The sequence below is a fragment of the Lissotriton helveticus genome, chromosome 4_1 (genome assembly GCF_964261635.1).
Source record: "Lissotriton helveticus chromosome 4_1, aLisHel1.1, whole genome shotgun sequence".
Lineage (NCBI taxonomy): Eukaryota > Metazoa > Chordata > Amphibia > Caudata > Salamandridae > Lissotriton > Lissotriton helveticus.
The window spans coordinates 2,103,201,935-2,104,355,367 of NC_136063.1; the positions used below are offsets into that span (position 1 = coordinate 2,103,201,935).

General features: G+C 44.4%; 1 protein-coding gene across 1 annotated transcript; it reads right to left on the minus strand.

Moving 5' to 3' along the window:
* Positions 1 to 196,551: 196,551 nt before the first annotated feature.
* On the minus strand, positions 196,552 to 935,733 carry LOC144829539 (synaptotagmin-like protein 2). Its single transcript, XM_078688777.1, has 17 exons — positions 935,512 to 935,733; positions 666,135 to 666,676; positions 624,516 to 624,667; positions 418,152 to 418,266; positions 401,064 to 401,175; positions 372,274 to 372,364; positions 328,860 to 329,966; positions 316,614 to 316,712; positions 313,844 to 313,935; positions 310,400 to 310,501; positions 306,985 to 307,154; positions 281,560 to 281,662; positions 270,553 to 270,714; positions 262,396 to 262,474; positions 245,787 to 245,886; positions 244,549 to 244,754; positions 196,552 to 199,309 (listed from the first exon to the last, which is right to left on the minus strand). The coding sequence occupies exons 2-17, from the start codon at positions 666,257 to 666,259 to the stop codon at positions 199,164 to 199,166; spliced, it is 2,961 nt and encodes a 986-aa protein (XP_078544903.1). The 5' UTR covers positions 666,260 to 666,676; positions 935,512 to 935,733; the 3' UTR covers positions 196,552 to 199,163.
* Positions 935,734 to 1,153,433: the final 217,700 nt, after the last annotated feature.

Genomic DNA, 1,153,433 nt, shown 5'->3' on the forward strand with positions numbered 1-1,153,433 from the left:
AGAAACATTATAGGATTTGGAAGAAATGGGCTGATTATAGGGGCCTATTGCTGGACCCCCCAGCGCCACAAGCCTCTGATACAGATCACGTCTATACTACCCTCATGTGAACTGTCCACTTGTCGCTACCATGCTGCTTTGGCTCCTGTTTCTGGACAATATGAACACCGTGCAGGGAGGGGGGTGGGACCCGGGTGGGGATGCGGGGAGGGGGGTGTTGGATAATGTTGACTGAATTTCTTGAACGCTGTTGCTCTTCTATGCTCACTGTCTTTCTGCAATCTTGGGAGCAGTGTTTCTTTTGTATTCTGTCAACTGCCATAACACTAATAAAATTTGTTCTGAAAAAAAGAAATAGATCAGTTCCATAAGTAGCGGATTGTGATCTTGGAACTTGAGGGGTCTCTTTTGTAAGAAACATCTAATGGCCTCCAGGCCCTTGTTATGTTCGATACATGTGTACAAACTGGTAATGTCTAATGTAATAAGTAACATATCCGATTCCCATCATGTTCCATGAATTATACAGAAAAAGTCTTTGGTATCTTGTATATATGAGCTGAGATCTTTAACCATCGTTGCAATGAAGTAGTCTATATACATCGAAGTATTCTCTAACAGACAATTTTTTTAGGACACTATTGGTTGTCCTGGTGGGAGTTTTCGGTCTTTATGGACCTTGGGTAGGTGATAGAATGTCGCTACTTCAGGGTACTCGCAATTGAGAAACGTAAAGTCCTCTTGATCGAGAACCCCTTTGTTCTTCCATTTAAGCAATAACTTCTGGAAAAGACTTGATACTAAGCTCGTACTCCTTCCTATTAATGGGGGTGTAGTATTCCTTAACTTGTAGTTGTTTGAGTGCTTCTTTCTCATATTGCTCTCTATTAAGGATCACCACATTCCCCCCCTTGTCCGAGGGTTTGATTACAAATTTGCCGTCTTCTTTCAGGTTCTCAACGGCTTGCCATTGTTCCTTAGTAAGATTCCTTCTTTTGCCATTGAATTTTTCTTCTTATAATTTTTTTTCGAAACTTCAAATATTGTTTCCTGGAATGTATCTATCGCATCATGTGGAGTACGTGGTATAGTTCTTAATTTAATCCTGAGGTTGCTTTTGCAACATCTCTGTTCAATACCTGTCTCTTCCAGCATTCTCGGGGCACCACCTTCCATTTCTCTTTGGAAAGTTGAATCCTCATCTAGATCATGCAGGGCCCAGATTGTTTCTAAATCTGTCCCAGTTAAAAGATCTATGGATACATTTTCGTTTGTCCGTGTGCCTTCCCGTCTTTCAGGATTCATCACGTGGATTTTCATGAGGTTTATCTTCCGCACAAATTTATAAATATTGATCCGTGCCTGTGTGTAGTCGAACTGGGGGGATGGACAATATGTTAGTCGCAATTGCAGTACCTTCATTTCCGTACTTGTCAGCACTTGGTCTGACAAAGTTAAGTGCTGTTTGTCCAATTGTTTCTAATTCCATCTCCCTCCACGTGTGCTGCGTGCCACCACCGGTGTTGGACGTTCACCCCATGCTTTTTTTGCCCCCCTCCCCCCACCGGTGTTGGATGTTCGCCCCATGCCATTTTTTGCCCCTTCTTATTCTCCTTCCCTTTTTCTTTCCGGAGGATGTGTTCTTGGGGCAGGTCGTTGTGTTATCCCACAAATTAGTTCGTATTCTTGAAAAAAAGTGGTTGGTTTATTTCCAATCCCACTCTCTCTGTCACTTGAGGAATGTTCTCCCTCCGACGCTTCCACGTCGGATTCAGAAGTATCCTGTTGTGCCACTATTTGTTGTTTTGTTGCCTTCAGTTGCTTTCTCGGTCCATCGTATTTCTTGGCAAACGTTAAGATTTGTCCACTTGCGTAATTCCGTTCATCACGAAGAAACTTCGTTTGCTTCCTGTGTTAGATTGTGGCCTCGTAATCATTTAAAAGATTTTTCATCTGCTGTCTAAGTTCATCACTTTTCTTAGTGTCCTTCTCTCCACTTATTTTAGTCTCCAGCTCTCTGATCTCATTCTGGAGTTTAGCCCGGTCACTCCATGCATACTGTATCAATATCTTTACCATCCCTTTGGTAACTTCAGATGTAAAATCTGCCCATTCCTCCAGGAGTGCCAGTTCCGGATTTTCATAAGATGGGACAGTGTATATTCGCAGGCCACGGGGGATTCGTCCTACATCAAGATACTTCTGTAGGCTCGTCGCCTCCCACCATTTACAGATTTCTTTTTCATATGTCCTCTCTAATGTAACATACAGACTCTTCAATGTGGTGGGTGCTCCCTTGGTTCCTGTCCTGTCTTTACTGGTACTTGCCTCCACTTGTTTTGAAAAAAGGCTAGCTGCTGCCTCCTCTCTCTAGGTGTCACTAAACATACTCAAAGTCCGCAACAGAGGAATTCTTAAATATTTTTGTCTGATTCTTGCTCCTACGCGGCTGCCAGCTGATCGCAGAATGCACTCACCGCCTTCACTCAGCCTGGCTCCTCGGGTTCAAAATTCGTGGGGTCCTGCTTTCATGGCTGCGGTGTCAGTGCTTCATATAGATATTCTCTCCCCATCCAAATGGGCGTCACATAATTGATGCTGTTGGTTGGCGGGGCAAACGGTAACTTCAAACTCCAATTACACCACTCCACCTTTCGTCGCACCACAAGCCGCAGCGTGTGGTGCAATGGCAGGTGGAGTGGTGTAATTGATATATATATAGCCACCTAGTGAAAGGTTGCTTGACCCAAGCCACTTGTATGGGCAGACTTGCGGCGAGGTAGCAAACCCCAAACATCCAACACAAACCTGCAGGTGTGGCTCAATTGTAGTGCATATGAGTCACGAAAACTGTGCCGCGGCTCCAATGTATTTAGCGTGATTATTTTCAAACGCTGGCTAAAAAAATCCCTGAACGCGTTTCGGAGCCTTCCGCTCCTTGGTCACGGGTTAGGTGTACAAGCTACTTCCGCTTCATTTAAAGCAACACCACATGTGCTCAGTGTAACGTGATAGATGTAAACATAAACAACAGATTCCTTGTTTGCTTATAATGTTAATAATTTAGCCCCAATGGGCAACCAATCATTTTGTAGATCAATCGGTGCATTTCAAATATCAAATTAATTCCTTTGCCCTAGTGGGCCAATAAATTGCAACTTAAACAGAGCATTGTTCTATGCATACATTTTTAAGTCACTTCAGACATCCAATGAAGTTGTTTTTCAATAAAATGAACAAAGGAAAAAAAGATTGGCGAGGTTCGCCATCTCCTACAGGTTGTTGCATCAGAATGATAACCATATTTCTATCAACTTCCTGAAACCACTGAATAAACAATTCTGCTCTAGTGGGCGCATACTATTCATGCTGATGTCCATAATCATAACTCTAGTGTTTTGGTTGAACATGTTAAAAATTCAATATTTTATGTGCCTTTCCTAGGCTTAACTTAACATCCTGTTCCTCATTTTAGCAAAAACCGTATGGTTGATTATTATATCTAAAATTAACTTAAAGCCCAAGTAATGAAGCTCGAATTACAGTAGAGTAAAATTTGTGATGCCAGTTTGTTATAACTAAGCTCAGTCATGAATGCGAAGAGACTCCTCTTTTTCAATTATTAACATTGTAAGCAAACAAGGAGTCTGTTGTTTATGTTTACATTTATCACGTTACACTGCGCACATGGGGTGTTGCTTTAAATGAAGCAGAAGTAGCTTGTAAACCTAACCTGTGACCAAGGAGCTGAAGGCTCTGAAACTCGGGGGATTTGTTAGATAAAAAAATATATATTACCTACTGGCGGTCGCCAGTAGGTAGTTATAGTTAGGACCTAGTTTCCATAGGAAATCCGCAACATTCTATTGGGAATAACTTTGGCGCCGGTGGACGAATTTTCGCGAATTTCTCAAATTAGATGGCCCGCTCTGCTCCTTCCCTGAAAGTTTGGGGGGGATTCGTCAAGCGGGGGCCGAGATAAAAGGGGCGTCCCAAAACGTGTTTTCCCCATGTTAATTTCCATAGGGCGGTTGGACTCACTTGTAGCCCGAACGGCTGAATGGATTCCTATCGAACTTGGCAAAATTGTAGGGACTGGTAGCCCGATGCGCCTTTGCTATGTCTCAAGATATGTGCTCCAGAGGATTTTGAGTAATTTAGGTTCAAAAAAATATATATATCTATAAGCGCGCCCCAGTACGCGCACCGGGGAGCGCACCCGGCGCCTAACGCGAGTTCGCGAGCGGAAAGCTGATTGGCTCTCGGGTGTCTGTCAACATTCCAAACAGTCCGGAGCGGCCGCCATCTTGTGTCTCGGTAGGATCGAGACACAAGAGGTGGCAAAATCAAAGGGGGAAATGACCATAAGGGGCAGGGTAGCCCCCCCCTGACCCCCTAGGTTTGATGTGGGGGCCATAAAAGGGCCCCGTGGGGCAAAAAAAAAAAAATCGATTTTCGCGGAGGGAGCGCCCGGTACGCGCACCGGGGAGCGTACCAAGGGGAAAACCCAGTGAAACAGTAAAATAATAATTTAAAGTGCTTAGAGGTAGGGTAGCTTTGAATAGAGTTGTTGTGTTGTGTGGGTGATTTAAGTACCAGCATGTAGGTACCAATACAGAGTCTTAAATTCAATGTACACCGTCTCCTCTGTAGATAATTTATTGTGATATATGGAATCTATACCATAGTCTGTCAGGAAAGCAGAAACAACATGGAGGCAGTAGATGAAAAAGAGATGTGAAATACTCATTGGAGATAATATAGTGGGAGAAAGGAAGTAACTATGAGCAAAATTACTATGTAACACAAAAACGTTGCACAGTATACTATAAGTCTTACTTTATATTATAATCATTTTGGTACTATTTCATGAATTACATATAAAAATGAATAATGTCTCGAACAATTTTTAATTATTAAGTATACATTTATTGTTGTGATTTTTCAAAATTTAAAAGAACTTCCAAGATTACATCATCTGGAATCTCCTCATTTTGATTCCATGATTCTATTTCTTCCACACAATTTAGTAACTCTTGGTCCAGAGACTGATCCATAAAGTCAAAGTCATCAATATTTTCCTCAGGATTGTTCTCCATAACAATTAATTTTGTTTTGTTCTCCTTCCATTTTCTTGCTGTAAATTGCATAAAAAATAAATATATCAGTAGAGTTAGGGCACTGTTGGGTTTAAGTTCAGACTGGTACTTCTGCGTTTTTAACAGTGAATTTATCTTTGGACAGTGTATGGTATCAGGTAGGAAGTAGAAATATAAAAAAGTGTATGTGAAGAAGCCTAAGTAAATTCATAATTATACCAGAGAAGCCTAACTCAATCTATAACTATAACAGAGAAGCCTATCTCAATCTATAACTATAACAGAGGGACAGTAAATAACTATCAGAAAACGTTTTTACAAATTAACTTAAAGTGCCTCTTACAAATTAACAACTTACCTTATAGAAAGGTGATGAAGATAAATGAGAAAATCCTTTAAAGATGTACCTCAGGTAGTTGTAGTCAAAATGGCTGTGTTTCCCTCTCATTTTTCATTTATATTCATGTACATAACCAATCAAATGTCAGGAAATAAAAGTAGAAAATGAAAGTAACATTTTAATTGGTTGTTAATTCTAACACTTCATATGTGTTTTTGTCATGTAATTTACCTCAGGATATTTAAACATGGCTACAGCCCAAATGGCTCAATGGAATTCCACCAAATTTGGGAAAATGGTAGAGACTGGTATGTAGTAGGGCCTATTCTATATTTGGTGAAAGTCTCTCCAGTGGTTTTTATGTAAATTAACTTTTAAAATTTTTAGGGAGCGCTCACCGGTGCGCGCCCCGGTACGCATACCGGCAGCGCTACGGGATTCCTCCATCTTGTTTTTAGGTAGATTTGAGACACAAGATGGAGGACAAACAACGTTGGGAATGGGTAAAAGGGGGCACGGTAGACACCCCCTGACCCCCTAGGTTTTCTGAGGGGGGCTTAGGAGGTCCATATAGGCCAAAAAACCAAACAAAATGTTAAATTTTTTGCTGGGGGAGCGCCCGTTACGCGTACCGGGGAGCGTACCGGGGAGCGTACTTTAGTGAAAAACAGTGAAAAAAGTTAGAGTAAAATAATCATTTTGAGTGATCAGAGGTAGGGTAGCCCTGAAAAGAGCTTTTGGGTTCTGTGGCTGATTTAGGTACCTACAAGTAGGTTCCAATGCACAGTCTTAAATTCTGGAGGAATATTCTATTCCCCTCATCTGAGAAGTGCACACCATCTCCTCTGTAGATATCTTGCATGTTGTAACACAAGTTATTGTTGTATATTGAACCCATTCCATAGTCTCTCATGTAAGCAGAAACAGATTTATTCACATGTTTCCGTGCTTTCTCAAATTGTGGACAAAATTGGTTGGACCACTTCCATTTCTGTCTTTGGCATATAGTGAAATATACCAAGGCAGTTTGAGGAAAAAGTGCCATCAATTGCTCAAAGGTGTCTTTTAAAAGCATTTCCAGACCTACCCCAGTCAAAGTGCCTAAGTCATTTCCACCACAGTGCAGAATTATGAGGTGAGGGTGTGGCAGATGCATAAAGGTTTTCACCAATGGTATAAATTGATGACTTCTCAATCCTCTTTGGCCAATCCACTTGAAGTCTACATTTGGTAAATCAAGGTTGTGAAAATTTCTGGTAGCTGCATACCTTTGAGCCCAGTGGATGTAGCTATGTCCAATAATCCAGACAGAATACATGGTAAGAGGAGGTTCTGGTGCAGTCAGATGAAGTGTGGGAATGAAATGGCTGTTGGAACAGTAGGAGGTTGTAAAAAAAACTGTGGAGTTTCAGTGCTCTTGAATCACAAGCAATGATTGGTGGATTCAGATAGTTGAAAACTGAAAGTTAGGGTGCATGGTTCTGTTCTGTGAAAGAAGTAATTTGAATGGTTAAGAAAAAGTCATTTAAAGAAACATTGCACCGGATAAGCTGGTGTATTGAGAGGTCAAACATCCTTGCTGAGTTCATTTGCAACATTGTAGAATAAACTTTTAAACCTGAGAGCTCAGTGAGGAGGGAGTTGCTATGGTAACAGGTAGAAAGGGCTGAGGGTGGGGAAGGGTGTTGGTTTGAAAATAGAGAGGGAAGAGTTTTAATTAGTTAACATGAGGGATATGTGTGTAGAATTAGATGTTTTCTGTGCCATTTATGGTTGCAGTGCCTGGAGTGCATACCTTTTGCTCTGCTAAAGAAATATTGGTGTGTGTGTCTGACACTGTTCTCAATCTCCCAAAGCATTTGTAAAGGTGAGTAATGATTCGTTTAATATAGATAGAGACTTGTATACTCTATAGAGAAGATTTGGAAGCAAATTGTGGTTTTTTAATGTTGCTTTGTGTCATGTTTTTTGAAAATGCTTGCTAAAAAGTTGTTGCTGCAAAGAGGAATTGTATTTTGTAAAATTGTGAAGTTTCAGTAGTGACATGGAATGCTTGTACATAGGACCTGCGCTCTGTTTCTAAAATGTTATTTAAAAACGATTTTGGGGCAAATCAATGGCTTTTAAATTTTTGAGAAGGAATAAATAGTGTCTGCATGATTAAATAAATATATTTGAACCTTTCACAATTATGTCACCTGTGTTACCTCAGATTAGGAAGCACATTGAGCTTCTTTGCTGTTGGTTTGTGTCATGTTTTTTGATAATGCTTGGTATCAACATTTGCAAAATAGAGGATTTGTATTTTGTGAAATAGTGAGGTTTCAGTAGTGAAATTGAATGCTTGTACGTAGGACCTGCGCTCTGTTTCTAAAATGTTATTTAAAAAACAATTTTGGGGCAAATCAATGGCTTTTACATTTTTGAGAAGGAATAAATAGTGTCTGCATGATTAAATAAATATATTTGAACCTTTCACAATGATGTCACCTGTATTACCTCAAATTAGGAAGCACATTGAGCTTCTTTGCTGTTGGTTTGTGTCATGTTTTTTGATAATGCTTGGTTTTAACATTTGCAAGATAGAGGATTTGTATTTTGTGAAATAGTGAGGTTTCAGTAGTGAAATTGAATGCTTGTACATAGGACCTGCGCTCTGTTTCTAAAATGTTATTTAAAAAAAGATTTTGGGGCAAATCAATGGCTTTTACATTTTTGAGAAGGAATAAATAGTGTCTGCATGATTCAATAAATATATTTGAACCTTTCACAATGATGTCACCTGTGTTACCTCAGATTAGGAAGCACATTGAGCTTCTTTGCTGTTGGTTTGTGTCATGTTTTTTGATAATGCTTGGTATCAACATTTGCAGATAGAGGATTTGTATTTTGTGAAATAGTGAGGTTTCAGTAGTGAAATTGAATGCTTGTACATAGGACCTGCGCTCTGTTTCTAAAATGTTATTTAAAAAACGATTTTGGGGCAAATCAATGGCTTTTACATTTTTGAGAAGGAATAAATAGTGTCTGCATGATTAAATAAATATATTTGAACCTTTCACAATGATGTCACCTGTATTACCTCAGATTAGGAAGCACATTGATCTTCTTTGCTGTTGGTTTGTGTCATGTTTTTTGATAATGCTTGGTTTTAACATTTGCAAGATAGAGGATTTGTATTTTGTGAAATAGTGAGGTTTCAGTAGTGAAATTGAATGCTTGTACATAGGACCTGCGCTCTGTTTCTAAAATGTTATTTAAAAAACGATTTTGGGGCAAATCAATGGCTTTTACATTTTTGAGAAGGAATAAATAGTGTCTGCATGATTAAATAAATATATTTGAACCTTTCACAATGATGTCACCTGTGTTACCTCAGATTAGGAAGCACATTGAGCTCCTTTGCTGTTGGTTTGTGTCATGTTTTTTGATAATGCTTGGTATCAACATTTGCAAGACAGAGGATTTGTATTTTGTGAAATAGTGAGGTTTCAGTAGTGAAATTGAATGCTTGTACATAGGACCTGCGCTCTGTTTCTAAAATGTTATTTAAAAAACGATTTGGGGGCAAATCAATGGCTTTTACATTTTTGAGAAGGAATAAATAGTGTCTGCATGATTAAATAAATATATTTGAACCTTTCACAATGATGTCACCTGTGTTACCTCAGATTAGGAAGCACATTGAGCTTCTTTGCTGTTGGTTTGTGTCATGTTTTTTGATAATGCTTGGTATCAACATTTGCAAGATAGAGGAATTGTATTTTGTGAAATAGTAAGGTTTCAGTAGTGAAATTGAATGCTTGTACATAGGACCTGCGATCTGCTTCTAAAATGTTATTTAAGAAACGATTTTGGGGGAAATTAATGGGTTTTACATTTTTGAGAAGGAATAGTGTCTGCATGATTAAAGATATATATTTGAACCTTTCACAATGATGTCACCTCTGTTACCTCAGATTAGGAAGCAGATTGAGCATTTTTCTTGTTGAATTGTGTCATGGTTTTCAATAATGCTTGGTAGGAATGTTTGCAAGAGAGAGGAAATGTATTTTGTAAAATAGTGAGGTTTCAGTAGTGAAATGGAATGCTTGTACATAGGACCTGCGCTATGTTTCGTAAATGTTATTGGAAACACGATTTTGGAGCAAATGAAGGGCTTTTACATTTTTGAGAAGGAATAAATAGCGTCTGCAAGATTAAATAAATATATTTGAACCTTTTACAATCATGTCACTTTTAGACACAGGCCTCACCACCTATGCTCCCCAGGAAAGGCCTCTCTCCCACTACAATCTTGAACACAGGCCTCACGTCCTCTGTACCTCTGGACAATCCCCACCTCATCTGCAACCCTAAATCGTTTTTTAAACAGGCCTAAATATATTGGGTATAATAGATGGTAACAGGGTGCAGATGAGGTGAGGCCTGTCCAGGGGTGTAGATGAGGTGAGACCTGTCCAGGGGTGCAGATGAGGTAAGGCCTCTTCAGGGTTGCAGATGAGTTGAGGCTTGTCCACGGGTGCAGAGGAGATGAGGCCTGTGTTCAAGAGTGTAGTGGGAGAGAGGCCTGTCCAGGGGTGCAAAGGAGGTGAGGCCTGTGCCTAAGAGTGCAGTGGGGTAGAGGCTTCATGAAGTCCATTCCACTGCCCTCTTAGACACAGGCCTCAACACCTCTGCTCCCCAGGACAGGCCCGACCTCATCTGTACTCCTGGTCAGGTCTCACCTCATTTGCACCCTGTTACCATCTATTATACCCAATAGATTGAGGCCTGTTAAGGGGGCACGGAGGAGGTGAGGGTTGTCTAAGGGTCAGAGGAGGTGAGTCCTGTTCACAGCACTGTTGGACACAGGACTTACGTCCTCTGCACCCCTGGACAGGCCTCACCTCATCTGCACAATCTGTTTACTAATCTGAGGAAACACAGGTGACATGATTGTGAAATGTGCTAATATATTTTTTTAATCATGCAGATACTATCTAATCCTTGTCAATAATGTAAAACCAATTCATGTGCCCGAATTATTTTTTGAAATAAGATTTACAAAACAGAGCATAGGTCATATGTATACGCATTTCATTACACTACTGAAACCTCACTCATTTAGAAGATACAATTCCTTTATGCACCAACATTTCTTTACCAAGGATTATCAACAATGTATTAGTGTCTATTATATTCTGTTCCTGACTTACTCTATTTTTCCACCTGTCCCCTTCTAACACCCTCTCTCTGACTTATTCTTTTTTACATCCTGACTCTGTGTTACGCTCTGTTACACTCCCTCTTTGACTTACTTTCTCTTACACCCTGTCTCTAATTTATTCCCTCTCTCTCTTTTTTACAGCAATTTGTAAGTCATACTTTCTCTTACATCCTCTTCCTGATTTACTCCGTCTTACAACCTTTCTCTTTGTAACATTCTCTCCCAGAGTTACTCCCTATCACACCTTTTGTCTGTTTTACACCCTCTCTCCCTCTTTCTGACTTTTTTATTCTCTTCCTCTCTTCGTGTTACACCTTCTGTCTGACTTACTCCTTGTTACATCCTCTCTCTGATTTACTTCCTCTTACACCCTCTCTCAAACTTACTGTATCTCTCTACCTTTTACAGCCTCTCTCTGTTTTAGTCTCTTTTACATCCTCTCACCTTCTAACACCCTCTCTCTGTTTTACATCCTCTTACACCCTCTCTCTGTCTTCCACTCTGTTACACCCTTTTTCTGACTTACTCCCTTTCTTTGACTTACTCCCTCTCCCTATTACATCCTTTCTCTGTCTTACAACATATTATACACTCTCTCTGTCTGACTCTGTCTGTCTTTTTGTGTTAGTTCCTCTAGCTCTTTTTCTCTGTCTTACTCCTAGTTACATAGTTGCTGTGATATAAACTTAGATATGTTGTAAACTAGTGTTTATATCGTTTGCTTATTGTCATTGGTTTGTTGTTTGGTAATAGTGGTCTATAATGTGTTATTTTTTTCTTTAGCACAGATTGAAATCAAGATTTCAATAGTAAGGAAATATGCCCTCAAGGCAGAGGAGAAGAAAAGATGCCAAGCGGAAAAAATCGAAAACAGCAACGGAATTAAAGCACTCCTCTACAACAAATACTTAAAAAAACAGGAAAAAAGCTCCTGGTAAGACAACTAAGTCTTTCTTACGGAACATATGTAGATCAAAAAAAAATGTTGATGAGAATGTGAATACAGAGGAGAGAGCAAATTTGAAAAGGAAGGAGAGGCTCCCCAAAAATGTTACTACTGGAGCAGGAGAGAATAATATGTATAGGAATAGAAGGCAAAACAAATTTAGGGACATTCGTAAACGAATGTTTCGCAATAGGGTGGTTTTAAATTTGTTAAAAAATATTAAGAAAGGTAAACAGAGAGCTGCTTTTTATAAGAAAAAGAAAAGTGTAGAGAAGATTGTTGATCAGGCTTTTGAAGTTAAGAAAAAATTATTTATTTTAATAATCAATAGAATTAGGACACTTAACAAGACAATTGATGTTTTCAAATCAAACAGTAGATGCAAAAGAGTAATTAATCAGACTAATTTTTGTAAAGTTTTTTCTGGAGAATGGATGCATAGTTCAAGTTGTGAGCCATTATTAATGAGAGTTACTTCCAGGAGAAGGATTTGGTGCATGCAGTTGACACCAGTGGTCGAGCATATGAGGTGAAAGACGGTTGGCCGATTGAAAAAGAAAAACTTGTGCCTAGAGATGCAGAAGTGGTGTTTACTGATGAAGTTTTAGGGAGACGTACTAAGGGTCCAGTGTACACTTGGAAGTGTAGTAGTATTTGTAGTGTGCGACAGGATTCAATCGATTTGTTTCGTAATTTCTTACGTCCATATAGTAAGAAAAGTCTAAAACAGAAAATGAAGATGTTGCAAGACTTAGATCCTTGCAGAGTGAGAGAAAACACAGGTTTGCAAGGGCATTCACTGGCTTGTCTTTCTAGAAAAGTCTGTCAGAGTGTTTTTCATCATTTTAGGATGTTAGCAGTGCATCATAACAAAATGAGGAAATTAGTGAGAAGGTTGTACTATGCAAAAAGTCCAGCACTTAATCTTAAACAATTAAACAGTGCTCTTTTGCATGGAACTGAATTAGATGTGAAGAAGATTTGTGAAGAAATTGAGATTTGTTTTTTTGGTGAAAAAGAGGACAGTGTAAAAATTGACACAGAAATTCAAGGTAATGTGGAAGACAATGTACAGATTTCAAGTACAGAAAAGTTTGACCAGGAAATTACCTAGTTTAAGGTGAAATCAAGTGAAAGGCCTAATTTTACTTGTGTGTGTTGTCGACAAACTCATTATAAGCATCAAACTAGATCAGTTGATTTATACTTAAAAAGTGAAAAGATAAATAATTATGAGGGGAAGGATTTTGCAACTTATTTGTTGGTGGAGAATTCTTTTGATTTGAGTTCTGATCAGCTTATTTTTAAATATTGTTATAATAAATTAAATGAAAACAGAATGCCTGCTAGAGCTGTTCATAATAATCTTGAGTTGGTAGACATTCCTCCTGAATTGATGGATTTAAATACATATGAATCGGGGGGGGCGTGGCCTGGAGCTGTTGATGGTGGTCGTGTAGTTTGACGGCTCCGTCCTGTGCCCTGAACACCAGCTAAATTATCCTGTGATCCCCTGCCTGCAACCCACCAGATTCACATCCAGATTGTCTCCGGGGACAAGCGGCGTGTAACGGTGCCGCGTTGCCCTTCTGGAACCGCTCCGGTGGGAAGTTCGACCGACGGACCCTGCTGAGGCCTGCTGCGCAAAGTGAAGCCCCGGACTTGCGTGATTGGCCTGGCCGGCCTACCCTCATACTTCTTCGCGGTCCAATCGGGACCCAGAATCGGGCCGCGGCCGCTTTGCCGACAAGGGACGCGGGGTGCGACAAGGTGCCTACACCCCCTACCGAGGCTCTGTTGCCCCCCCCCCTCGGCTGATGAGACACGGGCTGTCTGCGCTACTGCGCAGCCCCATCGAGACCCGTCTCCGTATTGTCCCCCATGACTCGCCAAAGTGATCGGAGGAGCTCCGGCGCTACCACCACTGGGTCTGTGCACTTGGGAAGGACGGCACACAAGGCATAGCCTGCGCCGCATCCCTGCATTGTCCCGCACGGGATACCGGAGTCAATGAGCAGTCCGGGCTGACGTCAACAACACTTTGGCGCCATCTTGTTACCACGTTGGGGCTACAGTGGTGACTCTTGAACCCCTGATCACTCAGGCCACGTGACACAGGGTGGCGAACACTGGAATCCGGCAGCACACGGTGGTGGGGGACTGTAGAGAGGTGGTGTGCCACGCGCATGGGCGCCTTCATGCAGCACTGCGGCCCGGACATCTTTGCGCTCTAGTAAGCCACGCTACGTTCACTTAGAAGTGCACTGGTTCACGTCACCCTTGCTACCTCCGCGACCCTCACCGAGGCGCAGGCGGCGCATCGACTCATCCTTGATTGACGCCTCAACTGGGGATCCTACACCACCGTTACCAGCACTGGGATATACGCTGCATCTACCTCTTTGCAGTACAGAGCGGACAGACCATACCAACTGCCGTACATTCAGTGGGAACGCAGCGAGCTGCTGCCTTTACTACAGCGCCACACTGCAGACAAGGTCTATGGGCAGGACGAAGGGCAGACGGCAGGACCAGAGCACCCGAACGGACATGCAATCCACTAGTTCGGAGGACCCACTGGCCTCCTCCAATATGGACATCATCCCGCCGACCGGTAAGGGGTCACAAGACGCCAAGCTAGATCTGATCCTGAATGAAATACGCGCGACGCGCGAAGCGCTGGAACTGCGCATAGACAATATGGCGACTGGCCTATCCTTACTTAAAGCGGACCACAACAAATTGGCGGATCGAGTGGCGGAGCAGAAAATAGCGCTGGATGACATTATCCCGCAGCAAACGGTACACTCCGCGAAACTGGAAACTGTGGAGAAGCAACTGAAGCAGCTGTGGGGGAGGGTGGACGAGGCGGAAGGACGGGCCCGCCGCAACAATGTCCGCATCCTGGGCATTCCGGAGAGAAGCGAGGGGAGAGACCCCACACAGTTTGTAGAGGATTGGCTTAGGAAGCTGGTGGGCCAGAGAGCTCTCACCGCTCTCTACAGTGTAGAGAGGGCGCATAGGATGCCATCACGGCCCCCACTATCTGGGGCTCCCCCGCGCCCACTGATCGCTCGTCTCCTCCATTTCAAAGATCGTGACACTGTCCTCCGGGCGGCCAGGGAGGAAGCGCCAATACGCTTCGAGGACAAGACCATCTCGGTCTACCCTGATTTCACGCCCACTGTACAGCGAGCCAGGTCCACCTTCATGGGGGTGAAGCGCAGATTGCGTGACAGGAACATGAAATATGCCCTTTTGTTCCCTGCTCGACTAAAGATCCTGCATAACAACAAATCCCACTTTTTTGACTCGCCTGAGGAAGCTTCTGAATGGATGGAGGTCGCCCTGACCCCGCCGACGTCGCAGGACCAGTTCACAGACCACCACAGCAGCGGCCGCAGGGGCTCGCCAGACCGACGGAACGACGCTCACAGCCCTGAACATCACTCAACTAATGGAACATCTGGGGCGGCGCATACTCTCGGACACCGGGCGACGGACCACACGCCATCATCCAAACATCAGCGTCTCACTGAGGAGGCCCTGGCTGCCCACGACGCGGAAGCAACCGGAGACAGACTCACCGTTACCACTGACACTCATACTGAGGTGTCTGGTTCAGTGGACAGCCTGCAACTTTTCCCGAAAGTCACGGCACAGATGGCAGCGGAGTTCTGAGCCACGACACGATTACTTCTCTCCAAGTGGTAACGTATGTCAAATCCCCTCCCTCACATATGGTGGGTTGAGTGTGCAGGGGTCTATCATATTGTGGGCTCTCACGCCCACGCAAAAAGTTCAGTGCCAACCGTCGGAGGTCCACCACCCCCCGGTATGCACACGTACTTGACTGTGTTGTGCCCACGTTGGACACCATGGTTTGGCTCCTGGGTACGTTGGCTCAGGGACCTTTTTGTTTGGGGGTTTGTTGATTGCGAGACACTCTTCTATTTTAGCACAGCAGGATATGTGGGGTCGCCCAGTTGTTACACCTTGCCACACCGCACAGATGGGAATGGGACCTCTTAACAATTACCACTTATGCACCTGGAATGTTCGTGGCTTGGGATCAGTGCATAAACGTCATAGAATCCTTGCACAACTCAACCGGAGGGGGACACAAATTGCCTGCTTACAAGAGACTCATTTGAACGCTGCTGAAGCGGTGAAATTGCGCAAGAAGTGGAGAGGACAGCTCTATGCCACCTCATATTCCGCGTTCTCAAGGGGGGCGGCAATTTGGATGCGTGGGTCTCTTCCTTTCCAGTTGTTGGAGCAACGGGTTGATAAGGAGGGTCGCTATGTGTTTGTGAGGGGTCTGTTGGATGGGGAGGAAGTTGTTGTGGGATGCATGTACTCGCCTAATACAAACCAGTTGGAATTTCTATCCAGTGTCAACGGGGTGCTTGCAGACTGGGCTGACCTTCGCTGGATAATAGGGGGAGATTTTAATGCTGTACTTGATGTTTTGCTGGATAGGTCGCACCCCCCCTTACTGGCTACTGAGAGCAGGAAACAGGCTGCTGCGCTTGCGAGCTGGGCTGAGGGTTGGGACTTGGCAGATGTGTGGCGTAGCATTCACCCCATGGACAGGGAATACACCTTTTTCTCCCCTCCCCACCAGCTTCACACCAGAATAGATCATATTTTCTGCTCAAGGTCCCTTACTGCATTGATTGTCCAAACACAACACATGGGGAAAACGTTCTCGGACCATAGCCCTGTGGAAATTACATGGCAGTGGGGTAGGAGGCTAGCCCCCATACCGACCTGGCGGCTAAACCCTGAACTACTTGAGGACTCGGTTTTCCGGTCCTCCCTCTCTGACACTATCGATACCTACTTCTCCACGAATGCGGGCACGGCTAGCTCCCGGCAGGTAGAATGGGATACTTTCAAAGTATGTTTGAGAGGGACTGCTATGGCTACTAGGGTGGGAAGGAAACGGGAGGTAATTAGCCGGCTTCAGGAGGTGGAGGGCTCACTTGCATCCTTAGAGAACGAGGCAGCGGGTACCAACGCTCCCTTTCCGCCTCTGCAGGAGGCACGTATTAGACATGCAGAGTTGCTGGAAGAGCTGCGAGTAATTGACCATAGGGAGTTCACGAATAGGCAGCACACACAGGCCGATCGGGCCGGCCCCCTACTTGCCCGCATCCTGCGGGACTCCCCGATCAGCCAACCCATACTGCGAATTTTGGACCGCTCTGGCCAACTGGCTACCACCCAAGTAGGGATTAATACAGCATTCAAGGACTACTATACCGTGCTCTATGGCCCCCCACTACCCCTGTCCGAACCCGCGTTAGTGGCCTTCATGGCGGACCTGGTTCTCCCGCAGCTTACTGCAGGTCAGAATGAAGACTTAAAGCGTGCAATAACATTGGCTGAAATCAGACAGGCAATCAGAACCCTCCCTAAGGGTAAGGCCCCTGGAACGGATGGCCTGCCAACCGACTTCTACGCCACTTACATGGACCTCCTGGCCCCGCGACTACACATTGTTTACCTGGAAGCTCTACGCACAGCCTCTCTACCACAATCAACCATGCAAGCTATGATTACTTCCCTCTTGAAACCGGCCAAAGAAGGTTTGCAGTTGGCCGACTACAGACCCCTGTCCCTTCTTAATACGGACTCAAAAATTTTGAGCAAGATACTGGCATCAAGGCTCGTACAATACGTGCCACATTTGGTCCACCAGGATCAATGCGGCTTTGTCACAGGCCGTAATACGGCCATGAACCTTCGGCGATTGGCCCAGCTCATGCTTGGGAGCGATGCGGGCGTGGGTTCCGAGGGGTGCATCTCTCTGGACTTAAAACAGGCTTTTGATTCCCTGAGATGGGACTATATGTTTGCCACATTATCAAAATATGGGATCCCGCCGGAATTCCTCGCTTGGGTCAGATTGTTATACACAATCCCCACGGCGAGGGTACGCACTTCCAACCAAATCTCGGGCCCCATGGCCATTGCCAGGGGCACCAGACAGGGCTGCCCACTTTCCCCTCTCCTCTTCGTTCTTGCCCTCGAGCCATTGCTCTGCAGACTTAGGCTACTAGCCCCCCGTTACGGTATACGGCGGCATGGTACGGACCACATTGTCTCTGCGTACGCGGATGATATCATATTATATCTCCGAGATTTGAGGGGTGAGCTGGGCCCAGTCTCCCAGGTTTTTGCGGATTTTCGAGAAATATCTGGCCTCACCATCAGCGAGTCTAAGTCCTACGGATTCGCCTTTGTAGATACGGGTGATTCGACCCCCCTGTCTTTTGTCACACACGTATTCCAGATGGCGGAAACCACCTTCCGTTACCTGGGAATACAGATATATAGAGAGGCGAGCCTGATGATAGACGGCAACCTGGGGAGGGCCATTAGAGCACTGAAGTCACAAGTTCAATTTTGGCTTACATTGCCGCTCTCCGTACCCGGCAGAGTGGCAATTTCCAAGATGGTGATGTTGCCCCGTCTCATCTACTACTTCACCAACCTGCCGTTCCAGATCCCGGCGGTAACATTCAAGACCCTCGACTCTCTGCTCACAGAACTTGTGTGGGGACATGGCCGCAGGCGAATAGGGCTGGCTAAGTTGCAGCTTCCCTCCAACTCCGGAGGCATGGGCTTACCGGACTTTAGGGCTTATCATTATGCATGTCAGCTACAATGGTTGGCTTACTGGGTGGCGGGCCGCAATCTTCATGAGATTAATCTGACCCAGGATGACCATGCTAAGGGGAAAATACACATATTGCTCCTGCCTGGATCGGATCTACCTAGAAACACTACGCCACTCCTCAAATTGGCGATCACATATTGGCGAAGGGCAATGAAATATACGTGCACTGGATCATCTTATGCCCCCACAATACCACTCTTGGGAATACCACTGGGCCCGGGCACACTTACAACGACTCTACTGGAGCCCTGGCATGACGCGGGTGTGACACATGTGGGTGACCTGTTTGCGGAGGGGCACTTGTTGTCCTTCGAAGACTTTAGAACCACGCAGGGCATACCCGGCGGCTCCTTTCTCCTGCATGCCGGTCTCCGACACTATATCTTACGCAACTGGTCACCTGACGGACGGGAGCCTGTTGCAAATCCTCTAGTCACAATGCTTTACCTCATGGGGACGGGCGGCCATCTGACTAAGTGGCTCACTGTTAGCATTAAATCGGGGAGGGCGCTTACACTGGCACCACTAAGGGCAGCATGGGAAGCGGATATTGGGAGGCCATTAAGAGATAAGGAGTGGGAGCGCATACTGCAATTCCCCAGAAAGGTAGCTAGAAATCCCAAGTACAAGTTCATCCAACTGATGTTGCTGCATAGAGCCTACCTAACACCACACCGCCTACATATGATGTTCCCTGCATCTAAGAGCAACTGCCCCCGATGTGATGCAGACGACGCATCTCTGGTACATATGATGTGGCAATGCCCCAAACTGGGGTATTTCTGGACCACTGTCCATGACTCGCTTGAGAAGGCTGGTACATTGGCCCGATCACCTACACTGGAACACATGCTCCTAGGGCTAGGTCCATCGACCCGCACCAGGTCTGTGGCGGCGCGCTTCTCTGATCTGGCCCTGTTGTTGGCTAAGCGTGCCATTACGATACGGTGGAAGTCATCGACACCGCCCGACCCTGACCTGTGGAGGGCGGAAGTTGTACGTTGGGGTAAGGCTGAGGGCGAGGCACTAAAAAGGGAAGAGAGTAGGGGCCTTCGCAAGACACCTATCTCGCTGGAATGGTTTGCTACTTTGGGGGTATTTGAGGCTGGCAATGACAGTGATGATGAGGATATTAGTGTTTAGCCAATTGGGGTGCGGTTACGCCCGTACTCATTCTCCTATGCACTACCACGAACAGTAACTGCGGTGCACTGTGAGGCAACTCGGGTAGATCGAACCCGTCTGTCACATTCCGTTGCCTAACCAATCTGTGTATTAACCTCAACTATGTGTAAATGACTAGAGTGTGACCCAAATAGTGATATTTAGATCATGTGCCTATTTAGAGAGTGAATAGTGGGAACTCGCAGGGTGGAGGGTGGGATAGGGAATGACCGGGGTTTATCGGTTGTTATGATTCATCGACAAAATGAAAAATCGAATTTGCCAAGTTTGTATATTTGCTATGAGTGACCGCATACATGTACAACGGAGTTTACAATTGGTATTGTATGAACACATCTATACGCTGTTGTTGCTCTTCAACTTTGCTAATAAAAAGATTTTCAAAAAAAAAAAAATAAATACATATGAATCTATTTTGATTCAATGTGTTCATCCTTTTCAGGCAATTGTTCGCATGGAGCCTAAGATAGGGAAATTGCCTCCTTCAGATTTACAGAGAGGATTAAAGGGAAGAGTTGTTTATTTGCCTCTAGATTTGAAGAAAAATATTGATACAATTGGTGTAGAGAAAGTGGAAGAGGAACCTCTGGTTATTCTAGTTAATGGGGTTCCGACAAAGAGTAAGAAAATCTGGCAAGATTTAGTGGGTGTTAGGAAAGTCAAAAAGGCAACGTTGTGTTTGGTCAAAAACAATGAGTACTACAAACATGTATGTGTTGGAGCAGAGGAAAGAGCTGCAGATGAAGACAGTGATTGTTCAGCTGGCCAAATTGAAAAAGTTGATGTATCTAGAAGTGAAGAAATATATAACATTATACTGTTCATCCTTTGCATTCCAAAGAAGTAATGGGGAATGCAATTGACTTGTTTCAAATGAAAGCAGCAAAAGGAAGTCCCATTAGTGTATGGGAAGAAAGTTTGGAAGCTCGTTGTTTTCCACATTTATTTCCAACAGGTCGAGGTGGACGATATGACGATCGACCAGTTCAAATTCCTGCATCTGAATATCGAACTTTAAGATTATATGCTGAAGATCCAAGGTTTCGTCAATGCATTCCATATTTGTTTCATCTACTGTATGAAAGTGACTTGTCTGGGCTTTCTTATGCAGTAAACCATATACTGAAAAGTGGAGCACATCTGCAAAATGTTTCGGCGAGGGACATTATGGAGAAAGTCAATCTGCAAGATAATATTTTGGAATCTCATCTAATCAATCTCATGGCATGTCAGAGTGGTAGAAACGAGTATTGGTACCGTCGTCATGGGGAATTGAAATGTATGCTAAGAAACTTAGGAACTCCTACATGGTTCCTCACTCTTAGCTGTGCTGAGTATGCATGGGACGACTTACTTCAATTTCTACAAGAGGCAAATGCAAATATACAAAATATAGAATTCAAAACTCCTGGAGAACTGTGTTCTTTGGATCCAGTGAATGTATGCAGATATTTCAATCATAGATTTGAAGCTATGATGTCTTTTATTACCAACAAAAAAAATCCTCCCCTTGGAGAGGTTTTGGATTTCTTTTGGAGAAAGGAGTATCAAGCGAGAGGTGCTCCTCACATACATATGTTGTTGTGGATTAAAGATGCACCCAAATTTGGAACAGATTCGGATGAGACAGTGATGAGCTTCATTGAAGAGTATTCAACATGTGCTGTTCCGAAAACTACCGAAGAAAACAGTTTAAGGCAACAAGTTTTATGCTTTCAATCCCATCGTTGTGGAAAGTACTGTCGTCGAAAATTCAGAAACAAGGACAAGTTCTACACAAAATGTCGTTTTGGGTTTCCACGACCAGTGATTTCTAAAGGAAGAGTAAATAATTTGATGTCTTCTCTGCGACATACTGTGACGAGGAAATCACCAAAAAATACATACAATTTAAAAAGAAACGAAGAGTCCAAGTACATCAACGACTACAACCCAGTGATTTTGTCCATGTGGAATGCTAACATGGATATTCAGTTCGTTGCTGGCAATTGCTGTGGCTCGATATGTGACGTCTTACATCACAAAAAAAGAAAAGACAGAACTGAAAGAAATGTGGGAGGACATTTCACATGAAAAGAGTATAAGTAAACAATTATACAGTTTCAGTCTGAAGATGTTGTCGCATCGAGAAATTGGAGCATATGAATGTTCTGATCGGTTATCATCAGCAAGTCTCTACGCCAAGTCTAGAACAATTATTTGGGCGAGTCTAGGTCTTGCTACTACACGAAACCGAGTTTTGAAATCTGTACAAGAAATTGAGTATTTGGCGGAGAAAGAACCAAACAGTACAGATATTTTGAAGACAAACATGTTGGATACATACTATCCAAATACAGTAGTCATCTTGAGAACAGTTGTTTGTATGAAGTTCTGCAAAACTATATTTATAAGAGGAACATCAGAGAAGATCTCAATAATGGAATATATGCTGTCATTGGGTGTGATGGATGTCTAATGAAGCAGAGAAAAGGCCATTTGATTAATCATCGAAAATTGAGTTACGAAAATGCAGAGAAAAGGGAATTTTACTATTTAGCTCTTTTGCAACTCTTTAAGCCATGGCGTACAGAAGAGGAACTACTTGGAGATTTTCTCTGTTACGAAGATTCTTTTAATGCAACCAAGGATACCATAGAATGTCCTGTTTTTCCAAATTATCTGCAAATGTTGAACGAAGAAATGGAGCAAGAAGCCACAATTGCTGTAGAGATTGCTAGAGACAGTTCTCAAGACAGTCAGAGTTCTACTTCATTGAGTCAGGATCCACTAGGAGGACCAATTATCCAAAATGAAGCTGCCACTGCCATGGATGAGGTGGAAAGAGCTATGGAACAAGCTCAAGATGATGTAGTTAACTTAGAAGATTTGGTGAAACAACTAAACCTTGAGCAGAAACGAAGTCACAGAACAGATTGAACATGGATTCAGTCATGAGAAAAAAGGTGCTCATGTACATCATTTAAGCCTGTCCGACTGTACGTGAGTGGAGAAGCGGGAACTGGAAAAAGTTTTCTGATTAAAGCAATTGCAACTTATCTGCAGAAAAGGACTGAATCACCGCTATCTTGTGTTGTTACCGCTCCAACTGGGCTGGCAGCACATAACATTAAAGGGATTACTTTACATTGTTTACTGATGCTACCAGTTGAGCATGATAACAAATTGCAATACCACAAGCTATCTGGAGATGCGTGTTCCGAAGTTTCCAGAGTCCTGAAGAAAATGAAACTTCTTATCATTGATGAAGTAAGCATGGTCTCAAATCTAATGCTTGCTTTTGTGCATTTGAGAATGCAAGAAATTCTTAGAACAGATTATGATGTGTTATTTGGAGGGAAACACATTATTGTTTTTGGAGATCTACTGCAGTTGACTCCAGTGAAAGGACAACCAGTGTTTAAAATGGTCACGCATGAAGATACCAGGAAGTGCCTAGGAAGCATTGGAAACGTTAATATATGGTTAAATTTCAAATATGCAGAACTACTTCAAAATATGCGACAGGCAAAGGATGAAGATTATAAAAATATTCTACAAGATGTAAGAATCGGAAAAGTAAGTGAGCATGGGAAAGAAGGTTTACATGCACGATTAATTTCAAATTTGTATCCAAATGAAAACATTCTTCCAGAGAATATTTTTAAGAAAATTAATGAGAACAAATCTGGGATATGTTTGATGCCAACTCTGCAAGAATGTTCCATCTTCAACAACAAAATGTTAAAGTTAGAAAATGAAGAGATAGTGAAACTGGAAGCTATAGATAAAATAGAGCATATGGGAGTAACAATTATTTTGTCTGAAAATTGGAAATCAAAATTGCATTCATTAGAGAAGACTATATCTGAAACTGCTGGTTTTGAAAAGACTCTGAATGTGTGTTTAAATTGTCGTATCATTTTGAGAAGGAATTTAAATGTTGAAAGAGGTTTGGTAAATGGAGCCATGGGTCATGTTGTTGATTTTGTGAATTACAAAAATAGAGATAGAATTGAAATTTTAAAAATTACATTTGATGGCATGGACGAAATAGAACAAATTTGTCGTTGTTCAGCTAGATTTTTGCTTGTGAAAGACTTATATGTTCGCCGAAAACAGTTTCCTGTTTGTTTGGCATATGCGGTGATAATTCATAAATCTCAAGGTTTAAGTGTAGATAGCGCTTTGGTGAACATTGGAAGTTCTGTGTTTAAAGAGGGTATGGCATATGTGGCATTATCACGAGTCAGAACTTTATCAGGATTGTACTTGATTGAGTGTGATGAGACAAAGATTTGTGCAGATCTAGATTGTGTTAAAGAATACAATAGGTTAACAAGAGAGTATGCTCCACATTTGCCTCAATATCCTCTGTTTGAAAAACGTGTGGTAGGCCGAAAAAGAAGAAATGAGAATAATTGCAGTGAGGTAGTAGCAAAAAGACAAAAAGTAGATGAAACTGTAATTGTAAGCAGAAAGAAAAAGGATTCTGTTGAAGATGTTGTTGGATTTCAGTTTGAAAATAGTTCTGGTATCAACTGCTATGCTAATGTAGTGGTTAATGTTGGTTTTTTTCTTCAAACTTTACAAGAACAGATTGTTGAAAATCGGGATCAAAGATTCTGTTGTTTATTGAATTCTGTGTTTGAGAAATGTAGCAGTGATAGAGCAAAAATAGAAAGTGTTTCAGAAATGTTAAATCTTTTAGACATATGTTCTGGTCAAAAAAAAATTTCACAGAATATTCAGCAAGATTGTCAGGAATTTTTAATGTATATGTTTGATGTATTGGAAGATGAAGGTGTAGATATAAAAAATCTTTTTAGCCTTTCTTATCAATGGCAGCATGACTGCGACAACTGTAGTTTATCAAGTAGTACTACAATAGACACCGAAAGATTTATATATTTGACTTTACCAGACTGCAAATCAGTGCCTTTTAATAATCTAGTTAAAGCAGCTGATCACAATATGGTGTATACCCAATGTAAGTCTGCAATGCTGTCCACATTATTTATACAAAATTATGGTCAGTATGTCATTTTAATGTTCCAACGATGTAGACCTGATGAAACTAAATTGACAACTTCTATTAAAAATTTCGTGGCTTCTCAGTTATCAATTTCAGGAAGAACTTTTGCAACTGTAGCTATTATTTATCATGACGGTCCTTCAACAACATCAGGGCATTATACAATTTATTTAAAATGTCAAAAAGGTTGGACTAACTGTAATGATACTCATTTGACTTTCAAACAACGTTTGCCTTTTGACTTAAAAAAATTCATACCTAGTGTTTTTACAACCAAAATTTAAGTAAAGGTAATTGGCCTATGAAGACGGGAGCAGTTAATAAAAGTTAGTCTGCTGTTTAAAATTATATTGTGAGTAAAAGTGTTCAAGATAATATAAAAATTCTAGTTGTCATATAGGTACTGTAAATGGATCTCATAGTAAGTAATATCAGTATTATAGGAAATGTTGAATATCAGTGAGCTAGAGATGAAAATATGAATATTTAAACATTGTGAAAATGTTGTAGGAGCTTTTCTTTCAGAACGTTGGGAAAACGGTAATTTCAGACTTTGTTTTGAGTAATTTGAAAACATACTGATACATCTGACACTATTTGGCCTTATGGAAAAGTGAAGGAATAAGCAAAGAGTCATGACTGAACACAAGAAGGAAATGAAAACATTGAAAAATATTTCACATGTTCTTGGAGCTTTTCTTATAGAAAGTCGATGAAATGGAAGTTTTAGAGAACACTAGAGTATTTTCCAATGAAAAGGACCTTCATGATGTACTATTTGGCTTAAAAGAAAAGTAAGTGAATCAAAGATTAGTGTACATATGTGATTTGTAAGTTTATATTTTTTTTTTAAACACAATCTTTTAGATTGTGGTTTTTTTTCCCGCTGTCATATGATGAGTAGTTTGAAGTCACTATTTTTAGTGAAATTCAATATATTCTGACAACAGCAAAAATAAACTATGTAACATGTTGTACAAGTTATTCTATAGTTTGTATTGTGTAATTTAAATTCTCATTCTCTCTGTTCCGCTGCTTCAGTCCTCTTCCCCTCTCTTTTCTTCTTTTGCTCCCTTACTCATTTTCCTTTCCTCAATCATTGTAGTCCACTTCACTCAGTCCTTCCCTTAGTCCCTCTGTCTACTAACTTCCTCACTCCTTTTCCCTCAATCCTTCTATATTATCCTCTCTCCCTTCATCCCTTCACTCTGTGACTCCCCTTCACTCATTCTCAGTCATCTTCCATTTCTCATTCTTGTAAATGCATCCTCAATCAGACTCCTTTCCCTCTCAGTCATTCCCTTTTTAATTACTCCTGTTTCCTGATTTAGTTTTGCTAACTCACATTCTTTTAGTATCTTTCTTACCTTCAGTTCATTTCTCTCTTCTTCTCTTCCTCTCTGAATGTATCTGCCTTACTCTTAGTAATTTGCTCTCCTTCTATTTCTTTTTCCCTCTTTTTGTCCTTCTACATTACTTTATTTCCCTTTCTGTGTTCTTCACCCTTACTTTATTTCTTAGTACACATTTATGATTTTTAACCTCTTGACTTGTCTCTTCTATTTTAAAATATATATTTTACTAATTATAACTTATTTTTTTCTCTCTTTCACAGATACAAAGTGTAGTAAAAACATGTAATTACATTTACATTAATTATATGGTAAGTGTGACTAAAAAAATGTAGTTTGTCATCACCCTTTCTTTAACCTCACTACTATTCTCTCACCCTACCTCACTCCTGTTTCCTTACTCTGCATCCTTCACTTATTCTTATCCTCCATTTTTACTCCTCTTTCCCTTCCTCTCCTACCGCATTCAACTTCTTTCAGTCCCCCTGCTTTACTTCCCTTATCCTCTGTTCCCTTCCCTCACTCCCTCACTCATTCCCTTACTCATTTACTTCACTCGTCTCACTCCTTCTCTCAGTCTCTGTCCTCACAATTCCTCACTTCCGTTCCCTCACTCTGTCTCTTACCGTCGCTGTCTCTGTCCCCTGACTCTCTCACTACTCTTTCGTCATGCTCACTCCCTACAACTCACCCAGACTCCCTTACTTACCTTTCTTTGCTGCTTCACTCAGACCCTTTCAGACACTCCTTCCTTTACTCTCTCTGTCTTTTCTCTGTCACTCCCCATGTCTTACCCTTATTCACTTTTATCCACCCTCTTTCACCCCTCTTTACTTACACTCTCTGCTCTTTTCTCACCCTCCCTCACAGTTGTTCCTTTACTCTGGTTCCATCACTACCCGTCATTCCCCATCCTTTACTGTCCTTCCTTTTACTTTCAACACCCACTCACATTCTCCCAGTACCTCTGCTTTAGTCTTCTTCCTCTCTCTTCCCTTCTTTCGCTTCCTTATTTATTTTCCTTTTCTCACTTACACCCTATTACACCTTCTCTCTGTCTTACTATGTAATAAACAGTCCCCCTGTGTTGCTTCCTCTAGCTCCCTTTCTCTTAACATCACTCTCTCTGTGTCTTTCCCTCATGCTCACTCCTTTATTTTTTTTTTTTTTTTTTTGGGCGCGCGCCCCGGTACGCTTACCGGTGCGCGTACCCTGGAAAAAAAAGAATGACAGAGTTTAAAAAAAAATTTGTTTATAAATTGGAGGTAGTTCTAAAAAGAACTGTTTTTTAATTCTTTTTGTTTTATATTTTTTTATTGTTTTTTTTAACTTTTTTTACTTTTTTTGGCTTTTCTGAACAGTTTTATATTTTTTTAAATATTTTTTTATGGGGAGAAACAAAAAACAGGGAATTGTAAAGGGCTCAACTGGAGGAAGAAAAAAACAGGACAAAATTAAGGGTTCTTTGGGCACTTGTGGTTATCACCAGCAACGTTGATGAGTGTAATACTTTGCTCACCATAGGTAATTGTTTTACCACAATATATACAAACAATTTTGTATCTACCAAACTTGGTTTCGATGTTTGGGATCATCTCCCTTGCCTCTGGACCCAATGGAGTGGGTTCTTTGCTTGTTGAGGCTCTGGAAGATGTTTGGGGAAGGTTTCTGCACAATTCTCTCACCTCTGCTGCAGAATAGTTATTGGGGTGCAATCGTTGCATGTGGCGAATCATTTTTTTTTTTTTTTTTATTGGAACACAACAAGGAGAACACAAAAAGAAGCCCTTGAACATACAGAATACACAAGATAACCATTACAGAATTCATAATTCAAAACAAATTTACATCCTGGGCGGGATAGAACACACAAGCAAACCAACTCAAATAAGATGCAACTAACGGATACGAGGATGATGAAGGACAAAAATAGGAGAAATACACAACTATAACCGCTACATTATACATTCTTAAGTCTCATAAAAATCAGAAAAAGCCCCCCAAATTTTCAATCCTAATCTTTTTTTCCGTCTTGATTCAGATAGCGAGAAGAGACTCCACTCTAGCTTATACAGTTTATATAATCGAGCTTGCCATTGTTGAAATAAAGGAGGTTTTTCTTGAAGCCATTCTGCCGCAATACATATCCTAGCGACTGTCATTATAACAAAAATAAACTGTCGAGAGCCGGTGATTTCCTTATTATGACCATCCTCCGGCATCCATCCTAACATCATCATTGAAGGAGTGATTTTTAGATCGACCTTAAAGATGATAGATACAAACTTTTCAATATCTTGAATGAATTTCCCTAATATGGGACAAGAAAAAAAAATATGTATACTGTCGGCATTATTCATTTGACAGCGAAAACATTTGCCATCGTGGCCTCTTCCCCACTTTAGCATTCGAGCCGGTGTATAATATAAATCAAAAAGGCTTTTGAAAAATTGCGCTTTCAAGTTAGCGGACATCAGTAAATCTTTAGACATCAAAATCAAATTTCCCACCTCAATATCATTATCTCCCAATAGTTCCCTCCATTTTCCTTGTACTTTATCCAGATCATCAGTTTTGCCTTCCAAAAACATCCGATAGAGAGCCCCTATCTTAACTTGCTGTGTTATACCTTCTACGATTTTATGTGCCCTTAAAGAGATTTTGTGTCTATTAAAATAATCTCGTATCTGTAAAAACTTGAAAAAAAAATCCCTGGTCAACCCATATTCTTCTGTCATTTCTGAAAACGATTTACATACTCCTGTATTCGAGAAAAAGTCTCCCAGCCTAAATACCCCTTTTCTTTGTAATTTCAGAGCAACTCCATCCCTAAATATAGGGTGTGATTCCCAAATGAATATTTTTTGGCAGGGTTCCCCCTGGATAGTACAGCGCCACAGATGAGACAGGTCACCTTTGCAGCGTTTACCTTCTTTGCACGCCTTGGCATTTTAAAAAACTCCCATATAAAGTGCTCCTTAGGTTTATATAGGGGATTGTCTTCAGGCAGGAACTGCCTTCTCTCATCCTCCTCCTCCTCGTCCTCCTCTTCTTGTTCACCACCAATGTGATGTTGTGGTGGCCCTTGTGGTGGTGGTGGTGGTGGTGGTGGTGCAGATGCTCCAGCTGCTGCTGCTAATGTAGCCATTTCTCTATCAATAGAAGCAGGTCTTCCTCACTCAAAGAACAAAGCCAGAATGAAGAAAAAAGGTGGGAGCTTTCATCATTTGGAAAACAAAACTGTTCTGAATCAATGAAAAGTGTTATTTTCAGATCACATGACCCAACGCCCTTACGCTACGCCCCCCGGTTCGCGCCCTGGCGGTGCTTACGTTGCGCGATCGTATGCGCTCGGGCGCTTCCGGGTGCGCTGACGCCGTGCGTCATAAGACGCATCACGCGCCTACGCGATACGTCACGATGATGTTTTCGTTCGCAGCAATGGCGCTAACGGGACGCTCACTGGTACGCGCACTGGGGCGCGCCATAACACTGCGCTTACCCGTGCGTTCACCGGTACGCGCACCAGGAGCGCACCAAGGCAAAAAAAAAAAAAAGACAAAAATATACATAAAAAAATAGTATTACATAAATATACAATATAGGATTTATTATAAAAAAATATTATATTTCTTACCTATAGAAATTAGCTATTAAAAATCCTATGAAATTCACTGAAAAAAACATAGGTTTGAGGCCCTATATATAGTTAGGAATTAGCATTTAAAAAACCTATGAAATTCACTGAAAAAACCATAGGTTTCACACCAGTTATAGTTAGGAATTAGCATTTAAAAAACCTATTAAATTCACTGAAAAAACCATAGGTTTCACACCAGTTATAGTTACCAGGAAATTTTACTCGCATAAAACCATTGAAATTCCCACGTTATAGTTAGTTGGACTCACTATAACTTGCGCGTGCAATGCACTGCTGATGACGTCACATATTACATCACTCATGACATGGTCAGTGACATCACTCATGACATCACTGATGACACCATCCTTGTGACAGAGTGACAGACCTCCTTTCACTGCAATGTAACCCTTGAAACACATATTCAAAAATAGAAGCTAAAATTTTCAAAAAAATTGAGATACCCATACCAGTTACAACAACCAATTCAATAATTCCACCATCTATATACACATCCATTCATTCACCAACAGTTCTATATAGTCACTCATACATATACTCACTCATCATATGTAGTGATACACTTATACATCCTCTTACACACCGACAGTCATCCAAAAGATACTCTCACACATACTCACACATGTAAATAAACTATTGAACATCCATTTATTTGCATATACAGCTATACACACACTACCACTTTACATCTAAGGAAACTTACACATACTTACTCTCTTAAACAATCACTTATAGAAACACATACTAATTTAAACAGGAACTCTTACAATCCCTCACTCTCACATATACTCACTTATATACACCAATATTCACATATACTAGATTAAAACATATGTAGTTACTGATAAAGACACTAGTGAGACAGTCATTCACTCACTAACACACACATATACACACTCATCCACCCATACAGTCCTGCACATATGCTGTCTTCAAAACACATACAAAGAGAGAGTCAGTCATTCATGCATGTATGTGCTAAGTAATACCCCCACCAAACCATACAAACACTCATACTGATACTAAGAAAAACATCTAATAACCCATATACATACACATGTAGCTACTCACCAATCCATGCAGGCACTTATACACAAAGTGAAACACTAATACATATATTTGAATATTTAAACATTACTCTCTAATATATGTATTCACTAAGATACACTTAATAAACCAGTTAACCAATCAATTGTCATTTGAGATGTCATCAGTGATGTCATCAGTGATGTCACTGACCATGTCATGAATGATGTAATATGTGACATCATCAGCAGTGGATTGCGGGTGCGCGATATATAGTTAGTGCAACTAACTATATATGGAATTTCAATGGTTTTGTGTGAGTAAAATAAGGTTTTTTAAATGCTAATTCCTAACTATATATGGTCTATAACCTATGGTTTTTTCAGTGAATTTTCAAGGTTTTGTAAATGCTAATTCCTAACTATATATGGTCTATAACCTATGGTTTTTTCAGTGAATTTTCAAGGTTTTGTAAATGCTAATTCCTAACTATATATGGTCTATAACCTATGGTTTTTTCAGTGAATTTCAATGGTTTTTTAATAGCAAATATCATAAGCTGTCGAATGTCAAGTACGTGGTAAGTAAAAACATTTTCGTGTTTATGCACACTGATCTGCTTTGATTGCTGCCCCCACCCCTCATTTCTATTAGGAGTACTCTCTCTTTGCAGATAGTGAAGGGTAGTTAACGCAGCCCTTTGCCCCCTTTGTAATCCGTCGTGCCTGCTTCTCTCTCCATTTGATTGATTGTTCTCTTTGGTTCATTCTCTATTTACAAACAAGCACAGAGTCGCAATACTCTGTTTAGTCTTTGCAGATAGCGAAAAATCGTGTAAAAAAACAAAAGGAATCGAGCAAAATCAGTAGGCCACTAATGGGATCTCTTTTGACCTCGCTAAAATAGAAACATTAGGAACAACCTGTTGAAAATAGCAATGCGTATGTATATAAGCGGCGTTCATTTGTGTTCACAGTACCCCTTGTTGATTGTTTCAATCGAGCATTGAATTGTTCGAAGTTAATTCTCTTAAGGATCTTCTCTACCTGCAAACGAGGAAGAATAGGAATATTCTATCTCCCTTTGCAGATAGTGAAGGGTAGGTAACGCAAGCCTTTAACACGTCGTACCTATTTCATTCCTCATTGATTGATTGATTGTCCGAACATTGACTGTTTGGGAATTAGTTCTTTTTGGAGGTATTCCCTGTTTGCAAATAAACGTAGGAAAATCTTTGCAAGTAGTGAAAGGGTACGTAATGCGGACCGTTCTCCCCCGTTGTAATCTGTCATGCCTATCTACTCCCCACTGATTGATGCACCTTTTTCACCCGGACCATTTACTAGAGATACGTCATCTGGCCCGACCAGAGAGCACCCGTAGTGTAAAGGACATATGCAATAATAACGAAGTGATCACTGTATCCTGTTAACAGAAACTTTACCATGAAACAACCTGGAAAGAAAAAAATAGGAAAACGAAAATCAGTAGGCCACTGATGAACATGAACTTTTATTAAACAACGAACAAAGAAACAATAACATAACGTAATGATAAAACCTATTAATGTCCTAGAAACAAGAAAACGTTAAAATATGCCAGTGGTGAGAGACCAGAAAAACAGTAAGAGAAACCAAATCACCCCTCGCTGTCCCACCGCCTGCCACGCCAAAAAAATCGATAGACTAGGGAAAATGCAAGTCAGTAGAACATCCACCCCCACTCTGGAAACTTCCAAGGTGGGGCAGGGTTCCGGCTACGCCCAGCCGGGAGCAGCCCATATAAGGCAGGTCCTGCTGCCACGCCTCGGCCAGGAGATCCTAACGTAGGGTGTAGCCGAAGGAGAGGCCGAGGCCAGCGGGACCCGGCCAGGGGATTGCCTTTACAACGCTGAACAGTTGCAGGGGGGGGGAATGTCTCCTCGACCCTCCCCTCTCTCTCCCAGTCCGGCCGCGGTGGCCCTTGAGAGTTGCAGGTAGTCCCGCCACATGCTCTTCCGGTCCGACCACCAACGGTCGGGGGGCCGAGGCCGACGGGATCCGGCTGCAGCCGATAAACCAAGAAACCCGTTCATGGGGCCAGAGCCAGGGGCGTCCGGCCGACATCCACCGGAAGCCCGGCCCGAAGACGGACGGGACACTTCTTTCTTTTATAATGGCTGCGACAACACTGGGGGGGGGATGTCTTGCACATGCCTCCGACCCCCCCTCGTCCTCATCGCCTGGTCCGGCCATAACAAATCTCAAGCGAGACGCCGTGGGGTGCACTGGGAGGGAGAGACGGTGCGAACAGGCCTCTCCCGCCTCCCCAGGTGGAGACTTCCCAGCTGCACCCTCAGCGCTCCAGGCGCCCGGAAAACGGTTCTTCCACTGTGGCCATGCTGCAACGTCTCGCCCGGCAGGGTGGAGCCCGTCCGCTCATGTGACCCCGCGATCGCCGGTAGCTGCCGAACTCTCAAAATGGCGGTCGACCTGGCAAGAGCGGGCCCAGCATAAAGAAATGGCCCGGTCACTGGTTGACTCCACCACCGTAGTCCTCCACGACCTTGAAGATTCTAGAGGAGCCGCGGGAGTCTCCGACCCCCGATGGGGAATGACTGCCATGATCGCCCGTGGAGTGACGAAACTGTATCCGCGGGACGTCGGCGCTCCCATGCTGGCGCCAGCCTCACTTTGAATTACTAGAATCCTGCAGACCTCACTTCCGGTGAAAGCACAGTGTGACCCGGTAGGAAAAATTATTGCACCCCCTCCCCTTTTTGACTGATAGTTCAAACCACCGATCCTTTCCTTTGCCCTTTTAACGGAACTTTGGACTGCCTCCCCCTCTTTTACATTTTCTAGAGAAAACAAAACATTAACCACTACATTAGCATAGCAGTTGACACCAGAACTGTTTTCAAATTGAAAACCAACAACATCTTCAACAGAATCCTTTTTGTTTCTGCTGTGACCCTGCTACAGCACAGGCATTGTCCCCAGCAGTAATTCTGCAATGCCGGTAAGAATAGCTGTGGTGCCTACTGGACTCACTCACCCCCGCGGCGCCCCACGCCGTTTTTTGCTGGGCGGCAACTTACTAGACATCACTTTCGTGCCATCTAGATTTCAGCGCGTTCTGCTGCCTTGGAACTATTCGCACAACAGACCGCTACTGACAAGAATATTTCATTATTGGTGCTGTCAATTTCAATAAATCTATTGGATAATTAAAAAGAAATTGCCACGGTCTCTTCGTTGTTTAAATGTTTTTACTGTTTTTGTTTTGTTGTATATATTTATATGTTATTAAAGTTTTATATTCCTACTACTTTGTTGGAGTGCTATATATTTTTAATGTGACACATAATTGTAAAAACTTTGATGTACAAAGAGTCATTCCTGGAATCTTCCGCTTCAGGCTCGGTCCCCTCCCCAATCACAATACAGGATGGTTTTCAGATAGTAGGAACACGTGTGGTGTGACGGATCTCATCGAGTGTGGGCCTTGATCTACTATAACTCCTTTGAAGAGGGGTGATTCTTTACAGCTGGGGCCATAAACTACATCTGCAGGGCTAGCTGATAGCCTGGACAATCGGACACAGAGAAAGAGGAGTGTCAGAGGGTGCGGTAGTGAATAGGGCGAAAGGGAGGTGTCGGGCGGGCACAGAGTGTGATTCTCAGGGAAGAGCAGCGCAGATGGGGGGAGGTTTATTGCCCATGCATAAGACAGAGAGCGGTGGTGACCAGTGCCTAGGGAAGATGCTTGCGTGGGTGAGGAGCCATGCTACGAATCGACAGCGTGCAGAGAGTGGGTCTGGTCAAGACACCTAAAATGGCTGCCGTGCACGACAAAAGTGTGGCATTTCAAAAAAGGCAAGATGGCGCAGACAATGTTTTTCAACACTTCCTCATTTCCTTCGAATCGAACGTTAACAGACGTTGGGGCATATTACCAAAGTTAAGCGATATTTATCGCTAACGATGCTTACCAACCAATTTTTTACCACTAAGCATCGTCAGAAATTATCGAAGATAAACCTTACTATTATCAAGGTTTATCGCAAATGCGATAATAAACGGCCGCAATGCATGAATATCGCTAAAAACTCAGCGATATTCATGCATTACCGAGCTAATGCTCTTAGCCATGTTATCCACCTCCCATTGGATAACATGGCTAAGAACTGCTCAGGGCAGGTGTTACTTTTTGGAGATATTCACGCTTAGCGCGAATATCTCCAAAAGTTGGTAATAGGAGATAGATATCTTGCATGTTGTAATGCAAGTTATTGTGGTATATGGAACTCATACCATAATCTCTCAGGAAAGCAGAAACTGATCCTTTTGGGACCGCCTAAAAAGGCCTAGGGGGTGAGGAGTACTCTACTTTGCCCCCTTTTCACGTTCCGAACTATTTTATTTTACTCTCTTCTGTAATTACACAAAATACCAGCGATAAGATGCATCGGAGACACACAGTGAGAGAAAGGAGGCCGGAGATGAAGAAGACATGTCAAATACACATTGGAGATAATATAGTGGCAGAAGGGAAGTAAATATGAGTAAACTTACCATGTAACATAAAAATGTTGCACTCTATACTATAAGTCTCATTTTATACTACAATCACTTCGCTACAACCTCATAAATTAAAAATAAAAATGAATAATGTATCAAACAATTTTTGATTTCTAAATATAAATTTATTCTTCAGAATTTTCTAAATTTTAAAGAACTAGTAACATGTCCTCATCAGCAATGTCCTCATTAAAAGTCTCCAATGATGATTCTTGTAACTCTATGGTCTCCAAACACTCGATAAATTCGCCATCAAGAGATTGATCAAAAAAATCATTCAAGTCATCTCCTCCTTGTGACAATATTTCATTATTGGTGCTGTCAATTTCAATCAATGTAGTGGAATCATTCAAGTCATCTCCTCGTGACAATATTTCATTATTGGTGCTCTCAATTTCAATCAATGTAGTGGAATCATTCAAGTCATCTCCTCCTTGTGACAATATTTCATTATTGGTGCTGTCCATTTCAATCAATCTAATGGAATCATACAAGCCATCTCCTCCTTGTGACAATATTTCATTATTGGTGCTCTCAATTTCAATCAATGTAGTGGAATCATTCAAGTCATCTCCTTGTGACAATATTTCATTCTTGGTGCTGTCCATTTCAATCAATCTAATGGAATCATACAAGTCATGTCCTCCTTGTGACAATATTTCATTATTGGTGCTCTCAATTTCAATCAATGTGTTGGACAATTCAAAAGAAATTGCCACGGTCTCTTCATTGTGAGCCATTTTATTTTGAAATTGCTTGCTGTAAATTGCAGAAAAAAATAATCACTTTCATTTATCGTTTTTAGTAATACATAATATAAAACTAACTTTATCAAGTATTTAGTATAACAGAAGGACTGCAAATAAATAACAGAAAACATTTTTCAAATTATCTTCAAGTGTACAACATAGTTCCCCTTACAAATTAACAACTCACCTTTTTAAAAGTAGCAGAAGTGTTAGTACTGTGTAAATCAAACACCAGAAATTCACCACCAAAAATTCCTCACAAATGTACCTCAGACAGTAGTATCACAAAATGGCTGTGGTTTCCTCTCATTTGACATATATACATAACCAATTAACTTTCATCACACACAAATACAAAACCAAAGTAACATTTTAATTGGTTCTAAATTTCAACACTTTCAAATGTGTTTTCCCCATGCAATTTTCCATAGGACATTTACATACGTCTACAGCCTGAATGGCTGAACGGAATTACACCAAACTTGGCAAAATGGTACATCAAACCTAAGAGGTCAGGAAGGATCTACTATGCCCCCTTATGGTCATTTCTCCCTTCGCTTTGGCCTCCTCTTGTCTCTCAATCCTACCGAGGGACAAGATGGCGGCCGCTACGGACTGTTTGGAATGTTGACAGACGCCGGAGAACCAATCAGCTTCGCAAAGCTCCGTAACGCGAAAAGTACGCGAAGCGGAGCGCTGTTACAGATATATATCTTTTTTTGAACGTTAATTTCTCAAAATCCACTGGAGCACATATATTGAGACCTAGCAAAGGCACATCGGGCTACCAGTCCCTAATATTTTGCCAAGTTTCGTGCAAATCCATTCAGCCGTTCGATTATTATTATTTTGTTTTTTTTTTGCCCCGCGGGGCCCTTTTAAAACCTCCACATCAAACCTAGGGGGTCAGCGAGGATCTACTATGCCCCCTTATTGTTATTTCCCCCTTTGTTTTGACCTCCTCTTGTCTCTCGATCCTACCGAGAGACAAGATGGCGGCCGCTACGGACTGTTTGGAATGTTGACAGACGCCGGAGAACCAATCAGCTTCGCTTCACAAAGCTCCGTTGCGCGAAAAGTCCGCGAACCAGTGCGCTGCCCGGTCCGCTGTTACAGATATATATCTTTTTTTAAACGTTAATTTCTCAAAATCCACTGGAGCACATATATTGAGACCTACAAAAGGCACATCGGGCTACCAGTCCCTACAATTTTGCCAAGTTTCGTGCAAATCCATTCAGCCGTTCGGGCTAAAAGTGAGGCCAACCGCCCTATGGAAAACTCAATGTTAAAAACACGTTTTGGGACCCCCCTTTTTTCTCGGCCCCCCCTTGACGAACCCCTCCCAAATTTTCAAGGGCTGCTCAGAAACAAAATGTGCCATTTTCCTGAAAATTTCAGCCAATTCCGTCCACAAACGCCAAAGTTATTAGACATAGAATTTTCAAAAAACCCATAGAGAAAAAATCCTAACTATATATACCTACTGGCGACCGCCAGTAGGTAATATATATATATATATATATATGTATGTATGTATGTATGTATGTATATATATGTATGTATGTATATATATGTATGTATGTATGTATATATATGTATGTATGTATGTATATGTATGTAGGTATGTATGTATATGTATGTATGTATGTATGTATATATATATGTATGTATGTATATATATATATGTGTATGTATGTATGTATATGTATGTATGTATGTATATATATATATGTATGTATGTATGTATATATATATATGTATGTATATATATATATATATATATATGTATGTATATATTACCTACTGGCGGTCGCCAGTAGGTATATATAGTTAGGATTTTTTCTCTATGGGTTTTTTGAAAATTCTATGTCTAATAACTTTGGCGTTTGTGGACGGAATTGGCTGAAATTTTCAGGAAAATGGCACATTTTGTTTCTGAGCAGCCCTTGAAAATTTGGGGGGGGTTCGTCCAGTGGGGGCCGAGAAAAAAGGGGGGTCCCAAAACGTGTTTTTAACATTGAGTTTTCCATAGGGCGGTTGGCCTCACTTTTAGCCCGAACGGCTGAATGGATTTGCACGAAACTTGGCAAAATTGTAGGGACTGGTAGCCCGATGTGCCTTTTGTAGGTCTCAATATATGTGCTCCAGTGGATTTTGAGAAATTAACGTTTAAAAAAAGATATATATCTGTAACAGCGGACCGGGCAGCGGCCCAGGACGCGTACTTTTCGCGCAACGGAGCTTTGTGAAGCGAAGCTGATTGGTTCTCTGGCGTCTGTCAACATTCCAAACAGTCCGTAGCGGCCGCCATCTTGTCTCTCGGTAGGATCGAGAGACAAGAGGAGGCCAAAGCGAAGGGGCAAATGACCATAAGGGGGAATAGTAGATCCTCGCTGACCCTCTAGGTTTGATGTGGAGGTTTTAAAAGGGCCCCGCGGGGCAAAAAAAAAAAAATAATAATAATAATCGAACGGCTGAATGGATTTGCACGAAACTTGGTAAAATATTAGGGACTGGTAGCCCGATGTGCCTTTGCTAGGTCTCAATATATGTGCTCCAGTGGATTTTGAGAAATTAACGTTCAAAAAAAGATATATATCTGTAACAGCGCTCCGCTTCGCGTACTTTTCGCGTTACGGAGCTTTGCGAAGCTGATTGGTTCTCCGGCGTCTGTCAACATTCCAAACAGTCCGTAGCGGCCGCCATCTTGTCTCTCGGTAGGATTGAGAGACAAGAGGAGGTCAAAGCGAAGGGGGAAATGACCATAAGGGGGCATAGTAGATCCTTCCTGACCTCTTAGGTTTGATGTACCATTTTGCCAAGTTTGGTGTAATTCCGTTCAGCCATTCAGGCTGTAGACGTATGTAAATGTCCTATGGAAAATTGCATGGGGAAAACACATTTGAAAGTGTTGAAATTTAGAACCAATTAAAATGTTACTTTGGTTTTGTATTTGTGTGTGATGAAAGTTAATTGGTTATGTATATATGTCAAATGAGAGGAAACCACAGCCATTTTGTGATACTACTGTCTGAGGTACATTTGTGAGGAATTTTTGGTGGTGAATTTCTGGTGTTTGATTTACACAGTACTAACACTTTTCCTACTTTTAAAAAGGTGAGTTGTTAATTTGTAAGGGGAACTATGTTGTACACTTGAAGATAATTTGAAAAATGTTTTCTGTTATTTATTTGCAGTCCTTCTGTTATACTAAATACTTGATAAAGTTAGTTTTATATTATGTATTACTAAAAACGATAAATGAAAGTGATTATTTTTTTCTGCAATTTACAGCAAGCAATTTCAAAATAAAATGGCTCACAATGAAGAGACCGTGGCAATTTCTTTTGAATTGTCCACTACATTGATTGAAATTGAGAGCACCAATAATGAAATATTGTCACAAGGAGGACATGACTTGTATGATTCCATTAGATTGATTGAAATGGACAGCAACAAGAATGAAATATTGTCACAAGGAGATGACTTGAATGATTCCACTACGTTGATTGAAATTGAGAGCAGCAATAATGAAATATTGTCACAAGGAGGAGATGACTTGTATGATTCCATTAGATTGATTGAAATGGACAGCACCAATAATGAAATATTGTCACAAGGAGGAGATGACTTGAATGATTCCACTACATTGATTGAAATTGAGAGCACCAATAATGAAATATTGTCACGAGGAGATGACTTGAATGATTCCACTACATTGATTGAAATTGACAGCACCAATAATGAAATATTGTCAGAAGGAGGAGATGACTTGAATGATTTTTTTGATCAATCTCTTGATGGCGAATTTATCGAGTGTTTGGAGACCATAGAGTTACAAGAATCATTATTGGAGACTTTTCATGAGGACATTGCTGATGAGGACATGTTACTAGTTCTTTCAAATTTAGAAAATTCTGAAGAATAAATTTATATTTAGAAATCAAAAATTGTTTGAGACATTATTCATTTTTATTTTTAATTTATGAGGTTGTAGCGAAGTGATTGTAGTATAAAATGAGACTTATAGTATAGAGTGCAACATTTTTATGTTACATGGTAAGTTTACTCATATTTACTTCCCTTCTGCCACTATATTATCTCCAATGTGTATTTGACATCTCTTCTTCATCTCCGGCCTCCTTTCTCTCACTGTGTGTCTCCGATGCATCTTATCGCTGCTATTTTGTGTAATTACAGAAGAGAGTAAAATAAAATAGTTCGGAACGTGAAAAGGGGGCAAAGTAGAGTACTCCTCACCCCCTAGGCCTTTTTAGGCGGTCCCAAAAGGATCAGTTTCTGCTTTCCTGAGAGATTATGGTATGAGTTCCATATACCACAATAACTTGCATTACAACATGCAAGATATCTATCTCCTATTACCAACTTTTGGAGATATTCGCGCTAAGCGCGAATATCTCCAAAAAGTAACACCTGCCCTGAGCAGTTCTTAGCCATGTTATCCAATGGGAGGTGGATAACATGGCTAAGAGCATTAGCTCGGTAATGTATGAATATCGCTGAGTTTTTAGCGATATTCATGCATTGCGGCCGTTTATTATCGCATTTGTGATAAACCTTGATAATAGCAAGGTTTATCTTCGATAATTTCTGATGATGCTTAGCGGTAAAAAATTCGTTGGTAAGCATCGTTAGCGATAAATATCGCTTAACTTTGGTAATATGCCCCAACGTCTGTTAACGTTCGATTCGAAGGAAATGAGGAAGTGTTGAAAAACATTGTCTGCGCCATCTTGCCTTTTTTGAAATGCCACACTTTTGTCGTGCACGGCAGCCATTTTAGATGTCTTGACCAGACCCACTCTCTGCACGCTGTCGATTCGTAGCATGGCTCCTCACCCTCGCAAGCATCTTCCCCAGGCACTGGTCACCCCCGCTCTCTGTCTTATGCATGGGCAATAAACCTCCCCCCATCTGCGCTGCTCTTCCCTGAGAATCACACTGTGCCCACCCGACACCTCCCTTTCGCCCTATTCACTACCGCACCCTCTGACACTCCTCTTCCTCTGTGTCCGATTGTCCAGGCTATCAGCTAGCCCTGCAGATGTAGTTTATGGCCCCAGCTGTAAAGAATCACCCCTCTTCAAAGGAGTTATAGTAGATCAAGGCCCACACCCGATGAGATCCGTCACACCACACGTGTTCCTACTATCTGAAAACTATCCTGTATTGTGATTGGGGAGGGGACCGAGCCTGAAGCGGAAGATTCCAGGAATCACTCTTTGTACATCAAAGTTTTTACAATTATGTGTCACATTAAAAATATATAGCACTCCAACAAAGTAGTAGGAATATAAAACTTTAATAACATATAAATATATACAACAAAACAAAAACAGTAAAAACATTTAAACAACGAAGAGACCGTGGCAATTTCTTTTGAATTATCCAATAGATTTATTGAAATTGACAGCACCAATAATGAAATATTCTTGTCAGTAGCGGTCTGTTGTGCGAATAGTTCCAAGGCAGCAGAACGCGCTGAAATCTAGATGGCACGAAAGTGATGTCTAGCAAGTTGCCGCCCAGCAAATAACGGCATGGGGCGCCGCGGGGGTGAGTGAGTCCAGTAGGCACCACAGCTATTCTTACCGGCATTGCAGAATTACTGCTGGGGACAATGCCTGTGCTGTAGCAGGGTCACAGCAGAAACAAAAAGGATTCTGTTGAAGATGTTGTTGGTTTTCAATTTGAAAACAGTTCTGGTGTCAACTGCTATGTTATTGTAGTGGTTAATGTTTTGTTTTCTCTAGAAAATGTAAAAGAGGGGGAGGCAGTCCAAAGTTCCGTTAAAAGGGCAAAGGAAAGGATCGGTGGTTTGAACTATCAGTCAAAAAGGGGAGGGGATGCAACAATTTTTCCTACCGGGTCACACTGTGCTTTCACCGGAAGTGAGGTCTGCAGGATTCTAGTAATTCAAAGTGAGGCTGGCGCCGACGTCCCGCGGATACAGTTTCGTCACTCCACGGGTGATCATGGCAGTCATTCCCCATCGGGGGTCGGAGACTCCCGCGGCTCCTCTAGAATCTTCAAGGTCGTGGAGGACTACGGTGGTGGAGTCAACCAGTGACCGGGCCATTTCTTTATGCTGGGCCCGCTCTTGCCAGGTCGACCGCCATTTTGAGAGTTCGGTAGCTACTGGCGATCGCGGGGTCAAATGAGCGGACGGGCTCCACCCTGCCGGGCGAGACGTTGCAGCATGGCCACAGTGGAAGAACCCTTTTCCGGGCGCCTGGAGCGCTGAGGGTGCAGCTGGGAAGCCTCCACCTGGGGAGGCGGGAGAGGCCTGTTCGCACCGTCTCTCCCTCCCAGTGCACCCCACGGCGTCTCGCTTGAGATTTGTTATGGCCGGACCAGGCGATGAGGACGAGGGGGGGGGGGTCGGAGGCATGTGCAAGACATCCCCCCCCCAGGGTTGTTGCAGCAATTATACAAGAATGAAGAAGTGTCCCGTCCGTCTTCGGGCCGGGCTTCCGGTAGATGTCGGCCGGACGCCTCTGGCTCTGGCCCCATGAACGGGTTTCTTGGTTTATTGGCTGCAGCCGGATCCCGTCGGCCTCGGCCCCCCGACCGTTGGTGGCCGGACCGGAAGAGCATGTGGCGGGACTACCTGCAACTCTCAAGGGCCACCGCGGCCGGACTGGGAGAGAGAGGGGAGGGTCGAGGAGACATTCCCCCCCCTGCAACTGTTCAGCGTTGTAAAGGCAATCCCCTGGCCGGGTCCCGCTGGTCTCGGCCTCTCCTCCGGCTACACCCTACGTTAGGATCTCCTGGCCGAGGCGTGGCAGCAGGACCTGCCTTATATGGGCTGCTCCCGGCTGGGCGTAGCCGGAACCCTGCCCCACCTTGGAAGTTTCCAGAGTGGGGGCGGATGTTCTACTGACTTGCATTTTCCCTAGTCTATCGATTTTTTTGGCGTGGCAGGCGGTGGGACAGCGAGGGGTGATTTGGTTTCTCCTACTGTTTTTCTGGTCTCTCACCACTGGCATATTTCTAACGTTTTCTTGTTTCTAGGACATTAATAGGTTTTATCATTACGTTATGTTATCGTTTCTTTGTTCGTTGTTTAATAAAAGTTCATGTTCATCAGTGGCCTACTGATTTTCGATTTCCTATTCTTTTCTTTCCAGGTTGTTTCATGCTAAAGTTTCTGTTAACAGGATACAGTGATCACTTCGTTATTATTGCATATGTCCTTTTCACTAGGGGTGCTCTCTGGTCGGGCCAGATGACGTATGTCTAGTAAATGGTCCGGGTGAAACAGGTGCATCAATCAGTGGGGAGTAGATAGGCATGACAGATTACAACGGGGGAGAAAGGTCCGCATTACGTACCCTTTCACTACTTGCAAAGATTTTCCTACGTTTATTTGCAAACAGGGAATACCTCCAAAAAGAACTAATTCCCAAACAGTCAATGTTCGGACAATCAATCAATCAATGAGGAATGAAATAGGTACGACGTGTTAAAGGCTTGCGTTACCTACCCTTCACTATCTGCAAAGGGAGAGAGAATATTCCTATTCTTCCTCGTTTGCAGGCAGAGAAGATCCTTAAGAGAACCAACTTCGAACAATTCAATGCTCGATTCAAACAATCAACAAGGGGTACTGTGAACACAAATGAACGCCGCTTATGTACATACGCATTGCTATTTTCAACAGGTTGTTCCTAATGTTTCTATTTTAGCGAGGTCAAAAAGAGATCCCATTAGTGGCCTACTGATTTTGCTCGATTCCTTTTGTTTTTTTACACGGTTTTTCGCTATCTGCAAAGACTAAACAGAGTATTTTGACTCTGTGCTTGTTTGTAAATAGAGAATGAACCAAAGAGAACAATCAATCAAATGGAGAGAGAAGCAGGCACGACGGATTACAAAGGGGGCAAAGGGCTGCGTTAACTACCCTTCACTATCTGCAAAGAGAGAGTACTCCTAATAGAAATGAGGGGTGGGGGGCAGCATTCAAAGCAGATCAGTGTGCATAAACACGAAAATGTTTTTACTTACCACGTACTTGACATTCGACAGCTTATGATATTTGCTATTAAAAAAACATTGAAATTCACTGAAAAAACCATAGGTTATAGACCATATATAGTTAGGAATTAGCATTCACAAAACCTTGAAAATTCACTGAAAAAACCATAGGTTATAGACCATATATAGTTAGGAATTAGCATTTAAAAAACCTTATTTTACTCACACAAAACCATTGAAATTCCATATATAGTTAGTTGCACTAACTATATATCGCGCACCCGCAATCCACTGCTGATGATGTCACATATTACATCATTCATGACATGGTCAGTGACATCACTGATGACATCACTGATGACATCTCAAATGACATCACTGATGACATCTCACTTGACATCAATGATCACATCACTGATGATATCATTCATGTGATAATACAATGCATCTCCTCACACTGTAATATAACCTCCGTTACACCCAGTGTTAAATAGAGAGTATCATTTTTGAAACCATTGACACACCAATACTAGTTACTACATACGCACTCAGTGATTCCTATGTCTACACACACATTCACTCATACAATCATTCATACATACAATCACTCATCTTTACAACACTATCATATGCACTCATACACCTATACAGACACTCACACTCTGCCACCCATCCATGGAGTTACTCACACACCTAGTCAGTCCTGAAAAGAATCAATCACACTTCCATTTTCTCATCTATACAGTTAAACACAGAACACCTTACATTTTTGAAACATATACTAACACATAGTTACTCTCTTATAGAATCACTGATACAAGTACACATTGATCTGCACAGAGTCACACACCTCCCAGCCAGCCATACACACACTCAGTCTCCCATACAAATACTTGTGCAACCAATCAATAACCCATATAGCTACTTATATAGCTACTGATCAACACATGCAGCAGCTTGCACAACAACAGACATACTGATGCACACTTTCAGACAGTTTAGTCACTAACCCGTGCATTCAGTAAGACGCATTTAATCACTCACTCATACAGTCAATCACGCACCTACTAAAACCTTCATTCAGACACTTATACATCCACTCATTCTTCAATATGTAAAACATATTTAAACTTTACAGAAACACATAATCACTGGATGTTGTCATCAGTGATGTCATCAGTGATGTCACTGACCATGTCATGAATGATGTAATATGTGACATCATCAGCAGTGGATTGCGGGTGCGCGATATATAGTTAGTGCAACTAACTATATATGGAATTTCAATGGTTTTGTGTGAGTAAAATAAGGTTTTTTAAATGCTAATTCCTAACTATATATGGTCTATAACCTATGGTTTTTTCAGTGAATTTTCAAGGTTTTGTAAATGCTAATTCCTAACTATATATGGTCTATAACCTATGGTTTTTTCAGTGAATATATATATGTATGTATATATATATATATATATGTATGTATATATATATATATATATATATATATATTCACTGAAAAAACCATAGGTTATAAACCATATATAGTTAGGAATTAGCATTTACAAAACCTTGAAAATTCACTGAAAAAACCATAGGTTATAGACCATATATAGTTAGGAATTAGCATTTAAAAAACCTTATTTTACTCACACAAAACCATTGAAATTCCATATATAGTTAGTTGCACTAACTATATATCGCGCACCCGCAATCCACTGCTGATGATGTCACATATTACATCATTCATGACATGGTCAGTGACATCACTGATGACATCACTGATGACATCTCAAATGACATCACTGATGACATCACTGATGACATCTCAAATGACATCATCTAGTGTCTGTGTGTTTTTGTAAAGTTTAAATAGGTTTTACATATTGAAGAATGAGTGGATGTATGGAAGACTGAGTGTGTGTGTGGCTGGCTGGGAGGTGTGTGACTCTGTGCATATCAATGTGTACTTGTATCAGTGATTGTATAAGAGAGTAAGTATGTGTTAGTATATGTGTGAAAAAGTATGGTGTTCTGTGTTTAACTGTATAGATGAGGAAATCGAAGTGTGATTGATTCTTCACAGGACTGACTAGGTGTATGAGTGCATATGATAGTGTTGTAATAATGAGTGACTGTATGTATGAGTGATTGTATGGGTGAATGAGTGAATGTGTGTGTAGACGTAGGAATCAGTGAGTGCGTATGTAGTAACTGGTATTGGTGTGTCATGATGTCATCAGTGATGTCATTTGAGATGTCATCAGTGATGTCATTTGAGGTGTCATCAGTGATGTCATCAGTGATGTCACTGAAGTATGGTGTTCTATGTTTAACTGTATAGATGAGGAAATGGAAGTGTGATTGATTCTTTACAGGACTGACTAGGTGTGTGAGTAACTCCATGGATGAGTGGCAGTGTGTGAGTGTCTGCATAGGTGTATGAGTGCATATGATAGTGTTGTAATAATGAGTGACTGTATGTATGAGTGATTGTATGGGTGAATGAGTGAATGTGTGTGTAGACGTAGGAATCAGTGAGTGCGTATGTAGTAACTGGTATTGGTGTGTCATGATGTCATCAGTGATGTCATTTGAGATGTCATCAGTGATGTCATCAGTGATGTCATTTGAGATGTCATCAGTGATGTCATCAGTGATGTCACTGACCATGTCATGAATGATGTAATATGTGACATCATCAGCAGTGGATTGCGGGTGCGCGATATATAGTTAGTGCAACTAACTATATATGGAATTTCAATGGTTTTGTGTGAGTAAAATAAGGTTTTTTAAATGCTAATTCCTAACTATATATGGTCTATAACCTATGGTTTTTTCAGTGAATTTTCAAGGTTTTGTAAATGCTAATTCCTAACTATATATGGTTTATAACCTATGGTTTTTTCAGTGAATTTCAATGGTTTTTTAATAGCAAATATCTATAGCTGTAAAATGTATTCTTATTTAAATCCGAAAATATATTTTATATGTTTATTAATAATTTTTTTAAAATATTTTTTTTGTTTCGCTCCCGGTCCGCGAACCGGGAAGCTTCCCGTTAGCTCAATTTGATGCCGCGACCCGGTCCGCGAACCGGTAAAAAATCAACTTAGTGACGGTATCGCGTTGCCGCGTAATGCGTCTTATGACGTACTGCGTTAGCGCACCCGGAAGTGCCCCGGGGCGCGGACCGAGGCGCGAAGCTCAGCGACCCGGAAGCTAACCGGGGCGCGTCGCGAAAGCGCGACGTATCGCGTTGCCGCGTAATGCGTCTTGTGACGTACCGCGTTAGCGCACCCGGAAGTGTCCCGGGGCGCGGACCGAGGCGCGAAGCTCAGCGACCCGGAAGCTAACCGGGGCGCGTTCCGCAGCGCGTAACATGAGCGTGAGAGGTCATGTGACTTGTTAATAAAACTTTTCATTGGTTCATTTCACTTTTGGTTTCATAATGATGTAAGGCTAGGTCAGGTGACCTAAAAATAACACTTTTCATTGGTTGAGAAGTATTGTTTTTCCCAAATGATGAAAACCCCTCCTTCTTTCCTCACTCTGACTTTCATCATTGTGAGAGGAAGACCTATTTTGCTTGTTGGAAAATGGCTTCATTGGTAGCTTCAGCTGGTGGACCCCCACCACCACCTCCACCTCCTCATGGGAAGAGAGGACCACCTCCCCAGGTCATTACCAACACTGAGGAGGAAGATGAAGAAATGGATGAGGAGGGAGAAGAACCACAGTTCTTAGAAGAGTTGCCCCGGGTTTCCAGAAAGAAAGCCAGTTTCATCTGGCAGTTTTATTCGATCCCTCCTGGCCAAAAAAAAGTCAATGCGAGGTATGTCACCTGCCGCATATGCAAAGAACAATTGTCCAGAGGGACGGACAAAAAATATAGCTATGGAAATCACACAATGCACAGGCACATGACAAGGAAGCATCCACTAAATTACAGCCGGGCGGAAATAAGGGATATGCAGGACAATCCAAGACCAACTCCTGTGGCCAGACCAACAATACCGATTTCTCTAACACCAGAAGAGGCACGGGAAACTGTGCCAAATATTCAAGAACATTTTGGGCACATGATTCACTTATGTATGCACTGTCGTGCATTATTAGCTTGTGGCAACATGAGCATCAATGCACTCAACCTGGCGTATGAACACCATGATTGCCCTAACCGCCCCCAGTAATTTTTTTTTGCTCCTGCTGAGCCCTTTTCAACGCCTGTTTTTTGTTGTTTACCACCCCCCCAAAAAAAAACAAAAAAAATATAAAATCGTTCAAAAAAAACAAAAAATGTTCAACAAAAAAAATATATAAAACAACAAAAATATAAAAAAAAAGTTCTTTTCAGAACTACCTTCCCTTTCAAAAAAAATTGCTAGAATGTTTAGCACTCTGTCAAGCTCTATTTCTTTTGGTTCGCTCCCGGATTAGCTTCCCGGTACGCGGACCGGGAGCTAACCAAAAAAAAAAAAATAAAAAAAAAAGTGTAAGTATAAGGAAAGTAAACAGAGAGTGATGTTAAAAGAAAGACAGCTATAGGGAGTAAAGAAGAGATACTGTTTAATAGATCTATTTACCGAAGAAAAGACAGAAGAGGGTATAATTGTGAAAAACAAAATAGATAACGAAGTGAAAGAAAAAAAAAGAGAGTATAACATTAACAAAGAAGAGTTTCTTGGAGAATGTGAGTGAATTTTTAAATAAGATTAAAACATGAGGAATAACAGAGAGAAAAAATAGAAAACAGAAAACAAAAAATAACAGAAAAAGATTAATTGAAACAGCAAAGAAATGTAAGTAACATAGAGCCATATCATCAACATAGGCAATAAAAGTTTTGCAGCTTTTATTGGCAGAAATGTGTCGCTAAAGCTGCTTTTGTGGCAGAAAACTGCCGCTAAAACCACTTTTGCACCAGTTTTCTGCCAATAAAAAGAGCAATAATTTTATTGGCTGTGTTCATAATATTCCCCTTAGTGTGCTTCAACTACACAGAGAAAGCATTATGAACAAGTAGTGATAGAGTGATCAGTCAAAGACACTAAGAGTAATAGAGACGGAGTGAGTGAACAAGAGTGAGGAACTATGAGAAGAGAGGGACTGAGAAAAAGAGTGGAAGGAGTTGAGTAAGTAGGTAATAGAGAAAGGAATGAGGGAAGTAGCAAAGGCAGGAAACTGAGGGTTAAAGAAATGAAGCAGTGGAACTAATAGTAGTTAAATGTGATAGAAATGTAACGAAAAGAGTACAAAATATTTACCTTATAATTGTCGTTAAATTACTCACTTTTTGTTTTTATACTTTCAATCTGTGAAAGAGAGAACAAACATTTGAAAAATATTAAAACATGTATTTAAAAATTAGAAAAGACAACGGAAAAGATTGAAGGACAAACAGTTTTTCAACAACTTTGACACTTACAGAAGCTTCTGCTTCTCCAGGCCCCCTACACAGTCCTAAAGATATACATTTTAAACTAACAGTATCTTGATGCAGATGAAGTGAGGCCTATCTTAAAACATGGTGCATCTTTTGCATTGCTGTTGTTTCAGAAAAGTGTCGCAAGACACTAAAATTTTAAATAATTGCTTCAGGATGCCAATAAGATGTCTACTATCCAGAGGTTTGTTTGAGGTGAGGCCTACTCAGGGTTGCAGATGAGATTTACACTTGTTGAAGAGTACAGAGGAGATAATACATGTGAAGGTCTACCAATGAAGTGAGTAATGTCCACTGCACTCTTCAACAAAGTCCAAACCTCCTATGTTTCCCTGGACAGACCTAAACTTGATCTGCACAATGTGATTCGTAATGATAGGAAACACAGGTGATGTAATTGAAATACGTGCAATTTATTTTGCTCATTTCACAATCACATCACTTGTGTTTCCTTTGCTTAGGTATCTCATTGTGCAGATGTAGTCTAGCATATGAAAGAATACGCAGAAGTGCAGCACTGCATGCAACAACTTTGACACTTACAGAAGCCTCACCTTCTCCATGCCTCCTACACAGTTCTACATATACATCATAAATGCAAACAGTACAGAATTAATTATACATGTTAAATGGTTTATTTTTGCTGTTCTCAGAATGTATCAAAATTCACTAAAAACAGTGACTTGAAGGTATTCATCATATAACAGCGGGGAAAAAAAACACAATCAAAATGATTGTGTTTAAAAAACCCATACAACATAAGAAATCAAAATTCAGAACTCCTTAAAGTTAACTTACTTTCCTTGACGTCCAAGGATGTCCTATGAACAGCTTACACTCTTTTGTGCTGTTATTACTTTCAGCCCGCCACTTTCTGAAAGAAAATCTCCATCGTTTTTAAAAACACGTTACATGCAATAAATGACTTCTTGCTCTCTACCACAAGTTTCCACAAGGCCAAATCTGGTCAGAGCCATTTATAACTCTTGGATTTCTTGTAAGCCAATCCCGTCATTTGGCATTTCCGCAACTTTCAGAATTAAAATGTTGAAGATCATTTTCACAATCCTGGAATAGTAATATCTTCCCCTTCTTGCTCAGTCATGTTCTACATTTCCTATGACACTGATACTGCTTACTATGAAGCAGACTTACACTACCTCTATGACTACTACAATTATTTAATTCTCTACATCACTTTTAATCACAAAGCAATGTAAAACAGTAGACAGCATTGCAGACTTACATTCCCTCTACTCCATGTTTTGATTGGCTGCTTCAATTAGCTTATAAAAAGAAACAGTTTTTCTGAACTCATTCAAAGTGCACGTATTTCTCCATGACGTCCAGTCCTATGGTTAGAAGTTATGTCTCTGAACTACACTTATCCTCAAGGCCAAATTGTGTAGGAGCCATTAGAACTTCTTGAAATTCCACAGAGCACATCCCGAGATTATTTCCCTAAAATGTTGGTTTTAAAAACACCAGGTAAGAGTTTTTAAGGTCATACGGCAATTTTTTTTTTAAAATTAAAACAGAATCATGGCAGAATGACCAGCCATTTCTAGACTTTAAATAAGCTGTGTAATGTCCTGATGTTATTGAAGGGCCGTCATGATATATAATTGCTGCAGTTACAAAAGTCCTTCCTGATATTGACAACTGCGAAGCTACAAATTTTTTAATTAAAGTTGTCAATTTTGTTCCATCAGGCCTACATCGTTGGAACATTAAAATGACATACTGGCCATATGTTCGTATAAATAATGTGGACATCATTTCAGATTTACATTGGCTACACTCCATGTTGTGATCAGCTGCTTTTACTAGCTTATTAAAGGAGACTGATTTACTGTCTGGCAAAGTTAAATATATAAATCTTTCTGAGTCTACACTAGTAGTACTTGATACCATACAGTTCTCGCAGTCATGCTGCCATTGATAAGAAAGCCCAAACAGCTGATCTACATCTACACCTTCAGCATGTAATACATCAAGCATATACATTAAAAACTCCTGACAATCTAACTGAATATTTTGAGAGAATTGTGTTTGGCCTGAACATCTGTCTAACAGATTTCGAATTTCAGACACACTTTCTATGTTTCTTCTATCAGTGCTACATTTCTCTAACACAGAATTTAACAAACTGCAAAATCTTTGATCAGAATTGACCACAATCTCTTCTTTTACATTTTCTAGAGAAAACAAAACATTAACCACTACATTAGCATAGCAGTTGACACCAGAACTGTTTTCAAATTGAAAACCAACAACATCTTCAACAGAATCCTTTTTGTTTCTGCTTGTAATTTTAGGTTCATCGACTTTTCGTCTTTTTGCTACAACCTCCCCAGTATTGGTCACATTTCTTCGTTTCTGGCCTACCACACGTTTCTCAAACAAAGGATACTGAGGCAAATGTGGCGCATACTCTCTTCTTAACCTATTGTATTCCTTAACACAATCTAGATCAGCACAAATGTTTGTGACATCACACTCAATCAAGTACAATCCCGATAAAGTTCTAACTCGTGACAATGCCACATATGCCATACCCTCCTTGAACACAGAACTGCCAATATTCACCAATGCACTGTCTACACTTAAACCTTGCGATTTATGGATTGTCACCGCATATGCCAAGCAAACAGGAAACTGCTTACGGCGTACATATAAGTCTTTTACAAGCAAAAATCTAGCAGAGCAACGACCAATTAGCTGTACTTCCTCAATGCCATCAAATTTAATTTTTAAAAATTCAATTCCATCTCTATTTCTGTATTTTACAAAATCAACAACATTACCCATTGATCCATTTACCAGACCTCTTTCAACATGTAAATTCCTTCTTAAAATTATACGGCAGTTCAAGCACACATTCAGAGTCTTTTCAAAACCTGCAGTTTTAGATATACTCTTCTCTAATGAATCCAATTTTGTTTTCAGATTCTCAGACAAAATAATTGTTGATCCCATATGCTCTACTCTGTCAATAGCTTCCAGTTTCACAATCTCTTGCTTTTCTAAATGCAACATTTTGTTGTTGAATTTGGCACATTCTGCAAGAGTTGGCATCAAACATATTCCAGATTTCTTATCAGTAATTTTCTGAAAAATATTCTCAGGCACAACATCTTGTTCTGGATATAAATTTGACAGTAATCGTGCATGTAAAGCTTCTTTCCCATGCTCGGTCACTTTTCCAATTCTAACATCTTGTAGAATAGTCTTGTAAACTTCATCCTTCGCCTGACGCATATTTTCATGCAGTTCAGCATAATTGAAGTTTAACCATATATTGACGTTGCCAATGCTGCCTAGGCACTTCCTGGTATCTTCATGCGTGAGCATTTTGAACACAGGTTGCCCTTTCACTGGTGTCAGCTGCAGAAGATCTCCGAAAACAATGATGTGTTTGCCACCAAATAACACATCATACTCTGTTTTGAGAACTTCTTGCATTCTCAAATGCACAAAGGCAAGCATGACATTGGAAACCATGCTTACTTCGTCAATGATAAGAAGTTTCATTTTCCTCAAGATTCTTGAAACTTCAAAACAAGCATCTCCAGATAGCTTGTGATATTGTAATTTGTTGTCATGCTCCACTGGCAGCATCAGTAAACGATGTAAAGTAATCCCTTTAATGTTATGTGCTGCCAGTCCAGTTGGAGCGGTGACAACACAAGACAGCGATGACTCTGTCCTTTCCTGCAAATAGCATGAAATTGCTTTAATGAGGAAACTTTTTCCAGTTCCCGCTTCTCCACTCACGTACAGTCGGACAGGCTTCAACGACGTACATGAGCACTCTTTCTTGTCATGACTTAATCCATGATCAATTTGCATGGTAACTTCGTCATATATTTTCCTCTGCTCAACGTTGAGTTGTCTTTCCAACTCTTCTAAGTTAACCGCATCCTCCTGAGCATGTGCCATGGCTCTTTCCACTTCATTCATGGCAGTGGCAGCTTCATTTTCGATAACAGGTCCTCCTAGTGGATCCTGACTCAATGAAGCAGAACTCTGACTGTCCTGAGAACTGTCTCTGGCAATCTCGGCTGCAATCGTTGCTTCCTGCTCAATTTCCGCATTCAACATTTCTACATATTTGGGAAAAGCAGGACATTCTATGGTCTCCTTGGCGGCATTGAAAGAGTCTTCGTAACAGAGGAAATCTCCAAGCAGTTCCTCTTCTGCACGCCAAGGCTTGAAAAGTTGCAAAAGTGCTAAATAGAAAAACTCCTTTTTTTCAGGAGATTCGCCACTCAATTTTCGATGGTTTACCAAGTGGCATTTTCTTTGCTTGACCAGACATCCCTCACTTCCTATTACAGCATACACTCCTTTCTCAGTATCTTCTTTGATGTTCCTCTTGAATATGTAATTTTGAAGAACCTCATACAGACAAACATTGTCGAGGTGACTGCTTCTATTTGGATAATATGTATCCAACATGTTGGTCTTCAAAATGTCGGTACTGTTTGGCTCCTTTTCCGCCAAATACTCAATTTCCCGCACAGGTTTCAGAACTCGATTACGCGTTGCAGCAAGACCAAGACTCGCCCAAACGATACTCCTGGACTTGGCATAGAGACTTGCTGAAGACAACCGGTCAGAGCATTCGTAAGCTCCAATTTCTCGATGCGACAACATCTTCAGACTGAAACTGTACAACTTCTTGCTGAGGCTCTTTTCATGGGAAATGTCCTCCCACATATCCTTCAATTCTGTCTTCTCTTTTTTGGTGATGTAAGACGTCACATACCGAGCCACAGCCATACAGTTATCAGCCACAAACTGTATATCCATGTTAGCATTCCACATGGACAAAATCACCGGGTTGTAGTCGTTGATGTACTTGGACTCTTCGTTCCTCTTCAAATTGTATGTGTTTTTAGGTGATTTCTTCATCACATTATGTCGCAGCGAAGACATCAAACTGTTTACTCTTCCTTTAGAAATCACCGGTCGTGGAAAACCGAAACGACATTTGGTGTAGAACTTGTCCTTGTTTCGGAATTTACGACGGCAGTACTTTCCACATCGATGGCTTTGGAAACGCAGAACTTTTTCTCTTAGGCTTTTCTTCTCCTTTGCGTTTGGAACAGCACACGTAGAATACTGTTGGATGAAACTCATCACTGAGTCTTCTGGATCCGTTCCAAATTTAGGTGCATCCTTGATCCACAGCAACATATGTATATGAGGAGCACCTCTTGCTTGGTACTCCTTTCTCCAGAAGAAATCCAACACCTCTCCAAGAGGTGGATTCTTCTTATTCATGATGAAAGACATCATACCTTCAAATCTATGATTGAAGTACCTACATACATTGACTGGATCCAAAGAGCACAGTTCTCCGGGTGTCTTGAATTCGATGTTATCTACGTTAGCATTTGCTTCTCGTAGAAATTCAAGTAAGTCTTCCCAGCCATACTCGGCACAGCTCAGAGTGAGGAACCATGTGGGAGTACCTAAGTTCCTCAGCATACATTTTAAATCACCATGACGACGGTACCAGTACTCATTAGTACCACGCTGACACGCCATGAGATTAATCAGGTGAGAATCCAAAATACTGTCTTGGACATTGACTTTATCCATAAAGTCACTTGCCGAGATGTTTTGCATGTGTATACCACTTTTCAAGATGTGGTTCACTGCATATGACAGTCCAGATAGATCGCTTTCAAACAGGAGATGAAACAAATAGGGAATGCATTGTCGAAACCTAGCATCTCCTGCATACAATCGCAAAGTCCGGTATTCAGAAGCAGGAATTTGATGAGGTCGCTCATCATATCTTCCTCCCTGACCTGTTGGAAAAAGCTGTGGGAAACACCAAGCTTCCAAACTTTCCTCCCAAACACTAATGGGACTCCCTTTGGCTTGTTTCATTTGAAACAACTCAATAGCATTCCCCATGACTTCCTTGGAATGCAAAGGATGAACACTATAATGTTCATATATTTCTTCACTAGTAGAGGGTTCTACTTTCTCAATTTGACCAGTACACAAATCGCTATCCTCTTCCTCACTTACTTCCTCTTCTGCAACATATACATTCTTATAGTATTTATTATTTTTTTTCAAATACAATGTTGCCTTTTTAACTTTCCTAACATCTACTAAATCTTGCCATATTTTCTTATTCTTTGTCGGAACCCCATTAACTAAGATAACCAGAGGTTCCTCTTCCACTTTTTCTACTCCAATTGTGTTAATGTTTTTCTTCAGATCTAGAGGCAAATAAACAACTCTTCCCTTTAATCCTCTCTGTAAATCTGATGGAGGCAATTTCCCTGTCTTTGGCTCCATTCTTACAATAGCCTGAAAGGGATGGATACTTTGAATCAAAATAGATTCATAAGTATTTAAATCCTTCAATTCAGAAGGAATCTCAACCAATTCCAGATTATTATGAACTGCTCTAGCAGGCATCTGGTTTTGATTTAATTTGCAACAACAATAACTACACACACGTTGATCCAATCCCAAATCAAAACAATTTTCTACCATCAAGTATGTTGCGAAATCCTTCCATTCACTATTATCTTCCCTTTCACTTTTTGCATATAAATCCACTAACTTAGTCTGATTCTTATAATAAGTGCGTCGACAACACACACAAGTGAAATTAGGCCTCTCACTTGATTTCACCTCAAACGTCGCAATTTCCCTCTGGAAATTATCTGTACTGGAAACCTGTACACTATCTTCCACATGACCCTCTTCTTCTTGCTCAATTTCAACATTCTCCTCTTTACTTCCAAAGTAACAAAACTCAATTTCTTCACATATATTCTTCACATCTATTTCAGAACCATGCAAAAGAGCAGCGCATAATTGTTTAAGCATAATTGCTGGACTCTTAGCATAATACAACATTCTAACTAATTTCCTCACTTTATTATGATGCACTGCTAGCATCCTGAAATGATGAAAAACACTCTGGCATACTCTCCTGGAAAGACAAGCCAGTGAATGACCATGCAAACCTGTCACTTCTCTTACTCTGCAAGGATCTAATTCTTGCAACAACCTTATTTTCTGCTTCAAACTTTTCTTATTAAATGACCGTACAAAATCACAAAGCAAATTGATGGAATCCTGTCGCACACTGCAAATACTACTACACTTCCAGGTATACACAGGACCCTTAGCACGTCTTCCTAAAACCTCATTACCTAACACCTCTTCTGCCTCTGTTGTCACAAGTTTTTCTTTTTCAACTGGACAACCATCTTTCACTTCATAAGCACGACCACTGGTGTCAACTGCATGCACCAAATCATTATCCTGGAAATAACTCTCCTCATTAAAAAATGCCTCACAGCTTGAACTATGCATCCATTCTCCAGAAAAAACTTCACAAAAATTACTACGATTAACTATTCTCTTCCATCTACTATTTCTTTTGAAATCATAAATTGCCTTGTTTAGCTTCCTAATTCTATTGATTATCAAAATAAATAACTTACGTTTAATTTCAAATGCCTGATCAATAACTTTCTGAACTTTTTTTTTTCTCTTATAAAAAACCAGTTTCTGTTGACCTTTCTTAATATTTTTTAACAAATTGCCAATTATCCTGTTGCGGAACATTCGTTTACGAATCTCCCTAAACTGTTGTTTCCTTCTACTATCATGCACAGAGTTATCTCTTGCTCTAGCAGTAACATTTTTGATTGGCCTTTCCTTTCCATTTGAATTCCTTCTCGTTTTATGGACTGAAACATTTTCTGTAGTAATATTTTTTTTACTACACATATTTCTTATGAAATATTTTGTGCTCTTACCCGGTGCTTTCTTCGTGACTTGACAAATCTTTTTGTTAGAGGACTGCTGCTTATTTTCTTTCACCTGCTGTCTTTGACGTTTTGCAGCCTTTCTCTGTCTTTCTATTGTTGGCATGGTGAAATCTTGAAATGATCTGCAGTTGAATCTGTGGTAAAATATAATAAAAAATGTTATTAACCATTATTACCAAACAGTAAAACAATAACAGTGATCAAAAACTTAACACACTACTTGACATTTTAAATAGAAGATTTTTTAGTCCTTGCAAATTTACAATACAGAAATAGCAGAAAAGAAATGACATTTATATTTATGTTACCTGTGCTATTTTATATGTGAATCTGATCTAATTTTATGAGCATATTTTAATATTTTATTGAAGACACTACACATAACCTGCGTTTGAAGGTGTCTTTATTTTTAAATTAAACGGTTTACCTTTTTACTTTTTATTAATTATAAATTTGAAAAATTAATGTTTATATTTCCATAGGCTCAAGCAGGTCAGCTTCCCATCCTATGTCATATAATTCGGACAAATCTGCATCCTCATCACGCTCTTCTTCATCCTCAGGATTTAAATCATCCAAGGGATCAACATCCACTGATGTTTCAATTACAAGTTCAATGATGAGGTCAAAATCAACTGATTGCAGATTGTCGCTCATGTTGAGGTTGTCTTTATCTTTAAAGAAAGATAACAACAATGAGATGTTGCAGAGTAAGAGACAAATCTCAGAGATTATAATAGTAAAATTGTTTAACAAGAGTAATATTTTGCAGCTATTATTTAGCCATGTCCAGCAATGCTGAGCAGGTGAAGACTATGTCTAAATTTTCAGTGAACAGGACTCATCTCTTCTTAACCTTGGATAAGCCTCACCGACTCTGTGTGTCCTGCACATACTTAAATGTAAAGGGGCAGATTTATGTTAAATGGCACATCCCCAGGCATGCACCAGTTAACGTGCACCACTACTCTGCCACCCATGGTGTGCCGTATTTACAATCAGATAGGAGAAAGCTTCGTCAAAACCCTGCGCCTGCTTTAAGCAGGCATAGGTCTTGACGCAACATTGTGGAGATGGGGCACCCCTGAGCCTTGCTTGAGCTGCATCGCACTTGCGATACAACTCCAGCAATCACTACCTTTACAGCACAGATACGTCACGCATCTGTGCCATTTTTGCCCCATGATGCCCCGTATTCTAAATGCAGCACACCATGGGTGGCGGAACAGCGGCGCAGGATGACTGACACATCCCTGGTGATGCACCAGTCATCATAAATCTATCCCTAAGCTTCTTATCTTGTTACAGATGAACCGCCATATGTAGCATGAAACTATTTTGCATTTCCTAAATAGCGAATTTTAAGGAATAAATAGCAATTCTTTACCATTCCTAATTTGCAATGAGCAAATTGCTAATTGCAAGTTACCCATTCATTTCCATGGGCTAGGAGGCTCATAGGAATGAAGGTTTAATTTGCGATTAGCAATTTGCTCATCACAAATTAGGAATTTTTCCAAGGGTGCAGGGGTGTCTCAAGAACACCCTGCTGCACCCCTGAAAAAGAAATTTGGGGGCATATGGCACACATACATGCCCTAAGGGCATGTGTTGGCGTCATATGGCACCTTTTGTTTTTTTGAAAAAAAGCTTTTTGAAAAGAATTCACAAATTACCACCAATTTACCACAATAGTTTCCAAATCCTTAATGTCATTTTTTACATATTTTTTGTTTGATACATTGCATTTAAGTAGTCACAAAATTTGCAAATCCTTCAGTGCAATTGCAAAATAAGGAATAGCAAATTTTGCTACTCCTTATTTTGCATCAAACTTGTTTGATACATACCATTTGTCTAATTAACATTCGCAAAGGCCAAAATTCGTAGAATTTTGATCTTTGCGAATGCTAATTAGCTTGATACATATGGCCCCAAGTGAGGCCTGTCTTGCGACATGGTGCATCTTTTGCATCACTGCTGCATCGGTTTCATGTGGTACGTTTTTTTTACACCATGACATATCTGCCTAAATGCATCAATTTGTAATGTTGTCGCCTCATAGGAAATCTTTTGCACCGCCGCTGCATCATAAAAGTGACGCACAGTGGCACAAAAGAGGCATACACCTATCATAAATCTGTCCCTAGCATTTTAAAAGATTAATCCAGGATGACGATAAGGTGTGGCCTATCCAGAGGTTTGTTTAAGGTGAGGCCTACTCAGGATTGCAGATTAAAGTTACGCTTGATGAAGAATACAGAGGAGATAATACATGTAAAGGCCTACCAATGAAGTAAGTAATGTGCACTTTATTGCGCCAGTCATCATAAATGTATCCCTAAGCTTCTTATCTTGTTACAGATGAACCACCATATGTACCATCAAACTATTTTGCATTTCCTAAATAGCAAATTTTAAGGAATAAATAGCAATTCTTTACCATTCCTAATTTGCAATGAGCAAATTGCTAATTGCAAATTAGCACCGCCGCTGCATCATAAAAGTGACGCACAGTGGCACAAAAGAGGCATACACCTATCGTAAATCTGTCCCTAGCATTTTAAATGATTAATCCAGGATGACAATAAGGTGTGGCCTATCCAAAGGTTTGTTTAAGGTGAGGCCTACTCAGGATTGCAGATTAAAGTTACGCTTGATGAAGAATACAGAGGAGATAATACATGTAAAGGCCTACCAATGAAGTAAGTAATGTCCACTTTATTGCGCCAGTCATCATAAATGTATCCCTAAGCTTCTTATCTTGTTACAGATGAACCACCATATGTACCATCAAACTATTTTTCATTTCCTAAATAGCAAATTTTAAGGAATAAATAGCAATTCTTTACCATTCCTAATTTGCAATGAGCAAATTGCTAATTGCAAGTTACCCATTCACTTCCATGGGCTAGGAGGCTCATAGGAATGAAGGTTGCAATTTGCGATTAGCAATTAGCTCATCACAAAATAGGAATTTTTTCAAGCGTGCAGGGGTATCTCAAGAACACCCTGCTACACCCCTGAAAAAGAAATTTGGGGGCATATGGCACACATACATGCCCTAAGGACATGTATAGGCGTCATATGGCACCTTTTGTTTTTTGGAAAAAAATGCTTTTTGAAAAGAATTCGCAAATTACCACAAACTAGAAGTTGGTGGTAGTTTCCAAATCCTTAATATCATTTTTTACATATTTTTTGTTTGATACATTGCATTTAAGGAATCGCAAAATTTGCAAATCCTTCAGTGCAATCGCAAAATAAGGAATAGCAAATTTTGAATTAAGGACATTTTAAGTAATTTCCACATGTGCAGTGTTTTCAAATTATGATTTGAAAATCGTTTTTGGGGAAAAGTAATGGTTTGCAAATTTATGACAAGGACATAATGGTGTATGCTTCTCTATAAGGCATTTCAGTGTCTCTGATGTCATTTTTCCCATATTACATTATAAGACCTTTCCCCATGGAGCACATTCCTTGTAAATATGCTCCCACCTGTGCATGGTGAATTTAGATTTTGACTGTTTGAGTCACATACCCATGTTAAAAGTCACCCCAAAAAATTGCAAACGCTTTAAAAAAACACATTCATGTGTCTTAAGGACATTTTAAGTCATTTCCCCGTGGACAGTGTTTTGTAAGTGGCGCAAAAGAGGCATACACCTATCATAAATCTGTCCTTAGCATTTTAAATGATTAATTCAGGATGACGATAAGGTGTGGCCTACCCAGAGGTTTGTTTAAGGTGAGGCCTACTCAGGATTGCAGATTAAAGTTACGCTTGATGAAGAATACAGAGGACATAATACATGTAAAGCTCTACCAATGAAGTAAGTGATGTCCACTTCATTGCGCCAGTCATCATAAATGTATCCCTAAGCTTCTTATCTTGTTAGACATCAACCGCCACATGTATCATATAACTATTTTGCATTTCCAAAATAGCTAATTTTAAGGAATAAATAGCGATTCTTTACCATTCCTAATTTGCGATGAGCAAATTGCGAATTGCAAATTACCCATTCATTTCCATGGAGCAGGAGGCCCATAGGAATGAAGGTGCAATTTGCGATTAGCAATTAGCTCATCGCAAATTAGGAATTTTTCCAAAGGTGCAGGGGTGTCTCAAGAACACCCTGCTGCACCCCTGAAAACGAAATTTGTGGACATATGGCGCACATAAATTTTAACAACATTCCTTTACCTCAAAAACGATTTTCAATTCATAATTTGAAAACACTGCCCACAGGGAAATTACTTAAAATGTCCTTAAGACACATGAAAGTGTTTTTTTATTGCCTTTCCAGCATGGTTGGGTCACTTTTAACATGGCTATGTAACACAAACATTTAAAATCTAAATTTCCCATGCACAGGTCGGAGCATATTTACAAGCAACTTGCGCCACAGAGAAAGGTCTTACATTAAAATGGGAAAAATAACATCAGGGACAGTCAATTGCCGTATAAAGAAGCATACACCATTATGTCCTTGTCATAAATTTAAAAACAATTCCTTTTCCCCAAAAACGATTTTCAAATCATAATTTCAAAACACTGCACATGGGAAAATTACTTAAAATGTCCTTAAGACACATAAAAGCGTTTTTTGATTGCCTTTGCAGCATGTTTGTATCACTTTTAACATGGCTATGTAACACAAACATTCAAAATCTAAATTTTCCATGCACATGTGGGAGCATATTTACAAGCAATTTGCGCCACATCATTCATAATTTTCTCCTAAAAGCACACTATTCTCTATCTAAATTAAAGAAATATTTTCTCACCTTAGCAAATACTTTGAGTTTGAAAACAGTCTCAGAAACACACCAATTTGTCTTCAGCAGAGCAAAAGGTATGCACTCCAGAGTCTGCAGCTATCAAAAGCACAGAAATGCTGTAATTCTTCACACATATCTCTCATGTCACCCAATCAAAACTCTTCCCTCACTTTTTTTCAAATGAAAACCCTTCCCCCCTCTGCCCTTTCTGCCTTTTCTGCATGGCAACCACCTCTTGGAAGACTTCTGGTGTTTGCAAGTTCACACAACTTTGTTGCAATTGAACTCTGAACTCTCAGTCCACCTGCATATCCAGTGCATTCTTTCATTTAATGATTTTTTATTGACCATTCAAAATACATCTTTCAAAGAACACATCCGTGCACCCTAACTTTCTGTTTTCAGCAATCAAAATCCACCAATCACTGTTACTGCTTCATGAACACAGAAACTCCACAGTTTTTTTCATTTTAAACTCTCATTTTTTCAACTGCCATTTCATTGCCACACTTCATCTGACTGCAGGAGAACCTTCTCTCACCATGTTTTCTGTCTGGATTGTTGGACATAGTTATATTCACTGGGCTCAAAGGTACGTTGAAAACAGGAAATTACCTAACCTCAATTTACAAGATGTGGAAATTAAGTGGTTTGGCCACAGAGGATTAAAATGTCCCCAATTGATACCATTGGTGAAAACCTTTATGCATTTGCCCAAACCTGACCTGTTAATTGTGCACTGTGGAGGTAATGACTTGGGCACTTTGACTGGTGTAGGTCTGGAAATGCTTTTAAAGGACACCTTTGAGCAATTAATGGCACTTTTTCCTCAGACTGCCTTGGTATATTCAAATATATGCCAAAGACAGAAATGGAGGTGGTCAAACCAATTTTGTCCACAAATTGAGAAGTCGAGGAAGCATGTAAACAAATCTGTTTCAGCTTACATGAGAGACCATGGAATGGGCTCCCTGTACAACAATAACTTGCGTTACTACATGCAAGATATCTACAGAGGAGATGGAGTTCACTTCTCAGATGAGGGCAACAGAGTTTTCACTCTGAATTTAAGAATGTGCATTGGTACCTACTTATAAGTACCTAAATGTACCATAAACCCAAAAGCTCTTCTCAGAGCTACCCTACATCTGATCACTCACAATTATTATTTTACTGTAACATTTTTCACTAATTTCCAACAAAGTACGCTCCCTGGGGCGCTACCCGGTACGCGAACCGGGAGCTAACCTCGCGAATGTTTTTTTTAAAAATGTTTTTTTTTCGCACATATAAGCCTCCTCAGCCACCCTCAGAAAACCTAGGGGGTCAAGATAACTCTACCGTGCCCCCTTCTACCCATTCTGAACATTATTTGCCCTCCATCTTGTATCTTAATTCGACCGAAACACAAAATGGTGGACTCCCGGAACGCTTAAGGTTCGCGAACCGGGGCGCTCAACGGTTCGCGTACCGGGTCGCTCTCTGGGAAGCGCACCATCAAAAAAGGTGGGAAAGTAGTTCACAGAAAAGCCACTGGAGACAATTTCACCAAATATAGATTAGCTCATACTACATACCAATCCCTACCATTTTCACAAATTTGATTGGAATTCCATTTAGTCATTTAGCCTGTAGACCTCTCTAAATACCGTGAGGTAAATTACTTCACAAAACACATCTGAAGTGTTGGAATTGATAACCAATGAAAATGTTACTTTCATTTTCTACTTTTTTTACCTGACATTTCATTGGTTATATACCTGAATATATATAAAGGAAGAGAAGAAAACACCGCCATTTTGACTACTACTTCTTGCTGTACATTTCAATAGTATTTTCACTAATTCCTTCAACTTCTTTCTAAAGGTAAGTTTTTATTTTTAAAACTGAAGTATATTGTGCACTATAAGTTAATATGGTAAACTTTTTCTGATAGATATATACTATCCCTCTGTAGTAGTTATAGATTTAGAGAGACTTCTCTGTTATAGTTATGGATGGAGTTAGGCTTCTCTTGTATAATTATGAATTTACTTACGTTAAATCACATACACTTTTTTATATTCCTACTTCCACTCTGATACTATACACTGCCCAAAGATAAATTCACTGATAAAAAATGCCTATCTAAAATTATTCCCAACATTGCCCTATCTCTACTAATATATATTTTTTTAATCCAAATTTCAGGCAAAATGGAAGGCGAAAACCAAGTTTCTTTTGAAATGGACCTGCAAGAGAGCAGCCAAGAATTGATTGATACAATTGATCAAATTGACATTGAATTTTTCGATGAAACTTGGGACAATGAACTACTGCAATGTGTACAAGCAGTAGATAACCTCCTTGCAAATGAGGACATTTTACACCCTCAGAGACTACAATGTATATTCCATGATAATTATGAAATTTCTGACAATGAAATGTTAGAAAGTTTAATAAATTATGAAACACAATCACAATAAAAAAAATGCTTAAAAAATAAAGAAAATAAAAAATAATCAACAAAAACAACAATCAATTAACATACAGCATTTGAAAAGTCTATCATTCATTTTTCATTGCAGTACGCTGCCCAGAACGCTTCCCGGTTCGCGGACCGGGCGCTCCCCACGCAAAAAAAACAAAATTTTTTTGTTGTTTTTTTTGCCCCGCGGGGCCCTTTTAAAACCTCCACATTAAACCTAGGGGGTCAGGGAGGATCTAGTATGCCCCCTTATGGTCATTTTCGCCTTTGTTTTGGCCTCCTCTTGTCTCTCAATCCTACCGAGAGACAAGATGGCGGCCGCTCCGGACTGTTTAGAATGTTGACAGACACCGGAGAGCCAATCAGCTTAGCTACGCGAAGTTCCGGTACGCTTAAGGTCCGTGGACCGGAGCGCTGCCCGGAGCGCGCTTACAGATATATATCTTTTTTTAAACGTTAATTTCTCAAAATCCACTGGAGCACATATATTGAGAACTAGAAAAGGCACATCGGGCTACCAGTCCCTACAATTTTGCCAAGTTTCATGCAAATCCATTCAGCCGTTCGGGCTAAAAGTGAGGCCAACCGCCCTATGGAAAACTCAATGTTAAAAACACGTTTTGGGACCCCCCTTTTTTCTCGGCCCCCCCTTGACGAAACCCCCCCAAATTTCCAAGGGCTGCTCAGAAACAAAATGTTCCATTTTCCAGAAAATTTCAGCCAATTCCGTCCACAAACGCCAAAGTTATTAGACATAGAATTTTCAAAAATCCCATAGGGAAAACATCCTAACTATATATACCTACTGGCGACCGCCAGTAGGTAATATGTATGTGTATATATATATATATATATGTATATATATATATATATATATATATGTATGTGTATATATATATATATATATATGTATGTGTATATATATATATATATATATATATATATATTCACAAGTTCCGTTTCTGCCTCAAGGCTCGCTCACATAGAGCGTCCTCCCAAGCAGCACAGACACGGACCATAGATTTCAGTGCTTCTTTATTTCAGAATTCGCGTGCTAGTCGCCATAACGTTTCGGCTCACCCGGAGCCTTGTTCACATGACAAAGTGAAAGTGCATTTACTCCCTTATGTACGTCATACAGCACCCTGCACGTGACAGGGGTCCTGATAGCCATGGAAAACAGACTGTGCAGTAAGCAGCAATAGAACATTGGTAACGAAAATCAAAACAAATGGTTTACAATGCAGGTTAAAAATCGTAATGTATAATAAATAACCTAATAATTGCTTTAGAGAAAACCATGTTTGATTAAGACAATGAGCCCTGCATATTCATAGTAAATGGGGCTTAAAATACATCCTAATAGTCATTTAATGCAAATAAATTCCAGATGCTAATGAGTGTCTGATTACATGAGTTTGAATTCATAATTATAAATGTAAACATACATCAAAACGTATAAACCAATGTTAAATGCATTCATGTTATATACTAAACTTGTGCTATGCTGTACTGCAACACTTGTCCGTTAATGAGTGAAATATTGGGATGAATCCCTGAATAATCTCAAATGGCCTGTCTGATATCAACTGCAGATCCCTGCAGATGAAGATACATAAAGGGTAGTACAAAAAATGTGCAATAAAGTGCTAAGTGATGAATAGTGCAATATATAATCAAATATATGAAATATATCAGATAAGCAGCAGGAGTCAATCTATTGAGAGTCAGCATGGTCGGACTGAGCCCAGTCTCGTCCATTGAACGAAGTCATACATTTCTGTAAATATTCATATAAATTGATATGAGCAACAGATGAAACAAAGTATTCAGTGCATATAGGAAAACACCACAGGTTATAGGAGAATATAGGTCACCACCTTCTAGTTCTAAAAATGCATTTTATCACAGTAATGAATAAAAATCTCCTAAGATAATAAATAGTACATATAATGTTTAAAACCATAATTTCCAAATGATAAAAACCATTTAAAAAATGACAGTAAAAACCAACTTCATATATGTACAGGAGTTTGCATGACTAGAACTATCATGATAGATCAAGCTTACATTTGACTATTCATCCCAACACTGTATACAAATCCTCAGTGACATTTAACCCTACCGGGGCCTTAGAGTCTAGGAGGAGTATATACTTGGTTTCCAATTTGCGGAGCGCAGCCTCCCTATTGCCCCCTCTCCTGCTTGCAGGGACAGCATCAATCACAAAAAATGTTAGATCTTTATTGTTGCTTTGATGTGCCTCCTTAAAATGGCGCGCCACCGGGTAGGTATTGTCTTGATTTGATATTGCCCTCAGGTGTTGTAGAATACGTTTGTGCACTTCTAACTTTGTGCTACCAACGTACCTGAGGGCGCAAGGGCACTGGAGTACATATATAGCGTACTCTGACTTGCATGTTAGGATCTTGTCTATTTTGTGTTTCCTGTCACTAAAACGATCTTTATATGTTTTTGTGTTGACACCATGCGAGCAAGATTTACAGACTTTACATTTAAAGAAACCCCCATTCTTCTGATACCAGGTGGTTTTGGCCATAACCTCAGGGTTAGTATCAACTAATCGGTCCCTCATTGAAGGGGCTCTGTTAAAGGTTAAGGTAACTTTGCGTGGTAAAGTGGGACCTATGATGGGGTCGCTAGTCAAGATCGCCCAATTGCGATTGAAGATCCGATACAAATCGCGATGTTGCTTGTTGAAGCCAGTTATGAACCTGAAATCATTAGTATCAGAGGATTCATTGGGAATATCGACGCTTGAGATTGACTGGTTATATTTGGCCAAAAGATCCTGTCTCACCCTCAAACGTGACTTGACTATAGCATTATCAATCATTGCCTCAGAATACCCTTGTTGCAGGAATCTGATTTTGCTGGATTTTTGTGCCTCCACCAGTTCAACTTCAGTGCTGCACACCCTGCGTAGTCTTAACATCTCCCCATAGGGGATACTGGCTATGAGATGATGAGGGTGCCCGCTAGCCGCATGGAGTATAGTGTTGCCAGCGGTCTTTTTTCTATATAACCTGGTTTCAATCTTGCCTTTGTCAATATATACTTCGGTGTCTAAAAATGTGACATTTGTCTAACTGATGGTGACAGTGAATTTAAGATTAAGATTATTGATGTTAATAGCATTAACAAATTTCTCAGCTGATTCTTTGTCGCCTTGCCATACTATGAACAAATCGTCTATGTATCGCAGCCAAACAATGATGTTGGAATCCATCTCTTTCTTGAATTGCGTTTTGAGGACCAGTTCCTCCCAAGCACCCATATGTAAACAGGCGTAGCTTGGGGAGAAACTGGCCCCCATAGCAACTCCTTGCAGCTGACGATAAATCAGATTGTTGTACATAAAAATATTGTTATGTAAGCATATTTGTAGCATTTCTAAGATCATGGCAGTATGATCTTTGTAATGTTCCTCCCTTTGGGACAAATAGTACTTTACCGCCGCCATGCCATCCTCATGTAGAATGCTGGTGTACAATGCTGATACATCCAGGGCAAGCATCCAATAATCATCCTTCCATTCAATAGCTTGTAGTTTGAACAGGAAGTCCCCAGTATCCTGAACATAGGACTCCAACGATCTGACTGCCCCCTGTAAAAAATAATCAATATAGACAGATGTTTTCTCCAATAATCCTCCCCTGGCAGAGATGATAGGCCTGCCAGGGGGATATATATATATATATATATATATATATATATATATATATAAACTATAGCACGACCCCTCGCGGTGCACTGCTCATTAACCCACATTTTACATCACTGATGACATCTTCTATGAAATAAGTAATATCACTGTAACTTTTGCAGTGAAATGATTCATAAGAAAACTGTGCAGGGCTGGGGTGCAGTTCTAGTTACCTTAGGGCACAAGTTATTGTTTCTTGAGAAAACCAAAGGTTAAAGCAACGTTATAGTTAGGTGAAAGTGTCAGTTAAACTATAGCATTTTAAACAAACAAGTCCTCTGAAATTCACTAGTTCTAGCTATCTAGAGTTACTCTAACTTGTTCCCTAAAGTAACTATAACGACTACGATGTTTTATCAAATACACAGATTATGAATTGTGACTGTTTTTACGGTATGGTGTATTCCTTCTTAAAGTTTGATAATATAATTACAGTGATTGTTGCTATTCTTTGCACATATTTATTACTACTTGCACTTTAATAGGTTCTTAGTAGGGAAAGTAAGCGAATTTGCACATCAGCGTATTTTGCACAAAAATTCATACAGATTGTTATCTGAAATTAGAATATTTGCACTATTGCGTAATTTGCACAAAGCTCAAATATGTAGCAATACAATCGTACTGTATTTTCAACTTTATGAAATATGATGAAGGAAACAATATATGATAAACAGCATTTATCTGGTTGATTTGATTTATGGTATTTGACCGTGATTTTTTGAAGTTAAATAATTACCCATTTTTCAGTGTCGAAATCCACAGTATTTGTCTTTAGTAATGCAGAGACTATGATTACAAATAACAATCATAAGTGGATTTACATTATATGATTTTCTGTAAATATATGACACTGCTCTGCCTTGTCTCCCTACCTCGAGTATTTTGTCCATATTCATTATCAGCCCGACCATGTGACGTTGTGTACACTAATTACTGGCACTTTAAATGGGCGTTCTCAACATTGGAATGTTGTCATGTGAGCAAGGCTCCTCGGAGCCGAAACGTAATGCGGCTGAATTTGCACAAATAAAGATTTTCAGCCCTTACTTGGCCCGTGTCCGTGCTGTTTCTACGCGGTGGAGGAGTTCATCACTGAGTGGAGACGAGGTGATGAACATATATATATATATATATATATATATATATATATATATATTCACTGAAAAAACCATAGGTTTCACATCAGTTATAGTTAGGAATTAGCCTTTAAAAAACCTATTAAATTCACTGAAAAAACCATAGGTTTCACACCAGTTATAGTTACCAGGAAATTTTACTCGCATAAAACCATTGAAATTCCCACGTTATAGTTAGTTGGACTCACTATAACTTGCGCGTGCAATGCACTGCTGATGACGTCACATATTACATCACTCATGACATGGTCAGTGACATCACTCATGACATCACTGATGACACCATCCAGTGAATGTGTGTCTTTCTGAAAAATAAATATGTGTTATATATGTATATGTAAAAGTTGATGGAAGAATAAATGTTTAAATAAGTGTTTACATGGATGTTTTAAAAAAAAAAATGATTGGTTAACTGGTTTATTAAGTGTATCTTAGTGAATACATATATTAGAGAGTAATGTTTAAATATTTAAATATATGTATTAGTGTTTCACTTTGTGTATAAGTGGCTGCTTGGGTTGGTGAGTAGCTACATGTGTATGTATATGGGTTATTAGATGTTTTTCTTAGTATCAGTATGATTGTTTGTATGGTTTGGTGGGGGTATTGCTTAGCACATACATGTATGAATGACTGACTCTCTCTTTGTATGTGTTTTGAAGACAGCATATGTGCAGGACTGTATGGGTGGATGAGTGTGTATATGTGTGTGTTAGTGACTGAATGACTGTCTCACTAGTGTCTTTATCAGTAACTACATATGTTTTAATCTAGTATATGTGAATATTGATGTATATAAGTGAGTATATGTGAGAGTGAGGGATTGTAAGAGTTCCTGTTTAAATTAGTATGTGTTTCTATAAGTGATTGTTTAAGAGAGTAAGTATGTGTAAGTTTCCTTAGAAGTAAAGTGGTAGTGTGTGTATAGCTGTATATGCAAATAAATGGATGTTCAATAGTTTATTTGCATGTGTGAGTATGTGTGTGAGTAACTTTTGGATGACTGTCGGTGTGTAACAGGATGTATAGGTGTATCACTACATATGATGAGTGAGTATATGTATGAGTGACTATATAGAACTGTTGGTGAATGAGTGGATGTGTATATAGATGGTGGAATTACTGAATTGGTTGTTGTAACTGGTATGGGTATCTCCATTTTTTTGAAAATTTTAGTTTCTATTTTTGAATATGTGTTTCAAGGGTTACATTACAGTGAAAGGAGGTCTGTCACTCTGTCACAAGGATGGTGTCATCAGTGATGTCATGAGTGATGTCACTGACCATGTCATGAGTGATGTATTATGTGACGTCATCAGCAGTGCATTGCACGCACAAGTTATAGTGAGTCCAACTAACTATAACGTGGGAATTTCAATGGTTTTATGCGAGTAAAATTTCCTGGTAACCATAACTGGTGTGAAACCTATGTTTTTTTCAGTGAATTTAATAGGTTTTTTAAATGCTAATTCCTAACTATAACTGATGTGAAACCTATGGTTGTTTCAGTGAATTTCATAGGTTTTTTAATAGCAAATCTCTATAGGTATGAAATGTAATATTTTTTATAATGAAGTTATACTATTTTTAAAAAAGTTTTTTTATTTTTTTTATTTTTGTGCCCCGGAGCGCTCCCGGTGCGCGTACCGATGCGCTCACCGGTGAGCGCAGTGTTATGGCGCGCCCCAGGGCGCGTACCGGTGAGCGTCCCGTTAGCGATATTGCCGCGAACGAAAACAACATCGTGAGGTATCGCGTAGCCGCGTGATGCGTCATATGGCGCACAACGTAAGCGCACCCGGAAGCACGCGAGCGCATACGATCGCGCAACGTCCTGACGCGCTTACGCAACGCGCCCCCAGGCGCGCCCCGGGGCACGTAGCATAAGCGCGTCGGGTCATGTGATCTGAAAATAACACTTTTCATTGGTGCAGATCAGTTTTGGTTTCCAAATGATGAAAGCCCGGATCATGTGACTTGAAAATAACACTTTTCATTGGTCCAGAACAGTTTTGTTTTCCAAATGATGAAAGCCCCCACCTTTTTTCCTTATTCTGACTTTGTCCTTTGACTGAGGAAGACCTGTTTGGAGATCGGTCCCTAATCTTTTGTACTTTAAAATGGCTACAGTAGCAGCAGCAGCTGGAGCATCTGCACCACCACCACCACCACCACCACCAAGAGGACCACCACAACATTACATTGGTGGTCAAGAAGAAGAAGAGGAAGAGGAGGAGGAGGAGGGAAGAAGGACATTCCTGCCAGAAGACAATACCCCATATAGGCCAAAGGAGCACATTGTATGTGAGTTTTTTTCCATCCCAGAGGGCAAGAAGAAAGTGAATGCGCCCAAGGTGACTTGCCAAATCTGTGGCTCAGAACTTTCAAGGGGGAACCCTAATAAAAAATATTCATTTGGTAATTACACCATGATTCGGCATATGCAGCGCAAGCATCCCAACAACTATTCTGCTGCAGAGATCAGAGAACTGGCCAGTAACCCTCCCCAATCTTCACCCAGCACCTCCAAAAGAAAGCAACCCACTCCATCGGGACCAGAGACAAGAGAGATGATGCCAATTATACAACCACGGTTTGGTGAATTCAGGGTCACTTGTATTTTTTGTGGTAAGACCATCAGCTATGGTGAGCAGAGCGTAAAGCTCAACGTCCTTGCTGGTGACAACCACAATTGCCCCAAAAAACCCTAATTTTTTCCTGATTTTTCTTTGCTCCAGTTGAGCCGTTTACAATTCCCTGTTTTTTGTTTCTCCCCATAAAAAATACAAAAAAAATATAAAACTGTTCATAAAACCCAAAAAAAGTAAATGTTCAAAAAAACAATAAAAAAATATAAAACAACAAAAAGAATTAAAAAACTGTTCTTTTTAGAACTACCTCCAATTTATAAAAAAATGCTACATTTTTTAAAAACTCTGTCATTCTTTTTTCCTTAGGGTACGCGCACCGGGGCGCGCACCCAAAAAAATAGAAACAAAATAATGGAGTGAGCATGAGGAAAGGAGACAGAAAGAGTGATGTTAAGAGAAAGAGAGCTAGAGGGAGCAACACAGAGGGACTGTGTATTACATAGTAAGACAGAGAGAAGGTGTAATAGGGTGTAAGTGAGAAAAGGAAAATTAATAAGGGAGCGAAAGAAGTAAAGAGAGAGGAAGACAACTAAAGCAGAGGTACCGGGAGAATGTGAGTGGGTGTTGAAAGTAAAGAGAAGGACAGTAAAGGATGGGGAATGAGGGGTAGTGATGGAACCGGAGTAAAGGAACAACGGTGATGGAGGGTTAGAAAAGAGCAGTGAGTGTAAGTAAAGAGGGGTGAAAGAGGGTGGATAAAAGTGAATAAGGGTAAGACATGGGGAGTGACAGAGAGAAAAGAGAGAGAGAGTAAGGGAAGGAGTGACTAAAAGGTAGTGAGTGAAGCAGCAAAGAAAGGTAAGTGAAAGAGTGTGGGTGAGTTGTAGGGAGTGAGCATGACGAGAGAGTATTGACAGAATGAGGGGACAGAGACAGCGACGATAAGAGAGACGGAAGTGAGGAACTGTGAAAACAGACGGACTGAAAGAAGGAGTGACAGGAGTAAAGTAAATGATTAAGGGAAAGGGAATGAGTGAGGGAGCAAAGGAAGGGAACAGAGGGTAAGGGAAGTAAAGCAGGGGGACTGAAAGAAGTTGAATGTGCAAGGGGAGTTAGGGAAAGGGGAGTAAACATGGAGGATAAGAATAAGTGAAGGAAGCAGAGTAAAGAAACAGGAGTGAGGTAGGGTGAGAGAATAATAGTGAGGTTAAAGGAAAGGGTGATGACAAACCACATTTTTTAAGTCATACTTATCATATAATGAATGTAACTTTAATTACATTTTTTACTACACTTTGTATCTGTGAAAGAGAGAAGAAAAAATAAGTTATAATTAGTAAAATATGTATTTTAAAATAAAAGATACAAATGAAGAGGTTAAAAATCATAACAGTGTATTAAGAAATAAAGTAAGAGTGAAGGACACAGAAAGGGAAATAAAGTAAGGTAGAAGGACAAAAAGAGGGAAAAAGAAATAGAAGGAGAGCAAATTACTAAGAGTAAGGCATATAGATTCACTGACAGAGAGGAAGAGAAGAAGAGAGAAATGAACTGAAGGTAAGAAAGATACTAAACGAATGTGAGTTAGCAAAACTAAATCCGGAAACAGGAGTAAGTAAAAAGATAATGACTGAGAGGGAAAGGAGTCTAATTAAGGATGCATTTAGAAGAATGAGGAATGGAAGATAACTGAGAGTAAGTGAAGCAGAGGGAGAGTGGGTTAGTTATAGTGATAAAGTGCAACAATACTGGTGAGTGAGTAAAGAGGAATTACTAAAAGAGTAAAAGAGGAAAAGACGGAAAAGGGAAGTAAAACAGAGAGACTGAAAGCTGAAAAGTGATGCAAGGGAGAGAGGGGATGCAGACACTTGAAATGGAAATGAGGGGTTGTGAAAGAAGTGCAGTAAATGAATGGGTGTGAAACAGAGTGAGAGAAAGGCAGTGTGAGTGAGTAAAGAGAGCTGAAAGAGAGGAAAAAGGAAAGTGAGTGTGAGACAATGGGAATACAATATAAATTACACAATACAAACTGTAGAATAATTTATGCAACATGTTAGATAGTTTATTTTTGCTGTTCTCAGAACATATTGAATTTCACTAAAAACAGTGAGTTCAAACTATTCATCATATGACAGCGGGAAAAAAAAACACAATCAAAAAGATTGTGTTTAAAAAAACATATAAACTTACAAATCACATATCTACACTAATCTTTGACTCACTTACTTTTCCTTTAGGCCAAATAGTACATCATGAAGGTTCTTTACGTTGGAAGGTACTCTGCTGTTCTCTAAAAATTCCATTTCATCGACTCTCTAGAAAAAAGCTCCAAGAACATCTGAAATATGTTTGAATGTTTTCATATACTCCGTCTGTTCAGTCATGACTCTTTCCTCATTCCTTCACCTTTCCTTAAGGCCAAATAGTGTCAGATGTATCAGTATATTTCCAAATTAGTTTAAACAAACTCTAAAATTACCGTTTTCCCGACGTTCTGAAAGAAAGGCTCAAACAACATTTTCACAATATTTAAATATTCATAATTCCATCTCTGGCTCTCTCATGTTGAACATTTCATATAATACTGATATCACTTACTATGCGATCCACTTACTATACCTTTATGAGAACTATAATTTTTATATTATCTTCATCACTGTTACTCACAATATAATTTTAAACAGCAAACTAACTTTTATTAACTGCTCCCGTCTTCATAGGGCAATTACCTTTACTTAAATTTTGGTTCTAAAAACACTAGGTATGAATTTTTTAAGTCAAAAGGCAAACGTTGTTTGAAAGTCAAATGAGTGTCATTATAGTGGGTCCAACCTTTACGACATTTTAAATATCATGTGTAATGCCCTGATGTTGTTGAAGGACCGTCATGATAAATAATAGCTACAGTTGCAAAAGTTCTTCCTGAAATTGATAACTGAGAAGCCACGAAATTTTTAATAGAAGTTGTCAATTTACTTCCATCAGGTCTACATCTTTGGAACATTAAAATGACATACTGACCATCATTTTGTATAAATAATGTGGACAGCATTGCAGACTTACATTGGCTACACACCATATTGTGATCAGCTGCTTTAACTAGATTATTAAAAGACACTGATTTGCAGTCTGGTAAAGTCAAATATATAAATCTTTCAGTGTCTATTGTAGTACTACTTGATAAACTACAGTTGTCGCAGTCATGCTGCCATTGATAAGAAAGGCTAAAAAGATTTTTTATATCTACACCTTCATCTTCCAATACATCAAACATATACATTAAAAATTCCTGACAATCCTGCTGAATATTCTGTGAAAATTGATTTTGACCAGAACATGTCTAGAAGATTTCGAATTTCTGAAACACATTTTCTATGTTTGCTCTATCACTGCTACATTTCTCAAACACAGAATTCAATAAACAGCAGAATGTTTCATCCCGATTTTCAACAATCTGTTCTTGTAAATTTTGAAGAAAAAAAACAACATTAACCACTACATTAGCATAGCAGTTGACACCAGAACTGTTTTCAAACTGAAATCCAACAACATCTTCAACAGAATCCTTTTTCCTTCTGCTTACAATTACAGTTTCATCTACTTTTTGTCTTTTTGCTACTACCTCACTGCATTTATTCTCATTTCTTCTTTTTCGGCCTACCACACGTTTTTCAAACAGAGGATATTGAGGCAAATGTGGAGCATACTCTCTTCTTAACCTGTTGTATTCTTTAAGACAATCTAGATCTGCACAAATCTCTGTTTCATCACACTCAATCAAGTACAATCCTGATAAAGTTCTGACTCGTGATAATGCCACATATGCCATACCCTCTTTAAACACAGAACTTCCAATGTTCACCAAAGCACTATCTACACTTAAACCTTGAGATTTATGAATTGTCACCGCATATGCCAAACAAACAGGAAAATGTTTTCGGCGAACATATAAGTCTTTCACAAGCAAAAATCTAGCAGAACAACGACAAATTTGTTCTATTTCGTCAATGCCATCAAATTTAATTTTTAAAATTTCAATTCCATCTCTATTTTTGTAATTTACAAAATCAACAACATGACCCATGGCTCCATTTACCAGACCTCTTTCAACATTTAAATTCCTTCTCAAAATGATACGACAATTTAAACACACATTCAGAGTCTTTTCAAAACCAGCAGTTTTGGATATAGTCTTCTCTAATGAATCCAATTTTGATTTCAAATTTTCTGACAAAATAATTGTTGCTCCCATATGCTCTATTTTATCTATAGCTTCCAGTTTCACAATCTCTTCATTTTCCAACTTTAACATTTGGTTGTTGAAGATGGAACATTCTTTCAGAGTGGGCATCAAACATATCCCAGATTTCTTCTCGTTAATTTTCTTAAAAATATTCTCTGGAAGAATGTTTTCATTTGGGTACAAATTTGAAATTAATCATGCATGTAAAGCTTCTTTCCCATGCTGACTTACTTTTCCGATTCTTACATCTTGTAGAATATTTTTATAATCTTCATCCTTTGCCTGTCGCATATTTTGGAGTAGTTCTGCATATTTGAAATTTAACCATATATTAACGTTTCCAATGCTTCCTAGGCACTTCCTGGTATCTTCATGCGTGACCATTTTAAACACTGGTTGTCCTTTCACTGGAGTCAACTGCAGTAGATCTCCAAAAACAATAATGTGTTTCCCTCCAAATAACACATCATACTCTGTTCTAAGAATTTCTTGCATTCTCAAATGCACAAAAGCAAGCATTAGATTTGAGACCATGCTTACTTCATCAATGATAAGAAGTTTCATTTTCTTCAGGACTCTGGAAACTTCGGATCACGCATCTCCAGATAGCTTGTGGTATTGCAATTTGTTATTATGCTCCACTGGTAGCATCAGTAAACGATGTAAAGTAATCCCTTTAACCCCTTCACTGCGGCGGCTATTCCGCCGCAGTGCTAAGGGGGCGGGGCGGCGGCCGCATGCTGGTGACGGAACCGCTCCGTCACCAGCCTCAGTTGACCTGTGCTCATGACGGAGCGGTTCTGTCATGGCCCGCCCCGCTCAATAGAACGCTCAGCGCAGGCGCGGAATTCGCGCCGCGCATGAGCGGCGAGCGGGCCATGACGGAACCGCTCCGTCATCAGCACAGCGCACCCGCAGCTGATGACGGAGCGGTTCCGTCATCAGCGTGCAAAGGGTTAATGTTATGAGCTGCCAGCCCAGTTGGAGAGGTAACAACACAAGACAGCGGTGATTCAGTCCTTTTCTGCAGATAAGTTGCAATTGCTTTAATCAGAAATTTTTTTCCAGTTCCCGCTTCTCCACTCACGTACAGTCGGATAGGCTTAAATGATGTACATGAGCACTCTTTTTTTCTCATGACTGAATCCATGTTCAATCTGTTCTGTGACTTAGTCATATATCTGTTTCTGCTCAAGGTTTAGTTGTTTCACCAAATCTTCTAAGTTAACTACATCATCTTGAGCTTGTTCCATAGCTCTTTCCACCTCATCCATGGCAGTGGCAGCTTCATTTTGAATAATTGGTCCTCCAAGTGGATCCTGACTCAATGAAGCAGAACTCTGACTGTTTTGAGAACTGTCTCTAGCAATCTCTACAGCAATTGTGGCTTCTTGCTCTATTTCTTCGTTCAACATTTGCAGATAATTTGGAAAAACAGGACATTCGATGGTATCCTTGGTTGCATTAAAAGAATCTTCGTAACAGAGAAAATCTCCAAGTAGTTCCTCTTCTGTACGCCATGGCTTAAAGAGTTGCAAAAGAGCTAAATAGTAAAATTCCCTTTTTTGTAGCTCGCGACCGAGATGGCCGCGTTTTAGCTCGGCTCCGTTCAACCACCTGTTTTCTTCGATTATCCTGCATTTCTCCTGCCCCCGGGAAGCCCTTCTTGCGGTGTTTCGGTACCGCGGGCACTTTGCGGACACTTACCCGTTGCTCCGGTGATCCTGGGTGCTGTCGATCCTGTGCGGTGGTCCCGCTCGGAGCCTTCGGGGCGGACTGGCCTGGACCTCCCGGCAGCGACGGGACGTGACGGAGCGCGATGGTCGGCCCTTGCTGGCGCTGTGGATCTGGTTGCGGGGGCTGATGTGCGAATAGGCCGGCTGTGCCCGTTGGCGGACCCGACTGGCCCGGGCCTAGGGGTGCGGGCGCTGCCTCCTGCGGGAGAGCCTCCTCATTTATCCGGCTTGGTCCCCCCTTTGTTCCCCGGCCCGGCCATTTTGGATTTTGGATTTACCGCCCGGGCTCGGAGAACGGGGCCGGCGGCACAAGGGGGCCGCCGAACATCCTTCTTCTGGTGGGTCTCCTTCCTGCCTTGGGGCGCCCCGCCGCAATTCGGCTGACCTCCTTTTGCTTTGGTGTTGCTCCGGCCGGGGCCCCCGACGACCGAGGGCTTGCTGGGCTCCTAAGATGGCGGCCGACCCTGGGAGTCTCTGCCGGGCCTGGGCGAGCACTGGGGGCCCGCCACACGACCCGGATGTCGGATCTTGTGAAGGGTTTCCTGCACTTCAAGTTGTCCTGGACGCACTATACTCCTGGCGGACTTCCGTGGCTGTGCCTGTTTCCCCTGTGGAGGCGGACCCACTTTTTGATTTATGCGGGCCCCCATCGTTGGATTTTGCTCCCTTGTTGCAGGGTACGGCTGGTGTGCTCCTGGTCTCTGTGCCTCCGGCGAAGACCGCATCCTTGAATTGGAGACTCTCCGACGCCCTTTGTCGTCCTGCTTTGTTGCCTCGGCCGCTGGTCTGCGGTCCGTTTGCATCCTGTCCAGGCCTCGATGATCCTTTCTGTTTCTCATCGCGTCGGCTCCCCGGCCGGGGCGCCTGTGCCGACCCAGCTGGGCTTGCCTCGTTGGACTTGTCCACAGACCTGTGCCTGCGGTGCGAAGATTGTACCGTGACTTTTTTATACTCTCCGTATTTTCTTTCACGTTTCTCCTCAGGACTGCCGCTGGATTTCCTCCTGAACCCTGTGTCCCTCGTCGTTTGGACTTTGTTTGTTTGGATGATTACAACCTTGGACAAAAGCGGACAGGGCTGAAATGACTTATTATATGCGGTAGTCTTGTTTTTGATCTATGACCGACATGTGCTGTTGTGATGTTGCGTAACTTCGTGGGACTCCTGAAACTTATCCGGATGTCGTTTAACTTCCCGTGGGCTCTGCCTCTCCCCTTTTCACAGGTGGTGGGATGGTTGCAGATTATCCTGTTTTTTGCCCTCTCCCGTGTGTGATGTTCCTTCCTTTCCTTGGCCCTTCTTTTTTGCCTTTGTTTCTACCTTGTTTCTTTCTCCTATATTTCGGGTTCTATTTAGGGCGACAGGCACGCTGCTGGGGGGTTGGCCGTAGCCTTCTGCAGGGGTGTAGGGTGGGCTTGTGGGGTGGGTGGGGGGGTCTGTTGCTGTTTTTGGGGGATCTTTTTCCTCCTTTCTTCTCCCTTTTTGGTTCTATGGCCCTTGTGTATCCCTTCTTTCGGGGCTCTGTCTCGTCGTCTGTCCCCCTGGTGTCTTTCTGGGGTATTTTTCCGGTATCACGATGATTCTGATTTGCTGGGTGTGTTTTCTGTATTTTCAATGTCTATTTTGTACCGGGTTATTGTTTTCCTGTTTCGTCGCCCGGGGGCGGGTGTTTGGATAAGAGTCCCTTCCTTTCCTTCTTCCCCCTTCCTTTCCCCCCCCCCCTTATGCGGGGTTCTTTTCTTTTATTGGGGGTCCGTTTCGTATTGTTCTTGGATTTGGGCCCTTTTTTGCTGTTCGGTGGGACAAGTGGTGGCTGCGGTGGGCGGGCATTGGACGATGTGTGCGATGGCCTTTCCTCATGTCTGTTGTTTTTGACCGGTGCTTATTGGTTTGCCTATTTCGTATTTGTTTTTCCTGTGTTTTTTATGATCATTGTATTGCTGCCCGCCGCGGCCCCGCCCCTTTGGTTTGTCTCCCGGCCCGCCTACTCCTGTACTCCCTAACCCGTCCTTTAAAAATAAGAAAACTACCTTTCTAATTCTTATCTCCTGTGATCGCTCTAAGATGCTTATTATTTCTCCTGTTTCTTGCCTTTGTATATTGTGATACTCTGTGCATTGCTCCTGACATTCGGCTCTGTGGTGGCCAGCCCGGTGGGTTGTAGGCCCGTATTTGTGAGCTCTTTCTGTACAATAAAGGTTTTCGAAAAAAGAAAAAAAAAAATAAATTCCCTTTTCTCTGGATTTTCGCAACTCATTTTTCGATGATTAATCAAATGGCCTTTTCTCTGCTTCACTAGACATCCTTCACACCCAATGACAGCATATATTCCATTATTGATATCTTCTCTGATGTTCCTCTTATAAATATATCTTTGCAGAACTTCATAGAGACAAGCGTTCTCAAGGTAAGGACTTCTATTTGGATAGTATGTATCCAACATGTTTGTCTTCAAAATATCTGTACTTTCTGGTTCTTTCTCCGCCAAATACTCTATTTCTTGTACAGATTTCAAAACTCGGTTTCGTGTTGCAGCAAGACCTAGACTCAATCCCTCAATAACTACTTTATTCACAAAATCGTTACCATCAAAGCCAATATCCCGCCCCCTTCTCCCTCCTTTGTCGATCCTCAACGTCCCCCTCCCAAGGGAAAACTCACTACTTTCCTTCTCATATCTAAGGAAGCTTTTACTTCCATAGTACCCTTGGTCAAATCTGGCTCTCCACTTGACCCCTGTCCTGCTCACATCCTTCGTCATATTTTTGTTACTTGCCCAGATCCCCCCCTTCATCTCCTCAACAGCTCCCTGGCCCAAGGTGTAGTACCCAACCCCTTGAAGTCTGCGGTTATTGTGCCAATTCTTAAAAAACCTGGGGCAGACCCCTCTGTCCCTGCCAATTTCCGCCCCATCTCCCTTTTGCCATTTTTAGCAAAGGTGCTCGAGCGCCATGTCACCTGCGCTCTGAGCTCCTTTGTGGAGATGCATGGAGCTCTTGCTCCCCGCCAGGCCGGTTTCCGCCCCGCACACTCTACGGAGTCCGTTGTCATCTCGGTCTTGGACAACCTCAGGGAGGGTATGGATACCAACCAGTGCCAGGCCCTTGTGCTCCTCGACCTCTCAGCCGCCTTTGACACGGTGGATCATACCATCTTACTTTCCCGTGTCGAGGCGGCGGGGATCGGGGGCACTGCTCTGGTCTGGTTATCCTCCTTCCTGAGTGACCGCACCCAGGCCGTTCGCCTTGGTGACTTTACAGCGGACATCCGGAAAGTCCAGTGCGGGGTTCCCCAGGGTTCCTCCCTTTCCCCCCTCCTGTTTAATCTTTATGTTGCCCCTCTTATTTTTTCTCTTCAACAAATGGAGGTCGCCGTATTTAATTATGCGGATGACCTCCAGCTTGTCTTCAACCTGTCCTCTTCCCCCTCTTCTGTTCTTAACTTCCAAACTATTATGCTTCACATCCGGGACTGGATGAACCACAATCACCTGAAACTCAACCCCGATAAGACCGAGTTGGTGTTGACGGGTGGTTCATCCAGCCCCTGGTCTTCTCTTTTCTGGCCCCCTGTACTGGGCCCCTCTCCTGTACCCACTACCTCTGTTAAAACCCTTGGCATAAAACTTAACTCTCAACTCACCCTTCATTCCCAGGTCAGTTCCGTGGTATCTTCTTCTTTCCTTTCATTGCGCACTATTCGCAGGGTGTCCCGTTTCTTTACCTTCTCTGCTCTCAAACTTATCATCTTGGCCATGGTGGTGTCCCGCCTGGATTACGGCAACGCCCTATATGCAGGTATTCCTGCATATAGTCTACGGTGTTTGCAGCAGATACAAAACCAGGCGGCCCGCCTGGTCTTCAATCTTCCGAAATTTCACCATTCCTCCCCCCTCTTGAAATCTCTACACTGGCTCCCTGTGCGAGCTCGGGTTCAATTCAAGCTCGCCTCCATCACTTTCTTGGCTCGACTGGGCTTGGCACCCGCATTCATCTCTTCTGAGATTACCCCCTATGTTCCCACCAGGGAACTACGCTCTTCCTCTCAGTCCCTCCTCACCATCCCTCGCTATCGGAGAAAGAAGTGGGGAGGCTAGAAATTTGCTACCCTTGCCCCGATCCTGTGGAATTCCCTCCCCCTTGAACTCCGTTCCTTCACTCTGTACTCGCAATTTCGTAAACACCTCAAGGCTTACCTGTTCACTAAGGCCTTTGACTAAATTCCCAATAGCTTCCCTTGTCTCTTAGCCCCGGATCTTATCAGTTGTAGCGCCAAGAAACCGCAGGTGTATGTGCGCTTTATAAGTAATTTTAAACTTAAACTTAAACTTAAACTTAAACTCACCCAAATGATGGTTCTAGATTTGGCACATAGACTTGCTGATGACAATCGATCAGAACATTCATATGCTCCAATTTCTCGATGTGACAACATCTTCAGACTGTAACTGTATAATTTCTTGCTTAGACTCTTTTCATGTGAAATATCCTCCCACATTTCCTTCAGTTCTGTCTTTTCTTTTTTTGTGATGTAAGACGTCACATATCGAGCCACAGCAATAGAGTTGTCAGCAACGAACTGAATATCCATGTTAGCATTCCACATGGACAAAATCACTGGGTTGTAGTCGTTGATGTACTTGGACTCTTCGTTTCTTTTTAAATTGTATGTATTTTTTGGTGATTTCCTCGTCACAGTATGTCGCAGAGAAGATATCAAATTATTTACTCTTCCTTTAGAAATCACTGGTCGTGGAAACCCGAGACGACATTTTGTGTAGAACTTGTCCTTGTTTCTGAATTTTCGACGACAGTACTTTCCACAACGATGGGATTGAAAGCGTAAAACTTGTTGCCTTAAACTGTTTTCTTCGGTAGTTTTCGGCACAGCACATGTTGAATACTCTTCAATGAACCTCATCACTGTCTCATCCGAATCTGTTCCAAATTTGGGTGCATCTTTAATCCACAACAACATATGTATGTGAGGAGCACCTCTCGCTTGATACTCCTTTCTCCAAAAGAAATCCAAAACCTCTCCAAGGGGAGGATTTTTTTTGTTGGTAATAAAAGACATCATAGCTTCAAATCTATGATTGAAATATCTGCATAAATTCACTTGATCCAAAGAACACAGTTCTCCAGCAGTTTTGAATTCTATATTTTGTATATTTGCATTTGCCTCTCGTAGAAATTGAAGTAAGTCGTCCCATGCTTACTCGGCACAGCTAAGAGTGAGGAACCATGTAGGAGTTCCTAAGTTTCTTAGCATACATTTCAATTCCCCATGACGACGGTACCAATACTCATTTGTACCACGCTGACATGCCATGAGATTGATTTAGATGAGATTCGAAAATAATATCTTGCAGATTCACTTTCTCCATAAAGTCCCTCGCCGAAACATTTTGCAGATGTGCTCCACTTTTCAGTATATGGTTTACTGCATAAGAAAGCCCAGACAAGTCACTTTCATACAGTAGATGAAACAAATAGGGAATGCATTGACGAAACCTTGGATCTTCAGCATATAATCTTACAGTTCGATATTCCGATGCAGAAATTTGAAGTGGTCGATCGTCATATCCACCATGTCCACCTCGACCTGTTGGAAATAAATGTGGAAAACGAGCTTCCAAACTTTCTTCCCATACACTAATGGGACTTCCTTTTGCTGCTTTCATTTGAAACAAGTCAATTGCATTCCCCATCACTTCTTTGGAATGCAAAGGATGAACAGTATAATGTTCATATATTTCTTCACTTCTAAACACATCAACTTTTTCAATTTGGCCAGCTGAACAATCACTGTCTTCATCTGCAGCTGTTTCCTCTGCTTCAACACATACATGTTTATAGTACTCATTGTTTTTGACCAAATACAACGTTGCCTTTTTGACTTTCCTAACATCCACTAAATCTTGCCAGATTTTCTTACTCTTTGTCGGAACCCCATTAACTAGAATAACCAGAGGTTCCTCTTCCACTTTCTCTACACCAATGGTATCAATATTTTTCTTGAAATCTAGAGGCAAATAAACAACTCTTCTCTTTAATCCTCTCTGTAAATCGGAAGGAGGCAATTTCCCTATCTTAGGCTCCATGCAAACAATAGCCTGAAAAGGATGGACACATTGAATCAAAATAGACTCATATGTATTTAAATCCATCAATTCAGGAGGAATGTCTACCAACTCCAGATTATTATGAACAGCTCTAACAGGCATTCTGTTTTGATTTAATTTATCATAACAATATTTACAAATACGCTGATTAGAACTCAAATCAAAACAATTCTCCACCCACAAATAAGTTGCAAAATCCTTCCACTCATAATTATTTATCTTTTCACTTTTTACGTATAAATCAACTAATCTAGTTTGATGCTTATAATGAGTTCGTCGACAACACACACAAGTAAAATTCGGCCTTTCACTTGATTTCACCTTAAACCTGGTAATTTCCTGGTCAAACTTTTCTGTACTTGAAATCTGTACACTGTCTTCCACATTACCTTGAATTTCTGTGTCAATTTCTACACTGTCCTCTTTTTCACCAAAATAACAAATCTCAATTTCTTCACAAATCTTCACATCTAATTCAGTTCCATGCAAAAGAGCACTGTTTAATTGTTTAAGCTTAAGTGCTGGACTTTTTGCATAATACAACCTTCTCACTAATTTCCTCATTTTGTTATGATGCACTGCTAACATCCTAAAATGATGAAAAACACACTGACAGACTTTTCTAGAAAGACAAGCCAGTGAATGCCCTTGCAAACCTGTGTTTTCTCTCACTCTGCAAGGATCTAAGTCTTGCAACATCTTCATTTTCTGTTTTAGACTTTTCTTACTATATGTACGTAGGAAATTACAAAACAAATCAATTGATTCCTGTCGCACACTACAAATACTACTACACTTCCAAGTGTACACTGGACCCTTAGTACGTCTCCCTACAACTTCATCAGTTAACACCTCTTCTGGTTCTCTAGGCACAAGTTTCTCTTTTTCAATCGGACAACCGTCTTTCACCTCATATGCTCGACCACTGGTGTCAACTGCATGCACTAAATCATTCTCCTGGAAGTAACTCTCCTCATTAAAAAATGACTCACAACTTGAACTGTGCATCCATTCTCCTGAAAAATCTTTACAAAAATTAGTCCGATTAATTACTCTTTTCCATCTACTGTTTGATTTGAAAACATCAATTGTCTTGTTAAGTGTCCTAGTTCTATTGATTATTAAAATAAATAATTTTTTCTTAACTTCAAAAGCCTGATAAACAATCTTCTCTACACTTTTCTTTTTCTTATAAAAAGCAGCTCTCTGTTTACCTTTCCTAATGTTTTTTAACAAATTTAAAACCACCCTATTGCGAAACATTCGTTTACAAATGTCTCTAAACTGATTCTGCCTTCTATTCCTATACATATTATTCTCTCCTGCTCCAGTAGTAACATTTTTTGAGGGCCTCTCCTTCCTTTTCAAATTTGCTCTCTCCTTCTCTTTTTCTACATTCTGTCCAACATTTTGTTTTGATCTACATATGTTCCGTAAGAAAGACTTAGTTGTCTTACCAGGAGCTTTTTTCCTGTTTTTTGAAGTATTTGTTGTAGAGGAGTGCTGTAATTCCGTTGCTGTTTTTGATTTTTTCCGCTTATCATCTTTCCTTCTCCTCTGCCTTGAGGGCATATTTCCTTACTCTTGAAATCTTGATTTCAATCTGTGGTAAAGAAAAAAATAGCACATTATAGACCACTATTACCAAACAACAAAGCAATGACAAAAAGCAAACGGTCTATTCAGGGTTACAGATCAGGTGAGGATTGTCCAGGGGTGCAGAAGAGGTGAGGCCTGTATTGAAGAGTGTAGTGGAAGAGAAGTCTGTCCACGGGTACAAAGAAGGTGAGACCTGTGTCTAAGAGTGCAGTGGGGGATAGGCTTCATGAAGTCTAGTCCACTGCACTCTTACACACAGGCTTCACCACCTATGCTTCCCAGGAAAGGCCTCTCTCCCACTACAGTCTTGAACATAGGCCTCACCTCCTCTGTACCTCTGGACATGCCTCACCTCATCTGCACAATCTACTTCCTAATCTGACATAACACAGGTGACATCATTGTGAAAGGTTGAAATATATTTATTTAATCATGCAGACACTATTTATTCCTTCTCAAAAATCTAAAAGTCATTGATTTGCCCAAAATCGTTTTTTAAATAACATTTTAGACACACACTGCAGGTCCTATGTACAAGCATTCAGTGTCCATGAGTACAGTGGAGAGGACTGACCTCCTCTGACCCTTGGACAAGCCTTACCTCATCTGTGTCCTCTGGACAGGCCTCAATGTATTGAGTATAATTGATGGTAACTGGGTGCAGATGAGATGACGCATGTCTAAGGGTGTAAATAAGCTGAGGCCTGTCTAAGGATGCAGATTAGTTGAAGTCTATTCAGGGTTTCAGATGAGGTGAGGATTGTCTAGGGGTGCAGAGGAGGTGAGGCCTGTATTGAAGAGTGTAGTGGAAGAGAGGTCTGTCCAGGGGTACAAAGAAGGTGAGGCCTGTGTCTAAGAGTGCAGTGGGGGATAGGCTTCATGAAGCCTACTCCACTGCACTCTTAGACACAGGCCTCACCACCTATGCTCCCCAGGAAAGGCCTCTCTCCCACTACAGTCTTGAACACAGACCTCACCTCCTCTGTCCCTCTGGACATGCCTCACCTCATCTGCACAATCTACTTCCTAATCTGAGGTAACACAGGTGACATTATTGTGAAAGGTTGAAATATATTTATTTAATCATGCAGACACTATTTATTCCTTCTCAAAAATCTAAAAGTAATTGATTTGCACCAAAATCGTTTTTTAGATAACATTTTAGACACAAAGCGCAGGTCCTATGAACAAGCATTCAGTCTCCATGAGTACAGTGGAGAGGACTGACCTCCTCTGACCTTTTGGACAAGCCTTACCTCATCTGTGTCCTCTGGACAGGCCTCAATGTATTGGGTATAATTGATGGTAACTGGGTGCAGATGAGGTCACGCATGTCCAGGAGTGTAAATAAGCTCAGGCCTGTCTAAGGATGCAGATCAGTTGAGGTCTATTCACTGTTGCAGATGAGGTGAAGATTGTCCAGGGTTGCAGAGGAGGTGAGGCCTGTGTCTAAGAGTGCAGTGGGGGATAGGCTTCATGAAGCCTAGTCCACTGCACTCTTAGACACAGGCCTCACCACCTATGCTCCCCAGGAAAGGCCTCTCTCCCACTACAGTCTTGAACATATTTATTTATTTATTTATTAATTTTACAGTTTTCTATAGCGCGAACAAGACCCGTGGGTATCAGAGCGCTTAACATCATATGGTCTGGGTTACAATATATATAATACATAAAACAATAGGATCGTCCAAGTCTGTAAATGGAAAATGCTAACTGGATGGACTTAATTGAACTTTAAGTTACAATGAGCTGAGGTGATATTTCTTTGCGGATCAGTCAGTCACATCCTGCTTCCATATAGGGTATAATGTCATAATCAGCGGCACGTCTTCTGTAGAGTTTGTCTTGTTATGGAAGGAACTTGCTCATAAGATGGTTCTTGATTTCCTTCTTGAATGTTATCGTGTTTGTTATTTTTCTGATATTTGCCGGAAGGGCGTTCCATATCCTGGGAGCTACACCTGAGAAAGTTCTCTCATAAGTTTCTTTCTTTTTAAAGATAGGAGGTTTCAAGAGTAGATAATTGGCACTCCTGACAAGTCTGTTTCTTCCTGATATTTCTATTTTGTGGGCTAGATATTTAGGAGTGTTGTGATGAATCGCTTTATGAGTGATACATGCCATTTTCATCTGTACTCTAGCTTCGTACGGTAGCCAGTTTAAGGCCTTCAGGTGAGGCGAGATATGATCACATTTCCTAGATCCTGTAATAAGCCTTGCTGCTGAATTGAGGCAAGCTTTTAGTGGAGCTGTTGAGATTTTTGGAAGGCCGGCAAGTGTAGTGCATCCATATTCTATCCTAGAGACAGTCTGTCTCCGTTAAAAAGGATTTCATCTTCCTTAGATAGTTCAAATGGAAGCGGGCGTTTTTTGCCATGGATTTGATATGTGTTTTCATAACCAGGTTCTCATCCAATGTGATTCCGAGAGATTTCGCAGAGTCTACTAGAGTTGGGATGCAATTTAATGCAGTAATCAATTTACACCATTCTTTCACTAAGGGATGTTTTTTTTGTGGTGTAATGAGTAAGAATTCTGTTTTGTCGGCGTTGAGCTTGAGATGATTGTGAGTTAACCATTTTAGTGATATTTTGAGGGCGTCGTTCATTGTGGTTATATCTTCCAATCTAGCAATCTTGATGTAAAGTTGCTTGTCATCTGCATACATGTGAAAGGCTATTTTCGAGTTCCGTAGAATTTCTGTGAGAGGTTCGATGTATAAGTTAAACAGTGACGGAGATAAGGTGGATCCTTGTGGTACTCCGATTGTATTGGGACAAATTAAGCTTAAGTGCTGGACTTTTTGCATAATACAACCTTCTCACTAATTTCCTCATTTTGTTATGATGCACTGCTAACATCCTAAAATGATGAAAAACACTCTGACAGACTTTTCTAGAAAGACAAGCCAGTGAATGCCCTTGCAAACCTGTGTTTTCTCTCACTCTGCAAGGATCTAAGTCTTGCAACATCTTCATTTTCTGTTTTAGACTTTTCTTACTATATGTACGTAAGAAATTACAAAACAAATCAATTGATTCCTGTCGCACACTACAAATACTACTACACTTCCAAGTGTACACTGGACCCTTAGTACGTCTCCCTACAACTTCATCAGTTAACACCTCTTCTGGTTCTCTAGGCACAAGTTTCTCTTTTTCAATCGGACAACCGTCTTTCACCTCATATGCTCGACCACTGGTGTCAACTGCATGCACTAAATCATTCTCCTGGAAGTAACTCTCCTCATTAAAAAATGGCTCACAACTTGAACTGTGCATCCATTCTCCTGAAAAATCTTTACAAAAATTAGTCCGATTAATTACTCTTTTCCATCTACTGTTTGATTTGAAAACATCAATTGTCTTGTTAAGTGTCCTAATTCTATTGATTATTAAAATAAATAATTTTTTCTTAACTTCAAAAGCCTGATCAACAATCTTCTCTACACTTTTCTTTTTCTTATACTCCGATTGTATTGGGAGAAGATGGAGATAGTGCTTGATTTACTAAGAATCTCTGAGTTCTGTTCATTAAAAATGATTCGAACCATTTCAGTACTGTGCCAGTGATTCCCATCCTGTCGTGAAGTCTGATCAATAATTTTTCGTGGTTAACCGTGTCAAATGCAGCTGACAAGTCTAGGAGGATGAATAGACAGGATTGGTTGCGATCTAGAGCTTGAAGGGCATCATCGACAATATGTAGGATTGCCGTTTCAGTGCTATGGTTTGCTCTGAATCCAGATTGGCAGTCATCTAGCAAAGCGAAGTTGTCGATGTGTTTACTCAATTGATTTTGTACACATTTCTCTGAGTTTAGCAAGAAAAGGGATGTTGGTCACTGGGCGATAGTTATTTGGATCTGTTGGGTCCGCTGTGGGTTTTTTGATGATCGGGACTACTTGTCCCGTCTTCAAGCTTTCAGGCAGGCATCCCTGAGATAGTGATGCGTTTATGATCTCTGTCCATATTGGGATCATAGAGTGGTTGATCTCTTTTAAGCATTTCGATGGTATTGGGTCATTATAATGGTTATTGGGTTTTGTGGTCGCAAGTGTGATAGCCAGCTCCTTATGATCTAATAATTTGAAGGTGTTCCAGTGTGCTTTATTTTTAGTCGATTTGTTTGCATGGTTCCGGTCAGACAGTGTTGGTGGCGTGTTATCTTCAATGTTATCTGCAGCGTTCTTAAGTTCTTCCAGCTTATTGGCTTTGTTAATGAAGAAGGTAGAAAATTCATCACAACTTAGTTGAGTTTTAGTGATCTCTTGGACAGATTTTGTCAACTTGTTGGATTGTTGTTTTATGATTTCGAATAATTTACGAGGTCTGTTTTTGGCGTTGTCCAATTCTGTTCTGATGAATTCCTTTTTTGTGTTGATGATCTTCTTGTTGTATTCCTTTCTAATTTTTCTAAGAACTTTCAGTGTAGTGGAGGAGGGGTGTTGTCTCCAATTTCTTTCTGCTCTTCTCAGATTGCGTCTTTCTTCATTCAGTATTCCGTTGAACCATGGATTTTTATTCTTTTCTGTCACTCTTTTTAATTTGAGTGGTATGGTGGCATTGACTATTTCCGTTACTGTGGTGTAATAGTGGTTCGTTAGATCGTTCACATCTTTCAAGTTTTCAGGTGGGTTTAAGTTTCTCTTGAGACTTTCCGATAGCACCTCCATATTGGAATCCCTAGTGTCTCTAATCCATCTTTCCATTTTTGTAGGTTGATTTTTTTTTTATTTCTCCCGTGAAGGTATTCGGAAGGTTATAGCGTGATGATCTGACCAGTCGCACTGTTCAATGGAGAGGATTTCGATGTTCTTATTCTTCGAGATAATCCAATCCAGTGTGGCTCCTTTTGAGTGAGTAGGTTGAAGACATGCTTGGGATAGATTCAGATCATTTAAAAAATTCTTTAAGGGCGTTGACCTGTTTGTCGTTGTTGTCATTCCAACGAAGGTTGAAGTCGCCTAAGAATATATTATTAGTGTCAGAGTTGATGTTAGCAGTGATGATCTCCATCAGTTGGTCAATGAAGTTCATATTGTTTCCTGGAGGGTGATATATGGCATGTAGATTGCAGATCAGATTATTTGTCGCTCTAATGTTAAGCCCTAGGTATTCACATGATTCAAGGGGGTCGGATTGAAATTGGCCAACTTCTAGGGTCGATCTATGTATACATGCAATACCTCCTCCTGTTTTTATCTGTCTATCTAATCTCAAAATGTTGTAGTGCGGTGGTACCAGAAGGTCTAGTATTGGCGATGAGGATTCAGATAGCCATGTTTCAGTCAGGATTGTTAAGTCTATTTCTTGTTTTATGATGATGTCTGCTATGTCTGAAGCATGTTTCGCCGCCGATCGACAGTTGATTAACAGACATTTTAGAGATTTCTCCGCTCTGGTTGAGGTTATGTTTACCGGTTCCGTGGTTATTTGGATTTGTTGAAGATTGTTGAGGTTTAACTTCCTTTCCTTTCTCGTAGCTGTTCTGTTAGTGTCTATCGTTACTCTTTTGATTTCCTGTGTTCTCATTGGGTCTAAAGTTTCGTATTCCTGGAGTAGTGCTGTTATCTCTTCTTCTGTTAGTATGTTGTTATTCCTATCTGGTCTGTTTTGTCTGTCTGTTAAAGGTAGAGATCTCATGTTGTTTTCCTTTATAGATGTATTTATTGATTCTCTGATGAGTTTTATTTCCTTCTGCGTGTTCATTGAAATATCATAGAGTTTTTCTATCCCTATCTTCGAGTTTTGGATAACCTCTGCTATAGTGCTGATTTGTGTTTGGGTCTCCTGGATAATTCTCATGACCTTGGGTGCCATATTAAGAATAATCTTCCGTAGTTTTCCAATTTCAATATTTCTGTTCCTGTGTTTCTGTTTGGAGCACTGTCTCTTTGGTTTTTTGATGTATCCCTTCAGTCGATTATTATCTTTCTCATTGGTTTTGGGGTTATTCTTTCTATCATGTTTTGTTGAGCCATAGTTATAACTGTTATTAGTTAAGATTTGTGTTCTCTTTGAATTGACCTCGATTGATGAGTTTTCCATTTCGTCCATGGCTTTAGATTGAGGGACTGGATCCGGAAGGATATTCGTTGGGCCGTTGGTTTGTACAATTTCCTGTTCTTCTCTGGTTGGAGTGACGTTTATAGAGTTGGTGTCGGCTGAACTTGAGTTGTCCGTTGGTGTATTCTGGACTTGTACCAGCCAAGTGTCTCTTTGTTCCTGGTCGAGGTTGATTGGGCTATTACTTATAGGGTTATTGTTAGATGAGACGGAGTTGTCCGTTGTCTGATTCTGTTGTTGAACATGTCTTGCGTCTTTTCTAGGTGTGGCTTGATCCTGTTCCTGGTGGTCTCTGGTTATTGTGCTGCTTGTGGAGGGAGTGTCCGGTAGGACGAGGTTGTGATCTGATCTACTCTGGTGTTGGAGTGAGTTCAAATTCTCCACATTTCTCTTTAGAATATCGAAGATGTTGTCGAGCTTTTCTAGGTCGTCATTCTTGCCTTGGATCAATATTATACCATTCTTAAAGATAGTTAAGCAAATGTCCGCTTTGAGTTTATGTGAAGCCTTGGTCATGAATTTTGTTCCATGTGGGATGTTGGTAGTGGTTTTAATGTATAGCAGGTTTGTAAAGGTAATTCGCCATTTTGCTCTTCTTCTGGTGAAGAAAATCATATCTTTTAGGATGACCCCTTTAACCAGACAAAAAGAAGTGTCGGCAATCAAAGTGTCAGGGTTTCTTCTTAAGAGGTTATGCTTAAATTTTTTGGCTGCATTTTTGGAGAGATAAGAAGGGTATAATATGTTGTAGGCGTTCTTGCCTATCCGTTCCAGGTGATTGTCATCCATCTTGAGAAAAGATGGATACGTTGTAGAATACTAAAATTCTCTTATCTTTGAATAATAATGTAAATTATCTAACTTCTATTAATAATTAAAGCAATAGGAGTTATCTTTAGTAGTTGTAAGTTCTATGTTCCACTAGAACTTGCTCATATCAGTGTACTTGATTAGCTGTTCTTAGTTATGAACTTCTGGTGATCGAAGTGGACTTTCCAAGATGTCCGCCGTTTTGGTCGAATTTCTAAAGGCTGAATACCTTCTCTCTTTCACTTCATAGTGTTTGTCCTCTTTCACTTTCCATCTTTTATTTAGGAATTGGAAATGGGCTCCTTTCTCTCTCTCTATTAGTTGGTTAGTCATTTTTCTATTGTACCTGCCTCCGGCTGATTGCCATTTTGTAGTATTTTTAAGCAGTGTATATATACCTATCCATTCCTATGGAAGGTAGTCGAGATGTCTTAAGCGGCCGCCATTTTAAAGTCAGGCGCGCCGCTTCGAAGGTTATTTATTTTCTTTTATGTTGTAATTTCTAGCTTCTTTAATGGTGGTGTTGATAGGGCTTTAAATTAATTTTTGCCCCCATTTCCGTTGTTAATTAGTCTTAGTGTCTTAGTGTCTTGCTTCAATACAATTATATGCCCCGCCTCCTTGCCGTCCCTCACCTCCACTCGTCGCGCCGGTGCTCTGGGCTTTCCATTCATTTATTTCATTTATTTCATTCCGCTTCCCTGCCAGCGTTTACGCGGAGGACATCCTGGGGCCGCAGCAGCATCTCCAGATGGGGGCGCCTCATCCAGAGGCAGCGTCGCAAATCGGCCAGTCCGAGTTCCTTGGGCGCCGCTCCACACGCCGATGTGAAGGTGTCGTCCGTGTCGGGATGAACACTCCTTCTAGTCGTCGTCTTCACGCATCCTCCGGTATCCACAGCAGTCAGCGGTCGTCTTCCCGAGTCCTTCGGTGTCCTCAGCAGCCTGTGCACACGGCAGTCCCAACGTCCGGTGAGGGTCTCTCGTGCTGGTAGGACGTGAAAGCTTTCTTTTTTCTTCTTTGCCTTTGTTGATGTTGATGGTCTGTTGATTCTCCCGGTGTCCGGGGGAAGTGGGGGGCGGGGGTGGGTTAAAACAGGATTTAAACTAAGATTAGTTATCCTGAACCCTAGGAGCTCTCGTGATGAGCTCCTATGAGGCGGCCATCTTGCTATGCATAGGCCTCACCTCCTCTGTACCTCTGGACATGCCTCACCTCATCTGCACAATCTACTTCCTAATCTGAGGTAACACAGGTGACATCATTCTAAAAGGTTCAAATTTATTTTTTTAATCATGCAGACACTATTTATTCCTTCTCAAAAATGTAAAAGCCATTCATTTTCCCCAAAATCGTTTTTCACATCACATTTAAGAAACACAGCACAGGTCCTATGTACAAGCATTCAATTTCACTACTGAAACCTCACTATTTCACAAAATACAAATCCTCTATCTTGCAAATGTTGATACCAAGCATTATCAAAAAACATGACACAAACCAACAGCAAAGAAGCTCAATGAGCTTCCTAGTATGAGGTAACACAGGTAACATCATTGTGAAAGGGTCAAATTTAGGTCTTTAAGCATGCAGACACTATTTATTCCTTCTCAAAAATGTAAAAGCCATTCATTTTCCCCAAAATCGTTTTTGACATCACATTTAAGAAACACAGAACAGGTCCTATGTACAAACATTCCATGTCACTACTGAAACTTCACAATTTTACAAAATACAATTCCTCTATGCAAAGAAACTCAATGTGCTTCCTACACTGAGTTAACACAGGTAACATCATTGTGAAAGGGTCAAATTTATTTCTTTAAGCATGCAGACACTATTTATTCCTTCTCAAAAATGTAAAAGCCATTCATTTTCCCCAAAATCGTTTTTCACATCACATTTAAGAAACACAGCACAGGTCCTATGTACAAGCATTCAATTTCACTACTGAAATTCAACCATTCTGAAAAAACATGACACAAACCAACAGCAAAGAAACTCAATGTGCTTCCTACTCTGAGTTAACACAGGTAACATCATTGTGAAAGGGTCAAATTTATTTCTTTAAGCATGCAGACACTATTTATTCCTTCTCAAAAATGTAAAAGCCATTAATTTTCCCCCAAATCGTTTTTGACATCACATTTAAGAAACACAGCACAGGTCCTATGTACAAGCATTCCATGTCACTACTGAAACTTCACAATTTTACAAAATACAATTCCTCTATGCAAAGAAACTCAATGTGCTTCCTACACTGAGTTAACACAGGTAACATCATTGTGAAAGAGTCAAATGTATTTCTTTAAGCATGCAGACATTATTTATTCCTTCTAAAAAATGTAAAAGCCATTCATTTTCCCCCAAATCGTTTTTGACATCACATTTAAGAAACACAGCACAGGTCCTATGTACAAGCATTCCATGTCACTACTGAAACTTCACAATCTTTCAAAAAACAATTCCTCTATGCAGTAAAAACTTTTTACCAAGCATTATCAAAAAGCATGACACAAAGCAACATTAAAAAACCACAATATGCTTCCAAAACTTCTCCATAGAGTATACAACTCTCTATCTATATTAAATGAATCATTACTCACCTTTACAAATGCTTTAGGAGATTGAGAACAGTGTCAGACACACACACCAATATTTCTTTAGCAGAGCAAAAGGTATGCACTCCAGCCACTGCAACCATGAATGGCACAGAGAACCTCTAATTCTACACACATATTCCTCATGGTAACCAATTAAAACTCTTCCCTCTCTATTTTCAAATCAACACCCTTCCCCCCCCTCAGCCCTTTCTACCTGTTACCATAGCAACTCCCTCCTCACTGAGCTCTCAGGTTTAAAAGTTTATTCTACAATGTTGCAATTCAACTTAGCAAGGATGTTTGACCTCTTAATACCCCAGCTTATCCAGTGCAATGTTTCTTTAAATGACTTTTTCTTAACCATTCAAATTGATTCTTTCACAAAACAGAACCTTGCACCCTAACTTTCAGTTTTCAACTATCTGAATCCACCAATCATTGCTTGTGATTCAAGAGCACTGAAACTCCACAGTTGTTTTTTTTGCAAACTCCTACTGTTCCAACTGCCATTTCATTCCCACACTTCATCTGACTGCACCAGAACCTCCTCTTACCATGTATTCTGTCTGGATTAGTGGACATAGCTACATCCACTGGCCTCAAAGGTATGCAGCTACCAGAAATTTTCACAACCTTGATTTACCAAATGTGAACATTAAATGGATTGGCCAGAGAGGATTGAGATGTCATCAATTGATACCATTGGTGAAAACCTTTTTGCATCTGCCAAACCCTCACCTCATAATTCTGCACTGTGGTACTTTGACTGGGGTAGGTCTGGAAATGCTTTTAAAGGACACCTTTGAACAATTGATGGCACTTTTTCCTCAAACTGCCTTGGTATTTTTCAATATATGCCAAAGACAGAAATGGGAGTGGTCCAACCAATTTTGTCCACAATTTGAGAAAGCACGGAAACATGTGAATAAATCTGTTTCTGCTTACATGAGAGACTATGGAATGGGTTCAATATACAACAATAACTTGCGTTACAACATGTAAGATATCTACAGAGGAGATGGTGTGCACTTCTCAGATGAGGGGAATAGAATATTCCTCCTGAATATAAGACTGTGCATTGGAACCTACTTGTAGGTACCTAAATCAGCCACAGAACCCAAAAGCTCTTTTCAGGGCTACCCTACCTCTGATCACTCAAAATGATTATTTTTCTCTAACTTTTTTCACTGTTTTTCATAAAGTACGCTCCCCGGTACGCGTACCGGGCGCTTCCCCCGCGAAAATTAAACAAAATAGTTTTTTTTGGGCCTATATGGGCCTCCTAAGCCCCCCTCAGAAAACCTAGGGGGTCAGGGAGTGTCTACCGTGCCCCCTTTTACCCATTCCCAACGTTGTTTGTCCTCCATCTTGTGTCTCAAATCTACCGAAACACAAGATGGAGGACTTCCGTAGCGCTGCCGGTACGCGTACCGGGGCGCGCACTGGTAAGTGCTCCCAAATTTTTTTTAAAGTTTATTTACATAGAAACCTCTGTAGAGATGTTCACCAAATATAGAATAGGCCATACTACATACCAGTCCCTACCATTTCCCCAAATTTGGTGGAATTCCATTGAGCCATTTGCCCTGTAGCCCTGTCTAAATATCCTGAGGTAAATTACATGACAAAAACACCTATGAAGAGTTAGGATTTACAACCAATTAAAATGTTACTTTCATTTTCTACTATTTTTTTCTTACATTTGATTGGTTATGTACATGAATATAAATGAAAAATGGGAGGGAAACACGGCCATTTTGACTACACCTACCTGAGGTACATCTTGAAAGAATTTTCTCCATTTATCTTCATCACCTTTTAATAAGGTAAGTTGTTAATTTGTATGGGGCACTTTAAGTTAATTTGTAAAAACGTTTTCTGATAGTTATTTACTGTACCTCTGTTATAGTTATAGATTGAGATAGGCTTCTCTGTTATAGTTATGGATTGAGTTAGGCTTCTCTGGTATAATTATGAAATTACTTAGGCTTCTTCACATACACTTTTTTGATATTTCTACTTCCTGCTTGATACCATACACTGCCCAAAGATAACTTCACTGTTAAAAACTCAGAAGTACCTGTCTCAACTTAAACCCAACACTGCCCTAACTCTACTGATATATTTATTTTTAATGCAATTTACAGCAAGAAAATGGAAGGAGAAGCAAATATTTCTTTCGAAATAGTTCTTCAAAACAATCCTGAGGAAGACTTTGACTTTATGGATCAGTCTCTAGACGAAGAGTTAGTTAATTGTGTGGAAGAAATGGAATCATGGACTGAAAATGAGGACATTCCTGACGATATAATGTTGGAAGTGTTATTAAATTTTGAAAAATCAGAGCAATACATTTTTATTTAATAATTAAAAATTGTTCTAGACATTATTCTTTTTTATATGTAATTCATGAAATAGTACCAAAATGAATATAATATAAAGTGAGACTCATAGTATACTGTGCAACTTTTTTGTGTTACATAGGAATTTTGCTCATAGTTACTTCCTTTCTCCCACTATATTATCTCCAATGTGTATTTGACATCTCTTTTTCATCTCCTGCCTCCATGTTGTTTCTGCTTTCCTGACAGACTATGGTATGGATTCCATAGACCATAATAACTTCTGTAACAACATGCAAGATATCTATAGAGGAGACGGTGTACATTGAATTTAAGACTCTGTATTGGTACCTACATGCTGGTACTTGAATCACCCACACAACACAACAACTTTATGCAAAGCTACCCTACCTCTAAGCACTTTAAATTATTATTTTACTGTTTCACTGGGTTTTCCCCATGTGTGGGGGGGGGGAGGTGTGTGTGGGGGATGTGTGCGGTGTATCTGTGAGGTGTGTGTGTGTGTGTGGGGGGGGGTGAGGTGTGTGGGGTGTGTGGGTGGGGGTGTGGGGGTGTAAGGTGTGTGTGTGGGTGTGGGTGTGGGTGTGTGGGGTGTTTGGGTGTGGGTGGAGGTGTGGGTGTGTGAGGTGTGTGTGGGTGTGTGTGTGGGGTGTGTGCGTGTGGATGTGTGTGGGATGTACTTGTAGGTACCTAAATCAGCCACAGAACCCAAAAGCTCTTTTCTCAGCTACCCTACCTCTGATCACTCAAAATGATTATTTTACACTAACTTTTTTCACTATTTTTCACCAAAGTACGCTCCCCGGTCCGCATACTGGGTGTGGGTGTGTGGGGTGTTTGGGTGTGGGTGGAGGTGTGGGTGTGTGTGGGTGGGTGTGTGTGTGGGGTGTGTGCGTGTGGATGTGTGTGGGATGTACTTGTAGGTACCTAAATCAGCCACAGAACCCAAAAGCTCTTTTCTCAGCTACCCTACCTCTGATCACTCAAAATGATTATTTTACACTAACTTTTTTCACTATTTTTCACCAAAGTACGCTCCCCGGTACGCATACTGGGTGTGTGTGTGTGGGGGGGGGTGTTTGGGTGTGGGTGGAGGTGTGGGTGTGTGAGGTGTGTGTGGGTGTGTGTGTGGGGTGTGTGCATGTGGATGTGTGTGGGATGTACTTGTAGGTACCTAAATCAGCCACAGAACCTAAAAGCTCTTTTCTCAGCTACCCTACCTCTGATCACTCAAAATGATTATTTTACACTAACTTTTTTCACTATTTTTCACCAAAGTACGCTCCCCGGTACGCTCCCCGGTGCGCGTACCGGGCGCTCCCCCCGCGAAAATCGAATTTTTAATTTAGTTTTTTTGCCCCGCGGGGACCTTTTATGGCCCCCACATCAAACCTAGGGGGTCAGGAGGGGTCTACCCTGCCCCCTTATGGTCATTTCCCCCTTTGTTTTTGCCACCTCTTGTGTCTCGATCCTACCGAGACACAAGATGGCGGACGCTCCGGACTGTTTGGAATGTTGACAGACACCCGAGAGCCAATCAGCTTTCCGTGCGCAAACTCGCGTTACGCGCCGGGTGCAAATCCTTCATCACGGAAATTATAAATATATATATATATATATATGTATGTGTGCGTGTATATATATATATATATATATATATATATATATATATATAAAAACGATAGCACGACCGCTCGCGGTGCACTGCTCATTAACCCACATTTTACATCACTGATGACATCTTCTATGAAATAAGTAATATCACTGTAACTTTTGCAGTAAAATGATTCATAAGAAAACTGTGCAGGGCTGGGGCGCAGTTCTAGTTACCTTAGGGCACAAGTTATTGTTTCTTGAGAAAACCAAAGGTTAAAGCAACGTTATAGTTAGGTGAAAGTGTCAGTTAAACTATAGCATTTTAAACAAACAAGGCCTCTGAAATTCACTAGTTCTAGCTATCTAGAGTTACTCTAACTTGTTCCCTAAAGTAACTATAACTTGCACCTTCACCAAGCACTGATAATTACCTCCCATATTACATCTCTATAACTATAGCTCAAACCCTAAGTAACTATAACTCGTGCCCCGGTTACACACGGACGCGGAGGTGGTCCTCCGGGAGAATTATGGAGTGGCACTCTCCAAACTGGAGGATGATGTGACTAAATGGATTGACCTTCCCCGCTCCCTATTGGGCCGCATATCATTGTTAAAAATGATAGTACTCCCCCGCTTTTTATTTCTTATTAGCAATATACCTATGGTGCTGTCGAGTGTGTTCTTTGGACAACTGCATGCTCGGGTACTGCGTCTGGTCTGGGCTGGAAAGAAACCCAGAGTGGCATGGAATATCCTTATATGGCCTTATGAGGAGGGGGGCCTCCAAGCCCCAGACTTGGAATTATACTATCGTGCCGCACAGGGTGCGCATGCGTATGGTTGGATGCATGGCCCAGCTAACGCCCCACATGTACGTATGGCAGGGATAGTTGCTGAACCGACTCCATTACCGGCGCTTTTGGCCCGACCTAGAGACGTAGAACGGGCCTCTTAGATTTGCTCAATGCTGTTACGCACGCCTGGCACCATTTTATGGATGCACAGGCCTGCTCACTTTTTACGCCCCGGGGGCGAAGCTGGAGTGGTGCTCGTGGCTTGGCCCATGCAGAGACAGGGTGTCCTGTCGGCACTTGCTAATCTGAACCTCACCACTATGGGAGATCTTTTTCTTAACGGTACGGCTCGCACATGGGAGGACATAGAACTAGATGATGGATTGAGTGCTCCACCCCTTGCTCACTTCCAGTTCCACAGAGTGAGGCACGCTCTCAGAGACTTATTAGGGGAGGATATGACGGAACCTCAAACAGTATTGGTGTACGACTATATAGTCTCAGCTAAGACTCCGGCACATTTAATATCGCAACTTTATCGCGACTCCCTAGCGGAGAAAACGGCACATTATGCTAAACCACGATTAGCGTGACAGGCGGATCTAGAAATTGACCTTCCTGAGGACAAGTGGAGATACTGTTGCACCAACGTCAAGAGGGTTTCCCTGAATGGCCGACATTGGCTATTGCATTTTAAAATCCTTAATCGGGTATACTACACCCCAGAACGCTTGTTTCGATACAGCTTAAGGGAGACCCCTAGATGCGAACGGTGTACAGCGCAAACTGCTGACTTCCTGCACCTCACCTGGCTCTGCCCGAAGATTTTTGATTTTTGGCAGGCGGTTTGCGCTGAGGTGAACAGGGTTACCGAGTTAACACTGGCCCCATCCCCGCTGCTTGCACTATTGGGGTACTCTAGGGATGTCGCACCCACTTACCGCAGGCTGGTGGATATGGCTTTCCTTGTGGCCAAATGCTGCGTCGCACTTACCTGGATGAGAGGACCCACCCGACACTGTCCAGGTGGTCTCAGGACATGCTGTACTGCTGCACACAAACTAGTTTATACAGCGAGCTCTTACCCCCCCGTAACCAGCCAAAGAACTACTGAGCACTGTACCTGGAGAGGAGGTCCCTGGCAGACGATGGTGATCCCAGGGACTCACACCCAGACTCAGTGACGGGAAACACGAGTGCGAACACATCACAGCACGCTGGGGCGGATATGACGGGTTAAGACACTGGACGGAGACGTAGATATGGAGGATGGTGTGGTAGTAAGATTAACTGCTAACGCTCACGATACTTATATTGTGGAGGCGGGAGGTGTCGGGAAATGTGGCGATTGTTGGAATACGAATATTGCAGTTGTTATGTGAAATGCGCACATGTCGAAATGTTCTCGATTTATCTTTGTAATGAGTATGTCAACATTTCTGCCATCAGATAGTACAATTTATTTTTTGTAAAAGCCAATAAATAAACTATAAAAAAAACAACAAAAAAACTATAACTCGTGCCCCCGCCATGCACATTATTATCAACAATGATGGCATTTCAGATGGGATTTGGGATGTAGTAAATGTAGTCAGTAAATATATCATGAGTGATTTAATATGTGAGGATAAAAGCATTGCATGGCGAGGTCGCGAGTTATAGTTACTTGAAGGCATGAGTTATAGTTACTTTAGGGTACCAGTTATAGTTACTTGAGATAATTATAACTTGTGAATTTCAGTGATTTTGTTAGTTTCAAATGGTATGTTTGTTCTGGTGGTAGAGGGGTCTTTGGTGAGCGAGAGGATGAGTTGAGTCTCGTTTGAGTAGGAAATTAGTTTGAGGCTGTAGGATCTAATGCTGTCCGCAAAGGGGGGGGGGTGGTCATATAGGTTTTGAACATTGTGGAGCTGATGGAGGATCCTTGGGGTACGCCGCTTATGATGTTATTGGGTTTCGAAGTGAAGGGAGGAAACTGGATGTGATCCATATGAGGGCGATTTGCTGTAAGGCCATGTTGTAGAGTCTGTTGATGAGTGTGTGGTGGGATACAATTTCAAACGCAGCAGAGAGGTTGGGGAGGATCAGGACTGCAGTCTCCCTGTGGTCAAGAAGTGTTCTAATTTCGTCTGTGGCAGCGATCAGTGCGGTCTTCATGCTGTCGTTGGTCCTTTGTGCATAGTGCTGCCCCTCCATCTTGCCCACCATGGCCGTTGTACTGCCACTAACCGTCCCGCTTGCCATGCATGTTTGTTTGTGCTGCCACTGCCCCTCCCACCTGTCCTCTGTGGTCAGCTTGCTGCCCCTGACACCCATCCACCATACCTCTGTTGTCTGTGTGTATGCCTTTCTAGTCCCCCGGTTGCCTTCCATGGTGTGTTGTGCTTCCAGTGCCCATCCCAACTGCCCTGCATGGTCCGCCTGCTGCTCCTGTCCTGCCCTCCGTTTTCCATGTGCGGGCCTCTATCCCTTCCTTCCTGCCTATCATGGTCTTTTGGCATGCCCCTGCCCCTTCCTCCTGACCCACATGGTTCGTTGAGCTGCAACTGCCCCTTCTGTCTGTCCAGTATGGTCATTTGCTGCCCATGCCTCTTTGCTCTCTGCTCTCTGTTGTCCATTTGCATGGTCTAGCCCCTCCCTATTGTTTTTCATGATCTGTTGTGCTGCACTCCCCTCCCACTTGCCCTGTGTGTTGTATTGTGCTGCTGCATCCCCTGGTGCCTGCCCTGTAAGGTCAGTTTAGTTCTCCTGTCCACCTCCCATCTGCCCGCTATTATCAGAGTCCTTTTCCCTACCCCATTCCTCCTGCCTCATTGGTCCAATGAGCCATACATGCCAACTTTTGGAACTTAATAAAAGGGAGATTTTGGAGAAACAAAATCAAGGGAATAGATGTTCCCCATTGACCTACATTGAAAAAGAGTACATTTTAGGCAGGAGGTGGCTAAAATAAAGCCCTTATGGGCCTAAAAACATCAGGAGTCTCCTACATGATTTATGTCAGTTAGCATGTCTGGTTGTACTGCCACAGCCTCTCCCTTCTGTCCTCAGTGGCCTGTTGTATTACCACAGCCCCTCTTGCCTGTCCTATGTTGTTGGTTTGTTGCCCCTGCCCCCCTGCTCCTGCCATCCATGGTCCGTGGTGCTGCTACTGCTCTCCCACCTGCCGAGCGTGGTTATTGTGCTGCGTCTGCCCCCTCCTCACTGCCTTCAATTATCAGAGTCCGCGCTCCTGACATCTGCCTCCCCACAGTGTTCTAATGAACAACCAGATAGCTAACATTCTATATTTATTACAAAAGTCTGGCAAGCCAGAAGTCATCTTGATGTAATCAAAACTGTAATACCTAAAGCATTTTCTTTAGAAATTATAAAAATGAGGGGTTTTTTTCCTGTAGAAATTATGGTTCGTGCTGTAAAAGACTAAAATGGGAACACATTTTCGGAGTTCCCGAATAGTGAGAAAGCACATTTAAATTATTTGCTATATTTATGTTTTTTTATCCAAATGATCACTTGATTATTTGTTGCACTTAGGGGAGCAGATTTGGCATTACGGCCAGAGCTGTCAACTTTGCAACTGGGGAACCATGTTTGAGTTTCGGAACTAACTCAACATCCTGTGATTCTGAGCCCTAAAACCAAAATAAATGTGCACTTGTGTTATGTACCTGCTGCTCATGTAAAGCATTCTTCAGATCAAGTCTGCGCTACATAAAACTGCAAAACAAAAATAAAAAGTAAATGGCATATTTATGAAAACAATCCTTGCTGCACTGTGTGATAGGAAAAGGGTAGGGCTGCACTGTCTTTAACATAATACAGCAGATTCCTGTCTTTTCCGTGTCCTGGTGCACAATGTGCTGCTAGCGCCAATGCAGGCACCCTTGCACTGTAGTGCAAGCGTGCCTGCATTGAAAATAGGCTTGGTTTTGTGCAGGAAGGAACGCCTTCCTGCACAAAAGCAATCCTGTGAGACATTTCCTCTTTCAAAATGCAGTACACATAGAAAGAGGAAGTAATAAGGAGAAATATAGATATTTCTCCCCTTTACGCCTCGCTTGGGGAGGTGTAACATTTTGACTCATTCCTAGGTCTACCAGTAATGGTAAATCTGGGAATGTGCCAAAATCCAAGGGTGGATCCATGGGAATAGAATAACGTAACACAGTGATTTGTGCTGCATTGCTTTACTCAGGATTTATCAAGCTGTGCAAGGCTACACAAGGTGGCCTTGCGTGGCTTGATAAATCTAACTTAAGGGTTGCGTTGCTTTTGCGCCCATTGCATGGTGCAAGAACGATGCAACTCTTAATAAATATGCCCCCTACTGTGTTGCACGCTTCTGTCATTGGGATATACTTGGGCTACATTTGGGTGATATTTGGGCTACATTTGGGCTGTTTTTTCACTGGTGGCCATCTTGGGAGACTCTTTTGTTATGAAACTCCTTAATTTCCTCATATACTGCAGAATCCACAGTACAAAACAATATCAGTTTTCCACTTCAATTCCATCAAGGTGGTGTTCAGATGTGCCACACTTTCACCATAAATTCTGAATGTTAGCACACTAGTTGCTTATTAGAACACTGTGGTAAAACTGATAATCACCAGGAAGTTAACTGGCAGTTCGCTGCTAGTGTTGGAAGTGCATATTTTAATCTGCATGCCAGAATGTTTTAATGAAATAGAAGAGGAAGATATTTGAGAACTCATATAAATTTGTATCCTAGGTTTGCTTTCTACAGCTCCAACCATAATTTCTATGACAAAATAAACCCCCTCATTTTGTTCTTTCTAAATAAAATGTTTTAAGTTTGTCCAGTTTGATTCAATTAAGATGGCGTCAGTTGTGCCACACTTTTGTCATAAGAAAGACTGTTAGCGCTCTAGTTGTTCTGTAGACCACTCTGGGAGGCTGCAGTAGAACACAGGAATCAACTGACAGGCTGCTCCTGATGGAAGTACGTTTTACTAAAAATGTCAGACTTTATTCTCACATGGTTGCAAAAGATAGTGTGAATTGATAGAGAATATACTCTAATTTTAGCTTCTGGAGCACCTTCCATAAGCTCTATGATAAAATCATGCGAATATAGTTTTCTCTCAAACACGTTTCATGAAATCCCAGCAGAAGGTCAGCATTTTTCATAGGGTAAAATCACCTTAGAACACACCACAATCCCTAGAATTATTATGGTACCATCAACAAATGAATCATATTGTAGCTAAAATATGTTATAATATAACATAACACATGTATTTGTAAAGCACACTTATCACCCATGGATCTCAAGGCGCTGAATAACAGATGTTTATTGTTACCCAACTCATTAGTACTCATTTTATCGACTACAGATGGATGAAAGGCTGAGTGGACCCGCCGGGATTTGAACCCATGACCATGAGGTCGAACATTGGCCCCTGCAGTGGATGCATTAGTCCACTAAGCCACCCTTTATAACTGTTTCTTTTTGTGACCCTCAAAACCTGCCATTTACTACAATGCATTTCCATGGGGTCCATGTACCAAAGTCCTGTAATGGCTGCCACATCATGTTGTGGTCAGCCAATAAAGGGGGTGTACCTTTAAGACCCCCCCACACACACACACACACACATGCCCTTTGCGATCAGAGTGTGCTCACTCTGCACTCTTACATATTTTTATTTAATTAATGTACAGGACACAGGGACAAAGTCCCTGAGTCTTCTAATGGCTGCCAAAACATATTAAGTTGAAACCAACTAAAAACATAATCAGGAGACTGTATTTTCCCAACTGACTATTGATTAAGAGGCAGTATTAGACGGGAGATAATCAAAATTAAGATTTTTTTTGCTTCAAAAATCGGGAGTCTCCCGCCTGAATCGGGTCTATTGGCATGTATGTAGTTCCCATGTAATTGACCAATTAGAGCATATCAGGACACCAACTGTCCAGATATCTATATTTTTTAACCTTCATTTCTCAAAACTACTGATCAGATTTACCCCAAATCATAGAAAGCACAATCTGTGTACCAAGGACTAGCTTCCTGCCAAAGTTGGTGTAATTCTGTTCAGCAGTTCTAGCTGAGGCCTTGTCTAAAGGAGTCCCTGGAAAATTAATGGGTAGTTTGCATTTTGGGATCCCCCTTTTTTCTTGGCCCCCTCTTGACGCATCACCCTCAAAGCTGCTTTGCTGCCTTTTCACCTGCCAAAGACAGTGAGGTAAATTCACCGCCAGGGAAAGAGCAAGGGTGCTAATAGTTTTTTTGCCTTCACCTGCAGGTCAATAGCGGCTAATCATTTTCCATCCTGTATAAATGCAGGGATAGGTAATTTACAGCTGTAATTATCATAGGTGTGGACACTAATGCAAAATTATAAAATATTTGTATATTGAGCTCTCAAAGCTATACTAATGGCAGCACGCACTCTATGTACTTAGGTCTAATATAACGTACAGTTCTTATTACCAGAGTTTTCCATTTTGAAGTGGCCTAATGATAAGGTGCTAAATTACTCTGGGCATATTAGCAAGGGCAATATCGCCCCTTTAGTGGGACTTTTTCCCGCTAAAGCGGCGATATTTTTATCGCACTATCAGCAAGCTGTTGCTAACAGCAGTTAGCGACAGCTTTTAGGCGATAGCGACCGGTTTGGGGCCCGCTTTCCATGTCAGCGATATTTATCGCTAATGACATGCAAAGTGGGCGTACCCAAATTGTTAGCGACTGAAAGCCGTAGCTAACACAGCTATCGCCTATTAGCAACGCAGGCTAAGCGATAAAAAAAGTTGCGCTAAGCGCAATTATCGATAGAATCTAACGCCAGCTAATAGGGTGACTTACCTGTGTTTAATGAGAGGTGGATTGTCAGGTTAAGCCCCCATTGGCGTTAATGCGTGAATATCGCTGGATTTCCAGCGATATTCACGCATTTTGCCGCTATCGCTGGATATTTTAGCACAAAGGAGAAAAAGGTTGCTAATAGCATGTTTACTCCGCTAACATATCCAGCAAAAGGCGGCGATAAAAAAAACACGCAAAGTGAGTTTTGCTATAAATATTGCAATTCCTTGAAAATATGCCACTTAGTTCTATGGTACACAATTTATAACCCTCAAAAGGGTGAAAGGCTCAATTGACCCTGGCAAAATCCAAAGACAGACGTTCCAATCAACAGCAGATGTCCACGCCAAGCCCTTACATCATTGAGCCATTTTCACGAGAAAAGGATATTTTTATGGCAAACCACAGACATTCAAATATACAACAAACTCAGCCACTCCCCTTCAGACCACTTTGCTATTTGGTGCATTTTGCAGGTGACATGGCTGCAATGTTGGCTTTTTCGCAAAGTGGCAAAAGAATTTAAAGCACATTCATATGATTTTCAATATGGAAGTTTGATGATGTTTTATTGAGGAAGTTTGATGTGGTAACTGCATCTGCTTGCAAGTACAAACCTCGACCATAGTTGCTCCTCAAACTCCAAATCCTCCATTTCTAACACACCTATATTTTTTAACACAACTTGTACATTTTTGAGAAATATTTTGTTTTGTGGTTGCAGCACAGCTTTTTTTTTCTGGTAAACAACTGTGTTGTGTGAAATGTATTGTAAAGCAGATTACTGAAAGCCTCTTGTTCTACACTTTGGATTGGAGCTCCGATTATAATTTTCCTTTGTAGTAATCATTTTCCATCTCTCTACTTGCTATCCTTTATCTCCTTTTATTTCTTTCTTATCTATGTTCACTACCAACCTATTTTCTATGCTACTTTTCAACCCCACCCCCTTCGTGACGGACTATCGACCTTTTCCTACACTACTTAACTTAATTTAGTGCTCGGTATTCGCCACTCCTCAACCTCACTCCTTCTTTCCTGCTCACACTTATATTTTTTTATTATTTAAGCACCCTTTAATGCATTCCCTCTCACTCTGACTCTGAACTTTAATCTTTTTGATGTGTCAGTATACAAGCTCCCATTGTCGAGCGAACCGAGTCTGTCACCATACGGGTGCATCGTACTCAGTCGCTCGGACTCGCAGAGCACAATTCGCTAGAAAAGCCCTCCGGTTCCGAGTCATACAGAGGGCTTTCGTAGCGATATCGTACTCAGGCCCTAAGTGTGAAGGTAAAATTGTGACCTAAGCCTCCCGCTAAGTGTATCCAATTGCTGTTGGCCTCAAACTTTAACTTTGTCCCAGTCGAACGCGACTAGATGGCCCAAAGTGGCGCTGTATGTTGTTAAGAATTAGAAAGTGTTTATTCTTTAAAAATTCATATCTCTGGTTCCCTACATTGGATTTTTGTCGTTTTGGTGTCTATTTGTTCATAAAATATAATCTATTTTTATAAATTGGAGTTGTATCTATACTGTTTGTTGTGTCTTACTTATTTAATGTATTTGTGTTTTTAAATGCTTTGCACACCTCTCTCCCAAGTTAAACCTGCCTGCTCGTTGCTAGCTACCAAGGGTTGAGCATGGGATTCATTTATTGAGACCTTAACTGATCCTTTTATTGTGTTTGTGGCCTCATTACTAGTGGTAAGTCACTACTTATCACTACTAATAATCCACTTTCCAACAAGAGGACAGTGGTGTAGTTTAGGCACATTTCTTTAGTAATTATCTAGCCATGCACTATTTATCAGTATGCAATACATTTACAGTATTTGTAGGATGGGATGTTAATGCCCTCAAACCTGTGGGATGCAGAAAGTGTACATCCTGGTACAATGTGGTAACCCGAAGTTCCAGTTAACATCAAATATTTTTGACTTGGATGGGCTTAGTACCTTCAAAACCCTTATATGCAATCCCGATTTGGAAAGATGTTGGCTGCAAAACAACACAAAGCAAAGAAACCAAGTTCAAGGTATCAGTACGCATGGCTTACCCAGAGCAAAGAATAGATACTTGAACTTGCAACATACCCATGAATAGTGGTGGTGCAGCGTAAAGTTGCCAAATCTTTACACTTCAATAAATCTGAATGTGACCAATACTTAGGATTCAAAATGAATGTACACTTGCATGTGAGATTTACGTGCCTTTATGATACTTGCACACGTTACACCTGACACTGTGGATGCAGAGAGTCTTTAGTAGAAGAAAATATTAAAGCTTACATTGAGAATTTACTAATGTCAAGAAAGAGCGTTTAATATTTCTTGGGATCGTTTACACTCAATGAAACTATGATTTATTAGTGATAACCAAAGTAAGTGATATGGACAAATAAAGTATATATGTGTGTTATGACTAAAATGATTTACAATTATAGACCTTCTATATCGAGTAACAAGACATTTGCAATGTGTAATATCAATGCAAATCATCCTTTTCATTACACTCCTGAAACTTTACATGTGATGCACAACCAGGCGCAACTCTGTCTGTGTAGCTCCTAGAAATGTCGTTCTTGGCTTTAAATTATCCTCACATATGTCTTGTATCAGATTAGGACGAACTGTAACGTTTTATCAATGTTTGCATCAATGTTACATGTATGTACTTTAGAAAATGTAGTAGGTTGTAAATTTTAATGATATGTAACATGAGGTTTTTAGTGCATATTAATTGATGCTAAATGAACTAGGGCATTAAAGAATCTTATGCTTATGAGTCCTTAAGTACAATGCATAAAGTTTGAATAATTTGTGTAAATGTATTAAGATAGCAGGCTTCAATTAAAGGCCTGAATGTTTGTCCCATGAGAACATGTCATATTCTGCATTTTGCTGACTTATTCTTTGCAGACTTTCTCACCAAATGTCAGTTATACAATACTTTTGCTTGTAACAATATTGATACATACCTGGGAACAGATCTCTACGACGTGTACATGAGAAACCCATGAGATGAACAATGGACTGTTGTGCTCAAGGGGAGTGTGAGGTAAAACCAGAGTTCCCATGTCTAGTGTGGGAATTTCCATCGCTGTTGCTGAATTTACTATATGGAAACCATACAAACTTTTAAAACTAAAAAACAATGGATTACTATTGATGACGTATCCAAAGGTGAGTTCCCGACGGATTCTGGCAATTATAACCTACCTTGCCCTGTTCGAGGGTATGGCAGAACTGCCTAAATGGCAGAACCGACAGTCTACGGTATGCTCTAGGTGTTGATGAATTTGGACTTGTTGGTCAACCCCTTGTGCACTCTTGAAGCAGAGCTTTCTCTGTACTCTGTCCTGAACCAACTCCTTTATTCCCCAACCCCAAACTCTTAGCCCTTTGAACGGACTCTTAGGGACATTTCCCATGCCACATTAATTCCCAAGTGTGGTTTAGGCCAACACTTTCCGATCTGGAGACTCTTGACCAAGCTTATAATGCTGTTGATAATAGTTCTTGTACTTATTTGCCTAATTTCTGTCGTCTTTTTTAGATTTGCATTGTGAACTATCATGTGCCTCAATCGTAGTTTGGGGGATCTAATTGCTAATACCAAGTAAAGATCAGGCTACTCTATTCTGAATTTAAAATCTTAATGTTGTTTTGTATAGCGGCCACAGAGCTGCTTATTTTTCTGATTCTTATACGCTTAACCTTCTTTAGGAGGATAGGCGTCTCAGTTGCGATCTTACATCTTTATAGTTTGATCCTGCGAATGATTTATTTGAACCTCATCACTCATTTGTAATAAACTCTTAAACATGGTCACCAATTGCTGGTCCTCATGTGTGGCCAATTGGTGCACTGCTATTAAATTGATCTGACAAGAAATGTTCGCTCTCTCTCCCCTCAGTACAACTCCGAGAGGTCCATCAGAGGAAGTTTAGCAGAGATGAGTGATCCAGAAGTTGTTCCTAAGAAAAAGGAAAGTCGGCCCAACATCGCGAGATTGAATCTGCTTGATCAAACCTGGTAGCACATCAGATGGTTCTGTTCACTGACGTTAGAGAGTTAGGGTGTCCGATCTAGAAATTGCCCAAGGCCAGTCCAAATCCAATGTCCATGGTTGAGTTTAATAGGGTTGCACATTGAATTGCTTATGCTTAGAATGTGGCATCTTGTAATGACTGTGTGGTGTCATGCGGAGTTGATGTGTGAATGTGGTGTTTAATGCTGAGAAGTTGAAGTGGTTATCGGGTCCATCCAGGCCTAAGATCCCAGTATACACATCTACAAGGTGGTCTCAGTGTAGAAAACACTGGGTAGTTGTCTGCTGTAGACGTGTTTGTCATGAGACGTCGTCAACAGCATCTTTAAAATTGGCACTTACTTCGTGTGATAGTGAAGCCGTGGTTGGTATAGTTGATCTCAAGTGCACAGGGAGTAACTGTATCAATCCGGTGAGATACTTCTGATCGAGGTTTCACTTTAAGTGAGTGGTAGAATAGATCTAAATATTTCTTGGGAGTATGAAAATGTTTTATTGTTTAGTGGAGCAGACCGACGTTGTTGTTGAAATTGCTTGCATTTGTTGTGCGAACTGCTTCGAAAATGCGCTAGAGAGAGAATTTTAAAGGCGGTGAGCTGCTGCGAGGAGTAGGATTGGCGTCACAGTGTACTGTGCTGGTATAGTTTGGCCGCACAGACTGTGTCTGAATTGTAGAGTGAGGTCTCCACCCTGAAGGCAACCCTCACTGATTTATCTGCTAAATCAGCAGTGCTGGAGCGTAGAGCAGAGGACGCCGAGGGCTGCTCCCGGAGATGCAATCTTCGTTATGTTGGATTTCCGGAGGAAGTGGAGGGCAGGGCTCCTGAACTCTTTCTTGAAATCTGGATCAAAATTGCGCTCCCATCTTTGTGATTGAATGTGCACATCGTGCCCTTATGCAGCCACCTCAGATGGGAGCCCCGCCTCGCACACATCACAAAGATCCTAAACTACAGGGATCGCGAATGCATCCTCAAGGCCACTCTTCGAGATGGTGACCCCACTTGCGATAACCACTCCATCTTAATTTTCTCAGATTGCACACGTATAGTGCAACAACAGAGAGCGTCCTTTAGGAGAGTGAAACAGAAACTGAGAACAATGAACCTGCATTATATGCTCCTTTTATCCTGCTAAATTGAAGGTCATCCATGGATATCGTACCCATTTTTTCACCACCCCGGAGGCTGCATGGGACTGGCTGGAGATGGGGGAGCCATCCCTTGCCCAGCGAGGGACGGATGCGTGAAACTCTGGTACAAGGCAGACACAGAAAACTGGCATACGAGGTAGGCGGGGAAGACGTGCCTCCCGTTCGACCCAATGAGTAGTGGTGCATCATGATGGTTGCTTGGAAGTGGAACAGCCAGACTCAAATTGCAAGGGACAACGATTCCTTAGAGTGGACCCATTGCTGCTGCAGGTTGAGTGTGAGGCGGGTGAGGGCCCTACTGGAGAAGGTCACTGCCTCTAACTTTGACAGTAGTATGGGGGATGTTTTGGAGGAGACCTCTCAACCTGAGGACCCGTACATGGATGAAGGAACAGTGGGTCGCTTGTCTGTGTTGCTATTCACTGACAGGGGGGTCATACACCTTACTCTGATGATAGAGAGCTGAGGCAGTCAGAACATAGTGGTGTGTTGGCGGCTGGAATTTCGGATGACATATTGTGCAAATGGGATGGGTACTGGTATGACATAGGCGGGTGTCCCTCCCTCCTTCCACATCTTTTTCATTGCTTATTCTTCTTTATCATCGTTCCCCTTTTTACCCTTCTCTTCTTTCCTTTCTCTACTAGTCGTTCTGGGACTTCTAGATCTGTTATATGAAAGGGCATGCCTGGTACATGACTACGTTTGTGATTGCGTGCGTGTAGTGGCTAAGTGTGGGAGGGTGTGACCTGGGCTCACCACAGTGTGACTGCTGTTGGCGCATTCTTTCAGCCTGGCACTGTGATCTTCAAAGACTGACTGTGTTGTGTATGAGAGTGGGTCATCTAGTATAGTTCGTAGCGCACTGGTTGCCTGGGTGGTGGCAGGTACTGATTGCGGTTTGATTTGCATACTGCACACTGTTCATCATCTACCATTGTTGTGTGCAAAGAGATAAAGGTTGTACACTGTTAGGAGTTGGGGTGGGCTTTGTGGGAGTCGACGATGATTGGGGAGGCACAAATTGTTATTGTTGTGTTTACCCAGAGGGTTTGGGGTTCCATTCATTGTTTTTGTGGTTCTTGGCGGCAGTGATGATGGCGGGGCAACTGGCAGATGGAGACGGGGTCCTCCTGATGCGGAGAGATGGGTCAATTTAAATTTGTAACATGGAATGTGCGGGGCTCAATTCTTTCATTAAGCGATATAAGGTACAGACCTGTCTCCACAGACACATGTGACATTACTTTAAGAGACACACCTATCAGGTCCCGAAACTCAAAGGCTACATACCAAATGAAGGAGGCAGCTGTTCCCGGCTACTTATTCCACCTATGCCCGGGGAGTGGTGATTTGGATTGGCCCCGCAGGTCCCATTCTGAGTACATGATTATACAGCTGATGTAGAAGGAAGGTATGTAGTGGTACATGGATCATTAGACGGAGTAGAGATATGTCTACTGAATGTTTATGCCCCGAATGTGGATGATGGTTGGTTTTATCTGGTATTGGAGAGGTTACTGCTGCCATATGTGGGAGTGCCTTAATAATATGGGTGGGAGACTTTAACTGAATGCTTTATGTGAACCTAGATAGGCACCCTCCGAAGCTATGCACTAAGTATAATACGATGGCTGCTCTGCGGGAGGTGATGGAACATTTGCGCTACATTGATATCTGGCATGAGATGGACCCTGGAGTACAGGCATATATGTGTTCCACTGCGGCTGCTGTGCAGGCATGTGCATTGGAACGCTTCTTTTCGGACCATGCACCTGTACTGTTGGAGTGGAGGGTGAGTAGTGGTAGGCCGAGAAGCCCCTTGTGGTGCTTACATCCCAAGGCCCTAGGAGAGACACCATGTTCTGGGACGATCTTCGGGAAGCGTTTGCCAGATATTTTGACACTAATTGGTCATCCACTAATAGCGGATTGGAGTGGGATGCACTAAAGGTGGTGACACAAGGGGAATGCCAGTTTAGAGTTGGGGATATGAGGAGACGACTGGAAAGAGAGCTTACTGAGACCGAGGATGCGCTGGCCGGGCTGCAGCACAGGGGAGGGAGGCTCGCGAAGAGTCACTTCTGCAGGACCAGCATTGAGTCTGGGCAATCTGTGTTAGACTGGATTGCCTCACTAGACGCAAATATCACCAACTGCTGCACAGGGAGGGTGACAAGTCAGGGAGACTACTGGCATGGTTATTGAAGCGGGAATGCCCACCCTGCTCATATTGACACTTAGGCACCCCGATAAACCGAGGCCATTACACAGGCTGGTGTTGACTCTTTACTTTACACTTAGCGGTCTACAGGGAGGGCTCATTTATTGACCCGAATGTGGTTAGGGTTTTTCGGATGACCTCCCACTCCCCTATCTCCCCTATCTTACTGAGACACAAAGGAGTGAACTTGGCGGGTACTTTGACTCGAGGAGCCGCGGGAAGCAATATAGAAAATGTAGGACTCTGGGCTGGATGGTCTCCCAGTGGACTGCATCCAGGCATTTGCCGACCTTCTACTCCCCCATTTATTGGAGACCTTGCCGGAGGCCAAGCAAATGGGGATTCTACTGCCATCCATGAGGGAGGCACAGATTGTTATACTCCCCAAGCCTGGTAAAGACACACATGACCCTGGCTGACGAGGACCAATGTGAGTTCATGCTAGGCAGAGGGACGCATATACATTTACAGTGACTCTCACATGTGCTGCATTCGGTGGCAGATGCTGAGGTTCGGGCTGCAGTGGTCACCCTAGACATTGAAATAGCGTTCAGTATTCTGCAGTGGGAATATTTGTGGGAGGTCCTGAGGAGGATGGGTCCGTCTCCTTTGTTGTCAACCGATTGCCCGCGTCCAGAATGGTGGCCTGATATCCGAAGGGCTTCTTATTGAGAGGGGCGCCAAACAGGGCTTCCAATTGTCCCCACTCCTTTTTGCCCTGGCAATGAAACCACTGGTGATCCACCTGCGGCGGGATTTGGCCCAATGGAGTATCACTGTGGATGGTGTTACCCATGTAGTTTCCTTATATGCGGACAACGCTCTGCTGTACATTCGTCACCCAGAGGGAGCGGTGCCTGCACTCTTGGAAGCGCAAGCCACATTCATTGTGGTTTCGGTGCTCCATGTTAATCACCAGAAGTTGGTTATTTTCCTGCTGGCATCCCTGGCACGTGGGGATGCCTCAGACCTTCCCAATGTGGGGCTTTAATGGGAGCGCAACCATTTCCGCTATTTGAGTACACAGGTGGCCCACACACGAGTGCACTGTATGCCTTGAATATGGGATCATTTATCACAGGTCTAGAGGTGTCTATTCGATTCTGGAATGGCCTGCCCTTCTAGGTCATAGGGCGAGTAGCTTTGGCGAGGATGGGTATGCTTCCCCATTGCCACTATGCTCTCCAGAACTCCTTTTGTTGTATGCCGAAATCTGCCTTTGATACCCTAAATAGTCTCCCTATCTCCTTGGTGTGGGCCGGGAAACACAGTAGGGTGAAACTGAAGGTGCTCAAACTAGATATGGATTAGGTCTCCCAGACTATGGTCTCTATTTATCGGGGCTGCTGCAATATGCGGTCGCAGTGGTGTGCTAAGGGTCCCATTGTAAAGAAGGCACTGTTGACAGACTGAGATGTGGAGGCAGAACTCTCGAGATAGCTCATGATGGGCTTCCGGACTCCCCCTTAGTTGCTCTTTCATAATCCATCAGGTCACAGGGGCCCGGGAGCAAGCAGTTATCCTGGTCTTGCGTAGGGCCCCATATGTTCGGTCGCTCCGCTTCCGATGGATCTAGGGTTTCCATCAAATACAGTCTGTCATGAACCTCACGCGGTGGTATGAAGGGAGATGCACGCCAGGTAGGGACCTGCATCACCTTCCTTTCTTTCAACAATGCAGAGGAGTGTTTTCAAGTGCCGGATAGTCCTTTCTTACAGTACTCAAAAATATTGTGCATATTAATCATAGGGCGGATCTTCTTGCGGAGGTGAGAGATAAATGGATGCGAGATGGTATTGAGATAGAAGATGAGGATTGGCAGTCAGCCGTGTCATCTCCGAAGGAGGTCGCGATCCCAGCAAGGTTGAGGCTTGTTCAGCTGAAAATACTACACAGGGTGTATGTCACCGGACCCCGACTGGTTCGGATGGGGCTATCTGAAACGGATTTGTGCAGAAGAGGGTGTGGTTTTGCTGGTACGTTCCTCCATGTCCTCTGGGAATGTCGATATATAGTTGAATATTGGAATGAGATACACAACATGATGAGTGGGGTCTTGGGGATTACTTTGCGGTCGGAGGCTAGGAGAAGCCTCCTCAATATTTGGGAGCCGACGGATCTCAATGGGGCCCAGACTAAGTGGGCGACGTTGGGTGCCATGATCGCAAAGCGTAATATAGCTCAAAAGTGGGGATCCGAGAGGCCACCCACTCTCGAGGGTTGGACAGAGGATATGGACTGGTGCATGTTCCGTGAAAAGTCTGTCTATGTAGCAAGGGGTCGACCCCGTAAATGGTCTTCAGTGTGGGATCTGTGGAATCGATACAGGGGAGATAGTTGTGTACCGCCTGCCAATTCTAACTTTGATGTTCCGGGTTCCCCCTGATCTTACAGTAATTATCCTTGACCCTTGTTCACGCCCCCCCCCCTCCTATTCGTATTCTCCTGTATTAAATGATGTAATATGGAAAAGTGTCTCCTCTGTGTAATGCCTTTGACGTTATGATGCCTAGTTTTAATAAAAAGAAATATAAAAAAAAATATATCGTGCACATCTCTCAGGATATGGACCACGTTCCCAGGCGAGCCTGGGTAGATGCAGACCTTGGCACTGCTGCTCGACCCAGGCTCCTCTAGGGGACTGATTTCCCGCATATACCAGGCCCTGAAGGCAGGTCGCAGGATTGATGTGTCAAAAATCCAAGACAGATGGATGGTTGACCTATCATCGTCGCTCACAGAGGGCGAATGGAAACGGACGTTTCCACAGGTCCAGGAGGTGGCTAGTAATGTATGCTTTAAGCTCACCCATTTCTTTTACTTACATCACACGTACCTAACGCCCCAGAGGTAGTCAAGTTTTGATGTAGTGCGCCCTTTGACGTGCCCTTGGTGTGGTGTGGGCCTTGTGACATTTCTGCATATGACCTGGGACTGCGCCCGGTTGCAGACATATTGGCGGGATTTGCAGCGTGAGCTAGGAGAGGTCATGGGTATACGTGTTGAAGAGTCGGTCAAGCATTGTCTCCTAAGCATACTCCAGATTCCAAAGTCGCAAGCTCATATGCAATATAAATTTACTCTCTTGGGACTTGTACTGGCTAAACAACTCAGTGCCATATACTGGACCAATCCTATACCCCCCAGGTTGGATAAGTGGCGGGCGAACCTGCATGAATGGGACATGGCTGAGGAGTACTGTCTGCACTCAGTTCTCATTTATGGGAATGTGGAGCGTGACCTGGAGATGTGGGGAGATAAGTTGGAGGGCCTGCTGGTGGATGGAGGACCAAGCTAGGGATCTGTGGCTTCTCCTCAGACAACTCACCTCGCTACTCCCACTCTGACCTCAGAGGATGACCTCCTGACTGGCTGACTGAGTTGGTGTGTGCAGCCTGTGGATGCGTGACATGTGCGGGATGGAGTGCTAAGGACTAAGCAGACTGTGGGATAGGCCATGACCTGGAGTGTGAGCTCAGTGGGATGGACATTGGCCGGTTCCCTACATGCCCCCTAACTGTTATTATGGAATTGTTGAATTGTATATTTATCTCAGCACTGGGGGGCTTCACATACATAAAGTATCCCTGGGGCAGCGTGGCCAGGACGCAAATGGAGCGAGATGTGTATTGCTGAGTCTCCGCTCCACCGTGGCCTGTTAAAGCTCAAAAGCTCGGACACCGGACATGCAGACCATCACAGAGTGTCCAGACCGTTGCCAGATCAGTACTGGGTACCCTTACCTGATTGGAAGCTGCCCTGTGAGCATCGAGGGGGCAGCCGTTTTCTGTCGGGAGAAGCCGCTTCCGGGTACGCCGCTGCCAACTTGTCCTAGGAGCGGCGAGAAAGAATCTGTCCCCAGCCTAGTTCCTGGGCTCGCCAGCCTGTTGCTTCCTCCAGAGGGACTCTTGGGGGTGCTCTGATCTCCGGAGGTGCCCCGGGCCTCTGGGCCCTGGATATCCAGAGCTCTACACTCCTGCATCAGTGTGAGCCAGAGGAGCTGTCGGAGCCACCCGCTGAGCTGCTTTCCAAGTGCGGGGAGCTACGACATTGTGAAGTGCCCCCTGGATGGCGTGACCCAGTCCTTTGCCGGGACAGAAATAGGTGATCTCTTTTGACTGGGGCCTGCTCCGGCCCGTGGGCATCGGAGGGATCATGGCCTGCTGCCGGGAGGAGCCGCAGTCAAGCTTACCGCCGCCATATTGTCACTGGGGCAGTGTGTAAGAACCTATCCCCGGCCTTACTGGCTCATCGCTGTACCCTGATGACCTTTCAGGGGTGCTTGGAACTTGAGAGACTCACTGCCCCCAGGCCGAAATAGGGTCACTTAAACAAGATTTTAAGTCTGGTTTACAGGATATCCGGAGGGATGTTACTGAAATCGGTGGAAGTGTGGATGATCTCGAACACACTATGGATGCCAGGACAGAGAATCACGAGAGCCTATGGCGACGGATGGCAGAGTTGGAGGATCAAAACATTAGTCTACAGCTCAAGCATGAAGACCTAGAGAATCGAAGTCAGCGTAAGAATCTAAGCATTAGAGGAGTCCCTCATAGAGCGGAAGGTAAAGACATCATGGCCTTCACAGCGAAACTCCTCCAGGTGAACTTCGAGAATGAAGGCGCATCCCCACCCACCCTGGACAAAGCGCATTGTGTCCCTGGTCCCAGGGGCCGCACAGATTCCATACCATACATACTCACACAAGTCCACTTCTTTGTTTAAAAAGAAGCCATCCTGAAAAAGATCCAGGGAGACAAGACCTTCTCCTATAATGGCTATTTGATTCAAATTTTCCAAGATATAGCCCCTGTCACCCTCCAGAGGCGAAAAGACTTTAAGCCAGATACAGACAAGCTTCATGAACTCAATATCAAATACCAGTAGGGCCATCCATTCGCGTTGATTTTCACCTGGGAGGGCAAACGACGAGCCCTCCACTCACTAAATGAAGCGAAACAGCTCCTTCAATCTTCCGCTGGATCCTGAGGAAGCAGGGTCCTCCTTCCCCACATGGGTGCGCTGGATGGCCCCCGTCTGGAATGGTCCACTGTCCCGCCACCCAAACACAGAAGATGCCTCCGGGAGCAGGATTCCTCCCAGGCCAAACAAGATATCATCAACCACATCCGCACTTTGAGTGACTCTCTCCTGCAGCCTCGATCCCCTGAGCAGAAGGAATGATCCAGGAAGGGATTCTCAGATCTTTAAGCCTTCAAGGTACAACATGGTTCCCTAGAGTCTTGTCATGCCAGAGGGGACTCAACTATCTACAATATGCCTAACCACCCTAGCACACTGGGGAGATGTGAGCTCCATGAAGCAGATACACGGACAAACTTAGCTCTGACTTGAGATCCCGGCCTCGTCCTTGCCTACTTTGTCACCGTCTCCCGGTCTCCCCTGAGGCGTCCCGGCGGCGGGCGATTTCTGGGTGTCTTTTTGCAGTGGGTCATTGGCTGTGGAGACATGAGGAACTGCCTGCGCCTGCCACCTTCCCCAAGTCTACAGTGTCCCCTTGAAGAGTGATTTCTTCAGAATGGCCCGTCCTTTGGACAATGGGCTGCTCCTTGTAGACATTGACCTTGATTAGCCCTGTTGGCCGCCCCCTATTGGGAACATTACCCCCCCTTTTCCTTCCCTCCCTGTCACTACCCCTTGGATGGACCTCTAATACGTGAGGCTTGGTCTGGTAATCCCAGCGTTGGGGGTTTGGCCGCCGTTCTGGGACACCCTGTTTCAACTGCCTTACACATGTTCCTATCCACCTTTCTGTACCAGGGTCTCTCCAGATATGCGGTTGGGCTCCCACAGACACTTTTGAAGGGTTTGTCACAAAGGAAATCTTACCAGGCCAATAATGACTAATCTCTTTAAATTCCTCTTGCTGAACGTTAGGGCACTTAACTCCCCTAAGAAAAGACGCCAGCACTGGTGGTATCTTCTTCTCCAGGACCCTGATATTATATTTCTTCATGAGATCCACCTTCTCTCCACTGACACTCGCCTCATGTCACACCCTAAATATCCAACACAGTACTGGGCCTGTTGTTCCACTAAAACTGCCGGATTGGCCATACCACTTAAGGCTGGCCTGGTTGGGAAAGCACCTTAGGTGATAAGGGACGCTGAAGGGCTTTATATTAAAATTCAAATACATTGGGGCACGCAACCTCTGACCCTTTTAAATATGTATGCCCCCTAGACATATTCTTGCACTCACACCTAAGTGATCTGCTAAAACCGTCAAAAGAAGCAAATATTCTTGGGGGTGATTTTAACCTGATGTGGTATCCTGACTGGGACCGTAGTGCAAAGACATATCAGGGTATTGGTGTCATGTCCGCAGCTCTTAAAAACGCCATTACTGACTTAGGGTTATTTGATGCCTGGAGATATATGCACCCTGACTCCACAGACTTCTAATTTTTCTCCCACGCTCATCACTCATTCTCACAAATTGATTATTATTTTCTCTTCCTCCCCCTGCTTCACTTATTAGTCACTGCGGAGATGTCAGAGATTTCAATATCTGACCATGCCCATATCTTGATATCACTTCAGCCTCCCAACCCCCAGCGTCCCACCCAACCTCAATGGAGATTACCTCCCCACGTCCTCTGTGACCCAGGTGGGTTAGCAGATATCCGGAAAGAGATCTAGGCTTTTTTTTATCACAAATGATACCTCTGATACTTCGGATGCTGTCAGATGAGATTCTTTTAAGGCAACCATCGAGGGAGTGATATCCTCTATCGAGATAGCCCAATCTCAGGAAGCCCACCTTATTGAATCGACCCTCTCTACTCACATCAAAGCCCTAGAGCAAAAGAACCACCAACAACCCTCCCTTCCCAATCAACAGTGGCTGGATGTGTTGCGATGCCAGCTCCGCTGACACCGCACTAATAAACCAGAACACCTCTTGCTCGCTCTCAAACAAAAGTTCTATACAGGGGGAGACAAGGTTGGGTCATGCCTACGCTGCACTTACGTGCCCAAACCATGCGTGCTCACATCTCCAAACTTCGGCGAACAGACGGTACTGGGGCATTAAAGGAATTAGATAAGAGCTTAACTCTCTCAAATTTCTACAGAGATTTATTCAGAGATTACATTCAGACAGAATTCAAAATGCTAAATGTGCAAATAAAGAATTCTATAAAATACTCGCAAACCAAATTGCCTAGAAGGAACTCATCCTGTTACTCAAGATGTCCCAGACAAACTGGCAAATCATTACACGGACAAAGCAGACACGTTGGAATCGTACTTAAAACAGAAACAAAGCACCAGCACTAATCCTTGTACAAAACAACAATCCAAGAATGCTCTAATCAAGCCTCTCCGTTCCTTCCAACACATCTCACACAATGAATTCATGGACCTGGTCAAAGCAAGCAGGCCTGCCGGCAGCCCTTCTGACCCCTGTCCGCCACAAACTTTCAAGACAATTCTTTTAACAACCTCTGCTGCCACTCCAGTTAGAAGAATCATCAACGATTCCCTAACTACCGGAATATTTCCAGAGGAACTAAAAAAGTCATACATACGCCCTTTACTGAAGAAAACAAACTAGGACCCGCTGAACCCTGACAACTACAGACCCATTGCAAATGGATCGTTCCTGGAAAAATTGATAGAAAGAGCAGCGTTCGCACAGATGTCACAATTCATTGAAGAGAATGACATACTTTCAGACTTCCAAACAGGATTCCATCCGGGAAGATGCACTGAATCGGCCCTCCTTGCCATCTGGGATGACCTAAAGAATACAGTTGACCGCAACAGGGTTGCTGCGCTACTCCTCTTGGACCTCTCAGCTGACTTTGACATGGTTGACCATGACACTCTGAAACAAAGACTCTATGAAGCCGGCATAGAGGAACTGCTCTAGACTGGATTGCGTCCTACCTTCGAAACAGAACTAATGTCATCCATACCCCACCTTTCTCGTCCAAACCGTACTCCTCAAAAGCAGGGGTCCCTTAAGGTTCTATCATCTCGTCCATGCTTTTCAACATCTACATGAAGTCATTACCAGTACTGATCAATACATTTCACCTCATGTGATATAACTATGCAGATGACATGCAAATACTCCTTCAACTGGAATGCCCCAAAGACATTGGAAAATCACCAATTTTCAGCTGCCTCAGAGCCGTGGTTCAGTGGATGACCTGGAGCCATCTCAAATTGAATGCTTCAAAAACTGAAATACTCACGTGTGGTGATTGGAAACATTACAACCCACTTGCCGAATGGCCTGATGAACTGGGATCACTGCCTAAAGTATCGAAGGAAGTAAGAAACCTCGGAATGACCATGGACTCCAAGCAGTCGATGAATGCCCAAGTGGATAAACTAGCAAGATCAAGCTTTGCTACTATAAAAACACTGCAACAAATTTTCCCTCATTTGGGATTTCCACACAAGGTCCAAGCTACCATCTCCCTTGTTCTGTCCAAACTCGATTACGCCAATAGCCTCTACCACTGATCAACTTTAACGACCATGAAAAGACTACAACGGATTCAGAACTCGGCTGCCAGACTACTGTTGCATATCAAACCGCAAGACCACATCTCCCCTGCCTTGAAAGCCCTGCATTGGTTACCGGTTGCCAGAAGATCCACGTTCAAGCTGCTTTGTATCACCCCCAAAGCAATACATGGAATGGGACCACTCTACATCCGGATAAAAATCACCAAACACATTCAACAAAGTAACCTCCGCTCTAAAGGAGCAAATCGCCTCAAAATCCCACCGTACAAGAAAAAAACCATAGGTGGCACATCCTTCTCTGTTCAAGCAGCCACACTATGGAACTCTTCACCCCCCCAACATAAGGTCCACCGACAACCACCATATCTTCAGAAAACTACTCCAGATTTGGCTCTTTCCCACATAATCGCCATACACAAACAGAAATTTACAGCATATCCCTCTGTATACAAGCATTTGTTTTCACTATAGATATGTACCTATCTTTGTGTATTACTTTGTATAAACATGTACAATAATTATGTTGTTGGGAGAAATAAATAAATAAATAAATAAAAATCATCTTTGGTTACATGTACATACTTCCATTGTGCATCTATGTACCTTCCATGTACTTGGATCTGTATGTGTCTGTTACTTTTCTCCTGAAAAAGCATATACAATGCACTACCCTATTTCTCATCCGGTGCCTCTATCAATATCTTTAATCTACATATACTTACCTCCTTTATGTATCTATATACTTTCAATGTAATTATGGATCTATATATTTATCACTCTCTTCTAATTTAGCATTTCCAATGCACTACCCTATTTCTCAGCCTATACTTCGCTCAATATATCTTCTAGCCCAATCTTCTGACTCATCTCAAAGTTCGTCTACTACTCGTTCCAATGCACTACCCTATCTCTCATCCTATACATCTATCAATATATCCTCTACATCCACTCTCTCATTTATCCCAAACCCCATACCACTACTATGATTGCCAAAATAACCCTTTCTAGACTCTCTCCTACTCTACCCCTCCTTGCATCATCTGACACCTCTTTTACTATACCGATCCCCTAAAACAAACCTTTCTAAACCCTTCCCTCTGAGTCCTCCTCTCCAAAACTCCTTTTTACTCATCCATAAGCCTCCTCCTACTGCTAAGACCTAAAGAAAAAAAAACCACTCTTTTATCCCTCCACTGTCCTTTTCAATCAAAATTAACAGACTAACATGTTCACAAATTCCATATTAAACTATACTAATATACTACCCAAGTAACTGAATAACATATCCACTACTCAAATTACTTCATATTTTTTACTATAATAATTTTCAACAGTAATCCTTTATGGATTCCGCAGTGGCGTGCTACTCGCCAGAAAAGCGCTTCAACACCCATCAGGGGTAACAAGTGCTATATGAATTCAAATCTTTCTTCCCCTTTTATCCCTCCGCTATCCTTCTCAATCCAAGTAACTGACTAATATCCACCACTGAAATTACGTCATATTTCACCATATTAATTCACCACTAATCCTTTGAAGGATTCCTGAATAGCATGCGTCAACAAGAAGCGCTATATAATTACAAACCTTTGTCCTCCTCTATCCTTCTGCTATCATTCCAAATTCAAATAACTGACTAACCTATCCACCACTTAAAATGTACTTGCATGTTTCACTATACTAATTCAACACTAATCCTCTAAGGGTCCCGGAGTAGCGTGCTACTTGCCGAAAAAGCGCTTTGACGCTTAAATAAATATAAGCAATTACAATACAATTACAATATGCGGGTGAACCCTGTCTCCCAGAGAAAATCACGTCCTTTCTTGCTTCCTGCCCCGGGAATCTATTAGCCCTCATCACATGAACCTCTTGGACGGACCAATCTCACAAACGGAGATAGCAAATGCCCTGAAACAGCTCCCAACAGGGAAAACCCCCGGCCCTGACGGTCTTCCTGTTGTCTTTTACCGCACTTTCTATCGGAGATCTATTCAAGATCATCTTCTTCATCTTTTTAATAATTTCACCGATGCCACTGGCCTTACTCCAACTATATCAGAAGCTAAGATGGTGATTGTCCCTAAGCCGGAGAAAGACCCTTCCCTTTGTACGTCGTACCGTCCCATTGCCCTCCTAAGTACAGATGCGAAGATTTATACAAAGATTCTTACGCAACGCTTGGAACCCTATCTGCCGGGTATCATAGACACGGATCAGGTTGGATTTATCCACCATCGCAAGGGTGTAGCTAACATCGGCCGCATAGCACATCTCATCGAAAAAGTCCACTATAGAGACATACCTGCTTGCCTGGTGTCACTAGACACTGAGAAAGCCTTTGACCGGGTAGACTGGCGCTTTCTTAGGGAGGTCCTGAGACAAATAGGGCAAGGCCCTATCATGATTTCCAGCCTGATGGCCCCATACACGCAGCCGACCACACGTATTCACATTAATGGCTGTCTTACCTCCCCCATTCCCATATATCGAGGCACTGGGCAAGGGTGTCTGCTATTTCCTCTCCTATTTGCTTAGTGGTGGAACCTCTGGCGATCGCAATCTGCCGTTCGCCCGCTATCTAATCATCCCACTTGGAGGACACGAACATAAGTTTCCTGGTTTGTGGACGACCTCCTTTTCTCCCTAACTACTCCATCCTCATCTCTCCCAGCACTAGCTGCACTTCTTTGAGGACGCCTCAGGTTTTAAGATCAATTTAGCCAAATCCCATGTCCTGATTCTCACCCTACCGACCTCGCAGATACGAGATTTACAAAACCTGATTTCTCTGAAATGGTCTGAGAAGACGATACTTAGGTCTGTACTTGACCCCTTTGCTTTCTTCCTGAAATCAAGCCAACTGGCCAAGCTATAGATGCGCTATAAGGGAAGAGATCCGCAGATGGCACAACCTCCCTCTTTCCTGGTTAGGCCGCATTAACACTGTCAAAATGTCACGCCTCCCAAAGATATTATATTTATTCCAAACCCTCCCTACCCCAATTCCACAAATCGATATTCTGTCCCTCCAACGTGATCTAACCAACTTTATCTGGGGCAAGTCTCGCCCACACTTTTCTAACAAGGTCCGGATGCTGCCCCGAGATTAGGGGGGTCTAGCGTGCCCCAATCTTCCTGAGTATTATTGGGCCTGCCATCTTCGATACATCTCAGAATGGGTGGTTTGTGAGAGTGAAAAACACTGGTTCCACATGGGTTGGGCGATAGCATGTAGACCTTTGTGGGACCTAGCCTGGCTTCCCCGTGTGGCTCGACCCTGTAGTCCATATATACCACTCCCACGAGAACGGTCTTAGACCTACGGGATAAACTGAGATATCTCGGGCCTGACTTCCTTCCCTTCCCCTAACACCCCCATAGCACGTAACCCCATCTTTCCTCCTGCTTTGCAACCTCGAGCCTTTAGCGCCTGGACGGATGGCGAGTGCTGCATAATACAGGATTTATTTCAGAGTGACAAAATTATCACATTAGACCAGTGCAAAAAATCATTCCACCTTACCAACAGGGGACGAGGCAAACAGCCACAGAGATGGCCCAATCGCCAGAATCCTCCAGGCGAACGGTTCACCCGTCGACAACACTACCAATGGTAGACGGTAGCCAAATTCCTGTTCCCCAAAATTATGAAATGTTACCAATTTTTAATCTTGCCTCACATGAGCTTTCGGGGAATGAATTATCATTACTCACAAAAGGTCTTTCATTTGTCCCAACTATTCGCCCTAACTTCATTGATGCTCAAACCGAGCTCTTAAGATTTTTCAGAAAGATCAGACTTCACAGTTTTTTTCTGTTGAACCCTACCCCCATGAAGCATTCGAACACTCCTTTCAAACCACCATCGAAATTTTCACCTACCAGCAGCATGGTCCCCCCGGAAATACCAACCTTTGAGAAACTTGTTCTCAACGACCTTGCCGCTTTAGAAAAACAAAAATCATTTATTCCGTACAATATCACAATTGAAGAAAAGAAAGCCCTGACCACCTTGAAAAATAACCCCTCCATTGTAATAAAACCAGCTGACAAGGGAGGGGGTATTGTGATTCAGGAGATGGATAACTATAAAAATGAGATCCATCGCCAACTCGCTAATACCGAACACTACTGCAAACTACCACGTAATCCCACAGAAGAAATACAGAAACTGATTTCCGAGGTTACTAATGATGCCCTAGAACAGGGATACCTTTCCAAGAAGGAACATGAGTTCCTTAATATTAAGGCTCCCCGGGTACCAGTTATCTACTGCTTACCCAAGATTCACAAGAATTGTGAATCTCCACCTGGTCGCCCAATAGTCTCGGGGTGCGGCTCTGTCCTGGAGCCCCTCGGGCACTATATTGACTATTTTATCAAACCATTTGTCCCTGAGACCCTGTGTTATATCAGAGACAGCATGTCAATGATTAATATGGTTGAGGAATACCCGTTTGATCCCACATCCAGCACCATTAGCACGCTGGATGTGGAATCTTTATATACCAACATTCCACAATACGAATCACTACGCGTGATTGAAAAAGTTCTCAACACACGCCCGCGCCCACACAATGTTCCGTCTCTATTTATCCTCCAATTATTGGAGATCTGCCTTACCAAAAATGTCTTTCTCTTCGAGGGACAGTTCTATGGACAGGTACGCGGTACATCTATGGGGGCTATTTTTGCCCCCAACCTGGCAATTCTGTACATGGATCATCTAGAGACATCCTGTATATTGACCGAATCAAATCCTTTCCACAGTGGCATTGCCCTGTGGAAACGATACATTGATGATATCTTTATGATATGGAGCGAATCATTCGAATCGATAACACACCTATTACATTGGCTAAACAACAACAGTATTGGCTTGAAATACACAATGGCCACGAGCAAAGATTCAATACCCTTCCTGGACTTAGAAATCAAACACACAGAGGGCCGTTTGACCACCAGCCTCCACAGAAAACCCACTGAACGAAACACCTTGCTGAACTATAGCAGTCACCATCCCCGGGCCCTCAGAGACTCGCTCCCATTCTCGCAATTCCTCCACATACGCAGAAACTGTTATTTTAAACAGGACTATTTCTCTGAGGCCAGAACCCTGAGCAACAAGCTCAGAAATAGGGGATACCCGCGAAAGCTAGTACGGCGTTCTCTCAAAAGGGCTTGGTACTGCCCCAGAGAAACCTTGCTAGAACCAAAACAAAAGAAAAATCAGGATAGACTTGTGTGCGTGACCACCTTCACCCCAGCTTCCAATGCCATAAGGAAAAGTGTCCTTAAACACTGGCCTGTGTTAAACGCAGGTACATTAAATCTGGAGCACCCTATTTTTGCCTTCAAGCAAGCAAAAAACGTAAAAGATCACTTGGTAAGGGCATCCTTACCACAACCTAACCTAAAAACTACAATCAACGATGCATGGGGCTTACCGGCACTAACAGGCCATGTTAAATGCGGTAGCTGTGTAGTATGTGACTTCACCATTGAAGGAAAAACATTTACCTACGGCACAATCACCTTTGAGAGAAAGCACTTCACTAATTGTAATACTTCCAATGTAGTGTATGCTATATTTTGTCCATGTTTGTTGATATATGTCGGTCAAACTAGCCAAAAGGTAAAATTGCGCATCGGACAACACCAAAGCAGAATCCGATGCAACACCCCTAATGCTCCCCTCGTTGAACATTTTAAGGACAAAGGCCATACCGAAAATGACCTAACTTGGACAATCATCACCATGGTAAAACCACCACCTCGGGGAGCAGATGTATCGCAATTATTGAATAAGGAGGAACTTCATTGGATATTGCGTACCAACAGTATCCATACAGGACTTAATCGCCTTGAAGATTGGGCATCCCTCCTGTGATCAAATGAATCCTTGAACAATTTTATCGTAATCCTTACTTCCTTCAGGCCTACACAAATGTCTCATGATTTTATTTTGTGTATCTTTGTAAATACGTAACCATGTAAATAGTTTGCACAATATAAATGTCACTTAAACTCACCACTTACCCACACCAAAATGCCCCCCACACTGTCCGAAACCCACGCCAATATGGCCGCCGTGCTGACCATGCTGAGTCCCTTGTCTATTTCCAAACACCACATGCTGAGTCCCTTGTCTATTTCCAAACACCACTTTATCTTTCACTTCACCCACGAGCACTCCAGCGATCCCCGCCCATCTGAGCCCAGAATTGCCATCGAGCAACCCAACCAGGAAGTAAGTACTCGCTAAAGCGTAGCTCTCTCGCCTCTTCCTGAAACTTTAAAACCCTTCAGTAGCTGTAACTGTAATATAAATTAATTTCAACTATTTTCCCTAGTGAGATACGATCGGTCCGGTCTCCTATGAAGAGGCTATCTTGCCCTGGTCTGGTAATTATATTGCGTGTACCTATTATGCGATTCAATTTTCACTTTAACCCTCGTACTTACCCCTCTCTACCCGCTTTTTGGCAGGAAAATGCTCAGATAATTGAGTACCCGACCATATGCCCCTTGATACTGGGCACCGCCCCCTGGAAATAAACAATGTTTGGACCTAAATCTGGTAATTCGTACGATAAGCATGTCATTTAACTGTCTGCTCACTACTGCGCAGCATGTTTATCTCACTCGAGACCTCACCGCGGAATCTTTACTAAGCTTGCCCGGGTGCCCGCCCCATCCGTGCACAGTGCCCAGAAAATAATGGCCCCAATTCAACCTACACGTCACCTTTCATTTCAATGCAGTGAGACGTATTTGCGCATTACAGACCCGCCCGGCACTGACGGCATGAAACGCCATGATCCTAAACCGCGTTATTTCACCTCACGCGCTTCTCTTGTATGTACTTAGGCACAGTAACTGTAAAACAATTCGTTCATTTTATTTCATGCAACGCCCCCACCAGTCCCCCCACTGCGCCGGAAATCGCATGTGACTTCACTTGATTCTGTTGCACATGGAAAACACACTTTTGTTTTAGATGGTCAGATATCTTACATGCTAATGCTAGTACTTACCCTTGTTTTCATTTTTCCTCCCCCTTTTTTCCGAAAATTTGTATGTATAAATATATGTGTAGGCAAAAAATTGCCTAAAGATTTTCAAGACAAACTTTTTTATTCTCTGTCCTGAAGATGATGCCACTCATTTCACAATAGGCATCGAAACGTCGTCGACATTTTAGCGTCATATGTAAAATGAAAAGTATAAATTGTATACAATGATGCTTCTAAAATGTATTTTTGTCTGTTCACTGAACTACTAGTATACAGACCGCCTTGTTCTTTCTAACCCCATCCCCTTGTTTTGTCTTGTCCCCTGTGGGTTGCTGGCTGCACCCACTGTGTAAAAAAATCCTCTTTATTCTTGCTTATCACTTTAATTAAAATTCCTGTCCGGCTGGACAAAGGTCATACATACTATTGAGCGTATGTCTATCATTTTTGCGAAAGATCCCTGAACTACTAGGGACCCCTGTTTTTTGTAATACGTTACTGCCCAAGGTCCCTAGTGCTATACCTTTGGGTTCCCTTGTTTTGTATAAAATAATGTAGCGCAACTGCCGAGTTGCAAGGGATTGTGAATCTTTACCCCTTTTTACAAGTGGGTTCTTCAGTAATTCTCCTCACTTTCACGGTTGCACCTACACACTATTTCTCCTTCCTAGCCAGGCATGTCTGACCACCCACCCCTCTACACTCTCGAGTACATAAATAAAATTCTAGGAGGCCCATCACTCCTCTCTGATTCCTCTGAAACACCAACTGAGACAGGTACCACAGTAGTTGAGGAACTAGAGAAAATAAAGAAAAAGGAAGTAAGACTAACATTAATGATAAAACTTCTTACAGACTATCTCAAAGCCAACATAATACCAGTCGGTCCCCAAGTTCGAAATATTCCGGGGGTCTTCACGGACAACCCGAAGTATTTAAACGTATTTAGCTACATTAGCACAACCTGTTCCAGGCACTGGATGGTGCTTGGAATTGATATCGCTACAGAGGAGCTGGAAAAAGTCATTGTTGAAATTTGTGACCTAGAACAACAACTTAAAGACAAGAACACCAATACTGAAGCTAATTAACATTCTTGAAAAAATAACCAAATCTATTGAGGAATTCCACAAACTTGAATTTAACAAGAAAGCCACCAAAGTCAAAAAAGACATTAAAAACTTCTCACAGGAAAGAACATACCCTTACTTAAATAAGGAATATTATATCAACCGTTCATATAGTGGCCCTCAAAACCAAAGACCTTGGGGAAGGTTCAACAGAAAACAAAACTTTGTAGGTTTTTCTGACAGCTCGGGGGACTCATCTGAACAATCAGATCCAAGTGATAGCCCAGGTCCCTCCCATAGGAATTTTTTAGGGCGAGGCAGAGGCCAATCAGAACCCCCAGGGGCAGGGAGAGGCAAACAGCCACAGAGATGGCCCAATCGCCAGAATCCTCCAGGCGAACGGTTCACCCGTCGACAACACTACCAATGGTAGACGGTAGCCAAATTCCTGTTCCCCAAAATTATGAAATGTTACCAATTTTTAATCTTGCCTCACATGAGCTTTCGGGGAATGAATTATCATTACTCACAAAAGGTCTTTCATTTGTCCCAACTATTCGCCCTAACTTCATTGATGCTCAAACCGAGCTCTTAAGATTTTTCAGAAAGATCAGACTTCACAGTTTTTTTCTGTTGAACCCTACCCCCATGAAGCATTCGAACACTCCTTTCAAACCACCATCGAAATGTTCACCTACCAGCAGCATGGTCCCCCCGGAAATACCAACCTTTGAGAAACTTGTTCTCAACGACCTTGCCGCTTTAGAAAAACAAAAATCATTTATTCCGTACAATATCACAATTGAAGAAAAGAAAGCCCTGACCACCTTGAAAAATAACCCCTCCATTGTAATAAAACCAGCTGACAAGGGAGGGGGTATTGTGATTCAGGAGATGGATAACTATAAAAATGAGATCCATCGCCAACTCGCTAATACCGAACACTACTGCAAACTACCACGTAATCCCACAGAAGAAATACAGAAACTGATTTCCGAGGTTACTAATGATGCCCTAGAACAGGGATACCTTTCCAAGAAGGAATATGAGTTCCTTAATATTAAGGCTCCCCGGGTACCAGTTATCTACTGCTTACCCAAGATTCACAAGAATTGTGAATCTCCACCTGGTCGCCCAATAGTCTCGGGGTGCGGCTCTGTCCTGGAGCCCCTCGGGCACTATATTGACTATTTTATCAAACCATTTGTCCCTGAGACCCAGTGTTATATCAGAGACAGCATGTCAATGATTAATATGGTTGAGGAATACCCTTTTGATCCCACATCCAGCACCATGTGCACGCTGGATGTGGAATCTTTATATACCAACATTCCACAATACGAATCACTACGCGTGATTGAAAAAGTTCTCAACACACGCCCGCGCCCACACAATGTTCCGTCTCTATTTATCCTCCAATTATTGGAGATCTGCCTTACCAAAAATGTCTTTCTCTTCGAGGGACAGTTCTATGGACAGGTACGCGGTACATCTATGGGGGCTATTTTTGCCCCCAACCTGGCAATTCTGTACATGGATCATCTAGAGACATCCTGTATATTGACCGAATCAAATCCTTTCCACAGTGGCATTGCCCTGTGGAAACGATACATTGATGATATCTTTATGATATGGAGCGAATCATTCAAATCGATAACACACCTATTACATTGGCTAAACAACAACAGTAATGGCTTGAAATACACACTGGCCACGAGCAAAGATTCGATACCCTTCCTGGACTTAGAAATCAAACACACAGAGGGCCGTTTGGCCACCAGCCTCCACAGAAAACCCACTGAACGAAACACCTTGCTGAATTATAGCAGTCACCATCCCCGGGCCCTCAGAGACTCGCTCCCATTCTCGCAATTCCTCCGCATACGCAGAAACTGCTATTTTAAACAGGACTATTTCTCTGATGCCAGAACCCTGAGCAACAAGCTCAGAAATAGGGGATACCCGCGAAAGCTAGTACGGCGTTCTCTCAAAAGGGCTTGGTACTGCCCCAGAGAAACCTTGCTAGAACCAAAACAAAAGAAAAATCAAGATAGACTTGTGTGCGTGACCACCTTCACCCCAGCTTCCAATGCCATAAGGAAAAGTGTCCTTAAACACTGGCCTGTGTTAAACGCAGGTACATTAAATCTGGAGCACCCTATTTTTGCCTTCAAGCGAGCAAAAAACGTAAAAGATCACTTGGTAAGGGCATCCCTACCACAACTTAACCTAAAAACTACAATCAACGATGCATGGGGCTTACCGGCACTAACAGGCCATGTTAAATGCGGTAGCTGTGTAGTATGTGACTTCACCATTGAAGGAAAAACATTTACCTACGGCACAATCACCTTTGAGAGAAAGCACTTCACTAATTGTAATACTTCCAATGTAGTGTATGCTATATTTTGTCCATGTTTGTTGATATATGTTGGTCAAACTAGCCAAAAGGTAAAATTGCGCATCGGACAACACCAAAGCAGAATCCGATGCAACACCCCTAATGCTCCCCTCGTTGAACATTTTAAGGACAAAGGCCATACCGTAAATGACCTAACTTGGACAATCATCACCATGGTAAAACCACCACCTCGGGGAGCAGATGTATCGCAATTATTGAATAAGGAGGAACTTCATTGGATATTGCGTACCAACAGTATCCATACAGGACTTAATCGCCTTGAAGATTGGGCATCCCTCCTGTGATCAAATGAATCCTTGAACAATTTTATCGTAATCCTTACTTCCTTCAGGCCTACACAAATGTCTCATGATTTTATTTTGTGTATCTTTGTAAATACGTAACCATGTAAATATTTTGCACAATATAAATGTCACTTAAACTCACCACTTACCCACACCAAAATGTCCCCCACACTGTCCGAAACCCACGCCAATATGGCCGCCGTGCTGACCATGCTGAGTCCCTTGTCTATTTCCAAACACCACATGCTGAGTCCCTTGTCTATTTCCAAACACCACTTTATCTTTCACTTCACCCACGAGCACTCCAGCGATCCCCGCCCATCTGAGCCCAGAATTGCCATCGAGCAACCCAACCAGGAAGTAAGTACTCGCTAAAGCGTAGCTCTCTCGCCTCTTCCTGAAACTTTAAAACCCTTCAGTAGCTGTAACTATAATATAAATTAATTTCAACTATTTTCCCTAGTGAGACACGATCGTTCCGGTCTCCTATGAAGAGGCTATCTTGCCCTGGTCTGGTAATTATATTGCGTGTACCTATTATGCGATTCAATTTTCACTTTAACCCTCGTACTTACCCCTCTCTACCCGCTTTTTGGCAGGAAAATGCTCAGATAATTGAGTACCCGACCATATGTCCCTTGATACTGGGCACCGCCCCCTGGAAATAAACAATGTTTGGACCTAAATCTGGTAATTCGTACGATAAGCATGTCATTTAACTGTCTGCTCACTACTGCGCAGCATGTTTATCTCACTCGAGACCTCACCGCGGAATCTTTACTAAGCTTGCCCGGGTGCCCGCCCCATCCGTGCACAGTGCCCAGAAAATAATGGCCCAAATTCAACCTACACGTCACCTTTCATTTCAATGCAGTGAGACGTATTTGCGCATTACAGACCCGCCCGGCACTGACGGCATGAAACGCCATGATCCTAAACCGCGTTATTTCACCTCACGCGCTTCTCTTGTATGTACTTAGGCACAGTAACTGTAAAACAATTCGTTCATTTTATTTCATGCAACGCCCCCACCAGTCCCCCCACTGCGCCGGAAATCGCATGTGACTTCACTTGATTCTGTTGCACATGGAAAACACACTTTTGTTTTAGATGGTCAGATATCTTACATGCTAATGCTAGTACTTACCCTTGTTTTCATTTTTCCTCCCCCTTTTTTCCGAAAATTTGTATGTATAAATATATGTGTAGGCAAAAAATTGCCTAAAGATTTTCAAGACAAACTTTTTTATTCTCTGTCCTGAAGATGATGCCACTCATTTCACAATAGGCATCGAAACGTCGTCGACATTTTAGCGTCATATGTAAAATGAAAAGTATAAATTGTATACAATGATGCTTCTAAAATGTATTTTTGTCTGTTCACTGAACTACTAGTATACAGACCGCCTTGTTCTTTCTAACCCCATCCCCTTGTTTTGTCTTGTCCCCTGTGGGTTGCTGGCTGCACCCACTGTGTAAAAAAATCCTCTTTATTCTTGCTTATCACTTTAATTAAAATTCCTGTCCGGCTGGACAAAGGTCATACATACTATTGAGCGTATGTCTATCATTTTTGCGAAAGATCCCTGAACTACTAGGGACCCCTGTTTTTTGTAATACGTTACTGCCCAAGGTCCCTAGTGCTATACCTTTGGGTTCCCTTGTTTTGTATAAAATAATGTAGCGCAACTGCCGAGTTGCAAGGGATTGTGAATCTTCACCCCTTTTTACAAGTGGGTTCTTCAGTAATTCTCCTCACTTTCACGGTTGCACCTACACACTATTTCTCCTTCCTAGCCAGGCATGTCTGACCACCCACCCCTCTACACTCTCGAGTACATAAATAAAATTCTAGGAGGCCCATCACTCCTCTCTGATTCCTCTGAAACACCAACTGAGACAGGTACCACAGTAGTTGAGGAACTAGAGAAAATAAAGAAAAAGGAAGTAAGACTAACATTAATGATAAAACTTCTTACAGACTATCTCAAAGCCAACATAATACCAGTCGGTCCCCAAGTTCGAAATATTCCGGGGGTCTTCACGGACAACCCGAAGTATTTAAACGTATTTAGCTACATTAGCACAACCTGTTCCAGGCACTGGATGGTGCTTGGAATTGATATCGCTACAGAGGAGCTGGAAAAAGTCATTGTTGAAATTTGTGACCTAGAACAACAACTTAAAGACAAGAACACCAATACTGAAGCTAATTAACATTCTTGAAAAAATAACCAAATCTATTGAGGAATTCCACAAACTTGAATTTAACAAGAAAGCCACCAAAGTCAAAAAAGACATTAAAAACTTCTCACAGGAAAGAACATACCCTTACTTAAATAAGGAATATTATATCAACCGTTCATATAGTGGCCCTCAAAACCAAAGACCTTGGGGAAGGTTCAACAGAAAACAAAACTTTGTAGGTTTTTCTGACAGCTCGGGGGACTCATCTGAACAATCAGATCCAAGTGATAGCCCAGGTCCCTCCCATAGGAATTTTTTAGGGCGAGGCAGAGGCCAATCAGAACCCCCAGGGGCAGGGAGAGGCAAACAGCCACAGAGATGGCCCAATCGCCAGAATCCTCCAGGCGAACGGTTCACCCGTCGACAACACTACCAATGGTAGACGGTAGCCAAATTCCTGTTCCCCAAAATTATGAAATGTTACCAATTTTTAATCTTGCCTCACATGAGCTTTCGGGGAATGAATTATCATTACTCACAAAAGGTCTTTCATTTGTCCCAACTATTCGCCCTAACTTCATTGATGCTCAAACCGAGCTCTTAAGATTTTTCAGAAAGATCAGACTTCACAGTTTTTTTCTGTTGAACCCTACCCCCATGAAGCATTCGAACACTCCTTTCAAACCACCATCGAAATGTTCACCTACCAGCAGCATGGTCCCCCCGGAAATACCAACCTTTGAGAAACTTGTTCTCAACGACCTTGCCGCTTTAGAAAAACAAAAATCATTTATTCCGTACAATATCACAATTGAAGAAAAGAAAGCCCTGACCACCTTGAAAAATAACCCCTCCATTGTAATAAAACCAGCTGACAAGGGAGGGGGTATTGTGATTCAGGAGATGGATAACTATAAAAATGAGATCCATCGCCAACTCGCTAATACCGAACACTACTGCAAACTACCACGTAATCCCACAGAAGAAATACAGAAACTGATTTCCGAGGTTACTAATGATGCCCTAGAACAGGGATACCTTTCCAAGAAGGAATATGAGTTCCTTAATATTAAGGCTCCCCGGGTACCAGTTATCTACTGCTTACCCAAGATTCACAAGAATTGTGAATCTCCACCTGGTCGCCCAATAGTCTCGGGGTGCGGCTCTGTCCTGGAGCCCCTCGGGCACTATATTGACTATTTTATCAAACCATTTGTCCCTGAGACCCAGTGTTATATCAGAGACAGCATGTCAATGATTAATATGGTTGAGGAATACCCTTTTGATCCCACATCCAGCACCATGTGCACGCTGGATGTGGAATCTTTATATACCAACATTCCACAATACGAATCACTACGCGTGATTGAAAAAGTTCTCAACACACGCCCGCGCCCACACAATGTTCCGTCTCTATTTATCCTCCAATTATTGGAGATCTGCCTTACCAAAAATGTCTTTCTCTTCGAGGGACAGTTCTATGGACAGGTACGCGGTACATCTATGGGGGCTATTTTTGCCCCCAACCTGGCAATTCTGTACATGGATCATCTAGAGACATCCTGTATATTGACCGAATCAAATCCTTTCCACAGTGGCATTGCCCTGTGGAAACGATACATTGATGATATCTTTATGATATGGAGCGAATCATTCAAATCGATAACACACCTATTACATTGGCTAAACAACAACAGTAATGGCTTGAAATACACACTGGCCACGAGCAAAGATTCGATACCCTTCCTGGACTTAGAAATCAAACACACAGAGGGCCGTTTGACCACCAGCCTCCACAGAAAACCCACTGAACGAAACACCTTGCTGAATTATAGCAGTCACCATCCCCGGGCCCTCAGAGACTCGCTCCCATTCTCGCAATTCCTCCGCATACGCAGAAACTGCTATTTTAAACAGGACTATTTCTCTGAGGCCAGAACCCTGAGCAACAAGCTCAGAAATAGGGGATACCCGCGAAAGCTAGTACGGCGTTCTCTCAAAAGGGCTTGGTACTGCCCCAGAGAAACCTTGCTAGAACCAAAACAAAAGAAAAATCAAGATAGACTTGTGTGCCTGACCACCTTCACCCCAGCTTCCAATGCCATAAGGAAAAGTGTCCTTAAACACTGGCCTGTGTTAAACGCAGGTACATTAAATCTGGAGCACCCTATTTTTGCCTTCAAGCGAGCAAAAAACGTAAAAGATCACTTGGTAAGGGCATCCCTACCACAACCTAACCTAAAAACTACAATCAACGATGCATGGGGCTTACCGGCACTAACAGGCCATGTTAAATGCGGTAGCTGTGTAGTATGTGACTTCACCATTGAAGGAAAAACATTTACCTACGGCACAATCACCTTTGAGAGAAAGCACTTCACTAATTGTAATACTTCCAATGTAGTGTATGCTATATTTTGTCCATGTTTGTTGATATATGTTGGTCAAACTAGCCAAAAGGTAAAATTGCGCATCGGACAACACCAAAGCAGAATCCGATGCAACACCCCTAATGCTCCCCTCGTTGAACATTTTAAGGACAAAGGCCATACCGTAAATGACCTAACTTGGACAATCATCACCATGGTAAAACCACCACCTCGGGGAGCAGATGTATCGCAATTATTGAATAAGGAGGAACTTCATTGGATATTGCGTACCAACAGTATCCATACAGGACTTAATCGCCTTGAAGATTGGGCATCCCTCCTGTGATCAAATGAATCCTTGAACAATTTTATCGTAATCCTTACTTCCTTCAGGCCTACACAAATGTCTCATGATTTTATTTTGTGTATCTTTGTAAATACGTAACCATGTAAATATTTTGCACAATATAAATGTCACTTAAACTCACCACTTACCCACACCAAAATGTCCCCCACACTGTCCGAAACCCACGCCAATATGGCCACCGTGCTGACCATGCTGAGTCCCTTGTCTATTTCCAAACACCACATGCTGAGTCCCTTGTCTATTTCCAAACACCACTTTATCTTTCACTTCACCCACGAGCACTCCAGCGATCCCCGCCCATCTGAGCCCAGAATTGCCATCGAGCAACCCAACCAGGAAGTAAGTACTCGCTAAAGCGTAGCTCTCTCGCCTCTTCCTGAAACTTTAAAACCCTTCAGTAGCTGTAACTATAATATAAATTAATTTCAACTATTTTCCCTAGTGAGACACGATCGGTCCGGTCTCCTATGAAGAGGCTATCTTGCCCTGGTCTGGTAATTATATTGCGTGTACCTATTATGCGATTCAATTTTCACTTTAACCCTCGTACTTACCCCTCTCTACCCGCTTTTTGGCAGGAAAATGCTCAGATAATTGAGTACCCGACCATATGTCCCTTGATACTGGGCACCGCCCCCTGGAAATAAACAATGTTTGGACCTAAATCTGGTAATTCGTACGATAAGCATGTCATTTAACCGTCTGTTCACTACTGCGCAGCATGTTTATCTCACTCGAGACCTCACCGAGGAATCTTTACTAAGCTTGCCCGGGTGCCCGCCCCATCCGTGCACAGTGTCCAGAAAATAATGGCCCCAATTCAACCTACACGTCACCTTTCATTTCAATGCAGTGAGACATAATTTTGCGCATTACAGACCCGCCCGGCACTGACGGCATGAAACGCCATGATCCTAAACCGCGTTATTTCACCTCACGCGCTTCTCTTGTATGTACTTAGGCACAGTAACTGTAAAACAATTCGTTCATTTTATTTCATGCAACGCCCCCACCAGTCCCCCCACTGCGCCGGAAATCACATGTGACTTCACTTGATTCTGTTGCACATGGAAAACACACTTTTGTTTTAGATGGTCAGATATCTTACATGCTAATGCTAGTACTTACCCTTGTTTTCATTTTTCCTCCCCCTTTTTTCCGAAAATTTGTATGTATAAATATATGTGTAGGCAAAAAATTGCCTAAAGATTTTCAAGACAAACTTTTTTATTCTCTGTCCTGAAGATGATGCCACTCATTTCACAATAGGCATCGAAACGTCGTCGACATTTTAGCGTCATATGTAAAATGAAAAGTATAAATTGTATACAATGATGCTTCTAAAATGTATTTTTGTCTGTTCACTGAACTACTAGTATACAGACCGCCTTGTTCGTTCTAACCCCATCCCCTTGTTTTGTCTTGTCCCCTGTGGGTTGCTGGTAGATGCATTATCCCGCTCAGCTATCATAGCCGGTTGTTGTGGTCTCTCTGTTATAATCTTCAGTTTCATCGATTTTTATTAAAAAATATAACAAAAGTAAGTTGAGTTTTATGCAACAGTAGCTGTGGCAGATGTTACCCTTTTGTAGGGCTAAATACAGGTAATATCCATGCCTTGAGTTATGAACCTCTTCAGAGCACCAGAAAAGAAACTTCCCTTAACATTTCTGTTCTAATGTCCTATTTATTGTTTACTTTCTAAGGCAAGCTTGTTCTCCATTAGTTTCTGTGTTATCACTGCACTTCCTTTTTACAATCCATTGTGAGCTAACATGTCTGTTTTGGTTGTACACATGTGTGCGGGGAACCCGTGCTGTGTTTTTTGTCTTTCACCTCCCTGACCAGGTCGAGAGTGGGGCGCAGGAGGGCAAACTTTTAAGGGCTAAAGAGAGCCATAGGAATACTTAAGGTGAGGCTGGCCTCCAGCCTGGCAGCCCTCCAGCCTGGCAGCCCTGCCCAGCTCTGGGAGGCTGACCTGGGGAGAGGGCTGGGCAGTGGTGTAACACAGGCCCCCGGCAGTGGCCCATGGTGGTAGTCAACAGACACGACTTTCATATCCCCAAAAAGCGTGCCGCCCCGGTGGACTGTTCCCCAGCAACGCCACTACTTTTAGCCCAATGGCTGGTGTACCCCTGTTCACCCTTTATCTAGACCCACAACCCCACCACAAAGTTACTTTCGAGGCATTCTCTACCTAGTCCAACCCTGAATTCAGATGTATTCCTGGCCTTGACCCAGGATAGGAACGCGCCTTACAGCGTGTTCTGAAAACCCACACACTCGCAGGTTTATGAGAATTCCCCCACTTTGCAAGACATTTCCCTCCTGTAACAGGCCACCTCACACCACCGGCAGGTAATTTATCCGTGTTGATGTAAAATCATGCGTAATAAATATTATGCTTGAGTAAATTACTTTGCATGTGTAGACTAACATTTGTGAGAACAAAAGTTATGTTCACAGTTGTTAAATAAGCCAGAGTTCCATGCACCTCGGTGGCAGAGTTTGCCTGTCAGTAATTGACCACAGCAGCAATGTCCAGGGAAATGATGAACATGTCAGACTGGCCACAAAAGAGTAATTGAATGCTCGGATTTTAACAACAGTTTCCAAAATAATTGGAAGCCTGGATTTTAACAATAGTTTCTCTCTTTTCAATTTGAGCTTTCACACAGTTGTTCACTTGTACCAAAAGACCTCATTTTTCTAATCTAGAAGCCTTATCAGGTTATGTCATTCAGCCGGCGTTTAATGCTTTAGGTCTTATCCTGGCTAAACAAAAGTCCATTGTAGGAGTGAAAGAAACACATATTTTCTTCGGGATTGTTGGCCTTGCTCCTTAATGTAAATCTAGGATCTAACTTAAATACATGTAAGCAACATGAAGGTGTTTTGATGTTAAATAAAGATCCTGTGCACGGTAAACACATAAATGCACAGCGCCTATAAATGTCGGAATTTGTAAAGCGCACAGCTACCTCCACCGGAGGTGTCCCGGCGCTGTCCATATGCTGTCCGTATACCGCTTAGGAACCCTTCCTGGCTTTCCTGGTAAATGTCCACTCCTGGGCACCCCCCAGGTGAAGCCAGGCATCCCAGCGCTTTTGGGGACGTTGTGGAGACTAAGCAAGCTATTGCCCAGAGTTGCAGCGTGGGACCCATGATCAGAACAGGCACTGAGGCGAGAATATCCAGTCAGGGGAATTAATGAGCCGGAGACCCGCCGAGGCGGGAATCGAACCCAGGTCCCTGGCCAGAGCTCTGCATCAAGGTCTGCCTGCTCTAACCATTGAGCCACACTTCTCCACTATGAATTTCTCACTTATTTTTATAGAGTAGGCATCAGTAACTAATTATTCAGTTTGCAAACTCGACACCCTCAGGAAAATCCAATAAAGCAAAAAACAAATTCCCTTATAAACAAGAGTGATTATCTGTGATTGGCAGGGTGAAGTGATAAGGAGTAGAGAGTATGTGGAATAAGGAGAGGTGATTTTATGTAATTAATTTAAATAATTATGTAATCAATGTATTTATGTAGGTTTGTATAATATGTACAGAGAGTGCCTGAATGGTGTCAGAGTTAGATGATGTTGGAAGAGTGATAAAATCATAAGTGTATTTGAAAAATTTTAAATAAAGATTAATAATACAGAATTGAATGGCGGCGAGAGATTAAGAAAGGGAAAGGAGGCTTGTACAACGCAAGTGTTCAGGTTCAGAATATTAAGTGTGAAAAGAGTACAGGAGAAGGATGTCGCCAAAAGTAGCTGACGAGTGAGGCAGCAGATACAGAGATATAAATCAGATAAAAAAAACAATTGTACTGACGGTGGCCCAGATTTACAAACACTTTGCATCAGGGTTGCGTGTTTTTTTAAATGTAAACCCGCCACCAAGTGTAGTGGTAGGATTTACAATTGTAACCAGAGTAATGCAAAGCTATACAATGCGCAGACTTATGTTACTTTGCGTCAAAGGGGTGTTCCATGGGTATTGCATGGTGCATGGATGTTCCCATGCCTCCAACTTCGACACAAACTCATCACCCAACACATCCGGAACCTCTACTGGCTCCCCATTGAGAAGAGAGTTACTTTCAAGATACTCACTCACGCCTTCAAATGCCTACACAACACCGACCTTGCCGAAACCTCACGAATCTGCAGAGCCGGAACAGGTGGAAGAGCCTTCTCCTACATTGCTGCCAAAACCTGGAACAAGCTCCCGATTGACATCAGACACTCCCCCTCCCGCACCATGTTCAGGAAGACACTCAAGACCTGGCTCATCGACTGAACCGAGTTGTTTACCCACCCCCCAACGCATTGAGACCCTCAACGGGTAAGTAGTTCGCTTACAGTTCCCCTGATTGATTGATTGAACCATGTGTTTTGATGCAGATCGCTACCTACAAGGGAACTATAGACAGGGATGTGCATCAAAATCCCGTGCCTCCATGAGTCAGGTGTAATGAGGAAACGTTTTTAATTTTTCCTTATTTTTCACTCTTTGTATGTGTGCTGCATTCTACATCACACATGCAAAGTGGGAATCACCTAAAAGTATAGTTTTTATACTGGAAGGTACAAAAAGATTCAGGCTCAACCACATTAGAGGAACAGCACTATCGTCAACCTCGGAAGACATTCGCATAATCCTACACAGTGGAGACACACTGCCCTGATTCTTCTGAACCTCTATGCAGCATTTGATATGGGCTCATACCCCATCCTCATCAGGTGCCTGCACAAGATTGGCATTCAAGGACACGCTCCCCACTGGATCTGCTCTTTCCTAACAAACAGAACACAAGATGTCAGCCTGGCACCTTACTCCTCGAAAGCTTGCAACTTCATCTGCGGAGTGTCTCAAGGCTCATAGCTCAGCCTCCATCTTCTTTAACGTATACATGAGCGCTCAGGCCAACATCACCGTGCCCACAACATCAATATCCTCTCCTATGCAGATAACACGCAACTCATACTCTCCCTTTCAGACAAGACCTCCAACACAAGGAACAAGTTCACCATCTGCATGACCAAAGTCACTAACTGGATGAAAGCCAACTGTCTCAAACTCAACATTGTCAAGACAGAAGTAGTGATCTTCAGTAAGAACACCTCACCCAGGGACTCCAAACGGTATCCGGCTCAACCTGGACTTACACCCACACCCATACCCATACCCAGACCCCATGCCAGGAATCTCGGAATAATCATCAACAGCAACTTGGACATGAGTGCACAAGTCAACACTGTCACTGCATCCTACTACCCCGCCCTGAATATTCTTAGGAAGATATTCTGATGGCTCTTAGGCAACACTAGAAAAACTGCCACTCACTAGGCACCAACAAGTTGGACTATGGGATCAACCTCTTAGCCAGGATCACCCCCAGCAACTCACTAGAAGACTACTCACCATCCAGAACTCAGCAGCTAGAACCGCCCTCAACCTTCTACACAGAACTCACATCCCACCACAACTCAGGAAACTACACTGGCACCCGGTACACAAATGCGCTCAATTCAAAATCCTCTCACACAGATTCAATGCACTACATGACTTAGGCCCTACCTACCTGAATAGTTGCATTTAATTCGACCAACCACCAATACACCTCTGCTCCACAGGATTCCTAATAGCACACATCCCACACAGACACAGAACCAGATCAGGAGGACGGGCGTTCCCTTACATCGCTCCTAAAGCGTGGAACAACCTCCCACCCCACACCAGAGTCTCCTTCTCTTTTCTTGAATTCCACAAGAAGCTGAAGACCTGGCTTTTCAATTAACCAAACTCTCTTTGGCTGGGCTAGGGCATACACACCTGCTCAGTGCCTGGATCGCCCTACGGGTGATATTGCGCTTTGCAGATAAACATAACATTACATACAACATATAACAGAAACTTAACATTTAACAAAATACAACATAAACATAATATAAACAAAATAATACATAGGAACCTTTCCTGTACAGAAAACTTTGTTGTGCAAGCACGTCTTCAATGGTGCATGGCAGCCAAAAGTGCACCAGTGCAGGAATAGAGCAGAAGAATGCCACATCTTAATAGCAATGACGTTGTTGTGCTTTCTCCCGTTCATGCAATACAGTGCTGCAACTTTACTTGCTGCTCTGTGTTGTGATTTTTTTTGGTAGCAAATATGGGCATTTATGAGGACTTGCAAGGGAGGAAGAATATACAATGTGTAGAAGAGGATGTCTAGGAATAGTAGAGAGTGGCACAATCAGCAAGAAGACGTATGCTACCCCGGTACATGCTACTGGCATGAAGCCACAAATCCAGAAACATAGCGATTGATTAACGATGACCAGAGACAGGCTACTATATGGAATTTATTTTAAGGTACATATTTAGTGTGCAAAACCCTGAAAATCGAAACATGTAAACACGGAAATGAGAATGAGACCAAGATAGCTGTATTCCACTTCCTAAAATGGCAGAGTACAGTGTTTCAAGAAAATATTTCATTGAAGTTTTATTGATTTTCTCAGAACAGCAAACAGAGACATTCTGCTATTATCAAGAATGCAGAGCTGCAGTTAAAAGAATATTACAAGTAGGGCTGTGTGAAATTATACCTAGGGGTCATTTACCATGCCTATATGGGTTCTACAAAATGGGCCATGGCAATGCCACTGGTAACGTTTTGTACTAAACATAAAAAAAACAGAACAGGTAATTTTCTTGACCAGGTGAAGAAGCTCCTACTGGGTTAGTGCTCTAGCTGGCCTGGGGTGGAAGCCCCATCCCCGGCTGCATTCTCTAGGCCGCGGTGTCACAAAGTGCCCAGGACGGGGTCCTGCAGGCCCTGGTAGGGCTCCCCTGTTTGGCTGGGTAAAGAAGCTGCGACCGGGCCCCAAGTCACAGCTCCAGCTAGACCGGGACTGGAAGCGCCCTGGGCTCTAATCTCCCGCTGTGCCACAAAGCCCCTGGTCCTCGGTTCCGTTCTTTGGCCCCATGTGTCACAAAGTACCCTGAAGGGGGTGCCGCAGTCCAGGGCAATTCCCCTGCTTGGCTGAGTTCAGAAGCTCCAGCTGTCCCAGGAGTAGAAGCCCCCGGCTTTTGGCTCATTTGTTTAGACCGCCGTGTCCCAAAATGCCCAGGATGGGGTCCCCTAGGTATGGAAGGTCACCCCTACTTGTCCGGGCTGGGAAGCACTGACAAGCTTGAGGTCAGAGCTTCACTGTTCCGATGACTCAGGTTGGGCCTGGTGTAAGCTCTGACCAGTACCTGGTTCAGAGATTTAGCTGGCCCTGGGGTGGAAGATCATGGCCCTGGGCTCCCTTCCCCAGCCTGCCATGTCACTTAGAGCCCAGGCGGGGCTCGGCTGGAAGAAACGGCTCCGCTAGAGCCCCATGTCAGAGTTCTGTGTTGCTTCCCACAGCCCCATGCCTGGGGCCCAACTCGGGCTTTGGGAACCCAGCCCCAGGAGCCCAGGGCCCCTTCAAGGGCCAGTGGAATCTAATTTGTAAGACATGGTGTAACTTGATGAATATCCTTCAAGCCTAGCCAACTGGTCACACATGCCATGGCTGGCCCGGCAATATTGTTTACCCACCTGGCTCATCTTGAAATAAGAACAGAGTCCAACACATGCATGAGTCTGAGGTCCGATCAAAACCCTGTGTTGCAAAGAAGGTGGGGGCCAGCATGCGTCTGCTAAGGTGGTATCCTGCCACAGCCTTGCAGCAGGCATACCACTGGCATGCCACTCTCCCACTCTGTTAGAAAGTTGGAGCATGAAGCTTGGAAAGGTTTGCAGTTCTGATGGGATACAATGAGTCTTGCAGGTCCTTGAAAATCCTGGGGAGATGGTGTAAATCTCACACAGGGCCACACCCATAGCCTCAGCAGGCCTCCAAGGTGAATAGCCTCTGACTTGTTGAACAATGTAGGTAAGGCAAGTCGGCAAATCAGATATGTAACTTTGAGATGGGTATTGGCTCTAAGGGCCCAGGTTGGTCATGCTGGGGCGTGAAGCAGGGCTCGGCGCTCATGTCAGTTGGATGAGTTGTCACCCACCTAGGTGGCAGTGTCTTTGGATTCGAGCTTGGCCCTTCCTGTGGTGGTCCCATGGCTCCCTGCCCCTTCACAGGGTGTGGGGCCAGTGATCTGCCTTGCCCTTTGTGGTATCAAGGAGTAATTGGTATTATGACATAGGATACCACATAGCTAGGTTCCAGTATGAAGGAAGTTCGAAAGACATCCCTAATGTAACTTACTTTCAAGATGAAATCCTCGTCATGGGCAAAAGTAAGGAAGAGCATAATATTACTTTGAATTCTGTCCTTTTGAGATTAACGACCGTTGGACTCACAGCAGAAATAGACAAGTGTAGATTTCGCAGACACTCTATCTCCTATTTAGAGCATGAAGTTAGCAATAAGGGTGTTTTTCCTAAAAGAGAAATATTCGAGGCTATTAAGAATGCTCCAGCTCCCACCACAAAAGATGAGGTGAGATTGTTTTTAGGTCTGGCAGAGTTCTACCCAAAGTTTGTCAGAGACTTTGCAGAGAAAACATTTGGCATCAGACATCTTTTGAAGGTTTGTCAGGAATTTGTTCGGGATGAGGAATTACAGAAGGAATTTGTCTGTATCAAGAATGATATATGCAATGCCATTCCTTTGCAAGGATTTGATATTAAGTCCCACACAGTCTTGACTACTGATGCTAGTGGCAAAGGATTGGGGGCTGTGCTGTCCAAGGTTTCTGGAGATAGGACTGAAAGCACTATCTCGTTTGCCTCACGGTCTCTGACTATGTCAGAAACTAACTATTCAGTAATTGAGAGAGAAATGTTGGCATGTGTGTGGGCTACTGAGAAATGTAGACAATACTTGTGGGGGACCATGTTAACCATTCGTACAGACCACAAACCTTTGGTCAAGGTTTTAATCACTAAAGGAACTGAAAGGGCTACACCAAGCATTGCAAGGATGTCTGTCAAATTATTGGATTAGGCCTTCGAGCGGGCATACTTACCTGGGAAGAAGAGCAAGGTAGCGGACTACGTGAGTAGGTCATGGTTCCGAGAAGGGGACACCTTGGTGAATGGAAATGAATGGGATGACTGCAGAGTAGTTTGTGTTGTGGCTGACAATTCTGTTATTTCTGAAGAGAGTTTGGCACTCTCGGTATGCGTTGGATACATGTTTGTTGAAAATCAGGGAGTATATTTTGAGTGGAAGGCCAAACAAGTGTAACCTTACTGAGGAGTGTAGGACATTTTGGGAGTTAAGAGAGGAACTGTCAGTTTCAGACTCAGAATTTATTCTGAGGGGTAATAAAGTAGTTCCTCCCACTGATTTACGGAACAGAGTTTTGGATCACACTCACAAAGGGCACCTGGGTATTGTCATGTCTAAGCAGAGGGTGAAACTGTTCTATTGGTGACCTGGAATTGAATTGGAAATAGAAAAAGGTGTGAGAAATTGTAATCAGTGTGCCTCGGCTGACAAGTTTTGCAAAATGCTTAAACCTCCTTTAGGAATTGTAGGGTTACCTTCAGAGCCTTGGAGTCACCTGTCCATAGATATTCTGGGGGCTATATTGGATAAGAATGGGGTTCCTAAAAGTGTTTTAGTACTTTTTAATTTCTATTCCAAATGGCCAGAGTTAGAAGTACCTGAGAGTGTTGATGCTTAGAGTGTGGTTACATTTTTAGAAAAACACATTTGTGAGGGAAGGTATTCCTAAGTCACTTTTAAGTGATAATGGTCCACAATTTTTTTTTTAAATTAATTTGTTTATTGGCATTTTAAAAAACAAGAACATCAGTTCAAGGCATCAGCATATACATACATAGTGCGAAATCAAAAGGCAAATGATCGTAAATGACACATAACCATTAGTGCACTTAACGACTAAACCCCAGCAGTGTGAATGCGTCACCCCTAATAAGTTAGACTTGTGTCAGTGTCCCCCCAGGTAGTACCCACCCCGCTCCCCAGCCGTCAGGGTGGTCAGTTCTATAACTTACCCCTCTGTGCCCTCAGCACGCTGTCTGTCAAGAGGATGTGTCTTTTGTGGGTCTAGGGGCGTACAATAGGGTATTTATCTGTTAGGAACAGATCGTTGTGGCTGCCTCCTCCTCATCCACCGTCTCGTGCGTAGTACCCCGGGTCAGAAAGAGGGACCAGAAGTTCTTAGGTCTGTTGCGTGGAGGCAATAATTCTCTATATAGTTCTGTTTGGGTACTACAAAAGAGCATTTCTTTAGACCACTGCTCTAGCGTCGGTGTTGGGCCCCGCAGCCAGGTGAGGGCCACACATCTCCTGGCTAGGAGAAAGGCCATATCTACCAGTCACCTAAGGTCCTTGGGGAGAGGTTTGGAGTAGCCTAAAAGAGCCAGTAGTGGATCTGGAGTCAATGTCAGTTCGGTGATGCGGTTCACCTCCGCATATACCCTGCCCCAGAAGGCTGCAATCCCCGGACAGTCCCACGCCACATGGAGAAATTCGGCAGCCATCGCTCCACACCTCTCACATCGTGAGCTCTCCCGGAGGTCGTATCTATGTAGTCGTGCAGGCATATAGTACACCCTACTCAGGAATTTTAAATGGATCAATCTGTGGCATCCGTTGAGCGATATACGTTTAGTGCTCGAGCAACAGTACAGCCACCTGTCATCCGTCATTTCCACCCCAAGGTCCCTCTGCCATTCCATTTGTGGTTTAGTGTATTCGGTGTCCCTTTCCGAGAGGGCTAAACAGTACAGTCTGGACACCATTTTGGCTGGCAACTTAGCTGTAATAGTGGCCTTTAACATCGTAACCTCCGGGGGTTCCGCCATATCCTCTCCCAATAGGCCCCTGAGAGCATGTCGCACCATATGAAACTGGAAACGCGACATCAGCGAATACGACTCTTCCTCCTCCACCACCTCATCCTAAGTGCGTGCAGTGCCATCAGTGAAGAGGCCCCCATATTGTGTATTTTCAGCAGTCTCAGCGCTGCTATAACCCCTTTATCTTTGCATGGAGCGAGCCAATAGCACCAATTAAGAGTGGCTAGGTGAGCATACAGCAAGTTACCAGCTTGAGGATCTAGCATATGATGCCACTCATGCGTGACCGAATTTAACAAGCCTAGTATGCCAGTACGTCGATCTCTGGGTAAAAACAATAGGGCTGGTAAAGGAGTAGGGCCAGCGACAATGGTTTCTATTCGAACGTGTGGTATCTCTACAGGGCCATGTATCCAATGATATGCATGAGAGCATTGTGCTGCCCTATAATAAATTTCCAAATCAGGGGCACCCAAACCTCCCATTGTGTGCGGTTGGGTAAGTATCTTCCAGGCCACCCGCGGCTGCTTGCCCGCCCAGGCCAGGCGAATCATCAACGAGTGCAGCTGCCAGAAAAGAGCTTTTGACAGAACCATGGGGATATTAGTGAATAGGAAGAGGAGACGTGACAATCAGTGATAGTGGTAGGCCGATCCACCTTTCAATGTCATCTTTCAGTTTTGAGATGGCAACCCCATAGTTTTCCCTCCGTACCACCTCTGCATCTGTATGCAGCCGAACCCCTAGGTATCGCACCGCGTCCGAGGTCCATTGCAATGGGTATTCTGGGTCCACTCGCACTGTGGCCGGTGTGAGGGGAAACATGGTGGACTTGTTCCAATTGACGTTTATACCGGAGAGGGAGCTGAACAAAACCACCTCTCGTAGGACTGGGGAGAGATTGACTTCAGGTTCCTGAACGTATAGAAGGGTATCATCCCCATATGTGGATACAATTAGGTGGTAGTTCGGGAACCGTATGCCTCTGTGCCTGTGATATTCACACAGGGCGCAAGCCAGTGGCTCTGCCGTAAGAGCATAGAGTATTGGGGATACGGGCAGCCCTGTAATAATATAAAGGGGGTTTATAAAGCGCTTGGTTACGCCATACGGCGTGTCCCCGCGCTGTGGAGAAGAAATTGGAGCATGGCAGTAGAAGGATTCATAGATCCACTGTCCAGGGGGACTATTGAGAGAACAGATGAGTTTTAAGTTGGCTCCTAAACCTGGTCTCTGATTGTTCCAACCTTAGTCCGAGCGGTAGCTTATTCCAGTTTTGCGCCGCTAACAGGCGGAATGAGCGTCCTCCCATTCTAGCTTTCTTAATCATAGGGATTACCAGCTGTCCTGTCCCACCTGATCTCAAAGTTCTGCCCGGAATATATCTCGTAATCAGATTTCCCAGGTACATTGGAGCTTTAAGCCAAAGGATCCGATGGCAAATCAAGAGGGATTTGAATAGTATCCTTTTCTTGACTGGAAGCCAGTGAAGGGCCTCCAGGGCAGGTTTTGATGCGGCCCTTCGGGGGAGTCTCAGAATCAGACGAGCAGCCGCATTCTGTAGAACTTGAAGACATCTGATATTCTTTTCTGGGGTACCCAAAAAAAGAACATTCCCATAATCTAGTCGGGAAGTGACTAAGGCGTGAGTTACGGTCTGTCTGGTCTCTAGTGGGAGTAGATCAAGTGTTTTTTTGAGGGTTTTTAAAACACAGAAGCATTTCCCCACTAGCCGGCGGATATGGCCTTCAAAAGAGAGGGCGGAGTCCACCCAGACTCCCAGATTCTTAGCCTCTGAACATGGTGTAGGAACGGGGCCCAGACATTGTGGCCACCAGTCTGATGTCCAATAAGATTTGTCTTTGCCGACCACTAACACCTCAGTTTTTGTACCGTTCAATTTCAAGCAGTTATTGTTCATCCATGAGGCAAGCTCCTGCATGCATTGCCTAAAGTTGGAAGCCCCCACCGACGGCGCTTGAGATAGAGTAATGAGCAGCTGAGTGTCGTCAGCGTATGACACTAATTCCACTCCATACGCCTGTACCACCTCAGCCAGGGGGGACAGGTAAAGGTTGAATAAGGTGGGGCTGAGGGCCAATCCCTGAGGGACCCCCTTGTTCCAATACCACCTCTTTAGACTGATATGATCCTCTTTGGATCTGGAAACTACGCACCGTCAGAAAGGATTTCAGCCAGCCCAGCGCTGGGCCCAGAACGCCACCTCTGTTCAGACACTGTAGCAAGGTGAAGTGTGCTACAGTGTCGAACGCCGCGCTGAGGTTTAGCATTATCAGTGCCATGGTGTATCCGGCATCTGCTCTTTGCCTGATGGTTTCTGTGGCTCTTAACAGAGCGGTTTCGGTGGAATAGCCTGCCCGGAACCCTGATTGCGAGGTGTGCAAGAGCTTAGCTCTCTCCATGTGTGCAGTCAGCTGGATATTGACCCCTTTTTCTGCTACCTTGGCCACATAAGGCAGCAAGGAGATGGGTCTAAGGTTTTCGAGAATATCATGGCTGAGAGTGGTCTTTTTCCTAATAGATAGTACCATCGCCTTTTTCCATGATAGTGGCAACGTATGAGATGCAAAAGAGATCTCCAGAACGTGCCTAATGTATGGTTCGAGAGTCTCTAAGCTCTCACCAAGTACCTTGGGGGGTGCTGGGTCATTGGGAGATCCCGACTTGATACTACGGCAGATGCTAGTTAAAATTTCTGGAGGTGGAACTGTAAAACAGCTCAAGTTCTGTGTCACTACACTATCTTCCGGTGCTTCCACAAAAGTCAGACCACTCCCAGGATTACTAGTAAAGGTGGCATAGATGTTCCTGACCTTCGAGGAAAAATAGTCTGCCACTCTATTACATTCTTCTACAGAATCATTATCTGGGGAATTTGAGTCTGCTACTGTGGAGATCTCTTTATAGATTCTAAAGAGTTCTTTAGAGGGGTTCACCGCCTCCCCTATTCTAATTTTATAATGGGCGGCTTTAGCTCTTATGAGTAGGCTATGATATTTCCTCTGTCCTTCCCTATAGAGCTTCCGTTCCTGTGATTTATATTCTCTTCTCCAGCTCCTTTCCATTCTTTTGCAGTCTGCCTTGGCCCTCTGTAAATCGGAGGTAAACCAGGGGGCAGATCTGCTTACTCTCCTACCAGAAGTCTTCAGTAAGAGAGGTGCCACTTTATTAAGTGCCAGTAAAATCCGCTCATTTAGATTTTTACTAGCGTTTTCACTGTCTGACCCTCCCGAGGGGGCCCCTTCCCTGAGCAGCTGATTGAAAGTGTCCTGGGAGAAATTTTTCTATTTCCTACTAGGGAAGTTATTAGCCTCTCCCTTCAGCAGGTCTTCAGTGGGTAAGGCCATGTTAAGAGGCACCAGTGAATGGTCAGACCAGGGGACCGGGAGAGGTGTTCCCACCTCCACTCCCTCCCAGCTGGCAAACACTGGGTCTAACAAATGGCCATGTAGGTGAGTGGGGACAGACGACTTGAGAACCAGTTGCATGGATAATAAATCCTGACATAATTCAGCCGCCTCTTTGTGCAGGGTGTCTTCAAAATGCATGTTTAAATCGCTGAGCACAAGAATTTTGCTTCGCCTAATTGCCAAATGAGCTATGCTGTCTAACAGACTAGACTTGAAATTCCCAAGTGTCCCAGGAGGTCTATAAAGGAGGATACCCGTAATAGAAGACTTAGGACTAAGCTTTAGTACAAAATGCCCTGCCTCACTGTTGCTCACCAGTAGTGGTAGGAGGGAGCATTCATAAGGTGCCTTTGTAATAATTGCGATCCCGCCTCCCCTTCCCTCTGGTCTATCGATTCTTGCTATCGTATAACCCGGGGGTAGGGCCTCCACTATATCAGGGTCAGAATTAGGTCCTAGCCACGTTTCCGTAAGAAATAATACGTCTAGATTTTCATCGAGGAGAAGCTCCGAAATCTCGCCGCTATGCTTGCCGAGGGATCTACAATTTAGTAAACCGCCCGTGATCAAGTTGCGGTCAGTCTGACTGCCCTGTACCCTTCTCCCTGTGAAGGAGCAGTGTTGACACTTTCCCAGGCGCCATGCCGCCATGGAATGTCTACACGCCGGTCCCAATGGAGGGCGCAGCTGTAATAATTGCTCTTTCCCATACTGAATAGGCTGACAGTCAATTTGGGCAGGGGTCCTGGCCCCGGTCCCCGTACGGCCGCGGACGGGCGCAGACGGGCTTGCCTTAGGCACGCCACCGGCGTGCCCGCTGCGCGCGGCCGCTGTATTAGCCGCATTTAAGTAAGGAAGGGAGGGGGAACTAGAGCGCTGACCTGCTTGCTGTCTGCCCGGAAGTGCTGGGCTCCTCCTCACCCTCCGCAGCAAACGCCCACAAGGACGCGGCGGACCGGGGCGGGAGTTTACAGGTTAGTCTCAACTTCCCTAAGCAGTCCCACCACCAATTCCCCACAGATTATGCCACAAATTTTTTAAAAGAGTCTCAATACAAAAACATAGTAAAACGCCCACGCTCTTAGTCAGCGCGAGTGAGTGTTGAAAATCGGGTAAAAGCGGAAGGGAGCCTGCCTCTGCCACAGACAAGCTCTTCTCGTGCCCCTGCAAATTTGTATAGGGTCTGGCCAGTGGCTCCGCCGTCAGAGCATAGAGTATTGGGGATATGGGGCAGACCTGTCTCGTGCCCCAGCGAATTTGTATAGGGTCGGTGACCATAGAACCAATCCGGACCCGAACCGTTGGGACGGAATATAGCGTCACCAAGAATTCGGAGAAAGACCGCCCGACTCCCATTCGGCCAAGCACTTGCCTCATGAAAGGCCACTCGATAGAGTCGAAGGCCTTTTCCATTTCGAGAAGGACTGTCAACGCGGGAACTTCCTGGCGCGTGTGCTGTATGGCCACAAAAACTGTCCGAAGTCAAATTGCGACTGGGCACAAAGCCAGCCTGTCCTGGAGCAACCATCGTAGTGACGAAAGGACTGAGATGGTTGTCCAGCAAGTTCGCGAAAATCTTCGCGTCTACATTCATGAGTGACAAAGGCCTGTAGGAAGCGCACTCTTCTGACGGCTTCCCAGGTTTGAGTATAGCGACCAGTATCGCCTCGCGCATAGTCGGTGGCATCACCCCAGAGGAACAAATATCTTTAAACAATGCAAGTAACTGTGGGATCAGCAGATCAGGGAATGCCTTGTAAAAGGTGACTGTAAGGCCATCACTACCCGGCGCGCTTCATCCCCGACAGTGCCCAAACTACCTCCTGGCACTCTATCGGTCACATAAAAAATTCCCGGTGTAGGTTCGATGACCATGGTAATTCAATATGGGTTAGGTAATCAAGAATACGCTCCTCCGGGGCAGACCCTCGGGAGGCATACAAGGCCGCATAGTATTCCCTGAACCTATCCACCACCTATGTCTCAGTAAGTGGTGGGTCAGTCGGCAAAGTCCTCATATCCAGTATCGCTGTTCTGTCTCTACGTTGTCTAATAGTCTGTGCCAATCCCATCCCCGGGTGCTCCCCCTCACCATAAGATCTAGCAGTTGCATCCTTTCCAAGATGCTTTATTTTCGCATTAGCTTCCTCGTGATATTCACGCAGCGTCTGCGCTTGTTCGCGAGTGAGTGCTTCGCTCTGGTCAGAAATACGTAAGGCTTCCAACTCTTTCAGCTTTTTCTCCAAAGTATGGCCCCAGATCGATCTCAGTACCCCAGCGTGCCTAGAGATAGTGATCCCTCTAATATATGCCTTGAAGGCCTCCCACACAGTCTGGAACGATTCAACCGATCCAGCATTGGCTTCAAAAAAAGTCTCAATAGCCGTGGCCAGCTCTTCCCTAAAGGCACTGTCAAGTAGAGAATAGGGCGGGAAACGCCACATACACGGGGGAATACGTTTCCTGGGCGAGGCAATAGTCAGTAGGAGTGGCGAGTGATCCGAATAAGTACGGGGCAATATCGCGCAAGCTCAAACATGTTGGTTTAAGTGTTTCGAGGCCAGCCAGTAGTCAGTACGAGTGTGAATATTATGCGGTGTGGAGCAGTGTGTGTAGCGGCCCTGGTGTGGGTGCCTGTGTCTCCATACGTCACATAGGTCCAGCCGTAACATCGAAGTCTCTAGCACTCTGGCTGAGGCCGAGGATCGTCTGTCAGGGCCATCCAATCCATCTTTATCAGGGTGTCTAACAAGATTGAAATCTCCTCCCCAGAGGACATAACCCCACGTATGTGACTGAGCTTTCGACGTCAGACTGGTGTAGAAGTCTGGATTATCATAGTTGGGGCCATAAATATTCGTTATAAAATACTCCGGTCCTTTCCCACAGCATTTGGAAATAGCAAAGCGTCCCTCCCTATCCGTCTCCAGGGGCTTCAGAGTTATTGAGGCCTTTGGATTCACCCACGTTAATACCCCCCTAGCGTGTGAGGTAAGTCCTGCTGAGTGAACGTTGCCCAATAGACCCTTAGAGCGCAAAATAGGGCTGTCCGGTTGGAGGTGAGCCTCCTGGAGAAGTGCAATGTCTACATTATGTCTGGTAAGGTATTGCAGTACTTTCCGGACTTTGCGGTGGTCATTAAGACCACGCATATTTCAAGTCAATAGGACCAGGGAGTCTGTGGGCTCCTCAGGTGAGATCACCGAAGGGTCAGTCACAGTTAAAGGAGCCAATGTGGGGTGTCAAGAAAAAATGCAGCTGTACCATGCCATGCCTTAGCCTTGCCATAGGGCCAACCATAACCAAAGAAAACAGCATTAAACCTCCCCAACAAATGTTTCCCTCCTGTTCGTATCTTAGGGACAGGATGTGGGTATGCGTCGGTGGACCAGAGTCCCGGCATTCCAATACAGAAGAGCATCAATTGTAACCACAGGAGAAACATAGATTCGCAATTCAAACCCCCATTCCCTCCCACGCCTGCCCAACCCCAACTTGGCTGCGGTGTACATCCCTCCCTCTCAAACAGTGACCATCCCCCTCCACCCCGTATCCCTCCGCAACAAAAAACATCTCACATGTGGAATTCACGCTGGGGTGGATGTAGCTCGCTAAAAACAAAACACTTATGTATTCAGTAATGACCATCCTCCCTGCCTCACTAAGGCTGGGTATTGTGAGCCGCACAGTAGTGCATAAGTATACTTCTATCAGTACTCACACCGCAACCGACCCGTAGGGCAACATCTTATGCAGGCCCCCTTCACCCCGCCCCCGCAACCCCGCCACCCCGAGGAATCAATGAAAACAACCGCAGTCACTGGTGCCTAACTTCACAGGGGGCGCAGCTCAGAACATTGATGGAACAAATGAACCAGATAGATGGTTAACGAAACTCGTTTCCAATACCCCTCCCTGACAATCACCCAGCAAGTGGTTCCATACTTGTTCAGTAGTCCAAAGGGGACAGACCCCACAAAGAACAACATTGTCCCTCTCGTAAGTTGGTGTCAGTAACCTCCCTCTCAAACTCCCAACCGTCACAACATATACTCAGCCATCAGGGTTCACATGACGTATTCAGTCCTGCTCGTCTAGTGCACCTCCAGCTGCCTCATCCAGAAGAGCCCTCTCAGGAGAGGGCCGCGGTTCCTTCTGCCATTCTTTAAGGGCTTTCTGAAAAGCTTTAGGGTCCGTGAAAATGAAGGAACGCCCCTGTCGATTGACCCGCAGCTTCGCAGGGTACAACATCGCGTAGTCAGCCCCACTCTTTCGTAGTTGTCTTTTCATTGGTACAAACTGCCGTCTCACCTCCTGCACCTTGGCCGTGAAATCCGGGAATAGCGAGATTGTCGCACCCTCGTATTGTAGTGGCTGTTTCTCTCTGGCAAGTCTGAGGGCTGTGTCCCGGTCTCTGTAGTTTAACAATTTCGCAATTATAGGTCGGGGAGGCGCACCCGGTTTCGGTCTCGGGCCTAGGGAACGATGCGCTCTCTCGATGACGAACATTCCGGAGAAGGCGGTGTCCCCTAACAAGTTCTTCAAAAGCTTTTCAGTAAAGAGCTCCATATTTCTCATTTGGGTAGTTTCCGGCAGGCTGGTAATGCGGAGTCTTCCGTCTTGTCTTGTATGACCTGGAGGACCTTCCCCAACTATTTGTGCTCTACATCAAGAGCTGTGTGGGCCTCCTCCACCTCAGTCAACCACCGCTCTGACATGTCGAGGCGTTTCACATGTTTATCCAGCCTCTGGGCCACGCGGTCCATTCGGTGAACGCATCCATCTTGATACCTAGAGAGGTGATCCCGCCCTGTAGGTTCTTCTCCATAGCTATCAGCAGGCCATGAATGTCTTGCTGTTGATTCTCTCCAGTTTGATCCTGTTCGCCGACCACATCCTCCTGGGCAGTCTCGTTGGACTTGGGCCTCTTCGGGTCAAACGATAGTTTCGGTTGTGTTCTGTCTACCCGACCCATTGTGGTGCCACTGGCCTATCCTAGGAGGACCAGTCTCCACAGTCCAGGACTCAATGTGCCAATAACAGGCAAGGGGTTAAAGGTGCTTTCAGCCGCTGCCCTGTCGTCCCAATGGCTTGGCAGGCCACAGGTGGTCTACAAAAACGCATCAGAGGAATTCTTGATCCTAAGTTCATAAAAGTGGGGGACAAGACTTGCACATGTCCTAGATTGGCCCACATGTCCTGCCAAGGGATGTTTTTGAGCCAGCTCCGGTAGGAAGGCCCAGTAGTATTGGGGGACCACCAGGACCTTGTTTTCCTATGCACAGAACCCTTAAGCTCACTATAAAGGAGGTTGTCCTCCCAGTAAATATGATGACTCCCAAAGGCATCACCTGCTGCTTTGAGCTTCAGCCTGTTGCCTCTGTCTCACAAGGGTTGGGCACTCTCTCTGTGCCTTATAGAACTCTTTAGTGGGTCTTTCTTCCACATGCCATCCAGCAAGCTCAAGCAGGTCACTAAGGGAAGCAGTGTCCTCCTCAGTGGGCTCCGGGTTGGCCACCGAAGGTGCCCCATCCACCTCATTGGGAAGATACTCAGGGGCTGATTTCCCACACCCTCTGCCTTTCCCCTTCTTAGCAGGTGGCTGGGCCATTATTCCAGGCTCCATCCCTTTTTGACTCCCATCCTGGGCTGTACTGCGTAGTAGCACACATCAAGTTATCCCAACATCGCCACATGAGCCTTGAGCTCCACTTCCTTCCAGATAGTGTGTTCAAGGTCATTACCAAGCACACAGTCCACAGGCATGGCAGGGCTCACAGCACCCTTCAGAAGACCTGACACCCTCCCCAGTGGATAGTGAACCTCTCTGTTTTCAGCCACCGTAACCTGGTGGAATTAATAGGGAATCACCTGCTCCGGGGACTCCTTACCATAGTCATGCTGGCACCTGTATCCCTCAGAGCGTCAACACCACTCCCATTGATGGTGACCCATTGCCTATACTTGGTAGCATGTGGGGGCACATGAATCTTAGGAACCATCTCACTACCACCCAGGGACACTAGGGAAACCCCACTAAAACTCCTTCCTATTAACTGGGACAAATTCCCCCGCACTACACTCGCCACCCCTGGAATCTTTCCTGCAGTGGGAGGTGGTACTCTTTTTGGACACTTGCAAACCCCTTTGTAGGTCCATAGTCAAAGCACTTGTAGCACTTGGGAGTATTGGGCTTCTGACTCTTGTCAGGGTAGTTTTTCTTCTGGTGGCCAGATTGGGAATAATTACCTTTAACCTGTGAGTTGTTTTGAGTGCCTTTAGAGGACTCTGTATTTTTATCTCCTCCCTCTTTCCTCTGGTGGGACACTCTGGTGCTGACCCAGATGTTCTCCTCCTCAGCAAGCTTCCTGGGTTCAGAAAGCTTGCTATCCAACTGGTGTTGGTGCGGCTCTGGAAACCAAATATCAAGCATGTGCTCCTTTAAAATTAAGTTGTACAGCCTTGAATAATCATCAACCTTGCTGCCCCTCATACAGTCCTTCAGTGCCTTTCTGGCATAATCCAAGAAATCCAACCATGCTTGTGATGAGATCTTGTTGCTGTCCCTGAATCAGTGCCTATATCTTTCAGGGGTCAGTCCAAACTTACTGACTAGACTGTCCTTCATAGCAGCGTAGCATGTCTGAACCCCTACCTATAGTGTAAGGAGTGTGCCTCTTCCCACTGTGGGCATATACCTCCAAAGACCGCCACCCCAGAACTTCTCTGGGACCTTGTGCACTCATAGAGCCACTTTATAGACTGCAAATCATTTGTCTATGTTATCCTCCACCACATAACTGGGCACCAAATCCTTGCGTATCCGGACTCTGTACTCACCAGTGGACACTGCAGGTATGCTACTACCATTGCTGTTGCTGAACCCCACTTGTAGGGCTCTAATGGTTCAGGTGCTGCTCCTCCAGAATGAGACATAATTTAGCAGAAAAAATCAGAAGGTCAATCAGGGAGAATTTGAAAAGTTTGAATTGTCTTAGTATAGAGTTGTAGGGAACAACAAGTTACTATATGGTATTGCAAAACACAAGTACTATCCTCACCGCTGATCACCAATGTTAGAAATATGGTTTCTGGTTGGCAGAGTTATGCACCCTGTCCAAGCAGGAACCACCACTTTACTCAGGGTAAGCTAGAAACATACTAAAACATTACCTGTGCTAACCCTCTGGTAACTTGGCACAGAGCAGTCAGGCTTTTCTAAAGTGGTAATGTGTAAAGTATTTGTGCAACACACATACACACAGTAACAAAATGACAACACCACAAAAATACTCCACACAGGGTTAGAAAAATAGTTGGTATTTTTATGAGTAAAACAAGACCAAAAATCCAAGAAGTATAAACAGAGTTATGATTTTTAAAGATTAAATCAAGTCATAAAGGGCAAACCGGGAACATCTGCTTAGAGTCAATTAGTGCTTAGGGGTTACTTCAGGTAAAGCTAGACCAGTGTAAATCACGGCAGAGAAAAAATTATTTAGCTGTTTGCCACTACCAGGACATGTTAAACTTATGAGTACATGTCCTACCTTTTTATTTACACAACACCCTGCCTTTAGGTCTACAGAGGGCCTACTTTAAGGGTGACCTATGTCTAATAAAAGGGGAGTTTAAGACATGTAAAGTAGTTTTAAATGCCAAGTCGAAGTGTCAGTAAATTGCACACACAGGCCTTACAATGGCAGGCTTGAGACAGGTTTGAAAGTTAACTTGTGTGGGTGGCATCATCAGTGCTTCAGGCCCACTAGTAGCATTTAATTTACAGGTCTTGGGTTTATAGTATACCACTTTGCAGGGGGCATATAAGTTAACTAAATATGTCGAAGGAGTATACACCAATGTCACCATGTTTAGAAGAAAAAGCACATGCACTTTAGCACTGGTCAGCAGTGGTAAAGTGCTCAGAGTCCTAAGGCCAATAAAAAGAAACAGCGAAAAAAGTAGGTAAGCAGGTAAGCAGGTAAAACGTTTGGGGGAAGACAACCATAATGATGACTGGTCCAACAGTGTATTACAGCATGTTCCCTAGTAGCTGATATGTTACATCCTCTCTTGCTCATTTATGGAGAGGATTGAAGGAATGGAGTCTGAGAGTACTCAGAACCCACATTGAATAAGCCCCTTTTTAGGTCTCGCACCTGCGATGCAGAGCAAAGCCCTGCTGTCGCAAAGCGAGCCTATAGTGATCGCTTCTGCTTTCAAGGACTGAATAGGAGAGGACAAGAGACTGGCACGCGCACGCAGCCTGCCGGAATCGGATCAGGTCGCGCGCCTTAACATGAGCTCCGATTCCGGCAGGCTCTTCACACACACACACACAATGGATATGGACGCGCACACACAAACAGACAGGCACACACAGACACACGTACAGAGACACACGCACACACACACACGCAGACACACGCGCACACACACAAACACGCACCCCTCCCCCCACCACTCACCGGGCTCTTTCTGGTACAGGCTCCGAAAACGCACGGCTCCCTCAGCTCACGGGAGCCCTGGACACTGCCGCGCACTCCATGCCCCAGGCAAAGTTGGCCGCACGCATGCGCAGTACGTAAGGACTGCGTGTGTGTTCCTGTGAAGTCGCGCGCTTTCCCTTGCTGGGCGTCCCTTGTTATCTTAATTTCCCATCCCTAGACACCCTTCCAGCACACCCACCCACAACTCTTCGTGTTCCTTATTGAAACAATGCACACTGCCACGGTTCTTGGCTATTTTCATTGCAGCCATGCAGTGCTTTGAAAAGTGAGCGTTACGACTAAAAATGGAACTAACAGCTTTGATCCTCTTGGGTCAACAGCCTTTTTGTGTTTATTCTTTAAAGATCGCATGATGTGATTACTGAAAGATTAAAACATGCACCAGAAAGAAGATAATGGAACAGGAGGCGTGATGGAGAGATGGCCTTTCGGATAACAAGCATTGGAAATGCAATAGGTCTCGTATTAGGAAAGTTTGAGCTTTTTGTCTTACAAATTACATTTTTTTTATTTGTGTTGTTTTTTGAAATAGCTAAAATAATAGCTTTGTCATTTACAATGCCAATAGTTATAACTTTCGCAAATGTGACACCTATAGCATTTGTAATGTAACATGTTTTGTATTTACGTGACTTAGATATATTGATATTAGAAATAACAATGGCTTTTCATTTTTTTAAATAATTAATACTTAAATAATGTATTTAATTTGTAATGTCAATAGGTCTCGCATTAGGAAAGTTTGAGCTATTAGTATTGTAAATGACAATTTTTTTTTATTTATGTGTTGGTTTTGAGAATAGCGAAATGAATAGCTTTGTCATTTATAATGCCAATAGTTTTAACTTTCGCAAATGTGACATCTTTAGCATTTGTAATGCAATATATGTTGTATTTACATGACTTAGATGTATTGATATTACAAAGAACAATGGCTTTTATTTTTTTAAATAATTAATACTTAAATAAAAGTAATTGTAATTTATAATGGCACTAGCTTAAATTTTTGTAAATAACTTTTGGGAAGATTATGTTCATTATATTTTATTGTGACGAAAATCCAAGAACAGAAGTGAAATATTAAAAAAATTTTGGTGACATTTGTAATAAAGTGTGAAACATTGAGATAACATATTTGAACCAGTTGTTGCGTACCAGACTTCAACATCAGCCAATCGCGTTGATAAAGAGGTTTTAATGCGCACGATTCCAACGATTGCAAGTTGTGTACGATCGAATTTTGAGCAATATGTTCCTGTGACGTGCAGCAAGTTTTCCTTGTTGCAAAACACGATAATGGAGGCCTATATAATGCAATATGTAATATTGCTCCGAGCGCAAAACGGGATTTTTGGCCCAATCATAAAGAGAGCGTCGGGGTTCAATTTTTGGGAGCCTGATTCTTTTTGGGGGAAAAATGAACTTCACCCGTAGATATATTGTTATTTTTGGGTATAAAACTAAAATGTTGGGATTATTTATGTGTGTAAACTGAAACCATACATACATACACACTTCACCACCGCCCACGAGTTCTAGCGAGAGACGGGAGAGAGTGCATGAAAGAGAGGGAGAGACGGGAGAGAGTGCGAGAGAAAGAGAGAGAGAGCTCTAGGGAGAGACGGAAGAGAGTGTGAGAGAGAGAGGGAGCTCTACAGAGACGGGGAGAAAGAGAGAGTTCTAGCGAGAGACGGGAGAGAGTGCATGAAAGAGAGGGAGAGACGGGAGAGAGTGCGAGAGAAAGAGAGAGAGAGCTCTACAGAGACGGGGGAGAAAGAGAGAGTTCTAGCGAGAGACGGGAGAGAATGCGAGATAGAGAGGGAGAGAAAGAGAGAGAGGGAGAGACGGGAGAGAGTGCGAGAGAGAGGGAGAGGAAGAGAGAGCTTTAGGGAGAGAGTGGGGGAGAAAGAGAGAGTTCTAGCTAGGTTGCCGAGGCACGGGCGGCGGTGGCTGGTAGGGATATGAGTGAGATGTAATTACCTGATCGGCTCTGGCTGAGCCGGTGTCTGCACATTTGTTTCCCTGCTACTATTTTCAAGGTCAGACAAGTTCCTAATAATGTAATGTGTGGATGTTTTTATTAGTAGCAGTCATAGTATTTTTAGAGTTTGAAGGGTTGACGTGCTCTGTTTTTTTCCTGCCAGTTAGTCAGAGCGCTGTAAACACTGTGGGAATAGCTGGGGCTACAACAGGCAAGGGCTGGGGTAAGGACGCAGGGGAAAGGGGGTATTGGGTGGGCGCTGGGGGAAGCTGGGGAGCTGGGGACTGGAAGAGGCCGTGGGCTAAGAAGATATAGGATAAAACGGTCTGTGAAACTATAAAACAAGTTAAATAAGGAGACAGGCCGTGAAACTGAAAGCACGGCCGGCCGGCCGTGAAAGCCTTTGATCCGGCATGAAACTGAAAGCACGGCCGGCCGGCCGTGAAAGCCTTTGATCCGGCAGGCGGCGATGAGGGTGTGAAGCAGCAGGGGCTGCGGGAGAGAGGCTGGGCTGCCTTTGATGTGGTAATGCAAGGCAGGCGGCTGGTGGCATGTGCACGCGCTTTTAATGTCAATGCGCTTGCGCATTGAGCTTGAATTTCACGGGCACTGCAAGGAATCGCCATGGAATCGCAAGTTGGTTAAAGTCTGTTTAAGCCCCCATAGTCTCGCTAGCTCAATGCGCATGCGCATTGACAGGCGAGACCTAACGCTTGCGCATTGAGCTTGAATTTCACGGGCACTGCAAGGAATCGCCATGGAATCGCAAGTTGGTTAAAGTCTGTTTAAGCCCCCATAGTCTCGCAAGCTCAATGCGCATGCGCATTGACAGGCGAGACCTAAAAAGGGTGCCAGCGCCACCTAGAGTCGAATACAGCACAAGGCACAGTGGCACATTTAAGAAAGCCAAGATCTGCTCGTTGGCAAACCTGGACAACTTGTTTGATCATGGAAACGAGGCGGATACGTTTTGCGTTGTCGTGAGTCCCTGAACCATGCCTCTACTGCTTAGATTGTTTGAATTACCAGGCATGCTTTAGCTCTTTGTAAGTAGGCCCGTTCACGCAAGTGACTCGCACAGCTGCTTAGGTTAACAGGCCTCGCTGTTCTGAAATTTAGCCCTGTTAATAGCGTGTGAATATTAATTTGTGAATTTAATAAGCCTATTAATGATGAAACCATAAATAAGGTGCCCACACGTAACAATATCCAGAGGAGCAGCATGTTTCTGTGAGCGGTCTTACTTTTTCAATGAGCTTGCTGTTTCTTTGGGTCCATAGACTGTAAATTATTTTGCAAATCCGCCTCCATGAGTTTTCGATTGGTGTGGGATTTCTGTATTGATATTAATATAAAGACAGCATGTGTCGTTTCTTTCGTCATATACACATTTTAGTTTTTACGCTGTTGAAAAAAATGCAGCTCTTTTGAATGGACTGCAACCTTTTCCCTCACTATTAACATCTTGGCAGAACTTATAGAATCACATTCAACAAGTGGCACTGCCGGCAAATTTTTGAATAGCAGCAGGCACAAGTTTGTTGATGTTAAACAACTTTTACTTATCAAACACATACATCTACGCTATCCAGGAGAGGAGCTTGGATGATGAATGCCTCCATGTGGGCAGGTGGACAGAAGAAAACCTGTAAATGGACCCAAGACTGAATCAATAGCATCCTACGGCAGAATTGAAAAGCATAAACGGACGCCAGCTAGCATCTGCTTATAGCCACAGAGAACTCGATACTGGTAAAGCTTCATAAGAGACAGAAGTAGTGCATTTCCGATGCAACATAAAGGTTGAGTTCCTTGCCACCTTCTCAGTTCTCCTGGACAGTTTATTGCTTGCGCTCTCTCTCAAAATGCAATTGTGGTTCATCTCTTAAGGATGGTGGATTTTCTTTTACACTGACACTGATCAGTTATTCGTTTCTCACAAGTCAATGATGAAAAGATAACAGGAGATTTCACTCATTTACATGCATAGCACTCATTATATTGTCCATTCCTTTGGACTCTGCATCTTGCCTTGCGTATACTTAGCATCTTGCCTTGCGTATACCTAATGCAGTTTTTTTCCCAATACCATTTAATCTGTCATGCCTTAGTAGTGCAGACCGCTGTTTGCACTTTCATACTTCAGCGACTTTAAATAAACAATTAACACCATAGGCCTTGCCAAGAGTTTCTAACTGGTAGGCCCACTTAGCACTTTCTTACCTGGGCTGACCGCTTTCTATTGAGTAATATGGAGATGTTTCTCAGGTCTTTATACAAATCTGTTTTCCAAGCGACTATATTAAACACCAAACCAAGTATTGTACCTGGAAAAAATTTAAATAGTTGAGTAACTTGGAGTATAGGGGCTACAACAGTTTACCAGATTTTTGGAGGTGCCTGGACAATACAGGGCGCTCTTCATATGGGTGTATTTATGACTTGTATTGTTTTTATGTTCTTCTGTGTTCAAGTAACTGGTCAATCTTCTCCTATAAGGAAAAGTTCCTACGTTTATTTTGCGTAAGTGTTGCCTTTGCATTCGATAAAACATTTTTTTTACAATTGGATCTATTGGAGTTTAAGGCTACGCTTTCAGTTGGGGCTTACTTTTTGTTTCTAGTAGTAAAAGTGTGCGTTTTTAAAATATAGAGGTCTTTCAACTCCCTCTCAACCCCCCGCCCCACAAAAAAGCATTCTGCAATGCAAAAGGTCTCGCATTTACGCACGTTCAAGCTATTGGCATTGTAAATGAAAATGCCTTTTATTTATGTTATAAAAACTAAAACATAAATAAAAGGCAATGCCAATAGCTCAAACTTGCGAGACCTATTGCATTGCAAATGCTTGTTTTAAATTGGGTTCATCAGGTCAAAATGGAAACAGAGGGACGAAGAAATCTGAATATGGAAGGCCTCCTGGTTTCAAGAGTATGTGGTGTAAAAAGAGGCCAGGCAGTTGGAGATAAAAGGCACTTGAGGTCTTGAGCCATGGGATGGTAGTGATGGAGACCAAGGCAGTTTAGAGATGATTATTTGTAAGTTTTATGAGGAACTTGATTTATGTTTTCTGATTAATGAGATTTAAGAGATAGTAGATTTATCAGTTCCTAATGCTCTTTATGTCAGGGTTTAGCGCAGCAGCGTCTACCTGGCCATCACAAACTACAAATCCCATGAGGCAAGGGGGGCCCAGAAGTGCTATTTAGAAAGGCCGCCTACGTACGTCAACGTGCGTGATTTGTGTTTGTTCCTGGTCTAAGTTGGGCTCGAGGATGCGAGCTCTGCACCGGCGTGTCAGTGGATTCCTGGCGCGTCCCGTGGATGTACTTGTTCCATGAATAACAGCTCAGTTTGGAGGAATCAGGGAAGCGGCTGCTTTCTCCCAAGTATCCTTAAGTATCCTTGAAAATGCCCGCATTAAGGTGAGCGGGAAAACCTGGTGAGGTTCTCGACTTCTCCGGGGACTTGATTTTTGCTCTTTTGGTTACGGCTGTAACACGGAGGAAAGAGTGAGCGGAAAGCAGTGGTTTAACCCACGCTTTACCGCTACGAAGAGAGAGGAGCTCTAGATCCCTACAGTTGGTTAACTAACGTGTTCGGGTAAGCACTAAAGCAGAGAGCAGTGGTGGTCACTACGCTTTACCGTGTTTAGTCAAGACTTAGCAACATGCATTTTGTTTTTGAAGGATTATGGGAACAACCATTCTTACGGAATATAAATGCTAAAGCGGAGAGCAGTGGTTAAATCTACACTCTGCCGTATTTAGTGCTCTGTCACGTGAAGTGAACTTGTTCCTCTTCATTTGGTGTTGGGTGGTGAAGCAACCACAGGAACACTTTGTTTCTCGCTTGGATATGATAAGGAATATCCATGATATATGAGAAGACTCCATTGTAGCGTTCATCTTTATGATTTAGGAAAAGGAGGTTGGAAAGTAGGTTGCATTCACAATCCCCCCCATATTATCATACAGTTGCTGTAGGAGGTAACATCACTGTTAACACGTACTGTTTATTCTTGCAGAGGTTGGGAAGGACTTGTACTAGTGTCGCATGATTCACAGAAGAAAGGAAAGCAAGGTGTTCTCTCCAGGTGATTACAGGGGGATTAGTGAGAATTGATGAGAGTAGACAAACATTATGCTTGTTCTTAACAGGGTTTATTGTCTTACAGGTTTCCCTTCCCCGCTGTTCCCTTCCTTTCCTTCCCTCGCTTGATCACTCGAACACCTTGTATACTTGTTATTAGGGTGTTGGTGAGGTGAGGAGGTGGACCATTATTGCTACATGTGGATCCAGAGGAGTGCGTCCTGACACTTTATTAATGGAAAATCAACTCTCATAGGAGCATGTTGTGTATAAAGATTCGGACAGTGGGTGCTGGAATGCAGCAGACAGCCAGAGAGGACGGAAATCAAAATAGATATCAAGAGCTAATGAAAAGAAGAGTCAAAATTGTTAGATTGGTAAAGGAGGTGGCATTAAATAGTGTGTAGTTCATTTGACACAAAAGCAAGTATATGAGTAAAAGTGTAGTTTAAAGTCAGCAGAAACAAAAAGAGATGAGTGGAAACAAGCTATAGGTTAAAGTTACTAAAAAAGATTAAACGGTCCAGAAGTCCACTAGAACAAAAACCATTAAATATGAAGGCCCAGATTTGTCAAGATTTTGTGTCAGGGTTACGCCAATTTTTTTTGGCACAGCCCGACACAAAATCTATTTGAGGTTTTATGAGGCCATGCAATCCCTGATTTGCGAGGCTTTGTAAAAAGAAAAAAGGTCATGCAAGACACCACATAGAACTGCCTTGTGTGTACAGTGCATCAAGTGTGTGTTACTTGGGTGGAGCAATGGCGTTCCCGTGCATCCACCCATGTATTTCGACACAAACACATGTTTACCAATACTTGTAAACATGGGTGTGTGCCAAAATGGTGCACCTTCCTGAAGCAGGTGTTACGCGGTGTAGTATCTTTATTTATCCTCATTATTTTCTCTTTGCAAATGTGCTGCATTTTCAGTGGCAGCAGGCATGACTTGCGAGTGGTGGGCATGGGGAGTACTGCGTGCGCGAGGTAGTTTAATAAAAAACAAAAAAATATTACAACACTTACCTTGCCGCCGGCCCCACCGTAGTGTCTGTTCCTTGCTCCTGCTCTCGTCGTGGGACAGGAAGCCAGGCTCCCCTGACCAATCACTAGGACAGTTTACCCCACACACTTTTACTTTGCGTGCCATTACTCCACAGTTTTTACACAATGAAATCTTTTACAACACAGGGCTTTACAAAGCAATCCATTACAACGCATTTCCCATTACAACGCAATTTACTATTCTAACTCCACGAGTATGTTACTTTGGGGAATGCGTTGTAACCAGGGAATGGGAGCCTGGGCTTGTTCTCCATGCAGTCTGTAATGTAGCCTGCATGGAGAATGGGGAAAGTGCATGACTGGTTTGGGCGGCCCGAGAGGGCTGACCAAACAGTCACTGCGCACTAAGGTATGGGCAAACCACTCCTCTCCTGCCCTGCTCCGCATGAACAAAGTTGTCCCGCCCGTTGGCAAAGGAAGGAAACATTAAATGATGAAACCAGGCTTTCAGTGCCGTTGTTCAAACAAACAGTAAAAAAAGCGGCCAGCAGGCATTCGTTACTCAATGATAAGTCATCCTTGAGTCATCGCGAACACGCCTGGATGACAATACAATCCTATAAAAACCCGGCTTCGGCAGCATATCTACAACTTGCATTTTCAGCGTATATCAAACATAGATACCTCAAATTAAGGCTGGGTAACCTCCCGACAAATTATGATCAACCGAAATGGAGGATGTAAGAAAACAAAGGGTGAGAATTATGTGGAGCAAGAAAACAAGACCTAATTCATCTGATCTGTATCTGTCCCGCCATGAATTCAGAACGCCGGAGTAGACTAAAGGCGACGTTTAATGAAATTGGAGTACGCACCTGTCGGTCTGCAATCATACAAACACTGTGTTTTGGATCCTCAACTTATTTGCGGTGCAGTCCAATTCATAATCAATTTTGAGAAAAAGAGAGGAATTATGATAAAGTCTTAATTAAAAACACGAACTCGTATACATAGCACGAAGTATTCCATATTTCAGTCACTGCATTCTTTAAAAGAATAACTTTTTACAAATCTTAAGACTTATCACCAGCATATTGTGGTTTATTGTTCATTTTCAGATTTTTTTTCTTTCGCTTCTTCCTTTTTAATCTAAAAAAAACCAAACATTCAGGTATTGCATATTTTTGTAATGGTTTTTATTAACTGTACAATAAAGTGTATTATTATTATTATTATCATTAAATGATGATAACTAAATGTTATCATTTTATATTTCCTTTCTTTTACACTGCTCAAAGAAGTGGGGTGATGCTCCTCCGCCATAGTGGGGGAGCTGGCACTGTGCATTTGCTTGCTTGCAACATAGACATCCTTCCATTCAAGCACTCTAGATGAAGGGTTGTGCAAAGGCCTTCCTTGCAACCAGCAAGAAACCACTGAAGGGTTTCTGCATGTGGGAAGAGAAAGGATGCCAACTTTCTAGCAGGGGTTGGCACCTCTGGTTCATAGGGAGCAACAATATGAGAGGGTCCTTGGTTGAAACAGTTGCCATAGGGAGTGGGCAGGTCATGCCACATCCCAGGGTGGTGCAATAGATGTTTACCAGGCATGTTTTCTAAACTCCAACAGTGATCAGTGCACAATTATGGCACAAATGCAAATCATACATGCACAGATGAAGTGTCAGGGAAGGGACATCTAAAGAAGTGGGTCACTCGGCAGGTGACACCAACTAGAGGCCATGTGAGGACGTAATTGGAGAGAATCTGAGGCAGACTTGGAGGTGGGTGTGAAGCACTACTCATGATGTTGAGTGTGATGATTAGGAGGAGTGACAGCCTGTTACTTCCTATTTCTCAGAAGCAATGGGTGGCAGAGGAATGAGAGCAGAATGAGACCAGATGCACTGGCAACTACTAGTTCACAGGCGAGGGACTATGTAACCTTGTACAATGGTGCTTCCGTGCCATATTCCAGGTGGGATGGCACATAGCCAGCAGACCAACACGCAAACAGGAAATCACAAATCGATCCCACAGATAGGCGCAGCCACACTACAATGGTCCAGGGAGATTGGCCCCAATAAAGCACACATGGCCGGATGGGTAAGCGCGTTCCCAAAACACCATAAAGTCAGATTCCACATGAAGTTAGGAACACTTAGCCACTCAAGAAACAGCACACACAGTACATTCAGAGATCACGCGATCCCGTTGTCGGACATCTGGACACGTTACCCACTTACCGCATTGTGCCCGCGCAATGTCGAGGCCCACCTGTGTTCCGCATTCAATACCTTAATTTATGGCTCCAAAGACAGAGGTGCTCATTCCTTACCAAATAAGGATCACCGGAACCATTTTATTGCGTTCAATGAAATGTATAAAAGTCTGTTAGACTGATTGTAAATTGAGACAGTCCTCAGATCCAGGAACTGTGACTGTGCTCCCAGCCGCATTGTTTAATTAAACGAACTGTTCCTGTTTTGCCAAATGCCTCTTGTCTCTTGTATTTTCAAGGAATTTCAAGTTCAAGCAACAATAGAAAGAAGTTACAGTGCTTCAAACTCACAACCATACTATACATTAATTTTCTTTTCTGCATAGAAATGTCTTTCTCAAAACAACTATTTTACAAAAATACTTCAGTTCGATTCTCCTTGATTCATTAAATAACTACAGATTTAACTATTTTAAGAATAACATAACTCTTATGCGCAATCGTGTCTTATTAAACTTTTATGTTGCTTCTGACTATACAGCTAGCGCAGGAGTTCTTCCCAAACTGGTGCTGCAACTCGCGAGAGATGAATTTCAAAAACTAAGTTAAGTATTTAACTCAGGTCTCCCAAAGCAATGCACAATGTGTTACCTTCAAATTCATGACTCTTTAACACTTCTTACTCTTCCTTATTTTTGTTCAGTTTTCTTAGACTGAATACTCTATTGTCAAGTCTGACACAAGAAGTATCGGCAGTAGAAAAATGAAGACGCCGCTCCCCCCACAAGAGAAGACACAATAGAGAGAGCCCCACAGGTAAGTGATGTTCACTGAAGTTCTCTGTGGGTCTGGCAGTTTTTACTTGGTTTTGTGTGGATGGCTGTCTACATTATATGATTACACCAACCTTCTCCCCTTAGCCACATAAGAGCCATATCCCCAACCACACCATGGCTGCCAAGCCACCTCCAAGCCCTGGGGGTCCAGGACTTTCCAAAGATGGAGCTGCAGGGTACATACAGGGTGAGGACTCAGCTGTGGAAGTAATGTTGGTGTTCACAGGGAATGGTCTAGCGTCCAGAATGGGATCATGGCAGTATTCAACAACCCCCTGCTAGACCTCTACCCACATTTTCTGGTTTCTGAGTGATCAAATATGGAAACAACAGATTATTTGAAGGTGTATGAAGGTGACTTGTTTCCACAGGCATGTCTTTATTGAGTATTTGCTTCATGTTGTATCTCGCTGTCCTCTCAAAAATTGTGTTATTGAACCAAGAAACCTATAGTGAATATGCACTTTATTCTTTAATCTAACATAATGTAGCATAATGTATTTACTGAGCACCATCCCAGTGATGGCTGCAATTCCCAGTGACAATTAATATTCATAAGGAAGGCCAATTTGCGACCCATTAAGAACCGGTATTTTAAAAATAAAAACTTTCGTACATTATGAGTAACGATTAGGAGAACATTTGTCTCTGGAAATCGCTATTTTACATGGTCGTAAATCTGGTCCCTGCTCCTTTAAATCGAGGCTGGCCGTTTCAGATGAGGGTGGTTGGTCGACAATCCTACATTACCACTTGCATGCTATTGTGGAGATAGACGTCAATGTGCATCTGACCATTTTTTTAAAGGCTCGCTTAGCTTCAGTTAAATTATTCTCAGCTCGTTTTATAAGAGAGTTTAATTTCATGACTTGCTACTGTACGATGATGAGCTTGAGTGGATGGTAGCCAACAGACCAATAAAATATCAGGAAAAAACAGAGGGTGCATGGGGGTGTTGTTATATACAAATTCAGCTAACCAAAGTACTGATGCCCAATTCTCAGAGTCTTGTGTTGCAGGGTTTCTGGGAAATCACAGAACTATGCTTGGGACCATAGAACCTTAGTAGGCAGGGAATAAGTTATCCTACCACCTTAGTACCCATGAGCTCGGGATCGACTAGCTATAGTGTCTCACTTGCCCTCCTACTCACTCACAGAGGAGCAAGTGGTTAGACACCCCAGAACATAACACTCCCGACCCTCTCAGGAATCGCAGTGACAGAGCTCATCCATTCGCTCTCATACTACTCATACGTGTCCACAATAAGATCTGATAGAGACACGAGAAAAGTTTAAATATTTATTTTAACTATTGTGCTCTAGTATGCAGTATAGGTAGGCTTTCCTGTTTTCAGTTTCTATTTTTGGTAAATTCTGGTGGGGTTTTTTCAGTGTTTTCAATAACTTAAAAAACAGTTGTTAGCAGTGGTTACACATTTTCGCGCCACTAAAAACAACAGAAAAGGTGTTTTTCCGGTGTTTATGGAACGTTTTGCATTTATTATTGCTTGCTTTCTGCACTGAAAGAACATGGTATATAGACAGTGTACTTATAGTGTATATGAGGTCCAAATAGATGTTTGCAAATTAATCTCATTGTAGTACACCATACAATACTTCTTCAGTGAGTCTTTGGGTCATGTGCGCTCGCTCTTTCCTTCCCATGTAAACTTCTGTGAAAAGGCCCTATCAGCATTCTTAGCCCATTGGGCAGAGAACCATCAGCTAAGGAAACAGTTGGGATGACCCTTTCTTTGATGCCACATAAAGCACGAAATGATAAATATTTGCATTTTAATTCCTGTGCATTAGAAACCAGTGCACCAGAATAGACTAAAAAGTCAATAGCATCCCTCATTATCTCTTAAGATTGTAAAGATTCTTTCAGCATACCATCTAACAAGTGGCAAGGATCTACTACAGGGAATCACTTCAGCTCGGGTATCAATTTTGACAGGTCATCACACAGCTTTTTTATATACGTAGCTGAATCATTGCAAATACAAACAATATCATTCCAATCTTTGTTGAACTTGGAAAGAACCTTTTTTGCAGAGCATTACAAGTGACAATGCGTTCCATGTTTTCCAAAAGTCTGGTGTCATGTTTTCACCACTATCCCAGATGCTTGGTGATATATATACTTGTCACTATACCTTGCATTGAATGTTTAAAGCCTGAGGTGTTGGCAATTAACCTACTATCAATATGACCCACTAGAAACTATGGTCTGATGTATTAAGGGTTTTGACCCAATCTCTGTGGCGAAATGTGATGACACATATTAGGAAAGATTTTTATGCAACCAGCCATTTTACCTATCGGTGAAAGAATCAAATGCAGCCAAAATATCAAATATGAGTTTGACATTTCCTGATTCTCGGTAGTTTATAAAATAATTTAACTAGACCTAAAACATGAAACTAAACCCTGCATCTTTAGACCAAAGGCCGCTAAACTGAAAAAGTAAAAGGAAGAAGAAACAATATTTTAGTGGCATCCCTAAAGAACAAAACTCATGCAGAATAATGTTAGCCAGTCTTTCTTACTGCTACTTGTATAACAAAGTTACATTGTATTTACCCCTTCACGAAGGAAAAAATGACTTTCACTCTCTTTTTCCTTTCTTTGAATGACATTTAGTTTGTGGTTGTCCAGGTGTTTTTTCAGTGTTTATATGTTTTCACCGGTGAGGGCTATTTTTCTTTCAGTGGGGTTTTATCAGTTATTATAGGTTTAAACCTAAAACCCCACAGCCTAAGTATAGGTGCCACAATAAGTAAGATGATGCCTAACACAAATACGGTCAGCATAGTAAGTAATCCATAATTCATAAACGGAGCTGCCATTGTATGAGACAGTAAGCTAACCCCCTCCCCTTCTACAGAAGCAAAGTGATTATTTATCAAAAGATCTCTGGGTGTTTGCAGCAGACCCTGTACCTATGCATGCACAGATAAAGATTCTACATCTCAGGGGTAGTCGCAATCTTGTCTGTGTATTTGCCTGTCTGTGCTGACCTATATGACAAAGAGTACGTGTTCCCAAACAACAGCTACGTTTGTGTGTTTTGTCTATGTGCTAGAGCCTGACGAAAACAGAATTACAAGGGGCATAGTTTTTTTTACCTTATCTACGGTGTTCAGACTAAATACCAAGAAAGAACAGAACGCAAAAAAACGGTAGGTTCTGTGTGAAAGTACAGTGTGGCATGAAGCAAAATATGTGTGCATAGTAATGTGTGCAAAGTAAAATAAGATTGCAGCGTGCTCATGCTAACGTAGGGAAAACAACAATGGGCCTGCACGGGACACAAGACACTTGCATAAGATGGCACCTCCGGTCTTGTGGCAGCACCTGGTGGACTGTTTCAGTTTGTCATCAGTCTTTGGATGCTGACTGGAGGATAACTTTGCATCAGTGTCCAACAAAACACACAGTATGCTAAAAGCATTATATAAATTGTGTCCCACTTTCTGAAATTAGAAAGGGTGGCACACCATGTAACCTGACCACCTCACGGTCACCACCGTTTTGGCAGTAAGTATGAGGTGAGCCATTTTATTTAATGATCCACTACTAATATGGTAGTGAATCCTCCTTGTTATGACAGTAATTCAATAATAATTACCAACACCGTAGTGTATCATGGTTTATAAGGAACAGGAATTACTGGTTTAACTAGCCGTGCTCATGGGTGGCACAAGCTTTTTCGTTGAGCACAGTACCATATGCCCTGCATTATTTATTCTCCTGTGCCCCTTTTGTAGCATCCATTTTTCAATTCGCGTATATTTTGTAAAGTATCGTTGCTCTTTCCTATTTCATGTATATAAGAAATCAGAATAAATCCCTCAATCATATCATTCAAGAAAGAAGTCAAGGAACTCCGTATGAACAAACGTCTTCCCTAGATATCATGACTCTAGTCTCTTCAGGTGCTCGCATCATTACTTATATCCAACTACTTTTTTGCACTTTTCAGTGCATCAACGTCTTTACTCCCCTGCTCCTCCACACCTGGTACTTGCAGTGGTCTGAACTATGACAATATGTTGTTTTTAAAGACGGAACAATGATACTCGGTTGTTAGTGAATTTATAATTTTTTATCGTATGTGATATTACTGTTTTTTACTACCCTGCTCGCTATAACTCTGTAAAGCGCTTTTCCTGGCACGTTCTCCTTTCATCGATGCCCGGAGCTGAGATTATGGAGGAAGAGTGGTTAGAGACATGGGAGGACATGTACGCAGACTCGCAATTGAGGATCTGATAGACACACACGGAATACCGCGGTGTTCCTTTTCATTGCATGCCCTGCTGTTGCACCAATCCCTACAAACATGGGACACTGACCCGTCTGAACCAACCACGTCACACTTGCTACAAACACTGCTCACGCATGGCCATGGCAGACATGCCATAACAGCCATTTACACTTCCATCAGACTGGACGACCCGCCAGTACTGGCAGCACTGCGTGAGTATTGGGATGCTGAACTGTCCATCACTCTTACTGACAAGCAGTGGATACAATGCCTTAACTACCCGAAAACTATCTAGACCAACGCTAGGATAAAATCCACCCAATTTAATTATTTACACCAAACGTATCTCACCCCCCACAGGTTGGCACGCATGTGCACCACCACCATGGACATATGCCCTAGATGTCGAGACCAGGGAGCCACATTCAAGCACCTGGTGTGGACCTGTACTGTCATTCAGATATTTTGCTCCGAGGTGGCGACTGTACTTGTGGAAGTGGCAGGCATGCAAGTGGCGGCGGAACCCCATCACGTCCAACTGGCTGTCATGAGAAGCAGTTTCTCTCATAAGGGCCTGAACAAATTCCTGGACCCTGCTCTGGGCCTGGCCAAACGTAACACTGCCATGGCGTGGAAGGCACCAATGGGCCCTAACGTACATGCATGGATGCTTGACCTTCGTAGGGCACTGGTGTCTGAGCACAATAACCAGCAAGAGATCGCGACACGTGCATCAGCGCCCCGCGACAAACCCTTATACAATGGCAGGAGTATTTATCCGTGATCGAAACTACATTGTCTAAAGCTTCCACTCCACTCCCACTTAGACTCGCTCATTGGCGTGGGACCCTGGTCTCCTGAGATCTCTCTGAAGTCCACATTGCTACACAGGCATGTCTGCCAGTGGTTGCCGGATACTTTGGCAGCCTGCTCCCTGCCTCTCTCTTCCTGCGTCCTGCCTGCCTCTCAGCCTGTCACCTTCCTTTTCCACAACCGTCCACACCACACCCCCCCCCACCTTCGCACCCTTGACACATTATTTGGCACATGGCCTGCCGCCCCCTTGCAACTATACACATGCTGCCCAATGATGCATTAGACTGACAGACACTCTCATAATGTTGGTTTCATGAAGAGATCGGTTCGTAGTTTCCTTTTTATTTTTTATTTTCTCTTCTTTCCATTTTTCCTTTGTTCCTATAGCTTACGTTAAATTCACTATGCAAATGTATGTGACTCAATGGAGAAATGGTTTTGAGGAACAATGGCTGGTTCTCCCGGTGGTACGCAGATGTTATTACAACGCATGCCATTACAACGTAAGTATGGGTAAGTATTTAATTTAATTTATATTAATTTAATTTTAAAATGTTTTTATTAAATTCACTATATGTAATTTAAACCCCTACTCTATCCAACACTTAGTCTACTTTTACCCTACTTTTACACCCCCCTGGAGTTAGAATAGTGATTTTAACCCCTACACTATCCAACACTTACCCTACTTTTACACCCCTCTGGAGTTAGAATAGTAATTTTTACCCCTACACTATCCAACACTTACCCTACTTTTACACCCCCCTGGAGTTAGAATAGTAATTTTAACCCCTACACTATCCAACACTTACCCTACTTTACAACATTTATTCGAAAATATATATTTTTTGGCGTTGTAATGGTATGCGTAGTAATGTCTTGCGTTGTGATGGCACTTCTAATGTATTCTAATTAATTTGCGTAGTAATGGTATGCGTAGTAAAGACATTCGTTGTAATGGTATTTGCGTTGTGAAAAATGCGTTGTAATGGCATGCGTTGTGAAATCATGCGTTGTATCATCCATACAGTCGGTACACCTGTTTTGAATTGACTATTTACAGCTGTGCGGCGCTGCAGAGTGAAGCAGCAAGCCAGCCAACAATATGGAATTAAATGTCCCCTAGATGAGTGTTCCCCTATGCCCCTATCTATGCCATTCAAAGTTATTATTATTATTATTATTATTATTATGTATCTTATAGGGCATGCGGCTACCCCCAACGGGAGTGTCCCGGCGCTAGGCGAAGAAGATGTAGTAAGTGAGTCAGCGCTGTGGGGCCCGCGAGAGTCTACGGTAGACTGAAGATCCATGTTTTCAATAACTTATGAAAGCTAGGCTCTATTACTGTTCTCTTATAATGTCAATGCCAGATCGAATCGTCATACAGATGTTACTGATGTAATCTTACTGAAACTAATAAGAATCATTAAAAAAAACTCAGTAAAGCACTCTGATACCTACAAGGGTCGTGTTCGCGCTATATAAAACTATTAAAATAAAATAAATTATAACAATATATATGCCTACACAGTATAACAATGCTTACTTACAATTTGATAGTGTATTAATGGCTCATATGTTATAAAATCATACAGCTAGACATTTAGGGGAAATCATCACAGCTTTAGAATCATGTGCAAGGTAATTCATATGTTTCTGTTCACACTCTACATCACAGGTTTAGGTTTTCTCAAAATAATGTTGGAAAATACTATATTAAGCCCGTGCACTGCCTCTCAGAGAAAAAGAAACTTCACACATTCCAGAAGGAGCATCCTCGACAAACACTCTACGTCACGCTTGTATTTGCTACTTACTGACTCGTTCTCTATCAAACATCCACAAAGCAGAGATGAAGACTGGCCTTGTCTACAGGTAGGAAAAAGACTGGAAAAATATGGAAGCTTCCATTTCTGGCAAGCTTGTGTACTAATGTAAACATAAGGTAGGACTAAGATAGAAGGGAACTGATTAACTGATTCCATCTCAGATTGCATCGAAGACTGTCATCAATTATGCTGTCAATTCTCAAATTATTTATGTGTTATTTTCATTCCAGTCATCATAATGTTTTTATTTGAGATGATGCCTTTTCATATATTCTGCACTAAAACAGGGCTTTAATATTATAAAGCCTTTTAAAATTATAATGTGGATTTCTTGTGTGCTTGCATCCTTTGAGGAAGGGTGTTCTAATAACTCATTCTAAAATCAAATTCAGTTGCAAAGATGTCACAAGTATATTTATTGAAAGGAGAAGATACAATGATACAACCAGCAGGCATGAGGCTCCAGTAGCAATGGCTGCAATTCCGCATTTACACAACCAATGACATATGAATATTTCATCCCAAGGGCTCCATCCTCACTCAACCATCTAAGGTCCCAATAGTTTTCCTGACAACAGTCTCTGACAGGATATGATAGTTGCTCAATATGAATGATTTCCACAGAGGTTATGGAAGATGTGTGGGTCACAGCCTGCCTGTTTCTCCCACCCAAGCTATTAAATTGGTACAATCCTGTGTGTGCCTAAGGGCCAAGATGAGTCTACTGGGCCTTGATTTCAAGAGAATTTCCTCACCCCAGGGTGACTTGCCGGGGGAGTTGAATGACACCAATTCCATGCTTTTCTACATCAGAAGTACGTTAATACAAGATGCTTCACTCTTACAAAAGAATGTCTATACAAGTGCCATTCCACAGCTGTCGTTGTTGTGACTGAAGCTTTTTATGTTTTCCTCGTACTCTATTTTGGAAACCTTCTGCAGTGGCAAAATAATCCTTTCCACTGATATTATTATGAAGTGGCTCTGGTTGCTGTTGGTCACTTGATCTATATTTCCAAACTGTGATAATGCATTTGCTTTCCCATTTCTTACTCCAGTTTAAAACAAAAATGAGAACAATCATAATCAATAAAGAATTTGGTCAAAAGCAATTGTCTAGTTGAATGGGTTATAGCTGACTTCAGGTTTTAGCTGCCCTATGATCTTCAAGGACAAAGTGGTGCCACTCCTCAAAAATCACCATAATGGCTAAATGTTCATGACCTGCCACTGCAAATTTGCTTTTAGCTGGATTCAATTTATGGGAGCAGTATTCCATAGGATGTAAATTGCCTGAATCTCTGCCTTGTGAAAACACTACTCTGTGATGCGTCTGTTTCTACAAGAAAGTTAAATGTAGGGTCAGGTTGTCTTAAGACAGCTTTGTGTTAAGGTTTTTGCTTTACCTTACAAAATGCCTCATAGGCCTTATCTGACCAATTACATTTGATTCCCTTCCTTCGTAGCCTTGTAATTGGGGTTAAAGTTGAAAAGAAATTATCATTGACTTGTTGTTGTCAACTGGGCTCTTAGGTTACATGCTGTCTCTCCGGAGATATGCCAAGCACAAGTACAGAAGAGGCACATGTAGAAAGCAGGGTAGCTGATGGATATAGCTGTGCCCTGGCAGTTAGATGACTTGAAAGCCATGTTGTGGTACATTCATGGATATTGGCACCTGGACATTCTGTTATTCTCAGAGGTAGCTCTAATGTGGAAAAATGATAATGGTTAGGTCCTTTAATGGTTGGCACTAAACAGTCTGAGCAAGCATTGGAAGGCTCTTTTCCACTCTTTGTAATTGATCTAATCAAATAATTCCCCAAATCGGGCGCTTGCCTGGTGTCAATTCAGAGATGGTTGGCCTACATTCGATCCCGTGTTGTCTACATAATCCTTACACGTGTTTTCATTTAAACCACCAATACCCTGAGGTCCTCGGTTCCTCGGAAGGGCCATATCCCCTTTTTTCCAACCCCAACTAACTAACTAATTTCCAGCCCTCTAGTACATTTCCAGCCATCTCATCATGCTCCTCCATCAACCAGGTCATATTGCGCATATTGTAAGTCAACTTGTACCCTTAACTCAACATCATTTCACTGTATCCCTTCTTAAATCTCCATTCGGTCAAACTCCATTCACACAATGTCAAGGATGAACTTAACAATATTTGAACTGACATCTTAGATGTTACCGTATAACAACACGTATACATGCATGCACACACGCAAACCTAGCAAAATTAATTTGAAATCCATACTCTCCAGGCAATATACGGTAATAAAATCATTAAAATCCCAAAATCTTTGTTACTTTTTCTTTTTTTTATTGTTTTATCGTTTATACAAACAATACCAACAAGTGGTTCCAGTATATGAAATATATTAGAGCATGATCATACACAGTATATGGAAGGATTTAGCATTTGATAATAGCAATAGAGGCATATAAAGTTAGCGAAGACATCAGCATTAAGTCACTCTCTCTCATCGTCCCACCCACACACAGGAGGGCATACTGAAAGTCGCAAACAGCGCACATTTGACACAATATAGCGATAACCAGAGTACATTTTCCCTAATGTGTTACAGAGAGTAGTCATCTTAATGAGGCTGCGAACTTGAGTCTACAGTGAATGCAAGTGGATGTTCTATGAGGTACATAGTGAGGGGGTCCCAGATGTCTTATGGCTAGGACGGCAGGGGAAGGTGTTCGGAGTAGGTATGTATTTGTTCCCTGCTACAGGATCATATCGCCGAGCCATTCCTAAATTTCGGCGCTCTGCCCCGGCCCCACCTGCAAGCCACCTTCTGTCTGGCCAGTAGTATACTAAATGTGACAAATTTACACGGTGCCACTAGTATCGCCTCTGCATATCCAAGCAGTGCCAATAGCAGGGAACGTGGAAGTTCCAGGATGGTCATGAGCTCCAGTGCCACGATAACCTGTTGGCAATATGAATGTACTGCGCTACAGTCCCATGCAAGATGGACAAAGTCAGCATTTTCTACCCTACATCAGTCACATCGAGCACTGTCACGGAGCCCAGGCAGGGGTGTAATAGAGACTGTGTAAGAATTTGTAATGAGTAATGCACAGCCTATTATTAGAGGAGGCAAGCTCAGTCTGTTTACAGCAATAGTCCCATTGCTGATCAGTAATGTCATGTCCATGTTCAATGCTCCATTTGGCGTGCGCACGGCAGGGAGGGTATTCCATTTCCGTTTAAAGGCTATGGTACAAGGTAGATACGAAATGTGAAGCATCAGTAGTTTGCAACATGTGGTGCAATGGGGTAACTGTGGGTGGCTCCATGGGGTACGATGGCACATATTCCCTTATTCCCTGTCTAAAGCGTACATACAGAAAAATGTCCATGGGGGACGGCTGAGCACCTTGAAACAATTACGACATGTCCCTAAATTAACCATTTAAGTAGAGGACGCCCCAACAGGTGATTTTAGATTTGGTCTTAGCAAATATTCCTTCCTGAAGAACCGGCATTATTGGATGGTATGTAAGTGGAAGCATCTGAGAATAGAGAACCGGTGACTTAATTATACGAGTAAGGCTTTGCAGTAAACGGTACAATCCACTGAGGTCGGACCCACTGGCCGATTCTCCGGAACAGCCAGAATGACCCAGTCTAGCAGGATAGGATTTGCCAGCCAGTGTTCCGTTGCGACTTGGGATGTATATCTGGGGGGGTGGAACCAATAGTGCGCAAAATGTGCCTGGGCGCACAGATAGTACAAATCATATCAAACCCTCCCTGGGAATAGGGGTGAGTTAGTGTGTCCCATTACAATCGTGGTTGTTTGCCGCCACAAACCAGTCATATGAGCTCTCATATTAGCATATTAAAAAAGTGCCTGCCAGGATAGAGTGATATGTTCAGTAACAGATATGAAAGCTTGGGGGTGATCATCATTTTTATAAGTGATATGCAGCCTGCAATGGTGAGGGGGAGGGCTATCCACCTATTGATACTGCTCGCTATATGTTCAAGCGTGTAACCAAAGTTACGACGCAATAATTCCTTGCGATCATTGGTGACATGCACCCCCATATATTTCATCTCCTCAGAACATAACTCAATGGGGAAGTCTGTAGGGAATGGCGTTGCCACTGGAGTGAGCAGGAAGAGTGGAGAATTAGTCCAGTTAATGTGTATGCCAGATAATCCGCCAAATCTCACGAATTCCCGAAGGAGCGGGTTAAGATTTTGGATCGGGTTCTTCACATATAGAGTGACGTTGTCCGCATAAAGAGAGATCATTATGGGACGGAGAAAGGAGCAAAGGGCTTTTTCTTGGTGATGCTGCCTAAGTTTCGCCACAAGGGGCTCTATCGCAAGGGCGATTAGTAGTGGGGAGGAGGGGTCAGCCTTGGCGGGTGCCCTGTGTAAGCAGGATAGGGGAGGAAGTATGGCTATTTACTCTCACCCGCACTTTCGGAGAGGCATAGAGGAGACGGATCCACAAAAGAAACCAGACAGGGAGACCCATACATTGAAGTATAGTGAAAAGATTATCCCACTCTACCGAGTCAAAGGCTTTCGTGGCGTCTAAAAAGACAGCCACGAGTGCCAGTTGGGGGGGTCAACATTGTGCATAAGTGTACGCAGGTTATGGGAAGTCGCCCTTCCTGGAATCAAACCTGCCTGATCAGGTAGCACCAACTTCTCCATTAAAAGGATAAGACAATTCGCCAGAAGTTTCGCAAGGATCTTTGTATCTGTATTAATGAGAGATAGATGCCTGTATGAATCGCACTGATCCGCAGGCTTGCTGGGCTTCAGGAGTGAAATGATAAGCACCTCCCTCATAGTGTCTGGAAGAATTTGAGCCTCCTGAGCTTCCAGATATACCTCCCGCCGTACTGAGATCAACTGATCTATGTAGGACTTATAAAAGTCAACAGGTAGGCCATCGGCCCCTGTAGCTTTCCCGGATTTCATTTTCATGATCGCCTACTGAACCTCGTCTGCCTCAAAGGGTGCTAGAAACTCTCGCTGGTGGTCTCCCAGCCATCCTAGAGCAATATCTTTAAGGAAGGGATTAAAATCCAGGGGTGCAGCCTGTCGTGTATGATAAGATTCCCCATAAAAGGAGGTAAAGGTATGTACGGCTAAAAAAAACTTGCGATCTCTCCCCCCAGCTCTGCCTGAAAGGCGGTATCGAGTAGCACTTCGGGCACTAGTCTCCAGCAGAACGGGGATGTGTTTGAGTTAGGGGGTGATATTTGCATGCGTATGGGCGCATGGTCTGAGTGTGTGTGGCCATATGGTCTATGGCGACTATCCACGGTGCAACTCCTCGAGAAACAATCCAATAATCGAGGTGAGACCAAGCAGAGAGGGCTGTGATGTGGTATGTGCCTTCTAGATGTCCTGGATGCACATGGCACGTATCAATGAGCCCCTGTTCCGGGAGCAGCTGGGAGAGAGTCTCTTGAGTTTTGGTGTAGTGGTGAGGCTGGGGGTGTGAGCGGTCAAGCGCCGGGCATAGTGTGGTATTAAAATCCCCTCCCCAAATGACATGAGTAGATCCCACTTTTAGATTTTGCCCCCATAGAGAAGTGACATAGTCCGGGTCGGCAGTGTTTGGACCATAGCAGCAAACCAAGGTAATCAATTGCGTACCAAGCATGCCCCAAAGTATGCAATGTCTGCCAGACGGGTCTCCAAGGGAACCTCCCAGAACAAAAGGAGTGCCCCTCTTAACCAGAACCAGTGTGCCCTGTGAGTATGATGAGTATGAGGAAAAGACTCTGTCCGATGCCCATCTACCTCCATCATGGCAACCGGCGGGAGTCAGTATGCGTCTCCTGGAGCACCGCTATGTGTATATGATGTCTGTCGAGGTAAGCAAGTTTTTGCCGACACTTACGAGGGTCTCCAAGGCCTCTGATGTTCCACATGAGCAGGTTTATTTGTAGCGAGTCAGTGTTTAATGACATAACAGTAGTGACAATATTCGCCTAACAATGCCGTATGAAGATGTCTGTGTATACTTTTTTCACAGTGTGCTGATAAGTCTAACTGCTGATACATTACATAGGAACCACTGGAGAACAACAACAATACCCGTCCCACTCCCACCCACAAAAGCACCCCAAATGTGCCAGAATTGTACCGCCTACCCAAAACCCAATCGGTCCATGACATTGCATACCAAGAATAAATGGAGCTGTATGTCATCACAAAGAACAAAAACCAAAAGCAAGGGGGAATTCCCAAACAGGGGGATCGCCAGGGCAACACGAAAACCTCCCTTCCCTCAGTCCTGCCCATGTAGAGTCTCAGTGTCCCATAGGGGAACAAGCAGGGGGGTAAAGGGGGCTTAGCATAGTACAGTTACAAACCATCTGCTACATATAAGAGTAATTTTAAACAAAGGAAAAGAAGAAAAAATACAGCAAGTCTGCACCACAGGAGATCACTTATCTGTAGTCGTCAGGTGGAGGACAGCGCAGCCACCCCGGGACGGGGTATCATTACCCCCCATGTGAAGTACCCAGTCTCCAGATGCATGTACAATGAGACAAGCAGAGAGCCTTCAACCCGCCAAAGCCAAGAAAAAAAAAATTCTCTCTGTTAGTGTGAAGAGAAGGCGACCTAGAAGCACGGTCATCCGATGCCCCCTAGGAAAGCGGCGTTGAACTGATTTCAGGAATTCCTCAGCCTGATGTAGATTCGTGAAGATGGTATTTTTCCTGTGATAGGAAACTCTCAGGCGTGCCGGATAAAGAAGGGCATACTCGATCTGTGCCTTGCAAAGTTTTATGTTTGACTCTCGCACCGCAGCGGTGAAATCTGGGACGATGGTAGATTCTTATGTTCTCTTGCCAGCTTCAGAGCAGCATCTCAGTCACAATAGTTGAGGGGGACGTGGTCCCAATGAGAGATGCGCTTGCTCCACAAAAAGCTGCGTCGAGAACGGGTCTTCGTCACTGGCTCCTCACAGTAGCCGCTCAATATACTCCTCCATGCGGCCAGTGTTGGTAGCCTTTGTGGTATGCCAATGATCCTGATGTTATTCCAGCGACTGCGAGGCTCATGGTCCTCATTCTTGGCGGCGATCACCTTGAGAAGTTTATCCAAGTGCGACACCTGGAGCTGTAATTGTGAGGTGGTATCTTTATTATCCGATATGCGTTGTTCAGCTTCTTTGATATGCCCATCATGTTTGTCTGGTAAACAGTCAAAATATCGAGTAAAAAATATCGAATGGACATAATATCGAGTTTAAAATATAGACTGGACAAAATATCGAATGGACAGAATATAGACATCAAAAATATCGTTTTTAAGGTAAGTAATGTAATATCGAATGTTAAAAATATAGAAAGTTAAAATATCGAAGTATATAATATAGGTTATTAAAATTATCGAATTTTCAATAATATCAATTTTTTGTGTGTTTTTTGTTATTATATGTGTGAAAAGTGTGTATGTATGTTATAATTAATTTTAAATAATGAATTTTGTTTTTTTAATTTTTGCGTAATTTAATTCTGTAGGGGGTTGTGGGTTTATAGGGGAATAGGGTGGGAAGTAATTTAATTATAATGAATTAAATATGTAAATTTATTTATTGGCATTCATTTTTAATTAATTGTTAATGTATATTTGGTAATTAATTAAATTGTAATTGGCAATTAATTTTAACTAATTGATTAATTGCTATTTATGTTAATTTTACTCATTTATTGTCTGTAGCGGGTTGTGGGTTTATAGGGGAATTGGGTGGGAAGTAATTTAATTAAATATGTAAAAATATTTATTGGTATTTTTTTAGAATTAATTGTTAATTAATTTTTTATGGGTAATTAATTAAATTGTAATTGCCAATTAATTTTATTTAATTGATTAATTGCTAATTATGTTTTACTAATTTATTTTCTGTAGCGGGTTGTGGGTTTATAGGGGAATAGGGTGGGAAGTAATTTATTTATAATTAATTACATAATTCAATTTATTTAATTGTATTTAATTTGAATTAATTGTTAATTAATTTTTAATTGTTAATTAATTTTTAATTTGTAATTAATTTGGAATAATAGGTAACTAATAGTAATTAATTTTAAATTGTAATTTGAACTGATTAATTGTTATATTATATTAAATTGGTAATTACTTTAAATTAATTTTTTACAGATATTAATTTATATATTTTTAAATAATAAATGAAGTATTTACTTTGCCTACTGTTGCACTCTCTGGAGTGGGAATAGTAATTTTTACCCCTACGCTATCCAACGCTTTCCCTATTGTTGCACTCTTTGGAGTGGGAATAGTAATTTTAACCCTTACGCTATCCAATGCTTTCCCTACTGTTGCACTCTTTGGAGTGGGAATAGTAATTTTAACCCCTACGCTATCCAACGCTTTCCCTACTGTTGCACTCTTTGGAGTGGGAATAGTAATTTTTACCCCTACGCTATCCAACGCTTACCCTACTGTTGCACTCACTGGAGTGGGAATAGTAATTTTTACCCCTACGCTATCCAACGCTTTCCCTACTGTTGCACTCTTTGGAGTTGCAATAGTAATTTTTACCCCTACGCTATCCAACGCTTTCCCTACTGTTGCACCCACTGGAGTGGGAATAGTAATTTTTACCCCTACGCTATCCAACGCTTTCCCTACTATTGCACCCACTGGAGTGGGAATAGTAATTTTTACCTCTACACTATCCAACGCTTTCCCTACTGGTGCACTCACTGGAGTGGGAATAGTAATTTTTACCCCTACGCTATCCAACGCTTTCCCTACTGTTGCACCCGCTGGAGTGGAAATAGTAATTTTTACCTCTCCGCTATCCAACGCTTTCCTTACTGTTGCACTCTTTGGAGTGGGAATAGTAATTTTAACCCCTACGCTATCCAACGCTTTCCCTAATGTTGCACTCTTTGGAGTTGCAATAGTAATTTTTACCCCTACGCTATCCAACGCTTTCCCTACTGTTGCACCCACTGGAGTGGGAATAGTAATTTTTACCCCTACGCTATCCAACGCTTTCCCTACTATTGCACCCACTGGAGGGGGAATAGTAATTTTTACCTCTACACTATCCAACGCTTTCCCTACTGTTGCACTCACTGGAGTGGGAATAGTAATTTTTACCCCTACGCTATCCAACGCTTTCCCTACTGTTGCACCCGCTGGAGTGGGAATAGTAATTTTTACCTCTACGCTATCCAACGCTTTCCCTACTGTTGCACTCTTTGGAGTTGCAATAGTAATTTTTACCCCTACGCTATCCAACGCTTTCCCTACTGTTGCACCCACTGGAGTGGAATAGTAATGTTTACCCCTACGCTATCCAACGCTTTCCCTACTGTTGCACTCTTTGGAGTCGGAATAGTAATTTTTACCGCTATGCTATCCAACGCTTTCCCTACTGTTGCACTCATTGGAGTGGGAATAGTAATTTTAACACTCTTGCTATGCTACGGTAATAATATTTTATATTTTTTAATAATATTATGTTAATATATATATATGTTTTAAGAAATAAAATGGTATTATTTTTTTTATAACTTAAATTAATTATTTAATAATTTTAAGGTTATTTAAGTATTTTTAAGCATATTTTAGTTATTTAATTTTAATATTTTTTTAATTTTACATACATTTTAATAAATTCGATATTTTTACAAAGTACATATTTTTAAACGATATTTTTGATTCAATATTTTTGTACTTACCTGTTTGTAGATAGGACTTTGATATTTTTGTAGTCGATATTTTGGAGTCGATATTTTAAATGCCTATATTTTTGAAGTCGATATTATGTCAGTGATCCGTGGGCAGGAAATTCTGTATGTAACGGATCAGACGGGGGCTCGCAATATGCACAGGCAAGTACTACCGAGATTGGTAGGGTCTTGAACTCTCCGGATCCCCAGTAGCCCCCTCACACCCGCGAGTACCGGACTCTGCCCAATCAAAACGGAAAGTACTAGGAGCAGGGTGTGCGGTAATGATGACTGCGGAGGCACTGCGTAGTGAACCCACCGCTCCTGTTAGGTTCGATCTGTCTGTGCACCCACGGAGGGTCCACGCCGTAGGGAAGTCCTATGGAGCACAGGCTAGCAAGCGAGATGATAGTCCAGTAATTTCACTGTGTCCAGTATCTCCAGCGTGCATCCAGCTCGCTACCACCAAGTCATCGCATGGCACCCTCACAGCTGCTAGGCAGAAACACACAGCACCGCACTAGGCCACAACAGGAGTGCCCAAGGATAGTGATGTCTTTAAATACGGGCAAGGTGGTCCTGGTCTCACTCTTTTCAACCATGTAACACGACGCTGTATATGTGCAGTGGGAGACTGATTAAAATCAAGGCTGCTTCCTCCAACAGCGTGGGAACCACGGAGCGCAAATGCCCTCCGCAGCCGAGCAGAGCTCCAGGCAGTCCCCGCCGCGCTCCACGCTGTTCTCCTCACTCAGCTCCGGATTCCTCAGGAATTTCCTGAAGCAACAAGCCAAATTACTCAGCAGTGGAAGTGGATAAATGCAGTATTATACAGCCAAGCCGCCGGAGCCTCACAGGCGTGTGGCCATCTTGGTCATGCGCCACTTAGCGCCCCCAAAATCTTTGTTACCTTCTTCAAAAGACACAATACAATTGAATTGCCCATGTGCAAAGTCCTACAATTCCTAAACTTTCAATACTGAGTAGGATAAGCAGACCATTTTGCTAAACAAAACATTTCAGTGTATTTGTAAAAAGAAAACAAACAAAGGTGCCAGGTAATTCACTAGAACATGTACAACTTTGGCAGAAGCCTACATATACTACCGGTATGCATTTGTAGGGGTGTTAAGTCTCAATTTGACTTTATTCCGTAAAAAAGTTAATAACCATAAACGTACATAAAAGCAATTCATAATACTACATCCTAGTTATTATTAAAAAAACAATTAAAACCACATGGTTATTGGCAATGAAAATAAAGGTACAATATGCAGTAAATTTAAATACAACATACATTGAATTCAAGTACAAATTGATTTACGTAATCTAAGAACATTACTAAGATATTCTGAAATTGAAGCTACGTCAAAAATAACATCTAATTTCTGGAGTTCGAAAAAGGCGGCGCGACATCGTCTAACATTCATTTCCTTTAAGATCGGTACAATCAATCTTTTCCGGGGTAAAGTATAGTATTTACAGAAAAAAAGGATGTGGATGTCAGACTGCTCTGATGTGTCATCACAAGGGCATTCAGTTAAGTTGCGAGACCAACAGTTCATTACGGGGAAACTTAAAACCCTAAAAAGAATACTTAACCTAAAACTTGTCAAAATGAATCGCGAGTGTTCAGACATAGAAAGGGTTAAATATGGTTGAATTTTACCCTGCAGTAATATGAATTGATGGGCTACAACAGACTTTTTCCTATTTTCCGCTGTCGTTCTAATATCTTCCAGGCGTTTCATACCTTTTATTTTTAGTGACTTCCTCGTGATATTACACATAGACAAAGGATTGTCATAGTAATTCATACAGCCAATGTCTCCAAGGAAGTCCCTAATGTAAGTAAACAACCTTATCCTGCTCACATAGTCCAAACTTAATCCATCCCTTAAAATAGCTCGATTCAAAACGCACCCATCATTGGTCCAAGCCCTGTGCCACTGCAGTACTGGTTGGACTCTGATTGTATCTTCGATGTGGGGTTGGCCAAGTTCCATATGACAAATGTAACTTGAGACACTCTCAGGTACTGCTAAGATGAATCTCAAGAATTTATTCTCTACAACCTGAATAGATTGTATATTGTCATACCCCCAGATCCCAGCACCATAGACAGCAATAGAGACACAAGTGGCATTAAAAATTCGCAGAAGTTCTACAGTAGGTTTTTTCCCCATCTTTTTGGAAAAAATTTTAAGGGCTGTGATGGATTTACAGAACAGGGCTTTCCTTACTTTTATGGCATCTGTCCAGGTCCCCGCTTCATGAAATAAAATGCCAAGATATGGAAAGGTAGGGGTAGAGTCTAGAGGACTAGCATTAATGAACATCGGCCTCCTTTTCCTAATGGAACCAGGGCCACAGTTCATGGTGAATGTCTTAGAGCAATTGACTTGCAAGTCCAGATTTATCATAAATGTATTAAAGGATGTTACAAGGCGTTGTAAGGCCACTCGCGTGCGAGCCATTAGGACCGCATCATCTGCGTATAATAACGCAGGGATGGGTCTTTTGGCTACCCTAGGTATATTACAAGTTGTTTTCACCAGGACATCATCCAATCCATTAATATAAACCAAAAATAAAAATGGCGCCAGGACGCAACCCTGGCGTACCCCACTTCCCACATCAAATGATCTAGTACAGTCACCATTTTTTCCATATCGCACTGTTGCGATAGCGCCCGAGTATAATTCCTTGAGAAAGGAAATTATGCTTCCCGCTACACCAAGAAATTCCATAATGGCCCATAGCTTGCTGTGTGAAACACAGTCAAACGCTGACGTCAAGTCAACGAAAGTAAAATAAATAGGTTCCTGCCGTGCCTTAATATATTTCTGTTGAAGGATAAATAAATTCAGGCCCTGATCAACTGTTCCTACCCCCTTTTGAAACCCATATTGGAGGTCACTAATAATACAGTTATCTTCCGCCCATTTTTGCAGCCTACCTAATATCACTCTTCCTAGAATTTTTACAGTGCTATCTAATAAGGAGATAGGTCAATAGCACGTGGGATTTTGCCTGTCTCCTTTTTTAAAAATAGGCACTATAACTGACATAAACCATGATGGAGGTAGGCTCGTCTTTAAAGATGCGTAAAACAGTTGCACTAAAAATGGGCCCCATAAATCGATGTTATTTTTAAACAAATCGGGAGGTATGCCATCCGGACCTGGAGCTTTACCCCCCCCCCCCCCGTGTTGCTTTGAGACTCTCAGTTACTTCTACTAACGTAACATTAATTTCTAGATCCTTAGATTTAATTTCCCCCAGCTGCTGCGTTAGTGTCCGCAACGGAGGATTCTGCCCATCAGATAAAGTACTATACAAACTAGAATAGTGGGTGTTAAGTCTTGTTGGCCTCATGCCCATCCATGCTATGTTTGCCCTTATGGTGGGCAGGGAGGTTAAAGCAGTGATTCAATAAAACACTTTGCAAACAGTTTTAAAATTGTAAGGTTTATTTTTGTATCCATTTCATGGATGAATTTTACACATTGATTATTGGTTCCTCAGCATTGCATTATACAGTATGATCAATAACATATTTCTGGCTAGAGCATCATCATTTAATTCGCTTAAGGCACCACAATCCACCTGTGTACTCAGGCAGGTGTGTGAACAGAAGTCTTGCTTTCCCACCAACCTTGTAAAATCCTGAAATGTTCATTTACCTTTCACAAGCCTCCAGCATAATATTAATTTATTCAGTCATTTTGAGAAAGTGAAAAAGCCTTTATATGTTTTAGAACAAGACAGCAAGTAAAAACATGATTTCTGTTCTAGAGCAGTTTTGATACAAAGCAATAACAAAATGTACAAGTAAGCTTGTTCTATACATATGTACCATGTTCATGCCCTCCCTTTGCCCATCATGTAAAACTGGCAACACATGCGATTTAAAAAATATACTAAAATGCTTTGTGTACTGCAACCCCACCTAGGCTGCAGCTACTTTAAGGAAATAACTATATATAAATGTCTCTAGAGCCCCACCAAGAGTCTTGGATGCTTTATGTATTTTACACATTTAAGGGTAAATATAGGTAGTAACACAATTGAAAAGGTGCTTCCTTAGTCACCCGGGGTTTTATTCACAAAGGTATGTTTGTCTGTAAACTCAAGTTTACTCCTCCATAAACTTACATTTTGGGCTAGAAATGTCTCTTTTACAACTAACAGAAATTCGGAAAGGCGTTCCTGGTAGGCATAAATGCATTTACCACTGCACATTTTGCCACCATAATTGCAAAGAAATCAGCAGGAGTAAATCCTACTCAAGAGGTGGGGTGTGCATGTCCAAAGAGTTGTTTGCTTGAGAAGATTGGAGACTCCCACATACATTTACATTTGTGGGCATTCCCAAACTGCAATCTGAAAATGGTTGAAGCTTTACTCCAGCCAAAGGCCATGGGAAGGGGGAGGAATTACTCCCAGACTTGCTGGGCATTTATGCAATAGGGAAAGAGCTTTCTCCATGGAGAAACATGTTTGTTCCTTAGTGTTCAGATTGCTGTGTGCAATGTGAGGGTTTGCCCAGCTGTGACGGTCCAGAAAGGGTGGGGGTGTCTTGCAACCACCCACTAGCCAATTGTTTTATGCTCATCAGTCGCTGCCCAAATTTGTGGAGACTGAAGAAAAATTGAGCCTACACTTCCTCAAACCTGTGCTAATATATTCAGTCAGTCTTGAATTTAGGTGTGATTCACATATCAGTCTCTCTTTGTGTCCTTAAAACGTAGTGGCTGTTTGTGAGTTTTTATCAAGGTGGCTTTTTATTTACTTCTGGGGAGACTAAGAATTTCCTTCTACCTACAAAACACCTCCTCTATTAGACTGAGATACTCCGATCGACAAAACACTTGGCCCTCATTCCGAGTTCAGGGATAAATTCCGATCCCAGTGCAAACGTGTTTTAAACAGGGATCGGAATTTCTACTTGAGTGATAATTATCACATCCTCACAGTTTCCCCCAATAATTTCCAGTAGATTAAAGCTGACATTTATTGAGGGGAAAATGCCTCGGCAAAAAGAAAAACATGCAGAATTTGCTGTGTTAAAAACTGAGGTATTTACCACATGTGGTAAATACCTCACTCTGGGTAATGGTATTTAAATTGTGTGGTAAATATCCCACTCTATTTCGCCAAACTTGTAATAAGGGCCCGATTATGTTAAACAGAGATGCTTCTACTCTTAAAAATATATATCAAAATACAGGGTGAACCTGAGGACATACGAACCTGGGTATACAATGAACAAAAATGATTCCTCCTTAGATGGAATAATGAAACTAGTCTAGTTAAGCACACTTAGATAACCATCTGATAAGGGTAACACATTTGTTGTATGTTATCAAAAAGTTGTGTATATAATGTGCAATCAAGATCATGTAGGTGATGCAGTACTCGGTGCAAGTGAGCAAAAACACCCTAAAACAGTGTGTGCGATACTTTCAAAATTGATGTTCTTTGGCCTAATAAGTAACAAATATGTACAAGTGACATAGTAAGCAGGAGTTCAAACGTAGGGCCTCATTAGGATGGCGGACGGACTTCAGTCCGTCTGCCATCATATTGGATTTGGGACCACAATTCGAATTATGATGCGACCATCACCACGGCAGTCGCATTACCTATATTTTGTATTGTGGCAGGGATGCGGTCAGCAGTCCCCGCCGCAATTCAAAAAATAGAGTGCAGCCATATCCCTGCACTACATGGCAGACACCATGCAGTGCCTGCCAAATGGTGCAGGAATATGTAGGGGCCTCCAGGGTACATGTCCCTGCCCCAGGGATTAAGGGGGCCCGCTACGGGTCCTCAAATTTGTTTCCACCAGCCGTTTTGTGGCGGATTATCCTCCGCAGAATGACCGGGGGAAAGGGTTATCATAATCCCTACGGCGGTGCAATGCAGGGATTTGCAGTTGGTCCGACAGGCCGTAAGATTTGATCCACCTGTCTGGACCAAGGCAGTTAGTCTTTCCGACTGCTACGCTTCCCCCGCCATCATAATATGGCGGGGGAAGCGCATTGCGATAGCAGAGGGACCGCCACCGACAGCCTGTCGGTGGTGGTCCCTAGGCCATAGTAATGAGGCCCTTAGTATTGTGATTGAGTTCAGATGCGATATATTAATCCAATTGTAAAGTGTTGAAGCTTTGACTTAATTTGACAAAGCAAGTCATCATCAGGACTACATATATTTCAGTATCTGAGATAATTCACTAATTGCCTGATTAGGAAGTTGTTCACATGCAGTACAAAGAAAATGTTACAAATAATTGTTTATTAGGCTCACATAAATTAAGTGCGAATGGAGGCAGTGGCAGTCACTGTCCACACAAAATGCATGTATGCTGGGTGGACAGTGACAGATTTTATCCTTATGAAATGGCTGTGTACTTGTTCTTGGCTAGACTAGTTTGAATACTCCCTCAAAGGATAACAATTTTCAACTCCTATTCCTACAATTTACTCTCTGTTCAATCTATAAACTTCTACTACTGACAAAACAAACGCTTACTAAGTTGTCTAATATTTCCAGGGCTGTCTCAAATAGAGCACTAATATTCTGTACCCTGGCTACGCTGATACAGCACAATGGACCAGTGAACACTAGACTTCAGTGCTAATTGCTCCTGCGTTGCTATTTATTTGGGGTCTCAAAAAAGGCTGGATGCTAAATTTCAAACTATGGTCTCCCTGGTTCATGAACAGGATGTTGGGGAAGACACCCATTCTTATAATATATTGTAGTGATGGTTAACTCAAGGAGTTGCCATTAGTGCACTCAACAATAGTTTGACTTGGCCACGGTTACTGCGAACAACTCTTTCCCCTTTGGACACATAATAAAAAGATGATCGTTTCCTCTAAAACCTGTTCTAAAAAGAATACAAATGTTCCCTAGCTCTTTTGAAGATAAGGTATTACATTAGCGTGTCATGTTTTTACATACTTTTGGTAACAAACAGTGATGCAACCAGACCTATCTAGATCAATCAAGGCTAAGTTAGATCGGCGGTGGATGGTCATTGAGTCCTGAATGTAGTATTATAATTTGTACGGCCACCAGAAAATATAGCACTTCAGATGCAAGTGTAAGGACCCCAGGTTGTGTTCTGGGCTGCATAAAAATGCGGAGGGATGCATAGTGTATTATTCATGTTCCAGACGGAGATTGTGGCTACTCATCTAAGTGATCCGTGGCGAACCGGGGTTTGGAGGCTCTTGATTTGGAAGTGGGGTAACTATCATATGGGTACCTTGTAAATAATTTTAGGGGTTCCCTGCCTGTCGCTGTGCACAAACCTTCAGGTTGATAGAATATCATTTGTGATCAAAGCGCAAATCCAAAGTTGAAGGTGGAAGGGTTGGCCAACTAGATGAACCCCAAAGCTGTTTCTGATTGTCAACAACCTGTCGAGCTAGTTTGTTGTGCTTTATGTTGACCCACAGTTTAAGCTCACCCACTTTTCTGAGGTGTTTATTTGGTCTCTCCTCTGGCCTTTCCATCGGACATTTTTGCATTCTTACCTCCTGACCATCATATATTATACAGTTCCTTTTCGCTCCACAACTGTAACCTTCATCATTTAACATTTTGCTTTATTATTTACTTTCCCTTCATGCTGTTATTGGAGCAATACTTAGACCACTCAGCATGTTTCTCAAGAGCATTTTTTCTTCCCTGTAGCTAGTACGCTGTTGTGTTCCAAGTGGATGATTTCAGAAAATAAACAATTTGAGAGCATTCTATATGGCAATAACACTAAAGTCATCTGTATATACTATCCGTCATGGAGTAGGGGGGTACCATGATCAGAACTTATGCCTAACCTTGGGTACAAATAGTTTTACTTGATTCTTCTCTACCTACAAAGAATAATCTCAGCCACATCAAGCGTTTGTCTGCTTAAACTCACTAGAAGTACACTTTCCTTCCTGGGGGTGGTGGTCCCAGCCTGCAAGGGCCAATTCGGCTGTTATTACAGGTGGCAAAGAATTCTGTTGGCAAGCCACAATTGCTATCACATCTCTATTCACGTCCTGCAGAGGCCAGAATCCAAATTACCTGAACATGTTGGGTCACGTGTGTCAGTGTGCCAAACCAGCCCATGCACAGCTCTGTCACGATGGTCAAATACACCAAAGTTTTCAGGAGGTCAGTCTTCTTGACAAGGCCACTTTCACCATGCAATGTTTTGTACTGTCCAAAGGCCAGTTGATAAGCTTTATGATATTGATTAGATTCACTAACTTACTGAAAGTATTTTGAAAAGTTATGTCTGTATCAATGAATAACACCTGAAACTTGACTTTAAATTGCTTACGCATTTAACCTGATCTCACAAACTTAAAACAATCTGTTGTTCGTGTTATAGACAAACCTACACACCATGAAATTATCCTTTCCTCTCAGCAGCTCTTGTGTCACTCGTACACAGTAGGCCACCCTTTGTTGTATCTGTTCTATCAACACTTTCTTGTTGTTGGAGATCCGCACCTACTTTTCTACATTACCCATGCTTTGCAGTGCCCAATGTTCCATGTCTGATTTTTGCTTGTTGTTCCTGTTGTCTCTTCTACTGCCTCAGTAAAGCTGACCATCTCAAGTTTAAATCTGTCATGCCATCACTTGAGCTCTCTACTTTTCTTTCTTTGTCTTCTTAATTTTCCAACACTATTACTTCTGTGCACCTTCTATTACTCTTACACTGCTAATGCCAAGCAAGCCGTGGAGCTAAGGTGGAGTTAGGACAGACTCATTCTTTTCGCTGCGAAAGATGCAGACTTTACCATCTCATCTTTCACTCTAAGGGCCATGTAATATAAATTTCACTAGTGGTGCCAGGCACTGATAACTCAGTTATTCTGCAATGACATTTGCAGAGACCAGTGCAAACACAGCATAGTGTAATTTACATAATCAGACCCATGCTCTTTTACAGCCTATCTGCATCAACAGAAGACTCCCTGTTGTAAATTGCTAACTCTAATCGATTTTCCTTTGCAACCAAATTCTTTCTTTCGTTCTCCCTTTCCTCTAGCGTTCTGTCACTTTCTCTTACCATATTCAACATTTCCATTCACTCTTCTTTTGAATTATGTTTTTCCTTCTTTGCTTTGGCAGCTGTAACTAGACGCTCTTTCCTGTTTTCATTGTTATATCAAAACATAATTTTTCTCATTGCATTGCGGTAGCCAAAACAGCTTGATGCACAGAGCCTCCTAGAATGTGGCGTCAATTGTTATTTACAGGGCAGGTAATGTCCACTGTCTTTACAGGCACGCTTGTCTTCAAGGCCAAAGTTTTTTGTATCAAGGAAATAATGAGGAAAAGAGATTGCAAAATTACTACAGAAAGCCATGAACTATCTAACGCTTATGCATAGTTTCAAATGTGCCACAAATTTTATATACAGAAAAAAAAATAGTTGCCATTATCATGAAGACTTCCAACCTTGTTTTGTACCTAATGCACAGGAGCAGATGGGTGTAATACATTCTTAAATAATTTAATCCTACTGGCTGCACTGCATGCTTTTACTTGCGAAGTCCACAACGAAGAGCATTCACTGCACACTGCGCAGCACAGAAAATTTGGATAAATTCTGGACACCTCAGCGTCAATTTTTATCGAGAGTGAATTTACAATCAGGCCTTAAGGGTTTTCCTCCCTGTGCTGCTGTCATTATATTTGCATTGAAAATATCACGCGGAACAGTTTCCGAACTGTCATCCACATTGAGTCAAGCCAGGAGAATTCTCATGGAGGAGAGTTTTCCGGGTATTGAAGGAGAAAGCAATCAGTTGTTACTTAGTGAAGAAGGACTCAACTTTAAAGGGCACATTCACACTGTTGTATTGATGTCTGCAAGACTGTACAGAAAGGAACAAGCAATCGGCACACTCCAAAATATGTAAGATCTTTTTTGAGTCTTACTCTGGACATATGCAAAGTGCATTTATTGAGGAATAATTTATCTCCATAGGTAGAAAAATGTTTATTCATCCATTCAGAAGTGTCATTGTAACACTCCAAAAAAACTGTATTGCTCCTGTGCAATTCCATTTGTGCCATGAGAAGCCAGCATAGACAAATCCATGTTTGCGGTTCTACAAGGATGCCTTTGCATGTAAACTAAAACAACTGTGTACCTTTGGAGCATGATATGTGGTCCTTCTCTTCTTCTAAGACCTGGTGAGGCGGATTTTGCCTTAGGCGAGAGCCAGTGCATGAACCTATCATTTGGAGTTTGACTAAACCTATTGTGGCTATTACTTTAAAAAACTTATGTTGATTGATCAGACTAATACATGCAATTAAAGGCAAAACCTTAAGAATGCTTTCTCTGCGAGGCCTCATTTTAGTGGGAAGTGGAATTAGTTTATACATAGATTTCCTATGTAAATGCCCAGGTATTTATACAGCAGTTAATGCCAGAACCTAACCTATTTCTAAGAGCTCCCTATTTGTGTAGATGTGGGAAATGAAGCAAAAGAGTTAGAAAATGTATTTTGTTCAGGATCTCCCAGTGTGGTTAAGAGGAAAAGCAGAAGTTGGATCCAATGTCTCTAGGAGACTAAACCCATAGGCCTCATCACGTATGATTGGTACTATTAAAGGCAGGAATGTCTTGATGATTTTAAAGCTGTGTTTCATCTTTCATCCCTTTTCAGGGTACACACAGTATTAAAGTGTGTTTCTGTAAAAGAAAGGCCCGGTTCTACTTCCCTACTCATTCATTAGATGAAAAACACCTCTCCTTGAATCTGCGGCACTCAATGTTAGTGTCACAAACTTCTTCCTGTTTGTTTTGTGGGGGGGAGGAAGGAAGATGGAAGAACATTTGTAATCGTCCAGTAACAAACATATGTAGATCACAGATTTCACCCTTCCACAAAGCATAGATTACTTGGCCTTATAAACAAAGCATCTACAATACTGTGACATGTGGCCTGAACTGGCTGTCCATTGGTCCCAGACTGAGATACACACATCCCAAACAATGGCGCAAAGATTATACAACAGGTTTATGACAAGCCAATGGTGACTCTTTCTGTGGCACCTCCATCCCCTTAGGAATGATAAGACACTTCCATTTTAGGAAGGTGCCACCAAGTAAACTGAAATAGCCACAGAAGAGCCCCCAAACCTACCACTCTTAGGTAAATTTAACAACAAAGTGCATTTCTTTATCATTTTCAAACCAGAGACACACAGTATGAAGCACAACAAATTGTGAAAACAGAAGCATCTCCGATTTCCCAGCTAATGTATCCAAGGTGTGATGAAATGTGGCACACAGTGCAGCGGACAGCTGCTTCAACAGTAATATCTCTCTCTCTGCTTTGCAGTACAAGAGTCCTCCTTTTTGTCTTATTTGAATTTCCGTTTCCCAGCCAGAGACCTCAGGGGAAGTGATCCCTCAATCCATTCACCGGGGGCTGACATCATTTCCTGCCAGAAGGCAATCTCTTCCTGTGTAGAGTCCATCCAGTCTACTTGGACACCATAACTTTTCCCTGGAAAGCAAATCCCACAAAAACAGCCCGTTAATATATCTCAGACATTGTTCGAAAAGCCTCATGACATTCACATCTCATTAGCAGAAGCAAGCATGCCTTAGCTCTTTATAATAGCCATTGTTATCCCCTTCTAATAGCTGCCATCCTATAACTGAGCTTCCAATGGTAATACACATAATTGAAAATCAATCTCTCTCTGCATCTCTGTTCCAGTTTTGTGACAGATGAATCAACAGCAGTAAAGTATGGTTTCTTCTTTTTTCAAATGGAATGATACAGATAGCTTATACAAACAGCAGTTACCATGTACATTTTTGATGATCAGACCCCATTATACAGGTCTATAATAATATTGATACATAAACAAATTTCTGCCATTTATTAGACTCAAGAACATCCACCAACTATGGAGTTGCAGGTTTTAATCACTAGGAACTAATTACATTGAAACAGGATCTGTGAGTGATTGGCTACTTATTTTCGATCTTATTGTTTCTTGACTATATAATGTTACAGGCCTTCACTATCTAATAGGCCTCTTTCATTAAGGTTCATTTTTGAGCACTCAGATATAGCACTATAAATAAATATAAAATCGTAATGTGTGATACATAGGAAGACCGCTAGATTTTATTCACACATTGTGTTTTTTAGGATATATGTAAAAAGAGATACGTATTGTTTAAATAGATGTTTTTTTGACAAAACATGTCAAGATACGGATAACCATTTATGAAATCTGAGTATGTTTCCTTCATTATTTTTAGATAATTGTGTGGCTTCCTGAAGAAGGCGTTGCATACGCCGAAACGCGTGTCGAGTTAATAAAGATTTTGCCACTTTTAACCGTTTATTTATACATATTGATTATATGTGATGTTCATATTGTGTTTTATTTTTTAAATGTTTTGTATAAATATCATTTGTTTAGATAATATGAGAAGAAATTATTGAAATGGTAACATCTTTGAATATATTTTTTCTGTTTTCCTTGGTCTTCTTACTGTCATAGATACTGTGTATATTGTTTGCTTTATTGACATTGCCTAGGAGTTTTTGTCACAACCATTTAAGTCCCTGTCTTAGGAATTGAACTATCCAGTGTTCAGGGGGTCCTTGTTTTTTTTAATTTAAATATCATTTGAATAGACATGAATAAGATGCAAAATTGCTCCGAGGACATGGAAAAAAGGCCTTGGGTGTGGTGAGGTGTTGTTGTGGTCTTAACAGGATAACCTGTGGTCTTGGCCTAAGAACTTGATTAACTTCAATGAGGCCTTGAATGAGGCACACTTCTTTTGTCTCCCCTGCCAGAGGCCGGTCCAATCTGATTTATCCTTTTGTTGACTTTACAATGTCAGATCCTGCTGGAGTGCCAAGACCTGTTTGAAAGATCTACTGGGGTTTTACATATCACACTTGGTGCGCACTTCATGGGCGAGAATCCAATGCCCCAAAAATGATTGTGTATCCACCATCTGGTTGCTGATGAACCCAGATTTTGTTCTACTAAACGTCTGTCTCAGAATTTGCTGTGGGAGGTCAGTAAGATTAGCATAATACACTCACTCCCCCTCCACCCCACACCCAGCCCTCAGAGCCAAAATGTATTGTGGCTGAAGATTTCGGCCATCTAGAAAATGCCAAAAATGGGGCAAAAGCCAGGGGTCATTCCCACCCACTCGCTTATGCCAGGCGTACATATGGCATTTCCCAACAAACACTACAGAACACTCCTGGACCTGTGGATGATCAGAAGAGAAATGATCCTGCTGTCAGAGAAGTGAGAAGTGCCCTGGAGGACCGGACCTGCTCTTTCCCTTGTACTCAGGACAAAGAGGTGTCCTTCAAGGGCCATAAGGATGACCTCCTGTTCAAGCTACAGGGATACAACAAGCTTGAAGAGGCCTTTCCTGCAACTGCCCAGCTGGTAAGTGACAACCGGACCTGAATTGGACTCTGCCTACTACTGTATTAGTCTATAACTGCCTCCACCGAAGTCCTGTGGGCCTTCAGAAGTGTACTCGTCTGGTGGTTTGCAACTTAAAGGACAAAAGTCAAAAGGTAAAATCTTTGACCAGGACAAACCTGGTTAGTGTATCTGTCCCAGGCTCCATTAAAGTTAGCGTCAAATTGCACCTAGGTCCTGTCCTACCCTGACCATTGACTATCATTGACACTTTGTGCTTTTTGGAGCTATTTCTTCTTAAAAATTAAAAAATGTATATCTTTGGTTCCAGTTATTTGATTTTTGTCATTTAGTTCATTACATTTTACTCTATTTTTCTAATTGGTTTGGGAACTGTCATTGCTTTGCGTTTCAACTTTGTAACTGGTTTTAGTGCTGCTTAAATACTTTACACATTGCCTTTAAGTTAAGTCTGTCTGGTCTGTGCCGTAGCTGCCAGGTTTGAGCTCAGGTTTATTTAGTGACTTTAGCGGTTCATCCTGACAAGGATTGTGATTATCACTTGAGGCCGATAACCCTCCAGCCCCCCAGAGGCATAACTTAATTTCTTACATACCCACTTTTTCATTTGGTGTCTATAATTGCCATGGCGTTTGGATTTTCTTAAATCAGTTGGATGCTCATTTCAGGGAGAGGAGAAGTGAGAAAGTGAGAAACTCGAACCTCGAAGGCTGAAAGAAATATAATTTTATGGGGCCAATGCAAATAGTTCACACCACATTGGTCTCGAGCTCCTGAGTGAAGAGTGACTTAGAATTTTGCTTTTAAGATAGAAAGGCACATGAGATAGTCAAAGTGCAGCCAATATGATGTTGGCCAGAGTTCTCCTACGACTGTGGCATTAAAAAAGACTACTTGGAAAATGCCTTGTAAAACAATGTTGAACTGTGAATTGCACTGAAAATAAATGCAAAGAGAGGTATCTTAGCAGAAAGAGGCTGAATTAAGACAGACATCGTCAAATATGATCCTAACATGATATGATTCTGACAAAGCTTAGCAAAGTTGAATATAACATTCGGTAAATTCTAGACATTGAACCTCACACTCTCAACAATAAACAAGATGATATAGAAAGAAAGGGTTGTTGGGCAGTTTTATTCAGAATTATATCACCATTGTTCTGCCTTGCATTGTAGTGGTTGGGTATCTTTAAGTCTCTGCAACTGCTAGTAATCATTTGATATATCCTATTACACATAATATAAGATAACCAGGTCTCTTCCTGGTATCACAATATAGAAATAACTACAGAGAATGTAAAAACTAAGGTGAGGAAGTGGTCACGTTTATGGTAGATCAGCAATTTTTAAGATGGTGTCTTTACCACATCTGTTATATCAATTGCAATCATACCCACATCCATACAGGGATTTGAGTGGACTCCTGAAATATCTGATCGTATTGCTCTATATACTGACGATATCTTGTTTTTTTTCTAACAGATCCCCATAGCTCAGGCCCCAGAATACTCCAAGTAATGCGAATATTCAGAGAGACATCGGGTCTCTATATGAATGCCTCTAAATCATCAATATAGCCCATTGGAGGAGCCATAGGTAACGGTCGATGGGCAGAGGATCACACAGGTCCACCTATTTAGGTGTATGTATACACCAAGATGCAACACCACGTAGTTGGGATTGAAGCTGTGGTTCCTCCAACTCCGCAACAGGGGCACTAGCAGGTGTATTTGAAGCACCCACTCCCAAGTCTGAACACTTAACTATAGCTCTGTTATCAGCAGGTAATGCCATGGGGCCCAAAGGTGCACCAGAGGATGTGAAAGAAGGAGAGGAGAGCGACAGACGATGTTCTGCAAGCTTGATCACTTTGTTGATAACTCCAAATGACCTTTGTAAAAATGAATCAAGCATGGTGCCTAGGACAGCTTTAGAGCAGCTCTCCAAAGGCTTTCATTTCCCCATTTTGTACTACTAACTGAATGCAAAATTTTAGAATACCCAACAATACCTGGAGCAACACGAATGAAAGAGGGGTGGCCCAGCCCAGCCTCCTCCAGACGATGACTAGCGACAACGGGCCTGCTCTTAGCCCAGTCTTTGCCGAGGCACGCACCCAGGTACGTCCCATGCTGAGGGTTTCTGTGCCTCCAATTAAATGTCTGCACAGCACTGGCCCTGCCTCCTGGGGTAAACAGCAGCAAGTCTGGGACCCATAAACCTTGTCCCAGGCAGATTCAGCATCCCACATTGTGGCCTTCTGTGCCTCCAATTAAGTGGGCTGACCCCATTTCCTGGGCTAAATAGCAGCAAGTCTGGGACCCACAGTCCCTGTCCCTGGCAGTTTCAGCATCCCACCCTGCGGGCTTCTCCTTTTAAGCACCCGCATGGCACTGGCCCCACCTCCTGGGCTGAACAGCAGCAAGTCTGGGGCCCGTAGTTCCTGTCTTGGGCAGTTTCAGTTTTGCCACATCATTGCTCAATTGGTTGGGCCCTCTGCCATACTGTCCAGAAGGCTGGTGCCATTCTTTAGCTTCAGGTCATCTTTGCATTACTTTCAATGCCTGAACGTCTACTGTCTAAAGCAAAAGTCTGCAAATACTCAAGCCGCTGCGAAGGCGATGAGTGTGATGGGCAGGGGTTCCTCCAGCACCTCACTTACTCTTCTACAGACACATGTAGTGACTCTAGTAATCAATAGTACCTCATGGGGAGCGCCTCTCAAACTGATCATTATGAATATTAAAAAAGTTTTTTACAAGATTGATTGGAAAGTCCTAGGATAAATAGTGCTTTGGCTAAGTATCAATGCCCTTATGAAATTAGGGGCCTTTATATTTTTCCCAATGATGGCTTGATAATAGAATCATAGAGGCACCCATCATGAAAATTTCAAAAGGTACTGTTCTGTTCATAATAATAATTACTAATTATTAAAATATAACAGCAATTGGCATTTAAATATAACCAATTTAAGCAGATGATATGATGTGCTTTGTATTTAAATGTTTGAGATGGATTGGCCATTTATACACACTGACCTTTACAGGTTTTCTAGGGTATTGTGCTTTGCAATCAATTTAGTCAAATCTCTCCAAATGATATTGGAAATGTGTTAGCTATCATAAATCAAGTGCAAAATATAGGAGTGCAAAGTCTGATGAAAGATAACAGCTTTAGAAAGGTCAATACCTGCATAATAGGTACAGTCTTCAAGACAGACGTATGTAGGTGTGAACCTTATCAACAGTACTGAAATAACACTTTAATTTTAACTAGATACCTTTTCCTTCCTCAAGCACTCTCAAAATGCCTCAAATGCTCAAATTCAATCTCTTGTCTAGCTTTCTGTGGCAATATAGAGAGCTTAGAGTGACTTAAAAGAAGTTGTATTACCTAAACTTTAAAGCAGATTGGAACTTCCCAATTCTCTGGTTGTATTTCTTGGCCACTCGTGAACTGACTCTGTGGTTTTGTTTCCCTGCCAACACTGTTCGCGCTACAGGAGTAGCCCATCACCTCCCTTTGTGCTGCTGGACCGGCTAGGAAGCTCGGGAACACCTCGTGGCCGCAGAGGAGGGTGAGGCGCCGGCCCCGGGACTGCGAGGACCAGCATACAACAGCTCCAGCTGGTCCTCTTCCCGCGTGAGCCGCGCCCCCTCCCAGTGCCACGCCCCCACAACTGGCCACATCCTATTAAATCGATCCCCGGAACGCGCATCGCGGGACCCGCGCGGGTCGGAGCCCGGGGCGAAGACCGGGCAAAGAGCGGGCCGTTTGAGGCCGTTCGAGGACCGGAGAGACTGGACTGGGCCACCCCCCTTGCAAGTAACTATTTATATCCTCCAGACACCCATCATTTTTGTATTATTTATTGTAGCCCCAGGAACATCAATATTGACTCCCACCCCCACACGATGGTAGTCACAAGAGGAAAGAAGACTTTAGCTCCAGGGAGCGTAGGAAATATATTGGGCTCTATGGACGATTTTATTACAAAAGCAAATTCGTTCATTGACCAAAGTATCTCCCTTATGGAAAACAGAGTCTCATTAGATCTAGAATTCGCAAAAAGATCCTCCCTGGGAAATCTAGCTGAAGCCAGAACTCCCGTTTCGACCACTAACAAAAAAGTACCAGGGATTGTGATCGAGGGCAGACGCAGCCTCCCAAATAATGTAGATCTATCCGTATCTGAGCTTGCAGACTCTCCTTTAGGCTCTGACCTAGAAAAAACTCCGGAGCTCCCCCCCCAATCTCCCACCCAAATATTACCTATGGAGGACATTCAAGCAAGAGGAAGGAGGGAAGGAGCAATTAGCAAAAACAAGCCTACCCAACTAAATCCCACCATATCGAAAACTGCTCCCCCACCCATCCCACTACCATTATCACAGCAACAACTACTCACTGTAATAGTACATCACGATCAATCGGAAGGTGCTATTCCCATATCATTGGTCTCACCAACTCAACTTTCCGCAGAAAAGGGTCTGGAAGAACACGACAATTCTACTCTTATAAATAAGCTAGCCGAACTTTTTAAACAACTTCTACAACCGGTAGAACAAAAACTAGCAAAGATAGAAACTCAGATCTCGAAGCTCATCTCCTTACCACAACACAAACAGGGGCATTTCCAACAAAAGAAAGGAGGCACAAACCCTTTTCATAACTCCCTCTCAAATCCTCTGGGTCTCACTGCAAAATCCACAACTCCCCAAACCACTGCACCACAGACAGTTACATCGATAGCATTACCCCCCACCCCAACACCCCCAATTACGCTGACCTTAACCACTTTAAACTCCACTCTCGCAGCGCCAACCACATCAAAACAAGATAATAATGTGGCATCCACTAACACTTCGTCACAACCAGCACCAAGAAAAACCGTACCTCCCAAGATCCCGGCACAAAACCCTATTTCCCAATCAACCCAAAGAAACACCTTAAGAGGGACTGGAGAAATTAGAGCCCATTCTGAGCTTCCCCCCGAGGCTGCCCCCTACGTAGCGGTCATGATTGGAGTACCTGAACTAGCCCCCAACACGGCGGAACCTCCATGGTCCTTAAAAAACAAAGTTCACCATTGGCTACAGGTAAATCGTCCCATGCCAGCAAATTGCCATGGAAGGATTTCCTCCCTACGCAGGACCCCATGGGTGGGGAAAGGCAAAAAACAGTTCTCAGGGGACTGTATTATCATAACTTTTGAGGACCCTTGGGTGGCAGACTATATCAGCTCCTGGGATCAACCCAACGTAATTGGAGGAATTAGTATAAAACCACTCTCCTTCTTTTATCCCATTTTCCAAGCCACAAATAGTAATTTTTTTGAGGACCCTGTTTTCCTTGGGTTGAACGACCCCAGCGTCAACCCCCAGTATACGAGAGTAGACAATACGGTCCCCCTCGCTTTCGAGAGCAGGAAAACCCATGGCATACAGTAAACCCACGCCATCAGAGATCAAACTGGGGAGAATGGGGATATCAACAGCAGAGGATGACTCGTAGAGAACCGCCCAGATGGGACCCTTGGCATAATATCCCACTAGTAAACCGATTTAGTCCCCTAGAAATGGTAGACTGACCATCAAGGGACACTGAACATACTAGTCCTAACCTCCCACACTCCCCTCCCCCAACTAACAATATTGAGGAGATTTCACAAACCTTAGCCCCAAAAGCTAATCCCCACACAATACCTTTCCTATTCTGGAACGTGGTGGGTCTACGATCTAAGATCGAAGACCCTGTAGCAGTGAACTTCCTTGAACAAGGCAAAATAATCTGCCTTCAAGAGACCTGGACAACCTCAGAGCTCCACCTGCTGGGGTATAAAACCTATTCTTCCCCAGCTAGCCGTAGTGCAATGGGCAGACCCAAAGGAGGACTTACAACCTATATTGCCAACACCCTATCCCGCCTAAAAGTGACCAATTTTTTCACCGACTCTAACTGCCAGATATTTTCCCTCTCCTTTGCAAACGAAGACACTATAGTTCTCGTTAACTCATATAACAACTTAACGGAAAACGATTTTCTGATTTTCGTTGAAAATATGCAGGAGAGACTAAGAAGCCTACTACAGAGGGAGACTAACTCCAAAATGATTCATCTTCTCTGGGGAGGCGACTTCAACCTTCATCCATGCCCAATGGCAGTCTCCCAATGCTGTGGGTTCGTGGACGAACATGAAGCTCCATTAGCTCACTTTGCCCACAACAAATCCGGCAATGTTATGAATAATATACTGTCAGAGTTCGACTTAGTGATCGCTAATTCCCCAAAGGCGAGGGAACTCCAGTTTGACCCAACCTACGTGGGCAGAGGCCACCAGACAACAGTGGACTATATCCTGCTCTCTCAAGGTCTCGCTACAATGGTCACAGGTCACCAAGTAATGACAAACATACTAAGCGATCACTACGCATTAAAGATAGAACTCCATCCACCAGAACACAAATCTAAAGTCACTGATATAGCAAAAGCCCTTACCCAAGAAAGATTGCAACTAGGGAAACACAACGGTTACTCCATAAAATGGGAAAAGATTGACCCGCAAAATCTCACAAAGAAAATAGTGAACCAGGCGTACCCGAATATCATCAACTGCCTGGACCCGGCACTAAACCATGCAGAGGTCCTGTTAAACTTTGGAGAAATCCTGGCAGTAGCTAAAGAGCTGCTTACGGGGAAAGCTACAAACAAACATCTAGCAAAAAAAGGTTGGTTTGATCACAACTGCACGAAGGCCTTAACTGATCTAAAATCTGCCCTTCACAAAAAACCAAGAGATGTCGGCCTCATTCAACTCTTGAGAAGACAATACAAAAAGGATCGCAACCTAAGAGTTCAACAACTGAAAGAGAAACTGTGGAAAGATCTAGACAAGAGCTCCTTATCAAAATGCAGTAAGGATTTCTGGAGAACGGTCAGATCCCCATACCTCTCAGATAACAACTCTCCCAAGATAGAGGTAGCTATAGATGAGGGAACCTGGATAGCCCACTTTGGAAATATATTCAAAGACCAGGGAATCACAGACCATTCAACGAACCTCTCTAATGAGGTACAATACCCTATTCCAATATCCTTTGACATTTCTGAAATCTTGGTGGCTCTGGAAAGAAGCAAGACAGGAAAAGCCCCGGGCCCCGATGGCGTCCCTGTCGACCTTTTTAAATTTAATCAGGATCTCTGGGCACCCATCCTAACAAGAGTTTGTGCAGCTGCAGCCAGCGAAGGAATTTTAGACTCCTGGACCAGATCAATCATGGTCCCCATTTTTAAGAAAGGGGACCGCCAGGACGTGAAATGCTATCGTCCTATTTCTCTCCTGGACTCCCTAGGCAAAGTGGTGGGGAGGGTTATTTTGGAGAGACTCCAACTGTGGAGCGAGGAAAAAGCAATCATCTCAGATCTCCAATTTGGTTTTAGAGAAGGTCTCGGGACAGTAGAGCAGGCACTCAACCTCAGTCTCATAATGGCCAAATACATGCATGCCAAGAAAACCACGGTATACATGGTCTATGTGGACCTGTCTGCCGCTTTTGACTGTGTCTCACACTCCAAACTATGGACAGTCCTAAGAAAAATGGACATAGACCCCTCCCTGTTGGATCTCCTGAGAGAGCTCTATTCCGGGGCCTCGGCGAGAGTCCGCTTTGGAAAGAATGGCGAGTTGACAGCGTCGTTCGGCGTGGAGCGGGGAGTCAGGCAGGGTTGTGTTCTGGCCCCCTTTCTCTTCTCACTTTACACCAACGGCCTGGAGGAAGAGATGTTGAGGGGGGCTCAGGACCTCCCAAAACTGAAACAGAGACCGATCCCAGCACTCCTCTACGCGGATGACGCTGTCATCCTGGCCCGAACTCCCCGTGAACTCCAGCTCTCACTCAATAGATACACCTCCTTCATGAATTCTTTGGACCTTAAGGTCAACGTTTGTTATGATCACGGGGGGGTGAAGAAAGGCACAAAAAACATCTTCCTTGATAATCAACCACTTGAGACCACAACACAATACCCATATCTTGGGGTGATGATAGATGACAAGCTAACATGGAAACCAGCTGTGGACACTAGATGCCATCTCTTTAAACGTTCGACAGCGGCCTTGCAGTCCTTTTCACGAAAATTGGGAAGGAGACGTCCAGTAGAACTGCTGAGAATCTATAAAGCCAAGTGCCAGGCCATTGCTCTCTACGGAGCAGGAGTCTGGGGTCACATAGATGTCGGACCCCTACAGAAAATCGAAAACGAATTCATAAGATTTCTTCTTGCGACCCCGAAAGGTTCGTCAACCTACCCCTCCCACATGGAACTGGGAATTCCCTATCTCCAGGATCTCATCAAAATTCAGCCTTTGCTCCTGTGGAGGCATATCTGGGTATCGGACGTGAATACACTATCTCAGTCGATAGTGGCCGACACAATGTCACTTGACCACTCTTCCAGACTGAAGTGGCTCCGTTATATTAAAAACTTTTTTACCGACCTTGGGTTTGAAAATTACTATCTTCAACCAGAGTCGATTGTTTCCCTCCCAAAAAAGGAGCTCAAGGAACTTGCCCTGCGACACCTGGAAACACTAAGATTGTCAACTGACGCTGCAAAACCTTCAGTGATTCACGCGAATATAGTCCAGCAAACCTTCGGCATTCAACCCTATCTTACCCTACAGAGCAAAACATACGAGAGGATGTTGTTGACCAGGCTCAGACTGAACCTTTTTTTCAGACTGGTAGCTTTTCCCATAAACAAGGCCTGGGAACAAAGCATGCCCCCATGTCCCTGCGATGGGAAATCAATTCAATCGAACATCCACGCTTTCTTGTTTTGCAAATTTTACCATCCCCACAGAAAACGTTGGATCCTCCCGATATGCAGGCGGTGGGGCCTCAGACAGTGTCGACCGGCCTTTTACCGATTGCAATCCTTAGAGTCTGAAGAAGTCTGTTACCTAGTCCTAAACTTTTTAAAATGTATTATGAATCACAGAAAAAACCTTTAGCAACATGCAAAGGAAAAAACAATAACTTTTTAAAGCAAATATTTTCTCTTTTTTAAACACATGTTTGTTTTCCCTAAAATTTTAAACGTTTTTCGAAATGTTTCTTTTTCTTATGTACACCAATGGAATTTAATTGATGACTGTTTCTTTTATGGTTTTCTTTGTGATTAACCGAATAAAGAAAGAATTATTATTATTATTATTTCTTGGCTTTCAATTGTAGAAAAATATGTTTTTGATAATAACACATTAGTCTGCCCCAAGCCTAGTTGGGAAATCAGGAGTTGTGGCATAGTACATTCAAATTTTGATGGAAGCTTCAGAATTATAAGAAAGTCTCAAAACAAACGTTTTACAGGCAGGGATTCTTGGACATTTGAAAATAGCTCCATATTTCTGTTTTCACTCCATAGACAAACACAAATTCCTTGGAAATCCTGGTGATACCCGAAAACATTTTGAAACTTAATCAGTATATCAAATATTGTGAATTAGTTATATGTTGTGTAGGGGAGTATCCTTTCTTTTGAAAGATAACAGCTAAAATGACTCGCTGTTAGAATCACTTTTTCTGCAATACTATGATCATTCATTGATGAATAAATGATCCCCAATTTCTCGAATCAGGTATTGGCTCACTGGCATGGATTATCATTTCTCTTAGGTTTCCTATGTGAGTGTGCCAAGCTAGGTTTGAATTCCAAACAGAAATGTTGAGATCATAATATTTTCTAACCTCAATATGCTTTATTTCTATCTAATTGTATTGTATTGATGATTTGTAAAGCGCGTTGGCTACCCAGGGGCGTCCCAGCGAGAATACTAATTTATTGGTCTGGCCTTAGCCAAGACCTATTGTTTTTTAAAGACAAATTTTTAAAAATACACATTTACATACATACATACTTAGAGGGGCTTTCAGTTAGCCCCTGTTATAGTGCCATTCACATGTTGCCTCCACCGTTCATAGAGCAATGGGTCTGCTAGCATTTTATTCTTGAGTGACAGGATCAGCACTGACAGGCAAATGAGTCCTTGACGGACAATCGCTCTTATACATACATTCTGTTAATCTCTCGTTAGATCTCTTCACCTTCCGTACGCTTAGTAGCTGCTACCCATTTTTTTCTTCTTATTGACGGGTAGTATTATTGTGTTTTGCACCTGCGTGTGCGTTTGAGCAGTACCACTTTCTATTTGATGATCAAGCAAGGTCTCTTCTGTGAATGCGTTGGCTTACGCGTCCATTTGTTACCATGGAGATCAGCTGGACATTCTGTTGGCAGCTACTCGGTTGGTGCTCGGGTAGTGTGCCTAGGATACCTGGCTTCACCTTGGGGGTGCCCAGGAGTGGGAAGCCAGGAAGGGTTCCACAGCGGTATGCGTACAAAAGACGAGATACCCTCATGGGTCGATTCTTGCGCTATACAAGTACTACTACACAGTGTGATGTCTAATTATTTATTGTGAAGATTCCATCTCTTTTCATGAGGTTCTCCATGTGCGGTGTCTTTTTTTTACCTCTTTACAGCAAGGTTGACGAAAGAGTCCTAATAGCTATACTTTGCTTTCTGAATAAGGTTTGTGGTTGACACAGCAAGCGTTTTTATCCTGGTGTCTTCCAAGGTGGTATCTCTGCAGAGGCGGCGTGGCAAAGTGGGCTCCCGCCCAGGGTCTCAGACTTTCAGGGGCGCCCTCTGATAGAGCCAGCTCTATTCTGCAGAGACTCTTGCCCTGATGATCAATAATTCTTAAGCAGATTGTTTCAAATATCATTTTCCTTTACTCTATTTTTAAAGCGAGTGATGCATGAGAGTCTATAATAGACATTTTGCACAGAAATGTTGTGTTCATGTTTCAAGCAACATCCATGAAAATGTTTCTTTTAGATCAGAACAGGACCTCACGTTTTCATATGTCACCGAGATTATTTGCAGTAATATTAGTTAGTTGCTACTGTATTACAATATTGAAAATACAGGTCCCCATCCCTAAATATTAGATATAAACAGATTTAGAATTTGGACCAGTGTGCCTGTGCACTGTCAGCGACCTGGCCAAAAACGGCGCGAAAGAACTGAAACTGGATCATAACTTCACAGCTGGTCCGAACAGGGGCCCCCAAAATAAGTTTGACTCAGGGCCCCAAAAATCCTTAAGATGTCTCTGTAGCTCTGTATCAAACGTCTAGGGTCTTGTTTTATTTGTGAGATATGGCCGCTCATGAGATTAAACAAATAACATCATGTTACAAAAAGGATGCAAGGGGTGTAGGTCCTAGAGGAGGGTTCAGACCCCAGTGCAGCACTTGCAAAGGAAGGTGGAGTCGCAGGCACAGATTAGGGTACAGCTCACTTCCTCAATTAGTCTCAAGCTTTCATTGACAATCTTCACTGCACTCTGCTGCTGCGTGCAGACACACTTGTTGAACAAAACCTCAAGTGAACAGACAAGTGTTTCGAAACACCAAAAGAGTTTCATTTCAAATTCATTTCTCTGACAGTGAATTTCAAAACATAGCCATTCTTTTGTTCCAAGTACATTAAAGCTGTACGTGGCACTTCAAAATAAAACAATACAAAAAAATCAACCTAAAAATAATCCAACATATTGTGTATACAAGAAACCTACAATGTGGTTATACAGGCTCTCTAATAATTATACTTTAAAAACAGAATGCTTTTTGCAATGTACTAAACCTAATTTTGTAATCAGTAAAAATGTCAGACTCCTAAAATATGTTTAGTAATGGATATGGAATCGCTGTTGGAGGCTTCCCTTCCAAATTCTACATGCATTAAAGATTTAGAAGTGAAATAACTGTAGTAAACCACTAAAAAGGTATCAAACTCCAAGTTGGGGTGTTAACCCATCCGCAAAAGGGATTTGTTAGGCAGAAGGTAGTAGTCGAAAACAAACTATTCCAAGAAAAATAAATTTTTTTCTTTAAATGCCGTCCTATTTCCTTTAAGGAAAACAAGCTCCATTGTTTTATTTTTATCAATCATTTTACGGAAAGGTGATTAGAGACATGTTGTTCTGCTGACCCCAGCAGGTTAAAAACCTTGTGATGGCCTCCAATCAGAGCGAGTCGCAATTTGTGACCCACCTCACGAACATTAATGAGGTAGGTGACCCCAAATTACGACCAGTATTTTGAAAACAGTGAATAGTACATCTGGCCCTAAATCGATATTGAAAAAATCCCAGAGTCGATTTGTATCAGGATGTTGTAAAACATCCACCCCCTCTTCTGGGAAACAGTGCATACTGAGATGGGCAGGTGGCTGTCCTATAGCATACCCTAGAGCAGATCGGTCTTCTGCAGTGACTGCACACCTCTCTCACCCCTCTGTGAGCTGTAGGCAGAGCTTCCCATCACAGTCTCCCATTCTTCTTTCATAACATTTGATTTTCTGTTCCCTGGATTCATTTAAGGTATGGAAAGAGGCATTTATTGTGGTCTTATTCAAATGTTTAATCATTGGCTCCAACTAAATCAACCAGTACTCAGTGTTTCGTCTTCCTTGGATTATTACTTTTAGGCAATACTAAAATCACGTAGCTAAATGTTTTATTATAGCCTTAGAGGCCGGCTCCAGCTTTAAAGGACCGAGCCAATGGCGAGGGCCTTTAACAGGTAGCTGGGCTTTAAGGGCTGGTAGAGTCCGCGACGGAAAGCTCTTCGGTTATTTGCACATTCTGCCCCAAGAGGGAAAAGTGTTCTCATTTGTAAAACAACAGCAGGTGCGGCTGATTCAGGTAAGCGTGGTGGAGCGGGGCAGGGGGGAAAGCTGACAGACGACGGAATAGGTATTGTTTATTTATTTAATTATAACTAGTCCGTAGTCTATCGACTTCTCCCTTCCACCACACCCGCTGCGTTTACCTATGCTGACTGCCGCTGAACAACAGCCTTACGGAGCCCGAGGGCGTTGAAATTCCCTCTGGCTCCATGAGGCCTTTGTTCACAGCAACAGCTGTGCACAAACATTGGAATGTTGATATACTCCGGGATTCAACTAGCCATTAGAGGCCTGGAGCTCTTGATTGTCTTCAATGGCACGCTCAACATTCCAATGTTCTACTATGTATCATAGCATTGATTTATTACCGAGAACAGCCATAAAAAAGGGGCACTTTTTGTTTGGTGACAGGATGAGATCTAACGTGAGTAGGATTTAGCAATTCTAATAACATATAAGAGGAATTCAAATTCTATAAACAAATTATGAAACAATGTGCAGGATATGTAAAGGCAAAGCAATTTCCTATCTGAGTGATATGTTCTGATACATTCCGTTCCCAGCAAAGGAGGCAAGCCCTCGCTTGGTACTTTATGGAATTTCTTATATGATTACCAATGTGTTTTTGTAGACTTCTTAAGAGATTTGGCAACAGTTCTTAACTAGTATTTCAGCCATAGTTTTCTCGATGGAACATCAGTTGCTATAAACAACCTTGTGAGTGGAGTTGGCAAAGCCACCCAAAGTCTGACAGTTGTTTTGGTTGCGAGTCTAATAGTGGGGTAATTCTATTGGATGGTATATCATAGATGAGTTGTACCAGACTTAAGGCTGCTAGCCCCACATTTGATGGTCCCTTCTCTTATGTGGGTATTTTATCAAATCAACCACTCCTTGTAGGTGAATGGCATTTTTTATTGAGGAAGATGCATTTTATTTCAGCATGTCTAAACAGAGCATGGAAGGATCTGCTTGCTTCATAGGGGAAATGTTTTTCACTCATTACTCCATAAATCCAGTTATTTACATTACAGTGTGGACTGGCAGGGTCCCATAGGCAACAATAAATTGCTGGATAGTCCTTTACAGCCTTTTCGCTAGAATTCACACAGGTATGTTCACAGACAGTAAAAAGAAAAAAACAAACGTCAAAGCCAATAGATCTAACTTTAATGTGCCAGTGTTGTAATGTTCCTTCTTCGCTAGAATCAGAATGTTATGCTCAGTATGTTCTATTGTGTATGTTTGAGCAGTGGTGTTCTACCCTCTGGTAGTTACAAGAGGAATGGCAGAGAGGAAGGCCACTCTCGGTTCTGTATCTTCAATAAACCTTTTTATCATTTAGTTTATTTCTTGGACTTGTAACCAGCACTTGCATGCACAACAGTTCTTTGCATACGTTAGTGCATTGAAGCCACACATGTTGGCTTTGCCAGTGCCTGTTTACTGTATGTCAATGGCATTGACCACCTGATAAACTGGCAAACTTAAAACATGTTGAAGTGATAGCTGTTTCAGATGTTCACAGCTGGACTCATTGTAACTGAAGTATACTAGAAGGAATAGCATAATTATTCAATAACAACCAAAATCTAACTTGCATGTTGAATAATGACCAAAATATATTAGCTTCCATCTTGGGCAAAATATGTTTACAATCTTATAGTCTAAGGGTGGCGCAAAGAGTGGTTTGATTTCTAAATTGTGCTAAACTATATGGTCTTCTATAGGCTAAAGCCGGTATCTAAATTCCACCTTTGTTCATTGTATCAATTGTTATGTATGTGAGTTGGTAAAGCATTGCAAATAAACAAAAGGACATCCTGGAACTAAAGGAAACAGGGTGGCAGCTTAACTACAGCAGAAGATTAAGATTAAAAAAAAGTCTGGTTTTTCTGGTGTAGAACTGGATCTGACGGGGATTTAAATGCAGCAGGAAGGGAGTTCCAGAGCTTACATGTGGTAAGAAAATGAGGGTCTTCTCATTCAAGACAATTTTATTGTGAGTAGTGGAACTGAGAGGAAGGCCATAGATAACAGGAGAGACGGAATTGCTTGAATTTTCACCTTAGATCGACCGGACCAATAAGGTGAAGGGCTCTGTGCATAAGACATAAGGCTTTGAACCCAGTGCAATGGGCAGATACTGAAGTGGGCGGGAGGTTCATGCTCTCTAAGGCTGCAGAATTTTAAACAACCTGACATCAGTGAGTAACGTGGAGTAAATGGGTAATCCAAGATTGATAGAAAGTTCATAATCGAAGCACGAGGTAATTAGAGAAAGGATTACTATTTTCTTTGCATTGATGCGTAGAAAATAAATGATTTTCTTAAGCATGCGGAGAATATAGAAACAGATTTGCAGCCTGACTGCCCTGCTTGGAAAATTAAAGATTGTGTTTTATAGAGTATTATATTCATTTTGGTTTTTATCCATAATGAGTTCTGCTTGATTTTATTTCTGTATATTTTGTTTCTTTATAAACTAGGACAAGAGTTCTCCACTTGTATTGGTTATTGAATTCAACCTTCTTTATCCAAACATTCCATTCAGCAAACAAAGAGTAGATATTTCTGACTTGCTACTCTGGGAACATAAACTTTATTACAGGGGTTAATGATATACAAACGAAAGTAGGAGGATGAAGACATTTTTTTTTTAATTCATAAGGGTTTGGACCCAATGATAATCACCTCCATCTCCGAAGCATTTAACTGAAGCTAGTTAATCCTCTTCCTGTACAAAGGACATTACTAAAGGTTCTTGTTCTGATTCAGTTGCTCATGTATTATGGATATCTTAGTAATGTGGGTCTACCAGCAGTGTCTCTGATCAATGTTTGGACCCAATACTTGATGAGGAAGATACAATGTAGGACATCAGTTTAGATGCTTCTGTAGAGGGGACATTACTAGCTTCTTGATTATATTATATATTTATTGTGTAGTATAACAATGAATATGTAGTTTCCCAAGGCACTGCTATCTAGGGTTGGTTTCTTTAGTAAAGGGTTCACATGGTCTTTTTTAAATATATGGAAATGTACCCTGAACTAGAGATTATCGATATGGTTTGGCACACAATTGTAGAACTCACCCAGTGATAGAGCTTACTGATAGTTTTAATGGACACATTTTTAAGTAAAAGATCAAAAAGAATATCCTCAGAGATGTCATTACAGGCAAAATATGGTTCTAGAAGACTAGAGGGAAGGTAAAAGACTAGGGGGTCTGATACACTAATACTACTATGCATTGACACATTTGTAAGATACTCTTGCTTAGCATTCATAGCTGCCTTTATATCTATATATCTATATGAAACATTATGGATCCTACAAAGGAGGAACATATGCATAAATATAAACCGTGACAGAAACCTACAAAGGTGAAATTGATCGGCTCGAAGGAGAACTATAGGTTCCAACATGCCTTGCAAAGAGGACAGCTCACTGACTGTCATGAACTATTCAAACAAATTAATGGAAATAAAAGCGAGCCTTATTCTGCGATTTGGTTTAGCAAGCCTATGATGAAGATGTTTTTACATCGAAACGCGTCAGGCGATTGATTTTTCCATGATGCCAAGAAGCCTTGAAATGGAAAGGCCTGTTGGACGGCCTCCCATCGAGTGCATCGCCAATGCTTTCGGGCGATTGTTGCATAAAAAATAAATAAATATATATATATATACATATATATATATTACCTACTGGCGGTCGCCAGTAGGTATATATAGTTAGGATTTTTTCTCTATGGGTTTTTTGAAAATTCTATGTCTAATAACTTTGGCGTTTGTGGACGGAATTGGCTGAAATTTTCAGGAAAATGGCACATTTTGTTTCTGAGCAGCCCCTGAAATTTTTGGGGGGGTTCGTCAAGGGGGGGCCGAGAAAAAAGGGGGGTCCCAAAACGCGTTTTCCCATGTTAATTTCCATAGGGCGGTTGGCCTCACTTTTAGCCCGAACGGCTGAATGGATTTGCACGAAACTTGGCAAAATTGTAGGGACTGGTAGCCCGATGTGCCTTTTGTAGGTCTCAATATATGTGCTGCAGTGGATTTTGAGAAATTAACGTTTAAAAAAAGATATATATCTGTAACAGCGGACTGGGCAGCGGCCCAGGACGCGGACTTTTCGCGCAACGGAGCTTTGTGAAGCGAAGCTGATTGGTTCTCCGGCGTCTGTCAACATTCCAAATAGTCCGTAGCGGCCGCCATCTTGTCTCTCGGTAGGATCGAGAGACAAGAGGAGGCGAAAGCGAAGGGGCAAATGACCATAAGGGGGAATAGTAGATCCTCGCTGACCCCCTAGGTTTGATGTGGAGGTTTTAAAAGGGCCCCGCGGGGCAAAAAAAAAAATAATAATAATAATCGAACGGCTGAATGGATTTGCACGAAACTTGGTAAAATATTAGGGACTGGTAGCCCGATGTGCCTTTGCTAGGTCTCAATATATGTGCTCCAGTGGATTTTGAGAAATTAACGTTCAAAAAAAGATATATATCTGTAACAGCGCTCCGCTTCGCGTACTTTTCGCGTTACGGAGCTTTGCGAAGCTGATTGGTTCTCCGGCGTCTGTCAACATTCCAAACAGTCCGTAGCGGCTGCCATCTTGTCTCTCGGTAGGATTGAGAGACAAGAGGAGGCCAAAGCGAAGGGGGAAATGACCATAAGGGGGCATAGTAGATCCTTCCTGACCTCTTAGGTTTGATGTACCATTTTGCCAAGTTTGGTGTAATTCCGTTCAGCCATTCAGGCTGTAGACGTATGTAAATGTCCTATGGAAAATTGCATGGGGAAAACACATTTGAAAGTGTTGAAATTTAGAACCAATTAAAATGTTACTTTGGTTTTGTATTTGTGTGTGATGAAAGTTAATTGGTTATGTATATATGTCAAATGAGAGGAAACCACAGCCATTTTGTGATACTACTGTCTGAGGTACATTTGTGAGGAATTTTTGGTGGTGAATTTCTGGTGTTTGATTTACACAGTACTAACACTTTTCCTACTTTTGAAAAGGTGAGTTGTTAATTTGTAAGGGGAACTATGTTGTACACTTGAAGATAATTTGAAAAATGTTTTCTGTTATTTATTTGCAGTCCTTCTGGTATACTAAATACTTGATAAAGTTAGTTTTATATTATGTATTACTAAAAACGATAAATGAAAGTGATTATTTTTTTCTGCAATTTACAGCAAGCAATTTCAAAATAAAATGGCTCACAATGAAGAGACCGTGGCAATTTCTTTTGAATTGTCCACTACATTGATTGAAATTGAGAGCACCAATAATGAAACATTGTCACAAGGAGGACATGACTTGTATGATTCCATTAGATTGATTGAAATGGACAGCACCAAGAATGAAATATTGTCACAAGGAGATGACTTGAATGATTCCACTACGTTGATTGAAATTGAGAGCAGCAATAATGAAATATTGTCACAAGGAGGAGATGACTTGTATGATTCCATTAGATTGATTGAAATGGACAGCACCAATAATGAAATATTGTCACAAGGAGGAGATGACTTGAATGATTCCACTACATTGATTGAAATTGAGAGCACCAATAATGAAATATTGTCACGAGGAGATGACTTGAATGATTCCACTACATTGATTGAAATTGACAGCACCAATAATGAAATATTGTCAGAAGGAGGAGATGACTTGAATGATTTTTTTGATCAATCTCTTGATGGCGAATTTATCGAGTGTTTGGCGACGATAGAGTTACAAGAATCATTATTGCAGACTTTTCATGAGGACATTGCTGATGAGGACATGTTACTAGTTCTTTCAAATTTAGAAAATTCTGAAGAATACATTTATATTTAGAAATCAAAAATTGTTTGAGACATTATTCATTTTTATTTTTAATTTATGAGGTTGTAGCGAAGTGATTGTAGTATAAAATGAGACTTATAGTATAGAGTGCAACATTTTTATGTTACATGGTAAGTTTACTCATATTTACTTCCCTTCTGCCACTATATTATCTCCAATGTGTATTTGACATCTCTTCTTCATCTCCGGCCTCCTTTCTCTCACTGTGTGTCTCCGATGCATCTTATCGGTGCTATTTTGTGTAATTACAGAAGAGAGTAAAATAAAATAGTTCGGAACGTGAAAAGGGGGCAAAGTAGAGTACTCCTCACCCCCTAGGCCTTTTTAGGCGGTCCCAAAAGGATCAGTTTCTGCTTTCCTGAGAGATTATGGTATGAGTTCCATATACCACAATAACTTGCATTACAACATGCAAGATATCTATCTCCTATTACCAACTTTTGGAGATATTCGCGCTAAGCGCGAATATCTCCAAAAAGTAACACCTGCCCTGAGCAGTTCTTAGCCATGTTATCCAATGGGAGGTGGATAACATGGCTAAGAGCATTAGCTCGGTAATGTATGAATATCGCTGAGTTTTTAGCGATATTCATGCATTGCGGCCATTTATTATCGCATTTGTGATAAACCTTGATAATAGCAAGGTTTATCTTTGATAATTTCTGACGATGCTTAGCGGTAAAAAATTCGTTGGTAAGCATCGTTAGCGATAAATATCGCTTAACTTTGGTAATATGCCCCAACGTCTGTTAACGTTCGATTCGAAGGAAATGAGGAAGTGTTGAAAAACATTGTCTGCGCCATCTTGCCTTTTTTGAAATGCCACACTTTTGTCGTGCACGGCAGCCATTTTAGATGTCTTGACCAGACCCACTCTCTGCACGCTGTCGATTCGTAGCATGGCTCCTCACCCTCGCAAGCATCTTCCCCAGGCACTGGTCACCCCCGCTCTCTGTCTTATGCATGGGCAATAAACCTCCCCCCATCTGCGCTGCTCTTCCCTGAGAATCACACTCTGTGCCCGCCCGACACCTCCCTTTCGCCCTATTCACTACCGCACCCTCTGACACTCCTCTTCCTCTGTGTCCGATTGTCCAGGCTATCAGCTAGCCCTGCAGATGTAGTTTATGGCCTCAGCTGTAAAGAATCACCCCTCTTCAAAGGAGTTATAGTAGATCAAGGCCCACACCCAATGAGATCCGTCACACCACACGTGTTCCTACTATCTGAAAACTATCCTGTATTGTGATTGGGGAGGGGATCGAGCCTGAAGCGGAAGATTCCAGGAATGACTCTTTGTACATCAAAGTTTTTACAATTATGTCTCACATTAAAAATATATAGCACTCCAACAAAGTAGTAGGAATATAAAACTTTAATAACATATAAATATATACAACAAAACAAAAACAGTAAAAACATTTAAACAACGAAGAGACCGTGGCAATTTCTTTTGAATTATCCAATAGATTTATTGAAATTGACAGCACCAATAATGAAATATTCTTGTCAGTAGCGGTCTGTTGTGCGAATAGTTCCAAGGCAGCAGAACGCGCTGAAATCTAGATGGCACTAAAGTGATGTCTAGCAAGTTGCCGCCCAGCACATAACGGCGTGGGGCGCCGCGGGGGTGAGTGAGTCCAGTAGGCACCACAGCTATTCTTACCGGCATTGCAGAATTACTGCTGGGGACAATGCCTGTGCTGTAGCAGGGTCACAGCAGAAACAAAAAGGATTCTGTTGAAGATGTTGTTGGTTTTCAATTTGAAAACAGTTCTGGTGTCAACTGCTATGCTAATGTAGTGGTTAATGTTTTGTTTTCTCTAGAAAATGTAAAAGAGGGGGAGGCAGTCCAAAGTTCCGTTAAAAGGGCAAAGGAAAGGATCGGTGGTTTAAACTATCAGTCAAAAAGGGGAGGGGGTGCAACAATTTTTCCTACCGGGTCACACTGTGCTTTTACCGGAAGTGAGGTCTGCAGGATTCTAGTAATTCAAAGTGAGGCTGGCGCCGACGTCCCGCGAATACAGTTTCGTCACTCCACGGGTGATCATGGCAGTCATTCCCCATCGGGGGTCGGAGACTCCCGCGGCTCCTCTAGAATCTTCAAGGTCGTGGAGGACTACGGTGGTGAAGTCAACCAGTGACCGGGCCATTTCTTTATGCTGGGCCCGCTCTTGCCAGGTCGACCGCCATTTTGAGAGTTCGGTAGCTACTGGCGATCGCGGGGTCAAATGAGCGGACGGGCTCCACCCTGCCGGGCGAGACGTTGCAGCATGGCCACAGTGGAAGAACTCTTTTCCGGGCGCCTGGAGCGCTGAGGGTGCAGCTGGGAAGCCTCCACTGGGGAGGCGGGAGAGGCCTGTTCGCACCGTCTCTCCCTCCCAGTGCACCCCACGGCGTCTCGCTTGATATTTGTTATGGCCGGACCAGGCGATGAGGACGAGGGGGGGGGGGTCGGAGGCATGTGCAAGACATCCCCCCCAGGGTTGTTGCAGCAATTATACAAGAAAGAAGAAGTGTCCCGTCCGTCTTCGGGCCGGGCTTCCGGTAGATGTCGGCCGGACGCCCCTGGCTCTGGCCCCATGAACGGGTTTCTTGGTTTATCGGCTGCAGCCGGATCCCGTCGGCCTCGGCCCCCCGACCGTTGGTGGCCGGACCGGAAGAGCATGTGGCGGGACTACCTGCAACTCTCAAGGGCCACCGCGGCCGGACTGGGAGAGAGAGGGGAGGGTCGAGGAGACATCCCCCCCCCCCTGCAACTGTTCAGCGTTGTAAAGGCAATCCCCTGGCCGGGTCCCGCTGGTCTCGGCCTCTCCTCCGGCTACACCCTACGTTAGGATCTCCTGGCCGAGGCGTGGCAGCAGGACCTGCCTTATATGGGCTGCTCCCGGCTGGGCGTAGCCGGAACCCTGCTCCACCTTGGAAGTTTCCAGAGTGGGGGCGGATGTTCTACTGACTTGCATTTTCCCTAGTCTATCGATTTTTTTGGCGTGGCAGGCGGTGGGACAGCGAGGGGTGATTTGGTTTCTCTTACTGTTTTTCTGGTCTCTCACCAATGGCATATTTTAACGTTTTCTTGTTTCTAGGACATTAACAGGTTTTATCATTACGTTATGTTATCGTTTCTTTGTTCGTTGTTTAATAAAAGTTCATGTTCATCAGTGGCCTACTGATTTTCGTTTTCCTATTCTTTTCTTTCCAGGTTGTTTCATGCTAAAGTTTCTGTTAACAGGATACAGTGATCACTTCGTTATTATTGCATATGTCCTTTTCACTAGGGGTGCTCTCTGGTCGGGCCAGATGACGTATGTCTAGTAAATGGTCCGGGTGAAACAGGTGCATCAATCAGTGGGGAGTAGATAGGCATGACAGATTACAACGGGGGAGAAAGGTCCGCATTACGTACCCTTTCACTACTTGCAAAGATTTTCCTACGTTTATTTGCAAACAGGGAATACCTCCAAAAAGAACTAATTCCCAAACAGTCAATGTTCGGACAATCAATCAATCAATGAGGAATGAAATAGGTACGACGTGTTAAAGGCTTGCGTTACCTACCCTTCACTATCTGCAAAGGGAGAGAGAATATTCCTATTCTTCCTCGTTTGCAGGCAGAGAAGATCCTTAAGAGAACCAACTTCGAACAATTCAATGCTCGATTCAAACAATCAACAAGGGGTACTGTGAACACAAATGAACGCCGCTTATGTACATACGCATTGCTATTTTCAACAGGTTGTTCCTAATGTTTCTATTTTAGCGAGGTCAAAAAGAGATCCCATTAGTGGCCTACTGATTTTGCTCGATTCCTTTTGTTTTTTTACACGGTTTTTCGCTATCTGCAAAGACTAAACAGAGTATTGCGACTCTGTGCTTGTTTGTAAATAGAGAATGAACCAAAGAGAACAATCAATCAAATGGAGAGAGAAGCAGGCACGACGGATTACAAAGGGGGCAAAGGGCTGCGTTAACTACCCTTCACTATCTGCAAAGAGAGAGTACTCCTAATAGAAATGAGGGGTGGGGGGCAGCATTCAAAGCAGATCAGTGTGCATAAACACGAAAATGTTTTTACTTACCACGTACTTGACATTCGACAGCTTATGATATTTGCTATTAAAAAACCATTGAAATTCACTGAAAAAACCATAGGTTATAGACCATATATAGTTAGGAATTAGCATTTACAAAACCTTGAAAATTCACTGAAAAAACCATAGGTTATAGACCATATATAGTTAGGAATTAGCATTTACAAAACCTTGAAAATTCACTGAAAAAACCATAGGTTATAGACCATATATAGTTAGGAATTAGCATTTACAAAACCTTGAAAATTCACTGAAAAAACCATAGGTTAGAGACCATATATAGTTAGCTGGACATTTTATTGACATAAAACCAATGAAATTCCATATATAGTTAGTTGCACTAACTATATATCGCGCACCCGCAATCCACTGCTGATGATGTCACATATTACATCATTCATGACATGGTCAGTGACATCACTGATGACATCACTGATGACATCTCAAATGACATCACTGATGACATCACTGATGACATCTCATTTGACATCAATGACCACATCACTGATGATATCATTCATGTGACAATACAATGCATCTCCTCACATTTTAATATAACCTCTGTTTCACCCAGTGTTAAAAAGAGTATAATTTTTGAAACCATTGACACACCAATACTAGTTACTACATACGCACTCACTGATTGCTACGTCTACACACACCTTCACTCATTCACCCATACAATCATTCATACATACAATCACTCATCTTTACAACACTATCATATGCACTCATACACCTATACAGACACTCACAGTCTGCCACTCATCCATGGAGTTACTTACACACCTAGTCAGTCCTGTAAAGAATCAATGAGACTTCCATTTTCTTGTCTATACAGTTAAACATAGAGCACCTTACATTTTCAAACATGTACTAACACATACTTAGTTTCTTATACAATCATTGATACAAGTACAGATTGATCTGCACAGAGTCACACACCTCCCAGCTAGCCACACACACACTCAGTCTCCCATACAAATACTTGGGCAATCAATCAATAACCCATATAGTTACTCATATAGCTACTGATCAACACATGCAGCAGTTTACAGAACAACAGACATAATGATGCACAAATTAAGACAGTTTAGTCACTAACCCATGCACTCAGTGAGACACATTTAATCACTCACTCATACATTCAGTCATGCACCTACTAAATCCTTCGTCCAGACACTTATACATCCACTAATTCTTCAATATGTAAGACATATTTTAACTTTACAGACTTATACAGTCACTGGATGTAGTCATCAGTGATGTCATTTGAGATGTCATCAGTGATGTCATCAGTGATGTCATTTGAGATGTCATCAGTGATGTCACTGACCATGTCATGAATGATGTAATATGTGACATCATCAGCAGTGGATTGCGGGTGCGCGATATATAGTTAGTGCAACTAACTATATATGGAATTTCATTGGTTTTATGTCAATAAAATGTCCAGCTAACTATATATGGTCTCTAACCTATGGTTTTTTCAGTGAATTTTCAAGGTTTTGTAAATGCTAATTCCTAACTATATATGGTCTATAACCTATGGTTTTTTCAGTGAATTTTCAAGGTTTTGTAAATGCTAATTCCTAACTATATATGGTCTATAACCTATGGTTTTTTCAGTGAATATATATATATATATATGTATATATATATATAAATATATATATATATATATATATATATATATATATAACACAAAGTTTCCGTATCCAAACGTCAACCCAATCCTGGTCTTTGAAAACACGGACACGGACCACAGTATAAGTGCTTCTTTCTTTATTTCAGTGCATGGACATCATGACGAGTTTCGGCCCCGCCTTGGGCCTTGATCACATGACACAGTGAGACCGATTACATTGGTTTATATACAGGGATGAGTGACGTCAGTAATGTGTAGTACAAGGACGCTCATAGACATGAAAGATTTCTTTCAACCACATCACAACAATAGGTATGTTTGAATAGAATAAAACCCATTGGACAATAATAAATCAATTATTAATCATATTTCCGAGTAAACCAATGTTTGAAAATGTTTAAGTGGAATGGAGATAAAATCGAAAATAAAGTGCAAGTGCAGTGTGCAAAATTAGTGTTTTTTCTCTATCTGAGGCGTAACAGTCAGAAGGATTGATCCCAATCTTGTGACTTGTGTCATTTGTTCAAAGTATTTTATAGTGTTATATGAACAAGAGAAAAAGAATAACGGTATAAATACCCAAGGACTTCAACATATCTTATGGAGTCTATGTGCTCATATAGTTGATTGGAGCCCCAATGCGGTTAGCTATATGAATAGGCTGAAGAGTGTTCAGAAACGTCTGTGAGGTAGTCCCAGAGATTCAAGACATAAGGGAAGTCATATGTTTGTAAATAGGGTGTACCACCTAGATCAACCAGATGAATTATTATTCAAGTGATGTTATTGTGCAGTGTTGGATTCTAATTAATCGGTATGTGTGGTTATTCTCAGACATAGTAAAGTTAAATATCATAATATCAATAAATATGTATGTAACATTTCAAAACCATAATAAAATGTTCCTTCGAAAAATATCAAATGAGAGATAAAATTCATATTGTTTAAACATCCTAAAATTTCATATAAATATAAATATATATAAATAGGAGAAATGCATACATATTTGTATAAATAACCATAAATATATCATAAATACCGATTAAGATCATCGCCACATAAATAAGTACACATATTTGAAATACATTCCTTTACAACGACTGAAACATATAAACGAGGTTGAAATTGTATTTAAGATAACTGGTATCAGAAAGAATCTTGTGTTAACCTGAGGGTCTGAAGTATGTAGAGCGGGGGTTGGAGGGAGAAATCAACACCACCTAAAGACATGTAGACAAATCCTCTGTCATATTAAGACCAAAAGGTTGCTTAGTATTAAGCTCCAGGATATATCTCGTTTCTAATTGACGTAGCTTTTCTTCTCGATTGCCTCCCCTCCTACTTGCTAATACTGAGTCAATTACATAAAATCTAAGATCCCGGCTATTCGATTTGTGTACAGATTTAAAATGTCTAGCTACAGGGTACGTATTGTCCTGGTTGGAAATTGCTCTTAAGTGTTGTAAAATACGCTTGTGTACCTGGAGCTTTGTACTTCCCACGTACAAAAGGTTACACGGGCAGGACAACACGTAAACAGCGAATTCAGTTTTACAGGTTAACAGCTGTTTGATTGTGTGTTCCTTTTGATCAAAAGGGGAAACATATGTTTTCGTATTTACACCTTGCTTGCAGGCTTTGCATATTTTGCAGTTGTAGAAACCACTGCGATTTTTCAGCCAATCAGTGGATTCAATTACCTCAGGGCTAGTTTTAATAAGCTCGTCTCTCATTGAGCGACCTCTACTGTAGGTAATTGACGGTCTCTTAGGTAAATTAGAACCTATTACTGGATCACATAGTAACAGTGGCCAGTATTTCTTAATTATAGATTCTATTTTCCTATGTTGTTGGCTGTATTGGATCACTAGTCTAAAGGGGTTGTCCTTCTTAGAGACTGTGTTCACAGAGGTATCAATACTGTTAGGTATTTCCAAATTGCTCTGAATATTCCTGCCTGTTAAAAGCAAATCGGAACGTTCTTTAGCCATAGATTTTCTGATAGCAGTATCAACAAGTTCATCACTGTAGCCTCGTTCTAGATATCTAGATTTACTCTCTGACTGTGCTTTCAGTAGGTCCTCATTTTTACTGTGAATACGCCTTAACTTGAGCATCTCCCCATAGGGGATGCTAGTAATCAGGTGGTGCACATGGGAGCTGGTAGCATGTAATGTCGAATTTCCTGCCGTGGTTTTCCGATGTAATTTGGTTTCTATTCTGTTCTGCTCAATATAAACCTCAGTGTCTAGGAATGTTATTGATGTTGGACTTATGTTTGCCGTGAAATGTAGATTTAATTCATTTGAGTTTATACAGTGCACAAATTCATTGGCAGTCTGCATATCACCATTCCAAATAACAAACAAGTCATCAATGAACCTGAGCCAGGTTACCACATGGGTTGTCATCGCCTCCTGATGTTCAGCCCGGAGAACCAGCTCCTCCCACCAGCCCATGTGAAGACACGCGTAGCTGGGGGAGAAGCTGGCTCCCATGGCAACACCTCTAAGTTGTTTAAACAGAAAGTTGTTGAACATAAATATATTGTTATTGAGACAGAACTCAACCATTTCAATCAACATATTTGTGTGCTTTTGTACATTACCCATTGATTGTTCCAAATAATAGTCAAGTGCCTTTAGCCCATCAGTGTGGACAATACTAGTGTTAAGGGAACTGACATCAAGCGCCATTAGTAAATACCCTGGTTCCCACTTCAGATCCTTCAGTTTCCGTAAGAAGTCACTGGTGTCACCGATGTATGACGGTAAAGCCTTGACATGTGTCTGTAAGAAAAAGTCTATATACAGCGACAAATTTTCCAAACAACTCCTTCTGGCTAAGATTATTGGTCGTCCAGGCGGGTTGTTTGGATCCTTATGAAGTTTGGGTAAAAAGTATATAGTAGGTACCACTGGGAAGTTGTTTTTCAAAAATTTTAACTCCTGATTTGTTATGAGGCCATCGGATTTCCAATATGAGAGTTTCTTGTTGAATGTTTCATACATTTTTTTCAACTCAGTTGAATTGCACCTTATGTAACAGTCTCTGTCGTTGAGTTTGCTGAAAGCCTCCTTAGTGTACATTTCGTTGGTTAATAGTACTAGGTTACCACCTTTGTCTGATGGTCTGATGACGATCTTATTATTCTTGTTCAGTTTGGACATGAGGGCAAAGTATTCAGTTCGTTCTTTGTTGTACCTTTTTCTCCCTTTGTGTATGTGTATGTTGACATTTAGGACCTTTAATTGCGTTGTGACCTGATCATGGAACAGGTCAATGGAGTCCTTCATCATGATAGGATTGAAAGTAGATTTTGGTCGGAAAGGAGTTGAAGGGCCCTTAGTATTAATACTGACAGTATTAAGTGGTTCACCGTTATCCACAGAGGCTAATTCGCTGCTCCCTGACATAGCCCCAGTTAAACCATTGTCCCATAGTTCCTGAATTTCCTCTTGTTATATATATATATATATATATATATATATATATATATATATATATATATATGTATATATATATATAAACACACACACCCACTAGGTATTTATAGGTCTGCTTTTCTATAGAAAGAGCGTTTTATGGTTTGCTAATAACTCTTGCCCGCTTGATAAATCATCACAAAACATTCCATTAAAAAAGTTCATCTACCTCAGCTCCTTCTTGGAAAGTTTCGGAGTGATCTGTCATTCAGGGGCTGAGAAAAAAGGGGTAGACCAAAACATAAGATTTCCATGCATTTTTCATAGACTTCTTTAAGACTGGCTACAGCAAAAATTGCTGAATGGAATGGCAGCAGATTTGGCTGTAAGCTAGATCGTGGTCCGCCGATTGTGCTTTTTGTGATTTGGTGTAAATTCATTCAGTAGTTTTTGAGAAATTTAGGAACAAAAATAATTGTATATCTGGATGGCCGGGTGCGTAAGAGTTTCGAGGGACTCTTGCGTGAGTGGCAATTAAAAAATAATGCGTTCTGATTGGCCCAAGGAGCTTTAATTTCCTTGGGCAATCTCCCTCCCACTGAAGTCAGACTTCCGTGGGAGCGAGCACTCTGACTGGCTTCCAGCAACATGAGTAAAATGTTGCATTAGGCACCTAGAACCGTGGCATCGGTAGATGGTCAAATACTTTCTAATGTTGAAAATGTCTGTCACACTATCTACTGTATGCACCAATGTCTGAGACTGCTATATATGACAATGCCAAATCATTCATTCTGCCTTATCGAAACGTATATGTATATGATGAAAATCAAATGAAAAGATTTACAAAACAAAAAATTTGTAAAATGTTGCTGGCAGCCATTACAGGACTGGGTTTATGCCGCACAGAAGCACGGCTCTTAATCTGAGGCGACTGCATGAGGTATTGGCACGTAAGCCATATATCCAAGAGCTTGCGGCCATCCTCTCTCTAGATGTGCGTACGGTATTCGACATGGTGGAATGGCCTTATCTCTTCGCGGTTCTTCAACACCTGGGCTTCGGTCTAATGTTCTGTGCATGGGTACGCTTGCTATACTCCAACCCACTGGCGCATGTTGTGGCTAATGGTCACATATCGAGGGACTTCCCGCTTTCATGGGGAACGCGCCAGGGATGTCTGCTATTCCCATTGTTATTCGCATTAGTCTTAGGACCACTGGCGGCATGGATCAGATGGGAACAATGATCCGCAGGCTCCGATGGACACAAAATTGGGAAGACCGCATTTCTTTATATGCGGATGATGTGCTGCTGTACCTAACGTCCCCCTGACGATGCGTTTTAGTGCTCTTAAATATCTGCGAAAATTTTGGTCGGGTGTCAGGGTATACCATTAATTGGTCTAAGTTGATTCTATATGTCCTGCATGGTCCACCGCCATTGCTTCCCGAGAATTGCCCACTACAGATCACTGCGGAGGCCTTTAAATATTTAGGCATTTATGTGACGCCTGAGTTTGACGAGTTCTTTTAAAAAAATCTGAGGCCCCCGTTGGAACGGTTTACGCGAGACGCGACATATTGGTGCAACCTGCCGCTGACATTGTTGGGAAAAGCAACGCTTTTTGAAATGATGACCCTCCCCCGGTTTTTATACGTCTTAGAAAACACTCCATTTGCCGTTCCACCGACCTACTTTAAGGTAATAGCGGTTGAAATCTCCAGTCTATTATGGGGGAATAAGCCAGCGCGTATTGCTCAAGACAAACTCGTACGGAGCTGATTTGATGGAGGGATAGCCCTCCCGAATATACAGCTGTACTATTGGGCAGCCCACCTCAAAATAATTAATCAATGGATACATGCCCCCAAACAGATCTAGCGTTTCAAGCAGATAGGCAAGGACTGGGAGAGGACGGAATATTGTCGGCACTATATAACAAACGTAGACCCTCCTCCTTGATTGGCCCAACAGCGCATACAGTTAACATATGGTACAGGGCGCAAGTCAGATTAAAATGCACAGGGATTATCAGTCAGATGACACCACTCTGGGACTCACAACAGCTGGGGCAACTCAGGAACAGTAAGGGGTTCAGGAGCAGGGACACCATTGGCATCTCCACAGTAGACAATCTCTGGAAAAAGGGAGAAGTGGTAAAATTTTAAGATTTGAGGGCTCAATACAAACTGGCACCGATGGAGATGTTTAGATATCTGCAAATCCCACATGCGCTACATGCAGTTTTACCACCCGACACTACCATACCGGAGGCTACTCCTCTGTAGGATAGGCTATTGACTGAATATATGCACAAGAGGGCTACATCCTTCACCTATCGTAAATTAGTCAATAATTTGCCAGACCCGATGATAACGCTTGGACAGAAATGGTCTCGGGACTTGGGAGACTTCGACGATGCAGAATGGCAGGAGGCATTGTCATCCCGCGAGAAACTACAATACCCTCGCGATTAAGCCTAGTGCTACTCAAGATACTGCATCGTTCATATTACACCAGACTGACTCTCCACAAAATAGGGACCAGTTTTGTCTGAGAAATTGTGGGGAGGAAGGCACGATCTATCACACTCTATGGCGCTGTACACAAATTGGGCTTACTGGGCTAAGGTAATGCGAACTATATCACAAAGGGTAGAAATATTGTTATTACTGGACCCAAAAAGATGTCTGTTAAATATGTGGGAGCCCAATGATCTTACCCACCAGGCACAGGATTGGGTGACGTTAGAAATGGCATTTGCCAAATGCAATATTGCTAAACTGTGAGGGTGGGGGAAACACCTACACTCCGGGAATGGTGCAAAGTCATGGATGAGGCCATGATGGCGGAAAAGGCGGTCTTTATCCACGGCGGATGTCCACGAAAATGGGAAAAAGTGTGGGGAGCATGGAAGAAGTTTAGAGGTTATATTTGTGACCCACCTGCACTAGAGATAGACAATGTGTCCAAATAATGACAAAGAGGAGTGGAATGAACATGAAAAATAAGTCAGATGGAATGTTTATCTTACAACAGATATTGCTGGAGTATGTAGTGTCGCCGAACTTCGAAGCTATGATTACAGCCATGTATGTGTGTCATGTGAATGTATTATGCCCTGATTTTCGTGCTAATAAAAAGTAAAAAAAAAAAAAAAACACATAAGGGAAGGGTAGGTATGCCCTGATCCCTAGGCCTGGTGTCCGAGCGCTGGGGGAGAGGTGGCCATTATCTTAATCAGGGAAAGAAGACATGTGGCTCCCCTCCTTAAACCTCTAAGAGGGGCCTCAGGGACCCTATCCCAGGTGCGGACATATTTTGAAAGGGAAGGGGGCCCCACTTACTGAGTTTGTGATAGGCCTGGGGACCCCATCCCCTGGGGCTGTCTTTTAAATCATGCCTGAACAGGCCCGGGGGACCTCATCCCCTGGGGCCGCCACTGAGCAGGTGGGGAGGGGCCGCACCCAGAGCCATAATATTTCTGTGGGGACTCCATCCCCGGGGCCGGCTCAGGGATAGGGTCCTGCGGAGCACACCCCTAGAAACCATCTATTTCTTTGCCCGCACTGACAATTTTGTGGTGAGCCAACCCTCTGGATACTGTCTATTTCCCTGCCTGAGTGTGCAGGCAGGAAGAGTGTAATGTGCTTCCACCCAGCAGGAGCACAAATTCGGACCCGCCAGATGTGAGCACAAAACGTTTTCCTGCCTGCACTCACAGGCAGGAAAATACAGAGAATTGCTCCAACTCAGCGGGAGCAAAAGCAACCTGCTCCCTAAGAGCTAGAGCAAAGCTGGCTCCTGATGCACCTAGTATGGGTGCATGCGGGGAGCCAGTGGGACTCCGGGGGCTCTGAGTCTCTCCCCACAGCCTCCAACAAAGACTAGCTGTGTGGTGCCCCGGGTGGGTGCCGGGGCAGCCTATTAAAAAAAAAAAAAAAAAAAAATGACAGCTTTGAAATAACAATAACTGGTGAATTCCAATGGTTTTGTAATGTTTAAAACGGCATTTTTTTTATACTGCCATCTTCACTTAAATACACGTCACTTTAGCCTTTGCTTTTTCAGCGATATATTTATATACATTATTTTTATTCCTCCAAAAAACAGATAAGCTAGATATTGGTGCTGTGCCGAAAGCAGTGTTTCTCCATGGACTGAAATGGAATGGATTATGCAGAGTAAGAGGGTTTAGGAATCCGTCTGTGCCAATAACTCAGCTTGGGCAAATAAATGCCTTAATAGACCTTTTATGGTTGGACAGGGCATAGTGTGTTAGAATCTGCCATAGTGTGTTAGAATCTCCTTCTTTTCGAAAAGTCTGGATAATCTTTTCTCCCATCGGCCCTCACTTGTAAACCAGGGTGCTTGTTGGGATTGTTGTCTGTAAAGGGGACACTTGATTTAGGATAGAGAAGGCAGTAGTGGATAAACGTTGTAATCCTTCAGAGGTGGTTTCAGCGCCCAGAAGCCTCATGCATAGAGAGTGTGAATTGGTTCCAGTCCCTGTGTGATGTCAACAACAGTTGGAAGATGTTTTACCAAGTTGTTGAGCTTACAGACAGCAGACCAATGGGTAGTCAAGGCTAAAGTATAACTTCCTAGGGTATCCTTGAAGGGAGGTAAAGACCGTGTTCTACTGGGCCTTGTGTGCGCTTTATAACTGTCTCAAATAAAAACTGCAACCTTACTCTGTTTATTCGTGGAAGGTAACATGCCTAAAATCATTACACAGTGCTAGTGGAACTGACTGATTTCTCCTTCCTTAAGGAAATTTTTTAAATTTAGAAACTGGTCCTTATGACCAACTTCTTGGCCTTGATTTCTACAAAATATTCTGACATGCCTGCCTGACCCGAGTCAGGATATGGTAAACGGATGTATGACATTACAACGCATGCTTTTACCACGTATGCCTTTACAACGCGGTATTTACAATGCATGCCTTTACAACGCATAGTGTTTTGGGGCGCGGATAGTGAATTGTTTAATTTACTATTCCAACTCTAGTCCCCGTGGATAGTAGGGAAGGTGTTGGATAGTAAATTAAACCTATTCCCAATCCTAGAGCGCCCCCCAGCGCAATGCGTTGTAATGGTTTGGGTTGTAAAAGTTGCGTCGTAAAGGCACTGCGTGGTAAAAGTTGCGTTGTAAAGGATGTTTCCCGGTTAAACAAAAAATCGTAGCTTACAAACACTAATGATTACTTTGATCTGAAAGGTGCATATCACAAAAGGTATAAACATTTGATTTTTTCACCAGCGACGTTTCTGTTTTTCTCCCATTGCAAAGTTTGTGAAATTTGCTAGTTTTCCGTCGCCTGAGCAATTCTTTTTCTGCGATGCGAGATTTTTTTCACAGCAATGCAAGATAAAAAGTGTGCCAGAATGTTTCTCTTTAAGTTTACATTTTGCAACATTTTTCTACACAGAACGGTAAATGTTGCAAAATATTTATCAGCAAGTTTACCTTTTGCTGAGTTTGGTTATGTATAAGTGTCCAAGCAAAAAACTTCACAACCTTCACGAAGTGGATGAAAAAAAGTAGCTTCTCACAGCCCTAGTTTATCCCCCAACCTGTCACTGAGCAACCCTCTTTGTACTGCAGAGACCCCGCCCCCCTGGTCTCCCATAAGTGGAAGCTTCAGGCAAGTGATTTCTCTTCAGCCAATCAGTGTCTGAGGAGTGAAACAATCAGTAGTTTTATGTTGTCCCATAATACTTGAGAGATTATAAGATTACAAGTAAAGCTGTATTAAAGCATGTGAGTTCCTCAGGCTGGGAAGAGTACGGCCCCTTTCTAGCTGTAAGTGCAATAAATATTTTTGACCGATAGCAAGGAAACAGTTTTTACATCAAAGAATGGTGAAGTAGGTATATAAAACTCTGTGCAAAATGGCCTTAGTGCCTACAGTGATCAGCTGCTCAGGACACATTTAGGCCTTCATTACCTGTAGGCTAGTTATGACTTCCGTAACCAGCTCCATCAGCATTACAAATTCTACAGGAACCCCATGGGCCCAGTGAGTTCCACCAAGCCTGACCGCAGGTGATATGTTGGATGAAATACTAGGCAAAAACATGCGGAAATTGATGCCCAAATACTGATTACCACCTGCAATGCCGCCCAAAACATGTAATGGGGATTAATTCTGCTCCTCTAGTAGTTTACAATGCACACAATAATTTTAGGGAGGTGGAGTTACCTGTCTGTTTTCCATTTCACACATAATGGATCCCTCAGTGTAATCCATTTAGTGCTGGGTTTCAGAACAGGGTAACGGCGTGCTCTCTTTATCTTCTACACAGAGAGTAAACCACAAGTCTGTCTTTTAAAGACTTTTACAATAAACTGCGCTGAAAACTGCAATTAATTGTGGACTTCATACTTTTTCATTTCTACAGTAAAGGTCCCATATCACAAATGAAAAGTCACATTTCTCTTATAATTTTCGCCCTTGACAACTTTTGTGAGTGAAATCAAAATATGACATCGTAAAAACTGGATTACATAATATGCTTTCGGGACTTCTCAAAGAGAAACGTTAGCACATAATTGCCTGTTCCCAAGGAAAACAAGGGGCCCCAGTAGCACAACAGGCGCGTTCGCCTGTTCTAAGCACCCCCGGGGCACAATAGTATTACAGAAGGGGCCGCAAACGCTTTGGCGTCTCCTATAATACAGATAGCGCTAGCGCACATGTTGCACCAGTGATATCATGATGAGGTGTTCCCTCATTTGCATGGGAACGTAGCCCCATGTAAATAAGGGAATCACTTTGCCTTTGCACTGTATTACCGACGTGGGCGCAGAGGCAAAGATGCCTTTAAAAGGAGCACTGGAATGCGACACACTTAAAGTGCCTTTAAGAGGCAGCCCTCTGGGGAGAGAAAGGGATTTCTATGGACCCCTCACAGACATCCCCCTGAAGGTGGGTGCAGTCACTCACTGTGCTTGCCTGCAAGGGGATCTCTAATCCCTCTTAAAAGTGCAGGCGGGTTGCTACCTGGACAGTGAAACATGGAGCAGTTTTAAGCAGCTGCTCTGTATTTCAATTGAAGAGTTTGCGGCTGCTCTGGGGCAGCGCATTCATTCTAATACGGTGAACTTTCCTTGTTTGCACCCGGCGCACCTTTTGAAAGGTGCACCGTGGCGCAAACAAGGAAAGTGCACTGTATACGTAATGTGGCCCCAGATATCATCTTCGAAGTCAGGTACAGAAACCACGCCTGAGAGATTAGATGGGGAAAGTTTGTCCGAATATACTCAAGCCCCTATCCAAGGCTGATTCAAGGGGTCGAAAATTGAGGGACCAGGCCAGATCCGGGAGGCAGGAGATATGAATATCAAGATATTTAAAGGAGTTTCGTCGTAACGGTATCTCAGGCCACAGGTGCTGCCCAGCAGCATTTCCAGCCACCACCACCAAAAGTGAATTGCGTATGTTAATTGGCAAACCTAGGGCCTCCCCATAAAGATAGAGGATTTGAAGGCATCTAGGGCCTGGAGACTGTGGGTCCCAGAGGAAGAACAGGACATCATGTGCATGAAGAGCAATGCGGTCCTCAATGCCACCCTTACACTGCCATTCCTTAACCAGAGCATGGCACAGTAACAGGCTCAAGTGCGAGGGCAGACAATGAAGGGGAAATAGGACAGTCCTGTTGAGTGCCTCGGCAGATGAGGAAGGGAAGGACACCATTGCCTCAGACTTGGGCGCTAGGGGTATTGTAGAGGAGACCCACGAGTCTATGGAAGGAGGGTCCGAAGCCAGCCCATTTGAGTACAGTTGTCAGAAACGATCATGAAACCGAGTCGCATGCCTTCTGGAAATCGACAAGAAGGAGGGGCAGAGGATAAATCAGGCAAGCGGATTGTGAGAGGGGCAGTTGCACCCTCTGGATGCATTGCTGGGTACTTTTGCCTGGCGTAAAGCTGCATTGGTCTGAGTGGATCAAATAAGACAGTGTCCAGCTCAACCTAGTCACCAAGACATGTACAAGGATCATAGGCCCAGATGTACAAAGCTTTTGGTTTGCATTTTTTAGATAGTGAGTCCATAGGAATCGTCATTAAGAAATGCAAAAGGATATGTACTAAATGTGTGATACCCTAATAGCGATTCCTAATCGCTATTAGTGAATCGCAAATAGGAAATGCAATTGCATTTCCACCTGTGGGCAAAATAGGAAATGGTTTGCATTTCCTAAATTGCGATTTCCTAATAGGAAATTGCAATTTAATAAATGCAAAGCCAAGGGTGCCTCTGGGCTTAAGGCCTTCCTGGAGGCACCACAAATTTATTAGTGCATATGTAAGTGCATATAAACCCTATGGGCCTATGTGACCTTCATGTCACATTAAAAATGCATTTTTAAATGTATGTTTTAATTTTGCACATGGTTTCCATTGACTTCAAGTCGATGGTAATAGCATAGCTTAACTGCCCGATTCACATTTAGGGAATGCTACATACATGTGCTTTGGGAATCGCAAATAGGTTATCCCTATTTGCGATTCCTAAATTGCAATTGCACTGTGTGTCCCCATAGCCTGTAAATTAAATGCTGCTAATGGGCCTGCAGCACTGATTGTGCCACCAACACAAGCAGCCTGTAAATGTAACTCCGACCTGCCACTGCAGTGTCTGTGCGCAGTTTGGTACTGCCATGTTGACCTGGCAAGTGCACCCACTTGCCAGGCCTTAACCTTCCCTTTTCTTACATGTGAGTCACCCCTAAGGTATGCCCTAGGTACCCTTTGGGTAGGGTGAAGTGTATGTGAAAGGTAGGACATGCCCTGATGTGTGTGGCATGTCCTGATAGTGAAATACTGCAAATTTTGTTATTCACTATTGAGCGTAGTAAAACAGATGGCTTCATTTGGAAAATGTATACAACAGACTCGGCTCGAGCTGATAGCTGCTAAGGCCACGCAGGAATAGTGACTTCGTCGTAGGACACCTGGTGGTCCTCACAGGTCCCCGACCACGTGTGTCTTTATGAACTCTGGGAACTTCTCACAAACGCTTTTCTACAGAAATTTTTAACTTTTGTAATTTTATACTTTGGTCTTAATGTAATGGTTTTAAGTAACCACACAATACAGTTATTCATTCATTCATTCATTATTGGAAGGCTATATGTCTCATAGGATAGAATGGAAGTTCATTTATGACATCCTATAAATATAACTTCCCATTGGGACAAGATATGAAGATAAAGTTTAATACGCCTGAACTCCGAATACAAAGATGCATCATCTTTTAGTGAGGATGATTTTTACATTTTGTGTTCAAAAATACCACTTTTAGATAGGCATTTTCTTGCTTAGCCATCCATTTTGCACTTCTCCTTTGTCAAGGGTGGCCTGTTAATTTCCCCGTGAGTGGAAGTCTATAGAGTGCTGATTCAAAGCACAACATGCTGCACTATTGGGATACATTGATGTGTCTGATTTGTATAGATACGTAGGAATGTTCCTGAAGCGCCTCCTTAGATAGCCCATAGCTCTGTCCATTCCATTATATACTGATCTTGTGATTATTGCATCTATTGTTATGTTATGTTATAACAATTTATGTAGCGCACTAATACCTATAGGTATCTAGGCGCTTATTGTTGAACTAAGACTTATCCTGTGTTGGGTATGATGGTGGTACAAAAGGGGGCGGTGATGGACGGAGCATCTGAACCAATCAAACACTCACACCCAGTCAAAAGATCTGGGTTTGACCCATCACCGTTCTTTAGCCCACTCTGCCACCCCAGTTCAGACATGGCTATATGCAAATCAGTCTGACCCTGTGCCTCATGGGAACTGTCCAGCCCGAACTGCCAAGCCATGCCTTCCCTGGACCGGAAACAAGCTTGCGAGGGTATGATGGTGGGGCACACCAAAGCTGAGCTATTCTTGAGAGGCACTCTGGGAAGTCCTAAAGCTAGAGGGAAGCCAATTGTTGGGCTGGTTTAAGCACTCTCAGGAGTTGCTTCTAAATCTGGACATGTCTGAACTGTGATCATTACCTGATTTGATTACCCCTTATTTAAAAGTGCATTCAAAATCTGGCTATGGGTGGCATAGCTACGAATTCATTGATCAGGAGACTAACAACAAACTTTCTGAGTTGGAAATGTGTACTATTTGTAAATATTATTAAGACAATATAGAACCTGTGGCAGCCAAAGTTTTAGACTTTAAAATCCGCTTGGAATTTTACCAGTGAATACAATGTTTACTTATAAATGGGAGAGTGCCTGTTTAAAATAAAAAAACTGTGATGTTTGTCCAGACCAGATATAAGATAAACATCACTTTCTGTCTTTTTGCCCAGTTTATGCTAACACGAGGATAAAATGGCATGAAAAATTGCTCATCATTAAGGCTATAAGGATACTGGTACATGCTGTGGGTTAGTTACAACTGATCCTACGTTGGTTGTCGGTCTTTGCATTGTTTTTATTGTCCGCATGGAATTCAAGAAGACGTTTTAAAAAGTGAATAGGTGTATTGGGAAACACTCATTCAAGATTTTAATGGGCAATGCTCATTGATAGCAGTTTTTGCTTGTTTTTTGTATACACAGGGGCGTCGGCGGGGTCCTATTACGACCTTTCATGAGAAGTATTTGATTATAAAATGTTCTTAAATGTTATTTTTAACGATTTATATTTAGTGCATTTTATGATATCAAGTTTGATATTTTTTCCTGAAAATTAATTGAATTGAGAAGATCTTATGACTGCCTCAATCTTACGTTTAAGACACTCTAAAATGTAGAAGCAGCTGATGTGCATCACTAAGATTTTTTTTCTGATCGCACAAATGAATTTAGCAGAAGAATTCTACCGAATAATTTCTTAGCTACAGTCTCCTCAAACATTCCATATTCTGCTTTTAGCATCTCCCATTTTATTGAATGGCCTGTCTACCTTTTTTAAAAGTAAAATTCTGAAACACAAAATGGCATTGAACTGGAGAGCATTTTCAAGCCATTGCTGTGTCAAATTTGACACCGATCCGGGTCTGGCTGAAATTCTGCTTGATCATTTTCAATCATTTGTTGACTTTCTCTTTGTCTTTAAGCATGCACAGTGCACCGCTGTCTTTTAACTAGGTTTGTGCTATGCAAATGTAAATGTAAATGTAAATGTAAATTTGGCCCAGGGATATTGCTCTACCATGCCTCACGACTTATTTATTTGCTTTTTCCATTTTAGATCTTGGGAAAAAGCAATTCCTAAATAAGTAAAATCCTACATTTGATGAAAGTAGTGGTTTACCTTAAAAGTATTTTTTACACCTTTTTATGGCATAAACACCATCAATCTTGTCTTGTCTGTGTTAACTGATGAACCGTTATTGTGGCAGAACTCACCAGACTTTTCAAGTATAATCTGTAGTGCCATGGGATTTAGAGACACCAAAAGGATTTCATTGGTAAACAAAAGTGCCAAAAGGTTTTTGCCTCTAATAGTGGGGGCTTCAATAACACAGAACTCAACAGCTTAAATCACCGTATTCATATATAAGGGAATTAGCAAGAGAGGCAACGAATAGCCCTGTCAAGCTCCGTTGCTGACCTACAAGGGTATGGAGGATTCCTCAGCAGGGCCCCATCAAATCCTGGCAAACTACCCTCATGGAGCCTACTCTTCATATGTAGATCACTCTGTAGGATTCCCTGCTTGAATAAGGAAGACCACAAAGCATCCCTTGGGACATTGTGGAAAGTGCAGCTAAGATAAACAAATACCACATACATTTGCACTATCCTTAGCACAATATATTTTGATAATACATGGAAAAATCTAAAAGACTATCTATCTATAGTGCTAATTTCTTTTATGAAAGCTTGCTTGACAATGGGACAGAATCCCATTCTCCACCACCAAATTCTCAAGTCTACACAACAGTGTGCATGGAGACATTCTTGGATACTGTCAAGAAGGGTAACAGGTCAATATTTTGCCACATTACTTCTGTCACCTTTCTGAAAAAATGAGGAACAATTTCAGCTCCTAGCCAAGCATATTTCCACCCAGCTCTTGTTGTGCTCACGACAGTTTTATATAAATGTCTTGCAGCTCTGATAGTTATGAGATCTCCTTGCTCTCTTTATTTCCTGAACTGGCTTGGACAAGAGTGGGGCTGGATGTTTCTTTGCTTTCTGTTGGCTTAGTTTTGTCCCAGGGTCTCCAGCCAGGTGTCAACATTCCAAGCAATCTTATGCTTCAGCTGATATAAAAAGGGCCTGGATTTTTCCTCTGCAAGAATTTGAAATTTGGTTGGGATCAGATTAATGAAGCTTATTCCTGCTTCCTGTGTTCTTGTTTCACTATCTCAAACTTGTATCTTTACTGTTAGACCACTTGTTTAATGTAAGGATAGAATAAAATATTTGTTTGTGCAGAAAACAGTGGGGCATGTTTCCTGGCCACCTGAAGGATCACCTCTCTGAAGTTAAAGATGTAGGTGATAATAATTCTAGGTAGTGCACCCGGGTGGAGCATAGACGAACCAGAGGATGTTGCTGTATGATGGTAAGTTGGCTGTTTTCAGGGATGGAGCTCGCTGAATATGCTGTCATCATCATCATCATCTTCTATATCCAAGTGTGCCCCTCAAGTTTATTACGTTGTCTTTATGTTTCCAGTCTATTTTCCTATGAAGTGGTACCTTCTTGTAAAGGAGCCTGTGATATTGTAATTTTAGTTGTGCAGTTAAATCAGTAATATTGATTCAAGATTGGTTTTGTTTAGTTGAATTAGATTGGGTATTGGGGGTTAAAGTTCCCTTGCTCTATCTAATCAATAAATGATATACAGAAGAAATTTGATGATGGTGAACCTCCATCAAAGATGTTTCTGGATCTTACGGGGAGCATTATGATTCAAACCAGTCCCTTTTCTTGGTACAGTTTAGCCTAGTCTTTGAGAAACTGATGTAAAGCATTTTTTTCATTCGATTTTGGAGATGGCACTTGTTATGTTCATCTCCGCTAGACTCCTCTTTATTCAGCATATCTGCAACCACAATATCGTTTACTCACGAAGATGCAAGTGACATGAGTGTCGCTATGTATTTACAAGGAATGAATCCCTCACTACTGTCCATGACAACGTAATGCAAGTTTTTGTGAGGGAAGGAAGTATTCAATAACCGTGAATTTAGTGTAAAAGTATCAGCTACATTTTTCACATTGCTTTACAGCATCAGAAAGCAAAGGATAGTTTTCCAGCCAGTTTCCAGCTAATTTAATTGGAGAACAGAAAAAAAGCTGATTAAGCTTGAAAAATATAATTTTCACATTCACCATTCTTGCTGCATGTAGGTGTTCTTGATTAGACTTGGAATGGTTGAGATGCCACAACTGTTCAGACATTTTGAGTAGTTTGTTTCATCATTCAAATCCTTAATCTACAAGGGACTGGACCTGTAATCCCTCAGTAGCACAGCGTCATTCGCAATTTCAATCAGAAGATAATGAAATTATTACTAGCATCATTCACAGCATGTTCACCAAAGAAACGTTGAAGATATGTTGCAAATTTGGTGTGGCAAGGTCATTGAGATTTATCTCGCTCACGTCTCAAACCTACGTTTTCTGGTTCTTAGGTTGTTCCACAACGCAAGTTCTTCACAATGACATTCAGAAGGAAATTGGATAATGATCAGACCAGTCTACGATAATCATGCTCTTTGGAAGGATGGAAGTATATTTTGCAGTGATTAGGTCCATAGTGGCCCCTTTGATCAGAAAGACTTTCAAATAGTGCTGAATAAAGCCATTACCAATTGTGGTAAGAAGTCAATAAAGATGTCATTTGTATTATTGAAAGGAGGTTGAATTCTCTAAAATAGATGTGGTTATTAGAAAGCATAAATTGTGAGGGTCAACTGTTCCATGAGATCTTCAACATACAAACTATTCTCCCTCAGGGATTGGAAATACCTTGAATATTGGTGGCTTTAGAGCCAATACACTTAGGTTCAAGGGATTAAGAAGAGAAGGTATGCGGTCATGATACAGAAAGGGACTGAAGTAGGAGGCGAAGATGCGCCATTGCCACAATAAACATGAAGTGCATCTGCAGTTTTTAAATGTATGAGATTAAGAAAGGAGTAGTTCAGAGGGAGGTTTTTGGAAGCTGCATTCATGATCAGTGCAGAGCACAAGAAAACAAATTTAGCAAAGGAGGGGGCGTCAGGCTGGGGTGAGTGAAAAGCTTCCAGCTCAGAAGCATCTGAAGGAGGAGTACAAGGAAGATGCTCTTCAGAAATATTGCATGATGCTTGTCAGAAATGGCATGATGTCACAGCTATCAGAGGAGTCTTTATATATTGAATAACCTTTCCCTACATGATGCAATAAAACAAAAACAAGCCTATTATAAAACATTTTTGCACTTTTGTGCAGTCCTTCATTATTCTGACTGTCTTGCCTTTTATTTTCATGTCTTTCTGCCAACCCTAGTGTGGAACAATATGCAGCTTTGAAGTGCCCAGGGAGGGGGAGAGACTACTCTTTGCCAATTTTTTACATATCTCCAGGCTTCCAAGGCAATGCACTACAGACGTTAGGAGCAATATTGTAATAGTTCCTGGATGCACTGACATTAGTAAGTGGAATCTTTATTTTATTTTTGGACCCAGGTGCGGTCAAAGCCAATTCAAAACACCATTTGGGTTAGATACATTGCTTACAACTCCATGGAACAGAGCCAGAGTATTTTAGAGGTTTTAGCCGGAAGTAGGCCTTTGCTGCACTATTAGCTATATAGATGCAATAACTAAATAAATACTCTATCAGCTGCACACATAAGGGTAACATACAGCTGTTTACAAATCTAAAAACCAAAGTTATCCACAATTTAATTGACAGAATCACGAAATATATGCATGGAAAAATAAGGAAACTGAATAAAATACTATTAATCCTAGAAGTCAGTTTTGCATGAATATATTTTGACTGCCTCTGTGGATTTGCAGCATCTGTAGAAGAGTGGATGTTGGCATATATCTAGAGAGTGTCAGAAAGAGTGCAGAAAAGAAATGTAACTGAGCTGACTTTGCTGGCTTTCATAAACCTTAGCAATTTTCTCACACATCAAACCTGACATGATGATTTTGCACAATGTCATGATGACATATGATATTAGTTTAAGAACTCCTTAACTCCTAAAATGACCACTCTCAGAGCCACTTCTGTACCTCCTCATGCCCCTCCCAACTCCTTTACCTAACAGTTTTCCTCTCCTTTTGCATTCTCAGTCACAGTCTCCTTATGGCTAGTCCCCTGTCCACTATCTAAAGTAGGAAATGTTCTTTGTGTTCACGATCCACATTGTGTAGTGAGCTGGAATACCTTCTGCTTTCAAGTTCTGGTGGCAGAAGGTTCACTGCACTGCCTGCTGTGTGTATAGAAGCATATAATTTATTTTCCAAAATAATAAGAATGTCACAAAGAACTCCAAAGTGCGGAGAAGGGTAGAACTTGGTGAAGAAGTCTGCTTACCAGAACCAAGTCCCAATCGGATGCCCCCTAGAAAATGGTTGGTCAGTTTTTCGTGGTCCCATATGGTCAGTTCAACACAGGCGTCCTTCAGATCCTCCGTATGGAACCCGTCGTAAACGATAGTGTGGTTAAAAACCGGGTTGGGGTCTTTCTTTATGACTCGAGTCTTCTGATAACTCTTCTTACTCGTGTCGGGAAGCACATAACTGAAAGAAGGAAAAAAACACAAAACTGATGTCTGTGCTGACAATGCAGAACATAACCAAGATGTATGAATACTTCCATATTGGTTACCTTTTGTAATAGTAACTTTCTCCATCATTGGTTATTTAATCTTTTTGTGAATGTATTTGAACTTCATCTAATATTATTAGCAGACTGCATAATTCAGAGGAACAGAGAATAGTATGCACAGTTGCTGGGTAGCTGTGTATCAGTTTGAAAATAATTACTGTGCAAAAACTGTATATGTTACATTGAACCCTAATAATTTAAAGAACCAATTATTTGATAATGAGATATCAAAAGACTATGAATGGCCAATTCATCTACAGGTAGGCAATACAGTTCTCATAGAAAACACTCACAGCTTGATTTAATAATGTTTTTGAGTAACAAGTGGTATATCTTTCTTGGTTTCTTAGATGATCCAGAAAATGAAAAGTGCCTCACACACTTAGAAAGACATTCTTTAGTTCCAGGTACGTCAAGAATAAAAAAGAGTTAAATGTAAGTACCAACAACTGATGTCTTGATAGCTCAGAGTAAACCTAGATCCCCAAAAAACCGAATAACCTTCTGTTCCTCTGAGCTCTGATGACCTTCCTTTGGTAACTTGGTTTTCAGTATCGGAGGCAAATCTTGGGTCATCTCTCCCTGTTACACGCTTACCTTGTAGACCAACACATACCCTTGCTTCTATTGTCTTTCCATAGACAGTCTTATTAGAATGCTTAAATCCCTCTTTCTGATGGTCAGCTTTTCTCTCATACCATAGTGCAGATGGGCTTTACATCTACTTACCGTTTTTGCACACATACCTATTTGTACTTTTTTACTCCCACACTCTAAAGTAAGAAGAGGAAACTGTCTTTAATGGAAGTGCACAGCGTCTGCATTTGCAAGAAATTACTTGCATTATGGCATATTTGCTCTTGTGGTCAATTGTGCTTCAATATAGGCACAAACAATTGCAGTGCTTAATTTTGTACCTAAGGCTTGTTAATGCAAGAACATACCATTTTACAAAAGAGTCAACACCTGATGGCCGAAGCTGAGGCAAATCTTTGGTATCCTTCACCCAGATATGAACTTCTCCAGAAGAAGGATTCTTTGGACCTGTGAAATGAAAGAGGTGCAGATTTTAGAATTTAAAGTAGGTGTTTTAAAGTGTTTTTCAATTTTGGACACAATACTTTTAGGACAGTCTACAGGATGTACATGATCGGGTTAAAGCTAAAAACTGTGGTGCCGCTAGAAGTGATAGCAAATGGTTTTCTCGAGGAGCGACGAGGAGGCAAAGTGCAAGTGGGGGGCAATGACAGAGGAGTATACAATCACGGCTTATATCCATGCGAAATAGGACACTACGGAGCTGCAAGATCCTCCCAACAAAACAGACTGTAGAAGTATGCCTTCTTAATAGCCCCCACCGAACACAAAACTAGGAGTCAACCATGGGAAGCCTCATATCCAAAGTGGACAAACAAGATGGGCAAGAACCATCGTTAAGTGGAATCCTAGCACCAGCCTGAGATCAAGAACTGAATTACAATAAAAATAGATATTGTGACACTGGACATTACTCTCATTAGGGCAGATCTTTGAAAAATGTCCAGCCATATGGAGGTGGTGGGAAAAAATGACAGTAGAACACGCCCGATACATAAAACAACATGGAGAAATGATCAAACGACTGAGACAACAACTAGGGCTAATGGCGATTGAGGATGAGGCAGTGGGTAACTTGTGGGGGTTTCAGAGCAGGTAGAGGGATTCTCGGTTGAATTTTTTGTAGAGTCCCTCCAGCTGGATACGATCCAGCTGCGGGGACGATCAAAATTCTTCTCTGCAGAAAAAGCCCACAGGGCACCAAAGTTTCTACCGAACCTGGGGGTAGGAGTAAACCTACAGCCAACATCTTCAACTGAGAGGACAAAGATGGCATACTGCAGGCAGCAATAGAGTAAAAGCCCCTTACAATATGAAAACACCCAGATCCAGGCATTCCCACTTCATTCAAGCAGTTCAGGCACAACACAACTAAGAACAAGAAATGTAATACACATGATGCTGTACCCTGCTAAGTAGAGAGGCATGGCAGAGGAAAGCTATGTATTTCACAGAAATGGATGAGGCCCAAGAGGGAATGAATTAGGAAAAGGCTTGTCGAAACAGTGGAAGGACCCCGTAAGATGCCCAAAGGAAGGTTCAGAGACTCCTGACTTTGAGAAATCCAAAGTGGTGGCTGGAAGGTTAGGGGGACCTGCATGTAACTGAGGGTTCTTTCTTGAATGCTGACGCTGAACATGCATAGCGCATAAGTGCATAGCTGGTCAACTAACATGCTATGACACATGAGTGACAAGTCTGCCAGAGGGAAGAGAGGTGGGTCCATTCGGCTGGAAAAAGCCATAGTGGGACAGGTAGAAGGAAGGGGATCACTAACAGGTGTAACTTCCCTAACTAAGAGAAGGAAAAGTATACGGGCCAGACTAAAACCAGTAGCACCAAGTCCACCAGAGGAGAGGGCTGCAACTAAATGATAATATTGAGTCTTATCCCAAAATAAAAAACGTCATTGCTATTGTACGGGTGAAGGCTTTGGCATGAAGATGTGAGGTGGGGAAAGTTGGGATAATTCATAATTATATGTTACCTGCAAGGACAAAAGAGGCATCAAAATGGCTGAAAAGGGGACCTACTGGGCACACTCCTGCTGAACAGGTCACAACAGTGAACAGTAAAAGCTGTACAAAATGGCACTTTGTATGACATGCATGACATCGTAAGTCAATGGCCTAGGCAATAAAATAAAGCAAGGGTTGGTTCAAAGGGTACTGTCCACTCAGAAGGCTGGTATAGTGTACCTCCAGGTGACACATTTGAAACCTCAAACAATTCCAGTTCATTGGGAGGGAGAAATGCAGGCAATTTCTCCACGCAGGATACACCACCATTTCTAGGAAAGTTTGCCATACTAGTTACAAAATCAATCACTTTCCACCCAGGAATAAGAGGGATAGTGTGGAACAATATGCAGCTTTGAAGTGCACAGGGAGGGGGAGAGACTACTCTTAGCCAATTTTTTACATATATCCAGGCTTCCAAGGCAATGCCCAACAGACATTAGGAGCAATGTTGTAATAGTTCCTGGATGCACTGACATTAGTAAGTGGAATCTTTATTTTATTTATGGACCGAGGTGCGGACAAAGCCAATTCAAAACACCATTTGGGTTAGATACATTATATAGGCTGGGTTCACACAAGAAATGGTAATCATTCACTTATGGAGAGACCTGCATGGAATTGAGCAGTGCTTTACTTATTAATTTGGGGCTCACAATTGTTAAACGAGGATAGACTACTCCTTCACAACACTTAATACTACTAACAGATTCACAGATGCCAAATGCACTGCCAGGGGAATCTTCAATCACTACCCCCGGTGACAAAGTTGCACTCATTATTTGGAAATTATTTGCAGACCCGGTTCCAGAATCATGGCGCTTAACTGACCTGAAAGTAACAGGTGATCTCTTACAAGCAACAGACAATTACTTCACTGGCACCATGGAGATGACTGAAAGTACAGTTACACTTTGGGATGCCTACAAGTCTATCATAAGGGGCTGCATCGTCGCCATGGAGGTGGGAGACTATACTGATTAAAAGTGCAACTACAACAAATTAGAACAAGAAATCCTCCTTCTAAAGAAGGAACGTGCTCTTGCCATTGTAAATGAAAAATAAGGCAGGTAAGCCTCCTGCCTTCCAGGAAACCAGAATTAAATACATTACTGATGGAAGCTCGAATGTGCCTCTGATAGACTCGGTGTGAGTTGGGGATAGGTAGTAGGGAATATCCTTATACCTTAATGTTGCAGCTAAAATATTGAGGACAAAAACATCCGACAGGTAAATATGCATCGATTTTCTATATTTAACTCAACATATATGTTTTGTGATACATATCATCACAACTTGTAGAGGTGGAGTTAGGAATAGTAAATCTATATTTCCCTTTATCCACTTAGTTTTCGATATGTTAGTCCTTAATATATTGGTCTACAATATTAAGGCATCACAATATTCCCTACTCAATACTCGATATTCCAGACTACAACTGATAAACTTGGATTAAGCGTCAGCCATCAGAATCAGCTTCTTTCTACACTCTACTTTTCCTTTAAGATCTTTGCTGCTCTGCTTTCTATGGGCTACCCCTTCTTGCTAGTTTTATATATGCCATTACGTCTTCAACAAGTGCACTTTTTTCAACATTTCTATTGTTCTGATAGATTTGAAAATCAATCACCTTTCCTCAATTTTTCATATGGAAATAAGCTTTTTTTTTTTTTTAAACAGATTTTATTGTTAAAGACACAATAGATGCAGAGCCCTGCCATCCAGAGTCTACTGCCACAATCAATGTAACAACATCACAGTCAACAGTGTGCAAAGCGAGCAATACCACCCCCCAAAGAGGCTTAGCAAGAATGGGATACACAGCCCCCCTCCACAGCACCCCCCCAACAACACCCCAACACCCCCCCAAATCCCCCCCCCCTTGCGCAGCCGCTGCCCCACCAGCAAATGAGACCAGAAGAAGCCATGAGCCATATGCACCTTACACCAAAAGTGACATTGCACAGTCCAGCACATCAGGAAGTTGGAAGAGTGGCCTCTGCAGGAGGCGGGTCGAGGTCCAGACCCCGATAGTCAGCCCACCTTTTCCATATCTTCTAATGTTTGCGGGGGCACCCCCTGGTGACAAATATAGGCTGCTCCAGACCCATACTAAAGTTCAGGCCGTTCTTTCAGGCGGCAAGTGACGGGGCCCGGGGAGCCTTCCATGCCCTCGCGATATCGCGCTTTGCCAACGTGAGACCCAGCAGCAGCAGGTGTCGCTTGTAACGGTTGCCCCCCACCCCAGCCATAACATGCAGCAGTGCCAGCTTATGGTTTCTCTGGATCTCCCATGCCAAAACCTCTGCCAAGCCGCCGTGTACCCCCTACCAGAACCTTCGCAGCGCCGGACATTCCCAGACCGTGTGCAGCAGTGTACCCTCCTCCGAGCCGCATCTGAGGCAGTCGGGCTACGCAACCATACCCGCCTTCCATAAGCGCTGTCAAGTGTAATGGAAATAAGCTGTTTGAATAACTTTTTAACTCCTTATCAATTTTTCCTTATTGTTGAACTTTTCTTATCAAATACTTGCCTTACTTGTTAAACTTGTTTTAGAACTTTTAAAAAGAATTTGCTTCTTTAACTGCATTGTTGCTTGGTTAGTTTGCAACACACGTCTGGAATCAAATCCAATCATTATTTGAGATGGAAGAGGCTCCACCGTCAGTGTGTCCACCACATTTGAGTGAACTAAATAGGGAGATTATTCCGGGGGAGCGGTGCAGCAAAAAATGTCAATATTGGCAAATCCTTCATTGTGTTCCAGTTCTAAAGTAAGCCACCTATCCCCAAATATACTAGGTTTCAGCCAAGAACAACCTGGAGAAGCATTGGTCATCCTACACTAAGATAGCTCCTTCTGAATTACAGGCTGGAGAATGTGGCAACTGAAAATACTTTTGAACATTGCAGCTGCTGCCAATAATTCAGAAGCTCTAGAGCAAGCTCAAATTAAAACTCCTCGCCAGCCAAGACGGAGAGGCAGAAAGGACTTAACCACAGTGTTTTGAGTTGAATGGACCAGAGATGGGAAAATTAGGTGAACTTTGAGGTGAAAATACAACTCATATCCAAGGATTTGACTTACTCAATAATTTACAGACAGCATCTGCAATAAGGATGTGTTAATAAATACTTGGCCAGAATCTTTCGGCAAATATGCCAGTCAGCATAACCGCTCTGCTTTAAAGTAATGGGTCCGCATCTAGGCATGAGAGATCTCCAGAGTCCTCCCTGAAGAAGGACCTGCCCTCCACTTTGACCTGTTCTTTGTGATTGCGCCCTACTTGCACTAGAACAGTCAGCTAACCAATTGTAGTTGAATGCTTACATCTTTTTATTTGTTTATCAGCCTACCGGCAAACCTGAGATATACCTAACTCAGTTCCATTCGTCCATTTACTTATAGCAGAAGCTGCTTCTTTCTCTGCAGTACTACAGTTTTGGGGACAGGAACTTTTTCTTTTTATAAACAGATTTTATTGATTTTTTAGATGAAATACAATAACAAGATGAAACTGTCTTTCCATGCAGTACCACACCTCCCCGCCCACCCACAAGTCCCCAACAAATCACGAAGGATAATGGCCCGGTAAGGACGCGGTCTCCGGCACCGTTGCCAAACCACAATATTTCCGCCATTTGCCCCTAATTTTATAAAACTTTTGAGGACATCCTTTAACAATGCAAGTCTGCTCCTCCAGCTTGGCGCACCAATCCATGCCAGATCTCCACTCCGCCAACCCCGGGGACAGTTACGATTTCCACTTGTGTTTGATGTCTCTCTTAGCAACCAGTGTTGCTAGAAAAACCAGTATCCAATCACCTCTTGCACCCCCAAACTCATCTATGAGACCTAGAAGGGAAAATTTTGGCGTCAGTTCAATGGGCCTTTCTAGGATCCTAATCAGGGATAGGCCAGTCTGACTCACGATCACTGGGCACTGCCACACTGCATGAAAGAAATGAGTCGCTGGGAAGGAGCATCTGGTACAGTTGGACACAGGAAAAATGCCTGCTTGCCAGAGCCTTTTTGGCGACATGTAGCTAAAGTGCAAGTAATTTAGTCATATCATCCTCAGCTGTGCTGAAATAGTGAATACATTGGGGTGCCATGAATGGCCTCTGCCATTCCACGTCTAAATGCGGGCAAGTCAGTTAAGTGTGCCTTATACTCCCCAAGTGCTGTAGTTGCATGTGGAAATGAGTGTGGGAAAGTCTTAAGTGGGTCTGGAGGTCATAAAATGAGTACATTTGGAAGCCCGGCCATATGTCCCCCAGGACTGTGATCACAATCAGATCCCAATGTCAGAACCTCTCCAGCCGTGTTGTATGTTCCAGCCAACAGCCCCTCCAGAGGAAAGTCTGTTGGGCTAACTTCTTATTCCACCCTTTAAATCTGTTGGCTGCCCACCACACCAGGAAGACCGTTCTGGTGATCTTAGGGATACTGAGGGGAATCGACCGGACGTTGAGGTACTGCATAACACCATCCAACCCTAGGCGAGCTACCTCTAGTTGATAGGCTGGGTCACCCCAGCCTCCTGTCAATCAGTGGTTAATAACTAGGAGTTGGGATGCCCACCACTCCCAGGCCACCATTGTAAACCGAACGGCGACATTTAGCGAACACTATATGTGGGAAGCGAAGAAGAATCGTCATTTTTATGAGTGCAACCCAACCCAGAGTGTTAAGGGAAAACAGTAGTCCAAGTGTTAAGGCTGGATTTAGTTTCCTAGAGGAGGAGGCAAGACTGAGGCTTCAGCACCATTGCTATATGCAGCCCTAGAAGTTTTAAGCTGAGATGACGAATAGGAATATCAGACTGCCATGTGTGCACAGCAGTTTTTCCTCACAAAGGACCTAAAAAAGATTTGCCACAGTGTACCCGGAGCCCTAAGGCTTCCTCGAACAGCTGCAGAATATCCATCGAGTGTGGGCCAGATGTCTTATGATCAGTGAGGAAAAGAAGAACGTCGTCTGCAAAAAAAGTGCAGTTCTGTCTTCCATTGTCTCACTCCATCACCATCCTTGCGTATGGGCTTCACACCGAATGATGCAGGCCAGAGGTTCTATAGAGAGGGCGAAGAGAAGCGGGGAGAGGGCAGCCCTACCTAGACCCTCATCTGATTGGAAACGCATGTGACAGCACCCCATTAATGAGGACCTTAGCCGAAGGGTCTTTTTACAAGAGTTTAACTGAGTTGCGAAAGTTGGATCTGAAACCTGTGTAACGCAACAAAGAATCGAGATAGATCCAGGCTGCAGATTTTTCTATGTTGTGGGCAGGGCCAGGGCAGCGGGGACACACCACATACAAAGCCCAGTGCTGTTCCTTTTGCAAGTGCCCAGGACCTGCTGCAGCCTAGTTGCCAAGATCTTGTCATAGGTTTTGATATCACACTTAATCAAGGGAATTGGGCGATAGGAGGCGCAGCTGGTCACTAGATGGTCTGATTTAGGGATGACCACAATAGTTTCCAGGTCAAGGTTTGGCGGGAAGCTATTTTTACCCGCTTACTTATATAATTGGAGTAAGTGTGGAACAACATCTTGGAGTTTACAGTAATATTCAAGGGGGAAACGATCTGGGCCAGTGGGTTTCCCCGGTTCAGATCTCGCTTTGCAGCAAGTACTTCATCTTCAGTAATGGGAGAGTCAAGAACTGCAGGTTGTACCTGGTTGAGATGGGGAGAAGGATGTTAGGCAAGAAAGGGTGGGAAAGTTCGCAGATGGATCTCGGCCTCTGGGCATAGAGTCTTTCGTAGTATTCGCAAAGACACCTGCAATCACCTTTGAGGTGTGTAAAAGGTTCCCTGATGAGTCGTCAATAAAAGGAATCAGCTGTGAACTAGTACCTTTGGTGGGCAGCCAGTACAGGAGCTTACCACTTTTGTAACCCTACGCATATACCCGCTAAATAGGCACACCAGCACTGACAAGCCTTATGAAACACAAGCTGACGCAGAGAAGCCCTATCAATTTCTAACTGTCGGCTGAGAGATTCAGTTGCATTCTCTGCTTCTATAGTCTCCAGTTGAAGTATATGAGACTCATGCTTCATTATATGATTAAACCTGTCCCTCTTCATGTGTTTTAGGTAAATTTTGACTGTCCCTCGGATTGGCCCATATGGTGCCCGCACCCAGGACAGTCCCTTCGTTTATCTCAACACGTGAGTGTTGCTTGTCCGACAAGTAGCTAAGGAGCTTATCATGTATGAGGAACCAGCCGTTAAGACGCCACATGTGTCTTCTAAGCTGTGATGGGGCCACTGCCTAAAGCACGAGGGAAGATTGATCAGAAACCTGTGGGGGAGAATATTAGTGGCTGAAGTGCTTGTCACATCTGTGGCAGGAAGGAATATGTAATCAATCCAGGATAAGGTTCTTGTAGATGCAGGAGTGTGGATATACGCTCTCTCCCGCGGATGCCACACCTGCCAGATATTGCATAGCTCCAGGGAGCGCACCCAGGAATTAAAGCCTTCGACACCATCCTGTGATGGAGCGTGGGTGGGCAGAGACATCCACGTCCGGATTAAGGGTGGCATGGAAATCCTCCCCAAGGAGCAATGTCCCAAATGGTAGTGTAATCACCTCTATGATCTCACTGAAAGTTTGTTTGTGCAGATGAGGGGGCATATAGACACTTAAGCTGCTGTGTGGTTTTCCTTCTAACGTTCCCACCACCCTCAGATAGCGGCCCTGCAAATCATGGATCATCTGTATCACCACCAGAGTGTAGTGTTTATGAATTAGAATCACTGTCTCCCTGGAGCCCCTACCAAATTCTGAGAGAAAGACTCGATCATAACCGAATCTGCGTAGAAAGGGGCAGAGAGACCCCATTAAGTGATGCAATGTGGGTCGTTATACTTTTCTTGAACTTGCACTTTATTTGAGGTGAGGGCTACAAAGCAAAGCATGTCTTGGGGGCAGTGTGCATTTTTATGAACAGAGGACACAACTTCACTTCATGCTGGCCATTTTTAGTTGTCTGCAGGTAGGAGAAGGTAGCGATGTAGTTGTTTTGCAGTGCTGCCTTCTCCTAGTTTGCACCGAAATGTGAGGACGACAGATGCATGGACACTCTTCCCACTGTAACCTGTATTAACTGCTCTGAACAAAGCATTATTGGGCTGTTTATGTGTTTTATGAGTACGATTTTAACATTCTTTTGACTGCCAATTGTACTTGAATCAGATTTGCCACACTTGAATTTGATCTGATTTGCTACACGGAGAGTAGCATTTTGGAATGTTTGCTATGTTTTAGGGGGGCAATTTTAAAACCTTTTTTATACTTTTCTTGCACTTTATTTGAGTAGAGGGCTATAAAGCAAAGCATGTCTTGGGGGCATTACACATTTTTATGAACAGAGCATGCATCACCACTTCTTGTCTGCCATTTTTACCCGGCCTCAGGTAGGAAAAAGCAGTACTCTAGTTGTTTTGCCATTCCAACTTCTCACCATTTGTACTGGCAATTAAAGATGGCAGATGCACGGACTCGCCGCTGGCACGCTAAAGGCAAACACGTCTGCGCCCATCCCTGCCTGGACAGAGCCAGGTACGCTACTTCTACTATGAGCAATTGGTAAAGCTACTCAACATGATTCGGCAAACCGCACACGGGAACTGCTTAAATGCCAGGTCATCTGGGGGGAGTGTGTTTGAGTGTATACAGTGTGGTTTTGTATCTGCTACTGACATCCCAGCTACGCCTGCAGCTCTCATGCTTGACAAACACTGCACATCACTCAAACTTTGTGCCATTAACTGCTTCTCTCTGGTCAACCACTTTGCTGAGATATACGTTTACTCCAAGACTGTGTTCCGGACATCTTGTCCCCTAACATCTCTACCGAATCTCTTTGGCATTAAGCCCAAGTTATAACATCATTAGATGTGACAGATTCACAGGCAGAGGGGGTGGTTTAACCATTATTTAAAACACTACAGTAAGCTGCAGCCTAGCCCTCCGCCCTATTGTAGTTTGTGAAAATGCTCTATTTCAGATCATTGTGAGCAAGAATTTCACCCTCTAGGGTTTTCGAATCTACAGACCCGTAGGCCCGTCTAATGCCTTTAGAACTACTTTGGTCAATCAAGTTGCTTCTTTACCGCTCATCCAATTTTACCATCATAGGTGACCTACATCTTCACTTTGACCAACTTAATGATACTGGAGCTCATGAATTACTGAAGGACCTGACATCACTACAGATGAATCAGTTATTGGGAGGCCCAACACACTTAGCGGGTCACTGCTTAGATCCGTATTTTTTAACCTCCGAGACCTCTGGCCTGGACAGACCACCTGATTTATATGTCTCTCTGAGTAACTGGGCATGAACTCTTCTCCACAAGCTCTTTTGGAGTTAAAAGGCCATGGCATAAATTGAACATAATGAAATTTGGCAGCTACATTGTTTAATTCTCCCAGCTGCATCCTAATGTAGACTCCCGCCGATGTGGATATGAAGGCATGGATCACTTTGGCCATCCACAAGTTCATACCTTTCTACCAGGTCAAGGACAGGAGTAGGCCCTCTACTGCTTGTTCAATGAAATGTTAATCATTGATAAAAGGCGTTGCAAGGTGCTTGAGTGCACCTGGAGAACATCCTACAACACTGGGGCAAAGGTACTTTACATGAATGCACTCAAAGCTTATAAACTGATAAGAACAACCAGAGGAGAGTTCATTTTAACTAAAATTTCAAACAGCAAGAACCCTCCCAAGGAAATCTATTCCATTGTTAATAGTCTAACAACAACTGCAATGACTAAGCTGGTGAAGGAATCTAATGACTCACAGTAATAAAACTGTAGATTTCCCAGTGGAAAAGAGTTATGCTATTTATTGTCAGTTTTCAGCCTACAGCTACTGCTGTTGATGAGCCCAGTCCTGAACAACCAGAGGAAGCTCTACCTTGGCCAGTTTTCACCGAACCGCCTCATCCGGACCTGCACTCTTTTTTCACTATATGGACTGCGGTGAAATCCGGATCACAAGATGATCCCCTTAAACCGGACACTATAATTAAAATTGCAGGAGCTGTTTTCCCCCGCTTAAGATAGCCAATCTTACACTGTCCTCATCCACGGTTCCCCAGGCATGGAATTAGGTCAAAGCAATTCCCCGCCTGAGAAAGTCCTCCCTCAACCCTACCAGCCTTGGTAACTACTACTCTGTTTCCCTGCTGTCTTTTCTAGCCAAGGGGTTAACTCCAATAAAAAATTATGACACAAAAAAAACACATTAACACATTCCCGGAGGAGTTTTTAGAAGCCAATTGCATTTTAGACACCTTCCAAAATGGTTTCAGGTCCCACCATATCTCAGAATCTGCTTTCCTGTCAGTGCCAGGGACACGCCATGGAGTGGTGGATGAAGACAGCTCTGCGGCCCTTATTCTTTTAGATTTGAGCACCACCTTTGACACTGTCTCACATATGGTGCTCTTACAATGCCTTTACAATATCAATATAGGCATACGGGGTACAAAGCTGTCCTAGTTTGAAACATGGGGTACCTCAGGGCAATTCAATGAGCCCTACTCTATTCAAGCTATATGTCAGACCTTTGGGGGCTACACAGCCTATAGCCCCCTCCATCAATCAAATTATCTGTGAAAAAACCTGTGAGCACTGGTGGACAACTCCCTCAGTCTCAAGAAGCAAATTTCCACTCTGGCAGGCATTTGTTTTGGTCTTCTGAGAAGACTGAAAACCAGTGGTTAATTTGAGCATGTGGTTTCCGGTGCGCGGTACCAGCACTTAATTGTCAACACCAGCACATGTGACAGCTTGTCACAAGGTGGCACTGTCTGGATAATTTAGAGATGAGCACAGCAACAGTCTTTCGTTAATTCAATGTACATTAAAATGACTATTGCCTGCTGCCCAAGCCTTTATTATAGATTTGGGGGCAAAGCATAGTCCGAATTGTGATGGGTAATAGTTGTGCTTTTACTATCATTGGCAGAGTGGCATGGGCAATGTGTGGTGCAAGCTGCAGTGGCCTCCTGATGGGAGTCCTGGCACTTATTTTTTCGCATATTGGCCTATTTGAACCACGCATTCCTCAGATGATTATCCAATCTCTCATTCTATCTCGGCTAGACTACTGCAACACTCTCTATCTAGGTTACAAGAAATCGATCCTAAAGAGGTTACTGTGGGTCCAATAGGCAGCCGCCAAATTACTGTTTTCCCTCCTTTGTAATGCGTGGCTTCTTCGCAAGCTACAATCGCTGCCGTTAGAGAGCCAAATTCAATTCAAAGCCCTTAGTATAGCACATAGGATTATAAATGCTCCAGGTGCTCCCAACTTGTCTGAACTAATGCAACCCTATCGTCCTAAAAGAGCACTCCGCTCAGCCGAGCTAAATTTGGTGGCGACTCCAAGGTTCTACAGGAAACGAGCCATGGCCACTCCTTTTGAGTTTTAGCTCCACCCCTTTGGAACAGTTTGCCTTTCTAGCTACGATAACCCCAGAATCTTCTTGATTTCAGGAAAGAGCAAAAAACCTTGCTTTTCGTCTATTAGGAGGTCCTACTCCCCCTTTGCTGCTCTCTTGGTGTGGTACTCTAGTTTGGTGCATAGCACTGGGAAGCCGGTTGCTGGGGCAGCTATGCAATTTAAAATGTATTAATATAACAATGTCCGGTCGGTGACGTTTAAGGAATCTGAGGACCGCCATGCGTTTGATAAAATCTAGTAGGCCATTGACATTCCACGAGATTAGACTAAATTCAGTCAATGGGGCAAATCTGTAGCATCAATATTCTTTGGAACTGAAGAGAATTGGAAGGCACTCTAGGTTGTTACCTAGATAGCAGTTGAATGGTCTTTGGAAAGATTTGCAGGTGCTTTCAATTAAAGGGCTCCTGAGAAAGATACAACAGTGTGTGTTCTTTTAGGAAAGGCACTGGTGAGTAACTCAAGAGCACCAATGTGAGGGCTGAATGCCTAAGGACCACAAGCCCCCATTAGGTGAGCCACTGTGGTAGGCAGCATAGCCTGCCTAGCTGCTGACCAATTCAATGGCTATGACCAGGGTGGATCTAAAGATGCATTTCTCTTTTCAAGTCTTTTTCTTTATTTATTTTCTATGAAAACATGTTACACAATACATAAGAACTGTTATTTGTATGGTGTATAAGAACTGTTATTTGCACAGTAGGCTTAAGTCACCACAGGATGACATGTATTGTTTGGATATAGAGTCACCAGCACCGGTGGCATAGTCATTTCACAGAACAGATAATCAATATCAGATAACATGAATAGATATAGGGCCCCAAATTGACCCAGATGATTATCAGGTCCCTTTTAGGTCAATGTCCCTGAGATCATTTACACCGTCTGTAAGAAACTGGGTTTTAAATTGAGGGAGGAGAAAATGAGTAATGGAGTAATGCTCCTGAGGCACTGGAGCAGCTCCGGCAGAGCAGTGGGTGGGTGACCTGAAAGACACGGAATTCCGGGAGCCATGAACGCCCCCCCCCCCCGGCTAGTCACTATTTCAGCACGGCTTAGGATGATACGACTAAATTACTTGCACTTAACCTACATGTCGCTAAAAAGACTCTGACATGCAGGCATTCTCCCTAATCCAAACTATACCCGATGTTTCTTCCCAGCGACTATAATCTTTCATGTTGTGTGGCAGTACCCTGTGATTGTGTGTTACTGGCCGAATGGCCGATCCCGGGCTAGGATCCTAGATAGACCCACTGAACTGATGCCAGGTCTTATGGATGTGTTCGGGGGCGCAAGAGGTGATCGGATGCTGGTTGGTCTAGCAACACTTTGTAATGTACAGGAATGATGGCAGTGGTTACAAAAAGAACAGTCAGCACCTCTGTTGTAGTTTGCACAATTGTGTCCCAATATGTAATCTGGCGTGCTCAATGTCAACACTGTGCCATCCACAGTGTCGCCCAGTGCAGAGAGAGGGCTTCCTCCATACACATCAATTCAAATAATGCGAAAACAAAGCACAGCACTACAAAGAGTTACCACTGACCATCAGTAGTCAGTAATATATTTAACTGCAGAAGAACATAGTGAATGAAATCAATCTATAGGGCATGATCCTGATAAAATGTAAATTAATTTTCAGTAACGTTGACACGTAGTTGTAGAACATAAACACATCAACAGCCGACACATGTTTGCCGATGAACGACTTTCTCAAACCTTCAATAATATATATGTGTGTCGAAAGGTTCACCAAAACCTTTTCCCGATCAAGGTATACCAGTAATGCTTGAATATATATACAAGTCCGTATGCGCAATAACCTTCAATAAATGTCTGTGTGCCGAGAGTTCCACCAAAATGCCCTTTTCCCATTCGAAGTGTCACATGAGTGTTTAAATATCTGTACGAATCCATAGGCGCAAAACCCTATAGGGGATCATAAGCTAGGTCAGGTGAACTTGAAGGTCCCGTGATGGTAAACGGTTAGAAGCCACAGTCAAAAGCTTCTAGAGAGATTATTGGTCTTACATCCGAAGAGTGTGGTATTCGGCTCCCGACGTGTAAGATAAGTGCGGTTCAAGTTCACCTGACCTAGCTAATGATCACCTTTAGGGTTTTGCGCCTACGGATTCGTACATATATTTAAACACTCCTGTGACACTTCGAATGGGAAAAAGGCGTTCTGGTGGAACAGTGCGTGGTGGGGCACAAGCTACAGTTAGCTCAGTAGATTATCCATGTTACGTTTTAGCTTTTTTTTACATTCATTTTTTATGTTATGTTACCCCCTAACTGTAAAGTAATTTAACGTTTTTTTCAGTGAATTTCTAGGGCTTTTATTTAATGTAAGCTAAGCTTTTACCATACTTAGCTATAATGGCACCTTAATCTTTATTTTTTTCATTACTTTCTGGGGCTTTTTTAACGCAAGGTAAGATCTTATTACCATGCCTAACACAAATGCCACTTTACCCTTTGTTTGCACAGTACATTTCTGTGGTGTTGTGATCACATTCATCCAATTCTCCATTAAGTACAGCTTTTGGCCCTGAGCAGTGGAGCTGGGGAGGGAGGGTTGGAAGGGGGGCTTTGCTTCTGACCAGGAACAAACCCGTTGCGGCGGTCAACACCCGTTGCATATGGCTTTCACATGTGTACAGTGGGGGGTTGGCCGCAGGACCTCGCCCGGCCGGTTCTCATGAGGGCAGCAATAACCCAGCTGCACACTGCCTTTGACCGTGTGTAACAGGGGGTTAACTGCGGAGCAAGGACTCTGGTAAAGTCCTGCACTCAACCCCTACGGGTGACCAACTCCCCCTGCACATGGCCTTCGACTGTGCACAGCAGCGGTTGGCTACAGGCCAAGGCCTCTGGCTAGAGCCTGAACCGTACTACCAGTGGGCAGCCAACCCCCCCAGCACACGGTCTTCGACTGTGCACAGCAGGCAGTTGGCCACAGGGCATGGGTCCTGGCAAAGGCCTGTGCCCAACCTTCCATGGAATCCAATGCCCCGGCAAACCCCCAAACCGCATTTAATTTATTATGAATTTTCAAAATGCTTTTGTGGTTACTGCAGTACTTCACTTTCCTAGTACCGCTCACACGGTACCGCAGTGACATGGAGGTGAGGCTTGAGCAGCGGGTCGCATGGGAGCACAGAAGAACCTCTCCGGAGGCATCCACTGGGTTCTGCGGTATTCATGGTACCCACAAATTTTTTATTGCATGTTTTGCCCCTTAGTCACTTTGAGTCCCCCCACTACAGCCACGATACCTTCTTGAGTGAGTTGTGCGCCATACAAATACACATAAAAAACTAGTGCCACAGGGTCAGGGTGTCCCTACGGTGCCCTTTTATACTACTTTTTAGAAGGAAATTTAGGACACGAGGACAAATTTCCCAAGTGCTGTAATGGCAGCTGCAAAATTTTTCTCTCAGTTCCATTCAACAAATCAGATTGCTCCGTACCATTGGACCAGTCTAGATCCCACGGTACCGAAATACTTGACAGGAGAAAAAGTTCCCTTGGCCAATCAGAGGGCCCTATTTTTTAAAATTTCAGTACTGGGGGACTACTGTGAGACCAATCGCCCAGATATACTTCACTTTTTAACTCCTTCCTGACCACCCCAAGCACCTCTTTAAACACAAGTTTCTTGAAAACGGCCGAATGGATTTACACCAAATATTGAAAAGCACGTTTCTGAATAACATTGCCAAATGTTGTGTAATTCTGTATCAGGCAGCAAAGATTCCTACGGAAATTAATAGAAGTAAACAATATTTTGGGACTCCCCCATTTTTTTTGGCCCCGCTTGACGGAAACTTTCCAGAGGTGGATAAACTTTGTTTAGGAAAGTACATGCAGAGTTATTAAACAGTGCCAAAGTTATTGGCAAAACAGAAAACTGTATTTTTATATATATGTGTGTGCTCATGTATATATAATATGTATATATTATATGTATATATAGGTATATATAGATATAGACTTTTCAGCGCCGAGATGCCCCAGGGCCTTTGTTCACGCTATATAAATGTTTTAATAAATAAATAAATAAATATATATTTATATGTATATAAATAAACTTTGGACATATATCTATCTATCTATATATTGATAAATCGTTGGAAGCTGTATATAAATTCTGACATCAATGTAAATATATATCTATATGTATATGTTTACTTGATGTAAGAATGTATATACTGCTTCCAAAGATGATGACTTGTTTATGTTTTAAAAGTTCAAACCTATAAGGTTTAAGATTTAACATTGTGCGCTGTAAGGTTCTTCACACTTAAAGACTCTAGTGTAGGACATGGTAATTATGCATATATGCTAATATTAAAAGGCATTATCTGCTCCAGTTTAATTAGCCTCAACATAGTCACAAGCAATGGAATTAGCAAGCCATTCATTTCACCATGTTTTTACCTAAGCTTCCTGGTGGGATGTATTTAATTGACAAATTCATTACTCCCCGGTGATCCACTCCATTGATGGCAGAAATGCTCTGAAACATAAAGGCAGATTGGGTGCAATAAATTAGTCCATGGCACATCTTACATTTGTCTGCAGTAAAAGTCAATTACTTTTAATGTCACTGTGACACACTTGTGGCTTATCTACAATACTTTTCATCAGGACAATTTTGCTGTATCGTTAATTTGAACATGAACTTGACTGGTTGCAGATGCAGTTGAAGGACAACATCTGGCTTCAAAAAGCTCCTTCTAGTTAACTGATCATTCCTCCCATTAGAAAAATATATGGCATAAAATTACTTCCTTGATCAATTCACATCAGTAGTTCAATTCCACATAATCGAAAGAGGGCTAAACAAAAGTATTAACTCAATAATAAAGAACGGGCAAGGCCAATAATGTCACCTATTGTCTTTGTCAATCTTTGTGTATTCTCCCCATCTGGCTGTTGTGCATGCACACGGAATGGTATTTCTTATGTTTTAAAACAAAAAATAATTTCAAGATGGTCACCATGCGTGCACATGTGAACACACCAGTGGTAGTCTTAGAATGATCTGAAATCCATTGAAAGAAGGCTGCCAGATACAGTAGGACTTTACTTCTCAAATCCCAAATAATTGCTCCCTTATTGTGTAAAACTGATCTAAACATCCTTGTAATTAAATAATATTATTGAGCAGAATTGTGTAACTAAGTACTTTTATGTATTTGTGGACTCTAAGCAATATTGCATTGGTGATTTTAAACCTAAAGGAGGACAATGGTGGAATTGGCATTGGATGGGCCACTGTAACTTGGGGAGCCTCTCTGACCCCATTCACATCAGCATCAGGATCGCCACACGGGTGTTCGCTATGGTGAATAACTCCCCTATGGCATCCTCTAAATGAGTAAGAGTAACAAAGACAAGGGCGGATGGTACATCCTCCTTTTTTTGGTGAATGACCTGTTACCACTCTCCTCTAGCTCGGAGCCTTTACTGTCTCATTTAGAATGCAGTGGTAATTGAAGACATTTCCTTTTCATTTTACTTGAGTGCATAATGGAAATACAGAGTCAGGTTTTTACTAGTAAAAGCTAGTAGTAACTATCCCACACATACATATGGGAAAATATGTGTGTATTATAATGTTATGAGCAAGGAGCGGTAAGTAAAGCTGTATTATCCATCTCCTAATTGAAGTGACCTTATTTTCTCCCTGAGTAGGATGACCATCGCTCTCCAGGTCATTACAGACAGTTTCACGTCCTGGACTTAAGTGTAGTAGCATAATACATTTTGGGTCTTGCAGTCCTGTTTTGCTCCCACTGAACTAATAAGACTAATGTATATGATATGATATGTCAGGGAAAAGTTCATAACTGGACACATTGTCCATAATGAGCTAGAGCAGTGTTTCCCAAACTGTGGGTTGTCATGAGCCGCGTTTTAGTAGGTCGTGACCCGATTTTTGGTGGGCCGTCAGCCGAATTTTGGTGGGTCGCCACTGTCCAAGCAAAAAAAAGGAAGGTGCCTTTAAATTCTGTATTTATTGTCTCACATTTGCTGCGCTTCAAAGACAGAGGTCAAACGTCAGTCATGTCTTCTGCTGCTTATTTTTTAATATAGGGGCTAGTGTTCACAACCGGCTTTTACTTTGCAGTGAGAGAAACAAAAGGAAAGTGAATTATGTGACATTCCGGCTAGGATACATGAAGTGTGAAAGAAAATGAAAGGCAGAAGGATGTCATTTTTTCCTAACACACAACAAAATGTAAATACCTGTAAATGTACCGTACATTACATTCTGAAGTGTGAGGGAAGCAAAGATTTTAATAGGATCAGAGCAAATCAAGAAATAATGAAATAAATGTAAGGTTCTTCACATTTAAAGAAGGTATGAAGGGGATGGTAGGTGGCTCAGTGGTAACTCAGTGACCTTCACTCCTTAAGGGTTCAGTTGTTTACTTTGTGAAACGCAGCTGTTACTTTGGATATCAGAGGTAGGACTTTCAATAATAATAATATTTGCCGAGCAGCAGCGTTTGTGTAATAAAGATATATTCAGTTGACACGTCCTGCTCTAACACTCATACGATATTCACAATAACAGCTGTGTGAAGGTTGCATTTCTCTCTGCTATTCTGAAACACTAGATACAAAATAGATATTCAATATACCATCGACTGAACAATGTGGTTTAGAAATTGTTAACGATACCCTAAAGATGTCAATACATTGGAGGTTAAGATGCCGCACAAACATATGGTTACTTAAACCTAATATAAATTCAATGCATATGTGGAATACAGACAGGAGAGCAACACATATCACAGTAAAAATGGGTGGATGGTCAGTTTCCTCACCCACTTCTGGAAGCTCACTAATGATTTATAGCATCATCACTGCACTGTAGTGTGTTGACAGGCTAAGTCCAGTCTGTCTCGTCGCCATTGTGATGTGCGTGGGAACGCCATGAAAAGAAGGGTGGGATTCGAGTAAAAGTTGGAGAAGGTGATTCGGAAAAGGTGCACTTTCTTATTTTATCACAGGATGAGAGGTGTGTGTGTACACTACATCATGCCCAATGTCACAATGAGTAAAACAGTCGAAAGTGTCCACAGGCAGAAGTGGTGGGCAATCTTTTTTTTTTTTTTTTTAAATGAATGCAGACATTTTTCTTTAAAGGAAAATGGATTGCATTTAAAAAATAATATGAAAGTTTTAAGATTTGTTTTTCTAAGAGTAGGCCATGGTCAGTGGGACTACTGCCTGCTCTTAAAAAATATATTTTTTAAAGGGGATCTTCGGGGACCTCTTCCCATTTGCAAATGGGATACCACCACTTTAGAATTGGTGGTAAATTCTGTGGAGGGTTACTTTGCATCAAAACAGACAGGCCTTTTTTTGGTTATTCCAAGTGTGGTAGGTGACAGCTCCTCCCCCTTACCCTGACAGAGATGGCCCACCCTGCCAACACCCATTCTCCCTTTGTCTCACTGTCTGAGTGGAATATACAATGACCAACTGCAAGCTACACCTAGTCATGTGACCCAGGTAACAGGCTGCAGGCACCAAATGTTTGAGGCATGAAAATGACAACTTTGTAAAAGTGGCATTTTCAGAATTGTTACTTAAAATCTGACTTTACCATTAAAGAGGATTTTAAATTACAATTCTTTAAGGATCAAATATGATATTTCTACCTGTTCCCAAGCACAAGTTATCGCTTATTAAAAGTAATAAGATAAACGAATGTTTGAAAAATGAAGTTAGGAGTTTTTAACCACCAGGACAAGTAAAACTTAAAAGTACATGTCAAACTTTTTTAATTCACTCCATCCTGTCCTACGGGCTGTTTAGAGCATACGCTCGGGGAGACTTATATGTATTAAAAAAAACAAGATTTCGCCCTGGCAAGAGGTTTATTTTGCCAGGTCAAAATGGCAGTTTAAACTGCATACACAGGCTGCAGTGGCAGGCCTCAGACATGTTTAAACGCCGACTTCAGTGGGTGGCTCAATACGTGCTGCAGGCCCACCAATAGAATTAAATGGAAAGACCCTGGTTGAAGGCACTACCACTTTACTAGGAACTTACAAGTAAATTAAATGTGCCAACTGGGTGTAAGCTAATGTTACCATGTTTTAGGGAGAGCACAAGCGCTTTAGCACTGATAACGTGTGCAGAGTCCCAGGGCCAGCAGAGACAGTAGTCAGCAAAAAGTGGAGGATTTAAGACAAAATGTTGGGGAAAACTACACCAAGGATGTCAGGTCCAACAGGAATTATCATTATCAAAATTCTTCTATAAGTTCACTTCAAATCCCTTTGTGCCAAGTTAAAGCTCCTAGAAGTCTACTTTGTCCTTTACAAGAATGGCCAGGTCGACAGTCTGAATAAACATATCAATTCAGTACAGGACCATCTCTAGTCCTCATTTCTGAGGTCATATCTAATATTTATTTACTTATTTGACAGTAAGTAGCACAACTACACCACAAAACCAACAAAGTGCTTTACATTACAACAAAAACAAAATATATTGTTGAAAAATAAACGGACATCGAAGGAACAAGAAGGTAAAAAAAAGCTTTGTCAGACACAGCTAGGAAGGCATCTTAGTTGTAAATTTTGGATGTATGGTTACAGACAAGAAGGTTTAAGCCTTAAATCAGCAAGAGGAGTTTCAGAAAGAGGTGGGGTTTCCTATGAAAGACTGCTTTAGAGCTAGAACTCCCGGAATCCTAATACTTCCAATTACAAAATGTTCCTGATTCGGAGCCCTCTTTGCTCGCCTGAGATAATAAGTAGGTTTTAAAAATAGGCAGGTTTATTCAGATGTTTGGCTTTTACACTAGGCAACGAATTTTTAATGTAATTCTTGTTTCGATGAGTAACCAGTGTAAATGTAAATTTTTCTGGATTGGAGTGATATGGTTGAATATTTTTGTTAGGGAGATGAGTCTGGGTCGGGTGTGTTACATTGAGAGCCTTGAGTCAAAATTGGATAATTTCAATGATTTGTATATCGCCTACCTTTCTGGGCCTCATATTATATACTCCCCTTCTTCCTCATTCCATTTTGTATAACTCCTTATTCTGGGGACTTCCTGTATACCTTCTATGCTCTTGGGTCTCCCCATATAGGCTCTCTTTACGGGTCCATCTGTGTAATCCCTTCCTTCTGGGGCCATCTTATATACTGTTCCTATCCTGCACCTTATTGTATATGCCTCCACTTTGAGACGATCTCTAAACCGCCTCTTTTTTTTAGACATTCTTGTTATATCCTTTTCCTTTCTGGGACCATCTCGAACGCCCTCCCTCATTTCAGGGTTTATTTCATATATATCCTCTCCCTTTCTGCGGCCATTCTTGGGAGTCCGGAGTGCCTCTCTGGGGACGTCTTCTATACTGTCTTTGTTTGGGGCTATCTCTAATACCCTTTCTGGGGCCATCTTGCATATGGTATTACTTTCTGGGGTCATCATGCAGGCCCTTGCTCCTGCGAAAACATTTTGCAGACTCCCTTGTTTCTGGCCCCATTTTGGGACCCCTATTTTTTTGGGTTACCATGTTTAATACTAATCGTTTGGGGTCTTTTGCTTTACCACCTGCTATTATGGTACTCTGATCTGCTGTCTCATAGTTCCCAAAATCCATTAAACCTGAATAAATCTGACCATCCACATTAATTTTAAAATCTTTTTAGGGTCTTTCTGTTGAAATTCAAAGGTAGCAGATGTCTTATATTTCTGTTGCCTTCCATATGTTTCCTCTCAGAAAATGTCTTCCTAATAAAATCTATAAATTATTGGTATAAAGAAATCATCAGGCATGAGTTAAAGAGGAATAAGATCTGGCAGGTAGTTACTCACATTGTGATTCAAGGGTAATAATTATGCAGTGCACACAATCTAATATCACAGATTTTAAGACATAATGCTCAGGGATCCTTGTGACAGTAACACCCACTTAACTTAGTAGCAGTTATATTGTGATGTACTAACGAGTGCCAGAATGTCTATATGTCACTGTTAGAAATTGGGACTCTAGTTGGCAATGGTTTGCACCATTGTCCAAGTAGGGACCCTTCCTCCTAGTCAGGGTAAGGGGGATACACTTATAAAATAACCCCCATCTCTCTTTCCCTTGGTAGCTTGGAACAAGCAGACAGGCTTATCTCAGAGGCAGTGTGTAAAGCATTTGTGAACACATACAGTAATACAGTGAAAACACTACAAATGGACACCACACCCGTTAAAAAAAAAAAGTAATCTTTCTCTAAACCAAACAAGACCAAAACAACAAAATTCCACAATACAGTACTAAAAATATGATTCTTAAAAGGTAGAAACAGTTCTGTTTCAAAGAAATGTGGGATGCCACACTTTTACGCAAAGTACTTTGGATGCGTCGAAAAAGGCAAGCTAAAAGGGTCGCTGGGAAGTTGTTGCGTCGGTTCCATACACTCAGGGAAGGTGATGCGTCGGTTCCTTCCTGCTATGCAGGGGAGGTGACGAGTCGGTTCCTTACAGGAGAAGAAGTGACGTGTCTGTTTCTTACTGCGTGGGGAGGTTACGCGTCGGTTTCTTACTGCGTCCCCCAACAATGTGACAGACTTGATGCTTAGAAGCGATGTGTGACGATCCGGTACAATGTGAGAAGACCTGGGATGCGCTGAGAAGACTTCAGCTGCATGCCCTCAATGCGTCAGTTTTCTCCAACAGGGGCTGCGTCAGAATCAGTGCGTGATCTCAGACGTCAGAGATCGATACACAGGCTTCGTCGCATGGCAGACACTTCAGCCACAAGCAGGTGCGGCATCGATTCTTCGGTGGCGGCGATGCATCCAAAAATTCTTCTCGCATTGCTGCAATGCGTCGGAAACAGGCGATGCATTGATTTTCACAGTTCTTGCCGTTTTACAGTCCCAAAACAACCTCCAGAGGTTCAAAACGCTGGCAGGCACCTCTCAACAGGTCAGAACTCCCAGCAAAGGAGTTCAGGAGGCCTGGGGGGTGAAGTCTTTGTGTCCCTGAGACTTCAGAACAGGAGGCAAGCTCTATTTCAAGCCCTTGGAGATCTTCCTCAAGCAGGGGACACAGCAAACAGCAAAGTCCTTCTCCTTTCTTGGCAGAAACAGCCACTGCAGGCCAACCCCAGACAGCAAACAGCAAAGGGGCAGTGCTCCTCCTCAGTTTCTCCAGCTTTTCTCCTTGGCAAAGGTTCCTCTTGATTCCCAGAAGTGATATAAAAGTCTGGGGTCTGGGCCCCTCTTCTTATAATACAAAATTGTTTGTTCTTTGTGGCAGACACGTTCTTTGCCCAGCAAAAAACAGTTCTGTCCTCTCTGGTGCAGCTTCCTGGCAGGAGGGGGAGACAGCATTGTCTAAGGCAGAACAGGCCCATTTAGGTGGGAAAGAAATCCCGCCCCCCTACTCTGAATGCAGTCCAGGTCCATTCAGCCCAGCCCTGACTCACACTGGAAAGGCAGGATACACCTAACCGCGCCCCCCGCCCCCTCAAGTGGCTGTCTAAACAGAATGCACATCCCCAGCCCCTGTAACTCCAAAGCTAGAGAGTAAATACACAACCTAGCAGAGACACACTGGATGGTTAGGCAAGAAAATACCTACTTTCTAAAAGTGGTATTTCCAAACCCAAAATGTAAAAATCACCCTCACTAAAAGATGGATCTTAACATTCTCAGTTCAGGCATATCAAAATGTATTTTCCTATCTTGTTCCCATGGGCAGTAATATAATCATAAGATGTATGAGCAAACTCCCCATTCCATCCTATAGGACAGATAGCCTTACAATAGTGAAAAAAGAGATTGGCAGTTTTTCACTATCAGGATATGTCACACACATCAGGGCATGTCCTACCCGTCACTGCACCCTGCCCACAAGGGTACCTTAGGCCTACCTTAGGGGTCACTCACATGTAAAAAAAGGGAAGGTAAGGGCCTGGCAAGCGGGTGCATTTGCCAAGTCGACATAGCAGTACCAAACTGTGCACAGACACTGCAGAGGCAGGTCTGAGTTACATTTAAAGGCTGCTAATGTGGGAGGCACAATCAGTGCTGCAGGCCCACCAGCAGCATTTGATTTACAGGCCCTAGGCACACACAGTGCATGGTACTATGGACTGATTAGTAAATCAAACATGCCAATCATGGAATAACCAATCCATAACAACAATTTACAAATGGAGCACTTGCACTTTGGCACTGAACAGCAGTGGCAAAGTGCCCAAAGCATCTAGACCAGCAAAAACGAAGTCCAACACACAGCAAAATAACAGGAGGCAATGCAAAAATACAGGGGAAACCCACGCCAATGATGCCAGGTCTAACAGTCACCATTTGTTGCAATCAAAATAGCCATTTTTAATACAGTGGGCATGGTTAATAAATAAATAACCTTTACAGAATTTCCTATTTTTCAGCATACCAGCAGCATTACTGCTTTTGGTAGACCATATTGCCATTTACTTTCTGATGCAGCCATATTCAAGAACACATCAGAGTGCATCAATATATGTGTAAATGCTTTTATTAGCAGAGTGTTTCAATTAACTCATAGCTCATACATAATGCTACCGAAGTAGCACTTACCCGTGGTTTTAGCGTGTACCAGTTTAGTTTTATATTGCTCCAGTCCCAGCTCGCTAAGTCAATTTCCATCTCTCCCAAAAAGCTGTTGCGTCCAAGTGGGTCATTATGCCACACCGAGAGGTTTAATTTTTGGATCAGCAAAACCATTTTCTCTATTTTGTACTGCAGTGGGAGAAAATTAAGAACAAGTTAGAGGGTTGATTTCTTATTTACATTTTGCACCAATTATTAGCTGTCTTCACTTGTATCTGTATTTATTTAAATAAGGTTTTTGTAAATCCCTATATTGCGTGCTTCTGTGCCACTGGACTCAAGCAGCTCTTCGCTGATGAAGCCAACGAGGCCAAACTGGTCTTTAGTTGCTTTGCTTTTGTTCCTTGTTGGAATGGACATTGCTGGGCAGTTTGGACAGACTAACTCATGCATGACGCTCATCGCTTTTTTAATTTGTTTTAGTGAGATTCCTTTAGTGCGACAAGGCATGCTCAGATGTGTGTCCTCTGCTCACTGTACCACAGAACTCAGGCTGCACCTGTTGAGTCCTCACACATCTGTAACCGATCTGGGATGACTTTTTGGCAGTTCAGGTTTGATTTTTCTTACAGGATCAAGACCACGGCTGAGTTCTATGTGATGTGGCCCATTGACCAAAACACAATAGAATGGATTGTTGCTCAGAGTTTAGTTTAGGTGTTCCAACCATCACTCTTTTATTTTACTCAGTGAAACACCACATTACTAGAACCTCTGAATGCCTTTGGAGCAAAGTGATGTTGGAAAGAAGCTAGGTATTCAAGTGTATTACATTGAGACAGTCTAGACCTAGCCAAAGTGTGTGTACCTTATCTGGATCCTTTAGATGCCTCCTACTAGTCAACTGTTCAATGGAACAACCTTAAATACCGAAGGGCGGTATGAAAGGACAGTATTTTGCATCTGTCTGGTCCATGGGCGAGAAGTGCATGTGGCATCAGAGCAGAGCTCGGTTTGAGCCCATGGTTGCCAGTGGGACCCACCAGCACTTACTTTTTATATCAGACATTTACAGGAGGAAGAGATGGAAAAACACAGAGAGCGGAACGACGGGGGAGGAGGAAGATGGAAAAACCGTCACAAAGGGAGAAAGCAAAAACCTACAAGAGTGAGAGGAAGAGGGAGTCTGGTAGTGGATTAAAGATGCATGGGGGGATTTAGGACTATACAGCCTTTGAATTAGGCGTGTTGACATTCAGTTGCACCAGCCGGGAGCTTCTGAGCAGAGCCCTGGGCACCGGTACTCATTCTTTGACAAGTTAAGCACCACATCAGAGGATATGTGAGTCTGCATCTAGGATGAACCTGCTTGTTTTTCATAAAAGGCAGAGGCTGCATTCAATCTGCAGTAACAATTCTCAAGAATCAGAAGTTAAGATCACCCTGACATTTGATTTTTTTTGCACTTCTACTTGTCACATTCGAAAAGTTGAGAAGTACATTTGAAAATACATATTAAAGCATGCTTGGTTCAGTGAGCCTTCTGGCACACCAAAATATAATTTTTTTAAATGTTACTTCTGGATAAACTGAAGCACAGTTCAATCCACTGCCCTCATTAGCAGGTTACCACTTATTGAACACTTGCAGTGAAACTAGAGCAAATCAACAGTGACAAATGCATTACCGAAACAGTGTAAAGGTTATGCTGTGAGGCTCATTAATGCTTAAATATTCATTGGGCTGAGTGTACAAAACGCAGCTAAACATTAGTGGCTTTGAAACCTGAGCTGTGAAATCAATGGTTGCTGCTTGTTAGCCTGACCTCATTTTACAACTGGCTTGTGCTACACAGCTGAGTTTTTGCAACTGAATACCGTAAACCACTGACTCCAGAAAAAAGGGAAGCAAAAGGCCTGGAACCAAGAGCAACAATGCTCTAAATGCAGAAGAGTGGAGCTAGGGAGTCATATGTATGAGACATGCCTCAGATGGGGAAAGAATTAAGGATGGAACATATCAACATAAAGAAGTTGGAAAGAGGGTAAGACATTTTAAATCCACAGTAGAAAGACAAAGAAACAATAAAAGAACATGAACAACTATAAGATTATTTCAAGGTCATCTGAAATGTGTACAGAGGCCTTGAGGATGAGCACAGGCAAGGCGAGGATGGGAGTATAGACCGTGAGGATGGAAACAGAGACTTTGAAGATGTTCACAGTGGTCTTGAGAAGAGGATTGGCACAGTGACAATGAGCGCAGACACCTTGCGTATGGGTGACTAGATATTCAGGAGGACTTGGGAACAGCCACAGACCCCTTGAGGATAAAACACAGACCTCTTGAGGATGGACACACAGATCTAGAGAATGCTCACAGAGACCTGAAGAATAGTAACAGGCAGAGGAAGTCAAAATGACTGTGCAATAAAAAATTAACTTAATCATAATCATAATTTGTGAACTTAAACATAATTAGAACATTGGAATGTTGAGCGCTCCATTGAAATCAATGGAGTGCTTCGGGCTTTTAATGGCCGGCAGAAGCCCATCGCATCAATATTCCAATATTATATTCGCCCACAGCTGTTGCTGTCAACAAAGGCCTCACGGAGTCCGAGGAAATTTCAGACCCCTTAGGCTCTGTGAGGCCTTTGTTTCACAAATTAGAACACTCTGCCCTCTAGTGGCAGAATGTTCCAATAGCCAATAAAGGCCAGCTCCCTTGTTAAAGGTCTTTGCCGACTCGAGCGGGCCTTTAATGGCAGTAGAGCCCTCCACGTCGGACTCTAAGGGGCACATGCATCATATATACATATTGCATTTCTTAATTTGCGAAAATTACAGAATCGCAAATTAAGAATTGCAAAATGCTATGCATCATTTTTTTCGGTATTTATTTGTGATTCGGTAAAATTCGCAATTTTTACCGAAATGCAAATAAATACCGAATTCCTAACTGCTTTTTCGCAAATCCCATTGATTCCTATGGGCCGAAAGGCCCATAGGAGTCAATGGGAAGGCATTTACGAATTCGCAATTTGTTGATGCATTCCAAGGGTGCAGGGGAGGGGTCCAAAGGACCCCCCCTGCACCCCTGAAATGTATTTGAAAGTGCATGTTTCAAACACACATGTCCTAAGGACATGTGTGTCTGTAACATGACAGTGTAAAAAATGCATTTTTTTGCATTTTGAAAGATTTTCGCAAATTAACACAAGGGTCAACCTCGTGTTAATTTGCACTTCCAATTTCAAAATTCGTATTTTTTTTAAATTGATGCATTGCATTTAAGGAATCGCACAAATGCGATTCCTTAAATGCATTCGCATTTTTAAGAAATGCAAAAAAATTTGAATATTGAAAAAGTGTTTGATGCATCCCAAATACGTATTTAGGAAGTGCAAACGGCCGAATTTACCGATTCGCACCGTTTGCACTTCCTAAATAGGTTGATGCATGTGCCCCATAGGGTTTTGCAATTCCTTAATGGCGATTCCTTAAAAATCACAAATAAGGAATTGCAAAAGCCAACAATGATGCATGTGCCTGTAAGGTCCTGTTGTTTGAATACCCATTCGCAAACCTTGACGTGCATTTTGCACTCTAGTCGATTTGTGTGCAAATGTGTGTATAAATCCTCAACACAACTTATGTACTAATATACCTCATGTTAATTTGTCCATTAACAGAGGGATGCAACGTGTCCTGTTAATTAGGCGGTTTACAAGTAGTGACACATGTGAATGGCATGGATGCAGGCCCGCAAAGGACAGCAGACCTCTGCCCCTGCATTTACATTCCCAAAAGCCATACATTGTCTTGCATATGTTGTGCTTTCCTTGCAGTCCGACTAATCAGCTGTCTGGCAACCTGAATCACCTGTGCCCAGCTGCCAGCAGGGAGATGCTAGAAGAAGATATAGGCAAAAAGACTATTCTGGTGCTGACAAAGGCATCAGTGGCCCACAGTAATGAGAGACCATTGCCAATGAGCATGTGAGGTGATCGGTGTGCAGATTCAATGGCTAACACTTTCGGCCATGTTTTTCTCAGATACTACTTAATAGTTTGAATACTAATCCGACATGACCTTTTTATGGACATGGCTATGACAGTCCTCAGGGGTGTAACACAGGCCCCCACATCCCTCGCAGTGTGGGTGGGCCCCAAACTCCAGGGGGCCCCCTCAGCATAGCACTTTGGCGGGAGAGCCCCTGATATAGTTCGGAGGGGCCCCTCCACGTACCTTGCAGGGGGGGCCACCTCAATTTTCGTTACGCAACTGACAGTCCTGGATGCCTGATTGTCTTATGCCTTCATGCCCAGCAAACAGATAGAACCGAGCCTAATGTGACTAGATCTTGAAAATCAAAAAGCAGTCATTCTACAAACACTGACATAGGACTACAATTTTGAATCAACCTGGGGGCACATAATGACTGAATTGTCACGTTAACATTTTTTTTTAAAGCACACGTACACCAGATTGGTTTCATGGCACTGCTCTGAGAGTTACCGGAGCACAAGGGATAACTTGTAAGCTTGTCTAAACAGCCAGGTTTTAAGGAGCCTCCTAAAGCTGAGAAGGGGAGAGAGTTTCAAAGTTTTGGGGCTAGAACGGCAAACCTAGCACCACCCAGGGTCTTCAGTTTGAAGGAGGGTGTCGACAGAAGGTGCATGTGTGCCGAGTTCAAGTTGCGCATGGGTAAATGCCTCTAAATGAGGCTATCCATAAATGTATGGCTCCTTCCTTCAGAGATTTAAAGATGAGACATCATACCTTGAAGGCGCAGTGCTGTGTGATAGGGAGCCAGTGCAGCTTCCTCATGAGGGGGGTGACGTGATGGTGTCTAGGTTGCTGGTAAATCAGTCTTGCTGCTTGGTTCTGTACCAGTTGCTGACGTTTGGTTAGGTATAATGTAATGCCAAAGTATAGGGAGTTCCCGTAGTCGACATGAGACATAGCCATCGCAAGGACCACCTGGATCAGAGCTTCCTGGGTGAAAAAATTTTCAGATCTTTAGTATTTTCCTCAGATGGAAGAAACAGATAGATATAATTGACCCAATTTGAGGCTCCATGGTGAGGTCACGGTTAATTGTTACCCCAAGGCTTTTGGCCGAGGCAGATGGGGAGGGGGATTCGCCCAGTTCCTTTGGCCAAAAGTGTGGACCCTAGGGGCTGTGGATATACCCTGATAGGACTAGCTCAGTTTTGTCCGGATTGAGTTTCAGGTGATTGCTATTCATCCACCCGCTGATGAATAGCATGGTGGACTGAAAATCACAGACCGAGTCAGGGGAATTGCTGAATTAGAATATTAGTTGGAAGTCATCAGCATAGTTGAAGGTGCATACTTTCCTCTCTTTCAAGGTCCGAATCAGTGGGAGGAGGTAGAGGTTGAACAGGATGGGGGAAAGTAAGAACCCTGTGGGACTCGGCATGTAGCTCTCATTTTGGGAGCTGTAAACTGAGCAATGCGGACCGACTGGGAGCGGTCTCCCAGGAAGGAGCTGATCCAACCCAGGGGTGGTCCCTGGATCCTCACGTCTCTGACACGATCGACCAGTATACCATGGTGAAACTGTTTTGAAAGCAGCGGGGAGGTCCAGCTGTACGAGGGCCTTCGGGGAGCCCTTATCGGCATCGCTGCGGAGGGTGTCAAATACCGTCAGTATTACAACCTCTGTAGAGTGTGCTGGGTGATCCCTGCCTGATGGGGTTCGAGGTATTCAGACTCTTCCAAGAATGCGGAGAGGTATCTAGTCACATAAGCCTCTAAGACCTTGGCCAGGAATGGCAGTCAGGGTTTGAGGGTCTGCTCCTAATTTCTTCAGGAGGGGGACAACAATAGCCTCTTTAAAGGTTTCGGGGCAAGGCCCTTGACAAGGATCACCAACCTACAACACACCAACCTACAACACAAAGACAGTGAGGCACTAGGAGGAATTAAAAGCAACTTTTACACAAAGTATAATCTTTGTTAACTAAACTGCTTTTCTGCCCAAGGGCTGTTAACTACTCCTGGACTGGAACACATGAAAACTAGCCTCCCTCCATTCTTAGATGGCTTTCTACAAACACCAACACATTTGGTAAATGTATTGAAATTTGCCAGGACAGGTGGTGAAAAACTGTGACTGTGCTAGCAAATCCATGAGGTGTGGTCAACATACATGAGCCTTCCCTTAGGCTGCCCAGTAGACAAGAGGGTTTGGATAAAGACAGGCTACCTCGCTGCGGCTTGTGTTGCAGTGATCAGCAGTACCTTGGAAAGTGGTGACACTGAGGTCTCAGTGAGGTAACCCAGGAACGTGCTGGACAAACTGCAAAGGTGTGTCCTGCATTATAAAAGTTCTGTATGTAAGGCAGTGAAGTGTGAAGAATATCCTATCTATATCAGTTTCATCTTCCACATTGAAGGCAACCGAATGCAGTGTATCCAGGCTTTTGAGAGAACTCCGGAAACGCATGTGTCTGCGGTAGAAGTGTGTGTAAGCCGTTCCTGTCAATCATGAACAGCATTTTCTTAGAAATATACTTTTCATTATGCACAACAAAATATTGATCTTATGCATCAACGTCTTACTCCCCCGCTTCTCCACACTGCCTGGTACTTGCAATGGTCTGAACTATGACAATATGTTGTTTTTAATGACAGAACTATGATACTCGGTTGTTAGTGAATTTAGAATTTTTACTGAATGTGATATTACTGTTTTTTACTACTCTGCTGGCTATAACTCTGTAAAGCGGTCTGATACCGCAAGGGTCATGTTTACGCTATATAACACTATTTAAATAAATAAATAATGGTTGAGATCTTGTGCTCAGCCCTGTAAAGCTGTCTTGTGTAATGAACACTTGATATTTGATTTGTATGTGTCACATTTTGCACACAATGTATGGCTGTTCTAAATACACAGCAAGTTTACTAGGGAGTTCTGGAGGCATGGCGTATCTATGGGTACGTTGGTGGATATAGAGGAATGGACAGGAACTATCACAACCCCTGAATTTTTGTAATGCCAATAGCTCCTCAATCTTTAGGAGTTGAGGATTACTGGCTTTGCCAATACCAGTGTTAAAAGCAGCCTGTGTATATTAAAGGGACAGGTGCTGCTCTAAAAACATGTTTTCTGTTTGGGAAGACATAAGGGGAGGGGCAGCATGTCTGTTGCCTCGAAAGGTGCTTTCCCATGGGCGAAGCTATCTCATGGGAACAGCTACCACTTTGTGGAGCAATTATCACCCCCTTTGAAATGTCGTTAACTTTTCAATAATTTGTGAGTGCATTTGCTGTCACAAACCATTGACAACATCCCCTTCCACCTCTTTGCGGACAATACCCAGATCTATCTAGAAACAACCTCCACTGGTGACATTCAGAGACTAATGGACACTCTAATAGAAGTCCAACACTGGCTATCCCTCAACCACCTGAAATTCAACCAAGATAAGACGGAAATCCTTCTCATATCCAACAAAGAGCAGACCCCCCCAAGTGAGGATCACCAGGGTGTGCAGTTCCTAACTGGACGTGAGGGGAAAGGGAGGTCTTTCTTTGTGATGCCCTCACACACCCCAGAGGATGTTGTGCTTCATCATTGGGCCTTGCTTCTCGTCTGCAATGCCTGATGGGTTCCCGTAAACGGGACTCTTTGTCGGAGATCTTTTGAAGAAGCCGTTGGGTGAATGCGGGTTTGAGGGCTGGGTAGTGCACAGGTAGGTGAGATAAAATAGGTCAGGAGCAGTCCTACTCTGGTCCGGTTAAGACAGTGTGTGGGCCCTTACATGGATTTAATGTTCCTCAAGGGCTGCCAAAGTGGAGTAGGTTAACATGTTTGGTGCCTCTTTAGCCCCTAACGGGTCTAGTGGCACCGGAAAAAACAAAAATGTGAATGGTGCACCTCTGTCTGATTCTGCTAATATTGTGGCTAGTAACCAGAGACGGCAGGGAATACCCTATTAGACTTGTACTGGGGTAATAAGTAGACCCCTAGATCCCAAGCTTAGAGCCGACGGGGTAGGCAGAACACATTGTTGCTCTGTAGAGCGGGATGCTGGCGACTTGCTTTTCTCCAACCCTGTGCTCCGGGGCCCCGAGTCACAGAATGGCTAAAACCACTGATGTTCTCAACTGCAATCTCACCCTGGCCGACTCCCTAAAATCACTGGGAATCACTCTGGACCCAAACTTAGACATGGCCAAACATATCAAGAACACCGCAAAGATCGCTTTCTTCAACCTAAAACTACTCAAAAAAATAAAACCCTTCATCCCTCGAAATGACCTTAAACAGGCTACACAATCCCTGGTTCTGTCCAGATGGAATTACGGGAACGCAACCCTCACAGGCACGGTCTCAGTGAGGTAACCCAGGAGCCTGCTGGACAAACTGCAAAGGTGTGTCCTGCATTATAAAAGTTCTGTATATAAAGCAGTAAGGTGTGAAGAATATCCTGTCTAGATCAGTTTCATCTTCCACGTTGAAGGCAACCGAATGCAGTGTATCCAGGCTTTTGAGAGAACTCCGGAAACGCATGTGTCTGCGGTAGAAGTGTGTAAGCCGTTCCTGTCAATCATGAACAGCATTTTCTTAGAAATATACTTTTCATTATGCACAGCAAAATATTGATCTTATGCATCAACGTCTTACTCCCCTGCTTCTCCACACTGCCTGGTACTTGCAGTGGTCTGAACTATGACAATATGTTGTTTTTAATGACGCAATTATGATACTCGGTTGTTAGTGAATTTTGAATTTTCACTGAATGTGATATTACTGTTTTTTACTACTCTGCTCGCTATAACTCTGTAAAGCATTCTGATACCCCCACGGGTCATGTTTGCGCTATATAAAATTGTTAAAATAAATAAATAAATAATGGTTGAGATCTTGTGCTCAGCCCTGTAAAGCTGTCTTGTGTAATGAACACTTGATACTTGATTTGTATGTGTCACATTTTCCACACAATCTATGACTGTCCTAAATACACAGCAAGGTTACTAGGGAACTCTGGAGGCATGTGGTATCTGTGGATTGGTTGGTGGGGATAGAGGGAAGGACAGGAACTATCACAACCCCTGAATATGTGCAATGCCAATAGCTAAGTATTTAGGAGTTGAGGCATACTGGCTTTGCCAATACCAGTGTTAAAAGCAGCCTGTGTATAGGGTTTCTCTATATTGCAAAAAACCCTTTTGAGGTTGCAAATCCTATGATTTTGTGAATTTCAGGCTTTGCAACTCCAAAAGGGCTTGTGTCCTACCTACCAATTCGAGAAACAGTTGCCATCGTGAAAATATTAATCTATTCTCCACATCTTTTTCTGTCTCAGCAGCAGACCTTTTATTTCCAAAACACAACATCAAGGCCACGGCAGTTATGCAACAGGGTTGAGTTAATTACGCAGTTAGAAAAGCAAATCATGTAGTGTAATGCAGCATATTATGTGGCAGTATGGCTTCATTACTTTGACTCTTTTACATATGTTAGCACTGTCTGGGTAAAGAGTTCACCTCAGTAGTACTGTGTTAACACCTGAATACAGCAATTAGCAACTGAACTAGTTAACCTTTACAAATGACCTGCTATTGTGTGGCAACACGTGGCAGCGGTTTTGGTAACTAATTGATATGTGTGAGTTAAACACAAATGAATTTTTGGGATTAGAATCAGCAAACTATTTTATGATGGCTTAGAACCCGTAACAGGCTTCTGGACCGCTTGCTTTCCCTTCTGTGTGGGTGCACCCTCATTTTTGCTTTTTTTCCTTTAATTTACCATTCTACATGTTTGTGTGCTTTGTAAGAACGTTATTTGCAAAATGGCTGCAACGCTTCATGGCGCATGCATTCACATTGGCAGCCATCTTGGAATGGAATTAGTTTATTAGAAAGCCCGCTGCAAGATTGCCGGACATGAATTCGCTTAGCTAGTAATTGGTAAAAAAGCATTGGCCAAGACAATAACTCGCCCTTTTACAGCCAAGACACAATGTATTTACCAATGCTTGTATTATGGTGTATTTAGTACTCTATGGGAGTGCTCATGCTGTCGTGCACTCTCCTCAGCTGCTTTCTGTGCCCTCATGCGCTATATTTTTACTCCATTCCCTCATGATTCCTGTCCCACTCTCCATCCCACTTTTAACTATTGATTATATTTTTATGAGGGTTTAATAGCTGCAGTGTTGTGCCAGACTATTTACTTCCTTTTTTGTGGTTGTATGCCTTTTTATATTTATTTCTCTTAGGTATAATGTAGTGGTGTAACATAAGCATCCGCATCTGTACATTAGAAATAGCAGCCAAGGCTCACTATGCATGCACATGCATCAACAGCCATCTTGGCATGGTGTTCTTAAATAAAACATTCACTGCAAAATTGCCAGCCATGAGTACCTGTGTGTTACAAAGCATGCATCGAGTAAAACAACATTGGCAAAGCTGTCACAAACCATTGATACATACCTTTTCAACTTATAAATAGGAGGTAGGGTGTACTTTTTTACGTCCGTCTTTTTGTGTTTTGGAAATGGTCACTAAAGCCCTTTTGTAAGTCAGAAAGACATTTCCAACTCATAAAGGGGTTTTGTATATTGTAAAAAGTCCTAATGTGGCTGCAAAGCCTGTAAATTAGCGATTAGTAGGGTTTTTGACTTAAAAGGGCTTTGTACACGAGGCGCTTACACCCCAATTCTCACCAACACTGGCAGATAAAGTAGTCCTATTTAATAATCTGCTAATTTCCCTACTTCAAACTTTTACAAATCACAGCATGCAGAAAAAACAACATTATATATTACTGCCATTTTAACCAATCAGAGATATTCTCATAATTATTTATAGTCTTCTGATAAAAAGCTTTTGAAAATAGTGTGCATACTTGTGCATTAACAAAAGAGTGAAAAACTAAATAGAGATTTTAATAAAAAAACAATCAAAGTGCACTTTAAAACGCGGAGTGAAAGCTCACTTCATTGCAAGAATTCAACAGTCAGTGCCACAAAAGTTGTTTTCTTACTCTAAGGATTTCATTGTACACAGGGTTGATTGTTCTCCTCTTCACTGACGTCTTCCTCTTGCCCATCCGTGCTTTGTCTGGGAGAAGATACGTTTTGACATACCTGAAAAACACACATTTCACCTCGTAAGAGTCTCATCTCCCACAGGGCTCATTTAGTAGCTGTGAACCTTGAAATCCTCCACGGTATGTGAGCTCACAAAGAACATGTGACTGATGGCCAGGCGGCCAAGACTGGACAATTTGTACAATTATAATCCTTTCAGTCAGATGGTTTTATAAAACGCAGAATTGCCATCTCAACGACTTTTCCCCAAAAACGGCATTATTTTTTCTTATACACATTTCACTTGATCATGCCTGTTGAACTAGGCCTTTCAGTAGGGTCACCCCTGTTGGCTTTAGGACTCTGTACACTTCACCACTATTAAATAATGCTAAAGTGCTTGTGCTTAGTACTTACAACATTGCAAAATTGGCATACACTCAATTGACATATTTAACTGACTTATAAGTACTTAATAAACTAGTACTGCAGGTATACAGGAGCTGTCAATTAAATGCTACTACTGGGCCTGCAACATTTATTGTATCCGTCCCAACTTAAGTAGCCGTCTCGGGCCTGCCATTGCAGCCTGTGTGTGCAATTTTTAAACTGCCAATTCAAACTGGCAAAATAAACCCCTTGCGAGGCCTAAAACTCCCTTTTTAATACATATAAGTAAGCCTAAACAGTACATTGTATTTTAAAAATGTGTACTTTTAAACTTTACATGTCCAGGTAGTGAAAAACTCACAAATTAGTTTTTTACTATTGTGAGGCCTATCTTTCTCATAGGATAACATTGGTTACCTTATTATATTTAGTAAGTGATAACCTTTGATTCGGAACAGGTAGAAACATGAATTTTACCATCAAATAAATTGTAATTTTAAACCCTCTTTAATGATAAAGTCCGATTTTATGTCACAATTCTGAAAATGCCCCTTTTCGAAATTTGGCATTTTCTTGTCCTAATCATTTGGTACCTGTAGCCTGTTCCTGGGTCACTGCTTAGGTGTAGGTGGCAGTTGGCCTTTGAATATGCCTCAGCGACATCCATACGATAGAGGGCCTGGGCATACAAATTTCTCTGTAATGTGCATGCATGGGCGCGTGAATGCGCAGTTTTCTCAAAGAATTACTCAGAAGGCGAAGAAGAGGAGGTGGACAGCCCGGGGACGCCATATGCCAGGTAAGTGGTTTTAATTTAATTTTAAGTCATGTAGAATTCATTGTTAATATATGGGGGTGGAGGCGCGTGGCGTAGCGGGGTTCCACTGAGTTTGTTTGCAACTCCACGGACCTCCGCGTAGCCCCACTACACTCTTAGATATACTTACCATGAGTGGTAAAGACATGTGTATTAAAGGTAACAGCATTCATTGTGAGTCATTCATTCCTTTTTCTGAGTGGTAACAAGCAGCAGCCTGAATGAAAGCTAAACCTACTGCACGGTCGGTCCATAGCCCAAATTATTTGAAGCAATAATTAAACTGGATGAGTGTGAAACGTGCATTTTCTAAGACTGCGGCTGCATAAATTGTCAAATCTACCCGTACTACATCTTCCATGACCCTCCCTATATTTGCGGCTCATTTGTCTCCTGCATCATTATTTTGTATCCTCCTCTAGTATCAACCTATTTAGTATTGACTTGCTCTTCTCCCTGATCCTCAATTAATCGGTCCAAAATCATTTTAAGTGTCTCAGGCACATGGTGTTCTTTAAGTTCCTGTTAATCTGGTCGCATGAGTAAGGAGACGATAAGACAAGAACTGACCTATTGGAATATTGCAGTCCCTCCTAACTCCCTAAAAAGTTTGCGGTCTCCTGGAATAGGAAAGGTTGGCCACTGTGTTATGGAGTTGCATGCCACTCGCTGAAAAAAACCGCTTCAACACCTCATCAGGGGTAGCAAGCGCTATATAAATGCAACCCTTTTTCCCTCTTCTATCCCTACACTATCCTCCTCAATCCAAATAACTTACTAACATATCCACCACTCAAATTACTTTCATATTTCACTATACTATTTCACCACTAATCCTTCATGGGTTCTGGAGTAGCGTGCTACTTGCCAAAAAAGCACTTCAACACCTCGTATGGGGTGGTAAGCGTTAAATAAACACAATTACAATGCAATACAATATACCAACTTAAGGATGAAACTTCACATCAAATAAAGACAAATTTACCAATGTGTATTTAATTTGTTAATTTCATACAAACGTAGCTGACAAATTTAGCAAAATTGCTTGCTTAGAACCCCTGGGACTTTGAAGGATCAAGACTCCTACTGAGGCTTCATTTTGTTTTCTTAACTACAGCAAAATAGATTTTTCGCAAGTCAAAATGCAAGTTTTACTCAGGAAGTAGGCAATTCTGTTTTCAGTAACTCAATAAAAGTGTTTAAAATATAAATTATCATGAATGTGTCTGCTAATAAGCCCTTTATAGAGTCTCTGGCCGCGTGTCTTTCTAATATAAATTATTTAAACTTAAATACACAATATTATTAAAATGTTATTAACATGGGTTGATATTTGTCTCAAAAGACAGAAACAGATGGCTATATTGCATACTGCATCTATTTTAGATTTTACATAAAACCCTATTAGTGCTGTATATTTAATTTAATAAAGTAGAGATGTAATTAGATGTGAATAAAGTACTTAAAGTACAATAATAAAGCAAAAAAGAGACTACCCTCTGGCATTCTGTACTGTGAAGCTTAGTTATTAAGTTCAATGACAAACAAAATTCATATGTGGTTTGTTCATGATCAACCAGCATGACATTGGCTTAACTTCTATTTTCCAATTCATTTCATGTGGTTTGTCCATGATAAACTAGATTGACCTTGGCTTGACCTGTATTTTCCAAACATGTCATGTGATTTGTCCATGATCAACTAGCATGACCTTGGCTTGACTTGTATTTTTCAATGCATTTCACAAGGCTTGTCACGGATATATTTATTGTTACCCATTATGGTTATAAATGTACAAAATGTAAATGTACAGGAATTTATATAGCGCAAATCACCAAGCGGTCTCTAAGCGCTTGCTTAGGGAACCCATCCTGGTATTCCCCTGTGAGATAACCCCAGCAGGGTATCCGCAAGGTGAAAGCCAGGCATCCCGCCGCGAGGGGCCGTTGTGGAGATTAAGCAAGCTATTGCCCAGATTCGCATAGTGTGAACCCGTGAATCGAGTAGGCACCGGAGCGAGAATTGTCGAGTCCATGGACATTTTAGGACAAAGACCCCGCCGAGCCGGGAATTGAACCCTGGTCCCGGGCTGACCTCTGCTTCCAGGTCTGCCTCCTCTAACCAGTGAGCCACACTTCTCCACTTCCTTTAATAGATAAGGTTGTTCTGGGAGTTCTCTTCTTTCAGCTCATCGAACAGACAGGACAAACCTGCCAAAAATGATTTGTAAAATAAAAGCCTAGGATTGGAAAGTTTGACATGTTGACATCGAAATGACATGTAGTCATTGGTAACTCAAGGATCATTTGCAGTTCCTCTTGAGAATGAGGGGGAATCCCTGATTCTGTCCCAATAGGGAACTCCAGAGCTCTCAAGTTTGCCTGGTCCATGTGAACTCATCCCGTCCAAGTTTTTGCTTTGGAATTTTGGGACTTGTAGCTACCTCTGATTTTATCAAATTACAAACAAGACTACAGTCCTAGAATGTCATGCCAAAACCTGGACTGGATGAGCTACTCACATGTGGACCGAGGAAAACTGAGAGCTCTGAAACATTTTTTTAAACTTTATTTATTGAAGCATTACTCAAAAAGCACATAGTATGTTCACAGTACAGCAGTACAGAGCAATGACCTCATTTTAAAGAGATAACGTAACTAGTTTGTACAGCATAACAAACTTTAGCCGCATACAAAACAGGTATTATCAGTCAGTTGGTAGAACGCCACATACATTAATCCAGTATGGTGAGGCAATAGCTGAATAATCGAACGTCGAGGTTTACATATTTAAGGCAAAATCATTGACATGACAGACAATCAGTCCAAGGCTTGCTCCGTTTGAGACCATAGATATTCCCTGAGGGGAGCCCAAATATCTTTGGGCCTGGACGTTGACAGTAGTTCTTCAGAATATAATTCTAATTGTTCCTGGCAATAGGCCATATCTTTGAGCCATAGATTTACATTTGGTTTCAATTTACTATTCCACGTGAACAATATACGCCTTTTGGCTAACAACAAATTCGTACAAACGACCCAACAGCGATTTACCTTGGGGGTTTCGTTCAGTAAGCATTCTAAGGGCGTACATGGCAGTGTCTGGCCTGGCATCTTGTGCAACAGTGCAGTGACTTGTTCCCAGTACCTGAATTCCGCCCCGCACTGCCATGCTAAGTGCAGAAAGTCAGCCTCATTCCATCCACATCTTTTACAGCAGGCCGATTTGCGCAGTCCCAGCTTATGCAACCTTAGGGGGGAGTGATAGACTTGATGTATGTATTTAACGTGAATGATGCGGAGATTGTTATTGGACGTTAATCTTCCCGTCAGTGTGCATATTTGTTCCCATACTGCCTCTGTAATCGGAGAGGTCAGCATCGAGTTCCAGCGGGCCAAGCTCTTATCGTGTCCTGCTGGCATGTCCCTCGGAATGGCTGTGTATAGTTTCGTTATCAGTTTCTTCCGATGAGGAGCGGTTATCACCATCTGTAATGCCTGGGACACTTGTGGTTCATCTGGGAATGTAGTGTAATGAGCCTTCATCGCTTGACGCAAGCGAAAGCAGGTGAAATGAAAGAGTGGCGGGGGATGCTGTACGTAAGCAAAGTCGTTATCAGTAGCATATTTCCCGTCTATGTAAAGGTCTCCCACTAATGTTACACCCACCTCCCGTAGCGTCAGCATTGGGCCTCGTTCATGCGCTACCGATATCGCAGCGTGTCCGTGTAATGGCAGAGCAGGTGCATATAGAGGAAGTCTATTGGTTCTTCTCCCGATCTCCTGCCATGCCCTCACTGTGACGTCAATAGTGTTAATCTCGTGTTTGGGCGAATGACATTGGATATGGGTGAGAATACCCTTTAATAGCACGGGGTATGTATCGCCCTCCTCCACTGCCACATGAGGCAAGAAATCATGCGGTTTGAACCAATAATAGGGGTATTGTGCCTGACTACACAGATAATACACGTAAAAGTCCGGAGCTTGGAAACCCCCCTGTTGAATGTCTGTGTCAGAGTATGCCAACTGAGTCTGGGCTGTTTGTTCCCCCATACCAGTCGCAACAGCTGATATCGAAGTTGTTTGAAGAAGTGTTTTGTTAGATGATAGGGACGTTGCAGAATAAGTATAAAAAACTCGGCAGGATGATCATCTTAATTAGAGCTATGCGATCTGATAAAGAAAAAGGCATTCCCACCCATCTGTCAATCTGTTCTGTGAGTGTGGTGTAAGCCGGGCCATAGTTTTCTTTAACGACCACATCCGGGTCCCGATGGACCCATACCCCAAGATATTTCACTGGGTCAGCCGACCATAAAAGCGGATATTCTAGCTGTGGTGGGGTGGTGATTTGTGTCGGGATAATGATGGACTTTTCCCAGTTAATTTGAAGGCCGAATTTGATATATTCACGGATCACCGGGGAAAGGTACAAGTTGGGCTCACGGATATAGACGACCATGTCATCTGCATAGAGAGAAATTATCACAGTCCGATTGTTAAAGGACAGAGCGGCTGTTCTATGCCCCTGTCTGATTCTGCATGCTAATGGTTCTAGGATAAGGGCGAAGAGGAGAGGGGACAGTAGGCAGCCTTGTCGGGTACCCCTCTCCACAGGAAATGATTCAGAAGTAACCCCACCAACTCGCACCCTTGCAGTAATATCAGTGTAAAGAACTTGCACCCATCTGATGTATACCGGGGGAAAGCCCATACGGCGAAGCATGAAGAAGAGGCACCGCCATTCTACAGAATCGAATACTTTCGCTGCGTCAAGCAACACGGCAACTGCAGGTAGGTCAGGATTTAACACATGAAGCATAGCAAATATAGTACGGAGGTTAAGGGAGGTGGAGCGCTCAGGAATAAAACCAGACAGGTCGGGGAGCACTGAGAGAGGCATGAGGGGCTGCAATCGAGTGGCTAACACTTTCGCACGGATTTTTGCATACAGATTTATTAACGAAAGAGGGCGGTATGAGTCGCAGCTCGTCTGGGGCTTATCTTTCTTCAGCAGGGTAATTATGAGGGCCTGTCGGAGGGTGGGGAGAAGGTGGCCAGTGTCATGAGCTTCAGCATACATTTCCAGCAGATGGGGAACGAGAAGGTCCGCATAATGTTTATAGAATTCCGCAGCTAGGCCATCAGGCCCTGGAGCCTTATTGTTAGGCAGAGATAGTATGGCCTCCCTAATGTCCTTGTCATCTATGGGCACCTCCAGATATTTCCTGTGGCCATCGGATAGCCACGCAATAGCCGTGTCTTCAAGATAGTCCGACATGGCCTCTTCCGTCATGCTTCCTCTAGTGGAATACAGCGATGCATAAAACTGCCTAAACTGCTCTACAATTGCATTGTGTGTGTGATGTGATGTGCCGGCGCTGTCTATGACATGATCTATAGGGGGGATCGTCGATCTACGCTGTAGTTTATCTGCCAGATTCTTTCCCGGCTGCCACCCTCCCCATATGCGCGGGCAATATGACGTTTGGACAGATATTTAATTTCGGTCTCCACTAGTGTATTATATTCCTCTGTCTGCTCTCGGATCTGGGCTAGTAGGGCCATAGCGGGATCTTGATCATATTGGGCCTCTAAGTCTCTCAGTCGACTCTCTAGCGTCTATAGTTGTCCCTGAAGGTCTCTAAGTTGCCCTGCTGTCGTCCCGATGCATACCCACCGGATCGTCGCCTTAGAGGCCTCCCACAATGTAGCTTGACTGCTTACTGAATCCTGTGTTTAAATCAAAAAATGGCACGATATTAGCCCTTATGGTGTCTGTAAACACCAGATCTAGAAGCGACAGCGCTCTAATTCGCCATGTGAAGGGCCGATGTGGAGTATCCGGCACCGTGAGTTCCAGTGTTACGGGGCTATGGTCGGAAAGGGTCTGGGGAGGATGTCGACCTTTGTCACCCATGCGTCCGCAGCTTCGCTTAGGAGCCAGTAATCCAGGCGAGACCAGCTATTAATGCCGGCACTATGTGTGTACCAGCTAGCACACCCGCATGTCTCAGCCTCCAAGAGTCCACCAGACCCAATTCCTCCATCGCTCCTCTAATGCAGTGGGCTACTTTAACCATACGGGCACCAGTCGGGTCAGATTTGTCAAGTGATGGGTCTAAGTGAGTGTTGAGATCACCCCTCCCATAATATAACAGATTCAGGCCATGAGCGCAATACATCGAGCATGTGGTGAAGAGGCGTAGCATCATCTACTACTGGGCCATACATGTTAATAATGGTAACCACTCTCCGACCCAGCTTACCTTGCACAACAGCCCACCGGCCCTCAGTGTCTACCTTGGTGCGGAAGGCCTGAAAAGGCACCCCTTTCTTAATAAAAATGAGCACTCCTTTTGCGTAAGTTGAGAACGATGCACCCAGTTTATAAGCAGCCCATCTTCCAGCTATTTTACCCTCGGAATGCTTACTGAGATGAGTCTCCTGTAACAGAGCAATTTTCACATCATGCCTGTCTAAGTACGCAAGTACTTGCCTCGTCTTTTTTGGTGTGTTCAAACCTCGGACATTCCAGGATATACATTTGATCATGCTACCCCTCATTTGTAACAATGGAGCGCTGAACAGTAATAGTTAGTAAAGCAAGAATGTATGTGGCACAAGGTTAAAGGAGCACATTTGTCATCGATGTACCAATCACAACAGTTGCAGCATTGACCATACGAACTGACCCTCCCTCCCCCCACCCACTTCAGCTGTCCCAATTTGCCAAAGGTTCCACCCCTACTCTGAAAGCTTTGAAACATTTTTTAGGAAAAAAAGGTCACTCCAGCGGAGAGCTTATTGTAGTTTTTCAGACAGCGATATACAATGTGATACTGTTAAAGACCTAAAGCATGGACCCCCTAGATTCAAAAGCTCACACCACTAAGAGAAAGATATTTGTAGAATGGCCTGCCCCTTCAAATGCTACACAAGGTATGGTGGAAACCTTGAACTTCTTGTGAAGTGGATACTCAATATAGATAAATGCTCCAGTGAGAAACCAGTAAAAGCTGGTCAAAGAGAGATACATATTTCACTTCAATTCTATGCTAGTAGTCGCTGGCCAGGCTACAATATTGTAGTAATTACATGAAACTCTGTAAAGTATATTTTCATATATTTCTTTCTTACTATTGATAACAGAGAAGAAAGGTGCTTGGTCTAGAGCATGCATGGAGTGACACATCTGCCACATAAATTGGCTCCATTTATTCATACAGGTATTACATCTAAGTAAAATGAAATATATTTTTACAAAAAGCGATCAGAAGAGCCTTCATCATGAATAATAAACGATTTAGGTAGTTGAATGGAGAGAGCGTTTTTAGGTCAACCTATTAAAGGTTCATAATATTTTATTGTGGATACATTTTGGAAGCACATACCAGGTTACAAATCAGTATACCTGGTGCTGTGACATTATCTGGAGGTACACTGGGGCATATTTATGAGTTCTGGCGCATCTCTGCAAATCAGCAGGGATGCGCCAGAACTGATGCGTCACGCAATTCCCTCCTTGCGGCACCACAGATGCGCCGCATTTACAATGCGGCGCACCATGGTGCAAGGAAGGGCAGATGCGTGACGCATCTTGTAGTCTACGGGCGGCGCATTGCTGGAGTAGCATCGCAAGTGCACTCAACTCCTGCAATGTACAGAGGCCACCCATACATAAAGTCCGACATAAATCTGCCCCAATGTGCCTAATAACACATGCACACTAACGTTACTGACATAAAATGATCTCAGCAACTTTTCTTCTGTGCTTTAACTAAGGTGTCCGAGTAAAGAAAACTACTCTATGTACTGTATAATGAAGGAGAGCATATATTGCCAGGCTAAGTCGAGACTCACCAAAAAAACCTGTGTTCAATTTTACCATGGCTTATTGTTGACCTTGTACCCTGGGACTCAATGAATTCACACTTAGCTCTATTTTTGTCAACCACTAGCCAGTTAGCATTTTATTACTAGGGTGAAAAAACCCAAACATAGGTTTATCTCTCAAATATTCTTTGACTTTCCTTCAAATAGCCTGGAAAAGTATTTTGAATTAGAGGATATCGTAGTCGATACCCTCAACGGTGTGCTCGTCGACGGTGGAGCCGCCGTCGTCGTCAACGTAGTGATCCCAGCCCTCGGAGACCCATTGACAGCTTTCCCAATATTGGTAAATGCAAATTTGATAAGGTATGGAGGCAACGCACTGTTGTAACTTTTATTCAATCAAGTTGTACATTATTTATCAGTGTCCGTGGATACATGTCAGAGAGGCGCTTCCAGGGATTTAAATGCATGATGTGCAGGTCCCAACTGATGGCAGTTGTGAATGATTATGTTGTAAGGAGCTAGTGAGAGCAGTCTGTTAGGTCTAGTATTAGTGCAGGAGGAATTCACAGATCATTCAGTCTTTTGGCTCTGGAAGCAAAGTCAGAGTTGCCCCTGCTGTATAGGACATCAGCACCCTCAGTTCATGATGAACTGAACAGGCCCTTTGTTGAGGTCGGGGTTTGGTGTATGTTCCCCTAAACAACAGATGCACACTAAAGGAACTACCCTCTGTGCTGTACTGGCAATCAGAGTGCAGATTCTCACAAAGCACAGTGGACAATGCTACTGTCCATAGGGCAGGGCCATTATGCAAAGGGTTATGGACCGAGAGTGGGAATGGTCAGGAAGGGAAATGGACAATGGGTGGGGCATGGTCTGGAAGGGGATTGTTCAGTGGAGACTGGTCATCTGTATATTTATTTATGTATAGAGCGCGAACTCGACCCGAAGGTATTGGAGCGCTTTACATGAGCACCGTATTTACATTACACATTCAGGCACGGGGAGGTTAAGTGATTTGCCCAGAATCACAGGATGTGGACGCGACCCAGAGGCTCGAACCTTGGTTTCCAGCACCAAAGTCGGCAGTCTAGCGGATGGACCACATCCTCTCCCCTGAGAGGAGCATTAACACCAGCCACTTTTTCCTCTACATTACTTTACGGAAGCTATACTCTCTACTGGGGTGGAATTCAGGGAAGATGAAGGAGCAGAGATGTTCCTCCTGGATAGGGGTGGACAATCTCTGTAGCAGTAGGGGTAGCGATGCAGTCCGAGCCCGTAACCACTGCTCCACAGTTTATCTGAAGCCTGACTGTTGTTTGTGGTCTGGAAACCAAGAGGTTATCTGTGGTTTAACCTAGAAAAAAAGTCTACAGTGCACACCATCTCAGTCATCAAGTGTACGATTCTGAGAAGAGCATTTAGGTCAGGAATGATTTTATCTTTTCATATTTGCACTTGTACCTCTGCATATATAATGGAAAACAGAAATCTACAGGAACCAGAATACAAAATATATCGTAACTTGATAAAGTCCTCCTGCTAGGCTTGAAAAGACCTGAGAGGTCTTTGAGACTCAAATTCGGTTTGCCTCCTCTCTGCTTGTTCTTTCTGGTCCTAGGCCTGTCTCCAGCTACACATTAATGACAGGTACATTAATGGTAAATATAAGAGCAGGATGGAAAACGGTGTCTTTAAAGAGACTTTTAAGTTGTTGTAATGCCCCCAAAATATTTACATTTAACATAAACAGCCCCTAAAGAAGCTGAAATATAACTGCCATTACAGGCTGTTTTCTAAAGTAGTAGGCAGACAGTGGTCCTTCCCTCTACAATGCCACATTCTGTATTCCCTTTTCTATGGAAGCTACTCGTTTGGTTTAAGTGTTAAAGACCTGGTCCCAGGTGCACTCAATGTTTTTTTTTTCATAATACCTTAATCGTTCCCATTTTTCCTACTTGTCTCCTCTTCATCTTTCTTTAGTCTTTATTTGATTTTAATAATATAAAACGTTATATAACTGATCTGTTAACAATTATGTATTTGCTTCACAACACCTTTCGTAAACTTCAGTTGTGGAAAAGTGCACCTGTGGGCATCGTGTAGCAGGAACTGCTTCAAAGAATAAGGATCTAATGACATTTACAGCCACAGATTAAACTTATGAAAATATGCAATGTTTGATAGATGTTCCAGATGTGTACATTTGAGGTTAGGGATGAAAACATGGTTTACGCAGGCAAGGACCAGGGTTCTCTAGGAAAGTACTGAGCTTCCACAAAGCCATTCACAACACTTCCTAATGGTTTTCTTCACTCAATGTATGCACCGCTCCTTGAGTACGTATGTCAATTTGTTTGTGAAAATTAGACTCACTAGCCCACAGTTTAAGTGGTTTTAGGGGAAGGAATTTCTCCACTCGGAACAATATATACTATGAGAATAAAAAAAGATAAAAGTTAAACAAATATAAAATATTTGTTTCTTGCTTTAATTCTGAATTCATTCATCAGGTCTCTGCCAGCAAAACGATACATCAATATACATTAATGTAACCATTTAAATTAAAAAAACAAATTCAGGAGTCACGCGCACCGCGACCAAAGATGGCCACCTAGCGTCTCTGCTCCGCAGCGCATCGGACTTCGTTTTGCCGCCGCAGCGGCTCTACAGCTTTATTTCAGGAAATGCGTACAGCTTCATGAATCAGAAGGTTAGCACTTCAACTTGATGCACTTTTGAATTCTTTCTCTACGGGAAATGCCATTTTCATGCAGATGATCCCCTCACACTGCCTGACGGCCGCCATCTTGTGCATTTCTCCTCCGCTTTTTTCCTCATAACTCTTCACATGATGTTTTTGGTTCCTTTTTATCATCGCATGCTGCATATTTTTTTTCATTTTTAACGCATGACTGAGTTCTTTGATGTGGAGGGTCGAGTTTATCAATGTTTCTGAGGTACTTTAACCCTTATACTGCGTGGTGTCTTTGCTTACCTCATGTTCTCTCTACCACACTTCATGGGTAGGAGCAAACGCCTTTTACGTCTCCTCTCGTCTGCTCCCTTGCACACATACAGGTTGATCATAGTGAAGCTGGCATCTTTACTATCAACACTGGTCCCAATCACTCGATCTCTGGTATCCTGATATATCGACCACCGGGTAGATTATATGACTTCACTTCCACCCTCATGGAGGCGGTCACCCATCTGGCATTAAGGAAATCTAAACTGTTAGTTCTGGGAGATCTTAATGCTCACTTTGAGGATCATCTAGATAAAGATGCAGCTGACATTCGTATGGAACTGCAATCGGTTCAATTTTACCTTAAAAATAAAGAACCCTCACACCAACTAGGACATTTGTTAGACCCCGTCTTTGGTAACTGGCTGGGAGTGCATACTACCGATCCTATACCCATACCCTGGTCGGATCACTATATTATCCCCATTTCAGTCCAAATTGACAAAACGGAGCTTTTTCGTCAGCAATCTCTGCGTTACAAACGCAGGAAATGGAAGAATTTTACTTTAGACTCCTTCATTCAAATTGTCCAAGATGAAGGTCCTCCGAAAGGAGCTGACTGTGAGGTTGCCAATGAAAATTTAAACAATATCGTCACTAAGGCTCTGGACATCACAGCCCCTAGCCGCACCATGTCCAATGCTAGGAGGCCTAAGAAAACTGCTCCTTGGTTCGGACAAGAACTACAGACCCTGAAAACGGCCTGTAAGAAACTTGAGAGAGCCTGGCGCCATAATTTCTGTGCAGACATAAAAATACAATATAAAACAGCACAGAAAGAATACAACAAAGCTGTTCGCCTGGCAAAAGCTGAGCATTTTCACATTCGTATCACGGAAGCAGCCAACTCCTCTAGGGAACTGTTTCAAATATATAAGGAGATATCCATAGTGGAGATGTCCTCCTCCACCCAAAATGACTCAGTGGAATCGTGCAATAACATTGCTCAGTATTTTGCTGGTAAAATTAGTAAAATCTATACCAGTTTCTCTAAACAGGGAGCCCCGGCCGCAGATTTTGCTGAAAATGAGAAAATTGTAAACACGCCGGTCTGTCTCAAAGCTTTTGAAGTTCCCTCCCAGGAGACGCTGTCCAAGATGTGCAACAAGATCAAATCAGGATCGCCCCGAGACCCGGCTCCACCAAAAATTTTAGCTGAAGCTTTTTCAGTACTGGAACCTCACCTGAGGCACCTGCTACTAACTTCTTTCTCAACCTCTTGTCTCCCGGAGGAATGGAAACAGGCAATAGTGCTACCCATTAAGAAAAAGCCCAACATCAGTTTGGACGTAATGGATAATTTACGACCTATATCCCTGCTACCGTATGTGGCTAAGTTGGCGGAGAAAATCGCTAACACCCAACTGATGGAACATCTTGAGACCCATAATGTTCTCCATAAATCCCAGTCGGGTTTTAGATCAGGTTTCTCAACGGAGTCAGCTCTCCTGAGGGCCACAGAAACCCTACGTGAGGGAGCAGATGAGGGAAAGACAATGGCCCTCATCATGCTTGATCTCAGTGCCGCTTTTGACACTGTAGCACACTCCATCTTGCTACAGTGTCTAAACAAAGCGGGAGTCACCAATAAGGCACTGGGATGGCTGAAGGCTTTTTTGCTTAATAGAAGCTTTCAAGTCCAAAGGGGGAGTTTTCTCTCCGATAGGGTGAGGCTTGAGCAGGGGGTTCCTCAGGGCTCTGCCCTGAGTCCCACCCTGTTTAATCTATATATGGCCCCACTGGCAGAGGTAGTGCAGTCGTTCGGCGTGGAGCTTGTCTCCTACGCCGACGACACGCAACTTCTCATATCTCTGACCCAAGCTCCTTCTAAGGAAGCTGATAACTTCAATGCCTGCATGACCAAACTTGCCACATGGATGAACGACCACTGTCTGAAACTTAACGGGACTAAGACAGAGGTCCTCATCATGGGAGGCAATGAGGCTAAATGGACGACTGAGTGGTGGCCCAGTTGCCTTGGTCCTTTGCCCTCCCCCTCTCGAGAGGCGAAGAATTTGGGTGTGTGGGTGGACAATAAATTGTCCTTTGATAGCCACATAAGAAAAACTGTGGGCAAATGCTTTGGGGTGATGAAAACTCTGAACCGCACCCTTGACCTGTTACCCATCAATTCCAGGCGTACCATGACGCAAGCACTGATAACGTCCCGTATTGATTACGGAAACGTGCTGCTCATGGGCACATCTGAGAAAAATATTAAAAAGCTACAGGTGTTACAGAATTCGGCAGCTCGCCTGGTCCTAAGGCTCCCTCGCCGAGCTCCATCACGCCCCTCCCTCGTAGCCCTCCACTGGCTGCCTATCAGGAAGAGGATTGATTTTAAAGCTATGCTTTGGTGCCATAAAATAATTCATCACAGAGCACCGGCTTACATGTCGGACTTGGCCTCTGTCTATGAACCTAGCAGGTCGCTTAGATCTAAAGGTATGAGTCTGCTCAGAACTACATGCCCCAAAAAAGCTAGAATGGGAGGCAGATCTTTCCGGACTTTAGCTGCCAGGAAATGGAACCTTCTTCCTTTGGATATCAGGATGGAGAATAATGAAATCCTGTTTAGGAAGAAATTGAAAACCTGCCTCTTTACTCGGTGATGGGTTTTTTCCTCTACACCTTTTTACACTCTCTCCACAGCGCGGGGACACGCCGGGAGGCGTCACCAGGCGCTTTACAAACTCCTTTAAATTAAATTAAAAATAAATATTTTTTTTCATTTTTAACGCATGACTGAGTTCTTTGATGTGGAGGGTCGAGTTTATCAATGTTTCTGAGGTACTTTAACCCTTATACTGCGTGGTGTCTTTGCTTACCTCATGTTCTCTCTACCACACTTCATGGGTAGGAGCAAACGCCTTTTACATCATGCCAGAAAGTCGGTTCTGAATGCTCCTGCTTCCTTTGAGACAGGCGTCACTACTTTTAACAGGTTTTCCAGCTTATCTGATTGGTTGTCACATAGTGATTGTTTCACCTTGGTAGAGAGCGATACTACCATGGCTTCTAAAGCACATATGTCTTCGACTGCAGGCAAGAGGCTTAAACAAGACCTTCCCTCCCCTCCAAAATCTTCCTCTCCGGTTACCTTGGACATGGTTTGGGAAGAACTGCGAGCCCTTCGACCTTTTATTGAGGAAACCAATGGTCGTTTGCAAACATTGGACACTAAATGGTCTACTATGGAATCTCGTATCTCTGTGATGGAGCACCAGCTTGCTGACGTGCAGGATTCGTCCACTAAAATCTCATTGTTGGAAAAATAAATTCTGCAACTTAAAAAGGCGACTGAAGATTTGGAAAATAGAAATCGTCGAAATAACCTACGTATTTACAGTCTTCCCGAGGGACTTGAAGATGAGGATCCGGTCACATATCTTACCTCCTTCCTACCACAGTCCTAGGTCTCCCTTCTACAACTCAATTGAACCTTCAACGAGCGCACAGACTGGGTCCTCGTCTTTCTTCCTCTTCTGCTCCTTCACACCCACGTGGAATAATTGTTTTGTTTCTACAGTTTACTGAACTTATGCTCGTACTAAATGACGCCAAATCCCCCAAAAAACTTTCCTGGCATGGCACCAAGGTTTTCATTTCCCAGGATGTTTCTTCAGCGACTGCTAAACGATGAAAGGAGTTCCTAGATCTTCGTCCAGCTCTTTGCTCTTTGGGTGCAAGATATGGCTTGTTCCATCCATGTTTGTTCAAAGTTATCTTCCTCAACAAGACTACCACCTTTGAGAACCCAGCTGATCTCCGAACATTTATTCAGTCTCACTCAACTTCCTCTATGGAGACTACTCCTCCTTGCTCAGAATCTTGACTGTAACATTTAATCCACTGTTTCTCTCTACAGTTTCACCAATACCTTATTTCACTCCTCCTCAGATTCTTATTCTTATTTAATTGTTGTTGTTCTGTTACAATATGTTGTCTGTGTTAAATGAATTGTTCTCTTTGGCTGCTGTTATTTCATCATCCCTCTCTTTGCTTCATCACTCTGACGGATATTGTTCCTACTTTTCCCTCTGATATCACTTGTTAATTTTTTATGGTTTATTATCTTAGTTATTTGTTGTACACTTTACGTTATTTGTTCTTGTAGTAATATCTTGTTTTTATACACCACGTGTTATTTTTGCTTACAGGTTTTCTTTTTGAATCATTTCTACTTCCCTCCATGTTCCATTTCATGCTCCTGATTATCCCTACGTTATATCCTTGAAGTTCTGATGTGCTGTGTCGTCCTTGTTGGGTATGCTGTCTTCGTTGTCCCTTGCCGCTTCTCATCCCTTTCTTGTTCCCTTTAAAGGTACGTACTACAGTTGTCGTTGACATGTACTGTCTTCTCTTGCTTTCAATCTTTTTCCCTTCTTAACTCCTTCCTTGTTGTTATTTTTTCCTTCTTTTCCTATTTGATGTGCATTTTCCATCTCTTTTTCTGGTTTCCCACTTATTGTTTACTCCGCTCTTTTAATGTTGCATATTTTGTTCTTTATGTATTTTTTATATTATTAAATTCAGAGTTATCTCCTGGAATGTGAAAGGGTTTAATAATCAAATCAAAAGACAGAGAATACTTTCCCATCTTGCTACCTATTCCCCTGGTTTGGTGCTCTTGCAAGAGACCCACCTTACAGAAATTGAGGCCTTAAAATTGAAAAGAGGTTGGGTGTGCTCATTCTTATTCTCCCCTACTAACAGTAAGAAACATGGTGTTATAATTTTATGCCACAAGAAATTAAATTGTAAGGTTGTCGCACAAGAAACGGACTTAGAAGGTAGATGGCTGTTGGCTAGCTTGTTAATTAATAATATTTCTTTAACAGTTTTTAATATTTATGGTCCTACACTTCCCGACTGTTCCTTTTGGCCCCTGATTACACAGAAATGTATATACGTTAAGACAATCTCTTTATATCAGGAGGCGACTGCAACCAAGTTGTTGACCCCTTTCTTGACCGTCAATCCCAAATTCGCTTAATTCCTCATAAAACTCATACACACTTCCTTAATACTATCTCTCAAACACATCTTGTAGATTCCTGGAGACTTTCCCACCCTGATACTCTTGACTTTTCTTTTTTCTCTCCTCCTCAGAATTCCTTTTCCCATCTAGACTATTTTTCTTTCTCAATCTTTTTCTCAAAATCTGTTGTCCTCCCCTATTGAACGTATCGTCATCTCTGATCATGCCCCAATTGTGACTGACCTTGATTTGCTTCCTCTCCACCTCAGGTCGTCCCGTTAGTGTTTTACTAATTCTCTTCTTCCTGACCCTCTTTTTCTTCTCTTTTAACACCTTTACTACTGAATTTTTTTAACTCAATAATGACCCCTCTACTTCCCTATATCTACTGTGGGACTCTAATTTATTACTCCCTAAACTCTTGAATCTTTTTCATTTCTTCTCTCTTACATGTAAGACAGAAGGCACTTTTCAGGAACCAACAATCTGTCTAAGACATAAAGATGGTCGAGACCCCATGAATTGTAAAAACTACCGCCCAATCTCTCTAGTTAATGTGGATTACAAATTATTTACTACATCTCTTGCTTTACATTTAGATCCCCTTATGCCCCATTTAATTGGAAAGGAGCAATGTGGCTTTGTCAAGGGCAGATTGACTTCAGACAATTCTCGTCTTTTTCTTAATGTTTTAAATAAATTCCCTCTATTTCTTCATCTTTGGCGGCCATTTCTGTTGACGCTGAAAAAGCGTTTAATAGAGTTGATTGGTCCTTTTTGTTTGCCTCTTTAAAACGGTATGGTTTTGGTCCCAAACTAATTTTGCTTGTCTCTTTGCTATATTCTGCTCCCAGAGCATCGGTATTGGTTAATGGTTGTGTCTCCTCGTATTTTCATCTCCAACGAGGAGTTCACCAAGGCTGTCCCGTTTCCCCTCTACTTTTTATTTTAGCTCTCGAGCCCTTCCTTTCAACAATTCATAACAATGATTCAATCTCTGGATTTTCCTATGCGATCAACATTTAAAACTTTCCGCATATGCGGATGATATTCTTCTTTTTATTTCTGCTTCCGAAAGTTCTATTCCTCCTCTTTTACAAGAGTTTTCATCTTTCTCCCTTGTTTCTGGATATAAAATCAATTCCGATCAAACCGAAATCTTTCCCCTTACTAAATGTTGTCTTCCTCATTCTTCTGTTTCTACTGGATTCGCATGGAATAGTTCAAAACACAAATATCTGGGTATATGGTTCCCCAATTCCATCGTCTCCACTGTTAAATTAAATATGTCTGCAGTCCTCTCTCGTCTGGACAAACTTTTTTCTTCTTGGAATCCCCTTTTTCTTTCCTGGTGGGGTCGGCTGGACTCAATCAAGATGATGATTACCCCCATTCTAATATATACTCTCTCCATGCTGCCCGTTCACATCCCTATCTCTTATTTTAAACGTATTGACTCTTCCCTTTCCAAATTTCTTTGGAAAAACAAGAAAGCCAGAATCTCCTTATCTTTACTTCGCACACCTAAATCTAATAGAGGCGTGAATTTCCACAACTTCTGCTTATACCATAAGTCTTTTTCTCTTCGACAAGCCTCCAAATGGCTTCACTTGGACTCTTTCCCCTTCACTCCACTTTGGCTTTCTATTGAGCAAGGTTTACTGCTGCCCTTCTCTCTAAAGGAAGTTATGGGTTTTTCTGCCAAAACTAATTTTACCTCTTTCCCCTTGTTTAAACACACGTTTTTCCTGTTGAAACCTCTAGTTTTATCTCATCCTATTTCTCGCGAATCCTTTTTAGAATCTCCAATATGGCATAACTCTCTCATTCTTATTAATAATAGAGCTATTTTTTGGAAGACTTGGAGATTGATGGGTATAATCTGGGTTAAAAGACTTTTTGATGGTCCTTCTCCTTGCTCCTTTCCTCAATTCCAAGCTCTATTCCACTGTCTCCGATCCTTTTTGTAGAAATTTACTACTCTAGTGGCGGTCATTCTCGATATCTATTACTCTCTTCCCTCTTCCCCTCTCCCAGCTGCTGACAATCAGCTTCTGAAGATTCTTCTTTCTTTATCCAAATCTTCTCTCATGTAAACATACTTCTCAGCTCCTAATCCAGAGCGTTCTAAGTCCAAATTGGAACTTTCCTGGGAATCGGACCTAGGGTGTGAATGGACCATCAGTTTCTGGGACAAATTTTGGTCTTGTTCTCTTAAAATCTCTCCATCTGCTTCTCTCACCCAATCTATATTTTTCCTTTATCATAGACTTTATCTAACACCTATATCTATAGCTCGTTTCTCCCATTCCACAAACTCCAATTGTTGGACCTGTAATTCCCCTAATGCTGATCTTCACACCTCCTTTTCTCTTGTCCTTCAGTTTCTAACTTTTGTGAAATGGTCTGGACATATATCTCCAATATGTTTAATATTTCCTTTCCTTATTCCCTCCCTTTGTTCATCGCCTTGATGTTGCATTTGCCTCCTCCTGCAAACCAAAGATTAATAGAGATCTCTTTTAGTTGCCTCTTACTTCTTATTTAGGCAATCTTGTGTTAGCAAATACCTCTTGTTTAAATTCTGAAAATGTTAAACCTCCTTGAATGTTTATATTCTCTCTTCTTCATTTTATACCCATATTTACCTTTTTATTCCTATGAATTTAATTAGGAGTTTATTTACATACCAATGGTAATGTGCATTCCTTATTCTATCATTATGTAGGACTTGCCTCTCCCTTCCGTTCCCACCCCTTCCTTCATCCCCTCTCTTTTCCCTTATTCCTCAAAAATCCTTAAAAAGCTTTCATTTGTCTATTTACCAGTCATTTTTGGTTTTTCCTTTAATATGTCTTGATATATATACTTAATTGTATTACTGGTTTTCTGCAGTGGCGTCACTAGGGTTGGTGTCACCCGGTGCGGGTAACTCATGGTGTCACCCCCTCACGACTTACCACATGGACCTCCTCCGCTCCGAGTCCGCCAGTGTACACAGATGGCAAATTCCCAGAGTACTGACATGACCACCACAGCATTTTCATGAAAAGTTACGGCTGGCCAAGCAGAACGTCAATTACGGCAGTACCATACAAGGTTTTGCAGTACCTCATTGACTGACTGGAAAAAATACTCCCTCAGCAAGTAATTTTTTATTTTTAGTGCATAACGGTCCAGATATCACTACCTTTTCTGAACGATTTACCCCTTCATAAGCACACCAAGGACTTTTTTCGACAAATATTTCTTAAACCTGCTAAACAGATTTACCATAAGTAATAGCATTCCTTCTGAGTAAAATCCTAACTTCTGCCAAGTTGTTTTTTTCAGTATCAGAGAACAGTTTCCAATGGGAATTAAAATGGAAAATCATTGTTTTTAGACTTCCCTTTTTACTTGTACCAGTACCACGTTTAACAGATCAGTTGGAAATCTTCTAAGAAAGAGCCAAAGTAAGAGAGCTTGTTTTTTTGGAACATTTCGTGCAGTCACACATAAATAATGTAGCGAACACCAGCTTCGAAATAAATCATGATTAGAGATCGCACCTTGACACGTCTCTTTAAAGCTGAAGCTCTCCTTTTTAATAGCACTTTGTGTGTGACTGTCTGTCTCTTCTTGGGCCGGCCTTGGGGACTGTCTGGGGGGAAACAGCCATTACAACGCGGGCTTTACACCGCATTACCATTACGACGCAGCTTTCACAACGCAAGTCGTTACAACGACTTGCACTGGATGGCGCTATATACTAAGGAATAGCATGATTTACTATTCCAACACCTTCTCTACTGTTACGTGGGCTGGAGTTGGAATAGGAAATCATACTGTTCCTAAATCCAGCGCCTCCAGCGCAAGTCGTTGTAACGACTTGTGTTGTGAAAGCTGCGTCGCAATGGTAGCGCAGTGTAAAGCCCGCGTTGTAATGACATACATCCCTGTCTGCGAGTAATGCGATTGCGCGATCTGAATCTGATTGTGTGCCTGGACTGCCACATTTCTAACCAGGGCCGGCTTTAGCACTGGTGGCGCCCTGTGCGACAATGTTTGTAGGCGCCCCCCCAATGACCACCTTTACCACAGATTCCCTCACTACCACCATTTGATAGTGCCCCTCAAGTCTCCATAACCACTATCTCTTAGATTCATTTCGTTTTATAGCACCACTCATGCCAGTTTAAGATGTCAAAAATTTTTACATCACACATGCATTGCACAGGGACAATCATCGCTGTGAAAATCAGTATATAGGAAATGTTACATAAGACAGAGACCTACAAGGGGTAGGAGTCACATGTCATCTATACTGGTAGGCAGTTTAGTTTAAGAGTCCTTGGACAGGAAAAGCACGAATTCAGAATAAAAAATTTAACACCATTGTTAGGGGTTTTCATTAATAAAAAGTAGTGATTTTTACCCAAATTACACCCTTTTGCAATATTAGGACAACGAAAGTCTGGGCAAAAATGATATTGCTTTAATATTTTCCTTGCCGTTTGCATGCAGCTTGTGATGGCAGTTAATAGCTCACTGCTCTATATTAAGATTTTAACTTATAAACTGAAAGTAAGAAAAGGATCTCAGACCAAACTGGTAACACATTGACCTATTTTTTTATTATATGCACTTTGTGATGTTAATGGGATACGCACTTTGCAGCAGGCATGTTAAACCTCTGCCCTACGATCTGTCAATACTTTCAGTAGAAAAGGCTCCGGACTCTCTTCAGGAAGAACATTAATCACTGGAGTTGTCATTTTTTTTGCAGGGACAAAGTATGCGGCATCCGGTGCTTTTAAAGCATTGAACATGGTGCCCCCACACCAAGTCAGCGCCTGGCCCGAGACAGCCAGCATAACTAACCAGATTGGTGTCACCCCATGATGGGGTGACACCCGGTGCGGTCTGCACCCCCCGCACCCCCCTAGTGACGCCACTGGTTTTCTGTATTTTATCATTACTCAAATAGAGCTTTCAAACTCAAAAAAACAGAATAATTCAATGGAGAAAGGAGTGAGGGCCATCTCTACTTGAGGTAAAAGAAAAAGGTCAAGAAAAAAGAATACAAAAAAAGGAAACATGATACTTTTGTGTGGTAATGAGTCTCGATGAAATCTGAAGAGCCCACCTGGTCACTCATTTGTCCAGCCGTCTTTCCCTTGGGACCCTACACAATCTCCTTCTGCTTGGTATATAATCATTGGACTTAAATTCCTTAAACAGAGTAGGGATGAATCAACCTAGACTGTGTGCTATTGTCCCGTGCAGATCTAGAAGGTTGGGTGGGGAAGGACCATGTAGAATAACTTCTATAGGATTATGATTTCATGTATTGTCCTCAGGTTCCTTTTCCTATACAATAGTGATGTAAATCAGTGTAAACACAACCCCCTGTTTCAGTGTAACTGTAACCTGTTGCAGCCATGGATCCTTTCTCTTTCTACCTTGGCTTGTTTAATTTGTCCATCTCCGAGACTTAGATGTGCAGCGTCCTGGCACCCAAGATATGAAAGTTTGAAAACACACTTCCTCAGTTAAAATCATTTACATTTTTGGTACTCAAAAAGGCCATTCACTAGTTCACATGAGCTCAGCTAGGCACATGCATGTTCTCTTAGTGAGGATTTTGGCGTGTTCGATCATTTGGGCTCTGCCTTGTATAAGCTCCACTGCGAAAATATGAAACAGAGTCTTTTTCAACAAGGATGTCTCAAGGGGCCAATCCTTCATTCGAATGGATGCAGAGAGGGACTGTAAGGCCTTCAGAGGAGGAGGCTGTGGTTGCAGAAATCTGGACACACAACTTCCATGGACTTTCAAATTGTATTCCTTACATCTGTCCTTTTGCCTCGCAAAAAACGTCACATCTGATTATTTGCGTGTTACGTCCTAACCCCTCCTCTGCCCTATCAAATGAGGGACACCGCTCCCCACCACAGTCCCTGATTTTGCAGCCTGCATTCAGTGCTTATTTGTACAAGAATGAGTGCTGGTGCCCAAAACTCTGCTCAGAAAACCTACAGCTTATGCAATTAAATGCAGCCGCACGGAATACTAGGGCTGCACAGTCTTAAATCCACTTTATTCCTTTTAATCCACCACGAGACACTCCCTACCCCTTTATCTCACTCTTGTAGGTTACTGCTTTCTTCCTTTGTGAAGGTTTTTCCAATCTTTATCGGACTCCGTGTTTTTGCTTTGTGTGCTTTTCTCTCTCTTGTCATGGTACAATGTCTGATGTGGAAAAATAAGTGATTGGTCTGCAAAAAGGAGTGCAATTGCCCCCCTCACCGACATCCCCCGGTTCAAATTAAGCACTGCCTGTATTACTAATGGTGCAGCAGCCTCCTAGCAACATCCTGCACAATGCTTGTTTTTCTTAAGGTCTGATTTTCCCAGTTCCTTTGTTAGACTTAAGCCACACAAGCAATTTATTCCAGAGAATGTCTTTGGGTTCCCTTATTCATGGCCTTTGGACACTGGTAAAGATGATAGATAGTCTGGTTAGTTTATATCAGCTTTTTCATGGAGGATTTTTGACAATTTGAGCTGCTGCGTGGCCACAGGACTAGAACTACCCTGTTCCTTTTCTCTTTTCAGGTCACTCTACCCTGGTCCTTCATCTCCATGGGTGGTCACAACCATCTGTGCCTGTTTCTCTTATGTTAAGATTTGCGACTTAGAGTATTTTGCTTACCACTCTCTGTTTATAGTGCAGGACAGGAGTTTAGTGAACCTTTGAATGGAAGTAAGCTTGGCTAGCATCTTGTTGTCTTCTCCTCTGTAACTGCCTTTGCACCCCTCCCAATGCTGTTTCGGAGGATTTATTTCCACCAGCTCAAACGCTTCTAAGGTTTTCGTGAAAACACAGGATTCAAGGTGAGATTGCATATCCTTTCCATAGTAAGATAGACTGGATATTATGTTATTGGGTCACTTTTGGCATAAGGGCTAGCCCGCATGCTACGGGTTTGTTGCCCATTCATGGACTGGGAGGGCAATACTGTGTCATTCAATTCATGCACCTTCCTAGTATAATCCGTCTGGAATGGTTGTCTAGAGCTCATTAGCTCACATGTCCTCCATTTGGCCTGACCTAGTATAAATATAGGATAAGATATTGCAAGCGAGAGGCATCGGCTTTGGCAGACATTGGCTAAATAAGTATTGGCATTGGCAAGAGCTACTGGCTTTGCCAATGTGTTTTAGCCATGACGGACAGAAGCTTGTGTAGCAGTAAATCTAACACAGTGAAAAGAATTGCCTGAGTCACATCACAAATGTTGTGCAGGCACAGGGCTGCAAAACAACCACCTCTCCAAACAGTACACCCGTGGAGATATTATACGTGAGGCACACTGTCCCTGTTTGCGTCGCGGTGCAGCTTTAACGAGGTGTGCCAGGCACAAGCAGGGACTGTGCTCCCATATAATGTGCTCCCATATAATATGCCATCCTCCTGGCAGCAGAGAAGTTGCAGGCTACCCAGAGGGCAGCACATTAGTGAAAGGTTGTTTGAAGCAGCTGCTCTTTATTTCACAGTGCAGGTGGCACTTAGCTTGCACTCCGAAATGGGTTGAATTCCCCCTGCATGCCGGTGCAGAGATTGATTGCATGTGCCTGTAGGGGGTGCCTAGGGGATTCCTGGGGCCCTTCGAAGGTGCATAGTAGTGCACAGTCAGTGAGGCACCCTGCAGCCTCTGCCCCCTCGTCCTTCATACACCGGATAAGGCTAAGCTTTTGCATCATTAGCATGGGGTCCCGTCTGCTTGGGTTGGTGTGTCACTTCATGCGCACCAGCACGATCTGATTCACAATTGGTGCCACACAAGGATCTGCACCCCTTTCTGTAATACCAAAGAGCCCTAGGGGCGCAGAAAGCAGGGACATATGCCAGTGTCACCCCTCTGCCACGTTATGTAATACTTTTTCGGCTAAAGCGGCCACCTTTGAGGCTGGGGAACCAGGTCCGAGTCAGGCGGGAGGCTCAAACATCCTGCGATTCAGGGATGGGCAAATAACTTAATCTCCCTGTGTCTAAAAAAAATGTTTTTTAAAATGAATGTGTCCGCCTGCAATGCAACTGGTGCTAATGTACAGCGCTCTGATACCTTCGGGTCGCATTCGCGCTATATAAAACTGCAAAAAAAAATGCAAATTACATAACACTGATGTGAAAATGGTGTGGGGGACAGTTCACTTTAATACAAGGCAATTATATTAAGCAACTCTATGCATCATGATACTTTGTCTGTTGTTTCTACTTCTCGAGTGAATTTCAGAATTAAGAGAACATGTATGAAAAGAAATGTCACTAACGGGTCGGAGCGTCCTTTCTTCTCGTCCACCACCGCCAAATCGTTGCACTGAGCGATGTAAATCTGAAACTCTCGGTTCTTCTCGTCGTAGTCCAGGGCGAACTGGACCATGCCCTGCGCGTCCACGCTGCCGAAGTCGCCGCTGTACACGCTCAGCACGCTGTTGCTGATCTGTGGAGAGAGAGCGCAGTGTCAGTGCGGGCCCAGGAGGGGGCGGTAGGGAGCCAGCCGCAGCACTGCCCTTTATTGGTGATTCCCTGTAGGTCACGTATGTCTTAAAGTCACTGCGAGTTATCTGAGTGTCAGACAAGGGGCCAAGGAGGCAGGGGTGCGGATAATGGCGAATATTATACAGTTAGAGCGCCTGGAGCTCCGAGGCCGCCTGACAGGCGCTGACAGATGCACCGAGCCCGGGGGCGGGAGAGGAGCCGGCGAGGACCGGCTGCAAATTGCGTGTCCGTCAGCGTTTGATTTAAGGAAGGCCGAGGAGTGAGATTTCCAATCGTTAGGGTCGTAAATTTGCAGTGACGCACATCAATAAGATAATCAGGAAGGGGAGAGGGCAAAGGCAGAATCCCAAACAGGTACTGGACAAAACCTGAACCCTCACAGCTCATTCATAAGCGCCATGCAAATAAAAATACCCTGCAGCAGCCCCTCTCTTAATGGCAAGTAAGATTAGAGTAAATAATGCAGAAAACGGCAACAATTTACCCAATGTAGGCCATTATCACTTAGACACTCACCCACACGCACGCACACAACATACATTTAAAAGAATTCTTTACCTATCCCAGCATCCAGTGAGGGTCATATTCCAGGTAAATGTTTCCATTTTTATTATACTAGACATGAATAATATATTATTCACTATTAGTGCAATAAAATGACAAAAAACGAGGGAAGTGGAGCCCCACCCAACGTCCACAAGTATAAGCTGCCCCTGTGTTCCCAGTATTGATTTTGCCACCTCTGGACCAGTGGTCGCAAAAGCAATGCCAAGGCCCGCCAGGGCCACGGCAGGGGTTGCAGATGCGACCCCTGGTGATCCCTAATAGTGGGGTGAAGCAATTTTCCATAACCCCTGACATAGCTGAAAGTTTTCCTCATTAGTAGACTTGGGAAGTTTATACCACCTATTCATTTAATCTATCACCAAGTAAATGCATCGGAGGGCTTCCTTGAGACCACACGACTAATACCAATAACTAAGAGTAACCAGCAACCACTGGATTAACTACTAACCTTGGGTTTCGGAGAAGTTTGCTATTCACCACAAATCTCTTTCAACGTCTTATCAGGGGTTGTAAGTGCTATGTAAATGCAATTACAATACATTTCACAAATGTCTTTCCCATTTTTCGAAATACCCTTTCTTCCTAAATAGGCATCATTTGAACACTTGCTGCAGCCCTTATACCTGGATCACACTGATGGAGGTTTACATTTGGGAGCATCTTTAGAACTAGGGCACATTTATGACGTGAAGGTGTTCACCTCAATAGCATTACTTTTCCATGACTGCTCCATGACACTCCTTTGGCAAAACTCCCTGGTGCTCGTGTAGGTGGTACTTGCTACTACGTATGTACTGCATGCTTTGCATTAACTTACCTACATGGAGCAGCCCTCCATGTGCTCTCCGGCTTTGTGAATTAAATCACAAATGCTCCAAAAGCTTTCTCATTCAACCATATAGGGAATATTCGACTAGTCCGCATTTTGGGCGTCTTTCTGCATGTGAGAAGCAGCTCAACAAGCCTAGTGTGTGTTTAATTGCTAAAAGAGTTTCTGGCCAGGCAAGACACAGAGGACACACCAGGCTGTAGTGCATGAAGCACTGAACCATCGTCTGATCTGGGATGGTGTCCTCAAAACAACCAGCCGCAAGAAATGCACTAGTGTTCATTATTGTAATGACAAACTGCATCAGGAAACGAGGGACTCGAACTCTGCCTAATACGGCCCTTAATGGATGCCGTACTTAGCAGGGGCGACGCCCCACTAAGTGTAAAAAGAAAATGACAATAACACGTTACATTATTATCCTGTTCTTCTCCTATTATGAGCCAGTCAGTTTGGGGCGGAGCGGGGCTGGTCTTGTCACAGCCTGATAGAGGTAGGAGGAGTGATTGCTGCTGCACCTTAAGTGCGCATGATGGTTGGGCGGGGCATTTTAGGCCGGCCAAAATAGCCTTTTCTCCACCGGCTGTATTGTAGAGCTTGGGTGGAGAACATGCACAGCTTTCCAGTCCCTGTCTGAGCGCCGAACCATGGGACTCAGAGCAATCACAATGCGGATGTAAGGCAGCGCTGTGATTGGCTAGGGAAGTCTGGGAGCTTCGGTGCTTCCTGTTTATGCATCAGAGGAGAGTGGGTGGCTGGCAACAAAAACGTAGTCATTTTTTTCTAAACTCTCCCTTTCCGCCACATGCCTCTGTTCCCAACCAGCCGGCATTCATACTGACACTTTAAGCAGCAGGGACAGCTTTAATGCACAAGTTCTTGTTTTAAAGTGCCTTTTACAATGATTGGTACAAGGGCAGTGACTGCACTTGTGCACATAATGGAAATAAAAACAATTGTCATGCAAATAGCAGTGCATTAAGGCATCCCTGTTACAACCCCGCCACTGTTTGCCATCCAGAGGAGGATAGTGTTGCTATGGCAGCGAGGGAACCACGGGAGGTGTGGCACATCACATGGTTTTTCAAATTGCACAAACAAGTTTGCCCCGCTGGGGCAGAACAACAACATTAAAACATGGAGGAGCACTTTTATAACATTTTATTGCAATGCAGTGCAGGAGCTAAAGTTCCTGTGCTATATTTCCCTGAGTCAAAGAGCACTGGCGAGGCCTAGCTATTAAGAAAGGGTGCTCTGCTTTCTTCTCCATCGCTGGCACACAAAAAGGCTGCTGAGTGCCCTTCCAGTACAAAATACTATGCTTAAACTAGCTTTAAAACTTTTCATAAAGGCAATCTGCGAAACGTTAGGAGAAATGAAAACATTTTCTTTAACACCTGCCTCCAGGAGCCATATTTTTAATGCAGAGCTCTGTATAGCAATTTTAGAAGATAGAGTGGGTGGTTGGGTTGATGTTAACAGCCATGGGACAGGCCCTGGATGCAAAGTAATGCAAAGCAGTGCCAAGTAATACTGGATTTACTTTTATGACAACTTCACAATTCAAAAACATTTTGCTATGAGAATTAAACAATTGATTAAGACTTTGCATGATATTGCACAGATACAAAATCTTGAAAAATCTGGCCCCAGTTTCAAAACCCTGCAGCGCGGGCGCAAAACTGCGGCTCTCCCACGCCGTAATTCCTTCACTCGTGCAGGCTGCACTCATATTTGGTTACAATGTAGTTACTTCTGTAATTACAATGGAATTACTTCTTCATACGTACCGAGGACACCGACGCCATATCAGAGGAGTGGCTGCCGCTGCTTCGGGTCTTCCGGTGCCGGCTGAACTGAAAACTGATCTCAGATGCTGTATCAGACTCGGTCTACCCAAAAAAACACAGAGATGGCATCTTAATTTACAGACAGTACTGACTAAAATACCTGCTTTTACTCATGCAGAGCCTTAATACGAGGTGTGGCCGTGGTACTTCTGCATGTTTTCTGCACAGGTACCACGGTACGAGAATACACATGTTACTGGGTGTGGGATCCCACCCAGTTTTACCAGGAAAGATTCCACTTCCTGTAATACACACCCCTGTCCAAAAATGGTATTAACACCACATTTTTAGAGGCCCACGCATAATGGTGCTATTAATATGAAGTCATAAACAGCTTACATCATTAAATAAATTAAATCAAATATTTAGGTTCTTCTACTCTTTATGAAGCAATTTAGCAAATCACATTGATAACTAATTGAGTTTAAAAATAATGCAGAACGTGATGGTACTTTTATTAATTTTCCCTAGGGTGGATTACCTTTTTTCAAGCCTGTTTAAGGGTTATTGATGCAATTCTTTTCTTCAGTACTCCTGTAGATTCCTAATGTTGGTCAGTCTCTAACGGACCGGTCCTGCTAGTGAATGTGACGGTAATAGTGTGTGGCATAATTTATGGTGCCAGACATATTTTTTCTGCCTTGCATCATTATTAAACAACCCCAGAGTTACAATGCCTTGAGCTAACCTAGAGATGATGCCACATATCTTGCAGTAATTCCAGCAGCGGCTCCTCCGTTATGGCAGAGGAGTGTCGTCCCCCCCTCTCCCCCTCCCTCCGCCAGCAGATACAAAACTTGTAAAATAAAATGATAATAACACAGGTTTTTTTTTTTCTCCATAGGGCCAAGTCTGGGGGGCGGGGCCATTGTGATGATGGGCATAGGAGGAGTGGTGGGCACTGCTGCTAAGTTTTAGGACGACCAAACCGACATGCACACTGAGATGTGTCCAACCCGAGCTGCGTTCCCGGGGTGGAGACAGCAGACACAGGCCCCCAGTCTCTCTGGGTGCGCAAATCCAGGGCACGCAGGCCAATCCTGGCACTTCTCTCATGCTGCCATCATCATGAGAGCAACGTCTGGATTGACCGTAGGGGTGTCTGGGAGCCTCATCATGTGCTGCAGTGGAGTCAGAAGGGCAGAAGAGTGGTGATGTGGAAAGTAAGTTCTTTTTTGTGTGTGTTTTTACTGTTGTTGCTGTGCCCCTCCCTCCCCCCAGAGCTGCCCCACTACCAGCTGCTCCTGAGTAATTCCTAGATATGTGCAAGAGAAAGCTCCGGCTATTCACTGTAGTGTTGCCGTTCTAGTGGTTCACGCTACGTCACCGCGTAGCGTGAACAGCGGCCATTTTGGGTCCCGCCAGGAGCGCGATCATTCGGGTGCCGGAGCTGTGTGGTGCAACACGCTCGGCGCTCCGTGTGTTGGAAATAAATTATAATAAATAACCTCCTGAAATCACGACGATTGGTCTGCCTCATATGTACAAGCCCCTAACCCTACATTCACCAAATTAGAAGTTTAGACATGTAAATAAAGAAGAAAGATTTAGCACTTTCCACTACATTTATTGGACCAGTTCACAATTACAGCCATCATTTCTCACAATCCTCTTTTACATGCTTTATAGGCGATTTTGCACTGATATTTTCACCGACTGACGAGTGGAAAATGATAAGTGCAAATGTCTCTTTTGAAATTTTTGTTTGTTGGTTAGTGCAGATGTTGTAGCAAAATTGAACGGTCCCAGTACAAAATGTATGGTATCTGGGCATCGGCAGGGTAAACAGTCTATTAGTCACCTGTTTAGGAAGTGTACTTCTTAATGAGTTAGATATCACCTCTCACCATATCACAAAATCTAGGCAAAAACTATTAAAAAATCATAAATGTTTTCATTTGTAAAGCATGTATAGGAATAAGACAAAAATAAACAATATAATTAAAAAACCCAAAAATCAGAGAACAAACTGAAGAAAAAATTTACTTTCAAGGTAAAATAAGAGGGAAAACAAAGAAAAGGTAGCAATAATTAAACTTATAACCTCCCATTACCAAGAAGGTATTTATTAAGGTTTGTTTATAATACATGTTCTGCTGCACGCGATGTCAGAGCTCGACTCAATTCAGAGGGATTGCTTCAATTATCACTGACCGGGCCAGGAGAGCCATTGAAATTACAGAAACGAGAGCTCCACCTCCTTGGTAGATGCGCTGCTACCCCTGCCGGCAAAATCATTTATGAAATCAGATCGCAAAGTTGATCTTCCACGTCAATCCTTTGCCTCGAAATTATCATTGAGGTCACACTTTGAATCTACATGTTTGACTTAATCCACTTGAAGGTGGCTGTCTTTCCCATTGTTTTCTTGTCCAGAAGAAGACCCATCATGACGTCCTTTTTAATTACACATACGTTAGGGTCGAAACATCGATGCACTTATACGGTTCATGTCCATCACAGGTCTTCTGGTCTTAAAATATCAAGCACTTGTGCGTTCTACCAGAGACACTTGACTCAGATCCATACTGGCCGAACATCAAGTTTACCTCCTGTGTACATTTTGTAAAAAAGTATATGTCTTTGTCTCACCAATGTATAAATGACACTTATTCACCCATGTCACTTGGTCACTTTTACTCACTATAGTTATTGTCACCATTTTGTGAACTGTTGAAAGCTGCATGAAATATTTGACCTACAGAAAAAGTAAATACTTACTGCTCTGCAAAAATCTCTTTGTCTCATGTGTTCCAACTTAATTTGTAAAGTATTAATGTTACTTGCTCAACTTTTTGTCTATGATTACCTCTTGAGTACATAAGCAATTTATCTTACCCGACAGAACCAATTGTAGTCTTTTGTATAATACACGTTCAGCACAAAATTGAATCTACAGTGATTTTCAGTGGGTGAAGGGGAGTAGAGGACATCAAGCACATTTGGAGGAAAGAAAAGTATTATATTAAAAAACATACATCCAAACATATTTTATATCTGGATAAGGGTAATTATCATTGATAACGATACCTTATAAAGGCGCTTGATTTATGGGCATGTACTGAAGCCATGGAACTTCTCGGTGTCTTATAATACCATAAATATGTATGATTAAGGCATCTAGTCCAATTTTTTAAGTTGAAGAGGTGGCTCAAGATGTAGAAAACCTCTCAAATTTGCATTATTGGCTTTTAATATCTACAACCCTGGATCTTTGTGCATGAAAATATATATTTCTCAAAGGCAGAAAGTGTAAAATAAAACGAAATCCGTCATCTAAATATGGCATATACTTACCGTCACAAACGATGTCTGAAGGCAAACCCAACATTCCCTTAACCTGAAAGGCACAAGCAGGTGCCTGAGTGTGTGAAGCGCACTTACCTCTGACAGGAGGGCTGGTGTAGATTTGCTCAGTTCCTTTGCCCGTTCAGGCTCAAGAAGCTGTTGGGTTATTGTTTGTGGCTTATTGTATGCTGTGGACATAAGGGCAAAGCTGGTGTTAATTCACATATGGATGGTCTATATGTTTATAAACCTTCCAAAGAGCACATCCACTAATCTGGCTTTGTAACCTTAAACTACATCTATGAGATGAGTAAAATAATGTCAATAATAACCATATAAGGTATCTACTGCAATTGTCGATCAAGCATAGTTTCATAGTATTTTAGATACACCAAAGAAGATACAATGTCAATTTCACTAGAATTTCAATTAATATCCTCCTGAATACTGAGACATGTTCTCAATGGAGATATAATGAAGCTATCAAAGCTCTGATGGACACTTATGCAAGAACAGTGATATAAACATCCAATCCCTTCTGCAAGCTATTTTCTAACAAACTGGGAGAATCAGCAAATAGTTCCCTTATCAGTCAAAACAGATTTAAAATCTGCAAACACTACTGATGAGGGCAGCTTACTCAATACTATTCCTGTTTGCATTGTAAATCATCCTTACTGTGACAGAGATAGAGCCTCCTTTTTTCCTTCTAGCAATTCTGGGAATCCCATTCCCTATATTGTTGTTACTAAACAGTTTGTACCCCAAATTATGATAAACTCATTTACTCAAGAATGCTTCACAGTGTAGTCCATTCTCCATATTTGTTTATGTTTTATCCTACTGGGAGCATAACACGAGCACAAATAAAAGCTTTGTGCTCCCTGTTTCCTTTTACCAGCCAATTAAATTCCAGCTACCAAACCTTGCCTTTCCTCCCAGGCCTGCCCATTCCTGAATAAAAATTAGTGTCCTTTTCTTTAAGTGTCTCCAATGTAATGCTCTTTGTTTCTCTTCTTGTAAGGAGTCTGGAGTCAGAGGGTCCCAGGGCAGATATGGAGTAATAGGACACAATTGTAATAACTGGGGACTTCTGCGACTGGGGTCTTGGGGCAACTGTACTTCGGACGCCCCACCTGGGAACAAATTACCCCTTTTTAGCAGTTGACTCTCAGGGTAGTAAGGAAGAACAGTCCAATGCTTACTGAGGGTAGGTGCTGTGGAGTAGAGGCTCAGAACTCAGCAATGCAACAAACAACACAATATTTCACTGTCCAGTCAGTTCTTTTTTTCCAAAAAGGTAAAGTATTTTATTACACACACTACTAAGTACTAGGCACAAATAAACAAATGTATATAGAATGCAGCTGGAAATGCATATAATGCCACCTCTAAAGGGCCTCACAAAACAGAGGCCACATAGGAATGAAAGGTACTGCAGGTCAAGTAACCCCCTAGAAGTACCCTGGGTCACTTATGCATGAGGCACCACTAACGGTCTGCACGCCTGCAAGCGCTCTACCCGAAAAACCCATTATTGCTCCTATACGCCTAACACAGGATGAGGGCTAGACTTAGCAAATGTTAGGCCTTTTTGCTTTGTCAGGGTGTCACCACAATAATTAAAATACAGTGTCAAATACAATGCATATCAATATTGAAACATTTCCGGATGGTGTCACTATTCAACAACATAAAATAATATATGCAAAGATTTACAATCAAGAATGTTTAAGTGAATCACATTTTCAGTGTTTAAGATGATGCAGTGTGTGATTCTATCTACCTCTAACCTGGCAGCAAAGTAACCACAGGACCTAATACCAAAGCGCCATGCACCCAGGACATTTAGACAAATCCCACAGCTCTGTAAGTGCATGAAATAACTAAAGCTTTTCTGGGATCATTCTGTTCATGGCCCTGGAAACTCGTGGCCTGGTTCACAAAGACCCTCGCGCAGTCGTGGTGGAGGCCCCGCCTAGTTGTGGGGCAGTCTCTGCACTCAGGGCAGAATCTGCACAGTGAGAATTCTCATTGTATTGATTCTACCTTGAGTTCGGACACTCCCCCACGACTGCAGGGCTTGCATCACAAGTGCAGAGGCCCTTTGTGGGTCTGGTCCTTAGCGTGACAATTCCATAATCAACTGACCGCTCTTGTGGCACCTGATGCTTTCCTGGCTATCTCCCCAAAAACTGTGCCTCCACTTGTGTTGGTGCACCTGCTCCTTTGGATGTATTCTTCCACCTCTGCTCAAGTGCTTGCATTGCAATGCATGAGGGACTTTTTTCCAACTATAGCACTTTCAGCCAGCTCCTGTTTGTTCCATTCTGTCCATCTCCCTCTACAGTGTTAATGGGCCATTAAATCCAGACCTATTGGCTTTACCAGTGCTCGTTCTATTAAAGAACGGTAAAACAATCTTCCTCTCTCACCTTTTTCCTATCTCATGTGTGGAGTACTGAACACTCCTTGCTGTGGTCTACAAACATATTTGAGCACCAGACTGCAGCTGATTCCGAAGGCAGCTGCACATCTTGGCTTTCCCTGTGGTACCCTCAAGTCTGGCATTTCATGCTGATACAGGACTCCATTTTCTCTCTCTAGAATCTATTATTGTCTTTAAATTCCACAGCTCATCACACACTATCAGAAATCGTGTGAAAGTCGTATGGATGTTAGTGGCAGTCCCTCAGGCTGCTGAAGCCTAGTTGGAGCCCCAGAGGAAGTACAGTGGCCTTTCCAACCCCCAGCTGCTGACACTGCAACATGGCTGCCTTATTCGCCTTCTGAATGTGAGGACCTTGAATACACTGCCGCATTTATCAAGCACTAAATAATGAGAAGCCACCAAACATGCACTTACTCTCAGTGGAGGTGTAGATATTCACCATACTCCTTGCATTGCTAAGACTGTTGGCTCGAGCGAGGGCCATCGCGACTGGGGAGTCATCGTCGACTTCCTCTGATGGAAGTGAAAACACGAAACAGAAAAGTAATTAACAGGGGAATATCATACAGGCCCTAGCAGGTGCTCATAATGACATACACATTAATGCAGCATGTTCTGTAAACTGATACAATGGATCGTCAGACACAGCACAGATTGATTTATTGGTTACAGACTGAGTTTTCGTGCATTTCAATGATACCACGATTTGTGCAGCGTAAACTATCTGCTAAATGGTATGAATGCAGGTACATGCAGATTTAAGCATTTAGTTACTTTTGTTAACAATCATCAGTACTATCGTTGCAACCTTTTGCCAACACCTCTACGCTTAGTAATCAGTGAGTGAATATGTGACTGAGTGATTTCTATACAGCCTTATGCCTCAAGTGTCTATATGATACTCAGCATCAGACAGAAACAGCTGTAGGCATAAAGCTAGAGAAAAAAATAAGGGTTTTGCAAGAAAAGCAACAGATGTTTGAAACAGCATGAGCATAACAGAATCTCAAATCACAGCTGGTCAGCCTGAGCATATACCGAGAGTGCTTAATTTGTGCCGGTGTTTGCCAATGGTCGACATCAAATGCATTTTAGAGGAGCAGGACTTGCAGTGATTCTTACTAAGCCTATGCACCTGTGCTGCTTGTTTGCAGAGTCTCACATGCATCAGGTTGCAACATTTTTATTGCACAGTGCACAAGGGTCAAAGTTGCAGAGGTGGCTCCAAGGCAAAGCACTGCATGTCGGTTTTCTATTCGCTGTTGGGCTCTGCCTGCGTCATACTCACGGAATGGAAAGGTGTACCTCTATTTGGATGATTCGAGTTGGAGGATCTGCTGGGCATCTAGTGGGCAGGCCCCAATCCGGGCGGGCTGGAAGGTCTCTCACTTCCAATCCCTGCTGACCATGCGTACCATGGTCTTAGTACATGGGAAGCACTGATAGCTGCGGCGTGGGATGGCTTGGACTCTCTGTCCCTTATGCCTCGCTGTAGTGTGGGATGGCTTGGATTCTCCGTCCCTAATGCCTCGCTGCAGCGTGGGATGGCTTGGACTCTCCGTCCCTTATGCCTCGCTGCAGTGTGGGAGGGCGTGGACACTCCGTCCCTTATGCCTTGCTGCAGCGTGGAAGGGCTTGGACACTCTGTCCCTTATGTCTTGCTGCAGCGTGGGATGGCATAGACACTCCATCCCTTATGCCTCGCTGCAGTGTGGGATGGTCTGGACACTCCATTTCGAATGCATTGCTGCAGCGTGAGAGGGCTATGACACTCCGTCCCTTATGCCTCGCTGCAGCGTGAGATGGCGTGGACACTCTGTCCCTTATGCCTCGCTGCAGAGTGAGAGGGCATGGACACTCCGTCCTTATGCCTCGCTGCAGCGTTAGATGGCGTGGACACTCCGTCCCTTATGCCTCGTTCTAGCATGGGATGGCGTGGACACTCCGTCCCTTATGCCTCGCTGCAGTGTGGGATGGTCTGGACACTCCGTCTCGTATGTCTCGCTGCAGCGTGGGATGGCGTGCACACTCCGTCCCTTATGCCTCGCTGCAGCGTGAGATGGCGTGGACACTCCGTCCCTTATGCCTCGCTGCAGCGTGAGATGGCGTGGACACTCCGTTCCTTATGCCTCTTTCTAGCATGGGATGGCGTGGACACTCCGTCCCTTATGCCTCGCTGCAGTGTGGGATGGTCTGGACACTCCGTCTCGTATGTCTCGCTGCAGCGTGGGATGGCTTGCACACTCTGTCCCTTATGCCTCGCTGCAGTGTGGGAGGGCGTGGACACTCCGTCCCTTATGCCTCGCTGCAGCGTCGGATGGCGTGCACACTCTGTCCCTTATACCTCGCGGCAGTGTGGGAGGGCGTGAACACTCCGTCCCTTATGCCTCGCTGCAGCGTTGGATGGCGTGCACACTCCGTCCCTTATGCCTCGCTACAGCGTGGGATGGCATGCACACTCTGTCCCTTATGCCTCGCTGCAGTGTGGGAGGTCGTGGACACTCCGTCCCTTATGCCTCGCTGCAGCGTGAGATGGTGTGGACACTCCGTCCCTTATGCCTCGTTCTAGCATGGGATGGTGTGGATACTCCGTCCCTTACGCCTCGCTGCAGTGTGAGATGGCGTGGACACTCCGTCACTCCGTCCCTTATGCCTCGCTGCAGCGTGAGATGGCATGGACACTCCGTCCCTTATGCCTGGCTGCAGCGTGAGATGGTGTGAACACTCCGTCCCTTATGCCTCGCTGCAGCGTGAGATGGCGTGAACACTCCGTCCCTTATGCCTCGCTGCAGCGTGAGATAGCGTGGACACTCCGTCCCTTATGCCTCGCTGCAGCGTGAGATGGCGTGGACACTCCATCCCTTATGCCTCGCTGCAGTGTGAGATGGCGTGAACACTCCGTCCCTTATGCCTCGCTGCAGCGTGAGATGGCGTGGACACTCCGTCCCTTATGCCTCGCTGCAGCGTGAGATGGCATGAATACTCCGTCCCTAATGCCTCGCTGCAGCGTGAGTGGGCATGGACACTCCATCCCTTATGCCTCGCTGCAGCCTGGGATGGTGTGGACACTCCTTCCCTTATGCCTCGCTGCAGCATGAGAGGGCATGGACACTCCGTCCCTTATGCCTCGCTGCAGCGTTGGTGGGCGTGGACACTCTGTTCCTTATGCCTTGATGCAGCACGGGCGGGCGTGGACACTCTGTCCCTTATGCCTCGCTGCAGCGTGTGATGGCGTGGACTCTCCGTCCCTTATGCCTCGCTGCAGCGTGAGATGGCGTGGACACTCCGTCCATTATGCCTCGTTCTAGCATGGGATGGCGTGGACACTCCGTCCCTTATGCCTCGCTGCAGTGTGGGATGGTCTGGACACTCCGTCTCGTATGTCTCGCTGCAGCGTGGGATGGCGTGCACACTCTGTCCCTTCTGCCTCGCTGCAGTGTGGGAGGGCGTGGACACTCCGTCCCTTATGCCTCGCTGCAGCGTCGGATGGCGTGCACACTCTGTCCCTTATACCTCGCGGCAGTGTGGGAGGGCGTGAACACTCCGTCCCTTATGCCTCGCTGCAGCGTTGGATGGCGTGCACACTCCGTCCCTTATGCCTCGCTGCAGCGTCGGATGGCGTGCACACTCTGTCCCTTATACCTCGCGGCAGTGTGGGAGGGCGTGAACACTCCGTCCCTTATGCCTCGCTGCAGCGTTGGATGGCGTGCACACTCCGTCCCTTATGCCTCGCTACAGCGTGGGATGGCGTGCACACTCTGTCCCTTATGCCTCGCTGCAGTGTGGGAGGTCGTGGACACTCCGTCCCTTATGCCTCGCTGCAGCGTGAGATGGTGTGGACACTCCGTCCCTTATGCCTCGTTCTAGCATGGGATGGTGTGGGCACTCCGTCCCTTACGCCTCGCTGCAGTGTGAGATGGCGTGGACACTCCGTCACTCCGTCCCTTATGCCTCGCTGCAGTGTGAGATGGCATGGACACTCCGTCCCTTATGCCTGGCTGCAGCGTGAGATGGTGTGAACACTCCGTCCCTTATGCCTCGCTGCAGCGTGAGATGGCGTGAACACTCCGTCCCTTATGCCTCGCTGCAGCGTGAGATAGCGTGGACACTCCGTCCCTTATGTCTCGCTGCAGCGTGAGATGGCGTGGACACTCCATCCCTTATGCCTCGCTGCAGTGTGAGATGGCGTGAACACTCCGTCCCTTATGCCTCGCTGCAGCGTGAGATGGCGTGGACACTCCATCCCTTATGCCTCGCTGCAGCCTGGGATGGTGTGGACACTCCTTCCCTTATGCCTCGCTGCAGCATGAGAGGGCATGGACACTCCGTCCCTTATGCCTCGCTGTAGCGTTGGTGGGCGTGGACACTCTGTTCCTTATGCCTTGATGCAGCACGGGCGGGCGTGGACACTCTGTCCCTTATGCCTCGCTGCAGCGTGTGATGGCGTGGACTCTCCGTCCCTTATGCCTCGCTGCAGCGTGAGATGGCGTGGACACTCCGTCCATTATGCCTCGTTCTAGCATGGGATGGCGTGGACACTCCGTCCCTTATGCCTCGCTGCAGTGTGGGATGGTCTGGACACTCCGTCTCGTATGTCTCGCTGCAGCGTGGGATGGCGTGCACACTCTGTCCCTTCTGCCTCGCTGCAGTGTGGGAGGGCGTGGACACTCCGTCCCTTATGCCTCGCTGCAGCGTCGGATGGCGTGCACACTCTGTCCCTTATACCTCGCGGCAGTGTGGGAGGGCGTGAACACTCCATCCCTTATGCCTCGCTGCAGCGTTGGATGGCGTGCACACTCCGTCCCTTATGCCTCGCTGCAGCGTGGGATGGCGTGCACACTCTGTCCCTTATGCCTCCTGCAGTGTGGGAGGTCGTGGACACTCCGTCCCTTATGCCTCGCTGCAGCGTGAGATGGTGTGGACACTCCGTCCCTTATGCCTCGTTCTAGCATGGGATGGCGTGGACACTCCGTCCCTTATGCCTCGCTGCAGTGTGGGATGGCGTGGACACTCCGTCCCTTATGCCTCGCTGCAGCGTGAGATGGCGTGGACACTCCGTCACTCATGCCTCGCTGCAGCGTGAGATGGCGTGGACACTCCGTCCCATATGCCTCGCTGCAGCGTGAGATGGCGTGAACACTCCGTCCCTTATGCCTCGCTGCAGCGTGAGATGGCGTGGACACGCCGTCCCTTATGCCTCGCTGCAGCGTGAGATGGCGTGAACACTCCGTCCCTTATGCCTCGCTGCAGTGTGAGATGGCGTGAACACTCCGCCCCTTATGCCTCGCTGCAGCGTGAGATGGCGTGGACACTCCGTCCCTTATGCCTTGCTGCAGCGTGAGATGGCGTGAACACTCCGTCCCTCATGCCTCGCTGCAGCGTGAGAGGGCAAGGACACTCCGTCCCTTATGCCTCGCTGCAGCCTGGGATGGTGTGGACACTCCTTCCCTTATGCCTCGCTGCAGCATGAGAGGGCATGGACACTCCGTCCCCTATGCCTCGCTGCAGCATGGGTGGGCGTGGACACTCTGTTCCTTATGCCTTGATGCAGCACGGGCGGGCGTGGACACTCCGTCCCTTATGCCTCGCTGCAGCGTGTGATGGCGTGGACTCTCCGTCCCTTATGCCTCACTGCAGCGTGGGATGGTGTGTTCACCCCGTCCCTTATGCCTATGCAAGCTCTCAGAGCAGACATGGCAACGCAATGTCAAAGGAGGGGAAGTGAGGGGCTATGTGAATACAGGGGCTAGGCAGCCCATTCCGAATTACTGCGCGGGGGCTCTGGGTGGGGAGAAGCTGGGTAGGCGGCAGCATAAGGCACCGGAAATGCATGACAGAACTGAAGATGGCTTTGGAGGTTGTCCTCTCCATCCGGAGGAACCTGGGTCCCATAGGTGGAGGCTGTGCTCAGGTGGTGCAATGGAGAGGCAATGTAACGCTTGTGTTGTCTCATCCACTTGTTAGGACAGCTGCTCGAATAACAATGGCACGGACTGCATCCATGAGACATAAGCTCATTGATGTGCTTTTTCCAGGCCCTGTATGCATAAGAGGTGTGCGTGCTGCTTTGTTATTAGTTTTATGCAGTAGTACTTTTGCATTCCTTTGGTGCACAGATGCTACACAATTCTTATAGAATTGCTCACATGAATGCAATTTATGGATGCTGGCAAGACTTCCTGGACTCTTCACTGATGAGATGGCCTTTACCCTTACCTATGCTATGGTGATGCGTAATATTTTCAGTGCTCATTGGTCGCAGGCATCCTCATCAAAGGATATATTTATGTAGGTCTTGCATGCGCAACGGCGACACAAAACCTAAGCAGGATTTATCAAGCCACGCAAGGCCACCTTTGTGACCCTGAGTGGCTTGATAAATACAGAGCAGTGCAGCACAAATCGCTGCGTTGCGTTACTCTGCCCCGGGAAGACGTTCTATGGGTGGAGTGTGGGTGTACCCATGCATCCACCCATGGATTCTGAATCATTTCCAGATTTTCCAATACTGTTATACCTGGGAATGCATCAGAATGCTAAGCCTTCCCGGGTGAGGCTTAACAAGGAGAAAGAACTGTATTTCTCCTCGTTACTTCCATTCCATTCTATGTGTGCTGCATTATGCATTTAGAAAGAGGAAAATGCCACAGGGCATTGTTTTTGCGCAGCAAGGCACCTCTTCCTGCACAAAAACAACCCTGCTTAGAACTCACACACCCGTGCACCATGGTGCAAGGGTGCCTGCATTGGCGCAAGGCAGCACATTGTGCGCCAGCACTAGGAAACAACAGGAATTGTTAGGTATGACACATTTCTGCCCTTTCCTTATCATGCAGCGCAGAGCATGCACTGCGCGATATCTAAGTAAATATGTCCCTACGTTTTTTTCTAAAAGGTCTAGTCCGAATCATTACTACTCATATGTTATTATTACCAGAGATATTTTTCACTGTTGGTTATTAAATCACTATTACACCAGTGTCTAAACTCACACAGAATTTCTTCAGATGCAGCTCTATGCTAATCAGGTCAGTGTTTCTTTAGTCCTCATATCCGAATTGCAATTTGGAGGGGTGTGTAAGAGGGGTTCCTTCCAAACTGCGAGTCGGTATGGTATGTGTCAATGATTTGCAACCGCAATTCCAGTTGTAAACTATTGATTATTTATTTATTTGACTTTTAAATTGAATATCTAACTGATTTGCAAAGGGGAAAGGGTCCTGAGGGGAGGTAGGCAGACTCTAGGGGGGTCACTGCCTACTCTCACTGAAGTTTTATAAAAAAGAAAAAACATTTATTTTGAACAGCTCAGGAACCAGGGCAGTTAAAAAAATTAGATTTGTGACCGAGTAGGTTCTCCCTAAGAGACCTATGTTTATTCACGGTGGGCAGGATGTTCAATCAGTATGGGCGACATATGGCCATTGTTTTTACTGTCGGTCACCACCAGGCAAACCCTGGTGGCGAGGGACAGAAAAATGCTACCCACCACCATAGGAAATGACTCCCATGGTGAGGGGAGCATTACATTTTGTATTTTCAAAAAGAAAATCCCATTTTGGAAATGAAAAAAGAAAAATTTTGGTGCAGAGTTGAATCATGCTGACGCAGTCTTGCACCAAACACTGAAATGCATTGGCAGGAACCGCAGTGACATCGGTTCCAGGAATTGCATTATAAATGGCCGCCTGCTTTGTAGTCTTTTATAAATTTGGTGGATGGTCCCTCCTCTGTGGGGATGGAGTAATTTACTCTTTTCCCCTGGCCTAGGTCGTCCGCCAAATTATAAAGCGGGCCTATTTGTATCAATTTACATCCCATTGGTAGCTGATTCCATGTGAGCACCTCTTTTCTGGTTATAGTTGATCAGGTGCAATTTGCTACTCGGCCCAAAAACTGTTTGCTGCAAATGTGCGATTATCTAACCACAGCTACCAAATTGTTTTTCATTTATTATGATTCTTATCAGGTGCAAACCAAATCCATCTGGGCATCAGAGCATGTAGGAATAAATATAATCGGGGGTGATCAGAAAAGGAAAGATAGATAATATACAATATATGGCCGCTTGTGAGGTCTCCCCCTGCAGCATAATGTTTTCAACTCTTTTTCAAATGTACCTAGGGGTGCATTAATTGCTTTCAACTTTGATAACTAAGGCTCAAAGCTTCATGGTAATACTTTTTTTAACATTTCCATCTCTATTTATCCATATTTATTTTTGTCATCTTACTGCTATTTTTTCATATTTATTTTGAGTTTTGTGAATAAATGAAGTAGTAAAATTGTATATTTCCACATTTATTTAACTGATAAACGGCACTCGTACTTTGATGCCTGTCTTGTTTTATCAAATGAAGCAGCCAAATAGAACATAACAATGCACCTGCAAGTAAATATTAGCACTATAATACAAAGGTATGCTGACATAAGCCGTTATTTAAGGAAATGTCATCCTGTTTTTTACCTCCCTGTGCTGTCTATCTGCTCAGCTGTTGGCCTAGAATTCCTAAAAGGCAGCACGGAGAGTCACTACAAAGAAGTAAAATGTTCTACTTTTAAAAATAAATGCAGACAGAAAACACAGAGGGCCTTATTTCAATGTCGGTCAGAAAGCCATTCCACTCTACGACACTGTACTCCACTCTATGACACTCCACTTAACACTACGCCACTCCACTCCACCTTATGACACAAAGCAACACTCTATGCCACTACACTCTACGATACTCTACTTCATTCTATGATAATCCACTCTATGACACTCAATGCCATTCCTCAACACTCTACTCCACTTTATGGTACTCCACTCGGAAACACTACTCCCCTCTGTGACACTCTAAACCACGTCACTCTACGCCACTCCACAACACTACTTCACTCTACACCTCTCCCCTCCATGACTCTCTTCACCACTCTACAACACTCCACTCCACTCTACGACACTATACAATACTCTACGTCACGCCACTCCACTCCAATTTGACATTATTACAGTCTATGAAACTCTACTCCCCTCCAAGTCACTCCACTTTGTGCCACTCTATACCACTCCACTCTACAACACTCCACTTTGTGACACTCTACTCCACGGCATTCCAATTTATGCCAGTCCACTCTCCGACACCCTTCTCCACTCTATGACATTAAACTACACTCTATGACACCACACTTTATGACACTGCACTCTACGATACTCTACTTCATTCTATGATAATCCACTCTATGACACTCAATGCCATTCCTAAACACTCTACTCCACTCTATGGTACTCCACTCGGAAACACTACTCTCCTCTATGACATTCTAAACCAGGTCACTCCACAACGCTACTTCACTCTACACCACTCCCCTCGGTGACTCTCTTCACCACTCTACAACACTCCACTCTACGACACTATACAATACTCTATGTCACGTCACTCCACTCTGACATTTCATTCCAATCTATGACACTCTACTCCCCTCTATGTCACTCCACTTTGGGCCACTCTATACCACCTACTCTACAACACTCCACTCTGTGACACTCTACTCCACAACATTCCAATTTATGCCAAGTCCACTCTACGACACCCTACTCCACTCTATGACACTCTACTACATTAAACTACACTCTACGACACCACACTTTATGACACTGCACTCCACATCACTCTACTCTTCTCTAATTCACTCTACGACATTGTACTCCACTCTCCAACACTTTACTCCACTCCGCTCTCTCTATGCCACTAACTTTTAGCCATGCTGAACAGCAGCGACGTTGGTGTGAAACATGGCCAAAACACATTGCCAAAGCGAATAGCTCTCACATAGGCAAGACCTATTGGCTCTGTGAATGTTTTGTTGGTATCTTGCAGCTAGACACTGGACTGCCTCTCCCTGCTCAATAAAGAGTACCTATAACTGCATTCAGTTAAGAAAATTACTAGAATTAGTTATTTGACTAAGCCTGTGCCCATATCATTTGATTCTGGTTTAATTTGGATAGCACAAGGGTACTGTTCTGGTTTACAGAGTGCTTTATTAAAGTTAAATCCAAAACATAACAATGCTCGCCATTGTCAGCATCACGCTGCTCCTCCATGTACCAGCTGGCCCTCTTGATTCTATTAATTCTGCCCACTCCATAGCCCCTCACATGAGATTTACTTCTACGTTAAGTTACATGACCTGTTCTTGGTATTAAAGAGTACTAAATGGATCTTCTCATGCAAGATCATGTTTCACGAATGCCGTGAAAGTGTAGATTTTACCATTTTTATCCTAAATTTCTTTCTAAGACTGCAACTGGCTTTCTGGATCATTTCATTGTAAGCACCTCCGCAGTGGTTTTCCACCTATTTTCTTACCAACCACATGGACTTGGTCCTCCCTGGTCTTGGAATATAGATTAGTATTGAGTTTTAGGGACCATTATTTTCTCACACTGTAATGAGATGCTGAAGTACTTGGGTTGCTCCACAATGAAGAGGAACATCTTTAGTGTCAGCTTTTAGGCTTCAGTATACTTGCTTAGCCATGATCATTCATGGACTGGCTGATAATATTTCTAAAGTGCGCATTAACAATTGGACTCTTGTTGCGGTCTTACTCCAACTACCCTTAATGATTCCCAGAACTGGTACCTATTTAAAGCCATTCGGAAGGATGTGATATGTCACAGATTTAGGGGGAAGTGAGCTCCAGCAATCGGGGCCCTGGTAAGAAAAGGTTTTCACTCCTCTAGAAAGTAGTTTAACCTGGGGTCTATCTACTAAGTGAAGATGAATACTTCTAACAATCATCAAAATTGTATGAACGCGGATAAAATGGATGAGGGAGGGTGGAGCTGGCCCATGCAGGCATTAAAAGACAAATTGTCAATAGATCTTAACCTGTCCTGAATCCTTTCTCCCAATTGGCAGACTCTGTAGGGATTTACCTGTTGCTGTGGTGTGATCTCTATTTCAACTTTGTAACAAACCAGAGAGCTGTCTTCTGTGCTCTCTGAAGTTCATGAAACTGACCAACAGGTAAACCAGCACACAAAGCATTACAGTGAGTGAGCATTCCCTATGGTTCCTTCCACCTGAGCCCTGCTGGATATGGAGAGAACTGAGAGGATATGTCATTGATTACTTAGAAGAAAGAAGCAGCTACTGACTACTGCTTTGAGGTAACTGCTCATGGATATGTCTTCATCAAAGATGTTACCTTTGCTGTTACGGTGTGAAAGTTCTTTTGCGCCGACAACTTTAATGTGACATGTTTAATAGGCTAATAATACTATATTTTTTCCCAATGAATCAGTGTACATTTTTTTATTCATTTAGGAAAAGAAAATAATTTCACTGCACAGAATTTTAAATGCTGTAGGCACCGTGATTATTAGATAGGCACTAAGCAATAACGTTTTTATTTTGTTTTCTGAGTGGGTAATTGCACACCTATTTGAAAAAAAATGGCATAATTCCACACATCTTACACTCACTTCTTATTTGAGAGTGGATTTGCTTACAATGAAAATAGACAGCTTTTTTTTAGAATTATTTAAATGCGTTTTAAAGAATAAATTCAAATGTATTAGAAACTGTTAGTTTTTATAGAAATTATATTCATTTATTAAAGAAGCAATAACAATTTTTAAAGAATCACGGGAGGAATGTTCTAGGGGTTTATGCGACTGCAAAATCCCTTTTTCTAATATGCTGATTAAGAATCGAGACCGTTTTTCCGAGTAAAGGAATGGTATCACCCACCCACACTGACTTGCAATTTGGAAGAGGCATGTGAGGGGCACTCCTTTCAAACTGCAAGTTAGTGTAGTATGTACCAATTCTTTGCGGCCAAAGTTCCAGTGGAACACCTTTGATTAGTTGCCAAGTCATTGAGGTAACTGGTTTGCAAAAGGGAAGGAATCCATTTTGGGGCAGTGTCCCTTTGTGAATCATGATGACTGCTTTGGGAAGTAGGCAGTCATCCAGTGGACCACTGTTTGTTGTCGCGTACATTTTCCATATCAATTCTTTTTAAAGTAGGACCAGTTGCTTTAAGCGGCGGCTTTTGGAATGAAGGGGTGATGGTGACCTGTCCTCTGCATGACACCATCCTTGTAATTGCAGCCATGCAAAGGAAGTCACAAATTACAACCTGTCTAATTAACATAACTTAGACAGGTCAATCTGCGACCCCCCATGACTCCTTATTTCAAGAACTGATCTAATAGTACATAGGTCAGTTTGTAAAATAAAATTCTGGTCGCAAAAAGTCAGTGAGACATTTTCAACTGCTGATTGCATCCAGGCAAATCAATGCATCTCACCTCAATTTATTTGTTAAGAATACAGTTGTGCATCTCATTTTCATAGGGCTACTTTCTGTACAAAATGCAGATGATTTTCAGCTTGCTGAAAATCTAATTTTGCGACAATATATATGCAATTCACTTTTACCCGAATTAAATTTGCTCAATCCTAATAATTGATTGACATTTACTTTTTGCATCTCAGTAATTCTACTGAAGTTCATTAATGCCCTATTTTCTTAACATAAATGCTATGCAAGTTATACATTTCACATGGGCACATTTTTATAGCCTTATTTGCTTCATAAAAGGAATACATGAGTATAACACACTCCATAAATGTTTACTTGGGCACTGAAGTTTGAGATTACCTATGGTGTCTTCCGTCCCATACTGCTCAGTCATCTCTCCATTAGATTTCAGTGGTTTTTCATCCATGTCATCACATATGGCTGGGTCGGAGATTTTATCTTTTTCGTCATCCGTTGTGGCTGAGTAGATTAAAATCTGAACCTCGTTCTGCGGGGACTCTTCTTGGTTTTGGACTACTTCTTGGACAATGGATTCCTCTTCGGGAGTCTGAGCCTCTGGCTCAGAGGCACTTTGCAACCGTTCTTTCTTGGGGGGAACAGGCGCGTCAATCTTAGGCTCCTGATGGACAGAAGAGATTCTCACAGGAAGTCTGGACTTCCTAGGGTGCTTGACTGGGATCCTGTTCTCCTCATTTCCATTGATCCTGCCATTGTTCTCTGTCAAAGTGATGCTTTTGGATTGTGAAGAGCCCTTGCTCCTCCCATATGTAGACCTTGGGTTTGCAGAAGATGAACCCCCTTTTCGTGAAGGGGGCACATGTATATAGAGTGGCTCATCTTCACTGGAAGAGGGTGTTACTGTCCTTTTGAAAGGGTATCGTGTTCTCTGTGGATGTTCCGCCGACGGCTTCACCTCGCCCTCTTGGTTCTTATCAGAGTGCACAGAGATAGTGCGATTTAAAGGAAAAAAATGCCTGCCGTTGGACTCTGACGAGATATGATTCCCTAACATCTCCGCCTCATTTGCGCTATTCACACCTGAAGGATCCGCTCCTTTCTCCCAAAATGTTTTCAGAGTCCTGAAGTCCACGGTGGGCCCTAGTTCCTTTGGTTTGTCTGCCATTGAAAATACAGTAAAGTGAGACCCTTGTTTTAGAATCTTGCCATTTTCTGCATCTGTAGAAGACAAGCTTGAACTTGTGAGCGGCTCTGTTGGCTTGACAATGATGTCATACTGCTCCTGATTGGCCAGCACTGCCTCAGGCGTAGGGAACCCTTGGATAGATTTCTGTTTGACTGGTATTCTGCTGGAAACTGGCCTTTCCTCTTTCAGTCCTTTGATTGGGTCTGTCTCAACAGAGATATCCCAATGAGTAGCAGAAGGGAGGTAAACTGCTTCCTTTTCGGAGAGCTTAGTTGGTGATGTTGGAAGAATGTCCTGGCCTGCTGTAGAAAAAATACAAATGTTATTCAGAAAAGAAATTTGTTACACTAAAAGGGATACCACGACTTTATATTGCCTGTTATGATCTTAAATACAAATGTTGTTGTAAAAGCACAGACACTATTCAGGAACACAGAATGCAGTCAATTTTGCCTGGTGCAATCATCGTTAGCTACACGTTGATAGTGAAAAAGCAGAAATAAAAAACAGACCACTCTTAGGAAGAAGGTTTTGCAATTTGTATAAATAGTGGCAGGTTTTTGTGGAGGTGTAGCATGGGCTAGCAGCCAAATAACCAAATCTGGGAGAGGGGTGAAAACAAAGAACCTGCCCATCACAGGTGTGTACCAACATATTCTATGGTCCAATGTAGAAACAGAGGGGCCAATTCTCAAATGTATTTATGGGTATGTAAAGTAGTACTAAATGCCTTTGTGAATTGGCCTCAAAATGTTCAACACTCTTTTAGTAAATGTGAAATGAAGGCATCCTCCTTTCTATCTGCACTGTACATGGATATCCTTGAATATTCACATTTTACGTGTTTTGAAGTAATTAAATATAGGCATTAAAAACTATGTAAAATATTCTACAGAGGTTCTACTTAACAGACTCATGAATACCTCTGTGAACTGGCCCCAGAATGCCAGAATGGGCACTTTCTACCTGCAATCACATGTCTTCCCTATTGCAAAATGAAGGGCTTGTGGTGGGAACTGGATGGGTTTTTATCTGGATTTAGTGTGCCTTCATACCGTAATAAGCATCTCAATGTTGTCAAATGAGTGTCAATCTATGCAAAGAGCATCTTCAAACGCAGAAACTCTGCCAGCGTAGTGTAGTTTTAGTGTTCTTAGTTTGGTAGCAGGGGTTGGTTTATGAGCTTTCCTGTTTGATCCACATGTAAAAGCTGGTGTACACCCACAAATCAATAAAAGGTAACGCAGTGCTTCACGTGATGGAGGGCACTACACTCATAGGTAGAGCCAAAATAGAATCAGCTTTTCATCATAATTTTAACTGGTAAGTCAGTCAGTCAAAAAGCTTTATTCGGTTTGCAAAGCACAACCATATAAGCAGTCATAAAATACATCAACATCATTATTATTGTCAGTCCTTATTAAATACATCAATAATACTGGTAAGTCAAGAAGCATGAAACTACACAATTCAATAAATCTCAATGTATTTAAGCGTACTTCATTAGGAGAATGAATCTATGAACAAATTGGAATAAACATACGTGTTGAAGAAGGAATTGTAATGCAGATAAAGTAGAACAGCAGCTCGCATACTGCAATATTACTGTGATCCACCAATAAGAACTTCAAGCTATATCTTGAAGAATATACTTCAAAATGTTCTTCAAAACACATTGAAAGTGGTATGGATAGCACACAAAATATCCTAGATGAATAAACATCCTCAGACGCATGTCATGCACATGGTCTTTAAAGTACACGTGTGGAGGATCCTCGAAGTAGACTGTTCACAAAGATAAATTTACATATGAGCAAATCTTCATGTGATATTGTATTTTTACTCTTTGTAGTACTGTTACTACTTTTGCTATTCATCATTTTTTAGTGCAAACGTACTGCAAAGTGTAGACTTATATGTCAAAACTTCCTGAAACAGGAGGTAGAGCCAAATTTACAAGTGTAAAGTTACTAAAAGTAACTTTTCACTTGTTGGTGGAGATCTCCGCCACTATAATGGAGATCTACACCACTGTTTGGAAGAGCTCTCTATGGGTAGCATACAAGATACGTCAGTATACAAGTACTTAGGGGTCAAAATTGACAGCAGTGGACAGTTCATCATCCAAAAACAAAGCATCAGAAAAAAAGGTATTACGATAGCAATCTCCTCAAAAAAACTAAATGGCAGACTCACCAGTCCATCTCTCCTTCCCCTGACGCAAGTTATACAGGCTAAACTCTTGCCTACAATTACCTATGGCAGCGAAGCACAAAGAGGAAGAGACGCAGTGACTCTGGACAAAACTGTAACAGCAGCATATAGGATTATCTTCGGTCTGCCAAAATATGCCTCCCCGGCACAACTTAGGTTAGAGTTTGGTTGCCAAAAGCAGTCTCTGGCAAGACAAGGGGCCTACATAACCACGTGGGACAAAATCAGGAAGGCCAAATAGGGAACTTTAAACAGCTTCTTATGGGCAGAACTACAGAGAAATCCGGCCTCGCCAGCTGCCAAATACTTGGAAAAAAGCTTGGCGACCTTAGGCATACAGGAGCTGTGGAACACCTCTACTAATCATACCACGGTCAAAAGATTAGTGAAGAAAACAACAAAATATCTCTCATGGATAGAGGACAAGGCGACTGTTGCCAAGAGGTCACACGGATGGATTATTCTAAACTCTTATTCCAAACAAGGCCAACAGAGTTACCTCGACCAGGGGTATTCAAGAATTACTAAACTGAAATTTCTAAAGTTCAGATTGGGCCTGTTACCCTGTATATGCCATCTTCCACACTGGCTGAGGGATAAAGGGGGCTCCCTCTGTCGTTTATGTGGCAAGGCAATTGAGGGCATGACACGTCTGTTGTACTCCTGCGACAAACTGCTGGAGGAAAGAAAACGCTTGCTGAAATTCCAGTTTAACCAACGAGGAATACGTACTTGCAGACATGCAGTTCTTGCCTGTTTCACACCAGACGATCCGCAGCTGAACTGCAGCTTGGTAAAGTTTATGAAGGTGGTGGAGAAAAAGATGCAGGAACTTAACCTTCAACTAAGTTCGTAGTTATTCAATTAAGCTGAACTATGACTAAAGTGTTGCCTAATAATATCAACTCTAAGGAGCAGCAGAAATGAGTATGTTTTAAGCTCTCAGAGAACAATGAAACCAAGATGAATTTTACTTAATAATGTTTGGTAAATTGTATTTAATCTTCATGATTTTAAAAAATTGAAAATTGTTTTATACGTTATATTATTGATATGGTGAAAATGCACAGTACATACATGTCATTTTTTAATGGATGAATTGCAATGATTTTTATTAACTATGCAAATAAACTTACTTACTTACTATATGGGTAAGTATAGAGAACATTTTTAAAGTTTATTATTCTTAAAAAAAATATATTTTAATATAAAATATAAATGTAAAATAATGTAAATGATTTATTATTTACATAGAACTAATTAAAACAAGCATTGGAAATGCAATAGGTCTCGGATTTATTTAAGTTAGAGCTAATGGCATTGTAAATGTCAATGTCTTTTAGCCATGTGTTATGGAGTGTATGCATGTGGTGTGTAGTGGAATTATGTGGGTTGGCTTGGAATTGTAGCAATGGTGGCATGCTGCGCTTTAGATGAAAATGTTTAAAAGTAAAGTGCACCATACTGTGATTGCTAGAATAGTTAATTGTGGATGCGTTAACAATTGATGTGTGCACAGATGGCTGGTGGTGTGTGTGCCTGTAGAAATTGTGCACTGATGGCTGGTGGTGTGTGTGCTTGGTGGAAGTGTGCACTGCCAGCTGGAGGTGTGTGTGCCTGGTGGAAGCGTGCACTGACGGCTGGTGGTGTGTGTGCCTGGTAAAAGCGTGCACAGACGGCTGGTGGTGTGTGTGCCTGGTGAAAGTGTGCACTGATGGCTGGTGGTGTGTGCACCTGGTGAAAGCATGCACTGACGGCTGGTGTTGTGTGTGCCTGGTGAAAGTGTGCACTGATGGCTGGTAGTGTGTGTGTGTTTGGTGAAAGCGTGCACTGACGTCTGGTGTTGTGTGCCTGGTGGAAGCCTGCACTGACGGCTGGTGGAGTTTGTGCCCGGTGAAAGTGTGCACTGACGGCTGGTGGTGTTTGTGCCCGGTGAAAGCGTGCACTGATGGCTGGTGGTGTGTGTGTGTGGTTGTGTGTGTGGTTGCGTGTGTGGTGGAGAGTGTGTGGTGGTGAGTGTGTGGTGGTGAGTGTGTGGTGGTTAGAATGTGGTGGTGAGAGTGGTGTGTGTGTGTGGTGTGTGAAAGTGGTGTGTGTGTGTGTGGTGTGTGTGTGGTGTGTGTGTGGTGTGTGTGTGTGGTCTTATGTGTGTGGTTTTATGTGTGTGGTCTTATGTGTATGGTCTTATGTGTGTGGTCTTATGTATGTGTGTGTGTGGTGGACTTAGTTCAACTTTTTGCTGACTGGAACTGGTGGTAACCAGTGCCAAGCTGAAAGGAACACATTAGAATACAGTTAAGACACCCAGCATACACTAGGGTACACTATGGTGGGGTACCCATGTAATTGGCATGACCTACCCCATAGGCCCCTAGTATATAAAAGGGCACGGTATTTAAACTACCTGGAAGTCCCCAGTATCCTGGGGCATGGCAGTTTAGAGGCCAGCAAATTTTCTCCACTAGCATGTATGCAGTGCTGAAGCCTGAGGTCAGTTTAAAAGCAGCACTGGTTGCCAGGACTGCTTTTAAACAGTAAATGGTGCCCAAACTCGAATTATGTGGTAGGGGCACTTAAAAATGGAAAACTTACAATGTTCTTGCATATTAGGGACCCCTAGGGTCACCTCGAGGTATCCCAGGGGTGGGGGGTCAGTTATCTATAAGATACACCCTTATAAAATGAGTTTTTATATATTTTTTTAACATTCTGTTTATTGTTTTCAAGTAACAATCAAGTACATTTCACAATGTTTGCATAACACAATCCGCCGTGGGTCCGTCTTTCCAATACACATAATTACATCACTACTCATCGTGTTACATATATCATCCAACATCACAGTTAACATCAGTATAGTCGCAGATTCAGAGTTCCATCCTTCCTTAAATACTATACATATCTGAATTATCCTATCTTCCAACGTTCTTCCAGTAGGGATGTGCTCGTGTCCGACAGTGTGCCATTGTACAGTTCTCAGAATAACACCTGTGTTTCCCCGCTACCAGTAAAACTGGTAGTGTATAATTCGGAGCCTACTACTCGCTGATACTCTCTGTTTGCAGGCAGCAGGTTTCCCATTGTTCGTCTGTCAGGGGCCTACCCAGTTCTTCCCCCCATTTCGCCTTTGAGTGCGTAGCAGGTCGCTCTCTCTGTGCATGCACTATTTTGTGTATCAGGGTTACTAGTCTCATGGGTTTAGTCATACCCAGTATGAGTTGTAGAGGGGCCAGTACCTCTGGTTCCTCTGGGAACTTCAGGGTTAGTGTTTTTATACTCTGTCGTAATCTTATATACAAAAAGACATCTAGCGGAGTCCATTCTTCCACAGGGCACATATGGTCAAGGGCACGAAACTTGCTCTCGTGGTACATGTCTCCCCAAGTGGCTATACCAGTCTTTTTTTTAAAGCTTTTAAATATTTCTTCCTGTAACAGAGGTATTTCTGGGTGATACATGAGGGGCAACAGCGGTGAGTACAACAATGGTACCTCTAGCATATGGGCAATACTCCGCCATGCTATGATCGTGCAGTGGATTGCATTTGGCTGTCTCTCTCTTACCCCTACCGCGCTGTACATGCACCTTCTATAGGAATAGGGTATGCCAACCAATGTTCTGCCGCCACTTGTGGCATATAGCGAGGTTGCCTAATCCAATACCACACAAAGTGGGCTTGTGCCGCTATCAAATACAGTTCAAAATCAGGAATTCTGAACCCACCTTGTGAATCAGGTCTAGTCATTACCTCCCATTGCAATCTGGGCTGTTTGCCTCCCCAAACCAGTCTTATTAGTTCTGACTTAAGTGTTTTAAGGAAGTGCGAGCCTGGGTAGTATGGGATATTCATAAATAAATACAAGAGCTGTGGAAGTATCACCATTTTAATCAAGGATGCATGGGCCAATATGGGAAAGGGTAACGCCACCCATCTCGTCACGGTATCACTCAGTTTAGTCATAGTAGTCCCATAATTCAATCTCATAAATTCCCCCTTATCTTTCGTGATTCTAACCCTAGGTATTTAAATTCATCTTCACACCATTCCAAGGGGTAATCCATCTCAAAGCGCTCAATAGCGTCCGTGAGTGGGAAGAAACTAGACTTTGACCAATTAATCTGTATACCGGATAGTCTCCCAAATACTATGAATTCTCGTAGTACTGGGCTCAGGTTCTGTCGTGGGTCTCGAAAATGCAAGGTGATGTCGTCCGCATAGAGTGAGATAAGGATTTGGTGCTCATAACACTGCAGTGCCTTGTCATTGTGTCTTTGCCGCAGTTTCGCCGCGAGTGGTTCAACTGCTAGCGCAAATAACAATGGTGACAATGGGCATCCCTGCCTAGTACCTCTCGTTATGTTAAATGTATGTGACGTGTGACCATTAATCAAAACCTTAGCTACTGGTTTGGTGTATAGTAATCTAATCCACGATAAAAACAATGGCGGGAACCCCATTCTCTTCATCACTCTAAAGATATAACTCCATTCCACGGAGTCGAATGCCTTAGTGGCATCTAAAAAAGCCGCCGCCCTAGGTAGATCTCGAGACGTTGTATGTAAAATAGCGAACAACGTTCTCAAGTTATGAGAGGTGGCTCTACCAGGCACGAAGCCCGATTGGTCAGGTAGTATCAAGTTTTCCATAAGTAAACTCAATCGCGTTGCTATGAGTTTGGCTAGAATTGTAGCATCACAATTAAGCAGTGACAGTGGCCTGTAAGAGTCACAAAGTTCTGGGGCCTTACCTGGCTTCAATAATGACAGTATGAGGGCCTCTCTCATAGTCGGGGGCAGATGTCCTACTTCAAGTGCATCTTCATACACTTCCTTAAGTACAGGGGCCATGATATCAATGTAGGTTTTATAAAATTCCAATGTAATTCCATCCGTGCCCGTGGCCTTGCCAGACTGCATGCTCATAATGGCTTCCCTCACCTCATCTAGTTCGAAAGGTGCACATAAAAAGGCCCTCTGCGCGTTGCTAAGCCACCCGAGTGCTACATCTCCAAGAAAATCATCCAACTCAACGTCCCCGTTCCCTGTTGTGGTGTAAAGCATGCTATAGTGCTCCAAGAAAGTAATAAGGATATTTTGTGTATCACAGCAAATTTCACCATGTAAATTTCTTACTTCTGTAACGTAGTTGGAGCAGCGCGGTCGCTTCACTTTCTGCGCCAGCATACAGCATGTCCCTCCCCGTAATTCCAAGCCACCCAGTATTTACTTTTAAATCTCACCTCTCTCTGTGCTTCATCCATGTATAGCGTTAGCTTTTCCCTTTTTTTGGTGTCTCCAAGAGTTCGACTTCTAGTCGTTTTAGATCCCTATCCAATGACCGTATCGCGGCTTGTATATCCTTAAGCACTCCAGTTCCTTTCCCTATACAGTATCCTCGTATTGTTACCTTAAATGCCTCCCACACTAATTCCACACTTGCAACAGAGTCCTTATTTCGTCTGAAAAAATCCCTTATCTCCTCCCTCAGTTCGTCCTGAAAAACCATATCCAGCAGGATAGTGGGATATAACCTCCATGGGCTACGCGGTATATTAAAATCTGCGGAGGAGAGCTCCATTAGCACCGGTGCATGATCAGAATACGTCCTAGGGAGATGCCTTGTGTCAGCTATCGCAGCAGCCAGTCCCCTAGTCACAAAAAAATAATCGAGTCGAGCCCAAGATTGTGCATGTGCCGTGAAGTGTGTGTCTTCCCTTTTCTGCGGATGCCTATGCCGCCAGGCATCTATCAGCTGGTAATTTATCTTAATTTCCTTAACCACTGCCTGAGCCTTGGTGTAATCATGCGTTACTGAGGGATATATGATGTTAAAACGCATACTTTTACAACGCCTACCATTACAACGGGACTTTTACAACGCAAATACTATTACAACGCATGTATTTACAACGCAGTTTTTTACAACGCAGGTACCTTTACAACGCATACCATTACAACGTAAGTATTGGTAAGTATATATAATTATTTTAATTGTATATTTTTAAAATTTATTTTTATTTAATGTAATTGTATTTAATTTAATTTAATTTAAATTAATTAAATTTTATTAATTTAATTTATATTTAATTTTATTTTATTTTTTCTTGTACCCCTTTATCTAAAATTCCCAAAACTGACCCTAAACCCTAAAAATACCCCTTTACCCAAAAACTGAAAACTGACCCTGAACCCTAAAAATACCCCTTTACCCAAAAACTGAAAACTGACCCTAAACCCAAAAAATACCCCTTTACCCAAAAACTGAAAACTGACCCTGAACCCTAAAAATACCCCTTTACCCAAAAACTGAAAACTGACCCTATACCCTAAAAATACCCCTTTACCCAAAAACTCAAAACTGACCCTGAACCCTAAAAATACCCCTTTACCCAAAAACTGAAAACTGACCCTAAACCCTAAAAATACCCCTTTACCCAAAAACTGAAAACTGACCCTGAACCCTAAAAATACCCCTTTACCCAAAAACTGAAAACTGACCCTATACCCTAAAAATACCCCTTTACCCAAAAACTGAAAACTGACCCTGAACCCTAAAAATACCCCTTTACCCAAAAACTGAAAACTGACCCTAAACCCTAAAAATACCCCTTTACCCAAAAACTGAAAACTGACCCTGAACCCTAAAAATACCCCTTTACCCAAAAACTGAAAACTGACCCTGAACCCTAAAAATACCCCTTTACCCAAAAACTGAAAACTGACCCTGAACCCTAAAAATACCCCTTTACCCAAAAACTGAAAACTGACCCTGAACCCTAAAAATACCCCTTTACCCAAAAACTGAAAACTGACCCTGAACCCTAAAAATACCCCTTTACCCAAAAACTGAAAACTGACCCTAAACCCTAAAAATACCCCTTTACCCAAAAACTGAAAACTGACCCTGAACCCTAAAAATACCCCTTTACCCAAAAACTGAAAACTGACCCTGAACCCTAAAAATACCCCTTTACCCAAAAACTGAAAACTGACCCTAAACCCTAAAAATACCCCTTTACCCAAAAACCCAAAACTGACCCTGAACCCTAAAAATACCCCTTTAAAAAAAAACTAACATATAACATTTTAAATATAATTATATACTTACTTATACTTACGTTGTAATGGTATGCGTTGTAAAAGTACCTGCGTTGTAAAAAACTGTGTTGTAAATACATGCGTTGTAATAGTATTTGCGTTGTAAAAGTCCCGTTGTAATGGTAGTGCGTTGTAAAAAATGCGTTGTAATGTGTGTTTACCGTTACGGAGTGGGACCTATCTAAGGTGGGATTATACATAAAGTTGAAATCTCCCCCCCATATGACATGTTTAGACTCTGTCTCAAAAATCTTAGCCCAAAGCACTTCAAAGAACCCGGGGTTATCTACGTTTGGCCCATAGCAACATACCAATGTGACAGATTGGGAACCCAGCTGACCCCACGCTATACAGTACCTTCCTTCCAAGTCCCATGAAGCTCCAGCCATCTGAAACGGTGCATGCTTCTTAACCAATATTGCAGTGCCACGGGCATAAGTGGAATAAAAAGAGAATACTCTAGTCTCTGCCCATTTACTAGCAAATGTGACTGGTGCATTACGTGGACAGTAAGTCTCTTGTAGCGTAGCAATGTGCACATTGTGTCTATCTAAATAAGACAAAACCTGCCTCTTTTTCCTGGGATCTCCCAGTCCCCGCACATTCCATGTAATTATGTTAAGCTCATTCATCGGTGTCTCAGCCATAATCTCAGAGTGTTTGCTCTACCTTTTAACAGCAGGCCAGAAGGACACCCCTTTCTAACCGAACAACTACTTCTCTTAATCGCATTACGATGTATAGATTGATCATATTCGTACCTATGGACCCCGTCGTACTCACTCATGTGTACCGTTAACTCTAAACTTCTCAACATTACAACAACCCACTCCCCTCCCCTCCCCCCTCCTCCCACTGAAGCAACCCAATTTTGCCAGCATCTGACGCCCTCCCCCTCCCCTTTCCCCAACATCAAGTCCAATATAGTGAGTAGTTCCGCAGCAGCTCGTGTGCTGCTTTCCGTTACGGGGTTACACCCTCTGAGGTCCATCTTTAGAGGGCTACACAGTCACTCACCCCCCCCCCCCGAGGCCCTCCATGGTGTAACTCGTCCGGTCCTCTTCACTGGGGGAGGCTGGCCCGGAACTCCATTACTTCTAACAACTGGTACCATTCGTAAAGACTTATCTATGTAATTTTACCTTATTCATTTTAAACTTGCCAAGTCCAATAAAGCGTTCGTTTCTCACCTACTTCTCAGTCACTGTGGATTTTCCTCTTCTCTAGCAGGGGTGGATCTTTGGGAACTGCTACGGCTTCCTCCTCCTCGGTGCATTAGTTTCACTGTACGGAGATATTCTTCCACTTGGTTACGGTTGGTGAAAAACCTTTGTTTGCCTTGGTGTGTGACCCGTAGTTGCACCGGGTAGAGCAATGCACAATCAATTTGCGCCTCTCGTAGCTTTTTCTTGACTTCAATAAACTTCCTACGTTCTTCTTGCACTATAGGTGTAAAGTCTGGATATATATCAAAAAAGCATTGCCCTCGTAAGACATAGATTGTTTGTTCCTAGCTGCCTGCAAGGCCACATCCCTATCCCGATAGTTCAACAACCGTGCAATAATGGGCCTAGGTGTGGCGCCAGGTACAGGTCTCGGTCCGAGGGATCTGTGGGCCCGTTCTACAATAAATTGCGGGGAGAACGCCTCTGCTCCTATCGTGGCTGTCAACAGTTTCTCCACATATTCCTCCATTTTTCCGGTGTTGGTAGTCTCCGGAATACCTACCACCCGTATGTTATTCCGGCGGCTGCGTGCTTCCAAATCCTCATTTTTGGCCGCTATGGTACTCAGGATCTTATCCATGCGCGCAAGTTGAGCCGTGTGCCCAGCCGTTGTGTCATCATTGTCAGATATTTGCATTTCCGTATCTTTAATGCGTTCCTCATGTGCATCCAGTTTATGTGCTATAGCGTCCATTCTAGACGACATGCAATCAACTATATCCACCACCGTCGCAAACCCCTGTCTCATTTCTTGCAGTATATTAATCATATCTGCATTCTGCGATGTGGTGCCACCTTTGCCTCTTTCTTCTTCTGTCAGCTCCGTCTCGCTTTTTTTGTGTTTGGTCACGTTTTTGGATGATTCAAAAGTTATTTTCGTCTGCCTAGTGTCTCGTTTCCCCATTGTAACACCAAGTGTCTTACTTCTATGGAATGGGGCTAGAGTTCGTTCTCCCTTTTATGTCTCTCCGAGTGCCACAGGGGCCACTTTAATCCAGTCTCAGCTCTGCTGCGCAGAGACTGAGCTCGTCACACAGCACAACCGTTACTAAACATGTACTGTGTCCAACTATATGCACTTCCAACAAGACTTTAGACCTCCACTATTGCAGTAGTCGCCCAGTTTTCCGTCTTTCAATGCAGGCTAATGAAAGAGAGTGGCGATCTCTCCAGAGTGTTCTGTGTGTCTGGCCTTACCTCTTGCAATTACTGCCTTTTCTCCCATTCATTTACTCAAGTTCACAGCGCAGTTGCCTCTATTCCCAGCTACCAATCTCCTTAGTCTGTTATATAAGGGGCGGAGCAGGGCTGTGGTATGGGCTTCTTCACTCACCCCGTTCCCAAACACTGGTCCAATATGTCCTCGAATGCCACGCGGCCCAGTACTCAGTGCTTCGCCAGGTTTGCGGCCATAGTCTGGCACTACCCGTCCCTGATGCAGGGCTTATGGTTCCCTCCACCTACTCTCTCAGGAGCGGTCTCTGCCTCTAGCACTCGTGCCCAAAGTCACCTTCTCCTGGTATCACTTTTCGGGCGCGCTCCTCATCGTCCAGCGCTTCTTCTTATATATTCCTGTTTGCCGATCTGCACTTTTTGGCGGTTTCGTAATACACTCCTATAGCGCTCAGTTCCACCCCCTCGTGTCTCCCAATGGCGCACTGCTAATCTCGTCACTCCGTCTCTTGCCGCCTGGGTTTCAGCAGTAACACGCTCTGCTCCCCAGCCTGTCAGCGGCGCCTCTCTCTGTTCCGCTGCAAATTTGCAAGGCGCAATTGTCCCCCTGTAGCACTCCGGGCATCAGTGCACACCTCCTAGGCCTCGGACTACGTCAAGTAGCGCGCCTCCCGCCTCCTCACGTTCTCGTTGTGGGCCCGCTATGCTCCGTTACTTTTCGCCACTATTCTTCATGGGGGGTGCCGCACCCGTAAAGCCTCGCAACCTCGTCCGTGCCTTCATGCGCAATCAAGCCCCGCAGTGTTCTCATGTGCCATTCGTAGCCGTCCTCACCTCCTTTCGCGCTGTTAGTCTGGAGGCCTTCTCTACGCTCCACAGTCCTCTGACTTTCCCGGCTGTTCTGGTCGACGTTTCCACAGCACACCTCCGTTCGGCCCCAAACTTTCAGAGTTTGCCCCAGGTCTAGAGCTGCAACTTGGCCAGGTTTTAGTCATTCGCCACCTCCGTTGTCAGCAGGATAAATGTAGGATAGTTGTTCTAGGCAGCAGGAGCCTCACTCACGTGCGGCCATACTGCTTGCGTGCACTCTAGCGCCCCCCAAAATGAGTTTTTATATGCCTGGGTAAAGTGACATTTCACATTTCACTCCTCACATTGTTTTAAAAGGCTGCTCAAATTTGACTTTGATGCTAGATGCACTCGGTAAGGAGGATCTGCAATATTTCTGCAGATTCAGAACCCCTAAAGTCTTCCCTAGTTGCACAGGGGGTGGGGGTCCTGTAGAAACTAGGGAAATACTTATAAAATATGTTTTTATAAGCCCTGGTGCTAGAAAACGGGCTCAAGTCATGTTCCCCATTACAAACCCCATGGCCCATAGGTTAATGAAATGAAATGAAGAAGAGTATTTGTAGAGCGCGATAGCTACCCCGAGGCGTCCTAGCGCTGCGAAACAAACGCGTGAGAGAGTGCAGGGGAGCGGTTCTAGTCCTTAAATAGCTGGGTTTTGAGACCTTTCCTGAAGGACAACAGGTTGGATTCCCTACGTAGTTGTAGGGGTAGGGAGTTCCAGAGTTTGGTCGCATTATGGGAAAAGGAGCGTCCAGCACATCTGGCCCTCTTGATTCGAGGTGCTGTGAGTACGTGTGAGAGGGTGGATCTGAGCTGTGTATTAGGCAGGTATGGGGTAATCAGTGAGTGATTGATAGTGGCTCCTGATTTCCAGAAAGCTCGAGGTGCGATGCAGAGGGCCTTGAATGCGACTCGGTCCCTGACGGGGAGCCAATGTAGCTTCCTGAGTTCTTTTTTGACTGATCTGTAACGCGGGATTTGGAGAAGGGTGCGGGCTGCACAGCTTTGCACAATCTGCAGTTTATTTAAGGTGGACTGTGGGGCTCCTAAGTAAAGGGCGTTGCCAAAGTCCAGGCGTGACAGGATTAAACCTTGGATCATGATTTTTCTGGCATGGAATGGGAGTAAGGGGGTAATTTTCCGTATGAGTCTGAGTAGGCCAAAGCAGGTGGCTGATAGTTTTGCTGCTTGTTGATTGAAATTTAGGGATTTGTCCAGCCAGATGCCCAGGCTTTTGATTGAGTCCTTGGGTGACGGAGGGGGTCCGAGGCAAGGAGGCCAGAGATGTTTGATGTTGGGGTTGGGGTGATGACCAAGTAGCATTAGCTCGGTTTTATCTCCATTTAATTTGAGACAAGAGGATGTCATCCAGGAGGCCACTGCCTCGAGGCAGTCCCTAAGATGGCAAGGGGTGGTGTGGGACTGACTCAGAGCCACCACTAGCTGGGTATCGTCCGCATAGGTGATTATTTTTAACCCGAAGGGGCGGACTACCTCAGCTAGGGGGCTCATGTACACATTAAAGAGTGTGCGGCTCAGGGAGGAGCCCTGTGGCACACCACAATTTAGAGTTTTTTTGGTGGAAGCAGCGTCGCCATCGAACACTTGGAAGATTCGTTCCTCTAGGAAGGATGTGAACCAAGAGATCGCCGGCGATGCGACTCCTATATTGGAAAGTCGTTGTAGCAATATGCTGTGGTTTACAGTGTCGAAGGCGGCACTTAGGTCTAATAGTATGATGGCTGCGGTGCCGCCCTGGTCCGTGATCTTCCGTGCCTCTTCTAACACATTGATTAGTGTGGTCTCGGTTCCGTGCATGGATCGAAAGCCTGTTTGAGTCGGGTCAAGTAGCTGGTGGGTCTCTAGGAATTCTGTCAAGGTTTTGTTGACGTGTTTTTCTAGGATTTTGCTAAGCTAGGGCAGCAGGGATATAGGTCGATAGTTCCCTGGGATGTTGGGATCTAGGTTTGGTTTCTTAAGGAGTGCTTTGACCATGGCCAGTTTCCACGGGAGCGGGGACAATTCCTGTGGCTAGTGAGGAATTAAGTAGCTCTAGAATGGTTGGGAGAATATGAGTTGTAACTGCCTGCAGAGACCGTGGTTGTGCTGGGTCGTTAGGGGATCCGGATTTTACAAGATGCATTATGGATTGTATTGATGGCAGGTCAAGTGGGGGAAGGTTGGCGAGTATCGTTTGGTTAGGAGAGGGGAGCTGTGGTTCGATGGGAGGGGTTGGAGGGGGTGTTGGAGTTGGTGCTGATGTGTGAGGGAAAGAGGTGTAGATGTTTTGTATTTTACTATGGAAAAAAGCGGCCAGGTCGTCGCATCGGGCTTACGGGTTGGGGAAGGTTTGAGGCTTTTCTGGTGGTTTGAGGAGAGATTTTGCGATTTTGTAGATTTCTCTGGATTTAGATGCGGCTGCATTGATCTTGCTCTCGTAGAAAGTGGCTTGCGCTGTTCTAATTTCGTTTTTGTACGTTTTTATCGCAGCCCTGTATGCCATTTTCCTTGAGAGGGAGTTGTCTATGCGCCAGCGTCTCTCTAATTTTTTGCAGTGGCGTTTCTTTTCTCGAAGGTCTTGGGAGTACCAGGGGGCGGTCTTAGAGGAGCGCTTTAGATTTGTGGCAGTAATGGGGAGAACGGAGTCTAGGGAGTTGGAGATCCATTTGTTAAAGTTGTCATTGGCTATGGAGGGATCCACATTATGGGGTGGTTTGAGGGACTCTAGACATGATGTCCACTCTGCTAGGGGAAGCTTAGCCCAATTGCGTTCCTTCCGGGTGGTTGGTTGCTTGGTGGGGGGCTGGGCATCTCCAAGATGCCGGGATTAAGAAGTGATCCGTCCAGGGCAGTGGCAGCGGGTTACCTGTCGAAAGGCCTATACATTTGGTGAAGATGGGATCTAGGAGATGGCCTTTTGAGTGGGTGGGTTTTAACACTAATTGTTGGAGCTGCAGTGCAGCCAGATTGGAGGTTATCTCTAAGGTGTCCTTCTCTGAGGCGTTATCAAGGTGGATGTTCAAATCTCCCAGAAGGGTAAAATTTGCAGAGCTGCATACTAGGTTGGCTATGGAGGGTGATAGTGAGTCAAGGATCTGCCCCTGAGTTCCAGGGGGCCGGGAGATAAGTCTTCCTGACAGACTGTTTGTGGAGGAGCAGTCTAACGCAAATGAGAGGCTTTCGCAGTCGGGATAGGGTGAAGGGAACTGCGGCAGCTATAGCAATCTTTGTAGATGCTCGCTAACCAGCCCCCTCTTCCCGTTGTACGGTCTGCTCGCACCATTTGGTATCCTTTGGGTAGTACTTGAACGACATCGGGGTCTGAGTCAGGGTGGAGCCAAGTTTCGGTAAGAAACAGGGCATCAGGATTGTGTTCTTCTAGTAGCAGTGTGATCTCAGTTGTATGTTTTGGGAGAGATCTACAATTTAGAAGCAGGATACTTCGCACAGTAGTTTTCATTGGGGGGACGGGGGAGAGCTGGAGCCCGCAGTGGTGGCACCTTGGGTTCTGATGTGATAGGTTACATTTCGTAGGGCAGGTGGAGACTCCTCCTCTGAGTTTGTGGGGTACATCGGAGCTATATTTTATAATTGTAGTTGTTAGAGGGGCAGGGTTTGTGGCCCCAAGCCCCGGTCGGCAGCGGACGGGCACAGACGGGCTTGCCTTTGGCGCGCCCACCGCACGCGTCCGCTGCGCGGGACAGTCGGCATCGGAGTGAAATAGAGGACGGGGCTCTAGGTCACGTGACCGTCGGAGCTCCGCCTCTCTATGTCTCACCGGAAGTCAGGCAGGACAAGGGTTCGAGGCTCGGTCACCCTCCACAACAATCAGGCGATTGAGCCTGCGGTGGACCGGGGTGAGTGCGAGTAACTTTTTTAAAAATACAGTTTTAGTGCAAGTGATTAAAAAGCAAGGTGTCTAGAACAAGCGGCGTCTCTTAGCAGGAATTGTCAGGACCTTGTGGTGCTCAGGTGCACTTCAGCGTGCGTCTGCAGCGAGGGGCAGTCGGCTTCCGAGTGAAATAGAGGACGGGGCTCTAGGTCACGTGACCGTCAGAGCTCCGCCTCTCTATGTCTCACCGAAGTCAGGCAGGACAAGGGTTCGAGGCTCGGTCACCCTCCACAACAATCAGGCGATTGAGCCTGCGGTGGACCGGGGTGAATGCGAGTAACTTTTTAAAAATACAGTTTTAGTGCAAGTGATTAAAAAGCAAAGCGCCTAAACAAGCGGCGTCTCTTAGCAGGAATTGTCAGGACCTTGTGGTGCTCAGGTGCACTTCAGCGCGCGCCTGGTAGGAAGTTGTTGATTAATAAACATTGATAGGAGAGGACTAGCCGGACCATTCAAAGACTTCCCAGAATGGTAGTACTAAATCCAACTATATTATATTGTTGAATTTCTCCTAAAGTGTACATTCAAGAAGTTATAAGACTTTCTTGTTTGTAAGTCCAAATTCAGCCTTCCAGTAGTCTGCCCTGATTGGTCAGAGTTAAGTGGATTAGCCAGGCTGCTTTGAAGAGGTAATGAAGAACCCCTAGGGTTAATCACTCTGCTGGGAGGGCAGTATGCTGGTCTATATGAATGCCAGGCCAGGGGGCTGAGTCGTAAACCATGCACTTCAAAGGCAGAGAGGAGGCCTGGGTTTCAGTTTCCCTCTGACACTCTTGACCCAGAGTCAGGGCTAGGCTTAAGGAAGGTCATCCCAGGGGGAGGGTGTTTAGCCAGCTCTTACCTCCTTGCTGGAAAATCAGCCATTATGGATTTGGAAGAATGATGCACTCTGGGAAAAAATAATGCCACACTCTACATGATATGGTCATAACTATGAGGAGTTACCCTGCTCTCATTGGTCAGAAGTGACCTGGTGCTTGACCCAGAGAATTTTTAATAAGTATCTGAGAGGTGTAGACCCTCCAGATCTGCTGCTGGAAACTGAATGAAGCAAGAAGTGCCCTGCTAAAAATAATTTGCTGTGCAAGGAACTCTAAGACCTGACCTCTGAAGACTGCACCTAGTGAAACTACAGCCCTGTGGATTACCTTGCTGCCAAAGGACTCAAGAGTGGATCTCCCTGCAAGCAACAGGTTAACAGAGCTCACCTGGACAGCCCCACAAAGAATTCAAAGCCTGGAGTACCAGTGGATTTGTACGGGTGTTGTTCAAGTGGATTGCGGAATTGAAGTTTCACACTTTCAAGGACCCTCTTGGAGATTCCAGAACCTTGGATTGTGTGTTGGATACTTTGGGACCCGCAAGCAGAACTTCAGGAAGGAATTCTAACTGGACCCGCCTGCTGGAGAAGGCGGCACAACACAGTGGTGAGATATTCTCCAGAACAGTTTTTGAAGGAGTGTCCCTGACAGAGAAAATGAAATTACTAAAAGGGGCACTGTTGGTTTCTAAGCACTAGAAAGTGACTAATCTTTGAAAATTCATATCTACCATGGATTTTTTTGGTTTTGGTGTCATTTAAAAGATAACAATATTACCTATTTTTATAAATTGGTGTGGGATTTTTATTTTGTGTTGTGTCTTAATTATGTACTGAAATGGTGTTTTTAAATGCTTTACATACCTGTCTTTGAAGTTAAGCCTGTCGGCTCGCAGCCACGCTACTAAGGGTTGAGCATAGGAATAATTTTCTAAGACCTATGCTGAGTCCTATCATGTGTTAGTGGCCTTATTGCCAGCGGCAGACCTACATTTGCCCCTACCAATAACCCACTTTCCAATAACATCCCTAGTACGTGTTCTTAGCAACTGGGTCAAGTACCCCTTCAGCACTTAACTCTCAATGGTAGCACAAGTTGAGCAGTTTAAGGCTTCATGGGGAGCAGGCAGGTATGGGGGAAACACAGACTTACAGCTCAACATACATCCAGCAATCCCAATAAAAAATAGTCCAAACCATTACTTGCTTTATGAAAAAATTGAGTATTGATCTACTATCACAAAGTACTATACAGCATACCACAAATAATATGCACAGTCTTCCTAAGGCAGGCACACTAGCATTACCCATGTCAACTCTCAAGTCCTACTTCCTGGTCGAAGTATCAAGGTTTTTCCCCACTTACGTGAGGTGACATCCAGCTAGACCCCACTAGCGAGTTCAAGTCTTAAAAGTTTTACTATGACTCTGCAAAAGTCAGTGTCCCTGCATCATAGCACATCAGTCAGAGCAAGTTCTCCTTGATGCCGGGTGATCTGGTATTCAGTCTTATCCGCTCTCAGCATGAGTGGTGGTACAGAGTGCCCAGGCACGCTTCGGCGAACCGCCAGTGAACAGAAGTGCAGGATTTTGCAGTTGAGGGGGCTCAGGTGCGCCTCCAGTCATTTGATAGGTCTCTCTCTGAGTCTGGTGGCAGTCCTTCCAGGCTATAATGGTAGGCAGGGCCACAGCCTTCTTCTTGATGTATCACTGCACCAAGGTGACAACTCTCAATCTTCACTGTGGTCTCCACCTGGCATACAGGTTTTGCATGCAGCATGAACAGTGCGGCCGCCTCCTCAGGTCACCGCGATGCACAGGGCGGTGTCCCTTCTCTTGTTCAGCGCAGCACTAAGGGCAGTGACCCTTATTCTTCACCACAGCCCTCACCTACCTGCAAGAGTCTTATACTATGCACATGGCAGGATCTACACTGGATCATGCTCTTTCCAGGTGATCCCCTACTCCTCACAGGGCCCTCTGGCAGAAGCTGGTGTCCCAGGCTACAGGCGAGTGTTCTTGATTCTCCTGGGAGATGTCCACCCACCTGGCATTGAGACTGGGAGACCCTTGCTCCCAATTCCTCATTACAAAAGGCAGAACTTATGCTGAGCTTCTCTACGCAGATGACCTTCTTCAGTTTGACAATTTGTCTCAAGCTCTCCTTTTTATAATCCATTTCTGGACACAAATGTGATTTAGTCTCTCTCTTTGAGATTTGTGTTGTGAGGGTTGCCCACTTTGAAGTACCAATTCGTCTGTCTTCCTCTTTCTCCAGAGGGCAGTCTATCACAGCAGGAGTGCCTACAAAGCTGATAGCCCTAAACACAGGCCATGGGATTAACTAGAGGATAACACCTGGATGCCAGCCTCAGTTATATGCATATCAAAAGGTTACAGAGGTCCCAGCCCTACTATTATGATTCTATCACTTCCTGAGATGTGTCCAGGCCCCTCTGACCAGTGACCTCTTTCGGAATCAAAGAGCCCTTTTGAAGAGTAGTGAAGAGCCTGGCTCTTTCTTCCTCCAGTGTGTGTCCGACCCAGCTCTCAAGAATGCAGCTACACAAATCTCTCTGGGGGCTCTTCTAACTCTGCATCTTCAACAAGCCCTCAGGTTGCAAATATGGGACCCACAGACCCTCATGCACTGTACCACTCACAGGGACGTATGCATCCTTAGCACTGCATGAAAATACATGACGTCCTTCACATACTGTGCCACTTCCCAGCCACACATATACACCAACATCAACTTGATCCATTTAAACATGCACATGTTGTCACCATGTACTGTAGCACACTCTGGCTTATGTTCATACCAGGGTGGTGCAGTTCAACATGCAAGTGCTGACTGCAAGTACATGTACTGTAGCACACACTGGCATACACATATACCAGCAGGGTGCACTCCAACATGCATACGTTGTCTCCCCACATTCATCCTGATGTAGGCCAAGTTTGAGCTGAGCACATAGCTGTGGAACTTCCTATAAGTGAGCCAGGAAGCTCCACTCCCATGATACAGGTCAGATGGCCCGGCTATTACTTGATTATTCACTAACACCATTGCGCTTGTGCTACTCAGCTTCTGGTAAGGGCAATTGCCTTCCACCACTATGACAACAGCACATAGTGTGGCCCTCCCGATCTAACTTGGCTGCAATCTGAGAGACATGTCTAGGTCATGGCACAAAGGTATGATCTGTGTTCGCCCATGCCCAAATGTTTGTTATCAAGGATGCAGATATATCCGCAGCTGGGGAACTCTGGTCAGGGGTTCATGTCTACTAACCTGTGAAGGACTTGTATGTTCCAACACAGCCCTTATGTCTTATCTAATGAATTTCAACACATTAACATACTGTGAATAAACTACAACAGATTCAAATTATAGGTCAAGCTATCCTATGCACTTTAGATATCATTTTATTACATACATCTATTGCACACAGTGAATAGGGATGCTCAAGAATGCAGTATACCCAACAATCCACTGACGGAGCAAACATAATTTTTGGTTTACAGTTGATCAATATCATACTAATCAACAATTACTTTCATTGCAGATTGATGGGACTTTGAAGAGTTTTAGGTATACATTTGAAATGGATAGTATTCTTTCAGATATAAACTGAAAAGAGAAAACTTATTTAATTGAGATATATTGATGAGGAGTTGGAATTGAATGTTTAAACAAGTTGTTCTTCACATAATACATACAAATTCATATTGAGAATCAGCACATCTTACAATCACTATTTGGATCTCAACCTTATCAGAAAATCAATGGTTAGGTTTGCTATTAACCAAAGAAACAGATAAAAACAGTACTCTACTCACGTTTTCATTCTTCTTTAAAAGAAAAAGAAACTTTTGATATAGTCACAAATTTTTGTTGTAAGTTTTTTTTAAACTAATAGTCATGTTACAAAAGATTAAGTGAATGTGGATGTCTAATGAGAGTAAGTACTGCTGAATTCAATTTTGAAATTAATCTTATACAAGGACTATGCTTTTGACTTCTAAGTCAAAACGGTCTGTATCCATCCTTACAATTAATTGGAAAAAAAATCAAATTCATAATACTGAAACTGTGGTCATTAGTTTCAAGCACTAATGAGCCATTTTTTTAAAGAGCCACTTTTTTGATTCCACAGATTTAGAACTATCAAAAACATCATACCTACATCTTGATTTAAACAAATCATGCCCATTCTACTATTCAATAAACTTTACATAGAGACACATATCTGTATATAAAGTGAAACAATATTTCAACAAGCAGTGGCAAAGGCTGTAGGCCTGGCCTTCACAAGCTAGTACAGCGGCTGTTTTATTTTAATGCATGCATATGCAACAAATTAAACAGAATATAAAATAAAACTTGCTGCTACTTGACTTTGGTAGCCATATGCTTCTGATAAAAAATGAAATTAAAAAATATGGTTAACCATCACATATAATTTCGATAAAACAGTGCAAGTGCTTTTTAGCATGCAGGTGTATTTAGGACAGGTATCAAACACCCTTTTAATTTTAGTGCACTTCTTAGGAAAGTAATATTCTTATTTACACAAATAAAAGTAACTGTTTTATTCCTTATATCAAACACCCTTTTAATTTTAGTGCACTTCTTAGGAAAATAATATTCTTATTTACACAAATAAAAGGAACTGTTTTATTCCTTATATCTTTTTTACTCCTCAAAAAGAGGAGTAAATAAAAAAAAGCATATATGGAAAGAAAAAAAGCACTGGCACAGTAAATTATGGTCCCAAAATTCTGGGACTTAAGCAGTCTTCTTTTTAGGCAAAAACACCTAAATAATCCGGCAAAATTCCATCACTCACAATCCTTGAGAGCCAGTTGCTGAAGCAGGCAGGCTTGTTGCTTTATCCTGCAAGCTGTGGTGGGTTAAGGCAAAATGTGAATGATAACTGAGCAGACCAGTCAATGAAAAGGTCTGCCGTACAGCCCTCCTCTTTTTGCATACATGCAGTTGTTATGTAGGATTTATTTATATTACAAGAAGATGGGGAGATACTTAGTGCCATTTCAAGGCCAGACCTAAAAACAAAGAAACAGCTAAAACTCATCATCTACATTAAGCAATGCCTATTAAAACACAGAGTTTCAAGTAATGCAACATAATTCAATGCATTTATTTAATCAAATGACCATGCAAACTCTTTTAAACGGGGAGTACTATGCACAAGCGAACAAAGTGGAAAAAACACTGTGGAAATATTTGCAACAAAGTAATTTCTTCACCTCTTAAGGCTATACGTATGGCTCCCTATCTGAATGCTAACAAATTGTTACTAAAAAAAAGGAGGCTAACGATCAATATTTTTTAAACAAGATTTTCTCAAAAGGGTCGAAAAAATTAAGGGTATTTTGCATAATTGTGTTTTGTGATATCATTTACTTGTTACAGCGAACACTGACATGGTAAATACACTTGCTACTCTCGTTTAGTAAAAAGCAACAATATATATATTTTTATATGTGTTGCTTTTCTAAAATGGCAGGATGCTATCAGTCACTAGGAAAATAGTTAGGTGGTGGAGACAATGTGTCAAATTGTCAACTTAAAGAACTTGACTGTGTAAATGAACTTCAAAGCTAAAATGTCCTTTCTTTTTTTAAATTCAAGATACATTTTTATTAAGGTTTTACCTAAGTAAGATATAGGTACAGTAAAGAGACATGGAGGACAGAAAAACACTTTCCCGTGGGGGTATCCTAAAAGGCAGTTCTGATCAATATAGTTTTCGGTGGAAAAAAATAGGAAAAAACAGCATGTATTGCAAATGGTGTGTGTTATCGTCGGCTCTGTGCCAAAATGTCATTTCGTAACATTTAACACACGTTTATTTTTTTGTTCATAGACTCATTCTCCTAAAAGGGATGTGAGCTGAAATGCAATGTGACTTTACCATAGATTCATCAAGCATCCATTTTGCGATTCCTTATTAGCGAAAAATAAGGATTCGCTAATAAGGAATAGCAAAATGCTATGCATGAAGAACTCGCTTAAAAAATAGCGATTTCTTAAAATTCCTTAATTGCGACTCGCACATTGCGAGTCGCAATTAAGGAATACCTCCCCATTCATTCCTATGGGCCTTGAGGCCCATAGGAATGAATGGGAAGACAATCTCAATTTGCGATTCTCAATTAGAGAATCGCAAATTGAGATAGCAATTTCAAGGGTCCCAGGGTGTCAAAAGGACACCCTGTTGCACCCCTGAAATCTGCATATGGGTACATCTTGCACACACACATGCCCCAAGGGCATGTTTGTGTGTAAAATGGAACTTTGAAAAATGCACTTTAGTGCATTTTTCAAAGTTTTTGCAAATTACCATGAAGTTCAACTTCATGGTAATTTGCTCCCCCTATTAGCGAAATCGCTAATTTTTTTAACTTTAATGCATTGCATTTAAGGAATCTCAATTTGAAATTCCTTAAATGCAATAGCAATTTAAGTAATTGCAATTTTGCGATTTCTTTAATTGCGATTTTTGCATTTGGGTTGATGCATCCCAAATGCAAAAATACCGGTCGCAAAGGGGCAGAATCCGAGAATGTGCCCCTTTGCGAGCGGTGTTTCGCTTGATGCATCTATGCCTTAATTTGCATGTTCCTTGATGTTTAGGATGGATCACTGAGAAGTGTCACTGAGATGCGTTGGAACTAAAAGAACTTCCTTTGAACTGCAAAGATGCTCTTCTTTCGATGGTGTACAGATTAACCACACACTCCACGACAGGAAACATTCCTTTTGATTCGTTCTGGTCTAGGAAGCCTAACACCATACTAACTGGGTGAATGGAGGAAAGACAGAGAAGGATAGTGGTGACTGGAGGGTGAAACTTGAGAAAGATTGAGAAAAGGAAGATCTGATGAAAGAAATGGAAGGTTTGATGAGAAAAAAAACTACCAGAAGCACGAAGATTGCTGTTAGTGAAGTCAGAATTCACGATCTGTGTGGAATGAAGGACAATTCCGAGTTCTTGTACTTATTCACATAATAAAATTGTTAAACAATCTTGTGAAGACAGAAGACTTGTGTGTTTGGAATCTTAATGAGTTTTGATGGTTGAACTAAGTGATGCATGGGAGGTATCTTTACCAGAGAGGAAAGCAAGAAGATGAGACCCATGATGAAACTTATTTATGTCACTGTTGAGTTTGGTAGGCCATGGGACATGGCTTTGCCACCATGCAGATGCAAGACTACAAGGGCTTGAGTGGTTGTTCTTAAGTCGTTTTCTGGAAGTGGGGAGGAGAAATAGATGTTCTCATCAACAAGGTGTCTTTAGACCATAGCCAGCAGGTATTAGAGGTCACCTCTAATCTGTAGAAAGTCAGTTGATCAGAGCAGAGATGTAGTTTTATACATGAACATTGAGCCTTGAAATCACCACTAGCCTTAGATAAAGAATTTATGTACTGGTATGTTTTGGTTTTCTAATGGTACAATTCCTCTATGGCAAACTTCTAGAGTGTATCTTCCAAGAAATTGATTATTCATCAGTAAGAAGCTGGATCCTTACTGATGTAAAGTGTCCTTGCTTGCTTTGACAAAGAGTGCGAGTGCAGCAGATCCATCCTGCTCTGTGCACGTTTAGCATGACTGGAAGCAGCATGAATGAGTTAAAGTCACAAGTACCATGAAGGACCTAAGGTGTGCAGTACTGCCAAAGTGCTTATCATAAGCAACATTAGTCTTCTATTTGCCAAATGTTGTTGATACTCTTGAGTTTTTGGACTGGTTTGGCTCCAAAAGCTGCTGTAAATACTGTTGTGAGCTTTTGGACCCGTTTAGTTCCAAAAGCTGCTATGTTTGCACTTTTTTTAGTCTGACTACTAGCATCTGCCACTGATAGGAAATGAGTGCTTACTACCAAATACAGGTGGCTGTTAAAGTCTTTTGACCCCCTTATTGGCAAAACAGCTATCAGGGTTAGGGAAAACACCATAACATATTTTATGATTTTAACAGAGTAAGCTTGACCTCTGACCTGAACAAATCCACAAAACATAAAAAGCACTGGCAAATTGGTGAGGGTCTAATGTGCTAACACATGCAACGTAAGTCCATATAAGCCAGACAACTGTACGAAATGGATTACTGTCTATATGGTAGGCTCCCTTATCGGCAATATAGTCCTGTTTTTGTTTCTTGGTCTAATAAAGGTTAGGTGGCAAGAGAGACTTCATTATTGTCGTTATTTTCTTTCTATGTTACAGAAATTACTGAACAACTAAAAAGAAGGCTTAGATGCCAATGTATGTGTTGCGTTTGCTGTTGCTTTTGATACAACATTTACTGCTGACTGCATGCGCTCATTTTGTGCTGGATATATTGTGCACTTGTCCTGGTGTGTTGAGGGGGTGGCTTGTTACTCTTTTTTCTGACCCTCTCCTTACTGGGAAACACATACTGAGCAGAAGCAGTATTCGTGATTGGTCCTTTATGAAGCAGCATTCTGGATTTAAAACGGGCTCTAACTGGTTCACACACGTGGCTTTGTTTTAGGGTCTGCACTTGTTTTCAGCATATGTGAGCATTGCAGGTGTTCCTGCACGACTGTCATCCTGGCGCTCCTTTATTCAGTGTACCTGAGTAAATAAACATGTAGAATGTTAATTGCCCCACAATCTATCCAGCTGAACCTGGCATTCATAAGTTTAAATGGAAACAATGGTTGATGACTTTCCACAGCTATTTAATTGCAATTGATGGAACAAAGTTGCACCCATAAGGAAATTAGATCTTCTTAATACTTGCTTGGATTCAGAAGGACAAATCATCTTTGATAATCTACCACTGGCGATTCAAACATCTGAAGTTGAATGGGATGTTTTCATTGAGGCTGTTCATAGACTTCAAAATCATTTCAAGGATGACATGAGTGTAAATCTTGAAAGATACTAGTTTTTCACTCTACATCAATTACAACTTGAATCCAATGACAATTGTTTAGCAGAACTTCACATTTTGGAATCTACTTGCAAATGTAATGTTGACAATGATTTTCATTGGTGGTTAACTGTAACAATAAAAGAACTCAGGAAAAAGTACTGTGTTGCACGAATGAAACTTTAGAAATTGCTAGAATCATTGAAAGATCAGTACTGACATCCAAGGAGTTGAATAAATGCAAAAATAATTCTGATGTGGAAAACGTTAATGCTATAAATGTAAAACCCAATTTTGATTCTGGTTCTGCACATAAAAAAAGATAGAGTTGTTACAAGTGTGTGCTTCAGATGTGGATATAATACTTACATGACAAACTTCGAAGGGTGGCCGGCGGTGGGGAAAACTTGCTTAAAATGTAAAGACTATGTAAGGACATTCAGAGGGTGGCATTGGTTACAGATTTTAATGTCTAAACTAAACCTAAGGATGATGCCGAGCAAGGCGACGGCAGGGCTGTGTTGTCCATCAAAATGAAGGATCCGATTAGAGGTAGAGGTTCAATCTGCAATATCTGAGTTGGTAATTTTGAAGTGGAAGTAATCTCCAATTACTTTTTTGACTGATTAATTATTTTTGAAAGAATGTAGTACTGTTCGTATTTTGACTCCTGACATTTGTACTGTAGCTTTTGGAGGTTACAGTATAGACATGATGGATTACTTTGTTGAAAGAATCTCATACAAGGTCAGCTAAATTTATACTAAAATGTATGTTGCTAAGAGGGTTTACAACATAGTGGGTTGGAAAGATCAAGGGGAAATTGGAATGGTACTTAGACTAGCATGCCTAATTTCACAAGCTGAGGTTCTTATCCAATCCAAGTCACTTCAGGAATTGTTGAAGGAACATAAAACCGTGTTTGAGGACAGACTGGGAACTGTAAAGGGTGAGGAACACAAAATTATTCTGAAAGAAGATGCCATCCGGTGGTAATAAGGTTCGCCGTATTCCATTGAGTATCAGGAGTCAACTGAAGCAACATTTTAACAAGTTGTGTGCAAATAATGTTATAGAACCAATTGACTCCTCTCAATGGATCTCTCCAATTGTTATGGTCAAGAAGAAACAGGTGACATAAGACTTTTTTTTGACCTCAGGTCTTTTAACAAAAACATTTTGGTAGATTGTTTTCCACTGCCTATAATTCAAGAGATGTTGGCTCAGTTGGGAGTAGGGGGCTCAATTTTAATAATCTCTTAATATGAGAGCCACTTATCATTAGGTGGAACTTGCAGAAGGTTCACGTTATTTAACAGCTTTTAATACGCATTTTGGTGTGTATAGCTTTCTGTGCATGACATTTGGGCAGACCTTAGCAGCATCTTCCTTTCGGAAATTGATGTTCAAACATTTTGAGGATTTTAAGAATGTAATTGCAAACCAAGATGATATTCTTGTTTTCTCCAACACTGGGAGGAGGTGGTGGTCCGGAGCTGCGGCGGAAGGGAGTTCCAGATTCTCACCGCGTTGCCTGAAAAGGATTGTGCCATCGTTCTTTCCTTCTTGAAAGTGGGAGGTTCAAGCAGAAGATTTTCCGCATTACGTGATGGTCTAGAGCCTCCAGAGAGTTTCAGTTTATTCACCAGGTAACGAGGAGAGGAGGAGTGCAAGGCTTTGTGGGTGATACAAGCAGTCTTGTAGATAGCTCTAGCCTCGATTGGAAGCCAGGGGAGGGTGGATAACATCGACAGATTTAAGGGGGGAGAGGTGGGATTTGGGGAGGCCAGTAAGAAGAGAATTGCAGTAGTCAAGTCTGGAGAGGACCAGCGATTGCACTAGGGTTATAAGGTCCTGCTCCTGGTGATCAGTGTGAGTGCATTGTGATCGCTGTGAGTGCAGGGTGAGCGTGAAAGTGAAGTGCGAGAATGAGAAGTGAGTTCTCTGAATGCAGGGTGCATTCCCAGACACTTGAAGTAACTCAGCATATTATTGACGGCGGCGTAGGGTTTAAGATATAAGTTAAACTATTGCTATTATGACATTAATCAGGGATTGAGCGTGGAGGAAATAAATATTATGCTGATCCTGCAACACACTTCCAGTCCTATGGTTAGGGTTGCCTGCTCATTATTTTGAAGTCCCAGACGGTAAAAAAATAAGCAGTCACCTAAAGCTGTATATTTCAGCACTCATCTGTGGGTACTTGGAACAACAAATATAAATAGAAAGCACTTTCAATTGTGTTCTAGGGCTGCCTCAATGATCCATGACTGATAATTAAAGGGAACAAAGACAGAAAAGTCACATTACGAATGAATGCATACGATTTTATTTACAATCCTATTTAGTGTCAAGAGGAGGCCTTAGCAGGCTCTTTAACCATCAAATGGCTGGTATTTTTCTTCTGGCATCCCTACTTTATATTTATTTTCATGTAATGCATTCTCACACTACTGCAGTAAATGTAAAATTCAAATGTAAGGAATAGGCAGAGTTGGGGCCCAGGGGGTACTGGAACTAGAAAAACGAGCATTGGCATAGCCAATAGGTCTCGCCTTTGGGACTTTATACGCTTTTAGCCATGCAACAGTTGATGTTATTGCACCAAGGATATTGTGCTGCATAACTAAATACTTACAAGGTCCCAAAAGCGAGACCTATTGGCTATGCCAATGCTTGTTGATCCTCCATGCAGGAAATAAAGTAATGGTGGGGAACAGGTCTTTGATATTGAGACCAGGGTGATCTCTTTTACTAAAGTGTCAGAAGGATAACTCAAAGCAGTTTTAAATAATTATGAAATATTTTCTCACAAAATGTATAAATCAACACAATTAGTGTTTGTGTTTAGGATTCAAGGCCAAGTTATGCAGTCGGTGATAGGTTACAATTTGCTAATGTCGTCAACAATTTCTGTTTTGTACAAAGCTGTTTTGCAAGCCCACTAATATTCTTAACGCTGCAACATGTTTCCTAGCAACACGTATTTCATTTGGGACACTGCTTTCTGAAATTCTGAATGCCCACAGTAGATAAAGGGCTATTAGCTTAACATATGGCGAAAACTCATCCATTGTGGCATAAACCCTTAGTTTCTGCCTGGTAATTATAATGTAAATATTATATATTAAGTGGTGTAATGTCTTGCATTCTAATCATCCATCTTCGAGAGGAAAAAACATCTTCAACTTAGTTGTGTTTTTTTTTGCCAATATGCAGTTCAGATATTCCATTAAGAAACTTTGGGAAGGTCGGGCTCTAAAGCCGCATTTCAGAATGGCCACTAGTCAAAAGATAGCTCAGCGGGCAGTGCCTACTCTTTTACAGCACATATGTAAATATACAAATGGTCTTTAACGACCTATGAAAAACTCTGGCGTGCCAGGCTGTGCTGGAGATAAGACTGCAGACACAGCCCAGCGGAGCCCACAGCAGCTCGAGCTGAGACACACTACGGGGGAGGAGGGGGGCTGAATCCCTTGTTGTCCGATGGGCAGAAGTTTGACCGGGAATGCGCGACCCCCATTCAATCACTCCACGGCCCCCCTGGGGGTCGCGCCCCACACTTTGAAGACCCCTGCTGTAGAAGATCATGTGCAGGTTTTAGGAAGTGTGTTGGACATTTTGAAACACCACAGATTGACTGTGTGAAAGGATAGATGTAAGGTCCTTGGTTTTTTTTTTTTATTTCCGAAATTCTTTATTGTATATAGAAAAATATAATTTTACATACAGGGACGAGGCTTATACATGAGTGGAAGAAGAAAGAAGAAAATAGGCTGAAGAGGAGAAAGGAGGAAATAAGGAAAGAAAAGGGGGGGGGGTGGGGGGGGGGAGCGGTAGTACGTACTCTTGAGATCATTCGCCAGTTCGTAGTCTCATAGTCTCATAGTTCGTATTGCGTCCATTGGTGTTCCATGGCATTTGTACGTCTCTGTGATCAATCATCTTGTGCCCCGCGCCGCCCCGGGGGGACAGTGGAGAGAGATATAGATAAAGTAGGAGATGTGCACGGTGTTCTGTTAGCACTAACCTATTTCAGCAAGCGCCCTCAGATGTATCTTGTTCACGCCTACGGTGGCTTGTGTGATGACAGGTAGTGGTCTAAGGACCCCCACATGGTCGACTGCTTGTGCGTTTTCGGTGTGTGTTTTGCTGTGATGTTGTCCGCCCCCCTGAGGAACGTGACCCAGTTGAGCCACGCCTGTGGAGCCGCCTTTGATGTGTCCTTCCAGTTAGTTAGGACTATTTTGACTGCGGCTGTCAGCAGGAGATCTATGAGGTCCCGGTCCTCTGTCTTTGTGATTGCCTGGGACGTGAACCCTAGGGCCAGGCTTGTGAGGTCTGTTTGTATGTCTATGCCTGTGATCTCGTGGATAAGTGTTCTGATCTTCCCCCAGAAGTCCTTGATTTTTGGGCATTTTAGTAGGAGGTGTTCTAAGTCTCCCCTTTCTTTATCACAGTTCCAGCACACGTCGCTGTCTCTAATGCCTACGGTGGCTAATCGGGCTGGTGTCCAGTATGCCTTGTGTATCAGCCAGAATTTTGTCTGGTTCAGCGTGGCCGTCACTTTTTTCCGACTAGTGGACCTCCATAGCTCTGCTTTAGCGTCCTCACTGAGTGCTTGACCTGCTGCCTCCCCCCAGAAGTTTATGACCTTGTCATTGAGTTTGGTGTGTTTGGGGCCTAGGATCTCGTAGAGGTGTGCTACCTGGTGTCCTAGCGTGTTCAGGCTGTTAGCCAGCTGTATTATCGAGGGTGTCTGGGTGTTGAGGTTCGCCTTCCTTATTGCGACTTTTATCTTCAGGAAGTTGTATAGTTCTACGCTGTTTAGGCTGTACTCTCCTTTCAGGGTGTCGAATGTTACGTCAGCGCCCTTGTTCTTAAGGTCCCTGGCTGTGGATATCCCTTGGCTATACCAATCGTGCATGTCTAGGACCTTACCCCTGTATTTTAGGGATGGGTTGTGCCAGATTGATTCAAAGGGCCCTCCTTTGATGCTCGTGTTTAGAAGTTTGTCAATTTTCAGCAGAGCTCGTTTTGTGTTTCTGAGTACCGGGTTGTCTTTGATTGCCGGGTGTTTGGTGGCCGTGAGGAGGGTGATGGGTTTCATACCTTTTAGCAACCCCTGTTCTAGTGTTAGCCATGCCGGTGTGTAGTCCTGTCTTGGGTCCAGCCAGTGCAGTCCCTGTCTAGCTAAGCACGCCTCGTGGAATCGTTTGAAGTTTGTTATGTTTAGCCCCCCCTGTTCCTTTGATAATCTGAGTTTTTGCATGCTTATTCTGGCCCTCTTCCCTCTCCATAGGAAATCGTTCAGTATCTTGTCTACCTTTTTGTGGAAGTCATCTGTGTTGGTTAGGGGTAGCATGGCTAGCATATAGTTCACCATTGGTGTGAGCATCATTTTTATTGTTTCTACCCTCCCCCACCATGTTGTGAACTTGGGTGACCACCCGTCTACTTTGGCCTTGATTTTCTGGATTATAACCTGTTCATTATGTTCTAGTGTCGTGCTCAGGTTCCTCTCGAAGAGAATGCCTAGATACTTAATAGGTTTATTTTGCCACGTTAGGCCTGACGTTCCTAGTACTGTACTTGTTGTGTGGATGTTTAGGGGCTTGCACTCTGATTTGTCCTTGTTGAGTTTGTACCCTGAGACCTGGGCGTACCTCTCAATTGTGTCTGTCAGTGCCTTGATAGATCTCTCAGGGTCTTCTGTCATTATTAAGACATCATCTGCATACGCCGCTAGCTTACATTTTTCTCCTCCTATTGGCACCCCAGCTATATCTTCGTTCGTTCGTATCATTGTTAGGAGCGGTTCTATTGCCAATAGGAAAAGGCCAGGTGAGAGTGGACAGCCTTGTCGCGTACCTCTGCCCAGGTTTAGTATGTTTGAGGTGCCGCCGTTCACTACCACTCGCGCCTTGGGGCTGTTGTAAAGCGCCATCACCATCCTCCTGTAGTTGGGTCCTAGCCCGAATTTCCCCATGCAGTGATCTAGATAGGGCCATGAGACTCTGTCAAACGCTTTTTCGGCGTCCAGGGCTATCATTACGGCAGCTTTACTACTCTGGGCCGAGTGGTTGATTATATGGCATAGTAGTCTGGTGTTGTCATGGGACATGCGGTTTTTGAGGTATCCTACCTGGGAGTTGTGTATGAGTTTAGGTAGGTAGGCGTTAAGTCTGTTGGCTAGTATCTTCGCGTATATCTTGCAGTCTACATTTATGAGTGAGATCGGCCTGAAGTTCTTCGCCTCTGTCGTGTCCTTCCCTTCCTTTGGTATGACTATTATATTTGCCTCAGCCATTGATGGGGTCATGCGTCCTTTGTGGACGCACTCCTCAAATACCTGTTTCAAAGTGGGTTGCAGTGTGGTCAGGTATTGTTTATAGAACCCTGCTGTAAAACCGTCAGGCCCTGGTGCCTTGTTTTCTTTGAGGCTGGCCGTGGCTTTCCTTATCTCTTCCTCTGTGACTGTTAGCTCTAGGACGTCTCGTTCTCGGTCTGTTAGTGTGGGTGTGGCTATGCTGTTAAGGAGTTCCTCGCCCCCGTCCTCTTTTAGCGCGTCGTCTCTTGTGTATAGACCCTCATAGAAGTCCCTGAATACCTCCAGGATGTCCTTGTTAGCAGTCTGGGCCTTGTTGTGTTTGTCTTTGATTGCCCCAATTGTGTGCTGCTTTTGTTTCCCTTTCAGATAGGTTGCTAGGTTTTTCCCCGCTTTGTTGGCAGTGCATAGGTTGACTGATTTGTATTTGTTGATCCAGGTCCCTGCTCTTTCGCTTAATATTCTGTTGAGCTCATACTTCAGTTTGGTTAGCTTTGTGAGTGTGTTGTTGTCTTCTAGGCTGGCTATGTGGCTGTTCTCTAGTGTTTTGATCTCTTTCTCCAGGTCGGCTATTCTTTTGTTCCTTGCTTTGTTCATTTTCCCCTTTATTGTCATTACTATCCCCCGTATGGTGGCTTTAAGGGCGTCCCATAGTACCTCTCTGGGTGTTTCTGGTGTATCGTTGATTGTCAGATACTCTTTAATTGCTGTGTCTATCTCTGCCTTCGCCGATGTGTGTTGAAGAAGGCCGTCATCGAATCGCCACCTGCGTGTTGGCTTTTCGTTGTGTCTGCCTGATAGGGATAGGCTTATATGTGCGTGATCTGATATTGTTCTGGGTCCTATCTCTGTGTGGTCTATGAGGTGGGTGTGTGTTTCTGACATTAGTATATAGTCTATCCGACTGTAGGAGTTGTGGGGGTTGGAGTAGAATGTATATTCTCTGGCGTCCGGGTTGCTTAGGCGCCACGGGTCCTTAATCCTCAGTTTTTAGCACAGGTTTCTAAGGATGTTAGGGCTAGCAGTTGGGTAGCGTCTGCAGGGGTGCTTGTCAATTGCTGGGTCAAGGACTTGGTTAAAGTCTCCGGCGACGATCAATAGGTCTTCCATTGGTAGGTTGTGTAGCTGGGCACCTATCCCCTCCCAAAATTGTTTATCCTCACTGTTAGGGCCGTATATGTTTGCGACATGGTAGGTCTCTCCTGCTCGCTTGAGACTGGTCACTAGTGTCCTGCCCTGGTTATCTGCTTGGTAGCTTGTAAGAGACAGGTTCGAGTTTTTGCTGATTAGTGTTATTACCCCATTCTTTTTGTTCTGGGCTGGCGATCCCACCACCTCCCCTATCCAGTTAGCTCTTAATCGCGGGATGTCTGCCTCTTCTAGTCTGGTCTCTTGGAGCACGTAGATGTCGCTTTTAAGTTTCCTTAGGTGTTCGAGCACCTTCCTTCTTTTTACAGGGCTATTCAGCCCCTTGACATTTAGGGAGACTATTTTGATATCTGACCCTATGCTATTCTGGCCGTTATGTGTCATTAATGCTGCTTTGTGTTCGCTGTGCTGGTGGGCTACCATTAGGCTCTTTTGCTCTCCTCGTCATGTGCCTATTCATGTCTTCGTGTTTCCTTTTGCTCCTACTTGGTGCGAGTGTGAAAGAGAAGTAAAAGATGCAAGAGTTGCAGAGAAATGAAAGATAGTCAGTAAGCCCATGTATAGAACCCCCCCTCCCCTTTTCCCCCCCTCCCCACTCCCCCATTCTCGCCTTCCCGCCCCCCTCCCTCCCTTACTTGCAAAAAGGGTGTGCGACGACAAAGTTCCTCTGCTCGCATCATCCCTGAGGTAGAGTTGGTTTCTTCTTTGGCTGTTGGTGTGTCTCTTTGCTCGGGTCTCTTTTATGCCCTTCAGTCTCTCTATTGCCGGGGAACTTCCTTGTCTTTACATTATGAGGTAGATACGCTGTTCTGTGTTCCCCTGCTGAAGCTTGACGTGTGTCTCTTACTCCGACTGTTCGTTCAGCGGCGACGCGCTCCTCTTTGCTGCCCCTGGGCTTTTGTTCTCCTCCATGTCCTCCACTGCTGGACCTTGCAGGTATCATTTTAGAGCCTCTGGGCATTCAAAAAACATTGTCTTCCATTTGTCTGTTACCTTGAATTTTGTTGGGCTGACGAAGCTGAACGTGGCTCCTCTTCTCCGCAGGGTGTCTCTTTGTGCCAGGAAGCCTTTCCTTAACTCCACTGTCGGCTTTGAATAGTCCTGGGTCAATACTATCTTGTTGCCGGCCCACGTTAGATTCTGATTTTTCCTGGCGAAGGCGAATATGGCTTCCGTCTGATTTAGTCTCAGCGGGTTGCAGATTATCGCTCTTGGGCCTCTTCCTGTGGCTGGTTTCCCTGCTGGTACCCTGTATGCCTTTTGTACCTCGAAGCCTCTTTGGAAGGTGATACCTGTAAGTTGTGGGATCATCTCCTCCAGCATGGCGGCACAGGAGCCTGCCTTATCTTCAGCCCCTTCCGGCACTCCTAGTATTCTTACATTGCCCCTTCTTGCCCTGTCGTCCTTCTCCGCCAGCTGTTTTTGTACAGCATTTGTGGCTGTTCTCAGCTCTGCTATAGCCTTGGTGTGCCTACTTGTTTCATCTTCTACCGAGCTTATTCGGCTTTCTGCAGCTTCTATTCTCGTGTTTGTTTTGTGGAGGTCCGCTCTTATGGCCGCCATCTCGAGTTGCATGTTCTCCAGCTTGAGTTTTGTCTCTCTTCCCACCTCATTGCCTTCGTTCACTTTCCGCAGGATGGTCTCCAGTGTGACAGGCTCGCCTCTTGCTTTGGACGGGGACCCTTGGTTGTCAAATTTTGGTTTCTTCTGCTGCTCACTTGTTGGTTTCCCATCACTGCCCGCCATTGTTCTGATGCCCCTTCTTGACAGGATGTTGACCAGCCTCCCTCCCGCTTGTGCAACCTTTGGTGTGCTCGTTACTTTTGGAGTAGGCGGTTGGGCAGCTTGTCTGTATCTGCTCGGTTCCCTGATGTGTCTTGTTCTTGTTTTTGCCTTAGGTCCTGCCAGCGTGCAGGCTGCCCTGTTCACAGGGCCCTTGGCTCTTTTGCGTCTCTGCCTTCGTCGAGGCGATGTACAAGGAGCGCCCGTGGGCTGTTTTGGCGCAGTGGCGGAGTTTCGCACCACAGCTCAGAATTTTAGCACTCCCTTCGCTCTGTGCACTCTGTGCACTCTCTGTGTTGCATGTTTGCTGCCCGGGCTGTTTATGGCTGTTTATGGCTGTTTTAAGGCCGATTCGGCTATGGATGTTTGGGGGAGGGGGTGCTAGCTCTGCCCGTTCTGACTCCCTCTGCCTGTTGTCTCACAGGAGTGGCCGATTCAGCTAAAATTCAGCAAGCTCAGTGTCTCGTGCCTTTGCTGGGGTGCTGTCCCCTTTCTCTGACCCCTCTCTGCGTCTAGCGTGTGCTCGGGGTGTCATATATCGCGTCGTCCCCGTTGCTCTGCGCAGCTACCCTTGTTTCCCCCTTGTCCAGCGTCAGTGAATGAAAATATGCCACTTTTGCTGTTCGCACTAGTTCGCACTAGTTCCTTGCCCCTTCCGGTCCTGTCTGATAATCGACGCGCTGACTGGGCTCCTCTCCGTCTTGCACTCGCTAGGCTCTCGCCTTACGCTCTCAGCGCGCCTCTCCTCTCAGGCGGCGGTCTCGCTCCTCAGCCCTTCCAGCTCCTAGCGTCAGTTGCTTGCCGCACCTCTCTTCAGCATCCGATGGTCGCGCGTCTCCGTCTCCTTGTCCGCTGTCGCTTTCCTGCTGCCTTGTGCCTCCCCTTCCGCTTCCGGGTCACTCGGCCGCCTACCTTCCGTCTTCCGCTTAAAGTCGGGGAAGACTTCCGGCAATGGCGCCTTGTAGCCACTTACTTCCGGTTCGCTTGATTTCGGTCCCCCGACGCTGGAGGTAGATTGGCTTCAGGAGAGGTTTGGGTCGCTTGCTTCCGCTCCTTTCCCTTTGTGCCACGATCTTCCTCTTCTTTTTATTGTTGCTGTGGATAGTCGTCCGCTTGGGCTCATCAGACTTGCCTTATTGTGGCTGGATCCTGTTTTTTTTAGCCTGTCCTGACAGGTCTCCAGGCGCCGCTGCCTTGCTTCAGAGGTGGGGGCTTCTTTCCTGTCTCTCGCTCCGTGGCTCCGTGGCCTTCCCCTTCTTGCCTCACACCGCCATCTTGCTTCTTTGCGCTGTTGTGGGTGCTCGGTGGGTTCAGGAGCTCATTCCTCTTCCTGTGGTTGCGCTCTTCACCTCTTGCTCATCTATCAGTTGCACCGATCTTTCCCACGCCTCGTGCTGTCTCTTTTGTTCTGCTCTGTCCGGTTTGGCTGGTTGTTTACCCCTCAGGGATGTGGAGCTGACGGACCTAGACGACCGTCTCCATTGCCGTCCAAGCCACGCCCCCCGATGTAAGGTCCTTGTTAAAGAAATAGATTATTTGGGTCATCGCATCTCAGGAGTGGGAATTCAACCAGAAGCAGATTTAGTAGTTGATGTTAAGAGTAGCCCTGCACCTAGTGATAAGAATCAGTTAGGATCGTTCCTAGAGTTGTGTGATTACATCTCATGCTTCATAGAAACATTCGTGCTAGAAACTGAACCTGTGATAAGACTCATCTGCAAGGGGGCGCAGTATGCTTGGGGTATGGAGCAAACTGAAGCATTTGAGAATATCACCTCATCAAAGCTCAAGCTCTTCATGCTTTCAATGATGAGCCTCAATCTATTGTGACTGTTGATGCTAGTGGGGTTGGTTTGCGAGCAGTGCTCACTCAGTTAATGGAAGGAAAAGAGTTCACCATGGCTTTTGCCTCAAAATGTCTTTTCAATGCCAAGCGTAACTGCAGCACTATAGAAATAGAAGTGTTGGCTTGTGTTTGGACCATGAGACATTTTGCTGCCTTTTTATGAGAAAAGAAGTTCATTTTTGTGACTGATCACAAACCGTTAGTATAGTTGTTGTCTGACAAAGGTCTCAACAAAACAAGTCCCAGATTCGTAAGTGTATTTTCCAAAATGTATGATTATAACTTTGAAGGCAGGCACATTCCAGGGGTAACGAATTCCAAAGCAGATTTTCTTTCCAGATCTCCCCTAGCTGAGTTCAGGGGTTGAGGCTGTTGAGTGTGTGTTAAGAAAAGTTGACGGTCTAGTTGGTGTTGATCATGCAATTGGCTTACAGGCATGGGAACAGTATTTTGAGCGTGGTGGTTGTCAAGTGACATTGAAAAATGTTATTGTTCATTGCTGGCCAAAAGAAAGGAATTTAGAGGATGGAATTGAATTATTTCATTTGGTGAAAAATGAGTTAACTATCGAAGGGGATATGATTTTGAGGGGGTCTTTGTTGAGTCTGCTGTTGAGATCACGATTACTGAGGTTTGCTCACCAAGGTCATACAGGATTGACAGGCACCAAGAAAAGACTTAGTACATTTTACTGCTGGCCCGGTACAGATGCCGAGGTGGAGGTATATGTAGGCAGTTGCACAAACTGTATGGAGGCAGACAAAATTGTTAGCATGTTTAAAACTCATCTTTGTCCTGTGGAGTTATCCAAGAGTCTGTGGAAGAAGTTGGGCATGGACTTTTTACGGCCTATGTACAATCTTGCAGTTGGTATGAGATATGCTTTCGTAGTGGTAGATCATTTTTAAAATGGGTGGATTGCAGGTTTTTAAAAGAACTTAGTACTTGGGCTTTTATTGATTGTTTAAAGGACTTGTTTTGGAGCGAGGGAGTTCACAAGGAGACAGTACAGACAATGGAGTCCAGGTCAAATCGAAAACCATGGAGACATTTTTGTTGTCTTTTTGGAAGCACCTGTTAGTTGCCTTGTAAAGTCCACAAGGTAATGGGATGGTGGAGAGAGTGAATAGGAATGTTGCAGGAAACAATACAAATGGTTGTTTCCACAGGTGGAGATGTTTTGGAGGGTGTACAGGAGAGATTGCAGAGTTATCATAATATTCCACATTCCACAACAGGTGTGTCTCCATTTGTTCTGTTGGAAGGAAGGTATTCTTCTTGTAAGCCTAATTCTGGGTGGGTGATGTGCACACATATATTAAAGGCAGGATGTCTAATCTGGAGGAGGTACGTCTTAGGGTTGAGGATGCCCAAGTAAAAAGCAAATAGAGGTATGATGACATGTATAAAGTGAAAGACATGCAGTTTCAGATGGGGGCTGTGGTGAAGGATCAAAAGGCCTCAGGGGGGCAGAAATGGCAAGTCAAGGTTTTTTCCAATTTACAGGGGGTGAAGGTCTCCAAACATGTAATTTTTGTGGAAAATGGCAAATGGTGGAATAAAAGAAATGCTACGCTAGTCAGGAGGAGAAATGTGGCGGAACATGTAGATAAAGATGAGAATGTTGCTGAGAGTTTGCAAATGGGTGGTTGGTAGCAGCTTGATGGTGAGAATCAAACAAATTGTAATGAAACTGGTTGTGTGGATGTTTGTGAGGTGCAGAGTTTGGGAGATGGGGATGGTGTTGTTGAAGGTTCATTGGTTGTGTGGCAGGAAGTATCTTGTCTCGTTGGAGAGAAGCAGAAATCTTGCATGTGTACAGGATAACTGAATGACTATGTCCTGGATTTGTTATAAGTTGCGTGGGTCTTTGATATCATAATGGGGAGGGGTAAAATGTTGTAGTTTGTAATTTTTGGGAAATGTTGTTTTGCTTTTCTGCATTATGTTTATGTGTTACCTATTTTACTCTCTTTGTGCCTTGTTTATTGGTTGGGTTCTAGGGTGGAAGGTATGTTATATTTGCTGTTGCTTTTATGATAGAAGCTTTAACCCGTTGACCGCAGCGCAAATTCCACCGCGGTGCGGGCATTTTAATCAGTGGGTGGGGTTTGGACGTCCTCTGCACACACCCACCGCCACGTGGGTTGGCCGGGGGCCGTCCTCAGCATGGAACGGGTTAATACTGACGGTTCTCGGTGAGAGTTCCAGGCTCCTGTCAGTTAATGTCTGGAGGTTAGAGCAGTCACCAGTTGACGTTGTATGCTGTCCTGTATGTGGACTTCAATAAAAATCTTCCAACAATTTACAATCAGCTTCTGCAGGTGTATGGGACATCATACTATGTTCATTTGACATAGAAACAAAAAGAAGCCTGTACTGAAGGCAAAGGAGCCTTTCCTTTCTAAGTAAGCCCCAGCAGCACTTATGACAAGCTCCTGCAAAGGAAGGGCAGGCAGGAGGAACTAGGACTACATAGATGGGAAAGAAGGAGGGGTGAGAAAAAGAACAAGAGAAGGTGGTCGGCAGGGAGTAGGAGGAGCGCAGGGGGGAGGAGGGGTTGGAGATAAGAATAAAATGGAATACAGGGTGGGGGGGAAAAGTGCTGCATAAGCAGAGTCTCTAGCTCAGCTATACAAGGTTTGTTTTGGCACCCACAGGTGACACAAGTAAACTTAGTTCAATTCATTAACACCTGAATGTGAAATATAGGCTTTTGTATCCCTGCAAAACCCTACCCAATACATACTTGAGGTTGTGTCAATGCTTTTGCGTCACTCCCTGTCCCTAAACAGGGATCCAGGGACACAGTGGTGTTTAGAAACAAACCTACTTAATTATTCTAAAAAAGTTTATTGATTTCAACAGGTGCACCCTGTTGCTTCGCACATCGAAAACAACCACACAGAATATAACTAAAACAGCATAAATGCATGTTGCAACAAATGAGAATAAAATAAACATTTCCACTATGGTTAAAATGTAATCCAAAAACCTAAAACCTACTTCTGTGATCTATGCTAGGGGAGTATGGAGCAGTAAAACTTGCATCTAGAATTTCTTAAGACGAATCAGTGCACTGCATACCTGTTTATAGCCAAGGAATATAATTATCAGTAGTCAGGAAGGGTTGTGTTCCCCGTGAAAGGTAAACATGCTTCGCACCACCTCCTCCTGGACTCCTGCTTGATATCAGCTTTCAGTAGAAAGTGCGATACAGCAGCATCTTTGTCAGTCACGATCTTCTCTGACAGTATCTTTTGCGATAATCTGAGGCAAATGACCTCTCCTCACGAGTGATCAAGTGGCAGTCCTTTTCTGCTATAACTTATCTTAGATGGAATTGCCAACGTCACCTTAAGACTGTCCGGGAATAACCAATGAGCCTTAAGATATAAGACTAAGACATATTCTTATAAACAAATGAGGCACAAAATACAACAATTCAGCCTACTCTGTTTTGGCTGTTGTTCGTATTTGACCTTTAAATAGATATAACAAGGCACTTGTTCCTGACTTATGTTGCATCCGGTGTCTTGTTGATTTCTATGTCTGAGTGAGTTGACACTTTCACAGGTTCTTAGAAAGATAAGGACGGGCAACTTCTGCATCAAAGTCAGACAAGATGATGATTCTGCAGAGATACAGAAAATAGAGCCTTGGCCTACTTAAAAATTGAGTTGGGCGGGCCATATAGGCTTTACGTCAAAAGAACACAGGGGACAGCAGAGCATTGCAGAGGATAGAAGAGGAAGGAATGAGAGAGGGTGGTGGTTGGGACAAACTTAAGAGTCAGATACACAGGTAAGACAGGGGGAGGAGAAAGCCAGCAAGAACAGCTACAAGAGGAGCCGATAGACAAGGCTTATAGCTGAAAAACGTCCCTCATGCATTTCAATGTAAATACTCAATTAGAGACGCAAAAGAACATGCTAAAAACCAACATTATTATGTGAGAAACTGATACTCCTCTGGGCTGAGCCACGGTGTGATTAACAAAGTCTCAAGGAAATGGCTTAAAAAGTCCTCGTCAAATAAGCTAGTGCTTAAAGGGGACGAAACCAAAGCCCACTCTACGTATATTTATTACCTATAATAGGTCTGTTTGATGGCTCCTTCATAGGGACAGGGAAGGGAAGGCGCTGGGAATCGTATCATTAGAGAGTTTCATTTTACAATAAATGATAACCTGCATGAGAGGATGTAAAAAGCGAATGTAGATATGTTTTGTTTATGCGTTTACTTTCAGTAGTCTCTGCCTAGTCAAAGAAAGCTGAACACTTATTTTTTTTAAAAACGGTACAATTAAATGGGAATGATTACATTTCAAAATTTATAGAATGATAAAAAAATAAAGATATAACTTTCTGAAAACAAAGCTGTTCCAAGCACCTGCGTCCATGTCAAACAGACATTTTGTGCTGCAGTTCGAGCCTTTTTTGACTACCTGCATTTCACTCATTAATGTTATATATACACAAAGAATAATCAGTAATTACGTTTGTGATGCGCAAATCATTTTTTTTACATTTAACGGAACTGTAAAAAAAATTATCTTCTTTAGTAATACTTTTTGTGATTCCTGTGATGTGTGTGTTTATTTTTGGCAAAAAAGGATCTAGTTTTGGCTTACTAGGAAGACAAATGTCGGTTGTTTTGGATCTGGCAACATAAGCTGGTAACATATAATGTCAGCTCCTGGCTCACATTTAATGTTTGCCAGGAACTGACACTGCTGCATTCACTTTCTTACATGGGTAGATAGTGGCTGGGGTTGCAAATCTTTGTGGGAACTATGGGTGGAGTGTTCCCTGCGTGTATGTGTGTTGTGTGTGTGGGGGAGAGGAGAGGGCAGGGTTACACTGTTACTGCTGCCTGCACTATTACTGTTTTATGTGTGAAAGGAAAGCTTGCACTGCAGACTCCCATGTGGCGCCTCTACTGTGTGTGGGGGGAGGAATGCTGTTGGTGCTATTCTGTGTGTGTGGGAAGCTTGCAATGCTGTTCTTCATGTGACTTCTGTTTGGTGTGTCTTACTCCAGCTGGAGAAACACTTTTCACTACACAAATTCCAAAATCATCGGTCGTACCATTACTTGACGTATACAGGAATCGCAAGTTTCAGTATTTTGTTATAAATTCTGAAAAAGATAAATGTATTATTTTTTTAAAAAAAAAAGAATATCTACCAGACCCAAAAGTAGGAGTGTAAGTCATGCCAGCCACATGATACAGAAGGCAACAAAACGAAATAAACATGTTCCTACTGTCTGACTAACGCAGTTTACCTTTTTCAGGGGGCTGAGAGTTCTCGGTGACCCCAAAAGGACTTAAGCCGATGCCACTGTCAGCTGGAGAGACTTCCGTCAGGCTGTGTTTCTTTTTACGGCACAAATTAGGAGGATAGAAAAAGAGCAGAAATGTTATTTAATTATGCAACAGGGATAGCGGTTATAAGAATTGTTACTTTATAAATATTTATAGAGCGCTTAACGCATCAAAGTACAGGATCATTTTAACAGCAGGCTGAGAACGGCTTGGAACAATAAAAGCCAAGATAATAGAAGTCTCGCTTCAGTTTCTTTTCGCTGTGAATTTTCAACAGGGCAACAGATATTATGAAGTTGAAACATTTGATTAAATGGGGCACATCATCCCACCCTCCACTTTGGTGAGCAGCCCCTCAGGATGCGTGCCTCGCAGACCTACAAAGATTGTGATGTGGGAGCACGAGGCCCGACTGCAGACTAAGGGACACCTGCGACATTAGCCAAGGCGAGACCACGACTGAAAAGAGCTGCAGGACGAGGCACTGTTTTCGACAGCATGAAAAGAAAGGGTCGACCTGATGCCCCTGCTCGACGTCCAGTGCCTGTCGACAAGTCCCCGCTCTCTGAATTCCGTCACACGCCCGCCTATTTGAAGTCTCTCGTTCCCCTAGTTTGTTCCTAATCTGGCCTTGCTCCATCCCCCTTTTTCCTCTGACCTACCCTATAGACTGTTTTGAACGCTCTTCTTCCATCGGAACTTTCTGACAATCACCACAAAGGACACGGGGCGAAAAGGACCTTTCCGACCAGAAACGCGAGGAAAGGGTCGTGCCCTGCAACGCAGAACTTAGAACAGAGCCGGACTTGTAGCTCCACCGCCGGTGCTCAACAGCGCCAACGAAAGACCACAAAGAACAATGAGAACTCGTAAACTTCGAACATTTGACATCCTCAACCACCGTTTTTTTCTACGCCTCATTTCTCTCCCAGCCACCATTGTATTGATCCTGCTCCAATCCGAATCCGAAATATGTATTAACCTGCCAGTTTATGTTATGATATGTACTTGCTGCTCGCCGTTTTTTGTATTTCATTCCTATGACTTTCCTGCTGAACAAATTTATCAAAGTTCATCAAATAGGTGCACCTCCTAAAAACTAGAAACCTCAAAATGTATTGTTTACAACTCTTTATCTTGGGTTTCCTACCGTTTTCTCTCTCATGCTCACCACAATAGACCCGAGTAGAAAATGAACCAACAAGATGTCTTGAATATGTTAAAGGAGGGACTGTGGAAAATTAGTGCGTTTTGGTGAACATTATCTGCGCCATCTTGCCTCTTCCCCTGATGCCACACTTTTGTCGTGCGCGCCCGCCATTTTAAGATGCCCCGATCAGAACCAACCCTTTTGCATGCCGCTGGCCCCTGACATAGCCCTTTGCCTTCGCTAAGCCTGCCCGCTGACCACCCCCCTGCTTGCACCTGCCTTGAGTCATAAACCCCTCTTCGGCGCTGCTCTGCCCCCGGCCCTCATCCTGTTCCCAGCGCGACACCTCCCTGCTTTCCTTTCATGATCTCCGGCCCTTAGATGCAAACCCCCTTTTTCCCCGTGTGCCCGTTTTGTCCTCCCCGTTCCCAAGCCGACACCCAGCTCTGCCGATACCACCCTCGCCCCTCCCCGTACAATAGAAAGCTTCCCCCATCAAAGAAATCCCCGGGTTGATCAAAGCCCCCACCCCATGAGATCCAATCAGACTCCCCTCATTCCGTGAATCGGCGGATTATCCAGCTGCGCGATGTTCATCACCTGTTGTGATTAGGGTGGGGACTTCAACTGTAAATGTGTGTGGGAACGGGCCCCAAAGGGGGATTCCGGGTATGTCTTTCCGTATATCAAAGCTTTGTCACATGTATGTAAACTGCAATAAAAACCATAAACACTGTATATAAGGGGCCAGGCCTCAAACGTAAGTTAGAGCACCTCAGAACGATACCTTCTGTCCGTTTCGTTGTGTTCTCCTCCGGAGAGAATAAAAAACCTTGTTTCCTGCCTTCCAGTCTCCAGCGCCTGCCTCTTCAATGGTTTAACTTCTTTGTGGGTTCAAGAGGCGGCATCGCCGGGCAATAATTAAGGATCTTATATTCTGGTTGGTAGTGCCCCCCCAGTTTGTATTTTTCAACAAGATGCTGGCCACTCCGGGGCCGCCTGCACCTCTCGGGTTGCAGACAGGGCCGGCCTCTAGCACTTGGGAGCTGTGCACTTGCCCAGGGCGCCGACCTCCGAAGGGGCGCTGGTGCCCCCTGCAGAAGTCTAGCTACAACTTAGGTCCAAAGATATGTGTGTTCAAACATTCTTTCTGAAGGCTTCTGCTGTGCTTGTCTGCTCTTTGTTTGTTTTCTTTTTCATGGCACTTCTTAAACTTGCCCCTCTTACCTTTCTTCTACTCCTCCCAAATTTCCAATACACAGACAATTAAAGAGGACGAGTGGGTGGGGGCATCACATTTGGTTTCGCCCGGGGCAATCTCTGAGAAAAGGCCAAATCTGACTGGAAGGGCCTAGTGAAGTTCCAGGTTGGATTTGTCAAAATGAGAGCAATTGACGTCATTACTGTAAACATATATGCACACATTTTCTTAAAGAATACATGGCAAATTAATGGTCCAACATTCTGGTAAAAGAAAAAGAAATAACATTATACAGGACACTCTCCATGGTATGAATTTTTTTTTTAAATGCACAACTAATACAAATGTTTTGCCTCTGTTCAATCTACTGTAAACAGGTTTTAAGGATATTCTGCAGAACAAATATTTTGTTAAAGTTATGACTTAGTAGGCAAAATGGCCATAAAAACAGTGCCAGGAGAAGAGAAGTGTGAAGGTTGCTATGTTTTTGAACGAGAAGTCTTCCGGAAGGTTTCAACCTGTTCTAAAGACTGTCAGTATCTCAAGAAGGAGAATCTAAAGAATATTTTACCTCTGATATTGCCAGGCAGGTGCCTATTTGCATACTCCATAGAATCCTCAATGCCAAAGAAATTTCTAAGATTCCTTGTCCTAGGGAACTATTACCTAATTTTCTGTGGTTCACATACGAACACACACTCAACTCACAAGGTCTTACATAAATCATCTAGGGAGCTTCAAAGTCCCTTGCTTACTTCAACTAGAAGAACAGATAAGGATTTCGGCAGAAGAGAATCTTCTGTCACTGACAGTGAGTTCTCTTCTGGGGAAAGTGAATGGGCATGCCGGCAAGATGAGTTGCACATTCCCTACATCAGCATCCATGATCCTCTGCCTGCATATATTTAAGGACATTTTGAAGAGATTTGTAGTTCCATGGTTAGACCTCTTCACTTCTCCCCAGAATGCCCTCCTTCCTGTTGTAAATTGACAGCAATGGGTTAGCATTTAGCTGAAGCCATCTTGTATTTAGAAGTTATCTTATCCGCTTTGTGAAAGCCATTTTGTATTTCTGGCAGCCATTTTGTTTGCCATGTGCTCTGTCCTCCCTCAGTGTTAACTGCTCTTGAAATCTGCCTAGAGACAAACTATATTCAGCATCTTTCACTTCGCACATGCCCAGAAGGGCCTAGCTAGTAGAATGCACCTGCCTCTCTAGTATAACTGTCAGGCTATTTTTGCTGCTGAATGGAGAAGTACTCTCCTCCCACTTTGTTGAGCAAACAAATTCTGCATGCCCATCTTAGTCATTTTTGCATGCTTACATGAGCAAGGACTGCCCCTTGGTTTTCTGCTTACTATGTAACCCTAATCATATAAAAAGCCCCAGTTTTCTGTTCTCCTGCCTCATTCAGTTGCTAAGGCTTCTGTGTGACGTAGTCTCAACTCATTCGAGGTTAATAAATATGATCTTTTATATTTCAGCTTCTGTGCCAATTTCTTCTTTATTGGTTTAAAAGGACTAAGTATCAGTGAGACCCCTGAGAAGGAGTGTTTGATTTCTTCATTCCCAGCTTCTGGTATTTCCTACCATGTCAAGAAGCTTGGAGGGTGGATGTCATGAGTTTTCAGTGGCCCAGGGGGCTACTTTATGCTTCTCCCCCTTTGCACTGCTCAGCAAGATTCTATGCAAGATCAGGGAGGACAAGAGTTTCTCTTAGTGGCACCCTATTGCTGCTGCCATCACTGGTTCCCAATGCTTCTTCATCTGGCAGCTCAGTCTCTGTGGATCTAAAAGTCTGTTCTGTCTCCCCTGAAATGTCCTCAGTGACCAGAGAAGACACTTTAACACCTCTCTCTGAGGGTCTGAATATTGAGAGGCAGAGGTTAGAGTGCTTGGGCTATTCCTCAGATATTGCTATCTCTATTCCAAATTTAAGGAAACAGAGCACTTTAAAGGACTTTGAGAATAACATAAGGTGCATTTGTAAAGTGCACGTTCATCACTAAAGGTATGTTGGTGCTGAATAAAAGATGTTTATTGTTACCGAACCCAATGGTACTCATTTTATCGACCTCAGAAGGATTTAAAGGCTGAGTGGACCAGCCAGGATTTGAACTTGCAACCATTTGGTCAAACACACGCCCCTATAGTGGACTCATTAGTCCACTAAGATACTAGACCCGGGATAAGATGGTGTTAAGACCATATCCGTGCATTTTGACCAAGATTCCTTTATCTTTTCCTCTTGCCGAGTCATTCCTGTTTTTTTCCCATCCCCTACTACTGAACAGGACGTTTTGTGGCACTTGTTAGACCTACAAAGAGCCTTTCTGTATATCTTTAAAGAAATAACTCTTTAAGGAAAGTGGATTTTTTATTTGTCGCCTTTGGCCTAGCTATAAGGGTCATTGTCCTTGTACCTTGGCCTTAAGGAGGTGGATTCGAATGATCATTTCTTTGGCATACAAGAAGGCAGGGATTCCTATGCATTCAATGTTCCAAGGTCGGTCCATAATGGGCATGGCTTCTTCCTGGTCTGCATTTAAAGGGATTTCCCTCAAAGACATTTCTGTGGCAGCCACTTGGGCTTCACCTCATACCTTTATTGCACATTATAGGTGAAGTATGGGGGAGGCGTCTTCTTAATTTGGACCAGCAGTATTGCCAGCAGTCCAATAATAACTAGAAATTTTGAATAAACTTTAGTGGTGTGTAAGCACGGTGGGAGTGACTTGTTGCACAGAAGGGTGTGTTGTCTAAATGCTTTGGTGTATGAGGATTATACAATGTCAACTTTTAATTTTACGCATTGTGTGTATTACGAAAGCATCATGTATACGTGCACTTTTGAGTCTCATTGTTGATTGTAATAAGAAAACCAATAAAATAAATTAATTAAAAAAATTGAATAAACTTGGGTATAAGTTCATTATGCTAGGACCGGGATGAGGCAGATGGACGAGGTAGGTGATGCTTCGATTACTTATCATAATTTCAATTCTTCTGAGTCATAGTCTTCTTTGTCACAGTCCTAGTTTTCCTTTCCTTCACTTCCCCCCAAAAAATATAAGAAGGAATGATGTAAATTGCTATTGCGAAAGACATCTTGCTACAATAAGGGAATATGCATTTTGGGGTTCCTCATTTATGGGGCACACAACAGGACGTTTAGTGGCTGCCATGTTGGAAGGGGCAATGGAATGCCCCAGGTGAAATCAGTACTAGGGAGACAGAAAGCTCATTGAGTTAGGACTGGGATGAGGAAGGCTATGACTCGGAGTAATGAAGATTAGCAGTAAATACTTTCTTGACATCATTTGCTGTGTAGTGAAGTTCCACCAAGTTAAAAGAACACCAAAATTGTTGCACGACTCTTACATGATTTGAGGAATACACTTCAGAAAAGTTATTTAATGTTTTTAATGAGGTGAGTTCTGTGCCACACTGAGACTAGAATGCAAATTAAAATTCTCATTATTCCCGTGGGATCTCAAGGCACCCGAACGGTCTGCACTAACATTTCGGGCCTCACCATGAGAGTTCCCTTTTTGTTGTTGTGTGGAAATACCATATCCGGTAAATACTGATAACACTGAGAAGCTTGGAATGGGGGTGGGGGTGGTGGGAGGCGGTAACGCAATAAAAGCATATGCTTTTTGTCCTTCCAAATTGAAAAAGTCAGCATTTTGTGGTGTTTGCTAGATTGATTTGTGTTTGTGTCTGAATCTTAAGTACCGCACTCATAGAGTGAGGGCCTTGGCATGAAAAATACCAATATTTAGAAAGAGTCCTTATTTAAGTCCACTTCAAGGTGAAATGCACTGCCCTGAAATCTGTTTGCTCTGCGTTGGTTGTACCAGAGGCTATTAAAAACTATGGGGCCTCTTAGGAGTAGTAAAGTAGTATTCCTGCAGTACTCTTTCACATATTCGTATCATCCTTTATGAATCTGCCCGAAAAGCCCAACTCCCTATAGTAAAAGAACAAGTCCTGTCTCTTTGTACTAACAGTATAAGAATATTCCTCTATATTCTTATTTTGTTCTCATGTTAGCTCTTTTGGGACATAGTCACAAAGGTATGTATGAGTACCTAAACGAGTATTACAGGAGCAACACCTAACATACTCCAAAATGCCTCCATGACGAGAACACTATGGGGGTCATTAGGATGGCGGGCGGACTTTGCCCTCCCGCCATCCTCCAGGGGATTGGGACCGCCTGCCATAAGGGCGGGGGTCCCGTGAGGGGAATTAGGATGCGCCCGCTGCATTTTTAACATTGCGGCGGGGCTGAAAGCTCCGCCCGCCGCAATGTTAAAAGTGCATGGCATGCATTTGCATACACAAAGCGGCAGGCATCGCGCGGTGCCTGCTGCATTGTGTATGCAAATGCAGGGGGGGTACTACAGGTACCCCCCATGTGCACCCCCCACCTCGCCTTCACCAGGCATCTCCCACAGCCCATCGTATTATGGCTGGTGGTGTCTGATAGACACTGCCACCATATAAACCCTTTTCCACCCCGGCCGCAAGGCGACCGGGGCGGAAAAGCAGCAGACAGTGTTTCCGTCCGCTGCGGTCCCCCCCATCATAGGAATATGGCGGGGGGGGGGGAGAAATTGGTGGCGGGCGGGCAAGGATGTCGGGCGGATCGCCACCGCCCGCATGGCGGTGGCGATCTGCCCGACATCCTAATGGGCCCCTATGTATCGACAATAGTACACTCCTTCTTTTATTCTCTTCTACTGTTTACCAACCAAACCTCATTCTATCTTGTGGGACGTATTCACAAAGACATACAGGAGTAATATTTAATGTGCTCCAAAATGCCTTTGTGACTAGAAGACTATATTTCGACAATATTCCCTTTCCTTTGCTCTCTTCTTCTGTTTACCGAGCAGGCCTCATTCTATCTTGTTCTAATCTTCGGATCCTGGGCTGAACCCGTTCACTAACACTCTGATTTACTGCTTTAATTTTAGGAGGCTTTTTTATGTTCAGCTCCTTTGATTTAAAGCGGACTATTAACAAACATAGACAGCCTCAGGGAGGGTGCCCTACTTCTACAACTGATGGAGGAATTTGTACAGGTTGCTCTGTGTGTGCTGTACTAATTGGGCTAATTACATATTCTTAACACTCTTTAATGCAATCTGAATATTTATCCGGCACGTCGGATCTCCTTAGTTTAATTATTTCAACAGGGGAGAGTATTTTACTATTTTTAGTGGGTTTTTTTACTTGCTAATTTCTGTTTTCTCTGAAGGAATAGGACATCCCTGGATCCCTGAGCAGCTTTAGACTTATCTCCCACTGAGCCATTCAAAATATGAATTATGTGCACAGTTCTAGGTTGCCGGAATATATAGTGCACAGAAAACTAAATAAACAACCATTGACAGAGTTAATAGGCATGGCAGTGTGTTCATTGGTGACATATTTTATTCTGAGCTTGCTTGAGTCCTAGCTGAGCTTGGGCTGCTACAGAAGGTGGCAGAGACTGAGAAATGCAGGCCCACCTTACAAAGCATCTTCTATGAGTAATTGTGTCTTACACCAGATGTAAGAGTGGACTAAACATGAATTTACAGGAGTAAGTCAAGCTAACTCATGGAAGAAAGCCAGATGTATAAGATCAATAAGTAATATATCTTACTTATGGAAATTCATGATTAAGCCACCCAGTGGTGGCGGGCATGTGTGCAGGGTGGTGAAGCGGGTGGGACAAAAATAAATAAGTAATAAAATAATTACGCTTACCTTCCTGGCACGACGTCCTCCTCGCTTGGGTTTTCTTGAGGCAGGCTCCAACGCGAGACCCAGGAAACTGCAGTAGCCTATCATGGCGCTGCTCTCATGAAGCACGAGAGAAGTGCCATGATTGGAGGGAGTGGCCTCCTTCGGCACTCCTGAGGACACTGGAGCCCTATGCTTTCTCTAACCCATCTGTTTTAGACAGCTGGGTTACAGAGGTTTAAAATGCACATGTCTGGCTGGCCGTCACAAGACGGTCAGCCAAAGAGACATGCACTCTTTAAACTTAAAGTGCCCTGCCCGTCACTGCTCTCTGCTGCTCTCAGTCAACAGCGGCCAGCCCCGTCTTGACGCTCGGCTCGGGACGGGATTATTGAAAAATAAAATGGTAATAAATAAACATTATTACCATTTAATTTTTCATTTCTGGGGGCAATTTGGTTATTGGTGCCTCTGTCTTAATGGAGTAGCTGCCCCTGAAGTCACCCCTCGGACAGGAGGAAGCAGTGACCGCACACAGACAATGCTTTTTGACCCAGGCCCTTAATTTCAGTTGAATATATGTATGTATTTATTTCTTATATAGCGCAAACCTTTCAACCTACGGGTATCTTGGCGTTCAGATTGTCGCTCAAAGCCCCCATTACAGTAACATGGTCAGAGAGAAAGAAAGGAACTGGACTTAGCTGCCTCTAGGAAACAGCCAGGTTTTTAAGCTTTTCCTAAAAGAGGTCAGCGTGTTAGACTGTCTAATCTGGAGTGGTAGCTCGGTCCAGAGTCGAGCTGCTGACACACTAAAAGCCCAGCCTCCCATCCTTGATCGCTTAAATCTGGACGTCGCCGCTAGGTTTAGCGAAGAGGGGCGAAGCGTCCTCTTAGGCTGGTACCAGTTAAACCTGTTAGAAATCGGCCTTGGGCCTGAATTGTGTAGTCCATTAAACACTATACACATAGATTTGAAGTGAATTCTTTCACAAATTGGCAGCCAGTGTAGCTCTTTCAGAGCCAACGAAGTAGAAGAGCGCCGCTCCCAATTCAGGGCTAATTTAGCCGCTGTAGACTGGACTCTTTGTAAACTCTGAATGATATACTGTGGGGCACCCAAATACAGAGCATTACAATAGACCAGTCTACTAAGTATCAGACTTCTGACCACCAGGGGGCGAGTCTCACTCGGGAGAAAAGGTAGCACCTTTCGCAACATTCGTAGGAGGACCATACAGACACTGATTGTCTTGTTGGCTTGGTCATCCATCTGAAGGTTATCCTCCACCATAACCCCTAGGTTCCGTACCACCTTAACCGGAGTCAGGGGTTCTTCTTCCGATGTAAGTCTGAACTCCAGTGGTAGGTGGCAAGGTAGGGTGTTACCCGGGCAGAACATTACCTCCATTTTACCACCATTAAATTGAAGGTAGTTTTTCCTAAGCCAAACGGAGGTATGACGCATACAGTCCTGAAGGGTACTCAGCGGCACCGCTTGCTTCCCCTCCAGGGAAAACACCAATTGGGTGTCGTCGGCATAGTTAACCAACTCAATCCCAAAAGATCTAATCAGGGGGAGTAGAGGACGCAGATAAATATTGAAAAGGATAGGGCTAATGGACGAGCCCTGAGGCACTCCGTGGGGGAATGGTGACTTATTTGATGTAAATGGTGTTAAGGATACTGTCTGTTGTCTGCCCGACAGATAAGACTGTAACCATTGAAAAGCCATCCCGTTCACCCCAGTCTCTGTTAGCCTCTCCAACAAGATACAGTGGGTCACCATATCAAAAGCGGCTGACATATCCAATAATATCAATACAGTGGGCTCTCCATTGTTCGCACGCCTTCGAAGACTGTCCATGAATGTTAATAATGCTGACTCCATGCCATGTTTTGCACGGAAGCCAAACTGGTCCTCATCCAACAGGTAATTTTTCTCCAAGAAGTCTGAAAGATCCCTGCTTACTAATTTTTCCAAGACCTTTACTGGGAAGGGTAAAAGAGATATAGGTCTAAAATTAGCAGGGGCACTAGGGTCCAGCGAAGGCTTTTGGAGCATGGGGGTGACCATTGCATGTTTCCAAGCATCCGGCACCACCCCTGCCTCCAATGATTGGTTGCATAACTGATGTAGCCAGGGTAAGGTTGCTTGTCCCACTTCCTTCCATAACCTCGGGGGAAAGGGGTCAAGGGGGTAGCCAGAAGAACCTTACATACTAGACTGCGAAACACTTCCTCCATCAATTCGGTAAATTGGCTAAGGGAAGGTTTCAACCCCGGCTCTTCCTTATGCTCCAGTGGCACAGTCTCCACATTAACAGTAGTTGACTTTTGGAGGTTACCTATGATTGTAGCAATTTTCTCTTCAAAGTTTCTTAACAATGTCAAAGAGGGCCTTGGTGCAGTTAGAAGATTGTAGAATGGAGGCGGCATAAAACTCAGCTTTAGCCTCTTTTATATTCAGCCTGTAGTAGTTTTAGGGTGGTTTTGTCTATGTCGGAATAGAATTTCCTCCAGATCCGTTCCGCCCTCCTACATTTTAAATGAAGCGATCTCAAATCCTCACTGTACCATGGAGCCGACTGCCTCTTTTTCACTTTGCGTTGTTTCACTGGTGCTAGGGAGTCTAACGTCTCGGTTACTAGATCATAGTATTGTTGGTAATTACTCTCTACCGAGGTGGAGGGATCGAAAAGATTTACCCTAGGAAAAGTCTGGGTTATCTTATCTTGTTTTAATTGAGACCAGTCTCTGTCTTTCCGGCAAGTTGACTCCTGCCTCCCGATCATGCTAGATCTGGACACCACTGTGTGAAAAAGTAGGAGTGAGTGGTCTGTCCAGTATTGTGGCAAAATATCTATATAGCACATGTTATGTGCATGTCTCTAGTGTCACTGTATCACATAAGTTAATTATGCAGAGTGCAACAACCTAATATTCCCATTCAGCCTTGAGAGGGTCTTTAAGCGCATATTCTCCAACAACTACGGCGTTATACAGTCCAGTACTCACAGCGAATCTGCACATATGGTCTGTGCCATGCTGTATTTAAACATCCAGAATCTATAAACCCTTTTGTGTCCGGAACCAGGAAACAAGATGGTACATCTGATGGTACATCTGAGCAATGAAATAAAATTACAGGTATTAGGGCTTGTGTGAGTAGCAGTAGAGTTTTTTCCTTTATAGTCACTGTAACTGACACACCTTTGCACTGTTCTAATAAGTAGATGAAGTGCACTTGTTACGAATAGTGTATTTTATTTTCACAGGTTTGACAAACATGTTGTTATTAGTAGTGGTAGTGGATGTAGCATTTGTGGTAGTGATATTGGTAATGTGAGTATTACTAATGCTGGTACTACGTTCACTGCTACTTTGCCAATGGATAATGTGCTTACTAATAATTCTGCTAATAAATAGTTCATATTAATGCACCCTTCTTTAGAGTGGGGTAGGCCTAAGTGGGAATGGAAGACTTACCTGGACACGTTTAGATTTTCAGGAATGTGCACAGGTTATTGAAAGCAAATCCAGGCACCCAGGTCTTGGAGAGGGAGTAAGGAAAGAGAGTATTGTAGCAAAGCGTTTTATGGAGGTGATGAGGTCAGCTGGTGCATGTAAGGTGGCCTTGGATGGTAAAAATGTCGTTACACACGGGTACGATTAAATGCAATTCTTGAGTGAACTCTGGAGAGCCCAAGGGTGTGTGTTCAGTGATCATGATGTCAGGACTGTAAATGTAAATGTAAATGTATAGGCATTTATATAGCGCACTACTTACCCGTAGGGTCCCAAGGCGCTTCGACCGCTGCGAAACCCTTCCTGGCTTCCCTGAGAGATGGTCCCTTAATGGGTATCTCCAGGGTGAGACCAGGCATCCCCGGCGGTCTGGTGGGGCCGTTAGTGAAGATGAGGCAAGCTAATGCCCAGAGTTGCCGAGTGTGATCGCTGATCAGAGTGGGCACCGAGGCGAGAGAATTATCGAGTCCGCTGACCCTGGTCCAGAAACCTGCCGCGCCGGGAATCGAACCCTGGTCCCGGCCGTCCTCTGCTCTCGGGTCTGCCGCCTCTAACCAGTGAGCCACACTACTTCACTGTGGTTACCAGTTTGATGTTACTACCCAATCAAAGCTAGTTTTGGTTTTGATTGAAGAGCTGAATGACCGATCTGAGCTAAGTGTGAGAGGAAGAGATATCGCATGGGAGCTTAGGTTGAGGATGATGTTGACAGAATCTTCAGTCGGTCACTTTTGAAAGTTCAGGTTATTGGTAATCGCCATATTTTCTCTCTTTGGGTAGGAATCCATTGGTAAGATGGTGTACAGCTAGAAAGAAAAAGAATGTTTGGTGCAAGTGGGTGCTGTACATGTACTGATGTATAGAGGCGTTGAGCTTTGGCGGCGGCCGAGCAGCACCCAACACAATAACATGTGACAAGGACAACGTATCTCCCACTATCGAGGAGATTTTTAAGCAAATGGTAAAGACCTTCCGCCACTCCACATACACTGACCACTTAGGCTCCTCCTTCAATCGAGCCCAAAGCTCAACCTTAAAATCACACATTGAACGAAACAACGAATTCGGGATGGACTAGAACCCAATAACTAAAATTCGTCCTCAAGTGATGACCCAGAATCTGATCCATGAGGACACCCTTGACCCATGTGGAGAGATTCAGTCCAAATCATATGAAACAACATTTGAACATACTCATCTGTTTATACTGTGTATAGTATCTTAAGAAAGAGCAACTGGATTTGTTAAAGACTCACAAAAGATCTGTGCATTGATCTTTTGAAACTCATAATTTTCTTCTCTCAGATGCATCAGAAGAAATCACCATCTTTTCTTTTACAGTGTATAGTGATGGTTGTAAATGCATTGACTACAGCAGAAGGCTGTCCACTAGGCCTATACCCACGTCCTAAGGGTTACAAATTACAGGCGAAGTTTGCTGGTCTTGCGCTCATATTGGCAAAACGCCTTATCACTAGGTGCTGGAAGTTGGCGCTACCGCCTGCATTGCTGGCCTGGCAGGAGGAGATGGAGCAGTGGAGGACTCGCTGACAGCGGGGTGCTGCGCAGATAGGAAGGGCGTGGGCTGCAAAAGGTTCCCATTGCCATGTCCCGGGATCTACTACTGGAGTCCTTCAAAGCGCTAGACGTAGATTCACTCCACTTACACGCAGATGACGCACAGGTTGCCACACCTGAGAGTTAGTGCTGTCCTGAGCCACATGCAGAGCTGTGTCCGGAAACCACTGCGGTACTAGGTGGAAGGTGGTATTGATGCCTGAACCCACCTGCCCACCTCCCGGATATTTACACGCCATGCCAGTTACCATGATGGCATGATGTAGACTGGGTAGGAATTCCCCCTCCTTTCTCTTTTGCTACTGTCCATTCCTGGGAATGCTCCCTTTAGTTGATGGGTGGGGGAGGGAGTTCATTGATATTCCATTGTAATAGATATGCACATTATATGGTTACTGTATTGTTGTCTTGCCCATCGGCAGTGCTGAACCAGATCTATTTTTATATACTACGATATTCAAGATGTCTTCCTCTGTATGCACAAAGATTTCCACTCTCACATGTAGTATAATAATGTAACTGGTGCTTCTAACTGTGATCGGCTGAACTTAGATGCTGCGCCTGTCTATGTACCTATTTCTTGATTAGTTACCTAATAAGTGATGGTTGTAAATGTCTTTTTAGGTCTCGCCTGTCGATGCGCATGCGCATCGAGCAAGCGAGACTATGGGGGCTTATCCACTCTTTATCCACTGCAAGGAATCGTGGCGATTCCTTGCAGTGCCCGTGACTTTTAAGCTCAATGCGCATGCGCATTGAGCTTAAAAGCGCGTGCACGTCCGTCTTGTTTTACCCGCTCCGCCCCCTCCCCTTCCCGCTGTGTACCATTTCTCCTCCCCCCTCCCCTCTCCTCCGTCCGTCTTGTTTGTTTAATTTAACCCGCTCCGCCCCCTCCCCTTCCCGCCGTGTCGCATTTCTCCTCCCCCCTCCCCTCTCTTCCCTCCGTCTCGTTTGTTTAATTTAACCCGCTCCGCCCCCTCCCCTTCCCGCCGTGTCGCATTTCTCCTCCCCCCTCCCCTCTCATCCCTCCGTCTCGTTTGTTTAATTTAACCCGCTCCGCCCCCTCCCCTTCCCGCCGTGTCGCATTTCTCCTCCCCCCTCCCCTCTCTTCCCTCCGTCTCGTTTGTTTATTTTACCCGCTCCGCCCCCTCCCGAGTTAGCCCACTGCTCTCTTCCCAGCTCTGAAGATCATCCTCGGCAAAAGAGCCGCCGACCCGCAGCCAGCATCAATGCGGTACAGACCTAGGACTATGCTGGTAAGTACTGGCCTCCGGTGCAAATGCTTGTTAAATTTCTAATAAATAGCATCCGAAATATGTGTTTTTGTGAAAAATTGCAGCTTCTAGACCACGAGAGGATGAATTGTTTGTTTAGCAAGCGCTTTCACTTTTGAATTACAGAGCTGGGAGTGGCAGAGCTGACTGCTGAGCATAAGAAGTGAGATCTCGCCTTCTTTTCATTAACACAGGATTCACGTCAGAAACACCCCCTCACCTCCACTCCCATCCCTTGCCTCACGTCTCCCAGCACTGCAAGTACGGCTAGGGCTCGGTCCCCTTCCTGTTGTGCTCATCCTGATGCTTAGCTCCACTGCCTGCACACACCCTCCACCATGTTGCTTTTACTTTAACCCACACGCTGACCCTCGTGTTGTTTCTATATCCCCCCCCCACCCCCCCCCCCGAACAATGCTGTAAATAATAAAAGGAAACCGTGATCTAAATTAACCTTTTGGCTGCAAGGCATTGCGTTATTTAATCCTTTATTTCATTACAGCTAAATTGTCATGTTCATAAAACCGGAACCTCGACCCCATAACGAGCCAAGCTTCCATCATGTGGGTTCTGCCTCCCTCTAAACGCGATGTGGTGTTTCAGCCCGATCTGCAGTCTTTGGAACTCGGGAACCCGGTTCCAATCTCAGTTTTGGCTCAAACTCTTGAGATTCTGGGCAAATCCCCTAATTTCCTGATGCCTTGAACAATGCATGTGGCCTAGTGTAATGTAACTCTCGCTTACGCAAAGTGCTCTGATCCCTTCTGATCGAATTCACGCTATATTCTACAAACTGCAGAAGACTGCACTAAGGGGTAAAAAAACAAAAACAAAGCCTCAACATAAGAAAACACGAATAAACACTCGTTGACTGGCCGATTTGTACACAGTGGACCCAGGAAATCGGGACAAATCACAGCTTCCCTACTTAAATTTATAATTTTCAACAGATATTTTGTGTCAGAAACTCCTCCTTTTCCTGCATTAGGTGGAGCCACGCACGTCCAGTGAGAGCCTTCCTGTTGCGCCCTCCCTGCCAATCCTTTCCTTGTCGCAGCCCCCCATGTCCCCCCGTCTCAGCAGCTTGAGCTACGGCAGCAACTTTAAATACTTGCCACACAAGTAGGAAGAGCAGGCCGCATTCCTCCCCCTCACCCCCTCACCCCCTCACCCTCACTCACTCACCCTCACCCCCTCACTCACCCTCACTCTCACTCATCCTCACTCAACCACCCTCAACCTCACTCACCCTCAACCCCTCACACTCACTCACCCTCAACCCCTCACCCTCACTCACTCACCCTCAACCCCTCACCCTCAAACCCTCACCCTCACTCACCCACCCTCAACCCCTCACCCTCACTCACCCTCAACCCCTCACCCTCACTCACTCACCCTCACTCACCCTCAACCCCTCCCCCTCGACCCCTCCCCCTCAACCCCTCACCCTCACTCACCCTCCCTCACCCTCAACCCCTCACCCTCAAACCCTCACTCACCCTCAACCCCTCACCCTCACTCACTCACCCTCAACCCCTCACCCTCAACCTCAACCCCTCACTCACCCTCACTCTCACTCACCCTCACTCAGCCTCAACTACTCCCCCTCACCCTCACTCACCCAAAACCCCTCACTCACCCTCACCCTCACTCACCCTCAACACCTCACTCACCCTCACCCTCACTCACCTTCACTCACCCTCAACACCTCACCCTCAACCTCAACCCCTCACCCTCACTCACCCTCACTCACCCTCAACCCCTCACCCTCACTCACCCTCACTCACCCTCACCCTCACTCACCCTCACTCACCCTCACCCTCACTCACCCTCACCCTCACACAGTGCAATAGTTCTCAGACCATTTCAGTTAGAGCTTTTAGAAATGTTTATGGCTTTTTTTATTTGTAATACTTTAGCATTGGCTACAGGAAACAAAAATGCTAAACATTTACAAAAAAACCCATAAACAATTCTAAAAACACTAACTCTAATGGTGCAAGACCTATTGCATTTCCAATGCTTGTTTTCCTATAGGTTGGATTTTGGTAAAAGCATGAATCTGGGCTTGCCAAACCAATGTTGGATCCCCTCCTGATGGCCCAGAATGCCCCACTCCGGTCTGCATCCAGCTCAGTAAACGTGCTCACATGTCTCCTAGCTTGGTCTGGCTACCCTGGCCTTTTATACACAAGCTTCTTGTCTTTAAATCCCTTTGCATTTACATTGTGCATGCAGCCTTCCATGACACTGATCCTTTTTTCTGAAACCCAAGCTCCTCAAATATGTGCCCTCTTGCCAACTGTGATCCTCGTCTAATCTGCTGGCCAAGATCACCGTGTTCTCTCCTGTAAGACCTGCTGGCCTAGATTTCATGCCTGGGCTGCCAAGGTATGAAATAATTGCCCATCAGCCGTATATCAGAACATAATCGTTTAAAAATCAGGAACCAACTAAACAATGGTTGTTCACACTTTCAGTCGCATACGTTTCATTACAATAGTGCCATGTAACATAGCATAACAAACACTCCTCTTCTAAGGAAAGTGATTAAAAATATGTAGTCTTTCAATATCTTAAATTAAGTATCAAAAAGTAATTTTTCAACTACAACTTGTAGGTGTTAAATTGGTAAAAAAAAAGATTTTTTCTATACAAACAATAAAATGATCACTTGCAAATGATGCACACCTTGGAGCAGGCGTCCGCCTGTGCAATGTGCTTGTCAGAGACGTTTCAAGGAATGGGCAAAGTGGGCTCTGTGCTGCAGAGTCTTGTCCTGATAACCATGCATAAGTCTTGAACAGATCGTTTTAAATACCATTTCCCTTTAATTTATTTGTAATATGGGTAATGTCTGAGAGCCTATTACAGACATTTTGCAGAGAAAATTTGTGTTTATGTTTCATGCTACATCCATAAAACAAGCATTTGCAATGCAATCTGTCTCGCCTATGGGACCTTATGTGTATTTAGCTATGCAGCACATTAGCCTGGGTGCTGAAACATCAACTGTTTTTTAACATGGAGGGATAATAAACACCGAACTGTTTGACGCTCCAGGTATGGGAACACAAGGAGAGAAATACTGCCTTTCAGCAGGAAATGGTATAGTCCAAAGCTCTGTTTTTAATGCAAAATCAGGGCCTTTGGTGGTCATATCACTGAAAATACAAAATTTGAAAAAAATATTATTTTCTACGAGTGCTTATAGAAGACAATTTCTATGGACTGGAATCTAGAAAATGCTAAAGTGATTCTGGTATTTTACTGACCGCTACTGGTCGTTTTCTATCAAGAAAGTTACATAGAGGCAGTTGCCCAAAAAAGAAAAAAAAAAGAAAGTCCCTCAGCAGAAAGCATTTCTGGTATTATACTGACCTCTACTGGTCGTTTTCTATCAAGACAGTTAAATAGAGGCTGCTGAACAAGCAGATAGCAATTCTGGTATTTTACTGACCTCTACTGGTCGTTTTCTATCAAAACAGTTAAACAGAGGCAGTTGAACAGAAAACAAAGTCCCTAAGCGAAAGCAGACAAGTCCTAGGGCTGATCTCCAGAGCCCACAAAGTACATACAGATATAAGTAAATACTAAAACATATACAATAGGTCTCGAATGCTCGACCTAAAAACTTTATTATAGACCGAAACAGGACCTCACATATGAGAAATGATAGGGTAACACAGAGATTACTTGTAATAACATTAGAGAGCTGCTACTGTGTTACCATACTGGAAACACACGTTATGAATATTTAGATGTGAACACATCAAGAATTCGGACGAGTGTGAATGTGCGTTCTCAGTGACCTGGCCAAAGAGGGCATGCAAGAGCAAAAACTGGATCATTTTGCTGCATGTGGAGACTCGAAGAATGAAAACATGGTCACGTTTGAATTTCAAAATGGAGTCAGGCCTAGTTGGCCCAATATAAGAATAACACAGCTCTATAGTGTGCATCAAGTCAGTTACAAATGCAAAATATTCATGCCACTAAATAGTAATTATTTATTAATTGAGAATTCGCTTTGACAGATACAATTCTCGATGGCCAAGACAGAATCTACCACAATAATATGTGCATTCACTCAAATGTAAGAAGTCTCTTGACTTATACACGTTGACATTTCTTGAGTGAGCACCTTAGCTATTAAAGAACACATCAACATGCTGGAAAAATACCGGATAGAACAACACAAATCCATATTGAGCTACTGATGACTAAACTGTGTTATTTGTTTAACTCTCTTTCTAACACAATCTCCACAATAGGTTCAATATGTGTGACAAAGACAATAGGTACATGTGACTATTATTGAGTGGTAGAAGGCCCAGCATAGCGATGGATGTTCAGAGCACGTCCACATGTTTAACAGTTTTGCACATAGGAAGGCAAAAACATAAGAAATAGTTGTTTTGTTACTCTTATTTATGGGCCTGGAATGTGTTCTTGGTGGCATGCATCTTTTTTAATGGTAATTTTCCTTGTATCTCTGCTGGGTTGATTTTAACCATTCTATTTTTCCTATTTCCTTACAGTTTATTGCTGTAATAATTGTATGTTCATATTTTTAAACACATAAGCATTTATAAAAATATAGAAACAGTGACACAAGAAAACAATCAGCATTATTTGTTGCATCCCTACAATAACCATGTACCAAAGGGTATACACCCTGTTACACGTGCTATACTGGGTGCATGCAAGTGAATTTAAATGAATCCATCACCAACCACTGGTCTATAATGCAGCTTTATACCTCACTATCCTGTCATATACATATTAACCACATCGCTGCTTAAGAGTTTCCCCTGCTGTGCTGGACAGCAACGAAAACGGGTGTGGTCATGACGAGCTGAGCTCGTCATGAGCATCTGAAAGGTATATGCCATGACGAGCTGAGCTCGTCATGAGCATGGAAGGGGTTAAAAGCATTGACTATAATGTGTCAGTCACTTTTGCTCATCACACGCTCAGGACCTGCTGTGAAGTTTGTGCTTCACACTCAAGCCTGTTTACAACACATATTTTGCCTCAGCAACGTGAAACTTTGTATCCCAAATCTGCTCCTATGTCATTGTTTATTGGCCATCACGAATGTTAAGGCGTGTGCCCAATTCTGCTCAGGTGTACATGGTTGTACACCTGGGAAATGGCTGCATCAGGACCATTTGTGAACTGGCAGAGCATAAAGATAGACTGATTAGATTAATGAGACATCAACACAGTTTAAAGAATTGATGCTGTTGATGTAACTATCTTATTTATTTTGAGATATCAGGATAACTATCTGTGAAAGTTTAACATGTACTACCTTGGAATGAGATGACAGAGACGAAAAGGCTATCATACACAATCGTCACATCTGCTCAATCATCTGGATGAGAGTAGCTGTGGCTAAGGCTTGGTAGTTGACCTACATGTTCAACCTATCCACTTTGCGATTCATTGGGAACAGATCCGGGGTCTTGTTACCCCCACCTTCTACTGGGAGCTCACTGTGAGATGCAACAACTGGATGCATCTGATGATGAAGATGTTGAAAATGTGGTACACTAGAATGCAGGGCATAAAAATGACCCAACTCTTACAAAAGGAGCAGAAATAAGAGAACCCCAAAGTGAAGGATTTAATCTACAATGATAAGAGGTCTTAAAATGATTTACTGGGGCTTGGTGGACCTAAGTAGACTGCTGGAAATTACTCATAGTAATCTTACAGAAGTTGTTCTAGCACACAAGTGTATTTCCTAGTTTAAGGCCTATTTACAGCATACTGAGCCCCAGTTTACAAGAACATTAGTCTATTATTATATTCAGACTGAGTATTTTATATTGAGGTAGGTTCACTACCAAATGGTCAAGTAGTCAATAATTATCAAAGGGTGTTGCTATTGTAAAAGATTATCTGTAAAAAGTAAATTTGCTGCTATTTTTTTTTCTCTTTACCATAAGCTTAAGATAAATTGGGTTATCCCGGTTTTTCGGAATACAGGTGGATGAAGCTATATTGTTGTTTTCCCTAATAGCTAAATCGGATACAACTACTCCCTCTTTTTCTGCCCTCTCCCAATATTTACATTTTGTCTGGATAATTGGATAGAATAATGTAGCTATTGCACCAGGCACCACGAAATGTCTTATTTATTAATACTCTAAGAATATAAATTTGTGTGAGTTTTAATCAATTTCCTAGTACAATTCCCTAATCATCTTAATCATTTGATGTTCTAGTTATATAAGGAATGGCAATTATTTAGTACCGAATGCATTTCTAGGAAACAATTGACGTCATTTGGGGCCTCCAAATAGACTATTCACACTCCTTGTACTGTAGTTAAGAATACAACTTCAATTTGTTTCTCATGCTTGACACATTAGCTGCTCCTCTCATTAAACTAAAAAGAACAATGAAAGCTTTCCACTTGTTTTGTTACCAAGCACATATGGAAATACAAACATTGAGAGCAGCTGACTGCTGAAAGTTGAGGCTCCCATCTGAATTCACATTCATACAACTCTGACCACAATATACCAAGCTCTCATTCCTCAAAAGCAGTCTAAATACTGTAGGAAGCCACCTTAGAGATGTTTAACATCCTAAAGGAGCAGTCATTCATCCCCACCTATCAGCTCGATGAATACAGGTGCAATAAAATTGCCAGGTATTTTCTAACAACATCACTGTACTAAGGAAAGCACTTGGTGCTGTCCCCTAGTAGAAGAAAACCTACTATCCTTACTCCAAGGGGCCTCTCAGACAAATGCTGTTCCAATAACTCAACAAAGCATTGAAGAAGTCATTACTGAAATCAGGCTATCCTAAAACTCTTACAATCCCGTCCCTCCATTCATTGCCAAAGAACATAGCGATGCCCTTATGACTGTGTTGCTAAATTGGAGTTTTAATGTACCTGAACCTATGAACTCTATCAATCAATCAATCAATCAATGCATTTCTAAAGCGCGCTACATACCCGTGAGGGTGTCAAGGCGCCGGGGGGGGAGTGGGGGGACTGCTACTGAACTCTAATAGATAAGACTGAAATGAATATTCCCAAAGTGATCATTTTAGACTTCATACTTGTCTCTAAAACTGGGTACATATACACTGAAATATGTGGCTATAAAAATCGACAAGCACATCAACAACTGGCTCCTTTGATTTTCAGTCAAGATTTCGATTTGGGCACAGCAACAAAACACACTTCTTAAAGACTGCACACAACGCCTTTGCAAAGGGAGCACTTGCTTGTACCCCTTGACCCAGACTCAGAATTTGATATGACCGATCATAACATCTGTTTCACTCTGTACCGGAGGGTATTAGTTTAAAAAAAAATACTGTTCTGTTCTGGTACGGGTTCTACCTCACTAACCAATTTTAAAAGGTGAAAATTTGCAACTCAACATCAAAACACACCTCACCTCTCAATGTAGGGCAAGGCCTTATATTGGGCTCATCCTTTCCAACCTCTCTTGAACCTTTGGGTGAACTCCTGCATAAACCCAGTGTCTCCTTTGGCCTTTCTGTGCCACCCGAAGATAACTAATAAGGATAGCCCAAACAACCTGCACGTCCAAAATAGAGATTTTGCAGAAACATATGAAACTAAAGCTCAGCTCACAAAAAACACATTTCCTTGTTTTTTCTCCTGAACAAATCTTGAAACTACTGACTGAGTAGACTGAAGGAGCAGCATCTAAATCCACCTCTTCATCTAAAACCCTATGTGTAATGCTATCTTCAAAACTCAACTTTTATACCCTCCTAACGACAATTGAAAAAAACTTCAATTTTCTTCTCACAATCATACGCACCATTAGACTCTGTCTGCCCAAATCCAACCTGAAGGGGAAAGTTCAAGCCATGGTCTTGTCCATAACTCGATACATCAGTGCTTTATTCACAGACCTCCATATGCTCTGGATTGCACAATTTAAACCATACCTCCATGCTGCTGCCCATCTCATCTCAAGGGGCAAGAACATTTGATCATTTCACTTCAGTCGTGTCATTGCTAAAAGGGATATTTCAAGAAACATGAAACATATACAAGACTGCATGTATCACATGCAAGGTACTGCATGTGGATATCCTGAAATACTGCACAAACAAAATCACCTTAGCTGGAGTAAGTAAAAGCCTAATGAGGAACACCTCCCTACACCTGACCTTCCTAAGTATAAGACCCAAACCACCAAGAAATACACGTTTTCAGGCTAAGCTCCACAAGTTTGTATTTCCCTCGCAAGTATGATACACATCTATCCCTAAAGTCGAGCATTAAGAAACATCTATTGGCTGCTTGGTGACCTACCTTTTCTTGATGTAGTTCAAATTAGTTTTTAGATGAACCTGGCCCACCAGGTACGCTGTTGCATTTTGCTATGGGCTAGGATTGATTTAGGGTAATGGCTAGAGTTTAGGCTTTGGGGTAAGGGATAGAGTTTGTCCCACGCTATCTGCTATCCCTGAAATTTCAGAGAAGGACCTTATCAGACTAGGTGGCAAAATAAAATCTGGCTCCCCGGCGGACCCTATGAGGCCGCCCCAATTTATTGAATCTTTTACGATGCTTCTGCAGCCGCTATGTCAAATTCTGAACCTATCCTTCTCGAGGGCCACCGTTCCAGTTGCCTGGAAAGAGGCATGGGTATCTCCTATTATCAAGAAGCCTTTGCTAGACCCCTTAAAACCTGAGAATTTTAGACCAATTTCACTTCTCCCTTGGGTGGCTAAGATCGCAGAAGCCCATGTTAATAACATCTTATCTCAATTTCTGAGTTCCCATAATATTTTAGATCCATCTCAGAACGGCTTTCGGACACTGCACGGAAACGGCCCTGCTAGTCACCACACAACATCTGCGGACTGTCCTGGAGGCCGGTCAAAGTGCAGCACTGATTCTGTTAGATCTCAGCGCTGCCTTTGACACGGTGTCACACGACATCCTTCTCCATCGTTTGGAGGCAGCAGGGGTTACCGGTACGGCTTTGGAATGGTTTAGGTCATTCCTAACAGAGAGATCGTTCCGTGTGTCTGCCCCTCCGTTCCTTTCGCAACCCCACTCCATTGGACAGGGGGTCCCACAGGGATCAGCATTGAGCCCTTCTCTATTTAATCTGCATGTACAGCATCTGGCTGCTGTCGCTAAAAGATGGGATCTTACGATGGTGTCCTATGCGGACGATACCCAGCTGGTTATCACCTTGGCTGAGGGACCATCAGTAGCAGCCACCAGATTTAGAGAGGGGATGACAGCAGCAGCAGTGGCACAATGGATGACAGAAAACTGTCTACAACTTAATGTGAGTAAAACCGAGGTTTTATTGGTAGGAAAGAAGGCTGCTCTCTGGAACGAGCATTGGTGGCCAGCGCCCCTTGGTCCTATGCCTATGCCGAAGTTAGTGGTAAAGAACCTTGGGGTCTGGATGGATTCCACGCTTTGCTTCCAGACCCACACAAAGAGAGTCGCTGCCACTTGTGTAGGACTTTCAAGGGCCCTTAAGCCTCTTCTGAAATTTTTCGATCCAGCGGTACGACAACTTATTGTGAAGTCTACCATACTGTCTCGCCTAGATTACGCCAGCTCTCTGCTTCTAGGGGCTAATAAAGCAGAGATACGGCGATTACAACGAGTTCAGAACTCCGCAGCTAGAACTCTGGTGGGTCTCCCCCGCTATTGCTCGGCTGGGGCCACAATTCGAGGACTCCACTGGCTTCGGATTGATAAACGGATCCAGTTTAAACCCCTTTGCTTATCGTTTAAGATCCTAAAGTTGAATAGCCCAATGCTCCTGTGCGGTCTTCTGAGCCCGTATGTCCCTCACCGACAGTTGTGTTCCTGTGGACAGCATATGGCGACTGTCCCACGGTTCACACGTTGCCGGGCTGGAGGATCTTCGTTTCGGTACTTAGCCGCCAAGTTGTGGAACTCTCTGCCGCTATATATCCGGGCCATGGAGGACCTGCTTGCATTTCGAAAAGCCATTAAAACTTTTATTTTCTCCTAATTTTAGGACATGGACTGGATCGCCTGTGTTGTAATTTCTTTGGAGTGTTTGTTTCAGGTCTGACAGCGCCGGGACGCCCCTTCGCTGGGGTAACTGCGCGCTTTAGAAAACTTTTAACATAACATAACACATAAGAATACTGTTAAAGTTAATAAGCAGGTAATTTAGAGAGTGATGGTCAAAGTTAGATTTAAGACTACATTTAGCCTAGGGCAGAAGTTAGATTATGGTTAATGGTAAGGACTATAAGTAGGGCTCCCGGTTTTCTGGTATTTATATTTTTATCATTTGCGTCCATATTTATTTTTTGCTCATTTTACCTGTATTTATCCATAGTTATATTAGGTTTTGTGAAAAAATGAAGCTGAAATGTGTATATTTCTGCATTTATTTAACCAGTTAATGTGCACTCGTGCCTGAACGCCTGACAGGTTTCAATGGTATATACGCACTCAGATAGTAAAATATGTACTTGTAAGAAAATATGTAAATTTTTGTATCAAGGTTGTGCAAAATCAACTGCTGTTTAAGGCTCTTTATTAAAATCCCTATATTTTTGTAATCACTTTGCCTGTCAATCCCCACAGTTATTGTCCTGGCAGTCATGAATGACAGCATATAGAATCACACCGAAACAACCCAATTTCTGTTCTTATCCACATTTAGAAATAAATACAGACAGGAAAATACATGGTTTTCTGTCTGTATTTATCTGTAAAAATTAGTAAAAAAGGAAAACAGGGAGCCTTAACTATAAGTTAGGATTTGGGCTGCTGCAAAACATGTATGTTGCAGCTGATTAATGTTAGCTTTGAATGAACACCACATTCTCCTCTTTGATTAATTGGATCATGCATGTGAAAAGTAACACCAATCTTGATGGCAAAAATATAATACGTTTTACCCAAAAATAGCACATCAAGTGTTTTGATACTTCAAGGTTCCTCACTGAAAAATGCAGAAACGTTTAAAAAAAATGTCATTATTATAGTTAATGGCAGAGCCAGAGCTCTCCTTCCCCTAATTGATGTTTCGTGACTCTTATGTAGTGTCACTGGACAGAGGCCTGATGTAAACCCCTGCAGCCCCTGTTGAGGGTGGCCTTCCAGCCCAATATCTCTGAGATTTAGGAGCTTCAGTCCCCCCTCACACTGCCTTCACATTGTGCCCCATCATCTGCATTATGCCACTGCCACTAAAATTTCAGTTCTGTGGCTGAGGCTGTTTCCACAAAAACACTTATTTGCTGCACTGCCAAATAATTCACAATACGCAGCATGAATTGCAGATTTTAACGAGAAAAATAGTTTCTAGATGAAATGGATAAAAAGGATTAACATACTGCACCCGAGCTGCAACTATGTGCCTGCGTCCTTGTTATAGTTGAAAAGTCATCTTTCAGCCCATGTTTCTTAAGTTGTATGCCGGTTTAGCATTAGGGCAAATATCGTCAGAAACAGTGTGTCCTACACATTGCGAACAAAAACCTCACTACACTGGGTGTTAGATTTTTGATATTAATTAACTGCAAGGTGGTGATCACTTTGTGAAAAATATTTAAGACACATGGGCTTAAGTAAGAAAGGTAATTTACACTTTTGAGTACGTTTACACTTTTGAGTAAATGTACTACTTTTTGGTAATCGCGAACTCTGCGTGTAAGTTACTACTGAAAAAAAACAGTAGTATTGTCAGTAGTACGTGGCAACACCCTCCCACAGAAAATAATGACGGTTGGGTGAATTAAAATAAAACCCCGTAGGAAACAATGTTAAATTATATTAAAACATGTAAAATGGTTAAAAATATAAATTAATGTTAAAAATAATTTATAAAAGTAGTACAAAGGTATTACTCAACTATAAAAAAAATTAATAGCTTATTTAAAATTTAAAAAATAACTTTTAAAAAAGTTGCTGCAGTGGAACAATAATGAAAAGGTATTGCTTCATTTATAGATTTCATGATTGATATAAAGAAATAAATGTGTGATGATTGAGTACACTTTTTAGATGTAAATAAGTCCCCCGAGCATTGCAATGCTAGCATTCCTTAGCATTCCTTAGGAGTTGGAATGATACAACAAGCAATTAGTTAGAAGGATGTAAGAGACAATTATTCCTCTGGGGTGGAGACAAACCCCAGTTCCAGACAGTTTGAATGAAGTGGTAATAAAAGGTGTGGCAGACAGCTAACACATTCTGTTGCCACACCATACAATGAGCACTAACGCAAAATATTAAATTCTATGCCAACATCATCATCCTCTACAAGGAAGTTATTATGGTAATTATGTATAATTTTAGGCATGTTTCTTGGTGTTCCTAATTGAGGGAAAATTAAGAAACAAATAAAATGATCATCACATTTTTCATTCGATATTCCATCCCTTTCTTACTATAATATAATGTATTCCCTTCTTTCATCTTTGCTCTACTTCACTTACTTCTTCTTTTCTCAATCCAACCATTCTACAATCTTTTTCCCTGCCTTCGCTTTCCTCCCTTATCTCTTCTTTTCTTTCAGCACTTATGAGCTCATGAATTGTGGCTCCAATCCTCCATTTCACTGTTTCCTCTTTTATTCCTTTCATCCTTTTGAGTCCACCTCTCTCTATCCGTCAGTTTTTTTCTCCCTCCACCCCGGTTTCCTCTCTGCTTTGCTGGGCATTGGAAGGCTCATGGCAAGACTGGCCACCCTGCCCTCTATGGTATTTGCAGGATTGTCCAAAGTCTAGGAGGCTGCTTTCTAAATTGGTTGGGCTGCCAAGACTCAACCATGTCCCCAATGCAATGACTCCACTCTAGTACATAACCTCCTGCACCGGGCTGTTTTGAACAGTTTTCCAGCCATGGCAAGGGGGTTGCTTCTTTAAATCAAATGTATAGCTAATCAAACTGTTTGTTGGTCATTCATTGTACGCATTTAATCAAAGACCCTGATGGTTTAGACACCAGGGCCGTATCATATATGTATCAGGCCCACCTTTCACAATGTACGCCAGACTCAAAGAAGGAAAATGTGACGTATTGGGGTGAACGTGCTGCCCCCAAGACAGCCGCAAGCTCTCGCTGCCCTGGGACCAGCGCATTAATGTGAAAAATTGAGTGGCTGCTTTGAAGCCGCTCTGTGTTTCACAGTGCAGGTGGCAATTCACCTGCACTTTTAAGGGGGATTAGAGATGCCCTTGCAGGCAGGTGCAGTGTGTGACTGTACCCACCCACAAGGGGATGTCTAGGGGGTCCTTTGGCACTTTTAGGTGGTGCACTGTCAGTGCCCATCTAGACAGCTTCTTTGCCTCTGCGCCCGCGTCTGTAATATGGGGCAGGCGCAGAAGCAGAGGGATAACCCCATTTGCATGGGGCCACGCTCCCATGCAAATGAGGGACCGCCCTCTGATGATATCGCTTTATGTACGCCAGTGCTATCGGTATTACAGAAGGGGACGCACAAGTGGCGCACAGCCCGTTGCGCCCCCGATGCACTTCTGTAATGCGGCCCCTGGTCGCCTCAAATCATGTGCTGTAGATTTAATTCTTTTGAGTCACGTAGAATGTCCGTAGCCCAACAGATGATTTGAGCTGTATGTTTTCACTGCACACTGTGGCAAGAGACAGGATATGTTATAAGTTTGATTGGACAGAGCACTGCCTCGTATTTCATGTCATCCAAGGAGAAGTGTAACTGAAGGCAGTAGGAGTGAGTGTTAATGCTTAAGAACTCTGATTGGCTGGACTGCGTCCACTTTTGATACGATGGACTAATGACTCCAATCCAAATGCCTGGGAGGAGATGAGTTTTACTGGCATGAGGGCAGTTTGTACAATCAGTGAGGTGAGAAAGAGGAGAGGTGAGGTGAGAATGCCAGACTCAGCACCCTTGGCACTGAGTATCTGCACCTACTTCCGGCTGCAGCATGTAGTGATTGCTTCTGCAGGAGGGGGAGGAGAAGGGGTTGTAGAGGCTCTTTTGTCTGTTTTGATGGAGTGGTTTATAGTACAAAACTTAAGAGAAATGGTTATTTGAATTAAGAAATGCTTGGTTGCGATTAACAAGAAAACAAATTCATCAAACATTAATTCAAGCATAATTTACATAGTTTGAGGTATAAGTTTCCATGTCTATATTGTGGATTAGTGGAAACTGAACCAGTCTCTTAAATGTTTATATCACTTATCCAGTGACAGAGCCCTATGCAGGGTGCTGTAAAAAAATACACAAGAAACAAGCCCTTTGTAGATTGTACAATGTTAAAGTTACCTTTTCTGACAAGGATCCTGTGGACATTGATTGGAGGACAGGAGGTCTCACCTTTGTCCTTGGCAAGGTTCTAGGTTTCTCTCTGGTATCCTCTTCCTTAGTTTCACCAAATCTGTAAAAGAATGACACCAAGTTCTAACTGTCTTGTTTCATTTGTATTGCAAGAAACACGAAGGGTTACACCATTCAGAAGCTCTGTTCTGATAAATATCTGAGAAATATGGAATTATGTGCATCCTTTTGAATGTTATCTTATCTCCACCTTTTTAATATACCCACTGCCACCCTAATGTCTTTAATGGAGTTCCCAGCGGTACAAAAGGAGGTGGTGATGGACGGAGCATCTGAACCAATCAAACACTCACACCCAGTCAACAGATCTGGGTTTAATCCATCACCGTTCTTTAGCCCACTCTGCCACCCCAGTTCAGACATGGCCATATGCACATCAGTCTAACCCTGTGCCTCATGGGAACAGTCCAGCCCGAACTGCCAAGCCATGCCTTCCCTGGACCGGAAACAAGCTTCCTAGGACCGGTTTCTTGCATTTCAGCCGTCTTCAGCCAGGCTTGCCTGAATCCAGTGGCAGAGTGAGCAAGGGACTCACGTCTGAGCATACCCTGCCAGCTAATGGCGAACAAAGCGGTACAAAAGGGGGTGGTTGTACCGCTTTAATGGAGTTCCCAGCATTTCAATGTTCTAACAGACTACTAAGATTCTAAATGTGTGTTTGATTATCTTCTAAATAACAATTAGAGAATATCTTTCATTCTGACACATTAATAGGGCCACCTTACCAGCTTTAACATAAGTCAGAAACCAGAGGTATTGATGGAAACAGAAAGCCTACGATAACAGATTAGAAAATCCAGAGCTATTTTATGCCTTTACTGTGATAAATGGTGTGCTTCATGAAGACAAAACCAGAATAAAAACTAAAAAGAAAACGATAATGCACAGTTGCCAAGCAAAAGTCAGACAGACCGAGACATAGGTCCTTTGGGGGGTATTTTTTCACATTACAACACACTAAGTATTCTCTTTTCTATGGGGCACTAATCATTAGACCTCTAGTTCCATGCACAATGTTTTATTCATTAATACTTTCATTCTTCAAAAGGGGTAATTGTCATTAAAGAAATGTGAATAAGTCCTAGTTATGAGCAATATAATCATATACACAGACAACTGACACATAAACAAATACTTGGGAAATACTAGCAAAATGCAATGCACATTGCAAATTAATGAAAGTGGACCAGCAGCAGCACATCCCATAAACTGCATCACATTGAAACAGTGCTGAATCCTGCCTCCTCTGGGTGGGCGATTGAGACATTCCCAGGGGATGACCACTCTGTGCCTTGCTTCAAAGGTGTCACGTGCTGCACACTGGTGTAGTACTGATGCTAGACAGGGTGTCGCTACCAAGATGCATTCCCTTTGTAGTGCCTAGGCACCATAACCACAACCATGATGACATCCATTACCAGCCCCAGAACCTGCAGAAGAAAAGCCTTCTTGAGTGACTTAGGGACCAGTCAAGGTATCTAAATAGGGTACCGTGCAGAATAAGGACTGGATTGTCAGGACTTCAACTCCATGTGCCACAGACCCCATCAATGCTTTACCCCATGCAGCAACAGGCACTGTGCACTGCAGCACTGCTGCAATCCCATACCGAGTCAGTGGCGTAACGAAACTTGAGGAGGCCCCCTGCAAAGTACATGGAGGGGACCCCATACTCTGGACCCAGTCAGAGGCCCTTAGGGCAGGTGCCTGCTGCCCATGAACAGTGCCAGAGGCAGCCCCAAGGAGCTCAGCCCCCCTGCACCACGGGGGCTAATGTTACACCACTGTATTGCGTGCTTGTCTACACCATTATTCCTCACGCATAGAACACATGCGCCAAAGTGGGACATGCGAGGATCATGGATACCCGTCACTGCCACAAGGCGGGACGCTTCAAGAGAAAAAAGGATGAGAGAGCACGCGGAGTCAACGCAAGATGTACACTCTACTCTGTGGTAAGACAGAGATGGCAGTGATATAACTTCAATCCCAACATCTTAACGGGCACTCCATGGGCACAACTACCAAACACTTACCAGCAGTCCAACATATCAGCATCAAAGACAGCTCACAGGGTCTGCTATGAATTACATCACTCATGCCTCAAAAAGAGATAATCTAAAAGCACATCTGTCAAAGTTCTGCATTCCAACCCTGTTCTTCTGCCACACGCTCCACGTTTAAGGGGGCGAGGACAGTTCTTACAACGTCTACGACATCGGGATTTGAAATTGTGGAACAACCTCCCTATCTCCAATTCACGACCACCAGGATCACCAGTCCTTCACGAAGGTCCTTCAGACCTGGCTTCATGGTTGATACATCTTCCAACCCGGCCTCTTAGGTGTCACAGTACCAAGACACTGTCTGCAGCGAATACGCACTACACAAGTAATACAACAAATAAAAAATGAAACAATTACAGCTACAACTACAATTAATATCTATGAAACTATATATATTCTTAAGTGTACAATAGGCATTTAATTGCTACCAGTTGTACTCTATCCCTACAACTGCATTTGAAGTAGTGATGTCATCCATGAAATACGACGTGATGTGATATATGATCTCATCAGTGTCAGTGATGACATCATTGGTGATGGCATCTGTGACATCATAGGTGAGGTAAAGAGCAGCTGACCTGGGTGAGTTGCGGCTGCTTAGCTCACAGTACCTGCTGAATTTGAAAGGTTTTTAGGTTTTGAATGATTCGTAATTATAATTTCTCTTCAACTGAAGCTAGTACTGCAATATACATTTGTAATGGATTTCTTTAAAATCCATATTCATATCATGAATGTTTTTGTTCCTCTGATGAACTGTATTAGCCCTCTGTGGATGTGCGAAAAAATGTTTTAGTCTGCTGTGGAACACTGACAAGTTTCGGGAAAACCGCCAAATACATATTTAATTTTGATGCAATTCTACTGATTGCCTTTATAACTGAAATATATATTGCCATGTTTGTGATTTATCGTCTAACAATATATGCCCTAACAAACTGTCTCAATATTTGTTCTTTATTCTTGTTCTCAGACAACCATTGTACTAATGCCAGTCATTGTTAGACTGATATTCCCAAAAACAAACCTTTCACTCACATGAGTCACGGTACTGTGTTAATAGGCATTGTTAACAAGCGTGGAAGCTTGACTAATCAAGCTAGTTCTGCAACTTGTTTCTTCACCAGGTTTATTAACTCAGGGAGGATATTTCACCTCCTGGATTAAAGGTTCGGTAAACGGCAGGTACACAAAGGTTATGTGAAATATACTTTGTCAGGGAGTGGCTTATGCTGACTCACGACTCTGCAGCTAACAGGCGTGGCACTGCTAACAACAAATCTTGAATCCATATACACATTGAACATACTGAACCCGATTCACTAGCTGAATTTTGCAGTACGTAAAGCAGTACTACAGTAGTACTACTCACTACAAAATCTAATTCACAAACCCATGAGAGTAAATTTCCACCTGCCCCGACTTTTCTATGGGGAGATCCTCACATGTGTTACTTTATTACTTAGGGCCTGATTCTGATGCGGTTAGGAAAGCATTCCCACTTAGGGCCTGATTGTGATGCGGTTAGGAAGGCCTCCTAATATCATTTGCTCCTTCCAAATCGGATTGGGAACAACCCAGGGCCCAATTATGATGCGGTTAGGAACATATACTCCCATTGAAGTCAATGGGAGTCCAACCAAATCGTATCGGGAAGCATCCGGATGCATTGTACTCCGTTCGGTCGGACTGTCCCGATCCGAGTGGGTTGGAAACCATTTCCAACCCGATTCAGTCGGGAGGCATTCCAACCCGCATCAGAATCAGCCCCTTAGTAGTACATGCAGGAGGGACCAGGGGAATGGCTGGAAAAAGGGTCATACTTACTACTAGATGGGAGAGAAGGAGGGAGGAGTACAGAGGGATTTGGGAATGGTTAGGGAGGGGTTTAGAGATGGAAATGCATCCACCCACAAAAGGGTAAGCCCATTACTATTGACTTCTAAAGTTACTACACCCAAAGGACCCAACGTAACTGGGATAATTCCAGCACCACATATGAACATTATTCTATTATTTTCTATGAGAAGGTGTTGCAGTATTTGTGGTTGGCCATGTGTGTTCATGGACTTACAACCACTCCTTTTTGGCAGCAGTAACTTACATTCATAAATCAGGCTCCACCTCTGTTTCTGGGTGTGCAGAAATGTGAGTCTACACTTTTTGAATAACTTTACACTGGTAAATGGTGAATAGCCAAAAGGAGTAATGTTACTCAAAAGTGCAAGAAGAAACGTGTACGTGGAACTTGCTTACACGTGTAAGGGCCTTATTATGAGTTTTGTAGTGCGGGAATGGGACTGCGCCACTCCCACACCACCAAACATGTAGCAACTGCCTGCCAGATCAGGAGATTTCTCCTGGTCTGGACAATGGCTCTTTGGCGTTCCCTGGGGGGTGCCAATGAAATAGGCACCGCAATGGGAACGTCAAAAGGAGTAACTGCACAGCATGGACTGCTGCAGTGCATGCCATGCAGGTACTGGTGTGCATGCACACAGGAGGTCACATGTTGTGCCCCCCTGTGTGCATGCACATGGCATGAGGCACCAGTGGGCCCTGTGGGGCGCCCTTTGTTTCCTCACCACCACACTAATCATGGCAGTCGCACTGCCATGAAAAGTGTGGTAGTGAGGACACTCGTAATACGTTTGGCGTGGCCACAGCGGCCCGCCAACCATATTATGGCCTCAAGACAGCCGGGCCACTGCCAGGGGTCTCTGATCTCTGGCAGTTTCGGTGGTCACAGGGCGGCACGTCCACCCTTGTCAAAATAGGACAGACGGAAGACCGCCACCGCCGTGCCCCCTCAAGTCTGGAGGTCCGTGAACCGCCAGAATCACAATATGCCCCTTTGTGAGTAGAATGTTTTGTTTTTCCAGGAAGAGGCTGAAAATAGGTAGATGTGGTAGGTGTATACTTGTGCTCTTTGGCTTGAGATTCTTTTAGCCAATGGGCAGGCCACTGTGATAAATAAGAAGTGTCTATTATCTAATTGGCGGCTATGGAGACAGGAGGCCTGAGTTCATGTTGTCTGAGGGGTTGAGCGTACGACTAGTATTTGTGTCTGTTTTCTGTGCTCACAGGTCCCACTGGTATCACCAAAGGCACCATAGAATTTTGGATCACTGTGTACCCTCTTTTCGAATACACATTGTGTGGGCAGAAAATGACGGCTACACTGTGCAAGCTAATGTAACCTCATTTGCATGAGTAATGACCTGATGGAAGTGAGAGACTACCTTTGACCATACATTAGCACCAATTTATGGGCACAGTCACAGAGGCAAAAAGGGCCTCAATGAATGTGCTAATTGTGCACTACCCAGGAGGACGTACACAATTAAAACACTGCCCTCACAGGTGCCTTTATGGAGGGCGTACATAGGATTTGACTGACCTCCTGTGAATTGTCACATAGTGTAATTACAGACAGTATTCCCTGTGTGGGAAGGTCTAAAGCAATCCCTAGAAAAGCAGACCAGAGGTGCTCCTGCAGAGACACTGAAATTATGGCAGGATCCATGTTGTGTTTATTCAGACACGCCCTGCACCCCATTTTTTGATTGGATCTTGAAGGCCCTCATGGTGTTGGGTGAATTCCGTGACTATCTGCAACTTTGTCCAACTTGACCGGCACCTTCAGGGCCCAACTCAGTGTTTGACTGCTGCGCGTTCTCTAGGGCATACATTTAGTACAAGAGTTAGTACTTTTTGGGGGCAACTGGCTACACAGCCCTTGACTGTGGCAAGCGCACTAGATGAGGGCGTGCACGGTTGAACGCTGCGGTACATCATTACTGTAATACAGGTCCTTGGATGACATATTTGCTGATCCAGGTAAACACAATCTATTCCCCTATGCTAGAGCTGAACTGTCAAGGAGAAATGGAACAAAGAATAAATAGGGACTGATTTAGATTTAGGGATTTTTGTAAAGAGCATACGTGTACTGTAAACGGTTTCTTGGCGCTGTAAACAATCATTTGAGATACTTTATTTGAACAAGAAGGTTTTTGAGGACTTTCTGAATTGCTCGATGAAAGACTGTCTGTAGAGGTCTAGGTGCTGCCAGATTTTGTGACTGCAATAGAGAAAGCTCTATCCCCCACTCTGAGGGGATAGGATTCGGGTCTCATCAAATGGGATTGATTGTCAGATATGTGTGTTCTGTGGGTTTCGTGCCATACAAATGTCTTCAACACAAAATCAGGTGATTCGGAGTGCATCATTTTATGCCCAATGGTCATTGCCTTAAAGGGTACTCTAGAACGAACTCCAAGCCACTGAAGTTTTCTTCTGGCATTCAATCAATCAATTAGTGAGATTTGTATAGCGCGTTACTCACCCGTGAGGATCTCAAGGCGCTGAGGGGGCAGGGGGGAGTCGCTACTGCTCGAACAGCCAGGTCTTGAGTTGTTTCCTGAAGGAGAGATGGTCCAGGGTCAACCGTAGGTGATTGGGGAGGGAGTTCCATGTCTTGGCCGCCAGTCGGAAACCGACTCTGGTTATTTTGAGCGATATAGAAACCAGATTGTTGTATTCTGCACTTGTTGTAACTGATTCAGTCAGTGGCCATAAAAATGGTATTTCCATAATTCATCCTGGACTGAATGATGGCATTTATGAGCGATCGGGGTTCGAAGCTGAGGGTCAATATAGAGAAAGGCTTCTCTAGTTGTTTCCAGAAGAAAGAAACTAGACTGAGCGCCCTTGTGGAAGTGATGATGCTTGCCGAGTATTTTCCCAACAATTCAAACATTGAAAATGAAGATAGGCATGGTGGCACTGGGCACAGTGTTAGTGAAGTATAGAATAGCAATTCAATGGGTGTCTACTTTGGTGCCAAGATGATGTTTGGAAGAAGGATTTACTTATTTGGGTGACTGCAGAGAAGCAACAGTGGGAAAATACTAGGACGAGAAATTAACTGAGGGCCCTGCTGATTGGGTGGAAATGCTGATTAGGTGGATGGACACACCAAACCACCCTGAATATTTGTAATTGAGTGTGCCCCAGGAATGGGTGAAGTGGAAAGAGTGAAGAGGTACCACAGGGTGCTAATATAACAAATAAAAAGGGAGAGCTGGACTGTGCAGGAATATGTTCGACTGGTGTGGGTGTTGGTGCCGCAATATGTTATTTTATGTTTGCAGCACTTTGTGCATGCAAAATGCAATAAAGTTTCATGCAAAAAAAAGGTTTAACTAATACACAGATGACTTAATGCAGGAAGGAAATGTTTTTGTGGGTGCACTGCAGAATCCTGAAGCACTGACAAACATCTAATTCCTCTGGGTTTCAAAATAAGACCCATAGGATACTATGGGGTTCACTGAAGGACCCATAGTAATGCCAGGAGGTTATACTAGGGTCTCACTACAGGACCCACAGTAATGCAGAGGGGTTATACTATGGGTGTCACTGAAGGACTCAGTAATGGAGAGAGGTTATACTATGGGTCTCACTATAGGACCCGTAGTAAAGCAGAAATGTTATACAATGGGTCACAATACGGGACTCATAGTAATGCAGGGAGGCTATACTATGGGTCTTACTGTAGGGCCCATAGTAATGCAAAGAGGTTATACTATGGGTCTCAATATAGGACTCAAAGTAATGTAGGGAGGTTATACTATTGGTCTCACGATAGTGCCCATAGTAATGCAGAGCGGTTATACTGTGGGCCCCACTACAGGACCCATAGTAATGCAGGGAGCTTATACTATGGGTCTCTCTGTAGGATCCACAGTAATGCAGAGAGGTTATGCTATGATCCTCACTACAGGACCCAGAGTAATGCAGGGAGGTTATACTATGGGTCTCACTGTAGGAACCATAGTAATGCAGAGAGGTTATACTATGGGTCCCGCTACAGCACAAATATTAATGCAGGTAGGTTATACTATGGGTCTCACTGTAGGAACCATAGTAATAAAGGAAGGTTATACTATGGGTCTCACTGTAGGAACCATAGTAATAAAGGAAGGATATACTATGGGTCTCACTGTAGGAACCATAGTAATGCAGAGAGGTTATACTATGGGCCTCACTACAGCACACATAGTAATGCAGGGAAGTTATACTATGGGTCTCACTGTAGGAAACAGAGTAATGCAGAGAGGTTATACTATGTGCCCCACTACAGGACCCAGAGTAATGTAGAGAGGTTATACTATGTGCCCCACTACAGGACCCATAGTAATGCAGAGAGGTTATACTATGTGCCCCACTAAAGGATTCATAGTAATGTAGAGAGGTTATACTATGGGTCTCACTGTAGGAACCATAGTAATGCAGAGAGGTTATACTATGGCCCCCACTACAGCACACATATTAATGCAGGTAGGTTATACTATGGGTCTCACTGTAGGAACCATAGTAATAAAGGAAGGTTATACTATGGGTCTCACTGTAGGAACCATAGTAATGCAGATAAGTTATGCTATGAGCCTCACTACAGCACACATAGTAATGCAGGGAGGTTATACTATGGGTCTCACTGTAGGAACCAGAGTAATGCAGAGATGTTATACTATGGGTCCCACTACATAACCCAAAGTAATAAAGGAAGGTTATACTATGGGTCTCACTGTAGGAACCATAGTAATGCAGGTAGGTTATACTATGGGCCCCAGTACAGGACCCATAGTAAGAAAGGGAGGTTATACCATGGGTCTCACTGTAGGACCCATAGTAATGTCGGGGATAAGTCCAAAATAGGTGACACAGTGAGGGTTCGCCTAGATGCAAGTGTGACAACAGGCCACCCTCTCCCCAGAGGAACCATTATGCACTATTAATGCATTGTATGAAGAGAAAAATAAAGAACACCAATTAAGTGTTAAACTTCTGAATTTTACACAATGTGGCATGGCATGCAAGTAGCGTGTTTTCTGTGATTAAACATACAGGAGTAGTACCAAGGAACTAGGTTCCCATGGTCCTGAAGAAGAGTCATAGGGGCACGGCTTGAAACATGTTGACCTGTAAAGCCGGTATTTGTAAAATGCGAACTACTCACCCTTACGGGTCTCAAGGATCTGGGGGCCCTCGTGGAAATTAAGTTAGCTATTGCCCAGAGTCACATGGTGCTGGGCTGATCTGCCACCGGAGCTGGGGATTGAACAGTTAGCCCTGTGCTCCGAAGTCAGCTTCCCTGGCCGCTGCACCACACCTCTCCACCTATAGGATCCCAGGTACATTACCAACCTTTCCTTCCTAACTACCCCCTATTTTTTTAATCAAACTGACTATATGCAGGAATAAAAAAAATATACCTACTAGCCAGGTATTTTTACACTGCACCTTTCTCCACTCCCCCCCTTTTTTATAAACACCTTCTTTATCATCATATAAAGACCAGCAAGTGTTCCCACGTAGGTCGTTGGTCGCAGCACACTCCGGTCCACAGCGGATCGGGATTGACCCGATGATGAAGCATGCTACCAAGGGGTAACCCTGTTGGGTGAGGATTTTACAAGAAAAACATAGTTTCTTCTGACTCAGGAGAGTTATCAGGTTCACAACTACTGGGTTCTCTGTTTTTGATATAAGTCTTTGCTATGTAACCAGGACATGTGCATTTCAGATGTGGGCTCAGATTCTGAGATGCTGTGAGAAAGTTATTTTTATGCAAACTGAAAGTAACAATATACTTTGAATTGAATACCATGGGAGAGGGTGAGTCAGTGTATCTCTATAAAGGTGGAGGGTCAGTGGCCTGTGCTCAAACTCCTGGTGGTTCCCTTAGATGGCTACTTAAAGCAAAATGACTGTAAGTATCCACTAGTGACAGGAGGGAGGCTGGATGAACTGGATGGTAAGGGCCTATATGGCAGTTTGTACAGCGCGAGAGTGCTAGTGACCTGGTGGGTGGATTTTCATACTTAATGCTGGGCTGTGCTCTGTAGAGTGCCACTGAAGGAGGTCCGCTCTAGAAATCCGGGTGATTCTACTCTATGACAGCAGTTTCCCCTCAGAGGGCTCTTCCTGGCAAGGTTCTCACAAGGCCTAGGGCAGGACTGAGCGGGTATCTGACATCTAGACATCTAGTCAATAGGCAGTAGTTGAATCCTAAGTGACTGGCAGATATTCACGGGGGGAGGGCTAAGCCCCATCCGCTCAGATGGATGCAGTGGTTTGGACCATTTGGCAACATGTTGCACCAGAGTTCTTAATGACATCAGAAAACAGGACAGCTTGCTGTGTCACAATAGTAGGGAAACCAATCTTTTGCGTAGATAAAGAACCGTGTATCACACTAACTCAAACTGGCTGGATGCTAGTCCCATGTCTGGCAGTACGCCAATAGTAAGCCTAGACATATCCCAGCTCAAATGTTATTGCTCCTCAATTCTGGTTATCTCTTAGGCTATATTCATAGGAATAGTCTCCATCAGGGCATTTGGGGCCCTACATTACCCATCCCTAAATACTGATCTCTTTTTGACTATAAGAATGGGGAACGGGTAAGTGGATGTCACTAGGAGCAGCACCAAAATAGCCTGTTGGGGCATTGTGCGAAGAACAGAGTGATTCAGAGGGTCAGCTTTATATCACTTTTGATAACGTAGAACTGGAGAGGTCACTAGGACATGCATTGATGCATGCTACATGTGAGGATGCATACATACAGGATAATCCAATAACAGGTCTGGTAGGTCTGGTTGTTCCTATTCCTCTGGAAGGATGTCCCAATGTTCCCACATTGGAATGGTAAAGTGCACCCATGTGCATAAACCCAGTGAAAGGTAGCTATGGCTGTAGTCATTGGGTGCTACATTTCCAATGTGAGAACATCCATGAAGTGCCAGTAGAATGTATGTGTACTTATTAGGGAACAACATTCTCTCAAACCTGCAGAAATATACTCTTGGTTGGCATGGGTTGCGCCACCTTAGGTGCCAATACTGGGGGCAGAGAAGGGTACCCCGCCTACCAATCTTCATCTGTATGAACGATTGCTTAGCTTGTAAAAGAGATTTTATGTCTGAAAAGTTAAAGATAGGAGCAAACAGGTAACAATGTAAATCATTGGCCTTTCGCAAGTACAAGAGTCTACTTTCACCCTTTAGTTTCTTCAGCGTAGGAGAAGGTATAAGGCAGGTACATTCACCATGAGATTGAAAATAATACACTATTTATAAAGGAATAAAGGCAACTTTGAAATCCCAACAAGTTCTTCTAACCTTCACTAGTAGGAACATCTAGAAAGAAGGGCCTCAGGTACTAGTCCTCACAAACCATCCAGCACCGACTCCTCTTTACAGCTTTGTATTCTATATTACTTATGCCATGGTAGATGGTTACTACCTCTGAATTTTGAAGTAATCTCTTATAGCTCTCTGAAAAAGCAATGGGGCAGCAAACTCGTGAAGCTGGGCACCGATCTTAGGACGCCAAACTTGTGTAGGTCTCTTCTTGGGCTAATACTGTCATTTCAACCTTTATTTCTTATACAGTGATGTATACTGCTGCTTCTCATTGTGAAATATCTGTTTAATTGTCATCCATCATTTATCTCATTAATTGAATAACTAGTATGATCTTGTCATTGTCTTTGCAAATTAAAAAGTAGGTTCTCACCCTGTCGCTACTTTTTAGTATCTCAGGTCCATGGTCAATTATTTTTTAAATAGAAAGTGGAGTCGGCCATTATGGAATTTAGACTGGGGGAAATTGGCAATAATCCGAAACTCCCTCCAGTAAAAGCCAGCAGTGCTTAGGCAAGTCAAATTGCAGGAACAGGCAGAATCAGTGCAGCAAGTCAAGTGGGCAGGTGCAGGGAGGCCTCTGGAGCTTATTTTGTTCCTGTAGCTCGAACATGAGGTCAGTCAGCTGACCCTAGGAGTCACTCTGATTCTCCTGGTTCAAGGAGATAGCCCTTACTCCTTCAATCAGCTTGGCAGGCCTCAAGCAGCAGGGCAGGCCTCTGAAGAACAAGGCAGGTCTCAAACAGCAGAACAGTCCTCTAGTAGAAGCAGAACAGTCCTCTGAAAAACAAGGCAGAGGCCTCAACCAACAGGGCAGTCCTCTGAAGTACAAGGCAGTCTTTCTGGAGTCTTCCATAAGTCCAGGAGTGTACTGAAGAGAGTCCAATATTTTTAAACCTGGTGCTAGCCTTTGAAGTGGGAGAAACTTCTAGAATTGCCCCCACATCTGGAATGTCCTTCCTCCTAGGCTCCAAGAAGGTCTAGGGTGACAATGGACTGGTGTCAAGTTATTTGCGAGTGTTCTGAAGCAACCCCTTTGAAATGTAAGTAGGGCCCATCCTGCTGACATGTAGCCCCCTTTTGTCTCACTGTCTGGTAAGAATACACAAAAGCCAACTACATCCAGTCATGTGACACAGGACACACACTACAGGCTCTAAGGGCCCTATTACAATGTCAGTTTGTGAGCCTCCGATCGCTCATCGGAGACTTAACGACCGGCATTGTAGGTTAAACTTAATTACAATGTAAGCGATCGGAATCTAAACCCTCCGGTCGGAACGACTGTCGGAGGCAGCACGTAATCCCCTATGGACGGCGTTTCCCTGTGAGGATTATGATGTCTGTTTCCGACAGACTTTTCATGTTGGGCTATCCGACATGAAAAGCTTGTCGGAAAGCGAGTTTGGGGGCCCTTAGCAGGGTCCCCATGCCTCAGAGGTCTTCAGGTTGGGGGGCACCCCCTGTTAATGGTTAGATATCCAATAAGCGGATTTTGGAAGTCGCACTCAGGTGTTAATACATTTTGAAGGAAGGTTCTATAGTAGGTGGTGCCCTTGAGGGGAACCCCCTGTGCTAGGGGTGTATAAATCCGGTTGCGTTAACTCCCTTGGGAATACCATCTCCTCAACGCACTCGGTGAAACATTCACTGAGTGCGTTGAGGAGACGTTATTCCCAAGGGAGTTAACGCAACTGGACCCCCCTGTTAATCCCTTCACTGCTGTGAAGGGATTAACTAAAACTCCCATTTCCCAGCGGTCGGTTTCCAACCATAGCACACGCTCCCTTAGAGAAAGGGGAGCTTGCGACCGCACAACTACAGCACAAGCTCCCTTAGAGAAATGGGAGCTTGCGCCCACACCTTGTGCGGTCGCATCGTAATTGCGATCTCAGGACCGCCAACCAGAGGTCGGTCGGTCACGAGACGTCGGTCGGTCCCGAGACTGCAGCAATGTCGGTCGGAGGCAACTCCGACTGACATGGTAATGAGCCCCTAAATGATTAGGGAAAAGAAAATGCCAACTTCCTGAAAGTGGTACTAGCAGAACTGTGGTGACATATAATCCGACGTCACCATTAAAGAGGGCCTTAAATTACAACTCATTTGAGTGCAAACATGGAATTCCTACCTGCTCCCAATCAAAAGTTATCAATTGTTAAATGTAACTAGTTACCCCAAGATTATCCTATGGGGGTGGAGGTAGGCCTTGCAGTACTGAAAAACAGATTTGTGAGTTTTTCACTCCAAGAACATGCAAAACTTAAAAGTACACGTCCAACTTTTTGAATACATTATACGATGCCCTATGGTCTCTCTAGGGCCAACCTTAGGGGTGGCACAAAGTTTATTTTGCCAGGTCAAATTGGCAGTTTAAAACTGTCCACAGGCTGTAATGCTAGGTCTGAGACATGTTGTAAAGGGCTACTTAATTGGGTGGCATAATAGGTGCTGCAAACTCACTAGTGCTAAAGCTTAAGGAGTTAGGTCCCGGGACGTGGGGGGGGCTGGACCCTCTTAGAGCGCTAATATACAACTTGCTCCACTCACACTTCTTTATTGCTTGGTATTGCAAGTACATAAATCAGGACTACTTCTGATTATGTAGGTTTATTTAATTTCACCCTTTACTTTTCAATTTCAAATACAAAAAGGTTTATCATTGCATGTATGAGAAACACGAAACATATAAAACGTTTAGACAAATATGCAAACCACAAATGACAACAAAACTTATCAAATTCAAAATATGAAACAACACATTGCACATTATTTAAATATTACAACATTTGTTCAAAATACTCAAATTGCAAACAAAATGCTAGTATCAAAAATACTCTTTTTCTTAAGCTCATTGAAGGACAAAGAGTCTGAAAGAGGGCTAATAGGATACAAATCAATGAGTCCAAATCGCAATTAATCCTGTTTGTTTTATAGCCTTCTTTGTGCCGACGCGTTTCAAACCCGTTAATTGGATAAAGTGTGTCTTCGTCTCCCCCTTTGTTTTCTGTCATCTGTTTTCTGTTTTTTGGAACTGTGATATGGCTTGTGCTCCCTATTTGTAAAAAGTCGCAGTTATTTTAGAATTCATATTTAGGCGTGCTTGTTTTTAACGTATGTGGAGGTTTTGAAAAAAACACTCTAGCTTCAAGGGAAACGTCCCTCGGCAGGCGTGAGTCTGCTCTCTTGGCGTTGCAATTCCGTTTTCTTCAATCTATCGAAAAAACGGGGATTTGAATCATTCTGTGTTTCACTTACATTTGTGTGGTGTATTTAATTCATTTCGGCCCGTTTGCTCCTACCTTTAGTGATAAAACGTGGGGCTCGGGGTTAAAGCATCCGGCAGTCAACTGCCGGATGCTTTAACCCCGAGCCCGACGAAGACACACTTTATGAGCAGCGGTGCCAAAAACAGGTATGAATTGGAAGCACCCCTCACGAGCTAGGGACGATCACCACCCAGCCTACAATTTTCTAAATAGGTATAACTATTCTTACAGATTTCCCAGAGACAGTTAGAGAGCTAGAAGGCTGTTGAACCTTGTGAATCCGGCCACAAGCAAAGCTACAGGTACGAATTTGTCTAGAGGCAGAGTGAAAGTGAAGCGAAATGGGTCAGGACAACAGAACTAAGATGTTGTTCTCTCTTTTCTCTTTTTGCACATAACACACAGACATTAGAAGTGACAAGACCCCTGATGAGACCCCGTTCATCCAATTAACGGGTTCGAAACGCGTCGGCACAAAGAAGGCTATAAAACAAACAGGATTAATTGCGATTTGGACTCATTGATTTGTATCCTATTAGCCCTCTTTCAGACTCTTTGTCCTTCAATGAGCTTAAGAAAAAGAGTATTTTTGATACGAGCATTTTGTTTGCAATTTGAGTATTTTGAACAAATGTTGTAATATTTAAATAATGTGCAATGTGTTGTTTCATATTTTGAATTTGATAAGTTTTGTTGTCATTTGTGGTTTGCATATTTGTCTAAACGTTTTATATGTTTCGTGTTTCTCATACATGCAATGATAAACCTTTTTGTATTTGAAATTGAAAAGTAAAGGGTGAAATTAAATAAACCTACATAATCAGAAGTAGTCCTGATTTATGTACTTGCAATACCAAGCAATAAAGAAGTGTGAGGGGAGCAAGTTGTATATTAGCGCAAACTCACTAGTAGCATTTAATTTATAGGCCTGGGTATATGTTGTACCACTTTTTACTTATACGCAAATTAAGTGTGCCAATCAAGTGTGGGCCAATTTTACCGTGTTTCAAGGAGTAGACACAATAACTTTAGTACTGGTTAGCAGTTATAAAGTGCACAGAATCATAAAGCCAACAAGTGAAAATTTAACAAATTGGGAGGTAAGTAGGCAAAATGTTTGGGGGAAGACCACCCTAAGGGCTTTCCGGTCCAACAATAACTGATTACATTTCAAGACTCAAAGTAAAGCAATAACAAATGTTATCATTACCCAACTTAAATGTACTAACATAGGGATTCATGAATACATCTCATCTGCATGTGTTGAACAAGTTTTAATTGTAGTATGTCTATGTTAAGTGTGTTGTAATATTATTGAGGTACTTTGTGTCTTGTGTACCCTGTGGCACAACTTTAGAGGAGAAACCGTGTAAGTAGTGACACAACAATATGTTCCTACTGGTGTAGGCATTAAATACTCAGTTAAAAGCTGTCTGTAAACCTACGGATTTTGGCTGTAAATGAATAATTTAGCCACATTTTTTGAAAGAGTATTCTTGAAGGAGAAGACCTTATGGAAAATGCTGGATTCACTCAATATGCTCACTGGATCCTTACAATATGCAGTGGTATCTAAACACTTTTGAGGGTTACTTTTAGCTTGCAAAAAGCCCTAAACAAACGAGACGAATGAATAGGAAGAAACTGACTCTAAATTATTTAGTACCAACACTGAGATACCATCTACTCACAGTATAACCCTGCCAAGTACCCTCTCTTATCGACCAGCCAATCGGATGTTCAAAGTTTGCAAATATGCTATGCTTCTTCTTCAGAAGAACTTCAACATAAATTATGAGGCCTCAAAGGATACCCACAAATTGACACTACTTTAGGACCCTTTCACCATTGGGTAGACAGGTTCAAACCTAATCTCTTCTGGATTAATACATGTAAGGAAGTGGAGTGAATTAGTTGTTAAGCTCTGGTTTCTTGGGTACTGGTGTGCTCCATCCTTAAGAAACAATCAACCATTGTTTCACTTACAATTCAACTGGGTTGTTCCCAACCAATTCAGAACAACGATGGGGCTGATTCAGCAGTTCTGTATTTCTCCATTATAACAGAGTAAACCTCAAGTAGGCAACGTAAAAGTGTGTGAGGATTCCACTTGCCCTGGGCATACAAGCAACCTGGAAATTTTGCATAATGCTAGAAGGTAGTCCTCATTCTCCTATGTGCACAAAAATCTCAATTACATAACTTTTGTAAATATATGAAAAGATCTAACATAAGAAATGTACAAATAAGACTGTTCAAAAGATTATTCCTCCAAACAGAAGCTTCATTAAGAAAGCAAAGCTAAAAGTGACGACCAAGCAGACATTTCTGCTGTCAGTATTAGTGGTGAAATTGGTAGCTTAGGGTTGGAAAGAGGCCTTATTTGCAATGAAATACTTCAGGTGTCTGAGTGAGCTAGAGTTGGACTCTGTAACCTCAAGCAGAGTCATCCCCGAAGTGTGTTACCTGTCCTCCTCCAGGTGGTTGATGGACTCGGTGAGAAAATGCATGCTCTGGTCACTGGGTGGCGAGGAGCCTGGGTGATGGTCTTCACTCTCATTACCATCCCTACAAGTGTCGCCTGGAGAAACACAGAAAAGAGCACAAATCATTAGGATTAAAATTAAAACTTTTTGGAAATTTTTATGCAGACATTGACTCAAATATATTACACTCTTATGTATATTGAATTACATCAGAAGCACATGTGGAAATTTAAAATCCCAATTACTTCCCTGTCCCCGAATGGCTGTCACTGTGGGTCTCAGTTATTCTGGGGGTGGGGGAGTATAGGGATTAGAAGATTTTGGTGAATAACATGGTGGAATGGACCGGAATTTCTGTTACCAGGTCAGTCAGTAATTCTAGGGGTTGGGAAATAATGGGGATTACAAGATTTTGGTGAATACGTATCAGAATAAGTCTTTCTGTGCTGATTCACTCATGTTTACCTAGGACTTTTGCCAACAGGTTTCGGCTGATTTTTTTGTGAACTTCTATAACTCCTGTCTATGACCACCCATAGTGAGGGTCATAATAGGCAAATAAGCCTCTAAATATAACAGTCACTTACTGCTGTGTGACTCGGCACCATGAAGCAAATGGCAACGTTCTTTAGTGCACATTCCTACATATAATGTTCGACAAAGATCAATAACAGGATATAGTAGTAGATCCCTATCCAATAGAATTAATCACCAAACAATAGACTATTCTCCTCCAGCTTGGCCGGCCCCCATCCAATATATGACTTGCGCTATATTATTATGTGAAACATAGCAAGCAATGGAACAGATCACTTTGACCCCTGTCGTTGCGAATCACAGAAACGAAAATGGCGCCCAGATTCCAAAAGCTCGATGGAGGTCGGAAAAACAATACTAAAGAGCTATAGTAAAGCATATAAGATAACATACATGTGTCATACAGAACCACATATACTCGGCAATGGTTAATAGTTTTCATCAATGTTTTGACATGCTAGGCCATATGAAAACCTTACAGAGATCTGAAGTTTGTCAATAGATGGACATTGCCAATTTCCTATAAAATTGACAATTTTTAACCTTGATATTATTGATAATTGTATCGGATTGTAAAGCATGCCAGTAGAAAATTCAATGTCCACTCCTGTTTCCTCTCGATGTCTTCCCGCCCATCCAACCAGACCTAAAATAAGTCCCCTTATTCTAATACTGCTCATTACTAGATAGACAGTCAATCAGTACCTTTCCTGGCTGATGGTCAAGTCGAATCTCGTTACCCTAGTGTTGGGTTACCACCAAGCTTCATGTCGTCCTAGACTTTACAGGTGCATTTTTAGGTGATGTGTCGTCTGATTGGTTCAAAGGAAGAAAGACGACTACAACTCCCAGAGAACATCTGGTTGCCATGAATCTAAGCTAGGTGTCCTTGTGACATTGAGCGATGTGTCAAACTCTACAGAAGACAAACACGGTGGTACGTATAAACGGAACATTCTCATAATCGTAGAGAAGACTAACCCCCAGATGCATCAAGCACCCATTTAGCGATTCCTTATTAGCGAAAAATAAGTATTCGCTAATAAGGATAGCAAAATGCTATGCATGAAGATCTCGCTTACAAAAATATCGATTTCTTAAAATTCCTTAATTGTGACTCGCAAATTTGCGAGTCGCAATTAAGGAATACCTCCCCATTCATTCCTATGGGCCTAGAGGGCCATAGGAATGAATGGGAAGACAATCTCAATTTGCGAATCTCAATTAGAGAATCGCAAATTGAGATTGCAATTTCAAGGGTGCTAGGGTGTCAAAAGGAAACCCTGTTGCACCCCTGAAATCTGCATATGGGTACATCTTGCACACACACATGCCCTAAGGGCATGTTTGTGTGTAAAATGGAACTTTGAAAAATGCACTTTAGTGCATTTTTCTAAGTTTTTGCAAATGACCATGAAGTTCAACTTCATGGTAATTTGCGCCCCCTATAAGTGAAATCGCAAATTTTTTAACTTTAATGCATTGCATTTAAGAAATCTCAATTTGAGATTCCTTAAATGCAATAGCAATTTAAGTAATCGCAATTTTGCGATTTCTTAAATTGCGATTTTTGCATTTGGGATGATGCATCCCAAATGCAAAAATACCGGTCGCAAAGGGGCAGATTCTGAGAATCTGCCCCTTTGCGAGCGGATTTTAGCTTGATGCATCTGGGCCATAGGCCTCTATCTGTAAGCGCTATTTACTGCAGCTGATAAATAACAATAGCGGGGGTAAATTACCCATTAAAAGTTTGACGGGAATAATATTCAGATGTTGGTGTTGAACGCACCAAAATCCACATGGTACAGTAAATAACATACATATTATCGCGGCTAAATATTGGCAGGTTTGACCTACCAAAATGTAAATAAGCTTGAGTTATTTAACAAAACCGATAATTATCGGACAGCTTAAATACCTTTTAACTGGTAATTCCGAACCATAGAGAGGGGTTTACACATAGGTTGGGGTCAACCGACCCACTCGTCATCAGGCTGATAGACCGAAAGCATTGCAGACAGTCAGCGCTCTCCAAGTACAAACAAATGAATGGACAAGGCTAGCTACCTACGGCTTGGTCAGCTGTGGTTACCACCTCTTTTGTCCCTTACAGACTTACAGATCAGGGACATCTACTGCCCTAGTGTGGTGAGCCATTAGTCCTTCCATGGTTTGAGGCCGCTCTGCCAGCCATTTTACCGCACAGTACCTTAGAGGCATTTCCTGGTACAGTCGCTGAGGGGTGTTTCGTAGAAGATTTGAGGAACATTTTACGACCCAGTAACTGCAGGTCAAATCATGGACTGGTGTATAGCTGGTAAACTATTGCTGGTGGCAGTAATTTCCTTGCACCCCATGGCTGATGAGTTCCTGACAATATATTTATGAGGTCAATGCTTTTCCGAGTATATTGAGTCTGTGGTTAATATTAGTTTAAGCAGATGTAGGGGATACCTGAGAGATGACCTGAGAGATGACCATTGTTGTACAAGCTTAGTATGGCTCAGGGGTACCACTCGCCTGCTCACATGGTCAGAGTTTCTGATGAAAGTAGTAGTTTCCTTTGGCGCACTACTCTTACTCTGTATCATTCCGTATGTGATATCATTCAGAGGGCATCAGTTCCCGTGGCACAGGTGCATCGGGTCCATTTGACTCCTTCGAGAAGAAGTTTATACTGTTGATTATCTGCATGTTCACTGTGGGAGAGGGATGCGGCTCACTGGGAGGTCTTCAGGACCAGATGTGAGTGACCTGAATTTCAATTGACACAGACATATACATTTTTTGGGGGAGTTTTTATAGAGCACGAACTTGACCCGTTAGGGTATCAGAGCGCTTTACAGGCGTCAGCCATAGTAGACAACAGACTTGGAGGTGGGAGGGCTGGATACATAATGGATAAAAGGACAAGCAATTACATTTACATATAAATTTTACGAAAAACGAAGGTCCCAGGGTCGATTGAGGGATGCCCGGAGGTTCCGGGTGGATAGTGTCAGGGTACTCCAGGGGAATGTATTTGACGGAAGTAGAGCAATGGTCTCTGGATGAATATAAGGCAGGATTTAGGCGAGGAATTTGCCCTTTAGAAAGGTTTTGGCAACATGCACATCAATCAATCAATCAATCAATCAAATCATTTGTAAAGCACACTACTTACCCATGAGGGTCTAAGGGGTGGGGGGTGCTGCTACTGTTCGAAGAGCCATGTCTTGAGGAGTCTTCTGAAGGTCAGTAGATCTTGGGTCTGCCGTAGGCAGATGGGGAGGGTGTTCCATGTCTTGACGGTGGGGTGGGAGAATGATCTGCTGCCGCCGATCACTCTACGGATGCGGGGGACAGTGGTGAGGGCGTGGTCGGAGGAGCGGAGCTGGCGGGTGGGGGTTTAGAAGCTGAGTCGGCTGTTGAGGTACGTTGGTCCGGTGTTGTGGAGTGCTTTGTGTGCGTGGGTGAGGAGATTGAAGGTTATCCTCTTGTTGACGGGGAGCCAGTGCAGATCTCTCAGGTGGGGTGTGATGTGGCTGCGGCGAGGGATGTCAATATTCAGGCGCGCGGAGGCGTTCTGGATGCATTGTTGCCATTTCAGGAGTTTGTCCGAGGCTCCTGTGTAGAGAGCGTTTCCGTAGTCCAGTCTGCTGCTGAAGAGGGCCTGGGTGACCGTCCTTCTTGTTACGTTGGGGATCCACTTGCAGATCCAGCTGAGCATGCGGAGGGTGTTGAAGCAGGAGGAAGAGACGGCATTGACCTGCTTCCACATGGAGAGGGTGGAGTCGAGGATGACCCCTAGGTTGAGTGTGAGGTTGGTGGGTGTTGGCGCTGTTCCTAATGCGGTCGGCGACGGCCTTCATTCATTTGTGGAGGTTGGTTTTGGCGGTGTGTGGGTCCTTTGTGAGGGAGAGGATCAGGTGGGTGTCATCGGCGTAAGAGATGATGTTGAGGTCGTGTAGTCGGGCAACGTGGGTGAGCGGTGCCATGTAGATGTTGAACAGTGTTGGGCTGAGGGATGATCCCTGGGGTACGCGGCAGATGATCCTGGTAGCTTCGGAGCGGAAGAGGGTTAGGTAGACGCTCTGTGTTCTGCCGGAGAGGAAGGAAGTGGTCCAGTCCAGGGCCTTCTCTTGGATCACGGCGTCATGGAGGCGTGTTCGTAGTGTTCGGTGGCAGACCGCGTCGAAGACGGCTGACAGGTCCAGGTTAATGAGGGCCGTGATTTCTCCATTGTCTAGCAGGGTCCTGATGTCGTCGGTGGCAGCGATGAGGGCAGTTTTGGTGCTGTGGTTGCTGTGGAACCTGGACTGGGATGGGTCCAGGATGTTATTCTCCTCGAGGAAGCTGGTCAGTTGTTTGTTGACGGCCTTCTCGATGACCTTCACTGGGAATGGGAGCAGGGAGATGGGACGTAAGTTCTTAGGGTCCTTTGGGTCCGCCTTGGGTTTCTTGAGTAAGGCATTGATCTCGGCGTGCTTCCAACTCTCCGGGAAGGTTGCTGTCTCGAAGAAGATGTTGATGGCTTTCCAGAGATGGGGTGCGATGGAAGAGCTGGCTTTCTTGAAAATGTGGTGTGGGCATGGGTCTGACAGGGATCCGGAGTGGACGGTGTTCATGATCTTGATGGTGTCGTCATCGTTGATGTTGGTCCAGGAGAGCAGGCGGTTGGTGCGGGTGGTGGGCGTGGGGATGGAGGTGGTTGTCGGGGCAGTCGTGGCATTGAAGCTGTCGTGGATGTCTGTGATCTTGCGGTGGAAGAAGGTGGCCAGCGAGGATGTTGGTGTTGGAGCTGGGGTTGGAAAGTTCCTTCACGATGTTGAAGAGCTCTTTGCTGTTGTGTGCGTTTTTGTCTAGGCGGTCTTTGAAGGAGGCCCTTTTGGCGAATCTGATGAGGTGGTGGTGTTCTTGTGGGCTGCGTAGCTTTCTGGTGTTCGTTCACGGATCCAGTTCTTCTCTAGCTTTCGGCAGGTTTGTTGGAGGTCTGGAGGTCTTCAGTGAACCAGCTGGCTTTCTTTCTGGTGTGGATGTTGGAGTGTTTCTTGAGCAGGGCGAGTGTGTTGGCGCAGTCGTCGATCCACTGTCTGAGGTTACGGGGAGCGGCGTCCACATAAATGCATACACACATGCACACACACAAACACATGCAGGCGCACACACACACACACACACACACACACACACATAAACAAACACACACAGGGACCAGACTAAAAGAGACAACCCACAACATACACTCATGAACAAGAAAGACACGCAACAGGCAGGCACTATATAGACACAAAGTTATATTTTTCACAGACAGAAACACACAAGCACAAACACCTGTATAGACAGAGGCATTAAGAGACAGACACACATAAGCATGTAAGAAGGCAGGCCGATAGACACACACACATAGGCAAACATACAAAAATAGAATTACAAACACACACACACACCAAGCATATAAAAACACACTCACCCATACAGGCATCCTCTGTTTTGATAACTTTAATGGACTATTTCTTTTATACACTAAGGTACATTTTGTGCAAACAAAACCATTCAAATATTCAATCAAATAAACCAGTTCAGTGGTTTACAATGTGATCCCTATTTTGGTTATATAGGAGGCCTCTGGGTTGCTACTGTGCTGTCACCCATACATCCAACAGAGAACCAGTAGTGACCTAGCACCTGTCGTCTGTCCCTAGCAGTTAAACTTACGCTATTCTGCATAAACAATGTTTGACTGATATTACAAGTAATAATCCTCAACATAGTTATACTGAATAAACATGGAGAATCCTGGTCCTCCTGTCCAGGTGCTGGCCGACTCTGGAAATAACCTGGTGGTTTTGTGCAGCGCAGTACCACTCTAGGACTGTCCTGGTCCATTGGTGAACTGCTGTCCCTCACTAGCACAATCCTGGAGTTTATGTGGCAGTCGCCCCTCACTAGCACAATCCTAGAGTTTGTGCAGCAGCTGTCCCTCACTAGCACAGTTCTTGAGTTTGTGCGACTGCTGTCCCTCACTGGCACAATTTTTTATTTTTTTATTTTATTTTTAGAGTTCTATATAGCGCAAACTAGACCTGAGTAATCAGGTATCAGAGCACTTCACATGAGCACCAGTTTCGTTACAGAAGGACACATTAATTTTTGTTAGGCACGGAGAGATTAAGTGACTTGCCCAGAATCACAGGATGTTTTAGCGTCATTGCCGAGACTCGAACCCGGTTCTCCAGCTTCGAGGCCGACCGCTCTAACCGTAAGGCTACATCCACAATCCTGGAGTTTGTGCGGCAACAGTCTCTCACTAGCGAAATCATGGACTTTGTGCGACAGATTTCCCACACTAGCACAATCCTGGAGATTATGCGGCAGCTGTTCCACACTAGCACAATCCTGGATTTTGTGTGGCAGCTGTCCCGCACTTGCACAATCCTGGAGATTGTGCACCTGCTGTCCCACACCAGCACAATCCAGGAGTTTGCACTGCAGCTGTCCCACACTAGCACAGTCCTGGAGTTTGTGCAGAAGCTGTCCCTCACTAGTAAAATCCTTGACTTTGTGCGGTAGCTGTCCCTCACTAGCACAATCCTGGAGTTTGTGCACCTGCTGTCCCACACTAGCACAATCCTGGAGATTGAGTGGCAGCTGTCCCTCATTAGCACAATTCAGGACTTTGTGCAACAGCTGTCCCTCACTAGAACAATCCTGGAGTTTGTGCAGTAGCTGTCCTACAGTAGCACAATCCTGTAGTTTGTGCAGCAGCTGTCCAACACTAGCACAATCTTAGAGTTTGCATAGCAGCAGCTGTCCCCCACTAGCACAATCCTGGAGCTTGTGCTGCAGCTGTCGCACACTAGCACAATCCTGGATTTTGCGCAGCAGCTGTCCCTCACTAGCACAATCCTGGACTTTGCGCAGCAGCTGTCCCTCACTAGCACAATCCTGGACTTTGTGCAGCAGCTGTCCATCACTAGCACAATCCTGGAGTTTGCACTGCAGCTGTCCCACACTAGCACAATCCTGGACTTTGCGCAGCAGATGTCCCTCACTAGCACAATCCTGGACTTTGCGCAGCAGCTGTCCCCCACTAGCACAATCCTGGAGTTTGCTCAGCAGCTGTCCCTCACTAGCACAATCTTGGAGTTTGTGCAGCTGCTATCCCTCACTAGTGTTTGTGCGGCAGCTGTCCCTCACTGGCACAATCCTGGAGTTTGTGCGGCAACAGTCTCTCACTAGCACAATCCTGAAGTTTGTGCGGCAGATGTCCCACACTAGCACAATCCTGGAGATTATGCGGCAGCTGTCTCTCACTAGCACAATCCTGGACTTTGTGCAGCATCTGTCCCACACTAGCACAATCCTGGAGATTATGCAGCAGCTGTTCCACACTTGCACAATCCTGGAGATTGTGCACCTGCTGTCCCACACTAGCACAGTCCTGGAGTTTGTGCAGCAGCTGTCCCTCACTAGTAAAATCCTTGACTTTGTGCGGCAGCTGTCCCTCACTAGCACAATCCTGGAGTTTGTGCCCCAGCTGTCCCACACTAGCACAATCCTGGAGTTTGTGGGGCAGCTGTCCCTCACTAGCACAATCCTGGAGTTTGTGTGGCAGCTGTCCCTCATTAGCACAATTCTGGACTTTGTGCAACAGCTGTCCCTCACTAGCACAATCCTGGAGTTTGTGCAGTAGCTGTCCTACAGTAGCACAATCCTGGAGTTTTTGCAGCAGCTGTCCAACACTAGCACAATCCTAGAGTTTGCATAGCAGCAGCTGTCCCCCACTAGCACAATCCTGGAGCTTGTGCTGCAGCTGTCGCACACTAGCACAATCCTGGATTTTGCACAGCAGCTGTCCCTCACTAGCACAATCCTGGACTTTGCGCAGCAGCTGTCCCTCACTAGCACAATCCTGGACTTTGTGCAGCAGCTGTCCATCACTAGCACAATCCTGGAGTTTGCACTGCAGCTCTCCCACACTAGCACAATCCTGGACTTTGCGCAGCAGATGTCCCTCACTAGCACAATCCTGGACTTTGCGCAGCAGCTGTCCCCCACTAGCACAATCCTGGAGTTTGCTCAGCAGCTGTCCCTCACTAGCACAATCCTGGAGTTTGTGCAGCTGCTATCCCTCACTAGTGTTTGTGCGGCAGCTGTCCCTCACTGGCACAATCCTGGAGTTTGTGCGGCAACAGTCTCTCAATAGCACAATCCTGAATTTTGTGCGGCAGATGTCCCACACTAGCACAATCCTGGAGATTATGCGGCAGCTGTCTCTCACTAGCACAATCCTGGACTTTGTGCAGCATCTGTCCCACAATAGCACAATCCTGGAGATTATGCAGCAGCTGTCTCACTAGCACAATCCTGGAGTTTGAGCAGCAGCAGCTGTCCCACACTAGCACAATCATGGATTTTGTGTGACAGCTGTCCTGCACTTGCACAATCCTGGAGATTGTGCACCTGCTGTCCCACACCAGCACAATCCTGGAGTTTGCTCAGCAGCTGTCCCTCACTAGCACAATCCTGGAGTTTGTGCAGCTGCTATCCCTCACTAGTGTTTGTGCGGCAGCTGTCCCTCACTGGCACAATCCTGGAGTTTGTGCGGCAACAGTCTCTCACTAGCACAATCCTGAATTTTGTGCGGCAGATGTCGCACACTAGCACAATACTGGAGATTATGCGGCAGCTGTCTCTCACTAGCACAATCCTGTACTTTGTGCAGCATCTGTCCCACAATAGCACAATCCTGGAGATTATGCAGCAGCTGCCTCTCACTAGCACAATCCTGGAGTTTGAGCAGCAGCAGCTGTCCCACACTAGCACAATCCTGGATTTTGTGTGACAGCTGTCCTGCACTTGCACAATCCTGGAGATTGTGCACCTGCTGTCCCACACCAGCACAATCTTGGAGTTTGCACTGCAGCTGTCCCACACTAGCACAGTCCTGGAGTTTGTGCAGCAGCTGTCCCTCACTAGTAAAATCCTTGACTTTGTACGGCAGCTGTCCCTCACTAGCACAATCCTGGAGTTTGTGCACCAGCTGTCCCTCACTAGCACAATCCTGGACTTTGTGCACCAGCTGTCCCACACTAGCACAATCCTGGAGTGTGTGGGGCAGCTGTCCCTCACTAGCACAATCCTGGAGTTTGTGCAGTAGCTGTCCAACACTAGCACGATCCTAGAGTTTGCATAGCAGCAGCTGTCCCCCACTAGCACAATCCTGGAGCTTTTTGCTGCAGCTGTCGCACACTATCACAATCCTGGATTTTGCGCAGCAGCTGTCCCTCACTAGCACAATCCTGGACTTTGCGCAGCAGCTGTCCCTCACTAGCACAATCCTGGACTTTGTGCAGCAGCTGTCCATCACTAGCACAATCCTGGAGTTTGCACTGCAGCTCTCCCACACTAGCACAATCCTGGACTTTGCGCAGCAGATGTCCCTCACTAGCACAATCCTGGACTTTGCGCAGCAGCTATCCCCCACTAGCACAATCCTGGAGTTTGCTCAGCAGCTGTCCCTCACTAGCACAATCCTAGAGTTTGTGCAGCTGCTATCCCTCACTAGTGTTTGTGCGGCAGCTGTCCCTCACTGGCACAATCCTGGAGTTTGTGCGGCAACAGTCTCTCACTAGCACAATCCTGAATTTTGTGCGGCAGATGTCCCACACTAGCACAATCCTGGAGATTATGCGGCAGCTGTCTCTCACTAGCACAATCCTGGACTTTGTGCAGCATCTGTCCCACAATAGCACAATCCTGGAGATTATGCAGCAGCTGTCTCTCACCAGCACAATCCTGGGGTTTGAGCAGCAGCAGCTGTCCCACACTAGCACAATCATGGATTTTGTGTGACAGCTGTCCTGCACTTGCACAATCCTGGAGATTGTACACCTGCTGTCCCACACCAGCACAATCCTGGAGTTTGCTCAGCAGCTGTCCCTCACTAGCACAATCCTGGAGTTTGTGCAGCTGTTATCCCTCACTAGTGTTTGTGCGGCAGCTGTCCCTCACTGGCACAATCCTGGAGTTTGTGCGGCAACAGTCTCTCACTAGCACAATCCTGAATTTTGTGCGGCAGATGTCCCACACTAGCACAATCCTGGAGATTATGCGGCAGCTGTCTCTCACTAGCACAATACTGGACTTTGTGCAGCATCTGTCCCACAATAGCACAATCCTGGAGATTATGCAGCAGCTGTCTCTCACTAGCACAATCCTGGAGTTTGAGCAGCAGCAGCTGTCCCACACTAGCACAATCCTGGATTTTGTGTGACAGCTGTCCTGCACTTGCACAATCCTGGAGATTGTGCACCTGCTGTCCCACACCAGCACAATCTTGGAGTTTGCACTGCAGCTGTCCCACACTAGCACAGTCCTGGAGTTTGTGAAGCAGCTGTCCCTCACTAGCACAGTCCTGGAGTTTGTGAAGCAGCTGTCCCTCACTAGCACAATCCTGGAGTTTATGCACCTGCTGTCCCACACTAGCACAATCCCGGAGTTTGTGTGGCAGCTGTCTCTCACTAGCACAATCCTGGAGTTTATGTGGCAGCTGTCCCTCACTAGCACAATCCTGAAGATTGAGTAGCAGCTGTCCCTCAGCACAATTCTGGACTTTGTGCAACAGCTGTCCCCCACTAGCACAATCCTGGAGCTTGTGCTGCAGCTGTCGCACACTAGCACAATCCTGGATTTTGCGCAGCAGCTGTCCCTCACTAGCACAATCCTGGACTTTGCGCAGCAGCTGTCCCTCACTAGCACAATCCTGGACTTTGTGCAGCAGCTGTCCATCACTAGCACAATCCTGGAGTTTGCACTGCAGCTGTCCCACACTAGCACAATCCTGGACTTTGCGCAGCAGATGTCCCTCACTAGCACAATCCTGGACTTTGCGCAGCAGCTGTCCCCCACTAGCACAATCCTGGAGTTTGCTCAGCAGCTGTCCCTCACTAGCACAATCTTGGAGTTTGTGCAGCTGCTATCCCTCACTAGTGTTTGTGCGGCAGCTGTCCCTCACTGGCACAATCCTGGAGTTTGTGCGGCAACAGTCTCTCACTAGCACAATCCTGAAGTTTGTGCGGCAGATGTCCCACACTAGCACAATCCTGGAGATTATGCGGCAGCTGTCTCTCACTAGCACAATCCTGGACTTTGTGCAGCATCTGTCCCACACTAGCACAATCCTGGAGATTATGCAGCAGCTGTTCCACACTTGCACAATCCTGGAGATTGTGCACCTGCTGTCCCACACTAGCACAGTCCTGGAGTTTGTGCAGCAGCTGTCCCTCACTAGTAAAATCCTTGACTTTGTGCGGCAGCTGTCCCTCACTAGCACAATCCTGGAGTTTGTGCCCCAGCTGTCCCACACTAGCACAATCCTGGAGTTTGTGGGGCAGCTGTCCCTCACTAGCACAATCCTGGAGTTTGTGTGGCAGCTGTCCCTCATTAGCACAATTCTGGACTTTGTGCAACAGCTGTCCCTCACTAGCACAATCCTGGAGTTTGTGCAGTAGCTGTCCTACAGTAGCACAATCCTGGAGTTTTTGCAGCAGCTGTCCAACACTAGCACAATCCTAGAGTTTGCATAGCAGCAGCTGTCCCCCACTAGCACAATCCTGGAGCTTGTGCTGCAGCTGTCGCACACTAGCACAATCCTGGATTTTGCACAGCAGCTGTCCCTCACTAGCACAATCCTGGACTTTGCGCAGCAGCTGTCCCTCACTAGCACAATCCTGGACTTTGTGCAGCAGCTGTCCCTCACTAGCACAATCCTGGAGTTTGTGCCCCAGCTGTCCCACACTAGCACAATCCTGGAGTTTGTGGGGCAGCTGTCCCTCACTAGCACAATCCTGGAGTTTGTGTGGCAGCTGTCCCTCATTAGCACAATTCTGGACTTTGTGCAACAGCTGTCCCTCACTAGCACAATCCTGGAGTTTGTGCAGTAGCTGTCCTACAGTAGCACAATCCTGGAGTTTTTGCAGCAGCTGTCCAACACTAGCACAATCCTAGAGTTTGCATAGCAGCAGCTGTCCCCCACTAGCACAATCCTGGAGCTTGTGCTGCAGCTGTCGCACACTAGCACAATCCTGGATTTTGCACAGCAGCTGTCCCTCACTAGCACAATCCTGGACTTTGCGCAGCAGCTGTCCCTCACTAGCACAATCCTGGACTTTGTGCAGCAGCTGTCCATCACTAGCACAATCCTGGAGTTTGCACTGCAGCTCTCCCACACTAGCACAATCCTGGACTTTGCGCAGCAGATGTCCCTCACTAGCACAATCCTGGACTTTGCGCAGCAGCTGTCCCCCACTAGCACAATCCTGGAGTTTGCTCAGCAGCTGTCCCTCACTAGCACAATCCTGGAGTTTGTGCAGCTGCTATCCCTCACTAGTGTTTGTGCGGCAGCTGTCCCTCACTGGCACAATCCTGGAGTTTGTGCGGCAACAGTCTCTCAATAGCACAATCCTGAATTTTGTGCGGCAGATGTCCCACACTAGCACAATCCTGGAGATTATGCGGCAGCTGTCTCTCACTAGCACAATCCTGGACTTTGTGCAGCATCTGTCCCACAATAGCACAATCCTGGAGATTATGCAGCAGCTGTCTCACTAGCACAATCCTGGAGTTTGAGCAGCAGCAGCTGTCCCACACTAGCACAATCATGGATTTTGTGTGACAGCTGTCCTGCACTTGCACAATCCTGGAGATTGTGCACCTGCTGTCCCACACCAGCACAATCCTGGAGTTTGCTCAGCAGCTGTCCCTCACTAGCACAATCCTGGAGTTTGTGCAGCTGCTATCCCTCACTAGTGTTTGTGCGGCAGCTGTCCCTCACTGGCACAATCCTGGAGTTTGTGCGGCAACAGTCTCTCACTAGCACAATCCTGAATTTTGTGCGGCAGATGTCGCACACTAGCACAATACTGGAGATTATGCGGCAGCTGTCTCTCACTAGCACAATCCTGTACTTTGTGCAGCATCTGTCCCACAATAGCACAATCCTGGAGATTATGCAGCAGCTGCCTCTCACTAGCACAATCCTGGAGTTTGAGCAGCAGCAGCTGTCCCACACTAGCACAATCCTGGATTTTGTGTGACAGCTGTCCTGCACTTGCACAATCCTGGAGATTGTGCACCTGCTGTCCCACACCAGCACAATCTTGGAGTTTGCACTGCAGCTGTCCCACACTAGCACAGTCCTGGAGTTTGTGCAGCAGCTGTCCCTCACTAGTAAAATCCTTGACTTTGTACGGCAGCTGTCCCTCACTAGCACAATCCTGGAGTTTGTGCACCAGCTGTCCCTCACTAGCACAATCCTGGACTTTGTGCACCAGCTGTCCCACACTAGCACAATCCTGGAGTGTGTGGGGCAGCTGTCCCTCACTAGCACAATCCTGGAGTTTGTGCAGTAGCTGTCCAACACTAGCACGATCCTAGAGTTTGCATAGCAGCAGCTGTCCCCCACTAGCACAATCCTGGAGCTTTTTGCTGCAGCTGTCGCACACTATCACAATCCTGGATTTTGCGCAGCAGCTGTCCCTCACTAGCACAATCCTGGACTTTGCGCAGCAGCTGTCCCTCACTAGCACAATCCTGGACTTTGTGCAGCAGCTGTCCATCACTAGCACAATCCTGGAGTTTGCACTGCAGCTCTCCCACACTAGCACAATCCTGGACTTTGCGCAGCAGATGTCCCTCACTAGCACAATCCTGGACTTTGCGCAGCAGCTATCCCCCACTAGCACAATCCTGGAGTTTGCTCAGCAGCTGTCCCTCACTAGCACAATCCTAGAGTTTGTGCAGCTGCTATCCCTCACTAGTGTTTGTGCGGCAGCTGTCCCTCACTGGCACAATCCTGGAGTTTGTGCGGCAACAGTCTCTCACTAGCACAATCCTGAATTTTGTGCGGCAGATGTCCCACACTAGCACAATCCTGGAGATTATGCGGCAGCTGTCTCTCACTAGCACAATCCTGGACTTTGTGCAGCATCTGTCCCACAATAGCACAATCCTGGAGATTATGCAGCAGCTGTCTCTCACCAGCACAATCCTGGGGTTTGAGCAGCAGCAGCTGTCCCACACTAGCACAATCATGGATTTTGTGTGACAGCTGTCCTGCACTTGCACAATCCTGGAGATTGTACACCTGCTGTCCCACACCAGCACAATCCTGGAGTTTGCTCAGCAGCTGTCCCTCACTAGCACAATCCTGGAGTTTGTGCAGCTGTTATCCCTCACTAGTGTTTGTGCGGCAGCTGTCCCTCACTGGCACAATCCTGGAGTTTGTGCGGCAACAGTCTCTCACTAGCACAATCCTGAATTTTGTGCGGCAGATGTCCCACACTAGCACAATCCTGGAGATTATGCGGCAGCTGTCTCTCACTAGCACAATACTGGACTTTGTGCAGCATCTGTCCCACAATAGCACAATCCTGGAGATTATGCAGCAGCTGTCTCTCACTAGCACAATCCTGGAGTTTGAGCAGCAGCAGCTGTCCCACACTAGCACAATCCTGGATTTTGTGTGACAGCTGTCCTGCACTTGCACAATCCTGGAGATTGTGCACCTGCTGTCCCACACCAGCACAATCTTGGAGTTTGCACTGCAGCTGTCCCACACTAGCACAGTCCTGGAGTTTGTGAAGCAGCTGTCCCTCACTAGCACAGTCCTGGAGTTTGTGAAGCAGCTGTCCCTCACTAGCACAATCCTGGAGTTTATGCACCTGCTGTCCCACACTAGCACAATCCCGGAGTTTGTGTGGCAGCTGTCTCTCACTAGCACAATCCTGGAGTTTATGTGGCAGCTGTCCCTCACTAGCACAATCCTGAAGATTGAGTAGCAGCTGTCCCTCAGCACAATTCTGGACTTTGTGCAACAGCTGTCCCCCACTAGCACAATCCTGGAGCTTGTGCTGCAGCTGTCGCACACTAGCACAATCCTGGATTTTGCGCAGCAGCTGTCCCTCACTAGCACAATCCTGGACTTTGCGCAGCAGCTGTCCCTCACTAGCACAATCCTGGACTTTGTGCAGCAGCTGTCCATCACTAGCACAATCCTGGAGTTTGCACTGCAGCTGTCCCACACTAGCACAATCCTGGACTTTGCGCAGCAGATGTCCCTCACTAGCACAATCCTGGACTTTGCGCAGCAGCTGTCCCCCACTAGCACAATCCTGGAGTTTGCTCAGCAGCTGTCCCTCACTAGCACAATCTTGGAGTTTGTGCAGCTGCTATCCCTCACTAGTGTTTGTGCGGCAGCTGTCCCTCACTGGCACAATCCTGGAGTTTGTGCGGCAACAGTCTCTCACTAGCACAATCCTGAAGTTTGTGCGGCAGATGTCCCACACTAGCACAATCCTGGAGATTATGCGGCAGCTGTCTCTCACTAGCACAATCCTGGACTTTGTGCAGCATCTGTCCCACACTAGCACAATCCTGGAGATTATGCAGCAGCTGTTCCACACTTGCACAATCCTGGAGATTGTGCACCTGCTGTCCCACACTAGCACAGTCCTGGAGTTTGTGCAGCAGCTGTCCCTCACTAGTAAAATCCTTGACTTTGTGCGGCAGCTGTCCCTCACTAGCACAATCCTGGAGTTTGTGCCCCAGCTGTCCCACACTAGCACAATCCTGGAGTTTGTGGGGCAGCTGTCCCTCACTAGCACAATCCTGGAGTTTGTGTGGCAGCTGTCCCTCATTAGCACAATTCTGGACTTTGTGCAACAGCTGTCCCTCACTAGCACAATCCTGGAGTTTGTGCAGTAGCTGTCCTACAGTAGCACAATCCTGGAGTTTTTGCAGCAGCTGTCCAACACTAGCACAATCCTAGAGTTTGCATAGCAGCAGCTGTCCCCCACTAGCACAATCCTGGAGCTTGTGCTGCAGCTGTCGCACACTAGCACAATCCTGGATTTTGCACAGCAGCTGTCCCTCACTAGCACAATCCTGGACTTTGCGCAGCAGCTGTCCCTCACTAGCACAATCCTGGACTTTGTGCAGCAGCTGTCCATCACTAGCACAATCCTGGAGTTTGCACTGCAGCTCTCCCACACTAGCACAATCCTGGACTTTGCGCAGCAGATGTCCCTCACTAGCACAATCCTGGACTTTGCGCAGCAGCTGTCCCCCACTAGCACAATCCTGGAGTTTGCTCAGCAGCTGTCCCTCACTAGCACAATCCTGGAGTTTGTGCAGCTGCTATCCCTCACTAGTGTTTGTGCGGCAGCTGTCCCTCACTGGCACAATCCTGGAGTTTGTGCGGCAACAGTCTCTCAATAGCACAATCCTGAATTTTGTGCGGCAGATGTCCCACACTAGCACAATCCTGGAGATTATGCGGCAGCTGTCTCTCACTAGCACAATCCTGGACTTTGTGCAGCATCTGTCCCACAATAGCACAATCCTGGAGATTATGCAGCAGCTGTCTCACTAGCACAATCCTGGAGTTTGAGCAGCAGCAGCTGTCCCACACTAGCACAATCATGGATTTTGTGTGACAGCTGTCCTGCACTTGCACAATCCTGGAGATTGTGCACCTGCTGTCCCACACCAGCACAATCCTGGAGTTTGCTCAGCAGCTGTCCCTCACTAGCACAATCCTGGAGTTTGTGCAGCTGCTATCCCTCACTAGTGTTTGTGCGGCAGCTGTCCCTCACTGGCACAATCCTGGAGTTTGTGCGGCAACAGTCTCTCACTAGCACAATCCTGAATTTTGTGCGGCAGATGTCGCACACTAGCACAATACTGGAGATTATGCGGCAGCTGTCTCTCACTAGCACAATCCTGTACTTTGTGCAGCATCTGTCCCACAATAGCACAATCCTGGAGATTATGCAGCAGCTGCCTCTCACTAGCACAATCCTGGAGTTTGAGCAGCAGCAGCTGTCCCACACTAGCACAATCCTGGATTTTGTGTGACAGCTGTCCTGCACTTGCACAATCCTGGAGATTGTGCACCTGCTGTCCCACACCAGCACAATCTTGGAGTTTGCACTGCAGCTGTCCCACACTAGCACAGTCCTGGAGTTTGTGCAGCAGCTGTCCCTCACTAGTAAAATCCTTGACTTTGTACGGCAGCTGTCCCTCACTAGCACAATCCTGGAGTTTGTGCACCAGCTGTCCCTCACTAGCACAATCCTGGACTTTGTGCACCAGCTGTCCCACACTAGCACAATCCTGGAGTGTGTGGGGCAGCTGTCCCTCACTAGCACAATCCTGGAGTTTGTGCAGTAGCTGTCCAACACTAGCACGATCCTAGAGTTTGCATAGCAGCAGCTGTCCCCCACTAGCACAATCCTGGAGCTTTTTGCTGCAGCTGTCGCACACTATCACAATCCTGGATTTTGCGCAGCAGCTGTCCCTCACTAGCACAATCCTGGACTTTGCGCAGCAGCTGTCCCTCACTAGCACAATCCTGGACTTTGTGCAGCAGCTGTCCATCACTAGCACAATCCTGGAGTTTGCACTGCAGCTCTCCCACACTAGCACAATCCTGGACTTTGCGCAGCAGATGTCCCTCACTAGCACAATCCTGGACTTTGCGCAGCAGCTATCCCCCACTAGCACAATCCTGGAGTTTGCTCAGCAGCTGTCCCTCACTAGCACAATCCTAGAGTTTGTGCAGCTGCTATCCCTCACTAGTGTTTGTGCGGCAGCTGTCCCTCACTGGCACAATCCTGGAGTTTGTGCGGCAACAGTCTCTCACTAGCACAATCCTGAATTTTGTGCGGCAGATGTCCCACACTAGCACAATCCTGGAGATTATGCGGCAGCTGTCTCTCACTAGCACAATCCTGGACTTTGTGCAGCATCTGTCCCACAATAGCACAATCCTGGAGATTATGCAGCAGCTGTCTCTCACCAGCACAATCCTGGGGTTTGAGCAGCAGCAGCTGTCCCACACTAGCACAATCATGGATTTTGTGTGACAGCTGTCCTGCACTTGCACAATCCTGGAGATTGTACACCTGCTGTCCCACACCAGCACAATCCTGGAGTTTGCTCAGCAGCTGTCCCTCACTAGCACAATCCTGGAGTTTGTGCAGCTGTTATCCCTCACTAGTGTTTGTGCGGCAGCTGTCCCTCACTGGCACAATCCTGGAGTTTGTGCGGCAACAGTCTCTCACTAGCACAATCCTGAATTTTGTGCGGCAGATGTCCCACACTAGCACAATCCTGGAGATTATGCGGCAGCTGTCTCTCACTAGCACAATACTGGACTTTGTGCAGCATCTGTCCCACAATAGCACAATCCTGGAGATTATGCAGCAGCTGTCTCTCACTAGCACAATCCTGGAGTTTGAGCAGCAGCAGCTGTCCCACACTAGCACAATCCTGGATTTTGTGTGACAGCTGTCCTGCACTTGCACAATCCTGGAGATTGTGCACCTGCTGTCCCACACCAGCACAATCTTGGAGTTTGCACTGCAGCTGTCCCACACTAGCACAGTCCTGGAGTTTGTGAAGCAGCTGTCCCTCACTAGCACAGTCCTGGAGTTTGTGAAGCAGCTGTCCCTCACTAGCACAATCCTGGAGTTTATGCACCTGCTGTCCCACACTAGCACAATCCCGGAGTTTGTGTGGCAGCTGTCTCTCACTAGCACAATCCTGGAGTTTATGTGGCAGCTGTCCCTCACTAGCACAATCCTGAAGATTGAGTAGCAGCTGTCCCTCAGCACAATTCTGGACTTTGTGCAACAGCTGTCCCTCACTAGCACAATCCTGGAGTTTGTGCAGTAGCTGTCCTACAGTACCACAATCCTGGAGTTTGTGCAGCAGCTGTTCGACACTAGCACAATCCTGGAGTTTGCATAGCAGCAGCTGTCCCCCGCTAGCACAATCCTGGAGTTTGTGCGGCAGCTGTCCATCAATAGCACAATCCTGGAGTTTGCACATCAGCTGTCCCACACAAGCACAGTCCTGGAGATTGTGCGGCAGCTGTCCCTCACTAGCACAACCCTGGACTTTGCGGAGCAGCTGTCCCCCACTAGCACAATCCTGGAGTTTGCGCAGCAGCTGTCCCTCACTAGCACAATCCTGGACTTTGCGCAGCAGCTGTCCCTCGCTAGCACAACCCTGCACTTTGTACAGCATCTGTTCCCCACTAGCACAATGCTGGAGTTTGTGCAGCAGCTGTCCCTCGCTAGCACAATGCTGCCCAATTATAGCCCAATGGGTTGTTATAGCCCAAAGGGTATATTTTGGGGTTTGGCGTGCTCCCAGACACCATTTTAGGTTTGGTCACCTGGTGGCCTGCAGCGAAGTGGCAGCGATGTGGCATTTAACGTTTGTCCCTCCTCTCTTCTTTTTTGGGGTCCGTTTATTTGGAGTCAGCGTTTTTTTCTTTCTATGCCGGTTTTATGGGATAGGTGCATAGCTGTTTTCGTGATTTCTATATTTGTCGCTTGGAACTGGTGCAGGCGGGGTTGTTAAAAGTTAGCCAAGATTGGCAGAAGTTTTTAGTTAAGTGCTAGTAGTTTGAGAGCCATGGGGCAGGAAAAGGGTAGGCAGGTAGGCTAAGTTGCACCTGTTTCAATAAAGCTGCCTTTTACACACACAAGAAATTTGGCTCAGTTTGGCTTGTCCCCCTCCCTCCCAATTATGTTTTTTTTGCAGCTGCAGGCAGCTTAACATTAACACAACCCTGATTGTTTCACTGCACTGCTGTCCCACACTAACACAAATCCTGGTGTGTTGTGCAGCTGCTGTTCCACACTACTAGCCGTTTTAGTGCAGTGATGTACCGCACTAGCGCAACCCGGCTCATGAGTCCACCCCAGGTTTTCCACTCAGCCTGTCTTTTGATGAAAGTCATCTGATCTTGGCAAACATTGCGCGAGGCGGTGACAACAGTTAACGAAAGAAGATTCCGACTGTTCGTGTAGCCACTGGCACGGATTCAAACTGCTTTTTATAATAACAAACTAAGTACCAACTGTAACTCAACAAAGGACAGTAAAACTTTAAAAGCCGACGGGTGATTAACGCGTTCTAGTCTTAGATTACAACGCACATCTCTCAAACTGCCAAACAATATCTAGATTTTTTTTTTAAAACACGTTAAGACGTTTTTCTTTCTACACGGTTTTGTTTTTTCCGCCTTTTACGTTTGTTGACAAGTGACAGTTTCCAGGCCGCCCGGAACAAGTAGGCGATCTTTCTTAGGTAAATGTATTATCATATTTGAAACATTTTATTATACGAGTTTTGAAACTACGTAATCATTTTCTTAAAAGAAAGAAATACTTCAAGTTCAGAAGATCAGCCTTGAAGTTCTTTTTTGGAAGATGTAGAAATGAAGCCGGCATTGTCAAACAATGAGCTATCTGGGGCGAATCCTAATTAATGTTCAATGAAAATCCACGTCAGTGATTGACAAAAGGTGAACTAACATGAATTTATTCAGGCTTCTAATGACAGCAGTACAGACAGGCAAACACTATCGTTAGGACGCCCAATCTTTTAAAGTGAAAAATTTATTTATTTGAGCTTTCTCCAACTTAATAATTCTACAATTTATTGTTTTTATCTGTTTCCACAGGCGGGCACGTATGTCACAGAGTAATTTTAAGCGTGAGTAAATCGCCTTGTTTCAAATTGCTCCTTACTGCAAGTCAACCCCGATTTTTTTTATTCTGTTGCTGAACCCGTGTTTTATTGGTCATAGGACTCTGTACACTTTTACCCTGCTAACCAGCGGTAAAGTAACTTGTGCCCTCCGTTTACAAACATGTTAAAATTGCTATACACCTGATTGGCACATATAATTCACTTATGAGACCATAGTACATGGAACAACATGCATCCGTGGCTGATAAGCTAAATGCTACTAGTGAGCTGTGGCACTCACCCGCTAAAGTAGCAAACCTGTCTAAAGGCCTGCCCTTGCAACCAGGTTGTGCAGTTTTAAACATCCATTTCAACCTGGCAAAATAATCCTTTTGCCAGACCTAAACTTCCCTAATTAATACTTATAAATCACCCCTAAGGTTGGCCCTTCAATCCCATTGGGCAGAGTGCATGGTATTTAAAAGGTAAACCAGGTGTTTTTAATGTTTTACTTGTACTGGCAGTGAAAAAACCTTAAGTTGCTTTTCACTGTGGCAAAGTTGACTTTCCCGTACAAGTTTACACTATTACATTAATAAGTGCTAATTTCCAATTGGAAGTAGCTAGACAAATGGTAATTTAAAATCCAACTAAATGCTTAAATTGGATTTTATATTACTATTTTGGAAATTATACTTTCAGAAAATTGTAAACGTCCTGCCAAAATCAAAAGACTTTACTGCCAATGTCCAGCTGACACTCGACCCCTGATGTCTCCCCTGTGGTGATATGTGTATTAGAAAAAACACTCCAATTTAAATAGGGTCTGAGGCAATTTAAAGACCTAGCATGGATAAATTACCCCAATACATAACATTTATACAACAAAAATATCCACGGGTCTAGAATTGGTAGTTAGAACATCAAATGGTCTAGAACACAACAAAATACGTGCCAACTTCCTTCGCTAAGACCACTAACATAGAAAGTCCTGTTCACGAGGACGGATTCCCATCACTCACCAATGGTGACATGCTTCATCATCTGGGTCTCCTCTCGGTATCACACTGGTGACACTGAGGGGTACAACCCTTTCAGAGGTAAAGGGGAGCCCGAGGATGTTTTCTTAAGAATTATCAATGTAACACTGCAACTCCGAACTGGAACTCCAGATGTGAGTGGTTGAATTGTGTGGGAAAAAAATGCAGTGCACTATGATATATGTGTATTACTCCGAGACAGAGTGCACTGGGTGTAGAATGGGAGACTTCTCCTTTGACGGGATGGCATGGCAGATGTGCACAGCCGCTTCTTGAGCTTCAAATGATGTCGACCTTGTCACTGGCAGATAAAGTTCACACCTAGTCCTGCCTCCCCTTTGTCTCACCACTGAGGCTGGCATCAAGCCCAGTGGAGGTAGAATAACTGTTCAGAACAGGTTCAGTGGGTGGATGAAGGCTTGCTCTCCACCCACAGGCTGACACTGGGCATAAAAGTGAATCCCATAAACCTCTCCTCAGAACACTCCTGGACCTGCGCAGATCAGAAGAAGGACTACCCTGCTGTCTGAAACCTGGAGGAAAGTGCTTGACTAGAACCCAGGACCCAGTACTGACTTCAAGGGTCAGTTGGCTAACCTTTTGTTTGAGCTATAGGGACGCCACAAGTTTCCAGAGTCCTCTGTTCCTGCAACTGACCAGGTCCAACTGGACCTGTCCTGGACCCTTCTGCTGGTGTTACAGTGTAGTCCTCCTGTCCCCATACCCAAAGAAGTGGGACTTGGAAACTTTTTGCCAACTTTGTGCCTTGAGAACTGACGGAGACTGGGATCATAGCCAAGACATATAATAAGCGCCATCCCAGGGGTGGCATCCCCTCAGTGCACAGCGTAGTATTCAATAAATGGAGTAATCCACACTTAATCAAGGGTAAGAAATTGGTTAATCTGTTTTCAAAAATTGAATTTATTAATTCTTCATAAATTCCTCTTCATATGTGTTTTGTTCACCTGATATCAATAAAATGAAATTTCAGATGAAACAAATGGTTGCTTTCCAACTTGTTGGTCCCAATGCATTTTAGGCTCGTGGGAGCCCTTCATCAGGGGTATATTAAACGCCGGTGTCAATTGGTTGAAAGATTCTGGGCCATGCTGTGCACTGAGGGGACCCCACCCCTGTGGTGGCACTTATTACTTTATCCACGCTTGTGGATCAGTGAGCGATACCCAATCTGCATGCATCACCCATCTGAATTTCCAAAAGCCATTTCTGAACTTTGTTTTTTTAGTCTTAGGTGTGCATGAACCACCACTCTGCATCACAGCCAAGGCCACATCAGTTCCTGCACTATTTCAACAGGAGTGGAAAGATGTGACCAAAGACAAAAGGATAAAACAAGTAAAATTTCAGGGTTACACTCTGGATTTACAATGCACTCTTCAAAATTCAAGGTTCCTTTCTACTTCTCTTTCCATAGACAATGCCCAAAAGTGTTTTGCAGGATTTTCTTTTTTGCTGGTTTAAAATAATGTAACAGTCCCAGTGTCATTAGAAGAGAAAATGAAGGTTCAGTACTCCAATGTATTTCTAGTAAATAAATCCTCAGGTCAATTCAGAGTGGTTGTCAATTTAAAGTGTTTAATGTGTTTCTCAGAACAGTTCATTTACCAAATAATCAATTTAGAACAAGAAATATTATTGGTGGTAAAGGGAAATTATTTAATGTCAATAGACGTACAAGATGTATACCTACAGATGCCAATCTAGAAAGATTTACAGAGGTACCTACAGTTTGCAGTGGGGAGCTGCATTGGCAATTTGAGGTTCTCCATTTCGGTTTCAACGCCTCTCCCTGGGGTTTTCACCAAGGGGCTTGGCTCAGTTTGTGGCAATTCTTCACGAACAAGGGATTCAGACTCATCTGTATTTAGACAATCTACTGTTTGTATTTCAGTCTCAAAATCAAGCTTTCAGATATATTCCAAAGACTGTTCAACTTTATCAGAAATTCTGATTTGTAATTAAATATCAGAAGTCTCTCCTGGATTCAACACAGAAACTGGAATGTATAGGTGCATGGTTCCAAAGGTATGAACGAATAGCATCACCACCCTTGGAAAGGAGGCCAAAGCTTAGGGAGAGATGAAAACACATGTCGCAGAAGGATCAAGCCTCAGCCAGACTATGACTTCAAGGGGATATGGTATGCATATTTTATGTATTAAAATCTCTCTGTCAACCAATGTCTACTTTTTGGCATTCTCATCCGAGTCTCATATTGCCTTCTTAGGCAGCATATCTCCTTGTTGCACCACGGGTGGGACTCCATGTTGGTGCTTTTGGCATAGCACATATTTCATGACTGGACCCCAATCTCACTGGATTCCGAAGCCATGATCCATGTGGAACCAAGTGGTGAGGAATCAGCTTCAGTGGTGGTTGGATACAGGGAGCCCAGGGATGGAATTTCCATTCAACCATTCACTAGCAAAGACTCTAATTGCGGATGCAAGTGAAGTGTGACAAGGGGGGTTTGGTTCAAGGATAGCTGAACGTCAACAGAACCAAGGATATTTTCTCCATCGTGGAGGAACTGTCAAACCCAGATAGGGTTACCATTAAACCCCTTCCTTCTCGTGCACTCTGTGATTCTTTAAATCTTTTTTTTGTGGAGAAAATCGCCAATATCAAAAACAGCATTCTTTCTTCAACCCCGCCCCACCCTCCTTGGCCCGACCCTTCCTTGCTCTCTTCCAACTCCATGCAGCTGGCACAGATTCCTCCAATCTCGGAGACGGAGCTTCTCGCCCTCTTAAAAAAGGTTACCTCCGGATCCCCCACGGACTGTTGCCCCCCTGATTCTCCGTGAGGCCTTTACAGCCTGCCCTTCCCCCCCTGTGGCGCTGCTGAACAACTCTCTCTCTTCGGGCCTAGTCCCTTGGTCGTTTAAAAGAGCAGAGGTTGTGCCCATTCTGAAGAAACCTACGGCAGACCCCACGGTTATGAGTAACTACCGTCCTATATCCCTCCTCCCCTACCTCAGTAAAGTCATTGAGTCTCATGTCACCAACATCTTGAGCACCTTCATTGAAGACTCTCACTTCCTTGATCCCCAACAAGCTGGATTTCGACCCAACCACTCTACGGAATCTGTTATACTTTCAGTTATGGAGGAGTTGCGGAGAGGGGCTGATTCCAACACCAGCCAGGCCTTGGTGCTCCTGGACTTGTCGGCCGCCTTTAACACGGTCGACCATAACATCCTGGTCGACCGTGTCGAGGAGGCAGGCATCCGGGGCACCGCCCTTGACTGGGTTAGCTCCTTTTTGAGCAATCGCCGCCAAGCGGTTCGGCTCTCTCAGTTTTCTGCTGACGAGGTCGAACTAACCTGCGGCGTCCCGCAGGGCTCCTCCTTATCTCCTCTTCTTTTTAATTTATACCTCACTCCCCTCATTCGGTCCTTACGCGGCAGCGGTGTCACCGCGTTCAACTACGCGGACGACATTCAGTTGGTTTTCGATATCAGTTCCTCGGACCATTCCATCGACAACTTCCAAACCACCCTCTGTCACATCAGTGACTGGATGGGGGTGAACCATCTGAAACTAAACCCCGACAAGACAGAGTTATTGCTTGTCGGGGGAGCTTCCAACCCCTGGAAATCCACCTTCTGGCCCACGAGGCTGGGTCTTCCCCCCAACCCTGTCAACTCAGTAAAAAGCCTTGGGATCATTGTCAGCAACGACCTCACTATGAGGCCCCAGATCAACGCGGTGGTCTCCTCTAGTTTTTTCCAGTTAAGGAAAATCTGAAAGATCGCATGCTTCCTGACCACCGAGGCTCTTACCCTGGTTTTGCTGGCCCTAGTCATCTCCAGGATAGACTATGCCAACTCGCTCTATGTTGGCATTCTGGCCTATCAACTGAAGAGGTTACAACTCGTACAAAACCAGGCGGCGCGGCTTATGTACCATCAGCCTAGACACCAACATGTCCGCCCCCTGTTAAAATCCCTCCATTGGCTCCCGGTATCTGAACGCTGTAAGTTCAAATTGGGGTGCATCATTTTCAAATCCCTTGCAGGCACAGGTCCTTCTTTCATCTTATCTCTACTACACCCATATGTCCCCTCCCGTAATCTCCGCTCTTCCCACCTGGCCTTACTCCGGACCCTGACCTTCAAACGTAAAAAACTGGGTGGACTAAGGTTCTCATTCCTTGCCCCGTTATACTGGAACGCTCTCCCGTTAGGCCTGAGACAAGCCTCCTCCTACATCCACTTTAGGTCCCTCCTTAAAACTCACCTGTTTTGTAATGCTTACAATTAACGCTTCTAGCCCCTCGGATTGTCTGCCTCCTTTTGCTTTAGCGCCAAGAAACAGTTGGGTGTTAGCTGCGCTTTATAATTTTTTTTACATTATATTACAACAGTCGACCCAACAGCATGGTCATTCATCCAACTGGAAGGAACTAATGGTGGTAAAGAAAGCCTTACAGACATTATCAAAGGATATTTAGAATTCAGCAATGGTCATCAGAACAGACAATTCCATAGACATGTCATACTTAAACCACTAGTTCAGAAGCAGGTCCAAGCCCCTCAACACTTTAGTGTTAAGGATCTTAGTTTGGGTAAAGAAAGGCTAAACATCTCTTCAGGCAGTTCACATCAATGGAAAGCCTAATGTAGTGACTGATTCTCTGAGCAGGATTTAATCCACCTCACAGACTATTACACTTTCAAAGCAAACATTTCGGAAGATATGCAGGACGTTTTGGCATCCCAAAAGTGGATCATTGGGGAGCATCAGAACACCCTGCTGTCCCAATATTTTTCCAGATTCAGTATCCTTTAACAATAGGGATAGATGCCTTTTGAAGAAAGTAGCCATAGTGTCTGTTGGACAACTTCCCCCTTATTCCTCTGAATTCTTGTCTAGTATCCAAGATTCAGGAGAACGCAGTGATTAGATTAGCTGTCCATACAGCCCAAGAAGTCAAAGGTCTTCTGAAAAAAATGCAAGTGAGGGACATATTGTTGCTTGCACTGGAAAGATGTGCTCTATTTCCTCAGTCCCTTACGTTGACGTCCCTACAGCACCGGAGACTCGCTCTTCAGTGGTTGAGAAGGCATGCATCTTTACATCTGTGTCAACTTCAATTGAGGTGTCCAGAAGGGAATCCACAAGGAAGATCTATAGTCATATTTGGAGATTCTTTGATAAGTGATGTCAACAAACTCAAGTATCTCCAGTACATTGTCCCCCAGAAGTTATTCTTCAGTTTTCACAGGAGGTCTTTGCTAAGGTTTGGAATTACACTGGTCTCTTTGTTAGGTTTTAATATTGTGCATCTTATGTCATGCTTCAAAAGTTCTGGAATGTTTATAATGGTTAGGAGCTCAGCAGTACTTGTCTTGAGCAGTTGCTCTGTACTGTGCTGCCATCAATAAACTTATCTTTTGCACTTACCCAACGTTTGGATTTCAACGGTTGGTCAATAACACCTCTGATGCTGCAATGGTCAGCCATCAAAGTTTTCAGGACACCCTGGACTTCTCTTACAATAGTATAAAGTTGTGTACCAAGGCTCATCATGGGACCTACAATTGGTTTTGTCAGCATTACGGGAATCCCGTTTAGAGGATATTTCTAAGAAACATTTTCATCTTAAAGTAGTATTTCTTGTAGCTAGAAATACTGTATTGTGATTGAATGCGAGAGTCAAGTGCATTGATGGGTATTCCTCCCTATTTAAAGATTTTTGATGATATGACTATTTTGAAGTTGGGTCCTGGTGTTGTTAATTCTACCTGCACTGGATCCTGAGCCAGTATCAGATTATGAAGTTAAATTAAGTCGGATGTGGTTATAGCTTTGAAAATGTATTTCTATAAACAGCTCAGTTCAGAAATTTTGACTATTTGTTCATGAATTCTAGAAAAGCAAAGTGAGGATATACTTATTTATCCACAAAGAGTAGATGGATGAAAGAAGTAATTGGATTACATATGATTGGATGGGGCGTCAATGGAGAACAGTCTTCAGGGCGACCTGTGTGGAGTCCATGAGACCTGTAACCAGTGGCGTTGTCATTATCAATGTGTAAGACGAGTGAAGATTGCACTGAAGAGCAGAGCAGATGATCTAGTTTGGGAAAGCACATAGAAGGCTTAGATGGTACTAAGTCACCTGAGCTTTCTTCTACATATGTGTTTTGAATGAAAAGCAGGGATTGATGTGGAGCCCCAGGACCATGGCACTGGCTGTGAGAGAGTGGACATTGCTTGTCATTTGCATGCTATTAAATTAATTTTCCATATGGAGTTGGCCACCACACATCAGGATTAATTTTTTTGTTGCCACTGAGTAGGCTTGGGCAGAATTTTTTACTCCTACGGCGGAATCAGAGGAATTTAGTAATTCCACGTTACTCTTGTAATGCAGAATTCCATATGAATTCTGACGCACCGCCGGGGGTATTAGTTTGTAGTGATTGTTCTTCAAAACAGGGCTGGAAGAAGGAGCAGTCCCTCTATGTTAAAGTTTAATCTGCAGTGGTGTTTAACCCGTTTAGAGCGTCGAACGTTCAGCGCCCAGTCGGCCAACGGACGTGCGCAGCACTACCAAGGTAGTTCACGCGACGACCGTTGGCCGACGGCAGCGCTTAAGGGGTTAAACATAGAGGGACTGCTTCCTCTTGTGGCCCTCTTTAGAAACCAAACCAATGCAGTGCAACTGCATACCCCTCGGCACCTTTACATACTGTGCAGTAATCTGCAGAGTATGTAAGGGTGCCGAGGGGAGTGCACTGCAGTGCATACCCCTCGCAGTGGCATAACAAAGGCACCATCAGCCGCCGCAGTGCGGGGGACCCGAGCTCCAGGGACCCTCTCAGCACAGTAACCTGACCTGAGACCTCGTGAGTGAGTCTGAAGGGGAGCCTATCCATGTACTCTGCGCGGGGCACCCTCAAGTTTCTTTACGCCACTGACCTTTCAGCGCCCTTACATACTCTGCATATACGGGTACAGAGGGGTATGGACTGCAGTGATCTCTAAACAGTGCAGGACGAGGGAGCAGTCCCTCTATGTTTAAAAAACTGTGTTTTTTAAACATAGAGGGGCAATACAAGGTTTGAACCCTCCAAAAAGCAGAGTGGACTAAAAAGACTAAGAATACTATATTAATTTTGTAAATAACACTGTGATATATATTATCATTATTAATATTATTTGTTATTAATAATAATAATACTTGTTATTAGATATATTATAATATTATTCTCCTTATAACACTACACCTCATTTGTTTTTGATGGTGCGCTTGCTTTTTTCACAACGAAATTTTATTATTCAATTGAGTTTAAGCAGAGCAAAAGGCGTGGTTCTCCACAATCAGGAGAGCGCCACCAAACATTGCAGCATAGTATACACTCATTATAACAATACCAAGGAAACGGAGAAGAAATCAAAGTAAGGATCCCCCTCCCCTACCCCAGTCCCCCCCAACAACGCCCAATGCCCGACTCCCCCACTACCCTCCCCTTATCCCACCCTAACCCTATGCACGTGCAGTAGACACATATTATCATCGGTCGTAAGGCATGACACAGTAAGGAGGCACTCAGGTACCTCTGTCTATAGCTCCTCTTCATGTACCACCGGGGGATCAAGAAGCAGCCCCCTGTACTCCGCCCATCTCTTCCAGATCTTAAAGTGCTTATGAGGGCAGCCTCTCGCCTCAAACACAGGCTGTTCCAGTCCCATATAAAAATCTAGACCGGCCTTCCATGCACACAGGGGGGGGGGCCCGGACACCCTTCCACGCTCTGGTTATATCTCGCTTGGCCACTATTAGGCCCAGTAGCAATAGGTGGCGCTTGTAGATGTTCCCACCTACACCCTCGAGTATGTGGAGTAAGCCCAACCGGTGAGTGCGCGGGAGGTCCCATCCCAAGACCTCAGACAAGCAATTCCATACGCCCCTCCAGAATCCAATCAGTCTAGGGCATGACCACACTGTATGCAGCAGTGTACCCACAGCCGCGCCACACCGCAGACACTCCGACGATTCAATCAGACCAGCCTTCCAGAGCCTCTCTCGTGTATAATAAGACCTATGCAGGTACTTGAATTGGATGAGGCGAAGCCGCATCGCTATCGCGGTTCCACGTGGGGACTCCAGGGCCTCCCTCCAGTCATCGTCATCTAGGGGACCTATGTCAGCCTCCCAAGCTGCTTTCAAAGGTAGCAAGGTAGAAGAGCAGTGGGTCACCATCGTCTGATAAATGCGAGAGATCTTCTTATCACCAAGATCCCCCATGAATACCTTGGCTTCAATGGGGCTAAACTCAGGGAGCGAGTCGAGGTTCGCGACACTCGGCGTGAGTGCATGCCGGAATTGCAAGTAGCGAAAGAACTGGGTCTGGGGCATACTGAACTCAGCGCTAAGGTCCTGGAAGGACTTTAAAGTAGTCCCGGACATGACCTGTCCCAACGTTGATATCCCAACTGCATCCCAGCCATCAAATCCTGAGAGTGTCATCAGGCCGGGGAGTTGACCATTATGCCACAACGGTGTCTCAGCAGTTAGCCTACCCCACCAACCCATACGACGTAACGCCTGCCGCCACACAGCAAAGACTACTCTCGTGACGCATGGCAGTGCCCGCCGCAGCCGGGCCGAGTAGAGCACCGTGTGCAACGTATGGTCGCCCATCAATGAGCGTTCCAGGGCATATGCCGGGTCTCCTCTGTCGCCATACCACCACTCGTTGAGTATGAGCAGCTGTGAGGCCTGATAATATGACAACAGATCGGGGGTGGCCAAACCTCCACAATACGTGGAGAGGAAGCACGTCTTCAGGGCCACTCTGGCCGCGACCCCAGCCCACAGAAAGCGACTCAGGGTAGAATTAACTTGTCGAAACCACTGGGGAGGGATGGGATGAGGGTAGTTCTGTAATTGGTACAATAGACGGGGAAGAGCCACCATCTTGAATATCGCCGATTTACCAAACATGGTTAAAGGCATCCGAGACCAAGTTTTTACATCTTCTTGAACCTTATCCCACACAGGTACGATATTACGCTCCCACGTAACACGGGTGGATTCTGAAAGGAACACCCCCAAATACTTCAAACCGTCGGTCACCTGCCGTAAGTCTGCCGCCCAGAGGCCCACCTGCGCCTCGCCTCCTAGCACCCAGAGGGTAGATTTGCCTAAACTCAAGCAAAGACCTGAGACTTCTCCAAAAACTCGCATAATTTCTAACACTCGGGGCCCCGAGCGATCCAAGTCAGTAAGAAAGAAGAGGACGTCGTCCGCATACAAGGCAATCCTATCAAAAAGGGTTTTGTGGAAAAGTAAATTTTGCCATGTTGTATGTGCCTACGTGTTCCCCATCTTATGTTATATGTGCATGATCGATATGCATGTATTCCCCTCTGATCGATTAAAAACGCAATTACAGTTGTGTCCATCTCTAGTATGCCAGTTTCCAGTCCTTGTGAAAGCAACGAATATTAAGCCTATGTAAACCTACGTTGCCACATTTTACGGTGTGCACGTTAATTCATTGAATTGTCCCCGTTTCTAGGCCTCAAAAGGGCCCGGACTCAGATTCAGCTCCTGTCTCCTGAACCCTCTCCGAGGAGCGATACAGCCCCCACCTGCATCCCTGACCCTTCGCTTACTTCATGCCTCGCAGTGCCCGGCCCGGCCTGGCTCTGCCTCCCAGTCTGCCAAGAGTATGTTATGATTCTAGTTATCAGTCCAGCCCTCCTTCTCTGCATTCCTAAGCTACTGAATCGCATCAATAGTTTCCGTCATGGTCTAGCCTTTATGTCTCCATGTAAGAGAAATACTGTATTAATATTCATAGAATATTCCTCGCACACGCAATACATGTAGAGTTATGCATGCACCAGTCCTAATGTCTAGTAGCCTTTGCCCTGATAACTTTTGGATTCTATCAACATGTACTCCAAACACCAGATACCAGATATGCCTTGGGTACATGTCGCTCTGACACTCCAGACTTTAGTCTCCTCTTCTAGCGCAGAAGTCATAGCCCCCAGTTCTCCCTGGTAACACGTCATTGCTCGTTTGCGCGCACCACTAGGTTAGAGGTCCCAGCTGCTCAGGTAGCCCCCTCCATGTTTCCGCCCCGTTTATGACATATTCTGTTACGTTTACATCACATGTCTATGTATACGCCCTGTACACGCCTTCTTGTTACATCATTTTGCCCTTATCTTTCGCGACTGCTACGAGTCACGCCTACTGCTACGCCTACTGTATTGAATGTAATGCAATTGTTTTGATATATATATATTGTGAACTGTTACTGAAAGCCCCCCGTCCAAGCCCCGATTTCAATTCCCCGGCAGCTGCCTTCATTCTATTCCCGTACAGGCTGTCCTGTTCCTGTCCTTTATGCCTGATTAAAGCCTGTAGACTCAAGATACCTCGAATCCTGACTCTTATTTATTGAGCTACCTGTTTTATTGATTATATTAAAAAATAGTACCGGTAATTAATTATTTATTTACCACATAATGGCGCCCGAATAGGGACTTGCCCTTTCCCCACGCGCCGGCGAAGCCACGCAGGCCCCCTGATCCTCTGCAGCCGTGACGGAACCATACCGTGCACGTGCAGATATTTCTGCTTCAAGTATCCCTCAGGCCCACGGAGGAGACGGAGGTTGCGGTCCAGCATCCAGACGAGGCGGTGAGGAACGCGGCGAGTCCCGACCAGAGCCCAAGCCGAGAGTCCAAGGTCCGAGGTATCCGGAGGCCCACCTGTAACTGAAGTCCGAAGTTCGTAGTCCATCGTCGTAGCAGTCCAGTCCAGTCCGAGGCCTTCCGTTCTTGCTGCCCGGTGAGTACCGTTGCTGGGGTAGTATCTAGACAGGGTCAATTAATTTGTCTCTGGTCCGTGGGTCACGAAGTGTTCACCTAGGTGGACGCGGGTCCTGACGTGTCTCTTTATGGGACCGGTAAGTTTCGTGCTGTTTTAGCAGTGCATCTAGTCATACTAGTAAGTTCTGTTCTCGAGAAATTCATGTGTTCTGTCCGAACTGTTATTTTAAATGTTATTCCATGTGTTTTCAATGTTGTGGTATGAGTGATTTGTTTTTCCAGTTATTATTGTGTTTATCGTGTATTGTATTGTGTCCAGACTCCAGCCTAAACTATGCCTCTATTCTCGAAATTACGTCAGTTAAAAACCAGAAAAGGGTTATTAGAGGAAGCAGTTCCTGTCCCGCCTAGGGACAGTCCAGGTCATTTTATGTATCATAAGCATGGCTTGAGTGCCATAATATATCTAGACTTATGGGTGGAGTACACCAAGGAATTAGAAGAGAAATATAGATGGCCCGTATCAGGTACGTGGGATGCCGAGTGCATCATGCGAGTAGAAGAAGCATTATGGAAAAAGAAATCCAGACAGTCCCAGAAAGATGCCATCGAGTTATGGCGCAAAGAATCTCATAGAAGAACCGAAAAAGAAATCAGAAGAACAGAATTAAGTAGGGAATCCTCAGAAAGAGCCCAGGAAAGGGAATTAATCGAAGTAGGTGAACGAGTTAAAGCCGAACAGTTAGACAGACAGAGAAATGCCCTTATTAAGGGTATGTATCCTCTTCTTGCCGAGGGCTTGCCGAAAGCAACCCCGGAAGCACCATGTAATTTTCCGCCGCCATTAGTTCCGATTAAGCTACGTCACAAACCGACTGCAGCTGATATTTTTCTCTCGTCCTATTTGGACGACACAGTCCCAGCATATGCAAATCCTGTTCCGCCAGCTCCCGTAAATAATGTAATTCCTGTTCCTCCAGCCACCGGGGCACCCGTTACAGCACCTGTTACGGTACCCCCGGTCCAGCGTACAGTACATGTACCCGCTACATCATTCACTCTCCCAGCACGTACAATACCCGTTGACGATTCTAGTCTAGGGGCCACGGGGGGTAGTCCTCCTGGAACCCCGCCTCAACCCAGACGTATCACGCTACTCGAGCTACATGCACGAGCGTTACAGCGTTCGCCCAAACTTCAGTCAGTCGCAGATATCAAGCGAGCACTTACCGAATGCCGTTATGATCCAGTCCCAGGCGATGATGATATGGTCCTGTATTCATTACGTGTAAGACGGGTGACCGAATATTTGGACACCCTACCGAATATGAAAGGTTATCTAGACAGAATATATCGTTTCATCCGTACAGGAGTAGATCCAGGAAGTATTGGCGATGCCATGGTTCAAAGGAAAGTCGAGATTCAGCTCATGCTTTTAAAGTTTCTAATTAATTGTTTAATAAGGGAACAAGATTATCCGGATAAAGATCCAGAAGAAATGAAAGTCCTGACCAGATGGAGTGACCATATAGCCGAGGGAAGACATAAGACACAGAACTGTATAGAGAGTATGTACAAGAAAATCCGTAGGGAAATAATAAAGATACACGAGAAACGAGAAGCAGCACAAGTAACCGAGAAAGAAGACAACTCTGATACCGAAGAGGTAGACGACGAGAATCCCTCCAGAATAGCGTATGTAGGTAGAACTAGACTTCCCGACCGACATTCACGCCTAGAACACAAGAAAGTTTTCCCTCCTCCAGCACCAGAACAAGGTTCTCTTGAAAAAGTATTTCAAGCTACCGATCACATTCTGAAATCACGAATGGGTTATAGTAAACTTAGTACAATGCATGAACAAGAACTAGCCCGATCAGCAGTCCGATGGACTACTGATTCTACCACTTTTCCAGACGAAATAGTGGCACAAATGTTTCTGAAACTGCTCCCAGCCGAGCAGCGACTGGTGGGTATGTATATGATCCAGCACCTCATTACACTGTATGAGGGACAGCATTCTGATCCAGGTCCGTTACATGATGTTTTGAACGAGTTACTCCAGTATAGATGGAGAGGTCTAGGTACCGATTTAATTAGTATCATTCTAGAACAGCGCCACAAATATCGAACGTTTCTGAATCCGCATTTTGTTCATGTCTCACCTCCAGAAAGTAAATCATTTTACATAGATAGACAGCATCCGTTACGAGAAGTACACCCAGTTAGGACAGCGGGTGGTGATCTAGAACGAGTATTTGTTTATACCCCTATCACAAAGATGGAACTCTTAGAGATGAAAAAGTTAATTCCTTGTCACGACAAAGATCCAGCAGGGTTCCATCGAGAATTAAAAGACATGCTCCGTATGGGAGAATACACGTATCCTGATATTATTAAAATGTTAAAAGTCCTGTTGCCCGCAGGGGTATATGAAAAACTCAAGGAAAAAGAATGGGAGGTGGGAGAGAAAAAGATAGATTGGACAGCTCTAGAAGCTGAAGATAATTCACGAGTACCAGGTACCGGTCTAGGGGGTAACGTTAAAGAATTGCCCGAGTTATTGATACAGGTTTTGCCAAGGTTACTAGCCACGAAAAAGGAAGATTGGGATGCAATCTCAGCTTGTAAACAAAAACAGGATGAAGACACTAGTGATTTTTATTCTAGATTTGAAAAATGTTTTATTATTAACAGTGGTCTGAAAACAAGTAGTGAATCGTACCCTCATCTCTTTGTTACCAAACTAGTCGAGAATTCAAGTCCACAAGTTAAAAATCGAGTATTGAAAGTCGAAAGTAGTTGGCAAGCTAATACTCCGTCACAAATGTTACAAATGCTCCAGTATCACCAGAATAGAATCAGGGAAGAGCAAGAACACGAAAGGAGACGTATGAAAGACACGAAAATGAAAGTATTAGTTGCACAATCTGTTCCACAAGACAGTCAGAAGAGGGGTCCGAATCAAGCCAGTCATCCTGCAGCTCCCGTTAAAGGGACATGCAATTATTGTAAACAGCCAGGTCATTTTATAAACGAGTGTGCAGTTCTGAAACACAACATAGCTACTGGTAAGACTAAAGAAAGACCACGTCCGCCTAGACATGAACAAGTTTCACAGACTTCTCAACCATCACAGAATGCACAACAGACAGTTCCAGCACCGCAGCCTATCGCTGCAACACAGCATGTTACACAGCAGATGTACCAGTACGCACAGTCAGAGTATCCAGAGTATCAACAGTATTCATGAAACAGCCTAGAGAGGGAGGTAGGCTTGCCTCTCATCGAGATACCTGTAGATCAAGAGGGTCCCTATGTACACAGTCAAGTATTAGGGAAAGACAGAAAGTTTTTGATTGATACAGGGGCAAGTAGGACTACCATCAGTCATGACGAGGTTCCAGGGGCTCCGCTCTCAGGCTCTAAAAATGTTTCCCTTGGATTTTCAGGAAAGCCGATTGTTAATGAAATTTCGAAACCAGTTACTCTAGAAGTTGGTCCATTGTCCCGAACTACTGATTTGTTACTCACGAAATCATGTCCAGAAAATTTGTTAGGCATTAAGACACTAAAAGAATTAGGAGCAGTAATTTGCTGCTCCCCAGAAGGGGTCCGATTGTTTCTGAGAGACTTTAAAGGTCATTATGTATTACGTGATTTTGATCCAAGATTATTGAATGTACCACAGCATTTATGGGCGCAAGGTCCAACTGATGTAGGTTGTATGCATATCACACCCCATCGTGTGACTCTCAAACAAGGTATAGTTTTGCCACGAATCAGACAGTACAGATTGCCACCTGAGGCTGTAGCAGCCTTATCCAAAATTATTGACGAGCTTATTGCTCAAGGAGTGGTTGTAGAAACTGACTCCAATATATGTAATTCTCCTATCATTCCAGTCTTGAAACGTACTGATCCAAATGCACCTCCAGTATATCGATTAGTGATTGACCTTCGAGAGCTTAATAAATGTATCGTACCTCAGTATCCAGTAGTCCCAGATATTTCTTCCCTATTGACAGCCATTGATTCTGAAGCTACATTTTTCACAGTTATCGATCTCAAGAACGCATTTTTCAGTGTCCCCATTCATCCAGACAGCCAGCACCTTTTCGTTTTTTGTTTAAATGGAAGAAGCTATAAATTCACACGAGCTCCTCAAGGTTTCACAGAAAGTCCTAGTATTTACAGTCAAGCACTTAAGAGACAACTAGACAATATTCACATGCCAACTGACACTGCCCTGCTCCAGTATGTCGATGATCTACTGATCACAGCCCGTTCTGAACGTGACTGCGAGCGTGCGTCACTCACGGTTCTGTATTTTCTGGCCGAGCAGGGGCACAAGGTGTCCCCTTCCAAATTACAATTCTGTGTCCAGCAAGTGGTATACTTAGGACACTTACTGTCCAAGTGGGGTAGGCAGTTGATTCCAGACCGTATCCAGTTAATAGCGAGTCTTCCACAGCCCAAGACACAGGAGGTACGAGCTTTTATTGGCCTCACTTCTTATTGCAGACAATGGATTCCTCAGTATGCATTTCTAGCCAAGCCACTGATACAGTTAACGACACAGGAGGCAGCCGTATCGACTGTCCTCCCTTGGACCCAGGAACATACACTTGTATTCAATGAATTAAAGAAAGCCTTATGTCAAGCACCTGTTCTAGCAACACCGAACTACAGTAAGCCTTTTACACTTTTTGTCACAGAACGTGATGGTACTGCATTATCTGTTCTCACACAAGATCAAGCAGGACAATACAAGCCCTGTGCTTATTTTTCGAGCACATTAGATCCAGTAGCCCAGGCTCTGCCTGCGTGCCTCAAGTCAGTTGCAGCCACAGCTCTAGCTATCAGACAAAGTGATTCCATAGTGTTAGGACACTCCCTGACAGTACAAGTTCCACACTCCGTGGAAGTTCTTTTAAACCGAACACAGACTCAGCACTTGACAATTGCACGTTTAACAGGTTATGAACTGACACTGTTCCAGCCACACATAGAAATCAGACGCTGCAACATTCTAAATCCTGCTACACTGTTACCGTCAGTTACTTCAAATCCTGCCACACATGACTGTGTGGAAATTGTTAACACTATGACAAAGCCAAGACAAGACCTGACAGACATTGCATTACCTAATCCCGACCTGACACTTTATGTGGATGGTTCATGTATGAGAACGAGTACAGGAGAACTAGTAGCCGCGTATGCAGTGACTACTGAAACCGAAGTTATAGAAACACATCGTATTGACACCCTGTCTGCTCAAGCAGCAGAGCTAGTTGCTCTGACCCAAGCCTGCATACGTGCCAAGAACCTGAAAGTAAACATATATACAGAGTCACGTTACGCATTCGGAGTCGTACACGACTTTGGAGTGCTCTGGCAGGAGAGAGGTTTCATGACTTCCCATGGAACCAAGATTCAGCATGGTCTCCTCATTCAAGCTCTGTTAGATGCAATACATTTACCGACAGCTATCGCTATCATGAAGTGCAAGGCACATACGAAAGTGACTGACATCATTTCCCAAGGTAACGATCTAGCAGATCGAACAGCCAAGCTTACAGCTCAGACCCCAGACATTCCAGTTAACGCGACACAGACACTCACTCCAGATCAGACTACTTGTATGACAGTCAAGGACCCTACACAAGATGTCATAGACATACAGTCACATGCTACTCCTGAAGAAATCAAGAAATGGTCCGAACAAGGAGGGGTCCAGACAGATCAAGGATGGTTGACGAAGGGAAAAGCCACATGGTTTCTCCCCGACTCTATGGTTCAAGTCATTATTAATACCGCACATAGTCCAGCACATCTAGGAGAAAAAGCTATGTTAGACAGTATTCAGAACCTTTGGTTCAACAAGCATTTACGAGCTGCAGCCAAGCAGAAAGTCCGTACCTGTATGATATGTTGTCAGTTCAATCCAGGTAAAAGTGTCCCGGTGGAACAAGGGGGATTCCAACCTCCTGACCACCCTTTTGAAGTCCTCCAGATGGATTATATTCAGATGGAGCGATGTCGAGGTTTCAAGTATGTCCTCGTAGTTGTATGTGCTTTGTCCAGGTGAACAGAAGCATATCCAGTTCCAGATTACACAGCTGCGACCACTGCCAGGCAGTTGGTTCGTGAATTCTTTCCCCGCTATGGACTCCCTAGGGTCGTGTATTCTGATAACGGCCAGCCATTCTCATCTGAGCTCATGAAACATGTTTCCCTTCTGTTAGGGTACCAGTGGAAGTTCCATTGTGTGCGCCATCCTGAAGCAGCCGGTCTCGTAGAGAGACATAATCAGACGTTGAAAATCCGCATTGCAAAAATATGTAAAGAGAAAGGTGTAGACTGGCTAGTTGCCCTGCCAGTTGCTCTGTTCTACATGAGGATGGTTGCACATTCCAGATCAGGTCTGTCCCCGTATGAGGTCGTATTCGGCCGCCCCCCAAACATGTGGGGTACACCTAGACCCCGCAGTATTACAGATGTTTCCAGTAATATGCTGACAGATTACCTAGCTTCCTTGATGTCTGCCCTACACTCTTGTCGTTCACAGGTTGCCGCCGCATTTCCAGACAACACCGAGGTGAAACCGCATGAAGTCGTTCCCGGTGATCTTGTGTTCGTCCGAAATTTTGATCGTTCAAGTCCGCTGGAGCCCCGCTGGAAGGAGCCTCGCATGATCTTGCTAACAACAAGGACCGCCGTGAAACTCGAGGGCAGGAAGGGGTGGGTCCACGTGAGCCACATAAAGAAATTCCATGGATTACGAGAAAAGACTTTTGCTAAGGACTGCCTTATTCCTAAAGACTGCCTAAAAACAGACTCTGAATTCAAAGTTCCCCTGTTAGAGAAAACTCCGCAACAGGAGTATAAAGAGAAGCTTCGGTCTAGTAAAATAAGTCAGCCAGTTTAATTGTCTAAGTCCCTCTCGGGTGAAACGGTTAGACAGGTTCCTGACATGTATGAGATAGACCCCCACAGTGAGAGAGTTAGTCAAAACTCTAAAATATGTATTATTGTTCTAAGTTTCTTGTTATTTTTGAGTCTTATGGTTACCTGCACAAGTTATGCTTTACATTTATGTTTTCCAATTTCACATGTACATATGTTTTCTAATGCTACAGTAGAGCACACATTTAGTGATCTGCCTCCTCACGAGCTATCCTATCGTCTTGCTATGCGAAATAACACATTCATCCGAATGTTGCACTATTCACACCAGACCAGCAATGCCACTAATTGTTGGGTGTGTGGTCGACTCCCCCCTTTCCAGACACCGAAGGGAGTTCTGCCACTCTTTCCTTATCCGTTTTCACATAATGGTTCGTGTGGAGCATGGTCCACGTTAACGTCATCCTCCACTGATATGTCCCTTCTGAATCGAACATGTTTCCCAGACAAGCAAGGTCTTTCCCATAGAACAGGGTTAGATCTAGAAAATGAAGTATATGATTTAGGTAATTATTCCTCAAATTTCATGGTCCTGAATGTTCAGTCCGATACTACTCCAGATTTGCCTGCTATTTCAGTACTACCAGTAAAAGGCGAATTATGTGTCAGAAAGAATGGTTCCGCACATGTAGGACATAGTGATTGTACTACTATTATCGAGTATGGTGACAGTGGGAAATCTATTTTCAAAGCCTCACGTCATTCTTATTTTGTTTGTGGTCAGACCGCATATGTTCGTCTGCCCCTCGATTGGGATGGAACTTGTTACATTGCCTTCCTACTGCCACCAGTTTTCCTAGCCCCATCTGATTATCACAGAAACTCACATCTAGTACACGTTAGACATAGAAGGGAGACTGAGTCCCCAATTGTCGATCAAACTGAAACTGCTCTAGAACAATATCAAGACTTCAATAAAGGTTTCTTTTTCTTTATAGGCCCTGTCCAGAATAGTAAGTTAATACGTAGGTTAACCAGAACCCTTGAAGCAGTAGTGAATGAGACTACTTCCGCTCTAGGTAATTTAACCGAAGAGCAATCTGCCATTAGATTTGTTGTGCTCCAAAATCGTCTCGTTCTTGACGTCATACTAGCCGATAGAGGAGGAGCTTGTAGAGTCATCGGATCTAGTTGCTGCATTTTCATTCCTAATAACGCGCCGTCTGTTTATTCAGCTATAACCAGACTTCATAAAATTGCCCATCAGTTACACCAGAATCCAGGCACCTGGACATGGTCCGGTTGGCTCTGGAGTATCATATCTGCCTGGGGATGGAAAGTATTGTCATTCCTAGGTATAGCAGTAATGATCATATTCAGTTGCTGCCTCTGTTTACAATGTGGCCCTGCGATTTGCGGCATGTGTGCTACCTCTTGTATTCCTAGTCCTAAATCCCGTTCCAAGACAAATCGAGACGAGCAAATGATGCTATATGAAATGATAGATGGTATCATGAATATTGATGTTTCCTGATGGAAACGTAGGGCACAAGGAGGGAATGTGGAAAAGTAAATTTTGCCATGTTGTATGTGCCTACGTGTTCCCCATCTTATGTTATATGTGCATGATCGATATGCATGTATTCCCCTCTGATCGATTAAAAACGCAATTACAGTTGTGTCCATCTCTAGTATGCCAGTTTCCAGTCCTTGTGAAAGCAACGAATATTAAGCCTATGTAAACCTACGTTGCCACATTTTACGGTGTGCACGTTAATTCATTGAATTGTCCCCGTTTCTAGGCCTCAAAAGGGCCCGGACTCAGATTCAGCTCCTGTCTCCTGAACCCTCTCCGAGGAGCGATACAGCCCCCACCTGCATCCCTGACCCTTCGCTTACTTCATGCCTCGCAGTGCCCGGCCCGGCCTGGCTCTGCCTCCCAGTCTGCCAAGAGTATGTTATGATTCTAGTTATCAGTCCAGCCCTCCTTCTCTGCATTCCTAAGCTACTGAATCGCATCAATAGTTTCCGTCATGGTCTAGCCTTTATGTCTCCATGTAAGAGAAATACTGTATTAATATTCATAGAATATTCCTCGCACACGCAATACATGTAGAGTTATGCATGCACCAGTCCTAATGTCTAGTAGCCTTTGCCCTGATAACTTTTGGATTCTATCAACATGTACTCCAAACACCAGATACCAGATATGCCTTGGGTACATGTCGCTCTGACACTCCAGACTTTAGTCTCCTCTTCTAGCGCAGAAGTCATAGCCCCCAGTTCTCCCTGGTAACACGTCATTGCTCGTTTGCGCGCACCACTAGGTTAGAGGTCCCAGCTGCTCAGGTAGCCCCCTCCATGTTTCCGCCCCGTTTATGACATATTCTGTTACGTTTACATCACATGTCTATGTATACGCCCTGTACACGCCTTCTTGTTACATCATTTTGCCCTTATCTTTCGCGACTGCTACGAGTCACGCCTACTGCTACGCCTACTGTATTGAATGTAATGCAATTGTTTTGATATATATATATTGTGAACTGTTACTGAAAGCCCCCCGTCCAAGCCCCGATTTCCATTCCCCGGCAGCTGCCTTCATTCTATTCCCGTACAGGCTGTCCTGTTCCTGTCCTTTATGCCTGATTAAAGCCTGTAGACTCAAGATACCTCGAATCCTGACTCTTATTTATTGAGCTACCTGTTTTATTGATTTTATTAAAAAATAGTACCGGTAAATAATTATTTATTTACCACAGTTTCAGACCAAACAAAACCCCGGAGCTGTGCGTCTATGCGAACCCAAGACGCTAGAGGCTCCATGGCTAGAGCAAACAAGTACGGGGACAACGGGCACCCCTGGCGGGTCCCCCGTCCAATGGAGAATACCCCCGATGTGGCCCCAGCGACCCGAACGGACGCCGTGACGTCTGTATAAAGCAACGAGATGTACGACAGGAGCACCGGGCCCAGGTTGAGGCGAGACAGGAGCGCGAAAAGGTACGTCCAGCTGACAGAATCAAACGCCTTATGAATGTCCGCTAATAACAAAGCCGCCTCCTCTCCCAGGACTCCCATCGCGTCCACCGCCGCTTGCGCTCGCTGGATGTTGTGTCGCGTCGCCCGATGGGGCATAAAACCTGCTTGGTCCGGATGGACTAAGTCCGCCATATAGGGGAGTAAGCGATTCGCTAGTGCTTTTGCTAGAATCTTGGCTTCTATATTCAGTAACGAGATGGGGCGATAAGAGTCGTGTCTGTCAGGGGGTTTGCCCGGTTTTTGAAAAACCACGATTTCGGCGTGGCACCAGTCAGGTGGCAATCTGCCCCGCTCCCGTGCAGCTTCCAGAGTAGAACGGTAATGGGACCCAAGAAGAAGCTGGAATTTCTTGAAAAATTCACAAGGGTAGCCATTCGGACCCGGTGCTTTACCAACATTGAGTTGGCCCAGTGCCTCCCCAAGTTCCTCGGCCGTAAGTGGAGTATCTAGTTCCTGCCTGGCCTCATCAGACACCGCCCGAGGCGGCAAGTCATCAATAAATTTAGCCACATCCTCAGCGCGGAGACTGTCTCGTGGGGCATACTGTGACCTAAAATAGTCGGCGAAACTCGCTGCAAGCTCGGCCGGCTCTGTAATCGTCACTCCGTCCTCAGCAGTGAGGCCCGGCAGCGTGATCGGCTGGAGACGCTGCTGACACAACCTATGGAGCATGGTACTGGACTTCTCTCCCCACTGGTATATCCTGCTCCGCGTGGCCAGCCACGCCTGTTTAGCCTCGTCCATCAAGAGAGAGGCATAGGACTGCTGCGCCTGGAGAAGCAGCCGTACCGCTACCTCATCTCCTCCTCCCCGACTCTGTTGTTCTAGGTCCTCCACGAGTTTAGCAGCCGTAGTGGTCGACTCCCGACGTTTACGGCGGGCTTCAGCACACCACGCAATATCCACCCCCCTTATAGTAGGTTTCATGGCTTCCCATACTACTACAACGTCCATATCATCTACTAGGTTTTACCGCCAGTAGTGTGCAACAGCTTCCCGCAGGTGTTGGACATAAGAGGGCTGCTGGAGATGCCACGAGGACATCCTCCATCGGAAAGGTTGCCTCTTTGTAAGCAGGTCTATCGTGACTGAAACTGGGGAGTGGTCTGAGAGCCCCCTCGGAAGCATCGCAGCGCTGCGCACCCTACTCAGACAGACGGCAGGCACAAACACATAATCCAGTCTCGAGAACGAGCCATGCACTGCAGAGACATACGTGTATTCCCTCCACCATGGCCTGCAACCGGGTAGGGGAACTTGGAGCAGGGCCAGCAAGCACTCCCCACCGCCTCTGACGGTCCACACTCACATCCATCACCTCATTCCAATCTTCTCCAATCACCGCCAAGGACTCCGGGATATCATCCCACACCGTAAACAGCTTCTCGGACAGGGCCCACTGCAGAGGGGGGGGGGGGCATACACACTCCCAAATACAACCGGTTCCTTGCCCACCATGCCCTTAACGAATATAAAGCGGCCTTGAGGGTCAGCCCACTGCTTCTCATGGACGTATGCAACTCTGCGATGTACCAGTATAGCAACACCCCTAGAGCCCCTGACGAACCAGGCATGAAATACCTGATGATATCCAAACCTCTGCAAGCTAAGTACCTTAGAGCCCATCATGTGAGTTTCTTGGAGTAGGAGTACATCCGCGGCCTCTCTCTTCCCCCATCGCAAGACTGCCCCCCTTTTAATTACATCCAGCATCCCCCTGATATTCCAAGTGATTATTCGTAGGGACTTCCGGGAGAGTCTGTGAGGTAAGTCAGCCATAGTCAATCGAGGTCCAACATGACGGCCCCCCCGTGCCATCTCCTCACACCGTGAATTTCTTCCAGGTCTTTAACAAACAGCATGTGCATTTCCCCTCCCCACCCGTCCCAGACCCTCCCAACAACAACAGGAACTACTCTAGCACACCCTACAGCTTCGGTTATCACTGTTCCTACATGTCCTACCCCCAACCCCTGTCTCCAACACCCCCCGCCCCAATACCTCAGAGAACATTGAAGTACCTGTCGCGGCATGGGCCGCCCCGGGCCCAAAACAGAGGGCCCAAGACCAACCATACCAATGGATCCCAACACCCCTTAAGAACTGCAATTCCCACCCTTCCCCTAACCAACACTCACTTTGCACTTTGCGTGGTAGTCGGAGGCCCTATCTAGGCACCCCCAGACCCCTATCCGCCACCACCATTACGAGTAAACCATCCCCAAGTACAAGCACTATGAACATCGCCCACATTTCTAGGGACGAGGCCCGGCCAAGGACCCTCCGGCAGCTCAAGTGTCCCGCAGCAGCGCAGTGTCGCCCATGGGCTCACGAATTGTCTTCGGAGTGGTCGGACGCCATAGTCTCACTGGCACGAGTCACGCTGGCTGAGACGGATCTCTTCCTCGACCTGGACCTCCGTGGTCTGTCCGTTCGGGCCGGCTGGCCCCTCCGCTCCTGCGACGAACCTCCAGGGGCATCAGGATTTAGACCCGGCTGGGCATGGGGTCTGATCTGCACAGATTCGTCAGTCCACCTGAAAACATCTGCAGGAGAGTCGAAGAAATGGGTTCGGGACTGATACACAACCCGCAGGCGGGCCGGGTACAGCAGGGAATATTGGATTTTCAATCCACGTAGTTTGGCCTTAGCATCCAAGAAGGAACGACGCTGCTGCTGCACTAACCTGGTATAGTCAGGGAAGATCATGATCTTCCGGTTCTCGTACACAATGGAGTCTCTGGCCCTCGCCTCGCGTAGAATCACATCCCGATCATGATAGTTCAACAGTCTGGCGATTACAGCTCGGGGTCGTTCTCCCTCCGGCGGTCGCTGCGTTAATGCGCGATGTGCACGTTCAATCACAAAGCAGGCGGAAAGTGCCCCCGTGGGGAGCCAGCTTTCCAGCCATCCGGTTAGAAACTGCTCCATATTGTCCTTTTCGCATCGTTCCGGAAAGCCAACAAAGCGTAGGTTGTTCCTACGTGCGCGACCTTCAGCATCTTCCACTCGGGTCGCAAGGGCCTTCTGAACGTGTTCCATCGCGGCCGTTTTGCGTTTCAAAGTACCCACATCATCCTCGACCACCGAGATCCTTGACTCCGTCTCGGTAATTCGTTCCACGGCGTTCCGTAGGTCTTGTCGCAGCAGGGTCACGTCCGCACCCACTGCCCCAATCTTCGCGTCCAGCATATCTCTGGACTGGGTGATCGCCGCCATGAGTGCCGCGTTGTCCGGTCCTGCTCCTCCACCCCCGCTGGGAGCTCCAGACCCTCCGCTGGATCCGGTAAACTTGTCTATGGGCCCTTGCTTGGGCGGGCCGCCACCTCCCCTAGTCATAGCCGCGTGAAGCTGTAGGGGTCTGTATCAGGAGGCTCCACAGAGGGGGGAGGGTTCCTTCCACCGAAGAGTGGTCCCGCAGCCCCTGAACAGGAAACGGCCTCCAGCCAGGGGTTTATGGAAATTGATCACCAGGCCGTGCCCTCCTCTCCCCCGCTTCCGACTGCTCCGCAGGGCACACAGCGGACCACCCCGGAATCACACGTCTCGTAGGTCCCCGGGCTTCCTGACTGCCACACCACCAGACTCGCCAATGACAATCCAAGTGAGGTACAACGTGGCCCACCGGCTGTCCCTGGTAGGGTCTGCACCCCCAATCGTGATAGGTCCAATGGGTCACCCCAGAAGGCGGCTCAGCGGCGCCCCCCACAACCTGCCACCACTTCCACCGGCACGGGGGCACCCAGACCCCTCCTGTAATCTGCGTCGGTTCTGTGTGCAGCCGGCCCCGGGAGAGCGCGAAAACCCAGGCCCCGGCTTACCGGCAAGGATGCAGGCCTCCACTCTCCCCAGGTTCTCCAGGTGCGTCCCAAAATCGCAGCGAGGCTGATTAGCACCCAGCCGCTGCACCCTGGAGCCGACGCCGTTCAGGGTCAGTCAGTCAGCCGGGTGGTCCGCCGGCTCGGTCGGATCTCCCCAGCCACTCCACTGCTGCCGATGACGGAGGCCCCGAAAATCGAGGTCCCGGTCTTGCGGCCCCAACGTAGGCCTCGTCTCACTCCAGCCTCCTCCAAATGCCAGAGCAGGCACCCACCATAGCCAGATGGTCCCTCCAGTAGCTCCTCACTCCGCCCGGAAGAAGGGTTCCGCCAGTCCCCGGGGGACGGACATAGGCAGGTCGGCTCGTCGACTCCCCGGCCGGGGAGCGCCAAACTCGAGGTCCCGGCTTTTCCCCGGGGACTAGGCCGCAGACTGCCGCCGCGGTCCTCAGCTCCGCCAGCGATCCGGGAGCACCGAAGGGCACACCGGGTGATACCTCCTGCCCTCTGTACTGCTCGCCAGCTGTTTGGGGATCAAAACGGGTCTGGAAGCCAGGATTAGTAGTCGGATAAAGAACGGGCCGGTGGGAGCTCTAACAAGCTGCGTCCACCATCGTCGCCCGTGTAGCCACGCCCCGTGCGCTTGCTTTTACTGTTTCATATAATCAATAACAGGTTTTGATAACACTGGCATTATATCATCTAGATAATCACCTAAAACTTTGAAAATGAATATCTCCAGTTCAACTGATTGGGTTTTTGTTATTTTAATCTCATTTTATTTATTAAAATTGGTTCTATTTTCCAGAATTGGTCAGACAGAGGGAGAGAGAGAGAGGGAGAGGGAGGGAGACAGAGGGACGGAGACAGACAGAGGGAGACAGACAGAGGGAGGGAGACAGAGAGAGAAGGAGGGAGCCATAGAGAGAGAGGGAGACAGACAGAGTGAGTGAGACAGAGGGAGACAGAGACAGAGAGAGGGAGGAGGGCGACAGAGAGAAGGAGATAGAGGGATGGAGACAGGGGGAGAGAGACAGACAGACTGAGACAGAGAGAGAGAGACAAAGGGAGGGAGACAGAGAGACATAAAGAGACAGACAGAGTGAGTGAGACAGAGGGAGACGGGGAGAGAGGGTGGGAGCAAGAGGGAGGGAGAGAGAGATAGAGAGAGGAAGGGAGATAGAGAGGGAGAGAGAGAGAGAGAGAGAGAGGAAGGGAGATAGAGAGAGGGAGGGGTGGAGAGAGAGAGAGAGAGAGAGAGAGAGAGAGAGAGAGAGAGAGAGAGAGAGAGAGAGAGAGAGAGAGAGAGATGTGTGTATGCCAGGTCTGGTGGCTCAGTGGACGAAGGTGTCCGCTGCAGGGGCCTGTTTTCAACCTCAAGGTCCCAGGTTTTTTTGCTCCAGCCCTGCCCCGCTGCCCGCTGCCCCACTGACCCCGCCCCCCCCCCCCCCCGGTGCGGCCCTCGGCCATAAACCACACTGTAAATGTTGCCCCAGAGAGAAAGTTTGCGAGTACCCATGATCTAGTAACAGGAGAATGAAGCCCCCATTAGTGAACCATGTGACTGGTAATAGGACAGGAGTGAGATAGTAAACATATCATAGGACTGGCTAACAAGCCATATATTCAGGTGTGAAATTAACATACATATACAAATAGCTTGATTTACGTGTGCATATTCATGTTTTGTATCCACATAGGGGTAAAACTGTCCCTATATTCATATCACACCCTGGAACTGGGAGTAAATCAATTTCCAGAGCAGGCTGGTGAAGGAAATCCCCCCTAGAAATGTTGGGGTGTCAGAAAAGGACATTTTCCACAGGAAAAAATATTTTCCCTATGAAGAAAATAAATTGATGTGTGTTTGAGCAGATGTAACATAACACATCTATAGGTATATTTGCTCATACGAGAACCTCATTCACAAATGTTTTCCTGGAGTACTCCTGGGAAAACGAACAGTCACAGCTTATCATGAATATTCCTGAAAATCTGTTGAAATTTGCGCCACGCAGGGGCGTGGCTTGGACGGCAATGGAGACGGTCGTCTAGGTCCGGCAGCTCCGCATCCCTGAGGGGAAAACTACCAGCCAAACGAGACAATACCGGAACAAAGGGACTGCACAAGGTGTAGGAAGGGTCTGCACAACTAACCGACGTGCAAGAAGGGCGGAAAGCGCAACAACGACGAAGGAATCAGCCCCTGAACATACCGGGCAGGCAACAACAGCGCGACGCAAGATGGCGGTGTGAGGCGAGAAGTGAAGGACAGCGGAGAATACGGAGAGAGACGAAGGGGCCTCCACGCCTGAGACACGACCGCGGTGCCCCCGAGTCCGACCGAGCGATCCCAAAACACATCTGCAGCTGGAGCAGGCGAGACAAATAGCGGAATCGCCCCAAGTGAACGACAACACGAGGAAGAAGGCAAACCGCAGCGCGGAGGAAAGGAGCGGAGAGCAAGTGTCCCATACCTTGCAGAAGCCGAACGTTCCAAAGCCCAAGCCCGGAGGGCCGACGCCAGGTAACCGGAAGTGTGTGGAGGCGAGGCGCCATTACCGGAAGTCTTCCCTGATCTAGAGCGGAAGGTGAGGTATGCTGCCAAGTGACCCGGAAGCGGAAGAGAGGAGCCAGTCAACCGGAAGCAATAGCGAGTAAGCAGAGAGACGGTGAGACTGAGGGGCGCGAGTAACGGCGAGCGCCAGCGGAGTCTAGCGGAGCCCAAGGAAGAGGTGAAGGGCGGAGGAAAGAGCGGCAAAGGTGGGCGCGGGGGGCGGAATGCTCAACACGCCAGAAGCAGCGAGACCACTGCAATTCTGAAGCCGAGAGCCTAACGAGCGCAACAACAGCGCGACAAAAAGCCAGGCCATAACAGGAGAGCACACCGGATGCCGCTAGTACCAAGAGGGAAGGTGCTGAACAGGCACCGGCACTGAAGCGGAGCCAAGAGCGGGGGCAACATCGAGAAAGGGGGGCCGTACTAAAGAAAGACCTGAGCAACACAAGAGGACAGCGCGATAAGTGGCCCTCTGACACCCCAAAACTACGCTAAAACGCTAAAAACGCACCAGGCCTGGGAGAGGACAGCATCCCTAGCAGAGGGAGACAACAGGCAGCGGGGGCAGAAGGCAGAGCGAGCACCCTAAGCCTGAGAAGCCCGTAACTCCTGCCCTACGAGCAGCACAGAGACAACACACAGCGAAGCGAACACGCCCGCTGAGCCATAGTGGGGTGTGAAATACCTAAGCCCAACAGCACACAGGCACCCAGGCACCCCAGTACACCCCCTCAAAGAAAGCCGGGACAGTTAAAAGAGACAGTGGCCGTGCAAGCCACAAACTAGGCAGCCAGCACGCTGGCTGGGCCAAAGGCAAAAACAAGAACAAGACACATTAGAGAGCCAAGCAGATACAGACAAGCTGCCCAACCCACTGCTGCAAAAGTAAAAACAACAAGTACACCTAAGGTGGCGCAAGCAGGAGGGAGGCTGATCAACATCCTGTCAAGGAGGGGCATCCGAACAATGGCAGGCAGCGATGGGAAGCTGACAGGTGACCAGCAGAAGAAACCAAAATTTGACAACCAAGGGTCCCCGACCAAAACAAGAGGCGAGCCGGTCACGCTGGAAACCATCCTGCGGAAGGTAAACGAAGGCAATGAGGTGGGAAGAGAGACGAAACTCAAGCTGGAGAACATGCAACTGGAGATGGCGGCCATTAGAGCGGACCTCCACAAAACAAACACAAGAATAGAAGCTGCAGAAAGCCGAATAAGCTCGGTAGAAGATGAAACGAGCAGACACACCAAGGCTATAGCAGAGCTGAGAACAGCCACAAATGCTGTACAAAAACAGCTAGCGGAGAAGGACGACAGGGCAAGAAGGGGCAACATAAGAATACTGGGAGTGCCGGAGGGGGCTGAAGATAAGGCAGGCTCCTGTGCCGCCATGCTAGAGGAGATGATCCCACAACTTACAGGTATCACCTTCCAAAGAGGCTTCGAGGTACAAAAGGCATACAGGATACCAGCAGGGAAACCAGCCACAGGAAGAGGACCAAGAGCGATAATTTGCAACCCGCTGAGACTAAATCAGACAGAGGCCATTTTTGCCTTCGCCAGGAAAAATCAGAATCTAACGTGGGCCGGCAACAAGATAGTATTGACCCAGGACTATTCAAAGCCGACAGTGGAGCTAAGGAAAGGCTTTCTGGCGCAAAGAGACATCCTGCGGAGAAGAGGAGCCGCGTTCAGCTTTGTTAGCCCAAAAAAATTCAAGGTGACAGACAAATGGAAGACGATGTTTTTTGAATGCCCAGAGGCTCTAAAACGATACCTGCAAGGTCCAGCAGTAGAGGACATGGAGGAGAACAAAAGCCCAGGGGCAGCAAAGAGGAGCGCGTCGCCGCTGAACGAACAATCAGAGTAAAGAGGTGAACGGCGAGGACCAGCAGGGAAGCACAGAACAGCGTATCTACCTCAGAATGGATAATGAAGGAAGTGCACAGACAACAGATAGAGACTGAGAGACTGAAGGGCTGAAGGACATAAAAGAGACCCGAACATAGAGGAACACAACAGCCGAAGATATAACCAACTCTACCTCAGGGATGATGCGGGCAGAGGAACTTTGTCGTCGCACACCCTTTTTGCAAGTAAGGGAGGGAGGGGGGCGGGAAGGCGAGAATGGGGGAGGGGGGAGGAGGGGAAAAGGGGAGGGGGGGGTTTTGTACATGGGCTGACTGACTATCTTTTCTTTCTCTGCATCTCTTGCATCCTTTATTTCTCTTTCACACTTGCACCAAGTAGGAGCAAAAGGAAACAGGAAGACATGATTAGGCACATGGCGAGGAGAGCAAACGAGCCTAAGGGTAGCCCACCAGCACAGCGAACGCAAAGCAGCATTAATGACACATAACGGACAGAATAGCATAGGGTCAGATATCAAAATAGTCTCCCTAAATGTCAAAGGGCTGAATAGCCCTGTAAAAAGAAGGAAGGTGCTCGACCACCTAAGGAAACTTAAAAGCGACATTTATGTGCTACAAGAGACCAGACTAGAAGAGGCAGACATCCCGCGATTAAGAGCTAACTGGATAGGGGAGGTGGTGGGATCGCCAGCCCCAAACAAGAAGAATGGGGTAATAACACTAATCAGCAAAAATTCGAACCTGTCTCTCACAAGCTATCAAGCAGACACCCAGGGCAGGACACTAGTGACCAGTCTCAAGCGAGCAGGAGAGACCTATCACGTCGCAAACATATACGGCCCTAACAGTGAGGATAAACAATTTTGGGAGGGGATAGGTGCCCAGCTACACAACCTACCAATGGAAGATCTATTGATCGTTGCCGGAGATTTCAACCAAGTCCTAGACCCAGCTATAGACAAGCACCCCTGCAGACGCAACACAACTACTAGCCCTAACATTCTCAGGAACCTGTGCACAAAACTGAGCCTTAAGGACCCGTGGCGCCTAAGCAACCCGGACGCCAGAGAATACACATTCTACTCCAATCCCCACAACTCATACAGTCGGATAGACTACATACTGATGTCAGAAACACACACACACCTCATAGACCACACAGAGATAGGACCCAGAACAATATCAGATCACGCACATATAAGCCTATCCCTATCAGGCAGACACAACGAGAAGCCAACACGCAGGTGGCGATTTGACGACGGCCTTCTTCAACACACAGTGGCGAAGGCAGAGATAGACACAGCAATTCGAGAGTACCTGACAATCAACGACACACCAGAAACGCCTAGAGAGGTACTTTGGGACGCCCTTAAAGCGACCATACGGGGGGTAGTAATGACAATAAAAGGGAAAATGAACAAAGCAAGGAACAAAAGGATCGCCGACCTGGAGAAAGAGATCAAAACACTAGAGAACAGCCACATAGCCAGCCTAGAAGACAACAACACACTCACAGAGCTAACAAAACGGAAGTATGAGCTCAACAGGATATTAAGCGAAAGAGCAGGGACCTGGATCAACAAATACAAATCAATCAACCTATGCACTGCCAACAAAGCGGGGAAAAACCTAGCAACCTATCTGAAAGGGAAACAAAAGCAGCACACAATTGGGGCAATCAAAGACAAACACAACAAGGCCCAGACTGCCAATAAGGACATCCTTGAGGTATTCAGGGACTTCTATGAGGGCCTATACACAAGAGACGACACGCTAAAGGAGGATGGGGGCGAGGAACTCCTTAACAGCATAGCTACACCCACACTAACAGACCGAGAACGAGACGTCCTAGAGCTCACGGTCACAGAGGATGAGATAAAGAAAGCCACGGCCGGCCTCAAAGAAAACAAGGCTCCAGGGCCTGACGGATTCACAGCAGGGTTCTATAAACAATACCTGACCACACTCCAACCCACTTTGAAACAGGTATTTGAGGAGTGCGTCCGCAAAGGACGCATGACCCCATCAATGGCTGAGGCAAATATAATAGTCATACCAAAGGAAGGGAAAGACATGACAGAGGCGAAGAACTTCAGGCCGATCTCACTCATAAATGTAGACTGCAAGATATATGCGAAGATACTAGCCAATAGACTTAACGCCTACCTACCCAAACTCATACACAACTCCCAGGTAGGGTACCTCAAAAACCGCATGTCCCATGACAACACCAGATTACTATGCCATATAATCAACCACTCGGCCCAGAGTAGCAAAGCGGCCGTAATGATAGCCCTAGACGCCGAAAAAGCTTTTGACAGAGTCTCATGGCCATACCTGGATCACTGCATGGGGAAATTCGGGCTAGGACCCAACTACAGGAGAATGGTGATGGCGCTTTACAACAGCCCCAAGGCGCGAGTGGTAGTGAACGGAGGCACCTCAAACATACTAAACCTGGGCAGAGGCACACGACAGGGCTGCCCTCTCTCACCCGGCCTCTTCCTATTGGCAATAGAACCGCTCCTAACAATGATACGAACGAACGAAGATATAGCTGGGGTGCCAATAGGAGGAGAACATTTTAAGCTGGCGGCGTATGCAGATGATGTGTTAATAATGACAGAAGACCCTGAGAGATCTATTAAGGCACTGACAGACACAATTGAGAGGTACGCCCAGGTCTCAGGGTACAAACTTAACAAGGACAAATCAGAATGCAAGCCCCTAAACATCCACACAACAAGGACAGTACTTGGCACGTCAGGCCTAGCGTGGCAAAATAAACCTATTAAGTATCTAGGCATTCTCTTCGAGAGAAACTTGAGCACAACACTGGAACATAATGAACAGGTTATAATCCAGAAAATCAAGGCCAAGGTAGACGGGTGGTCGCCCAAGTTCACAACATGGTGGGGGAGGGTAGAGACAATAAAAATGATGCTCACACCAATGGTCAACTATATGCTAGCCATGTTACCCCTAACCAACACAGAGGACTTCCACAAAAAGATAGACAAGATACTGAACGATTTCCTATGGAGAGGGAAGAGGGCCAGAATAAGTATGCAAAAACTCAGATTATCAAAGGAACAGGGGGGGCTAAACATAACAAACTTCAAACGATTCCACGAGGCGTGCCTAGCTAGACAGGGACTGCACTGGCTAGACCCAAGACAGGACTACACACCGGCATGGTTAACACTAGAACAGGGGTTGCTAAAAGGTATGAAACCCATCGCCCTCCTCACGGCCACCAAACACCCGGCAATAAAAGACAACCCGGTACTCAGAAACACAAAACGAGCTCTGCTTAAAATTGACAAACTTCTAAACACGAGCGTCAAAGGAGGGCCCTTTGAAGCAATCTGGCACAACCCATCCCTAAAATACAGGGGCAAGGTCCTAGACATGCACGACTGGTATAGCCAAGGGATATCGACAGCCAGGGACCTTAAGAACAAGGGCGCTGACGTAACATTCGACACCCTGAAAGGAGAGTACAACCTAAACAGCGTAGAACTATACAACTTCCTGAAGATAAAAGTCGCAATAAGGAAGGCGAACCTCAACACCCAGACACCCTCGATAATACAGCTGGCTAACAGCCTGAACACGCTAGGACACCAGGTAGCACACCTTTACAAGATCCTAGGCCCCAAGCACACCAAACTCAATGACAAGGTCATAAACTTCTGGGGGGAGGCAGCAGGTCAAGCACTCAGTGAGGAAGCGAAAACAGAGCTATGGAGGTCCACGAGTCGGAAAAAAGTGACGGCCACGCTGAACCAGACAAAATTCTGGCTGATACACAAGGCATACTGGACACCAGCCCGATTAGCCACCGTAGGCATTAGAGACAGCGACGTGTGCTGGAACTGTGATAAAGAAAGGGGAGACTTAGAACACCTCCTACTAAAATGCCCAAAAATCAAGGACTTCTGGGGGAAGATCAGAACACTTATCCACGAGATCACAGGCACAGACATACAAACAGACCTCACAGGCCTAGCCCTAGGGTTCACGTCCCAGGCAATCACAAAGACGGAGGACCGAGACCTCATAGATCTCATGCTGACAGCCGCAGTCAAAGTAGTCCTAACTAACTGGAAGGACACATCAAAGGCGGCCCCACAGGCGTGGCTCAACTGGGTCACGTTCCTGAGGGGGGCGGACAACATAACAGCAAAACACACACCGAAGACGCACAAGCAGTCGACCATGTGGGGATCTTTAGACCACTACCTGTCATCACACAAGCCGCCGTAGGCGTGAACGTGATACATCTGTGGTCACGGGCTGAAACAGGCTAGTGCCAACAGAGCACCGTGTACATCTCCTACTTAACCTATAACCTATATCTCTCTCCACTGTCCCCCGGGGTGGCGCGGGGAGCAAGATGCTTGGTCACAAACGCCAAGGAACACCAATTGACGCAATATGGACTATGAGACTATGAGACTTTGGGACTATGAGACTACGAACTGGCGAATGATCTCAGGAGTACGGAATGCCCCCCCCCCCCTTTTTTCTTTTTTTTCTTCTCTCTCTTCTTTTCTCTCTTTCCTTCTTTCCACTCATGTATAAGCCTCTTCCATGTATGTAAAATTATATTTTTCTATATACAATAAAGAATTTCGGAAATAAAAAAAAAAGAAATTTGCGCCACGCATACACTTCGAAATGACCCCAGGAGTATTGGGGTGTGGGGGGCCTGAACTATAAGGCACAACCTTTGACCTCAGAGACATTGCTAGCAGTGACATGCCGGAATTGGTGTCATAGGCAGTTCTATTCCACTGAGAAGCCATTGAATAGTCATATATCTTTAAAATGCAGCATGTAATATACATTGGAATTATATCAGGAACAAATTCAACACTCTACAACAAGCAGAAGCTACGGCATATTTTAATTAATTACAGGTTGCTTAAATTCGAGGTTACAAATGTGTCCACTTGCAACCTCTCTACACTCAGTTGAAACCTGAATTCAATGGATTAGATATCTAGATTATTATCTAACTAGTGTAAACTTTGTTTATCAATAACCTATTTGTATACTCTTTTTGGGAATTCATGAACACCCATTGCTGCCAGACAGCTCCCTGGCATGTGAGTCTATCCTGTTTCTTTTCCCAAATCATACTGCATTCTGGGACATTTAGTTCTGTTTTATCACGATAAACATTGGCTCAAAAACCTCATCATGCAAAGTGATGTTTCCTGAATAGCCAGGATTGGTTCATGATGACATAAGATGGCATGAGACCACTTCACAGCTAGTCATAACTATTTTTCGTTTCGTCTGTAATTTGAGTTTTATTTGCTATATCTGCTTGTAAAGCGCTTTGATACCGGCAAGGGTCTTGTCCGCGCTATATAAAACCTTCAAAATGAATAAATGAATAAATCGCTTGAGAAAAAAACACCATATGAAACATAAGTTGGTGTACATTACATAAACGTGTTCCTGATTAGCAGTCAAATAATAGCAAAGTGATACCGACACTTATGCCTTAACTCAGTCTGCACACCACATTCCCCTGGTCACAGCCAAAGCCTCTAGGCAAATGGCAGTGGCAAAACAGATCTGTTGACTCCTAGAGCTTTAGCACCTTCTCTCACCTCCTCCAGGCTCTAGCAAACTCAATCATGCCACTGCGATGCACAAAAAGCCCATACTGGATTGTGCTTTCATTCCTTGCAGGCCTGTGGGGGGCGGAGTTTCCGGTTTCTTAAAGTTGCAACAAAATACTCTCGCTTTGTCAAAAGTACAACAGTACATGCTCGTGCCTCTCAGTAAATGTGTAATGATTTGTCAGCAGACTAGAAAATACTTTAACAGGGCAAACATATAAATTACCGGACAAGAACTGTATTATGTTCTCCCATACCTAACCTATTAGACTATAGCTAACATCCTATACTTAACAGGCTTACCCACCATAGTGCATCTATCATACCTACCATTTTTACAATACCTACCTACCATATTTATGCCGACCATAAGTAACCTACCATACTGCTCATACCTACTCTATTGAGCCATATCAACCTACATACCAAATATAACCTACCAAACCTATAAAACCTCCCAACCCTATGTAGCACACTTACTTGCTTATCATAGCTACGTACCCGATGTATCTGCCTCCCATACCCAACATCCATTACTTATCCACCATAACTACTATTATCATACTATAGGAAATTACCATCTTTTGTATAATGTCCCTGCAGATTACTACTTGAAAAGCCAGGTCTTAATGGCCTTTCGGAAACGAGCATAACAGTTCTCAGAACGGATGTCTAGAGGGAGGGAGTTCCAGAGTTTAGGACCCAAGTAAGTAAAGGACCTGCCGCCCATCCTAGACAATCTAATCTTGGGCACAGTAAAAAGCTTTTGGGAAGAGGAGCGAAGAGAGCGTGACGGGGAATAGGTTTTGACAAGCGCCTGCAAGTAGTTGGGAGCATTGCCCAACTTGATTTTATGCATATAACTCAACGCTTTAAATTTCACTCTACTTTCCACCCTCAGCCAGTGGAGCTCTCGGAGGCGTCCCGCTATGTGATCAGTTTTGTGAACGCCACAGAGCAGACGCGTGGCCACATTCTGCACTAGCTGAAGGTGCCTGGTGACCGCCTTGGTCGCCCCCAGGTAGAGTGTGTTACCATAATCCAGTCGTGAGGTAATCAAGGCGCCCACCACAGCTCTCCTGGTGTCGTACGGCAGCATCCACAGGATTTTCCTCAGCCATCGCAGAATGACAAAACAGGTAGAGGACACTTTATTGGCTTGGAATTGCAATGTCAGACCCTGATCTATAACCATTCCTAAATTGCGCACCTGCTCCGATGGTAAGGGGAGCGGGCCCAACTCAGGGGGCCAGTGCCTGGGACTCCAGAGGTCGTATTTTTGACCAAGTACCAAGACCTCCGTCTTTCCTCCATTCAGTTTGAGAATATTTGAATTCATCCAGTTAGCTATTGCCCCTAGGCCAGACTGAAGGAGGGGCCTGATCGGATTGGGTCAGGGAGAAGACAATTTGCGAGTCGTCGGCATATGTGAACAAGGTAAGCCCGGCACACTCGGCAATGTAAGCCAAAGGAGTGACATAAAGATTGAAAAGCAGGGGGCTGAGGATCGAGCCCTGTGGTACTCCATGAGGTGATAAATAGGTTTTGGAAGAGGCCGAAGAGGAGAAAATTTGGAAAGTGCGATCAGTCAGGAATGAGGCCAACCATTTCAGAGCTAGACCACCGATGCCGATGGCGGTCAGAGATTGGAGAAGGATCTTATGGGAGACAGTGTCGAAAGCTGCACTGAGATCAAGTAATATCAGTGCAGCTGTGTCTCCTCTGTCCAGCAAGGAGCGAAGATTCTCAGTGACGCCAAGGAGAGTGGTTTCAGTTGAGGAACCTGGGCAAAAACCCGACTGGGAAGGATGTAACAGATTGTTATCCGAGATAAAGTGAGATAGATGATGGTGGATATGCCTCTCTAAAATTTTAGAGGAAGCAGGCAACAAAGAAATGGGGCGGAAATTTGAGAGAACTGTGGGGTCAGCAGTGGGCTTTTTCAACAATGGTGTGACCATTGCGTGCTTCCAACGGAATGGGACAGAGGCCGACTTAAGTGAAAGATTGAGCGTGGTGCAGATCGTTAAAAGCTTAGAGGAGTCAAGGAGCCGAAGTATTGGAATAGGAAGGGGATCACGCGGAGAGCCCAATTTAACCTTGCACAAGATCTCCAGAAGAGCAGCTGGGAGCAGATCGGGCCATGATAGCAATGAGGCATGGGTGGGGACAGGGAGTAGGTAACATCGGCAAAGTTACATGTAAGGGAAGTGTTACTGTCCTTGAGATCGGCAATCTCTTGATAAATATTATCAATTTTAGTGATGAAATACTGTGCAATTTCATCACACTTACTCCTCGACAGAGGCGGTGATTTTGCTGTAGTGTGAGAGCCAGCCAGATATTTCACCAGGTCAAATAAGGCTTTGGACTTGTTTGTTGCTTCTGTTATAGTTTTAGTGGCATTAGGCGACCCTAGTCCAGATACAGGCTTTATGATAGGTCTTCAAAGCGTTTTTGAAGATGGTACCAGCCACTGGGGAATAATCTTTCCTCCAGGCACACTCAAGTTTTTTACAACGGGACTTATCCACTTTCAAAGCTTCGTTAAACCATGGTGCCGGTGTTTTGTGATTGGTTACCTTCCTATCGGCGACAGGAAGGCAGCCATCAACGGCCTCAGGAAGCCAAGAATTAGTAATTTCTGCTGCTGCCTCTATATCTGTTGATTTAAGCAATTCAGTGGGAGAATGCATAGCGAGGGTGCTATTGAGGGAGACAATATCCAGCTTCTTCCAGTCTCTCCTACTGGCGACCGTAGAACCTCTAGAGTGAGGTGATACGTCGGTGATGGTAAGCATAAAATTAACAAGGTAGTGATCCAACCAGTGAACCTGTAAGGCAGGCAGACAACGTAAGTGAGGAACGTTGGAAAAGATGGGGTCCAGAAAGTGACCACCCTTGTGCGTGGGGCCACTATTCTGCAGAAAAATGTTCATGGCCTCAAGATCGGCAATTAGAGTTCTGCCAATGGTGTTCTTACAGTCATCCAAGTGTACATTAAGATCCCCTACAATCAGGAAATTGCTAGAGTTAGCCAGGATGGAAGCAATAAACTCAGAGAATTGGGCAGCCCAGATGTTAGCGGGACCAGGGGGCCGATAGACTAATAGGCCCGTGAGGGTGACCTTAGGGTGGAGAGCTAGCTTAAAACATGCCGCCTCGCAATTCTTTGCAAACAATTGGGTCGAGCTGACATTGGAAGTTATTTTTAAATATGATCGTAATACCACCCCCGTCTTGTTGGTTCTATCACACCTGACAATAGCGTAATTCGAGGGAAGTGCCTCGGCAATGTCTGGTCCTGAGCTATCGTGAAGCCACGATTCGGTGACAAAGAGGGCATCTGGTAGCTCATCGACCAGGAGGTCAAATATTTCCCGTTTATGTCTGGGTAGAGAACGGCAGTTCAGGCTGAGACAGGTTAGTTTTACCCTACTGATGATGTGTTGTTGCGAAAGGAGCGTTCATGGGCGGTAGTATCCCGTGGAGTACAACTGCGACACAACTGAGGAACATCCAGGGAAAAGGTGCAACCGGGACAGGACTGGTCAAAACTCTCCGTCATGTCAAATATAGAACAGTCATGCTTAGCTGTGGGTCTGTAAGCATGTAGGAGCTTTACATTGTAAGTACGCTTCATAGGGGAGTTTTGACCAGGGGGCATGGTCCCTGGGCCCGGACGGGCGCAGACGGGCATGCCTATGGCACGCTGGCAGCGCTCCCGCTGCGCCCGCCCGCACGCTGCGTGGACGGGGCATGGCTGCAATTTATACAGGAGAGGGCGGTAGGGCACAAACAACTAGTCCGCAACCCTGCGCCTCTGTGCAAGATGGCGTCTTACCCCCTGAGATCCCACGAAGCACCTATTCGGCTGCGGGGATGCCGGTGATGCAGGGTGAGTAAGCGATGTGCAAATAGCAAAATATCAAGTAGCAACAACCAATGATTAAAAATAAATGAGTTAAAAAGATCGTGGTAACAGGCCTAGTGTCCCCGGCTTTCTGCCTCAGGGAAGTACTGTGTGACAGGACAGCGCGCCCCGGAAGTTGCGTGGTTTTATGCAGGAGAGGGCGGTAGGGCACAAACAACTAGTCCGCAACCCTGCGCCTCTGTGCAAGATGGCATCTTACCCCATGAGATCCCACTAAGCGCCTAATCGGCTGCGGGGATGCCGGTGATGCAGGGTGAGTAAGAAATGTGCAAATAGCAAAATATCAAGTAGCAACAACCAATGATTAAAAATAAATGAGTTAAAAGATCGTGGTAGGAGGAGGAGCTACGCAAGCAACCAAGATGGCCGCATAGGCTCCCTGCTCCGTCGACCTCCGTCGCTGGCGGACTTATCCTGGACTTCATATTGACCTCCCGCCAGACTTCCGTGTGTCTGAATCGTTGCTGAGCTCAGGGGGGCAATCCCGGAGTTTTTATCGCCTTTATTGACGAAGTTACACCGTCTTTCATTTTTGGGCCTCCTCCAGTGTGTAAGCCGGGGCCTCGAGTACTGACCCAGCCGGGTTTCAGTTGAACAACATCGGCCGCGGGTGCCCGGCAGGGTCCGGTCTCATCGGAGTGGAACATATTCTCTATCCTGGTGGTGGTCCTTGGTCCCTGCGAATACTGGACGAACAGCGACGAGACGTGGTTGCCGCGGTGGGTAGGGGGCCAGGTCCCGGGACCGTGCTGCAGCCCTCGGGGTCCTCGGGGTCCGCGGGTGGGGCCCCCGCTCTCGGCAGTGGTGTAAAGCTTCCTTGCGCCATAACTCGATGGCATCTTTCTGTGACTGTCTGGCTTTCTTTTTCCATAATGCTTCTTCTACTCGCATGATACATTCGGCATCCCATGTACCCGATACGGGCCATCTATACTTTTCTTCTAACTGTTTGGTATACTCTACCCATAAATCTAGATACATTATGGCGCTTATGCCATGTTTCTGATACATAAAGTGACCTGGACTGTCCCTAGGTGGGACAGGAACCGCTTCCTCTAACAGACCCTTTCTAGTTTTTATCTGACGTAACTTGGAAAATATAGGCATGACTGGACTGTAATCTGGACACAATACAATGCACAATAAAAACACGAAATCACATCACACTCATACCACAACATTAAAATACATAAAGAACATTATAAATAACAGTTCGAACAGAATATTACCTGAAATACTGAGAACAGAAACAGAACAGAATTTCTCGAGAACGGAACAGACTAGAGTTACTGGATGCACTGCTGTAACAGTACGGAACATACCGGTCCCATAAAGGAACGCATCAAGACCCGTATCCACCTAGGTGAACACTTCGTTTGTGAGTCTGGGCACCACCAACCCACGGACCAGGAGTCAATTTAGATTGGTCCTGTCTAGATACTACCCCAGCAATGGTACTCACCGGGCAGCACGGAACGGAAGGCCTCGGACTGGACTGGACGACGGACGACGAACTTCGGACTTCAGTTACAGGTGGGCCTCCGGATACCTCGGACCTTGGACTCTCGGCTTGGGCTCTGGTCGGGACTCGCCGCGTTCCTCCACCGTCTCGTTTGGATGCTGGACCGCCTCCTCCGTCTCCTCCGTGGGCCTGAGGGATACTTGGAGCAGAAATATCTGCCAGTGCACGGTATGGTTCCGTCACGACTGCAGAGGGTCAGGGGGTCGGCGTGGCTTCACCGACGCGTGGGGAAAGGGCAAGTCCCTATTCGGGCGCCATTATGTGGTATATAAATAAATAATACCGGATCTATTTTTGAATGAATGAATGAATAACAGATAGCTCAATAAAATAAGAGTCAAGATTCGAGGTAGTAGGAGTTTCTGCAGGTTTATTACAGCATAAGGACAGGATCAGGACAACCTGCATAGAACAGAGGTGACAGGGCCCAGCAGGACAACTGGGGCCCAGCAGCTGCCGGGGCTAGATCTGGGATGAGCGCGCTAACTTTTAATAACAATACATCAACTTATATACATAGCGCAAACACATAGCATTACATTGCAGTAGGCGTAACAGTGGGTGGAGCAGAAGGCGTGACGCGTAGCAGTCGCGAGAGATAACAGTAAAAGTAGGTGTAACTGGGAGTATACATAGACATGTGATGCAAACGTAACAGAATATGTCATGAATGGGGCGGAAAGATTGGAGGGGGCTACCTAAGGAGCCGGGACCTCTAACCTAATGGTGCGCGAAAACTGGCAATGACGTATTACTAGGAGAAGCTGGGGGCTACGAACTCTGTGCTAGGAGCAGAGACTAGAGTCTGGAGGGTCGGAGCGACATGTACCTAAACCCTATCTGGTATCTAATGTTTAGAGAACATGTTGATATAAACTAGAAGTCATGAGGGGAAAAGCTAACTTGACTCTAAGACTGGACCATGCATTATTCTACATGTAGTGCGTGATGAAGAATATTAAATGACCATTAAATACAGTATTTCTCTAACGTGGAGCCGCATAGGCTAGACAATGACGGAAACTATTGATGCAGTTCAGTAGCTTAGGAATGCAAAGAAGGAGGACTGAACTGATAGCTGGAACCATAACATACTTTTGGCAGACTCAGAGGCAGAGCCAAGCTGCACCGGGCACTGCGAGGCAGGAAGTAAGTGAAGGGTCGAGGATACAGGTGGGGGCTGTATCGCTCCTCAGCGAGGCTTCAGGAGACAGGAGCTGAATCTGATGTCCGGGCCCTTTTGAGGCCTAGAAACGGGGACTTTATAATGGAATAACGTGCACACTGAGAAACGTGGCAACATAACTTTACATAGGCCTGATATTCGTAGTATTCACGAGGACTGGAAACTGGCATACTAGAGGTGGACACAACTATAATTGCGTCATTAATCGGACATGGGGAATAACATATGCATATTGGTCATGCACACATAACATATGATGGATGAGGCGTAGGGACACAGAACATGGCAAAATTTACTTTTCCACATTCCCTCCTTGTCACTACGTTTCCATCAGGAAACATCAATTTTCATGATACCATCTATCATTTCATACAGTACCATTTGCTCGTCTCGAATTGTCTTGGAACGGGATTTAGAACGGGGCTTGAGACTAGGAATGCAAGAGGTAGCACACATGCTGCAAATCGCAGGGCCACATTGTATACAGAGGCAGCAGCTAAATATGATCGCTACTGCAATACCTAGAAAGGACAGGACTTTCCATCCCCAGGCGGAAATTATGTTCCAGAACCAACCTGACCATGTCCAGGTGCCTGGATCTTGATGTAACAGATGGGCAATTTTATGGAGTCTGGTTATAGCTGAATAAACAGACGGCGCGTTATTTGGAATGAAAATGCAGCAACTAGATCCGATGACTCTACAGGCCCCGCCCCTATCGGCCAGTATGACGTCAAGGACGAGACGATTTTGCAAAACGACAAATCTCATAGCAGATTGTTCTTCGGTTAGGTTACCTAGAGCAGAGGCAGTCTCATTTACTACAGCTTCAAGGGTTCTTGTTAACCTACGGATCAGTTTACTATTCTGGACAGGTCCTACAAAGAAGAAGAAACCTTTATTGAAATCTGTATACTGTTCTAGAGCAGTTTCAGTATAATCGACAATTGGGGACTCCCTTCTATGTCTAATGTGTACTAGATGTGTGTTTCTGTGATAATCAGATGGAGCTAGGAAAACAGGTGGCAGTAGGAAAGCAATGTAACAGGTTCCCTCCCAATCGAGGGGCAGACGAACATATGCGGTTTGACCACAAATAAAATAAGAATGGCGTGAAGCTTTGAAAACAGATTTCCCACTGTCACTGTACTGGATAACAGTAGTACATTCACTATGACCTACGTGTACGGAACCATAATTACGGACACATAATTCGCCTTTGACAGGTAGTACTGAAATAGCAGGTAAGTCTGGAGTAGTGTCAGACTGAACATTCAGGACCATGAAATTCGACGAATAATTACCTAAATTATATACTTCATTTTCTAGATCTAAACCTGTTCTGTGGGGGAAACCTTGCTTGTCTGGAAAACATGTACTGTTAAGAAAAGACATATCTGTTGAGGATGACGTTAACGTGGACCATGCTCCACACGAACCATTGTGTGAAAATGGATAAGGAAAGAGTGGCAGAACTCCCTTCGGTGTCTGAAAAGGGGGGAGTCGACCACACACCCAACAATTAGTGGCATTGCTGGTCTGGTGTGAGTAATGTAACATACGGATAAATGTGTTGTTGCGCATAGCGAGGCGGTATGAATATTCGTGAGGAGGCAGATCACTAAACGTGTGCTCTACTGTAGCATTAGCAGACATATTTACATGAGGAACTGGAAGATACAGATAGAACGCATAGCTGGTGCAGGAAATCATTATGCTGATGAATAATATGAAACTCAGAAAAACGATACATTGAATTGAACTTCGACTGACTCTCTCACTATGGGGGTCTATTTTATACATGTCAGAAACAGTCTAACCGTTTCACCTAGGGGAGGACTTATACAATCAAACTGACTGACTTATTTTACTAGACCTGAGCTTTAACTTATACTCCTGCTGCGGAGTTTTCTCTAACAAGGGAGGGGTTGTAATAATGTCTTTTGCGGGACAGTCCTTTAAAACAATGTTTTGGCAGTCTTTAGAATCTTGGGAATCCTTGGAAATGTTTTTAGAAACCGGTTTCAATCCATTGAAAAGTTTTACATGAGAAAGGTGGATCCATCCTTTTCTGCCTTCCAACTTGACGGCAGTACGGGTGGTCAAGAGGACCTGACGTGGCTCCTTCCAACGTGGTTCCAGCGGACTTGATCTGTCAAAATTTCTGACCATCACCAAGGAGCCTGGAACGATCTCGTGCGGTGCCACCTCGGTATTGTCTGGAAATGCGGCGGCAACCTGTGAACGACATGAGTTGAGGGCAGACATCAAGGAAGCTAGGTAATCTGTCAGCATATTACATGAAACATCGGTAATACTTCGGGGTCTAGGAGTACCCCACATGTTAGGGGGGCGGCCGAATACGACCTCATACGGGGACAGACCTGATCTGGAATGTGCGACCATGCGCATATAAAACAAAGCGACTGGCAGAGCTACTAACCAGTCCACACCTTTTTCTTTACAGACTTTGGCGATTCGAATTTTCAGAGTCTGATTATGTCTCTCTACGAGACCGGCTGCTTCAGGATGGCGTACACAATGGAACTTCCACTGGTACCCTAACAACAGGGAAACGTGCTTCATTAACTCTGAGGAGAATGGCTGACCGTTATCAGAATATACGACTCTAGGGAGTCCATACCTAGGGAAAAATTCACGAACCAACTGCTTGGCAGTGGTCGCGGCTGTGTAATCTGGGACTGGATATGCTTCTGTCCACCTGGACAAAGCGCATACTACTACAAGGACATACTTGAAACCTCGACATCGCTCCATTTGAATATAATCCATCTGGAGGACCTCAAAAGGGTGGTCAGGGGGCTGGAAACCACCTTGTTCCACCGGGACACTTTTACCTGGATTAAACTGACAACATATCATACAGGTACGGACTTTCTGCTTGGCTGCAGCTCGTAAATGCTTGTTGAACCAAATGTTCTGGATACTGTCTAACATAGCTTTTTCTCCTAAATGTGCTGGACTATGTGCGGTATTGATAATGACTTGAACCATAGAGTCGGGGAGAAACCATGTGGCTCTACCCTTCGTTAACCATCCTTGATCTGTCTGGACCCCTCCTTGTTCAGACCATTTCTTGATTTCATCGGGGGTAGCATGTAACTGTATATCTATGACGTCTTGTGTAGGGTCCTTAACTGTCATGCATGTAATCGGATCTGGAGTATGTGTCATGTTAACTGGAATGTCTGGAGTCTGTGCTGTAAGCTTGGCTGTGCGGTCTGCTAGATCATTACCTTGGGAAATAATGTCTGTAACTTTCGTATGTGCTTTGCATTTCATGATAGCAATGGATGTCGGTAAATGTATGGCATCTAACAGGGCTTGAATAAGGAGACCATGCTGAATCTTGGTTCCATGAGAAGTCATGAAACCTCTCTCCTGCCAGAGCACTCCGAAGTCGTGTACAACTCCGAATGCGTAACGTGAATCTGTGTAAACATTAACTTTCAGGTTCTTGGCGTGTATACAGGCTTGTGTCAGAGCGACTAGCTCTGCTGCTTGAGCAGACAGGATATCAATACGGTGTGTTTCAATAACTTCGGTGTCAGTAGTCACTGCATACGCGGCGACTAGTTCTCCTGTACTAGTTCTCATACATGAACCATCCACATAAAGTGTCAGGTCGGGATCTGGTAACGGAATGTCTGTCAGGTCTTGTCTTGGCTTTGTCGTAATGTTGACTACTTCCACACAATCATGTGGGTCTGGATTTGAATTAACTGATGGTAACAGTGTAGCAGGATTCAGGACGTTGCAGCGTCTAATTTCTATGTGTGGCTGGAACAGTGTCAATTCATAACCTGTTAAACGTGCAATTGTCAAGTGCTGTGTTTGTGTTCGGTTTAAAAGAACTTCTACTGAATGTGGGACTTGTACTGTCAGGGAATGCCCTAAAACTATGGAATCACTTTGTCTGATTGCTAGTGCTGTGGCTGCAACTGACTTGAGGCACGCAGGCAACGCCTGGGCGACTGGATCTAATGTGCTCGAAAAATAAGCACAGGGCTTGTATTGTCCTGCTTGATCTTGTGTGAGAACAGATAATGCTGTACCTTCGCGTTCAGTAACGAAAAGTGTAAAAGGCTTACTGTAGTTCGGTGTAGCTAGAACTGGAGCTTGACATAGGGCTTTCTTTAACTCGTTGAAACTAAGTGTATGGTCAGATGTCCAAGGGAGGACAGTCGATACGGCTGCCTCCTGTGTCGTTAACTGTATCAGTGGCTTGGCTAGAAATGCATACTGGGGAATCCATTGTCTACAATAAGAAGTAAGGCCGATAAAGGCACGTACCTCCTTCTGGGTTCTGGGCTGGGGAAGACTCGCTATTAACTGGATACGGTCTGGTGTCAACTGCCTACCCCTCTTGGACAGTAAGTGTCCTAAGTATACCACTTGCTGGACACAGAATTGAAGCTTCGAAGGTGACACCTTGTGCCCCATCTCGGCAAGGAAATACAAAACTGTCAGTGACGCTCGCTCGCAGTCACGTTCAGAACGGGCTGTGATCAGTAGATCGTCGACATACTGGAGCAGGGCAGTGTCAGTTGGCATGTGAATGTTGTCTAGTTGTCTCTTGAGTGCTTGACTGTAAATACTAGGACTTTCTGTGAAACCTTGAGGAGCGCGTGTAAACATATAGCTCCTTCCATTTAAACAAAATCCGAAAAGAAACTGGCTGTCTGGATGAATTGGAACACTGAAAAATGCATTCTTAAGGTCTATGACAGTGAAAAACATGGCTTCGGAATCAATAGCAGTTAACAGGGAAGAAATATCTGGGACAACTGGGTACTGAGGAATAATACATTTATTAAGCTCTCGTAAATCAATCACTAATCGATATACTGGGGGTGCATTTGGATCAGTACGTTTCATGACTGGAATGATCGGAGAATTGCATACATTGGAGTCAGTTTCTACAACTACTCCTTGAGCCATGAGCTCGTCAATAATTTTGGATAAGGCTGCTACAGCCTCAGATGGCAATCTGTACTGTCTGATTCGGGGTAGCACTACACCTGGCTTGAGAGTCACACGATGGGGTGTGATTTGCATGTAACCTACATCAGTTGGACCTTGCGCCCATAAGTGCTGTGGAACATTAGACAATCTTGAATCAAAATCTCGTAATACATAGTGACCCTTAAAGTCACGTAAGAACAATCGTATTCCCTCTGGGGAACAGCAAATAACTGCACCTAATTCTTTCAGTGTCTTAATGCCTAATAGGTTTTCTGGACATGACTTAGTAAGTAACAGATCAGTAGTACGGGACAATGGACCTACTTCTAGAGTGACTGGCTTTGATATCTCATTAACTATTGGCTTTCCTGAAAATCCAAGGGAAACATTTCTTGAGCCTGAGAGCGGAGCCCCTGGAACTTCGGCATGACTAATTGTGGTCCTACTTGCCCCTGTATCGATCAAAAACTTTCTGTCTTTCCCTAATACCTGACTGTGAACATAGGGACCTTCTTGATCTACAGGTATCTCGATGAGAGGCAAGCCTACCTCCCTCTCTAGGCTGTTTCATGAATATGGCTGGTACTCTGGATACTCTGTCTGTGCATACTGGTACATCTGCGATGTAACGTGCTGTGTTGCAGCAATAGGCTGCGGTGCGGTAACTGTCTGTTGTGCATTCTGTGACTGAGGAATCTGTGAAACTTGTTCTTGTCTAGGCGGACGTGGTCTTTCTTTAGTCTTACCAGTAGCTATGTTATGTTTCAGGACTGCACACTCGTTTATAAAATGACCTGGCTGTTTACAATAATTGCAGTTCCCTTTAACGGGAGCTGCAGGATGACTGGCTTGATTCGGACCCCTCTTCTGACTGTCTTGAGGAACAGATTGTGCAACTAGCACTTTCATTTTCGTGTCTTTCATACGTTTTCTTTCGTGTTCTTGCTCTTCCCTGATTCTATTCTGGTGATACTGGAGCATCTGGAGCATCTGGGACGGAGTATTTGCTTGCCAGGTGCTTTCAACTTTCAAAACTCGATTTTTAATTTGTGGGCTTGAATTCTCGACTAATTTGGTAACGAAAAGGTGAGGGTATGACTCACTACTTGTCTTGAGACCACTGTTGATACTGAAACATTTCTCAAATCTAGAATAAAAATCACTAATATCTTCATCTTGTTTCTGTTTACAGGCTGAGATTGCATCCCAGTCTTCTTTTCTCGTTGTCAATAATCTGGGTAAAACTTGAATCAGTAATTCTGGTAATTCTTTACATTTATCTCCAAGACCGGTACCTGGTACTCGTGCCTTGTCTTCAGCTTCTAGAGCTGCCCAATCGATCTTTTTCTCTCCCACCTCCCATTCCTTTTCCTTTAACTTTTCATACACCCCTGCGGGTAACAGGACCTTTAACATTTTAATGATATCTGGGTAAGTGTATTCTCCCATACGGAGCATGTCTTTTAATTCTCTATGGAACCCTGCTGGATCTTTGTCATGACAGGGAATTAATTTCTTCATTTCAAGAAGTTCCATCTTTGTAATTGGAGTGTATACAAACACTCGTTGCATTACGCCACCCGCCCCTTGGACTGGGTGGACTTCTCGTAACGGATTCTGTCTGTCTATGTAGAATGATTTACTTTCTGGGGGTGAGACATGAACAAAATGCGGGTTCAGAAACGTTCTATATTTGTGACGCTGTTCTAGAATGACACTAATTAAATCGGTACCTAGACCTCTCCATCTATACTGGAGTAACTCGTTCAGGACATCGTGTAACGGACCTGGATCAGAGTGCTGACCCTCATACAGAGTAATGAGGTGCTGGATCATATACATACCCACCAGTCGTTGCTCGGCTGGGGGCAATTTCAGGAACATTTGTGCCACTACTTCGTCTGGAAAAGTGGTAGAATCAGTAATCCATCGGACTGCTGATCGGGCTAGTTCTTGTTCATGCATAGTACTTAATTCACTGTAACCGACTCGTGATTTCGGAATGTGGTCGGTAGCTTGGAATACTTGTTCTAGGGAACCTTGTTCTGGCGCTGAATGATGAAAAATAGACTTGGGTTCTAGGCGTAAATGGCGATCTGGAAATCCGGATTTTCCTACATACGCTATTCTGGCGGGATTCTCGTCTTCCTCTTCAGGATCGGAGATACTTTCTTTCTCGCTTACTTGTGCTGCTTTACGCTGGTCGTGTAACCTTATTATTTCTTTACGAATTTTCTTGTACATACTCTCCATAGCACTAATGGTCTTGTGCTTACCCTCGGCTATATTATCACTCCACCTTGTCAGGATTCTCATTTCGGCGGGATCTTTAGACGGATAATCTTGTTCTCTTATTAGACAATTGATCAGGAACTTTAATATCATGAGCTGGATCTCGGCTTTCCTTTGAGACATAATCTCGCCAATACTTTCTGGATCATCCCCTGTACGGATGAAACGATATATTCTGTCTAGATCTTCTTTCATATTCGGCAAGGTGACTAGATACTCGGTCACCCTCCTTACACGTAAGGAATATAAAACCATATTATATTCGCCTGGAACTGGATCATAGACACATTCGTTAAGGGTTTGCCTGATTTCTGTAACAGACTGATGTTTAGGCGTGCGCTGTAACGCTTGAGCATGTAATTCGAGTAATGTTAAACGCTTGTGTGGCGGCGGGGTTTGAGGAAGACCTCCTCCTGCGGCCCCTAGACTAGAATCGTCTACTGACATTCTTCGTCCTGGCAGGGTCGGTAATTGTAACGTGGGCTGGACTTGTTTGGCGGACTGGGCCGGGGGAGCTGTTAAGGGCACCCCGGTGTCTGAAGGAGCAGGAAGTGCCTGATTTACAGGGACTGGCGGAGCGCGAACAGGATTTGCATATTCTGGGACTGTGTCGTCCAGATAGGACGAAATAAAAATATCAGCTGCGGTCGGTTTGTGACGTAGCTTGGTCGGAACTAATGGTGGCGGGAAATTACTGGATGCCTCTGGGGTCGCTTATGGCACACCTTCGGCAAGAAGAGGATACATACCCTTAATGAGGGCATGCCTCTGTCTGTCTGACTGTTCGGCTTTGACTTGTTCACCTATCTCGATTAATTCTCTTTCTTGGGCTCGTTCCTGGGATTCTCTACTTAACTCTGACTTTCTGACTTCCTTTTCCGTTCTTCTATGCGCTTCCTTGCGCCATAACTCGATGGCATCTTTCTGTGACTGTCTGGCTTTCTTTTTCCATAATGCTTCTTCTACTCGCATGATACATTCGGCATCCCATGTACCCGATACGGGCCATCTATACTTTTCTTCTAACTGTTTGGTATACTCTACCCATGAATCTAGATACATTATGGCGCTTATGCCATGTTTCTGATACATAAAGTGACCTGGACTGTCCCTAGGTGGGACAGGAACCGCTTCCTCTAACAGACCCTTTCTAGTTTTTATCTGACGTAACTTGGAAAATATAGGCATGACTGGACTGTAATCTGGACACAATACAATGCACAATAAAAACACGAAATCACATCACACTCATACCACAACATTAAAATACATAAAGAACATTATAAATAACAGTTCGAACAGAATATTACCTGAAATACTGAGAACAGAAACAGAACAGAATTTCTCGAGAACGGAACAGACTAGAGTTACTGGATGCACTGCTGTAACAGTACGGAACATACCGGTCCCATAAAGGAACGCATCAAGACCCGTATCCACCTAGGTGAACACTTCGTTTGTGAGTCTGGGCACCACCAACCCACGGACCAGGAGTCAATTTAGATTGGTCCTGTCTAGATACTACCCCAGCAATGGTACTCACCGGGCAGCACGGAACGGAAGGCCTCGGACTGGACTGGACGACGGACGACGAACTTCGGACTTCAGTTACAGGTGGGCCTCCGGATACCTCGGACCTTGGACTCTCGGCTTGGGCTCTGGTCGGGACTCGCCGCGTTCCTCCACCGTCTCGTTTGGATGCTGGACCGCCTCCTCCGTCTCCTCCGTGGGCCTGAGGGATACTTGGAGCAGAAATATCTGCCAGTGCACGGTATGGTTCCGTCACGACTGCAGAGGGTCAGGGGGTCGGCGTGGCTTCACCGACGCGTGGGGAAAGGGCAAGTCCCTATTCGGGCGCCATTATGTGGTATATAAATAAATAATACCGGATCTATTTTTGAATGAATGAATGAATAACAGATAGCTCAATAAAATAAGAGTCAAGATTCGAGGTAGTAGGAGTTTCTGCAGGTTTATTACAGCATAAGGACAGGATCAGGACAACCTGCATAGAACAGAGGTGACAGGGCCCAGCAGGACAACTGGGGCCCAGCAGCTGCCGGGGCTAGATCTGGGATGAGCGCGCTAACTTTTAATAACAATACATCAACTTATATACATAGCGCAAACACATAGCATTACATTGCAGTAGGCGTAACAGTGGGTGGAGCAGAAGGCGTGACGCGTAGCAGTCGCGAGAGATAACAGTAAAAGTAGGTGTAACTGGGAGTATACATAGACATGTGATGCAAACGTAACAGAATATGTCATGAATGGGGCGGAAACATTGGAGGGGGCTACCTAAGGAGCCGGGACCTCTAACCTAATGGTGCGCGAAAACTGGCAATGACGTATTACTAGGAGAAGCTGGGGGCTACGAACTCTGTGCTAGGAGCAGAGACTAGAGTCTGGAGGGTCGGAGCGACATGTACCTAAACCCTATCTGGTATCTAATGTTTAGAGAACATGTTGATATAAACTAGAAGTCATGAGGGGAAAAGCTAACTTGACTCTAAGACTGGACCATGCATTATTCTACATGTAGTGCGTGATGAAGAATATTAAATGACCATTAAATACAGTATTTCTCTAACGTGGAGCCGCATAGGCTAGACAATGACGGAAACTATTGATGCAGTTCAGTAGCTTAGGAATGCAAAGAAGGAGGACTGAACTGATAGCTGGAACCATAACATACTTTTGGCAGACTCAGAGGCAGAGCCAAGCTGCACCGGGCACTGCGAGGCAGGAAGTAAGTGAAGGGTCGAGGATACAGGTGGGGGCTGTATCGCTCCTCAGCGAGGCTTCAGGAGACAGGAGCTGAATCTGATGTCCGGGCCCTTTTGAGGCCTAGAAACGGGGACTTTATAATGGAATAACGTGCACACTGAGAAACGTGGCAACATAACTTTACATAGGCCTGATATTCGTAGTATTCACGAGGACTGGAAACTGGCATACTAGAGGTGGACACAACTATAATTGCGTCATTAATCGGACATGGGGAATAACATATGCATATTGGTCATGCACACATAACATATGATGGATGAGGCGTAGGGACACAGAACATGGCAAAATTTACTTTTCCACACTATGAGGGCCTATACACAAGAGACGACACGCTAAAGGAGGATGGGGGCGAGGAACTCCTTAACAGCATAGCTACACCCACACTAACAGACCGAGAACGAGACGTCCTAGAGCTCACGGTCACAGAGGATGAGATAAAGAAAGCCACGGCCGGCCTCAAAGAAAACAAGGCTCCAGGGCCTGACGGATTCACAGCAGGGTTCTATAAACAATACCTGACCACACTCCAACCCACTTTGAAACAGGTATTTGAGGAGTGCGTCCGCAAAGGACGCATGACCCCATCAATGGCTGAGGCAAATATAATAGTCATACCAAAGGAAGGGAAAGACATGACAGAGGCGAAGAACTTCAGGCCGATCTCACTCATAAATGTAGACTGCAAGATATATGCGAAGATACTAGCCAATAGACTTAACGCCTACCTACCCAAACTCATACACAACTCCCAGGTAGGGTACCTCAAAAACCGCATGTCCCATGACAACACCAGATTACTATGCCATATAATCAACCACTCGGCCCAGAGTAGCAAAGCGGCCGTAATGATAGCCCTAGACGCCGAAAAAGCTTTTGACAGAGTCTCATGGCCATACCTGGATCACTGCATGGGGAAATTCGGGCTAGGACCCAACTACAGGAGAATGGTGATGGCGCTTTACAACAGCCCCAAGGCGCGAGTGGTAGTGAACGGAGGCACCTCAAACATACTAAACCTGGGCAGAGGCACACGACAGGGCTGCCCTCTCTCACCCGGCCTCTTCCTATTGGCAATAGAACCGCTCCTAACAATGATACGAACGAACGAAGATATAGCTGGGGTGCCAATAGGAGGAGAACATTTTAAGCTGGCGGCGTATGCAGATGATGTGTTAATAATGACAGAAGACCCTGAGAGATCTATTAAGGCACTGACAGACACAATTGAGAGGTACGCCCAGGTCTCAGGGTACAAACTTAACAAGGACAAATCAGAATGCAAGCCCCTAAACATCCACACAACAAGGACAGTACTTGGCACGTCAGGCCTAGCGTGGCAAAATAAACCTATTAAGTATCTAGGCATTCTCTTCGAGAGAAACTTGAGCACAACACTGGAACATAATGAACAGGTTATAATCCAGAAAATCAAGGCCAAGGTAGACGGGTGGTCGCCCAAGTTCACAACATGGTGGGGGAGGGTAGAGACAATAAAAATGATGCTCACACCAATGGTCAACTATATGCTAGCCATGTTACCCCTAACCAACACAGAGGACTTCCACAAAAAGGTAGACAAGATACTGAACGATTTCCTATGGAGAGGGAAGAGGGCCAGAATAAGTATGCAAAAACTCAGATTATCAAAGGAACAGGGGGGGCTAAACATAACAAACTTCAAACGATTCCACGAGGCGTGCCTAGCTAGACAGGGACTGCACTGGCTAGACCCAAGACAGGACTACACACCGGCATGGTTAACACTAGAACAGGGGTTGCTAAAAGGTATGAAACCCATCGCCCTCCTCACGGCCACCAAACACCCGGCAATAAAAGACAACCCGGTACTCAGAAACACAAAACGAGCTCTGCTTAAAATTGACAAACTTCTAAACACGAGCGTCAAAGGAGGGCCCTTTGAAGCAATCTGGCACAACCCATCCCTAAAATACAGGGGCAAGGTCCTAGACATGCACGACTGGTATAGCCAAGGGATATCGACAGCCAGGGACCTTAAGAACAAGGGCGCTGACGTAACATTCGACACCCTGAAAGGAGAGTACAACCTAAACAGCGTAGAACTATACAACTTCCTGAAGATAAAAGTCGCAATAAGGAAGGCGAACCTCAACACCCAGACACCCTCGATAATACAGCTGGCTAACAGCCTGAACACGCTAGGACACCAGGTAGCACACCTTTACAAGATCCTAGGCCCCAAGCACACCAAACTCAATGACAAGGTCATAAACTTCTGGGGGGAGGCAGCAGGTCAAGCACTCAGTGAGGAAGCGAAAACAGAGCTATGGAGGTCCACGAGTCGGAAAAAAGTGACGGCCACGCTGAACCAGACAAAATTCTGGCTGATACACAAGGCATACTGGACACCAGCCCGATTAGCCACCGTAGGCATTAGAGACAGCGACGTGTGCTGGAACTGTGATAAAGAAAGGGGAGACTTAGAACACCTCCTACTAAAATGCCCAAAAATCAAGGACTTCTGGGGGAAGATCAGAACACTTATCCACGAGATCACAGGCACAGACATACAAACAGACCTCACAGGCCTAGCCCTAGGGTTCACGTCCCAGGCAATCACAAAGACGGAGGACCGAGACCTCATAGATCTCATGCTGACAGCCGCAGTCAAAGTAGTCCTAACTAACTGGAAGGACACATCAAAGGCGGCCCCACAGGCGTGGCTCAACTGGGTCACGTTCATGAGGGGGGCGGACAACATAACAGCAAAACACACACCGAAGACGCACAAGCAGTCGACCATGTGGGGATCTTTAGACCACTACCTGTCATCACACAAGCCGCCGTAGGCGTGAACGTGATACATCTGTGGTCACGGGCTGAAACAGGCTAGTGCCAACAGAGCACCGTGTACATCTCCTACTTAACCTATAACCTATATCTCTCTCCACTGTCCCCCGGGGTGGCGCGGGGAGCAAGATGCTTGGTCACAAACGCCAAGGAACACCAATTGACGCAATATGGACTATGAGACTATGAGACTTTGGGACTATGAGACTACGAACTGGCGAATGATCTCAGGAGTACGGAATGCCCCCCCCCCCCTTTTTTCTTTTTTTTCTTCTCTCTCTTCTTTTCTCTCTTTCCTTCTTTCCACTCATGTATAAGCCTCTTCCATGTATGTAAAATTATATTTTTCTATATACAATAAAGAATTTCGGAAATAAAAAAAAAAGAAATTTGCGCCACGCATACACTTCGAAATGACCCCAGGAGTATTGGGGTGTGGGGGGCCTGAACTATAAGGCACAACCTTTGACCTCAGAGACATTGCTAGCAGTGACATGCCGGAATTGGTGTCATAGGCAGTTCTATTCCACTGAGAAGCCATTGAATAGTCATATATCTTTAAAATGCAGCATGTAATATACATTGGAATTATATCAGGAACAAATTCAACACTCTCCAACAAGCAGAAGCTACGGCATATTTTAATTAATTACAGGTTGCTTAAATTCGAGGTTACAAATGTGTCCACTTGCAACCTCTCTACACTCAGTTGAAACCTGAATTCAATGGATTAGATATCTAGATTATTATCTAACTAGTGTAAACTTTGTTTATCAATAACCTATTTGTATACTCTTTTTGGGAATTCATGAACACCCATTGCTGCCAGACAGCTCCCTGGCATGTGAGTCTATCCTGTTTCTTTTCCCAAATCATACTGCATTCTGGGACATTTAGTTCTGTTTTATCACGATAAACATTGGCTCAAAAACCTCATCATGCAAAGTGATGTTTCCTGAATAGCCAGGATTGGTTCATGATGACATAAGATGGCATGAGACCACTTCACAGCTAGTCATAACTATTTTTCGTTTCGTCTGTAATTTGAGTTTTATTTGCTATATCTGCTTGTAAAGCGCTTTGATACCGGCAAGGGTCTTGTCCGCGCTATATAAAACCTTCAAAATGAATAAATGAATAAATCGCTTGAGAAAAAAACACCATATGAAACATAAGTTGGTGTACATTACATAAACGTGTTCCTGATTAGCAGTCAAATAATAGCAAAGTGATACCGACACTTATGCCTTAACTCAGTCTGCACACCACATTCCCCTGGTCACAGCCAAAGCCTCTAGGCAAATGGCAGTGGCAAAACAGATCTGTTGACTCCTAGAGCTTTAGCACCTTCTCTCACCTCCTCCAGGCTCTAGCAAACTCAATCATGCCACTGCGATGCACAAAAAGCCCATACTGGATTGTGCTTTCATTCCTTGCAGGCCTGTGGGGGTCGGAGTTTCCGGTTTCTTAAAGTTGCAACAAAATACTCTCGCTTTGTCAAAAGTACAACAGTACATGCTCGTGCCTCTCAGTAAATGTGTAATGATTTGTCAGCAGACTAGAAAATACTTTAACAGGGCAAACATATAAATTACCGGACAAGAACTGTATTATGTTCTCCCATACCTAACCTATTAGACTATAGCTAACATCCTATACTTAACAGGCTTACCCACCATAGTGCATCTATCATACCTACCATTTTTACAATACCTACCTACCATATTTATGCCGACCATAAGTAACCTACCATACTGCTCATACCTACTCTATTGAGCCATATCAACCTACATACCAAATATAACCTACCAAACCTATAAAACCTCCCAACCCTATGTAGCACACTTACTTGCTTATCATAGCTACGTACCCGATGTATCTGCCTCCCATACCCAACATCCATTACTTATCCACCATAACTACTATTATCATACTATAGGAAATTACCATCTTTTGTATAATGTCCCTGCAGATTACTACTTGAAAAGCCAGGTCTTAATGGCCTTTCGGAAACGAGCATAACAGTTCTCAGAACGGATGTCTAGAGGGAGGGAGTTCCAGAGTTTAGGACCCAAGTAAGTAAAGGACCTGCCGCCCATCCTAGACAATCTAATCTTGGGCACAGTAAAAAGCTTTTGGGAAGAGGAGCGAAGAGAGCGTGACGGGGAATAGGTTTTGACAAGCGCCTGCAAGTAGTTGGGAGCATTGCCCAACTTGATTTTATGCATATAACTCAACGCTTTAAATTTCACTCTACTTTCCACCCTCAGCCAGTGGAGCTCTCGGAGGCGTCCCGCTATGTGATCAGTTTTGTGAACGGCACAGAGCAGACGCGCGGCCACATTCTGCACTAGCTGAAGGTGCCTGGTGACCGCCTTGGTCGCCCCCAGGTAGAGTGTGTTACCATAATCCAGTCGTGAGGTAATCAAGGCGCCCACCACAGCTCTCCTGGTGTTGTACGGCAGCATCCACAGGATTTTCCTCAGCCATCGCAGAATGACAAAACCGGTATAGGACACTTTATTGGCTTGGAATTGCAATGTCAGACCCTGATCTATAACCATTCCTAAATTGCGCACCTGCTCCGATGGTAAGGGGAGCGGGCCCAACTCAGGGGGCCAGTGCCTGGGACTCCAGAGGTCGTATTTTTGACCAAGTACCAAGACCTCCGTCTTTCCTCCATTCAGTTTGAGAATATTTGAATTCATCCAGTTAGCTATTGCCCCTAGGCCAGACTGAAGGAGGGGCCTGATCGGATTGGGTCAGGGAGAAGACAATTTGCGAGTCGTCGGCATATGTGAACAAGGTAAGCCCGGCACGCTCGGCAATGTAAGCCAAAGGAGTGACATAAAGATTGAAAAGCAGGGGGCTGAGGATCGAGCCCTGTGGTACTCCATGAGGTGATAAATAGGTTTTGGAAGAGGCCGAAGAGGAGAAAATTTGGAAAGTGCGATCAGTCAGGAATGAGGCCAACCATTCCAGAGCTAGACCACCGATGCCGATGGCGGTCAGAGATTGGAGAAGGATCTTATGGGAGACAGTGTCGAAAGCTGCACTGAGATCAAGTAATATCAGTGCAGCTGTGTTTCCTCTGTCCAGCAAGGAGCGAAGATTCTCAGTGACGCCAAGGAGAGTGGTTTCAGTTGAGGAACCTGGGCAAAAACCCGACTGGGAAGGATGTAACAGATTGTTATCCGAGATAAAGTGAGATAGATGATGGTGGATATGCCTCTCTAAAATTTTAGAGAAAGCAGGCAACAAAGAAATGGGGCGGAAATTTGAGAGAACTGTGGGGTCAGCAGTGGGCTTTTTCAACAATGGCGTGACCATTGCGTGCTTCCAACGGAATGGGACACAGGCCGACTTAAGTGAAAGATTGAGCGTGGTGCAGATCGTTAAAAGCTTAGAGGAGTCAAGGAGCCGAAGTATTGGAATAGGAAGGGGATCACGCGGAGATCCCAATTTAACCTTGCACAAGATCTCCAGAAGAGCAGCTGGGAGCAGATCGGGCCATGATAGCAATGAGGCATGGGTGGGGACAGGGGAGTAGGTAACATCGGCAAAGTTACATGTAAGGGAAGTGTTACTGTCCTTGAGATCGGCAATCTCTTGATAAATATTATCAATTTTAGTGATGAAATACTGTGCAATTTCATCACACTTACTCCTCGACAGAGGCGGTGATTTTGCTGTAGTGTGAGAGCCAGCCAGATATTTCACCAGGTCAAATAAGGCTTTGGACTTGTTTGTTGCTTCTGTTATAGTTTTAGTGGCATTAGGCGACCCTAGTCCAGATACAGGCTTTATGATAGGTCTTCAAAGCGTTTTTGAAGATGGTACCAGCCACTGGGGAATAATCTTTCCTCCAGGCACACTCGAGTTTTTTACAACGGGACTTATCCACTTTCAAAGCTTCGTTAAACCATGGTGCCGGTGTTTTGTGATTGGTTACCTTCCTATCGGCGACAGGAAGGCAGCCATCAACGGCCTCAGGAAGCCAAGAATTAGTCATTTCTGCTGCTGCCTCTATATCTGTTGATTTAAGCAATTCAGTGGGAGAATGCATAGCGAGGGTGCTATTGAGGGAGACAATATCCAGCTTCTTCCAGTCTCTCCTACTGGCGACCGTAGAACCTCTAGAGTGAGGTGATACGTCGGTGATGGTAAGCATAAAATTAACAAGGTAGTGATCCGACCAGTGAACCTGTAAGGCAGGCAGACAACGTAAGTGAGGAACGTTGGAAAAGATGGGGTCCAGAAAGTGACCACCCTTGTGCGTGGGGCCACTATTCTGCAGAAAAATGTTCATGGCCTCAAGATCGGCAATTAGAGTTCTGCCAATGGTGTTCTTACAGTCATCCAAGTGTACATTAAGATCCCCTACAATCAGGAAATTGCTAGAGTTAGCCAGGATGGAAGCAATAAACTCAGAGAATTGGGCAGCCCAGATGTTAGCGGGACCAGGGGGCCGATAGACTAATAGGCCCGTGAGGGTGACCTTAGGGTGGAGAGCTAGCTTAAAACATGCCGCCTTGCAATTCTTTGCAAACAATTGGGTCGAGCTGACATTGGAAGTTATTTTTAAATATGATCGTAATACCACCCCCGTCTTGTTGGTTCTATCACACCTGACAATAGCGTAATTCGAGGGAAGTGCCTCGGCAATGTCTGGTCCTGACCTATCGTGAAGCCACGATTTGGTGACAAAGAGGGCATCTGGTAGCTCATCGACCAGGAGGTCAAATATTTCCCGTTTATGTCTGGGTAGAGAACGGCAGTTCAGGCTGAGACAGGTTAGTTTTACCCTACTGATGATGTGTTGTTGCAAAAGGAGCGTTCATGGGCGGTAGTATCCCGTGGAGTACAACTGCGACACAACTGAGGAACATCCAGGGAAAAGGTGCAACCGGGACAGGACTGGTCAAAACTCTCCGTCATGTCAAATATAGAACAGTCATGCTTAGCTGTGGGTCTGTAAGCATGTAGGAGCTTTACATTGTAAGTACGCTTCATAGGGGAGTTTTGACCAGGGGGCATGGTCCCTTGGCCCGGACGGGCGCAGACGGGCATGCCTATGGCGCGCTGGCAGCGCTCCCGCTGCGCCCGCCCGCTCGCTGCGTGGACGGGGCATGGCTGCAATTTATACAGGAGAGGGCGGTAGGGCACAAACAACTAGTCCGCAACCCTGCGCCTCTGTGCAAGATGGCCTCTTACCCCCTGAGATCCCACGAAGCACCTATTCGGCTGCGGGGATGCCGGTGATGCAGGGTGAGTAAGCGATGTGCAAATAGCAAAATATCAAGTAGCAACAACCAATGATTAAAAATAAATGAGTTAAAAAGATCGTGGTAACAGGCCTAGTGTCCCCGGCTTTCTGCCTCAGGGAAGTACTGTGTGACAGGACAGCGCGCCACGGAAGTTGCGTGGTTTTATGCAGGAGAGGGCGGTAGGGCACAAACAACTAGTCCGCAACCCTGCGCCTCTGTGCAAGATGGCATCTTACCCCATGAGATCCCACTAAGCGCCTAATCGGCTGCGGGGATGCCGGTGATGCAGGGTGAGTAATCAATGTGCAAATAGCAAAATATCAAGTAGCAACAACCAATGATTAAAAATAAATGAGTTAAAAGATCGTGGTAGGAGGAGGAGCTACGCAAGCAACCAAGATGGCCGCATAGGCTCCCTGCTCCGTCGACCTCCGTCGCTGGCGGACTTATCCTGGACTTCATATTGACCTCCCGCCAGACTTCCGTGTGTCTGAATCGTTGCTGAGCTCAGGGGGGCAATCCCGGAGTTTTTATCGCCTTTATTGAAGAAGTTACACCGTCTTTCATTTTTGGGCCTCCTCCAGTGTGTAAGCCGGGGCCTCGAGTACTGACCCAGCCGGGTTTCAGTTGAACAACATCGGCCGCGGGTGCCCGGCAGGGTCCGGTCTCATCGGAGTGGAACATATTCTCTATCCTGGTGGTGGTCCTTGGTCCCTGCGAATACTGGACGAACAGCGACGAGACGTGGTTGCCGCGGTGGGTAGGGGGCCAGGTCCCGGGACCGTGCTGCAGCCCTCGGGGTCCGCGGGTGGGGCCCCCGCTCTCGGCAGTGGTGTAAAGGTTGCCAAGCCTGTGAGTCGCCAGTCGCTTCCGTCCACTCCGCGCCTGTTGGTTTCCCCGGAGTAGCCGGCCTCCGGGGCTGAAGACCTGCTTTGCTATCGCCCACGCGGAGATGGATTGGACGATGTGTGGACCGACCCTGGGGACCGTAATGGCCGCCATCGGGGCTCTTCACCTGCAAATGGAGGCTGCTCTCCACAATTTGACTGCACGCCTCGAGACTGTTTGTTTGAGACCGGACTCCAGCCTTGTGTTAGACCTGCAACATACGCTTACCCCCGCGAAGCTTGATCTACCTCGAGAGGAGAACCCCGAATATGATCTGAAACTGGTGCCGATTGTGCCCGCACGATTACAGCGGTACGTTACTGGAGCCCCTGAACACCTAGCAAGATCGGTAAAGTCATCGCCCGCACAGGACTCACTTCATCCTTCTCTTCTGGAGACCTCCACTGATATTTTTTGGATGGACTTTCGTGTATCCGATAGACTTCGAGACTTAACCTTTTTGACTCTTTCAGGCTATATTGATCTCCTTTTTCAACAACGCTTTGACTCTTTTGCTATTATATTGGTTCTACTGGATGGGGTTTGTGCAATGGATCGTAAGGGCCAGGGCTGAATTTTATTTGAATTCGGTACGATGACTTTCTTTTGGCTCAGCTGGGTTGTATCTGTGGGAGTGAGGGCCGGATGGAATTCTTATTGTCTGGGTTTGATGTGACTGCTATGATCGAAAAGGGATTTGCTGTCTCTGTGGTGCCGGGGGCTGAGCGGGACGGTCTTTTCTCTGTTGGTGGCTCCCCTGTTGGTTTGCTTATTAGTCTGTTATAACTTGCTTAATACCGCGGTAGGGGATGTCTGCTTTTGGCGGGGGGAGGGGAGTCCGGGAGCCCGTATCGTCTTGTAATACATCTCCTCCTCCATCTTTTCCCTTCCCTGGGGTGTAGTTTAGGGGGCGACAGGCACGCTGCTAGTGGGGTTAGGTCGTAGCCATCCGCAGGGGTGCAGGGTGGGGGGGTTGAGTTTTTTTTTTCCCCTTTATTTTGTTCTATGACCTTTCTATTTCCCTTTTCCCTTCTTCACAAGAGATGTGGCATCTTCTCCTGATCTTTTTGTCTCTCATATCCGGGTGTCGAATGTCCAATCTGCATATCCTGTGTCCCTGGTGGGCGGGTTCTGATAAGGTTTGCTTATGGTTATCTGTATCGTATTGTTTTGCCTCAGCTCTAAGCTGGTATTGATATTTTTCAGATGCCTATAATTGTACTGTATTTCCTCAATTCATTCGCCCGTTCACCGCTGTAATATGTACCACCAAATGACACCCGATATGTACATTTTTACTCTTGTGTTATAATCAATAAAAATATATACAAAAAAAAAAAAGATCGTGGTAACAGGCCTAGTGTCCCCGACTTTCCGCCTCAGGGAAGTACTGTGTGATGGTTGAATTGGCTTATTCCTAATTGACATATTTAACATGCCTATAAGTCCTTATTATATAGTGCAGAAAATGCACCCAGGGCCTGGAAGTTAAATGTCATTTGGGGGCTTCAGCACATACTGTGCCATCCCCTACAGTTGCAGGACAAACATGACTTCATACCTACACTGTGTAGCTTGACTACTGCATTGCACAACCTGCAATGAGACCTGTCAAAATAACCATTTTAACAGGAGGGATATTCCCTTTTAAAAATCAAGAAGTAACCCCTATATAGTCATTGTAGCCCATAAGGCAGGATGCATGGTATTTGAAAGTAGGACATGCATTCATTTAAAGTTAGTATGTCCTTACAGTGACTAGCACCCAAAAGCTATTTTCGCTTTCGAAAGCCCTGGCTGACCCATATGAAATAATAGGAAGCCAGATTAAATATGAATTCTGCTATCTCTGGATTGTGACAAGCTAGACATATATTTAAACCACTCTTTTTAAAATTCCTTAAAAGTCCAACTTAATGGCGAAGTTAGATTTTTAATAAAAAAGAAAATTAACTTTTAGAAAGTTACCTTTTTTCTACCTAAAGCTTCTTGAGGCTAATCTGCATTATCTCTATAGCAGGAGTCCAGTAGGTGATTGACCCTGATAAGGTGTGAAAACTGCCCCCCAGAGACGATGGGTTGGGTGTGGGGAGATGGTTTTCATCCCCTGCCAGGAAAACATGTGATGGTGTACCCAGGGACTTCATTCACTTCAAAGGTGCCTCCCCTGTCACAATCAAATCGTAGGTGACAATTGAAAAAGCCCCAGCTGTGGCCACCCAGTTGGCCAGGCACCAAAGCCAGTGGGGGGATAGCTTTCCCCATAACTGGTTTGAAATGAACACACTAGAGAGAACGGCTCATTACACTGACCATACCTCTGGTGGGCAAACAGGCCTTGCACAAGGAGAGAAGGGTTTCCTCATTTCGGATTTCAGCAGTGAGGGTATTGTGTACAGTAGGGCAAACAGCCACTGATGCAAAAGTGGATAGAGTTACCCCTGTGAACATTTTCCCCATTGGTTAGAGAGGGGCACTGAGTCACCCACACCCACTAGCTAGTGCCAGGCATAATGTGGTATCCCCAGGCTCCCGCCTCAGAACACCTTTTGGACCTGAGGAAGAACAGAAAAATCGGAACCGGCTGTCTATGACCTAAGTGGCACCCTCAAGGACTGGACCTGTTCCCTCTTGTACTTAGTAAAAAGATGTGGACTCCAAGGACAGTTGGCTGGCCTCCTATGTGGCTACAGGGCTACAGAAAGCTGCATAGTTCTTTTCCTGAAGTTCTCCGCTGACCATTACCAACTGTACCTGACCTGGACCGTGCTAATGGCCTCAGCTGGAGTCTTGACCCCCAAGTACTGAGGTACTGGGACCCTTGGCTGTGTCTAACTGAACATCTCCTACCACCCCTGAAAAGCTGGGACTTCAAAAACTTTTAGACTGCCAAACTTCTGGAGAACTAGTTCTCCAGAGGTTTGGAAGTCTAAAAGTTTTCAGTTAACAGTTCAACAACAAACCACCTCAGAGTATTTGACCAAGGCACTACCCCCCTGGGCTATAATATCAAGTTCCACCGGCTTAGAGCTTCTACATGTGAGCAAATCTGGTTCAGCAGATCCTCTGCAAGAATGTAGCCAGCCTTGCGGAACCCAACATCCTTGACCAAGTCTGAAGATAAAAATCTTGACAGGTAAAGACACCAAAGGTATCCCACTGGTCAGTGAATGTCCAGGGCGCGAATTTGAATTTCTCCTTTGCTGAGATTTTTCTGCCAAAACCAATGGCTTCAGTGGGACCGCACTCAATGCCTATCTGACCCTGTGAGGACTTCCTTGGACACACCCTGCCGCTAAAGGATTTTGAATTCTAGAAATAAGACAAAGTCCGACCAGGCAAAACCTGGTTGGTACACCTGACCCAAACACTGGAATGCTGGTGAATGTGCCATCTTTTGGCACTAAGGGTGGCCGCCCTCTTAGGAGGGCCCCCTTCGTGGGCCTGGGGCAGCCTAGCAATGCTTTGCAAACCCCAAGGCTCGTAGCTTAAGCGCCTGGTTTTGGGTGCAGATCAGGCTGTATTTCTGTTCTGACTGGGCCTAGTGAAGCCCATGCATGGTTTCAGTTTTTTATCCCTGGACCAGCACCCTTCCTTGTCTCCCTGAGCCACTGAAACGCTGCATCATCTCTGCTGGTTCCTGGGCATGAACAATGACGCGTGCCGAGGACCCCAGCCTGCAGGCCATTAGAAGACCTGGAGGACGGCGCAGCGGTCTCACAGACGGGGCAGACAGACGCCTTCCTCACCCTGGCTGAGTGAGTGCGAAAGCATCGCTTATCTTTCGTGGCAGCATTTCTGACACAATTATATTCAATGGTTGACTGTGTTTTAGCCTTATCGGGTGGAATTGGAATGCAGTGAGTTCACACTTCAGGAACATCAATCCGTTAACCAAAGTGAATTCCTTATTTTTTGCATCTTCAAGGCAGCTCAGAAAGATTAACAGTAACACTTGGTGAAAACACTAAAATAGCACATAAAGTACTTAGTGGGAAAGATGCCTGTTAGTTGCAATTAGGAAGATGCAGTTCTATTGATAATCAAACTCTGCAAGGTCATTTTGTTCTGCAAGCCCTTTTTCATAAAGGATAATATGTCGGTCAGTCATGTTATAACATACATTTAAAAAAATGCTCCATGCGCGTATATGTCAGTCATTATAAATCATGTTATTAAGCCTTTTTGTTCCCCACCTTTCTGTATACTCTCTGTGTGCAGCAAGGCTTGAGCAAGGATCTGTACACAATGACTATATACACATGCAGAGCAGAATTATTTTCATTCTTCTTGTTTACATTTCAAGCGTCTGTAAAGTGGAAACTCATCAAACAACAAAATCAACTGTCTGCGCTGACAGACAGGATTGATTAAATCAAATGCTGTGCGGTCGTGGCAGGCTCAGCGGATACCCAGTGGCGCAGGAGTGAGAGGCAGCGGATACCCGGTGGCCCAGGAGTGAGAGGCAGCAAGTACCCGGTGGCGCAGGAGTGAGAGGCAGCGGATACCGGGTGGCGCAGGAGTGAGAGGCAGCGGATACCCGGTGGCGCAAGAGTGAAAGGCAGCAGATACCCGGTGGCGCAGGAGTGAGAGGCAGCGGATACCCGGTGGCGCAGGAGTGAGAGGCAGCAGATACCCGGTGGCGCAGGAGAGAGAGGCAGCAGATACCCGGTGGCGCAGGAGTGAGAGGCAGCGGATACCCGGTGGCGCAGGAGTGAGAGGCAGCGGATACCGGGTGGCACAGGAGTGAGAGGCAGCAGATACCCGGTGGTGCAGGAGTGAGAGGCAGCGGATACCTGGTGGCGCAGGAGTGAGAGGCAGCAGATACTCGGTGGCGCAGGAGTGAGAGGCAGCAGATACCCGATGGCGCAGGAGAGAGAGGCAGCAGATACCCAGTGGCGCAGGAGAGAGAGGCAGCGGATACCCGCTGGTGCAGGAGTGAGAGGCAGCGGATACCGAGTGGCGCAGGAGTGGGAGGCAGCAGATACCCGGTGGCGCAGGAGTGAGAGGCAGCGGATACCCGGTGGCACAGGAGTGAGAGGCAGCAGATACTCGGTGGCGCAGGAGTGAGAGGCAGCAGATACCTGGTGGCGCAGGAGTGAGAGACAGCAGATACCCGGTGGCGCAGGAGTGAGAGGCAGTGGATACCTGGTGGCGCAGGAGTGAGAGGCAGTGGATACCCGGTGACGCAAGAGTGAGAGGCAGCGGATACCCGGGGGCGCAGGAGTGAGGCAGCAGATACCTGGTGGCGCAGGAGTGAGAGGCAGCAAATACCCGGTGGGGCAGGAGTGAGAGGCAGTGGATACCCGGTGGCGCAAGAGTGAGAGGCAGCGGATACCCGGTAGCGCAGGAGTGAGGCAGCAGATACCCGGTGGCGCAGGAGTGAGGCAGCAGATACCCGGTGGCGCATGAGTGAGAGGCAGCAGATACCCTGTGGCGCAGGAGTGCGAGGCAGCGGATACCCAGTGGCGCAGGAGTGAGAGGCAGTGGATACGCGGTGGCGCAAGAGTGAGAGGCAGCGGATAGCCGGTGGCGCAGGAGTGAGAGGCAGCAGATACTCGGTGGCGCAGGAGTGAGAGGCAGCATATACCCGGTGGCGCAGGAGTGAGAGGCAGCAGATACCCGGTGGCGCAGGAATGAGAGGCAGCAGATACCCGGTGGCGCAGGAGTGAGAGGCTGCAAATACCCGGTGGCGCAGGAGTGAGAGGCTGCAGATACCCGGTGGCACAGGAGTGAGAGGCAGCAGATACCTGGTGGCGCAGGAGTGAGAGACAGCAGATACCCGGTGGTGCAGGAGTGAGAGGCAGCAGATACCCGGTGGCGTAGGAGTGAGAGGCAGTGGATACCCGGTGGCGCATGAGTGAGAGGCAGCGGATATCCGGTGGTGCAGGAGTGAGAGGCAGCAGATACCCGGTGGCGCAGGAGTGAGAGGCAGCAGATACCCGGTGGCACAGGAGTGAGAGGCTGCAGATACCCGGTGGCGCAGAAGTGAGAGGCAGGGGATACCTGGTGGCGCAGGAGTGAGAGGCAGCAGATACCCGGTGGCGCAGGAGTGAGAGGCAGTGGATACCCGGTGGCGCAGGAGTGAGAGGCAGCGGATACCCGGTGGTGCAGGAGTGAGAGGCAGCGGATACCCAGTGGCGCAGAAGTGAGAGGCAGCGGATACCCGGTGGCGCAGGAGTGAGAGGATACCCGATGGTGCAGGAGTGAGAGGCAGGGGATACCCTGTGGCGCAGGAGTGAGAGGCAGGGGATACCTGGTGGCGCAGGAGTGAGAGGCAGTAAATACCCTGTGGCGCAGGAGTGAGAGGCAGTGGATACCCAGTGGCCCAGGAGTGAGGGGCAGCGGATACCCGGTGGCGCAGGAATGAGGGGCAGCGGATACCCGGTGGCGCAGGAGTGAGAGGCAGCAGATACCCGGTGGCGCAGGAGTGAGGGGCAGCGGATACCCAGTGGCGCAGGAGTGAGAGGCAGCAGATACCCGGTGGCGCAGGAGTGAGGCAACAGATACCCGGTGGCGCAGGAGTGAGGGGCAGTGGATGCACGGTGGTGCAGGAGTGAAGCAGCAGATACCCGGTGGCACAGGAATGAGAGGCAGCAGATACCAGGTGGCGCAGGAGTAAGAGGCAGCAGATACCCAGTGGCGCAGGAGTGAGAGGCTGCGGATACTCGGTGGCACAGGAATAATAATAATCCACATTTGTAAAGCGCACAATCACCCGTAAGGGTCTCTAGGCGCTGGGGGCCGTTGGGAAGATTAAGCAAGCTATTGCCCAGAGTCACATGGTGCTGGGCTAACCTGCCGCTGGTGCCAGGGATCGAACCGTGGTCCCCAGATTCCAGCGTCAGTCGCCCTGGTCGCAGCGCCACACCTCTCCCAGCAGGAATGAGAGGCAGCGGATACCCGTGGCACAGGAGTGAGAGGCAGCAGATACTCGGTGGCGCAGGAGTGAGAGGCAGCAGATACCCGGTGGCACAGGAGTGAGAGACAGCAGATACCCGGTGGCGCAGGAGTGAGAGGCAGTGGATACCCGGTGGTGCAGGAGTGAGAGGCAGTGGATACCCGGTGGCGCAAGAGTGAGAGGCAGCGGATACCCGGTGGCGCAGGAGTGAGGCAGCAGATACCCGGTGGTGCAGGAGTGAGAGGCAGCAGATACCCGGTGGCGCAGGAGTATGAGGCAGTAAATACCCTGTGGCGCAGGAGTGAGAGGCAGTGGATACCCAGTGGCCCAGGAGTGAGAGGCAGCGGATACCCGGTGGCGCAGGAGTGAGGGGCAGCGGATACCCGGTGGCGCAGGAGTGAGAGGCAGCAGATACCCGGTGGCGCAGGAGTGAGGGGCAGCAGGTACCCGGTGGCGCAGGAGTGAGAGGCAGCAGATACCCGGTGGCGCAGGAGTGAGGCAGCAGATACTCGGTTGCGCAGGAGTGAGGGACAGTGGATGCACGGTGGCGCAGGAGTGAGGCAGCAGATAACCGGTGGCGCAGGAGTGAGAGGCAGCGGATACCCGGTGGTGCAGGAGTGAGGGGCAGTGGATACCCGGTGGCGCAGGAGTGAGAGGCAGCAGATACCCGGTTGCGCAGGAGTGAGGGGCAGCAGATACCCGGTGGCGCAGGAGTGAGAGGCAGCAGATACCCAGTGGCGCAGGAGTGAGGCAGCAGATGTATACTCTCTGTGTGCAGCAAGGCTTGAGCAAGGATCTGTACACAATGACTATATACACATGCAGAGCAGAATTATTTTCATTCTTCTTGTTTACATTTCAAGCGTCTGTAAAGTGGAAACTCATCAAACAACAAAATCAACTGTCTGCGCTGACAGACAGGATTGATTAAATCAAATGCTGTGCGGTCGTGGCAGGCTCAGCGGATACCCAGTGGCGCAGGAGTGAGAGGCAGCGGATACCCGGTGGCCCAAGAGTGAGAGGCAGCAAGTACCCGGTGGCGCAGGAGTGAGAGGCAGCGGATACCGGGTGGCGCAGGAGTGAGAGGCAGCGGATACCCGGTGGCGCAAGAGTGAAAGGCAGCAGATACCCGGTGGCGCAGGAGTGAGAGGCAGCGGATACCCGGTGGCGCAGGAGTGAGAGGCAGCAGATACCTGGTGGCGCAGGAGAGAGAGGCAGCAGATACCCGGTGGCGCAGGAGTGAGAGGCAGCGGATACCCGGTGGCGCAGGAGTGAGAGGCAGTGGATACCGGGTGGCACAGGAGTGAGAGGCAGCAGATACCCGGTGGTGCAGGAGTGAGAGGCAGCGGATACCTGGTGGCGCAGGAGTGAGAGGCAGCAGATACTCGGTGGCGCAGGAGTGAGAGGCAGCAGATACCCGATGGCGCAGGAGAGAGAGGCAGCAGATACCCAGTGGCGCAGGAGAGAGAGGCAACGGATACCCGCTGGTGCAGGAGTGAGAGGCAGCGGATACCGAGTGGCGCAGGAGTGGGAGGCAGCAGATACCCGGTGGCGCAGGAATGAGAGGCAGCAGATACCCGGTGGCGCAGGAGTGAGAGGCAGCGGATACCCGGTGGCACAGGAGTGAGAGGCAGCAGATACTCGGTGGCGCAGGAGTGAGAGGCAGCAGATACCTGGTGGCGCAGGAGTGAGAGACAGCAGATACCCGGTGGCGCAGGAGTGAGAGGCAGTGGATACCTGGTGGCGCAGGAGTGAGAGGCAGTGTGTGGAAAAGTAAATTTTGCCATGTTCTGTGTCCCTACGTGTCCTCCATCTTATGTTATGTGTGCATGATTAAATATGCATATGTATCCCCCATGTTTGATTAAAGACGCAATTACAGTTGTGTCCATCACTAGTATGCCAGTTTCCAGTTCTCGTGAAAGCTACGAGTATCAGGCCTATGTAAAGTTACGTTGCCACGTTTCTCAGTGTGCACGTTATTTTATTGTAAAGTCCCCGTTTCTAGGCCTCAAAAGGGCCCGGACACCAGATTCAGCTCCTGTCTCCTGAGCCTCGCTGAGGAGCGATACAGCCCCCACCTGTATCCTCGACCCTTCACTTACTTCCTGCCTCACAGTGCCCGGCTCAGCCTGGCTCTGCCTCTGAGTCTGCCAAGAGTATGTTATGATTCTAGTTATCAGTCCAGCCCTCCTTCTTTGCATTCCTAAGCTACTGAATCGCATCAATAGTTTCCGTCATTGTCTAGCCTTTACGTCTCCATGTAAGAGAAATACTGCATTTAATGGTCATTTAATATTCTTCATCACGCACTACATGTAGAATAATGCATGCTCCAGTCTTAGAGTCCGTTAGCCTTTACCCCGATAACTTTTGGATTCTATCAACATGTTCTCTAAACATCAGATACTAGATACTGTTTAGGTACATGTCGCCCTGACTCTCCAGACTTCAGTCTCTGCTCCTAGCACAGAGTTCATAGCCCCCAGCTTCTCCTAGTAACACGTCATTGTCAGTTTGCGCGCACCATTAGGTTAGAGGTCCCGGCTCCTTAGGTAGCCCCCTCCATGTTTCCGCCCCATTTATGACATATTCTGTTACGTTTACATCACATGTCTATGTATACGCCCCTGTTACACCCATTTTCACCCTTATCTTTCGCGACTGCTATTGACCACACCCACTGCTCCGCCTACTGTAATTCATTGTAATGTAACTGTTTTAGTATATATATTTGTGCACTGTTATTAAATGTTGCGCCGATCCTGATCCTGCCCCCGGCAGCGCTGCCATCCTGTTCCCGTGCAGGTTGTCCTGTTCCTGTCCTTTATGCTGTATTAAACCTGCAAACTCCTACTACCTCGAATCTTGACTCTTATTTATTGAGCTATCTGTTATTACTATGTCCAGACAAACCTAGATCCGGTATTATTTATTTATATACCACATAATGGCGCCCGAACAGGGACTTGCCCTTTCCCCACGCGCCGGTGAAGCCACGCCGGCCCCCTGACCCTCTGCAGCCGTGACGGAACCATACCGTGCACGTGCAGATATTTCTGCTTCAAGTATCCCTCAGGCCCACGGAGGAGACGGAGGTGGCGGTCCAGCATCCAGACGAGGCGGTGGAGGAACGCGGCGAGTCCCGACCAGAGCCCAAGCCGAGAGTCCAAGGTCCGAGGTATCCGGAGGCCCACCCGTAACAGAAGTCCGAAGTTCGTCCGTCCGGCGTCGAAGCCAGTCCGAGGCCTTCCGTTCTTGCTGCCCGGTGAGTACCATTGCTGGGGTAGTATCTAGACAGGGTCAATCTAATTGACTCTGGTCCGTGGGTTGGTGGTACACAGACCCAAAACGAAGTGTCCACTTCGGTGGATGCGGGTCCTGACGTGTCTCTTTATGAGACCGGTAAGTTTCGTACTGTTTCAGCAGTGCATCTAGTTTCTGTTCTAGTCAGTTCTGTTCTCGAGAAAATTCATGTATTCTGTTTTCAGTATTCCAGGTAGTATTCTGTTCGAACTGTTATTTTAAATATTCTTCATGTATTTTAATGTCGTGGTATGAATGTGAAGTAATTATCGTGTTCATTGTGTATTGTATTGTGTCTAGATTACAGTTCAGTCATGCCCTTATTCTCGAAATTACGTCAGTTAAAAACTAGAAAAGGTCTGCTAGAAGCAGCAGTTCCTGTCCCGCCTAGGGACAGTCCAGGTCATTTTATGTATCAGAAGCATGGCATAAGTGCCATATTATATCTAGATTTATGGGTAGAGTATACCAAAGAGTTAGAGGAAAAGTATAGATGGCCCGTATCAGGTACGTGGGATGCCGAGTGCATCATGAGAGTAGAAGAAGCATTATGGAAAAAGAAAGCCAGACAGTCACAGAAAGATGCCATCGAGTTATGGCGCAAAGAATCTCATAAAAGAACCGAAAAAGAAATCAGAAAGTCAGAACTAAGTAGAGAATCCTTGGAACGAGCCCAGGAAAGGGAACTAATCGAGATAGGTGAACGAGTTAAAACAGAACAGTCAGACAGACAGAGGAATGCCCTTATTAAGGGTATGTATCCTCTTCTTGCCGAGGGCTTGCCAAAAGCGACCCCGGAGGCATCCAGTAATTTTCCGCCACCATTAGTTCCGACCAAGCTACGTCACAAACCGACCGCAGCTGATATTTTCATCTCGTCCTATTTGGACGACACAGTCCCGGAATATGCAAATCCTGTTCCGCCAGTTCCTGTAAATCAGGCAATTCCTGCTCCCCCAGACACCGGGGCACCTCTTGCAGTACCTGCTACGGTACCCCCGGTCCAGCCTACATTACAATTTCCCGCCGCGCTGGTACGAAGAGTATCAGTAGACGATTCCAGTTTAGGGGCCGCAGGAGGAGGTCCTCCTGGTACCCCGCCGCCACACCAACGTAGAACGTTGGCCGAGTTACATGAATGTGCGTTACAGCGTACGCCCAAATATAAGTCCGTTGCAGACATCCGACGAGCTCTCACTGAATGCCGCTATGATCCAGTTGCAGGTGATGATAGTACAGTAATATATTCCATCCGTGTAAGACGGGTGACCGGGTATTTAGACACCCTACCAGATATGAAAGGAGATCTAGACCGAATATATCGTTTCATCCGTACAGGGGATGATCCAGAAAGTATTGGCGAAGCCATGTCTCAAAGGAAAGCTGAGATCCAGCTCATGATATTAAAGTTTCTGATTAATTGTCTAATAAGAGAACAAGATTACCCAACTAAAGATCCGGCCGAAATGAAAATCCTGACAAGGTGGAGTGATAATATAGCCGAGGGTAAACACAAGACTATCAGTAGTATAGAGAGTATGTACAAGAAAATTCGTAAGGAAATACTAAAGTTACACGAACAACGTAAAGCAGCACAAGTAAGCGAGAAAGAAAATGACTCTACTGAAGAGGTAGAGGACGAGAATCCCACTAGAATAGCGTATGTAGGAAAATCTAGATTTCCAGATCGCCATTTGCGCCTAGAACACAAGTCAGTTTTACATCATCCAGCACCAGAACAAGGTTCTCTGGAACAAGTATTTCAAGCTACCGATCACATTCTGAAATCACGAATTGGTTACAGTGAGTTAAGTACTATGCATGAACAAGAACTAGCCCGATCAGCAGTCCGATGGATTACTGATTCTACCACTTTTCCAGACGAAATAGTGGCACAAATGTTTCTGAAATTGCCCCCAGCCGAGCAACGACTGGTGGGTATGTATATGATCCAGCACCTCATTACATTGTATGAGGGTCAACATTCTGATCCAGGTCCGTTACACGATGTCCTGAACGAGTTACTCCAGTATAGATGGAAAGGTTTAGGTACCGATTTAATTAGTGTCATCCTAGAACAGCGCCACAAATATAGTATGTTTTTGAACCCGCATTTTGTTCATGTCTCACCTCCAGAAAGTAAACCGTTTTACATAGACAGACAGAATCCATTACGAGAAGTACACCCAGTTAGGACAACAGATGGTGAAATGCAACGAGTGTTTGTTTACACTCCGATTACAAAGATGGAACTCTTAGAGATGAAAAAATTAATTCCCTGTCATGACAAAGATCCAGCAGGGTTCCACCGAGAATTAAAAGACATGCTCCGTATGGGAGAATACACGTATCCAGATATAATTAAAATGTTAAAAGTCCTGTTGCCCGCAGGGGTATATGAGAAACTCAAGGAAAAAGAATGGGAGGTGGGAGAGAAAAAGATCGATTGGGCAGTTCTCGAAGCTGAAGATAAGATACGAGTACCAGGTACCGGTCTAGGAGAGAAATGTAAAGAATTACCAGAACTGTTAATACAAGTTTTGCCAAGATTATTAGCCACTAAAAAGGAAGACTGGGATGCAATCTCAGCCTGTAAACAGAAACAAGACGAAGACACTAGTGATTTTTATTCTAGATTCGAGAAATGTTTTAGTATAAACAGTGGCCTCAAGACAAGTAGCGAGTCATACCCTCATCTTTTTGTTACTAAATTAGTCGAGAATTCAAGTCCACAAGTTAAGAATCGAGTTTTGAAAGTCGAAAGTACCTGGCAAGCTAATACCCCGTCCCAGATGTTACAGATGCTTCAATACCACCAGAATAGAATCAGAGAAGAACAAGATCATGAAAGGAAACGTATGAAAGACACGAAAATGAAAGTACTGGTTGCACAATCTATTCCACAAGACAGTCAGAAGAGGGGTACGAATCAAGCCAGTCATCTTGCAGTTCCCGTTAAAGGGACATGCAATTATTGTAAACAGCCAGGTCATTTTATAAACGAGTGTGCAGTTCTGAAACACAATATAGCTACTGGTAAGACTAAAGAAAGACCACGTCCGCCTAGACAAGAACAAGTTTCACAGACTTCTCAGCCACAGAATGCACAACAGACAGTTCCAGCACCGCAGCCTATTGCTGCAACACAGCATGTTACACAGCAGATGTACCAGTATGCGCAGTCCGAGTATCCAGAGTATCAGCCATATTCATGAAACAGCCTAGAGAGGGAGGTAGGCTTGCCTCTCATCGAGATACCTGTAGATCAAGAGGGTCCCTATGTTCATAGTCAAGTATTAGGGAAAGACAGAAAGTTTTTGATTGATACAGGGGCAAGTAGGACCACCATCAGTCACGCCGAAGTTCCAGGGGCTCCGCTCTCAGGCTCTAGAAATGTTTCCCTTGGATTTTCAGGAAAGCCTATTATAAATGAGATATCTAAGCCAGTTACTCTAGAAGTAGGTCCATTGTCCCGCACTACTGATCTGTTACTTACGAAGTCATGTCCAGAAAATCTGTTAGGCATTAAGACACTGAAAGAATTAGGTGCAGTCATATGCTGTTCCCCAGAGGGAATACAACTGTTCCTACGTGACTTCAAGGGTCACTATGTATTACGAGATTTTGATCCGAGATTGTCTAATGTTCCGCAGCATCTATGGGCACAAGGTCCAACTGATGTTGGCTATATGCAAATCACACCCCATCGTGTGACTCTCAAGCCAGGTGTAGTGTTACCACGAATCAGACAGTACAGATTGCCACCTGAGGCTGTAGCAGCCTTATCCAAAATTATTGACGAGCTCATCGCTCAAGGAGTAGTTGTAGAAACTGACTCCAATGTATGTAATTCTCCGATCATTCCAGTCATGAAACGTACTGATCCAAATGCACCCCCAGTATATCGATTAGTGATTGACCTTCGAGAACTCAACAAATGTATTATTCCCCAGTACCCAGTTGTCCCAGATATCTCTTCCCTATTGACAGCCATTGATTCTGAAGCCTCATTTTTTTCAGTCATAGACCTCAAGAACGCATTTTTTAGTGTCCCCATTCATCCAGACAGCCAGTTCCTTTTCGGATTTTGTTTAAATGGAAGGAGCTATATGTTCACACGAGCTCCTCAAGGTTTCACAGAAAGTCCTAGTATTTACAGTCAAGCACTTAAAAGACAACTAGACAATATTCACATGCCAACTGACACTGCCCTGCTCCAGTATGTCGATGATCTACTGATCACAGCCCGTTCTGAACGTGCTTGCGAGCGAGCATCCCTTACAGTCTTGTATTTCCTTGCCGAGATGGGGCACAAGGTGTCCCCTTCTAAGCTTCAATTCTGTGTCCAGCAAGTGATCTACTTAGGCCACTTGCTGTCCAAGAGGGGTAGGCAGTTGACACCTGACCGTATCCAGTTAATAGCGAGTCTTCCTCAGCCCAAGACCCAGAAGGAGGTACGTGCTTTTATCGGCCTCACTTCTTACTGCAGACAATGGATTCCTCAGTATGCATTTCTAGCTAAACCACTGATACAGTTAACGACACAGGAGGCAGCTGTATCGACTGTCCTCCCTTGGACATCTGAACATACACTTAGTTTTAATGAGTTAAAGAAAGCCTTATGCCAAGCTCCAGTTCTAGCTACACCGAACTACAGTAAGCCTTTTACACTTTTTGTCACTGAACGCGAAGGTACAGCATTATCTGTTCTCACACAAGATCAAGCAGGACAATACAAGCCCTGTGCTTATTTTGCGAGCACATTAGATCCTGTAGCCCAGGCTCTGCCTGCGTGCCTCAAGTCAGTTGCAGCCACAGCACTAGCTATCAGACAAAGTGATTCCATAGTATTAGGACATTCCTTGACAGTACAAGTCCCACACTCCGTGGAAGTTCTTTTAAACCGAACACAGACTCAGCACTTGACAATTGCACGTTTAACAGGTTATGAATTGACACTGTTCCAGCCACACATAGAAATCAGACGCTGCAACGTTCTAAATCCTGCAACACTGTTACCGTCAGTTAATTCAAATCCTGCCACACATGACTGTGTGGAAGTAGTTAACATTATGACTAAGCCAAGACAAGATCTGACAGATATTCCATTACCAGATCCCGACCTGACACTTTATGTGGATGGTTCATGTATGAGAACAAGTACAGGAGAACTAGAAGCCGCGTATGCAGTGACTACTGACACTGAAGTTATTGAAACACACCGTATTGACACCCTGTCTGCTCAAGCAGCAGAGCTAGTTGCTCTGACACAAGCCTGCATACACGCCAAGAACCTGAAAGTTAATGTTTACACAGATTCACGTTACGCATTTGGAGTCGTACACGACTTTGGAGTGCTCTGGCAGGAGAGAGGTTTCATGACTTCTCATGGAACCAAGATTCAGCATGGTCTCCTTATTCAAGCTCTGTTAGATGCCATACACTTACCGACATCCATTGCTATCATGAAATGCAAAGCACATACGAAAGTTACTGACACTATTTCTCAAGGTAATGATCTAGCAGATCGCACAGCCAAGCTTACAGCACAGACACCAGACGTTCCAGTAAATAAGACACCGACATACACTCCAGATCCAACTACCTGTATGACAGTTAAGGACCCTACTCAAGATGTCATAGATATCCAGTTACATGCTACTCCCGAGGAAATCAAGAAATGGTCCGAACAAGGAGGGGTCCAGACAGATCAGGGATGGGTAACGAAGGGTAAAGCCACATGGTTTCTCCCCGATTCTATGGTTCAAGTCATTATCAATACCGCACATAGTCAAGCACATTTAGGAGAAAAAGCTATGTTAGATAGTATCCAGAACATTTGGTTCAACAAGCATTTACGAGCTGCAGCCAAGCAGAAAGTCCGTACCTGTATGATATGTTGTCAGTTTAATCCAGGTAAAAGTGTTCCGGTGGAACAAGGTGGATTCCAGCCTCCTGACCACCCTTTTGAAGTCCTCCAGATGGATTATATTCAGATGGAGCGATGTTGAGGTTTCAAGTATGTCCTTGTAGTTGTATGCGCTTTGTCCAGGTGGACAGAAGCATATCCAGTCCCAGATTACACAGCCGCGACCACTGCCAAGCAGTTGGTTCGTGAATTCTTCCCCCGCTACGGACTCCCTAGAGTCGTATATTCTGATAACGGCCAGCCATTCTCATCTGAGCTCATGAAACATATTTCCCTGTTGTTAGGGTACCAGTGGAAGTTCCATTGTGTACGCCATCCAGAAGCAGCCGGTCTCGTAGAGAGACATAATCAGACCCTGAAAATCCGAATTGCAAAAGTATGTAAAGAGAAAGGTGTGGACTGGCTAGTAGCTCTGCCAGTTGCCCTATTTTATATGCGCATGGTCGCACATTCCAGATCAGGTCTGTCCCCGTACGAGGTCGTATTCGGCCGCCCCCCTAACATGTGGGGTACACCTAGACCTCGAAGTATTACCGATGTTTCAAGTAATATGCTGACAGAATACCTAGCTTCCTTGATGTCTGCCCTCAACTCTTGTCGTTCACAGGTTGCTGCCGCATTTCCAGACAATACCGAGGTGGCACCGCATGAAATCGTTCCCGGATCCATGGTTTTTGTCCGGAATTTTGATCGTTCAAGTCCGCTGGAGCCTCGCTGGAAGGAACCCCGACAGGTCCTCCTGGCCACCCGTACTGCCGTCAAGCTGGAAGGCAGGAAGGGCTGGGTCCATTTGTCACATGTGAAAAGATTTTTTGGACTACAGCCTGTTTCAAAGAACATTTCCGAGGATTCTAAAGACTGCCAAAGTACTATTCTTAAGGACTGTCCCGCAAAAGACATTGCTACGAACCCTTCCCTGTTAGAGAAAACTCCGCAACAGGAGTATAAGCTTAAACTAAGGTCTAGTAAAATAAGTCAGCCAGTTTGATTGTCTAAGTCCTCCCCTAGGTGAAACGGTTAGACCGGTTTCTGACATGTATATAATAGACCCCCACAGAGAGAGAGTTAGTGAGAACTCTAGAAGTTGCACTATTATTTTATGTTTTCTGCTATATTTCAGCATTATGATTTCCTGCACCAGTTATGCATTTTATTTGTATTTTCCAGTTTCTCATGTAAATAAGTCTGCTAATGTTACAATAGAGCACACGTTTAGTGATCTGCCTCCTCATGAACTTTCTTATCGTCTTGCTATGCGTAATAACTCCTTCATCCGCATGTTACATTATTCACACCAGACCAGCAATGCCACAAATTGTTGGGTGTGTGGTCGACTCCCCCCTTTCCAGACACCGAAGGGAGTTCTGCCACTCTTTCCTTATCCATTTTCACATAATGGTTCGTGTGGAGCATGGTCCACGTTAACGTCATCCTCAACAGATATGTCTTTTCTGAACAGTACATGTTTCCCAGACAAGCAAGGTCTTCCCCACAGAACAGGGTTAGATCTAGAAAATGAAGTTTATAATTTGGGTAATTATTCTTCGAATTTTATGGTCCTGAATGTTCAGTCTGATTCTACTCCAGACTTACCTGCCATGTCAGTACTACCAGTCAAAGGTGAATTATGTGTCCGAAATAATGGTTCCGTACATGTAGGCCATAGTGATTGTACTACTATTGTCAAGTATAGTGACAGTAGGAAATCTATTTTCAAAGCTTCACGTCATTCTTATTTTGTTTGTGGTCAGACCGCATATGTTCGTCTGCCCCTTGATTGGGATGGTACATGTTACATTGCCTTCCTACTGCCACCAGTTTTCCTAGCCCCACCTGACTATCATAGGAATTCCCACCTAGTACATACTAGACACAAGAGAAATTTCCCGATTGTCGATTATACTGAAACTGCTCTAGAACAATACATAGATATCAATAAAGGCGTCTTCCCCTACTTAGGTACTGTCGTGAATAGTAAACTGATACGTAGATTAACCAGAACACTTGAAGCAGTAGTGATTGAGACTACTTCTGCTCTAGGTAACTTAACCGAAGAACAATCCTTTATGAGAATTGTCGTGCTTCAGAATCGTCTCGTCCTTGACGTCATACTGGCCGATAGGGGCGGGGCATGTAGAGTCATCGGATCTAGTTGCTGCATTTTCATTCCTAATAACGCACCGTCTGTTTATTCAGCTATTACCAGACTCCATAAAATTGCCCATATGTTACACCAAGATCCAGGCACCTGGACATGGTCCGGTTGGTTCTGGAATATAATTTCCGCCTGGGGATGGAAAGTATTGTCATTTCTGGGTATTGCAGTAGCGATCATATTCAGTTGCTGCCTCTGTTTACAATGTGGCCCTGCGATTTGCGGCATTTGTGCTACATCATGTGTTCCTAGTCCCAAGTCCCGTCCTAAATCCAGTTCCAAGAAAACTCGAGACGAGCAAATGATACTGTATGAAATGATAGATGGTATCATGAATATTGATGTTTCCTGATGGAAACGTAGTGACAAGGAGGGAATGTGGAAAAGTAAATTTTGCCATGTTCTGTGTCCCTACGTGTCCTCCATCTTATGTTATGTGTGCATGATTAAATATGCATATGTATCCCCCATGTTTGATTAAAGACGCAATTACAGTTGTGTCCATCACTAGTATGCCAGTTTCCAGTTCTCGTGAAAGCTACGAGTATCAGGCCTATGTAAAGTTACGTTGCCACGTTTCTCAGTGTGCACGTTATTTTATTGTAAAGTCCCCGTTTCTAGGCCTCAAAAGGGCCCGGACACCAGATTCAGCTCCTGTCTCCTGAGCCTCGCTGAGGAGCGATACAGCCCCCACCTGTATCCTCGACCCTTCACTTACTTCCTGCCTCACAGTGCCCGGCTCAGCCTGGCTCTGCCTCTGAGTCTGCCAAGAGTATGTTATGATTCTAGTTATCAGTCCAGCCCTCCTTCTTTGCATTCCTAAGCTACTGAATCGCATCAATAGTTTCCGTCATTGTCTAGCCTTTACGTCTCCATGTAAGAGAAATACTGCATTTAATGGTCATTTAATATTCTTCATCACGCACTACATGTAGAATAATGCATGCTCCAGTCTTAGAGTCCGTTAGCCTTTACCCCGATAACTTTTGGATTCTATCAACATGTTCTCTAAACATCAGATACTAGATACTGTTTAGGTACATGTCGCCCTGACTCTCCAGACTTCAGTCTCTGCTCCTAGCACAGAGTTCATAGCCCCCAGCTTCTCCTAGTAACACGTCATTGTCAGTTTGCGCGCACCATTAGGTTAGAGGTCCCGGCTCCTTAGGTAGCCCCCTCCATGTTTCCGCCCCATTTATGACATATTCTGTTACGTTTACATCACATGTCTATGTATACGCCCCTGTTACACCCATTTTCACCCTTATCTTTCGCGACTGCTATTGACCACACCCACTGCTCCGCCTACTGTAATTCATTGTAATGTAACTGTTTTAGTATATATATTTGTGCACTGTTATTAAATGTTGCGCCGATCCTGATCCTGCCCCCGGCAGCGCTGCCATCCTGTTCCCGTGCAGGTTGTCCTGTTCCTGTCCTTTATGCTGTATTAAACCTGCAAACTCCTACTACCTCGAATCTTGACTCTTATTTATTGAGCTATCTGTTATTACTATGTCCAGACAAACCTAGATCCGGTATTATTTATTTATATACCACAAGTGGATACCCGGTGGCGCAAGAGTGAGAGGCAGCGGATACCCGGGGGCGCAGGAGTGAGGCAGCAGATACCTGGTGGCGCAGGAGTGAGAGGCAGCAAATACCCGGTGGGGCAGGAGTGAGAGGCAGTGGATACCCGGTGGCGCAAGAGTGAGAGGCAGCGGATACCCGGTAGCGCAGGAGTGAGGCAGCAGATACCCGGTGGCGCAGGAGTGAGGCAGCAGATACCCGGTGGCGCATGAGTGAGAGGCAGCAGATACCCTGTGGCGCAGGAGTGCGAGGCAGCGGATACCCAGTGGCGCAGGAGTGAGAGGCAGTGGATACGCGGTGGCGCAAGAGTGAGAGGCAGCGGATAGCCGGTGGCGCAGGAGTGAGAGGCAGCAGATACTCGGTGGCGCAGGAGTGAGAGGCAGCATATACCCGGTGGCGCAGGAGTAAGAGGCAGCAGATACCCGGTGGCGCAGGAGTGAGAGGCAGCAGATACCCGGTGGCGCAGGAGTGAGAGGCTGCAAATACCCGGTGGCGCAGGAGTGAGAGGCTGCAGATACCCGGTGGCACAGGAGTGAGAGGCAGCAGATACCTGGTGGCGCAGGAGTGAGAGACAGCAGATACCCGGTGGTGCAGGAGTGAGAGGCAGCAGATACCCAGTGGCGTAGGAGTGAGAGGCAGTGGATACCCGGTGGCGCATGAGTGAGAGGCAGCGGATATCCGGTGGTGCAGGAGTGAGAGGCAGCAGATACCCGGTGGCGCAGGAGTGAGAGGCAGCAGATACCCGGTGGCACAGGAGTGAGAGGCTGCAGATACCCGGTGGCGCAGAAGTGAGAGGCAGGGGATACCTGGTGGCGCAGGAGTGAGAGGCAGCAGATACCCGGTGGCGCAGGAGTGAGAGGCAGTGGATACCCGGTGGCGCAGGAGTGAGAGGCAGCGGATACCCGGTGGTGCAGGAGTGAGAGGCAGCGGATACCCAGTGGCGCAGAAGTGAGAGGCAGCGGATACCCGGTGGCGCAGGAGTGAGAGGATACCCGATGGTGCAGGAGTGAGAGGCAGGGGATACCCTGTGGCGCAGGAGTGAGAGGCAGGGGATACCTGGTGGCGCAGGAGTGAGAGGCAGTAAATACCCTGTGGCGCAGGAGTGAGAGGCAGTGGATACCCAGTGGCCCAGGAGTGAGGGGCAGCGGATACCCGGTGGCGCAGGAATGAGGGGCAGCGGATACCCGGTGGCGCAGGAGTGAGAGGCAGCAGATACCCGGTGGCGCAGGAGTGAGGGGCAGCGGATACCCGGTGGCGCAGGAGTGAGAGGCAGCAGATACCCGGTGGCGCAGGAGTGAGGCAACAGATACCCGGTGGCGCAGGAGTGAGGGGCAGTGGATGCACGGTGGTGCAGGAGTGAAGCAGCAGATACCCGGTGGCACAGGAATGAGAGGCAGCAGATACCAGGTGGCGCAGGAGTAAGAGGCAGCAGATAACCAGTGGCGCAGGAGTGAGAGGCTGCGGATACTCGGTGGCACAGGAATAATAATAATCCACATTTGTAAAGCGCACAATCACCCGTAAGGGTCTCTAGGCGCTGGGGGCCGTTGGGAAGATTAAGCAAGCTATTGCCCAGAGTCACATGGTGCTGGGCTAACCTGCCGCTGGTGCCAGGGATCGAACCGTGATCCCCAGATTCCAGCGTCAGTCGCCCTGGCCGCAGCGCCACACCTCTCCCAGCAGGAATGAGAGGCAGCGGATACCCGTGGCACAGGAGTGAGAGGCAGCAGATACTCGGTGGCGCAGGAGTGAGAGGCAGCAGATACCCGGTGGCACAGGAGTGAGAGACAGCAGATACCCGGTGGCGCAGGAGTGAGAGGCAGTGGATACCCGGTGGTGCAGGAGTGAGAGGCAGTGGATACCCGGTGGCGCAAGAGTGAGAGGCAGCGGATACCCGGTGGCGCAGGAGTGAGGCATTAGATACCCGGTGGTGCAGGAGTGAGAGGCAGCGGACACCCGGTGGCGCAGGAGTGAGAGGCAGTGGACACCCGGTGGCGCAAGAGTGAGAGGCAGCGGATACCCGGTGGCGCAGGAGTGAGGCAGCAGATACCCGGTGGCGCAGGAGTGAGGCAGCAGATACCCGGTGGCGCAGGAGTGAGAGGCAGCAGATACCCGGTGGTGCAAGAGTGAGAGGCAGTGGATACCCAGTGGCGCAGGAGTATGAGGCAGTAAATACCCTGTGGCGCAGGAGTGAGAGGCAGTGGATACCCAGTGGCCCAGGAGTGAGAGGCAGCGGATACCCGGTGGCGCAGGAGTGAGGGGCAGCGGATACCCGGTGGCGCAGGAGTGAGAGGCAGCAGATACCCGGTGGCGCAGGAGTGAGGGGCAGCAGGTACCCGGTGGCGCAGGAGTGAGAGGCAGCAGATACCCGGTGGCGCAGGAGTGAGGCAGCAGATACTCGGTTGCGCAGGAGTGAGGGACAGTGGATGCACGGTGGCGCAGGAGTGAGGCAGCAGATAACCGGTGGCGCAGGAGTGAGAGGCAGCGGATACCCGGTGGTGCAGGAGTGAGGGGCAGTGGATACCCGGTGGCGCAGGAGTGAGAGGCAGCAGATACCCGGTTGCGCAGGAGTGAGGGGCAGCAGATACCCGGTGGCGCAGGAGTGAGAGGCAGCAGATACCCAGTGGCGCAGGAGTGAGGCAGCAGATACCCGGTGGCGCAGGAGTGAGGGGCAGTGGATGCACGGTGGTGCAGGAGTGAGGCAGCAGATACCCGGTGGCGCAGGAGTGAGAGGCAGCGGATACCCGGTGGTGCAGGAGTGAGAGGCAGCGGATACCCAGTGGCGCAGAAGTGAGAGGCAGCGGATACCCGGTGGTGCAGGAGTGAGAGGATACCCGGTGGTGCAGGAGTGAGAGGCAGGGGATACCCTGTGGCGCAGGAGTGAGAGGCAGGGGTTACCTTGTGGCGCAGGAGTGAGAGGCAGTAAATACCCTGTGGCGCAGGAGTGAGAGGCATAGGATACCCAGTGGCCCAGGAGTGAGGGGCAGCGGATACCCGCTGGTGTAGGAGTGAGAGGCAGCAGATACCCGGTGGCGCAGGAGTGAGGCAACAGATACCCGGTGGCGCAGGAGTGAGGGGCAGTGGATGTACGGTGGCGCAGGAGTGAGGCAGCAGATACCCGGTGGCACAGGAGTGAGAGGCTGCGGATACTCGCTGGCACAGGAGTGAGAGGCAGCGGATTCCCGGTGGTGCAGGAGTGAGAGGCAGGAGAGCAGAACCCCCGGCATACTGGCATGCGCGCTGTCAGCCTGTCACCCTATTACCCTCCAGTATGCAGCAGTGGCGGGACACCATTAGCCGGGGCCGCTGAACAGTGTGCAGCCTCACACTGCTATAGTCTCTTTAAGAGTTAAAGCACCAGTGATGTTTCGCACCAATATGCCTTCAATAGTTCTAACATTATGGGTGGCAGAGCAATACTCTGCCCGCTCGAGGAACTCTGCGGAATACTACAGAGTTTTTGGGTAACTCCGTGGATTTCCGCGAGCTCCGCCCAGGTCTAGTCAAGACTGATTTGCATTTGGCTGAGTCCAAACTGGGGTGGTGTGGTGAGCAAAAAAAACGTCAGATAAAACCCAGATCAGGGACTAGGGGTGAATATTTGATCTGTTCAGCATTCCGGTCATCATTTGTTCTTATTGCTTTTGAGGGAGTTATGTGAGCAGTTACCAGATCCGAAAAAGAAGGGCTGCTGTGAACTCACTAAACAAGTTTTAGTCCGTGCTATGTTGAATCTGATCCATGTAAACACTTGCACAGGACATACTGTTCTCCTGCAAATAAACCTAAGGAGAATGCAGCCAAGACTACTATGTTCTCTGCACCTGGCGTGGGCGCTGTTTGAACTGTGAAATACAGCAACAACCAGGGCTTTAAGTGAGCCGGATCCCGCCGGTGCTCAGCACCAGTAGTTGTAAAAAGGAAGGTGATGAGACGGGTCTCCATTTTTGCCCTCACCCTCCGTGTCCCCAAAAAAATCTTAACTCTGCAGCAGTACCATCCTTCACTGCCTTTGATGTAACTTCAAAGAGACTTGTGATAGTTCTTTCACAGCCTCATCATTTCAGAACTGAAGCATTTTCAATGTTACATGCAACAGAGTCATAGTTGTTGCTTTTTAGGGCTCGGCCTACGTCACCACGAAGTGGGGCGGAGCTCCGAGCTCCTATTGTTAAAGAAAAAAAAAGTTTCTTTAGGGCTCGGGCCAGAAACATTCCTTAGTGCGCGAGCGTTTTTTATGGCATCTGCATAGTGATTCGTCTTCGCTACGCTGTCTTTTTAGTAGCCTTGACGCGATAGGCTATATGTAATTTTCGTCCGCCATGTTTGGCATTTTCTGTGCGGTTTCGCGCACGGCAGTCCATTAATTTTAATTAGGAGCTGTCAGTGTGCTCCTCCAAATGCAATCCAGATGGTGGGAGCGCGTTCACCATTCAGCATTGCATTGCATGTGTCAGGCGCGCGTTCGTCTGCAGCGTGTAATGTGTTTTTGTTAGGCGCGCCCAGGCCCGTGCACGGCACACTCACCCACACCCCGACTCTGTTACATTATTGTAATGTGCATTAACGTTTCACTATTGAAGCAGAGACACGCTGCTTTACTGCAGGGATACTAGAGTGCAGGGTACGGTAACGGAAGCAGCTCTGAATAAAGCCAACTTAATACCCAATGTAATATCGGTCAAGTGGAAGTAGATACAGTTTGGGGGATGTGAAAAAGCTGTTGTGCTGAAATAAGTAATAATAAAAGCGTGCAGCGGGTAAACAGCAAGTTATTTAAAATCCATTTGATGCTGAAACTTTTGTTTGTTCCGGAGGAGCTGAGTGGGAAGGTTAACCGATGACATGATGGCAATTAGCAAAGCTAATTTCCGAGGTGGCTATGTGTGTATTTCTAAATTAGGTGCTCCAGGCACGGGACGTAGGGAGATTGTTCGTGCTGAAGTTTGCAAAAGGCAGAGGGCGAGTCACTGAAACCCATAGGAAAACGTGATCGACTGCCCATTCACGGCAATGATTGTTGCGTGAAGGCACGTGGAGGATAGGTATGTGTGACATTTTCATAATTTTTGAGTAATTTTGAGTGACATTTCAATTACCATGAGTGACACTTTCTCACCAGCAAAATAAATCAATGAAGAAGAGGGAAACATAAAAATACCATAATTAAACCCACTTCAACAATGAGAAAAAGATGATTTTGAAGCTGGTACAAAGCACCAGATATTGAAGGACAATAATCTAGTGCCCCTTGCAATCAGGTCGTACTGTTAAACTGGGCTGGACGCCCCGTGCTGGAGAGATCGTTGTTGTATTCGGCGCACAGCGACGCCCATGGCGCTATAGTCCGGCAAATTGAATGTAGCGCTAGTCCACTAGCACGGCACACTCACCCACACCCCGACTCTGTTACATTTTAGTAATGTGCATTAACGTTTCACTGTTGAAGCAGAGACACGCTGCTTTACTGCAGGGATACTAGAGTACAGTGTACGGTAACGGAAGCAGCTCTGAATAAAGCCAACTTAATACCCAATGTAATATCGGTCAAGTGGAACTAGATACTGGTTGGGGGATGTGAAAAAGCTGTTGTGCTGAAATAAGTAATAATAAAAGCGTGCAGCGGGTAAACAGCAAGTTATTTAAAATCCTTTTGATGCTGAAACTTTTGTTTGCCCCAGAGGCGCTGAGTGGGAAGGTTAACCGATGACATGATGGCAATTAGCAAAGCTAATTTCCGAGGTGGCAATGTGTGCATTTCTAAATTAGGTGCTCCAGGCACGGGACGTAGGGAGATTGTTTGTGCTGAAGTTTGCAAAAGGCAGAGGGCGAGTCACTGAAACCCATAGGAAAACGTCATCGACTGCCCATTCACGGCAATGATTGTTGCGTGAAGGCACGTGGAGGATAGATATGTGTGACATTTTCATAATTTTTGAGTAATTTTGAGTGACATTTCAATTACCATGAGTGACACTTTCTCACCAGCAAAATAAATCAATGAAGAAGAGGGAAACATAAAAATACCATAATTAAACCCACTTCAACAATGAGAAAAAGATGATTTTGAAGCTGGTACAAAGCACCAGATATTGAAGGACAATAATCTAGTGCCCCTTGCAATCAGGTCGTACTGTTAAACTGGGCTGGACGCCCCGTGCTGGAGAGATCGTTGTTGTATTCGGCGCACAGCGACGCCCATGGCGCTATAGTCCGGCAAATTGAATGTAGCGCTAGTCCACTAGCACGGCACACTCACCCACACCCCGACTCTGTTACATTTTAGTAATGTGCATTAACGTTTCACTGTTGAAGCAGAGACACGCTGCTTTACTGCAGGGATACTAGAGTACAGTGTACGGTAACGGAAGCAGCTCTGAATAAAGCCAACTTAATACCCAATGTAATATCGGTCAAGTGGAACTAGATACTGGTTGGGGGATGTGAAAAAGCTGTTGTGCTGAAATAAGTAATAATAAAAGCGTGCAGCGGGTAAACAGCAAGTTATTTAAAATCCTTTTGATGCTGAAACTTTTGTTTGCCCCGGAGGCGCTGAGTGGGAAGGTTAACCGATGACATGATGGCAATTAGCAAAGCTAATTTCCGAGGTGGCAATGTGTGCATTTCTAAATTAGGTGCTCCAGGCACGGGACGTAGGGAGATTGTTTGTGCTGAAGTTTGCAAAAGGCAGAGGGCGAGTCACTGAAACCCATAGGAAAACGTCATCGACTGCCCATTCACAGCAATGATTGTTGCGTGAAGGCAACGTGGAGGATAATGTTAATGACGTCTTGCAGGTATTGACAGTTCAAACTTCTTGAAACCCTTTCTCCCCTGTCCCACGGTGTGAACCCCGACGGTCCCCCCAATAGTAGTCACTTACTGTGGCCCCGGCAAAGAGTGTAAAGGTAACGCGTGTCTTCTCAGTCAAGCCTGACTAACTACACGGTCGTCCAGCGGCCACGGCGGTGAGCAGCACAGGGTAACTGTGGTAACGGGGTAATGGCCCCACTGGCACACATGTCATGGCCCCGCCCCGGGTGTTTAATCGGTAGAGTCAGTGAGTTTGGTCGACAGCCTGGCGTGCGGCACCGCGGTCGGGCCGGGTATTAATTAATTAATGGAGCTAGGCTGGCGGGCGGCTGAGGCCGCAAAGGTAACATTGTAGCACTGCCGCCAGCACTCTCAGTGACTCACTTGGCCTGAGCTGGGGAGAACGAGAATGTAACTATTTATGAGCCACACTGCCAGAGCTGCTTGAAGCAAGTCTGGTATAGCAGAGGCAGCATGCTAGCACCAGTGCGGTAGCATGGCTGTTTCAGTGGCATTTAAAATGCGTGACAAAGCATTTCAGTGCGATGATGCAGAACACCGCACCGAAATGCGTTAGTGTCACGCGTGATGTGTGATACTTGGCAGGACCGTGCGATGCCAAGTCAACGGCAGATAGTGCGCTACACAAATGGCAATTCAAAAAATACATAAGAGCAGAGCGCGAGGGCACCAGCTTTTCATGCAAGGTGTCGGGTGGAGGCGGAGTTTTCACTGTACTTATCATCTGCACAGCTGTATCACTCACTGTAATGCGTTTATAGTGTTTTCTATGTAAAGTGCCCATCCGCGATATAGGAAGCTGTCCCTATAGGCTTCGACTAGTAATTGTTTTTAAGATTGTAAATTGATGTTTTTGTTTCGTTTTCTGTCTTCTCCTGCGTAAAGCGCTCAAAAGTCACCCTTTGCTCCACGTAGCGCTGCGCTGAAGAGGGTAGCATAGTATAACGCGTGCCAGGCACTGCGATGCCAAGTCAACGGCAGATTGTGCGCTACACAAATGGCAATGCAAAAAATACATAAGAGCAGAGCGCGAGGGCACCAGCTTTTCATGCAAGGTGTCGGGTGGAGGCGGAGTTTTCACTGTACTTATCATCTGCACAGCTGTATCACTCACTGTAATGCGTTTATAGTGCAGAGTGACAGTGAGTGCAGAGTGACAGTGAGTGTAGAGTGACAGTGAGTGCAGAGTGACAGTGAGTGCAGAGTGAGTGCAGAGTGACATTGAGTGCAGAGTGACAGTGAGTGCAGAGCGACAGTGAGTGCAGCGTGACAGTGAGTGCAGAGTGACAGTGAGTGCAGAGTGACAGTGAGTGCAGAGTGACAGTGAGTGCAGAGTGACAGTGAGTGCAGAGTGAGTGCAGAGTGACATTGAGTGCAGAGTGACAGTGATTGCAGAGTGACAGTGAGTGCAGAGTGTCAGTGAGTGCAGAGTGACAGTGAGTGACAGTGAGTGCAGAGTGACAGTGAGTGCAGAGTGACAGTGAGTGCAGAGTGACAGTGAGTGTAGAGTGACATGAGTGCAGAGTGACTGTGAGTGCAGAGTGACAGTGAGTGTAGAGTGACAGTGAGTGCAGAGCGACATTGAGTGCAGAGTGACAGTGAGTGCAGAGTGACAGTGAGTGCAGCGTGACAGTGAGTGCAGCGTGACAGTGAGTGCAGCATGAAAGTGAGTGCAGCGTGACAGTGTGTGTAGAGTGACAGTGAGTGCAGAGTGACAGTGAGTGTAGAGTGAGTGAAGAGTGACAGTGAGTGCAGAGTGACAGTGAGTGCAGAGCGACATGAGTGCAGAGTGACAGTGAGTGCAGAGTGACAGTGAGTGCAGAGTGACAGTGAGTGCAGAGTGACAGTGAGTGCAGCGTGACAGTGAGTGCAGCGTGACAGTGAGTGCAGCGTGAAAGTGAGTGCAGCGTGACAGTGTGTGTAGAGTGACAGTGAGTGCAGAGTGACAGTGAGTGAAGAGTGACAGTGAGTGCAGAGTGACAGTGAGTGCAGAGTGACAGTGAGTGCAGCGTGACAGTGAGTGCAGCGTGACAGTGAGTGCAGAGTGACAGTGAGTGCAGAGTGACAGTGAGTGCAGAGTGAGTGCAGAGTGACATTGAGTGCAGAGTGACAGTGATTGCAGAGTGACAGTGAGTGCAGAGTGTCAGTGAGTGCAGAGTGACAGTGAGTGACAGTGAGTGCAGAGTGACAGTGAGTGCAGAGTGACAGTGAGTGCAGAGTGACAGTGAGTGCAGAGTGACAGTGAGTGTAGAGTGACAGTGAGTGCAGAGCGACATTGAGTGCAGAGTGACAGTGAGTGCAGAGTGACAGTGAGTGCAGAGTGAGTGCAGAGTGACATTGAGTGCAGAGTGACAGTGAGTGCAGAGCGACAGTGAATGCAGCGTGACAGTGAGTGCAGAGTGACAGTGAGTGCAGAGTGACAGTGAGTGCAGAGTGACAGTGAGTGCAGAGTGAGTGCAGAGTGACATTGAGTGCAGAGTGACAGTGATTGCAGAGTGACAGTGAGTGCAGAGTTTCAGTGAGTGCAGAGTGACAGTGAGTGACAGTGAGTGCAGAGTGACAGTGAGTGCAGAGTGACAGTGAGTGTAGAGTGACAGTGAGTACAGAGTGACAGTGAGTGCAGAGTGACAGTGAGTGTAGATTGACAGTGAGTGCAGAGCGACATTGAGTGCAGAGTGACAGTGAGTGCAGAGTGACAGTGAGTGCAGAGTGACAGTGAGTGCAGAGTGACAGTGAGTGCAGCGTGACAGTGAGTGCAGCGTGACAGTGAGTGCAGCGTGAAAGGGAGTGCAGCGTGACAGTGTGTGTAGAGTGACAGTGAGTGCAGAGTGACAGTGAGTGTAGAGTGAGTGAAGAGTGACAGTGAGTGCAGAGTGACAGTGAGTGCAGAGCGACATTGAGTGCAGAGTGACAGTGAGTGCAGAGTGACAGTGAGTGCAGAGTGACAGTGAGTGCAGAGTGACAGTGAGTGCAGCGTGACAGTGAGTGCAGCGTGACAGTGAGTGCAGCGTGAAAGTGAGTGCAGCGTGACAGTGTGTGTAGAGTGACAGTGAGTGCAGAGTGACAGTGAGTGTAGAGTGAGTGAAGAGTGACAGTGAGTGCAGAGTGACAGTGAGTGCAGAGTGACAGTGAGTGCAGCGTGACAGTGAGTGCAGCGTGACAGTGAGTGCAGAGTGACAGTGAGTGCAGAGTGAGTGCAGAGTGACATTGAGTGCAGAGTGACAGTGATTGCAGAGTAACAGTGAGTGCAGAGTGTCAGTGAGTGCAGAGTGACAGTGAGTGACAGTGAGTGCAGAGTGACAGTGAGTGCAGAATGACAGTGAGTGCAGAGTGACAGTGAGTGTAGAGTGACAGTGAGTGCAGAGTGACAGTGAGTGCAGAGTGACAGTGAGTGCAGAGTGACAGGGAGTGTAGAGTGACAGTGAGTGCAGAGCGACATTGAGTGCAGAGTGACAGTGAGTGCAGAGTGACAGTGAGTGCAGTGACAGTGAGTGCAGAGTGACAGTTAGTGCAGCGTGACAGTGAGTGCAGCGTGACAGTGAGTGCAGCGTGAAAGTGAGTGCAGCGTGACAGTGTGTGTAAAGTGACAGTGAGTGCAGAGTGACAGTGAGTGTAGAGTGAGTGAAGAGTGACAGTGAGTGCAGAGTGACAGTGAGTGCAGAGTGACAGTGAGTGCAGAGTGACAGTGAGTGTAGAGTGACAGTGAGTGAAAGTGAGTGACAGTGAGTGACAGTGAGTCACACACCACCAGCCATCAGTGCACGCATCAATTGTTAACGCATCCACAATTAACTATTGTAGCAATCGCAGTATGGTACACTTTACTTTTAAACATATTCATCTGAAGCACAGCATGCCACCATTGGTAAAATTACAATCCAACCCATATAATTCCACTACACACCACATGCACACACTCCATAACACATGGCGAAAAGACATTGCCATTTACAATGCCATTAGCTCAAACTCAAATAAATCCGAGCCCGATGGCATTTCTAATACTTGTTTTATCTTATGCAACTAACAACCATTGACAAAGCCAATAGTCCTGGCTTATTGCAGGTGTAATGTGTTACTTATTGTATTAGATACCGCATGCAATGACAGAAGCGGCAAAATACTAGTCGGGAGGCACACTATGCTAAGCAACTGCAGATTTTTAGCTTACATGTTTTTAAGCCACATCCTTAATTACATCGGACACGCCCGTTTGTGAGAACCCCCAGTTTTTTCATCCCACTGAAAGCCATGGCAGAAACCATGGTTCAGGTGCACCTCAGGCCCCTGGCGCCAGTGCCACTGCACCTGCTGCACCGATGTCACTAGTTTATAAACAGGTGACTAGGCAAGTCCTTTCTTACATGAAACATCCTTTGCTATGCATTGTGGAAATCAGGGCCGGCACTAGGGCAATGAGATCGGTGTCACCGCACCAGGCGCTGACTTGGGGTGGGGGTGTCATTTTTGCAAGTATATTATCATTTTAAGAGCACCTGTTGCCGCATTCCTGACCTCCAACAATTTTCAGGCATCAATTAAAATGTCAAGATAACTCTGTGATTAATCGTCTTCCTGGAAAGAGGCTGGTGGTTTGTCTAGTGGAAGTTTTGACTCATCCTAAGGTAGCGCAGAGGGTTGATATGCCAGCTGCTAAGAACTTATACCATGCAGATCACACAGTGCATATAAGGTAAGTAGGTCAGTGCGTTACTGCTTCTGTAAAAGAGCTCTTATTGTTACTTGTCATTTATAAGTCAAAATCCTAATATAGAACATTGAGCTATTAACTGTCATCAATGAGCTACATGCAAACTGCAAGGTACATGTTAGAGCTATATGTTTTTTTGCACAGTCTTTCATTATCCTAATCTTCCCAAAAGGGTTCATTTGGGTAGAAAACAATTCTTATTATTAAAGAGAACCCCTAACAATGGTGTTACATTTTAAATTCTGAATTCTGAATTTGCGTTTTCCCAGCATAAGGACTACATTGCCTACCAGTATGGATGACATGTCACTCCTACACTACACCTTATATTCCTATCTGATGTAACATTTGCAACATTTCCTATGCACTGATTTACACACATATGATTGTCTCTGTGCAATGTGTGTGTGTGATGTAAAGTGCTCTGACACCTTACACTGGTATGAGTGGTGCTATAAAACTAAATGAGTCTGAGCGGCAGTGGTTATGGAGGCTTGAGGGGCACTGTTAAAGGGTGCTAGTGAGGGAATGCGCGGTAGAGATGGCCATGGCGGTGGGGGGGGGGGGGCATCAACAAACATTGTCGCACAGGGCGCCACCAGTGGAAATACGCATACTAGGTATTGAGCCAAACTTGAGATCAGATGGGGATGCATATTATAAGATGTTTGGTGCTCTCTCACCCCTTCCATTAGAAGCGACAAGCTTTGTTCTAAGCAGCAATTATGGCTCGAGGTGTTTATACACCTGGGACACTCTGTGGAGTAACTGTGCGCTTTACAAGTACCAATTTTCATTTCATTTTCATACTGTCTCTGAGACTGTTTGCGAAGGGCCTTCAACTTTGTGAAATTTAAGAGAAACACACAAATCCCCTCAGGGGCGGCTCTAGGCTCATGGCGGCCCTGGGCAGGTAGTGTAGGTAGGGGTCCCCGGAGAAACGCAGGCGCGGAGGCCAGTGAAGAGGGGGGAGGTCAGGGTGTTTGGAAGTGGAACAGAGCCGGAGGATGCCAAATCCCTGACAGGGGCCGCCACGCAAATGTGTGTCCATCCTCAGAGGATTATTATATTAAGGATATATATTGGCGTGGAGACCCCTGGGGTTTGGCGGCACTGTGCAGGTGAACAGCTTGCACATGCCTAAGGCCGCCCCTGATCCCCTTTGTTTCCACATGAAAAACATTGTTCTCTTTCACCGCGCGCCCAGTCAAAATTCATTTATTATACTTAGCTCTCACACCTTGCTCATAGAGGAGTGCGTTTGGATGCCCAGGCACTAAATCTAAGAGCTCATCGAATTAATCCGTTCCCTTCCAGCAATCTGTGTTTGACTTCATGGTGCGGGTGTCCTATTATGGTGAGTCCACTCAGCCTCTCATCCTTCCAAGGTTGATGAAAAGAGTACCCCCTAGCTGGAGATCACTAAACATCTGCTCTGTGTGCAGAGATGCTGGAAGGGGTGAACAAGCAATGTACAAATGATATGTTAAGTGTGGGACGCACTGCCGCCAGGTGAACCTGTGCCATACGTCACACCTTTAAGCAGTCCCGAATTTATAGCTCACAGATATAGAAGTTTTAGTATGGGCTTAAAGGGCCATGACTTTCATTATAAGTGACCCCAAAATGTATGATATGTGTGGTAACGCCTGTTGAGGCACTTACCGCAATAATCCGTTTTGGAAATAAAACTGCATTCCCCAGATAAATATTGACAGGTCAAACCTGCTGACAGTGAGTTTTGATAAAAAATGTCGAGTAAAAAAGGGACTTGCAGATTTTAGGGTTGTAAGCACTAAAATCTGCACGTCATTCCTCATTTTAGGGGTTAAAACCCGTAATATGAGCATTGTTTTACCCTATTACATAACGGAACTTGAGCTCTTTAAATGAACAGCAGCTACATTACACAAGGTCACATTCATTTTTTTATTTGTTTTGATGCATGGTAAGCGATTTGACCGTAATTACAGGATGTTGACCGAAGCCGAGACTCGAACCTGGTTTCCCGGTTGCAAACTCAGAAGCTGTGGCTGTAACACCAGCAATCCCAATCGATAACGCCCGCTTAGTAGCTACTCGGAGGGGAATTACGAATGTTTGTGGATACCCACAAAATGATGACTTTGTGCCATTAGAATTGCACTTTACTAAACACCCCAGGGACGCGCCACCGCTGTGTCAGCCATAATACACACTTTGGTAGGTGGCACTCACAAATCAGTGCTTAATTTGAGCCAGGCCAGTGGTTTCCAATGATCGCACTGCCACTTATGACAGTCTGCCACACGGGGGGGTTTGTGTGCTTGATTTAGAGTGAGCACAACAACAGTTGTTTACTAATTCATTACACTTTAAGAATGCTAGTACCGGCTGCCCATGCTAATCTTATAGCGTTGGGGCCTGGAATAGCCCAAATTCCTACACTAGTAGGAGTGAGATGGTTAGTAGCTGGTTTGGAACTGGTATTGGTAGCGCTACCGGGGGCAATGTGTTGGTATAGGCTGAGGAGCGTTTTTTTTCTTTTTACAAATTAAGCAGTGTTTCAAATGCGAACAAATCTGCAGACGTGGCGGCCTGTCCGAGAGTCCACACCGCAGCATGCACTGCAAACACTGCTCTCTGAACCACTGGAAATGTTACACGATTCACAATTCCCAGCATTTCCGCGTGTAAACCTGATTTACAGGATGTAAAAGCTCTCCAGTGGTGCCCAGAGGCGTTTCTTTCTCCCGCGCTTTCCTTTTCCTGCTACTGGTTTCAGTTTCCAGTCACCGGTACCCCCTGGGCAAAGCCTGTCCCCAATCAGTCACTTATGAAGAATTGTGTGTCTCACATTCTTGGCTGGGTGAGGATACTTTACCAGCATCAGTCATGCTGCGGTAGTTGAATCCAGACTGCTCCAGGGCAGCGAGCTCGCTATGGTTTGGGCTAGCAGCAGTATGCTCTACACATCTGCAACACCCAGACATGCTGCAAAAATAAATTAACAGGCGCACGTTCACAAACTGCTTTTTGTACCAAGTTTGGTAGGACTACAATAGTACTACTCTCATACTACAACATGCTATTCACTAAAAGCGCCTAGACGCCTCGTCAGGGGTACAAAGTAAGCGCTATATAAATGCAATTACAATACAATACATGCGGAGGTCTACGGCTCAACGTCTCCTATCTTTCCTGTGCAGATATCTCTGCACACATGTATGCTTGCCTGTGTTTTATTAATCAATGTGGGATGGACAGGGGACTGTAACTAGAAAATGGGGAATATTGATTACTAAATAGTAAAGGGTTAGGGAGGAATAATGAGGGGTTTTCGGAGGGACATGGACAGCTCAAAAAAGAGTAAGCCCATTGCTAGTCATAAGCTACACTTTTAAAGTTGTCACAGCTACAAAAAAAGTTGTAAATGTACTCAAGCTCAAACCAGTAACGCACTTGGTGAACCCCTTCTACCGTAACACCCTCCCACAGAAAGCAATGGCGACAGGAACCTACAACAGAATTCTAAAGGGAAAATTTAAATGAATACATTTCAAATTTTTGGAAGAAATATATATATATAAATGTCATTTACTGCTAACAAATATATAAAAATAATTTTTACAACAAATATTAATAAACTTTTTGTAAACTTTTAAAAGTAATTAAACTATTTTTCATTATTTATATGCATAACTTCTTGTAATATTTAATACATAATACAGAAACATATAAATTCGACTTAAAATTAGATTTTTATAAAGAATTCTTTTACAAAATAATTTGAATGTATTTTATATTTAAATGTATTAACTATTTTATTTCAATATTGAGTTAATAGTACAGTAGCATTTTTAAAATGTATTCACAAAATGTATATATACATTTAATTAAACTAATATTTAACACAAAATTATTTTTGTTACTTTGTTTAGTTTAATAAACTTTTCCCTACACTTCACTATAGGGAGAGCTTTACAACAGTAAGGGGTGTGTGTGTACTTTTTAAAATTAAGATAACAGAATGTAATTTCGAAGCAACTAGGCCCCAAATATTTTCTGAGACCAAGGCAAAATGATTTTAATTACAATAAATTGGGCTATTAGTCGCAAAGGATGTGAGTCCTTTATAAGTAATAGGTCCACATTGTAGTGCTTGACTCTCTCATTGTAGCCAAGCAGAGCAGTCCAAGGCCTTCTATGTGGCGCTGGTGTAGGCTAATCGTCTCCATTCACTGGCACTCAACAACAACACTCCATAATCACTGTCAGGTCAGTGCTTTCTCTTTTAATATGGACAAGTACTTTTATTACTCACACACTATAAATACCACACATTTAATTACACATGTATACATCAGGTAGATTGACATTCCTTTGGTGACACCCTATAATCACAATGCCCCCCATTTATACCAGATGCAAATCAAAATGTAAGGGGGTGCCATTATATATAATGCAGGCCTACTCGCTTAGTCAAGTGATTATGCCAATAATATATGTAACGCACTAAGGGAGTTAGGTCCTTAGTGGGGCTGAGGGGGGGGGGGGGGGCTGGACCGTTTTATAATTTCAACACACAAAAATTGCCCCCTTCTCACACTCTTTGCAATGTGATTTTATCAACGACCAAATAAACAAGTTCATTAAATCTGGTCTGGTACATTTATTTATACCTATTATTCATATATTTTTGTAGAAACTAGTATACTCCAGAAACTTTTGAAGGCAAAAAAATTTTGTGTGTTGAAATTAATATATGTAAGGCAGGCCTACTGGCTTTGACAGGATTCCATGTGAATATACACAAGGCAGGCCTACTAGTTTTATCAGGGAGTCACTGCTTTATTAAAATAGCCACATGTTATGTCACCATTGTTAGAAATTGGGTTTTTGATTGAGGGGGTTGAAGACACTTCTCAAGCAACAAACACAATCCCTGTCAGGATAAACCACAAAAGTCACTAAATAAATTGATGCTTAACCCTCTGGTAGCTTGGAACAAAATCTGTCAGGCTTAACTTAGTGGCAATATGTAAAGTATTTATGCAGCACACAAACAGTAATGAAGTCAAGCCATAACACCAGAAAATTCCCACACCAATTAGGGAAACATAGAGTCAATTTTAATGAATAAAATTAGATGAAAAAGACAAAAACCCAATCAGTTGAACTGGAGATATTCAATTTCAAAGTTGTAGGTGATTATGGAGCCTAAAAGCACAAAGTGCCACTCACGGATATCTAATTGTGCTAGGCCATGGGAAAGTCGCAAGTTCAGGTTGACCGTAATGTAGTGTTGGCCGATGCATGGACCAGGTTAGGGACATTGAAAAAGTTACCTTCTCAAAGTCCGGAACAAAATGTCCAATTTGTGGTGTAAGAGGCCACGAGGAGCAGGGCAAACGTTGCAGATGGTTGTTGCTGTAGCATGAAGAATAGGCCGGCGTCAAGCACGGACATCCCTGCAGCACGAAGATCCTGTCGGGCATCGTGGACAGTCATTGCTGGAGCTTTGCATTTGCGGTCAACAGAGAGGGTTGATGTTGTAGCATGAAGTCCCGCTCTCACGTTGCCGGTTGTCGGTGGTGGTCGCTGTAGTGTAAAGAATTGGGTCCACCAGAACTTCATGAAGAGCCCAAACCTTTAGGATTTCTCCTTTTTTCACAGGCACAGGAGGAGCTCTACTGATCCTAGCCAAAGGTACAGGATAAGGGGAGGCACCTCGTGGGGTTCATGAACTCAATCTAGCAAAGGCCAACAGAGCTCAGGCAGTTCCAGGTCCAGTGCAGCAGGTCAGCTGGGCATTTGAAGTGAGGCCTCATGAGCTTGTTGGCAACATGTAGGTTACAACAGGAGGTTAGCAACCTGACCCTTGGAGTCACTCTGTTTGGAATGAAGGGCGCAGGTCCAGTCTTCCTTCTCAGAGAGCAGGACAGACCTCTGCCAGCAGGGAAGTCCTTCTATAGTGTCTTAGATCCTGGAATGTACTGAAGAGTTAGTCTGAGTGTCCAATATTTATCCCTGGTGCCAGCTTTGAAATGGGAGAAACTTCTAGAGTTCCACCACATCTGGTCTGGATTTGCCTTCTCTTCCCCTGCCCAGGCTCTACAGCGCCTGGGGTGAGAAAGACCTGGTGTCATGTTGGTGTGAGTGTGCTGAGGCTGCCCTTTTGAATTGTAAGTGGGGAAGGGAACAACTCCGCCCCTCCCAACCTGGAAAGATGGCCCATCTTGCCAACACTTAGTCGTCCTTTGTCTCATTGTGTAGTGGTCTCCCATTGAGCCCATTTTGGCTCTCCCATTAGATTAGTATTAGATGATTTAGGCTGTATTTGCTTTGCACTGATACATACAATATGTTTGTTTTTATGACAAGACATTATTTGAGAAATAAGTTGCACGTGTTATTTGTTATTTAGAGACTCTTCTTGGGGTTCAGCCTGAACATTCCGTATAAGGTTGAACAACATGGTGTACTGTTCTTGTGCCTGGTCAGCAACGTCGCCTAACAGTTTTAGACATAACACTGTAGCACAGCTGCAGTTTTTTTTAACACAGTAGTTGCTATCATATAAATTGTGGCTCACCCCCTTGGAGAGCAGATAGGAGAATACGAGCTGAGGGACTGGTCCCGGAACAGGGGAGCAGCCTTGATTAAAATGAGTTTATATCTATGATGCAGACCCTTAAACACACACCAGGTATCGGGTCCGCTGCTAATCCCAGAGATCAGTAATGTATCCCTGTGCTCACATAGTGAGAGCAGGCGTAGACAGATATATTATTTGCCATGGTGGGTTGTTTATTGTATACAGCCTGGTAGTAATGCTGATTATGTTGCTTAGTTGCATTTGTTTACTTATCACAGCACACCTGCTGGGCATCCAGGTACTGATGTGGCAGAGAGACTCAGTTCCTACATTCTGACGTCCTGTTGTCCGAAGGCACAGTTCGGGTTACCAGCAAAATCCCTGTGGCAATTGTCTGGGAGGAATACACAAAGACCAACTGCCAACTACACATTAATCATGTGACCGAGAACACAGGCTGCAGGCACCAAATGGTTAGGACTAGAAAATGCCACCATTCTAAAAGTGGCATTTTCAGAATTGTTTTAAAATCTGACTTTACCATTAGAAAAGTTTTTAAATTCCAATTAATTAGAGACCAAACAAGACTTTTCTTCTTGTTCCCAAGTAAAAGCTAGCATTTATTATATGTAATAAGGTAACCTAATGTTATCTTATGGGAGAGGAAGGCCGTGCAGCAGTGAAAAGCTAATTTAAGAGATTTCACGACTAGTATTTGCATAACTTACAAGTACATGTCCAATTTCTTTTAAATACACTGCACCCTGCCCTGAGGGCTGTTTTGGGCCTACCCTAGGTGTGGCTTATATGTATTAAAAAGGAAGCTTTTTGCCTGGCAAAAGGTTTATTTTGCCAGGCCGAAGTAGTTTAAAACTGCAAGCAGTGTGCAATGGCAGACGTAATATGATTTAAAGTGCTATTTATGCGAGTCGCCCAATAAGTGCTGCAGGGCCACTAGTAGCATTTGTTTTTGGTTTTTGAAGTCTTTATTGTTACTAAAGGAGGACAAAGATACAATAGTAAAGCATGTCAAACCACTAGTAGAATTTAATTTACAGGCCCTGGCTACACGTAGGACCGCTTTACTAGGGACTTATACATTTATTAAATGTGCCAACTGAGGTAAGCCAACTTTAACATGTGTGAAGGAGTGAGGACAAACACTTTAGCACTGGTTAGCAGTGGTAAAGTGCACAGAGTCCTACTGCCAATAAACACGAATTTCAGCAAACAGGAGGGGAGAAGTCCATCACCACCCCCTTTTGTACCGCTTTTGGCCGCCATAAGTGTGGCAGGGTATGCTCAGACGTGAGTCCCTTGCTCACTTTGCCACTGGATTCAAGCAAGCCGGGCTGAAGACGGCTGTAATGCCAGAAACTGGTCCTCGGAGGCTTGTTTCCGGTCCAGGGAAGGCATGGCTCGGCAGTTCGGGCTGAACTGTTCCCATGAGGCACAGGGTCAGACTGATTTGCATATAGCCATGTCTGAACTGGGGTGGCAGAGTGGGCTAAAGAACGGTGATGGATTCAACCTAGATCTTTGACTGGGTGTGAGTGTTTGATTGGTTCGGATGCTCCGTCCATCACCACCCCCTTTTGTACCGCTTTTGGCCGCCATAAGTGTGGCAGGGTTTGCTCAGACGTGAGTCCCTTGCTCACTTTGCCACTAGATTCAAGCAAGCCGGGCTGAAGACGGCTGTAATGGCAGAAACCGGTCCTCGGAAGCTTGTTTCCGGTCCAGGGAAGGCATGGCTTGGCAGTTCGGGCTGGACTGTTCCCATGAGGCACAGGGCCAGACTGATTTGCATATAGCCATGTCTGAACTGGGGTGGCAGAGTGGGCTAAAGAACGGTGATGGATTCAACCCAGATCTTTGACTGGGTGTGAGTGTTTGATTGGTGCGGATGCTCCGTCCATCACCACCCCCTTTTGTACCGCTTTTGGCCACCATAAGTGTGGCAGGGTATGCTCAGACGTGAGTCCCTTGCTCACTTTGCCACTGGATTCAAGCAAGCCGGGCTGAAGACGGCTGTAATGCCAGAAACCGGTCCTCGGAAGCTTGTTTCCGGTCCAGGGAAGGCACGGCTTGGCAGTTCGGGCTGGACTGTTCCCATGAGGCACAGGGTCAGACTGATTTGCATATAGCCATGTCTGAACTGGGGTGGCAGAGTGGGCTAAAGAACGGTGATGGATTCAACCCAGATCTTTGACTGGGTGTGAGTGTTTGATTGGTGCGGATGCTCCGTCCATCACCACCCCCTTTTGTACCGCTTTTGGCCACCATAAGTGTGGCAGGGTATGCTCAGACGTGAGTCCCTTGCTCACTTTGCCACTGGATTCAAGCAAGCCGGGCTGAAGACGGCTGTAATGCCAGAAACCGGTCCTCGGAAGCTTGTTTCCGGTCCAGGGAAGGCATGGCTTGGCAGTTCGGGCTGGACTGTTCCCATGAGGCACAGGGTCAGACTGATTTGCATATAGCCATGTCTGAACTGGGGTGGCAGAGTGGGCTAAAGAACGGTGATGGATTCAACCCAGATCTTTGACTGGGTGTGAGTGTTTGATTGGTTCGGATGCTCCGTCCATCACCACCCCCTTTTGTACCGCTTTTGGCCGCCATAAGTGTGGCAGGGTATGCTCAGACGTGAGTCCCTTGCTCACTTTGCCACTGGATTCAAGCAAGCCGGGCTGAAGACGGCTGCAATGCCAGAAACCGGTCCTCGGAAGCTTGTTTCCGGTCCAGGGAAGGCATGGCTTGGCAGTTCGGGCTGGACTGTTCCCATGAGGCACAGGGTCAGACTGATTTGCATATAGCCATGTCTGAACTGGGGTGGCAGAGTGGGCTAAAGAACGGTGATGGATTCAACCCAGATCTTTGACTGGGTGTGAGTGTTTGATTGGTTCGGATGCTCCGTCCATCACCACCCCCTTTTGTACCACCATTCTAAAAGTGGCATTTTCAGAATTGTTTTAAAATCTGACTTTACCATTAGAAAAGTTTTTAAATTCCAATTAATTAGAGACCAAACATGACTTTTCTTCTTGTTCCCAAGTAAAAGCTGGCACTTATTATATGTAATAAGGTAACCTAATGTTATCTTATGGGAGAGGAAGGCCGTGCAGCAGTGAAAAGCTAATTTAAGAGATTTCACGACCAGTATATGCATAACTTACAAGTACATGTCCAATTTCTTTTACATACACTGCATCCTGCCCTGAGGGCTGTTTTGGGCCTACCCTAGGCGTGGCTTATATGTATTAAAAAGGAAGCTTTTTCGCCTGGCAAAAGGTTTATATTGCTAGGCCGAAGTAGTTTAAAACTGCAAGCAGTGTGCAATGGCAGACGTAATATGATTTAAAGCGCTATTTATGCGAGTGACCCAATAAGTGCTGCAGGGCCACTATTAGCATTTGTTTTTGGTTTTTGAAGTCTTTATTGTCACTAAAGGAGGACAAAGATACAATAGTAAAGCATGTCAAACCCGCTAGTAGCATTTAATTTACAGGCCCTGGCTACATGTAGTACCGCTTTACTAGGGACTTATAAATTCATTAAATGTGCCAACTGGGGTGAGCCAACTTTAACATGTGTGAAGGAGTGAGGACAAACACTTTAGCACTGGTTAGCAGTGGTAAAGTGCACAGAGTCCTACTGCCAATAAACATGAATTTCAGCAAACAGGATGGGAGAAGGCAAAATGTTTGGGGGTAACCGTGCAGCGGCGGCCCAATCCAACAACCATGATATCACTTTTGAACGTAATAGTTAAAATAACTATATTCAAATGCTTTCATTGTGAGCATAAATATAGCTGTGTTCATCATCATTATAATTATTATCAATAAAGCACTGGCATTCAAAACAAGCAAATACATGCATAAAAGTATTTATTTTGCACTCTTCTGGCCACATAATGCAGTCACAGAACCATTCACTGGGGTCCCTCTAATCCAGAGCCCAAGAGCAAAAGCTCCAGCTTCGGAAGTGCTCACAATAATGGTAAACCTTTCTTAGGTTCACGGGCGTAAGGCCCCAGGAGACTTAGGGCCAGTTTCCTGAAGAGCACTAGTGGGGGGCTGCTGCACCCTTTGCAGCCAACGCAACACTTCACAAATGTGCTGGCAGTACCTCTTCCCCTTCTTGGAGCAGCACAGGGACCATGTGATGATTTTCATCTGCTTCATGGGCCATTATGGTGCGCTTCTTCACGGAGCCGCGAACATCTAATCAGCAGGTATCCTGCTGTTTCTTTAGTTTTTTTTGCCGCAGTCTTGACCTACAGCTTCTTTTGTTTCTTTTCTCTTTAATTTTAATTAATGCCCCATGTCTCATCCAGGGCACCCACAGTCTTTGTTCTGCATTTTGGGCTTTTTGTGGCAATGTGGGGAGCCCTCGTGTTACCTGCTGAGCAGGCTCCCCGCTCAGCCAGCAGCATCAATGGCCAGCGAGGGAGCCAGAGTGATGAGCTTCCCGCCCACATTCTAGCAGGCAGGTGGTTGCAGTGCTGTTTATTCCCTGCTTCCCCAGCCACTGGCGTGGGGGGTGGGCAGGACGAGGCATAGTGTTCACTGGGGGTATGGTGGTGCTCCATTCTTAGGCTGGCATTGTTCCCTCAGTGTCGCGGGGGATGGAGTCAGTGCGGCCTACTTCCGCCCTGGATATTCCAAGGTGCCGGCTAACCTCTCCCCTAGCATAAATGGCGAACAACCAATGTGCTGACACCTGGGCCCAAGCCACATTAGGAGTAATATTGAAAAGTACTGCACAGCGCCATGCACCAGTTTCCTCAGTACGTTTTCAAAAGGCAAATCTTTGAAGAAGCATAACTCAGCCCCCTTTGGGCAAATACATGTAATCTTGGGGTCATTGTGCTCCTGGTGGTGAACTCTGGCCAGTAGGAGCAGTCATCCTTGCTACTAAAGGAGTGCATTTAGAGGTGAACCTGATTTTCTGGGTCCCTGCACCAGACTTTCCCTCTGCCTGTCTCCTTATGCTCCTCCTGTTGGAGAGGGCATTGTGTGTAGCCCATCTGCTACCAGCCGGCAAAGCACCCTCCTACCTGCACTACACATATACCATGGCCTTCTGTCCATGCTTTCCCCAATTGGTCCTTAGGGGACATAAGGAGGTCAATGGCACTGGCCCTGAAGAGACCCATCCTAATCCTGGGGTTCAGCAGGTTAACAAAGTCTTTAGTCCATCTTTCAGGTCATTAGGTGGATTCTCTTTCCAGCTGGGCATTCACCAGCTAATGTCTCCCTTCAGGCCATGGATCTTTAAGTGTCTGTCCCTTGTGCAGGTATTTTTTTAATTGGGAAAGAAAATTCTAGCTGCAAGGAACCCCTGGCCTATCCTAGAATACCACATCCCTCCACTCCTCTCCCAACTCTCCTGCACAGGATTCTGGGACAAACTTCATGGCAAAGGTCCACTGGAATGAGCTCCTCTGAAGACCCAGGTGCAGTGTGACAAACTAATTATTAGATGCAGATTTTCCTGCCCACACCTTCATTTCCCACTAACTTGGCCCAGTAGGGGGGGGGAGGCCTGGAATCTGTTTATGAGCTGAGCCAGAGAAATATGACAATTCCTGAAATGCTATAAGATGAGAATATAGTGTGTTTTGGAATTGCAAATTCATACTCATCATGCATGTTTTACTCCAGTTTAACTCCTTGCTGGACTGTGTAGGCCCAAGTGGAGTGAAACAGCACTTTAGGGCAGATTTTGCCAATATGTATAATACCCTGAAAGCAATACAGATTTTCCAGTAAAGGTTACAACATATCCATTTATGCAAAATATTATTGTGAGGTCTACCCCAGGTGAGTGCCAATCCTTGCAGAATCCCTTTCTGAACTGGGCTAACTGTGCACAATTACGGGGCTGCACATGATGGTAGTCTCATTTCCACAGCCCAAAGGCATGCGCACATGCGTGTGGACGTGTAACCATCGCAGAGCCTCATACCCTAGCTGTGCCACAATGACCTTATCTTTTAACCCCTTGGCTGCTGCCGTCGGCCAACGGTCGTCACGTGCACTACCTTGGTAGTGCTGCGAACGTCCGTTGGCTGACGGTGTCCCACTCGTTTTTCGAACGTTCAGCACTGGAGCTGAACGTTCGACGGAGCAAGGTGTTAAGGTGGACACTGGTGGTTACCACACTCAGTCCAATTACCGTGAATTTACCACGTGTGAGACTCAGATAGTATGACACACCCACAGTAAAGGTACAAACACTAGGCAGTCAAAAGCAAACAATGATGGTGGACTAAATAAGCAGAACCCTTTTACTTCTTTTGCCTAACACTAACAGTGTCACCATGTTTAGGGCATTTGTTCAAATATGGCACCCTCTGGTTGCCAGATGTGATCGTGCCATTAAGCAGCTGCCTACAATGAGCTTTACGTAGATAGAACCAGCCTTGTGTGAAAGGGTATGGGAACATGGAATTAACAGTGTACAGATGGCTATATTTACGTCACACACATTTAAACACTTAAGTAGTTTGCACTTCATAATGCGACGAGACAAACGGAGACAAAATGACTTGGCCAGAAACACAAGCGCTAACAAAGCTAATCTCACTACTCCACACACACGGTGAAGAGTAGTGTACTCTTACACACTACGTCTGCCCATTTATAACAGGATCCCTATTATGAGTTTTGCACCAGCACACTACTGGTGCTGTTGTTTATGCTTATTAAATACATTCTGTTGCAAACCAGTAATATATATTTTCTCCGGGACATCATGTTAATAGCTCTGGGACATCATGTTCATAATGAAAAAAGCATACCAAAAACAATGACTATGAATTGCTGCTCAGATGTTTTCCAACATCTAAAACTTTTTGCTCACAAACATGCCAGATATGTCCCAACTCCCGCCCTACCATCCCCTTAGGTGCAGTGCAAATGTAAATATCCACTCATTGCTTACCTGTTTCATAGACCTTTCTGGATCTCTTTTGTTTGGATACTTCCGCTTCCTAGTCTGGGGAAGTTTCACAAAACAGGAGTAAACCTATGGTTCGTATACTTACATGTGCAGTTCTGTGAAACTGCTCCTCGTTTAACATTCATACAAGTCCCAGAGTATGGTCAAGATATACTAAAATCCTATCTTGGCAAGGATACTCCACTTTTCAATAACCTGTTTCTTCAGATTGTCAGCAGGAATCTGAGAGCTCAGTTTTGATGTACATCACAATAAATTTTTCTGCTCATCTTTGTTTTTCTCTATTAAGAACTTTTCGATAGGCAGAGATTCCTTTATCTACATCTTCCTCTTTTGCTGCTGATCGAACACGAGATAAGTACTCAGTTATCTTCCTAATAATATATTATTTAAATAATTCAATTGTGTTAATATCGAGAGAAAGTAATACATATGGGATGTAAGAATTCATTGTAGATTTATGGTAACATTTTGTGTGAGGAGGAATTTATAATAAATGTATTAAAAGTAGGTATTTGTTTGGTTAAAACAAAGGTATGATTTCGCGAGTTTTATTGTAGGGATTGGATATTTAAAGGAAGGATTAGTGTCATTTGATTAAGTTAAGATAGCGTAATTAAAGGAAGGGGGTTGCTGTTACCGTTGATGGCAGAACTGAGAGCGCAATTGAATCGGCGCGTGTCTTGTTGATACGCGTCACAGGTCTAGAGCGGAGTCGGGCGCGAGAGTGCTTCGGGTTTCGATCCTGGAATGGGGAGGTGTTTGGTCATGAATGAGCTGCCGTTCGCGCGTACGCGCGGCGGCCATTTTAGCACTTTGGGAAGCGTGTGGCTTCTTTAAAGGAAACGTGGGGGGCCATGTTTTGGGATAGATTTATCGTCTGACTGAACGGTGACAGTTTCAGTCAGATGAAGTTCAGGAGTTCGTGTGAGGAGATTAAGGAGTTTGTGAGGTGAATTTATTTGGCAATTTGTGTAGGAATTAGGATTTAAGGAGAATTATATTGACAAAATTAATATTTCTGATTGAGGATTTTAAGAGGGGAAATTTTAGAGATGGAGAATGTAGAAGGAGGAATTGAGGAGAGAATGAAGAGCTATATGGAAAAGATGTTTGGAGAGTTAAGTGCTTCTATAGACAAGAGAATAGAAAGCAGTATGGAAAAAAGGGTTAAAGAAAAAGAGAACAGAGGTCTGGAGAGGAAGATGGTTTTTATACCACAGAGGAGGTGGAAATGGTAGCAGGTACATCTAAAGAAGTAACAAAAAGGAAAGAAAAGAAGAAAAATATTGTAAAAGGAAAACCAATAAGGGAGCAGGAACATAAAGTTCAAAGAGAGAAGGTTATAAAGGCCAGAGAGAGCGCTATAAAGCCGCAGAGAAAGGGGCATAGTACAGTGGCGTGTGATACAAGCTCTACAAGCGGTGATGTAGAACTTACCTGCAGTTCGAGTTTAGAGGATTCTGATGTGAGGAGGTTCAGGTTAAGAGGAGAAAAATTAATGATAGTGAGATTAAGTTGGAAATGGAAGATTTTGTGGACCCACAAGGTGATCAAATGTTCGATCCTTTGCTTATTCAGCACCCACTATCGCCCCAATGGTCCCCAGTGGAACACGTTGCGAAATATATAAGATATTGGATGAGGAGAGAAATTCCTAAAGAAGTAAGGACTAGGCTAAGATCAGAGTGTCCGAGGCCTAGCCTTAATAGCAAGGTGGCATTTACACCTGAACTTGACCAAAAGATGTTGACCTTTATCAATAATAAAGGTAGTAAGGATCCAAGGAGAGGATTGGATAAAGGGTTAAAGGGGTGTCAGGACAGGTTATTAGACATCTTAGGACCCTTGACCAAAATCTTTGATTTATGCGAGGAGGCTCACTCTAACAATACTGGGATTGACGTTGGAGAGATGCGCCAGTGGGTGCAAAGGGCGATTTGTTTGCTTGGCAATACAAACGCAGCTTTATGTTTGGAGAGAAGAAAGAGCATATTGTTTAAAATCGATCCCAAGCTTGCGGATTTAGCAAACAAAGAGTTGGGAGAACAGAGTGATGGTCTTCTGTTCGGAGATGATTTTGTCAAAGACTTGGCAAAATACGTAGGGACTTTTAATTCCTTACAAAAAGTCCAAAAAGACATAGGAAGAGTTTTTGGGACGGCCGGGAGAACGAGGGGTCGGTTTTCCCGGCCGAGGTTTTGGAATTACCAGGAGTAATTTAGGAAGAGGTAATAGACCCTACGGATATGGATATGGAGCAGGCTATTGATCTGGATTTGGAGGAGGATATAGTTACTCGAGAAGCGATCAGAGGAGTTTCTTCCCGCAGAGGCTGAGAGGAAGAGGAAGAAATTATAGATCGGATAGAAGACCGAGTGGAGTCTCAGGTAAGTTTTGTACGAGACCCTTTATATATGGGAACAAAGTTGGGTGGCAGACTAGCCCAGTGTGTTTCCAGGTGGCAAGAAATTACAAAAGATCCTTGGATTTTGGAGACTGTAGTTGGGTACAGGATAGATTTTGTTAATATTCTGGTTCAGGAACGAGTTCCAAAGATGTTGAGGTTCTCATCAGAATTGGAGGGGTTGGTGACAAAGGAGGTCCTAGAATTGGAAAGGAAGGGTGCAATAGAATTGGCAAAAGGGGTTCCAAGTTGTTTCATAAGCAATTTATTTCTGGCAGAGAAAAAAGACAAAAAAATGAGGCCTGTGATAAATCTAAGGGAGATAAACAATTGGGTTGTTTACAATCACTTCAAAATGGAAGGGATACAAATGTTGAGGGACTTATTGAGGAGAGGGGACTGGCTGACAAGGCTGGATCTAAAAGATGCTTATTTGACGATTCCAATGTGTCAAAGTCAAAGGGATTTTCTGCAATTCAGATGGTTGGGAAAGCGTTGGAGGTTCAAGAGTCTCCCATTCGGTTTGACGTCAGCTCCGTGGTGCTTCACGAAGGTGATGAGACCAATTGCGGCTTGGTTAAGGTCAAGGGGGATTCATCTGATAGTTTATTTAGACGATATTTTGATTATGGCGGAAGAGAGAGAGCTTGCGAAGGAACATACAGAATTTGCAGTGAAGGTGATAGAGGATCTGGGTTTTGTGGTAAACAAGGAAAAATCTTGTGTGGATCCAAAACAGGAGATGAATTTTTTAGGTTTTCTGATACAGACATTGGATTGTGTGTTGAAGTTGCCTATGGAGAAGGTAAGGAAGATCAGGAAAGAGATGAAGAGAGTGAGATCGGCAGAATGGATTACCTTGAGGCAGTGGGCTCGTTTACTGGAACTACTATCTTCATCAATTCCAGCACCTCTGCATTATCGTGCGTCACAGAGGTTGAAAGCACATTATTTAAGGAAGGATGTGAGGTATTCACAGAAGGTGTTGATGAATCAGGAATCCCGGGAGGAGTAGGATTGGTGGTTGATGAGCTTGGCAGCATGGAACGGAAGGGCAATATTTGGAATGATGCCGGAAATAGACATAAAATCGGATGCGAGTCTGTATGGATGAGGGGGCGAGATGTGGAAAGATAGCAACAGGGGGTCAAAGATCAGAAGAGGAAGGTCATTTACACATAAATTGTTTGGAGTTACTAGCGGGTTCCTTTGCAATAAAGAGTTTTGTGAAGGACAAAGTGCGTTGTTGTGTGCTTCTAAAGATGGACAATTTGTCGGCGGTTCGGTATGTGAACAAGTTGGGTGGTCCTCGATCAAAGGGGTTGGCCGAATTGGCAAAGGAGTTTTGGAAGTTTTGTTTGGAAAGTGAGATTATGGTTGAAGCTCAGTACATACCAGGATTGAACAACGTAGAAGCGGACTGGTATTCAAGGTACCTGAGAGATGCGAGCAATTGGAAGTTGCAGAGAGAAGTTTTTGTGAGTTTGGAGGAGTTGTGGGGTCCATTGAAAGTGGAACTGTTTGCGAAACAGATTGAATACACAGTTGAAGGAGTATTACAGCTGGAGGCCAGATCCAGAGGCGAAGGGAGTGGATGTGTTTCTTCAGAGTTGGAAGGAAGGAAGGAATTATGCGTTTCCCCCTTTTTCGATGATTCAGAGGCTATTGAACAAAGTCAGGAGGGAGGAAGTAGAGATAGTCCTGATAACTCCTTATTGGAAGGCACAGGTTTGGTTTCCAGATATAATGAATCTGCTGATAGAGGATCCGGTGATCCTACCGATTTGCAGGGAGATTTTGCTAGATGTTCAAGGAAACGTACACAATCTAGTAGTTTCAGGACAGTTGAGGCTGCTGGCATGGTTGATTTCAGGAGAATATGGCAGATGCAAGGATTATCAAAGGAGGCTGAGGAACTTAAGTCTTAAGTCATGGTCAAGGGGAACATCCAAGGTATATGGCTCGGCTTGGAGAAGATGGAATGGTTGGTGCGTTGAGAGGAGTTTGGATCCCATTTCGGCACCTGTCGTAGAGGTTGCAAATTAGTTGTCAGGTTTATTTAATAGTGGTTTAGTATATAATTCTGTAAATTTAAATAGGTCTGCAATTTCGGCAGGATATGTTTTGGTGGATGGGATTCCAGTAGGTCAGCATGATTAAAAGATTGGTCAAGAGTGTTAGAGTGGTTTGTCCTCTAAGGGCGAAATATGATTCTCTCTGGGATGTTTCTTTGATATTGAAGGAGATTGAGAGTTGGGGAGCGAATTCAGGTCTGGATTTAAAATACATTTTTAACGTGGAAAATGGCTATGCTTTTGTGTCTGGTTTCTTTTAGAAGAGTATCAGATATTAAAGCTCTGGAGGTTAATTCTAGGTTTTATCAGCCAGAAGGTGTTTGTTTTGAATTAAGAAGGAGGACAAAAGACTATGTCTAAGACAATTTTTTATCCATATTTGGAGGGTGAGAGTGTTTTATGCGTGGTTAAATGTTTGAAGGAATACGAAAAAAGAACTAGTTGTTTCAGAGAGGGAAGTTGTAAACAATTGTTAATTAGTTATGTTAAACCATTTAAAGCAGTTTCTACTCATAATTTGGCGAGATGGATAAGAAATGTGATGTTCAAGGCAGGGGTAGATATTCCTGTCTTTGGTTCTCATTCAGCAAGAGGGGCTATGGCTAGTAAGGCTTTAGTGAAAAGTTTTAATTTGAGTGGTATTTTGAAGGCCGCTGATTGGTCCAATGATTCAACTTTTAGAAAGTTTTACTTTAAGCCTGTGGAAAATGTTCTGGGAAGAGTTTTGGATGAACTTTGAACATGCATAATGTTGGCCTCCGGGTCTTTGACATAAAATGCAGATTTTCCACAGTTTTAATGTAAAGAAAATCATGATTTTATTAAAGGCACGGAGGCTAATATTATCCCTCTGCAGTACCCACCCTACTACTGTTTCTTTGTTTGTTTTTTTAGGTTAAAGTCGGAAAGGAGGAAGAAAGGAGATTTCCAAGTAAAGATGGAAAAGAAGTCAGAAGAGTTTAAAGTTGAAGGAAAGGAACTTAGGACTTATTATTTTCACAGCTACAAAAGAGGAAGATGGCTGCTTGTTCTAGGGTTGTATACATTTTCTAAGTTCTGGAATGTTTTGTTATATTCTAATATTGTGATGTAATGTTGCTGCTGTGTTTGGGCGGTAATAAAATGTTGATGCATAATATTAGCCTCTGTGCCTTTAATAAATTCATGATTTTCTATACATTAAAACTGTGGAAAATCTGCATTATTTGTGGCACTTTCACACCTTAAAAGCACAGTAATATCTTGTTACGTAGACTAATTGTACGTGTAAAAAATGTCCCGAAGTTTTATATAGAGCAAACTTGACCCAAAGGTATTGGGTATCAGAGTGCTTTACATGAGTACCAGTTGCTTACACAAGGACACATTCATTTTTGTTAGGCACGGGGAGATTAAGAAATCACAGGATGTTGAGCGTCAGTGCCGAGCCTCAAGCCCGATTCCCCAGATTTGAGATCAACCGCCTTAGCCGTTAGGCTACATCCTCCGAATGAGAATTGTTGAGACAACTCGCAAAGTTTGTGATAACAGCGCTTTATGGAAGGGCTGGTGCAACATTAGAGTGTAAACCACAAGCTTATAAAATTGTCCAAAAAGTGTTCACTACGATCTTTAAAATTGTTCAGGCTTCCTAAGGGTGAGGGTATTTGGGTGGCAAGGGTGTTTTTAGGGTTTAGGATGGGTAAGGGTTTTTGGGTGGTAAGAGTATTTTTAGGGTTTGGGGTGGGTAAAGGTATTTGGGTGGCAAGGATGTTTTTACGGTTTATGGTACGTTGGCGGGTGCCAAAGGTGTTTTTAGGGTTTAGGGTGGGTAAGGGAATCTGGGTGGCAAGGGTGTTTTTAAGGTTTAGTGAGGGAAGGGGTATTTGGATGGCAAAGGTATTTTTAGGGTTTAGGGTGGGTGATGGTATTTGGGTGGCAAAGGTGTGTTTAGGGTGGGTGAGGGTATACACACACATATATAATTCCTTCTTAGGTCGAGCGTCAGCGTGCATATGCTGTCTGCAAGACCAGTTGTAGTCAGTATACGGTGTGTAACCTGCTGCTTACCATAGGCTGACTCCTGCGCCAGGCGTCTTTGCTGGATTCCTATCGGTTGGTGCTACTGATACATCACTTCTGTTGTACAGTTTTGTTATGCTGTAAGCCTTCATATGTTCTGTTTAAGGACTACATCTTTTATTTTTTATTGTGCCACCATGCGCCCAGTTTCATGTTTTTTTTTGTATCACCATGGCGCCCACTTCACAAGCCACCATGCACATAACTTAAATATGCACGAGCGCTGTGCTTTATAGTTTAGCAGACCAAACACAAGGACATGATGGACGGAGTGCTGAAACTTTTCAGACTCTCACCCCCATTCACAAATCTGAGTTGAATCCATCATCATTCTTTAGCTCACTTCGCCATCTCAGTTCAGACCCAGCTATCTGTAAATCAGTCTTGACCCTGAGCCTCATGCGAACAGTCCATCCCGAACTGCCAATCCAGGTCTACCCTGAACTGGAAACAAGCATCCTGAGACTGGCTTCTGCGTAACACCCCTCATTATTCAGGCTAGGTTGAATTCAGTGGAAAAGTGAGCAAGGGACCCACGCCTGGGCAAACCCTGCCAACTTAGGGCAAACAAAGCAAACACAGGGAGATGATGGACGGAATGCTGAAACTTTTCAGACACTCACCCCCAGTCACAGATCTGGGTTGAATCTATCATCATTCTTTAGCTCACTTCGCCACCTCAGTTCAGACCCAGCTATATGCCAATCAGTCCTGACCCTGTGCCTCATGAGAACAGTCCAGCCCGAACTGCCAAGCCAGGTCTTCCCTGAACCGGAAACATGCATCCTTGGACCGGTTTTAGGGTAACACCCCTCATCAGCCAGGCTAGCTTGAATCCAGTGGCAAAGTGAGCAAGGGACCCACGGTTGGGTAAACCCTGCCAACTTAGGGAGAACAAAGCAAACACAAGGAGATGATGGACCGAATGCTGAAACTTTTCAGACTCTCACCCATAGTCACAGATCGGAGTTGAATCAATCATCATTCTTTAGCTCAGTTCGCCACCTCAGTTCAGACCCAGCTATATGCCGATCAGTCTTGACCCTGTGCCTCATGGGAACAGTCCCGCCCGAACTGCCAAGCCAGGTCTTCCCTGAACTGGAAACAAGCATCCTGGGACTGGTTTCGAGGTAACACCCCTATCAGCCAGGCTAGCTTGAATTGGCAAAGAGAGCAAGGGACCCACGTCTGGGCATACCCTGCCAACTTAGGGCGAACAGAGCAAACACATGGAGATGATGGACCGAATGCTGAAACTTTTCAGACAATCACCCCTAGTCACAGATCTGGGTTGAATCCACCATAATTCTTGAGCTCACTTCGCCATCTCAGTTCAGACCCAGTTATATGCTGATCAGTCCTGACCCTGTGCCTCATGTGAACAGTCCACTCCCAACTCCCAAGCCAGGTCTTCACTGAACTGGAAACAAGCATCCTGGGACCGGTTTCGGGTTAACACTTTTCATCATCCAGGCTAGCTTTAATCCAGTGGCAAAGTGAGCAAGGGACCCATGTCTGGGCATACCCTGCCAACTTAGGGCAAACAAAGCAAACACAAGGAGATGACGGACGGAATGCTGAAACTTTTCAGACACTCACCCCCAGTCACAGATCTGGGTTGAATCCACCATCATTCTTTAGCTCACTTCGCCATCTCAGTTCAGACCCAGCTATATGCCGATCAGTCCTGACCCTGTGCCTCATGGGAACAGTCCACTCCGAACTGCCAAGCCAGGTCTTCCCTGAAATGGAAACAAGCATCCTGGGACCGGTTTTCGGGTAACACCCCTCATCAGCCAGGCTAGCTTGAATCCATTGCAAAGTGAGCAAGGGACCCACGTCTGGGCATACCCTGCCAACTTAGGGTGAACAAAGCAAAAACAAGGAGATGATGGACTGAATGCTGAAACTTTTCAGACACTCACCGCCAGTCACAGATCTGGGTTGCATCCATCATCATTCTTTAGCTCACTTCGCCACTCAGTTCAGACCCATCTATATGCCGATCAGTCCTGACCCTGTGCCTCATGGGAACTGTCCAGCCCGTACTGCCAAGCCAGGTCTTCCCTGTACCGGAAACAAGCATCCTGGGACCGGTTTCGGGTTAACACTCCTCATCATCCAGGCTAGCTTGAATCCAGTGGCAAAGTAAGCAAGGGACCCATGTCTGGGCATACCCTGCCAACTTAGGGCAAACAAAGCAAACACAAGGAGATGATAGACAGAATGCTGAAACTTTTCAGACACTCACCCCCAGTCACAGATCTGGGTTAAATCCATCATCATTCTTTAGCTCACTTCGCCACCTCAGTTCAGACCCATCTAAATGCCGATCAGTCCTGACCCTTTCCCTCATGGGAACTGTCCAGCCCGTACTGCCAAGCCAGGTCTTCCCTGAACCGGAAACACGCAACCTGGGACTGGTTTCGGGGTAACATCCCTCATCATCCAGGCTAGCTTGAATCCAGTGGCAAAGTGAGCTAGGGACCCACGTCTGGGCATACCCTGCCAACTTAGGGTGAACAAAGCAAACAAAAGGAAATGATGAACGGAATGCTGAAACTTTTCAGAAACTCACCCATAGTCACAGATCTGAGTTGAATCAATCATCATTCTTTAGCTCACTTCGCCACCCCAGTTCAGACCCAGCTATATGCCGATCAGTCTTGACCATGTGCCTCATGGGAACAGTCCCCCCCAAACTGCCAAGCCAGGTCTTCTCTGAACCGGAAACAAGCATCCTTGTACAGGTTTTGGGGGTAACACCCCTCATCAGCCAGGCTAGCTTGAATCCAGTGGCAAAGTGAGCAAGGGACCCACGTCTGGGCAAACCCTGCCAACTTAGGGCAAACAAAGCAAACACAAGGAGATGATGGACGGAATGCTGAAACTTTTCAGACACTCACCCCCAGTCACAGATCTGGATTGAATCCATCATCATTCTTTAGCTCACTTCGCCACCTCAGTTCAGACCCAGCTAGATGCCGATCAGTCTTGACCCAGTGCCTCATGGGAACAGTCCCCCCAAACTGCCAAGCCAGGTCTTCTCTGAACCGGAAACAAGCATCCTGGGAGCGGTTTTGGGGTAACACCCCTCATCAGCCAGGCTAGATTGAATCCAGTGGCAAAGTGAGCAAGGGACCCACATCTGGGCATACCTTGCCAACTTAGGGCGATCAAAGCAAACACAAGGAGATGATGGACGGAATGCTGAAACTTTTCAGACACTCGCCCCCAATCACAGATCTGGGTTGAATCCATCAACATTCTTTAGCTCACTTCGCCACCTCAGTTCAGACCCAGCTATATGCCGATCTGTCCTGACCCTGTGCCTCATGGAAACAGTCCAGCCCGAACTGCCAAGCCAGGTCTTCCCTGAACCGGAAACACACATCCTGGGACCGGTTTCGGGGTAACATCCCTCATCATCCAGGCTAGCGTGAATCCAGTGGCAAAGTGAGCAAGGGACCAACGTCTGGGCATTCCCTGCCAACTTAGGGCGAACAAAGCAAACACAAGGAGATGATGAACAGTATGTTGAAACTTTTCAGACACTTACCCAAAGTCACAGATCTAAGTTGAATCAATCATCATTCTTTAGCTCACTTCGCCACCTCAGTTCAGACCCAGCTATATGCCAATCAGTCTTGACCCTGTGCCTCATGGGAACAGTCCCGCCCGAACTGCCAAGCCAGGTCTTCCGAGAACTGGAAACAAGCATCCTGGGACTGGTTTCGGGGTAACACCCCTCATCAGCCAGGATAGCTTGAATCCAGTGGCAAAGAGAGCAAGGGACCCACGTCTGGGCGTACCCTGCCAACTTAGGGCAAACAAAGCAAACACAAGGAGATGATGGACGGAATGCTGAAACTTTTCAGACCCTCACCCCTAGTCACAGATCTGGGCTGAATCCACCTTCAGTCTTTAGCTCACTTCGCCATCTCAGTTTAGACCCAGCTATATTTTATTTATTTAGCTGATCAGTCCTGACCCTGTGCCTCATGGGAACAGTCGAGTCCGAACTGCCAAGCCAGGTCTTCCCTGAACTGGAAACAAGCATCCTGGGGCCGGTTTCGGGTTAACACTCCTCATCAGCCAGGCTAGCTTGAATCCAATTCCAAAGTGAGCAAGGGACCGGCGTCTGGACATACCCTGCCAACTTAGGGCAAACAAAGCAAACACAGGGAGATGATGGACGGAATGCTGAAACTTTTCAGACACTCACCCCCAGTCACAGATCTGGGTTGAATCCATCATCATTCTTTAGCTCACTTCGCCACCTCAGTTCAGACCCAGCTATATGCCGATCAGTCCTGACCTTGTGCCTCATGGGAACAGTCCAGCCCGAACTGCCAAGCCAGGTCTTCCCTGAACCGGAAACAAGCATCCTAGGACTTGTTTGGGGGTAACACCCCTCATCAGCCAGGCTAGCTTGAATCCAGTGGCAAAGTGAGCAGGGGACCCACGTCTGGGCATACCCTGCAAACTTAGGGCAAACAAAGCAAACACAAGGAGATGACGAACGGAATGCTGAAACTTTTCAGATACTCACCCCCAGTCACAGATCTGGTTTGAATCCATCAACATTCTTTAGCTCACTTTGCCGCCTCAGTTCAGACCTAGCAAGATGCCAATCAGTCTCAACCCTGTGCTTTATGGGAACAGTCCAGCCCGAACTGCCAAGCCAGGTCTCCCCTGAACCAGAAACAAGCATCCTTGGACTGGTTTCAGGGTAACACTCCTCTTCAGCCAGGCTAGCTTGAATCCAGTGGCATGGCACTGCATATTTCATTTTATTTGTTTCCTGCCTTGTGTTTTTTATATCACAATGGCACAGCAGCCACGCTTTATATTTGAGCACGGCACCCGCTTTGATTGTTTCCTGCCTCAGCTCCATGTGCATGGCAACTGCGTCCTCAACATGTGTTCAAAACAATTACCAGTAGATGACTCTGCAGCAGTTCTCGTAACTCCAGCAAATGCGAGACCTTTTGCATTGCAAATGCTTGGAATTGGTGGAAAGAACGTCAAAAGCCCTTATGCCAATATGATCACTTCAATGTTAACACATGTTTGGCGATAATAAATGACTTTATCTTCAAATAAAAATTACGTAAATTCCATACAATTCCTGTGTCCTGCAGCAACGCAATTCATTCCCTCTATATTGGGAAGAAGTGCCCATGAGATTATTGTGAGTCAGAGTTTTTCTTTTTTTTCTGTTAAAAACAACTACCTGCAGCTGAAATCTCCATGTGAAAATAAACAGATCACAGAAACACCAGGGATCCCATAATTCGGATGGGTCAGTGTTAGACCTGGCATTTCTTGGTGTGGTTGCCCCTGACTTTTTTGCCTCTACCTTCTCTTTTTTTGATCCGAATATGGATTTCGTTTTGCTGGCTTAGATGCTTTGGGCACTTTGCCACTGCTGATCAGTGTCAAAGTGCAAGTGCTCCCTGTATAAAGTGGCATGGTAATTGGTTGTCCATAATTGGTATGTTTGTCTTATTAGTAAAGTCCTTGGTAAAGTGCATTATGTGTGCCAGGGCTGGTAATGCAAATGCTACTAGTGGCCCTGCAGCACTAATTGTGCTACCCACACAAGTAGCCCTAAAATGAGATCTCAGGCCTGCCACTGCAGTGCCTGCGCGCAGTTTGGTAGCTGCCTGGATGTCCTGACAAGTGGATCCACTTGCCAGGCCTTACCCATCCCTTTTTATGCACATCAGACACCCCTATAGTAGGCCCAAGGTACCCCCCTGGGCAGGGTGCAGTGTATGTGAAAGGTAGGACATGTACTGAGGTGTGTACCATGTCCTGACAGTGAAATACTGCAGTCGTTTTTCACTGGTGCAAGGCCATCTTGCCCATAGGATAGAATGGGCAATGCTGTGTCCCATGTTTTCAGCATATCTTCCCATAGGCATAAGATGGAGAGATGGAGTTTAGTGTGCCTGAACTCAGAATTTAATAGCGCATCTTTTTGTGTAGATGTTTTTTGAATTGTGTGTTTAGAAACCACACTTTTGATAGAGGTTTTTTTTTTGTCCTAACCATCCTGCGTGCCTCTGCCTGGTTGTGTATTGACCGTCTGGTTTGGATGTGACAGGGTCTGGGGAAGTGTCCTGACACCAGGGAGGTGAGACGGCACAGGCTGGCCTGCATTTGGTGTAGTGGGAGGAGTAGCCCCTTTGATGCAAAGAGGCCTGTGCTGCTGCCACAAAAGAAATAGCTCCTCCTCCTGCGGAGTGTCTGAGGCCCAGACCCTCACTATCAAAGAAATAAGGCGGGAACTGGCAGGAAGACACCCAGGTCTGGTTTAGACCGGGCTCAGAGTCCCCTGAACACAAAGACTTCAAAGGCATTTAGGGGTATAAATGTGAGAGCCGAAACCCCTGAACTCAAGACTGAACTCAAGCCTGAAAAAGGATTGAAACTACTTTGTGATCAAGAGGAACCTCTTCCAAGGAAGAACAGCTGCAGAGACAGAAGAAAAGGACTGCCCTTGCTGTGTGTTCTGGGGCTGGCCTGCAGTTTGCTGATTTGACTAAGGAGAGGACAAGGGACTTTGCTGTGTGCTGTGTCCCCCTGCTTGAAAGGACTTTGCTGTGTGCGGTGTCCTGAAGTAACTTGTCTCCAAGGGCCCAAGAGGAGCTGGCTCCCTGTTGTGGAAACTCAGGAACATAAAAGTTCCCAAGTGTGTCTCAGCGACGCTGTGTGCGTGGCTTTTTGAAGCCTGAGACCTTCGTGAGAATTGCCCCGTGACCGTGTGCCCCAGAGCAGTCTTGAGCTCAGCTTCAATCATCAGTGTGACCAGAAGCGCTGTGATCGTTATCGCCATCGGCCCAGACCGTCGTCCCAAGGGGGAGCCGTGATAAATCACCGCCACCATCCCGCGCCTTTATTATTATTATTATTATTATTATTGCCATTTATAGAGCACACAGCTACCTCCAACGGGGGTGTCCCGCCGCTAGTACAGCAACAGCAGCAGGATTAAAGCCACATAAGGAATTTCAGGGGAGGCTAAATAGCCATGTTTTCAGTGTTTTCCTAAATATTCTTTCAGTAATAGCCTTCCTGATGTGTGCTGGTATGGCATTCCATATAGCAGCCGTTTTTACTGAAAACGAGCACCCGCTCTGGATTTTTTTAATTGTGGGGTAACCAGCAGTTCCTGGCGGTTGGATCTTAGGACCCTGGTCTGGGAATATTTCTGTATTCTCTTTTTCAGGTATTTTGGACCTTTCCACCCCAATGCTCTGTAGGCTAGGGTCAGAGCTTTAAATTATGTTCTTTTCCCTACTGGTAGCCAATGCAAGTTACGTAGATGTGGGGAGATTTGGTGGCGGAGTGGCACATTCCTGATCAGCTTTGCAGCCGAATTTTGGATGATCTTTCATTTCCTAAGCAGCTATGCAGGGAGGCCTAGATACAGACTATTGGCATAGTCCAGTTGTGAAGTGACCAGTGCATGCATCACCATTTTCCTACATTCCATGGGGAGATTGTAGAGGAATTTTCGTAGAGTTTTTAGTTTCTAGAAGCACTGGGAGGAGACATGACTGATCTGAGCTTTACCTGTTAGTGTGGAGTCAAATTTAAAACCTAGGTTTCTTGCAGACTTCACAGGTACAGGGGGAGGATTAAGCTCTACAGGCCACCAAAGTTCTGCCTTTGGGGGGGTGTACCTGGTTAAAAAACAGCACTTCAGCTTTTTCGGTGTTCAATTTCAAGCAGCTGTCTGTCATCCAAGATGAAATATTGAGAAGAGACTGCTTGAAGTCGGAAAAGGCTGCCTCCGTGTGTTCCGTAAAGGAAAACACCAGCTGGGTGTCATCAGCGTAGGAGACAACCTTTACACCCCATTGATCAGCTAGAGGGGCCAAAAGACCCAGGTAAACATTTAAAAGGGTATGGGCTCAAGGCCTTTCCCTGGGGTACTCCGCATGTCAGGGGTTTCGCAGATGATATATGAGGATGGGGGGGACACTTGTTGAGATCGGTCCTCAAGAAATGATTTAAACCAGGCAAGTACAGTTCCAGTCATTCCCATCTTCTCCAGCCTTTTTAACAAGATCCGGTGAGAGACCATATCAAAGGCCGTGGAGAGATCCAGTAGCATGAGCATTGCACAGTTTCCCTGATCAACTGTGGCAACGCACAGTCTCTGCTACCTCGAGCAGAGCTGTCTCTGTACTATAGCCAGCCCTGAAGCCTGTTTGGGAGCCATGCAGGAGATTATTTGACTCCAGAAAGGCTGAAAGTTGTTTCTGGACCTCTTTTTCCAAAATTTTGGAGGGTAGCGGGAGTAAAGAAATTGGCCTATAATTTTGAGTACAGCCGGATCAGCATCCTCCTTCTTGAGGATATGCCTTACATGTGCTGTTTTCCAAGATGTAGGGAACGAGCCCAAGCTCAAGGAGGAATTCCAAATGGAGTTAAGTATAGGGTTAAAACAAGAAGCCAGTAGATTAAAAAATCTGGCAGGGCAGGGATTGGTCGGCAAGACTGATTTTATGCTCTTTAGATCCAACAGGGATGCTTCCGGACTAAAAGGACGGAATTCTGACCAGGTGTTGGAGGGCTGAGAAGTGTGTGGGAACTTGTCTGTCGGCTCAGACCTTGGAAAGAAGGTATAGATAGCCTGGATTTTCTCTTATAAAAAAAAGGCTAGGTCTTCACAGAGGGTTGCTGAGGGGCGATCAAGCTCTTCATTGCCTGTGGTTTAACAAAACCCTGGACCAAGTCGAAGATCTCTTTGGTCGAGTTATTGGAGGACTTGAATTGTTCTGCCATATAGTCCCTAATAGTGGCACGCTTGAGTTTTTGGAAGTTTTTTAACGCAATTTTATATATGTTTTTGCCTCAAAATCATAGTTTTTTCACCATATGCGCTCAAGCTTCTTGCATGCACTATTTTTTTACCACAGTTCTGTGGAAAACCGGGGGGCCGAAGGTTTGTTCCTGGCTCGTTTTATGGGCTTGTTGGGGGCAATTTTATCAAGTGCAGAGGTGACCCTTTGCCACCATCGTGGGTCTGAGGTCCTTTGCCCAAGATCAACGGAGTTGCGCCGGGAGCCGATCAGCTGCGCCTGGTAGCCCGACCCTCACTGCGAGGAGCAGCCGCTGCCAGACCGAAGCCGCATAGCGTGACGTCCAAGCCGCGAGGAAAGAGAAACTGCACCCTCCAGGTAATGGTCAGAGAGCGTGAGTGTGTCGCCGCCTGGGGCGGATGCGTGCTACGAGAGACCGCTCTCTGGCTTTCCCATCTTTGAAGCGCAGGCCTCTGCTCAAGTCAGTATTGCGGCCCCTACTTGCCAAGGAGTGGCAGTACCGGGGAGAATTGTGGAGCTGCACTTTCTTTCCTTCATAACCGTATTGGGGGCATATTTTGGCAGTTGCTGACCGCGAGTCAGCCAAGAGTGGCATAGTGACCTTCACTAGCACCGTGATCGGTGCTGAACTGCATTAGTACTTGCTTTTACGATCCGCATTAGTACTTGCATTACGAACTGCATTACAAACTGCATTATTACTTGTTTTACGATCCACATTAGTACTTGCATTATGAACTGTATTATTACTTGTTTCTACGATCCGCATTAGAACTTGCATTACGGACTGCATTATTACTTATTTTACGATCCGCATTAGTACTGGCATTAAGGACTGTCTTATTTCTACATTACGAACTGCATTATGAACTGCATAGCATTGTACTAGGACTGCATTAGATCATTGTGAACTGCTCGTTAATACCGATATCAAACAAAGGGGGGGAGTGAAGAGTTAGTGTCCAAAACGAACACTGGAAGTGGATACGTACTCCTCTTGAAATGTATCATAAACAACAGGATCCACCCTTAGGAGGTTCACTAGCAAAATACTTTACTCAGAGGTCATGTGCATTGCCTACAATTGTTGGAAGCACGTAGTGTTTCTTTAAATATCCCTCACACACCAAAAGGGCCTTTGGTGTCATGCTTCATCATAGGGGTCTTCCCGCCCTGCTGCGGGACGGGGGGGGCTACGATTTGTGTATTTTGTATTTGTATTTGTATTTGTAAAGCGCGAATTGTTGCCCTGAGGCGTCCAAGTGCTAATGATAACCAGAACCATCCGGAAGCACAGAGGGGAACGGGGTTAAATGGGTGAGTTAAAGAGGAAGGTTTTAGGTTGTTTGCGGAATGAGGTAAGGTTGGAATTGGCTCTTAGGTGAAGTGGCAGAGCGTTCCAAGTCCTGGAGGCATTATGGGCGAAGGTCCTACCGCCAGACCTAGATCTTTTTATTCTAGGGGTCATGGCTAGAAAGGTCTGGCTGGAACGGAGACTTCTGTTGGGGGTGTAGTGAGTGACTAGGTTACGAGTAATGATTGGTCCAGTGTCCCAGAATGCTTGATGGGCAATGCACATTGCCTTAAAAAGAATTCTTTGGCGAACTGGGAGCCAATGAAGGCTGACCAGTCCGGCCCTTACTGGGTGTCTACGGGGGATCTCCAGCAGTAAGCGGGCTGCGCAGTTCTGTACTGTCTGCAGCCTGCGCAGGATGTAATCTGGGGCGCCGAGATAAAGGACATTATTAAAATCAAGGCGAGATTGTATAAGCCCTTGTATAGCCGCCTGTTTGGCCTCCATAGGGAGGACAGGAAAGATTTTCTTTAACATCCGTATGATGCCGAAACAGGTGGCTGACAGTTTTGTGACCTGTGTGTTGAACGAAAGGGATCTGTCCAGCCAAACTCCGAGGCTCTTAATGTTGTCTTTGGGCGATGGTGGAGGGCCCAGACACGGGGGCCATAGGGCAGTGTGAAGTCGAAGATCCGGGGGGCCTAGGAGCATCAGCTCCGTCTTGTCCCCATTCTACTTGAGGGATGAAGAGGACATCCAGGTCTTCACCTCTTCAAGGCACTCTCTGAGCCCGCCTGACGCAGGAAGGATATCATCCTGCGTCAGTGAGACCACCAGCTGCGTGTCGTCCGCATACGAGATGATCTTAATCCTGAAAGGGCGGACGACCTCAGCCAGTGGCCTCATGTATAGATTGAAAAGTGCAGGGCTCAGAGAGGAACCCTGGGGGACTCCACACTTCAAAGGTCTGCTTGAAGAGATGGACTCACCCTCGAAGACTCTAAAGGATCTGTCCTCTAGAAAGGACTTAAACCATAGCCAGGCTTTGTCCTTGATCCCAGCACAGGACATACGGTGCAGCAGAGTGTCATGGCTGACCGTATCGAACGCTGCGCTTAGGTCAAGGAGGATCACTGCCACTGATCCTCCTTGATCCAGAATTGTTCTTGCTTCCTCGGTGACCATGAGGAGGGCGGTCTCAGTCCCATGTTTCGGTCTAAAGCCCGTCTGTGTGGGGTCTAGTAGGTGGAAACTCTCCAGAAAGTTTACTAGGTGATGGTTTACATGCTTCTCTAAGATTTTGCTCACCCAGGGTAGAAGGGAGATGGGTCGATAATTGGCCAGGTCAGTTGGGTCTAGAGTAGGTTTTTTCAGTAGAGCTCTGACCTTGGCCTGCTTCCAGGCTGCCGGGACTGTGCCAGAGATGATTGACGCATTTAGTACTGCCCTAATTATAGGTAGGGTGACCTGAGAGGCGGCCAATATTATATCTGGCGGTGCTGGGTCATCAGGAGACCCGGATTTGACTCTCTTTGCTAGGGATTCCAGAGTTATGAGATCCAGTAAGGGGAAGTGAGTCAAAGTGGGTTGGGAGGATTGGGGGGAGTGAAGTGCCGTACGATCTACGGATACGCGGTAGCACTGGTATTACAAACTATGTGTGGTGTAGGAATGAGTGAGTGGAAGGGTCAGGGGTGAGTGAAAAGTGAGTTTAAAAAATACCTAGCTCAAGTGGACTAGAAAAATGTAATATTCCTTAGAGCCGGTATTGCTAAAAAGGTGGATCGGAGGTATATTGCTTTAATGCGCAAATCCTCCTGTGTGTGTCAACATGTTTCGAAGCATCAGTTTTTTGCAACCTCGTACTCGGAGTTTGCTAGAGGGGCACTTATTTGGGTGGCACCTGGAGTCCCTTTTAAGATGTTAAAATGCTGTCCTGACTCTGACGGGCGGTACGTGGTGATGGAAGGGATGCTGGACGGGAGTCACTTGTGTTTAGTTAATGTATATGCTCCAAACACCGGCGATGGGGAATTCTTTAAGGGGGTCTTGAGGACATTGGACTTGACGCCGGATGTACAACTTATTGTAGCAGGGGTCTTTAACTGCGCCCTGGATGGGAACCGGGATAAACATCCCCAGAAGGTGGATGCTAAACCTAAAACGCGGGAAGCCATGCGTCGAATGATTGGTAATTATTACTTATTAGATATTTGGCGGCACCGCAACCCTGATAGTCAGGTGTACTCCTGCTTTACCCTGGCGGCCAATACCTACAGCAGACTGGACGACTGTTTCATACAGGAAAGGCGGCTGGACGGGTTCTGGAGACGCAGTATCTGGCCGGATATCTGTCTGATCACTCCCCCCTGTTGGTGGCCTATTCTTTGGGCCGCCCGCGTTCCAAAATTCCGTTGTGGAGACCTAATACTGAGGCTTTGACAGACCCGGTATACAAGGAGTTGGTCGCGAATGGGTTGGACGGTTACTTTGAACAGAACTGGAACACTGCGAGCTCCAGGGCGGTGGAGTGGAACACAATGAAAGTGGTGCTGAGAGGGATATGTATGTCCACAGAGGCAGGGGTACGGAGGGTGTTAGAGCGAGACCTGCGACAGCAGGAAAATAGTTTACAGACCCTAGAGAAGAACCTCCCCACAGAACCGGAGGGTCAGACCAAGTGGACAGAACAGCATCAGAGGATAGGAGAGATGTGAGAATCGTTGGGCAAGTACAATAGTACCCTGAGTAGATGTTGGTGGTACACTGAGGGGGACAAAGCCGGGCGCCTACTGGCGCGTCTGATAAAGGTTGAGACGCAACCTCTCACGATACTGGCCCTGCAGACGGAGAGGGGCCGACTGGTTTACAGTCAGCATGAAATTACTAAAGCCTTTGCCACACACCTACAATATATATATTCAGAGCCCAAGCCCACCGTCGACCCGCAGGATTTAGAGGCCTACCTTACTAATATAAAGTTACCTTGCCTTGACCCGGATAGTCAGGAATCTCTGTGGGTGCCTTTCAGGGGGGAGGAGATAGGGGTGGCGATTGCCCATCTAAGAACAGCTAAATCCCCTGGAATGGAGGGCATGGCGCCCGAATTGTATAAAGAGTTTCAGAGAGTCCTGGTCTCTAGGCTCCTAGATGTGGTTAATGAGGCCGGGGAGTCCAGCATTTTACCTGCCTCGATGTTTAATGTCGACCTCAAGATTATTAGTCAAGTCCTGACCAACAGATTACTCCCCTACCTTCTGCAGCTGCTCCATGACGACCAGTCTGGTTTTATCCCGGGAAGGAACACGTTGCGGAATATCCGCCGTCTTGTGCATGTCATGCATTCGCTGGTGGGCAGGGCGGATCGGAATACTCTGGTATTGCTCGATATTGAGCAGGCATTCGATTCGCTCCGATGGGAATATCTGTTGCGGGTGCTCCTGAAAATGGGGATCGGTGAAGGGTTTGTAAGTTGGGTGAGACTGCTCTACGCTCAACCGGCTCAAACCCCTTGCAATACCGATTGCAAGGGGGACGCAACAGGGGTGTCCACTCTCCCCCTTGCTGTTTGCCCTGGCCATGGAGCCATTGGCGTGCCACCTCCGTAAGGTTCTCCTGGGGCAAGGAATTCAAATTGGGGCCCTGGACCATATAATATCACTGTATGTGGATGACGCTTTGGTGTATCTGTGTAAGCCAACCCACTCACTTCCGTTACTGATGACGGCCTTGGGGCGGTTTGCCATGGTTTCGGGGCTACATAGCAATAATACCAAATCTCAACTATACCCGATAGGGTCGGAGGCTGAGAGGGGCGCGTCTCCACTCCCGGAGGTGGGGATCCCATGGGAGTTAGGTGCATTGCGCTACTTAGGGATTTGGATCAGTAGAGACAGGGAAGTTTTTTACCAACACAACATGGGGAGGATACTTAGGGGTCTCCGCGGTAGTATTGATTTTTGGAACACGCTTCGGCTCAGATTGCCCTTATTAAAATGGAGGTGTTGCCTCGCTGCCTTTACACGCTGCAGGGCTCATTTTTTGAAATCCCACACCAGGTCTTCCGGGACCTGGATGCTCTGTTTGTCCAATTATTGTGTAATGGTAAAAGATGTCGGGTGAGCCTGGAAGTAATGAGACGTACTTGGGGCAGAGGAGGACTGAAAATCCTTGACCTTGAACTTTATTATTTTGCGTCCCAATTATTTACTGCACGCAGTGGCATGGCTTGATACGCACCCGTCATGGGAACGATCACTCCTGGCTGGTACGTACGGGGATCAACAGATGGGTGTGCTTCTTTGTCTTGCTAAGGGGCGCCAGGTCTGGTGCCCTCCATTGGGCCGACTACTGGCGGCCTTCTGGGATAGAGTGGTTAAACGGCTTCTGCGAGTGCTACCGTTTGCCCCAGAGGCAGACTTTTGGTTGATGCCACATTTTGCGCATATTGACCGGGTTATGCCTACTGACAGGTGGAAAGCGGGAGGTTGTCTCGTGTTAGCGGACCTGTACCCCGACCAACGGTTCATCATGTACCAAGAAGCAGTAGACACTTTTGACCTGGGCCCAGGGCAATTCTTGCAATATGCCAAGATAGCAGCAATACAAAACCACAGAAGTGTGCCTACACCCCCCTTACTTTCATACATTTCAATTTATAGAGGCCAAACTCTGATTCTTGTAGTTCGACCAGGTATTTTTATTTTATACCATTCATTTTTTACTTTTTCTTTCCAAAACTTTTTTTCTTTTTAAATGTCAAAAAAGGAATAGCTGTACATTTAAATATTTACACTACTGTACATTACAACGTATACCCATTCAAAAAGACAATACACATATGCATTAAAGTTGATTTCTAACATCATACATCAAAAAAAGGGGGAAAATTCTCAAACAAAGACAACACATCATAAATTCATATACAATTGATTTCAATGAATGAGAGACAAAATCACAAGGACAAGGGGTATACCCAATAAATGAAGCTTAATCACAATTTTTTATATACAAACTGATGTTGTTTTAACCTATATTTGGCCGTTAACTTCTCTGATCTGCCGACGCGTTTCGAAGCCAGGAAACCAGTTACTGGGTTCTCATCAGGGCCTTTTTCAAATGGCTGACTTTTTCAGGACCAAGGTCACAGAAATCTTCGACAAATTCAATAACATCACGACAGAGGGACCATCAGATAGCCTTAAGAACTCACAACTCACATCCTCCTCTCTGAATGAATTTCTTCCTCCATCACTGTCAGAAATAAAAGATCTCATTAAAACAACAATGTCGGGTTCCCCTCTGGATCCCTGCCCACCGACCATCATTAAATTAACATCTGATGTGGTAGCTCCAATCCTGGAGAACATCTGCAGTACCGTCTGTGAATCAGGAATATATCCTCAAAGATGGAAAACTGCTATAATAAAGCCACTTCTAAAGAAACCCACCCTTAACACCTTGGAATTAAAAAGTTATCGCCCTATAGCAGCCCTTCCTTTTCCATCTAAAATACTTGAAAGAGTTATAAACAAACAGCTGGCTAGCTACATTGATTATAACAACCTGTTAGATAACACTCAGTTTGGGTTTAGGAGAGGACATGGAACGGAGACGGCGCTCATCAAGGCTTCTGAAGGGATCAGACAGATCATGGACCAGGGTGGTACGGCTGTTCTGATCTTGCTGGATCTCTCAGCGGCCTTTGACACGGTCGATCATAACATCCTGATCGACCGTGTCACAGCTATGGGCATACAGGGCAAAGCTGCGGAGCTCCTGGCTTCTTTCCTGTCTAACAGAGAACAGTCGGTAAAGATGGGGAACTTCTATTCACCCACGTTTGTGCTGCCTTGCGGAGTCCCCCAGGGATCCTCGCTAAGTCCGACACTTTTTAACATCTATGTGTCGGACTTGGCGAGGGTCATTAAAACCCATGGAATGGGAGTGACTTCGTACGCCGACGACACTCAGTTGGTGCTAGCAGTGCATAAAAATGGGATCGAAGTGGCAGCCAACTTTCAGATGGGCATGAGAGCCATCAGTCACTGGATGGACAGTAATTGTCTAAAACTAAACACCGATAAGACCGAGGTAATGGTGTTTGGAGATCTAAAACCATCCTGGTCCCCAATCTGGTGGCCACCTGAAATGGGTAATCCACCAACCCCAGTTTCAAAGGTCAGAAACCTAGGAGTGTTGTTTGACAACAAACTAAGTTTCACCAATCATGCCAATGCAGTAGTCTCCTCTTCCTTTTTCACGCTACGAAAAGTGAAAAAGTTGCTACCTTACCTTCCCCTGTCGGCAGGGAAAACCCTTATGTCCTCCTTGGTATTATCCAAGGTGGACTACTGTAACGGGCTTCTGCTGAATGCTCAGGAGCAGGTCTTTAAAAAGCTACAAATGGTGCAGAATGCCGCTGCACGAATTTTGACCAAAACCCCCAAGTTCGCACCCATCTCCTCCATCGTTTACCAACTACATTGGCTCCCAGTAAAAAAGAGAACCAAATTCAAGGCTTTATGTATTATATACAAAGCACTGAATAGCCAAGGACCTGACTTTTTTAGGGAATCACTGCAGGTCTATGTCCCTAAGAGAGCGTTAAGATCTGCCTCATCCGCATCCCTATGCATTCAACGGGTGAGAACAGTTACATGGGGAGACAGACGCTTCTTGGTGGCCGCCTCGTAGCTCTGGAATACCTTGCCCCACCATATAAAAAGCAGCTCTTCACTGATGATTTTTAGAAAGCAAGTGAAGACCTGGCTATTCATTCAATAATGCACAGGAGGTGCCTCTCTATCTGCGTAGCGCCGAGACACCATTCGTGGTATTTGTTTGCGCTTTATAAGTTTAGAAAATAAATAAATAAATAAATAAATAAATTTTGTTAAAAAAAGTATTCTACTTTTTATTGGAACCATTTCCAACCCCACTTTTATTAATTACCCTCATCACTATATGCCCTGACCAACCCATAACCCTAAAAATTCACTTACTTCCCAATGCTGTTTTAAATTAAGAAGCATACACTTTGTGAAATGCAAAAAAATGAAGGTAATTGGCCATCAGAATGGAGTGGCGCCATGACCGCACCGACCATTATTACTAAACCAGAAGACAAGAAAAGGGGATACTGGAACACAAAGTATATGAGAGTGTTTAGGGCTATAAATCTGATTTATATGTATTTAGTCCATGCATAAATCGTTCTCAAGACTTTAATCTTATTTGGTACCATTCATTTATTTTTACCAAATCTAAATGTATAAAAATATAAATGATCTTCAATCCAGAACACTTACTTTGATCATAGACAGTTTTGCTTCTCTCTTTTGGAAGACAGAGTGACCGAACAATAAATGACTTGAGGCTGGCTGGATGTCCACATCAGAACTGGTTCCTGCTAGTATCACCACATGCTAACAGTCGAGCACCAGGTTGGGGCAGAGGCTGTTGCTGCTCTGCAGCACTGATCATGTGAGCATTAGATACCAACCTTCAGAATAATTCACCAAAAGGCCAGTCTGTTTATTCTGAGGCACCATCTACCAGTGCCGGACTAGGAGCCCAGAGCAGCCCTGGCAATTTTGTTGGACAAGCCCCCTCGGGGGCAAGTTAAAAACACTACTGCTTTTGTTACTGGGGGCCAATATTGCAGTACTGCTACAAACCCAGCCCCAAACCCTGGAAAACTGTCCCCCACCCTTCTAGTCTCCTGGGGAATCTCCTGATGCCAGCTAAGGCCAGTCCGGCCCTGCCATCTACCCATTTATCGACTTTAACAAATGCCCACGAGAGAATGGTGACATTTATCTTAAATGCAAACATGTTTAGTTTCTGAAACAAGTTTACCATCATGGAGTTACTTTAGGAATTATAGATTTACATTACTTGCATTTAGCATTCAGTAGAGGCATAGTTCAGCCTCTGTATATAAGGCTGACACCACACTATAGGAAATATGATATATTTCTATCCTTAGTTAATACTTTGATAGCACTTGACCAATATTAGCTGTTTGACAACTTTTGGAAAAGAGATAACTGAAACTGAATTTCAGTGTTTTTTAGAGTTTAAACCTTTACATTGTTACTGAACATTTCACCTAACTGTAATCTGACTATATCCTTTTATATATATATATATATATATATATATATATATATATATATATATATATATATATATATATATATATATATTACCTACTGGCGGTCGCCAGTAGGTATATATAGTTAGGATTTTTTCTCTATGGGTTTTTTGAAAATTCTATGTCTAATAACTTTGGCGTTTGTGGACGGAATCGGCTGAAAATTTCAGGAAAATGGCACATTTTGTTTCTGAGCAGCCCTTGAAAATTTGGGGGGGGTTCGTCCAGTGGGGGCCGAGAAAAAAGGGGGGTCCCAAAACGTGTTTTTAACATTGAGTTTTCCATAGGGCGGTTGGCCTCACTTTTAGCCCGAACGGCTGAATGGATTTGCACGAAACTTGGCAAAATTGTAGGGACTGGTAGCCCGATGTGCCTTTTGTAGGTCTCAATATATGTGCTCCAGTGGATTTTGAGAAATTAACGTTTAAAAAAAGATATATATCTGTAACAGCGGACCGGTTAGCGCTCTGGTTCGCGGACTTTTCGCGCAACGGAGCTTTGTGAAGCGAAGCTGATTGGTTCTCCGGCGTCTGTCAATATTCCAAACAGTCCGTAGCGGCCGCCATCTTGTCTCTCGGTAGGATCGAGAGACAAGAGGAGGCGAAAGCGAAGGGGCAAATGACCATAAGGGGGAATAGTAGATCCTCGCTGACCCCCTAGGTTTGATGTGGAGGTTTTAAAAGGGCCCCGCGGGGCAAAAAAAAATAATAATAATAATAATCGAACGGCTGAATGGATTTGCACGAAACTTGGTAAAATATTAGGGACTGGTAGCCCGATGTGCCTTTGCTAGGTCTCAATATATGTGCTCCAGTGGATTTTGAGAAATTAACGTTCAAAAAAAGATATATATCTGTAACAGCGCTCCGCTTCGCGTACTTTTCGCGTTACGGAGCTTTGCGAAGCTGATTGGTTCTCCGGCGTCTGTCAACATTCCAAACAGTCCGTAGCGGCCGCCATCTTGTCTCTCGGTAGGATTGAGAGACAAGAGGAGGCCAAAGCGAAGGGGGAAATGACCATAAGGGGGCATAGTAGATCCTTCCTGACCTCTTAGGTTTGATGTACCATTTTGCCAAGTTTGGTGTAATTCCGTTCAGCCATTCAGGCTGTAGACGTATGTAAATGTCCTATGGAAAATTGCATGGGGAAAACACATTTGAAAGTGTGGAAATTTAGAACCAATTAAAATGTTACTTTGGTTTTGTATTTGTGTGTGATGAAAGTTAATTGGTTATGTATATATGTCAAATGAGAGGAAACCACAGCCATTTTGCGATACTACTGTCTGAGGTACATTTGTGAGGAATTTTTGGTGGTGAATTTCTGGTGTTTGATTTACACAGTACTAACACTTCTGCTACTTTTAAAAAGGTGAGTTGTTAATTTGTAAGGGGAACTATGTTGTACACTTGAAGATAATTTGAAAAATGTTTTCTGTTATTTATTTGCAGTCCTTCTGTTATACTAAATACTTGATGAAGTTAGTTTTATATTATGTATTACTAAAAACGATAAATGAAAGTGATTATTTTTTTCTGCAATTTACAGCAAGCAATTTCAAAATAAAATGGCTCACAATGAAGAGACCGTGGCAATTTCTTTTGAATTGTCCACTACATTGATTGAAATTGAGAGCACCAATAATGAAATATTGTCACAAGGAGGACATGACTTGTATGATTCCATTAGATTGATTGAAATGGACAGCACCAAGAATGAAATATTGTCACAAGGAGATGACTTGAATGATTCCACTACATTGATTGAAATTGAGAGCACCAATAATGAAATATTGTCACAAGGAGGAGATGGCTTGTATGATTCCATTAGATTGATTGAAATGGACAGCACCAATAATGAAATATTGTCACAAGGAGGAGATGACTTGAATGATTCCACTACATTGATTGAAATTGAGAGCACCAATAATGAAATATTGTCACGAGGAGATGACTTGAATGATTCCACTACATTGATTGAAATGGACAGCACCAATAATGAAATATTGTCAGAAGGAGGAGATGACTTGAATGATTTTTTTGATCAATCTCTTGATGGCGAATTTATCGAGTGTTTGGAGACCATAGAGTTACAAGAATCATCATTGCAGACTTTTAATGAGGAGATTCCAGATGAGATGATTGAAGAGGAAATTACTGATGAGGACATGTTACTAGTTGTTTCAAATTTAGAAAATTCTGAAGAATAAATTTATATTTAGAAATCAAAAATTGTTTGAGACATTATTTATTTTTATTTTTAATTTATGAGGTTGTAGCGAAGTGATTGTAGTATAAAATGAGACTTATAGTATAGAGTGCAACATTTTTATGTTACATGGTAAGTTTACTCATATTTACTTCCCTTCTGCCACTATATTATCTCCAATGTGTATTTGACATGTCTTCTTCATCTCCGGCCTCCTTTCTCTCACTGTGTGTCTCCGATGCATCTTATCGCTGGTATTTTGTGTAATTACAGAAGAGAGTAAAATAAAATAGTTCGGAACGTGAAAAGGGGGCAAAGTAGAGTACTCCTCACCCCCTAGGCCTTTTTAGGCGGTCCCAAAAGGATCAGTTTCTGCTTTCCTGAGAGATTATGGTATGAGTTCCATATACCACAATAACTTGCATTACAACATGCAAGATATCTATCTCCTATTACCAACTTTTGGAGATATTCGCGCTAAGCGCGAATATCTCCAAAAAGTAACACCTGCCCTGAGCAGTTCTTAGCCATGTTATCCAATGGGAGGTGGATAACATGGCTAAGAGTATTAGCTCGGTAATGCATGAATATCGCTGAGTTTTTAGCGATATTCATGCATTGCGGCCGTTTATTATCGCATTTGCGATAAACCTTGATAATAGTAAGGTTTATCTTCGATAATTTCTGACGATGCTTAGTGGTAAAAAATTGGTTGGTAAGCATCGTTAGCGATAAATATCGCTTAACTTTGGTAATATGCCCCAACGTCTGTTAACGTTCGATTCGAAGGAAATGAGGAAGTGTTGAAAAACATTGTCTGCGCCATCTTGCCTTTTTTGAAATGCCACACTTTTGTCGTGCACGGCAGCCATTTTAGATGTCTTGACCAGACCCACTCTCTGCACGCTGTCGATTCGTAGCATGGCTCCTCACCCTCGCAAGCATCTTCCCCAGGCACTGGTCACCCCCGCTCTCTGTCTTATGCATGGGCAATAAACCTCCCCCCATCTGCGCTGCTCTTCCCTGAGAATCACACTGTGCCCGCCCGACACCTCCCTTTCGCCCTATTCACTACCGCACCCTGTGACACTCCTCTTCCTCTGTGTCCGATTGTCCAGGCTATCAGCTAGCCCTGCAGATGTAGTTTATGGCCCCAGCTGTAAAGAATCACCCCTCTTCAAAGGAGTTATAGTAGATCAAGGCCCACACCCGATGAGATCCGTCACACCACACGTGTTCCTACTATCTGAAAACTATCCTGTATTGTGATTGGGGAGGGGACCGAGCCTGAAGCGGAAGATTCCAGGAATGACTCTTTGTACATCAAAGTTTTTACAATTATGTGTCACATAAAAAATATATAGCACTCCAACAAAGTAGTAGGAATATAAAACTTTAATAACATATAAATATATACAACAAAACAAAAACAGTAATAGATTTATTGAAATTGACAGCACCAATAATGAAATATTCTTGTCAGTAGCGGTCTGTTGTGCGAATAGTTCCAAGGCAGCAGAACGCGCTGAAATCTGGATGTCACGAAAGTGATGTCTAGCAAGTTGCCGCCCAGCAAATAACGGCGTGGGGCGCCGCGGGGGTGAGTGAGTCCAGTAGGCACCACAGCTATTCTTACCGGCATTGCAGAATTACTGCTGGGGACAATGCCTGTGCTGGAGCAGGGTCACAGCAGAAACAAAAAGGATTCTGTTGAAGATGTTGTTGGTTTTCAATTTGAAAACAGTTCTGGTGTCAACTGCTATGCTAATGTAGTGGTTAATGTTTTGTTTTCTCTAGAAAATGTAAAAGAGGGGGAGGCAGTCCAAAGTTCCGTTAAAAGGGCAAAGGAAAGGATCGGTGGTTTGAACTATCAGTCAAAAAGGGGAGGGGGTGCAACAATTTTTCCTACCGGGTCACACTGTGCTTTCACCGGAAGTGAGGTCTGCAGGATTCTAGTAATTCAAAGTGAGGCTGGCGCCGACGTCCCGCGGATACAGTTTCGTCACTCCACGGGTGATCATGGCAGTCATTCCCCATCGGGGGTCGGAGACTCCCGCGGCTCCTCTAGAATCTTCAAGGTCGTGGAGGACTACGGTGGTGGAGTCAACCAGTGACCGGGCCATTTCTTTATGCTGGGCCCGCTCTTGCCAGGTCGACCGCCATTTTGAGAGTTCGGTAGCTACTGGCGATCGCGGGGTCAAATGAGCGGACGGGCTCCACCCTGCCGGGCGAGACGTTGCAGCATGGCCACAGTGGAAGAACTCTTTTCCGGGCGCCTGGACCGCTGAGGGTGCAGCTGGGAAGCCTCCACTGGGGAGGCGGGAGAGGCCTGTTCGCACCGTCTCTCCCTCCCAGTGCACCCCACGGCGTCTCGCTTGAGATTTGTTATGGCCGGACCAGGCGATGAGGACGAGGGGGGGGGGTCGGAGGCATGTGCAAGACATCCCCCCCCAGGGTTGTTGCAGCAATTATACAAGAAAGAAGAAGTGTCCCGTCCGTCTTCGGGCCGGGCTTCCGGTAGATGTCGGCCGGACGCCCCTGGCTCTGGCCCCATGAACGGGTTTCTTGGTTTATCGGCTGCAGCCGGATTCCGTCGGTCTCGGCTCCCCGACCGTTGGTGGCCGGACCGGAAGAGCATGTGGCGGGAATACCTGCAACTCTCAAGGGCCACCGCGGCCGGACTGGGAGAGAGAGGGGAGGGTCGAGGAGACATTCCCCCCCCCTGCAACTGTTCAGCGTTGTAAAGGCAATTCCCTGGCCGGGTCCCGTTGGTCTCGGCCTCTCCTCCGGCTACACCCTACGTTAGGATCTCCTGGCCGAGGCGTGGCAGCAGGACCTGCCTTATATGGGCTGCTCCCGGCTGGGCGTAGCCGGAACCCTGCCCCACCTTGGAAGTTTCCAGAGTGGGGGCGGATGTTCTACTGACTTGCATTTTCCCTAGTCTATCGATTTTTTTGGCGTGGCAGGCGGTGGGACAGCGAGGGGTGATTTGGTTTCTCTTACTGTTTTTCTGGTCTCTCACCACTGGCATATTTTAACGTTTTCTTGTTTCTAGGACATTAATAGGTTTTATCATTACGTTATGTTATCGTTTCTTTGTTCGTTGTTTAATAAAAGTTCATGTTCATCAGTGGCCTACTGATTTTCGTTTTCCTATTCTTTTCTTTCCAGGTTGTTTCATGCTAAAGTTTCTGTTAACAGGATACAGTGATCACTTCGTTATTATTGCATATGTCCTTTTCACTAGGGGTGCTCTCTGGTCGGGCCAGATGACGTATGTCTAGTAAATGGTCCGGGTGAAACAGGTGCATCAATCAGTGGGGAGTAGATAGGCATGACAGATTACAACGGGGGAGAAAGGTCCGCATTACGTACCCTTTCACTACTTGCAAAGATTTTCCTACGTTTATTTGCAAACAGGGAATACCTCCAAAAAGAACTAATTCCCAAACAGTCAATGTTCGGACAATCAATCAATCAATGAGGAATGAAATAGGTACGACGTGTTAAAGGCTTGCGTTACCTACCCTTCACTATCTGCAAAGGGAGAGAGAATATTCCTATTCTTCCTCGTTTGCAGGTAGAGAAGATCCTTAAGAGAATTAACATCGAACAATTCAATGCTCGATTGAAACAATCAACAAGGGGTACTGTGAACACAAATGAACGCCGCTTATGTACATACGCATTGCTATTTTCAACAGGTTGTTCCTAATGTTTCTATTTTAGCGAGGTCAAAAAGAGATCCCATTAGTGGCCTACTGATTTTGCTCGATTCCTTTTGTTTTTTTACACGATTTTTCGCTATCTGCAAAGACTAAACAGAGTATTGCGACTCTGTGCTTGTTTGTAAATAGAGAATGAACCAAAGAGAACAATCAATCAAATGGAGAGAGAAGCAGGCACGACGGATTACAAAGGGGGCAAAGGGCTGCGTTAACTACCCTTCACTATCTGCAAAGAGAGAGTACTCCTAATAGAAATGAGGGGTGGGGGGCAGCATTCAAAGCAGATCAGTGTGCATAAACACGAAAATGTTTTTACTTACCACGTACTTGACATTCGACAGCTTATGATATTTGCTATTAAAAAACCATTGAAATTCACTGAAAAAACCATAGGTTATAGACCATATATAGTTAGGAATTAGCATTTACAAAACCTTGAAAATTCACTGAAAAAACCATAGGTTATAGACCATATATAGTTAGGAATTAGCATTTAAAAAACCTTATTTTACTCACACAAAACCATTGAAATTCCATATATAGTTAGTTGCACTAACTATATATGGCGCACCCGCAATCCACTGCTGATCATGTCACATATTACATCATTCATGACATGGTCAGTGACATCACTGATGACATCACTGATGACATCTCAAATGACATCACTGATGACATCACTGATGACATCTCATTTGACATCATTCTTGTGCTAATACGATAAACCTCTTCAGACTCTAATATAACCTTAGATACACTCAGTGTATACAGACACTCACACACTGCCACTCATCCATGGAGTTACTCACACACCCAGTCAGTCATGCAAAGAAACAATCTCACCTCCATTTCTTCAACTATACAGTTAAACACACCTTACTTATTGAAACATATACTAACACATATTTACTCTCTTATACAATCCCTGATACAAGTTCACAATGATCGATACAACCACTCACTCATTCAGTGGCTCTCATGCACAGTTATTTATATATGCCAACTCTCACATGTACTGTGTTTTACATATGTACTTACTATGACATGTAGCATTGAGATATCCATTCACTCATCAATACACTCATGCACACAGTCAACTGCCCATGTAGCTGTTTCCACATGCACTCTTGAACTCATACACCTAGTGAATAAACTGCTCACACATCTATGCATAGAGTCTCACACCTTCCAGCCACCCCCACACAAACTCAATCTCCCATAGAAATACTTGGGCAACCAATTAATAACACATATAGCCTCTCGTATAGCTAATGATCAACACATGCAGCAGTTTACAGAACAACAGACATAATGATGCACAAATTAAGACAGTTTAGTCACTAACCCATGCATTCAGTGAGACACATTTAATCACTCACTCATACAGTCAGTCATGCACCTACTAAATCCTTCATCCAGACACTTATACATCCACTCAAGACATATTTTAACTTTACAGAAAAATACAGTCACTGGATGTTGTCATCAGTGATGTCATTTGAGATGTCATCAGTGATGTCATCAGTGATGTCACTGACCATGTCATGAATGATGTAATATGTGACATGATCAGCAGTGGATTGCGGGTGCGCCATATATAGTTAGTGCAACTAACTATATATGGAATTTCAATGGTTTTGTGTGAGTAAAATAAGGTTTTTTAAATGCTAATTCCTAACTATATATGGTCTATAACCTATGGTTTTTTCAGTGAATTTTCAAGGTTTTGTAAATGCTAATTCCTAACTATATATGGTCTATAACCTATGGTTTTTTCAGTGAATATATATATATATATATATATATTACGCTGCCAATTCCGTCGATTTAGAACAGAAGTAAGGGCACACAGGAAGCGTCCATCAAAAATGATTTATTCAGCAAGTGGTATGGGAAACAGACGCGTTTCGGATTACTCCTTCGTCAGTGTTACATCGGCTGATAGTCAGACACCATTTTAAATGTTACCGCGTCACTGGGTAAACGACAGTGACGACGGGTTAGCTCACCGCAACAGTTACGAAAATGGTCGCCATCTTAACATGGTCAATGTTAGATTCCATTCCTATGCATATGCATAGATTACATAGAGTTTATGATGCGCAAAGTACATGTGTGTGTATAGACAATTTCATTTATACTCCTAAAGCATAACCAGAGTAGTCAACATTAACGGCCAATGCAGAAAATCTCGTTGTGGATCGGCAAAGGTCCACATGTAAACTAAGTCCGGTTGTCAATAAAGTTCATTCAATCAAAAAAATATTCATTCAATCAAAAGAATATATCAGAAGAGCTAGATCTCAACACAGATATTACTACCGTTAGTCCCTTGAGTGGACAATAACATCAAGCCGTGTATCGGCAAAACATAATGACCGTAAGTGAGCCCCTGGATATACAATTATCACTGTTATTCTAACATTGCCCCCACATCAGTAACCTATACAGTGCAAAAATCCTGGCAAGGGAAGCATTCTGGACTCATACGCATATCATTCGATGCATCATAAACAGCTACAGATTCGATATCATTGGATTCAGAGTAGGAAATCACATATCACTATCCCAGGTGTGCAGTTAATTCTACGCTCCTATTTAATCCCTTGGGTGCCTTGGTTTGTAGGTCTATGATATAGCGGGATTCGAGTCTCCTTAGCCGTTGAAGTCTGTTACCCCCTCTACGGTTTGTTGGAACATGGTCAATGCCATAATATTGTAAAAGCTCTCTATTGCTTTGGTGCTTCAAGGCAAAATGCCGAGCTACAGGGTAGTTTTCGTCCTTGTTGGCTATGGCCCGCTGATGTTCCAAAATTCTGACCTTAACATTGTGCACCGTACTCCCTATGTACTTAAGTCCAGAGGGACATACCAGACAATACACCACAAAAGGAGTGAGACAGGTGATGAATTTGCTAATCATTTTCGGCTTACTGCAACCTGGGATCGTGTAATTCAGAACTCTTTTGCTCGTGGCACAGGCCTTACATTTCCCACAAGGGAAAAAGCCTTGCATATCCTTAAGTCTTCCTGTTCGTGGCGCTATAGGTGGCAAATGGCTCTGTACAGGGATGTCCCTCAAGGACCTAGATTTCCGAAAAGTCATCAATGGTGACTCTGGGACATCTGAGCCTATAACTGGATCAGTCTGTAGAATGTGCCAGTTACGCTTAAAGATGCGTCTCACATTCTGTGCATCCTCCGAATAGCCAGTAATCACCTGAAACTGGGCTTTGTGGTCCCTTTCCTTGGTTCTTACCCTTTCTGTACTATTCCCCTGGTCCACCAAAAGATCAGCTCGTGGTTTGGCCTGAACTTTCCTATAGGTGGATGTTAAAAGCCCTTCTTCATATCCTCTGATTTTAAATCTGGATATGCAATCAGCTGCCGCTTTCTCAAAATCAGAATTGTATGTACAATCCCGTTTTAGTCGGAGAAGTTCCCCATATGGGATACTTTTGATCAGATTTGGGGGATGACTATATATATTACTTAGCTGCGATGTAATGATTCGTGATGTAACTTTTGCTATGTGTTGACTCTTCATGTATGGCCTGCCAAGTAACTGTAACATTTAATGCCATTATGGCCTGTCATGGCTCAAGCTGCCTCTTAAGAAAGGAGGCGGGCCCACGGTACCTAAGGCAAAACCCCCAAGCTGCAAAGCCAACCACCACCACTGCAGCCAGAAGGATAGTCCAGCTGCTTACCAATCCTGCCTCCTTCTAGACATCCAGATCTCCTTCGAAACATACAGTGTGTACACTTCACACTGCTCCTGTCTGTAAAACTGCTTGGATAGATTTAATGTTTCTGACAAATATGCTCCTAGAAGTGAGGGACTTGTTGCATTGTTTCTTTTTTAAGTTACTCAGTGGTGTTACTGGCTTTTTTTTTCTTCTTTTGCTGAGTTTTATATAGCACGAACTAGACCCGAACCGAATCAGGTATCAGAGCGCTTTACATAGCACCAGTTACGTTACATGAGGACGGACGGACACACATTCATTTTTTAGGCACCGGGAGATTCAGTGATTTGCCCAGAATCACAGGAGGTTTTGGCGTCGTTACCGAGACTCGAACCCAGGTCCCCAGGTCCGAGGTCGAGCGCCCTAGACGTTAGGCCAACTCCTCTCCCTTGTAGGTCTGAAATCTTAAGCTTAAATCTTGCCCTCTGATTACATTGCCTCAGTTGCATGCAATTTTGCAATAGTGCTGGGATAGTTTAAGGTTTTATTGTCACTGATGACGGCAACATTTGCAGCACCTGACCAGTGAAAAACAATATCTGAAGCAGCGGGTGAGTGCAAAACGCATTGGCAGTCAATAGGTCTGGTGTTTGCTGACAGTCATTTGGCTTTGCCAGTGCTTGTTTGACTTAGTTATGGTTTTTGAACAACTTTACGATTGAGGAAGCTGCTGGGCTTATCAATCTGGAAAAAAGAACATTGGCTAAAAACAAAAATATTTTGGGGTTTTCAAAAAACATATTTCCATACATTAATTCACAGTGAATTTAGCCGATGGCTGAGATGGGCTGACCCGCTGTCCCATGTAGTATGCTGTAGTATCCAGAAGAAAGATTCGAATGACACAGTAACAGACCAATGAATGGAAAAGGGCTAGCTGATCCCCATGCCCCCAAAAGAATAATGTACATATAATCTTAGTGAAATCAAATGGTCTTAGCTATCTTCAGACCTACAAAAAACATTAGCAGCAGCTGACCAGCGCAGCAACATTTGCAAAAGATGACCGGTGCAACAATAACATATTGTACAACTCAGTCAGTGCAAACAAAAATGGTGTTTAATTACTCAACACCAATGCAAGATGTCCCTACACTAGTGCAATGCACGTGATCTGGCCTTTGGGCAGTATTACTCAAGTGGACACAGTTACCAAAGCATATATGCTTTGAAGTAAAGGAAGATAGTGAAAAAGAATGGGAGGTTTACAGTTTGCACGCTTTCATGGTGTTTATAGAATGAAAAGTCCGACCTCTCTGCTTCAGAAGAGTGACGACGACTCTTGCACACATCCGCGAGGAGGCGCGCCCAAGTCCTGCATTAACATGCAGGTCCGCGTGTGAAAGAATACATACTGGGTCAAGGCCAGCCTTATTTGCAATAACCTCAAGCACAAAAAGTACTTTTCCATTTCAGGAGTCACTGTGACCTTCTGAATGTTATCCAACTCTTGAGAAGCTGTCAAATCACATGTATCTGGCACCCAACACGTCTGAGTACACGCGATAAGTGTTGTTCGCTACCGCTCACAAAGCTGCACTACTTCCGTACCTACAGCATAAACATATATTATTATTACGTGTTGCATTTATAATTATTGTTTTGTTGTCAATAATAATAACAATAACAGCAATAATAATTATAATATAATATATGAGATAAAGTACCCCCTATAGTAAATTATAAGGATATTGAAAGTCACTGAGGAGTTTCTTGACCATAACGAGGAAAGAGACTAGAGGCACAGTTGATTTACAATGAAAGCAACCCTGAGGTGACTTTATTGATTCCTTACAACGTATAGTTGCTGTCCTTTTAATCCCTTTAATACATGGTCACACTGTTCTTCTTTTCACAATGTTCCCAACCCTCTGTTGAATCCTTCCTCTCTTAGTCCATATGCAAGGGATACTCTGTTTACAGATGCCTTCAATACAAAGAATACCCACACTGCGAAATAAAGGATGTGAAAATAAATAGATTTCAAGCACTTTCATTCAGTAACCTTTCAAACCATGCACAATTCATGATGTGTTTGGGGTCTGTCTGGGACGACCTTTAGCTGTTCAATACAGAAAGCGTATCAACCAATGACTGGAGATCTTCGTGGGAATAGTACAACATTAAGAGCTAAGAAGCTAATTGTCTCTTTTATTGTTTTGAGAGCAGCAGGTGGTGTGATGTCGTAGCTCCACTGAAAAAAATGAACTACAGGAGAACAATGATGTCATTTTCTTATTTGCGCACCTATCAACTATCCTGTGATAGTCAAATTAGGGGCATGTTTTTATAAATTCATTACGGTCTTCCATATGTCGTAATAATAATAATGCATATATTGTTTCTGCTTCAGAAAAGGGGGTGGTGATGAACAGAGTGCCTGAATTAAGCAGACCACTCTTACCCAGTCCAAAGATCAGGGCTTGATCCATCACCGTTTTTTAGCTCACTGCACCATCCCAGCTCAGAACTTGGCTATATGCAAATTAGTCTGTTCCTGTCCCAGTGCATGATGGGAACAGGGCAAACCAAACTACCAAGCCAATTCTTATACTGGGAAGGAAACAAGCTACGGGGGACCGGTTTCTGGCATTTCAGCCTCGTTGGCCCGGCTTGCTTGAATCCTGATGGTGCAATGAGCAACGGACTCACATCTGAGTATACCCTTCCACGCTTATGGTGGACAAAATGATTCAGAAAAGGGGGTGGTGATGAACAGAGTGCCTGAATTAAGCAGACCACTCTTACCCAGTCCAAAGATCAGGGCTTGATCCATCACCGTTTTTTAGCTCACTGCACCATCCCAGCTCAGAACTTGGCTATATGCAAATTAGTCTGTTCCTGTCCCAGTGCATGATGGGAACAGGGCAAACCAAACTACCAAGCCAATTCTTATACTGGGAAGGAAACAAGCTACCGGGGACCGGTTTCTGGCATTTCAGCCTCGTTGGCCCGGCTTGCTTGAATCCTGATGGTGCAATGAGCAAGGGACTCACATCTGAGTATACCCTTCCACGCTTATGGTGGACAAAATGATTCAGAAAAGGGGGTGGTGATGAACAGAGTGCCTGAATTAAGCAGACCACTCTTACCCAGTCCAAAGATCAGGGCTTGATCCATCACCGTTTTTTAGCTCACTGCACCATCCCAGCTCAGAACTTGGCTATATGCAAATTAGTCTGTTCCTGTCCCAGTGCATGATGGGAACAGGGCAAACCAAACTACCAAGCCAATTCTTATACTGGGAAGGAAACAAGCTACCGGGGACCGGTTTCTGGCATTTCAGCCTCGTCGGCCCGGCTTGCTTGAATCCTGATGGTGCAATGAGCAAGGGACTCACATCTGAGTATACCCTTCCACGCTTATGGTGGACAAAATGATTCAGAAAAGGGGGTGGTGATGAACAGAGTGCCTGAATTAAGCAGACCACTCTTACCCAGTCCAAAGATCAGGGCTTGATCCATCACCGTTTTTTAGCTCACTGCACCATCCCAGCTCAGAACTTGGCTATATGCAAATTAGTCTGTTCCTGTCCCAGTGCATGATGGGAACAGGGCAAACCAAACTACCAAGCCAATTCTTATACTGGGAAGGAAACAAGCTACCGGGGACCGGTTTCTGGCATTTCAGCCTCGTCGGCCCGGCTTGCTTGAATCCTGATGGTGCAATGAGCAAGGGACTCACATCTGAGTATACCCTTCCACGCTTATGGTGGACAAAATGATTCAGAAAAGGGGGTGGTGATGAACAGAGTGCCTGAATTAAGCAGACCACTCTTACCCAGTCCAATGATCAGGGCTTGATCCATCACCGTTTTTTAGCTCACTGCACCATCCCAGCTCAGAACTTGGCTATATGCAAATTAGTCTGTTCCTGTCCCCGTGCATGATGGGAACAGGGCAAACCAAACTACCAAGCCAATTCTTATACTGGGAAGGAAACAAGCTACCGGGGACCGGTTTCTGGCATTTCAGCCTCGTCGGCCCGGCTTGCTTGAATCCTGATGGTGCAATGAGCAAGGGACTCACATCTGAGTATACCCTTCCACGCTTATGGTGGACAAAATGATTCAGAAAAGGGGGTGGTGATGAACAGAGTGCCTGAATTAAGCAGACCACTCTTACCCAGTCCAAAGATCAGGGCTTGATCCATCACCGTTTTTTAGCTCACTGCACCATCCCAGCTCAGAACTTGGCTATATGCAAATTAGTCTGTTCCTGTCCCCGTGCATGATGGGAACAGGGCAAACCAAACTACCAAGCCAATTCTTATACTGGGAAGGAAACAAGCTACCGGGGACCGGTTTCTGGCATTTCAGCCTCGTCGGCCCGGCTTGCTTGAATCCTGATGGTGCAATGAGCAAGGGACTCACATCTGAGTATACCCTTCCACGCTCATGGTGGACAAAATGATTCAGAAAAGGGGGTGGTGATGAACAGAGTGCCTGAATTAAGCAGACCACTCTTACCCAGTCCAAAGATCAGGGCTTGATCCATCACCGTTTTTTAGCTCACTGCACCATCCCAGCTCAGAACTTGGCTATATGCAAATTAGTCTGTTCCTGTCCCAGTGCATGATGGGAACAGGGCAAACCAAACTACCAAGCCAATTCTTATACTGGGAAGGAAACAAGCTACCGGGGACCGGTTTCTGGCATTTCAGCCTCGTCGGCCCGGCTTGCTTGAATCCTGATGGTGCAATGAGCAAGGGACTCACATCTGAGTATACCCTTCCACGCTTATGGTGGACAAAATGATTCAGAAAAGGGGGTGGTGATGAACAGAGTGCCTGAATTAAGCAGACCACTCTTACCCAGTCCAAAGATCAGGGCTTGATCCATCACCGTTTTTTAGCTCACTGCACCATCCCAGCTCAGAACTTGGCTATATGCAAATTAGTCTGTTCCTGTCCCAGTGCATGATGGGAACAGGGCAAACCAAACTACCAAGCCAATTCTTATACTGGGAAAAAAACAAGCTACCGGGGACCGGTTTCTGGCATTTCAGCCTCGTCGGCCCGGCTTGCTTGAATCCTGATGGTGCAATGAGCAAGGGACTCACATCTGAGTATACCCTTCCACGCTTATGGTGGACAAAATGATTCAGAAAAGGGGGTGGTGATGAACAGAGTGCCTGAATTAAGCAGACCACTCTTACCCAGTCCAAAGATCAGGGCTTGATCCATCACCGTTTTTTAGCTCACTGCACCATCCCAGCTCAGAACTTGGCTATATGCAAATTAGTCTGTTCCTGTCCCAGTGCATGATGGGAACAGGGCAAACCAAAGTACCAAGCCAATTCTTATACTGGGAAGGAAACAAGCTACCGGGGACTGGTTTCTGGCATTTCAGCCTCGTCGGCCCGGCTTGCTTGAATCCTGATGGTGCAATGAGCAAGGGACTCACATCTGAGTATACCCTTCCACGCTTATGGTGGACAAAATGATTCAGAAAAGGGGGTGGTGATGAACAGAGTGCCTGAATTAAGCAGACCACTCTTACCCAGTCCAAAGATCAGGGCTTGATCCATCACCGTTTTTTAGCTCACTGCACCATCCCAGCTCAGAACTTGGCTATATGCAAATTAGTCTGTTCCTGTCCCAGTGCATGATGGGAACAGGGCAAACCAAACTACCAAGCCAATTCTTATACTGGGAAGGAAACAAGCTACCGGGGACCGGTTTCTGGCATTTCAGCCTCGTCGGCCCGGCTTGCTTAAATTCCTGATGGTGCAATGAGCAAGGGACTCACATCTGAGTATACCCTTCCACGCTTATGGTGGACAAAATGATTCAGAAAAGGGGGTGGTGATGATCAGAGTGCCTGAATTAAGCAGACCACTCTTACCCAGTCCAAAGATCAGGGCTTGATCCATCACCGTTTTTTAGCTCACTGCACCATCCCAGCTCAGAACTTGGCTATATGCAAATTAGTCTGTTCCTGTCCCAGTGCATGATGGGAACAGGGCAAACCAAACTACCAAGCCAATTCTTATACTGGGAAGGAAACAAGCTACCGGGGACCGGTTTCTGGCATTTCAGCCTCGTCGGCCCGGCTTGCTTGAATCCTGATGGTGCAATGAGCAAGGGACTCACATCTGAGTATACCCTTCCACGCTTATGGTGGACAAAATGATTCAGAAAAGGGGGTGGTGATGAACAGAGTGCCTGAATTAAGCAGACCACTCTTACCCAGTCCAAAGATCAGGGCTTGATCCATCACCGTTTTTTAGCTCACTGCACCATCCCAGCTCAGAACTTGGCTATATGCAAATTAGTCTGTTCCTGTCCCAGTGCATGATGGGAACAGGGCAAACCAAACTACCAAGCCAATTCTTATACTGGGAAGGAAACAAGCTACCGGGGACCGGTTTCTGGCATTTCAGCCTCGTCGGCCCGGCTTGCTTGAATCCTGATGGTGCAATGAGCAAGGGACTCACATCTGAGTATACCCTTCCACGCTTATGGTGGACAAAATGATTCAGAAAAGGGGGTGGTGATGAACAGTGTGCCTGAATTAAGCAGACCACTCTTACCCAGTCCAAAGATCAGGGCTTGATCCATCACCGTTTTTTAGCTCACTGCACCATCCCAGCTCAGAACTTGGCTATATGCAAATTAGTCTGTTCCTGTCCCAGTGCATGATGGGAACAGGGCAAACCAAACTACCAAGCCAATTCTTATACTGGGAAGGAAACAAGCTACCGGGGACCGGTTTCTGGCATTTCAGCCTCGTCGGCCCGGCTTGCTTGAATCCTGATGGTGCAATGAGCAAGGGACTCACATCTGAGTATACCCTTCCACGCTTATGGTGGACAAAATGATTCAGAAAAGGGGGTGGTGATGAACAGAGTGCCTGAATTAAGCAGACCACTCTTACCCAGTCCAAAGATCAGGGCTTGATCCATCACCGTTTTTTAGCTCACTGCACCATCCGAGCTCAGAACTTGGCTATATGCAAATTAGTCTGTTCCTGTCCCAGTGCATGATGGGAACAGGGCAAACCAAACTACCAAGCCAATTCTTATACTGGGAAGGAAACAAGCTACCGGGGACCGGTTTCTGGCATTTCAGCCTCGTCGGCCCGGCTTGCTTGAATCCTGATGGTGCAATGAGCAAGGGACTCACATCTGAGTATACCCTTCCACGCTCATGGTGGACAAAATGATTCAGAAAAGGGGGTGGTGATGAACAGAGTGCCTGAATTAAGCAGACCACTCTTACCCAGTCCAAAGATCAGGGCTTGATCCATCACCGTTTTTTAGCTCACTGCACCATCCCAGCTCAGAACTTGGCTATATGCAAATTAGTCTGTTCCTGTCCCAGTGCATGATGGGAACAGGGCAAACCAAACTACCAAGCCAATTCTTATACTGGGAAGGAAACAAGCTACCGGGGACCGGTTTCTGGCATTTCAGCCTCGTCGGCCCGGCTTGCTTGAATCCTGATGGTGCAATGAGCAAGGGACTCACATCTGAGTATACCCTTCCACGCTTATGGTGGACAAAATGATTCAGAAAAGGGGGTGGTGATGAACAGAGTGCCTGAATTAAGCAGACCACTCTTACCCAGTCCAAAGATCAGGGCTTGATCCATCACCGTTTTTTAGCTCACTGCACCATCCCAGCTCAGAACTTGGCTATATGCAAATTAGTCTGTTCCTGTCCCAGTGCATGATGGGAACAGGGCAAACCAAACTACCAAGCCAATTCTTATACTGGGAAGGAAACAAGCTACCGGGGACCGGTTTCTGGCATTTCAGCCTCGTCGGCCCGGCTTGCTTAAATTCCTGATGGTGCAATGAGCAAGGGACTCACATCTGAGTATACCCTTCCACGCTTATGGTGGACAAAATGATTCAGAAAAGGGGGTGGTGATGATCAGAGTGCCTGAATTAAGCAGACCACTCTTACCCAGTCCAAAGATCAGGGCTTGATCCATCACCGTTTTTTAGCTCACTGCACCATCCCAGCTCAGAACTTGGCTATATGCAAATTAGTCTGTTCCTGTCCCAGTGCATGATGGGAACAGGGCAAACCAAACTACCAAGCCAATTCTTATACTGGGAAGGAAACAAGCTACCGGGGACCGGTTTCTGGCATTTCAGCCTCGTCGGCCCGGCTTGCTTGAATCCTGATGGTGCAATGAGCAAGGGACTCACATCTGAGTATACCCTTCCACGCTTATGGTGGACAAAATGATTCAGAAAAGGGGGTGGTGATGAACAGAGTGCCTGAATTAAGCAGACCACTCTTACCCAGTCCAAAGATCAGGGCTTGATCCATCACCGTTTTTTAGCTCACTGCACCATCCCAGCTCAGAACTTGGCTATATGCAAATTAGTCTGTTCCTGTCCCAGTGCATGATGGGAACAGGGCAAACCAAACTACCAAGCCAATTCTTATACTGGGAAGGAAACAAGCTACCGGGGACCGGTTTCTGGCATTTCAGCCTCGTCGGCCCGGCTTGCTTGAATCCTGATGGTGCAATGAGCAAGGGACTCACATCTGAGTATACCCTTCCACTCTTATGGTGGACAAAATGATTCAGAAAAGGGGGTGGTGATGAACAGAGTGCCTGAATTAAGCAGACCACTCTTACCCAGTCCAAAGATCAGGGCTTGATCCATCACCGTTTTTTAGCTCACTGCACCATCCCAGCTCAGAACTTGGCTATATGCAAATTAGTCTGTTCCTGTCCCAGTGCATGATGGGAACAGGGCAAACCAAACTACCAAGCCAATTCTTATACTGGGAAGGAAACAAGCTACCGGGGACCGGTTTCTGGCATTTCAGCCTCGTCGGCCCGGCTTGCTTGAATCCTGATGGTGCAATGAGCAAGGGACTCACATCTGAGTATACCCTTCCACGCTTATGGTGGACAAAATGATTCAGAAAAGGGGGTGGTGATGAACAGAGTGCCTGAATTAAGCAGACCACTCTTACCCAGTCCAAAGATCAGGGCTTGATCCATCACCGTTTTTTAGCTCACTGCACCATCCCAGCTCAGAACTTGGCTATATGCAAATTAGTCTGTTCCTGTCCCCGTGCATGATGGGAACAGGGCAAACCAAACTACCAAGCCAATTCTTATACTGGGAAGGAAACAAGCTACCGGGGACCGGTTTCTGGCATTTCAGCCTCGTCGGCCCGGCTTGCTTGAATCCTGATGGTGCAATGAGCAAGGGACTCACATCTGAGTATACCCTTCCACGCTTATGGTGGACAAAATGATTCAGAAAAGGGGGTGGTGATGAACAGAGTGCCTGAATTAAGCAGACCACTCTTACCCAGTCCAAAGATCAGGGCTTGATCCATCACCGTTTTTTAGCTCACTGCACCATCCCAGCTCAGAACTTGGCTATATGCAAATTAGTCTGTTCCTGTCCCCGTGCATGATGGGAACAGGGCAAACCAAACTACCAAGCCAATTCTTATACTGGGAAGGAAACAAGCTACCGGGGACCGGTTTCTGGCATTTCAGCCTCGTCGGCCCGGCTTGCTTGAATCCTGATGGTGCAATGAGCAAGGGACTCACATCTGAGTATACCCTTCCACGCTCATGGTGGACAAAATGATTCAGAAAAGGGGATGGTGATGAACAGAGTGCCTGAATTAAGCAGACCACTCTTACCCAGTCCAAAGATCAGGGCTTGATCCATCACCGTTTTTTAGCTCACTGCACCATCCCAGCTCAGAACTTGGCTATATGCAAATTAGTCTGTTCCTGTCCCAGTGCATGATGGGAACAGGGCAAACCAAACTACCAAGCCAATTCTTATACTGGGAAGGAAACAAGCTACCGGGGACCGGTTTCTGGCATTTCAGCCTCGTCGGCCCGGCTTGCTTGAATCCTGATGGTGCAATGAGCAAGGGACTCACATCTGAGTATACCCTTCCACGCTTATGGTGGACAAAATGATTCAGAAAAGGGGGTGGTGATGAACAGAGTGCCTGAATTAAGCAGACCACTCTTACCCAGTCCAAAGATCAGGGCTTGATCCATCACCGTTTTTTAGCTCACTGCACCATCCCAGCTCAGAACTTGGCTATATGCAAATTAGTCTGTTCCTGTCCCAGTGCATGATGGGAACAGGGCAAACCAAACTACCAAGCCAATTCTTATACTGGGAAAAAAACAAGCTACCGGGGACCGGTTTCTGGCATTTCAGCCTCGTCGGCCCGGCTTGCTTGAATCCTGATGGTGCAATGAGCAAGGGACTCACATCTGAGTATACCCTTCCACGCTTATGGTGGACAAAATGATTCAGAAAAGGGGGTGGTGATGAACAGAGTGCCTGAATTAAGCAGACCACTCTTACCCAGTCCAAAGATCAGGGCTTGATCCATCACCGTTTTTTAGCTCACTGCACCATCCCAGCTCAGAACTTGGCTATATGCAAATTAGTCTGTTCCTGTCCCAGTGCATGATGGGAACAGGGCAAACCAAACTACCAAGCCAATTCTTATACTGGGAAGGAAACAAGCTACCGGGGACTGGTTTCTGGCATTTCAGCCTCGTCGGCCCGGCTTGCTTGAATCCTGATGGTGCAATGAGCAAGGGACTCACATCTGAGTATACCCTTCCACGCTTATGGTGGACAAAATGATTCAGAAAAGGGGGTGGTGATGAACAGAGTGCCTGAATTAAGCAGACCACTCTTACCCAGTCCAAAGATCAGGGCTTGATCCATCACCGTTTTTTAGCTCACTGCACCATCCCAGCTCAGAACTTGGCTATATGCAAATTAGTCTGTTCCTGTCCCAGTGCATGATGGGAACAGGGCAAACCAAACTACCAAGCCAATTCTTATACTGGGAAGGAAACAAGCTACCGGGGACCGGTTTCTGGCATTTCAGCCTCGTCGGCCCGGCTTGCTTAAATTCCTGATGGTGCAATGAGCAAGGGACTCACATCTGAGTATACCCTTCCACGCTTATGGTGGACAAAATGATTCAGAAAAGGAGGTGGTGATGATCAGAGTGCCTGAATTAAGCAGACCACTCTTACCCAGTCCAAAGATCAGGGCTTGATCCATCACCGTTTTTTAGCTCACTGCACCATCCCAGCTCAGAACTTGGCTATATGCAAATTAGTCTGTTCCTGTCCCAGTGCATGATGGGAACAGGGCAAACCAAACTACCAAGCCAATTCTTATACTGGGAAGGAAACAAGCTACCGGGGACCGGTTTCTGGCATTTCAGCCTCGTCGGCCCGGCTTGCTTGAATCCTGATGGTGCAATGAGCAAGGGACTCACATCTGAGTATACCCTTCCACGCTTATGGTGGACAAAATGATTCAGAAAAGGGGGTGGTGATGAACAGAGTGCCTGAATTAAGCAGACCACTCTTACCCAGTCCAAAGATCAGGGCTTGATCCATCACCGTTTTTTAGCTCACTGCACCATCCCAGCTCAGAACTTGGCTATATGCAAATTAGTCTGTTCCTGTCCCAGTGCATGATGGGAACAGGGCAAACCAAACTACCAAGCCAATTCTTATACTGGGAAGGAAACAAGCTACCGGGGACCGGTTTCTGGCATTTCAGCCTCGTCGGCCCGGCTTGCTTGAATCCTGATGGTGCAATGAGCAAGGGACTCACATCTGAGTATACCCTTCCACGCTTATGGTGGACAAAATGATTCAGAAAAGGGGGTGGTGATGAACAGTGTGCCTGAATTAAGCAGACCACTCTTACCCAGTCCAAAGATCAGGGCTTGATCCATCACCGTTTTTTAGCTCACTGCACCATCCCAGCTCAGAACTTGGCTATATGCAAATTAGTCTGTTCCTGTCCCAGTGCATGATGGGAACAGGGCAAACCAAACTACCAAGCCAATTCTTATACTGGGAAGGAAACAAGCTACCGGGGACCGGTTTCTGGCATTTCAGCCTCGTCGGCCCGGCTTGCTTGAATCCTGATGGTGCAATGAGCAAGGGACTCACATCTGAGTATACCCTTCCACGCTTATGGTGGACAAAATGATTCAGAAAAGGGGGTGGTGATGAACAGAGTGCCTGAATTAAGCAGACCACTCTTACCCAGTCCAAAGATCAGGGCTTGATCCATCACCGTTTTTTAGCTCACTGCACCATCCCAGCTCAGAACTTGGCTATATGCAAATTAGTCTGTTCCTGTCCCAGTGCATGATGGGAACAGGGCAAACCAAACTACCAAGCCAATTCTTATACTGGGAAGGAAACAAGCTACCGGGGACCGGTTTCTGGCATTTCAGCCTCGTCGGCCCGGCTTGCTTGAATCCTGATGGTGCAATGAGCAAGGGACTCACATCTGAGTATACCCTTCCACGCTCATGGTGGACAAAATGATTCAGAAAAGGGGGTGGTGATGAACAGAGTGCCTGAATTAAGCAGACCACTCTTACCCAGTCCAAAGATCAGGGCTTGATCCATCACCGTTTTTTAGCTCACTGCACCATCCCAGCTCAGAACTTGGCTATATGCAAATTAGTCTGTTCCTGTCCCAGTGCATGATGGGAACAGGGCAAACCAAACTACCAAGCCAATTCTTATACTGGGAAGGAAACAAGCTACCGGGGACCGGTTTCTGGCATTTCAGCCTCGTCGGCCCGGCTTGCTTGAATCCTGATGGTGCAATGAGCAAGGGACTCACATCTGAGTATACCCTTCCACGCTTATGGTGGACAAAATGATTCAGAAAAGGGGGTGGTGATGAACAGAGTGCCTGAATTAAGCAGACGACTCTTACCCAGTCCAAAGATCAGGGCTTGATCCATCACCGTTTTTTAGCTCACTGCACCATCCCAGCTCAGAACTTGGCTATATGCAAATTAGTCTGTTCCTGTCCCAGTGCATGATGGGAACAGGGCAAACCAAACTACCAAGCCAATTCTTATACTGGGAAGAAAACAAGCTACCGGGGACCGGTTTCTGGCATTTCAGCCTCGTCGGCCCGGCTTGCTTGAATCCTGATGGTGCAATGAGCAAGGGACTCACATCTGAGTATACCCTTCCACGCTTATGGTGGACAAAATGATTCAGAAAAGGGGGTGGTGATGAACAGAGTGCCTGAATTAAGCAGACCACTCTTACCCAGTCCAAAGATCAGGGCTTGATCCATCACCGTTTTTTAGCTCACTGCACCATCCCAGCTCAGAACTTGGCTATATGCAAATTAGTCTGTTCCTGTCCCAGTGCATGATGGGAACAGGGCAAACCAAACTACCAAGCCAATTCTTATACTGGGAAGGAAACAAGCTACCGGGGACCGGTTTCTGGCATTTCAGCCTCGTCGGCCCGGCTTGCTTGAATCCTGATGGTGCAATGAGCAAGGGACTCACATCTGAGTATACCCTTCCACGCTTATGGTGGACAAAATGATTCAGAAAAGGGGGTGGTGATGAACAGAGTGCCTGAATTAAGCAGACCACTCTTACCCAGTCCAAAGATCAGGGCTTGATCCATCACCGTTTTTTAGCTCACTGCACCATCCCAGCTCAGAACTTGGCTATATGCAAATTAGTCTGTTCCTGTCCCAGTGCATGATGGGAACAGGGCAAACCAAACTACCAAGCCAATTCTTATACTGGGAAGGAAACAAGCTACCGGGGACCGGTTTCTGGCATTTCAGCCTCGTCGGCCCGGCTTGCTTAAATTCCTGATGGTGCAATGAGCAAGGGACTCACATCTGAGTATACCCTTCCACGCTTATGGTGGACAAAATGATTCAGAAAAGGGGGTGGTGATGATCAGAGTGCCTGAATTAAGCAGACCACTCTTACCCAGTCCAAAGATCAGGGCTTGATCCATCACCGTTTTTTAGCTCACTGCACCATCCCAGCTCAGAACTTGGCTATATGCAAATTAGTCTGTTCCTGTCCCAGTGCATGATGGGAACAGGGCAAACCAAACTACCAAGCCAATTCTTATACTGGGAAGGAAACAAGCTACCGGGGACCGGTTTCTGGCATTTCAGCCTCGTCGGCCCGGCTTGCTTGAATCCTGATGGTGCAATGAGCAAGGGACTCACATCTGAGTATACCCTTCCACGCTTATGGTGGACAAAATGATTCAGAAAAGGGGGTGGTGATGAACAGAGTGCCTGAATTAAGCAGACCACTCTTACCCAGTCCAAAGATCAGGGCTTGATCCATCACCGTTTTTTAGCTCACTGCACCATCCCAGCTCAGAACTTGGCTATATGCAAATTAGTCTGTTCCTGTCCCAGTGCATGATGGGAACAGGGCAAACCAAACTACCAAGCCAATTCTTATACTGGGAAGGAAACAAGCTACCGGGGACCGGTTTCTGGCATTTCAGCCTCGTCGGCCCGGCTTGCTTGAATCCTGATGGTGCAATGAGCAAGGGACTCACATCTGAGTATACCCTTCCACGCTTATGGTGGACAAAATGATTCAGAAAAGGGGGTGGTGATGAACAGTGTGCCTGAATTAAGCAGACCACTCTTACCCAGTCCAAAGATCAGGGCTTGATCCATCACCGTTTTTTAGCTCACTGCACCATCCCAGCTCAGAACTTGGCTATATGCAAATTAGTCTGTTCCTGTCCCAGTGCATGATGGGAACAGGGCAAACCAAACTACCAAGCCAATTCTTATACTGGGAAGGAAACAAGCTACCGGGGACCGGTTTCTGGCATTTCAGCCTCGTCGGCCCGGCTTGCTTGAATCCTGATGGTGCAATGAGCAAGGGACTCACATCTGAGTATACCCTTCCACGCTTATGGTGGACAAAATGATTCAGAAAAGGGGGTGGTGATGAACAGAGTGCCTGAATTAAGCAGACCACTCTTACCCAGTCCAAAGATCAGGGCTTGATCCATCACCGTTTTTTAGCTCACTGCACCATCCGAGCTCAGAACTTGGCTATATGCAAATTAGTCTGTTCCTGTCCCAGTGCATGATGGGAACAGGGCAAACCAAACTACCAAGCCAATTCTTATACTGGGAAGGAAACAAGCTACCGGGGACCGGTTTCTGGCATTTCAGCCTCGTCGGCCCGGCTTGCTTGAATCCTGATGGTGCAATGAGCAAGGGACTCACATCTGAGTATACCCTTCCACGCTTATGGTGGACAAAATGATTCAGAAAAGGGGGTGGTGATGAACAGAGTGCCTGAATTAAGCAGACCACTCTTACCCAGTCCAAAGATCAGGGCTTGATCCATCACCGTTTTTTAGCTCACTGCACCATCCCAGCTCAGAACTTGGCTATATGCAAATTAGTCTGTTCCTGTCCCAGTGCATGATGGGAACAGGGCAAACCAAACTACCAAGCCAATTCTTATACTGGGAAGGAAACAAGCTACCGGGGACCGGTTTCTGGCATTTCAGCCTCGTCGGCCCGGCTTGCTTGAATCCTGATGGTGCAATGAGCAAGGGACTCACATCTGAGTATACCCTTCCACGCTTATGGTGGACAAAATGATTCAGAAAAGGGGGTGGTGATGAACAGAGTGCCTGAATTAAGCAGACCACTCTTACCCAGTCCAAAGATCAGGGCTTGATCCATCACCGTTTTTTAGCTCACTGCACCATCCCAGCTCAGAACTTGGCTATATGCAAATTAGTCTGTTCCTGTCCCAGTGCATGATGGGAACAGGGCAAACCAAACTACCAAGCCAATTCTTATACTGGGAAGGAAACAAGCTACCGGGGACCAGTTTCTGGCATTTCAGCCTCGTCGGCCCGGCTTGCTTGAATCCTGATGGTGCAATGAGCAAGGGACTCACATCTGAGTATACCCTTCCACGCTTATGGTGGACAAAATGATTCAGAAAAGGGGGTGGTGATGAACAGAGTGCCTGAATTAAGCAGACCACTCTTACCCAGTCCAAAGATCAGGGCTTGATCCATCACCGTTTTTTAGCTCACTGCACCATCCCAGCTCAGAACTTGTCTATATGCAAATTAGTCTGTTCCTGTCCCAGTGCATGATGGGAACAGGGCAAACCAAACTACCAAGCCAATTCTTATACTGGGAAGGAAACAAGCTACCGGGTTCTGAGCTGGGGTGGGGCAGTGAGATAAATAACGGTGATGGATCAAGCCCTGATCTTTGACTGGGTAAGAGTGGTCTGCTTAATTCAGACACTCTGTTCATCACCACCCCCTTTTCTGAATCGTATATTGTTTCTGCAGCAGAACTATAACAATTCTTCCTGTAATTACCAATTTCTAGCTCAAAGCATTATTTTAAGTCTATCATGCAGGAAGTAAGCATTCGTTTCTCAAACTTGGTTTCTCTCTCTCTAAACTCTGTGCAAAGAGTCCTCTAAAGCGAGATTCACAAAGATTTGTATCTATCCAAATAAGCAGTTTCGCAGATTTTATCACACAATTTGATGTGGAAAGCGAATTTTCTATGATTTGCTGAGGGGCAACGTAAAGTTGGTCTGATCATCTTTAACGAACTCTGGGCACCCCAAGATGTTTTAAGTACAAATCTTAGCAAATAGGGAAATGACATCAACAGTGATTATAGGATGAAGGCGCTAGCTACCTAGCTTGCCTGTATACAAATGTCTATCTGACTGTACTCTACGCAGATCACTGCCACTTCTACATGATTCAAGAAACAGGACCTCATCGCTTCTGCTTATTCAACGCTGAGACCTGAGCCACATGGCGGATGCCCAGTGGAGCTGCCAGACATCTAATGAGGAGATTGGCCCTGGTTTCCCCCTTGACTGTCACCTACCCAGCCGGTCACCTACCCAGCCGGTCACATTGGGCACAGTTCCTCCTCGTATCCCCACTATTACTCCTTCCTCCCCCCCTCCTACGAATTCTTGAAACATTATGTGTACTGTACCTTACTCTGCTCTTGTATCTGATGTAACTTTTAACGCAACAATCCTAAATGTAAATCAATCAATCAATCAATCATAGACATTTATAGAGCGCTCTACTTACCCGGAGGGTCTCAAGGCGCTAGGGGGGGGGGTGCTGCTACTGCCCGAACAGCCAGGTCTTGAGCTTCTTCCTGAAGGCGAGGTGGTCTTGGGTCAGGCGCAGGTAGGGAGGGAGGGAGTTCCAGGTCTTGGCAGCCAGGTAGGAGAAGGACCTTCCTCCTGTTGTCGTTCTTCGGATGCGGGGGACGGCGGCGAGGGCGTGACTGGCTGATCGGAGGTGTCGTTTGGGAGCGTAGAAGTTGATGCGGTTGTTGAGGTAGCTCGGGCCTTGATCGTGTAGGGCTTTGTGTGCGTGGGTGAGGAGACGGAAGGTGATTCTCTTGTTGACCGGGAGCCAGTGCAGGTCTCTTAGGTGTCCGGAGATGTGGCTGTGTCGTGGGATGTCGAGGATGAGTCTGGCTGAGGCGTTCTGGATCCGTTGGAGTCTCTTCTGGAGCTTGGCGGTGGTTCCGGCGTAGAGGGCGTTGCCGTAGTCCAGTCGGCTGGTGACGAGGGCCTGGGTGACAGTCTTCCTGGTCTCGGTGGGGATCCACCGGAAGATTTTCCGTAGCATGCGCAGGATGTTGAAGCACGACGAGGAGACTGCGTTGACTTGCTTGGTCATGGAGAGGGAGGAGTCCAGGATGAAGCCCAGGTTGCGTGCGTGGTCTGTCGGTTTGGGTGCAGTTCCCAGGGCGGGGGGCCACCAGGAGTCGTCCCAGGCGGAGGGCGAGGATCCCAGGATGAGGACTTCCGTCTTGTCCGAGTTCAGCTTCAGGCGGCTGGTCGACATCCACTCGGCTACTTCTTTCATTCCTTCGTGAAGGTTGGCTCTGGTGGCGGCGGGGTCGTTGGTAAGGGAGAGGATCAGCTGGGTATCGTCGGCGTAGGAGATGATGTTCAGGTTGTGTTGGCGTGCGATGGCCGCGAGGGGGCTCATGTAGACGTTGAAGAGGGTTGGGCTCAGCGAGGATCCTTGGGGTACGCCGCAGATGACTTCGGTGGCCTTTGATTTGTACGGAGGTAGGCGGACTCTCTGGGTTCTTCCGTCGAGGAAGGAGATGATCCATTCCAGTGCCTTCTCCTGGATTCCGACGTTGTAGAGGCGCTGCACTAGGGTGCGGTGGCAGACGGTGTCGAAGGCCGCGGAGAGGTCTAGGAGGATGAGGGCCGCTGTTTCTCCGTTATCCATCAGGGTTCGGATGTCATCGGTGGCAGCGATGAGGGCGGTCTCGGTGCTGTGGTTGGCTCGGAAGCCAGACTGTGAGGGGTCGAGGAAGGCGGCCAGTTGCTTGTTGACGGTCTTCTCGATGACTTTGGCTGGAAACGGGAGGAGCGAGATGGGGCGGTAATTTTTCAGTTCGGTGGGGTCCGCTGTTGGTTTCTTGAGTAGAGCGCTGAGTTCGGCGTGCTTCCAGCTCTCAGGGAAGGTGGCGGTGTCGAATGAGGTGTTGATGATGTCCCGCAGGTGGGGTGCGATGACAGCGTCGGCCTTGTTGAAGACGTGGTGAGGGAAGGGTCGGTCGGTGATCCGGAGTGCGCTCTGATTCCCTCTTGGGTCAAGTTTGCGCTATATAAAACTTTATAAATAAATAAAACAAATAAATAAAATAAATAAATCCCCTATTACCTCATCAGTGCCGTACACCCGGAGTCTTCTGCTGTGAAGCCAGCTATCTCGTGCACTAGCGTGGCATAGAAGACCACAGCCTTACCTAAGTACCCTATGCTTAGCAGAGACGCTGTCTCTTACTGCAGATCCAGCAGCATTTCAAGATGGAGACCAAGATACACGTGAATGAGAAAACAAGATACCCAATCCAGGGTGGCTCCTCCTTTAAGGGAGAGGAGCGTCACCCCACTAACTAAATTTCCCCCAGAGATGGAAACATAAAATGGAAATAAAGTTCATTTATTACCATTTTATTTTTCAAAACCCCATCCTGAGCCGACCGTCAGGACGAGGGGGGTGGGGATTTTTGCTGCTGCCAGTCAGGCAGCAGCAGAAAGATGTAATGGGCAGGGCACTTTAAGTTTAAAGTGCGCATGTATCTTTGGCTGGACATCTTGCGACAGCCAGCCAGACATATGCATTTTAAACCTCTCTAACCCAGCTGTCTAAGACATGGAGGAGGCAGACTGCACCCGCCTTCCTCTTGCTACGCCACTGATACACTGTACGTCATCTGGAGCAAAATGGAGTGCTTCTTAGGTGGGTTTCATAAGCTATTGCTTTATGTAATGTTTTAGTAGTCCAGATGGGTTGTGACTAGGGACCTGAAAAGTCCACCTAGTTTATGCTCACCACCCAGACCAACATAGCCATCATGTCATCCATCCACTCTGGGGCACCCACCGGCCCCTGCCCCCACCATCTCTTCAACCTTGGAACCAACCCTATCAGTACGGAACTCACCAGCAACCTCAACACCTCCATCTCCACAGCAACCTTCCAGGACAGATGGAAACATGCAGAGGTCAGACCCCTCTTAAAGAAACTCTCTGCCGATCCCAGGAGCTTAACAAATTACAGATTGGTCTCCCTGCTCCCCTACCATGCCAAAATACTTAATAAAGCAATTGACCCATAGATCACTGAACACCTGGAACAAAACCACATACTCAACATCTCTCAATCAGGATTCCATGCCAACCACACCACTGAGACTGCACTGATTGATGCCACTGACAACATCAAAACTCTCCTTGATCACAGAGAAACTGCAGCCCTAATCCTACTCAACCTCTCTGCTGTGTTTGACACCAACTCCCACCATACCCTAATCGACAGACTCCATAACATCTGCATACAGAAAAACTCCCACAAGTGGATCGCCTCTTTCCTATCAAGAGACACCTACAGCATCCAGCTGCCTCCCTTTACCTCCGCACCGAAGGACATCGCAGTGTACTCAAAGGATCAACTTTCAGCCCCACCCTGTTCTACGTCTATATGACCCCCACCCGCTGACATCGTAAATTCCCCCGGATTCAACATAATCTTCTACACAGACGGCACTCAACTAATCATCTCGCTCTCCAAGGAGCCCTCAAACGCCAAAACCAACTTCTGCAACGCCATGAACAACTTAGTCTAATGGATGAGAGAGAGCTGCCTCAAACTCAACTCCGACAAACAGAAGTACTGATCTTCTGGAAGAACTCCTCCATATGGGATCACTAATGGTGGCCAGCAGAACTCGGACCAACACCCACACTGACAGAACATGCATGCAACCTTGGCATCATCCTCAACAACCAACTGACCATGAAGTGACAAGTCAGCATGTTGAAATTTTCAGCTGGTGAAAAGCCTTCAAGCATAGACTTTAAACAAGGTTTACTCAGGGAAATGTAACACAGTTGTAAATGTCCTTGTGATTACTCCTTGGGTCCTTTGTGAATTCCATAAAATGCAGAATTTTACTCAAATATAACAGTAATCTTACAGAAACAAATTTCTGAATTTTCATGCAAATTGGGTCCACAGTTTATTTAAGATTATTGGCACACAGGAGAATAACCTGCAAAGCAAAAATAAATAAATAAATAAATAAAATACCAGGTATTGTGGGACCACACCGTGAATCTTTTATGACTAATGTTTTTCTTGTTGTATACATCATCACATTTCACAAGACAGCTATCTGTATAACTGTCTCACCTAAAATTAATTAAACTTCTCACCATACTGTATGCAGCACAGCATCGGTTGTAATACACTAAACATTGCATTGGAATGCACAGCGCAAAGATCTCTGATACTCTGTGGTACGTAGTACAACTATTACACTAATAAATAATGCACTATAGCACCTTAGTTTTGCATCACTGCACATAGCATCAGCCATTATCTGATCGCAGAGTTATTCCTCACAACATGGAAGAGTAAATTGTATTTTATTGTATTCTGCATCTCACGGCACAGCGTGCTTTCTCCTTGCACAAGAGACTACATTACAATGTATACACCTCTCAATGCCCCCTTTTAGAAGGTCTCTCAGCATATGAAGCAATGTCATGCCATAGGACACCCATCGTAAGTTTGGCGCTTTCCTGTTGAACAAAGTTCATCGCACAGCAGCTCCCAACCTAGGATGGGCCCAGAACAATATCCTTTACTTCCCCGGGTTCCGCTAGCGTACTTTTCAGGTGGGGAACATCCTTTACAACACAACTTTTACAACGCACTACCATTACGACGCAACTTTTACAATGCAAGTTATTACAACGCCTTGCGCTGGGGGGCGCTCTAGGATAGGGAATAGTTTTAATTTACTATCCAACACCTTCCCTACTATCCACGGTGACTGGAGTTGGAATAGTAAATTAAACTATTCTCTATCCAGCACCCCCCAACGCAAGTCGTTGTAACGACTTGCGTTGTAAAACCTGCGTCGTAATGGCATGCGTTGTAAAAGCATGCGTTGAAACGTCATACATCCATTCGGACAGCTTTCATAGGTTCCTATTTTAGATCACGCTGCAGTAGCCCATACATATCACGAATAGAGACCTGATGAAGTCCTCCTAGTAGTTGGCTGGTAGAAACAGAAAGACGGAAACATTTCAAAACCCCATTTCAAACAACCATGAGCAGAACCATCGACATGACCACAATAAAGGGCAAAGATGGGGCACAGTAACAGCTTGCTTCCTCTTCTTTCCACATCTGCACTCTGGAACCGCTGGTGACTGTCCCTAGATTAGGCCTGCATGGCTCCTGCTCCGTATGGCCAAACATTGTGTGATAAATGTAACACTAAACTGAGTGTGATGGTACCAACAAGGACGTACAAACCGCGTGTAACCTTATATGTCCCACACACTAAATGAGTCAGAACCGCAGCAAAATGAACACAGAATTGAACTAAATTAATCACATGCTGGAAACACCCTTCCGTCAAAACTGGACTTGCAATAACTATTTGACTCATAAAATATATTTGACTCAGAGAGTCAATTGGATGCCAAATGAAGGGTACCAGTGAAACATGATTCGAGCCAATCACTAGCTCGGATGATTTGGTCACTACGTGAATAAAAAGGTAAGTCTGCAAATCAACCAGAGAGTCAGTTTTTCAAGTTCATGGCCATGTGTTGCACTGTTGGTAGCATTATAAAATAGCGACCACAAAAATATTGTGGTTAAAAAGATATTTCATTTAAATATTCATGAGTACAAAAGCATTGTGCTCCAAAATATTGTCACTCCTTTTAGACCGAGGAAGGGAGGCGTCTTCCTCCGGAATCGGCTATGCCGAAATGTTGCTCGCACTCGTGTTCTCTCGCCCACTTCTTTGTGAGTTTCTGTAAGCTACCGATGCCCGACGCGAGCTAAAGATGCCCACTACTGCCAAGTACCACGCATCAGGTGTTAAACTAACGCATTTCAGAGCGGTGCTCTCCAGAGAGCCAGGGGAGGGAGTTTGGATGTGTAGCAGGGGGAGAGAGGTTGATTTGCACCTCGTGGCCAGAGCTCTTCTTTGTCTCGCTCCTGCCCCCTTGATGTTCATTGAGTGCTGGTCTTGTCATATTGGATAGTGGTTCATGGCTCCTTCGAAGGGAGCATCTTCATCCTTCCTATGTTGCAAGGGAGCCCGGATGCTTAGGGTGTGGTGGAGGGGGCAACAGGAAGTGACTTGGCTAGGCAGTAAAGGAGGAGGTGGATTGTTCTGCTCTTCTTTTTAGGTCGAGCCTGGGCAACGCATGCTCTGCTCTGCGAGGCACACTGTAAGGTAGGGACTTGAAGCTCCACCCATATTTTTTATTTTCTTGTGTCACTCTCTACTGTAAACTGTGGCTGTTCATTGGCCAATAGGCTTAGTAGTCACTCTTTAGTACCGCCCTGTTTAATTTTGTAACCTCCCATGGCATCACCACATTGCGTGTATTTTTACTCAGTAGGCTTTAAGAGGTGTGGCGCCGCGGCTAGGACGACTGACTCCGGAATCTGGGATCACGGTTCGATCCCCAGCACTGGCGGCAGATTAGCCCAGCACCATGTGACTCTGGGCAATAGCTTGCTTAATCTTCCAGATGGCCCCCAGCGCCTAGAGACCCTGACGGGTGATTGTGTGCTTTACAAATGTGGATTATTATTATTATTATATTATTATTATTTAATTACAGCCTACGAGCACTACTTTCTCAAATAGCTTTGTCCTGCCTGCTGTTGCATGAACTCTCCTAGCGCTTTAAAAAAAATATTTATAGCACGGGTGCTGAAAGCATTTGACAATGCAATAGGTCTTGCATTTGCAAGAGTTTAAGCTATTGGCATTATAAATTACAATGCCTTTTTCTATCTGTTTCAAAAACAACATATAAAAAAAGGCATTGTAATTTACAATGTCAATAGCTTAAACTCTCGTAAATGTGAGACCTATGGCATTGCAAATGCTTGTTCTTATTAGTTTTGTATTTTGAGTAGCCTTATCTTATTCGAATAAAAGACCGCAACCCTTGTTTTTGTGGGCAGTCCTCCTTTCATCCAGTGTGCTACGGAATTGTTGATCTGTTGAATTATTAACTATTAACATAGTGTACTTGGCATACTGGTCTCGTCAGGGATCCTGTGTCCCCTTTCTGTCCTCAAACCCTCATCCATAAGACGGCGCTACTCGGGAATTCTAAAGGTAAAGGGTGTGAGAGGCCCAGTAAGAGGAAGTGCATAAAGTACCAGAAGACTTCATACCAAGTATTTCTGCAAGTACCTCTGCAAGGAACAAAAGTGCTACTCTCTCAATTCACCACTTCCATAAGGACATTTGTCCCAAAACATTTTAACTTTGGTACCGACCTTATATTGGACAAGGGCGTGGGGGCTCCAGGAACCCAAAGTGTAGTGGAAGTGGCTTTAGAGGAAGAAGATGGCCAGCTAGGAGACCATTTTGGGGACTCACTTGCTACCAATCTAGAGTATGGCCCCAGACTCTCATCCTTGCCTTGTCTCAGTCTGCTGGCAGGCACATTGGTAGTAGAAGGGTCTGGAGTTCATCTTGGACTTTCGGGAACGGAGTAACTCTCCACTGTTGGTAGATCCATTTATCCAAATGTCAAACATAAACCAAGAATCATTAGGAATATGCATCGCTATCCAGCTTCTGGATCATCTTTTCTGCTAGATGTCATCTTACTTATGTAGAACACGCCACAAGGCATTCTGGAGGCGCTCGTGGTTGTTCGTTCTAACCTAGTCCTTCAGCATAAACATCTAAAGAGATTCACGTTGAGTAAGGCTCAACTGCATGCCAGTAGTAAAGAGGTCTGTGGACTCTATGGAGGGAAATGCCAATCAGCAAATGGGCATAAGGCTAGTACAATAAAGGATAGGGGCGTGCAGCAGGACCTGATGAGTCCTCGAGCCCACTACATATCTCAAAATGCCCAATATTAGTTAAGAAAAGGCAATATACTTTTCGTCCCTCAAGTTGTACTCTGGATATTATTACTGGAAAGGCTTCAGAGAGAGGAAAAGAAGAGGAATGGCACCCAGAGGGAAGAGATTGGATAGGGGAAACAGGAAAATTGGAAGAGAGGAATAGTGCAATCTCAAGAAAAGGGTTCGAGTTTAAAAAGGGAGAGATGCTCTCATTACCCTTCTAGCAGCATGACATCCATCTCTCCTGTGTCCCATCCGGTGGACAAATTAAGGCATAGGAGGAGCCAGTCCACCATGAAGTTTCAGCTCATAATTTTCAGGCGCTTAACAAGGGATAGGTACCTAAGTCTCTGCATGATAAGGGTAAGGGAAAATAGGATATTAACCTGGCAAAGAAGTCCTTCATCCTTAAACCAGGCACTTGTGTCTTTATGCTGGTTATAATCCGCCGGGGAGGAAAGCTAAAGAACTTCGCCCTCATTTGAGATGTCATCAGTGATGTCACTGACCATGTCATGAATGATCTAATATGTGACATCATCAGCAGTGGATTGCGGGTGCGCGAAATATAGTTAGTACAACTAACTATATAGGAGCAATTTCATTGGTTTTGTATGAGTAAAATGTCCAGCTAACTATAACACCACTAAAACTTATAGTTTTTTGAGTGAATTTCAAAGGTTTTTTAAAAACGAATTCCTAACTATATAACTCCTGAAACCTATGGTTTTTTCAGTGAATTTCAAAGTTTTTTTTAAATGCTAATTCCTAACTATATAAGGCCTGAAACCTATGGTTTTTTTCAGTGAATTTTAAAGGTTTTTTAAGTGCTGATTCCTACCTATATAAGGCCTGAAACCTCTGGTTTTTTCAGTGAATTTCAAAGGTTTTTTAAATGCTAATTCCTAACTATATAAGGCCTGAAACCTATGGTTTTTTCAGTGAATTTCAAAGGTTTTTTAAATGCTAATTCCTAACTATATAAGGCCTGAAACCTATGGTTTTTTCAGTGTTTTTTAAAATAAAATTTCCAGCTAACTATACCTGGTGTGAAACCTATGGTTTTTTCAGTGAATTTCAAAGGTTTTTTAAATGCTAATTCCTAACTATAACTGGTGTGTAACCTATGGTTTTTTCAGTGAATATATATATATATATATATAAAATTTCTATGGCAAAATGAAAGCCCTCATTTTGTTCCTTTTCAAATTAAATGTATTAAGTGTTACCACTTTATTCCAATCAAGATGACTTCAGGTGTGCCATACTTTTGTCATAAGTAAGACTGTTAGCGTTCTAGTTGTTCTTTAGAACACTCTGGGACATTCTGTCATTGGGCTATAGTTGGGCTACATCTGGCTGATATTTGGGCTACATTTGGGCTCTTTTGTCTCTGGTGGCCATCTTGGGAGACTGCATATCAGAATTTTTTTAATGAAATATAAGAGGATTTGAGAAGTCACTCAAAATGTGCCCTAATTTTTCTTTCTTCAGCACTAATCATAATTTCTATGGCAAAATAAACCCCTCATTTTGTTCCTTTGCAAATTAAATGTTTTAAGTGTTAACACTTTATTCCAATCAAGATGACTTCAGGTGTGCCATACTTTTGTCATAAGTAAGACTGTTAGCGCTCTAGTTGTTCTTTAGAACACTCTGGGACATTCTGCCATTGGGCTATAGTTGGGCTACATCTGGCTGATATTTGGGCTACATTTATTTTTTTTGGTCTCTGGTGGCCATCTTTGGGCTACATTGGGCTACATTGGGCTACATTTGGGCTCTAACATATATATAGCCCAATGTAGCCCAATATATATTTTTTCAAAGTTAATTTTCGTAAAAACCACTGGAGCACATATCTTGAGACATAGCAAAGGCACATCGGGCTACCAGTCCCTACAATTTTGCCAAGTTTGGTGGAAAACCATTCAGCCGTTCGGGCTAAAAGTGAGACCAACCGCCCTATGGAAATTAACATGGGGAAAACACATTTTGGGACCCCCCTTTTATCTCGGCCCCCGCTTGACGGATCCCCCCGAAACTTTCAGGGAAGGAGCGGAGCGCCGCGAGGCAAAGTTAAATAAAATTTCAGGAAGATTCCTCAACCGGCGCCAAAGTTATTCCCAATAGAATGTTGCGATTTCCCTATGGAAAACAATCCTAACTATATATACCTACTGGCTATCGCCAGTAGGTAATATGTGTATATATATACATATATATATACATATATATATATATATATATATTCACTAAAAAAAACATAGGTTTCACACCAGTTATAGTTAGGAATTAGCATAAAAAAACTATTAAATTCACTGAAAAAACCATAGGTTTTACACCAGTTATAGTTAGCTGGAAGTTTTACTCGCATAAAACCATTGAAATTCCCACGTTATAGTTAGTTGGACTCACTATAACTTGCGCGTGCAATGCACTGCTGATGACGTCACATATTACATCACTCATAACATGGTCAGTGACATCACTCATGACATCACTGATGACACCATCCAGTGAATGTGTCTATTTTTAAAAAATAATTATGTATTATATATGTATATGTAAAAGTTGATGGAAGAATAAATGTTTAAATAAGTGTTTACATGGATGTTTTTTTAAAATACATATATTAGAGAGTAATGTTTAAATATTTAAATATATGTATTAGTGTTTCACTTTGTGTATAAGTGGCTGCATGGGTTGCTGAGTAGCTACATATGTATGTATATGGGTTATTAGATGTTTTTCTTAGTATCAGTATGAGTGTTTGTATGGTTTCGTGGGGGTATTACTTAGCACATAGATGCATGAATGACTGACTCTCTCTTTGTATGTGTTTTGAAGACAGCATTTGTGCAGGACTGTATGGGTGGATGAGTGTGTATATGTGTGTGTTAGTGAGTGAATGACTGTCTCACTAGTGTTTTTATCAGTAACTACATATGTTTTAATCTAGTATATGTGAATATTGATGTATATAAGTGAGTATATTTGAGAGTGAGGGATTGTAAGAGTTCCTGTTTAAATTAGTATGTGTTTCTATAAGTGATTGTTTAAGAGAGTAAGTATGTGTAAGTTTCCTTAGAAGTAAAGCGGTAGTGTGTGTATAGCTGTATATACAAATGCAATAGTTTATTTGCATGTGTGAGTATGTGTGTGAGTAACGTTTGGATGCCTGTCGTTGTGTAACAGGATGTATAGGTGTATCACTACATATGATGAGTGAGTATATGTATGAGTGACTATATAGAACTGTTGGTGAATGAGTGGATGTGTATATAGATGGTGGAATTATTGAATTGGTTGTTGTGAGTGGTATGGTATCTCTATTTTTTTGAAAATTTTAGTTTCTATTTTTGAATATGTGTTTCAAGGGTTACATTACAGTGAAAGGAGGTCTCTCACTCTGTCACAAGGATGGTGTCATCAGTGATGTCATAAGTGATGTCACTGACCATGTCATGAGTGATGTAATATGTGACGTCATCAGCAGTGCATTGCACGCGCAAGTTATAGTGAGTCCAACTAACTATAACGTGGGAATTTCAATGGTTTTATGCGAGTAAAACTTCCAGCTTACTATAACTGGTGTAAAACCTATGGTTTTTTCAGTGAATTTAATAGTTTTTTTTAATGCTAATTCCTAACTATAACTGGTGTGAAACCTATGGTTTTTTCAGTTAATTTCAATGGTTTTTTAATAGCAAATCTTTATAGGTATAAAAAATAAGAAATTGTAAAACAAATTTTATATTGTATAACTATGTCAATTTTTTTTTTTTGTTTTATTTTTGACCCTGGGGCGCTCCCGGGGCGCGTATCGGTGAACGCACGGGTAAGCGCAATGTTACGGCGCGCCCCGGGGCGCGTACCGGGGAGCGTCCCATTAGCGCTATTGACGCGATCGAAAACAACATCGTGACGTTTCGCGTAACCGCGTGATACGTCATATGACGCACTGAGTAAGCGCACCCGGAAGCACGCGAGCGCATATCATTGCGCAACGTCTTGACGCGCTTACGCCGCGCGCCCTGGGGCGCTCCCTAGAGCGCGACTACGGGCGCGCCCCGGGGCGCGTAGCATAAGCACGTCGGGTCATGTGACCTGAAAATAACACTTTTCATTGGTTGCTAACATTTTTTTTATAAAGAATGAAATCCCCACCCATTTCCTTCACTTCTTCTTTCACTTTTGTAACTGAAAGACCTGCCTGTTTTGCTGTCGGTTCTTTGTTGGATATCTTGAAGTATCATGGCTGCCAGACCATCCAGCAGTGAAGATGACTCCAATGAATTCATCGATGAAGAGCCTCCTCAGCCAAAATACAAAGAACATTTCATCTGGAATTTGTTTCCATACCTGATCACCAGAAGAAGGTAAATGCTCCAAAAGTGGAGTGCAGGATCTGTCACACAGTCCTGTCACGGGGTAACCCCAATAAAAAATATTCTTTTGGGAACTCCACAATGATTCGCCATGTGGAGAGAAGCACCCCCAGAATTTTGCCCGGGAAAGTGTCAGGGCTCTGGCACAAAAGGTTCCCAGTGATGGGGCCTCTACATCAACCGGAGGACGAACACCATCGGTGAGGGGGAGATCACAAGAGCAGGTTCCGAACATTCAGCCTGCATTTAACAAAGGCGCCCTTAAATGCAGATACTGTGATCAGCTACTTTCCTGTGGGGAGCAAAGTGTTCTGCTCATGGTTCGAGCATTGGAGAACCATCACTGCCGTTACCAGCCCTAATTTTTTTTTTTTTGCTCCTATTGAGCAGTTTCCATTCCCTGTTTTTGTTGTAGTTCTAAAAAAAGAAAAAAGAAGAAAAAACAAGTTCTTTTCAGAACTACCTCCAATTCTCATCAAAGAGCTATATTCTTAAAAAAATGAAAAAGAGTAAGTGAAGTGGAGTGCATTGATAAATGAAAGGAAAATGAGTAAGAAAGAACAGAAAAGTATGAGAGGAGAAAGGAAGTGAAGTAGGGGGACTGAAAGAAGGTGAGTATTGGGAACGAAAGTAAGGAGAAGGAGAGTGAACATGGGGAATGTCGTTATTCAAACAAAATGTAGAAAAGGAACGGGGGTGTGGAAGCGTAAGAAAAGATGCATTGCTGGAGTTGCATCATTTTTGTGACACTCTCCAGCAATGCATCACTTTTGCGCTTACAGATACGTCTGAAATACTGACGTATCTAAAAGTACTTGCGACATAATACGTCATATATTTAATGACGCATGAGTAGAAGACTGAAGGCCTCATTTATGAGGCCATGCGTCACTTTTACGCCACCGGTGCGTCACTTTTTGTGACGCACCAGTGCTGTTAAAAATGCACCTTATTCAGTCATATTTACAAAGTGACGCATCTAGGTAGATGCATCACTTTGTAAACCCCTGCGCCACATTATACCTACGTCAGGTGTAATGTATGCAAAAGGGACGTATTGACGCAAGAAAGGGTCGTAGAGGTGACGCAGTAAAATCTATGAGATATCACTACGTCAATTTTATGACGCTGTTGCGTCCAAATCTTGCGCCTGTTTCACAGCAGGCGTAAGACTGGTGCAGGCCCTTTCACATGGGGCCTGGCCCCATGTGAAAGGATGCATTGCTGGAGTTGCATCATTTTTGTGACACACTCCAGCAATGCATCTCTTTTGCGCTTACAGATACGTCTGAAATACTGACGTATCTAAAAGTACTTGCGACATAATACGTCATATATTTAATATGACGCATGAGTAGAAGAATGAAGGCCTCATTTATGAGGCCATGCGTCATTTTTACGCCACCGGTGCGTCACTTTTTGTGACGCACCAGTGCTGTTAAAAAGGCACCTTATTCAGTCATATTTACAAAGTGACACATCTAGGTACATGCATCACTTTGTAAACCCCTGCGCCACATTCTACCTATGTCAGGTGTAATGTATGCAAAAGGGACATATTGACGCAAGAAAGGGTCGTAGAGGTGACGCAGTAAAATCTATGAGATATCACTACGTCACTTTTATGACGCTGTTGCGTCCAAATCTTGCGCCTGTTTCACAGCAGGTGTAAGACTGGTGCAGGCCCTTTCACATGGGGCCTGGCCCCATGTGAAAGGATGCATTGCTGTGCTGGAGTTGCATCATTTTTGTGACACTCTCCAGCAATGCATCACTTTTGCGCTTACAGATACGTCTGAAATACTGACGTATCTAAAAGTAATTGCGACATAATACGTCATATATTTAATATGACGCATGAGTAGAAGACTGAAGGCCTCATTTCTGAGGCCATGCGTCACATTGACGCCAACAGTGCGTCACTTTTTGTGACGCACCAGTGCTGTTAAAAATGCACCTTATTCAGTCATATTTACAAAGTGACGCATCTAGGTACATGCATCACTTTGTAAACCCCTGCGCCACATTCTACCTACGTCAGGTGTAATGTATGCAAAAGGGACGTATTGACGCAAGAAAGGGTCGTAATGGTGACGCAGTAAAATCTATGAGATATCACTATGTCACTTTTATGACGCTGTTGCGTCCAAATCTTGCGCCTGTTTCACAGCAGGCGTAAGACTGGTGCAGGCCCTTTCACATGGGGCCTGGCCCCATGTGAAAGGATGCATTGCTGGAGTTGCATCATTTTTGTGACACTCTCCAGCAATGCATCACTTTTGCGCTTACAGATACGTCTGAAATACTGACGTATCTAAAAGTACTTGCGACATAATACGTCATATATTTAATATGACGCATGAGTAGAAGACTGAAGGCCTCATTTATGAGGCCATGCGTCACTTTTACGCCACCGGTGCGTCACTTTTTGTGACGCACCAGTGCTGTTAAAAATGCACCTTATTCAGTCATATTTACAAAGTGACGCATATAGGTAGATGCATCACTTTGTAAACCCCTGCGCCACATTCTACCTACGTCAGGTGTAATGTATGCAAAAGGGACGTATTGACGCAAGAAAGGTTCGTAGAGGTGACGCAGTAAAATCTATGAGATATCACTACGTCACTTTTATGATGCTGTTGCGTCTAAATCTTGCGCCTGTTTCACAGCAGGCGTAAGACTGGTGCAGGCCCTTTCACATGGGGCCTGGCCCCATGTGAAAGGATGCATTGCTGGAGTTGCATCATTTTTGTGACACACTCCAGCAATGCATCAATTTTGCGCTTACAGATACGTCTGAAATACTGACGTATCTAAAAGTACTTGCGACCTAATACGTCATATATTTAATATGACGCATGAGTAGAAGAATGAAGGCCTCATTTATGAGGCCATGCGTCACTTTTACGCCACCGGTGCGTCATTTTTTGTGACGCACCAGTGCTGTTAAAAATGCACCTTATTCATTCATATTTACAAAGTGACGCATCTAGGTAGATTCATCACTTTGTAAACCCCTGCGCCACATTATACCTACGTCAGGTGTAATGTATGCAAAAGGGACGTATTGACGCAAGAAAGGGTCGTAGAGATGACGCAGTAAAATCTATGAGATATCACTACGTCACTTTTATGACGCTGTTGCGTCCAAATCTTGCGCCTGTTTCACAGCAGGCGTAAGACTGGTGCAGGCCCTTTCACATGGGGCCTGGCCCCATGTGAAAGGATGCATGACTGGAATTGCATATTTTTGTGACACTCTCCAGCAATGCATCACTTTTGCGCTTACAGATACGTCTGAAATACTGACGTATCTAAAAGTACTTGCTACATAATACGTCATATATTTAATATGACGCATGAGTAGAAGAATGAAGGCCTCATTTATGAGGCCATGCGTCACTTTTACGCCACCGGTGCGTCACTTTTTGTGACGCACCAGTGCTGTTAAAAATGCACCTTATTCAGTCATATTTACAAAGTGACACATCTAGGTACATGCATCACTTTGTAAACCCCTGCGCCACATTCTACCTACGTCAGGTGTAATGTATGCAAAAGGGACATATTGACGCAAGAAAGGGTCGTAGAGGTGACGCAGTAAAATCTATGAGATTTCACTACGTCACTTTTATGACGCTGTTGCTTCCAAATCTTGCGCCTGTTTCACAGCAGGCGTAATACTGGTGCAGGCCCTTTCACATGTGGCCTGGCCCCATGTGAAAGGATGCATTCCTGGAGTTGCATCATTTTGTGACAGACTCCAGCAATGCATCACTTTTGCGCTTACAGATACATCTGAAATACTGACGTATCTAAAAGTACTTGCGACATAACACGTCATATATTTAATATGACGCATGAGTAGAAGACTGAAGGCCTCATTTATGAGGCCATGCGTCACTTTTACGCCACCGGTGCGTCACTTTTTGTGACGCACCAGTGCTGTTAAAAATGCACCTTATTCAGTCATATTTACAAAGTGACGCATCTAGGTAGATGCGTCACTTTGTAAACCCCTGCGCCACATTATACCTACGTCAGGTGTAATGTATGCAAAATGGGTATATCGACGCAAGAAAGGGTCGTAGAGGTGACGCAGTGAATGAACGGTGTTTTCCCCATGCTACGCTCCCCGGTACGCTCCCCGGTGCGCGTACCGGGCGCTCCCCCCGCGAAAACCCGAGGGACCCTTTTATGGCCCCCACATCAAACCTAGGGGGTGGGGGGGGTCTACCCTGCCCCCTTTTGATTATTTCCCCCTTTGTTTTTACCACCTCTTGTGTCTCGATCCTATCGAGACACAAGATGGCGGCCGCTCCGGACTGTTTAGAATGTTTACAGACACCCGAGAGCCAATCAGCTTTCCGTGCGCAAGTCGCGTGGCGCACCCGGAGCACTCCCCGGTGCGCGTACCGGGGCGCGGCTATAGATATATAAATTTTTTTGAACCTAAATTACTCAAAATCCTCTATAGCACATATCTTGAGACATAGCAAAGGCACATCGGGCTACCAGTCCCTACAATTTTGCCAAGTTTGGTGAAAATCCATTCAGCCGTTCGAGCTAAAAGTGCGACCGACCGCCCTATGGAAATTAACATGGGGAAAACACGTTTTGGGACCCCCCTTTTATCTCGGCCCCCGCTTGACGAATCCCCCCAAACTTTCAGGGAAGGACCGGAGCGCCGTGAGGCAAAGTTGCTGAAAATTCAGGCAGATTCCTCCACCGGCGCCAAAGTCATTCCAAATAGAATGTTACGATTTCCCTATGGAAATCAATCCTAACTATAACTACCTACTGGCGACCGCCAGTAGGTAATATATATATATATATATATATATATATATACACAAAGAAGAATGATTAATTGGCTGGAGGTTGTTGATTAAACTTTTCAAAAGGTTTTGGGAAACTTCCTGGAAGCCATTGTAATAATGGCCGGGGATTTTAATGCATGCCTGTATCCCAAATAGTTGAATGAGCATATGCAAGAGAAATTGGAATGTTATAATATACCCCCAGCCCAGCTTTTTTCCCACTGGGCACAACTAAGATGGAGGCAAGACATTGGGTCAATGGCTGGTAAACAATGGGTTGTTATATTTAAATGGATGATTTAAAATGGCATTCCAGCTGCTACAACGTGCTGCCATGGCTGCCTCGAGGGTTGTATTGATTATATGTTTATCCTAGCCTGGTAAAATGGACTTTAACAGAATTTTAAAGTAATGAATTATCACTGTAGTGATCACTGCCATATTTTTCCTAGAACCATAGGAAGTTGCAATGGTTTCGCCCTTGCATATAAGCTTCCCGCTGAGACTTACAACTCATCTTGATTCACCGCACCTCCAGCATCTGGCTTAGTATCAAATCTCAAAAAATATCTATGTTTTTCTCTGAGGGGAACAAGATAGAATTGAGTGGTTTTAGATTATCTTGAAAGATGTGATGAATTGTATACATTTGAGCCTTAAAAAGTGTGGGGTACGGGTAATGGCAAAGCTTGGTTGGATTCTGCCTGTCTGAAAATGAAAAGCCTTTTGAGAAAGGTATCTAAACAATCTAGGCTGAGGCTAGAGAGAGTTTATAAATAGGTAGTTGATAAGTTTGAAATCTCAAAAACAGGAACTACTTAAAAAGAAAAAAAACACTCTCTGATATTGCCAGGGAAATGGAGTTCTGGAGGTAATACATTCAGGAGATAGGAAAGAGTTCTGGTAGAAAGCAAATGAAACCTGTAATCCTTACGAGGGGCGCTTACCTGTACGATTGAGGAAAATAACTAGGTTACATACTTGAAGGGTTTATATGGCCCATCATCCATGTTGTCTAGTCCCTGGGTGGGCCCTTTTGATATTATGGAACCCAATTGGTTCTCTGTGAACGAGATAAGGTCGGTAGTTGAACGTATGAAGTTAATAATAACCCCTGGAACGACAATATCCCCACTGTCTTAATTAGGACAGCAATTGGTGGGCTAGAGTCTTTTCACATTTGTTTTGCTGGATAGTCATAATGGGGCAATATCTCCCTTCGTGGGGGGGCTCTATAGTGAAACTAATACTAAAAAAGGCAACGACTCGCATCCCTCACATTGTAGATTGATTAGCCTCCTGGATGTTGTCCCACTTGGACAAACGGGCATGAGAGAATACGATCATCCCAACTGAGCGGAGAGAGTTCTGGTAGGGTCATTCTACTGTAGATCATTGCATTGCTCTTTGGGCTATTATTTGGAAATCTTTGGAACTTAATCAGAAGCTATGCTGTTGCTTTATTGATTTCCTTATGGCTTTCGATACAGTAGACAGAGGTCTGCTCTGGGAAAAACTCTGGTCCTGGAAGATGCCATCTTAACTACTTAGTATGATCCAGACATCACATACTGATAATTGGGCACAGGTGGAAATTGACCAGTCTGGGAGATTATCACAAAAGATTCCAATTCGGAATGGTCTGCATAAGGGCCTTTTGGCTCTTTTGCTTTTCAGTCTCTTTTTGGCAGACTTACCAGCAGTCATAAAATTATCAAAATGATCAAAATCGATCTCTCCAAAAGTTGGGGAATGGCTTATCCTATGCCTGCTGTATGCGGATGATTTGATTCTGTTAGAATATACCCCACTTGGTTTGCAAAGGAAATTGGACTTCCTCAATGCACACAGTAAACAGAATTCATTAAAAATGAATCTAGAGAAAACAAAAGTAATGTTTTTTGGGACAAGTAAATCATTTTAACTGGACTTTGAATTCAATAGTTGTGGAAGTGGTGGACACCTATAAGTACTTGGGGTTGCCCTTTCATGGGAATTTAAAGTGGGATGTTCACATGGAGAGTGTCAAGTCCAGATTCATGTTACAAGAAGGGTGCCTGTTTACGTTTAACTAGAGGTAAGGGGGCTTGGTACTCCCTCCTATTATGAAAGCCTATGAAGGGAAAATATACCCCCGGTGTTGTATGGGGAAGAGATTCTTACACTTGATCCCTCACGTAACTGGGATACATTGGAGGGGGTTGTTCCTGGGAGGTTACTGTTGCTTCCTCCAGAAACCCCAATACAGAGTATATATGGTGAGAACTGATTTTAGTTCCTTGGGATCTGCAGGCTAGTTCCCACATTCGGGGGTTTCTCAATAAGCTATCTCTAGATAATGAAGCTTTAAAGGTTTCCAAATTATGCTGGGATGAAATTCTTGCTAGCGAATGAAGCAGGCCATTGATGTTCAGCTTAGGACGATAGACCATAAATTAATGCATTCTTCATGGGACTCCCTTTTCAAGCAAACAAGTTCTGAGAGACTCATCTAGGCTATACTTGAGGGAGAAACCTTCCATAATGTTCACACTGAAGTCTCTTGCCCTGGAAGCTGTTTTACCTTTTGGGCTTATTTGCCTGATCCCAGGCTATGCAATGACATTTTAAATGTGAGACTTAGATGTTTACACGACTTTCTCAACAGTATAATGATTTACGGGCAGGAAAAGGTTTCCGTATATGTACCTTGAATATGAAATGTTCCTTGTGTCATCTTCTCATGGAAAGCATTTTTCATAAGTCTGCCTGCATTACGTTTTTAAGACCTCTATTTTTAAAATAGCAAACATATTCGAAGTTGGATGCAGTGGAATTACTGTCTGAAATGCGTTTTATGGATGTTGCACTAGGAATGCACAATTCATGTTTTTTGTTGCCAGTGTTTTAAAAATGGTTTGGAATAAGTTTTTTTTTTGTTAGAATATTTTATGGTCAATTGTCCCATTAAATGTATTGTAAATCTGAAAAATATTGTGGTCCGAAATATTGACATTATAATGGTAAGCATAAATATTGAATTGTAATGAACATTTTAATAAATGAAAGTAAAGGTTAATTATTTTTATAAAATGAATATATTGAAAAAGTTAAAAAAATTATTATTTCTAAAATATTAATATTAGAACATAAAAATATAATTAGTGTTTTTTTAAATCAATACTAATTAATATATATTTTAAAAACTACTCACCCAATGTTCCCATAAACCCAACAACCCAAATACAAAAAACATGTTACCATAATATATATTTTTTTAAAGTGAAATATAATACGAATATGAAATACATACATAACACAGTAAAATTAAACATAATAAAAAATATTACAGTAAACCAGATTTTATCTTTCAATGATATTGTTAAAAAGCAAAACATCTCCTTTGATATTTTTGTGTACAATAGTTTTATATTCTCGATATTCTGACAGCAATATTATGGGCAAACAATATTTTTGAGTCGATATTTAGGAGGAAAATTGTACAAAATACTACAAAGCAGAAGGGATGTAGCTTCCTCCGGGTTTCAAAAACTGTTTTCTGGGCATAATATAAATATAGCAGCAATGTCTAAGTCAGGAAATTCTGGTAATATCATTTTTCATCAAATGGATGGATAACCCAGAGACAATCCTTGCTGGAGATCAAGAACAATAAGGCCCTAGGCTGTGACCAGCAATGGAAGGACCCACATAGGGTGCAGTTCACGCATTAAATATAGTTATAGTCTTTACAAACTCTATCAAAGCAGCACAGCTAATAATACATGTCACATCTTGTCACGTAACTTTCTGGTCTGCGTGACCAAGATGTCATTTCAGATATCCTCATAAAAATAAAATTCTCCATTTAAGAAAATGAGGAAAATTAACAGTATCTCATTGAAAACAGAAGGTAGTTCCCTACTTCAGCATTGATGAGACATTAGATATACTCCTTTATCTCAATTAATGCATTGAAATAAAGCACAAGTGAGCTATACTATTGAAAGCTTAGTAACCTGGGCAGGCTCACAACTAATGTGTCAACAGTTACATACCTACAATGAGGCATAAAATAACCTGATGTGAATTGCACAGATTAGGCTTCTACAGATTAGTCCCTGTGGCAAAAAGAGGGTATGATGCCAACCAATAAAGAGAAATAGTCAATATTTTGATGGAACTTACAAATATTGAACCCCTAGAAAATAACCCACATGTTTCTCAATAACATTGTGAGGACTTACCAACCATCCTCAAATATAATATGTATGTTCTGCTGTTCCCTCTTTCTCCCATAATCAGCTTGCCACACTACTATAATGTACTACCTTCAAACATATGATTATGAAAGACATTGACGAAGCCAGCTGGTAAGGTTAAGCTTCTAACCTGTTTGAAGAGTAATGGTGGGTATAATGCCAGAAATTGTTTTTAATTATTGGCCGCTGGAATAATTACTCCTTAATCTGCGTCCGCAATCACATGAAGGAGAATTTTCTAACCCCAGCAGTCAAGAAACCAAAGACGGTCTCTGAAATATTATCATGGTACAACAGGCATATTTCAAGTCTACCTTTTTAGGCAAAATCTTGCAGAGAGATGTCACAAGACAAATTTCGGTCCGTGTTTAACAACCTGCTCCAAACCTCTTAATTAAGTCAAATTTCAAACAAAGTAGATGCAAGTTTCAAGGAGTGCCTTGGAGTGGATGCATTAGTCCATCCCTAGCTCATGCCAACCCAACAGTTTTGGATCAATAATTTCTAGTTCTTCATGGCATTCCCGTGGGACCTCCTTTTTCACCCGTACTATTGAACATTTATGTGTACCCACTGGAACAACACCAATTGGCCTTTTAGATGTATGCAAATGACAAAATTATCAGTGAACACAGCAGGGTGAGGATCCAGAGACCATGTTAGGTTAAATTGCATGAACGGATTTGAGGTTCCTAAATTTATTCTTAACCCCTTCACTGCGGGGTGTTTTCCCCCCGCTGTGCGGGGGGAAGGGGACCACGCGCGGCGCCGCTGTGCTTGTGACGAGCTCAGCTCGTCATGAGACACAGTGCAGCTGCTCATCACAGCCACACCCATTTTGGAACGTTCAACACAGCTGGGAAATTATCCCCGCGTGCGAACGTTCCAACGGCTGTGATGAGCTCAGCTCGTCATGAGTGCAGCTCCACTCAACGGGTTAAACACTTTCTGGTTATTGGCCTTTTATGAATTAATAAACCAAGGGCCTGATTCCGATGTCGGACGGACCGGAGTCTGTCCAACATCGGTCAGGAACTGTAACCGAACGACCTCCTGTCGTCGGTTACAGACCTGCAAGTAGGATGCGGCCGAACCCTGTTCGGTTGCATGCCTATACATTTCAATGAGAGCATGCATTCCAAATGGAATGTGTTAGAGACAGCAAAGGGCTCCAGTGCCCTTGGGAGCAGCAAGAGAGGCAGCTCCCTCCTATCCTAGTCCTGGCACATCTATCATGCTGCATGAAGCAGGGCCTGGACTGGTTACTGCTGTTTCCTGGTCCAGCGTTGAAGTCTGCCTGCCTGCCTGGACCCGGTCGGGGAGATGGCGCACCAGGATTGAAGGTAGGTGTAATTTTTTAAAATTTTATTTAGAACGTTTATTTATTTATTTTTCCTGCCACACCACTCTCCTTACATGCCAGCGGTCACTGGAGGGAATATGCTAACACCGCCACAAATTCCACGAAGTTCTGACCTGGATGTCAACCAGTTCGGGGGAAGCATACATCCCTGTTGAACCTCGAACTTGCTACATATGAGGTCAGACAGTTTGCCACTACCTGGAATCTTTACATCTGCCCAGGTTTCTCTAAAGAGTTTGTACCTTACCATTGGCAACCCTAGGAGAGTTCTATAGCATTTTTGGACCATTACTGCATCTAATCCTCTTTATCAAAGGAGGGGAGAAGTTCACAAATGCACAATACAGTGAAACCCTACTTGTATCAGGGCACAAATGGCAATAACTGCTAGGGCACTGGCATTGCACAGAGCCACATTACATACAAATTCTCATCTGTGGCACTAAAGATACTTTGAAGTAACACACAGATAATGAAAGGACTCGGGATATGCCTTGTAAAATAAATCCAGAGTACTTTGTGCTTTGTTGAGTACTTGAAACAAAGATTGACCTAGCCAATAGGTCTGTGTAATATGAGAACACAGATATTAGTAGTACATTAGAACATGACACAGGGGAGAGAGATAGCAAGATTGGAGAGAGTGGATTCTATTCTTAAAATATTGGTTCATGTACTTCAACTCAGGCACTCAAATGGAGGAGAAGGATACACCCAAACAGGCAACAATATTAGGTGAGAGATGAATACTTCATGTCGCTGAGCCAGCATGTCACTGACAAAGTTTGAAGCCAATGGCTGACAGAGACTGGTGGAAGAAAGCAAAAGGCTGTAAGGGGTGAGTGCAAAGCCCACCTCATGCAACAGGTCAGCTTGACCACTAAGCTATCACAACCCTGACCACAAAAATATCTAGGTTGTGATAAATTCATGGCAGACTGAACCACAATATGCACCCAGTCGCAGCCCTAGAATTTTCGTGGGGGTTGTGCTTATCTTGCTGTAGTGCAGTGGCTGTAATTGTATCTATCTTAAAATGGAAGACTCTGACAAATCATGTTTATTAAAAAGGCATTCTTATAGTATTGGCTGGCATGCCAAGGTCAGTGTGCGTCCACATTATGGATGATACATGAAGAATGATGGAATGGAATTATGTTACCAACTTCTGGGATTAGTCTGCTACCTATTTAATGATTAGCCCCTTTGCTCTGGACACCAACCCAAACTACACGGACACAAACACTGTTTTAAGAACAACTTCTAGCTGGCTAGGCTTCATGTTCCTTCTACCTCCAGTTTTGTTAAATATTGACAACTATCCAACTGCCACTTACAGGAAAGCTCTGTTTACCGAAGGCGAAGGTAAACACAAGTCAGGCAAAAGTCAGGCACAATGGTAAACTTGTTTTTTGAAGGTGAAGTTTATTTTTTTAAGCCGAAAATTAATGTTCTGCAACACATACACACATACACACAAACACACACACACACACACACACACACACACACACACCCACCCACACACACATATATATATATATATATATATATATATATATATATATATATATATATATATATATATATATATATATATAATATATTCACAACAAAGGCTCCAACACGCTTGGGTGCACAAGACGTATTTGTTTATTGTGGCAGACATAGGTAAATATATATATATATATATATATATATATATATATATATATATATATATATATATATATATATATATATATATATATATATATATATATATATATATATATATATATATTCACTGAAAAAAACAAAGATCACAGGGACGTTATAGTTAGGCTCAGATTTCACTCGTACAAAACCTTTGAAATTCATCAGTTATAGTCACCTGGGCTAACTATAACACTTGTGCCCCCACAATTCACTGCTTATGACCTCACATCTTACATCACTCAGGACATGGTCAGTGACATCATTGATGACATCTCAAACGACATCACTGATGACATCATCCAGTGAGTGCAATGGTTGTATGGATGTGTAAGTGGGTGTCTCACTGGCTGTATAGATGAGTGAGTGGTTGTGTCAGTATCTGTATGGGAGAGTGACTGGATGTGTAAGTAGCTCTATTGGTGGGTGACTGCGTGTGTAAGTGGATGCATTGACTTAGTGTGAGTTGGTGTGTGAGTGAGTGTACAGGTGGGTGCGTGGGTGTGAGTGCTTATATGGGTGTGACTGGGAGTGTTAGTGACTGTATTGGTGAGTGAGTGGATGAGCCAGTGACTGTATGGGTGAGTGAGTGGGTACATGAGTGGCTCTATGCATAAGTGAATGGCTGTGTCAGTGATTGTATGTATGAATAAGTGGGTATATGAGTATCTGTATGGATATGTGAGTGGGTGTGTGAGCAGCGGTATTGATAAGTGAGTGGGTGTGTGAGTGGCTGTATGGATGAGTGAGCAGGTGTGTGGATGGCTGCATGGGTTAGTGGGTGTGTGATTAGCTGTATGTGTGAGTGAGTAGCTGCATCAGTGACAATATGGCTGAGTGAGAGGGTGTGTGAGTGGCTGCCTGGGTGAGTGGCTGTGTCAGTATGGGTGAGTTAGTGGGTGTATGAGTGGCTGTATGTGTGAGTGAGAAACTGTATCGCTGACTGTTTCGGAGAGTGTCTGATACATCAGTTACTGTATTGGAGACTGAGTGGATGTGTGAGTAACTGTATGGGTGAGTGAGTGGGTGTGTTACTAGCTGTAGAGGTGAGTGAATGGGTGTGTCAGTGACTATATGAGTGAATGAGCTGGTGTGCGTGGTTGTATGGATCTGTGAGTGGTCATGTGATTGGTTGTATAGTTCTGTGAGTGGGAGTGCCAGTGGTTGTATGGTTGTGTGAATGGCTATGTGAGTGTTTGTGTGGGTATGTGAATAGGTGCACATATAGTATGGGGTGTGAGTGGTTTTCTGGGTGATAGGGAGCGAGCTGTGGATGTTCATCCATTTTCAGCACCAATAGCCCCCCAATTGTGATGTTCACCATGAAGTTCAGAATAGCAGTAACTGTTCTACTCTTTAACTGTATCTGTTGTCCCCCCTGTTATTGACCATCAGGTCCAGTGACACTGGAACAGTTACTTTATAAAAACGTTCTTTGGAACCCAAAAAACGATCATTTTCTATGGGCAGATCACCTAGTACACTTTTTGGGTGGTGAGTGTTTATACTTTTTTGTGGTTTGTGATATTTATGGGAGATTCTCAGTTGCCTGTACTGAAACCCACTGCTATTGAGCAAATAGGACAACAGCCTCTTGTTTCACAGAGCATCTGATACACTACTACATTTTACATGGTACATATAGTTCCATTTCCCAACACTGTAAACTGTCATTATAAGAGGACTGAGACATGAATGCTATCAAGGGTAGCCGAAAACTCATAAAACTACCTGCATAGGAGAACATTGTACAAAAGGCCATACAACTGTTTTGGGGCATTGTTCTGCCCTACAAGATGCTAGAACCATCTGGCTTGTTTTTTGTTCATAATGTTATGTTGTCCTGTATTTACTAATGTAAATAAAGACCTAGGGCCTTATTTAGATCTTGGCGGACGGGTTACTCCGTCACAATGGTGACTGTTATCCTGTTCGCCAAAATAAAAATCTCACAGGATATAACGGGATTTATATTTCGGCGGACGGGATATCCCGGTTATGACGAAGTAACCTGCCTGCCATGACCTAAATCAGGCTCCTATTGTTTTACAAGGTATGTACAGTCATAACGGTCCACTCAGCATGGAATCTGTTTACAGAAACAACCCCCAAAATGGGGGTGTTCTGTAAAAACAAAAAAATAAATATCAAAATATCACTGATATGATAGGAGTTCTCTCTTAGTGCATTAGGGACATTTCTACAATTTTCTTGAGTCAGAATCCTCACACTAAGTAGCGGGGAGTTTGTTCTGATGGATAGACCACTGACTAAAGGTTTTCAACACTAAAGCCAGCTGAGGTCCCACCATCAAAAGCAAGCCGCCCCCACCTCAAAAAGAAGTAGAGGTGGCCTAAATATGTGCAGACGATACATTTGTTGTTTTTTTCTGGATGTTCCGCAACAACCATATCCTAAATGCTCCCACTCCCGATTTTGACTGGGCCTTGTAGTTTGTGGTGTGTGACTACTGAGTCAGATAGTGTCCGAGGATCTTAGGAATTCTTTAGGGCTGTTCCAAAACTATATAGAAGTTTAGTGAAGAAGACCATCTTCTGTCAAAAAAATTTAAGCAATGCCATAAGCTATCAACACTGGATCATGATCTTGTCAAAAAGATGTTGAAATTCTCCATGTTTGCTCTGGTTTGAAAACTCAAATATCTAATGACTCCCGATTGATGGCTTTTTGAAATCTCACAAATATATATCTTTTTTCACAGTGACATCATAAACCTTACCAAGTAGTACCTTTACCCAAGTATCAATATCTACTGGAAGTTCACATAGTCGAGTCAGTGGCAGGGTAAGCACCCTTGGGGAAAGTACATCTATAAAATGAATATATTGTTTCAACACTCTTTATTCAGTATTGACAGAGTGTGTAGTTGTACCTTTCCTAGTGTAAATCATAAGAATTTATGTATGCGTTTCTTGATTTATTTGTGATGATTTGCAAGTCGCAATATATTGGCAGGTCGGCACAGTGTTAGAGATTTTCACATGCTTCCATGTGTTATGTCAGCAGGGCCTACTACTTGTTTCTGTACAGTCAAAATATATGCTCTGATACACATCTTGTTATCTATTGGCCCCAGAAAGAAATTATGCTATTACCAATAGTACCGCAGTTTTATATTTACAAAGCTGTGTTGCAATAAACATAAGTGAACATTTACATTTACATCTGAATATAGTGGATTTAGGAGCCATATGTTGGGCATGCTGGCTAAACAAATATTATGTTGTTATTGATTAACTAATTCAGTTTTCTATTGACATTGAAAATTGTCTACACATGTTTCCCTCTATAAATACTGCATAAGAAGGAGATTTCAGACTGTGTTACTTGCCACAAGATAGGGATTTTTGCTGAGGATCCTACCAGGCTCATAGATCTGCAGTCCACACAACAGGATTAATACAGGCACCCAATGTTGATGCTAAATGCACCTAGCAGTAGGCTACAATGTAATAGTGATGGATGATCTGGATCCACTCATTGTTACCACTTAACGACAAATGCCTCTCAAAAATATAGTTCGTATGATTAGTGCCTTCCCATGCAGAGTTACTTCTGTGGTTCCATTTCATCACTTACTTTGTGCTTTGCTCTTTTTCTTCCTGATTGAAGCCCGCAGAAGATCAGACCCATGTAAATCCTCTTCAAAGCGTTTAGCTTTCACATCATGAAACCATTCTCCCGTTACAAACTTTTTCTTCTTTTCGTCTTTTAGCGAGCCTTGCAATCGTCTGAAGGAACAGAAATAAAAATAAAAATGAAAAATTAATCACCGTCCTTGCAGAAAGCACTCAAAGTTGAATTTATTGTAGGCTGGAACAACAATTTATCATTCATTATATATATATATCATGTGATCAAGCCTCTGGCTAGAGGCGAAACGCGTCATGCGGGCTTGCTGGGTGTTATTCGACAAACTGGAATAAAACACTGATTGCACCAGATTTTTGGTTCTGACGTGTTCGTTTTTGAAAAGCAGTCTGAGCAGAAGTGACTGTGATGCAGCGGTAGCAGCGTCGAACGAAGAGTGAGGATATATATATATATATATATATATATATATATATATGTATATATATATATATATATATATATATATATATATATATATACACACATATATTCATATATATGTGTATATGCAAATATGTGCATGTACACCTGTGCCATGTGGCACACATGGAATGGAATGGAATGGAATATATACTTGTATAGCGCAAACTGTCACCCTGCGGGTATCCTGGCGCTTCGATCAAGAGGTCAACCAATCGACATCTAATTTACGGCTTTCACAGAGAAGAAGAATCAGACCCTAGGTAATAGCCATGTTTTATTGTTCTTCCTAAACTCAGGTAAAGAGTCCTTTTGTCTGATATTCTGAGGAAGCTTGTTCCAGTGGAGAGAGGCGGTCACACTAAATGCAATCCCTACACTGTGTATGTCTAGAGTGTGTGTAGGTGAAAAGCCAAGAATCCCTCCACGGGATGATCAAGCCCATTACCTGGAGGAGGAGAATGTACAACCCCCATCTTGGTCACAAATTAGACACCTGTCACGGACATGTCAGTCATGTGTTCTGAAAAGCCACAGCACAATGTTATTGTGCAGGAAAGGCACAATGTCAGGAAATGTGCAAAGCTATTACATGGGCCTAACTCGGGCACATAACACATTGAATTTCTAGATTTTTTTGTAATGTTAAGTAAGATGTCCATCATAATGCACGGCAGGGGGGATGGATACAGGGTCCGGCCTGGCATTGTCCATTGTGCTGCCCATTCAAAAGCTTGCTGCCTCTGCCCCTCCCCTCCTTGCCCTCAATTGTCCATGTCCATACCCCTGCCCCCTCATTCTAGCCCTGTTTGGCCATTGCTCTGCCACTGCCCTAAATGACCTTCCTCCCATCCTGGATCGTTTAAACCTGGGAGTAACCAGCAGACTGGTGGTTGAAGAGCGGAGTTGTCTTTTTGTGCTGGTACCAAGAGAATTTTTCTTGCAAGGGGATGGGGCCCGTGTCATGTACCGCTCTGTGAACCAGGCATAGCGCCTTAAACTGGACCCTTTCCTTGATAGGGAGTCGGTGTAGTTCTCTTAAGGCTTGGGTAGATGAGGCGCTGCGCTGCCTATTCAGTGCTATTTTTGCTGCTGCAGACTGGACTCTCTGCAACCCCTGAAAGATATATTGTGGGGCTCCCAAATATAGGGAGTTGCAGTAGTCCAGTCTGCTAAGCACCTTGCTTCTCACCACCACTGGACCACCACTGGACGCAGTTCCTCTGGTAGTAGTGGAAGCAGCTGACGCAGCCCACCTAGCACCGAAAAACACACCCTGGCAGTTTGGTTGGCCTGTGATTCCATTTGGAGGTCGCCATCAATTAGTACCCCCAGGTTGCGTACTGTACTAACTGGTATCAATGGTTCCTCCTCCGGAGTTAGTCTCAACTCGAAAGGGATACTGTTGGACGACATAGCAGAGGAGCAGTATACTACCTCAGTTTTACTACTGTTAAACTGTAAAGAGTTTTCTCGGAGCCAACTAGCCGTACTACGCATACATTGTTGGAAAGTGTCCATAGATACTGCGTGTTTGCCCTCCAAAGAGAAAGCCAACTGAGTATCGTCAGCGTAGTTTATTAAATCAACTCCAAAGGATTTGATGATAGGAAACAGCGGCTGAAGGTATACATTGAATAGTATGGGACTGATTTCTGAGCCTTGTGGTACCCCATACACTACCGGGGTTTTATTGGAAGTGAACGGTACCATGGACACCCTCTGATGTCTCCCAGTTAGATAGGACCGCAACCACTGCAAGGCCTGCCCTTTCACCGCTATCCTTTCCAATCTCTTTACTAGGATAGGGTGGCTTACCGTGTCGAATGCTGCCGACATATCGAGAAGCACTAGAACAGATACATTCCCGTTGTCGGGCCCGCATGCGTAGGGTGTCCAGCATAGTGGTTAAGGCCGTTTCGGTCCCATGCCCTGGGCGAAACCCAAATTGGTCCCTGTCCAGGATTTGACCACCCTCCAGAAAATCGGAGAGTGCCTTACTTACTGCTTTCTCCCCTGATTTTAATTGGATAGGGCAGAAAAGAGATGGGTCTAAAACTAGCCGTGTTCGTTGGATCTAGGGATGGTTTCTTAATCAGGGGAGCTACCACCGCCTGTTTCCACTTCTCCGGGACTATTCCAGTCTCCAGGGATTGGTTGCAGATTTGCCACAGCCAGGGGAAAGATCCTTGTCCGAAAGTTTTCCAGATTTTGTGGGGCAAGAGGTCCATGGGGGATCCTGAAGACACGCTGTAGGCCAGATTGGTAAAGGAAATGTCAGTAAAAATGTTAAAATTATCCAGGGTCAATATTTGCCCCTGGTTCTTGGCCTCCATCTCATGGGGGCTATTGTCTACATCATTATTGCCCGTGGGACGAAGAGTGCCGACAATCTTGACTATTTTTACGTCAAAATAGAAGGCGATCTTGTCGCACAATCTTTGTGTGGCCACCACATTATTACTAAGGCAGGTTGGTGAGAAAAGCTCATTCACTATCTTAAATAGGGCTTTCGTCCCATTTGACGCCTGGATAATAGAGTTGGCATAGAAGTCTGCTTTAGCCTTAGTAATGAGTTCCTTATATTTCAGTTGTATTATTTTCAACTCATTTTTGTCTGATGGCAGATACTTCTTCCTCCTTAGGGCATGTATGTGTGCCACATGGCACACAAGCCCTAATCAGGGGTGCAACAGGGTGTCAAAGTGACACCCTGCCACCCTTGAATTTTTCGGTATTTACCGAATCGGTAATTACCGATTCGGTAATTGACATTCATTCCTATGGGCTTCCAGACCCATAGGAATCAATGGCAAATACCGAATCGGTAAATACCGAATCGGTAAATACTGAATATTACCGATTCGATATTTTTTACCAATTTTTTATCTACATTGCAATTACCGATTCGAAAATACCGAATCAGTAAAATTCGGTATTTTCGAATCGGTAATTGTAAATTACCTACATCTAGCCCTTAGACAGATATCATATGGGAGAAAACATTCCAGAAAGTGAGGGTGGAAGGTAAAATCAAGCACTCAGTTCAAGTGTTGCAAGAAAAGAAGAGGATTCGACATGCGATATGTGATAATCTAGAATTTTTGGGGGATCAAACAAAACTTTGAAAGACTATAAACAATTTCATAAGGGCCAAAATATTGGCTCAAACAATCAATCTTCACCTTAGTCCTTGATCTACTCTGAAGATCTGGGAAGCTGAAAGGGAGAAGAGGCAGCCCACAGCAGTCACCAAGAGAATAGCACTGCATAAACATTTCTTAGTAATTGAAGAAACGTTAACTCAAGAAGATATTCGTTGACAAGACATCCAAGATCAAAAACAAGTTGCACAGAGGGTTAGACAGGGAGGGAAGTATCAGTCTATGGATACTCCAAATTTACAAATGTAATGTCTACCCAGTTCTGAGGTCAGTCATGATGCCCTCCTACTAGCTCTCAATCATATCTTACAAGACAACATGTAAAACGTTGATGCTGGGCCTGCACAACAGCTTGGTATGTGGAGAGGGCACGATTTCCAGCACACTTTCTAGACATTTGTAGCTGAACTGAAAACTCTACTTAGAAAGTTATTGAATTATATCTCTTCTAGTGGCAAAATATCTTCTTAGCTTTCAGGGATCCTTGTTAGTTTCCTGGAACAGGGTAAGAAGGTGTAAGATCCTAATCTGATTACATTGCTTAACTAGGACTACAAGTTATTAGCCTAACTCATTGCAGTAAGTCTTGCTAGTCAAGCTAATATTTTGGTTCATATTGGGAAAATAGGCTGATCATCACAGTGCGCCAGTCCTAAACGAACACAAATTGTTACATTGAAGCAACTGACCTATTTTCAAAGAAACAGATTCCTACTGAAGCTATCCTACTAGATGCAGAGAAGGCTTTGGATCTTATAAGCTTACCAGTCTGGACATTTCTCGATTTCCCTTCAGCTCATTGGGTCATTTGCACATTTATAGGGCGACTCTTCCCACCATTATGGTCAACTCCACTTGCGCAGGAAAGATTAAAGCCTCTAGGGGTATCCATCAGAGGTGCCTGATATCATCAATTCTTTGTTTTAATTTATTCAGATGATCAAGGTATCTCCATTTTCCTTTCACTACCAAAACTTTAATTATATGCTCATTATAACATCTGTTTTTTTAAGGCTTATGAGCAAAATACTGAGCATTTATTAAGTCAATCAATCAGTGAACAGCGATAACAGATTATAAATTCAATTACAAAGAACAGAGGTACTGTTTTTTAATACTAATTTGGAAGTTTAGTATTGTAGAGAGGATTTCTTTTAACAGTATGATGGCCCTGTCTAATATATGCAAAAAGCACACTTGATGGACAGAATGCAAAACAATGTCATACATTCACCCCAGTACAGAGATCTGGGCCTAAAGCCATTGTTGTTTTGCTCCCCATGCCATTCCAGTTTGAACTCAGCCATATGCAAATCGGTCTTGACCCTGTGCCCAATGGGAACAGTCCAGCCCAAACTGCAAGGCCAGGTCGTCCCTGGACTGGAAACAAGCATCCTGGGATCGGTGTCGGAGTTTCACCCCTCTACAGAGAGGATAGCTTGACTCCAGTGGCATGGAGAGCACTGGACCCACGTCTTGGCATACCTGTCCCACTCGGGGTGACAAATGCAAAAAGAACAATTGATGGACAGGATGCTGAACAATGTCATACATTCACCCCAGTACAGAGAACTAGGCTCAAATCCATCGTTTATTTGCTCCACATGCCATTTAAGTTTGAACCCAGCCATATGCAAATCAGTCTTGACCCTCTGCCCAATAGGAACAGTCCAGCCCGAACTGCCAGGCCAGGTACTCCCTGGACTGGAAACAAGCATCCTAGGATCAGTTACGGTGTTTCACCCTTCTTCAGCCAGGATAGCATGAGTCCGGTGGCATGGAGAGCACAGGACCCACGTCTGGGCATACACGTCCCACTCGGGGTGACACATGCAAAAAGAACAATTGATGGACAGAATGCAGAACAATGTCATACTTTCACCCCAGTTTAATATATACTGAGTGGCTGATTCCTGAAAAAAGTGTATCCAGTCTTTGTTACCCAAAAATACCTAGATCTTCCCTCCTGAATTTCTCTTGTACTCCAGACCTCCTTCTGTTTCAACTTTAAGTTCTGCTACTGTAGGTTAGACTATGAGAAAATGCAGATGCTAAAAAGTGCAATAAGGTACAAGCTCATGTCTGCTAGCAAGACATGCAAACTGTGATTATGCAGTTTCTAAAACTCCCCTAAAGCAAATCTTTCATGGAAAATGAATGTTCATATTAAACTTTCTTTTTTGTCGCAATAACATAAAATTATGCAACACAAAAGTCTATACTTTTTTGTTATTGTGTAATTTGAAAAAGGGGCAAGAGTTTCAATACTGGCTATGGTTAGTTTATATGCAAGGACTAGCATTGGGATAGTGGCTATGGGTTGTGCTAGTCCTTGGAATAGCATTAGGATAATGGTTAGAGTGAGTTTTCAGGCTAATGATAGCATTAGTGTAATAGCTATGGTTACGGTTAGGGATAGCATTAGGATAATGGTTATGGTTAGAACTTGGGCTAGGGCTAGGGATAGCTCCAGAATAGTAGCTGAGAAGAATATTAGGGATGAGTTTAGGATACTGGCAAGGGTTAGTACTAGTGCTAGTGATAGCATTGGGATAATGACTAGAGTTACTGCTAGAGCTAGGTATAGGATTAGTTCAATGACTAGTGTTAATGTTAGGGCTCGTGATAGCATTTAGAACATGTTATTTTTATGTCGATTTGAAGAGCGCACTTCCACCCTGGAGGGTATTCTGGCACTGAGCATGTGTAAGTCTAGCCAAATCTAGGGCCTAGTGGGACCACTCGAAAAGCCAGGTCTTCAATTTTCAGTCGAATTCAAGAAGTGAGAAGGAGGCTCTTATGTGTAGCGGAGGGTATTTCCATGCTTAAGGAGCGATGTAGGAGCAGGTTCAACCACCAGATCTGGTTTTCCATATGCGTGAGATGTGGGCAACTTGTAGTCCGGACAAGTGGAGGTGTCTGGAGCGTTGGTAGAAGCAGATGTGATTGTTAAGGTATGCTGGGTCAGTGTTATGCAGTACCATGAAAGTTTGGGTGAGAGTTTGAAATGTATTCATTTGTGTATGGGGAGCCAGTTAAGCTCCTTCAGGTGTGGTATGAGGTGAGTGCAGTGTTGGAGAAAACTGAAATCGTTGACTTGTGCGGTCATGACGAGTTTGCTGCCCATGACTATCCCAAGGTTCTTGGCGCGGGTGGTGGGTGTTGGTCCTAGCTCTGTTGGCCACCAGGTGAAGTCCCACGATGAGAATGACTAAGATTAGTGCTATGGATAGCATTAGGGCAATGGGTGGTGCTAGTGCTAGGTCTATTGATAGCCGCAGCATACTGGTTAAGGTGAAATGTAGGGCTAGGGATAGTGTTAGGAAAATGGTAGGGTTAGTGCTTGTGCTAGGGATAACATTAGTTAGAGCTAGAGATAGGAATAGCACTGAGATACTGGCTAAAGCCAATGATAACTATAGGATACTGGGTAGGGTTAGTCATTGTGCTAGTAATAGCATCAGGATAATAGCTAAGATTAGTGGTAAGGCTAGGGATAACGCTAGGATACTGACAAGGGTTAGCGCTAGCATTAGGGATATCTTTAGTGTAATGACAAAGGTAAGTATTAGGGCTATGGATAGCATTAAGAAAATGGCTAGGATTAGAATTAGGGCTAGTGATAGCCTCAGGATACTGCAAGGGCTAGTTCTAGGGATAGACTAGGGTAAGTACAAGGGATAGCATTAGGATAACGGCTAGGGTAAGTGCTTGGGATCGCATAATGATAATGGCTGAGAGCTCATATCATTCCCGAACTGCTTTCCATATAGAAAACTCTGCAAACTTTCCTTTCTTCTGAAGAGCTGCAGATTGGATTGGTTTTCTGGTCAGTCTCGGGACTCCATGTTTTAAGGTCAGCAGTTACTCATTGGAGTGCTTCTGAAAGGTCTATCAGAACCTTTTAAGGAATTGGCAATCTAGCTGTTCCACTGCTGGTCTGCTAGACTGGCTTATTACACAAGCCTCCCAAACTCATGAAACAAACTTCATTCTTTACTATTCAATTGCTTTTTATGCCTTGATTCAGACATTAATAAAGCAGAGAATGTCAAGCCAAATGAATGAAGCTAACCTTTATCAGCTCAATGTTGTATTAATATCACGCTGTGTTGGTTATTTACGGTGGGCACTCTGAGAATCGAATTGTCTCTAGCACAAAAGGACACCTTGCTTGCATACAAAGAAACAGACCGATCAGGTACAAGAGACCAACTCTATTTAGAGCAGTATGAAAGGAGAAAAGGTTAGGTAGTATTTCGATGCAGGTAGATGGGACAGTCCAGGTTCTTGGTCACTGAATGGCAAACTGTTGTCTATTTCGGACATGACTTTGACGAATGGGACATGGAGTAGAGTCTGGTTATGAAGGTGGTGGTACCTTGTGAGATTATGAATTGACATTTTTTCTTTCAGAGAAAGGGGGCTTGCACCTGAGATGCATTTGACAGATAAACGTGGGAACTTCATCCCAATTTTGAACTTGATTGGATGTTATTGTAATTGTTTCTGGTTTGGTCTAAACACATGATTTATGCCTGCGTCAAAGAGTGCATCGAGAGTGCTAAAAGTGGTAGTTGGACAAGTCAGTGTATAGATTGTTTGCATACTCCAGAATGGCTTTGATCTGGGTGCTCATTACAATGGCTTGGATATTAGGAGAACACATGGAAAGAGTTGCTGCAGTGTCCCAACTCACACAAAAATGTGTTTTGTGAAAATACGCAGTGACATGTAATGGTATTACTTGATGATGGACCACAGGGCTGTTACCTCTGAATATATAAGATATACAGAAATACAAGTACTAATAATAATAATACCAACATTTATAAAGCACGAACAGCTACCTGAAACAGAGGTGTCCCGGTGCTATAACAGTAGGCGGCACGCAGACCCCAAGAACACTAACCTAAAGTTTTTAAAGATTTCCCAAATAGTGGATCGGTTCTCAAGGCCAAATGTGCTGGAAAGCAGGTGTCTATGTATGTCTTCTTTTTTGTTTTTCCTTGGATGAGGAAAAAGACAAAAGGACCGTTTTGCCAAACATTTCCTATATGAAATTGTAGACATTTGTTAAATTTATTATCCTTGTCACATTTTTAAATCTTTTATCAAACATATATATTTGCCACAATTAATTAATCCTTCCCAGCGACAAAATTGTATAGCCACACAATAGAAGACTTTGTTGGTATGACTTGTATGTTGAGACTTAACATTGAATACACTCTTAGTGGCAGCATAGCTAGATGGAAGGTCAGCTCTGGAATATTGAGGACTTAAGAGAAACGTCAAAAGATAGTCTGTGAAACTGTTTGAAGACTAGAAATTTTATATATGTAATGATAAGATGGTTCTTGAGAGTACATGAAGAATCTACAAACATAACACACCTATCATACAACTGTTTTTTTAATACATTTCTTTATTTCAAAGAGAACATAGTAAAAACAAAATCCGGTACTTGTATAGCGCACGAATCACCCCCGAAGGGGTATTTCGGCGCTGGGAGCCGTTGGGAAGATTAAACGAGCTATTGCCCAGAGTCGCATGGTGCTGGGCAGACCCCTGACGCCGGAGCTACGGATCGAACCGTGATACCCAGCGTACAGCGTGTCGCCCTGCCCGCGGCACCACACCTCTTAGTCAATATACATGTTACAGCATCATCATTTTAGTACCATTACTTCAGTATATAAAGGAAAAGAAAACCTTTTTTTCCCTGACTAGAAAGGAAAAATATTATTGTTAAATTTTTTCCCTTCGGAGTTACAATCCTTGAGCATAAATTATATTGACTAATGAATTTCTTAATACCCAAAACTTCCCCCGCCCCACCTTCCGGTTCCTGTCAGATTAATACCCTGTTTCTATATCTAATGTAGTCTTTAGGAGTCTACTGCCCTTGCTTCCTGATTATGTGTAGCAGTCATATTGTGGTATTCCCCATCCAGCGATTCATTTTGAGTGTGCGAGGCCATCTCCTCTATTTCTTGTACCATTGCCCCCCCATGCCATCAATCCTCCGGAAGCTTATCATCTTTTCCAGTCTTCCTCACATGGTCCTCCTCAGCCATTGCCCATTTTAGGTCTTTCTTCCATTTTTCCAACTGTGGGCCCTGCGGAGTCAACCAGTGGATTGCTATTCTCCTCTTGGCTATCATAAGTCCCAATATCAAGAATTATCTGCTAGTTTTACGTTTGGGATTTTTAGGGATTAAGCCAAGAAAGCAGGTTCTTATCTCCGAGGCTATCTTCCATCCCGTTACTCTATTCACTTGTTCCAGAATCTCAGCCCAGTATATTTGTATTTTTTGGCAATGACATACCATATGTACAAAATCTGCTTGTGTATGTTGACATCGGGAACTTTTGGAGTCTCTGGATATACTTATAGCGTGTAGTCTTCTGGGTGAAAGGTAGGTCATGTGGACTATATTATATTGTATTTGTTTATATCTACTGCATATTGATACTTTGCAGACACTTTCGTTGATTCTTTCCCAGTCCTTTGTCGTTATCATGTGCTCACTGACCTCTTGCCATTTTTCCTCTACTTTCAGGGGTTGTTAGAATCTCCTCTAGTCAGAGTAAGGCAGATTAATCTCCCAAAATAACCCTTGCTCACCCACTAGGCGGCGTGCCACAAGCAGTCAAGGCTTATTTCAGAGGCGGTGTCAGTTAAGCATTTATGACCGCATACAGTAACTCAGTGACAACACTACAAATGGACACCACACAGGTTTTATATCAAAAATAAGTTATACTTTATATAGAGTTACCACAAGACCAATAAACAACAAAAAGAATCCACAGTACTATTAGCTTTCAAGAGTTCTTGTTAAAAAGGCTTAAATCAAGGTTATGTGCGAGTTGGTAGCCCGGACGGGCTACAGCGTCGTTGAAAATAACAGAGTCTAGCAAATCAAGCGGACCGCGTCGGTACGGGCCCACTCAAATGTTGACAGACTCAGTCACAGTACCTTTTACTTGGGGCGGCCGGCATGGATGTGCGAGCCGGTTGCGGCGATCATCGCGGTGCAGAAAGGAAGCGTGCAGGACGCGTTGTCCCTCGATGCGGTGCAGGCAGCAGCTCGTTGAAAGAGTCGGTGGATCCAAGGCTTGCGTTGCAGGGCGAGACGGTGCTTCGATGCGGTGCTTGCAGCTTGCGGTGCTGGGAACGAGCCGGAGTTCGGGAGCTGGCGTCGATCAGTCCGGTCAGCAGTGCGAGTCGGGCGGTCCGTCGCAAAGCGTGCGAGGCGGTGCCCAACTCCGGTGCAGTCACAGGACTCGAAATCAGCAGCAGTGACCGCGTCGGTCAGACCAGTTCGATTCGGTGTAGCGAGGCATTGCACGTCGCGGTGTCCTTCCAGTCGCGGTGCAGGCTACGGCTCGGTGACGGCGTTAGGACGGAGTCGGTGAGCACAGAGCTTGCGTTGTTCGAGGCGGACGTTGCTTGATGCAGTGCCTACAGGACACCGGGCCGGTCGTGAGAGTCGGTCACAGCTCCCTGCCTCTGTAGCCACTTGTTTCCAGCAGCAATTCACAAAGGCTGGTGAAGTCCACTGGTCCTGGGACTACGGTCAGGGGGCAAGCTCTCTTCCAAGCCCTTGGAGATCTTTGCACAAGTTGAAAGAAAAGTCCAAAGTTATTTCTCCTCTCTTTGGCAGTCAGGCAACCACTGCAGGCCAATCCTCCAAGCAGCACTTCAGCTTGGGAACAGTCTCTCCTCAGTTTCTTCAGGTTCCTTCTCCTCAGCAGAGGTTTCGTCTTGTAAGTCCAGAAGTGATCTAATTTCATGGGATCAGGGTCCCAATACTTATCCCCCAAAATCCTTTGTTCTCTGAGGGGAGAGGGGCCTATGCCCAGTTCAAGCCAGTTCTGAAGCACTCTGTTTACCAGACTTCTCCTTCCCTTTCACAGCACAGGGCAGGCACATAAGACGCCCCACAGGAGGTGGAGCCAGCATTGTGGAAGGCAAGTACAGTCCTGGAGCACTTTGTTGACAGTCTTCCTCCTCTTCTTTCAGTGTGCAGGGCAGAGACATCAGATGCACCACACGGGGTGGAGTCAGCATTGTAGAGGGAAGGCCCAGCCCTATTCAGGTCCCAGTGCAACTCCACCCTCCCATTTGGATGCAGATCTCCCTATTCACCACCGGGCAGCCCCAGCCTGTCTCCTGGAATTCCCCAGCCCTGTCACACACAAACCCAGACAAGCAATATACAACCTAGCAGAGATAGGCTTAAAGGGTTAGGCAAGCAAATACCTACTTTCTAAAAGTGGTATTTGCAAACACAGAATATTAAAATAAACTTCACTAAAGCCCTGTCACACACAAACCCAGACAAGGAATACACAACCTAGCAGAGGCAGGATTAAAGGGTTAGGCAAGCGAATACCTACTTTCTAAAAGTGGTATTTGCAATCACAGAATATTTAAAAAAAAATTCACTAAAAGACGTTTTTTATAATTCTGAGTCCAGGCGTACTAAACTCGAATTTCTACCATGTTCTCTGAGTCTGTTAGGATTATAGACTGTAATAATTCTACCAGCCCATTCTGGCCTATGGAGAACAGGTAGCCTTGCAATAGTGAAAAACGAAAATGGCTGTAATTCACTATTAGGACATGCCACACACATCAATGCTTGTCCTACCTTATACTTACAATGGACCCTGCCCTTGGGCCTACCATAGGGGTGACTAATATGAAGAAAAGGGAAGGTTTAGGGACTGGCAAGTGGGTGCACTTGCCCAGTCAGCATGACAGTACCAGACTGCACGCAGGCTCTGCAATGGCAGACCTTAGACACATTTTACCAATCCGCTTCTGTGGGTGGCACAACCATTGCTGCAAGCCCACTAGCAGCATTTGGAATTACACACCCTGGGCACACTCAGTGCACTGTACTAGGGTCTGACAAGTAGACCAAATATCCAATCATGGAACCACAAATCAATACATCAATTTACAGTAGGGAGCACTCGAACTGTGGCACTGGACAGCAGTGGCACAGTGCTCAAAGCATCTAACACCAGCAAAAACACATGAGGCAACAGAAAGAAATGGAAGGGAGACCCACGCTAATGGTGCCAGGTCTAACAGGGGCCTCGTCTTTTTATCCTCTCTCAGCACTCTATATAAATCGGAAATACGTTTTCGACTACCACCAGTGCAATTATTCTGACCAATGTATGTGTATGCTCTGGGACTTATGGATATGTTGGCCAAAGTTGTCGGGCTGTAGCTGCTATCTTATTTTGTAGGAATTGTCCCGCCCCCAGTTCAAATGTGTCCACCGCGTCTTTGTAGATAATAAACCTTTTCTTTGGATACAGGTCTGACATCATTTGACAACCCCGCCCATTTCAATTTTTCAATTGACATTGCTAGTTCTATTTGAGCAAACTGGGGCCTGACCCAAATGTTGATTGGTGCATAGGGCACACCTTTAAATAGTCTCTCAGTTGTTCAATCCATATTTTGGCCATTAGCCCAATCAGTGGTGGGTATTTTTCCACATGCGTCCTTTTTGTCCAGCGAAGCGCTCTCAGCTGTTGTCTACCATAGGTACCCTCTAACAGGGATTGCTCCCAAGAGGGATCCGTATCAAGCCATGCTATTGCATGTTACAATTGTGACTTCAGATAATATAACTCTAAGTCTGGGATTGCTAGACCTCCATTGCCCCATTGTTTTTTCATCACCTCCAAGCTTACCCTACATCTCTTTCCGTTCCACAACAACTGGGTGAGAAGTACATCTAGGTCGTTAAATACTCTATGTGGGGTTTCATAGAAAGATCCTTGCATTGTGTACAAACTTCTGGGTAGTATTACCATTTTAATTAAAGCTATTTTTCCCATCAGGGATAATTTTAGGATATTCCAGAAATGTATACTCCCTTGTGTTCATAGAAGGAGCTTTCTCTCTGACTACCCATATCCCAAGATATCGCATAGATTCCAATTATCATGTGAGTTCCAAACCAAGGGACTGAGACTCTACTCTCCCTTCCACCTTCCCTCTCAGATGTAATTGTGATTTTTATTCATTCATACGTAGGTCTGAGGCCCCAGCAAACTTTTCCAATGAGTGGAGCAATATTTAATCCGAGTGGGTCGGCCAGTGCAAATAGACCAACTCCGTCGTCCGCATACATTGACACTATATGTTCTGTTTGGCCTATCCTAATGCCATGACCTTGCAGCTCCGTCCGGAGGTAACAGGCCAATTGTTCCATTGCGAGGGCAAATAACAAAGGGGACAGTGGACAACCTTATCGCATGCCCCTTTGTAACAACATAGCATCCACTACAAACTGTCCCGTTGGGACCCTCGCCATGGTTCTAGCATAAAGTAATTTGACCCAATTTACAAACCCGGAACCCAGTCCCAGTTTTAGAAGGACCTGCCAGAGATATTCCCACTGAACCGAGTTCAATTCAATATCTAAAAGCACCAGTGCACTTTCCTCTGCTTTCTCCCCAAGTGTCTGCATTATATGTGCAAGACGGCGAATATTCCTCAAAGTATTCCTACCAGGTATAAATCCTTACTGATCCACATGTACCAGCTGTGGCAGATAAGGCAGCAGTCGACTTGCCAGCACCTGGCTGATAATTTTGAGGTCTACGTTTAGCATAGAGATGGGTCTATATGAGTTTAGAATCGACTGGTCCTTCCCTGGTTTGGGAACCATCATAATTAATGCTTCCCGGATTGAACCAGGTAGTTCACCCCTCTCCTCTGCTTCCTCATTTACCTCTAACAATCTGGAAATTACTAGCCCGGCAAATTCTTTATAAAATTCAGCTGCCAGGCCATCCATACCTGGAGATTTAGCAGTTCTCAAATGGGTTTTTGCCGCTTTTATTTCCTCTTCTCCAATTGGGGCCCCCAGTGTTTCCTGAGTCTCAGGGTCCAGGCTGGGCATTTCCATTCTAGCCAGGTATGTATGTTTAGTCTGGGTATGTGTGGGGTTATGGGACTCCGAATATATTGTATTTAAATGGATTGCAAATACCTTGTCAATCTCGTGTTGTGTATAGACGATTTGTTGCTGGTCATTTCTAATTTCCAGGATCGGTTGTGGTTGTTTCTCCATGCTAATTAGGTGTGCAGGCAGATGCCCCTCTTTATCTCCTTCCGTATACCACCTTCTCCTGCTCTTATTCCTGTTGTATTTGTCTAGTGTATCCCATAGATCCCCTATCCTTTTTCGTTGCGCTGTCCATTTATTTGGTCCCTCTATATCTGTGGAGAGTGCTTTTTCTAAAATCGCAACCGTTGTTCCTGGCGCTTCAAATCTTGTTCTAACACTTTTTTAACTCCAGTCTCAGTAGACATAAATACCCCCCTTAGCACTACGTTCATGGCATCCCATTCCCCTGCTTTAGTACTGGAGGTATTCCAGTTTACAGAAAAATACCCCTGGAGCTCCTTTCCTATCGTAGCCTCCTTATATACTGGATCCGTTAGTGCTTCAGTATTGATTCTCCAAAGCAGAATCTTAGATCTCGGCTTGCCCATAGTGTACACTATAAGCAGAGGGGAGTGATCCGATAAATATCAAGCCAGGTATTGTGCCTCCTCAATTCTATAGGCTGTCCCCTTCTGTATAAAAAAGTAGTCCAGTCTGCTATGTGTATTAGAAGCAGGTGTGTGACATGAGTACACTTTTTGGTGGGGGTTACGATGCTGCCAGATATCCACCAGGTTGTAATTTATTACCATCTGGTTTTAGATTTGGCCTCTGAACTAGGGAGTGTCTGTCTAGTGTACCATATAAGGCCCGCAACAATCGGTTCTACATCTGGTGCAAGATCTAACTGTCACATAACTGGCCCCAAAAACTCGCCGTTGTCACTATTTGGGGCGTAACCTTTCGCCCATCTAGTGTTCCCTCCACGATCACATATCTTCACGATGAATCTGGGCTGGATTTTACCGCTCTAAATGGGACTCTCTGTGCCACCCAGATCAGTGCGCCCCTAGCATATCCTGAATAGGATGTTGCAAAAAACTGACCCCTCCACCGTCATTGGACATATTTAAGGCAGTCTCCCCACAGGTGTGTTTCTTGAAGAAAGGCTATGTCCACTCTATATTGTTTTCGATACATAGCCACCCGGAACCTTTTGACCACATTATTTAGCCCTCTAACATTCCATGTTAGGGGGGCGTGGCTAGCAGGCCATCATGGTGGACGGAATCTGCTAAGCTCCGGTGCCGCTGGGGGAATAAAGATCCTGTTGGCCACGCTGAGGGGCCGTTTTCGCCCGCTGACGGCCGCATCCTACAGGTAAAGCTCCCCGCCTGCCTCGCTGAAAGCCTCGGAGGTCTGGTGGCGGGGACTACGGGAAGGCGCCGTGAAAGGTCCTGAGGCCTAGCGCCGCGCCACGAGCCGGGGCCTTGAGTACGGACTGCGCCCGGAGAGCTGGTGGAGGCGGACTGTGACGCGCCGAGGCGCCCTACGCCGGAAACGGACCCCCCACACCTGAGATCCTGCTCCTGTGTCTGTGAGGGAGTGAGGCCCGTGAACTGCGGCTCCCGGTGCCCGGGGCAGAGGGGGTGCCTGGGGCCGGTCCAGAGCTGCGGACCGAGTCCCTGAACACGGTCGCAGGGGGCCGCCCGACTGCGCCGACGGCAGCAGCGGCCAGCTGGTGCTCCCCGCCTCCCCCCGCTGCTCACCTCGGGGACTGGAGGTGGGATATCCGGATAACCGACGAGGGAGCCCCTTGGGCCTAGCGCCGCGGTGTGCGCCGGGGCCCCGAGTGTGGTTGCTGCCCAGATCACAGGAGGAGACAGGCCGCGGTGCGCGGAACATCCTGAGAGCGGAGCCGACTCCTGCTGCGGAGACCTGACTGCTCGGACGTGGAAGCACACGGCTGAGGAGGTGCAGCCCTCGGTGCCTGAGAAGGTGAGAGAGTCCAGGGCCTGCCGCCGCGTTGCGAGCCGGGGCCCCGAGTGCAGACTGGGCCCAAGACGCTGCGGGTGCCGCCCCCGCACCACTAATACTAGAAGCAGCCGCCGGACAGGCCTCCTTTACCTGCCAACCCGCCCAATAGTGACTGAGGGGACACACTAACCGGAGGTCTGTCATTATTGCTGCCGGCTTCTGACCGCCGGAGTGGAACTGCTGGGGATCGTGCCCTATCACCTGCTGGTGGACGATACTAGCGACAGGCCCTGAGAATCTCTGTTGCCCGGAGCGGGTGGGAGACGATCCCCGGAGAAGCACTGGGGTCCTGAAAGTGAATACTCCCGGCCATTCGCGATACAGGCGGCCAACAACGCGGGTACCGGTGGGACAGGTACGCTGCGGACGACAGACTCGCTCCACGTCGATCCCCTGCCACCGACCGACCTACGGCGCTAACCATGGGGCGGAAAGGACTAAAAGCCGCGGAGGGCAAAGATGGGACACTCGCGGGCCACACTCCGGATGCAGAACCAGGGGGCTCAGCACCGCTGACACTGACCTCCACCCTTTCAGATGCCCAACAAGGGGACAAGCTAGATCTTATACTTAAAGAGATCAGGGACTCCAGGAATGTGATGGAGGCACAGATGGGCGCCCTCACCACTAATCTCTCCTTACTTAAAGCTGATCACGAGAAACTGGCAGAAAAAGTCAAGGACCAGGGTCTAACGCTGACTGACCTTGCCCCGGCGGTGGCGGAACACACGGACTCCATCCACTAGATCCAACGCCAGGTAAAATCCCTGATGGACCGAGTGGAGGATGCAGAAGGGCGCAATCGGCGCAATAACATCCGAGTTATTGGCCTTCCGGAACGAAGTGAGGGGTCCCACGCGACGGAATTCATGGAACAGTGGTTCCGAGATAACGTCGCCTCCGAAGGACTGTCGCCCTTCTTTTGCGTAGAGAGAGCTCATAGGATCCCTACAGGCCGACCTCGGTCGGGACAACTTCCGAGACCACTGATTGTCAAAATCCTAAATTATCGCGACAGGGACACCCTACTAAGTCAGGCCAGGATAAAATCGGTCATACAATGGGAGAACACACGAGTATCACTGTACCCAGATTACACCACCCAGGTGCAGAAACAGCAGTCCTCTTACTATGAGGTTAAAAAGAGACTCCAAAAGGCACAGCTCCGCTACGCCTTGTTATTCCCTGCGCGCCTGAAGGTGATCCACGACAACAAAACGCATTTTTTCGAAAGCCCAACCGACGTGGCGGAATGGATGGAAGTGATGGAGATCGATGTGCATCTGGACCCGACGCCAGGATCTTCGACCAACGGATCTCTAGAAAGCTCGGTCCGTGAGAAGAACGAGACCGACACCCGGCGCAAAGGCCCGAAGCAGCGCAAACCTACTGCCCACCAGCAGAAGCAGGGCCAGGACGATGCGGTCGCGACGGTGGGCTCCTTCAGAGAGGAACGTGAGACAATTAATACGGACACTGAGGACAGCACTGTACACTCGGATTCGGACAATAGTATGGTGTTATTCCCAACTGTGACACCCAGAGCGGCGGACGAACTTATAGACAATGCCCGAGAATAATGCTTCCTACGGACAGGCCTGAAGCGTGGGACGCACCTAGTATCCTTTTCTGTAAAAACTGAAGACACGGTGGGGCGGGGGGGGGGTGTTTACTTTATTGCTGATAAGCGCTATGTGGCTTCAAACTGGGGAGAGATGATGTTTTTCGTGGGGCGAGCATTGTACCTCTCCCGCACTCCTAAGACATATGGCTGCAGACTCTAATATGTGTAAGGAAATGGCCACCCTACTTCCTCACCCCCCCTCCCTCTTCACCCTATGTTTCCCCCCCCCTCCACGAGACGTGGCTACCTGTAATAGACAGCTTCAAGAGAACTCTCCCGGCGGCGCCGTTGAGCCGGCGGCTTGACCAAGTACGGCTCTTTGGACAAGGCACATGCTTGACCGACCCCCCACAAGCGTATGCACCGTTATTTGTTTAATTTTGTTCCAATGTTTATGGTTTGGCACAGCAGAGTTTAGAGGCTGCGCCTCCAGAGTTGGGGTTTGGGATAGGGAGGGAATCGTCTCCTGGTTGACACGGAAGAATTACATGTCACAACACATAGAGACGCTCATTACGACACCTACATGGGGCTATGGCTGACGACAGAGGAAAGTTTAGGCTGGTTACCTGGAATGTGCGAGGGCTAGGGGCGGTCCAGAAGAGACACAGGGTGCACGCTTTTTTGATTAGACAGAAGGCACACATAGTTTTCCTACAGGAATCACATTTAACGCAATCCGAGGTGCTCCTGCTACGAAAGAAATGGAGGGGAACTATATTCTCCACGACATACTCTGCCTTTTCTAGGGGAGCCACGATATGGGTGCGACACGGTACTCCGTTTGTGGAACTGGAAAGACGAACTGACGAGCAAGGGCGATATATATTTGTGAGGGGCACTCTAGACGGGGAAGTGGTAGTCCTGGGCAGCATTTATGCCCCGAATTTCGATCAGGATAGATTCCTTGTCACAGTGGGCCGGGCATCGGCGGACTGGGTGGATGTCCCCTGGCTGCTGGGTGGGGACTGGAACATGATACTGGATGTGGCCCTGGACAGATCACACCCCCCCCTTCAGGCGACAGGGATACACAAGCTATCTGCATCGTTTGGGACATGGCTCCAAGGGTGGGGATTGACTGATATCTGGCGCACTCTACATCCAACACACAAAGAATACTCTTGCTACTCTCATGTGCACAACCTGCATACCCGACTGGACAGATTTGTGTGCTTGCACTCCATAGCGACTAAATGTGTCACATCGGACTATCTCGCCAAAACATTTTCAGACCACAGACCACTAACACTTGACCTGCACTGGGGAAAGGTACCCTCACCGGTCCCTACCTGGAGACTTAACCTCCTTGAAGACGGCCCGTTCCGGAACCACTTATCTGATACCTTGACTGATTACCTCAGTGAAAACTGGGACTCTGCATCCTCGAACTTAATAGTGTGGGATGCAATGAAGGTTGTAGTGAGAGGGGCTGCTATCGGCCGACTGGTGGGTGCTAGGCAGGAAATCCACGATAAACTATGCGAAGTGGAGACTCGCCTGCGAGACCTTGAAACTGCGGCGGGGCAGGACCCTGGTCGTATAGCTGACCTGCAGATGGGTAACATTGAGCACGCTCAACTGTTAGAAACCCTAAGGGTGATAGACTATGGGACCTACCTGAAATGCCAACAGGCGGAGGCGGACAGATCCGGTGCCTTACTCGCTCGGCTGGTCTGAGAGACCCCAGAGAGCCCTACGATAATGAGCATCCGAGATGCAACAGGCAACCTGGTATGCACGCAACTGGAAATTAACGCTGTGTTTAAAACCCACTTGGAGAAACTCTCTGCTCCCCCACCGGTAAATGCCAAGGAAGAAATGACGGAATTCCTGGGAGAACTAACAATCCCAACCTTGACCCGGGAAGTCCAGGAGTCCCTAGCTGGACCCATAACGCAGCAGGAAATAAAAGTGGCGATCCACACACTTAATAGGGGCAGGACTCCGGGTATGGATGGTTTGCCAGGGGAGTTTTATCAAACATACTCTGACATACTAGTGCCTGTCCTGGAAAAAATTTATAATACTGCTTACGAAGCTGGCCACCTGCCTGTCACGACCATGCAGGCTTTGGTAATTTCTATCCCGAAACCCGGCAGAGATACCCTAGATGTGAGCAATTACAGGCCACTCTCTATGCTCTCCACGGAGTATAAGATCCTTAGTAAAGCTATTGCTCTGCGGATCCAGCGCCATCTCCCTGGCCTGATCCATTCGGATCAGTGTGGATTCCTCCCGGAGAGGAGCACCTCCCAAAACTCGAGACGACTCCACGCCCTCATGACAACCACCCCCCAGGACTTGCCACATGCCGGCTGTATAGCCCTGGACCTCCGACAAGCGTTCGACTCCCTAACATGGTACTTTATGTTCGAGGTCCTACACCGCTTTGGTTTTCCAGAGGCCCTCATAACATGGATTCGCTTACTATATGCGGGTCCGACGGCCAGGGCACGCACGGGACGGTACACTTCAGACAGTTATGACGTCCACAGGGGCACCCGTCAGGGTTGCCCGCTGTCGCCGCTGCTGTTCGTACTAACGCTGGAGCCCTTGGCCATTGCACTCCGGACTAGGGCTGCGGAGGAGGGCATACAAGTTGGAGGCATCAACAACTTGGTCTCTATATACGCCGACGATATCTTGGTGTTCCTCCGGAATTTACGTGGGGACCACTCCCACCTGGCGACCATTTTTGAGCGCTTTGAGACCATATCTGGCTTGGCCATAAACCCGGGTAAATCTTTAGGTTTCTTCTTCCGGGAAGGTCAGCAGCCCCCCCACATACAGTTCGGGGCCTGTGAGATCCAGGTGGCATCGACCACGTTCAAGTACCTCGGGATCAACGTATACCGAGACCCGGAGGATCAACTTGACGGTAACATCCGTAAGGCAATCGCTGGCCTCCGAGGTAGTATAAACTTCTGGACGTCCCTACCCCTCTCAGTGATGGGACGAGTGGCGGCCTCGAATATGGTCCTCCTTCCCCGAATACTGTATTACTTTGTAAACCTACCGGTGCTACTCCCACAGCAAATTTTTGCTGCACTGAATACATTATTGATTAACCTTGTTTGGGGTTCGGGGAGAAGACGTATCAGCCTTAAGAAACTACAATTGAACACCAGACAGGGAGGCTTGGGCGTACCGGACCTACGAAGCTTCTACTATGCAAGCCAGCTCCAATGGTTGGCACGGTGGGTGGCGGGCAGAGACCTCCATGAGATCGCATATACAACGGCCAAGCTGGCAGAGGGGGATCTGCACTCCCTCCTTTTACCTAATGCCAGGATCCTCAGGGACTGCCACCCCCTCCTGCACGTGGCCCTGACCTGCTGGAGAAAGGCACTGACGTACACGACGGGGGCCGCTCCTTATGCGGATAACATCCCCCTCCTGGGACTCCCGACGCCGCAAGGGGTCCTGACACAACGCAGACTGCGACCCTGGACAGAGGCCGGGGTGGACAGAGTGGGAGACCTGTTCGGTGATGACACACTGTTGGATCATGCCTCATTTGTACAACTCACGGGAGCCCCGCCACGCTTATACCTCTTATATGCCTCTGTGACACACTATATACGACGCGCTTGGGCTCCGCAGCGCACAAAACCGGTCCAACATGAATTAGTACACCTCCTGCATTACATGGGAACGGGAGGACACCTGGTGAGATGGTTGTATGTGGGTATTAGGGAACATGTAACGTCACCAATTGCCACACTTAGGGAGACCTGGACTGTCGACACTGGAGAACCCATAACAGACGGGGAATGGAAAATCATACTTGGGCATCATAGAAGAGTGTCTAGGAATGTTAAGTTCCAATTTATACAGGCTATGATTTTCCATAGGGCCTACCTCACGCCCCAGAGACTCCACAAGATGTTCCCCGCCACTACACACTGTTGCCCAAGATGTCAAGAAGATGGGGCACACATCCTTCACATGCTGTGGTCATGCCCGAAGATACAGAACTACTGGAGGGCGATCAAACACACGTTACACTCCGTAACAACACTCCAGATCCCCGAGGGGGCATTACCCTGTCTGATAGGTAACAGGAAACGACCCAAAACATGTAAGGCACAACTGAAATTTATGGATCTGGCACTCTTGTTGGCGCTCAGGGCACACACCATGAGATGGAAATCGCCCAGGTCCCCGCAGGCAGAAACATGGCGATCTGATCTGTTGAAATGGGGCAAAGCTGAATCTGTGGCGCTGCGGGGGGAGGAGGAGAAGGGTCTACGCAAATACCCTATAGCACAAGACTGGGATGTAATGCTGATAGACGTAGAAGAGATGGACCTAACCATATCACAAGACCCGGCGGAGTGACTACCCACATATAGAGGGGGATGGCCACGGGACACGAGCGCAACCTCAGGACAGGCAGGGTAAGCCAGACCTACGCACTACACTACTCTCTGGATAGCCGGACACACCCAGACCCGTCGTGTAGAGTGTACGAAGGACAATGGCCAGGAGACGAGGGGAGGGAGGGCGAGGGGGGAGGGGAGTTGGGGTTTAGCAAATTATGTAACTCATGCATGAGATATTTCAAAGCTGTGACTGGAAACCATCCGAAGTATTGTAAGACAGACATCACATATTGTAAAAAGATATAACATAAACGTTGCCGAAAATGGAAAAAGACTGATATGCAATATAATGTTGGATTGGAATGTATAACGCCCTGTTACAGTCACGAATAAAGAGTTTAAAAAAAACAAAACATTCCATGTTATGAACTTGTAATTCTGTCTATCATCCTTCATGTCTTCATTGCATAGTGGTGTAGCTTCTCTTTATCTCGCGGGGGAGAAGCAATCCTGTCAGCAAGGGCTAATGCCCCCTTTAAACCTATAGACAGGCACGTCCCGTGCAGGGCGTTATACCGGGGCAGTGACGTCAGGCGGGGAGGGTTAAGGTGGTGGGTTGTAAAATGCGGGATATGGACCATTACAGGTAAGTACCGAAAAAAACAAACTAATTTCGTTACCTGCGCTGCATCGCCAAATGTGATGCAGTGCGGGCAACAAAATTCGTTTTTTTTTTTCCGGTACTTACCTGTAATGGTCCATATCCCGCATTTTACAACCCTCCCCCGCCTGACGTCACCGCCCCGGTATAACGCCCTGCACAGGCCGTGCCTGCCTATAGATTTTGTGGGATATCTTCCCTGTGCATTCCCGGTCTTGAACTTTTTAACAGAACTGTGCAATCTCCAATGACCCCATCCCCCAGGCAGTAGTATCTGATCCCTATAGCGCAACCATCGTCTAAGGAGTCGGGACTCCGCCCCACATTGAACTCCCCCCCACCCTACATCCCTTTTCCCAACTTTACAATGAACAAATACAGAAAATGAGTTCAAAGAAAAATCTAGTCTCTGAATTACGGCCAGACTGTCAGGCACCATGCCGCCCTGTCCTGTGCTTCAGTGCGCCACAGCTGGAACATCCTAAACTTGATTGTGGTGGAACCGTGTCTCAACTCCGAAATCACAGTCTTTATTTCTCAGTCTTTCAGGGATACCCTCCCGTCTTTTAACCATTATCGCAGGCCAGCCTCCCTAACTGCTAATTCCTGTACTTACAGTTTCTTTGTCCATAAGGTTCTTCAGCATCACCCCCTTTACTGTTTCAATCTACCTCTGGGGTCTTTTTCTGTTTACCTAGGGTTACCCGCTGTCTGTGACTGGGTCTCTTGTACCAGGCAGAGTGAGGAGAAGTGGTTGTGCGTTGGTATCCCCTCCAGTTCGGTCCGCGGGGTGCCATCCGGGCCTACCAATATATGTCCCAGCATATATAACTTCCATGCAGAGATCTCAGCAGTGTGATGCCAAATTCCTTTTGTTCCACTGACATTTTTTGCATGCCAAAATCAAGTTTAAAAATGCAGAATAACATGGAATGGTTGATTCATTTCGCTGAATGAAATGTGGGGATAAGCAAAATGTCATTTGTGCCCATGCTTGTTTACTACAGGCATGTAATTATTAATCCATGATGGAAGCGTCAACGGGAGATTTTCAGGGAATTCACAAAAAATGTATTATGCTAAGTTGACTTAATTGGTTCCTTGTCCTCCTCCTACTCCCATCCCTTTCTAGGGTGCACCTGTCAGACAGTCCACTACTTGCTTAAATGCTAAATGGCTTGGCTTCTCCTTCTGAGAGGCCCCGCCTTTAATCAAAGTCTCTTGTTCTATCTACTACACTCACATGAATTTGCACTTTTCTGCTGGTCAAGTGCTGAACCAGGACCTACAGGATTGGAAGTTCTTTGGTGTCTGAGATCCAGTGCTATGATTTGCTGCTGAAGGTAGGGAGAGCCTTGGTTGTGACTGAGATCCCTGCTTCTTTCTCTAATTCCAGACCAGGAGTTTCTTTCAGGCTCTTGCCTCTCAGGATGAGAGTGTGGGAAACCATATTTCCAGTGGACAGGAGTTCCTATGGCCTGACTGAATAAATATCTCCCTATTCTTGCAGGGATCAATGATGCCTTCATCCCTCAATCCACGCCCGCTGCTGTGGGAATATGGTGGTGATGTGTGAGTGATTATAGTTTTCTCTCCCTCCACCCTGATATCTTGATGCAGGATAGGACTAGGAGGCGTAGGGCAAGGCTTGAGGTGTGTTCGCAGATTACTGGTTCTTGTGAGCAGTGGCTTTGTCTCCCAGCAGAATTCTGGATAATGATTGGTCACATTGCTGAACCTTTCCTTGCACTGGGATGGTGTTTCATGGTTATGGGGACTCATCTGTCATATAACCACATTGTTTCGCGCTTTGCTCATGTCATCTAGAGTGAGTTAATAAGCCCTCTATTTCAACTCTCCAAAATACTGTGTATCTTGCCTCTGCTCAGACTCTACAGTATCATGGTAAGAGGAAGGGAAGGTGTTTATAAAGAAATTAAGTGTTGGTGAATACTCAAAATAACAACACTGGGGGATTGCTATACCTTGTGCGTGACTACCTATACTGTTCTAAAGGGACAACCCAGGTTCACACCCAGACCTCAAAAGTACCTTCAAGCTGAGTGCTGTGGAACTCTATTGTATTATGGTTTTCCATGGTACTAACAAAGGCATAGCTTGGAGGGGGTGAGGGGGGTGTATGGGGTGTTACACCCCCATAATAAACATATTTTCTGAGAAATGGGTACAGGTGCTCTCTGTCTGGCTGATGTGTCTGTCAGATTTCACAAGGACTATTTTACATACACACAAACAAAAAAGCACACACTCTCTACCTCTCTCTGTTTTGAAAGTCCTAAAAAATATTGATTATTTTAGTGTGTTCTCTCACTTAGTGCTCCTTCCACTCAGCATTCCTCTCCCTTTTCACTACCACTTAAGCCCTTCTCATGCGCCCTGCTTGTCGTATAATGTGTTTTAACATTATATCCCAGCGCGATTGTTGGGAAATCTGAATCTCACACTTCTCCAATCATATTGCCGAAACTACGCCCCTGGGTACTAATTTACAATTGTCTTACAAATGTATGTGTACTCAATTTTATAAACCACTGTATAGGATTTACTCCTGCTGTTGTTTTTTTGCGAAGTTAAATTAAACGTAGGTAGCGAAAAAAGGAACTTAATCGGACATTTAATTCTGTTTCTGATTGTCCACCACTACAGGGGTGAAATTTTATAAACCATGGGCCAGACGTACGACCCGTTTTTGCATGCGCAAACAAGTTTGCAAACCTGTATGCGCATGCAAAAACATATTGGGCTATGTACATAGACTATTTAGCAAGTCGCAATGTTTTTGCAACACTTTTAATAGGTTTTGTGACTCGCTATTTGGAAGGAGCGTTCCCTTAAAAAAAGCGAGTCTCAAAACAATGTACTAATGTTTTGCGACCGCAATTGCAGCCGCAAAACACTCGCAATTACCACCTACTTCATGTAGGTGGTAATGCATTTGCAAATGGGAAGGGGTCCACAGGGGACCCCTTCCCCTTTGAAAATGCTTGCGAAATATTTTTTTAAGGGCAGGCAGTGGTCACAGGTACCACTGGGGAATTGCGAGGTGCTAAATGAAAGGGACGTACATCTGACCCCACATAATAAACTATCTGGATTCCTATATAGTAAAATTGTCCTTGCTGTTTATTAACTTAATAACATGGTGTAAAAAATACATCTCCAAAATATCCTGAGTCAAATTAATATCCACACAGTGGTCTAAGCTATGAAGCAGATCACACAGTTACACCATGGCGCTAGTTCGGCATCGTCGGTGGGGATCCGCCTAGTTGGACAAGATTAATTTGTTATGATCTAATCTGCTGAGCAAACACATGAAATAAGGAAGCAAACAATGGCAGTTTTTTTTATTGAGCTGCATTTTTTACTGTGAGGAAGTCATCCTTCCAAAGTACAGTAACTGGCGCCTACAGAGGATTCTGAACAAACTAAGATCCTGAGGTGATGAAGGCTACTCCACCCAGCACAAGCAGTGAATAAAAGCATAATTTAGCCTTACAGCCCGCTGCCAAAGGCAAGACCGGTTGTTAAAGGTCTTGAAACCGGGGCCTATAATGAGGGAGAGGGCCTTTAACAATCGGTATGGACTAAGGAAGAAGGTCTATAAGGCTATTAGAACATTTCACCCGCTGAGGGTAGAATGTTCTAAATTGAAACTGGATAAACATGAAGACAAACATTGGAATGTTGGAGATCCGGGCTTATATCAGCCATTATAATCCATGAGCCATTTCATTGTCTTCAACAGAGCTCTCAATATTCCAATGATCTAATATAGCCTTATAGCCCGCCGTAGCAGGCTATACTGGCTTTTTAAGGCCCGCTCCCACGTTAAAGTCCTGAGCCGAAGGCGAGGGACTTTAACAAGGGTGCGGGCCTTTAATATCCGGTATAGCCCTGAAACGAAGGGCTTAAAGGCTATTAGAACATTCTGCCACTAGAGGGCAGAATGTTCTAACAAATAAAACAAAGGCTTCTCGAACCCCGCGGGGATTTAAATACCCACGAGCTCCGAGAGGCCTTTGTAAAACAATGGAATGTTGCTCTGCAGGCCTGTACCGGCCCATAGAAGCAGGGAGCACTCCATTGTCTTCAATGGAGCTCCCAGCATTCCAATGTTCTAATATAGCCTTATAGCCTGCGGCAGCGGGCTATTCTGGCTATTAAAGGCCCGCTGCAGCATTAAAGGCCCAAGCCGAAGGCGAGGGACTTCAACAAAGCAGAGGGACTTTAAAAGCGGGTATAGCCCTGCTGTGAAGGGCTATAAGGCTATTAGAGCATTCTGCCACTAGAGGGCAGAATGTTCTAACAAATAAAACAAAGCCTTCAGGGTGCGCGAGGGGATTGAAATCCCCTCAGGCTCCCTGAAGCCTTTGTTCACAGCCAGAGCTGTGAACAAAGAAACATTGGAATGTTGGAGCTATGGGCTTACACTAGCCATTATAAGCCCGGAGCACTCCATTGTTTTCAATGGAGCTACCAACATTCCAATGTTCTAATATAGCCTTATCGCCCGCCGTAGAGGGCTATATCAGCTATTATAGGCCCTCTCCAGCGTTAAAGGCCTGAGCCGAAGGCGAGGGGCTTTAACAAGGGAGAGGGACTTTAATAGCCGGTATAGCCCAGCTACAAAGGGATATAAGGCTATTAGAACATTCTGCCACTTGACGGCAGAATGTTCAAACAAAAAAAACAAAGTCTTATGGGAGCATGAGGGGATTGGAATCCCCTCAGGCTCCCTGAAGCCTTTGTTCACAGCCAGAGCTGTGAACAAAGAAACAATGGAATGTTGGAGCTCCAGGCTTATACTATAGCCTTATAGCCCGCCGTAGCAGGCTATACCGGCTATTAAAGGCCCGCTGAATCGTTAAAGGCCCGAGCCGAAGGCGAGGGACTTTAACGAAACAGCGGGACTTTAATAGCCGTATAGCCCTGCTATGAAGGGCTATAAGGCTATTAGAACATTCTGCCACCAGAGGGCAGAATGTTCTAACAAATTAAACAAAGGGTTCTCGAAGCTCGAAGAACATTGGAATGTTGCTCTGCGGGCCTTTACCGGCCCGTAGAAGCAGTCTGCAATGGAGCTCCCAACATTCCAATGTTCTAATAGCCATTATAAGCCCGGAGCACTTCATTGTTTACAATGGAGCCCCCAACATTCCAATGTTCTAATATGTAATATAGAGACCAGAGAAAGTGAGGGAATTAGGCTCTATGCACAGAGGTTCTGTGGAAGAAAACGTATTTACCAAATTACAGATACCTGTTCCCCATATATTTGGAAGAATCAAGCCTCAGTCATCCACAGAATGTACCGCCTCTATTTCTATGCTGACACAAATGGAGAAAGTTGATCAAAGATCTCAAAATGTTATCAGTAGCTATAATGAATTTAGCAACTTTCTTGTCCAGTTCTGTTACTGTCCGATTTCATCCCCCTGCTACAATTATCAGCAGCAAAGCCTGGGGACTTTTGAGTGTGGTGACAAAATTGTTCATATTATAGCACATTTTGATGAAGTATTTGTTTAAAATACTTTATATTTAAAAGGCAATTCTGAAGAGGTAGTCTTGAAATTTGCAAATTCTTCCGAATAAGCTTCCATCTCTTTGGTGTAGAAATATACATATTGTTTAAAACAAACAGAGGACTTTACACAAAATCTAGTTTAAGGACCGACACCTTACTTCTCCAGAATATGAAAAAAATGAACAAATAATCGGTATTTTTCACCACAGAGGGTGCGTTATTCTAGTAAGGAGCATATTCACAAAAGTGGTCTAAATTGCAGAATTTACCATTTATCCAGAAAAAGTCACAGTGCTGTTTACCATTTGATTTATGGTTCTTGGCGCTGCTGAGAAAAATAAAAGACTTTTGCCCAAAACACAACACCCATCAAGCCCTCTGTGGCACAATCCGCTTCTCTCTTAGAGTAAATTACGTTCCTCCTCTGCCTCGAAGTCTGCCATTTACGATGTCATTAACTTTTAAACAACATGAAGAAGTCTTTGCAATAAGGAAAGAATTCTCATTTTCTGAACAATCAGTCAAACATGGCACGGAAACGTCACATCTTTAATCGCCTGAACGCCAACAGCCTCAGGGGCCGAAAGCTGGCTGGGGCGCAAAGTGAATGAACGCCAGAGCTTCCTACCTGGAACAAAAGAAGCAATAAAACCACCTTTTTCCTCAACGCTGCATGTTTGGTTTGGTGTCCCTTTAGGAGATGTGTGTGAAAGAGCAAAAGCTGAGCACATCCATTTTGCTCTATTATCACCGCCACTGACTTTTAGACACTGGATCATAGAGGTATCTATTTCTTTCGGGGAGAGTGATTTTCAAACTAAAAGAACTTTTTTTAGAACTCATTTTATTGTTTTTGTTCCAGACATATCAATGATCACAGCGGCAAAGTGCATGAAGCCCAAATTTCTAACTTCATGATCTGATAGTCACCATAGGAATGGACTGTTACAAACGACACATGTAGAGCTCCCCCCTTACTGTCACCTCCCTGCCCCCCTCAACCATGCGTCTGTCCATCATAAGCTCTGATTTTGTCGTCCAGGATTCGGGGGTGCATACCTCTCGTATCCAAGAGGATGGCCCCTGTTTAGCATCAGCCAAACCATATTTTCGTGCTTCTGTGGCAGCCCCTTGCCGCGTAAATTGGAACCTCCAAACTCATAGAGCGGTCAAAGCTGTAAAGTTGCAGGATTAATGACAGGCGGACCACTAGGTTGTGTTCCAGTAAGTAACTTTATTTATATATTTAATTACGAGCAAATTGGAGGAGCGCCGGCCGGCGCTGCCGTTCTGTGTTCTCCCCGGCGCGCAATGGGGAATGCGCGCGCAGCGCGCCAACATGGCCGCCGCACGTCACGTCTGACGTGACGTGCATAAACTAGAATGCAAACTCTACATATCTCCCCTTTTTATCAAACTTTAACTGAGTCACTTACAGTCCAGTGTCCAACTCGAAATCTCGAAATCTGGAGGGCCGTACCACCGGCCTCCCACTTCTTGTAACCCTCACCGGGTTCTCCATAGTTTCTTGGCTCCTCTCCTCTTGGCTCTCTGCTCCTTCTCTCACAGCTCCCTCTTCACTCATGCTTCTCTCAAACCTGTCCATGTCCATACCTCTACTTCCGTTCTCTTCTTCCTCTTGTCTATCCATTTCTCCTCTTACTCCGTCTTGCTGCTCGCTGGCTTCTTGTCTCTTCTCCTCGTTCGCACCTTCCATGTCTTCCCATTCATTTCCATATTGCTCCCAGCCCAAAACCTTATTGCACCTAGCCATCCGGTCCTGGGACCACACATTTCCATCGCTCAACAAAGCAGCTCGATCATACACCTCCACCACTTGCATAGGCTTGCTGTACTTGCTGTCTCCCTTCTTCTGTAGAGTGGCCAATTTTACTCTCACCCATTCTCCTTTCTCCAATCCTGTACTTTTGACATTCCTCCGTTTATTGTAGTGGTCACTGTAAATTGTCTGTGCTCTTTCCAGGTTGGCCCGCACCACTGCAGGGGACCATTCACTGGTGACGACCTTTTCCTTCCAGATCCTGTTGTCATGGGTGAAGGGTTCACGTCCCCTCAATATTTGAAATGGGCTGTACCCCGTGCCAGTGGGGGTTATTCTGTAGGCCCACACCATGTTCTCTAACGCCTTTTCCCAACTTTGTCCACTGGATATGGCGGCTTGGATGGCTCCCATCACTACCCGGTTAAACCTCTCCACTAGGCCGTTACCGGCCGGATGGTAGATCGCTGTGTGCTTGACAGTGATGCCATTCCTTTGCATGAACTTGCTCCACCTTTCCGACGTGAACTGGGGCCCATTGTCACTTAAGACCGATTTGGGTATTCCTTCCCGGGTGAAAGTCTCTGACAGGAACTTTATGATGTTTTCTGTGTCCATGGACTCATCTATTTTCACCTCCGGCCACTTTGAATATCAATCCATGAGTACGCACACGTATTTCTGCGTGCCTTGGTCGTCTAGGACGGGTCCCAAAATGTCTATCGATAGTTCTTCCCAAGGATTAGCGGGAGGGTCAAACTTCCCTATTGCTGGTCTCAAGGGTTTTAAGGTCTTATCTGCCCGTTGACATTCCCTGACATGCCTCTCAGCCTTTATGTCCATGCCAGGCCACCAGTAGTTTTGCTTTGCCCTTGCTTTGAGTTTACCTATGCCTAGGTGTCCTTCATGTAGCAGGTCCAACAGTTTCGAGGTGAGGTTCCTGGGGGGAATCACCTTGTCTCCCCTGTAGATGAATACCCCCTTGTCCCCTACTGACAGTTCCTCTCTGACTTCAAAGTACGGCTTGAGGCTCGCCCTCACATTCCTTTTCTCAGGCCATCCTTGAACAATGTTCTCTTTTACTTCTTGCATGTCCGTGTCTTCCTCATAGGACTCTGACCATTCTTGTAAGCTTATCAACCTTTCTTGGTCCTCTATAAGGGCTACCAACTCTCCTTTGCTTGTATGGTCCTCCTCTCCTGGTTCCATGGCGGCTGCCCTACTCAGGAAATCCGCCACTCGGTTCCGGTTCCCAGGAAGGTACTCCACGTCGTACCTAAACTCAAGTAACTTTAGTGACATCTTGGCTATTCGGGGAGTGGCGCTGGCATGTCCACTCGATGTCAGCACCTTCACCAATGGCTTGTGATCTGTTTTGAGTAAAAAATGTGTTCCCCACAGAAATTGCCTGAACCTCGCCATGGCCCACACGACCGCCAGCATCTCCTTCTCGATCACGCTGTATTTGCTCTCTGTATCCGTCAGTGCCCTGGACGCAAAACTGATGGTCTCCATTTCTCCTCTTCCTCTGTCTTGCATGAGCACGGCGCCCAGGCCCTTGTCGCTAGCATCCGTCGTCAGTACAGTGGTGCCTTGTGGATCGTAGCCCTGCAGGGGAACAGCTCCTATTACATCCCTTTTGATCGTTTCAAACTCAGCTTGTGCTTCCGGTGTCCACTGGAACACAGTGCTTTCCCTGGTCAGTAACCTCAAGTTGTGGGTCTTTGAGGCGAAGTGGACCACAAACTTGCTGTAATACTCCGCCATCCCCAGGAATGACCTGACCTCTTCCTTGCTTTTGGGTGGTGGAGCGTCAGCGATGGCCTTTACATTTTCCAACTTGGGTGTAACGCCCTGTTGACCGATCTCATGTCCTAGGTACGTTACCGACTGTAGTCCCAACCAACACTTCGCCCACTCCGCTGTCAGCCCTTTTGTTTCCAGCGTCTGTAGCACATGTTCCAGCTTCCGGTCATGATCCTGCTTGTCTCGGCCCATCACCAGGATGTCGTCCTGGAAATACTGGACGTCTTTGCAGTCCCTGAATAGTTGGTGCATCATCTTCTGGAAAACCGCAGCCGCCGAGGCCAGCCCGAACGGCATGCGACAAAACTGGTAGCAACCAAACGGGGTGATGAAAGAGGTGAGACTTTTGCTGTCCGGGTGGAGTGCTATTTGGTGATAGGCCGATGTCAAGTCGATAGTGGAGTACCACCTCACTCCTCTGGTCTTGGCCAACATTTCCTCAATTCTGGGGAGGGGGAACTTCTCCACCACGATATTTTTATTCAGTTCTCTCAGGTCCACGCAGAGCCGGACCTTCCCATTGGGCTTCATCACGACCACCAGGGGCGCCAACCATTCCGCACATGTTATCGGTTCTATTATCCCCTTCTTTTCCAACTCCTGCAGTTCCTTCTGGACCGCCTCTCGTACCGCAATCGGCACATTTCTCACCTTGTGAGCTACCGGTATGGCCCCTTCCTTGAGCACGATCTTGTGTTGGAACTTTTCCATCCGTCCCACCGTGCCTCCAAACACTTTTGGGTAGCTCTCCTTCCACTTGTCCAAGTCCGGCCATTCCTCTTGGTCTGCGAGTAGTATTTGTTCTTTTCCACCAGGATCCAGCTTTATCCCCAAGTCACCCTGGTCCAGCCATCCAAGGACGGAGGGTCCTTTCTCCGCTATATATAGTTTGCACCACGCTGATCGGCCTCTGAATTCAAACAGCAAGCGCCGGAACCCCATCATTGGAATGCGGTCGCCATTGTAAGTAACCGGCCGAATGTCTAGTTTCTCCAGCTCTGGGCCCAACTTGGGTCTGAACATTTCTTCCCACACTGCTCGCTGGACAATGGTGAAAGGAGATCCGGTGTCTGCCACTACCGTGATGGTGATTCCTCCCATAGACATTTCCAGAATGGGTTTCGTGGATTTCTTCCCTTCTACACTTAGTACTTGGTCGTATATACATAAGACTGTGATCACCTCTTCCTCTGCGATCTCCTCTAGGTCTTCTTCGCCTTGGTCTATGCTTTTCACCATTCCCTTGGGATTTTTCTTCCTACACACCTTCTCGTAGTGGCCCAAAATGCCGCAGTGTAGGCACTTAGCTCTGAACGCGGGACATCTCCGATCACGCGCCGGAACCCCATCATTGGAATGCGGTCGCCATTGTAAGTAACCGGCCGAATGTCTAGTTTCTCCAGCTCTGGGCCCAACTTGGGTCTGAACATTTCTTCCCACACTGCTCGCTGGACAATGGTGAAAGGAGATCCGGTGTCTGCCACTACCGTGATGGTGATTCCTCCCATAGACATTTCCAGAATGGGTTTCGTGGATTTCTTCCCTTCTACACTTAGTACTTGGTCGTATATACATAAGACTGTGATCACCTCTTCCTCTGCGATCTCCTCTAGGTCTTCTTCGCCTTGGTCTATGCTTTTCACCATTCCCTTGGGATTTTTCTTCCTACACACCTTCTCGTAGTGGCCCAAAATGCCGCAGTGTAGGCACTTAGCTCTGAACGCGGGACATCTCCGATCACGTGCGTCGTGGGACCAACTGCCGCACCTGTAGCATGATTTCTTGCCTTCATTGCTTGCTTGTTTCCCTTGCCATCTGTTGGTTCCTCTGGCCATCGGTTCTTTGCCTCTCTGGTCTTTCCGGTGGTCTCCCTCTTGAATCCTGTTCACCATCGTTGGGGGGGTTATGTCTTTCTTTGTCGCATCGGCACATCTCCGTGCGAGTTACGCCCTCTTTACAATGACCATTACGTCTCTGAGTGTGGTGTCGCCGCTTGCCCATAACTTGTCCTGGACATTTGTGCTAGTGGTGTGCATCACGATCTGGTCCTTTATGAATTCGTCTTCCCACAAAGCGTATTTGCACGGGGCAGCTAGCTTCCTCAAGGCCGCTACATATTCCTCAATGTTCTCTCCCGGGCGTTGTCTTCTCTGCTGGAAGTTAAACCTGTCCACTGATACACATATGGTGGGGCGATAACGTTCGTCCAGATCTTCCAATGCGTGTGCATATACATCCTTGTCTGCATCGTCCCTCTTTTTGGGCACCAGGCTCTTGTAAATCCTGAGACCCTCCGGGCCCAGGTTCAGTAATAGGATCCGTTTCTTCCTTTGGGGGGTGAACGATTCTTCGTTTTCATCCTCCAAGACCCCTATGAAATTGTCGATATATTCTTTCCAGTCCTCCCACTTCATCAGGGGGTCCCCTGGTTTCGGTAGGAATTGTACCGGCGCAATCGCATAGCCTGCTGGCGTGCTCATCCTCACCTCCCTGATCGCTGTCGATTTGACGTCCTTGCTGGTGGGACTCCCTGGGGTGCTGTCCTTCACCTCTGTGGTGGTGTCTTCCAGGGGACTTTCAGTGCTAGTCCCCGCCTCCTCCTCTTTGGTAGCCAGCGCTGTACCTCCAGGGCCCGGCGTGGCGGTAAGGGTTGCACCGTGGGCTGTCTCCTGTGGGGCGTGCTGCAGCCTCTCCTGCCTCTTCGCCGCCTCTCAGTTGTCTGTGGCACTGCCACGCTCCTCCGCTCGTGTGGTGGCTCAGCTGTGCCTTCCCATGAACCCTCTGCGGTGTGGGCTGTGTGGGGCAGCTCAGCTTCCTGCTGTAGTAGTGTGTGGGGTTTCCTACCCTGCTGCTGTCCACGTGGGTGTCCTTGTATTTTCTTTTCCTGTCCACGTGGGTGGTCAGCTGGGGCCTCCCGACCTCGTCGCCACTGTAAAGTTGCAGGATTAATGACAGGCGGACCACTAGGTTGTGTTCCAGTAAGTAACTTTATTTATATATTTAATTACGAGCAAATTGGAGGAGCGCCGGCCGGCGCTGCCGTTCTGTGTTCTCCCCGGCGCGCAATGGGGAATGCGCGCGCAGCGCGCCAACATGGCCCCCGCACGTCACGTCTGACGTGACGTGCATAAACTAGAATGCAAACTCTACAAAAGCCTCTCTTCCAACCTTCTAAAAAGGGGGTGGAGATAGGCTTAACACTCTTCCATTCTTTGGCTTTGTCTCGCTTGGCAATTACTAGCCCCGCCTGGTGCAGCTTGGCATCTATTGTAGTCCAGGTCAACAGACTCAAGTAGTAGGGCTAGTCTGGGGTCCTTCGGGATTCTTCAGCCCAACACCCGCCCCAGGCGTGTGTGCAGTGGCGGCTGGCAGAGGTAACGCTGTGAGGCAGTGAGGCGGGGCGAGGGCAGGGCTGGGTGGGGGGATAGTGGAGTCCGTCATACGACGACAGATATTTATTTACGTTCACCTTTGCCGTCGTATGTCAGTCTCCACTAAGCCCCAACCAGCCGCCCCCGCTCCGCCTCACTGCCCCACAGCGTCACCTCTCCGAGCCGCCACTGCGCGTGAGCATTCCCGCTCAGAAGGGCACTAGCAGCAAAATAACTTTGATTAGTGCCTCCGATACACGAGTGTTCCGCCTTTCTACTGGAAAACTCCTCTCAAACACCTATCAACTTCCTTATGTCTTACCACGGCAACAAATAAAGGGCCTTCATTTGACAACCTAGCACCAGTGAGTGGCTTCACTTAACATCATGGGAGTCAGTACCTGTAATATGATAAACAGTAACAGATGTACTATGGGCATTAATAGCTGTGAAGTTCATATATTTCTATTGGTGAATTAAGTTCACATCAATTTTCTGCCATGAGACTCAAGGGATTTTGTGCCTTCGGTGAGGTACATTTTTTCAGCTCATTCCTTTTTGGTAAATCTGTAACTATGTTGCTCAAATGTGCTCATGAATGGAGCAATTCCAGTGGGGTGGCACCAAATGTGCAAACTATGTATCGTATGCATAGAAAGTGTACTAATTTCTGGTCATAAAATTATATAATGCATTTGTTATAAAAAAGTGTGCTATTTTATGTTTGCTTTAAATATATGGTCAATCCACCACAGATTTGCATTTTTGAATGAAATAGAGCCAGGGTGCAGGACTAATGTTCTGTTTTGTTATTTGATCATTTGTGTGTGATGTCACAGAGTTGTCCATGCTTCACCTGTACTCTTTGATGCATACATTCTTCCATTTCTTCGCTTGATAAAATCATGAGGTTTGAAGGATCAGATAAATGCAGATCATAGGCAAATATTGTTCTCACGATGACAACCTTGAATTAATTCCTGCTCATATCAAATGTCTGAGAAACTGATGCATTGATGAAAGCAAGGCATCTTGAGCTCAGGGGCAGTAACAATGGGGTCACTGTTGTGGGGATGAAGAGATTCTGCTATGGAGGCAGATGCAGGACCACGTTCTGTTATTTACTAAGGCTTCCCATATCATTTAAAGACAATAATAAAAATAAGGAGCTGTTGGGGGCCATTCGTAGGTCCATCCCCCTACTTAAAGATCCAGGCCTGCCTGGCTGTCATCTCTTTGCAGCACTGTAGGTTAGCTGAGCGGGTGCTTTGTTTAAAGCATGCACTCAGCTAATCTCGTTGAAAGAAAAATCTCTGAACGTGGGAGTTTGTTTATACTAAACAAAAATCACGAAATGGGCCAAATAATTGCACATGGGGGCTGTTATCCTTTTTACCTGCCCATGTCTGCTAAACCTTGGATGGTGGACTTGAAAATGAGTAATGGTGCCTCCACCCTCAATAGGGTGGGATGAAAGTCACTGTGGCGTGGAACGTCCATAGTGGACGCAGCACCAGGTCAGAAGTTTAGAAAAGCAGAAAGGGGTAGACCCCTGGGGACTGTGCAACTTGAAAATTGCCTAATATCTAATTAGGTTGTCTATGCCTAAATGCATGTTATAACAATAAACCCTTAAACTCATGAGGCACACGCAATTCATATCATCGGATTAATTCAAATTGTACAATACAATGAACAAAGAGATGTACTTGTCTTGACTTTTGGATTTATTTTCTGGCTTTTTCTTTTGCCATTAGAACTCCTTTAGCCAACACGTGTTTTTTCGTTTTGGGAAAGCCTCCCTACGACTTCATCAAGGCTATTATGTCCGAAATATATCTATTATCATTCTGGTATAAGATATTATTTAGGATCTAAAAAATTCTTGGTAGTGGCTTCTGGTAAGTTTAACCTCTTTATCTCATTGTCTAGTTGTGCGATCTCCGCTTGTAGCCTGGAGACCTTCCTATACGCATTCTCTATTAGAATATCCATTAGTTTCATGGAACTTGACATGAGTTCTTTTTCCAATAGAGTCAAAAGACCATCATCAAGATCACCATATGTAGGGATGATCTGAGTTCTTAAACCCCTCGGAACCCACTGGGGTTTGATATATTGCTTTAAGGTGGCACCATCCCACCATTTCGACATTTCCTGTTTCTTTAGTTTTTCCAACTTTGTAAATTTTCCCCCAAGCCCCTCCTTATGTTATGGGTCTCCACTCTTAACTGCATCTACTACTGTGCTACCTCTGCTCAGGTTACTGTAGAGTTCCTCTGCTACTCTACCTCTGTCCAAGATGTCACTCTTTATCCCTGTCGAAATGGTGGGATGGTGCCACCTTAAAGCAATATATCAAACTCCAGAGGATTACGAGGGGTTTAAGATCTCAGATCATCCCTACTTATGATGATCTTGATGACGATCTTTTGACTCTATGGGAAAAAAAACTGACGTCAAGTTCCATGAAACAAGTGGATATTCTAGTACAGAATGCGGAAAAAAAGTTCTCCATTCTACAAGCGGAGATCGTACAGCTAGAAAATGAGATAAAGAGCTTAAACTTACCAGAAGCCCAACCACGAATTTTGAGATCCTAATTAATATCTTATCAAGGCACCAGATTCATATTAGATATATTTCGGATATAATAGCCTTAATGAAGTCGTAGGGATACATTACCGAGACAACGAAACACGATTTGGCTAAAGGATGTCTAACGGCAACAAGAAAAAGCAAGAAAATAAATCCAAAAGTCAAGACAAGAACATCTCTGTATTCATTGTACTGTACAATTTGAATGAATCTGATTATATAAATAGCGTGTGCCTCATGAGTTTAACCATTGATGTTCAGTCCTAGGATTGATAATTAGGGAAGTAGGGTGTATCTTCCCATCATTTGAGAGCACCTCGAACCTTACTCTGGTCAATATTAAACTATATGTGATAGCTATATGAGTGCCTCAGACCTCATAACACCCAAGTGTTAGAATTAGTTATAACCGTAAACCCACAACTGCAAGAAACATTTTGAAGTAGATAGAATAGGTAGTTTACAATGTTGCAAAAAATTCTCAAGTGAGATAAATCTCAGATTTTTTAATAAAGTGAATAGGATCTGGATTTGTATTACAATAATAATGTTTTTTTAAATAAATGTTTACTTATAGCAAAGTTATAAGTCTATTTCAAAATACCTGGATAGGACCATTGGATAGTGAGGTCCCTCGTTTTGGTCAATTCGGGAGTGCGAAGTAGCTCACCTCCATAGTGAATTAGCAAGTCCGTCCACTGACTTGGATCCAGCTGCATGATGGACAGGGCAGCCACTTTGGGGCCCAGTGACTCTAAACCTTAACTTTTCACCTGAGCAAGATGTAACCATATTGCTAATTCACTACGTAAAACACGTATAACTTTGCTTCATATGATACCATACTTGGTCACATTGGAACAAGTCCAGCAGACATACTGGTTCTGCAGAACATACATTTTCTACAGTTGAAAATAATACGAGGAAAATACTCCTGTTTACCAGTAGCCTTGAAAAAGCCCCAGGGCTCAGCCCAAATTTGGGGGCAAAAGACGTGTTAGCTGGCACAGGTTTCTCAGTTTCTCAAAATACTCTACGTCCAAAAATATCAATAAAATTATACTTGCAATAGTGCTCCAGATCGGTAAACATCACTTACAACGAAACTTTTACAACGCACTACCATTACAACGCGGTCATTACAACGCAAACCATTACAACTCATTGCGCTGGGGGGCGCTCTAGGATAGGGAATAGCTTAATTTACTATCCAATAACCTTCCCTAGTGTCCACGGGGACTGGAGTTGGAATAGTAAATTAAACTATTCACTATCCAGCACCCAAAAGCGCTATGCGTTGTAATGGTATGCGATGTAAAAACCGCGTTGTAAAGGCAGGCGTTGTAATCGCCTGCGTTGTAACGTCATACATCCCTTCAGATCATATTAACTTAAAACAAAATCTGACCTTTATCGCATAAAAAATTATTAGTACCATTGTAAACGGTCTACCCTATCTACTTCAAACAGGCGTGTAGACTGATGGAGGGGTGGGAGCAATGCTAAGTTAGGGCCACGCTCTTGTTACGCCAAACTCTAAATACGATCCGTATTGTGTTAAAGAAATGTCCTTATAGGGCTCTCTACAGAACAAACTGAAGGATTTCTTTTCAATAATAGTTATTTTTCCCCACAGATTGGACCTTGATTTCAGGGACAGCCACCATTTCAAGACACAATTGCTTGCTGGTCTCCTGACAAAGTAATTTAATTGATTGCTGGCCGCCCAGAACAGAGTCATAAAATGAGGAGGCATGGTCAAGTGGCATCTTTTGAATGTGATGACTTGCGGTCAAATCAAAGCCTTGGCACTTTACTGATAATTTGGACATTCTGGGCAAAACACTTCATCTCTGTCTGCCCCCCAAAAATTAAGTGTGGAATGTAATTGTGTAATTCAAAGATGTAACGCCCTGCTGGGTGTACACAGTCATGTATCAAATGATGCACAACACTCCGCTACACCTCAGCTGGGTTTGCTCTATATACATGCTTAGACACACACACACATTTAGCTGGTCAGTAGTTTTAGAAGGGGAGTGCACGTGTCAGGCCTCAGGAGGTCCTTGCATTGCCAGTTAACTATGACCTGGATTATATTTTAAAATATCTACCCTAACAGTGAGCTACAATGGGGGCATGTCCTGAGAATCTCTACAGCGATTTGAAGTGTTAATCTTCATCCAGATATTTTTGATCAGGAAGGTTAAGAATCATGTCTGTTCCAAAGATAGCCTATCCCTGTAGAACCAAAGGGTCCAGGTTACTTTGGCCATATATGAGCTACCTGGCTGTTCACAGTCAATATGTATCAGGGCATTGCACACAGGACATGATCTCTAGTGGGCCTTGTTTCCTCGGGTGTGTTCCTCACAGATAGCAGAGGAGGAGACCTCAGAAGGCTCCTATTCCAGTCCCCACAGAAACAGTGGTGGGGCACTAGGAGGAAGGTACCTTGTGGCGGTGTTACTTCGTAAGTCACCTGGCAATAACACAGTTTCAGTCAGCTGAGGAGGAGTCAGTAGGAATGCGTATGGTGGCTAGACTTTTAGGCAGACATTCAAGGCATCCTGCTGGTTGGGGCCACACCTTTGCATCGGGTCTTCTGAACCCCACCCATGTCGATACGCATGTCAGAGTGTTCTCTTTCTCGTCCATTGGTGCCCAGGTAGTACATAATTAGCACCATGATGTGAAAATGAATTACCTTTGTAATGGCATATACTCACTCTGAGCATTACTGTAGGGCAGAATTAGGAAATGTGAATATACAGTCAGCATATGAATTATCCTCCCTTTACATACAAGCCCCACTGATGCATTTACTTGTTCTAATAGCATAGATGGGTGGATGCAACTATAAATGTGGTCCCCATAGTGTCTCTGAAGTGATCTCAGTCTTGCTTCCTTTCTATAAATTTCCAAATAAGTCATTCTGTGAGTTAACTTGCATAATGGAGAAATACATTACAATTCTGTAGATTCTCCAGTAAGGGCACAGATTGTTACAAAGGCACCTGTGGCCTACAAAGAGCATCCTCAGTGACCCATGCAATTGGTTGTATACATTATGTCTGCTTCTGCTATCCTGATTCAATAAGCTATGCCAGTGGGTATGTGGCCTTTGATGCTGTTGGTTTAGCTTCCCCAAGCTAGCTTTTACTTGATGTGTTTGATATTCTAGGTAAAGCAGCATTGCACAACAGCCACATGGACATCCTACATGCCAATTCTAAAAATATGAATGACCTGGGTAATTATTTTCTGTCCTTTCACACATGCCATATATCATACCTGATTCGGTCGCCATCTTTTTTCTTCAGTTCTTCATCCCTCTGCAGTACATGCATAAGCTTCTCATACTCCTCCTCGGTCAGAAAGCTTAGGTCCAGCATCTTCTCTTTGTCGCTCTTCTTCATTAGCTTAAATCGTGATGTCTTTAGGCCTTGTTGGATAAGGGCATTGTAGCCTGTGGCTGTCGCGCTCTTAATACATCTGTGCCAGGTCTACAACATGCCACCTGGGATCAGCACCAATTTTAAGGCCACATTATTGGTCCAAGCGCTACTCGACGTCAATTGATTTCTCTTTCACATGATCATCCGAGCAAATTTTCCTTTATGCCGTAGGAGGCTCGCCAAATAGTCTTTTTTCTCTGTTTCGGCCATGCAGCACTATTGCTTTCTTCTCAAAGGGTGGAACACCCACACTCCCGATGCAATCGGTCACCTTGCGATCAATTATCTGTACCCGCAGACAGCCACAACACCCAAGGGAACTTCGGGCATGTTCTTCCCTTCCATCAACAAAGAAAGTTCAGGAGCTTTCAGCCACGGCTGCAAGAAAGAGAAAATAAGATGTCTTAGCGAATAAACATGGCATATGGTGACTGTATGTGTACACTTGGGCGGGTATTTGCTCTAGAGCAGAACTTGCAAAGCGACCTGTCCTGCTTATTCCCATGTAGCTGGCACCTTCAATGCCTTTATGCAAATGTGATATCTGAGTATTTCAGGCTGCTTTATCAGAGAAAGCAAACATTTGGCGACAGGGCACCTAGAAACATCTGACCGGCAGGCCACAGTTTCACGGAGGGTGTTTGTGGTGTTACACTCCCCTAATAAATGTATTTTCTGATAAATAGTTGGGTACAGGTGCTTTCAGTCGGGTATGCTGAGTTGTAACTCGGATTTAACCGTGAATGTTTGAATACACACAGAAACAAACGCACACACACTCTCCCTTCTCTTTTTTTTTTTTTAAAGTCCTCAACATTTTTGGCTATTTTTCAAAATATTATGTTTTCTCCACAGAGCCAGAGCAGGCGTAAGATCCTCTTCTCACATTGCAGCCAGGACCTGGAACGAGCTACCGGCAGACATCAGACGCGCCCCCTCCCTGAACACCTTCAGGAAGACCCTCCAGACCTGGCTCTTCGTCTAAACAGATCTGCGCCCCCCCCCCCCCCCACTATCCCCCTCAGCGCCTTGAGACCCTCACGGGTGAGTAGTGTGCTTACAATTCCCTGATTGATTAATTGATTGATTGATAATGTATTTTAACGTCATAAGATATCGTGATTATTGGGAATTCTGAATCTCCCCTCCATCACCCTCCAATTTAACTGGCCAATTTACGCCCCAGCTGACTGGGTTACTCAAGCTCTACTAACGTCACAACAATGTCACCTTGCTAAATGCCAAGGCTGTGAGAGTGTTCAGGTAAAATAATGTCATTGCACAACAAAACAATTTCAGGTAAGATACTAGAAACATTGAACCACATAAGTTGTCTAGGGCTGCAGTCTATTTTGTGTGCTGTGGACGGTGCCACGAGGCACATTTCTTTGTTAATACCTACTGAAGGGCGGGGCTGATGGAAGGCTGCTAGTGGGCGGGGTCACGCCACGCCACTTCCTCATCCACATCTCTTCCCAGCAAGTCGTTATTATGATAGGGGGTAATGAAGTGCTCGCGCGGGCGTTGGCGCGTGGTTACCAGCTTGACAGCTGGCGGAAGAGAACTGATTTCGCAGCGGTTGGACTGCACCTGTCAGCCCTTCCCTGTAATGGGCGCGCTCACACCCCAGGCACGGAGAGTTTAATTTCAAAACCCACCGGATCTGTGAAAGTTCTGATCTGTGGAACACAACAGCCCATACCTAATGCACAGACCTTTAGGCTGTCCATTGAATATAATAATACGTCTGCATTTTTTAAAAGCCGCTAATTAGTACGTTGATGTTATTTTAACATATGTCGCAAGTCACTTCGGTTTGGTGCAAAGGTTAGAAGGTTAGAGGCATGCTTTCCCAAAATAAATACATCAATAAAAAAAATACCTGCAGAGAGTAGACATATTTTCAATGCAAAACAGGAAAAGTCACACATATAAAACGAAGTTCAAGGAGGGTTGGGTCCATGCCAGATTCCAAGATATTGCTGTAAAATAGGTTACATTCAATGAATCTAAAGCAAACTCATTTACATCGTCTGCGGTTATCCTGAAAATCTGGCATGGATCTGGCCCTCCTGGGACTATGTTGGACAAATCCCCTTTAAAATCATGGCAGTGTAAAACTGAATGTTTTCCCACACTTTTGTGAGGTCGACAGACAATGCACCCTTTGAAGCTTGTCAGCGTTACTAAGCATTGCATCAAGCATTCTTTGCAAAACAATTTTCACACAAAAGCTTTTTTGCAAGCAACCTTTTCCACTAAATGTGAGACTTTGCTGCAGTTGTTTCCCATGAACCTACTTTCTGTAAAAAAATATCTTTACAGTCTTCTTCAACCTCAGACAACTAGCAAAGCTTTAATAAAACGTAATGAAATTTGTGGAGAAATACCTTGCAACTGTGTATATCTGTGACGTGGAAACTTTCATATATTTTTCTCTTTTTAAGCTTGTGTTATTCTAACCACATTGGCAGGACTAAGGCACATATGTACAGTTATCCCTCTTTATGCGTACCTTTCATTGTGCAGTGGCTGTAGACATCCACAACAAATATTACCTCCCCATGAACCTACTCCAAGGTTTCACAGAAACAAGCATTGGCTCTTATTGATCCCTCAAAGAATTGTACCGGTTGTACCTTTTACCAATGTAAGACATCATTGGTAACAAAGAGCTGTAAACAAGTGACGGAGACTGATTAACGCTCTGAAGCTAGAAAGTTCCATCAACAGGGCAATCAGTCTATAGTTTGGGACCAGCCCTAGATCACCTTTTTTTTTCTTTTAATAAATCGGATGTAAAATGGATCTACGCCATGATACAGGGACTATTTGAGTTTCAAATGCACTACTATGTGGAAGAGGTGTGGCGCAGCGGCAAGGGTGACTGACTCTGGATCCTGGGGCTCACGGTTTGATCCCTGGGGCCGGTGGCAGATCAGCCCAGCACCATGTGACTCTGGGCAATAGCGCGCTTAAACTTCCCGAAGGTACCCAGCGCCTTGACACCTTCGGGTAATTGTTTGTGCTTTACAAATACTGGACATTTACTATAGAGAGTGAGAGGGTAGAAACCCATTAATCAACATTAGATTTAAAGAAGGTGGTGGAGAGGCCTTTGAGGCCTGGTGCTCCATATGATCTTGAAGTTTGTAGAATATGTGAACCATGACTACAAGATAATTCAGCATCCATGGGGTAGCCCAATCACCTGGTGATGTGGGTAATCCAGTTTTTACCTGCCAGAATGCCTTTGAGCACCCCGGGCGGCACATTTGAATTTTCAGCCAATGAACTTCAGAGTGTGTTCTCTAAGCCTCCCAAACTCACTGATTATATCTTTTCATCAGAGATCTTGTTACCTGAAATGTACTTGCATTCAATAGGGACTTCTTCATGTGCCCCAAGAATCTGTTTAGCTCTTTTGTCTACTGTTCCAATGTTTGTGTGTGCCATATTTTATTGGTTAGAGCTCTCTCTAAGCATAGGTCAATTTCAGGCCAGGTTGGGGCCTAGTGTTAACATGAACTTTGTAAGATCAGGCCATACAGGGTCACAAGTTGTTTGCGGAAGCCACTCTTCTAGAGGATGTGTAGTTTCAAATGAATCAAGAATGTCAAAGAACCCTGCTGAGAGGAAAGTATAGTCCAACACCGCATTTCGATAATGTTCCAAGAAATGTGTCTGTTTCAGCGGCCTGTTGGAAGGGAACCTATCATTCCGAGAAGGTAAATTGAATGAAGGTAATGTCTTGAGAAGTCTAACACCCCTGGTGTGCAACTATTGTCCTGGGAATTCCCCAGAAATTGTCAGTGCATGTAAGAAATGGATGATCCATCAAATTTTATTTCAAGTTAAGGTTAAAATCCCCTGTTGGGACTGGTCAGTCATCTCTCTCCCTGCTGAGTAGTGAGTGAAGTGTGGTTTCAAGGCGTGGTATAGTACATGCTTTAATAGTACTGTCAGACTGGAGATAAATACTTATCGGTAGGAGTCTGGAGAGAATAGACTGATTTCCCTGTGATATGCCCAAATAGGCCTGGGATGTCGCATAGTCTTTGGTACACAGATATTCAGACCCCCTCTGGCTCTACCCTTACTTAAAGGTTTCATAGCATTAACACAGAAACTCGGGAAGCACAAGGCAGAAGTGGGGTCACAGCACCATGGTTCCTGATAGTACACCATATCACTGGAACAAAGAAAAGAGTAACTGGCGGCGTCTTTCAGAAGTTTATCCAGCCCGGCTACATTCCAATAGAGCATCTTTAAGGCCCCCTGCTGAATTCCGCTCCCTGTTTGCATTGTTGAATGCTGTTACCCCCACTGAGAGGAAGACTTATACAGGGCAGGAGCCAATCAGTTTCTGTCTGTTCCATAATCTCTTTCCAAGGGGTAACATTTCTTTACAGCTTCTTGTCTCCCTGTTTGAGGTTTCCTAATGAGTGTTAATTCATCAGTAATTGAATTGCATATGATTAACTTCCAGGGACCTATGGCGCTAAATTTCAGAATGACATTGTAATTGTAAATTGTATTTATATGGTGCTTAAAACCCTGACGAGGCGTTGCGGTGAGTAGCAGACTACCCTGGAACCCAAGGTTAGAGGTATATAGGTTAGGATTAGTAAAACGTGCTTCCTTTTCATAGTAGAATTAGTCGTGTTTAGGTTGGTCTGTTGAGAGATCATGCATTTATTCTGTTGTTTAGAATAGGGATAGTTTAATTAAGGTTGGTTAATAAAGGGAAGATGTGAAATGTTATTGGGAGTGGTAAAGGTTTGAGATAAGTCAGAGAGTGGATGGCAAAGAAGAGGTGGATTTTTATTTAGATAGCTCAACTACCATTAGACTAACTTGCTCACCTACGACCATAATATTCTGATCAAAATTGCACAGTCAGGACTCCCAAGGAACCCTTGCAGGGGCTAGACATGGTAATAGGTAGGGCGGTGTGGAAACGTGTTCTTCTGATCTGCATCATTTGTACCGGGACTCCATTGCTTTTTCATTGCCATCTCGTGTCAAACACTTCTACACGACCCACCTGGTCATTTCTGCTGATGCCTGAGGAAATTCTAACTGACACGACAAAAACCATCTTGCAGCCCGCATTTCTGCCCAGGAACTGTCACACATCCAACCGCCCCTGTTCTTTGCAGTTCAACTAAAAGCCACGAGACACTCACACCCTGAGTAAATGATTTGTTTTCCATCTCCTACTCCCAGCCTGGTAAACATCCTTGACACCGTGATCAGGTTATCTGGACAATGGTCTGACTGCTGGCCCTTGATCAGGGTGATTAAACAATGACTTGAAAGACCAGGCTTTGATAAAGGCAATTGAACAATGACCTGAAAGACTGAGCCTTGATCAAAGCCGAGTGAACAATGATTTGTGTAACAATCCTTGACCAGGTCACCATCTACAAACATCGTCTGGATCTGGTTATCAACTGCAAACACTCCCCTGATTAAACAAAGAACTAACAGCCAAAATACTGGGATGAAAAAGTATAAAAGGCTTGTAAGCTGCAGAGTGAAGCAGCAGCCTCCTCTGTCTTGTCTCTGACTAGCTTGGGACTCTGTTCCATAGCCTGACTATTGAATAAATCTGGGTTCCTCCTGCAGACGAAGGCTCCTGTGTCTCCTTTTACTAAGTATGGGAGGTATGGAAGACTTGGGCGGTTCCCCCGCCGCCGAGACCCAGTAAGTGGGTTTAACCGGTTCTTCAGCGGAGATCAAAGCACACTATGCCCATCGAGCATGCTTTCCCTGGTCCCCTCTGATATCTCCCAGGTTATGCTCCTTATGCGTCTTCCTGGGCGTGCCACCCCATGTAGGGCCCTATATATGTGTTTTTGCAGATGCTTCACTGTGCTTCTCTTCCAGAGCTCTGTCTGTCCTCTCTGATCTACTGCTCTTGAACATCTCTCAGTGTGTCACCCTCACACCCTTTGTTACCTTTGCTTCTTGTGCCCCTTCACCCTCATGCTCTTCATCTTCGTGACACTTTTGTCCTCTGACAGGTTCCATACCAGCCCTCTCATCATACCCCTGTACTTCCACGCCGCCTCACCTCCTAGCCTTAGGGCTGAACCTATTCTGTGTCTGAGGGAAGCCTGAACTGCTGTTGTCTATGATGAAACACTCCTGTGTGTGTGGGCAGCGTCCACTGCTGCTTTCTAAGCTGTATCTAATTGTGTGAGGGAAGCTTTCACAGCTGCTGGCTATGCTGTACTGCTTCCAAGAGAGAAGATATATTGCATTATTTCTGTCTCTAGCATATACGTTTTCTATGTGTAAGGGAAGCTTGTACTACTGGTATCTAGGCTTAACCTCTTGGGTGTGAAAATGAAGCTTGCACTGCTGCTGCCCACGAGGTACCTGTTCTGTACATCTTACTAAAGCCTGGACATTTTTTTTCACTTTGCAAAAGTGAATGGGATTGCTTCAGTTAATGCTTGCTTCTTGAGGCAGTGCTAATATTTCCCAGTGTGACGCAGTGTTCCTCGCTCAGAATGTATGCTCCTCTCCGTCTGATGGAGGATCTTTGCATGAGTCACTCATGGAAGCGGGTTCTGGCCAGGGCTTCACCCAGGGAGTACACTTTGGTGGGTTCAGCTCAAGCAGCTCTGCTTGGCAGCCTGGGAGGGGTGCCAACAGAGTGGGTGGGCCTCCTTCCTCTCTCCTCAGCTCTTACTGTGTGAATGACTATGGCCAGGAGAGTTTTTGAGGGGATAGGGCAGGTGAGAATTAAAGAGGATAGGTCATTCTTTCTCCCCTAGGATAGCCCACTGTTCCCCAATGCTGCCTGAAGAGCAGACATGGGGTCTCAGGGAAGCAGAAAATACAATGAGTCATGTCTCCCAGGCTGAGGCCCCTGTTCCTCAGTGTCCTACTGAATGTCCAAGTCACCAACCCTTTCCCTGCTGCACCAGCCTCTTCTGGGACACAGGTATGTCTATCGAGGTGCTGCTGGGTAAATAAGTAACCCGGAACTACTTAACTTTACTTGCAGACCGAATAAAAGCTTTTTGATAATGTCACGTGCAACGCACTGTCGCGCCAAACAATTCTTTGCTTTTAATTACGCCATAAATTTCAATTTTTTTCACGTTCAAACTGAAAAATCTTTTAGACGCTCAGAAACCTCTGTTATCCCCCAAGAAAGGGGTTGCTTTGGAGCCCTGGAACACGCCGTATCTGTGGCGCTGGTAATGTTCGACAAAGGATGAAAAAAGATAACAAATACCTATTTATGTATATCTTTATTTATTTTATATTTAAAGCACGCCGCTCTCCAGGCATACGCATGCACAATTACCCCAGATGATTTTACATTTGTAGCTGGTATTAGGGCATTTCAGTATAAACATAATGTTGGTGTCCCAGCCATCCCTGTGAACACACCAGCAGTATTGTGGTTGGTTACCTACTTTTATAGTGCCAACATAGCTCGAAATTAGGCTGCGTGCCTATAACACACCTATTGTTGACAAAGTTGATTTATTCAAGCCTCACCTTAGTCAATAATTAAGAACAAACACAAATGGCTTAGGTTGATCAAGGAGGCAATTCAAAGGCCATGTCTCAATGGTAAATGCTCTGAAAAAAATAATTATCAAAAATTGTTCAGCACTGTTAGAGAGGAAAATATTTAAGTTGGCATAAACAAACTCCTCGTGGCGTCTATGGATATATTGCCGTTGATGCTAACCTACCTACAGTAATGCAGAAAACTACAAAACGCAGCCGTGTAACAGCATGACTAATTTATTACAGCGAGGAGAGTCTGCCTGTAACTCAACAATGACTGCTGAGGCTGAATGCTACTTCCTGGATTGTAGCTATTTAACCCCTTCGCTGCGGCGGCAATTCCACAGCAGCGCTTGGGGTGAGGGGGGCCGCGCGGTGCTCCCATGCTCATGACGGAACCGCGCCGTCATGAGCCTCGGGCGCGCTGTGCTTGTTCCGTCATGGCCCTGCCCGCTCAATGGAACGTCCAGCGCAGGCGCGAAATCCGAGCGGGCCGTGACGGAACCGCTCCCTCACCAGCACAGCGCGACCGAGGCTGGTGACGGAGCGGTTCCGTCACCAGCATGGGAGGGGTTAACAAGGTGTGCCACTAGGGAATTTGCATTTTAACGATTTTCAGCATAACCACGGTCTATATATACAGTTCCAATCTACTTTAATTGTATAGAAATGTATCTTGTGAATATTAGAAAATTCTGATTGGCTCCAATCTTCGTGGACTATCAATGCACAATATGGCACAATAGGAACGCATGAATTAGACATTTTTGTTGTCTTAAAGTAGGTGTTTACATATTTTTTTAAGAGCAAGAGAGTAAACAGTAGGTCAGTGAAGGATGAAAGAGAAGCGGACCCAAATAAGACAATCTAGGTAGCCACTGACTTGTATTTTTTATGAACCCCCTGGACCTTCGTTGGAAACCTTCACATTGGCCAATAAATTACATTTACGATGTTTGCATTTTTTCCCTGTTTGATTTAGAATCCATAAAACGTGTAGCATATTCACTTTAATTTTGATCTAACTGTAGTATAAAGGGGCTGTTAAAAGAAAAGGAGAAGTTAGCATGTATAACAAGTTTCATGTGTAAATCACAAAAATGTGGTGGAAAGAGTTTTGAGAAAAAATCCCGATTAGAATCTTTCATGTTTTAATTTTGCGCTTATTTGACGCAAATACACTTTTTTCGGGAAAGTATTTGATCAAACATTACATATATGATGAAGTCGTTTGGTTGAAATTAATAAACACATTTTATATAGAGAATGATTCCAGTCTCTGCCTTTTGTAACAGGTGTTACTATTACCTAGTTCAATGGCACTGTTTATGGACCTCAGAAGGATGAATGGCTGTTCAAACGCGATATTGTCAACTAAAAGCACAGAAGTCACCATACCATTTTGCCACCTAACAAAGAATAAGAGCTGATTGTTTCTGGGTAAATAGTTCTTGTTCTATTGCATACATTTATTATTTGATTCTTTAATTTAAAAATAATAAAATAAAGACTATGTTAATAGTTAGAATTAGGATAAAAACACCCTATATATAGGTTGAAATTAATGGATTCATTCATTATTCTCTAGCTGAGAGGGTCAAAAATCCTAGGGTGATTTTAGATAGTGAACTCTATCTTAAATGTTATGTTAACCTCCATTTATAGCGCGCACAGTTTCTCGGAAGTGTCCCGGTGCGGAAGCCAAATGGTGGAGACAGAGGGGAGCTGACCCGGCTGGAAGATTACTTGAATAACAACGTTTTTAAATGTTTTTTAAACAGCCTGAGGTCACCAATGTTTCGAAGTTCAAAGGACAAGGCATTCCAAGCCATGGCCGCTCTGACAGGCTAATTGCACAGCTGCAACGTTCTTCTGGCTCATAAGAAGGCTAAAGAAAATGTTCCCCTTCATTCCCTTCTCGACGCGGAAGCAGGTCGCCAAGGTGCTGGTTATGTCCAGTTTGATTATTGTAGTACCCTTTATCTGGACTCTAACATTAGTGCCCAGGCAAAACTACAGGTGGCAAAGAACGCTCTTGCTAGGGCGATTCTTGACATTCCCAAGCGTCAATCAGCTTCAGCGGGGTTGCATGAGGTCCACGGGGTCCCTAGCTGAAAGCGTATTATGTTTAAAGCTATCTGCATTGTACATAAGGCTCTCTATCACGCTAGTCCAGCTGGGCTTACGGAGATGATCCATCGGTACATTCCTTGTAGAAACCGCCGCTCAGTCCATCACAACCTGGTTACCCTTCCTAGAGTCCGTAAGAAGAGATGGGGGCAGAGCCTACGCAGTCGCTGCAGCCAGACTTTGGAACTCACTCCCCCAGTCTTTCAGTTAAAGGGCAGTGAAATCCTTGTGCGCACAGTTGGCTCTTCAGGGGATGGAATATGCTATATGTACACATTCCAGCAGGCTGGACTACGGAAACGCCCTCTACGCAGGAACAACAACCAAGCTCCTAAAATGGCTGCAACGTATCCAGAACGCCTCAGCACGACTGGTCCTCGACAACCCCCGACGCAGCCACATCACCCCCCACCTGAGAGACCTACACTGGCTCCCCATCAACAAGAGGATTACCTTCAAACTCCTCATCCACGCACACAAAGCTCTACACAACGCCGGACCAGCATACCTCAACGGACGACTCAGCTTCTCCACCCCCACCCGCAGCCTCCGCTCAGCCAGCCTCGCTGCGGTCCCACGCATCCGGAAAACGACCGCCGGTGGCAGATCCTTCTCCCACCTCGCCACCATGACCTGGAACACCCTTCTCACCAACCTTCGACAGACCCAAGACCTGCTGATCTTCAGAAGACTTCTCAAGACCTGGCTCTTCGAGCAGTAGCGCCCCCCCCTCCCAGCGCCTTGAGACCCTCGAAGGTATGTAGTGCGCTTTACAAATCCCTTGATTGATTGATTGATTCCTAACTGAGTCAGCGTCCGAGTTAACGTTAGAGCTAATGTCAGAGACACTAAATACTCTAACGCAAGTAAAAGAAGGTGATTCATGCCTTTTCGAGGTAGAGAGTCAACGATACAATAGGTCTCCATCAGACAGAGCGTCACTCACTATGATCATATTACACTTATTATGTCACAGACTTTATCGATATGCTATGGTCCAACACAATCTCAAGATAGTCTCACTGAATGTTAAGGGTATAAATCACCCTATCAAAAGAAGGAAGATCCTTGACTATCTCCTCAAACAGAAAGGTGACATCATCCTACTGCAGGAAACAAAAATTTACTCCAAACAATTTAACCAACTTAGAGACAGGTTTTACAACGAGGTTACTGGCTCTGAAGCTATAAGTTAAAAAAACGGTGACTTTAGTAGCTAAAAAAGCCAACATAGATCTCGTATCAAGCTCTACCGATACACAGGGAAGGTGGTTCACAACTAAACTGGTGACAGACAACAAGGAATTCTACAATACAAACATCTATGCCCCCAATAGGGATGACTCGGCATTCTGAAAGGGCCCTTGCCTTTCAGAAAGGAATTAAAGGCATGGCTGTATACTATATAGGCAGACCCTTTTTTATCATCATAAGTGTTTCATTTGCTGCTAGACTGAAGCTGACTGCTGTGGCTATAGCTCCTTGACGCCTACAGGCAATTGTTGCACTTTATAAATTAAATTCAAATCATTCTAAATGCGCACTGATGAATATTTACTGGCAAAGTCTCACGGACTTTCAAGTGATATTAAAACTGGTCATAACATAAACTGGTTAGTTGTTTGAACTCTACCTGGATCTGTGTGATTTTAGGATCCATTATCTTCCAGACCTTCTGAGCAAGCAATGTCTGTCACTTTCACAGTTGGACTTATGTTGTTAAAATGAGTATGGTGAAACACACGAGGTAGGTGTCAGTGATTTGAGGAAATAGTTGTAGCAGAGCCAGCAACCCAGTGAGTGAGAATTAACCTAGACGTCCTTCTTTTAAATAAAATGGAGATAGCAATTTTTGGTGGCTGAGAGGTCGCTAAAATTTACTTAATTGAACAATTTTGCTTCTTGGTGATGGTTGCCACTGAGATAATGTGCTGGTCATTGATCAGCAGCAGTTTCAGTTCACCATCTAGAATAATAAAGTTCCATTGCATTCACTCTAAGACACCAATAAGAAGGTCTCTTGCAGGTGCTATTTACCCATCCATCTCTAAATGACAGCACTAATATATCTTTAGAACCCGCTATAGCGGGCTCTACCGGCCATTAAAGGACCGCTTCGGCGTTAAAGGCCAAAGCCAAAGTTCTTTAACAAGGGAGCAAGCTTTTAATGACCGGCAGAGCCTGCTACAGAGGGCTCTAAGGCTGTTAGAACATTCCGCCCTTAGCGGGCAGAATGCTCTAATTTATAAAACAAAGGCCTCAAGGAGCCCAAGGGGTTTGAAATCCCTTGGGCTCCGTGAGGCCTTTGTTCACAGCAAGAGCTGTAAACAAACATTGGAATGTTGTTGCTTCGTGCTTCTACCGGTCGCCCCACTGCATTTAAGCAATGGGAAGCAGAAACATAAAATTATAATAACTTTGCGTTATCATCATTTTATGCTGCTTCCTGCTCCTTTGCAGGCGTGTGGGGCAGTTCTGCTCTTGAAGAAGGGCAGGGGAGGAGTGGTTTGCCCACTCCTAAGAGCACAATGACTGTTTGCCTGGCCCTCTTGTGCCGCCCAAACCAGTCATGTGCATTTTCCCTGTTGTCCATTACAGCCTGCATGGAGAACATGTACAAGCCCCAAATCCCTGGTTGAGCGTCAAACTAGGATGCTCAAAACCAATCACAATGCTGCATTGCAGCGTTGTGATTGTTCAGGGAAGCATGGGTGCCTACCGATCACAACACTTCATTGCAGTGTTGTGATTGGTCAGTGGGGCCGGCTTCCTGTTCCTCGATGTGCAAGAGGAGAGCAGGAGCAGAGACGCAGGACTCAGCCAGCGGCAAGGTAAGTTTAATATATTTTTTTAAATATTATTGCACCAAGCTTGATCCCCTTCCCCCACGCCTGCCCTGCCACCCGTGGGCCATGCCGGCCGACACTGAACGGAGTGCTCAACATTCCAATGTTTTAATTTCAGTTAGAAGTCCCAGACATACTGAATAGCTGTGCAATCAGTACCATGTTTCCCTTCGTTCTTTAAGATCCCTCTAAATCACTCCGATTGAGCTACAGAGCTTCCTGGGTCCACAACTATTATTGTTGCTCCATCCCTGGATCTACAGTCAACTTAATTTGTTGATGAAGGGTACCCACCAAAAAGAAAAAACTGAAAACTGCAACACCATGGCAGCCCTATCACACGATGTGAATACCTTTGGACCCCGATGGACTAGGAAGAGGGCTTCACACCCTGATGGGTGAAGAGCACGTGGCATTCAGTGACCCCAGTAAACTGCATCTCATCTCCCACTTTATTAATGTCAACTTCGAAGGGTGTGGGGCTGTGGTGTATCAAGGAGAAAGCAAAACTGCAAAACCTACTGCAACCAATAAAGTCAGTCCAGAGTACAGAAGAACTATGCAGTGCACAAAATGGAAGTCACTGTCTTGAAAAGGGTTGTCAGAGAGAATTGATCTGACCACTTATAGAGAGACAGCAACCCCTTAACTTGAGTGACAAGACCTGTCAAGATGGATGCTACATGGATCTGACAGCTAGCAGCATGTGCGGCCTAAGACATCGAACCTCAATGCCAGTCGTCGATGTCCAACATTGATGCCAGTGCCCTATCTAGAAACCCTCATCCCTTGAACCACTTTCCAGTTACTTGGTGCAGGAACAGATGCTTCTTGCTAGCATTACATAAGTGCCACACTATAATATTTAGAACAACATTCAGAGAAGATTATCACTTGCTTGTGGTGTCAGAAGAATTTACTTAATATGGATCACAGCTTCCTACAAATGAATGAGCACATCTACAGATTAAGGATTGAATTAGCAATAGAATATTGGTAGTTCCATCATATTTATATGGTTTATGTGTCCAAGTAAGGTAAGGAAGAACTTTTGTATATATTTAGGGTTATCTTTTATATTATGAATTATTATTACTCATAACAGTAATCATCCTACTATTAATTGTATACTACTGCTGCTTATAGAATTAATAATAACAATAGAAACCTAAATAGATCCATAAACCCTAATGATGATAATTATCATTTGTAGTATTAGTAATAATAATACGATGAATAATATATATATTTAAAATATGTAACACATCATACCACAATTTTACCATCCGTAAATAATATAAATTTCAGGTTACCCACTTTAATGGGACTCAGTCAATTGACGCCAGAATGGTGACAGGCCTAGATGACCTTGCAAGGATTCAAAAAAATGAACTGCATGTCAGTGCAGACCCCAGCGGTGAGCAGTCAGATCAAAATACCCACTAAGACTTGGGAGTCCTCAGATCCAACATTCAGCTCCAACATCTCAGATCCAAAACCACTCTACTAAAGCCACTGGACCCTAAACAGCACCCTACTACACCATGGAAACTCCAGCATTAAAGAAAGATACTTAGGGGCCTTTTCACAAACTGCATTTTGTAGTATGTGAGCAGCGCTAAATCTGTACTACTCACATACTACAAAATGCCATTCACTTACCTACACTATTTTTCTATGCGGAGGCCTCCACAACATCTGCGGTGACCCCGTGCACGTTGGTTCAGTGTTTTGTAGTAAATGTGGGAGGAACAAGGAGGAGTGGCTGGAAGATGAGGAATGTAATGGAAGGGATTAGGGCAGGGTAAGGAGTGGTTTAAGGAGGGGCATGCAAATACAAACTACTACTCACAAAAGCTTAATGCCGCTGCTATTCACAAACTACGCTTCTTAAGTTCCCAGAGCTAAAAAGATCTCAAAACAATGGTAAGTGTACACTAGCCCACCCTTGGAGTAAGTGTAGCACAAACATGGTCACTCATTCGTACTGCTACATGCACCTGTAGAAAACAATGGAGCAGGCACCTCGCAGGAATTAATGTTAACTAAGTCCAATTTTAGACTTTTAAAATAAATGTGTATATTTTGTCCAATGTTAAAAATGTATAATTAATAAACAATTATATTATAAAACGCAATATTGAACTTATTTTAATATTAAAAGAAAATGGAACTTAAAATGTTATTAAATATTTTAAAGGGAAGATACATTAATTTTGTACATATCTTTACATAAACGTTTAATACATATTAAATAAAAATAATTTTACAATAGGTAGAATTGGCAATGTGACCATACCCATGTAGAGCATATTAAATCATGGGAACTAGTATATATCCATAAACAATACCATTGAGACTTAGCATAGATCCCTTTAACCCTCCTCTGCCAGACACCTACACATGGCCATGTTGGGGCCCCAGAGTGAGGGGGCTGGACTGTAGCCCGGGAACTGATCTCGTCTTATATGGACTGCCATACTGTGGGAACTGTGTCTGGTATCAGACAAGTATATATCCTTATAACCTATATCATGAAACTGATCTCTTGTTTGTCAAACTGGTCTCAAAGTGGAACTATGCAGCTTCTTTTGCTCGACACTGCCCTACGTAAAGCGCCGTCTCACCCGTCTGTGTCTAGTTCGTGCTATATAAAACTGCTAGATGAGATGAGGGGTTTGGGGGGCAAGCAAACACAGTGTGGTCTGCCCCCCCGGGCAGGCCAATTAGCCCCCAGTTTTGTGGGTATTGAGCTACATTGGGAATAGCCCAATTGTAGCCCAATTTTATTTGTAGCCCAAGGGGTTTAAGGGCCGTTTTCACGCTTCCCCAGCCACCATTTTAGGTTTGGTGACCTGGTGGCTAGGAGCGCTGTAGTGAGTAGCCCCTGGGTTGTGGAGGAGGGCTGGGAGGAGGGGGAGGTTGCCTCTATCGATTTGGAGTCAGAAGGGAGCGAAAGGGATTGGGGAGGCCTGGATATTTTCTCCTCGTGGACAGAAGAAGTTTGGGGGACAAGGGGGGTGACCCAGCTAGGGGGGAGCTGTTGGCAGGTCGGGTCGGGGGGTTTTAGAGGGGGTACGGGGGGCAATCGGGGGCAGGAAGTAGCGGGGGGAAAAGCGGATGCCGTGTGGGTAGCTTCCGGGGGTAGAGGCCAGGCCAAGTTGGGCTGGGGGGCATGGCGCAGCAGGTTGGGAGTGGAGTGATGGGAAGGGGGATCTAGGGGAGGGAGGGGGGGCGGTGGACCTGAGTGTGGTAGGGCGGGCGTGGGTGGCCAGCACTTTGAGGGCAGGTAGGAAAAGGAGTTGGGATGGGAGAGAGAAGAGGGATAGGCTCAGCACACCAGACCATTCCTTTTTCTTTCATGTGGTGGAGCTGCACGGGGCGCCAGACTTGGTAGGGCTGGGAGCCGCCCGATGGCACCAAGGAGAAGGGAGGGTGGAGCCTCGCGCAGCATACCCAGTACCGGTGGGTGATCACGATGCAGCAGGCATAAGTAGGCCCGTGACGGGCTCGCCAGCCCCAACGCCCACTGGGCCTCAACGGTCCATGGGACATCATGGACAACAGAGCTCTAAGGTTCGATATTTGAGTGGTGTTAGGAGGGTGCAGTCTGCACCTCCGGCTGAGAAACCCTGGGGTTCCAGGGAGGAGGAACTGGATTATGACAAAGACAACATGGAGGAGGGAGAGTTGAGGGACATGGACGATGAGGGAGAGGGGGGGCGAGTAATGTTGTGTCTAGTGTCTTCCAGGTGTCACGACGCCAGGCTGAGCCCAAGGGTCGGACATCGCGTTGGGGGGAGCGTTCCTCCCCCTTGGCAAGGCGGACAGACGGACGACGGGCGGGGTGAACCGCCAGTCGGCCAGGGATGAACAAGTTTTGAAATTGTTGAGGGTGTTTGTGTTGGGCTGCTTAATTCATAATATGGCCCTTCGAGCAGTGCATGTATAAGGAGTGGACAATGACATAGCAGATGCTTTGTCTCGTTCACAGTGGGGGAGATTCCGTGGGCTAGCCAAGGACGCGGACAGGCACCCGACCGGCATGCCGCGGCATTTGTGGTACGTAGGCAACACAGGATGTTGTACCTGGTTTTAGGGTCCCTTGCTCAATCCACGAGGATAGCGTACAGGACAGCATGGGAGGAATTTTTGCGCTCAGGTGCTAGGCAGCGGGACTCTCCAGCACTTTGAAGGGAGGCTGTGATACAGTTCATCTTAGATCTGATTGATAGAGGACTTTCTAATGTTAAAAATGCGGGTAAACTGGCGGGGATTGCATTCATGGGAAAATTGTTGTGGGGTTATGCGCCATCCGCAGGAGAAATCGGGACACGGATGCTGGAGTGTTGTGTCCGGGAATGTGGCCATGCAGGCAGGGCCAGGAACCCCATGTCTTGGGATATGTTGGGAAGGGTTCTTCAAATTTGCCTGGGTTATGTACCGATGGATATAAAGCGTGTCTTTTCTCCACACTTATGGTGTGGATGTTTTTTGGGGCCTTTCGGGTCTCAGAAATGTTAGGAACGAAATCTGGGGTAGGGCTTCTATGGAGTGAGGTGTCCCCCTTCAGGAATAGGATCGGCATTTGGCGGCGGAAATCTAATACAGATCAGAGGGGAGGGGGTAAATGGGTGTCCTCAAGGCTGCGGAACCACAGCTGACTTGCCCATGTAGGTGGAAAGCGAGGTGGAGGGACCCTGCTCTACCTCCAGGAATAGGATCAGCATTTGGCTGCGGAAATCTAATACAGATCAGAGGGGAGGGGGTAAATGGGTGTCCTCAAGGCTGCGGAACCACTGCTGACTTGCCCATGTAGGTGGAAGGCGAGGTGGAGGGACCCTGCTCCCGGCCCAGTTGGTTTAGTTTTTCTACATTTGAATGGGCGGAGTGCAACAGGTCCCAGCTTTTAGCGGTTTTGAGGAAAGCATTTGCGGTGCTGGGGATTGATGGCAAGGGCTGTGGGACACATTCATTCAGGATTGGGTCAGCATCGGAAGCGAGCAACAGGGGCTGGGGGCAAGGGGACATCATGAAGTTGGGTAGATGGTCTTCGGATTGCTACCAGCGCAGCGCATCAGGAGGGGATGTAGCGCGGTTCTGTTGTTTTCTCTGGCTCATTCATTTTTCTCGTTTCAGGTTCGGTGATGGGTCCCCTCGCCAGGGAGATGTCTATCTGGATTGTAGGACATTCCTTTGTGAAGTGGGCACAGGCCCGGGCCGGCGCCAGTTATTTTGGGGAAAATCTTGGATTTAATAAAGATTTGTTTAAAGTTTCTTGGAGGGGCAGAGGGGGCATGCGATGGAAGGAGTTGCTGCTGGTTCTGAATGGCGTCTTGGTGGCTGGTAGGTGCCCCGATGTGCTGGTGATCCATCTTGGGGAGAATGACATGGTCAAGGAAACTGGTTTGGCTTTAATGAGGATCATAAAGTAGGATTTGTCTTTGATAAAGCAGCAGTGGTCAGGTTGTGCTTTCATTTGGACAGAATTTGTTCCTCATAAGGTCCGGAGAGAAGCAGTTAATCCGGGAGAGGTAGACAAGGCCAGGAGAAAACTCAACACTTAAATGGTGTGTTTTTGTTGGCATCTGGGTTTTTCTAGGATTGCTCATAGGGACATTAGGTACGATACACCGGGTTTCTTCACGGGAGATGGAGTTCATTTATCCAAGTTGGGCATGGATTTGTACTTACTGTAAAATCAAGGAAGTCCTGTCCGGTTGCTGAATGTACAACAACGCTAATGGGTCAGACCTAGGAGGCAGAGGGGACAGGAAAATGGGGAGGCGGCTGTTCCACCTACTCTCCCGACTTTTCCTTGGTGGCGGGGTTGTTGAAAGTTGGACAAGATTGGCTGAAGTTTTTAGTTAAGTGTTGGTAGTTTGTGAGCAGGGGCAGGGAAAGGGTAACCAGGTAGGCTAAGTTTAGACTAGAGGTTTGTTGGTTACAGTTGCACAAAGGCAGGTAGGGGGTTGGGCCATTGGAGGATAGGATTTGTAAATGCAATATTATGTACCATTGTGTAATATGGTTGTTATGTAATGTTATTTTGTATTGGGCAGGGTGGGGTATTTGATGTGGGGATAGTAGGGGTGGGGGGGACAAGGGGTCAGATAATTTATGTATAGTGAGGTTTTAGTTTTAAAAGGCAGTTGCCAGTGTTAATAAATTGTGATATGCACCTGTTTCAATAAAGCGGCCTTTTACACACACAAAAATTGGTCTCGGTTTGGCTTACCCCCATCCCTCCCAAGGGTGGCTTGGGGGACAGCCAAACACAGTGAGGTCTAGCCCCCTGGCCAGGTTGGGAGGAGGTGGGGAAGGCCGATTAGCAGCCATTTTGTGGGCATTGGGCTACATTGGGAAAAGCACAATTGTAGCCCTATTTTATGTGTAGCCCAAGGGGTTTAAGGGCCGTGTTCGCGCTTCCCCAGCCACCATTTTGGGTTTGGTGACCTGGTGGCTGGGAGCGCTGTAGTGTTAGCATCTTTCCCTCCCGCCCACCCTCGTTTTCTGGGTTTGGGTGTTTTTTCTTTGGATTTAGTTTTTTTTCCATAGGCGGCTATTGGAACAGGTTCATAGGGGTTTTGGCTAAGTTGTATATTCGTCGCTTGGAACAGGTGCTGGCGGGGTTGTTGAAAGTTGGCCAAGATTGGCTGAAGTTTTTAGTTAAGTGTTGGTAGGTTGTGAGCAGGGGCAGGGAAAGGGTAACCAGGTAGGCTAAGTTTAGACTAGGGGTTTGTTAGTTACAGTTGCACAAAGGCAGTTAGGGGTTTGGGTCATTGGAGGATAGGATTTGTAAATGCAATAATGTGTAAGATTGTGTAATATGGTTGTTATGTAAGGTTATTTTGTATTCGGCAGGGTGGGTGATTTGATGTGGGGATCATAGGGGTGGGGGGGAACAAGGTGTCAGGTAATTTATGTATAGTGAGGCTTTAGTTTTGTAAGGCAGTTGCCAGTGTTAATAAATTGTGATATGCACCTGTTTCAATAAAGCGGTCTTTTACACACACAGAAATTGGTCTAGGTTTGGCCTGCCCGCCTTCCTCCCAAAGAACCATTATTAACAGAGTAGCAGGCATGCAGCCACTGTTATGATCTCCACAAGAGGCAGAATGGCAGCACTGCATGTGTACTCACTGCCTGGTCCTCAGTCATCACCCACAGCTCCCGGTTATGAACCCGGAGTTAGGAGCTTTACAACTGCCATCTCAAAGACCGCCAACATAAAAACACTTTCACTTGCAGCTTCTGTGCTGGGGCGTGGCCCTGGTTCAGCAGGTGGCCATACAGGCCACGCCCGGACGACCGCGAGCGCAGAGAACAATGCCAGGTGGTGTACTACAACTCCCACTTCTGCACTCTTAAGTGAATTTCAGCTGGTCAGACAGCTGCCTCAATCTGGCCATGGGGGAGGAAGAACCGGTTTGAGTACAATTACCATGAAAAATAATACCTGAGTGTGGCCTTATTTACAGTATTCAGAACCATTCCGCGGAATCCAAAGGCTGGCGGGCTCCAGGCGGAACTGATACATATGTGCGAGTCTGTGCTTTTCCAGCAGTCATTTGCAGCGTAAAAAGTCAGCTGCCTGAGCTGACAGCATTTACTACCTCTACACGAAAGTCACCTGCCTATATGTGATAATCCAAGAAGGCCCTAGGGAGAAGGTCCCAAATATTACACAAAAACACCAGCGCTGACAATTGCATGTATTCAATAGTCCAACAACCAAGTTATTTTAACAAAATTATTTGTCATTTTTATTTTCATACTCTCAAAACATAATTGTCAAGCTTTTGCAAGATAAATACATGAGAGGTTTAATACTAAACAATAAATATACACATACACAATGTCCCACCCATCCCAATCAGAACTATCAATCATACTAGCATGCATTCAGGTTGACAAATACATTCATACTGCAAAACAAACAATTCCATGACATCACAAATCAATCAAGATGGTAAAACTGCCACATGATGTTCAGATGAAAAGCTCTCGTGTATCGTCCTGGTGTTGAGAGGAAACACAATCCACGGACACGAGATAAATTAAACGCCAACACGCGTTTCGGTGTAAGGCCTCCGCCGGGGCAACACCTTCATCAGGGTGGAGATGGAAAAGTGGTGTGGGACAAACAAACACACCTAAAATCATGGAGAGATACATCATCAATATATATGTTATAGCACACTTTTAGAGCATCAATATATTTAAAAAAAAAAAATTCAAAATAACAAGACTGGGCAGTCTAATTGATGGAATAGAGTGCACCAAAGAGTTCAGAAAGCAGAATAAAGCACAATAAGTGAGGAAAACACATCAGTGTTTGCCTAGGCAATAAATGCTTTGCATGAAAACACTTTAAAGAGGCAAAAATAAGAACCTGTGAAAGAAATCAGAACTGTGCAGATAGAGAACCAGAACATGCAAAAAGTTTTAAGGTAGAGAACTCTCTTGCAAGCTAAAAAGATACCTGTGGAGAGTTGCTATTGTATTTTCCACTAGAACGATCAGGAAAAACGACCAACGGATCCACTCACATTTCATCTATGGTGAGAATCAAGGAACAACAGTTTTTTTAGAAGGGGAACGTGGCGGCCGCCCTCAGAAAAGCATAATACCGTGTAACGTAACTGGTGCTATGTAAAGCGCTCCGATCCCTGATTCAGTTCGGGTCAAGTTCGCGCTATATAAAACTCTGCAACAACAAAAAAAACACGGGGTCATACAAACCACAATACCCCCCAGAGATCCTCCAGGTTGCCGCGAATCAGGATTTCAATGATGGAGGGGGCCTTACACCGAAACGCGCGTTGGCATTTAATTCATCTTGTGTCCGTGGATTGTGTTTCCTCTCACCAGCGGGATGATACACAAGAGCTTTTCCTCTGAAAATCATGTGGCAGTTTTACCATCTTGATTGATTTGTGATGTCATGGAATTGTTTGTTTTGCAGTATGAATGTATTTGTCAACCTGAATGCATGCTAGTATGATTGATAGTTCTGATTGGGATGGGTGGGACATTGTGTTGTATATTTATTGTTTAGTATTAAACCTCTCATGTATTTATCTTGCAAAAGCTTGACAATCATGTTTTGAGAGTATGAAAATAAAAATGAAAAATCAATTAGTTAAAATAACTTGGTTGATGGACTATTGAATGCATGCAATTGTCAGCGCTGGTGTTTTTGTGTAATATTTGGGACCTTCTCCCTAAGGCCTTCTTGGATTATCACACATAGGCAGGTGACCTTTGTGTATTGGTTCTACTTATTTCCCCTGCTCCACCTGCTCCACCTGCCTATCATTAGTTTTCTGGGGTCCCCTTTGTAGCTTTTACTACCTCACGAGCAGTGGTCCTGCACGCCGCATTACACAAGTTTCCCAATCATGATAGACACGTCTACCTTCATAAATGACCACCTGCAGCATTTTTTGAAATAAGTAAATGGTCATAATAGGAACTTATTATGACCAGGTTCCCAAAACTATAATTTAGAAACATAAAGACCATTGGGCACTGTGGTTTGTAGGCATATGTGCCACTCACGCCGCTTCATGAGAGCAAATGCTGCATCAAGACTGGAGCACCTCTCTGGGTTTCACGTACAACATCAAAACACACCACAGTCATTTTACTTCTCACCAATACCTACTGTCAACCATACGCAATACAACAACTGGAGTAGCTATGTACTAGACCTAGACTTGAAGGTCCTGTCAATAAGTAAGGAAGCACCAAGGAAATGCTGCAATGCAATACATTACATTTTCAGCTACACAAGCATTTATAAAACAACTATGGCGCAAACATTTTTTTTAGTTTTGAAACCCATGTAGAGTCTCAAAACCTTTGTAATTTGCTAGTCATTTTTCACAGAAGTCATCAATAACATTGATATTTGACAATTTGCAAGGTTCCACTCCATGTATTGTACGGATCAAATTGAAAATAAAATAAAATGCATCTATATCAAGCATGTAACACAAAGATAAGAGAGGCACATATACAGAGACAACTGGAACACAGTCCTTGGATTAGTCCATACATCAAAAGAGGAAACACGATGACAGAGACAATTTTTTTCCTAAATGCTTTTGTAAATCCTTTTATTCATGTTGTAAATTGTGCAGGCAAATAATACAACACAGCCAACGCATTTCACCCTTACGGGCTCCTTCAGGGCTAGTTATGGTTCAGTAGATTATGCAGGGTGTTAGCCCAAACAAAAAGGAGGAAGCTTGATATGAAGTTTTGATACATGTGTCAGACTATCAAGGGTGACAATAACAACGTAGAGGTTCAAGATTTGTAGAATCAAAAAACCAAAGCGCATAAGGTGTCCCGCTAAGCAGCAAGGCTATCTACAGCCGGCAAAGTTTCCCTTCCGCATTTTGATTTAGGAACTAATCCAAGGACTGTGAGTAGGAATGTGGATATCTGACTATATGGTCACCCCAACTTTTTGCCTGGTGTTTTGCTGGTTTTCGACTTAGTTGGCCTGGGATACTGCTATTCAGGGCCCCAGGCTATCTGCTCTCCCTTTAAAATGGACGCCATGTACTTTAGGTACATACCTAATTGGGCATTGGGTCACCTTTGTGAGCCCCTGTATAGTGTACCATAGGTACCCAGGGCATAGGTGCATCCAAGGACTACCATGGGCTGCAGCATGTATTATGCCACCCCTGGCTGGCCATCCAAACTGACACCATAGGCTGATCACTCAGCTTGGGCAAGGTGGTGTAATCACCCCTTGCTTAGATATAGTACACCTATATCTACCCCTATAGATAGACACATATATACCTATAAGTCACTCCTATGGCAGGCCTTGACAATCCTGAAGGCAGAGTGCTTGGTTTTATGTGAGAGGGTGCTCTAGCATGAGCTGTGCCCCCCTGCAGCTTTCGGAACCATCTCCTTATAGCTGTTCTATGATATAGCCATACCATTTACTCTTAAGTGCATCATAATCCTCGTGGTTAATGCTAACTTTGATTTGGCTTTATCGAAACATGTCTTGTAAGGTGTCAAACACTTTGGAATACTACCCCCCGCCAGTTCTGGCGGCAGGGGTAGCATTCCACCCTTCTAGAGGGAGAAGACATGTAGTTACTGCTTTACCCGGTTAAAGTTAAACAGAGCCTCAGCATCACAAAATGGATGCTGCTGCCACAGGCACGAGTCTGACCTCCTGCAGCTGGGGGAAACTCCAGCAAGGGAGGCCTGGACAATAGGTTTCCTGTCGAGGGAGGTGCTAGCACCTCCCCAGACAGCCTGTAGTGTATTGGGGCAGGGTGGGTTGAATGGAAAGATGCTTTTCCAGACACTGCCTGGGGCACACAAGGAGCCCCATGCATAGCCCGGTTCAAACCAGTTGCTGGGGCACTCCAGCCCTGCTCCGGCGCGAAACTGGACAAAGGGAAAGGGGTGTAACCACCCCCTTCTCAGGGTCCACCCATAGGAGGGACCTAGCAGGTAATCCAGCCCTTAAAATTGGTATAAAGATAGGAGCTGAGTCTAGAGACTTTAGATTAATCCTGGAAGAAACTTTGACACAAACTCTTAGACCTTCAACGTTCCATATCGACTGGAAGACTAAAGACATCTCCCTTGTGGTCAAGGAGTGACCACCCTGTGCAAACAGGCACCACCAGTAACTTGCCAGTTTGCTTTGTCGACGCTCCTGACAGACCCCGAAGGCTTTGCTACTCAGGAACTCGACTTCCAGACTTCTCCGACTCCGATCCACAGCCACAGCAAAGCTGAGACCCGTGGCGGACACGAGAGACGTGGGACCGGACACCCTGGACATCCTGCATTTTGCTAACAGTGTAGCTTCAGAGGTACCCTCGAAGTTGTGCATTGGGGTTTGAGAAGCCCCAGACCCGAGTGCCATTTGCACCCAAGCTCAGCCCCCCCACACTCCATGAGTGCCGCGTGGGGCCTGCTCCTGCGTTTCAGCTCGATGCGTCTTCCCGGTTGCTAGCCCATTGGCTAGTGCACCCTCCGAAGATAAATCTTTGAATTTACACTGCTTGCCTGGTTGCTCCAGGCTTGCTCCAGCTTTCCTGCAAAGGAGAAGCTCCCCAGACCTTGCTGGTCTGACTTGAATCCAATCTTCACTTCCTGCGTGGGTTGCGGTTACCAAGACTTGTTGGGTCCAATCCGGATACCGACACCGCAATCAACTAGATCCTTTGTGGGACAGCTCAAATCCTGCTCTTGGTCGTCGTCGACACCTCCTGGTCCTCGTGGCTGCAAAGACAAGCTTCACCTCTTCACCTGAATCAGCTGGACATCACCTGGTTCCTTCCTGGTTCCTTCCTGGTCACTGGCTAGTGACCCAGACTTTGTCCCCTCTGCTTTCAGGTTCTTCTCATCTCTGATCCACCCTTGGATCCACCCAGACACTTTTCATCTGGTCCCCTGCAGCACTTCTTTACAGATCTCCATTAGAAACATCGACGAAACCCGACACGAAAAGACACCTATGCACCCAGCTTCCCTGGGTGAGGTAACTCGAGAACTTCGGTGCTCCCATGGGTGTTGACTCTCGAAGTGTCCTAGCTTAAAGGGGTTTTACCGAAGTCCATTCGGAAGTGTCCTTTTTCAGTAACTTTGTAACTTTTACGTTCTCCATTATAAGTCAATGGTAACTCGCGACTGTGTTTAGACACTGCACGCGTCTCCTGTGGGTCTCCTACTTCCTAACCTTTGGTTGTCTAGTGTAGCCCCAGCGATTCCCTAGGCCCTAGGCCTACTCCCTATTCCTGAAGTGATCCTTATACCACTTACTTAGTATATGGTTCGTGAGGCCCCTAGGGCAGAATTGTATTTGTGCAACTTATAGTATGCTTAATGAGTAACTTGTAATGTATTTCGATCTCTGACCTCATAAAGAGTCCAGAGGGGTTGTGTTAGTAATAAATACATAAATATTTGATATATACCTTGTGTGGTGTCCTTTCATTTGGTATTCAAGGGATTATAATTGGTAAAACAGCTTGCTTTACATGCTCACTGAAGTTTTAGCCTAAGACTGCTAGTCCATGCTACCACTAGGATAGCTGATCTATAAGGTTTACTTTACAACCACCATCATAAGGGTCGTTTAGACTGGTGCAAGGTGCCCACTAGTATAGTGGACAACATATGCCAGGCTAACTTCTCACACTGTGTTCCAGTTGTCTCTGTATAAGGGATGTATGTCACTACAACGCATGCTTTTACAACGCATGCCATTACGACGCAGGTTTTACAATGCAAGTCGTTACAACGACTTGCGTTGGGGGGCGCTGGATAGTGAATAGTTTAATTTACTATTCCAACTCCAGTCCCCGTGGATAGTAGGGAAGGTGTTGGATAGTAATTAAACTATTCCCTATCCTAGAGCGCCCTCCAGCGCAATTCGTTGTAATGACTTGCGTTGTAAAAGTTGCGTCGTAATGGTAGTGCGTTTTAAAGTTGCGTTGTAAATGATGTTTCCCCTGTATAAGTGCCTCTCTTATCTTTGTGATTACATGTTATATTTAGGACTACCAACAGTGGCTGGTCTTTAGAGGTGGGCATTTTGCATGAGACTTTTTAGGAAACAATAACCAATTTTCCAATGTACTTTTGTATAACACCAGTAGTGGTGCAGCACCATATACCCTGCCACCGTGTATCAGTGTGCTAGAATCTATATCAAGCACTTTTTTTAGTTCTTTGCTACTATAACGGTTATACGCTAGTCAAATTTAAATGACGTCAGCTTCTCAACATGCAATTAAAGTTGAAATGCAGTAATTAGTAAAGGTGGTCTACTACGTTGTCTCAAAGCAGCAATTGCAATCTTAAAAAAAGTTGATAATTTTTAAGATAAATGTTTATTTACAATGGAAAAGATTGTCTGATTTCTAGCACAAAGGCATTCTAAAGTTGGGTATTCAAATCTAATATCTAACAGTAAAGCGCTATTTCACCCAAATTATTTCATGCTGTGACAAAGATATGCCAAACACTTATTACGGGATCTATTTATTGGGAATAGAAAAACTACCCATTACCTATCTATAGGAATTTTATTGTACTTGTAATCCTGTCCCAAATTAGTCAAATCTATTAGAATTTTTGCACGTCACAAGGCTTCCTTTAGTTCGTGCATGTTTCTAATTGGAAAAAATTAGATCTATTTTCTGCAAAAGTATATTTGGATTTTCTTTGCAGTTTTATGTAACGTGAGCTTGGCTAAGGGCATTAGAGAACCAGATTACTTTACAGAAGGTCAGAATAATTTTCTTAGGCACAGGGAGATTAAGTGATTTGCCCAGAACCACATGATGTTGAGACAACTCCGATACTCGAACCTGGTTGCCCATTTCCAAAGTTTACTATTCTGGCCATTAGGCCATGTTTCCTCCTGTGCCAGATACAAAACACGACTATGGCATATTTAAACTAAGAATTATTTTAATTATTGATCTGGTGTCCAGAGGCCAGTCAGAAGTATTTGTATGTCAGAATATTGGGGAGTAAAATATCATTATTCCATAATAATGTGGCAAAAATATCGACTAGCACAATATTGTGAAGGCAAGAATATATAGGTAAGTATAAACAGCAAAATCTATACTTAGCTTTAACTACTTGCCTACACAATACTGGGGTTTTGTGAAGGCAAGTATGTATAAGTAAGTATGGATTTACTATTCTTAACTGCACCTGGAGTTAAGAATACTAAATCCATACTTAGCTATACATACTTATTCACAATATTGTGGTAGTTGTTTTTTTGAAAATGAAATTTGGCAGGATGATATTAAACACTCGGTGCTCAATTACAATGTCGGTGGGAAAGCCTCCGATCGCTGGTCGGAGGTTATCCGACCGACATTGTAGGTTTAAAGTCTGACAGAAGTATTATAATGATGGTGGCCGGAGTTTAGACCGGCCGGGTAATCCGAAAAGGCCTCATAATCCCTTAAGTATGGCGTCTCCGCCGTCGGGATTATAATGGCACTTTCCAACAGCAGGTCCATGTCGTCCTTTATGACATGGAACTGCTGTTGAAAAGTGTCTTTGGGGGCTCTAAGCAAGAGCTCCATCCCTTCGCATACCTCCCTGGGTGCCCCCCTCAACACAGTTTGGGCTGGACTGTTCCCATTGGACACAGGGTCAAGACTGATTTGCATATGGCTGGGTTCAAACTGGAATGGCATGGTGAGCAAAACAACTATGGATTTAGGTCCAGATCTCTGTACTGGGGTGAATGTATGACATTGTTCTGCATTCTGTCCATCAATTGTTGTTTTTGCATTTGTCACTCCGAGTGGGACGGGTATGCCCAGACGTGGGTCCCATGCTCTCCATGCAACTGGAGTCAAGCTGTCCTGGCTGATGAAGGGTGAAACCCCGAAACTGGTCCTAGGATGCTTGTTTCTAGTCCAGGGAGGACCTGGCCTGGCAGTTCGGGCTGGACTGTTCCGTTCCCATTGGGCACAGGGTCAAGACTGATTTGTATATGGGTTCAAACTGGAATGGCATGGTGAGCAAAAAAACGATGGATTTAGGCACTCCTCAACATCCCTTCACGTGTGGCAGGCACCGGTGCAGGGATGTTTGGAAACGTCCATTTTTCTATGGGAGATTATGCTGCAGGCGTTTTCTACCCGCTGAACAAGCTAACATAGAAACATTTATGTTTTGGACCGCACTGTCGACTAGGCATGGGCGGATTTTGCGGATCCACGATTCGCGGATTTGCGTATTCACGGATCGTGGATCCGCAAAATCCGCGGATTTTGCGGATTTGCGTACCCGCGGATTTGGGGCGGGGCTTCCATGCGAGTGCACATGGCTCTTGTGTGTATAAAAGGTCAGAGACCGATCAGAGCAGCAGATGAAAGATACAGTCCTCTGGGTAGATGTATAGTGCTTTTACTACACTACAGCTGCCTAAAGTGCCAGAGAGTTGTCTACAGAGACCAGGTGTGTGTTACTATGCAATTGCGCCGAAGGGCGCAGGGGTCCCTTGAGTGATCTGCCCATCATAGTGGGTAAATGGCGGGAAGACGGTGCACACCGCGAGTGTGTGGGCGGGGCCAAACGGACGGCGCTTCCATGCGAGTGCACATGCCTCTTGTGTGTATAAAAGGTCAGAGACTGATCAGAGCAGCAGATGTAGAGACAGAAGCTCCTGGTCACATAACAGCACGGGGATTGCGCTCGTGAAGGTCAAAGATGCAAAGGCCTTTGTCCAGCGTCACAGCTGATTTTCGACGGTATATTTGGGAAGAAGGCACACCTGCCCAGCCTCCACAACGCTCACGATTGTTTTTGGGCTGATGAATGAGTCACTGAATTTAAGCTTCAACTAGGGCACGTGCTGTATTGATATCTGTAAGTGCTTCCTGTTGAGGTTTAATTTTTGTGCCAGGACCATCGTGCCAGAATGAACCCTGCCCTTCATATTTATTCAAGAAGAAGCCACCGTTTTGTGCCATACCTCTACTCAACTGGAGTACTTTCTACTGGATAATCAGTAAGTGCTACCTCGTTGGGTAAATGTATAGTGCTTTTACTACACTACAGCTGCTTAAAGTGCCAGAGAGTTGTCTACAGCGACCAGGTGTGTGTTACTATGCAATCGCGCCGAAGGGCGCAGGGGTCCCTTGAGTGATCTGCCCATCATAGTGGGTAAATGGCGGGAAGACGGTGCACACCGCGAGTGTGTGGGCGGGGCCAAACGGACGGCGCTTCCATGCGAGTGCACATGGCTCTTGTGTGTATAAAAGGTCAGAGACTGATCAGAGCAGCAGATGTAGAGACAGAAGCTCCTGGTCACATAACAGCACGGGGATTGCGCTCGTGAAGGTCAAAGATGCAAAGGCCTTTGTCCAGCGTCACAGCTGATTTTCGACGGTATATTTGGGAAGAAGGCACACCTGCCCAGCCTCCACAACGCTCACGATTGGTTTTGGGCAGATGAATGAGTCACTGAATTTAAGCTTCAACTAGGGCACATGCTTAATCGGTATTATTCCATTCCTGGTCTGCTGTAACTAATTTACGATGGCGCCGGCAAGCTGCCAGCGCCATCCTAAAATAGTTACAAAATTAGCTTCAACAGGAAGCTCTAATAGATTAAATAAAGCAGGCGCTCGATGACCTGCTTTATCTTATCTATTAGAGCTTCCTGTTGAAGCTAATTTAGTAACTATCTTAGGATGGCGCTGGCAGCTTGCCGGCGCCATCGTAAATTAGTTACAACAGGCCAGGAATGGTTGAACTTTTGCCCCCGGAATCCGCCGTTCGCGGATTGCGAATTTTCGGCAAATTCGCGAGAGTTCGCGGATCGCGAATTTACCGAAAATTCGCAAAATCCGCGATCGGAGCGGATTTAGCGCTCATGCTTACTGTCGACCTGAAATCGGTCAGTCCCCATTCCGCAACAACGCCCGACATTGTAATCAGGGCCTCAATCTTCTGGTGAGTACAGTCAGAAGCTCAAATTAACTCGGAGTCCTAAGGCGAGCTATAGCTTAACTTAGTCACACTGTGGTGGTCACTAGAACTTCATTCTAATGTGTCTTTCTCTGATCTCACCAGGATGGGAGATTGTGGTTAGTGTTACTACCTTTGTTGCTACTTGCTACTGTTTAACTAAGTACTCATGACTTTGGACTAATTACCTTAGTGGATTGCCAGACCCACCGACATGTGACCTATTTGTAAATATTTTAATGTGAATGTAGTATTCCATTTTGTGAACAGACTCATGTATATGTCCATGTAATTCACAAACTTGATTTGTGTTTCTTTTTTTTGCTTTATTTGTTCTGAAAATAATAAACTATTGCAAAAAAAGCTCACATTTGCCCTGGTTCTTTATTTAATTTCCTGAGAACAATATTTTTGCTACCAAAACAATTGTATTCTACTAAGAAATTCATCTGAAAAATCAGTTTAGTCATATATCCCCTCTGTGTTATAAAATTGATCAAACATGCATGTACAACAGCGGTTTGCAGGTACTATGTGCACTGAAGTCACAAAGTGAGTCTGTTTGGAAATGTGATTCGAGATCTCTCACTGTTTCTTTCTGCCTACAAGAAATTTTCTTTCATGTACCGAGTCATATAAAACATACCAATTTTAGAATGTGCATTGTTTGTATGTTTTTCACTCCCCAAAACAATTTACAATCTGACATTTCTCATAGATGTGAATTGAGTGGCATTGTGATATCACTGTCGCTTTCAAATCAAATTCTCAAAAGCGAACTAATCTCTTTGAAATTTCACACTTTACCAGCCTGGCATGGGTTAATTTTGTATTTTCAAATAAATATACTTTTGCCGAACTTATTTTTCATTGTTCAGACCTGTGCAGGTCCAGGGCATATTTCCCAATTGAAAGGTATTTCAGGCACTGACTCGGGAAGACAAGATCAGGTTCTGAAACTCAGACGGGGCATATCCCTGCCTCACTTGGAAAATTAAAATATCAGGTAGGACAAACGTTGAATATGAGCCAAAAACCTCCATGACAAATTTGGCATCTCAAGAGTGTCTAGAGACACGTTGAGCAAAGCTCTCCTCTTACTCGGAAATCTGAAAGATTGCTAGAAAATTAAAATCTGTTTATCCAGCCTTATCTTGCCACGCGCCCAGCATTTGGATCTCATTCTTGAACACCTCAGACTTAATCAAATCCTACAACTCTTCAAACGATATATACATGCCAAATGCTTCACATAATCCCCACATCGGTTCTTTATTCCTATACTCTTTTTTTATAACCATTTGTTTGTTGTTTCATTGCAATACAACATCCACCACATCCAGCTGGTGCTGGTTAACACTGAAAGATAAGGCAACATCATCACAGACTTATCAATTACATCACCACCCCACCGAAGAATAGACATAGACATTATGGGGGGCCCAATCCACTTGCTCCAAATCTTAGCATGTTTTTGGGACAGCTTCTGTCTTTGTGGACTTGTTTTTCCTGGTGAGCACACCAGTCCACCCCCTTACGCCATTGAGACAGCGAAGGCGGATGAGAGGATTTCTATTTACTAGTCATATCTCTTTTTGCCATTGCGGTGGCCACTCCCAATAGCACCTGATATGCCCTCTTGCCCCAACTCCCTCAAAGATACCCAAAATAAAGGATTTAGGTGACAGCTCCACTGTCCATTCAAAGTCCTCCACCAGTTCTGCAACAATACACCTATGCCTATTTTGTTCCCTACAACCTTTGTGTATTCATGCTCCATTTAAATCACTGTACAGACCACGTTGTGAGGTTCATGATATACAAATATTGTTTGCTTAATAAATATTCTGGCCCTTGATTTGTTTTGTGAATCAAGTTCATGCTTGAATACATTTTACAACATTTAACTTATGCTGCATATGAGGAGCATGTGTATAAATATAGAAATGAGGCAGAGCCGTATGTCTGGTTCAGTCATACTCAGATGTGTCTATGATTCACCAAGGGACACTACGCAAGATTGCCTACCATGGCCAGGTTCAGTCAGTGCATAGGTAAGCATTATGAACACCGGCATGAAACTGCCCGCTTTGTGCATTTCTATGGTCTGTACTTAACTCTTGATACTATAAGTAAGGGTTGGTGGACAAGATGTTATTTCTACACTGTTGTGACACATAGAAAACAGATATGCTGCATTTACGTGTATGATTCAGAAAAGGGGGTGGTGATGAACAGAGTGTCTGAATTAAGCAGACCACTCTTACCCAGTCCAAAGATCAGGGCTTGATCCATCACCGTTATTTATCTCACTGCCCCATCCCAGCTCAGAACCTGGCTAAATGCAAATTAGTCTGTCCCTGGCCCAGTGCATCATGGGAACAGGGCAGACCAAACTACCAAGCCAATTCTTCACCAGAAAGGAGACAAGCTACCGGGGACCGGTTTCTGGCATTTCAGCCTCTTCGGCCCGGCTTGCTTGAATCCTGATGGAGCAGTGAGAAAGGGACTCATGTCTGAGTATACCCTGCCACACCTATAGTGGCCAAAAACGATTCAGAAAAGGGGGTGGTGATGAACAGAGTGTCTGAATTAAGCAGACCACTCTTACCCAGTCCAAAGATCAGGGCTTGATCCATCACCGTTATTTATCTCACTGCCCCATCCCAGCTCAGAACCTGGCTAAATGCAAATTAGTCTGTCCCTGGCCCAGTGCATCATGGGAACAGGGCAGACCAAACTACCAAGCCAATTCTTCACCAGAAAGGAGACAAGCTACCGGGGACCGGTTTCTGGCATTTCAGCCTCTTCGGCCCGGCTTGCTTGAATCCTGATGGAGCAGTGAGAAAGGGACTCATGTCTGAGTATACCCTGCCACACCTATAGTGGCCAAAAACGATTCAGAAAAGGGGGTGGTGATGAACAGAGTGTCTGAATTAAGCAGACCACTCTTACCCAGTCCAAAGATCAGGGCTTGATCCATCACCGTTATTTATCTCACTGCCCCATCCCAGCTCAGAACCTGGCTAAATGCAAATTAGTCTGTCCCTGGCCCAGTGCATCATGGGAACAGGGCAGACCAAACTACCAAGCCAATTCTTCACCAGAAAGGAGACAAGCTACCGGGGACCGGTTTCTGGCATTTCAGCCTCTTCGGCCCGGCTTGCTTGAATCCTGATGGAGCAGTGAGAAAGGGACTCATGTCTGAGTATACCCTGCCACACCTATAGTGGCCAAAAACGATTCAGAAAAGGGGGTGGTGATGAACAGAGTGTCTGAATTAAGCAGACCACTCTTACCCAGTCCAAAGATCAGGGCTTGATCCATCACCGTTATTTATCTCACTGCCCCATCCCAGCTCAGAACCTGGCTAAATGCAAATTAGTCTGTCCCTGGCCCAGTGCATCATGGGAACAGGGCAGACCAAACTACCAAGCCAATTCTTCACCAGAAAGGAGACAAGCTACCGGGGACCGGTTTCTGGCATTTCAGCCTCTTCGGCCCGGCTTGCTTGAATCCTGATGGAGCAGTGAGAAAGGGACTCATGTCTGAGTATACCCTGCCACACCTATAGTGGCCAAAAACGATTCAGAAAAGGGGGTGGTGATGAACAGAGTGTCTGAATTAAGCAGACCACTCTTACCCAGTCCAAAGATCAGGGCTTGATCCATCACCGTTATTTATCTCACTGCCCCATCCCAGCTCAGAACCTGGCTAAATGCAAATTAGTCTGTCCCTGGCCCAGTGCATCATGGGAACAGGGCAGACCAAACTACCAAGCCAATTCTTCACCAGAAAGGAGACAAGCTACCGGGGACCGGTTTCTGGCATTTCAGCCTCTTCGGCCCGGCTTGCTTGAATCCTGATGGAGCAGTGAGAAAGGGACTCATGTCTGAGTATACCCTGCCACACCTATAGTGGCCAAAAACGATTCAGAAAAGGGGGTGGTGATGAACAGAGTGTCTGAATTAAGCAGACCACTCTTACCCAGTCCAAAGATCAGGGCTTGATCCATCACCGTTATTTATCTCACTGCCCCATCCCAGCTCAGAACCTGGCTAAATGCAAATTAGTCTGTCCCTGGCCCAGTGCATCATGGGAACAGGGCAGACCAAACTACCAAGCCAATTCTTCACCAGAAAGGAGACAAGCTACCGGGGACCGGTTTCTGGCATTTCAGCCTCTTCGGCCCGGCTTGCTTGAATCCTGATGGAGCAGTGAGAAAGGGACTCATGTCTGAGTATACCCTGCCACACCTATAGTGGCCAAAAACGATTCAGAAAAGGGGGTGGTGATGAACAGAGTGTCTGAATTAAGCAGACCACTCTTACCCAGTCCAAAGATCAGGGCTTGATCCATCACCGTTATTTATCTCACTGCCCCATCCCAGCTCAGAACCTGGCTAAATGCAAATTAGTCTGTCCCTGGCCCAGTGCATCATGGGAACAGGGCAGACCAAACTACCAAGCCAATTCTTCAGATGTGAGTCCCTTGCTCATTGCACCATCAGGATTCAAGCTGTAAAAGATGAAAAATAAGTTGGCCCTTTGTTGAATGAAAATATTAAATTGAACCGTAGTTTATATTAATTTCTGTCTTTAACCTGCTTGCTAATAAAATAAGCCCACTAGTCATAATGAAATGCTGCTCCATGATGCACAGCTGGTACACAGAGAGTTAAATTAAGTTGTCTGAAATTCAGCTAAAACCAGAAAAGGATAGATGGTGAACGTGTGCGTGCTCATTCTACTGTAGCTCCTACTTGTTTAATGTATTACTAGCTTTCACCCATGTACAGAGTCAGTTCAGCGAGACCTTTCTAAGAATCGCTCGCTGACCTAGGACGTGCCAAGTTTGTTCTGCCCCTCGCCCGGTTAAGTGAAAGGGCAGTGTTTGCTCAGCATAGATAACATAGATAGCAAGTGCGTCATCTGTATGGAAAAGCAGAAAACACGGGCCTCTGCTGACATCAGATCAACATTGCACATTGACATTTCCAGATAACCGGTCAAGGCAAGGTTGAAAGTCAGGAGGCGGCGGTAGTTTAAAGATTAACCTATAGCTGCATGGTCAGATGTATTGCAACTAATGTAAACTGTGAACGTAGACATATTTTTGAAATGCACCTTGATACTGTAATGTACACGTGGACCTAATTCTAGCATGGTCACACCATGATGTCATTGTTAATAATTAATGTATGCAGGTTCTGAAAACTGTATATAAGAACTGGCTTGCTTACTGAAAAACCAGATCACTTTGCACTCCTGCAAATTATCTCAAGCTGCAGCTTTTATTGGCAATAAAGCCACTTTCTTTGAAACCTTGTATGTGCCCTTCTTCTTGTCCCTATTAATGAATTTGTTTGCTTTGACAGAATGGTGCCGTGACCCGGATCTGGGAGTCAGGAAGGGAAGCCCACTATTAAAGTTCACACACCATGGTCAAATGTTGAATTACATAGATTTGCGCTTCAGTTTCCAGACATTAGACAAAATAGAGAAGAATGGTACAGGCAAACAGAAATAATACTAAGAGTTGGCACTCTGACATTGGATGACATTGAACAAATGTTTTCTATAATATTACCACCAGACATTTGGGGAAAAATAAGGAGAGAAGATGATGAACTTTTCAAAATAAAATGGGACGATATAACTTCAGAAACTAGAAAAGGAGGAGATGATATATCAGATGAGATTAGAGCCTTACCAGCAAAAATAATGGCTAAAGTAAATACACTGATCCCCAGAAAACAAATAGACTGGTCAAAATTAAATGCATGCATTCAAGACACTGAAGAAACAGTATCTGGGTTTTTCGCTAGAATACAGAAAGTCTTCACAGCTTCAAGTGGTTTAGATACTGAAAAGGAAGCAACACAGAGTGCACTTGTCTCTTGTTTTGTAAATAATTTAAAACCATCTATTAAAAAAGGGATTCTAGAATACAACCCTACTTGGTCATGCAAACCACTAACAGAAGTTTTACAATTGGCACAGTATTACGAAATGCTAGGTAAAAAGGACTTGGAAAGTAAAAATAACAAATTAAAAGAGTTAAAAACTAAAGTTTTGATTCAGCAGGCAAACCAGTATAGCGGCAGAGGAGAAATAAGAAGGGGTAGAGGAAGAGGCCGTGGGGGTCCACAAAGGTCGTTTTCTACTCCCCCTGCACAGCATACCACCACAAATGAACAAGGACACACACAAGGATGCTTTAATTGTGGGGGTCATGATCATTGGAGAGCTCAATGCCCACACCCCCTTAAACAGTCACAGAGAGGGGGTGGGTTGGGGAGATCAAGAGGTCGGGGTAGGAGCATGGGAAGAGCTGGTTATCAACAGCAAGGACGTGACTCACAACCTGCCCCTACAGACTATCCCCCCAACACAAATTTCTTTGATAATGCACAAATACCAAAAATGCAGGTGCATCACCCTTACGATGGAATATATCAGGAAGGGCCCCAAGGGGAATGGGACTATTATGCACGATAGGGAGGCCCGAGAGAGTTAATACAGAGGATGGTAATCCCTGTAGATCCCACTGGACCATATGTCAGGGGTAAGATTGAAGGTACACCTGTGGAATTACTAATAGATACAGGGGCCACCAATTCCTCCTTAACAAAGAAAAAGTTTCCAGATGTTCCTCTCTCGGGAAAAATAAATAAGTCAGTGGGATTCACCAACATACCTGTAACTAGCCCAATTTCGGCTCCCTTGAAATACAGTATAGGCCCACTACAGGACACCCATTCATTTCTAATATCAGAAAAATGTGCATTTAATTTGTTGGGATTAGACTTGCTTAAGAAAATGAATGCAACAATTACGTGTAGGGCAGATGGAGTATTCTTGGAAGTAGATGGGCCAATGACAGAGGAAATAGACAACTGTTTACTGTCAATAGGAATAAAAACTATACCAGCACACATATTGGATCAAATAGATTCAAGAATTTGGGCGAAACATAAAAATGACACAGGAAGAATGAACATGACACCTGTAACAATTACAATTAAACAGAATGTGAAATTACCAAGGATACCTCAGTACAGAATAGCTCCAGAAGGCCTAAAGGGGTTGCAGGATATAGTAACTGACTTGCTCAAAGAAGGAATTGTGAAAGAAATAACAGGCAGTCCTTGCAACAGCCCTATTTTACCGGTCCTTAAAAAGGGAGATGGAAATACTACTGAAAAGAATTATAGATTCATTCTTGATCTCAGGGAAATTAATAAGATTGTGGTGCCTCAGTTCCCGGTCGTCCCCAATGTAGTCTCAATACTGTCAACATTGTCACCAGAAATGGCATATTTTTCAGTGATCGATTTGAAGAATGCCTTCTTCTCAATTCCATTAGATGAGGGTAGCATGTATCTGTTCTCATTCTCAGTCTCCGGGAGGACCTTTTGTTTTAGGAAGGTTCCTCAGGGGTTCACAGAAAGCCCAAGCATTTACAATCAGGCCTTGAAAAGAGAACTAGATACTTTCAATTTATCACCAGATTCTGTGCTAATACAGTATATAGATGACCTGCTGATTGGCAGCAACTCTGAGCCACAATGTATAACTGACACCATCAATTTGTTGAATTTCCTAGCTGAACGTGGTCACAAAGTTTCCCCAGAGAAACTACAATTTGTTCAACAGGAAGTGTCTTATTTAGGACACATCCTGTCGAAAGGGCAGAGAAGATTGGATGACAAGCGCATTAAATTGATTCTACAGACACCAGTGCCACGCACCCAAAAGCAAGTGCGAGCCTTTTTAGGTATGGCCAGCTATTGTCGACAGTGGATTGCTAACTTCTCCTTGATTTCAAAACCCTTATTGGCCCTGACCCACAAGGACACTCCCGAACCCCTTCAGTGGTTGCCAGAACATGAACAAAGCTTCCTTGCCATTCGGCAAGCTCTCTGCTCTGCTCCTGCTTTAGGCCTACCAGACTATTCTAAGTCTTTCCTACTCTATGTCCATGAGTCTGACGGGAGTGCTCTTGGGGTTCTATGCCAGCAATTTGGTGACCACAAAAGACCATGCGCATATTTCTCTGCCACCTTGGATACTGTAGCCAAGGCTTTACCTTCCTGTATACGTTCTGTTGCAGCAACTGCTTTAGCACTACAACGTGCAGAAAGCATTATAATGGGACATGAAGTTGATGTCTATGTTCCACATGCCGTGGAGTTGATACTGAATAAGACACGCACGCAGCACCTCACAAATGCCAGGCTCACGCAGTATGAGATCTGTTTATTCGCAGCACATGTGACACTTCACAAATGCAATGTACTTAACCCTGCCACTCTGTTACCTGTCCCCACTGATGATTTAGTGGATTCAGACCATGATTGTATTCTGTTAACTGAAGAACAAACGAAGGGTAGAATTGACATGACTGATACACCCTATGCAGATGCTGAAGGAGAACTGTGGGTGGATGGGTCCTGCCTTAGAACAGAGGATGGAAATACATCAGCAGCCTATGCAGTTGTAACAAATAGAACTGTAGTTGAGTCCTGTAAGATACCTGAGTTGTCTGCACAAGCAGCAGAAATTGTGGCACTCACACGAGCTTGTGAATTATCTGAAGGAAGGTGTGTTAACATATATACAGACAGCCAATACGCCTTTAATGTGGCACATTCCTTTGGAAGACTCTGGAAGGAAAGAGGTTTTATTACCTCACAAGGCACAAAGATACAGCATGGAGTGCTGATCACTAAATTACTTAATTCCTTGGCACTTCCAAAGAAATTGGCCATAGTTAAATGCAGTGCTCATAAGAAAGTTACAGACAAGGTAGGCCAGGGAAATGCATTTGCTGACAATACAGCAAAACAGACAGCAAGAAATAATGCAGCACTAGTACTAACGGTCCAAGAATTACCTGATGAAGTGAAGTCACTAGATCTAACAAGTGAAGGTATAAGATTAATGCAACAAGGAGCAACGGCAGAAGAACAGATGGGTTGGTCAAAGAACGGGTCATTTGTTCAAGGATGTTGGATGAATGGTGCCAAAGATAAATATATGTTACCAGACAGGATGGTCTACTCTATGTGTTTGGCCATGCATGGCCCGGCACATATATGCAGGGATGCGATTGTAAATTGCATGGACAAATTCTGGGTGAACAAGAACATAAGAAAGATGGCACAGGAGATATGTCAAACATGTATGGTATGTGCACAGTACAATGTGGGTAAGACTGCTCCAGTACCCAAGGGACATTTTCAGAAGCCAACAATGCCATTTGAAGCCCTGCAAATAGACTATGTGGAGATGCCCCCTACAAATAAGTATAGGTATATCCTGGTGGTGGTGTGCATGTATTCAAAATGGATAGAGGCATACCCGGTAAAATGCAATGATGCCATCTCAACAGCCAAGTGCCTGATAAAGGAGTTGATCCCACGTTTTGGGGTCCCAAAAACAATATTTTCAGACAATGGCAGTCACTTCTGTAATGAACTAATAAAAGTGACATGCAAAGCCTTGGGAATACAGCAGAAGCTACACTGTGCCTACCATCCAGAGGCCGCTGGCGCAGTGGAAAGAAAAAATGGCGTGCTCAAGGCCAAAATTTCTAAAATATGTGCTGACACAAAATTGACCTGGATGGATGCCTTACCTATTGCCCTGATGAGCATGAGGAGCACACCAGATGCCAAGACCAAACTCAGTGCACACGAGATTGTCACTGGGTTGCCGATGGTAGCTTGGGGAGTTCCAGACAAAAATGCTCTGCCTATGATGACGAATGAACTGTTGAATGATTACTGCATGTCACTTACACGTACTCTTGCTTCTATCAACCAGCACGTGAAGGGAGCACTTCCAGAGCCACTGCAGGTCGAGGGGCACAAGTTCAAGCCTGGAGACTGGGTGCTCATCAAAGCATTCCAGAGGTCCAACTGCCTCCAAGCCCGCTGGAAGGGACCGCAGCAGGTGCTGCTCGCTACAAAGACAGCAGTGAAGTGCACCAACTACAAATCCTGGATTCATGCCAGCCATATAAAAAGGGCACCCACTGAGACGGCATTCAGTCAAGACACAGGTCAGCAACACACGCCAACACCAGAACCAGTCAAAGAGGAAAAAAGGTACAACTTAAGATCTACCAAGAAGAAGGAGATGAAATGTCAGTGATTCCAGTACCTGATCTTCTACAGGAAGTAGGTGAAGTATTACTACTAGATATCATCCTAACAGATATTTTGACGACAATTTTTGACTTTGAGAATAGCAGTGAGGAAGACAATGAAAATGCACTCATTTGCCTTGAGGAAGTATTTGATCAGCTAGAATACCAACTAATGCGAGATTTAAATAGCATAGCATTACAAGAAGCCTTGAGTAGAGTACTTTCAGACTAAGAAAATACAACTAAGGTATATTGCACACTACCACCAGGAGTAATAGCTCAGTTGCAGAACAAGAAAAGTTTAGCACACTTCATCAGGGAAGTTCAACGTTGAGTAGATGAACTGACCCAGGAGGTATTTGCGAGTCCTCCTGTAGCTGCATAGTGCCCGTGCCACTGCAGCCATTAGTAGATGAACTGATCCGGGAGGTATTTGCGAGTCCTCCTGTCACTGCGAGCACCCGTGCTGCTGCAGCAACCAGCAAAGAACTTTTTCCAGGTCGTCGAGACAGCTAGCTTTAGAAAATTACCTGAGGGGTGAGGTATAGTGGACACTCCTGTGAAAGTAAGTGTGGCTGCACCACCAACTGATATATATGATCAAAGGGTCGTGCATTACAAAATTACATGCATATCTTTGGGAGGCGAGAAGTACCAAGAAATTCTCAGAGACCATCTGAAATATTAACGAATAGTTGTTCGCAATATATTCTGTACTACAGCCTCACCTTATATGTGTTCATGCTTTTTGTGTGTTTAGCTTATATTATAGTAAAAATTCACAGTGATAATTCACAACATAGTGTCGTCAATAGCTCTACATCCAATTAACAAGAGTATAAGAATAGATAGGTATGGATAGGGAAAATACAGCTTTAAAAATGAAGAAAAAATGGTACAAGTCTAAAATGTGTATACCTGGGGTGATATTCTGTCTGTTATTGCTAGCATTAATTACTGTATATCTATTAGATGTGTTCTATCCTATGGAAAAATTGATCCCAACACCAACAACACCTGCTACAATACCTGCATACACTTTGTCACCTGAAGAAATAGCCCACAGAGAAGATATGCACCACAATACTTTTGTGACTTTGTTGCATCATACCAATAAAATATTACCAAGGGGAGATTGCTGGATATGTTTGCAATTCCCAGCTTCGGTAGACCAAAGTTTGCCCCTGGTTCAAGTCCCACTGCCTTTCGCAGCATCCTGTTACGCTATTTACGTAACAATAGTAAAGATAGAGATAATAGCTGTTTTACAGAATCTAAAGAAAAGCACCTCTGGTGGTGCAGGGGCAACTATGGCTCCGCCTGCAGGAACATTATATAACAAATATATGGCAGAGATTCTGACACTGGGAAATTGCACGGAGGTAGTAGAGCAGAATGCAACATTCCCCTTGTCTGACATCTTTACCCCAATCTTTCCAACTCAGAATACAAGCATTGGGATAGCAGGCCCATCAAAAGAGGCAAATAAGAATATACCATTTTTGAAGTTAAAATTAAGAAAACACAACGCAATAGGGAGTATTTGTATTAAGAGTAACGGGACCTATCAGGTGGGCAATAGTACAAATTGCAATATGACATTTGAAATGACGGCCGGAAATATTAGCATTCCATTTTACGTAGGTGACTCAATTTATTTCATTTGTGGAGATAAGGCTTATACATGGCTTCCAACAAGTTGGAGTGGTTGTTGTCACCTAGGTTTTGTATTACCTGCTATAGCGATAAAAGACACAAAGGAAGTACGAAGGGACATGCAAAGACATGCACCACGGCGAGGCAGAAGGAGTGTGGATCAAAGAGATACAGCAGCAGAAATAGCAGGTGATATATTTAAAGGAATAATACCATGGGTTGGTCCATCTATCAACTCAAGGGATATACGTAGATTAGCCAGACTACTCGAAGCAACAATAAACGAAACTACAAGTGTACTTGAAAATATTACAGTAGAGCTTCAAGCTGTGAGATTAGTTTCATTACAAAATAGAATGATTCTTGACATGATGCTAGCAGAAAGGGGAGGAGTCTGTGCAGTTATAGGGGCGTCCTGCTGTACCTATGTCCCTGACACCTCTGTTACTGTCAGGGAAGCAATAAAAAGATTACATCATATAGGTGTAGAAGCACATCAGGAGTCTGGTACATGGGATATAGGAGGTTCACTTTGGAGTTGGTTGAGCGCATGGGGTTGGAAGATAGGAATGGTGTTCATAACAATTTTCCTACTAATAATAGGCTGTTGCCTATTAATTAATTGCCTGCCAATGTGCTGTCAACTATTGGGACAGCTGACTAAATGCCCAGTGAGGAAATTAAAGGAAAAAGAAAGAATGCTGATGCAAACAGCCACTACTGAGTTAATGAACATAGACATTTCTGACATTGATAAGAATGAACAATATAATTATTAGACTGTGATATGCTGCGTGATGAAATTATTTTAAACTGAGGTTCAAAGGGTCGATTTGTAAAAGATGAAAAATAAGTTGGCCCTTTGTTGAATGAAAATATTAAATTGAACCGTAGTTTATATTAATTTCTGTCTTTAACCTGCTTGCTAATAAAATAAGCCCACTAGTCATAATGAAATGCTGCTCCATGATGCACAGCTGGTACACAGAGAGTTAAATTAAGTTGTCTGAAATTCAGCTAAAACCAGAAAAGGATAGATGGTGAACGTGTGCGTGCTCATTCTACTGTAGCTCCTACTTGTTTAATGTATTACTAGCTTTCACCCATGTACAGAGTCAGTTCAGCGAGACCTTTCTAAGAATCGCTCGCTGACCTAGGACGTGCCAAGTTTGTTCTGCCCCTCGCCCGGTTAAGTGAAAGGGCAGTGTTTGCTCAGCATAGATAACATAGATAGCAAGTGCGTCATCTGTATGGAAAAGCAGAAAACACGGGCCTCTGCTGACATCAGATCAACATTGCACATTGACATTTCCAGATAACCGGTCAAGGCAAGGTTGAAAGTCAGGAGGCGGCGGTAGTTTAAAGATTAACCTATAGCTGCATGGTCAGATGTATTGCAACTAATGTAAACTGTGAACGTAGACATATTTTTGAAATGCACCTTGATACTGTAATGTACACGTGGACCTAATTCTAGCATGGTCACACCATGATGTCATTGTTAATAATTAATGTATGCAGGTTCTGAAAACTGTATATAAGAACTGGCTTGCTTACTGAAAAACCAGATCACTTTGCACTCCTGCAAATTATCTCAAGCTGCAGCTTTTATTGGCAATAAAGCCACTTTCTTTGAAACCTTGTATGTGCCCTTCTTCTTGTCCCTATTAATGAATTTGTTTGCTTTGACAAAGCAAGCCGGGCCGAAGACGCCTGAAATGGCAGAAACCGGTCCCCGGAAGCTTGTTTCCTTCCCAGTGTAAGAATTGGCTTTTGTAGTCTGGTCTGCCCTGTTCCCATGATGCACTGGGCCAGGGACAGACTAATTTGCATACAGCCGGGTTCTGAAACTGGGATGGTGCAATGAGCTAAAAAACGGTGTTGGATCTAGCCCTGATCTCTTGACTGGGTGAGAGTACTCTGCTTAATTCAGAGACTCTGTCCATCACCACCCCTTGTTGTAAATAATTTTGTCCACCCTAAGCGTGGAAGGGTATACTCAGATGTGAGTCCCTTGCTCATTGCACCATCAGGATTCAAGCAAGCCGGGCCGAAGACGCCTGAAATGGCAGAAACCGGTCCGCGGAAGCTTGTTTCCTTCCCAGTGTAAGAATTGGCTTTTGTAGTCTGGTCTGCCCTGTTCCCATGATGCACTGGGCCAGGGACAGACTAATTTGCATACAGCCGGGTTCTGAAACTGGGATGGTGCAATGAGCTAAAAAACGGTGTTGGATCTAGCCCTGATCTCTTGACTGGGTGAGAGTACTCTGCTTAATTCAGAGACTCTGTCCATCACCACCCCTTGTTGTAAATAATTTTGTCCACCCTAAGCGTGGAAGGGTATACTCAGATGTGAGTCCCTTGCTCATTGCACCATCAGGATTCAAGCAAGCCGGGCCGAAGACGCCTGAAATGGCAGAAACCGGTCCCCGGAAGCTTGTTTCCTTCCCAGTGTAAGAATTGGCTTTTGTAGTCTGGTCTGCCCTGTTCCCATGATGCACTGGGCCAGGGACAGACTAATTTGCATACAGCCGGGTTCTGAAACTGGGATGGTGCAATGAGCTAAAAAACGGTGTTGGATCTAGCCCTGATCTCTTGACTGGGTGAGAGTACTCTGCTTAATTCAGAGACTCTGTCCATCACCACCCCTTGTTGTAAATAATTTTGTCCACCCTAAGCGTGGAAGGGTATACTCAGATGTGAGTCCCTTGCTCATTGCACCATCAGGATTCAAGCAAGCCGGGCCGAAGACGCCTGAAATGGCAGAAACCGGTCCCCGGAAGCTTGTTTCCTTCCCAGTGTAAGAATTGGCTTTTGTAGTCTGGTCTGCCCTGTTCCCATGATGCACTGGGCCAGGGACAGACTAATTTGCATACAGCCGGGTTCTGAAACTGGGATGGTGCAATGAGCTAAAAAACGGTGTTGGATCTAGCCCTGATCTCTTGACTGGGTGAGAGTACTCTGCTTAATTCAGAGACTCTGTCCATCACCACCCCTTGTTGTAAATAATTTTGTCCACCCTAAGCGTGGAAGGGTATACTCAGATGTGAGTCCCTTGCTCATTGCACCATCAGGATTCAAGCAAGCCGGGCCGAAGACGCCTGAAATGGCAGAAACCGGTCCCCGGAAGCTTGTTTCCTTCCCAGTGTAAGAATTGGCTTTTGTAGTCTGGTCTGCCCTGTTCCCATGATGCACTGGGCCAGGGACAGACTAATTTGCATACAGCCGGGTTCTGAAACTGGGATGGTGCAATGAGCTAAAAAACGGTGTTGGATCTAGCCCTGATCTCTTGACTGGGTGAGAGTACTCTGCTTAATTCAGAGACTCTGTCCATCACCACCCCTTGTTGTAAATAATTTTGTCCACCCTAAGCGTGGAAGGGTATACTCAGATGTGAGTCCCTTGCTCATTGCACCATCAGGATTCAAGCAAGCCGGGCCGAAGACGCCTGAAATGGCAGAAACCGGTCCCCGGAAGCTTGTTTCCTTCCCAGTGTAAGAATTGGCTTTTGTAGTCTGGTCTGCCCTGTTCCCATGATGCACTGGGCCAGGGACAGACTAATTTGCATACAGCCGGGTTCTGAAACTGGGATGGTGCAATGAGCTAAAAAACGGTGTTGGATCTAGCCCTGATCTCTTGACTGGGTGAGAGTACTCTGCTTAATTCAGAGACTCTGTCCATCACCACCCCTTGTTGTAAATAATTTTGTCCACCCTAAGCGTGGAAGGGTATACTCAGATGTGAGTCCCTTGCTCATTGCACCATCAGGATTCAAGCAAGCCGGGCCGAAGACGCCTGAAATGGCAGAAACCGGTCCCCGGAAGCTTGTTTCCTTCCCAGTGTAAGAATTGGCTTTTGTAGTCTGGTCTGCCCTGTTCCCATGATGCACTGGGCCAGGGACAGACTAATTTGCATACAGCCGGGTTCTGAAACTGGGATGGTGCAATGAGCTAAAAAACGGTGTTGGATCTAGCCCTGATCTCTTGACTGGGTGAGAGTACTCTGCTTAATTCAGAGACTCTGTCCATCACCACCCCTTGTTAAAAAAAAAAAAAAAAAAAAAAAAGCATTTACGTGTATGGAACAGTTAAGAATCGTTCTTCGATAGGTGTGCTCCAAAACGCTTGTGGTGGGAGAGCTGCTTAGATCAGCCAACCATTGCACCTTCACTCGCTTGGGAGTAACCCAAAACATAATGCTTTCATATGCATGGAGGGCTAGGTGTACATCACTTGCGCACTCTTTGTCTTGTAAGAAGTTAGTTGCACACTTGTGATGCACACAATGCACATCTAACAGGACAGCAACGGGGCAGCAAGAGCACAGATGCATTTGAACTGTGGTGTTGTTGGAGAATTCTGCTCATACCTTGGACAGTCAGAAAAACAAGCAGATGTACATTTGATAAAAAATAATCCAGAGTGTTCAGTCGTAGCACACATAAAGCTCCCATTCTCTTGACACATCATTCAAAGACCAAATTCCCATGAAAGGTCAATGGAAAAGAGGAAGATGACCAGCGGCAAGGAGGATGGATCAATTATGACAATTAATAAAACTGAAGACCCAGTACATTCGGGAGATTATCTATCTATCTATCTATCTATCTATCTATCTATCTATCTATCTATCTATCTATCTATCTATCTATCTATCTATCTATCTATCTAGTTACCTGGAGTTGTCAAACACTTGATGGCACCTAACTACAACTTCAGAGATGTGTATTCTATCCTTTTTTCACACATCCTCCTTATTTCCTCTTAAAGTCTTTGTTGCTTAAATGTATTGTGCAATATAAGCATCAGTAGCACAGGTAAGGCTCCTCATAGACATCAAGGCACGGGTCACATTTTGGACATTTCTAAATGTCAGAGGGGGTTTGCTTCTCCTTTGAGTGCCACTTGGTCAGCGCCTTGAGACCCTCACGCGTGAGTAGCCACACTTTACAAACCCCTGATTGATTGACTTGGTCAACTAATTCCTGACAAGGAGGCGGCTGTGAAGGTAAAGAGGGAAAGGAAGAAAGTGGTTGAGGAACATCGAATATTATTAATTGTGTTAGACCCTGATGGAGGGAGAAGTCTCTCTCCATGTACTGCACAGAATAGGAGCAGAATAATAGTTACTGGGGAACACTGTGCTTGCAACACCGATGAAATAAGATGTAATATGAACAAAGTGTGAAGCCCATTCACAAAGACAGTTGTAACTCCCAACATGCAATGTCTACAAATAGGCAAAGTTGTAGTTCACAAGTGTTTGACTGATTCACAAACATTTCTGAAAGGCCTATCAAAAAGCACGCAAAATTGCATCCAACATGCAAATATTTTAGTTTCTTTCAATAGTATTATATCCTCAGTTTGCATGCAAATTTCGTCTAGCCTATGTACTCATCCCCCCAACCATTGGATGAACTAAAGTAGCCCATGCTAAGGGACACACCTAACTCATATTACTTTAATCTACTACAATGAATCTGGAAAAAATACAAAGCATGGCTGTCTTGAGTGCACAAGACCAATCACAATAAATATCCATAACCACTCGAGTAATCATTTACTGGCCCAAAACAGAGATTTATATTTCTACTAATTGTATCTGTAAATTATGTTTACTTAAGCATAAAAAAATACATATCACTGCTGCTACTAATTATCAGCAAATAAATGTAAAGAACCGAAACCAATGTCAATACAGCAAAAACCAAAGATTCTACTTTAAATAAAAAAAGTACAGTTTGACTTTGGTTTTGCTCTAGATGTGGTTAAAATTAAGTCGAAGACCTTCCTACAGGCTCTAGACTGACATTCTTGAACATCAAGATGCAGTGATTTGGAAATTTCACATCTTGGTTTAGTTAATTCCAGATGTTCAGACTTGCTTTCCATATTGTGTGGACCCAGGCAGAGTAAGCAAGTACTTGCACAGTCAAAGGGTTAGCCTTGGTAAGCTGGAGCAGGTATTGATATTATAAACATGTGTAGCAAAAAATATAAAGTAGAAAAAAGAAAACATGATACCATAGAAATGTGGTGACCATATGCTTGTGAAAATAGTTTTAGATTTATAAACAATTAATAATTTACAAAAAGTTGATCAGCATACACTTATTTGCAAACATGAATAGATGTGCTAGGTTCATTGTTCTCATTTTTTTTTTTTTGTAAATATCTTTTTATTGCAGCAAAGTGGGTGGTACATTCATCTCATTTGTGCCATTCCCGCCATTGTTCATTATATATATGAACCTCCATTACATGTGTCACACAGCCATTTAGCTCACACCCCGGAGGTCGAGCGGCGCAGCAACAGGGAGAGTTCTGCACTGGAGGATACAACATGGCTCATCGGTGACCAGTCATTCGGGAAACGGCAGGGCTGCTTTTCGGTCCTCGCATTCCCACCCATGTATGCAATGTCTCAGCAGACCCAGTAGGCCCTCTTCTCTTATTCCTAAACAACAACTCCCCTCCTGCCCATCCCTCCTAACCCCTCCTACCCCCCTCTCCTCCCCTAGACCTACCCCCCCACCCCTACCTCTGCCCCCCACCCCCCCCAGGCGTGTCAGAGTATCATCAGTGCGAGTCTGCATTCATCCCGACTAATCCATACCCGAAGCAGACCATCAGGAGCAATCAACATATGAACTGTCAGTCATCACGTAGGACTAGGTTCATTGTTCTCATCAAGTGAAATCCAAACAATTTCATGGAGACATGTTTTAAGTTTTTTTGATAATCCTTTATTCTTTTTTTTCTCTTCACGGTGTATCCACCACTTTTCGTCCCTTCACAGGACTCATTCAGGGCTACAAAAACATAGATAACATGTATACATCTAATACCACAATATAATACACAACTCCATAAAAAAACATTTACACATTTACATATTTCTATATGTGGTGCTATATATATATATATATATATATATATATATATATATATATATATATATATATATATATATATATATATATACACGCACAGTGCATTATTTACAAAACCACATATTGCCTAATAAGAACTAACATAATAACTTATTTGCTAATGTATGATATTTCATTATATCCAAGGAAACCAAGCTTATTCTAAGTATATAAATCTGGAAGATTGCCCTCCTGGGCTGATACTACATAGCTACATTTGTGATAATTCCAGTCCTAGTGTACAGCATGACTGGCAGAACATTTGTGTACAGACAGTTCAAAAAGGATGGCAAAACTGTACATAGGGTGGGAGAGTGGAACAGGAAAAGAACATAATTCATGAAGGGAAATATGTACCCAAATTATAATGTCAAAGACAAAAAGTTACCTTAGACACTTGATATTTTCATGTAATATATGTATTGTCTCCAATGTTTAACAACATAAAATTCTGGTTCTAAAGAGATAGAGTGGAGATTCAAGAATAAAGGATTATCAAAAAAACTTCACACACGTCTCCATGAAATTCTTTGGATTTCACTTGATGAGAACAACAAACTTAGCAAATCTATTCATGTTTTCAAATTAGTGTGTGCTGATCATCTTTTTGTAAATGTTCATGTGAATCCATTCACTATTTGGGAATTAGGAAGTCTTTTTTCCCGTGATCGTTGCACCACACATAACAGGATCCCACTTACATAACAACGTGCGGTATTGTGTCTCAGGCCTCCTTGTAAATTGCTTCCTTTAAAAACAATTAATCATCTCATATTATTTTAATAGACCAACACAGGTGCTTCCTGGAAGGTAGGTGTATGCAGAATATTTTTTTTAAATGTAGAGCACATCTCAAGAAAATGTGATTTTAATTTGTGCACAGAGAAGTTACTATTATTGGCTTTGAATTACTTTGACATGAAGACAATAGTTTAAACATTAAAGGATGATTAAGAAATAAAAAAGGTTAAAGAATGTAAAAATAAAGTATTAGGTAAGTAAATTATAGGACCCACCAACCCTGGTATGCAAGTGCTCTTCACTTGAGGCGGATGTGTACATGAGATGAGAGCATGAGAGCAATGGCTGCAGCGAGCTGCCCCATTGGTTTTTGAGAACACTCTGCGGCAGCTCAAGATAGAGGGGTGCTCCCCCCTAAGGGACGGGTGGGTGCGAGGGCTAGGTTGGGGTCCTTGCTGGGGAGGGTTCGACCCTTTGGGTCTGGGGTGGGGGATAAATGTGGGGAAAAAATGGATTGCAGGATTCGACCGTTTTTTAAAGTCTAGAAAGGAAAACTTAATTTATACGAAAAGGGCAAAGATAGTGGGGAGAAATTTGTATTGGAAGACCATGATATCAATATGTCTAAACTAAGAATACTAATTTGGAATGCTGACGGTTTAAATAGTAAAAACAAAAGGAATTTAGTAAAAGAAGAGATTAAAATGTATAATCCGAATATAGTTTTGCTCTCAGAGACACATGTAAAATATCAAGACCGCAAGTTGCTTTCACAATTGAGTTATGATTTGGTGGTATGCTCTACTCTAAATGAGACTATTAGAGGGGTAGCTATTCTAAAACAACGAGGTGCTCGACTAGAAACAATTGAAACCTCTTCAGATGCCCGGGGCAGGTGGGCAATTGCGCAGATGCAATGTGACAATGTTAAAATAGTATTATGTGTAGTATATGGACCAAATATTGATGATCCAAGAGTTTTCGAAGAGCTAAGTTTAGAGTTATTGGAATGGGTGGGAGAAATTATAATAGCAGGGGATTTTAATTGTACTATTGATTATAAAGTAGACTCTACCGGGCAAAGCAAACATAAAAGAATGTATAAAGTTAGAACAGCAATCTTAGAATTAGCAAGATTGAACAATGTCAGAGATGTATGGCGATCAAAAAACCCTTTGCAGGCAGGCTTCACTTATTATTCTGTACCACACAGATCCTGCTCAAGAATCGATATGATTTGGGCTTCTGAACAAATTATAGACAATTGTCTGATTGACATTTGCCCTAAAGTCACCTCTGATCACAATCCTTTGCTATTTGAAGTCACACTTAAAGATCAAATAAAAGAACCACGTAAATGTACCTTCCCGAGACATTTATTAGTAGACACAAGATTTACTACCCTACTTAAACAGCATATACAGGAGTTTATCTCAATCAATATTAACTCGGCTAATATAAACGTGGTATGGGATACATGTAAGTGCAGTATTAGAGGTTTTGCCCATCAATATATACTTAGGCAAAATGCTGAGAGCCGCTATAATAATAAACAAATAATTGCCAATATACGGAATATGGAAATATGCCTGGCAGAGGCAACACGCCATGCAAAGAACAATATTGAAGGGATTAGGCTAAAGTTGGCGAAATTACAGGCTGGATTAATAAAAACTTTGAGAGAAAGATACAGTTCCAAATTACAAAAGTATAAATTTGATCAATATGAAGGTGGCGATCGTATTGGGAAATTACTGGCCTTTAAAACCGCGGATAGGAAAGCTAAAACAAAAATTAAAGAAATAGTGGGAATGGATTCAAATACGTACGACCGAACGGATCAAATACTAAGCCAGTTTGTTAAATTTTACCAACAACTTTATACACCAGCGGCTGTACCAGCTAAAATAGATATAATACAATATCTAGATAAATATTTAACTCCATCTCAAGCACTAAATACAGAAACACTTCAACAACTCAACTCAGAAATAACATTAGATGAAATAAAACGCGCCATAGATAACCTACCTTTAGGGAAGGCGGTTGGAGAAGACTGCCTACCAGTTGAACTCTACAAACTCTGCGCCCAAGAATTATTGCCCTTATTAGAGAAAGTGATAAACTCAATTAGTGTCTCCAAACAAGTACCTCCTTCATGGAAAATAGCGAAAATTATATTTTTTTTGAAAAAAGGGAAGCCGGAAAAAGAATGTGGGTCCTACCGACCGATTTCTTTACTTAACTCTGATGTTAAAATTTTTTCTAAGATTCTTGCAAATCGGCTAGCCCCTACCATGCCATCTATTGTTAATCTCCAACAGCACGGTTTTGTAATTGGAAGGGATACTACCACGCATGTTAATACATCAATAATAGCCTTTGATGTAGCTGAAGTTGCACACACCCCGCTCGGTATGATTATGTTAGATGCGGAAAAGGCATTTGACCGAGTGGGGTGGGAATATCTGTGGGAAGTATTAAAGAAATTGGGGCTTTCCGGGTCTTATTTGGATTGGGTCATGTCTCTCTATGATGAACCTTTGGCTTTGATAAGTTATGGAGATAAAAACTCAGCGAACTTCAAAATAGCAAGAGGCACGAGGCAAGGTTGCCCCCTTTCCCCACTACTTTTTGCTCTTTCTTTAGAACCTTTTTTAAATGCGCTAAACGACCAAGTTAATATTATCCCAGTGAATCACGGGGGCATAGCTCTTAAATTAACGGCGTTTGCTGACGACATAGCAATATATACAACCGATATTAATAAAGCTATGCCAGAAATTATCAATGAAGCACAAAAATATGGCTTAATCTCGGGTTATAAATTGAATGTGAATAAAACCCAAATTATAGTTAATTATACTCCGGATATCCATATTTACGACACTTGCAGAGAAGCTACCTATTTAGGTATTAAATTAATGGCCAAAGTAGGGAAAATTTTGGAAACAAATTATGAGACATTTTTAAAAGAAACTACCACAACCCTCAAAAAGTGGCATAAAATCCCTCTTAGTTTATTAGGCCGACTTAATATGATTAAGATGAAAATACTACCTAAATTACTTTATTTGTTTAGAGCCATACCATTACAACCGAATCAACTTTTTTTAAAAAAACTAGACGGTATATGTAGCAGCTTTATTTGGGGATACAAAAAGGCACGCAGGGCTATTAAATTTTTGACATTGCCAATATCGAAAGGGGGACTTGTTTTCCCGGATTTTAATTTATACTTTTTGGCTACCTTTTTTTTTCGGATAAGGAGCTTACTAAAAAACGAGCCTTCTCTATTTTTTTATCAGTATTTGTTGGGTGCTGACTCTAACCAATTCCTGCTTCGCACACATGATCCAAATTATTTCAAGCGGGTTAAATTTAAGACTGCTAAACATGCCATAAAAATCTGGAATAAAATCATGCACATTAGTCAGAGTTCATTTTATAATACTGAACTTAGGTTCTGGAACAATCCGGGTCTTCCGGGTATCTTTTCGGATGGGACAGGGAATCGTTGGATTAGTTGTGATATTATCACATTAGGCGATATATTTGGAAGCAATGGTATGCTAGATTTTGAAACTTTGAAAACATTAAATGGTTTAACGAATGATATGCACTTTAAATATCGCCAGTTGAGAGACTTTTTTTTTAACAAAATGAAAATAACGGCAGTTACGCAGTCTGATATTGTAGAGTGCATATACTCTGATAAAACTAAATCACTCATAAAGTTGGGATACCAACTTCTAATTAAAGACAAATGTGAAAATACTACTAAAATTGCAACTAAGTGGTCTCGTCGTCTAAACTTTGACATAAACTCAAGGCAGATCGGAAATGCTCTAACGCACTTAAGTGATGTTGTGCACTCCTCTAACCTAAGAATGCAACTGTATAGGACTATCACCGAGCTATATTACACACCACAGAGAATTTCCTCATGGACGCAAGGGAACCAATTATCCGACAAAACGAAATGTGCGAAGTGTAATACTTATGCTGCAGGCATAGAACATATGCTCTTTTCCTGTCCAGCATTTTCTAGTTATTGGAATGGAATAATAGATCATCTCCAAGCCAGCCAGATAAAGATACCTGAATTATCTCCTCAGTTGGTCTTATTAGACATTTATGAGACCAACTGTCCCAACCAGGATCTTATAACAATTCTGTTAGCTTGCGCAAGATTAATTATAGCAAGAGCATGGATCTCTAAGGATACTCCAACCGTAGCTGAGTGGTTAGTATTGGTTATCGAAATTAGAACCATGGAACTCACACTTGCCAAATATAGAGGACCAAAATCTCTGGCTAGAAAGGAAAAGATTTGGAAACAATTTTCTGAAGTATAAGAAATGGGGATTGTTAAAGGCTTATTTGTGTGCTAAGTAGTAGTTGTATTAATTGTTTTCCTGAATTATTTTCTTTTTTCCTTTATTAATTCATCTTTCCTCTCTATGCCCCCTACTAGTTTGTTTATATATTATTTCTATTTTCTTTTTCTTTTCTTATCTTTAAATCCTCACTATCTTACCTTCTAAACTATAATTATTGTAAATATACGCTTTTCAAGGTCATTGGAAATTGTACTTATGTATCACTCTTGGTTTTTGTCGCTTCCTGCAATAATACAAATATTTAAAATAAAAAAAAGAGGCGGATGTGTACATGAGATGAGAGCATGAGAGCAATGGCTGCAGCGAGCTGCCCCATTGGTTTTTGAGAACACTCTTTGGAACTAGTGTGATGTTTATGCATGACAAAGTTTACATATCTTTTAAAACTACTTTTACTGCATTAAAACTGTGCATAAATGTAGGAGGGACCGAATGAACATGCAATTGGGTCACAATACATACATAACAGCTTGCGTGGTATTAATTTATACCCAGGCACTAGTTGCCACCTGTGATAAAGCGCAAATATGCACATATGTTTCAGAGCTTGATTGCACTCACTGAATGTACATATTTGCAATATTTGGGCCGACGCATAGGTGCAAACTAAATTTAAAACTATTTTAGTGTCCAATTCATAAAATACACATAGACCGGCAATTTTCGGGCCAATGCAATACTCTTTTTACATGTTTCATTTAGGCATAAAATGTACAACTTGTATTGCCTGGCATACAATTATTTTACGATTTGAACAGTAAAATAGTTTCTCTGCACTTCTAATTAGTAACTGAAAAGTCACCTTTGTGCAAAAAAAGCCTTATCAGTCTAACTGAGGCAAATGTTGCACACCATTCAAACGCAGGGCAAAAGGATCTAGCAATTTTACATTAATAATTAATTTGATCCTGCCCTAGGATGACGTAGATTGCTCTAATACAACCGGCAATTTAACACAAACATTCTACCCAGTGCCACGTAGTGCCTGCACCTGTGCGAACACTCCAACATGGAGGCGCCAGTCTGTGCGACCTATGTAATCCGGCCCATAATACATACTGAGAGGAAGTGCGCCTCTTCTTTTTGCAATGTTTATCTTTTGTCTATAGAGACGGCAGATAAACGCTAAAGGTTGTAGCTACATGCCAGTACAGTATGTTGTGTGGTTATATGTATGGTGATTGTAGTGCCTCCATGCAAATAACCACCACATGCACAATGTCTTCATACAGCCTCTAAAAGAGGCATCTTAGAAAGAACGAACTGGCAAGTGTGTTTAGTAGACACAGGAGCTTAAGGGCATAATTACAAGATTGCCTCTCCATTAGACCACCAAACCCGCGGTGGAGTGCGGATGGCAGTCGGGGACTGCCACATCGGCGGTCTGCCAGCCATATTATGATTATTGTGGTCAGACTGCCATAGGACCTCCACAACTGCCGTGGATCCATAATCACTGGTGGTGGCGCGGCGGTCTGAGGCCGCAATACGCTTAGCGGTACCACTGCGGCACCTCCAAGCATATTACGAGTTTCCTCACTGCCAGCGGTCTCATGGCGGTGCTCCAGCCATGAAAATGATGGTGTTGATTAAACTAAGGGGGGTCTAGAGGGCCCCTGTTGCTTCTGGGCCCGAGGAAACATGTAGGGGGGCACATGTACCCCCTTTCCTGCACGCCGTGCAGTAACAGGCTTTGGCACTCCCATTGCACAGCCTGACCATGAGAAAACTCATAATTTGGTGGGTGGGCGGTGGTCAAGTTTGGCGGTGTGCTCTTGCCCGATCTCTCACCACCATACTCATTATCAGGCAGTAAGTCATGTTTACAAAGCCCTAGGCTCGAGTACGCACCATAACTAGGAAGCAAGGCCAGGATTTCACACCAGCACACTCTTCAGTCTGCAGGAGGAAGACAAGATGCCAAGCTCCTCTTGCCATGCTCCCAGGATCCGGAAATCTATCCCACCCACATGTGGCAAGCTCCCTCACTCCTGGTCTTCAGGAAGCTAGTCTAGACCTTCCTCTTAAGTAACACCCAGGGGAGTGGCAAGGGTGCAGTGGGCCCTAATACAAGTAAGGACAGACATACCTTGTGTACACCTGGACCCTTTCCATATATACGCACACAAACATGTAATGCTCTTGAATCTTGAATAGGAGGAGAGTGAAAAATGAAGCCCAATACTGCATGGTATTCATAAATAAAAAATCAAGGAATATAAATTTTTTTAAAAAACAATCAATTAAATGTGGGGTGAGTTTCTCTTAGTATTGCACACTAGAATAGCTAAAAATAGATCTATAAGATTGGTACAAGAAGGTAAATGTAACATATACTGCATCTTTCCGAAAAAATGAACAACTGAACAAGCGTGACAATTATTATTTTTTTACCATATAAATTGATAAGCCCATCTCCCAGGCTTTGCAAGGCAAGCCCCCTTCACCATCTCACGTGAACGGCATGCTGACAAGCAACCTTTAGACAGTTATCTATGCTGAATCACAGAGCCCTAGGAAAGTGACTGACACTTAGGACAGCAAGGACAGTGCTCCAAAGTTATAACCTGCAAATGATTCACAAACTGAACAGCTCTAGTCCTCAGGGCTGAACTGCAACACACCTTGCTCTCCCAGAAAAAGAACACTGCCAGCTGCTCCTCCATCGACTCTGCAACAACTGCCTCAAAACATACAGATGCCTCGCAGGTTATTTTGACCTGCACCTTCCAAACCCTTATGCACTTGCCATTATTTGCGGCACCTTCTTTTTTCACCCTATCCATCCTCTTCCTCCCACTCCAAAATAGCTTCATTCAATTTCAAGTGTGATAATCATAAAAGCAAACACAATTGAATACATTCGTAAATTTCTACTAAAATCCAACAGTAAAAAATATGTAATGAAAGAGAATATACACATTTTAAAAAGATGTAATGGTGTTTTCGGATACATTATTCATATTCATATACCAATTTATCGCATAGAGATAGAGTTTTCCTTTCTCTTTTAGCATCCCTAATAAATAATGAGACAGCAGAACAAATAAGGTCAGACACAAGGCTACATAAAAACTTGTAAGCTTCCTGATGAACTCAAAAATTCTAAGATTGTAGTACTGGGCGCAGTAAGCGTTTCCTGAGAGTGCAAACAAATGTACAGAATAAGATAAAGTGCATTGTTGTTTAGGAATAGACTCTGTCACACGGGCATCTAGGAAGTCGATTAGACCACGCGTCTCTTTTCGGGATAGCTACAAGACGGTGTGCGATGCCTAGTCTGAGCCTTGTAACTTAACCCAGCACTGTTTACATGTACCACCTATATATGCTGTGGTGGAACCTTTTACCACATGAGCCGGCGTCTCTTTTCGGGATAGCTACAAGACGGTGTGCAATGCCTAGTCTGAGCCTTGTAACTTAACCCAGCACTGTTTACATGTACCACCTATATATGCTGTGGTGGAACCTTTTACCACATGAGCCGCCCTCAAGGATGTAGCAGGGCTCTGCAGATATCCAGGCATGCCTGCAATGGGGCTCAACGCAGGCGCTTGCAGGGGGTGGGACAACCCTTCAGGGGGCCCCAAATCCTTCCACTTAGCTCACCTAGTCCCTCTATTGTGTGGCTATCTGGGAGGAATATACAAAGGCAGATGCCACTCACACCTAGTGATGTGACCCCAAACAGGCATCACATGGTTAGGGCACAAACATGCCAACTTTCGGGCATTTTTAGAATTTTGACTTAAAATCCAACTTTATCAGTAAAAACATTTTTAAATTAAAATTCCTAAGATACCAAACTTGACTTTCCTACCTGCTCCCAATCAAACGTTAACACTTATTAAATGTGATATGGTAACCCAATGTTATCCTATAGGAGAGGTAGGCCTCACAGTAGTGAAAAACTAATTTGTGAGTTTTTTACTACCAAGACATGTAAAACTTAAAAGTATATGTCCAACATTTTAATTACAATGCACCTTGCCCTATGGGCTGTTTATGGCATACCTCAGGGGTGACTTAGATGTATTAGAAAGGGAGTTTTAGGCTTGGTGAAGGGGATATTTTGCCAAATCAAAATGGCAGTTTAAAACTGCTGGCAGGCTACTTACGTGGGTGGCACAATGAGTGTTGCAAATCCACAGTAGCATTTAATTTACCAGCGTGGGTATATGGCATACCATCTTACTAGGGACTTATAAGTGAATTGAACGTAACAATGAGGTGTAAGTAGGAGAGGGAGTGAGCACAAGCACCTACAGTCCTAAGGCCAACAAAAACAAATTCAGAAAAATAGGAGGGATGAAGGCAAATGTTTGAGGATGACCCCGCAGCCAGCGCCAAGTCCAACAGTTGCCACAAGGTCCATGCAGACTAAGGGGTGGAAGAATGAAGTCATGCTGACTACCATGACTTCCATGCAGATCAAAGGGAGAGGGTACGAGGTATAGAGCAGCCTTTGAAGAGGTGCGCTTCAGATAAGAGTGAGGACCAAACTCTTGAAAGTATACAGCCGAAGGCATAATACAGGCATAACACATGCCGAACACCCAACTGCTGCAAATAGAGAATCCAACTTTGATTGTTGGAGTTTCATTTTGGCAGATACTCCTTACAGGCTTAGTGGAAAGTAGATTTATCCTTGAACGGGTGAACTATCCTGAGAAGCTTATTTCTTACCCCACATGGGCAGAATTAGGACCTTATAGCAACTGGAAGAAAAAGGAATAGCAGAGGAGAGCTTTAGACAGAAATCAAAATGATTTCCTCAAATTTACTGGCGAATCTGAAGTTCATTTTCAATTTCATCTGAAGTCATGAAATAATTCAGGTGAATGCCAACAGCCATCCTTCTAAGGGTAGTCACATGCCTAAGCAGTTACACATCTGTAAACATATAGGGTGTACATTTACACATGTGGAAATGTCTAGCTTAAGTGCATTTGCTCGATAGGTTTTTTGTTTTTTCTTAATTCCTCCATGGGGAAATAATTTCAGGACAAAGAAACCTCTTCCTCATCACTATTTGGGTGGTGATCATTCTTTAAATCCCAAATGGACACATACTTCTGCCACTGACAGGAGTAAGGTGTAAACCTTACGTGTATGCAGTGTTGAATGTGCTTTTCAAAAAACATATAAGGATACATAAATTCCTAGGTTCATGTTTATTCACCAACTGTTTAAGGCACCTCAGCCATGCAATGCACACTCCTCGTGCCTGCGAGCCGATTGGCTCCCATGTGATAATGCTCAATTTAAAATATTTGGATCCTGATTAGGAGTGCCCCTTGTCAGGTACAAGTGTTTATTGAATGCAACAATTATAGTATGTTCTTATTTTTTAGGGAAAAACAAGCTGGCATCCAAGGTGCGGCGGCTTGTTGGCTCGCCTCTTGCCTGTAGGATCGGGCCCAGGCGGTCCGCCAAGACCACTTTTTGGCCCCATTGCGTAAAACCAACTATGGCGTCCCACAGGGCTCCGCTCTTTCTCCCCATTTGTTCAATCTCTACATTGTTCCCCTGATTCAGTCCCTTAAAGATCGGAATGTGACGGTCTATAATTATGCAGACGACTTGCAACTCGTTTTCTCGGTAGATAACTCACATAGCTCCGTCACCCAATTTCAGGCCACCATGCTACAAATTCAACAATGGATTGACCATAACCACCTTAAGCTAAACCCCGGTAAGTCGGAGCTGGTTCTTACTGGGGACAGCCATAAGTTTTGGGGCCCACACTAGTGGCCATCGGAGCTAGGACCTCCACCCTCCCCCTCCCCATCGGCCAAAACGTTAGAAGTCACCCTCAACAGTGACCTGTCACTGAAAACTCAGGTTGGTTCGGTCATCTCTAAATGCTTCTTTCAACTGAGGAAACATAAGAAAATACACCACTTTCTCACACAGGAAGCTTTGATCCAAGTGGTAGTTGCCACTGTCCTATCGCACCTGGACTACGCTAACTCTGTGTATTTGGGCATGCCAATCTATCTGTTTAAACAGCTGCAGATGGCCCAAAATCAGGCAGCCAGAATGATCCTTTGCCAACCTAGATGGCAGCCAGCTACCCCTCTGCTGAAGAAACTACACTGGCTCCCAATCCCTCAACGCTGTGCTTTTAAGGTGGACTGCCTTATATTAAAATCCCTGCAAGGCAACAACCTCAAATTTATTAACAGCCTGATACTCAGGCACACCCCCTCTCGGAACCTACGGTTTGCCCACCTCTCACTCCTCACCATCCCCACTTTCAATCGGGTACGACAAGGAGGCCGAAGATTTGCCACACTAGCCCCTAGATTGTGGAACTCCTTCCCGCTGGAAATCCGGTCTTCCACTGATCTATTGCAAATCAGGAAGTCCCTTAAAACATGGCTATTTTCACAAGACTGTAATTAAAGCTGTTCAATGTTAGCTCTCAGAGCCTTCATAGCGCCATGAAACCACCTGGTGTACGCGTGCTTTACAAATCATTAAAACAAAAACAAAAATCCATACTGAAGGCAGGTTTTGCAAGCCCAGGGTGCGTCTGTAACTTTTCCCGGCTCAGTTATATGCAGCTGGCACAGGGAGGCTGCAAGAGAGAAAGAAGGGAGGGAGGGGGATGTCAGAGGAAAAGGGATCAGAAGAGAGAGTGGAGAGAAGGAGGAGAGAGAATGGATGGATGGAAAGAGATAGTGTCAGGAAATGAAGAGAGTGGGAGGAGTTGGATCATTCTTGCCAGGGATGCTTCAGGTTCCCAGTTCCAGCCCTGCCATTAACCCCCACGTTTTGATAAATCCCAGCCCTTTTCCACAGTTAGGTTCCAGCCGGTTTGACATGCCAAAGTTTATGGTAGTGTTTGAAGTTTATGACAACCGATAACTAACGTGTAAAATAAACTTCCCACGCTTTTGAATCGCATAATTTGCGCAGGGAACGCAATGTAACTGCCGACTTGTATCAGAGGAAGGAAAGAACACGGAAAATTAATGCAGCATGAAATTTCTTCATCCAAAAACCCAAAATATCTTGTGTTTGGATGCGAGGAAAAATAACAAGATAACTAACCCCAAACACTCGCACGAGAAACGAGTGTCTTAGGTAGTAGTGAGCAGGGGCGGTGGGTGACATTTCAAAGTGGTGGGGCGCAAAGTGATTTGCATACAGCACCGTAGCGAGCGAGCGCAGCGAGCGAGCCCGAACCCCAAAAGGGGGGTTTGGGTGGGTTACCACCCGCTAAGAAAATTTTGAAAAAAAAGAAGAAAAATCGTGCATTTTCAAGCAAATTTGAGAAAGCAGGAAGGTTAATAAAGCAATTGTGAAAGTGCAGTTATTACATTAATAGATGGCATAACATAGGTAGCTGCTTATTCAGTATAACCACAGAATGACCATGCAAGGTTCTACAGAATATTCTAAAGCAGAACAAAACAAAACGCCCACTCTGCGACGTTTCCCACTTTCACTGAGCTATGATGGACTCTCTGCCCTCCTGCACTCTATGGCACCCATGCCCTGTGCACCGTCTACCACTGCGTCACACTCCCCCATGCGCATACCACTCGGTTTGTACTTGTAACCCCATCTTCGAGCCTTCATCCACTTTTTTTGTTGCTGCAGTTTTTATATAGCGCGAACTCGACCAGAAGGTATTGCAGCGCTTTACATGAACATCAATCACAATACACATAATTTTCGATAAACACGGGGAGATTAAGTAATTTGCCCAGAATCACAGGTTGTTGAGCCGAAGCCGAGACCCAAACCTGATTCCCCAGCTCCAAGGTCGGTAGGACATCCTGTCCCGTCACTCCCTCTGTGCCCTCGCTCATTCTATATCCGCCAGGTGCAATATCACACAATCTATGACCTTAAGTTAAGCCCTTCTGTCCGAGCACCTTGTCTGCCCCCACCAATGCTGTGCCCGTCTCCCCCATGCTTCAATGACCCCGGTCCGCACGCTAGGAACTTAAATCCGAGTGTCCTACAAAAAAACAAGTGTGGCAAATGTGCCATGCCCGTTCAGCAGGAGAATGTTTTGAGTGTGGTATGAAGCTGGTAGTGCATTTTTGAGCGCTTGAGAGGTAGCGCACTGTTATTTACAGAAGGTACATTTTCTGTTGAAATGGCAACTACATTTGCAAAGGTACAACTATTGGGAGATGGAGAGAACAAAGCAAGCACTTCAGGTCCATGCGTGGGTGGGCTGTACTGAGATGGAGAGAACAAACCAAGCACTTCAGGTCCATGTGTGGGTGGGCTGCGGGGAGATGGAGAGAACAAACCAAGCACTTCAGGTCCCTGCGTGGGTGGCATGGTGGTCATCTCTCTCTATCTCTCTCTCTGTGTGGTTGCTGTCACTTTACTCTGGCTACACACACCTGTTCTCACATGCTCTCCAGATGTTTCCCTTTGCTGAGGTGCAGAGTGTCTTCTGAGCAGCAGGGATGTGCCTGTGTGCAGTGCTGTAACCTAGAATACTTCACTGGGTAACAGTGCAGTGGTGTTGGAGGGGACCCCAGGTGTCTGGCCGTTGGACAGCCTGAGTCCTGCTTCCAGTGCCAGCTGTCCGATGACAGAGCCCTGCCTCACCCACACTCCGGAGCAGGGAGGTGCCAGCAGGGCAGGGGCACGGCCGGTGGGTCCCTTCAGTGGGCAGTGAGGCGGCAGGCCGGTTGCGTGGTTTGGAGTTCTTTGCCGTTTACCCCCAGTCTTGACATGCAGCACAAGTATTGCAGGGCTGTGGTAAATCCCAGCCGTACTTCAGAAAAGCTGCAATTGCAGCTTTTCAGAGGTGCTCGCATGCATAAGCATTTAAACGTATACATTTACAAGGCGTACCTTTCACTATGCAGCTCTAACTGCTTAGAAATACACATTTATACTTTAAAATACTTTTCTTTTTGACAAGGAGAAACCTCCTGTCCTATGCTCCTATTACATTTTGAGGATGTCCCCTTCTCAATTTCCACCGTGGATAGGGATTCATTCCCACCATTGGAAGGGGTTCATCTCCAGCAGTGCCTGTCATCTATTCCTTACATTCCCATTCCAAAGCAAAGCTATGCAACTCTTCTCTGTCAGAGTGTAAACGTAAACCCCGAAAGCGCCATTAGACCCGGCTTAGAAGTGAAAGTGCCTCTTCGTTAACTGTGTGCCTAAGATGGCAGTGGAGTGTGTGGATACAAGAATGTTTCAGTGATTGAATGAATGATTGAATAGGTGTGAGAGTGCATAATGGAAGGCTAGATGAATGGGCAAGTGCTTCAAAGCCTAAAAAGAAGGGCAGTGTGTAGCTGGCAACGGCAATGCGAGAGGCAACAGCGATGTGAGGGGCAAGGCAATAGTGGCAAAAAAGAGTGAGGTATTAAAGCTAGAACTACGAGGGTGTCAGTGTAGGAAGGGGCAATGGAAGGGGCAGGAACAGCGAAGGGATGGGTGATCCAGTGCATGGATGGACAACGTAGCCCATGGATGCACAGATAACTGTGCGAGTAAATGCATGGATGGGCTGATGGATAAATAGGTAAGTGAATGAACTGGTGAAGACGCAATGCTATTAGGTTGGAGCAAGGGTGTTTTGGGTTCAAGGGTAGTGTGTATGGGTAAATCCAGTGTGACGATGTTAGGGCAAAGGTAGTGATGAGATGCTGGGTGAGAGAGTGCAGCGAGTGGAGCAGTGCATGCTGGGGCTTCAGCTGAGGGCAGACGCAGTGCAGTGAGCATGACATTGCATAGTTGAAATCATCCTGCAGACAAAGTGTAGGCTCGCTATCTGGCTGTAAAAAGCATTGTTAGCTGTAATCCGTCAGTCTGTGCTCCCTTTCCATTCAAACTCCACTCCTTACCCATCTTTTCCTCGCCCCTCTTTCATAGTCATGACTAGAAAACACTAATTCATAAAAAGAGTGACTGTCAGAAAACCAGTGTGTGAGTTGGGGTGGAGAGGGCTTACTGATTTGTGGGTAGAGGAGACCGGCGTTCGGTTTCCAATAACACATTTACCACTTTACATACTTACTTCCCTTTTCATTATCTTTCAATATTGCAAGCACTTAGATATGTGGTAATCCCAAGCATCAATTTGTAGTTCTACGACCGAGGCACTCGTCTGAGAAGAGGCACTACCAGCCGAGGCATCTCAGGGGCCTGAAAGTTACATGGAGGTCTCTACAGCAGGCTCATTAACCTGCTCAGCTAGCAATCTGCAGCCCCCACGTGAGACACAGAGGCTAGACCCAGATCTATCCAACAGGACCTTTAACAGACCGAGCTGTCTTACTGGATCGTAACCTTTCACCTGATGATCTTACCCATACCTACACCTATGCTAACCTTCTGAACCAACTTGCTGGGATCTGAACCCCTGGCCTGAAGCCTACACGCAGGCAATAGCAACAGGAACTCCAACCCGCTCGGCTGGCTTTCTTAGACTCCGTCAATCGTGGCAGTGCGTCCTGCACGCGGATCTATCTCTGTAGCACGTGCTGTGCCAGCGCTCCACCACGCTGTGCTCTGCAGGAGATCGAAAGAGATCCCCAGCAGGTGCGACAACCACATGAGCTACCCTAAAAGGTATCTGATCTATGACACGACAGTCACACAGATCTTTGCAGCAGGTGGGTTAATCCGACGAGTTATCTTGATGCCTTCTCAAGGTTAGGGCATTGCAACAGGCGCTTTGACCCGATAAGTTTTGATCCGGCGGCCAAAACTTGTGAAACGAAAAGGAAAGGCAGATCACCGCGGCGGCTGCGCGGATGCCCACGCATGCCACTTGAGGGTCGCACCCACGCACATTTCTGCAGGAGGGGGGCTCACAGGGATCGCTGTGGACCTGTCTTGCCGTCTCCTCTCTGAGCGCGGCTCATTCTTTCTGTTTCGCTCTGATCTGTCGAGAGTCCTCTTCTCCTCGCACCATCTCTGGATACTTTCGGGTCCATCCCTCTCTATTCCATGACCCTGTTTAGATCTCTGTTAAATGCCTGGCTGGCACTTTCAGGGCCGTCACTGTCACATCCTCTCTTCCGATCACCTCCCCTTGAGACTCGCGCACTCTTCTTTCCTGGCACATGTTGGCCCCTCGTCCACCATTTGAGCAGGGGTTAACACTTGCGATTAGCGCTGGGCGATACACACGCGGCATGGCCGCTATTTCCAACCCTCGTCCCTGCTTTAAAAGTGATCAAATGGCAAATATAAAGTTGATATTTACATTTAGTAGGGGCAGAAACAATATAAATCTAAACCGTGGTGAGTTCACTTGGGTTAGTATTTCTGAACAACTTACCTGTTTATACCATGCGTCTGGACTCTGGAGAACACGAAAGAGACGCCGACCGAGGCAGAGCTCTTCCTTGACAGGATGTCCCACCCCCACCACGCGTGGCATCGAATGATGGATGCTGCGCGGTGGACCAGCCAATCCTGGCGCTGCATGCAGCGCCAGGATTGGCTATGGGGGCACATTTGCTGCTCGCCCTGTTGCCCTTTGGAAACCCGGGCTGTGGCAGCAAACAAGCACCCCTGGGTCCCGCTGGGGAACACACAGTGCGCATGCTTGAGAAAGTTGCCAACTTTCCCAAGCATGCGCACTGTAAGTTCCCCAGCGGCCGGGACTGTCACTGCGCACTACGGTCTGCAGCAGCCTGAGTGTGGACTGTCACTTAAGCTGCAGCAGGCCACCCCCCCTGCGCATTTATTTAGAAGATAGTGATACTAGGATTGCGGCCGGCGGCCGCGATGCGGGTCCATGGTGGCTGGTAGGGCTACGCCCCTACGCCCCAATGGACGCACTGGTAGTGAGTGACAGTCATGATCCTTCTAGCTACACTTTGGAAGAATGAGCGCGAGCTGACCTTCTGGGCACCAGGCACGAGGCATGCGAATGCCACTCATTTGACTACAGGGTTGCAGAAGCAAGAGGGGAGTTTTAAATGGTTACCTGTATATTCGGTGTGAATTTAATGAGAAATGTTAAATTGGTGCCACTGGAAAGGATACACTTCGTGTGTAATTTACTCCAACACCATGAATAGAAATTAGCTGCATTTCCAACCCACCGTGGCACTGCCTGTAGATTCGTGTCAGGGCCGGCGCTAGGCATGGGCAGCATGGGCAGCTGCCCAGGGCCTCACACTCAGCCCACCAGCATGGGGCCACGCACTGGTAATGTGTCCTATTGTTTCCCTGGCGATCTATTTCAAAGAAAGGTGTCGCCTTGCAATTAAGGTCCTTCGGAGGGGCCCCCCTCCCCGGGCCTCTCAGGGATGGTGTCTGGAGGCATAGGGGAGGGAGAAGCTCCCTTCAATTGCAAGGAGACCCATACACAGACACTGTGGGAGGCCCATTATCCAGCATTGCTTGAGCCCTCACAGTTTTAACTTTTAGCCCACAAGCAATTCTCACACCTATCAACTGAAGGTGAGAGAAATGCTTGTGGGCTGAAAGTTAAAACTGTGGGGGGGGCGCCAAAATGCTGGACAATGGGCCTCCCACAGTGTCTGTGAATGGTCTCCGTGCAAGGGGCCACTTATCTACATTAGGGGGGCCTTCGCACATTCCATTTTAGCCCAGGGCCTCGCAAATCCTAGAACCGGCCCTGATTTGTGTCCTGTGCCACACACAAGGGTAACACAGGCATCTGTCTGGATGGGAGATTTCACGACGAAACGATACGTTTTCTATTCATCCTAAAGAAAGTGTTCAGCTGTACTTCTGAGAATGTCATTCACCATAAAAGACACCACATCTCTGCGAAGCTTCAATAAGTGCTTTTTTTTCAATTGCAAGCAAAATTTGCTGCTATCTCTGACTTTAGAGGCAAAGTCACTTATGTGTCAGAAATAACTAATGACCAAACTGTCCAATCAGCCGTAAAGTTAAAGCGGACCAGAGGTACAACACACGCCCACCGTACACCTGACAGACCACCACCAATCAACCTTCCGCGTGTCCGCTGTGATTGGCAGTACTGCACTGACTTTCATGAGATGATGTGGTTCTCTACCCTCTTAAGCTGTGTTCCTCGTTAGTTCTTACATATCAGTTGTCATGAGACCTCTTATAGATCTTTTAATCCATCTAAACCTCCCCGCTCTCATTAAGATCCCTCCCATCTGCTGTTTCTAGGGGCACACACGGCAATGCCTAAACCCCAACACACTATGGGTGCAGCTTGGGCTTCAAAAAGTTAACCACCTTTTTCCAAAGTCCTCTGAAGTTCAACTTCTTAATCTTAGGGTGAAAAGAAAAAAGGGGGGGGGGGCTTTTGCGTACTATATCTTTTTTGGTAGGAGACTCGTTGCACAAATTAAAAACGCAGAGCGTGGAAATAACACCAAATATTTATCAGCGTGGCTTCTGGCTGTTTAATTACTTGTTAAATATTACACGTTATGTAATTAGTTACTCTGTCTTGCTTGTTTATGGTTCACTTTACTTTACGAGCCATGCCCTTAAACTGTATTCTGCCACAGCTGCCCCAATTCATAACAGTTGGGAACAATTGTATGTTGCATCCTTGGGATAAGTGCTACTTTTGGGGGAAATATCTGCCTTTTTAAGGATTGACACATAATCCCTGGAGTTGAAATCTCAAATTGAGATTCCTTAAATGCAATGCAAGAAAGTATTTAAAATAGCGAATTTGCTAATAGGGCACGCAAATTACCATGAAGTACAACTTAATGGTAATTTGCAAAAACTTTAAAAAATGCCCTAAAGTGCATTTTTCAAAGTTTCATGTTGCGCAAACACATGCCCTAAGGGCATGTGTGTGCGCAACATATGTGCACATACCAATATCAGGGGTGCAACAGGGTGTCCTTTGGACACCTCTGCACCCTTGAAATCGCAATCTTAATTTGCGAATCGCTATTTGCGATTCGCAAATTGAGATTGTCTTCCCATTCATTCCTATGGGCCTCTAGACCCATAGGAATGAATGGGGAGGTATTCCTTAATTGCGACTCGCAATTTGCGAGATGCAATTAAGGAATTTTAAGAAATCGCAATTTTATTTGCAATTTCTTGATGCATTGCATTTTGCGATTCCTTATTTGCGATTCCTTATTTTTCGCAAATAAGGAATCGCAAAATGTATGCTTGATGCATCTGGGGGTTAGTTGCAGAAACCAGGAGATGATGGTTCGCGAACCCATTTTTGGTGGGTCGTTAAAGTCAAAGCCATAAATAAAAATGCATTTACATTCTTTATTTATAGTGTCACATATGGTGCTCTTCAAAGACAGAAGCCAAACGTCAGGCTATGTCTTCTGCTGGCTATGTATTTTTTTAACATGGGAACTGGTGTTTACACACCCAGGGCCCCTGCTAGGAAGAGCAATGGGGGCGGTGAGGGGGGAGTTTGAAAGACGGCGATGAGGGAAAATTCATTCTTTATTTAATTTTCCGTCATGGTCGTCTGTCGAATCCCGCCCCCTCTCCGGCCCCATCGCTCTAACCTGCGTGGGCCACTCCTGTGTCTACAAACTCCTCTCACTGAAGTCAGAGGAAATAAAGGAAGTAAATTATGTGACAATCTTGCTGAGGTTCATGAAGTGTGAAATAAAAGGCTGTAGGATGTCATTTATTCGTAACACACAACAAAATGTAAATACCTGTAATTGAACTGTAGAAATTCAACACTTAGGAAAACAAACATGAAGCACATTTTTTTGTAATTCTGAAGTGTGATGGATACAAAGACTTTGATAGGATCAGAATAAATCAAGACACTTTATTTGGTAAAGCACAAATAGTAAATATTCACTGAAACCCAATTTCCACACATTATCATTTGTGTGCAATATCATTTTATCAGTAAAAGTCTCAGTGCAACTTTAGTGGCCATTCCAACGGAAAATGTGCGGTATGTTAATGACAATACACTAACACATGATGCTTTGGATCACTGAAAAAATATAGAATACAAAAATATAGAAGAAAAAAATATCGAAGTAAAAATATAGAAAGCAAAAATATTGAAGTCCTATCTACAAACAGGTAAGTACAAAAATATCGAAGAAAAAAAATATAGTTAGTCAAAATATCGAATTTATTTAAATATCTTAAAAGTAATTTAAAATTAATGAAATAATAACTATAATTAACTAAAACATACTTAACAATACTTAAATAACTTTACAATTATTAAATAATTAATTTAAGTTAAAAAAATAAACATACAATTTGATTTTTTAACACATATATATTAACATAATATTAATTAAAAACATACAATATTTTTACTGTAGGATAGCAAGAGGTTAAAATGTACTATTACCACTCCAGCAACTACAACAGTAGGGTAAACATTGGATAGGGTAGGGGTAAAAATTACTTTTCCCACTCCAGTGAGTGCAACAGTAGGGAAAGCGTTGGATAGCGTAGGGGTAAAAATTACTATTCCCACTCCAGAGAGTGCAACATTAGGGAAAGTGTTGGATAGCGTAGGGGTAAAAATTACTTCTCCCACTCCAGAGAGTGCAACAATAGGGAAAGCCTTGGATAGCGTAGGGGTAAAAATTACTATTCCCACTCCAGAGAGTGCAACAGTAGAGAAAGCGTTGGATAGTGTAGGGGTAAAAATTACTATTCCCACTCCAGGGGATGCAACAGTAGGGAAAGCGTTGGATAACGGGAGGGTAAAAATTACTATTCCGACTCCAGAGAGTGCAACAGTAGGGAAAGTGTTGGATCGCGTAGCGGTAAAAATGACTATACCCACTCCAGAGAGTGCAACAGTAGGGAAAGCATTGGATAGCATAGGGAGGGTGCAACAGTAGGGAAAGCGTTGGATACCGTAGGGGATCCAACCCAGAGAGTGCAATAGTAGGGAAAGTGTTGGATAGTGTAGGATTAAAAATGACTATTCCCACTCCAGAGAGTGCAACAGTAGGGAAAGCGTTGGATAGCATAGGGGTAAAATATACTATTCCCACTCCAGAGGGTGCAACAGCAGCAAAAGCGTTGGATACCGTAGGGGTAAAAATTACTATTCCCACTCCAGAGAGTGCAACAGTAGGGAAAGCGTTGGATAGCGTAGGGGTAAAAATTACTATTCCCACTCTAGTGAGTTTAACAGTAGGGAAAGTAAACATTTATTATATTAACACAAATAAATTAAATATCAATACCAATAAAAAATTAATTAAACTAAATTACAAATTTAAAATTATGTAATAATTGATCAATTTAAAATACATATAAATAGTAGTTATTAAAATTAATTTCCTATTATTAAAAATTATTTACCAATTAACAATTAATTAACAATTAATTAAAAATCAATACCAATAAATAAATAACAATGATTAATTTAATTACAATTAAATTACTTCCCACCCTATTCCCCAATAAACACATCCCGCTACAGAAAATAAATTAATATAAATTAACATAATTATCAATTAATCAATGTATTAAAATGAATTACAAATTAAAAATTAATTAAGCACAAATTAATAATTAACAATTAATTCAAAATAAATACCAATAAATAAATTAACATAATTAATTACAATTAAATTACTTCCCACCCTATTCCCCTATAAAACCACAACCAGCTACGGAAAATAAATTAATTAAATTAACATAATTATCAATTAACCAATTAATAAAAATTAATTACCAATTAACAATGAATTAATTACCAATGAAAAATTAAATAACAATTAATTCAAAATAAATACCAATAAATACATTAACACATTTAATTAAATACAATTAAATTACTTCCCACCATATTCCCCTATAAACCCGCAATCCGCTACGGAAAATAAATTAATAAAATTAACATAATGATCAATTAAGCAATTAAGAAAAAGTAATTACCAATTAAAAAATTAATTACCTGTTAATAATAATTACAAATTAATAATTAATTAACAATTAATTAAAAATAAATACCAATAAACACATTTAATTAATTACAATTCAATTACTTCCCACCCTAGTCCCCTATAAACCCACAACCTGCTACAGAATTAAATTACACAAAAATTAAATAACAAAAAAAACTTTAAAAAATTCGATATTATTAAAAATTGGATATATCTTAATTACTATATTATATACTTCGATATTTTAACTTTCTATTTTTTTAAAATCGATATTAAATTACTTACCTTCAAAACTATATTTTTCACATGCTGTCTATTCGATATTTTGTCCATTATATATTTTTACTTCGATATTTGTGCCATTCTATATTTTTTAATCGATATTATGTCTGTCTACCGATGCTTTAGTTACATTCGAATATTACCCGCCCCATGTCCATTAAAGCTAGGAGGGTCGTGAAAGTTTGGTGTTCTAAAAAGTGGGTCGTGGTTCTAAAACGTTTGGAAAAACCTGAGCTAGGTGCAAGGTAACGGGCAGACTGCATAATGGTTTATTTACTAGACATTTAAGAAATCTCTACTAACAACAATGGTGTAACGTAAAAAGATGCACCCCCTACAGAATGTGAAGAGGGGCCCCTCAGATCTCAAAGATATTCATTTGCCTTAGGGTGAATGGGAGCATCTTGAAGGGTTGGGGCGCCCCTTCCCACAAGGGCTGCAAGGGCGTGCCTAACACCCCTCACCAACCATACACAGTTGATAAATGGAAATCCAAGAACCATATGAAAAAAGTGACTAGACTAAAAAAGCATATAGGTATACAGAAATAAACTGCCTTGCCCGGGATGAAACAATTTTTCCATAAAGTGCAAAATTTGAGATTAGAATTCATTCCTCATGACACACGGCCATATCTCTTTTTGCCTAGAGTGTGAAATTTGCCTTAGTAAAAAGCGATTAATGTCTGGACTTTAATTCATATTTTGCCCTGAGGGTTTGCTTAAATGCTGCTTCATTTACACAGGGCTAATCTACACACACTTGTTTCATTCTCCATTCCTTCAACCATATCAATTGGATAATCTCTTTTGTATGGCTGCACTTGAATTTGCATGTTTTTATCATATTTTACACTTTCATTATCACATTTTTGCTTTTTTTCTACACTTTCCAATGTATCTAAATATAAATGTTTAGTTATTATTTCCAATTACCTTCTTAGTACAAGATGTAACCTCTGCTTTGATCCATTTCCCTGCAAGTGTTGGATTCCTGTGGCGTTCCTCTGAATCATCAAAGTTTCTTGCATTCCCTTTTCCTTCAGACCTCTGTATATTCAAAGTTCCTCGAGTTAATGTGCATTTTCAATGTTTCTAGTGCACCTCTGTTATTTCAGTTTCTCGCGACACCCCCAGCTGTGTTATTAAAGTTCAATGCATACCTCGTTCCCCGCTCACCTCTGTATTTTAAACATTTCTCACGCTCTTAGTAGCCAATGGAAAGCCAATTCCTCCTGCCTGGATACTATACATTCACTTATTACACCAGCTCCAGCGAGCAGTGAATAAGAGGTTGTAACTACTGTTGTGAGATCCCACCTCCAGGCAGGATCTTCTGTCTCTCTGTGGAGTGTTGACTCTGCTGTATACGTATAAGTCACTTGTGCTTGTGAGAGAAAGCACACACCACTTCTAAAAGATAACCCCTGGGAATCATTAACCATTAACCTCTAGACACATAAAGCCTCCTAGATGTAAATGCCACACCTGAAGTTAATAAAGGTCAAGGAGAGGTTCCCGGATCATGGAAGGGGAAGCATATGGTGTTTCACTCTTTGGATGAATGTTTGATGAGAGCTGCTCCTGAACTCTTTAATATTAATTGTTTGAAATGGTATGGGATGCACTCGCATTTCAGCATATTTAAACCAAGAGTTTTTGTTTTAGGTGCGTGCTGGTTTGGTGAGGGTGTCTTGCCCAAGTAACACCCTGGTAAACACAAATGAAGGGAATGAGGCGCATGTCGCCCCAACCAAACGCACTGCCGAATCAGCCGCATTGGCAATCATTGTCGTATAATTAATCCTATTATTGTTGTTGTATTTTCGTACAGTATCCATAATTTTTTAAAATCATTTTCTTTCAAGTGTAAGTCCCCAGCAGGAAGTAAACGCCAATTTTCAAAGTCTTCTATTGTTCAAACTGTGCCGCAATGGCCTCTTGTAGGAACAGGACAAAAGCGTAGTTCATCAGTGGCAATGTTTATTCCAATAAAACCCAATGCATTTCAGGCATCACAGTGCCCTTCGTCAGGGGTCACTACAAATAATCAAATAAAAGTAATTTTAAGATTCATACATTGTAATAACACTGGTTGATAATAATACAGTTATCAATAGAAAGCTGACGTGCCCTTCATTTACTGACTCTCCGTATTACTATTCTAAGCATTGCCCGGTTAACCAAACAGTTAAAACCCATACGTTGTCCTAATATAACCCGCTGTGTGATCACTCGTATTTAGGTAGTATTCCGTTCCTCACTTTCATCAAATTCGTCAAATTAAGCTTTATCTAAAGCGTTCTAAACTATTAAATCTTTCATTCCGGTACTCCTACCTGCCACAAGTCTTTAGTAACCTTTCCTTCGTCTCACCATTACAGGAAATCAAAGTGTGTTGCACGTTTGTTTGAGCTTTTAAATCTTTCACAGCTGGTACATTAATTAACCTCTCCCACCCTTACGTTAACTTTCAAATGCTATGCGTCAGAGTCAACGCGCTGCAATTCACAAACTGCTCAGTCTCGGCAGTCAACAAAAGTGGTATTATTGCAAACCCTTAAACGTGTAACAAGCATATACAACAGTATTTCTTAAATGTTATCTCCTAGAACAAATAAAATAAACACGGACTTTTCAAATGAACATGAATGTTTGTTACAACCTGGAGGGAAAATCGTTATAATGTTCAACAAGGTAAATGCGTGTTATAGGTGGGTGCTATCCCATAAGCTGGGCAACGGTAAAATATACTATTTGAAATGGTATGGGATGCACTCGCATTTCAGCATATTTAAACCAAGAGTTTTTGTTTTAGGTGCGTGCTGGTTTGGTGAGGGTGTCTTGCCCAACAACAACAAAAATAGGATTAATTATACGACAATGATTGCCAATGCGGCTGATTCGGCAGTGCGTTTGGTTGGGGCGACATGCGCCTCATTCCCTTCATTTGTGTTTACCAGGGTGTTACTTGGGCAAGCTGTGAAAGATTTAAAAGCTCAAACAAACGTGCAACACACTTTGATTTCCTGTAATGGTGAGACGAAGGAAAGGTTACTAAAGACTTGTGGCAGGTAGGAGTACCGGAATGAAAGATTTAATAGTTTAGAACGCTTTAGATAAAGCTTAATTTGACGAATTTGATGAAAGTGAGGAACGGAATACTACCTAAATACGAGTGATCACACAGCGGGTTATATTAGGACAACGTATGGGTTTTAACTGTTTGGTTAACCGGGCAATGCTTAGAATAGTAATACGGAGAGTCAGTAAATGAAGGGCACGTCAGCTTTCTATTGATTACTGTATTATTATGAACCAGTGTTATTACAATGTATGAATCTTAAAATTACTTTTATTTGATTATTTGTAGTGACCCCTGACGAAGGGCACTGTGATGCCTGAAATGCATTGGGTTTTATTGGAATAAACATTGCCACTGATGAACTACGCTTTTGTCCTGTTCCTACAAGAGGCCATTGCGGCACAGTTTGAACAATAGAAGACTTTGAAAATTGGCGTTTACTTCCTGCTGGGGACTTACACTTGAAAGAAAATGATTTAAAAAAATTATGGATACTGTACGAAAATACAACAACAAAAATAGGATTAATTATACGACAATGATTGCCAATGCGGCTGATTCGGCAGTGCGTTTGGTTGGGGCGACATGCGCCTCTTTAATATTAACACACACCCTCACCACAGGTCCAAGCCGCTGCTCTTCACTTGCTGTAGAGTAACAGCTGCATTTCACATCTGCAGCAAGATCACGAGAGCAAGCCACAGTGTGAAGCGGGGCGGCCATTATAATGTAGCAGAGGGACCTCGAACATAAGGTGCTGTTAGAAGACAGTAAGGTGTGCAGGGTCCAGTCGAGAGCGGATTACAGAAACCAAGATGTGATGCTTAATGGGCTAGGAGCAATCGGAAGGGCAAATTATTTTAACTATTTACAATGCTATTGTTTTAACATTTATTTATTCTCTACTAACCATAGACAGCTGACTAATGGAAAGCCAAGAACTGCCCAGAAAAGGGTGCTTTGATTAAGAAACCACTTTTTGTGCCAATCTAGTGCTAGAAGGTATTAGGCCAATGTTGATAACTTTGCATAACATACTGACAATTAATTCTTTATGACACTAGAACATATCTACTCTGCCTAGAGGGTGGGACCCTCTGCAGTATGAAGCAACACTGTCTGGAGTTTAATTCATATTTAACCCTCGCGGATTGTTTAAATGTTGGTACATTCCCTAGCTCCAGAATCTATTTTCTCCTACCTCCCTAATAGTCCACTCCTGCCTTCCTTACAACTGTGCACAATCGCCAATTGTTCACTCCCTCTCACAACAAAGGGTGGGGTGCTCAGATGAGAAGGCCTCAAGCCCAATGTGAACAAAAACAATAAGTAAATCCAGAGGGCATATATAAGTGCATGGACAGAGGACAAATCTTGTCCGAGGAGGGCTATTAAGGTACAAGCTGTACATTCGACTCATCCATGTTGAGACGGACACTGAAAAATTAGTAGATGCAATTACTTCGCCCTCCACTAACACGACCACTACTACTCCAACACAACACTAACCAAAGCACATCATCTGACCCGGAACTAGACTGAAATCTATAAGTATTCTTGCATGACCCAGTCATTTCTCCAACCATTGACCTAACGCAATCATTACAATGTCCAACACAACCACCAACCATAATAAGCTGTACAACAAAGAACTAGACTGCAGTCTACAGTTTAATTTTGCACATTTATGAATAATTCAAGTACACAAGGGCATGAAACATCCGATAACAATGCTTTAAACATGCTGAGTCCCAACCCGGAGACGGTGAACATGCAGAGTTACTCACTGATTAGGTTTATTTGCCAACATGGGCTAATAATATAAATCTGTGGAATCTGACTAATCCTGTTTTAAAAAAATGAAGACTTCTATTTTCTAAACTAAGGATCCCTCAGATCATTTAATGTAAACAGATGATTGTGAAACATCTATGTGAGAGGACAAAGTCTTGAGAGAAGGAATGAGTGTCTATCACGAGAAAGAGATGGAGGGCTGTGAATGGAGTTCCTGGGCAGGAGAGGGTGTCTGAGGATGGGACATGAGCGTGAACCTTGACCCCACCAGGTAGGTTGCTCCCCCTCCGCACAGCACCGCCTGTGTCTCCCTGCCCCAGCTGCCGCTGCTGAGGAAGTTTGAGACCCTCCTCCACCCGCAGGCTACCACCTGCGCCTCATCCCTGGTGGCTAGTGGTAGTCCGTAGGTAGGTTTGTTCATCATCCGCTTTATTGCTTTTATTGTATTGCCTGTATTTTCATTGTTGTGTCTGTGACTGCTGTTGTTGGTCTTCCCTCTCTGCCTGTATGTGGTCCGTGCCCCTTTTTCTTCCCTCTGTTCCCCTCGCTGTCCCTGTGCTCTCTCTGCTCAGTCTTTCCTTCTGCCCCCATGTCTCTGCCCGGTTTTCCCTTCTGTTACCCTCTCTGCCCCCCTGCCTCTCTGCCCATTCTGCCATCTGTTCTTAGCTGCCGCTGTATTTCTGTGTTCTGTATTTTGCCTCTGTGCCACTCGTTTTTCAGGTATTTCTGTGCCCTTTTGCCTTCTGTGCCTCTCGTTTTTCCCTCGTTTTTGTGCCTCTTTTGCCTTCTGTTCCACTCCTTTTTTGTGCCCGTCTACCTTCTGTGCCACTCATTTTTTCCCTCGTTTTTGTGCCCCTTTGCCTTCTGTTCCACTCGTTTTTTGTGCCCTTCTGCCCTCTATTCCACTTGTTTTTTGTGCCCTTCTGCCCTCTGTTCCACTCATTTTTTGTGCCCTTCTGCCCTCTGTGCCACTCGTTTTTTGTTCCCCTCTGCCCTCTGTGCCACTCGTTTTTCCCTCGTTTATGTGCCCCTTTTGCCTTCTGTTCTACTAGTTTTTTGTGCCTTTTTGGCTTCTGTGCCACTCATTTTTATCTTGATTTTAAGCCCCTTTTTCCTTCTGTTACCTTCGTTGTCCCTCACCGCCCTCGCTACTGCGTCCCCTGCGGTCCTGCCCCCCTAACGGCCCACTGCCCATTTGCTGCCCCCGCCTCCCACCTCTCAGCTGCTCCTCCCTCCTACCTCCCCATATATGCCGGCTGCTGCGCGGCCGCGCCGCTGGTGCGCCAATGGCGTGTCTAAGGCAAGCCTGTCTGCGCCTGGACTGTGCCCAGCACCAGAACCCCTGGCCCCCGCACCTGCCACGACGACCGCCGCCACTACGACGCCGGCACCGGACAGAGCCACACCTGCTTCAAGGCTGCCCCGAAATGCACACACGGCCCCTTCACCTACCACAACTGCAGCCACACCAGCCTCAGAGCTGATGAACCACCTGCCAAGAAAGACCCCAACCACCTCCGATGCATACTACTGAACACCCGTTCTTCACGCAAGCATGCCGTCGAGCTCTGGGACTTGCTCGACACAACATCCCCTGACATCGCCTTCCTGAGAGAGACCTGGTTTAACGACTCCTCCGCACCTGACATTGCCATAGCCATCCCAGACAGCTATAAGATCCCCCGCAGAGACCGCACCAACGGAGTCGGTGAAGGAATCGCCATCGTCAACAAGAACAGCATCAGGGTCTCGACTAGCACCGACGATGCGCTCAGCACCGCCGAACACATGCATTTCGAGATCCACACAGACCCTAACTCCACCCTCAGAGGAACCCTCATCTGTCGACCCTCGGACCTCACCCTCAGTTCAGCGACTCCATCGCCGACTTGATCTGCACACACGCCCTGATCTCCACCGACTACATCTTCCTCGGAGACCTGAACTTTCACGTTGAGAACAACAACGACAACAACTCCACAACCCTGATCGATAACCTCGCCAACCTCGGACTGAAGCAACTCGTCACAATGCCCACCAACTCCGCCGGGCACACGCTCGACCCCGTCTTCTCCTCAAGCCCTCACGTCTCCGTCAGCCATACCACCAACTCCTCTGGACCGACCACCGATGCATCCACTTCACCTTCCACACACCGCCACACCCAACAGATCCCCCACCGCTGCTGGAGCAAAATCACCGAATACCAACTACACGCAAACCTCGCTCTCAGCCCACCCACCGAACCCTCCAACACCGATGACGCGGCCCACAGCCTCAGATGCTGGATCAAGGACTGCGCCAACACCCTCGCCCCGCTGAAGAAACCCCCCCACAGAGACACCAGCAAGAGGGCCAGCTGGTTCACCCCAGAACTCCTAGCCTCCAAGCAAGTCTGCCAGAAACTAGAGAAGAAATGGCACAGTGAACAAACTCCGGACAGCCATGCAGCACACAAGGATGCCATCCGCAACCACCACCACCTCATCAGGGAAACCAAGAGGACCTTCTTCAAAGACCGTCTCGACAACAACGCACACAATAGCAGGGAGCTCTTCAATGTTGTGAAGGAACTCTCCAAACCCAGTTCCAACACCAACGACATCCCGCCGTCACAAGCCCTGTGCGACACTCTTGCCACCTTCTTCCACCGCAAGATGACAGACATCCACGACAGCTTCAACACCCAGACAGCCCCAACAGACAGCAACACAACAGACCTTCATCACACCATCGACCACGACCCCCTGCTAGCCAGGGCCAGCGTGAGCATTGATGACACCATCAAGACCATGCGCACAATCCACTCCGGCTCTCCGTCAGACCCATTCCCGCACCACCTCTTCAACAGAGCAAGCAGCTCCATCGCACCCCACCTGCCCAACATCATCAACCTCTCCCTCGAGACCGCGACCTTCCCAGAGATCTGGAGAGACGCGGAGATCAACGTCCTACTCAAAAAACCAAAGGCAGACCCAAGAGCCCGCAAGAACTTCCGGCCCATCTCTCTGCTCCCCTTCCCGGCCAAGGTCACCGAGAAAACAATCAACAGACAGCTAACCTGATACCTCGAAGAAAACAGAATCCTGGACCCTTCCCAGTCAGGCTTCCGCAGCAACCTCAGCACCGAGATTGCTTTCATCGCCGCCACCGATGACATCAGGCCCCTGCTGGACAACAGCGAGACTGCAGCACTCATCCTCCTAGACCTCTCTGACGCCTTCAGCACCGTCTGCCACCGCACACTATGCGCACGCCTCCATGCCGCAGGGATCCGAGATAAGGCTCTGGATTGGACCACCTCCTTCCTCTCCAGCAGAACCCAGAGCGTCCGCCTCCCCTCATTCCGTTCCAAAGCCTCGGCGATCATCTGCGGCGTACCCCAGGGATCCTCCCTCAGCCTGGCGCTGTTCAAAATTTACATGGCCCCGTTCACACACGTAGCCCGACAGCACGACCTCAACATAATCTCTTAGGCCGATGACACTCAGCTGATCCTCTCCCTCACCAAGGACCCCATCACCGCCAAAGCCAACCTCCACGAAGGAATGAAGGCCGTCGCCGACTGGATGAAGACCAGCCGTCTGAAGCTGAACTCGGACAAGACGGAGGTCCTCATCCTCGGCTCCAACCCTTCAGCCTGGGGCGATTCCTGGTGGCCGATGGCACTGGGGGCAGCCCCGACACCCACCGACCACGCACGCAACCTGTGAATCATCCTCGACTCAACGCTCTCAATGACCAAGCAAGTCAACGCCGTCTCCTCCTCCTGCTTCAACACCCTCTGCAGGCTCCGCAAGATCTACAGATGGATCCCGACAGATACAAGAAAGACAGTCACCCAGGCCCTCGTAAGCAACAGACTCGACTATGGAAATGCCCTGCGGGAGCCCCGACCAAGCTCATCAAACGACTACAACGCATCCAAAATGCCTCGGCACGACTGATCCTCGACGTACCACGCCACAGCCACATCACCCTCACCTGAGACACCTGCACTGGCTCCCCGTCGACAAGAGGATATCCTTCAAGTTCCTCATCCATGCACACAAGGCACTCCACAAGACCGGCCCAGCCTACCTCAACAGACGGCTCTCCTCCTACATCCCCAACTGCCAGCTATGCTCCGCTGACCTCTCACTCGCCACCGTCCTGTGTATCCGAAGAACAACCACCGGTGGGAGATCCTTCTCCCACCTCACCGCCAAGACGCGGAACACCCTCCCGCTGAGCCTATGACAGACCCAAGACCTGCTGACCTTCAGGAGGATACTCAAGACCTGGCTGTTCGATCAGTAGTGCCTCCCCCCCCCCCCCAGCGCCTTGAGACCCTCACGGGTATGTAGTGCGCTTTACAAATGATTGATTGATTGATTGATGGTGGTCTAATGACAGTCAGACATTTTACACATTCATAATCTTGGCTTTAACAGTATGAAACGCTTTGTGTGGTCCGTGATGCACAGAAGAGACAGAAGTAAAATCCTTGCTTCCACAGCGGAGTCTTACCTTTTTTTTGTGATCATTTGAAAACACCTCTAGAGAACTAGAAAACAAAGCAACCTTTGATAATGCCTTCTGGAATTCTACCTCGCCCTCATCTGATTACATACATCCACATTTCAATCTCATCTGGATTGCTTTCAAATTAATTTGCACAGTCCTCTTTACAAGCATAGGAATACAGCACCGTGAGTGGGTAATAAATCGAAATATTTAGACTGCCAATGTATTTCACTTTTATGTGCCTTTTTATAAGGCAAGGGGGCTGTGGCTGGTAAAGAGTTTGAGTTTTTGTACAGTTAGCACAAATCGAAGGTTTGCTTGATTTTGGCGTTACTGCGTAAAGGAAATAAATTACGTTCTTTTTCTTTCCTGTCTGGTTCTCTTCTCTTAACTGTACTCTTTCAGCGCACTTGGATTGCTAATGAATTAGTAAATTCTGCAGTTGATCTCAGGTTGTATTGAGTTTGTCTCCTGTTTTCGTGGTGGTGGTGGTTGTGGTGGTGTAAGTTTACTTTTCAGCAGTGGAATAATTGAGAACATGGAGGTTCAAGCTCACATCATGCCAAACAAATCAGTCCCACCAGAGTGAAGATTTAACCCCGGTGCTTAAAGACAATGAGATTTCCCTAAAGCGCTGATTTACACCCACTGCTTCACAGACCATGGGTTTTCCCAGACTTTAGATTAAAACTCTGGCCCTACAAGACGCTCACATTCCCAAAAAGTACAGATTTAATATCATACCCTTCCAAATAGACTTCTCCGCAGTGCAGTCATTCTGGGATCCTCCCAGGCAATGAAAATGCCCTAGAGAGCATCTCAGACATCTGCAATCCAAGGCAGTAAGCAAGATAGGTGTCTAAATGGACCCCTAACGCTTCCTTGTATCTTAAAATCACCCCAGTAATCGAATTATTAGTTCTTCCAATTCACAACAATCAGGTGCCTCTTTCAAATTCAAGATTGCCCACAAAGAGTCTTTGCAATAATTGTGCAGGCCTCTCCCACCATGGCTGTGTCAAGGCACTTTATCTAGGCCTCGATGGCTTCCTATGACACACAGACTCAGGCACAAACAAGACACAGCTGCCAGACTCCTGCTACAAGTCAGCGCAAGACACCAAAGAAACACTGCAAAAGGGCACGCTGCTGGCGGGCATGGACCATTGAATCATCTTCACGGCGCTCCACATAGCACAGAGAACAATCCACACATTCCTTTACATAAATACAAGTCAGATAACACCTAACAGACATCTGGACTTAGATTCTGGACCCCTGCTGTTGGCCCCACTCCTCCGCAAGAACCTTCCAGACAGAAGTTTTTTCTTGCAGAAGACACTAAACACTGGAAAGATTCTAATACATATCCTGTTGCACCACTGAATACTCCATATATGTTTTAAAAACTAGATGACTCCATTGTGTGTCACATCAGCACCACACCTTTCTGATGACGTCACATGTCCTGCAATTTTCACGAATTCCGGTCAGTGCCAGAATTAAATGACAGACAACCACAGTGCCACTGAGGTGCATATGAAAGAGCTGACTTTTGCTCCCGATATCCAGTCTATATGCTCGTCTCTCTCTCTGCAGGCCCGCCATGCTCTACTGCAATAGCCAGCACCATCCTAGGATTCTTACTAAAAAAATGGTCCATTTCTGTGATACCCTAGGTATCAAAGGAATTCATAACAGAAGTTACTGCGTGTGTCACCGTATAACTGGAACAAACTGTCCTCCTTTGTGACCGGTCAGAATTCTACTCCATCATGGAAAGGAAGCCCTCATCCCAAGCGAGGGTTCCTGCGCGTGAGCCGAGCCACTAGGACTCTGCACAGAGTTCAATGCCATTGATTTAATCTTATTTTCTAAGAGTTGGAACTAGGGATGGCCATCGGGGGCAGTGGTTTTAGTCCCTCTGTACAGTTGCACAAACCAGGACACGGCTGCATTTTATTGATTCTATAGGCTAAACCCACCTCCTGCTGATGCCGCCACTCTAGATCGATCCAGCCCTTGCTGTGGTCAATTTATTTTATGTGTTTCTTTAGCACATTGCAAAAGCGATTTATAAAGATTGAACAAAGTGTTACAATACATTTATAAAAAGAGGACAAAGGGTAAAAGAGCAACAACTATAGAAAATAACAACCAAGATAATAACCAGGGACAGAAATATTACAAAGAATCAGCATTCAGAGTCGCAGACAATGCAAAAAATATCAAATACAATCATTCTGATCAGGTCATGACCAGGAAGTCAGAATGAGGAGGAGAAGATGGAAGGGGGTACAACGACAAATCCAGCAGGTTCATGCATGACTCTGCGTCTCGAAAGGCAAATTCACAGGCCAAGACCCCGGTTTTAGAAATGTTTGAGGTCCAGCCTTTGCATAGCCATTTAGGGAGAGCAGAAGAAAGAAAGGCCCAGACCAGGGAGTCCAGAAGTCATGTTCCACCAATGCTGTAATGCGAATAACACCTGGGTGCCACCCAGCCTTTGGACACACAGGAGAGAGTGCAAAACCAAGCGGATGGCTCATCCCAGGCCTGGAGAGATCTGACCACGATATCACTGCTCAGCTGCCAATTGAAGAATGATCAAACTTCAAAGAACTCTGGGTAAGACAAAACTCCTGGCCCCTGGGGACTAGGCCAGGCTTTCCTCACTCTGACACCATGGTCAAGGTGGCTCCTGAAACAAACTGTGCTTTCACCCAAATAAGTAAATCTGTTAAAAGGCAGAACTGTGCATACATAAGGATCCCCCTTCTGGAACTCATTCTACTCATCATCTCTGCTCCTGACAGTATGCAGTCGAGACACATCACACTGGGCACTAGGCAACCGTCCCCCCCTCCAGGGGCGCAAAAATAAACTAAACCGAACATAGGTGACAGTTTTCCTCCGAAGTCTGTGACTGAAACAATCACCAACCCTGTTCAAGTGTGGGAACGAAGTATCCTTAGAAGCAAACCGACATCAGAGGCCTAGTCAACAATTCTCACCATGACCGGCAGCACGCAAATTAATGTCAGACTGCATAGTCACAACCTCTATCAACAATCAACCATGTGCATCACATAATGTACACTATAGGAGTGCATCACAGATACAGGTAAAACCTGGGTAGAAACACCTTTTCAAGAAGGCCCCCGCATTACAAGGCTCTGGCAATGATAGGTGTGCACTGTACAACGACCAATCACAATCACATTCAAATGACAATTTCCAATGAAAATGTTTATCCACTAAAAGCGATTCACATACAGTCATAATGTGTGCAGTGCTACCAGTGTCAAGGTTCTATCATTCCACAGGGGTCTGTCTGCTCAGTTGCAACACCTGGGAAACAGGATTGGGAAGTTTCCAATCATTAGGGACCCCACCTTTGAACTGAAGACTCACATATATCTCTGAGGTGTCAGAATAGCAGCCAAGATATTTTGCAGGGAGGGTCCATCATTTTGCGTCAAATTGCTACAAGCCCCAAGCTTTGGAATCTGAGCCAGTTCACTGTAGGCTGACCCAGCCGGGGGCATCATTCTCATTTATGGTCAGTTCATGGTCACTTCTTGTCACTATAGACTGATGCTGCGCGTCCTTAATGTGTTTGGTCTCTCACTGGCCCCACAACTCCAACATCTATATGGTCCACACTCTCCCCCTGCCTTGCAGTTCTAGGGTCATTTTTCAATTATGATTTTTTTGCCTCAGGCATTAATACTCTCTTCCCTTTAGGAGGAAAGATCTCCAGCAATGTAACTATTTCACTTCACTGCCAGGTTGTTTATATAATGAGATAGGAATAAGAGCAAAAATCCCTCTTTAACTACATCTGAATTGCATTGCCTCTTTGGGGCTCAGAAGGGATGCCCGCCTGTCTAACTCCAGCTGGTGGTCTTTTTAGGTCTCGCCCACGCAGCATGCATGCGTTACATAGGCAATAGACCTTTAGCTATCGCTATGGCTTTTCAGCCAAAAAACGTGCATGCGTTCTATTGCCTTCCAAGGTCAATGGAGGCAAGACCGAGGTGCTGGTCGTGGGGGGAGACCAGGCGGCGTGGACGTCGGCATGGTGGCCGCCATGCCTAGGTCCAACACCTACCCCTTGCCAAAAAGCAAAGAACCTGGGTATCTGGTTTGATACCGACTTGACCTTTGGCCCTCAGATTAATCGGGTGGCTGGATCATGTTTTGGGACACTCAAAAGTCTCAGGAAAGTATTGAAGTTCTTACCGATTAAAGCCCGTCAAACCCTGGTGCATGCACTAGTTACATCTAAGATGGACTATGGCAACCTTCTCTATTTAGGGACTTTGGAGAAGAATCTGAGCCGCTTACAGGTCTTACAGAACGCTGCTGCCCGACTAGTGCTCAGACTACCCAGAAGAGCTGCCTCTACAGCGGCCCTCCGGTCCCTGCACTGGCTTCCGGTTAGAAGCAGGGTAGATTTTAAAGCACTATGTACTTGCCATTGGATTATCAATAGGAGGTCTCCCCTCCCTCTGAAAGGACTGCTGACACCTTACGAGCCGTCCCGCTCCCTCAGATCTTCTGGTACGGGGCTCCTGTCCATTCCCAAGGTGTCTAAAGCACGGATGGGCGGCAGATCCTTTAGGTACCTAGCAGCATCTAGATGGAACAAACTACCCATGGCGTTGCGCCTAGAACCATCTGAATCACTTTTCAGAGCCAAGCTCAAAACTGTACTATTCACCCAATAAGCTATTCCGCTCCGGTAGTTTCCAGTAAGCATCAGCTCCTTAGCGCGGGGACACGCCGCTGTGCGTCACCAAGCGCTTTACAAAACCCCCTAAATAAAATAAATAAACCCCCTAAATAACGCATGCATGTCTGGCGATTCACTTGCGGGAGCAAGCGCCGCCAGATGGTAGCAATTATCGCTCCCACAAGTGAATTGCGTAGGCCCCCTCTTCCCCCCTGCTGAGGCGTGCACGCGCCTCCCCCTGCTGCCGGTCGCCTGCAGCGCTTGTTGTAGTTGTATATAGAGCGAACTGGAACCGAAGCTATCAGAGACGTTCAAATGAGCACCAATTGGTACATGGCACAAGGTCATAAACAGAAAGCACAGATACTTGGAGCATGACAGTTACAGCTTAAGTCCAAATAATCATATCACTGCAAATCTGAACAACTTTCTGGTTCAAAATGAATATATAAATTCCATATCCGTGATATCTGCTCCAGAAGCGATGTAGTCTTTTACACTTCAACATGGGGCCCGCTCGGATATTCTTAATGTCCAATGAGCGCAGTCTTGTCTTTTCCGCTGTATGGTTGAACCAATAGACTCCTGAAGGTTGCTCATTGGCCAATGGCGGACCAAGAGTTGAAGTTTAACCAATGAGCCTGGGAACGCCAAAGTAAGGCTCTCACTCCACACGAGTTACAAACCAAAGAGAAGTGCTTACTGCTTTGTAAGAGGGCAGTGTTTACAACGGACTGATTGTCCCGCCCGTCTGTCTGTTTCTATCCCCACAGTGTACTGGTACCATGGCCTCCCTGTAGCATTCTAGGCTCCGGATCCAGACTCCTGCCTTCGAAACCCGTTTCCCTCTCCGCCAGTTGGCCCGTGCCGGAAACTGAGGCGGCAGCATGGTGCGGCGGAGTCCCAGCATTGGGTAGGAAGAGGGTAGCTATGCATTTACCCCCACCCATATCAGCAGTTTGACACTACCCCTAAGCTGTTATGAACTGTACTTGTTTCGTGTCGACGTTTATCAGTGCACTCGCCTGTTGGTGGCACTTTCATATATGCCGACATTATTGACAAGGAAAGGAGTGTTGGGCGAGCAAACAAATTGATTGGGAGAGCAGAGCCAAGGATTTTGCTTGACTCTTAGAACCTGCGCACGAGCCGAGCCCTGAAAATGTTTGCTATGTAAATTATACATCAAACATCACATAAAGTAGGATTAGAACAGTGTATTTCCTTGACATCTGCACGTTTTGAAAATTAATACGTAAACATTACAACTCTGCACTGGGAGGAACTTAGTAAAAGTGATAGTTTTCAAACATGAGCTAAGAGACATTACAGTTGTACTGTAAACCCTGTAGCAGCCCAGATTATTATAAAGCAACTTAATAGCCTGCTAAAGCAAATGCAATAGGTGCTTTTACAACTGATATTTTGACCTCACATATTTGAAATTGCATTTCTACACAATAATAAAGAACAAGCATTGGCATAGCCAATAGGTCTCGCCGTTGGGACCTTATAAGTGTTTAGCCATGCATCAGTAGATGTTGTTTCACCAAGGATATTGTGCTAGATAACTAACCACTTATAAGGTCCCAAAGGCGAGACCTATTGGCTATGCCAATGCTTGTTTGATCAGCCATAGACTGAAGGCCTGAAGGGGCCATGATGAAATGTAACAACGGAAGATGTAGCCATGTAAACCAGGAGGACAGTTAGCACTGAGCAATAACAAGAAAAAGAGGCCTTTAATCTAGCGGGCACTTAGAAAGCGCCCATTGTTTCCCTTGGTTCTGTATGTCTTTTATATGTTCTTTTTTATTAGATTTGCATCATAAAAGCAGTATATAAACAGAAAGAAAGGACCTATGGATGAAAGCGATTATACAGATGGGCGTATCTAACTTAAAAACACTGCCAAAGTACATTATGTTTCCCATAATATGTAATTTAGTCTAAATAAATCACAATCACTTCACACCCTGTCAAAACAAGTCCAATTCACCTTTTGTGCAATGTGCCTAGAAGCTGAACCTCTGGTATTTCCTTTGCATTAAGAATGTTAATAAATAAAGAAAAATTCAGGAAGAGCAAAAATCACTGCATACTCCTGCCTTTGAAGTTACAAATAATTGACCAGGCCACCTAACACACTGATTGGCGAATATATGTTGGCACCCTTTGTTCTGACAAATCATTTCTCAGATTTTTCCAATGAAAAACACTGCAATGGCAATTTATACTGTTTCTATTCCCCATCCTCTAAATGATCAGAGCGTTTGTTTTCACTACAAAAGCCTTGTATGGTGACCAGGTATCACAGGCCTGTGAGTTTTGGGTTCTCTTGAAGGAAGAAACAGCTGTCCAGACTGATAAGCACAGTCTACTGCGTCACAACTTTGGGTGCACACGGCAGGGTGATGCAGATGGCAGTGGTTCCAGCCCATTCTCCATTACTGCTAGCGTTTTCCAGAGGCGAGGTAAGGCAACCTTAGAGCGCCATCTAGTGGTGTTTCCAAAATACTGAAAACTGCCACAAAGTAGTCATTTTTTCCCAGTGTAGGGGAGCGCATCTGCTGTCAAAATTCTAACTTGTTTGAAAGGCTGAAAATGTTGTACAGTTCTAAACTATTACAGTAGCGGCTCCTCCGCTAAGGCGGAGTAGCGTGGCCCACTACGAGCAGTTTGAAAAGGAAAACTAAAATGATAATAACAAATGTTATTATCATTTTAGTTTTCCGTTTCCTGCTTAGGGGTGGGGCTGGGCTGGCTAGAGCAGGGGAAATGGGGATGAGTGGTGAGCACACTCTGAAATGCGCATGACAGTATGGCAGGCCGTCTTGGGCTGGCCAAACTGTCATGCGCACTTTGCATGTTCTCCACCAGCTATAATGCACAGCCTGGATGGAGAGCATGCACAGGCTCCCACTCCCTCTATGAGCACCGAAACCACGGCGCTCAGACCAATCACAATGCTGCTGTAAGGAAGCATTGTGATTGGCTAGGGGAGCCTGGGAGCCTGTGTGCTTCCTGGCTCCTGCTGTCGAAGAGCCGAAGAGGGGCGAGAGGTGGCGGCCGGCCGGCATGCAGGTAAGTGTTTTTTAAAAAAAAATCCTTTTTTACCCCCCTCGAACCCTGCCCTGCTACCCTCGTTGAGTAGCAGTCGCCACTGAACTAGTGGGGTGAAATTTTGATTTGCACTATCCGACCTACCGAAAAATAACTTTTTTCCCAACTGGTCTGGCTCTTGATATTTTTTTTCCCAAGACAAAGCCAAGACACGCCTCAAGACCTGGCTCTTCGATCAGTAGCAGCGCCCCCCCCCCCCCCCCCCCAGTGCCTTGAGACCCTCACGGATATGTAGCGCGCTTTATAAATGCAGTGATTGATTGATTGATTAAGCAACATCAGGTTCACAGCATTTAAAAAGTGAACTTTGATATATATGGAGAACCAGAGGTGACAGCTGAAACACAGCTAGAAAGTAGGGGAATGCTTTTGGTGCAGTTTGTGTTGAAATAGGCCACACAGGCTCTTCACACAGTGCTAGGGCTTTGTTTTTATAACGCTTTTATAGAATTTTACAATATGCCATGACATGAATGAAAAGCAAATTGTAACAAAAGTGCCGTGCTCCTTGTTTCTACCTCCCCATAGCCACTACGCCCCATACACAGCAACAGAATCATGCCTGACCCCACATACGACCTGACCTCACCCTCCATGAATGAGATAGGAGCGCGCTCACTTCCCAGCTCTATGCCTCTATGAGCTGCCCTCTTACCCCAAACCCTGCTGTGTTTCTGAGGGCAACCCCTAGCCGTTCCCTAACCATGCACCAGTCTACCCCTTATTAGGATTAGTGGTGGATTAGTATAGAGAAATATGCGTTAATTTGAGCGGTGGACATATAAGTGTGTTCATTGGAATGCACAGGATAACGAAGGGATAGAAGAGGGAAGAGTCTAGAGAGTGTTATTTGGGAAATCATCGAGTCAGTTCTAAATCATCAGTTATGTGCAAAAGGACAAGCTTTGGGTCTTGCGATATCGGCTGAACCAGGACATGCCTCAAGCAGTTCAGGATACCCTCCCAGAACTGGGAACCCTCACCCTATAGTATGCAGAAAGTCGCCAACCTGACTGGTACCGTAGACACAGGGGCAGGTCATCAAGTGTTGGGGCCTTTTATCTATGCACCTCTACCCATAGATGAAGTGACAGAAGCAGGAGGTGACAGACACTGCAGCAGGGTGCCAGCTTCTTTGTTAAAAGGTATGCAGATGGTGCCAACGTTCCTCATTCTCAGGTTTCAGGAGGATGGCTTTGGCAACAGGGCATAAGGGTTGTTCTAGTTTCTTGAAGTATTGGAAAGATCATATAGCTCATTGCTGGAAACATAATCTATTCAGATCACATTCAATGACAACACAAAATATTTTCCTTAGAAGGATTATTTTTCTTTTGTTTTTTTACTAAACCATTTCCGTATCCATATTTCAAAAGTTTGGCAGAAAATAGAACAGATTATGTTTCGATGACAACATTTTATGAAATTGCAACATAGTGAGGGTTGGTATAACAACTTGTATAAGAAGTGACATTTTAAGCTATGAAATGCATTGATGGTATAACAGGGTCATACAATCAGCAGAAAGAAATCCAGGAGAAGGTGGTGCCTGGTTGCTTCCTTGAGTCCTAAGTTTCACCACAGACACGCGCTGAAGGTGTCCATCTCTCTGCTCTTCCTCCCTCACATTCTGCTCCACTCAGACAGGCCTAGGAAGAGGGACTCAGTTTCATAATGTTTCACTGAATCGCCATGTAGTGGAAGACCACCAGTAACTGCCCCTTTACCTTTAACCTCTTGGATGCTATGGGAATTCCCCTGCTGTGCTGGGATTTCGTGATCCTCATAGGTTCATGACGAGCTGGGCTCGTCATGAGCGTGCGAGGAGGCTACTGCATGACGAGCCCAGCTCGTCATGAGCGTGGAAGGGGTTAATAACCCTGGTGTCTCTAGAGGGGGGGGTCACACAGGGCCTGTGCCCCACCTCACATTTGTCCTGGAACCCTCTTGTGCCACACCTCCCCAGCTGTTGACTGTTACAGGGCGAGGAAAAGAGATGCTGGATCTTGCAACACACATTGATATGTCCAAATGCCTTTCACTGTAAAGCAACAATCCTATGAGCACTACAAAAATCTACATATGTGTGTATATCTTATACATATATATATTCACTGAAAAAACCATAGGTTTCACACCAGTTATAGTTAGCTGGAAATTTTACTCGCATAAAACCATTGAAATTCCCACGTTATAGTTAGTTGGACTCACTATAACTTGCGCGTGCAATGCACTGCTGATGACGTCACATATTACATCACTCATGACATGGTCAGTGACATCACTGATGACCTCACTGATGACACCATCCAGTGAATGTGTGTCTTTCTGAAAAATAAATATGTGTTATATGTGTATATGTAAAAGTTGATGGAAGAATAAATGTTTAAATAAGTGTTTACATGGATTTTTCTCTTTTTTTAATTGATTGGTTAACTGGCTTATTAAGTGTATCTTAGTGAATACATATATTAGTGAGTAATGTTTAAATATTTAAATATATGTATTAGTGTTTCACTTTGTGTATAAGTGGCTGCATGGGTTGGTGAGTAGCTACACGTGTATGTATATGGGTTATTAGATGTTTTTCTTAGTATCAGTATGAGTGTTTGTATGGTTTGGTGGGGGTATTACCTAGCACATAGATGCATGAATGACTGACTCTCTCTTTGTATGTGTTTTAAAGACAGCATATGTGCAGGACTGTATGGGTGGATGAGTGTGTATATGTGTGTGTTAGTGAGTGAATGACTGTCTCACTAGTGTCTTTATCAGTAACTACATATGTTTTAATCTAGTATATGTGAATATTGATGTATATAAGTGAGTATATGTGAGAGTAAGAGATTGTAAGAGTTCCTGTTTAAATTAGTATGTGTTTCTATAAGTGATTGTTTAAGAGAGTAAGTATGTGTAAGTTTCTTTAGAAGTAAAGTGGTAGTGTGTGTATAGCTGTATATGCAAATAAATGGATGTTTAATAGTTTATTTGCATGTGTGAGTATGTGTCAGAGTATCTTTTAGATGACTGTCGGTGTGTAACAGGATGTATAGGTGTATCACTACATATGATGAGTGAGTATATGCATGAGTGACTATATAGAACTGTTGGTGAATGAGTGGACGTGTATATAGATGGTGGAATTATTGAATTGGTTGTTGTAACTGGTATGAGCATCTCCATTTTTTTTTAAATTTTAGTTTCTATTATTGAATATGTGTTTCAAGGGTTACATTACAGTGAAAGGAGGTCTGTCACTCTGTCACAAGGATGGTGTCATGAGTGATGTCATGAGTGATGTCACTGACCATGTCATGAGTGATGTAATATGTGACGTCATCAGCAGTGCATTGCACGCGCAAGTTATAGTGAGTCCAACTAACTATAACGTGGGAATTTCAATGGTTTTATGCGAGTAAAATTTCCAGCTAACTATAACTGGTGTGAAACCTATGGTTTTTTCAGTGAATTTAATAGGTTTTTTAAATGCCAATTCCTGACTATAACTGGTGTGAAACCTATGGTTTTTTCATAGGTTTTTTAATAGCAAATCTCTATAGGTATGAAATGTAATATTTTTTATAATTAATTTTATATTGTATAATTATGTAATACTATTTTTTTATGTTTTATTTATTTATTTTTAATTTTTTTGCCCCGGAGCGCTCCTGGGGAGCGTACCGATGCGCTCACCGGTGAGCGCAGTGTTATGGGGCGCCCCGGCGCGCGTACCGGTGAGCGTCCCGTTAGCGCTATTGCCGCGAACGAAAACATCATCGTGCCGTATCGCGTAGCCGCGTGATGCATCTTATGACGCACGGCGTAAATGCACCCGGAAGCGCCCGAACGTATACGATCGCGCAACGTAAGCGCCGCCAGGCGCGTCCTGACACGCTTACGCTACACGCCCCCGGGCGCACCCCGGGGCGCGTAGCGTAAGCGCGTCGGGTCATGTGACCTGAAAATAACACTTATCATTGGTTCAGATCAGTTTTGGTTTCCAAATGATGAAGGCCCGAGTCATGTGACCTGAAAGTAACACTTTTCATTGGTTCAGGCCAGTTTTGTTTTCCAAATGATGAAAGCCCCCACCTATTTTCCTCATTCTCACTTTGTACTTTGAGTGAGGAAGACCTGTTGAAAGACCTCTCTGTACCTATTTGTCTGAAAAATGGCTACAGTAGCAGCAGCTGCAGGAGCATCTGCACCACCACCTCCACCACCACCACAAGGATCACCACAACACCACAGTGGTGGAGAACAAGAAGAGGAGGAGGAGGAGGAAGAGGAGGGGAGGTTCCTACCAGAAGATCCTACCCCATATAAGCCAAAGGAGCACTTTATCTGGCAGTTTTTTCATCCCAAAGGACAAGAAGAAAGTTAATGCGCCAAAGGCGACTTGTTTAATCTGTGGCTTTCAACTTTCAAGGGGGAACCCTAACAAAAAATACTCTTTTGGCAACAACACCATGATTGAGCACATGCAACGCCGGCACCCTAATAACTATGCTAGGGCAGAGGTCAGGGAACTGGCCAGAAACCCTGCCCAATCTTCTGCCAGCACCTCCCAAAGTAAACAACCCACCCCATCGGGTCCAGAGGCAAGGGAGATGATCCCAAGCATTCAATCCAAGTTTTCCAATTTTAAAATCGTTTGCATATTTTGTGGAGCGACAATATGCTACGGTGAGCAAAGCATTACACTTATCACCCGTGCTTGGGATCACCACAAGTGCCCGAAGAAACATTAATTTTTTCCTGTTTTTTTTGCTCCAGTTGAGCCATTTACAATTCCCTGTTTTTTGTTTCTCCCCATAAAAAATACAAAAAAAATATAAAACTGTTCAGAAAAGCCAAAAAAAGTAAAAAATGTTCAAAAAAACAATAAAAAAAATAAAACAACAAAAAGAATAAAAAAAAACAGTTCTTTTTAGAACTACCTCTAATTTATAAAAAAATGCTAAATTTTTTGGAAACTGTTATTCTTTTTTCCCCATGGTGCGCTCCCCGGTACGCTCCCCGGTGCACGTACCGGGCGCCCCCCCCCATCCACTCCCCCCCCCCCCCCCCCACCGCGAAAATCAAATTTTTTTTTTTTTTCATTTGACCCGCGAAGCCCTTGTATGGCCCCCACATCAAACCTATGGGGTCAGGGGGGGTCTACCCTGCCCCCTTTTAGTCATTTCCCCCTTTGTTTTTGCCACCTCTTGTGTCTCGATCCTACCGACACACAAGATGGCGGCCGCTCCGGACTGTTTAGAATGTTGACAAACACCCGAGAGCCAATCAGCTTTGCGCTCGCGAACTCGCGTTACGCGCCGGATGCGCTCCCAGGTGCGTGTACCGGGGCGCGCTCATCATATATATATTTTTTTTTACCTAAATTACTCAAAATCCACTGGAGCACATATCTTGAGACATAGCAAAGGCACATCGGGCTACCAGTCCGTACAATTTTGCCAAGTTTGGTGGAAATCCATTCAGCCATTCGGGCTAAAAGTGAGTCCAACCGCCCTATGGAAATTAACTTGGGTAAAACACGTTTTGGGACCCCCCTTTTATCTCGGCCCCAACTTCACGAATCCCCCCCAAATTTTCAGGGAAGGAGCGGAGCAGGCCATCTTCTTTGAAAAATTCGCAAAAATTCGTCCACCGGCGCCAAAGTTATTCCCAATAGAATGTTGCGGATTTCCTATGGAAAACAATCCTAACTATAACTACCTACTGGCGACTGCCAGTAGGTTATATATATATATATATATATATATATATATATATATATATATATATATATATATATATATATTTATATATATATATATATATATATATATATATATTTTCACCTACTGCGGTCGCCAGTGAGTATTTATAGTTAGGACCTATTATCCATAGGAAAACCGCAACATTCTAATGGCAATAACTTTGGCGTCGATTGATGAATCTTCTTGAAATTTTCCAATCTCTGTTCCGGTCCTTCCCTGAAAGTTTGGCGGTGATTAGTCAAGTGGGTGCCGAGAAAAAAGGGGGGTCCCAAAACGTGTTTTCCCCAATGCAATTTCCCGTAGGACCATTAGCCACGGCTACAGCCCAAACGGCTGAACAGAATTACACCAAATTTGGCAGAGAGGTAGTCCTCAGTTGCGACTTGTGCCTTTTGCTTATATGGTGTCAATCTGTTCAGTAGTTCCTGAGAAAATTACGGTTAAAGTCATTTATATATCTATTGGCGCGGTGGATCCACGTCTCTATCCGCGTACCCAAAGCATAGCCTGCAAGTACCCTGCCGTGCACGAGCTGCATGCTGATTGGCTGTCAACAGTCACACCCTGACCCCCTAGGCCTGCTCAGAGGGTCCCACAAGGAACCCCAGGGCTACATTTTTTGGGAAAATCGCAGGATGCGCGTAGGATCCGCGCATCCTAGCGATACATAAAAAAAAGAAACACGGTCTCCCGCAGTAAATATGTCAATTTGCCCCCGGGGGGCCAAATCCCGGGGGCATTGTTGAAAAAATAGTGTGGGGGTCCCAATCCCCCCCACACTGCCTCGGGGACCGTCACCCCCCAGGCTATAATTTAATATATGCGGGGGGCTCACAGGGCCCCCCTGCAGCCCCGGGAACTGCCAGCCACCGGGGCTTCTTCAATATGGGTGGGGGGGCTCTCAGGCCCCCCCTGCCCCGGGGACCGCCACCCCCGGGGCAAGAATTTAATGTATGCGAGGGGCTCACGAGGCCCCCCGCAGCCCCGGGGACCGCCACCCCTCAGGGCTTAAGAAAATTGGGTGGGGGCTCTGAGGCCCTCCCAGCCCTGGGGACCGCCACCCCCTGGGCTTCTCAAAAATGTGGGAGGGGGGCCGCGCGGCCCCCCTCCTGGAGCCTGCGATCGCCCTGGGAACCGCCACCCCCCAGGGCCGGCTCCTGCAGTGTCCCGGGGTGCCCACCCCCGGGACACTGATGTTTGCAATGGCAGGGCGGGAGCCTCGCGGCTCCCACCCTGCCATTGCAAACTGCTTTGCTTCATTGAAGCGAGAGCTGGGAAACCTGCTCTCGCTTCAATGAAGCAAAGCAAATTGATTTTCCATATAGGGAGCAGCATGTTAGCTGCTTCCCATATGGAAAAGCAATGCCGGCTCCCGCAGGAGGCGGGGAGCCGGCGGGACCGTGGGGGGATTGTGGACCCCCCACAGTCCCCAACGGTGAGGTCCAGCCCTGGGGGATGGGATCCACGGGGCTACCAGTGGCCTTGGAGGGAGGCCACGTGGCCCCCCTCCCGATAAAAAAAATTATAATAAAAAAAATTTCATTTGATATGTCATCAATGATGTCACTGACCATGTCATGAATGATGCAATATGTGACATCATCAGCCGTGGATTGCGGGCGCGCAAGTTATATTTAGTACAACTAACTATAACGGGGCAATTTCTATGGTTTTGTACGAGTGAAATGTCCAACTAACTATAACACCCTTAAAACCTGTTTTTTTCAGTGAATTTCTAAGGTTTTTTAAATGCTAATTCCTAACTAGAACATGTCTGAAACCTATGGTTTTTTCAGTGAATATATATATATATATATATATATATATATATATATATATATATATATATATATATATATATATATTCACTGAAAAAACCATAGGTTATAGACCATATATAGTTAGGAATTAGCATTTAAAAAACCTTATTTTACTCACACAAAACCATTGAAATTCCATATATAGTTAGTTGCACTAACTATATATCGCGCACCCGCAATTCACTGCTGATGATGTCACATATTACATCATTCATGACATGGTCAGTGACATCACTGATGACATCACTGATGACATCTCAAATGACATCACTGATGACATCACTGATGACAACATCCAGTGACTGTATGTTTCTGTAAAGTTAAAATATGTCTTACATATTGAAGAATGAGTAGATGTATAAGTGTCTGGACGAAGGATTTAGTAGGTGCATGACTGAATGTATGAGTGAGTGACTAAATGTGTCTCACTGAGTGCATGGGTTAGTGACTAAACTGTCTTAATTTGTGCATCATTATGTCTTTTGTTCTGTAAACTGCTGCATGTGTTGATCAGTAGCTATATGAGTAACTATATGGGTTATTGATTGATTGCCCAAGTATTTGTATGGGAGACTGAGTGTGTGTGTGGCTGGCTGGGAGGTGTGTGACTCTGTGCAGATCAATGTGTACTTGTATCAATGATTGTATAAGAGAGTAAGTATGTGTTAGTATATGTTTGAAAATGTAAGGTGCTCTATGTTTAACTGTATAGATTAGAAAATGGAAGTGTGATTGATTCTTTACAGGACTGACTAGGTGTGTGAGTAACTCCATGGATGAGTGGCAGAGTGTGAGTGTCTGTATAGGTGTATGAGTGCATATGATAGTGTTGTAAAGATGAGTGATTGTATGTATGAATGATTGTATGGGTGAATGAGTGAGTGTTTGTGTAAACATAGGAATCAGTGAGTGCGTATGTAGTAACTAGTATTGGTGTGTCAATGGTTTAAAAAATTATACTCTGTATTTAACACTGGGTGTAACAGAGGTTATATGAAAGTGTGAGGAGATGCATTGTATTGTCACATGAATGATATCATCAGTGATGTGACCAATGATGTCAAATGAGATGTCATCAGTGATGTCATCAGTGATGTCATTTGAGATGTCATCAGTGATGTCATTTGAGATGTTATCAGTGATGTCATTTGAGATGTCATCAGTGATGTAATCAGTGATGTCATTTGAGATGTCATCAGTGATGTCATCAGTGATGTCATTTGAGATGTCATCAGTGATGTCATCAGTGATGTCACTGACCATGTCATGAATGATGTACATAGGTGGCCGGCTCCCGGGGTCAAGCGGAACTTTTTGCCTTTTGGTGACTCTTCCATTCTTGACCTTGTCCCACAATCCGTTTCACCTAAAGACACGCTGTAGTGGAGCGCCCCTTTACCGTTTCAGTTGACATTCCGCCCGCTTTTGCTACACTGTGCCTCTTCCGCTATTCAGCTGTTTACCGCCCGCTCTTTCGACTACAGCGTCTCGCTCACCATGTAGTTGAGTTGCTCCCACTCTTGCGGTGCAGCGATAGGCGGCTGCCACAGGACTCTCAAAATGGCGGCCGGCTCTTCAGATTTGGGCGTGGTCCACTAAAATGGCCCTGCGACACCTTGGAACTCGGACGCTTGTCTGCTAGGGCTTGGGCTCCATTCTCGAAAGCGTTCCCTCAGCCTTGAAGATTCTACAAAAGTCTTGGGGGCCCCCGACTCCCGCAGGCTTCTGGTGGGGAGCGGCTGCCATGATTGCTCGTGGAATGGCCACGACGGAGCTACGAGATGGTGGTGCTCTCATGCTGACGCCAGCTTCAGTCTGAAACATCCAGAAACACTGTAGACTACCAATTCGATCAGTTCCGGTAGCGCCCCAACGTGACCCGGTAGAGAAGAACTTGCCCTCCCCTCTTTGACTGATGGTTCTTGTTGCCTGTCCCTTCTGTTGTCATTTAACAGAACTATTTAGCCTGCTGAAAGGGGTTGTGTTCCGACCGCTGGTTGGTGGAGACATTTTGACTATATTCTGGACCTGCGTTGTCGCGTAATGCGTCATATGACGCGCCGCGTTAGCGCATCCGGAAGTGCTCCGGTGCGCGAAGCGCAGCTTCCCGGAAGCGATCCGGGGCGCGGCGCGCGGCGCGCAGCGCGTAACGTAAGCATAACAGGTCATGTGACTTGTTAATAAAACTTTTCACTGGTTCATTTACTTTTCTTATTCTAATGATGAAAGGCTTGGTCATATGACCTAAAAATTACGCTTTTTATTACTTTCGAACATTATTTTTTCTTAATAATATGTTATAATGTTCCAGGCTAATGTACTTTCCCGGAAAATTTACAACTGTTCTGCAAGTAAAATATATTCCTTTTTCGAGAAAAAGGGCGTTTCTTCGTCCCATGACGGAGCCGTTGAGCAAAAGAGGCTCGGCCTGCTGTCTTAGTCGCCGATACGCCTGAATATCAGATTCTTATCGATCACTTTATGTTGCAGGAGTAGAAAACACAACAGCCCTTGACCATTTATCTTTACTGCGTTCCTGCGTATTATACCTTTTACCCTTCATGTAATTGGACTGCTTTATTTCACTTGCCTTTTACTGATTCTAAAACAGTGACTATTATTAAAAACTTTACCAATGTAAATACTACTACCATGTTTTCTTTTAAAAACCTTTATTGTGAAAATGTCAGTATACAAATACGGGCCTATAACCACGTGGGCCGGCCACGGAGCAAACTGTAATCGTATATGATGAGTAGACATTTACACTGTAGAGGAACGTAACGGGCGGGCCATTAGGTTGCAAGAACTAAGGTGTCTAACAGTTGCGGAATCGGTGGACGTACATTTTATAATTAAAATACGACAGGGCCAGTTACAATAAAATTATCTAGATATACATTTGCGGAAAAGTACCATGGGTGACGTTAATTCGAACTTTCAATAGTACAGTAATCAATAACACATCAGAACTTAATATCAATAGGGATGTCGAAATATTCAATCAATTCTCGTCCCCGCCCGCCATGTGCTTCAAAACTGCATACGTATCTCGTGATATCAAGGTTGTGCAACCAGTACACAACAAGGAGTTACGAGTCCCATTTATTCCGGCGCCATTTTGGGCGAGGACGGGCAGGTCCAGGATATAGTCAAAATGTCTCCACCAACCATCGACTATGATGATGTTCATATGCTGTATTTGAGTAACACTCATCTGTCCACATGAAATTAATTTGCCACAATCTAAACATGTCATTTTAATCTTTCCAAAGTTCTTCTAAATATTTGGGACCGTTTCCCTTGCCTCTGATGCTGTCAGTGCCACTTCTTTGGTGAATGTACTGGCAGATCGGGGGTTCTCCTCCAAATCTCTCTTTTGTGCAGCACTATAATTAATCGGTGCCACCTCTCCATATGACGATGCATGGTATAATTACCATAACTATATTTTTTTTCGGTTCCTCTGGAGAGTACATCGTGGCAGATGAGGCAGGTAACGTACCGGACATTTATCTTTTTTGCATGTAGAGGAAAGGAAAAAAAATTTGAGCGTCCGAGTTCTAAGGTGTCCCAGGGCCATTTTAGTGGACCAGGCCCAAATCCAAAGAACAGGCCGCCATTTTGAGAGTCCTGTTGCAGCCGCCTGTCGCTGTAGCATCAAGAGCGGCCGAAACTCAGCTGAATGGCAACTGAAACGGTAAAGGGGCGCCCCACTACAGCAGACGAGCCTCCACCTGGGGAGGCCCGTTCACGCCGCCTCCCCCCCTCCCTTCGGGCACCCCACGCCGTTATTCGGAGCAGCATTGTAGGATGGCCACACCAGTGCGGCAACTTGCTAGACACCACCTCGGTGCCAACCGAATCTCAGCGCCTTGTGGTGTCTTCCATTCCGAAAATATTGTTGTGCTGCCTTCGGCCTATTCGCCGCAAGTGCGCACGCAACTCAGCTGCATAGCGAGTGAAACACCAAGGGGCGCCCCACTGCAGCCGAGGAACCTTCATCTTGGGGGCGACGCACAGCATCACATTGCTTTCCAATGCAGTCAGATCCTCAAACAGCCCCCACTGACTGACGCCGCCTCACAGGCCAACGGGGCGCCCCACGCCGACTTTCGGCGCAGCATTGTAGGATGGCCACACCAGTGCGGCAACTTGCTGGACCCCACCTCGGTGCCATCCGGATCTTGGCGCGTTGCGCTGCCTTTGGCCCTATTCGCACATCGGTCCGCTACTGACGCCACCTCACAGGCCAACGGGGCGCCCCACGCCGACTTTCGGCGCAGCATTGTAGGATGGCCACACCAGTGCGGCAACTTGCTGGACACCACCTCGGTGCCATCCGGATCTTGGCGCGTTGTGCTGCCTTCGGCCTATTCGCACATCGGTCCGCTACTGACGCCGCCTCACAGGCCAACGGGGCACCCCACGCCGACTTTCGGCGCAGCATTGTAGGATGGCCACACCAGTGCGACAATTTGCTGGACCCCACCTCTGTGCCATCCGGATCTTGGCGCGTTGCGCTGCCTTCGGCCTATTCGCACATCGGTCCGCTACTGACGCCGCCTCACAGGCCAACGAGGCACCCCACGCCGACTTTCGGCGCAGCATTGTAGGATGGCCACACCAGTGCGGCAACTTGCTGGACCCCACCTCGGTGCCATCCGGATCTTGGCGCGTTGTGCTGCCTTCGGCCTATTTGCACATCGGTCCGCTACTGACGCCACCTCACAGGCCAACGGGGCGCCCCACGCCGACTTTCGGCGCAGCATTGTAGGATGGCCACACCAGTGCGGCAACTTGCTGGACCCCACCTCGGTGCCATCCGGATCTTGGCGCGTTGTGCTGCCTTCGGCCTATTCGCACATCGGTCCGCTACTGACGCCGCCTCACAGGCCAACGGGGCACCCCACGCCGACTTTCGGCGCAGCATTGTAGGATGGCCACACCAGTGCGGCAATTTGCTGGACCCCACCTCGGTGCCATCCGGATCTTGGCGCGTTGTGCTGCCTTCGGCCTATTCGCACATCGGTCCGCTACTGACGCCGCCTCACGTGCCAACGGATTTTCTACGCTTTTTATACCCTATGCCGCATAACAGGTCATGTGACTTGTTTATAAAACTTTTCATTGGTTCATTTTACTTTTGGTTTCCTAATGATGGAAGGCTTGATCATATGACCTAAAAATAACACTTTTCATTGGATGAAAACTTTTTTTTTTTCCCAAACGATGAAAGCCCCACCTTGTTTCTGGATGTTTCAGACTGAAGCTGGCGTCAGCATGAAAGCACCACCATCTCGTGGCTCCGTCGTGGTCATTCCGCGAGCAATCATGGCAGCCGCTCCCCACCGGAAGCCTGCAGGAGTCGGGGGCCCCCAAGACTTTTGTAGAATCTTCAAGGCTGAGGGGACGCTTTCGAGAATGGGGTCCAAGACCTAGCAGACAAGCGTCGGATTTCCAAGGTGTCCCAGGGCCATTTCAGTGGACCAGGCCCAAAAAGGAAAGAGCCTGCCGCCATTTTGAGAGTCCTGTGGCAGCCGCCTATCGCTGCACCGCAAGAGTGGGCGCAACTCAGCTGAATGGCGGATTTTGGCACAGTGTACCAAAAGCGGGCGGAATGGCAACTGAAACGGTAAAGGGGCGCCCCACTACAGCAGACGAGCCTCCACCTGGGGAGGCCCGTTCACGCCGCCTCACCCCCCCCCGGGGCGCCACACGCCGTTATTCGGAGCAGCATTGTAGGATATCAAAACCAGTGCGGCAACTTACTTGACATCACCTGGGTGCCATCCACATCTCAGCGCGTTCTGCTGCCTTGGGACTATTCGCACAACAGACCGCTACTGACGAGCCACCCCCCGGGACGCCCCACGCCGTTATTCGGAGCAGCATTGTAGGATATCAAAACCAGTGCGGCAACTTACTGGACATCACCTGGGTGCCATCCACATCTCAGCGCGTTCTGCTGCCTTGGGACTATTCGCACAACAGACCGCTACTGACGAGGCCACCCCCCGGGACGCCCCACGCCGTTTTTCGGAGCTGCATTGTAGGATACCCAAAACCAGTGCGGCACCCAGGCAACATCACCTGGGTGCCGTCCAGAACTCAGCACGTTGTGCTGCCTTGGGACTATTCGCACAAAACACAGCTACTGACCATTGTTGCTTCTTTTTTCCTAAAAATGTTTAAATGTTTTTACTGTTTTTGTTGCGTTGTATATATTTATAAGTTATTAAAGTTTTATAATCCTACTACTTTGTTGGAGTGCTATATATTTTTAATGTGACACATAATTGTAAAAACTTTGATGTACAAAGAGGCATCCCTCGAATCTTCCGCTTCAGGCTGGGTCCCCTCCCCAATCACAATACAGGATGGTTTTCAGATAGTAGGAACGCGTGTGGTGTGACGGATCTCATCGGGTGGGGGCCTTGATCTACTGTAACTCCTTTGAAGAGGGGTGATTCTTTACAGCTGGGGCCATAAACTACATCTGCAGGGCTAGGTGATAGCCTGGGACCGGCCTGGACAATCGGACACAGAGGAAGAGGAGTTTCAGAGGGTGCGGTAGTGAAAAGGGCGAAAGGGAGGTGTCGGGCGGGCACAGGGTGTGATTCTCAGGGAAGAGCAGCGCAGATGGGGGGAGGTTTATTGCCCATGCATAAGACAGAGAGCGGGGGTGACCAGTGCCTGGGGGAGATGCTTGCGAGGGTGGGGAGCCATGCTAAGGATCGACAGCGTGCAGAGAGTGGGTCTGGTCAAGGCATCTAAAATGGCTGCCGTGCACGACAAAAGTGTGGCATTTGAAAAAAGGCAAGATGGCGCAGACAATGTTTATCAACACTTCCTGATTTCCTTCGAATCGAACGTTAACAGACGTTATCTCTCCCACACTACCGGTCCCCCTCGGCTTAAACGCCGAGATGGTAGGGACTGCATCCCGTGGAGATAGGCCGAGACGTCACTCAGCAGAAAAAAATGAAAAAAAAAGTCTATAAACATACAATAAGTTAAAAGTCAATCATTCTTGTTTCCTTGTAGTACGCTCCCCAGTCCGCTTCCCGTTACGCGAACCGGGCGCACCCCACGAAAAAAAAGCGATTTTTTTTTTTTTTTGTTTTTTGCCCCGCGGAGCCCTTTTAAAGCCTCCACATCAAACCTAGGGGGTCAGGGAGGATCTACTATGCCCCCTTATGATCATTTGCCCCTTTGCTTTGGCCTCCTCTTGTCTCTCGATCCTACCGAGAGACAAGATGGCGGCCGCTCCGTACTGTTTGGAATGTTTACAGACACCGGAGAGCCAATCAGCTTCGCTTCGCAAAGCTCCGTAACGTGAAAAGTACGCGAAACGGAGCGCTACCCGGGACGCTGTCACAGATATATATCTTTTTTTAAACGTTAATTTCTCAAAATCCACTGGAGCACATATATTGAGACCCAGCAAAGGCACAATGGGCTACCGGTCCCTACAATTTTGCCAAGTTTCATGCAAATCCATTCAGCCGTTCGAATTTTTTTTTTTTTGCCCCGCGGGGCCCTTTTAAAGCCTCCACATCAAACCTAGGGGGTCAGGGAGGATCTACTATGCCCCCTTATGGTCATTTGCCCCTTCGCTTTGGCCTCCTCTTGTCTCTCGATCCTACCGAGAGACAAGATGGCGGCCGCTACGGACTGTTTGGAATGTTTACAGACACCGGAGAGCCAATCAGCTTCGCTTCGCAAAGCTCCGTAACGCGAAAAGTACGCGAAACGGAGCGCTACCCGGGACGCTGTCACAGATATATATTTTTTTTTGAACGTTAATTTCTCAAAATCCACTGGAGCACATATATTGAGACCTAGCAAAGGCACATCGGGCTACCACTCCCTACAATTTTGCCAAGTTTCGTGCAAATCCATTCAGCCGTTCGGGCTAAAAGTGAGGCCAACCGCCCTATGGAAATTAACATGAATGATGCAATATGTGACATCATCAGCCGTGGATTGCGGGCGCGCAAGTTATATTTAGTACAACTAACTATAACGGGGCAATTTCTATGGTTTTGTACGAGTGAAATGTCCAACTAACTATAACACCCTTAAAACCTGTTTTTTTCAGTGAATTTCTAAGGTTTTTTAAATGCTAATTCCTAACTAGAACATGTCTGAAACCTATGGTTTTTTCAGTGAATATATATATATATATATATATATATATATATATATATATACATATATATATTCACTGAAAAAACCATAGGTTATAGACCATATATAGTTAGGAATTAGCATTTAAAAAACCTTATTTTACTCACACAAAACCATTGAAATTCCATATATAGTTAGTTGCACTAACTATATATCGCGCACCCGCAATTCACTGCTGATGATGTCACATATTACATCATTCATGACATGGTCAGTGACATCACTGATGACATCACTGATGACATCTCAAATGACATCACTGATGACATCACTGATGACAACATCCAGTGACTGTATGTTTCTGTAAAGTTAAAATATGTCTTACATATTGAAGAATGAGTAGATGTATAAGTGTCTGGACGAAGGATTTAGTAGGTGCATGACTGAATGTATGAGTGAGTGATTAAATGTGTCTCACTGAGTGCATGGGTTAGTGACTAAACTGTCTTAATTTGTGCATCATTATGTCTTTTGTTCTGTAAACTGCTGCATGTGTTGATCAGTAGCTATATGAGTAACTATATGGGTTATTGATTGATTGCCCAAGTATTTGTATGGGAGACTGAGTGTGTGTGTGGCTGGCTGGGAGGTGTGTGACTCTGTGCAGATCAATGTGTACTTGTATCAATGATTGTATAAGAGAGTAAGTATGTGTTAGTATATGTTTGAAAATGTAAGGTGCTCTATGTTTAACTGTATAGATTAGAAAATGGAAGTGTGATTGATTCTTTACAGGACTGACTAGGTGTGTGAGTAACTCCATGGATGAGTGGCAGAGTGTGAGTGTCTGTATAGGTGTATGAGTGCATATGATAGTGTTGTAAAGATGAGTGATTGTATGTATGAATGATTGTATGGGTGAATGAGTGAGTGTTTGTGTAAACATAGGAATCAGTGAGTGCGTATGTAGTAACTAGTATTGGTGTGTCAATGGTTTAAAAAATTATACTCTGTATTTAACACTGGGTGTAACAGAGGTTATATGAAAGTGTGAGGAGATGCATTGTATTGTCACATGAATGATATCATCAGTGATGTGACCAATGATGTCAAATGAGATGTCATCAGTGATGTCATCAGTGATGTCATTTGAGATGTCATCAGTGATGTCATTTGAGATGTTATCAGTGATGTCATTTGAGATGTCATCAGTGATGTAATCAGTGATGTCATTTGAGATGTCATCAGTGATGTCATCAGTGATGTCATTTGAGATGTCATCAGTGATGTCATCAGTGATGTCACTGACCATGTCATGAATGATGTAATATGTGACATCATCAGCAGTGAATTGCGGGTGCGCGATGTATAGTTAGTGCAACTAACTATATATGGAATTTCAATGGTTTTGTGTGAGTAAAATAAGGTTTTTTAAATGCTAATTCCTAACTATATATGGTCTATAACCTATGGTTTTTTCAGTGAATTTTCAAGGTTTTTTAAATGCTAATTCCTAACTATATATGGTCTCTAACCTATGGTTTTTTCAGTGAATTTCAATGGTTTTTTAATAGCAAATATCATAAGCTGTCGAATGTCAAGTACATGGTAAGTAAAAACATTTTCGTGTTTATGCACACTGATCTGCTTTGAATGCTGCCCCCCCCTCCCCCTCATTTCTATTAGGAGTACTCTCTCTTTGCAGATAGTGAAGGGTAGTTAACGCAGGCCTTTGCCCCGTTGTAATCCGTCGTGCCTGCTTCTCTCTCCATTTGATTGATTGTTATCCAAGCATTTACTGTTTTAGAATTGGTTCTCTTTGGTTCATTCTCTATTTACAAACAAGCACAGAGTCGCAATACTCTGTTTAGTCTTTGCAGATAGTGAAAAATCGTGTAAAAAAACAAAAGGAATCGAGCAAAATCAGTAGGCCACTAATGGGATCTCTTTTTGACCTCGCTAAAATAGAAACATTAGGAACAACCCCTCATGAGAAATACGAAACTAGTGAGATTAACTGAGCTCCACACCATGATGGCTGCAAGACAGCTCGGCTCCGCCACCCACCCCGCCCAAAATAACGATAAACTCTATGCAAATATTACAAATATATACAACACACCAGCAAAGTAACAGGGTAAAACATTTTATTAAATAACTATTTACATAACTATTTTATACTTTTTGGTGCCCGATCCGGCTAGCTCAATCGATGAGCATGAAACTCATGCACTCTGATAGTTCAAAGTTTTGAGGAGTGCTTGTAACACTGTCTGAAGCTTATTTGCACTTGCTACAGCTTCACTATTCTCAATGTAAGTGGGGGCTGTTTGAGGACGTGACTGCATTTGAAAACAATGTGATGCGGTGCCACCCTGAACCGCTTGACGGAGGCCTCCGAGGGACGGTGTGATGGCGCGGACTCGGAGGGGGCGCTTGGCTCCGGCCCCCTCCCCAAGTCGTGTTGCCCTGGTGTGGCCTGAGATCGCCCCCGACATAGGTGGCCGGCTCCCGGGGTCAAGCGGAACTTTTTGCCTTTTGGTGACTCTTCCATTCTTGACCTTGTCCCACAATCCGTTTCACCTAAAGACACGCTGTAGTGGAGCGCCCCTTTACCGTTTCAGTTGACATTCCGCCCGCTTTTGCTACACTGTGCCTCTTCCGCTATTCAGCTGTTTACCGCCCGCTCTTTCGACTACAGCGTCTCGCTCACCATGTAGTTGAGTTGCTCCCACTCTTGCGGTGCAGCGATAGGCGGCTGCCACAGGACTCTCAAAATGGCGGCCGGCTCTTCAGATTTGGGCGTGGTCCACTAAAATGGCCCTGCGACACCTTGGAACTCGGACGCTTGTCTGCTAGGGCTTGGGCTCCATTCTCGAAAGCGTTCCCTCAGCCTTGAAGATTCTACAAAAGTCTTGGGGGCCCCCGACTCCCGCAGGCTTCTGGTGGGGAGCGGCTGCCATGATTGCTCGTGGAATGGCCACGACGGAGCTACGAGATGGTGGTGCTCTCATGCTGACGCCAGCTTCAGTCTGAAACATCCAGAAACACTGTAGACTACCAATTCGATCAGTTCCGGTAGCGCCCCAACGTGACCCGGTAGAGAAGAACTTGCCCTCCCCTCTTTGACTGATGGTTCTTGTTGCCTGTCCCTTCTGTTGTCATTTAACAGAACTATTTAGCCTGCTGAAAGGGGTTGTGTTCCGACCGCTGGTTGGTGGAGACATTTTGACTATATTCTGGACCTGCGTTGTCGCGTAATGCGTCATATGACGCGCCGCGTTAGCGCATCCGGAAGTGCTCCGGTGCGCGAAGCGCAGCTTCCCGGAAGCGATCCGGGGCGCGGCGCGCGGCGCGCAGCGCGCAGCGCGTAACGTAAGCATAACAGGTCATGTGACTTGTTAATAAAACTTTTCACTGGTTCATTTACTTTTCTTATTCTAATGATGAAAGGCTTGGTCATATGACCTAAAAATTACGCTTTTTATTACTTTCGAACATTATTTTTTCTTAATAATATGTTATAATGTTCCAGGCTAATGTACTTTCCCGGAAAATTTACAACTGTTCTGCAAGTAAAATATATTCCTTTTTCGAGAAAAAGGGCGTTTCTTCGTCCCATGACGGAGCCGTTGAGCAAAAGAGGCTCGGCCTGCTGTCTTAGTCGCCGATACGCCTGAATATCAGATTCTTATCGATCACTTTATGTTGCAGGAGTAGAAAACACAACAGCCCTTGACCATTTATCTTTACTGCGTTCCTGCGTATTATACCTTTTACCCTTCATGTAATTGGACTGCTTTATTTCACTTGCCTTTTACTGATTCTAAAACAGTGACTATTATTAAAAACTTTACCAATGTAAATACTACTACCATGTTTTCTTTTAAAAACCTTTATTGTGAAAATGTCAGTATACAAATACGGGCCTATAACCACGTGGGCCGGCCACGGAGCAAACTGTAATCGTATATGATGAGTAGACATTTACACTGTAGAGGAACGTAACGGGCGGGCCATTAGGTTGCAAGAACTAAGGTGTCTAACAGTTGCGGAATCGGTGGACGTACATTTTATAATTAAAATACGACAGGGCCAGTTACAATAAAATTATCTAGATATACATTTGCGGAAAAGTACCATGGGTGACGTTAATTCGAACTTTCAATAGTACAGTAATCAATAACACATCAGAACTTAATATCAATAGGGATGTCGAAATATTCAATCAATTCTCGTCCCCGCCCGCCATGTGCTTCAAAACTGCATACGTATCTCGTGATATCAAGGTTGTGCAACCAGTACACAACAAGGAGTTACGAGTCCCATTTATTCCGGCGCCATTTTGGGCGAGGACGGGCAGGTCCAGGATATAGTCAAAATGTCTCCACCAACCATCGACTATGATGATGTTCATATGCTGTATTTGAGTAACACTCATCTGTCCACATGAAATTAATTTGCCACAATCTAAACATGTCATTTTAATCTTTCCAAAGTTCTTCTAAATATTTGGGACCGTTTCCCTTGCCTCTGATGCTGTCAGTGCCACTTCTTTGGTGAATGTACTGGCAGATCGGGGGTTCTCCTCCAAATCTCTCTTTTGTGCAGCACTATAATTAATCGGTGCCACCTCTCCATATGACGATGCATGGTATAATTACCATAACTATATTTTTTTTCGGTTCCTCTGGAGAGTACATCGTGGCAGATGAGGCAGGTAACGTACCGGACATTTATCTTTTTTGCATGTAGAGGAAAGGAAAAAAAATTTGAGCGTCCGAGTTCTAAGGTGTCCCAGGGCCATTTTAGTGGACCAGGCCCAAATCCAAAGAACAGGCCGCCATTTTGAGAGTCCTGTTGCAGCCGCCTGTCGCTGTAGCATCAAGAGCGGCCGAAACTCAGCTGAATGGCAACTGAAACGGTAAAGGGGCGCCCCACTACAGCAGACGAGCCTCCACCTGGGGAGGCCCGTTCACGCCGCCTCCCCCCCTCCCTTCGGGCACCCCACGCCGTTATTCGGAGCAGCATTGTAGGATGGCCACACCAGTGCGGCAACTTGCTAGACACCACCTCGGTGCCAACCGAATCTCAGCGCCTTGTGGTGTCTTCCATTCCGAAAATATTGTTGTGCTGCCTTCGGCCTATTCGCCGCAAGTGCGCACGCAACTCAGCTGCATAGCGAGTGAAACACCAAGGGGCGCCCCACTGCAGCCGAGGAACCTTCATCTTGGGGGCGACGCACAGCATCACATTGCTTTCCAATGCAGTCAGATCCTCAAACAGCCCCCACTGACTGACGCCGCCTCACAGGCCAACGGGGCGCCCCACGCCGACTTTCGGCGCAGCATTGTAGGATGGCCACACCAGTGCGGCAACTTGCTGGACCCCACCTCGGTGCCATCCGGATCTTGGCGCGTTGCGCTGCCTTTGGCCCTATTCGCACATCGGTCCGCTACTGACGCCACCTCACAGGCCAACGGGGCGCCCCACGCCGACTTTCGGCGCAGCATTGTAGGATGGCCACACCAGTGCGGCAACTTGCTGGACACCACCTCGGTGCCATCCGGATCTTGGCGCGTTGTGCTGCCTTCGGCCTATTCGCACATCGGTCCGCTACTGACGCCGCCTCACAGGCCAACGGGGCACCCCACGCCGACTTTCGGCGCAGCATTGTAGGATGGCCACACCAGTGCGACAATTTGCTGGACCCCACCTCTGTGCCATCCGGATCTTGGCGCGTTGCGCTGCCTTCGGCCTATTCGCACATCGGTCCGCTACTGACGCCGCCTCACAGGCCAACGAGGCACCCCACGCCGACTTTCGGCGCAGCATTGTAGGATGGCCACACCAGTGCGGCAACTTGCTGGACCCCACCTCGGTGCCATCCGGATCTTGGCGCGTTGTGCTGCCTTCGGCCTATTTGCACATCGGTCCGCTACTGACGCCACCTCACAGGCCAACGGGGCGCCCCACGCCGACTTTCGGCGCAGCATTGTAGGATGGCCACACCAGTGCGGCAACTTGCTGGACCCCACCTCGGTGCCATCCGGATCTTGGCGCGTTGTGCTGCCTTCGGCCTATTCGCACATCGGTCCGCTACTGACGCCGCCTCACAGGCCAACGGGGCACCCCACGCCGACTTTCGGCGCAGCATTGTAGGATGGCCACACCAGTGCGGCAATTTGCTGGACCCCACCTCGGTGCCATCCGGATCTTGGCGCGTTGTGCTGCCTTCGGCCTATTCGCACATCGGTCCGCTACTGACGCCGCCTCACGTGCCAACGGATTTTCTACGCTTTTTATACCCTATGCCGCATAACAGGTCATGTGACTTGTTTATAAAACTTTTCATTGGTTCATTTTACTTTTGGTTTCCTAATGATGGAAGGCTTGATCATATGACCTAAAAATAACACTTTTCATTGGATGAAAACTTTTTTTTTTTCCCAAACGATGAAAGCCCCACCTTGTTTCTGGATGTTTCAGACTGAAGCTGGCGTCAGCATGAAAGCACCACCATCTCGTGGCTCCGTCGTGGTCATTCCGCGAGCAATCATGGCAGCCGCTCCCCACCGGAAGCCTGCAGGAGTCGGGGGCCCCCAAGACTTTTGTAGAATCTTCAAGGCTGAGGGGACGCTTTCGAGAATGGGGTCCAAGACCTAGCAGACAAGCGTCGGATTTCCAAGGTGTCCCAGGGCCATTTCAGTGGACCAGGCCCAAAAAGGAAAGAGCCTGCCGCCATTTTGAGAGTCCTGTGGCAGCCGCCTATCGCTGCACCGCAAGAGTGGGCGCAACTCAGCTGAATGGCGGATTTTGGCACAGTGTACCAAAAGCGGGCGGAATGGCAACTGAAACGGTAAAGGGGTGCCCCACTACAGCAGACGAGCCTCCACCTGGGGAGGCCCGTTCACGCCGCCTCACCCCCCCCCGGGGCGCCACACGCCGTTATTCGGAGCAGCATTGTAGGATATCAAAACCAGTGCGGCAACTTACTTGACATCACCTGGGTGCCATCCACATCTCAGCGCGTTCTGCTGCCTTGGGACTATTCGCACAACAGACCGCTACTGACGAGCCACCCCCCGGGACGCCCCACGCCGTTATTCGGAGCAGCATTGTAGGATATCAAAACCAGTGCGGCAACTTACTGGACATCACCTGGGTGCCATCCACATCTCAGCGCGTTCTGCTGCCTTGGGACTATTCGCACAACAGACCGCTACTGACGAGGCCACCCCCCGGGACGCCCCACGCCGTTTTTCGGAGCTGCATTGTAGGATACCCAAAACCAGTGCGGCACCCAGGCAACATCACCTGGGTGCCGTCCAGAACTCAGCACGTTGTGCTGCCTTGGGACTATTCGCACAAAACACAGCTACTGACCATTGTTGCTTCTTTTTTCCTAAAAATGTTTAAATGTTTTTACTGTTTTTGTTGCGTTGTATATATTTATAAGTTATTAAAGTTTTATAATCCTACTACTTTGTTGGAGTGCTATATATTTTTAATGTGACACATAATTGTAAAAACTTTGATGTACAAAGAGGCATCCCTCGAATCTTCCGCTTCAGGCTCGGTCCCCTCCCCAATCACAATACAGGATGGTTTTCAGATAGTAGGAACGCGTGTGGTGTGACGGATCTCATCGGGTGGGGGCCTTGATCTACTGTAACTCCTTTGAAGAGGGGTGATTCTTTACAGCTGGGGCCATAAACTACATCTGCAGGGCTAGGTGATAGCCTGGGACCGGCCTGGACAATCGGACACAGAGGAAGAGGAGTTTCAGAGGGTGCGGTAGTGAAAAGGGCGAAAGGGAGGTGTCGGGCGGGCACAGGGTGTGATTCTCAGGGAAGAGCAGCGCAGATGGGGGGAGGTTTATTGCCCATGCATAAGACAGAGAGCGGGGGTGACCAGTGCCTGGGGGAGATGCTTGCGAGGGTGGGGAGCCATGCTAAGGATCGACAGCGTGCAGAGAGTGGGTCTGGTCAAGGCATCTAAAATGGCTGCCGTGCACGACAAAAGTGTGGCATTTGAAAAAAGGCAAGATGGCGCAGACAATGTTTATCAACACTTCCTGATTTCCTTCGAATCGAACGTTAACAGACGTTATCTCTCCCACACTACCGGTCCCCCTCGGCTTAAACGCCGAGATGGTAGGGACTGCATCCCGTGGAGATAGGCCGAGACGTCACTCAGCAGAAAAAAATGAAAAAAAAAAGTCTATAAACATACAATAAGTTAAAAGTCAATCATTCTTGTTTCCTTGTAGTACGCTCCCCAGTCCGCTTCCCGTTACGCGAACCGGGCGCACCCCACGAAAAAAAAGCGATTTTTTTTTTTTGTTTTGTTTTTTGCCCCGCGGAGCCCTTTTAAAGCCTCCACATCAAACCTAGGGGGTCAGGGAGGATCTACTATGCCCCCTTATGATCATTTGCCCCTTTGCTTTGGCCTCCTCTTGTCTCTCGATCCTACCGAGAGACAAGATGGCGGCCGCTCCGTACTGTTTGGAATGTTTACAGACACCGGAGAGCCAATCAGCTTCGCTTCGCAAAGCTCCGTAACGTGAAAAGTACGCGAAACGGAGCGCTACCCGGGACGCTGTCACAGATATATATCTTTTTTTAAACGTTAATTTCTCAAAATCCACTGGAGCACATATATTGAGACCCAGCAAAGGCACAATGGGCTACCGGTCCCTACAATTTTGCCAAGTTTCATGCAAATCCATTCAGCCGTTCGATTTTTTTTTTTTTTGCCCCGCGGGGCCCTTTTAAAGCCTCCACATCAAACCTAGGGGGTCAGGGAGGATCTACTATGCCCCCTTATGGTCATTTGCCCCTTCGCTTTGGCCTCCTCTTGTCTCTCGATCCTACCGAGAGACAAGATGGCGGCCGCTACGGACTGTTTGGAATGTTTACAGACACCGGAGAGCCAATCAGCTTCGCTTCGCAAAGCTCCGTAACGTGAAAAGTACGCGAAACGGAGCGCTACCCGGGACGCTGTCACAGATATATATCTTTTTTTAAACGTTAATTTCTCAAAATCCACTGGAGCACATATATTGAGACCCAGCAAAGGCACAATGGGCTACCGGTCCCTACAATTTTGCCAAGTTTCATGCAAATCCATTCAGCCGTTCGATTTTTTTTTTTTTTGCCCCGCGGGGCCCTTTTAAAGCCTCCACATCAAACCTAGGGGGTCAGGGAGGATCTACTATGCCCCCTTATGGTCATTTGCCCCTTCGCTTTGGCCTCCTCTTGTCTCTCGATCCTACCGAGAGACAAGATGGCGGCCGCTACGGACTGTTTGGAATGTTTACAGACACCGGAGAGCCAATCAGCTTCGCTTCGCAAAGCTCCGTAACGCGAAAAGTACGCGAAACGGAGCGCTACCCGGGACGCTGTCACAGATATATATATTTTTTTTAACGTTAATTTCTCAAAATCCACTGGAGCACATATATTGAGACCTAGCAAAGGCACATCGGGCTACCACTCCCTACAATTTTGCTAAGTTTCGTGCAAATCCATTCAGCCGTTCGGGCTAAAAGTGAGGCCAACCGCCCTATGGAAATTAACATGGGAAAAACGCGTTTTGGGACCCCCCTTTTTTCTCGGCCCCCCCTTGACGAACCCCCCCCAAATTTTCAGGGGCTGCTCAGAAACAAAATGTTCCATTTTCCTGAAAATGTCAGCCAATTCCGTCCACAAACGCCAAAGTTATTAGACATAGAATTTTCAAAAATCCCATAGAGAAAAAATCCTAACTATATATACCTACTGGCGACCGCCAGTCGGTAATATATATATATATATATATATTCCAAGACGTTCGAAATCAACTCAGCATCCGCTCCGCTGACAACGAAAATTGAGAAAAAAGCCACCAACTCCGTGCTATCGTTTCCAGTGTTGTTTATTCTGTGAATAACAGCCCACCAGTCGCCATGACGCGTTTCGCCTCAGCCGAGGCTTGATCACATGTCATGTTGAGAAGAAAGGAAGTGACATAAGTAGTGTGAGAGGTCACATGGTCAATGATACATCCTTTCACAAATTTAAAGTGATATTCACTAATTACATAGAAAAAGGAGGGAAGAGGGGAGTGTAGGGCATAGTGCCCCCATATTGCAGTGTCCACAAATTAAGCGTAGGCTTAAATCAGGTTACATCAAATCATAATTTACATGAATTTACTAACATAATCTTCAACTAATTTTCAAAGCTATAGAAGAACATAAACATATACAAAAATAAATAAGAATACTTCTACAAAAGAAGTGTAGTTTCCTTAAGACCATATTCCAAATTTCATATATTTACACCGCATCTACACAGTATTTTGTTGTCTTTTGGTTTTCTTATAAAAAAAAGAACTCCAAAAAACAAAAGCAGACTTATTTCCTCTCGACGGGTTATTCAACCTTCTGCTTATTAAAATTTATAAACATCAGTTTAAATATGCAATCCATTGCTGTTGAAGATAGTAAATGACATTTTGAATGTAAATCGTGATTCAGTGCAAAATAATACCACAGTGGGTAATGGCAATACTCAATCTCCCTCTAAAGATCTAGATCCAATGTAACTCATCGCTTTCTACCTTATACTTCCTTGGGGGTCATCAATTTGAATATTAATAAAAGTGACAGTGCATTAAAATTTCATCTATTACTTAATAGAATTTCAAACAATATTCAGGCTGCCAAATATACATATGTAAAAAGATATCTTGTTGCCCATCGAACACACTGGTGCCAACAAGATTCATTTGTATCTCCACAATCAATCACAGGCATGTGTAGAGATCTTCACTACAATTTAATCCCCCAGGCTGCTTACTGTTGAGTTCGAGGATGTATCTTGTTTCTAAGAGACGTAATTTCCCATCTCTATCTCCTCCCCTCCTCAATGGTAGAACAGAGTCCACCAGATAATATTTCAGCAGATCTGGGTTGCTCTGATGACATTTTTCAAAGTGTCTCGCTACTGGATAAGACTGATCTTTCCCTGAGATTGCCCGCAGATGCTGTAAGATGCGCTTGTGGGCAGGGAGACGAGTACTCCCAACATACTGTAAACCACATGGGCACAATAGTATATACACCACGAATTCAGTCTTGCATCCCAGTTTCTGTTTAATGGCAATCGGAGTATCATGGAAGGGACTAATGAAGTGGGTTTTATTGATGGCGTGCTTGCAGGCCTTGCAGACCTGGCATTTTTTAAAACCTGTAATCCGTTCCCACCATTTCTTGGGAACGTCCAAGGTATTACTGACAATAGCACTGCCTAATGAAGGAGATTTCCTGAAGGTGATCTGAGGTCTATTTCTCACTAGATCACCAATAACCGGATCTCCTTTAACCAAGTTCCAGTTTTTTGAAAAGATTTTACGGATTTCAGCATGTTGCTGACTATATGTAACAATTGCCCTGCATTGCATCTTTTCATCAGTTACAGATAAAGTTTTAACTGTGTTGCCAGCGCCCTGACAATTCCCCAATAGCTGTTCTCGGGTCAGTTTAGCTGTTTTGTTGATGGCCTCATTTATCATCTTATGACTGTAACCCCTCTCCAAGAAACGTATTTTGCACATATCTTGAGCCAATTTGCATTCATATATATATATATATATATATATATAATATATATATATATCCACAAAGCCAGTCACTCCTTCTGGAACTCCACGACCCGTGAAAGGTGGCGTGTACGTCGGCGGAGTAATTCCGACAGTATTATGCTTTCATGCACCAAAAGTTCGTAAAACACGCTCTCAGGACAAAACGAGGTAGTCACCACTTCCAAACAGTGCTGTTTATTTCACTATTTGAAATAAACAGCACTGTTTGGATGTGGTGACTACCTCGTTTTGTCCTGAGAGCGTGTTTTACGAACTTTTGGTGCATCAGAGTATATATATATATATATATATATATATATATATATATACTCTGATGCACCAAAAGTTTATATATATATATTCTGCCCAATAATAAAAGTGGGCACCTACTAAAATATTCTGAAGCAAACACATAAGATAAAGCACCGCCATGGTGCTTAAAAAATACAGGGGGTTGCAAGAAAGCATGTTGTGCGTGCAATAGGAGAACTCATTTAAGAAATTAGTGCTCACAGACTGTAAATAAAACATACTGAGTAACAACACCGTAAGAGGGCCAGTCCTCATGGGAGGTTGCAAAAGGAGAAAAGGAGGGACTACTAAGCCTATTCACGTATCAAAAGCAACCATTTAGAAAGGACAGTAACAGCAGCCAATTGAAAAGATGGGCGGAAAATGGTCAGAGGTTCAAGTCCATACCTGAATTCACATGCCTCGAAGAGACAAAACAAGCGCTGCCTAGGCGAGACATAAAAAGGACTTTGAAAGTGAGAGAGCAAGCAAAACGTATAGCTAATTTTAATGTGTAAGTACTGTGAATATTCTTTATAAATAAATGCGTGCCTACACACATTGGTGGTGTTCAAACCCACACTGCTATTGCTATTCTGATGTGAATACATTTACTATACATTTTGATGAATGCAAAATACTTTAGAACCTGCTTCTGATGTGTCTTCACTAAATATAGCTTAGAGTCTCCAGATCACGCCTGGAATGTTTGAGTCTCCGGTTAATGACTGTCTGTTTGAAGAGTAATCAATGGGGAATAACAGAGTGTCAACTCCTAATCTGGAAGAATAATGAAACAGCTTTGGAGCAGTTTTTGATTTGGATCAATACCTTGGATACCTATCTCAAGTTCACACACAGCTACAGCAGAAAAGAAGTCATCTTTCTTGATGTGGAAATCATGGTCAGTGGCACTTCCTTGACCACAAAAACACATTACAAACCGACAGCAAAAAATAACCTTTTGGAATTCACCAGTTTCCATCCCAGACCCTTGAAGGAAAATCTCCCCTATGGTCAATATCTCAGGATACGCAGGAACTGCAGCAGTATAATGGATTATAAGAACCACGCATCAGATCTAACCCAGAAACTGAAATTAAGAGGATACCCATCGAGAATACTTGAGATGGGCAACAAACGGGCTAGAAACCAACCCCGTGAGGCCCTCTTAGAGGACACTATTAAGGAAACATCAGAAATACCTCTAACTTGTGTCACCACTTACAGTACCCTCTCCAACCAGATGAAGAAATCTATAAACAAACACTGGAGCATAATCAGGAGCAACAGAAAAGATTGGCAAAAACCACTTTTCTCTTTCAAAAAAACAACCAGACTGAAAGACACTCTGGTGCACACCCGACCCAGGGCCGAAAAACTGAACCATGCAAACCCTGGATCTATCACCAATGCATGGGGCTTTCCACCCATAATAGGGCACTACCCATGCTCTAACTGCAGCGTATGTCATCTGGCGACGCATACAAAAGAACTGTCCCTAGAACCGGGCAAAACATGGTTTCAAAATAAGCATACCAACTGTAACTCAATGAATGTTGTTTACCTCATCACTTGCACGTGCGGGCTGAGATATGTTGGGATGACGACCCGAAAAGCCAAACAACGCATCTGCGAGCATCGCAGCAACATCACATGCCGAAAAGTGACCACCAAACTTAGCGAGCACTTCATCCAACACAACCACACACCAAATGATTTGAGTTGGACCATCATAGAGCAGATTGAAACAACTGCCAACACTGCCAGCTTACTTTTTGAAAAAGAGCAACGGTGGGTGTATAGATTGGGCACACACCTAAATGGATTAAACGACCAGATCCCGTGGTCCTCAGTACTGAAACGCTGAAACTTCTGGCATGCACAGTTGGTGCACCTGCTACCTATAACAACCATCGGTTAATATCCTTTAGATAGGGAGCCAGTACCGGTTTCCACCACTGGTCTTGCAGGTGTTTTTGTAGTCTTAACACTAACAGGCGCAGTATATTTCTTCAACCGCAAGATGCCGCTCTCCTATCTTTTCTCGTTTATTCTAATTCTCCTTCCCTTCATTATATGGAACTAAATCATTTAAAACATTCTCTTAAATCATTTGAGAACATTTTTTAATTTTCAGAAACATTCACGGGTTTTGAGCTTCATCTAACCCGACTTAATCACTGTTGCCTTCTTGCCTTCTTTCCTTAGTAAGGTTTACACGTTGCCAGAACAACCACTTTTGACAGCGCGGGGATACTTGCTTCCCGACCTTTTCCAGCCTTTTTCCATTTCTCCGCCTGGTTACAGCTCACCGAGCTTGCTCTCCAAGCCTCGGTTGAATACCAGTTAGGGATTGGACCTGCCCTCCAAGCCTCGGTGTGAGCACAGTCTCCGATTGGCTTTGGCTAACCCCGCCCTCGCCGGCCCCGCCCGACACACCATTTCAGCGTCTCTGGCTCCGAGACCCACATCCACGGGGTCCGGAGCAGGAACAGCTAGGTGCCACGAGGGTGCTAGGCGTTGCGGGCGTAAGGATTCTGCACATCAATAATTTTGAGCTAAGTACATGACCTGTTTGTCTGCATTGTGAGACCACGTAAATTTACGAGGTATCCCTTTCCTTTATTTTACTTACAGGGCGTGCCATTTTCGCCTCCACCCCCCTCCCGAGACCCATGGGGCGTGGATCTTTTATCACACAAGTGAGATCTTTATCATCAACACTTGTGCTCTCTCCCTCCTCTGTAGGAGGAAGCAATTTTTACCACGACTATACGGTCGATTGATCTCTATTCACGAGTGCTTTAATGTAAGCCGCTCTGTCCCACGGCCTGTGACCTCTCTTCCATAGTGCATGCCCACATGCCTGTAATGCCCCTCTGGGCACTCCTACAGCGCTTCCTGGCACTAAAATAGTTTTATGGCACCAGGTCTCCTCTTAGACCAATCCACAGCGTCCTAAATGCAGAGACTGTGCTGACAAGCTCATACCTGTAAACATTGATCGTTTGTTTTGTCCTACATGTCTGTTTGTCTTTTTCCTTTCCAGACTACACAGGTTCCTCTGAGTGGAGGTAAATCCCACAACTTGTGGTTTGTGTTTTGTTTTGCACTTTTTTACACATAAAACAGTTTTTAACTTTCACGTCCTTTGGTTAGGGTGGGCCTTAGCGTGCCCATACCGCCAAGGTACAAGCTACATGGTCCTGACGAATGCCCACGTAATACTTACACTTAGGAAGGGCTGAAACATGTTGACCCCACTTTAAGTGGAAACTCCCATCATAATCTGCGGTAGTTTTTCCACACATATCCCTTTTTAACCATGTCTAAACTGACCAACGAAGAAATCATTGTGATTGGCACAGTTTCTAGACATTTTTAACATCACTTTTCACACTATTGTCACAAAACCAGCTCCGCAGTAATCTGGCGTTGCAGCACACCAGGGAGGCATTCGGCTTCTCCTGGTGGGCCCGATGATGAAGCATGTCACCAACCAGGTTGGTGAGTGAGGGCTTCCAAAAAAAAAAAAAAAAGATTCCCAATGTGTTAATAAAAGGGGTTTTTCCACACTTTTCTCACAGTCCTTTCACAGTCTTTGCCGCTGGGTCTCCATATAGATACCAGTGCAGTTGACACTCTTCTTTTGTTTGATATACATTACCTGGGGGAATAAGAGTGTCTTACACCCTCTCTCTCTCTGATTGTTTCATAGAATAACAGAGTGGTCAGCAGTCCACGAGTCCTGTAGAAAAGGAAAGAGTACAGAATCCACAAGATACTTGGGATTAGTCTGCCCCTTTAATCTTGATACAACAATAAGATCACAGAAAAGCTCATAACATGAAATATGATCCAGAGGGGAGGGAGTTCTCATGATAAGGAGGAAGCTGGAACTTACCTATTTTATCCATTACCAGGTAAAATTCACGGCTTCCTCAAAAGCAGTACAATCCCGATAATAATTCTTAAGGGTTGTCAAAAAAGCACTAGCCTCCTGCCTAACTCAGTATCAGTAGGGTAAGGCATGCCACAGTACAGCCTGCAGCGTGATGACGTCACTAGGCGACGGATAGGGCCAGCTGGCACTATGATCTCAGGGTCTGGTGATCCAGACAGCAGGAATGTGAAAAGCCAGCATTAGGCAACGTGTCGTCATTACCGGTGAATCACTTCACTCTGTAAATATCACAGACCCTAAACTGCATGCTTTACGTCTGCACACGTAGTAAAGCCGGCTGCCTGCCCGCCCAGTTAGTATCCACCATAATTATAATATAGTTAAATAGACTTTTAGTTATAATCGATTCTCTCGCTGCGCCCCAGATGGACCTCGCAACTGGACAGTTGGCAGCATGGTCGGGTGTGTATTGGAAGGTGAAAAAAAAGAGACATTTTGGTAGTGGGACCGATTTAAAGGTCCCAAAAACCTCCAGACCAGGTGGCTGGATGAAAGAATGACTGACTGATGGAATAGTTTGACCTTCACCCATTTGCATTTTCCCATCCTACCCGTGGCAGTGATATATGCATTGTTATGATAGCTGGTAAATTAATTACTGTTCCATATCAGCTACGCAAAGCATGATGGTCGCAAAGCATGTTTCCCAGGGGGACATGTCCATAAAAAATGATCTGCAAAGACTAATAGGTTTTTGTGCTTCATAAAACAACAAAGCAGGGTTATGTAACATAACAACCTCAACACACTATAGCATACCACAACATAAGATAATGTATGCCGCTTGCAAGGTTCACGCTAACGTCCAACCCGATGGCACACAAAGAATAAACATCATCCATTCTTGGGGGGCTCAAAATCATGGAGTCAAGTCACGTGCTCTTTGCCCACACTTTCAGTCACACACTCGTTTACACATCCACACACATTAACACTTACACACACTCTCGCTCACATAAACACACTCCCACCCGCAAGCACGCACACAACATACATTTAAAAGCATTTTTTGTATTTACCTCAGCTTCCATGGAAAGTCGTATTCCAACTAATTATACTCAATATTTTATTACACTACGGGTAAATTACACAATAGTATTCACTATTAGTAAATTGACAGCAAACAAAGAGAGTAGAGACCCAGCCCAGTAATAAGGACGACCTGCCATTGTGTTCCTGGCACGGATGTCAACCACCCCAGAGGTCAGGGGTCGCAAAGGCAGTGTCAGGGGTTGCAAGGGGCAAGCCAGGTGCCCCAGCTGCGACCTCTATCGGGCCCTAAATGACTCCACGCTCAGAGTCTTTCATGTGTACTCCAGTAACTTTTTCTCCTGAAAGTGTTCCAGAAGGACTTGACCTGCACGTACCCCTTCTTTTCCCACCCTCGAAAAGCACTTACTCCTGCGATTTAAAAAAGACAAGCTTTAGAGGGTGTGAAACATGTATCTCCTCTTCTGTCCTGTTTCCTTTCTGCATTTTCCACTTCCTGCCCTCGACTTAGCAAAGCAGCAGCAAAGGGGAGGCTATTTAGGATGCAAAAAGTGGGGGAAACAGGTGTGTGACATCACTTCCTCTAACTTTGGCATACAGGTGTATTGACGTTCAGTTGTAAATACCAATGGACTTACTAGTTTGTGGGTATTCGCTAACGTTTGCAGTGTCACATGTTTGTAAACCCCCTATCCTGCCTAGGGTGCCGACTTTCTACAGCAAACAATCCACCTTGCTGCTGATTGTCCATAGTAGTAAATCCAATCAGCAACCTGAATTGTCTGCTGAGTCAGCGAATAAGGAACACCGAATATCTCCAGCAGGTCTGTTTATGCACATGAAAGTTCCATCCACAAAAACGTAATGAATTTGCACCAATGGAAAACATCTGGAAGGACATCAGGTTTGCTGAACTCCACCATCACGACTGAGATAAATAAGTGTTAGTGATATAGCGCTTGCTCTCAAGCCAATTCAAGATGCTTATTGTACTCTGCTAAGGTTGTGGCAAAATCAGTTTGCTCTATTCTTGTTTTGGAAGAGGCATAAAAAGAGCTAATTAAGTTGCTCCATTTGTATCCCTCGATGGTCGTGAATCGGGGCATATCAAAACAATTTTGCTGGCTCAGTACAAAGCTGAGAACCTATATTTATGTGTTTGCAGTGTCTGAAATACACATATTTAATTCTGAGTTGATACATGGACATCTGAAGACTAGCATATGAGGAAAAAACTGTAGAAATCAGATTGCAAACAGCAGATCCATATGGTTATTCCCCATTCCATGTAGAAAACGTATGCTAGAGGAGTAATACCACACACAGCAATTACAGTTCCCCATTGTAGAGACAAGTATCAGGTGTATTAAAAAAACTGCTAAAAGATACGAATATTATGTGTTTTAAAAAACTGCCTAAAGAGATGCATTTCAAGTGTATATAGAAAACTGCTGAAAGAGACGAATATCTGGTGTATTAAACTAATGAAAGAGACAAATATCTAGTGTATTCAAAAACTGATTAGAGACAAATATCAGGTGCATTAAAAAAAATGAAATATCAGGTGAATCAAAAAAACAGATGAAAGAGACCAATGTCGGGTGTATCACAAAACCACTGAAAAAGATGAACATATCTGTTAAAAAAACACAGAAAGAGACTAATATCTGGTGTATTAAAAAACTGATGAAAGAGATAACTATCGTTTCTATTTAAGAAGCTCATGAATATCAGATGTATTAAAAAAATGTAGTAAAGAAATTAATGTCAGGTGTATTAAACTGTTCAAAGGGACAAATGTTAGGTGTATTAAATAAACTGCTAAAAGAGACAAATATTGGGTGCATTAAAAAAAGTGATGAGAGATGAATATCATGTTTATTCAAAACCTGATGAATATCAGGTGTATCAAAAAACAAACTGATGAAAGAAAAGAATATAAGGTATTATTTTTAACTGCTCAAAGAGACGAATTTCAGGTGTATTTAAAAAACTATTGAAAGAGAAAAATAACTGGTGTATTTAATAAATTGCTCAAAGCGACAAATATCAGATGTATTTTTTAAAAAACTGCTAAAGAGACGAATATCTGGGGCCGTATCTCACAAAGTGCCCCGGGGGCGCAACAGGTGCTTGCGCCCACGTGGGGTGCCCCCGGGGCACTCTGGTATTACAGAAGAGGGCGCAGATGCTTGTGCGTCCCCTTCTGTAATACTTAAAGTGTTGGAACACATACAGCACCGTTGCTTTTTCAGGAGGGCGTTCTCTCATTTGCATGAGGGTGTGGCCCCATGCAAATCAGGGAATCCCTTTGCCTCTGCGTCCGTGCTGTATTATTGAGTGGGCGCAGAGGCAAAGAAGCTGTCAGGGGGCACACTGACAATGCACCACCTAAAAAGTCAGTGTGACACCCGATAGCAGCCCTCTGGAGGGGGCAAAGGGGGTCCTATAGATCCCCCAAACATCTCCTTGCAGGCGGGTGCAGTCAAGCACTGCCCTGCCTGTAAGGGGATCTCTAATTCCCTTTAAAAGTGCAGGCAGGTTGCACCTGCAAGGTGGAACAACGAGTGTCCGCTTCAAAGCTGTTGAGTTTTTCACCTGAATGTGCTGCCCCCAGGGCAGTATGAGTTTGTGGCTGCCCTGGGGGCAGGACTTTCTATGTAATAGGGCACACTTTCCCAGCTTGCACCCGGCGCACGTGTGCTGGGTGCAAACTGGGAAAGTGCGCCCAATAAATAATAGGCCCCAGGGTCCATATTATGCGGCCCCTTCTGTAATACCAAAGTGCCCTGGGAGCACGCACAGCAGGCACAAACACCAGTTGTACCCCCGGGGCACTCCCGTAATACGGCCCCCTGTGTCAAAAAATTGACAAAAGAGATTAATATCATGTCTGTTAAAAATCTGAGAAATATCAGGTGTATTACAATAAACAGACGCACGATATGACTATCAGGTGTATTAACAAGTTTTGTCTCACATTGATCTCATGAGAGAACTAAGAAGTTGAGGCCTTTTCCAAATAATATATTAAAATAGAATGGCAGCTATAGGGGAGGTATCTATTGCTGTTTATTTTCATTTTTACAAATCATAACATGGAGGTGTGCCTGCTGTCCCATCGTGGCAACAGTGAGAAGGAAGGATGGGTGGACAGAGCTGGACAGACAGGCAGATAAACAGAGTGGATGACAAACAGGGGGAGAGATAAACAGGTAAAAAGATATTTCATGAGATGGATTAATTGATCGGTGAGAAGACAGCAATGCAGCTGAATAGTTTAAAGGGTTTGTTTTTGCCACGTATGTTGTGTTAAGCCCACGCTGTCTTTAAGATGTTTACATATAAAATGTACCGAGCGGCATACCAGGTATGATGCCAAAACATAGCAAGTATGATGCTGCTCTGTGAAGGTAACACAAACACCTCGAGCTGAGACTGGTGCAGGAAATCTCACTGGATTATTTCCTGCTTCTCTGTAGCTAATGGTCTGGCTTGCAGCAGGGGAGAGGGGACAGCGCCCCCCTATATCTGTGTTTTCTTAGGCCACAAAGAGGGCTGTTTGAGACAAAAGCTGTCGGCTGGTAGGACAGGCAGGTGGAAGTAATTGAAGTATTCAGAATGTAAACCATTTAAACATTATTTACAGAACTGAATGTACTGTGTGCAAACAGCAGCTGCTCCCTCTCAGACAGAGGGTTCCCCGCCCTGGTACAGTCGGCAGGGCACACAGACCCACAGTTCAAGCACTGCTGGGGGATGTTTGGTTCGCGTTTTTTTCCTATTCTGTGTTATTCCTCTTTGGTTTCGGAATCACTTGCAATCATGTCTGGTCTCCACGTCATGCTATCCTCAGTCATCAGGGTACCTTCCGATGCTGGCCTTGGACCATGATCCATGGTGACCTTGTACTGTCGCGACTCGTCTACTGCACGATTTACCCAGCACATTTATTCCCCCAGGCACAGTCAGGTTGGGCACCTTGTATTGCCCCGAAGGCACAGTCTAGTCGGGCACCTTCTACTCCCTCCAAGGCTTGGGCTAGATCTGCACTTCCTCCTGCCCCCCAAGGCCCAGCACCTTATCCTGCTCCCAAAGCATGGCCGAGCAGGCACCTTGAATTTCCCCCATGGCAGGGACTAGCGGGATACCCATTGCCTACAAGGCACCATATACTGACCCCCATGACAGTCTAGATGGCACCTTCAATTTCCCCAATGCACGGTTAAGCCAGACACTTTCTACTGCCCCAAGTCATGGTCAAGCCAGGCACCTTTTACTGCCCCCATGGATGGGTCTAACTAGGCACAGTCTTCCTTGGCACCTTCTACTGCCCCAAGGTATGGTTTTTCCTGGTCCCTTCCACTGCACCGAGGGCATGGTCCAACTCAATGCTGCCCTATCTTTTGGTTTCGTAAGGCAGGCTGACATGGACCGCCTTGCCGAACTGTGGCAGATGGTCTTTGCGTCCGCCACGCTGCCCTGACGTTTCCCCCCACCATCATAATCTGGCGGGGGGAAAACTGCCGTCATATGACAGAAGGACCGCCACCGCCGACCCTGCAGTGGTGGTCCTTCCGCCATCCTAATCGGCCCCTAAGTGAGAAAAAACAATATTTTGTAAACTAACTTAATTTTAGAAGACTTTCAAAGCAGAAAGAGAGAGTATGTGTGTGCATTTTTGTCTCTTTACATGTAGGGATTTCAGATGGAATCTGAAAGACACCTCACTATACTTGATTGAAAGCACCTGTACCCAACTTTTACCAGAAAATACATTTATTGGTGTAACACCCCAAACACCCTCCTGAAGTTACGCCCCTGCTCAAAAATCACCTAGTGCCATAGTAACCATTGGCACTAAAGGGAACTGCTTTGTGTGTGAATGTGCTTCTTGTGAAAGGTTTAAACCTCTTAGTCATGGTGAAGTTATCAAATGGTATCCCCATGCTGTATGCTGTAGTACGAGAAGAAAAATGGGAATGACACAATAACAGCGCAATGGATGTAGAGGACAGGCTGAAAGCGCCTACAAGTAGGTATAATATACATATAATTTTAGTAAAATCATAAGGTCTAGGCTATCGCCAGGCATGAAGAAGGAAAAATGAAGACTCAAACAGCACATTGTTGCCAACGGATATCTGACAATCTCTCAAAAAATAACGCTGCAGATTAGGGCATAATAGCAGGGCAAATTAAAATGTTTATATATATCATCTCTTTTCCCAATGAACAACAAAGTAAATTCATATTACGTAAAAATCGAAATAATGTAAAGCAATGATACTGTTCTCCAGCTGTAAAGATTCACCCATTAAGGAAACTTAGTTCCTAGCTTCTGCCTATCAGTGAAATGATGGATGTAGTGCCTGAATTAAATAGTATTGACCGGGCTTGGCTGTGTTCCTCCACAGGAGGCTGGCTGGCTGGTTTGACAAATGAGGAGCACTCTGTTGATATTTCACTACTGAACTGATTAGCAATACATGATCCAGGCGAGGAATTCTCTGTGGAAATCAGGGTTCCCTGAGAACAAGCTAGCAGGGAGGGGCTGACGTCCTTGCTACCTCTGACATTTTTTAAAATAGTATGTGAATTTCCCTCTGGAGTCATCACACTGCTCGAATAAAAACATAACAAAATATGTCAAGATTGTAGGCAGATTTAAACGTAAAAGGGCAGCTGAGCATAGTTTTATTGATGATTTCAGCAGTGAGCGTGACGTCTTGTGACACTGCCAGGGCTCTGCTCCACCATGTTGAGTCACTAAGCTTTTTGTGTGACAGACTGTGCTTTACCCCCTACATATGTGTGACTTACTCCAGAACTTGCAGTTAAAGACACACTTAAAGCAAGTGATATAGATCTCGGCAGACGGGGTACTTCGCCACCGCTGTGACCGAGTAACCCATACCTGGAGGTCTAAATCAGGCCCGTAGTTATGGTATGTTATGCCATTTTTACTGGCATATTTACAGAGACATTTTAAGGCATGGGCAAAGTGGGCAATTGCTCGGGCCCAGTGCTTAATTTGAGCTGGGGGTTTCGGGTGCTTGGCACCGGCACTTAATTGTTAACTCCAGTGCTTGTGAAAATCTGCCACAAGGTGGCACTGTCTGGATCATTTAGAGATGACCACAACAACAGTTAATTAATAATTCAATATCATTCATTACAAATGACTATTATCGTCCGCCCAAGCAATTCTTATAGATTTGGGGGCCTGAAATAGTCCGAACTGCACACTTGTAGGAGTGTGATGGTTAGACGTTGTGTTGCTACTATCATTGGGAGCATGGCTGGGGCAATGTGTTGTGCAAGCTTTAGCGGCCTCCTGACGAGAGCCCTGGCACTTATTGTTTTTACAAATGAAGCACTGCCAGGGCCCACACCTTCCATGGGGGCCTCCGAGAAAGGGACCTTTGTGTCACTTCTAGTTCTTTACTTCAACCACTTGGGGAAACCAGTGGTGGCCACCAGAGCTGGGAGTTACTCCGATTCCAGCTTCGGGAGTGAAAAATCTAGGCATTTGGCTGGACCCCGCGCTCACTTTTACGGACCACACTATGAAGACGTCCGCCACGTGTTATGGTATCCTGCGGGGCATAAGGCCGGTCTTAAAGTACTTTGATCCCCCCACCAGACAGCTTGTGGTCCAGGCGTCGATATTATCTCGGCTGGACTACGGCAGTTCGCTGATGTTGGGGATGAATCAGGCGGAGGCCTCCAGGCTCCAACGGGTGCAAAATGCTGCGGCGCGAGCCATTGTGGGCCTCCCCAGACACTGTTCTGTGTCAGGTACCATCTTGGCCCTACACTGGCTTCCGGTCAGACAGCGGATCAAATTTAAGGCGCTGTGTCTGGCCTTTAAAATTCTGAAATCTTCTTCGCCGCCGGCACTTGCCAACTTACTTACTCCTTACATCCCTCTGAGATCTTTGAGATCGGAGGCTCTCCACTTGGCAGTCTGCCCCCGCTTTAAACTGAACAGAATGGGTGGCCGCTCATTCCGGGTGCTCGCAGCAGGGCTATGGAACTCGCTTCCGGTGTGCATCCGAGCTCTTAATGACTTGTTCGCCTTTAGGCAGGCGATCAAAACCTTCTTGTTTCCCGCCTCTGAATAGTCTTCCCTTCTTTTATTGTGTTTTATGTTACAGTGCCTGTCAAAAGCGCCAGGACGCCCCTTTGCTGGGGCAGCTGTGCGCTCTAGAAATATAAATAACATAACATAACATAACATAACATAACTTCCACGCTAGGTGCTTATCTCTACCTCTCAACACTTTCTCTCCCTACCTACTGCCATTCTAAGGATATTTGAGACACCAGAGAAGACATATTTCAGCTGTTTTTGTATGCTCCAATAAAAAAAATCAATATTGTCTGGCATCATGTGATCTTGAATTAGCAGAAAATGTATGATAAACTTCAACCTTGTCCAAATAGGGGGCCCCAAAATATGTTTTGCCCAGTGACCCAAAATTCCTTAACCCGTTGCACGCTGATGACGGAACCGCTCCGTCATCAGCTGCGGTGGCGCTGTGCTGATGATGGAGCGGTTCCGTCATGGCCCTGCCGCCGCCCCTGCGGGCACGGATTCCGCGCCTGCGCTGGGCATTCTACTGAGCGGGCGGGGCCATGACGGAACCGCTCCGTCATCAGCACAGCTCAACCGCGGCTGGTGACGGAGCGGTTCCGTCACCAGCACGCGGCCGCCGTGCGGCCGCCCCGCCCCCTTAGCACTGCGGCGGAATAGCCGCCGCAGTGAAGGGGTTAAAACAACACTGTATATTTGTGCACTGTGGGTCAGATTGACAAAACGAATGCGCAAATCTAAGAACCACTCAGCACCTGCGACGATTTGTGCCAATTTCCACATTATTGATGATTCACAAAATGCATCAAGACTGTGATTAAAACCCATGCAAATTATTTGCGAGGGAGCCCTATGTAGACACAGTCTTCGTTACAAGTGGCCTCTTAATCCTGTTTTTGGTGGAACCTTACATTTCTGCCGAATACGGTATCATGACTCTGGCAGTATTACTGTCCCCACATTGTTTTCCAAGGACAATATCTTCAGGTCACACCGCGAGGACTTTGTTCCCACAAAAGGCCCGTAATTGCAGGCTCCCATGTGGATATGGATGCATCAGCAATAGTTTTCATATATACGCCCTACTGCGAAGGTATAGCTTCCTAATACCCTTATTACTAAGGCCTTCAGCAGGCAAGCAACTCCCATTGGGCTAAAAGGGCTTCAGCCCCTCCTGGCCCTCACGTTGTGTGTCTCAGCCCGGGCTGCTGCAGCTTGAGCTGCTATGGGTTCGGCCGGCCAGTGTCTCGAGTCTTATCTCCAGCACGGCACGCCCGAGATTTTCACAGGTCTTTAAAGACCATTTCCATATTTACATACCTTTGTAAACTGGTTACCAAGGCTTAGTTTTATTTTCTGGTTCCAGTAACCCCTGGGCCCCCACTCTGCCTATTCCTTACATTTGTATTTTACATTTAATGCAGTTGTGTGAGAATGCATTTCATGAAAACAAATATAAAGTAGGTTTGCCAAAAGTAAAATGCCAACCATTTGTTGTTTAAAGAGCCTGCAAAGACCTAGTCTTGGCACTAAATAGGGTTATAAATAAAAAAGTATGTATTCATTTGTAATGTGACTTTTCTGTCTTTGTTCCCTTTAATTATCAGTCATGGATCATTCAAGCAGCCCTAGAACACACATAAAAGTGCTTTCTATTTATATTTGCTGTTTGAAGTATGCACAGATAATTGTTGAAAATATGGTCTTAGGTGACTGCTTATTTTTGTACCGTCTGGGACATCAAAATAATGAGCTGTCAACCCTAATCATAAGACTGGTAGTTTGTTGCAGGATCAGCACATTATTTATTTCCTCCACCCTCGATCCCTGATGAATGCCATAATAGCAATAGTTTAACTTATATCTGAAACCCTATGCCGCTGTCAACAGCATGCTGAGTTACTTCAAGTGTCTGGGAATGCACCCTGCATTCAGACAACTCACTCCTCATTCTCGTCCTTCACTTTCACGCTCACCCTCCACTCACAGCGATCACAATGCACTCACACTGATCACCATGCACTCACACCATTCACCCGCTCACCCTGCACTCACAGTGATCATTGTGCACTCACATTGCACTTGGGCTGGTCACCCTTTACCTCACCCTGTGGAGAAGTGTGGCTCAATGGTTAGAGCGGCAGACCCTGATGCAGAGATCTAGCCCGGGACCAGGGTTCAATTCCCCGCCTCGGCGGGTCTTGGGCTCAAAATTCCACGGACCTGATAATTCTCGCCTCTGTGCCTATTCCAATCATGGAGTCCCACTCTGCAACTCTGGGCAATAGCTTGCTTAATCTCCACAACGGCCCCCATAACGCTAAGGATGCCTGGCCTCCACCTTGGGGGTGCCCAGGAGTGGACGCCTCACAGGGAAAGCCAGGATGGGTTCCTCAGCGGTATTTGTACAAGCGCCTTGAGATCATTGCGGGTGAGTAGTGCGCTATACAAGTATTAATTTACATTTATAATTTACATTTACCCTGCAGTCACTCGAGCACACTACTCACCCTGCACTCATGTGACACTTCACTCACCTGTCCCTCTCCCTGCTCAATCTGCAATCTCACTTAGACAAGCCCATCACTAACCATGCATTCATTTGTTCCACTCTGCACTTACATCCGCACCCAGATTCATATGGTCACCTCACTCACCCTGCAGTTACTCCACTTACCCTGCTCTCACACTGTTGCATCACTCACTGTGAACTCACATGGGCACTCCTGCCAGCCACACAGCGCAGAGGGTTAATGTGCCTGCTTCAAAGAACGTGTATCATGCAGATCACAGAACTGTGTGAGTAAACTATGAGTAGCACTATAAAATAATGATATGTTTATCCGAAAGGGGCTATAGAGAAATGAGGTGCATTGTTGGCGAGTGGTAGTGAGGGAATTCATGGAGACGGAGGAAATGGGGGAGGAGTGACAAAAAAGACTGTTCCATCGTGTGCGACCAGTGCAAGGGCCAGCCCTGGCTGGGAGTGTTAGCCCCCACTCCCCTCTGAAGTTCGGGTCTAGTTGCGCCCCTGGCCTCTGTGGTTTCAGGAGTTAGGTCAATGTTTACTTCCGCTGAATCCCTGCATGGCAGACAAGTGACGGTAGCATGCCTGAACTCACTGAGCAAATCCTTTTTATTTTCACAGGTGGTCAAATTACTTCTGCCGCTTTCCCCACCTTAAATTGTACTGTAATTGCATTTCTATAGCACTTACTGCCCCTGACGAGGCATTGAAGCGCTTTATGGCGCTAGTGTGGAAAACAAGGTCAGTGGTTAATCCACTAATTATTGGTTATATCGATTATCGGGATTAGCCTCGTGCTCTCAGCGTCACCTGTGTTTTCATTCTCCACGGGTGCACGTGCGTGTTCGTTCACGGTGCGAACCGAACGTGCGTGAAAGCACATGGTCAGCGACTAGCTGCCGCCTCCCCCCCAATCCGGCACCCAACACCCAGGAACGTGGACACGAGACGTGTTTTACTTTTTGGAAGGCGGGCGCTAGTCGCCCGGCCGTATTTATTAAAGTATGAAATTAAAAAAGGTTTTAATTGCATAATCAACAATGAATACAAAAATCAGCAGGACATTCAGTTATACAATTGTTATCAACAAGTTTGAGAGCCTGACCTTAACAAAACTCTAATACAAGTTGTTCCTAGCTTAAACGAAACATACTACCTTGATTTTTGTACATTTCTGGCCATATGGCAGGGTCACTACCGGTGTCAGGTCCTACAAGCTGCGCCTCCCCCCTAGAAGTGCGCATGCGCAGTGTTACCCCGGGAATTGCCCGGTCTACGCCCCAAACTCCATTTACCCACTAAAGGAGGGCCCTTACTCTGCGCCGGTGGCGTCATGAGTCCACGCGCGCGGGGTGGCTACCAGCCTAAGGAAAGCGTGAACTACTCCTACCCGCGCTCCTTTGCATATTACCTTGCCCCTGGAGTACTGGGAGTGGCCCGCAGGCCCCTCCCCCCGGGCGGGAACCTCCATAGGATGATGCCCGCCCCCTCAGACCTCAAATATGTGCTCACCGATAATGACCTTACCGCATGTCCCATACCTAATAAATACGACGACCTATGGAAAAATTCTAAAGGACAACTACACTGGCTAATAAATAACAGTATCCACGCATAGCTAAAAGGGGAAAAAAGGCCTAACGACACATGGCATAACATTACAATTCGGTTCACTCATGTTACTCAAAATTACAATATCAACGTATAGCTACAAAGGGAAAAAAGGCCTAAAAACACATATCTTCAAATACAGTTCACTTCACACATCACTTTTCTACAAAGGGGAAAAAGTCCTAACAACAGATCACAAAATACAACAACAGCCTACTCTCTCCCGCGGTCCATACCTTTGAAACTTACCATTAAACCGGACATAACGCTGCTTAAACTTTGTACCAAGGGATGGTGGGTGGGAAACAAAGAAGCCCCGAACGCGGGGCACAACGTTCAGCGAGGGAGCGTCCAGGGACAAGGGGGTCTCCTGGGCGCTCCCTACCTCTTATTCCCGAGGGGCCGGGTGGCCCCTCCTATCGCCCGCCCCCCCCGACCCGGAACCAGTCCATTGAATCCGGGTCAGGAGGGGCGCCGGCCAATCGGCGGTGGGCCGCGCCCCCAGGGCACGCCCCCACCGTCGAAGGACCCGAGGGGAGAGGAGGTGAGACGGTCGCCGCGCCGCCATGCGTGCGGGGGGGCCGAGGGCCCCCCCTTTTCACATGGTCAGCGACTAGCTGCCGCCTCCCCCCCAATCCGGCACCCAACACCCAGGAACGTGGACACGAGACGTGTTTTACTTTTTGGAAGGCGGGCGCTAGTCGCCCGGCCGTATTTATTAAAGTATGAAATTAAAAAAGGTTTTAATTGCATAATCAACAATGAATACAAAAATCAGCAGGACATTCAGTTATACAATTGTTATCAACAAGTTTGAGAGCCTGACCTTAACAAAACTCTAATACAAGTTGTTCCTAGCTTAAACTAAACATCCTACCTTGATTTTTGTACATTTCTGGCCATATGGCAGGGTCACTACCGGTGTCAGGTCCTACAAGCTGCGCCTCCCCCCTAGAAGTGCGCATGCGCAGTGTTACCCCGGGAATTGCCCGGTCTACGCCCCAAACTCCATTTACCCACTAAAGGAGGGCCCTTACTCTGCGCCGGTGGCGTCATGAGTCCACGCGCGCGGGGTGGCTACCAGCCTAAGGAAAGCGTGAACTACTCCTACCCGCGCTCCTTTGCATATTACCTTGCCCCTGGAGTACTGGGAGTGGCCCGCAGGCCCCTCCCCCCGGGCGGGAACCTCCATGGGATGATGCCCGCCCCCTCAGACCTCAAATATGTGCTCACCGATAATGACCTTACCGCCACAGGACAGTATTGTTAACCGACGATCTGGCCTCCCCCTCTAGCCCCTGCCTAAGGACACACTCCTCCTATCCCAGCCCTCTAGCCAAGCCCAGATATTGTCAGACCATAGGACATTACCCTCTTCTGTCAAATGAACCCCGTCCTTCAAGTAATACTTGTGACCCCAGATGCACCCATGAGGTATTGACTGTAACACGGGGGTTCGAAACAACCTATCCAACCGTGTGTTGATCCTCTTTACCGAGTGATTCAACGCCCTGACCGAATGACCCCCCCGCCACTGAAGTCGAGGTATTAGTTGTGACCATACTAGTGTGCACCCGGGGCAGGTCCTAGCTATCCAACCCGCTGTTGAGATAATCTCCTCAATCAAGATGCGCCTGCCCAGTGTTGCCAAATCGTTCTCCCCAAGGTGAAGTATCACCACTGACGGTGGAGCCCGCTGGCGTGCTAACAGCCCTTGGAAGAATCCCCTAAACTCGTGAAGACACAACCCTCCTCTGCCAAAGAACGTGATATTCAACCCTAGTTGTGCCGCCCTTTCCTTCTTGTCACCTGACAGGAAGACACATTCCGCTCGCTTCACATATGAATGACCGACAATCCAGACATTGTTCTTTGTTGTTTCCTGTTCGCCGCTCCGTGCCGATGAATATTGGCGGTGCCCGACGACAAATTCCTCCCCTGCGTAACAGGTCTGAGAAACTGTAAGAGAGCGGAAAGAGACCAAGCGTGAGTGACAGGTAATCATAGCATGTCAATCCGAACATAACGTTTATAGCAGTCTGACGACCACCTCCCAATTGTCTTCACTCTTTCCACTGGGAGGCCCCCCGCCACCGCCTCAGTTGCTGCCCCAATCCTGAAGGAATGAGATCCAAAATCTCTAGGATCAAGACCCGCTTTTGTAACCCCTATTTCGAACACTCTCCTGAATTGATACCTGGTCAAGGGGCTCCCGTCGGCGTGACAGAGCAACGCCCTGCCTGCTGAACCGACCAATAGTCCCATGAGTGATTCTACGTGCCTCACCGGGCAGCACGGGTTGGCGGGGGCCCGTTGCAGAACTATGGTGTGACCCCTAGCTTCTTGATCGGTCTTTGATTTCTGGATAATCACCCACATGGTGTCACCCCTTATCGTCACCCCAGCCTTCTGCAAGCCACCTAGTATGTCAGACTTGGATCCTGCCACAAGTTCACTAATTCTCAGTGCCCCATAAAATGCCAGGGAGAATGCCGCCCTAAAAAGAAGCACTTCCCACTCCGAGTTACAAACAATCTCCAGCATGCCCAGTAAGGCTGTTAGCCGGGCCAACCCCATGGGCTTCCTCTTATCCTTCTGGTGTCCCTGAATACGGCGCCATCCCCTTAAAGCCTTGCGTATCATAAAGGTATTAGTGGGATCCCGGAAGCCCCTAGCTTGAGCGAAGAATGACACTGCTGCCCTATGTCTGGTTGCCGCTGCCACTGAGCGCCCCTCTTTGTGCATCCATTCTAAATAGGCTGCAAACCCATCCTCCTTCGCCCAAAGCACTTCCCACTGTGGCCCCAAGAAAGAACAATAAGACAGAAACGCCCCTTCGTAAGCCGTCTTGGTCCTGGGGGCTAGGCTAGCGACCACGAGGTCTTGTAATCTGGGGCACCAATCTGCCAAAGTACCGCTGGGAAGTGTGCTGGCGAGGGGTCTGCTGTGGGGAGATGTTCCCTGAAAACCTGCATTTTGAAGCGAGAAAGGGAGTCAGCAGCATTGTTTAAAACACCAGGGACATGTTTGGCTCTAAAATTAGCATTCAGTTTAAGGCACCGCAGAACAATCTCTTTGATCAGACGAAGTATGAAAGGACACCGCGCCCCCTGCTGATTGATACATTCCACCACTGTCATGTTATCTGACCAAAACACCACTGATTGGTTACATAGGTGTTCGGGCCAAACCATCAGTGCCACCCATATTGGAAAAAGTTCCAGGAAGCCAATGTTGCTGAGCAAACCCCATGTGTTCCATTCTTCTGGCCATTGTTGAGCGACCCACCTATTCCCTAGGATGGCACCAAAGCCCACACTACCGGCCGCATCAGTCCATAGTCCCAACTCCGCTGATGTCGTGAGCGGGTCGGGCCAGACCACCCTACCGTTAAAATCCTCCAGGAATGCCATCCAAATAAGCATATCCTGGCGAATTTCAGACGATAGGCGCGTGCGGTGGTGCTTTTCCCTCAGCCCCTTCATCGCGTGCGCGATGGAGCGAGAGAAGGGGCGAGCCATTGGGATGATTCTTAGTGCGAAATTCAGTTGCCCTACCACCTCCTGTAATTGCTGCAAAGTGACCTTCTCCTTCCGGAGGCATAACTGTAGCGATGTCTTGAATTTGCACACCTTGTCCTTAGGTAGTCTAAAACATCTCTCCATTGAGTCAATCTCGATGCCCAGAAATTCCAAGCAGGTGGTCGGGCCCACCGTCTTCCCAGGCGCAAGCGGGACCCCAAAAGCCCGCATGAGCACGCAAAATTCCTGCAATGCCAGTGCGCACTCCTGAGAACCCGCTGTACCGAGGAAGAGGAAATCATCTAAGTAATGCATGACCCTTTGATGGCCCGTCACTTGTCTCATGGCCCATTCAAGAAATGAACTAAACATCTCAAAGTAGGCGCAAGAAATAGAACAACCCATAGGCATGCATTTGTCCATGTAGAACCTATCCCTAAAGGTGAAACCTAAAAGATGCTGGTCCGCCGGGTGGACTGGGAGGAGGCGTAAGGCGGATTCTATGTCTGATTTCGCCATCAGCGCCCCGGGTCCAGTGGCCTGCAATAAGGTAACAGCCTGATCAAAAGAGGCGTACTTAACACTACAGATACCTTCGTCAATGGCATCATTCAGTGACGCCCCCTTTGGCGCTGACAGGTTATGAATCAATCTGAATTGCCCCTTCTCTTTCTTGGGGACAACTCCCAGTGGGGAACACACAAAATTGGGTACTGGCACTGCAGGAAAAGGGCCAGATATCCTGCCTAAGGAAAGCTCCTTGTCAATTTTGGCGGCCACAACAGCCGGATTGTGTGTGACTGATAATTGATTTCTACAGTGCGCACTGCCTGTGTATCCCCCGGCCGGGATCCTAAAACCTTTAGAAAAACCTTCCTGGAGTAGGGTGGCCGCTTTGTGGTCAGGGTATCTGTTCAACAATGGAATCATTGCCACCACATCCACTGGAGTGGGGGGGCGTAACCTGTCTGACTTATAGTGGCTTTCCCCTACCCCTCTGTCCTGTGTTACCTTGCTTGGACCTACAGGTAGTTTCTGGATGAGAGGGGTGCCCACAGGAGGAACATGCATGCCTAAACTTACACGCGGCCCTTGTGCAGGTACGCCTATTAAAATCCCAGCACACCCCTTTCTTCTCTGGCCCACCTGCCCTAAATTTCCCAGGTACTTCACTCGTTTGGGGGGGCCGAAAGGGCTGCTGCGGTCTAGTGAACACCTTGACCGCACCGAACTGAGGGGGAGGTGCAGTGTCAGAGAACTGTTTGTGCCAAGCCAAGGAATCTACCGAGTCCCATGGCAACGATCTATTGAATTCCAATGCCTTCCTAAAATTGACATCATAACCCTTCCATGCATCCCCAGAATACTGTTGACTCCACCCCACAATCCTGCTCGAGTAGCAAGCCAATGCAGCCTGCAGATCTGGAGGGCGCTCAGCCTTAATTGCAGTGAAAACAGCCCATGCTTGCATCCAATTATTGAGATTTTCCTCAACCCTGAATCTAGTACACTGCGCCCTCCATTCACTTGGGAGCATCCACTCTTTCAGTGCTTTTGCCTGCTCCATTTCCCTATTATCCAACAATAAAGAATAAATGTACACGTATTTATCAGCCCAAATCATTTCTTTCACAGCTAATGACACATGCTGAGCTAGATTTTCGCTCCTGGAAGGTATCACACCGTCCCCTAAGAGCGGCAATGCCACTTCCTTACCAAGTGCGGGCACCGGGGGCGGCTGCCCTTTAACTCCGTCCAGCTGGGGAACACTTGGACCTGCAAGGGGAGAAGAAATTGGCAATGCAAGACTGTCGGCGACCGGTGCCGATCTGATTTTTTCTACAAACCTTGCCGCCTCTGCCGCATGGTCTGCAGAATTCGGGAAGGCTCCCCCTTTTTGGAGCCATGGCATCATGGCCGTTAACTGAGATAACAATTCGGGTGGCATTGAATCTACATTACCCCCCGGGACAACAGGTACCACTGGGGTTATGCCCAGTGGTCCTGGCACAGCTGGCAGGGCGGGCGCCGGGTGTGGCCAGCCTGTACCCGGGATTGTGGGCACCGGTGCGGGAGCAGACCCAGCGTCTACTGGTTGACCTGCCGGCACCGGCACCACAGGGGCAATGGGTGTAGGCACATGCGGGGGTGGGACCACCGCGGGCGGTGCGGCGGGTAACGGATCCACTGGGCCTGGGGTGGGGACCGCCTCCTTGGGTCTTTTGGACCTAGGTTTCCCTTGCGGGGTGACAAATTCCCCTCTTGGCACTGGTGCCACCCTCTTGCGGATCGGTCTCCCGGACGGGCCCGGTGCCTCGCCCTCTCTGTCCTCCAACCGAGCTTCCCGCTCCTTAATTTGTCCTAGCTGTTGCTTAATGTCGCTCATCTCCCGCATCATAGCCCGCATCATAGCCTCCATGTTGGACCCCCTCTTTCCACCCCTTGGACCTGGCATGACGCTTACCCGCTGCCTACGTAGTTCCCAACAGTTCAACTGTGTGTACCTTTCAGATGGAGGGTCACCAGGGGGCTTTCAGCACCATGCAACGGCGACCGCAACACTAGCGGCTTGTCCGCTTATGTAAGGGGTGAGTAAACCTAATGTAGACCCACCCGGCGGTCACCAGGAGCGATGAGTGCTAGCCCCCCGTACCCCTCTTACCGACCAGTCCCGTGCACTCGCCGGCGGTGATGATCCGTGGTCACAGCCCTCAACACGTCGTGTGCCCTGTCTGCGAGTAAAACGTGCCAATAATGTAGTTAAGATTGCCTGGAATTGAAAACAGGTATTAATACCATGTAATAAAGCAGGAAAACGTCTTTGGCCACCAATACTGCATCGTTTAATTATATAAACAATATAAACAATAGAATTCAAACCGTTCACATTAATTCCTAAAACGACTTGTTAATAATAACTGGGAAAAACACCGTCAATTACCCACCCTGCAGTGTATTCCCTTTCAGTTAACCCCCACTTCTTGTACTCCACCCCAGTCAACAGTTGAATTCCACCAATATTATATTGTAATTCCCAATAAACAAGCGGTACTGCAACTGGATAACTCCTGAAATAAAATTGTCTTTGGTACCTGAGAGTGCACCATTAATCCCACATCACACAATGCATTGCCATTTTAAAGTCGTAATTTGTAATAAATGTAACAGGGTCACCCTTCCAAGTACTGCCCTGTTTGAGCCTGCTTCGCTTATTTCGTTAGCGCTCGACCAACCTACCCGCTCTGTTCTAAATTGGCGGGAAACCTTGTACCTCAACCGATCGCCCAGTTAATCCCTGCCCCACACACAGCTCGCACCACCCGGCGGCGTTAATCAAGGCAAACCGCGGTTTTATTTTGGATAAAATTAGCCTTGGGCAACACAGAATTAACTGGCAGCTAAATGCCGAATCCACTGGTCTTACCCTTGAGTCGGCTTTCCCCCGCAACCGGCTGTTCACAAAACACACTGGCCGGCCGTTGCGCCGACGCTGTTACCCCCACCCACGCACAATACCTCACTGAGCCTGGGGCGGCCCGCACCACTCTCTTCCGCCGCTCTTGCCTGCCCTACGCCGGCGCCACGAGTTCTCCTTTCGCTATCCCGGTGGTGCCCCGAGCTCAGACGTTGTTCCGACGCGGCTCCTCCAGCTCCTCCTGGCTCCACGCGGCCCTTGTCGGGATCGGGAATACGGCGCCCGGCACCAGAACCCTGGACGACAAAAACCTGCGGAAAGAGGAACACAATTTGAATTGTTCCGGCACTGCTGGGCTCCAACCAGGACTCCGGAAAACCGCTCTCTCCCGCCCGTCCACTTGCTGGCCAAGTTCCTGCAATAAAAACCAAAGAAAGGTTAAAAAACAAAGAAGCCCCGAACGCGGGGCACAACGTTCAGCGAGGGAGCGTCCAGGGACAAGGGGGTCTCCTGGGCGCTCCCTACCTCTTATTCCCGAGGGGCCGGGTGGCCCCTCCTATCGCCCGCCCCCCCCGACCCGGAACCAGTCCATTGAATCCGGGTCAGGAGGGGCGCCGGCCAATCGGCGGTGGGCCGCGCCCCCAGGGCACGCCCCCACCGTCGAAGGACCCGAGGGGAGAGGAGGTGAGACGGTCGCCGCGCCGCCATGCGTGCGGGGGGGCCGAGGGCCCCCCCTTTTCAGAGCCGGTAGCAGCCGGCTCCAAACAGCAGCTGCGTGTGTAGGCCCAAAGGCGGCTCGAGTCCAACACGCGTGGGCACTTCGGTGGTGGTGTGTCACCCTTGTTCACAGCAAGTCTGGGCAGATTTATCAAAGAGTTTCCAGTTTTGTGTCGCAGACAAAACCTTTCATGTGACAGGGGGTTCAGTCCTGTGCACTCTGCGTCGCGAATACAGGTTTTTCTAGTCTTAAAAGAGGTGTGTGTGGTGCCCGGCGGAGAGTGCACGATGACAGTTCACAAACACTATTAAACCCTCTGTTGTAGACACTCCTGTCCTCACACGTTTCAGTGTAACACCCACCCGCGTGGAATCGGCGGTGTTTCCGCTCCCACGCTTCCCGCGGACACGGCCCATTCGGTAACACCTGCTGGAATGTGTCACCGGAAAACAGCCGGGAATGTTAGAGTTACCTGCAGAAACTTGTAGGGCAATAGCAATTTCACTGTTATTCCCCATTCCAAAGGGGAACAGCTGTAATATCAAAGTATATTATCATCCTGGGATTACAAATCTTCTAGAGTGAGGGCCTGTATGGCAAGGGCCATGTGGAAGTAAACATGCAGAAGTAAACATGCGGAAGTAAGTATGTGGAAATGAACATGCGGAAGTAAACATGCGGAAGTAAACATGTGGAAGTAAATTTGTGGAAGTAAATTTGTGGAAGTAAACATGTGGAAGTAAACATGGAAGCAAACATGCGGAAGTAAATATGTTGAAATGAACATGCGGAAGTAAACATGGAGAAGTAAACTTGTGGAAGTAAACATGTGGAAGTAAACATGTGGAAGTAAACATGCAGAAGTAAATATGTGGAAATAAACATGCAGAAGTAAACATGCGGAAGTAAACTTGTGGAAGTAAACATGTGGAAGTAAACATAGAAGTAAACATGCGCAAGTAAATATGTGGAAGTAAACATGCGGAAGTAAACATGCAGAAGTAAACATGTGGAAGTAAACATGTGGAAGTAAACATGCGGAAGTAAACATGTGAAAGTAACCATGTGGAAGTAAACATGCGGAAGTAAACATGTGGAAGTAAACATGCGGAAGTAAACATGCAGAAGTAAATATGCAGAAGTAAACATGCGGAAGTAAACATGCAGAAGTAAACATGTGAAAGTAAACTTGTGGAAGTAAACATGTGGAAGTAAACATGGAAGTAAACATGCGGAAGTAAATATGTGGAAATAAACATGCAGAAGTAAACATGTGGAAGTAAACATGCGGAAGTAAACATGTGGAAGTAAACATGCATAAGTAAACATGCGGAAGTAAATATGCGGAAGTAAACATGTGGAGGTATCCCAAAGAGTGATGCAGTGCAGTCAGCACATGTTACTTTGGTTCTGTACATGTAATTCTTTTTGCCAGTTCAGCCCTCGATGGATACTGAAACCCTGATCGGAAATTCACAATAAACGCAAACTGCTCCAACTGACAGCCAAACACATACGCACCTCGCTCCTAATATGCAATTATTTCATTGTTTAACTTTGTGTGAACTGCACCCAGAGATAGCTCGGCTACCGCAGCAGGCAATATTTAAATAAAAAAACATAAAGCGCGATTAAGAAAAAATAATTTAAATTGTCTTTCAAGCTCTTCTCCAAGGTAGGAGGGCATTTCTCGGGTCTAGCTGCAAAAGCCTGGAATAGTCTCCCACTGAATCTAAGGTCATGGAAAGTTTTAAAACACATCTTTTCCAAAGCTCTAGTTTACTGTTGTTGTTGTAAAGCTTTATTCGAGGTATATACTCATAAAAGCACAAATATACATTTAAAAATACATATTAGTTAAAATCAGTATTTCGTACATACAATACATTTAAAACAGTTGTGCAAGCTTTAACAATAAAAGGTTGTTTGATTCTTTAAAACAAATATCAATTTGAATTAACAAATATAGCCCTCCGCCTAATGGACCATGCCCACCCCAAATACTTAGCTGTTCCCAGTACAATAGGCATGTCAGTGGAAGTACAGATGATTCTTAGCCCCTCAACACCACTAGATGCCCCAAGGTTTCGACAAACTGGGGCCAGCCATACTCTCCTCGGGATAGCATAGGCCTCACACAGAAATAAAAAGTGGCCTATGCTTTCATTAGTTGCACCGCACACCGGGCAGCATGAGGTATTCGAGCTCCGCCATCTACCCGTCAAGGATCTCAGGGGAAGGGAACCAGACCTTAGCTGGAAAAATAACTTCCTGTCCATTGGGACGGTAATACTGTCCCAATAATGTTCTAATACAGGTCTCATTTTAATTTCCAGGAACCACCCCCCCCCCCATTGTATCAAATTTTGTACTTCTCCAGAGTCTTCCATCTATGTAGTTCCAATACAAGGTTTTAATAGTGTTTTTACTTGGAAATACTTCCCCAGATGGATTTTCCCAGAGGTTAGGGAGGCCGAGCTCACCCACAACAGCCCTAAGTTTTTTCAACCATGGTATTTTGTGAAAGATGTCAGCTTTAATTAGGGCTAGAAACCCATCGGCATAATGCCGAATCTCTGGGGTAGTCCAAAGACGTCTCTAGTTTACTTCTTGTCCCTGACTGAGCTACAAATCTGTTGACCAGCGCCTCGAAATCTAGGGTGTAAAGGCGCTATGTAAATGTTGTTAATACTAGTAGTCTACTGTGCTTAATATTGCGCTTCCTGCGCACTGAAAATAGCCGGTATGACTATTAGCCGATTTAAGGCACTGAATTAATCGCATACATAAAAGGCGGATTCATCAGTCTAGCCTCGTATTGCCGGATATTGGAAATATTAATTGCACAGGCAGGTAGCTTCCCTAAATGAGATGGGTCAGTGAACATCATGGCCACCCAGACACCTTTTTCTAATTCATTTTTCAGAGTTGTATTTACCTCACCAACCTTTACAATATGGCTGCCAGGACAGTTATCTATGCACGAGTGAGGGCCAAGAGGCTGGGAGTGGAGAGCTTGAACAGAAGGGAGGATCAGGGAGTTGGGGGTACATGAGACGGTTGTATGATGTTACAACGCGATCAAAATGATCGCGGTACATCACAACGCATCTTTTACAACGCAAGTCGTTATCACGACTTGCGCTGTAGGGTGCTGGATTTAGGAATAGTAAGATTTACTATTCCAACTCCAGCCTACGTACAGTAGGGAAGGTGTTGGAATAGTAAATCTACTATTCTTTAGTCTAGAGCGCCCTCCAGCGGGAGTCGTTTGGAATAGTAAATCTACTATTCCTTAGTCTAGAGCGCCCTCCAGCGCAAGTCGTAGTAACGACTTGCGTTGTAAAAGATGCGTCGTAATAGCACCGCGGTGTTTTGACCGCGTTGTGATGGATGTTTACCCATGAGACGTATTGCAGTAATGCTTGAAGTGGTTCCTCAGACAAGTGTCATATTTGTATTCCAGACTTTGAGTGTTTACATTGAAATGTTCATCAATATTAGTCATTCTGCACCTCAGTTCACATTTGTATACTGACATGGAGCAAATGTAATTGAAAAAAAACTATTGCAATGCGTTGAAGTGTGTTTTTCTAGCTTAGGCTAACTAGGCCACCGTTCGGCCTTGATGCCAATTTGTTTAAAATGGATGCCATGCCATAATATTCCATGTGTGTTTATTTCTCGCTGGACACTACGTGCTGCACGATATGGAAGTTTTACTTCTGAATAACACTGATCTCAAAGAGCCTGCCAGAAGAGATCCTTTTGCAACATTCTCCAAGGGATTGTATCGTAATTGCATTTATATAGCGCTTACTACCGCTGACGAGGCGGCAAAGCGCTTTTTAAGCGAGTAGCACGCTACTCCAGAACCCAAAAAAGGTCAGTGGTGAATTAGCATAATGAAATATGAGATTAATTTGAGCGGTGGATATGTTAGTCTGCTATTTGGATTGAGAAGGGTAGTGGAGGGATAGAAGCAGAAAAGGATTGCATTTATAAAGCGCTTGCTACACCTGATGAGGTGTTGAAGCGCTTTTCGGCGAGTAGCATGCTACTCCGGAACCAGAAAAGGATTAGTGGTGAATTTGTCTAGGGAAATATGAAATTAATTTGAGTGGTGGAAATGTTAGTCTGTCATTTTAATTGAAAAGGATAGCGGAGGGATAGAGAAGGGAAGGGTTTGCATTACTATAGCGCTAGCTCACCTGATGAGGTGTTGTAGCACTTTGCGGCGAGTAGCAGGTTATTCTGAAACCCCAAAAAAGGATTAGTGGTGAATTAGGGTAGTTAAATATGAAATTAATTTGATTTGAGCAATGGACATGCTAGTCTGTAATTTATATTGTAAACGGAATAGTGGAGTGATAGAAAAAGGAAGGGTCTAGAAAGTTTTTTTATCCATTTTCTTTGGCGTTCATAGCAGTATGAGGGGGTTTGGGATGAGTAAAAGGGAGATGGAGGGGGAAGGTTTACAAAGAAGGGTTTAGAAAGGCTTGTTTGGGAGATCTGAATAGTAAAATAGGTATGAGATTTATGCAAAGAGGGATATGGTGTTTGGGATGAATGGGAGAGTGGAAGTAAAGGATATATTGAGAGAGGTATAGGGTAAGAAATAGAGTAGTGCATTGGAGAGAGTAGTAGAACGAGGTTTGAGATGAGTCACAGTGGAGGTAGAGAATATATTTAGAGCAGTATAGGGTGAGATACAGGATAGTGCTTCCGAAATGCTGAATTTACTTACTTATTTTATTATTTGGTATAGCATAAGTACATGGAAGGTATAGATGCATAAGGAAGATAATATACGCAGATTAAAGTTGTATTTGGTATTGCATTAATTCACAATGGTTCACAGTTGTTTATGTAACTAGCTTGTTCACTTCTAACAGCTTTAGACGACATTAGGGCAAATCAATATTCATGTAGTGGGTTAGTGCTATAGTGATGGGGTTATGTGACGGGAAAACTTGTGAAAATGTGATTTGTTGGTGTCATGATCATACCATGCTCGATCTGCAGATTCTCCAATTTCCTATGCGAGAGACTAGTATATGAACCCTTGAATTTGAGATGCTATCAATGTCTGACTGATTTTGCTGCACATTTAACAAAACATTTCTGTGATTTTTGCCCATTGTTATATCATTCTGCATTTATTTCTTTATTACTCAGTGAGTTTATTACTGCATTTAAATGTACTATTCCTTTCTTGTAACTTTGAATTGTGTAATAAACCATCATGGTTTTTCTAAATTTCTTATCTCAAACTCCTGTTTTGATTCAGTTTAGGTGCACTTTGTAATATAAATTCCCTAGGACCCCACGCTTCCACATTTGTCACTTAACAGCTGGAGTGAGTCCAACATCCTCACAGATTAGGTTGGAGGTCATTAAGATGGCTATGACGGATGTATGACAGAACAACGCATGCATTTACCATGCATTGCTTTTATCACACAGGTCTTTACCAGGCCTATGTCTTTACTACGCATGCCTTTACAACAAAATGACAAGTATCAAGGTGATTGGATAGCTTGTTTTAGAATACCTGCCATCTCAGCCAGTTTGGTACTGATACTGTTAGAAAAGATTACAGTTCTAAGAAATTGATTTTTTGTTGTTTGTTTTATTGGCCATACTTGCCTTTGCAAGTCTGAAACGAGGCCCTTGCTTGGGTGATTGGATAGCTTGTTTTAGAATAGCTGCCATCTCAGCCAGTTTGGTTCTGATGCTGGTGGAAAAGATTACAGTTCTAAGAAATTGATTCTTTGTTGTTTGTTTTATTGGCCATACTTGCCTTTGCAAGTCTGAAACGTTCATAAACTGAAAGCGGGATAGAAAATAAACTGAAAACCTCATACCTCCAGGCAGTAATAACCTTAATATGTAATAACCAGAGCAAACACAAATTCAGTTATTCTTTGTTTACATGTAGAACGTTTTACAAATACTGTTTGAAGCAAGCACAAATCTAATTGTACTTAGTTATATGCAGAATGTGTTACACATATCCACACTGCACAAGAGTACAACACATTACCACTGTGTGAGCTAAAACACACACTGCACAGTTCGATGAAACACAGAAAAAGAAGTGAAAGGAAGGTGAGTCCTGTTCTTTTGACATATAAAGCTGGGACATCATTTAGGTCATTATATTTTTCCGTGACCTAAAATATTTCACTACATTATCAAAGTGCTACATTAGATCATGTACATTAGTTATCTTAAAGTGATCCATGGATTCTGATAGATCTACTTTGTAATCCCTCCTATACTTTCTTCAAACAGAATCTCAAATCACTAGTGCTGAACAAATACTACAACCGCTCCCATGAGTCCGGCACACCAACATGAGCATGGACACGGCCCATTAATCATTAATGTCACAGAGGGCTAATGTTGTAATTTGATACCTTTTAATATACATCTATAATGTGGCATTGTTTTGTATTCCCTTGAATCCCTGCATTAATGTTCCACAGTACTGTAAAGCGCTCTGATACCCTCGGGTCGAGCCACCGCTATATAAAACTCGCAATAAATAAATAAACAAATAAATCAAGTAAGTGCACCTCTATCTATCTATCTATCTGTCGGTCTATCTATCTATCTATCTATCTATCTATCTATCTATCTATCTATCTATCTATCTATCTATCTAGCTATCTAGCTATTTATCTATCTGCACAATATATATATTAGATAGATATATTGGGGAGAGAATGTGGCCTAACGGCTAGGATGGTCGACCTCGGAGCAGGGGAACCAGGTTCGAGTCTCGGCAGAGACGCTCAACATTCTGTGATTCTGGGCAAATCACTTAATCTTCCCGTGCCTAACAAAAAATGTATGTGTCCGTCTGTAACATGACTGGTGCTCATGTAAAGCGCTCTAATACTTTTGGGTCTAGGTTGCACTATAAAAAACTCTACACAAATATACATATGTATATATGTATATACACAAACACACATGAATATAAATATATATATATATATATATTAAAAAAAAATTAATTGGGGGAGACCACTCAAACCCTCAATTTTCTTTTACTTTGCCACCAAATTCCTGTATTAACCCCTAACTCCTGAACTCACCCACCCAAAACCCTTAAAACACCATTTCCACTCTATACACTTACCTACTCCTAAACACTGAAAAAAAACCTTGACACCCTATACCCTAATTCACTCCTAAACCCTACAAATGCCATTACCACTCCATACCCTTATCCATCCCTAAATCCTAAAAACACCCTTACCTCCCAATACCCTTACCCACCCTAAAAACATCCTCACCACCTTATCCCCTTACCCACCTCTAAACCATACCCATCGATCAACCGTTAAAATACCCTTACCACTCCGTACCCTTAGCCATCCCAGTGCTTAATTTGTCAGCTTCCCCCCACCATCGTAATGTGGCGGGGGAAAATTGCTTTCCGATGGTGGAAGGCCCTCCACTGCACTGCTGGCGGTGGCGGGCCTTCCGCCATTGTAATGGCCCCTAAGTGCTGATGGCGAGCATTGGAAACCACGGACTCAAATTAAGCACTGCCCACCCCTAAATGCTAAAGAAAATACCTCTTACCCACCCCTAAACCCTAATACACCCTTACCACTCTGCACCCTTAGCCACCCCTAAACACACCCTTACCGCCTAATACCCTTAGCTATCCCTAAACCCAAAAACCGACCTTATCCATATCGTATATATATATATATATACACACATATATACATATATATATAGAGAGATATAGATATATATATGTATATATATATATATATATATATATATATATATATATATACTAGCAGCCGGGTATGAAATAGAATGTGTATAATGTGTGTATTTGGCAAGGGGAATTTATTTTAAAATCTCGTGGTAGACAACATTTTTTGTTTCATTAGAATAGGGACGGAGAAGGCCCAGCTGCAGCCCTGGTTGATGTTAGCATGCACGTGTAATTGGTGTAGTGATCCGCCGCCTGAGCAAGGCTACAGCCCTGGTTGATGTTAGCAGGCGCGTGTAATGTCGTTGAATGAGAGAGTTATCAGCCGCGGGTAAATCCGTTTAATGAGAGAGTTGAGTGACAGCGAGTAGGAGAGGCTGCAGTAATTGTGCCCGCAGACATGCTCATTTGCGTGCTCCCCCGCTTGAGGCCCAGATGCAGGCCTGTTTGATGTTAGCAGGCGCATGTTCCCCCGCTTGAGGCCCAGCTGCAACCCTGGTTGATGTTATCAGCCGCGTGTAATTAGTGTACTGATCCGCCGCCTGAGCCCGGCTAGAGCCCTGGTTGATGGTAGCAGGCGCGTGTAATTTCATTGAATGAGAGAGTTCAGTAACAGCGCGCAGGAGAGGCTGCAGTAATATTACTTACCAGGCCTCCAGGTGAACGCGTTTGTCACGCCCCCAGCACACGGCCACAGCAGACGATCTTCTGATTAATGTACGACCCACATGGCAGGAAGGGCGGAACGTAGCACACGCCCCCAGCGTGCCCCTTGATGCGGCGCAATTGCGTTCGCATGGCATGAAGGCCGGACACACGCCCCCAGCGTTTCTCACACCCCCAGCGTGCCCCTTGATGCTGCGCAGCAACGTAATTGGCGCTTGTATGTACGACTCACATGGCATGAAGGGCGGACACACGCCCCCAGCCTTTGTCACGCCCCCAGCGTTTGTCACGCCCCCAGCACACGCCCACAGCCCACGATGTGATGGCCGTACCACACACCCCCAGCGTTAGTCACGCCCCCAGCCCACAGCACAACGCAGGCCCTCCCACAAGGGACTACTTTGCTGGCAAGGTACTTTTACCTTTTAGATGTATAGAGGAGTTGGCCTAACGGCTAAGGCGCTCGAACTCGGACCTGGGGATCTGGGTTCGAGTCTTGGTAACAACCCCAAACATCCTGTGATTCTGGGCAAATCACTTAATCTCCCCGTGCCTAACAAAAATGAATGTGTGTCCTCATGTAACGTAACTGGTGCTATGTAAAGCGCTCTGATACCTGATTCAGTTCGGGTCAAGTTCGCACTATATAAAACTCTGGAAAAAAAAAAAATATATATGGTGGCCTTCAGCATAGCCTATGTCCTTGTGCTGCAACTGCCCTTTCCAACGCTCTATTGGGTGTTGTGATTGGTGCTGTGGTTACTGAGATTACCCGCCTCAAAGGTTTGGGCTCTCTCTTTATAATATTAGTATGGATCGGTAAGCGAGGCATTGCCTCAGCCAGGTCGGGATGCACTGTCTTCCTGCTCACGACAATTGCAACTCGGACTTATGGCTGATGGGGTCATGGGGACTCGAGGCAGCAATTTTTATTTTTACAATGCGGGGTTCAAGAACTTATGCAGTTACACCCTACCTCCCGCTATCTTTCCGACCCTTAACATTTCTCACCTGGGAGCCACTGTTGCATTCTGGGATTCTGAGTCCGCAGCCCGCGGACCTGACGAATCATCATCTGAGCTAATTAATGTTGAGGGGCGGAGCGGACACTCGCACCTATCATAGTGCGGCTGGGGTGCACTAGAACTGCAGCTTTCCAGGACTTCCTTTCTATCTACCGCAGGCACTGATGAAGGCCAGACCGGCCGAAATGCATTCGCCATCTTTTGGAAATAAAGAGTGTTGTCCTCGTATCCCCGCTGTGGCTTCTGCTTCTTTCTTTGAGAGGAGTTGCTTGTTCTACATTGTCACGCGTGTCCCAGAAGCGTGTATCAGAAGCCCCCCCATCACAAGTGGCCCGGAGAATCTGGTTCCTGCTTCGGCATCATTCTTTCTTCAAAGTTTGAATATCTCCTGGCTCGCCGGCAGTCCGAGCGAATTGAATCGGTAAGCGAGGCATTGCCTCAGCCAGGGCGGGATGCACTGTCCTCCTGCTCACGACTATTGCAACTCGGACTTATGGCTGATGGGGTCATGGGGACTCGAGGCAGCAAATTTTATTTTTACAATGCGGGGTTCAAGAACTTATGCAGTTACACCCTACCTCCCGCTATCTTTCCGACCCTTAACATTTCTCACCTGGGAGCCACTGTTGCATTCTGGGATTCTGAGTCCGCAGCCCGCGGACCTGACGAATCATCATCTGAGCTAATTAATGTTGAGGGGCGGAGCGGACACTCGCACCTATCATAGTGCGGCTGGGGTGCACTAGAACTGCAGCTGTCCAGGACTTCCTTTCTATCTACCGCAGGCGCTGATGAAGGCCAGACCGGCCGAAATGCACTCGCCATCTTTTGGAAATAAAGAGTGTTGTCCTCGTATCCCCGCTGTGGCTTCTGCTTCTTTCTTTGAGAGGAGTTGCTTGTTCTACATTGTCACGCGTGTCCCAGAAGCGCGTTTCAGAAGCCCCCCCATCACAAGTGGCCCGGAGAATCTGGTTCCTGCTTCTTTCTTTGAGAGGAGTTGCTATATATATATATATATATATATATATATATATATATATATATATATATATATATATGGGTAAGGTCGCTTTTGGGGTTGTGAACTTGTCTACACGTACTCTGTCCGACTTTAAAAAAAAAACACCCTGTGCTTAGGCTCAACATTTTGTCCCACTGAAATTTTCAATTATGCTAGCACTTGTATAGACATTTTTAAATTCATAAGGAAAATCAAACTAAAAAAATGGCATGCGCTGAACAACAGTGGAGCACAATCGCCTCATAGTACTTGTAGAGTGCTGTATAGAAACTGTGTGGATAAGCGTATTATTGTTAGAGCACAGGCAAGAAACATTGTGAATTTTCTTGATATATCCTCAAACACGGTGCCGGCATAAGTACTCACCTACATACTACATCATGGCCGACACAAGACATCATAGAATGTAACCCACAGGACTTCACTGTTACTCACTATGTGTACAACTTTAAATAATTTCAGGATTATGCAATCGTGCACAGAAATCATGAAATGTTGGTATTATTCGACGGTTATAACCAATGATTTTTAACCTATATTACGTTAAAATGCCAAAACGTCTTTACATGAATGTAACTTGCACATTACAAAATGTCTGCCATTAAATTAAGCGGGAGACAGTTACCGAAACTGTAGTCCTTTGTCAATTTCCATCATGTATGTTTTTTACTTTATTTATGCACGCTCAGTTTGCCGACATGTCGAAACGCGTAACGAGCAATAAAGAGCTACCTGCCTTGCAAATCAAGACTTCGAGTGTGCGTTTACTTGAAACTTTGAAGGATTATTAAAATTGCTGGATTTGGGCTTACCCGCATGCACCATCTAACACCGGGCTCGTTCCCAAAATGACCCTTCTCTGCGGATTTCTTCATAGATGCACATATATATATATATATATATATGAATTTGTCAGCACTTTACCAACTTTTTTACAGGACTCCAGAGACTTTCTATCTAAATTAAGTACTGTGCAATGGACTGAGGACTTGATTTTTTAACAATTGCTGTATGCCGGCATCAAACATGACAATGGTCTCCATGCAATTGAATACTTTCTCCAAAGGAGAGAACTAGGAATGTACAAACATAATAAGATGCTCATGGAGATGATCAAGAAATGTCTATTCAACAATGTCTTTATGTTTTATGGCAAAATATACAAGCAGAAACAGGGCGTGCCACGGGGGCATTCTTCTCCCCCAGTTATGCATATTTACATGTAGGCTGGTGGGAGGAGCATGTCCTCCGATACGAGCACAGGGCACTTTATGATTTGCATGTGGTGCTCATGTGGCGTTACATAGATGATATTTTTATTGTGTGGAAGGGAGGTGAGGAAGAAGCGAGGAGATTAATATTAATGAGCTCAACCTCACTTTCACTTTTAACATTAGTGCTGTTTCCACCAACTTTCTGGATATTCAAATCATTGTCCAGATTTGCCACATAGAAACTAGCCTGTTTCAAAAGCCCACGGCGGGCAACACATTACTTCATGCGTCTAGTTTCCACCCGCACCATACCATAGCCAGTCTTCCTTATGGGGAATTTTTGCGAATACGCAGGGCATGTGGTACTGAGAAGACATTGAAAGAATCCCAAGAGAAAGCCAAATATAGATTAGTGGAACGGGGTTACAATGCACACAAGTTAGATCTAGCAATGCAAAAAGCAAATGATAAGGAAAGATCATCATTGCTAAAAAAGAAAAATTCCATTTCTGGTGCAGGAACTAATGTAATCTTTACAACTGATATCACCATTCCAGGGACTAACATGCCTGAAACACAATGTAGGTTTATTTCTACTTATAGAAGGCAGTCTAATACCATAAGGAAGATTATTAATTCTCAATGGCCAATAGTTTTAACTGATGGAGTGCTTAATGCGGTTTTACCTTCTAAACCCAATTTTACGTACCGAAAGGCACACTCTATGAGAAGTGATCTGGTCAAGACGAGTCCTGAGCTATACAACAAAGATATTTGGCTTTCACCTAAGAAAGGTTTTTTCAAGTGCAGTACGTGCAGAGCCTGCAGGTTTGGGATCAATACCATATCTTACAAGAATGCATTCTGTGATGAGTTGAGTAAGATACAAGGGCATTTTAAATGCAAAACAGATCATGCCGTGTACGTTCTCTCCTGCATATGTGATCTCTGATATGTAGGGAGCACTAAACTCCAGGTACATGCCCGCATATTACAGCACTTGAGAGCAACCGTGTATTCAGATCCCTCCTATCCAGTTGCAAGGCATGTTAAGACAGAACATGACAATAACCTCAATGTCTTACAATACTTTGTAATCGATACTATTCCTCCTAACAAAAGAGGAGGTAATAGGGAGAAGTTGCTTAGGCAATTGGAAACCAAATATATCTTAGAGCTCGATACTAAGGCTCCTAGAGGACTCAATATTTGTGAGGATTTACATCACTACCTCTAAACAAGTTATGATCCCCTCTAGTAATAGGACTGGCCTTTCAATCTTTTCACGACTGGGTACGTCATAACAGCAGTTAGAGTAACATCGACGTTGGAATTTAATAATAATTTTAGATAATTTTTGTACTGGAGTCTTAAGATATTTATTGTGGGTTTAGTTTTTTATCTCCATTCGGTGTCCTGTATTTATGTGTTTTATCATGAATTTGTAGTCTATGAATTTATGGTTTTATACTATTTATCGGTGCCATTTGCACAGGTATGTTCGGACCCCTATCTAGTCTTTTGACATATTATTCCAGTGTTCTGTTGTCCTTCAAATACAGTAACCTTCCTTCCCCTTGATTAATGATCTAATTGTGATGATTATAAGGTACAGACGGCTGTCTGAACTTTAAACTGCTATGATCACAAGAACTCTGTAGGATTGATATAGGAGTTAACTAATATTTTTTCCCCTGCTGCCCATTTCCCATTATTCCAAAACAGTTCCAGTAAAGAACTGTAATTTCCCGGCTGGGAACACACAAGCACTTTATTTTTGAGCACTTTACACTTAGCACTTTAGTCTGTCATAAATATGACTTGAGTATAGAGGAGACATATAAGCACATAGATTGACTAGACAATTGCAAAGATGTTAATTTATACATATTATGGCCGACAATACTCACATGAGAGCAATTCAATAAACGTGTATTATGCAGTAAGACTAAAATTGAAATTAAAATGTGCCCAAGATTGATTTTTAATTCAGATGGAGCAATTTTGTAATGTTTAATTAATTTCGGTTGTGTATTGTCTGTATTGACACAGTTATATGAAATCTATACTTACTTTGCAAAGGAAAGTTGTAAATTATGTGTTTTAACAATTTTCAAATGTATTTGAATGTTTAAAACAAATGTTTGGATTTGAGCCATACACGCTAGTCTGTCTTCCGATATTTAACCCATGGTTATAAGTCTTTCAACTATGTTGATATAGAGGGAGGAGCCAAGCTCGCGATCGTAATGGTCGCTCTGTAGCTCGGCTCCGTCTGCCTTCCGGCCTGACTCGCAAATCCTGCCATATATCCTGCCCCGGGACGATGCACTCGGGCAGAGATTGAAACGCAACGTGTTGCTCTTACTCACCGTCTGACCTGGAGGCTCCTACGTGCCGCTACTCCGAAGTTGTGCCCCCTGAGGAACCAGGGCCTCCGCGTTGATGAAGCCGGGGCCTCGCCTATTGGACCCAGCCTGGCATTGTTGTACGCGTCGGCCCCGGCCGAGAGCGTGAGCCGCTGGCGGGAGACCGTTGTGCGAACATTCCGGTGGTCCTGATCCGGACTTGCCTTGGCGGCCGTGGAGCTGGTGTGGGGCACGGTGCACCGAGGGCTGCTCGTGTGAAGGGGGCCCCCCTGCCGCGGCTCCGTCCGTCCATCCTGGAGCCTCGCGCCCGGGATCTGCTCTTCGACCACGCCAAAGGTATTGCAGGCTGCAACCCGACTTTGGCGGCTCTCCTTTCTGCACCAAGGCTGCCATAGCGGGACCCCCTTGGTTTCTGTGGAGGTCCGCATCTGAGGCCCTGATCCGGGAGTCGTGGGAGGTGGTGACGAGCCTGAATCCACAAAATGGCGGCCATCGAGATAGACCGTGGATATCCTCCGGACGGCGGACCTGGACTACTGGACTGCACGGGGGCCTGGACATGTGTGCGCGAGCCTACAATCGGCGACGTTCTGGAAGCACTGCGGTCCTTGCATGCGGCCTTGACCCCCATTGCCTCTGGGGTATCGGTGCGGTCCGCCGCCATCTTGGAGGGCCGGTCTCTCACGGTCCCCTCTCGTCTCGGTGATGCTTCTGCCTCACCCCCCTCGGCCGCGCTGAGAACTACTGCCACTGGCCGTCGACAGGTATGCGAACGGTTGGCTTCTGCACCTCATGCGCTTCACTGTTTGGAGTTTGGGGGCCCGGATGTCGTTCTGGGGTCGGATCCTACTCGAGTGTCCGAGAAACATGATGGCTTGCTACATCTATTTGCCTTGATGAGGTCGTGTTTCTGCTCTGCAGGGGAACCCCCGCTTTCCCGAGCGGCGAGACTGAACTCCTGTCTTTTCCTGCCCCTGTTAATATTGTTGGGACACTTGCACTGTATACCCGGACTTTTGATCTTTTGCTTATGGATTGCCCTCCCTGGCCTACGTCTTCATCGGACTATTTTTTGTTCGTGTGATTGCCTTGCACCGAATTGTTCGCTTCTCGCTGTCGTATGGTGGGAGTTGCATGTAGCTAAGGAAGGCCTGGGGTGAGATACATTGCTTCCGGTGGATTGCTGGTATACATATCCATGGCGAGCTTTCCCGTGTGCATAGTGCGGTGGGTGACCCCCTTGTACGTTTTATGATGCTCGAGTTGTATCGCTTTCGTCTACACGTATTACGATTGACTGGTTGGGCGGAGGGCTGAGGCCGATCATTTTGTTTTTACTTCTTCACTCCTCCCTCACATCTTTTTTGTCTTCTTATTCTTCTTTTTGTCTCCTTATTCTTTTTCTCTTTCGTGTTTCCTACATTTCGGGTTCGGGATTAGGGCGACAGGCACGCTGCTGGGGGGGTAGGCCGTAGCCTTCTGCAGGGGTGCTGGGTGGGATGGGTGGGATGGGTTTTCTTTCCCGGTTTATTTTCCTTTGTTCTATGGCCCTTTTGTATCCCTTTATAGGAGAGCCGCGGCTGTCCCTGCCTCCCGTGGTATTATAGGGATGGGGTCTGGATTGCTGCTTCCCTCCTTTTGTGGCTATGCTGCGTTTCAGTGCCGACTCCCATCCCTTCCTTGTTGCTAATACTCCTGCTCTTTCTGTGTCCTTACTACGGGATGCTTGTCTCGGCGCGGCGCTCTTCTCTTTCAGTCTGTATTTTTCTTTTTCCCCCTTTTCTTTCCCCTCCCCTTCTCTTTCTCTCTCTCCCTAGGGTTAGTATGACGGGTTGGCTTTAGTGATGTTAGTGTTCCGGTTCCATCGTCCTATCTCTGCTGTGCTATTGGGTGGTAGAGGTGCACACGATGAGTCTATTTGTATGTTGATTTGAATTAACCGCATCTGCTTTCGTATTGATGTAGACTGTAGTGATAATTTTCCGCATTGCTGCCCCTTTAGTTTTCTTATGGCCAATAGTTTGCTCTGGGAACCTGGATTCATTTATACTGTATCCGAGCCTGTTATACTCCTTATTGTAATATTATAAAAATTAACCTTCCTTCTTCCTGTTTGTGGGCCGTCCAGATTCTCCCCCCCTTCCTTTTTCGAACTGTATTGACTGCATATTATCCTGATTGTATCTGTATATTTTTCTTCTGTATTTTTTGGATTGCTCTATTGTATCGTGGCCGGCCGGTCTGGTTGTAGGCCCAGATTTTTTGTACAAATAAAGGTTTACAAAAAAAAAAAAAAAAAAACTATGTTGATATAAGGCTACATGACAGCTGTTTCACTCATTGGTGGTTACCTGTTTAAAAAACTGTTTGGAATTAATCACTTTTATCTGGTGAGCAAGGCGACGGGGTTCGCCGAAACGCGTCAGATTGAGGAACTTACGATTCACTTCTTAATTAAATTTAAAAAAGTCTTCAAATAGCGAAATCATGACTAAAGTGGCCATTTCTCCCTGGAGGTGCTGCACAGCATTTTTTTGGAAGCGTTCTTTTGATATATATGTATATATATATATCTATATATATATATATATACACACACATACACACACACACTTATACACTTACCTGATATATACTTACCATCATTTTGTAGTAAAGGACTGCATGGGAAAGGGATATGCGTGGTAAAGGTACCGTAAAGGCATTCCGTTTTAATAGCAATGCATGTTAAATTGTCAATGATACGTGGTGAAGGCATTGTGTGGTAATGCCTGCGCCGTAAAGGCCATTTCTTGGCTGCGACCACTAGCAGTCAATTAGCCGTGGACAACAAATGGGAGGTTGTGTCTGTGTGAAATAATGTTGCTGACACGATGATTGACAGCCTGGCAGTGGAAGCGTGACAGTAAGAAAGACTGAATCAACCATTGGGAAGGTACATGAAAAACAATACTAAAACTATGCAAGGGTTGCCAGTGCACCTTATTTTCTACTCCCAGATGGAACACTGGTTAATGTTACCTAGATTGAGGTTTCAGAAACTATGGCTATAACTGCGAGGAGAAAACTCAGATTCTGGTAGTGGGCGTGGACAGCAGTGGTGTGAACGTGCAAGGGCCATTGGTGGTGTCTCAGTGTCACGATCGCGCTTGGGGCTGGAACTACATTTCCCAGCGAGACGCGAGTCGGGACTACAACTCCCATGATCCTTCGCAAATCTCGCGAGACTACGATCCAGGAAGCAAAAAGAGGAAGCCTTTCCCGAGCTCGGCGTCGGGAATTCCTCCTGTCCAGCGTTCCGGTGACGGTTGCTGATCTTCAGTCGGTGCGGTAAGGGTGCTTGCACCAGGAATTGGGCCGCCTTTGTTCTATCTTGGTTTTGGGTCGTGTTGGCAAGATTGCCTACACGCGTTCTTCTGGATCTACTTGGGGTCACTTCTATTTCAGTCAGGATCTGACCCGGTCGGTATTGTCGGCCGACGGAGAGGTGGATGATTGGTTAATCCACTAGTATCTCCAGTTCTTTTGGGATGCTCTAAAATTGTGATATTCAGGAATTAGGAGCAAGGAGCTCTTATCTAAGCTAAAGACTTACTGGAGGGATCTAGCCTCTGATGCTTTGCCACGAGTGTGTTAACTACGGGGCTATTTGCATACCGTTACTTTATTATTTCATGATGGAGATTGTTTTCAGGATGTATAGTGTATTAACCCTTAATGTCTTTGGCTCCTTTTATTAACAGGGGTTCTTCACGAGTGGTAGTGGGCTCAATCCCTGTGAAGCGTATAAGGAGTGAGTTAGGGGTATGTTCATGCATCATTGTACTCTCCTTGATGTCTTGTTTGATATACTTCTAATAGTTGTTGTTATATGTATATGTTGGTTTTGTATTACTGCAGCAACGCCCTTAATACCATCATCTACACTATCAACCATCACCTACCTCTCCACGGGAGTGTATTTTGCTTTTCAGGTATTTAGAATACATAAGGTGCAAAGGGAGGAGTTATAGTATGAGCATTGCAAATAGAGTATAATGGTATTCATGATATACGCTCTCTTTGTGTTTTCCAGATCTCCCTCGCTGCTGTCCCCTTCCTTTCCTTCCCTTTCCAAAACCCCCTTAGTCCCCCACTTAATCCTTCCAATGTACTGTGCTATTACAGCAACTCGGACATTGGCTAGATTTAAAGGTGGAACATAATACTTCAAAACGATCCTGAGGACATCAAGTATAACACTCAGGAGAGAATGTACTGGTGGCAGAACCTGCCCATCTGATAGACGAAGATGCACACAGGTTCTTGAGGATACAGGCATTTCAAAGATATTAGCCATTAATGAGTGATGGGGATGGACCGGTTTCTTTGCACTTCAGTGACGTCTACGGTAAGTAGAAAATCAGGTTTTTGTGGTTTGACTATGTCATCACCTTTCTGTTATTATAGTAAATTAAGATGATAACAGAGGGTGTGTTGCCTTTTTAAGTTAAAGTTAGGCTCGGATCAAAGGGTAGGAAAAGAGGAAGGCGGGGCAAACTGTTCTCACAAATGCAAATCAAGGTCTGTTTCGGCTTTGATGATCGTTCATAAAGTAGGAGTAACCTTCAATGAGGTGGTCTGGACTATAGGCAAGGGTTGCATACATGACATTCATTCTGGCTTTTTGAAGTGCTGAGTTCTGGATTCTGAAGCTAAAATTCAGGTTTTGGTGAGGCGTTCATCTAATATACCGGTGCAGGCATGTTAAGAGTCAGCTGGGGGTGTAGGTGGTAAGGACTAGGAGGCAGGGCTGCTGGATGAAACTGGGTAATCTGATGGTGCTCAGATGAAAAAAGGGTGCAGCGCTTCACTGAAAGACAGACATACACTGGAAGAAAGTCTAGCTCACATGTTGCCAAATACATGCTTGTGGTGCAAGTTAGCTGCGGCCCACACAACAAAGGCTGTGATGTCACATCTCATTATAGTATGAGAGGACAGGCAGCTGGAAACTGGCAGGGAAATAGACTCATATTCCATATTCATCTGAACATCAGAGCTGAGGGCTGTGTGTTTCATTTAAGAGAACATTCTACAGCATATTGTTCTCTGGAAGAACACATCAATTTTCAGCTCCCTAGGATTACCTCACGTGTCTCTGGATGGGGCCCGCATGCATTTTCTTAAGAGGACGCGAGTGATGCTCACCTTAAGACTGTAGGATGGATGCAAAGAAGACCAGACTACCAATAACTCCTACCAAGAAGAAGCTCGGTCAACCATGAGCCTGGAGGCAAAGAGGACTGTGGTTTGTAGAATATTCCTGATCAGCATACTGCCAATGGTTATCTTATGGTGGAGTGAGAGTTTCCTACCTGGCTGTATAGTATCAGTGTGAAAGGAGAGTGATCTGAATAGGACAAATGAGAGGTATTCTTGATAGAATTTGGCTTCCTAAGGCACAGGAGAAACCAAGAGGGTGTTTATTAATGCCTAAGTCTTTTCCAGTTGGAAGGAAGTACACATACACTTTACAGGTTTCCCATCTAAGGGAAGTTCAGGGTTTTCCTAAATTGTATTTTATGGGGTTTAAGCCTGCCTCATGATAGAAGGGAATGCACCCCCCAGCATGCTGCATTAAAAAGAGGATGTGGCAAAACTCCATATTACTACAATGTTAGGTTGAACAAGGGCTTAAATATACATGTTCATTGAATGGGAATGGAGCACTCAGTGTTAGCCAAATTATCCAAATTATCTCTAATGAGATATACAGAACTAATAAAGTGTTTTTACCTGTTATATTTAAAAAAAGAAGATAGTTCGTCACGCAGTAGAATGGGTGTAATAAATCGGGTTATTTCTTGCAAAGGCAGTTGGTCTTTCACAAGTTATAAGACTGCAAATTCCCTCTATTAGGAACCAAGTACCATTTGTAGCACTTGGCTCTCTCACTTTATCGCGGCAGAGAAGTTCAAGGCCTACTCAGGGGAGGTGGTGATGGCTAGTACCCCAGTCCTTCGGCAAGCAACGAACACTCAATAATTCATTGTCCAGGTCATGCATTTAAATATAAAAAGGAAAAGTACTTTATAAAGCATGCACTTCTCAATAAAATGCATTAATTCACTAATATATACAAGTTGGCAGGTGGAAATAGATATGGTGAAAGCCTTGAAAAGTAAACACCCCAGCAAGCCCTTGATCCTAAAAACATGATGCCGCCCTCACATATGCTGAACACAATATAATGGGGTGTGGTTATCACAAGTCAGGCCTACCAGCTTCATGCGCGCATCACCAGAATGAGGAAAGTAGAAATATGTCATGATAATCCAATGCAGCAACATTAATATGTCTGCTGGGAGTGAGCCACAAAAGGGAAAACTAGAGATTGATTAAGAGATAGACACCAGTGACATTCTAATCTATTATTTTAAAAGCCTAAAGCTGGGCCCACAGGTCCTTTGTACACGGTTGAAGAAGTAAGAATGGAAATAGATCTGTTTCACAAGCAGATGAAACACAAGGAGGGCGGCCCTAACCTCTGCAGAATCTCTTCTTGAATAATGACTTGGTACAAGGCCAAGCAAGATATCCTCCTTAAGGCTTCCTAGATCTATCTGGGTCTGTGTTGTGGGGGCCTCAACATCTTGCGGTGGGAACTGCTTTCTAGGTCTGGAAATACTTGGAAACAGAGACTTCTTGAGAACACATTAGTCTACAGTCGTCCATATTCCTGCTGGACCAAGTGTCTAGGACTGATTTTACCTCCATAACGCAAATCAGATTTTACAATTCTGCACAGACTAAATGTTATGCACTCATTGACTTGGCATCACTGATGTCTTTGTTTTCAAATGTCATCTTCCCAATTGATATTTAGTTTCAATTGTTCCTTGAGGGAATGATTTATTTTTTTCTATAACCTTTGAACTCCTTATCCCCTTTTATTTTTTCTTACTATGTTTTCTTCAAAGTGTTGTAGATCTTTAGAGTTCTTATTTCTAAAGAAGGTCGCTGTCTGCTTTGGTATTGCACCACATACCGTGTGCATACCGTTCTAAAGGTTGGCCTCACTGTTCAGGCCAAGCAACTAAAGGTGATAAATGTGTTTATTTTTGTGGGATCCCAGGTAACTTGGCATTGAGGGTCTGTCTTAGCTCACACCTAAACTGTGGCCTGTCTCTCTCTTTACACAGCCAGGCAAATTCCATACAAATATACATCTTCAAATTAAAATTTGCCCACATTTAATATTGAGCAAAAAACGCATTTTAATTAGTGTAAGGAAATGCTTCTTTTTGTATAGACACCCCCAAAGTTTTGAACTAATGCTGTTGGTATTTCAACTATGCAGAGTGCACTGAGGCCTGCTAACCAGACCTCCGTTGTCAGTGCTCTCACCTTTAATTGTGTATGTTTGATCGGCCTATAACCAATTGGCATACGCTAACTTACCTCTAAGTCCCTAGGATATGGTACCAGGGGTAACTAGGGCTTGTGCATTCAGGTAGCCCCTCCTGGACTGCAGCACTTGTTGTGCCTTCCTGAGTGGCACCAGGTAAAACATGACTCCCAGCCTGCCACTGCAGACTGGAAGGGGAGTTTAAAACTGTGAACTCAACTTTACAATTTAATCAATGGCAAAGCCCAAACTCCCTTACCAGTGTGTGCAAGTCAACCCTACAACAGGCCTATCAAGTCCTAAGGCAGGGTGCAGCATATTAAAAAGGGAAACGTGTTTAACATGTTCTGGCAGTGAAAATCCACAATTGTCGTATTAACTGGGAGAGAGACCGGTAGCACATTGGCAGGTAAAGAGTTACACACTGACCCCTGAGCTGTACTAACCTTTGAATGTGACTACCAAACTTGGTACTTCTAGGTATCAAACAATGTGTTACATTAAGTCCTACTTGAAGTCCAAGTTGAAATGAATGTAAGTTGTTGCCACATGCAACTTTTAGAAAGGTTCCATTCTGTTGCCCAGCTTCCCAGTGGCCATTTGCGGAGGCTGAGGCTGGCCACGAGACAGCCTTCTGCCCGTCTGGGGGGTAAACGTGTCAATGGCTCCCAGGACAGGTAACATTAGAGGCCTGCCACTGTAGGAAGTGTAACTTCCTCCCGTCCTCCTGGTTAGAAGCCATAAGGGGGGTTGGCTCTAAAAGGCGAGCCTCAAAGGGAAAACCGATTTAAAGGGCAAATGGTGAACACACTAGAGAGTGACTGCTCTTTAGTTTAGGTTGACCGGTTGGTCTCGGAGACAAAGAGGGGAAAACACTGGTCACAATTTTTTTCCATGGGCATGTAGCCCACAGGTAAGCCACACCTCAAGGGGAGTCTGCCAAGTTCTACACATCAAGAGAGGGGTCCCGACTTCTTGGGAGTGGATGAATAGAGCACTCTGGGATTGCTAATTGCCAAACTTCACAGGAAGATGTCACCAGGCAGGAGGGAACCTAGCAGCCCATTGATTAGTGACCGTGACCTCCACTGAGGGCACATTCTTGACATAAAAGGGGAACACCTGGCACCTAGAACTCAGATCTCGCCTGACTGGAGAAGAGGACCGAAGAAGAACTGCCCTGCTGACCCTGGAACCGGCACAGAAGAGGCTGCACCAAAGTTGGACTGCACCTGCTGCTCCTCGAACTAGGAAAGGAAAGGACTGTGCTTGCTTTATCCTGGAGAAGTCATCCCCTGACCCCAACAAAAAGAAGAGACTCCAAGAGTCAGTTGGAGGACTTCCTGTTCGCAGCAGAGGGCAACAAAAGCTAAAGAAGGCTGTGAGGGCGAGCTGGTAGCCCAGATTACCCTATCTCAGCCCCTTGCTACAGTGCAGCCTGGGAGACCAAGACCCAATGCCCAAATGTTGCACCAAAGTCTGCCAGAAGGAAGAGTTATCGAAGTACAGTTTGGTCACTCAGAAGGAGAGTTATTGCCAGAAGAAGGAAACTACTGAGTTTGTTGTGCCAGGTGACCAGTAGTCCAGTGGCGACAGGATGTTTGTTGGACCCAAGAGGGCTGTGGCCAAAGTTGCTCCACCTGGAATGTGGATGAAGGAGGGGCCCCAGGAAGACCCACGTCAACCGCACAGCCTTGTCTTCAACAAACTTGGGCATCTTCAGCATCCTTTATGCCGTGCATCAGAACCACTCCATAGAAGTCAATGACAAGGACCCAATAAAGCTGGAACTAGCCTGAAGACTGCTTTTCTTGTTGAGTTAACTGTTTCTTCGGACCTTGCTGGTCCCCTTGGGTGGCTCCCAGATGGAGGTGGTCACCCAAAGTAACTTTAAGTAACCGCATTCCACTTTGACAAAAAATTTCTTGAAAAAAGTTTTTAAATGTCAAACTAGTTGAATTTGCCGATGCTTGTTTGTCATTAAGTGAAACGTCTTCATTTATTCTTCCTTATAAATTCTGTAATGCTCCAGTGTTTTTTTCATTTTGGCGTACATAAATTTATAAAATTGCAATCTATTTTTATAAATTTGTGTTGGATTTCTTGAGTATCAAGTTTCTTTCTTCTTGAATTGCTTTGGTGCTGTTTAAATGCTGTACACTTGTTCCTTTGTTGAAGCCTGACTGCTCGAAGCCACAGCTACCCAGGGTTGAGCTAAGGTTTGACAAACAAAACCTGACTGACCCTTAAGGGGTTGGTAGTGTATTACACAGTGAGGTCTCACAACCATACCATATAAAACACCCCATTTCCTCACAATTAGTATCTAGTTTGTTGCACTTTTTTTTTTTTGCAGAGTTTTATATAGCGCGAACTAGACCCGAACTGAATCAGGTATCAGAGCGCTTTACATAGCACCAGTTACGTTACATGAGAACACACATTCATTTTAGGCACGGGGAGATTAAGTGATTTGCTCAGAAGCACAGGAGGTTTTTGGCGTCGTTACCGAGACTCGAACCCAGATCCCCAGGTCCGAGGTCGAGCGCCCTCAAATCATGTCTTAACATGCTGAATTCAAAGACTGACCATCACTGAGACAGGCATCATGTGGTGTACGTGCTCTATCTCTCTAGCGTTATATAGCATGACAATAATATTGCATCCTCACCATCACATCACTGCATTGCAAGGTAAGGATCAGTAAGCATAACAGGTTAATACAATAGTTAACATGGTTAGGCAGACAATGTTAATGCTAAAAAGAATGCTAAAATGGCATAGTAATATATTGGTATGTGATGTATAGGATGCATTATAAGTGAATCCCAATATCATATAATATTATATTATCATCCAACCCGATCAGAAAGTTTACCATTATACCAAGAACAATGTACAAATTAATTTGATTTAATCAAGACAGTGGAGCTTTCTGATAGATGGGAGGACTTTGAAAAACATGTCAAATCCCTTTTGCAGGGGTGGAAGTCTACAGGAACTCTGATTTGTATTGACTATGCAAATGATCAGAAGATATAGTCAGTGGGTACATGTAATGAAAGAAATTATATAGGAAATATAAACACTGACTTGGTTATTGGAATTAACATCTAAACTGCGGCAAGTTAGTGAGAAAGCCCCACAATTAATTCATCCATATGAGAGCCACTTAGCTGTCAAAGGTCCAAAGAGCGACACTGCCACATGTAATTCAAAGCACCCAGAAAAACCTATTGTCCAGCCACTTTTTACATAGCACAGTGGTTCAGGAACACATGAGATAATGGTGATAGAGACAAGTAATGTAGGGATCAGGATTTAATGTCATATTCAAATAAATATTTTCATACCTCAAGGTAAAATAAATGTATCCTGCTGAAATGTATCTGTATGTGGATTGCACATGTCAATTTAGACATCTCAATGGACGGTTGCAGCCAAGAGTGTATGTGGAGTGTCTTTTCAAAACTTGGCAAATTATAGTATTCATTCTTTAGAAGTTCAGTGAGAATGTAAAAGTTTCATTTGTTTATAATAGTCATATTTCAAAAAATTTGTTTAAGATATTGGCCAGCCATCTTCCAATATGGCCACCCCTTTATCGGGCTACGTGAGGGCAAATAGAAGTTGGGCCTAATGCTGATATTCTTCCCGAAAGTTATAATTTTGGTCTTGTAGCCTGTAAGGGGAAGCAGCGTGGTCGATGATAGTCCTCATGCTGGTGCAGGATAGATGGAAATAGGTGCCCTTGACAGTAGAAAAATCCCTGCTCTGCTTGCAAGACGAAGGTGGAAGCATATGGTCAGCCTCACAAAGCTGTGCTACCCACGCAAGTGAGGTCAGGTGTGGAAATCCAAATGTAGGAGAGAAATATGGAGGGAAGACAAATCAGGAGTCACTTCGAAGTTACAGCTGGTAGTGGATATGAGGAGAAGGTGCAGACATGTATGTGGAAACAAAGAGAAACTGGAGGGTGGATTGAAGGCCCATGGGCTGCTATAAAAAAAGAGGGTGTTCTTGCAGTTCTAGACTGAAAACCTGCTCACTCAGGAAAAGGGATAAAGTCCATACCTGGTGGGAGCCTTGGAGACAAGCTACATGTAGCTGCAACTACAGAGTCTGTGAAGGTGTCCCTGCAGGCCCCATGGAAGAAGAAGGTTGTGCAACACTGGGAGGTCATTTTAGAATCAGAAAGCATGGACATTAGGGTTTGCAACAAAATGAAGCACTCAGATCAAGACTTAGAACAGTGATTCAAAGGCCTTGGAGAGAAGCAAAAGTGTGCAGCTATGTTGGACCTGTCCTCTCTGCAGGGTTTCCCCCAAACGTTTTGCCTTCAATCCTCCTGTTTCTAAACCCATTTTCTTGGCTTTTAGGACTCTGTGAACTTTAACATTGCTAACCAGTGCTAAAGAGCTTGTGTTCTCTCCTCAATACATAGTAAAATTGACTTAGACCCAATTGGCACCTTTCATTTACATATCAGTCCTAGCAAATGGGTAGTACAGGTACCAGGGCCTGTAAATTAAATGTTACTAGCGGGCCTACAGCACGTATTGTGTCACCCACTTAAATAGTCCTTGAAAACATCTCAGGTCTGACATCGCAACCTGTGGGTGCAGTTGTAACTGTACATGTACATGTACATGTACATGTATTTATATAGCGCAAATCACCGACACGGTATCTAAGCGCTTGCTTAGGGAACCCGTCCTGGTATTCCCCTGTGAGAAACCCCGGCAGGGGGTCCACAAGGTGAAAGCCAGGCATCCCACCGCGAGGGGCCGTAGTGGAGATTAAGCAAGCTATTGCCCAGAGTCACAGAGTGTGACCCCGTGAGTCGAGTAGGCACCGGAGCGAGAATTACGAGTCCGTGGAATTTTTTGAGCCCGAGACCCGCCGAGGCGGGGAATTGAACCCTGGTCCACGGTCGATCTCAGCTTCCGGGTCTGCCGCCTCTAACCACTGAGCCACGCTTCTCCACATACAAAAGAACACATTATTTTTTCATGCATATAAGTTACCCCTAGGGTAGGCCCTAACCAGCACATATGGCAGGGTGAATTATACTTAAAAAGTTGGACAAGTACTTTTAAAGTTTTACATGTCCTGGTAGTGAAAACCCCTCAAATTCGTTTTTTTCACTATTGCAAGACCTATTACTCCCATAGGACAACACCGGGTTTCCTTATTACATTTAATAAGTGATAACCTTTGTTTGGAAGCCGTTAAGAATGTTATATTTGATGATTGAAGGACTGTAACTTAAAACTCTCTTTAATGGTTAAGTCAGATTTTAAGTCACAATTCGGACAACGCCATTTTTAGAAAGTTGGCATTTTCTTGCCCTAACCATTTGGTGTGTGCAGCCTGTTCAAGGTCACAGGACTAGGTGTAATTGGCAGTTGGCCTTTGCATATACTTCCCATACAGCCACATAATAGAGGGACCGCGTGTTGGCAGGATTGGCCATCCTGACTTGATGAGGGGGGCACAGCTGTCACCCTGTCACACTTCAGAAACACTGCCTCAGCTCTCCCACAATTGTCTACACACTAGCCTACCATACTCCTACAGACAGACTGGGACGAGGACAGCAAGGAAGGAAATTCCAGACTTTTTTGTAGGAGGAAGAATTCAGAAGTTTCTTCCACTTCAAAGTGGCAACAAGGTATAAAACGGGTACCCTGAGACCCACTCCTTAGTACTCTCCTGGATCTGTGGATACTACAGAAGGATAACTGACCAATGCCTAAAGGACTACTCTGCTGCTTGAGGTCTGCCCTGCTGTCTGAGAAGGAAAACTGGACCTGCACTCTTCACCCCAGGCTGAAGTGACTCAAAAGGTCAGCTGACTGTTCTGAGCTGCAGGAACACAACTAGCTCCAGAGGCCTCCCTGTAAATGCCCAGCTGAGTGCAGAACTGGACCTGCAACTGGGCCTGCCTGAGCTCTGCTGTCCTGTGCTGGAGTGAGTTCCTGATAACCAAGAGGTGTCACTCAGGTCCTGGGCTCTCATTGTGGCATCAGTTGAGCTCCTGCTAAACGAACAGAGAAATCCTGAAGTTTTGAGCTCTTTGCGACCCTGAGTAGTCATATTCATGCCAAGATTATGCCACACGCACCGACCAGCAAAACAACCACCAGCGACGACCGGTAACGCGAGATCTGAACTTCGGGCTACAGCATTAACATCCCGCAGTGACCACAAATGCAAAACTCCAGCGGCGAACATTGCGATGACCGGCCTGCTCTTTGCACTACAGCGACGACCACCCAGGATGCTCTTCCTGCTCCTCGCGGTCTCCTCCACTGTGGCTGGAACTCCTCACAGTGTACTTTGGAAAGTAACTTTTTGGGCAGAACTAACCTGATCCCTGTATCCAGCCTGCGCTCCATCGTGATCGGCCTGGACTTGTGACTTTCACCCAGTCTCGCATAACCAGATAACAGTGAGTGGCGCTTTGTGGTTTTAGGCGCAATACTTATCATAAATCTTCAGAATTGCATAGCTTTATTCTACTGATTGGATTTTTGTCATTTTGGGGATGAATAATTTATTACTGTTTACTCTATTTTTCTAAATTGGTGTGGGATTTTTCTTGTGTTGTGTTTTCACTTTATTTTTGTTTGTGTTCTGCACAAGTACCTGTGGCTCTAAGTTAAGCCTGACTGCTTTTTAGCCAACCTAATGGAAGGTTAAGCACAAGTTAACTAAGTGACTTTTGTGGTTCACCATGACAAGGATTGTGGTTGTTGCTTGAGATGGGCTCATGTCCCCCTCAACCGACAACCCAAGTTCTCACAAGCTGTAAGAGATTCAAAAGGCAGAAGTAAACAGAAAGAAACAGGGAATGCTTTTTCTTCACATTCAGAGGAAGTAAACTTAGGCAAAAAGGCAGAGAGTCTTTGCATGCTGAACTTGACACATTCTCAATAGATCCAGTAACCAGCACGCCTATGGTATGAATGGAGGACAAGCTAGACAAATTCAATGAGAGAGTCAAACATCTAAAGGTTTGGACGGTTTCTGTAAGAAAGTGGATTTATTTTTGGAGTGAAAGGTCACCAATCTCAAGAAATAATAACATTAACTTGACAGGGTGAATTTCTAAAGTCTCTAAATTTAACGGAGCACAACCTCCTGGTAGATATGGCATAGAGCATACAGGTTCTGGTCATAGCCTCCCTCCGACTGGGCTCGGAGCCAGCCTTTCTAGTGTGAACCTGGGGAACAAAAGCTTTCCATTCCTCAGGTCTCCTCTTACACTAAACTATGAATGGGATTCACCAGGATTCACCGGTGTCTCTTTCAAGTTAATGAAGTCCTTGAGCTGATAGGGATCATGTGGTCCAACCTATCACCAGACCTAAACCATTGTTCTACTCTGAGAACAGTTTTCATGCAGCCTACAGGAGATTCATGCAGGGAAAAGGTAACTTTTTAAAAGTTACTTCTCCTAAATATTTATTAAAAATCTACATTAATTAATAAATTGGACTTTAATATATATATATATATATATATATATATATATATATAATTCACTGAAAAAACCATAGGTTATAGACCATATATAGTTAGGAATTAGCATTTACAAAACCTTGAAAATTCACTGAAAAAACCATAGGTTATAGACCATATATAGTTAGGAATTAGCATTTAAAAAACCTTATTTTACTCACACAAAACCAATGAAATTCCATATATAGTTAGTTGTACTAACTATATATCGCGCACCCGCAATCCACTGCTGATCATGTCACATATTACATCATTCATGACATGGTCAGTGACATCACTGATGACATCACTGATGACATCTCAAATGACATCACTGATGACATCACTGATGACATCTCAAATGACATCACTGATGACATCACTGATGACATCACTGATGACATCTCAAATGACATCACTGATGACATCTCAAATGACATCACTGATGACATCACTGATGACATCTCATTTGACATTACTGATCACATCACTGATGACATCATTCATGTGATAATACGATGAACCTCTTCAGACTCTAATATAACCTTAGATACACTCAGTGAAAACAGACACTCACAGACTGTCACTCATCCATGGAGTTACTCACACACCTAGTCAGTCATGCAAAGAATCAATCACACCTCCATTTCCTCAACTATACAGTTATACACACCTTACTTATTCAAACATATACTAACACATATTTACTCACTTATACAATCCTGGATGCAAGTTCACAATGATTCATACAGCCACTCACACATTCACTGGCTCTTATGCACAGTTATTTATATATGTCAACTCTCACATGTACTGTGTTTTACATATGTACTTACTTTGACATGTAGCACTGAGATATCCATTCACTCACCAATGCACTCATGCACACAGTCAACCGCCCATACAGATGTTTCCACATGCACTTTTGAACCCATACACCTAGTGAATCAACTGCTCACACATCTATGCAGAGAGTCATACACCTCCCAGCCACCCATACACACTCTCAGTCTCCCATACAAATACTTGGGCAACCAATCAATAACCCATATAGTTAATCATATAGCTACTGATCAACACATGCAGCAGTTTACAGAACAACAGACATAATGATGCACAAATTAAGACAGTTTAGTCACTAACCCATGCACTCAGTGAGACACATTTAATCACTCACTCATACAGTCAGTCATGCACCTACTAAATCCTTTGTTCAGACACTTATACATCCACTCATTCTTCAATATGTAAGACATATTTTAACTTTACAGAAACATACAGTCACTGGATGTTGTCATCAGTGATGTCATCAGTGATGTCATTTGAGATGTCATCAGTGATGTCATCAGTGATGTCATTTGAGATGTCATCAGTGATGTCATCAGTGATGTCACTGACCATGTCATGAATGATGTAATATGTGACATGATCAGCAGTGGATTGCGGGTGCGCGATATATAGTTAGTACAACTAACTATATATGGAATTTCATTGGTTTTGTGTGAGTAAAATAAGGTTTTTTAAATGCTAATTCCTAACTATATATGGTCTATAACCTATGGTTTTTTCAGTGAATTTTCAAGGTTTTGTAAATGCTAATTCCTAACTATATATGGTCTATAACCTATGGTTTTTTCAGTGAATTTCATTGGTTTTTTAAAAGCTAATATCTATAGCTGTAAAATGTATTCTTCTTTAAATCCAAAAATATATTTTATATGTTTATTAATAATTTTTTTTAAATATTTTTTTTTGTTTCGCTCCCGGTCCGCGAACCGGAAAGCTTTCCGTTAGCTCAAATTGATGCCGCGACCCGGTCCGCGAACCGGTAAGAAATCAACATAGTGACGGTATCGCGTTGCCGCGTAATGCGTCTTGTGACGTACCGCGTTAGCGCACCCGGAAGTGCCCCGGGGCGCGGACCGAGGCGCGAAACGCAGCTCCCCGGAAGCGATCCGCGGCGTGTCGCGAAAGCGCGACGTATCGCGTTGCCGCGTAATGCGTCTTGTGACGTACCGCGTTAGCGCACCCGGAAGTGCCCCGGGGCGCGGACCGAGGCGCGAAGCGCAGCGACCCGGAAGCTAACCGGGGCGCGTTCCGCAGCGCGTAACATGAGCGTGAGAGGTCATGTGACTTGTTAATAAAACTTTTCATTGGTTCATTTCACTTTTGGTTTCATAATGATGTAAGGCTAGGTCAGGTGACCTAAAAATAACACTTTTCATTGGTTTAGAACTATTTTTTTTCCCAAATGATGAAAGCCCCCACCTTTTTTCTCACTCTGACTTTCAACTTTGAGAAAGGAAGACCTGATCATTTGCTCTGATTAAAAAATGGCTTCAATAGTAGCTTCAGCTTCTGCACCCCCACCACCACCACCACCATCTCCTCATAGGAAGAGAGGACCACCTGCACAGTTTATTGGAGACACAGAGGAGGAAGAGGAAGAACAAGACGGAGAGGAAGAAGAGGGACCACGATTTGTCAAAGAGTTACCCCGGGTATCTCATCGCAAAGTTAGCTTTATCTGGCAATTTTTTTCCATTCCACCAGGAGAGAAAAAAGTCAATGCACGCTATGCTACGTGCCTTATCTGCCAAGAAAAGTTATCCCGGGGCACTAATAAAAAATACAGTTATGGAAATCACACGATGCACCGACATATGCAGAGGTGGCATCCAAACAACTATAGTCGTGCAGAGATGCGTGAACTACAACAGAACCCCCCAACTTCGGTGACAAGAACATCTACTGATATCTCTCTCACATTTGGAGAGGCCAACGAAACAGTGCCAAATATTCAAAAAAATGTTGTCCATATGAAGCTGACATGCTTATATTGTGGCACTTTAATTTCATGCGCAAACATGAGTCTGAAATTAATTAATTTGGCTTTCGAGAAACACCGATGCTCCTGTTGAGCCTTTTTCAATGCCTCTTTCTGTTCTTTCCCTTTGAAAAAAAACAAAAAAAACAAATAAGTGTTCAAAAAATACAAAAAAAACAAATAATGTTCAAAAAAGAAAAAAAAAATATAAAACAACAAAAATATTAAAAAAAAAGTTCTTTTCAGAACTACCTCCCCGTTATTAAAAAATTGCTAGAATGTTTAGCACTCTGGCAAGCTCTATTTCTTTTGGTTCGCTTCCCGGTTAGCTTCCCGGTACGCGGACCGGGAGCTAACCAAAAAAAAATAAAAAATAGAGTAAGTATAAGGAAAGTAAACAGAGAGTGATGTTAAAAGAAAGACAGCTATAGGGACTAAAGAAGAGATACTGTTTAATAGATCTATTTACCGAAGAAAAGACGGAAGAGGGTATAATTGTGAAAAACAAAATAGATAACGAAGTGAAAGAAAAAAAAAGAGAGTATAACATTAACAAAGAAGAGTTTCTTGGAGAATGTGAGTGAATGTTCAAAATAAGATTAAAACATGAAGAATAACAGAGAGAAAAAATAGAAAACAGAAAACAAAAAATAACAGAAAAAGATTAATTGAAACAGCAAAGAAATGTAAGTAACATAGAGCCATATCATCAACATATGCAATAAAAGTTTTGCAGCTTTTATTGGCAGAAATGTGTCGCTAAAGCTGCTTTTGCGGCAGAAAACTGCCACTAAAACCACTTTTGCACCAGTTTTCTGCCAATAAAAAGAGCAATAATTTTATTGGCTGTGTTCATAATATGCCCCTTAGTGTGCTTCAACTACACAGAGAAAGCATAATGAACAAGTAGTGAAAGAGTGATCAGTCAGAGACAGTGAGAGTAATAGAGACGGAGTGAGTGAACAAGAGTGAGGAACTATGAGAAGAGAGGGACTGAGAAAAAGAGTGGAAGGAGTTGAGTAAGTAGGTAATAGAGAAAGGAATGAGGAAAGTAGCAAAGGCAGGAAACTGAGGGTTAAAGAAATGAAGCAGTGGAACTAATAGTAGGTGAATGTGATAGAAATGTAACAAAAAGAGTACAAAACATTTACCTTATAATTGTCGTTAACTTACTCACTTTTTGTTTTTATACTTTCAATCTGTGAAAGAGAGAACAAACATTTGAAAAATATTAAGGACATTTTACACCCTCATAGATTACAAGCTATGTTCAATGAAAATGACGACATTTCAGACAGTGAAATGTTAGAAATGTTATTACATTTTGAAACACAATCACAATAATAAATAATTGCTTAAAAAAATAAAAAAAAATAAAAATAATCAACAAAACCAACAATCAATTAACATACAGTATTTGAAAAGTCTATCATTCATTTTTCATTGCAGTACGCTGCCCAGAACGCTTCCCGGTTCGCGGACCGGGCGCTACCCACGCAAAAAAACAAAAAAAATTTTTTTTTTTTTTGCCCCGCGGGGCCCTTTTAAAACCTCCACATTAAACCTAGGGGGTCAGGGAGGATCTAGTATGCCCCCTTATGGTTATTTCCCCCTTTGTTTTGGCCTCCTCTTGTCTCTCAATCCTACCGAGAGACAAGATGGCGGCCGCTCCGGACTGTTTAGAATGTTGACAGACACCGGAGAGCCAATCAGCTTCGCTACGCGAAGTTCCGGTACGCGTAAGGTCCGCGAACCGGGGCGCTGCCCGGTCCGCTGTTACAGATATATATCTTTTTTTAAACGTTAATTTCTCAAAATCCACTGGAGCACATATATTGAGACCTACAAAAGGCACATCGGGCTACCAGTCCCTACAATTTTGCCAAGTTTCGTGCAAATCCATTCAGCCGTTCGGGCTAAAAGTGAGGCCAACCGCCCTATGGAAAACTCAATGTTAAAAACACGTTTTGGGACCCCCCTTTTTTCTCGGCCCCCCCTGGACGAAACCCCCCCAAATTTTCAGGGGCTGCTCGGAAACAAAATGTTCCATTTTCCAGAAAATTTCAGCCAATTCCGTCCACAAACGCCAAAGTTATTAGACATAGAATTTTCAAAAATCCCATAGGGAAAAAATCCTAACTATATATACCTACTGGCGACCGCCAGTAGGTAATATATATATATATATATATATATATATCTCATAGACTTTTAATGGCTATTCTAGCAGTTCCCTGTCAAACGTTACAGGTTAATGTTTGTAATTTGTACTTTGACATTTTCTATGATTCAGCTTCAGACCTGTCAGTAAAAATAGCTTTAGGGACCAGTCACTTTGAAGACTATCCCAACTTTAATCCTGCACATTTAAATATTAGGCACCCTACATTGTTGGCAATAAGCTTTCCAACATGTTAATATTTAAAAAGCAGGGTTTCCCGCCTGTCTAAAGGGGTATTTTGACAGGTTTGACATTGGTTTTTTTACTGATGCAGTCAGGCTACACATTGCAAGCCTGAAGCCATTTTTGCAGGCCCACTCTGTGGGTGGCACAACAAGTTTGGCAGCCCACAAGTGGCATTTAACTTTCAGGCCCTGGGTGTACTTTCTACGCCATATATTTGGGACTTGTAGGCAAGTTAAATATGCAAATTAGGGACAAACAAATGTAACCATGTTTAAAGGGATAGCAGATGCACTTTACTTCTGTTTAGCAGGGGTAAAGTGCACAGAATTCTAAGTCCAGCAAAACAAAGAGGGCAAAAATTTGGGCAAAATCATGCCAAAGATGGTAATTTCCTACAATTTCCCTACAGGAAGGCATGAGTGAAAGAGGGAAAACATGCTGACACATTCCAGGTGAATGAAGCTTGATAGTAAGTTGAATACACTGACATAGGAAAAATGAGCCCTCTACACTTTGGTCAAATTATTGGAAAAAGCAGTGAGACAGAATCAGCTTTGAACCCTCTATCGCCTTCTTGGGGAGAGAGACATTGCACCCACACTCTCATTGCTGAATGGATAATGGATCTATTGGAAGAGTGAATGTGTAAATGTGTGTGTAAATGTGTTGGACTTGTAAAGCGCACAGCTGCCCGTAAGCGTCCCGGCGCTGGAGACCGCTGGGGAACCCGTCCTGGCATTCCCTGTGAGATGGTCCCTTCTGGGTATCTCCAAGGTGAAACCAGGCATCCCCGGCGTCTGTGGGGGGCCGTTGTAGAGATGAGGCAAGCTTAATGCCCAGAGTTGCCCAGTGTGATCCCTGGTTAGAGTAGGCACCGAGGCGAGAATTGTTGAGTCCGCTGACCCTGGTCCACGACCCTGCCGCATCGGGAATTGAACCCTGGTCCCGGGCCGTTCTCTTCTTCCGGGTCCCCCGCCTCTAACCAGTGAGCCACACCACTCCACTAGTGTCACAGTGATGTTGACAAGTGTCAAAATTTTTATATATATGAGTACCAGAATTTAAAGTTGGCAGGAGTTGTCTAATGTTGATCTTTGTTGAAAAATAACTTAGAGAGAAGAAATGGTTTTTGGAGACCGTTAAGAGGAAAGAAGATCTACAAAATGAAATCCAGGAAAAAGTATCATATTCCTACCTTGTACCAGACACAGTGGAGAGGCAGAAACTGAATGAAATAAAACAAATCATATCCAAAAAAGGTTCAAAAGGACCTCCTACAGCCAGTTAAGCTCTAGGTGATATGTTCAAGGAAGACTACATTTTCTGAGATCCTGATAATGGCCCCACCACAATACATCTAGACACAACATCTTGGAATGGTAAATAATGTTGTTTGGTATACTATAGCCTTATAGCCCTCCGCAGCGGGCTATACCAGCTATTAAAGGGCGGCTCCTGCGTTAGAGGCCCGAGCCGAAGGCGAGGGACTTTAACAAGGGATGGGACTTTAACGCCTTAACCGCGGCAGGAATTCCAGCATGGTGCGGGTGTTCTAAAAGGTTGGCGGGACTGCGACGGCCGTTGGCCCTTAGAGTGCTCCCGTCGGCCGATGGGAGCACGGAAGGGGTAATAGCCGGTATAACCCTGCTAGGAAGGGCTATACGGCTATTAGAACATTCTGCCACTAGAGGGCAGAATGTTCTAACCAATAAAACAAAGGCTTCTCGAAGCTCAAGGGGATTTAAATCCCCTTGAGCTTCGAGAAGCCTTTGTAAAACATTGGAATGTTGCTCTGTGGGCCTTTACCGGCCCGTAGTACCAGGCAGCACTCCATTGTCTGCAATGGAGCTCCCAACATTCCAGTGTTCTAATTATTGTTATAACATTCTCAGATTGTCATCACATTGCTTATAGATGCAGCAGGACAGCCATCTTGGAAGTATAGAAAAAAAATCTTAAATGGTGCCCACCACTACTAACTTTGCCACTGTTACCACAGTTCTACAAGCACTTGCAAAACCAACAGCGAACAAGCATTGGCCAAGCCATGCTCTCTTATTTTTGGACTTCTCTTTTCTTTCTTCATCTCCCCTGCATCTATCTCCCTTTTCCCTGCAACACCCTCTACTGCTATACAGTTGTGTCTGCCTCTCCCTCTCTCTTCACCATTCTCTTGAACAGACTATTTCTCTTGCACTCTCCTTCTTGTCTCCCTGTTTTAGCTTACTATCGCCGACTCTCATATTTTACGCCCTTTGCCTTCAATAATTCTTCTCTTTGCCTCTCCCTTTACTCAACTTTACAAATGATCTTGCTATTGCTCTCTGTCAAGCTTCTACTTTTGCTATCACTCCCTCTTTGTCAACAGTCTCTTTTTTTACCTCCCTCTCACCCTTCGGGTTTGCTCTCTGACATATTCTATCTTATGCTCATTCCCCCATCACCCATCCTCTTTTGCTTTATTCTTCTATCTCTTTTTCACATTCCCTATATGTTAGTCTGTTCCATCTCTCAGTTCCTCTGCTCTTTTTCACTCACCATCTTCTCTTTATTTCATACTGCCCTGATTCTCCTAGATTTGTCAGCAGCGTTTGATACGGTCAGCCACACCATTCTGCTTGACCGTCTCTCGAAACTAGGAATAACTGGGCAAGCACTCAAGTGGCTTAAATCCTTTCTCACTGGCCGTACCCAAAGAGTGCAAAAGGGAGACCAGCTATCCGAGTCTAGCGCTGTGACCTGGGGCACCCCCCAAGGGTCTGCACTGTCTCCCCTGCTATTCAACATCTACCTTCAACCTCTAGTGGAGGAGTTAACGCATAGGAACTGCCAAGTCTTTAACTATGCCGATGACACCCAACTCCAAGCTGGAGAATACTAGGGAGGCACAGGATTCTGTAAAGAATCTGCTTAGATTCACTGTTAACTGGATGACCAACAACCTTCTGAAAGTTAACCCAGAGAAAACAGAGGTGTTAGTTATCACCAATCAAGAAAGTCCCTGGTGCGAGCTGTTTTGGCCTTTAGAATTAGGGGCAATGCCAACTCCGGGAAAAGTAGTCAAAAGCCTAGGACTGAAAATTGACGCAGACCTATCTATGGCCCCCCAAGTCGCGGCGGTGGTAGGTTTCTGCATTGGTTTGCTTAGGCAACTTCGGAAGCTGGTACCCATTCTGTCTGTCCCAACATTGCAATCCATTGTGTCCGCCACTGTTATCTCTCGGCTGGACTACGGCAATGCTTTGTATTTAGGTCTCCCGCGGAAACTCCTGAGGAAACTGCAGGTTGTGCAGAATGATGCGGCCAGGTTGATCTTTTCCCTGCCGCGGAGGACTCACTTAGAGTGCAGTTCAAATGTCTTTGTGTGGCCCATAAAGCCATTTATGGAAAGGCTCCTAATTACATCAAAGAGCGCTTGAGGAAGTACACTCCCGGCAGAACTCTGCGATCTGGCAAAGCCTGCAAACTGATTCAACCTAGATTTAAGCTCAAATCCAAGGGTGGCAGAGCTCTGTCGGTACTCCTTCCGCAAATCTGGAACGAGTTACCAGCAACGTTGCATCGGGACTCAGTGTTACTTTCTTTCAGAAAAAAGCTAAAGACCTACCCGTTTAAAAAGATAACATCAATACCGTAATTGGTGGTTGATGGCGGAGGGCGTTCTGGGCTGCAGTAGGGTGTATACTTTTTTTTCTGTGTAAGCCCTTAGAGACCAGTGGTGATTTGCGCTATACAAAGAACATTGTAACATGCTCTCCTTTCCTACTATACAATCCTCGAAGTCGCAGTGCAGCGTAGGGAAAACGCAATAATGCACGGCAGATCAGGGTGAATTTAACTGTGCAGCTTCTTTTTCTCAAGGAGAAATACTCTGGGTAGCAGCAGCAGAAGGCAGGCACAGACCCGATTAGCGTTACCACTTGACTCTAGGTTATAAAGAACATTAACTTCAGTCCTGAACTTTTCATTTACAAAATATTGTTTTCAGGTGTGTTAGTCTAATTAACTAAACAGAAGGAAAGCAAGACTATAACATCCAGAATGCATTAAGTTGTCAAGGACTGGAAAAAGAGTCCCTAATGATGTGGAGGAGGTTGGTCACCCTCGTTATCCTGCAGAGTTTTTTTTAGCAAGAAGCGATCCAACTCTGCAGCCCCATCTCATTTAGAATAGGTTATATCCAGAAGTAGTTGCCCACACCACACCCAACCATGAAGGATTTCTTTATTTATTGGAGTCATTACAATCCAGCTGTGTAGTATAGTTCTATAGCATCAATATTCACTAATATGCCTACGACAAACAACTCTACCTGAAAGTCTCCTCTGCCGGAGACATCCAACACCGTAAATACTGTTTGCACATCATACAAACCAGGATGTCCTATGCCTGCCGAAGGCTGAAGCCAGCCAAGACAGACTTCCTGCCATTTACCAAGAACAATAAACAAGACACAGTACAAACTTGGCTCAATGACATGAAACTAGACAGCTTTAAACCCCAATTGTCACCGATTGCCAGGTTACTTGGATTCACCTTGGACACCAACCTCACCCTCAAGGAACACATTGCCAAAAAAACAGAGATGGCCTGATACCAGCTCTGTCTTCTAAAGAAAGTCAAACAGTTTCTTCCAGAAAGCGACTTCAGTCCTGCTGTTTAAGCCCTCATACTATTACATATGGATGGTGGTAATCCCGTACACCACGGCCTTCCAGACACCACACTGGCATCCTACATGCAGCAGCAAGCTTTCCAGGGCATGAACAAATATGATCAGATCACCCCATCTTGATGAAACTCCAGTGGCTTCCCTTCCCAGTAGCACCATCTTCAAAACCAGCTGCATCATTTACAAAGCCGTCATGACCAGCATCTTTGCTTATCCTGCAGATACCCTCACCATATCTGGTGGTTCATAGCACACTCGCAGCCAGGACACCATCAGACTACAGATAAAGATGTGTAAAAAAGAAAAAACACAAGCCAGCAGCCCTTTTCCACCTATGCACCCATGATCTGGAACAACATCCCCTTATCCGTCAGGACTGCCCCACAGCTTCTCCAATTTAGGAAAGAATTGAAGACTCACCTCTTTAAAGAACACTACATCACAAGTAGACTGCCAGGAGTTTGCGACCTTAAATAAAAGATTTGTGACCCAAAAAAAGGCAACATTTGCTGTATTTTTGCGACAGGCACTAAAGGCGCCTGTCACAAAAACACAGTGGCCCAGATGTGGGGCCAGAAAACCAGCACTGCCCAGCGTGACAGAGCTGGGAGGCAAATGTTTGGCAACAGAGAGAAGCTGGATTTGAATTTTAAAGCTGAGCTGGCTCTGTCACCACACTATGGGGCCGATTAGGATCGCGGACGGACTTGAGTCCGTCCGCGACCCCTGAGGAGGAGGGAACGTTCACAGGGGCTGCGGCGTTCCCTCCGAGCAGATTAGGATGTGACCGCCAGGGTTGCGGTCACATCCTCTATCTTTAACATTGCGGCGGATGCAGCTTCAAGCTGCACCCGCCGCAAGGTTAAAAATGCATGCATCGCATTTGCATGCACAAAGCAGCAGGCACTGCGCAGTGCCTGCCAGTTTGTGCATGCAAATGCAGGGGGGTACCATAGGTACCCCCCATGTGCACTCCCCACCCCCCTTTCACCCAGGGGGCCCGCAACGGGCCCCAGAAGTGAAAGTCCGTATGCTTTTCCACGGCGGAAAAGCCGCCGCGGAAAAGCATGTACTCACCACCATCCTAATATGGCTGGCGGTGTCTGATAGACACCGCCAGCCATGTTAGAGCTTTTCCGCCGCGGTCGGAAGGCGACCGCGGCGGAAAAGCTGCGGACGGAATTCCAGACCCACCAGCCATCCTAATTTGGCGGTGGGTCTTTGGAGGCTCCGCAACGGTTTTTCCGTATCCTCCGGGCCGGCGGTGGCTTCCGCCGGCCCGGAGGATGCGGAAAAACCGCAATCATAATCGGCCCCTGAGTCATGCTTCCCAGCCCAATACAAGGTGCTGAAGGAAGCAGTTTCTTTAGCCCCCTAATCCCTCTTCACACCTTAAAGTGTGAGGAGTGCAAAGGGCGCTAAAGTAACAGCTTCCCTCCAGCACAATGCATTTCATGCTATTTGAGCTTGATGGGTGCTTGGGTGGGGAGGGGAGATGCCAAGTCTGGGGAAGAGAGTTGTTATCGAGAGGTGTGAGTGAGCATAGATAAGTGCCACAGGGGTGGGGGTAGAAGGGCTGTAGGGCCAAAGACAGCCAAAGGACGCTGGGACATTAACATACCTGTTTAGTCCCGGTCTCCTGCAGTCTTTTGTTTCGCTCCTGGATGTGAAAGCAGAGAAAGGAGGAAAACACCTCTCTCCTGCTTATTGGCCCAGCCTGGGGCAGCGCAGAGGTAATAAAAGAAAGGTTAAACAAAGGGTTTCATTAATACTTTGCGGGAGGCTTTTGTAAAAATCGCAGCTTTTTAACAAAAGTCCCTATTTTGCGTTTTTTGTGTGCAAATCTCAAAATCACAACATCCTGGAGGATCTGCACAATGCATTTAAAAACAACATACCAGCTTCCTCTCGGTGTTCCTCACTGTTTTCATAATCGTCTTTGACCAGGTACAGCGCTCCGCTGCTTTTTGGCTAGTTTTGCACAATATAAATAAATAGCATATGGTACTGCCCCAAAGTTCAAAGTAATGATATTCCTCTTGAGCAGCAGCACTACTATTTGATTAAATACATGGACTCTCCTATTATTAAAAGCTCGTTCCGTGACATTACAGGTGCAGCAGTCTTGCTGAGGAGTGCCAGTGCTTTACCTGTATGTATAAGGCCCTAGCACCCTCATTTCCTCTCTCCTGGTATCTCTTATGCATCCCTCTTGGTAGTACATTAATACTATGGACTCTAGTGCAGGAGTGAATGTAATTGTGTTTCTGATTCAAAGCAGTCCTACAGAGCCATCAGTGTTACATTAAAAATACATCAGCCTTCATGCAAATCTCTGAAACTACTGCTGTTCCTGGGAACTCCAGGTGCTGCTCAGGGCCAGACAAGCAAGCACTGATGACAAGTGGGGCACGGTCCTGTGTGACTATCCATGAGGGTGATCAGTACTCACGGATATTAAAACTGTAAGTATTTATAAAAGTAAGGGATGTTCTCCTTAAGATTGTAAAACGTTTGCAACTTTTGTCGTGTAGATTAAAAGCAAATCAGTCCTGCAGGCATGTGAACTCACCAAATAATTGCACCAGACATGCAAGCTGGGTCATGCTGAAGAAGCACAGATCTCTACAGAAACCCAATTAACTCACTCAGCTATATTCCCAAAGACACCGGTGCCACTGGAAAGGCTGAAGGGTTGAAGCGAGTGATGCTCCAGGCCTGGCTGTATAATGTCCACTCCTTTGGGAGGCTTCTATGCTGCTCTCGAGTGAACTCCCAGCCTATACCATGGCTGGGTATACAATGCCCACTCCTTTGGGAGGCCTCTCTGATACTCATGAAGGAACTCCACAGATCATGGACCAAAATCTGTTGTATAACACGCACTCCTGTGGGTAGCTCCTCTGTTGCTCATGAGTGAACACAGAGGATATAGCATGGCTGGTTTAAAAGATCCACTCCTATTGGCTGTTCCTCTGCTGCTCATGAGTGAACTCCTCAGAGTATGCACCATGGCTGGGTATATGACACCCACTCCTATGGGTTACTCTTCTGTTGCTCATGAGTGAACTCCTCAAAGTATGTACCAAGGCTTGTTTTATAACACCCACTTCTATGGGTTACTCTTCTGTTGCTCATGAGTGAACTCCTCAAAGTATGTACCAAGGCTTGTTTTATAACACCCACTCCTATGGGTTACTCCTCTGCTGCTCATGAGTGAACTCCTCAAAGTATGTACCAAGGCTTGTTTTATAACACCCACTTCTATGGGTTACTCTTCTGTTGCTCATGAGTGAACTCCTCAAAGTATGTACCAAGGCTTGTTTTATAACACCCACTCCTATGGGTTACTCCTCTGCTGCTCATGAGTGAACTCCTCAGAGTATGCACCATAATTGGTTATGAAAAACCCACTCTTATGGGTTACTCTTCTGTTGCTCATGAGTAACTCTTCAAAGTATGTACCAAGGTTTGTTTTATAACACCCACTCCTATGGGTTACTCTTCTGTTGCTCATGAGTGAACTCCTCAAAGTATGTACCAAGGCTTGTTTTATAACAACCACTCCTATGGGTTACTCTTCTGCTGCTCAGGAGTGAACTCCTCAGAGTATGCACCATAATTGGTTATGAAAAACCCACTCTTATGGGTTACTCTTCTGTTGCTCATGAGTAACTCTTCAAAGTATGTACCAAGGTTTGTTTTATAACACCCACTCCTATGGGTTACTCTTCTGCTGCTCATGAGTGAACTCCTCAGAGTATGCACCATGGCTGGGTATATAACACCCACTACTCTGGGTTACTCTTCAGTTGCTCATGAGTGAGCTCCTAAAGGTATGTACCAAGGCTTATTTTATAACATCCACTCCTATGGGTTACTCCTCTGTTGCTCATGAGTGAACTCCTCAGAGTACATACCAAAAACGGTTGTATAATGCCTGTTCCTACGGGATGCCCCTCTTGCGCTCATGAGTGAAGTCCTCAGAGAATGCACCATGGCTGATTGAATAACACCCATCACTATGGGATGCCCCCCACCGCTCATGAGTGAACTACTGAGAGCATGTACAATGCCAGGTTGCACAATGCCTGTTCCTATGGGATGCCCCTCTTGCGCTCATGAGTGAAGTCCTCAGAGAATGCACCATGGCTGATTGAATAACACCCATCACTATGGGATGCCCCCCACCGCTCATGAGTAAACTACTGAGAGCATGTACAATGCCAGGTTGCACAATGCCTGTTCCTATGGGATGCCCCTCTTGCGCTCATGGATGAACTCCTCAGAGCATGTACCATGGCTGGTTATATAATGCCCATTTCCATGTGTTGGTAATCTGCCACTCATGGGTGAACTCCTCCGAGCATGTACCATGCCTGGTTGTATAATATCTGTTCCTACGGGATGCCCCTCTTGCGCTCATGAGTGAAGTCATCAGAGAATGCACCGTGGCTGATTGAATAACAATAGTGTAGTCATTAGCTCCAACTACCTGGCGTGTTTTTAACTTTAACACTCGGACTTTCTCGATTAAATGTGCTCTTGTCTGAGTCGCTAATTTTATTATTCTTTCACCACAGCACTGCACAGACACTTTCATCACCACTCTATGAGTGTAAGTTTGGCACGAGTGTAAGATCTACATCCACTCCCGCACCATCAGCTGATGGTTTGGGCGGTAGAGTCGGGTGCTACTACAAATATCCCATATGATGAAACTCCGCCAAATTAGGGTGGTTTGATGGGAATATCTCGGCCAACTACCACTCTAGTATCCACTCTTTTGTAGTCTTCTTGTGTTACCACACGCTCTAGACCTTTTCATCCATTTTGGTATATAAGTGATTGAATAACACCCATCACTATGGGATGCCCCCTGCCGCTCATGAGTGAATTGCTCAGAGTATGTACCATGCCAGGTTGCACAATGCCTGTTCCTACGGGATGCCACTCTTGCGCTCATGGATGAACTCCTCTGAGCATGTACCATGCCTAGTTGTATAATGTCTCTTCCCACGGGATGCTCCTCTTGCGCTCATGAGTGAACTCCTCAGAGTATATACCATGGCTGGTTATATAATGCCCACTCCCATGTGTTGGTAATCTGCCACTCATGGGTGAACTCCTCTGAGCATGTACCATGGCTTGTTTTATAACACCCATTTCTCTGAGTTGCTCCTCTACCACTCATGGGTGAACTCTTCAGAGTATATACCATGCCTGGTTGTATAATGGCCACTCCCATGGGTTGGCCCTCTGCCGCTCATGAGTGACAATAGGGCCCGCACCATGGCTGGTTCTAGGCTGCTCATGCCTATGGTTCGCTCCTCTACCACTCATGACTGAAGTCCTCAGAGCATGTACCATGGCTGGTTGTATAATGACTGTTCCTACGGGATGCCCCTCTTGCGCTCATGAGTCCTCAGATAATCTACCATGGCTGGTTGAATAACGCCCATCATTATGAGATGCCCCTCTGCTGCTCATGGGTGAACTCCTCAGAGTTAGTGGTAGATTGCACCTCCCAGGGGTAGCAGCATTCTCTTCCGAGCAGCTTTGATCTGATCCATCTTCATTGTCATTAAATGGTTTGATTATTAAAGAAAACAGTGGTCCTTAGAATAAGGAATTTATCAGTACAATATAACATATAGACTCCAATAAGTACTATATCTCAGAGTTTTTCAGTGCCCAGTCGGGCCTGAATTTTAATTTCATGTATGAAAAAAATACAATGACCACAGGGTCTGATTCAGGAGTTGATAGGGTACAAGCCTGCACCTATCCAAAGTACATTCGAACAACGTTCGAGGAAGGAAAAATAGGAGTAAACAAAGAGGAAGCAAAGAAGTTCAGGCAAAAAGAACATGGGAGCCAACTGTCCCTTGCATCATTAATATCATTCACAAGCAAATTAGGACAAACAATAACTGTAACAAAATTAACATAATAGACAGGTTACAGAATTGTCAAAAAGTGTCGACGGCGTTTCGATCCCCCGGCTCCTATTGAACTGGGATCATCATCAGGACTTTCTAATTTATTGCCTGTAAGAACTTTTGTCATAAGCCTTATAGCGCAAGGATTACTCTTTTTTATCGAGTTGCAATGAACGTAGTGTACAATGCCTCCGTTGAGACTCGGTAAACATCAACCTTGCAGAGAACGAATTACTCCCTTGCAGCGAGTTGGAGGTACAATGCCTCCGTATCTATTTGATGGATTTAAATGATTTGGGTCTTGTGGGGGCAGAGTTTCAATTTGCGCACTCTTTCTAATGCAGAAAATGCTGCTTGGCTCTACAGTCGAGCAAAATCCAACTCGGCGTGCACAATGGCAGCGAGCCGACTTCTCAGCAATCCGGATTGCTCGACTGTAGAGCCAAGCAGCATTTTCTGCATTAGAAAGAGTGCGCAAATTGAAACTCTGCCCCCACAAGACCCAAATCATTTAAATCTGCGGCATGGATGGATTGTAAAGACTGATGCCAGTTTATCCATCAAATAGATACGGAGGCATTGTACACTACGTTCATTGCAACTCGATAAAAAAGAGTAATCCTTGCGCTATAAGGCTTATGACAAAAGTTCTTACAGGCAATAAATTAGAAAGTCCTGATGATGATCCCAGTTCAATAGGAGCCGGGGGATCGAAACGCCGTCGACACTTTTTGACAATTCTGTAACCTGTCTATTATGTTAATTTTGTTACAGTTATTGTTTGTCCTAATTTGCTTGTGAATGATATTAATGATGCAAGGGACAGTTGGCTCCCATGTTCTTTTTGCCTGAACTTCTTTGCTTCCTCTTTGTTTACTCCTATTTTTCCTTCCTCGAACGTTGTTCGAATGTACTTTGGATAGGTGCAGGCTTGTACCCTATCAACTCCTGAATCAGACCCTGTGGTCATTGTATTTTTTTCATACATGAAATTAAAATTCAGGCCCGGCTGGGCACTAAAAAACTCTGAGATATAGTACTTATTGGAGTCTATATGTTATATTGTACTGATAAATTCCTTATTCTAAGGACCACTGTTTTCTTTAATAATCTATTGCCCAAGGTCCTTGGTACTTCTTTGGGTTCCCTTGTTTTTTGAAAAGATTAAATGGTTTGAAGCATACCTCACCAATGGCGGTAGATATCTGCACACACCCTGATGTCTATTCTTACATCTTTCCTTCGGCACTCAGACATAGGCACGGCTATAAGTTCACTATACATGTATTTCGCCAAAACTCTGCCTACATAGGCAACACTGCACTCACGCACTTGTCCATCCACAGCGTAGAAACTAATGCCCAAGGGTCCTGTCTATACCTGCTTTCTATCTGGATACAGGCCACGGTGCAGTGAAGGTCCGGTCTTCGAGCATGACAACTAAACTATCCACGTAAGCCACATCCCATGCACAAACCCTTCTATCCAAGCACTCCCTCGAGAGAGTGTACTTCCAACCTGCAAATGCTTCTCAGCGCCTCGTCAGCGGTGTGTAGCGCTACAATAGAGTGGAGATTTTCTGACAGACAAGTCCATCTGAAAGGCTGCTTCTATGACTTGGGCAGTTTCAGGCACTGACCAGCATGAAATGGACATGTTTGTGTATCTCAAGGTCTGATGCCCCATTGAGCAGTGCACACCTTGCTGACCTCCTGTGAACATCCCACTTGCCCAGTCGTGTGGGAGGGGAGTTCAGACTACACCCAGTCACTCCTTGTGCTCTCTATTGTCACTGCCAAAACATGGTTGGAGTTGAGTAATGAAACATCCAGCACTACTGAAAAGGTCTGGTTTTCCCATCAAGCAGGGATCCGCACTGCTGGGAAATGCCACTAGGAGTAAGCCTTGGCGGTGAACTCTGCTCTGTTCACTGAGTTTTTCCCACGCAGCGAGGGGAACAGAGGAAGAGAACGGGCACAGACCACGTACAGGCAGCGGGGGAGACAGACAACAGCAGTCACAGACACCACAATGAAAATGCAGTCACTACAACGGGAGCAATGAAAGAAAATACAGGCAATACAATGGAGCATGAGCAAACCTACGGCCTACCACTGGCCACTAGGGGTGAGGCACAGGTGGTAGCCTGCGGGTGGAGGAGGGCCTCGAACTTCCTCAGCAGCGGCAGCTGGGGCAGGGACTCACAGGCGGTGCTGTGCGGAGGGGGAGCGACCTACCTGGAAGGGTCAAGAATGTTTGCTCGCAATCTTATACTTCTCAATCTACGCCTATTTCAAGCAGGTGTAAGTGATACTATGATTGTAGGGAAGGGCCCCATAAGCCACATTATTTGTTCATATGGAACCTTGGTCCATAAAGCTTGTAGGGTGGCTCAGTGAGCTGAACACTTACTGCTGAAATATCCAAGGATCTGCAAGTCAGAAGTCCACAGCTGACTAAGCCTTCTGTCCATCCAAAATAGATAAATTGAAAACCATTAAATTGGGTAATAATAACACTAATTGTTTACAGTTATTTAATGGTATTATTATCAAACGAAATAAGAAATAAATGTTCTGTTGCACATTTATGCTAACCCTACTCTGTTGGCAGAGATAGCGCTAACAGGAAAATCGGACTTCGTTTTTATATTCCAAAATGTGCTTTTAGAGAATTTTTTTGATTTGACCTGCTTTCTAGAACTTACTTTCTATCTGAGAGGACTTTCTAAGTTAAAGTAAATATCTGCGCGGGAAAGAAAACACAGCTTGAGTTAATACTTGGCCTTTCATTGCCTCCATGTTGTATTTTCTTCTATTTTACAAATAGTGCTATGTTTAACCAACAACACTGCAAACTATAGATGTTTCATAGAAAGCACCTGTTAACACATCACTTGTTGCCATGGTTAAAAACATAGTTACAAACATACATGTCTTGAATGATGAGCGCCTTTGATGAGTAAATATTCACCCACCTCTGTTCAAAGAGACTTCACTCACCCCTCGTCTTCGAAAGAAAAGGCTTTCAGGCATTAACAACTGAAAACAAAGTCACCAACAACTCATGCGTAGGTTGTCAATGATTTTGTCATCGAAAGCGTCCCCATTAATCATTAAGCGGAAAGACAAGTTGTAAAGCTTTTATTGTGCAAACTTTAGTAAATTTCATTAATGTCTTCATGCAAGTTTTCATGTTAAAATTAAGACTTTCACACGCTTTTAAGTTGAATCAAGAAACAAGCATAGACAAAGCCAAATGGTTTGGTGTTGGTCCAATAGTCAAAAAGAAAAATATTTCTTTGGTGCCATAAAATACCAGTTACCATAACAGTCCTTCCAATGAATCGAAGCTACATTGTGTGTAGATGTGCGCTTTGCGAAAGGGCACAGTGCCATCACTCACCATGAAATTAGCCAATGGATGTTGTGTACTGCCCCATGCTGTATGCTATAGTGAACGGAAGAAAAATCTGAATGTGACAATAACAGGCCAATGAATGAAGAGGGCTGGCTGGGAAACATCCTTTACAACGCAACTTTTACCACGCAGTGCCTTTACGATGCAACTTTTACAACGCAAACCATTACAACGCATTGCGCTGGGGGCGCTCTAGGATAGGGAATAGGTTTAATTTACTATCCAACACCTTCCCTACTATCCACGGGGACTAGAGTTGGAATAGTAAATTAAACTATTCACTATCCAGCGCCCCAAAGCACTATGCGTTGTAAAGGCATGCGTTGTAAAAACAGCGTTGTAAAGGCATGCGTGGTAAAAGCATGCGTTGTAATGTCATACATCGGGCTGGCTGAAAGGCCATATACGTAGGTAGTATATTATACGTACAATTTTATTAAAATCAAAAGGTCTTGGCTAACGCCAGCCCCAAAATATGTCGCCAATGTTCATCCACTTTCTAAGAACCAAGGAAAACAGGCTACATTGAAGCCTTCAGAAAAGGCACATCTCTTTACATTACCAACTAGCGCTCATGAGGAAATAAAAGCAGTTTAGGTGAGGAGAAAATTTTTTGTGTTGACATAGACTGAGGAAATCCGAAAACTCCACGGACTAAAGGTAGGCCAATGATAGAGCCCTCTGCGACATTCAGCTCACATTAAATACACTTTGCACACCTCCAGGGTTCATTACAGGTGTGTCTGCGAGGTTCTCAATTTTGCACATCAAGAAGTTGAGAACTTCACTTTGCAGTGACTTGTTTTACTAAAAACTAAACGTTCTGTGAGAGAATCTTCCCTTGCAAACATTTTTAGTAGGATTTTGCCTGCTTTTGAGTTTGAACCAAAGGTTTGTGAAGTTGACAATTCCATTACATTTACGGAAGAGAAGTCCCAGAATTTCTCACACAAACACAGATAGTGTGACTTTCTTCTTTGACAGAAGCCCCTCCCACCAGAGTTGTACTTCTTAGCATGGGGAGTGTTCAAGGCAAAACACTGGTGTCCATGAGCACTCTGTGAAAAATGTATAGAGTGACTCGTGACTAGAGTCATGTACAGCCTGGGTCTAAACATTTCCACTAGGTCACAGCAAAGTGACACCGCTGCTAACATTTAGAAATATAGGTTTACGCCACTGTAACAAATCACATGCAAATAATCCCTGAAATATGTTTCGTAAAAACGGATTATAAATGAAGTGCCGTGTAGCGGCTCAGCTTTGTAGCCCCATTGGCATGCAGTATTCATTGATGTGACCAAAACAGGACACTCCCCCTCGACTCCTCCCCTTCACTGTGTAGTGTGTTACAGTGAAATAAAAGCCAGCCTAGGTTCAGTGAAAAGTCGAATTTACAGCAGGCGCAACGTTCGACTGTCCTAAGAAAAGGATGGCTGTCACTGCTCTTATCACAATAATAATGTCCCAGCAGGCGGCTGCTCTCTTGGTGAAAACATGTCATAGGTGTAGTGTCGTGCGGGTTTGTAATGAAGGAACCCTTATGGCTCCTGTTGGACTCCGTAGAACCGTGACATAAGCGCTACAGCGCAGTGAAGTGAGGCTGCAGGTTTAGAATGTTGAGTTTGGGGTTACATACAGAAGAATAAAGACGTGTTATACTAAACTCCGTGTGTGGCGTAGCCATGGGTGAGCACTCGGGCTGGAGAGACACTACAACAGGATTCCCTACGATGTAAATTAATGCAAAGGCATACTGGAATGGGAGACACTTCCCTGTGCCATTGGCCATACTATTACATACGCAGACAACACTCCCTATAGACGTGCCTTGGTCCTGCGAAGGCGCTATCATGGACCTCTGGTTCCTTGAAAGCAGAGGGGAAGATGCACACTTGGACTTGTAGTAAGGATTCCCTGTCTGCTTCTCTCAGGACCATAGGCTGATGTTGTCATATTTGCGTCTGCGGTAGCCTTCAAGAGTTTCCGCTGGTAGCGGCTGGATTCCTTTTACTTGAAGTCCAGGATATGGGTCTGAGAGTTTGGAGGCAGAGAGGATCAGTGGTGCCAGATAGATCATGGGCATTCAGTCCCTATTCTTTTCTTGCACCAGACACAAAAGGACAACCGGCCGTGGGTGTGGTTAGGGTTATGTGTATTACTAACCAAGATGGTGGTCTTCCTCGTTTATCTTGACACAGCTTGCTTGTACAGGAAGGTGTTTAACCATGTTCCTATGAAGTCGTTTGCTATCTACTCATACTATGGATTTTGGAGCGGAGAAGGTTGCATTAGGCTTTATATTCCCCTATTTTCCGATGTGTTCATTGTCCACCTTAGATACTTTTTGTTCTAAAAATGTTCCTCTTTTTTTCAGATTTCCCTGTTGGGTTCTTCCGCATGAAAGATTACGCAATTCTCTTGCTCTACTCTGTCTGTGGGTTATTTCAGCATATGTATGTGGTACTCCTAATTTTTGGAAAGCTCTTCATCTCCAGTCAAAAACTGTCCCTATTCCTATCCATATTGAAAAGGAGATTACTGGTTAAAAAGCCAAGTCTTCAGGGATTTGCGAAAAAGGGCAAATATCGTTTGGTTCCGGATAGCTATGGCAAGGGAATTACATAGTGAGGGACCAAGGTGTGCAAACAATCTACCTCCCATCTGAGATAGTTTGATTCTGGCAACAGAGAAGTACCCTCGAGTGGATGAGCAAAGGCTATGGTAAGGAGTATAGGGGCTGACCAGAGATTGTAGATACTGGGGGACAGCGCCTATTTTGATTTTAAACATGTAGCTCAGGGCTTAGAACTTAATTTGGTTCTTCACCCTGAGCCACTGCAGGTCCCACAGATGACTTGTGCTAGATGTAGCTCTGGGAACCTTGCAAAGTAGTCTTGCTACAGAGTTCTGCACCATCTGCAGCCTGCGAGTCACCTCCTTGTTGGATCCGAGATAGAGAATGTTACCGTAGTCCAGACTTGAGGTGATAAGAGCCTGGACTACTGTTCTCTGGGTAGACTCAGGCAGCATCCAGATGATCTTTTTTAGCCACTTCAAGATGGTGGTTACCTTAACTGCCTGATAGTGATTTCTGCCCTTCGTAGCTTTTTCTTCCTTACTGGGATCCTCTTAAGCAGGAACATGGCACCTTTCATGGGTATGTTAAGTGCAGAGTGGCATCGTGACTGCTTGGAAGAGTTACTTTTTCTTTTGGCAAGAAGGAAACTAGAGATCTGATTGCGTCCAGTCCTTAACAACTACATTACGGAACTGGCAGTGTCAGAGGGAACTTTGCAATTGGTTGCTGCTTGATGACACTTTTCCAGCTGTACAATTACAGCGTTAACCCCTCTGACACAGTGTCCCTTTGTGAAGGTGCCATGCCCAAAGAAGTTGACATGATCTGGCGCTGTCAGTGAGGGGACTGTAGGGGGAGCTCTCTTCAGCACGGCCAGACTATATCTCTAGGGAGAGATATAAATGCAGTCAATCAGGAAAGCAGTGATTAGAGAACTCTTTAATTGTTAATGCCCTGCTCTCTTCTTTTGCTTGTTAAAACATTCTCGGGGAACAAACCAAAATTCTTTTATTGCTTTCAAAGGTAAATAGTAGACAATCTTGGGATTTTTCTAATCGTTTTCGATATTCCACTTGAAACTACTGCATGCAAACATGGGTTTCTATTGGGATTTTTTCCTTTTCTTCTCCTGCCCTTGGCCAAGGAGATATTTAATAAATGATTTTGTGTGGATGTTGCTTTACTGGACCTTTGACAGCTGAACAGACTAAAGCACCACACAAAAACTTATAGAGTGATCTTGTGCGGTGCTATTCAGGAGACACTCAGAATGATTAAGTATTGGGAGTGATGAGCTCTCACACGAAGTTCTCTGACATGGGCAGAGCACTGAAGAGGGATATTATGCTGAATCTCTTCTCAACTTAGCCTATAAATTTTAACAAGTATAACAATAACTTGCCATTTTGCACATGACTTTCTTCCACAGCCTGCAAAATCTGAGCAGTTTTTTGCCCATTATAGATGGTACTGCATTTTATTGAACTCCTTGGCTGTGGTGCCAAAGGATTCTGCCAATACCCATTGGTCATATCCAAGGTCCTCAAATACCTTACAGCACCTAACGGAGCCACAAGCTCATCCTCTATTGGGATTGGATGGGCATCGGTTTTGGTTACCTCATTGAGGGCTCGTTAGTCCACACAGAAACGCAAGTCAGTAGACACTTGCTTTTGTACTAGCACAACGGTACTAGACCACATACTACAAGATCTCTTAACGACCCCCAGGTCCTACATTTTGGAAACTTCCAGCTTAATGCATTCCTGAACCCGGTAAGATATTCTGTACACCCTGCCCTTTACTGGCAGACTGTTTCTTGTGTTTATGTCATGAACACAACCAGGTATCAACCCGAGAGTCAGCAAGAAGAGGCTGGCAAACCATTCCAATGCCTCTCTACACTCTCTCTGCTGCCAATGCATTAACTCAGGGGCTAGCTGAAGCCCTTTCATAGTGCCATCCTTCATGTCACTATGCAGCAACTAAGGAAGAGGCTCACTGTCTTTCTCACCTTCCTCTGCCACAGCCATGACTTTTATTGTGAAATCTCTCCAGAGGTAAGGCTTCAACCTGTTCACATGGAACAACCTTAGAACTACCTTGTATGGCCCACAAAATGTGTCCTTTAAAGTACTGGGACAAATAGCTAACACCAACACCTCCTGACCTTCCGGATACCCACTCAGCATAGCTTTCTGATTGTACCACTCCATCAGTGCTTGGTTTGCCTGAAGATTTTCCTTTGCTTTTCTCATGTATTGCACCCTCAACTTCCTGAGGCCAGTCACACAGTCCACCACATCCTTCTAAGGAGACTTTTCCCTCCCACCCTTCTCTGACCAAGGTAAGTGTACCCCACATTGGATGTTCATACAGAAGCTCAAAGGGACTAAACCCTACCCCACCCTTCTGCAGCATCTCACAGCAGGCAAACAAGAGACATGGCAGAAGATCCTACTTTCTCCTGAGGTTCTCTGGTAGAGTCCCCATCATGCTCTTCAGTGTCTTGTTAAACCGCTTCACCTGGCAGTTGGTTTGCGGGTAGTAAGCCGTGTAGAGGTGGTATCTCACACCAGCTTGCTTCCACATCTCTCTCATATAAGAGGAGATGAAGTTGACTCCCAGTCACAAATTACCATCCTTGGAAATCCAAAACTAGAACAAATCTCCAGGAGAGCTCTCAATGCCATCTGTGCAGTAATGGTCTTCAGAGGTACAGCTTCCGGGTACCTGGTCGCATTATACTCCACAAACAAGATATACTTTTTGCCTCACTGTAAGGTGGGGTCAAATGGACCAATAATGTTTATTCCCCTCTGCTCAGACGGAACACCTACAATTGGTAGAGGTACTGAAGTAGCCTGAGTCCCCCCTCCTGCCTTACCACTTATCTGGCAAGCGGCACAACTTCTGTAGAACCTCTCTGTGTTTCTGAGCATTCCTGGCCAGTAGAACAGAGAGTCCAAGCTATCATGGGTGTTTCTAATCCCTAAGTGTCCTACTAAGTATACTTCATCTGCCAGTGACAACATAAAAAAAACTGTGCACTAACGGAACCACTAGCCTCTTGCTCGTTCCTGGCTCAGGAATTACTGACTCACTATAAAGTAGGAACTCCTTCCAGCCAACATAGTGTTTCTCAACCACTCCTTTGGTGAACCGAAGTCCCACAAGCATAGGACACTCCTCCTGTGCCTTGTAGAAATCGTCCTAGGCAGGACCTCTAGCAGCTAGCAAACCCTGCAGCTCTGGAAGTGATCCGGACTCCAGCACCTGGTCCACTTTAAGAGCCTCATCCTCCATTCCATCTGGAGCAGAAGTGATAAACTCCGCAGCCATTGCTTTCCCTGAGTCTGTCCTTTCCTGCAAATGACCCTGTCCTAGTCTGATGAATACGGCTCTTCTTAGAGGGTTTTCCCTGAAACTTTTTGCTTTTTGTCCTTCTGGTTTTTGCCAACTATCTTTCCATGACCTTCGGACTCTAGGCACTTTCCCACTGTTCTACATCAGCCAGGATAGGGTGCTTACTTGACTGGTTTAGGTGTCGTACCTGTGAGTGCCCTGTAAAAAGGTACACCACATACCCAGGTGGGTGCTACACTGGCTAACCAGGAGACCCTGCACTGATTGTGCCACTCAATGGAATAGCCTGTTAAAAATGTCACATGCTCAGGGCATCTTAGGGGTAGGTAGACACAGGGGGACGAACACTGACTCACAACTCAAAATGCACTTTGCAAGCAATAAATGATTGTCCTGTCAAATAATTTATATACAAAGTAAAATAACACATTCAAAAACAAAATACACAGTCCCCTGATGTCAGGCCTCTAATATTTCATAGGCAGATCCCCTAGTCCTACTCCCTTCTCTCCAGTGGTAGTGGTTATTCCCTCTTCACAATAGGTGACATTCTGGTTAAGCACCACAAGTAGAATGAGTCTTAGGAGTCCCACTCAACTCTTTATTAAAGTCAAAAGTGTTCCAGCACCAATGCACCATCTGACAGGCAAGTTCCCCCAGACCGTCTGGCCCAATAATCACATTAGCAGGATCTGAGCTGCCGGAGTCTCTGAGCATGCCCCCTTCGCACGCACTGAAGTTGCAGCCACTGCTTCCGGTAAGTCTTTCACATGCGTGGCCTAGGATAGCTGCGGCCGGGTGTCCTTGAGTTCCTCACATACAGTTCTGCAGCGGCTGGGAAGTTCTTGATGTTCCTCCGATGCTGATTCGTTTCTTGAGTTTCACCCCACTGGTGGGGAAGTTGGGTATGATGCTCTTTTTGCTGGTGCTCAGTCATGGCTTGTGCCTGGTCAGGTCATCAGGGTGACCTCCTTCCTCTGATGACAGACTCAACCAGACCACACTCTTTGCATAGTGCTGTTGCCTCCCACCCCTCATGGTATACGTTTTACCGCTTCTCCACCGTGCATGGGCTCCAGCATGATCGGCACAGTAGCAATTTTCACAGTGGCCCCTCCTGGCATACAGTGGCTCTGCTTAGCATACGGGGTTGCTGACTTGGTACCTGCACACTGGCACCAACCCGATCAGTGCAGGAACGGTCACAACTCACTTCATAGCGGACCTCCTCTGGTATACAGTGGTCGCTGACTTTTCCCTGCACATGGACAATGACCTGACTGGTGAAGAAGACATTTCCTCACACATCGCTACCGGCATCCAATCACCAGGATCCCTCATTTGACCTCACTCCCTCCAATGCTCACCTCTCCCTCACAGGGCACACTAGTCTAGGCAAGCAGCTAGGTGCTGGTGCTCCAAGCCCCAAGGTCAGGTGGTCTTGGATTCCCTGGGAGATATTCCCTCACCCAGCTGAGAGACTAGTAGCCCTTGGCATACAGTCCTGGTCATAGGCAGAAGTCTTGTAGAGCTTCTCCTTCTCGCACATCCCAACTCAGCTGCATGACAATTGATCATTTTCGGGGTCTAAAGCTCCCCTTCTTAAAGTCCATTTCCAAACACCGAATGTGATTTAGAGTCTGAGACTTTGAAGTTTGTGCTAGGGGACTGCTTCCTTTTTACCTGCCCTTCCTACAGAAAGCAGTCAGTCCCGGCAGGAGCGAATTCGAATCTGATAGCCTTACAACACAGGCCATGGGACTTACTAAAGGTCCACAGTCAGCTACAGTGAGCACAAAATTCTTCATGCATTATACCATTCACAAGCACACATTCACCCTGAACATACATATAATGTACATGCACTGCACAGCACTTCATAATCCCTGTACTGAACCACACACAGCCACACATATATCCAGCACATGTCAATCACACACGCAATATGCATCACTCCACATCAACCTGATGCAGGCCAAAGGTGAGTTAAGCATACTACAACAGAACTTTAAAAGAGGGAGCCTGTAGGCCTCACTCCAGTGACACAGGTAAAAAGGACTTGTTCTCTCCTCCTGTTCACTACACTTTATGCGGTCACCACAGCGCTAGTGCTACTCCTGGTAAAGGAAGTCGCCTTCCACCACTATATTATATTGGTGAATTTCCTAACAGGAGTTCTGGCCTCTGATTTGGTGACCTTGGTGTATTTTCAATCGATACGTGGCGCACTAGCTGGGGTTGCTTGCACATTTCTTGAACCACAACCCACTATGAGCCGGTCTTAAATAAACCCATGCACGTTACAGAGCAGAGTAGGGCGCCATGAATATATAGGGGCCTGGACCATAAAAAATATAATGCAGTTGGTTCATGAATATAAATAGCAACATGTATACAGTCTACTGAGGCATTTCTCTGACATGTATGGCCCTGAGATACACAGCTATCTGCCTAAAACAGTTATTTCCCAGTAAACCTTTAAGACCAGTGTTGATTATGTTAGTTTATATAATTTATTTATCTTTCCTTTCCAATAGGTATACTGTGAACAGCTGATGGTGAGAAGTGCATTTCTGAGGTTCACGTTTCCATGACTGACCAGGAAGCCAGGGCATGTGAGGATCTACATTATGTGGACTCTGCAAATATTCCACGCCCAAAGTACATAGCATTTAGTGGCAAATATTTAAACTGGGATGCTGATTAACAGTGAATAACAAAACTAAGGAACTTTCCCTTAATCCATTTAACAATGAAATGTGTTTGGTCTGTGAAAGGTAAACCATAGAAAGTTCCCAGAATTAGTCTCCCGTCTTCTGTGGCAGCCTTTAGAGTCTTATTCAGAGCTTGGTGGACTAGGATACTGTGGACTCGGCAATTAAGGCTGCTGCCCCACCCACTGTATTACAAGAACATTACAGCCTATGACATTTGTAATACGGTGGAAGGGATATCCGCCACATTTTGACGAAGTATCCCATATTCCAAATTCTAAATAAGGCTCAAACTTCCCAACTGCAAGCAGCCTGGGAAATAGGCCATTATTTTTCTACCCTTGGAGTTGAGGATACCAAGTGTTCTTTTAACTCTGGGGGCAAGGAATATCTGCACCATTACAAGTTGGACCCTGAGGATTCACTAACAAATGAGGAATTGAGAGGTGAATAGTCATTCTAGCTCTGATACTCTCAGTAATTCCTCATTTTGGCCCAGACTTTCATCCAGGGTTTTCAGTTACCTTCAGCAGCAGAAACCTCAGCAAAAGTAAATCATAAGTCCAATGGAGACAGCAGCTGCTGTTTTCCAGCCTCTTCGGAGCAGCTGTGCTGGAACACTTTTCAGAGATGGGGTGCTGCCATCAATTTTACATAATTGAAGACATAGGGATTGTGAAAAATAAAAAAAGTATAACTAATGAGCCACCACATTCAGGAGCTGGTGATGGACTTAGGAGCACACTGATATTATAACTAAAGAATGGTGTGGAAGTAAACAGTCATTTACAGACAACACATTTTCTATTGAAATGGCCACTAAATTCCACAGGCATGCAGGTTTACTGATACAAGTATACCGCACACAAACAATAATATGTCTAAATAAATTGGGTTTCACAAATATTTATCATTAGCACATGGCCAAGTAAAGTGCCTAGATTGGTTTTGAGTGTATTAAAATGTGCTTCCATCATACGTCAGAATGATAATAAAGATTAAAGTGCATCATTTATGCTATCCTAACTACGATATATTTTGAATAATCTATACCGTTCATTCACAGGTATTTAAATTTTGTTGAGTGTGAGAAAAAAAAAGACCAAGCAGTATTTCCTTTCCCACTCCCTGTATCCCAGCAGGATTTCACATAGTACAATTTACAAAATGTTCTCGCTTAGCAATTAGAGAAAAAAAGTAAATACTCATTTCCATGATACAAGAATAAGGAGCAATATGACACAAGACATAACCTGACATTTGACCTCTGTCTTTGAATGCACAGCAAATGTGAAAAGATTAAAAGCAAGGTGCCTATTATGATCTCGGTCATAAAGCCTCCGACATTAGGTCGGAGGCCTTACGACCGAGATCGTCAGTTTCAATTCTGACAGGCAGATTACAATACAGCGGGCCGGAATTGCAACCAGCCGGTCATTCCCACTGGCTTCCGATGGGCTCGGAACCGGCCCGTAATCCATACATACAGCATTTTACACCATCTGGATTATGATGCACAATTTCTGGCAGGCTTTCCATGCTGAGCTTTCCGTCATGGAAAGCCTGTTTGGGGGCCCCTAGCAGGGCCCTCTTCGGTTTTGGGCCTCCGGATGGGCCCGAGGAGGTGCCCCCTTGTTTATCCCTGCACCTTGTGGCCTGCACCTAAGGGTGCCTGACACAGGGTGCAGGGATTAACGCAACCTCTGCTTGGGTTACGGACGGTTGATGGCTGTAACACATGCTCCCATAGGGAAATGTGGGAATGCGACCGCACCATGTGCAGTCACATCATAATTAAGCGGTCGGTCCCATTTCCTCCATGGTGTCAGTCGGAGGAAACTCTGACGGACATTGTAATAAGCCCCAAAATGTATAGGCATCTTTATTGCTTATTCTTCATTTAACCTCCAGCACAGTTATTTTGGGGGTGCTGTAGCACCTCTACTTTCAGCTCTTCTGCTTAGGAGTTAAGTGGTCACTCGTAATGGGGCTATTTTTTATTTTATTTTGAGAATACTTAAAAAAAATATTATCATGAAATGTAATTTCAGTACATACAAAAAAAATCAATATCTGCTATATGAATTATAACAAGTCCAAAAGATCAAACAAAAGACCTTTATTATGAATGTGACCCTAAAAGTGTGTTATTTCCATGCCCGGTAATTCTGGGGCTGAGGAAATAATGCAGGCTATGAGATTTTGAAGAATAACATGCAGGATTCAGGGTTTCTGAGCCAATTCCTGCATGTTTTACCCTGAAATTTCACTCAATGATTTCAGCTGTTTTAAGCAGCTGAAATATTTCCTTGTAACTTGCATACCCTATAATTCGTGTGGGCTAGGAAACCTGTTTACTAGGCCTGCTGAATTTACAGGCCACTTGTGAGGGCCTAATTCTTTTACTAAGATTGACGCCCTCATAACCCACTCCTCTGTCTTCCTTCTTCCTAATTTACCCTACATATTTGGTGTGCAAATAGCAGGCAGTGATCAATTTAAATACTCTCCCTACCTTTTCTCTAATTTAGAGATCACCCCACCAGCCGCGGCCCGTGCAGGTAAGAGCGGTGGGTGGAAGGGCCGGGTTGGGGGGATTTAACAGACGATCGCAAGGAAGAATTAAATAAATAATTCATTTTCCCTCGTTGTCGTCTGTTGAAACCCCCCACCCCCCACCCAGCCCCACCACTCTAACCTGCACAGGCCGCGGCTGCACCCCATTACTTTGATAGTTTAGCTATGATATTGGTATTTCTTCTTTCCATTTTATTAGCAATTACCCAGTATGTGCCTCAGGACGTATGAAATATAACATGGTCAAGTCCTACATCAACACATTTTAAAGCTGTCAGACGCAGCATTCAGATCTTGGCAATTCAATTTCCCTTATCCCTGATTATGTGCTCAAGAAATATCTGTATTTGTCGACATAACTTGACCAGCTCTAGGCATTTTACCCAAACTTTCCTGTTTCCAAATGAACAACATATTGATTGCAATATGCACTATCTTCAGGAAACTAACGGTGCAAATTCACAGGAGTGCCCTGGAGCCTAAAGGAGAAGAAACATAATGAACACCTGAAAAGATAGCGAATGAATTTTCGTTCTTCTTTAGCAATTGAGATCCCTACGGGCTCCAACGATGATACTTTCCTCATAAACTTCTTCAGATATTGGTTTCAGTACCTTATATATGTGTGCAAGCCTTTCTGTTCTGTATGAGCTTGGCAAATTTACAAAATGTGGTCAGTGTTTAAGTTTCACACAATATCCACAAAATAGTCAGAGAAGTCAGAAGCAGGACTTCACTGTTGAAACATCACACGACGGAGAACCAGTTTTTTATTTTGTATATGAGGAAAATTCATATGGTGGCAGAAAGACCCTCGTGGGCATATGCAAATTTTTTTTTTTAATTTTCAAATAAAGTTTTCAAAATTTTTGTTTATGTGCAAAATGTTGTAGCAAGAGAATTCCACCACTAATTTTTGTGCGATTTCTCATCCTGAAGCCTACTTTTGCAGGATTTTTCCTGCAACTTTTTCTTCACTTCTCAACTTTTGCAAAATTTTGCAAAAACCTTCACGAAGTTTGCATAGGAAATGATGAAACATCGCTAAAGCCTCTGCTAACACCTTCAGTGCACACTCAATGAGGTGTTTTAAACTTTCTGCATGGAGAATATCATTTTGGTAATAAAAGAGGGTTTTTCAATATGAATACAACAAACATATTTACCTTAATCAATGGGATCTTTTTCGTCAACACTGGAAGGTCAAGTCAGTCCTGAGGCTACAGTTGTTTGAAGAGCTCTGTCACAGATGCTTTAACCAACTATGCTGCCTCTGTAGTCCAAACTACTATAAGCAATACCTGGAATAGCATCTGAATCACCCAGGAGCAAGGCTTAGAATGCAATACATAGTAATTTTTTTATCACATCCTACCCCTAGCGTAAAACTATTCTTAAGGCAAATTCTAATATTATCAATTATTATTATTGACATACATTTGTAAAGCGCAACATTCACCCTACAGGTATCAAGGTGTTATTAATTTTGCAACGGCTAGCCTTAGTATCTCACCCTTTACGTCTCTGATTTTGGGAAGAGTCAGGTTTTTACATTCTTCCTGAAGCTGAACAGGTTACCCTTGGATCTAAGAGGGGCTGGCATAATGTTCCATAACTGAGCTACCTTTACCTGAAAGGCTCTTACCCCTGATTTTGCTTTCCTAAATCTTGGCAAGCATACCAGGTTAGCAGCAGACGCGGACTGCAAACAACTTCCAGGTTTAAAGGGGCTGAATTCCCTTTGTAATGATACAGGTACTAGTCTGTTGACGGCTCTGTAGACTTCACATAGAGCTCTAAAACAATTCTCTCCCATACTGGTAGCCAATGAAGCTCCCTCAAGGTGCCTGAGGCTGAGTCATGTCTTGATGTATTCAGTGCATGCTTGGCTGCCAGAACTTGTAAATCAAATTTATCTTCAGTCCCAATCATGCCTCTGCAACAAGGCACATGAGTACAACCTCGTCTCATCTTGAAATGGGGTAAGGGGTCAACCTCACTGTGTTTAAAAAAATGTAGGAGTGGGCAGTAAACTGAGCTCCACCAGCGGAGTCTGCGGAGGTTTATCCACTCCATGCACTGCCTGGAGCGTGGAGTTCCGGGAAAACTCCACGAACCGCCCCCTGGCAGAGTATTTCTCGTGCGTGGCTCGCCCACATTAGGTTTTCGAGTACGAGCATAAAAATTGAGCTCTAGGATGAGGGAGTCATGCCGCGATTTCTCAGTGCAGGCGGTCGCGGCAGGCCGCTACTGCTTGCGTTGAGAAAGCTATCGCTCGAGTAGAAAATCTACTTGAGCGGCAGGAGGAAGCAGTGCCCGCTGGCGCGCGTGGTGCTGTTTGCGCTGATTTTACATTTTACTCCACGAGTTCTGTCTACCCCTAGTTTATTTTACTGTTGCAAGAACATAGTATTATGTATCTGATGTGGTTTCATTGTTGCCATGAGCCTCATTTATAGGTCGAAGCTAAATAAAATGCAAAAACTTCCTAGTGCAAAAGACACCTTCGCCGGATGAGCACCGAGCTGCGGTCCCCCCCTTCGGCCTTCTGTTATACAAATGCAGCACAGCCGGCAAAGCGGACATTACTTCAGCGTGCATTGTCTACCAGTTTTTGCAGAGATTAGCAATTACAGCACCTATGTTTTGTCACCTGCCTTTGGCTGGCAGTAAACTGAAGTGCTAAATCCAACAAGGTGCTTGTATTCAGCGCTCGAGTCTATGTGTTTGATGAACTCAACATTTACTCTCCCTGGAGAGTTCCATTACCGACCTTAAATACATATTTTGCTGCGGAATTTCATGTAATTTCCCCCCCAAAAAATTGTAATTGCACAAAAATAAATTATGCACATTTCCCTCTCCCTCCCCTACATCCAGAATGGACAGTTTTTGTTCTCCCATCGACTAAACACTTCATAAACTAAATGAAATGAAGCACTTGTATAGCGCACGACTACCAGTAGGCATCTCGGCGCTTGTATGAATACCACGAGGAACCTTTCCTGGCCTTTCCCTGTGAGGAGCCCACTCCTGGGCACCCCCAAGGTGAAGTCAAGCATCCTCAGCGTTGTTGGGGCCGTTGTGGAGATTAAGCAAGCTATTGCCCAGAGGTGCAGAGTGGGACTCATGATTAGAATAGGCACCGAGGCGAGAATTATCAGGTCCGAGGAAATTGAGTCCGAGACCCACCGAGGCGGGAATTGAACCCTGGTCCCGGCCAGTCTACTGCATCAGGGTCTGCCGCTCTAACCATTGAGCCACATTTCTCTACTCTAAACCAGCCAGCCACACACACCACGCACGCTGGAATAAAAAGAGTCTAGTAAATAAAGAGTGAAACAAAGGTGCTTCGTTTACAAATCCCTGCAGCAAAGAGTTCCCATAGTAACAAGAGACCCGCCCCCAGCCCCCCTCGGTTACCAACGGAGCTTGGCGGAACGCTGACGCTCTCAGCCAGCCGCAGCATTTACAGTAAATTATCTGGAGCTGGCTGTAATAAGAGTGAAGATGGCTTCATTAAAGCCCAGGCAGTGGAACGGTGTTGCTGGGGCAGCCAGGGATGGTTTACAGCCGAGCAAGCAAGGGAAGAGCCTCAGATAAATTGGTGTTGTTTTCGGAACAAATGGCAGAAGAGGATGTGCAGTGTCTTCTACACTGCATTTAATTGCCATAGGCTGTATCTGTTGGCATTCAGTCGATAAAGCCATTCATCTTTCTGAGGCTCTGTTTAGCAATACCTTATGAGTAGAGAGAAGAGGGACACTTTTGATCAGTGGTAGTGAGAGAATCCGAGGAGGCGGTGATGGGGTGTAAGGGCGCCAAAAATGATTGTTGCACTGGGCGCTACCAGCGCTAAAACCAACCCTGGTTAGTAGGCAGGGGAGCTGGCCATGAGGCAGCTGGTTTTGTGGATGGTGTGGCGAGGGGGTCAATGGAGCTCCAGCAGTATGAACGTGATCTGATCCTGTGGCGTGTAGGATGCTCTGATGGGGGGCAAGTGTAGAGGCCATGGAGTACGGCATTCCCAGCATCCAGATGGTAGGGTACCAGGGCTTGAACAGAAGCTCTGCAGTTGCTTTCATGGGGGGAACAGTTTCACTTTCTTTAGTGAGCTGGGACGAGGCCGTCCTTCTTTCTCAATGTGTTCCTTGAGGGTGACGATGGTATCCACCATGAATCCAAATGAGTTGGTAGTCGGTGAAAGGCGATGTGTGAAGCCATCAATGCTTGTGTTGTTGAGCCAGGTTAATACTGTGATTCGTGAATGTTGTTTTTGGTAAATAATATTAATTCTGTCCTGGTGGTGCGGAGTATCATGGAGGTGTTGGAAATCCAGGTCTGGATGGAGTGCATGCATTGTTCGAGTTGTTGGAGGACTTTCAAGTAGAGTTGTGTGTCTACTTTACGAATAACATAATGTCAATTTTGAGCTTTGGTGTCTTTCTAAGGGAAGATTTTCTTCTTTACAGCCTTCATCTTATATATTAAAGAGAGTAGCACACAATCGGTTGAGATTCACAGCCCCACATCACGTCTCCACCCTTCATCACCCTATGATGAATCAGGGATTTCTGAAATTAAGCTTTTTCTTTGATAGGCAAGGCAAGCTGGACCTCCCACCACTATGGGCTCTGTCACTTTGTATCAGCTGCACCACTGACAACTATGGCCCTAGATTTGAGGTTCACAGAAGTCACAGTAGGGCAAGTAAAAATCTCACACATAAAAGCCCCACAAGAGAGGGTGAGAAAATCTGACCCAGCAGGAGGTGGTGAGAAACAAATGCTATTGAGGGGGCAATGTTCCTGTAGCACGGGCAGTCTGTGCTGCAGTACAGAAACAGAAGATGAAAATTAGCAATCAATTTCTGTGACAATGCCCTTTCATAACAGGACTGGCACCAGGAAGAGCTGCCTTTAAGGACATGGCCTCAGCTGAGCGTGATAGAGGAGATGGTGTCAGTATGAATCATACAACAGAAAGTCTAAGCTAGGAAGATCCACAATTGAAACTGTATCTCACCTCTTTTTACTTTATTCGTTTGCACTTGTTAAATCTTAGAGAAAGCCGCAAAACACGTGTTGGCTCATTCTCTCCAATTATATGTAATATAGTTTTCCTTTGTGTTTCTCATTTCTTTCTTTGGGATTTAGAAATAAAAAAATGTATATTATGTTGTAATAATTTTATTGGATATTTGCTTCCCGTAATAATTAATTTTAATTGATGTTCTTCTCCTCACTTTATGAGTAGAGGCTTTCAGCCTGATCCCGGCAGTCTAGTCTTGTGTATTCAACAATGTCAGCAAAATGACATCCGCTGAAACTGGTCAAGGTTAGATTCAAAATATTCTGTTTCACTGATATTGTCAAAATGATCGTCAGTAAGCTAATAAATTATGCTACTAGAAAAACAAAGATCATGGCAGCGGAGATGGGGTTACACTGATCATCCCAAATGACTCCCTTTCAAGCAACTTAAAGTCTCATCCTTTGACTATTTATGTAACGTCTATCCACAGAAGTCCCAAGCCCAACCACAACCATGGTGTGCGAGTTTATGTATGATCCTCTACAAAATGTCTCACTTCCTTTCAACCCAACCTCCTTGTTCTGGCCCAATAACACTCTACGTATATCTCACCAAACTTTCATTTGGTGTAAACTAAGAATTCACAAAGATGACGCATCCAATGCACACAGGTAAAACATTATTGATGGCAAGGATTTAGTTGACATTACTAAATTGGCTAACAAATCAGCAATTGAGGGCAGTCATGCCCTTGACTAAATGTTCTCCCTGACTCCGGAGATCCAATTAAAATTCTTAATTGACACAGACCTAAACAGCAGAGTTGAGACTTCTATTAGCCAACCTTCCTCATGAAGAAATCTAAACAACATACAGCCAGAAGCATTCACCCAATTGCTGCACAAAATACTTGACACACATCTAGAATCTATGACAGAAATTCTAGACCTCCAGTAAGACAAATTAACCAAGTCCATGGATTCTCCTGCTCTGATCTCCACCACAAAACTGTGCATCTGAAGATCAATAGGTGGTTTATTCACTGCCTCTTCCAGTAAAACATCATGGTAGAGCGTTAGAAAGAAGCTGAAATAAAATCGAACTACTGTTTCACGCCACAGCGTCTCAGGCAAATACCAGGAGCAATAAATCTGTATTTGCCAGAGGAAGGACGAAATAATTCCATGCTCACAACCAAGAATCGTAAACCTGGACCAAAGAGCCATTTAGCATTTATAAGGACATGATGTTTTCCGGCTCACTACCAACCACCATCTTCACCAATAGATCGACACCATAAGGTCTTTTGATGCCTCCAGCAGGCCCCCGGGCATGGCGCCTAAGCCTGTACTCTCCCATACTTTCCGTGCCTCCAGTCCAACAAACAAATGATTTAGGTGAAGAGCAGTAACCCACATAAATATACTCTTCTCTAATCTTTACGTTAATGATAGTACCATTTATGAGTATGGCCATGAGCTTTGTTTGGCCTCTCCTCCTACTGCTATGCAGATGACACCCATGTGTATCTTAGGGAATGTACTGTACAAGCAGATTTAAAAAAAAAAGACATTGTATTGGGTTTTCAAGAATAGGAGGATCACATGTTAATGTGTAAATAGCATTTCAAGTGCAAAAGAGAGTGGAATGATACTGTACATACATATTTGCATTTCAGATCCTTTATAAGTTACAGTATCATGCATAGGGATGCATATAGATATAGCCGTTAGCATTCGTAAATGAAACCAGTGTCTGCGAGAACATTCCTACTTAATATAGAATGAGAACATTAAACCCTTCCTCTCCGACGGGGTGCACAGAATACTACACACCGAGCGAAAGAGCGCTCACGCCTGCACTTACTCTTATTGTATGGTGGTGTAAGCTAATTTAACCATTCAGTGTGTTGTGAGCCTTGGGCACGGAAGTCTGGTTATGCCCGTCCCCTTCAGGGCTGTTATGCATGCCTGCTATGGCGCCTGTTATGCACGCCTGCGGTTCAGTCCTGTACAGGGTTAAAATATGGGTATAGGTTGGTATGTGTCTCCCTGTATCTCAGGTCGAATAACCTGGGGGAACAGTAGGGTCATGCTAGCCAAGTCTAACACTTTGAAGAACTCAAGGAGGAGACCCAATCCATGGCGATGGTCTTTTTCCGCAATCTTCGGTGTTCTTCCCTACGCAGGGGGCTACTTTCCACCAATCCCCATTTTTCCACCTCCTCTCTTCAGGATAATAGGGTAGCTCCCCGACTTCCACCTCCTAGTAATGAGGCGTTTCACTAATATGAGCGCAAAGTCTGAAAATTGAATCTGTACTTTGTATCCTTTTGGGCAAGGGTACATATCGAGGAGACAGCTCTTTGCCATGTGTGTCCACCCACCACCTCCCGTAATGCCCTTACAATTGACCCATACAACCAGTTCACCCCATATTTTCCATGATTTGGACCATTTTGGAATGCTGTTGGGTACAAGTGGCTGCAAAGTCAATGGAGCCAAATAAAACATTATCTCACTACATCAACAAGACACGCCCCATTCTCCTCCACACCATTCACAGATCTCCGGCGACAATCACTGTCTCCACCAAGAACACTGCAGTGTACCTACACAGCAGCTTGACTATATCCACACACAATAAGAACAATGAACAAATGAATTGGTTTTTAATTTACTCAATTTAGAATAGTTATAACTGTATTCAGCATTTTGGGTCCTGTTGCCCTTTCATGCAGGATCAACCAGAATAAAATAATTAAAAAGCATGTCATTATAATACATGCAATACAAAAGAGCTAAAACGATAAAACCATACATTAAATCCTTGTCAGGTAATATCGCTAGTGTTTGTGGAGTCTCATGCCAATGAGGGATAAGCCTCGTTTTCTAAATAATGCATTGCTTCTAAAATGAGAATAAAAAATAATTATATGGAACTTAATTATTTGTAGGATTGTATTAAATACTCTAGAATGACTTTCCACTACATAGCATCAGAACTCAACAACAGGGTGGTAAATATGGCTATGCAATAACTTCCCTGCAGGTGTCCCAGATTTACAGGTATACACCCTGCAGGTAGTACAAGACCCGCTTTCAAAACTAGTCAAACCTCAAGGGAAAACATCTTGCAGTACCTGGGTCTTCATATACTGGACTGGTTAATTAAACTACAGCAAACTATCCTTCTTTTTGGGATGAAATGTGCTACCAGTCTCCGATATATCAGGATATTCCGCTTGAATTCTGCATGTTTTGCCTTCTCCCCTATAAAATTGCAGCAGGTTTGACCTGCTGGAATCTATCTTGGGGAAAATGTGAAACTTGTAATTCTGATCCTTGTTGCCCTGGGATTGAAATGTAGCCCACACCTTCCAAAGAGGGCGTTAGTAAGTTTCATCAGGGTCCTATTGTTGTCTTCTTTGTTATTACTCACGATGTTGCACAAATGCCTCTGCTAACCTCCTTTCCCCAACCAAACTCTAATCCTTAGGCATGCGGATAGATGATGTTATTGCTCAAGCATGCAGAAATTCAGTGCTTAATTTGTGCCTGCGCTTGCAGGCGCTGAGCACCTGCACTCATTTTGGAGGCCAATACTTACTTTTCATGACCATGGCATGCAGGAGAAAGGGGGAAAAAGGGGGGAAAGTGGAGAAAGACAAATACACAAAAACAGTGACAGATTAAGAAAACAGGAATAAAAAAGAACCTACAAGAGTGAGCTAAAGAAACAGGAATTCTCGGGTGGTGAAAGAAAGAGATCATGTGGAAGAATCAAAATGAGGCAGCCTTGATTCTTGGATCATTTAGCAGATCTGGTGGCAAATCCCTAAGAAAAACTTTGGGTCTATGTTCCTACCTTTTTTTTTGTTAAAACAAATTAAGCCTTGGGTGGCTTAAACCTTCTGCCAAGCAACACAGTATCATACCTTACAAACATACAATAATGGCATGATAAGCCAGGCAAATATTGCCAAAGTAAGTACATGAAAGTCATGCGGCCTCTGGAACTCCCTGCAGCCCTCACAGCCTTGAAGATCTGCAGAATGTTTCCTCTTAGTAACTTAAAGATCGTGCAGCCAGTCGCCATGACTGGTAACAACATGGTGTGACCTTCAGCCACAATACAACAAGCAGGCACGTGTGGCCAGCGGGCCCAAAGTATTAAGAGAATGTGAACCCTCCAAGCGGTGCGCACAGATATTGGAGCCAGCAATGATGACGTAAGAAGCCCGTAACCAGAAAATTACATAGCTTAAAGGAATTACTTTTGTAGTGCGCAAGCTTATAACCAATACACATTCACAAGTTTAATAAGTCATTATATACCGAACCAGTAAATAAATAAATAAATCAGCGATAGTCATGTGAATTAATTGACCAATAATACTAAAATATACAATCTAAAATATGAAAACTGAGCGTGTATCAAAAATAAAACTTTTGAAAAATTCCATCTTCTGATAACCACTGAATCCCTGTTTCTGAAGTTCCCAGAGTACAGCACGTTTTCCCATGGTCCTTCAAGATGCACTGATTGAGAGCCTTTACAAATGACACAGCCATCACCTCTAGTACCAAACGGTTCAAGAGGCTGGCAGTGGTATACATCACGTTTTACCTCTAGGGGATGTGCTCTGTGGATCTGCACAAGTGTATTTTGTCGGATGCTCTTTAAGCTCTCTGGTATTTATCAGTCAGCAAATTATTCTTGCAGAACCAGTTCCTAAGCTCTTCAGAATTATTCTTCGGGCTTGCAAAAGGGGCTGCAATCGCTTCATAGACTCCCATCATGCCACCATGCCCCAGAAAGGTTTCAAAAAAGCCAGGAGACACCCAGTAGAGGAAATGCCATTTAATTAATTTAATTTAATGAAAGACAGCCAACATTTGAGAACCTCGACAAAGGTATGGTGGTGGGTGTTACACTCAAGTACAGAGACTGTCTGCCCCATGCAAGCACTCATCCCATTAGGCACAACCTTCTGCTGAAGAACGCAACTGCGACCAGTCATGGGGAGTGGGCTAGGCCTTCAAATGTACCCGCCTCCACCCTACAAATACGTGGGCTTGACATTCTTCATGTGGGACAAACCCTATTGCGCAAAGGACCCTGAGGGCTTTCTGTGCAGCAAACGGTTACAACAAAAGAGCCGGTTTACACAATGACAAAGTGCCACACCGGTTGGGACATGTGGAGACGAATACAGGTAAACATTGCTCTGTACCAATCTGTGGTCGGATTCTGCATGTCACTGGCTCGTTTCACGAGGTATAGAGAACGCTCACACTTAATCCTATTACCTGCAGTCACGCCCTTCTATTGAAGAAGGTCTGGTTCCCTGGGAAAACAAGCCAGTCAAATTGAGAATATTTTAAGCAGATTTCTACTGCATGACTGGGGAAAGAAAGGTCCATTTTGGAATTTGAACACACCAGTGTTAACAATCTTTATAAGACTGACAGGCCGTTTTTAAGTCACCCCCAAATGCTTTTCATATGAAACAACTCATTATTTGGCAACAGGGCAGACGGCAAGCCAAATAAGGCGGTACCTATGAGCTTTCAGCAAGCACTTTGGCCACTACAACAGTTAAACTACATAACCTATCGTCTATCAATTCTTAAAAATAAACCTATTGTTAACAGCAACTGAATCACTGATATACCACTGATGTCATAGCTCATGAAACGAACCTGACGGGTGTATAGCAGAATCCTCGAAACCAAAGTAAGAAGGTACCTTTCCCAAACAGCCCTGGAAGGCCAAACTAGAGCAGAATGTAGGCTACATAAACACATCTAACATAACACTGCGTAACAATGGAGGATTCTCAATTGCTTAGCAAATTCACTTGACTGGGGCGCCAATGTACTATTGGCCAGCGGTGTAACAATTGCCCCAGCGCTGTGGGGGCCCCGAGCTCCGGGCACAAGCTGGCCTGAAAGCTCCAGACTGGGTCCAGAGTGTGGGGGTGGGGAAGCCCTCCATGCACTTTTCAGGCCCCCACCCTCGTTTTGTTACACCACTGCTACTGGCTGGGGTCAATCCTCACCGACTGCCTTCCTGGATCTACATTGTGTATTGCGACCAGTGCTTTAAATGGAAATATAACAGAGCAGGTACTCATTACCCCAGAGTATCTGTTTGCTACGAGGAAGTGGTGATACTCTCGCATTGAAAGTACTGTAACCCTCTTGAGAAGTGGTGATACGCCCCCTTTCCAATTTAAGAACTGCACACTCGCAGCACTAGCCCATTTAAAGAAGTAGTTGATGTGACAGTTGCACAAATATGTCAGTGCAAAATATGCAGTATTGGCAAAATCTTGCCTGATTAATAATAATAAGGCAGGATTCTGTGTTGTGAATCCTACCAAATGCCTGTACATGCAGGGAGGAGAACTGCGAGGGACATGCTCGCATTGTGGCATAAAATAGGCACGGGCACCAAAATAAAAATGGCTCCTCTTAGTACATAACATAACACAACACAACGTAGTATAACATAAGTGAATTAGACAGCACTAGTTTGCAAATTGGGGCAGTTTTGAAATTCTAAAGACACGCTATATAACTGTTTTGCAAGGACTGGAAGAATGCATGGTCTTAAGCTTGCTGCAGGCAATTTTTGCTTTAATATCTGGGAAATCAACAGAATAAAAAGGCCCAGCATACCATAAACAGGGCAACAAACAGCCAAATAACCCGTCTACACACTGACCTGCGAGTCCAGCCCTTTGGGTAGTGCAGGGTTGCCCTATAGGTCAGTCCGACCCTGACGAGGGACATCAGCCCTGTATCCCTGCTTTCACAAACTCAAAATGCCACACTAAGGAGCACGAGGGACAAGGGCCTGCATCCTCTTGTGGCTTCTTGCTATCTTATGCATTTTCCATACTGTTTTGATGTTCTCTGCTACTCAGCCAGTGATGAGTGAGGTCATTGGATGGTTGGAATGTTGAGAGTATTTGTGCTTTGATGAGTGGACAGGCGGATTGAGAAGGGCTGAGTAGCCGGATGCTGCTCCTGGTGGTGCTTCGCACGATTTACCTGTAAACTGATCTACACCTAATAACCCTCCTTCTTTTGTAACCTATGAAACTACATCCTTCATTGTAATACTAGTGACGAGCGTAAAAGAAACTATGCGTGAGGAACTAGAAATTAAGAAGAAACTAAGAAGAAATTATAGGAATTAAGAGGATTACAAAGAAAAATTGTTTGAAGCCTGTAACGAAGAATTGTGCCTGGCAGTCCCACCAGTGTCTATGTACATCTGACAGCCAGCAGTCCAGGGCAATTGATCAGGCCAGCGTACTGTGTGCAGCATATCTAGATGGTGACTGCTGAGTTGAAAGGACTTTGCTGTCAACTAGATTGAAGTTGGTATATACAAGAACATTTTATGGTTTGGTAACCAAACTATGAAATCTTCTTGTACATACCAACTTCAATCTAGTTGACAGCAAAGTCCTTTCAACTGACAGCATGAAATTGACCTTCGTGAAGATCACTAAAGAAGAATTTCTATTGCAGAAGGAGTATGGTGCACATCAGCACTGTTGAGACGCTGACTCGAGCTGTGAGTAAATTTTGGCATTTTGGACAACTTCAAAGCAGCGCGGGGAGCAAGGCGCGAAGCGCTGTGAAGCTACCGGCATTATTTACCTATAAATTAACTCACCGCAATGACCCAGAACGGCTCAAGCAGGACAACGGTGTTGTACCCTGTGCTTTGTGTTGGGAGCGTGCTGAGGAAGAGGGAGCTCATGTTGCCAGACAGCAGCGGAGGTGGTTAAGGTGCGTTCCGAGAATCTGCCACATACAGGGACTGACGCGGCATGCTCTGTGCTAAAAGCTGGAACGCTGATCTACTGAAGGGCCATTGCAGAACCATGAGCAAGAGTCACAAGGGCAATACGTGGTCAATTCTCATGATGTCAAGCGCATAGCCGCGTAGGCTGGCATATTTGTTTGGGATAAATATCCTCTGCGGCTATTCAATTTGCATGCTTTACATGCAGTTTTCACCTGTTTTTAACTACGGTATCTTATGTCAGTGCTGGGTCGCGTTCGACTGCCATTCCCGGGGGACATTGGAAATTTCAGTGAAAATTTCCACTAGTGGAATGAGATAAGATTACAGTGGCACCCTGTTACGGTGGTGAGGCTTTGTTGAATTTTCTCTGGGATTTTGTCCAGAGTTGTGTGACCTTCACATTTTGAGGAAGAAGGATTGTCGCACCACAATTACCTCACTATGGGGAAGGAAGCCCAAGCATTTGAAGCTGAGGAGGAAGGTTACTACATATGTGTGGCGCCTACCGGAGCTGTTTTCAAGGCGCTGAACAACAACTGCTGATCCTCTTGTGGCAACTGGGGAGGAATTGAACTGTTCCAGTTAGTCTTGAGGTGTTACTTCAGTATATGTTTTTAATGCCATGCCTAATGCTCTTCCCAGTCATGTTGGGTATGCAGAAGAGTGATATGTTGGTCCAAAAGTGTGACCATGTTGTGACATGATGTGATGTGTTATTTTTACCACTCTTCCTAAGGGGTAAAGCGTGTAGGGGCATGTGTTTAGACCAAGGTTCCCCCCTTCTTGATGGGTCAAGGGTGTAGGGGCATGTGTTTAGCCCAAGGTTCCACCCTTCCTAAGATGTTAAGGGTGTAGGGGCATGTGTTTAGCCTATGGTTCCACCCTTCCTAAGTGGTTATGGGTGTAGGGGCATGTGTTTAGACCAAGGTTGTACAGGTGTGTGTTTTCTCTGTTCTGTTTACTAAGTAGAAGGGGGAGAGTGTGCTGATTGACATTGATGTGAAGTGTGATTTTGATCATTATTCCTACGGGGTTTAGGATGTAGGGGCAATGTGTTAAGCCCGGTGGGTAGTCACCATCATTCCTATGGGGTTAGGATAATGGGGCAGTTTTTTTTAGCCTACTGTTAACCACATCGCTGCGGCGGCTATTCCGCGCTAAGGGGGCAGTAGGCCGTGCGGCGGGTCCATGCTGGTGACGGAACCGCTCCGTCACCATCCACGGTTGAGCTGTGCTCATGACGGAGCGGTTCCGTCATGGCCCCGCCCACTTAATAGAACGCACTGCGCAGGCGCGAAATCAGCGCCCCACAGGCGCGTCGGGCGGGCCATGATGGAACCGCTCCGTCATCAGCACAGCGCCACCGTGGCTGATAACGGAGCGGTCCTGTCATCAGCACGGAAAGAGTTAAGGGAGTACGTTATTACCCCACTATGCAGTAGAGGGTAGGTGAAACCCTGGTCCTATTTGGGTGTATGTTGATGGGGGTACGTGGTTACACCTCAATGCAGTATAGTGTGGAAGTATCTCTAGTTCTGTTTCAGTGTTGTATTATGGAGGGTAACGGGCTGGTCCCACTTGCATTGTGAATTTGAGGAATGTATTGGTTGCCTATGTATTTTTCCATTGGATCACTGACGTTATTGCAGAGAGTGTTGTTTGACCTATTCTGTTTGTTTTGGTGGGGTGCTATTTATAGTTTTGTTGGAAGTTTTGTGGGAGTGTGTTTTGCCGTCCTTCGTCCTGCTGAATTTCCTGTTGTTACATAGAGGGGTTGGGGGGAGATGTGTAGTGGCTTCTTGCTATCTTATGCATTTTCCCCACACTTTTGATGTTCCCTGCTGCTCAGCCAGTGAGTGAGGTCATTGGATGGTTGGAATGTAGAGAGTGTTTGTGCTTGGATGAGTGGGAAGTTGAATTGAGAAGGGCTGAGCAGCGGCATGCTGCTCCTGGTGCGGCTTTACATGATTTACCTATAACCTGATATTAACTTAATAAACATACATCTTTTTTAACCTACAAGACTAGATCCTTCATTGTAACACATCCAGACAAAATGAAATGGCATGCTGAAAGCGAATATCAGAACATGCATTCACAAAGTGAAATCAGTCTGCTACTGCTTCCGATTTAGGAATGGCAACTACCTGCTTTTAGAAGTCGGTGCCCTATCAATGCCGGAATAACTGTCACAAACCAGTGATACTATTCACTGTGCCTCATAAGAAGGAGAAGATGTTCTCGCCCCTGTAAGACCCTAGTAAATGGTACTCCAGGTACGTAGGGCATGGGTATTGAAGAGGATCCACTATACAAACTCCACACAGGCTGCCTTTGCAGGCTGCGTAACATGGTGCAAACCATGAGTGAAACAAGACATGACACCCTCCTGTGTGTCATGCCAAAGCTATCGCATCTAATATATGTAAGTCACCCCTACAGCAGGCCTTTGAGCTCTAAGGCAGGGTGCATTATATTTTATGTGATGACACACCTGCATGAGCAGATATAGTTCTATTACTAGATATTGCAAGTGAACAGGGAAGCCATCTAAAGGTATTTACTGGGCACTAGTCAAAATGAGTTCCCCTGCTACATAATGGCTTCACTGAAACATACAGTTTTCGGTATCAAACACCTTGTAATAATAAACCCACACTGATTCCAGTGATGGAATTATTAACACATGCCCCCCAAGGGTACATTAGAGGTGCCCCCCTGAACCCTATTAGCGTTCTAGTGTGCAGGCTGACTGGTCCAGTCCAGCCTTCCCCGCAGATGAGTTTCTGACACCCGAGGAGGTGAGAGCAATGCTCTCAGAGGAAAGAAACAATGCCTGCTCTGGGGAGAGGTTTAATCACCTCCTCACCCAGAAAGGCTGGTAAATAGCATATTAAGGCAGGAGGCTTCAAAGGCCTCTGCCACCTTTGATCTGCGAACCATGGCCTCCCCAGACTGGGGAGATGCCACCCCTTGCCCTGGGCCATCTGGCACCAGGACAGGCAGGAAAATTAACTACGCAGGAGGCGTTATGCACTGTCAGGCTGGACACACCTCTAGGGTAAACAATCCTAAAGTAAACACAAATGTAGAAATTCCACCATCTTGTGTGTAGTGGAATTAGGAGACAGGGTAATGGCCACTCCCCAAAGGAAGTGGTCATATAGGAGGTGTAGCGACCCCAGGGGTAAGTATCCCATCAGTTTCTATCCCTCACTCCCCTTGACGTCTCTAAATTGAGTATTTAGGGGAACCATGACTTCAGATTTCAACACACCATAAGACGGAGTGGACAAAGAAGAGTACTGTCACAAGAACTGAGGGGCAACGACTGCGTATTGCCAACCCTGTCAGCCTGACTGCTGCCCCCAACAATCGTGGAAGAAGCAGACTTGCCCTGCCGCTGTACAGACTCCAAGATACCTGTGGGGCTGCCAGTGCTTCGCCAATTGCCTAAGAATCTTCCTTGGAGTAGAGGAGTGTTGGACTTGGCCCTTTTGGCTGGTTCACCCCTGAACTTTTTGCCTTTTAATGTGACCTGATGTTAGTTGTTTTTGGCCTCTGCACACTTTAGCACTTTGCCCAAGTGTAAAGTGTGTGCGCGCTCTGAGTGCGTGTGGTGAGATTGGCCTGCCCTCCCATAGGAATGCATGAGGGATATGTGTGTCCATGGTAATTCCTGATGTGAGAGGAGTGCAGGGGCGAATTTGGTATGTGCGCGATGGTGTGCGCAGATTTATTGTGACTAGTGGAGAAGTGCCACTTTTAGAAGTTGGCATTTCTGTGTGCAGTGTCTGCCTGCCTGATGTGAATTGCATGTCTGGCTTGTGATTGACAGGGGCTGGCTGGTGTGCTTGGCTCCAGGAGCAGGATGGGTCTGCCCGGTGGTGAATAGGGAGATCTGCATGTAGATGGGAGGGAGGAGTTGCACCCGGGACCTGAATAGGGCTGTGCCTTCCCTCCACAATGCTGGCTCCGCCCCCTGTGGTGCATCTGAGCACCTAGCCTGTCCTGTGAAAGGGTGAGAGGAGCTGAGCAAAACAAAGTGCTCCAGAGATCCCCTGAACCAGTTGTATCTGGTTTCCCCAAGCCCTACACTTTGAGACAAAGGAAAATGCTGTATATAAGAAGCGGCTGCGACCCCATGATGTTGTTCTGCTTTTGGATCCTGACAGAGGGGGGCTTGCTGCAGGTGGGGCCCAGGAGGGACTGCCATGGGGCTGCCTCCTTGCTGGAGGGCCCTGTGTGCTGACCCCTGGGCCCTACATTGCCCCCTGATGCCTCCAGGACTTCTTGGACCTTTGTGCTCTTTATTTTGTCTTTGCCAATACTTGATGCAGCCTTCCAGCTCCTGGGGAGAGCTTTATTCTAATTTCCTCAGAGGAGGAGCGAGCAGGATTTGCAGCGCGGCGCTGCTGGAAGGGAGAGAGAGGGAATCCCCAGCTTAGGGATTTCCCCCCGTGATGCGAACCTTGCGGGTGCCCACCCCGCTTATTTTGGTATTGAGAGCGGGTGCCCACCCCGCTTATGGTCGCTTATTTATATTTAATTGCGCGGGTGCCCACCCCGCAACTTGCCTGTTATTTGAGTGAGCGGGTGCCCACCCCACTACATTATTTATTTGTAAAGAGGGAGCCTACCCCTCGTTGTGCCCGGAGAAGTTGCTGCCGCGTCTCGCTGCCCAGCCGCGGCTGCCCAGAAGTCAGGAAAGTTTGCCTGTGACCTGGGCTGGGCCGGAAGAAGGCGCAAGAGTTGCGGGGCTCCCATGAGCTGAGGGAAGCCCCGGAAGAGAAGGAGGCAGCCTGGGGCCTTGCTGGCTCCGTACTGAAGTCCCGGTCCCGAGACGGGGGACCGGGTGAAGCATGGCTCGTGAGAAGGCGGGGCTCCCATGAGTGGAGAGAGCCCCGCAAGCGCCCCAGCCTGTTTTCTGCGGAGAGGGCAAGTGGCACATTGCCTGTGCTTGCCCCAGCCGCATACACAATGAAGAGCCTTCACCCGCCAGGAGCCGGTGTGTTGCGACGGCTGGGGGGGAGGCCAGATATAAGGCACACAGTGCCAATTTGGTGAGCGGGCCCACAGTTGCGGGCCCCTCAGACAGCGGGGAATCTTTTGTTTTCAGAGCCCGTGTGGCTCTAGCGATGGGCATAGTTATTTCAGAGCCCTGAGTGGCTCCAACACATGGGCAAGTTTATTCTTAAAGCCTAGATGGCTCCAACGTTAGGGACATGATTATTCTCAGAGCCCGTGCCTGGCTCCAACAGGGGCAATATTGTGTTAAGAGCCCCAGCAAGGCCCTGAGGGCACAGTTGTGCCAGGGCCACCCTTTATTCTATCCCCAGCTGTGCCGCACCAGTGCGGGCAGCTGCAACATGTGGCGCAGTTCTTGAGAAAGTCCCTGAGAGGGACAGGAGTGGCCCAGAGGTGGCAGGCCTTCCCCATCGTTTAAAGCTGAGCAGCATAGTGCCAGCTGCACCGTTTAGGTGCACAGTTCTTTTGGGGTCTTGCGAAGTCAGGAGTGAGATGCACTCCTTCACCTCACACTTTCCCAGCTGCCCAGCAAGTAGTGGGCAGCTGAAATGTTTAGGTTTGCCGAGTGGCGCACCCTTGACTTTCGCTGCCTAGGAGGCAGCCCTGACTTTGTGGACAAATGGCATTTGAGCCCCCTTTTTGGATGGCCAGTTGGCCAGGGGGGTGGTTAGATTTATAGGGCGCCAGGCCCTAATGTGATTTATGTGCTAAATGTGATTTTGATGCTAGGAAATGTAATGTGTGTAGTATGTTTTACGTACCCTGTGTTATACCTCTAAACTGTGGTTTAAGATTATGAGGTTATTCTGCATATCATGGTTTATGCTAGTGAGATTATGGTTCACTGTGTGATTTACGCCCCTAATGTGAGTTATGCTTAGGAGGTTAGGGTTTAATGTGTTTAGACTTGGGAGATGATTGCCTCATAGATTTATGATGGGGAGGTTGGCACAGATGTAATTCGCGCCTGATGTGATACTGTGCATAATGTAGTTTATGTTAGAGGCTGATGCTAAGTACAGTGATTACCAGTGTTTACTTGTTATGATATGTTTTAGTTTTACTAAGTTCACTTTGTGATGGTTCTGACAGTGGTCCATGTGGCCCGGTCATGTGTATATAATCCCTTGTAAATACTGCCAAGTGTCAGTTGGCACAGTGTACATGGAGTGACTACTATTCTAATGTGCTTTGGAAATACAAAGGCTATTTTTGATATAACCTTGTGTGGAGTTCCTTTTGTAGTGTGCCTTGGATGTTGTTGCTGTTGTGTGCGTGCGCAAATGCTTTACACATGGCCTCCGGGATAAGCCTGACTGCTCGTGCCAAGCTACCAAGGGGGTGAGCAGGGGTTATCTTTGGCGTGTAACTTCCCAGCTCTGACTACAGTGGTGGTCTCAGCCTGGCTTTGGCGCAAGCCTTAGCCAACCAGAGATCCCATTTCTAGCAAGGAGCTACTCCCTGCAGCCACAGGCACCAAACGTGCAACACCTGGTACACTGACCTGCCGCCTACGGTGTCTACCTATGTAGCAGCAGCCTATGGAAGAGGTCACTGTGCTCCTGCAAGTCAGATCCGACCTCCCTTCAAGTATGGGGGTGCCAGGACTGACTGGAGCCAAACAACACCAATACCTAGTGTAGTGGACCCCTTGCAGCAACCAAGGTTTGTTGTGTCCAGTCCGGACACCAACACCATGGAAGACCGACTTGCACATTGAGAGACTTCAGGGACAGTGAGTCCCACATCGAGAGTGGCCTAGCTGTCCTGTTTTGCCCTTTCTGCACAATCAAAGACAAAGAAGGGAGTCTTTGACGCTGCCACCCAACGCCTCAAAGTAGAGAGATGCATCCGCGCTCCACAGCCCGAGTCCAAGGGAGATGATGGTGCTAAAGGAGCTACGCCCACCATTGGGTTTACACAGACTGGACTTACAGTCACCGCCTGCAGCCTCTTTTTGCAGGCCACCTCCAACCGCGAGTGATTCTAGCACAAAAACCAATTCCAAAAACACCACTGCGCCCGAGCACTGTCAACTTTTGAAAACTGTAAAAATTCATAACTCGAAAAGTACTTACCTGATTCCGATGATCTTGGTATCTAAATTCATATAAAAGTACATGTTATTTTTTATAAATTGGTGTTGGATTTCTTTATTAAGTGTTTGTCTCACTTTTTGCCTTTGTGTGTGCAATAAATGCTTAGCACTACCCTTTGATATAGCTAACTGCTTGCCCACAGTACTACAAAAGAGCATGGGCTGTCATTTGTGCCCCTGTAATTCCTTTGGGGCTTGCCTGGACACTTTGCACAGTGTACCTCTCTTTGGTTCACTATATAAAGAGGCAGCTTCCTACATAATGTAAGAACTGAGTGACAAAAGTTGGACTGATCTCTCGAACTCGCTAAGTAATCTTTGTACAGTGCAACCCTGCTCAGACAGCCTGTACTTTTGCCTACCATAGGCTTTGTAGCTATACAACACTTTTTTACATTTAGAGTTCCTAGTATAGAAGAAGGTCTAAGGATCATGTTCCCGGATGGTGTTGCCCAATTTAAATTAATTAGATGGAGATTAACTCGAGGCACCAGACATCACCAGCCTCAAAATGTAGGAGTGCAAAAAGAGATGAGCCTGTACTCCTCCTTAAGTGATATTTGATTTACTTTAGTCAAGAAAGCGTTCCAGTTGGTTTGTGTCGATTTTGAAATATTTATTCTTTTTTATAACAACCTTTTTGGCTTCATACTCATTTTTCAAGAGTGTTATAAAGATATATTGTTGGTGATGCAGCAGCCGACATGTGTTTTGCGCCGCTTGTAAGAGGGATTTCCCCAGGACCATTCGCGTTCCGTTCCAGCAGAAATATTTGCATCTATTTTTACTGTTCGATAAATTACCTACTCCATAATGTTGGCTAAATGAACAAATTTTTGTCTGCTAAATCATTTTAAAAAAGCCGTGGTCCTATTGACCACCTAGGGCGAAACACGTGTTGGCTGCTGCATCACCAACAATGTATCTTTATAACGCTCTGGAAAAATGAGAATGCAGCCAAAAAGGTTGTTATAAAAAAGAATAAATATTTCAAAATTGACACAAACCAACTAGAACTCTTTCTTGACTACAGGATTTCAAATATCACTTAAGGAGGAGTACATGTTCATCTGTTTTTGCACTTTTTTACATTTAACCTTGTTTTTTTTGCCTCAAGTACACTCTTGATGCCAGTGACAAAGCAATGGTTCAATAGGCTGTAAAGCAAACACAGAAGCGAGGCTCTGATTACCATACTGAGTAGTCAAAATCCCCCATAACTTGGGGGCGGGGTACCAATGGCCATGTCACCGGTGCCACTGCACCTGCTGCACTATTAATAGCACTGCCCCGATTCATGCATTATTCACAGAGAATAAATAAAACTGCAGAATGGTCAACAGGTCAAAGTAATACTTATGTACACTTGCAGTTGCTGCCCAAACCCACTAACCCCATCCCCCACCACAGGGCCTTTGAGGTGACTTCTTGAAAGTCCCACATCCATCACCAAACGTGGGATGGCGGATGCAATTACTGGATGCAAAATAAGCTTTCATGTCCGTCTTCCTACCGTAAAATATTATGTGCGGAGTCGTCTTGGGGCAGTGAAATGCGACGCATTTAATTTTGCTCTACATGAACACACAGCCTCAATAGCAGGCCAATTACACCAAAAAAGATTAAGTGCTCTAATAAATGCCCAGGAGGCGGTCCATGAAAAACTTTTAGCTCTTCGGAATACACAAATTCCGGTCGCTCGCGCATCTCGCGCTGCGGCGTCACTGTAACGGCTGCTGACCCGGAAGAGAAGCCGCGCTCTTCGGGTCGAAGCTCAAGAAGTGGAGCACTTTCCATTAAGGCAATGTTTTGATCTCGCGGATGGGCAGCGTGCCAAGGCTAATTTGATTCACACCTTTAAATTACTCATTTAAAAACTTCAAACACCTGAATTAACAAACTCCTTTATTCTGCTTCCAGCTGCTGTTCCCAGCACATTTTGAGAATTGGATTTCTCTCTGTTGGGGAATAAGACAAAATAATGAAGGCAATTTGTGCAAACAGCTCGCGGTCCCGCTGCCACGCAATTAGCATTTTAACACCGCAGTATAAAGTAGTGATGTTAAGTGCATCTTTTGTGCATCTGCATGAAAGAAATTGAAATAAATTATTTCAACTCGACCTTATTTGAAGGTGGAGCTCGGCAGATTGAATTTAAATTAGCTATAAGGTTACTTCTTGCATTGAGGCAGTCGGAACATTTTCCAAGGGCAGCGCAAGGATTTCTGCCTTCCTATGCAAAGGGAAACATTGCTGTCCCTCTGCAGTCACAGGCTGTCAATAAATTATACTTGCCCCTATATTACTGTATGCTACAGTAAAGCTCAATGGGCTAGCAGCGATGGACACGTTCTGTAATCAAACATTTTTGTGGGGGGTGAGTGGCCCCTGTAGCCTTTCTGTCATGATGAGCAGGTGATTGTATACTCACTTCTGTATTTAAAAGGGAAATTTGGATATAACATTAATGCCTTCAGTTTATTAACAGCGGGGGCCGCGCTCGTACTCCTATTCGGTGGCCAAGACCTGGAACGACCTCCAAGCACCTCAGAGCCTAACCATCGCTCTAGCAGTTCAGGAAGGACCTCAAAACTTGTCCAATAGGAGAATTGGCAGCATCATCCGATAGCGTCTCACAGGTTAAGCAGCCACGCTCTACAAAGTTAGACTTTTCGTCCTAAGTGGGATGGGTATGCCCAGACGTGGGTCCCTTGCTCACTGTGCCATTGGATTCAAGATAGCCTGGCTGATGAAGGGTGACATACCCTGAAACCGGTCCCAGGATGCTTGTTTCTGGTTTAGTGAGGACCTGGCGTGGCAGTTCAGTCTGGACTGTTTCCACGAGGCACAGGGTCAAAACTGATTTGCATATGGCTGGGTCCAAACTGGGGTGGCGAAGTGGGCAAAAGAGCAATAGATTTAACCCAGATCTCTTGTCTGGTGGAGAAATCTTGAATCATTCAGCATTCCATCCATCATTTGTTGCAGTTACACTTCAGTTTATTAACAGTGGAGGCCGCACTCGTACTCCTATTCGGTGGCCAAGACCTGGAACGACCTCCCCCTGCATCTCAGAGCCTCACCATTGCTCCAGCAGTTCAGGAAGGACCTCAAAACGTGTCCAATTGGCAGCATCATCCGATAGGGTCTCACAGCCCTTTCTTGATTGACTGATTATAAGTAAAGAAGGTGCTCTGTTACCATATAGAAGTAGGAGAACCTCAGCGAAGTGCATTGATGAAGTCATAAAACTCTAAGATGGGCTAAGTGTTATTAATACATGCCTGCCTCCGCCATCAGATTACTAGCATCTTGCCACTGGATAAAATGTACGATTTTTACAACACTCCCTATTCATATAACTGCCTTGCCCTCCTTTCTGCAGCCCAATTCTCTGTCTGCGCATCAGCTTCACCCCATGTACTGATACCCTGGATGCAGGGCCAGATTGGGGAACCCAGAGCAGCCCTGGCAATTTTGATGGACCAGCCCCCCGGCTGCATTTGTTACTGGGGGCTTATATAGCAGCACCACTGCCAAACCTGTCCCAGGTAACAAAAATAGCCCCCACTGCTGCAACTTCTATGTTAGTCATTCACAATGAATATATCAGACAAAATTGTATCCTCATAGCCAATAACACCTAATCAATGAAATACACACTTCAGAGTTAATCAACTGTTTCGATTTGTTTGCAGTGTGGCACCCTATAATTTGAAAACACACTATATTTCCATTGACTCCTCCTTAACAGTGTCGGACGAGGAGGAGTCAATGGAAATATAGTGTGTTTTCAAATTATAGGGTGCCACACTGCAAACAAATCGAAACAGTTGATTAACTCTGAAGTGTGTCTTTGCGACTACCTCTTAGTGGTCTGTCCAAATTTGTATGGAAGCCACTACCAACGAATTAATTTTTAGGGTTACTATGTTTGTTTATGTAGAGTTTGTGTCCATGTACAGAATGTTATGATATATGTCATTTTGTGTGTATTTTATTGATTATGTGTTATTGGCTATGAGGATACAATTTTTTCTGATATATTCATTGTGAATGACTAACATGGAGAGGGTAAATTAAAAGTACCTTCTTGAATAATTGTTCTGTATTTATTCCTTTATACCACTTGGTGTTTTCCTAATTACGTCTGATTCCCAGGTATATAAGGGTCATTTGGGTATACCCCTGTTGCTTTTGACCCGACCACAGCTGCAACCGGCACTCACCCTTCCACCCTCCAGGGAAAACGCCTGATGCCCACTACAGCCAGTCTGGCCTTGTCTGGCTCACATGCCTGTACAGTCCCTCTGCCCCATCAACGCTTAGTTATACCAGATTACAAAGCACCTGCACATCTCCCGCCTCATGCCTCCATCTTCGGATTTATCATTTTGTGCTAACACTGCAGCTCCAAAAGTCACAGTGACTTCAGAACTTACCTGTAATAAACTGTTACAGGTTAGTTATGCTTTAATTTTCATAGTAAAGACAAGGTCTGATCAAAACTAGCTTCTAACATGCATGGTTATAAAATTAGTAGTACCGAAGGGTATCCTTAAACGTTTCATCCATTCAATCGGATAATTTGGCATAATATGGATATACCAATTATTGTTGCAATAGAGAGGGCTCGTTTATTGTTGAAATATCAATATGAAATAAGTGTCTCCCAACCCATCCACCGATGTATCTTCACTCTATCTTTGAAGTTTACCAATCATGTGGGAGCTCATGGGGCCCTCCAAACAGGAAGCACAAAAATGCCTTTAACAACTAACACCCTCATTTAAATCAGGACAGAAATAGGACAGAGCAGAATAATTATATAGTAGCAGGATTGCTGGAAAATGTCTGGAAGATTGCCAGCGTCATCGTAAACTCCAAAGGTATTACAGTTTCGCCTATTGTGGATGTCTACAGCAGCTTTTTCCTGATGGCGTGCCCATGCAGTAATGATGATCCGTGTTGTCGAAATACAGTGGAAACGACTACCGGTAATTTCATCACCGGCTCAGCTCTATCTGTAATATTTTCACACTTCTGCATGAACCCATGATTGCCTGAACCTGCTATCAGCATCCTTAGGCCATGGAGATACACCTAATAAAGCTCAGATAATGCCAGCGGCTTCCTGCAGAAAGAGCCCTTCCCCCAATTTCAGTTCCTCTAAATATGCCATACATATGCACAAGCTGCAGGGGCAATTACATTACACCCAGGGCGTCCATTACATTATGAAATAAGAGAGACTAAGATTTGAGAATTTGTCAAATTCTGGCTTCATGTACCCATCACCTCCAGGTGCAAGGCACTGCCTCCCTGCACAGAATGAGGGCTTCATTTCACCTGCGTGAGGGGGAGATGACTGAGTTCATTAGTGGCTTAAAATACACTCTGGCGACTTAAATTGTTGGTAAAATGTGAAAGGCATGTCCCAGCCCTGCAAGCCCTTTGTGGCTGATTCACAAAAGCATTTATGATTATGGATAATACTTCTGTATGTAATCCTACATAAGTTTGTAAATTCGCCCCAAATCTTCCAACTCCCTTTTTAGAAAATTGCAAAGAGCGCACAGTCCTTTATTTTTTGCACTGATTGTATACAAATATTCCCTGAATATACCCATTTTACATGTTTTGGATGCGAAGTACGCATCTGCCTGGATTCCCTCCACTCCCCAGATGCAAAGGCAGCCGGGACATATGTTACATTCCCAGCAAAAACAAAGCCTCCCTCTCTTTGACAAACAGCATATTCTGTGTGCTTTGTCTCCCTAACTGCCTGGCTCCTTCCAGCTGCCACTCACAGAGCTTAAGCATGAACACTGAGTCTACTAAAGCACTCCAAGCAAACACATGTTGAATCACCTGCCCGTCAGGGAAAAGGGATTAGCAAGGGCCAGCAACCTAACTAACCATGTGGTCACGTGGGCTGCCACGTGCCGCTTCCAGCAGCTTCTAGCTTTCCTTCCCAGCCCCCTCAGCTCCTACCAATAGCCAGAGAACTAGTATCAAATCTGCTGTTTCCTTGTGTCTTCTTAATATCCCCATGCTGGGAAATGGGGCCTCACCATGTTCAGCATTTTACAAAACTCGTGTAAACTGGCAAATTGTCAGATTGCTCATGTGTGACATTTCCACGCTAATCCTGTGCACAAAGGCATGCCCAAGTCATTTTTGTGACGCTATGAGTTACACCTTATATTTCACATACCCATGCTTTAACAGTGAACCTCATACGTGCACTTTGAGTACATTCTTACCCACACACTGGCTAATGTCTGCAGGGGCGGCTCCTCCATTAGGGCGGAGGAGTGTCGCCCCACTGCTTTCTCGCTGTGCGAGAAGCAAAAACATAAAATGGTATTTTAAATACCACTTATGTTTCTACTTCTCGCACTGCGAGAAAGCAGAAGGGTATACCTGGCTGGGAGCGGGCAGGTGGGCGGGGCGGGGTGGAGTGGCTTGCCCAATATTACGGGCCCTGACTGTTTGGTCGGCTTTCTGGAGCCGACCAAACCAGTCATGCGCACTTTGCATTTTCTCTATGTAGGCTGCCTGCAGCCTACATAGTAAAAAGGGCCTCCCTATTTGCACCAATCACAACGCTGCTATTGCAGCATTGTGATTGGCTTAGGGAAGGGGAGGGAGGCTGCCTACTTCCTGTTCCTGCTGGAGGCAGGAGAGCAGGAAAGCAGCAGGAAAATGCGGGAACCGGCCAGCAGCGGAGGCGGCGCGGGACCCGGTATGGTAAGTTTTTATTTTTTATTTTTAAATCCCAGCGCGATCCCCCTCACCATCCCCCCACCTACGACTCTTGCGAGCCGCAACTGAATGTCTGTGAAACATACCGACTTCAGTTCAATCTTTGGGACAAGTGACTAACACTTCCCAACCAACATGCACAATGCATCAGCTTTTGCCCCATTTGCACATCCAAGAACATCCAGCCAACGAACATACTCTGGATAACCTTCTGCCACGCATGCACACCAATCCATTCTTTCTCCCTGTAAATGTACTGTAGACAAATATTTGCCCAAAAAGTACCTTTAGGGGAAACAAATGGCATATGAAAATGTATATGGTTTTAACGGACTACCAAAACTACTATGTTGGCTATCTCTTACGTCGCATGCTACCTCTCTCGATGTCAAAGCGCTGTCTCTCCTTGTATCTTCTGCTATCTCTCGCTCTTGTTTTCCCATCTGTGGTCCTCAGCTCCCTTTCTCCTCACTCACACTAGTCTTTTTTGTCGGTTAATTCTCCGGTTCCAGCTCCAACTGCTACCCTTGGTGATGACACCACCCCTCACGAGCGCTGGAACCATGTGATCAAGTGGCAGTTGCATTTTCCGCATTTTTATCTTTTTACTGCAGTTGTTACATATTGTACCATCAGCAGCATAATTTCATATTTCAACCCAAAAAAATGTGGCTCACACCTTATTAAATGAAACATGGCACTCATTGCGCAACACAGAGACAGACCCTTGGCAAAGGTTAACTGGTCACCTTTCAGTTTCTGATAGCTATATCCAGGTGTATAAATTGGTACTATTGAGGTGAAACTATTGCCCAGGCACAATTTGTGTCCCTAGTTGATAGACTGTGGAAGGGCTTCTACCTGCCTCATGAAAACAATGCATACATATTTAAATGTTTTTCAAACAGAATGGGAGTAATGATTCCTTCTTTGTCATGAATATGTTTTGTCTTATTATTTGTGCAGACTCATCTTACACCAGTTCCCAGGTGAGGATGTGGCCTAACGGCTAGAGCGGTTTATCTCAAATCTGGGTAATCGGGTATGAGTCTCGGCAAAGACCCTCAACATCCTGTGATTCTGGGCATATCACTTAATCTCCCCATGCCTAACAAAAAAGAATGTGCCCTTGTGTAAAGCAACTGGTGCTCATGTAAAGTGCTCTGATACCCAATACCTTCGGGTCAAGTTTGCACTATATAAATCTCCGAACAGATAAAAAACATCAATGTCACAAGGGCACACACAGTACAAGACGATTCCTATCACAGGAAAATTCCAATCATTTTACTCCTCTCCTCAAGGTCTCACTTGTCTAATCCTACTAGGCCTCGCAGAATGACACTTCAAATTTACATATGTATAATACAGAATCTTCTCCTGCAAGATGTTTATGAAAGAGGGTGCTTCGAAACCCCAAGTCAGTCGCGGCCGGCAATGATCAGAGCTAGGGTGGAGGGGGAGGGAGGGGGGAAGGACACGGGGGAAGCAGAAATAAAAAAAAATAATAATAAACGTACCTTCTCGCCGCTTCCTCGCTTCCGTAGTCCTCCCTCGCTCTGCCTTACTGGAAGCACACACAGGCTTCCAGTCAGCCCAATCACAACACTGCATTAGCAGTGTTGTGATTGGTCTGAGCGCTGTGATTCAGCGCTCAGACGCTGACTTGGGGCCTGGGGATGTTCTCCATGTAGGCTGTAATGTAGCGTGCATGTAGAACATGCAAAATGTGCAAGACTGTTTTCGGTGGCCGGAGAGGGCCGGCAAAGCAGTCACTGCGCACTTTAGGAGGGTGCTACCACTCCTCCCCTGCCTGCTAACGCAAAGCGGGCGGAAGTAGGAGAAAACGAAAATGATAATATCCGTTATTATCATTTTATTTTCCCTTTGTGTCACTGCAAAAAAGCAGAGGAGCGACGCTCCTAGCGGAGGAGCCGCCACTGGCCCAAGTCTGGACACACAGTAAACCCAAAACGTAAGATGTAGTGTGCTGCACTTAACAGAAATCAGATGCATGTGCTCCTTGATCTAATTTCAATTTGATTTTGCATCAGACAAAGTGCAGTTATCATCATTATGGCTTCTTGGCGCTAAGAACCACTAATCATCACAGGAACCACAAAAGACGAATAGATTAGTTGATTCCTTATCTTACCCCCTAAGTATTTAAACAATTTGGCTCCTCTTCTTGCTTTTAAAAAGAAAAACAATTGGGCGTGGAGGAAGAGCAGGCCTGCCATGAAATTACACCAGATGGCGTGTATCAAGGAGATGGGAAGCGGCCGGAATAAAGCGGGCTCAGCCATGCGTGCCAGCAGGGCCGGAATGGCTACCGGGCGTTTTAGAATGCTGCTGAGCTGGGGGCTGATTTCGTTGATGGGGACCTGCATGTGCTGAACGAAATTAGTTATGCTTTGTTTATTTCAAAGCACACGCAGGTCCCCATCAACGAAATCAGCCCCAACCGCAGTGAAATCAGCCCCAGCTCGGCAGCATTCGAAAACGCCCGGTAGTCAGTCCAGCCCTGCATGCCAGAACAACGCAAGCGCAACCATGCTTGCCTGCACCACACGTATGCCTTACCACACTTATGCGGTTTTCAGGACATGAACGGTCTACATGTCCGGAATGGGTGGGCCCAAGAACATGAATGATCGGAAGAGGACGCGGTGAGGTACGTGGGGCTGGGGTCGGGTTTTGGGGGGTAGTTGTTAGAGTTTGGGGATCTGGTTAGTGTTTACAGCTCAGGGAGGGGTCAGGTAGAGTTTAAGGCCTGGGGGGGGGACCGAGTTAGTGTTTAGGGCTCAGCGGAGGTCGGGGTAGTGTTTAGGCTTTGGGGGCAGGGTAGTGTTTAGGGCTCGGGGGAGTCTGGGTAGTGTTTAGGGGTCGGGGTAGTGTTTAGGGCTCAGGGCAGGGGGTTGGGTTGTGATCTTTACCACACATCCCGTTACCAGTCATGCCTTTACCTCTCCTGGAGATTTTAAGCTTAGTTGTCTGATAGGGGGTCCGGTCCCGCACTATTGGGCCACATAGCCTCTGCCCTGCAATCCATATTGTTACCCAGAATCAGTAACTTTTGCTAGTTCGGATTACATTTTATTGCAACTCCTCTTGGATTTAACATAAGGCTTGAATACAGACAGGGTAAGACTGGAAAAGGTGTTGCAACGATCTTTAAATCAACTCTTTAATTTGGTGGTTAATGACAAACGTCCTTGCTCCTTGACTAAAACCAGCACATTGTCCCCCTGACGCTACTGTGGATTGGGCTAAATAATTTATCAATCTTGTAGTGAAGTCGCTGTAGCTTGCAACCATGCGATGGTACTCGGTGACTTAAATTTTCATGCTGACACAGTTTACAGCAAGCAGGCACCTGATTTTAGGCATTTCTGGCCTCACATAACTAGTAATATGACTGACTCATCCTGCGGAACATATTCTTATTATTGTGCCAGAGTTTAAAATTTGTCTCCCAAAGACTTGCCCTATGTAATGGTCTTATCATTTATGAATACAGTTTCAAGGGATTCTTACGCTTAAAGGGATTTCTCGCCCCCTCAAAGCACACATTTTAAAAGTGGGGGCAGTTTTAAATGCCATTATCTTTACATGCCTTACTTAACATAAATGTCCCTTCTTCAGAAGATGAAGGCCAACCACCACAAAGTGGGGTGAATCAGAACCAGGAGCAGGCAGTCGGTACCCAACCCACAGGGACTCTCCATCCCACCAGAGGGACAAATATATCAAATGCTGGTTTACATATGAAGGAGAGCCAGAAAGGAAACTGTACAAGCTGAAAGAAGTTGGCAAAAGAACAACTGTCCAGAAACTAAGCTAGCTATAAACCTCAGCTCTGGCAGTGTAAGAACTGTCTGCATGCCACTTCCAACATTCATGTGACACGTTTAGAATGGTTTGCTTCTTTACATCCCTTGATAACTTGATTTCTAATTTCTCTTAATGTAATAAAGCAGCATTATAAAATGATTTCTATTGCAGCCAATTCCAAGGCCATATCTGTCAGGTATCATAAACACTCCAGTCTCATTTGTAAATTACCTGAGTACTCAGGAGGAGGTGACAAAAGCTCCTGGCCTGCTGAATTCAGGCTCTCCTCTGGATATTCATGCAGGAGCTATTTTCCAGTCACTGGGGTCCTAAGATATTTAATCTTCTAGATTATGCCCTCAAAGCCTCTTGCATGAGGGCTCTGTTTGCGACTTCTGAAAAAAGAGAACCACCTCTTGAAAAAAGCAGATTTGGACCTGACTGACTTTAGGCCCATTACTCGTCTTCCAGTACAGGCCAAAAATATGGAACAACATTTATCTAAGTGTCTCAATGCTACACGAGAAGCCAATGGATTTCTTGATTGATTGTAGGTCTGTTTCTGTCCATGACACAGAGGCAATCATGAAAGCTCAAAATCAGACCGCTGGACTTCTGCTCCTGGACCTGTCTTCAGCTTTCAGTACTGTAGACCTTAACATTCTCCTTCTCCAGCTAGCAAACTTTGGCCTGAAGTAGTTTTGGCTCAGGCTGCCACCAATTAGTCTCACTGCTTCTGTTTCAGTCCAATGAAATTATGAAGGGATGTGGGGACCCTCAGGGTTATTATAATTAGTATTTATGTGCAACCATTAGAAGAAGTGAGTAAAATATTTGGGATACTGGCACTTTCTAATTCGACAACATCCCACTACTCTTGAAAATGGTCTGACCTGAATGTTTGGAGTCTCGCTCACTTACGGATTGCCTTCTTTCCATCTAGGCAGGATTAGATGACGGCCACTTGTTGAAGCTTAATCGTAGCAAGACTGGAATCCTGATCCACACTATTGTCTACAGTGACTGGTCCAATGACCTCAGCTTACCCATTCCTATCCAGAGGGTTAAAAACACTGGAGCCTGGTTTGATAAAGATCTGCCATTTTACTTCCCCATCTATAAACTCCAGACTTCCTGCTACCAGCCCTTTGAACTTGGAAAAACTTTCTTCCCTTCCTTCCACCCGAATCCCAATCAACAGCGGCTGGTTCCCTAATCTTCTGTTGATTAGATTACGCTAATGCTGTTATCTTGTGCTCTCTGAGACTAACAAACTATAGAGGACTCAAAACATGGCAGTGCGTCTTGTTACTGGTGTCTACAAATATGATCACAGCTACAACCTTCACCATAATCTTTGCTGGATTCTGATCAAGCAGCACATTCAGTTTAAAGCCCTGTGTCCAATTCATCGGGCCTTGTACGAGAAGGAACCCAGGCCTTATACGAGAAGCAATCCAAAATATTTGTCCAACTGTTGACAGACCTGGCCCCTCTCCAGACCCCTCATATCCAGCTCTCTTTCTAATAATGAGAGCCGAAAGAAAGAATACAGTAAAGGGAGCGTCTTCCAGTACTTGGCTCCCGACTTTGCAATGGCTGCTCCGTGTACTGAGATGGAGTTCTCACTTCTTAACCTTTCAAAAAAGGATGAAAAATGGCCAGTTTGTTGACTCTCCATCTCCTATACTCTTTCATTTCTGTGCCATCCTTGTTGGTTTGTCCCTGCCTGGGGTGGCACTCTTGCACTTCCATCTTCTATATATATAAAAACGAATGTCTGTCTGTCTGTCTGTTTGTCCTTTATGCATTACCACAAGCATTTGAATAAATAAATAGAATTAAAACACCATTCATCCGATCGCCATGAAACTTTGGGAAGTTGTTGAGTACACTCCCGCGAAGGTTTCTGGCATACATTTTTTTTAAATATCGCCCCCCCCAGGGCCCTCATAATCTTTTGAATACTGATGTATGCACAAGACAGAAAAAAAAAAATCGCCATGAAACTTTGGAAAGTTGTTGAGTACACTCCCGCGAAGGTTTCTGGCATACATTTCTTTGAAATATCAGCCCCCAGGGCCCTCATATTCTTTCGACTACTGATGTACGCACCAGATGGAAAAACAAAAAATCGTGTATCCAAAAGCACTCGAAAAAATACATTGAATTAAAACACCATTCATCCGATCGCCATGAAACTTTAGGAAGTTGAGTACACTCCCGCGAAGGTTTCTGGCATAATTTTTTTTTAAATATCGGCCCCCCCAGGGCCCTCATAATCTTTCGAATACTGATGTACGCACCAAACGGAAAAACAAAAAATTGTGTATCCACAAGCACTCGGATAAATAAATAGAATTAAAACACCATTCATCCGATCGCCAGGAAACTTTGGGAAGTTGTTGAGTACACTCCCGCGAAGGTTTCTGGCATAAACATTTTTTAAATGTCGGGCCCCCAGGGCCCTCATAATCTTTCGAATACTGATGTACGCACCAAACGGAAAAACAAAAAATCGTGTATCCACAAGCACTTGAATAAATAAATTTGAATTAAAACGACACTTTGAAATGTTTTCCATATTAAAATGAATACGTTTCAATAAAAATGACACAATTGAATGTTATCATAACGAGTTTCCTTAAATTTCTTTTCTTCGGAGATCGCAGCAACGCGTGACGGGTAAGCTAGTCTATATATATAAAAACAAATGTATGTCTGTCTGTCTGTCAGTTTGTCCTTTATGCATTACTACACCATTCATCCGATCGCCATGAAACTTTGGGAAGTTGTTGAGTACACTCCCGCAAAGGTTTCTGGCATAACAATTTTTTAAATATCGGCCCCCCCCCAGGTCCTTCATATTGTTTCGAATACTGATGTACGCACCAGACGGAAAAACAAAAAATCGTGTATCCACAAGCACTCGAATAAATAAATAGAATTAAAACACCATTCATCCGATCGCCAGGAAACTTTGTGAAGTTGTTGAGTACACTCCCGCAAGGTTTCTAGCATACATTTGTTTACAATATCGGACCCCCAGGGCCCTCATATTCTTTCGAATACTGATGTACGCACAAGACGGTAAAACAAAAAATCGTGTATCCACAAGCACTCGAATAAATAAATAGAATTGAAACAGCATTCATCCGATCGCCAGGAAACTTTGGGAAGTTGTTGAGTACACTCCCGTGAAGGCTTCTGGCATAACATTTTTTGAAATATCGGCCCCCCCCGGGACCCTCATAATCTTTCGAATACTGATGTACGCACCAGACGGAAAAACAAAAAATTGTGTATCCACAAGCACTCGAATAAATAAATAGAATTAAAAGGACACTTTGAAATGTTTTCCATAATAAAATGAATAAGTTTCAATAAAAAGGACACAATATAAATTTTGAATGTTATCCTAACGAGTCCTAACGAGTTTCCTTGAATTTCCTTTCTTCGGAAATCGCAGCAACGCGAGAGGGATAAGCTAGTCTATATATATTAAAACAAATGTCTGTCTGTCTGTTTGTCTTTTATGCATAACTACACCATTCATCCGATCGCCATAAAACTTTGGGAAGTTGTTGAGTACACTCCCGCGAAGGTTTATGGCATAAATGTTTTTAAATATCGGCCCCCCAGGGCCCTCATAATCTTTCGAATACTGATGTACGCACCATATAAAAAAATAAATTGTGTATCCACAAGCACTCGAATAAATAAATAGAATTAAAACACAATTAATGCGATCACCATGAAACTTTGGAAAGTTGTTGAGTACACTCCTGCGAAGGTTTCTGGCATAATTTTTTTTTCAATATCGCCCCACAGGGCCCTCATAATCTTTAGAATACTGATGTACGCACAAGACGGAATAACAAAAAATCGCCATGAAACTTTGTGAAGTTGTTGAGTACACTCCCGCAAGGTTTCTAGCATACATTTGTTTACAATATCGGACCCCCAGGGCCCTCATATTCTTTCGAATACTGATGTACGCACAAGACGGAAAAACAAAAAATCGTGTATCCACAAGCACTCGAATAAATAAATAGAATTAAAACACCATTTATCCAATAGCCAGGAAACTTTGGGAAGTTGTTGAGTACACTCCCGCAAAGGTTTCTGGCATAAACATTTTTTAAATATCGGCCCCCCAGGGCCCTCATAATCTTTCGAATACTGATGTACGCACCAAACAGAAAAACAAAAACTTGTGTATCCACTAGCACTCGAATAAATAAATAGAATTAAAACAACACTTTGAAATGTTTTCCATATTAAAATGAATAATTTTTAATAAAAATGACACAATGTAAATTGAATGTTATCATAACGAGTTTCCTTAAATTTCCTTTCTTCGGAGATCGCAGCAACGCGCGACGGGTAAGTAGGAGTAAATAAATAAATAAATATGTATGCTATCCATGGTTGTACTCCTATCATACAGTCACGTAAATCAGTCAATGCAGCTGCAGCATGCTAATCAAGGTGGACTATCAACTGGATGTCCTCGGCTTATGAGAAAGCAGTACCAAAGGCGGACTGAATAACTTTGGAAAGTGCATGTACTTAGAGATTCAAAAGTAAAGGGGGTTAGAGTTTAAGACTTGCCGAACCCTATGCAAAGACATCAGGTGCAGTGGAATTAGCCAGATTGACTACGCACAGGTTTCTAAAAGGATATTAACCTTTGCAGAACTGATCCAGATATTTCCACCTCCTTCAAATGAAGCATTAAGATGTTATGATCCACCATGCACTGGAGAGATCCAACAAGGACCACTCCAGCTAAGTCACCCCAATTCTTGTAACGTTATTTTACTCTTGGAGTTGAGTGATATTTTATTTGGGAAAAGCTTTAAAATATTTGCCTACATTCACGGAACTGTAACCTGCTTCAGTCATGTTTTCTTGCTCAGCCTAACACTGCCAACAGTAAGTGCCCGTCACTGATGTTGTAGCTCCTTACATTTTGTGTCTTAAGGTGGGACACAACTCAACAGCTGGCCAGCTGAAATTTGTTTACATTTTTGCTATTGGTGAACATCATTCACCAGTTCTCATGTATTCAGCAGGGCACTGTTTGTATTGTTCATATGAAACTTATCATTTGACCATTACTGGAAACTCGTGTCTGCATGGTCACTTTCAAGAAGACCCACTAGCCGACTGACTTTGTGATTCAAACACTATTACATTTTGTTTTGCCAATGAACCCTTTCGGTCTCTTATGACGTGTTAAAAAATGTCTTTGCCATAATAAAGCAGTGTTCCTGAGAATCCAGAAAAGATGAGATGAGTACTCCTGGGTTAATGACATTTTCACTAGGATCTGTTCACCATGTACACTTTTCTGTATTTTGAATAGTGTTGGGAATCCTTTTGTTATCGATGGCAAAATGAGTGAGATAATACTGCCACAGAATGTGCCACATAATTCTGCATAATTTGCCTTTTCTTGCTGTAAAATTGCATCAAGCACGCCACATAATTTTGTCCTTCACTGAACATGAACCGGCCCTTCAGTGACAGAAAACTCCAATGGCCTTGGTGAGATGTCTTCTTTCTCGTCCTCTTGCATCGTCCCTCTATGCTTGTTGCCTCTCCTTGGTGTAGAGAGGCTTGACTTGGCGCAGCCTCTTCCTAATCTGGATTTGCAGCAGTTTTCTCCCGGTGATACCTTAATTAAGTTCAAAAGGAGTTGCTCCTGGGGTGTGGGGGGTGGACACACTTTCCTCAGAGAGGATTTAATAGGTCAAGTCTCAGAAACTTGGGCTCCCGCTCCATAAAAGACATACCTAACGCCAGGGCTCGAGTCGGAGTACCACGCAGGTGGACGGCGTCCCCCCACTTATTTTACCGGGTGGACGCCGTCCCTCCAGCCAAACAGCTGGACTTCACTCTTTGGCCTCTCTGGGACGAGATCGGAGCTCACCGCACGCTGCTCGCGGGCTGACTTCTCAGATGCAATCGCATCTAAGGGGTGAGCAAGTGGCGGCAATGAGCCCAATGGGGCAAGCCACCTTTCGTGACGTCACTTCCGGTGACAGTGTCCCCCCACTTCTTATTTTAGGACTTGTGCCCTGCCTAACGCTCTCCGACCAGAGGCTGTGATTGCAGGTAAAACATTATGCCCGATAGTAAACAGTCAACAGCCTGTTAATGTGATGCCGGTAAGGATAACACCTGTAGCACTGCAAGGAAACAAACAAGCACTGCTGATCTGCCACAAAATACACACAATTATGTAAAGAGGGAAGAGGGAAGCTCCGGTGGAAACTTGATGTACACCTTCCTTCCTTCCTGGCAGAACTCCCAACCCACGACTGGCGCCACGTGTTGTACCTGGCGGATTAAAAAGTGAGCCATGGAGCAGGCGCTCCCTGGGCGTCCCATGGATCCAATGTGCATAGCATTTGGGGAGCTAAATTCAAAGGTCCGCAGGAAAATCCAGCAGAAGGGTACATACCACATCATGATTTATGGAATAATGTCAGATTTCACATTTGCAAAGAGTTACTTTCCAGACCTTCTACCACTGTAGTGGTATTTCCAACCTTGCTTGTTAAGTTACTGGTGCATTTATTGACTTTCTAGGGTGGTCCTACCTGATGCACCGACATAGCCTCTGTAGTTGATGAAACTTTGAGTGCATATGACAGAGTGAAAAGCCAGATAAAAATAATAAATTGCAATAGTCAGTAAAGAAACTTTGGACCTCGATGCGGATGATGGAAGTGATGAAGTGTTTGCGAAGATGCTGGAACACTTAGATGTAAACAAAACCTAAAGTAAAAATAACGAAATAAGTGTAATTCTAGGAGGAACTGAAATATGACCTGAGAATAGTATGTGAATTAAATACCTTGACCAGATGGAACTATTTCCTCCTACACAAATGTAATAATGGCCGCCCCTAATAACATCAGTTAATAGCTGTGAAGTGGAACCAGTGAGTTACATAGAGGACAAGGGGTGTTAGAACCAGATGCTTCTTCATTGAGCATAGGAAAAGAAAAGTCATGGAGAGGAAAAGAAAGTCATGGGGGAAAAGAAAATCATGGAGGGGAAAAGAAAATCATTAAGAGGAAAAGAAAAGTCATGGAGAAGAAAAAAAAATCATGGAGAGGAAAAGAAAATTATGTTGGGGAAAACATAATCTGCTCTGAAAAAAAGGAAGTGGAGGGCAAGACCGAGTCGGTGGAGTGAGCAAAAGAGGGCGGAAAACGTGATTAGGCAAGAGTTTACATCTGAGAGTAAGTGGTTCTCAGAGGTACTTGTTGATGAATTTGTCTTTACAACCAAAGGCTCTGCAGTCAGTGCATTGCTTACCTACACAATGGCATTAAGGGACCTTAGTTTTATGCAGGCCACTCAAAATGTATTCCAATGGGAACATCATGATTACTGTAACCCAAATCAACTTGATAGCCTTTTATTTATATGTACACCCATTACAACTACTCACTCAGTAGGGAAGAACCATCCACCCCCCCCCCCCCCAGGCAGGCAGCATGTCTCCTCATGGCACCGACAACAAATGCAGTCTTGCACCGGCTGCAGTCACTGCAGGCGCTGCAGTCAGTCCTTTAGATGCACAGGTGCCCAGTTGTACAGCTGTGGTGTTGTAGCAGATGTGCAGGTGAAAATCTATAGAACTGAGGATTCTAGACCCACGCATGCGTAGTTACAAGAGTGTGGCCCAAAACCTCACTAAAGCACCATTAAAACTAAACCTAGAAGTGCTGGCAGCAGGGCCCAGGACAGCTAAGTGGGCGGAACAGCAGCCACGCGCCTGCAGGCCACAGGTTCCATTTCTGGAAAAGCCGACTCAACCTTTCATCATTATGGTGCCACTGAAATCAGTATGACTCTGTTGGATAGGAATAAACAGCTGCTGTTAGATGACAAGACATACATTGGATTGTGGCACGCGGGATGTAAATAGCTAATATTTTCGCTCCTGATATTTTTTGTAAAATGGCCGCCAGGACAGCGAGAACAAACAGTTCAAAATTCTAATAACTGATTGTATATTGAAAGAATGCCCTGCTTTGAAAGGGTAGTTGGAGCTATTAAAACAAGAACTGTGCGTTCCTTGCTGGAAATGTCTGTACCTGGAGCCTCGTTGGTGCTTTACAGGATGGTAAAAGTGCTGATTTGTGATCACCAGTAGGCATGGGCACCTGTGTTTGAATAGCCATGAGGGGTTTGTGCTTTTCTTCTGTTTCTTCAGTAGATGCTTTTTCACTGTACCTGGGATCAGATGTACTAATGAACAGGTTTGTTATTGATGCTGTGTCTGCATCTCTGTGTGCGACACACTCATGTTTAGGTGACCTAATGGATGCTGTGCAAAGAGACAGTCACACGGATTTGCAGATATCTGGCTTCATTGCTATCATTGGGGTAGCATTTCCTTTTCAAAACCTTGCATAGGCCTGAGATGCTTTGCAGACCCCATCTGTGCATTCCCACAGTGATGGTATGGTGTGCAGGCCCTGTGCCCCAGAGCTTTGCTGCTGGCACGTTCAGTAGAGTTGGTGACTCTCCCTTGTACCCGCAGGCAATCCAGACCACCTCACTAGGAGCACATCATCAACCACAGTTATGCCCTGTGTGCCCGAGGCTCCATGCACTACAGCATCCCACCCAGTAGAGGGAGCCTCAGCTCGAGGCAATATATTAGACTTAAAGCCTCTCATTATGGGAGGCAAGAAATCTGCAGATGAGAGACCCAGCCTCGCCGCCAGTTGAAGTATATTCATGAATAGATGTTCCAGGTATAATTTCCAACCGTGGACCTTCACTGAAGGTCATCTGGACTGGAAGGTGATGCTTAGGCTGAGGTTATGAGAGTGCTAGGAAGGATGGTTGTGACAGGACATCTGGACAGCTGAAAGCCGAGGCCATGACAATCCACATCTCTGTAGATCATACCCCTCATTTTAGCATCAGATGATAGAACTTCCCATCCCCAAGTGCAGCTCTTTAAAAACTCAAACAAACTTTAATTGAGGCTGATTAAGGAACGGATAACATAGATCAGGTCCTTGGGTCATGCATCAATTGAAATTTATCATAGGGCCCTGGGCTGAGAAGTGTACGAGAGACCTTCCTAAACCAGAGATATTCTGATTGATATTCCATAGTTGCCATACAAAGTGCAATTCACCTTCCCATCCCCAGTTTCCCAGCCCCCCACCCGTCGGGGGTTAAGTCCCAGTGAAACACCTGAAACGGTAGTTGGTCTTCACAGCGTAGTCTTTATTAGTTTTAGATACTGCCAATTTCAGCATTGACCTCACTACTGTTAATCTCTTGACCAACTTTTATTATTGCTTTATTTAACACACCACAACACACAAATAAGATATCAAGGTTATACATTTGCATTTTATTTACAATTGTCTCTCCACAGGTCCTTTGCTTTGCCTTCGGGTTGTGCCAGCAGGCCACACCCAAGATACCCTGCTCTCTTTGTTCTGACCGCCCCCCGGCCAACAGAGCCGCAGGTAGATAATTAATTCTGCACTGCTTGTGAAAAGCACCTGCTTCTTGGGTAGGGCAGAGAGTCCAGGGCCACCAGCAGGTCAGTCCCCTCTCCCACCAGCCCAGAGCCCCCAAAAGACTGGCTGCACGACCTGTTCTGGGGCCAAGCAGCCGCCGCCAAACGGAGTCCCTGTAATTTCTCTTGCCCAGGAGCCCGCCACAGGGCGAGGCGCTCACTGGCGGACTCGACTCCCCCCTCCCCCTGGGCATTCTAGCTCCACCTCCATGGCTCCTAAAATGGTCTGTATAAACAATTACAATCCTGCATTGGACAGATGTACCCCATCCAGCGCGTACAACTGTGCCCTCGACACCTGTATTAGCTTGTGCCTGATGGTACGGATGATTTCTCAGAAGCCCATGGACAACGCTGCTAAATGTCAGTGTTGCCAAGTTCTAAGACTACGTTATCTTAATTTCACCTCAGGCCGCTTCAACCCAGATCCCTAAATTACGTGCCCCTTTATTTCACTCTTGCAGTTTTCAATGGCGCTCCCAACATTCCAACATTCTGCTCATCTGACAAAACAGAACAGAGGCACACTAACAGTTGTTCCACTGCATAGGCTGTAATATTCGAAGGTTGAATTTGACTGTTTTTGATAATGCAGATTTGAAAACTGTTTTCAAAATGAAGAAGGAAAATGTAACCATGTATTGCATAGTAATCGTTTTTTTTGCTTTAAATGTTGGTAAATTTGAAGTAACCATAAGCAGTAAATCAAGGCGAAATACAATAATAATACAGAATACATAATAAAATCGAAACATAGGATTATCTATATATAAATCAATCAATCAGGATTTAAAAGGTGCGGCAAATCATCCGTGAGGGTCTCAAGTGGGAAGAAATACAAAAGGTACTAGGGGTAAAATAATAAACAGCAAACACAGTCATACAGTTATACATTGATAAACATTTTTAATGTAAGAGAGATTCCCCAGCTGATGTCCAACATTTCTTCGAACCAGTGTCCACGCATGACCCCATGCATGAGCATAGGGGTCTTAGGCTGACCAGAATTTAACACTAATTTCCCGTTAAACATCTTTATTCCTGTGAGTGGTTATGTAGGCAGGGCACTGCTTTGCCCAGGGGCCAATAATGCTGTTAAAAGGGCCCTGACTTGAACCTCACTTGAACTAGTCATCTCCTATCTCGCATCAGATTTCATAGAACTTAACATCACATCTGAATATAGGAATATAGCAGGAGACAAAGAAGGCCTTCTTCAGTCCTCCGTTGGTATGCATCAGTGTGAATTTTCAGGGGATGGGGGGCTAGCTGCAACACAATCGAATGCATACTAGTTTGTTGTCTAAATGGGTGCACATGCCCACTAAAAGATGTGACATTTGATTAAATATCAGCATTTTGTTTTTAATCTTACTGCCCTTTTTAGGTCTCGCTGGTGATGCAGCGCGAAAGCGCTGTCGCCAGCGAGATCTATTGTGGTAGTCTTGCCTGCCAAGTGGTACAGACTGGGGCATGAGCCGATTGATGTCTGTGGATGCGCTTCTGAAGAGTCGCGCTTACGCAGACGCGCTTCCATATACACACACAGCCCCTGCTTTCGCTTGGCTAGCACGCACTAACTGCGCGCTCACACACACACAGCCAGCCCCCCCTTCCTTAAACACACACACAAACACGCACACACACACAGACATGCGCGCGCCCACACACACACACATACACACGCGCACACATACACACACATGCACACCCACACACACGCACACACACAAACACACACATACACACACGTGCATTGCCCCCCCCCCGGCCACCCCACTCTCCGCATCGGCAGCCTCAGCCGCCACTCCTGACTTCTGCAGCCACCGCGGGGGTCTCCCTCAGGCATGGGAGCCCAGCGTCAGTACTGCTTCTCTGGGCCAGCCACTCCGTGGGCACGGGCTTCCCATAGAAGAAGGAAGTCCCGCCCCACAACAGGCGTGAAGCACCTGAACTTCCAGTTTCGGGATGTGCACGCTCGCGGCTGCACATCCCGACATCACGGCCTCTGGCAGGAAGTTTTCATTTTTACTGAACACGGGCACGGAAGCTCGCACAGAGGAGCTGGGAGCAGCATGCCAGCTGGACGAGAGCAAGTGCGCCTACATCCGAGGTACGGCACATTCAGCGGGTGGTGGGGAGATGGGACTACTTCTTAAAAGTCATCACTAGTGCCCGTGCGTAGCTCGCAGCATGACTCAGGAGTTGGTCGCCATGGTAATATGAACACACATGTTCTATAATTGCAATGGTTTTTAATAACCGCGCAAATAAAGATGTGACACATGGAAGTGTTTAAGACCACCACAGAGCACACGCTAGAAGCTGAAGCAGGCTGGGTTCCAAGTGTCTCCCTAGCAGGGCTTTAAGTGGGATGAAAAAACTAGGGGGTCTCTCAAAGGGGTGTAGCCAATGTAATTAAGGACGTGGCATAAAAAACACCTAAGCCAAAAATCTGTGCTTAGCATAGTGTGCCGCCCAATTTGTATTTTGCTGTTTGGAACGCGCTTGTTCTTTCTTTTGAATGACATGTGAGTTGGCATGTTGAGAGTTGCCATGAGCAGAGTGCGTGGAAGGATGAGGATGGGCCCTCTCGGCGCTCCCTGTCTGTTCACCCCACCCCAGTGACTGATCTTCGTGTGCGCGCACCATGGACATCTTTAGTGAATCCTGATCCTGCGCCCACCTCGTCCTGAAACACTTGAGTAAGGTAAGTCCCTGCGCAGGTGCCCAGCCCTGAAAAACCGAGTGAGGTGTGAGCCGGAGAAGGTGCTGTCAAGGGTGCAGCAGGCGCAGTGGCACTGGGGCCGACACTTTGACTCTTGCACTGCCTCGCATGTCCATGGCTAACCCATCGGGTCACAACGCTTTTCACGCAGGAACCGCCGTCCCGACTTGAGTAGCGCACCTGCCGACCCTTCACAACATTAACACTGACTCACCGTGAGACACCCGGAAAGGCAATCCGTTTAAGTCAGAGTGATTGCATCACCCTTAACCCCCCACCACACCCTGAAGTACTTCCTCTAATGACCTGACAGATTACCCCCCCCCCCCCCTTCCCGCAATGCACCGACAGGCAGGGGCAGAGCTCCCACTCCATTCACTTTGATGCCGGGTGCTAATTACCGCACTTCCTGTGAGTAATCCGAGCTGACCTTTCACTACAGTGACAATCATCAGGACTTGCCCATTGAATGCAATGGGCACCATTAAACACCCCGTGTATTAGCTTGGCAGTGAAGTCTACAGCTGTGTGTGGGGGTTTAATACAGTATTACACCCCCACACACAGCTGTAGACTTCACTGCCATGGATGGGATCGTTAATCCTCCCCAAGTGGCTAGTACCGCACCCAGGGATGGGGGGGGATGCTTGGTGCAGTGCGATGACTCGACAGTGAAGGGTCTGTCTCTTACACCACTAAAACGCACATGCACTATGTAAAGCAGGCCAGAGGGAGACTTTGAGAAAGTATTTTGAACATAAATTCATGGGGGGCGGGGGGTGCATTTTTGCCTCATTGACGTCCGATTTACAGCGCTCTGACACCTTCGGGTAATGTCGGCGCTTAATAAAAAATACACTAAATAAATAAAATTGTAACTCATGAAATTGGGGGCCTTTAGTATTGATGGTTAATGTTTGCTGTCGGTAGCGGCAGCAGAATGAGGCCTGTGTGAACGATGGTTGGAGGATTTTCTTTTGTATTCTCTTTCCCAACCATTACTGTAATTTATCGTGAATGGACCCTGGCTTCCCGCATGTTAACAATACCTGGTCCATGGTATTGTGCTCTGTGCTGAAGCATTGCCATAGGCTATTGGCTCCCCTTTCAGCCAATGGCAGTCTCCTGCTGCTACTGTGTGAAAGGTCATCCCATTGTCTCTTGTTTTCAAAAGGGACCAGCCCGACCTCTTCGAATTTCTCCTCACTCAGTTTAGTAACCGGAGCAGCCAATAGGAAGACAGTTTTGTTAAAGCAGCAAATGGGAGGACACACACACACACAACCACACACACAACCCTACACACAACCACACACACCACACACACGCAACGACACACACACACATACAACCACACACACAACTGCACACACAACTGCACACACAACCACACACACAACTGCACACACAACCACACACACACAACCACACACACACACAACCACACACACACACAAACACACCGTCACGGCACACTTTCACCAGGCACAAACACCATCAGTCGTCAGTGCACGCTTTCACCGGGCACAAACACCACCAGTCGTCAGGGCACGCTTTCACCGGGTACAAACACTACCAGCCGCCAGTGCACACATCAATTGTTAACGCATTCACAATTAACTATTGTAGCAATCGCAGTATGGCGCACTTTACTTTTAAACATATTCATCTAAAGCGCAGCATGCCATCATTGCTACAAAAATAAATACAAATTTTTTGGCCTACAATTTTTAGACTTTTGTTGCAATTGGTGTTGCAATATTTAGCAATGCCAATAACTCAAATTTAATTAATGCGAGACCTATTGCATTGCAAATGCTTGTTCTATTTATTTTGCTCCTCAATGCATGAACATGCACCGACTTTAACCCCTTCAATGCTGCCGTCGGCCATTGGTCGACGGCAGCACTACCTCGCTGGTGCTGCCGTCGGCCAATGTCCGACGCGGCCCTGCCCATTTTGCGGAAGTGCTGCACTTCCGTAAAATCGGCGGTGCAGCCAACGGGTTAAATAGGTTTACTGTCAGCAATATGTTAATATATATCATAAAACACATTAAAGAAAGTAAACAACATAAATTGTCTTTAAAATATGTCAGCATCTTTACCATATACCTGACCACATTCAAACTTAATGATACCTATTTATTTATTGAGAGGTTTATATCATGCTGGCTCGACTCGATGGTAACAGAGCGCTTTACAGGACTGGAACAGGGATCATAGCATTAATGCAGGGGTTCAAGGGAATAAAAAACAATGCCACATTATATATCTACATTAAAAGGTATCAAATTACAACATTGCCCATCGGTGGCATTAATGATTGATTATACGCTGGGTCAAGAGGCCATGTTAGTGTGCCGGGTTCATGGGAGAGGTTGTAGTATATGTTCAGCAATAGTGATTTGAGGTTCTGTTTGAAGAAAGTATAGGAGGGATAACAACAGAGATCTATCAGAATCCATGGATCACTTTAAGATAACGAATGCACACGATCTAATATGGCTCCTTGATAATGTAGTGAAATAGTATAGGTCACTGAAAAATATAATGATAAAGGGGAGGAAAAACTGATGTCCGGCACCTGTCATACATGATGTCCCAGCTTTATAAGTCAAAAGAACAGGACTCACTTTCTTTCACTTCCTTTTTCTGTGTTACCTCGAACTGTCTAGTTTGTATTTCAGCTCACTCTGTGGTAATGTGTTTTACTCTTGTGTAGTGTGGATATTTGTAAGACATTCTGCATATAACTAAGGACAATTAGATTTGTGCTTGCTTCAAACAGTATTTGTAAAACGTTCTACATGTAAACAAAGAATAACTGAATTTGTGTTTGCTCTGGTTATTACATATTAAGGATATTACTGCCTGAAGGTATGGGGTTTTCAGTTTATTTTCTATCTCGCTTTCAGTTTAAGAACGTTTCAGACTTGCAAAGGCAAGTATAGCCAATAAAAAAAACAACCAAGAATCGATTTCTTAGAACTGTAATCTTTTCCAACAGTATCCTTACCAAACTGGCTTCGATGGCAGCTACTCTAAAACAAGCAATCCAATCACCCAAGCAAGGGCCTGGCTCAAACCATACCCTATGTATATTGTTACACTCCTGGAACAATAGGTATAATACAATACAATACAAGCCACTTGTAGAGCGCACAGCTGCCTCCAAAGAGGCGCCCCGGCGCTAGCGGTAGCACCAGAGAAAGAAAACACGAATAACACAGCCTTAGGTATGCAACAAAGACCAGCTAGACCTGTTCGTAGTGAGACACAACAAAATGAACAAAACTAAAAGATTTCACAGTTTAAAACATTATTACATTTCAAAAAAGCTTAAATGTACTGAACTAAACTGTAGTAGAACAATTCATATTTTGGCGCCTCTCGTACTTCCAATGTAATCCTCTGTATGGTGCTATATGAATCCTATTATTTCACAACTATGTGAACCTTTTTTTAAATTATGCTACACTTTAACCAACATTTAGTATATTCCTTTTGTCTTGTCTTTTATATTATGCTATGTACAGCAGTGAGAACCCTCCTGAGGATAGGTCTGTACTTTGTAAAACACTTATAAAAACAAATAAACTATTTTTCCACCCCATCCAAGTATTTCTCTTATACCTACCCAGCCAGCTGCATAGTAAAACAAATGATCCTTGTTCCGTCTTGCAGCATGGCTTTCAGTGCTGGCACTTTTAGTGAGTTAGGGTACCGCTATACTTCTTCACAGACAGCTGTTATGGAATCAAGATGTCGAGACTAAGGGCGTGCAGATTTGGCATAATTTGCTTTCACGTAATTATGCAAAATTTCAGGAAAAGTTTGTGAAAATAATTACATGAAATGTAAATCCGTCAGTTTTGATTATGCAACGCGTCATCGCGTCAATTTTAACATGAGAATGCACTTCGCAATTAAAAAAAGTGCAAAAATACAACTGGCACAGGCATTAGTCGCATGTGGTCTGGCCTTTCACATTATTCCTGCACGATTGCCTTAAAATTTTGCCACAAACAGCACTGAAGGCCAGATGTACAAAGCTCCAGACACAAAATACTGGCCGCAATTTGCAACCAGTATTTTTTGAGCCAGTGTGTAAATTTGTGAATAGGCCTTTGTTCTAATATGTTGGGTCGCAAATTACCAATTCCTAGTGGGTTCACAATTCAACGTACCTCATGAATATTAATTAGGTCGGTCACAATTTGCAATCCACTAGGAATCACAGCCATGACACTGATGGTGGCCTGCTGTGGTCAGCAAACCCCCATGAATGTGAAAGCTTTTAAATTAGGTATTTTTTATTTTAAAGAGTAGGCAGTGGTCCATAGGACAATGTTTTTGTCATCATTCACAAAGAGAAACTTCTGTTTGTGGATTGCTTCCCAGTTCCTTTGCGGAGGTGGTAAAACATGAATGTTCTGTGACCAAATGCAGTTGCAAAACATTAATACATATCATTATGAATCGTGATTTGGAGGGGACGTTCTAAACACAGACCTTCCAAATGATGATTTGGTCTTTGGTCGCAAACCCAAATTGTGATTTGGTAACACGTTACCCAAGTGCAATTTGTGGTTTGTACATACAGAAAAGCTTTTTTACGGTTGCAAACAGTACGAGTCTGTGAATCCTGTAATTACATGATGTAAGATAATGAAGTAGTTTTGGAAATTTAATGTAACGAAATTATGAAAATTACATCAGCTAATACCAGGATGATTCCAGGTGTGTGTTTGTGTGCACACCGGGAGGGTGGGACTCACTGAGGTGGGGGGCGTGTCTGTTGCTCTCTCTCCTCCCTAACCCCCTTTTTCTTCTGGCTTCTCCCCCTCTCCTTCCCTCCTCGTTGTGCAGGTTGGGTTTCTGGGAAGGAATACGGTCAGGTTTGTATTAGTAGTTTAGTTCGTTTGATGTCTTCTTCTTAACAATACATGTTTTATATGATGATGTGTACGTTCATTTGCTGCTCAGCTGGTCTTTAGGTGGGTATGTATACAGGCAAATTGATGACAGTAGCAAGGATGGGATGATATCGAACCCCGAAAGCTGTAGTTTTGATATTATTTGTTTTATAAAGTGTGACTGCTGCCTTGCACCTATAACTATACCTAAGCCAAATACTCTACAATACCAGGCTTTGTACTGTACTATTTTCAATAAAAACATGTTTAAAAAAAAGAATTATGTCAGCAAAATTTAAATTTCACCCAGGCCTAGTAGTAGTGACCTGAGAGTTGTGCCTATAGCAGGGAAAGTTTCATGTTTTGGCCTTGATGTTTACTGGCTAGACCCCGATCAATATGCAACAAGTTGGTACTGTCACTAGGATATTTGGGGCCTTTTGTGCTCCTGTCCTACTCTAAGACATACATTCAATGTCTTTTGCCTCTGTGACTGCCAAGACTCGCCCGAGAGCTACCACCGAGACATCGGGACAGCACAAGAGTTATTTGTTTTCCTATGCGGCAGCCTGATTCGTTATATGAAAGCAGCGCTGGAAATATAGTTTGCGTTTATAAGCAGCTTCTCTCTTCTTTTTTTCCCTAAGAGTACTTTTCCCTTCTGTGCTGTCTCCTAATTGGTCAACCACCAGCCTTTCTTCAGTGATACTACAGCCATCAGCATCCCTAAAGGGCTGTTGTCCTAGTGATCTGAAGTATGCTACAACCATTGACCCAAGTAACCAAGTAACAGGGAGAACGCAGCGAGTCAGACTCCCGTGCTACCTCTTGGAACCAACAGAAACCAGATGTGGAGTGTCCCAGGGATCCTCCCTTAGCCCCATCCTCTACAACATCTACACGGCCCCCTTGCAACCATCGTCAGAAAACACAGGCTTAACTTTGTCTCCTACATCAACGACACCTAGCTCATCCTCGCCCTCACCAAAGAACCCAACATCACCAGACACAACTTCCAAGAAGGGATGAAAGCTGTCACCACCTGGATGAAGAAGAGCTGTCTGAAGCTCAACTCAGAGAAAACAGAAATCCTCATCCTTGGCTCCACCCCCTCCACATGGGATGACACCTAGTGGTCCCCTGCTCTCGGACACCCCCCCAACAAAAGAACCACGCCCAAAACCTCGGCATCATCCTGGACTCATCGCTCACGATGAACCACCAGATCAATGCCGTATCCCGGCCTGTATTAACACTCTCCGCAAAAACGCTCAAATAGATCCCAACCGAGTCCAGAACAATGGTCACATACGCCCTCCTCAGTAGCAAACTGGACTATGGCAACACTCTCTATGCTGGAATCAACAAGAAACTCCTCCGCAAGTGCCAGACTGTCCAGAACGCCGCAGCCAGACTGATCCTAGACATCCCCCGGCACAACCACATCACCCAATACCTCCACGTTCTCCACTGGCTCCCCATCAAAAGACGAATAACCTTCAAGCATCTCACTCATGCATAGAAGGCCCTCCACAACATCGGACCATCACACCTGAACAACGGCCTCTCCTTCCACGCACCCAAGAGACACCTCCAGTCAGCTAACCTCTCTCTAGACACCATTCCATACATCTACAAGACCAGAATGGGAGGAAAGTCCTTCTAGTACCTCGCAGCCAAGGCCTGGAACAACCTCCCCCTCCACATCCAGCAAGCCCCTACACTGCTCCAGTTCAGGAAGGACCTCAAAACCTGGCTCTACGATTGACCCCAGCATTCAAAGGAGTTGCCCCCCCTCCCCGCCCCACCACGCCCCTAGTGCCCTGAGACCCTTGAGGGTGAGTAGCTGTGCTTTACCAACCCTGATTGACTGATTGAGTAACTTCAGCCTATGGGTAAAGGGGCGCTTCCCAAGTCCAGATGTACAGTATTACTTTACCATACACTGGCTCAGAAACCAAGGAAGGTGACAAACAGTCCTGAAAGTGTAGAAAAGGAGCCAGGAACATACTTGGCATGTGCCCAAAATACATATCCTGCTTGTACAGATATTCCACGTGATACTGCCTGAATAAACCCATTTATAAACGAGAAAACTGCAACAGCGCGAGTCAGGCGGTGTGCAGTGATAACAGAAACAACAAGCATTAATAAAGCCAATAGTCTTTGCTTTTATATCATGGACACGCACAAATGTACACAATGTATGAGTGCACAAGAAACACAGTCAAAGTCCATATTTTCACGTGGTCCAACAAACATGCAAGCCCCAATGAACAAAGACCAACACACATTTCCACAAAAGCCAACGCCCATATAGGGACCCATGGATACAGACCAAAAATATGTTCTCCTTTTTAATGATCAGAACATTAAACACATACATACAGCCATCAAAGTACACAGGTCAATAGTCATGCATCTTGAGTGTGTACATCAGGATACCGCTGGCTGTTGAGCATCTGGGGATCTTCGAGCGAAATATAGTTTCTGGAGCAAAGTGGTATGTGCTTTACAAAGAGTGCTCTGCATCAGGGGGCACAGGCTGATGTGCGAAGGGGGAGCACAGTGATGTGCTGTAGGAGGAACATGATGGCGTGCGCCAGGGCATGTGTGCTACCTCCTACCACTTCTGTACCCCTTTATTTGCCCAACAGCAGTTTGCCTGCTGAGACCTGTTAACTCTATGATTTTACTACTATGAACAAAACTACAAATCCCCACAACGCTAAGTTTTATAGGCTTAAAAACTGCCTGTGGATTGGTTAGTTGGCAGCTGTGCATTAGACAGATGGATGGGAACTTAGGAAAAACATAAAAGGCGCTTCATGAAAATGCGATACGTTTTGGTTTGTTAATAACTTTATTTTCTTCTATATGGTAAATGTGGCATGGGTTTTTGCTGTCTAAAGTACTCTCTTCTTTGTTGGTAAGCCACATTCTGAAATGTTTTCGCTCCACATAAACATGATCTCATATGAAATGAATCATGGCAACGGGGCAAATGAAAGAAAACAGAGACTGGCTGAATGAATCATGTTGTCATCTGGCAATGTACTGTCTGACTCGGTGAAGAGGGAACTTCTTTCCCACCAGTGCCAAATCCAAGAACAGTCAATGCTGTGGAAGGAATACCATGCAAAGCAACACTCGAGTACTGAGGAATGATGCTGATAGCTAAGGCTAAGGTAGCACAAGCCAGCAATTCCACTCGTCACACCAGAGATATGTTAAGAATTGCCTCCATCGGGCTGAGATATTGTGACAATTGTATGACAACCACACATGCCGAAACCATGCATAATGTTGTAAGTAGATTAAGTAGGTAGCAGGACACGTCTTCAGGTTATTAAGATAGATTTATTAAGTTAGCACAGCAGAGCAGTACACCTCGCCAGCTGACCAGACCATCAACTGACAAGTGTGGAACCTCCAAGTACAAAGTAGAATGCACATAGGTGTATTGGGAGGCTTAAGAGGTGTGAACACAGAGAAAGGTCTAATGACCAAAGGTGGCCATGTTGCGAGGAGTATACGTTTACCACACATGCCTTAACCACGTGGTCTTTAAAACAACCGTGTCTTTACCACACATGCCTTTACAACAACTTTCGTGGTATAGACATGATTGGTAAAGTTATATGTATGGTAAAGATCCAACCCGGGCACTCCCCTGAGCCCGAAAATTCGACCCTACTGCGGTGTAATCTACCCACCCCAGCCCTATTAACTACCCTAACCCCTACCCTGTCCCTAAAACTTGACCCCCCTAGCGCAAAAAACTACCCCGACATCAGCACCCATGCCCTGAACCATAACAAACTGCCCCATAGCCCTGAAAAGTGCCCCTTTTCTGCCCGCCCTGAGCCCTAAAAATGACAACCTAGCCCTGAAAACTGCCTCTTTCCCGCTCCCTAACCTGAGCCCTAAAACTCGCTCCCTAAAAACGACCCCGATCGAGCCCTAAAACCAGCCTACCCTTAAAACCTCCACCCAGCCCCAGCCCAACGTACCCAGCTGCATCCCAGTCCGTCCTTCCTACCGCATGCCTCTGGTTCCTCGTCCCGCTCATCTTCTAAGCCAGCTAGAACACCGACTGCCTTAACCCAACATATGCGTGGTTAAGGCATTTTTTTAAATGTATTTATTTGAAAGGTTTTATATAGCGCTGGCTATGCCCGGAGGTATCAGAGCTCTTTACATGAGTATCAGATCATAGTTGCAGGTTACATCGTTACAAAAGTTACACAGTTGTTAGAGCATAGCTACATAGTTACATGTTAGGTCGAGACAAACAATAAGGACATATGGGTAAGGGAAAAAGCAGGGAAGGGGAGAGATTCAGGGGAGGGGGTAGGAGCAGGGGAAGTAGACAGCGAATGAAGGAGAGAAAGAGGAGGGGGAGGGTGAGAGACACAGCATGAACGAAGAGGGATAGTGTGACGGGGGTACAAACCGGTAGACGATTGATAGCTGCGTCCAAAGTCCAGTAAGCTGTGATCCCAGGGGAAGTGGTATCATTGCCCCAACTCCGTTGTGAGAGGCTACCTTTACCCAGTGGACTCTCTCAGAGGTGTCTCTGAGACTCCAATTCCTACCTACTGGATCCTTCCCCAAAAAGGGGAGAGGGAGTGCTTTGGGAAGGGGCGCCATACCATACTTCAAAAGTGAGTGGCTCCCTTGGTGCTGTGGACTCTCTCAGAGAGAACACTGAGACTCCAGGGTATAAGTAATTGGATCTTTCCTCAACAAGGGGAGATGGAGTGCTAAGTTAAGGGGCACAAGGGACAGGGGGCTCGGCGGCGTAGCAGGCAAGGGGAGAGATAAAGGGGATTGGGGATAGGAGCAGAGGAAGTAGACAAAGAATGAAAGAGGGGAAGTGGTAGGGGAGGGTGAGTGAGAGCATGAAAGAGGGGGGTGGGTGAAGGGGGCACAAACCGGTAAACGGGTAAAAACCTCGTCCAAGGTCCGGTAAGCTGTGATCCCAGGGGAAGTGGTATCATCCCTTTACGCAGTGAACTCTCTCAGAGAGGTCTCTGAGACTCCAAGGCCTACCTACTGGATCCTTCCCCAACAAGGGGAGAGGGAGTGCTTTGGTAAGGGGCACCATACCATGCCTCAGCTGTGCGTGTTTCCCTTGACGCTGTGGACTCTGCATATGCGTGGATATTCAGGCATTGTTCAGCTTACAAGGAAATGGGACGCATGCTTAAGACCGTTTCCCATTTTGACTACTGCTTTACCTGTACATTGTCATGCCTACAAAAGCACTGTCAAAGTCAATCAGTCTGGTTTTAAAGTGCCAATACACAGGCATGCACACATGCAACAGTCTGTTTGTGATGTTTCTCGGTGCAACCTCGTTCTGTGCCTTTTATGTATGGGCATTATATTTATTCAAGAACTGCCTCAGCAGGGGAAGGGTGCATTAAACTCAAGAGTTTAAAAGGAATAGAAAATGGTCTGATGAATCCAATATGGTGGGATCAGTGATGGGCATGTGGTGTTTGTTTATGAAAATAAAGGCCAGGGTAGAACCTTATTGTGGGTAAGGAAAGTGCACTGTTGTACTAGGATATTTTATGGCCAGACATATTTTGGAGGGATGGCACGGTGTCTTCTTTTTCACAGTGGAGGAAACCTTTAATAAAAACCTTTCTAATGTTAGGTGGTTAATATAAGATATTCAGCTTCAGTGGTTTAGGAGTTATGTTTGTAATCTTCACTGCAGGGCATTGACATTGGGTTTAGTTTATTGTGTTAATCTGTTTGCATTTAGGGAGCGGCTTGTGGACAAAGGCAAACCCTCACCAGTTCCTTGGAGGATGCAGTATCCTTGTGGTAAGAGAGTTGTTCAGAGGGTGATCAGAACCATGTTTCGGTTAGCTTAATCGCCCCAGGTCAGCGACTGATTGTAGGCATATGCAGCGGCTGCCGGCAACATTACAATATGATGGTGCGCGATGCACAAAACGCTCACCATATATGCTGGCTTGTTGGCATGCAAGTTCTGGATGTAGTCTCCTTCGTCCTCCTGGCGCACTCTTCTGCGCTGACTGAGGCGGAAAGGGAAGGACTTCCTTGTACAACGTAAACCTAACCAATCCTGTAGCTGCACCGCAGCTCTAAGATTGGTTGGAGCAGGCTAACCCAGCGCTCATTTTGAGGGTGGGGGCCTGCAGCTGCAATCCCTCAGTTGTTTCTCAGCCCTGGGATTGCAGGCTCTGAAGTGTGCATGTCAGATTGGCCAAGACAGCTGGCCAATCTGCCATGCACGCTGGATTAATAGTGCAATTGCACTAATCAGCCCCACCCCCTGCCCTCGCGATGTAATAGCGCGAGCCTTGTACACATTATAATAAAATGGTATTTATTACCATTTTATTAATGTGTGTGCCCGCGGGACTCGCAGCAGGTGGGGCGATGCTCCTCTGCCATAAAGGAGGAGCCGCCGCTGCTAATGCGTGGAAGCAGCATTACAGACCCCAGACCCATGGGGCAGACGTCAGCTTGGTGAGGTGAGTAGGATTTTGGTCACTTTGCAATTAGGTGACTCTCCTGAGGTACATGGGTAGGTTAGTCAAACACTGGATAAGAAATCTAACTCTGGAAATTGTGGTTATTTGATGTGTTGTGGGACCTGTGACCGCAGAGTACTCAGGTGTGTGTGTTACACTATAAGAAATGTGTGTGAAGGAATGCTCCAAAGCATTGGGATTAGTTTGACTATTGTGCTCAGGTGCAGGTGTGGCACACAGGGTGTAACAGAGGGAAGGTTGGACAAACATCCCCCTGCAGTAGAGTGCTGGTGGAAGGAAGATGAAGGGTGCTCTTTGCAAAGTTTCTAGCATCTCTTTCAGGTGGTCTAGTTTCATTTTGATGTCAATCACTTAATTTTGGGGAGTGGATAAAAGTGTGTTTTTTTGCCAGTATTAAGGATATCATGAACTGTGAAGCAAGTAATTGCATGTCTAGTCTGAACAATGACTACTTGTTGTCCTTCTGTGTCCTTCAGTGGAGAAACCATTCCAGTGCTATTTTTTGATGCAGCTGTAATGGACCCGTGGATTGGCTGACAGGGAGGCTGCATCAAGGAGAGGTGGTGGAAACCAGAAGAGCTGTAGTCTGGTCCTTGTCAGTATTTTGATTTGGCTCAGTGTAGGAGAATCTTTGTTCCATAGGTTTATGCTGCCATGATGGTGTCCGGATTCATTTCTGGGGAGCAGAAGGAGTGATATTGGCATTGTGGAGGCTGGTGCTCTAGTGGTGTAATAGTCAGTCCAGATGGTGGGCATGGTGTCAGAGTTGTTGCTTCTAGTCGAATCTTGTATGGACTTCAGGTATCAAAAAAATTGTGATGAGTTGGACCGATATGGTCCGATAGTTTTCTTGGTTCTGACCTCTGGTTTACGCCCGGCCCCAAGGGCTCGGCACCAAGGGCGGTGACTAGTAGGCATGGTGAAAAGCTATCTCTATTCTTTGACGCGGCCGGCCCGAATGGGTTGTAGGCAGAACGCTGTGTAAAAGATTGATGAGAACGCAGGCCATGCAGGCACAGTATGTTATTGCATTTTTTCTGACGCGGCCGGCCCCTTGGGGGTTGTAGGCTTATCGCTGTGTACATGTCACCTTTTCTTTATGCGTACTCCCTTTTGGGGGGTGAAATAAAAACAGACTTTGAATATAAAAAAATTGTGATGAAGATAGGGAGCTTCATAGTGCAGGACTGGTTCATGACATTCCCATTTTCATACAGAGTGATGTGTAGCGCAGGTTTCTGGTTATGGAAACCTGCGAAAGCAAGTTGACCCCTTATTGATTTGTTTCTGTTGTTTGAGACTAAAAAGAAACACCATTGCATAGCAGTCCAGGAGGGTATATCCTTAGTAACAAAAAAACATAAGGCCAGTTTTATCATATTTGTCACAGATTTATTTTTTCGGGGTTGGTTGTCAGGGCATCTCTGTTTGTGGTTCGAGAAAAAATATGGATAGACTGAGGATGGGGTTAGGTGCGTGGGGCGAGTTGATAGGATCTCTGATGTGTTCTTAGAAGCATCCTATAGTCTGATCCTAATGAAACTCTTTGATTTAGATGTAGTGCCTATATTAAGATCATGCAAAGGATGTGTAGGCTCTTGTTGCCGAGAAGCAGATTCAGTATAAAATGCTTCTATATGCAGCCGTGGGGTATCAATCAGTACAGAGAGAAAATGTATATAAGCAAGCATCAAGAATGAGTACTAGTATGATCTCATAATTGGCAGACAGCACAATGAGGTGCCTAATCACCTCTGGTGCAACATCAGCATAAGCATGAAAGCCCTTCAGAAGGACAAATCACAGTCACAGACAAAACAACTGTAAGTGCCAAATCACCTTTGGTGCAAGTGCAACGGAAACAGGACTGTGTATTACATGAGCAAAATCACATTAGAATGCAAAGTCACCTTTTATAAAAATGTCATCAAGAATGTGGAAATATTTTTATAAGCATAAATTACTAAAGAATTAGATGAAAAATCACATCACAACATTTGAAGGGAAAAATCGAGGAGCAAAATCTCATCATAATAAATTAACAAATCACCTCCATTCTCAGAACCCAGCATCCCACCCCATCACTCGTTGACTGTATCTTTGCCTTTTGACAATATGTAATGCTCCACTGTCTTGTGGCTAGGTTGATGCTGTGTAAACACAATTTACATACATACATTTATTTGCAAAACCACACTTAAAGCAACATCAACAAAAGCGTGAACGTTTGTAAGAGCAAAAATCCCGTTTAGGTGCAAAATCACCTTAAGGTGCAAAACTACCATTGCGCAAAATCAGGAGGACTGCTGAAACACATTGAGGAGCACAAATCACACTTATGAGCAAAAAGCCATTGGGGTCCAAAACCACAATTAGGTGTAAATGAAGCATCTCTGTGGTATTACATGAAAGAGCTACATCGTACTTAGGTGAAAAATCAGATTAAGACTCAAACTCGCCATTGATGCAGTATCAGCAGGAGTGTGGAATCGGTCTTAGAAGCGCAATTGACATTTAAGAGCAAAAACACATTTAAGTTCAAAGTGACAGTTGCTACAACATCAACTTCAGGAGCAAAGATGAGCACCAGTGGGGAACATCCTTTACAACGCAACTTTTACCACGCACTACCATTACAACACAACCATTACAAAAGGGCGCTGTAGGATAGGGAATAGTTTAATTTTCAATCCAACACCTTCCCTACTATCCACGGGGACTGGAGTTGGAATAGAAAATTAAACTATTCCACTATCCAGCGCCCCACAACGCAAAATTGCGGTGTAATGGCATGCGTGGTAAAAGCATGCGTTGTGATGTCATACAACCGCCCCAGTGCAGTACAGGGGTACTGGCTTCGCCGTCTATGCGCCTCAATGGGTGGTAGGCACCCACAGACAAGCAGGCTGACAGCCTGCGGTTAACACTGAAATGTAAATGCTACTCCACCTTGATCAAAATGTGAAAGATGCTTTCTGCAAGCAATGACTGAAAGGGGAACACCAAAAATCCCTTCCTCTGTGTATGTTTTGCCTGTTCATGGCATATGCTCTGGCAACCGGTTAAAGACGTAAAAAATACCCGTAAACTGTAGTGTAAGATTTCTGAGCCACTTCGCTGGTGTGCGCACGTCGGTTGATGTCTCTGTAAAGCTTTTCCCAGTCTGGGCAAATCAGTCAAAGGCTCTTTAAAGCACCACGTGCCAGCCTTTACCTGATTCACGCATTGATAGAATGTGCTTCACATTTGCTGTATGCATAAAGCTGGAGCTGTAATAGCAGGCCACAAGTATGAAGCCCCGCCCACATGACCATTGCCAGGTGCCACTTGTGTACCAATGTGTATACAATCTGAATTTAAATGGTGTCTTCCTAGCCCACTTATTGCATTTACTTTTCCACTAGAGTAGGATCAAAGGCATACGGCTAGGGCACCCGGTAATAGGTTTTGGGAACTTGCCACCAGTCTGTTTCCAGCTTTTGACAACTCGTAATGAAGTCAAATCAACCTGTGACTGAGGCCAATTGCTAAGCAGAGGACAGATTGTTGCACGGGAAGAGGAGACGTGTGCTCAGTCTTGTGACAATGTTTGGAGGCAGGCTTGGTGAAACAGGAGGAGGAGTGAACACCTTGGTTGTTTGGGAGGATTCCACACTGAAAACAAGTCGTATGACTGACCTCACCGTCTCCTTGCACCCAGTCCCCTAGAATCCGTGCCCTGCAGAAAACCGCGGGCGGTGTCACCTTGAAATAAAAGAGCCTCTTGTTTTGGGAGCATCACTGTCACCAACAGAGCCTGAGGACAGGAATCCGAGCTTCAACACCACACGGCGTAGGGAGAGCCTGCCTTTGTAGGGACACTTCCAAAGAATTCTTAGTTACAGCAGGTTAACTCCTACCAACAGGCCTGCCGAAAGGACTTCTGGGAAACCTTCATAAAATACAAAACTAACTGGTAGTAAAATAAATCTGCATCCACTCTCTCGACTTTTGAACACAATTCCAGCAAAAGACCAAAATCATTTTGTTCACACTGTAGAGTTGAAAAGGCTATGAACACGCGCTGCCTTCACCCGCTGCAAGCACTCCAGCAGAGGCATACCGGGTTTCGTTTTCCCTTCTTATAAGGAACTCAGATTCTACTGCTATGGGGTTCTGTTCACACACAAATGTGTCGACAAATTAATCATAAAATCTATGACTTGAATACACTCAAGGAATCACAAAATGCAATAGGCGTAACCCACATCAAAGTGTATGTGATATTTACATCACATTTTTGGCGACGAGGATGGGATGTAAATATCACAAACACTGTGATGTGGGTCATGAAATAGATTTATTCATCAGACAGGAGCAGCTTAACAACCACTCTGCTCCGAGTACCGACTTCTTGCTAGATTTCAAACTGCCCTTAACAGAACACTATACAAAGAATGCATAACGAAGAACACAGGGCGCATGCTAAGTACATGTCATATAAATAAATAATGAATACAACACGTACTCATGGACAATTAATCCAACAGTACATTTCATACACACTTCCTGGCCACCAGGAGTACTTCAGGGAATTATCGGACATATGCATACTTTGATGTTCTGCAAGGATAAAACATATTTTCTGTGGAAAAACATATTTCCTTCCAAACCCATGAGTTATAGGGGTGCACCCTTTCCTTTCACACTCAGAAGATAGTCTCGTTTCTGAAAAGATTACATTTCCTTATGCCTTCAGTGTGGGAACCACCCTGCATACTATTATGAATCTGGACAAATATACATGTCTGTGGGTGTTCACTAGACTTGGTATGACAAATCCCCCCATGCACAAAGCACAACTCTCGTTTTTGCTCACCAGTGGTAAATCTGATCTGTGGGTGCAAACGGCCACTGCTCCCAAGTCTGTCAATCAGGGTGAGTGAATTTGCACCTCCAGATCAGGTTTTTTGCTCAGAAGATTCACTACATTTTGAATCAGGCCCTTGGTGTTTACCTGGGAGTGTACATCCCTGGATGTTAGTGACGCTTATAATCATTTCACATTTAGCTCATAAACCGGATTTGTGAGTTCTTTTGTGTGCTGGCTGCCTTTTGAGACAACACTTAGAAGAAGCTCATTTTGTGGTGTGGCACTGAAAAGCATGATTCATTCATACACATCACGAGCCAGAATTCAAAACATTGATTCTTAATCCAGGTGATCAGATACAACTTTAAACAAAGCAACAAATCCTACAGGCTGCTAGCTGTCACGACCAGGTAGGCGTTTGCCTTGGGGAGTAAACAGGAATCTACACCTGTCTTTCGCTCGCCTCCAGTTTGATGCCACCCACACACATGCCCTGGGACTGTGGACTTGGGGCTGCATATCCGGGCTGTTGGTATACCTGTTGCATATGTAGCAAACATTTTCTCTACGTGTAGTTGTGAAAGGAAAGAATTTTACATTCTTTTTATTTTTTTAGAGTTTTATATAGCGCGAACTAGACCCGAGACATCAGGTATCAGAGCGCTTTGCATGAGCACCAGTTTTGTTACATGAGGACACATTCATTTTTTTAGGTACAGGGAGATTAAGTGATTTGCCCAGAATCACAGGATGTTGAGCGTAGTTGCCGGGACTCGAATCCGGTTCCCCAGCTTGGAGGTCGACCGCTCTTTGTTCATACTTTTTTTTCACTGCCACTTATTGTTATCGCAGGCCTACAGGAGCATCAATAACGCAGCAGGTGTATTGGGCCCAGCGTGTGAGGGACCCACTGCACCCCAAATATACCTATTTTTACTCTCAAAACAGTGGATGGGGGGCCATTGTTAGGCCTGAACTACAGACAGCTTTAGCTCACCAGACTCAGGTTTAAAAAAATCATAATAAAAATGCAAACCTATATTTTTATAGAGAGGTTTTTGGCCAGCCCTCTTCATCTGTTGTCTGTTCAAGTGTTAGTCACATTTTGATTCCACCCAAGCATGACAGAGTGTGTCAGACCACTACAGTCATTGGCTGTCTTCACTTTGAGTGATTGCATTTTGCTTTGTGCCAGTGCACATCCACCTAAAATGTAATCCCTCAGGCTAGTATGCCTATCTCTGCTTCCATGCATGTTAAAATTAATGTTGCTACTCCACTGCAGACTGATCCCATCTTATCTCTCTTGAAGCCTTAAGCTGTATCCCATGGTCCAGTACTTAATTTGTAAACAAATAAGTACCAAGGCTCTCGTCAGGAGGCTACTGCAGCTTGCACCACACATTGCCCCTCCCAGCGCTGCCAATGGCACAGTACCAGCACAATTAGTAATCATCACACTCCTACAAGTGTGACAATTCAGTCCATACCAGGCCCCAAAAGCTATAAGAATAGCTTGAGGCACAGTCAATAGTAATTTTTTTATGTATATTGAATTAATAAACAACTGTTGTTGTGCTCATCTTTAAATTAGACAGACAGCACCACCATGTGGTGGACTATGAGAAGCATGGTGTTGACAATTAAGTGCAGGTGTCGAGCGCCAGAAACCACTGGCTTACATTAAGCACTGATCCCACCCCGATACCTAATGTTCCCGTTTTCATTCCCAAATGTGCCCTTTAGGGCTACTGCTTAGTGCATACAGGAAGGGATATTCTCTAGTAAACTGCATGAGGAAGAATACGAGCAACTAAAAGTTATTGTTAGCCTAATAAAGGTATAATCTCTGAAAATAACATGTTTAAGTATTTTGCATAGCTCTGTTTTCCTAATGCTGTGTATTCCTTCCAATGTTTAGGTCTGGCGTGAGCCAAAACCTTATCATTTTACTAATATTATATGTGTAGCATAGTTAGTTATAGGAGCTTTTAGCTAGCTATCTTCATCTATTGTTTTGATAATAAGGCATTCACATTTTTCTTCCACCCACTACAGCATACAGCATAGGACATTGGGCCCGACCACTTCAGCCACTTGCTAACTTCACTGTGAGTCATGGCATTCTGACGTTTCGAAAGGACCACATCCACTCACAATGTAGTTTCCTTCAGTACCAGGAACTACTGTAGCAATGTGTGCTTTCTGAGTCCAAAATATTTTTGCTTGTAGCAATTCTTTTTAGACTGACAAGTGTTCCTAACAATAACGTTTGTAATGAATATATGATGATACAACGAATTCCGTTGCAACGCATGCCTTTACCACGCATGCGTTACAACGGAATTCGTTTAGCACGCATAAACCTTTCACCGACTATTTGCGTGGTGACGTCATACGTCGTGAAGAGAAAACGGCATTTTTTTACCGATTTCTCTTAATCGACTCTGATGCCGACGTGACTTAAGGTGAGTTGTTTTATTTGGGGGGGAGACCCCCCCAAGCCCCCCCTTTTTTTTTTTACTTTTACCACATATGCCTTTACTACAAACATCGTAGTAAAGGCATGCGTGGTAAAGGCATTAGTTGTAACCACGCATGCGTTGTACTGCATGCGTGGTTAAAGATTTCGGGGAAACGGCTTCGTTGTAAAAGCCGTTTCCCGTTTGTAATAACCATGACAAAACAAAAGCACAGACAAAGCCAAAAAGTTAGCAGCCAACATGAAGACCTTTTGGGTTTGCCAATGCTTCTTGAAACATAAGAACAAGCATGAAAGCCCATAAGAACCAAAGCTAGCAATAACAATGGATAGAGACCAGGGAACTGTACCATGTACACAGATTGTGTCTACGTTATCTGCTTACGCTCAGTTACATTAACAGAGCAGTACTGAAATGTAAGGATGTAAAATATTACAAACTAAAGAAGTGTGGTGGCAGTAAGTCATGAAGGGCATCTTATCCACACTGTTAGATCTGTCAACCTCAGGGTGGCCTCCCCCAAACCGTTTGCCTTACTCCTTCTGTTTTTGCTGAATTTGTTTTTGTTTGCCTTAGGACTCAGCACCTCTTACCACTACTAGCCAGTGCTGAAGTGATTCTGCTCCCTCCCTTAAACATAGTAAAACTGGCTTACACCCAATTGGCACATTTAATGTATTTGTAAGTCTTTAGTAAAATGGTACCCCCTGGGGACATGGCAAGTAATTTAAATGCTACAAGCTGGCATGCAGCACTGATTGTGAGACCCACTTAAGTAGCCCTTTAAACATGTCTTAGGCCTGCCTTTGCAGCCTGTGTGTGCAGTTAAAACTGAAATTTCGACCTGGCAAAAGAAACCCTTTGCCAAGCCTTAACCTTCATTTTAATGCATACAAAGTATCTTATAGGTTAGGCCCTAAACATCCAACAGGGCACGGTGCATTGTATTTAAAAAGTTGGACACATACTTTTAACATTGACATGTCTTGGTAGTGAAACACTTCTAAATTATTTTTTCACTACTGAAAGGGATGCCTCTCCCATAGGATAACATGGGGTTACCTTATTACATTCAATAAGTGAAAACTTTCTTTTGGGAGCAGGTAGGAATGTAGAGTTTGGTGTCTAAAGAAGTGTAATTACAACGATATTTAATGGTAAAGTTGGATTTTAAGTCACAATTCTGAAATTGCCACTTTTAGAAATTTGCCATTTTCTTGACCCAACCATTTGGTGACTGCAGTCTGTATCCAGCGTCACATGGCTAGGTGTAGCTGGCAGTTGGTAGTTGTGTATTGATCCCAGATAGTGAGACAAAGGGGGAATAGGTGTTGGCAGGATGAGCCATCTCTGACTTGATAGGGGGAGGAGCTCTCACCTACCATACTTTTACATTACTAAGTCTCTGCCTCAGCACACTCACAAAGGGGTTTCACACCAGTCTTTTGTGCCCCCAGGCAAGCTGGGGACAGGGCAGGGATGCAGGAAATTCCAAACACATTTGGGGTGAAAACCACCAGCACCTTCTCCTACTTCAAAGTTGGCACCAAGTACAAATATTGTACCCTCAGCTCCAACTCTTCAGTACACTTCTGGGTCTGTGGAAGACTCAGAAGGACTGCTGTTCTGCTCTGCTGTTCTGCTACCTCATCTCGAAGTCAGGACCACCAGAGTTACTCCAAGGGCTAGTTAGCTGGCCTCCTGGTCAGAGCCTCTGGGACAGAAGGTGCTCCAACCACCCCGAAACAAGCACCTAAACTCCGTTTTCTATGAGTCTTTGCCCCAGTGGTGTCGCCCCAGTGGTGTCACCCCAGTGCTGAACCCTTGGAAGTGGGCCTGCAGGGGCTCTAGCAGCCCAACTGGGTCCCAGCAGAACTGATGTAGTGCAACGCATTGCCTCGGATTGGAATTGCTGCTGCGTGGTGCTTGCCAAACACAGGACCTCTCAGCTCCTTGGAGCTGCAACTACAAGATATCCTCGTTGCAGGATCTCTCATCGCAGGCACTCGAAACTGCTGTTGCGCAACGCATCCTCGTCACAGGACCTCACATTGCAGCTCCTCAGAACAGCAGCTGCACCATGCATCCTGAACAAAGAATCTTGTATTGTAGCCCCAAGCCTCCTCTACGCAATGCATCCTCGATGCTGGACCTTTCACTGCTCCGCAACCAGGCTTTACAGTCCTTTTTTAGCGGGCCTAACTTGGTTCACACTCCATCACATTCAGCCTCAACTTGTGACTTTGTCCCAACCCTTCAGGAAGAGATAACCGCAGTTGGTGCTTTGTGCTTTTAAACACTATTTCCACTTAAGATTTTAATACTGCATATCTCCGGGTCTACTGATTAGATTTTTGTTGTTTTGGTCTCAAATGATTTATTACATTTTACTCCATTTTTCTACATTGGGGTGGGATTTTTGATGTATTGTGTTTTCACTTTTTTACTGTTTAAAGTGCTGAATAAATGCTTTACACATTTGAGATTTGCTTGTGTTTCACCCTGACAAGAATTGTGGTTGCTGCTTGAGTACAGTTTCACCTCCCCTCAACCAATAACCCTACACCCACACCCCTTGTTGTTATCTTTCGATTTTACATTACGCTCCTGCCCTCTTAACTTCACACCAGGCAAGAACAGAAAATGCATATTTTGTTTACCTGATACTGCCCTTAATACTTTTTATTCCATGCTTGTACTGTGCCACACCTGATCACACGGTTTAATTCAAGGCTAGCTCAGGCTAGCTCTCAGGGTTTGTTGTCAAAAACATTAGAGCTTATTTTTTTAAGTTCTGCAGAGAAGTCTGATTTTACTTTTCTAATAATCAAACAAGACCTCATGCCTAACCCTGATACACTGGCCTGCCCCTAGACCCATTCCTCTTCCCAAGAATCGATGCCAGTAATTATGACATTGCTGTCTAGCACAGATGCAGTTTGAGGATGGCAAACAATGGCATCCTCACTATGAAAAACAAGATGTTTACTTTTTTATTTTGATGTTTGAGGGTCGCTTATAATTTCCAAACAAGAACTCTTGTTCACAAATGTTTCAGGATATAGGTGGTTTATAAATAGGTTTAATCAAGGGCTTGGGCCGGTTTTGTTGGTTGTTTTACTCTTAAGTTTTGTGAACATCCAATAAAGAAATAAAAAGATTGTAATACATCTGGGACTGTTTTACCTAAAGTGAGAACTGCAAGTGTTAATTTAAGACATGGTCTCTGCCACAGTTTTGGACTAGCTGGCGTCTAAAATAGCCAGGGAGCTGGAACTGCACTATTTTACCTTCTTGACAGTGGTAAATGGTGCCTTTTCAGGGGAACTTTCAAGGCATGTGCTGCTTTTGGCTGGAATTGTAGCAACATTTGTAGAAATATCTAAAGTAAGCAACATAACATAACACAATAACATGCACAAAGCAACATAACACAATCCAAATTTATTAGGGCACAATACACCAACACAGTCAAACAAGATGTAACACACTAACCACAGTGCAACAAAATTTCACATTGAAATAATACAGCTGAAAAAGACTGCAATGTAAACAACAGAAGACATCCCCATCACTACAAAATGCAGCACAAAACACATGTAGAAACATTCATACTCACCACCACCTCCAGAAACCCGCTTTCATAATACACCAAACATTGCCTTAACTTATCACCATAGCCATGAAATATCCCCAGTCCTAAATGTTTTGTGAGCCAGTCCCAAGTGACCTTCACAATTGCTGGCAAGAGGCCTCTTATGCAATAATTAACACCTGGCACTTTCCTTTGTTGGCGCTGTTCAAAGTGGCTGTTTTGAATCTCACCAGCTACATCATTTTCTACCCTATTTCTCTGCCAAAACATAGATAGAATAAATGAACGTAGGACTTCAATTATACACAAAATCTAAGATTAGACAACCCTGTGCAGTAACTAGCTAAGCAAACTATAATCATAAGAAATGCCATAAAGGGACCCGCAGAACTGTTCAAAGCTGCCAGCATACCGAAAACCATAACATTGTGTCTTTGTCTCTCACACTTCATCACCCACCACATTGCTACACACTGTGTCCTATTACATGATAATGGCACTTAGGTGGTAATCACATACAACATCAATCTATTGGGTGTTTGTATAGCACGGCTACTCACCGGTGAGGGTCTCAAGGCGCTGACCTTTAAACATGAAAACACTTCTCACATAGGTTCAAAACAAGGACAACATCCTCCCAACCTTACACATTCTAGCACTTTAACCATGCAGGCAAGTGCTTGAGCACCCAACATAGGGGTAGTAGGTGCTATATAAATGCTGCAATACAATATAATGCAATTGTGTCATGACTGGTTAAGTCAACGTGTTTCTCTGATGTCTACGCTAATAACGCCTAAAAACGCAACTACTTTTTAAATGGAACCCTTTAAGCAAACATTTGCCAAATTCAAAAGCCTGTTACTTGAACCTAGATGGAAGAGTTGGCACTCCTCAGCAGACAAGCCTTGCACATCAAAGTTGCCACCTTTGAACAGTGCAATAAAGGCACATAACAGTTTATGAACTTTTAAATTACCAGTAAGTAATTGAAGTATTTCCACTATTCTATGTAGTAAACCTGTAGTCAGGCAAACACATGCTTATTATGGAAGGTGAAGTTGAGGCCTATTGGCTAAATTGTGTGAAGATCTGGATTTATGGCTATGGAGCTAGAAGATCTTGTCTAAGTGCCTCATTGTGAGCTACCATTTATTTATATATTGTTGCAGATTTATATAGTGCGAACTCGACCCAAAGGTATTGGAGCGCTTTACATGAGCACTGGTTACGTTACACAAGGACACATTAATTTTTTGAGTAGGCACCGGGAGATTAAGTGGTTTACTCTGAATCACAGGTTGTGGAGTCAACACTGAGGCTCAAACCTTGGTTTCCCAGCTCCAAAGTCGGCAGTCTAGCCGTGAGACCACATCCTCTCCCCATTGAGTTGGGTACCAAGAAACATCTGTTATTCAGCACCAAGATGCCTACGGGTGAACGTGCACTTTACAAATAAACGTTATGTTATGTAGTTTCACACCCGGCGCTACCTCTACCAAGGGATCCGCAATTACAAGGTGCAGGATTACAGGGCCCTACTGAGTACAAAGTAGCAAAATTGGTGTTTGCGCATCAAATCCCACATGTTTTTCAGCTACTCTGACATGCTTTTCAACCATTCTGCTCCCTTTTCCAAAAGCAAATGTCACCAGGTTTCTCCTGGAGAAATGTGAATGGGGAAGGGAACCCTGAGGTCAGAGCTCCTACACAACTCAGCATCTCAATTCAGCCTTAAACTAATTGTGATGTCCATGTTGGGAATACTGTAATTTTCTTAATGAGGGTCAAAGTCAGTGAAAGATATGATCTAGAATCTGAACTGTAACAATATATGTAATACTGGACTAGCTAGGAGAAGATGTGGTCTAGTGGCTAAGGAGACTGACAACGTGGTCTAGAGGCTAAGGAGACTGACAACGTGGTCTAGTGGCTAAGGAGAATGACAACGTGGTCTAGTGGCTAAGGAGACTGACAACGTGGTCTAGAGGCTAAGGAGATAGACAACGTGGTCTAGTGGCTAAGGAGACTGACAACGTGGTCTAGTGGCTAAGGAGACTGACAACGTGGTCTAGTGGCTAAGGAGACTGACAACGTGGTCTAGAGGCTAAGGAGACTGACAACGTGGTCTAGAGGCTAAGGAGACTGACAACGTGGTCTAGTGGCTAAGGAGACTGACAGCGTGGTCTAGTGGCTAAGGAGACTGACAACGTGGTCTAGTGGCTAGGGAGACTGACAACGTGGTCTAGAGGTTAAGGAGACTGACAACGTGGTCTAGTGGCTAAGTAGGTTATAGACGTGGTCTAGAGGCTAAGGAGACTGACTATGTGGTCTAGTGGCTAAGGAGACTGACGACGTGGTCTAGTGTCTAAGGAGACTGACAACGTGGTCTAGTGGCTAAGGAGACTGACAACGTGGTCTAGTGGCTAAGGAGATAGACAACGTGGTCTAGTGGCTAAGGAGACTGACAACGTGGTCTAGTGGCTAAGTAGGTTATAGACGTGGTCTAGAGGCTAAGGAGACTGACTACGTGGTCTAGTGACTAAGGAGACTGACGACATGGTCTAGTGGCTAAGGAGACTGACAACGTGGTCTAGTGGCTAAGGAGACTGACAACGTGGTCTAGTGGCTAAGGAGACTGACAACGTGGTCTAATGGCTAAAGAGACTGACAACGTGGTCTAGAGGCTAAGGAGACTGACAACGTGGTCTAGTGGCTAAGTAGGTTATAGACGTGGTCTAGAGGCTAAGGAGACTGACTACGTGGTCTAGTGGCTAAGGAGACTGACAACATGGTCTAGTGGCTAAAGAGACTGACAACGTGGTCTAGTGGCTAAGGAGATAGATAGCGTGGTCTAGTGGCTAAGGAGACTGACAATGTGGTCTAGTGGCTAAGTAGGTTATAGACGTGGTCTAGTGATAAGACAGGCTGATGATGTGGTCCAGTGGGTAAGGGGGCTGATGATGTGGTGTAGTGGCTAAGAAAGCTGAAGATGAGGGCTAATGGTTAAGGCGACTGATTGCGTGGTCTAGAAGCTCAGGAGCCTGATGACGTGATCTAGCAACTAAGGAGACTAATGGCGATTTCTAGTGGCTAAGGAGATCTGGTCCAATGGCTAAGAAAGCTAAAGAGGTGGTCTACTGGCTAAGAAGACTGATGATGTGTTCTATTGGCTAAGGAAGCTAAAGATGCGGTCTACTGACCAAGGAGAACGATGAGGTAGGCTAGTGGCTAAGTAGGCTAGCGAAGTGGTCTATTGATAAAACATGCTGATGATGTGGTTAAGGAGGCTGGAGATGTGGTATAGTGGCTAAGACGGCTGGAGATGTAGACTAGTAGCTAGGGAGGCTGAAGATATGACAGAAGCGACTAAGCAGGCTGGAGATGTCATCTAGTGGCTAAACAAGTGGAAGATGTGTTTTAGTGGCTAAGGAGTCTGATGACGAGATCTAGTGGCTATGGAGTCCGATGATGAGGCCTGGTGGCTAAGGAGTCTGATGGCGTGGTCCATTGACTATGCAGACTGGAGATGTGGTTTAATGACTGAGCAGGCTAAAGTCGTGGTCTAGTGACTAAAGGCACCGATGCTGTGCTCTACTGGCCCATATGGGATGCTCTAGTGGTTCACTTACGTGATGTGGTCCAGAGGCTCATTACAGTAAAGATGTAGGTTAATGGCTAGAATGTCAGTAGCTGAGGTTTAGTGTCTCTAGGGGCAATGTGGTCTGGCGGCTACATTTATAGAAGAGGTGATCTAGTGCCTGAGTGGGCAGAAGAAGTGCTCTAGCAGCTACATTTATAGAAGAGAAAGAGAGAAGATGTGGCCTAGTGGTAGTAATGTGCGGTCAAAGGGCTAAGCCGGGTGCAGACATGGACAAGGGGCTGAGCTGGGGAAGGGTGAGGTCTACTGGACAGGTGAGGTGACGCTGTGGCATAGTGACCAAACTAGGTGCACTTATTGTCCATGCTGAGTAAATATGTGGCCCAGATGCTCGTCCGTGTAAAGCTGTGGTCTAATAGCTATGTTTAGGAGTATGCAGTGCTTGACATGGAAAAATAGAAAAGCAGGTACTCTGTAGCAGAGTACCTGCTTGTTTCTGAGACGTGCCAGTACTCTCCAATTAAAAGTATTACGTCTCTCTGTTGAAGTGTCGCTACTCTTCCTCTCAAAATAAAAAAGTGCTGGTACTCAATACCGGGCAGTACCGGCCCATTTAAAGCCCTAGCAGTATATGGGGCGAAGTTTTCAAATAGAACCGGTTTTGAATCTCAGCCTCCCCAATCGACCAAAACTGTTTTCATGTGAAAAAGCGAACTTTCTCCCTGCGCCTAATTTTCCAAACCCGTCAAAATTAGGAGCGTCTGATAAACAAACCACAATTGCAGAGTTGTGTTGAAGATGATAATTATTCGAACCATTCCGGTCTGACTCGTAGCGCCTAGAAGCGCTTCAGCTAGCTGTTGTGCCATATGGGAGTCCCCCCTCACTCCCTGAACACGTTGTCTGCTTAGCCTTGAACAGGAGAATCATATTGTTCACTAAGAGCTTAGAAGTGAAGACAGTTCGCAGGTGAAACGTATACTCATCAATGCTCATGTCTACAGGGGCACCTGTTCTGCCTCCGTCTGCAGCCGCCAAGCTGGCAGCGCTACCTGTGGCAATATCCGCCTCTCCACCCGGACAAGAGCGCACGGCACCTCCAGCCACACTCCCTTTCCACGCACCCCTTGCACAGACCTGCTCCGTGGGTCCGCCGCGGCTGTGACTCTCCCTCACACCAGCCTCCTTCTCGCCCTCGCCCGCCTCCCTCGCGGGCTCCTGCGGTGAGGGAAGTTGTTTTGAAGTGTGGCCGTGCGGCGGTGGGGATGGATGCCTCTCTGTGCCAGGCGCACAGGTGCGCAGACAAGTGTGTCTCTCCCTCGGCTGCAAACTTTCATCCAATGTGCACGAGGTGCGAGTGACACCTCGCCCGGCGGGCGGGCGGCAAACCCTGGCCTGGATCCTCCCTGGGTCCGCGGCGCTTCCACTTTCATTTCCAGCGCCCGACCTGCAGGGCCGGTCTGGCAGCTTGGCTTAGCAAAACTACCTGGCACCTACGTGCACCTGTGGCACGGGCGGGCTTGGAATACGCGAGGCAACGTGGCACTGGCAGCGAGGCAGCCTTGGTTTACAATAATAATAATACTGTGGCTGGGCAGCTCTGGACGCAGTACCAACCCTGTGAACAGTTTGCAAAACTTTTGTGAGCAGTTCGCAAAAGAAATTGTGAATTGGTGATTTTCAGGTACCAGCATTTTCTATTTAAAACAATGCAGAAGACAGACAGCTTCATTTCGTACATTCTGCAACGCACCTTTAATGTCCTTTCTTTAAAATGCAACCTCGTAAATAACATAGTAATTAAGTTAATATAACAAGCTAAAGAAGATAATACCTAAAACTATTAAGCTCACAGCGTAAGTCTTGCGGCGGTTTAAGGACTTATATTATTACATAGGCAAGTCTGTCTCGAGGCTCCTGTGCAATCATGCATGACCTGACTGGATCTGTGCTTGCCCCAAGATCACAGGTTTATAACCTCGACGGTTCACTCAGACTTGTACCCTTTGAGGTTGGTAGAATGACTACTGTGAGCAGGAAAACATCAGCGTTCCTTTTTTTTATTTAAAATGTTTCGTTATTCATTTGAGATTTGGTATTTCTGGGTTGGCGAGTGAGTGAAAGCAAGACTGCGTGAGAGATTGGATGAATGTATGGTTGCACGGACGAGTGACAGAATGAGTGATTGGATGACGAATGAGTGGATGGGGGATGGGTGAATGAGTGCAAGGATATATATAAATATATATATTTTACCTTGCCAGTAGGTAGTTATAGTTAGGATTGTTTTCCATAGGAAATCCGCAACATTCTATTGGGAATAACTTTGGCGTTGATGGACGGAATTGGCTGAAGAAAATGGCCAGCTCCGCTCCTTCCCTGAAAGTTTGGGGGGGATTCGTCAAGCAGGGGCCGAGATAAAAGGGGGGTCCCAAAACATGTTTTCCCCATGTTAATTTCCATAGGGCGGTTGGACTCACTTTTAGCCCGAACGGCTGAATGGATTTCCACCAAACTTGGCAAAATTGTAGGGCCTGGTAGCCTGATGTGCCTTTGCTATGTCTCAAGATATGTGCTCCAGTTGATCTTGAGTAATTTAGGTTAAAAAATATATATATATCTATAAGCGCGCCCCGGTACGCGCACCGGGGCGCGTACCACCGCGCTACGCGAGTACGCGAGCGGAAAGCTGATTGGCTCTCGGGTGTCTGTCAACATTCCAAACAGTCCGGAGCGGCTGCCATCTTGTGTCTCGGCAGGATCGAGACACAAGAGGTGGCAAAAACAAAGGGGGAAATGACCAAAAGGGGGCAGGGTAGACCCCCCCTGACCCCCTAGGTTTGATGTGGGGGCCATAAAAAAGCCCCACGGGGCAAAAAAAAAAATTTTTTTTTCAATTTTCGCGGGGGGAGCGCACGGTACGCGCACCGGGGAGCGTACCGGTACGCTTACCCTGGAGAAAAAAGAATGACAGAGTTTTTTTAAAATGTTGCATTTTTTTATAAATTGGAGGTAGTTCTAAAAAGAACTGTTTTTTATTCTTTTTGTTGTTTTATATTTTCTTTATTGTTTTTGTGAACATTTTTAATTTTTTTGGGCTTTTATGAACAATTTTATATTTTTTTTGTAATTTTTATGGGGACAAATGAAAAACAGGGAATTGTAAATGGCTCAACTGGTGCAAAAAATCAGGAAAAAATTAAGGTTTCTTTCTGCAGTTGTGGTTGTCTCCAGCACGGTTGATTAGTTTTATACTTTTCTCTCCATATGAAATTGTAGTCCCGCAAAACATACAAATTATTTTAAAATCCCCAAACTGGGCTTGAATGTTTGGGACCATCTCCCTTGTCTCTGGACCCGATGGAGTGGATTGTTTGCTTTTGGAGGTGCTTGGAGAAGATTGGGGAGGGTTTCTGGTCAGTTCTCTGACCTCTGCCGCAGAATAGTTGTTTGGGTGCCGGCGTTGCATGTGGCGCATCATTGTATGATTCCCAAATGAATATTTTTTTGCAGGGTTCCCCCTGGAAAGTACAGTGCCACAGATCAGACATGTCACTTTTGCCGCATTCACATTCTTTTGTCCCCTTGGGATTTAAAAAAAATCCCACACAAAATGCTCCTTCGGTTTATAGGGGGTATTATCTTCTGGCAGGAACCACCTCTCCTCCTCCTCCTCCTCCTCCTCCTCCTCTTCTTCTTCACCAGCAGTGTGGTGTTGTGGTGGTCCTTGTGGTGGTGGTGGTGGTGGCTGAGATAATCCTGCTGCTGCTACTACTGAAGCCATTTCTCACTTGTACAAACAGGTCTTCCTCAGTCAAAGTCCAAAGTGAGAATGAGGAAAAAAGGTGGGGGCTTTCATCATTTGGAAAAAAAACTGTTCTGAACCAATGAAAAGTGTTATTTTCAGGTCACATGACCCGATGCGCTTACGCTACGCGCCCCGGGGAGCGCCCGGGGGCGCTTACGTTGCGCAATCGTATGCGCTCGGGCGCTTCCGGGTGCGCTTACGCAGTGCATCATAAGACGCATCATGCGGCTACGCGATACGTCACGATGATGTTTTCGTTCACGACAATAGCGCTACCGGGACGCTCACCGGTACGCGCACCGGGGCGCACCCAACACTGCGCTTACCGGTGCGCTCACCGGTACGCGCACCGGGAGCCCTTAAAAAAACAACAAAAAAAACCATTAACAATATACATAAAAAAGTAGTATTACATAAATATACAATATAGGATTCATTATAAAAAATATTATATTTCATAGCTATAGAGATTTGCCATTAAAAAACATTTGAAATTCACTGAAAAAAACATAGGTTTGAGGCCCTATATATAGTTAGGAATTAGCATTTACAAAACCTATGAAATTCACTGAAAAAACCATAGCTTTCACACTAGTTATAGTTAGGAATTAGCATTTACAAAACCTATTAAATTCACTGAAAAAACCATTTCACACCAGTTATAGTTAGCTGGAAATTTTACTCGCATAAAACCATTGAAATTCCCACGTTATAGTTAGTTGGACTCACTATAACTTGCGCGTGCAATGCACTGCTGATGACGTCACATATTACATCACTCATGACATGGTCAGTGACATCACTCATGACATCAAGGACAGCATGAGAAATTGCCACCACCAACTGGGGATTATCATTGAGACCAATGTGAAACAAACCACGGATACCAGCATGCACCAAGAACTTAATATCTAAAACGTACCACCAGAGGGCTGCAAACAATTAAATGCACGAACATTTCCGTGGACTCACAATTGGTTCCGGTGGCCGGGCTTACCTTTGAGAAAGTGCACTGGATGCATGAAACGCGTCAGGACTGCCCGCAGCTGCTCATTAAAAATGGTTTGAAACCACAGTGTCACGAGCGCGGCTCATTCTTTCTGCAAGGGAAGGTATTGTGTTCATATTCAGCGGCTTGGGATCCGCCGCAGAGCAACGCGCCGCCAGCAAGTGCGCCATCATTACCCATCCCTGAACCATGTTTGATGATTCGGTAAAACGAACAGGGTAACGGACGCTGCAACGTACTGGAATGTGGCATGATCCCTGTCAGCCTCGAAAATAGGACTGTGAAGGGGTAACACTGCACAGGATAGACCTCGCTTCCTGGGAGACAGCATGAAAAATTGCCACGGACAGCATGAGAAATTGCCACCACCAACTGGGGATTATCATTGAGACCAATGTGAAACAAACCACGGATACCAGCATGCACCAAGAACTTAATATCTAAAACGTACCACCAGAGGGCTGCAAACAATTAAATGCACGAACATTTCCGTGGACTCACAATTGGTTCCGGTGGCCGGGCTTACCTTTGAGAAAGTGCACTGGATGCATGAAACGCGTCAGGACTGCCCGCAGCTGCTCATTAAAAATGGTTTGAAACCACAGTGTCACGAGCGCGGCTCATTCTTTCTGCAAGGGAAGGTATTGTGTTTATATATATATAAATATATATATATATATATATATATATATATATATATATATATATATATATATATATATATATATATAGATATGAATGTATTATATATAATATATAGATATGTATATATATTATATATTATATATATATATATATATATATATATATATATATATATATATATATATATATATATATATATATGTATATGTATATATATATTACCTACTGGCGGTCGCCAGTAGGTATATATAGTTAGGATTTTTTCTCTATGGGATTTTTGAAAATTCTATGTCTAATAACTTTGGAGTTTGTGGACGGAATTGGCTGAAATTTTCAGGAAAATGGCACATTTTGTTTCTGAGCAGCCCTTGAAAATTTGGGGGGGGTTCGTCAAGGGGGGGCCGAGAAAAAAGGGGGTCCCAAAACGTGTTTTTAACATTGAGTTTTCCATAGGGCGGTTGGCCTCACTTTTAGCCCGAACGGCTGAATGGATTTGCACGAAACTTGGCAAAATTGTAGGGACTGGTAGCCCGATGTGCCTTTTGTAGGTCTCAATATATGTGCTACAGTGGATTTTGAGACATTAACGTTTAAAAAAAGATATATATCTGTAACAGCGGACCGGGCAGCGCTCCAGGACGCGTACTTTTCGCGCAACGGAGCTTTGTGAAGCGAAGCTGATTGGTTCTCCGGCGTCTGTCAACATTCCAAACAGTCCGTAGCGGCCGCCATCTTGTCTCTCGGTAGGATCGAGAGACAAGAGGAGGCCAAAGCGAAGGGGCAAATGACCATAAGGGGGAATAGTAGATCCTCGCTGACCCCCTAGGTTTGATGTGGAGGCTTTAAAAGGGCCCCGCGGGGCAAAAAAAATAATAATAATAATAATCGAACGGCTGAATGGATTTTCACGAAACTTGGTAAAATATTAGGGACTGGTAGCCCGATGTGCCTTTGCTAGGTCTCAATATATGTGCTCTAGTGGATTTTGAGAAATTAACGTTCAAAAAAAGATATATATCTGTAACAGCGCTCCGCTTTGCGTAACGGAGGTTTGCGAAGCTGATTGGTCATTCTGTCACTGGGCTATAGTTGGGCTACATCTGGCTGATATTTGGGCTACATTTGTTTTTTTTGTCTCTGGCGGCCATCTTTGGGCTACATTGGGCTACATTGGGCTTCATTGGGCTTCATTGGGCTACATTGGGCTACATTTGGGCTCCAACATATATATAGGCCAATGTAGCCCAATATATATTTTTCAAAGTTAATTTTCGTAAAAACCACTGGAGCATATATCTTGAGACATAGCAAAGGCACATCGGGCTACCAGTCCCTACAATTTTGCCAAGTTTCGTGGAAATCCATTCAGCCGTTCGAGCTAAAAGTGAGTCCAACCGCCCTATGGAAATGAAGGAAATGAATGGGTAATTTGTAATTAGCAAATAGCTAATCGCAAACTAGGAATGGTAAAGAATCGCTATTTATTCCTTAAAGTTCGCTATTTAGGAAATGCAAAAAACTTTGATGATACATATGGCGGTTCATCTCGAACAAGATAAGAAGCATAGGGATAGATTTATGATGACTGGCGCATCACCAGGGATGTGTTAGTCATTCTGTGCCGCTGTTCCGTCACCTATGGTGTGCTGCATTTACAATGCGGCTCATCATGGGGCAAAAACAGCACAGATGCGTGATGTAACTGTGCCGTAAAGGTGGCGCATTGCTGGAGTTGTATCGCAAGTGTGATGAAGCTCCAGGAAGGGTCGGGGGTGCCCCTGTTGCAGGGTTTCTGTTCTCACACAGAACTGTGGACAGAGGATTGGAACCTCGGCGAATTAGGGTGCCCCAAAACTCACCTTAGTACTCAAAAACCCCTTAGCAAGCTAGGTACAGTGTCACATTGGATATAACAAACTCTCAATGTTTAGACAATCCAGAATATGAACTTATAGTACCTCAGGATACGTGGAACTCATGAACAGTCGGTCGTTATATATTTCTTAGAAACCAGAACATGGAGTTAAGAAGAACACATGTGTATTTGAAATGTTTATTTACTAATGCCGTCTTCTCAGGCGTAGTATCTTAGATAATACAAGTACACATATTATCAGTAGCAAAATTACCAGCATAGTTACTAGTACATAAAAAGCGAATGGTGACAGTATGTTAACATGCTGTAAATGAATAAGAGTTATCAACACTTATAAGCAGCCACGGGCCGTGGAGGGAGTTACGGTGGGGCAGGGAGGCGGGGAGGGGGAGGGGCAGGGTGGAGAGGGCTCCACCCTGCCCCTCCCCGCCTCCCTGCCCCATCGTAACTCCCTCCACGGCCCGCGGCTGCTTATATCTCACCCTCCCTAATACACATATTATATTATTTGCTAAGAAGGTCTCTTTGTGTTGGTTTAGGGCGTGCCCATACTTTAGTGTCTTAGATTTGAAGGAATCACATCAGCATACACCAGCTCTCTCTTCATGTGAACCGCATCAAGTGTTGTGTATGTGTGTTCGGCAAAGCAATATAAAACCCGCCTCATGCCCAGAATTGGCAGAAGCTGCACTTATGTTATGAGTATGAAGTCGTGGAGATCAGACCTCATAACAATTCTGTATCGTGTTGTTCTTGAAACTTCAGCACTCGCTGTACAGATATAGTTTAACAAGTAAAGCAGATAGTAGAGCAATAACATATTATTCTCATGTAAATCACGATGAACTATTAGGTTGAAAGCTAAAGCAACAACTAAGTGTCGTGTGCAGAAGTTGCAAAAAAGGAAAAATGGCGTTTAAACCGGTAATGAGCCCATGCTAACTTAACACGGTGTAAAGATATCCAGGACCTAGATGACACCTCCCCATGATCCGGAAACGAACTGAATAAGATAATAGAAGTGCCATCTCATGAGAGCAGATTGCAACTTTATATGTGGACGGTCCGCAAGGTAAAATATTAAAAACTAGGAAAATTTAATGCTAAAGAAAAATAAAACAGCCAAGTACTTTATCGAGTCTTAAGCCAATAGGCAAGCTAAATAATAAAAACTTGACAAATAAGTCAATGAATTGTCAATGAAATGCTAGTACTCAGCATATCAAAAATGAAAAAGGTCTATGACATAACTGTGTATGCAAAATAAGCTGCAACAGCCTCCAATAGGAAGTCACCGTCTTCATCCGAAAAGAGTTCAGCCATCCAATTTAAAAGCGGAAAAGAACATACGTGCTCTCCCAGCACCGGATCCTCTATCACCATCAGAGGACAGCTCGGTGGGTTTTCAAGAAAGCTCTGTTCCAAGAAAGACTGTGTTGCCGCCAGTAAATTCCAGGGACCAATTAGTCCATGCATCAATGCCACAGCCATAATCCTTTCGCCAGGACAAACCAACTCGTGAGTAATGATAGGAGTCATCAGCTGATTAAAGTCGACGTCAGGAGAAACCGGTCCGCAGAGACACAAATCAATGGCCCAATCGAAATCACAGGTCAGGCAGTGAAATACAGGCTGGACACAGGTGAAGTAGGAGAATCGAAAAGATAATCCATATGCCGTGCTTAATATCGCCAACGGCATTGTGCCATAATATTCTAGCATGCGATTGCGGAACAGTGTCAGCAGCTGCAGGGCGGGAGGTTGCATAGGAGGGACATCCATATTTAAAAATGTAAAAAAGCACAAGAGCGTCCGCTGGTAATGCAAGTAAAAATGGCAATCCACGAAGCAGAGTGGAAAAAATAGAATGAAAGAAAGCAGGGATGACTCCAAAGATTTTCTCAAATGAAGTCACGAGACCACTGGTAACAACTTTAAAAAAGTGCGCCAGGGCCTTTGTGGAGGATGCGTTAAAGATAGTCCGAACCATCTTGCTGAAATGGAAAGGCAAATCTGAATTGAAAAGGGTCTGCACCTCTGTACGGGTGTTCGCTATGTGAAGCACGAAAGTTTCACGGGCCGAACTCAAGGCCACCTCTCTCTGAGACAAAAGAGCTCTTATTCTTGCCATGCTGTTGAAATCTACTCCCAAGGTTGGTATTTGTGGCGAGATTGAAAACTCCCTATGTTCATGTGTGGGAGGAAATAGAACATTTCTGCAGCAAATAACCCGTTCACTTACTGTTACGATAAAAGGAATACTTTTAATTAACCCAGAACAATCTTCATTATTGAGCATCAAATAACTACCATTTTCCAACAACTTGAACGTGGGGATGATAGCAGGAACTGGCGTGCCTTGCAACACGCAAGCCATATTTGGTCGGTGTTTGTTGCATGAACCGTGTAACTGTATGTGCCTACACATTAGTGAATGATCTGGCGTCTCAGTGCATTCCTCTCCATTCAGATAAACTCCTTGATCATCTTTGAAACATCTGTATGTGTATGGAAGCGACCAGACCTCATGAAGAAAAGCACTACCTAAAGGTTCATAACGACCTATTGGTATATATTTCATACAATTTGAAAACTTATATAAAGCAAAAGGCAGCGTTATTAAACCGTGGATAAGGCACGTTGCCAAAAACCCGCAATCCTCTGCTGATGATGTCACTGAGCATGTCATGAATGATGTAATATGTGACATCATCAGCAGTGGATTACGGGTAATAGTATCTCTAGTTTACTCCCCTATAGCTGTCTTTCTTTTAACATAAGTGTCTGTTTCCTTCCCTTATACTTACTGTTTTTGGTTCGCTTCCGGTTCGCGTACCGGCGAGCGAACTGGGAAGCGAACTAAGAGAAATAGAGGTTGGCACAGTTCCAAATATTGTACCAATTTTTTAATAACGGGGAGGTAGTTCTGAAAAGAACTTTTTTTTTTATTGTTTTTGTTGTTTTATATTTTTTTAATTATTTTTCGGAACATTTTTTTACTTTTTTTGAATTTTTCTGAACAGTTTTATATTTTTTGGGGTTTTTCTTGGAGGGGGCAATGAAAACGATTCATTGTAAAGGGCTCAACAGGAGCAACAAAACAAAAAAAAAGTATTTATTATTTTGGGCGTTTCGTACAAACTTGCATATGATAGTCAATAGCTCTGTTGATCAGAGTGATGCTTCTTTCTCCGTAGCAAATGAATCCATCGCAATATACGCAGATGTGTTTTACTTCACCAAATCTCATTTGTATATTTGGCACCATCTCCCTGCCCTCTGGTCCCGTTACTTCCGGTACAACAGATCTTCTGGCCATAATAGGGAGATTATCTAGGTCGTTCCGAAACTGTGCAGCACTGTAGTTGTTAGGATGCCACCTAGTCATATGGCGATGCATTGTGTAGTTTCAGAAACTGTATTTTTTCTCGGTTCCTCTGGACAGTCTATCTTGACATATAAGGCAAGTTACGTATCTTGCATTTACTTTTTTCTGACCTTTGGGAATTTTAAAAAATTGCCAAATGAAGTTTTCTTTCCGGTGAGACGTCCTGGGCTCCTCAGGCAAAAACTGCCTCTCTTCGTGCTCGTCGTTCTGTTCCTCTTCTTCCTCTTCTTGTTGAATTATAACTTGAGCAGGTGGTCCACTCTTCCTTGGATGTGGTGGAGGTGGTGGGGAAGCACCAGCTGAAGCTACTAAAGAAGCCATTGCTCAGTGATCACAAAGGGTCTTTCTCTCACAATGATGAAAGTCAGAGTGAGGAAAGAAGGAGGGATTTTCATCATTTGGGAAAAACAAGAGTTCTCAACCAATGAAAAGTGTTCATTTTAGATTATATGACCTAGTCTTACATCATTAGGAAACCAAAAGTGAAATGAACCAATGAAAAGTGTTATTACCAAGTCACATGACCTGCTGTGTTTACGTTAAGCGCTTTGCAGGGCCTCCCGGTTTGCTTCCAGAAACCTGCGCTTTGCGACTCGCTTCGCGTACCAGTTCGCTAACGTAGCACGTCATATGACGTATCACGCGACAACGTGAAACGTCATGCGGACGGGAGGCGTCACGATGTTGTTTTCTAACGCGGCAGTTGCGGTAAAGAAACGTTTACCGGCTCGCGGTCTATTTCGCGGCATCAAGGTCAGCTAACGGGAAGCTTCCCGATTCGCGAAGCGGGAACGAAGAAAAAAAAATATTTAAAAAAAAAATTATTCATAAACATATAAAATATATTTTTGGATTTAAAGAAGAATACATTTTACAGCTACAGATATTAGCTGTTAAAAAACCAATGAAATTCACTGAAAAAACCATAGGTTATAGACCATATATAGTTAGGAATTAGCATTTACAAAACCTTGAAAATTCACTGAAAAAACCATAGGTTATAGACCATATATAGTTAGGAATTAGCATTTACAAAACCTTATTTTACTCACACAAAACCATTGAAATTCCATATATAGTTAGTTGCACTAACTATATATCGCGCACCCGCAATCCACTGCTGATGATGTCACATATTACATCATTCATGACATGGTCAGTGACATCACTGATGACATCACTGATGACATCTCAAATGACATCACTGATGACATCACTGATGACATCTGATTTGACATCAATGACCACATCACTGATGATATCATTCATGTGACAATACAATGCATCTCCTCACATTTTAATATAACCTCTGTTTCACCCAGTGTTAAATACAGAGTATAATTTTTGAAACCATTGACACACCAATACTAGTTACTACATACGCACTCACTGATTGCTATGTCTACACACACATTCACTCATTCACCCATACAATCATTCATACATACAATCACTCATCTTTACAACACTATCATATGCACTCATACACCTATACAGACACTCACAGTCTGCCACTCATCCATGGAGTTACTCACACACGTAGTCAGTCCTGTTAAAGAATCAATGACACTTCCATTTTCTTGTCTATACAGTTAAACATAGAGCACCTTACATTTTCAAACATATACTAACACATACTTACCTTCTTATAGAATCATTGATACAAGTACACATTGATCTGCACAGAGTCACACACCTCCCAGCCAGCCAGCCACACACACACTCAGTCTCCCATACAAATACTTGGACAATCAATCAGTAACCCATATAGTTAATCATATAGCTACTGATCAACACATGCAGCAGTTTACAGAACAACAGACATAATGATGCACAAATTAAGACAGTTTAGTCACTAACCCATGCACTCAGTGAGACACATTTAATCACTCACTCATACATTCAGTCATGCACCTACTAAATCCTTTGTCCAGACACTTATACTTCCACTCATTCTTCAATATGTAAGACACATTTTAACTTTACAGAAACACACAGTCACTGGATGATGTCATCAGTGATGTCATCAGTGATGTCATTTGAGATGTCATCAGTGATGTCATCAGTGATGTCACTGACCATGTCATGAATGATGTAATATGTGACATCATCAGCAGTGGGTTGCGGGTGCGCGATATATAGTTAGTGCAACTAACTATATATGGAATTTCAATGGTTTTGTGTGAGTAAAATAAGGTTTTGTAAATGCTAATTCCTAACTATATATGGTCTATAACCTATGGTTTTTTCAGTGAATTTTCAAGGTTTTGTAAATGCTAATTCCTAACTATATATGGTCTATAACCTATGGTTTTTTCAGTGAATATATATATATATATATATATATTGCCCAAGACGTCTCCTCCAGCAGAAAGAAACAGGCAGCACACGGGGCTTGTGAAACATCCAGCTTTTATTTTCTCATCAGCCCATGGGCATGACGCGTTTCGGGGGTTTTTCCTTTTTCAAATGCCCCCCTGGTCGAGTTGTGTCTCTTCTTGCTCACAGTTCCCAATTGTCCGTCCCACCTTCTAAAGTAGTGTGGGTTGCCTGGCAAACACGGCATGGAGTCGCCTCTGCCTTGGGTAGTAAACTGCATTTCCCAGCATGCAGTATATATATATATATATATGTGTGTTAGCGAATCAATGGAAGCATGGATGCATAAATTGGTGTGCGCATGTTTGGATGAAAGAGTGAGTGCATGGATAGCTGAAGACATGATGCTGGTAGTGTGCACGGTGACCCTCGTGACAACAGGCTGCTCTTAACTTTCGCCTCTTTGGCACCAGCCCCACTTTCGTTGCAGCCATTCACAGAACTAGGAATGATTTCCAACTGGCTTAAGTTAAATGACCACTGAAGCTGCCCCTCTTTGAAAAAAAATAAATAAAATACACGAGCTTCAATAAGCTTGTGAAGCTGGCATAATTAAAAAAAAATACAAAGTTGTGATTTACAAGACTTTACAACTTTGCACAGCTCTACATTAAACAAACTGATTTTTTTGGCGCTTAGTATAGGTATTAAGTACTACGAACTGAATGGGACTCATCTTACAAACTTCAATAGAACATTTTTTTTTTGTTAGGACTTCAAGGATTCCAACAAATGGTTTTAGCATACAGACAGATGTTCATGCAGCAGCAGGAATATAACCCAAGGAGCTATTTTACCAGGTTTGGAGGTGTTATCTGCAGTTTATAGAAGGATCTATACAAGTCTTATCAGGTTTTTAAGCTGTGACCTGAAGCGAATACTCTGCAGAAAGGACATGAACCCTATAAGCTATTTTATAAGAATTCAGGCTTGTGACTAGCATATCACACAGATTGCTACAGCGAGCCTTTTCCTCCCTGAATTTCATAATAGTCATTTTAATTGTAAGTTGAATTAATAAACAGCTGTTCTTGTGCTCAACGCTAAATTAGACAAACAGCACCATGTGTCAGACAGCATGTGTCAGACTGTGATAAGTGCCAGTGTTGACAACTAAGTGCTGGTGCCCAGCACCAGAAACCACAGTCTCAATTTAAGCACTAATTATACTACAGCAATGTCTACTTAAACATACATCTATACAGCGGGAACATTAAGTTGAAGCCATCGTCTCAGCAGAAACAGTTTACGAGCAGATGTAGCTGTTAAGATAGCTCAGTGACGTAATGCTCCTCTGTTGCTAAATTAATGGCAATCTAACGAGCGCATTTGACGCTAGTTGCAACCAACCTAGCCTTTTATTCTTCCATTGTATGTAAGATTAAATGCTATAATTACTAACTGGTACTTCCATTACTCCAAGTTATTACTTTCTTGTTACAGTCATTAATTCATGAGGAGTCCGCCTCCTCCCACAGGCCCATACCTCTAGTCTCTTTTCAGTGTTTACAACAGACATATGAAGATACCCCTCCTTCACCTACAAAGGGGCAGTCCCTCATGCTATACTTTCTGTCAATCTAAAACTATTTGCCAATCACACTCTTAGCCTATGGATTACCCCTCCCTGGAAAAGTGAGAAAGGGTGGGTATAATGGACTGTAACAAACAAGTAAAAGTAAAGGAATTACTGCTAAGCAATTAGAGCATGATCTCCTCATTATATTCCTCGTTCTAGCTATTAATTCATGAAAAGCGCTAAAGATCCTTTAGGGTAATCATTATGGCTACCAACATGAAAATTAGTACACCAAACAACAACTTTGTTTGCCATTGTGCTCATTTATTTGAACACCCTAAAACCTTGCTTTTTGCCTTTCAATCACTTTTACGAAGAATACTTAACCGGTCATTCATACCGATTCTGAAGGTAATCAAAGCTGAGCTCAACCGTCCCCACACCCCCATGGCACGTGGAACAGAAGCTTTCCAGGATAAATTCAGCCTTTTCCTTAATAACACTCAAAGTAATATCTACCGGTCACTCTTCAGACTTCATAAAAATCTTTGCAAGCACAAATCAGGCTAGAATTCAATTTACTGGTACAACAAGTGGCCCAAAAGCCGAGTTTCTAAAATACGCCCATACATTGAAACATTCACACAGTTTCACCCCGAAGTACTTTATTTGGAAGGAAAACTAGTCTTACTCACAAAAAAAAAAAATCATGGGCTAATATGTTGCCTGGGTGTCTGAAACTGGAAGGCATGGAATCTTTCTGGGACCTGAATCTGCCAAACAGGAACTTGAAAAAGCTGCTCAAAATACGTGTAAAAAAATCTACAACAACAAGCGTAACTTCAACAGAAGAAGCCATGTGTGGTCAGTAAAACATTCTTATAAAATCCATCAAATGCAAGGCTTTTTACACTACAGAATCAGACAACGCAGCTCTGATTTAGCCTAATATCTTCTTTTGACTTCATGCCCAAGTGAAAGACCTGTCAACCACTTTGTCTACTTTGCTGCAGCTACCTGGAAACACTTGCAATTTTGCTCTGCACCCGTACAAGCCTAATCCATGAGCACAGACTACTGTTATGGATTGTTTTTACCCATTTTAGCATTCGCTTGTTTCACCACTTTATCATTTGTTGCCTGCGCAGCAAATTCAGAAGATGTTTTTAGGTTTATCATATTTATTGACTTGGTGGACAGATTGCTTGCAAGGGAATGAATGGCTCTTCCTGTTTAATATCACAATCATTCCCTTGCAATCAACCATGAACTATACCTACACGTAAATACCCCTTTTTGAATATAATTTTTGAGCCACTTCTTTTAAATTTGGTAATTTTAACCTGTCGGTTTAATCCAGCATCTGTGGTATTTACTGGGCTCTTACAGAATGTAAGGGCATCATTAAATGTGAAATGAAACGTAATAAACTACATTTGTAGAAGTTGCACTTCTTGATTCTCATTAACTGGAGAAAATATCTTGGTAGTAAAATTTGGGCCGATCGCAAGAACCACCAACCTGTTCAGAAATATCCAGAGAGAATGAGACATACACGATAAAGAACCCGATTCGCCCAATCTGTAGGCTGAGGTGATAGCCACCAGAAAGAAACTTTCCGAGTCAGAAACTGTAGATTGCCTTTCTCCAAAGGTTAAAAAAGAAACCTCTGTAAAATCTGTAGCACCATAACTAAATGCTCAGCTGGAATTAACATTCTCTGAGATGGTCTAGTAATAGCAACATTTTTAAACAGGCGACGTATCTAAACCTCAAGAAAACCTATACCTCCCCAAGGTCCTCTAAAGGCCTGAATGGCTGCCCATTGAACTCTAAGAGTTGCAGTAGAAAGGCATCAGTCGAATCTATGTTGCAGAAAAGCCTGCATCTCCACTTCCTCACATGAAATAGGATCTAATTTCTTGAGAAGACGCCATTTCCTGAATGATTCCCCATGACGGGCATAGGAGGAAAGACTAGTCTTCCTTCTAGAACCTTGTATGGCTACTTTTAAGTCTCTAGAAAGTCCCCCTTTTTTCAAACCTAGCATTTCAATCTCAGACTGTCAACCTTAGCTTGGAGAGGGAAAGTGGGCATTGGAAATGATTCAGACATGGTGGAGGAGACCTCAGAAGAACCCATTCCTGACCCCTCTCGTCTGGTAAAGAAAAGGGAACCAAGATGAGCAGTTCCAAAAGGAAGCAACCATTATCCCTCAAGACTTCTCTCTTGATCTTCTTGAGATAAGAGAAAATGTGGGAAAGGCATAACGGATGGCCATCGGCCAAGGAGAAGACATTGCGTCTGTCACCTATGCTCCCAATTCCGTGTCTGGAGGTGAACGTAGTTTTGCATAGAGCATTTTCCCTGGTTGATAAAAGGTCTGCCATTGACGACCCCCATGTCCTGCAATTTCTCTTGAACCACACAAGATTCTGACAGAGGTCCTGAGACGGTGGAAGAACTCTGGGCCATATTACCAAGATGTGCGTTAAAAAACGCACAACGCACATTTCCCTATCGCCGGATTTTATCGCCGTGTTAGCGCGTCATTAACAACGCGCAACACGTAGGCGATATTAAATCCGGCGATAGCCGGCGATAGGGAACATTAGCACATGAAAACAAGCGTTGTTGTCACGCGCTAATGTGTGCCTTGATAATATGGGGGGGTGGATTCAGCTTTATGATCCACACCCCATGTTATCAATGCCTAACACCTGATCAGAGCAGGCGTTGGGAGACCTGCGATAAACAAGTTTATCGCAGGTCTCCTTCTCCCAACGCCTGCCTTGGTAATAGGGTGTTACCACCTCCAACCACATTTTACATGTGGTTGGACGTGGGAACGGCCACTTTGCATGCCATTAGCGATGTTTCTCGCTGACATGCAAAGTGGGCTTCAGGCAGGCGTTAGCATGCCCTTGTTAATAGGGCGCTAGAAGTATCGCCACTTTCTCGGCACAATTCGCCAAAAAAGCGGCGATACTTCACCTTGGTAATATGGCCTTCTGTTTTTCCCCGTTATGTGAACTGCTGTGAAGGAAGAGAATATTCATCTGCGCCCATCTAGAAATTAATTCTGCTCCCCCTCCAAGGTCTGGGTGTGTGTGCTTCCCTGTCTGTTCAGGTAAGACTTCTCCGTAACATGGTCCGTCTTTATCAGCACTGGCAATCCACGAATTTGGTGCGAATAAGCTAGTAACTCATCTTTCATTGCTTTCAATTCTTTCCAGTTTGAAGAGTGTTTGTCGTTTGATAGGGCCATCTGCCCTGTAATTCTTGATTATCCAAACGTTTATTTGTCTCCCACATATACATGTTATCACAGCACCATCCTTGTAAATCCTATGCCTTGGGCAAATACCTAAAAACAAATTGAATCTATGTGCACAAACTATTCACTAGTAATGTTATTCCCCTAGCACAAAATTCCAATTGCCCAATGCTTCAATATAATTTGAAATGGTATCAATACATTCTTTCCACACAATCTGAGCAGCGAAAAATAAGGTGGTGGTTAAACAACCTAGACAGAGACCCGTTCCATGTTTTAGAAAAGGAGAAAACAGAGAAATAGCTAGAACAGAACAACTATTACACTACCGAAACTGATACCCTTACACAAATTAAAGGGGGGGGGGGGGGGGGAACCATTGATGTAAATTGAGGCTGACGGAGTACTACATAATGCTTTAACTTTTGATGGAATGGAACCTGCACCCCCCCAACCCCCCCCCCCACCCCTAGCGCCTTGAGACCCTTACGGGTGAGTAGTCGCGCTTTAACAAACTCCTGATTGATTGTGATTGATTTAACTATATTTGTGAAATTAGGCCTAGAATTAAAAGCTTCTAAAGTTTGAAATAGGAATTACCAATTCACTTTATCCAAAGTTTTCTCCATATCTAAAGCTAACAGTCCAGCAGGATATTTCACACCAACTTTTAGCTTGACAGCCTGTTTCATGATCTTAAGAGGTGCTCCCACACGGCCCCATAACATCCTGTATTTATTTCTGCTGGCTTCATTCTATGGGATTCACCGGTGACTATCCGTAAGAATAATCTGCACAGAGACATTTGCTTTCTCTCTTTCCGTGGGAAGTTCTGAGTCTTACCTGTAAACAACCCATGGTAATCCAGTGCTAGTGAATGAATAGCTGTAACGCACAACACCATATGACACTCCCCTATAAAGGCAGGGCTTTAAGTGCGATGGAAAATGGGGGGAGGGCTCTCAAAGGGGCGTGGCCAATGTAATTAAGGGCGTGACTTAAAACATGTTACCTAAAAATCTGTGCTTAGCATAGTGTGCCGCCGGACTGGTATTTTGCAGTTTCTGTCATTGCATCCAGATATGATACAAAAAAGTAAAATCATACCTACAACAAGTAGGGACTATTGGCTTTGTTAATAGAAGATAAATAAGCAGCAACGATGGCTTGTATGTAATAGTGAAAATGCTTCCACTTAAAGCCCTGGTGACACCACAACGATGTTGCTGCTCCTGCGTTTCTAAAAGAGAAGGAAAATCCAGAGAGAAAATGACTCTCTTTAAAGGATTTCCCTTCCCCTACAACGCTCACCTGCCATGATGTCATGCCGTAACTTCTCAACCAGTGAGAAGTGAGCAGTGTGAGCAGGGCACATCGATATGCCTGCTGTCACTGAAGTCCAGAAAAAAACGGACCGCCTGTGCCAGGGCACAAAACAGAGCCCGTTAGAGACCCATTTTGAGCCCCCCTTTAAATAACTGCCGACGCTCAGACCAGGTGAGACCCGGCCCACTCAAAGCCCTGTGTAGTAGGTGCTCATGGAAACAGACAGGACTGAAGATTTAATGTGAGTTTATTCTGCTCAAGAGCATAACAGCGACATCAGTCAGCAACAGCTATCAACTGCCAAACAGCCCACATTCTAATACAAAGCCCAGAATGTCCATAACACAAAGTTCTACCTACAAGTGCCTGGGAGGCACAATACAGAATACTACATTATCCTCTTTCCTACAAAACAAATGAAAAGAAGACCTAAAGAAAATAAAGAATAGAAAAGATATGAAGAAAGGAAAACAAGGAAGAGTTAGTAAAGAAAAGTAGCAAAAGAAAGAAACAAAACATTTCAAGAAAAAGCAACAGAAAAAAAGGAACTAGAGAGCTACCTGAACCTGGCAGGAACCTTACAGACCCTCAAACTCCTGCGAAGTCCTGGCACAAAGCTTACATCGTCACATCTGTTATTTCTATTAATGGTATCAGAACAAGAACTAGACAAATAGTTATTAGAATCAATGTTCTCGCCATTGACTCTAACAACTTTACAAATGTTCCACCAATTCTTGTTGTTCACACGCACAGCATTACCGCAAACCTTATCAACAACTAAAGGCTCGGAGAATTTGCTTCTTCCCTAGGTGACATGAACTGGATTTTTAATACGAACAACATCACCAGCACAAATGTTATGAGAAACTGCTCTTTTTCTTTCATCAAAATAAACTTTTTGCTTTGCTTGTGCTCCAGTAACTTTGTCCCTCACAAATCCATCAATGCCATCCATAACATTCATTTTCACCCATTTAGACATCCAACCTGGACAAATTTTCGTAGAAGGTTTTCTCCCTCTTAGAAGTTCAAAAGGAGACACTCCAGTTGACGAATGTGCAGTGGTGCGATAAAACCATAACATGGAACGAACAGCATTCTCAACTACACACTTGCTAGTAATAGCCCATTGTACACAATTATTAAGCACTCGATTCATTCTTTCAACAAGGCCATTAGCCTTGGGATGATAGAAAGAACTCTTCTTGTGAGTAACACCACCTTGCCTTAGAAAACACTCAAATTCAGAACTAACGAACTGTACGCCATTGTCCGTCATGACAATTGAAGGAAAACCTTCCCTCAGAAAAATATCTTTTTTTTTTTAAATTACATTAGCTGAGGAAGGTTCGCTGATAAAACGAATCTCCGGCCATTTGGAGTAATAATCAATGGCAACAATGGCAAAACGTGAAGAAGAAGGTAAGAGATTGAATGGACCAACTAAATCAACGCCAATCCTCTCCCACGCTCTCTCCGGGAATTGAATAGGCTCCAAAGGTGGTGTCCTTACCTTGTGACTTTTGTCGGAGGACTTACAAATAACGCAATCATCAACGAAAGTGTCAACACAAACATCCATTTGCGGCCACCAAAACACATCCCTCAACCTACGTTTAGTGAACGTTTTCCCTAAATGTCCTTCATGTGCACCATCAATAAGACGTTTCCTTAAACTCTCAGGAGGTATAAGCCTTCCACACCGCAGAAGAATACCATCCTCAACTGTGAGCTCATCGGCAATTTTAACAAAAGTCTGAAATTGTCCAGATACATTCTTTTCCTTGGGCCAACCAGATTTCAAATAATTGATGACTTGAATAAGTACTTTGTCTTTCCACAACTCCCTTTTCCATTCAACTTCATTAACAGCACACATTCCCTCAAGATCCAAAGCAGCAACAAAACAATCCTCCTGATCATCTTCCTTCTCAAAGTCAGAATCATTTCCAGTAATAGGAAAACATGAAAAGTAATCCGCCCTGACATTCTTCATTCCAGGTAAATAGACAATGTCAAAATTGTACTGAAGTAACTTTGTTGACAACCTAGCAATCCTTGGAGTATGCTCCTTAATCTTCTCACCAGATAGAATAGAGACCAAAGGACTATGATCCGTACGTATTACAAAATGACTACCCCAGAGAAAAGAGTTGAATTTCCTGACTGCCCACCAGCAAGCCAAAAGCTCTTTCTCAATGACAGAGAAGTTCAGCTCAGCCCCACGCAACACTCTTGAAGCATACGCAATGGTGTTGTCAACTTGACCACTCTTTTGAGTAAGCACAGCTCCAAGACCAAAACCACTAGCATCCACAGTCACAACACATTCCTTATTTGGATCAAAAGGCTTAAGAATACTGTCACTCACTAACTGTAACTTAATCCATTGAAAAATTTCTTGACAGTTCTTGTCCCATATAAATGGTACATTCTTCTTTAACATGTTAGTTAGTGGTTGAACTCTTGACGCATAATCCTTGATAAATCTAGAGTAAAATTCACTGAGACCAATGAATGACTTTAAACCAGATTTATCAACAGGAGGAGAAGCATCTACAATGGCTTTTACCAACCCAGGACGTGGTTCCACCCCATCGTGCGAGACCACATGTCCAAGAAATTCCATTTTTTCCTTTAGGAAAACACACTTTTCACTTTTACGTACAATACCTTTGTCCTGCATAATTTCCAAAACTTGATTCAATGAATTGTCATGATTCTCTTTGTTCTCGCCAAAAATTAAAACATCATCCTGGAAAACAATTACTCCAGGGGTATCTTTAAACATTTGACTCATTAGCCTTTGAAAAACTGCTGCCGCCGACGCGAGGCCGAACGGCATCCTGCAGTACTGAAAACTACAGAAAGGAGAAACAAATGCCGTCAAATGTCTAGAGGATTGACTCAATACCACCTGATGGTATGCGGAAGCTAAATCCAATTTTGTAAACCATCTTGCGCCTCTAGTAAGAGACAACAAATCTGTAATTTTTGGCAAAGGGTGTGAATCGATCCAGATGTTTTTATTGAGACTGCGCAAATCAACACAGACGCGCAAATCACCATTCCTTTTTCTGGCGACAACAAGAGGAGACAACCACAAAGATGACTCAATTGGTTCTATGACCCCTTTCTTACACAACTCGATCAACTCCATTTCTAAACTATCCCTTAAGCTAAAAGGGACACTCCTGACTTTATGCTTAACAGGGATGGCTCCATCTTTCACTCTAATCTCGTGGTTAAAACCTTTGATCATTCCAAGCCCCTTCCCAAAAACAGTAGGAAACTTGAAAGCTAATTTTCCAATATAGTCATCAGATTCAACCACAGCCAATTTTTCAATATAGTCGTTTGATTCTGCGACACTAACCTGTTCTTTGGTGCCTGGTCTTAGAATCAATTGAAATAGACCCTGGTGGAACCATCCCAAAATGTTTAACCCCTTAATTGAAACATATATTTTTCCAAAAATGTTCCTACCCCTGAACTGTAGAATATCTTCAAAATACCCAAGTAAAGCTATTCTGCGTCCTTCATAGGAAACGGGGGCTCTATCAGGTGGTTCGAGCTTCCTTTCAGGCCAAGTTTCATCAAACTTGGGTGATCATTGTTACTCTTGCGCCTGAGTCCACTAACAAGGAAAGTACTTTGTCACCCACACCAAAATCTTCATAGGGGTCAACACAATCTGAAGGGTCCCCAGTGATGACTCCATCTTCCCGTACTACCACAACCATCTCCCTAAGGTCGTCTTGGATGCCGTTAATAGGATCTGAATCCTCCCGTACCACCACAACCATCTCCCTAAGGTCGTCTTGGATACTGTTAATAGGACCTGAATCCTTTCCTGTATTATCATAAAACTCTGAAACATTTCCTACCCCAGTTACATTGCTCTGTCCCTGTGACTTATTTACAAAGGTCGAATTTCCCTGACTAGAATTTTGACAGATTTTTGCAAAGTGACCATATTTCTCACAATTGCGACAAGTAGAATTCCTAGCAGGACAGAATTTGTTACTCTTATTATGTGAAAGATTTCCACATCTATAGCAAATGTCACTTCTAGAAAAAGAATTTCTTTCAAAACGTTGTGAACTAGAAAAATTGTTCTTCTCGAAACGTTGTTGACCAGAAACTGCCTTGTTTTCTTTGTTTTCTTTAGTTCTAACTACGGAAACTGCCTCTTCATTCTTCTTCTCAAGTTCCTTTACTTCCTTCTTAGACAACTCAATGCTTTTGGCTGTACGGATAGTTCCTTCAAGTGTAGGATTGCCTAGGGTAAGTAATTTTTGTTGGATTGACTTGTCAGTGCATTTACATATGTACTGATCTCTGATTAATTGTTCTCTGAAACCCTCAAACTCGCATTCCGCACTCAACTGCCTTAGGCTGGATACATAAGTCTCAACATCCTCTCCTGGTAGTTGTTCTCTTTTGAAGAATTTGTGTCTAATTACAACAAGACTAGGCTTGACATCAAATCTCAACTCCAGTTTCATCCTAGTCTCAACATATTCATCAACGTCTTCTTCTGCGTTGTTTCTTATTAAAGGAGGTAAATGTTTATAAATTTCTCTTCCTTCAAAACCTAATGAGTGCAATAATAGGCATTTCTTCCTCTCTGCGCGATATCTCGACGCGCCTATTGCACCTAAATAAGTTTCAAACGCATCAAACCATTTTCTCCAAATTATTGGTGGATTGCCTGGGGTCTCCCAAAAAGGAGGAGGAGGTGAAACTGACTGCATATTGTACAAAATAAATACTTGACTACAAAGACCTAATCCCAAATTCTTATAAATCTGTCTTGTCGCTGTTCTCAAAAGAATGCAAAATTTGGGATAGTTCAATTTTTTTTTAATATATTTAGTCTTCTAGACACTCAGTGGTTTGAAATATGTCAATTAGTTCCAAACTGAGGAGCAGCACAATAGTCGCATAGTGTACTTTAATTGAGCCAGTACGATATGTTTCCAATTCTGTTTTTGCTGTGTAGAACCACTGACGGTGTCTGCGTGATTAATTACTTCCTAACTGCATTTGAAAATGAAAAGAAGATAGCGCTGACTACGAGCTTATGTACACAGCGTTGTCAAGGTGACGCGTGTTTAAAGACGGGTCTTTAAAATGCCCGACAACAGCGAGGAACAGACAACGTTGCTCTCGTCGTTATGGTTACAGCGTTGCCAACCCAATGAAAAATCTTCAAAATGGCCGACTGCAACGTCACTTGTGTAGAATCACGCTGCCAACCACATGCGTATTTCCTTCCGACCATGAAACGCTGGCAGTCAGGTTAACATTGCGTATATGAGTAAGATTGCGCTGCCAACCACACGTGTCTTTTCTTTTGCCAATCACGACTAAAACTGACGATTGAAAATTTTCTTTTTCTGTTTACGCTTGCCAGCGAGTAAATAATATCTTTCACACGCTAGAAATGAAGCGGAAGCACTTATCTGAATTCCTTCATCGTCTCTTGTGTTATTTTTATGTGGTTAACAGCCGACCTTCGTTCTCTCACACAGCTTGAAGATGAAGACGGAATCTCGAGGTGGATCGAGGTAAGATAGGTTCTTTATCTTCTCTTGAGCATCGTCGCCAACAATTTTGTAGTAGGTGCTCATGGAAACAGACAGTACTGAAGATTTAATGTGAGTTTATTCTGCTCAAGAGCATAACAGCGACATCAGTCAGCAGCAGCTATCAACTGCCAAACAGCCCACATTCTAATACAAAGCCCAGAATGTCCATAACACAAAGTTCTACCTACAAGTGCCTGGGAGGCACAATACAGAATACTACACCCTGTATATAGGGAATAGCTGTAGCGCACAAGATTGTTCTAGAAAGGTAAAAGCCTTAGCATACTATATCCTGTTAGTGGATTAATAGTTGCAGCACACACCATATTACCTTCTCCTAGAGAAGGAGTCTGTAGGAGAGTAGGGTCTGCAATCCTATGATCACCCAGATTTTTGCTTTTTGCTTCACTGGTTTACGACTTTCCCTGGCTGTGGGCCTGCTAATCAGACCCACAGCCTAGCTGTTCTCTCTATTCCAAATTGTACCCAGGTACTGAATTGGCACTGGGCCCTCTCCAAGTCCCTGTACCCAGGGCTGAGGTGCACCCAGAAGTCTCCCAGGGGCTGCAGCATGTATTATGCCACCCCTGGGCTGACTAACTAAACAGACACAACTGGCTGCTTGACAGCTGGGGGCAAGGTGGTGTACTCACCCTTTGCTTTAGATATAGTATACCTATATCTAACCCTCAAATGGGCACACAGATCTCCTATCAGTCACTCCTATGGCAGGCCTTAACAATCCTGAAGGCAGAGTGCTTGGAATCGTGTGAGATGGTGCTCTGGCATGAGCTGAGCCTGTCTGCGGCTTTCGGGATCTATCCCTTAGCCGTTTCCATGATAGCGCCAGACCATATACTCTTAAGTGCCTTATAATCCTCGCGGTTATGGTAACTTTGGACTGACATTATCTAAACATGTCGTGTAAGGTGTCATACGCTTTGGAATACTACCCCCTCGCCAGTTCTGGCGACGGGGGTAGCATTCCACCCCTCTAGAGGGAGAAGACATGTTGGTAACCTGTAACCTCGGTTAAAGTCAGACATAGCCTCAGCTCCACAAAATGGATGCTTCCACCGAGACACAAGTCTGCCCTCCTGCTGCTGGGAGTCCTTCCAGCAAACGGAGGCCTGGACAAAGGGTTTCCTGTCAGGGGCGGTGCCAGCACCGTCCCAGACAGGATTTTGTGTATTCCAGGTAGGCAGGGCTTTAGAGGAAGGGGACTGCAAGTGGCACCCCGGTGCTCACTGTGCATAGGCCGGCTTGAACCAGTTCCAGGGGCACTCCAGCCCCTGATCTGGGGAAAAGCCTGCCAAAGGAGAGGGGTGTAACCACCCCCCTCCTAGTCCCACCCATAGGGCAGGACTTAGTCGCATGCCAGCCCCCTTTTTCAGGATAAAGGTAGGAGCAGGCCCCCTTCCAAATTAGATCATCTTTGAATCCTGAAACTACTTTCCACGAAAGGAACTCTCGACTTCTTCTCAAGATTTCTCCCTTGTGACTAAGGAGTAGTCACCCTGCAGCAGCAGGCACCATCCAAGCATCGCGGTCTGCTGTAAGTCTCTCCTCCGGATCAAGACTGCCCAGCTCGACGAGAACCGGCTTCCCTGGCACCTCTGACCTCTACCTGCATCATCAGCCCAGCTGAGATTCGTGGGTGTGACGAGACCTCGAGGGACCGGCCATCTTCAAGACTGCACGACGCTTGTCCAGCACGACCACTGAGTGACCCTCGACTGAGTGCTTTGGGGTAAGAGAAGCCCCGACCCTGAGCAGCTCCAGCACCGAAGTTCAGCCCCCTTGCATCCACGAGATCTGCGTGGGGCCCTTCTGCTTTCTGCTGCTCACCGCGTTGTCCAGGTCACTTGCCCGTTGGCTAGTGACCCCCCTGATGACGTCCTACGTTTTCTTCACCGCTGGTCTAGCTCCTCTGGACTGGCCCTTGTCTCCTCTTGAAGGGGAACTTCCTAGGACCCTCCTGGTCCACCCCAGGCGCCATTTTGTGTCACCGCGTGGGCTTGCCTTAGCCAAGGCTTGTTGCCTCCTTCACCGGATCCAGCATCGCCAGCAGCAGACATCCGATGTGGGACAGCTCGCAGACCTCCAGCCTGGTCGACATCAGCGCCCTGGTCCGTGCAGCAGCAGAATCCAGTGTCACCTCTTCACCTGGCTGAGTGACCTCGTCCGGTGCCATCCTGGTGCCCACCCAATCACTGGCTAGTGATTCAGAACTTGGTCCCCTCTGCTTACAGGTATCCTTCTTCAGCTGATCCAGCCCTTGGATCAGCCCGGAACATCTCCACTGGTCGCCTGCCAGCAACTTCCACTTCAGGCTCCTGGTTCATCAACGAAGAAACCCGACGACACTTGAACCCTATGCAGCCGCAGCCCCTGGGCTAGGTAAACTGAGTACCCCGGTGCTCCAGCGTAGACCAACTCTCTAAGTGTCTAGATTCACTTTCGTTTTTGACCTACCTAGTCGGGTTCGCCCGAGAACACTAACTTTGCATTTACTAGGATCCATAGACTTTGTCCCGCATTACGCGTGAGAGTTCCCACTCTGCACACGACGTCCCTGGGCCTCCTGCTTCTAATCTAAGGGTTCAGCATTGTAGGCCTAGCGTTTCTACAGTCTATGAGAGTAGTACTTACCTGCTAGTAATTTCGCATTCCACTTGTATAGTATATGGTTTTTCGTGCCCCTCGGGCATTTGTGTAAATTGTGCGACTTTAAGTATTTCTTTAAGAGTTTTGTTGTGTGCTTAGCTCCCTGTCTCATAAAGAGCCAGGGTAGTCTTGTTATAAATAAATATACGTTTATTTTCATAACAACTTGTGTGGTGTCCTTTCACTTGGTGGTGTTCGAGGGGTATATGTGATGGTAAAACAGCTGGCTTAACACGCCCTCTAGAGTTTAGCCTTAGACTGCTCGTATCCATGCTACTAGGATAGCTGGTCTATAAGGTTGACTTACAACCAATCATCAATAAGGGTTGTTTGGACTGATACAAAGTGCTCACTAGAATAGTGAACATTATATATCAGGCCAACTTCTCACATTGGTGAGCAGCGGTTGGGATTTGAGCTTGCTGTTGTTTTACCACACGTATCCTAAGAATATCATTTGAAAGATCACATAAGTACTAAGGTACATATAACTTAGCTTAGAATACTCTGAGTTCTACTGAACCAGCTGTTGTAGCTCCTAGGGCTTAGCACACCCTAAACTACAACTCTAGCAAGGGATCAGTAGGCAAACAAATAGTGTAGGTAAGTGCACTACTTACACCTCACTAGAAAAGCATGTCTACCCATGGAGAGTCTTCAGAGACTCCCCTAGTGGTTATTGACCCGCCACAGGTCAAATCAAGATATGCAGCTCTCAGTTTCCAGGAGATGAGACAAGTGTACCTCCAGGAAACTGAAACAGGGGTCTAACCCCACCATTCCCTTTCTGATAGGTCTCTTAGAGACATATGATGCTAGAAAAGCTTCTCAGTCAGATGGGAATATGTCAGCCTTAGAGGGTACCCTTGGTGATCCAGACCTCCTCAACACTGATGATACAGTTGAGGAGGAGGAAGAAGAGGAAGTCTCTGGGGATGAGGCAGACAAGGATCCTGAGTTAGTCAGCAGACTCACTAGGGCCAACTTAGACCTACTTAGGCAAGGATCTGGGGGACCCCCAGTACTGACCCTAATAAGGCCTAACCTTGGAGTTAGAAGAGATAGATCTACTTCTAGGGACTCCAATAGATCTCTGCACTCTAATGCCTCTTCCCAGAGGAGGAGGATTTCTCCCCAGAGGAGATTGACTTCCCCTCAGAGAATGGAGCATGAAGCAAGGATGAGACAGGCTAATCTGAGGATTGAAAGGGAAGAACTTGCCCTGGCCAAAGAGAAGCTTGCCTTTGCTAGAGAGCAGCAGATGAGTGGGACAGTTCCCACTGGTGGCAGCAATCTCCCTAGAGATAAGAAAAGGAGTTTAAATACTAAACACCTGACTAAGATAGTGCCCCCATTTAAACAAGGGGATGACATCCACAAGTGGATGGCTGCTTTGGAGAGGACCTGCACTGTCCAGTGCATCCCCCAAAGTCAGTGGGCAGCTATATTGTGGCTCTCCTTTGAAGGCAAAGGTAGAGATAAGCTCCTCACTACTAGAGTTGAGGATGCTAACAACTACCAAGTCCTGAAGAACACACTGGTTGATGGGTTTGGCTTAACCACTGAACAGTACAGGTTGCTGTTCAGAGACACCCAGAAAACTCAGTCTCAGGATTGGAATGACTTTGTTGATTGTGCCACTAAGGCTCTGGAAGGCTGGTTGCTGGGTAGCAAGGTTACTGATTACACAGGGTTGTATAATCTGATCATGAGAGAACAGATTTTAAATAATTGTCAGAACCAGTTGTTGCATCAGCACCTTGTTGATTCAGATCTGACCTCTCCCCAAGAATTGGGAAAGAAGGCAGACAGATGGGTCAGAACAAGGGTCAAGCAGAACCAGACTCAGAACCAGGGTGGTCAGAAGAAAGCAGACCAAAAGGGTAATAACAAGAGTGAACAAAATGACCAGAAGTCTTCAACAGGTCGCCAACAAACCAAAGAGGGTGGGGGTCAGGCTTCACAGCAGAAAAAGAAGACTCAAGAAGGCCAGTCAAAAAGGTGGTGCCAGTACTGTAAAAGTAAGTCTCACTGGTTTAGTGAGTGCACCAAAAGAGGAGGGCAAACTCCTACCACTACAGCCCCTAAGGCAACTGCACCCCCTAGTACAGTCAGTAGTGGTAGTGCACCTCCCAAGGGAATAGTTGGGTTAACCTTGGGAACTGAGGGGTCTGACAACTTAGTTGGCACACTCACTCAGGCTGTCCTTGTCTGTACAGGGGATGTAGATATATCCCCTGATGCAAGTCCCAATACTTTGGGCAAATACAGGCAGACACCTTTAATAAATGGAAAGATGGCTCAGGCCTACAGGGACACTTGTGCCAGTGTCACAATGGTGACACCTAACTTTGTGTTCCCTGGACAGATCATGCCAGGTGCAGATTACCTGGTGACCAATGCCAGCAATGTCACTACCAATCACAGTATGGCAATTGTTGATTTCTCCTGTGGAGGGGTAAGTGGCCCAAAGAAGGTTGTAGTTAGTTCAGACCTCCCAGTAGAATGTCTGTTGGGCAAGGATTTGGAAACATCCCTATGGTCAGAAGTGGAGCAGAGGACTCACATGGAAATGTTAGGCTTGCCAGCACATGTCCTTGCTGTGACTAGGTCACAGGCCAAAATATGCCCCACTGAACAGGTGCTGGATCCTGGAACAATGGACCAGACACCTCCCAAGAGAAGGAGCAGTAGGGTTAAGGCATTGCCTTCCCCCTTGCCCCAGGTTGTGGATCAAGTCTATGAGGAGGCTGATCTCAAGGAACTGAGGGAAACTGAGCCTAAAGAGCTTGAACCTGATCAGGTTGAGTTTCTGGGCTCAGCGGGACCCTCCAGAGCAGACCTGGGGAAGGCACAGTTGGACTGCCCCTCACTTGAACCCCTCACACAGCAGGCTGCTGCTGAGGCTGCAGGGAATGCCACAGGTACCCACAAGGTATACTGGGATGATGGACTCCTCTACTCTGAGTCAAGAGACCCCAAGCCTGGTACGACCAGGAGGCTGGTCATCCCCTTGTCTCAGAGAGGTTTCCTTCTTACCTTGGCCCATGAAATTCCCCTTGCAGGTCACTTAGGCCAGAACAAGACGTGGGACAGGCTTGTCACACACTTTCACTGGCCTCACATGAGTGAAGATACCAAGGAGTTTTGTCGCTCCTGTGTCACTTGCCAAGCCAGTGGCAAGACAGGTGGCACAACAAAGGCCCCCCTCATACCACTACCTGTGGTGGGGGTACCCTTTGAGAGAGTGGGGATTGACATTGTTGGTCCAATGGAACCCCAGACAGCATCAGGGCACAAGTTTATACTGGTGATAGTGGACCATGCCACCAGGTACCCTGAAGCTATTCCCCTTAGGACCACTACAGCACCTGTAGTGGCAAGAGCCCTAATTGGAGTGTTCTCCAGAGTGGGCTTCCCTAAGGAGGTTGTCTCCGACAGAGGTGCAAACTTCATGTCAGGATATCTGACTGCAATGTGGAAGGAATGTGGTGTCAACTATAAGTTCACTACACCCTATCACCCACAGTGCAATGGGCTTGTTGAGAGATTCAACAGGACCCTTAAAGGGATGATTCATGGACTACCTCAACCTCTCAGGAGGAGATGGGATGTCCTGATACCCTGCCTCTTGTTTGCTTACAGAGAGGTCCCACAGAAGGGGTTGGCTACAGCCCTTTTGAGCTTCTGTTTGGGCATCCTGTAAGAGAACCCCTTTGTTTGGTAAAGGAAGGATGGGAGAGACCTCTCAAAAAGCCTGGAACAAACATTGTGGACTATGTACTTGGTCTCCGCTCCAGGATGGCTGAGTATATGGAAAAGGCATCTAAAAACATTGAGGCAAGCCAAGAACTCCAAAAAGCTTGGCATGACCAAAAGGCTGTCCTGACTGTGTACAAGCCTGGACAGAAGGTGTGGGTGCTGGAGCCAGTGGCCCCAGCAGCACTCAAAGACAAATGGTCTGGGCCCCACACAATCATTGAGCAAAAGGGAGAGGTCACCTACCTGGTGGACCTTGGAACTCCCAGGAGCCCCCTCAGGGTGCTCCATGTAAACAGGCTCAAGGCATATGTCAACAGGAAGGACATGGGCTTGCTCATGGCCACAGATGAGGGACAGGAGGAAGAGAGTGACCCTCTCCCAGACCTGCTCACTCAGAATCCTGATGATGGATCAGTAGATGGTGTTGTCTTTTGTGGCAGCCTCTCTGAACATCAGCAACAGGATTGTAGACAGGTTCTGCAATCCTTCAGACATATGTTCTCTCTGACACCCAGCCAAACTGATTGGTGTACCCATGAGGTTGACACTGGAGACAGTCTGCCTGTCAAGAGTAAAATCTACAGACAGCCTGATCATGTCAGAGACTGCATCAAGACAGAAGTGCAGAAAATGTTGGAGCTGGGAGTCATTGAGCCCTCAGATAGCCCTTGTGCTAGACCAGTAGTTCTAGTGCCAAAGCCTCACACCCAGGGTGGTAAGAAAGAGATGAGGTTTTGCGTAGACTACAGAGGACTCAATGCAGTCACTAAGACTGATGCCCACCCAATACCAAGAGCAGATGAACTTATAGATAGATTGGCTTCTGCCAACTACTTAAGTACATTTGACCTAACAGCTGGGTATTGGCAAATCAGGTTAGCTGAGGAGGCCAAACCCAAGACAGCATTTTTTACCCCTGGTGGGCATTATCAATTTGTGGTAATGCCCTTTGGTTTGAAAAATGCACCTGCCACCTTCCAAAGGCTGGTGAATCAAGTTCTCACTGGGTTGGATGACTTCTGTGCAGCATATCTTGATGATATAGCTGTCTTTAGCTCCACCTGGGAGGATCACCTGGTCCACTTGGGGAAAGTGTTAGAGGCTCTGCAAAAGGCAGGCCTCACTATCAAGGCCACCAAGTGCCAGATAGGGCAGACACAGGTTGTATACCTGGGCCACCTTGTAGGTGGAGGCCAGGTTCAGCCATTGGAGAGCAAGATACAGGCCATCCAGGACTGGGCTCCTCCAACCACCCAGACTCAGGTTCGAGCTTTCTTGGGCCTGACTGGTTACTATAGAAAATTTGTCAAGAATTATGGGTCCATTGTGACTCCACTTAATGACCTGACAAGTAAGAAGATGCCAAAGAAAGTTCAGTGGACAGCAAGCTGTCAGAAAGCATTCAATGACCTAAAGCAGGCCATGTGCACAGCACCTATCCTAAAGAGTCCAGACTACTCCAAAACATTCATTGTCCAAACAGATGCTTCTGAGTTGGGTGTGGGAGCTCTTCTATCTCAGCTGAATTTTGATGGTAACGACCAGCCCATTGCTTTTATTAGCAGAAGGCTGACCCCCAGAGAGAAAAATTGGTCAGCTATTGAGAGGGAGGCCTTTGCTGTGGTGTGGGCCCTGAAGAAGTTGAGGTCATACTTGTTTGGCACTCACTTCAAGATTCAGACCGACCATAAGCCCCTCTTGTGGCTAAATCAGATGAAGGGTGAAAACCCCAAACTACTTAGGTGGTCCATTTCCCTACAGGGGATGGATTTTACAGTGGAGCATAGACCTGGTACTGATCATGGCAATGCTGATGGGCTCTCCAGGTATTTCCACTTAGAGCAAGAAGACTCACCTGGTCAAGGTTAGCTTATTGTCCCAAAGTTTGGGGGGGGGGGGTCATGTAGGAGAGTAGGGTCTGCAATCCTATGATCACCCAGATGTTTGCTTTTTGCTTCACTGGTTTACGACTTTCCCTGGCTGTGGGCCTGCTAATCAGACCCCTCAGACCCTCAGCCTAGCTGTTCTCTCTATTCCAAATTGTACCCAGGTACTGAATTGGCACTGGGCCCTCTCCAAGTCCCTGTACCCAGGGCTGAGGTGCACCCAGAAGTCTCCCAGGGGCTGCAGCATGTATTATGCCACCCCTAGGCTGACTAACTAAACAGACACAACTGGCTGCTTGACAGCTGGGGGCAAGGTGGTGTACTCACCCTTTGCTTTAGATATAGTATACCTATATCTAACCCTCAAATGGGCACACAGATCTCCTATCAGTCACTCCTATGGCAAGCCTTAACAATCCTGAAGGCAGAGTGCTTGGAATCGTGTGAGATGGTGCTGTGGCATGAGCTGAGCCTGTCTGCGGCTTTCGGGATCTATCCCTTAGCCGTTTCCATGATAGCGTCAGACCATATACTCTTAAGTGCCTTATAATCCTCGCGGTTATGGTAACTTTGGACTGACATTATCTAAACATGTCGTGTAAGGTGTCATACGCTTTGGAATACTACCCCCTCGCCAGTTCTGGCGACGGGGGTAGCATTCCACCCCTCTAGAGGGAGAAGACATGTTGGTAACCTGTAACCCCGGTTAAAGTCAGACATAGGCCTGGACAAAGGGTTTCCTGTCAGGGGCGGTGCCAGCACCGTCCCAGACAGGATTTTGTGTATCCCAGGTAGGCAGGGCTTTAGAGGAAGGTGACTGCAAGTGGCACCCCGGTGCTCACTGTGCATAGGCCGGCTTGAACCAGTTCCAGGGGCACTCCAGCCCCTGATCTGGGGAAAAGCCCGCCAAAGGAGAGGGGTGTAACCACCCCCCTCCTAGTCCCACCCATAGGGCAGGACTTAGTCGCGTGCCAGCCCCCTTTTTCAGGATAAAGGTAGGAGCAGGCCCCCTTCCAAATTAGATCATCTTTGAATCCTGAAATTACTTTCCACGAAAGGAACTCTCGACTTCTTCTCAAGATTTCTCCCTTGTGACTAAGGAGTAGTCACCCTGCAGCAGCAGGCACCATCCAAGCATCGCGGTCTGCTGTAAGTCTCTCCTCCGGATCAAGACTGCCCAGCTCGACGAGAACCGGCTTCCCTGGCACCTCTGACCTCTACCTGCATCATCAGCCCAGCTGAGATTCGTGGGTGTGACGAGACCTCGAGGGACCAGCCATCTTCAAGACTGCACGACGCTTGTCCAGCACGACCGCTGAGTGACCCTCGACTGAGTGCTTTGGGGTAAGAGAAGCCCCGACCCTGAGCAGCTCCAGCACCGAAGTTCAGCCCCCTTGCATCCACGAGATCTGCGTGGGGCCCTTCTGCTTTCTGCTGCTCACCGCGTTGTCCAGGTCACTTGCCCGTTGGCTAGTGACCCCCCTGACGACGACCTACGTTTTCTTCACCGCTGGTCTAGCTCCTCTGGACTGGCCCTTGTCTCCTCTTGAAGGGGAACTTCCTAGGACCCTCCTGGTCCACCCCAGGCGCCATTTTGTGTCACCGCGTGGGCTTGCCTTAGCCAAGGCTTGTTGCCTCCTTCACCGGATCCAGCATCGCCAGCAGCAGACATCCGACGTGCGACAGCTCGCAGACCTCCAGCCTGGTCGACATCAGCGCCCTGGTCCGTGCAGCAGCAGAATCCAGTGTCACCTCTTCACCTGGCTGAGTGACCTCGTCCGGTGCCATCCTGGTGCCCACCCAATCACTGGCTAGTGATTCAGAACTTGGTCCCCTCTGCTTACAGGTATCCTTCTTCAGCTGATCCAGCCCTTGGATCAGCCCGGAACATCTCCACTGGTCGCCTGCCAGCAACTTCCACTTCAGGCTCCTGGTTCATCAACGAAGAAACCCGACGACACTTGAACCCTATGCAGCCGCAGCCCCTGGGCTAGGTAAACCGAGTACCCCGGTGCTCCAGCGTAGACCAACTCTCTAAGTGTCTAGATCCACTTTCGTTTTTGACCTACCTAGTCGGGTTCGCCCGAGAACACTAACTTTGCATTTACTAGGATCCATAGACTTTGTCCCGCATTACGCGTGAGAGTTCCCACTCTGCACACGACGTCCCTGGGCCTCCTGCTTCTAATCTAAGGGTTCAGCATTGTAGGCCTAGCGTTTCTACAGTCTATGAGAGTAGTACTTACCTGCTAGTAATTTCGCATTCCACTTGTATAGTATATGGTTTTTCGTGCCCCTCGGGCATTTTTGTAAATTGTGCGACTTTAAGTATTTCTTTAAGAGTTTTGTTGTGTGCTTAGCTCCCTGTCTCATAAAGAGCCAGGGTAGTCTTGTTATAAATAAATATACGTTTATTTTCATAACAACTTGTGTGGTGTCCTTTCACTTGGTGTTCAAGGGGTATATGTGATGGTAAAACAGCTGGCTTAACACGCCTTCTAGAGTTTAGCCTTAGACTGCTCGTATCCATGCTACTAGGATAGCTGGTCTATAAGGTTGACTTACAACCAATCATCAATAAGGGTTGTTTGGACTGATACAAAGTGCTCACTAGAATAGTGAACATTATATATCAGGCCAACTTCTCACAGAGTCACCATTGCATACAAAACCTTATTATGTCTGCTAGTGAGGGTAACACAGTAGCCTACAGTACCATCAAGCCCTTAGCTAGAAATGGAACAAGCTACATGCACAAATTCCTGATGCACTCTTTTAGCAGTGTAATAACCATTTCAAATAATGCACTTTGCTTGGGAGTACTAAATCTGCCGCGGGTTAAAAATAGGTACATTTGGAGTCATAGGTCCTTACCCTAATGGTCAGGACATACAGTAGTACATGTAACACATATTATCCATGGAGGTTTACTTAACTTCCATTTTGTTGAGTATTTGCGGATCCCTGTAACAAGTACAGATCTTTCCTGGTGGTCTTGTTGGCCATTTACTTTAGCTTATACTGTTTACCCAAGCTCACAAACGGTTAGTGGATTACCCTTTTTCCTACTGTAGTGTTCACCTCAAACATGGCACACCTCAAATTCTCAATCTTTTTCACTTCAAATGTACCATACACAAGGAACTGTAATTTCTTATTAATAGCAGTAATTCTATTTCATTGTAAAAACATGTATGTAGCCCATGGTCTATTAGCATCTCGTGGGCAGGTGTTCCAATTGGGGGTGGAGAATCTCCTCCACTGGCAGGAATCACTGGTTTATTCAAATGCACACCCACTGTAATCACAAACTAGCTCACAACACAATACTAATACAACCAATCAAAATCCAATTTCAAATGAAGACTTGAAATGCAGAACAAATATATTGTCTGCTACCAGATACGGGAAGGAAAATCAAATTCACCACACAAAAGGAAAGACACACAAAGTGCTCTCAATCACACCAAGATAGTGTCCCTACCAGAGATACCCTCCTTCGAGTAAGCATGTCTGTTCCCTGTGCACAAGCAAATTGACAACACTCTTCTAATCAGTTCATACACAGCTAGTCTATTAAGGTTTTCATAGAGCTTTAACTGAATATGTGATGTTACAACGCAATCAAAATGATCACTGTATGTAACATCGCAGTTTTTACAACGCAAGTCGTTGCAGCGACTTGCACTGGAGGGAGCTGGACTTAGGAGTAGTAAGATTTACTATTCCAACAGCAGTCTACATACAGTAGGGAAGGTGTTGGAATAATAAATCTTACTATTCCTTAGGTTATAGCGCTCTCCAGTGCAAGTTGATGTAACACTTGCGTTGTAATGGCAGCGTTCTAAATGCATGGCAGTGTAATCACCGCAATGTAAAGGATGTTTCCTGGTTTAACTTATAGGACTTTAACTTTTAACCAACACCCACACGTCTCTCCAGAAGACAACCTTAATATTTATTTTGCCATCTTGGATTTGCATAAATCTTATACATGAATCTAAAATCTTTATACATAATCCTGTGGAATATCAGCATAATTCACATGATTACAGGATTCCATAACTCTGACAATATTTGAAAGGAGTGTAAAAGAGAATAGATGGGGTATCTGGGAGAGTGCAGGGAAAAGTAGAGAAACTAGAGATAACCACCGACATGGTCCAGGCACTGCCAAGCCACTCAGATAAGACCACGTCTGTCATGGAAGAGATGGCTGTTGGCATTGCTCCCATGAAATGCACAAACTTGCAGGTGAGGTATTCACGTAAAATGTACTAATAAAGCAGAATAAAATTTGCAGAATTCACATGAGGAGCTCACCAGCCAGCCTCCTGCTTGTGCAAACACAGATTCTCAACTGAGACAAGCTGGAAATCTAGAATAAGAAGCTGACTAGAAGGACAAACGAGACAAGTGCTCGAATTAAATAAACAACAATGCATTCAATGTAGACAAAAAGCAATGAACGTCAGAACAAGCAGCATCTCTAAGAAATCAGCACATTTAAGAATCCAACATAACCAAAATGATACACAAGACAACCGCTCGAGGTAAGTAAGCAACAATACATTCAAATGTAGACAAAGAGCAGCAAACTTCATGAGAAGCAGGATATCTGAGAAACCAGTACATACAATGACCTCTTTCAAATATTACCATTTGAAACCATGGTAAACCTGAATGTGAGAATGGAACTCCTAGTAAGGAAGAGTGCTTACCCGTGGGTTTAGGAGTGCAATCAATTGTCCCGCAGGCTTCACCTCCCTTTGAGATTTGAAAGGAGTTGGTGGCCATGATGGGACTACAACTTGAGCCTCACCTGTAACTGACAAGGGAAACCTACAGTCTGCCCTGAAGAACCTGAGACATGATCCAGTTTGAGTTGCTTCAGTATGCAGACTGGAGAGAAAAAATACAGGAGCGTGAGCAGCGACTCAGAGGAAATTAGTGAGGAGGTGACAGAATTTATTCCTGTTCCTTTTGGACTTTAATTCTGTCCCCTTGATTATTTATTTATTTATTGAGATTTGTAAAGCGCACAAATACCCTGGGGTGTCTCAGCGCTACGGGCAGCAGTAGATGACCCGGAAAAAGGTTTTATTGATTGAACAACCAGGTTTTGATCAACCTTCTAAAAGTAAGCAAAGATTGACAGGATCTGATCTCCAATGGGATGGTATTCCAGAGTTTAGCCGTGGTGACCACAAATCTTCTGTCGCCCCAGGAGGCTGTTTTAGTACGTGGCACCTTTAGCTGAAGAGCAGTGGATGAACGGAGTGCCCTATTAGGCGTGTGAATTTTTAGATGATTTATTAGGAATTTGGGTCCATTTTTGCAAGATGCTTTAAAGGCAATGCAAAGTGTCTTGAACTTTATCCGATTCTTTACCGACAACCAGTGATAGTTCTTGACAATGTGGGAGATGGGTTTGAATTTAGGCGTTCCTGATACATTTCTAGCAGCTGCATTCTGAACTATTTGAAGTTTTTGAATGACCTTCTTTTGAGCATTAGCAAACAGTCCATTGCAATAGTCAATGGAAGACATATCCACAGTACTGACTAACATTTTACCAGCGTTCAGGGGCAGGAATGGCAAAAGTTTTTTAATCATGTGTAGGTAAGAATGTCAAATACGATTGCATGATGGTCGGTCCATACTAGGGGGAGTATTTTTTTAACAAGAATGTTTTGGTTATTTGTGAAAAGGCCATCCAGCGTGTGACCCGCTGTGTGGGTGGCTTTAGGAACTCGCTGTGACAGGCCTGCTGCTTCTAAGGTTAGGAAAAGTTGTGCTAACGAAAATAAATAAGGAAATGGAAGCACAGGGACATGAGACCTCGGTAAAGGTTCCCTTGAAGCTCAAGTGCAAGACTAGGGGAGGGAGAAGATATGTCTTCTCACACGTCAATCATTCCAAACCTTTCTGGATGGTCTGACCATGGAGTCAGAGCAGGACATACACTGAGCAAGCACTATGTGCTGTTTGGGATGTGATCCTTGGACATGGAACTTGAAGTAGTGTTCAGAGCAAGATGGACTTGGTGGGTTCTCTTCCATGCAACTGGTCTCCCACAAGCCTTGTTGGATTCTGTTTTCTCACTTTGCCATTAGCATCTCTCTTCTTTCCCATTTTTCTACCCATGTGGGCTGCTTTTCCCCTTGAGGTGGAACAATTTTGAGGGATGGATGATTTGAAAAGGAAATGACTCTCAGTGCTAAGATGGTTTTGCAGAAATGTGGAGGATGGCATGAACCTAAATCCAGAAATGCGGACTTCTGTATTCCAAACAAGTTTGAATCTAAAATGTACAGATCTAGAGATCACTAAAAACATGCATTCTCATACAACAAATTGAAGTATCTCAATTATTCAACAAGGAACACTTTGTGGCTTCGATCTCTCCTATTTTAAGTAGAGCCCATTCTATAGCTTCTATGCCTTCAGTATAAGGGATGGAAGTGTAAAGAAAGTGGACACCCACTGTACATAACCAGATATTCTCTAGGTTTAAAAGTTCTCTAAATGCTAGTTTGTTCAGAAAGTCGAAGGTGTCTTTGAGGTATGATTTAGTCTGTTGAACTCTTAGTAGTAGAAACTCAACCAGGTATTTCCCTATGGGTTTATGTAATGAACCACAAGTGGAAATGGCTGGACAAAAATGGGGAGTCTGCTAGGTTTTTGTGAATTTTGTGAAGCTTGTATAACATACAGTGTATTTGTAAGCCGCATGTTCACCCAAGGATATCTTGGCGTTGAATAACTAAATGTAAATGTAAATTGATAATTGTATAGCGCACTAGTCACCCGCAAGGGTCTCAAGGCGCTTGTACGAATACCACTGTGGAACCCATCCTGGCTTTCCCTGTGAGGTGTCCACTCCTGGGCACCCCCAAGGTGGAGGCCAGGCATCCTTAGCATTGTGGGGATTAAGCAAGTTATTGCCCAGAGCTGCAGAGTGGGACTCCATGATTGGAGTAGGCACCGAGGCGAGAATTATCAGGTCCGTGGAATTTTTTAGCTCAAGACCCGCCAAGGCGGGGAATTGAACCCTGATCCCTGGCTAGACCTCTGCATCAGGGTCTGCCGCTCTAACCATTGAGCCACAGTTCTCCACTCATGTTTATTGTTACCCAACTCAATGGTAGTCATTTTATCGACATCACAAGGATAAAAGGCTGGGTAGACCCGCCTGGATTTGACCCTGTGACCATGAGGTCGAACACAGGCCCCTACAGTGAACGCATTAGTCCACTAATTCAACAGACCCGGCTATGTATAGTCAACTATGTATAGTCTGGGGCTATAGGGTGCTCTGTTGAAAGGAATTGTTTGGTCTTGGTGGTTATCTATTCCAGTTCTAATGTTGTCACTAGAATGGTTTCTAAAGTTGTTTGAAAGGCCCTTGTGGGGTCTTCCTCCATAGGTATGTATGTAGTTGTGTAATGTACATGCTGCAAAATGTTCAATGTTTTGTGAGTTATAGGAGGCATGAAAATATTGTGCGGTTTGAACTCCTTATACAGAGAACCTCCTGGGTTTTCAATGTGTTAATGTTCATCTTGGAGAAAATTAAATTCATTTCCACCTTCCTCATCAGTTTGTAGATATATACATCTGTTTCCAACCTGATAGTAATGGAAGTCAGACAAAAGAGGTTCCTTTGGCTAAAACATTTTTTGTCTTTCGGTCAGGATTGTATTGGAGATGTTAACAATCAACTCTTCTTGGTGGATGTATGCCAGTACAACGCGGTTGTTTTCAACGCGGTACTTTACATCGCAGATTTTACAACGCAAGTCGTTACAACGACTTGTGTTGGAGGGTGCGGATTTCGGAATCTTATAATTTTATATTCCAACACCAGTCCGTGTAACAGTAGGGAAGGTGTTGGAATATAAAATTACAAGATTCCATATCCCACAGCGCCATCCAGCGCAAGTCGTAGTAACGACTTGCGTTGTAAAAGACACGTCGTAACTGCACTGCAGGGTAACATCCACGTTATAAAGTATGCTCCCCCTTCTTGGTATCATATGTTCACGATGTTTCAAAGCGTCCCTTGCTAGGCAATTGCTATGTTTAATTGCTGCAGCCAGAACCCTTGATGCCTGAGATTAACCGGAGCTCTATTGCCTGGAGTTATCAATGACTTGATGGATACAGAGAAGAATTCTGGAATACTAATTGAGGCTACATATTTAGACCTTCATTTTGCACACTGTTACTGAAGTTATCCTTCCAAGGATTGTGAACTCTAAACCCGCACTTGTTCTTCTGCAAGAGGAACAGAAGAATTCTCGCTTGTCCAGACTTTTTAAAATATTTTATTTTGAGTCACAAATGGTATTGAGGTGTGTGAAGTGATTGTTATTTGTCAGGAGGAAAGGTGCAATATTAATGTGCATTCATTATGTTACAGTTTAAAAACTTGAGACATTAAGAATCATTCAGATCACAGACTTTCATTACAAATATGGAGGTAGTTTTCCACATAGAACCTTACATTATAGGTCAGGTTATTTTTGTAAATATTATAGTGATTTGTATTCCAGCTCTTGGGAACTACAGAGTTTTAACCTGCTATGGAGATTGGAAATATAGAGATTGTCATTTGGTCTATCATGTGTTATATTAGCGTTAGTGAACAGGAATTAGATTTATTTCTTATTCTAGATATCAATGCTTGTGCATTCCAGATTGAGCCCGGCTGTGGGAACAGGCAGAGTGAAGATATCCTCATTTACAAAAAATTGATATAAGGCAGCATCTAAAGGCTTTTTTGGCTGAGCCGCCCTACTCCCATTTGAAAGGGCAGGAATGCTTCACATTTACGAGATATGGTGCATTCCTGCCCTTTCAGCTGGCGCACAATTTAGTGACTAACACCAACTCTGGCATCCTTGCACCATGGTGCAAGGGTGTCTGCTTTGTTGTCAGGATTATATTTGTACAGGAAGGGGCACCTTCCTGCACATAAACAATCCTGAGAGGCATCTTCCTTGTTCTACGTGTGCTGCAAAATACAGGACACAAAGAAAGAGGAAAAAACAAGGAGAAATAAAAACATTGCTCATTAAGCCTGCTCTGGGGAGGTTAAAGGTTTTGGTGCAGCCTTAGGTTTATGTAATTTTGAAAATCTGGGGCAGCGTCAAAATCCATGGGTTTTGCAAGGGAGAACCCAACGCAATGACCATGGAACGCCTTCTTGATGCAGAGTAAGGCAATACAAAACTTTTCCCTCATTTGCCTTACTCCACATCTATGAGGCCATCTAAAGCCATGCAGGATGGCTTTGGTTGCTCATAGATATGATTGAGAGGCCTGCACCACCGAAGCATCATAAAAGGTGATGGTCCGGTGGCGCAGGCCTCTTGTAAACAAGCCCCACAGTGTCCCTCTTCTATCTCTCTGGCTCATTTCTCTTTTCCTGGATCTTCTATTGACCAGCATATATTCTTGCATGCGTAGCAATGGGTTCAGAGAGGTGTGGAGATTCACATACCTTCTGTTGGATTTGGCTTGCTGTCAGGGTAATAAGGAAAGCACCTGCAGATTTATTTATTTTTTAAGAGTTTTATATAGCGTGAACTAGACCCTAAAAATCGGGTATCAGAGCGCTTTACATGAGCACCAGTTTCGTTACAAATGGACACCTTGATATATATATATATATATATCAATTGTATTTTGTTAGGCATGGGGAGATTAAGTGATTTGCCCAGAATCACAAGATGTTGAGCGTCGCTGCCGAGACTCGAATCTGGTTCCCCAGCTTCAAGGTCGACCCCTCTAGTGTGCGTGTGCTTTTCACCGGTCCCCCTGGGCCCCGGTCCACCGCGGCTTGCCTGTGCCGATTGAAGTGGAGGGCCAGGTCGGGCGCCATTTTGGTAGTCCCGGTTCCCGGCTGGACTCGAGTTAGCGGTCCAGCTCGGGGAGGGGCTTGGGCTTTAAATAGCGATGTGCCCTCGAGCGCGCAGCGGTCGCGCGCAGCGGGCACGCCGTCTGCGCGCCGAAGGAGCGCCAAAGGAGGGCCCGTCTGTGCCCGTCCGTGCCTCGGACGGGCCCAGGGCCAGTCACCCTGCCCGGCCTCCTTTGGTGCCTACTAGCTCTGCGACGCGGCAATACTCGCGCGCTGATCTTCTGAGACTTGCCCCTCACAGCAAGGGCCTGCCTTGCACGCGTGCAAACCTAGCCAATGCTCTGGGCAGATGTGCTACGTGTGCATTCCAGCCCCAACCCTTCCCCCCCCCGCGTTCAGTCAGCAATGCCACCACCACCAACATCAGGGCGGGACTGATTAATGCAAGATCGGCGGTTAAGCATGCGGCCGACATTTTTGAACTACTCTCGGACGGCCAACTGGAGCTGCTGTTCCTCACGGAGACTTGGATGACCTGTACCTCCGCTCCTAGTGTTGAACTTGCGGTCCCCAGGGGGTTCAAGATAGCTAGAGTGGATCGCCCCCTGGGTAGAGGGGGCGGACTAGCAGTGGTGTTCAAGGAGGGATGGAGTTTTGAAACCGAGCCTCTGACTGAGAATTTAGGGGGTGAGGCTCTCCACTTCTCCATTAAAACCTCTCCCCATTTCACCTTAGGTGGATCTTTGATTTACAGGCCCCCGGGCCTGGCTACCCAATTCCTAAATTCCTTAGAGGAATATTTAGTGCCACGGGCCTTAGGTTTTCCTAAGTTTCTTTTGGTCGGTGACCTAAATGTTCACATGGATGCCCCTGACTCCTCCGAAGCTCGCAGGCTTGGGGAAATTCTTGAGCTTGCTCAGTTAGTACAATGGGTTTCGGGTCCTACGCACGCGGGTGGCCATCTACTTGACCTGGTGTGCACGAATTTCCCCATCCAGTCAGTGTTTGTGGAAAAAACATCCTGGTCTGACCATGACTTGGTCAGGTTCAGCTGGGAGTTGGCAGAGTCCAGCCCCTCGCCCCCTACATGCCATCGTCAAAAAATTAACCTACCCGCGTTTAGACTGGCCCTGTCTAACACTCGTCCACAACTTAAGGGATGTTTGGACGAAGCGGTGGGGGAGTTTAATGAATGGATACGGCAGGCGGCGACTGCCTCTACTAAGCAAACTATGCTGACTAGAGCCAGACACGCGCCCTCCCAACCCTGGTTTTCCCCTGAATTAAGAGAGATGAAACAGGGCTGCAAGAAATTAGAACGTTTATGGAGGAGAGAGTACAGCCCCGAGGCCAAATCCGCCCTACGGCTTGCTCAAAAAGACTATTATGCAGCCATTAGGGATGCAAAAGGTAACTATTATGCTGGGCGCATTAACAAGGCCAATAACAACAGCAGAGAGATCTTTGCGATTGTCAAAAGCTTCGTGTCCCCTGTTGCGGAAGCTTTGCCCCTCCCGTCCTCTGCGCAATGGTGCGAGGAGTTGTCCACTTTTTTTATAACCAAAATAGCGAAGATTCAGCAGGGCCTTTTAGAGGCACTTCCTGCCGACTGCTCTGCAGCTGGCCCCTGTTCACCCTCTCCCTCATCCCCTGGGCACCAACTTACCACCTTCGCACAAGTTGCGGAGGGGGATGTTCTCCATCTTCTCCAGTCCCTAAAATCGGGCTCTCCTGCCGACCCATGCCCTGCCCGAGTGCTCTCGGAGGTGGCGGTTACAGTCTGCAGTGAGATTACGCAGATGGTTAACCTCTCCCTGGCCGCAGGCGCGGTTCCCCAGGTTTGGAAACACGCCAAACTCCTTCCACTCTTGAAGAAACCAGGACTGGATGTGTCGGTCCCGGGAAACTACCGACCCATCTCCCTTCTACCTGCTCTCACGAAAATCTGTGAGAAGGCAGTTCTTCAACAAGTGGAGAGCTTTGTCGAAACATCTAATGCCCTCCACCCTGCCCAATCGGGCTTTAGGGCTGCTTATAGCACCGAGACGGCCCTGGTGGAGATGACCGAGGCTATTCGGGAATGTCTGGACGGAGGTGGCAGAGCGGTCCTAATTTTATTGGACCTCTCTGCCGCTTTCGATACTGTCCCTTATGATCTCCTTCTCGGTCGGCTGTCTGACATTGGTATTGGGGGAGTGGTGCTGGAATGGCTGTCCTCTTTTTTATCTGATAGGACCCAGCAGGTCTGGATGCCTCCGCATACCTCGGAGCAAAAGCCTTTGCTTACAGGGGTCCCGCAGGGGTCCACACTTAGCCCTTTACTGTTCAATGTGTACATTACACCTTTGGTATACCTAGCTGAACAGTTTGGGGCTAAAATCTTAGGGTATGCTGATGACACCCAACTGTTGTTCACCTGGCCGGACGACATTCTGGACACGTCTACAGTCCACTTGTGTCTGTCCTCAGTATTTCGCTGGCTAACACAGGCCCAGCTGAAGTGCAATGAGGACAAGTCCGAAGTGCTCTTTTATGGCTCCTTCCCCCCCTCATTTAAGAGCACACTTTGGCCCTCTAACATTCCTTGCCCAATAGAGATGGGGAGACCAGCAAAAAATCTGGGCATTTGGTTTACGGAGGATCTCAGATTTGAGCATCACATCAAAAAACTCACAGGCACCTGCTTTGCCACTCTGAAAATGCTCCGCAAATTCTTCCCCTTGCTCCCTAGGGAGGCCAGAGAGTCAGTTGCTAGAGCGCTCATACTGGCTCGCCTTGATTATGCGAATGCACTGTTCAGTGGCATTCCGGCATACCTGGTCAAACGCCTCCAAATTATTCAGAACGCGGCTGTACGCTTATTATTTAACATCCCCAGGTGGAAGAGCGTTCGCACGGAGCTGCGCTCGCTTCACTGGCTTCCCGTAGCGCAACGGATTCTGTTTAAATCTTTGGTGTTGGCGTTTCGGGCAACTCATGACCAAGGCCCCTCGTACCTGAGAAAGAGATTCACAAGGTACATTCCGGCACGCACCCTGAGATCTGCCTCTCTGTTTCAACTGTCCCTTCCCCGTTTTAAACGTGCCAGACTGGGCGGTCAGTCACTGTCTGTTGTGGTGGCTCGGGCCTGGAATGCCCTCCCGCACCATCTACGCTCCACGCCGACAGTGACTGCTTTCAAAAAACACCTGAAAACTCATCTATTCACGAGTGTAGGCTAGGAGGATCCCCCGTTGTTCTGTTCTCTGCCGATTTGTCCCTTTCCCCGCGCCAGGATACTCACCAGTAACAGAGCGCGTTACAAAACGGTTTATAACATTTATAACATAACAGTTGTAAAGCTACATCTTTCACCCAGAAACAGACAATATATATGGAAACGACAGAGACTTTAGAAACTCACATCCAGTGGCAGCTGGTTATTTTTGGAGGGAGGGAGGTGGAAGGCCAACAAACATACACACCCATTCACACCTATGCATTAAAACACGCACGCACACACATCCATTCACAGCCATCATTACCAAATATTCAAACATACACGCAGGCATGCAACAACAATAGTTTTTTAATCACGCTTACCTGGAGCTCTGCCTCGGAGCCCCCCAGGAGAGTTGGGACTGCTGCCTTCCCTCATTTATTGACCTTAGGTCAGCCAATGAGAAAATGCAGCAGTCCCAAACCTCAGAGGTCCAAGGAGGGTTGGGACTGTATTTTCTTCTTAAACAGATTTTATTGGCATTTAGGTCAAATATAATTCCACTCTATTCATGTCAAGACGATTACATACTCATATAATTTATGCTATTGTTCTCACCCAATCTTTTCTGCTTGCTGCCAGTTCATAAACAATGAAATTATTGCATATAAGCCTTCCCTAGCCCCCCTCCTTCCCTTGCCCTAACAACTCCTCAAACCGTACCCTCCACCTACCCCCCCTGCACTGCTGTCTCTCGGGTAGATCCACTCCAGCCCAGGCGCCTTCCTCCCTTGTTCCTGCCTGAGCACCTTATCTTGCCTGTGACCTCCTCCTAGTCTGCCTCAACTTCACCAAAGTCAGCAGTGTGGCCTGTCCCTCTCCTTGTCTGTAACTCCCTCGTGGCCCCTATTGCCCTCCCCGGTTTAGGTGGTCCTTTTGTGATAGTCGCTCGGATGTGGAGGTGCCCGAAATCCTATCATCATTCCGCATGCTCTCTACCAACACCTCCCAGGCTCTAGCCCTCTCTTCCCTACCTATCCCTTGTTGTGCATTCCGCATCTGGACTCTACTTTCACACCCAGCCCACATCACCAGCTCCCTTTTCCATCCACTCACACTGGGACCATTTGCCTTTTTCCAGTTACGAGTTATTTCTCGCTTCGCAAGTACAAAGGCGAGGTCCTGAAACCTATCAGTAGTCTTAGTCTTAGCTGTGTGTGTACACTGTACCAGTAGGGCATGTTCTTGCATGAAAGGGATTACCCTCCCTGTAATTTTAGCCATCACCTATGTCACCTCCTGCCAGTACTATGTTAAAGAAGTGCAGCTCCACAGCATGTGGAGGTAAGTCGCCCCCCCTGTTGCACATCTCGGGCATTGGGCTTCCGCTCCCACAAAGTATTTATTAATGCGTTCCGGGGTTAGGTATGCGCGGTGGAATGTGTAAAAACAAATCAAAATATAGTGTGCGTTCCGGGAGACCTTGGCTGCACGTTCCAGAACGTGCTCCCAGTCTTTGTCTGCCAGGGACCTGGTTAAGTCCTCCTCCCACTGATTTCTTAATCTGTCTAGCGGCTGTATAGAATCCAGCCCCATGGCCCTTTTCAGACATGCCACTGCCTTAATAACACCCCCCGCAAGGCTTATATATTCTCAAGTTGCATGTCGGGTTGGTTTCGTCGTGCCCGTACCCCAATGTCACCTCACAGCTCCCGTAACTGCTCTATGTAGTAGGAAGTGCCCTTGTGGGATTCCGCAGTCCGCGCTAAAGTCCTCGAAGGAAAGCAACTCCCCCTTGCGGTAAAGATCTCCTATCTTAGTGGCCCCTGCCTGCACCCAATCCTCTAACTCATGCCATTGACCACCATGTGGAAGAGCTCTCAACAACTGCATCGCCATATGTGGTGTGTATGGGCGTCTTGTTTTAGTATTCTGGAGGCATCTGCTCCAGCACTTTGGGATCACTCTGTGCTCCGCACTAATGACTGGTGCTGGCCAGCTATCCCCAACAGTGTGCTGAACACCGCCACTTTGTCTGGGGTGAAGGGCAGTGTCCGGATCACTGACAGAATATCGACAGTCAAAATATCGACTTGCCAAAATATCGAGGTAAAAATATAGAATGCCAGAATATTGACTTCCTATCTACAAACAGGTAAGTACAAAAATATCAACTCCAAAATATCAATAGGAAAAAATATAGACAGTCAAAATATCGAATTTTATAAATATCTTAAAAGTAATTTTAAAGTAATATAATAATAAATATAATTAATTTTAAAATACTTAAAATACTTAAATAAACTTAATATTAATAAATAATTAATGTAACAATTTTTTTTAAATTTTGAAACATATATATATATATGTTATTTTTTCATGTATACAATAATGGTATCTTGTAAAAAAAGCTTTTCTAAAAATGATGGAAAATTATGCATTTATGCTAAAATCGAAGGAATGGAAAAGACATATAAGTAAAAAGTATTTTCTCTATGTCTATGATGTCATGTCTGCACTAGCACTTTAAAAAGGGCACGAAAAATCACTGAGATGTAATGTGATCAAGGGAGGGATCTCCCGAAATGCGTCATGGTGGCATCGGCAAAATAAAATAATGCACTGAAAATTTCTTGGGTCCGCGCTGGTCTTTTCAAGGTCATTGAAGCAGCAAGACGAGGTTGGATTTATATATATATATATATATTCACTGAAAAAACCATAGGTTATAGACCATATATAGTTAGGAATTTCGCATTTACAAAACCTTGAAAATTCACTGAAAAAACCATAGGTTATAGACCATATATCGTTAGGAATTAGCATTTAAAAAACCTTATTTTACCCACACAAAACCATTGAAATTCCATATATAGTTAGTTGCACTAACTATATATCGCGCACCCGCAATCCACTGCTGATGATGTCACATATTACATCATTCATGACATGGTCAGTGACATCACTGATGACATCACTGATGACATCTCAAATGACATCACTGATGACATCATCCAGTGACTGTGTGTTTCTGTAAAGTTTAAATATGTTTTACATATTGAAGAATGAGTAGATGTAGAAGTGTCTGGATGAAGGATTTAGTAGGTGCGTGACTGACTGTATGAGTGAGTGATTAAATGTGTCTCACTGAGTGCATGGGTTAGTGACTAAACTGTCTTAATTTGTGCATCATTATGTCTGTTGTTCTGTAAACTGCTGCATGTGTTGATCAGTAGCTATATGAGTAACTATATGGGTTTTTGATTGATTGCCCAAGTATTTGTATGGGAGACTGAGTGTGTGTGTGGCTGGCTGGGAGGTGTGTGACTCTGTGCAGATCAATGTGTACTTGTATCAATGATTGTATAAGAGAGTAATTATGTGTTAGTATATGTTTCAAACTGTAAGGTGCTCTATGTTTAACTGTATAGATTAGAAAATGGAAGTGTGATTGATTCTTTACAGGACTGACTAGGTGTGTGAGTAACTCCATGGATGAGTGACAGAGTGTGAGAGTCTGTATAGGTGTATGAGTGCATATGATAGTGTTGTAAAGATGAGTGATTGTATGTATGAATGATTGTATGGGTAAATGAGTGAATGTGTGCGTAAACATAGGAATCACTGAGTGCGTATGTAGTAACTAGTATTGGTGTGTCAATGGTTTCAAAAATTATACTCTGTATTTAACACTGGGTGTAACAGAGTGTAACAACCTGGGGTTGCCACAAACATCGGTACGTGATCAAGCTACAAAACCTAGAAAGACAAACTCTATCTCTAACCCATTGTACCCTCTACAGAATTTCGACACGAACATTGACTTTCAAGCAGAACACTGGCCCTTTACTGAGGATTGGGAATCTCAATGGGAGGAGTCACGTCAAGACGCAGAGACGTCTTATACCACGGAATACGAATCAGGTGTGTGCTTGTTCACCCAGGAGGAGGAGACGGAGAAACGGAGCGGACTGGAGGAGAGCGTCAAAGCCGAGCGGAGAGCGGAGCTGCGAGAGGAGACGAGAACAGGAGTTACGGACCAGAGTGAGGAAGAGAAGCCAGGAGGCCACCGACACCACGAGCCGCCCAGCCATACACCCGCGGGAGGTGTATGGCTCAGCCAGGTACGTGACAGACTCCGGGGCTGGGTCAAGGGCAGAACTACGAGTACGGACGTACCCTGAGGGTCCCCCCTCCCGGTCTAGGTGTAAATCCCTTCCTGAGCACTAATCCCACCCATCACATCGGCGTTTAAAGTTTGCTGTGTTGCACCGGTAGGGTGACCCTCACTCCCTCTCCCTGGTGAGCAGGTATAACGTGTGAATAGAACACTGATACTTGCTATCTTTCTCTCCCTACGCACCCCCAACCGAGCGGCAAGACGGAGGTTGACGAGCCTGCCACGCGAAGAAGACTCGACAGGGAACACCAAGCCTCGGCAGCGGAATCCGGGATCAGGAAGGCTGCGAGAAGTCGGTCTCCAAGGGGGAAACTAGCATCCAAGAAGAAAAGCTCAGACTCTCTGTATTCTAAAATAAACCCTTCGAAAACCAAGATAAGCGTTTTGCCTATTCCTCCCGCACACGTAACACAGAGGTTATATTAAAGTGTGAGGAGATGCATTGTATTGTCACATGAATGATATCATCAGTGATGTGGTCATTGATGTCAAATGAGATGTCATCAGTGATGTCATCAGTGATGTCATTTGAGATGTCATCAGTGATGTCATCAGTGATGTCACTGACCATGTCATGAATGATGTAATATGTGACATCATCAGCAGTGGATTGCGGGTGCGCGATATATAGTTAGTGCAACTAACTATATATGGAATTTCAATGGTTTTGTGTGGGTAAAATAAGGTTTTTTAAATGCTAATTCCTAACGATATATGGTCTATAACCTATGGTTTTTTCAGTGAATTTTCAAGGTTTTGTAAATGCTAATTCCTAACTATATATGGTCTATAACCTATGGTTTTTTCAGTGAATTTTCAAGGTTTTGTAAATGCTAATTCCTAACTATATATGGTCTATAACCTATGGTTTTTTCAGTGAATTTCAATGGTTTTTTAATAGCAAATATCATAAGCTGTCGAATGTCAAGTACGTGGTAAGTAAAAACATTTTCGTGTTTATGCACACTGATCTGCTTTGAATGCTGCCCCCCCCCCTCATTTCTATTAGGAGTACTCTCTCTTTGCAGATAGTGAAAGGTAGTTAACGCAGGCCTTTGCCCCCGTTGTAATACGTCGTGCCTGCTTCTCTCTCCATTTGATTGATTGTTATCCAAGCATTTACTGTTTTAGAATTGGTTCTCTTTGGTTCATTCTCTATTTACAAACAAACACAGAGTCGCAATACTCTGTTTAGTCTTTGCAGATAACGAAAAATCGTGTAAAAAAACAAAAGTAATCGAGCAAAATCAGTAGGCCACTAATGGGATCTCTTTTTGACCTCGCTAAAATAGAAACATTAGGAACAACCCCTCATGACAAATACGAAACTAGTGAGATGAACTGAACTCCACACCATGATGGCTGCAATACAGCTCGGCTCCGCCACCCACCCCGCCCAAAATAACGATAAAGAGCGGCTGCCATGATTGCTCGCGGAATGGCCACGACGGAGCTACGAAATGGTGGTGCTCTCATGCTAACCCCAGCTTCAGTCTGAAACATCCAGAAACACTGTAGACTACCAATTCGATCAGTTCCGGTAGCGCCCCAATGTAACCCGGTAGAGAAGAACTAGCCCTCCCCTCTTTGACTGATGGTTCTTGTTGCCTGTCCCTTCTGTTGTCATTTAACAGAACTATTTAGCCTGCTGAAAGGGGTTGTGTTCCGACCGCTGGTTGGTGGAGACATTTTGACTATATTCTGGACCTGCGTTGTCGCGTAATGCGTCATATGACGCGCCGCGTTAGCGCATCCGGAAGTCATCCGGGGCGCGACGCGCAGCGCGTAACGTAAGCATAACAGGTCATGTGACTTGTTAATAAAACTTTTCATTGGTTCATTTTACTTTTCTTATTCTAATGATGAAAGGCTTGGTCATATGACCTAAAAATTACGCTTTTTATTACTTCCGAACATTATTTTTTCTTAAATATATGTTATAATGTTCCAGGCTAATGTACTTTCCCGGAAAATTTACAACTGTCCTGCAAGTAAAATATATTCTTTTTTCGAGAAAAAGGGCGTTTCTTCGTCCCATGACGGAGCCGTTGAGCAAAAGAGGGTCGACCTGCTGTCTTAGTCGCCGATACGCCTGAATATGAGATTCTTATCGATCACTTTATGTTGCAGGAGTAGAAAACACAACAGCCCTTGACCATTTATCTTTACTGCGTTCCTGCGTATTATACCTTTTACCCTTCATGTAATTGGTCTGCTTTATTTCACTTGCCTTTTAATGATTCTAAAACAGTGACTATTATTAAAAACTTTACCAATGTATATACTACTACCATGTTTTCTTTTAAAAACCTTTATTGTGAAAATTTCATTATACAAATACGAGCCTATAACCACGTGGGCCGGCCACGGAGCAAACTGTAATCGTATATGATGAGTAGACATTTACACTGTAGAGGAACGTAACGGGCGGGCCATTAGGTTGCAAGAACTAAGGTGTCTAACAGTTGCGGAATCGGTGGACGTACATTTTATAATTAAAATACGACAGGGCCAGTTACAATAAAATTATCTAGATATACATTTGCGGGCAAGTACCATGGGTGACGTTAATTCGAACTTTCAATAGTACAGTAATCAATAACACATCAGAACTTAATATCAATAGGGATGTCGAAATACTCAATCAATTCTCGTCCCCGCCCGCCATGTGCTTCAAAACTGCATACGTATCTCGTGATTTCAAGGTTCTGCAACCAGTACACAACAAGGAGTTACGAGTCCCATTTATTCCGGCGCCATTTTGGGCGAGGACGGGCAGGTCCAGGATATAGTCAAAATGTCTCTACCAACCATCGACTATGATGATGTTCATATGCTGTATTTATAGAGTAACACTCATCTGTCCACATGAAATTAATTTGCCACAATCTAAACATGTCATTTTAATCTTTCCAAAGTTCTTCTAAATATTTGGGACCGATTCCCTTGCCTCTGATGCTGTCAGTGCCACTTCTTTGATGAATGTACTGGCAGGTCGGGGGTTCTCCTCCAAATCTCTCTTTTATGCAGCACTATAATTAATTGGTGCCACCTCTCCATATCACGATGCATGGTATAGTTACCATAACTATATTTTTTTTCGGTTCCTCTGGAGAGTACATCGTGGCAGATGAAGCGTATAACGTACCGGGCATTTACCTTTTTTTGCATGTAGAGGAAAGGAAAAAAAAATCGAGCGTCCGAGTTCTAAGGTGTCCCAGGGCCATTTTAGTGGACCAGGCCCAAATCCAAAGAACAGGCCGCCATTTTGAGAGTCCTGTTGCAGCCGCCTGTCGCTGTAGCATCAAGAGCGGCCGAAACTCAGCTGAATGGCAACTGAAACGGTAAAGGGGCGCCCCACTACAGCAGACGAGCCTCCACCTAGGAAGGCCCGTTCACGCCGCCTCCCCCCCCCCTTCGGGCACCCCACGCCGTTATTCGGAGCAGTATTGTAGGATGGCCACACCAGTGCAGCAACTTGCTAGACACCACCTCGGTGGTAACCGAATCTCAGCGCCTTGTGGTGTCTTCTATTCAGAAAACATTGTTGTGCTGCCTTCGACCTATTCGCCGCAAGTGCGCACGCAACTCAGCTGCATAGCTTGCTAGACACCACCTCGGTGCTAACCGAATCTCAGCGCCTTGTGGTGTCTTCTATTCCAAAAATATTGTTGCGCTGCCTTTGGCCCCATTCGCACATCGGTCCGCTACTGACGCCATCTCACAGGCCAACGGGGCGCCCCACGCCGACTTTCAGCATTGTAGGATGGCCACACCAGTGCAACTTACTAGACACCACCTCGGTGCCATCCGGATCTTGGCATCTCAGCGCCTTGTGGTGTCTTCTATTCAGAAAATATTGTTGCGCTGCCTTTGGCCCCATTCGCACATCGGTCCGCTACTGCCGCCATCTCACAGGCCAACGGGGCGCCCCACGCCGACTTTCAGCATTGTAGGATGGCCACACCAGTGCACCTTACTAGACACCACCTCGGTGCCATCCAGATCTTGGCATCTCAGCGCCTTGTGGTGTCTTCTATTCAGAAAATATTGTTGCGCTGCCTTTGGCCCCATTCGCACATCGGTCCGCTACTGACGCCATCTCACAGGCTAATGGGGCACCCCACGCCGAGTTTCAGCATTGTAGGATGGCCACACCAGTACAGCAACTTGCTAGACATCACCTCGGTGCCATCCGGATCTTGGCATCTCAGCGCCTTGTGGTGTCTTCTAGTCAGAAAATATTGTTGCGCTGCCTTTGGCCCCATTCGCACATCGGTCCGCTACTGACACCATCTCACAGGCCAACAGGGCGCCCCACGCCGACTTTTACCATTGTAGGATGGCCACACCAGTGCCACAACTTGCTAGACACCACCTCGGTGCCATCCGGATCTTGGCATCTCAGCGCCTTGTGGTGTCTTCTATTCAGAAAATATTGTTGCGCTGCCTTTGGCCCCATTCGCACATCGGTCCGCTACTGACGCCATCTCACAGGCCAACGGGGCGCCCCACGCCGACTTTCAACATTGTAGGATGACCACACCAGTGCGGCAACTTACTAGACACCACCTCGGTGCCATCCGGATCTTGGCGCGTTGTGCTGCCTTCGGCCTATTCGCACATCGGTCCGCTACTGACGCGAACTCACAGGCCAACGGGGCGCCCCACGACGACTTTCAGCATTGTAGGATGGCCACACCAGTGCTGCAACTTGCTGGACACCACCTCGGTGCCATCCGGATCTTGGCGCGTTGTGTTGCCTTCGGCCTATTCGCACATCGGTCCGCTACTGACGCCGCCTCACGTGCCAACGTATTTTCTCCGCATTTTATACCCTATGCCGCATAACAGGTCATGTGACTTGTTTATAAAACTTTTCATTGGTTCATTTTACTTTTGGTTTCCTAATGATGGAAGGCTTGATCATATGACCTAAAAATAACACTTTTCATTGGATGAAAACTTTTTTTTTTCCCAAACGATGAAAGCCCCACCTTGTTTCTGGATGTTTCAGACTGAAGCTGGCGTCACCATGAAAGCACCACCATCTCGTGGCTCCGTCGTGGTCATTCCGCGAGCAATCATGGCAGCCGCTCCCCACCAGAAGCCTGCAGGAGTCGGGGGCCCCCAAAACTTTTGTTGAATCCTCAAGGCGGAGGGGACGCTTTCGAGAATGGGGTCCAAGACCTAGCAGACAAGCGTCCGATTTCCAAGGTGTCCCAGGGCCATTTCAGTGGACCAGGCCCAAAAAGGAAAGAGCCTGCCGCCATTTTGAGAGTCCTGTGACAGCCGCCTATCGCTGCACCGCAAGAGTGGGCGCAACTCAGCTGAATTGCGGCTTTTGACACAGTGGACCAAAAGCGGACGGAATGGCAACTGAAACGGTAAAGGGGCGCCCCACTTCAACAGACGAGACTCCACCTGGAGAGGCCCGTTCACGCCGCCTCCCCCCCCCCCCCGGGGCGCCCCACGCCGTTATTCGGAGCAGCATTGTAGGATACCAAAACCAGTGCGGCAACTTACTGGACATCACCTTGGTGCCATCGTTCTGCTGCCTTGGAACTATTCGCACAACAGTTTGCTACTGATGACCCACCCCCCGCGACGCCCCACGCCGGATGCCGAAATCAGTGCGGCACCCAGGCAACATCACCTGGGTGCCGTCCAGAAATCTGGACGTTGTGCTGCGTTGGGACTATTCGCACAGCCGACCGCTACTTCGTTGTTTTTCCCTAAAAATGTTTAAATGTTTTTACTGTTTTTGTTTTGTTGTATATATTTATAAGTTATTAAAGTTTTATAATCTTACTACTTTGTTGGAGTGCTATATATTTTTAATGTGACACATAATTGTAAAAACTTTGATGTACAAAGAGTCATCCCTGGAATCTTCCGCTTCAGGCTCGGTCCCCTCCCCAATCACAATACAGGATGGTTTTCAGATAGTAGGAACGCGTGTGCTGTGACGGATCTCATCGAGTGTGGGCCTTGATCTACTATAACTCCTTTGAAGAGGGGTGATTCTTTACAGCTGGGGCCATAAACTACATCTGCAGGGCTAGCTGATAGCCTAGGACAGGCCTGGACAATCGGACACAGAGGAAAAGGAGTGTCAGAGGGTGCGGTAGTGAATAGGGCGAAAGGGAGGTGTCGGGCGGGCACAGGGTGTGATTCTCAGGGAAGAGCAGCGCAGATGGGGGGAGGTTTATTACCCATGCATAAGACAGAGAACGGGGGTGACCAGTGCCTGGGGGAGATGCTTGCGAGGGTGGGGAGCCATGCTAAGGATCGACAGCGTGCAGAGAGTGGGTCTGGTCAAGGCATCTAAAATGACTGCCGTGCACGACAAAAGTGTGGCATTTGAAAAAAGGCAAGATGGCGCAGACAATGTTTTTCAACACTTCCTGATTTCCTTCTAATCGAACGTTAACAGACGTTGGGGCATATTACCAAAGTTAAGCGATATTTATCCCTAACGATGCTTAGCAACGAATTTTTTACCGCTAAGCATCGTCAGAAATTATCGCAGATAAACCTTGCTATTATCAAGGTTTATCGCAAATGCGATAAAAAACGACCGCAATGCATTAATATCGCTGAAAACTCAGCGATATTCATGCATTACCGAGCTAATGCTCTTAGCCATGTTATCCACCTCCCATTGGATAACATGGCTAAGAACTGCTCAGGGCAGGTGGTAGCTTTTGGAGATATTCGCGCTTAGCGCGAATATCTCCAAAAGTTGGTAATAGCAGATAGCGATGTTAGCGACTGTTTCCAGTCGCTAACATCTTGGCATGCCCACTTTGCATGTCATTAGTGATAAATATCACTGACATGCAAAGTGGGGCCCAAGATGGTCGCTATCTCCTACTAGCGGTCGCTAACTGGTGTTAGCAACAGATAGGTAATACAGAGATAATTTTATCTCCGCGAAGCGGAGCGCTGTTACAGATATATATCTTTTTTTGAACGTTAATTTCTCAAAATCCACTGAAGCACATATATTGAGACCTAGCAAAGGCACATCGAGCTACCAGTCCCTACAATTTTGCCAAGTTTCGTGCAAATCCATTCAGCCGTTCGATTATTATTATTATTATTTTTTTTGTCCCGCGGGGCCCTTTTAAAACCTCCACATAAAACCTAGGGGGTCAGGGAGGATCTACTATGCCCCCTTATGGTCATTTGCCCCTTCGGTTTGGCCTCCTCTTGTCTCTCGATCCTACCGAGAGACAAGATGGCGGCCGCTACGGACTGTTTGGAATGTTTACAGACGCCGGAGAACCAATCAGCTTCGCAAAGCTCCGTTACGCGAAAAGTACGCGAAGCGGAGCGCTGTTACAGATATATATCTTTTTTTGAACGATAATTTCTCAAAATCCACTGAGCACATATATTGAGACCTAGCAAAGGCACATCGGGCTACCAGTCCCTACAATTTTGCCAAGTTTCGTGCAAATCCATTCAGCCGTTCGATTATTATTATTATTATTTTTTTGCCCCGCGGGGCCCTTTTAAAACCTCCACATCAAACCTAGAGGGTCAGGGAGGATCTACTATGTCCCCTTATGGTCATTTGCCCCTTCGCTTTGGCCTCCTCTTGTCTCTCGATCCTACCGAGAGACAAGATGGCGGCCGCTACGGACTGTTTGGAATGTTTACAGACGCCGGAGAACCAATCAGTCCGCGAACCGGAGCGCTGCCTGGTCCGCTGTTACAGATATATATCTTTTTTTGAACGTTAATTTCTCAAAATCCACTGGAGCACATATATTGAGACCTAGCAAAGGCACATCGGGCTACCAGTCCCTACAATTTTGCCAAGTTTCGTGCAAATCCATTCAGCCGTTCGGGCTAAAAGTGAGGCCAACCGCCCTATGAAAAACTCAATGTTAAAAACATGTTTTGGGACCCCCCTTTTTTCTCGGCCCCCCTTGACGAACCCCCCCCAAATTTTCAGGGGCTGCTCAGAAACAAAATGTTCCATTTTCCTGAAAATTTCAGCCAATTCCGTCCACAAACGCCCAAGTTATTAGACATAGAATTTTCAAAAATCCCATAGAGAAAAAATCCTAACTATATATACCTACTGGCGACCGCCAGTATGTAATATATATATATATATATATATACATATTATTAACAAAACATATACAATATTTTTTTCGTAGGATAGCGAGAGGGTTAAATTTACTATTCACACTCCAGAGAGTGAAACAGTAGGGAAAGCGTTGGATAGCGTAGGGATAAAAATTACTATTCCCACTCCGGAGAGCGCAACAGTAGGGAAAGCGTTGGATAGCGTAAGGTTACAAATTACTATTCCCACTCCAGTGAGCGCAACAGTAGGGAAAGCGTTGGATAGCGTAGGGGTAAAAATTAGTATTCCCACTCCAGTGAATGCAACAGTGGGGAAAGCGTTGGATAGCGTAGGGGTAAAAATTACTATTCCAACTCCAGAGAGTGCAACAGTAGGGCAAGCGTTGGATAGTGAGAGGGTAAAAATTACTATTACCACTCCAGAGAGAGCAACAGTAGGGAAAGCATTGGATAGCATAGGGGTAAAAATTACTATTCCCACTCCAGAGAGTGCAACAGTAGGGAAAGCATTGGATAGCGTAGGTGTAAAAATAACTATTCCCACTCCAGTGAGTGCAACAGTAGAGAAAGCGTTGGATAGCGTAGGGGTAAAAATTACTATTCCCACTCCAGTGAGTGCAACAGTAGGGAAAGTGTTGGATAGCGTAGGAGTAAAAATTACTATTCCCACTCCAGTGAGTGCAACAGTAGGGAAAGCGTTGGATAGCGTAGGGATAAAAATTACTATTCCTACTCCAAAGAGTGCAACAGTAGGGAAAGCGTTGGATAGCGTAGAGATAAAAATTAATATTCCCACGCTACTGAGTGCATCAGTAGGGAAAGCGTTGGATAGCGTAGGGGTAAAAATTACTATTCCAACTCCAGAGAGTGCAACAGTAGGGAAAGCGTTGGATAGCGTAGGGGTAAAAATTACTATCCCCACTCCAGTGAGTGCAACAGTAGGGAAAGCGTTGGATAGCCTAGGGGTAGAAATTACTATTCCTACTCCAGAGAGTGCAACAGTAGGGAAAGCGTTGGATAGCTTAGGGGTAAAAATTACTATTCCAACTCCAGAGAGTGTAACAGTAGGGAAAACGTTGGATAGCGTAGGGGTAAAAATTACTATTCCCACTCCAGTGAGTGCAACAGTAGGGAAAGCGTTGGATAGCGTAGGGGTAAAAATTACTATTCCCACTCAAGTGAGTGCAATAGTAGGGAAAGTACATACTTCATATATAAATATAAATAACATAAATATTAATACCAATTACAAAATAATTAAAATATTTTAAAATGTTATAAAATATATTAATTAATTAATCAATAAAAATTACAAATAAAAATTACCTACTAATACTAATTATTTACCAATTACCAATAAATCAATTTACAATATAAAAATAAATAAAAATTAGACACAAAAAAATATTTAAAAAATATAATTACTTACAATTAAATCACTTCCCAAGCTATTCCCCTATAAACACACAACCCACTACAGAAAATAATGTAATAAAAGTAACATATTTATCAATTAATCAATTACAATAAATTACACATTATATTTTAATTAATTAACAATTATTAATTAATTAACAATTAATTCTAAATAAATAACAATAAATAAAATAACATATTTAATTAATTATAATTAAATTACTTCCCACCCTATTCCCCTATAAACCCACAACCCGCTAAAGAAAATAAATTACTAAAATTAACATATTTATCAATTCATCAATTAAAATTAATTGCCAATTATATTTTAATTAATTACCAATTATTAATTCATTAACAATTAATTCTAAATAAATAACAATAAATAAAATAACATATTTAATTAATTATAATTAAATTACTTCCCACCCTATTCCCCTATAAACCCACAACCCGTTACAGAAAATAAACTACTAAAATTAACATATTTATCAATTAATCAATTAAAATTAATTACCAATTATATATTAATTAATAACCAATTAATAATTAATTAACAATTAATTCTAAATAAATAACAATAAATAAAATAACATATTTAATTAATTATAATTAAATTACTTCCCACCCTATTCCCCTATAAACCCACAACCCGCTACAGAATTATATTACACAAAAAATAAAAATTAATATTAACTTACCTTAAATTCGATATTTTTGTTGTCCTTATTATGTCTAGTCGAAATTATGTCCATTCTATATTTTTGATTCGATATTATGTCCATTCTATTCGATATTAAAATTGTCTTGTCGATATTTTGGTAGTCTATATTATGTCTAGTCGATATTATGTCCATTCTATATTTTTTACTCGATATTATGTCTAGTCGATATTAACCGCTTCAGCGCGGCGCGAATTTTCGCGCTGTGCTGAGCGTTCTAAGAAACGGGTGTGGTTGTGACGGAACGGTTCCGTCATGAGCACAGCTCAACCGTCGCTCATGACGGAACCGTTCCGTCATGAGCATCGAAGGGGTTAAAAACTCAATATTTTGACTCTATACCCGTTTCCATATTTGGCATTGCCAGGCCTCCCTCCACCCGGGGTCGTTTGAGTGTGCTACGGGCTACTCGTCCCCGGCCTGCTACCCATATGAAGGCCGACAGGCAGGAGTCCAACTCCCTGATCCATGTCGCCGAGATCCACACCGGTAGTGTTGTGAAATAATATAGTAACTGGGGAAGGGTCACCATCTTAAGTAGGGAAACTCGGCCCATCACAGAGAGTGGAAGCTTCCCCCAGAAAGCCATGTTGTCCTTGAGTGACCGCCGCACTCTCTCAATGGTCCCCTCTTTCACGTCTGCCATGTCATGGTATATGCGTATCCCCAGGTAGCGGAAGCACTGAGATTCTTATCTGAGGCCCCCGAGCTCCTTCGGCGGAGGTACATCAGCCGCGAAAGATCCAGAAGCTTAGCCAGTTTGCAAGAAAGACGATATAAGAATTGACAATTTTGGTATGAGTAATTGAGAGAAATGTATATAAAATTCAACAGTTAATCAGTCTGGACCTGGAGCTTTATCCTTTTTGTGTATAAGTAATGCCTTATGTAATTCGTCATGTTAGATATCCAACTCTATTGGGTCAAGGTTTATTTGGGTATCAAAGGGTTTCGTTATAGAAGAGAGATAATCTGTAATTTGAGAATCTGAAAGAGAGGTATCTGGTGTATATAAAGATTTATAAAAGTGATGAAATTCCTCCAGGATCTCAGAACCTTTATATTTAGGAGTTTGTTGAGAATCTAACATTTATTCAATGTTAAGTCTATAAAAACCTTGATTTTAAGGTAGTTTGCTAGAAGTTTGCCTGAATTGTTCTGTACCCCATAGAATTTTGCACTGGACTTTAAAAGATATAGGGCCAGATGTAGGTAAATCCTTTTTTCCGACTCTTAAATACCGACTCATACCGAATCGGTATTTTAGAATCGGAAAACGGGATGTAGCAAAAAAATCGGTAACATTTACAGATTCGGTATCATTCGGAATTTCAAATCGGTATTTACCGAATCGGTATTTACCGAATCGGTAAATACCGATTCGGAAATACACATTCATTCCTATGGTCCTTCTGGCCCATAGGAATGAATGGGATTTACCGAATCGGTATTTACCGATTCGGTAAATACCGATTCGGGATTCTGAATAAATGACATGTGACCCTGTAAACCAATCAGTAACCCCACCACACCCCACAACAAAGGCACAGAGGAACCAACCAATCAGAATCAAGCACCCCTCCCCGGTACCTGGGAGTGGCCACACCCATGCAGGTGCAGAGCAACTGAACTGTTTGCAGAGCAGGAGGAAACAGAGAGGAGCTGGCATTCTAGAGCTTGCCTGATCATCAGAATGGAGTCTCAGGAAGGGCAGAAGGATGCAGGAGAGCGCAGAAGAAAATTAAAATTCAGCCCAGCAGAACTGCAGGTGCTTGTTGAAGAAGTGGTAAAGCACAACACCCAAATTTTTGGTAAACAGTCTCTGCATGTTGCAGAGTCTGTAAAACGAAACACATGGCTTGACATCCAGACAAAGGTCAATGCCATTGGGGTGACGCACAGGGAGATCGACGACCTCAAGAAAAGATGGTACGACCTGCGCATCATCACAAAGAAGAAAATTGCTGCCCCCCAAAGAAAGGAAGCTGGTGTCACAGGTGGGGGAAAAACCAGAGCTCCAAAACTAACAGAGCTTGAGGAGCTTGTAGAATCCACCCTGGAGCCAGAAAGCATCCATGGAATTGGGGACATGGATAGCTCTGCCAGAGCATCAAAGAAACAAGATAAGCTGCATGGACAGTAATCCCCACCCATTACCCTGTCCGCCTTCCCCACTGTGTGTAAGCATAACACTCCAGAACAGCGTTTACTGATGGCCAGCAATGCATCATGGGAGAGGTAGTCATAGGTACATACATGCAATGCATACACCATAGAATACAGCAAGGCATCCCACACACAACTTCGAGCAGCTGATGTAGACTAGGCAAATATGTGATATAAATGTAATTTAATAAAGACACACAGGTGAACGACACCACTGACCCTATGTCCATATCTTTTTACAGGAGAATCCTCACGCAGTACAGCACCAGAAAGGGAGGAGAAGGCACCAGTACCTAAAAGGAGGGAAAAGGAAAAACAAAGTGCAGGTCACAGAGCTGTTGAGAAAGAGAACACCACATCCCAGGAAGCCTCAACACCTGAGCGAGCCACAACACCACAGCCGCATTCCCCTCTATTGTTTGGAACACCTGAGTTGGAACCAGCAGCACTTTCGGCAACACCAACAACACAGTCATCCATGCAGGGAAGGACAAAGAGGCTTGATGTGCCTCCTCTGAGGATTCTGCAAACCTCAGATGAGGAGGATGAGGAGGGTGACATGCAGAGGAATCCACCAGTGGCTGACAAGGCCAGGCAGCAGAGTACTGCAGGCGCTGTGCGGGCCAGTGTCCTTGGCAGAAGGGCACGGGAGAGGGGGTCTTCTGTGGACTGGAGGCCACCATGGTAAAGGTTCAGCGCCTGCAGGCGAAGGCAATGTTGGCAGTGCACAGGCAGGTGCGCAGCATCAATTACAAACTATCACACATTGACCATGGAATAAGCAACATGGCTGGGAGCATGGAGGCAATAGCAAAGGGGATGACAGATATCACACAGTACATGGGTGCTCTGTGTGACTAGTTGGACAGAGACCACTTAGAGCGTCGCAGAGAGCGCCAATGTATGCGGCAGCAGTCTAAGGCCCTGAACCGCTTTGCCACAGCAACCTCACTTCTGTGCCGGTGTTCAATATCAATGCAGGATGCAATAGTGCACTGCTGCACAGATTTATCAAGGGGAATGGGGAGAGTCACCTCTGCCATGGAGCAGATGCTCACTAACCAGACAGGCACTGCTGGTGACACAGGTGTTGATGAAACAGAAGGGTCCACCAGCAGGAGTGGCTCCAGCACACCTGTACCTGAGATGCGTAGGAGCGTCAGGCGGAACATTTCTGACCCAGCCAACACCCAAAGTGTGGATACCCAGCCGCATGCATGCCGCACTGTAGTGCGTGGCCGAAAACGTTAAATATTGCCCTCACCCCACAGGACTGGTCACAGTGGGGGTAACTGTGACCAGGCAGTCATGGACACAGACATTGTAGGACAATGGCGTTTGATCTATTGCATGCTGTAGTGACAATTAAACTACATACTTCACATACTACACCTGTCTGTGTCACATTAATTACCTAGAAATATCGACGTGCGATCTCTGCCCGTCTCAATCTACCATCTGTTGCTGCTGCTCCTGTTGCTTGGGGCTCTGCCTGTTCCTGGTCATCATCAATGTCCTCGTGATGTGTTACCTCCACCTCTGTGCCTTCTTTGGTGGCGAGATTGTGCAACATGGCACAGGTTGCTAGCATCTTGCAGCACAGGATGGGGGTGTACTGCCGTGCACCTCCACTCTTGTGGAGGCAGCGGAACCTGCTCTTGAGAAGTCCAAATGTGCGCTCCACTACGTTGCGAGTAGACCTGTTAGCCACATTACAACACCTCTCACTCCTGGTAGTTGGTTTGAGGTAGGGTGTGAGCACAAAGGAACGCAGGGCATATGCAATATCGACTAGGTGGTAAAGAGAGGTCCATTAGTTACATACTCATGAAACATACATCTGCCATGACTATCAGGGTGTGTCACAGTTATTTACCTAGCAGATATCCATCACCAAACTCTCCAGCAACAAGCTGTGTGTATATCCCACTATTCTGGAAAATGTAGGAGTAATGGGTGCTCCCAGGAAATTTGGCCACAATGTCTGTAATGATGTTGCCAACATTGCATATCACCTGCACATTGATGGAGTGCGTTGACTTATGGTTCCTGTAGATGTGTTCAGTGGCTGCAGGTGGACAGAGTGGAATGTGGGTTCCATCTATGCAGCCTATCACGTGAGGGAAGTGTGCCAGTTGATAGAAATCAGTTTTTGTTTTGGCAAGGTCCGCAGGTGTGTCAGGGAACCGGATGTAATGTTCCATTCTCTGCGTCATGGCCTCAAGGAACTTGCGGAAAAAACGGGATAAGCAGGCAGGTGTAGGCTACACAGCACCTGCACATGGGGTGGGATGGCGTGCGCCCTTGGTGTTGGGTGATCCAGGTATGGGTGGAGGTCCCTAATAAAGTCCAGGATGGTTCTGGGGTATAGCCTGTACCTCTGCAGTATCTCTGGCTCAGTCAGTTGGAATAGGGTGATCCTCTGCCTGTAGACCTGCTCCTCCCTTCTCCATACCCTCTCTCCTGCTGCCTGTAGCCGTAGCCGCCTCACAATCACATAGAATGCCGCCATTCTGGTCACCTGCTTTCAATCAATGGTAAATACCGACTCTTAAATACTGAATTTGATGAAATTCGGTATTTTTTTACTTTCCTACATCTCGATGGACCTTTTTTTACCATTTCTTAATTACCGATTCGGTGAATAAGAACTCGGTAAATAAGGATTCGGTAAATACCGATTCGGAATTATACCGACTCTTATTTACCGAATCGGATACTTTTTGCCACCTACATCTCATATTCCAAATACCGGTCGGTAACGGCTGAAATTACCGATTTTCGGCCGTTACCGACCGGTATTTGGCTACCTACATCTGGCCCATAGTGAGGGATTATCTGTGGATTCCTTATTGAATTTGAGCTTGGTGTCAATGAGTTCATTTAAACAGTCTTTTGACCTAGAAGTAAGGTAGGAGTGTTCCAATTTCTTTATTTTTGCGAAGAGATCAGTAGTTTTTTTCCAGGCAATATGTCTCTTTTTGGAAATGTAGTTAATGATGAAGTTCTTGCTGTCGCTTTAATGGCATCCAAAATTATGTAAAGAGGTAAGTCATCCGATTCGTTGAAATTAAAGTATTCATTCACAAAGGAGGCAAAAGAGGAGGGGAAATTAGGGTTAAGAAGTAAAGAATTGTTAAAGCGCCAATGATTGAATAGATTGGGTTTGTTAGGAACTTCTAATAGGATAGAAATTGGGGCATGATCTGAGATTAAAATAGAGCCAATGTCAGCGGATTGTAAGGAGTGTGAAATATTATGGGAAATAAAAAAATAATGAATACATGACTAAGTCTGGTGTACCAGTGAAAAATAAGTATATTCTTTTGTGGTAGGATTGCGAAGTCTCCAGGCACTAATAACTTCCGTTGCTTAATGATTTGTACAAAACATTTGTGAGTTTTGGTCTGTGTGAAGGAGGTTAGGGAACTATGGTCAATGAAGGGGTCTAAAATTTGATTGCAAACTCCCGCCAATATGAAATTGTCATGAGGCTGTTGTAAAAGAGTTTTTGTGAGGTTTGCCTAAAATAAAGAATCCCCTGTGGTCGGAGCATAGATGTTGAAAATAGAAAGTGAGGTCTTTTCAATCACCAACTCAGAGAATAACCATCGACCTACATCGTCAAATTCTTGGGTAAGTAATTTGACACTTAAAGATTTACGACATAGTGTGGCAACAACATTCCTCTTGCCATCACCTGGGGAGAAGAAAACCGTACCCACCCAATCCCTTTTTAATTTCAAAGATTCTTTTTCAGTGAGGTGGGTTTTTTGTAATAGAGCAATGTCTGCACCAAGCTTCGAAAAATGTGTTAGTACATTGCTGTCTTTTGATGGGGGAGTTTCAGCCACGTACATTCCATGAAATAATTTTTCATGAAATGAGAACTTCAATGCAAATAGAAAATAAATTACAATATGCATATGAAGGAGGTAGCACAGTACATACCTTATAATTCTGAATGAGAAGATTAGCATAATTATAATTTCTAGAACATCAACATTAATATAATAATAAAGATAAGAAGACCAGAGGAAACTTTTGTGAAGGACAAAGAGAGAGGAGAAAAGTAAAAAAGATAGACAAGAGCAGGAAAAGGAAATAAAAATAAGAACAAAAATATAGATAGACAAAGGAGTACACATACCTAAAAGACTCCAAAAAAGACGGGGCGAGAAACCACATAGAAAGGGTGGCACATCCTGACTCCGTAAACAGGACACACGAACCACCGCAATCAATGAGATGTAACACAATGACGAGCACGGATAATGGGATGTCTAAAGGAGAGAAACAGAGAGAACATATCAACTTTAAATATCAACAACAAAACCGTGACAAAACATTAGAAAACTGTATAACCAACAAGAAATATTCTAAGGCACTAAAGGAAAACATAACAATTCAATACTGAATAACAGCGAAATTCTGAAATATTAATTTGACTGGGAAGTCAAAGGCCTCGAAGTATCCATGTTCTCGATCCTGCATGAGTTTATAAAGCTTCTCAGTTTGCTGGGATCTTCATAGGCAGTCGTGTTGTTTCTGTAGGTAACTTTAAAGAGGCAGGGATGGAAAAGGCCATAGCGGGCTGCCAGTGAGTGAAGATCTCATGCTAAGAAATTCCCTGCGTCTATCAGCCGTGCTCTTGGCGTAATCCTGGGAGAAAAACAAAGCATGACCAGACCAAGAAATACGATTGAGTAATTTTGCCCTGAGGGGACTTTGAGGAGGTCTGTATATTCCCAAAAATACAGGATAAATGTATTTAAGGAGTTTTATATCGCTGGCCGGACCCGGGGTTATCGGAGCGCTTTACAGCAGTTTTAATAGCAAGAGTCATATAATAGAGCCTGTTATCTTGTTATACATATTAGTTCGGAAGTCCAAGTGCGCTGTGCAGAATTGAGGTAGTACGTGAGTCCTGAGATCGCCTCGATTAGTGCACGTTGTCTTGGGTTGAATCACAGCAGTTCCTCGCAAGAGTCATATAGTAGAGCACTGATATACAAATATGTTCGGATGTCCAAATGTGCTGTGCAGTATTAAGGTAGTACTTGAGTCCTGAGATAACCTCGATTGGTGCACTTTGTCTTGGAACAAACCTGTAAGGGGGGGGAACAGGAGGAGGTTAGAAAGCAGTGTTATATATAATAAGATAGGGAAGTCCAAGTGTGCTGTGCAGTATTGAGGTAGTACATGAGACCTGAAATAACCTCGATTAGTGCACATAGTCTTGGGATGAACCTGGGGGGGAGAACTGGAGGTGGTCAGAGAGCAGGTAGGAGGTAGGTCTTAGGTAGGTCTTAGTGAAACAATGTCAGGGAGCAACGGCGAGTAGGGATTAGCACTGAGGCAGCGGCAATCCCTTCGGGAGGGAGCAGTTGAGGAAAAGGACTTTTAGGTGTTTTTTTTAATTTTGTGAACGACGAGATTGTTCTGATATCTGCTGGGATTGAGTTCCAGATTTTAGGCGCGTTTCTGGCAAAGGATCGTGCAGCTGTTTTTTGTTTGCTTGTTTTTATAGGGATGAGAAGTAAGGTATTGAGCTCCTGAGGTTTCTAGTCTGACCAGCCCTCTTGAGTTTGGGGGCCAGATAGTCGGGTTTTCCTGTGTGTGGTGCTTTGTGCGTGAGGCAGGCAGTTCTGAAGCTGGCACAGAGTTCGAATGGGAGTCCTTTTAGTTCTCTGAGTGCTGGAGAGATGTGCTCGCATTTCATAATTCCAGTGACCATTCTGGCTGCTGCTTTGAGTGTTGTTTTGAGGGGAGTTAGTTGGGATTTTGTAGTACCAGTGAGGGTTGCATTCCCATAGTAAAGTCTGGAAAATACCAGTGATTGGGTGGCTTGTTTGAGATCTTTGGTAGGGATGAATGGTTTCATTTTGTTGAGTAGCTTCAGATTGAGGAAGGCACTCTTGGTGGAGTTTTTGATGTGTTTGGCCATGTAGAGTTTTGGGTCTAGGGTGATTCCTAGTGATTTTACGGAGTTTGCCAGAGTGAGATTCCCATTGAGAGCATCAATCACTTTTAGCCATTCTGCAATTTGAGGGTTCTCTTCCTTGTTGGGGATGAGGAGGATCTCTGTTTTGTCTTGATTGAGTTTAAAGTGATTTAATGACAGCCAATGTTGGATTTTTTTTAGAGTGTCATTTTGTCTGTGGATGTCATCTCAGGAGGAGGTTTCTAGATAGGTCTGAGTGTCATCCGCATATAGGTGGAAAGGGATGTTGGCATTTTTAAGAATGGTGGTGAGGGGTTCCATGCATATGTTGAACAGTTGTGGCGAGAGCACTGAGCCTTGGGGGACACCTCTGTTGATGGGGTGTAGGTCGGAAGTAAAGTTTTTGATTTTTATCCCTTGTGAGCGGCTGTGTAAGAAGGAGGATAACCAGCGCAGGACCACCTCATCAGCACCTACCCTTTCTTGTAGAGCCTTGATGAGTAGTTGGTGATCAACCGTATCAAAGGCTACCAATAGGTCCAGGAGAATGAGTAGGCAGCATTGATCGATATCGAGGGATTTGTGGATATTGTCTGTGATGTTGAGGATCGTGGTCTCTGTGCTATTGCCTTTTTTGAACCCCGATTGGTGGGAGTCCAGAAGGTTGATGTTGTCCATGTGCTGAGTCAGTTGCAAGAGGATGCATTTTACAAGGATTTTGGATAGGAGGGGGAGATTGGAGATGGGTCTGAAGTTATTCAGGTCCTTGGAGTCGAGGCCTGTTTTTTTTAGTATTGGCGTGACCTGGCCAACTTAAAGGCATTCAGGTATGATGCCGGTTTACAGGGAGCTGTTTATGATTCTGCACCAAAAGGGGGTATAGAGAATTTCAGTTTTTTGGTTGGGTGGGTATGGGGTCAAGGACGTGGGAGGCAGGTTTGGAGGTGGATATCAGCTTGAGGATCTCGGCTTCCGGGATGGGGTCGAAGGACTTCCATGTTTTCATGGGGTGCATGCACGTGCTGTCTTTTGTCACTGGGGGCAAGCTTTTGCAAGCGGGGTTGGTGTTGATGTCTAATTAGAGCTCAATCTTGGTGATTTTTTCTTCGAGGAAGACTGCAAAGTTTTTACACAATTCTTTGAAGGCCTGCATTGAGGATTCAAGGGGCTTGGAGGTTTGTTGTTTGATGATTTTAAACAGTTTGTTGGGCCTATTTTGTGTGTAGTCCAGGACAGAGCTGAAAAAGGTGGATTTCTCGCTGCTGATGTGTTTTTGTACTTTCTTCAGGCTGCTTTGAATTGTTCCACTAGGCTTGCGGAGGGGTTGCTCCTCCATAGTCTTTCTGTAGCTCTAAGTTGTCTCCTTTCGTTATTGATGTCCATGTTGAACCAGGATCTAGTTGGGATGTTCCTGGTTTTTTTTTGTTTCGGTGGGGCTACTTGATCTAGAATGGATGTTAAGGTTGTGTTGTAATGGGAAGTGAGTTCAGTGGTGGATAGATCATTCGTGGAGGAGGAGAGAAGAGACTTAACGCATTCTTCAAGGTCAGTCACGTTGATCTGAATAAGGTTTTTGGTCCATTTAGGAGAATCTTGGGTGGGGGGGTTGGAGAGTGATCAGTTGAGTCAGGTGGAAGAGGATTAAGTGGTGATCTGACCAATCCACGGGTAGGATGTGGTTTATCGTGATTGTGTTGCGTTTGGCAATAATGGCATCTAGAATTGCTCCATTGTTGTGAGTTTCCTCTATGCAGTGTTGGGTAAGGTTTTTGTTGTGTAGTAGCTCGTTCAGGTTCTGGATTAGCAGGTTGTTTTCTACATTCCAGAGTAGATTGAGGTTGCCCTGAATTAGATTGTTTGCATCTTGGAGAGGGCAGTGGGCAATCAGGTCAGACAGGTGTTCAGTGAATTTGGTGGTGTTGCCCTGGGAGTGGTAGATAAGGTGACAAATAAGTGTATTGTTGTTGCTAGTGTTAATGTTGAGGGTTAGGCATTCAAAGGAGTCGGCTTCCGTCATGGAAATAGTGTTTTTGTGGATGATTGCTATGCCTCCTCCTTTTTGGTCTTTTCTATCTTTGTTGGTGATTGTAAAGCCTGGGGGAACAAGAGTATCAAGAAAAGGTAGGGAGGAATCATTTAGCCAGGTTTCAGTGATGAATGCTATGTCTATGTTTCGAGTGAGGATGGATTCCGCTAGCTCTGTGGCGTGTTTGGTGGCTGATCTGCAGTTTATGAGCATGCAGTTGGAGGGGGTCGTCTCTGTTTTGGGTTTCTTTGCACTAGGGGCCATGGGTATGATAGTGCGAGTGGCCGGGTGCCTGGGGGATTTCGGAAGGGCCTGTTCTCTTCCTAGTCCAGTGATCACCTGGACTTTGGATTGGAGGGTGACAGTAATGGGGTTGTCATGCGTGGAGGCGAAGTCTGCCATTTCACTCTCAGCCTTTGTATCTCTGGTTCTTTTGGGTCTCTGTGTCTGCTTAGAGAAGGGGGTAGAGATCCTTCTCTGATGGGGTGCCTTTGTTGAGTATAGGTGGGGAGGGCGGGGATACGCAGAGGTTTATGGAGCGCGGCGAGGTTGGATAGGATTTCGCTAAGACCCTGGCTTATATTTGCTATCTGGGTTTCAAGCAGGGTGAGTTGCTGCCCAGTCTCTAAGTCAGAGTGGGTGTTCAGGGCAGATGTGTTAGACCTGGGGGTCTAACCTTGTGGGCGTCTTGGGGAAGAAACTGCTGCAGGCAAGCGGCCCAATCGATGAGCACGTTGAATGTTTAGAGAGGTGTTCTCAGGAAGCTTTAAGAGTTCTTGAAGAAAGTTCTTCAAAAAGGTGAGATGGTCTGATCCCTCCGCATTTCCTGGCAGGCCAAAAATATGTAGATTATTTCTTCTGTTTCAATTCTACAACTCTTCAAAGTGTTTTTGCAGAGATGAAACTTGAGTTTTGAGAGACTTGACTTTATTCTCTCTTTCACTGAAGAGAGAGATGCTGCGTTCTACTGCCACCAAGCGTTCATCCATTTGAGACCATCTGTCAGTGAGGTATTGCAGTTTATTATTTGTTTCTTCCATGAAGGGACGCAAGACTCAAATCTCTACCAGCAGCAGATCCAGTGAGACTGGAGAGAGAGATTTTGCAGGGGAAGGTGGGTCTTTTTTTTTTAATACATTCTTTTTATTATAAGCAACATCAACAAGACAAAATTCTTCCAGTTAGTATACATATTCATTAAAAACCAGCAAAATACAGTCCCGGTACATTGTCCCATCGATAATCAAAGGATCATATTCATGAACAGCAGAGGGCAACCTCGATGGATAAATACCGTTCGGCAGATCTTTTTTAAGATGTTTTGTTGAGGCTTTCCCCAAGACCCTCGAGACAGAATTTATGTCAGATGAGGCACCATTTTTAGGAGAAGAGGCTGCTGAGGAAGCTTTCATGGCTGCAAACTTTGAAAAGACCGTGGAATTCTTGATGAATTTCTTTTGCTTCACGAATTCTTGATAAATTTCTTTTGCTTCACGGGTTCAACATAAGAGTCCACTTTCCTCAATCTCCCCATATGTTTAAAAAATAACAAGTTAATAAATGCCCTACAAAGTCACTGAATTAATGAAATAAATATGAAGCTGTTGTAAGGGGAATGCCATTCAGTTTACTTGCTCAAAAGAAGAAAGCCCAAAAAGACCAACACCATGCCAGGCGATTCAAGAGTCTATGAGGCCAAAAGCACTGGGGGAAGCATACCTTGTTAATTGTGACATGCAGTGTCAATGAGAAAATCCCCTCAGCCAGGGCTTTAAGTGGGATGAAAAAATTGGGGTGGGTCTCTCAAGGGGCGTGGCCAATGTAATTAGGGGCGTGGCTTAAAACATGTAAGCTAAAGATTTGTGCTTAGCATAGTGTGCCGCCCAACTTGTATTTTGCTGTTTCTGTCATTGCATTCAGATATATGATACAGCAAGTAACATCATACCTACAAGTCAGGAATATTGGCTTTGTCAATGGTTGTTAGTTGCATAAGATAAATAAGCAGCAACTATGGCTTGTATATAATATTGAAAACGCTTCCACTTACAGTCATGGTGACACCACAACAATGTTGCTGCTCCTGAGTTTCAAAAAGAGAAGGGAAATCCAGAGATAAAATGACTCTCTTTAAAGGATTTCCCTTCCCCTACAACGCTCATCTGGCACAACGTCAAGCCGTAACTTCTCCACTAGTGAGAAGTGAGCAGTGTGAGCAGCATACATGATGTGCCTGCTGTCACTGCAGCCTGGAACAAAACGGACCGCCTGTGCCAGGGCACAAAACAGAGCCCAATAGAGACTCGTTGCAAGGCCCCCTTTTAAAAACTGCCGGTGCTCAGCAGTGGTGAGACCCGGCCCACTTAAAGCCATGCCCTCAGCGTTTTCTCATCAGCTGTGATGAATTGAAAGAAAGAACGCGGCCATGATCCAAGATGGCAGCCGCTACTGAGGTGAGAGAGAGCGTGCGTAGAAAGGCTAATAAAATGTTGTTACGAGGGAGTCAGCTCCCTTTGAAGGTTGCACACAGCTCTCCACGTTGTTATGAACCCATTCTGGCTCGTCAAGAGAGGTGAAGACAGGGTCTGAAGCTCGCGGTCCGCGTCGACCCTGCAGGAGTCACAGATATGCTGCCATGTCCCTCAGGTGCCAAGCCATGAATCCCAAGTCCTTGTAATCCTTAATGTCTGACCTACACAGTGTTCGCAGGTGTGCAAGCGGCAAACGACAGGAGTTGTCCAACACCAGTTTAACAATCGTTTAGATTGCTATCTCTCTTTGTGAAACTATTTTGGAAATGGCTTGCAGAAAGCAAGAAGCCACATGTTCACCTTAAGGACATAAGATCCTCCTCCATGAAGTAATTTCAAACAAACCCAAAAAGGTGATTGCTGATGCACAATTTCCACCATAATCAGTTAAAATACAAATTTTCAAGCTATCGCGACAAGAATTTTAGATTCTATTAAGGACACAGAGGCGAGGATTATGCTTTCTCAATTTCTTTACTGACTCAACAGCAGCCAATGAAAATAAAGTACATTAGTAAAAAACATCATTTCCCATGAGGCTTTGAACCACGCCTCCTCAAGCAACCAATAGTAACACATCATAAAGAACAAAATAGAGAGGCACCATCTTGGCTTCCTCTTTCTTTGCAAACCAATCTATAATGTCCAAAAGAAGAACAGTTCCAACTCTCAACGGTGAGAAATAACAGCAGATCCAATTCTCAACAGAGAATATCCTCCAAGAATCCTGGGAGCAACAGCCATCTTCCAACAATGAGGCAATCCGTCTCCAGAAGTAGCAGAATCGTAATTCTGTTTAGAATCGTTCCCTGAAACAGAAACAAGTTTGAAAATAGGGAACCCACAAGGTTTGACCATTCCAGGGTGGGTATTAACAAAGCATGAATGTAGAAATCATACAACATAACAGTTGATATTAACTGTCCCAATGGGTGGGATAATCCTCACCTCCATGTCCTTAATAGAATCTAAAATTCTTGTTGGGATAGCTGAAAAATGTTGTATTCTATGTCAGGACCGGAGGCTTTAAATTATGCTGGTTCAAAGCTTATCAATAACAACCGATGAAACATGTGAAATAGGTTTGTGATAAAACTCCTTAAACATAGAATTTGAAGACTAGTCAGCAGCTTTCAAGATGTCCTCTAAACGAGAGCTTAGCATGTATGCGTCAGAGGCCATGGCGCCTCTAGCAGAGTGAGCACCATACACAGAAATATCAATGCCTGCTTCTGACATAACCCATCTTACCCACCAATCCAAGGTGGCCGCTGAGACCGGTCTAAAGGGTTTCTGTATCGCTAACAACAACTGACCCAATGGTTCACACCTATGTGCAAGTGTGCGTTCTTCATAAACCTTTAAACATTGCAAAACACATAACTTATCATTGTGTGAAAAAGCAGGATACTCAACCGAACGTGACATGTTTTGGTCCGTCTCGTAATGATGAAAGAGACACCCTGTGGAGAGAACATTCTTCCTAACAAATCCAAAGCACGCACAGCAGACATTCTGCGGCATGAGATCAAACATAACAACATTGTGAGCTTGGCCGATAACTGTTTCAATAATCAATCTTTATTATCAGGCTAAGATTCCAGTAAGGACAAAACTTCAGAAACGTCTCATAAAGTCGAATACCTGGGACGTGGTGGGTTAGACACCCTAATGCCTTTGAGCAATTTACACACTAGGGAATGCATCCCCACAGGCTTACCATCAATGGGATTATGTCCTGCCGAAAGTGCTGATCTGAAATTGTTAACCGACCTGTATGAGAGACCAGATTCAGCACATTCTAACAGAAAATTCAAGACTTCTTTCACATCCGATCCCACGGGATCCACTTGCCGTAGAAGGCACCAACCCACCCATCGCCTCCAGGAAGCTGTATACTGGTTGCGGGTGGATGGAGCTCAAGCTTGCTGTATAAAGACAGCAGCCACCGGTGAAAGGCCTTCAATGCGCTAGTGTCTCCTGAGAGCATCCACACCATGGGGGACAGTTGGTTCTGCAGGACCAGTGGATGGGGAGCTCCCACTGGGTCCTGGGAAGCATCCGGAAAACAGGAAGCTGTAATGGTAAATCCACTGACAACTCCAATAGTGTCAGAACCAGGACTGATTCTTCCATAAGGGTGTCACTAACACTATTGAAGCAGCTTATCGACGGACCAGGGCCGCCACTATTGGGATCAGACCAAAGGGAGGAAAGGCATAGTTCCTCTGAGACCCCCAATGCTGGAGAAACGCATCCGTTCCCATGGCCATTGTGTCCGGTCTCCCACTGAAGAATTGAGGGAGATGGGCATTGAGTCGGGATGCAAAGAGGTCTATTGTGAAGGGACCTCGCATACCCATGATCTCCACAAACAAGGAAGGATGAAGCCTCCAGTCGCTGTAATTCCTGAGGAATCTGGAGTTCCAATCCGCTACCTGATTTAGCTTGCCCGGCAGGTATTCTGCTATGACATTGATCTTGTGGTCCAGGTAAAAGTGCCAGAACTCCTTCACTATGTTGCCAACATACAAGATCTCATTTCTCCTAGGCGATTGATGTATCTCAGCGCCGACACATTGTCCATCCGGAGGAGGATGCAACAATTACTCTTCAGTGGAGATATTGATTTCATGGCAAACGAGCCTGCAAGCAATTCGAGGCAGTTGATATGCAACTTAAACTCGTCGGCTGACCAGCGTCCGCCTGTGGCAAAGTCTCCACATCGAGCGCCCCAGCCGCAGCGGCTGGCGGTCGGACTCGACTATGACATCTGGAGAGGTGCCAAAAATCGCTCTTCCGTTCCAAGCTGCCATGTGCTCCAGCCACCAGAGAAGTTCTTCCCGAGCTTCTGGTGACAGGGAAATTAGGTGGTCATAAGAAAACCTCTTCCGTATGTAGTAAATCTTGAGACGTTGCAAGGCTCGGTAATGTAGGGGACCTGGAAATATGGCTTGGATAGAGGCCGCCAGGAGTCCCACTATTCTCACTAAGAATCGCAATGAAATCATCTGTTTGGACAGGGTGTTCCTGATCTCTCTCTTGATAGACCTGAGCTTCATCAAGGGAGAAGCAGTTGGGCGGATACTGAATTTATCTGAAACCCTAGGAAGTCTACCTGCTGGCTCGGAATGACCATGGATTTTTGGGAGTTTATGACGAAACCTAAGTCCTGTAACAGGGACATCGTCTATTCTAAATGAGTAAGGAGAAGGCTCTGGTCCTGGGCCAGGAGTAGCATGTCGTCGAGATAGATAATCATGCGCACTCCCATTTTTCGAAGCCGGGTTACTACCGGCTTTAACAGCTCGGTGAATACCCATGGAGTTGATGACAGGCCGAAAGGCAGTGTGCAATAGCGGTACCATTGCCCTTTCTATTGGAACTGAAGGAATTTCTGATGTGAAGGGCAAATCGGGACCGTGAGGTAGGCATCCTTTAGATCCAATCGGACCATCCAGTCCTGTTCTAACAGAAGATCTCTCAATAGATGGGTTCCTTCTATCTTGAAATGCCTGTACATCACAAAAGGGTTGAAGTTTCTGAGGTTTAGAACCAATCTCTGACCTCCTCCTTTCTTTTGCACCAGGAAAACATTGCTGCAAAACCCTCTGGAGATGAAGGGTCCTACGGCAATAGCTTGCATGGCTAAAAGATCTTGAAGTTCGGAGTCTATAAAATACTGTTCTTGAAGGGAAAAAAGGAGAGGATGAGGAGGGGTCAGCTGACACGGAGAATCTAGAAGTTCTATCTGGTACCCCTGGACCGTGTGGAGAATCCATGCATCTGTGGTCAGACTTGTCCAATTCAATACAAAATGTAACAATCTGCCCCCGAGATGGATCATTGGAAACAGCACAGGACTTACCAGATGATTGAGTGTCGAAGTTTGTGTAGCCTCTGGTAACACTTCTGTTAATGCGGCCTCGGAAACCACAGGACCTGGATGGATAGAAGCCCGCTTGGTCTGGCTCCTAGGTGTACCCCCTGCGCCGAGGGGCGAAACCTATCTGAGGACTGGGATTGACGTAGCGGCCGGTTAAGCGTCCCCTGCCACGACCAGCCCTACCAGAGACCTGGTGGAAGACTCTTTTCAAAAAAGATTGGGACTTGTCTAAGGAGGCAAAAGTACTAACAAATTTGGCTATGTCCTTTACGAACCTTTCGCCAGCAGGCCCGGCTCAGCTGCAGCTTGCTCCACAAGTTGCGGGTCAATTCTCAAGAGTACGGATTTGCGGTGTTCGGAAGACAGGGCACAGTTAGCGTTTCCAAGGAGACAGATCGCCCTCTGGGTCCACCCAGGCAGGACCTCGGGATTAATAGCCGTTCCAGTCTCCTGCTCCTGAAGGACTAGCTCAAGAATTTTGGCCAGAGGGCCGGCAATGTCCAATACTTTATCCTGACACGCCCGTAGGGCACGGTCGATTCCCTTTTTTGGGTCTTCTTTGTATTTCTTCAAGAAAGTGGGCATCGAAGATTTAATATCTGGGGTAACTGCAACCTTATGCGCTAAATCAGGGCGGGACATTCTGATTCCAGGCATGCTCTAACTTCTTTATCAAAACTTTTTCTCAAGCGTGTTTGCATATACTGTGCTACGGCAGGGGTCCAGTCCGCTGAGCAAGGGTGGACAATTTCTGAAGGGTCAAAGGAAAAGGGAGAAGGGTGGACGAGGGAAGAAGAATGTTTGCGCTTCTTAGCGCACTTGCGTGGCTTAGACTCGTAGGAAGAGTCAGTGTCAGTGCCAGTGTCAGTGGTGATATCCAGGATTTGGATAGGGATGAGCGGGGCATGGGCGCCATCTTGGACCTGCTCTTTGGATTTGTATGGAGAGGAATATGCGTGCACCTGAGGCCTGGGAAGTCCGGGAGGTTCGGGGGAAGGCAGGGGTGCCAGAGCTGAAGGAGCACCAGAGGGGGAAGGGTTATTAGCCACAAGGAGCTCCAGTCGCTGGGAGATGGGTAATAAGGCGGAGGGGAGCACCTTATCCAGATTGGCATCTAACCTTTAATCTTTAATTTCCTCCATAGATTCATCGTAATAATATGCATCGTCCTCAGGGGCATCACACGCAGAAACCTCTTCTTCGTAGACCTCACAGTCTGACATGGTTCTGCAGAATATATATATATGTAAAAATATCAGTCAAAATTCCCCAGTGGGAAGCTCAATTATAACAGCCCAAAACTCTCAAAAAAGTCAGGGCGTCGGTTGGGCGCAGAGCCGGGGCGGTGTAGCAACAGAGATACCTCAATTTATTTGAAACGCAGGACTAATGGAGGGTGGGAAAAACCCCCACCTGCCTGTGCAGAGCAGGGGTGCCAAAAATTGCTTTCCAGAACATACTGGAAGATCAGAGTTCCCCTAGCATCGCTCAACAATGCTGCCAGAAGTAATTAAATAGGGCCGGTATCTGCTCCATACTGCTTACTGCGTATGACCCAAGAGCCAGCCCGGGGCGAGACATCTATCCAGCTGAATCAGGGAGCTGCTCGTGCACACGTGCATGTGCAGGCTCCTGTGACGCACGCAGGCCACCCGGCCAGGCTCCAGCGTGTGTCTCGCTCCCTGCGGGGGGGGGGGGGGGCCAGTCCCAGCCCGAGCGCAAGGCGCGAACGGGCGAGCGGAAGCAGCGCTTACCGGCAGCAATCGGAAGGAGTGGAAAAGGGGCAGAAACCCAACCTACAGCGCAACATGCGCTCCAAGAGTGAAAAAGCTACAATTAAAGAACGCACACCTGTAACGCAGCGCGTCTCCAGCGATGATTTAATACTGAATAAATCATTCAACATGAATACAAGAGCAGTGCATATAACGTAAATAATCACTATTAATCAGCAAGTGATACAAAGTAGTATCAAATAGAGAGGCACTTATCTTGACTGCGGAGCAGCAAAGAAAGAGGAAGCCAAGATGGTGCCTCTCTATTTTGTTCATTATGATGTGTTACTATTGGTTGCTTGAGAAGGCGTGGTTCAAAGCCTCAAGAGAAATTATATTTTTTACTGATGTACATTATTTTAATTGGCTGCTGTTGAGTCAGTAAAGAAATTGAGAAAGCATAATCTGAAGTCTCCGGTCCTGACATAGAATCACTATTTGTGTCAATATCTTAGCAACAGCGAATGTTCAGCAATGAAAGAAAGGGATGTGGAACCTCCCCGCTCAGAGCATGATAGAATATTTGGAAGCAAAAGAGGGCAGCTGTGGGACTGGTGACTTCTCATCTTGCTACCTTCAACTACCGCCTGTGCTGTACCATGTTAAATTGTGGATGGCAGGAATCTGGAGTGGATTGCATGCTAAATAGTCATTTAATTTTTAAAGATATGATGCTATGTTTACTTGATTCATTTTAACAGTGCCATCTTAAGCATGTTTCGGGCCCAATGCCCGAGAGCCCCTTTTCAGAAAAACTTTACATGTATTACGCATTTCTAGTTTTCTGAAATGAGGCTTGAAAAAACAGCTCAATGCGCACGCTGCCAAAATAACACCAAGGGAAAGCTGGAACAACTGTTGATAGAGCTATTTCTTTATTTGCTTGGTTTCACATTTTCTTTTGTCTTCAAGCACCATTTTATGTAGAATGCAGAGCCTCATCAAACTGCTAATCCAACTATTGGATGTTTAGTGGATTAGTTCGTAATTATAAAATAAGACATGTGCACCTAGTGCTTGAAATTGTACCCTTCAGTGCCAGTTCACAAATAAACCCTCCATCGCAAATGGCATTCTTGCTAAAACAGAGGATTTTCACCATTCCAGTGGTTGACACCTGATAATATCACACTCAGTTCTTTTCCCCGCCTTATCTCTCCTATTATCATTCTTTGTGTACATGTTTATGGATAGACAATCATGATTATAATTAAGGCTCCATGTTTTCTGTTTTTTTTGTCTTTTATGTCTGCATTTATTTTTAAAAGTGGATAAATACAGACAATTGTGCTGCTTTTAAGTGCCTCTCCGGGCTGTCTTTCATGAATTATAGTCCAAAAGTGGAGCAGATTGACATCATGGGAAATTAAAAAACAGGATGAAATTTCTTTAAATAACGGCATGTGTAAATATACATTTGTGGTATAATGCTAGTATTTACCAGTGGATGTATTGTTATGTAATATGTGGCAGCTAAAACACGACAGACATCAAGTTATGAGTGTGCGTCTATCAGTTAAATAAATATGGAAATGTACAGTTTTACAACTTCGTTTATATATGCAAAACACAAAATAAATATGGATAAATACAGATAAAATGGCCCAAAAATAAATATGGATAAATACAGAATGAAAAATATAAATACCATAAAACCTGGAGCCCCAATTATAATACAAGCACTGGAAAAGCCAATGAATTCAGAACAAGGACTCTAAAAATTCCCAAATATTATGGTTCATTATGAGAATTCTAGCATACATTTGTTCTCACACTGGCCAGACTATGTAAACCATCCCCTCGTATCTTGGTATCACCCATGTGACTGGGCTGCTGGTTTATCGGCAGGAATGCCTTTGGCTTCCAGGCATGTACATGGCCCTTTCCCCTCTCTGTAGGGGAGATAGGGCTATGTACCCTTTCTGCCTGGATATGGTTACTGCCTGTAAGAACAGCCGTTCTTGGATGTGGGTACTTGGTATCCTAGTGCTCTGTTAAAGCACTTAGCAATCCTTTAATGAGCTTGGACATTTCGTGACCTGTTGCTGGGATGAGTGGCATGGCAACCCGTGGTAGAGAACTGTCACAGGAACTCAGCATAAAAGCTGTTAATGAATTACACATGCTACAATCATGGCAGAATACAATCTGTGTGAACGATGAATGATAGGATTAATGAAATGAGGTATTTATAAAGTGAACAGAGCATCCTGGTGCTGTTTCAGGCACAAGGACAATTTACTACACCTACTGAGAAAAGAAACATTACATTCAAAGACCAGGGTCAAAACTAACAGCTAAGTCATTCAGTTAGCCATTTACACAAGTCCTCAGGTAAGGAAAAGAGCCATGTTTGCAGACATTTCTTAAACACTGATTCATTCTCTATGACTCTCAATGATCTGGGAAGCTGGTTCCAGGCTTTGGTCCCTAATACAGCAAAAGATGTACCTCCTCTTGCTTTAAGCCTGAAATAAGGGATAGCTAACAAATTTGAGTTAGAAGATCTCAAAGTCCTTTGAATCCTATAATGCATTAATCGATCAGATAGGTACATGGTTGGGACCTTTAGGATAAACCCCCCTAAAACCAAGATCAGAGTTGTAAAAAGGATTGGCTTGTGAACAGGAAGCCAGTACAGTTTGTTGGGTCCCTGAAAGACCAAATCATTCCAAGTTAGCTTAAGCACAAGTCTGACTGCAGCATTCTGCACCATTGAATCGTATGCCTCAAATGTTTAGCAATCCCTAGATAGCGCCTGATGCAGTAATCCAGCCTTGAAATGATGAGGACCAGAGCCAATGTTGTCCTTGCTGTCAGAGGGGGCAATTCAAAGACATTTTGTAATGATTTAATTAGGGAAAAACAGGTGCCCGACACAACTAAAACCTGAACACAGCAGGAAAGAGAACAGTCAAATTTGACCCCTAGGTTCAGAGCCACTTTTACATGTGGCAGAGGAGGGGTAAGATTGTCAGACCACCACATCTAAGTCCAGCAGGTATGCCACTCTTCTGGACTTCTGCTTTCCTATGCTGACCTGCTGCCCGCTGCCCACTACCCACTTGCCTGGGTGAGAAGGACTGGTCCTGCATTTGTTGACCCCAAATCCCAGAGTGACTCCTAGGGCTGTTGTATATGAATTTAGGACCCTAGTGTAATTTTCCCGATGCATGCCCATATATAGGTATAAATCACCCTATCCTTATGTAGGCATAGAAATCATAACCATATTTAGACTTAGCCTATGCAGTCCAAATACGGTATGGCTATTTTCACTAGTTCCGAAAATCCACAACGATTTCTTGGAAAAAACCCACCTTCAGCAGTCAGGGACTTCCCCTTGCTTGAATATTGATTTATCCAAGAACTCATGGAGTTTTCAAAGAACTGAGTCTTTGATGTCGTTATTATGTCCAACCTTACGTCAAACTAGGCACCTTCAAGGTATAAATATGCCCACACTTGCCCAGGCAAACACACAGTGGTTTGGAGCAGTTCGACTATCTACTTGCCCGACACGCCCTGCTACCGCAAGTGCCGAAGGAAGCCGACCCTCTAGCAGACGCACTGAGAGAGACGCTGTCTTTTCTCTTGCCGAGAAATCCAGCTCCAGTATTTCCAGGCTACCCTTGCGGGTTGCTGGGAAATCGAGTCCTGAGAGAGAGATACAAGACCTCCTTCATTCTGAAACCAAGGTACGGAGCTGATTAAACCGGTAGAGAATTCTTGGATTAGATTCTTGGCAAAGAATACTGAAACTAAGCTACACCTCACCTACTTCTTCCCTCGTACTAGACCTAGGTTAGGTACACCAGGGTAGGTGTATTTTAGAAGCACCAGTTGAGTACCTTTAGTCTATGTTTATTAATGTATGTATTTTATGGCTTAGAAACCATATCATGCTTTTACAGTATTATTTTATAATACTCTTCGTACTGTACGCATTGTACTTTGCAACCAGTATTACGATTGTAGCAGTTCATTTCTTCTGCATGAGAAAGAAGACTGTTCAATAAATACCCTTTTATTGAAAACGCCCGTCTCTCTATTTCTCTGCACCTCTGGTGAAACGAAGCATGCACGATTGACTGAGTGAAATAACTATCTATTGTTTCCGATACTCTAGAGATATATTTCTTATTCTTGGGAAACAAAGTTGTCATGTTTATGCGGTTGTCAGAAACTAATCCCTTCTTGTTTATCCGAGAAAGTTTCTAGTAACCTCTGAGCTAGCCTGCACTCACAATTAAGTCTAATATATTCGGTAGAGACCTAGTTGACCTTAGTCCTACGTCTAAACTGCAGGATATATTATTCCAATGCGCAGAGCCTATTGGAATATAGGAACTACACTACATGGTGCCCAACGTTTGGTAAGGCACTAATTTAACGCTAGATACTAGAGTAACTCAGTTGTGCTTTTCACACAGACCCCTTTTCCCCATAAAATACTCCAAAAGACGTCTGGAGTGGGTAAAAAGGATATAATATCCACCAAAACTGAGTAGGACGAAAATCCTATGTATTAGTTTTTGGTATGTTCAACATTGGAGGATACAGTGTTCCAAAATGTTGTGCACCTAATCTTTGTTTCCTAGAAACTTGCTCTGCAAACTTACGGTCAACAAAATGTCAGAGAGTGCCAACGAAAGGGAAAGAGCTGCACTAGCAGCTCAGGCAGTTTTAGACGACTCAAATCTCCAACAAAATGACCCGGATGCTATACTCATCCCGGTAAATATAAGGAAAACAATCAATTTAAAACTCATAGAAAATGGAGTATCATCGAGAGGTGGTAAAGTAATATTTGTTATAGAGGCACATTAATATCGGCAGACAGAGGTATTCTATTCATGGATTCTGTTTCCTGCAGCAAATCCAGTAACACACAAGTTCCACTACTACAAAGTAGAGGAACCTCCAGCGGAATATGTTCCTTTCGAGGACGTTGAAATTCCACTAACTTACCAAGAGCATCAGCTCTGATTTAAAGGCGCCCTACAACATCAAAATCACATAATCAGGCTCGGTCCACTAGGTAGACCAGGAGCAACATGGCCGGTACTAGCCAGCTATACACCACATCCTGACATTGAAAGAATGACAGGTCCAGAACTATTAGCTCAGCTAAAACAGTTAATAAAAATACACAGACAATTGGTTCAATATGTCATGCGGACTTTAACAGTCCAACCTACTATAAGAATTCCACAGAACACCCCTCATCAGGGGAACATAAACAAAATTACACCACAGACTATACAGTCAGTAATCGGTAAATTGCCCGCAAAAAGGGAACACATTCCGTTTTGGCTAGCCCCAAAAATTACTCAAATAGAGGCAGTATTCCCTGATAGTACACCTCATGAGAAACATAGGATTCTGACAATCTATTTACCAATGGGATTGCACCACACCTGGGGACTGCGACACTTGGGGTGCAGTCTTAGCTTCAATCTACACAAAAACACATGGTGTTCCGTCTATGGCGGTAATACCAGACGTTCTAAGACAGATTCAAAATAAATACGGGCCAGAACCTGCCTTAAATCTTGGTATGAAGTTACTGAAAGATTTCAAACAGGTCTCGGCTACACTATTAGCCAACATTAAAGGTGAAGCAGCATGTGTGGCAATACACCAAAAGCTAAAAGAAACAGATATTACTAAGCAACCATATGAACTTGCCAGAATTATTGAAAAACCCTATGAAGAACTAGGTAGAGATAGCTTGGGTGGGAAACCAGTAAAACCCCAACTAACTGAAAATCCTGAAAAAGTTTTTATTAAAAATAATCTCACTACTCCTAAGAAGAAGTGGGAAAACACCAAACAGACACTTCCTAAAGAGAAGCGTTCTCAGTCCAGAGGAAGGTCTCCTCAACAGGAGCCCTCTGAAAAGAGGTATAACTTCAGGAATAGGGATAATTTGAGAAAACCTGATAGATATCAAGATACTGATACACGTTCCTCTCATACCTTTCAGACTTCCTCACAGACATCCGAGAGAAGAGGACGATCAGTACAAAAAGAAGAACGCGTGAAGTCCAAAGACGAACAGCACGTTCCAAAAAATAAGAAAACTCAATTCACCAAAAAGATCAGACATGCCGAGGGTCTTGAGGACACAACTCAATAACAGGGAGTGGGCCCAGACAATGCTAGACAGCGCAGCAGAAGTCACCATAGCTCGCAAGATCCTGAAAGATCATCTGGAGACAGTGGACTTGAATGAATGCATTCAAGTTGAAACTGCCGACACCAGGGTTAGTGTACCCCATAGGTTATATGAAGTAACACTCCGGATGGAGGGGGACATAACTAGGAAAATAAAGGCACTCTTTTGGGAGAAGCTATCTAAGGGTTATGACTTTCTTCTAGCTGAATTTGTCAGGGAGTGCCCACATGGCGAAGAAATAATTATGCCAGCCTTCTCTAATCACATTCCAATTCATAAAACGTACACCTATGCCAGAAAATGGGCTGTAGACCAGGCTCCAACATTATACGAAAATCACGTAGGATGGGATGAGGACTCGCCTCATCATAAAATCCAGTTGAAAAATCAGCCTACTGCACAAAGGCAGTATCCAGTTAAGCAAGAAGCTAATAAACAAGTCAGCGAGATCTTAGATCAACTTGAATACCAGGGGGTGATTGAACCATGCACCTCATCTATGAACAATCCTTTGTTTCCTGTCTCCAAACCAGACAATACATATCGTCTAGTTTTGGACTACAGACACTTCGGGCCAGATGTAGGTAATTCCTATTTACAGACTCTTAAATACCGAATCATACCGATTCGGTATTTAAGAGTAGGTAAATAGGAAGGATGCATATGTAGGTAAATCTCATTTCTAATTTACCGATTCTGTAACAGTCAGTATTTACCGATTCTGTAAATACCGAATCGGTATTTCACATTGATTCCTATGGGCCTTGAAGCCCATAGGAATCAATGTGAAATACCGATTCGGTATTTACAGAATCGGTAAATACCGAATCCTGCAAGGGTGCAGGGGGTGTCACTTTGACACCCTCTAGCACCCCAAGTACAGGCTTATGTGACATGTGGCACACATACATGCCCTAAGCGCATGTTTGTGTGTCACATTGCACAGGTGTGCATGCACAGATGTGCATGCACACCTGAATTCGGTATTTTACCACCCAATAGGATTGTGTGGTAAAATACCGACTCTTAAGGGCCTGTGGCACTCTTAGGAGTGTCAGCTACATATGGATTTACAGAATCGGTATGTTTACCGATTCGGTAAAATACCGAAGTGGTAAATTTACCGAATCGGTAAATATACCGAATCTGTAAATAACTACCCACCTACATCTCAAAAGCCAAATACCGGTCGGTAACGGCCGAAATCGGCCGTTACCGACCGGTATTTGGCTACCTACATCTGGCCCTTAAACTCTTGTTGCAAAACGTTTGCAGTACAAAATGCACACAGTGCAGCACTGATGAATAACATCGTGCGGAAAAATATAAAACCACATTAGATATATCTAACGGTTTCTTCTGTCAAAACATTGCACCAGAAAGGAGGTACTTGACCACTTTCTTAATAATGGGGACACATGGACAATTTTGCCGACTCCCCCAAGGATTCAAGAATAGTCCAGGGTTATTTTCAGCCAGAGTAACAGAGGTACTACTAACGTACGATGATGAGGCATTATCTTATGTCGATGACATCTATCTTACAGACGATGATTCGGACGTGCACTTAAAAAGAGTGAACACCATAATACTTGGGTTTGCTTCTGAAGGGTACAAATTCAATTTTAAGAAATCACGAATTGCCCACCTCAACGTCCTATTCTTAGTATACGAGTTATCAAGTGAAGGCAAAAGCCTGTCAGCAAACTTTCTAGAGAAATGTGCGTTGCTTCAACCTCCAAAGACGCTTTAAAAACTTACTGTCAATTCTAGGTTTCCTGAATTTTGGAAGAACTTATGTTCTGAATTACGCAGAAAGGGTTAAACCTCTCTACGAACTAATCAAACCTGATTTCAAACCAACTAATTGGACTCAAAAACACACAGAAATTTTGCGTTCAGTGCAAACAAACATATAGCAAAAACACAGTTACAAACAAGTGACAACGTGCGAAACCTTGTGATACGAATCATCCCAGGGAGATGCGGATTCACATACCTAACCTTTAATGAAGGTGAAAAGGTACCAATAGCATATAAATCACACTTGTACACACAAGCTAAAATGAAATTCACTTCTACAGAAAAAATTCTGACAGCAGTTCAAACTGCTGTAGCAAAAGAGAGAGCTCTCGCACAGGGTAAACGCATAATGATCGTTACACCTGTACCTGCCCTAGAGGCAGTGACAAAAGCGAGCATTCCAAATGCTAAGGCTTTACATCCGAGATGGATACAATGGGCTAATTCTCTTGCTGCAACAGACGTCGAATATGTTTTTGAGCCCTACTTGAAAACACAAGAATTTCTACAATACGAACAGGAATGTCCTCCGCCGACCGAGATTCTGCCTCTAGAACATTACGGATGTATAATTTATACAGACGGATCAGCACAGCCTGCAATTGGGGGTAAACAAGCCTATAGTGCTGCATGCGCGATTGTTGAAGGTCGCTGGCGCGAAGGTAAATTTAGACCTATGGTCACTAAAACTAAATCACTCGGAGACTGTACAGCTCAGCGAGCTGAACGACAGGCTTTCAAGATGGCGCTTGAAAATACCGATCGCGAATTCCCCACACTCATAGTGTGGGATTCGTATTTCTGCGTTGAATCTTACTACGAACACTTGTAGAGTTGGGTTCAAAATGGTTTCAAAAACACAAAAGGTGGCATAATTAAGCATAAAACGCTTTGGGAACAAGTAGTTCTATTACACAAAGAACTACAAAAGACTCACGTGATTCATACACTGAGTCATCAGCGTGATGGCGTTCACGTTGCAGGGAGTTTATTGGCTGATGAAGCCGCGAAGGCAGCTGTGCAAACGGCTTCCGTAGCTACAATCACTGATTCAAAAACAGAAATAGACGGTGAAACATTGCTAGCAGTCAAAGCCTCAATGGAAGGTAGCTATGCAGCATTACCTCTAAACTATCCTATCACGTATACATACATCATTGATGCAAAGTCCGTTCCTTTTGCTCGAAACCCTGGAGTGGGGGACAGAGTAATTCCAAACAGGAAGTGGAGAGGTGCTTTGGTACATGAAGCACATATGGGAGAGGGTCTGACACATCAAGGGATCTTAAAATCTCTAATAGAATTAGAAGAGGTGTACTGGTGGCCAGGAATGAGCATCAAAGTTTACAAATTCAGAATTAACTGTGATACCTGTTACAGAGATCACAGCTGTGAAAGCCACCAGGTACCAGACTACAATGTAGCCAGCCCAGTCAAGACACCATTGTTAGACAGCATTAGACTTTCCACACGCAGACGTAACCATGGACGAAGGCAGTCCCACAACTATTAGGACAAGATTCATTTGGATGTGGCCTCAGCGCTCGGCTGACGCCCGAACTGTTATAAAAGATTTACGAGTCTTTGTCAGCACATACGCAATAGGTACGCTACATTCTGGCCAGGGTCCTACGTTAGCTCTCGAGCTTAAAAGGACGCCATGGCTAGCTTGGGCATTGCATTGCGGTACTCTAGTCCATTCCATCTGATGGAAATGCGGTACTGAAAAGAAAAAAACGTGACATAAAGCAATCTATAACAGCTAGGGTATTAGGTTCGGGTGACGGGTGGGTCAAACATCGAATAAGTGTCCAATGTAGTCTTAATAATCTGCCAAGAAATTCTCTGGGTGGAATCACTCCATATGAATTACTGTTTGGTACAAGAATGATTATCGAAGACCTCGATTGTCAAACTTCAGTGGTGGAACAAAAACCCTTTGATATCAAAGACCGTTTGGCTGTTTTACAGGACTTAAATGAAACAAGAAGAAGTCTGAGTAACACGATACAGAAGCCAGCGACCACTGAAGAAAAACCACCTGTCCTAGCAAGACCTGTCTGGATTCCAAAGATTGGGGATCTAGTCAGGGAAAAGATCGCGGTGAAGAAGGAATTTGGGCTTCTTACAAAAAAGCAGTACCTGTCTTAGCAATCCACGGAACAAGATCAGTGTTACTACCGCCCCTTGCTGGTAAAAGGGAGAACAGAGTTGTATCAATCGACCTGGTGAAACCACATCATGTGGCCAATATTAAGTGGTAGGCCCAGTGGACTCCCAAATAACAATTCGTTAATAAACATCTGTCTACAATGATATAGCCTCTGACTATACTAATACGACAAAAGAATAAGCAGCTCCAACGATTCCAAACAATCCTGATGCAATTCCAACAATTGACAGAACTGCCTCTGGCTATTTCATCAACTTTGATATTTATTTATTTATTTATTTATTTACGTGATTTGTTGAGCGCGAACAATTTCCCAAGGGCGTCTCGGCGCTATGAATGAGGGCAGGATGAAAGGGAATGTAAGCTACTGGTTAAAAAGCCATGTTTTTATTTTTCTCCTAAAGGCAGTCAGAGTGGGGGCAGACCGAATGTCTGAGTCAAGGGAGTTCCAGAGTTTTGCAGTCGAAACGTAAAAACTGCGATCACCCCAGGCCACCGTTCTGGTGCGGGGAACCGTCATGGTGAGATTGTTCATTGATCGGAGTGATTGATTAGGAACATGGAATTTGAAGTGGTCAATGAGAAAGCGTGGGCCTTGTTTGTGTGTGGCCTTATAGGCGATACAGAGCGCCGCAAACTTTATCCTATTTTTGACTGAGAGACAATGGTATTTTTTTAAAGTGTCGGCAATAGGTTTGAATTTAGGGGTGTTCGAAAGCAGTCTGGCCGCGGCGTTCTGTACATACTGCAGTTTCTAGATAACCTTTTCTTGGGCATTGACCAGGAGTCCATTGCAATAGTCCACTGAGGACATAATGAATGAAGTGACCAGGGTTTTACCAGAATTGGGGGGAAGGAAAGGGAGGATCTTTTTAATTGCTTTCAGTTTAAAAAATGATGAGGAAGCAATGGCATTGACGTGGGACGAGAAATTGAGTCTGTTGTCTAAGAGAACTCCTAGGTTTTTTACCTTGGTAGATGGAAGGGGGGGGGCCTAGGATCGTGGGCCACCATGTGTCGGACCAGGTGGGAGTGAGCTTGCCAAAGGTCAAGACCTCAGTTTTATTGGAGTTTAATTTGAGGCAGTTTTCCAACATCCAATTACTGATGGCCATCATACCTTGTTGAAAGTTGGCTGCTATTTCCTCTCCATTATCCTTGATGGTAAGGACTAGCAGGGTGTCATCTGCATAAGATGTTAGGCTCATCACCCAGTCTTTAATTACCCGTGCCAAATCAGTGACATAAATATTAAATAGGGTTGGACTGAGGGATGAGCCTTGAGGGACGCCACATGGTAGGGTCAGTTGTTCTGATAGGAAGGAGTCTAGCTGGACAGTCTGGGTGCGACCAGCTAAAAAAGATCTCAGAAGGTCCTTTGCTTTGGTCTGAATGCCTATGGCATTGACACGGTCAATCAGGATGTTATGATCGACCGTGTCAAAGGCCGCTGTTAGGTCAAGAAGAATGAGTACGGCCGCACCTCCCTGGTCAAGGGCTTTCCTTATTTCATCGGTGGATTTGATGAGCGCGGTCTCCGTACTATGTGATTTGCGGAAGCCAAATTGACTGTCATCTAATAAGGAATATTGTTCTAAGTATTGAGAGATTTGGATGTTCATGATTTTTTCGACTATCTTTGCTGGGTATGGCAAACTGGCAATGGGTCGATAATTGTTCGTGTCTTCTGCATCGAGATGGGGCTTTTTGAGTAGAGGTTTAAGAAGCGTGTCCTACCCAATAGCAGGGTAAATTCCTGAGCTAAACATGGTGTTAAAAATGTTTGCAAGTTGAGGTGCAATAGCGTCCGAGATGGGAAGGAGAATTGAGGCAGGACAAGGGTCTTTAGCAGATCCTGATTTGATGGAATTCATGACGTCAATAACATGGGTAGGATTCGTGTCCGAAAACTGTGAGAAAATTGGGTGATTAGTGGGGACGGTATGTGGACTGGTATCAGTGTGGGTTTCCTGTGTAAAATTAGTATAGATGTTATTGACCTTATCGAAAAAGAAGGTGGCCAGATTATTGCAAAGTGCTTGGGAGGGAGTGGGGATCGATTGAGGGGGCAGATGAGACAGTTTGCTACCACTTGATAAAGTTCTTTGTTGGAGTTCTTTGCTTGCTCAATCTGAGAAGAGTAAAATATACTTTTGGCATTTTGGATGAGGGACTTATATCGTGCCATTTCTTTCTTATAGATTTCCTTATCTTCAGTGGAGTAGGTCTTTCTCCAGTGTCTTTCTTTGTTGCGGCAGAGTTGTTTCTGTAACCTAAGATCCTCGGAGTACCAAGGTGCTGATGGAGTACTACGGTTTTTATAGGTGGTTTTGATAGGTACTAGTTTATTTAGGGTCAGAGTAAGCCATTCGGAGTATTCTCTGGCTGCTTTGTCAGGGTCTTGAGATAAGGTTGGTACGGTGGCAGAAAGCGTATCGCGGAGTTGAGGATGGTCAATTTGTTTCCAGGGTCTAAAGGTTTTAAGTGGTCGGTTGTGGGGTTTCTTGATGGATAGTGGATCGGATGGGATAGTAAAAATGACAGCATGATGATCAGTCCATCCCAATGGGATGATCTCCGTAATGGATAGGTTGGTGTCATTGGTGAAAAGTCCATCTAAAGTATGACCGGCTTCGTGTGTACAATTAGTGATTCGTTGGATAAGACCAAGAGATTCTAGGTCAGTGGTGAGAGGTTTGGTGTCGTTGTTGGTCTCGATTTCTAATGGAAAATTGAAATCTCCTAAGATGGTCACAGTGTGTTCTAGTGCAAGAGATTCCATCATATCAGCGAAGGAGGTCAAACATTTGCTTCTGCTGCCTGGAGGACGATATAAAAGGACACCTTTAAAACGATATGAAGGACCTAGGGCTATGGAGAACTGCAAGGCCTCACAAGTGGAGAGTGGCAGGGGGGTAGTCGTGGTTTTGAACTGGCTACGATATATAATGGCAATTCCACCTCCGGTTTTTATTGGTCTGTCTTGCCTAAGAATGTTATAGCCGTCTGGGACGGCCACAAGAAGATCTGGGTCAGATGCCGGGCTGGTCCAAGTTTCAGTTAGAAACAATAGGTCCAATTATTCACTACCTATGAGATCAGCAATTTCATCTTTGTGCTTACTCAACGATCTAACATTGATAAGTTAGGCTTTAATATGCTTGGGATTTATTTTAGGAGACGGGGTGAAAGCTTGCGTTGGTTGAGGGGCCTCTAGTTTAAAACCGCAGTGAGGGCAGCGTTTAAGATGATAGAGGGGTTCAAATAGATTGCATGTGCCGTCTGGACATGTCATGGTAGGGCGTAAGTCTAGGAGGGCCTGATGGTGGTAGGCATGAGATGGAGCTGGGGTCGATGGACCAGGGTTTGTGGCCCTGGGCGCGGTCCAGGCGCGGACGGGCGCAGACGGGCTTGCCTTTGGCGTGCCTGCTGCGCGCGTCCGCTGCGCTTGCGCTTGCCCTCCGCCCTTTGTAGACTGGGGCAGTCGAGAGACTGGAGCGCTACCTTCGACATCCGCCGGAAGTGGTATACTTTCTGTGCCTTCCGGTAAGCCCTCCAAGCAATCGGCACAAGCCGTGTTGGACCGGGGCCTCGGAGCCAGAGAACGAGTTAGGCAGGTAAGAATAGCGGGCAATGTGCGCAAGGTATGCAATTTAGTACAGTCAGAGTTTAAGAGTTTTAAAACGATTAAAAATCACAGAAGAGCGGCGCCTTGTGGAATCAGGCTGCTCCCATTCTATCAAAGTGCAAAGTGCGCAGGATATGCAGAGTAATACAAACAGAGATTAAAAGCGATTCAAATATAACAAAAGAGCGGCGCCTTGTAGAATCAGGCTGCTCTCATTCACCTGCCTGCTCCGGTCTCTCCGCCCTTTGTAGACTGGGGCAGTCGAGAGACTGGAGCGCTACCTTCGACATCCGCCGGAAGTGGTATACTTTCTGTGCCTTCCGGTAAGCCCTCCAAGCAATCGGCACAAGCCGTGTTGGACCGGGGCCTCGGAGCCAGAGAACGAGTTAGGCAGGTAAGAATAGCGTGCAATGTGCGCAAGGTATGCAATTTAGTACAGTCAGAGTTTAAGAGTTTTAAAACGATTAAAAATCACAGAAGAGCGGCGCCTTGTGGAATCAGGCTGCTCCCATTCTATCAAAGTGCAAAGTGCGCAGGATATGCAGAGTAGTACAAACAGAGATTAAAAGCGATTCAAATATAACAAAAGAGCGGCGCCTTGTAGAATCAGGCTGCTCTGATACATTTTCTGCGGATCCCAGTGAGCCTGAAAATACGCCAGCAAATACAACTTTCAAAGAAAAGATAACAGAACTCTTTCATCAACTTGAAGATACATATCTGGTTTCACCATCGGTTGAATTTCGGATTGTGTTAGGTGTACTTTTTCTCCTACTTTGGCTCATTCTTGTTTTAAGTTTGGGAAAGATGATAGATGGAAAATACAGTACAATGGACACAGCAAGTAAGAACATCAACTTGCTCCTGAAACCTCAGAAATCATCTCATCCTGAGCGAAGAGACCTGTCATCAGTGAACATCACAGCAGTTCCTATACCTGGTGGTATAGCATGGGACACAACTGATTATGACATTTATGGCCCGGTGGAACTGTTCAAGATTCCACACCAGTTTAAGGTGTCTTTGAGTGACTTTGTCTCATCCAGCACATTTTCTGATGATTGGGACTTTGAAACTGTTAATAACATGTTGACAGATTTAGAAATGTCAGCTAACTTCACTAAACATGAATACTTAGAAGGTTCATCAGATTATGAACAAATGTATTGTTTTAATTAAGCATGGGCGTAAAATCCGTTCCGTTCGTGGATTTGCATATTTTCTGCAATTTCGCGGTCCGCGAATCTCGCGAAATTGCAGAAAAATCCGCGAAATCGCGTACGGGCGGATTTTCAAAAACTGAAGTACATGAAGCACTTACAGGGTTACAGCAGGTGCCCAAGTTGAAGCTAATTTCTTTGTAACCATTTAAAAAATGGTTACAAAGAAATTAACTTCAACTTGGGCACCTGCTGTAACCCTGTATGTGCTTCCTGAGCGGCGACTCCAGAGTTGTTGCCTACTTGCAACTATTCTCTGACCCTGCTCTGACCCTCGAAGCAGGGTCAGAGAATAATTACAAGTATGGCACAATGCTCCAGGCTGTCACAAAAATTAAACCACAACAGGAAGCACTTACAGATAAGAAAGCAGGTGCCGGACTTGAAGCTCAAATTCAGTAACACATTAACCAGCCCCCGGTTGAGGCTGGGCAGGTGTGCTTTCTCCCCATAATCTACAGTGGTGAACCAGAGGGTGCTATGATGAACCAGAGGGTGGCAGTGGTGAACCAGAGGGTGCTGTGATGAGCCAGAGGGTGGCAGTGATGAACCAGAAGGTGACAGTGATGAACCAGAGGGTGACAGTGGTGAACCAGAGTGTGGCAGTGGTGAACCAGAATGTGGCAGTGGTAAACCAGAGGGTGGCAGTGATGAACCAGAGGGTGGCAGTGGTGAACCAGAGGGTGGCATTGATGAACCAGAGGGTGGCAGTGATGAACCAGAGGGTGGCAGTGATGAATCAGAGGGTGGCACTGCTAAACTGCCCGGGAGCCCTGTGAGTGTGAGCCCCCGCGCTGCTGAACTGCCCCGGAGCCCTCTCAGTGTGAAAATCATTCATGCTCAATTGCATGGGAGCCCTCTGGGTGGGAGCACACATTGTGCTAAGTGCCCCCCTGCCCCCAGTACATAAATACCTGTACCGCACAGCTCCATTATGCTCTTGCACCATGAAGTCTGGTGCCTGGATGCTCCTGATCCGTGTAGGTGGTACCACCATCTGGTGCAGTCAAAATGTAAAGTCATAACTTGCTACACAGCACCAATAAACACGTGTCCCCCTGGCACCGGTATGAGCATGTACCAGACGTGAAGCACCCGCATGCCACTGCACCCTACTGCCCAGCGCCAGCATATGCCTGTACGGGGCAGTTTAGTATGAGATGGGACATTGTCCAGCAGCAGAAGCTGTCATGTATTCCTATAGGTTCTGAATCGATCCCACTATTCCTGACCCTATTCTGGTTAAACTAACTATCAAGTTAACTAACAGTCAGCCCATGAGGCAAGAAAAGCCCCCATGATGCAGATACCGTTATCTGACGCAGTCACACTACGGCACAGGAACGTGTTATCTGATTAGGTCATAACGCTTGAGATCTAATTAGACAAGCGACATTCCTCCAGCCCCTGATAAGGCATACGACGTTCTCATAACAAATCAAACCTATGACAACCTGGAAAATCCGTGCGGCCATTGTTTTGATTTCACAGAGAACTTCAGTAAAAGAATGTGCTAACGAGCAAGTCGTATGACATCTTTATTGACGTATCTATGTCCATCCTTACGTCAATCTCGGCACCTTTAAGGTATAAATATTGCCGATCTTGCCCTATGCAAACACACGCGTGGTGACGAGACGGAGCAGCCATACTTGCCGAAGCCCAGAAGCAGAGCAGACCCCGCTGGCAGCAGCCCCGCCTTCCTGACGCGCTGAGAGACGCGCTGCTATCTCCTACCGAGAGACCCAGCACCGGCGCTTTCGGGCAGCCCTCGCAGGCAGCCTGGAATATCGAGAGCAGAGAAAGAGATACCATTCCTCATTCATCCTAACTTCCAGGTACAGAACTGAATAACCCCTCACAGAGAATTCTTTAGTTATTCACTTGACAAAAACAAACGTAACTTAAACTGTAACTTTCTATTCCCGCCCACGCATTAGACTTAGGTCAGGTACACGGGGTAGGCGTATTTAGAAACACCAGTTGAGTACGTTTAGTCAAATGTATATGTGTATGTAAATATATTTTAATCATTTTAAACATCATATGGCTCAGAAACCATATCAATGTTTTTACAGTATTATTTTATACTATTGCTTTTAATGTATGCACTTTACTTAACTATAAGTATTGCAATAATATCGATCCATTTCTCTTGTACGAGAAAAGAGACTGATCAATAAATAACACCTTTTTATTGAACACGCCCGTCTCTTCCTTTTCTCTACAATCTGATGAGACTAAGAATGCACGTACTGACTGAGTAAAATAATTGCCTTGTGCTCACACGACTCTGGAGATACACTCTTGATTAGGGGAGAGCAAAGTTGTCATGTTCTATGGTTGTCAGAAACTAAATCCCTTCTTGTCTAATCAGGGGAGTTAATTCTTTCCTGAACATTCGAGAAAGTTTCTAGCGAACTCTGAGCTATGCTGGCAAACCCAAAACTTAAGTCTAGTATCGACAGTAGTAGACCTAGTTAACGTCTGACCTAGGCCTTTACTGCTGTAGGTATTATTCCAATGCGCAGAGCCTATTGGGAAGATAGGAACTACACTACATGGCGCCCAACGCGTTTGGAAAGGGCGATAAAACTAACGTAAGACATTTAGAGTAACTCAGTCGTGCTTTCTCACTCAGACCCCTTTTCCCAAATACTCCAAAGACGTCTGGAGTGGGTGAAAGGTAATATCCTCCAAAAACCTCGCAGGAGGGAACTCCTATGTAAGGTTATTGGTTTAGTCAACGTTGAAGGATACACTGTTCCAAAATATTGTGCATCTAATCTTTGTTCCATAAGAAACCTGATCTGCAAACAAAAAGAATAACCTTTCTAACAGTAAAATGTCAGAAAGTGATGAAGAAAGAGAGGCAGTTAGATTAGCAGCTGAAATAGTAGCAGCTGATACTGCAGCACTAGATGCGGACGGGGATATAATACTCATCCCGGTCGCCAAAAGGAAATCTATAACCTTAAAACTTATAGAAAATGGACTGACACCCAGAGGTGGCACAGTCATATTCGTAATTGAGGCACACGAATATCGGCAGACAGAGGTATACTATACATGGATACATTTTCCAGCAGCAAATGATGTTACAAAGTACTTCCACTATTACAAAATAGAGGTTCCACCCGACATTTACACTCCTTTCGAGGAGGTGGAAGTACCACTCAAATTCCAAGAGCATTTGCTCTTATTTGATGGCGCCCTAATACATAACAATCACATTACAAGGCTCGGTCCTTTAGGTAGACCAGGAGCAACGTGGCCGGTCTTAGCCGGATACACACCACACCCAGACATCGAAAGAATGTCTACAGGAGAGCTGTTAATACAGCTAAAACAATTACTAAAAATTCATAGACAATTAGTCCAGTATGTAATGCGGACTTCAACAATTCAGCCAGCGATTAAACTTCCACAGCTGACCCCTCACCAGGGGAACACAAATAAAATCACACCACAGAACATCCAATCCTGCCTAGGTAAAGTTCCGGCTAAACGGGAACAGATACCATTCTGGTTGGCACAGAAAATCACCCAAATAGAGGCGGTGTTTCCTGACACCACCCCGCTAGAAAAACACAGGATTCTGACTATATGTCTCCCAATGGGAATCGCACCACACATAGAGGACTGTGACACTTGGGGTACAGTCTTTGCTTCAATCTACACAAAAACGCACGGTGTTCCATCCATTTCGGTAATACCAGATGTGCTAAAACAAATTCAAGATGAATACGGTCCAGAACCAGCTTTAACTCTTGGTATGAAATTACTGAAAGACTTCAAGCAGGTCTCGGCTATATTATTAGCCAATATAAAAGGTGAAGCAGCAAACGTGGCGATCCGCCAGAGGTTAAAAGAGACAGATATAGCAGACCAACCAGCTGAAATTGCCAGAATCATAGAAAAATCTTATGAAGAACTAGGTAGAGATAGTTTAGGTGGAATACCAGTAAAACCGCAACTGACTGAAAGTCCAGAAAAAATATTTTTTAATAATAATTCACCAAAAAAGAACTGGGATGGAAACAAACAATCCAATCCAAAAGAAAAGAAATTCCAGTCCCGAGGAAGGTCTCCTAGGCGAAGGGAGAAATCTCCGAACCAGAGACACAGGTCACCCCAGAGTGACCCCTCTGGGAAAAGATATAACCTTAGAAATAGGGATAATATTAAAAAACCTGATAGATATCAAGACATTGATACACGTCCCTCTCAATCTTTTCAGACTTCCTCGCAGAAATCAGAAAGAAGAGGACGATCAGAACAAAGAGAAGAGCACGCCAAGTCCAAAGACAAGGAACCTGCTCAACAAAAAAAGAAATTACAATTTCCAAAAAAGAAGGTAGCCAGTATCAAGGTAGTTAACAATGCCGAGAATACTGAGGACACAACTGAAAAATGGAGAGTGGGCTCAGACAATGCTAGACAGCGCAGCAGAAGTGAGCATAGCTCGCAAAGTCCTTATGAATCATCTGGAGACAGTGGACATGAATGAATACCTTCAAGTGGAAACTGCAGACACCAGAGTTAGCAAACCCCACAAGATATACGAGATAACATTACGTATAGAGGGAGATAAGACTAGGAAAATAAGGGGACTATTTTGGGATAACCTCTCCAAGGGTTATGACATCCTTCTAGCTGAAAAAGACTGGCCACCAGAGTTTGTCAGGGAGTGCCCTCATGGCGAAGAAGTAATTATGCCTGCCTTCTCGAATCAAATCCCGATTCATAAAAAATACACACTTGCTAGAAAGTGGGCAGTGGCCTTAGCACCTGCTTTATATAAAAATCATGTAGGATGGGATGAGGATTCTCCTCCTCACAAAATCCAGTTAAAATCACAACCTACTGCACAAAGGCAGTACCCAATTAAGCAAGAAGCTAAAAAACAGGTAAATGAAATACTAGATCAGCTAGAATACCAGGGGGTGATTGAAACTTGCACCTCACAAATGAACAATCCTTTGTTTCCGGTCTCCAAACCAGACAATTCATATCGTCTAGTTTTGGATTACCGACACCTTAACACATGTTGCAAAACCTTTGCAGTGCAAAACTCACACAGTGCTGCACTAATGAATAACATAGTGCGCAAAAAATACAAAACAACCTTGGACATCTCCAATGGATTCTTTTGTCAAAACATAGCACCAGAGAGCAGATATTTAACTGCATTCTCAGTAAATGGCACTCAAAAGCAATTCTGTCGGTTAGCCCAGGGGTACAAGAACAGCCCGGGGGTATTCTCAGCGAGAGTAACAGAATTACTGCAACTATATGATGATGAAGCGTTATCTTATGTCGATGACATTTACTTAACAGATGATGACTTGGATACTCACTTAAAAAGAGTGAACACCATAATACTTGGGTTCGCAGCAGAGGGTTACAAATTCAACTTTAAAAAATCCAGAATTGCCCATTTAACGGTCTTATACGTAGGATATGAATTATCAAGTATAGCCTGGTTGACAATTTTCTAAAGAACTAGAAGAATTAAAAAATCTAAAATATGAAAAGACGTATCCTCTGCCAATCGACATTCTGCCTCTAAGACATTACGCCTGTGTAATCTATACAGACGGACATGCTCAACCCTCCGTTTGGGGAGAACATGCATACAACCCCACATGTGAGATTACAAAAGAAGTGTGGCGCGGAGGTAAACTAAGACCTCTATTAACAAAATCACACTCAGTAGAAACTAATTCAGAACTACAAACTGAAATAATAGCATTAAAAATGGCGCTGGATAATGCGGATCGCTAATTCCCGACACTTATAGTGTCAGATTCATATTACTGCGTCAAAGCATATAACAAGGATTTGCAGACATGGATTCAGAACGGTTACAAAGATGACACAGATGCACCAATAAAGCAGAAACTGCTCTGGGAACAAATAGCTCTTTTACAAAAAGAACTACCAAAGACTCACGTGACTCACTCACTGAGTCATCAGCGTGATGGCGTTCACGTTGTAGGGAATTCATTGGCTGAAACAGCCGCAGCGGCAGCCACTATACCGGCTCCCGTAGATCGAAAAAAGCGTACATTAAAATACATTGACGGTGAAACAGTGCTGGCGGTGAAAACGTCATCAAAAGGCGACTGCTCAGCGTTACCGATCAACTATCCACTCAATTATACATACATAATCGATGCAAACTCCGTCCCTTTTGCTCGAATCCCTGGAGTGGGGGATAGAGTGATTCCAAACATGGACAGGAGAAGCTTGTTAATCGCAGACGCACACATGGGCGAGGGTCTCAGACACCTCAAACTGAAAGATTCTCTGGAAGAATTACAATCACGGTACTGGTGGCCAGGCATGAGCCTGCATTACACCATGTTTGTAAAAAACTGCCCAAACTGCAACAGAGATCGCAGTGGGGAGAGAAACAGTTTAATACCTCGTCGTATCAAGGCAGATAATATGACCAATAAAAAGCAGGGCTTGCGATTAACATATACAGGCTAGTTTCCACTTATAATGTAGATCACCAGCACTCGGCTGACGTCCGGACTGTTATACAAAGATTTGCGAGTCTAAATGGCATATACGCTAAGAGCATGCTACGTTCGACCATTGTTTTCACTCAAGCCCACCAGCCTGGGGGGAAACATGGCCGAATGAGCACAGTCCAGCGGGAATCTTCTCATATCTTCTCACTTCCTTCCTGAGGGTACGGGATGGTGTAAAGAAAAAACCAAGGCAGAATGCAATCTATAATGGAAAGGATATTAGGTTCGGGAGCTGGGTGGGTCAAACATTTAATAAGTGTCCAACGTAGTCTCAATAACTTGCCAAGAAATTCTCTGAAGGGATTCAGTCCGTACGAATTATTATTTGGAACTAGAATGATTATCTCTGACCTCGACAGTCAGACTTGAGTGGTTAAAGAAAAAAGCTTTGATGTCAAAGACCGTTTGGCTATTTTGCAGGACTTAAACAAAACAAGAAAAGACCTGAGCAACATACAGTTGAAACAACAGCCAACAACCACTGAAGAATCACCACCTGTCCCAGCAAGACCTGTCTGGATTCCAAAAGTCGGGGATCTAGTCAGGGAGAAGATCGCGGTAAAGAAGGAATTTGGGCCTTCTTACAGAAAAGCAGTTCCTGTCTTGTCTGTCAACGGGACAAGATCAGTTGTACTACCGCCACTTGCTGGTAAAAAGGAGAACCGAGTTGTATCCATCGACCTGGTAAAACCACAACATGTGGCCGATAACAAACAGTAGGCCAAGTGGACTCCCAATAAGTAGCAGAACACCAAGGTTTGCTACCAATACAGAGGTCCTAACGAAGAGGCTCATCACATTCGAAACGCCTACAGAAGAACAACAAGGACTATGCAACAATGCAATAGAACTGAGACCTCTGAAAACCCAAATAAAAACATTTAGCAGAGACACACCAATCTATAATGAAGTACCAAGTGACAATGCAAGAAACAAAAATCCTGAAGCAATTGGAACAATTGACAGAACTGCATCCGGCTACTTCATCAACTTCGATGATTCCTCTGAAAGCCTCAGTGAATCAAAGACACAGCCATCATCAAAATCCTTTAAAGACAAAGCTAAGGAACTTTTGAACCAACTGAAAGAAACATATCTGATTTCTCCATGGATTGAATTTTGGGTGGGTTTTGGTGCATTTATCCTCATACTTTGGCTCATCATGGTATTAACTTTGGGACGCTTCATTGAGGGAAAATATGCTAAAATGGACACAGCAAGTCAGAACATCAACTTGGTCCTCAAACCACACACATCTTCACACGTCGAGAAAAGAGAACTTTCTTCAGCCAACTTCACAGCCAATCCTATACCTGGTGGGGTAGCCTGGGACAACACTGACTATGAAATTTATGGTCCGGTCGAGATCCTGAAATATCCACACCAAATCAAGATCTCCTTGAGTGACTTTGCAAAACCAAACTCATTTGCTGATGATTGGGACTTCGAAAGCATTAATAACATGATGTCTGACTTAGTAATGTCTGCTAAATTTACAAAACATGATTATTTGCAAGGTTCTACAAATTATGATAGTATGTATTGCTATAACCACTATGGTAACCATTTTTTACATAAATCTGCACAACCTAGAAATGTTTTAAATTATAATCAATGGGAACATTGTGCAACACCTCCAAAAGGGAGCTCAAGAACCGTTTACGACAAATATTCATATTTTTCAGGTTTTAACACAAGTAATGCTGAAACATTTTATTTTAAATTGTCAAACAAGACAGGGATGAAAACCATGATAACCAACACAAAGTTGATATATTCAGATTCATTCTTCGAAGAAATGAATACTTTTGGATTTGATTATTGGGACAAAAATGTTGATTTGAAAAGTGTTTGGGGTACAAAAGAATGGCAAGTACAGGGTTTAGAAGCTTTGTTTAGAGCTTGCATGATCCCAGAACAAATGATATTTTTAAATGACACTGTTCAACAAACCACCTGTCTTGGCTTAGCCAAAATCAAAGATTTAAATAAACCGTCTATTCCAAAGCCAACAATGTTTAGCAATAACTCTGATACGGATGAATAGATAGACGTAAACCATATATTAAACAAAAACAGAACACATCCTGATTGGAAACAATGGTTGATCTGGCCCACAGATACAAATAACTGTCAAGACAGATTCCTGAATAAAACACAGGGGTTCAAACTGACCAGGCCAGACCCTAGATATCCCCAAAGACATCACCCAGGGATAATAACAACCTACAGTGTGGGCAAATTATGCCTTCAGTGGCTACAAACTTCCACACTGCCTGAAATTAAGCAACACCTAACTTTACTTACTGATGGTGCTGACTTGCGTGATTTCATAATGGGACCACGCAAACAGCGTCAAAAGCGTTTCATAGCAGCCTCTGTATATGCAGCATACAATGAGGCCTGGAAGGTTAATCAAATTGAAACAGCAGAGAGAATACGGGAAATTGACCGTATTAATTTGGAAAAATCACTTTCTGTAGTGGACAATGGGTTAATGACTCTGTCCTCCAGAATTGTTTCTTTGGACAGCATTGTGTCGTCAGCAATCGATATATTATCGCAAGACTTACTGTTATTACAACATGGTCAGTCACAATTGCGTTCTATTGTACAGCTTGGCTGGACGTTACAAAATCTGCGTTCAGGCTATGTGCCTTGGCGTTTAATCAACACAACGTCACTATTCCAAATCTTTAACCTTACTGATAGACAAATCGGTATGGCGCAAAAGGGTGCTGATTATACTATCTTGAGCATTGAAAAACTAGAAAGATTACCAATGACAATGTCAGAACGACCTGTCAGTGAATGGATAATCCACGGAATCATAAATATTCCAATCTCAACCTTCAGGTTTCAATACTGCCAAAAATATATACAGGCTGGCATGTACGAGAAATTGGGAAAGGGGTACCTTAAAACAACTTGGAACCTGCCCTATTCACATGCATGTGTCAGTAATAAAGGACAGAAAGTGTTTCTTAGTGGCAACAATTGTGCTATGTCACTAAGCGGCACGCTTCTGTGTAACGGAATTAGTTTGCATGGAGCCTGTGAAGGGAATTCATACAACCTTTCATGTCACCAGCAAGGCGCACCTGCAACTGAAATAGAACCATTCTTTCAAAGACTCTATAATGGGAGTTACATTCTTATTGTAGACCGCAAATGTTGTAGTCTTATGCCCGGGACTCCTTATCTAGTCACTACGACTGCGAAGGTCAAGTGCTGTGGACGTTCTTTGTTCCCCAGCTCCTTTCCAGACAGGGAGGCAAGGGCATGGCCCAGTTTGAAAATTACTTCTATTCGAATAGATACTTGAAGCAGAATGAAAACAGTGCTTCTTCAGACGCCTACAAGGCTCACGTCATCAAAAGAAACGTATGATCTACAAGTCGCAAGGACGACTGCAGAGATACATACATTATTATCGACTAATTCCCCCGTACATTTCGCGGAAATCCTGAGCGAAATCTTAAATATTTCTGATACCACTGGGGTCTCAAAGGTATTTAAGACAGTATTTTCGATGGCATTACTGGGTATTTTTCCAGATTTCGTCCATTCGATTTTTGGCGGACTTCCCCTGATCCTGGGACTAATTGCAGGAATCCTATTCTTAGTCCTTATTTTTCGTTATGGCAACCCATGTCACAGATCAAACTCTCGCGACAATGGAAGATACAATCCTAGCCATTGGATACCGGGACCGGATATCAAAAATCCTGGGACTATCCCGGCTTAGAGACCTGAACATGACTTGGTTTCTATCATTTCGACCAATGTGGCAAAGATGTGTTTTACCTGTATTGAGATGTCTGCTATGCGGAGAAGAATGCGTGTTAGACACCTGTCTGACGCTACAATCGGATGCGCCAGTGGATGCAGATACATTGTTGGTTCCTACCAAGGTTCACGCTTTGTGCTGCCCTCAAAGGCTGCCAATCCTGATGACGGCATTCGTGGAGTCTTCACCACTACGATTGAAGAGTAGTGAAGTTCAAGATGAAAGCAGCATTAATCAGGTACGACCTTCTGTCAGCAATGCGAATCAGAATGTCAATGGAGACAATCATGCGCAAGAATGCATGGTTACACCTATTTCCGACTTAGTGGAACTTTCCCATGAAGCTGTTGACAGTTTTTTCGAAAGCCTTAATGATATGATGTTCTCTCCAGAACAGAAATAGAGACTTTTGAGCAAGCTCGCACGCGGCGTTCCCTGAATTCGGCCTTCAACTTTAAAAATAAAGTCACATGAACAATTTTTCCCACCAGTTCACGGACAACAATTTTTTAGCAGCCCCAAATTATTTTTTACAAAATTTTCGGGACACTTATCTTCTGCTTAAAGTAAGAAACTATTCCTAGAGAACTAAGATTTCTATTTTTAGATACTTTATAAACTTTAGTTGCCCGCTGGTATGTTCACAAATATTTTATTATGTGATGGAATGGTCTCGAACTTTCTTTCTGTATAGCCATATTAAGAGCCATTTCATGTGTATTTCTCATATACCAAATAAGCAATAATGTCTACAAATGCGTGTTTACTTTAGCGTTTAATTCATAGCTTAAGTGCATACAATATATATGACTGCAATTTTTCAGTATATTTGAAAATTTCAAAATGCATTTATGTATTTTGGGGTGGTGAGGTATACACTATACTCTATAGTATGTTGTACTATGTTATACTATGCATAGATTAGTAAATATGACCATAGTTAGCGTGGAGTGGGTGTCATGTATTCCTATAGGTTCTGAATCGATCCCACTATTCCTGACCCTATTCTGGTTAAACTAACTATCAAGTTAACTAACAGTCAGCCCATGAGGCAAGAAAAGCCCCCATGATGCAGATACCGTTATCTGACGCAGTCACACTACGGCACAGGAACGTGTTATCTGATTAGGTCATAACGCTTGAGATCTAATTAGACAAGCGACATTCCTCCAGCCCCTGATAAGGCATACGACGTTCTCATAACAAATCAAGCCTATGACAACCTGGAAAATCCGTGCGGCCATTGTTTTGATTTCACAGAGAACTTCAGTAAAAGAATGTGCTAACGAGCAAGTCGTATGACATCTTTATTGACGTATCTATGTCCATCCTTACGTCAATCTCGGCACCTTTAAGGTATAAATATTGCCGATCTTGCCCTATGCAAACACACGCGTGGTGACGAGACGGAGCAGCCATACTTGCCGAAGCCCAGAAGCAGAGCAGACCCCGCTGGCAGCAGCCCCGCCTTCCTGACGCGCTGAGAGACGCGCTGCTATCTCCTACCGAGAGACCCAGCACCGGCGCTTTCGGGCAGCCCTCGCAGGCAGCCTGGAATATCGAGAGCAGAGAAAGAGATACCATTCCTCATTCATCCTAACTTCCAGGTACAGAACTGAATAACCCCTCACAGAGAATTCTTTAGTTATTCACTTGGCAAAAACAAACTTAACTTAAACTGTAACTTTCTATTCCCGCCCACGCATTAGACTTAGGTCAGGTACACGGGGTAGGCGTATTTAGAAACACCAGTTGAGTACGTTTAGTCAAATGTATATGTGTATGTAAATATATTTTAATCATTTTAAACATCATATGGCTCAGAAACCATATCAATGTTTTTACAGTATTATTTTATACTATTGCTTTTAATGTATGCACTTTACTTAACTATAAGTATTGCAATAATATCGATCCATTTCTCTTGTACGAGAAAAGAGACTGATCAATAAATAACACCTTTTTATTGAACACGCCCGTCTCTTCCTTTTCTCTACAATCTGATGAGACTAAGAATGCACGTACTGACTGAGTAAAATAATTGCCTTGTGCTCACACGACTCTGGAGATACACTCTTGATTAGGGGAGAGCAAAGTTGTCATGTTCTATGGTTGTCAGAAACTAAATCCCTTCTTGTCTAATCAAGGGAGTTAATTCTTTCCTGAACATTCGAGAAAGTTTCTAGCGAACTCTGAGCTACGCTGGCAAACCCAAAACTTAAGTCTAGTATCGACAGTAGTAGACCTAGTTAACGTCTGGCCTAGGCCTTTACTGCTGTAGGTATTATTCCAATGCGCAGAGCCTATTGGGAAGATAGGAACTACACTACAAAGCTGAGCAGGATCAGAATGGCTTTGTACCAACACGCGCAGCAGAGCTGTCTTGGACATCTGAAGGATTCTGGGGTCCTGTGCCAAACGTATTTTTGCATCCATGAGTTTCACGAGCGCCATCCCCGTGTAGCTCCTTTGACTAGGAGGCTGCTTTCTCCTCATCTGCTGCTCTGCTCGGTCTCTGACCCTTTATAAACAAGATGCATGTGAACTCGCATAGAAACCCCGCCCGTTTGGCCCCGTCCACCACACACTAGCGTTATGAAACGTCTTCCCGCCCGTCCCCACTATAATGGCCAGCTCACTCAAGGGACCTTGGCACCTTTTGGCGCGCTGGCATAGTTACAGGCACACGTGGTCACATATATGTGCAAATGGGACAAAAATTCGCGAGTTCGCGGGAAAATTCACAAACTCGCGGATTTTTTTTGCCATTTTGCACGAATTCGCGGACCGCGAATTCGCAAATTTTTCCCATACTTAGTTTTAATCATTATGGTCACCATTATTTGCACAAATCTGCAAACCCTAGAAATGTTTTTATTTACAATCAATGGGAACATTGTCCAACGCCGCCAAAGGGCAGCTCAGAAACATTTTATGAAAAGTTTCCATACTTCTCAGGTTTTAATGTCACAAATCCAGAAACCTTTTATTTCAAAAATGTGAATAAGAGAGGAATGAAAAACATACTGACCAATACTAAACAAATTTATTCTGCGAACTTTTATGCTCAGCTGTCTACATTAGGTTTTAACTTTTGGAAATACAACATTGAGACAAAAACTGTTTGGGGCACGAAAGACTGGCAGGTGCAAGGTTTAGAAGCCTTAGTCAGAGCCTGCATTATCCCAGAACAAATAATGTTTTTAAATGACACTGTGCAACAGACATCATGTCTTAGCTTCGCTAAGATAAAAGATTTAAACAAACCGTCCATACCTAAAGCCACACCTGACAGTAATAGCACTGCAGATGAGGAGGTAGACGTAAAACAGATTTTGCAACAGAACAGAACTAATCCTGATTGGAAAAAATGGTTAATCTGGCCCACAGACACGAATAACTGTCAAGATAGATTCCTGAACAAAACCCAAGGGTTCAAAATGAACAGGCCAGATCCAGGATATTCCCAGAGACAACATCCAGGGATAGTTACAACATACAGTGTAGGAAAACTATGCCTTGAGTGGCTACAGAAATCCACACTTCCAGAAATTAAACAACACTTAACTTTACTTAAAGAAGGCGTTGACATACGAGACTTCTCACTTGGACCTCGTAAACCACGTCAAAAACGTTTCATATACGCCGGTATATATTCTGCTTACAGTGAAACATGGAAAATCACGCAAATGGAAACTGCAGAAAGGATACGCGAAATTGATCGTATTAATGTAGAGAAAGCTCTCTCTGTAGTGGACAATGGGTTAACAACTCTGTCCTCCAGAATTTATTCTTTGGACTGCATTGTATCATCTGCCATTGGCATAATAGAGCAGGATTTGCTAATGTTACAACATGGCCAGTCTCAATTACGTTCTATAATGCTGCTAGGCTGGACGTTACAAAATCTGCGATCAGGCTACGTGCCATGGCGTCTAATCAATACCACGTCATTGTTTACTGTGTTTAACCTTACAGATAAAGAAATCTCGTTGGCACGAAGAGGAGCAGACTATACGGTGATGAGCATAGAAAAACTGGAAAGATTACCATTAACCGTTTCTGAGAAACCTGTCTTGGAATGGATAATACATGGCACCATCACAATACCAGTGACGATTTTCCATTTTCAGTGTTGCTTACAACATATACCAGCAGGCCTGTATGAAAGGTTGGGTAAAGGATACATTAAATCAACCTGGAATTTACCATACACACACACATTTTGGAGTGGGGGAAAAGGAAGTGTTTCTTAGTAGTACAAATTGTAAAACCACACTAAGCAGTACACTTTTATGCAAAGGTATTAATTTACATGGAGCCTGCGAAGGTTCTTCAAATAACCTTTCTTGCCACCTGCACGGTTCACCAGCAGCAGTGACAGAACCAATTTTTAGGCAGCTTTCCAATGGCAGCTACGTTATGCTCAATGATCACAGCTGTTGTGGCACGTTGCCAGGAAAAGCGTATCTAGTTAGTGTGTCAGCCAGGGTCACTTGTTGTATGCTAGTATTGTATCCAAAAAGCAAGACAAACAGGGAGTCGGCGGTATGGCCTTCACTGAATATCTCTTCTATACGAATTGATACTTTAAGCAGAATGAAAGCCATTCTTTTGCAAAAAACTGTGCCACTGACCTCGTCTAGAGAAACGTATGATCTGCAAGTTGCAAGGACTTCTGCAGAGATACATACCTTATTATCAACAAACTGCCCAGTACATTTCGCAGAAATGTTAGGTCAAATCCTAAACATGTCTGATACCAGCGGTATTGCACACGTATTTAAGACAGTTTTTTCGGGGCTGTTAGCACCATTTGAAGCAGTCCTCTGCATTTTTCCAAATTTCGTGCACTCTGTGTTCGGCGGCCTGCCTCTCATTTTGGGACTCGTAGCAGAAATTCTATTTTTGTTTATTCTGCTCCGATATGGCAATTTCTGTCACCAAAGATACCCAGACTATCATGGACGCCCTCCTGTCTATGCGGTACCGTGACAGAATTACGGATGTATGACGTTACAACGCATGCTATTACAACGCATGCCTTTACGAAGCAAGTTTTACAACGCAAGTCATTACAACGACTTGCGTTGGGGGGTGCTGGATAGTGAATAGTTTAATTTACTATTCCAACTCCAGTCCCCGTGGATAGTAGGGAAGGTGTTGGAAACTATTCCCTATCCTAGAGCGCCCCCCAGCGCAAGAGGTTGTAAAAGTTGCGTTGTAATCGTTGCGTCGTAAAGGTACTTCGTTGTAAAAGTTGCGTTGTAAAGGATGTTCCCCCAGAATTACACAGATTCTTGGCTTGGCTCATTTAAGAGATCTGAATACCACTTGGTTTCTTTCATTCAGACCAATCTGGCAAGATTGCATCTTACCTGTTCTACGATGCCTGCTTTGTGGAGAGGAATGCGTGTTAGATGTTTGTCTAACACTATCATCAGTTGCGCCAACGGATGCAGACGCATTACTGGGTCCGGTAACGGCTCACGTGTTGTGTTGCCCCCAACGGCTACCAATCCCGATGACGGCATTCATTGAGATCTCACCAGCAAATCCAACAGGAGGTGAGATACACGGATCAACAGGCACTCAGGTACCATCTGATTTGGACATTGGTAACGCGGCTGACGCTGACGGTGATGCTTCTCATATGTGCACAATTGATCTACTTAATGAAGTAGTTCCACTTTCACCTACTGTGGTAAACGATTTCTTTGCCAGCTTAGACGATTTGATGTTTTCTCCTGACAACGAGAATAACTTTTGAAATTAGCACACAGCGTTCTCTGAACTCTGAATTCGACCTTCATATTTCAAAACAAAGCTTCTAACTTTGGAACTATATTTTTCTACAATTTGACTCTTTTTTCAAAAACATTTAACTTTTTTGGCACAAAGTAATCTGCTTAAAGTAGAACTATTCTTAGAGAACAAGACATTCCTTTTGAATACTTCCTAGAGACAATATTTGACCTTGTCTTCAAAACAAAAAATAGTATATTATTTCTGCTATGGAATGGTCTTGACTTTTTTCTGTTATTAAGAGCCATTTTCATAAATGTACATTTCATTATTGATTTAGTTAGTATTAATGCTTTCATGCTTTATACTTGTATGAAAACACTATTCTTAAATGCGTACAGTCAAATGCTCATTTTTTCGTGTACAAACCTTCTTCATATGCATTTTGTGTATTTTGGGAGGGATTGTAAACATATGCTTTAGATATGTTTTAGTACTTATAGTTTAGTAATGTTTAACATAATAAAGTGGAGTGGGTGTTGTATATGAATTTAGGACTCTAGTGTAATTTTCCCGATTCATGCCCATATATAGGTATTAATCACCCTATCCTTATATAGGCATAGAAATCATAACCATATTTAGACTTAGCCTATGCAGTCCAAATACAGCATGGCTACTTCCACTAGTTCAGAAAATCCACAACGATTTCTTGGAAAAACCCGCCTTCAGCAGTCAGGGCCTTCTCCTTGCTTGAATATTGATTTATCCAAGAACTCATGGAGTTTTCAAAGAACTGAGTCTTTGATGACGTTATTATGTCCAACCTTATGTCAAACTAGGCACATTAAAGGTATAAATATGCCCACACTTGCCCAGGCAAACACACAGTGGTTTGGAGCAGTTAGACTATCTACTTGGCCGACGCGCCCTGCTACAGCAAGTGCCGAAGGAAGCCGACCCTCCCAGGCGCACTGAGAGAGACACTGTCTTTTCTAAACGAGAAATCCAGCTCCAGTGTTTCCAGGCTACATTGCGGGTTGCTGGGAAAACTAGTCCTCAGAGAGAGATACAAGACCTCCTTCATTCTGAAACCAGGGTACGGAGCTGATTAGACCGGTAGAGAATTCTTGGATTAGATTCTTGGCAAAGAATACTGAAACTAAGCTACACCTCACTTACTTCTTCCCTCGTACTAGACCTAGGTTAGGTACACCAGGGTAGGCGTATTTTAGAAGCACCAGTTGAGTACTTTTAGTCTATATTTATTAATGTATGTATTTTATGGCTTAGAAACCATATCATGCTTTTCCAGTATTATTTTATAATACTCTTCATACTGTACGCTTTGTACTTTGCAACCAGTATTACGATTGTAGCAGTTCATTGCTTCTGCATGAGAAAGAAGACTGTTCAATAAATACCCTTTTATTGAAAACGCCCGTCTCTCTATTTCTCTGCACCTCTGGTGAAACGAAGCATGCACGATTGACTGAGTGAAATAACTATCTATTGTTTCCGCGACTCTAGAGATATATTTCTTATTCTTGGGAAACAAAGTTGTCATGTTTATGCGGTTGTCAGAAACAAACCCTTCTTGTTTATTCGAGAAAGTTTCTAGTGACCTCTGAGCTAGCTGGCACTCACAATTAAGTCTAATATATTCGGTAGAGACCCAGTCGACCTCAGTCCTACGTCTAAACTGCAGGATATATTATTCTAATGCGCAGAGCAAATTGGGAATATAGAAACTACACTACAGGGCTAGTTGGCTGGTATCCTGATCTGTAGCCTCAAGGAAATAACAGGCTTTCAACCTCCTGCACCTGGACTTTGCCATCTGTGAAAATACCCTTCAAAGTGGTGCCACCTCTGTCCTGGACCCTTAGAAATGGGCATAAGGTTCTTGCCAGCGGAACTGATGCATCGTCTCTCCTGAGTCATGGATCCCTGAGCAGAACCAATGCATCTCCTTGGCTGAAGACCTACAATATAGCCCCACAAGTCTTCAGAAACCGACACATCGCTCAGACAGCGCAGCAAATCCACAGCCCAGGTCCTCGCATCTGTTGGCGAAGACAGCCTCAACAACAACGCCAGACTCCGCATTGCAGCCTCCGAGCTCCTCGGAACCGACACATCGCCATTTGTGTGCCGCGTCCCCGACACTGGACTTTGAATCGCAAGCCCCATTGATGGGACCCTCGACGACAATGCAGCAGGATCTCGCAATGCAGGCTCGCCACATCTTGGAACCATCACATCGATTTAGCTGTGCGGTGCATCTTCAACGCAAATCCACTCAATGCTCCACAACTAGAATTTAAGGTTCTGTGTTCAGTCGGTCTCACTGGGTCCCTGTAGCGGCCCACGCTCATCCGGTCAGGTGCAACCAGATATCCCTATTAGCGATTTGTGCTTCTTGGCACTATTTTTCTATAAACTTTGAAATTCAATATCTCCAGGTCTACTAATTGAATTTCTATCTTTTCGATCTTTTATTTATTACAACGTAATCTATTTTTCTAAATCCTTTTGTGGGTACTTTTGTGGTGTGTTTTCACTGTTTTACTGTTTGAAGTGTTGCACAAATACTTTACACATTGCCTCTAAGTTCAGCCTGCCTGCTCTGTACAAAGCTACCAAGAGGGTGGGTACAGGCTAATTTGGGTTTACTTGTGCCGTACCCTGACAAGGACTGTAGTTGCTGCTTGACCAGGGTATGAACCCCAGTCTACCAACAACCTAATTTCTTACAGAGATTTTGCCATAACTCGTAGGGCAGATTTACTGGAGCATTTTGGTAAGGTCACATTGTTTATTAATGGGACGTTGCTGGGTGTAAAGTTAGACAGTTTGTGCATTACAATAGCATTTAACTCTGTAACTGCTGAAAGTGGGCAAAGCATATTTTGCTTGCACTCTAAGGAAATTGGCATTGCCTGTATATTGGGGCATTGGGGGCTGACTGGGTCATGTATGAACTAATAGCTTGAGGAAATAGTTATGTGCTGAAATTCAATTAATTACTGCCTTTATTATAAAGGGCACTTTTGGTTGACGTCAGGGCTATTGAGCCAAGAGAGGTAATGTTCAGACTTACACCTATAACAGATTCATAGGGGATACCCTGATTCACGTTAAAGGTGTTGGTTTGATAGATATTGGTTCCAACAATAAAGGTCCCCACCTGAATTGCACCTATCTTGACTAACACAAAGGATCTGATACTAATGTTATCTCATTATCCTCCTAGTGTGTTAATTTACACTACTATGTTTAGTCATGGTGCCCTTTCAATACTTAAAAGCCGTCATCACAGGTCTATACTAACTCGTGAAGAAAAGTAGTGTGTAAAGAGAGAGTACCTCACAGTAGCAACACCCGAGGGAGTTACTGACTAAGGATTGCCAGTCTACCCACTTCTCATCATTGGCCACTCTCTCTTTGTTGTGTGTGGGTAAGGATATATAAAAAGAACTAATGTGCTCCCTTTACAACAAAACTCATATAGTGAAGAAATAGTAGACACAGTTAAATGTGCCCACTACACAGACCGCATATGTGCTCAGAGAACCCCAGTGAAAACCAAAAAAGAAATTATTTAGAATTCTCACTTAAACCGGGTAATGCTTACTGGCATCTAATTTTATTCCTGACTGCAAGCATTCCCACTTAAAAATGGTTACCAATACACCATCATTTTTGCCAACATGTTTCGTTGCCAAGAGTTTACGCAACTTCGTCAGGGCTTTAGGGGTTCTATATTCTTATTCTTCACTCTTGATAGTTCCCAAGACCTGTGACAACATTAAAAACAAACCAACATTAGATCACCCAAAGGTTACATATCTAACCACAGTCATTCTGAGAACCAAGAGAGTTCAATTAATATAATTTAATATTCAATCGTCTCAACAGTACCTGATGGTTGCCGAATCACTGCATACCTACAACCATCACTCATTTATGGACCCCGTGTCAAAAGATCACGTGTCCCCGGGTGGCCCCTCAATGTCGAGCACCCTACAAAGTGTAAAAAAGCATGAGATGAACCATATCACATCCCAGCCAATATTCATAGATTGTATTGTACACATCCCACTTTAAAAACTCCTGCAATGCCTTTGTGTACCCCTGTCTCACTTTAAATATTCCCGTGCTGCTGCTTGATAGATATTGGCACTGTTGTTGAGAGTTACGGGAGTGACGTACCATAAAAACTTACATAAGGAGCTACACTTACCAATAGCCCCAATACCAATTACCAAATAAGCAGTCAGTGGGCAGTGAAGAAAGTTCAATCGTTTATTATGCAAAATACTCTATAGAGGAGCCTCTCCCATCCTCACCCCTCAAGGTACGTGGAGAAGACTGCTGGCTTACATTCAAAACAGCACATATATACTTTCAGTAAGGTACCTGAATTCACCGTAAATGGAAAAACACTACTTGGCTCTTGATCCTCGAGGAAGGACCATATATGGCACACATGATTAGTTCGAAACTCTGCTTAGTTATTATTGGGGAGGTCAGGAGGGGTGACTCCCTTTCGTCCCGGTGCCCGGGAGTTCAGGCACAGCGCCTTCAGGAATGCGCTTATCGCACCCAAAGCCAGATGCGACCTTGGGTCCCAGGGCAGAGAAAGAATAGCGTGCATTCAGCTGCCTTCAGTAATTCAAATAGGCTGGGGCCTGATAACTAGTGGAAGGTAACACGTGATTACTGCCTGTGTCTAACATTGCAGGGAAAATGGCGTCTGTATGGTTTTCGGCCTACTCGAAGTAAACAGTACACACGAACTGTGTATACCCTTACCTACTAGCTAAATCAGATATAGGTTTGACTTAATACATACTCACATAGAAAAGCATATAGATACATCATGCTAATACAATATATATATGTGTGTAATACCACTAACATAGGGGAAACCGGATTTTATCCCTCAGAACCACCCTTTTAGCATGATGTAGCTAACTAACAGGGAAGTCAGTCTTCAAAAATCCCTTCATCAAGTTGAATGATATCCTTTATTTCCTGTTGCACTAATTGAGCTTTTACTGCTGCTGGGGAAGGACTAGTGAAAGAGGAGGTAAGTTTACTAGCACAGTAAGAGCAACAAGCGGGCCCACACTGTATACAGAGGCAACAGGTGAATATAAAACCGGCAATACCCGCCAGTACCATCAAACTTTCCACCCCCAGGTGGACAATAGACCCCAGAACCAACCTGATGAAGACCAGGTACCAGTATCTGCATGCACTTCAGATGCTAAGCGGTGCAACTTCTGAATGGCCAAATGGACAGAAGGAGCGGAGTCAAGAATATACACACAGCTGGAACTGGCAATCAAGCGGCATGCTCCTCCTCGATCAGCCAAGATGACGTCTAAAAACATTCTATTCTGAAGCGAGACGAGTCTCGTAGCTTGAAGTTCTACAGTTAAATTGGTCAGTATACCTGCAGTAGTATTGATCACTCTCTCGACAACCATAGACAGACGCCGTACTTCCCTAATAGTGATAATGGGCCCCCAAATAGGAAATACTCCTTTCATTATATCAATGAAATGCTGCTCTGGGGTATCTGTCTGGTCTATATCAGAGGTATCTATCTCTCTCACGTTCCTAATGAGGGTTAGACTTTGCTTCTCTAATCAATGGTCTTCATGATAATTAGCAGGGGCTATATACACTGGAGGGTACAGAAAGGACAAATAGCAACGGCTGGCCCAACCACAGGGAAGCCATGTAAAGCATTTTCTCCACAGACAAAATGTACATTAGGAGGAGTCAATAAGGGAGGACTACTAAAGGTACGCAGTCGATAAGTATAATTACACTGGCTTTTTCCTACTAGAATGTGTCCTGCTCCCTAAACACAGAAGGAGTACTGTTTAATATGGGCACGGGGATCGCCTTGTCATCTGTAACATTCATTTCCTTGAATTGTTGAAAATACTGAGTGAAGTTAAATTCTTCGAAATCAAGAATTTTGGCTTGGAACCAAGTGACATTTTCATTCTCAGTGTACAAATTCATGCACGCATTTGGATCTAAAGATCCCTCCCCATCATTTCACTTCGGATCAAAACCTTGGTGCATTTCTATATATGCCAAAATCATCTCGTAGTCTTTTTCCGAATATCGTTGAGTGTCTACTGTATAATGCATATACATCATTGACAACAGTTTAAACCAAGCTTCACAACCTCCTAAATATGATCGGGGCAAATAAATAAATAGGTCATGTTTATGCATTACGGAGGTTGAAAAACAATGGTCTGTGACCCTTTTTGTTAAATAAACTGAATTAATCAGTACATGATCAATATTTCCACATTATTAAAGGGTATGTCTCTCCGATCAACCCTAACCAATAAATGTACCAAATTCACACAAGAACAGAGTGCAACAGCAAAAATTACAAAATCAGGGACAATTTTAATTCATTGTATTTCCAAACAACTATCTCTAGATTAGAAGCTTTTGAGGTTGCCCAAAGAGGGCGTGCAAAGAATAAGAAAAGTATCAGGTGATTAGAAGGGAAAGTTCAGACAGAGACATCAAATTATTCACAAATTTGTTTGTATACAGGATCGGTTGCACAGTTCACCGTCCTATAATAACCTGGCCTTGAGTATAAGTTTTATACACATTTATTCAATAAACGGAGAACATGACTTCAAAAGCTTATTTGCATATGAAAAAATGTCACAAAATCCAGGTTTAAAAGAAAGAGCGTCGATGTTTCGACTCGTCTCAGGGCCCGTAGGTGAGTTGGACCTGGGCCATGCGAGTCTTCATCAGGACTAATACAATGGGCAACCAAGGAGTAGTGTAGACCCTGAAACGGAGGAAGAATGTGATTCAGGCTGTTGCTATAAAATGCGAATGATTTCAATCTCGCAAAAGGAGAACAGGTGAAAAAGCTTACCCTACAATCGGGGGAGAAGAAGGACCAACTGGTGTCTCTTCACTCGAAATCCCAAAGTTAACATTAGCTCCTAAAAACAAAATAACGTAGTCAGATGGCTATGCCTCTTATTATTATTCCAAAGAGCTGCCACACCAAATTCTTTATGCACGTCATTAAAATGCGACTAATTTCAATCTCGCACAAGGAGAACGGGTGAAAAAGCTTACCCTATAATCGGGGGAGAAGAAGGACCAACTGGTGTCTCTCCACTCGATGTCCCAAAGTTAACAATGACTCCTAAAAACATAATGGCGTAGTCAGATGGCTATGACCCTTATTATTATTCCAAAGAGCTGCCACACCAAAGTCTCTATACACGTCATTACCTTATTCACGGTATGTAGATTGAATCACTGATTCTATTATTCAGGCAGGTTTCAATCTCTGCGTGTTCAAGTCTCAACCGTATGTAAACAGTGACCCTACAAAAATGAATGAATAGAGGGTCTAATCAGTACTCGACACTTATTATGTATGCGTGCAACAATAAACCGTGTCTGAGCAGAGAGGTTTACCTTCCGCTTGTCACTTAATCCGCCATTCGAGTTAATAGGTGTGATTTGAATCACGGAGCATGGTAAGTTCGTTGCACGATGCTGAAAAACATAAATCAACGGGTCCGGTTAAGGCATGTAAGTCAGCCTTATTCCCTCGACTAGTCGTTTAGAAATTGGCTAGTCGCGAGAAAACGCGATTATCACTCTTACTGGGATCAGTTTCTTACGACTCCAAGGAGTGGCATACAGCCCGACCGGTAATTCGTGGGCGTGTATAAAGTGTCACATAATTGACATAGAAGAGGGACTATTGAGTCTAAGAGTCGGCATCGGAGCGGAGAAATTAATTCAAAGTACACCCGATGACTTACATAATTAATTATCAACCTTAAGAAGGGAGATAATATTCGATTGTCTAATAATTAAAATACCGGCAGGAATGTATTATCAGAGTCCTGGTCGCGGGCATAGAAATAAATGTCAGACTCCAATCCTACGCCATCTTAGGAGGGGGCAAACTGCCGCATAGGGCCATAAGATTCTATATTGGTCCCGAAGCAATAGAATAATTCTTGCCTATGATTTAGTTTTTTAAAAAGGGCGGAACAATGAAGTTAGAGGCTCCTTTAAAGTTGTAAGCTGGTACACCTAGGGAAAGGGTGAACCAACGTAACGGGTACTAGGTTTATACGGTATCATAACAGGAAACAAATGCTTGCCACCATTATTTCAGTCGTATCCATAGGTCAAGGACAAATACATACATTAAACCTTCCAAGCTTTTTTAGAAAAACAATGACAATAGATGAACCGATCTATACTCATAGTAGTTCATTATAGAAAGCATGATATCATACATTGATAATCATCATGTGTACATAATCGATATTGTATAGGCAAAATATAATTGATCATTCAAGTTCATGGTAAAATAAATTAACAATCAAGTTTGACGAGACTTCTCTTGTCCTCAATCTATATATTAGCCTTGCTATGTACATAGGGTTCACCTTGTAAATGCTGTGTGTCCAGTCATATGATACATAGCCCTCATAGCTTGAGGAGTGCCACCTGTTTGTTGATCTCCTCCTGCTCATTTACTCCTTTGTTTACTGTATTGAAGGAGTATATCCATTTACACTCTCTTCTATTCAAAACATTGGCAAGGTCACCTACCCGTGGATTGGCTTCCACCTTCTCAATGACCCACCATCGTAGACTATTGCAGTCATGTTCAAAAGTCATAAAATTCTCTACTAAAGGTGCTCCAGGTGTTTTGCACCGAATGCGACTGCAATGCTGCAGAATGCGGCATTTGACTCTCTGAGTTGTCTGTCTTATGTACATGAACCCACAGGGGCATAGAATGGCATAGATTACCCCTGTGGTGTTACAGTTACTGTGTTGAGTCAATGTGTGCACTCTGTTGTTATGAGTGAATGTGGTGCATTCTATTGTCAAGGGACATGCCCGACACGTCCCACATTTGGTGTGTCCCATTACTGGCGGAAGGCCCCATAGTGTGGTTTGGCTAACAGTTTAATTAGTTGGAAGAAGAGATCGAACCAAGTGATCCCTGACATTCATCTTTTTGCGGAATGCGTGTCAAGGCCTTGGTCAACGCTAAAGAGGCGTTAGAAAGATTAGAAAAAACCATCAGGGTATTCGACATATATACTCAGGCACCAAGCTGGATAAAGTAGCAAAAGACATAAAAACATACGATAAGAAAGCTACTTACCCCTACCTTCAAGAAGGGTACTACGTGAAAGATCAATGTGGAGGCCTAACTAGCAGAGGCAAGGGAGGATATAGGAGATATAATACCTTTTCAGGCTCGTCCTACACAAGCAGCTCTGATAGCGACTCCGAACTCCCAGGTACCAGTACAAGCGCAGGCGTTGACTTGTCTGGTCATTGAGAGGGAGGAGTCCAGGATGAAGCCCAGGTTGCGTGCGTGGTCTGTTGGTTTGGGTGCGCTGCCCAGGGCAGGGGGCCACCAGGAGTCATCCCAGGCAGAGGGTGATGATCCCAGGATGAGGACTTCCGTCTTGTCTGAATTCAGTTTCAGGCGGCTGTTCTTCATCCACTCGGCTACGTCTTCCATCCCTTTGTGTAGGTTGGTTCTGGCGGCGGCGGGGTCGTTGGTGAGGGAGAGGATCAGCTGGGTGTCGTCGGCGTAGGAGATGATGTTGAGGTTGTGTTGGCGTGCGATGGCTGCGAGGGGGCTCATGTAGATGTTGAAGAGAGTGGGGCTGAGAGATGATCCTTGTGGTACGCCGCAGATGACTTCGGTGGCCTCGGATCTGAACGGGGGGAGGCGGACTCTCTGGGTTCTTCCGGCGAGTGCCTTCTCTTGGATTCCGATGTTGTTGAGACGCTGCACTAGGGTGCGGTGGCAGACAGTGTCGAACGCTGCGGAGAGGTCCAGGAGGATGAGGTCCGCTGTTTCCCCGTTGTCGAGCAGGGCTCGGATGTCGTCAGTGGCTGCGATTAGGGCGGTCTCGGTGCTGTGGTTGGTTCGGAAACCGGATTGCGAGTGGTCGAGAGATCCATTCGTCTCGAGGAAGGCGGCAAGCTGTCTGTTGACGGTCTTCTCGATGACTTTGGCAGGAAAAGGGAGGAGCGAGATGGGGCGGTAGTTTTTGAGGTCGGTGGGGTCCGCTGATGGTTTCTTCAGTAGGGCGCTGAGTTCGGCATGCTTCCAGCTCTCCGGGAAGGTGGCGGTGTTGAAGTAGCAGTTGATGATGTCCCGGAGATGGGGTGCGATGACGGAGTCGGCCTTGTTGAAGACGTGGTGGGGGCATGGGTCGGTTGGTGACCGGAGTGGATGGTATTCATTGTGCGGATGGTGTCTTCGGTGCTGACCGGGGTCCAGGCGCGGAGGGTGGTGATGGGGGGGCGTCGGTTCGGTGGTAGGGTGCGTGGGCTGTGTGCTAAAGCTGTTGTGTATATCTGCACGGTGCATAGGACGGTGAACTGTGCAACCGATCCTGTATACAAACAAATTTGTGAATAATTTTATGTCTCTGTCTGAACTTTCCCTTCTAATCACCTGATACTTTTCTTATTCTTTGCACGCCCTCTTTGTGCAACCTCAAAAGCTTCTAATCTAGAGATAGTTGTTTGGAAATACAATGAATTAAAATTGTCCCTGATTTTGTAATTTTCGCTGTTGCACTCTGTTCTTGTGTGAATTTGGTACATTTATTGATTAGGGTTGATCGGAGAGACATACCCCTTAATAATGTGGAAATATTGATCATGTACTGATTAATTCAGTTTATTTAACAAAAAGGGTCACAGACCATTGTTTTTCAATATCGTATTATACCCAGGTCTATGACTTTCTTGGGCTGCCCCATTTTGTTAATGGTTATGCATTACGGAGGGCAGAAGGCCGCAAACCCAACAATTTGTAGCATTTGTTGCACTGTGCGTCTGGTGGAGCATTTCTACAAATACATTTTTAGCATAAGTATGACGGTGCCTTTCTTTATGCGGGCCAATGTATAAAATAGATATTCTAGAGGTGGGGTGGTTGTTCCTAAAACAGTGTGCATAGGATGGCGAAATTCCAAATATACAAACACACTCATTAATATTATCAACAAAATCGCAATAGTAACCACAAAAGCAATTTTTACACACATGGACCAACTGGAGAAGATGGGCATGTATGCAGGGTAGTAACGGGGTGCAAAAGGGCGTTCCTCCTCAGGAACAAAACGAGCAAAAGGATACATGCTAAATAAAAGTCCACAACTAAACTCGGACAATGCAGTCCAACCTGCCAGAGGGTTCTTCTTTCCTGTGTCCGTCTAGAGCCTCAAAGGCAGGCTCCTATTGTTCATCACAAAGAAAACCAAAAACCAATCCTCGCGTTGGAGTTATGTTTTAACACAACTCTTGAAGAATACACAACCTGGGCCCTTTTACAGGAAATTCAGTCTTTCTTTCTGAACAGAGCGAATGAAATGTTCCAGGCTCTTAACGTGTTCACTCCAGTGTCTCGCTCAGTACCCCAGAAAGGTTTCTAACAAACCCTATTAATCAAATCTTTCCCTATCTCCTACCATCTTCATCTGGGGTACCGCATTGTTTTCTGGGCCGCAGGTTGTATCGAACATGGCCAGGCCTTTCTAGATCAGAGAATAAAACATCCATTGCAACAGGGATATCATGAACCCGTCGGTTAACAGCAGGAGCAACAGAATCCGCGGCAATTGATGGTGCAAATGACAAAACCCCTTCTGAGGCCGCTACTCCTTCTCCTTGCCCCTCTCCAATTTCCAGGGCATCAGAAAAAGGAACAAAGCAAGGGGCTTGCTCACTCTCCTGGGTCGAAATTCCCTCTACGTTTCGTTGATCATGAGGAAGCGGGAGGGGCAATCGCTTCAGATGGGAAACGTATATCCAATGCCGCTTGCCATCCACCTTCACCGCCGTCCACGTGGCCAGGAGAATTTGAAGAGGCTTGGACCAGCGAGGGTCCCAGCTAGGTTTCCACTGATAGTCCCGAACTAGGATCCATTGTCCTGGTTCCAAACGATGTCCGGGACCCTCCGGCAGGGGCTGCAACACTGCTGACACCTGTTGATGAATGGAACGGAGATCTTTAGTCAAAGCATACTTACAAACTTCTGTCATCATAGGGTATTCAATGTCACAAAACGTTCTGGGTCTTGGGACACCCCAAACATTAGCTGGTCATCCGAAGATGACCTCATAAGGTGACAAACCAGATCGGGAATGTGGGGTAACTCGTAAAGACATCAAGGCTAATGGTAGGGCATCGGGTCATTTCAGCCCAGTACCCTCTTGAATTTTGGCCATTTTTTATTTCAGTATTCCATTATACTTCTCAACCAATCCCGCAGACTGTGGGTGTCGGGCTGCATGGAATTTTTGCTTAATTTGCAACCCATTACAAACGTGACTGATAAGCTCTGGATTAAAGTGCCCCCCGTTATCTGTCCAGATCACCCGAGGTAATCCATAACGCGGGAAAAGCTCCTTTATCAAAGCCTTTGCTGTTGCTAAAGCAGTGTTTTCCTTGGTCGGGTGGGCCTCAAATCATTTACTAAAGGCGCACACCACAACCAGTTGTGGCGTTAAACAGGGACCCCCTGAATAAGATCAGATTCCTGGATCAGGGCAAAGCAATTGATAGCAAAAATAAACACATCCAGGCAATAGCAATGTAGACAAATGGCAACAACTTAATATAACATTATAAACACAAGTAAAAGGAAAAGGTATAACCAATGTTTATGATGACATGAAATTTAATAACAATGATAACATTTTGATGGATACATTCATTTAGATACAAAATATTATAAAAAGATAATAAAAAAAAAAGAAGAATACAATATTCAAATGCAGTATTCACTCTAATATTAGGAAGAAATAAAAAGCTGTGATAACTCCCAGGGCTGATTGTCAGAGTTGATGTATGTCTGTCGACGCGTTTCGACACAACCAGTGTGTCTTCATCAGGACAACATCAGCATATTTCTATAATTCAAGAGATACCAATTTTAGAATAAATTTACTTGTGTTTAAACATATACAACTCTTTTTCATTTCCTTTTAATAAACTTTTTTTCTCTTTCTAAACCTCCTTTGGTTGGGCTCATACACGTTGCCAGATATGTCTTAACAAAAAAAACAAATTAAACCACGATATGGAGACACATAACAAGATACATTCAACAATAAAAGTGTTCAAATGGAGCTTTTGAATATGACCTACTAGTGTAAAGGAAACATTCACAAACGGCGCTTCGTATAAAGACATGTCATTGCTGGTTCAGTTTCACAGTATTACCAGCAACATTTTTTATTCTCAAATTAGCTTTTCAATAACAATACAAAGTATCGTCTTTATAAAAGACAGAGGAAAAGAGAAAAGAAGAAAGAACATTGGTGCTAATGTCCTACATAGGATGGTTTTTAAGGACAGCAATACAAATTATCTCTAAGATATAGCTGTAATCTGTATGTTTGTTTAGTTATTATCTAATTAACGACAATACTCCTAGGAGCATGATTTAGAAATATGGCTCTAATATTTTAGTCTCAGGGGAACTATGAGATGTTTTGCGAAGTCTTATGGCTCTTATCATTAGGACTATTTTTTCTCTATCATTCTTGTGTTTATTACTCTTTAAAATGTCCTCGTTCTAGTTATAATATAGCAGGAAAAATAGTTAACTATTTGCAGTGGGAACATACCTGTCAGTTTCTTCATACGGTTTCACAGGGTTCGTAGATAAAAAAATATATATGTATATGTTTAAACACAAGTAAATTTATTCTAAAATTGGTATCTCTTGAATTATAGAAATATGCTGATGTTGTCCTGATGAAGACACACTGGTTGTGTCGAAACGCGTCGACAGACATACATCAACTCTGACAATCAGCCCTGGGAGTTATCACAGCTTTTTATTTCTTCCTAATATTAGAGTGAATACTGCATTTGAATATTGTATTCTTCTTTTTTTTATTATCTTTTTATAATATTTTGTATCTAAATGAATGTATCCATCAAAATTTTATCATTGTTATTAAATTTCATGTCATCATAAACATTGGTTATACCTTTTCCTTGTGTTTATAATGTTATATTAAGTTGTTGCCATTTGTCTACATTGCTATTGCCTGGATGTGTTTATTTTTGCTATCAATTGCACACCACAACCAGTACATATTTTAGGTTATTCACACGCTCCAGCTGGATATAATCCATTTGGAGCACTTTGAAGGGCAAAGATGGTGGTGCAAAATTCCCACTGAGAACAGGTTCCCTGCCACCGGGATTATGTCGCAGACACACCATGCAATATTGAACCAAATGGGCAGCAGTCTTAGGGATATTAGGATTATTCCACACTGGATCCAAAAGAGCGCAAATACCTCTTGCCCCGATGTGCGCTGGGCCATGTGCCATGGTCACTATAGCGTTAACCAATGCCTTGGGCAACAACCACCTCTGTTTCTCTGTCAAGTCAACCCAACAATCATTTTCATCTAATCTCCCCAGCTTCTCCTCCCAATGAACCAACTCAGCGGGTGTAGCTTCTTTCTGTATCTCTTGGACACTCTCCATGGTATTAACAAACATCTCTGTTTCCGCAACCCACCTCGCAGAGGTGGTTACGAACATCGAAGACATTATAGATTTCGCAGTTTCCTTCGCTACCTGATCAGCAAAAGCATTTCCTTCACCTACTGCATCTACTACTGCTTTATGTGCACTGCATTTAACTACATCCACTTTCTCTGGTAACGTCAATGCTGTTAGTAGTCGTAAAATCAAAGGGCCATGTTGTATTCAGGGACCGTGGGAAGTGAGAAAACCCCTCACCGCCCATAGCCGGACAAAACTATAAGCCACGCCGAAGGAGTATTGGCTATCTGTGTAAATGTTTACCTTCAATCCTTCACTCAACTCACAGGCCCTCAGCAAGGCCACTAACTCAGCTGCTTGTGCTGACTGACTCGAGAAGCTTCAACTACAGTGTGAAGAGTTGTAATTGCATATGCAGCTGTTATCGGGCCATCTGGTAACTTGAAACAAGAGCCATCCACATACAATTCCCTTTGGGGGTCAGATAGAGGAATGTCTGTGAGGTCTACCCGTCCCTCCGTCTCTTCCTCGGTCTGAAATATACAATCATGCACGTCATTGCTTTTCTCATCCGAAGGGAGGGGTAGTAACGTGGCAGGATTCAGAGTGGCACAACGCTTAATTGTAATATGAGGAGCAAACAAAGTCAATTCATACCCAATAAGACGTGCACTCGTAAGGTGCTGGGTCTTCGTTTTGTTCAGTAATGTATCCACAGAGTGAGGTACCATCACTGTGAGGTCAGTGTTCAGAACGAGCCCTTCCGACTGTCGAATGGCCACTGCAACCGCAGCAGTAGCCCTTAGACAGCTGGGAAGTGCTCTGGCGACATTATTCAATACCGCCAAAAAATAAGCACAAGGTCTTTGCTTACCACCAAATCCTTGTGTTAACACAGAAACCGAACAACCGTCCACCTTGTGCACATAAAGCACAAAAGTTTTCGGTAGTCAGGAATACCCAAGACGGGTACAGAGCAAAGCGCAGATTTCAAAGAGTCAAAAGCTTCCTGACATTCATCAGCCCAAGGTAGAGGATTATGCACATCTTTAGTGGTTAAGTACAAGAGAGGTTTAGTGAGAAGAGAAAAATTAGGAATCCATTGACGACAGTAGGAGGTTATGCCAAGAAATGCACGAACATCACGCTGAGTACGAGGTACAGATATATTAGAGATGGTAGTTACACGGTCAGGGGTTAGTCTCCTCCCCTCTTTCGACAGTAGATGACCAAGATAAGTAACCTCCTGTCGACAATGTTGGAATTTGGAAAGGTATACCTTATTACCTTTGGCCGCCAAATGAGACAACAATTTAACAGTGGCTTCCTTGCAGCCTTCCTCAGTATCGGAAGCCACCAACAGATCGTCAACATACTGAAGGAGCACATTGCCAGGGGGCAGGGTCAATTCATCCAATACTGCTTTCAAAGCTTGACTATAAATGCTAGGACTAAGTCAATAAATACACCTTCAAATCTAGTGAAGAAATCCAACACACTCTCGTCCTTCTTCTGCTTACACGCTGTCAATTTGTCCCAATCTACCTTACGAGGCGGAATCAAGGAATGCATATAGGTAATAATCCGACCTGGCAAAGCCAATATTTCAGGTTTAGGTTTATCGCCAAGCTTTCAATCCTTGTCCCAATCCTTAATCTGTTCCCAAGTCCCCCCCAACTCGGCAGCATGATCCTGATCATGATCATGCACCTGATACCATACATCAACAAGGACCAGTAAACCGAAAAATAACTCAATGTCAGCTAGGGTCATAACAGCTGAAGAGGCAGCCTCGGAGAGCTCTTTGTAGTAGGCAGTAGGATTTTTACGTGGGTCGGGGAGTTGTGACCTCAGGGAAAGGACCTCGCTCCTTTTCCAAGGGGTATATACCCATTGCTCCTGAAATCATGCTTCTACTCGAACTCTAGTCACTTGATTCTGATCATTTCCTAATTCCGGTATTTCAGGATGGTAAATAGGATGAACTTCCTGCATAGGATGCTGAGAATTCCAATTTGGACATTTCAAGTGTAGCCGCCCTCGATATTTCACTAAAGTCTCGACATTCCTGTACACATCTTCCAAACCTAATTCAAACTTATGAGCCCAGTCCAGAATATCATACATTACTTGAGGGGCTCTTCAGTCCGGGAAACACTGGGGCATATTACCAAGGGCCATTATCGCCGCTTTAGCGGGACTTTTTCCCGCTGAACACCAGTTGGCGACAGCTTGTAGGCGATAGCGGGCATTTTGGGGCCCACTTTGCATGTCAGCGATAATTATCCCTAATGACATGCAAAGTGGGCGTGCCAAAATGTCAGCGACTGAAAACAGTCGCTGCAATCACTATCGCCTATGATCAACACAGGCGTAGTTTTGGAAATATTCGCGCTAAGCGCGAATATCTCCAAAAGCTAACGCCTGCCCTGACCAGTTCTTAGCCATGTTATCCAATGAGAGGTGGATAACATGGCTAAGAGCATTGTCACGGCAATTCCTGAATATCGCTGTATTGACAGCGATATTCACGCATTACGCCTGTTTTTTATCGCTCTTGAGATAAACCTTGCTAATAGCAAGGTATATCATCGATAAAAACAGGTGAAGGGCGGCGATAGAAATATTCCCGCCAAGCCAACACAGCGATAATTATCGCTAGTTGTTGGTAATGTGCCCCACTGTTCCCATAAGGAAATCAGACGGGTAGCCATATGCTCCAGGGCGTGCTGCTGCATGACAGGTTCGTAATCTCTAAGAGTACTCCATATATCAGTTATAGTATACACGGCATTCCGCATCCATTGGGACGCCTGATTCGCAACCATCCATTTCTCGTCTACCCCCACTGTTGATCGAGTAAAACAACCGCTGTGCGCCAAGATTCCCGGAACACGAGAGGGAGTTTGGTTAGCTAGGGCGGGGGTCGTGCTTGAAGAATGAGAAACCCAAGGGGGAGGCCAAAACAACTGTGGACGCAGTGGTAGGGGACAATGCATTGGGCACTAAAGTAGCCGATCGAAATGCCAAAGGGGACAAAACAGAAACATTTCCCGTAGAGGCAGGGGGAGAGGACACTACGAGGCCGATGCCATAGGAGCCGAGGCTGCAGTCAAATGGACCACAAGATATATGCGCTGAGGGGCACAGGGGGGAAGTGGACACACATCTAATAGATCCTCCATTTCATCCTCTGGCTCCGTCCTAGTTACATAGCTTTTATCTACCTGTAACCTGAATTGTCTATTCGTGCAATCAATATTTTTCTCAGTCTGTTCCCTATCATAAGCTGCAGCTTTCTGTGTAATCGTCTGGCCTTCTTTCACTTTACATAACTTCTCTGCCCTAATGCGTCTACACTTTGCTTCCTTCTGCCACATATTCAAAGAATCAAACATTGCCTGTCGACTTCGTTTGGAAAATAATCGATCCTGCAAATAATGTATTTTCTTTTCATCGAAAGACCCGGTTAAAGGCCATTGCAATTCCACATTATCTTTGGTATATTTATGCCACAGTGCATTGAACAAAATAGGTGAAATTCCATGTTTGACATACATATCATAACTCGGGCTACCCTCTGGCGGGGCAGGCTGACTTTCATCCAATCGTGTGCCTTTTCGGCGACAACAACATCCAAAACACAATTTACTAAAACACATCCTTATTTACTGACAGTTCAATTTCTTTCAGAAAAACGATCTTTCAAACATGGCCATGTTCACACATTCCCTACGTTCCGTTCTGCTGTTACTCCTGTAAGGAGTCTGAGAAGAGATTGAGGGTAGGTTTGGGTATTTCTAAAGAGCCGCAGCATATTTCTCAAGCAGAGAGAGTGTGGGAGAAAGTGTGTTTGGATTTTATTGGTCCATTTACACTTTTGCCAGAGAATCAGAAAAATGCGTTGGTCTTAGTTGATGCTAAGTCTAAGTGGATTGAGGTAGCCTTTATGAGTTCTATTACCACGAGTGCCACCATTGGTGTTTTGAGTGAGGTGTTCAAAAGAGAAGGATTTCCATCAGTTCTTCTGACTGGGACGCAATTGACGTCTTGTGAGATGAAAGAGTTTTTAGATTCTGTTGGGGTCAAACATTCTTGTTGTTCATTGTACAACCCTCAGGGAAATGGGTTGGTGGAGCGCATAACTAGAATGGTAAAGGGTACTATGCAATTGGCACATAGTTCTGGTCTGTCTGTGGTTGGTTCTGTTAGCGAGATGTTGTGGGCTTATAGGACAACATCAAACAGTAGTTTGGGGCGAAGTCCATTTGAAATGATGCGTGGAAAGGAAGCTGGTACAAAATTGCTTCCATCTTGGATGCGTGAAAAGTCCATTTCTCATGAGGTGAAAAACGCTCTGTCTAAGGAGAAAGGTGAAAGATTGTTCATTAATGTGGGTGATTGGGTCAAAGTTAAGCCTGGTCTTCACACTAATTTTCTCAATAAGTTTAGAGGTCCGTTTAAAGTGAAAGCTGTTGGAGGAAATTGGGTTAAGCTGATGAATGGGCAGACATGGAATTTAAGGCGTGTTGCCTTGTATCAAAGGCAAAATGTCAAGTCCAATGTGAGTTCTGAGGAGTTGACTGATTTATTAGAGTCTTCGCCTTCGGATGTTGATGTCTGATGATGAATTTTCAAAGGGAGGAGCTGATGGTGATTTAAACAGGTGTGCGGTTAATGAGTTTGTTCGGGAAGGAGGTGATGGAAGAGGAGGAGATGGGTTGATGGGATCATCTCGTGTTTTGAGGGAGGCGGGAGAAAGAAGGGCACTAGCGTACTTGAGCGACTACGTTGCTGTTGACTGCAATGAAATCTTGTGAGCTATTTTTATTTCATTTTACTAATTTCTGTTGTGGTTCATCCATTTAAGCTATCTCTCTTTTCTTTCTTTTCTTTTCTGTTTTCTTTCTGTGTTGTTTATTTCTTTTATCGAAATGTAGATGGGGAGATGTGTTATACTGTATTAGAGCTCTTCCTGCTAGGCTGGATGACGCTCACTTATGATGCACTCAGAGTTCTATCTGGCGTTATCATCTTAAGCCAATGGTGACAGTTGGGTCAGCTGCGTCTGGCAGGGATCGTTTGGGGTTCTCTAATAAATAAACTACGAAGTGAAGATTTATCCATTTTTCCGGCTTCATTTCCCCACAACGAAGGAGCATGTAAATAATTGTAAACCTATATTTCTAACTGGGAATATAGCTAGCAAATGTGTTTAAGAAAATCATAATTTGATTCCGTTTTAAAACACTGTTATAACATAAAGTTTCTTGTCAAGATTTTCCATTTCTGACCAGTGTTACTGGCCCAATGTGCACTATTTCTAATTACATTTACAAATGATGTTTTGGGGAAAGTGCCCAAACTCACTGTCAAGTGCTGTTCAACTCCCATCAGTTCTGGCCTTTGCCGCTGGCTCCATGCATTTCAAACTGGTCAATTTGCCAGGACATTGCCCAACAATTATTAAGGGTGGTTGCTTTCTAAAGTCATCTTAGCCAATTATGACTTATGGTTCATGCATGTTGTACTTTATAATTAAGGCTCCCTATTTACCTTTGTTACTGATATCTACAGGACAGGAAGCCATTTATTTTTCTGTCTGTTTTTATTTTTAAATGTGGATAAAAACGGAAATGTGGTTGTTTTTGAGTGATTCTAGATGCTGCCAATCATTGCTGCCAGGCCAATTGGTCAGGAGGTTAAAAAACATAAAGGAATTTCAGTAAAGACTAAGTGCCAGATGTATCAAACGGTTTTGCCCATTCTGTGTCTATGGGGAAATGTGTTGATACATAAGGCCCTAAGAGCCTTAAACAGCAATAGATATGCACAACCTTGATACTAACATTCGCATGTTTTCTTATAAATGCATATGTTATCATCTGAGTGTGTTTATATCACTGAAACCCATCAGGCATTCGGGTATGGGTGCATATTTATTGTTTAAATAAATGTAGATATATACTTGTTTCAGCTTCATTTTTTCACAAACCTAAAACAAATATGGATAAATGATGATAAAATCTGCAAAAATTAAATATGGATACATTCAGATGGAAATGTCAAAAAAATTAATCCAATAAAACCGGAATCCCTATTTATAATGAATGTGTTTGCGGCATTCATAGACATTATTGCCATTTACCTTGTCAAGTGGTCTTTAAACTACATCTGGTCCTAACATATTGTGCCGTAAAATATAAAAGTGTTCCTAGAGGCGCACAATCGGAGCAACCACTTGTATCTTAAACCCACCAATGTTATTAACAAGGCTGCACCAGAATCACATGTATTTTTATCTTGGAAAGTCCACAGGTTGGTTGAAAATGGCCAGGGAGACAGCCTGGCGCACAGTGACGTAGGACCCTTGCAGGTGTACAGTGACGTAGGACACTTTCAGGTGTACAGTGACGTAGTAGCCCTGCAGGTGTTGTCATCCTGAGGCTTGTATGTAGCTGGAGCAAGTTGTGCGTAATGGTTGTTGCCGAGGTGTCTAGAAACTATTGTATTGTGGTGTGGACAGGCAAACACAGAGTGGGACAGAAGTAAGCGTGAAAGGAAATACAGGATTGCAGAGCCAGTAATCCAACCTAAAATGGTAGGGACCGGAAAGAAAATGAGCGTTTTGAACGGATATATTGTAAGTTTTTCCACATTTCCCTACTTTTTATCACCCAAAATAGTTAATATTTTTACACAGTACACGATTGTCAAATATGAATCCATGAATCCAAACAACCTTTTTAAAATGTTGTGTCATTAAAGCGAATGCGTAGAAATATATCCTGCATCTTCCTGGGAGCTCACACCACTTCAGCAGAAGACTATAAATAAAGCCCATTTCCTGCTGGTGCTCCGCCGGTGTGTGGGAGAGAGAGACGTCACGGGGGGCAGGTGTGAGGGAGCCAGAAAGGGAGAAATGCGTCACAGCAGCTGATAGGCAGAGCAGGATGTGAGGACGCGCCCGTGACGCTTTGTGTACAGATGGCCGCTGGCTGGCTTCTGTGGAGTCTACACATTGATAATGTATTTCACTATTCTCGTAATAAAAGAAACTCAGCTCTCTTCTCTTTTATGATTTTTAGTCGCATCAGTAGGACTGGTCAAACAATAAATAATCCTGTGTAGACTAGAAGCGAGGGCAGGTTAGGTAGCTGAAATTGTGTCCTGATTATTGCTGTTTCTTTTCACTTTGGAGGCATTGGGCCAGGGCCCATTGACACTCGCTACACTAGTACATGCCCATCCTTACCTTGGCATCTTTCGTGGCCCAATCTATGCGTCCAGGCTGTAAAATGAGAAGCTAATAATCTGATTTTGAGTTTTGCTTGTGGGATTTCATTACAAGACAGGAGGTTACCATTATGCATATCACTTTTAATGCAGACCCAAGCAGTGGCATACATCATAAAACAAAGGTTCCACAATGGAACATAAGCAAAGACATAAAAGGCATTAGAACATAACAATAAGCCTCTTTTAAATGCCGTTCCAACCAGATAAGTTCCTCATTTTGTTACTCTTGCTAATTGTCCTAAATGATTGTTTAAAATTGTTTTACTCTGTCATCGCCTGTTCATTGATGGCCTTACTGTATAATAATCTTGTTGATGCATTTATTCTGCCACTTTATATGCTTTATTCTGTTACTTGACTTGGTCACCCGGCCTCCAATTCATGGAGGCCGGCTCCCGACCATGCCGAATCGTTTGCCCATCTCACGCGATTTCTGACTCTTTTACACTCTATTTTGCAGTTTTTTCAACTTTATACCCGCCTCGGCTTGTAATGCGGGGAGCGCGTCATTAACTTCGCGCCTCACTCGTGGGGAGCGCGTCACTCACCTCTCGCCTCACTCTCGCTGGTTGCCGATTGATTTAGAGCAACCTCATCAGCCTTTTTCTGACCTTACTGCCCAGTTGCTCCACGTGCTTGTGCCCAGGGTCTTCTTTTACGAAATCCTTCTCCCCTCAGCGCTTCCAAGCGCCGTTAGAAGAATGGACCATGGCAACGCGCACGCAGCGTCGCCGCGTTGCCACCACTCTTTTCTCTCTCCCAGCCAGCGTCCTAGCAACAGCTTATCGCGCTCGAGCCCAAAAGCAGTTGCTCGATGCGCAGATCAGCTGTTTAACCGTATTGGGATGCTTTTTTGCAACACTCATTCAATCTAAAAGCTATTTGACCCTTTCTTTAAATGATTTTCACTCCACTGAGTGCTCTTCTTCCCTGGGTCTCTCTTGTCCTACTGGACCCTCTCCAAATCGCCTTTTTTGCCCCCCCTTTCTTATTGACCTGACATCAATTGCTAAAAAATGTTTTTTGAAAAAGGTTATATTTGATATACCAAAAAAAGGTCATACATATATAAAAAGAAAAAAAAGGGGTAATATTTCTTACACTATGTCTGACACAGACTTAGATCAGGCTAGCGCCACTGAATCTGATTTCATTAATGAGGCAATTAAGAATATAATTCATAAAGAAATGAGATCCTGTATGTTCTCAACATTATCCCAGGTTATGGCCTCCAAAAGATCATTCCCCTCTGAAGAGAATGATAACCCCCGAACTTGACCTGACAGACAAGAACGATCTCATTGAAACAAGGGGTACGAAATCTAAAAAGACAAGAAATATTGAATGTACCCCAAAGAGCACTACAGGAGGTCTTGGCACCTCGAGATTTATGGAAGGTCTCCGCACCTCGAACATTTCAGGTGTCCTTAGCGGCATGACATTGAAAGGTGTCCTCAGCGGCACAAAGTACATGGGTGTCCCCCGTGGCACAAACTATCAAAGTGCTCAAAGTGATGATGGTCTCCAATTTGGACATGATGACAACTTTCATGCAAACGACCATGATGATAATGCCTCTGAATTTCTGGATGAATATACCCTCGACCTAAATGAGGACGAACAAGATCTTGATTCCCATCTCTTTGAGGATAACCTACCTTCCTCCTCAAAAGACAGTATTATTGACCCCCTGGGAGAGGAGATGTTTTCTCCCTTTAATATCAAACATCCCAGGAGTTCAGGGTGGACCCCCCATGATCACATATGCAAATGTATTGCAAAATGGCTAAGGAATCCTTTGGAGAGGGAGACCCGCAACCTTTTAAGAGCAGAATGCTCCAGACCTTCAATCGAGGGTAGGGTTTGCCAGACCCCAAATCTCGACCCCAAACTTATAACATATCTTTTCAAACTTGGTAGAGATCCCAGAAAGGGTTTATAGAGATCCCTTAAAATCTGCCAAGACAGGGTCCTGGATATTCTGGGACCATTAACTAAAATCATCGAGGCTACCGAAGACAGCTACCTTGATGGCTCGCCTCTGAATACCCATATGAATCGAGGTTGGAGTCAAAGGGCCCTAGTTTTACTGGGCAATGCAAATGCAGGCCTTAACTCAAAGAGGAGAAGAGTAGTCTTAATTAAGATTAGCCCCAAATTAAGTGACTTGGCTGGCAAGGAACCCTCTCTCAACCCTAAAGTTTTGCTTTTTGGTGAAGACTTAATTAAAAGCCTTGGTAAATACGTTTCTACCTTCACAGCATTGGACAAAGCCCATCAGAATATGAAAAGGGTCTTCAATTCCAACAACCTTTTTGGCAGGGTCGGAAGAAGGGGCCAGTCTTCTGGCCGCTTCAACCGCAGGCCCTATTCCAGATCCAGAGGTTACGGTGGAAGAGGATACCAACCCTTTAATCAACCTCAATTCTACCCGCCAAGAGGAAGGGGCTTCCGTTCAAGAGGCTTCAGAGTGAGAGGAGCGTCTGCTGATACCAACACTCAGAGTGAGTACTACAATCCTTTATCCTCCCCCTTCTTCTTCACCAAAAGTGGAAGGCAGACTGAAATTCTTTTATCAGAACTGGAAACTCATCACTCGAGACCCTTCGGTTATAAATACTGTGGTCAGATTTTCTATAAATTTCACAGAAACTCCAATTCAAAATTCACTTCCCAGGGACATTCCCCTCACTTTAGCTCAAGAGAAAATAATAGAGGAGGTGATCTCCTCAATGCTTCAGAAAGGTGCAATTATAGAAGTCCCTATGGACTTGCTGAGGTTCATAAGTACTCTCTTCCTGGTAGAAAAAAAGGACAAAGTTTGGAGACCCGTCATAAATCTGAGACAACTCAACAAATACCTTGTTTACAGACACTTCAAGATGGAAGGCATCCATCTTCTGAGAGACCTTTTGTTGGAAGGGGACTGGTTAGTTAAATTAGATCTGAAAGATGCCTACTTTACCATTCCAATGGCCGAGAAACATCAACCCATCCTTCAATTTATTTGGAAAAACCGTCTCTTTCAATTCCAAGCCCTTCCCTTCGGCCTCTCCTCAGCCTCTTGGTGTTTCACCAAGGTGATGAGAACAGTCGCCTCATCTTTAAGATAAAAAAGGGGACTCGTCCCATCATGTACCTAGACGACATCCTTATCCTGTCTCAAGATCACTCTCAAATTATCAAAGACCTGAAAACTGTAGTAGACCTTTTAGAAAGCCTGGGATTTATCCTAAACAAGGAGAAATCCATACTATCTCCCTCAAAGACTATGAAATTCCTGGGTTTCACCGTAGACACCACAATTCGCCTTCTTCTTCCACCAAAGAAGATTTCCAAAATCAGGAAATAGGTAAGACATGTCCTAAAGCAACAAAATCTATCTTTAAGAGAACTAGCCAGTCTCCTGGGTCTTCTCTCTTCTTCTATGCAGGCTATCTTTCCGGGCTCCCTAAATTATCGAACCCTTCAGAGAATAAAAGCAAGGGCTCTGAGATCAGGCCTCAGGTACGGAGATCATGTTTGCTTGAACTAGGAGGCCTATTTGGAGCTGGCCTGGTGGTTAGACAATTTGGGCACAGGAAACGGCAGAGCGATCTTTGGTTCAGCGGCAGATTTTGTTTTGTAATCAGACGCGAGCCTTCATGGCTGGGGTGCTTGTCTCCTGGATCAGAACACGGGAGGGGTTTGGTCTCAAAGAATCTTCTCACCACATCAATTACCTGGAGTTAACCACAGGGCGTTATGCTCTGATGAGTTTCAAACACTCTCTTCAAGGCAGATCAGTTATTTTGAAAATGGACAACATGTCCGCTGTCACCTACATAAACCGATTGGGAGGTACCAAATCGGAAGACCTCGCAAACTTAGCCAAGAAACTTTGGATGTTCTGCTGGAACACAAGATCTTTCTGAGAGCGAAATACCTTCCGGGGAAATCCAACCTTTGTGCAGATTGGAACTCGAGTTTCCTCTTAGACCACAGCGACTGTAAGCTCAACACATCTGTTTTTGATTCCCTCAACAATTTTTGGGGTCCTTTCCAAACAGATCTATTTGCGAGCAGACTAACATTTAAATTGGAGAATTATTACAGCTGGATGCCCGACCTGTGTGCTCTAGCAGTAAACGCTTTTCTCCAATCTTGGGAAGGGACCAACGCTTATGTCTTCCCTCCATTTGCCATGATCCAGAGGGTCCTGCAAAAAGTGAGACATCAGCGCTCTTCCATTGTACTGGTAACTCCCTTTTGGCCATTCCCAACTGCCCTAGAACTGACTAACGATCTTCCCTTCCTAATTCCCTCCCTCGCGGACCTTCTAACAGACATAGACGGTCAAATTCACCCTCTTGTTCAAACAGGGAATTTGAGCCTTCTTGCCTGGAGAGTGTCAGGAGATTAAATGATCTCGCAGGACTTTCGTCGACAGCTTCAACTCTCCTCAGAAAATCATGGGCCCCTGGTACACATTACCGGTACAACAACATTTGGAAAGTCTGGTTTCGTTGGTGCCTGGAAAGGAACCTGGATTCCCTGGAAGCACCTATCGTTGATATAGTTAACTTTCTTGTGGAACAATTTTAAAGGGGCCTTAGTTACAGATCTATCAATTGTTATAGATCGGCTATTTCCGCAGGACATGCTCTGATCAACGGTAAAACGGTAGGTAAAAATCCTGTAGTGTAGTTCCTATTATCCCAATAGGCTCTGCGCATTGGAATAATACCTTCAATAGTATAGGCCTAGACCAGACGTTAACTAGGTCTACTACTGTCGATATTAGACTTAAAGTTTTGGGTTTGCCAGCTAGCTCAGAGTTCACTAGAAACTTTCTCGAATAGGCAAGGAGGAGTTGAACCTCCCTGGATAGACAAGAAGGGATTTAGTTTCTGACAACCATAGAACATGACAACTTTGCTCTCCCCTAATCAAGAGTGTATCTCTAGAGTCGTGTGAACAATAGGCAATTTATTTTACTCAGTCAGTACGTGCATTCTTAGTCTCACCAGATTGTAGAGAAAAGGAAGAGACGGGCGTGTTCAATAAAAGATGTTATTTATTGATCAGTCTCTTTTCTCATACAAGAGAAATGGATCGATATTATTGCAATACTTATGGTTAAGTAAAGTGCATACATTAAAAGCAGAAGTATAAAATAATACTGTAAAAACATTGATATGGTTTCTAAGCCATATGAAGGTTTAAAATGAATAAAATATATTACATACACATATACATTTGACTAATCGTACTCAACTGGTGTTTCTAACTACGCCTACCCCGTGTACCTGACCTAAGCCTAATACGTGGGCGGGAATAGAAAGTTACAGTTTAAGTTAAGTTTGTTTTGCCAAGTGACTGACTAAAGAATTCTCTGCAAGGGGTTATTCAGTTCTGTACCTGGAATCTAGGATGAATGAGGGATGGTATCTCTCGTCTCTGGTCTCGATATTCCAGGCTGCCTGCGAGGGCTACCCGGAAGCGCCGGAGCTGGATTTCTCGGCAGGAGAAAAAGGCAGCTTTTCGTTCTCAGCGCGTCAGGAAGGCGGGGCTGCGCCAGCGGGGTCTGCTCTGCTCTGGGCTTCGGCAAGTCTGGCTGCTCCGATCTCGTCACCACCGCGTATGTTTGCATAGGGCAATATCGGTAATATTTATACCTTTAAGGTGCCGAGATTGACGTAAGGATGGACATAGATACGTCAATAAGGATGTCATACGACCAGGTCGTTAGCACATTCTTTTGCTGAAGTTCTCGGTGAAATCAAAACAATGGCCGCAGGGTTTTTCCCAGGTCTGTCATAGGTTTGATTTGTTTTGAGAACTCCGTATGCCTTATCAGGGGCTGGAGGAATATCGCTTGTCTAATTAGATGGCAAGCGTTATGACCTAATCAGATAACACGTTCCTGTGCCGTAGTGTGGCTTTATCAGATAACGGTTCCTGCATCATGGGGGTTTTCTACCTCATGGGATGGCTGCTAGTTAACTTGTTAACCAGAATAGGGTCAGGAATAGGGGGATCGATACAGAACCTATAGGAATACATCACACCCACTCCACGCTAACTATGGACATATTTACTAATCTATGCATAGTAAAACATACTGTAGAGTATCGTGTATACCTTACCACCCCAAAATACATAAATGCATTTTGAAATTATCAAATATACGGAAAAAACAAAGTCATATGTAATATATGCACTCAAGCTGTAGAATAATGCTAAAGTAATCACGCATATCTATACATTATCACTAATTTGTATATGAGAATTTACACATGAAATGGCTCTTAATACAGAAAAAAGGTTCGAGACCATTCCATCACAGAATAAAATAATTATGAACATACCAGCGGGCAGCTAATGTCTATAAACTATCTAAAATTAGAAATTTTTGTTCTCTAAGAATAGTTCTTACTTTAAGCAGAAGATAGTGTCCCGAAAAATATGCAAAAATATTTTGGGGCTGCTGAAAAAAATTGCTGTCCGTGAACTGGAGGGAAAATTGTTCATGGTATTTTGCTTTTCTAGTTGACGGTCAAATTCAGGGAACGCCGTGTACGAGCTTGCTCAAAAGTCTCTATTTCTGCTCTGGTGAGAACATCATATCATTTAAACTCTCGAAAAAGTTGTCAACAGCTTCCTGGGAGAGTTCCACTAACTCGGAAATAGGTGTAACCATGCATTCATGCGCATGATTGTCTCCATTGACTTTTTGATTAATATTGCTGACAGAAGGTCGTACCTGATCGATGCCGCTTTCATCTTGAACTTCACTACCCCTTAATCGTAGTGGTGAAGCTTCCACGAATGCCGTCATCAGGATTGGTAGCCTTTGAGGGCAGCACAAAGCATGAGCCTTTATTGGACTCAACAATGTTTCTGCATCCATTGGCGCATCTGATTGTAGCGTCAGACAGGTGTCTAACACGCATTCTTCTGCGCATAGCAGGCACTTTAATACAGGTAAAACACATCGCTGCCACATTGGTCGAAATGAAAGAAACCAAGTCATGTTCAGGTCTCTAAGCCGGGATAGTCCCAGGATTTTTGATATCCGGTCCCGGTATCCAATGGCTAAGATTGTTTCTTCCCTTGTCGCAGGTGTTTTGTCTGTGACATGGTTTGCCATAACGAAATATAAGGACTAAGAATAGGATTCCTGCAATTAGTCCCAAAATGAGGGGAAGTCCGCCAAAAATCGAATGGACGAAATCTGGAAAAATACCCAGTATGGCTTTGAATGGTGTTAATGCCATCGAAAATACTGTCTTAAATACTTTTGAGACTCCACTGGTATCAGAAATATTTAAGATTTCATTCAGGATTTCTGCGAAATGTATGGGGGAATTAGTTGATAACAAAGAATGTATCTCTGCAGTCGTCCTTGCGACTAGGAGATCATACGTTTCTTTTGATGGCGTGAGCCTTGTCGGCGTCTGAAGAAGCACTGTTTTCATTCTGCTTAAAGTATCTATTCGAATAGAAGTAATTTTCAAGTTGGGCCATGCCCTTGCCTCCCTGTCTGGAAGGGAGCTGGGGAACAATAAGCGTCCACAGCACTTGACCTTCGCAGTCGTAGTTACGAGATAAGGAGTCCCGGGCATAAGACTACAGCATCTGCGGTCCACAATTAGAATGTAACTCCCATTATAGAGTCTTTGAAAGAATGGTTCTATCTCTGTAGCAGGTGTGCCTAGCTGGTGACATGAAAGGTTATTTGAGTTCCCTTCACAGGCTCCATGCAAACTAATTCCGTTACACAGAAGTGTACTGCTTAGTGACATCGCACAATTATTGCCACTAAGAAACACTTTCTGTCCTTTATTACTGACACATGCATGTGAATAGGGCAAGTTCCATGTTGTTTTAATGTACCCTTTTCCCAATTTTTCGTACATGCCAGCCTGTATATATTTTTGGCAGTATTGAAACCTGAAGGTTGATATTGGAATATTAATTATCCCATGTATTATCCATTCACTGACAGGTCGTTCTGACATTGTGACTGGTAATCTCCCGAGTTTCTCAATGCTCAGGATTGTATAATCAGCACCCTTTTGTGCCATACTGATTTGTTTATCAGTAAGGTTAAAGATATTGAATAGTGACGTTGTGTTGATTAAACGCCAAGGCACATAGCCTGAACGCAGATTTTGTAACGTCCAGCCAAGCTGTACAATAGAACGCAATTGAGACTGACCGTGTTGTAACAACAGTAAGTCTTGCGATAATATGTCGATTGCTGAAGACACAATGCTGTCCAGAGAAAAAATTCTGGAGGACAGAGTCATTAACCCATTGTCCACTACAGAAAGTGATTTTTCCAAATTAATACCGTCAATTTCCCGTATACTTTCTGCTGTCTCAATTTGAGTAACCTTCCAGGCCTCGTTGTATGCTGCATATACAGAGGCTGCTATGAAACGTTTTTGACGCTGTTTGCGCGGTCCCATAATGAAATCACGCAAGTCAGCACCATCAGTAAGTAAAGTTAGGTGTTGCTTAATTTCTGCCAGTGTGGAAGTTTGTAGCCATTGAAGGCATAATTTGCCCACACTGTAGGTGGTTATTATTCCTGGGTGTTGTCTTTGGGAATATCTAGGGTCTGGCCTGGTCATTTTGAACCCCTGTGTTTTGTTCAGGAATCTGTCTTGACAGTTATTAGTATCTGTGGGCCAGATCAACCACTGTTTCCAATCTGGATGTGTTCTGTTTTGGTTTAATACATAATTTACGTCTATCTCTTCATCTGTAGAGCTATTGCTGTTCATTGTTGGTTTTGGAATAGACGGTTTATTTAAGTCTTTGATTTTGGCTAAGCCAAGACAGGTAGTTTGTTGAACAGTGTCATTTAAAAATATAATTTGTTCTGGGATCATGCAGGCTCTAAACAAAGATTCTATACCCTGTACTTGCCATTCTTTTGTACCCCAAACACTCTTTACTTCAACATTTTTGTCCCAATAATCAAAACCAAAAGTATTCATTTGTTCAAAGAATGAGTCTGAATATATCAATTTCGTGTTTGTTATCATGGTCTTTGTCCCTGTCTTATTTGACAATTTGAAATAAAATGTTTCAGCATTACTTATATTAAAACCTGAAAAGTATGAATATTTGTCGTAAACGGTTCTTGAGCTTCCTTTTGGAGGTGTTGCACAATGTTCCCATTGATTATAATTTAAAACATTTCTAGGTTGTGCAGATCTATGTAGAAAATGGTTACCATAGTGGTTATAACAGTACATACTATCATAATTTGTAGAACCCTGCAAATAATCATGTTTGGTAAATTTAGCAGACATCACTAAGTCAGACATCATATTGTTTATACTTTCAAAGTCCCAATCATCAGCAAATGAGCTTGGTTTTACAAAGTCATTCAACGAGATCTTAATTTGGTGTGGATATTTCAGGATTTCAACCGGACCATAGATTTCGTAGTCAGTGTTGTCCCATGCTACCCCACCCGGTATAGGATTGGCTGTGAAGTTGACTGAAGAAAGTTCTCTTTTCTCGACGTGTGAAGATGTGTGGGGTTTGAGGACCAAGTTGATTTTCTGACTTGCTGTGTCCATTTTAGCATATTTTCCCTCAATGAAGCGTCCCAACGTTAGTATCATGATGAGCCAAAGTATGAGGATAAATGCACCAAAACCCACCCAAAATTCAATCCATGGAGAAATCAGATATGTTTCTTTCAGTTGTTTCAAAAGTACTTTAACTTTATCTTTAAAGGTTTTTGTTGATGGCTGTGTTTTTGATTCAGTGAAGCCTTCAGAGGAATCATCGAAGTTTATGAAGTAGCCGGATGCAGTTCTGTCAATTGTTCCAATTGCTTCAGGATTACTGTTTCTTGCATAGTCGTTTGTTACTTCATTATAGATTGGTGTGTCTCTGCTAAATGTTTTTATTTGGGTTTTCAGAGGTCTAAGTTCCATTGCAGTGTTGCATAGTCCTTGTTGTAGTGCTGTGGGCGTTTCGAATGTGATCAGCCTCTTAGATTGGACCTCTGTGTTTGTAGCAAATCTTGGTGTTCTACTGCTTATCGGGAGTCCACTTGGCCTACTATTTGTTATCGGCCACATGATTGTGGTTTTACCAGGTCGATGGATACAACTCGGTTCTCCTTTTTACCAGCAAGCGGCGGTAGTACAACTGATCTTGTCCCGTTGACAGACAAGACAGGAACTGCTTTTCTGTAAGAAGGCCCAAATTCCTTCTTTACCGCGATCTTTTCTCTGACCAGATCCCCGACTTTTGGAATCCAGACAGGTCTTGCTGGGACAGGTGGTGGTTCTTCAGTGGTTGTTGGCTGCTGTTTCAACTTTATGTTGCTCAGGTCTTTTCTTGTTTCATTTAAGTCCTGCAAAATAGCCAAACGATCTTTGATATCAAAGCTTTTTTCCTTCACCACTGAAGTTTGACTATCGAGGTCTAAGACTAACATCCTAGTTCCAAATAATAATTTGTACGGACTGAATCCCTTCAGAGAATTTCTTGGCAAGTTATTTAGACTACGTTGGACACTTATTAGATGTTTGACCCACCCAGCTCCCGAACCTAATACCTTTGCCGTTATAGATTGCTTTATGTCACGGTTTTTTCTTTCAACAATTCCGTTCCCCTCAGGGTGAAATGGACAAGAGTACCGCAATGTAACGCCCATGCTGACCATGGCCTCCTTATAAGCTCTAGAGCTAAAAGCAGGACCATGGTCCGAATTGAGGAAAATTGAATTTTGCCCTGTCATGTGTCCCTACGTGTTCCCCACCGTATGTTATGTGTGCATGATTAATATGCATATTTCCCCCTTGCCCGAATAAAGACGCAATTACAGTTGTGTCCAACGTTAGTATGCCAGTTATCCAGTCCCTCCTGAAAGCAACGTGAATTAGGCTTCTAGGCCTATGTTGCCAACGTCTTTACATTGTGCACGTTAAATCATCGAGTTGCACCCGTTTCTAGGCCTCACAGGGCCCGGACACCAGATTCAAGCCTCAAGTCTCCTGAATCATTCCGAGGAGCGATGCAGCCCCTCCCGCATCCCTGACCCTTCACTTACTTTCTGCCAAGCAGCGCGGTGCCCGGCCTGGCCTGCCTGCCTGTCTGCCAAGAATATGTTATGCCTACAGTTATCAGTTCTGCTCCCCGGTTTCACATTCCTAGCTAACGAACCGCATAAACATCTTCATCTATAGTCTAGTCTTTCTGTCTCCATGCAAGAGAATTACTGAATTAGTATCCATAGAAGATTCATAGCACACGCAATACACTAAGAAATATATGCATGCACCAGCCTTAGTGACAAGTAGCCTTTGCCCTGATGACTTTTAGATTCAAGCAACATGTACTCCAAACACGAGATATCAGATATGCTATAGGTACATGTCATCCTGACATCCCAGACTTTAGTCTCCTCTTCTAGTGCTAGAAGTCAGAGCCCCCAGCTCTCCCCAGTTACACGTCATGGCCCGTTTGCGCGCACCAGTAGGTTAAAGGTTCCAGCTGCCCAGGTAGCCCCCTCCATGTATCCACCCATTCATGACACTTCTGTGACGTTTACATCACATGTCTCCGTGCACGCCCCGTGCACGCCTTCTTTTCACGCCCATATGTTCTTATCTTCCGTTTGTCACTTGTTACGCCTACTGTATTCAATGCAATTGTACTGTTTTACTATATATACTGTATGATGTTAATGAGATGTTGCAGCTGCCATTTCCCCTTTTCCTTGTGTCTGTCCCTTCCTGAACCTTTGCAGGTGATGGAACCCGATGGTCCATTGGCTCGAGCCATCTGATTAAAGCCCGTATGACTCAGATACCACGGATTCTGCCTCTTATTTATTGAGCTATCCTTTTCAGTTAATGCATAGAAAAATAGTACCGGTAATTAATTATTTATTTACCACATAAATGGCACCCGAATAGGGACGAGCCCCTTCCCCACGCGCCGGCGATGTAACGCAGGCCCCCTGACCCTTCTACAGCCGTGACGGACCCCTACTGTGCACGTGCAGATATTTCTGCTTCAAGTCTCCCTCAGGCCCACGGAGGAGACGGAGACTGCGGTCCGGCATCCAGACGAGGCGGTGAGGAAGGCGGATCGTCCCGACCAGAGCCCAAGCCGAGAGAGCAAGGTCCGAGGTATCCGGAGGCCCACCTGTTTCCGAAGCCCGAGGCGCATGCGTAGTGCGTAGCAGTAACCAGACGTCGTAGCAGTCCAGTCCAGTCCGAGGCCTTCAGTTTTTGCTTCCCGGTGAGTACCGTTGCTGGGAACGTATCTAGACGGGTTCATTAATTTGTGCCCGGTCCGACGGGTTTGGGTACACAGATCCGGTCCGACGTGTTCACCTAGGTGGATACGGTATGACGTGTCTCTTTAGGAGACCGGTATGTTCTGTACTGTTTTAGCAGTGCATCCAGTAATTCTAGTAAGTCTGTTCTCGAGAAGTTCAAGTATTGTGTTTTCAATGTATTAGGTAGTACCTGTTCGAACTGTTATTAATGTGTTCTTGATGTCGTGGTATGAGTGATTGTTTTGCTACTTATTACTGTGGTTATTGTGTATTGTGTTCAAGTTCAAGTACGGTTCAAATATGCCGCTGTTTTCTAAGTTGCGTCAGATAAAAACCAGAAAAGGGTTACTCGAAGAATCAGTTCCTGTCCCTCCCAGGGACAGTCCTGGACATTTCATGTATCATAAGCATGGCTTAGATGCCATACTGTATCTAGATTTATGGGTGGACTACACCAAAAATCTCGAAGAGAAATATAGATGGCCTGTTTCAGGAACATGGGATGCCGAGTGCATCATGAGAGTAGAAGAAGCATTATGGAAAAAGAAAGCCAGACAATCCCAGAAAGACGCCATAGAATTGTGGCGTAAAGAATCGCATAAAAGAACGGAAAAGGAATTCAGAAAAGCAGAACTAAGTAGAGAATCCTCCGAAAAAGCCCAAGAAAGGGAATTACTAGAAGAAGGTGAACGAGTTAGAACAGAACAATCAGACAGACAAAGAAATGCCCTTATTAAAGGTATGTATCCCCTTCTCGCCGAGGGTTTGCCGAAGGCGACCCCGGAAACACCCCGTAATTTACCGCCACCCTTGGTCCCGACTAAGCTACGTCATAAACCGACTGCAGCCGACATTTTTCTTTCTTCCTATTTAGATGACACTGTCCCAGAATATGCTAATATGAATCCTACCCTGCCTGTTCAACTTCCACCTCCTGTTAATAATGTAGTTACTGTGCCTCCAGTCGTTGGTCCCGGGAATCCCGTTAATGTGCCAGTACCCCAGGACCAACCCACATTACGTACTCCTGCTTTACCAGTCACATTACCAGCAGCCGCACATTCAGTATTAACTGGCGATTCTAGTTCAGGAGGAGCAGGGGGAGGTATTCCTATCACCCCGCCTCAAACAAAACGACTAACGCTGAGAGATGCAGCGTTACAGCGTACGCCAAAAGTGGCTACGTTCGAAGCCCTCAAAAAGTATCTTACTGATTGCAGATATGACCCAGTGCCAGGCGAAGATGACATGATATTGTATTCCGTACGTTTACGACGAGTTGCAAACTTCTTGGTTACCATATCAAATATGGAAAAACATCTAGACAGAATATATCATTTTATCCAAACAGGGGAGAAACCAGAAAGTATTCACGAAGCTATGGTACACAGGAAAGTCGAGATTCAAGGCATGATTTTGCAATTTTTAATAAATTGTTTAATAAGAGAACAGGATTATCCTGATAAAAACAAAGAAGATATGAAAGTCCTGACAAGATGGAGTGACAATATAGCAGAAGGAAAACACAGGACACAAAATTGTATAGAAACCATGTACAGAAAGATTTGTAAAGAAATTACAAGCATAGACGAAAAGGAGGAAGCAATGAGAGTAGCCGAGAAAGAGAATGACTCTTCAGACGAAGATATAGACAACGAGAATCCCACCAGAATAGCGTATGTAGGTAGAACGAGACCTTTTGATAGACACACACGCACAGACTACAAGAAAGCTTTTCCTCCTCCCGTACCAGAACAGTGTTCTCTTGAACAATTATTCCAGGCTACCGATAAAGTTCTGAAACTACGAATAGGTTACAGTGAGCTTAGTACCATGCATGAACAAGAACTAGCCCGATCAGCAGTCCGATGGATTAGTGATTCTACCACGTATTCAGACGAAGTAGTGGCTCAAATGTTTCTGAAACTGCCCCCAGGCGAACAGCGACTGGTGGGTATGTACATGATCCAGCACCTCATTACACTGTACGAGGATCAGCATTCTGATCCAGGTCCTTTATATAATGTATTGAACGAGTTACTCCTAAACAGATGGAAAGGTCTAGGTACCGATTTAATTAGTGTCATTTTAGAACAGCGCCACAAATACAGAACGTTCCTGACTCCACATTTTGTTCCTGTTTCACCCCCATTTTACATAGACAGACAGAATCCATTGCGAGAAGTGCATCCTGTTAAGGGAACGGGGGGTGCGCTCGAACGAGTATTTGTGTACACCCCTATAACGAAAATAGAACTACTAGAAATGAAAAAGTTAGTGCCCTGTCACGATAAAGATCCAGCAGGGTTCCACCGTGAATTAAAAGACATGCTCCGTATGGGAGAATACACGTATCCTGATATCATCAAAATGTTAAAGGTACTGTTGCCTGCGGGCATATATGAAAAACTCAAAGAAAAAGAATGGGAGGTGGGAGAGAAAAAGATAGACTGGACAGCGTTAGAGAACGAAGATAACACACGAGTTCCAGGTACTGGTCTTGGGGATAAAGCCAAAGAGTTGCCCGAACTGTTAATACAAGTCTTGCCAAGATTACTAGCCACGAAAAAGGAAGATTGGGATGCCATCTCAGCCTGTAAACAGAAACAAGAAGAAGACACTAGTGATTTCTATTCCAGATTTGAGAAATGTTTCATTATTAATAGCGGTTTGAAAACAAGTAGTGAATCGTATCCACATCTCTTTGTTACCAAACTAGTTGAGAATTCTTTACCACAAGTTAAAAATCGAGTATTAAAGGTCGAGAGTACATGGCAAGCTAATAACCCGTCACAAATGCTCCAGATGTTACAGTATCACCAGAACCGAATTAGGGAAGAGCAAGAACACGAAAGGAGACGTATGAAAGACACGAAAATGAAAGTTGTAGTTGCACAGTCTGTTCCAGTAGATAGTCAGAAGAGGGGTACGAATCAGACTAGTCATTCTACAGCTCCCGTTAAAGGGACATGCAATTACTGTAAACAGCCAGGTCATTATATAAACGAATGTGCAGTTCTGAAACACAACATAGCTACAGGTAAGACGAAAGAGAGACCGCGTCCTCCTAGACAGGAACATGTTCCGCAGAATTCGCAGCAACCGCCGCAGAACGCACAACAGTCAGTTACAGTACCGCAGCCTATAGCTGCCACACAACACGTTACACAACAGATGTACCAGTACGCACAGTCAGATTATCCAGAATATCAGCAGTATTCATGAAACAGCCTAGAGAGGGAGGTTGGCTTGCCTCTCATCGAGATTCCTGTAGATCAAGAGGGTCCCTATGTACACAGTCAAGTATTAGGGAAAGACAGAAAGTTTCTGATTGATACTGTAGTGTAGTTCCTATCTTCCCAATAGGCTCTGCGCATTGGAATAATACCTACAGCAGTAAAGGCCTAGGCCAGACGTTAACTAGGTCTACTAGTGTCGATACTAGACTTAAAGTTTTGGGTTTGCCAGCTTAGCTCAGAGTTCACTAGAAACTTTCTCGAATGTTCAAGGAGGACTTAACTTCCCTGATTAGACAAGAAGGGATTTAGTTTCTGACAACCATAGAACATGACAACTTTGCTCTCCCCTAATCAAGAGTCAATCTCGAGAGTCGTGTGAACAAAAGGCAAATTATTTTACTCAGTCAGTACGTGCATTCTTAGTCTCATCAGAATGTAGAGAAAAGGAAGAGACGGGCGTGTTCAATAAAAAGGTGTTATTTATTGATCAGTCTCTTTTCTCATACAAGAGAAATGGATCGATATTATTGCAATACTTATAGTTAAGTAAAGTGCATACATTAAAAGCAATAGTATAAAATAATACTGTAAAAACATTGATATGGTTTCTAAGCCATAAGATGTTTTAAAATGAATAAAATATATTACATACACATATACATTTGACTAAACGTACTCAACTGGTGTTTCTAGATACGCCTACCCCGTGTACCTGACCTAAGTCTAATACGTGGGCGGGAATAGAAAGTTACAGTTTAAGTTAAGTTTGTTTTTGCCAAGTGAATAACTAAACAATTCTCTGTGAGGGGTTATTCAGTTCTGTACCTGGAAGTTAGGATGAATGAGGAATGGTATCTCTCTCTCTGGTCTCGATATTCCAGGCGGCCTGCGAGGGCTGCCCAGAAACGCCGGTGCTGGATTCTCGGCAGGAGAAAGCAGCGCGTCTCTCAGCGCGTCAGAAAGGCGGGGCTGCTGCCAGCGGGGTCTGCTCTGCTCTTCGCTTCGGCAAGTATGGCTGCTCCGTCTCGTCACCACGCGTGTGTTTGCATATGGCAAGATCGGTAATATTTATACCTTTAAGGTGCCGAGATTGACGTAAGGATGGACATAGATACGTCAATAAAGATGTCATACGACTTGCTCGTTAGCACATTCTTTCACTAAAGTTCTCGGTGAAATCAAAACAATGGCCGCAGGGTTTTGCCCAGGTTGTCATAGGTTTGATTTGTTATGAGAACTCCGTATGCCTTATCAGGGGCTGGAGGAATATCGCTTGTCTAATTAGATCGCAAGCGTTATGACCTAATCAGATAACACGTTCCTGTGCCGTAGTGTGACTGCGTCAGATAACGGTATCTGCATCATGGGGGTTTTCTGCCTCATGGGCTGACTGCTAGTTAACTTGTTGGTTTGTTTAACTAGAATAGGGTCAGGAATAGGGGGATCGATTCAGGACCTATAGGAATACATGACACCCACTCCACGCTAACTATGGACATATTTACTAATCTAGGCATAGTATAACATAGTACAACATACTATAGAGTAGTGTGTATACCTTACCACCCCAAAATACATAAATGCATTTTGAAATTTTCAAATATACTGAAAAATTGCAGACATATATATTGTATGCACTCAAGCTGTAGAATAATGCCAAAGTAATCGCATTTGTATACATTATTGCTTGTATGGTATATGAGAATTACACATGAAATGGTTTCTTAAATACAGAAAAAAGTTTCGAGACCATTCCATCACAGAATAAAATATTTATGAACATGCCAGCGGGCAGCTAATGTCTATAAGCTATCTAAAATTTAGAAACCTTAGTTCTCTAAGAATAGTTCTTACTTTAAGCAGAAGATAGTGTCCCGAAAAATATGCAAAAATATTTTGGGGCTGCTGAAAAATTGCTGTCCGTGAACTGGAGCGAAATTGTTCATGTGACTTTATTTTTAAAGTTGAAGGCCGAATTCAGGGAACGCCGTGTGCGGGCTTGTTCAAAAGTCTCTATTTCTGTTCGGGTGAGAACATCATATCATTTAGGCTTTCGAAAAAACTGTCAACAGCTTCCTGGGAAAGTTCCACTAACTCGGAAATAGGTGTAATCATGCATTCTTGCGCATGATTGTCTCCATTGACATTCTGATTCGCATTGCTGACAGAAGGTCGTACCTGTTCGATGATGCTTTCATCTTGAACTTCACTACCCATCAATCGTAGTGGTGAAGCTTCCACGAATGCCGTCATCAGGATTGGTAGCCTTTGAGGGCAGCACAAAGCATGAACCTTGATCGGGCTCAACAATGTTTCTGCATCCATCGGCGCATCCGATTGTAGCGTCAGACAGGTGTCTAACACGCATTCTTCTCCGCATAGCAGACACCTCAATACAGGTAAAACACATCTTTGCCACATTGGTCGAAATGATAGAAACCAAGTCATGTTCAGGTCTCTAAGCCGGGAGAGTCCCAGGATTTTTGATATCCGGTCCCGGTATCCAGTGGCTAGGATTGTTTCTTCCCTTGTCGCAAGAGTTTTGTCTGTGACATGGGTTGCCATAACGAAAAATAAGGACTAAGAATAGGATTCCTGCAATTAGTCCCAAGATCAGGGGAAGTCCGCCAAAAATCGAATGGACGAAATCTGGAAAAATACCCAGTATGGCTTTGAATGGTGTTAATGCCATCGAAAATACTGTCTTAAATACCCTTGAGACCCCATTGGTATCAGAAATATTTAAGATTTCATTCAGGATTTCCGCGAAATGTACGGGGGAATTAGTTGATAATAATGTATGTATCTCTGCAGTCGTCCTTGCGACTTGTAGATCATACGTTTCTTTTGATGACGTGAGCCTTGTAGGCGTCTGAAGAAGCACTGTTTTCATTCTGCTTAAAGTATCTATTCGAATAGAAGTAATTTTCAAATTGGGCCATGCCCTTGCCTCCCTGTCTGGAAAGGAGCTGGGGAACAACGAGCGTCCACAGCACTTGACCTTCGCAGTCGTAGTTACTAGATAAGGAGTCCCGGGCATAAGACTACAACATCTGCGGTCTACAATAAGAATGTAACTCCCATTATAGAGTCTTTGAAAGAATGGTTCTATTTCTGTTGCAGGTGCGCCTTGCTGGTGACATGAAAGGTTGTATGAATTCCCTTCACAGGCTCCATGCAAACTAATTCCGTTACACAGAAGTGTGCCACTTAGTGACATTGCACAATTGTTGCCACTAAGAAACACTTTCTGTCCTTTATTACTGACACATGCATGTGAATAGGGCAGGTTCCATGTTGTTTTAAGGTACCCCTTTCCCAATTTCTCGTACATGCCAGCCTGTATATATTTTTGGCAGTATTGAAACCTGAAGGTTGAGATTGGAATATTTATTATCCCATGTATTATCCATTCACTGACAGGTCGTTCTGACATTGTCATTGGTAATCTTTCTAGTTTTTCAATGCTCAAGATTGTATAATCAGCACCCTTTTGTGCCATACCGATTTGTCTATCAGTAAGGTTAAAGATTTGGAATAGTGACGTTGTGTTGATTAAACGCCAAGGCACATAGCCTGAACGCAGATTTTGTAACGTCCAGCCAAGCTGTACAATAGAACGCAATTGTGACTGACCGTGTTGTAATAACAGTAAGTCTTGCGATAATATATCGATTGCTGACGACACAATGCTGTCCAAAGAAAAAATTCTGGAGGACAGAGTCATTAACCCATTGTCCACTACAGAAAGTGATTTTTCCAAATTAATACGGTCAATTTCCCGTATTCTCTCTGCTGTTTCAATTTGAGTAACCTTCCAGGCCTCATTGTATGCTGCATATGCAGAGGCTGCTATGAAACGCTTTTGACGCTGTTTGCGTGGTCCCAAAGTGAAATCACGCAAGTCAGCACCATCAGTAAGTAAAGTTAGGTGTTGCTTAATTTCTGCCAGTGTGGAAGTTTGTAGCCACTGAAGGCATAATTTGCCCACACTGTAGGTTGTTATTATCCCTGGGTGATGTCTTTGAGGATATCTAGGGTCTGGCCTGGTCATCTTGAACCCCTGTGTTTTGTTCAGGAATCTGTCTTGACAGTTATTAGTATCTGTGGGCCAGATCAACCATTGTTTCCAATCAGGATGTGTTCTGTTTTGGTTTAATATATGGTTTACGTCTATCTCTTCATCTGTAGAAGTGTTGCTAAACATTGTTGGCTTTGGAATAGACGGTTTATTTAAATCTTTGATTTTGGCTAGGCCAAGACAGGTGGTTTGTTGAACAGTGTCATTTAGAAATATCATTTGTTCTGGGATCATGCAGGCTCTAAACAAAGCTTCTATACCCTGTACTTGCCATTCTTTTCTACCCCAAACACTTTTCAATTCAACATTTTTGTCCCACTATTCAAAACCAAAACTATTCATTTTTTCAAAGAATGAGTCTGAATATAACAATTTTGTGTTGGTTATCATGGTTTTGGTTCCGGTCTTGTTCGACAATTTAAAATAAAATGCTTCAGCATTACTTATGTTAAAACCTGACAAATATGAATATTTGTCGTAAACGGTTCTTGAGCTCCCTTTTGGAGGTGTTGCACAATGTTCCCATTGATTATAATTTAAAACATTTCTAGGTTGTGCAGATCTATGTAAAAAGTGGTTACCATAGTGGTTATAGCAATACATACTGTCATAATTTGTAGAACCCTGCAAATAATCATGTTTGGTAAATTTAGCAGACATTACTAAGTCAGACATCATATTATTAATGCTTTCGAAGTCCCAATCATCAGCAAATGAGTTTGGTTTTGCAAAGTCACTCAATGAGATCTTAATTTGGTGTGGATATTTCAGGATCTCGACCGGACCATAAATTTCATAGTCAGTGATGTCCCAAGCTACCCCACCAGGTATCGGATTGGCTGTGAAGTTGGCTGAAGAAAGTTCTCTTTTCTCGACGTGTGAAGATGTGTGTGGTTTGAGGATCAAGTTGATTTTCTGACTTGCTGTGTCCATTTTAGCATATTTTCCCTCAATGAAGCGTCCCAAAGTAAGTACCATGATGAGCCAAAGTATGAGGATAAATGCACCAAAACCCACCCAAAATTCAACCCATGGAGAAATCAGATATGTTTCTTTCAGTTGTTTCAAAAGTTCCTTAGCTTTATCTTTAAAGGATTTTGATGATGGCTGTGTCTTTGATTCACTGAGGCTTTCATGGAATCATCGAAGTTTATGAAGTAGCCGGATGCAGTTCTGTCAATTGTTCCAATTGCTTCAGGATTTTTGTTTCTTGCATTTTCACTTGGTACTTCATTGTAGATTGGTGTGTCTCTGCTAAATGTTTTTATTTGGGTTTTCAGAGGTCTGAGTTCTATTGCATTGCTGCATAGTCCTTGTTGTTCTTCTGTAGGCGTTTCGAATGTGATGAGCCTCTTCGTTAGGACCTCTGTACTGGTAGCAAACCTTGGTGTTCTGCTACTTATTGGGAGTCCACTTGGCCTACTGTTTGTTATCGGCCACATGTTGTGGTTTTACCAGGTCGATTGATACAACTCGGTTCTCCTTTTTTCCAGCAAGTGGCGGTAGTACAACTGATCTTGTCCCGTTGACAGACAAGACAGGAACTGCTTTTCTGTAAGAAGGCCCAAATTCCTTCTTTACCGCGATCTTTTCCCTGACTAGATCCCCGACTTTTGGAATCCAGACAGGTCTTGCTGGGACAGGTGGTGGTTCTTCAGTGGTTGTTGGCTGTTGTTTCAACTTTATGTTGCTCAGGTCTTTTCTTGTTTTGTTTAAGTCCTGCAAAATAGCCAAACGGTCTTTGATATCAAAGGTTTTTTCTTTCACCACTGAAGTCTGACTATCAATGTCAGAGATCATCATCCTAGTTCCAAATAATAATTCGTACGCACTGAATCCCTTCAGAGAATTTCTTGGCAAGTTATTGAGACTACGTTGGACACTTATTAGATGTTTGACCCACCCAGCTCCCGAACCTAATACCTTCGCCGTTATAGATTGCTTTATGTCACGGTTTTTTCTTTCAACAATTCCGTTCCCCTCAGGGTGAAATGGACAAGAGTACCGCAATTGCACGCCCATGCTGACCATGGCCTCCTTATAAGCCCGAGAGCTAAAAGCAGGACCATTGTCCGAATGCAGCATGCCAATTGCGTATGTGCCGATAAAGACTCGCAAATCTTTTATAACAGTTCTGGCGTCAGCCGTTCGCTGGGGCCACATCCATATGAATCTCGTGCATGAATCCACTGCGACCAAGATATATTTATAGTTACCATCCCTTTGTAAGGGACCGCAGTGGTCTAGATAAACACATGCTAATGGTTTATCCGAGATTAGAAGGGGCGTCTGAGCTGGACGTCTCACCGTTGATACTTTCATTCTTTCACATATTTCACATTCTAGAACATAGTTCCTTGTTTGTCTTCTCATTTGTGGCCACCAGTATCTCTGTTTTAATAATGATACTGTGGCTGAGACGCCAGCATGTATAGAAGCAAGCCCTTCGTGTGCCGCTATTATTAGTCCTAACCTATGTTCCATGTTTGGAATTGCCCTATCCCCCACTCCAGGGATTCGAGCAAAAGGAACATTGTTTGCATCAGTTATGTATGAGTATTTTACTGGAAAGCCTTTAGGGAGTGGTTCTATCGAATCCTTTTCTGAAGCGCTGACAGCTTGTAATATTTCGCTGTCTATTTTTGTTTTTGACCGGGTGACGGCAGCTACGGAAGCCGTTTGCACAGCTGCCTTCGCGGCCTCATCAGCCAATGAATTCCCTGCAACGTGAACGCCATCACGTTGATGACTCAGTGTATGTATCACGTGAGTCTTTGGTAGTTCTTTTTGTAAAAGAACTACTTGTTCCCAGAGCATTTTATGCTTGATTGTGCCACCTTTCGCATCCTTGAAACCATTCTGAAGCCAGATCTGCAAGTATTCATTGTAAGACTGAACGCAATAATACGAATCGCACACTATGAGTGTGGGGAATTCTCGATCGGTATTTTCAAGCGCCATCTTGAACGCCAGTAGTTCAGCTCGCTGAGCTGTACAATCTCCTAAAGATTGTGTTTTAGTGATTGCTGGTTTAAATTTTCCTTCGGGCCAGCGACCTTTAACGATCGCGCACGCAGCACTGTAAGCTTGCTTACCCCCCACTGCGGGTTGTGCTGATCCATCTGTATATATTATACAGCCGTAGTGGTCTAGAGGCAGAATTTCGGTCGGCGGAGGACATTCAAATTCATATTGGAGAAATTCTTGTGTTTTTAAGTAAGGATCAAATTCGTACGCCACGTCTGTTGCAGCAAGAGAATTAGCCCATTGTATCCATCTCGGATGGAGTGCTTTAGCATTTGGAATGCTTGCCTTTGTTACCGCCTCTAAGGCTGGTATTGGTGTCACGATTATTATTCGTTTACCTTGTGCCAGGGCTCGTTCTTTTGCTATAGCTGTCTGTGTTGCCGTAAGAATTTTTTCCGTTGGGCTAAATTTCATTTCAGCCTTAGTGTACAAGTGTGATTTGAATGCAATTGGTACCTTTTCTCCCTCATTAGAGGTCAGGTATGTGAATCCGCATCTCCCTGGGATGACTCGAATCACAAGATTGCGTGTGTTATCACGTGTTTCTAATTTTGTTTTAATTAGCATGTCTGTTTGTAAGGATCTCAAAATTTCTGTGTGTATTTGAGTCCAATTGGATCTTTTAAAATCTGGTTTTATTAGATCATAAAGGGGTTTGACCCTTTCTGCGTAGTTTGCAATGTATGTTCTTCCGAAATTTAGGAAGCCTAGAATCGACTGTAAGTTTTTTAGTGTTCTAGGTGCTTGGAGTACGGCACATTTCTCTAGGAAATTGTCAGCCAGGCTTTTGCCTTCACTTGATAACTCATATCCTAAGAATAGGACTGTCAGATGGGCAATTCTGGATTTTTTAAAGCTGAATTTGTAACCCTCTGCCGCGAACCCAAGTATTATGGTGTTCACTCTTTTCAAGTGAGTCTCCAAGTCATCATCTGTTAAGTAAATGTCATCGACATAAGATAATGCTTCATCATCATATAGTTGAAGTAATTCTGTTACTCTCGCTGAGAATACCCCCGGGCTGTTCTTGTACCCCTGGGCTAACCGACAGAATTGTTTTTGAGTGCCATTTACTGAGAATGCAGTTAAATATCTGCTCTCTGGTGCTATGTTTTGACAAAAGAATCCATTGGAGATGTCTAAGGTTGTTTTATATTTTTTGCGCACTATGTTATTCATTAGTGCAGCACTGTGTGAGTTTTGCACTGCAAAAGTTTTGCAATATGTGTTAAGGTGTCGGTAATCCAAAACTAGACGATATGAATTGTCTGGTTTGGAGACCGGAAACAAAGGGTTGTTCATTTGTGAGGTGCAAGTTTCAATCACCCCCTGGTATTCTAGCTGATCTAGTATTTCATTTACCTGTTTTTTAGCTTCTTGCTTAATTGGGTACTGCTTTTGTGCAGTAGGTTGTGATTTTAACTGGATTTTGTTAGGAGGGGAGTCCTCATCCCATCCTACATGATTTTTATATAAAGCAGGTGCTAGAGCCACTGCCCACTTTCTGGCAAGTGTGTATTTTTTATGAATTGGAATTTGATTTGAGAAGGCAGGCATAATTACTTCTTCGCCATGAGGGCACTCCCTGACAAACTCTGGTGGCCAGTCTTTTTCAGCTAGAAGGATGTCATAACCCTTGGAGAGGTTATCCCAAAATAGTCCCCTTATTTTCCTAGTCTTATCTCCCTCTATAGGTAATGTTATCTCGTATATCTTGTGAGGTTTGCTAACCCTGGTGTCTGCAGTTTCCACTTGAAGATATTCATTCGTGTCCACTGTCTCCAGATGATTCATAAGGACTTTGCGAGCTATGCTCACTTCTGCTGCGCTGTCTAGCATTGTCTGAGCCCATTCCCCGTTTTTCAGTTGTGTCCTCAGTATTCTCGGCATTGTTAACTACCTTGATACTGGCTACCTTCTTTTTTGGAAATTGTAATTTCTTTTTTAGCTGAGCAGGTTCCTTGTCTTTGGACTTGGCGTGCTCTTCTCTCTGTTCTGATCGTCCTCTTCTTTCCGATTTCTGCGAGGAATTCTGAAAAGATTGAGAGGGACGTGTATCAATGTCTTGATATCTATCAGGTTTTTTTAATATTATCCCTATTTCTAAGGTTATATCTTTTCCCAGAGGGGTCACTCTGAGGTGACCTGTGTCTTTGGTTCGGAGATTTTTCTCTTCGCCTAGGAGACCTTCCTCGGGACTGGAATTTCTTTTCTTTAGGATTGGATTGTTTGTTTCCATCCCAGTTCTTTTTTGGTGAATTATTATTAAAAAATATTTTTTCTGGACTTTCAGTCAGTTGCGGTTTTACTGGTATTCCACCTAAACTATCTCTGCCTAGTTCCTCATAGGATTTTTCTATGATTCTGGCAATTTCAGCTGGTTGGTCTGCTATATCTGTCTCTTTTAACCTCTGGCGGATCGCCACGTTTGCTGCTTCACCTTTTATGTTGGCTAATAATATAGCCGAGACCTGCTTGAAGTCTTTTAGTAATTTCATACCAAGAGTTAAAGCAGGTTCTGGACCGTATTCGTCTTGAATTTGTTTTAGCACATCTGGTATCACCGAAATGGATGGAACACCGTGCGTTTTTGTGTAGATGGAAGCAAAGACTGTACCCCAAGTGTCACAGTCCTCAATGTGTGGTGCGATTCCCATAGGAAGACAGATAGTCAGAATCCTGTGTTTTTCTAGCGGGGTGGTGTCAGGAAACACCGCCTCTATTTGGGTAATTTTCTGTGCCAACCAGAATGGTATTTGTTCCCGTTTAGCCGGTACTTTACCTAGGCAAGACTGGATGTTCTGTGGTGTAATTTTATTTGTGTTCCCCTGGTGAGGGGTCAGCTGTGGAAGTTTAATCGCTGGCTGAATTGTTGAAGTCCGCATCACATACTGTACTAATTGTCTATGAATTTTTATTAATTGTTTTAGCTGTGTTAACAGCTCTGCTACAGACATCCCATTGATGTCTGGGTGTGGTGTGTATCCGGCTAGGACCGGCCACGTTGCTCCTGGTCTACCTAAAGGACCGAGCCTGGTGATGTGATTGTTATGTTTTAGGGCGCCATCAAATAAGAGCAAATGCTCTTGGAATTTGAGTGGTACTTCCACCTCCTCGAAAGGAGTGTACTCATTAGGAGGTTCCTCTATTTTGTAATAGTGGAAGTACTTTGTTACAGCATTTGCTGCTGGAAAATGTATCCATGAATAATATACCTCTGTCTGCCGATATTCGTGTGCCTCAATTACGAATATGTTTATGCGCAGGGGGGTATACCCATTTGTAGTCACTGGGACCTGGGTTGAACTAGATAATGAAAGGAAGGGGTCCCAGTGTATCACGGGGATTTATTTTAGCAAGTGAAACACAATTACTAGAAGAACAATTGTTTAGATCCACACGGTTTTATTCACAGTGGGATGTAGTATAATATACAACTAATATAATGCAATAAACTGTATTAAACGTCATACAGTGCCCCAAGAAGGAAAAGGAACGTGATGGTGAGGAAATCGTGAAGTGAAGGGATCATGTGACAGTAAAATCAGTTGTTTAGGCATTTACTCATGCCACCAATAGGGTAGCAACAACTTGCATATCACATAGTAAATTATTCACATAAAGGCATACGACACCAAGTACAGCATATATACAATTGTTGGTGTGAGGTCGCCACAATAAAAAACAAACAGTCGACTCTAATCTGAAATCATTATACCCCTATTAGGTCCTTTGCCCCCACTCCCCCACTATGGTCCTGATGAAGACCCTACAGCAAGGTTAAACTATCCTGCAGCTACAAGAGGGTCGAAAGGTCGACTGTTTGTTTTTTATTGTGGCGACCTCACACCAACAATTGTATATATGCTGTACTTGGTGTCGTATGCCTTTATGTGAATAATTTACTATGTGATATGCAAGTTGTTGCTACCCTATTGGTGGCATGAGTAAATGCCTAAACAACTGATTTTACTGTCACATGATCCCTTCACTTCACGATTTCCTCACCATCACGTTCCTTTTCCTTCTTGGGGCACTGTATGACGTTTAATACAGTTTATTGCATTATATTAGTTGTATATTATACTACATCCCACTGTGAATAAAACCGTGTGGATCTAAACAATTGTTCTTCTAGTAATTGTGTTTCACTTGCTAAAATAAATCCCCGTGATACACTGGGACCCCTTCCTTTCATTATCAATTACGAATATGACTGTGCCACCTCTAGGTGTCAGTCCATTTTCTATAAGTTTCAGGGTTATAGATCTCCTTTTGATGACCGGGATGAGTATTATATCCTGGTCTGCTGCCTGCATGGTAGCATCAGCTGCTGCGAGTTCAGTTGCTAATCTAACTGCCTCTCTTTCTTCTTCATTGTCTGACATTTTACTGTCCTGAAGGTTATTTTGTTTGTTTGCAGATCAGGTTTCTTATGGAAACAAAGATTAGATGCACAATATTTTGGAACTGTTTATCCTTCAACGTTGACTATACCAAGAACCATACATAGGAGTTCCCTCCTGCGAGGTCTGGCGGATATAACCTTTCACCCACTCCAGACGTCTTTGGAGTATTTGGGAAAAGGGGTCTGAGTGAGAAAGCACGACTGAGTTACTCTAAATGTCTTACGTTAGTTTTATCGCCCTTTCCAAACGCGTTGGGCGCCATGTAGTGTAGTTCCTATCTTCCCAATAGGCTCTGCGCATTGGAATAATACCTACAGCAGTAAAGGCCTAGGCCAGACGTTAACTAGGTCTACTACTGTCGATACTAGACTTAAAGTTTTGGGTTTGCCAGCTTAGCTCAGAGTTCACTAGAAACTTTCTCGAATGTTCAAGGAGGACTTAACTTCCCTGATTAGACAAGAAGGGATTTAGTTTCTGACAACCATAGAACATGACAACTTTGCTCTCCCCTAATCAAGAGTCAATCTCGAGAGTCGTGTGAACAAAAGGCAAATTATTTTACTCAGTCAGTACGTGCATTCTTAGTCTCATCAGAATGTAGAGAAAAGGAAGAGACGGGCGTGTTCAATAAAAAGGTGTTATTTATTGATCAGTCTCTTTTCTCATACAAGAGAAATGGATCGATATTATTGCAATACTTATAGTTAAGTAAAGTGCATACATTAAAAGCAATAGTATAAAATAATACTGTAAAAACATTGATATGGTTTCTAAGCCATAAGATGTTTTAAAATGAATAAAATATATTACATACACATATACATTTGACTAAACGTACTCAACTGGTGTTTCTAGATACGCCTACCCCGTGTACCTGACCTAAGTCTAATACGTGGGCGGGAATAGAAAGTTACAGTTTAAGTTAAGTTTGTTTTTGCCAAGTGAATAACTAAACAATTCTCTGTGAGGGGTTATTCAGTTCTGTACCTGGAAGTTAGGATGAATGAGGAATGGTATCTCTCTCTCTGGTCTCGATATTCCAGGCGGCCTGCGAGGGCTGCCCAGAAACGCCGGTGCTGGATTCTCGGCAGGAGAAAGCAGCGCGTCTCTCAGCGCGTCAGAAAGGCGGGGCTGCTGCCAGCGGGGTCTGCTCTGCTCTTCGCTTCGGCAAGTATGGCTGCTCCGTCTCGTCACCACGCGTGTGTTTGCATATGGCAAGATCGGTAATATTTATACCTTTAAGGTGCCGAGATTGACGTAAGGATGGACATAGATACGTCAATAAAGATGTCATACGACTTGCTCGTTAGCACATTCTTTCACTAAAGTTCTCGGTGAAATCAAAACAATGGCCGCAGGGTTTTGCCCAGGTTGTCATAGGTTTGATTTGTTATGAGAACTCCGTATGCCTTATCAGGGGCTGGAGGAATATCGCTTGTCTAATTAGATCGCAAGCGTTATGACCTAATCAGATAACACGTTCCTGTGCCGTAGTGTGACTGCGTCAGATAACGGTATCTGCATCATGGGGGTTTTCTGCCTCATGGGCTGACTGCTAGTTAACTTGTTGGTTTGTTTAACTAGAATAGGGTCAGGAATAGGGGGATCGATTCAGGACCTATAGGAATACATGACAATACAGGGGCAAGTAGGACTACCATCAGTCATGACGAGGTTCCAGGGGCTCCACTCTCAGGCTCAAGAAATGTTTCCCTGGGATTTTCAGGAAAGCCGATTGTTAATGAAATATCGAAACCAGTTTCCCTAGAAGTTGGTCCATTGTCCCGAACTACAGACTTGTTACTTACGAAATCATGTCCTGAAAATTTACTTGGTATTAAAACATTGAAAGAATTAGGAGCTGTTATATGCTGTTCTCCGGAAGGAGTGAGATTGTTTTTACGTGATTTTAAAGGTCATTATGTGTTACGTGATTTTGATCCAAGATTACTGAATGTACCACAGCATTTATGGGCGCAAGGTCCAACTGATGTAGGTTGTATGCACATTACACCATATCGTGTCACTCTGAAACAAGGTGTTGTATTACCACGAATCCGACAGTACAAATTGCCACCCGAGGCTGTAGCAGCCTTATCGAAAATCATTGACGAGCTCATTGCTCAAGGAGTAGTTGTAGAAACTGACTCCAATGTATGTAATTCTCCTATCATTCCGATTCTTAAACGTACTGATCCAAATGCACCTCCAGTTTATCGATTAGTTATTGACCTTCGAGAACTTAATAAATGTATCATACCCCAGTACCCAGTGGTTCCAGATATCTCTTCCCTATTGACTGCCATTGATTCTGAAGCTACGTTCTTTACTGTCATTGATCTCAAGAACACATTCTTTAGTGTCCCCATTCATCCAGACAGCCAGTTCCTTTTCGGATTCTGTTTAAATGGAAGAAGCTATAAATTCACACGAGCACCTCAAGGTTTCACAGAAAGTCCTAGTATTTACAGTCAAGCACTTAAAAGACAACTAGACAGTATTCATATGCCAACTGACACTGCCCTGCTCCAGTATGTCGATGATCTATTGATCACAGCCCGTACAGAACGTGACTGCGAACGTGCGTCACTTACAGTCTTGTATTTTCTGGCAGAGATGGGGCACAAGGTGTCCCCTTCGAAACTGCAATTCTGTGTCCAGCAAGGGGTACACCTATGCCACGTAAAATCACCGATGTTGACAGTAATATGCTGACAGATTACCTAGCTTCCTTGATGTCTGCACTACTCTCTTGTCGTTCACAGGTCGCGGCTGCCTTTCCAGACAACACCCAGGTGAAACCGCACGAGGTCATTCCAGGCGACCTCGTCCTTGTTAGGAATTTTGATCGTTCAAGCCCGCTGGAGCCCCGCTGGAAAGAGCCGAGACTTGTTCTGATGACCACAAGGACCGCTGTGAAACTGGAAGGCCGGAAGGGCTGGCTACACACCAGCCACATCAAGCGTTTTCATGGACTGCGTCCAAAGACTTTTCTCAAGGACTGCCCCGATACTGACTCTAAACTTCCCCTGTTAGAGAAAACTCCGCAGCAGGAGTATAAACTCAAATTAAGGTCTAGCAAGTCAGACAGTTTAATTGTTTAAGTCCCTCTCGGGTGAAGCGGTTAGACAGGTTCCTGACATGTATGAGATAGACCCACATAGTGAGAGAGTTAGACGAAACTCCAAGAAAATACGTTATTGTAAGAATCTGCGCAGCAGATGTATTGTTACATTATTGTTTATGTTATTTCTGAGTCTTACGATTACATGCATAAGTTACGTTTTACATGTATTTTTTCCTCCTCTTGGTTCACATGTACATCTTTCCTCTAATGATACAGTAGAGCACACTTTTAGTGAACTACCCCCTCACGAGTTATCCTACCGACTTGCAATGCGCAACAATACTTTTATACGTATGTTACACTATTCACACCAGACTAGCAATGCCACTAATTGTTGGGTGTGTGGTCGACTCCCCCCTTTCCAGACACCGAAGGGAGTCCTGCCACTCTTTCCCTATCCGTTTTCACACAATGGTTCGTGTGGAGCATGGTTTACGATAACATCATCCTTAGACGATAAGTCCCTTTTGAATAGAACATGTTTCCCAGACAAGGAAGGTCTTTCCCATAGGACAGGGTTAGATCTAGAAAATGAAGTATATGATCTAGGTAATTACTCCTCCAATTTCATGGTTTTGAATGTTCAGTCCGAGACTACTCCAGACTTGCCTGCTATTACAGTTCTACCAGTGAAAGGCGAATTATGTGTTAGAAGGAATGGTTCAGTACATCTAGGACACAGTGATTGTACTACTGTGGTCGAGTATAGTGACAGTGGGAAATCTACTTTCAAAGCCTCACGTCATTCGTATTTTGTATGTGGTCAGACCGCATATGTACGTCTGCCCCTAGATTGGGATGGAACATGTTACATTGCCTTCCTACTGCCACCAGTTTTCCTAGCCCCATCCGATTATCACAGAAATACACATCTAGTACACGTCAGAAATAGAAGGGAGATCGAGTCCCCAATTGTCGATCAAACTGAAACTGCCTTAGAACAGTATACAGACTTCAATAAAGGTTTCTTTTTCTTCATAGGACCTATCCAGAATAGTAAGCTAATACGTAGGTTAACCAGAACCCTTGAAGCAGTAGTGAATGAGACTACTTCCGCTCTAGGTAACTTAACAGAAGAGCAATCTGCTGTGAGATTTGTCGTTCTTCAGAACCGCCTTGTTCTTGACGTCATACTGGCCGATAGGGGCGGAGCTTGTAGAGTCATCGGATCTAGTTGTTGCATTTTCATTCCTAATAACGCACCGTCTGTATATTCAGCAATAACAAGACTTCATAAAATAGCCCATCAGCTACACCAGAATCCGGGCACCTGGACATGGTCCGGTTGGCTCTGGAGTATAATATCTGCCTGGGGATGGAAAGTACTGTCATTCCTAGGAATAGTAGTAATGATCATATTCAGTTGTTGTCTCTGTTTACAATGTGGCCCTGCGATTTGCGGCTTGTGCGCTACCTCTTGTATTCCAAGTCCAAAGTCCCATTCCCAGAAGATTAAAGACGAGCAAATGATGCTCTATGAACAGATAGATGGTCTCATGAATATTGATGTTTCCTGAAGGAAACGTAGGGAACAAGGAGGGAATGAGGAAAATTGAATTTTGCCCTGTCATGTGTCCCTACGTGTTCCCCACCGTATGTTATGTGTGCATGATTAATATGCATATTTCCCCCTTGCCCGAATAAAGACGCAATTACAGTTGTGTCCAACGTTAGTATGCCAGTTATCCAGTCCCTCCTGAAAGCAACGTGAATTAGGCTTCTAGGCCTATGTTGCCAACGTCTTTACATTGTGCACTTTAAATCATCGAGTTGCACCCGTTTCTAGGCCTCACAGGGCCCGGACACCAGATTCAAGCCTCAAGTCTCCTGAATCATTCCGAGGAGCGATGCAGCCCCTCCCGCATCCCTGACCCTTCACTTACTTTCTGCCAAGCAGCGCGGTGCCCGGCCTGGCCTGCCTGCCTGTCTGCCAAGAATATGTTATGCCTACAGTTATCAGTTCAGCTCCCCGGTTTCACATTCCTAGCTAACGAACCGCATAAACATCTTCATCTATAGTCTAGTCTTTCTGTCTCCATGCAAGAGAATTACGGAATTAGTATCCATAGAAGATTCATAGCACACGCAATATACTAAGAAATATATGCATGCACCAGCCTTAGTGACAAGTAGCCTTTGCCCTGATGACTTTTAGATTCAAGCAACATGTACTCCAAACACGAGATATCAGATATGCTATAGGTACATGTCGTCCTGACATCCCAGACTTTAGTCTCCTCTTCTAGTGCTAGAAGTCAGAGCCCCCAGCTCTCCCCAGTTACACGTCATGGCCCGTTTGCGCGCACCAGTAGGTTAAAGGTTCCAGCTGCCCAGGTAGCCCCCTCCATGTATCCACCCATTCATGACACTTCTGTGACGTTTACATCACATGTCTCCGTGCACGCCCTGTGCACGCCTTCTTTTCACGCCCATATGTTCTTATCTTTCGTTTGTCACTTGTTACGCCTACTGTATTCAATGCAATTGTACTGTTTTACTATATATACTGTATGATGTTAATGAGATGTTGCAGCTGCCATTTCCCCTTTTCCTTGTGTCTGTCCCTTCCTGAACCTTTGCAGGTGATGGAACCCGATGGTCCATTGGCTCGAGCCATCTGATTAAAGCCCGTATGACTCAGATACCACGGATTCTGCCTCTTATTTATTGAGCTATCCTTTTCAGTTAATGCATAGAAAAATAGTACCGGTAATTAATTATTTATTTACCACAGAATGCAGCATGCCAATTGCGTATGTGCCGATAAAGACTCGCAAATCTTTTATAACAGTTCTGGCGTCAGCCGTTCGCTGGGGCCACATCCATATGAATCTCGTGCATGAGTCCACTGCAACCAAGATATATTTATAGTTACCATCCCTTTGTAAGGGACCACAGTGGTCTAGGTAAACACAGGCTAATGGTTTATCCGAGATTAGAAGGGGCGTCTGCGCTGGACGTCTCACCGTTGATACTTTCATTCTTTGACATATTTCACATTCTAAAACATAGTTCCTTGTTTGTCTTCTCATTTGTGGCCACCAGTATCTCTGTTTTAATAATGATACTGTGGCTGAGACGCCAGCATGTATAGAAGCAAGCCCTTCGTGTGCCGCTATTATCAGTCCTAACCTATGTTCCATGTTTGGAATTGCCCTATCCCCCACTCCAGGGATTCGAGCAAAAGGAACATTGTTTGCATCAGTTATGTATGAGTATTTTACTGGAAAGCCTTTCGGGAGTGTTTCTATCGAATCCTTTTCTGTAGCGCTGACAGCCTGTAATATTTTGCTGTCTATTTTTGTTTTTGACCGGGTGATGGCAGCTACGGAAGCCGTTTGCACAGCTGCCTTCGCGGCCTCATCAGCCAATGAATTCCCTGCAACGTGAACGCCATCACGTTGATGACTCAGCGTATGTATCACGTGAGTCTTTGGTAGTTCTTTTTGTAATAGAACTACTTGTTCCCAGAGCATTTTATGCTTGATTGTGCCTCCTTTTGCATCCTTAAAACCATTCTGAAGCCAGATCTGCAAGTATTCATTGTAAGATTGAACGCAATATTACGAATCGCACACTATGAGTGTGGGGAATTCTCGATCGGTATTTTCAAGCGCCATCTTGAATGCCAGTAGTTCAGCTCGCTGAGCTGTACAATCTCCTAGAGATTGTGTTTTAGTGATAGCTGGTTTAAATTTCCCTTCGTGCCAGCGACCTTTAACAATCGCGCACGCAGCACTGTAAGCTTGCTTACCCCCCACTGCGGGTTGTGCTGATCCGTCTGTATATATTATACAGCCGTAATGTTCTAGAGGCAGAATTTCGGTCGGCGGAGGACATTCAAATTCATATTGGAGAAATTCTTGTGTTTTTAAGTTAGGATCAAATTCGTTTGCCACGTCTGTTGCAGCAAGAGAATTAGCCCACTGTATCCACCTTGGATGTAGTGCTTTAGCATTCGGAATGCTTGCCTTTGTTACCGCCTCTAGGGCTGGTATCGGTGTCACGATTATTATTCGTTTACCTTGTGCCAGGGCTCGTTCTTTTGCTATAGCTGTCTGTGTTGCAGTTAGAATTGTTTCCGTTGGGCTAAATTTCATTTCAGCCTTAGTGTACAAGTGTGATTTGAATGCAATTGGTACCTTTTCTCCCTCATTAGAGGTCAGGTATGTGAATCCGCATCTTCCTGGGATGACTCGAATCACAAGATTGCGTGTGTTATCACGTGTTTCTAATTTTGTTTTAATTAACATGTCTGTTTGTAAGGATCTCAGAATTTCTGTGTGTATTTGAGTCCAATTGGTTCTTTTAAAATCTGGTTTTATTAGATCATAAAGGGGTTTGACCCTTTCTGCGTAATTTGCAATGTATGTTCTTCCGAAATTTAGGAAGCCTAGAATTGACTGTAGGTTTTTTAGTGTTCTAGGTGCTTGGAGTACGGCACATTTCTCTAGGAAATTGTCAGCCAGGCTTTTGCCTTCGGATCACTGACATAATATCGACGACACAAATATCGAGATACACAAATATCGAGTCAAAAATATCGATTGACAAAATATCGACTCCCTATCTTCAAACAGGTAAGTACCAAAATATCGACTCCAAAATATCGACTTACAAAAATATAGACTGTCAAAATATCGATTTTTTAAAATGTCTTAAAAGTAAGTTAAAACTAATATAGTAATAAATATATTTAATATAAACTTAGAAATAATTATTAAAAAAATATAATTTTAATAAATAATTTATATAATTAAAAAAATTATATCACCAAAAATTACACACACACATATATATATATATATATATATATCCAACAAAAGCAGGTTAGCCCCAAAGTTGAAGTTAAACCACAAGAAGTTTAATCGGCATTTCAAAATTTGCATCCATTTCACAGCTTGCCAGCAGAGAAACACACAACTGCAGTCTTCGAAGATTAATGTCAGCCTGACGCGTTTCAGGATTTCCTCATCCTTTCATCAGAGGCAAAGTTCAGAGGATGTTAGCAGACAGTTTTAAACAGCGCACATTTGTAGATATTTTAAACACCTGCCTCAGTGGGCGTGTCCTTTCGCAAGGCCTTCTGGTCATTGCAGTGCGCCACATCTTCCCCTCGTGGGGCTGCCTCTAATACCTTCAATTTCGAACTGAAATAATGTTCAGGCTCATCATTTTGCTTGCAGCCAGGAATGAAGAGGGCAGTGCCATACGCAGGATGGTGCTGTCTGAGGCATAAATTCCACAGCTACGAAGCAAGGCGGAGTGCACCTGGTGTGGTACTTCTCTCCACTTGGAACATTATTTCAGTTCGAAATTGAAGGTATTAGAGGCAGCCCCACGAGGGGAAGATGTGGCGCACTGCAATGACCAGAAGGCCTTGCGAAAGGACACGCCCACTGAGGCAGGTGTTTAAAATATCTACAAATGTGCGCTGTTTAAAACTGTCTGCTAACATCCTCTGAACTTTGCCTCTGATGAAAGGATGAGGAAATCCTGAAACGCGTCAGGCTGACATTAATCTTCGAAGACTGCAGTTGTGTGTTTCTCTGCTGGCAAGCTGTGAAATGGATGCAAATTTTGAAATGCCGATTAAACTTCTTGTGGTTTAACTTCAACTTTGGGGCTAACCTGCTTTTGTTGGATATATATATATATATATATATATATATATATATATATATATATATATATATATATATATATATTTAAACATATTATTAAATAAACATATATAACATTTTAGAAAATGTTTAAAATTTATTGTTACAACTATAGTGAGTTCAACATTAGCAAAAGTGTTGGATAGCGTAGAGGTAAAATTTACTACTCCCACTCCAGTGGGTGCAACAGTAGGGAAAGCGCTGGATAGCGTAGAGGTTAAAATTACTATTCCCACTCCAGGGATGTATGACGTTACAACGCATACTTTTACAACGCCTACCATTACAACAAAACTTTTACAACGCAAAAACTTTTACAACGCATACATTTACAACGCAAGATTTTACAACGCATATACCTTTACAACGCATACCGTTACAACATAAGTATTGGTAAGTATATAATAATTTTTTGAATATAAATTAATAAAAAATATTATAATATAATTTAATATAATTTAATTTTATTAAATAAATGTAATTTAAATGTAATTTTACTTTATTTTTACAAAGTACCCCTGTACCCCAAAAACCCAAAACTGACCCTGAACCCTAAAAATACCCCTTTACCCATAAACTGAAAACTGACCCTGAACCCTAAAAATACCCCTTTACCCGAAAACTGAAAACTGACCCTGAACCCTAAAAATACCCCTTTACCCAAAAACTGAAAACTGACCCTGAACCCTAAAAATACCCCTTTACCTACAAACTGAAAACTGACCCTGAACCCTAAAAATACCCCTTTACCCCAAAAACTGAAAACTGACCCTGAACCCTAAAAATACCCCTTTACCCAAAAACTGAAAACTGACCCTGAACCCTAAAAATACCCCTTTACCTACAAACTGAAAACTGACCCTGAACCCTAAAAATACCCCTTTACCCCAAAAACTGAAAACTGACCCTGAACCCTAAAAATACCCCTTTACCCAAAAACTGAAAACTGACCCTGAACCCTAAAAATACCCCTTTACCTACAAACTGAAAACTGACCCTGAACCCTAAAAATACCCCTTTACCCCAAAAACTGAAAACTGACCCTGAACCCTAAAAATACCCCTTTACCCAAAAACTGAAAACTGACCCTGAACCCTAAAAATACCCCTTTACCCAAAAACTGAAAACTGACCCTGAACCCTAAAAATACCCCTTTACCCAAAAACTGAAAACTGACCCTGAACCCTAAAAATACCCCTTTACCTACAAACTGAAAACTGACCCTGAACCCTAAAAATACCCCTTTACCCCAAAAACTGAAAACTGACCCTGAACCCTAAAAATACCCCTTTACCCAAAAACTGAAAACTGACCCTGAACCCTAAAAATACCCCTTTACCCAAAAACTGACAACTGACCCTGAACCCTAAAATTAAAATATTTATCAATTAATCAATTATAATTAATTACCAATAATATTTTAATTAATTACCAATTAATAATTAATTAACAATTAATTTTTTTAAAATATCAATAAATAAATTAACATATTTAATTAATTATAATCAAATTACTTCCCACCCTATTCCCCTATAAACCCACAACCCGCTACAGAAAATAAATTACTAAAATTAAAATATTTATCAATTAATCAATTATAATTAATTACCAATTATATTTTAATTAATTACCAATTAATAATTAATTAACAATTAATTCTAAATTATTATCAATAAATAAATTAACATATTTAATTAATTATAATTAAATTACTTCCCACCCTATTCCCCTATAAACCCACAACCCGCTACAGAAAATAAATTACTAAAATTAAAATATTTATCAATTAATCAATTATAATTAATTACCAATTATATTTTAATTAATTACCAATTAATAATTAATTAACAATTAATTCTAAATATATATCAATAAATAAATTAACATATTTAATTAATTATAATTAAATTACTTCCCACCCTATTCCCCTATAAACCCACAACCCGCTACAGAAAATAAATTACTAAAATTAAAATATTTATCAATTAATCAATTATAATTAATTACCAATTATATTTTAATTAATTACCAATTAATAATTAATTAACAATTAATTCTAAATATATATCAATAAATAAATTAACATATTTAATTAATTATAATTAAATTACTTCCCACCCTATTCCCCTATAAACCCACAACCCGCTACAGAAAATAAATTACTAAAATTAAAATATTTATCAATTAATCAATTATAATTAATTACCAATTATATTTTAATTAATTACCAATTAATAATTAATTAACAATTAATTCTAAATATATATCAATAAATAAATTAACATATTTAATTAATTAGAATTAAATTACTTCCCACCCTATTCCCCTATAAACCCACAACCCGCTACAGACTTATATTACACAAAAAATAAAAATTATTATTAACTTACCTTAAATTCGATATTTTTGTTGTCTATATTATGTCTAGTCGATATTATGTCCATTCTATATTTTTGATTCGATATTATGTCCATTCTATTCGATATTAATTTTCTCTAGTCGATATTTTTGTTGTCTATATTATGACTAGTCGATATTATGTCCATTCTATATTTTTTACTCGATATTCTGTCCAGTCGAAATAATTGACTCGATATTATGACTGTACACCTTTGCCTTCACTTGATAATTCATATCCTAAGAACAGGACTGTCAGATGGGCAATTCTGGATTTTTTAAAGTTGAATTTGTAACCCTCTGCTGCGAACCCAAGCATTATGGTGTTCACTCTCTTCAAGTGAGTCTCCAAGTCATCATCTGTTAAGTATATGTCGTCGACATACGATAATGCTTCGTCATCATATGTTTGGAGTAATTCTGTTACTCTCGCTGAGAATACCCCTGGGCTATTCCTGTACCCCTGGGCTAACCGACAGAATTGTTTTTGAGTGCCATTTATTGAGAACGCAGACAAATATCTGCTCTCTGGTGCTATGTTTTGACAAAAGAATCCATTAGAGATGTCTAATGTTGTTTTGTATTTTTTGCGCACTATGTTATTCATTAGTGCAGCACTATGCGAGTTTTGCACTGCAAAAGTTTTGCAACATGAGTTACGGTGTCGGTAATCCAAAACTAGACGATATGAATTGTCTGGTTTGGAGACCGGAAACAAAGGGTTGTTCATTTGTGAGGTGCAAGTTTCAATCACCCCCTGGTATTCTAGCTGATCTAGGATTTCTTTTACCTGTTTTTTAGCTTCTTGCTTAATTGGGTACTGTCTCTGTGCAGTAGGTTGTGATTTTAACTGGATTTTGTGAGGAGGAGAGTCCTCATCCCATCCTACGTGATTTTTATATAAAGCAGGAGCTAGAGCTACTGCCCACTTTCTAGCAAGTGTATATTTTTTATGAATTGGGATTTGATTTGAGAAGGCAGGCATAATTATTTCTTCGCCATGAGGGCACTCCCTGACAAACTCTGGTGGCCAGTCTTTTTCAGCTAGAAGGATGTCATAGCCCTTGGAGAGATTCCCAAAATAGTCCCCTTATTTTTCTAGTCTTATCCCCCTCTATACGTAAAGTTATTTCATATATTTTGTGAGGTTTGCTAACTCTGGTGTCTGCAGTTTCCACTTGAAGATATTCATTCGTGTCCACTGTCTCCAGATGATTCATAAGGACTTTGCGAGCTATGCTCACTTCTGCTGCGCTGTCTAGCATTGTCTGAGCCCATTCTCCGTTTTTCAGTTGTGTCCTCAGTATTCTCGGCATTGTTAACTACCTTGATACTGGCTACCTTCTTTTTTGGAAATTGTAGTTTCTTTTTTAGATGAGCAGGTTCCTTGTCTTTGGACTTGGCGTGCTCTTCTCTTTGTTCTGATCGTCCTCTTCTTTCCGATTTCTGCGAGGAAGTCTGAAAAGATTGAGAGGGACGTGTATCAATGTCTTGATATCTATCAGGTTTCTTTATATTATCCCTATTTCTAAGGTTATATCTTTTCCCAGAGGGGTCACTTTGGGGTGACCTGTGTCTTTGGTTCGGAGATTTTTCTCTCCGCCTAGGAAACCTTCCTCTGGACTGGAATTTCTTTTCTTTAGGATTGGATTGTTTCTTTCCATCCCAGCTCTTTTTTTGTGATGTTGAATTATTATTAAAAAATATTTTTTCAGGACTTTCAATCAGTTGTGGTTTTACTGGTATTCCACCTAAACTATATCTACCTAGTTCCTCATAGGATTTTTCTATGATTCTGGCAATCTCAGCTGGTTGGTCTGCTATATCTGTCTCCTTTAACCCCTGGCGGATCGCCACGTTTGCTGCTTCTCCCTTTATGTTGGCTAATAATATAGCCGAGACCTGCTTGAAGTCTTTTAGTAATTTCATACCAAGAGTTAAAGCGGGTTCTGGACCGTATTCGTCTTGAATTTGTTTTAGCACATCTGGTATTACCGAAATGGATGGAACACTGTGTGTTTTTGTGTAGATGGAAGCAAAGACTGTACCCCAAGTGTCACAGTCCTCCACGTGTGGTGCGATTCCCATTGGAAGACAGATAGTCAGAATCCTGTGTTTTTCTAACGGGGTGGTGTCTGGAAACACCGCCTCTATTTGGGTGATTTTTTGTGCTAACCAGAATGGTATTTGTTCCCGTTTAGCTGGTACTTTACCTAGGCAGGATTGTATGTTCTGTGGTGTAATTTTATTTGTGTTCCCCTGGTGAGGGGTCAGCTGTGGAATTTTAATTGCTGGTTGAATTGTTGAAGTCCGCATCACATATTGGACTAATTGTCTATGTATTTTTATTAATTGTTTTAGTTGTACTAAAAGATCTGCTGCAGGCATTCTTTCGAAGTCTGGATGCGGTGTGTATCCGGCTAGGACCGGCCACGTTGCTCCTGGTCTACCTAAGGGACCGAGCCTGGTGATGTGATTATTATGTTTTAGGGCGCCATTAAATAAGAGCAGGTGCTCTTGAAATTTAAGTGGTACTTCCACCTCCTCGAAAGGAGTATACTCATTAGGAGGTTCCTCTGTTTTGTAATAGTGGAAGTACTTTGTTACAGCATTTGCTGCTGGAAAATGTATCCATGAATAGTATACCTCTGTCTGCTGATATTCGTGTGCCTCAATTACGAATATGACTGTGCCACCTCTAGGTGTCAGTCCATTTTCTATAAGTTTTAAAGTTATAGATTTCCTTTTGATGACCGGGATGAGTATTATATCCTGGTCAGCGTCTTGCAGTGCATTATCAGCTGCTGCGAGTTCAGTTGCTAATCTAACTGCCTCTCTTTCTCCTTCACTGTCTGACATTGTACTGTCCAGAAGGTTATTTTGTTTGTTTGCAGATCAGGTTTCTTATGGAAACAAAGATTAGATGCACAATATTTTGGAACGGTGTATCCTTCAACGTTGACTAAACCAAGTACCATACATAGGAGTTTCCTCCTGCGAGGTTTGGCGGATATTACCTTTTTACCCACTCCAGACGTCTTTGGAGTATTATGGGAAAAAAGGGGTCTGAGTGAAAAAGCACGACTGAGTTACTCTAAATGTCTTACGTTAGTTTTATCGCCCTTCCAAACGCGTTGGGCGCCATGTAGTGTAGTTCCTATTATCCCAATAGGCTCTGCGCATTGGAATAATACCTTCAATAGTATAGGCCTAGACCAGACGTTAACTAGGTCTACTACTGTCGATATTAGACTTAAAGTTTTGGGTTTGCCAGCTAGCTCAGAGTTCACTAGAAACTTTCTCGAATAGGCAAGGAGGAGTTGAACCTCCCTGGATAGACAAGAAGGGATTTAGTTTCTGACAACCATAGAACATGACAACTTTGCTCTCCCCTAATCAAGAGTGTATCTCTAGAGTCGTGTGAACAAAAGGCAATTTATTTTACTCAGTCAGTACGTGCATTCTTAGTCTCACCAGATTGTAGAGAAAAGGAAGAGACGGGCGTGTTCAATAAAAGATGTTATTTATTGATCAGTCTCTTTTCTCATACAAGAGAAATGGATCGATATTATTGCAATACTTATGGTTAAGTAAAGTGCATACATTAAAAGCAGAAGTATAAAATAATAATGTAAAAACATTGATATGGTTTCTAAGCCATATGAAGGTTTAAAATGAATAAAATATATTACATACACATATACATTTGACTAATCGTACTCAACTGGTGTTTCTAACTACGCCTACCCCGTGTACCTGACCTAAGCCTAATACGTGGGCGGGAATAGAAAGTTACAGTTTAAGTTAAGTTTGTTTTGCCAAGTGACTGACTAAAGAATTCTCTGCAAGGGGTTATTCAGTTCTGTACCTGGAATCTAGGATGAATGAGGGATGGTATCTCTCGTCTCGATATTCCAGGCTGCCTGCGAGGGCTACCCGGAAGCGCCAGAGCTGGATTTCTCGGCAGGAGAAAAAGGCAGCTTTTCGTTCTCAGCGCGTCAGGAAGGCGGGGCTGCGCCAGCGGGGTCTGCTCTGCTCTTCGGCAAGTCTGGCTGCTCCGATCTCGTCACCACCGCGTGTGTTTGCATAGGGCAATATCGGTAATATTTATACCTTTAAGGTGCCGAGATTGACGTAAGGATGGACATAGATACGTCAATAAGGATGTCATACGACCAGGTCGTTAGCACATTCTTTTGCTGAAGTTCTCGGTGAAATCAAAACAATGGCCGCAGGGTTTTTCCCAGGTCTGTCATAGGTTTGATTTGTTTTGAGAACTCCGTATGCCTTATCAGGGGCTGGAGGAATATCGCTTGTCTAATTAGATGGCAAGCGTTATGACCTAATCAGATAACACGTTCCTGTGCCGTAGTGTGGCTTTATCAGATAACGGTTCCTGCATCATGGGGGTTTTCTGCCTCATGGGATGGCTGCTAGTTAACTTGTTAACCAGAATAGGGTCAGGAATAGGGGGATCGATACAGAACCTATAGGAATACATCACAATCCCATTATTTGTAGAGTTCTTAAAAGTATTAGATGAAGGAGACCCCCTAAGCCAAGCTACCAATCTCTCCGGGACGTCAAATTAATTCTTGATCTTTTTTCTAGTTGGCCTGATAACTCACTTTTAAACAGAAAGAACCTTTCCATTAAATTCGCTACACTACTTTGTTTAATATCCTGCCGTAGGATCTCCGATGTTAAAGCTCTTGATATCTCTTATCCCACATTTTGACGTGTACAAAAAGCTTTGTGTTGTAGACTGTATGAAAGAGTATGATTTCAGAATGAACGGGATGTATGACGTTTCAACGCATGCTTATACAACGCATGCCATTACGACGCAGGTTTTACAACACAAGTCGTTACGACGACTTGCGTTGGGGGGCACTGGATAGTGAATAGTTTAATTTACTATTCCAACTCCAGTCCCCGTGGATAGTAGGGAAGGTGTTGGATAGTAATTAAACTATTCCCTATCCTAGAGCGCCCCCCAGTGCAATGTGTTGTAATAACTTGCGTTGTAAAAGTTGCGTCGTAATGGTAGTGTGTTGTAAAAGTTGCGTTGTAAAGGATGCTCCCCGAATGAACGCTCTTCGTCCCTCTGGTGTAAATCAATTACTTATCTCTTTTGTTAAACCTCACAAAGGTATTTCCTCTGCCTCTATTGCTAGATGGGTTAAAATTGTTATGAACCTAGCAGGTATCAATCTGAATATTTTTAAACCACATTCTATCAGGGGTGCAATGGCCAGTAAGTCCTTCTGGTCCAGAGGTAAGTTGGATGATATTCTTAACGCTGCTGATTGGTCTAATTCTAGAACGTTTGCTCATCACTAATGCAATCCAATCACCATATGTCTGATGTTGTCTTACATGGCTCCCAACATGCATAATGGTAGCCTCCGGTCTTGTAATGAAATTGCGATACTCCTATTACCATGACTAGAGAATCTGGATTTCATTAAAGACTCAGAGGCTAACATTATCCCTCCCACCCTTAGCCTTGGGTGGTTGTTTAGACATTTAATATACATTTCTTTATTTCAATTCTTATGTATTCATGTTTTGCTTATTGCTATGTTTATCATAAATGCTTACGTTTTTTCTCTTACATGTGCTTCATGAGCAATTTTTTATCCTCCTTGGATTATTCATAATTTTTTATCTCCTTTTTTTCAGATAACCTCTCTTAACTTCTTGGTTTTGTTCTTCGGACCAGTTCATTCAATGGTTTTTTGTTCTTCGACCAGTTCATTCAACATTCATCTCTTCTTCTTCGTGATAGCTTAAAGAATTACTATTGTCTCTCCTTAAAGTTTATGGGACTTCTCCTTCCGTTCACCACATTTAAAAGAGGCTTATGCATTTTATCTCTTTGCTTATGTTCTATTGTGGAACCTTTGCTTGATGATGTATGCGGCTGCTTGGGTATGCATTAAAAGTAATATGCATAATGTTAGCCTCCGAGTCTTTAATGAAATCCAGATTCTCTAGTCACGGTAATAGGAGAATCGCAATTTCCATCTGCCAGAGTGGCAGAGATGTGTCCTCCACCACACTTGTGGTGGACTTTAGCCGCCTGCTGGGTTTTCCGCTATTGGGGCGTTGTTTTCCCCACCTACGTGCATGCCTCTGCAATGAGAGGAGACACTTTGGTGGTGAATGGTCTGGAGGAACATCTGCTAATAACAGTGAGAAATGTTTACATTTCTGATTAATATGGGCACTGCAATTGTACATTCTGAATTCACAGGTCTAAATATCTTTTGGGGTGTTCCGCGGTATATTAGGGACATTATATTTACCTTTTTGGTAAACGTCCACCACCATTTCCAAAGTGGACATTCAGAGTGTTGACTTTTTGAGAGAACATATGGTGGAGACAGTAGTATCTCAGCCCATGGATGTCCAAAACGGATGCAACTTCTGATATAACAGTCCGACTGATTGAAGCACGGACGGGGTTCTGGCATTTCATGGAAGAACTTCTGTCACCACCTCCTGTAATTCTGAACCTGAGTTTACATTCTTTCTCAAGCAGTTTAGAAAGCCCATCTTTACAAACAATACTTCTGTCTTACCAACTGACTCTCAACCTACCTTTCATGATATACCTAACCTTTTTATTGCTTCCAACCTACATATTGTCCAAAGATTTGCTCCTGAACATTGTCCATCTACTTCCTTCCTCCATCACCCTAGATTCTTTGTAGTATGATGTACTGTGTAAATAACCTTGCACACTACTCAGAATAGCGTGCCTCTGCCTGGTGACATGCCCTTCTTGCAAAGCACATTTCTGACCACTGGGAAGTGCTTCATTTTTAAACAAAAATAAGATTTTCAAGAGCCCACCGTCAGTGCTGCTGAACGCTGTGGTTGCAGAAAACAATGGCTACCTATTCGTAATTCCACATTATGTCTCTTTCTTCAATCACCCTATACTTCCTGTCTCTTTATCACACTTTTTTAGGCTCTTTTTAGGTCTCACCTACCAAACAATATCACTAGATAATCACTGTCTGCTTATAAAACACCTATTGTGGCTTACAAAGAACTTTTCAAAATTGTAATGAAAAAGGCAACTTTACTATTAAATGGGGTTTATCGTTACATTTTTAAAGACACCAAACATGACATAGCTACCAATTCCCATTTAGAATTACAGCTTATTAACAGTTGCGGCTGCTACTAGTCCCGGGTGGTGAGACGGGAGCAGGGGGTGAGGGGCGATGAAAATTTTAACAAAAAAAACACTTACCTGTGACGGCCAGCTGATTGTCGCCTCTCCTCCGTCCTCTTCATCCTGTCTCCGGTCTACAACAAGATGCAGGAAGAAGCAGGAAGCACTCTCCCAGCCTCCTGATAGCGAATCACAATGCTGCAATGCAGGGTTGTGATTGGTCGGAGCTCTTGGATCGGCACTGAGCCAGGAAATGGGGGCTTGGGCATGTTCTCCACTGAGGCTGTCATGCAGCCTGCATGGAGAAGATGCGAAGTGCACATGAATGTTTGGCAAGCCCGATAGGGCCGTCAAAACAGTCATGTGCACTAAGGAGTGGGCAAACCACTCCTCCCCTGCTCCTCTGTAGTCAGAACAGCCCTTCCTCACCCAAAAGCCTCTGCAGGAGGAGGAATAATAAAATGATAATAATGCAAGTTATTATCATTTTAGGTTGCCTTTACTTCACTACTGTGAAGCAGTTGGGCAATGATCCTGCACCTAAGCGGAGGAGCCGCCATTGCTTATTAAATGTAATAAGCAGTCTCCAATGTTATCCTATAGGAGGGTTAGATCTCAAAGTAGTGAATAACGAATTTAGGAGTTTTTTTACTTAAAATTGCATTGCCAACCTTTTAATTACACAGCACCCCACCCTATCCGCTACTAAGGGCCCACCTTAGGGGTGACTTATATGAAATAAAAGGAAAATGTAAGGCTTGGCAAGGGGGTTTTAATGCCAAGCCAACGTGGCAGTGTAAACTGCCTTCAGGTTGAAATGGGAGGACTGAGGCATGTTTTACAGTGCTACTTAAGTAGGTGGCACAATTAGGTGCTGCAGGCCCACTGGCAGCATTTAACTTACAGGCCCTGGGAATATGACATACCACTCAACAAGGGACTTATAAGTAAATTAACTATGCCAATTGGATATAACCCAATTAAAAAATGTTTTAGGGAAGAGAGTACAAGTATTTTAGCACCGGTTAGAAGTGGTAAAGAGTACAGAGTATTAATGCCAACAAAAACGATTTCAGCAAAAAGTGGAGGGTAAAAGGCAAAAAGTCTGGATGCGAACCTGCTAAAAGGGCCAGGTCCAACACCACCTTTCTTTAAAAAACATACTTTATTGATTTTCTTGCATAACAATCCCGCATATCAGCAATTATACATTTTCAGGGTGCATACCAGTGATCCATGCTGGTAAAGTCAACCTCTACAACTTGTACACACTACAGTAGGTGTATCCGCAATATGAGCCGTGGTAACTAGTATAGATATCACAATATTAGTACTTCCAGAGAGGATATATTTATAGTCTGTATGCCGGAATAACATTCCCAACCCTCCTCCCTAGTTCCAGGACTCAAATCCCTCCCTTCCCTCCCCCTCCCTAGCTCACTCCTGTCCCCTTGCAGGCCAATAAACTGCACGGTTCTGATCTATTCACACATATATTCTTGAATGCATGGTTTGCAGCTGTGCATATTTTTGCATTGTGTGCCTTCTGTGAATACCGAAAGTCTTAAAATTAGGATTTTTCTCAGTTTAGTAGTAGTAAAGATAGGACTCCTAAATGCCTTCTGTGAATACCGAAAGTCTTAAAATTAGGATTTTTCTCAATTTAGTAGTAGTAAAGTTAGGACTCCTAACTTTAGGACTCCTAAATACCTTCTTTGAAAACCGAAAGTCTTAAAATTAGGATTTTTCTCAGTTTAGTAGTAGTAAAGTTGAGAAACATCCTAATTTTAAGAATTTATGTATTCACAGAAGGCATTTAGGAGTCCTAAAGTTACGAGTCCTAACTTTACTACTACTAAATTGAGAAAAATTCTAATTTTAAGACTTTCGGTATTCACAGAAGGCATTTAGGAGTCCTAAAGTTAGGACTCCTAACTTCTGTGAATACCGAAATGAGTAAGTGCCTTCTGTGAATACCAAAATGATAGTAAGTTTAGGATTTTGTCCTATGTTAGTTCTGTGAATCGGCCCGACGTAATACCATATATTGAATTTTTTTTAATTTGGCGTTACGGGACACATTCTTGGGATACTCCAAAAGGGAGTCCCACTCCTTGTCTGATAATTCTCTCCCAAAGTCAGCAGTCCATTTATCTCTAAGTGCTACCAGTGAAGCTGCAGGCATAGGAACGAATACCCCCCCCCACACAGCCATCGGGTCAAGTGTCGTCTAATACACATAATGTATAGTGTATGCACTAATTTGTGCGCGGGGGGTTCCTTATTATCTGGCGCCCAGTTCCGTTTAATATACCTGATAATGCTTGTGTGTAGGATATAAAAGGATCGATCGCAGGATATCTTGTTCTCGTGATCTAGTAGCATACTTTCACCAAATAACATCCCCACAGTTTTCACTCCTTCCCATGTCCACCGGTAAATGCTTCTAACTGTGATTACTCCTGTAGGTGTATGGATCCCTACTAGTGGAACGTTAGGGGCATTGGGTAGTAACTTATTCATGTATTGTATTGCTTTTTTCCAGTAGCTAAGGGCTACTTATAGTAAAGTGGGAGCCGCTGGTGTGGTCAGCCTTCTAGGCAACAACAGAGTATAAAGGATACCCCGATTCAATGTTTTCTGCGTCATCCCTATCTCGTGGAGGTTATGTTCTGCAGTCCAGTATTATAGCCACTGGAGTTAATTCGCATAGCAATATGCCCTGAAGTCCAGGACACATATGCCCCCCCTGTCTGGTCCCAACTGGAGTTTTGAGAGCCCTACACTCCTGCTGTACTTTTCCTATATTAGATCTAGCAGAAGTGTGTTCATTGTCTTAAAGATACTAGTCGGGATCACTATTGGCAAATTAGTAAAGTAGTAGATCAGTCTCCGGAGCATAACCATTTTTGTAATGGCGACTCTACCCGCCACTGAGAGTGGCAGTGAGGTCCAAAAAGCAATTTGAATTTTAAGTGCCTTGACTGTCCATACAAGGTTACCATCCAGTAGTTCCTATGCACGCCTATATATTTGTATACCTAGGTATTTGAAAGTAGAGGGCGCAATCAGGAATACCAAGGGGCCGAAGTGAATTGGTTCTATTTGTTCCGCGTCATAGAAATAAAAGGAATACAATTTGGATTTGTTAATGGAGAGGCCCGAAATACTTTGTAACTGAGTGAATGTACGTGGAATGGGCTCAAGACTATACTGGAGGTTGTCTACATAGAGAATGATATGATCAGCTTATAATGAGAGGATATATGTGGCATTGACAATCTTGATACCATGTCCTATTGTAGCACTCCGGAGTTTAATAGGTCCAACACCACCTATCTGCTAATCATCATGCTGATCCCTGTACTGTAAGTGAGCAAATGAAATCATTGTATCTTGGTCAATGCAGGCCCCAGTATCATGGCCTGAATGAAGTGTTTTGCCAAATGAAAGATCTAATGCAACTAGGAGTTTGACATTATCTAAGCATTGAACCTGTATATTGGCTCAGACAATGATCTTTTGAACTCTCAGTGTGCTTCATTTGACCCAATTTCCACGCCAGTTTGCATTGACTGATAACCCCAAACATTAACCGAATCCGAAAGTCACATCACACAAATCAAGAATTCAGGGTACAAAAAAAGAGGGATATATCCTGAGCATATTCCACAATGATTAAATACAATTATTAATGAGCGTAGACACAGATAATCTTCTTTGTCTTCTTTTATTTCTTTATTTTCTCCGCCAGGAGAGACTGTGGATAGACTTCACTACTGTCCCGATGATCGAAAGACAAATAGTACTTTTGGTATGCGATAAAGGAATACTTTTTAAATATTGGATAATTGGCATTTCATATACTTTGGCTCATTGCGCAATATTTGCCCTGAGGAAGTCTGTGGCTTACACCAGAAAGAGGCAAAACACGTGTTGGCGGCTAGGCCTGTTTTTGGGGAAAATAAAGAAGTAAAAGAAGACAAAGAAGATTATCTGTGTCTACGCTCATTAATCATTGTATTTAATCATTGTGGAATATGCTCAGGATATATCCCTCTTTTTTTGTATAATGGTGTAGACTTAGTCTACATCTCTGGTAATTGGTGGGTGGCCATTGCCTTATCCTTAGAGCAACCAGATATATTGAACTGACCATATCACAACTTTGCGCAATTGATACCTAACCATCTCTGTCTTGTTGTTTTAAGAATTCAGGGTACACCACCAAAATACACAATTGCTAAGGTGAGCTGACAGAAGTACTCATTGAAAGCTATAAACCCGCATGAGCTGCAGATATTTGGCAGTTTTGCAAGTGAAGTTGTGCTACCTTATGCCATACAAGGCCCCATATTTAAACACCTGAGAATATAGCAGAATGAACTAATTGCCCTTGGTGCTAATGTAATGTGTTGCGACCATCGTTTACTTTGTATAGCACAGCTTCATGCGCATTATGAGCGCTATATTTTGTTGGGTGCTGCTTCAATCGTTTACAAGAATTCCTCTACCTTTGTACTTTAGTTCTGTAGAACATGTCTTGAGATTTTTACTTGAATGAGATGTATGCCCTGATGAAGCTTGGTTCTAGGCAAAAAGCATTGGCTGCGCTTTTTGCTGTTCGTGTATGAAGAAATAATGAATAAAGAATTTGTTCAAGAGAGCCTATTTGGAACACCTTCTTGAACTTTGTTAATTAGCTTAATTGCTTAGTGTGTTACCTCTCTGATATGTTATAAAATAAGATGCAGACATCCAGCACCCTACTTCCTTTAAAGACTGCCTTAAAAAACAACCCAAATTGTGCAGCCACCTGTCAGCTACACCACATGGTAACAAATGGCAGTCAGAATGCTGCAGATGGCACCAACAGTGACAGCAAGTTTACATGAAGCAGCCACCTGATGCATCCATGAAGGCTACAAGAACAAAACAGGTGGCATCAGACATGGAGCCCAACTTCACAAACATCAAGATCTCATCCTTGCAGCAAAGATATAACCCAGGGTGGAGCTCCAGTACCACTCAGGCCAAAAACAAAGAACCTTCCAGAAATCTCTGGCAGGTGTTATTTGAGATCATTTAGGTCAGCCATACTTATTAGTGGTTAGTTGCCGGCCATTTTGTGGCGCATTTAAATGGCATCCAGCAAGAGCCATGTCAAGATGGCCTTTTCTGGTGCTGCAAAGTGCAGGAGCATGCACTGAGTTAAGGTAATTCTTTTTACCTGATATTTGTCTGAGAAAAGATTTGGAATTAGCACACATCAATTATAAATCTCATTTTAGTTCATTAGGTCATGAAATGTCCATAATAATCGGTAGAGAAAGAAGGTCCAACATTTTCTTTATAGTTGCAAAACGTGTTCTTTATTGATAGATATGTTCAGTTGTTAAAATCCAATGGTCACACAATTCGTTTAGCCAACGCGTTTCGTCCCGTGGAAGACTTCTTCAGGGCTTAAAGTTATGTATGAGTTGTTTATAAGTTTCTCTTTAGTAAAGAAAAATGTGCGACACAAATGAATGTAGTGCCTTGGTAATCATCGATGAGCGGCAAGGTAACAGTTAAAGTGCAGTTGGCGTCTATGCTTGAGGCTTTTAAGGCGACGAGACAAACTAAAATGAGATTTATAATTGATGTGTGCTATTTCCAAATCTTTTCTTGTGAATGTGTTTGGGTCTTTCCCAATAGGAAGTGGAGAGGAGTGGCCTTCCTGGTCTTTTACCACCATCGTCATACATTAAGCCACTATTAGTAATAGGTGCAGGATTCTTGCCTCAACCCTTTTGTTTTTGTTTTCTGATATTTGTCTGAGTTAGTGCTTTATTTTCAAATAGTACAGCTTGGAAACAGTGGGCAAGGGTTGCCTCTTTCTGTTTCTGAGCAGTGCTGCCTGAAGATAATGCGCTAAGTCTGAGAAATATCGGGTTAAATGAATTTACTTTATGCCGTGCAGGCACATAAAACAGGTTCTGGGCTCTGCACCAGAAGACCGCATTATGATACGGCCCAGGTCCTCTGCCTTGATTGGCCAGACTTGGCTCCAAAATATTCCTTGCAAGAGGCACATGAACTGCCGTTTGAGCACCTTAAATGCCTGCTCCATTGCATAGTGTATAGTGGACTGTGTCTGGAGACGTGTCCTGCCACCAACAGTCCCTATGCTTGCACTCACAGTCACCTGTGAGGGAAATGGGGATACCGAGAGGCTGAACTGTCATTCAAAGCAGTGGAGTGGTCTGTAGTTGTTTGCACAGCTCACTGCATAGAATAGTACTCCTGGACCTCGGTGTTTGTTAGTTGTATGGGTGGGGCTGTAGGCCTAGGGACACGTCGGCTCGGAAAAAGAAAAGCACGGACATGTACTTAGTCAAGTGGCCAAAGACCCTGAGGCAGGTTACCTGGGTCTACATTATTATCTTGACCCCCTTCCCCTTGCCGGCACCAACCATCGCCTTCAGACAGGAGGGTTCACATTTTTAACACCCCTAACAGTAACACTGTTGGTGCAATGGCCCACTAACATAACATTCCTCCTTTATTAAAAAAAAAAAAAAACACAGTAAACGCTAGCAGAGGGGTAAAAAAGTAGATATAGGGGCCCTCAGGCAAAACGACAGGCGAGAATGAAAAGAGAAAAACAGATAGAAAGCGAGAGAGAGAGAGAGATAGAGAAAAACCCATGTCACTTTACTCTGTTTCAAACCAACACATAGTCCTCCAGAAGAGAAGAACTCGCAGGATGTGGTCGGAAATGGTACCTCTCACTTCCTTGACGACCACCATCATCCGAAGCATCGCCATGCCGGCCCGCTGGTGGACACAAATGGACATTAGGAAACCTCAGGGTGCTCAGCTCCCTTGAAGAATGAACAGCAGATTCTGCAGCCTCAGTATGTCCCAGATCAGAGGCACCTATTGTGGATTCCCGGCCCATGAGGGATTTCCGAGGGACACAACTGTCATCATGACCAAACTCGCTGTTCACGATACCAGACGGGGTCTCCCCAGTTTGACTCACAGGAGTCAGGTACCATTTGAAATAAATAAAAAAATAGTGTGGGCAATGCACAGCGTTGTTGAATAGGAACAGTTTTTTTTTTTTATATTTTCAATTGATTCTTTATTTTAGAGGTGCTCCTACTGGTGGCGTAACCGTCCGTTTGCGCCAAATATATGAATCTCAATAGTGTGTGCACACAGAATGTGTGCACATCCCAGTGTGTGGGCACTCCCTCTGGTTCATCAAATATGAATAGACTCCTCTTGATTTTCAAACTTATTTTAATTGTATTTCGTATTGCCTTTCATGAATGTAGATTCATTTCATCATATTCATTTGGCTTTTCCATGATTTAAATCAAATCAATGTCGCTCCAATGCATTTCGGGCCAGGTGCCCTTTCTCAAGGAGCTCTGAAAACAAGAACGATCATCATTTGCATTATAGAACATCATAATATGACGAATCATATGTTCAATTCAGTTATAATCATAAATAACATGCTTCAAGTGGTGGTGAATACATAAATACACATGTGGTATATGGGATTAATACCGAAAAAACGGGAGGAGGGAGGTTGCGAGGTGAAGGTATTTTGAAAGGGAACACCCCGAGTGAGGAGAAGCGGTTTGTGGGCATGCCAAATAGCAGGAAACGATAACAAGCGATAAAAAACGCTCACGTGTTTTCACAGCGTTCATTGAAGCTGAGCGTTCATTGAAGCTGAAAAAACAAAAGTGGTATGTCAAAACATGAGATATTCGGGAAATGCGGGTCGCATTTAAACGAAAATATTCAAAGGAATCTTAAGCGGGCTTACCGAAAAGTGGTTCGAGGTAGGGACTGTAAAGGTCTCCGTGTGTGTTGCTAGGCACGACTAGCGAAACTGGTGTATATGTTTGTAGCGTGTGGACGATATATAGACATAGTAGAAGGGCTCGTGTACACCACATTAGAATGGCAATAAACGAAGGACTGATGATCGGAAAATCGAAAAACAGGGTCGGCCATCTTGGAGAGGGGGGCATTGGTGACCTAACTGTGATGAGGAAAGGGTGAAATCACCGTGATGAAAAGAAGAGTGAAAAATGTTACATGAAACGGAATAGTACCATGGTATAGATCAAGTTTAAACAGAAAACATAAACAACATTGTAGTGAATTCGCACAGGAGATATGTGTCCTTGAGTACCACATTGGTATTTATAAAAAGCAGCTTAGTTCAATACGGTCATTGAGACCGAATGGTTTGCAAGATTGCAGACGATAAATCCAGGCTGTTTCTTTTTGTAAAAGGAACTTATTATTGTCTCTTCCTTCTCTTTTTTCAATGGTTTCTAGCACCATGAATTTTAGCTGTGCCACGTTGTGGTTGTGTTCCATAAAGTGCATAGCCACGCTGGATTTTGCCTGTTTGGTTCTGATGTTTGATTTGTGTTCATTCAACCGAACTTTGATTTTTCTCTCTGTTTTTCCTACGTAAATTTTCCCACAGGGGCATTTGAGTAGGTAGATTAGGTTAGATGAATCACATGTTGCATTGGCTTTTACTTTGATTTCTGTACCCTTCATGGGATGATTGATTTTGTTGCCTGTAATGATGTTGTTGCAACTGTTGCAGTTAAAGCACGGTCTAGTGCCTTTGTAGATGATTTGTTGAGGTGTTTCTCTCGATAAAATCTCTTTTATGTTGTTGGCTCTAGTGTATGCGAAGATTGGAGGATTCTTAAACAGATCTTTAAAATCCGGTTCGGATGCTAAAATTCTCCAGTGTCCACGTATGATTTTTTTGTACCTTCCACTGAATGTGGAGTATCTGGATACTACCACCATCCTGTTTTCTTCACATTTTGTTGACTTTTCTAGTGCCTTTTCACGTTGGATTAGAGAGACTTTTCTCATGGCCTCATTTGTTATTTCAGGTGGATAACCTCTCTCAATAAATCTCAGGTTCATTTCATTTATTCGTTTAGTGCAGACTTCTGAGTTAGAAACTATGCGTTTAACTCGTTAACTCCTTTGAATATTTTCGTTTAAATGCGACCCGCATTTCCCGAATATCTCATGTTTTGACATACCACTTTTGTTTTTTCAGCTTCAATGAACGCTGTGAAAACACGTGAGCGTTTTTTATCGCTTGTTATCGTTTCCTGCTATTTGGCATGCCCACAAACCGCTTCTCCTCACTCGGGGTGTTCCCTTTCAAAATACCTTCACCTCGCAACCTCCCTCCTCCCGTTTTTTCGGTATTAATCCCATATACCACATGTGTATTTATGTATTCACCACCACTTGAAGCATGTTGTTTATGATTATAACTGAATTGAACATATGATTCGTCATATTATGATGTTCTATAATGCAAATGATGATCGTTCTTGTTTTCAGAGCTCCTTGAGAAAGGGCACCTGGCCCGAAATGCATTGGAGCGACATTGATTTGATTTAAATCATGGAAAAGCCAAATGAATATGATGAAATGAATCTACATTCATGAAAGGCAATACGAAATACAATTAAAATAAGTTTGAAAATCAAGAGGAGTCTATTCATATTTGATGAACCAGAGGGAGTGCCCACACACTGGGATGTGCACACATTCTGTGTGCACACACTATTGAGAACCATTTGAAATAGGACACATTCCTTGTAATAGTTTCTGCTGCCCTCTGGGCAGGGACAATGGTCCCCTTCACATCTTGTATTCGCTAGGGATCAACCTCAAAAGGGAGCATGAATTTGCCTCGCAAATTCCGATTCTTCACCTTGACCAGGTCGCCCATGGGAAAATACTTGTGCTTGGTTTCACAAACTCGGGACATGTGGTCATTCCTGGCCTGATGCTGTTTCAGCTTATTGCTACCTGCGCCTGCAGATCTGACAGCTTGTTCCCTTGAGTAATGACATCCTCCACTGGTCGATTGATGCATATCGAGCCAAGGATGACTTGGGTCGTTGAATGGGGCTGAGTTGGTACTCCCTCAAGAAGGTGTATAAGGCACATTCCATATTCTGTCCATGAGCCAGCGCAATCCGCAGGACCTTGTTCAAAGTACGCATGTGATCCTTGTGGACTACAAAAGGCTGACCATAGAGGTAGAGATGAAAATGGCGACAGCCCCAATGGAACGCGATTGCTTCCTTCTCGATGTGCGAGTACAATTGCTCGGTATCTGTCAGGACACGGCTCGCTTAGGCCACCGGCGCCCAGTCTCCATGGCTTTGTTTCTGCAACAGCATTGCTCCAAGGCTGCTGGGTCTTGCATAGACCAGTAGTTCAGACTCTCGGAGTTGGTCGAAGTACACTAAAGTGATGTCTGCAAACAATGCTTGCTTGGTGTCCTGAAAAGCTTTCTCCTGATCAGGCCCCCACTTCCAGTTGGTGTTAGTCTTCATCACTTCTCTCAAAGTGGCAGTGAGGTCTGTCAGGTTTTGAATGAAATGTCCACAGTAGGTGACCATACCTAAGAAACTCCTCACGCCTGTGACTGTGGTAGGAGCTAGGGCTGGCTGAATGTCATTTACTTTGGCTGGATCAGGCAACAATCCATTCTGAGAGAACTGGTATCACACTTCTCTGGATGGAGCGTGAGGCCATTGTCTTTTAGGCGCTGAAAAGTCTCTCTCAGGTGATCCAGATGTTCTTCCAGGGGGGTGCATGTCCCAGAATGTCATCACTGACGTTGAGAACCCCTTTTAGGCCAGCTAGTACTCCTCTTATGGTGTCTTGGAAGACTTTGGCTGCACTCGACACCCCGAAGCTGAGACCCTTATATCTTCTGAGCCCAACATGAGTGAAGAAAGTTGTGATGGCCTTCGACTCAGGGTCCAGCAGTGGTTGGTGATATCCGGCTCGTAAGTGCATTTTGGAAAACCACTTGGAGCCACGCACAAATGCCACAATGTCACCCACCGTGGAGGTTAGGTGACGTTCTCTCTTGATAGCTTGGTTAGGTAGTCTCATGTCCACACTTCTCCCGGCTGTTTAGGCTTCTGCGCCACCACAATTGACAAAACCCATGGAGTCGGACCATTGACTCGTTCGATGATGTCGGCCTGCTCTAATTCCTTAAATTCTTCCTCTACTTTTGTCCTCAGATGAAAGGCCACCCTTTGGTGTTTCAGGGCAACGGGTTGGATGGAGCGGTCGACGTGAAGATGAATCATGTGCTCTTTGAGTCACCCTATTCCTTCAAAAAGAGGTCCAAATTCTGCCAACAGGATCTCTACGCTCTTCTGATGGACACTGAAGGCAAAAGTAACCAGCTACAGGCATTCGGCAATTTGGCACCTCATTAACATTCCTGGTCCTCCCTTGGTGACGTATATGTAGGCCTGGATGGAACGAGAGTCGTGAGTTATGTTCGTAGTAAATACTCCGGCTAGTGGAAGTGGAATGGTTGACCCTTATGCAAATAGTTGTTTAGAGGTGGGGCGTAGGGTCGGTTGCATGGGAAGTACCTTCATCACTGATTGGGCCGTGATGTTTATTAGCGCCCACGTGTCAATTAGCGCCTGGAACTGGGGTCCGGCAACCAGCACACTTCATTTCGCGATCCGTCTTCAGGGACATCCATCCAGCTGCATGGCATGTATGACATGGATGGCTCCTTCTACATCATCTTCATCCATGTCCTCCTCTTCCTCTGTGGTTTGTGAGGCGCTCTGGGCATTGACGGGCTTTTTCCTCTGTGCCTTTTGTGCGGTGGAGCGGCACACTTTTGCAAAGTGGTTTGGTTTGTTGCATGCGGAGCACTTCTTCCCCTGGGTGGGGCATGGTCCTTGGTGTGGGAAATGGTCCACCACACCTGTAGCATGTCCTGGGCGAAGGTTGTGTCTTGCTCTGCAACTTCTTCTCAGAACCTCTGGGCAGGACAGTGTTGACAAGTTCTGTCTTTACCTGGCGTTGCAAGGCCCTTCCATGTATGCAGCTCGCACCTTGGACAGTTCTTTCGACCTTCCCATCGTTAGCATATCTGCCATGGACATCATAGGGATTTGGAGAATGTGTTCCCTCATCTTTGCAGAGGCACATTCCTCAAATAATTCCACCCGTATTTCATCATTCACATTCAGCAATGTGCAGGTGCTGGCTAGATCTTTGAGGTAGGCGTAGAAACCATCCACATATTCTTAGGGCAGCTGCGTCGCTTGACGCAGTCGTAAACGTTCATAATCAGGGTTGGCCATTGGCTCAAAGTGAGCAATCAGTGCCTCCTTTAGGGTATTATATGTATAGGGAGGTTCAGCTCCACGACCAACTTCCCAAGCTTGTGGAGGGACGCACCTCCCATGGGCAAGAGAATGGGGCGCTGTCTGTCAGCTTTCAATGCCACTGCTGTGAAATATGTCTTGAGGCAGTCCAGCCAGTTCTTCCATTTAGCTGCTTGAGCAGATGGCGACCAATCCAGTAGGAATGATTCAATGGGGGAGGCACAGTGGAAATGATGGTTGTAGGTCACTGCGATTGCCTTGCAGGGAGTGGTTCGTGGACTTCAATCAGTGACCCTGGGCTGTTGTCGATAGGTCAAAATTAAGTGTGGTACTAGTGAGCCAGATGGAGTGTACCATCATCAGAAGGTTGAGCCATAGCTGATGGGGGAGGTGGAACACCAATGGTGCAAGAACAGCTTTTCAGTGGTGGAGGCGGGTTTAGGGCAGCCAGAGGTCTCCTTGACTCTGGAATGGTACTAGATGAATGGTTAAGGGTGTGGCTCAGTGTACTGTCCCTTTTTGATTATATATATTATGATGAGCACTGGTGTGGAGTGAGTGCTCATTGACTGTCCTCCAGACCATCAATGTGCAGCCCTACACCTGAGAAAAATGCCTTCGTGTTATATATATATATTTTTTTCAACTTCATTGGGATGTCCCTTTGTGAACATATGGTTCTTGTGAGCAGGCCCCACTTCTGGCAGGCCGGGACCAGGCAAGTACACCGCAGGGTGGGGCTCCTCCTGAGGGCAGCTGGTGTGGACGACGGGCTCATCAGATGAGCCGTTATGGATTCATGCATCGCACAGTGACAGGCACATACGCCTGGACATGCCTTCGAGCATGCAAGAGGCCCAGACGGGCATGCCGTGAGGCAGAGGGGCCTCCCACGCCGATAGATGACCACAGGCAGCACAGACTTCAAGCTCACTTGCAACGATTGAACTAGGCATTCCCAGATCCGCACCGCAGCAGCAACCAGGTGGCGGGCAGCATGGCATGGGGACAGACCTGCAGGGAGGCTGATCACAGGACCTGGAGCACACCAGCAGATCCAGGTGGGGAGGCAGGCAGGCACCAGGACTCGATGGCCCTCGTCGCTAGTTGTTCAGTTGTATGGGTGGGGCTGTAGGCCTAGGACACTTCGGCTCAGAAAAAGAAAGGCACGGACACATACTTAGTCAAGTGGCCAAAGACCCCGAGGCAGTTTACCCGGGTATAGTTTATTATCTTGACCCCTCCCCACTGCCGGCACCAACCATCGCATGCAGAGAGGAGGGTTCACATATTGAACACCCCTAACAGTAACACTGATAGTGGAATGGCCCACCAATATAACAGGTGTTCATACTCCACTGGCCTCCATCATGGCTCTGTAAAGCTAGGAGCAGGGAGTGTTTGGAGCATGTGATGCCACCTCTAAGTTGATTCTGGTGTGAGCTATGAGGCTGTGGTACACAAAGGAGCATCTTTGATCACAAGGTGGGTGCAACCACTTGTTCTTGCATTGGGGGGGGGGGGGGTTCTGCACGTGTTGCACATGACAATCTGTGCTTCTCATTTCTGCTTTTGTGTTCAGGAAAAGTGACTTAAACTGGTTTAATTGCATCCACGACCTTCAATAGTGCTTTGCAAACAGATGGTTGGGCTTTCCCCCTGACAATGGTAATTCTGAGGGAGAATCAAAGGCATGGTATCCGAATGTACATTGCAGCTTTGTCTCTGTTCACATTTCATGCGTTTCAAGTGGTTGAGGGAGGTGGGGCGTGAGCAGGTGTAGCTACCTGTAGATGGTGTACTTGTTTAGTTAAAATCTCTATAGAATTCCTGGTTAGTCTATTAATAGACTGATGTCCTTTGTATGAAACTTAGTTTCCTGTAGACTCACTACCTTCTCCAGGTGTCTGCTATTTGTAGTTTCACGTTGAGGATCCTGAATTCTTGCGTGTTCTTATCACCTGCACAGCCCATGGGTGTGTGTGTTGCCATGCAGGTGTCTGTTTTTCAGTAAGTTCTGCAAGTGTGCATGAGGCAGCGGGTTACATATGCATGGTTGCCATTTTTCAGCTTTGTCAATTAAGGACCACGCCACTTCTTCGATTTATGTATTAGTTTGGTTACATTGTTAATGTATGCCTTTAGACACATTTCCTATGTGCTTCACTTACAGTAGTCATTTTTCTTCACATGGTGTTTTCTGTCTGTCATTGTGAATCACTTTCTAGGTGATGCAATTTTGAGCTTTCATGTTTGTGGCTGTGTAAAGCAGATATTTTTCTTTTTTTGTATTTTGTTGTTTGATTATAGTTTTTGCTTTACTTAGTGGGTGTGGTCAGACAAATATGTCTATCTTTTCTGGCCCTAGCCTCCTGTTTGAGTTAACAAGGGCTGTGTAATCTGCCACGTCTTCCTTGTTTGCTCAGTGTGATGTTTGTTTTCTGTGTGATAGCAAAGAGTATTGTGTCCTGTCAGACTGGGTGATTCTACAATTACATTTTGGTACCTGTAGCCAGAGCCAACCCTGGCCTGGAGAGAAACTTGACCAGCTGGTGAATTAAGTAAGGTAGCAGGAGGTCCATTTCGTGTTTCCAGGTCATTCACACATGAAAGCAGTAACTGACCTCTCCGAGCAAGTACTTCCCAGCACCTCCCCTTAATGTTCAGATTCACTCACAGCTTAGCTCCATCACCCTAGTGCCAAGTTGTTGGTGATGGTGGTGTTGGTGTGTGTCAGTAGGAGGGGTAAGAGGGCGATGGGAGAGGAAGGAAGGGGATTAAAGGGGTGTAAAAGGGCACCCAGGGCCGGACTGGCTACCGGGCAGTTTAGAAAGCTGCCAAGCTGGGGGCTGATTTCACTGCGGTGGGGGCTGATTTTGTTCATGGAGACCTGCGTGTGCTTCGAAATAATTAATGCAAAACGAAGTTCGCTTAGCACACGCAGGTCTCCATGAACGAAATCACCCCCCAGCTCAGCAGCATTCTAAACTGCCCGGTAGCCAGTCCGGCCCTGAGGGCACCTACAGTAAGTGAAAAGGATTACAAGCAGTTTGTCTGAATCTTTGGAGTCTAGTACGAGGGACACTGTTGTCTGCAGGACTTTAATACATACAACTCCATGCGCCCCTCTGAAAATTGGCGCCCTGGGCATGGGCCCAGTTCACCCATACCAAAAGCCGGCCCTGCCTGCAGCTTTGCTTGATTTAGCCCATTGTGTTGTTCAAACCTCCTTCCTTCTTTATGTCCCTGTGCTCTGGACCAGCTGGGGCAGAATTAGTTATCACTTTCTTATGGCACAGTGGGGTACAAATTACGTTATTCTGAAGTATTTTTACTTAGTATTTTCCATTCTTTAGGCTATCAATATCGCATAAAGCAGAATCATCTCAAACAACAAAAACAGCATGTTGGTGGGGGGGTACTGAAAATTACAGAGCACCAGTGAAATTAGTTCTTCAGCTAGCACTTTATTCTGAGTACCTCAGAATGCTGTACTTGTATGCCGTTTCCTGGAGCACTCTAGTCTGATTGGCTGAGAATGCTGTACTTGTCTGGTGTTTCATGAATTATGAGAGGGTCCCACTGTAACAGTCCAGAGTTTCCTATAGAAAAGAACGAGGAGTTGGGGAATGATTGGTTAAAGACCTAAAGACCCAGATTCACAAAAACAGGAGCGTGGAGCTGGACAGGATAGGATGTTCCAGAACAGGTAACTCTGTAGTGATGGAAAGTGCAATCTATAATTTTTCACGAAGCTTGCCTTTAAGTGCATATCACACATTCACATTGTGACAACAGATGAGAAAATGCTTTTGGGAGGTGGGGACCAGCTCCTGCCTCTTGTTTTGGTGCATGTCTAGGTATTAAGGGTTTGTGAGAGGTCAGTGAGAATCTACAGATATCATGCCAAAGTAGTGGAGGGGGACAATTGACAGACCCCACTGGACCTCTCAATGCAAGGTTAACCAAGTCTTGCGACCAGTCAGGAGAAAAATAACTCAGACATTAAATGCTCTGAAACTGTTCATTGAAAAGTCCCATGACCTCCATAGTGTGGTAGAATACTTAAGCTTGGAGAATTATGTGAGTCTGGAAGAGTATTTATTGCATATAAAGAATATGCGGATTACGGAGCAAAACACCCCCTGCAATGGAGACAAGTTAGTTCCCCGAAGAGAGGCAGAGCACACGTATACACCCTATTACAAAAGTTTCTAGTATCGGTCACAGGACTAAATAATAATTGATAAGATGCAGGCAGGTGCTTGGCTGAAATCATGGGAGATGACGAATACGACCTTCAGAAGTGATAACACTGATGCACAATATCCACTGACCAAGCTGGAATCTCAAAATCTCGCCTCGATTGCCAGGCTGCTTCATGTCTCACCCTGGAGATGGGTACATCTGGTGAACAGATCTAGAATGGGTAGAAAAACATGGCAATAATGGGTAATCGCAATCAAAGGATTTACTGAAATAGTGTGTTTAATTTCACAATCCCTCCCTCATGCATTGCTCTATAGTGCAAGCAAGGACACTGACCTACAACTAAATGCTCTTTAAATGAAATGCCCCCTGTCCCTTGCCACTGATGACGCTGGGATTCACATACAGATTTTTCCTTTCCAATCCTTAGAATCCCTGGCCAACTGAATCTCTTTAGTCTGCAAAGAAGTGTAAAGGGAAGTTGTCTATTTTCATACTTATGACAGTTTTCCAAAGACCAAATACATCTAAATCCAAAGGACCACTGAATACGAAGTAAAGTTTAAAAATGTATTACAAAGCCAAAAATAACTGAGCATGTAAGCACCTCAGCAAGAGGTTCAAGACATAAACTGGCACTAATACAAACATAATCATACGCAGGAGTTTCAGACGACTCAGAATAAAGAGCAATGTAAGTTCAAGAAGCATTAGGCAAGCAATAACAGTTCCCACTAGAAGTCTCAACTGCATCTGCTCCAAAGGGAAAGAAAAGATCAATCTATCCCTACACTAACTCTAAGGTGACATCTCTACTTAGCATATCTCCCAGGCAAGAGAAAGAGGTGTCAGCTGTGAAGGCTCCCTAAGAAGCACATTCACTTCTTCCAGGTAAGTAGCCTAAGCTACCGAGCTCGTTTTAAGATGCTCCTTAATTTCTCCTGCCTAGTTCTCACTGAGACCCCTGTCTAACTGCATTTCCAATTGGACTGCCTTAGAAAGGACCCAGTCTGACTCTAACTGACTCTAACCCTAACTCCAACTGCGACTGGCTCTAGTCCCTCGGGGCACTTACCCTAATACAAAATCCCAAAACAGTAGAAACGCCCATGGCACACCTCCTTCAGGCAGGTGCAGCCCCTCGCACTTTTCCAGCACAGATCCATCTTCTTCCAAAAACGTTGCTGTGTTCTTGGGTCTCAGGCACCTTCTCCACCAAATGTTGCAGTTTTGCATACCAGTAGACTCCCTTCGTTCTCACTCCTACCAACCTAACTCCTAAAACAATGGATTATTCTACCTAACGAGCTTCATGGCCTTACACCTGCAAAAGAAATGCATGAGAAACAACCCTGTACACGCTCTAAGTTACATTTCGAAATTCAACTGCAAACAGGATCCTTTTCCCAAGGAAACATTCAACCCTGCCTTTCAAGTTATGCTAAGAACACTACGGTTAGGCCTCTGCTGGCAATTTCATGTCTCAGGCCTTTACACTTTTAAATGCATTTCTAATACAACGTAAGCATTACATTTAAACCATTCTAAAGCATTATTTCATTACATTTCTAAACATTATTCCTTCTCATGTTAAAGCATCACGCATTTTAATGATAAACAACCTACACGTGCAGCTTTAATATGGCACGTTCAATTTAATGCAACATTTTAAACACGAAGCAATAAGTTCTACGTTACTTAAGGCAAGTCCTCAAATCTGGCACTACATTAGTTATTTAAACAATATAAGCACACAACTACATGTTGCACTGATCTCTGGCCTAATACTACATTTTAAAGTCACACAAAACATGGTCCTCTAAATATGTGGGTGCTGACTACTCGGGATTATGGCGCACCCCTACAATTTTCAGAATAACATGGCGCTCTATCAGTCCCCCCCCTTTGATGACCTGTGTCATCACAAATCACACCATTCCTGGGGAAAGAACCAACTTAAACAGAACTTGTTGCCACTCTTCCTCTCCTGAGCATTTCCATGTTTTTCAGATTCTGGTATTGACTGTCCTGCAGCCTCTCCATTCGTCTCTCTTGCACTCTCAGCGATCTCTCCAAACTGCTAGACTTGTACCACTTGTAAGTTCTTATCAAACCCCACAATCCAATCACACATGCCACAAATATGATAAGGGGTTTCAACACATAACCAAGGAACCCTTTTCCAAGGTTCGTAAGCCAACTCCCCACTTTGCCAAAACCTTTACCAACTTTTTCCCACACAGTTTCTTCAGTCAAATCCTCAATCTCGTAGTGAATGGCAGTGATGTTACTAATATATTTTTCCAGATCTTTTGCTGTTGTCTGGTATATAACTACAGCACTCTTGAACCTTCAAAAGTTTACAGACTCCCCCCTCTTTTGCCAGAAGGACGTCTAAAGCAAGACGATTTTGCAAAACCATCGTTCTTATTGATAACATCTCTCCTTCAACCAACACCAATGATTTAGCTGTATTCATTGATGATTCGTCCACAACAGTCGCCAACCTTCTAATCTTCACATCATTCAAAATCACTCCCAAAGTTGGTATTATTGCTCCAAAAATATCTCCAACCACAGCTGCCGCGCTTTCACCTCGCTTCACTCTTACATGTTGTCCTCCTTCTAGGAGCTCAAAATCTTCTGTATGATAAATCTTGGGAAAAATGATCGCTAAATAACGCGTACCATACAATTTCTCAGGCAATCGCACATACGCATTCCTCCCACAAACAAAATACACAGTTGGAATTATGTGCACTACACTTTGCAAGAAGTCCTTTGCATAATACTCTATTGTAAAAGTATGCTCACATGTGGTCTGTCCCACATACACATTCTCGTAATATGTCTGTGGACGATTTATGCACAACTTCCCCTTCTGCCCTTCATCTAGAGCTATCAGACCCTAACTTCCCTTCGACTTGTGCAACTTCTCCTCATCTGTCCTTGTCCTGAGTCTCGCAACTGCTTTTGTTTCCTGTATCTATCTTCTACTTGATCTATAAATTTCTTTTCTGTATCTGACAACAGGCTTGTCAGATTATGGCAATGAGCATAAGCTGGATCCAACTCCTGAGTCGGAATGAAATACGTTCTGAGTCTATCTTCTGATTTGTAATAATCATACTTATTCAAATGCTTATAAGCTGGCACTTCAGGAAGAACTGCATCATAATTCGAAAAGAAATACTCAAAACGATTTCGTCCATAGAAAATGCTAAGCAGCAAACTACATGAAATACCATATGTCAATGGGAGATGAGGGTATCTTATACCCTCATCCACTGAAGCTGGCAACTGCATACACACATAACAATCCTTCGCATCCATTGCATCAATATACTCATACAACAACTTTGCATACGCATTAAGCTTAAAATTACCTCTAGACAGATCTGCATGTAACCTACGACTCTCTTCTACAAGCAAAGCTCTTTCGTTTCCTACCTTGATCTCTTCTTTGCTAGGAGTAGTAGGTGTAGAGGTTCCCTCTACCTCCACTGCCTGCTCATGTGGTGCTAAATACGAAACTACAACTACTAAAATTATGAAGAGTATTACTCCTCCTACAAGTGTGCCTAATATGCACCAAGCCTTACGGTTTGGGTATCCAGCCTCCATGGTCTCAGAAAGATTTTCAGCTTCTTGGTTAAAAAATAAATGCTCAAAAGTCTCTTTTCTACTTCTTCAGATGCTTGTGAACGAACTCGAACTGAACCTCGGAAAGCTGGAAGCCCCCTTTTTGTTTCTATTCCTTATTTACAGCAAGCAAAAGACAACCTTAACCCTTGTCCGTCCTCTGTGGAAAGCCCCTAAATTTCTTCTTCTTCCACTCGGACCTAGGTTATTTAATTCGGCTTATTTACAACAAAGTCTTTTCAATCCAAGATAAGATTTGCTCCAACAGCTTCTAGAACATGCGGCAAAAGTTCAAGGCCAAGAACAATAGATTTGTGAGATGGTATTTCAGTTCCAAACGTAGGGAAAAATAGACTATTCAAGATCAAGTTACGATTTCTGCTTAGAATCGGAGGGTTTGGAACTGTGATGGTCAGCACTCCTTCAATTTCAAGTCCTGGTACTAACAACACCATATCCAACTTCAGGTTAGGGCTGGTACTAATCACTGTCACTGCCCTGAACCCTCCCCGATCTCAGCAGTCCTGGCATCAGTCACAACGTATGACCACTCTGGAGCCGCGTACTTTCTGGAAGGCACTCTCTTTCATCTTGATCTCCTCAGGCCTCCACAAGCTTGGTCTTCCTCACCTCCCTCTGACTCTGTCTCTTCAGACACGGGAGCAAGATCCCTCTCGGAGACCAGTCTCAAGTTCAGTCGCCTCTGCCTCTCCGGGCACTGCTCTTCTGCTCTGCTTGTTCTCCTGCTTGCTCCTTGCTCACTCTGCTCACAACTTCTCTCGGCTGAGTCTGACTCTGGATCACTTTCACAGCAACTTCCCCTTTCGGAGGCAGTTTCAGCATCGTGACGCTCCTCAGCTCGATCAAGTGAACAACCAGCTTCTTCAGACACCCTCACAGCTTGGCTTGTTCCCTCCTGTGGCCCTGACACCTCAGCTGGATTTTCATTTGGGAGAGGAGCTATTTCTTCCAAGGGGGCTGAAACTCGACTGGTGTGAGAAACATGCACCCAAGTCGGCAATCCTCCACACTTTACTGCAGTGTTCGTCATCAAGATAACGTGATATGGGCCCCTCCGGCGAACATCCAAGCAGCTCTTTCTCACGTACTTCCGAACCAACACCCAGTCCCCCGGGCTTAGGTCCTGACAGAGATCACTTGAAGCCGGAACCACAGCAGCCTGCACCTGAGGGACACAGAACGGAAGACGTCAGCTGGTCCCTTGCAATAATCAAGGATCAGATCGTCTGTGCTGCTTATTAGAGCTGTCGATGGAACCGCTGGTAACCTCATAACCCTAGCCGAGCAGAGGACGGTAGCAGTAGGTTAATGGCCATTTCCTTCACCCATCAACTAATATGTTTCCTTGGCGTGAAGAGCCTACCCCCTGCCCGTTGAAGTACGTTAGAGCCAATAACTAAGTCTCTTTTTCATTTTCCAGCTCATCCAATTGATCGAGCGCATATACCATTGGCCATTTTGCCATTAGGTACACAGGGGCACAGGACAGGGTGCGCCTTTTAGGGGGCCCACACCTTCCGTCCACCTGGTTTTGGTCCTGAAGAATACCGGGCAATCGCCCATTTGGTAGAAACATGTCGACCAACCCACACCAACACATATAGAGACTCTCTGGTCGTAACTCACCTACCAGGATCTCGCCATTAATATTTTTAACATTGTTCAGTTGCTCTAAAATAAAAATTATGTTTTGAGTTAAACCAGGACAATTTTTAACATTTTTTTGCACCTACAGTCACAACCCGCTCCACTGTAGTACAGGTGTTGAAGCACATCCTGGTGACGCTAGGTCACCAGGGTGGACCCCGATGATGAAGCATGTCACCACTAGGCTGGTGAGTGAGGGGTTTTAAACAAAAGGTTGAATTTTTCCTTTTTTGCCAGAAAGTTCACCCTCCAGAGAATTTTTCAAACTCTCCGTTGAGGATACTCCTCCTTATGTTTTATTGAACCTCATAACCCTCCCCATCTGTATTTCATGAGGTGAAAGACCTGTTCTCCTGTCTGGGGTACTGGGGATACTCATCAACACCAAAGGTAAAGCATCAGGCCATTTCAGAGCAGTAGATGAACACACTTTTCCCATTCGAGCTTTCAAAGTCCCTTTGATCTGCTCCACTATCCCAGAAACCTCTGGACGATAACTACAGTGGAGTCTCTGATCAACATTCAGTGCTGTGCAAAGCATCTTCATGACTTCGCTATGGAAGTGTGTTCCTCTGTCCGATTTCAAAGAGGTCGGAATCCCAAACCTAAGAATGATTTCCCTCAGCAACAGCTTCGCTATAGTGAGTGTGTCGCACCTACGGGTAGGGTAAGCTTCCACACACCTTGAGAATACACAAACCACAACCAAAATGTACCTCAGCCTGTTGCACATAGGCATCTCAATAAAATCCAACTGCATCCTGTTGAAAGGTTCCCCGGACCTTTCAATGTGACTCATCGTAACCACCGTCTTCTTTCCAGCATTCATTTGCTGACACGTAACACACCTTTGACGCACAGCTTCATCCACTGAACAAAATGGCAGATTGTACCACGTTTGTCTGACCACTTGCACCATTGCATCTCTTCCCAAATGTACTGGACCATTAATCTGTCTTGCCATTAGGCTCAACAACTCATCCGGCAACACCGCTCTTCCATCACTTGAGACCCAAATGTCCACAACCTTTTTCACACAGCCTGCATTGATCCACACATTCTTCTCCTGATCTGAAACCTGTTCCTGCAGGCACTTGAGCTCATACCAAGTATCTGCCATGGCCAACATCATGTTGAACTCGGTTCTTTCTTGGCTCCCATCTACATGATTTTCAGTGAATAAACAACCTTGTTCGGCACCGAATTGTGCAACTTCGTCCGCATAGAGATTTCCAAGTGACACGAAATCTATCCCCTTTCCATGAGCCGTGCACTTAACAACTGCTATTGCCTTGGGGCGCTGTAAGGCCTCTAGGAGCAACCTCACAAACTCTCCATTTGGGATGGGTGATCCAGATGATGTAATGTAACCTCTCTGGGGCCATAACTGTCCGAAGTCATGAACCACACCAAACCCATACTGGCTATCAGTCTAAATGGTAATTCGAATTTGGTCTGCTGCCAAGCAGGCACGAGTCAAAGCAATGATCTCAGCCACCTGGACAGAGTATACTCCTTCCAGGCATGCAGCTTCAACTACTCCTGTAATAGTACATACAGCAAATGCTGCTCTCAACTGACCAACACTGTCTCTTAAGCATGAACCATCGACAAAGAAAATCTCATCAGGGTCAGGTAATGGTTCATCAACAATGTCAGGTCTCGGTTTGGTGCAAAGCTCAGTCACATCAAGACAATCATGTTCCGCACAATCTTCATCAAGTGTGTTTGGCAATGGAATCAAAGTGGCAGGATTCAAAACAGAACACCTCTTAAGGGTCACATTCTCCGCAGCAAGTATAACCTGCTCGTAGCGTGTGAGCCTGTTATTGGTCAGGTGCTGTGTCTTGGTCCTGGTCATCAACAATTCAACAGAATGTGGAACATGCACAATCAAAGGGTGACCCATGACAATACTCTCACACCTTTCAATGCTGACCCCCGTTGCAGCAACGGATTTGAGACGTCCGGGCAACTGGATCTAAAGTAGCTGAAAAGTAGGCAACTGGTCTACGGACACCTCCATGATCTTGGACAACAACTGACAGTGACAACCTTCTCACTCACAACAGAATAGTGAAAAAGGTTTGTTATAATCAGGCATCCCCAGTGCCGGAGCACGACAAAGGTCCTCTCAAAACTCTAAGAACGCCTTCATACAGTCGTTGTCCCATTGTACCGGATCACTTACATCCTTATGCGTCAGTCTCTGCAAAGGCTTTGCTTTTAAGGAGAAGTTGGCAATCCACTGACGACAGTAGCCAACCATCCCTAAGAACATCCTGACTTCTCTCTGAGTAGAAGGCACCATCATACCCATAATTGCCACTATCCTGTCTGGTAACTCCTTCCTCTTGCCTTTTTCTATCCGGTAACCCAAATATTTCACCTCAGTAAGCAGTACTGTAGCTTATTTGGCGACACTTTGTGTCCATTCTCTGCCAAATGGTTCAGTAAGGTGATGGTATCAATCCTACAGGCATCTTCAGTCTCTGACGCCACAAGGAGGTCGTCTATGTACTGGAGGAGAATGGAGTTCTGCGGCAGTACAAGACTCTCAAGGTTCTTTTTCAAGATCTGATTAAAGATCGATGGACTCTCTGTATACCCCTGTGGGATACGACACCATGTTAAAACAAGATTTTCCAGCTTAAACGCAAAAATAAATTGACTCTCCTCATGCAATGGAATCAAGAAGAAAGCCTGACAAAGGTCAACCACAGTGAACCACTCTGCCTGACATTGAATCTGAAACAGTATTAAAGATGGATTCTGTACCACTGGACAACAGGGAACAACTATGTTGTTAACCCGGTGCAAATCCTGCACAGTTCTGAATTTCCTGCTCGGTTTCTGCAATCCCATAATAGGCGGCTGCCCATTATTTCCTTCAGAATTCCATGCTTAATCATGGACTCAATCAAAGACTTTATTCCTGCAACCGTCTGTAGTGCCAAATTATACTGAGGTGTTCTGGGGAACTCAACATTCTGCTTGACCTGAATCTTAACTGGCTCAACTCCTTTGATCAAGCCTATGTCCTCACCAGTGAAGTCCTACACTTTCCGCAAGACTGAATCTCTCAAATCAAGTGGAAGCTCTTCCACTGTCACAACAGGGTACATTTCAATGCACAAATGTTGATTTGTGACCTTAAAAGCAGCATCATTATCATTGGTTTACAGTTCCACTCCTTTAGGGGTGCAATACATAGTGCAATTGAGTTTACACAGGAGATCCCTCCCTAGTAAACAAAAAGGCTCGAATCGCACACCACAAACTGATGTCTGTCTCGAAATGTTCCTATCTTTACAGGAATCGGTTCAGTCAAAGGGCTGGTTATTTTCCTAGTTGCAACACCTACAACTTGTATACATTGTCCAGAGAGGGGTAGGTTGGGGACTACTGCAGATCTCACAGTAGAACGGGTAGCACCAGTATCAACCAGAAAGGTGGTAGGGTGACCATCGACATCAGCTTCCACAAATGGTCCCCCCTGGTTTACCTCCAAGACTACCCCAAGAGTGCAATCTTCATCCCCCGTCAGGCACCGTAATGCCAACGGGTCTAGGTAACAATCATCGCTGTCATCAAAGAGAGGCATCTGCTGGTAGGTCCGAGTCCCTGTCGCGACCCTGGGAGGCAGGGGAACCTGAACTCGCTAAGCCGAAGTCCACCCTTTCATCGATTTTGGCTTTACTACTGTCTTTGTCACGTCGGGCGCTTGTACCTGCACTACCTCTTCCTCATGCTGCATCTGATTTGCAGGATTCAAAGGACACTCAAGTCTCAAGTGTCCAATCTGATGACACTGATGACACTCAGTAGTCCTTTTCAGAGTTGCCAAATCCACTCTTGGACTAGGATCCTCTGTACTTCCCTTTCCCTTATTTTGACCATTCTGTTTCCTTCCCAGCGTACCTCCACCTGACTTTACTTAGCCTCCCTTATCGGCAGCTTACATCTGAACCACCATCAGCTTGTCCGTGAGCTTCTTATGCTTCGAATCTACCTCATCACTACAATATCTAGCGTACCTCAATATCTCATGCAGAGGTTTGTTTTGCCAACAAATCAAATGCTGCTGAATCATAAGACAAATCTCAGGCCTCAATCTTAGAACAAACTTTGGCACAAACTGTCCCATTTCCTTAGGATCCATTACATCCAACCTACTGTACTGCTTAAAGACTTGCAACAACCTTTTGTAATACTCATGAACCGTCTCCTTTGGTTCCTGAACTGTCCGATCTATTTTCACCCAGTCAATGTCCTGCTGTGGTACCTTGGATTTCACCCATGTGATCACCTGCTCGTACTTTTTCATAACAAACAGTGATGGGCCATTAGTGACAACATCCCATTCGACGGCAACCTTACATGCTACCCACAAGTCACTCGGAACCACAGTGTCAAACAGTGTTCAAATCAATCCACAACACCTTCGAGATCTTGACAAACCTTTCAACTTGCTTGTACCACTCAACTGGGCTCTCTCTCAGTTTTGAGAAGTCATTTGTGAATGCCGCCAAATCTCCTCTACTCCAAGGCACATGCACATACCCTCCGCTAGCTACCACCCGTAAAGTTTAGTTCCCAATTCCTTGTACTCCCCCTCCCGGAGGAGGTGGTTCTGCCGCATTTGTCAGGGTCTGACATGGGCCTACCCAGTTATGAAAATACGAACTACATCTCCCAGAATCCTTATGGGCACCTGGAAGGGGAGAGTCTTTAAATATGTGTGAGACGCTGGGGGCGGTGCACGTGATTTGTCTTTGTTCGTCTTGGAGTTCGAGGGCGGTGAAAGCTCTGTGCCGTCGTGTCTTGAGAGTCTTGGTTGTCCTGAAGTTCCTTTACCGCTGCTGTGTCTTTTCCGGTTGGTGGATACCAAGCCGGCTCAACAGCAGAGGATTTCTTGGCTATTTGTTCTGGCGCTTTTAACGGATCGGAGACGCGGGTTTCCTCCGATCTGTTGTTTGTGACTGAGTGCTTTGTGGTATCGCCAGGGACGCTGGATTTCCCCCCCTCGCGATACTATTGACTTTGGGAATTGTTAGACTCGGAGAGACGCCGGATTTGCACCCTCTCGAGTCAGCCTGCAGTAGAACCGGCAGAGAGACGCCGGATTTCCCCCTCTCTGAGCCGGAGGACGCAGGGTTGGGAGTGAGAGATATTGAGCGTTCCCTTACTTGCAGCGGAACGGCTTTCTTCAAGGTCGCTGGTAAGACCTATGTCCTAGGTTTGGACTGCGACATTCTTCTGAAATACTGTGACCCTATAATTGTCCTTGGTTGCTATATATCTTTATTTTTGGGACTATCACTGGATTATTACAAGTGTGGACCCTGGGATTCCTTTGTGCTACGGGGCGAGAACGTATGGTATGTATGTGGCATTGTGTGGAGCGTGAGATACAGCGAGTGGTAATCAAGTGATGCCTCTAGAGTGTTATTCATTGTGCTTCTGTATTTACAGGCGCTTATCCTTAGAAGTGAGAGACGTCATCTCATGTACTTGAATAGAAGAAGGAAGGGCCTAGCAGCATCTGAGACGTATCAGGTGGGCAGTTGTCCTAGGGTTGTAAGGGAGTAGGGGGTAGGAACGAGAACAATTCTAATTCATGTTCTCTTGTCCTCTACAGATTCCCCTTCCATGACGGTTCCCGCCCCGGCTTCTTTTTTCCCTCACCTGCTGACCATCGTGCTCTGTACCTCAGTTGAGTTGGAGCACGGGGACAGCTGGAGGTGGACCCCACTATAGCATCTCATCGATCCTGAGGAATCGTTGGTCCGTGACAGAATCACGTGCCCAAGACAAATTCCTCCTGATCGGGTGAGATATGGCTTCTATGGATGACGTGATGGCGGCTCTGGTGTTAGTACAACAAGAGTTGGCTACCTCCCGCGCTGAAACCGCGGCTTTAAAGGAACAGGTAGAGAGACAGAATAGGAATCCTTTCAATGCCTCGGGGGGTGCTCAGCAAATCCAGGTCACTGTTCCGCCGCCTATTCCTCTAGCCAGCCCTGAGAGGTACTCAGGTGACCCATGCGCTATCCAGGCTTTTTTGACGCAGGTTTCTTTGCATTTTTCCTGCCGTCCTGCTTCTTTTCCCACAAACTTGTCCAGAGTGGCTTTTGCCATTTCGTATCTGTCAGGGGATGCTGCGAATTGGGCAGGGCCTTTGGTTCGGAACGACGATCCGCTTTTGTCGGATTGGAATGCGTTTAAGAGAGAGTTTGAGCGTGTATTTGATCGGAGGGCTACCACTCTAAGTGCGGATCGTGACCTCCTTACATTGAAACAGGGCAGGAATGATTTGGTGACGTATATGACATCGTTCAATCGGTTGGTTGCGGAGACCGCTTGGCCTGAAGAAAAAAGGATGGCATTGTACTATCAGGGCCTGTCGGATGAAATCAAGGACGTGTTGGCCCACGACATGTACGGCCTTGATAAACCTAACACTAAGACTGGATCATCGTCTTTCAGATAGAATGGGAGATAGGAGAAGAGGGAATCGTACTCATGGAGGAATGGGAGTAAGTGAGGTTGTTGGACAGGCTGACAAGGGTGGTTCGTCTGAACCTATGGAAGTTGGGGCGGTGCGGGCACCTTTGTCTAGGGCAGAACGTGAAGCTCGTCGCTCCCAAGGACTCTGTATGTACTGCGGAAAAAAAGGCCATTATGTAAAGGATTGCACGATGAAACCAAAAAGAATGCGTCCTTTTGTCGCTGGAAAGAACTATTCTCTTCCGGCAGTACAAACAGAGGAGAACGAGAATAAAGGCAAAACGCCTACGGCCCTTGAAGGTGCTGGATGGCAATTGCCGTCGTTGGCAGGGGCTATTTCGGAGGGTGCGGTGTCACACATAGTGCTCTCAATGATCTTACAAGTAAGAGGAGAACAACATGCCGTCCATAGTATGATCGATTCCGGGGCCACCGGTAACTTCATTGATATGGGGTTAGTCAGTCGGTTGGGGTTGGTTCGAATCTCTATGCTAAAACCCGAAAGAGTGCTGGCGGTGGACGGCACTCCGTTGAAGTCCGGTCCGGTCACAGAACAGACTGAAAGCGTAGAGCTGAGGTTACCGGGGGTTCCTTTGGATCATGTAGAGACCATCATTTTGAACATCATCGAAGCCCCTCAATACGAGGTCATCCTGGGAATGCCCTGGCTAGGGTTACACAATCCTACGATAAATTGGAAACTCAGGACGGTAAGATTCCTTTCAGAGGAGTGTCAGTTGTCCTGTTTGAGGGAGGCGAATAGTTCTTTGGCTGCCTTGACGCAAGGGTTGCAGGTGGCTACGGCAGCGGAGAAAGATGTAATCCTGCCATCGGAGTACAATGACTACAGCGAGGTATTCAGTGAGGTCAAGGCGGCGACGCTACCCCCCCATCGAGAATACGACTGCCGCATTGATCTCATTGACGGGGCAGTGATGCCTTCTTGTCGAGTGTACGCACTTTCGGAACCAGAGACTGAGCACCTACAGGGGTATTTGAAACGGTTCTGTGAAATGGGGTATATCCGTCCATCTAGGTCCCCTGCGGCATCGCCTCTGTTTTTCATTGCAAAGGCGAACGGCGAACTGCGCACTTGCATTGACTACCGCATGCTGAATAAACAGACAGTGAGGAATCGGTACCCTCTTCCGCTTATCCCCGTGTTGCTGGACCAGGTGAGAGAGGCCCACATTTACACCCGATTGGATCTCAGAGGCGCGTACCATCTGGTGAGAGTCCGTAGCGGGGATGAGTGGAAGACGGCCTTCAAGACGAGGTATGGTCTTTTCGAATACTTGGTTATGCCGTTCGGGTTGTGCAACGCCCCGGCGGCTTTCCAGTATTTCTTGAACGACGTCTTGAAGGATTTCATAGACCAGTTCGTCATCGTGTATATCGACGATATCTTGGTTTATTCGGTGTCTGTGTCACAGCATGCGGGTCATGTCCTTTTGGTCCTGAAGAGATTGTTGGATAACAGTCTTTACTGTAAGCTCAGTAAGTGTGAGTTTGGAGTGAGTGAAGTGGAGTTTTTGGGCGTAATGCTGAGTCCCAAGGGGTTTAAGATGGCAGACCGGAAGGTGGAGGCAGTACAGCAGTGGCCTATTCCCAAGACCGTGAAAGAAGTGCAGGGCTTTCTCGGTTTTGCGAATTACTATAGGAGATTCATAGCCCAATTCTCCTTGGTGGCAGCTCCGATCACTCGTTTATTGAGAAAAGGAGTTCCTTTTCAGTGGACCGTGGAAGCATCAAACGCTTTCGATCTGTTGAAAACTCTGTTTAGTACAGCTCCAATATTGCGACATCCGCAAATGGATGTACCATTTGTGGTGGAGGCGGATGCTTCCGATACTGCGGTTGGGGCTATACTGTCTCAGAGGGTGTGTATCACTTACAACGCAACTTTTACGTCGTAATGCTGTTACAACGCAGCTATTACAACGCAGGATCCATTACAACGCATGGCATTACAACGCATGGCATTACATCGCAGATGCTATTACAACGCATACCATTACATCGTAAGTATTGGTAAGTATATAATTTATTTTAATTTTATTTAATATTATATAAATGATTTAATTAATATTAATTATAAATAAAAATAAATAAAAATATTTATTTATGTTTTTAAATATTATAAATTAAATTTATTATTTTAAGTAATTTTTTAAATAAATATGAGTATAGGAGTATATGTATAGGTGTTTGGGGGTACAGGGTGTTTTTAGGTTTCAGGGTAGGGTTTGGGTTTTGGGGTACAGGGGTGTTTTTAGGTTTCAGGGCAGGGTTTGGTTTTTGGGGTACAGGGGTGTTTTTAGGTTTCAGGGTAGGGTTTGGGTTTTGGGGTACAGGGGTGTTTTTAGGTTTCAGGGTAGGGTTTGGGTTTTGGGGTACAGGGGTGTTTTTAGGTTTCAGGGTAGGGTTTGGGTTTTGGGGTACAGGGGTGTTTTTAGGTTTCAGGGTAGGGTTTGGGTTTTGGGGTACAGGGGTGTTTTTAGGTTTCAGGGCAGGGTTTGGTTTTTGGGGTACAGGGGTGTTTTTAGGTTTCAGGGCAGGGTTTGGGTTTTGGGGTACAGGGGTGTTTTTAGGTTTCAGGGCAGGGTTTGGGTTTTGGGGTACAGGGGTGTTTTTAGGTTTTAGGGCAGGGTTTGGGTTTTGGGGTACAGGGGTTTTTTAGGTTTAAGGGCAGGGTTTGGCTTTAGGGATAATTAAATTATATTTACCATTTTAAAATTAATTGAAATATATTTAATAAATTAAATTAATTATTTTACATTAATTACATTTTTTAATTAAATTAATTAAATTAAATAATTTAATATTATTAATTTAATTTAATTTCATTATAAAAAATATGTACATTAAACTAATTACTTTTTTTAATTAAATTAATTAAAATTTTTATTATATTTACATTTATTAAATAGATATTATTTTATTAAATTAAATTAATGACAATTTTTAAATGTCTTTTAATTAAATTATTTAAAAAAATTTAATTACAATAAACTAAATAACATTTTAAAAAAAAAGTCAACTTACCTATACTTACGATGTAATGCCATGCGTTGTAATAGCATCTGCGATGTAATGCCATGCATTGTAATGACATCCGTTGTAATGGATCCCGCGTTGTAAAATCTGCGTTGTAACGGAATGCGTTGTAATACAACGCGTTGTACTGACACCAATCCGTCTCAGAGGGATAGAGTAACAGGGCAACTGCATCCAGTGGCGTTCTTGTCACAAAAGCTGACCTCGGCTGAACTGAACTATACGGTGGCGGAGAAGGAGTTGTTCGCCATAAAAAAGGCCTTCGTGGAATGGAGACACTATCTGTGGGGTGCAAGACACACTGTAACGGTGTACTCGGATCACAGGAACCTGGTGTATATGAAGACTGCCCGTCATCTCTCTCAAAGACAGATGAGATGGACACAGTTCTTTGCTGGGTATGACTTCGTCATCACGTTCCGTCCAGGGTCCGATAACCGGAAGGCTGATTCCCTCTCTAGACAGGAGGAAGGCAGCGCTTCCATTCGAGAGAAACCACAAGCCATCATACCACCTGAGAAGGTACTGTGTGCAGTCTCGGCAGACAGATTCGTGCAGCAGGTAGTGGATTTCCGCAGCCCAGTACAGTGGAGGGTGTGGGCAGAGCAGGAAGCCTATCGGACTTTGAAACATGGGGTTCCCCTGTATCGAGGAAAACTGTATCTCCCTTCGCACTCCCTTCGGTTGCAGGCGTTTAATTGGTGCCACAATGCAGTCATGGCCGGCCATCCCGGTAGAAGGAAGACGCTACTTTTGATGCAGCGTCAGTTCTGGTGGGAGGGAATGGTGAAGGAGGTGAATGACTGGGTACAGCAATGTGACACGTGTGCTCGCGCTAAAGGCGAACAGAACAAGACGAAGGGGAAGTTGATTACCTTACCCACTCCTGTCCATCCATGGCATACCATCAGTATCGACTTCATCGTGGGGTTACCAACAGATCAGGGTTGTAACGCTATCCTGGTGGTAGTAGATAGCCTTACCAAAATGGGACACTTTATTCCCTGCCGTAATCTACCCACAGCCAGTCAGACTGCCCACTTGCTGTTAACCCATGTGGTAAGATTACATGGAATACCTCGTGTTATCATCTCCGATCGAGGGCCTCAGTTTGTGGCCCGATTTTGGCACATGTGGTGTAGGGCCATGCACACGGAGGATGCTCTGTCTACGAGTTTTCATCCGCAAACGGACGGACAAACCGAGCGGATGAATCAGACTCTGAAAAAATACCTACGGTGTTACGCGAAGGAGGCGGAACAGTCCTGGGTTTCTATGTTGTGGTTGGCGGAGTTGTCTTACAGCAACACTTGGCATAGTTCGATCAATGAAACACCATTTCGGGCCAACACTGGGTATCATGCCAATACTCTACTACTGGTAATCCCGGGGGAGATACAGAATCATCCCTCTGTGGCTGCACACATGAAGGCTCTTCAACGACTCCATCGTGTGGTACGGAAGTCGTTGGATCGGGCCAAAGTCTCCTATAAGAAATGGGCGGATGTACACCGTCAGGTGGGACCAGAGTACAAGACAGGGGATCGAGTCTGGCTCTCCACTCGGAACATACGATTCCGGTACCGTAGCATATTTCACCCTCGCTTTATCGGTCCCTACGTTGTGATACGTAAAGTCAATCCGGTGGCGTACAAACTCAAGTTGCCAGCCTCATTGCGGATCCATCCGGTGTTCCACTGCAGCCTGTTGAAACCTGCTGGAAGGGCCAGGGTTGTGGCGACACCTCCGGTGATGAGAGACGGTCAACTAGAGTATGAGGTCCGCAGGATCCTGGATTCCAGGTATCGGCAGGGGAAGTTGTGGTTCCTGGTCTCCTGGAAGGGGTACCAGGCGGAGGATGATTCCTGGGAGCCGTGTACCGTGGTCCATGCTCCGGAGGCGGTCCGGAGGTTCTTCTTGCTGCATCCGGGGAAGCCTGGAGCTAGGAGGCACCTGGGAGGGGGGCGTACTGTCAGGGTCTGACATGGGCCTACCCAGTTATGAAAATGCGAACTACATCTCCCAGAATCCTTATGGGCACCTGGAAGGGGAGAGTCTTTAAATATGTGTGAGACGCTGGGGCGGTGCACGTGATTTGTCTTTGTTCGTCTTGGAGTTCGATGGCGGTGAAAGCTCTGTGCCGTCGTGTCTTGAGAGTCTTGGTTGTTCTGAAGTTCCTTTACCGCTGCTGTGTCTTTTCCGGTTGGTGGATACCGAGCCGGCTCAACAGCAGAGGATTTCTTGGCTATTTGTTCTGGCGCTTTTAACGGATCGGAGACGCGGGTTTCCTCCGATCTGTTGTTTGTGACTGAGTGCTTTGTGGTATCGCCAGGGACGCTGGATTTCCCCCCCTCGCGATACTATTGACTTTGGGAATTGTTAGATTCGGAGAGACGCCGGATTTGCACCCTCTCGAGTCAGCCTGCAGTAGAACCGGCAGAGAGACGCTGGATTTCCCCCTCTCTGAGCCGGAGGACGCAGGGTTGGGAGTGAGAGATATTGAGCGTTCCCTTACTTGCAGCGGAACGGCTTTCTTCAAGGTCGCTGGTAAGACCTATGTCCTAGGTTTGGACTGCGACATTCTTCTGAAATACTGTGACCCTATAATTGTCCTTGGTTGCTATATATCTTTATTTTTGGGACTATCACTGGATTATTACAAGTGTGGACCCTGGGATTCCTTTGTGCTACGGGGCGAGAACGTATGGTATGTATGTGGCATTGTGTGGAGCGTGAGATACATCGAGTGGTAATCAAGTGATGCCTCTAGAGTGTTATTCATTGTGCTTCTGTATTTACAGGCGCTTATCCTTAGAAGTGAGAGACGTCATCTCATGTACTTGAATAGAAGAAGGAAGGGCCTAGCAGCATCTGAGACGTATCAGGTGGGCAGTTGTCCTAGGGTTGTAAGGGAGTAGGGGGTAGGAACGAGAACAATTCTAATTCATGTTCTCTTGTCCTCTACAGATTCCCCTTCCATGACGGTTCCCGCCCCGGCTTCTTTTTTCCCTCACCTGCTGACCATCGTGCTCTGTACCTCAGTTGAGTTGGAGCACGGGGACAGCTGGAGGTGGACCCCACTATAGCATCTCATCGATCCTGAGGAATCGTTGGTCCGTGACAGCATTTCTCTTAACACTCTTTTTCTTGGACCATCCTTCTTCCCACTTATCAAGCCTACTCCATGCTCGTATCCCTATAATCAGCTCTCTGATGTGGGTCTTTAGTCCAATTACCCTCTTTTCCTCCAAATCTTGATCAGAATACTGTAACCGGGGATGTATGACGTTACAACGCATACTTTTACAACGCATACCTTTACAACGCATTTTTTACAACGCAACATCCATTACAATGCATTCCATTACAAAGCATGCCATTACAACTAATTTTTAAAAACTATCTTTACAACGCATTCCATTACAACGCATACTACCTTTACAATGCATACCATTACAACGCATACCATTACATTGCATGTATGGTAAGTATTGGATAGTGTAGGGGTAAAAATTACGATTCTAACTCCAGGGGGGTGCAACAGTAGAGTAAGTGTTGGATAGTGTAGGGGTAAAAATTACTATTCTAACTCCAGGGGGTGCAACAGTAGGGTAAGTGTTGGATAGTGTAGGGGTAAAAATTACTATTCTAACTCCAGGGGGTGCAACAGTAGGGTAAGTGTTGGATAGTGTAAGGGTACTATGCGTTGTAATGGCATGCGTTGTAATGGTATGCGTTGTAATGACTGCGTTGTAATGATATGAGTTGTAATTGTATGCGTTGTAGTGTCATGCATGGTAATGACTGCGTTGAAATGGTAGTGCGTTGTAAAAGTTGCGTTGTAAAGGTTGTTTCCCATAACTGGTGACCACCCTGCAACATTTTAGTTTTAGACAAATCCACTTCATACCTGTTTGCCAATTCAGTTAGTTTCTCATGTGCCGACCTTGCCCTACGGGTCACATCCTTTGCCACAAACAACAACTCGTCTGGCTCATAGAGTTCCACTCTCTCTAGAGGCAAGTTCCCTTCAACAATCTCATCCACTTCTGCTTTCAATCGCATCACATCTAACCTTTTTGCCCTTATTGTTGTCTTAAGAGTGCCTCGCCTCGATGTACCACTCGACTCTCTGCAGTCCCCGTCCTGTTCTCTGCACCTATTTACATCAAATGTGTCCCTTAAAGCCACTCTATTCTCGGAACTCCAATGATCCCAGTCCTCCCTTTGCCTGCCACTGGGAGTCCTTTCAATCAACTCCCATGTTCTCAAATCTGACCTCAATTCTCCCAGGGATTTTGGTCTTGGTCCCCTCAGATCCATCGGTCCTCTTGACGAATCTGCTGTAGCCGGCAACGGAGTGCTCGACTCTACAGGCCTTGGTGATGGAACCAACCCATTCACTACACTGTTCATTCCAAAGTCAGCACTTCCTTCCATTCCTGTCTGTGATGGGCCTCTATTCCTCACCTGCTCTGGATTGTACACTGACACTATGGGACCAATGGTAACTGGCACCCTAAGAGCATCCGGTAGCCTCTGAGAACTGACACTTTCGGCGTACTGCATTTCCCCCTTTGAGAGCTTTACCACTACTTCAGAACACGGAGGAGCTTGTGGTTCCCGAGCTCCCTCCGTTGGGGCTGATATATCCCCCTCTGACTCCGGATTGTACGGAGGTGGTCTCTCAGATAACAGCCTTTCTATCAAGTTATCATCAGTATCACTGTCGTCATCGTCGGCCTTCTTTTTCTGCGTGTCCCCTGACTTGACCAACAATGGATACAATTTATCTCCCTCGATAGTCTGTACTCTCCATTTCTTTTCCAATGCATCCCATCTGGAATCTTGAAATACCCTGACTGACCTCTTCACTCGTCCCTGTCTCCTGTCCCTGTTTCTTTCGTATGCCACCCTAAGCCACAATATAGTGTGCAAACCCACATTCGTAGCCATGTAATGAGCTGGAGGGTCCTCGGGCGGAGCCTCTTCCCTCCCCCTCCCCTCCGGGGCTCTAAATTATTTTCTCTTTTGAACAACTCTCGCAAAACTTTGAAACATTTCATGATGAAACCTGTGTTTCTCATTTCAGAGCGCTTGTTTACTTCCTGATGACAATCCACCAATCCCAGCGCGGCTTCACACTAACCGCCCTATCACAGCGCAGCACCTTCTGACATCACTTTTCCCCCACTCACAGCAGTTACCCTCCTTTACAGTTCGCTTCTCACTCATGCATACGTCCCATACATACACTGAAATAATCGCCTGTATGTCCAAGCAATTACTTTGCTGACTGAACGTCCACAGTCTGACTGTACGTCCACAGTCGTGTAATTGTCTACCGAAAACTGGTAACTGTCTGTCCAAAAAACGACCGAACAATCACCTCAACTGATAGGTTACAAACAGTCAGCAACCCACGACCAGCGCCAGTCACTCACGCACTCACACATTCGTTCCCCCTATCTCGGTTCAATGGGCAATCAATGGTACCTCACGATTCCCTTAACAATGGTCGACAATTACTCCGGGTGTCTGCCACACCCAACTGCTTAAGTTACTACTTGAGCCTAAGACTTTCCCGGGCTGCACACGCTCACAGCCTGATCTCCTTTCATACGAACAGGCATTCCAACTCCGCAAAACATCACAACACAAACACCGCAATCTAACAACATGTAACCCTATTCATACTCACTCTCCCTCGAACTGCTGCTTTCGCCACACGGTCACTCTCCGTCAGTTTCCATGAAACGCCCTCTTCCGCCGGTAATCCACTGGACAGTCATCACCTGAATTCTATGGGCCTTGGGGAAATGCTTATCCTAATCTAGAACTCCCTTATTTCCAGAGACAAACCGTCCTCTGGCTACCAACTGATGACGCTGGGATTCACATACAGATTTTTCCTTTCCAATCCTTAGAATCCCTGCCTACTGAATCTGTTTAGTCTGCAAAGAAGTGTAAAGAGAAGTTCTCTATTTTCATACTTAGGACAGTTTTCCATAGACCAAATACATCTCAATCCAAAGGACCGCTGACTACGAAGTAAAGTTTAAAAATGTATTACAAAGCCAAAAATAACTGAACATACAAGCACCTCAGCAAGAGGTTCAAGAAATAAACTGGCACTAATACAAACATAATCCTATGCAGGAGTCTCAGATGACTCAGAATAAAGAGCAATGTAAGTTTAAGAAGCATTAGGCAAGCAATAACAGTTCCCACTGGAAGTCTCGACTGCATCTGCTCCAAAGGGAAAGAAAAGATTAATCTATCCCTACACTAGCTCTAAGGTGACATCTCTACTTAGCATATCTCCCAGGCAAGAGAAAAAGGTGTCAGCTGTGAAGGCACCCTCAGAAGCACATTCACTTCTTCCAGGTAAGTAGCCCAAGCTACCGAGCTCGTTCTAAGATGCTCCTTAATTTCTCCTGCCTAGTTCCCACTGAGACCCCTGTCTAACTACATTTCCAATTGGACTGCCTTAGACAGGACCCAGTCTAACTCCAACTGACTCTAAGCCTAACTCCAACTAGGACTGGCACTTTCCCTAGTACAAAATCCAAAAACAGTAGACACGCCCATGGCACACCTCCTTCAGGCAGGTGCAGGCCCTCGTACTTTTCCAGCAAAGATCCATCTTCTTACAAAAACCGTTGCTGTGTACTTGGGTCCCAGGCACCTTCCGCGCCAAATGTTGCAGTTTTGCATACCAGTAGACTCCCTTCGTTCTCACACCTACCAACCTAACTCCTAAAACAATGGATTATTCTACCTAACGAGCTACATGGCCTTGCACCTGCAAAAGAAATGCATGCAAAACAATCCTGTACACGCTCTAAGTTACATTTCGAAATTCAACTGCAAACAGGAGCCCTTTCCCAAGGAAACATTCAACCCTGCCTTTCTAGTTATGCTAAGAAAACTGCGGTTAGGCCTCTGCTGGCAATTTCATGTCTCAGGCCTTTACACTTTTAAATGCATTTCTAATACACCATAAGCTTTACATTTAAACCATTCTAAAGCATTATTTCATTACATTTCTAAACATTATTCCTTCTCATGTTAAAGCATCACGCATTTTGATAATAAGCAACCTACACGTGCAGCTTTAATATGGCACGTTCAATCTAATGCAACATTTTAAACACGAAGCAATAATTTCTACGTTACTTAAGGCACATTCTCGAATCTGGCACTACATTAGTTATTTAAACAATATAAGCACACAACTACATATTGCACTGATCTCCGGCCTAATACTACATTTTAAAGTCACACAAAACATGGTCCTCTAAATATGTGGGTGCTGACTACTCTGGATTATGGTGCGCCCCTACAATTTTCAGAATAACATGGCGCTCTATCACCATCTTCTCTTTCCTTTAAAACATGGAAATGGAAACCATCCTAATGACAGGGAAAGTGACGAAGATAACCCTCAGAATCTTGATACCTCAATCCCCAAACACACATTGCACTCCAGACCTAAAGTTCCACCACTCAACATCATCAGCAGCAGTGTGTAAGTCTTTAACAGTTCCCTATACATGGTTTATCTGTTCATATATCTGAATGAAGGTAATGGAATATTGACATAGTAAACGCCACCCTAGGCAGCCAATATAAAGTCCACAGCCATCCTGTTTTGCAAAATATTAGCTTTTGCCAGTATTTGGGTAATTATTAATTCTCGAGCACTTGCAGTCACTTTGGACACTTTCTCCAGCGCTCTAGCAACTCGTTCAATCTCCTTAATGGATAGCCCCACCCCTTAGTTATATAAAACTCTCAATAAATAAATAAATAGTTCAGAAATATGAGCTCAATGAATTTTGCATTCACAAAGATATCTCTTTTCTTTTTCAAGTAGAGCAGAAGTCTATGTGGCTGAATGTCTAATGGCAGGTACTGCGTAACCATGGATGCAGGAGCCAGTCCAGTTTTTGCGCAGCAACACACAGGGTCTGTTGCCACAAATGCAGTATGTTACAGTCTGTTCAGACACTACTTCGGGTAAACATTACATGGATGGAAAGACAGTTCTGAGTACCCTAACTTGGGTAAAAATTGTAAAAGATATCAGGGTTTTTTGCTCACTCAGTCACTTGTATGCTGCACCCCATGAATATATTGCTGTTCCCTTCTTCACAAAACAATCTCTTGGCAGCCAGATGAAGGGCTGGTGGCAATCTCTGTGTCAGGAAAAGATGCAGTCAAAACATCAAGAGTGACATGAGTCTCACTCACAATGTAATTGCTCATGCAAATGTAGTTCAGCACACTGCACTTCCCATTCAGAGGGGGTTGGGATCATGGGCATCTGACCCCACCCCCTCATTCAAATCAGTGGGCGTGTGGAAAGACAGGCAATGTTAAGAAAGGTTCAAATTTTACTTCTACTGAACTAAAACATGCAAGAAAGTGCAGATCACTCCTCTGCCCCTGAAGTGGGTTATAGACTCTGTGTGGTCGACATTTTTCAGTGTCTTCTGCCTCTTCTGACATAGTCACATAAGTGCTAAATTTAAGCTGGTGGTTTGCGGTGCTCGGCACCGGCACTTACTTGTCAGCACCAGCGTGTGTAACAGCCTGCCACAACATAGCGCTGTCTAGCTAATTTAGAGATGACCACAGCAACAGTTAATTATTGATGCTATATTTATTAAAAATGACTATTACCTGTTGCCCAAGCAATTCTTTTAGCTTTGGGGACCTGAAATGGTCACACTTGTAGGATAGTGATCGTTAGTAGTTGTGTTGTTACTATCATTGGTAGCATGGGAGGGGCAATGTGTGGTGGAAGTTGTAGTGGCCTCCTGACCAGAGCTCTGCCACTTATTTTGTTACAAATTAAGCACTGAATCACATGATGCTCTAAGAGGCTTATAAGAAAGAGAGGCAGGTAGACCCAATTACATATGAGGTACTTGCATGTATGGTCATATGCCGCAGCTGTGGGCAGGGGGATGGGCTGCATCTTCATTGTGTCCTTGAGTGTGTCTATAGGTTCATGAGTGACTCTCTTAGGGGTCTGGCTTCTTCTGGTTCTGCTGTTTGCTTGTATAGTTCCTGCACTACTGATGGCATGAAATGAGTTCCCTTGTCCCTTCTGATCTTATGTGGGACTCTGAACCTGGTACCAAGTCCCTGATCAGTCTTTCAGCACATCACCTAGGGCACAGAGCTAGGCTTCTACCGACCCTAAAAACATTCAGACCATAACAAGAATGTATACATAGGAACAGTAGTAAGACATTTGAATAAAGTCAATCTGCACATGTGTGAAGCAGGGTCGGTTCTTGTATGAGGGCGTTGAGGGCGGAGCCCCACTAGTCTTGGAGGAAGGCGAAGAAGGAGCCTGGAAGACTGGTCTGAGGCACTCATACTGCCCAGTCTGTAAGTAGCAGCGCACCACAGTAGCAACAAACACACACTGCACATGTGAGGTGGACGACTTCAATATCGCCCAAATCCTGGGCAGAGGTGAGGGCAGTCAAGGGCTGCCTAAAGCAGCAGTATTTCCAAGGCTTTGGTCAAGTAATCAGCTCGCCCGGATCCGCTACGCAGGTTATGTCCTTCCTGGATCCCGCCTCCTTCTCTAATTGGCTGACCCTTGATACTGTCAGCCTATGAGAATAGAAGGTGGGATTATGGTGGGACAAAGTATTTCACCGGTCCCTTTATAACCGTTGCTGAGGCCTTTTGCCTCCTGGTCACACTTCAGCCTCTGCAGTCCTCTTTCTGCTCACTCTTGCCGGCCCATCGACTTCTGACTCACCTGCATCGAGGCTGGGAGCATTGGCTGACGCGTGCCTATGCTGGGCCCGTATTTCCTTCCTTCCTTCTCCAGCTGCTGCTGAGTGACACCTCTCTGAGGAACGCCATAAGACCTATTATCTGAAAGCGTGAGTATCAGTATCCTTTGCCTCCTCTGTCAAGCTGCCTTGGAGGCCTGGGACTCTCCCTGGCGCCAGGGTGGAGTGGTGTGGCTCAATGGTTAGAGGCGGCAGACCGTAAGCAGAGAACGGCCCGGGACCAGGGTTCAATTCCCGACGCGGCAGGGTCGTGGACCAGGGTCAAAACGGACTTGATAATTCTCGCCTCGGTGCCTACTCTAACCAGGGAACACACTCGGCAACTCTGGGCATTAAGCTTGCCTCATCTCTATAACGGCCCTCCACAGACGCCGGGGATGCCTGGTTTCACCTTGGAGATACCAAGAAAGGGACCATCTCACAGGGAAAACCAGGACGGGTTCCCCAGCGGTCTTCAGCGCCAGGATACTCCTTGGAGTCGCAGTGCGCTTTACAAGTACACCCACATTTACATTTACAGGGTTGGCCATGGCTCCTTT

What these genes read in the sequence shown, in the direction of transcription:
- LOC144829539 (XM_078688777.1), bottom strand. Translation starts at nt 666,259, where the DNA reads ATGAAGAAGAGCGACAAAGAGAAGATGCTGGACCTAAGCTTTCTGACC. An exon ending in CTCTCAGCCCCCTGAAAAAG is followed by an intron (nt 329,967 to 372,273) that starts GTAAACTGCGTT and finishes TTTTTTCTACAG; the next exon opens with CAGGCCAGGACATTCTTCCA. An exon ending in GTTGACTCTTTTGTAAAATG is followed by an intron (nt 244,755 to 245,786) that starts GTATGTTCTTGC and finishes TCCTTCTTTCAG; the next exon opens with TTATGTGCTTCCCGACACGA.